Consider the following 1,090,004-nt stretch of genomic DNA (forward strand, 5'->3'; position numbering starts at 1 on the left):
GGTTAATTTTCTGTGGGATATCGGATTTGGTTTGCATTTCAAAATCAGAGTTCATTAAATTTGCCGTGAAGTTGATTATCTCCCACGAAGAAACCCCTCTGGAAGTTTCATTGCTGGGAAATGTCCGTGTGTCGACACCGCCTTAGTGCCAATGCTAAGAATGCAAATCTAGGAGCTTCCTCTTGATTTCATTTAGTTTTGCTAGGCAGCTTACACCCATATTTTATTTTAAATCCTCATTCCAGTTTCTTGAAAAATTAGCTCCACTGCCTGTATCTAACTACAAAGGGGGGCAAGCCTTAGAAAACTTGTTAAATTGTATGGGTCCTTCACGTAAGGAACAAAGAGTAATGTAATGAATAAAAGCTGCTTTAAACGATATCCTGCCTAATGTAGCAAATATATGATCCAGTACCTCTTGAGGACAACTTATAAGTCTACTTGGGATCTGGGTTTTGTTTTTGTTTTTGTTTTAAATACCACCATACTTATGCTGGTTTTTATTTGTTATTATTTTTATTTTTAAAGATTTTATTTATTTATTTGACAGAGAGAGAGAGAGAGAGATCACAAGCAGGCAGACAGGCAGGCAGAGGGAGAGGGAGAAGCAGGCTCCCTGCTGATTTATGCTGGTTTTTAAAGCTATATTGCAGATATAAGGGTGGTGCGTCAGATCATAGACTCTGAGCTTGGGAAAACCATCACTTGAAACCATCACATTGAAAAAATACTTAAGAAAGAAGAAATAATCCTATGAAACAACGAGTCAGCTTTGCAGAACTGAAAATCTCTTCCAGTCAGCTCTGGCTTTGGGTGATAGAGGTGACTCTCCTCTTTAAGGCAAGAGAGTAGGTTCAAAGGCAAATAAGAATTTTGAAGGAAGAGCTCACAACTTCCAAACTTTTTTTTTTAACCTCTCACTTGCAAGAGACCAGGACTCCTGGAGGTTTTAACCAAAGCTGCTGAGATGTGGAAAGTTCTCCCTCTTTTTTTTATGGCCACACTGGATGGCCTGTGCCTTAGCATGATAGACGCAAAGTGGGGAAGGTATTTGTAAGGCCTAATAAAAGTTTATAAGCATTTTACCTCATTTCCAAATTCTGGAAGCCATACATTGTCCTTTCTGTTCTCTCAATAGTCAAATGAGGATTTTAGATAACACACAGGAGTCCCACGGTAGAGGCTAGGTATTTCTCGCCTCATATAGAAAATTTACCTCATACAGAAGTACATTTAAGGCGAAGTGTGAACTTTGAGCACACCATCTAGCCACCTGTTCCAAGGTGCATGAAGTTCTACAACTGGAGTTATGTCTCTGAGTTGGAGACACCATACAAACACCAGCTTCCAGCTCCCTGTTGGGTCTGGAGCTCAAGAAGCCACGAAGATGGCAAGAACCCTGAAGTCATGTTTTTATAGCCTTGGAGCTGTGATCCCAGATGCTCCCATGACTACATGTCCTCTTAGTTTAATGTCTCACAGCCAGACACTGAAGAAGGAACCAGAAAATCATGTCCTGGTCATTAGAATCAAAGGTTCCACTAAAATGCTTTCGACACGACTGGGTTTTTCTCTAGGAAAAGCCATATTCAAGAAGGCCTGCATAGGAAAATGCAAGTTTCAGAGGCCAAGTAGGCATTAGGTTGGGAGACAAGACAAAGAGTCACCAAAGTTTAGAACCCAGGCAGACTGGAGAGTCAATGCAAGGCCAACTCAATGGAAGTCAATACAATGAAAGCATAAGATAAACCCTACAAGGAACCCAGATGGAGATTCAGCTGAGCAATGGTTCTCAGCTCTGGCTCAACGTTAGAATCAACTGGGCTATGTGTCAATCCAAACTCAATACCCAACCGCTCTCCATACCAACTGAGTCTACATTTGGAACATGGGTATTTTTATGTTTAAAACAGGTAGAATTGAGAAGCACTATGCTAAAGATTTCTTAAAAAGTCAAGCTGGGGCAAATAGTGGTCTCATATCGTGGACAATAAGAGCTTAATCCTGGGACACCTAGGTGGCTTAGTTGGTTAAATGTCTGCCTTCGGCTTAGGTCATGATCTCAGGGTCCTGGGATTGAGCCCCGCATCGGGCTCCCTGCTCAGCAGAGAGTCTGCTTCTCCCTCTCCCCCTCCTGCCTGCTCGTGCGCTCGTTCTCTCAAATAAATAAAATATTTAAAAAAAAAAAAAGAGCTTAATCCTGGGTAAGGCCAGGAATAGATCACACCTGGCTGGAAATGGAGTCGGAGCAGGCAGATGAAAGTGGAACCAGATACAGATGCTCAGGCAGCTGTAACTAGCCTGGTTAGAAAACATGTCTGGGCCCAGCAACATAAAAGAGGGACTGATCCTCAGTCTGTGGTAGTCATCTTGCTATCATTTCCCAGGTCTACATATATATAATCCCTTCAAAGTCAAGTGGCCCTGTTGTTGGCTCCACTCCCTCAGTGCCAGGTTTATCAATTGTGATCATGGTACTGTAGTCTCCAATTAAACCCCCACACTCCTGAGGTCCTGCCACCTCAGAGGCCCTGAATGTGAGCTCAATTATTTACCCCCGGAAGTACCTAGCATTCCCCCATCATCCTTCCCAGTCTCCATGGATCCAACACAAAGATGTTTCAGATCTGCTCCATACCTGGCAGGAAAGAACGTTACCACACATATGTCTCTTCCAAAGTATCTTTGAGCATTGCATTAAAATCTTGTCACCTTCTTTCTTGTCTGATTACATATACACTGAAAAGCACTGCGTCCTATCAAAGCCATCTTGAAGAAGTCAGTCAGTGAGAAGAGATACATGAGTTTCTGGCCAAGTTCAAAGATGTCATGACTTCCTCCTAGGGTGGCTCAATGTACCTTCTTCTTCTTCTTCTTCTTCTTCTTCTTCTTCTTTTTTTTTTTTTAAGATTTATTTATTTTAGAGAGTGAGAGAGCGAGAGAGAGTGAAAGCGTGAGCAGGGGGAGGGGCAGAGGGAGAGGAAGACAAGCAGACTCCCTGCTGAGCAGGGAGCTCAACCCGGGGCTCGATCCCAGGACCCCAAGGTCATGACCTGAGCCAAAATCAAGAGTCAGATGCTCAACCAACTGAGCCACCCAGGTGTCCCTACCTTTTAATAATAAACACAGTCAATTCCCAGGTGATTTCTCTGTTTTATAATAAGCTTCCAGGATTAACAGAATATGAGTACTTTCCTACATAACTGGAACTATGCTGGCTTTTATTATCATACCTTCTTAGCATCATTTTAGAGTAAACCAACTTAGTAGCTGAAGTTCTTTTGTGTGATAACTGGGTTCTATTATGAAACCAATTTAGAAACCACCATCTGTTCTTAGTGTTGATGTCAGCAATTTCTAGGGTAGGGGGTATAATATATCCACCAGAGGGATCCTTCTGGCTGTAACAATATTCCCAAAATTGACCACTGCAGTTAAGACCAGCACTAATAGAATTATTTTTCCTTTGACAATCATATTCTTTTTCATGCTTCCCTCTTGCTTTTACTCTCTTAAACCCTCAAGTGTTATCCCTGTTATACCCAAAGACTCCCAGAACACAAAACTCAGCCTGCTCTCCCATTACTTTTAGAAAGCCACTCAAAGCGGCATGTATGATTTCTTTTTCTTTATAGATTTTACTGGAGATTTGTGGATTTGCGGGAGGAGTCACACTGCAGACCACTCAGCCTCTGACTACCTCCCTTGCTCAGCCTTTATTCTCCTTCCCTACTGCGCCATGCTGAAAAGAATAAATGAAATCTTCCCAAAACAATGCTCTCCAAGGAACTGTAATGAAAATGCAGTTTCTCCCTCTCATCACCTTTATCTGAAACTTTTACAAATCAATGTTTGATGTGTTTATTGGAAACAAAGTCTTTCAAATACATTTTTCTTTCTTTCTTACCTTTAAAAAAACCCCTCATTTCTAATCACTCAAGGTCCAGAGCTTCCCCAAATCCACACTCAGAGTCTGGCTTTCATGGTACCTGTCAGAAATGTCACAGTCGACTCTGGGAGTCAACTTTTCCCACCCTGGGAATGACTTCCTTAGAAAATGGATGCTTTTTTTTTTGTAATAGACTTTGTTTTTAGAGGAGTTCACAGCAATATTAAGCGGAAAGCACAGAAAGTTCCTACATATCCTCTGCCCCACATATGCACAGCCTCCCCCCCATCAACATCCCACACCAGAGGGGTACATTTGTTTCAAGTGATGAACTTACACTGACACATCATTACTACCCAGAGTCCATAGTTGACATTAGGCTTACTCTTGGTGAATGGAAGCATTTTTTTCAAGATTTATTTATTTGAGAGAGAGAGAGAGAGAGAGAGAGAGAGAGAGAATGAATGGGGGAGGGTCAGAGGGAGAGGGAGAAGCAGACTCCTCGCTGAGCTGGGAGCCTGATGCAGGGCTCGATCCCAGGACCCAAGCAGAAGGCAGACGCTTAACTGACTGAGCCACCCAGGCACCCGAATGGAAGCATTTTTAGCATAGGGTTTTATGATACCTGCTCTGTGATTTGAGCTCTGCTAGGTCTCATGAATACCTGTGTCCCCCATCAGAGGGCAGATAATCTAAGGGCAGGGACCTCAATTCTGAGTTCTGTGTAATTCCAGCTGCCTTCACTACTCTGTACAGCTGTTGCTATGGGCTCGTCTTGAAGTTCTGGAATGGAGAAATTACCTATCTTCACGTTCTGGAATAGTCACAAGAATGATTTTTGACAAGCCGTCGGTGGCTGTTCTCATGAATCATGTGGGTGAGCTTTCAGGACAGGGATGATGGTGGTGCCCTACAAGGTCATGAGGCTTCACCAGTGCCAGGAGCCGGGTTGTTCAAACCGAACCCGCCGTGCCACAGCATCAACACGCAGGCTGACAAGTTACAGGGTGCTGTTTAAAGAGCGAGCCTTGGGGCGCCTGGGTGGCTCAGTCGGTTAAGCGACTGCCTTCGGCTCAGGTCATGATCCTGGAGTCCCGGGATCGAGTCCCGCATCGGGCTCCCTGCTCGGCAGGGAGTCTGCTTCTCCCTCTGACCCTCTCCACTCTCATGTGCTCTCTCTCTCTCATTCTCTCTCTGTCAAATAATAAATAAAATCTTTATAAAAGAATAATAAATAAAGTTTCATTGGGCACCTGGGTGGCTCAGTCGGTTAAGCGACTGCCTTCGGCTCAGGTCATGATCCCGGAGTCCCTGGATCAAGTCCCGCATCGGGCTCCCTGCTCGGCGGGGAGTCTGCTTCTCCCTCTGACCCTCCCCCCTCTCATGCTCTCTGTGTCTCATTCTCTCTCTCTCAAATAAATAAATAAAATCTTTAAAAAAAAAAAAAAGAGCGAGCCTTGTCCCCGCTTCTTTTATTACATTCGGATCCTCAGTTTATTTCTAAAACACTCTTAGTTCCAAAGCAAACACATCTCAGCGAATGTGCCCTGATGTGTGCCTTTTAACCCAACCAGGCCCCGAGAGCTGCCTGTTGTGGGTCCTCGAACACGCCACGGTCACCGTTCACTTTCCCATTGTGCAACTGGAAGGGGTCTTTCTTTGTAAATGACGCCAGAGACTGAACTCACGTTAGAGGATACTTTCTCAGGGAGCTCAGACATAAAAAACGGAGAATTGCGAGGACAGTGTAGCTTCTTATAACCCTTAAAATTCCCGCTAACACACGAAGTCAGAAAATAATCATAATTTTTTGGACCTTGGAATCCAGGACAAGAGGAGGGCAATTGACACTTGTTCTCAGTTTGTGGAAAAGCAGATTTTTTTTTTTTTTCTGGAATCATGGCTAATTGAAGTGCTCATGAAAGAATGAAAATTAACCTTTCCAACTGGCCTTTTCCACAATGAAGAAGGGTCATTTTAACATAATCAAGAGCAGTGCTTCCCTTTTGTGGCTTGCCTGCCTTCCTTCTTTCCTTCCTTCCTTCCTTTCTTTTAAAGATTTATTTATTTATTTTAGAGAGAGAGCACGGGGGTGGGTGGCAGAGGGAGAGAGAGTCCCAGCTGACTCTGCGCTAAGCATGGAGCCCAATGCAGGGCTCAATCTCACCACCCTGAGATCACGACCTGAGCTGAAACCAAGAGTCAGTGCCCAACTACTGAGCCACCCAGGTGCCCCTGTGGCTTGCTTTCTTAAAAACAAAGCTTGGTCAAGCAACTTAAACTTTGTAAAATTCTGTTTTAAAAATTATCCCCTTTGGAGGGTAACACTAAGGGTGATGACTTTCAGCGTTTTTACTTCTCTGTAGTGTCTTAATATCCCATAATAAATATGTATTGCTTTTTATCATTTTTAAACTTGGTTTGTAAATAAATATATATATTTATTTATGATTATTTTCTGACTTCGTGTGTTAGCGGGGTCAACCATGGGTTGACGGTGGGTCAAGTCCCAGGTCTCTGCCCTTCTAAGCACTCCAACAGGCGCTTTCCAAGAAAGACTCATTGGAGGCACATATTCCCAAGCCCTAGCAGCAGGATTCGGTTTACTTTCCAGTGGCTGTCAGGTAACAGAATCAGGGCCAAACACGATGGCATTCCGAGGAGTGCAAGTGACCAGGCTTGCTGCATTCTTAAACCCCATCTGCATGGGCAGAGAGAGGCCAGAAGACCATTCCCAGCCAGCCCGAGCATCTTGAACACCATTCGGCTCGGCAATGACAAATGCGTTCTCACATGTCCTATGCTAGGTCGCAGAGCTGTTGCTGCAGACAGCCAAGAAGTGAAGTCTTGAAGGAGCTACGTCAAGATGGGGGACAGAGGACTACCAGGGGCAGCGAACCACCTCTGGGCGGGTGTTCCTGGCCAGAGGACCACACTACCCTGCTTTGGCAGGTTACTCCAGGGAGGGAGGTGGTGAAGACAGAAGAGAGTGGAGCAGCCTGCAGAACACCTAGGGCTGAATGTCAGCATTGAGATACATGATGTCTGCGTCAGCTCATTTCATGGTTTCCCAGCCACGTCCACAGCCGCTGGTCACTGACCTCAGGCAAGTCATCCACTCTTTGGAGACTCTTGTCCCCTCAGCTATAAGACGAGATGGTGTGACTGAGTAGTAAATGAAAAAGAGTCTCTACTGTGCTGGTGGTAGGCACAGACATTGCAGGCCACTCAAAATTTTTAAATACTTTTTAAGATTTCTTTATTTATTTTAGAGAGGGAGAGAGAGTGCACGAGTGGAGGGAGGGGCAAAGGGAGAGGGAGAAGCAGATAATCTCAAGCAGACTCCACGCTGAGCAAGGAGCCCGACTCGGGGCTCGATCTCACGACCCTGAGATCATGACCTGAGCCGAAACCAAGAGTCATGCTCATCCAACTGAGCCACCCAGGCACTCAAATTTTTAATATTATTATTAACCTTGACTCACTGACATCAGGCTGAAAAATCGTAGCTGATGTCATATGACCAGCAACTCTTTGAGGAGATGAAACCATGAGTTATATCCTTCAAGTTTGCCCCTTCCTCTTCTCTCGTTCCTATCATTCATTCTCAATCCAATTTCTTGAATGACGGGGAGGCTCTGGGCAGGAACTGGGGGAAAAGGCAATGTTATCATCATTTTTACACACTAAAAAAATAGGAGCTAAAAACAGTTCATCGATTATTCGGGAAAAGAAGATCTAGATTTGACAATCTCAGATTGTCATTTTTATTCCTGCTTGACTATCATGCCTCCTACTGTTTTAACCTAGTTTTTAAAATTTCTTTTATGCACTCCAGAAGCATCCTGCCTGTCATAAGTAGTTTTTATTGCCCTGATGTGTCATGCCAAGAGATTTGTTGCTGCTGAGAGCATCTTTAGGGGATAACATGATTTAATGATTAAGCCTCTGTAAGTAAATATGTAAGCACAAACATATGCAAGAACGTATCATCCATAGACACTCTCATGTTAACAAAGATTTTTCAGTTCTGAGCAACTGGCCCAAATCTCAGGACTTGTCTTTGTTCTTTCCACTGGTCTAGTTCCCTCTAACGCCCTGATCACACACGCTGCAAAGGCATCAAGTGGGGTCTGGCTGGCAGGCCCGTGACCGCAGTGTCCTTCTATCCTGTCAGCACCAGCCTGCTGAGGGCCTGGGTGACAAGGAGTGAGCAAGGGCACAGCACAGAGGCGGGCTGGCCAGGGAGGGGAAGCGTGAGCTCATTGCCTCCTGCTCCCTCTCCCCCTCAGGAGAAGGCTATGAGGCCAGGGAAGGCCGTCTGGCCAGTCAGAAGATCCCCGGAGGCCGGGCTTTGCCTGATCTGCCAGGGCTGTGCTTGCTACCGATGCAGTCTTGCCCGTGTGACCTTCCTCGGGAGCACTGCCCCCCACCCCGGGCAGACGCCCCAGGATCGATCGGCTGGTCCAAGTCACCAGAGTCAGCCTTCCACCCCAGCTTTTACCATGACCGAGAGGCAGATATTAGTCTAATTCCTATTTTATGTCAGAAAAGATGATGTCCATGCCAAATAAAAAAGGGATGAGACTGCTCAGTGGGGATATTGAGAAGTCCGCTGGGCCAGTGGCGGGCGTCTCTAGCTCTAATCCACACAGTTCTGGGCAGGGGTTCACAGCTGTTAAAGCCAGAGGGCATCTGGGCTACCTGGAAGCATCTTAGAATCTCCACCCTCTGCCCACTAGTGGGAGGGGGAGAGCGAGAGGGCAGGAGGGCACCTAAAGCTACAACAGGACGCCCTCCACAGCCAGGGGGCAGAGGGGGAGGGCAGATTCCAGAGCGCCTTAAATATGGAGGGGAGCAGAGCCGTGCACCCTGCAGAGGTCCAGCCCCAAGCACACACAACGGTGCTTCATCTTTAGAGGCAAAGGTCTCTCCTTAAGGGCTGCACGATTAGGGACACCTGGGTGGCGCAGTCGGTTAAGCGTCTGGCTCTTGATTTCGACTCAGGTCATGATCTCAGGGTCGTGAGATGGAGCCCGTGTTGGGCTCCATGCTGGGCATGGAGCCTGCTTAAGATTCTCTCTTTCCCTCTCTGCCCCTACCCCACTCTCTCCCCATCTCAGGGAAAAAAAAAAAAAAAGAGAGAGAGAGAGAGAGAAGGTGCACCATTAAAGACTGAGTCAGTAGAACTATAAATCCATAGATGACACTCTCTAAAGGAGAAAATCTTTTCTCCCCCCTTAAATAAAATTACCAGCTCCTGGAATGAGGAAGAAGGGGTGACTGGGAAGCGCCGATGGGGTGGGATACATGAGGCACCAAGGGGGTGCTCCACAGAAGAAAGTGCTAGGGGTTTGGGGTGGGAGGAGAGCCCTGAAGCAGGTAGGAAGGGAGGGGAGAGTTCCTTGTGGTCCCTGGGGAGGCCCGACTTCCCATCTGTGCACTTAGGGACAGTCCCCTTGGCCTCCTTCCCCTGTTCAAGCTCCCGCTCCTGCCGTGCTCCTGCCCCAGGTGCAGGGGGTCTACCTCTGCTCACACCCGGCTGCCAGTCAGGCTCCCAAGCTCCAGGCTCCAGGGGAGAAAATCCCTGTCACCTCCTTATACTTCACGTACAGCCCCAAGACAGTGTTAGAAGCCCATATAGAAAATAAATATATCTAAATATATATATATACAATAAAAGCATATAAGCCAATGGTTTTATAAAAATTTTTCTACTGGGGCATCTGGGTAGCTCAGTTGGTTGAGCGTCTGACTCTTGGTTTCCACTGGGGTCATGGTCTCGGGGTCATGGGATCGAGCCCCATGACCAGTTCCATGCTCAGCGCAGAGTCTGATTGAGATTCTCTCCCTCTGCCCCTCCCTCACCCCCCACCCCACACATGTGCAGTCTCCCTCTCAAATAAATAATCTTAAAAACAATCTATTTTTACTGACTTCTCTCCTCAAGGGCTTTATTTAGCTCAGCCCCTAAAGAAAGGAATGATATTGAAGACTAACACAGAACTCTCTATTAAAGATGCCTCTCGTTATGGGTTGAATTGTGTTCCTCAAAAAGACGTACTGAAGTCCTAACGCCCATACTTGTGAATGTGACCTTATTTGGAAATAGGGTCTTTGTGGATGTAATGGAGTTAAGATGAGGTCATTAGGCTGGGCCCTCAATCCAGCATTACTGGTGTCTTTATAAGAGAGGGAAGGACGTGTGAAGACACAGACACACAGCGGGGGACGGTGGCCATGTGAAGACAGGGGCAGAGGTGGGAGTAATGCAGCCTGGAGCTGAGAATGCCTGGGGCTACCAGAAGCTAGAAGAAGCAAGGAAGGATCCTCCCCAAGAGGATTCGGAGGGAGCACAGACCTGCCGACATCTTGGTTTTGGACTTTTGGCTGTGAGAGAACCAATTTCTGTTGCTTTCACAGCAAGCAAGTTGTGATCCTTTGCTATAGGCAGCCCCGGGAGACGAAGGAAGCCCTCTGTCCTTCCCTGGCCCTCAGGCCTTGTCTGAAAACCATGACCCTTTACTTTCTGTTCCCTGAGGGCAAGCTCCTTCCCAGAGACTCCTTAAATGCAAATGGGTCTTGGTGGGACCACCCCTGGCCTTCCAGATACACCTGACTCCTAGAATGAACACAGCTCACCCTCTTCAGCTGGAGCTTCTGCTATTTTTCTCGGAAATGTGTCTTTTATTCCCTGAATGCTGTAGACAGAAAGGCCCCCTCAAAACCTATCTTCGAAATTCTCATTTTCTTTTTTTTTTAAAGAGTTTATTTATTTATTCATTTATTTAAGAGAGAGAGAAGACAAGCAGGGGGAGGAGCAGAGGGAGAGGGACAAGCAGACTGCGCTGAGCAGGGAGCGCAACACGATCTGATGACCCCTGAGATCATGACCTGAGCTGAAACCAAGAGTCGGATGCTCAACTGACTGAGTCACCCAGGCGCCCCTATAATTTTCATTTTCTTTCTTTTTTTAATAAAGATTTTATTTCTTTGAGAGAGAGAAAGAAACAACAGCATGAGCGGGGAGGGGTAGAAGGGGAGGGAGAAAGTACCTGAAGCAGACTCCATACTGAGTGTCAAGCCCCACACTGGGCTCCATCCCACCACTGCGAGAACATGACCTGAGGTGAAACCAAGAGTCCAATGTTCAACCGACTGAGCCACCCAGGCGCCCCTAAAATTCTCATTTTCAGCAGCATTTACTGACAAACTATTGTATACCAACTACTATTTTAGCTCAATGGGGGAGGTTCAAATGAAGTAGATGGTCTCTGCCTTCGAGAAGCTGAAGTTCTTGCTAGAGAGAAGAGAGTGTGTATATATATGTATCATATGTTTTAAATGGGCTCTAACTAATAGCATCTAATTCAAAATGAAATGCAGTGCAGAGCTTAGGTTCTGAGAACAGGGCCCCGAGATGCCAGGAGGGGCTCCTTGCAGACGGGCTTGAGGAGCAGGAAGGCAACAGCATGGGGGTGGGGGGAGGTGGAATATTGGGAGGGGAGTCATGCATCCCCCTGCCTGCAGTAGAAGACCAGAGAGTTGTGAACAACCAAATGTTCCCAAGATTGCAGAGGGCCTCGAAATCTAAGCGGGGCGGGGAGGGGGGGTGTCCATATGCCTTTAAATTGCTAAGGGAAGTTGAAGGCTCTGCAGAGTAAAATGGGCAGAATGATAATTAGCTAGTCTGACCCTGAGTTGTGATTTTTTCACTCTGTTTCTATGAGTTTCTAAAGTCCTTAGGGACTAGATGTAAGTATTCATTTGCAAGAGCAATTCTCGGAAGATTAACAGGGCACTGAAATGTCATGGTGACTCTCCAAAACGTTTCGTCCCTCCCTGCCCCAAACAGAATCACAGCCTACCCGGCCGCACGTGGGGGCAAGGCTGGGAATGTACCGTTTGTCTCAAGTGTGCTGTCAGAGACAGGCTCCACAAATAGCCCTACGAGCATTCCTCGGCCAAGAGTTGTGGATGCCAGATGCTGTTAGCAGCTCGAGACCGTGAAGACCAGAAGCAGGGGCCTTCGCGATACCACCATAATCCAGCTCCCGGTGGCCAGGCTCCTATCACACGTACCCGCCTACTAAGTGGGGGAACATTCTTCCCAGGAACGGCTCCCTTGCTTTTGTGCTTTGCTGTCTGCATGCTTGGTCTGTGGACGCCAGGCAGCTGAGTTGAGGGTGCCGAGCTCCAGAGAGTCGTTGAGATGGCCTTGCGGAATGCTGGTCTCACTGAATGTTCCAGACCGTCTACGGGTGGAGACCTAGTGGTCCTCAATACTAGCTTCCACACCAGTGAGACCTCAGGGTGAAATGCTTGGAAGTGTCACCGAAAGGTTTCAGGGCTCTGTTAAGCTTTTGGGAATTGCTCTTTTAAGTGAGTACCTGTCTCTGGTCCCTAAGGATTTTGGAAACACTCTGCCCTTGGCTGCAGCTTGCAATGATGCATTTGTGCCAAGCTGCGTGCTCTTTGCCCTTCCTTCTACTGGGGGTGGACTGGGCAATCTTCCAGGATCGGCAGCCAGTGTCCAGACAGGTTCATCACCCGAGTGGTTATCGGGAGACTGTCTGTATGTAGTTTTTTGTCCCCTTCCTGCTAGGTCTGGAGAGTTTCCCATTTGATCTACCTGGTGAGGCCTGGCGGAGCCACCTGGGCGCCGAGAGACAGGGACAAGAATCCAGGCTGGGGCCTCGCCCGACTGCCACTTCCCAGTTTCCCAAGGGGGAAGCAGAAACACATCTGTCATCTCTCCTCCCACAGACATAATGTGCCTTTGAATAGAGATGGTTTTTTATTATACAAAAGGGGTCAGCGAACTTTTTTTCTGTAAAGGGTCAAATAATAAACATTTCAGGCTTTGTGAGCCTCCCCGTCTGTCTCATTACTGAGTTCCCCATCGGAATGCAGTAGCTGCCACAGACATAGAAACAAATGAATACGGCTGTGTCCCAATAAAACTTTATTTACAAAGGGCCGTGTGACAGATTTAGTCTGTGGGCCATGCTCCTGTGACAGAAGTACATATATATAAGTCATTTTGAGAAGCCTGTTAAAATTTTAGAAGCACATTCACGGACACCTTTGTTTCTCCTGACCCTGACAGGCAGGGAGGCCAGGGTTGTGTGTACCCATTTTACATATAAGGCAGGTGAGGCTCCCTAATAATTTATCTGATGCCAACAGTTAGAAGATCACAGAGTGCAGACGCAGACCCAGGCCTATTGTTTCAAAGTCCCGGTATGTCTTCCACCATGTCAGTATTTTCCAGAATGTGTCTCCCCTATTAATAGGAATTACGTGAAAGAGGAGTTCTGGAGTCACATAAGTTGGGGAAACTCCACATTAGCCGAGGTTAAGGAGGCTTTTAATGTTTACTATGAATTTCCAAGTGGGGATTACAGCATGTTGAGTTCTCTAAACATATTAGACACCAGACCCCTTTTATTTTTCTGTCAAAGCAGCTTTCAGGACCCCGTGCTTCTTGGATCAGAGTCTAGGAAATCCTTTACGAAGCATAAATGCCAGCTATGGAGAAAAAATGTCAGACTGGGAAGTCAGACAGGTTGAGGCCCCGTGAAGCCCACTTAAGACAGACCTTGGCACAGCAGAGTGATAACTGAATGGAACAGGGACCACTGGACCCTCGACCCAAGCTCAATGCAAGACAGGTAACCAAAAAACTTGAGGAGGGAAATGCATTTTGCTTTGCCCACACCATATGTGCCTCTGCTTCTTCTCCTTGCTGAGAGGAATTACTAATCTGATTAGTCACAATCCAAGTTGATGACTGGGCCTCTGTCCCTTGCACCCTCGTGAGTGGAGGGCACAGGCCCTAGCCAAGATGCATCCTGGAGTTTGGTTACAGTCCATAGTTTCTACAGAAGTGGTCCTTTTTATGATGCCAGATGCCAGTTACAGTGAATACAATATTTCATCGAGCCAATCATAGATGTGGGTGTCCCCTGAGAAAGGTTTCCATGATGTTTTAAAGGCATTTTGACTAGAAACCCAGGAATGTCTGAACCCCATCGCAAACACCCCATCACGCTCCAGGATTCTGGAAGGAGTGAACTCAAGGAACAACAACAGGAGAAGAATCCAAATTCACATTCTTAATCAGGGCATGAATGCTCCCAAATGCCCAACGCAGGCTTCCTCTGATCAAAGCAGGACTGGAGCCCACAGCTGAGGCTCGAGGCCTACGTGAAGGCTCTGCACACTCAGACGTGTCTGTGAGGAGCTAGAGTTTCAGATATGGCAGGGCCCTAACCGGGATCCTGCCTCAGTTTACTAATGATGCTGTACGTAGTGAAGGAAGATGGCCTAGAGAGGAACGGCTCATGAGCTTCACAGGACAGGGACAAGAAGACACGGAAAAGCAGAGTATGGCTTTTGTGTTACAGCCTAGGCCCCAAGTCCCACTGGAGCTCGCTGGCTGCACTGCCTATTGCAAGCCAAAGAAGTTAATGCTTGTCACTCGATGTCCTCTGTCTCTTCATCTCTGGTCACCTCACCAGGGAGTGTTCTGGGATGTTGAAGACACTTCTCCCCTTAAGTTCTTAAGGAGCATGATTCAACAAGCAGTCGATGAGTGTCTATAACTGCAAGAAGGCAGAGGGTCACTGCCTGTGAAAGAGTGTGCGGGAGAAACTTGCCAGGAGGTGAGGCAAACCTGGGACGCCAAGGTCCTTGATAGAACACGGGCAAGACAGTAGCAAAACCATCCTCCCCCTCCTTTTGTGAATGGGTGCTCCTCATGCTTGGAGGCACCCGAGAAGGGCTTGCAAGTCCCAGAGACCACAGGGTATATCTGCAAGAAACACACAGATCTAGAATACAAATTCTTTCTCTTCATAAGTAATGTGATCTCATGCATCTATCTTAAAACTTCTCTGGAGCAAAGTCAAGCTTACAAAAGAAATAAATACATTTGTCAATCCAGTCCACCAATTTGTAATGACGTGCCTATCTCCAAACATTTTCCTGTGAGCAATCAAACAGTTTTGGGTACTGCAGTGGGCTAGATGGTGGTCCCCCAAAGAGATGTCCAAGTCCTAATCCCTAGAACCTGTGATCTTATTTGAAAAAAGGGTCTTTGCAGATAGAAGTAAGTAGTGGATCTTGAGATGAGGAGATGGTTATGGACGATCCAAGCGGTTCCTAAATCCAACGACAAGTGTTCTCAGTGAAGACACACAGACAAAAAGGTGGGGTGAAGATCAGGGCAGAGATGAGAATGATGTGACTCCAACCAAGGCACGCCAGCAGGCCCAGAAACTAGAGCCTTGGAGGGGAGCACTGTCCTTGCTTTTGGATTCAAGTCTCCAGAACTATGAAAGAATGAATTTCTGTGGTTTTAAGTCTCCAGAGTGTTGTAATTTGTTACAGCAGCCGCAGGAAAGGAATAAAGATACTCATTTTTTAAATGTACTTTTTTGTTAAATTTCAAATGTGCATGTATATGCACGTGCACACACACACAGAGATATGGTCACTCATACTGAGCTTCTGCAAGTCCATACCTCCAAGTACCAAGACCTCATAGGTCGCCCATCACACAGACCTGGTCTCAGCTCCTCTCTTGGTTCTGGAACAGGCAAGAGGCATCCCCCTTGGTTACAGAGTGGAACACGGTCTAGGCAGGGGGAGGGACTGCAGGTGAAGAGGACAGGAACCTTCTCATCAGACCAGCCAAAGGAGCTGGAGGTGGTCGCAAACTTTCACCAGGGACTTGACTTGTGTTTCAGAGAAAAAATGAAGGTAAATGCCACCAAACCCAGATCTGCCCTCTCACTCTGCTCAGAACAGTGGGGACACTTCTTTGACAGCTCATTTCTGAGCTACTGAAATGGGATTCCACCTGGCTGACTTCCTGGGTCTGCAATCCATAGTGCAAACCTCCTTATCCTCTCTCCCATCTAATCTAGGACAGTGTTTTAATTTGGTCTCGGTTCATTGTTTACCCAGAGTTGATTTTTGCCTCCTGTGAGAAACTACAAGGGTGAGGGTAGAGCCTGGGGGAGCACCCAGGAGGATGGTTGAGTGGAGAAAATTATCTGGGTTCCTGACTTACACAATTACACGGAAGGCTTTTTCGTTTTAATCAATTAGGGTCAAAAGGCATAGCAGATTTTGAAGGAATGAAATGACCAAAAGGCTTCCCCCCCCTCCCCAGGATTTGAATAAGCCCATTTCAATTAAGTTTTGGACAGGAAGGCACTTAATTTTTCTAATAAACAGGTATCCAGCAAGAAGATAAGCAAATTCTAGGCAGAAAGCAATAGGCAGTGTTCTCACCACTTCTCAAGTTTTTAGGGTCTGGTGCTGTATTTTTCCATTACCAAAAAAAAAAAAAAAAAAAAATACTATGCATAGAAAAAAGAAAAGGAAACTGGAAGTTACTGCCAAAACAGATCAGTTCCACCAAAAATGCACCAACGAGCACTCTTTTCCCTGCCCTGGAAATTATGTGGCTCTCTCCACCCTTCTAAATTACACTGTCCTGATATACTTTATTTTCCCACTAAATATACAGAATGGAGATATTAGCTGATAACGTGGTCTATCCTACTTTTGGCAGAACGTGTATGTTGTTGTTTCTTTTTTTTCCAAGAGCACAACCAGGTTCTGGATCACAAGGCCTTTAGAGATTATGGCCAGTATTTCCCTGTTTTTCACAAAACCATGGGGCCTGTCACTTCTAGCATACCACAGATGGGACCCAGAGGCCGCAGCGAGAGGCCTCACATAATCGTTTTGAAGGAATCACAGCTGAAGAAGGGGTACATTAATACCATATTTGGATTTTGCCCAATATGTGTGCATCCCTTGATTTATGCCAGATGAGATTCCATCAATCATAAATATTCCGGACTCTTAGCCAGAGAAAAGAGGGACAGTGGAATCGGTTTCTAAGTTAAAAGCAATGGTAGCCTGGATGTAAAAACAGTAGGCTAGTTGCCTCAGCACTGGTCCTGATTTGGGTTCAGCATGTCCTGCTAAGAAATCCACCAACCTGAGAACCCTAGCTGGTCCCGATGCTCACTTCCCACTGAAACGAAAGCATACGACTTCTAAATGGTAGTTTCGAATAAAGGGCAATAATGCGTTTCCAGCTGGTACAATTGTTTAATAAAACACCGGCTGGGTCTCCCGAAGTAAAATTCTCCTCTCCTCAGTACCAAGGAAAATTACCCCATCCTGGGGACCACTAACTCAATCCCTACAAAATGTTCTCCACTTGAAGTACTGTAAGATTGTCAATGACAGTCGTTTGCCATATGGAGGAATGAAAAAAGTTTCAGAGATATAGAGTAAACTGAACAGAAGGCTGAAGCCATTTCGCTATTGTAATAATTATTCTTGTAATGTTTTAATCAAAGGAAACAGCCTGTCTCCCTCCCCTCATCTATATTCAAGCCACCACACTTTGTAGGTGTTAATCTCCATGCCTTCAGGCTGTTACGAGGGAGCGGATATTGGCAGTCCCCTAACCACAGAAGCCTGTATGATAACAGTACCTGGCATTGCCCTTAATTATCTCAATTATGCTAATGTGTGTTGTTTGTCAACAGCTAGAAAGAGACAAGACCTGTAGGCAGTGGGAGAGATGGGTTTGTAGATAGTGGCTTGGGCAAGGAGGGTTTCCTCTCTGTTAAGGATTTTTTTGACTTTTTTTAATTTCAAAAAAAACAAAACAAAAACAAAACTAAAAAAAGACTCATAAGCTTGGCGAGTGGGCATTTGCTTAAAGTCATTTGTCCAATGTGCTTTCAGTGGTTTTATTTCTTCTTCCTCTTAGGTGATCGAAAACAATATAAATATATAAAAAACATAAATGAATGGATAAATGAATGAATCAAAAGTTCTAGACACAGAATACAGGGGATGACTAAATAAATAAATAAATAAATAATAATTAATTAATTTTAGGGGGCTAAATAAATAAATGAATTTTAGAAATTAAAGTTAAATATGATAAAAATTCTCACCAAAATACTAGCCAATAGGATCCAACAGTACATTAAAAGGATTCTTCACCACAACCAAGTGGGATTTATTCCCGGGTGGCAAGGTTGGTTCAACATTTGTAAATCAATCAGTGTGATACAATACATTAATAAAAGAAAGAACAAGAACTTTACGATCCTCTCAATAGATGCAGAAAAAGCATTTGACAAAGTACAGCATCCTTTCCTGATCAAAACTCTTCAGAGTGTAGGGATAGAGGGTTTATACCTCAATATCATAAAAGCCATCTATGAAAAACCCACAGAGAATATCATTCTCAATGGGGAAAAACTGAGAGCTTTCCCCCTAAGGTCAGGAACGCGGCAGGGATGTCCACTATCACCACTGCTATTCAACATAGTATTGGAAGTCCTAGCCACAGCAATCAGACAACAAAAAGAAATCAAAGGCATCCAAAGGCAAAGAAGAAGTCAAACTCTCACTCTTTGCAGATGATATGATACTTTATGTGGAAAACCCCAAAGACTCCACCCCGAAACTGCTAGAACTCATACAGGAATTCAGTCAAGTGGCAGGATATAAAATCAATGCATAGAAATCAGTGGCATTCCTATACACCAACAACAAGACAGAAGAAAGAGAAATTAAGGAGTCGATCCCATTTACAATTGCACCCAAAACCGTAAGATACCTAGGAATAAATCTAACCAAAGAGACAAAGGATCTCTACTCAGAAAACTATAAAATACTCATGAAAGAAATTGAGGAAGACACAAAGAAATGGAAAAACGTTCCATGCTCATGGATCGGAAGAACAAATATTGTGAAGATGTCAATGCTACCTAGAGCAATCTATACATTCAATGCAATCCCCATCAAAATACCATCCACTTTTTTCAAGGAAATGGAACAAATAATCCTAAAATTTATATGGAACCAGAAAAGACCCCGCATAGCCAGAGGAATGCTGAAAAAGAAGGGCAAAGCTGGCGGCATCACAATTCCGGACTTCCAGCTCTATTACAAAGCTGTCATCATCAAGACAGTGTGGTACTGGCACAAAAACAGACACAAAGATCAATGGAACAGAATAGGGAGCCCAGAAATGGACCCTCACCTCTATGGTCAACTAATCTTCGACAAAGCAGGAAAGAATGTCCAATGGAAAAAAGACCGTCTCTTCAACAAATGGTGTGGGGAAAATTGGACAGCCACATGCAGAAGAATGAAACTGGACCATTTCCTTACACCACACACAAAAATAGACTCAAAATGGATGAAAGACCTAATTGTGAGACAGGAATCCATCAAAATCCTAGAGGAGAACACAGGCAGCAACCTCTTTGACCTCAGCTGCAGCAACTTCTTCCTAGAAACATTGCCAAAAGCAAGGGAAGCAAGGGCAAAAATGAACTATTGGGACTTCATCAAGATAAAAAGCTTTTGCAAAGCAAAGGAAATAGTCAACAAAACCAAAAGACAACCGACAGAATGGGAGAAGATATTTGCAAATGACATATCAGATAAAAGGCTAGTATCTAAAATCTATAAAGAACTTATCAAACTCAACACCCAAAGAACAAATAATTCAATCAAGAAACGGGCAGAAGACATGAACAGAAATTTTTCCAAAGAAGACATCCAAATGGCCAACAGACACATGAAAAAGTGCTCAACATCACTTGGCATCAGGGAAATCCAAATCAAAACCTCAATGAGATACCACCTCACACCAGTCAGAATGGCTAAAATTAACAAATCAGGAAACGACAGATGTTGGCGGGGATGTGGAGAAAGGGGAACCCTCCTACACTGTTGGTGGGAATGCAAGCTGGTGCAGCCACTCTGGAAAACAGTATGGAGGTTCCTCAAGAAGTTGAAAATAGAGCTACTATACGATCCAGCAATTGCACTACTGGGTATTTACCCCAAAGATACAAAGGTAGGGATCCGAAGGGGTACGTGCACCCCGATGTTTATAGCAGCCATGTCCACAATAGCCAAACTATGGAAAGAGCCAAGATGTCCATCGACAGATGAATGGATAAAGAAGATGTAGTATATATATACAGTGGAATATTATGCAGCCATCAAAAAACCGAAATCTTGCCATTTGCAACGACGTGGATGGAACTGGAGGGTATTATGCTGAGCGAAATAAGTCAATCAGAGAAAGACATGTATCATATGACCTCACTGATATGAGGAATTCTTAAGTGTAGGAAACAAACTGAGGGTTGCTGGAGTTGGGGGTGGGGTGGGAGGGATGGGGTCTTTGGGTGATAGGCATTGGGGAGGGTATGTGCTATGGTGAGTGCCGTGAATTGTGTAAGACTGATAAATCACAGACCTGTACCTCTGAAACAAATAATACATTATATGTTAAAAAAAAGAAAAAAAAAGAAGATAGTAGGAAGGGAAAAATGAAGGGGGGGAATCGGAGGGGGAGACGAACCATGAGAGACGATGGACTCTGAGAAACAAACTGAGGGTTCTAGAGGGGAGGGGGTGGGGGGATGGGTTAGCCCAGTGATGGGTATTAAAGAGGGCAGTATTGAATGGAGCACTGGGTGTTATACGCAAACAATGAATCATGGAACACTACACCAAAAACTAATGATGTAATGTATGGTGATTAACATAACATAATAAAATTAAAAAAAGAGTTAAATATGATAGACCAGGAGCACATACTTTTGAATGCAACAGGAAAGCACTGGGGGCTATCCATATAAAAGTTAACAATGCTCTTTAGTATTCAAAACCCTAAAACTAGCTGATCTTTTGCAGAGCAGGATGGCAAAGCTTGCTGGTATCATAGGAGTCCTGGTCAGTTTTCTAGTTTGCGGGCACAAACTGCCCCTGGAACCCAGCCTAGTCTATCCGGCCAGAGACTGACCACAGAAATGAATTTCATCAATGGCAGTTGAAGTATCACCGGTCACGGATCAAACACGCGCAGGGTACGTTCCCATATCAGCAACAGGAGAGAGAGAGAAAAGTGTGTGCTCCTCATTACCTACCCTGAATTCAAGCTTTTCAGAGTGTTTCCCCAGCGGCCTGGGCAGAGCACAACCTAATCGCTGGAGGGAGAAGAAGAGAGCAAGGGCTTGCCTGAATGTCTAGGGTCTAATTTCAACAATCAGAGCCACCGTCTCCTCCTGTGCTCAACTAACTAATCAAACTGGTTGGTTTTTACCTGCCAGCTCCCACAGCCTCTGTGTTGTGGCTTGAGGGAGAAGCTAGCTGAGCAGGGAAGCAAAAAGGGGCCTGAGTAGAGACTGGCGTATTACCATGCTGCCAGAAGCATCGGAAGGCACCAGAACTCTCTGAAGTCCACAGGGGCCCTCTAAATGTGTGAGTGCATTCATGAAGAGACCTCATACAGCAGGGCAGCGGAGTGGAGAGGGCAAGGTGACTGGTCAAGGGCCGGGCTCTCCTACTGACTAGCTGGGTCATTCAGGTCCGTCACTATGTCCTAGCTGGGTGATTGAGGTAAGAAATTTAACGTTTCCAGGCCAACGTCCTTACCTGTAAAACGGAACTAATACATTAACTCTTTCATGGGGTTATCTGTAAGAGTTAAAGGGTGTCAGAAAGAAAATTTATAAGCGACCACATGCCGTACAGATGTCATTCCCTCCCGCCCCTTTTGTAAGGCAAATCCTGCTTCTCAGAGTACTCTTTATTTGCACCGAGGAGCTGGTCATGTCACCCTCCCGGAGTGAATATTAGTCCAATGCTCTGTTGAGGAAGTGACCTACCTCCTTGGTTACGCATGAAAATTTAATACCATAGAGAAAGAAAAAAAATTGGTCTCCTCCTCGTGAAAGGGAGTTTTTTTTGTTGTTGTTGTTTTGTTTTGTTTTTTGTTTTTTTTAGACAACAATACAGATTGGAAATGAAGCCAAATCAAATATGAGTTTGAGATTTCTGCCTAAAAAGAACTGGAGAGAATTGTAGTTTGCAGTGTCCCTGATCAGAGACAAGCTCAGTGGGACAGTGGGGCCCTTTCCTGCCCTGCAGCCAGGGTGAGCCAGGAAGACGGGGGTGGGAGGGAGCCGCGTGCCCAGGGGAACCTTCTGTCGGTTCCCCCGAGCCACCGGCGACGCCGTGGAACCCGGGTTAGCCGCTCCCTTCCCCACAATATTTGAACTGTTGCAGGGTTACCGGATACAATACGGGACGCCCAGTTACATCTGAGTTTCAGATAAACAACAGAGTTTTTTAGAGTAAGTCTGTCCCAAGGTTGCTAAATCTGGTAGAGGCGCCACGGCGATCCTCTAACTCGGTCTCATTTCATGTAGGTGAAAGAGGAGGCCCCGAGAGATGAAGCTGCTTGTCCCCACCAACAGCACAGAAGCAGGCCTAGATGCGCCCCGAAGAGCAGACTCTCTACCAATAGCAATGTTGGGACTGATTTTATTTCCCCCAAAACGCCATTGAATGCACAGTCCCCTCACTTTTTCTGGAAGTCTGTTCCCATAAACCCAGGAAACTATTGAGCCGTGATTAGTGGTTGCTGTTTTTATACCAAAGCCTTTGTGCGCCGGTGGTCAACAGAGACAGCCTGCCCTAAAAGGTTAATTAATGACTCTCTCCACCCACCGCCGCTGACCACAGGATGTAAGAACAGGAGGGGACTCTGTCTGAGCTTGGTGATTTCACAGGATTTCCACCCTGACCTCACTTGAGATAATTAGGTCATCAAGCCAGGAAGGGGCAGATTAAAGAGGGCTGAGAGAGAGGCCGACTTTGGCTTCAGGACTCAGACTCCCGGTATATATGTTTGGTCACAGTCTCACCCTTTTGACCTCTGTCCTTTGAGCCCAATCTACCTATAGCCCCAAGGATGCCCTTGCCTCGTCCCCCTTCCACAGCTGGGGCACCCGGGCCGGGGGTGTCCACTCAACAGAGCGGCTCCATTTCTTCTCTAAGAAGGACCAGGACTGGGAAATGTTTGCACGCAGATGTCTACCTCAAGGTCGAAGCGTGCGACAAAAAAAATTTTACCACATGGTAAAATTAAAGCTGGGTTTGAAAGAAGGCTGGAAGGCTTACCGTGTTTTAGGTGGATACAAGGGGATAGAGATAATACTCCAAGGCTTCAATTTCATGAATATAAACCAGTACTTTTTCTTTTTTCCTTTTCTTTTCAAATATTTTCACCCTGTGCTGTGACACACTGTTACACACGGAGCATTTATAAAAAGAATGCTAGGAGACAAGCGTTGTCTCATCGCTTTCTTCCCCCCACACTTCAGAGCTGGCCAGAACACTCTGGCCACGTCTCAATGCCTGCAAAGTGTTTCTGGAACTATTTATTGTACGCTCTTCTGTGACTTTCCTTTAACAGCACACACGGCCCACCAAGGGACTTTCCCCTCCGCATTCAGCAGTTAGCGCTGAATCTCCCTGGCAAGGCTCTCGGTGACAGCACAATCTCACACCTGCCAGTGCTGGAAAGTTCTGGAAATAAGGACTCTGTGCCAGACATTCCTTTCGAGCCCTTCACCTCAGCCGGTCCCCCCTTCTCCCAGCCATTAGACAAGCAACCCACGTTTTGAACTTGGTTAAACTTTCTGCAGCGACAGGGTGCAAGGAGCACATCCAAGATCTGAAGTGGGTGCCAACGTCCTGGGGTTCTAACACTGGCCCTCGTGCGGCTTTTCTCATTGCCTCACTTTTTTTTTGTATCCTGCCTCACACTCTCCAGGGCGCCCTCACATCTGTTCCTGCTCTGTTCTTCAGGACAGCTCTGTAAGACTGCATGGGCACGCTCAGATCAAGGGACACGTTTGCAGAGTCTGCCTTGTGCCGGGTTCTGTGCGATGCATTTTCATGCATTCTATCTCACGTGATCCTGCCGAGGAGCCTACGAGGCAGGCCAAGGGAAGGTGCCCAGCAGGCAGACAAAAAACCTCGAGGATCAGAGAGTGGAACGCCTGAGGGTTGAAAGCTCACCCTTTTCTGTACTACATATAATCTGTTCTAAATTCTGTGCCTCAGCTAAAATCCTTCCACTAACTACGGTGAGCCTAAGAAGTGGTACCTGTATAAAGGAATAATAGCTCACTGGCACAGATGTGCCCTCATCTTCGACTTAAACACAGTGACCACAACTTGCTACTTGTGCCCATTCGTGGCCTCTTTATTCCTGGACAAGGAACTGGCCTCTGTCCAGCCCATTGGGTGGATAATGCTTCTCCGTATTGCAGGAGCCAGGGGCTTCTCTGAGCTCCCAGGACACCCTCAATCTTCTCTGTAGTATTTTATTAGTAATAAAACTGCTCACGTTAAAGTTCTCTATATTTAGTATTTTACAGAAGTAATACAATATAAGGTATAAGAGAGAAAAGCTAATCATCCACCCAGTCCCATATTCCCACAGTGGCCAATATTAATGCTGTGCTAGGTCTCTGCACACACATTTCTCCTTGATCATATACATGCACAAGCTTATACTTATATTTGAGTTTCCTGGCTTGTCTTTCACTGAAAGAGACGCATACCTTTTTCATTATTGTAAAACTCTTTTTTTTTCTTTCTTCTTCTTCATCTTTTTTTTGGTTAATAATATCTCATGGATATTCCTAAATCTCATTCTTCCCTAATTATACACACATATACACACACATACGTATACACAATGGGATAGCATACAAGAAGTAATGAGAATACAAAAATTCCCATTTGTGGTTATACCATAACTCCCCTTTTGATCTCTTTGTTTCTGGTTTTTGCCACTATGTGCAAAGCTGTGATAAAGACTGTTGAAAGTGTAGGGGAGGAATAAAAGCCCAAACTTTCCCTCAACCCACTTAGGTTCTGTTAACTGAGGCCAGCTGATAAAGCTGACAAAAGACAGATTAACAGGAGAAAAAGTTTACTTCACATACACACAGGAGTTTTTATGGGAAAGAAGTGAGACCCCAAAGAGTGCTGAGGCCTGAGGGTGTATATACTATTTTAACAAAGGGTGATGAAGTGTGGAAAAATGACAAGACAAAGGAAAAGGGGTTTGGGCTTCTAGGAGTAATCCGTTGTAGGAAGGTACATATCTGTAGAGACTAGTGGAAGACCGTGGTTAGGCTAGGCTTGTTTATGCAGAATCAAGTAAATGCGGTGTCTGGTGACAAGTTGTCTCCTCCTGCTTTGAGAGGGGGCAGTGGGGAGACCTTTACAAAGGGAACAAGTGCCCTGTTTTAGGCAGAAAAGGGGAGGGCGAGGTCCCTCCTATGACTCCTCCAACTCAAAATTATCCTTCTGCCGAAGAGGCATATTTTTGGGGTGGCATACTCCGATCCTCTTCATATGTATGTTCTTAAATAGTATTTCTGTGGGATACATTCCCCAGAGTGCTGAGTGAAAAGTGTATGTGTATTTATAGATGTGGCCAGATTACTTTCCAGAAAGATGGTAGCAATAATTCACCGTTCACACAGCAGCGTGAATCCATGAGCACCCACCTCTTCCGCATCCTGGTTGGCTTTTGGTGAGTGTCCCTTCCTTCTGTCAATCTCAGGCATGCACAGTGGCACCTCATTGTTATTTTAATTCGCCTTTTGTTCCCTACTTGGGAAGACTGAGCATCTTTTCACATGTTTATTGACCATGTGCATTTGCTTTCTCTGAGTTCCCTCTAATTGTTTGTTTTCCCTCTCTCCCTGGGGTGTAAGTCTACTAGAGAAGGTACCAAGTATGTCTTCTTATTCTGATGGTTCTTCCAAACTCCTGGCAAACAGTAAACACAAAATAAAGAGTAAGAGAGCATCCTTCAACCTAGCATTTCTTCTCCTAGGACCAATATAGGAATAATAATGCCTATATGTAAGACTATGCCCACAAAAATACGCTATAGGATTGTTTATCACTGGAAATAAAATAAGTCATGATCTTTGATACAGAAGGAAAGTAATTATGACAATAACTTTTATTTAGTGGAAACAGGAAGTGTGTTAAAAGTTTTTTTGTTGTTGTTGTTAAGATTTTATTTATTTATTTATTTGACAGGGAGAGACAGCGAGAGAGGGAACAAAAGCAGGGGGAGTAGGAGAGGGGGAAGCAGGCTTCCCACCGAGCAGGGAGCTCGATGCAGGGCTCCATCCCAGGACCCTGGGACCATGATCTGAGCTGAAGGCAGACGCCTAATGACTGAGCCACCCAGGCGCCCCCAAAGTTTTCTTTTTTAATAATTTATCCTGCTTAATCTTCACAATATATTACATTTTTAAAAGCTATTAAAACACTGCGTGCACAATAAAATCCTAATTGTTTAAAGAAATGTTTCTGTATGCATAAATAACTGGAAGATACATACCACTGTTGACGGCACTTATTTGTGTGATTAAAAATATACGGATTGTATTTTTTTTTGCCTGTATCTACTTTTATCTAAGTCTTCTCCACCTCTTTTAACAAGAAAAAGCATGTAAAAAAAGCTTTCTCTTAATAATATTCTAGTATATAGAGCTTTCTTCTCATTCTTTTTAATAAAGTACATGTATATATATGTGTACATATATGTAATACACTTTATTATATATAAGTATATATAAGTGAATAAAGTAATATATTACATATAAAAAAGTATATATACATTCTAAATGTATCTATAGATACACAGAGATCTCTCATATATATATACATAAATACATATGGATATAAAACCAAATAAAGTCCTATAATAAAAACCCAAAGCTGATAAACACCCAATGAAATAGCTCATTAGCCATCTCATTTTTCCTAGATAATATATGTCCTGGGGCTTACTTCCCCATGAATGAGGTATATTTGTCTCCTCAGTCTTTTAGGGTTGGCCCAAAGGGCCATTAATCATTCTGTCTGGAGCTCAGAGAGAACCCTCTGGAAACAGGGAGATGGGTAACAGGCCCGTCCAGGCTCAGCAGCAGTGATGAAGGTGCCCAGCCGCTGGGACGGAACCAGGCACAGACATGAAAGTAATGATGAAGAGGGTCATTTCCTGCCTCACTGGCCTGCGCTGCAGGTGAGGCCCCCGCCCACCCCACTCACACCCTCGAAGGCAGTTCCAGCCCCTCGTGTCACATGAAACTGAATGAGGTTTTCCTCCCAGTGGAAATCAAAGCTGGGATCCAGACAGCAGGGTTGAAATGTGGTATAGTGAGCGGTAGAACATGAAAACAATGAAGCAATGGGCAAGAAAACACAAGGAATCTTTCCCTGTAGTGGCAAAAACACCCAAAACCCAAACAGACAAATAAATCAGAAATTAAAAAAAAAAAAAAATGCTTACTCTGGTTCTCTCAAGTATTTCACCCCAAATTCCCTCTCTGTGTATCAGTGACCTCAATGGAAGTCTTCCCATCCCCTGCCCGCAGAATACTCCCGGGGTGGTTTCATTTCCTTCGACTGAAGCTATTTCTATGGACCCTGTGGACATGAAGCAAAGCCCAAGCCCAGTCCAGAGGCTCAAGGAAGCCTGTATGGAGACACAGTGCAAAAGCCACAGGTCAGTCCCCACAGAATCAAAGCAAAAGCCGTAACATAAATATGGAAACTGGCCAAACCATGTCTTCCTCCATGGCCTCTCGGTCCCTGGGGCCCAGCAACCCCTCCTGTTGGTTCAACACCAAGCTACCACCCGCCTCTTCCATGGCCTATGTCAGATGCAAATGAAAATCAGCCTGGGGGTGAAGGTATTCATACATGTCCTCATTAATATTCTGAAAATAAATTTCCTTTTCTCAAGAGACCTGGATGTGCCCCAGACTAACTGCAGCTCCCTCGACACAGGCCGTTATTCCTATAGAGGCGGGTCTTCACCTGGAGAAGGGGAGACAGGGCCGCGCCAGTGTCTGGTCTCCATGGGCTCTGAAGGGCTGTCCTCTCTTCTCCTTAGTGGCTGAGCCCTTCTCTCTCTACCCTTCCTCCAAAAAGACTCTGTTCCTCATCCCATGTGTGTTCATTTGCCTAAGCAAGCTGCCGTCTGTCCTTCTACACCTGACCCCGATAGTGGGCCTCGCCTGGTCCTGACTCTCTGGGCGCAGCATGATCACCAAGTACCAGAAGTCAGGAAGGGAGGAGGAGGTGGGAGGCCCGAGGCCGGGGCACAGCAGCCGGCCCAGCCACGGGGGAGATCTGTCAAGGGCTGCACCCAGCACACAGAACCCCCTTCAGGGGCTGCACAAGAAATACAGAGGTTCTGTCTGGAGCCGGCTCACATTGGCTCATGAAAGCCCACGATTCAGCTCTCCGGCGAGTTTGGGAGCTGGCTGAGCTCCCGTTTGGCAGTCTGAAACCTGCCAGAGAGAGAGCACCGAACCATGGAAATCAGCAATATTCGCTGCTCCCAAAGAGGGCTCTTTTGGGGGTTGCTTGAGAACTGGTTGTTAAAACATTTGCAGGTGTTGGGCGAGGGGAGGCCTGGGTCCCCTCCCGCGTCACCCACTCGATGCCCGGAAAACACTGGGGCCACCCCAGCCTCCCTGCGCCTCTGTTTGCTTCTCTGGGGGACCAGGACCAAGCCTATGGAAGGACTTAAAATAGGAGTTAATAATTTATTTAAAATGATGCCTGGCCCAATGTATCTTCCATTAATACCTATTTTTTAATACTTGAGGACACAGAATGGAATAAAACTGATTACAAAACAAATACACCTCCCCCTCCCACAACAAATCCGAAGGCTTAACACACTAGTTTCAGGGTTCAAGTGTGGCTGGCTACTTGAAGACATGTAGGAGCTAGAACTTTTCAAGGACTCATCAGACAGGCATAAGGGAGGGAGGAGGTAGCCGTGAAAAATGCACAATGAGGACGGTAGCTTCTTTGGCTGACTGCCCCTCTGACACACACCAGCAGGGATGGAGAGTCGGGAACCCGTGCTTAGGCGACAGAATTTCAAAGTCCACCTGAGACGCAGAATCCCTCCATAGCAATCATCCGCACGGTGTTGTCTCTGCATTCAGAGAAAAGCCCCGGAGCGTTTAATTTGCAGATGCAAAGGACCTCCGGGACTTCTCACGTGGGTTTCCAGAGCCGTGGCTGGGGCCCAGCATTACCCTGTGAGGTGTGGGGGTCCCAGGACACATCTGGGGTTTTATTTTGTCCCAGCCTGGCAGTCACAGGTGGAGATTCAAGTTTGGATTCCTGTTTCCCTGCGCGTTACTTCCGAGAGCACTTGGCCCCCTGCCTTCTCTTGGACTCGATGACTTCAGATATTTATCATGTTGGGGGCGGGCTTTGCCAAGAGTATTTTGGTCTCAGGCAGAAAACAAAAATAGACGCATTTCAAAACCGATTCAACAGTTGTGATATTTCTGATTTTTGAATCCTCCCCTGCCTCCAACCCATTTAAAAGAAATTCCTGCCATTTGAAATAATCACCTGAATCTCCTGAGAAGCTTTCACTCGTGTTAGACAATGAAACAGATCCCTAGCTTCGCCCAGGCCATCTGCGTGTGCGGGCCTCATGCAAGCAACAGAGTGGTGCCAGGGGCAATGACAGGAACACGTGTGGCAGGTGGAAACAGCCTTTTCTTCCCCCTCCTGCATCTCCAGGGAATGTTGACAACGTCCCTGCGACTCCTGCCAGCATGATGCTTCCAGCACAGTTTTGTTGAGAAACTCCTTTAGTGCTGACAAGACCTCGTGGGCTTTGACCCCACCCCTGTTTTCTCACATTTAATAAAGGAGAAAACAGAGCGAGAGGACACTGGTTCAAAGACACGCACGTTCTTTTCCACGATTATCAACAGCATAGTGGGTGCCTGAGAACACAGACAGCGGGTGCTCCTGGAATGCGATCGCCCGGGCACCAAGGAGCACAAAGGAGCCGTCAGGCCCCTGAGCATCGACATCTGCTAGACAGGGTTACTTTGAGGCGCTGAACAGATGATAAAGAAGAAGCATCATACTGCGTGTAGGTCCAAAGAATGCTCTAGCCTTAAATACATATCGTGATAGAAGAGAGCTTTTGACTTGGAGTCATGTTACTTACTAACCTGACAATTCCTTTTGACGGACCAGAAAGGCTGGTGAGGACATCAGAACAGACTTACATGAGCGTAGGCAACAGGAGAATGAGGTCTGTAACTTGAGTGCTTACGGGACGCGTGGGGAGGCTCAGTGCATTGCAAGGATTAGGCCACAGACCTCCCTAATGGCCCCCCAGCAGCAGACGTGAAGAGAGAAAGATGAGCAGTCACAGGAACCAAGAGCAAATCCACTGCTGCTCTCTTGAGACCAGCCAGGAAATGAGTTTTAGGAAAGGGCAGTGACAGAGGGGTGTGGACGAGGAGTGTACACGAGATTCAGACCAGACAGGTTGGAGGTGAATGGAAATGGGAAGAACCCGGGGTGGGAGTTAAGAGAAACCTAAACGAAACCAGAGGATCCTTCTAGATTTCATGAGCGGAAAGACAGCATGCAAGGTGTTTGACCCAGGCTGGGGGTGAGGGATGAAGACAGAACAAAAGATCCTAGTTACAGACTCGGGAGCAGCCAACAGCGAGCTAACTCAGAGCGAGATCAGGAGAGAATTCTGTGTCAATGTGGGGAAGCTCCTGTCCAGAAAGGACCCACTTTTTACCCAAGCCAGGGGTTGTAAGAGGAAAACCTCACCCTAAAATCTATTTCTAAGCTGAGTGCCCAGAATCCATATCCCAACATATAACTTATACTTCCGTATTCCTCATTCCATGCTACACATCGCAACTTTAAAGCCTTCCAAGATTATATCCTAAAGGGGAAAGTCCTTTGGATGCTGGCACTGGAACCTACTAGAAGAAAATAAAGAAAATGTCTGCTAAATTTTAGGCATAAACAGCAATGAAAATCTGTCTCTTAGGATGGATGGCAGGGATGGTGTGGAGAGAAGGTTTTCTCAGATTCTCAAAAGATGCTTTTAGATCCACGGAAGAGAAACAGTCAAAAGTGGATGTTCCTGACAGCATCTCACAGCTTTACTTGGAGAAATGTTAGCAATGTTTTCTGAAATTTGGAGGATTTTCAATTATAGTCTATGGCGCTTTTTTTTTTTTTTATGTAAAGCTATATTCTATAGGACTAGAATATGACTCTTAGGCTTTGTAAAAAAATATGCAACCGTTCCACCTGGGCTGTCGTAGGTGCCGGAGTGGAGTGGACGCACCTGTGGGAGGTCCCAGGACCAGTTCCGTTATTGATTAGCTATGCAACATGGGGAAAATCACTCAAACTCTCCAACCTTCAGTTTTCCATCTGTCACCTGAGGGTGATGATAGCGTCTTATGGAAACCATCAGGAGGGATTTGGATCAAATCGGATGCAAGGGAGTGTTAAAAGGATTTTAAGAACGTAATATCAAACTTTGGGGTGGCATAGCAGATGAACCTGATGTCGCCCGGATTCCTCCAGTGATGAACACACCCAAACGGCGGATAAAATAGAACATCTAAAAATGCAGAGGGAAGGGAGGGAAACCATCGGGTGCCAGAGACGAAAGAAAGCAGAGCCCGGGGAGTTCGGGTGGGCTGAGGAGACGCAGACCCTGGGGTTTCCAGGGCCACGAGGTAAGAGTGGGGGCCTCTGCCTCCAGAAGGTGAGCACGGTGATGAGAGGATCACATCCTGAGTGAAGAGCCACCTCTGCCTTAAAAAAAAAAGGGGGGGGGGCTGCATTCATTTGCCCGAAGCTGCCGTTTCGAAATACCACAGACCAGGCGGCTTAGGGGAAATTTATTTTCTCGCAGTTCTGGGGGCTGAGAGTCGGACATCAAGGTACTGGCAGATTTGGTGTCTCCTGAGGCCACTCTCCCGTGTCCTCACATGGCCTCTCCTCCATGTGCTTGCATCCCTGGTGTCTCTTCTTATATGGACACCACTCCTATTGGATTAGGGTCCCACCCTTATGACTCTGTGAGGCCTTCTCTCCAAACATACTCAGTCATATTGTGGGGCGGTTAGGGGTTAGGGTTTCAACATGTGAATTCTGGGTGACAGAACTGAGTCCATAACAGGGGCTAACAAAGCTCTATGTGTGGGCTCAGAGAAGCAGGAAGAAAGCTTAAGAAAGCTTGCCATTTACCAGGGCCTTCGATGGGAAGGGGAACAGATCACCCATAAGGAAGAAAAGCCCAAGCTTTTGTAGGTACAGGTGTGGGCCCTGAACCTATCCTCCCCACATGGTATGGGAATAGGAAACTAAGAAACTACCAAAAAATGCTGGCCCAGGGGCACTGAAGTTTCTAGAATCCCACCAGAAACTTAAAAAAACCCACCCCAAAACATCGAATTCAGGCAAAATTTTTACAAGTCAGGAGAGGACACACATTTGACAAATCTTGCTGAAAACAAATCTACTAATATATATATATATATTTGTAAACCACGTAAAGAAAGTACTAGTCCTCACACTGCATCAAATACTATAGACCAATGGTTCTCTAAGTGTGTTCCCTGGACCCGCAGCATTGCATCACCTTAGAACTTGTTAGAAATGCAAGTCTGATATGACGTTCTTAAATCCTTTTAACACTTTTTGGCATCCAATTTGATCCATATCCCACCTGATGATTTCCATAAGACAGACCTGCTGAATGAGAAACTTTGTAGCAGGGCCCAGAAATCTGTATTTTCACAAGTCCTCTGGGGGATTCTGATGGCTGATGGAGTGTGGGATGCAGTGACATAGAGGAATGGGCATCCCAGCAGTTGCAGAACATGGCTCTTCGGACAGTCCCACCTTCTCCCTGGAAGCCACCAGCCTAGACATTCATGTCGCGGCACACATTGTCCCTGGCCTTACCTTGTCAGCATATGTTTAAAGCCCAGGTCACTTGCCTTCATTCCTAGAGGGACATCCCCCATCACTAGCCCTCCCCGTGCTCTCCTCAAGGCTTGGTGCATAGTGGGTACTAGGTACATTTTGACTGAATGAAAGAACAAATGAGAGCCACAGGTGTAACTGGGCTATGTTCATTACAAAGCAAACAAACCCTGAAAACCTACATTTTACATTTAAAATAGGGGTGGTGGTGGGGCCTGGGTGGCTCAGTTGGTTAAGCGTCTGCCTTTGGCTCAGGTCATGATCCCGGGGTCCTGAGATCGAACCCTACATTGGGCTCCCTGCTCAGCGAGGAGCCTGCTTCTCCTTCTCCCTCTGCTGCTCCCCCTGCTTGTGCTCTCTTCTCTGTCAAATAAATAAATAAAATTAAAAAATAATAATAATAAATAAATAAAATAGAGGTGGTGGGCTGCTACCTTCAACATGGCCAAATCCAAAGAGCACGTCCGTGGGGCAAAGAAAGCTGACTTTGCAGAAGGATCCTATAGGGTCTGCTAGGGCTGCCCTAACAAAGTCCCACAGGCTGGTGGACTTCAGTGACAGAAAGGTACTATCTCAGGAGTTTTGGAGGCTAGAAGTCCAAGATCAAGGTGTCGGCAGAGTTGTTTCCTTGGGAGGGCTGTGAGGGAGAATTTGTTCCAGGCCTCTCTCGCAGCCCCTGGTACCTCGGGTGTCCCTTGGCTTCCTAGAGATATTCCCCCTCTGCCTTTACATCATCTTCCCTCTTTAGGTGTTTCTGTCTCTTCCCAGGGCCTTCTTTTTATAAGGACACCAGTCATGGGGACTCACCCCACTCCAGTATGACAGCCTTGTGACAACTAACTACACCAACAATGACCCTCTTTTCAAAGAAGGTCACATTGTGAGCAACTGAGGGTTAGGACTTCAACATATGAATTTAGGAGGACAAAATTCAACCCATGATGGGTATATGCAGCATAATATGTAAAATTTGAAATGATATACAAATTTTGAAATACAAAGCAATGCAGTTATGGGCATATTAAGTGCTTAGCAAAAGTATAAAAGCATGTGTAGGAGAAAAATGACCAACTTCAGCATAGTGCTTCCTTCTAAGGAGGGAGAAAAAGAAGGAAACGGTACCTACGAGGGATCTGGAAAGGGGATTTGACTGTATGTGCAGCATTCAGTTCTTTTATAATATGAAGCAAATATAGTTCAACATTAACATTTGCTAAATGTCAAAGGGGGTATTATTTTATTCTCTGTGTTTTTTTGCACATCTGAAATATTTCAAGATTTATTTAACTTTTTGAGAGAGAGAGAGAGAGTGAGTGCAAGGGAGAGGCAGAGGGAGAGGGAGAGAGAGAGAATCCCAATCAGGCTCCACGCCCAGCACAGAGCCTGACGCGGGGCTCGATCTCACAACCCTGAGATCATGACCTGAACTGAAATCAAGAGTCAGATGCTTAATCGACCGAGCCACCCAGGGGCCCCTGAAATGTTTCAAAGTGTTCATTTGTTTGAGAAAGTAGCATTGGGGAAGAAGTGTCCATTGCTGGGAGGAACAGGACATTAGGACAAGCTCAAATACAAGGCAAAATCAACTTTGCGCAGGTGAAGACAACTTGCAGGGACAAATGTAAGGGCTTGAAACCAAGATCCAGGCCAGACGGCAGGAGGGTGGACATGTCTCACATCAGGCCTCGAGTCACAGGAGGTGGGGGATGGGGCAGGTTCACACAGGTGAAATCCAGGCATCACTGCCAAGGTCAGTGAGGGAGGTGAGGCTGCCCTGTAGCTGAAGGTGACATCCAGGTGAGTCAGGTCCAGAACAGCCATCCAAATAGAGAAGCATCCAAGACTCCAACATGCTGCAGGCAGGAAGCTAGGACTGGTGCAGGACCAGGAACTCTGTTCTGGGGACCAGGACTGGATTAGAAATTTTGCCGTAGAATTCTAGAGAGAGAATCCTACAACTTCACAACTGAAGCTGGGGAAGCGAATGACTGTAATTACCAAAGGCCCCCAAACAACGGGCATCTGGGCCTTTAGTTCTCCCTGCAATCCAGAGAAGACAGGCGTTACGGGGGAGGGCGGGGTCTTAGCCTTGTCCCCTGTCCACCTAACTCGGAAGAGTGAATGTTTTCCAGGCCTGGAGCTAGGCACACGACAAACACGATCTCACTCCATCTTACAACAACCCCACGAAGGTGGTACTGTTATTTCCATTTTATAGATGAAGACGCTGAGGCCTGTGATGCAGCTTGCTGGTGACCCAAGGCCAGTAGACGACACAACAGGGACCCAGTCTGATCCAGACCTCGCCATCTCGTTCCCTGTGTTTCGTGGTCTCCTGTCATTCACATTAAAAATACCTGCCTGACTGCATGTCAGGCTGGAGGTCCGGCACTGAGGAAGTCAGATAAGGTCTCTGTGTTCACTGCACTTATGTTCTCGAAAGTCGAGGACCACCCCACCTTAAGTAGCAAATGTAGGATTAGAGGCTTTTTTAGAACATGCCCCAATAACCTTGGCCTGACATTTTTTTTTTAAGTGGGGGGAGGAGGGGAGTGTGAGGGAGGGAGTGTAATCAAGAGGTTGTAAGGCAGGAGGTCCTGCTACATGGAAAGGCCAGGATTTCTAAAAGATACTTCTAATCGATCTTGATGTGACAGAACTCTAACGATGACCTTTGACCTGAGAGGAGAAGGAGGCCCATCCCGACGGAATGCCCACTGACAGGGAGACCCTGGTCAGGCTGAGGCACACAGTGATTATTATTCCAGCCTGGGGAGAAAAAAGTCAATTCAAAAATTGCTTGTTCATGTCATGGTAAATCCTTAATGCTTTTAATGAAAATTCTTCTCCTTCATGAAATATTTTCTATTTTAAAGGAGAACAGCAAATTAATACAGCATTTCCAATAGCCTTTAAGTCAGGTTTAATTGGGACAATTCCCTCCAGTGAATCGAAAGATGACATTCGTCTTCATTGCCTGGGTGGAATGTTAAACTGGAAGCAGGGATGAAATGTCAAGGTAAAATAATGCTGATAATTATTCTGAATGTTACATTCCCCTTGACCTTGGAATTTAAAGGGCCAAGATGAAGGCTTTTTGTCAAAAGTCAAGAAGTCATCTAGAGACGCTGCTGACATTTATGATTAATGTAATCTGGGATTATTAGGGGAGAAATGCAGAATATGATTAGCTTCTAGTATCTCGGTAATTCATTTTTATATCATTTTAAGAAACCGTATAGTAGATGGACATAAAAAGAGCTGACATGCTGTGGATAATCCTAATCTCTAGGAATTTAAAAAGGAAACCTCTAAAGATAAGGAAGGCTTTTTAATTAAAGCAGCAGTGACCAAATAATTAAATTTATAGGTCTGTGGTAAAAAGAGGGAAGAAAATGACCCCCATCTAAGGAAAGATAATGATTTCTTATGCATAATACACATATGCACACAAAAGAAATCAAGCCTCTATCTGCCGGTCCTGTCGCTTCAGAGAATTTTCTGGTTCATTTGCAGTGACAAGAGAGCGCGGCTCCGGGAAGGCTCCCCCGGCACTGAGTCCTGAGCTGGCAACTCAAGCTGCCCCTGAAAAATGAGACTCTGGGTGACAGCAAAGCACCTCACTGGAAAGATGGCTTTCTGTGTTTGTTGAGGAAAACACAAGCTCCTGTTTTAAATAAAGCTTTTGGTCTAAAGCTCTAGCTGGGAGAAGTGCAAAGGTGAAGGGGAAGCCAGGTCACCAAGGGCAGGGGCTTCCCTGCCCCTTCACCCCCCACCCCTGCCCACCGCATCTCTGCCTGTCCCCTCTTCTTGCTCAGCCTGAAGCAGGAGTGTGGGGTGGGGATGGGGGTGGGGGAAGGGATTGGTTCTTAGAAAGAAAAATAAATAAGGCTCACATGTAAATTAAAAACACATTAAAGGGAAAAAAAGGCTCTTGAGAGAGAATTATAAAATATTTCCATTCTGGAATGGAAAACTGAAGCGCGAAGCTTTGGGCCACACGATGAGGGCATCCACACTTTGCACATACGTACACACAACATACGGGTGTATGATGTATAATAGATCATATGGAAAGCAATGATCTCCTCCATTGTTTCCCCCTGACAGGAACTGATGAGAGGTAGTGAGGTGGGAAAAGGTGAGGAGGTGAGAGTGCGCGGGTGGCGAGGAGAGGGAAGGGTGAGCACCAAGGACAGAGGCCCACCTGGAGGGGCCTCTGTGGTCTCCTAGTCCAGCAGGGGCGCGTTTGACAGCTCCCGATCCGCCTTCCAGTACCCGGGTGCAGACTGTCTGGTGTAAAGTCTCACACCCGGACGCGCCAGGTAGGCCTAAGTGCTGCTAGATCCCTACCGCGGTGCCCCAATCAGTACACTCCATGCGCCAAAGCCGAGCGGGCACCAGAAGGTTCGCGCCTTTGTGCCGGCTGCCTCACCCCGCAGGCCCTTAGCGTCCTAACACATCATCGCTTAGGGGAAGTTAAGAGAGACACTGTTTGCAAAGGAATCCCACGAGCATTTCTTAGGTTGTACCGAAGGTACCTGGGAAAACGAATCAGAGTGATGTGCTTGCAGAATTGCAATCACGCTGAGGAAATGGTGGTAGAAAAGACGGCTGGATCAGTATGGCCAACATGAGGACCTGAGAAGCGCTGGAAGCCTCCGAGGCCTGGCAGTAACCACAGTGCGTTCTTCGCATTCCAACCTCCTCGGTGTAGTGGCCCTCAGTAAGTGCACTTTATTTAAGATTTTACTTATTTATTTGGGAGCGAGAGAACATGTGCCCAGGGAGGAGGGATGTGCAGGCAGAGGGAGAAGCAGGGTCACCGCTGAGCAAGGAGCCCGATGTGGGACTCGATCCCAGGGCCCTGGGATCATGACCTGAGCCGAAGGCAGCTGCTTAACGACTGAGCCACCCAGGTGCCCCAACAATAATTCTTTTTTTTTTTTTTAAAGATTTTATTTATTTATTCATGAGCGACAGAGAGAGAGAGAGAGGCAGAGGGAGAAGCAGGCTCCCGCAGAGCAGGGAGCCTGATGCGGGACTCGATCCCAGGACCCTGGGATCATGACCTGAGCCCAAGGCAGACGCTTCACCGACGGAGCCACCCAGGTGCCCCCAGTAAGCACACTTGAAACGCACATCACCAGCACCTTGAAAAGCGCAGTCACGGTGGATTTGAAAGATGTAAGGGGAAGAAAGTCTCCAAATGTCAGAATTTGCCATTGCAGAGAGGCAGGTGGGAGTCATAACAGAGACCACTAAAACCTCACACGTAGCTTCATTTCATCTTGACAAACATTCACTGTGGACCGTGTGCAGACGCTGGTGAAGAAGCCATGGTTGCTGTGCTCAGGGTCAGCCGGACGAGCCAGACCAGCAAACCCGCCGTGGAGCAGCTGTGCATGCATCACCACGGAGGGCGGAGGGGCCGCGGAGGGGCGACCCGCACCCACTAGGTCTCTGGGTGGGAGAAGGGCTCATAAGAATTCTCAGAGGAGGTAACTCTTGAGCGGAAGTTTTGCAGAAGGAAAAGGAGTTGGCCCGAACGAGGAGGAAGGGGGGATGTCTGAGTGGGTGTGGGGGTGGGTAGGCTGCGGGCGTGCCCCGATGGGAATCCCACCACGGGGAGACACTGCACAAAGCCCACTTTTCAACAAAAGGCACGACTGTCCACCCAGTGGCTCAAGCTAAAATCCTACAGTCACCCTTGATCCCTTTCTTTCCCTCACTGCCCACATCTGCTCAGACTTTCACTCCAAAATATGTCCCAAATCCATCTAGTTCCTTCTTCATGCTACTTCCTAGCAGAAGCCCTGTCCTTTCTCCTCTGGATCCTGGATCCTAACTTGTTCTGGGCTGAATTTTGTCCCCTGCCCTCATGCCCCAATTCATATATTGGAACCCTAACCCCCCATACATCAGAATGTAACTACATTTAGAGATAAAGCCTTAATTAAATGATGAAGTTAAATGAGGCCATTTAGGGGGCCCCTATCCAATCTGACTAGTGTCTCCACAAGAAGAGATTAAGATATACAAAGAGACACCAGGGGATAGGAAAGACCATGTGAAGACTCAGGGAGAAGGCAGCCATCTCCAAGCCAGAGAGAGACCTCAGGAGAAACCAACCCTGCCGGCACCCTGATCTTGGACTTCCAGCCTCCAGAACCGTGAGGTAAACATTTCTCTTGTTTATGCCCCTCAGTCTGTGTATCTCCTTATCACCACCTGAGCAGACTAACACACCTGTCTTCCTGCTTCCGCTCAGGCCTCTAAAATCCACTGTCCAGCAGCTAAACCATACCACACCACCACCCTGTTTAAAAACTTCTAGCGGCTTCCTCTATATTTAGAATAAAATACAAACTCCTTATCCTGGTTCAAGAGGTGCTCCAGGTGAGCTGAAGTCCTTCCGATTTCAGACTAAATGTCATTTCCTCACAGAGGCTTTCCCTGGTCCCCAGTGTAAAGAGCTCACCAGAAAATGTGCTTTATTTTCTTCATAGTATCCATCACTACCTGGTAGATTCTTGCTTATGTAATGGTTTATTTCTGTGCCTCTCTCCTGGAATGTAAGCTCCTCCATTCTACTTCCACAACATGTATCTTCACATTCTGTCTCTTGAGCTCAGAACACAGTAGATGCTCAAATATTATTCTGGATGAATGAATGAGAGCAGAGTGCATGACCTATTAGAGAAGTGCAGGTAGTTCAGGTTGGCAGGTAGTTCAGGTTGGCAGGTAGTTCAAGGAGGATGGAAGGGGAGGGTCCTGGAGAGGTAGATAGGAGTCAGGACATAAAGCATCTTACATGAGCAGAACATAAAGAGCAGGACACAAAGCGTCCTATCTGCCAGTAATATTGTGGCTGAGCAGAGTTGATACCCACCCACACCTGGCATCTGCTGTGCATTCTGGTCAATGTCTCCTCAATTGCTACAGAATATTTAGAGGCAACTGAATATGAAAGTAGTCACAGACTCTGCTTTATAAGGGAACAAAGGAGCCCCATGAGAAAGGACCCAAATCTTGTCCAAAATTGGGGATCAACACCCACTAACATGATTGTTGGACCCTGGCGGTGGGATGGGTCAGGGATGGAGCTGGAAGATGACTCAGGGACAGACAGCCACTGACTGGAAATCACCAAGCCAAGAATGAACCTGGAAGAATGGGCAAAAGCACATGGCTGATCTTGAGTGACAAAAGGTGCAGAAGGTCAGGATCCAGCATAGGGTTCATATTGCACCCATCCCCATCTCTCCCAGAGTACCTGGGTGCCATGGAGGGGAAGAGGCCTTAAGGAAAAGTGGCAACATTTTCTCACTTAGGGCCTGGTCCCTTTGCAGTGGCCCTTTCCTCTCAAAGAGAAGGAGACTGAGGGCGAGATGAGAGACAAATGGTATTTGAGTTCAGCTTTTTTTAGAGTCCACATTTAAGTGAGATCACACCGTATTTGCCTTTCTTGGCTGACTTATTTCACTTTGCATAATGTCCTCAGTAATGGGGAGTGAAGCTGAACCCTGAGAGTCCTTCACAGAGACCTGGAGATGTCAACAGAGACAGGGCTGACCAGGAGAGGGTCACAGCTAGAAGTGAGGAAGGCAGAGTGGTGGTGCTGGGTCCACATGAAGACATCTTCTGCCGGCCGATGATGGGGAGAAAGGGACAACTGGAAACGCTTGGAAAAATGACCCTACTGAAGACTCAACTTCAGAAAGCCAACAGGCATAAGCTTTTAGACTTGAGGGAACCAATGAAATTTTCAAAGTGGGAATACACTAACATACCATTTTAAAAGATCACTCTTGATGCCAAACAGAAGATGGATTGCAGGCAAGAGAAGCTGGAGCTTCAGCTCCACGTAGATGGAGCGCTCTGACCCTCTCCAACTCATCAAGAATTCTGAAAAACTTCTCGGGGTGTCTAAATTTCAACTCAGTTTGACAATATGATTTTTATGATTTCAAAGAATTGCATGGTAATTAATTGCTAAACTAAAAGATTTCTCCCATTCAACGTCACTAGAATACCCATCTCCATGGAAGAACACAGTGCTCTGATATCTACAGATACTGCCATTCATTAAATCACGTAAGTAAAAATCTCAATACTTAATTAGGATTTCTGTTTTTAATTAAAAATTATATTTTCCAACATGATAAACCATCTTAATCATCAAATTTGACCGTGAAAGACTCCCAATTGTTTCTGAACATCAAATCATCCCTCTTAGGGCAAAGATTTGTCAATTTTACTATGGAAAAAAAAAATCCTGAGACAGGTCCTGGCAGCATTTATTTTAAAAAGTCAAAACTGGCTTGAGCAATAGAAATGTTTAGGCAATGTAGTTTTAATAAGCTTAATAGTCTCAGAAAGTGATGAGGTGGGAGAGTTCACTGGGATATAATTTCTAGCATGTGTACTTTTTAAAAATCAGATTTAAGATTTTGTATCATATATTGGTATGCATTGGAGTGACAGAAGACAAGGCAGAGAATATATGTATATAGTTCATACATTAGAGGCATTGTCGAAATTCTAATGGAATACTCCAGGAATCTCATTATTCTTGAGATAGGCCAAACAAAATGTAATTACAACACATGCAAACTAGCTATATTATAATCAACCATTCTGTTCAGTTTCACTTTTACAAAACAAGGGAAGTAATAGAATTCCTTTGGTTCGGTTTCCAAACCTCTGCTGCTTAAAAAAATGACACTAATTTGGATACGCTAATACACATTTATGCAAGATCCCATTAAACAGTCACAGAGGAAGGCCAGTTACTTCTGTTTCTGACAACCCATCTCTTCCTGGCTAGCCCACATTGGCTTCAACCAATTCAGAGAAGGACAAGATAACAGTTACAGTCTATAAAGCTAATTCTCCTATTCTCCACTCAATATATTCTCCTGCAAAGTTGCAAAAGGTCATTTCTAAAAATCTGCAGTGAAATTCATAAAATATTGGGGGGACACGATAAATACCCTGTAAGAAAATCTACTGTTGGAACTAGATGTATTTCATCAGCGTCAGGACCAATTACCCAATTACACAATACATTTTGAAACATGGTTGGCTGGCTATACCTCGTACTTCAGGATAAGGGTTGATGCCAGAACAAACCTCAGATATGTTCAAGCATTTTAAACACCAACCAAGAGATTTCTTTTTTCCAGCTTTACCGAGATATAACGGACATACAACACTGTGTTAGTTTGAGGTGTACAATGTGTTGATTTGATATGTATTACAAAATGATCACCACCACCACATTAGCTAACACCTCCATCACATCACATAATTACCCATTCTTTTTTGTGGTGAGACCATTTAAGATCTACTCTCAGCGACTTTCCAGTATACAACACAATATTATTAACTATAATCACCACGCTGTACGTTAGATCCTCACAATGTATTCATCTTAGAACGGGAAGTTTTGTCCCTTTTGACCAACATCTTCCCATCCTCACTCCCACCCAAACAAAAACAAAACCCAAACAAAAAACGTCCTGGTAACCTCCACTATACTCTGTTTCTATGAGTTCAGCTTTTTTTAGAGTCCACATTTAAGTGAGATCACACCGTATTTGCCTTTCTTGGCTGACTTATTTCACTTTGCATAGTGTCCTCAAGGTCCATCCATGTTGTTGCAAATGGCAGGATTTCCTTCTTTCTCATGATTGAATAATATTCCTGTGTGTGTGTGTATGTGTGCCACGTTATCTTTATCATTCATCTATTGACAGATACTTACATTTTTTTTCCATATCTTGGCTATTGTGAATAATGCTGCAGTGAACACAGAAGTACAGATATCTCTTCAAGATCCTGTTTTCATTTCCTTTTTTTTTTTTTAAGATTTTATTTATTCATTTGAGACACAGAGATACAGAGAGAGAGCGTGAGCAGGGGGGGAGGCAGAGGGAGAGGGAGAAGCAGGCTCCCCGCTGAGCCAGGAGCCCAACGTGGGGCTCAATCCCAGGACCCTGGGATCATGACCTGAGCCGAAGGCAGATGCTTAACCATCTGGGCCACCAGGCGCCCCTCATTTCCTTGGGATGTATACCCATTAGTGGAATTGTTGGATCATATGGTAGATCTATTTTTAATTTTTTGAGGAACCTCCAAATTCTTTGCCATAGTGGATGAACTAGCTTATATTCTCATCAACAGTAGTGCACAAGGATATATCTTCTCTGGTGAATGACTACTTAAATTTGCCGATTTTTAATTGGGTTTAGTATTTGGCTGTGAGAGAATTTTAAAATATATATTCCATATAAAAGCTCTCGATCAGATTTGCAAATATAGGATTTGCACTAAGATTATATAGACTATCTACCCTCTGTATGCTCTATCAGATTTGCAGATATTTTCTCATCTGTGGCTTGTCTTTTAATTTTCCCAAAAGTGTGTTTTGAAGAGCAAAGATTTTTAATTTTTTTTAAAGATTTTATTTATTTATTTGACAGAGAGAGAGATACAGTGAGAGGGAACACAAGCAGGGGGAGTGGGAGAGGCAGAAGCAGGCTTCCCGCTGAACAGGGAGCCCGATGCGGGGCTCGATCCCAGGACCCTGGGATCATGACCTGAGCCGAAGGCAGACGCTTAACTGACTGAGCCACCCAGGTGCCCCAAGATTTTTAATTTTGATGAAGTCTAATTTATCAGTTTTTTTTTTTTATGGAAGGTCATTTTGGTGTTTATCTAAGAAACACTGGCTAACCCAAGGTCAAAAATACCTTTTCCTACTTTTTCTAGAAGTTTTAGAGCTTTAAATCTTAAATTTTAGCCTATCATCTATTTTAAGTTCATTTTTGTGTAGAGTGTAAGGTTTAGGTGGAGGTTTCTTTTTTCCCCACGGAAAAAAATTGCCAATTGTTCTAGCATCCTTTGTTGAAAAGACTGTCTTTTCTCCCACTGACCTGCTTTCGTACTCTTGTCAAAATCACTAATAAATGTAAGAGATTATTTCTGGATACTAAATTTTGTTCCATTGGTCTATATGTGCTTCCTATGCCAACTGTGTAGTCTTAGTTGCTCTATCTTTATAGTGAGTTTTAAAATTGGGTAGTGCGTGTCAACTTTGTTCTTTTTCAAAGTTATTTTGGCCATTCTAGGTCCTTTGCATTTCACATACATTTAGGATCAGTTTGCCAGTTCCTACCAAAAACACAAACACAAAAACAAAACCTGCTGAGATTTTGATATGGACAGTGTTGAATCTATAGATCAATTTGAGGAGAACTGTCATCTTAACAATATTGATTTGTTCATGGAATGTCTCTCCCTTTACTTAGATCTTCCTATGTTTCTGCCAGCAATGTTTTTCAAATTCTCAGCATAAAATATTTGCTCTTCTTTTATTAATTTTTTCCCTGAGTATCTTATTCTTTTGGAAGTTACTATAATTATTTCCCAATTTCATTTTGGGATTGTTTGTTGCCAGTACATAGAAAAATAAGTGATTTTTGTATAATGATCTTTTATCCTGGAACCTTGCTAAACACTCTTACTAATTTTTGGTAACTTTTTTGTAATTTCCTTAGTATTTTCTATACAGAATCATATTGTCTGTAAACAAAGACTTACTCCTTCCTTTCCATTCCAGATAAATTTAATTTCTTTTTCTCACTTTATTTCACTAGCTAGAACTCCCATATGATGTTAAACAGAAGTGGTGAGAGCATTAATTTACTATTAAGTGTTTTGTCAACTGTAAATTTTTCATACCTGCCATTTGTCAGGTTGAGGAAGTTCCCTTTTATTCCTTGCTTAATATGAGTTTTTATAATAAGTGGGTGGTCAATTTTGTCAAATGCTTTTTCTGCATTTAATGATATTATCATTAACTATGAGGGTTTTTTTTTTGTCCTTTATTGTATTAATATGGTATGTTACATTGCTTGGTTTTTGGATGTTAAACCAACCTTGCATTTTGGGGATGAATCTCACTTGATCATGCTGTATCTTTTTTTTTTTTTTTTTAAGATGTTGCTACATTCACTTTGCTAATATTTTTTAAAAAGATTTTTGTAACTATGTTTACAGTGAATACTGACCTGTATTTTCCTTTTCTTGTAATGTGTTTGTTGACTTTGATTATCAGGGCAATAGTGGGCTCAAAGAATGTGTTGGGAAGTATTCCTTTCTATTCCATGTTATGAAAGAATATGTCTAGAATTATTATTTCATTTTTAAGGCGTTAATAAAATTCACTAGTGAAGCCATTTGGGACTGGGATTTTCTTTGTGGGAGGATTTTTGTTACTGTTTCAATCTCTTTACTTGCTATATTTCTATTCAGATATTCTACTGTTTTCTTAAGTTAATTTTGATAATTAATGCCTGTCTGAGAATTTGTCTGTATTAGCTAAGTTGTCTAATTTATTGGCATGAGATTATATAATGTTCCATTTATAATTTTTATTTATGTTGGGTCAGTGATGTCCCTTCTTTCATTCCTGATTTCAATGATTTGCATCTTCTGTCTTTATTTCTTGGTCAGTCTAGCTAAAGTTTTATCAATTCTCTTCATCTCTTCAAAGAATCAACTTTGACTTTATTGATTTTCTTTACTATGTTTTTGCTTTCTATTTCATTGATTTCTACTCTTTCTATTTCCTTCATTTTCCTTGCTTTGGATTTAATTTGGTCTTTTTAAAAAAATTTTTTTACTGGTTTATACTGGAAGCTTAGCTTATTGATTTGAGAAACTTTTTTTAAACAGTTACTTAAACCTACAAGTTTTCCTTTAAGTACTACTGCAGCTGCATCCATGATTTTTTTGGTATGCTGTGTTCTCATTTTCACTCAGTTCAAATATTTTCTAGTTGCCCTTTTGATATCTTCTTAGATCCATAGCATTATTTAAAATTGTGTCAATTGCCAATAATTTGGGGGTATTCCTAAATTTCTTTCTGCTATAGATTTCTACTTTAAGTCTGTTATGGTTGAATGGTTTCAATCCTTTTAAATTTAATAAACTCGCCTTCTGACATAGCATATGGTCTATCTGGAAAATATTCCTTTTGCACTTGAAAGGAATATATATTGTGCTGCTATTGGGTGGAATGTTCCATAAATGCCGTTTTAGATCATTTAGGTCAAGTTTGATAGTATTGTTCAAGTTTTCTATATCTTTGCTGAGTCTGTTTAGCTATTCCATCAATTATTGAAATGGGAATATTGAAATCTCTAACTCTGGTTGTTGAATTTGACGTTTCTTCTTTCCTCCTGTCAGTTTTTGGTTCATGGCACTGTTGTTAGATATGTATACATTTATCTGACTAAATTCTAGTAAAATACAGAAATTTGACTTCAATATAGTTCCATTTCCCCCCTCCTACTTTATGTTATTATTGCCACACATATTACATGTGTATATGTCATAAACCCAGCACTTTACACAATTTTAAATGCCTTTTAAGGAACTTAAGAGAAGAGAAAATTAATTTATTCAGTCTTTTGTTTTTATCCATACATTTGCTATTTCTAACCCTTGGGGTTTTTTGTTTTGTTTTTGTTTTTGTTTTAGAGAGACCGTGAGTGGAGGGACAGGAGAGGGAGAGAATCTTAAGCAGGATCCATGCTCAGTGTGGAGCCTAACACAGAGCTTGATCTCAAGACCCTGAGATCATGACCTGAGCCGAAATCAAGAGTCAGAGGCTTAACTGACTGAGCCACCCAGGTGCCCTTCTAACCCTTGGTTTTATATTCTTCCCGTATGTTTTCTACCTCAACCTTCTCTTTTACTTCCCACAAAGTGGCCCAGCCATAGGAAAACACGGTGATAATCACAGAAAACATCCTGAAACTAAAGACTGTCCAGAAGTCAGATTTCTGAGATAAATTCTGAAAGGAAGAAACTTTTCTAGAAATGAGTCAAGTGCCATCTTCTTAAATATCCTCTTAGAGGGAATCTTCTTGTGTAAAACAAGAGTATTTCAGCCTATTGTTTCACATTCTTCTGTTTTGAAGGTAACTTACTACAACTCACAAACCTCATCCTTGAATAGTTGCTGATTTATCCCTTCCCACAAATATTCCTTGCAATCTCATTTGCTGTACAGTTCTAAAATCCAGGTGTTTCCCTTTACTTCTCAGTGAGCTGGTTCATTTCCTTGGTGTGATTACTTGGAATAGTCTTCCTCGGTATTTTTGAAAGGGGGGGTTAGCAGGAGGATATCTTTTTGACCTGCAGCAACTGAACCCAGACTTAAATCTATATTAAATACCACCCTGGAAAAAAGAAATCCTCTACATGCAAACTGTTTCAACTTTTCAACTCCAGGATAATTAGAACTCTTAGACTTCTAAGTTGCATTCCCAAAAGAACAGTAAAATAATTATTCTTGGACCTTTTAAGACTTGACTAAATATTTCAGTAAGATATAATTACGGTTTCAGGACATCACTAAGGAAATATTCCAACATGTCATATCTGTTTGATTGTATGTATAAACCTATGTATACGATTGCTTTGTAAACATAAATACATATTTGCTTTCTATTTTGTTGTTATTGTTCTTGCTGTTCCTGCTGGTGGTTAAAATATTGCGGACAGAGCTCACCATTTCAAAATAGGAATATAAGATTTGTAGATATGAGGTCCCTGACAGTAGGGTCTGCCTAATTCAGTTGAAAGGGGAAAAAAATGAAAGAAGAAAAAAAAAAGAAAGAAAAAGAAAATATAAGCTAAGAAATGCTGGTGAGAATTGGAAAGAAGTCATCTGTGTCTGAATCCTTTGCTTGATCTAATTATTACCTGAGAGAGCAAACAAAACCTTGGAGCTCTGAAAAGAAGGAAGAATGGAGAATGAATTTCAGAGGAAAGTCTAAAGAAACTGTATATTAGTCACCAACATGCTTTAATTAAAAAAGGTAAAAAGGACATTCTTCTCCCTCTAAACAAAAGGCCCATTGAAATGGAAACTAGTGATATCGTCAGGAAAATAGAAAGGGTTTGATGCGGAAAATAACTAACATCCTACACAGCAATATTTTGCTATTGGCAAACAGAAAGCAATAGTTCAAAATTTATCAAGCTTATCAGTTCCACCTAATTAAGGATACAGCCAGAGGGTATCGTAAACAAAACCCTAATAACTCACTTCTGAGCTCCTGGCCCCAGTGAAATCTAATATCCTTCTTGAAATGTGCTTGGTGGTCTCTGCTCATCTTGACCTTCGTCAAAAAGGAGACCACATGGAAACACTGTGCTCTGTTGAGGCCAAGGATAAAATTATTTAGAGATTACATTCTTGTCATTTATGATAGACTCTTGTCTCCAGGCAGATTGATGCATAAAATTTGTATGTGATTCTTTGAGAGAAAAGAAGGTCTACAGAACCTGGAGGAGGATAATGTAAGCATTTCTATTTCAATTACTGCCACCACATCCACTCCATTTGTTTCAAAATGAAGCCCAACATTTCCCCCAGAAAAGCCCCCCTCTCAACTTAGACGATGTTGCATGAGGAACGTTGTATGTTTACTAGGGTGCTTGGATAAGGGTCACAAAAGGTTCTCTAAAGCTAAAATTAGAAGCAGTTTAATATTAGATGAATGCAAATCTAAAGACAATTGGGCTCCTTACTGTTCCTCATCTTCTACCCCTGCCCCAAATTCTCTTTTTCTTTGGAAGTTACTTCTTACCCCCTTTCAATCTATGGCCAGAGAGGAGAGTATTATGGACTAAATGCTTGTGTCTCTTCAGTTTTGCATGTTGAAGCCCTAACCCCCAATTTGATGGTGTTTGGATTAAATTACATTTAGATGAGATTATGAGGGTGGTGGTCCCATGATGGGAGTAGTAGTCTTATTAAAAAAAAAAAAAAAAAGGAAGAGCCAGAAAGAGAGTTCTCACCAGAACCCAGCCATGCTGGCACCCTGATCTCAGATTTCCAGACTGTAGAACTATGAGAAGTAAATGTCTGTTGTTTAAGTCACCCAGTCTATGGTATTTGGTTATGGTAGTCCAAGCAGACTGAGAAAGGGAGATGGCCTTACGAAGGGATGGTTGCCCTTAGGCCACATCTCTGTGTCACACTGAAGTATGTATGGGTGGCCATAGGAGCCAGCAGCCAAGAGGAACAGGGCAATGCGAGTCAGGCAGGCAAGACATCTCTGGCAAGAGTGCTTGTGACTGGAAGGGCCGGGTAGAGAAATGAGTCAGAGGCAGGAACTCCACTCTTCAAAGGAATCAAATGTAGCAGGGAGTATGCAAATGCTGGGTCTACCTGGTGATAAGTCACTGGGTACTCTTTGGCCAAGAGCTCAGAGATGGAGAGAGAGAACCAGAAAAGGGGAGAATTGGAGACAGACATTGACTTGGGGCAGAAGTTGCTCTGTACTCAGAACAGGGCTGCAGATACATCCTGGATCGGCCTCCCTAAAGGCCAGGGTCCTATGCTCTATAGCTGTGGATCCTCTGTAATGCCCTCCCATCATAAGGAGGCTAATAAGTGATTCCTGGAAGTGGGACTGGCCCCATATGAGGTGGTGATAGCCTGGAATCATAAAGTCTAGGAATTCAGAGGTATCATGCAGATGAGGAAATTGAAATCCCAAAAGACTAAATGATATTTTCTCTCCAAGTTTACACCATTGGGAGTTACAAAACCAGTTAAGTTAGAAAACTTAACACCCATGTCAGTGCTTTGCATGCTACCCCATGATATCTTCCCTTACACAGTTTCTGGAGACAATTACACATTATTTTGGCTTAGATCTCAGCATACTATCCAGGCACAATCTTATCTCAAAGAAATAATTCCTTAATGGAGAAATACACTGGGGGCCAAATTATGGAAGATCTAGAATGCAAGCTTATGGAACTGGATTTTCCTACAGGTCAGGTTTCTTCATATGAAAACTAAGGCTCCTGAAATTTATAAGTAAAGATGCATGCATGCACTCACACATTTTCCTAGAAAGAGTTTTTGAAAAAAAAAAAAAAAATTATCATGTAGGTAAAGAACCACTGTTGTAGATAAGAGGGAGTTAAGCTGGAGAATGTCATGACCCAGAATCTTTTCTCCCGGATTATAAAGAAGTTGGGATTCTGTTTATAAAGTATTATTTTCAACAACCATCCTTACTTTTAAAGAAAGTAAGATTTTTTTTTCTGTCCCTTATACCCTGTAAAAGAAATATATTTCTTCACTGTTAGAAACTCTTTGTGGGGCGCCTGGGTGGCTCAGATGGTTAAGCGTCTGCCTTCGGCTCAGGTCATGATCCCAGCGTCCTGGGATCGAGTCCCGCATCGGGCTCCCTGCTCCTTGGGAGCCTGCTTCTCCCTCTGCCTCTCTCTCTCTCTCTCTCTGTCTCTCATGAATAAATAAATAAATCTTTAAAAAAAAAAAAAAAAGAAACTCTTTGTGAGCACATACTTCCAGGAATGTAACTCCCATTCTTCCCAATTGGAGTCATGTTGTCAAGATGAGGAATCCTGTTCATAGGTCTGAGTATGGCAAGGAACTTGTTCTGGGCAGACAGAGGAGAAAGGACAGTTACCCAGTCTAACCCAGCATTCACCTAGTGTTCTGGGAAACCAAACGCCAGGATCTGGTTTGCTACTCTGTCATTCTGCCTTTTTACCATGCGTGATGGGAGAGTTTCCTGTTCCCAGTCCATCTGGAGGGATTGCCCTCAGCAAAACTGAAAAGTGGGGAAAGTTTGCCTTCATTAGTCTCTTCCTGGCTTTGGGCTTCTAAAAATTGAGTCTGACAGCTAAGTACTTTGTGGTTTTCAAATCATATTGCCTGTCTCGCCATAAAATCCTCCTTTTAACCAAGCTCTTTCCTCCTCTTTATTGACATCTTCAGCTTCTCCTCTCGGTCACTGCCATGCTAAGGCACAGATCACAATTGGGTCTAGGACATCTGTACCTTTGGAAATTTATATCAATGTGCTACCTCTCCCAAAGCTGCTAAAGTATAGAATTTACCTCTAGATGTAGAATAAAAGGCTTTATCAGGGAGTAATACTGTCAAAAATCTATTTGGAGAGGTAGGGACATTTTGTGAGTGCCTAATATCATACCAGAGGGTCCTGCCTGTAGGAAAAAGCTGTCTTGTCCATATGCACCTGTAAGCTGGGCTACTGGACATTTTCCTTGAACACAAAACAATGTTTGGAAGGAAAGTGAAGAGCCCCAGCTCCAAAGTAGTTACACAGAAATCACCACAGACTCTCCTCAAATATGTATTTAAAATCTGTTGACAATTCTTCTCTAAGTACTAGTGTGCATATATGATGAATCAATCTATTTAGCACTAAAAAGAAAAAGGCTGAAGGAGAAATTTTCAGTTCTACGTGCGAATGTTTATTTTTAAAAAAAATGCAGATGTTGCTTGGCTCACAGTTCCATCCCGGCATGTAGACGATCACTTGACACCAGGACTCCCACAAGGAACTCTGAGGGAAAAGGAATCATGGGCTCATTTTTCATATAAGCCAGAGAATTGTTTTAAATCCCTTCCACACAATTTTATTTGCAGAAGTCCTGCTAATGCAAACCATACTGTTTTGAGTTCAATAAATAGCAAACACAAAATGACTAAGCCTTTTTAAAGATATTTTTTTCCTTTGCTAACCTTGAGAGAGGAACCAGAACACCATTTTGAATGCTGGAGAAGCCCAAAGCCAACTTCCAGATCTTTCCCTTGGGTCACTGGGGAATGTTAGCCTTCACCTGGATTGTTTTGAGAAAAGTGGAAGTGTTCTACCGTCCCCAGTTTAAATCTGATGTGGTCATTCTCGCTCTGCTCTGTCCTGGCCAGTAGCACATTGCCAAGTTCTCAGTTTTTCTAAAGGCTGAACAAGTATGGCTGACAAAAAATTCAGTCTGACAGGGAGTTTGAGGACTTTGAATCACACAGTATGTCTTGCTGTAGAATTCTAACACTGTAAAGACAACATTATGTTTCTGTGAAATCTAATTTTGACCAACAAGTTACAGGCAGTGGGCACTATCAAACAGGAAATTCCATAATCCAAATAGACCATTTATCTATTTTTTGCATTTCAGAAAATCTTTGATGGGATTTGAGTTTTTCCAGTTTTCTTCTATATCCATTGACCTGATGTGTGATGTGCAACATCCCTCTCCTGGCTTCAAATTCTGTTATCTTGACCAGAGACTCAAAATACCTGTCCCTTGCCAAAGAAGTAGAGAAAACATTCTAAAACGACCTTGGGTGCTCTGGGATTCAAGATGGTAGAGTAAATGTATTTGTCGCCCCTTTCTCTTGGGAGTAATTCCTAGAAACACCCCAAAACAACAAAGATGTGGGAACACAAAGTCTATGTTTAATGAATCCAGAAGATGTCTTAACTGAAACAATAACAGATAAAGACAGAAAGAAAACAGAAATGGTGAATACTGCAGAGGAGGCAAAGTTCAAACTTAAGTGTTGGTAGGATGAAAATGCCGAGAAATAAGCCATTTTCTATCTCAGAAATCCAGAAAAGGTACTGGACCATTTTCAGCATGAAGGAGGTACTGTGCAATAGGAGATAAACACAGGGAATTGTTTGGAATTCTGTACCGGAAACAAGTTGAGCCTGGTCCCCTTCTCAACCTTTATTGAGGAAAACTTCTAAAATTGAGAAAAGTATAAATAAACACGCTTCCCCCCAAAAAACTCAGAGGAAATTAAGACAATGCAGAAAGCAGAAGAAAACTTCAAGATATTACCTTCATGAAATGCAAAGAAGATACTACTTAATAATAATAATAATCAGCATTTAAGAGCTCCCAGAAGTTAAAAATATAAGAGCCAAACCTGCAAGTTTAATAAAGCAACTGGAAGATAAAGCAGACCTTAAAAAAATGATAAAGACGGACAATAGGAGAAAAAACGCAAGAAAATTAAGGGTTAGATGAGAACGTCCAACAAGCAAATAACAAAAGTCTCAGAAAGAACAGAGCAAACATTTGGGAAAAACATAATAATTATAATATAAGGAAAAACAATCTACAACCAGAGTAAGTGAAGCTTCATCTCCAAACTGAAAATGTCCATGGAGTGAATACTTTTTTAAATGACCCACATCAAGATACATGATCATATTTCAGAGCTCTAGAAGCAAAGAACAGATCCTAAACACTTCTAGAAAGGGAACCTAGGTTACATATAGAAGAGCACGAGTCAGGGCAGCATGGGGCATTGTGTTAGTCTGCTCAGGCTGCCATAAGAAAATAGCGTTGAGGGGCGCCTGGGTGGCTCAGTCGTTAAGCGTCTGCCTTCAGCTCAGGTCATGGTCCCAGTATCCTGGGATCGAGCCCCACATCGGGCTCCCTGCTCCGCGGGAAGCCTGCTTCTCCCTCTCCCACTCCCCCTGTTCCCTCTCTCGCTGTCTCTCTCTGACAAATAAATAAATAAAATCTTTAAAAAAAAAAAAAAAGAAAGAAAATAGCGTTGACTGGGTGGTTTAAACAACACAAGTTTATTTTGTCTGTTCTGGAGGCTGGAGGTCCAAGATTGGGGTGGGAGCATAGTCAGGTTCTGGTGACAGCTCTCTTCCTGGCTTGCAGATGGCCACCTTCTTGCAGTGCTCTCATGTTCTTCTGTACATGTAGAGAGAGAAGGAGATCCCTCTCTTCCTCTTCTTATTAGGACACCAATCCTATAAGATTAGGACCCCATCTTTATGACCTCCTTTAATCTTAATTACCCCCTGAAAGCCATATCTCCAAATACAGTCACATTGTGGGTTAGGGCTTCCACCTACGAATTTTGGACAATGTAGTCCACAGCAGGCATGTCCACAGCAACATTAGAAGCTAGAAGAGCGGGCACCTGGGTGGCTCAGTCGGTGAAGCATCTGCCTTCAGCTCAGGTCATGATCCCAGGGTCCTGGGATTGAGCCCCATGTTGGGCTCCCTGCTCAGCGGGGAGCCTGCTTCTCCCTCTCCCTCTGCCTCTCTCCCCACCCATGCTCTTTCTCTCTCTCTAATAAATAAATAAAATCTTTAAAAAAAAAAAAGCTAGAGGATAATGGACCAATACAAGGGCGGGGCAGGGGGTGGAATCATTAGGCAGATAATTCCTCAAAAACAGCAGCAGTATTCAAAGGAGACCCTGCAGGTACAAAATATGACAAATGTCCACCAACAATTTACACGATACAGTAACTAAAGTTTCATATATGGATTTAATTTTTTTAAAGTGATATAACTAAATTGAGAGGGGAAGAAAAAGGAGAAGAAGGGAGGTATAAGAGCTAAAATACTATGGATCAAAAAAGAAACGCATTGCTATCTAAAACTGACTGATCAGATAGTGTTATAGGCCATGGCAGAGATACTCTATGGTGACCCCAATGTGTGATGCCTTTGGATACCTCCTTCCCTTAAGTGAAAGTGGAAGCTGACTTGTTTCCAGCCAACAGAATATGGCAAAGGTGAACATATTCTGCAGGTGCAATTAAGGTCCCAAATCAGTTGGTTTCAAGGTAAATGAAAGGGAGATTATCCTTGGCAGACCTGAATTAATCAGGCGAAAGTCTTTAAAAAGAGATTTTTTTTTTTTTGCTGAGAGAAGTGAGAGGCCCAGGTGGCAGAGAACATTCGGTGGCCTTGAGGAGCTAAGGACAGGCCACAGCTAACAGCTAGCAGGAATACAAGGATCTCGGTCCTACAACTTCTGCCAGCAAGCATGTGAGGTTGGAAAAAGATTCTGAGCTCAGGAATGTAACACAGCTCAGCAGACGTCCTGGTTGCAGTTCTGTGAGACCTTGAGCAGGGGACACCATGAAGTTGTGTTTGAACTCCTGACCTACAGAAATAATGAGCCAAGAAATGTGTATTATGTTAAGCCACTAAGTTTGCAGGACTTTTTATGCAGAATAATTAATACACAGGCATAGTATTTAGAAATATGAAGAAATGTGCCAAAAGGCATTATTATGGTTACCTTTGAAATGCTGGACCCAAGAGGGGTGGGGTGGGGTGGCTGGTTGGTAGAGAGGGACTATTTCAGTTATTGTTGTCATAAGGCTTTTATTATTATTATTTGACTTTGAAAACTATATCCGTGTATTACTTTGAAAAAAAAAAATGCTCATTTTCACAGACACTAACCTGAGGGAAATTTGAAGATTATAGGATGCCTTTCAAATGAAATGGGGTAATATATGTAAAAGTGCTTAAAAATTAAAAAGTACTGTACAAAGATAAGGACTTATAATTAAGTTTCAAAATCTCAGTCTGTTATTAACCGAATATTTGTGTTTCTCCAAAACATTCATATGTTGGAACCCCAACCTCCGGTGCGGCTGTATTTGGAGACAGGGCCTCTGCAGAAGTAATTAAGTTTAAGGGTGGTCATAAAGGAGGGGTCCTGATCCAATAGGATTAATGTCCCAAGAGAAGCAACACCAGAGGGCTTGCTAGTATACCCTCTCTCTCTCCCTCTTCTTGTGCACACACTGAAGAAAGTCCATGTAACAGCAGAGTGAGAAGATGAGGGTCTGTGAGCCAGAAAGAGAGTCCTCACCAGAAAACGAACCAGCTGGAACCTTGATCTTGGACTTCCAGCCTTCAGACCTGTGAGAAAATAAATCTCTGTTGTTTAAGCCACCTGATCTATGGTCTTTTGTTATAGCAACCCCAGCAGACTAATGCAGAATTTGGTACCAAGAATCAGGCTGCTATAACAAACACCTAAAAATGTGGAGGTGGTTTTGGAACTGGGTAATGAGTAGTGGTTAGAAGGGCGTTGAGGTGCACGCCAGAACAAGCCTAGATTACCATGAAGGGACAACTGCTAGAAATACAGCTGTTAGAGGTGACTCTGGTCAGGATGCAGAAAGAAAAGAGGAGAAAACACAGAAAGCCGCCATCTTCCTGAATAATACATACATCATCATAAACTGAAGGATAGGAGAAATAGGGACATTTGAGGCCATTCTGAAGAGACCTCAGACATAAATGAGTAACAGGTCATGGGTAACTGGAAGAAAGGTGATCTTTGTTACAAGGTGGCAAAGAACTTGGCTGAATTGTGCCCTAGTGCTTTGTGGAAGGTAGAAACTGCAAATGAACAAACTGGGTATTTATCTGGGGAGAGAGCTAAGCAAAGTATTGAAGAAGTGGCTTGGTTTCTCCTTACTGCTTTCAGAAAAAATGCAAGGAGAGAGAGATACATTGAAGGAATTGTTTTTTTAAGAAAAAAAGGAATCAGAACTTGAAGATTTAGAAATTCTAAGCCTACTGACATTGTAAAACTTGAGGGAAGCATGTTCTGAAAATACTAAGAATGTGGCTGAACAACCATGTGATGAAGCTATTAGGATGGGTGTGAACCACACATTTACTCAGTCAACTCAGAAGAAGCCAGGGTTATACCAGCAGAAATACTGCTGGCTGTGACCAAAACAAACAAACAAACAAACAAAACACCCAGAGAAGAAAGGAACAGAATGAAGGAAGGCTGCAAATATGCATTATCATTCAAGACAAAAGAAGAATGACCCCAGAGGTGATTCAGAGATCCTCAAGGCTGCCATTCCCACCACTGTCCCAGAAGGCAAAACCGTTTCCCCCTCAGTTTCAGAGGATTAGTCCTCTCTTCAGTTTCAGGGGGCCAGAGAGAGCTGTGTATGTGGGTGGGGTGCTGGCAGAGAGGGAAGGTACAAGCTCCCCTGAAGAGCCTCGTGGGCCTGGGGGGCACAGTGCTGAACCAGAAAGGATCATTCTTGAACCTTAAGATCTGATAGAATTTGCCTATCTAGGTTTTGGACTCTCTTGGGGCTTGTCACCCCTTTCTTATTTCAGATTTCTCCCTTTGGGAATGGGAATGTCTATCCCTTCCTCTGCCACCATTGTAGTTTGGAGGCACATAACTTTGGTTTCACAGGTTCACAGCTGCAGAGGAGATCTGCCTCAGGACCAATCTTACCTCTAGTCTCACCGTATCTGATTGATTTAAGTGATATTTAAATGAGACTTTGGGTTTTAGACTTGAGAATTGACCCTAGAATCACTAATCAATAAGTAATCAATAATCAGTAATCAATAAGACTCTGGGGGCTGTTGGGATGGACATGAACTCGGGGGGACCCAGAGGCAGAATGCTATGGCCTGAATTCTTGTGCCCCTCACAATTCATAGGTTGAAGCCCTAACCCTCAGCGTGACTCTATTTGGAAATGGAGTTACTAAGGAAATAATTAAGGTTAAGTGAGGTTATAACAGTGGGGCGCTGATCCAACAGGAGTAGAGTCCTTATAAGAGGAAACAGCAGAGAGCTCCCTCCTCCCCATGGGGGTGTGTGCACCAGAAAAGGCCATGTGAGGACACAGGGAGAATGAGGCTGCCTCCAAGCCAGCAAGAGAGCTCTTGCCAGAATGTGAAAGGGCCAGAACCTTGATCTTCAACTTCTAGCCTCCAGAACGATGAGAAAATAAATACCTGTTCTTTAAGCTGCACAGTCTGGGGTATTTTGTTACAGCAGCCTGAGCAGACTAATACACAGTCCCATGTACTGGCGTCTTTTTTAGATGAATATAACAATTTTTTAAGTTCATTCTAATTATTTAAATTTAAGAAGTACATTTTTTTAAAGATTTTATTTATTGTAGAGAGAGAGGAGAGGAGAGAGAAAGCACAAGTGGGGGAGAGGAGCAGAGGGAAAGGGAGAAGCAGGTTCCCCACTGAGCAGGGGGCTCGATCCCGGGACCCCGAGATCATGACCTGAGCCAAAGGCAGACGCTTAACCGACTGAACCACCCAGGCACCCCAAGAAGTACATTTAAAAGGAAAAGACTCGGGGTGCCTGGGTGGCTCAGTTGGTTAAGCAGCTGCCTTCGGCTCAGGTCATGATCCTGGAGTCCCGGGATCGAGTCCCGCATCAGACTCCCTGCTCAGCGGGGAGTCTGCTTCTCCCTCTGATCCTCCCCCTCTCATGCTCTCTGTCTCCCATTCTTCTCTCAGATAAATAAATAAAAAATCTTTAAAAGGAAAAGACTCTTGCTTCATGGGTGGGAGCAAACAAAACAAGAGCTTCCTTAATATGTATACGTGAACACAACTTGAAATTGCTATTGGTAAGTGAACATGTACATATGAAGAAAGTAGCAAAAATACCAAAAAGAACACAACAAAGCAATTACCTGATAAGGATGTGCACTAACAATTTCACACAAGGATGCTTACTGTAGCACCACTTGCCACAGTGAAAAGCTGGAGACAAGTTAAATGACCAATAATTAGAACATTAGCTAGATAAATTACATCACAGCCATCCGATGAAATATTATTTAGTCATTTAAAATGAGTTCTAGGGGAATAATTAACACCTTAAGAAATCATTGACAATATTGTTTAGGGGAAAATGTTACAAAGCAGTATGAGCAATACAGTCCAAATTGGGAGTATGTTTATATTTGTGAATGATCTATGTCAAAATGCCCATAGTTATCACTAGATGTAGGAGTAGAAATAGTTTTATTTTCTTTTTAGGGCTTTTCTCCATGTTCTAAATATTCTGCAATAAGCACTGTTTGCTTTTGTACTATATATATGCATACATTTTTTTATTTGGAGACCACATATGATAATTTTCCTTTCATTAGCTCTTAGAGAATTTGACAGGTTGGTTCCTATATTTTAATGCAGCAGAAAAACTCTGAATTCACAGTTTTATCTAGCACACTCTCTTCTTCTAGTAGATGAGAAATGGAATGCTCCAAATCTTGCTCATCACAAAAACAAAGGAAGTTGCAGTCAAAAGCAATGCAGTGGACAGTGTAGGGATCCATCCTGGGGCTTTGCAGCTTCTCCTGCACTAGGCTGCCCACCATGTCCATCCACCCTACAGTGCATCACTTCCAAGACTGGAAAGTGTGTTTAGAAGATAGCAAATTCTTCTGGTGCAAACTTTCTCTGTTCTGGGGACTCTAGGGGTTTGGGCAATGCTTTCTCCCCAAGATTTAAATGGATTTTCCAAAGGAGAAAAGTATACCTCAGTTCACCTGGCGTTTCTGCTTCCCTCATTCCTCCTCTTCAGTTCCTTCTCCTCATAGCAAAAAACTCATGTCCCTGAAAGAGGGCGACACCTGACTCTCCAAGCAGTGGGTGAACCACCTCTCAGTGTAGGGCTGAGAATTGTGTGGGCAGAGCCCTCTTAAGGGCAGCAGATGTTCCCAGGAGGTGATAAAACTGTGGAACTACAGTAGTAATCGTCAATTGGTTTTAATTTTTTCCCTCACCAGCACTAGCTGAGACTATTCCAGTAACCACAGATATGACGCATTAATCACAAAATTGTTCTTAAAAATGAACCATTTCCATTAAGAAAGGAAAGTAAATGGTGTAGACGATAACTGATAAGCCTGAAGTCAACTAGAAGTGGTGCTTTTTCTCCCACAAACAAGGGAGGTGGACATACCATCATCAGTGTTACTCTAAAGCTTCTGAACCACCGAACAAAGAATGTCTTTGCTCTAGACCTTCTCGCTCGCCAGCAACCTCTGCCACCCCCACTTGGGACTCTGGGACTCTTTGTGTTCCACCTGGAATCTTACCAGGGAACGGACTGGCAGATAACGCAGGTGATCAGGATGTAGAAGTGATCCATGTCTCTCACCTCAGGGGCCTCCAGGAATCATCCAGATAATCCTGATGACTGAGGCAGTCTACCCCTCTCCTCGCCCCCTTTCCTGCCTAACTCCTCCTCTTCCTCTCCCACCACCATTCATCTCTTCCAAAGCAGCAACCTTAACTGAACTTGCAGAGGTGCATCTGGCCTCACGCATGGGATGGAATGCTGTGTTGGGGTGCAGAAAGGGGGTTGTGGGCAGTCCTTCATGAGCTCTGCACTGAAGCTCCCTATGTCACAGCAACACATATTTACTTCAGTGAGTCTCAGCGTGGCGGGGAAGGGTACATCCCCTCTCGGGAGAAGGTATCAGAATAGCGGCCAAATGTGTGTAAGTTGGCAAAGCACATTTCATTGATCTAATGTTCATTGACAAAAACTCCCAAAGCCAAGTTCAATAACGTTGGTTTAGCTGGTGGGGATGCACAGAGGATAAAGTAAGAAAGTATTGAGTTTGAAAAGGCTGAGAAACATGGTAGCATTGCAACTAAATTGAACAAAAGAAAACCTAATGAGAATTCATAAGGAATAAAATCAGAACACTCAGTGAGCAATCATTTATCAGCAATGTTGTACCTTTTTGCAAAAACTTCTGTAATACCACTGGGTATCAGATAAGAACGCCAGGTGACACCCTTACAGCTCTCTCGTGCTTAACGAGTCTTGAGACATCTCTTCTCTAGAGACTCAGCAGGGTTGAGTTCCTTTTTTGAACATAGAAACATAGATTAGTGGTATTATGGGTTGAATTGTGTCCTCCCAAAAGATATGTTGAAGTCCTAATCCCTGGTACCTCAGAATAGAAAATCTTTGAAAATAGAGTTGTTGACAATAGAATTAGGGCAGGAGAAAGTCATACTGGGGTAGCATGGGCCCTTCATCCAATATGACCAATGTCCCTGTAAGAAGAGATACAGACACAAAAAGCAAGAAAGACATGTGACGTTAAAGGCAGAGATTGAAGTGATACATCTATAAGCCAAGGGACGCTAGGGCCGACCAGAAGCCAGGGCAGAATCCTCCCCTAGAGCCTGAGGACAGAATATGGCCTTGCCAAGACCTTGATTCGGATGTCTAACCTCTAGAACTGTAAGAAAACATATGTCTGTTGTTTAAAGTTTGTGAGACTTTGTTATTGCAGCCCAATACAAGCGGTAGGAGACTTTTGGCAATTTTCCTCCAACAACTTGTAATTAACGCAGCCGATCCAGCGTGCAATTGGACTGGGTGAGAATTAAGGGCTGATGGCAGCTGGTGAGTTTCCTGTGCACAAAGTACAAACGAGGCATGTGTTTCATGTTTAGAAATAAGAGTAGCGAGACTGTGCTGGTGAAGATGTCCAAACACAGACGGGATGCCCACTCGGCAGGGATACATAGTTTTCTATAAGAAGACTCTAGAAAACACCTGAAGCATCTCATCAAATGCAATGCCTCCATCCAGAAGCTCCCCCACGAGAGGCATCCAGAATCCACACGGAATCACATGGAATCATTTTGATCACGTCTCAGTCGAGAATAAAAATGCTTTGGGGGCGCCTGGGTGGCTCAGTTGGTTAAGCGACTGCCTTCGGCTCAGGTCATGATCCTGGAGTCCCGGGATCGAGTCCCGCATCGGGCTCCCTGCTCGGCAGGGAGCCTGCTTCTCCCTCTCCCGCTCCCCCCTCTTGTGCTCTCTCTCTCTCACTCTCTCTCTCTGAAATAAATAAATAAAATCTTTAAAAAAAAAAATGCTTTGCAGGTTGTGCCAAAAAGCCTGGAATATACCTTAGTTGTTTCTATCTTTTCCACATGGAAAATATTCTAGGCCTCCTGACATAGACTTTTGCCAATGCTTTCAAATGAATGATCATGTATTGAGCACTGACCATGTTCCAACTTCTATGTTAGTTTCCTTTTACACCGAGAGTCATGTTTAATCACGTGCAGCTATGCCAGGATGTACAGCATTAGTGTGACTATGGTACTATAATAACACCCTTTCCTCAAAACCCATCCTGCATAGGTAGATAAGTCATGCTCACGGTTCGTGAATCACTTCAACTTTGACCCACACGATGTCCACTTGCAGACATGAGCCAATCTGGGATCTCATCCTAATAACTGCAGAGGTGGGCCAGGGAGAAGTCCCAATACCAGCAATTGGAGTGGAAGTGGCAGACCACATCTGGGGTCTGCAGCAGAAGAGGATGCAAGACATTATTATTCAGTGTCACTCATTTAGACTTTCCGGCAAGCACCACACAAACAGATGCTGTGGTATATACAGCGATCTAATTAAGGGTATGGGCTAATTTTTTTTTAAAGGAAAAGCAATTATTATCCATTTTAATTGTAACCACTTAGCTTGAGTAGAACATTTTAAGAATCTGTTAGAAAATCAGAAGAGACATATGAGGTTTTAATAAAATTTATAGAAGGCATAAAGACTATCATGTAACAACTAACACCTATGTTCCCACATCCCCAGTTTAAGAAGCTGGCACTTTTTTTTCTCCTATGATGGAACTACTAGAGTTTAAGAAGTATCTTGAAAGAAGACTCTGAGGTAAGTCTCCAAATACACAAGGTGGAGTTGATTAAAACTGGTCAAGACCTGTGTAAACTATAAAACTAAATGTGCCCCATTCCTCTTGTCTGTGACACCTACCAACCCTCAGCAGTTTCTAAACCAGCTCAGTTTCAAACACAAGGTTACAGGTTACCCATGTGAATATGGGTTAGAGATTCCTCTCTCCATGTAAACCCGGTCTCTTCATGTCAGACCCACTGCCCGGCTCTATGGCTCTGGGGTCTCCTGTTCTATATTCCATCCCAGCCTCCAAGCTCAACACTGCCATGTGCAGCAGTAACACTGGGAGTAACAGGGAAATGCTGGAGTAACAGAAACCCCAACTCCACGGAGTGTCTTTGATAGGGGATGATCGTTTGCATGCCTGAGGTAGAATCATTCTTAGCATGGACAAACTCTAACCAGAAAGGCTGAGGAAAAGCGCCTCCACATACACACATCACCCAGGAGACCGCTCCCAGACCTCCCTCCTAGAACCTCCCAGAAAGCTCTCGACAACCATGCCACTGGGACCAACTTTTTCCCATAATAACTCCAGCCTAGAAATGCCAGAACCCGTAAAAAAAAGTCCTCCAGCATTCAGCAGATCAGTTTTCTCAGGATAATCACATCTTTCAATACTTTTCTGCCTGTCAGCCTTTTAAAGGATAAAGATGAATGACGAATCTTGCTTTCAGAAAAAGGAGTCCATTCCTGGATCTGCTGGCTAAAAAAAGTAGTCCATTTCTGAAGTTTAGTCCTAAATGATTACTACCAATACAGTCACCTAGTAAGTGGTCGTAGATACCTAAAGTAGTTTTAGTTCATGTTGCTGCTAGTTAATGTTAAAAGCATTTAACCTGTGTCCATCAACTGATGAATGGATAACCAAAATGTGGTATATCCATGCAATGGATAAAAGCCATAAAAGGGATTAAACACTGATAGAAGCAGACATAAAGACCACATGTTCTATGATGCCATTTATATGAAATATACAAAAAAGGCAAATCTGGAGAGACAGCAGATTAGTGGTTGCCAGGAGCGAAGGGGAGAGAAGACAGAGAGTGCTTATTTAATAGGTAAGGGGTTTCCTTTTGGAGTGATGAAAAGTTCCGAAACTAGATGGTGTTAATGGATACACAACATTGTGAGCGTACTTAAGGCTGCTAAATTGCACACTTTAAGATGGTCACAGGAAGTCAACTTTATGTTATGTGTATTCTATGATATTTACTTATTTATTTTAGAGAGAGCACGAGCAGGAGGGGCAAAGGGAGAGAGAATCTCAAGCAGACTCCCCGTTGAGCACGGAACCCGACACAACACGAGGCTCAACCTCACGACCCTGAGATCACCACCTGAGCCAAAACCAAGAGTCGGATGCTCAACCGACTGCGCCACCCAGGTGCTTCTATGTGACAATTTTTTTAAGAAAAGGATTTAACCTCTGGGTTTCCATTTCCTGAGCTACATTCACTGATCCATTTTCTTTGGTACGTTATAGGAAATAGATACACCGTTTTGTGAAAATCTTTGCAGACGGAAACTTGTACGTAAGTGGAATTCAAGAACCACCGTGCTGACACGTAAGTGACATTCCAGAACCACTTAGTGGCCGACATTGTTCATGACACCAGGCCACTGGGACGAGATGGTACTAGTGAGAACTGTACTCCCCACACATGGCAATCCCTGCGACACCCCTCATTCCCCTGGAGCAAAACTGCTCCTACGATAAATTGCTAGTCACAATTTACAATCAGAACACTATTTAGAAGCATAAACAGGCAGTAGTGCTTGTTCCTAATGTATTCTAGGTACTTGATATGCTGAGAGTACAAGACAATTTTTTCACACAATTGAACTCCTTAGGGTCTGTCTTCTAGATCATTTTGTTGGTTTAAAATACACCATTGCTCGAGCATTGTGAAGTCTGCCCATGTGCCTGGTGGGGAAAAGAAGGGCAATTCGGTTCACTGTGCTGAGATTTTCCTTTTATGTAAATTACTTAAATTTCAAGCTACATCTTTTATTTCTTTCAATAGCACCAAGTGTTAGCATGCCCCTTGCCTCTCTGTTCCTAGGAATGAAGACTAGAAATCTTAATACAAAACATTAACTCAGTGGGCTGGTCTGGCAGAGTAATAGATCTTTGGAACTGCAGTGGCAAAACCCTGCCTGGGCTTCCTCAAGTCACAGTGAAGCACTGTAGCTCTTTCACTGAGCCAACAGCACTTAAGTCACAAATACATCTATGCAGAAAGCAACTGTGGCAGCTCCTCAAAAAGATGGCCGAAGGAACCATTCAGTACCAGGGCTGATGGGCCCTGGTCCTAAAGGTGAAAATAATAGCTTAGATTAGAAAGAACTGCTGAGACCCCATGCAATCAATGACACCTCAGAATTGCTTATTTGAGCGGGGATTGCTCCTATTTCACATGCAAAGCACACTACATTAGCAACCAGATGGTATCTTCCTTTTCCTGGTGGACTTCCTAGAATTCCCAGAGACTTGCCTGAATTAGTTCACTTTCTCTGGCCAGCCTAATAAGATTTCAGCTGGCTGACAAGCCTGAAATACAGGGAAAAATGAATCCCAACAGATAAACACAACTATTTATTGGGCTTAATAAGAAGAGAGGAGAAAGAAAAAGAAAGAAGCGCTTCAACATCAATATAGTTGATACCTTTGAGTCTCATTTTTTTTAACCCCTGAAAACTCAAAAAATCCTAGGTCTGGGTGGGGGATACCAGAGGTCAACTATTCAACATGCTGGATTCATTATCTACTGCCACATGACATATTACTCTAAAATTTAGTGTCTTGAAATAATAACATTGATTCTCACAGTTTCTAACCTTCAGGAATCTGGGTACAGCTTACCTGGGTCTTCTGCCTCTGACTCGCTGACAGGCTGCAATCCTGGTGTTGACAGGGGCCGTAGTCATCTGAAGGCTGGACCGGGGAAGGATCTGCATCCAAGTACACTCCAGCAATTGTTGGCAGGAGTCAGCTCCTCATGAATTGTTGGCCAGGGCCCTCACTCTGTTCCTCCCCATGTGAGTCTCTCTCCATATGGCAGCTCACAATATGGCGGCTGACTTCATCAAGCAAACAACAGAGAGAACAAACAAGCCAGAGGTCACAATCTTTTGCAAACTAATATCAGAAGTGATATCCCATTACGTCTTCTGTTTATTAGAAGCAAGTCACTAGGTCTAACTCACACTTAAGAGGGGGGATTACACAAGGGCCCGAATACCAGGAGGTGGGGGTCCCTGGGGGCCATCTCAGAGGCTGCTGGCCACCTATGCCCATTAAACATTTTTATTTTCTCTGGAGACGCCTCGCTGGCTTCTGCTTTTAACTATTTCTGCCATGAAGAGCTAACTCACAGTTATTTCAGAACCCAAACTACTTAAGCAGTTCTCATGACCGGCACAACTACTACTGTTTGGATCCATGAGATTCTGTTAAATACCCAGAAACTCTTATGAGACCCTTGAACGCAAGATATGTATAAAGGGAATGTTTAGAAATGGAAACTCCGCTCATGTGACAAGATCTGGGAAGTGCAATAGTGTAGTTATCATAAGGGGAAGTTTTAACACTCTACTTAGGGCAAGCTCAAGCATCATAGGTAATACATGCCAGCTATGTAAGGGAAAGCCAAAAACCATGACCACCCCTTGGCCAAGGTCTCCCTAATCAGCCCCATCCTGGGTTTTCCAAATCATTTTGGAGATGCATACGGTTTTGTCTACTTGTCCTTAAAGCTATTAGGGGATGTTTAAAACAACTCTGGACTGTGCTTTCCTTATCAAGATTCAAAGGCATGGTTACCAAGGACACTTGCCTGGGTTCTGAAGCATCCCAGAGCAATCTGTAAAAGGGGTGGGGGCAGGGAGACAGCTCTGGTGATAAGTGGGAAAGGCCTTCCAATCAATCAGGAAAATAAAAGAGCCAAAGGACCATCACCCTGAGGATACAGTCACATCAAAAGCCTCAGAGGGCTTGATTTCCCAAGAGACTGGGTTGTGTCTGGTCAGAAAGGGTTAGACAGGCATAAATGTGGACTGGAGATAGGCAAGTAGGAAGGGCAAGAGGGGTCAGGGGCCTGGGCCCTGGTTGGTTCTGTTCACTCCATTTCAATGGTTACAGTCATCCTTTTTGCCATAATGCCAAAAGGCCACATTTAAAGTAAGGAATACATGTGGAAGCTGGATGGGGTGGGTGGGAGAGGGAGAAGCAGAGGGAAATGCATCAGGAGTCTGTTCCTTGCCCCACCACCTTCATGTCGTCTAAAGTTCCGTGACTGCATCCTGAGGCCTAAACTGGGGGACAGTAACATTATTCACAAACTTAGAGTGTTTATAGCTAAAATCGAACTTGCCAACTTAAAAAAAAAACAAAAAAAACAACCATCTATTGAACCAGAATGCCAAGTGAGTCAGACAGACATGGTTGCCAATGGCAAGCTGCAGGGAAGACACCCCTGAATCAATCTGCTGGGAAGATTATTTCCAATGAGTACCACGGTAAGATCGTTGGTGGTGGGTGTGCTAACTTGGTTCTGTCACTTTCACTTTTTAGCTTCTCTCTTTGCAATTCTTCTCAAAAAAATGAACAACGACCTCTCCATGTGGCTGTCCAGTCTCCCACATGATCATCGGCACCCACCCAGTAGGGGGTTCAATTTCTGTCTGGCTGAATCGTAAGGACGAGAAGCAAAACGTACAAAGGTTGCACCTTTAACTCTAACTCTAGTGCTTCTCAAAATGCCCTGGAGCAAGTTCAAGTGCCCATTCAGCCTCAGATGCTGAGTCATCACAGGATGAACACAAATCCCAACCAATGTAAGGATCACCCTCACAGAGCTGAGGAGAGCACACAGGTGAATTTCTCCAAGGTGTTCTGCTGAGAACCAGTCGCCGTTGGCCCTTTAGAGATACATCAGTGATGTTGTATGCAGGGATAGAACAAATGTGAACCTCAACTTGCATGATAAACCTAAATAGACACGTGAGCTTGCAGAATCCCAAGAGGCTCCAGGCCAGTCAACTAGGTGTCTCCGGTCAAAATGAGCAGTCTACATCCATACTTTCCACTGTGTATTGCAGGCTGGCAATACAGGTCAAAAAACCAAGAACAGGGAATTCTATGTTTTGAGATTTAATTTAAAGGAAAACGGAAAGTGCCTTCTACCAGTCCGATCTACAACTGATCAATCTTCACCCGTTACAATGTCAGTGTTTCTTTTAGGAACACCACACTCTGTGGTTCACAGGTAACTAAGCTAAGGCTCGTGCGGCAGTTTGTACTTTTGAGAAAGGTAAGTGCTTTAAAGAAAAACCTGTTATCAGATGAGGAGAAGGGGGCCATGGAATGGTGTCTCCCCCAATCTTTTTCTACTAGAAGAAAATGCAGGGTGGGCTTCTCCAAACGTGGACTGCATCAATCTCCCACACGGTCTGTGGGCTGGCCTCTTGGTGAGACTGGGGATTACAATGAGACCACTCCAGGCTTCCGTTTCTGGCCTGACTTAATAACTTACTAATTATAATTGACTAAACACCAGGCTTCAACCCACACATGTCAAGACTCATTTCTATCAGCATTTTGGATCTATTGTATACTACAGAGAAGCATGCCGGGAAGGGTCCAGTGGGTCACCAGAACATGGCAGACCTCAGGTCGATATCCTGACCCAGAATAGGAAGCCAGATGGTCCGAGAGCCTGGGGCCAGGAGCAGGGATCTGAGGTCAAGCAGGCGCTGCAGGAGGCGGGAACAAGGTCACTGAGCCCGGGTCACTGTGATTGTATGCTCTTAGTGATAAGTGAGTGAGCACAATCCCTCCGAAGAGGTATTGCATTGGGGGTTTTCTAAACAGGGCTGATCTCACACTTACATAGACCCACTGCCCAGACCATCTGAATACCTTCATTTCTGGATGCCTCTGGTCTAATCTCCATAATTGGAGCTCATTGCTTCAGGGGACAAGGGAAGGGGAGTGATGGCATGAGACGGTTTTCTAAAAATATAAATTTATCTACATGTAGGCATGATGAAGATGCAAAGAGGCAACACAGTCTCTAGCAGTTTGACTAGCCCATTGTCATCCTTTGTCACCACCAAATAGAATTGTCCTGAGAAATCGGCACAGGGAGAGGTTAAGTGCCTTCGCCAAGGGTCTTCTGAATTTAAAAGGTGGACTGCAGACAGACCTCAGGACTTCTGATTCCTAACTCGATGCCCTTTCCAAGTGTACCCAACAATCTTTATGTGCAAATTATCAGAAGGATATGCTTCTTTCCGTGGCCTTGCAGCAACATATGTGAGATGGGGCCATTTAGAAGCATCTATAAAACTAGGCCCAAGAAACATTTATTGAGATTGTTCTTGCCCTCAAGAGGCTTTCTCTGAGGGGGTCACCCCTTCATCCAGACCCTGCTCGGAGACACATTCCCCACCAGATCCAGGTTTTCTTGGCTTCTCTTGAACTGCCATGGGGTTAATCTGTCAACCATAGAACACCTTGTTATTTCCAAGCTTAGGTATCTCTTCTCCCTCTTTTCCCTCCTCCAGCTCACACAGAAGGGCAATGGACCCAGCCAACAACCTTTGCCTCAGACCTTGTCAAGATGGAAGAGCCAGCCTGTTAGCAGTCTGTCCCCGTCCCCATGCATTTGCTAGGACAGATTTCTTCTCTCAACACTGTATTTATTACTGGGGCGTGAAACACAAATCTGCAGATGTCTTTTCCACTCACCTGCTGTTAAGAGTCTACTCAATAATTTAACTGTCTCTCCCTTGAGTACATTTGGTTTCTGTTGGCTGTAGCATAAGACGGTGCGGGATGAACTGGGAGGTATCCTGCATTCCTTCCACCCTCTCTCCTGCCCCCTCTGTGCCTGGCTCTTACAAGGGCTGGTTTGCAGCTGCAAGAGCAGCATCTCCTTAACTCTTGGGTAGCCACAGCAAGCCTGCTCTTTCTGTCTCCCCATCAGATTCTAACAGCAAATTGATGGTTACTTAAAAAAAAAAAAACACCCCAAAACTGTCACCAGAGGAGACCAAACACTGGCAACAGATAAAACAAAAGGAGGCACCAGGCTCTTTAATTAAGGCTCATGAAGGCATGTGAATCCTAGCTCTTAGTTACCCTGCTGTGTCTTTGCCTGATTAGCCACAACGCATCTGCTCAGTTTCCTGGTATCCATCTGTACTGCTAGAGAGAAATGTATTCGGGTTGCCCTGATTCTCAATAAGATGGCTCAAAGGCATCAGCTGCAGATAGACTAATGGTTATGCGTGTTGACAGAGTGTTTCCTGCGCTCCTCGCTGTGTTGACATGCAAGATCACACCACTTTACACGTACCTGGGATTAACCCATAGCCACACAGACGGCCCAAATAAAATGTCTACCCGCAGGAAACTCGGATGGTTTGGGGATGACTCATTTCTCTGCTCTAGTGTTTCCTGCTGGAATATACCTCGATCATCCCCCTTTCTGAAAGTCCACCTATGTGTTCTGCAATGGCTTAAGCCATAAAATGCCTCGTTTCCTAGATTAAAAAGACCATGAGAATTGGGATCTTTCTACACATTACAACTTTTCTTTTTTTTTTTTTTAAGATTTTATTTATTTTTTATTTGAGAGAAAGAATGACATAGAGATAGCATGAGAGGGGGGAGGGTCAGAGGGAGAAGCAGACTCCCTGCTGAGCAGGGAGCCTGATGTGGGACTCGATCCCGGGACTCCAGGACCTGAGCCGAAGGCAGTCGCTTAACCAACTGAGCCACCCAGGCGCCCACATTACAACTTTTCATTTCCATATGGCACGAGTGTATGTTGGTGTATGCAGAATTCTTTTCTCTAAGAAAGAATCTAAGAAAAGTGCAGCCAAACTCAAGTGACCACTCTTTGGAGCCTTTGGGGAGAACATGCGGGCAACTGAAGTTATGTTGGCCCCGTGTGATGTTAGTTTCCCCAAAGAGCTTATTTGCTTTATTTATAAAAATGCATTAGCACTATGTGGATTCTAAAATTCTTAACTAATGTGCCATTCTGTGATCCAGTAGCACTGATCCCATAAACTCAGGTTCATAGAATTGGAAATAGCTGAGCAAACTCAGACATCTGGGACTTAGAAATATTTTCCTAAAACTGGTGAAATCCAAATAAAGTCTGGGGTTTAGTTGAAAGTAATATATCGGGGCACCTGGATGGCTCAGTCAGTTAAGCGGCTGCCTTCAGCTCAGGTCATGATCCCACGGTCCTGGGATCAAGTCCCACACTGGGCTCCCTGCTCAGCAGAGAGTCTGCTTCTCCCTCTCCCTCCGCCCCTCCCCCAGCTTGTGCTCTTTCTCTCTCAAATAAATAAAATATTTAAAAAAATAAATAACAGTAATGTATCAACGAAGGTTTCTTAGGTTTGACAAATGTATCATGATAATGGAAGATGTTAGCGTTAGGGGGAACTGGGTGAAGGGTGTAGGGGAACTCTGTGTTACCTTTGCAACTTTTCTATAAATCTAGAATTGTTTCAAAATTAAACATTTATTTAAAACCATTTATATATAGGGGCACCTGGGTGGCTCAGTCGTTAAGCGCCTGCCTTCAGCTCAGGTCATGATCCCAGGGTCCTGGGATCGAGCCCCGCATCGGGCTCCCTGCTCCGCGGGAAGCCTGCTTCTCCCTCTCCCACTCCCCCTGCTTGTGTTCCCTCTCTCACTGTGTCTCTCTCTGTCAAATAAATAAAATCTTTAAAAAAAAAAAAACCATTTATATATATATTATGTTAAAAACATAATCTATATAAATAAAATACATATGTGTGTGTGTGTATATATATATGCATATATATATATTTCCCTCCATTGGGTATAAATAAAAGCAACATATAGTTTAAACTATATATTACAAAGTAGCATCTTGCTACACCTCCATCAGAAAAAACAAGGTAAGAAAGAGACATGGGTTCAAATTTTGCGTAGCCACGAGCTTGAGGTCAGTCCTCATTAGATGTTTCAGTCACTCCCTGAGCACTTTATTCCCTCCGCTGTTGTAGGAAGAACCTCAGCCTTTGAAGAATTTCATATTCTTTGGAGAATTCCAGACTGCATGCCTGGAACTGTGAAGGCAGAATTGGTATAAAATACTAGGGATAAGATAAACTGCCAGAGGAATTTTTCCTATAAAATGACCAAACCAGGAAACCTAAGTGCAAAGCTTTACAAAGTCTGAGAGGTTGTTTATGGGCAAGTATGGACAAGCATTGTTTTGTCACCACCTACTAGATTTTCTGTCATTTATTCACGCTAGCAGATCAATTAGGGTTAAATCTGGCACAGTTATCATTAGTCTAGCCCTTTCTTTTTTTATCCCCACTTAAACACCGTATGGAACTCAAATTGGTAGCTCCAAAAGGGTCTTGAAGATGACCTGACCCACTCTTTTTTTTTTTTTAAAGATTCTATTTATTTATTTGAGAGAGAGAGAATGAGAGAGAGAGAGCATGAGGGGGGGAGGGTCAGAGGGAGAAGCAGACCCTCGCCGAGCAGGAAACCCGATGTGGGACTCGATCCCGGGACTCCAGGATCATGACCTGAGCCGAAGGCAGACGCTTAACCGACTGAGCCACCCAGGCGTCCCCAGAGTTGCTTCTTTCCCAACCAGTAATTTTGAAAGCTAGAGACACACAGTATGTGTTTTTAAGGACTGTGGGGGAAAAAAAATCAAGTTGTCCAGTGCCTTCAGAACTGGATGTTCTCATGCTTGTAGACAAAATTTGATACTGATAGGAATATCCAGAATTATTTATTTATTTATTTATTTATTTATTTATTTATTTATTTGAGAGAGAGAGAATGAGAGACAGAGAGCATGAAAGGGGGAAGGGTCAGAGGGAGAAGCAGACTCCCCGCCGAGCAGGGAGCCCGATGCGGGACTCGATCCAGGGACTCCAGGATCATGACCTGAGCTGAAGGCAGTCGCTTAACCAACTGAGCCACCCAGGCGCCCGTGAGAAACAGAATTTATCCATTGAGCAAGCTGAGGGCATGGCAAACAAAATGTAATGAATGGAAGGTTGACGTTATGCTCCTACATTCTGTGCTGAGATTTTTCTAACCTGATCGAACTTGTGAAATGCTTCTAAACCAAAAATCCATCTACTCGTTAGCTTAAGCTGTTACATGATATGTCAAAGTCAGACATCGGTCTAAACTCTTACTCTTGTTGCCGTCAGAAGCATCTTCACAACAAAAACATCGTGGGTTGGGGCACCTGGGTGGCTCAGTCGGTTCAGTGTCTGCCTTCGGCTCCGGTTATGATCCTGGGGTCCTGGCATTGAGCCCTGCATTGGGCTCCCTGCTCAACGGGGAGTCTGCTTTCTCCTCTCCCTCTCTCCCAGCTTGTGCTAGCTCTCTCTCAAATAAATAAATAAATAAATAAATAAATAAATAAATAAATAAATAAATAAATAATTTTTTTTTTTTTTGAGAGAGAGAGAGAGAGAAGGAGAGACAGCACGAGAGGGAAGAGGGCAGAGGGAGAAGCAGACTCCCCGCTAAGCAGGGAGCCCGATGCGGGACTCGATCCAGGGACTCCAGGATCATGACCTGAGCCGAAGGCAGTCGCTTAACCGACTGAGCCACCCAGGCGCCCCTGACCCACTCTTCTCTTGAGGCCCAGAGGTAGTTTTCAAATTAAACAAGGGCACACAAGCAGAAGTCCTTTGAATCAACTGTGGCATAAATATAAGGTATAATTACTATTGATATCATGACCAGCCACTTGGCCAAGATCACCCAGCTGTTTGACCGTGGGAGATTCTAAACGCCAAGGAGCTTGGCATGAGTCTTTGTAATTTAATTATGGACAGTTCTGAATCCCACATGAGGAAGTGTTTAATAAATAGTCAACTGACTGCAATGTGGGCTCTCATCCCAAGCCAGTAGAGAGGGTACCTTTCCTTCTCAGGAAGAGTGAAGCCGGAAGAGAAAGCATTTGTTTGCCGGCTTGAACAGGGAGCAGAAAGAAGTCTACGTTTATTCCTGGGGGAGAATAATGTAACTGCTATAAACTGCTGTGTTACATCAATTTAAAAGTAATTTTTCTGAATTAAGAGACGATTGAGTGGGGAAAACGCTTCCTTTTGGAAATGTAATTCCCAACTGAGTATTTATATGCTGATACTCTTTGAAAGTACACAAGCCATAAGCTGCTTCATGTGCCAGCAACATCAACCAGGACAGGAAAAAAAGTCATTCTCCAATCAGTCATTTTCCTCTCACTCGTGCCCTTCCCCCACACTCCTTGATCTCACCAAAATCCAAGCCAACTCCTTTAAAAACAGATAGGCATAAAATAATCAAGTTCCATGCTGAATATCAACAAAATCCATGGCAATGAATGGGAATGAAGGAGAACATTTCATTTCATATTTAAAAATGTTAAATTGGGTGCTTATAATTCCCCTGATTTAGCTTTTTTAATTAAAAAATTCAAGCTTTATTCAACATTTGCATATTCATGCCTCCATAATGTGCACTGATTGCATTAAAGGCGGAGAAAAAGCACATAAGTGCAGCATAAATATAGTTACTCATCAAGTGCACCATCTATGTATGCATAGATAAATATTTCCAAACAAATTAACATACACCCGAGCACAGGTGCCTCTGGCCTCACAACTCCCCCCAGCTACTTCAACCCTACTTTTCCTTCCATCAAGTTTCAAGAGCCAGAGCATCAGCTTAGAAATTTCATAATTTGGTGTTCTGTAGAATTAGTGAGTCCCTTTGCCAAAGTCTCTGATCAGTGACTGTCTACGACAATAGTCAGGGGAAAAAAAATTCAACTGCACTCTTTATTAAAAACCAAAAAATACAACTTCCATAATTCAACAAGGACTTCCACTAGTTTGTAGGTGCGAGTCATCGGGAAGGGCAGTGAGTATCGTGGACCAGGCATGGTGGACACCATTAATGGCCCCCCCCAAACTTCTTGCTTATGGAATGAGGACTGTTTGGAGTGACAGTGTGCCCATCTCTTAGAAGTAGGCTGTGTTTCATCTAAGCCAGAGGTTGGCAAACTACCCCTGGGCCAAATCCAGCCCACCACCTGGTTCTGTAAATAAAACTAGTAGAACACAGACACGCCCATTCATTTACTTAAAGCCTATAACTGTTTTCACACTCCAAGGATTTGAGTAGCTGCAACAGAAAACATATAACCTGCAAAGCCTCCAATATTTACCACCTGGCCCTGGAAAGGAAACATTTCCCAAGCCCTGGTCAAAGCCAACCCCGGCCAATGTCCTGGCCTCCCTTACAGCTAGGAGGATGTTGGATTGTATGCAGTAGGTGAGGAAGAAGTCACTGCCAGTCGCTACTTTGGGACAACAGAATAGATGATAGACACATTCACTGAAAAATGAGTGATGGGAGAGCATCAGATTTGGGGACTGGAGTAAGGGAGGAAGACAAGTTCAGGACCCATGAATCTATGATTTGAGGTACTTTTGGGAAGTCAAGTAAACACGTCAAAGTACAAGTACGGAACCCCAAAAAGAGGTCTAGATCTTTAACTTTAATTCAAAGGATGCTTCTTGGGTCTTATCCCCTGCAAACTGGTATCTCCAATTAAATCCTCTTAACCACCACTTCCTTCTTATGACTCTGTCTTAACTCAGTGTCTACAGAACTGGCCTTTCTTGGTTCTTTGCCCACCTCTCTGTCTGCTCCTTTTATCTCCTTTGCCTGCCCACATTTTGTCCTTCACTCCCTAAATTGGGGGATTCTTTGGGGGTTTATCATCCCATGTTTTTGCTTCCCTCAATATTCTCACCTTGAACATTCACATCAGCCTCATAACTTTTCCTTTTTTCTTCTTTTTTTTTTTTAAAACCTCATAACTTTCAAGCAAATGACTTCCAAGTTGACATTTCTAGCCTAGACTTTTCGGCTTGACTCATTGTTACCTATTACGTATCCCCAAATAGGTGCCATGTTAGCAACTCAAACTCTATGTACTTAAAATGTTTACTTATCTTCCCCAAACAGAGAAAAGACACTAGCTAGAGTCAGAATTACTTGTTTTGAGTCCTGGCTTTGAGTCTTCCTATCTGTGTGAGCTTTAGCAATAATGTCTTTTTTTTTTTCCTTAAAGATTATTTATTTGAGAACGAGAGCAAGTGTACACATGTGCGTGCACAAGTTGGGGGGAGGAGCAGAGGGGGAGGGAGAGGGACAAGCGAACTCTGCACTGAGCGTGGAGTCCTATGAGGGGCTCGATCCCAGGACCCTGAGATCATGACCTGAGTCGAAATCAAGAGTCAGACACTCAACCAACTGAACAACCCAGGCGCCCCAGAAGCTGCTGATTTGGAATTAAATGGTGAAGAAGCCTTTGAGAAGATAGTATTTGGGCTTGAAAAGTGGGGGGATACTTCAGAAATCTACATGTCCTCCTTTTATAGGACCCGCCAGATCTAAATCTGAGTATACACATAGGTGCAGCGTACTCTGGCTTCCTGCCCCCTGTCGGGAAGCAGAAGATCTGAACACCATTTTTGCTTTTGGACCTGCTCCAGGCTTCATTTCATGCTTGCTTGGTTCCAACCTGGTTCCGACCCTGGCTCTGCTGTCCAGAGCCTGTGTTGATTGCTGTGTGTCCAGCTCACCTTATTCTCTGGCTATGGCTGAAATCTGGGCTTTCGAGTGGGCTCAAATTTGATCTCAGGTTTGCATCTCCTTTTCTTAGGCTTTGACCTCCTTGATTTAGAAAATTACACGGATGATGCTGGCAACAAAAGCCAACCATCAATGAGCTTTACCAAGAGACAGGCATTTAAAGTGGGTGTAGGTCAAGTCGATCAGCGAACACAGACTAGACACAAGGAATGGCCTGCGGGGGTGTTCACTCAGGCCGCAGCACCGAAGCCGCACCCTGGCCCTTCCTCGCTGTGGCAGAGCTCGGGCTGGGCACCGCGGAAGCCCACCTGAACATGTAACGGAAGTGAGCTCCTCTTGCCCCTTTTTGGTTTTCTACACTCTATTTCTGCTTAGTGTTTGCTCAGGGAGCAGCTCCCAGCCTTTGTGTTTGACCTCAGATGAATCCTTTTACCAAAGAATGCGATTCCCGATGTCATAAGCACTCAAAGGCCAGATCCAGAATACTTTATTCCTCTTCCTTTTAAAATCTTTTGAAGGGGGCTATCATTTCAGAGATCGACAATGTGGTCTGTTTATTCCTACTCCTCAAGAACATGAGAAAGCAAACTGGATATTAGAAGGGAAGAAAACCAAAACCACCGTTTCCAAGCTGGTATGGTTCCAAGAAACAGAAAGTGAAGAAGGAATTCCTTGTCACTCTCTCCTGACTGTTACTCCAGGTCTGGGAGCTGCCCAGGGAGATTGAGGGAACACAGAAGCCAAACTCCCCTTGGAGAATCGAGGGGCAGAGTTCTTTCTTTGTAGTGATGACTAGACAGCTCTGCCAGTTAGTGTGGGGCCGTAGGCCTGGCATTTGAACAGGAAGTGGGGCCAATCCTAAATGAAATCAAACTGTGAATAAAGGAGGATTAAAATAAAAATTGACAGCCCAGTTCACAGAGCTGGTGTGTGTCTCAGCTGCCTGGAAGTCGCTGCCATCATCCGCCTTGGAGACGAGACATGAAAAATCGCCTAGATAGCTACTGGCTGAGGAGGTTGTGAGAAGCGCGTCTGCCTGCACTTTGCTGGGCCTGTGACGCTCGAAGGTAAGAGGGGCTGGTGAGAATGTTGACAGGCCGATAAGTTTCTTTGGAAACAGCCTAGAAAGCCTGCCAGGAATGCAGGAAGTTCATATTCTAATTCAACAGCTCTACTCCCCAGGCATTATAACTGCAGCCTTAGGGTTTGAAAAGAACCATTTCAGAAAGGACACTGGATTAGGAATCGGGAACTCTGAACTGCCTCTGCTAACTGGATGTATAACCTTGACAGAATGCTTCATTCTCCCTCGGGCCCATGTGTTTCGAAGTGTGTTTTTAGGTTGGAGGGGTGAGGAGGGAGGCAGGAGACTGGGTGGAGGGGCAGTGGGGAGGGATGAGATCTGGTTCCTGGGTTTCTGGGCCTAGGCTGGGCAGACCCAGGGCCCAAGAATGGAGACGTGCAGAACAGGATGTGGCCAACACTGCTCTAAAAAGGCTTTAGCTTTTCACCCACCCTCAGACTGAAGTATTTCCATCAGAAGTGGGTTGAAGAATGTCCAAGTCCTGAGCATCAGAACCTGTGAATGTGATCTTGTTTGGAAGAAAGATATTTGCATTTGTAATTAAGGATCTCAAGATCAGATCATTCTGGATTTGGGGTGGGCCCTAAATCCAATAACAAGTGTCCTTACAAGAGAAATGCAGAGGGAGGATTGGGGACTCGGACACACAGGGGAGGCCACGTGAAGACAAGGCAGAGACTGGATTCTGTAGCTCCCAGTCAGAGACACCTGGAGTCACCTGAAGTTGAGAGACGCATGGAGGGGTCCCCCATAGAGACTTCAGAGGGGGTGCAGCTCTTTTAACACCTTGACTTCAGACTTCTGGCCACCAGAACTGAAAGGGACTAAGTTTCTGTTGTTTTAAGTCACACAATTTGGAGTAATTTGTTACTGCAGCTCTAACAACACCCCTGTGAACAAAGCAGTCTAGCATCTCTTTAAAAATACTTCCTTACCCACCTTGGGGTCTCAAAGATGTTCATCTAAAGCAGCTCCAAGATTTAAACAGGCGCAGGGGGCAGTGATACATCTGTCTAACCCTATTGAAAGCCAAGCTATTCCTAGAAAGAAGATAATTCACTGATTTAATTCAACTCTGAGGTGAACACCCAAGTGGTAGAGGCCCTTTAAGCTGTTTGGTGATGTGGCCTGGAGGAGACGCCCCTTCCACAAGCACTTGCTGAGAGAAGACAAGGTAGGCTGACGGGACAGAATGGCCAGTGAGGAGTTGTCGGCACTGGTCATTTCCGGTGTGAGTGCTTCTGGGTGAGACTGTGGTTCTCAACCAGCACACGCCCGCATACACTCCCTGACATGGCAGGCCTCCTTACGCACCAGTGATACTCCCCATCCTTCACATAGGGTGTGCCCTTCATCCTCAGGTCTCATTCATTCTCTGACTCAATAATAGGACAAGTGCATTCTGAGCCCTGACAGTGGGCTGGCCACCCCACACGCCCACCCAACTGCCCAGTGATCCATGACAGGATTTACAAAAAGAATGGCAGGTATGCAGAAGTAAGTAGAGGGATAGGTGTGGCCCCAGAATAACTTGAAGCTAACTGGTTGACCAGCAAGCCAAGGGGAGAGAGAGAGAGAGAGAGAGAGAGAGAGAGAGAGAGACAGACAGACAGACTGTGGTACAAAGATGCAACAAAAAATGGTTAATTGGTCAAGAAAGCTGAGATGATTACTAATTTAAAGTACCCTCGAGGTTTTCGTTACTGAATTCACTACTTTTCTGTGCCAGGATCAAAAGAACTTCCACACAGAACTTCATTCAGGTAGAATAGTTTTTTTGTTGTTAAGTTCTCGGGAGAGAACGTTGAGAGGAATCAGACGCACTATACGGTTTAAGTGAACGTAAGTGGTTTTAAAAAGGGGAGCTACAGAAGTGCTCTAGGAGGTATTTTCCTTCATATAGAAACAAGTTATTACAATTCTAACTGCACATTTCAGTTCTGATGGGTTAAGTGTTTTATTTGTTTTTATGTTTTATTTAAAAAAATTTTTAAAGATTTTATTTATTTATTTGAGAGAGAGAGCTTGAGGAAGGGGAGGGGCAGAGGGAGGAGGAGAAGCAAACTCCCTGCTGAGCAGGGAGCCTGATGCGGGGCTCGATCCCAGGACCCCGAGATCATGACCTGAGCTGAAGGCAGATGCTTAACCAACTGAGCCACCCAGGTATCCCTTTTTAAAAATTTTTTAAAAAGATTTATTCATTTATTTTAGAAAGAGAGAGAGTGTGTGAACATGGTGAGGAGTGGCAGAGGGAGAGAATCTTAAGCAGACTCCATGCTGAGCACAGAGCCTGATGCAGGGCTCCATCCCATGACCCTAAAATTACAACCTGAGCCAAAACCAAAAGTCAGATGCTTAACCTACTGTGCCACCCAGGCACCCCTGTTTTTATTTTTAATTGTGGTAAAATACACATAACATAAAATTTGCCATCTTAGCCCTTTTTAAGTGTAAAGTTTAGTAGCCTAGTACATTCACAGTGCTGTGCAACCTGTCTCCAGAATGTTTTCATGTTGTAAAACTGAAACTCTGTTGCCACCTCCCTATTCTCCCCTCCCTCCTGCCCTGGCCAACACCATTCAACTTTCTGTCACAATGAATTTGCTCTAGGCACCTCATATAAATGGAATCACACAGTATTTGTCCTTTTGTGTCTGGCTTCTTTACCTTAGCATAGTATCTCTGAGGTTCATCCATGTTATAGCATATGACAGGATCACCTTCCTTTTTAAGGCTGAATAATATTCCATTGCATGGACAGACCCCTTTCTGTTTATCCAATGACAGATATTTGGGTTGCTTCTACCCGTACATGCACAAATTAATTAAATCTGTTTACATCTTCTTTTGTGGCTAAAATTCTAGTGCCTTTCTTTGCATATTTTCATATCTCATTTACAACTAAATACACAATGTAGCTGGTAGTTGTGAACGACCCTGAAGAGATTCCTGGAGGCGTAAACCAATCTTTCTCAAGGGGTTCCTCTTTCATCCAAAAATTCACCCAAAGGAACCCTACTGCACATTGACGAAACAATTTTTAGCAGTTGTATTCTTGTTTGGTCATGAAGAATGCATGTAGCCTCTTTGCCAAGGGGTCTTGTTAATTACATACCTGAACTGAAATTGATTTCCATATTCTAGTGGAAGACACTCATTGGCAAATACTTCAGTATTCTATGACATTGTTCCCTGGAACTTCCAACCCCTCAGGTTGTTCTAATGGATTGCTAATGGCATGTCTCTTATGGTGCAATCTACAACAGGAAGGCTATATTCCTCATCCTTAAATTCCAGATGAAAAGTCCTCTATTACCCAAGCATGGCTTGAAATAGAGATTTGGGGGTCCACATTTCCCCCTAACAGATTCTACAGATATTATGAGCATTATAATGCTTGCATGTCATCTTAATTTTTTAAAGACAGTCCTTAATTTCTGCTGAAAGGCTAAAGTGCATTGTTATGCCAGGCAGGTGGTCCCAGGCCAGGTAACATCTCAGACCAACCACTCCACTGCAGAGACCAAGGAGAACACAGAGACCACCACAGGAATATAGGAACCAGTCCCTTCTCTGCCCTGACAGCCCTGCCTTAGATCTTCCTGGATGTCAAATTTGAAAAGAGCAAGGGGGAGGGTTGGAACTATCAAGGAGTGATCACTTCTCTGTGTCATCAAAGAGGTTCCCACTCCACTAATTACTTGATGCACAACCTTGGCTCACCCCATAACTGCTCTGTGCCTCAGTTTCCTCATTTGCAATAAGGGGTTAATAGTGGTACCTACATCACTGTGTTACGATTATTAAATGAGTTGACATTTGTGAAATGCTTAGAAGAGCGTCTTGTACATACTTAGTTCTCAGCATATGTTAACTGTCATTTTATTATTAGGTTACTGCTTTGGACTGGATTAGAGCCAATCTCCTATCTTTTCCCTTCTCACCTTGTCCCCCTTCCCTAATTACCCAGTGAGAACACCCCACAGATTTCACTGGTTTTCACCCCATGGGTTTTTGCTTTGGCTGACACCAGCCCCCCGAGTTCCTCCTTGCTCCCTACCATCCCCACTGTTCCCACCAGAGCTGTTGAGGACCAGCAGCCAGCCCAGGCCTCTGCAGTTGCAGAAGTGCAAGACGCCAGCCCAGATCCGCATGGCTGATCTCCGCCACCATGTGCGTGCTGTGGGCTCCAACTCTGCACTTGCACTTCACCAGCCTGACTCCTCTCACCAGCCTCTGCTGTCATGCGTGCACTCATGGCAACGTCTTACAGCCATAGAATTGCACGCCAATAGCCAAGGCCCCTTTAGCTGCTTGTGGGCCCAGACTCTTTCCTGTCACTGGCCCTATACCACTGGCTCAACTGCAACTAGATACCCTCCCCCCACCCCCAAGCCACCACTTGCACACCCTTGACCCAACCTCTGTCACTGGCCTCCACTGCCATGTGCATACCCATGGGGAGACCATGTAGCCACAGGAGGAAATACTGAGAGCCAGGGCCCCTCCAGCAGCTTACGGGCCCAGTTCTAGCCTGTTTTCTGTCACAGGCCTGTACCATTGGGCTTACTTGCAACTACTCCTGCTAGCTGTGTATCTGCATGCTTCTGGCTTGACTTCCAACACTGGCGCCTAGTGCTGTGCACCTGTGGCAAGAGCCAGCAGCCATAGGAGCATATGCTGACAGCCAGGGCCACCCCCACAGCCACCACTGTGCCCCTGCTACCTGCCCTGGTGCCCACGACTATGTTTGTGTCTGTACACCAGCCCCTGACACACCCAGGCACCCATGGCTGACCCCCACAGCCAAGTGTGCACACTGTCAGCTTGGGCAACCACTGCCGCCTGCTCTGATCTCTAGCTGTTGGAGCTGAAGGTGTTGCTGAGGACCTAAATAGTCTTTGCAGCCTCTTTGGAGCCTCCCAGCACTCATCAAGGACAAGGCAGTTGCCAATGCTGTGGACCCCAGTGGCCTGAGCTGATGAGGTACCACACCCTCTAGACCCAGAGCCGCCATATATCCCTGCACTTGGTGCCTTGACCCACTAGAACCTGTGTTATGGCACGTTCCACCAAGCTGCCACCCACAGGTAAACATCTTAGTCCATAAAATTAGTCCATAAAGTCTGTTAGAGGTGTCTGTTTCTTCAAATGTGCAGACACCTACTCAAGGCTACAGAATCATGAACAATCAGAAAAACATGACTTCATCAAAAGAACACTATGAGCTTCCAGTAACTGACCCCAAAGAAATGGAGATACAGGAATTGCCCAACAAAGAATCCAAAATAATTTTTCTAAAGATGCTCAGAGAAATATAGGAGAACATAGATAAACAATTTAATGAAATCAGGAAAACAACACAGGAACAAAACGAGAAGTTCAACAGAGATAGAAAACACTAAAAAGAGCCAAACTGAAATTTTGGAGCTGAAGAGTACAATGACTGGACAGAAGAACTCAACAGAGAGCTTCAACAACAGACTGTACCAAGCAGAAGACAGAACCAGTGAGCTCAAAGACAGATCATTTGAAATTAACTAATCAGAGGAGCAAAAAGAAAAAAAAAAAAAAGAACAGGAATGAAGAAAACCTACAGAACTTATTGGATACTATTAAGAGAGACAATCTATGTATCACTGGAGTCCCAATTAAGAGAAGGAGAAAAGAGTAAAAACCTTATTTAAAGAAATAATGGCTGAGGCACCTGCTGGCTCGGTCAGAAGAGCATGGGACTCTTGATCTCAGGGTTGTGAGTTCGAGCCCCACGTTGGGTGTAGAGATTACCAAAAAATATAAATAAACAAAAATTTAAAAACTAAAAATAAGAAATAATGGCTGAGAACTTCTCAAACCTGGAAGATTTGGATACCCAGCTTTGTGCAGCTGAAAGGTCACCCCAAAATTTCAATATAAAATGATTTTCTTTTTTAAAAATTTTTATTGCTTTTATCTCAGCAAAACTATTAATTATATTCTTATAATCAAAATGTGCACACAATTTTTATTTCATTTATAGTACAACATTTCTTGAGTCATTTTAGTTGTAAATAGCTTCTTAGGGATTTAGATTTGGAGAAACTTTGTTCTACAGAGGCACTACCACTTAGAATTTCTTTTTCTTTTTTTCTTTTTCAACAAGACACATTATAATAAAACTGTCTAAAATCAAAGGCAAAGAAAAATTGTAAAACAGCAAGAGAAAAATACTTCTCTGACATAATGGAAACCCATAACACCATCAGCAGAATTCTCAGCAGAAATCTTTGCAGGCCAAGAGAGAATGGGATGATACATTTAAAGTGCTAAAGGGAAAAAAAAAACCCCTGGCAACCAAGAACACTTTACCCAGAAAAGATGTCTTCCAGAAATGAAGGAGAGATAAGGGCATTCCCTAATAACCAAAAGCTGAGGGAGTTATCACAGCCAGACTTGCCTTATAAGAAATGCTGAAAAGGAGTTCTTGAAGCTGAAACAAAAGGGCACTAGCTAGTAACTTGAAAACATATTTAGAAATGCAATACCAATAGACAATACACCGGTAAAGTTGAGTATACAGTCAGATTCAGAACACTCTAATACTGTAATATGGAGATGTGCTAACCACATAACTCTAGCAAAAAGATTAAAGGACAAAAATATTAAAAGCAGCTATAGCTACAATAATTCCACAGTGGATACACAATTTAAAAAGATACAAATCATGACATCAAAAACATAAATGTGGGGCAGGGAAATAAAAGGGTAGAGTTTTTATGTGGGATTACAGTTAAATTGTTACCAGTTTAAAATAGACTGTTTATCTATAAGATGTTTTAAGTAAGTCATGGGGTAACCACAACCTACAGTAGATAATATAAAATAAAAAGAAGGCAATCAAAGTATACCACTATCAGCTCACAAAGGAAGATAGTAAGAGAGGAAGAAAGAAACAAAGAAACTACAAAACAGCCAGAAAACAATTAACAAGAAGGCAATAGTTGGGAGGGGGTAGGGGAATGGTGAAACAGATGAAGGGGATTAAGAGTACAATTGGGGTGCCTGGGTGGCTCAGTCATTGGGCGTCTGCCTTCAGCTCAGATCATGATCCCGGAACTCTGGGATCTAGCCCCACATCGGGCTCCCCGTGCAGCGGGAAGCCTGCTTCTCCCTCTCCCACTCCCCCTGCTTGTGTTCCCTCTTTCTCTGTGTCTCTCTCTGTCAAATAAATAAAATCTTAAAAAAAAAAAAAGAGTACACTTATTATGATGAGCACTGAGTAATATAAAGAATTACTGAATCACTGTATTGTACACCTGAAACTAATATAACACTGTATGCTAATTATATTGGAATTTAAAAAAAATAAATAATTATTTTAAAAAAGAAAGCAACAAACAGTAAGTTCTTACCTATCAACAATTATTTAAAATGTAAGTGGATTAATTTCTCCAATCAAAAGGCACAGAGCAGCTGAATGGATAAAAAACAAAACCTAACTATATGCTATCTACAAAAGACTCACTTTGACTTCAATGACATACACAGGCTAAAAGTGAAGGGATGGAAAGAGATACCCTACAAAAATGGAAAGCAAAGAAAGCAGGGGTAACTATACTCGCATCAGACAAATAGACTTAAGTCAAAAACTGTAACAAGAGACAACAAAGGTCGGGGTACCTGGGTGGCTCAGTCAGTTAACCATCTGACTCTTAGTTTTGGCTCAGGTCATGATCTCAGGGTCCTAGGATTGAGCCCCACATCAGGCTCCCTGCTCAGTGGGGATTCTGCTTGTATCCTATTCTCTTTGCTTCACAAGCCCCCCAAATAAATAAATAAATCTTAAAAAAAAGACAATGAAGGTCATTATATATTGACAAAGGGGTCAATTCATCAAGAGACTATAACAACTGTAAATATATATGCACCCAATATCAGAGCACCTAAATATATTTAGCAAAAACTAACAGATCTGAAGGGAATAAAGGATGACAATACAATAATAATAGGAAATATCAATACACCACTTTCAACAGTGGATAGATCATCCAGACAGAAAATCAGTAAGAAAATACTGGGTTCGAACTGTACTTTAGACCAAAAGGACCTTTTAGATGTATATGAAACAGCAAGCAGAATGTAATTCTTCTCATGTGTACACAAAACATTCTTCAGGATAGATCATATGTAAGGTCATGAAACAAGTCTCAGCAAAATTCAAAAGACTGAAATCACACCAAGTATCTTTTCCAAGGACAATGATATAAAACTAGAAATCACTAACAAGAGGAAAACTGGAAAATTCACAAGCATGTGAAAATTAAGCAACACATTCTTGAACAACAAATGGATCAAAGATAAAATCAAAAGAGAAATAAAAAAGTATCTTGAAACAAATGAAAATGGAAACACAATATACCAAAACTTATAGGATGCAACAAAAGCAGTGCTAAAGGGGAAATTTAGAGTGACAAATGTGTGCCTACATTAAGACAAAACAAAGATGTCACATAAACAAGCTGACTTTATACCTTGATCAAGGGACTAGGAAAACAAGAATAAAACTAAGCCTAAAGTTAAGAGAAGGAGGGAGATAACAAAGACCAGAGCAGAAATAGAAGAACTAGAAAATAGAAAAATAATCAAAAAGATCAACAAACCTAAGAGTTGCTTTTGGAAAAGATCAAAATTGACAAACCTTTAGCTGTACTTACCAAGAAAAAAGAGAGAAGACGCTAATAAATATAATTATAAATGCGAGAGGACACATTACAATTGATAGCATAGAAATACAAAGTATCAGGGGCACGTGGGTGGCTTAGTCAGTTGACTATCTGACTCTTGGTTTTGGATCAGGTCACGATCTTGGTGTCGTGGTATGGAGCCCTGCGTCAGGCTCCACGCTCAGTGGGGAGTCTGCTTGGGATTCTCTCTCTCCTTCCCTTTGTGCCTCGCCCCTGCTTGCTCATGCTCTCTCTCTCTAAAATAAATAAACCTTTAAAATAGATAAATAAATAGAAATACATAAGAGACTGCTATGAAAAATTATGCATAAACAAATTGAGCAACCTAGAAGAAATGGATGAATTCCTAGAAATAGGCAAACTACTAAATCTGAATCCTGAAGAAATAGAAAATCTGAATAGATTAATAACAAGTTAGAGGACTGAATCAATAATTTAAAAACCTCCAAACAACAAAAAAACCCCCAAAACAGATGGTTTCATGGGTGAATCCTACCAAACATTTAAAGGAGTAATACCAATTCTTCTCAAATTCTTTCAAAGAAATTGAAGAGGAAGGAATATTACCAAACTCAGCATTACAAGGTCAGCATTACTGATACTGAAGTCAGAGAAGGAAACTACCAGAAAGGAAAGCTACAGTCAATATCCCTGATAAATATAGGCACAAAAATCTTCAACAAAATGCCAGCAAACTGAATTCAACAGCATATTTAAAGGATCATATACCATGGTCAAGAAATAATACAATCATCTCAATAAATGCAGAAAAAGCATTTGACAAAATTTAACATCCATTCTTGATAAAAACTCAACAAATTGGATACAAAAGAAACATACTTCAACATCATAAAGGCCATATATGAAAAGCCCACAGCTAACATCATACTCAATGGTGAAAGGTTGAAAGCTTTCTCTTTAAGATCAGGAACAAAACGGGGGTGGAGCAAGATGGCGGAGGAGTAGGAGACCTGGATTTCGTCTCCTCTCAGGAATTCAGCTGGATAGGGATCAAACCATTCTGAACACCTACAAACTCAACAGGAGGTCGAAGAAAGGAAGAGCAACAACTCGCTGAACAGAAAAGCGACCACTTTCTGGAAGGTAGGACGTGCGGAGAAGTGAGTCCGAGGCGATATTCGGGAGGATAGACGGCGGGGGAGGGGCCTCCGTCGGCCGCTTCTGCCAAGTGATCGAGCCGCGGAGCACAAAATCGGAACTTTTAAAAGTCTGCCCCCGCCGAGGGATGTCACTCTGGGGGCTAAGCGGGGGGTGGAACCCTCCGGGACAGTGTGGTCTCAGGACCCTCGGGGTCACAGAAAGACCGGGGGTGCCTGAGTGCGGCAGAGCTCCCAGGTAACGGAGCAGGGAAGCCGCCTGCAGAGGCGGAGCCCAGGCGCGGGCCCTCAGCTCGGGGTTGCCATTGACCGTGATCCGTGGCACAGTCGGGCCCCTGCTCCTCCAGCGGGGACCCCGCAAGCGGCAGATCCGGGGAGACTCCCCTTCCTCCCCCAGGACGAGCCGCGCGAGAGGGCACCGCAGGGATCTGCCGGGTTTGGAGACTCCACCCGGGGTCGGGTGCCTGAGATAGAAATGCACGGTCACAGGCCGGGTGAGCACGGGGTGCAGCTGCAGACCGGGGAGACGGGAGTGACTGACAGCTCTTCTCTGGGGGCTCACTGAGGAGCGGGGCCCCGAGTTCTCGGCTTCTACGGGGCAGAGATTGGGAGGCCGCCATTTTCACTCTCCAACTCCAAAGCTGAACGGAAAGCTCGCGGGGAACAAAAGCCCGGGAGAGCAAACCCGGGCAGATTACTTCGCCGGGAGGGGGCAAGGGCGGGGCACTTCCGCCTCCGGCAGAGACATTTGGGAACCACGGCAACAGGCCCCTCCCCAGAAGATCAGCGAGAACAGCCGGCCAAGACCAAGTTTACCGATCAATGAGAACGGCAGAACTCCAGCGCTAGGGGAAAACTGCACATAGAATTCACGGCTTTTTTACCATGATTCTTTAGTCTTTCAAAGTTAATTTTTTTTAACTGTTTTTTTTTTCAATTTTTCTTTTTCCCTTTTTCAATTAACATCAATCCCTTTTTTTAAAAAAAACATTTTTATTTTTCATTTTTAGAGTCATATTCTATCCCTTCATAGTAGTTACCCGTATTTTTGGCTTATATATATAAGTTGTTCTCTCTTGAAAATTTTGAGATAGTTTCTTCTAACAGATTAAAATATACCCTAAATCTCTAGTATATGGTTTTTTCTACTCCCCTGCCTGATCACATTCTCTCCCTTTTTTTTTCTTTTTTCTTTTTTTAAATCCTCTTCTTTCTTTTTTCAAACAACTTCTTATCAATTCCTTTTATAAAATTTTTTATAATTTCCATCTTTACAGTCATATTCCATCCCTTCATCATATCAACCCTTATTTTTGTACATATATAAGTTTTTCTTTCTTTAAAATTTTGAGAGGCACTTTCTTCTAAAAGACCAAAATACACCCCAAATCTAGTGTGTGGCACTGATCTATATACCAGCCTGATCATATTTGATCACATTCTGGTTTTTTCTGTTGTCGTTGTTTTGTTTTGTTTGTTTTTATCTTTATCTTTTTCTTTTTTTTCTTTTTCTTTTTTCTCTCTTTCCGTTTCTTTTTCCACTGCTTCAGGTCTTTTCTGATTTGTTTAGAGTATATTTTCTGGGGATGTGGTTACTCTGCTAGCATTTTGTTCTCTCATTAATCTATTCTCCTCTGCATAAAATGACAAGACAGAAAAAACCACCTCAACAAAAAGAACAAGAGGTACTACCGACTGCCAGGGACCTACTCAATATGGACATTAGTACAATGTCAGATCTAGAGTTCAGAATCATCACTTTAAAGATACTAGCAGGGCTTGAAAAAAATATGGAAGTTATTAGAGAAACCCTTTCTGGAGAAGTAAAAGAGCTAAAATCTAACCAAGTAGAAATCAAAAAGGCTATTAATGAGGTGCAATCAAAAATGGGGGCGCTAAGTGCTAGAAAAAATGAGGCAGAAGAGAGAATCAGTAATATAGAAGATGAAATGATGGAAAATAAAGAAGCTGAGGAAAAGAGAGATAAACAACTACTGGATCACGAGGGCAGAATTCGAGAGCTAAGCGATACCATAAGACGAAACAACATTAGAATAATTGGGATCCCAGAAGAAGAATAAAGAGAGAGAGGGCCAGAAGGTATAATGGAGCAAATTATAGCAGAGAACTTTCCTAATTTGGGGAAGGAAACAGGCATCAAAATCCAGGAAGCACAGAGAACCCCTCTCAAAATCAATAAAAATAGGTCAACACCCCGACATCCAATAGTAAAACTTACGAGTCTCATAGACAAAGAGAAAATCCTGAGAGCAGCTCGGGAGAAGAGATATGTAAACTACAAAGGTAGAAACATTAGATTGGCAACAGACCTATCCACAGAGACATGGCAGGCCAGAAAGGACTGGCAGGATATATTCAGAGCACTAAATGAGAAAAATATGCAGCCAAGAATACTCTATCCAGCTAGGCTGTCATTGAAAATAGAAGTAGAGATAAAAAGCTTCCAGGACAAACAAAAACTAAAGAATTTGCAAACACAAAACCAGCCCTACAAGAAATCTTGAAAGGGGTCCTCTAAGCAAAGAGAGAGCCTAAAAGCAACATACACCAGAAAGGAACACAGACAATATACAGTAACAGTCACCTTACAGGCAATACAATGGCACTAAATTCCTATCTTTCAATAGTTACCCTGAATGTAAATGGGCTAAATGCCCCAATCAAAAGACACAGGCTATCAGACTGGATTAAAAAACAAGACCCATCGATATGCTGTCTGCAAGAGACTCATTTTAGACCCAAAGACACCCCCAGATTGAAAGTGAGGGGGTGGAAAACCATTTACCATGCTAATGGACACCAAAAGAAAGCTGGGGTGGCAATCCTTATATCAGACAAATTCGATTTTAAACCAAAGACTGTAATAAGAGAAGAGGAAGGACATTATATCCTACTTAAAGGGTCTATCCAACAAGAAGATCTAACAGTTGTAAATATCTATGCCCCTAACATGGGAGCAGCCAATTATATAAGGCAATTAATAACGAAAGCAAAGAAACACATCGACAACAATACAATAATAGTGGGGGACTTTAACACCCCCCTCACTGAAATGGACAGATCGTCTAAGCAAAAGATCAACAAGGAAATAAAGACTTTAAATGACACACTGGACCAAATGGACTTCACAGACATATTCAGAACATTCCATCCCAAAGCAACGGAATACACATTCTTCTCTAGTCCCCATGGGACATTCTCCAGAATAGATCACATCCTAGGTCATAAATCAGGTCTCAACCGGTACCAAAAGATTGGGATCATTCCCTGCCTATTTTCAGACCACAATGCTTTGAAACTAGAACTCAATCACAAGAGGAAAGTCGGAAAGAATGCATGGAGGTTAATACATGGAGGTTAAAGAGCATCCTACTGAAGAATGAATGGGTCAACCAGGAAATTAAAGAAGAATTAAAAAAATACATGGAAACCAATGAAAATGAAAACACAACTGTTCAAAATCTTTGGATGCAGCAAAGGCAGTCCTAAGAGGAAAGTATATAGCAATACAAGCCTTTCTCAAGAAACAAGAAAGGTCTCAAGTATACAACCTAACCCTCCACCTAAAGGAGCTGGAGAAAGAACAGCAAATAAAGCCTAAACACAGCAGGAGAAGAGAAATCATAAAGATCAGAGCAGAAATCAATGAAATAGAAGCTAAAAGAACAGTAGAACAGATCAACGAAACTAGGAGCTGGTTCTTTGAAAGAATTAACAAGATTGATAAACCCCTGGCCAGACTTATCAAAAAGAAAAGAGAAATGACCCAAATCAACAAAATCATGAATGAAAGAGGAGAGATCACAACCAACACCAAAGAAATACAAACAATTATAAGAACATATTATGAGCAACTCTAGGCCAGCAAATTAGATAACCTGGAAGAAATGGAGGCATTCCTAGAGATGTATCAACTACCAAAACTGAACCAGGAAGAAATAGAAAACCTGAACAGACCTATCACCACTAAGGAAATTGAAGCAGTCATCAAAAATCTCCCAAAAAACAAAAGCCCAGGGCCAGATGGCTTCCCAGGGGAATTCTACCAAACATTTCTGAAACTGTTCCAAAAAATAGAAATGGAAGGAAAACTTCCAAACTCAATTTTGAGGCCAGCATTACCTTGATCCCAAAACCAGACAAAGACCCCATCAAAAAGGAGAATTACAGACCAATATCCCTGATGAACATGCATGCAAAAATTCTCACCAAAATATTAGCCAATAGGATCCAACAGTACATTAAAAGGATTATTCACCACGACCAAGTGGGATTTATCCCTGGGCTGCAAGGTTGGTTCAACATCCGCAAATCAATCAATGTGATACAATACATTAACAAAAGAAAGAACAAGAATCATATGATTCTCTCAATAGATGCAGAAAAAGCATTTGACAAAGTACAGCATCCTTTGTTGATCAAAACTCTTCAGAGTATAGGCATAGAGGGTACATACCTCAATATCATAAAAACCATCTATGAAAAACCTACAGCAAATATCATTCTCAATGGGGAAAAACTGAGAGCTTTCCCCCTAAGGTCAGGAACACGGCAGAGATGTCCACTATCACCACTGGTATTCAACATAGTATTGGAAGTCCTAGCCACAGCAATCAGACAACAAAAAGAAATCAAAGGCATCCAAATTGGCAAAGAAGAAGTCAAACTCTCACTCTTTGCAGATGATATGATACTTTATGTGGAAAACCCCAAAGACTCCACCCCAAAACTGCTAGAACTCATACAGGAATTCAGTCAAGTGGCAGGATATAAAATCAATGCATAGAAATCAGTGGCATTCCTATACACCAACAACAAGACAGAAGAAAGAGAAATTAAGGAGTCGATCCCATTTACAATTGCACCCAAAACCGTAAGATACCTAGGAATAAATCTAACCAAAGAGACAAAGGATCTCTACTCAGAAAACTATAAAATATTCATGAAAGAAATTGAGGAAGACACAAAGAAATGGAAAAACGTTCCATGCTCATGGATCGGAAGAACAAATATTGTGAAGATGTCAATGCTACCTAGAGCAATCTATACATTCAATGCAATCCCCATCAAAATACCATCCACTTTTTTCAAAGAAATGGAACAAATAATCCTAAAATTTATATGGAACCAGAAAAGACCCCGCATAGCCAGAGGAATGCTGAAAAAGAAGGGCAAAGCTGGCGGCATCACAATTCCGGACTTCCAGCTCTATTACAAAGCTGTCATCATCAAGACAGCATGGTACTGGCACAGAAACAGACACATAGATCAGTGGAACAGAATAGAGAGCCCAGAAATGGACCCTCAACTCTATGGTCAACTCATCTTTGACAAAGCAGGAAAGAATGTCCAATGGAAAAAAGACAGTCTCTTCAACAAATGGTTTTGGGAAAATTGGATAGCCACATGCAGAAGAATGAAACTGGACCATTCCCTTACACCACACACAAAAATAGACTCCAAATGGTTGAAAGACCTCAATGTGAGATAGGAATCCATTAAAATCCTAAAGGAGAACACAGGTAGCAACCTCTTTGACCTCAGCCGAAGCAACTTCTTCCTAGAAACATCGCCAAAGGCAAGGGAAGCGAGGGCAAAAATGAACTATTGGGACTTCATCAAGATAAAAAGCTTTTGCAAAGCAAAGGAAACAGTCAACAAAACCAAAAGACAACCGACAGAATGGGAGAAGATATTTGCAAATGACATATCAGATAAAGGGCTAGTATCCAAAATCTATAAAGAACTCATCAAACTCAACACCCAAAGAACAAAGAATCCAATCAAGAAATGGGCAGAAGACATGAACAGACATTTTTCCAAAGAAGACATCCAAATGGCCAACAGACATATGAAAAAGTGCTCAATATCGCTTGGCATCAGGGAAATCCAAATCAAAACCTCAATGAGATACCACCTCACACCAGTCAGAATGGCTAAAATTAACAAGTCAGGAAACAACAGATGTTGGCGGGGATGCGGAGAAAGGGGAACCCTCCTACACTGTTGGTGGGAATGCAAGCTGGTGCAGCCACTCTGTAAAACTGTATGGAGGTTCCTCAAAAAGTTGAAAATAGAGCTACCATATGATCCAGCAATTGCACTACTGGGTATTTACCCCAAAGATACAAAAGTAGGGATCCGAAAGGGTACGTGCACCCCGATGTTTATAGCAGCAATGTCCACAATAGTCAAACTGTGGAAAGAGCCAAGATGTCCATCGACAGATGAATGGATAAAGAAGATGTGGTATATATACACAATGGAATATTATGCAGCCATCAAAAGGAATGCGATCTTGCCATTTGCAACGACGTGGATGGAACTGGAGGGTATTATGTTGAGCGAAATATGTCAAAAAGAGAAAGACATGTATCATATGACCTCACTGATATGAGGAATTCTTAATCGCAGGAAACAAACTGAGGGTTGCTAGAGTTGGGGGTGGGGTGGGAGGGATGGGGTGACTGGGTGATAGACACTGGGGAGGGTATGTGCTCTGGTAAGTGCTGTGAATTGTGCAAGACTGTTGAATCTCAGATCTCTACCTCTGAAACAAATAATGCAATATATGTTAAGAAAAAAAAGAAGAAGAAGGTAGCAGGAGGGGAAGAATGAAGCAGGGGAAATCGGAGGGGTAGACGAACCATTAGAGACGATGGACTCTGAAAAACAAACTGAGGGTTCTAGAGGGGAGGGGGTGGGAGGATGGGTTAGCCTGGTGGTGGGTATTGAGGAGGGCACATTCTGCATGGAGCACTGGGTGTTATGCACAAACAATGAATCATGGAGCACTTCATCTAAAACTAATGATGTAATGTATGGTGATTAACATAAGAATAATAATAAAAAAAAGATCAGGAACAAAACAAGTTTGCTACTCTCATCACTTCTATTCAACATAGTACTGGGAGTCCTAGCCAGAGCAGCTAGGCAATAAATAGAAATAAAAGGTATCCACATGGGAAAGAAAGAAGTAAAACTGCCTTTGTTTGCTGATGATATGATCTTAAATATGAAAATCCTAAATGCTCCAGCAAAAAAAAAAAAAAAAAAAAGATGAACTAATAAACAAATTTAGTAAAGTTGCAGGATATAAAATCAATATACAATTATCAATTGTGGGGCACCTGGGTGGCTCATTCAGTTACGTGTCTGATTCTTGATTTTGGTTCAGGTCATGATCTCAGGGTTGTGAGATCAAGCCCTGCATCAGGCTCTGCACTGGGTATGAAGCCTGCTTGGGATTCCCTCTCTCCCTCTCCTTCTGCCCCTCCCTCTCTCTCTAATAAAAAGTAAATAAACAAACAAATATCATTAGCCTTTTTATGCACTAACAGCAAACTATCTGATAAAGAAATAAAGAAAGCAATCCCCTTTATAGTAGCATCAAAAACAATAAAATATTTAGGGATAAATTTAACCAAGGAAGTTAAAGACCTGTACAATAAAAACTATAAGATATCGATAAAAGAAATTAAAGAAGACATAAATAAACAGAAACATATCCCATGTTCATGGATCAGAAGAGTTAATATTGTTAAAATGTCCATACTGCCCAAAACCATCTATGGATTCAATGCAATCCCTATCACAATTCCAATGGTGTTCTTCAGTTCTTCACAGAAACAGAACAAACAATCCTAAAATTTGTATGGAACCATGAAAGACCCCAAATAGCCAAGGCAATCCTTAGAAAGAATGAAATTGGAGGCATCACACCTCCTTATTTCAAACTATATTACAAAGCTATATTAATCAACAGTAGGGTTTGATCATAAAAACGAACACACAGTCCAATAAAACCGAATGGAGAGCCCAGGAATAAACTTATGCCTATATGGTCAATTAATTTACAACAAAGGAGATGAGAATATATAATGAGGAAAGGATAGTCTCTTCAATAAATGTTGGGAAAACTGAACAGCCACATGCAAAAGAATGAAACTGTCTTATACCATACACAAAAATTAACTCAAAATGTATTAAAGACCTGCACATAAGACCTGAAACAATTAAAACTCTGAGAAGAAAACATAAGTAGTAAAATCCTTGACTTTGGTCTTTGTGATGATTCTTTTGAATTTGACACCAAAGGCAAAGGCAACAAAAGCAAAAATAAAGAGGTGGGACTCATCAAACTAAAAAGCTTCTGTACAGCAAAAGAAACTACCAACAAAATGAAAAGGCAAGCCTTCAAAAGGGAAATAACATACAAAAATCATATATCTAATAAAGGGTTAATGTTCAAGTTATATAAAGATCTCATACAACTCAATAGCAAAAAAAAAAAAAAAAAAAAAAAAGGCAGAGGACTTGAATAGACATTTTCCCAGAGAAGACAAACAGATAGCCAACAGGTACATAAAAAGGTGCTCAATGTCATTAATCATCAGGGCATTGCAAATCAGAACCTGAGATATCACCTCACAGGTGTTAGGAGGGCTATCATCAAAAAGACAAGAAATAACTAGTGTTGGTGAGGATGCAGAGAAAAGGAACCCTCATGCATTGCTGGTGGGAATGCAAATCGGTGCAGCCACTGTGGAAAACATATGGAGGTTCCTCACAAAATTAAAAGTAGAACCACCATATGATCTAGCAATCCCACTCTGGTTATATATCTGAAAGAAATGAAATCACTATCTTAAAGAGGTATCTTCACTCTCATATTCAATTGCAGCGCTATTCACAATAGCCCAGTCATGGAAACAACCCAAACATCTACCAGTAGATGAATGGATAAAGAAAAAGTGTATATATACAATGGGATATTATTCAGCCATAAAAATGAGTGAAATCTTGCCACTTGTGACAAGGTGGATGGATCTGAGGGCATTATACTAAGGGAAGTAAGTCAGAAAAAGACAAATACTGTGTGAAATCACTTAGATGTGGAATCTAAATGCATTGAACTCATAGAAACAGAGTAGAATGGGTTCATGGAGTGAAGGAAATGGGGAGATGTTGGGCAAAGGGTACAAACTTTCAGTTGTAAGTTGAATACTATATTGTATACTTGACAGCTGCTATGAAAGTACAGTTTTAGTGTTCTCACCATAACAAAAACAACAAAATGGTAATTATGTGAGATGAAGATTGTGTAAACTAACCTTACTGTGGTCGACACTTTGTAACATAGACACATATCAAATAATCACACTGTATACCTTAAGCTTATACAATGTTCTATGTCAATCACATCTCAAACTATTTTAAAAACCCACTAATCCCATTCATGAGGGCAGAGCCCTACCTGCAAAGACCATCACCTTTGGGGGTAAAGGTTCAACATATGAGTTCCATTCAAACCAAAGCAGGGAGCAAGGCCAGAAACATGGAGAGCTTAATGAAAACCCTGAAAATATGTGGGTCATAGGAACTGGCTGGTTTTGCAGTTTTGTCTGAGAGTTGATGGTGCCAATCTGTGGATACCACCTGGAGTTGGGAAGGCTGTTTGTGAAACCACAAAGGCTTAAGAAAGAAAGAGGTGCCAGCCATGATAGCCTTTCCTCACTGTGTCCTCCATCTTCAGCCCGGTCCCATATTAGCGTAATGAGTTAGTTTCAGAAGAAATAGAGTGCTAATTCTTTTGTCCGTATGTTTCAACAGTCTGCCCCCCTTCCCATTATTCCATCCTGCTAGACCCTCCCACTAATTCTCAAAGGACCTTCTCTTATCTTTTATGTAAACAGCATTTCAAGGTCATGAAAGAAAGATACCAACTCTTATGGCTCCTAAAGGCACTTATAGATACTCCATTTTGCACAACCTCCTTCCATTAACTGTAGAGTTTAGCACTTCCTTCACACTAGGGTAATCTTAAATTGTCCATAGCCAGTGACGAACTCAAAAGAGGGTTGTAACGTGAAGAGGTGTGCTTGTAAATCAAAGGTTTGTGTCCCATGTCTGAAACCTGACATCTTTAGAAAATGACCAGGATAGCCTTTTTGAGCATCATCACCGAACACATGTGGAGATGTGTTTTCGGTGAGTGTAATCAAACTGTAAGGCTGATATGGAATGCCTCTTAGCTTCTGTTTTCTCATCTGTCAAATAAGAGGGTTAGGATAGTTGTCTCTGAGTCCCTTACAGCTCTTACTACTATAATTCTGCTAATATGGGAGGGCTTGTGGCAATGTTACATGGGATTCCCAAATCTTTCACAAATTTGTATCGTATGTTCCTCTCCACTCATTACCCAAGTCCTCCCACAACAACTGTGAGGATGGCAGAGAACCAGGCTGTGTGGTTCTCCCTCTAGTGCAGGGCCCTGGGTCTGGTGTCTAGAAGCAGCCTCGGGAGCCCAGAGTTCTGTTCTCTACTCTCTGGCTCACTGCGATGTGCCACGGACAGGGCTCGGAGGGTGACTCTGACTCTCTGCTGGCTGAGAACCTCTGCTGCAGACCCAGCTCTCCAAGAGAGGGGACCAGCCTCCATCTTTGAAGCTTAGGGAGCAGGAAGTCCATTTGGGGTTAGTCTTTGGTTTAGGAAGTGGAGGGCACATGGCCCCCAGTTTTTCAGGAAAGGCAGGCTTTCGGTAGTGAAGCTGTTATTTCTTTCTTTCTTTCTTTTTTTTTTTTAAAGATTTTATTTATTTATTCGTGAGAGACAGAGGCAGAGAGAGAAGCAGGCTCCCCGCGGAGTGGGGAGCCCGATGCGGGACTCAATCCCAGGATCCTGGGATCACGACCTGAGCCGAAGGCAGACGCTTAACCAACTGAGCCACCCAGGCATCCCGAAGCTGTTATTTCTGTTCCTCATTTGACCCATGGTGTTTTAATCAGTGGAATGTCGTAGTAGATGAGGGATGTGTGGTGGACGCTTCGAACACTCCAGCAACATCATGCATTTACTGAGGACCTGTCAATGGCCAGGCACTCAGCTTAGCCACATTTTCAAACTCATGCTTTCTCCTCAGTGCAAATGGCTTTCTGGGTCCATTTCTCCAACACCTAAAGAGACTCTTTCTTCCCATCTCTCAAGCATGGGTTTCAAATTGACCTCCTCTGTGAAGCCTCCAGAAATAATTTCAAGTCCATAGATACCACATCTCTACTTAGAATTTCCTTATGTTTATAAATGCTATGTAACATACTCATTTTAAATATGATTAAATACACTAGTTATCATCTTTCAGATTCACCATTTCTCTCCAAATCTGTTAAAAGTTACATATTTAGAAATGGTATTTTTTTTCCTACATCTCTCCTGCCCCTTATAAACACTCTCACTACCCAGATTATCTGACATAGCTTTATCTTGTGTCATTTTATTAACTTATTCAGCAAAACTACTACTAAACTCCCACAACAGGCAGGCGCAGAAGAGACAAAGATAAATGGAACACAGTCCCAGCCTTTGAGGATTTCAAATTCCATTGGGAGAGAAGTTCCAGTAGGAAATACTTTCACTGAAGTGTGAACAAAGTTGTAAAAACAGAAGATAGAGCAACTCACTTTGCCTGAGTCAGGAAGGCCTTAAGGGGGGGTGGGGGGGTAGGGGGTAAATGTGAGTAGGGTTTTGAAGGATGAACAGGAGTGCCTCATGTAGATTAGAGTAAAATGTATTCTGAACAGAAGCCATTATATGTGCAAAGGCGTAGACTCATTAGTCGTCCAACTTTGACCCAGAAAATAATGAAACTCTCAGAGGAGCTGGAATGAGTTTACATGGAGATGACTGGCAAAGGATTATTAGTTTGGCAAGAAGCTTGGCAGCATGTAGTGAGAACTCTGAATGCTAAGCAAAGGGGTTTAGACATTATGTGCTCAGCAACCAGCAACAGTAGTGATTCATAAAACCACCTTTAGCTCCAAGATTTTTTTTTAAAGGTTTTATTCATTTATTTGACAGAGAGAGCGAGAGAGAGCATAAGCAGGGGGAGGGGCAGAGGCAGAGGGAGAAGCAGACTTCCCGCTGAGCCAGGAGCCCAATGCGGGACTCAATCCCAGGACCCTGAGATCATGACCTAAGCCGAAGGCAGACACTTAACCGACTGAGCCACCTGGGTGCCCCTAAGATTTTTTTTTAATAGAAATACACTTAGAATAAATTTCTGGCTTGACAATTATGGTCAGGATGTGCACAATGCCCAGAATAACACTGGACACACAGGAGGCACTGAATATGTTCCCACTGAACACGAGTTCAGAGAGTCCGAAGGGAAGAACCACAAAAAGGATGAGGCCACATTGATCACTTTTCCAAATCTCGGCTGCCATTGCTCATTCCACCAAAGACAGGAGGCCCTGTAATGACACAAAGAGAAGCTATTTTTCTCAAAAAGAACAACTCTGAGAGTGCCTGGGTGGCTCAGTCGGTGAAGCGTCTGCCTTCGGCTTGGGTCATGGTCCCAGGGTCCTGGGATCAAGTCCACATCAGGCTCCCTGCTCGGCGGGAAGCCTGCTTCTCCCTCTCCCACTCCCCCTGCCTGTGTTCCCTCTCTCGCTGTGTCTCTCTGTCAAATAAATAAATAAAAATATTTAAAAACAAAAACAAAAACAACTCTGCTTCTAGGTGCTGCCCATGCCTTCGTCATCACTGTGAAGGCTGAGCACCTGGGGCGACCCAGGGTTGAGCACGTCTGCTCTGGTCCCCTGGCTCTCCCCTCGTAGCTGAGGGGACCGTGCAGAAGCGACACTCACGCATTCACTGCCGACCCAGGGTCCTGGGGTTGAGCCCCGCATCGGGCTCTGCGCTCATCTGGGAGTCTGCTTGAGATCCTCTCCCTCTCCCCCTCTGCCTGTGTGCGCTCTCTCTCTCTCTCTCTCTCAAATAAGTATTTTAAAAGGTATTTTGAAATATTAGGCACAGATGGTGGAGCGTTTCTGCAACACTTTCTCAGATTTCTTCTCCTCCTCTTTCTTCAAAGAAAGAATGCAGTTAAAGGAATCCCTAGTGTGAGACCTGGTTTCAAGTCCCAGCTCTGTCACTTACTAGCTATATGACTTCAGTCAAGTCAGTTTACTCCCCCAAGCCTCAATTACTTTTCTGTAAAATGGGCTGTTTAAGGGTGACATAAGATAATGTGCACAAAGGGCCAAGAACAGCACCTGTTACAAAACAAGTGTTTAATACACAGTACCTATTATTATAACAAACTCCTTCGGATGTTCCAATCTTCAAAGCCTCTGAATGAATTCCAAGAAGGACCAGAGAATACAGAATGTGTCCAGGTGACAAGTAGGGGATTATCTAGAGAATTCCCTCCTTGCATTTGGTTCCACTGAACTCTGACAGTCAGATCGAGGTTCTCAAGTTTCAGAACTTTCATAGTGATTATCAGTGAGTCTCTAGTCTTATCTCTTTCATCCTTGCCATAAAACTCATTGTGTTTCCCAAAGTGGCCTTAGCTTAGCCTATCCATAAGCAAGCTTCTGGGTCAATGGTTGAGCTCTGGAAATGCTTAAAAGCATTTTAAAAATCCCTAACAAGTCCTCTGAAATGATATATTCTGCCATAGGTGAGACCATCCAGTTTAAACATAAATGAAGCAATCATGTTAAATTATTAATTGCTATTAATTATAAATGAGTGGAAAAAATAATCTCATGTTGGCTCTGACCTCTTTTTAAATTCAAAGCAGGCAGATCATGAACACAATGCACTCTCTTCACCCTTCCAGAATAAGCAGGATAGCATGAACATAGGCAAGGATTCACTGAAAACAAAATCCCCCCTACGAGTATGAACAACTCACAGGCCAGCCCCAGCCCAGGAAGGAAACTGATTAAACCCGGAAGAGCTGTTCCCTCCTCTTAGCCAAGCCCCCTCAGTTAAAAGGTGACATCTCACCCACCTGTTGGGTGAAAAGGGATGGAAGCTGTAAAAATGTCCAAGGACAGAAAATCCCATACTAGTCCTTCACAGATCTATATGTCAATTACTGGTGTTTTACAAGCCTGTAGAGATGGAATTATTTCTCTTTCTTAGTTACCGTGTCTGAACAGCTTCTTGTCTGTGGTCTGTCTACAGGCCCAAGTGACAAGGACTCCAAAGTTCCAGATGTTAACAACAGGCAAGGCAGGGGTGCCTGGGTGGCTCAGTCGTTAAGCATCTGCCTTCTGCTTGGGTCATGATCCCAGGGTCCTGGGATCGAGTCCCACATTGTGCTCCTGGCTCAGCGGGGAGCCTGCTTCTCCCTCTGGCCCTCTCCCCTCTCATGCTGTTTCTTTCTCTCTCTCTCTCAAATCAATAAATAAATAAAATCTTAAAAAAAAAAAAGACACACTCGTAGGAAGGCATACTGCAAAGTGGAGAGAGTTCTCCTTGGTGACCAACGTGACGTCCGGTGAACACATTGCTGGCATTCACCACTAGCTGTCTATACAATAGCCATGTTCACTCCCATTCTTTATTAACAGAATACCAGTGTTCTTCTGACGACAATGTGCCCAGCTTAAAACACAACATTCCCCAGCGTCTTGAAAATAGGAGCAGACATGTGATAGATCTCTGACCAAGGAGATATAAGTAGAAGTCATAGAGTGAGGAGATTCTAGAAAGCTCCTCGTATATATATAATGAAATACATATCTGAAATATGTATTTATATATGTATTTAGATATTTATATATAATTATATCATATACATACATATATATTCTTTTCTAGAATGTTTATATATATTAAAAATATGTATATATTTAAAACAAAGTAAAACTATTGTTTTTCTAGCATTAAAACACAGAACATTCCTTTACCCTGCCCTCACGCCCCAATGGTATGTTCACATGGATTTCTTTTCTTTTCTTTCCTTTTTTTATTGTTTATTTTTTTATTTATTATTTTTTTAATAAAGATTTTATTTATTTATTTGACAGAGAGATAGACAGAAGAGCACAAGCAGAGGGAGTGGCAGAGGGAGAGGGAGAAGCAGGCTCTGCACTGAGCAGGGAACCCGATGTGGGACTCGATCCCAGGACCCTGAGATCATGACCTGAGCCGAAGGCAGACGCTTAACCATCTGAGCCACCCAGGCGCCCTCCTTTTTTTATTGTTTAAATGGATTTCTTTCCTACTAAAGACTGTTAGCTCCTTGTGGATGAGACTGTGCCTCTTTCATCTCATAGCCCCATTACTTAGCAGAGCTTAGCACATAACAGATATCATTAAATGGAAGAAAGGAAGGAGAAATGATATGTCAGGAGGGGGACAGGAACCCTTCCTTGGGGGGACATTTTAATGAAGAACAGTTTGTAAACAACTTCTTGTGCTAGCCACTAGGCCGTGAAGTGGGCTTAAGGCAGTCTTGTTACTCAGACTGTGCATAAAATGATTTATTACATATGGGGCATTTTAAACGTGGGCTCTTTGGAAATTACGATTCACTGTGGAGTTCAATTCCACTTCACTCCTAGGTTTCCTCTCCAACCTTTATCAAGCATCCTGCCAGCTGGCTGACCTGCACAGAGACCAGAGGGGAGCAGGTGGGACTCCGGGCACCTGCCTGGGGCCCTGGGACTGCTGTCTTGGGAGGTGAGAAGGACCCCTGCCTCAGTGGGGATGGGTTCTGCCTCAGTCTCCACACAGAAGCCTTACCCTCCTCCGGCAGGGACTACACAGGGAGCTTTATTGAGCACCTACTGTATGCCAAGCCCTGTGCTAAGTGCTTGGGATGCATCATCTGCTCTCACAGGTGTCCTAAGAAGGTTACAACCATCCCCACTTTAGAGACAGGAAACGGTGTTTGAGAAGGAGACGCCTGCACCCTAGGTCAGGTGGGCAGCAAACAATGGAGCTGGATTCAGGGCCAAGGGGGGGTCTCAGCCACAGAGCAGCATCCTTAACCACCAGGCAACACTGTCTGCCCTGCACCTGACCTGACTTAGCCTCCTGAGGGAATGGTAGCCCCCGTAACCAGGGCCACTCCCAATCCCAGATTTCCTCAAAGAAAATATGGCCATCTTCAATTTTCTTTGTCTCAATATTAGCAAATCCTGTCTCAACTCTGCATAGCAAACTATTTCCAAATTTTGATAACTCTACAGACTGTTAATCATGTTTGGTGAGATGACTCATGTAAAGAGCCGCTCTCGTGCCTGGAAAATGAAAAAGCATATGTTGGTTTCTTTCCTCCTTCCTTTGATTAAGAACAACTGCATGTCCTCTGGAGTAGTTTTGTAAGTGTTGGTTCTAGTTAACGACAAGGATTGAGACATATTAAGATACTCTGCTATTCTTGCCATGTGTTATTTTTGATAGTTGAAAAACTATCAAAAGCAATTGTTGAACTTGAATAATAAATTGGAATTTCCCCCCCAATTTTCCAATATTTTCCTTTCCCCCCTCCTTACCTCCAGTCCTTTCCTTTTCTCTAAACCTTTCTGAAGACAAGATGACCAGTTATAGTAAGTGACAGTGTAGGGAGAAGCGGGTGGCTGACAGTGTGTGTGTGTGTGTGTGTCGGGGGACAGTCCTGGTGTGATCTCCTGAATGACAGTGAGCCTGGGTCTCACCCTCCTGTGCTTTGCTCATGTGAGTGGACGGTGAACTTACAGCCTCGTTTTCTCTTAATTAATATTTTGTAGCTCATGACATTAGAAATGTGCTGATATTGAAACCTCTTAGGAAAAAGGTGATGATAAAGAGAAGAAGTAAATCCATTATTTTGTAAATGCCTGGAAGGATATGAAGAACCTCAGATATGAGCCTCAGATCCTTGTAGGAAGTAGTAGAAGAATTACTCTTAAATAAATTAAATGATCTCAGAGATAATTCTCCTCTCAAAAATCCACAGTTGGACAGTAATAGCTAATGCCAACCTAGGCCTTTTTCTACATAAATATAAAATACAAATACTGATGTCTAAGAAAACTTACTTTAGAAAATCTGATTACTTTAAGAGCTTATCAAAATAAATTTTCTGCCCAGAGAAGTGAACCGCAATTCAAAGCAAATCTCCACTAGTAATTTGAAAGTTATCCCCAAAGTGATTTTAAAGCTTTCATCAGTTCAAATACTTGCATTCATTCACAGAATATGAAAAATAAGATTAGTGTTTGTTAAGTAAAATTATTTGACTGGGTAATTTAGGATGAGGCAATGATTTAATAAATTAAGAAAGGAACAATAGTTGCTAGGCAATTAACACTACAGCTATATAATAATGAATATGGTTTTAAGATACTCCAAATAGGGGCGCCTGGGTGGCTCAGTCGGTTGAGCGGCTGCCTTCGGCTCAGGTCATGATCGTCAGGCTCCCTGCTCAGTGGAGAGCCTGCTTCTCCCTCTCCCTCTGCCTGCCTCTCTGCCTACTTGTGCTCTCTCTCTCTGTCAAATAAATAAATAAAATCTTAAAAAAAAAAAGATACTCCAAATAATGTTATATAACTACAATTGACCCTTGAACAACACAGATTTGAGCTGCGTGGGTCCACTTACACATGGATTATTTTCAATAGATACGGTAATCTTGTAATTGTATTTTCTCTTCCTTATGACTTTCTTAATAACATTTTCTTTTCTCTAACTTACTTTATTGTAAGAATACAATATGTAATATATATAACACACAAAGTATGTGTTAATCTACTGACTATTTATCAGGAGGGCTTCTGGTCCACAGTAGGATATTAGTAGGTTAGTCTTTGGGGTCTTAAAAGTTATACCCAATTTTGAGAGGCACCTGGGTGGCTCAGTCAGTTAAGCATCTGACTCTTGATCTTGGTTCAGGTCATGATCTTAGGGTTGTGAGATCGAGACCCGCATCAGGCTCCGTGACCAGCACGGTGTCTACTTGAGATTCTCTCTCTCCCTGTCTGCCCCTCCCCTCACTTGTGCTCGCTCACTTGCATTCTCTCTCTCTCTCTAAAATAAATAAATAAATGAAATCTTAAAAAAAAAAAGTCAAACCCAATTTTCAACTACGTGGGAGGTCAGTCCCTGGCTCCCTCATCGTTCAGGGGTCAACTGCATACATTACACTGCTAACCAAAGATATAAAACTCCCCTAAACCACTGGACTCTTACCCTTGCTAGTTACAAACACTCAGACAAGAACACAGACTATATATCAATGTCCAAAATAAGGCATCCGTTGTCCGCACTGATTAACATAACCTATCTATGGACTACTATTTCTTTTAATGAGGAATGAGGGTGAAAATGAGTTAGCAACCTTGGTCAAGCACCTGTGGATCTGGCAGCCTTTCCAGTGCTTTCTGACCGATTTCACACCGACACATGCAAAGACGACAGAAACAAACACCATGACAATATTGGTATGGCTTAGGGGGTATCCTGAGAAGCCAGGGAAGCCCACGCTTCTATCCCAGGCCTGTCCTGGTTGCTACTTGTTAAAGTTGAGGAATACAAAAAATGACTTTGAAATCTATAAATGTCCGTTCATTTGAATCTTTTCCTGTAGGACCAGAGCATTTTCTTTGATGATGAGCCTACTGACTGGAATCACCTGCTCTTGGACAAGCCACATCCATAAGCACCACCTTCCATGTCCAGTTTCTGTTTGTTTAAAGACGAGTGAGAATTTGGTCACTGGTGAAGAAAACTGGGTGCAAGGTCCTCTTGCCCTTGCCCAGTTTCCCCCTCGATTCCAGGTATCATACTCACCATTTCTATTAGTCACCTATGTATCTCGTCACTTACATATATCACGTCTTTACAAAGCTTTAAACGTAGTTTTCAATGAAATCATGACCACAGGTCTCCTCTTCAAACTCACATTTCACGTTCATAATATGATTTAAATAAATTACAGAGCTATGGTAAGTAAAATGTCATTTTGGGAACAACCTATCCACCTCTTGGGAGTAGAAGTCCCAGCGTAGTGCACAGAAGTTCCCAGAGCCCTTTCATGGCTTCCAGGGGAAGGAGAGCTGGTCAGTGGTGTCCCCTAAGTCATGGCTTGCTGCGAGAGCGTCTCCTGAACTTCCTAGTTTGGATATGTACGTTCTCATTGATGGTGCTTATTGTTTGTGGACGTTGTCTTCTACATGTTTCCTTCTCCTTCGATGTTTACATGTTTCACACAGTGTGCAGATGATAGAATGATCTGTACTGTAACTGCTCAGAGGGTCCACACTCTGGAGAAAATTGTGCAGGGCTGAGAGAACAGTGGCTGTCTACAGAGTGGCTCAACATTTTCCAATAGCTTTTCTTTGTGGTTTGTTGCTCGTCACAGAACAAGAGACTTTTAATGGGAATTGTTAGGCTAAAGGGGCCACAGGGCGGGCGGGGGGGGGGATGGCTCTCCTGTCAGTCTGGTGTGGTCTGTGATATAGGACTACTTTCTTCCTTTGGTTATTCTGATATTCACTAATAAAACGTGAGAGAAGGAGGGTTGGGGAGGGGGGTCACATTCCTATTGATTCAGTTTCCGGAAATCATGAACTATGGTGTGCACTATGAAACAAGAAACAATTCTGTGTTGTTTCTTAAAAAAAAAAGAAAAGAAAAGAAAAAATCTATAAACAGGAATGAGATGACACTATATAACTATTAGAATGGCTAAAATCCAAAAAACCAAAAAACAAACAAAAAAACCCCGATAATACCCATTGCTGGTGAGAATGTACAGCAGCAAGAACTTCCATTGCTGGTAGAAGTCCAAAATGGTGTAGCCACTTTAGAAGATAGTTTGGCAGTTTCTTATAAAACTAAACATACTTTTATAATACATTCCAACAGTTGTGCTTCTTGGTATTTACCCAAATAAGCTGAAAACTTAAGTCCATGTTAAAACCTACATGCAAATGTTTATAGCAGCTTTGTATGTGATTGCCAAAACCTGGAAGCAATCAAGATGTTCTTTAATAAGTAAATTGATAAACTGTGGTATATCCATACAATGGAAAATATTAAAAAGAACTGAGCTATCAATTGGATGAATTATAAACGCATATTGCAAAGTGAGAGAAGCCAGTCTGAAAAGGCTACAAAGTATATGATTCCAGCAATATAACATTCCAGAAGAGTCAAAACCATAGAGATGACAAACAGATCAGTGTTGCCAGGGAATCAGGAGATGGAGGACAGGGCTGAATGGGTGAACTCAGGGATTTTTTTAGGTCAGTAAAAGTATCCTGTATGATACTGTAATGATGAATGTAAGACATTATGCACTGTCCAAACCTGTAGAAAGAAACAGCACAAAGAGTAAAACCTTAATGTATGCAAATTAAAAAAAAATCATTCAGAGGTCAGAGGATCCCAGGAAGAAATGCAAAATGTGGCAAAAGAATCTGAATGTATCCTAAATGTATGAAACAATCTCATTGAAGTGGATAGTGGAGTAAGTAATAGGTATCTACCTAATTAACTTTGGAAATAAGTAGAGTCTGCAAAACTAAAGACTATGGAAACTCTCCCCTGGCTCATGCTCTCTGTCTCACACACACACTCTTTTTCAGATAAATAAAGAAAATATTTAAAAATAAAACTCTTTGGTAGAGTTTCCAAAGAACTATACTCTGGTTGACAAAGTGGCTTTCTGCAGGGATGCAGGTGATAATGCTATAGATGTATTCTGGAACAGATCAATTAAGCTAATGGACAGTGAATGGTGGGAGCCAGGTTTTTCCCTGTTGGAGCAAGTTTATAGATAAGCAAGGAGAGGAGGCTAGAATGACATATTTGGTAATAATTTACAGTTGAAGACATCAGAATGAACTCATATTTTTTAGCTTAATATACATACCAATGGTTACATATGGAATTATTTATAGAAATTCCTAAATGTAGGGTTTACTGTCGACACACACATTCCCTTGCTCTTGTCGATGAGGGGGCCTTAAAGCCATGACACCCCCGTAACAATGAGCACACCTAGCATCCAGATCTTGGTTTCTAATCCCATTCCCTAATCAAAGGAACCAGGGCTTCTTGGAGAAATGGCTGATTCTAGGATTGGGGCAGGAAATATACAAGATAGTCCTGGAGCATCTTATATTGCCATGAAGTGAGGAAGTGCTCAAAACAAACAAACAAAAAAAACAAAATAAAACCCCACCACATTGATGGAGATATATCAAAGGCACTCAAGAGCCAATGGGAAGCATTCCTAATGGTTAAAGCTTTGAGCAACAAAATAAATAAAATTGTATTGTATTATAGCCCAAAGTATAAAATAAGTATCCATGAGCCCATAACTGATATAAATAAATGATTGAATAAATAAATAAATGGGGAAGAAATAATTCCAGAAGAATTCCAACTTATTCATGTAGATACTCTGCTCTCAGGCAGTTGGAACATGACCCCCCCATTCCTGAAGTGTGGGCTCCACATACTGACTTCCTTCCAGAGGGCCTTCCTCCCAGAGGTGGTAGGCTCCTAGCTGGTTAACGCATCATCAGAACAATTCCTGGCTGAGTTGGCCAAAGTTGGCCAAATTAAGAAGAGGGTGAAATCTCTTTTAGTCTTCTCTACTGGGCCCCAGGACACGTTTTGGGATGTCCTTCAGCAGAAGAGAGCTGTTTGTCTCTTTGTGGAGCAAAGCTGATCTAATAAAACTCCATCACCATAAGGGTGGTGCTTCTACCTTGTAGTTCCAAACTGCCTGCGGAGCTTGCTAAAGACACACATTTCTGGGTTGCAGCCCAGACTTTTTCAGTCAGACTCTTGGGTTGCAGGGGGTGGGGGAACAGGAGGTTGGGAAAGTGAGTGGCACAAGGGCCAGGAATTTTTTTAAAAATTTTATTTATTTATTTGAGAGAGAGAGCACAAGGCGGGGGGAGGGTCAGAGGGAGAAGCAGACTCCCCGCTGAGCAGGGAGCCCAGCGTGGGACTCGATCCTGGGACTCCAGGATCACGACCTGAGCTAATGGCAGCTGCTTAACCAACCGAGCCACCCGGGTGCCCCAGGAATTTCTATCTTTAAAAAAGTACATGAGGTGGGGATGCCTGGGTGGCTCAGTCCATTAAGCATCTGCCTTTGGCTCAGGTCATGATCCCAAGGTCCTGGGATCAAGTCCCACATCGGGCTCCCTGCTCAGCGAGGAGTCTGCTTCTCCCTTTCCCTCCCCTGGCTCATGCTCTCTGTCTCGCACTCTCTCTCTCAGATAAATAAATAAAATCTTTTTTTAAAAAGTACATGAGGTGATTCCTACATTTGGTATTAACGCTTGAGAATGACCTCTATATGACTCAAACATACCACTATTGCAGAAATAGAATGTTTACTTTGAGAGAGGATGTAAACAACATCACAAAGAAGAAATCAGCCCATTTCAGGATGGGGACATTCCATAAGACACCTAGCCTGGTTTCATTCACAAGTCAGTGACATAGATAAAAAGGAAAGTGATTAAAATCAACTTAGCGGACACTTCAGACATAAACTAATCAAATGCAGTGGATCTTGTTTGGATTCTGATTCAAACAAATCAAAAGCAAGGCAGTATTTTAAGACTATGAGGGAAATGTAAATATAGGCTATGTATCGGTTGATATTAAAGGCTTAGTGTTAATTTTGTTGTGGTGGTTATTTAAGAAGATACTGCTCCCTATTTTTAGTAGTACATTTAAGTTTCTTGGGGGTAAATTACATGATGTCTAGTATGTGTTTTAAAATGCTCTGGCAGGGGCTTATGGGTGGTGCAGTCGGTTGAGTGCAGACTCTTGATTTCAGCTCAGGTCATGATCTTGGGGTTGCTGGATCGAGCCCCGTGTTGGGCTCCGTGCTGGGTGTGGAGCCTGCTTGAGATTCTCTCCTTCTGCCCCTTGCTCTCTCTCTCATAAAATAATAAATAAAATAAAATAAAATAAAATAAAATAATAAAATAAAATAATAAAATAAAATAAAATAAAATAAAATAATAAAATAAAATAATAAAATAAAATAAAATAAAATAAAATAAATAATGCCCTGACTAAATGTAAAAGTGAGGCAGTGGGTAGGGGAAATAGACGAAAACAGGTATGGCCACATGGTTGATGGCTACTGAAGATGAGTAGTAGATACATGGGATTTGTTGTACTCTACAGTTCCAGATATGTTTGGAGATTTTTATAGTAAATTGTTAAAACATCTAAGGAAACAGGAATGCATAATCCATCGGGACGAGTTGCCAAAGATGGACTTCTAGGAAAACACTTTGGCGGCTCCTCAGAAAGTTAAACATAGAATTACCATACGACCCAGCAATTCCACACTATATACAAACCCTGAAGAACTGAAAACAGAGACTCCACCAAATACATGTACATGCACGTTTTTAGCAGCACTAGTCACAGTAGCCAAGAGAGACACAGTCCGAATATCCATGAGATGAATGGAATGAATGGATAAACAAAATGGCTATACACACACACACGCACACACACTTGAGAATTATTCAGCTATAAAAAGTTATGAAGTTCTGACACATGTGACAATCATTACTCCTGGTGAGCTAAGCCAGACACAGAAAGGACAAATATTGCATGATTCCACATATAGGAGGCATGTAGAATGGAAAAATCCACAGAGACAGAAGGTCGAATAGAGGTCGCCAGGGGCTGGGGGGAAGAGAGAGGGAAGAGTTAGTGTTTCATGGGTACAGTTTCTGTCTCTGGGATGAAGACGTTCTTCTGGAAATAGAAGTGGAGGCTGCAGAGCGTTGTGGATACACTAAATGCCACTGAAATGCTCACTTTAAAATGGTTAATTTTATGTTATGTGACTTGCACCTCAATTTAAAAATACGAGGTGGAATTCTGACCATCAGGAGGAAGGTTTGTGGAGGGCAAGGTCGGGTGCCTGGCATGACCTCCTGCGAGCATCAGCGAATGGCAGCGCTACATTTAACCATTTTCTCCGTGACCGAAGGAAATGATGTGTGATCAAGGGAAAATGTAACAAATGACCCCTAGTGTTTCCAGGACACTATATTTTATAAAGCCTACACAACATTTTACTGACATTCGCTTCTTTGATTCCTTGGAGGGGAATTTTTCGTGTGATTATATTCACTCGGGCCTGGAGTCCTTACTTAGGAAAAACTGTTGAGGTTTAATTGAATTAAATCCACAGACTCAGACTCAATTTTAATACATTCTAGATCATCACTGACATCATTATTCTGGTTAACAATTAGATCAGTCCGACAGTGGAATAAAGGTAGAAATAACTGTCAGCATAAATGCCTTCCCTGATACAGATAAGCCTTCTTCGAAGTCCAGAGAGTGTCTTGACACCAAGTTAGTCCAAGGAAAAAAAAAGGTTGAAAAATAAAAGGTGTTCTACCTCTGTACTTATTGAAATCACTGGGCCCAAGACACCACCTCATGGTAAAGTGATCATTCTACGTAGAAGATGAATCCAAGAATTACGTTTCACTTCCTACTTAATCTCAGTAACTTCTTTGTCTTTGTACACCTTCTTGCAGGAAATCTCATTATCTCTTCTTCTCATCCTAAAACTAATTTTTATTCCATGTCGTAAATATGTTGATCCCTTTGCATGATGATCTCCTCCTGGGTTCACTTTGGGGTCGGACTGTGGACCGGAATGAGCAGACGGTGCTCTCTGAGGGGTGGTAACCTGGGGTGTGGGAGCTGCTGGGCATCCAAGAGGTGACGGGGGGTGGGTGAGAGACACAGAGGCTGCAGTAGAAATTTAATTTCTCATCATCTGAATCCTCTTTTGTCCCAGGAATACTGACGTAGCAAGCCTCATGCTGGCCTTGGACTTTCGCCTATAGGTGATCATTTCGTTATAGAGTTTTTATAAAATGTAGCTGGAACAGGACTCATTACTCCCAGATTGGATGCTTGCTGAGCAGGGAACAGTGGGAAGAATTCTTTCAAAAGATTAAACTAGAGGTTGATAAACTCACACAGTGGGATTTGGTAAATGTAAAGTCCTGCTTCCTAATTTTCCTCCCCCAAATCGGCCAGAGCAAAAGGAACAAGGAGAAAATGAATGAGAAACTTCAGTGCTCCTGCCTGGATCGCAGAGCTGGGCACACAGGAAGGGGGGAGGACCCCGGGGGGCCTGGGTGTAACGTCTCCCAGCTCCACCCACGGAGAAATTCAGGAGTGAAAGAGGTGTTGCTGTGTGACTACCAACTCTCATTCATAGGGGCCGCATATTTTCTTCATCAGAAACAAAGAAAATGAGCTTTATTCATGTGTTTTCACTTGTAAGCTCGTATCAGAATCCAGGGAATGAAGTGAAAGAAAAACTCGGAGAGGTTGATGAATTTCTCTGCCGGATACTTCTTTCCCTATTTTCAAACGCAAGAGTGAGGCTCCAGGAAACAGAATAAGTGTCCTCACTGAAACTGACCAGGTCCCTAAGTATGGGGGGCGGGGTGCAACTGGGGAGGAAGGCTTACCCTGGACAGGTGTGGCCTTGACACCTTTCCATCGATTCTGTCTCCTCTTTTTTGTTTTGTTTTTTTTAACTGACCACTGCAAGCCTCAGTCCACAGTCTTTGCCAAGCAATGCTAAGTAGAATTTGACATTTTTTTCATTGTTTTCTTTTTTAAGATTTATTTATTTATTTAAGAAAGAGCATCGTGCAAGAGAGAGCACGAACGGGGGGAGGGGAAGAGGGCGAGAGAGAGAATCTCAAGCAGACTCCCAGCTGAGCAACTTGGGGCTCTATTTCATGACCCTGAGATCATGACCTGAGCTGAAATCAAGAGTCAATGCTTAACTGACTGAGCCACCCAGATGCCCCTCCTTTATTTATTTTAAAGATTTTATTTTTATATAATCTCTACACCCAACATGGGGCTTGAACTCATGACACTGAGATTGAGAGTTGCATGCTCCACTGACTGAGCCAGCCAGGTGCCCTAAAAGTTTTCCTTTAAAATAGATACATAGGGGCACCTGGTGGCTCAGTCGGTTAAGCGTCTGCCTTGCACTCAGGTCATGATCCTGGGGTCCTGGGATTGAGCCCCACATCGGGCTCCCTGCTCAGTGGGGAGTCTGCTTCTCCCTCTCCCTCTGCCTCTCCCCCTGCTTGTGCGCTGTCTCTTTTTCTCAAATAAATAAATAAAATCTTAAAAAAAATAGATACATAAATAGATAAATACATAAAATAGACAAATTTAAGTTTCCAAAGTAGTTGACTCAAGGTAAACTACTGAGTAAACAATTCTGCCGATGGTTCTTGGCTCTGACAAACTCCTGAGGGTTCTAGATCGGACAAAGCCTTTTATTTGCTGATGACAGCTAATATTCAGCATCCACGATGGGTAGGCCACTGTGAAGAGCACTTTTCACACCTGGCCCCCTCACAACCTGGCGAGGTGGGTATTATGAGCCCAAAGGACAGAAGGAAGTTGAGTCCGTGAGGTTAAATTTCACTGTGTAACATGACGTAGTAAGAGAAGCCAAAATCTGAACCCGGGGTAGTGACCAAAGCTCTATAAAAAAGTTATACCTCTCAGGGGCGCCTGGCTGGCTCAGTCGGTGGAGGAGGTGACTCTTGATCTTGGGGTCGTGAGTTCAAGCCCCACTCTGGGCTCAGAGCTTGCTTAAAAACCAGTTTTAGCTCCCTGCTCCCGGGTTCCTCCTTGCACAGTGAGTGGCTGTCCCCTGTGATCTGTGAGAAGGCCTCCCGGGGAGCCATCATGAAGGGCACCTGCCCCCTGTCCTTCCCCGGTTTCCATCTCAGAAGCTGTCCCCTACTTCCTACTCTCCCCATTTGGCTCATATGGGAGCTTGGGCCCTTTTTCGTTTTTTTTTTTCCCCTTCATTCCCAGGCTGAACACTTCTCCTTTCTCCCCAGAACCCTTGAACTTCAGCTCTGTCGTTATGAAAACACCCATCTTCCACAATCTAGTGTCCTGACGCGTTCTGCCGGGAGCGGGTGGGGCCCGCTGACCTGGGTGCGAATTAAAACCCATCAGAGATTCCGAGTTTTCCAGTTGTTGGACCTCGGCTTCCACGGGGAGGAACTCTTTTTTCGCTGCTACCCCAGCAAGAGATTAGCAGCTTGAAATCGCTTTGACAGCCATCAGTGGCCCCATTGCATACTGCGGGGAGTTTTAATTCCAGCCTGTGAAATTGTAATTGCTTCTCAAGGAGAAGCAGGGAACCCTGGGTAATGGCCACAGCCAAGCTCAATGTCAGAGTTGTCGCTGCCACATCAGATATTCTTGCTGGTATTCAAAACTCACTCGAGCTTTCCGTATGGGAAGTTGAACTGGGGAGCGAAAGTAAATTAACGGAAACGGTCACCTGTTTAGAACATCACAGACAGCTGCGTGACAGAGGTGGGTGACCTCCCATCAAAAAAGGGTAACTTTGCCCCCTTCTTCGGGGGAAGATAAAGAGTTCCACAAACAAATTTCATTACTTAAGGTGTGCGGCTAAATGATGTCATTGTTAAGCAAAAAATGAGCTTGGCCGCGGCGGCGTGGTAAGATCAAAGCTGCCAATTTCTGGTCACTCCTTCGTGGAAAGAGCGGGGTGTGGTGGGGTGGGGGGAAGTGGCCCCAGAGAGTCATTAAAATAGTGAAGATAGCAAGTCCGCGTCAGGTTGATGTTCGCAATGGATGAAAATTACCTGCTGTCAAAGTTAAACTGTCTGAGAAATTGCTTCCTGGCTATGTTTGGAGTAAAGAAAATTCGGAGCCACCACATCTGATTACAAAACACTTAGAGACGGAGAAAATTATCTGCAAAGGGAAGGACTTGTTCCCTGCCACCTCTGCAGATAGGGCAAGTTCTGAAGAGCATTAAGCCGTTCTGAAATTAATTTTTTCTTTTTTCTCCTGAGGGTCAGAGAGGTGGGAAAAGGGGGCTGAATATAATTGCTTGGGGAAACAGATCCAGTCCGTGGTGTTGCTTTTTTGTTTTAGTCATGACAGCAAATTCACACTTAGGCCTTACTTTTCCTCATTTCATGGTTTTTAGGGCAAATTTCATGTACTCGATTTTACTTTTTCAATTAGAGAAAATTTGCCCTCAGGAGGTCCTTCCACGTGGATATCTCCTCTTAAAGACAACCCCCTCCCCCAGTCATGTCTCCCTCAACCCTCCCCTCCTGTCTCTGCAAAACTCTACCTGCCTCTGCCTGGTTAAATCAACCCTCTGCAGCAAGCTGCTTACATACTCCTTGCTTGTCCCCTCATTTCAAGGCACCTGCCCCTGCCCCTTTTGATGTACTTAGCATTCTTTGCCTCCATCTTCATGGAGAGAGCCTTTGTGGATCTCCGCAGCCTGGCTTAGATGTCCCTCCTGTGCTCGGACAATCCCTTGTATTTTCTGCCTCGAGTGGCTGGATCACAACTGCCTCCATGCTTCACAAAGGTAGGGACAGTGTCTGCCTTGTTCACGGCTTTTGTTCCCATGCCAAGCACAGCTCCTGGCATAGACCGAGTACTCACCATACATGTGCCAAGTGGTCTTTCCCCCTCAGAAGCCTCCACCCCACATCCAGAAGGGACTCCTTTTCTCCCCGTGTCCTCACTTTACCTTACGCACCTCCTAACGCTGAGCCACCTGTGTTCATGGTCTCAGCGCCTCTTGTGCCCCACCCACCCCGATACCACCACCTGATGTACAAGGCAGCCCCACAGACTCCAGCTTGAGAGCGACAAAACACACTGGTTAGCAATAGGACTCTAGAACCAGACTGCCTGGTTTACAACCATTTACCAGCGGATGACCCTGACGAGTCATCTCTCTGTGCCTCAGTTTCCTCGTCTAGAATCACTGTTCCTTCTTCAGGGGGGCCACAAGGATTAAACATGGGAATACATTTACAGTGCTTGGGAAGGGGCCTGGCTCTATATAAATGGTAGGTATCATTATGATGATGAGGAGGAGGAGGGGGAGGAAGGGAATGTTACTGTTACTGCGACAGGCATCGAGGGTATTTTTGGCTATTGCTTCTCTTTGCCTTGACTCTTGGGCCAACCAACCCTTGAACATGACTTCTAAAACCAACAGTGGCAAATTTCAGTGACTTCAGCTTCCTCCCAGTGGCCGCCCAGGACTCATCTCCGTATTTCTGTTCCATTCCAGGTCCTCCTGCCATGTCCGTTCCTGGATTTCTGCCGGCTTCCTGCTTCTGCTCCGACTCCTGGGACTATGGCTTGGGCTCGCTGTGTCATCACCTCGGACAGTGCTCCCTAGCTCTGGCCACAAAGGCCGTATAACCCAACGACTAAGGACCGGGAAATCTCCCTCCCGACAGAGGGCGTTAGAATGTTTTCTCTCTTGAAGTCGGACACCGTGAAAGGCAGCGCTACGGTTCCAGAGTCACGGAGTGAGATAACCAGCCCCTGACACCAGGTCGTCCAGAGGCCGTGGGCGGTAAGCGGCTCCATCGGATGGTCTATAACCTGTGTGCACTGAAGAGTTACAAGCCGCTGCAGGGAATCTGGCCCCAACCTGGTAGAGAGTACGTGGGTCCATTGGATCAGTTTTAGGAAGAGAAGGTGAAGGTCTGCACTGCTCTGGGTGTGGGGAAGGCAGACATTTCAGACCTGGTGCCGAAAATCAAGAATAGTGATCAGTATGTTTCCTGAGATTAAGAATTCCTCATATCAGGGCGCCTGGGTGGCTCAGTTGGTTAAGCGACTGCCTTCGGCTCAGGTCATGATCCTGGAGTCCCAGGATCGAGTCCCACATCGGGCTCCCTGCTCAGCAGGGAGTCTGCTTCTCCCTCTGACCTTCCTCCTTCTCATGCTCTCTGTCTCTCATTCTCTCTCTCTCAAAAAATAAATAAATAAAATCTTTAAAAAAAAAAAGTCCTTAAAAAAAAAGAATTCCTCATATCAGTGAGAAAATATGATACATGTCTTTCTCTGATTATTTCTCTGATTGACTAAAAAAATAAATAAAAAATAAAAGAATAGTGATCAGTATATTGTAAAATATAACACAGCTGTAACAAAGAGTCTATAAACTCAGAGTATAATGAGTTTTTTTATAACTCCACTCAAGTTTCTTTTTATAACTCAACTTTAAAAAAAATATTTTATTTATTTATTTATTTGAGGGAGAGAGAGAGAGCACAAGCAGTGGGGAGGGGCAGAAGGAGAGGGAGAAGCAGACTCCCTGCTGAGCATGCAGCCTGATACAGTCCAATCCCAGGACCCCAAGATCACGACCTGAGCTGAAATCAGATGCTTTAACTGACCGAGCCACCCAGGTGCCCCATATAACTCAACCTTTTATAACCCCATTCCAGTGGAGAGACAAAAGGCAATCTGCGTTAATTTAGCACAGCTCCCCCAACCCCCACCAACCTCTTCCCATTGCCTTCTCTCTGGGTTTGGGACTAAGAACTCGGGGGACGGAAACAATTGTAGGGGACACCTCTGGCTCAAGCTGACACTGTGCTGCATAGATATTTTCTTAGCTGTGAGCGGAGCCTCAAGAGATGAGCTCAGTTAGGATACATGTCTGGACATAGGTAGGTCTAGAGTTCTACCCCAAAGCATCCCGGCACCAAAGAGAATACTTCAGATCCCTGTTTAGAAATGCTCCCAACTAGTGGGATGGCATAGACAAGTCACTTAACTCGTTCTAAACTTAAGTCTGTCCATCTGTAAAATAAGGGGGCCCAACTCCATGGTTTCCAGGAGCCCCTCTTGCTCTTATTCTAGGCTAATCTGTAGGGTTACCACCCCTGCCTTTTCAAGCAAAACCAGGTCCTAGGTGAAGCAGACCACAGCACATTGATCCCTTTCTGTGAAGCATTGAGAAAGAGCAGTCTTTCCATGCAACCTATTCAAATCTCAACTCAAATTTCAAACATCTCTGTAAGAAAGTTTAACTCCCTGACGCATTAGGGAGAAACAGAGGCTGTTTAGGATTGATTAGCCAAAGGAGGCTAGTAGTGCCTTTCTGGGAGTTTCTATTTGTGACTTCAGTGTTGGGTGGCCACAGGTGTTGCTTTTAATATTAATTGAAGTTATTGCAGCTCCTAGATAGAGCCCTTGACTTTGCCACAGAGCATGAGGAAAAGCTGGTGTTAAATTGCTCCCCTCCCCACTCTCCTTTTGATTTGTATGTCTAAAGGCATTACAAATATTCTTTAACCTGAAATACAACATTTTTAGCTACTGAATTTTCTTGTAGCTTGTATAATTCTGATTGCCCAAGGCAATCTGGTTTGATGAGATTACATTTTTTAGACTGCTATCCAACCAACTCCTGCTTTTTATAAGATTGCTTTGGAACTTTTGACCTTTCTAACTTCAGGAATCTAGGAGGGTGCTGTGTTAAGAGGGAAAGAGAGAAGAGGGACCTTAATTGGAGACATTAGAATCTTATTTTGCACAGATGGGGTTAGAGTGCTTCCACACGGAAGGAATGTATGAGTAGAAAAACTATTGGAGAATCAGAGACCAAAAAATGATATAAAAACAGGAAAGGCGGGGAGTGGTCAAGGACAACAGACACGACAGACCTTCCTCCGAAGGTTTGCAGATCATTCTCTTAAATTAGACAAAACCCAACCTATCCTGAATGTTTCTCCATGTAAAAATGTAAAAGTAAATTTCAGAAGATCCTTTACTTCCTGCAGATGGGACCCAGACTCTCTAAGCTTGGTCTCCTGGTTCGTTTTCCATTTGACTTTTGATTTCACTCTTGGAACCAAATGAAACATGAGATTGACCATTCACCACCGTTTCCTGGGTGAGAGACTGGTCTAGAGTCAGGTTGACTTACACCCAAAACAGGGAGTGGAGACCAAATTACAGTCTAGTTTTTCTGGCCTTAGAGATGTGACAAGTTTTAATATGTCAATGGGCTAATAATGAGGAATTTAGACTTTTCCCATCAAGGTTGGAATCGAGGGTAGTGGGCCATGACTTGGTGTCTCTGGGCAGCGGAAGCCCTCCCCTTACATCTCAAATGACGCCAAGTAAGATGGCAGAAGTCCTGCTGGCTAAAAAACAAAAAATGAGACAAAAAGCCTGGAGCATTTGATCTCTAAGGATCACAGCCTGAGATGGTTATCACAGGTGGCTTTTTGGTGAAGTCTTCACATCCATTTCTTGAGAAGAGAGCATATGAATTCTTAACTGAACAGGTGTACTAACAGAATCTGAGATATGGGAGATCAAAACCAGAGAGCTGGAGTCACTCACTTGAATTGCAGTGGATACCCAGAGAAGGTAGCAGGTGCTGGAGGGATAGAGGATTGCTAGATCCCCAGATGCGATTCAGTGTGGATGCCAAAGCAAAGATTAAGGATCAAAGATGCTCAACTACAAAGACAGGAGCTTGACTCTTAGTGAGGCATTTTCTTCATTAAAATAATGATGGGATCCACACACCAGGTTATGTGTTGGGTGTTACGGCAACAGTTCTAGAACAAAGCAACCCCCGGTATCAGCAACACCAGTGTCAGTAACAGCAATGACAAGAACCATTGCCAACTAACTGGCTAAGGTGAGGTCTGCTCAAAGTTCTCCTGGAAGTGGACAAATTTAGAGGCTTAGCAGCAGGTGAAAAACTCAAGATGAAGTACAGAGATTTAACTCTACCTAAGCCTTGCTTCATGGTCCTGAAAAAGTGGTTATTACTTTGTACGTTTCCAAAAGTGTCATCTAGGGTCAGGTTAAGAGGAACCAGCCATCCTACACATTGTCAATGCTTATCTATCCAAACAGGAATCTCTTTGGAGCCTGCAAAGTTTAGAAGTCTGTTTAGAAGCCTGGAGTGGCTCTTCCTTGACTATCGGATTAAGTCTAGATTCCATCAAAAGTGGCGTCAGAACACTTCACAAATGTGACCTGAACTTATTTCTTAATTTCCAGTTGCTTCCCTTGTATATCTTTTGCTCTAGCTACACTCTGTCTCAAATTCACCATGCACTTTTATACTTCAATGCCTTTCTAATTTTGGTGAAATATGCATAATAGAACAGTTATCATGGTAACTATTTCTAAGTGTATAATTCAGTGGCATTAAATAAATCTACAGTGTTGTATGTATAACCATCAACATTATCTATTTATAAAACTGTTTCATCATACCCAACATAAACTCTGTACCCATTAAACTATAACTCACTCTTTCCTCCTCCCCTCAGCTCCTGGTAACTTCCATTCTACTTTCTGTATCTATGAATTTGTCTAGTCTATGTACCTCCTATAAGTGGTATCATACAATATTTGTCCTTCTGTGTCTCGCTTATTTCACTAAGCATAATGTCTTTAAGGTTCATCCACGTTGTAGCATGTTGTCAGAATTTCACTTCTTTTTAAGGCTAATATTCCACTGTTTACTACATTGTGTACTACATTTTGTTTATGCATTCATCTATCAATGGACATTTGGGTTGTTTCCACCTGTTGCCTATTGTGAATAATGTTGCCATGAACATACAGGTATACAGGTATCTGTTAGAGTCCCTATGTTCAATTCTTTGGGAATATATATATATATATATATAGAGAGAGAGAGAGAGAGAGAGAGAGAGAGAATAGAATTGCTGGGTCATATGGTAACCCTAGGTTTAAATTTTGAAGAACTGCCAAGCTATTTCCCACCATGGCTGACCCATTTTAAATTTTCACCTGTAATATATGAGGGTTCCAATTTCTCTATACTGTCAACAATATTTTTCCTGTTGATGGCAGCCATTTTAATGGGTGTGAAGTAATAACTCACTGTGATTTTGATTTGTATTTTCCTTTTTTAAAAAAGATTTATTTATTGGGTGCCTGGATGGCTCAGTCGTTAAGCGTCTGCCTTTGGCTCAGGTCATGGTCCCAGGGTCCTGGGATCGAGCCCTGCATCGGGCTCCCTCCTTCGTGGGGAGACTGCTCTCCCTCTCTCACTCCCCCTGCTTGTGTTCCCTCTCTCACTGTGTCTCTCTCTGTCAAATAAATAAATAAAATCTTAAAAAAAAGATTATTTATTTGGGGCGGCAGAGGGAGAATCTCAAGCAGAATCCCCACTGAGCACGGAGCCTGACACAAGGCTCCATCCCAGGACCCTGAAATCATGACCTGAGCTGAAATCAAGAGTCAGCCATTAAACGAATGAGCCACCCAGGTGCCCCAATTTGCATTTTCCTAATGACTAATGATATTGAACATCTTTTCATGTGCTTATTGGCCATGTGTGTATCTTCTTTGGAGAAATGTCTACTTAAGTCCCTTACACTTTTTTTTTTTTTTAAACTTATAGCACCTGTGTAAGTGGGAGGAGGAATTTTCAAGCAGACTCCTCGCTGAGTGTGGAGCCTGACTCGGGGCTTGATCCCATGACCCAGGAGATCATGACCTAAGCCAAAACCAAGAGTTGGACGCTCAACCAACTGAGCCACTCAGGCGCCCCTACACATTTTTTTAAATTGGGTTGTTCAATTGTGGGTTGTTGAGTTATAGGACTTCTCTATATATTCTGGATATTAATCTCTTGCCAGAGACAGGATTTGCAAATATTTTCTCCCATTCTGTAGGTTGTCTTTTTGCTTTCTTGATGGTGTCTTTTGATGTACAGAAGTTCTTAATTTTGATGAAGTCCAAAATTTTTCTTTTGTTTCCTATATTTTCATATCACCTCTATGAAATTATTACCAAATCTAAAGTCATAAGATTTTCCCCAATGTTTTGTTTTCTTCTAGAAGTTCTGTAAATGTAGCTTTTAAGTTTATTTTGGTCTTTTACCCATTTTGAGTTTATTTTCATATATGGACCAAGGTAAAAGTCCAACTTTATTCTTTTGTATGTAGATCCCCAGTTTTCCAATACCATCTGTTGAAAAGACTGTTCTTTCTTATTGAATGGTTTTGGCTCTCTTTTCAAAAATCAATTGACCATATATATGAAAATGTTCTTCCTGGGATTTCTGCTCTATTCTATTGGTCTATATGTCTGTTCTTATGCCAGTACCATATTGCTTTAATTACTGCAGCCATGTTATGAGTTTTGATGTTGAGAAGTATTTGTCAGTCTTTAAACTTTATAATTTTTTTTTAAAGATTTTATTTATTCAGAGAGAGAGTGTGTGCAAGTCAGGGGACGGGCAGAGGGAGAGAGAGAATTCCAAGCAGACTCCACGCTGAGCACAGAGCCCGATGTGGGGCTCGCTCTCACGACCCTGAGATCACGACCTGAGCTGAAATCACGACCTGAGCTGAAATCAAGAATTGGACACCCAACCTACTGAGCCACCCAGGCGCCCCAAACTTTGTTATTCTTTTTCAAGATTGTTTTGGCAATTAGGGACCACTTGCAATTCCATATGAATTTGAGGGTTGGCTTTTCCATTTATGCAAAAAAAAAAAAAAGGCTGTTTTGATAGGTATTGCATTGAATCTGTAGCTTGCATTAGGTAGTGTTTTAACAATGTTAAGTCTTCTGGGGTGCCTGGGTGGCTCAGTCGTTAAGCGTCTGCCTTCAGCTCAGGTCATGATCCCAGGGTCCTGGGTTCGAGCCCCACATCGGGCTCCCTGCTCAGCGGGAAGCCTGCTTCTCCCTCGCCCACTCCCCCTGCTTGTGTTCCCTCTCTCACTGTGTCTCTCTCTGTCAAATAGATAAATAAAATCTTTAAAAAAACAAACAAAACAATGTTAAGTCTTCTTTTCAGTGAACATGGGATATCTTTACATTTATTTACATACTTAAAAATTTCTTTCACCAATGGTTTATAGTTTTCAGCACACAAGTCTTTTCTACCCTTGTTAAATTTATTCTTCAGTATTTAATTCTCTAGGTGTTATTGTAAATGGAATTGCCTTTTTTTTTAAATGGTTCATTTCCAGTATATAGAAACACAACTGATTTGTGTGTGTTGATCTTATAATCTACAACTACGCCGAATTTGTTTATTAGGTCTAACAGCTTTCTTGTGAATTCTTTGGTATTTTCTTCTTTTTTTCTTTTTTAAGATTTTATTTATTTATTTGACAGAGAGAGAGATAGCGAGAGCAGGAACACAAGCAGGGGGTGTAAGAGAGGGAGAAACAGGCTCCCTGCCAAGCAGGGAGCCCGATGCGGGACTCGATCCCAGGACCCTGGGATCATGACCTGAGCCGAAGGCAGACGCTTAACGACTGAACCACCCAGGCACCCTCTTTGGTATTTCCTATACACAGGATCATGTCATCTACAAATATAGTTTTACTTCTTCCTTTCCAATTTGGGTGCCTTTTATTTATTTTTCTTGGCAAATAGCTCTCACTGGAACCTCCAGTACAATGTTTTATGGCAGCCAGTGAAAGCGAGCATCCTTGTCTTGTTCCTGATCTTAAAGTCTTTTACAACTGAGTATGGTGTGAGCTGTGGGCTTTCATAAACACCATTTAACACATTGAGGAATTTCCCTTCCATTCCTAGTTTTCTAAGAAGTTTTTGTCATGAAAGGGTGTTGGATTTTGTCAAATGCTTTTGAGATGATCAAATGTTTTTTATTTCCCCTTTAATTTATAAGTGTGGTATGTAATGTTGATTGATTTTATGTTGAACCACCCTTGCATGCCTGCGATAAATCCCACTAGGTCATGGTAAATAACCCTTTTAATACGCTGTTGAAATCAACTTGTTAATACTTTGTTAAGTATTTTTGCATTTGTGTTCATAAGGGACACTGGTTTTCCATTTTCTTTTCTTGTGGTATCTTTATTTGGCTCTAATATCAAGGTAATGCTGGCCTCATAGAATGAGTTAGAAAGCGTTCCTTCCTTTTTCATTTTTTGAAAGTGTATGAAAAGGACTGGTGTTAATTATTCTTTGTATGTTTGTGAAGCCATTTGCTCCTGAACTTTTCTTTGTTCATGCTATTCAGGGGAAAGTCTAGTGTTTAAGGGAAGAAAGCCTTACTGCAAGGCATTTTCCTAAGAGGGGCAAGGTCCACAAAAGAATTTTCCTAGGGACCCCCACCAGTACAACCAGTTCAATCTAATCTTCACTCACCAGATATGTTTAATTTTTTTAAAGATTTTATTTATTTATTTGAGAGAGAGAGTGCATAAGTGGGGGGAGGGGCAGAGCGAGAGGGAGAAGCAGGCTCCCTGCTGAGCGGGGAGCCTGACATGCGACTTGATCCCAGAACCCTGAGACCAGGACCTGAGCTGAAGGCTCAGCCATGGACTGAGACACCCAGGCACCCCTCGCCAGATATGTTTAAATTACTTCTGGCTATTTCAAAACAGATCACACCTGTAAGAGTAAAAGTATCACACAAATTCCTCCTGCAAGGGCAGAGACTCAGAAGATAGAACCAGGAACTACATTCAGAACTGTCATCAGAGTCATTCCAAAGTGACTTTTCAAGGGAGATAAAACTCAATTTAAAAGTAAGCTGTTGTTTGTAACTAGCCTCATTACTTATGCATACAGTATGTGGATGGTATGTATGCTTTAGTTCACAAAGGTTGGACCCAAGTATAACAAGTCAACAACATACTTTATATCTATTTGAAAATCTCTAGGTCTATTTAAAAACCACACGTTTTATTCCTCTTTACGTAAACTGTGGGTAAAAACAGAAGTTAAAAGCTTGGACCCTGGAATCAGACAGCCTGGAATAACATCTGTAGTTACTATGATTAAGCAGGCATATTAAAAGCAGATTACATAAACCTAAGAGTTAACATTTCTAGTTCTTAAGCTTTTCTGAATTTCAAAGTTTTCTCTTACCTTGATCCAAGGTTGGGTTTTTAAAGATATATACATATATATGAAATATATAAATATGTATATTTACATAAATATATTTTTTAAATTATTCTTTTCTGGTATTCATAAGTGTGTTCAGATGTCCATTAACTAGGAAGACCATAAGAGACCAAATGAAACTCTCTGCTTCAACCTCTACACAGTTGGGATATTTTGGCTATGGAACCAAGAAACAGTACTAGTAGGAAATAATTGACAGAAAACTAATGAAGAATAGTAGTATCTGCATTTCCTTTTATCCCCAAGGCAGGGTGGGGGAGGGCATGACTTCTAGGTCTCCTATTAATCTGCTTGCTCTTTTCATCTTAGGCCATGGAAAATCTCCTTCTTGATCTTAGATCGGCCACCCAAATCTGTGCCCCACACCATTCATTAATTTGATCTCCTCAAATACAGCTGCAATCCATTTTCTTTGAATTTTTCTTCCTTTGCTGCATTTGTTAGAATTAGACTCTAAGTCCCTTGAGGCAGGAATCTTTTTATTCCATATACAATTCTTTTGGGTGGTCGTGTATTAATATCAGAATTTAAAACCACCTAACCTTATTTATAAAATTGGTCTTCATGTTTAAATGGCTAAAGTAAATCATGAAAGGGGAAACAATTACATGTGCCAAGGACATACTACTTGATATATGTGATCCCATTTTATCTTTCAATGACCCTGCAGTAGACATGTCTCTCTGTTTTACAGATGAGGCTCAGAAAGTGGCCTGGCTGCAACTTAAATCAAACTTTTGCTGATGTCAAAAACCTCATGCTCTTTCCCTAAACTATCTGCCTCCAGTTTGTACTGGGGTCTGAGGAAACTGCTGAGGTCGGAATCCAGTTGGTTCAGATCCTTGACTCCTTTATGGTTCCTTAACTCAAATTTTGTTTCCTTTTTTTGTTTTTAAGATTTATTCATTTGAGAAGAGAGAGCGTGCATGCATGAGCAAGCAGGAAGGGGGAGAGGCAGAGATGGAGAGAGAGAATCCCAAGCAGACTCCCCACCGAGCATGGAGCCCAACATGAGGCTTGATCCCAGGACCCCAAGATCATGACCTGAGCTGAAACCAAGAGCCGGACGCTCAAGTGAATGAGCCACCCAGGCGCCCCACGTTTTATAGTTTCAACACCATAATTCTAGCTCAATAGTTAGGCAGGTGCAAATTTATTAAACACGTGCTATTAATAAATTAAAAAACTAAAAAAAATTTCGAGAAATAATTAGGACCCCAGGTTAAATATAAATTTGGCATGGATCCTCTACATAGGTCACGCCACAAAGCTGAGGTTCTCAAGCTTTCTCAATTCATGGCACTCCTAGGCCAATAGAAACAGCTGACCATCCTATTTCCTAAGTAGCTAGGTACTAACAACTTAATAAATACTTGTCTTTTTTTTTTTAAAAAGATTTTATTTATTTATTTGACAGGAAGAGACACAGCAAGAGAGGGAACAGAAGCAGGGGGAGCGGGAGAGGGAGAAGCAGGCTCCCCGCAGAGCAGGGAGCCCGATGCGGGGCTCGATCCCAGGACCCTAAGATCATGACCTGAGCTGCAGGCAGATGCTTAACGACTGAGCCACCCAGGTGCCCCTAAATACTTGTGTCTTAAATATCTTACAAAATCTGTGTGAAAAAAGTAATACGAGTCAGTTGAAATAAATATATTTTTATTTTATTCTAAAATGACTGTAATTACTTATAAATGGAACACGTGCATCTGTTGGGCACTGCACAACGTCTCAAACCGTGAAATAAGAGCGTCTTCAGTTCCTGTTCCACATTCTTGATACTTGCTCTTTTGTCACAGCGACTGCCTAAAATCCAGTCTTTGACATGGCATCATGAAGTGTGCATTCCAGTGCTGAAATGGAACCACTTTGAGCAACTGGTTTGCACGGTATCTGACAGATGTCACTGTTTCCCTCAAACATTTAAAACATCCTGGGGTGCCTCAGGGGCCAGGCAAATCTTAAGAATATCTTTTTCCCTCTTTCTCTTCTTCTTCTTTCTTTCTCTCTTTTCCCCCCTCCGCTCCCTCTTGCCCTTCCTTTACTTTCCTCTATGCTTGTGTTATAATGATAAAACTTCTCGAGGTTCATTTGTAACTCCAATCCTCTCCCCGTGACTGAAATCTTCAACCTGGACTGAAGTCAACAGGAAAGCATATGTTTTGACTGAAAGACATATGGAAATCTGATGTTTAGACACATTTCCCTAGCAACAAAGCAAAGTTTTCACCAAAGAATTTTTTTACATTATCCAACTGACTATCTCACACTTGATGAACCGAGGAAGACAGAATGAAAGAGAGGCAGAGGGTGAGGGAGGGAGGAAGAGAGAAAAGAAACTGGATTAATAAATCTTCTTTATTTAAAAATGTGATGATAGGAGGGGGCCTTTGAGAGGTGACAAGGTCACGAGGATGGGGCCCTCAGCAACGGGATCAGAGATGCGGAGAGCTCCCTCCTGCTACCTCCTGAGATGCACAGGCAGACGGCCACCTATGAGGCAGGAAGTGAGTCCTCACAAGATACTAAATACGCAGTGCCTTGACCTTGGACTGTCTAGTCTCCAGAACTATGAGAAATAGATTTCTGCTGGTTGTAAGCCACCAGGTCGATGGTGTTGTTATAGCAGCCTGAGTAAACCAAGACAGGTCTCTTCATAGCTTCCTTCTCAGCAGGAAGAGTCACTATTAAAAAAAAAAAAGAAAGAAAGAAAGGAAAAGACTTTGGCACTAAGGGGAAACATGAAAAGAAAACAGGAGGCACATCAGCAGCTGCATTCACAAATGGCAAGCCAACCGTCCTCTCATGGCTGACTCCGTCTGAATCAGGATGGTCTACGTCATCCTACGCTGACAGCTCCCATCTCAGTGGCTTCACACAACAGAAGTTCCTTTTTTGTTTTACCCACGTCCAGCACGCGCTCGACGCGCTCCCCGGGGGACTCAGGCCGAGGAAAACTTCATCCTGACGTGTGTGCCCATCATCACCCTCGTGGCGGGAAGAGCATATGGCGACCGTGCCTCGGAGATCTGTCCCTTCCACTCCCGTTGCATTGGCCGACACAAGTCACGAGGCCAGGCCCAACTCCAGCGGGGTGGGAGATGTGCAGGAGCACTGTGGGCAGGAAGGAGAGGAGCTGGAAAGGGGACGGCTCCCCTGAGACAGCACTTGCTCCGAGGGCTCCCCGGCCCATCCTGTCCACCAGAGGGCTGTGCTGTCCGCAACCACCACACCCTCCCCCCCCTCTCCCTCCAGCAGGAGGTCATGGAAAAAAGCAAGCTGGGTCTTCAGACCATAGCCACCCGTCTAGCCAAGTGCTCATAGGATGGTGCTTTGATACTTCCTGAACCTCTCAGCAAAATGACGTTGCGGCCCAACTTGGGGTCAGAAAGAGGAGAGGTGGAGTGGGGTGGCCCCGTGCGGCTGAAACAATCCTTGAGAACCCCCACCACAGCGGGGGAGGGGCAGCGGGGCTGCTGGATGGCTGGGTGTGCGCTTGGTTCACGGGAAGGACAAAGGAAGGGAACAGAGTGGAGGTAAGAACAGCTTAGAGCAGGAGGGGAGGAAAGAAACAGGGGAGGTGTAAGAGGGAAAGAGTGGGGAAGGGGTGAGCTGGGGACTACAAACACCCTGCTCATCTCCGGTCAGTTAGGGGCACAAAGCTTTTCTTACGTCCTACACAGTGTGACTCACTAGCATCCCAAATGAATGTTCCCCTGGGGGGGCTCTGCGAGGGCCCGGGCAGGTCCTCTGCATTGGAAATGGGATTTCCTCTTAGAAGCACATACCAGGTTCGGGACAAATGTACTAACACTAGTTTTGTTTTGCTTTTTCGTTTTGTTAGCTCACCAACTGATGACATAAATAAATTTTAATTCGGATTCCTTAAAAGACACATAAAAGGAGGAGCTGAACACGGGTGTGGGTTTAAAGATGAAATGTCCTATGGTGACCAGAGGGCATCTGATTTCCCTGGGCCTATACGATCCAAATAACATCTAAATTCTGATGTTCATAGGATCGCTTAGTACATTGAGTCCTTCTACTGTGAAATAAGCCATTGTACTTAGTAAAGGCCAATGATGTCAGGTAGAAATAAACATTTGATGTCATGGGTCAAAACTGTCAGAGAAGGGGCACAGCTGGTTTTAGACAAATCCAGTTTTTGAAAGTCTGTGGGTGCCGAAGAAGTGGTTGATTCCTCACACTTCTCAGAAATGTCACTGAGAGTCCTTTACTTGGCGACTCTGCCCTGTGCATTCCAAGAGAAGTCTTGTTCCAAACACAGGTTTCCATAATAAACTTTCCAGCAACACATCTGCTGTGAAAAATAAGATGTTTGTGGCATTTTACTCTAAACAAAGCATAAAGAGAAAGATACATTTTTAGATGTTTATTGAAGACTCAAAATTCTTCCCACATCAGGAAAAGATGACCGGATCCACTGTACAATTAAGTTCTGACTTGAAGACTGGAGGTTTAAAGAAAATGCAACCACTTGCATTTCCTGCTGCAAATTAACCGAAAGGAGCTTAATTCAAAAGATATGCTATGGCAACAGTCAGTAGGTGTTAGGTCAAATAACTGATGGCCCAACTCAATGGGAGACACGGTAAGCCTCCATTAAAAAGCATGGCTGATGCGGGGGCAGCGAGACCAGTACCAACTCCGGCTCTTGGAGGACTGATGTGGTTGCTTTTCTGCTCGTTGCAGATTTTAATGAGAAATTTAGTCTTCTTCACAAATGCTTCCTTTAGTTGTGCTTTAATTATAGACTTTGACCAAAAAAGCCAGAAGGAGAGCAAACAGAGCCAGGCCCACAGACGCCCTCAGGGTGCAGTCTTGATGGAGTCTTTGCAAGCGGAGTGCCATTCTGGAGCTCGTGGGGTCCCGCCGAACCGCACGGGTGTGGGGCACCACGCTCAGGTGATTCCCAAGCCTATTTCTGAAGTCCTATGAAGACGGAAACATAGAGGGGAAAAAAATGATTTTAAGATACAAAACAGCCCTACTGTGACTATCTGTCAGGTAATGAGTCCCTAGAAGAAGCTGTCTTTTTTTTCTTTATTGAGATGTAAGTGACAAATAACATTGTTATTAGTTCAGGTGTGCAGCATAACGAGTCCATGTTTTATGTACTCCAAAATGACCACCACAATAAGTCTACTTAACATCCACTGCCATGCATGCAGTTTTTGTTTTTATTTTTTCTTGTGATGAGAATTTTTAGGATCTCCCCTCTTGGCAACTTTTCAAATATGCAACACAGTGTTGTTAATCCCAGTCACCGTGCTGTGCATGACACCCCCTGGGCTTACTCGTGCTGTAACTGGAAGTTTCCACTTTTGACCCCTTTCACCCATCTTGCCCACCCCCCGACCTCCACCTCTGGCAACCACCGATCTGTTCTCTGGATCTATGAGCTCAATTTTTTTTTTTTTTTTAGACTTCACATATAATTGAGCCCATATGGCATTTGTCCTTCTCGGACTTAATTCACTTAGCATAATTCTCTAAAGGTCCATCCACGTTGTTGCAAATGGTAGGATTTCCCTCTTTTTTATGGCTGAGTAATATTCACATATACATACACACACACACACACACACACACAGGATATATATCCCACATCTTCTTTGGATAAAGACACTGGACACTTAGGCTGTTTCCATATTTTGGTTACTGTAAATCATGCTACAATGAACACAGGGGTGAGTGTTTTTGTTTTCTTCAGATAAATACACAGAAGAGGAACTGCTGGATCATATGGTATTTCTGTTTTTAACTTACTGAGGCACCTCCATACTGTTTTCCACAGTGGCTGCACCAAGTTACATTCTCTCACAACAGTGCCCATTTCTCCACATCTCTGCCAACACTTGTTATTTCTTGTCTTTTTGAAAATAGCCATTCTGACAGGTGGGAGGTGATAGCTCACTGCGGTTTTGATTTGCACTTTCCTGATGATGAGTGATGTTGAGCATCTTTCATGTACCTGTTGGCCATCTGTATGTCTTCTTTGGAAAAATATCTACTCAGATCCTCTGCCCATTTTTTAATCAGATTGTTTTTTTGCTAGTGAGTTACAGTAGTTCCTTATATATTTTGGATATTACTTATCAGATATCAGATATAGGATTTGTAAATATTTTCTCCATTCAAGTAGACTGCCTTTTTGTTTTGTTGATGGTTTTCTTTGCTGTGTAGAAGCTTTTTAGTCTGATGTAAGAAGAAGCGATCACTTAGTTACTCCTTCAGCACAGACACATTCAAACACCCACCATGGGCCACGTGGCGCCAAGTTAGGTATGGATAAATCACATTTCCTTTCTTTGAAGTGTCAGGCCAAGTTCATGATTTTCCAGATTATGCACAAAACATATGAGAGGGGAGGAGAGAGAGTTAGTTTATGGAGAATTAAGGCAGAATTCACAAAGCATAATGTTTACGTAGAGTGGAATCATATCAAAAATGTACCTTTTAGGGATGCAACCACATCTACTCAGCAAAAAAAAAAAAAAAAGAAAGAAAGAATGACATAGTTTTTATGGATGTCATTTCATTCCACAAACATATCCCTCCAGGTGGAGATTCCAAACTGCCCCAAACTTGAAGAGGAAGCTGAAGGGTCTGGGTGGCCAGAAAGACAGCCCCCCTCCCCCAATTCAGCTCCCTCTGGTATGCTGTCTAGCTATGATCACTAGTGGGGAGGGAGAACCTGGCTGCTCTCTAGACGGTTCTAGCCTTTCAAAGTATAACTTTAATTCTGTTATAGAAGATCTCCATCTTATGTACAGGCTTTAGAGTTGGTGCCTCCCCTGCTGGGACCTGAAACACCACTTTGAGAGATGGAGATGGGGTGGGCAGGGGAACACAGATGGGAGGAACAATGTGGGGGGCCAAGGGGGTAACCCAGAGGCAGGAAAACATCAGGCATGTCTGTGGAAGAACAAGAAATCCACAGCAGCACAAAATATTTCAACACCATTTTATTTTGCTTTTTCTTCCCTTCCAAGCTCCCTAAGAATCTCTTGTTGACACCTGTGTCCTCTGTGTGGAAAGTGGGAGTTGCAGCTCACCATACATGGTAGACACACGGAAACCGTACTCTCCAGAAGGAAACCGTGGCAGGAATGTGCAGGGTAGGCTGACGGGAGGGAAGAGAATGGGAGTAGGTGATCCAGTGGCGAGTTGAGGCAGGAGGTGATGAGCACCTATGTTAGGATGATGGCAGAAGGCTGGGGAAGGAGGGACAACGGACTTTTGATGGAGAACCTACAGGATTTGAGTTCAGATGAGTGAGTAACAAGAGGTATGAAGAATAGGAATGGGGAAATGAAAATAACTTTTAGAATCCAGTTTCCACCAGCTAATGCTTCCATGTGATAGATGTGCAAGAATTCTTGCTTTGACTCTAGGAGACTAATGGCAAAGTTAAAAAAAAAGAAAAGAAAAGAAAAACTGCTAACCTCAAGGATAAATCTCCCAACCCAATGGCAGTCGAATCATGATTCACTTCTGCACTCACGGGTGTTTGGACCAACACCCTGCTGGTGTCCGTCCCTTGACAAGGGGGCATGCAGTGGAACAGATGAGCTTTCCTCCCTGCAGCGGGGGGGGGGGGGGGGCGCATGACCAGAGCTCAGAGGTGCACCCAAAGCTGCCCCCGCCCCCGGAGACCATTCTCTTGTGAGACTGGCTTTCCATGTGATATTTTGGAGCTAAGAATATGTTGACAAACTTTTAGTTTGCCTAAAGCAGTCTCCATATCTCAAGGACAGCACTCATCTGGACCGGGCAGCCCGGAGAGAGAACGAAGTCCTTCACTACAGTGACATAAGTGATGTGAGTTCTTCAAGTGCAGTGAGGCTACTTCCCCTCCGGGTTCTTGGACCTGCGCGTCTGCAGGGGTAGAGTGGATACCCGCAAGTGTTCAGATGTGAATAAGTGAGTGAATGGGGGTGTGTGTTCCAGAGGAGGTGCAAACAATCAAAAACGCGCCTCTCCATATCCCTTGTGACCCACGCACCCTGTGATGGATTCAGAGTATGAATCTACACGAATCCTAAGTTGCTGCCTCTAGAGATTAAAGCATCACTTCTTAAATTTGGGTTTACGAGACCATAACTAAGAGGCTGATTGATGTCTCCTTGGCCCGAGTTTGACATTTTTGAGTCATGCAAGGCTTTGAGAAGCCAGTGAAGACTACAGATTGTTCCCCAGAAAAATGTGGAGGTGACTGTGCCCATAGGCACACAGCGCTACTCATGCTTCCATGTATGACTTTAGGAAGTTCACAGACACCCTCACCGAGGAGTAGATCCAGACAGCATGGGGGCTGGAGCTTTCTTTTTAGGAGAAATGCAAATACAATCTTAAGTACAGGGCCTTGGAAGGGGCCCCTCCAAGAGTGAGCCGGTGAAACACAATCTCTCCCAGCTTCAGGGAGAATCCACCTCTGTTCCACCCATCATCCCAAATGCTGGGCCCTGGTTCTACACCTGCCATTCCAAGCTGTCACTTGGTGATCACTGGTGCCAGGCCAGGGGTCAGGCTGACCCGGGCAGGACTAGGCCACGTCTTCAAGCATTAAGCATCTGGTTGAGTTTATAAAACCTTCTGCTTCACAAAGCTGCAGTGCAGCTAATGTGTTTGTGCTCTTGGCCTGAAAAAACCCTTGACTTTTGATGACTATTCCACAAAATTTCTTCTCCTTCTTCTAACTCATTTGCCATAAAATTTTGCTCCAAATATGAAAGTTACTTATTGAATTACCATTGTGGATTACCCGTAGTTGTGTTCTTCCTTGGGTATTACTTTATTCCCTCCCACACCCCTGCCCCCACCTGCTCCTGGCAAACACCTAATGCGTCTGACCGTAACGGACCGCCCCATTCCCAGTGTGCCAAGTCTGCATCACAGAATCTCATGGACAGCAGGAGCGTGCTCAGGCAGCCGCACCCACCTGGCCTGCTGCTTTCCCTAAGATCAAGGTGGGCACTTGACAAACAACACAGCACGAGAGGGAAAAGGTAGCCTGTCTCTACCGTACTGGGCTTCTTTTTTATCTTCACCTTTTACCGATCCAAGATCGTGATTAAAAGAGTTTGATGACATATTTTTAAATATAAGATTGAGAAAAAGACTTCTCAGCTGACAGTAATCAGTAGGAAGCTAGCTTTGTACATTTCAATTGTCACCACCACTGTGATACTGAAGTTAAAGTAACTTAAAAATATAGGAGGGGCGCCTGGGTGGCTCAGTTGGTTAAGCGTCTGCCTTCAGCTCAGGTCATGAGCCCTGGGGTCCTGGGATCGAGTTCCGCATTGGGCTCCCTGCTCAGCCGGGAGCCTGCTTCTCCCTCTGCCTGCTACTTTCCCTGTTTGTGCACTCTGTCTCTCTGTCAGATAAATAAATAAAATCTTTTAAAAAAATATAGGAAACAGAAGGACTTTCTCCTAAAGTCCAAGACACTCCAACATCTAAACATACAACTATGGCAGAGCTCTATATAGTTAGAAGCGAATAGGAAAGAATGAATAGGAAAGAATGTAGCACTTCTATGACCCAATTTAAACAAAAAGTGCTTTTAGGGGAGGTGATGATAAATCACCAATGCTAAGGTAAAAGTTTACATGTGCATGCCGACACACACACACACACACACACACACACGGAGAACAATGTATGTAACTGACTTAGAGAAAAACTTTGTATGGCCAATAGTTCTGGGAAGTAAACAGAAGGCTCAAACCTTCCCTAAACTTCTTAAACATTATTACCAAAGATTATTAATTCTTGAAATTCAAGATACACTTCCATCTCTCAAACGGTAACACACCCACTTTGAGAAATGTTATTGCTTGCTAAGACTAAGTAAACACCAACTCTCAAACTTACACTTTTTAAGAAATCCAACTCCACTGAGAAATGCCTTTTTCAAAACAGAAATTTGAAACGAGGCAGGATAGGACCTCTGTTCAATCAAAAAGATCCCTGCATTTATCCAGTTATAGTAAATTAAGGACAACACTGAGAAAGTGTTCACTTTGATTCACATGGGCTATCCCCCCGCTTTGTAAATCTGTTTCCTTAATTAATTTCTAAACATTCTTGCTAATTCTTAAAGCACCTTACTAATTTTTGAAAGTACAGCTTATCAAATCCTATTAAAGTAATAAATCTGGTAAAGTAGAACCAAGTACCTACACTGAAAACAAAACCAAACAAAAACCACTTTGATGTTCAGAAAGTCTATGGATCGGATTTCAATCAGGTGGAGATAAATGAAGACTTCAGAAAAAAGAACGCAGTCTGGCTAGATGGTAACAACAGTCCATCTTGAATTATGTCTTTCTTGAGCAGCTACCCATGTATGGCTGGGAAGAAGAAAGAGGAGCCTGACTACACCCAAACACATGCAGGGCACCGAGGTCACATGGGACCAGTGCTGGGGGCATGAAGTGCCCTGGTTCTGCCCTCTAGTCCCACCTCCATCTTAGGATTTGGGGGCAGATGATTTATCTTCTCTGTTTCTACACAAAATCACCTAAGAAATGGAGATACTGCTAGTATTTTCATATCATAGGGCTGTTAGGAGGATCGAGTGAGATGTGCATATTAAGTTTTTTGAGCATGTAAAACTCAAGATTAACACATTCCCTGGTGTTTTGAGGTTCTAATGGAACTGGCAAACTGTCTCAGATATTCTTTTTGTAAAATCATAAAGTCGCTATTTTATTTGCTTCTCAAATATGATTAACTGATTTAGGCTATTTTTGTCCCTTCCGCGTCATCAGGGGACACACGATATATAATGAATGAGCATGGGTTTCAAATTCTGGCAGGGCAGAAACTGAATCCAGGGTCAGACATCTGGCAGCTGTGTGACCTTGGGCAAGTGGTTCAAAGCCCCAGAGCCTAGTTACCTCTTCTATGAAGCAGAGATATCAATATGTACTGTAGACGATGTCGAGAGGGTTTGAAGTAATATGCTCAGTGCTTGGCTGGGGTGCCTGGAATGCAGAAGGTCTACACGAAGGGCTATTATATTACATCTCAGGAGTGTGACCTGGAACGTGGGGAAGCCCAGAGCTCCCCACAGCACTTAGCACCAGCACTGAGATGAAGATGTCCTGTCCTGGGTACTACCCTCGCAAGCGCTAACCCACGATGGAGAAGCTATGCCTCTCTCTGTGGAGTGAGCCTTCTGGAACAGCTCTTAACTAAAACCATCCCATATGTGAAGGGAAACTTGGACCCAAATTTATGAAGAGGGGTTCACTGGTCACATGTGCCAGAGGCTCATTTTTATATCTGATTTTTCCTTCGATATTTAGTTTTGTTATAACATTTTTTTTCAAGGAAACTAAAAAGGAAAGGAAACAGGAAAGGAAACAGCTCATTTTTATATCTGATTTTTCCTTCGATATTTAGTTTTGTTATAACATTTTTTTTCAAGGAAACTAAAAAGGAAAGGAAACAGGTCACTCTCGATTCCACAAAAGTTTTAGGTTCTGTGCCCAGCCTGAACCAGCCAGCTCCCCTCCTCCACTCTCTGTCTGCTCCCTGCTTCCTCTTGAGATTGTTTTCCCAGGGCTCAGTCAGACGGGACCTCCTGTAGGAAAAACTCTCTCAACCAGCGCACAGCCCCAGAGGAGTGAGGTGCTTCCCCTCCATGGGGCTGGGCATCCAGCTGGCCGGCCTTCATCATGGCCCTTGTCGGTGGTAGTAAATGACCTGTCTACTCCTGCAAGATCCTATGAGCACCCCTCGAGAGGAGCCTTGCCAGTGCATGCCCAGGGCCCAGCACCGAGGGGGGTGGGCAGTGCTGGCTGAAAGGATATTTGCCTTTCTACCCACTCCTTAGTACTACAGATGCACATTTTATACAGTGCAGATAGTCTTTCCATATAAATTGCCATTTACCTATTCTTGGATTTCTTATTAGATTGTGGGGTAGAGGGAACAGAGGGTCGAACATCATCAATACAACATGGTATAAAAATATAATAGTACCAACAGGGAAAAACTTGCCAGCAGAGAAGTAGCATGGTACATTAGTTTTCTATTGCTACTTTAATAAATTACCGTAACCTCAGGTTTTAATACAAATTCATTCGCTTGCAATTCTGGAGGTCGAAAATTCTAAAATCAAGGTGTCGGCAAAGCTGCATTCTTTCTGCCAGTTCTAGAGGAGAATTGGTCTCCTTGCTCTTTTTCTAGCTTCTAGAGGCTGCCTGTATCCGTTGGCTTGTGGCCTTTTCTCTCCAGGTTCAAAGCCAGTAATACAGACTTCTCAATGAGGATCCTTGTGATTTACGCTGGGCCCCTGGGAATAAACCCAGGACAATTTCTCTATCTCAACCTTTAATTGAATCACATACCTGAAGTTCCCTTTGGCCTTGTAAGGCAAGCACATTCACAGGTTCCTGGGATCAGGACGTGGGTTATCCTGTGTGTATGTGTGTGTGTGTGTGTGAGAGAGAGAGAGAGAGAGAGAGAGAGCACATTATTGTGCTTACCTCTCCTGGCATATGTGACTTCCCCGTGTTCTCACTGTCCCACCAGAAGGTGTGCTCAGTTCAGGCAGAGCTGAACCAGCTATAGGAGAGAATGCACTCCAACAGAAGCCTGATGTTCTCCACGTCACAGGGAAAAGGGGTACAGGGCACCTCCCGGTGACTGTACCGCTGGTTGGCCATGAAGCCTCCTGGTGGAGGAAGACGGGGTTCCCAGGGCTCAGCCTCCGCTCACACAGACCTGCTGAGCCACCATGTCTGTCCTACTCATGGCTTTTTCAGCCGGAAGAGATAAGGACCTGAAGGAGGTGGTCAATGAATAGAACGTTATCTGCAGGGGTATTTGTACTTCTGTGTGTTCCTTTGCCTTCTATATTTATATTTTTGTACAGGTGCAAACATCTTATCCTTTTCTTGGTTGGGTTTGGCCTTCCAATGGAAAGTCATGCCGTTCACAGGCCTCTCGTGCAGTGCTTCTCCCCCCAAATATTTATAATTTGCATTATGGGATATGGCCATAGAACCAGAAGCCTAAGGATCCAGGAGGACATGTGGATGACAGCCTCTATATAAAAACACTAAGTAGATAAGAAGCATTTATGCACTGGTCACCATACGCCTGGCACGATTCTGAGTACTCTATATGCATTCTTTCATTCCCTCCAAATTCCCAGGGAAGCTGTTAACATGACTTAATTCCAACTTGCCCAATTGATGGGGAGCAGGTATCCATGGTGAAGCCGATGAGAGGCTTGGCTTCAGTCATACTAAGTTCAGCCTTGGTGATAACACATCAGAGGTACATTTCTAACGCCATACAGAGAAATGAGAAAAACCAAGGCACGGCATATCAAATGACTATCAGGATTGAGATTCCTTCTAAGCCGACTTTATCCACTTTACTTGCCACTGCATCTCACGGACGCAATGGTGGTGTTTTCCGTTTCTCTACAGAAAGGCCATTCCGGGAAAGCCAGGTCAGGTCCTGAGGGGGCACTGCACCCCACCTGGCTTGCAGTTCTGAACCATGCTGAGACTTTGTAAATGGGACCCAGAGATGGCACACGGCTGCGTTTTCTCTGAACACACACACACACACACACACACACACACACTTGATCTGCTCACATTAGAACATGTTGCAAAATGTGTTTTAATGAGGAACAGTTGGGCTGGTTCTGCTCAAATAAAAGATATCCCTGGAAGAGAGTCGCCACCTGTCTTCCCATCTCGCCGTGCAGCGTCTAAATGAGTTCTTCTGTCTCCGACACCTGCAGGTGTTGCAAGCTGCCTTCCTCGGATTGACAGACACCCTGTCCCCGTGCTCTGGGGCCTTACCAGCTACAGGGACAGACAGGGATGGAGGGTGCCGTGCTACCTTTCTCCACTACTCTTTCAGACAATTCCTCAAACTGGGAACATCTTAATTTCATATAATTAGGAATGCCCGATTCTCTCTGAACCAAAGATCTTAGTAGTTTCTAGTTCTTGAGGACTCTGCGAAGAATGTTCTATGCGCCGTCCATCAGCTTCGTAGGTACACTGGCATGTAACGAACTCCACAAATTAAACCTGGAATCAGCTACACCTTTTCATTTATTTGGGGAGAATATTCACATGATAAAACCTCTGTCACAGAGTTACGTGATGAGGGCACAGTTCTGTCAGCATTTCTGTATCACTTTTGGGCACGGGCAATTCTAAATTCGGCATTATTTGCATGTAATTTCCCCCACATCCTCTCACCTCAAATGTGTAATTGCTATCAGGCCATTAAAATCGCAAAGAAAAATAATTTCAAGCCAGAACATACCCGCACACACAAAATCACTATGATCTTGTTTTATATCTTGTTTTGGTGACAGCAGAGTAATACAAGGCTTTGCTAATAAGGCCAAAAATAAATTATTAAACTATCTGCCGTATGATCAAATGCATTTCAGATTATATTCTGAGTAATTCTGCCTTGACATTTACCAAAGGAAGAGCTCTGATGTGCCTCTGCATGGTCTGGGTGACCCCCTCTTTCAGGATGTGGTCTGGGTGACCCCTCTTTCAGGAAGCCAACCCTCTGACTTCAACTGAGCCAAATGAAAGAAAGAGATAATCATACCAAAAATCAAAGCTTGGCGTCGACACATCACCTAATTATTATTTTCTGTGAGGTCGTAATTCATCCGACTCAAGAGATACAAAAACAACTCTTAAGCTCTGAACTTCTTTTAATGGATTCAAAATATTATGTGTAAATTTTTCTCATGGCTCAAAGGCATTGTTAGAGCTTGAAGGGAAAGCTACTAGGGATGAAGAAAAAAATGTCTGATAGCTCATAACTCAAGTTAGAGTTCAGCATCACCTTCTTGTTTGTTTTTTTTAACCGAGCCTGCATATATGGCCTATGCAGAAAATCTATCAACACCAAATATGTGATCAGTGCAAGGAAATTATGTTAAAATATACATTATGCAGTGCAGTATGCTATCAGAAAAGACCTTCAAAATCTCCTGACTTTGTAGAGTTTGCTTTAAATACAAAATCGTCTTCATATCTGAAAGTTATCTCTATCATGATTGCATTTTAATTCCCAAAATATACACTTAAGGAAGCACCTCTTAACGTAAGTATCTCTAATGGAAACTGTTGTCTCAGTCCCTGATAATCAGGAATGAACAACGGTGGCGGTCCAGTCTTCATAAGGCCTCCTCAACCCTCCAGTTGTGGGCTTCTACCTGAATTCTGTCGTCTTCCTGAAAGTTCCTAATCTTTCTTTAACTTAGCACCACGTATCCATTCAAATGCCTGACACTGGCCTAGATCCTGGCTTGCTACATTCACCAAATAAGTGCATGGAGTGCAGGGTAGAAGAAGGGGGTCTAGAATTAATAACACAGCATAAAAATCTTTGCCCACAGTGGGGTGTTGTCATTTGTTTATACATAACCTCTTTAGTTCTACAAAAACCAAGGGGTTGTGAGCTTTTCTGAAAGGTATGTTATCAGAGGTCTGGCATCTTAGCTGGAGATGCATTTATTTTTACTTCTTATTCATTGTGATTTAAATTTTACTAGCTGCCCTTAAAACCCAAGCTATTTATTTACTATGTCAAAATTTGGAAATTATTCTAGAATGTGTATGTAGGTCTCTCTTTCAGCCACGGATGTATACACAAGTATACACACATACACACACACACACACACACACACAGGACTGGAAATAAAGAAGGAACCAAAAGGCTCCCTGAGAACTATGAAGTCAGTAATCACCATGTTCATGATGACGGCAGAAATCTGAACTCCTCTAACCCGAAATATTGGCTGGAAGTACACATCTGTACAAGCTAATGTGGCCCCACCACTGTGGCAAAGCTGAAGAAAATTAAGGTGAATTGGGTCCAGATGCTTTCCTGATGATGAAGTCTTTTCGATAATCTCTTAAGCTCCAACTGAAACCACCCTCATTCCATGGAGTGTATACAGGAAGCTGTGAACTAGGATGTCCACGAACGGAACAATCAGGTGTACGAAAGTTAATCTTTAAGCAAGCACTTCAACTCAAAATAATTACGCCCAAGGATTTCTTCCCACTAGGTAACCATGAGAGTGTGTTGGCAGATGTTTGTGTTTTAAATGAAAAAGAAGCCATGCGTGATGCTAACCACTGTTACAATGCAACCCTCCCATCCTGTTCTAAGCATCATTTTCAATGACACTGGGAATATGGTTCTAGCATCATTGAGCTCCACGAACTGTATAAAATGAATAAAGGAGATGGCAGGTGCTTTGTTCTGTCCAAAGAATCTCATAAAGGATGAGCTAACATGTAAAATGTCTCCTACAGATGACTGTGATAGTTATTCAGCTAGGAAAAATTCCGATAAACCAGTTAAGAAAGATTACATGGAATGCACTCACCATGATTACATTAAAATCGGCCATTTGAACCAAGTTCACATCTGAATTTTCCCCTCACTTCCAAAATTCCATGATGTGTTCTTCTAAAACTCCATCCCAAGGCATGCTCATTTCCCCTTTCTATTTCTATTTTGAATATGGATAGTTCTTAAAAAGTAAAAAATAAACAACCCTACCAAATGTCATTGAAAATAACAGAGAAGATTAATACAGGGAGATTTAATTGTTTATATCACCATAAAAGTGTGGCGGGCAACCTCCAAGATGGCTCCCAGTGATCTTCGCCTTCCGGTATTCACATCCCGCTGTAACAACTTCCCTCTTCCCCTGACTATGAGCTGATCGGCCTTGCTTCTAATTAATAACACTCAACATAAATGATGGGATGCCACTTCTGAAATTAGGTCACACACACAAAAAAAACCCATGGCTTCCCTGTTTCTCACTCTCTCTGCTTGTTGCTCTGAGGAAAGCCAGCTGCCTTGTTGTGAGGTGTCCTACGCTAAAGCCTACATGAGAAGAGACTGAAGGAGACCTCTGCCCAACGGCCACGAAGGACCAAGACCTCACTCTCACAACCCATGGGAAACGGAATCCCACCATCCCCACATAAGTGAACTTAGAGGCAGCTCTTCCCCCAGTTGACCTTTCAGGTAAGACTACACTCTTGGTCAACGCCCCGACTGCAGCCTCCCAACAGGCATGGGGCCAGAGGCATCCTAGCTGCGCTTGCCCAGATTTCTGACCCACAGATGCTCTGAGATAATGAATGTTTTTCTGTTTCAAGCTGCTAAATAGACAACTAATATAAAAAGATGCCAGGTAGAGGGCTGGAAACTGATTCATATATATATTGAGATGTGATTTTTATAACAGAGGCATTTTGCACTGCTAGGAAAGATGGGACTTTCAATAAAATTTTCTGGAACAATTCATTATACACATGTAAAACAATGAAATTTGACTCCTACCCACCATCCTTAAAAATTAATTCCAGGTAGACTGATTATTTACCTGGGAAAGGCAGAACTGGAAAAATTTTAGGTCATGTGGGCAGAAAACCTTTCTAACCCATAAGGCAGGGAAACCATTCTTAAATCACAAAAATACATGAAATTCTAAGGCGCCAATGAGAGGTTAAAAGACAAGCCACGAACAGAGAGGAGACACGTGCTTCACACACAGCAGACTGTAGGCTTTTATAATATAAAGAAATCCTAAAAATCAAAAAGGTATCAACTCAACAGAAGGAAATGGGCAACAGACTTACACAGACTCTTTATCAAAGAGGAAATTGAAATAAATATATCAAAGAAATCCAAGAAATGTATACACATATGTCAACCTCATTTGTAATTAGAGAGATACAAGTTAAAAACACAATGAGACACCAGTTCACAGACACCGCGTTGTCAAAAGGTAAAACCATCCGGCAGTTGAGATTAGCTGGACTGCTCTAAGTTTTGTGATTGTGTCATGAGGCATTTATAGTGGTAACAGTTAACTGGTATATAAGATGACCAGATATTTGGTCCTGCAATCCTTTTAATAAGGGATTATCTATCTATCTATCTATCTATCTATCTATCTATCTATCTATCTATCTATCTGTCTTTCTCTATCTTTAACACAAATACATTCATTCATTCATTCACTCACTCAATAGACACTTCCTAAGCATGTGCTCTGCCATGCCAGGCCCTGTTCTAGACATTAAAGACAAAGAAAGGAATGAAGCAAAATATCCCAGCACTTATGGATGGAGTTTCCATTTTAGTAACTAGAGACGAAGAAACACATAAATATGTGGTGTATCTGACAGGGAGATTTTCCATGGAGGAAAATGGAGGAAGGATGGGGGGTTCTAGGTTGTGGTGGGGGTGGCTGTTTTACAGAGAGCTACTCAGGAAGGACTCGCTGATGAGGCAGAATTTCAGCAGATACTTGAATGAAGGAGATGACAGATGTGTCACATAGGCATCTAAGAGAAGCAGGTTCCAAGCAGAGGGACTGGCAGGTGGAAAGGCCCTCCTGAGGGAGAATGGCTGGTGTGTTCACATTCAAGGAGCAGCACGGAGACCAGTGTGGCTGGTCCGGCACATTCAAGGGCTAGAAAGGTCAATGATGACATCAGAGGGGCAATGGCAGGGCCAAGACACTAGGCCTTATAGGCTGGGACTTTTGTTTCCACTGTGAGCATGAGGAAACTGAACATTTAAAATGGTTTTTTTATTATGGTAAGATATATATAACATAAAATTCACTATTTTAATCATTCTCAAGCGCACAATTCACTGGCACTAATTATATTCGTCATGTTGTACAACCATCACCACTATTTCTAAAACGTTTTCACCACTCCAGAGACTCTGTAACCAATAAGAAATAACTCCCCATCTCTACCTCTAGCCCCAGATAGCCTCTACTTTCTGCTTCTATAAAATTTGCCTATTCTAGATCTTTCATATAAGTGGAATCATATGATATTTCTCCTTTTGTGCCTGGCTTATTTCACTTAGCATAATGTTTTCAAGGTTCATTCATATGGCAGTTTGTGTCAAAAATTCATTTCTTCTTATGGATGAGTCAAATTCCATTGGATGTATATATCACATTTTGTGTATCCATTCATTTGCCAGTTGACACTTGGGTTCTTTCCCCTTTTTGATTGTTGTGAATATGCTGCTATGAATACTAGTGTACGTGTTGGCTTAAGTGTCTGCTTTCAGTTTTTGGGTACATATGCTGGGTCATATGGAATCCTTGATGGTTTTAAACATAAGGGAGACACGATCTGATTTATATAGAAGGTAGAAACAGGGAGACCAATTAGGCAGATTGTGTTTATTTTCAGATAATATAGTACAACACGGAAGAGGAAATTACCTCCTACAAGAATATCTAAAAGAAAAAAATCTGTAGCAAATAACACTATCCTCTACCATAGATGTTCTGTGACTGTTCAGAGGAACTGACCTCATCTGAGGGGATCAGAGAAAAGAAATAGCCACACAAAGTCAGTGAAAAAGGGGAACTTAAATCACGATCATGAATATTTATTTTAGGCAACTGGACTTTACAAATATTCTTGCTGGTGATATATGTACCTGAAAAAACCAATGACCAAGTCCTCTTCTCATGGTATATATGTGATTCGGGTAAAACATCACCCATGGCCCATGGACACAATATCATTAGCATCTTGATTAACTGGGCCCAGATAAATCTTCACTATCACCATGCCCCCAATTTCACACCACATATTCATCGATCACTTCCTACGTGCCAGGTAATGCTCTGAGTGCTTCCCATGCAGTACCTCATTCGTCAAAATCACCCTGTCAGATAGATTCTATTACTCCCAATTTATAAGAGAGGAAACATACCTAGAGAGGGTAAGTGATCAGCCAAGGATCATACAGTTAATAAGGAAGAGAGCCAAAAGTCCAAATCCACACAGTATGACTCCAAAGCTCATGTGCTGAAGAGATACTCTATCTTTCAGAATGGATGTCTGCGAGAGAGAAGCCCTGGGAGCCAGGAGCTTCTGGAAGGAAAATGCTAATCTTGATAAAGGACATCTGCAATGGTTCTTTGCTTTTGTGGTCCTTTAGCTTTCTCTCTCAAGTGGTGGCAAATCTGAAGGGCAATGCATCCCATTTTTATAGGTTGACTTCCTAACAGATAACTGTTGACTTGACATATGGCTTGAATATTTATGTTTCCCAGTAATTTTATAGAACTGCACTGGGGAGACAGAGGGCAGGAGAAAATTTGTTTCTCCAAAACCCTTTAAGTTTAAAACGCTGCAAACTACGTTAGAAAACAGAAATATCCATAGTTCTATTATTTGAGGCACATCTCAAAGTCAGTACTGTGAGTACGACGGGAGAAACAGGCTGTCAGATTCATCATTAGAAAGGAAAAGGGAAGAAAACGCAAATTTACGGTTAGAAGCATCCCAGGTCTAAAGTACTCATCCTTACAGGTTCCATGAAAAGAATTTAAATTTGCAAGATTATTATCAATTCAAAATGGGGCTTTTGCAATCTGCTTATCGAGACGTCAAATGACTTCCAAGAACAGGTTGTGTAGCTCGACTATGATTTTTCTTTCTTAGCCCGTGGAAGAATATACTAGTATCCCAAGTCGAAGTAATAGATTTATCCTTAACTTCTCTGCCTCTGGTTGAGAAACTATCCATTCTGCCCTGCATGTCACTGAGAGCCAAGTTCATTCAACAAATATGTCCCGAGCGCCAACTACAAGCCAGGTGCTGTGCTGGGCCTGGGGGCTGGTGGTGAGCAGGACAGACAGGGTGGCCCAGTGCTCCTGAGTTTTTCTTCCCACAGGTGGTTGTCATGGTTATGTTCATGTTCAAAGACTTTCCAACGGGCCACAGCAGACGCTTCTATCATTTACCCACATCTTCTCCTTACTTATTCATAAGTATGTATTTCCCAAACTCTTGAAGTAGGTGGGGCCACGTGAATATTCTGGTCAATGGCTGCGAACAGAAACGTCATCTGCCGCTTCAGGGCTGAGGGAGGGAAGAGCCTGGCTCTCCAGCAATTCTCTGCTTGCCGTCAGCCTGGGTCCCTGAGGGACTGTGTGGAACGGACCACCCTGATTCCAAACTGCCCACCACAAGGTACTAGATATGCTGCAGTGTGTGCAGGAAATAGAACTTTGTTAGGTGAAGCCCGGGCTTTCAGAGTTCATGCGATCATGCAGCAAAGCCTAACTTCTGTCTCGTGCAATTTGCCTTCAGAACCCAGCGGTCTCCCCCTTCACAGCCGACACTTCCCACTGCCTCCCACCAGCCCGCGTCTGTGTATGGATGCCCACATGAGGCCAGCTCTGTTCCTGTGCTTTCTGTCCCTTGACTTGTGCTCCTTCCACACTGAGAACAATGTCCTTCTTCACTTGCCTGACTCGGCCCTTTCCACCCTCCAAGCCCAGTTCTAACCCCAGCACATCCATGACACCCTCTGCAGTGGAAACTGTTCCAACAACCTTGTCACACCTCTGGGTCTCCACACGCAGAATTCTTACCACTACAGATTCCAAGGACCATCTCCCATCCTCCTTTGTCCCTGGGCGCAAGCTTGAGACCCAGGTTCCACACTCCGAGGCCATGCCGAGAGGCCCTGATTGTGGAGTGAGCTTCGTGAGGAGGCGGACGGGGCTTGGGAGCTCTGCGTTGAGGTGCAGGGTCGGGGCAGAGGGAACACTTCCTATCAGCAGCTTCTATGTGGTTCTGGGTGTTGTTTCTGTTGCTCTAGCAGAGTCTACTCGCCAGCCCTTCCAACAATTCTGCAAACTGTATCCCTCCCTTCCTGTTTAAATTAGATGAACGCTTTTCTGTTGTCTACAAAGAACCCTGACCCACACATCCCCTGATGCTTCCAACCTTCAGAGGTTCCTAGCTTCCAATTTCTTATTGAGCACTTGCTATGTTACATGTTTTGTTTCAAACGCACATATCTTCTCTTCCCAACTACACTTTCTTCTTGCTGAGGGCAAGGACCACATCCTAGACTTCTGCATCCCAAGCAGTGCTTAGCAAAGTGCTGGGTCCGCTTTAGAAATTGATGGGATGGCCGCGTAATTCATCTTCCGAACCAGGACGTGGTGGGGAGTGAATAGAGGGGCACCATGATTAATGGCATCAGGACAACAGGTGTAAAGCAAGACTGTCCCAGGCAAACGAGGCACACAGCCATGCTAGCAAGGATCACTGCCGATGGAGGAAAATGGGAAAGACATCCGAAGCAAGAGTAATGTAGTCAAAGCGAGAGCATGAAAGTGTAGTTCAGGACACATGAGTTCAGATCATCACAGGAGAAAATCCTCCCCTGGAGTCTCTCTCCTCCCATCAGTGGGATAGGAGATTGGGCCTACCTAACCTTTCATGTTTGGGTGTTGCTGAGATACCACTTTGGTTTTCCTAAGAAAGCTTTTTCTGTTTGGTGCTCTTATGATGAAGAATACCTTTTGCTCTTAATGAATTCATTTTAGACTTGGTAAAAATCGCCCATAAAACTTTCACCCCGAGAGCCATTATGCTGCACGGGGCAGCTAATGTACCTACGTAAGACCCCCTCCCTCACCCAATCCCGGCCTACCAGGGTCCCGATGAAGAGCAGTATTACCAGAACAACACCCAGACTGAAACTCCTTTACTTTAGGAGTAAAGGCCAGATCACATCTGTTATTTCAATATCTGGGCCAGCGCCTAGGTAACATTATGGTCGGTAAATGTTGAAACCCCCAGACGCCAGGCACCCCGCGCATGACGCATGTGTGAACAATCCAGTCGCAGGGGGCCTAGTCCTTTTCCTTCCTTGCTCTGGGAGTCTGCCCCTGCCTCTGACCTCCAGCTCGCTGTGCCTTCTACTCCCTCCTGCAGTGTGGACAACGGGTCCAGAGGGAGGGGCAGCGCCTGCCCCAGTCCCCGCTCTGATGCCTCTTTGTGAGCGAGCACAGCAGTGCTCTTGTCTTCTAGATCCCGTGCTCTAGCTGCCCTGGCCGAGGCTACAAGAATACAGCGAGGTGAGATAGGTAAAAAGCCTCAACACCGCGCGCATAGGAGAGGCTCACTGACTGGGAGCTATTATTACTATGAAGGCGCAATTAGTTTCTCGAGGCATGCAGTTCCCCTCACCATGCCCCAGCGCCAAGCCTCAGGAGGAGGAAATTATCATCTGGCAGCACAAGTAGTGATGAAAGAGGAATGAAAGCTAATTGTTGGGGCGCCTGGTGACTCAGTCGTTCAGCGTCTGCCTTGGGCTCAGGTCATGGTCCCGGGTCCTAGGATCGAGCCCCGCGTCGGGCTCCCTGCTCGGCGGGGAGCCTGCTTCTCCCTCTCCCACTCCCCCTGCTTGTGTTCCCTCTCTCGCTGTGTCTCTCTCTGTCAAATAAATAAATAAAATCTTAAAAAAAAAAAGAAAGCTAATTGTTGAGCGGTGGGTCGCTCAGATGATACTTTGGATGGTAACCAAGCAGGTACCAAAAGGTACTGCAAACATACTAAGTGCATCCTGAACTGACATAATCACATGAGTTCAGCTGTAATGCCCAATAAAATATATAGCTCAGCAGTACAGAATAAAATCTATGTATCTAGATGGTGACATCCAACTACGTCCCAACGGGTGGGCAAAGGACACTAATTGGGTGCAGTATGAAAGAAATGGACTAAATATCAAATGTACTATGTTTTCCACGGTGTGTTTCCACTAAATATCAAATGTACTATGTTTTAACATACAGGCAATGAAGAAGTCAATCTTATATAAAGTTTAAAAAGAAACGAGAAAAACCGCGTGGGGTTGGAGCCGGTATCTTAGAGGTAGAAGGAAAATAGGAAGGAACACACCCTCATTTGCTTCTAACACGGTTAGCTGATCTGTTTGAAATTAGATCCACTTTCAACTGTTTTAACTTAATTATTAAGCCATTTCTTAACCTCATGAATGCAGTTTTCATGTGCTTTCAAATCTGGCCCTGAACTAATAGACCCTTTCACTTCAGTGGTTTTGGAAATGAATGTTAGATGAAGAGGAAAGCACTTTAACGGTGCTTTTGTAAGGGTCAGAGCTCCGAAAATATAGTATGGTTTGTACATAAAACTCAGTACACCTGAATATCCTGCTGGCCCTTTGTCTGGTAATGAAGGCAAACCATGCCACCCTTTAAAATTCTGCTTCCTTTCCCTGTGCAGTCAGCTGTGTTGGTGCTCAGCTATCTAGCTGCTCAAGTGAATCCATTATTGGGATCAAAGTCTCAGCAGATGAGAAAGAGGCGGCAGCCAGCCACCCTGGGGGCAGCCTTCCCATCACTTCTGAGAAACAGAATGGTAGGTCCAGCTCTCCATTCTAGAATATTCTCCTTTAGAAAGACGCAGAAAGAGAGAGAAATGTCTGTCAGAAAGAACAGGCAATGCTATTAAATTGCTATGGAGTCTCTTTCTGCTAATGTGTTGTTCTCATTATGTGGAGGAGCTTTTCCAAGTTTGTCTGTTTTCATCTGCCATTTTGTAGGAAGTCAACAGCTGAGGATTACAAACTTTTTTTTTTTTTAAGATTTATTTGAGAGAGCGTGCACAGGATGGAGGGACAGAGGGAAAGGCAGAGAGAGTCTCAAGCCGACTCCATGCTGAGCACAGAGCCCGATGCAGGGCTCCATCTCGCGACCCTGAGATCATGACCTGAGCCCAAACCAAGAGTCAGACGCTCAACTGACTGAGCCACTCAGACACCCCGATGACAACTTTTGAAATGATAAAAGGTTGGGCAATTTTTACCTTCTCTGCTTCATTGCTTGGAATGTATCACAAATTAATAATGATAATATGAAGAGTGGCCAACCTTCATTGACTGTTAAGCCATTTCCATGTAATCCCGTGAAGTAGGTACTATTGTTATCCACGTTTACAGAGGAGAGAGTGGAGGTGGAGAGAGGAAGAGTAGTTTACCCAAGGTCATACTCCTTGTAAGTGGTGAAACAAAGATTCAGACCCACGTAATCAGAATCCAGCATGAGGTTTCTCAACTGACTGTACAGTACTGCAGAGTGAAAGCCAATGGAAGTAAAGTACCTTTAAAAAAAAATTGAAGTAAAAAAAAAATCAAGACCCAGGAAATCACTGATTTTTAAAATGATACTTACTAAATCCCTTTATCAAATATTAATATACCTGTGATACACCAGGCATTTTGTCCACATTATCTAATTTAGTGCTCTGTGGATCAAATGTGTCCATTTTACAAATGAAGAAACTGTGAGTCAAGAAGTTGTACAGGAGCAGAGTAGCGTGTAATTCCAATTTGAACCCAAACACGGGAGACTCCAAATCTCAAGCTCTTTTCACAAAGCCCCCCTCCCTCTTCTTTCTTTAAAGCAATCCTTTCCTACTAGGAATAAACTCAGAAAGAGAAAATCATCAGAATAAAGCTCACTACTTAAGTTTGGAATCAGAGAGAATTTTCTTCTGATTCAGGCACAAAATGGCTCTGACTTCTTATTGATCTTAGAAATGGTAGGATTCAAGTGATTTGTTAGAACACGGGCCACAAAAGAAAAAAGAACATCAGGAGTAAAACGAGTTTGCCTTGATCAAGCAGGGCAGTGTTCATATTCTCTTGTCTTCCCAACACAGGCTGATAACTCGAATACCACTTTCCACAGAACACAGAGAAGATGGTTAATACCGTCCATTTTCTCATCATTTTCTCTCTCTCTGCATCCAGCGTTAAGACCGCACTGGTATATAGAAGAAAGTTGTCAGTAAGACTCTTGCAACTCCAAAGGGAAAGGTGGTATGAGCCTGGACTGAAAAACCCAAGCCTGACCTCATACCCATCAGGACAGGCCACTACCAAAAAAACCCAGAAAACATCATGTGTTGGTGAGATGTGGTGAAATGGGAAGCCTGCATTGTTGGTGGGAATGTAAAATGGTGCAGCTGCTGAAGAAAACAGTCTGGTGATTCCTAAAAATATTAAAAATAGAACTCCCATAGGCCATGGTAGGTCCACTTCTGGGTATATACTTAAAAGAAGAGAAATCGAGGTCTCAAACAAGTGTTCGTACAACCATATTCATCCCAGCATTATCCACAGTAGCCAAAACGTGGACGCAACCCCACTATTCACTGACAGATAACTGGATCAACAAAATGTGGCGGACACATAGAATGGAATACTGTTCAGCCTTCAAAAGGAAGCAAACTCTGACATATGGTACAATGTGGAAGAACCTTGAGGACGCTCTGCTGGGTGAAATAAGCCAGTCAGAAAAAGACAAATATTGTATGAGTCCTCCTATATAAGGTACCCAGCGTAGTCAAATTCACTGAGACAGAAAATAGAACGGTGCTTGCTAAGGGCAGGGGGAGGGGTGGATGGAGAGCTACTTAATGGGAATGGAGTTTCAGTTTTACAAGATGAAAGAAGTCATGGAGATTTGTTGCTCATCAGGGTGAATGTACAGTACATAATGCTTCTGAACTAGACACTTAAAAATGGTTAAGATGGTAAGATTTATGTACATGTATGTTCTACCACAATTCAAAAACAAGAACATAGGCTTGAAAGTTAAGAGCTGCATATCAATCCTGGCTTGACTCGCCCATCTCTTAATTTTGTGACTTCGGTTCTTTATTGAGTTGCTGATGCTCAGACCCCTTATCTATGAAAGAGGAATAATAACAGTACCTTCCTCACAGGGTTAGGAGTGAATGTGTGTAAGATATTTGGCATAGTACTTGGCCTATTATGAGCATGCCATGAGTGCTGGCTTTTGAGTCACAGCAATAGGCATGGGATATTCAGCCAATGGCAGAGTGGGTATTAAGAGAGGAAAAATCCCTTGCTGCCTCTTGAGAGGTCACATGAGGTAGCATTTGTGACCTTGGGGAATTTCACAGGGCCCAGGGCTTTTGGCTCACAACCTTGAAAGCTCAGAAACTGTCCTCCACTTACAGAAAAGACCACAAGGACAGAACAAAGGAGACCAGTATATAAAACCAGAATACCAATTTATTAACAGCATACTTATAAGGGCTGAATAAATCTATTTTCTTCTTGTCGGCAGATATGCATAGGAAGGCAAATTATAATCACAAGGTTGACTCATAAGCACAGACTCAACAAAGGGAAGTAAATGAATCAAATGTATAATGGCACCAGGCTAAGGTAACTAGCTGCATTCATTTCCAAATAGGGACGGTCTTCAGAGTTTTTTTTTTTTTTGACAGAGAGCATGAGAGGGAGGAGGGTCAGAGGGAGAAGCAGACTCCCTGCTGAGCAGGGAGCCCGATGCGGGACTCGATCCCGGGACTCCAGGATCATGACCTGAGCCGAAGGCAGTCGCTTAACCAACTGAGCCACCCAGGCGCCCTGTCTTCAGAGTTTTTGAGCTCCCATGGCCAAAGCATCCTCTCTTCTGGATGCAGGTGCTCACGGCCACCGTTGGCTTCTAGACCGTGTTGTGCTTGTGTGGTTGACCACTCCTAACCTCTGACTGGCCTACTGTTTCTCTGGCTACCTAAATACTCTGAGGTAATCCCGCCTATCTTTTCTTTGACCAAAAAGATGTTGGGTTTCGTACACTGTAATATTATTCAACTTAGATACTAGAACAATACAGACTCTCATGTATTTTGTTTAAAAGCCTAACAAAAATCATTAAAAGCATTCATTGAATTTTTATATACTGCTATGCAGTAACTGTCAAGATACACTGTCAAATGAAAAATAGCAAAAGTGTCTACAATTTATCTAGGAAGGAAGTGACAAAAACATGTACATGTATTTGTTTGTATCGTTAAAGCAAACCATTGGAAGAATAAGCCCAAAACTAAAACAAATTCCTTAAATAGGTAAGAGGAGAAACAGGGTGGAGAAGACAGAAGGTGAACTTCTCAGAACATACTTCCGTGGATTTAATTTTGTTAAATATTTTACATAATTTTGAAACAAAATTAAATTTTTAAAATTCCAAAAAACCTGAAAACAAAGTGGAACAGATGCTCCTAGCAGAGTATTCATCGGCTGGTAGAGCCGTGCAGAGAGGAGTGATTTTGGCAACCACTATCTGCATGGACGTCCCTCAAGGGCAATACCCAGCAACAGAAACCTGTAAAACCACCACCACCACCACCACCACCACAACTAAACTCTGTGCTCAGTAATCGCATTGTTGGTGATGGCGCTGGTATGGTCATTATTGGACAGTCACGTGCGTATTACAGGATAAAGCACATGAGCACTTACGCCGGGTGATCGGGGGCTGGGGTTTTCAGTGTGGAAGAAAGAAGTTACACATATTCAAGGTGGGTGATGGGAATGTGAGATGATTATGCTATTCTCTCTGCTTTTGTATTATGCTTGAAATTTGCTATCGGACAAATTTTCCACAACTGGGTTAAAACAAAACAACTCCTCGATCCCAGTCTTTGATGATGGCTCTCGGGTAATTTTTCGCATTATCAAATGGTCAGGAATTTGGTGTAGGTGATAGTAGGCCCTGTTTCCCTGCAGGTTTTCTTCCAGTGACATGACTGGACGGCATAGCAATTTTCTAAGGAAACTTCAACTGTATAAAATGATCATCACATTGAACAGGATATGTTACTACAAATTTAGGCTCTATGAGGGATCATGGCAAAAATATCACTGCTCTTCAACATCTTAAAACTGTGTTTTTTCTGACGGTTCCTATGCCTCCGGCCCCTCCCACTAAATACCCCCTCCCCACATGCATGCAACTTTTGCATGTCCCCACAATCATTTTTACAACCCACTTCTGAAGATTTATTAATACATAGATGAGACGGTCTCCACCATTCAAGGGGATGCTGTCCCACGCTATCTTCTGAAGTTGGAAGTGTGGAAATTTGGCATTATTACATAACAATATTAAAACTGCTTTTATAGATAGCAAACACTCTTTCCCACTTGTGAATCATTTTCTTAGAAGAGTGGTTTTCAAACTTGAGCATGCATCAGTATTACCCAGACAGCTTATTAAGAAAACCGGGCCTTGCTCTCAGAGTTTCCGATTCAGGTCTGGTTTGAAGCCCGAGAATTTGCCTTTTTAACAAGTTCTAAGATTTGCTGATGCTGCAAGTCTGGAGACCACACTTGAGAATTATTATCCGAGAACATCTATTAAAATGTATGTATCCCTTGCTTCCTCCTTAGAACAAAGACCCCCGATACTTTCCATATAAAAGTTCACGATCTCCCCTTTCTTTGATTTATATTTATATAAACACAAATATAAATATATATATATATAAAGTTCCCTTTGAACTCCATGATGCCTTCCACTGTTTAATTATTACATAAACTTTTTCTGAAACTGATTATCCTTAAAATGATACTTACTCAAAAATGTTCCCTATTAGGTTATAGGTAGCAGTTTTCTTCCATCTTCCCTAAAAACATCCAGACTAATTTTGGTTCTTTCCTGTCGCCCTCTCCTTCTAATTCTCTATTCCTCTAACCAAACTGAAAGGAAAGACAGGAATAATCATCAAAAGATGTTACTATATGCTGTTTCCACTAACATATAATTTCTTAGAGGACAGTAACCTTTTGACTTTATTATTGCTTTCCTTTTCCATCATGTTGTGGGCATTTATTTATTATTATCTGAAAATAACAAGGCCTGATGTCTATTAATATTTATAGAATTTAAAGCCCTGCCACAGGGTAGGCAGCCAATCCATTTTTGTCAAATAGAATATTTCAATCACAGAATTGCAGAGACAACTGAGGTCCAGAGAACCTAAGTGATATACAAAAGGTCACAAAATCTGTTACAGCAAATGCCAGAATGCTATAATCTGGATCTCATGATGCCCACCCAGTCTGTGCTTCTTCCCCCAGTCTGTTCTACCTCTCACCAGTTTTATCAGAAGATGCAAATAGGACTTAAAGTGAGATAAAATAACTCTAAAGTAGCATGGGGCTCAATACCTAGAGAAGAATCATAAAATTCTCAACGAGGGTAAATGCATTTACTATGGACAATAATTTTGTAGACAATATTTTGCTTTAGATGCTCTGACCTTTTCAGATTTCTTTACAAAGTGTACAGGATAGATTTTCCTCACCATTCTAGAAAAACTAAGGAAAAGCCTACAAAATGCGGAAACACATTCCTATGGGATGGGTCCTCTGGCCCTGAACAGATTATCGTAACACAGAAATCCACCCCCCTTCCTTACCCCCCTACAGCATGTACTGCATGGTGAGGGCTAAAACAACGAACACAACAATTATTAGTACCAGGTCCTCTTCAGAGTTTGCTCTTTCTAGAGACAACTAGATTTAAGGGAAAGGGGAAACAACTCCTTGGTGGCTGTTCACTATGTTCTAGGAATAGTACTGGGTGGCTTACATACACTACCAAACGGACTCCTTTCAATGACCCTATGAGCTAGACATTAGTATTCCCATCATAATTAAGGCCAAATTAAGCTTGGCAGTTGCATGACTAGGGTAGACCAGCAAGACCAGATGCAAACTCAGGTCTTTCGGACCCCAGAGCAATGCTTCATCCAGGGACGAGGTAAGCTGGTTTTTTCATTCAAGAGTTCCAGCACCTTCGTCGGTGCTCAAAGAGCTCAAAGTGTCTGACATGATTCTAACCTCTACCATCCACTTCTCCGCTCTATAAAAATGGAAGAAGCTATTCTCTTCCTGCTTAATTTATTTTGGTTTATATTATCAGCAAAAACATTTCTAACATCAGGGCAAATTCACTGAAGAAGGCTTTTTGACCCCAAGCTTGGCATATCTTTAAGAGCTGACAAGTAATGAAGTGTAAAGCTACACTCGTTAGGGCGCCTGGGTGGCTCAGTCGTTAAGCGTCTGCCTTTGGCTCAGGTCATGATCCCGGGGTCCTGGGATCGAGTCCCACATCGGGCTCCCTGCTCGGCGGGAAGCCTGCTTCTCCCTCTCCCACTCCCCCTGCTTGTGTTCCTGCTCTCGCTGTCTCTCTCTCTGTCAAATAAATAAATAAAATCTTTAAAAAAAAAAGCTACACTCGTTAACGTACAGGAAGTCACAAATGGTGATGGAAGACTTGCCTGATTTTCCCTTGATGCAAATATCCAAATCAACAGTCCTATCCCTTTGGCCTCACGCGTGTGGCCTTGCCCCTTCCTAGAAACCGAGGAGGGCCAACACACAAGTGACCTTTTCCTCATCTCACCTAGGAGCTGGGACAGCCCCGTGCGGAGAAGGGCCGTTGGAAGAACAGATGACAACACGTCTTCTAGGCTGGAGGGACGGAGGAAGGGGGATGGGAAAAGGCTGCCCACCCCCCACGAATTTAAATGGCGTTGCCCTTGTAACAAGTAACAGGATAGTCAAGGAACTAACAAAAGGGTATTACTTTTCTTTGTTTAGGATAATGTTTCAAAACGTAATCCTTTTCAATAGACGTACATTGAAGGAATTAAATCTATGAAACAATCATTTGCCCACTGCCGCCATTTGCTGCGAAATCCTTTCCATGGTGGTAATTTAAAGTCAACCTTGTAATACATACTCTGTAGAAAAACAAACAACAACAACAACAACAAAAAGCCAACTTCCTTTAAAAATCTCTCAAGTATTCACTAACACATCAGAAGCCAAATTTCTTTTTTTTTTAAATAAATAAATAAATAAATAAATAATTATTTTTTATTCTTATGTTAATCCCCATACATTACATCATTAGTTCTAGATGAAGTGTTCCATGATTCATTGTTTGTGCATAACACCCAGTGCTCCATGCAGAACGTGCCCTCCTCAATACCCACCACCAGGCTAACCCATCCTCCCACCCCCCTCCCCTCTAGAACCCTGTTTGTTTTTCAGAGTCCATCGTCTCTCATGGTTTGTCTCCCCCTCCGATTTCCCCCCCTTCATTCTTCCCCTCCCGCTACCTTCTTCTTCTTCTTTTTTTTTTAACATATATTGCATTATTTGTTTCAGAGGTACAGATCTGAGATTCAACAGTCTTGCACAATTCACAGCGCTTACCAGAGCACATACCCTCCCCAGTGTCTATCACCCAGTCACCCCATCCCTCCCACCCCCCCCACTCCAACAACACTCAGTTTGTTTCCTGCGATTAAGAATTCCTCATATCAGTGAGATCATATGATACATGTCTTTCTCTGTTTGACTTATTTCGCTCAGCATAATACCCTCCAGTTCCATCCACGTCATTGCAAATGGCAAGATCTCATTTCTTTTGATGCAGAAGCCAAATTTCTAAGCAAGAGAATTTAAATTTTGGATTCTACTGTTCCTTCTTGGTCATCCATCCCAAACCCCAAGGATTTTGTTTGTTTGTTTGTTAAACAACAGCCACCATTAATGGCTATGCTTATCAAGTACAGGGTTCAGTCCTGGTTGAGCGGGATGACACACAGTTGGCAGGGCCCTGACAAAGGCGAGCCTGCGTCACTCCATCATCAGTCAGATGGCTGTGCATGCTGATTCTTCACATGCACCTGTCAGGCTCCCGAGAGGCGTCACTCGTGTTTGGACACCAGAGTCCATCACCACAGTGAGTGAGAATATAGATAACAGGACCCTCTTTGTCACTACGCTCGACGCTTAATTAACATGCCCTGGCAATTTATTTTGAGGGGAAAGATAATACATATATTCAAACAATCGTGGAACTTGATGGCCAGATAAATATTGCTTCTCATTTTTCCGTATGTGAAGTCACTGCTGCATGCTTTTTTGGGAGTGCTTAACAATTGTGTTGGAGAAAGGACATCAAATGATGCTTAGAAATGTGATACACATTTTCATTTCACACCCCATCAGCTTTTACAACTGTAGCTCAATGAAATGTAAGAGAGAGAGATTGGCAAACAGCCAGATGTACACCAAGGTATAAAAGAGGGGTCAGGTTACTTTTTTATAGAAAGGAAAAAAAATTGTTTAATTTTCACTCCACATGACCAAAGCAGATATTCAACGAACACCCTCGAGAAAAGCACCCTCACCACACACACGGCCACGCTTTAGCGCCTGTTTAAGGGCAGGCTTTCACTGTATTACCAACGGCTCTGTAAGGGGAGAAAACCTTCCTCTCCTCACTCCCTTCTCCTTGGGATCCACTGCCACAGACACACTGGATCAGAGGATCTTCAGCGCTCCACCTTCCACCCGAACATGCCCTCTGCCCTCCACGTCTAGCCTAGGAGCGGGAACATTCCCTCTACAGCAGGAGAAGCAAAGCTAAAGGCCTCAGCGAAGACGCATCTTTCTAACTCAGATTTCAGTCTGTCAGGAAGGATGAAAGCCTCATGCATACATAAAAAGGGAACCATAAATGATAACAGAAACACGGTCTGGAATCGCTATGCTTCCACAGCTGCTGTCTTACCAGCAAGGTAGAGAGAAAAGCGTCTTTTACTCACCTCTGTTAAACCTGAGACTTCTCCCTTTGCTAATGGTTTGCTGATGGATGGCGTGTATACTTTGGCATCTGACACCGGCTGCCCTTTCATAAAATGTTTGCCTGAGTCATAAATGTCCACTTCGATCATTTTCCCCATGAATGTGGGGTTCTTTGGCACTAAAACCTTTAAAGAAAATTTCAGAAGGCTTAATTTTGTTTAAAAAAAAAAACTTTCAATTTTCGAACACAGTTTTAGATTTATAGAATGACTACAAAGAAAGCAGAGGATTCCTGGATACCTCATCCCCCGTTTTCCTATTACGAATATCCTACCACAAGTACGACACATTTGTCACAGTGAATGAACCAATACTGATGTATTACTATTCACCGAAGTCCATCCTTTATTCAGGTTTCCCCAGCTGCCCCCTAGTATCTTTTCTTCTGCCCTGAGATGTTATCCCGAGTGGGCTCCATCTTCTAGCTGCTCAAGGATCTGGAAGTCTTGTCGGCAAGGAAGGCACGTGTGGGAGGAGCTTCCGGGCTGGAGACAATGCCCCTTCACTGCGGGACACCTGCTGTCCTAAGGCATGTGGCAGGCAGACCCGGGAGAGCCCCCGGCAACCAGCCAGTCACTTCTGGACAGGTCTTTGATATTCTGCTCTTCTTGGCTGTCCCATGCAATGGAGAAAACTGAGACAACACTGATGAAAGCTTTATACTTTTAATACCTGCCAAGTCAGCCGTCAGAATCATGGTTTGAGTAGACACTTCAAATAAAGGCCTGCATGTTTGTGTGTATATGAGCGTGTGTGTGTGTGTGTGTGTGTGAGCACAGGCGTGTGATTTGGGGGGTGAAGAGGAAGAACATTTAAAAGCGACCTTTTTAATGGCCCAAATATTGGTGTTTGGAGCTAAATGACTCCTTTAACTAACGGCTCCTGCTCACTTCTTTTGCTCTGTTATGAAATGCGTACGTTTGTTACGTCTACCTCCACGTAGGATCGGCGGCTCTGAAGGCTACTTTGGCTAGTTCACAGGAAACTGTCGGACGGTCTCTCTCCACTCGAGATTTCTGATAAAAGCACTTGTTTACCTCGAGCAAATGTTCCCCTCCTTGGGGACCAAGCAGAGGTTTGCATGCTGTGTGTCTCCCTCACGTTTCTATTTCAGTGCCTCAGCCGCTCGCCAGTCTCTTTCAAGTTAGGATCCAAAACAAACAGACTAATTCCAATCCAGTAAAACTTTGATATCTAGATACAATCTTCACTTCTGGAACTCATCTTATTTTAGAAAAATCGTTCCTCCGAAATCTTTGATATGTTTCGTTGTAGAGACAAACAAGTCGGATGCGAGCCAGAGTGCCACGGCGGATTTCTCTGGGAGGCGAAGCTGGATCTTGGTCTTTCTGGGTTTGATTTTTTTTTTTTTATGACCACTGAGTCCACGGCCTCATCAAAGTATAGGAAAAAGGTCACCTGGGTGGTGAATTACTCACAGCAAGCACATGAACTAAAAGAGCTTTAGTATCAGAATATGAAAGCCCTTTTAAATCGGTTTTTATAAAACAAGAAAATCTCTAGAGTAAACTGTCCCTGGGAGATGTGGTACTATTCTGGGGAAAAATAACTCTCCTTGATCTGCTGCCTTGATCTCAATGAAGGGCTCAGTGTTATTTTTCCCCCTCCAGTTTTAATAATTGGAAAAAGCCCGACTGCTTTAAATTGGAAGAAACAGCTAATGAGGCATGCCATTGCCTTTAAAATGAAGGGGAAACAAGTTCCCCGCTGAGGCAGAAACCCAGATGGCAGAGAAAAGAGAGGGAAGAGGCGACCAAAATACAATCGAGTTCTTCCCCAGGGCTGAGCAGGTTGGCCTGAATAGGAAAATGGCTCTCTGGAGCCAACTAATGAGATGGAAAATGCAGAAGAAACTCAGCTCCAGCGTGGAGCTTTGGGAACCCTTCCTCAGCTGTCGTTTCTGCTGGGTATGGAATAGGGCATGTGTAGTCTGGGCCTTGAGAAGTCCCTCTCACGTTTCCTGAGGACCCAGAGCCCACTTTGGAGTTATTCCCCGGGGAGCACCAGTGCGGGAGGTCTCTCCAGCTACAGCTTCCCTTGCCCTCCCCTGCCCTGACTTGCCCACCCTGCCCTGAAGACGCTTCCCAAGCTCTAATTTCACCCACAGGAGGAAAAAAACAAATTCACTTCTCATTTGAAGAGAAAGGAACAAAAAAGTAGGAAAACACATTTGGTATTAAGAAAAGTTAATAGAGGGGCGCCTGGGTGGCTCAGTAGGTTAAGCGTCTGCCTTCGGCTCGGGTCATGATCCCAGGGTCCTGGGATTGAGTCCCGCATCGGGCTCCCTGCTCAGCGGGGAGTCTGCTTCTCCCTCTCCCTCTGCTGCTCCCCCTGCTTGTGCTCTCTCTCTTACTCTCTCTCTCATAATAAATAAAATCTAAAAAAGAAAAGTTAATAGAGTCCAGAGTGACCCACGAAATCCCTATGCCCATGGGAGAGCCTCCTATCCAGGAGGGGAGAGCCCATCTCCTCCTCAGCCTTTTCCACGGCCATGGCCCCAGAAGAGGCGCTCTGTTTTCTTCGGTCGCTTCTGAACTGCTCCCCATCTTGGGGAAGTGGAATCCCCAGTGTTGAAAGAGAAGCCGGGCTGGCCAGTGGTGTGGCAGCTGGTGAGTGGGGGGCCCTTCGCGCCGGCTCGCTGGGCCTGTGAGGAAGACGCTCAGAGTGAAGGGGTCTTCATCCTCATGCTGGTCTCCGCAGTTGGTCACATGATTTGAGCTGAATCCACGGAATCAACTCTCTTTTCCTTCGCCCCCAGCATTCTTATCAAGGTGGAAGTTAAAAAAAAAAAAAAAAAAAAAAGCCTACAACTAAACAGAATTAAAAAAACAACCGGCCAACCGAGAGCCTGAGTGAGCGCCGGGACACGGAGAGGAAATGCCTGCCCGTGCACGTTGATGTCGTACACGTCCTTCCTGTTCCCGGGACAGGACTTTCCCCTCTCCTCTGCCGGGCTGTGGGAATTCTGACAGCGCTAACGACCTGCTCAACACTCCCAAAGCTGAAGGCTGGTCCCGGCAAAGACTAAAGAGGACTAAAACGCACTTACTGCTTTGTATAGGATGCTCTGTAGCCTGGGCCACAAAGATAAGCCCCCTGCTCGTCTAGCTGGATCGATGCTATAAGACAGCCTTGCTGTGACAAGACTCTACACCCCTCCCCTCCTTTCGGTTCCTTTGGCTTGAAGTGATTCACTTCACAGCCCTTTCTCACTTTGGAGAAAGCGCAAGAACGCGCAAGTGCCTCTCACCTGCTCGTAGAATCGATTGTGGGCAACGTAAAACTTGGAATCAAAAGATTCTTCTGTCACTAACACTTGTTGTCTTTCGCCAATCTGTGGAGAGAAGGGGAGAAAAAAGGAAAGGTAAGGGCAAACACCTGAGAACCCAAAACAAAAATGCCAGCCCAAAGAGTCTTGGATCAGTAAGCAGTGTCCTCTTGGATTTAAAGGAGACTCTCGATTGCCAGTTACTGAGCAGCTAATATAAGAACCACTAATTCAAATTTCCTGAAAGACATTCTTATCTATGCACTAATAGAAAATGAGCCTAGCATGAAATCTTATTTTCTTACATAACTATGAAACAAAACTTATCTTCCTCCTTCAACATAAGTAAGATAATTAAGGCTTCTAAGACATACAAAAATCTTCTAAGTATCACTTGGTTTCCTGAAGCAGTGTTGCGAAACAAGCCAGAACAGGCTGCTTCTAATCCAGATTCATGAAAATATTTTGGCAATAGGAAAGAGTAGTAATAAACATTAATTTGAGTTATGAGGGATGTAACACTAAAGAAAATGCCTCAAAAACTAGTCATTAAGTCCTTGCATCTAAACATTTCACACATTGCATATAACTCTGAAATTACGGATTAATTCCTACAGCTGTTTACTTATTATATACATTTACTCTCTCATAAGCAACCGTCTCTTCTTTGTTGCAGACATGACCCCATGTTCATTTTTTTTTTTTTTTAGGAAGAAAGACAGCAAAGATATGAGACTGTTAATTCTCTACAAGATCGATCTACATTATGGTCTAATCGTACATCTTTAATAACCAAGAAGTTAAATCAACCAAAAACACTGGTTAAAGAAATGTGACTAGTCAAAAAAATTCTACCATTTCCAAGTTTCGTCCACTGTGAAATGCAACATTTAAAGTGCCAATCACTTCTTTTTAACAAGGTTGTCAAAATGTCTGGAGTAGCAACTAGCTGTACTGAATGACTGTGCCTAGAATTATTTTTGCCTTCACTACTTGATAAATACAACTCTCTGTATTAAAGCACATTGACAAGAAGATTTCAAAAAAGCAGTCCCTATTCTCATATATAGGGACTTGTCACCATGTTCGGGCAGTTAGCGTTTAGGAAATGTAAACACAGCTGCACTAAACAGACCACCTAACAAAAACAAAACACCAAACTCCCCTCTCCATCATATGATGTCAATACCTAAACACACCATAATTTACTATCTTTTTTTACTATCTTGTTCAAAATGTAGCCCCTTTAGCCAAAGGTTGTAAGGGCTCTACGAGGATGATACCTATCAAAGACTTCCTTCACTCCCTGAAAACTAATGAAAGTTCCTGCAACATTCATCCCTTTTAAAAATTGTTCCTGCAACCAAAGAATGTCTCCCCAACTTCTCCTTTGAACGGGAACGGCTCTGTTTATTAAAAAGACTGATGAATATTGGTTTTTTATTCAAGTATATTCTTCTGGAGGAAAACTTAGCATGTTTGTACACATTACACAGTGTGAGTTGCTTGTAACTTAGGATAAGTATCTGTCGATGGTTCTTAAGGAAATCTGCAATTACACTTCATCTCACATTAAGTTTTCGGGAAACGAATCTAGCAACAATATGAGATTGTAGAGCCACTGAAGAGGTAGGCTGCTTCTTCCGTCTTGTTCGAACGGAAGTGGGCAGCTGCAGTCAGCACCGCTGGGCTGTCCTGGCTCACCCGGAGTAACAGCCACAGAGTTCGAGGGCCTTGCTCCGGTTGCACGGCGGAGGGTGGGGCTTTTGATCAACCACCCGAGAACTATTTGTAGGGAGTTTGTAACTATTATTTGCCACAGGGATGCAGGAAGATGGCTATGTGCAGTGATTTACGGAGACAAACATCTCTCCCATCACCTCTTCTGTCCCCTCGGCCACGCATTCTGTCTCACTGGTGAGGCTCTTAAAGTTCCTTCGAAAGACACGAAGCAAAAATGAGCAAAAGGAAGCTAGGACTTCGATCAAAAGCTGCCACAATCTGTTCCAATCCCCTTAAAAAACCAACAAAAACCAATAATAAGTGCCCTTCTCAATATTTTTTTTTTAAAGAATAAAGTTGCAATGAAGTGACTATCAAATACAACCTTTAAGAGAATCGACTATTTCCAGTAACCTTAAAAATACCGATGACATTAAGGAAGGGGGGGTTCAGGTGGAACTCGGGGGGGGGAGCAACTTTGCCTTGGTGACAGTAAGGGACCTCAGGGGCCAAGGGTTTGTGTATAAGCCTCACATCTTTTTCTAAATGAGCCACCTCGCCCTTATACTTTCCAACTGTTTTCTCCCGGACCTCACAGGATAACCCAGCATGGTTAACGACCCACATATAACGAACAAAATTTAGGGTAATCACCCTGGTTTGCCTAAGAATGCCTCTGCTAACCAGCAAGGATGTTCTGGTCTGAAAGGAAAAAGCAGGGCATCTGGAGAAAGAAGGCAAACCTCCAGGGGACAGAATGTTGTCCTACGAGGAGAGGACAACCACCGCCCAGCCATCTATTGTACTAAAGGCAGGGAGAATCCACTAGTTGGGGTCAGTTTGTCTTACTGACGGAGAATGCTGGAGAGCGTGCTATGTCCCATCTGACGTTCTGATACTCTTCTCTGACTGGAGCACAAGGTGACCTCATTGGCTTTGGACAAGCCTTCTGCAGAAGAAGTCAACAAAGATGGCTTGTGTAATTTAAGAAACAGACAAACTGCTCAGAGTACATAGGAGGTTGACAATGAAGTGTTCCATAAAGACTGTGACTAGTAGCACTTGAGACAAATTAGGATGCTGGTGGAATCGCGAACCCGAAGAATGGTCTAGAGGCAGCTTCAAGAGAGCTGGAACATTCCAGGACAGGAGGGAAGGGATGCTTGGACGGGGCAGGATGGTCAGAAGAAGGGGTGAGGAGCTCCCGCCGAACCTGGGAGAGAGGAGACTCAAGGAGGGTTATTTAAAAACACTAGCCGCCACATGTTCGAAGGAGGTGGGAGGACACAGGGTCTGAGTGGATTATCTTTAAGATAAAAGAGATGTGAGTGCTTTTTGGGCCTTCACATTCCTCATCACAGAAAGAAGAGGTCAGTGGACGCAGCAGGACATGGGAGAGTCGGCCTGAAGAGGAAGTGGGTTATGATATTTTAAGGACCGCTCAGTTTCAAAGTTCTAGGTCATCCTTCGTGGGAGATCGGTAGGCTCGGGACTGGTATGCCCACAAGCTTCCCGATGAAGGAAATACATACTCTAAATCCAGGCTCACTTTCCTTAAAGCCAATATATGCTTCAAGCCCTCTGCAAATTACGGCTACTTTCTTGCTGCACTTAAAAGTAATGTGATCTCTAATACCCACCAAGGAAATGTTTAAAAAGTCTCTCAAAAAGCTGCCGAGCTGAACCTAAAGATGCCGGTCAAAATCTTCCCCACAAAGCCCTTGTTTTATAATCCTAAGAAAGATAACCCTTTTCTTTCTGATTTGTTTTACAGGTATATAATTTATAGGTGCTTAACTACAATGCTCATATAGTTTCTTCAACATTTTTGGGTTTAGGAACTTGGGATGGGAAGTTAAGAATTTCTGGGGGAAACTCAGTTTCCTTTTACGAAGTCTGACCTTTCGGACATTGGTCAGGACTTCTGCAGTCTTGCTCTCACAAGGTAGGCCTACTTCATCATTTATTCATCAAAGGTCCATGGAGAAAGCTGTTTTTCCTAGGCAAGCAGAACTTCAGTTAGTCCATTTTAACCTAGCTTTAAAAAGATGTTTTATGAAGGGCACCTGGCTGGCTCAGTTGGAAGAGCATGCAACTCTTGATCTCGGGGTCGTGTGCTGGAGCCCCACGCTGGGCATAGTAAAGTTCGCTTAAATAAATGAAACCTTAAAAAAAGGATGTTTTATGAAAAATGAATTATAAAAACAGTCTTGTAAAACCATCCTTCTTCCATTTCACACACCGCATCACCAAAGTGAGGCAAAGTGTAGGAAAAAAGGACTCACGGGATCCTGCATTACTGGTGACCTCACGGAGCTGGATACAAAAGAACGCACCTGGTACAATTTTCCAGGCCTTGTTGGAAAGATAAGAGAAAGTGTCTCATGGTTAGCTATCTATTCATTTATCCATAAAGGCTGGAAATAAAGGCAGGAGTCCCATAAACCGACGAGGAAGTGAGCAGCTGAAGGGGGTTTGGCAATCTCAGGTTTCACAGAGAGGAAACTGAGGCCCAGGAAGACATGGTGATTTGCTCAGGGGCATGGGCAGAAGGACGAGGAGGAAGTGTTGGAACCATTCCCACTCCCTGGTGCCTCCTATCTGAGTGCTAGCTGGAGAACATACAACATCACAGATCGGATTCTGCCGCGCATGACTTTTCCTTGAGTAGAGAAACATCTGCGACAAACAAAAAGGAATGTTTTTAAATTCAAGTTTTGGGTAGAATTTTCAGTACATTACATAATCAGCTGGCTGTGTTATTTGTGTCACATCCATGCTTAAAATTTCCCAAGTGCCCAAAGTTGTGAGAAACATCAGTTCTAACCATATGGCCAGATAACACACATCAGACACTCCTGCATTAGCAAAGCAGTGGTTTCCAGCAGAATTTGGTTGCTGCATGAATGCTCAATTCGAGTGTACTCTCTTTCTCCATTTGTCCTCAGAAAGTTCCTAGCTGGCTGTGTAAGGACTGGAAGAGAGACGCTGAACAGACCTGCTTTAAGGCAGGCATACAACACAACGTTAACCAAAGACCTCAGAGGGTGTATGTGGCCTTTACCTTTATCTTGCGAAGAAATGTTACTTGTATAAGACTCCTCGCACGAGAAGAAGTAGGTTTCTTCTAAACTCCTATATATGACTTTAAATATAAACTTCTCATAGTTTATTTTTTCTTTATTAGTCCACACCACCCCCCACCTTGCCACTTTTCACTTCTGTTTTACTTACACAGGGAGCCTGATTTAAGGCTTTGGAAAAAAAATTCCAATGCAATCTCTATTGGAGGGTTAGGTTAGAAAGATCTCGGTATCTCAGTATAATGGCTCAGTGTCCAAAAACATTCACAAAGGACAGATATATATTTGAGTACCGGTATAAGAGAAATATTTATTTCTTGCAACAGTTATAGGAAGGTGAAGAAATTATTTTGCTTCCCCTGAAGAGTTTCTAGAAATTAATTTTTCCGTCCAATTGCCTTAGGGAAAAAAAGGAGATTAAAACACATATATCAAAAGCTCTCATAATTATTTATATCACATTCTTAATAAACTTGAATATTATCTTGGTTTAGCCCACAAAATATTCTGACATGCAATTTCTGCAGCTAAGTTGTTGAGGGTATCTTTTTTTTTTTATTGTTTTTCTTTGTTTTCTTGGTTTTTGTAGATAATAAAATACAATTTTTCTACCTGACTGGTTTCTGAATGCACGACTCTGGGAAATGTCAAATGTCTTTCTTTAGCTCCAGTCAAATTAGTTTGTTTTTTGTTTTTTTTTTTCCCCTAAGGTGGCTGGAACATGTTAAACACAAGTCTGTGACCTTAAACTCTGAAATAATATTTCTAGTTCTGTGCAAAAGCCTGCCCTCACAAACACCTTTAGACTAATTACTGCAGTGTAATGTTGCTGGTGAACCACTGTAATTACACTTGGAGAAAAGTATGGTCTTGTTCTTTCCTAGCTAATGAAAATGATAACCTTTCCATTTGGATTCATCATTCACAACAGGCAGAGCATGCGATGCTGGGTCTCCAGGGTATACGGTAATTTTCCCGACTGTTTATGCACACTTGTGTTTTCTGCAGAAGCGGGAGTGAAAGAACCAGGCATACTAATGCTAAAAACAGTCAACAGTAATAATAGCAGTAACATTAAAATTTAATATCATCCTTACTCAACAGTTCCATTCTGTAATGAAAGGGCCATGACACGGGAACGTGTGTCAAAAATGATGATGGCAGAGAAAACAAGTAATGAGACTCAAAGTCCATCGTATTCAAAATGCTTGCCGTCAGTTTGTTGGTCTACTTAAAGATTCTTGAGAGATGCTGGACGGTTTATTCTCAAAGGGGCTGATTCGTATCTGACTCTTAGACAATGACTGAAAATACATTTTATCAGACTTTTTAAAAGTAGTATCTTCTGGGTGAAAAAACAAATATTCTTTATTAACAGGAATAAATATATCCAAAAGGGAAAGAACGTTCCTTTGAGGTGCAATATCCATACCTTGAAGTAGTTGACCTATGCCTATCTGTTAATAGCCGTGAGTGCCTTAGTGGTCCTATTATTCCTTCCTCACATTTCAGAAGAAACAAGAAGGAAGCTGAAAAAAAAAATTGGCTTTTTGCAAAAGCAGTGATGCAATATACAAAGACCAGATGCAAGGTATCTCTGGAATCAAACCAGACTATGACATTTCTTCTAATAACAGCCCTGTGTCCTGTCTTCTTCAATCACTGGCTGGTTTTCTTCCAGTCAGGTGCCCACTCCAGCAAGAGAAAAGAGAGTCTCTTCCCACTTAGAGGTAAAATCCTTATTCTTTTTTTTTTTTTTTAAGATTTTATTTATTTATTGGAGAGAGAAAATGAGAAAGTGAGCGAGAGCATGAGAGGGGGGAGGGTCAGAGGGCAAAGCTGGCGGGGAGCCCGATGTGGGACTCAATCCCGGGACTCCAGGATCATGACCTGAGCCAAAGGCAGTCGCCTAACCAACTGAGCCACCCAGGCACGCTAAAATCCCATTCTTTTTTTTTTTTTTTTAAAGATTTGATTTATTTATTGGAGAGAAAAATGAGAGAGTGAGCGAGGGCATGAGAGGGGGGAGGGTCAGAGGGCAAAGCTGGCGGGGAGCCTGATGCAGGACTTGATCCTGGGACTCCAGGATCATGACCTGAGCCAAAGGCAGTCGCCTAACCAACTGAGCCACCCAGGCTCCCTAAAATCCCATTCTTAATAACAGGGCTATTTTCATCTGCTGGTTGAGAGCCAACAGTAATAGTACAGTAACTGTACTTTATTGATCTGGTTAAAATAATTCTCAACAGCAAACAGTTACATCACAAATGCTAGCCTGATCCCTTTTCAGCATTAGAAATGTATATCTGGGTGCTTACTGAACTGCCAGTTCAAAAAACAGTCAAGTTTTAACCACCTGCCTGTACATTTTCAGTATTCTAGAACATTCTAAGGTGTTACCTACAATGCTTTTGTGGAATTTTTTTTTTTAACTGTGTTAAGAGCACAGAACATGAGATCTACTCTCTTAACAAACCAAAATGAATTGTCCTTTCTTATCATAGAACTGGCATGAAGTATGTTAGATCTATTTTTCCCACACCAGGTAAGCTTGACGATGCCCAGGCAGTATAGGAAGGTGCTCAACATTTAAAACTATCTCAACTCCTAAAGCCAGATGTTGCCAATAATAATGTATCCATGAGATCTTATTAATGGGATGACTAAAGGGGACCACTACAAGATACCTGTGTGGAACCCTTTTTTATTAAAAGTTTGATTCTAAGATTGAATGATAATCTCCACACACTTCCACCTTTCCGATCTTTTCACATTGGTCTCTACCAATCATGACTTAGCACGTCTGGGCCACTCTTCTTTGATGGACTTCTCTTAAAGGCACAGAAAGTGACCACACTTACAGCTCAGGATGGTTGAACAGATAACCTTCCTGGAAAATGTCTTTAGGATTTGTGTTTCACTGATGACACAGTATATCAGCTAGATTACAAAGAGAAAGAAAGAAAGAAGAAAGACCACTGGGTTTTAGAGATTTGGTGTTTATGTAATTCTACTAATGCGCAGTAATTACTTGCCAATCTCCCTCACATCTTTGCTCAAAAACCTCATTCCAAAAGTACCTTGTGGAGATTGCTGAGAGCCTAAACACTACCAAACACTTCATTAAAACAGTATAAACCTCAAAAGAATTCAAAGAAAGGTCCAGACATTTGGAGGAATAAAGGTATGGGTATGGTACGCAGGACACCTTCCAATTTTCTCTGTGGTGAAAGAAGGCTTTTTTTCAAGTACTAAATAAGAGGAAAGGATGGGTAAGTTCTAGTATAACCAGACTCTAGATGTGAATTCTTGGAATCACGAATTTCAGAGCTGGCATGGCCGGAAGAATTAACAGATCATTCAGTACAAATACATCATTTTACAGGTGAGAAAACTACGGCTCGTTAGAGACTAAGTGTCATGGCCAAAGTCATACAGCTCATAATATTTCCCCATAACATAAAAAATGGATTTCATCCTGACAATTGTTTTTAGGCAAGTGAATTACAGAATTACACTAAGCCTGCACCATCCAGTACAGTGGCTACTAGCCCAAGGCTGCTGAGCCCTTTAATGTGGCAAATCCCAAGTGAGAGGTGCTATAAAATACATAGCAGTACAACACAAGATCTCAAAAATTAACATGAATAAAAGAATGTAAACTATTTTCATGAATTTTATATTGATTATATGCTGAAATATTTTTGACATACTGAGTTAAAGATATTATTAAAATTAACTTCATCTGTTTTTTTTTTTTTTTTCTTTTTCAGTGTTGCTACCAGAAAGTTTAAAGTAATATCTGTGGTTCAGAGGACATTTTTCTTGGACAAGGCTGCTCTAGACCAGTATTACCTTGTGTGAAATCCTCTGTTTTACTATTTCAGAAAGGCCCATCCTGGTCATTTTTCAAAAAAAAAAAAATTTTTTTTTAACTCTCCACAAACACTCAATTTCGGTAATCACATAAATGCAACAATTCAATGTTAGGAAAGAACGCACACATATCTATAAATTATAAAGGTGGGAGTTCTGAAGTGGTAAATTCCTCTTTTTGACCTTTGCATTATTTTTGCTTCCATTTTTTCTGGCTGATCACAGTCTCCCCAAAAGCTAAGGCATGATCAACTTGCTTGCTGTTGCTTTTAGGGAAATCCAGGCAACCAAGGGGAGGCCGTCTAAACTGTCCACTCTGTCCTTTCCCGTTTTGTGTAGCTGCAAAAGCAGCCAAATCAAACACACACACAAACAATGGTGTTTGGACTAAAAAGGCAGAGATGGAGCTATTCTCAAATTCATTTGTAAAGAAGCCAAAAATGAATGTCCCACATACATACCACCTTTGGTAAGAGGCATCTTTTCCTTACCAACCCTGTTACCAAAGAGCTCAGCATAGATGTGAGCAATAAATAACACATTCACTGCACCCCACCATCTTTCAACCACTTGCCAGCCAGGACTGAGGCTGCGGCAAGCAGAAAGGATTAAGCAGAAATCAAAGACAGCCGAGCGCTAATGGTGTCTAATCAGCATAACAAAAGACGCTGCCACACTCTTTCAGCAGTGGGCAATACATCTCATTAAAGAAGACTGAATAACAATTCTTCTCTCCTGCCCCCCTCCCCCCCCCTTCTTGGCTTAGCTCCGGGAGAGCTCAGCCCCAGCGCTTCTGCTTTATTGGCCAGGAATTCAGGCTGCAGGGGAAAGAGCCTACGTGTATTACTGTGCACCTGCATCTCACTGATTTATTCCGATTTCCTCCCCTGCCATGAAAATGCAGCTTCTTCAAGCACATACAAGTCCTGCTATGCAGTTTATAGGTACATAATACTGAGGAATGGCAATGATAACCTAAAAAAATGGATACTAGTTCCCCTAAAATGTCCTTATTTAAAGAAAATTGATCTATTTGTTTCTCTTCACCTAGTCTGCTTTCCCCCTTTAATATCACCTCGCTGTCTCACAGTTAATGACGCTCAACTGAAATTCTACCCAATTTTATTGCAACCGGTAGTTAGCTGTGAGCATGCACGTGCGCACTCGCCTGCATGCACGCGTCGGGGAATTTAAATGGTTCAAAACTATTCCCTGCCCCTACTTCCTCTCGATGATAAAACAACTGAGAAAATATGTGTAGAACCCAACCCGAAAAAACTGAGGTTACGGATGAACATGGTAGCTTTTGTATAGCAGGTGGGTAGTGTTGATATAAAATTTAAACCGCAAATAAAAGAACAAAAAAATATCCTTCCACCAAGAAAGATAAAAGCTTCAAGTAATCCTATGCACTCTTTCCCATCAAGCTACTGCGGGGGAAGGCCTGAGTGGCGAGGAGAGAGAAAAGGGCACAGTTACTGAATCCAAACAATGTCCAATTCTGAGCTTTATTTTTTGATCAGGAACACCTTTCAAAGAGGAATCTAGTTCTGAGGGCTGCTTTGATTTCCTTTTTAATGGCCTCTCCTGCCAAACACAGTATCAGAGTCTCCTGAAACCGGAGCATTGCCAGGTCTGTGCGAGGCTCTACAAAACGCTGTTTATCACATATGTAGACGATCGCTACCAAGACTACGCAGCAGAAACCAAGCCAACTCGCCGAGCAGCTGAGAAAAGCCCCCTGAACCTACTTGGTCTGTTCGCATCTTTCAAACTGATGCAGAGTTCCTGTACTGCAGGAACTGAGAGACCTTGAGTAGTCAAGCCGTTAACCGCAGTGCAGACTGCTGACCTGGGATAAGACATTTTAATGCTACACACATTCTGCACGTGGCAGCCTACAGTTAAAATAAACCTCGGGATACCACTTAAATCCTAAAAGGCCTTTCTCTGTGTGGCGAACTACTCAGCATTCACGAGCTGGTTTCCATCGTCTGTCCTACAGGTAGAGTGGATTTTTAAACATCCTCTCTCCCACTACATTTCTCGTTTCACAGATCACATTGTATTTTATTTTCCACTTCTTGTCTATTTCCATCTTAAAGTGTTGCCTAAAAGGGCACGCAAATGTAATGCATTATTATGAATTCTATACTGCCTTATCTTTTAAAGCACAATTATTGTGTATTTTAATCCCCAGTGACCATATTTCTCCTTGCAACCATAGCCCCAGTCTAGGGCCATACATCTCACTAAAGGTTTCTGGGTACCTTGGTACAATCTTCTTCCCTTTTACAACTGACTCTAGCCAATAGGAAAAGAGCTTGAGGAGTACTAATCAGGGAGTCAGGATGCCTTGTGTTTTACCTCTGCCACTAACTACCTGTTTGAGCAAGTCGTTTCCCTTGGGGGCCTCAGTTTCCCCACCTAAAAACAAAGCAGGGGGATTTGAAATCAGTGATCTGTACGGCCCTTTCTGGCTCACATATCCTGTGTTTCTAAATTAGGAGTTCCACGGAGAAGGCAGGACCCGAGGAGTCCTGCAGTGACGTGGAGCACCCCCCTCCCCCGCCACGGCCATGGACAGAAGAAGCTTTTGGCAGGGGCGGTGGTGGTGGCCCAGGCAGCGGAGAGGGCAGGAGCACCCACGGCGGGGACCAGGGGCGGGCCCTAGCCTGAGAGCACAGACTGTTTCAGCACCCCTGCTCCTTCCTTTCTCTTCCAGAGCTGATACACAGTCTGGGCTTCATATTTGCCAAAGCGCAAGGGTGAATGAAGAATGAATAGGAGTTAACAATTTGGGGATTCGGATCACCTACGTGAAAGAAATAATTAAGACTATTACCTGGCTCGAGCCTTGAGTTTTCAGATTAATAACCCAGCTTCTGGGAGTCAGTGTATACGCTGGAGAAGTATGATTACTCTTGGTAATACAGCTGATAGCATTCCTGCTACGGCCAGGAGTAAATTAGAAAATTTCCTGCATCTTCCATTTACTGTAAGAAGATAGCTCTGTGAGCTGAGACACGTTCCTCAGTTCACCACTCCTACTAGAGATGTTGATTCAAGCAGTTGGGAGACAATTTTAATTTCCAGTAGAGAAGTGTCTTGCAGCTCTGCCCAATTACTGCTTCAGAACAGGAATAACTTTTAGAAAGCAACACTTCGGATATATGACTATTGAGAGTCGAGACTGCTGCTAAGCCTGCTAACGAGGCAGAGGCTGCAGGACCACCAGGATCCCAGCCTTGAGCACCATAGGTCAGCAGTCCTGATGGGCCTCCTGCGTCCCTTGGGAGCAATCTTGCCTGAAAAGCAGAGATAACCCTTTTCAAAGCCAGGACTCAAAAGGATTTCAGGAAGGAAGACAAAGCATATTTAATGGGAAGAGGGGAAGAAAACTGTCCAATATTGATAAATCTACAATTCATTTCTCAGGAGCTATTGGAAAGATGAATTATGCTGAAAAAGATCCCAAGCAGCTTCTTGTCATTTCTAAAACATGATCCTATGCCTGCCTGAAAGAGTTAAGGCTGTATAAATATTTATCATTCTTCTTTCAAAAGGATAAGAAAAATTCCTTTTGCATACATGAATTTCAGATTGCTAAGCAAACATTAGGATATGGTCAGAGGCCCATCATCTTAATGAGGATATGGTAATGATAATGTGTTGGGTGTTTTTTGTTTTTTTTTTATGGCTTGCTTATATGTGATCCAAAAAAACCTAGAGATTTTGATTTTATACTTAGGCATGCACAGACCTGAGAATAGTTAATGCTCTCCGAAGCATATGGACGGGATGACAGGAATACCATCAAGGGCTTACAGTGGGACCGGGGTGAAAGATTCATTAAAAGTGATAAATAGGATATGCTTTTCTTAATGTTTTGCAATTGCATATTCAATATAGCAGGCCAGTGACTATGCATTTTAACTGTCTTTATTTTTAAGAGAGCTGCCAGATTTTAATTACAGATTAAACAGTTATTTGCAAATGAGTACCTCTTCATTAACATATCAGAATCATAATAATAAACAATTCTCTGCTACAAAACAGCACACAGAACAGTGTGAAGTTTAAGAACAGTACATACATATGGCACTACAGCAGGGCAAAATATCCTCCTTGCCTTGAGCAGTTGATCAGTTAAAAAAATTTAAGGGAAATAAATGACCTTGGTGAAAGCACACAAGATTCTAAATGTTATGAGACTGGAGATTTTGTTTCTTTTATTTGTAGCCATATCCATGCCTGGTTCATAGCAGGTTCTCATTAAATATTTGTTGAATGAATGAATGAAAGAGCCAGCTCTCTTAAAGAGTATATGGTTATATTTTTGCAGTTATATGGTCATGTGCTGATACTTTTTTTTAACACTGCTAAACTGCAATCAGATCATCTGTGAGGTTATTCTCAAGGGATTTAATTCTGTAATGTATTTGAAGGTCCATGGAAGAAATGCATTTCTTAGTTGCTGCCTTCATAACAAATAACAGCTGTAATAATCTCATTTCACATAGTTCCTCATTTGTTTTTATTAAAGACTTCATTTTTTTTAGAGCAAAACTGAGAGGAGGGTACAGGAGATTTCCCAGCATCTCCCTGCCCCGACATGCACAGCCCCCCCCAACTGATGTGTCTATGTAGATTTGCTCACTATAACAAGGGTACCACTCTGGGGAGGGATGTCGACTACAGTCCCTTATTTTTCATCTTCAGGTATACTTTTGTTGTTTCCAACTCATAAATGAAGAAACACAGAGAAATTAAGTAACGTGCTCAAGGCTACTTGGTGAGCTACAGCTCCTATGAGCCACCTTCCAGACCCAGTGTTTTCTCAAGTACACCAGGCTACACCCTCTTTGCTACATATTTTGTGTCCAGAACAAAGCGCACACACAAAAAAACTCTTAAAAAAAAAAAGAGGTACTATAATAAGTACACACAACACAGTAAAGCAGAAAAAGATGGGAAATGGAAAAGTAATTTTTGCCATCATTCCCTCCATAGAGAAAGATGGAACATAATTAAAGTATTTTCTCAAAACAGTCACCGAGAGTTCCCTGCTTTGGTTACAACATATCAAATATAGAACTGCTAATGTCAAAATGCACACCAAGAAAACTGTCTTTAAGGATTGATCTCAGTAAGATGAAGATGTACTGGGCGCCTGGCTGGCTCCGTCCGTAGAATATGCGACCCTGGATCTCGGGCCTGTGAGGTCAAGCTCCACACTGGGTGTAGAGATTACTTAAAAAATAAACTCTTAAAAAAAAAAAAAGATGAAGATGCACTGGACTTTCACCAGTAGAGATGGGAGATGTGGGGAAAAGGAAAGTCAGATGGGGGAGTTTCTCACATAGCAGTCATAAGCATAAGACAAAAAAACCCACAAAAGGTTCTTCAGAAGATGTACTTGTTCTCCCTTTTTTTTAGGGGATGTACAAGACGAGTACAAATTAATAAGGCAAATCGGTAGCCCCATGGATCATTCACACCTAGGCAAAAAAGTAATTTGGCTACAAGTTTTTAAATTCAAAAATGTTAATCCAGTTTCCTTAACAGTTATTTCAGATCAGCTGAGGGGTTCTAAAAACGCCTGGAGCGATAATAGTGGATTTTACCAAGCCCACTGGTGTATTACTGTTGATATATTCTTTGGGATCACGAGGACTGGCAGGTGATATAAAACTTGAAGGTCTCAGATTTACTGTTTTGAATAAGGATGGTGGAGGGGTAGGAAGGGAGGTAAGAAGGATTCATGATAAAGTTGAAACAATCAGATCAGGACAATCTCATTCTACTCCTTACTTCTGCTCACCACCACGATTTATAAGCACAGATATCATCCCTACCACTACTTCCATTCCAGTGCTGAGGTGCTTTCCCTTATTTCTTCACTGAATATCCTCACTCTATAGATCAGGAAACTAGAGCCCACTGATGTTCTTAGCTGAAGTCAGGGTTTATAATGGTGAGGTTGAATGATTTTTTTTTTTTTGAATGTTCTAAAATTCAAAGTGATAGTAATCTATTACTTGGAGTATACATAAACATAATTATACAGCAAATAAAAGTGTTGTATGAAGGTGAAAGCTAATAGCTTAAAATACTCCGTCATAAAAATTTTATTCCTAATTTTAAAAAATACAAAGATATATTATAAATAAATGATGACTTTCAAATTCTGCAGCTTGCCAGAAAGCTAGTAGGCACAAAAAAAATAAAAATAAAAATAAACGGATTTAATGCTAATTATTCACCCCCTTGCACCTCTGCATTTCCTAGAAAACACAGGGGAAATGCCCCCTGAGGACCTACTTGCTCACCCCTAACTGAGCAACTTCACCTTCAGCATCTGACTCTGTTGAGCATGAATCCTGAGGTTACATGAGGCCCAGGCTGATAAATGAAGGAAGCATCTCATTATTAAGAAGTAAACCCATGATAATGGATTGTTGATTCGGGGCCATTAGTTTTATAAGCCTATTTCAGGTAATGTTTCTATTCTGCTCTCATTGTCCCTCATTCTCCTCCCTCCCCTCAGCTTCCCCATCGCCTCCCCACCAACCAATGCAGGCTCCCTGAACTCTCTTCCCTCTTGGAGAATCCCAGACCTTCTTTGCAAAGGCATTCCCGTCTCCCTCCCCCTGAAAAGAGGTAAGGGGAGACCAGCAGTGCCAGGCTCATGGCAGACGAATTACTTCTCTCCTAATGAGTCTATATCACTGGCTGTTGCCCCAGGTTAAAAGAGAACAGGGATCCTGGCAAATGAGAGTTTCTAAACGTGGAACACAAACTGTGGCAGTAATCCTATCCCAATTTTAGAGTCAACATGTTTGGTTAAAAAAATAATAATACTAATAATAGTAAGAGGAATGTGGCAGGCTGGAATCCTTCCCTACGCTGTGTCCTCTGCTGGTGAGCAACCACAGTGCCCTACCAAGAACATGGCGACCATGGCGACATGGCGACCACGGCGTGCACGCAGGCTGGAAACCAGGTTTTGGGCTCTCGTGTGTGAGTGTGTGTGTGTGTGTGTGCGCGCGCGCACGCGTGCGCAGAGTCCTCCTGGATCTTCAGGCCACGGGGGGCAGGGAACACAGGATGTCGGGGACCCAGCTGCAGAGGCCCAGGCACTGTCCACGCGACTAAGGTACTGTCTGGAAACTTCCCTCAGCACCATTTTCAATCAAATTAATTCCTTTCAGAATGACTTTAACAAGATCATCTTTCACAACGTGATCCCTCCTTTCCTCCAATTGAAAAGCCTTATGTACAAGTGAAAATTAACATTAAAGAACAAGTTTCTTAAAAAAAAAAAAAGCTAAAAAACAGGGCCTCCCCTTCGTTATCCGAGTTCGGAATTACATAGGGCACATATCGTTTTAACAGCACGCCCATGTTTTGGCCACATATGTATCAATGCAATTACAACATAAAGGGTGAAGCCTTTACAGAGAAACAATGTCACTGGCTTTGTGAAATAATTTTGTCTTATAAAGATCCTTAAATATACAGCCCCTGCCATACAGTTTAGAGTGATGGTAAGAAATGTAATTTCATGATTGTTTCCTTTTCTCTCCCACCTTATCTTCTCCCCAGTATACCGCCCTTGCCTTGGACCCTATATGATTGCCCCTTGCATCTCCATTTCTCATCATCACTGCCCAATGCTTGCAACACCAGCTGCTACTTTCTTTTTTAAGTCATGTTTCCTTGTTTAGCTGACTGACCAAAGCATCAAGGGATGATAAAACAGGTTGAGTCCAAGTGAGATTCTGACTTCCGTTTGGACAAGTGATTCATCTTTGCCATCTACAAAATGGGGAAAGCTTGAATCTATCTTTGAATTAAAAAGCACATGAAAACATCAGTGAAAATACAACAGAATACAAATTTCACTTCTCCTACTGATTTATTCAACATTTCTGGGTAGGTTGTTAGGCTTTGAGAACATTTTTATCAAAAATAAACTATTACTTATGTGTTTGCTTTCATTATCTTTTTGGGAAATCATCAAATAGGATCAGTAAGTGATGATTCTTCAATTTCCTTATAGAACAAATGTTTGAACAGATTCAGTAGTCATTTTTGAGATAATGTATCTTCCTGCTACTAAAAAAAAAAAAAAAGATCAGATGAAAACCTTAAATAATACCTACCCAGGTTAAAGATCATATCACACTCTTTAAATCAAGCCTTTGGTTTTGTAAATCAAGTGTTCTGGTTTTGTTCAAAACACCTACTTTTTCTCATGTATCCTTTTTGGTACTTAATGAAAAGAGGGTAGGAAAAAAAAAAATCACATGAAGTTTCCAAACAGAATTAGGCAGTTAAATCAAATCTATGAAAAATTCATAATCACTACAAACTAGAACTAGGTCTTCCTTGTATTTGATAACAGATATGCCCTCTACAAAATGAAGTGTGTGTGCGGGTGGGGGGGGGTGATGTTCAATTTATCAAAACAATAATTACCATGATATATAAAAACTAAGTATCATAAAAATGGAAATAAGCCAGTGTATTAAAGTGGAGGGCGGGGTGGGGGACCCTTCTAAAGTAAAAGGGAATAGGCCTAGCTTTAAAAACAATGCAGTGTTTTATAGATTTGCATTCTGTTCAAGCCTGCTTAAATTAACTGAGAATACCCAAAAGTCTAAAATAGCATATTTCAGTATGATTTTAATTTAAGAAGGAGAAGCCTTGCTTATGTAAATAATTCAAATGAACAGCAGAGTTGTGGATTTTAAAATCATAATTCTTCTCTAATAGGCAGGGGACAGTGAGGATTGCTTTTCTAAAGCGAGCCTCATCCTGTGGAGACAACTTCAGACCACGGGGGCAGGGAGATCCTTCGCCTCAGCTGTCCTGTGCTTCCTAAGATGTCACATTCTAGCAGATACATGTCACCCTTCCTTCCTTTATGGGCGGCTACCCGTACACGTGAATTCAAAGCAGTATATTTGACTTCTTTATGTAGACTGTAGTTTACAAAACACCCCCAAGTAGATCAAACGTTTCTGGGGAAACGAGGTATGTGTTCAGCACATGCACCTGCCTTCCTTACACAACACTTAGAGAACAGCCTTTCACTTCTTTATGTTTTGGTCTGGCCCTGCAACAGCCACACTAAATTAGCATGAACGCTCGTAAACAATCTATGGTTTTCCACTGGTTAAGGTATAGAGAAAGGTTATTTTCTTTCAGATGTACAGTCACATGAGAAACCAAAACCAAAGCTTTCAGACTTTTATCTTCTTTTATCACACAGTCTTAAATAAAATAAATGTCTACTTCATCTGAAGATGTCTGCTAGAAAAGAATCTTCATTTCGTTTTTGTTTTTTCTTAATAAATACCTATAGCAAGCACTTTACAAATGTTAGCTAAGTTCAATGCTGGAAACAGCCTCATGCTGCAGGGACTTCCTCATGCGGCATCTGAGGCCCAGAGGTACCAAGTCCCTTGTTGTTAAGTGACAGATACAGCCTGTGTTCAAACCTGGAGGTCTGGCTCCAGAGTCTGAGCTTGTAACTACCGTGTTATGCTACTACCTCTTCCATTTTTTTTTTTTTTTTTTTTTGAGAGAGTGAAAGAGTGGACAGAAGGAAAGGGAGAGGGAGAAAATCTTAAGCAGGCCCCACAACCAGTGTGGAGTCCAACACAGGGCTTGATCTCACAACCCTGAGATTATGACCTGAACTGAAATCCAGTGTCGGATGCCTAACCGACTGAGCCACCCAGGTGCTCTGCTACTTCTTCAATTTTAAAGTCAAGTTACAATTTTAAAATTATTTTACTGATGCTTAATTAACCACAGTGTGGCCTGCTCTGGAGTGAAAGTCGTCCCTTTCTTATTAAAAGGGCTTTGCTGAACCAAGATAGAATATTCACAACCTTAGGAGATAAAAGTCAAATGATGGCTTTCAAGTCACCAAGGGATCAAAAGGACTCTGCAGCTGAAAGGGTGGCTTTAATGCTCATTTCTTAGTAATTTAAACAGGCCTGGTTATTTTAAATGGATAATCAGTGTACAATAAAAGATACATAACCATGCAGCCTCTGGAAATGAAAATAACAGATTAAATCTTTGGAGGTAAAAGTGGAAGCTAATTATACCCTAAATAAGCTCTAAGGTCACTGCAGCTGAGCACTGAATTTGTCTGGGAGCTTCCTGACAAAACCAAAAGACTAGAACGCTCACTGAGGTGAGCTCCACTGTTTCCAAACAGGGGATGCGTGGCCTCATTCGGAAAGCAAACTTAATAAAACCCATAGATTTATACTTTTAACCTATTAGTAAATAGATTTTATAGTCGGGAAACCTGTTTTATGTACTCCTTGTGTATTCTGTGTACTCCTTGCCTAGGAAAGTACTTTGTACAAAGGAGCTGCCCCACAAACGTACATTAAAATGGAAGCCAAAAATGTACTGCGATGCGAGAATATTTTTGGCTGTGTGAGAGCAGTTTCAGCTTGCCACATCATGGGGCCGCCATTAATGTGTGACCAGATTAACAGCCTCTATCTTCCGGCTTCCGGATCCATTCCCCATAACCCACCTAGAGAGAATATTTACACTCAAGTCTGCCCATGTCATGTCTCCACTTAAAGCCCTACAACGGCGCCCACTGCTCTCAGGAGAAAGTTACCACATAAAGCCCTACTTAATTTTTAAATTAGTGCACAGGAGGCCGTATAATGAAGATGTCATAATTTATTTAACTACTTTCCTATTAATAGATGTTTGGCTTGTTTCCAATTTCTGGCTATTACCAGCAACAACACATGCCTCCTTGGACACACCGGTGAGTGTTTCTCTAGAAGTGGAATTACTAGGTTGAAGGAAGAACGTTTAAACTTACGATTTTCATATATACAACTAAACTGGCCTGCAAATGGCTTTATCAATTTCTACGTTCCCACTCTGTATATGAGTACTTTCTGTCCCACCCCCGGCACATTGTCTATTATCAATTAAAAGAACAAAACAGGGGCGCCTGGGTGGCTCAGTCGTTAAGCGTCTGCCTTCAGCTCAGGTCATGATCCCAGGGTCCTGGGCTTGAGTCCCACATCAGGCTCCCTGCTCAGCGGGAAGCCTGCTTCTCCCTCTCCCACTCCCCCTGTTTGTGTTCCCTCTCTCGCTATCTCTCTCTCTCTGTCAAATAAATAAATAAATAAAAATCTTTAAAAAAAAAGTGTAAAAAAAAATAAAAATAAATAAAAGAACAAAACAACTTTGCCAGCGTAAAAGGTGAACAAATATTTTTGTTGTGATTTTCATTTTCCTAGTTGCCAGTGAGACAGAACAAACACCTTTCGTATGTATTCTTGAACTCCCTGCCCATTTTTCTGTTGAGTCATAATTACTGAATTACAATTATTGCAAATATTTTTTTCTTGGTTTGTTGCTTACCTTTTAACTTTCAAAAAAATTTTTATTTTTAATTGAAGTAGAGTTGAAGTACAATATTATATTAGTTTCAGGTGCACAACACACTGATTGGACAGTTACGTACATTACGACATGCACACCATGATTAAGTGTAGTTACCATCTTATCCTTTATCATGTCATTCATTATATGGAAGCATTTACTGCTTTGTAGGTAAAATTTATCAAGAAACCCTGGTGGGCCTTTGATTAAAATTATATTGGCTCGGGGCGCCTGGGTGGCTCAGTCGTTAAGCGTCTGCCTTCGGCTCAGGTCATGATCCTGGGGTCCTGGGATCGAGCCCCGCGTCGGGCTCCCTGCTCTGCGGGAAGCCTGCTTCTCCCTCTCCCGCTCCCCCTGCTTGTGTTCCCTCTCTCACTGTGTCTCTCTCTGTCAAATAAATAAATAAAATCTTAAAAAAAAAAAAAAAAAAAAAAAAAAAAAAAAAATTATATTGGCTCTATAGAATAATATGGGGAGAGTTGACATTATCCTTATTTTAAATTGCCCTATCCAGGAATGTGTTAGGTTTCGTAACAAATATATTTTATATTTTTGAGACAATTTTTTGAAATTTGAGGGAAATAGATTCTATATTCTTTGAAACAACATTAGCTTTCATCATGAAGATCTTGTACATTTCTTGTTAGGTTTACCTATAGGAAATTATGTATCTGCTTAGTTTCTTTTGTGAATGAGGTCTTTTTCTATCCTTCCTTCCTTCCTTCCTCTCTCCCTCCCTCCCTCCCTTCCTTCCTTCCTTAAAACTTGTTTACTTTAAGTATCTCTCAGGCAGGCAAACAAATATATCATGTATTAAAGAATCAGTGAGTGATGGTGGAAGACAGCCAAGTTAAAAATGCTTTTGATTTTCTGATTACTAAAGCATTACACTGACAAGGTAAGAAGACAAACTAGAGTTAAGAGAAACTAATTTATAATTTTGATTTTAAAAGTTCCAGAAAAAGACTGTATTTTTTAGAGAAAACGGTCTCCCGGAAAGTCACCTGAGGGTGTTTCCAGGTCTAACTTCATACTTAAGTCACCTGTGTATTCTGTAGACTCTTAAAAAAGACAAGTGGTTCCACAGATTTCCTTAATTGCCAGGTTAGTATGGAACAGACTGTTCTGTTTTATCACTAGTTATTGTTCTTAATCTCTTATGGTGCCTAATTGATAAGCTTTATCACAGATACGTATATATGGGAAAAAGCTTCATATATAAGTTGGTACTATTTGTGGTGTCAGGCATCCAGTGGGGACTCTGGAATGCATCCCCTGCAGATATGAGGGAGGAACTTCTGTAGTTGTTTTTCTGGTTTAAGAATGTATAATGAACCCAATTTATCATCACTCAGCTTCACCAATTAACTCAAGACATGTCTTGTTTCACATATTACCAACCTGTTACCTCCCCAGATTTCTTTTTACCTTTTGACGCCATTCATCTACTTCACTTCAAACACCAATTTGTTTTCTGTCCCTATGAGCCTGTGTGTGTATTTTTTAAGATTGGCCATATGAGAGAGAGCTTATGGGATCTATCTTTCTCTGACTTATTTTGCTTTGCATAATGTTTTCAAGGTCCATCCATGTTGTTGCAAATGTCAAAATTTCATTCTTTTTTTATGGCTGCATAAAATTACATTGTATGTGTATGTAGTATGTATGTACACCCCCCCCCCCCACTTCTTTATCTGTTCATCCACTGATGGACATTTATGTTGTTTCCATATCTTGGCTATTATAAATAACGTTGCCATGAATATGGGGACGCGACTGCTTTTTGAGTTAGTATTCGCATCTTCTGCAGATAAACACCTAGAAGTGGAATTGCTGGATCGTAGGGTAATTCTATTTTTAACTTTTGAGGAACCTCCATTCTGTTCTCCAGAGTGGCTGCACTGGTTTGCATTCCCCCCAAAACCACACAAGGGCTCCTTTTTCTCTACATCCTTGCTGACATTTGTTATTTCTTGTCTTCTTGATAATAACCATTATAACAGGTGTGAGGCGGTATCTCAATATGGTTTTGATTTGCATTTCCCTGATGATTAATAATGTGAAACATCTTTTCATGTACCTGTTGGCCATTTGCATGTCTTCATTGGAAAAACATATCTTCTTCCCATTTTTAAATTGAATTCTTTGTCTTTTTACTGTTACGTTGTAGAAGTTCATTACATATTTTGGATATTAGCCCATTATCACCTATATGATTTGCAAATATTGTCTCCCATTCATTTGGTTGTTTTTGTTGGTTTCCTTCGCTGTGCAGAGGCTTTTCAAGTTTGATGTAGTCATACTTGTTTGTTTTTGCTTTAATTGCCTTTGGGTGTCAGATTTAAAAAATCATCCCCAAGGTCTATGTTAAGCAGCTTACCACCTATATCTTCTTCTAAGAGTTTTATGGTTTCAGGTGTTATGTTCAAGTCTTTAATCCATTTTGAGTTAGTTTTGGTGTGTGGTATAAGACAATGGTCCAGTTTCATTCTTTTGCACGTTGCTGTCCAGTTTTCCCAATCCCATTTTTGTAAACATTCTTTTTAAAGATTTTTATTTCTTTGAGAGAGAGAGAGAGCACAAGCAGGGGGAGCAGCAGAGGGAAAGGGAGAAGCAGGCTTCCCGCCGAGCAGGGAGCCCAATACGGGGCTCGATCCCAGGACCTTGGGATCATAACCTGAACTGAAGGCAGACACTTAACCAACCGAGCCCCCCAGGCGCCCCTTCCCAACACGATTTATTGAACAGGCTGTTCTTTCCCCATTGCATATTCTTGGCTCCTTTGTTGTAAGTTACTTGACCATATATGCATAAGGTTTATTTCTGGGTTCTCTGGTCTGTCCCACGGACCTATATGTCCTTTTAAATTGTCCTATTATATTAATTTTGGTTTTGATGGGATCTTGTAGCTGGCTTATACTCAATTGTCTTCTTAGTTTTTCAGCTAATTCCATTGTATTTCCTGTAACTGTATACTTATGTTTTCTACTAGAATAAGATTTTCATGACAGCAGAAACTGTTTCTACCCTTTCACACTACCGTGTTCCTACTACTTAGCACAGCTCTTGGCACAGAGTAGACAGTTAATGAATATTTGCTGAATTGAATTTAACATGTAAATTCAGGCTTCTCTTCTCATATATGGGTGTCAATTCATGTTCATTTCTCCCTACGATGGTCAAACTTCTTGAAAGAATTAACTTAGGATTCTAATTCTCCAAAAACTTAATAATTAACCTATGAAAATAACACCTATGAAAATTACATACACTTTTCTAAATAATCACTGAATAAAGGAGGAAAGAAAAACTCCAAATAAGTCAACTTGAAAATAAAAAAGATCAAAACACTATATACTAGATAAGGAACAAGATTTGGAAGAATAAAACAAGTAACAAATATTCCACTTCAGAAATTAGAAAAATAAGAACATCCCAAGAACAGCCATACCCCAAGAAATGTAGGTGAAAGGAATTCAATTAAAAACAGAAATAGAAAATACAAAAATATGGACAATTAACCATGCAAGCATATTTGTATATGTATAAATGTATGTGTTCGTGGGGAGTCTCACAAAAACAAAACACAACACAACAACAAATCAATACTGAAGCAGACAAAACTTTAGCAAAACCAATCATGGGTAAAAAACCATAAAAGACAAAATGGGGGAATGAAGAGGGCATGCTAATAATCAAGAGAATATTATATACTACTGTATGCTAAAAAATGTGAAAAAGAAAATCGATGTAATGTGTAGTTATTATAGGAATGTATTATAGAAACTGACTGAAAAAGAAAAAGAAAAAAAGAAAGCCCAATATGCATACAAGCAATTGAAAAGGTTATAAAACAATTTGTTCTTCAAAGACTCTGGGCAAAAACGTTTCTGAGCCATGAACTCTTAAACTTTTAAGAAACTGATAACCTAATCCTACAGGAAACAAATCCAGAGCACAGAAAAAATATGGCTGATTACCCTATTAGGTTTTAGGAAGCCAGCATCACTATGACTGGAAACAACTGAAAAAAGAAACATGAAGAAAGAATAATAAAGACAAAGGTTAAGACCTCAAGATAGTAAAAAAACACGGTTAAAAACGACAGGTCCTGGATTTTGAATCCCAGCTTTACCATTTACTAGCTTTGCCCCTTTGAATGAGGTACTTTTCTCCATGACGCCCTGGATTGTAAGGGTAAAATGAAAGAATCCATCTGGAGCACTTACTATTGTGTGGGCAACAATATTTTATGGGGACTACCCCAGGTCCCCTTAAAATATGTAAGAATTTGCATCCTGTCAGTATGTTCATTTTCTGAGAGGAAGGTTCATGGTTTTGATGAGATTCCTAAATGAATCATCTCCCCCATCCTCCTGCTCAATTTAAGACCCACTTACATGAATCTTTCTTCTGAGTATTGAGGCAGAACAAAAATCTGGATACAATATAAGCAAAATAAATACAACAGCACATTAAAAGAACCACTCATCAATACAAAACAAAATTAATCTTTGAAACTGAAGGCTAGTCTGGGGTGAAAGTGTACATAGGGCAGCTTTTCTAGAAAACAATTTGGTAGCATCTAGCAAAAACCCTTTAACCTGATAATATCTGTACTCTTCAACCTAATAATTGTGCTTCCAGGAATGCATCTAAATAAAATGGCCACTGAAACCAAAAAATGTGTCTAAAATCATGGGGTAATTTATAATAACAAAACATTAGAAACAATCTGTCCAACAACAGAGGAATAGTTAATAAACAGATGCATTCATTCAATGGTGTATTCTGAAGCCACTTAAAAAAAGGGTTTTGAGAACTTCAGTAACACAAAACAATGCTCAAAATACAATTTTAAAAAATAAGTTAAGTAGCCAGCATCATAAAATAAAATAAATGAACATAGTCTAAAGGAAGGAAATATACCAAAAAGGTCTTAATGGTTAACTCTGGGTGGTGGGATTATGAATGATTAATATTTTTTCTTTCTTTCTAAAAAATCTTCCAGATATTCTATAATAAGCATTTTATTATTTTGAAGTTTATTTATCTGAGTAATCTCTATACCCGACACAGGGCTTGGCCTAATTAATGATCCTGAGATCAAGAGTCACAAGCCCCACTAACCAGCCAAGTGCCCCTATAATAAGCATTTTAGTAACAATCATATAAAAGCTATTCAGGGGTGCCTGGGCGGCTCAGTCGGTTAAGCATCTGACTCTTAACATCGGCTCAGGTCATGATCTCAGGGTCGTGAGGTTGAGCCCTGTGTCGGGCTCTGCGCTGGGCGTGGAGCCTGCTTGAGATTCTCTCTCTCCCTCTGCCCCTCCCCACTCTAAAAAAAAAAAAGGCTATTAAGGGGGTGCCTGGCTGGCTCAGTTGGTGGAGCAAGCAACTCTTTTTTTTAAAAATTTTTTTTATTATGTTATGTTAATCACCATACATTACATCATTAGTTTTTGATGTAGTGTTCCATGATTCATTGTTTGCATATAACATCCAGTGCTCCATGCAGAACGTGCCCTCCTTAATACCCATCACCAGGTTAACCCATTCCCCCACTCCTCCCCTCCAAAACCCTCAGTCTGTTTCTAGGAGTCCATAGTCTCTCATGGTTCATCTCTCCCTCCGATCTCCCCCCCTTCATTCTTCCCCTCCTGCTATCTTCTTCTTCTTTTTTTTTTTTTTAACATATAATGTATTGTTTCAGAGGTACAGATCTGTGATTCAGCAGTCTTACACAATTCACAGCGCTTACCAGAGCACATACCCTCCCCAGTGTCTATCACCCAGTCACCCCATCCCTCCCACCCCACCCCCCACTCCAGCAACACTCAGTTTGTTTCCTGCGATTAAGAATTCCTCATATCAGGGAGATCATATGATACATGTCTTTCTCTGACTGGCTTATTTCGCTCAGCATAATACCCTCCAGTTCCATCCACGTCGTTGCAAATGGCAAGATCTCATTCCTTTTGATGGCTGCATAATATTCCATTGTGTATATATACCACATCTTCTTTATCCATTCATCTGTCGATGGACATCTTGGCTCTTTCCACAGTTTGGCTATTGTGGACATCGCTGGAGCAAGCAACTCTTCATCTTGGGGTTATAGGTTTAAGCCCCACATTGGGTGTAGAGATTACTTAAAAAATAAAATCTTAAAAAAAAAAAAGCCTATGTTAAAATATCCTACTAATAAAGGTGTATAATCAAATGGATCATCAGAACTACTGTTCCTCATGTTGTGATTTTTGCTTATAATATTATTTCAGCTTTCTATTTATTATTATTATTTTTTATTTTTTATTTTTTAAAGATTTTATTTATTTATTTGACAGAGAGAGAGATAGCTAGAGCAGGAACACAAGCAGGGGGAGTGGGAGAGGGAGAGGCAGGCTTCCCGCTGAGCAGGGAGCCCGATGTGGGACTCGATCCCAGGACCCCAGGATCATGACCCGAGCTGAAGGCAGACGCCCAATGACTGAGCCACCCAGGCGCCCAGCTTTCTATTTATTATTAACAGAATTTAAGAATTCTGGGAATTAATGAGAGAGCTGCAAACAGACTTTTACTTGACGGGTCTTATAAATAGCTGAAGAGTGTTGGCTAAAAGCAATGTAATCAGTTTTGGTAATTTAGGGTACTATCTTTCTCAGCTTCTGTAAATGGTATGAGGTTTTCCCTACCCTACATATGAAAATATCAATGAGGGCACCTGGATGCCTCAGTCGGTTAAGCTTCTGACTCTTGATTTCGGCTCAGGACATGATCTCAGGGTCGTGAGATGGAGCCCTGCATCGGGCTCCACGCTCAGCAGGGAGTCTGATGAAGATTCTCTCTCCCTCTCCCTCTGCCTGTCCCCCTGTTCACATGTGCTCTCTCTCTCAAATAAATAAATCTTTTTAAAAAAATAATATCAGTGAAAGATGTTCATGGCCTCAGTAACATCTTAGAATCAGTGTCATGATTTTTCCCTCCATACTTTATAAAGAAAGGAGACCTGCAAACTAAGGAGACCTACTTGAGTAGGTAATATATATGGAATAAGATGATAAATAAGACTACTTTTGCAATCTTCTCTCCTAACTCCAATATTATATGTTCTTCCGATCAACCAGTCCATCTTTTCTAACCTACAACATGGTCCTGGTGACCCCCACGGTGGCATGCTTTTAGGCGTGCTGTCAGACAAAGCTGCAGACAACAAGCAGACCCTAAACTTCACTTGTATGCTCCACAGATTATTAGCTGTCTTCGCTGGTACTTTGCTTCTCTCACTGGTAGGTATGAATTCATCTACATTCATCAAACATTTGATGGCTTTTCTATCATTTTTTTCTCCCTCCTGTCAGAAAACTGACAAATCCACCGAGGGTTATGCTAGTCGGTAAATATCACTTTTTAAATTATACCGGTTTTCAGTGGGGACACAGGTGCACAGCATTTGTAATATCTGCTCATCCCTGTTACTGTCATGGGGTGGCTTTTGTAAAATATTCTAATTGTATATTTATTTTTAATGTCCAAGTTGTGGACCATCTTATTTTGCTTTTTCTGGCATTCCTTTCATCTGATAAAAATGATCTTGCGTAGGTTCCTGCCTTCTCTAAATAAGTAATTTCTTCATTGCTTCTCACATGAATTTCTCACAAGTCTTCACTGACCTGGAACTCTGTCTCATAGCCCAAGGGGTCTATCTACATTAAATCGGCTGCCTTGGCACTTACATATTTATGTTTTGGTGAAGGAGGATATTTATAAGGAGGAAGAAAGGAGAAAGAGAGAGGGATAAGCAGCGAGATGGGTATTAGAAGCAAGATGGAGATACAGAAAAATACTGAAGCACTGTTGGTTTGGGGGTAAATGTATTAACTACAAGAAAACTACTAAAACCCTGTTTTACACGGGCTATGCGTACATTAGAAGTTGTTTTTATAGTTCTTCAAAACTACACTGATTTTTAGAATATTCCCTTTAGCCTGCAGAAACAGATGGTATGCTTTTTATTTTGAAATTACCCCATCAACTTTTCCCAATTGTGGTGTATTACTTTCTGATTTGTGAGACAATAGCTCTGAATCCAAGGAAATGTGTAATTACACACAAAAAAATTTTCCTCATGTGTGGCTATGTCAGTTAAGTATTAAAGTTTCTTCCCAAGAGTGAATCAAAATTAATCTCTCTGTAGCTTCCATATGTTACTTGTAGAGCATCTGCTCAAATGAGTTGTCTTTCCAGGCTGGTTGACATTTTGGGACCCTGATAATGATCCCATCTTGCTTTAATCCCAGTGCCCTTCCTAAGAACACTGATGAACCAGCTCGAGCACCTGGTTGTAACCTGTGTGGAACCTGCTTCTCACCAGGAGTAGAAGGCTGAGTTCATTGGTGTCACAAGCTGTCTATCACCTTCTCAAAGAACACACCAATTGACTTGATTTTGTTTTCTGCTTTTATATTCATGTCACGAGTCATCATGGTCCCTTGCGGTCAACTGCAATCTCAGGCTACATACAGGGTATCCCAAATGCAGCCTGGAACCTCACCCCCCATCCCTCGGGCTTCCTGTCAAACAATCATGCTCTGCCAATTCCACAAAGCTGCTGTAATCTGGCCGCCTTCTTGGGTATGCTCGTCTAGAGTCTATCAGCACACAACAGTTTCAAGGGCTTTTGTACAATGAGATGAAAGAAGGCCTCAGGGGGCGCCTGGGTGGCTCAGTTGGTTAAGCACCTGCCTTCGGCTCAGGTCATGATCTCAGGGTCCTGGGATCAAGCCCCATATCGGGCTCCCTGCTCAGTGGGGAGTCTGCTTCTCCCTCTGCCTGCCGTTCCCCCTGCTTGTGCTCTGTCAAATAAATAAAAATAAAATCTTTAAAAAAAAAAAAAGAAGGCCCCAGAAGCTCAGACAGATATTCCGACATTGGCCTGCAGGTCCTGTGTCACCATGAGTAATGTTTCTGAAGACCCATGTTAAATGAATTTTATTAAATTGAATGGAATCTATGACAATCTTAATTTACTTCACTGGCAATGAAGAATATGTTAGACAAGAAGCATCAACTGGCCATCCATTTATAACATACTTTGAATTTTGGTCACTTGGTCAGTTTACAAGCTTTGCAGTGGTCACCAGAGAGTAGGCGTTCTCATTGTGTCCAAGGAAGGTCACAGAATAGAACAGAGAGGCTCTTGCACTTTCCATAAATTTGATGTGAACAGAGTGTATATTCTTGAGCACAGTAAGGTCTAAAATTATTTGGTACTTTTGGTGACACAGGCCAAATGACAAACTTGGGAGTTGAGAAGCCATTGTGAGATAAGATCCTCCTATTTTAAATTAGTTGCTGTTGTCTGCCTTCGGCTCAGGTCATGATCCCAGGGTCCTGGGATCGAGTCCCGCATCGGGCTCTCTGCTCCTTGGGAGCCTGCTTCTCCCTCTGCCTCTCTCTCTCTGTCTCTCATGATAAATAAATAAAATCTTTTAAAAAAAATTAATAAATTAGTTGCTGTCTTTGTTTCTATGAATGAAATATTTTTCGATATTTACTAAATAGTCCTTCCACAGTTCATGTGACTAGGTGACGGTTACTTCTGGTAGCACTTCCATGAGAAATAATTAAGTTGATCAACTGTCAGCTTTGACAGTACATTTGGCAGGAATACTTTGGAAAGGCAACTTGAAAATTAAAATGTAACAGCATTGTAACTCCAATTCCTTCTCACCTGGCTCACAAATTTCACTAAAACTGGGGCACCTTGGTGGCTCAGTCGGTGAAGAGTCTGCCTTCTGTTCAGGTCATGATTCCAGGGTTCTGGGATCGCCCCGTGTTAGGCTCCCTGCTCAGCTATGATTAATCTATTAAAAGCTAAGCCTTATCAGGGAAATCCAAATCAAAACCTCAATGAGATACCACCTCACACTAGTCAGAATGGCTAAAATTAACAAGTCAGGAAACGACAGATGTTGGCGGGGATGCGGAGAAAGGGGAACCCTCCTCCTACACTGTTGGTGGGAATGCAAGCTGGTGCAGCCACTCTGGAAAACAGTATGGAGGTTCCTCAAAAAGTTGAAAATAGACCATATGATCCAGCAATTGCACTACTGGGTATTTACCCCAAAGATACAAAAGTAGGGATCCGAAAGGGTACGTGCACCCCGATGTTTATAGCAGCAATGTCCACAATAGCCAAACTGTGGAAAGAGCCAAGATGTCCATCGACAGATGAATGGATAAAGAAGATGTGGTATATATACACAATGGAATATTATGCAGCCATCAAAAGGAATGAGATCTTGCCATTTGCAACGACGTGGATGGAACTGGACGGTATTATGTTGAGCGAAATAAGTCAAACAGAGAAAGACATGTATCATATGATCTCACTGATATGAGGAATTCTTAATCTCAGGAAACAAACTGAGTGTTGCTGGAGTGGGGGGGGGAGGGATGGGGTGACTGGGTGATAGACACTGGGGAGGGTATGTGCTCTGGTAAGCGCTGTGAATTGTGCAAGACTGTTGAATCTCAGATCTGTACCTCTGAAACAAATAATGCAATATATGTTAAAAAAAAAAAAAGAAGAAGAAGGTAGCGGGAGGGGAAGAATGAAGGGGGGGAAATCGGAGGGGTAGACGAACCATGAGAGACGATGGACTCTGAAAAACAAACTGAGGGTTCTAGAGGGGAGGGGGGTGGGAGGATGGGTTAGCCTGGTGGTGGGTATTGAGGAGGGCACATTCTGCATGGAGCACTGGGTGTTATGCACAAACAATGAATCATGGAACACTTCATCTAAAACTAATGATGTAATGTATGGGGATTAACATAAGAATAATAATAATAAAAAAGCTAAGCCTTAGTCCATCTAAAGTGTTTTCATAGTTCAGATTCAAGATGAGGACGATAGGTGCGTACTGACATTTGGTTTGGTTGGAGGCTGGTGCACCGAAGGACCTGGCCCATCAGGAAGGTCTTAAAGCAACGAGCCTCTCCCCAGCACCCCTGCAGGTCTGAGCCACTTCGTGCCTGGCTCGGTCCACCAGCCACTTTCTCTTATCCTCAGTCTCTCCCTACCTGTCCCTTTCCTAGCCTTAAAACTGGTAGGAGAATGTTCTTCACGAAGTCCAAATCTAAGTATCTGAAACTTGTGAGTGGGTCCCATCACCTCAGCATCAAGTTCAAATCCCGCCCACCTGCACACTTTTCACCTCACTTCACTCTTGGGTGTAAAACCTCCTTTTTGGAATTGCTGGAAATGCTGAAAAGCTACACGAAGTTCTCTGGACATGGTATGCTTTCTCACATATCTGTACCCTGACATTTACTCCTCTCTTCCTAATTCAATGATCAGGTCAACTCGTGATAGTAATAAAAGCTAATTCTGGGGCAGGCACTGTTCGGAGTATGTTAATGTGTCACTAAATGTGGATGATACTTACAAAGACTCTATGAAGTAAGTCCTGCTTTTATCCTCCACTTAATGAGGAGGAAACTACTAGCACAGTCAGGTGAAGTTACTTTCTGAAGGTCACATGGGTCATAAATGGAAGAGCCAGGATATGAATCAAGGCAATCTGCTTCCAGAATTCCCTAAGCACTGAACTAGTCAGTCATTTTTTGTTCGTTTGCTTGCTTGTTTTTAAGCAGGCTCCATGCCCAGCGTGGAGCGCAATGTGGGGCTTGAACTCACGACCCTGAGATCAAGACCTGAGCTGAGATCAAGAGTGGGACGCTCTACCGACTGAGCCACCCAGGCGCCCTAAAACTGAACGTGTCTTTTAAAAAAGTTCAGCTCAGGCTTCACTTCCTCTGTGAAACTTAAGTCATCCCCATCCTCAGGGAGGTAAGTCACCCCCTCTTCTCCATTATCATACTGACAGCATGCCACCCACTGTTCTGTAATTTTCTTTTGTAAAGATTTTATTTTTTTAAAGATTTATTTATTTATTTGAGAGAGAGAGTGAGCAAGTGAGGGGGGAGGGGTGGAAGGAGAGAGAGAGAATCTCAGGCAGACTCTCTGCTGAGTGTGGAGCCCGATGCGGGACTCGATCCCAGGACCCTGAGATCACGACCTGAGCCAAAATCAAGAGTTGGACACTTAACCGACTGAGCCACCCAGGTGCCCCCATAATTTTCTATAATGCACAATACTGACTCCCCACTAACCTCTCTGTCTAGGGCAGTGATCGGTTTTCTCTTTATCCTCTATCCTCAGCATCTGCCACATGCTTGGGCATAGTCAATGCTAACGAAAAACGTTTTGATTGAATAAAATGAAAAATCTTATTAAAATGAGAGCAAGTCTGGCTCAGTCAGAAGAGCATGTGACTCTTAATCTTGGGGTTGTGAGTTTGAGTTCCACATGGGGTTTAGAGATTAAATAAACAAAAAGCTTTAAAACATAAAATAAAACAAAATGAGAACAATATGTCACCACAACACTTTACTAATCTACGTTCCTCTGACGGTCCTCAAACCAGAGTGTTTAATTTCAATATTTCCTTCCCCATGAAGCAAAATTAAGAAAATGGGTTTATTAATAAGTAGTTTTTTAAAACCCCAAAATGTAAATAAAAGAATCTATTAACTTGTTATATTGTTTCAGAACTAGTCTGAGTAAATAAAAATAATCTGATATTTCAGTTATCTTTCAACTGTTTTTTGGCTCTTTATAGTCTGACCTTAAAACCCAATAATAATAATTTTTTAATAATATTAAATAAAAAAATATATTTTTTTTTTACTGTAGCACAGGAAAATTTCGGTATCACATTTTAGGTGAGTTGGGGAAAAAGGCAGCTGATTTTAGGAGTGGCATAACCACTCAAACTCTTAGGAAAGGCTAGTTAAAATTTAAATAAAGACAAGATGGTCTTTCCTCTAAGGAGCCAGAAAATGTGAGGAAGTGGATATTGGAAGGTTGTCTTTGCTGACGCCAAAGCTGTGCTCAGTCACATTTTGCAATAAGGTTTTAGTCGGGAGAAGGCTCGTTTTCTGCAGAGACACTTGGGGAAAAAGAAAGAAAGAGTTTTTGCCTCCATACCAATTAACCACATCTTAGGGGTCTGTTCTGTTCGTTTCTGTTCAAAAAGTCTTTAGAGGGTGTGCTAGCTGAGGTCACGAAGACCAAAAAGCCAGATCCCTTACCTCGAGGAACCTTCCATCTTAGTGATGGCGACAGACATAAAAACTAGATGCAATGCAGTGCGTGTGCTCATGCTATCGATAAAAGCAGCAAGCACAGGGACAGACCACAGGGGCTGGCATGCTGATGTGAAGCAGGGAGTCAAGTTTCAAGAATGGGTATAAAAGGTACTGAGGCATGTCAGGCTGGGAAGGCTGGTTCAAGCAGAAAAAGGCCATGAAAGAGGAGAGGACATTCTTATCTTAAGATGGTGAGAGTTCTCCGACTCTGTATTCATGAAGGGAACCTTCTCAATTTACACTGTGTCATCACCGATGGGTTTCTACCTGGCTAGTCCTTTGGTGGATAAGTGCCACCAAGCCCATGTCGTTTTAGGACAGGAGATGTTGGGAGGGGAGGACGGCAGGTAGACCGGGGCCAGTCCAGGCCTTTGAGTCCTGTGTTCAAGCACCCCATGGACTTGATGTGGTACATCGGGTATGAGGCATGGCAGTGACATGGTTAAATTTGTGTTCTGGCTAGATCTATGATTCTTACTCTTTTGGATTCTAAATGCTAGTAAAATTGTATGTGTTGGGGGGAGCTGAAAGGCGTTTTTATTTAAAGTGTGTTTATAAGGTTAAATACTTTTTATTTTACGAGTAGGGACATAACTTTGTTGAAACTTTAGTATCGATGACCACATGAAATATTAGTATTTCATAATAAAAAGGGATTTGAAAGGAGAGTCTTTTAAATAGTGAATTTAAACTGACTGTATTGTACGATCCTTATTTTTCTTATGTCAGATTGATGAAAACATCATCTTGGACCAGGATTTACGAGTCCAAAAGTGAGGAGCCCTGGATCAGATCCTTCTGGGCCTAGAATTTAGACAGGGGTAGAGAGGCAAGGCTGGAGGCAGGGGGGCCCAACTAATCATTACAAAAGACAGCACCATTTTCAGACCACAGACTTTAAGAGAAGATTTATCTGCTTTAGAACTCACCTGCATCTACCTTTTTCTGAGTTTCCTCAAGCAAACGCCTGGGACCTGGGAGCCTTCAGAGAAAGAGAATCTGGGCTGATTGGTTAGAGAGCTGTTGAGGGGAAGGGAGGCCCCAGGGGTGGGAAGGAGGCATAAGCCAGGAGGGGAGGGCGGTGACTTGAAGTCAGGACGCTCCAGCTACTCCCTCCGCAGGCTGCCACCGGTTCTCTCCCTACCGCGGGCTGGTGTTTTGTGTGTGAAGCCCCCCCCCCCCCCGCCACTGCCCTCCCCTGCAGACAGTGTGGAGCAGAGCAGGTGAGCAGGCGACGGAACAAAACCCCAGGCAGGGGGCCCACGCACCGGGAGCCCAGAAACGACCACCGCGTCTTCCGCCGGCTCCAGAGAAGGGACTCTCTACTGAGTGGGATTTCCTCTGACTCCAGTCATGGGGCCAAAGCTGCTTTCAGGGAAAAAATGAGTCTTACAGTTCGGAGCCCCATCTGCTCTTTTTCAATCAAAGGCACAGTTTTCAGTTCTGGGGTCTATTCTAAAATGTTGCCTCTGTTGGAGAAAGGTTCATTTTCATTACCGCCCCCCCCCCCCCCCCAAAGATGAACCCTTCTGGGGAATTAGGAGTCAATGTGGAGAAAAGATGGGACGTGTGTCCTATCTGTTGTCTTGACAACCAGGCAACGCTTCTAGATGTTCTGTAGACTCTAGAACTGTAAATTAATGTTCCCTGATTATCAGGGATTATTTTTAAGGCAAAATTTGAAGAAATTTTGTGGGGTCAGGAAAAGTTCAAAACCTTGCAGTCTCCATAGACAGAATTCCAGTACCAAACGAATTAGTATTCAGGAAAAAAAACCACCCTCAAGAATCAAAGATGCCATACTTACTAATACATTTCAGACAGAATTTTAAAAACAAAGATCAAAACTGAAAGGACACTGTGTTCGACCAGAAGACAGCTATTTGGTATTACAAACCATTCCAGAATTCCCCCTGCCGGGTCCCGGAGCTGTCCCAGTGTGTTTTTTGAGTCAGTAGTCAAACTGAAAACCTTTCTAAGATTTAAATTGGTCTGGCAAATTAGTCACTCACATTTTTGGTGTTTGAAACCAATCTTTTCCTTCCTATCAAGGCATATCTCAATCTCAAACCTCTCCTTCCTGTAATTAACACTGATTCAAGAAAATACCAGCATAAATTGACTTGTGGAAGCTGTGTCTTGTATTACTTATTAAAAGCCTCACACTAGGCACACAGACATTTGAATTCAAGGGCTGAATTAATGAAAACAGCACTTTGTACTTTCCATTTGAACACATCTTTCCCTAGCACCACAGCCTAACTTCTTTCTAAATGTAGCTTTTAGTAGAAAATGACAATTATGAGCCCTTTGAGATTTAAAATCTGAAACTCAAATTATCAAGCCTTAATAAAAGCCTAATAAATTCCTTTACGTGTATATTATGTTTGCTTAATTACTCCAAGCCCATAAAGAAAGCAATGTAGAAGCAGAGTTTATATGTTAGCTTTACAGAAGAGTGATTTTTGAGACTCTTTCCTCTAAATTTAATTTCTATGTATACATTTAAAAACATATATTTAGAAACACTGTAAATCTAAAACACAGATCGCGCCTATAAATATATTAAGTGTAAGTTCTCTTGGAAGGCAAAAAGTGATTAAAACCACCACAAAGTTCTTTTTCTCAAAACAGTGTATTCCCAGTTCAGTGGGCATCTCCTTATTATTGCCAACAGTTTATCTGTTACACTGATAGGAAAGAGAGATATAATTTGCTTGTTGGAACTACCGTCTCAATACTGTTTTTCTACAGAACATAAATAATCTTTTAATGAAGCAGGAAGTCACTGTTACTTAGAAAATGGGTTTTGCTTATCTGCCGCTGTTTAGGAAAATACTGCAAGCAAGACTATTTTCATTCTGATAATGTCAATCTTATACAGTATCTTTGGGGGTGGGGTGGGAATACCGCCTTGTCAAGTACCTGAGGAAGATGGGCCCATATAATATAAGGTTTCCACAATGTCTTTTTTTTTTAAGATTTTACTTATTTATTCATGAGAGAGAGAGAGAGAGGCAGAGGGAGGAGCAGGCTCCCAAGGAGCAGAGAGCCCGATGTGGGACTCGATCCCAGGACCCCGGGATCATGACCTGAGCCGAAGGCAGACGCTTAACCGTCTGAGCCACCCAGGCGCCCCCACAATGTCTTTAACTCCGAGGAGCAGGGTAATTACTCCCTGCCGACACGCAGTATCGGGCTGGTGTCACTGGGTCATCTTCCCTGTACACCTTGACTCTACCTTCACCGCACCTCCCCCGGCCAGACAACAAAAGGGGCTTCCTGTATTAAAACCGACTCTTACTGTGCTTTAATTTGCATCGTCTAAATTTCCAGTAGCCATTTTCTTGACTGAATTAGCCTTTGTTTAAGTGAAAATATATATGTCCAAAAATTGTAGTGAATAAAAAATCATCTTCCCTTTCAAAAAAAGCAAAAGAGAGAATGAAGACAAAAAGGTAGGAGGCTCACACACCATTTGAAAGCCAAAAGGTTCCTAGAGATCTTTCACTTTCAACCTAGGTATATTTAGTTTCAAGTGGATCTGTCAAAATACGTATAGGCCACGAATATGCTACATACACACCACTGAAATAAGCAAAGTCTTCCTCAGAAAACTGTGCCAACTGGACAAAAGCAAACAGTAACCCCAAATCACAAAGAACAAATCCTATACATGTGGCATCACAGTGGTTTTTTTTTTTTACATTTCTTGCTCTAGAAGTACACTGGTAGGAAAATAATCAGGCCTCACTGCAAAGATGTTTTTAAGAGTAGCTAGGAAGTCACTGGTCTCCGTCTCTTGTGTATATGTAAACATATCCTCAAACCCAATCCATGCTCGGTAGAACTAGAGGGAAATTTTTGAATTTCCACCTCCGGCCTGGGGCAGGGGTCTACACTGCAGACACAAAACAAAGGAGGCAGGACCTCAACAGCGTGGTAACTAAGTGGATTAGGTGTCACTGTTCAGAGTGGCTATCTGTTGTTGGAGAGGATGTGGAGAAAGGGGAACCCTCCTTTGTTGTTGGTGGGAAAGCAAGCTGGTGCAGCCACTCTGGAAAACAGTATGGAGGTTCCTCAAAAAGTTGAAAATAGAGCTACCCTATGACCCAGCAATTGCATTACTGGGTATTTACCCCAAAGATACAAATGTAGGGATCTGAAGGGGTACATGCAACCCGATGTTTATAGCAGCAATGTCCACAATAGCCAAACTGTGGAAAGAGCCCAGATGTCCATCGACAGGTGAATGGATAAAGAAGATGTGGTATATATATACAATGGAATATTATGCAGCCATCAGAAGGAATGAGATCTTGCCATTTGCAACGATATGGATGGAACTGAACGGTATTATGCTGAGCGAAATAAGTCAATCGGAGAAGACAAGTATCATATGATCTCCCTGATATGAGGAATTTAGGGATAGAGGATCATAGGGGAAGGGAGGGAAAAAGGAAACAAGATGGAACCAGAGAGGGAGACAAACCACAAGTGACTCTTAATCTCAGGAAACAAACTGGGGGTTGCTGGAGTGGAGGGGGGTGGGATGAATGGGGGGGCTGGGTGATGGACACTGGGGAGGGTATGTGCTATGGTGAGCGCTGTGAATTGTGTAAGACTGTTGAATCACAGAACTGTACCTCTGAAACAAACAATACATTATATGTTAATAAAAAAAAAAAGCGGCTATCTGTGAGAAATGTGTAGACCAGGGGAAGTGAGGACACGCTTTCATAAAAGAGAATATAGTACGGATATAATTATCTTCATTTAATTTTTCCACAAGTCTTCGCCGAATACGTGCCCTATGTTAGGCACTGGGCTGGGCTCTGGGGATAGCGGGGTGAGTAAAACCAGATTGGGTTCTGGTCCATATGGAGCTTACAATCTAGCAAGGGACTGTGACCAGATAATCACACGAATGTAAATGCTAACTGATGGGTGTTAAGAGCGGCGTCACCTGTTGCACCGAGAGTATACACATGGTGACCTGGTCTACTCGGACAAGTCTGGGAAAGGTTCTCTGAGGAAGCTCTGGGGCTGAGCTCTGGCAGTGACCAGGAACTAATGGGATGAAAGACGAGGAGAGCATTTGGGGCAGGGAAACAGCATGGAAAGGCCCCAGGGTGGGAAGGAACAGCATTGCTGGAGGGAACAGAAGGCAAGGTGTATCTGGAGCAGAGAGAGCCAGGGGGAGCCAGAGGAGAGAGTCAGCCTCACACACACACAAAGGAGTGTTGCCTTTTTCCTAAAAGGAATGGAAAGCCACTGAGGAGTTTTAAGTAGAAAAGTGATATAATCAGATTCGTTGGCATAGAAGATCATTCTAGTTTCTCTTCGGTGACGAGGCTTGAGAAGGAAACTAGAATGGACTCAGAGGGAACAGTCAGAAGGTGATTGCTATAGTCCAGGCAAGAGGAGGGGGCTGCCTGGGGCCAGAGACAGGTTTTAAGTAGAAACATGCAAATGTGTCCTGGTCTGTAATCAGTGTGGTGTTTTTCATTGGCGGATTTTCCTTTATCTGGAGAAGAGATGTTGTGCTGTATCTTAGAAATGAGAGCATCTTTTGGCACAATGAAACTTTATCCTGGAAAGATAAATCATATGCAATTATATATATGACTATAATTATAGAAAGCTAAAAATACATAAGTAGGTACACGCTATGTTTCTCATTGGAAAAAATAAAGGTTAGAGGTTGAAGATTTAAACAGTTAAGTGGGAAATTCATGTGCATGTTTAGTTATTCTGGACTGAGTTTTAAAGGATGCAATATTTCTATTTACCTAAATTGAATCACTCAGATTATAGACCACGTTATTTGTAGTTAGCGATAAATTCACACTACGTTTCCAGACTTAAACTGTCAATACTTCTATGAATACCATCATACATGATTTGCTTGTGATTACTCAAGTCTCAACAGAAGAAACATGGAAATAGATAAGGAACTAACACATATCCATAAAACAGACTGTATGTTTGTGCTCCAGGAAGGGAAACGGCAGGGCAGAAACCCATCCCAAGCTTTAGTAAAGAAGTTAACCAGTGCCTGCAGATATCTGGCCTGTAGTCTTCATCACGATCATGAGTCCGCCCACCCCAGGAAAGCAAGAATAGCATATCAGATCCTTGCAGATGCTGAAAGCTGAAGGCAACAGAAAGAAAAGCTTTGACATTCTGTCACTGAGCTGACAGGACAAAATGGACCCAATAAACAACAGTTTGAGCAGGCTAATTTGATGTATTGGGTCCTTAAGCTTCTCCAGATGCTGGACTCAGCTTGGGATGTGAGATAAGAGAAGGGCATTTCACTCCTGAATAACGTTGGTTTGGGTGAAACCAGAAAAAAGAAACCCCTTGTATATACAGAAGCTGGTTCACCCCCATGCATATCCTCAAAAACCTGCATCAACCCACACATAGAATGGGTGCGATATTCTTACGTGCTACACACACACGTAAAACACCATATTCATACGCAGGTACACAGGAGGACTCGTTGGCTGGCCTCCGGAACAATGGTAAAGCCAGAAGGAAACAAATGCTCACGAGGGCTCTTCCCGTGGACATCACACGACGCCGACAGTTAGGCTCACTTAATACCCTACGGCTCCACAACTATTATAAATAAGATGCTTCTGAATAACATTTCTTTTCCAAATAAACAAGCACATGCAGACACAGATTTTGACTGTGAAGATTTAATTCACGACAGAAGGATGTTGCTTCTGGAGTGAGAACTGCAATCACAGTCCCTCTGGGCACAGCCAGGGGTCTGCCAGTTTCCCGTAACAAGGCTGAGTGATGTGCTCACATTTTCAAAGACTGTTCTGTTTCAATAAGGCCAGTTTAGGTGACTGGTAGATGTCATAATGAAATAAAGGTACCGCCAAACTCCTGATTTGGGTCAGGATGACTCAGAACCAACAGAGCAGCTTACTTTTTACTGGTGAAGCTCTTGACTTCGTTTTTCTTTGCATTACTTAAGTAAAAAAATTTATAGAAACAAAAACAAGACATCAGCAGAAGCATATGGTTTTGTAATTATAAGATACACCGGGCCTGTGTAATCAAGAACGATGAGAAAAGACTGTCTTAAGAACAACAGCGAACATTGATTGGCTGTCTGTTGCCTTACTGTGAAAGGTATTGAATTAGCGACTTTATTACACATTTGTTTTGTTTAAAATCCTGCAAGGGGTCTGTTACTAGTCTCATTTTCAACACTTCTGTCTCAGAGCATCAAAGCAAATTTGTCCAACGTCTCAGAGCTTTTAAGTGCCAGAGCAGGGATCAAACGCCTAGCTGCCGAATTCTGCCAACCTCAAGAGCCCATCTCTTTCCACTCCACCCTCCATCTTTCAAAATATCACTGCAGAAACAAAGAACAAGGTGCAGAAAAAGAAATCAATAAACACATACTAAGAGCCAAATTAATGCATGGCTAAAATGTGTTTCAATCCTAGGCGAAAAACCAACCCAGGCAGACAGTAGACCCTTGCCCTTGTCCAAGCTTACAGGGCACGCAGAGTTCTGTCTCCTACTGACGGCAAACGGCTTGGTACGATGGCGGGCATACCAATCTTGCCCCCCAGGGTCACGTGATCCCTCTGAGCCTTTCCAGCGGTTTGAATTCTATCACCCCCACCCCACGGATGCCTTAGTGGCTACTCCTCTTGCTGACCTAGCTCTCTCTTCTTTCCCACACATTCCTTCCTCACGGGCTTGTCCCACCACTCTACAAATGGCACTGGAAACTTCCCTTTTTTCTTTACTTGTTTACAAAAGCCTTCAATGTTTTAGAAATTAAAAAAATATATAGAAGGGTGCACACACAGAAATAAAATGCCACTTACAGATAACTACTGTTAACACTGTGGTGTATAATGTATGTATAAATAAATGTATAATAATTACTATTTTTATAAAATTGGTATCATGTATATGTTATCTCATAACACTTTTTCAATTTTTTTAAAAAAGATTTTATTTATTTGACAGAGAGACACAGCGAGAGAGGGAACACAAGCAGGGGGAGTGGGAGAGGGAGAAGCAGGCTTCCTGCCAAGCAGGGAGCCCGATGTGGGACTCGATCCCAGGACCCTGGGATCATGACCTGAGCCGAAGGCAGACGCTGAACGACTGAGCCACCCAGGCGCCCCAACACTTTTTCAATTTTTGACATATCAATGAACATTTCCCCCATCATTCGATATTCTTTTTCAACATGATTTTCAGTGACTGCGTGGCATTATATCACATGAACGCAGCATACTTAACTCATCACCTAGTATTGGATATTTAAGTTGTTTATAATATTTTATTATTATAAACAGTTCTGCAATGAACATCCTCACAGATTTACATTCACTGAGATTCGTGATTGTTTCTTTATAATATATTCCTCTGCCCCTTTGGAAGGCTCAAATACCATCCAGTTGCCCTCCTTACAGATTTTATGTATTAGGTACTAATGCACGGGAAATGGATATCTTGAACATAATGAATAATCGCCACTTGCAAAGTGACTTATAAGTGAATCAACTAATCCATTCACCAAATGTGCATTAGCCTTCTAAATGTTCTAAGTACTGGGGATGCAGCAAATAGATACCATCCTTGGTCTCAGACAGCTTTCATCATATCAGGACAGAAAATGAAGGAAGGAATAACAGTAAACTATAAAAAGTACAAAAGTGGGAGGTCATGAAAATGGAGAAGAAGGGCTGGATTGGGAAGGTGAGCGGCGGAGGAACTCAGAGTCTTAGGATGGACGGGGTGTCCTGGGTTGGGTCAGGCTTCTCAGCAGCCCCTCAAACCAAGTTCCTCACCCTTCCTGCTGCCACATCTATCCCCTTCATCTCCCTATGCTTTCTGTTTTTATTTCTAGCGTGAGTGGAGGTAAAACAAAGTATTTTATTTCCAAAGTCCCCCCACAAGTAAAAAAGAAATCGCTACTAAATATAACAGCTTCTTAACTCCTGCATCCCCTCCCCCCCACATACACACTGATTAAAAACAGGGTAATTCTGGAGAAAAAGTAGACCACAAAAGGCAATTACTTGGGGGAAAGGGTTTTTCTAGGAGATTATGTAGATCTGAATTATCGGGTTTTTCTAGAACTAAGTTTCTAGATATATTGTAATCAATACGGCAAACAATGCTCATGAACATAAGCGGCTACCCAAACTGGTCAGCAGCAAATAGCCTAAAGGTTTTAAAAGGAAGCAGGCAGAGCACACAGTAATTATATTCTCAAAATAACTTCATGATCCCTGCATTTTAATATTTTACACGCATAGCATTTAGCAACCACTGAAGCTAACAACTTCTACGAAGCACACTGCTTTTCCATTTCATGTAGATAAGAGCCAAACAATTAAAACTTTAAAGACGACGTCTAATGAGTCCTGGGTACACCACTGCTTTAGAAACAGAGCACAACTTTTTCTCTCAAAGAGCAAATGTATTAGGACTGGAAAATATATCAAGACTCTGAGAACATTCTGGTCTTTTTAAATACACGATCATATTGGTACAAAGATAATAAATCACTCACCATTTGATCTGTTTGAGGTATAAGACACTTTGCACAGTTAAAGGAGAACTGTAGGGGCTAGAGAGAGGGGATATTGAATCATACATGATTCCTTAGAATGGTTTTATATGGGGTAACTTCTTTGTAACTAACTTTAAGCACACACATAAAAAGCAAACCCAAGTCTTCCATCACATGCATGTCTGCACGAGTGTGGGTGATACACACAGGGCATTGATCTGGCGCTTACCATGGAAGGCATTTCTCTGAGCTCTTCACACGTATTAGTTCCATCATTAAGAGAACCCAGTGGAAAAATGTCTTTTTATTATTTCTCTTTTATGGATGAGGAAACTTAGACGCAGAAAAATTAAGTATCTTTTCCAAGAGTATTTAGCTAGTAAAAGGCAGAGCTGGGAATTAAACCCAGACATGAATATGCATGAAACTCCGATGGCATCTGGGGTCCCACTGCCCCTTTAGATCTAGGCTCCAACCTCCTGCACTTTGTCTTATGCAAAAAAGCTCAGTGCCCTTCCCCAAATGACTTCAAACATCAAGGGGAAGGGGACTTGTATTCTCAAGGTCATATCTAGCTCCCAATTTCTGGTCCTCTGACTTAGTTTTGTGGGTAAGTGCACACAGGAGAAAAAATGCCCTCAAACAGAGTATTAGTTCTTCCCCCACTATTTCTCCCTCTTTTATCACTTTCTCTCATTTACATTGAGAGAAAGAGTCCCTGTAGTTTTCTACTGAAGAGCAGTTAGCTCTCACTTCCTTCAAACTCACAGCCTCAGGTTCTCACTGTGTCCATTAAACTGTTTATGAAGACGGTTTCCTAAACGAGGCGGCTTCCTTGCCTAAGAGGAATTCTGCTGGCAGCTGAGAGAATGAATGATACCCCTCCCCCCATATGTGCACACAAGGATGGAGGTGAGACATCCTATATTCTGGTTGGCAGAAAATACCGCTATTGATGATTATGCAGCTACCATAATAGAGCAAATCTGGCATATGTTCACTGACTTATCAGAATAGAGACAGGCAATCCAAGTTCAAATGACATCAGGTTAATTCACTAAAGTCTTAAATAAATCCATATGGGAGCAATTATTTTTCTTTGTATTTGAGACTCCGTGGTTAGAAATGACAATGCTTGACGATAAAAAGAAATCACATACCTCCACCCTGCCAATGAGGTTGTCAATATACTCAACAAATGTTAAAAAGTCATGTCAAAACACTATTAGAAAAAACGGGTTAGCAATATAATTGGGGGCATATACAAATTACTAAATCATATGTATTTAATTCATATGAAAACGAATTTTCAAAACATCACCTACTTCTGAACCTACCTCTCAATTATTCACATGGCTTTATATACTAGAGGGGATTCAAAAGAGTAGGAGCATGGAGTTAAAAAAAAATTTCAGAGGGGGCACCTGGGTGGCTCAGTCGTTAAGCGTCTGCCTTTGGCTCAGGTCATGATCCCAGGGTCCTGGGATCGAGCCCCGCATCGGGCTCCCTGCTCCGCGGGAAGCCTGCTTCTCCCTCTCACACTCCCCCTGCTTGTGTTCCCTCTCTCACTGTGTCTCTCTCTGTCAAATAAATAAATAAAATCTTAAAAAAAAAAAAAAATTTCAGAAAATGAAACGATGTTTCACAAATTGCTGGTATCATAAGACTCAAGCAAAAATATTTCTTGAGCACTGGTGCAAGGCCACCTGGATTGAGATGTGACTGATACCCCCCGAAGCGGTGCAGCACCCAGCCCGAGTGGCTGCACGAGAGGCCGTGTTTAGGGCACTGTGTTGGGCAATGACCACGAAAGATAAAAAGTAATTCAACTTCTGAGAGACAGTCTTTGCCTTCAAAATGGCTTCACAGTAAGGGAAGAAAAATGGCATTAAGCGTTATATACATAAAACCTACTTCGTAACTTTGAGCAGGAAACGAGTACAAGTTCAAAACGAGAGGTACCGCAGGTAGAGGCTCGAGGAAGTGTGCCCTAGGTGCTCCCCGAGAGCAAGGCCTGCCATCAGTAGTCACCGTGTCCCTTGAATTTACTCAGGCAGTGCTTGCGGGATGAACAGCGGTGGAGGTGGGTACCGGCTGAGTACGCAGTTGTGAGCTGTTGAAGAGGACGGACTCTATCTTATTCAACCATATACCCTGCTGACCTGGCTCAATGCCTGGTACCTACTGAGTGCTCCATTCCCATTTAGCAATTTAATGGGAATTAGAGAAGGCAGCAGGTTAAACTGGAGGCTATGACTATGCTCATCTGGAAGCCAAAAGGAAGGAGTCCCCAGAAAAGGGAGACAAGAGCTCTGTCAAGGAAGACAGGAACCTTTTACGAGGAAGGAAGGAAAGAGAAAGATCATGCATGAAGCACTTCACGTGTATGCAAGGGGGAAGGAAAGGACTTCAAAAAGAAAAGGTCACAGATGTCTTCATCTTCTCCCTTAACAAAAATGGCCATCCCCATCTGGAAGTTCATGGGTAACTGGCAGCAGACCGTTAACACTACTCCATCGGAGTAAGGGTGGAGGGAGCGGGATGTAGCCTTGAAAAAGGCCAAGGCTGAAAAGGATCCTCGGGTGTGTCTGGGGTGGGGGTGGCATGCTGGGGAGGGCTAGAAAGCTTTAAGGAAAAAAAAAAGATATGAACCATATTTCCCAAACCAATGCTTTAATTGTTCAGTCGTTTTATCAAGAACTGTGCTAGGCACCGTGGGGAATTGGGAGAAATGTTAAGATACGGCTCTTGTCCCTGAAAAGTTAAATAACAACCCAGAGAGATTTCATGGTAGAATGTGAACAGAAGCCAAACCAAGTGGGGCAGATAAGGGCCAAACGTCCCACGACAAGAACCATATTCACGGCGTGTTATTTCTTCCTACACTCCATTCTAATCATTCTCCCCGCTACTGTTTTTCAGTGTTTCTTTCATGGCTTATAGTCAATAAAGTCATTTTCTGGCCTTCATAGTGGAAGAGTTATTTTTGCTAAGTATTGGGAGTTCTTCTCTTGTTTGTGAAGAAACCATTTCTCTACGAGGTTCACCGAACAAAACAGGTCACGGAGCTTTGGCTGAGCACCGGGTCATTTCTTAGGTGGACGGGATGGGTTATTTTAAGAACTACTCTGTGCAAATACAGGCCGGCCTCCCGGAGCTACGCGACCTACAACAATGGTTCCGGCTGTCCGTCCCCGCCGAGGCTGGGTCTGAGGGGGTTAAACTACAAGTCAAATGATTGTTGCTTCTTTCGTGATTCAACACAGCTTTTCTGTAATTCTCCAGAGCTAGGCGGCTGACAGCATGGATTTTTATTGAAGAAATGCTATGACATTTGTTCTAAATGTCACATTTCTCCCCCACAAACTAAAAATAGCATGTCACCCTACCCCTAATAAAATTGTTGGCTTGGAAATGACATTGATAAGCAAAATGAAGCATATAACCTTTTCTCCCCTTTTCTATAAATGTTTTATTTTTTCCTGAGTAACATTTGGTATCTTTTGTGGGCTGAGATCAAAGGGACAGATCAGTAAATTTTACTGCTGAAGTAGTCTTTACGGTACGGGATTGTCATTTTGAAAGCATGTTCCAGGCAGGCTCTGCTGTCATTCGAGTAGAAATCTAGTGACTGACAGAAAATATCTGTAGAAATAATGTGTGCTCTCATAGTAATGTGACATTTTATGAGCAGTTTGACTGTTTTCATTACTCTGATTTCAGTCTGGTGAAGAGTAAGTTAAAAAGCCGGCAGTGGGATGTGGAAAGCCTGTCAGGAAGGAGCTGATAGGACAACCTTGAAATTGGGCTGCTGTATTTAATAAGACTTTGTGGCAATTATCGGAAAGTGCTTTAAATATTAAGTGGACTTGAATGCTTAATCTGATCAATTCCAAGGTCACTGGTTTTACTGATAAGAATGCCGGGCTAACTGAACGGAGCGGCCAAGTTTCAAGCAAACTTTGCGGAGGCTGACTAGGTTTCGTTCCCAAGGTGAAGACTTAGTTATAATATAGCAGAACGTTCAGTACAGTGAACTTTGTATGTGAACTGTTCTCTTTGGTGGTGGAATTGTGTAAAAAAGACCGTGCTGCCGAAAGCACGGTCCTGCACCGGAGGCCAGGAGAGCAGGCTTGTCCCAGGTGCTCTCTCAGGAATCACCGGCACTTACAGCACGGCAAGTAAGGGAACACCTTGCTAAAAACACCGCACACCCATTTTTTTCTTGCTCCTGAAAGTGTGTGCTGTTTGGTAAATGTGCGGTAAATGCGGAAATTCTTTAGATCTTTGCTACTCACTTGAACTGGGGTGTTCAGGGCCCATGTCTGTTTGCTATTTTCGAGACACACAGTTTGGAATTCCCAAATGACTTCAGGATTGGTGGACGGGATGGGCCCATTTATTTATTTTTAAAGATTTTATTTACTTGGCAGAGAGAGAGGCAAGAGAGAGCACAAGCAGGGTTGAGGGACAGAGGCAGAGGGAGAAGCAGACTCCCCGATGAGCAGGGAGCCCAACTCGGGACTCGATCCCGGGCCTCCAGGATCATGACCTGAGCCAAAGGCAGACGCTTAACCGACTGAGCCCCCCAGGTGCCCTGGGATGGACCCATTTAAAGAGTGAATTTAGCCAACTTCCCAGTGTTTATTTACATCTTCACATGGCTTCTGTACTCTCTGTGTTCACAGTCATCTTCAGAACGGCTGGAAGGTGCCACTCTAAATGTTCAGTCCCTTTGATTAGCATAAGTTAGGGCTACCACTGTAAGCCGTAAGGCTGTGTGGGAATTTGAGGTTTTACAAAGGCTTTAGGGCCAGCAAACGTCAAAAGACCACTAGGTACAACTTATTGCAAGCAGACAAGTGGAGTCCTATTTCCATTGTCTACCAAAGCGATTTTCTTATAAAAGTTCCCCTTTTAGAAAATGTCTTCTATTTCTACGTTTTCTATTTTGCTGCAACTCCTCGTCCCCCACATGCTTACTTATGCCTCAGTTCTTTGAGGGAGGCTTACTCTTTCATCTCAAGATTAATCTGTCTTAATCATTTGTATCTCAGCACATAGCAGAGGCACCATATATACTGATATTCCCCTCATGATACTAAAGCCAATGTGTCTCATGATTCCAGGTGTAGAAGCTCATCCTAGGATCCTGGGACTTAACTAAAAATTCGGTCTTCACCTCATATAGTTTTTAATTTTTTTAGCCATGAATAATTTCTTTTCTTTCTGAAAAGTATGTGTATGTTTTTTTTGGTTAATAGTTTGCAGCTAGCATTGTGTCCTGCCTGCTCACCCCCCCCCCCCCGCCCCATTTTATTATCTACTCCTATGGACTTTTTATCAGGATACCACAACTCTTTTGAAATTACAATCAGATGCTTTAAAAATGCTGATCATTCTCTCAAATTTGAAAACATAATCAGTATGCTTTTAAAAAGCCTACAGTAGGATCCGAAGGGGTACGTGCACCCCGATGTTTATAGCAGCAATGTCCACAATAGCCAAACTGTGGAAAGAGCCAAGATGTCCATCGACAGATGACTGGATAAAGAAGATGTGGTATATATACACAATGGAATATTATGCAGCCATCAAAAGGAATGAGATCTTGCCATTTGCAATGACGTGGATGGAACTGGAGGGTATTATGTTGAGTGAAATAAGTCAATCAGAGAAAGACATGTATCATATGATCTCACTGATATGAGGAATTCTTAATCTCAGTAAACAAACTGAGGGTTGCTGGAGTGGGGGGTGGGGTGGGAGGGATGGGGTGACTGGGTGATAGACACTGGGGAGGGTATGTGCTCTGGTAAGCGCTATGAATTGTGCAAGCCTGTTGAATCTCAGATCTGTACCTCTGAAACAAATAATGTAATATATGTTAAGAAAAAAAAAAAGAAGAAGAAGAAGGTAGCGGGAGGGGAAGAATGAAGCAGGGGAAATCGGAGGGGGGGACGAACCATGAGAGACGATGGACTCTGAAAAACAAACAGGGTTCTAGAGGGAAGGGGAGTGGGAGGATGGGTTAGTCTGGTGGTGGGTATTGAGGAGGGCACATTCTGCATGGAGCACTGGGTGTTATGCACAAACAATGAATCATGGAACACTTCATCTAAAATTAATGATGTAATGTATGGGGATTAACATAAGAATAAAAAAAAAGTTTAAAAAGAGGAAAAAAAATAAAATAAAAAGCCTACAGCAGTATGCTTTTAAAAAGCCTAGTGTTTTAAAAAGCCTACTAGCAAAAAAAAAGGAAAGCATATCCCGAAAACCTGTATTTTTTTTTTTTAAAGGATAAAACAATTTATTTGGAACTACAAGCTATTTCCATGATCTGTGCTCTGTTGAAGACCTACAAAACATTGAAAAATAAATACATGAGTTTTATAAAATAATTATATATTCTTCTGTATATATTCTATTGTATATGAAGGAGGCTACTTAGATTTTTGACTAGCTGATGGCTGTGCTTTCTATTAGATCATTTTTTTTTTAAGGATGAATTAAGACTATTTTCCCAAGTAATTGTAGCTACAAGATGGAGCAGGGAAGTTCCCAGCTGTGGAAGTCCAACATTTCCCTTCATGGCCCCTCAGTGAAGGCAGAGTCTCCTTCTTTGGTTCATTCACAAACACTCCCATCTTCTTGTCTGCCTTCCCAACCCCCTCCAAAACAAAACATTTATTAACCGAAGCTTCCAACTGTGACAGAAATTACAGTCATGTTAATGGTACAGATGGTGCAAAAAATGCAATCTAAAAACATGATTAAAAAACTCAGGAGCTAGGTAACCCAAGTTCATCTCGGATATGGCTGACCAGACTTCTATGAGGAAGGAAATACATGTTTTTGGTTAATTAATTTGCTTTTATCCATCCCTGTAATTAGAACATGCTTTTCCCCTACTTAATCCTAAAACAGTCATTAGATTTAATAAACCTTTCTCGATTGCCACAAATGAGAAAATGAATTAGTTTAGAAGTAAGTATTAAGCTGGTATTAGCAGTATGATTGTAACATTATGTGAGTAAAAATGTTTTTGTTTAATTATTCAAGATTAAATAATATTTTATAGCTTGTTGCAAGAGGATACAGGGTTTTCTTTTTTCCTTCTTCCTTATGTTGTTCATAAGGTTGTAAAAACATTAATGTTGCCTCCACAGATTACATTCCACCAAATGGAAGTGATTATTAATCATTCTTTCCAAAAATCAACCCATAATTAGCTTCTTCTCAAATCAAAGTAGAGACAGAATCCAACATGACCAAAGGAAGAGAGGGTGGTCTTGGCTGTGCTAACTGAGAAGCTTGGTTTAATGTAACTTTCAAGGCTCCTGTGAATGGACAGTGGAAACAGAGCTGTAAGTCAGGCTTTGTTATTCTTACTATTCTAACATCTAAGCCCTTGTGTGCTGGCCTGCTCTCTCAGGGACCCCAGAATGGCCTCCTAACCCCACAGGTCCTCAGCACACTCTATTTGCCAATCTGGTAAGAGAGTTAGTTATACATGTGGTGGTGCTTCTTTTCACACGATGAAAGGGTAAAATCATTTTAAACAAGTGAAAGACAATATACTATAAAGTTGAGGACCCAAGCTTTCTAGACTTTCATCTTGTTGAACATTCTCTGAATTACATGAAGTTAGTCTTTCTTCTATGTCAAGAAGCATCCCAATGTTCATAGCAGCATTATCTACAATAGCTAAACTATGGAAACAGCCCAAATGTCCATCGACAGATGAATAGATAAAGAAGAGGTATATATATATATATATATATATACACACACACACACACACACACAATGGAATATTACTCAGCCATAAAAAAGAATGACATCTTGCCATTTGCAACAATGTGGATGGAGCTAGAGAGTTATGCTAAGAGAATACTTGTCGGTCAGAGAAAGACAAATACCACAGGATTTCACTCATATGTGCAATTTAAGTAACAAAATAGATGAACATAGAGGGTAAAAAGATAGAGGCACACCATAAAACAGACTCTTAACTATAGAGAACAAACTGAGGGTTATTGGAGGGGAGGTGAGTGTGGAGATGGGTTAAATGAGCGATGGGTATTAAGGAGGGCACTTGTGATGAGCACTGGGTTTTGTATTTAAATGACAAATCAGTAGGTTATGCACCTGAAACTAATACTGCACTGTTTGCTAACTAACTGGAATTTAAATAAAAACTTGGGGGGGAAAAAAAACCCCAGGAAAATTGTAAGTCAAACCACTGTAAGTTGGGGACTGTCTATAGATTTTTATTCCACATTTTGGTCAATAGTAGCATGCATATATAGTCAACTGTCATGTGGTTAATTAAAGAGTATGAACATAAGTATTGAATAACTACTAAGGAGAAGAAAAGCAGCAGCATCTCAGTAAAACGTCTTCATGTATTGAAAATAACCCAAGTTGGTCCTCACCTGGATCGTGTGATACACTCATAGCAAAAAACTATTTGCTGGACGGCAGGTTGTGGGGCACTGACATTTCCCCCAATCAACTCCCTGCCTGTGCGTGCTGAAAGGGCCTTGGGTCATGGCACCCACAGCTATTACTGCTTATGGGCCATGGGCGACTTCAGGCTCCCACAACTGTAGATGGGGACCAGGATTATCAAATGGGAAAGTGCAGGGCACAGGAGGTTTATTTTGGTCACTGGACCACAGCAGAGACTTGAAGGAACCCTGGACAGGAAGGTAAGTTTGAGAATACATCAGAGGGACCAGTCTCTCCCAGGAATAACAGTAGAGGCTCCAGAAGATCCTACATATTCTCATTCCAAAACTCATAAGGCTAAGAGTGAAGGCAACGGGCTCCAGGTGGGTCTTGCCACATTTATTTTGAGCTCAACCTTCTTTGGAATTTGTAGGACGGATTAGAAAGGTTAGAGTCAGAGATCAAAAATGTTTTTTCTTCGGGCTAAGGGATATAAACTGCAACATTTTGGGGAATTTTAATGGAAGAATGGTGCTCCATGGAGCTGTCAATCGATCACGGCAGCCCCCTTATTATTCTAATTTCAGAGTAGGTAAAAACCCAAGACCCAGAAGGTGTATGTTGGAGCTCTGGCAAATGCCTGGTCCCTGACTCCCAAAGGGATATTTGATGATAAATTTTCTCTTACTAGGCAACCATATTACACATCGTCCACTCCCATTAAGTAGAAAGGAGCAACTCTGGATACAAAGAGTTTAGAAATGCAGAATCTCCAAGCCACTTTTCATATGCATTTATTTTAATAAGAAATGTTACATTCTAGGGGCGCCTGGGTGGCTCAGTCGTTAAGCGTCTGCCTTCGGCTCAGGTCATGATCCCAGGGTTCTAGGATCGAGCCCCGCATCGGGCTTCCTGCTCTGTGGGAAGCCTGCTTCTCCTTCTCCCACTCCCCCTGCTTGTGTTCCCTCTCTCGCTGTGTCTCTCTCTGTGAAAGAAAGAAAGAAAGAAAAGAAAGAAAGAAAGAAAGAAAGAAAGAAAGAAAGAAAGAAAGAAAGAAAGAAAGAAAGAAAGAAAGAAAGAAAAGAAAGAAAAGAAAGAAAAGAAAGAAAGAAAGAAATATTACATTCTCGTCCTCCATAACTTTTAGTAAATATCACTGTGTTGCCTCGAGCTATAGGATCAGCCACAAATCAGCCACGTGATTTTAGAGAGACACTTAGTTTCTCTGAGCCAGCGCAGCCTCAGAGCAAAATGAAGTGGTTAGATAAGATGAGCTCCATGATTCCTTCTAATACTAAAATTACTTGATTTCATTCTATTCCCTAATACCACAGATTGCAAAGTCTGATTTACTATTCTTTTGTGAGATTAACTTTGAACGCTCCCTAAAAAGAAGCTAGGAATTAAGTTAAGAATAAACTGCTCCTCTATAAAGGAGATGGAATATAAGAGATGTGTGTCAAGATGGATGCTTGACCTAGGGGTTAATAGAGAATTCCAGTTTTCTGGGATGTTGCTAACACAGTTTCAGAGGAGGAAAAATATATATATCCTTTCTAATAATAACTTTACAAAGCTTTTGGAATCTTTTTTACCCTTTCTTTTTAAGGAGGTACTACAGAGGAGATATTTATTCTCAATGTGAAAAGATCAGCTCAGTAAATGAAGACATTTATATTATTACTTTAAAATTTTTATAGACTTTCTGCTCTTCATCATTAAGAACAAACATGAAAATCTGCACACTTTGGACATTGTTGGGGGAAGGAAAATGTTCCTGCCTGGAAACCGAGGCTGTGAATCCTGTGCATGCAAATGAGCTCCACGCCTCCGGGCTCTGCAGACCTCACAGAAGCCTGTGGAGGACATTAAATCCTTAAGGCTCCAGGTAACCGAAGGGGACATGACCACCTAGCACTCAAGCCCAGCAACACAATGAATTTTGGACACCTGATGAAGTTGAAAGCCACTTTCTGTAAATCTCTGGTTTCAATCAAATAAGAATACTTAAAACAGGAAATCTTTGAAAATAGGTGAAGCCATGGCTTTCTCCTTGTCTCCCTCCTCACCCCAGCCCCAGCCTGCATGGTCTCGCTTCCTTCATGTTTAAGAACAGGTGCATCGGTCTGAACTGCGCCTTTGCAGAATCCGTTCCGAGTGTGTGACATGGGGCTCCTGGCTCACAGCACAGAACCTGCCACATGGTAGTTGTTTTAGAAATAGTTGTTAATGGAATACATGGGACTTGTATTCACGCTAGTGAAGGAAAAATACCGAACACTTGCTTGAGGAAGCTCTGTGTCATTTGACCTCCCCAACCATGGGATTGATGGGACAACTTGCAATTTTATGCCCATTTTCACCCATCAGAAAACTGAGGATCATGGAAATTGTTCAAGAGAATACGGTGTGGTGTTGAGAAGATTCTTAGGTAAAGTGCTTTGTGTGAAACACTCTACAAATCAAAGTAGTTAATAGGACTGGGGCATATCTCCATGCATGAAGGCAAAATTTAAAACTTCATATTTATTTTAGTTTCTTTCCAAATATGATGTGCCTACTACAATTTTGGTGGTTTTTTTTTTTTTTTTTCACCTTCAAACTCCCTCTTCTGTTAGCTATAAATAAGGAGATGCTCTCCGCTTTATCCAGGAATAGCAGGCGGTTCAGCCATAGTGAGATATGCTGTTCTATGACCTGAGCTATTCCAGACAGGCTGTCACTGGGCGTTCAACCCAGAGCAGTAAGCTACACAATTACCCTCCTGCCTGGGGTCCCTGGAGACACAGGTCTGGAGAATTATGGCATTAAGAAACAGTGTTCGGTACAATCAATAGTCTTTCGGGTTGACTTAATGTGGAAAGAAAACAGTATTCAACAATTAGGCTGCCCACAAGCATTCTCTGTAAGAGTGCACAGTTGATCATTTTTATGGTTTAATAAAAATGTGTTTGCTTTTGTTTATGACAAACACATCAGGAAACGGAAACATCTCACACAGAATGGCAGTTGGCTGGCAAGACGACACCAGCTAAAAAATAAAAGCCCAGTATATTGAAAAAACAAAATATCAATTTCTAATTTAAATAACATCAAGCCAGCTTTGCTTAAAAACAAACAGAAAAACTTTTGTCTGAGGCTGTCGTCTTCATTTTTGCCCAGCAAGGAAATGAACAGAAGAGCTTTTGTGGTGGAAAATATTAAAGGTTTATGTGGTTCTACCTTGCGTTCATGAGACACACTTATCATGACAGACACACTCGCTTTGATGATGCAACACTTAGGTAGAAAGAAAAAAAAAACCAGCCTACAAAATAGAGGTAAGCTGAGGGAAAAACAAACTTTTAGAAATTTATCACTGTGCCTGTTTTTTAACTTTCCAAATCATGGTAGACTGACCTATATATACTATTGGTTGCTTTTATTTTTTATCTTCTAGCAAACTTGTGTTTTCAGCTTCAAGAAATAAAATATGACTAAATAAAATATGAACTTACAGATTGGTTTCACCATCTGAGAATGAGGATATAGGCCGAATCAGCAAATTAACTACCTTTTTACATTTTGGGCCTGATGGAATGATTATCTGGCTACATGCAGCATAGATCATGCATTCTTCTCTGTAACAAGGCAAATTAGATATTTACGCTTCTATTCCAAACGAAGCAGACATGCTGTCTGGCAGGAACTGTTTCTCCACTAGTGAGGACTCCAGCCAGGAAAGCTTATGAGTTGGGGCACTGGGCACCTCAAGCCCGCTGTGCATCGACAGTCTTTACGAGGGTCATTCTCTTTCTTATTTCACGGTCAATAAGGGCCCTACTGCCATTACTGTGTCTAACTTCTTGTAATAATTCTGTGGAAAAAACCATTTCCTTGCTCGAATCTGCGCACAAACTAGTTCATGTTTATGCCTTAAGACGGCTCTACTCCGAAGCCTACTTCCCTTTCCTCCTCAAGCGGTCCGGTTGTATTCCTGCGTCAGCTTCTGGTTCCAATTCTCAACTCAACTGCTCATCTCTGAGTCTTCGTCCTACCTGGCACGATGCTCCTCACATCCTGGGCATGTCAGCGACGGCCTCCCAGGACCCGCTCAGCTGCTGCCGAGGAAGCTCCAGAGCCCATGGTCCGAACAGCCCTGGACAGGGCTCACCTGTTGTCATGTCCCACTCATGGTCTTAGAGCTACTGAGGGTATCCAGTCTTTTTTTTTTTTTTTTAAGATTATATTTATTTGACAGAGAGAAACACACTTAAGAGAGGGAACACAAGCAGGGGGAGTGGGAGAGGGGGAAGCAGGCTTCCGGCGGAGCAGGGAGCCCAACGTGGGACTCTATCCCAGGACGCTGGGATCATGACCGGAGCCTAAGGCAGACGCTTAACAACAGAGCCACCCAGGCGCCCCTGAGGGTATCCAGTCTGAGCCAGACCCACGGTACGGAGAATCTTCTATCCCTTCTTCTTACCTCTTCCCTACCTTTGCACAAGGCTTCCTCCCCATCCACCATGCCAGTGTTGCCAATATCCTAGCATGCCCTGTGTCAGGACTCTTTCAAGTTATGAAAAGTGCATGGTTAATATTTGCTGAATGAACTAATCCTTGTCTGAAAATGTCACTGATTGATTCATTCATTCAAAACATTATTCATTAAGTGCTCAGTATGTGTCAGGCACTGGTAAGTTCCTAGGACATCCAACTTGTTCTTGAATAGGTTCCAGTCCAGGAAAAGGCAGAAAGTAAACAAACAACCATAATTCACTGGTTTAAATGTCATGGCGTGCTTCGAAAGCATCTAAGAGTGCCTCTTATCCCAGTCTGGGTTTGTAACCAGCAAAAGCTTACTGGAGGAGATGGTGCCTGAGCTGAGTCCTGAGGGATTAGAAGACATTCACTGGAAGAGAAAGTAGGACAAAAGCAGAGGAAACAAAATCTGCAAAGATAAAGAAGTAGACAGAGCTTGGCATGATCAAGAAGTAGCTCAGTAAAGCTTAAATGTAGAGTACAAGGAGGGAGTGGGAATATGAGGTCTGAATAGTAGGAAGGACAAAAGCTATAAGGAATCCAGTGTTTCTTAGTGAGGTGTATTGGTATTGTAAGCACAACAATTTTTTGCTGTGAAGGGCTGTGATGTGCCACGTTCAAGGTATTTAGCATCTCTGCTCCCTGGGCACAGAATGCCAGGGTACTGTGCTGGTGACAGCCCTGGTTGAGAACCTTGGGTAGATGGACGATTTGGTCAAAACTGGACAAGTCTCTTAGGAAGATGCAGTGGTACCAATTTGCCTGAACTAAAGTGTTATCTCAAAGGTATGTCCAAGGAAAACTGCATCAGTCACGTCCAAGGGATTTCCAAAGAAAATCACAATGAACTCCTCTAGTGTTTATATCTGGCATCTACGCGAGTAATTTGCAAGGAACTTTACTAAATTCAATTCCACTCAGCAAGTACTTATTTAAAACCTATGAAATGTCAACTACTAGCGAGTTTCCTTTCAGGGAATTTGAAAATTTAAGATGGCATCTCTACCCATGAGAAATTTACAGTCTAGTTGCTAAGACATAATTACGTAAACACACACAACAGTATATAATCCAGTGTTTGACAGCGTATTATCCATATGTTTCATGGGAACATTTAGCAATTGAGTGGATTCCTCTTTACTCCTGCTTCTTGATCTTTCATATCTGACCCACATCCTCTATCAGAAGAGTACAATACAGAAAGACACAGAAAATTGGCAGAGAGCTGAGATTCCTGACAACTAGTGAGTCTTCCCAGTGTTGCCCTTATTACGGATTCTGGAGAAAAATACTATTCTAACTTATCTGGGAGAAACAAAAATATTCTTGTCTGTAACATATATCGTAGTAATTGAGGAGATTTTCATTCGCTTTCATGTGTTTTCCATAAGTGAAGATTTTAAGGAAAAAGGCACAATAACACTGATCTTGCATCGAAGGTAGAAATTATTTTTCTCTACTTTCCCCAGCCCTATTATGTCCTTCTTAGGAGATGTTGACGGCCAGAAATACCCACATCTAGTAGCTGTGCTGCAGGTACCATCCTCTGCTCTGTTCCCAATGCCCTTCCTTGATGACACTATGCATTTGACCGGACTACCCGGTCACAAAGTATAATGGGCTTCTGCCCGAAGGGAATGGTTTCCAGTGATTTGTGGATCTCTTTGCTGGGGTCACAAGTCATCAAAAGTAACCTCTTAGAGGGGAAAAAGCCAATTCAAAGTTATAATTTTCAGGGACACTTACAACTGACAACTTCCAGAAAGTCTGTTAGAAAACAGGAAAGTTCATTAATACGTGAGAATCAACAATTAGTAGTTAATGTTTGGGCTTAAATCCTTTTCTCTTATGTTAACATGAAAAGAGCCAGGGAGATTCTCATATTGACCCTTTTCAATAATTTATATCTCGTAATGGAAGTGTTTATCACATTCTTTCCTGAAAGCAGTCTTGACCGTGGATGACTGGAGACAGCAAGAGGTTGTGGCGGTCACAGGCAATGAAAAGGTCACGCAAGGGTGAAGGAGACGCCAATGGCTGGAAGAGGCAAACTTCATCTCACGATTTTCTCCAGGGGTGGATCTGACTTTGAATTGATGTGTAAGAATGGGCTTGCCTGGGCTAATCCATGATGTGTGTATGTTTTCATTATAATGTATTTTTCTCAACTGCCATGGAACTATGTGAGAAATAAAACATGAAAATATTTAATAATTCAGTATTTCCAAGTGTCTAGACTACTGAGCATATTAAATAGTAATTGTTTAGAAGGAAGGGAAAGGAAATGGGTAAGAGATTTTATGAGTACTTACTTACAATGAATCAGTTGTTCTCAGAGATTTATTTCTCACAAAAAGTAGACAGAATTTTCCCTGTTTTACAGATGACAAACGTGAGGGTCGGACAGATTAGGAAATGTGCCCAAAGTTTTACAGCTGGTAGGTGACAGAATGCCCATTCCAGGCTAGGCTCACTTGAACTGACAGGCACCATGCTGCCTAGATGATTTAGCAAATGTGGATTATAGAAATGTTAGAAATAAAACTATGTCCATGACAGAATGGGTGTTTAAAAAGCTTGGGTTGTGGCTGTCTGTGGCTGAAATGACAAAACAATGGTTTCCCCCGAACTCACACGCGTGCGCACACCCTGATAATGTTGGTTGCTATGGCTGAGCTCCTGAATTTATTTGGAGGAACTGTTTTCTTTTGCATGACAAGATGTAGATGGCTAAAAACTTATTTACCCAGATCTTTTAGGGTTGAAGGCTACAAGCATCATTTGAAACAAAAATATGACTCCGGTAATACACATGAGAGTGAACCGCTATGTTACTGTTCAAGGGAGGGAGGGGAAAATAAAACACCCAGAACAAAACGGAAATGAGACAGAAAGAAGAAGGAAACGCGGAGGACCAGGCACGTGTATGTGTTACCTAGAGAACGGTTCTAGAGATGTTTATAAAAAATACTAGGGGAATAGAAGTTGAATAGCTGTGATACTACCAAGACTTTCCGCTCCTGGGAAGAATATGGACACCCATGGCTATAAGTCCCTGGATTCTGACAAGCATCTCCCCATCTCGTCCAACATTTAGTTACATTAGCCATTTAAGAGACTCTCCTTTCATGAGCCTCTGTCTCTGCCATCTGAAAATAATGCGCTTAAATAGCAATCATGCTGTCATTTCACCCCACAAATAGGTTCTCTTCATGAAGAATTCTAAAGAAATTACTGCTTTAGAAAAGAAAACCAATTCACATTTTTATATATGCTTCATTAAAAAAACCCCACTTCATAAAAATAAAGACTCTTTGAAAAGATAAGTATCTCATATACTTAGAATATCTCATCTATTTATCATTTCAAGGCTTTTTCATGCTTTAACTACCAGTTGAAAACTGTAACAGGCTGTGGAAAAGAAAGTTAAGAAGGGTGGATCCGCCTTTGGCAGTGAAGGTCAAGTGCAGCTGGTAAACGACTGAAATAACTCGTAACCCGTGGTACACAGGTTGATCAACCATTACTAAAAATAAATAGCTTTTTTTTTTTTTTATAGTAAGAACACTATCTTCAACTTGAAACAAAATCACTGCAGCATCCTAGGTTAACTATGAGACTAGAAATTCTAAAAAGCAAATGTTCCCTCCCCATTACAAATGTGATGAGTCTTGGTGACCTTTTGTTCGCATTAATGCTGACAAACTCTGCATAATGCATGACTGTCCCACCCTCCAGCACCTTCCAGTAGCTTCCTGCTTTTATTCCAATCACTGTATTCAATGGTTGTGAAGACGGGACAGGACACATTAATATGGAGGGGTAGCCATCAGTCTGGACTGTCAATAACCTTGGAGGTTTCCGGGAAAAGTAGAGGGCAAATAATTTATTATAGTATAGGAGAGATAGCTAGGAAGTAGTTCCTCAGAATTATCTTTATGATTTGAAATCGAATCAAAAGAAATAATATACAAGAGCACGGTGTTATTAAGGAAAAAGCTCTGGGCAGTTATACGGACAGGTATGTGCTCAGTTTTGGGGCTATAATTTAAGACAGATGTGAAACCCAAAAAGGTAAGTTGGGACCATTACGTCCTCGGAGAATTGGTAGACACACCTCTGCATAGCGGTCTTAGGGGAAAACACACGCGCATTTTTAGGTCTTAGGGGAATGAGGAATAAATGTATCTGAATCAAATAATTAATTAGTCTCAGTCCCCACAACTGTTTTCAGATGTGAAGATAGTACTGAGTTCCTTGTGCTTTCAAAGTTTTAAACTTCTACAATGGGGTTTCTTTAGAAGATACTTACGCCTTGCTGTTAACACTATCAGTAATACTACAGTAATTAGTAACAGTGGTATTCGTGGTATTGTACAGGACGGTTCGAAGTAAAACTCGCTGTTTGCCTCCGTTCTCCTCAACATGCTGGGTGTTGATAGACGGGACCACGGGAGACCTTTCTCTCCGTGTTCTCTGTGTCCTGTCTGCAGTGGCTGAACAAACAAATGAACACTCGTTGTCAAATTTCATACAATGACGAGTGAGTCCCATTGACAATGTTGACTTTAGGGCACGACCTACACTGTTTCCAGACATAGAAATCTGCTCTGGGACACTAGGTACAGCGTATAGAGGATACCTGATTTCACCCAAAGTCAAAGGGTACACAAAAGAGAGCCCAGAATGGAAGTCATTTTTCCCAGATCTGGAGAACCATACATATGTCCAGGTGTCCTTCCCATAAGCCGGGAACATTAACAAATGCTTCAGATTCAACGATAACGTAAATGTCCATCTATTCATGACGATGCAAAAACACAACAGCGTAGATTCATTAAAACGGTACACATTTAAAAACAACTTGTGTCTTGCTATCTCTGTATTTGAAAGAGGTGTATTTGTCATTGTGGGGATTCGCTGCGTTTTGCAAGGAAGTCTCATGACCACAACGTGTGGAAGAGGGGAGCTAACTTGTCCATCTGTCCCTGCGCCCCCGCCCCCACCCCCACCCTGTGGCCCCCGTTCTCCGACAAGGAAACGATGCCCTGGCTTTTCAGAGCTGCCATTTCGGCACTGCCTCCCCGAACGAATAAGATGTTTTGGCTTGAAAGTCCACGCTCCCCCCGCCCCCCATTTCAGTCCCGTCCAAGCTTCAGAATGAATGTCCTTAATTTTAAGGAAACACTGTCCAACAGTTTCTATGTGCCCGAAGAAGGAAATTAAGCTATGCTGTATTTCTCTAGCATGTGGTCCTTTTACAGGGGAAAAAAGAGTGTTCAGCTTCTGCTGTAAACTCTGGAGGGAACTCCTACAAGAAGAGGACCTTAAGCACCAGGAAACACACAGATTCACCATCACACCGCCTCTCAGATTTACTGTGACAGGAGGAAGATGGATCCCGGTGCAAACTCTCATGAACAGAACAGAGGAGATGCAGGGAAGTTCAGTGAACAAAAATGACAGTACCTATATTTTCATAGCATTTCACAGTTTATAATGCATGCAGCAAACTCATTTGACCCTCGTGAGCACTAAAGGTGGACAAGCAAGGATGATCTCCATTTTTTAGATGAGAAATCAGGTCTGAGGTTCTTCAAGATATTCCTTCTTTTAGATAAAAAGTTCACTAAGACTATGATATCTTAGAAGGAGGGCTAATCTGGAGACAGGCCAGCCAGCCTGAACCCATTTCCAACATCATTCAACTAGTCGAGTGACAGAGCCGAGGCCCAACCCCTGCCTTCTCACAGCAAAATTGGGGCTTTTTACAAATTCCTAGAACTACATCAGTGTTCTCATGGTCATCGGGCTGTTTATTATGGATTTTCTGTTCCCCAGTTTGTCAATGCAGTGTTCTCAGCAGTGAATGTATTAAAAAAAAAAAATTAATAGGATGAATTAAGCAATAATGGGCTCTAAAGTATTGGATGAAACAGCTAAAAATACCTTTAAAATAAGAAATGGATGAACTGAATGTTTAATTTTACTGATTGTACTCCTAAAGTGACTTTTTTTCCATTTTCTATAGGCTATCTTAATATCTTCAACTGTTAAAATGTCAGTTTGTACCCGTGTTTCATTTTATAGAGTGTCCATGGGTACTGCTCATCGTGCTCATGTGACTAATTAAGCCTCACTGAAATTACGTGTCACACAGAAGCTGCAGCTTACTTATTTCTCAGCAAAAACTGTGATCATCTGCCTTGTTTCCCATGCATTATTCCATGATTGATTACTCTTACAGTGTGGTTCATATTTTGCATTCTGCAACACACAAGCATTAATCTTCACTCATTCTTCAATAGTATAATTCATTAAAATACATACTTTGAATCTGGGGCACATACAAGAAGATGTAACCACAGAGGAATATAGTACTGTTACAACAAAACATAATTAATAAAACACAGAATGTGTTTTATGAAGTTATGGTTTTAATTTGCTACCTCAAGAAATATGCTCTAGCAATTTTGCACAAGGTAACTTCCCACGAGAATTTAAATCCCCTTACCCTCCCTCCACTAGGTACTGAAAGGATTATGATTAATGCACACTAAATCTCTCTTAACTGGAAAAGGTCCTAGCAAATTTCTGAAACCAAATTTAAGCTACTGATAAGTATGATGGTCCTAAATCTGGAGCAAACTTTGTTTGACTTGTGAATTCCTATCCTGCCTCTCCTGGTGTCTCTCTCTCTCTCTTTCTCTCTCTTTTCTGGATGTTATTACACAGCAGGGGACAGAATGTGTCAAAAGTGGGCCCAGCCGGGAGCAGCACAAAAGAGCAGGGCCACGTACACCCCCAGTGACTTCAGCAAACAGATGACCTACATTGGATGCAAGCAGTTCACGTGAGAAAAAGGGAATCTGTGTTGCAGCTTGCATTTAACCTGTATTTTAAGAGGCAATCATATACATAAACTAAATATGGGTAAGATAAGTATTACAGACATACATCACTCTAAATTCATTTAAAACATCAGCAAGATTATATATGTTCACGTAGATACACACATGCTCTTCCTTCTCTTAATTCCTCAATCTTCATCAACAAATGTACTAGTGGGAGGTTAGTACAAGTAAAAACAGCATTAATGGGTCGCATATTAATATTTATGTTTTACTATATAAAGACCTTGCATACATTATGACTCTGTTTTGCAAGCTGAATGAATAACTAATATTACATTATGTATGGGTACATATTAAACAGACATGTCTACACTTTCTTAGTTCAGGATATGATTAATGCAGCCTATCAGAAGCCAGATGGTGCAGAACCAGAACCATCAATCAAAATGAAAAGACCACTGCATGCTATCCACAATGAGGTTCTCACAAATGGAGATCCTGTTCACAGACCCTAACTGGTAATAGGCAGAAAACGCCAAGAACATAGCTGCAGTGTCCCACTGGGATAAAGAAGCCATAGCTCAGGCTTGGCTAGATAAACAGTCTGGCACAGGAACATTCCTTGCTGGAGCCCTGAGCAGCAGAGCTGAGAAAGCCTGGGCAAACCAAACAGCCGGTCCTTAAAATTAAAAAAAAAAAAAAAAAAAAAAAATTAGCTTTTAAATTATTTGAATAATGTTTGAACTGATGACAGTAACCGTCAAACAGGACCCACTCCCCGTATGATTTAGGATGGGACACGCCACAGAGTGACAACCCAGATACCAATGTCTGCCCAACACGTGAGTTGGCATCTTGCTGCCCTTGTACGAGCTTTATTACAAATAACCCCAAATGCTTTAGTGTTACTTTGCAGCCTTTCTCCGCGGAATCTGTGGGAAACAAGGTTCAACTCTGTTATGTTTAATGCTAATGACTGTTCTGGGGAAAGGTGTAGGGAGAAAGGTGGCCGAAAGAAGACGCTTCCTGTTCCTTTAATAGCTTTACATAAAAATAACTATAGGAACACAAAGTGCTTTGTCTTTGTAAAGGATCCTGTGTGCTTAGAAAATGTTAAATAATCCCCATGCGCTGTGGGGCCTGAAAAGGAAAATCAAAACAAATATATGGGTTCCAGTTCCTACTAGTCACTGAAATACCAACTGGAATTCTGATTTTGTGGAGTTTTGGGAGGGAGACAGATAAGCAGGCAAGGAGAAAATGCCAAGGAACACAAACTTCTTCCAGAAGAGTTATGTAGCAAAATGAGATAAATAATACATTAAAACCCACAAATATAAAAGGCTAATAGGAGTGAAGATATTTGGAAAATCTAAAGATGTTTCTGCTTTACCATAAAAATTATATCATGGCCTGCATAACTTGACATGTGAGATAATTTGGAAAGAGAACAGCCTGCTTTTACCTTTGTAGCAATAATGTAAACAGGAGTGACTATGCATATTAATATAAATAAGACCGTAAGTGGAATGGTTAAGCTTGAGATTTTAAAAATTTGGCTTTTTTTTTTTTCTATTCTCATTGTTTTAATATAGGACTGACACCTTAACTTACGTGAAATTTTGTTACTATCTTTTCCCTAAAAATATGAGCATTTTCCACGCTGTAATAAATTCTATATAAATAATATTTACTGGTTGGATATTATTCCACGGCACATACACACTATGATTGACTCATATAGCTAGTGTCCTCAATGGTGGATGTTTAAGTTTTTGCTCTCTCTCTCCTATTATTTAATAAGGCAGTGGACATTACTGTGAAAGGTGGCATTTTGGTCTTTAAGATTATTTCCTTAGAACAGATGTTCAGAAGCTGAATTGCTGAGCTAAGCAATATGAACTCTGAGGCTCTTTCTTAAATTTATATTCCCATCCAGTACTCGGTAGTCTAAATTTAAAAATCCTTAATAATCTTATAGGTGAAAATAACACTTCGTTGCAAATTTAATTTGTACTATTTTAATTACCAGCTAGGCTAAGAATTTTTCTGTGGTTAACAACTACTTTCCTTTTTAAAGTCTTACTGATGTCTTAGAAAATGTTATCATTTTTATCTACTCATGAAAAGAATCACGACGTACTCCTCCTTGGAATACTGCATTTGTTTAATTACTTGAAAGTAATGAACTGTACTCCTTTAACATATTCAAAAGTATTTTTCCTTAATTCAGACCTTGCATACATAATGTATGACTCTGATTTGCAAGCTGAATGAATAACTAACATTACGTTCATTCATGGGCACACATTAGGTAGACAGGTCTGCGCCTTCTTAGTTCAGGAGGTGATTAATGGGAGTTTCAGGTCTCTCTCGACACTCGTTCAAATCAGTGAAAGTTTAACATAAAATAACTAAATGCTCTGAATGGATCGATAGCATTTTAGAGTAACCACTGAGTTTTTATGTTTGTTCGTTGGTTTGTTTCCAGCGTTGGGAATGCTAAAATGACAGCTATCTTTTGAGTGACTCCCTCTCATGAAACTTGTGCCTGGTCTACTTCTCCTAAAACCTGAACGTCGGGTGGCCAACATCAAGTTCTTGACTTCCTCACGTTGACTTCCTGAAAGACATATAATAATACGGACCTCTCCAAAGTAATGAAGATGCACGGCATGAGAGAAAAGCAGTTGTGCTCAAAACACAGAAGAACATGCCACTAAATGGTTCAACAAGAGAGTCAAAATTAAACTGACGCAGAAACTATGTTTCTTTCTAGAACTAGGTGTAACTGAAGAAACACCCTAAAGGCATTACCTGTCATGAAGAACTGGTAGTTCTAAAATTCAGTGACTGATTTTTTTTTTTAAGATTTTCCTTTTTTTTTTTTAAAGATTTTATTTATTTATTTGAGACAGAGAGAATGAGAGAGACAGAGAGCATGAGAGGGAGGAGGGTCAGAGGGAGAAGCAGACTCCCTGCTGAGCAGAGAGCCCGATGCGGGACTCGATCCCGGGACTCCAGGATCATGACCTGAGCCGAAGGCAGTCGCTTAACCGACTGAGCCACCCAGGCGCCCTAAAGATTTTCTTTTTAACTCATCTCCACACCCAACATGGAGCTTGAACTCATAGCCCTGAGATCCAGAGTCCCGTGCTCTACCGAACGAGCCAGTCGGGCATCCCAGTGATATATTTAAAACAGAGAATACATTTAAAATTATTACAGCCAATCAGATTTTGAAAAAATCCAGAGTCATCCAAATTTCCTTTGGCCCAGTCACAGCCTTTTTAAAAGGAAGGAATATTTACTCCTTTTACTCTTCATCATAGTAAATCCTAATATAAAAAATAGATGATTCAGAAGCACAGATACATAATGTTGGCGTCAGACTGAATATACTGTGTGTAGCTGCTTATTGAACCCTGGTGTCTCAGAAGCACTACCCTGTACTGTTAAGGAGTCTTTGGGCACACGCTTTCTTAAATTCCACTGTGGCAGCTAGTACAGAGGGGAGAAAGACTTACAGCACTAGGATAAAAAAGTCAAAGACAGTTCTAAACTGGCAGGTCTTTCTTGTCCTGGCATCGGTGATTTCTGCCATATCTTCATCTCGCCACCCTGGTTTTCCAACGCTCACCACTGTATTCTTTGGGTGCTGGCTGGCTATGGGAGGTCTGCCAGGGAGTAGAGGAATTACCTTTAGCCTGGCCCGTTCTGTGGCTTTTTGCCAGCAGAAAAGTGAAACGGGAAAAGCCACAGTTGCTTTCTTTTATATAAACCCACAACAGGTCTATATAACCCAAGAGTAGTGGTCTTATACTAAACCACTTTAACTTCTCTGATCTGGACGCCTGGCCTCTGATAAAAGCCAAGTAAGCTAGAAATTCACATTTTGTTGAGCAAATCCAGTTTAAATCAACCTCAGGGCTTCAAATGTTAAGTCCAGTTTGCCAACAGATGGAATGCACTGGAGTTCTAAACTGCATAATAACTGGAAATGAAAGGAGCTTTCATTCTGCAGAATGCAAATATTGAAAATCAACAATAGCCACAAACAAAAACAAACAACAGTGACCAAAACCCCAAAGAAACGTCTTGTGGTGAAGTGAAAAGCCTAGGAGATGAGAAAGGAGCAAATCAGGTTTTAAGGTACAGTTTTATTATTAGACAGCTGCCTGTGCTACTTAATTCCTGTGGGCCTTGGTTCCCATACCTCAATGAGGAAGAAGGAAGAAAAAAAGGTGGCACTGTATTAAGCTGACCTTACAGTTCCTCCCGGTGCTAACATTCAGTGGTTCTAAACATACACCCTGTTACTTTGACTACTTAAGGGACAAACATAAAACTCCATCTATTACCAATATATTGGCACCCATCAGATCATCTTATTTGGGGTTATATCTAGAGTGATCAGTACTATTGCTCTATGTTTTCTCCCTGTCCTTTCTTATTTGGGGGGGGGGGTGTTGGAGGGAGGGAGGTAAGCGAGAGGTACAGCTGAGAGACAGCATCCTGCAGGACATCGCTGTGGGTGTACGGGAATGCCAGGCCATGCCAAGTAGGCTATGGGACACTGACGAGACGACACACACCTGAGCAGACTGTAAGGCGCAGGTCTTGTCAGTGAAAGTGTGAATTACAGGGTTCACTTTGGGTTCACACGTGTTAGTTAGCTTTCTGACCCTTCCCACCACAGGCTTTTCCCTGTTACAGTATCTTAAACTGCCTCAGTGCTACTCTAAAATGACTTTCAAGTTAATCAGCTCACAGAGAGAACCGGACAAGATTTTCATTTTTCTCCTTTAGATCTCCAGCCAGTTAGATTCTTATCCAGTTGAGGGACCCTGGTGGGACGTTCTAGTATCCAATCACAGGCGTGCTTTAATCACAATAAAGTCACTTCACTGCTAAGAGTCTTTTATATCTAATTAGAACAACAAATGTTTACTGATGGAGTTTGTAAAGATAACTATAGCACTAAAATTTATTAAGCACTTAACTACATTCAGAGCACTGTACCCATCTCTCCCACATACGTTCTCTTTTTTCCTTCCTTCTAATAACCCCATGGGGTAGGTACTACTTTTTAAAATCTCCATTTTAGAGATTAGCTCAGAGAAGTGAAGCAAATTGTCTACGTTACATAGCGAATAAATGGCAGATTGAAATCCAGGCTGGAGTGCTTCTCTATTGAAAACTGTCCAAGACAGTTTCAGAGCTTATTGTGTTTTGTAAATTTTATGGTACGGTGGCCCATTATGCTGTTCAATGCCCCTTAACAGCAAGATGGATGGGACACGTTCTATTTAGAAATTTGCCTTAAGAAAAGGTTGTCACTCCTCTTGAATGATACACTTTCTGTTATTACAAAACGAAAGCTGTGTACTTGGCTGTTCATCTATTGGCTTTTGCTCCCCAGAAGCCCTGGCTTTTATTCTCAACTGCAGCAATGACTCCGATTTTGTGGGTGAACAACACGGTTCTTTCTATTTTGCCTGAAGATATAGTATTATATGCTTTTATAAACTACTCGGAGGCTTAGGACAAAAACAAAAATAAAAACAAAACAGGTTTTCAGTAATAAAGGCAATGTGTTAGTAAAACAGAATTACATTTTAATTATAATGATATTTTCTGTAGCCAGGTAAAGTCAACCTGATGAGGTAGTGAAATAATAGATAACAACTAACTGTGCTGTGCCTTTTTATTACATGCTTTAACATACATTATCACATTTGATACAATGACTGTCAAATAAGACAGGTATTACTTATATCTGCATCGGGCAGATAACAAAACTAGTGATTAGAGAAAATAATTTCTCCAAAGTCAAGTGACAAAACGTGAATTGGAAGTCAGTTCTTCAGACTCTATTTACCATACTTCTAATATTTAGTGGAGTAAGTTTTATTACTTGTAAAAAAAAATAAATTCACAAATTCAATGACAAAGAGTGATTTCTTACATTGTTTATAAAAATATGTTGCTTAAAAAACATATAACTATTTTTTTGCATTCACTTCACTAGAAATTCAAAATGGTCCAATATGACTGAGCAATTTCACTATACATGTATGTGTGACACTTCAGATTAAAAGTATCTTGTTCACATGTTGATGAAACCCTTAGAGATAGATATTATCATACTTCATATTACTGTGAAGATTCATTGTTGCCTTTTCTGTATTCTTTCTTCACTCCTTGGGGAATTCGCTCCTGCCCCTTCCTCCTTCAGGGGTGTAGCCGATGTGGCTTAAGTGGGTTAACTGCACCCCTCGTTACTGGGGTGAGAATCCTGGCTGGCTTAAATCAACCAACACATTAACTCCAAATTCAGGGACGTGCACACAACCCAAATCAGTCAGGCTGATGGGACTCTGGTTGGATATCCCAGGACAGTGGCCTGCTCTCTCCTCTATCCTTGGTGGCATGAGGCGTGATGCCCGGTGCTACAGCAGCCACTTTGCTAACTCTAAGGAGGTGAGCCTGAGAATAGCTGATAGATCAGACTGCCAAGTGATATAGCAAAGATTGCTGGCAGTGACTCCCTCTGAGTTCTGAATCAAGCCTTGTTTAATGCAAAATCTATCTCGACATTTTAATTAAGGAAGCCAATAAATTATAAATATAAATTATCTCTCTGTTGAAGCCAGCATGAATTGCGTTATTCACAACATAGCTCTAAATAAAATATCCAATAAGTCAAGTAGGATCCCTAGTGCTATGTCACATTATCAGATTAAGTACAATGTGGGGAAAACTAGAAATGCAGAAGGGTATACTCAGGTCTGCTGTCTGAGCTATATAAACAGAAGACCAATTCACAGGGGGCACACACACACACACAGTACAGGTGGGGGTGTGGAAGGAGAAGGATAAATGTTTAGGGCAAGTGCCAGGAGAAATGGGAGAAGGAGCTGAGTGCAGATGCAAAAAGGATTATGACTGAGGGCTCAGCTGAGACGGCAATGCATGACTTTATAATGACGCCAATTAGCATAATCTAATTAGAGCATTTGGAAGCAACGTCACATGCGCACACACACACACATACACAAGTTGTGCAGACATGTGGGACCCAAGCATTCGTATATTTTAAAGCACCCCAGGTGATCCTAATGTGCCATTAGGTTTGTGTTAGCTTGAACCCATTCCTCATATAGCTGCAGCAGAAAGCACACTCTGCTTTCAAAGCATTCTCCTTCATTTTATATAAATGGAACATAACTGGGAAGAGAAAAGATGTCTTTTAAATATGAAATATGGAAATCCAGTGGAACCACTGCTTGTTCACAGAAGCTTTCTAATTTACCCTGTATGCATGGAATACTGACGATGCTTCAGAAATGCATATTCCAGAGGACCTGTGTGAGAGACAATCAGACCCCGGAAAAATACCACCTTCTTTAAATTACCTTTTTTTTTTTTAAAATATTTTATTTATTTATTTGTCAGAGAGAGAGAGAGAGCACAAGCAGGGGAAGCAGCAAGCAGAGGGAGAAGTAGGCTCCCTGCTGAGCAAGGCGCCTGATGTGGGACTTGATCCCAGGACCCTGGGATCATGACCTGAGCTGAAGGCAGACGCTTAACTGACTGAGCCACCCAGGCATCCCTAAATTACCTTTTCTTGAACATCTACTATGTGTCGGCCACCACGCTGGTCCTTCAGGGCCTCAGACCCTACTGACACAATGCCTGTCCTCCAAAAGTCCACAGTCATCCAGGGGAGACAGGCGGACAAGGAGGCTGGGGGAGCACACTGAAGGGACGCCTCACCCTGGGGCAGGTGGGGAGGAGACAACAGGGAGGGCTTCCTAAGGACATGGCTGGCTTTGCGTTCTGAAGGGGAGAGATGAAGCAGGGAAGTAACAGCAGGTTTGAGAGAGAGGAAGCACCCCAAACACGGACACGGAAAACAGAGCCTCTGAGTGTGGGGTAATTGGGGAAGGCATATCACTTGGTAAGGCTGGAGTACCAGGTACAAGGGGAGGAGCTACTGGCCATCAAGGGCCTTATGCATCATGCTGGGGCTTTTCTTCTGTGACTGACGGCTCGGAAAGTATTTTACACATGGGCCTAACACAATGTGCTTAGCATTTTAGAAATATTCCCAGGAGAGCAGGGAGAGAAGGGACTGGGGTTTGGGAGGACAGTGAGGGTGGAAATGGGGAAGTCGGACTGAGGTAGATGAAGAAATCCAGCAGCCAACTGCCGAAGGCCTGCCCAGAGGCAGCAGCAAAGGGGATGAGGTCTTACCTAGATGAATCACAGCGCAGATTTGGAAAAATGTGACCAACCAAAAGTAGTGGGTGAAGGGAGAGGGCGAAGTCCAGGATGCCATTGTGGTTTGTGGCTAAGTAGCCAGAAAGATGTATTAGGTGCATCAAGGTAGTAAACACAGAGCATGTAGAGAGAGGATCAGGTCAGCCCCGCACATAGTCCACACGGCTGAGGCACCACCAAAAGGAAACGCCCCAGAGTCTGGGGCACGCAGGCCTGGGTGCATGGGGGCAGTGGTGCGTGCTCAAGGAACAGAACCCTGGTGTGCGTGGGCTCGAGGAAAAAGCAATGCAAAGAAGTCTGGAGGGAGAGGCAAAGAAGGTGAAGGAAAGGCCCGGTGGAGATCAATACTCTAAGATGCATTATTACCGCATGAACTTATTCTCTGAATATTATGAAATAAATATACCCAGGTAAGTGTTTCCACCATCCCTGAGGGAAGCTTTAACTGCATGTCTGTTACATATTCAAGATCTGTTATTATGAATACTTCATTTGAAAAAGAGTTTTTTCATGCATGAGTTCAAACCATTTGTCTTTATTTAAAAACGAGTGCTTCTGCGTGTTATAACGAAAGTGAAAATTGGTGAACGCTCAAGCCTTTCAAGTGCCAAAAGGGGATGCTGAGTCACCAATGAGGTAGAGAGAGGGATCACTGATAGACCTGAGTGTCGGCAGCCGCTGACCTTTCAGGGGCACATACTTGGTGATCTCTCAGCAGCAGTTTTAATCTGTGGTTCTAAACCTCACTGCAGATTGTGACAGTATTCCGGGAGGAGAGATTACGTTTGCCTCTCTTTTTCTTTGGGCAAATTTTCAGGTTTTGACCTTATCTTCTTCAAGTAAGTGAAAGGTGAGAGACTGTGAGCTCAGATAAACACATCAGCAGATGGGTCTGTGATAAAAGTGGACTTCTAGAACGTGTGGGAGTGACCTTCCCCCACATAACGATGCTTGCACGAGAGCAAGAGGGCTTCACCTCCTTCCACAGCGGGCCCCAGAGCAGGGACATGCTATATTGATTTAGCACATAGGCTGGGTTTTCAACAAGACTCTGACCCGAACACTATCGACTAAATGCAAGGTAAAAGCATTCACATTTAATTTCTGAGTACACTTGAAACCATTCAACGAATTTTAAGGCTAGTAAGAAGGTTGGGAAAATAACATCAGCCAGAAAACACGGGCTATTTGTGGAGAATTAGGTTATGCCAGCTAATCTTGATATTAGCTGACTATATTTTAGTTACAGTGTGCATCTCTATCTGCATACTTTTATATAATACACAAATATGTACATACAAATATTTATTAGAACACATACTCAAAGTCTGTATTTCACATCTTCCTTTTTAAAGTGACTAAATCAGTATCTGGAAGTGTCAAAACAGACCTATGCTGCATGGAAATATTCTAATACCTGTAACCAAGTTAAATAAAGCAAAGTCTATTGAACCAATCAGTCTGAAATGAGAAAATACTAAAATTCAAAAAGCAGAATGTAAAGGATATATACTTTATGTAATACTGAAGACTTTTCTAAAGCCCACATATGGATAGCCAGGAAGAGGAAGAAAAAAAGGCTTCCCGTAAGAGCTCAGGTTCAACTAAAAAAATATATGGTACTTTCAAAATAAAAGGTCTTATTTCTTTATTCTTTCTGTAGTGAATGCTTAAAGAGAGCCCAAGACTAGATCAGTTGTAAAAAGAATATATTGTATTTTTTTTAAAAGGGCAGAATTAATATTTTATTGTCACTTATAATCAGATGGAAGTTGGGTATAGAGTCTTCACACTTGATCTTTCCTTTTAGTAAATAAAAAAAATCACAAGTTTTCAAGAGCCGAGGGCTGGTTATATTTTCAGAAAACATAATTAGATTAATTCATTTATGGTGGCTTCAGGTTTTTCCTTATTAGCTCCAGAAAATTCACCCACCTTCTGTCCGTTTTCAAAAAACTGGAAGGTCGGCATGCATTTGACTTCACACTCTGATACAACATCCTGACAGTCATCCACGTCTACTTCAAGGAACACCACGTTGGAATACTTCTCAGACAGGGGATGAAAGGAAGGCTTGATCATTTGGCAAGGCCCGCACCACGTGGCTGAGAAGGCAACTACTACAAGTTTATCCCCTGCACTGTTCAAGGCTTCCTGAAAAGCATACTCGCTCTCGATCTGCTCTACCATTTTGGCGGCTGGGGTCTGACAACCTTAAGGACCAATGAAAGTGGATCCAAAACGCCGGACAGAGCTTCTGTATTGTATTTTTAAAAGGCAAACTCTAAAATGTAGGACTTACACAAATTGTATCAGATGCTCATTAGGAACCTGTACATATTATATGAAATGCACTTTGATTAGAGTTTAGGAAAAAAAAATTATACCAACAATATCCTGAAGATTCCCCTCTATTCAAAGTTTTTGATTTTATAAATAAGTTTGGTTTTTATTTTTTTAAATTTTTTAAAAGATTTTATTTATTTATTTGAGAGAGACCGAATGAGAGACAGAGAGCGCATGAGAGGGGGTAGGGTCAAAGGGAGAAGCAGGCTCCCCGCTGAGCAGGGAACCCGATGCGGGGCTCGATCCCAGGACCCTGGGATCATGACTTGAGCTGAAGGCAGACGCTTAACCAACTGAGCCACCCAGGCGCCCAAAATTTTGGTTTTTAAATGTTTACACCAAGCTCCATAGGACCAGGTTGTTTTTTTTTTTAATATGAAATCATGTGGTTTGTGATGAGGTCTGGAAGTTTGGGTGAGTACGGGGCAGGGAGAGGAAAGTTAAAGACCACAGAACCCTGAAATCAGCAGCCACTGCACCTGCTACTCAGGAAAAATTAAGATTTCTACATATACTTCTACTGAAGTTTTGGAGGAAGAACTAGATTAATTTCTTCAATCAACAAATATTTATAGAGCGCTTTCCGTATGCCAAGCCCTGTTTTAAGTGCTGAAGAGTAAGTATTCAATAAAACAGACAAAATCCCACTTGTTTCCTAATAACTATAAATTTGCATTAATAATAATGATAACAGGACCAGTTACTGAGGATGTACTATGTGCTGGATACTAGTGGGGGGGCTGTTTTAATTACTATAATTCTACTATAAGAACAAGAACGGTCATTTCACTGAGCACTTATTATGCACTGGGTAATCTTCTAGAAGCCTTCCATTTCACCCTTTTGATGGTCCTATAAAGCAGGTACTAGCCAATTTCACTAATTCTAAAAAAGCACATTTCTTGACATTTTAGCATCTCTCAGTTTGAGAAGTGTCTTCTAATCAACAGTGTCTCAACATTAGAATGAGCAATGCCTCTTTCCTTCCTTAGTGTTACATAAATTAATGGCAAGACTTGTAATTAATAGTGTTTTAGAGTCTATGAAATATAGTATTATTCTCATTTTACGGAGGAAACAGAGGTAAGTAAAGAAAATGTTAAGTATCTTGGCAAGGTCACACAGCAAGGCAAGGTCGAGGCAGCAATATAAAATCAAAGACCAAATTATTCTTTGTTTGTGACTAAGAGGAGAGGATATTAAAACTTAGTTGACACAGTGTGTAGGGGAGGGTGTAAGGAAACACTGTTTTACCTCTGGAACACCTTGTTTAGTGGGTGACTTGCGATCCTTAGGATTTAAAACACACTCACCTATGACACAGCCATTCTACTTCCAGAAATTTATCATACAGTTGATATTTATACATACATGAAAGGACCCGTTTCTGAGATTATGCAGCACTACATGTAAGATGAAAAGATCAGAAGCCACCCAAAGATCCATCACTAAGAGTCTAGTTGGATATGGTCAACATCTGGTACAGAATATATCCATTTACCTTTTAAAAAGGAACGAGGTAGCTCTTTATGTATGGGTTGGAATTATCTCCAAGATATGCTATCATATGAAAAAAGAAACATAAGAATTTGTAGCTATGTTAACATTTGAATAAAAAAGCAAGTATCTAAATAAAACCACAGATGTAGGTACGTGCTTATATAGGTAAAAATAACCCTAGAAATCTACACATAAAACTAGAAACAGTGGTTGCTTCTGGAGAAGTGAACAAGGGTCTGTAAGGGTTAGGAGGAGGCTTTCTCTGAATACAGTATTAAGCATCCTGTTACCGACTTTATAATTAAAAACCAAGAACCAACTTAGTACGTGCTCCCCCAGCTGTGGCCGTTACTCCTGGAACATTCCAACTATGCAGTGATGTGGCGGAGCTACAAAAGGGGCATTAAGAGACTGGGTTTTAACCCTGTATTCTGTGGGATGATGGGTAAGTGCTTTTGTATAGTTATGGTACGCAGATCAAAAGAAAGGTAAAATACACTTCATATGTACAACACATTAAATTCTAGTCCATAATTCAGGGTCTTTTCTTGAAGAGGGGGGAAGAAAAACAAGATATGATCTCTGTCCTAAAGACATCTGCAGTGTAGTAGGGTGGGATAGTTATGCCAATAATAAACATATAACAGAGCAACATAATTAAATGCAGTATTTGTTGCCATCTCCCTCTACTGCCCCATTGGATTAGGAGCCTCTTATCCCCATTATCGCGCCTGTCCCCCAGGGAAAAACTTGCGTTTACTGAGTGGAACTGAATTCTAAGAGCATGACAAGGCAAGTAATAAAGGCATTTGCACGTCAGAGGTGTAGCGTGAGAACAGTTTTCTGTGGGTGTCAGAGAAGATGCAAAGAAGGGAAAATTAAACTAGGTTCTGAAGGATGAACTCAACAGGACAAAGGAAGCTTTTCCTCACCTACACAGCAGAGATGGGATGCGGGCAAGGTGGGACTGCATGAGCTCTGGAGGTGTTCCCAGCTCTGTGGTTTAAGACAGTATGAAAGGGGGGCAGACCCCAGTGTTGGGGTGTCAATGACTAGCTCCAGTAGAAGAGAAGTACCGGGATGCACCATGCTGCAGGTCCCAAGGGGAAACATTATGGAGGGCAAAAGGTAAGAATATCTAAGAAACTGGGTGGAGAAATGCAAAAGTGGAATAGTAAGAAAATACGAAGGCAAAGACTAGATAGGGGAAGATAATCAGCTTGCACCTAGAGACACCTGAAAACAACAGGAGAGTGTAAGAACGCCTGGGGGTGGGGGTGGGGGCAAAGGTCAAATGAAACCTTAACCCGCAACAACTTAAAATTTTAAATAAACTCAGAAAAAGAAAGCGTTGATAAATAAAAAGTGAGGAGTAAAGAGAAACAAGCAGCTTTAAAATCATCCCCCTTCAAAAGAAAAAATCTTAAAGTGAATTAGAGATTTGTTTTATGCACAGTAGCTGGATTATTATACTTTACGGTAATTAAAAATGGGATGGTCTCCTTTCTTACCCATGTGTGTTCCACATATTAACGGAGCTAAATTAAAAAGAACTTGAGTTTTTAAAACTCTTTTATTTTTATTTGACACGTGTGCATTTAAAATATCTCCGGAATTCTGAAAGGCACCCAAAGGTAGTATTGAATAATGGAAAATATTAACAGTCATTAGAAGAAGCTAGTTAACTTTTTTTTCCCCCAGATGCTAAAATTCCAGTTTTCCAATTTCAAAAGAAGAGTGTTAACATGTACACTAAAAAAGCACCACAGATGCTAACTGTAATCCCGGCTTCTTAATCTTGCGCAAAAACCCTTGAGAGAATGAATTATTGGCCCGTGGAAATACTTGCACTTCACTATTTTTGGTCAACAGAATTCTGGAAATTGTGCAAGTCAGACTCTGTATGGCAGGCTGGTAATCACAGGAGAGGGGCGCACAGACTGGGGCCCTTCAGCCATTGTTAATAATGTGCTGAGGAAGACACAGGCCAGGCCTGGGGAGCCCATTCCGCAAACAGCATCAACCCACACTCCACCAATCACAGGACTCTCGACAGTCTTAAAACTTGAGGAGTAGAGCTAAAGAGAGAGAGAGAGAGAGAGAGAAAAAGCAGAACTAGCTTCCTAATTTCTCTAGTGACTGCCTACATTGCTTGCTGTGAGCATCACTAGCATTAATGTTTCTCCGCACGTCTCAACAGAAATAACTTCAGCTACGAAGAAGTCATTAATTATATTTTATGATAAAATATATTGCCGAGAAACAAAGTGTGCTTTTCAGGGGGGAAATGAAAATTCTTATTCCTTGAAAATAAGGTATGGGTAAGGTTTTAATTTAACTTCTGTTTGTGTCTTCCAAGCAATTTTCCAGACAGATTTCCCAGGGTAAAATGTTGTTTTAAGATTTTAGAGAACTAAGGTCAAATGAGTAAGTTGTTTTATCTTCCTTCTTTTTTTATTTTCTTTTAAGATTTTATTTATTTCACAGAGAGACAGTGAGAGAGGGAACACAAGCAGGGGAAGCAGGAGAGGGAGAAGCAAGCTTCCTGCTGAGCAGGGAGCCCCATGTGGGGCTCAATCCCAGGACCCTGGGATCATGACCTGAGCCGAAAGTAGATGCCTAATGACTGAGCCACCCAGGCGTCCCTTATCCTTTTTTATTTAAGTGTTTATTTAAATTCCAGTTGGTTAACATACAGTGTAATACTAGCTTCACATGTACAATATAGTGACTCAACACTTGCCAACATCACCGGTGCTCATTACAAGTACCCTCCTTAGTCCCTACCACCTATTTCTCCCATCCCCCCACCCAGCTCCCCTCTGGTAGGTTCTAACTTCTTTTTCTTTTTTTAAGATTTTATTTATTTATTTGGGGGAGAGAGAGAGAAAGAGAAAACGAGCAGGGAGAAGGGGCAGAGGGAGAGGGAGAAGCAGGCTCCCCACTGAGCAGGGAGCCTGATGCGGGGCTTGATCCCAGGACCCTGGGATCATGACCTGAGCCGAAGGCAGACGCTTAACTTACTGAGCCACCCAGACACCCCAGTTCTATCTTCTTAATTAAAATATCTGACATACATGTCAGCCTTTGAGAGGAGGCCAGGCATGTTATACAAATAAGGATAGGATGAGGGATAGGAACAAACATTCTTACGTCCTTCGCACCAAATGCAGGGGAGGTTTTAAAATCATTTTTAAAAATTTCACTCCATTTTGGATTTTCCTTTCTTTTCACCTTTCTGTCTCAATTTGCCAAAGTGAAATATGTCATCCCCGTGCAGCCTGGGTTGCCAGATAAAAAGAGAACACCTAGTTGTGTATGAATTTTCGATGAATAAATTTTTAGTATAACTACATCCCACTTATTGCATGGGACACAATCTATGTTAAAAAAAAATACTGTTTATCTGAAATTCAAATTTAACTGGGTATGCTGTATTTTTATTTGTTAATCCTGGCAACCTTAACATATTGAGTGGATCGTGTCCCAGTGGGGGCGGGAAAGGCTGGTAAGTGGTCGTGCACAGCGGTGATGAGACACGGAGAGGGCTGGGACAAGGTGCAGAGACTGATGGCGGAGGACAAGCAGGGGGACTGGTGGAACAGTGGAGGGCAAGCCCAAGCCCGGGGTGGCTGCAGTGCGCGCTGGAGCGCTTGGTACAAGGCCGTCCCTCTCCCTGCCCTTGGCTCACCTCTTCCCGACGCTGGTGAATTTTGTGGAGGGGGCATACAACCAATGGCAGCAAAAACGGAGATTCCTTTAGGTTTGATAAATAACTTGAAGACACAGTAACTGCCATATCTATGTAGACTTTCTTTTGATTATTATTATTTTAAAGATTTTATTTATTTATGTATTAGAGAGCGCGCGCGCGAGAGAAACAGCATGAGAGGGGAGAAGGTCAGAGGGAGAAGGAGGCTCGCCGTTGAGCTGGGAGCCCGATGTGGGACTCGATCCCAGGACTCCAGAATCATGACCTGAGCCAAAGGCAGTCGCTTAACCAACTGAGTCACCCAGGCGCCCTCTTTTGATTATTTTTTATCAGTACTTTCATATACTGCATGTTGGCAAAGAATTTCATTATGAACTTTGTTTCTTCCCCTATTATTAAGATTTCTGAGAGCGCTTGGGTGGAGAGGTGGAGGGGAGACAGTAATCTACTAAATGTGACATTCTTACCCTGGGATCTGGGAAACTTCCCATTTTCTGCAACACGACCTCGCCTGCCCATAAAAGGAAGTCACAAGTGCCAGCTGGGGTCCAGATAACCTGCACAGGACATCACCCTAACCTGCTTCTAAGCTGCCCTGCTGGCCTTTTCCTATGTCCATGTGTCATGGTTTCGGATGATTTTCTCCTCAACCTTTCTCAGTGATTTAGACCCTGACTAGGGGTCTAAAATAGAAATAGGGTACTATTTCTCTGGCTTGGACACCTACTGTGGCGGTCCTAAAAAATTCCAATCCTTTGGCCGGAAGCCCTGGGCTGTGGCCCTAACCCGCCCCGCCCCCACCCGCCAGGGAGGAGTCTGGGAAGAGAGCAAGTTGCACGGGGCTCTCTGAGGAACAGAGCGCTGGACCAGCCTGATCTGTTAGTCTTTGATGACATTCGCCCCGATATCCGGCTTTATTCAATATATCTTCGCCTCCAGGCGAAGGTGAATCAGTCAGCAGGGCCGGGGAGAAAGGAGGTGAGGGTGGTGGTTTTTAGGGTCCGCTTGGCTGCTTTATTGTCTGCTTTACCAGGAGGCCATTCAATGGAGTCCTCAACGCTCTTCCCCTACTACTGTCTTCTGCCCCTTTTATTCCTTCTCACACCTCTTTCCACCTAGAGTTTACCTACTTAAATTTTGACTCGGAAGTGGGGGAGAGAGAGGCAGGGGAAGAGGCCACTTCAACCCTGAGCTTAAGCTGTCAACCCACCTTTTATTAGAGCATCTTACACTGTGGCTTTTTAGCTACTCGTGGCACAGGGGTCATGAGCCTGGACTCTGGAGCGAGACTGCTCTGTAACTTACTAGCTGTGTGACCCTGAGCAGTCACAGAATCTCTCCGTGTCCGTTTCCTCATCTTCAAAATAGGGGATAATCTGAGTTCTCATAGGGTCAGCATGAAGAGTAAATGAGTTATGCACGTATGTCAAGCTTTGAGGATAGTGACAGTTACATGGTGTGGACCAAACAGTTGAATAATAATAATAATAATAATAATAATAATAATAATAATAATAATAGGTCCACTCAGATTCCACTGTCTTTGTCAGTCCTCAGGGTGACTGGCAAAGCAGAATGCTGGTATCCACCAGGCTCTGGATCTATCTCTGCCATTTACGCATGCTTCCATACCCCTCCCATCCTTGCAGTTACAGTCACAATATTAACGTGTAAACAAAAAAAATGTTTGGGTTTTAGATCAATGCCATTTTAGAAGGAAAAGAGAAAAATACATTGATAGAGTGGCAAAGGTAGGCTCAAGGAAACATGATGAGTTAGTCCACCTGAATCACCAGCTGAGGAGGGTTAAAAATGAAGAAAATGCCTTTGGGTCAGGTTGGCACAAGGGTAGCTAGACACGCATTTGCTGTTGAAGTAAAACACAGCGGAACCATGTCTGCATCTTTGGTAGTAATTATATGATCACCTTGAGAGGAAAGACATTTTAACAAATGGGAGCACAGATCTAATACGAAGGGAGCGCTTTAGTCATGTCCTTTATTTTGAGGCTGAGTTAGTCACTTGGCTTTTAGAGTTCATGGCGCCTGTGAACATGGGTTTACTATTTACAGAAATACTCACTTCCCCATGCTTTGAGGCCATACCCTGAGTGTGGTTTTAGGATGACATGTGTTACAACAATAAGGCAACTCAATCAAGCGGACATTTATCCAATTGTTCCTGATATTTAGCAACATCCCTAGAATTACTTTTTAAACATTTTTAGTCTTTGCCAAAGATGGGGAATGGAGAGGTGCACAAACAGCTTTGGACGAGCTGCTGTGGGGAACTGTGTCAAGCATGGCATAAACATGCCAAATCAGTAACTTGTTTCTTTATCCGCACGTGCCGTGCAAATCTGGCTATCGTAGAGTGCTGTATCCATTAAAAAACGAATATGCTATTTCCAGACAGCAGATAGCTCGAAGCTCAACAGGGCCAGCAGGCAGGGATCCAAATTCACATCTCCCTCTCGAGAAGAACCACTCAAAGCACTCTGTTGCGACATTATGTTCCCCAAAGCACAGGGGATAATGAAGGCTTGACAAAACCATGGCTGCCCTGGGACGGAGTCAAATGGCCATTACTCTTCAAACAGAAAATGCTGGGCAACGTGACCTGTGTTATCTTAAATCACTAGACAAATCTGATTAATGGAGAAACGTAGATCAATACCGGATTTCTAACGTGAAACGGTCCCTTTCGCTCCAGGTAGGACCTATGTATTTATGAAACTGATGCCACAGGGATGAACGGTCTCTCAGGGAAGGAAGGATGGTGGTATAACCCAAGACTTTTTTCCCCCCGAGACTTTTTTTTTAGATTTTTTTAGATAAGATTTTATTTATTTATTTGACAGAGCGAGAGAGCGCAAGCAGTGGGAGCAGCAGAGAGAGAGGGAGAAGCAGATTCCCCGTGGAGCGGGGAGCCCGATGCGGGGCTTGATCCCAGGACCCGGACCCTGGGACCATGACCTGAGCCGGAGGCAGACACTTAACGACTGAGCCACCCAGGAGCCCCTTCCCTGAGACTTTTAAAATAAATTTTTGCTGTGTGCTTCTGTCCACAGGAAGCCACAGACAGTATTTTCTACATTTTTTTTTTATTAAATCATATTTCACTGTGCACTGGTAGGCATGAATTCCCAGATGTGTTTGTATTAATAGCAGTTAATACAAACTGCTTATCTTAGGAAGTGTGGGTTATGCAAATACATATCAGCATTTTTTGTATATTTAATATTGTACTTAAAAATGCACTGTACTGATACATTACTTACAATTCTTCCACTCAAGTTATGCCTAGCATACTCTTTAAGATAAAAATATCATATACTTTATTATTTTTACAGTAATTATATAAATAAGTAATTTGGGGGAATATGAATTCTCTCATTTTTTTTCTGCTCGCACACATTTTTTGGGTCCTTTACCCGACTACCAGCACATGTTCAACCACTCTTACTCTTTCTGTTATTAAACCACGTTCTATAGCGATACTTCATGCAACCAACCTTAAAAAACCAGCTATTCCTAAGAGTTTTCAAGATAAATAACATCTATCCTTAAAATAGCAATTATTTCTAAAAACAGACCATAGACGTCTCTACTATTCTAAAACATCTGCTTCTTGCTGTAATTTAGGCCCAATTATTTTACTTAGGGACTACTAAAATGTGTAGGGATCTCTGGGTATTTGGGTCCAAATTAAGTGGTCCTGGGCCAGCTGCACTCGGGGAGTACCTTTGTTAAGGACTTAATGCCCTTATGGCCCCGTCCTTGCCTTCGTTTTAGGATGCCGCCACTTTTTAATGGATCTCTGGCTTCTTGAAGGCATAACCACCCTCTCTGTGACTGCTGCTAGGGCTGACTGTTTTTTGGGAAACCAGACATGTCTGTTTGTTAGAAATAGTCTTTTTAAAAGTGGACTGCGTGTGGATGGGGGCCTTGAAGAAGTAACGATGTGGGGAGAGAGAATGAAACGAGGATGTGGACAGGCTGGGTCCTGACTGGCGGGCTGGTGGGCTGGCGGCCCTGGAGCCAGGTACCGGACGGCAGAGGCTCCTGCACAAAAGGCCTCTGGCCGTGTAAGGCACTAGTGTTTGTTTTCTCTGTGCTCCTACGCTGACTCATCAAGCATATCCATACATAGCCGTTTGGCGGGGCGGGGAGGGGGGTGGGGCACATATGAATTTGTTTATAGTTTAGCTGATGTATGTCTGTGTCTGTAGAAAAATTCTTAAAATAACACTAGTCACCAAAAAAAAAAAAAAAAAAAAGACAGGAAAAAAGCTTATTCCACCAACATGGTTTACAATAACGTTTCTTCTCACGTGTGCCCATTCATTTATGTCCACGAATGTAGAAAATTATTGAAATAATAATAGTCACTAAAAGAACATGAGATGCCCACTTCATAAAACAGAGAAGCTGTAATAGTAACCTGTTAAAGGCTCACTTTTAAAGGTGAATATATAAAGTTACGCAGATTAACTGTGTTTAGAGACGGAACAACGCAGATGTTAAAGACCACTAAAGACTGAAACAGAATTGTGTACTTTTTCCTTCCAAGCATTTTCATATTTTATAATAGCTTTCTACGTTAGCAGATTATAAACATCTGTGTTTAGCTAATAAACTGAGATTTCCCCCTGAACACATAACTCTGATAAAAATCTAACAAGAAAGAAAAAAAGGGGGGAAGGAAGGAAACAGAGACGGGGGGAGAGAGAGAGAGAGACATCTTTTATATGCATGGCAATACTTCTCTCAGGCCAAAGACAGAAAGCAAATGCTAATAAGCAGAGTTTTAATAAAAAGTGTTCTAATTATAGCCTACTCTACTTACCCATAACTTAGCCAAAGAAAAAATTCAACTTTAGTGACATGGAAGACCTCTGGACCTGTAACCTTTCCTGGTAGTTAGTATGATGTGTTTTCAGAAATTACAAGCTATGTTTATTATGTGTTTAATTAAAATAACAGAGGACAGCATACAGTGCACAAAATAAAATCAAATTACCTGCTGCTTTGGATTCTCTTTACCAATGTTCCCTTTTATTAGGGCAGAAAAATGGGAATTGGCTTTAGTCAAGCCATTCTCTATAAGTGTGTATTATAAGAACTGAAAACAGTTTTTTTTTTTTTTTTAATGGTCATGGAACCAGAGATAACACTCCAAAATGAAATTCTTCCCATCTCCAGCAAAATTTGTCATAGAGTATAAAAAATAAATCAGATATTTTCCTTAAGACTCATTCTGATTGCACATTTTGCTCTAAGCTTTATTTGCTTTCTGCAACAGCATTTAAGAGAAACCCAACTGACCATGTACAACGTAAACAATGGCTTCAGAGTACGATTAAGAAACGCACCTGGCCTCACTCAAACAACATGTTTGTTTAACCTGGTCACTCTCCGGTGCCTGGGGTCAGGCAGGAGCAATCTTGGTTGGGTTGGGGGAGTTGGGGAGGAGAGAAGAGCAAACATAACTGACTCACTGAGAAAAGAAAGGGTGTACTATCCTTTGTAATTACCACCATTTTAACAGTTTCTAGCAGGCCAGGCTATCATTTAAGTGACCCACTGTTATTTGGGATGAAGTCCCGGGAAATTATGCCAACTTTGGAAGAGGAGCTGCATTTCTGAGTTTACTCAGCATAACGAACCCACTGAAATGCTGAGTGTTCCTTCTTTGGTATAAATTTACGTCAAGGGAAAAATTAACAGTAAAAGGAATCTAGCTAGAGAGGAAAAGAATACCACAACATTCACTCCAGGAAAATTCCCATCATGTTAAAAAAAAAAAAAAAGAAAATATGTAGAATAGCATGATGAACCCCCATAAACTCATCATCCAGTTTCAATAATCGTTGACACATGGCCAGTCTGATTTTACTGTATCCTACCCACTCCCTGCCTTGCATTCTTTTTTTAAAGCAAGTTGCAGACAGCCTATATTTTATCTTATATAAGCTTTCATTTATAATGTATGTATATATTTAATCTAAAGATCACTACAGAAATCTCACTGAGCATGAGATGTTTAAGCCAGCTCTAACCACATCTTACAGAACATTCTATGTTAAAACCTATCTGCTTAGAAAGCTAATTTGTTTGAATATAATTGGGTACTTAAAATGACAAAGTAAGTTGAATCACAACCCCCTTGTATTTTATTTATGGGGGAATAAAAGGAATATTCTAAGACTGAGAAAGCAGTGTCCGTTCCTCAGCCCCTGGGATGCTAGTCTTTGTGGACACTGATCAACAGGAGAAAGGGTTGAAAGTGACCCAGTGAGACGTGTCTGGATGGAGCTGGAGAAAGAAACTTTCCCCTTTTCCGTCCCTACACATGCAGAATGAAGCAGAATGCCAACAGGCCAAACCTTTGGAACTTCAAAAATCACTCATCAAGCAGCCTAGCTCTTTACAATAATTTATTACCGATCTTAAAGCAAAGATCAAAAGGAACTCCATCTAGCACTTATATTCAATTCCTCATTGCCCAGTGACTAATTTGCAAAGGAATGAAGCCTTCACAAAGGAAGCCAAAATAATCCGAGGTAACTTTGATACAATGCCACAGAGGATATGAAGAGGAAGCCCGTAGAAGCGGCAAATGGCTAAGTTCCATTAAGAGTTCTAATAAAAGAATAATGGAATTTCCCTTAACTGTGAATAAAAATGTTAGAAGTGGGCAAGATTTAGACAAGTCAGGCAAAACCTTTGATTTGTCACAGCCTTTTGTTGTTCCTGAGTGTTAACTTTAGCCACTGCTGCATTTATGTTAATTAAATGGCTTCATCTGAAAAACTGCAACTCTCCTATCAGGAATCCAGCCCATCTCCCTCCCTTTGCTGGCATATTACTTATCTACCTGCACCCTCTCTCTACTGACAGGCATTACTGGCTTTCCTGATCTCTTTCAAATAAATTGCCATATTCTGCAAGGGGACTGGTTTAACTTGAAAAATGCAACGTGAAATGGCATCATTTTTAGTACTGTATATTGCCATGGTCACACGATGCACAAACACCTCTTTCACAGATTGTTGGTGCTTAAAGTCAACTGGTCACTATAGAAACACTAGAAGCTATTGAAAATCCTTCAACTTCTATGAACAACTGGCACAGTTTTTCCCTCCTGAATCCAGACATCTCCGTAATTCTCAACTGAGGAAAATAGTTTTCACACTACTTATCTTGGCTAGTTAAAAAATCCCCACCACATGTCTCCTTGTAAATTCATAGATCAAGATTTAAGTTTATATTAGCATTTCAAGTGTGCACATTTTTTGTTCGCTTCTGAAATCACCTCGAATTAACAGATTTACTGGAACCTTACATGATACAGAAGTTGTGCACGAATCTCGGGAATCTTGTAATATATTTCCCTATGATGATGTGGTGTTGAGCATTTTCTTTAAAAACAGTCAGAAGTGTGTGTTTTTTTTTTTTAAAGAGCTCTTATCTTTAACAAATATATGGTGAAATACTCATAAGAAGATGTCTGGGAATTCTTCAAACACAGGGAGTGAAGAGCGTGGGGTGTAAATGAAGCAACACTGGCCATGGGTCTATGAAGCCGGGGGACAAATACATGGGAGTCACGGCACTATCTGGTCTTCCGTGGGGCAAAACTTTTGGCAGCAGGTATTTCAGATACTAATGTTAGGGATTTTATTTAGAGAAAATAACTCTCTGTCAGAAGTAATGGAAAACCAAAGAGTTGGCAATTACTAGCTCAACTGTCTTTACGAATTCAAAAGTCAAGTTCATCACTTCAGCGTTTGGAAAGAAAAAGCCAACCAAGTAAATAACACCCCCAAATCTGTCTTTACCTCATCTTTGAGATTTCAGTGACAATGTGTAACTGGATTTTAATGTGAATAAAATATAATTATTTTAGTTCAGAAATAAAGATTTTCTGACTTCTTTAGAGGAATAAACAGCTGACAAACTAAAATGGAAATATAAATGTAATTGGAAAACATACTTCAAAATCACTGTCTGCTGGTGAGAACTGTGCTCTGCGTTCAGAAAGACTTCTATCCAACACACGAATAACATGCTTCTCTTACCTTGTGGTCATACGGATTGTAGGAATGGAATACCCGGGAAAGATCTTTCGTTCTTTGCTTTTTCTGTGGAGGAAAATGCAAACATGTGAGTTGACAGCTGGCAAAAATATACAGGTGCATCAGTATCTAAATGTCTGTCTGTCTGTCTATCTATCTATCTTTCCACATCTCTGTCTACCTACCCACCTGCATTAAGATATTGTTTCGAGATTCTTCCTTGTGCAAAGTGAGGGGCTACAGTCCAGTCTGAGACACATGGTTGCAATTAGAAATCAAAGCCACTTGGTGGTTTTGTGGGTCGTTGTCACAGACCAGCCAGGAGATCTTTTCCTAGAGGTTTGGTAGTTGAAACACTAATCATCCTCAAAAATCCTATTTTCAAACACATAACTCAGAGACTAAACTGAAGAGAAAGAAAACTCAAACACGCTTAGGACACTTGCCATTTCATTGTAACACCAACTGCTATTACTCTGACCTGGGCACTGGCGTGCGTCCAGTTAAACAATGCACCTTCACCTGGCTTCCTAGTCATAGCTCGGGTCTGTCTGCCTGAGGCCACCTTTGTTCTGTCCCTGCCGTGTAGCCCAAGGGCCTTGCACGGTGTCTCACACGCAGCACTCGATGCGTAGTTGCTTAAGGAATAACGGAATTTACCTGACGTAGACAGGCATATCTATCATGATGACATAAGCCTCATATATTGTGAGGAAAAGAGAAGCCTCTTTTCACTGCTAATGATATGTTTTTCTCAAGCTGAACCCACCACTTGAGGACCGTCTCTACCTCCTACCCCCACCCCCGCCCCGGTGTCTGTGACAGTTAAGGGTGGAGTTCTCTTCTGGTCAACTGGAAGAAGCAGCTTGTTTTCACATACACGGACATCTGTCCACTCACTGTAACCACCACAGGAAATTCTGTGCATGGCTCTAGATTTTCTGTGCAGATATTTTCACATACAATTATCACTTTCAAAGAAAGGGGATCATTCTGTATACTCTGTCCTAAAACTGACTTTTTCCACTTCACAACTGATCCTTGCCAAACTTAAGGACTTGTATAACCAGCTCCGCAATCCCTTATATGGAGTGCTGAAATCCAAAAACTTCTGCAATCTGAACTTTTGGCATTTCATTTCCATTTTTTTCATAAAATGATCATCTTTGCCAGCTTGACAATGTGCATTTTTTTCAGAAACGATAAATTGTACAAGTGCAGATGCAGAATCAAATAGCACGCCATGCTGATTACCTTGATGGATGATACCAAAGTGCCTCCTCCCTCCAAACCCTACCCTGATTTGCCTTCCCTCCAAGAGTGAATGAGAGAAGGGACTGCAGCTAAGTCGGAAATTCTTCATTTCTCTTTTCCATTTACAGGTTAGAACGTTTCTCAATTCACCGAGCAGATGAAACATCTTTAAAACATATTGAACATCTTCGCAGGTGCCAGTTACAGAACTGATTTCTTCGATGTCGTCGAGTTAGCCCGAGACCGTATCCTGCAATTCTGGCTTGAGAGTGGTCTTTGCCCTTAACACTGCCCCCATCTGGCTTCCGGCCCCACTCTGCTGTTGTTAATCCAACTACCAGGTAGCTGAGTGGCTTCTGTCTTCACTTGTGAAAGAATCCTTGCCTGGTATTCAGGTTTCCTAGGGAAGTATTTCTGTACTTCCTCCCTCTAAACTCCAGTGTCTGCCTGAGCACATCTGTCCCACCTCCCCCAGGGCTAGGGATCCAAGCAGACCCTCTAGCCTGGGCTCTACGTGGCCTTCGGCAGCCACATGGCTAAGCAGTTGAATCTAGTGTTAACCAGGATTTTATATTCGAGTCATCTGTACACACTCACTGTTGCCCCATAGATCAGTCTTCCTATTTCAGGATGGTCTTTGGACCTGGCAGGGCTTCAGGTCACTTGGCTTTGTTTCTACAGCACCCACTAAACATCATCCCTCCCTGCCGCCAGCCAAAATCCCAGCCGCCTCCTCCGTCCACCTCGAGAGTCGGCTTCTGACCATCCCAACGCTAAAGTAATGTAACACTCCTTTTCCCCCGAGAGCAGGGGTGAGCCTCCGACTGACTGGGAACAGTCCCCTGACTCTGCAAGAGCCCTGAAATCTCTTCTGAACAGGTCACTGGTTCACCAAAGTTTTTGTTAGCTTATAATTTTCTCTTTCCTTTCCATGTACCCTCTTAGTTGTATAACAGTTCTTGGCTTACACTTCAATCAGAAGAAAAATGACGGATACTAATGTTTCCTTTGGTAGAAGACTCACTATAAAACATGGGGTGAAATTTTTTTCAGAAAGGAAATTATGCTAGGAAAGATAAAATACGGAGCATGTCGTTACTCAATTTAGGAGGTGTCCAAAAGACTGTTTAGTCCCAAAAAGGTTGAGCTACCAGCTTGAGTTGGCCGGTGGAAATGGAATATTCAGAGGTTGTTTGGTGTGACATTTTCATGTGGTTTTGGTTTTATATCTCTATTTTGACAGCTAAAACCTATACATGCTTTTTACTGTAAGCTACTTCAAATTATTTCGGGAAGGAAGTGGGGTATAAATGACAAGTAAATAACACAATTTGGATTAGCACCCAAAAGAAGCCAGCGAGGAAAAAAAATGCTCTTCTTTCTGACAACAAATCTATTATATATAAATACAGGGAAGTCTTGGCTAGGAATCCTGAAGGTTATATGTATTAGTTCAGTTAACTGGAAATTACTGCTGTTTTTCCTGTGAGGTCAGAATCCATATAGCTCAGTACTGTATGTTCAGGGATCCAGAGATTGACAAATGATGGTGATGGCCCATGGGCCAATCTAGCCTATCACCTGTTTTTGTAAGTAAGATTTTACTGAGACACAGCCACACACATTTGTTTATGTGTATCTATGACCACTTCTGTATTACAACAGCAGAGTCGTGTGGTGCCAACAGAGATCCTGTGGCCCATTAACCCTAAAGTTTTTACTCTCTGGCCCTTTACAGAAATAGTTAGCCATCCCAGATCTCGAATCTCTATCTTGGACCACATCTACTTCTGGCAATAGTCCCCTGACCCCAAACCAAATAAACAACTATTCAGCAAAATTCCTTGCTCCTTCTACTCAATGAAGACAGTTCAAGGACCAATCATAACCTATACCCAAACACATCAGGATGAACACATCGGGCCAATGAACCATTAGCTGTCTTGCTTCCAGGATTTTACTTTTGGGCATTCAATGTTCAGACAGAGAATATTATGAGTCGGTTTGTAGAGCACGCTGAAGTAGACATGGGACTTTCAGAGCCTTCTGTATTCACACTGGAACTGCTGATGACAGAAATGCTGCAATCCTTTAACTGAATTCTAGCGCTAAAGCTGAGGAGAAGCTTTCATGTACAAGGGACAGAAGCATGGCCATTATTGCTAGTTTCCAATAGGCAGACAGTGCTAAGAGTCCTAGGCTACAAAACTTGTTGAGCCTTGCTATCAGCACTTTTAACTGAAACTAAAAGCCGAGCCAAAATTGGAATAATTAGATACTTTCCTATTGCATCATAGTGTGTTTCTAAACTACCTCCCACTTTTTAGCCTGTTAAAACAAACATCTCAGTCATGCAACCACCTATTAATTCTCTGAGCGTTTAAAAAGTAAACATGTTGAACAAGGCGTGTGATGAACTTGGAACAAGGGTGGCCAAAGTACAGTGAGTATGGCAAACATCTCTCTCAGAGCTGGACGAGGGACCTTCGAGTCCCTTTCATCATGAATCTCAGGGTACAGGCCGCAGAGATGAGAGGTGATTACAAAGGAACCACAGGCCAAGTTCTGCAGTCTATTTGGGGTGCAACTGGGTTTAGAAGATGAGGCAGCCTGAAAATTTGGTCAAATTTTGAGATTTCGGAGAAATCTCCATCCTAGAGGTGCTTCCTAAACTGCTTTTATATTTCACACTCCAAGAACAGAAAACACTGACGACCCCTTTAAGATCCAAGTTTAAACTCCTTTTCAGGCAAAACCAAACAAAACTAAAGGCCCCAATGGAGCATTTTTAACAGTTCAGGTTTGCAGACAATGGAATCATTTCAATTTTTATCAAAGGGATACAAGGAGTTAGATCTGAAAGAGGCTCACATGCAATGAAAATCTGTATTTTGAAAGTGAGATTGTATAATCAATTAAATCGTAACAATATCCACCAGTTTAACTTCTCCTGGGCTTCCCAAGAGAATTCAATGCTTTCTATGCTCATTCTCTACTTGTAGATAACACAATATAAATGTTTCAGGATACTTTGTGGTAAGAAGCACAAGAACAGGTTTGAGTTTCAATGTACTAACTTCCTGTTCCCAGTTCCCCACGTAAGGAGCTTGGAAGTCACTGCTCCAGCTAACAAGTAACAAGCTGAACAGACAAGACTCAACTCTTTTTTGGATGCATAAGGGAGGGAAAGACAGAAAACACTGCTGCCCCCAGAACTGGGAGAGACCAATAAACCAATATGGGGAATGTGGCTTCTGGAGCATTCTGGAGTGTAAGTAGGAAAACCTGACCGGTAATGGATGCATTGCTGGAGGCTTGGTGCAGACAACTCTGTTAAGAACTTCAGGGGGATCCAGTCATGGGGCAGGAGTGGGGGGTCTACAACATCCTGAGATTTACCTCCAGGAGCTCAACCAGGTTCCCATAACAAATATGGGAGAAAACTCCCCTGTGGCTTCTGGTATGCGGAGGGGAAAAAGAAACATTTTGAAATACACCAGAGTATTCTGTTCTTAACAAGGCCTGCCCTCAGGGGGAACTAGTTAACCAGAGCCTAATCTGCTGGGGTATTATCAGAGACTAGCTAACCTGACAAGGGAAATACCCAACTTTAGCCCACTAAGCCATCCTGTTCCACCCAAGGAGGGAGGTAAAACACTGAGAAAACCTGTTTACAGTACAGAGGCAGGATCACTAAAAGACTGAGATCTAATCATAGGACTCCAGAATGCTTCCCCTGTCCTTATACCTCATCACCACATTACTAAAGGCCTATTTGTGGCAGTTCCTTTTACCCAGTACGTCATGTCCGGCTATCAAGAAAAATTACAAGACATACCAAAAGGCAAAAACACAATTTGAAGAGACAGGCCAAGCTTCAGAACCGGACATGGCAGAGTGCTGGAATTATCAGACTGGGAATTGAAAATATGTTGAGGGTTCTAATGGATAATGTAGACAGTATGCAAGAACAGATGAAAAATGTACGCAGAGAGATGGAAATCAAAGAATGAACCTCTCCCAAACTTCCCTCCCCAAAATGCCAGAGATGAACACTATAATGGAAATGAAGAATGTCTCTGATAGGCCAAGTAGTAGACTGGACACGGATGAGGAAGGAATCTCTGAGCTAGAGCTTTATCAATAGAATCCTCAAAAATCAAAAAGGAGAACAAAGACTGAAAAAAAGAACAGAATATCCAGGGACTGTGGGACAGCTATAAAAGGTGTAAAATATGCATAATGGGGACATCAGAAGGAGAAGAGAGAAAGGAACACATGAAATATTTGAAACAATCATGACTGAGAATTTCTCCAAATTAATGTCAGACACAAACCACAGATCTAGGAAGCTCAGACAACACCAAGCACGACAAATGCCAAGGAAACCTATCCTTTGGCTTATTATTTTCAAATTATAGAAATCAAAGATAAAGAAAAATTCCTGAAAGAAACCAAAGGCGGGAGGAATCCCTTATCTATAGAGGAACAAAGATAAGAACCATATCTGATTTCTCAGAAACCATGCTGGCATGAAGAGAGAGAAATATTCAGTGTTGAGAGAAAAAACCACCAACTTAGAATTCGGTACCCTGCAAAATTATCCTTCCAAAATGAATAGATAAAAACCTCCTCAGAGAAACAATTGAGGGAATTTACTTCCAGCAGACCTTGTTTGTAAGAAACATTAAAAGAAGTTCTTTGGAGAGAAGGAAAATTATATAGATCAGAAATCTAATCAGAAGGAAGAGCATTGAATAAGTAGTGAAGAATAAGTGCAGGTAAAAGAATTTTTATTTTTCTTATTCCTTTTTTTTTTTTTTAAAGGATTTTATTTATTTATTTGACAGAAAGAGACACAGCAAGAAAGGAAACACAAGCAAGGGGAGTAGCAGAGGGAGAAGCAGGCTTCTCACTGAAGAGGGAGCTGGATACAGGGCTGGATCCCAGGACCCTGGGATCACGACCTGAACCGCAAAGGCAGATGCTTAACAACTGAGCCACCCAGGTGCCCCTATTTTTCTTATTCTTAATTGATCTAACAGGTAACAACTTATTCAAAACAATAATAGCAAAAATATATTCAATTATGCATGCTTATGTATATGTGAAATGAATGACAATGACACTGGGGTGGGAGAAAGAAATTAAGATACTTGTGTTATTCGGGTGCCTGGTGGCTCAGGTCATGATCCCAGGGTTCTGGGATTGAGCCCTGTGTTGGGTTCCCTGATCAGCAGGGAGTCTGCTTTTCCCTCTTCCTCTGCCCCTACCCCCCGCTTGTGCACTCTCTAATAAATAAATGAAATCTTTAAAAAATGTTTAAAAATTTTTAAAAAGATGATTGTGTTATTATTTTTTTTTTTTAAGATTTTTTATTTATTTATTTGAGAGAGAGAGAATGAGAGATGGAGAGCATGAGAGGGAGGAGGGTCAGAAGGAGAAGCAGACTCCCTGCCGAGCAGGGAGCCTGAAGCGGGACTCGATCCCGGGACTCCAGGATCATGACCTGAGCTGAAGGCAGTTGCTTAACCAACTGAGCCACCCAGGTGCCCTGATTGTGTTATTATTATAAGGTACTCACACTACCCGGAAGTTAAGTCGTTACATGAAAGTGGATTTTTTTTTTTTGCTTGGATTGACTGGAACTGTATATTGCAAACTCTAGGGCAACCACTAACCCAGGTTAAATATAAAAGTATAACTGATGTGCTAAGAAAAGAGAGTTTCAAGCCACCTATTTTCTTCTTGTCCCCTTCTTGGCAGGGAGGCTGAGAAGTGGTTAACCAATCGACTGGCAAGTAGCAGTGGAAAGTAAGAGTGAAAAGATAAGAAGCCAAGGCAACTCATTAACTGGGCAAGCAGGTTCTGAATAGGTGATCTTTGTGTCATGCAGGGGCACTTAAGACAACAAGGCAATCGATGATGGGGAGGGAGGCGGTGTCTAGGAGAGTCAGATTCTAAACAAATTCCAAAAAGAGACCAGAGTCAAGACTCTAGTAAATAAACACCAGGCAATAAGACCTGGTCAGTTCCCACCTGCCAGGGGCAGGCATTTAGTGGGCAAGTCAGAGAACCATATCCTGAGGCAGAAGGGCCAAAATAGCACAGGTACAAGATAAGAACTAATGACTCAGGGGTTCAGGGGTCCTTGGTGAGACTAGTCAGGAACTAGGAGAACTGCAGCAAGCACAGGGCTTAGCAAGGAGCAAGGAGACACTAAAGGCAGGGATAAGAAATGAAGCAGCAGGAAACCTTAGGAGGTAAGCGAAGGTGTTAACTATCAAAACTGTGGTCTGACCATGAGGGAGGTCTGATGTTTGCCGTGGGATCTTCGGTTATACCTCTTGCAGGGGCAGGTTTCCGTTGTCAGGGGGTAGGCGATGCTGAGCTTATTAAACTCGGCCTGTAATGGGACAGCATTTGGTTGAAGAGGGAAAATACTATAGCTTACTGGAGAGTTCGGTTTTTGATAAAAGCAGAAATAAAAGAACTGAGTCTACAGATAGATGATGCCGTTTATAAACTGTAAGAAAGGAGGCTGAGTGTAGGCGCCCAGAGCGAGGAAGGAAGTAGCCCTGTGAAAGCAGAGATGCCTAAGTGGTTAGAGCGCATAATATAAGAAATGCAACAAACAACCCCACTGGCGGTTCAGAAAGCGCTTCCTCATGGTGTTAGAGATGGAGCAAGGGTGCAATGCTAGAGGCTGAAGGTGGTGTGAGAGGCTGTGGCAATGCTCCAGAGAAAAGCACAACATCCCATCCCAGATTCAGTTAGGGCGAGGAGAGGGGGTGGGCTGGATAGAGGAAGAGCAGAGGCAGGATGGACAGCTCTTGGTGACCCGTTAGGGAAGGAGTATAAGACAGGGAAGAACAGTGGAGACTCTAAGATTTGGGGCTCAGATAACCAAGGGAAGAGAAGTGTCCTGCACCAATATAAGGAATCTAGGCAAAAAGTAAGTTTCGGGGGGGGGTGAATCAGGTTTGAAGAGAATGCGTTTGAGTGGCTGGCCGTGAGACATTTGGGGAGATAATGAGAGGAAGTCAGATATAAGGGCATGGTGCTGGAGGAGAGATGGGGGCCACAGATTTGGGAGTCATGAGCCTGCTGATCTAATTTAAAGCAGGAGAGGGGATGTGATTACAGGGGGAGCATATAGAACAAAGGAGGCAAGAGGATGAGAGAAGACTGAGGTTAATATCCCAGCAAATCACAGCTCTCTGACCTTGGGCAGCAAGGAGTCCGATATGAGGGAGGTGAATCAGGCCAGTGGTTCTCAAGCCTCATTGCAGGTTGGAACTAACGAGGAAGCTTTAAAATATACCAGTGCTCTGTTCTTGATCCCCAGTGTGAGCTAACTGGCATGGTATGATGCAGGCAAGGGTATTACTTAAAAGCTCTTGGGTTTTCCAATGTGCTGCCAAAGTTGAGAACCACTTAGCCAATACAATCCCTGAGGTCTCTCCCAGCTGTTAGCCTCTGTCTCCCACTGTCTTTCAGCTTTCGCCTTTCTGGGTTCTACATTCTATCAAGCATTTTCATTCTTAATCTCCATATTATGTCTGCAGCTTTGCCTCATTTCCTAACCTCTTCCTTTACTTAAAAATGAACTCTATGCGGGAATTCCTCTGGGGCACACTGAGGCTTTGGCTGCAGAGAACGGGCTGCTGATACATATTTAGTTCTCTACTTGGTGAGCGCTTCTGAAAAATTAATGGAAAGCTAATTCAATAAACCTGAACCTTTATATTGTTATCAATGTATAAAAACATCAGAAACTTAATTAAAAGCACTTGACATTATCAGCACTCAATCACAATCTCACTTTTATACTGGACATATTTGGATGGTGTCCCTAAGAGGATAATAATCACTCAAGATCACTAAGAAGAAAGAACAGGTCCCTGGCATCTAAAACAAGGAAGCTCAGAATTCAGAAATGAGTAAAAAACAAAACAAAACAAAAAAATCAGTGATGTGAAATATGTTTAGGGGTCAAAAATACCCCAAGTACTCAGCAAACAGACAAACTTCAAAAATCTCACCTGCTTTTCCTTCACAAGGCACACATGTAATACTTTCGTGTTCTGTGAGAAGTGGTACTGTGAGGAGAGAAGGGAAAATAAAGAAAAGTAGGTGGCTCTAAGTCTATATACATTTTCCACCTCTTCCTTTCTAGTAAATCTGGAAGGCAATGGACATGACCATAAAATGGTGCCGACTTGGACCATCCTCTTAAATTTCCTTCTCTCCCTCCAGTTACAGCAAATTCAATGAGCGTTTCGAATCTCCACAATAGCGGGGCACACTGTGTACGCATGTCTCAGGGGACACGAAAACAGCAGAATTCTAAGAGTGGATGTTAGCAAAGGGACGAGTGACTTTGCTCACCCATTGTTAACGGTATTAAAAAAAAAACAAACCTAACCAGGCAAATGTGGAAAGGCACCACTGATTCTCAAGCACAGCAGGTATCAGTGGGAACGGTTTTTCTTTCTTTCTTTTTTCTTTTCTTTTCTTTCTCTCTCTCTCCCTCCCTCTCTCTTTCTTTCTTGGCTTTATGGTTTCTAAAATAACCTTAGTGGAGGGCGCCTGGGTGGCTCAGTTGGTTAAGCGACTGCCTTCGGCTCAGGTCATGATCCTGGAGTCCCGGGATCGAGTCCCACGTCGGGCTCCCTGCTCGGCAGGGAGTCTGCTTCTCCCTCTGACCCTCCTCCCTCTCATGCTCTCCGTCTCTCATTCTCTCTCTCACAAATAAATAAAATCTTTAAAAAAATAAATAAATAAAAAATAAATAAAATAACCTTACTGGAATTGTAGGTGCCATACTCCCTCATTTTCATTGTGGGTGTGGTAGAGGTGCAGGGGCACCATTTGCCCCAGCAGGTCCTTGACTGGGCAACAAATGCTGGAGGAAAGTATAAATAGGGAACTCTACATTAATTCTGCTGATAATAGAAAGCGTAAGTAGCCATATCTTCTTATATCAAGTTCACCTTATTTTCTAAAGAGAACGTTTGTTTGCAAGGAAAGGTCATTCTTTGGCGACAAAGGCATGACCCAGCACAGGAGAAAGGAAGGAGTCTGAACTATTCTTCCCTGGGAGGTGTTGCCAAAATGAGTAGCCATTAGAAGCAGTTAGAAAAGAAACAGCCTTCCAACATAAAACAAATCCCCGTAAAGTTAAAAAGACAAAGTCAAAGGGTACTAAGTACTACCTACCACACAATGGTTCATTCAAAGTTCCTTTGTATGGTAACTTCTGCTGCTCAAAAGTAGCAAGAACAGGAGTTGCTATAAATATCAATTCAATATCACTTATCCTCACTCTGACCTTCTAACCGACCACAAAAGAGAGCTAACTTTACTTCTTATCTGGATTACTATAGTACTATTTTCTTTCCTGGACTCTGTGGGTCCAAGTTTCAGCCTCCAAATCAAGAGCTGGCAAAATTCAGCTGACCACTGTGTACAGTCTGGGATTTGTTTTTACAGTTTTAAGTAGCTCGGGGGAAAAAAAAACCTCCAAAGAACAAGAATACTGGTGACATGTGAAGATGATATGAAATTCAAATCCCCACCAACCTTCACTGGAGCACGGTCAACCACTCATCCATTGTTTGTGGCTCATTCTGTGCCCATGGCAAGGAAACCATGCGAGACCTGTACCCAAACACATTTACTGTCTGGCCCTTTACAGAAACTCTGCCAACCCTGCTCTAAATCACTGGTGTCCGACCCCGGCTGCACAGTCGAATTGCCTGGGGATTGAAATAATACTGATGTCTGGGTCCCCTTGCCATGGATTCTGATTGAACTGATCTGGGGCACGGCGTAGGCAGACCATGTCTTGGTCTTCCGGGAGGCCTCTCTCCTGTCCACAAAACGTTATTAGAGTGCCTTGCTCATGGGAGTGGCTCGGCAAATGCCACCATCCCCCTGGTCCCACAACATTTGGATTTTACCTCCATTGAGTCTTCTATCCCTCATACTAAACACTCAGGTCACCTTTTCCCTCCAGGATCTCAATTCATGACCTAACAGTTCACCTGCAGTCACCTCTGTTCCCCCATCCTCTGCCCTCCGTTCTCCCTACCGACTCACTCCCCACCTCACATTGACAAAACCACTCACTTCCGCCTGGAGCAATTCAGAGACCACCTGTGGACTGAGGCCTCGCACCACCCCTTGGCCACTCCTCTGTGAGTGGACAGTCTGCTGCTCTTCCCATTCCTCCTAAGAGCGTCCCAATCAGTTTTTCTGTCTCTCTTCTCATCCTCTATCTCTAAAAGACATTCTCCCAGCTCTAAAACTTAGTTACTAATTGAATGACTCATTCATTCATTGGATACATTCACTGCATGCCCCTCATGCTGCAGGGACCATACTAGGCCCCGATCAGACAGAAAGCAAGCCAGACCAGGCCCCTGGACTCAACAAGCTAGAGGGGAGAAACGAACAATTACCACATTTAACCAGTAACCAAGCACATACAGTAGGTACATAAATGTTTGCTGAATGAATTAAAAAAAAAAATCTGGGTACTATTATTTGGTATTCACACTGCTCGCACCCAGTGGCTGTGCCGATGAATGATCTGTTTATGATTCTTACATAGATTATTAGATCAAAGGCAAATTTACTCCATGATGGAATTATTTTTATGACTCCAGAATTTGAAATTTGTTTCCCATGGGACTCTGCCTTTCAGTTCATTTGTATTTTATGCACACACTTTTTTTTTAAACATGTTTGCTGTCTTATAAAGCTCAATCCTTTCTCTGAAAAGTTATATACAGGAATCAGGGAATGGCAACTTTCAGTATCTTTTGTTGGGTAGAAAAATATTAGGAAAGGACAAAATTAACAGCTCTATATCATGGATTACCCTTCCCTTAAAAAGAAATGAGTAAACATAACATACAATAACAACCATACATAACAAACATAACAACCAATAAATTTCAGAATGTAGTCAGATAATTGATTTGTTGTCTGTGTATTAGCCACTAGGTCTGTTAACATACCCAAATACCTGATAACATAAGAATAAATATTATCTCCCCACCAAACTCCTCCTCCTTTTGGTTACTTTGAATCTAAGTAGTTTGACAAAGCAAAGAAAATAGGTTTTAATCTAATTCCTGTTAAATGTTCTTTCACACAAATTTAGTATTTCTAGACCAATTCATAGGTATAAAGATTACCCATGCATGAAGAGGTTTCCCTGTTATTTTTAAAATTTAAAACATTCTTTTAACAAGATTAACTTTTCTCACAGCCATATGTTAGAAGAATCAGCAGTTACAATGTTGAAACTCTGGAAGCCCCTCCCACCATCACAACACAGCAAATAGCGTGGGCAACAAATTTGCTTCTATGTACTACATTGTTTTTTATTTTTGTCTTCAAAGTTTTACTAGGTTATCAATCATTTGAAATTATGGAGAGGCTAGGGGGACAAATAGTTTTATTTAACTTTTTCCTATCTACTTGGTAATAATGCCTGGTATCTGTAAATTATTTTAAGTAGGGACAAACCATATAATTAAACAAAAAGCAAAAACAGGAAGCCTTATTAAAGACATGACTGTGAGAGGGTAGTATTTTGCAGGTGTCTTTAACACACACAAGGTGGATTTTTCTAATGAGTGCCCTGGAGGTCTCTGTACTTCTGTACTGTCATCACGCATCTCTCTTCATTAGCGGAGAGATGGTAACGTGCCTTTACTGACTCTAACATTCCATGAGGACGCGCCTGGGAGCCCAACACCATGAAATACAGAGTGGGGCAGTCTGGATCTGCACGAACTCTATTAACGCTCCGAGCCTCCTACCAGCTTCTAGAGGCGAATCCACAGAGCACCCGGGGGGGAAATGATGAAAAAAAGAATGGAGGAAACTCTATTTCTCTGACTTACAGATAAGCTGCTATCCAGTTCTAAAAACTGATCAGAACCAATGCATCTCCTTCATGACCCCGCCTAACCCCTGGTGTCACCCCATTTGAAGAGAAGCCTGAAAACTGTTCTGTGCCAGTTATTGCTGCATCTTCAGATAAGCCCACAACTCATTTTGATTATGATTCCGCGGCTGGGACCTGGCAGGTCAGACATGACAATGTAGGGGTGATGACTCTCCTACTTTCTCCATCTAATTTAGCACCTACTGTAAAAAATCATTTCTATCAGCAATGTGCCACCACCGATCTCTCTCCCTGCCCCATCACACCAATAAGAAGAGACTAAAATTCATTTCAGGGGTGGCTGGGCTTTTTGACCTGTCTCCTCCTTGAGTCCTATGTCAAAAATAGACTGATTTTTTTCCGTATATTAAACATACACATTTTCTTTTTTATCCTTGGCCTTTATGATCAAAGAGCCTTTATGTGATGACCAGAAGACAATTTAATATACAGTTCCATCTTCTCCCTTCTCTCGTCCTCATGCCACTTGAGAAATCAGGGGATTCTTTTTTATCCTGTGAAGCGAGGTTACTGCACAGACAGCTAGGGGGTGAACACTGCTGAGGCTGGTGCCGTGCCCGCAGGCAAGGGTACAGGTGTGCATGCGAAGGGGCGGAGGCAAGGGGAGGGATGTTGGCTGAGGGCTTAGGAAATGAGAACAAGGGCAAGGCAGGAGGAACATGAAGTATGAGGTTTCCCTCGAGCCCATTCCAACACCGTGAACAACCCTCGTTATTTATAATCCACGCTGTATGACAGTTTTCATGAAATTAACCCATATTCACACAAATAGGGAAAAGCTGCCCAGACAGTGTAGGTACCAAATGACTGGCCTGACCATTTTAAGTCACAAGAAAACAGGCAGAACGGGATGCTTGGACTCTGTCCACCACCACAGACTCTGGGGACTAAAGCCCTGCTGTCGCATCAGCCAGGCTCTCCACCCTTAGGGGGCCTCTGTCCACCACCTGAGCACATCCTCAGGGTACACGCAGGCCTGTCCACTCAGCCTCAGGGTACCACTCCCTGTCGCTGTCCCTGTTTCCTTCCCTCTTCAGAGAGGGAGAGCTAGGAAGTTGAAAGGGCCCCACCATCTACTTATTGCATATATCCTATGCTTTCTGCTTTTTCATCGGGAGAGGATCCTAAGGTGTTTTTTTGTTGTTGTTGTTGTTTATTTTCATTTCTTAAAAAGGTTTTATTTATTTGAGACTGAAAGCAAGAGAGATTACAGAGGGGTAGGGAGAAGCAGACTCGCCGCTGAGCAGGGAGCACGATGCGGGGCTCAATCCCAGGACCCTGAGATCATGACCTGAGCTGAAGGCAGACGCTCAACGACTGAGCCACTCAGGTGCCCCTGTTGCTGTTTTTTTTTGTTTTGTTTTTTTTTAAAAAGACCTATAGGTTTAGCACGTGCACATTTGGGATGTGAAAGGACAACAGTACCTTGGAAAAAGCTCAATCAACTACCTGACTGTGAGGATTATAAAGGAGTTCTGCTTGAAGTAACTTTAATCAATCCCAAAGTCCAAACATTTTTTGGACATTTATATAGTACTTTCTATTTTCAGAGTGCTCCCAACTATATTTTAATGATAAGCACTCATGTACTCAAAGATTTACCGAATGTCTGCTCCGTTCATTTTTATCAGCAATTACCCTCCTTCCTTCACCCAGTGCCTGGACCAAATGGCTTTCTCCATCACCAGGAGCCAAGAACCATAAACTCCTTCCTTTCTTGTTTTATTTCAGAGCATTGTTGGACATTATCAACCTATTAACTGTAGGGAAATTGCTCTATGCTCTTTTTACTTCTTTTTTCTTTTTCAAAGGTCAGCATCTTCCTTTGCTCTTTATACTCATGTGTACCTAAAACGTATTTCTGGGTTGGAGAGCAGGCCTTGGTGTTTGTCTTGGGGTCCTTTGTGTGTCTATGTTGCTCAGTTTTAGTAACTTAATCCTAGCCACGCCCCCCCATAGGCATTTGCTTATTTTTTTCAGTTGTTTTCCAAAATCAGGGATGCATGCATATAATCTGAAAGGGTCAACCTGCTCAACAGTTCCCAACCTCCCTTTCCCCTGTCTGCTTTCCTAGAAATAGCTCCCCTTTGACTCTTTCAGTTTATTGACAAATAACGTGTCTCCATGGTGATTCTGAATTTTTTAGGACTAGATACTCTCCACTGGTTTTCCTTCTCTCGCCTGCCCACTCCATTTACCCTTGTTTCCCACCCCCACTTCCCAATACATCACAGACATGCCATTCAGAATTCAGCTGTATAATAACTATGATTACATATCCTTTCTTGTCTATTTTATTTTCCTGGGAGTTAAAAAAAAAAAAAACAACCCTCATTTTCTATTTGCTTGTCTACGTGTGTATCACTAATTCAACCTCAAATTCTCCTCCACATACCTAAATCAGTCTTCAAGAATGTAATTCCCACTAAATATTTATCCTTTTCATTTTCTTGAAGAAGTTTCTCCCAGAGTTTTCAAGCCTGCTTTGACTTAGTCGGGCTGCTCCTAAGCTCTGATGAGGGACTCTCGCTTTCACCGTCATCCTGGAGATTCTGCTCTCCTCTCTGTGTTGTTTTCCATTTCCTTTCTCTTATATCTTCCTTCTGAGTGTCTTCTCCAGTTTTGATTAAGTTTCCTGAGCAGGGGATATGCTGATTGATGCTTTGGTGGCATATCAAATTCTAAGATGGAAAGCATTTTTTCTTTTTCTCCCCCAGAATCGAGAAGGGTCACTCATTTGTCACTTGGGTGCTGTTAAGACATGTGAAGCCATTCTGATTCCTGGTCTTTCGAATGTGACTGATGTCGCTCTCTTGTCTTTTTTTTTTTTTTTTTATTCTTATGTTAATCCCCATACATTACATCATTAGTTTTAGATGAAGTGTTCCATGATTCATTGTTTGTGCATAACACGCAGTGCTCCATGCAGAATGTGCCCTCCTCAATACCCACCACCAGGCTAACCCATCCTCCCACCCCCCTCCCCTCTAGAACCCTGTTTGTTTTTCAGAGTCCATCGTCTCTCATGGTTCGTCTACCCCTCCGATTTCCCCCACTTCATTCTTCCTCTCCCGCTACCTTCTTCTTCTTTTTTTTTTTTTAACATATATTGCATTATTTGTTTCAGAGGTACAGATCTGAGATTCAACAGTCTTGCACAATTCACAGCGCTTACCAGAGCACATACCCTCCCCAGTGTCTATCACCCAGTCACCCCATCCCTCCCACCCCACCCCCCACTCCAACAACCCTCAGTTTGATTCCTGCGATTAAGAATTCCTCATATCAGTGAGATCATATGATACATGTCTTTCTCTGTTTGACTTATTTCACTCAACATAATACCCTCCAGTTCCATCCACATCGTTGCAAATGGCAAGATCCCATTCCTTTTGATGGCTGCATAATATTCCATTGTATATATATATACCACATCTTCTTTATCCATTCGTCGCTCTCTTGTCTTGACGTATGTCTATTTCTCATCCATGATGCTGGATCTAGGATGACTGCTTTCAGTGTGGCCCGTCATGTCTCTCAATCATAGGAAATGCCCTCGAATTAGTTCATTGACAGCTTCTTCCTTCCCTGTTCACTCTTTCTGGAATTCCTACTGTTCGAGTGTTGGGCTCTCCTGGATTGGTCCTTTACTTCCCCTTCTTTCTCTACTATTTCTACCTCATTTCTTTTCATTCCGTTTCCTGGAGATTTCCTCTACTTTATCTCATAGCTCCCCTCAATCTTTAATTTTGCTACTATGTTTTTAATCTCTAAGTATCGCTTTTGTTCTCTCTCTCTCTCTCTCTTTTTTTTTATGGTATCCTGATCTTGTGTCATGAATACAATACCTTTACTCATTTCTCTGAGAATGTCAAAGATACATATTTTTTAAACGTTTCTTCTCCTGGAATAGTCCTGTTTCTTTTTCCCCCTCTCACCCTACTCTTCTGTTTTGGTCCTGTCCTTCTTATTAGTTGGTGGCTTTCCTCAGACATCTGGAGATCCCTGATGGGGTGGTTTATTCAATTAAGCACCTGACTCTTGGTTTCAGCTCAGGTGGTGATCTCAGGGTCGGGGGACTGAGCCCCATGTTGGGCTCTGTGCTCAGGGCTGAGTCTACTTGAGATTCTCTCTCCCTCCGCTCTTGCCCCTGCTCACGCTCTCTCTTTAAAAAATAAATAAATAAATCTATCTTTAAAAAAAGGGGTGGGTAAGGGACTGTTTCAGACTAAACTGTGTCTCCCCCACAATTCCTGTGATGAAGCCCTAACTCCCAATGGGACATATAGGGCCTTTGAGGAAGTAATGGTGGGGGGCATCTGGCTGGTTCAGTCAGTAGGGCATGCAACTCGATCTCAGGGTGGTGAGTTCAAGCCCCACATTGTGAGTGTAAAAGCCAACTTAAAAAAAAAAGAGGAGGTAACTAAGGGTAATGAGGTCATAAGAGTGGGGCCTTAAATCCAATAATAGGACTGGAAAAGGAAGAGAGACCAGAGTCCTTTCTCTCCCACTGTGCACTCAGGAGAGGAAAGGCCATGAGAGGACACAGCGAAAAGGAGGCCATCTACAAGCCAGCAAGAAGGGTCTCACCAGAAACCAACCCTGCCAGAACCTTGATCTTGGATCTTCAGATTCCAGAATGGTGAGAAATAAATTCTGGTGTGTAAGCCACCAAGTCTGTGGTATTTTGTTATGGCCGCCCCAGAAGACCAACGTAGGGACTAAAACACTGACTGAAGGTTCTGAGCCGATGGCTAGGCTTGTCAGTATGAGCCTTACTATGGAGTGACCTGGCTGGAACCTCTGATGCCAACATCTTTTCAGTGTTGGACTGGTCAGGTTTCCCAAAGAAACTCTTCCAAACCCTTGATGGGAAGGCTAAGGCGTGCTCGAGTGCTGGAATCCTAGCTGCATGACTGAACAAGGAGGTCATCTCCATATACACATGGACCAAACTTTGCCCTCAACTGTGCAGCTTCCCATCCAGGGACCCTCTATATTTCTGTGAGTTAATTTTATGTGTCAATTTGATTCCGCCACGGGGTCCCCAGGCATTTGGCCAAATATTATTCTGGGTGAGCACATTTCTGGATGAGATTAACATTTAAACTGGTAGACTGAATAAGGCAGATGTTACTCCCTAATGGAAGTGAGCTTCAGCTCATCTGCTGAAGGCTCAAACAGAACAAGAAGGCTGAGGAAGGAGAAGTCCTCCTGAGGGACGGATTGAGCTGGGGCACAGGTCTTTTCTGAATTCTGGACTCGAACTGTGCCCCTGGCTCTTTTTGGGTCTAGAGCTGTTAGCTTTAGGACTGTCACTTATACTGCCGGCTTCCCTGGGTGTCAGGCCTTCGGACATGGTATGGAAGGACACGTGGGCTCTCCTGGGTCTCCGGCTTCCTGAGAGCAGATCCTGGGGCTTCTCAGCACCTCTCTCTCTCTCTCTCTCTATGTGTGTGTGTGTGTGTGTATACACATATACATCCTACTGGTCCTCTTTCTCTGAAGAGCTCTGGTACATTTTCCCTTCAGAGAACAAGCCTCCAGTCCTCTGTCAGGGAGGGTGAGGGGCTATCACCTGGAAGTCTGAGGTGGGGAGGTGATGACAGAAATCTAACTGCTTTATACTTAGTTTCTGAACAATTTTCCTAATTTTAGTCCCCTCCCTTCTTGCCTTGTTCTCCTTCTAGAGGTGCCAGCCAATCTTTGGGCCATGTAAGGATTCTGTGGTATATACATTAGGCTGCTTCTCAGTTTGGGTTTTGGCTTTTCTGTGCTGCCAGGTTGGTATTTAGGATTCTCCAGGGTGGTAAGGCTAGCTGTCAACTGTCCATCTATTTTCTTACCACCACAATTTTGTTGTTTCCTCTCCTGTTTTCTTTAGCCTTGTGGGTTAATAATACCTGTAATAAAAGCCTCTGCACTGTAGTTTTAGAAGGATTTGGAAGAGAATGAAATTTGATCTATCTAGAACTTTCTTTTCAAACCTGAAGCCAAACTTATTCTTGGACAAACCGTTAGTACTCTCAAAAAAAAATCTTAATTCACTTAGTTCACATATTATACATCTGGAATTTGTTTTTTGTTTTTTTTTAAGATTTTATTTTATTTATTTGACAGAGAGAGACAGAGACAGCTAGAGAGGGAACACAAGCAGGGGGAGTGGGAAAGGGAGAAGCAGGCTTCCCGCAGAGCAGGGAGCCCGATGCGGGACTCGATCCCAGGACCCTGGGATCATGACCTGAGGCGAAGGCAGACGCTTAACGACTGAGCCACCCAGGCGCACCTACATCTGGAATTTGTAACTTTCTCTTTCAAAAGATCAATTTAAAGAACAAAGTAAGTGATGATCTAATCTTAGAACCCCTGATGTAAGAGTGAAGAAGTTTGGGATAACACTAGAAGTTATTTTTATGTATTCTGTTTATGCATCTTTAAGAGATACATACACACACGCACACACACACGTAGCATCCGTTGGTTCTGGAGGCTCTGTAAGAGTAAATAATCCCATTACTTACAAGATCAGTCTCTATCAGCAAAAGGCACCTGTGAAAGTGGCATTTACAACTCTTTTTTTTGTTTGTTTTTTCCCAAACACAACAGATTCTGTGTTTTCTGAAGACTATGTTCAAAGACAGAAGAAAGTGTGTTCTGGCTATGAAAAGGTGTTAAAGTCGAGCCTACCCTTTTGGCCCAGCGGGCACTTATGGTCAGGCTTAACCTACAGCCATAATATATATGCCACCCTTTGTAGGGCCCCATAAAATCAGATCAAATGTCAATAAAATGCTCTGCAGTGTTGGCATATAGCAATCACTCAATAAATGTTAGCTCCTATTATCAACGTGCAAGCTTCTTCATTAGTCTTCCAATGAACTAACTCTGTAACAGTTCAATAACATCACTTGTATTCATTATCTTATTGAGAGCTAAGATTTAACAGATGTCTATTCAGCCACAGTTACAAAGATGGGACCCTCGTAAACTTTCTTCATAAACGACCAGACATGTGTCTCGATGAAGTCAAGGAATGATGGCGGCTTTCACGCTGACATGCTGTACAGCAACATCCGAAAACATCATCAGGCTGTTGTTTTCTCACCAATGCTTCAGGTTCATATGGAAATTTCCATTTCAGTTGGCTGTATCTATACATTTTCAAGATTTCAGAAGCAAAAAATAACTCCAGCATCCTCTGATCTTACCTTCCAGAATGAGTATTGCCTTTATGGCTTATTCTGTTCCACGTACCTTATTCTGGCTTATGAAGTCTGACTTGCTCTGACCCTCGTTCATTGTGCCTTACTGCGTTTCCTGCAAGTGTCTCCCCCTCACCCGCGAGACTTGAGACAGGATGCCTTCCCTCTGCTTTCTCCATGCTCACCTGTTCCGAAGGTCTCTGTGTGAAAGCCAAGGTTGGCTCCTGATTCTGATCAGAGTTCACACATCACCTCTACAGAGAGGTCTCTGCTGATCAACACAATGAATCCACCCAGTCTTTATTTATTATATTAATCTATTAATTTGCAACACATCCTCTGGTATTTTGCTGATTTTTGTTTGTTTGCTGTTTTCCTCCCTGGCTAGAACATAAGCTTCATGAGAAGAGAATCCTTACCAACGTTGCCCACACTGCAGGGTCAGGCACACAGTAGCTTTCAATAAATATCTGCTGAATGAATAGGGGGAATAAAGATAATAAAGGCAGTCCTCATGATTATATAGGTTTGGCAAAAAACCTTTAAACCCACATTTAAAAAATAGGGGAGACAATTAAGTTTCCAAGTCCTTATGTATAGTTTCTTGGGTCCCTTATATCAGGCTTGGAGAGTCTTTGACATGGGGTCTACCAAAGAATACTGGGCCTGAAAACACAGTTTTTAAGGTAATGAGATTTTATTTTATTTTTTCTAATAACCAGAAAGTAAAAGTTTATTTTTAAATGTTACTTTTGGTTGTTCATTTTTTAAACTGTTAATTTTCCGGGCCAAGATTAAAAGAGTACTAAGCATTGATGATTTTAACAATTAAATAGGTGTTCAAAACAAGACAAAAGGCCCCCAGTAGAGTCGTTTACGCTAAGCCCTACATTACCAAACCAAGACTTAATTATAGTTCTGGCGCTCCCAGAAATGCACTCTTAAGCCAGTCAGTCAGGAATCACTTGCTCAGCACCGGTTAGGGTCATCTGTCTGATAAGATTCATGCCTTCCCCTAAAGGAAAGTAACTTTGCAGTATAACCAAGCTGCATTCCCACTCCCTTCTGCCTATAAGTCTCTCATTTTGTACAGCTCCTCAGAGCTCCTTTCTATCTGCTGGATTGGATGCTGCCCCATTCATGAACTGTTGACTAAAGCCATTAAGATCTTCAAAATTTACCCAGGTGAATTTTGTTTTTTAACACAGGTTTTATAGATACACACACACACACACACAATTTTTGTTTTCTCCCCCTGCCACCATTAGTTGTTGCTAGTGAATAGGTCTCTCTCTCTCTCTTGTTTTTTAAAGCAATCTCTACACCCACCTTGGGGTTCAAACTCATGACCCCGAGATCAAGAGTGGCATGCTCTACCAACTGAACCAGCTATGCGCCCTTTTATTTGTTTTCTTAAACTGAAGACATTAATGCCATATAATTGGTTCTTAACCTTTTGTGGGATAAGGATCCCCTTAAGAATCTGATGAAAACCAATGAGTCCCTCCCTGAGGGGAAAAAAAAATACATATAGGCTCTTAGATTGTCCTACACAACTGTGGTTCCCAGACCCTCTGAAGCCTAGGAGGTAAGAAACTCCTGTGTGTTTTTAATTCCCTCTAGAATCTCCTTAAGGCATAGGAATTTTAGAATATTCATCTTACCACCTACTAACCTCATCCAGAACGCCAGCTTATCTTTTTTGTTTTCTATTTTAAAAATCAAGAAAAGTAAATGCTACACTTTTAATTCCCGGAAACAAGAAATACCGTAAAGCTGCATGTTGACGACTTTGTAACCACAGATGACGACGCATAGGTATCACTTAGCACTCTTTACATCTTATTGATTTGCAAGACTCTCAGTGACACAGTTTCAATTTGAAGACAAAAACAGTTATAGAGCCAGGCTAATAAAAGCAATTAGTAAAAAATAAACACAGTTCTTAACCTTTTTTTTTTTTTTAGGATTTTATTTATTTATTTGACAGAGAGAGAGACACAGCGAGAGAGGGAACACAAGCAGGGGGAGTGGGAGAGGGAGAAGCAGGCTTCCCGCTGAGCAGGGAGCCCGATGCGGGGCTCGATCCCAGGACGCCGGGATCATGACCTGAGCCGAAGGCAGACGCTTAACGACTCAGCCACCCAGGCGCCCCCACAGTTCTTAACTTTTAAACGAGTGGTACCCTATAACTTTATTAACTTGGTCGTTCGGAATCGGGCCATTCTTTTTCCATTATAAATGGTGATTATATTCTGGTAGAACTTCCATGCCCGCAAAACCCAAAACAATAACAGCAATGGCAACAAACAATCCAGACAATTATTTAACCTGCGGAGCATTTGCCTTGTTTCAACTATACTTAAGTAGCACTTATAACCTGCTTCTGTGAATGTTCTTCCAGTATCAGGCCATACTGAACTAATCTCATCGTGGTCTGTCTCTGGCTCTGTCTTTGCTTCTGATCTGATTTTCTCTAGAAGGTTTACCTGAAGAGTATTTACTGGCCAAATGGTCAAGTATGTTGTTCTCAGGAATGAGCCTGTTTCTTTAAGTTCGTGTCTTTATCCAGCCTTATTAGCAATTACGTGGTCAGCCTACACTTCATCATTCATTCAACAAACATCCACTGTTGGTGTCTTCCATGTATGAAAAAATGTCCCATGGTGGCTGTTCTGCGGTGGTAGGCAGGGAATAAACTGGGGCAGGAACGAGCCAGTCAGATAACACAAACCACTATGCACAGTGCTCTGAAGGCCCATGGATGGTTTCATCTGTGTACGCCAAAAATATATTAACATTTTTGGGCAAATCTGCTTTTTTCTGGGAACAGTGCATAGGCACATGTGTGTGCCTAGTGTGTGTATGGCAAATACCACATATAATCAGATTCACCGAAAATGTTAAGAACCACTGGCCTAGAATTAGGGATTTGGTGAAGGTCTCTTACAAACTAGTCCTTTGGTGACCATGGAAGCCAATGTTCCTCAGACACTGATGTTCTGAAAGGACCAGCTGAGCACTACAGGAAAGGAGCAGAGGACAGTGACAAAGGGAGAGATGTCCTAGCTTGTTCACCGCAGCTGACGAATCAGAAGACCTGAGGTGAGCCCGGCTCTCCCTCTTTAGAAGGCAGTTATACAAACACATCCTCTGGGAGTCTGAAGCGCCATTTCGGGGGGCTTCTCAAAGTTTCAGTTACAACCCACACGTAGTCCAACTCCCTCAGAAGAGTTTCAATAAAAAACTGCTTCCCCCACCTCATGCTATTTCCAGTGATGTTTGGCACCACTCGCTCAGTCTTTGATAGAGTACCAGGTGCATAATTTGCCCATAATTTCATGCAGTTTATACCGTTTTGCTTTGTGAGGCCTAAATGCTGGAAAGAAGAGTCCACAAGACCTACCGAAGGATAAGCAGACAGATATGGTCACATTCCAGAACACCAAGAGATAAAAAGCAAGAGAGTCAGTAGGCCACAGAAAGCCATCCTAATCAGTGCTTGGTACAACAATACTTTGTTTCCTGAAAAATATTTTTTTTTTTTTGACCGTGACATCTAGATCTGACGAAATGATTAAGAACTGAAGATGAGGGACTATGATGGTTTTTAACTTTTAAGTTTCATCAAAATTTTCATTCTGTTTTTCTCCTGTTTTCCACAGAGATTAACAAAAAGGTCAAAGTGTAAAAGGAATTTGGGCACAGCAAGGGAGAGCTTACACCCTGGATCTCACTTGAAGATGGTCCTGGGGTGAAAGAAAACATGGCCATCAGTGGGGAGGCAAAGAGAGGTTAGAGATGAGACCCCGTGCCAGAGCCTGACCCTCAGCATGCACAGATACCCCTTAGACAGCCAGAAGAGTACGAGTGTTGGCCTATGGCCCCCTGTCCCTTCACCCATCTTGCCCTCAGCCTGGAGGAAGCAGTGGGTCATCGCTGTCCCTCTCCAAGCCTCAGGGAGCAGAGATTCCTACATCTTTAAGGTTGCCATGCCGGTTAACACATTTTGCCTTTAAATGAATAAGATTTTGGCTCTAAAATTCTGTATTTAAAATAGAAAATCAAGGATTCTGTATTTTAATTAAGTCTCTTGGAGCTTTATTTTAGGCCCTGTTTTTCTTTCTCCCTGGCCACTATAATTTCTTATAGACAAAGTGGTTAGGAAGCAGAGGATAGAGCCAAAATTGCTTGGTTTAAAATCCCAACTCCACCAGTAGCTGGGTGACTCTGAACAAGTTACTTTTTCTCTCCGTGCCTCAATTTCTTCAAATGTAAAATGGGGGATAAGAGCAGTCATTACCTAGGGTTATCGCGAAGATTAAAGGCATCAATATATGTAAAGCACCAAGACCGCCTGGACTACTCAAGGTGGAGCCCACTAGTATCGTCCAGTTCACAGGTCAGGGGGGTTCTTCCTTCAAAGCCTCTCTTGCTCCTTCTTTCTGCCTATTGTTAGATCCACCGCCAACCTCTCTGACCTCACAGCAACACTATTTCCTCACCTGCTCCGTTCCTCCCTGCAGCCTTTCTCCATTTTGATGTGTCCGACATGTGGTTTCTAATTTCACTTCTTCCAACGTCACTGAAATCGTGCCACTCCTCTACTTAAACACAGGGGATCCGGCCTGTGGACTACAGGTAATGTGCTCCCGGTAGCTCAAGCCTGAGATCATTATCTAGGAACATTCTCAAGGGCCAACAAGGTTGTGTGTGATTACAGAGTCAAAATCCCCTTGACTGGCCCCAAACCACTTCCCAAAAGGATCCTTCTCATTATTCATTGCAAACCTTGCGTTCTAGAAGGACTGAACTTCTCATCATTTTCTAGAAACACCTGGCACCTCACTCCCGGTACCTCAGCTTAAAAGTTCCTTTCTTCCTGACAGTGACTTTGATCATTCTACTCGTGAGGCTCTGAGTTTTAACTGCCTTTGTATCGTGACAGCGGTTGAGACACATTGCCTTGTATTATCACCCTTGACGTCCTCCTCCTCCTCCTTTCTGAATTCTGTGCTGCTTGAGACTAAGGAACCGCCCAGAAGTCATCTTGGCATGTGCTGTAGCATCCAGCCCAGCCCCTTGAGGTAGAAGTTTATTTGACATTAGGTAAATTAATTAGTGTTATCCCAACTGCAGTTTTCACTATAATTTTTAATAAAACACCAGCAGTTCTGATTGGCAAGGTGATCAAGAAATGAAAACATTCCCCAAAGCCACGTTTTGGGTCATGATGGTCAATGGGACAGCTGTGGTCACTGTTCAGGGGTGAGGAGTGCTGCAGAGAGCCCTCCTTCCACCTCCCATCTGGCCTTGCAAAACTCTGGCTGCTAACAGAAGACAAAATCAAATTAAATTTTTTCACAGTGGTCTTTACGTTCTTTACTGGGATAGGATTTCAGGTACCTGACACATTATTCATTTGGATAACCTTTTTAAAACTTTGGGAGAGGGGCTCCTGGGTGGCTCAGTCGTTCAGCATCTGCCTTCGGCTCAGGTCATGATTCCGGGGCCCTGGGATCGAGCCCCGCATCGGGCTCCCTGCTCGGCGGAAAGCCTGCTTCTCCCTCTCCCACTCCCCCTGCTTGTGTTCCCTCTCTCACTGTGTCTCTCTCTGTCAAATAAATAAATAAAATCTAAAAAAAATAAAATAAAACTTTGGAGAACACACTGATTTTCATTTTAATAGCATTTGAGTAATTCTGGGTTAACTTCTTAAGAAGAATGAAGAGGGCTGTTCTCTGGGGCCCTCTGTTAAGAATTAATATAAAGTTAGTTGGGAAGAGAACCATCAGTTACTGCTTTGCATTAACTTTGAATGGCCCTAGTAATACCACTCACACGTTTTTGTGCTCGATTACAGAACCAACTGGAATTTACCTGTAGAAATCTTCCTTTACCTTTTTACATTTGATTGTCCTAACAAAACAAGTTCAAATCACCCAGAAAGTGGTTGCAGAGGATACTCTGTGATTTCAGAGATAACAAAGGTTGAGAGGAAAGGCAGTAAAGGGATACAGCATACATGGAAAGTATTTCTGATTCCAACAAAATGTCTCTGACACTCAGTAATATTCAGAGAGAGAGCTGCTCAGTAAGTATCTTAGCATTTCAAGAGTAATATTTCACTCATGGCCTATGAATTCCCCCTAAAAATTAAAGATACTTCATCCATTAATTTTCCTCCTCTTGGTGCCTCTTGTCTCACACAAGTTTTTGATCTGCACAGGTTTTGAGGCTGAAAACTCTGTATGTACCTGCTGTGTAAATAGACAGATACTGCAAAGAAGTAAATTTCTGCCTTTCCAAGTTTACTTTTCCCTCCCTGTTACTGCACACTCAACTTGAAGTACCTTGCTTAAAAAGAAAATAGTCTAAGCATTAAAAACTGTTAGAGGGGCACCTGGGTGGCTCAGTCATTAAGCGTCTGCCTTCGGCTCAGGTCATGATCCCAGGGTCCTGGGATTGAGCTCCACATCGGGCTCCCTGCTCCGCGGGGAGCCTGCTTCTCTCTCTCCCACTCCCCCTGCTGTGTTCCCTCTCTCACTGTGTCTCTCTCTGTCAATAAATAAATAAAAATCTTTAAAAAAAAAAAAACTGTTAGAAATAATCCCAAGATTTAGAATGAATGAAAATTTAGGAATGAAAAGTCTTTCAGACTACGTAACTGTGGAGGTCCACTCAGTATAAAATGGAAAGTGTGAACTACACTAAGATTTCTGAGTTCTCGGGGCCTACTTTTTCTTTCTTCTATGATTCTATTACATACTTGGGGTTAAAAATTCTTATGCTAAGAATGGTTAACTACACAGTGGAGAAGCCAGACAACACCTTAACCAAGGGATCAAAGTTAGCACCAATAAGGACGAAAGGACACCATGCGTCTCCAGATGTGACATTCTGAGAAGGACAGAATATCATTTACTCAGTTAAACAGGAATCTAATCATGAGGGAAACGAAACCCAAATTGAGGGACATTCTGTCAAGTACCTGGCCAGTATTCTTAAATGTCAATGTATCATGAAAGATAAAAAAAAAAGCTAAGGAGGTGTCTAGGTTCAAGAAGACCTAGAGACGTGACAACTAAGTTAAGACCCGATCCCGAACTGAGTCCTAGATGGGAAAATGACAGCTGCAGAGGACGTTGCTGGGACTCTTGACAGACTGGAATATAAACTGCAGGCTCAAGTCTTGTACCCATGTTAAATTTCCTGATTTAGAGAACAATACTGTGATTACGGAAGATTCTCGTTCTTAGGAAACACTCACTAAATATTAAGCAGTAAAGGGGCACGATATTGTAATCTACTCTGAAATTGTCCAGGGGAAAAATGTCAGCCAGTCTGTCTGTGTGTCTATCTAGCCAACTCTCAAGAGAAAGCAAATTTAGCAAAATGTGGGAGCTTGGCAAAGGGGACACTGGAGATGTGCTATTCCTACAACTTCTGTTAAGTTTAAAATCATTTTAAGGAGTTTACAATTTTTCTAGGGTCTATAAATAAAAACTCACTGCTATAATAGAAAAATAAAACTGTGGAAACCAGAACTTTTTTGGTCAAAATGTTCTAAAATTATTTTGAATTTCTGGGATAAATGTTTATTTTACGGTTTTGTAAGTGCATGGCGCAAAGAGTCAGAAAGAAGAGCCTATGTCTCGGGCATTTTCACTTAATTGTTATAAAACCTGGGGCAAATTTACTTTTCTTTGAGCCTCACCCAGCTCGTCCATAAAGTAAAAATAATAATAATAATAATAATACCAGATACATAAAAGCATGGTTGGAAGAATAACATGAGACAAAGTACATGAAAAACAAAGACTATGTTTCTTTCTGGCACATACTAACATTTAAACAATGGAAGCTTCTTTTCCCTGCCCATATAACTTCTAATCTTATAGACCACTTCTATAGAGGTACTTCATTATGAGTAGCAAAAAGAAAGCGTCAGGATATTCATCTTAGATTATAAGCTATCAGAACATAATTAGCACAGTATATTTTATCCATTTGAATGCTTCTCTGCTCATATTTGATATCTTAGTCCTTAATTATGAAATAAACATGGTTCTAAGAGGCAGGAGTTAGAAAAGCATGTCATGTTAAATTGCCAAATATATTTTGTTGACCTACATACACATTTAATATTAGCTCTATTACTGGGAACTATATTTAATAGGTCCTTTGGAAAGTTATAAATATGAAGTTATTAATGAACCAGTTATCACAGAAAAATAATAATATAAGATCAAAAAATAAGATAGATCATTATAAGGTTATCTTTAGAAGTTACTCCAAAGAGTCTACTCACTTCTAAAGTTGTTAATAAAAAGTGAATTCAAATTGAATATTATGATTTTAATAAATCAAGTTCATATAAAAGGCATAAAAGAATTATGTAGATCCTTGCAATTTTTCTGAAACTTACACAAAACAAGGTATGTAATCACCATCGAAAAAAAGTTGGACTAAAATATAATAAAGATGACTTTCCAAAGGATAGAATTTATATTCACTTGATTTAATATAAATTCACTCAGTGCATCTCAACCCTGATACCTACCACCATTCGGCATCTGAGAGAAAAACTTACGACCGCCTATCTCCCTACCGTTTTGTAGTAATTATAAATTCACAAAAGAAGCAAGATAAAAATAAATGCCAACAGGAAAACAAAAAATTAATCATAAGAAACAAGTTGAGTGTATTTTTTCTATAGAAGTTTATTTTTTTTAATGATTTTCTATAAGCTGACTACAAAGTACAAAAAGATTGCTATCATCAAACTCAAGGCTCTCAAATCATACTGGACTCTTTGTTGTCCTAAAGTTGATTTATACAAACCATGGTTCCAAGATAGAGTCATCACTGATTTTTTTTCCTTACAATGGCTTGTAATTAACAGAAGAGTCATATGAAAGGACTTTAGGTATCAACAAAAATGGGTATCTTTCTTTTCTTATCTTTACCATCCTAAACAAAAAACAATTCCACAGAAACATGGCTCCGTCCTGGGGTTATCATCTACACATGTCTAGTACAGGTCTAGTCCTGTGGGTCTGACTACACGAAGCTGACGTGCATGATAATGAAAGTCTGTTCATCACTGTCAGTCAGGACTAAATAAAAAGTCAGGCAGTGCTCTGTGGTAGGCAGGCAGGAGGTCAGATTCAGAGGGCAGAGAATCTGGGGGAGCAGTGAGCATACATGGAGAGAACGCTGGTGTTTTCTGAAAGAATGATTCAGGATCATGATGTCTTAAAAAAAAATCACTTGTGGCAGGAAAAGTAATAAAGACATCACCAGTGATCTCTCCCCTGAGCTGTTTCGCTGGGTGCGCTGGCCAGGTTCCTGGATGGTGAGTTACTGCATCAGCCAATAGCCATGTACACTTTTTATACCCCCAAGAATACCTTCTTCTTAGAAATAGCACTTATTTTCTTTCACGAGATCTTGACACAACATTCTGCTTTTATTTTCTCCAAATTAATCATATTTGTTAAATTTTCTAACACTTCCGTTTCAAGATGGTAGACAACCAAAGGGCTAAAGAGCACGGCAAGGCCAAGGGATTATCGACATTGGCCGACTTCCCTCCACACAACTGAGGCTGAACAATTCTTGTTATTTTCACATTCTTCAAAGCTCCAAACATTATCACCCTGTGTTCCTTCACTCTTTTAGTGTGAGAGTGGGATAAAAGGAAAGTACTCAGTTTTAAAAGGATTTAAAAAAGAACGATCCCTTCAGAGCACCAGCGTCTTTAAACGCTCCCAAATTCGGTTTTCTACAGGTTCAAAACACGCACACGCACACACACACACTCATACACACACAGTTGATAAGCTTATCTTACAGCACTTAGAACAAAAACACACAAAAAAGATAAAGAGGCTACAAGGAAAAAGCCAATCCCATATCTGCCGTGTAGGAACAGTTTGGGAAGAGATAAAACCATGTTCGGGGAGGGATAGAGAACAGACAAGGGCAGGGGTCTGGAGGGTCTGGCATTTCTCCTTCTGAGTAGAAGAGGCCAAGGCCTGGTCTAGTGAGCAATCTCGTGGCTAAGTCAGAAACAGAACACCAACAGCGCCAGCAAGAACAAAGGCAGAAACAAGATGTGATGCCCTAAATTTCTGGCCCGTTCAAGGGTCCTTGTAAAATGTTCTGGCCTACCAATATTTGTCTGTGAGCCTGGAATCAATCAAAAGCCAACTAAGTGACCTTCTGTACAGCAAACTAATATTCTCCACCGAACACAAAATAACTTTGCTGACATGTAGCTAAGTCTAAGACCTGGAACTATTAAGTCCAGAGGAAAAATGGGTCTCAGGAATAAGTCCTAGAGACTTCTTAAAACTCACCTGTTAAGTCTCCAAACCTGACTTGTGCAATTTCCTAATTAGGCTTTCTGACTCTTTTATTCTTTGTCCCCTGCACCTAGAAAGAGTTTTCAAAAACAAACACAGGATCACTGGTATTCGGTAGCTCCCTCCCACCCACAGGACAGCCTGAGGCCATGTCACATGGCTGATAAGGCCATTTAGTCTAAGGCTTGCCTTTAGCACCTGGCTCATTCATGGACAATACTAACCTTACACTCTTGGGCAGCTCTCCACCCCCTGAAAAATAAACAGAAAACTGCAACACACCTTACTGTCCTAAATATCATGTTTGTTATGCTCAATAAATGATCCATGTTTTCTGTATTCCCGGGGCTCTTCATGTGCAGCTCCCTCTAGGGAGTTTGGGGCAGAGGAGATGAGCATGGGTGCACGCTGGGAACTCCAAGCCGCCAGGCACTGTGAGAGTACAAAGTGTGTTGGAAGGAATTACAAGACCCAAGAGTGGAGAGGGAGGTGGGAGCTTCTCTATGTAATCTTGGGTACGTTAGGTCATTACCTTGTGCCTGGGTTTCCTCATTTGCAAAATGACTCTAATAATCTGGGAGAATGAAATTAGGTAATACGCAGAAAGGGCTCAGAGCAACGTTGGACATATGCTGATTGCTAAATGAATGTTGATTCATGCCATTATTTTTGTTCTGGCATTACTGTGATTAGGCCTGTAGATGACCGCGCCCGCTGGGTAGCAGCAGGGTTAGTGTTCACAGACCTGGGAACAAGCCTTTGTGACCCAGGGGTACAGCACAACCTGGGCAGCACGAAGAGCTGAAAGCAATTCATTACCTGCCTCCCAAAGCTAGACAATGCCCTCAGTTCAAACCATCCCACTGTCGGCATATTAATTTCCTATTGCTACAGTAACTAATTATCAAACTTAGCACCTTGAAACAACACAAATGTATTATCTTACAGTTTTGGAAGGGAGAAGTCCAAAATGGGTCTTACAGGCTAAAATCGAGGTATTAACAGAGCTATAGTCCTTCAGGAGAGCCTAAGGGAATACCTGTTCCTTGTCTTTTCCACCTTCCAGAGGCAGCCTGCATTCCTTAACTCCTTGTCCTGCCCTGATCTTCAGAGCACATCACTCTGATCATCTGCTTGTGTCCTCACATCTCCTCGGAACTTGAACCCTCCTGCCTTCCCCTTCTAAGAACCCCTGGACTACACTGGGCCCGTCCGGATAACCCGCGACGATCTGCCATTTCAATGCATTAACTTAATCACATTCTTGAAGACCTTTTTACTACTGTGGTAACACACTCGCAGGTTTGGGGATTAGGATGTGGCTATCTTCCGGGGGCCCATTATTCTCCCTAGCACAGCTGGTCCCACTGCCGCCATTTTGAGCCCTCATAAACAACCAATTTAATTATTGTGTTTTAGTATTCCTAGTCAATTAATTGATTATACAGGCAAAAAGTTTTCAGATTCATTATAAAGTAAAAGATAAAAGAACTGGGAAATGCAGATTACATACTTAGGCCAATGATCTAGAGAAAGAAAGCAGACTTTTAAAATATGGTTTGAAAGGTGGCCTTATAACCATATGATAGAGAATCAAAGATTATTAAGAATTTCAAGGGGCCTTAGAGATCATTAAATTCAATTTTCTATTTGTTAAATGAATAACATTTCAATAAAAACTCACACAAGGTAGGAGGTTCCCAACCATCTCTCTGGATTAGAATACAGATCATTCTTTACTGCTGTTACTACAGAGTCTTCATGGGAGACTATGAGCAGTGATCTAATCTCAGTGATCTCAGTGATCTGCTGAAGTCTATACACAACAGAACTACGGTCAGGCTAAAAACTCTATCCAAAATGGAAGTAAAAAGAGAAACAATATGTCCAGGAAAAAAGAACTTAAAAGATTAACTGTATTTGGAGGGATCAAATACAATTAACTGCAGAAGAATCCCAAGATATTCCTCCTTAAAAAAAAAAAAAAAAGTTAAAATGAAAAGGATCTTGAGAAAAGGTGTGTCCCTCCAGGTGTGTTTGGGAATCAGTTTAGAATAAAGAGTACTAGCCAATCTAGAGTATAAAGACTCCTGAAAATATTTTTACCTTTCCCCCAAAGAAAAAGGCTTAGTTTGAAAATAGGAGAATGTGTAAACAATGCAGTTATCTTATCAAGTAAGGCAGAAGAGCTAGGATATAAAAGTGTTCTTCCATTAAGGCAACTTGATGTACTCGAACAAGAATTTTAGGGACATCTAGAAAAAGTGACAAAGCTCTTTCTGTATGCTATATTTCTGTTTTGCTTTTTAAAATAAAGTATGTCCTGGACTCATATGCAGCTGGATTTGGGAGAGCCATTATATGTCATTGAATAAGCTCTGTATATGATTTAAGAACAATTCCTTATTCAACATCTGTTTCAAATGGTCACTTTGCCTTGGTTTGAAAACCTCCAGCAAAAACTCAGTCCCTCACAGGGAAACCTACTGTGGACACTTCCAGAGAAGCTGCCTCTGTTGACCCCAAGGGTGGCCCTTCTAGATCTCTCAGGAACACATACCCGCACACCTCAGGGCTGAGTCAAGAACAGTACCAAGGCCTTGTTATCCTTAGGGTAAATATTCTAGAAACTGCAGCTAAAAGTTATGGTTCTTTTTATGCTCTCATGTATCTAAAGACATGATCTTACTCTCTGGTTCCAAGATGTGAGACAAGTAAGCAGGTGGATTTAGATCACAATTTTAACATTTTAAACCAATACGAACATTCCGACAGCCACTCTTGTCACCTAAAGAGTTTTTTTTTTTCAAGTCACAGGCCTCTTAAAGATTTCATCCCAACTGCATTATTTTTCATCAAAATTTTCTTAAAAAGAAACTCTGGAATTGATAGCTAAGGATCCAAAGACTTTTTAAACTTAAGTGACCTTTTCTAGGCAGATTAAGAATCTCAGCAACAATTTGAAAATACTATTAGAGTTACTTAAGATTAATGAAGACTAATGAAGGAAGACTCAATCGAAAAGAAAATATAAACATGCAAATTTGACCTTTCATCTAAAAGTTTAAGGTCACTCTCGTTTAGCTTAGGTGATCTTACTATTAAATCTCTTATACATTAATAATCTTGCAAATGCTAAGAAAAAATAAATTTTAGTTTATCTTGTTCATGAAAATACACTGTCTAATTGACTTTCATTATAAATTTAACAGAATTATACTCTTTTTTCAGCAGGCAATCGAAGACTGGAGAAAAATCCTCCCCACCCACCTATGCAAAATCAAAACTCAGTTGGGCTTTATCCATTTGGTGATTTAAATGATTAAGAAATACACATAATTTGGTTCATTTATCAGAGCTCTACTAGAAAACATTAAAAACTGGCATTTATTTATATTAATACTAGTATTCATGTAAAGGTAGTTACGAGAAAAGGGGAATTTACACTGAAATTCTCTATTTTACATCATTTATGGCAGACGAGAAAATTTCTGGGTCTTAATTTCAGTGAAAATAAAGTATGTCTAAGAAAACAAGAGACTGTCACCAAGAGGCATTCTAAAGCCAGGATAAAAAGCCGTTACTTGAAAACAACGGAATTGTGCTTTCTTTCAATAATGGGTTAGATTCTACCTTTACTGTTGATTTTTTGGGGCAGGAATATGGGAAATAAATTAGGTAAGAAAGAATTGCTATCTATTTGCAGCTGTGTCTTACTTCAGTGAAGTCTGGTTGTTAAGCAGTTTCATCAAGTACCTGAGAGAAATAGGCAATTATTAATTGTTGGTAAATTTAAGAGAGCCATGAAGAGTCAGTGCACATCATATATCCTCTCCTGGACTGCAGATCTCTAAAGTCTCATCATTAATGTTTAATTCCCCTTATTCAAGGTTGTGAATGTTATAAGGTGAACCTCTTCTGGGCTGCAGTTTTTACCTGGAGCATAATTACAGAAGGTAGAGAAGTGCTGTAGACTGCCTTGTATCTCCCCCCTACCCCAGAAAAGATATGTGGAAGTACTTCACCCCTGACACCCCAGCATGTAGCTTTATCTGAAAAGAGGGTCACTGCAGAGGTACCTAATTAAGATGAGGAGTAGGGTGGGTCCCTAATCAAATCCAACAGGGGTCCTTATAAGGAGACAGTCATGGGAAGACAGCTACACAGGGACACCATGTGACAATGGAGAAGAGACTGAAATTATGCATCTGCAAGTGGAAGAAAGCGATTACCAGTAACCTGCGCAGAGCTAAGAAGGAAAGATTCTAATACATGGTCCACAGGGAGCAGGGGGCCTGCTTTCAACTTCTCATTTCTAGAACTGTGAGGCAATAAATGTCTGCTGTGTTAAAATGAAAGCCATGGAAAGACATGGAGCAAACTTAAATGCATGTTACTAAGTGAAATGAGCCAATCCGAAAAGGCTACATATTGTATGACTGCAACTCTATGACATTCTGGAAAAGGCAAAACGATGACGACAGTAAGCATCAATGGTTGCCAGGTGTTAGGGGAAGGGAGGGATGACCAGGTGGAACACAGAGCAGGGAAGAGCAGTGAAACTAGTCTGCCTGATACTATAACAGTGGATGCATGTAATTACACATTGTCCAAACCCACAGAATGTATAACACCGAGAACAGAATGTAATGTAAGCTACGGAGTCCGGGTGATAATGATGTGTCAGTGTAGGTTCATCAATGTTAACAAATGGGGTGGGATGTTGACACTGGGGGAGGCTGTACGTGTGTGGACAGGGAGTCCATGCGAAGTCTGTGTACTTCCCACGCAATTTTGCTGTAAACCTAAAACTGCTCTAAAGTATAAAGTCTAAAACAGTAAAAGAGGTTCTGCTATACCAGGACTGGGTTATTAAGATCTAAAAATGTAAAGAAGACGTTAAGGGGTTATGTTTAAAAGATAAAAGACAAGAGGAAAAGCAAAAGCATCAGCAAAAGCTGATTTTATGCAGTTAGTCTTGCTTCTGGCTAAGGCAAACGAGCTTGTATCAGACCAGTGGTCTTGCCAAGAACAATTAGAAAAGGTGAATATAAATATATAATATGTCCTGTTTCAACCTCAAAACCTAGCAAGACAGTGAGGACCTTGAGGGAAGGGTAGTCCATGAGCTTAACACTTGGAGCCATTTTTCCCTTCTACGTGTTTATTAGTTTGTAAGCAGTGGCCGGGAGGCTGAGGAGCCAAGCAAAAGCTAAGAGACTTAGAGACTATGCAGAGCCTTTGGCATTCTCATGAGCCTGGGGAGACAAAAATTCCCTGGTAAGCACCACAGAATATCAGAGGAGGCCCTGAAGAGGTACACTGGATGTGGCTTTCTACCAGCTCACAAGAGCGGACTATGGGCATCTCTTCCCAATTCCATGTTCATGTGTGCCACACAGGTAGTTGGAAACGGGCAGCAGTAGATGTATTTACATTATGGAAATGAGCAAATGCTACAAGGAAGAAGCCTTCCCACTGAGAGTCAGTCATTCAATACCCAGCACACCACTGGCTGCATTCAAAAAGGAAGGGCAAACCAGAAATAAACCAATCCTCAGAAAGGCTGAGAAACAGATTCAAAAATCAGTCTCAGACCAATTAAAATAATCAATCCTTACCTGAGAGCCTGGTAGAAGCACAATGAAATCCTCCTGGAGGAAGATACATTACTGTCTAGAACCTATCGTTTCATTTTGTTTTTTAAACAAACAATGGTCACCATTTAACAAAAATGATCACGTACATGGAAAGAAAAGACATGATCAAAATCAAGAAAAAAAAAAAAAGGACAACAGAAACAACCAATATTAGATCCAGATACTGGAGAATTCAGAATGAGCTTTAAGATAACTGAGTAATATGTTCAAAAAATACAAAGGAAAATATGAGGAATTTTATTAGAACACTAGAATCCATGAAGAAAAAAGTCAAATCGTACTGCTAGAAGAAGAAGAAATAAATTAACTAAAAATTAGAAATTTCATAGATGGGTTGGACAGCTGATTGAACACAGATGAAGAGAAGCTTAGTGAACTAGAAGAGCACCTCACAAATATTAATGCATACACAAATCACCTGGAGACGCAGACCCTGTCACCTGTGGTGACAGCAGTGTCCCTCCTCCAGGGACCATGGCATGTTACTTCTGCTGTTGTTGGCCCAGTGACTGCTGTGAGTATCAGGAAACTAAAAAATAGGCAAAGAGAAAAAAAATCCAGAAACCCAAAGAGAACAAAGAATGAAAAGTATAAAAAAGGACAGCATAGACATTGGGGAACATAATGAAAATATCTAACATATATAATTGAAATCCCAGGAGGGATAGAAAATGGAGCCAAAGGAACACCTGAAGAGAGAATGGCTGACGTTTTGCAAAGTTGATGAAAGAGACTGGGGTGGAGTAAAGAAGCCCCAAGAGTTCCAAGCACGATACAAAGAAAAGTATCCAGCAGGGGGCTACAGGAGAGAAGGGCTTGGATCATAAAGATCTATAGATGTGGCTTTGGTCTAACAGAACCAACTCTAGGGAAATCTAGGTAAGACTCACAAAGGTTTTGAGAAAATTGTGCCACCCTCCATGAAAAAAGCAAAGATGACTCAGCAGCAGAACCAAGAAACCAAAGGGCAGAGCATATATTACATTAACAGTCCCAGGGCTTATTCAGAGTCTGTACCCTGGTTGGAGCTGAGGGGTTAAGGGAGCTTGTGGGGCCATCTTGGAGTTCTCCTTACCGTATTAGGCAATTCTGTCAGACATTTAAGGAAGAAATAATACAAATTCTATACAAACTCTTCCACAAAAATGTAGAGAAAGAAATACTTTCCAGTTCATTCTGTGAGGCCAACTTTACTCTCATACCAAAATTAAGAAGACATCACGAGAAAACTACAGATCAAATCCTCCACAAAGATGCAAAAGTTCTTCACAAAATTTTAGCAAATTAACTAAAATAGTATATCAAAAGTAATACATTATGACCAAATGAAGTTTCTCCCAGGAATGCAAGGTTGATTTAAACATCTGAAACCATTCAGTATAGTTCATAGTATTAACAGATTTAACACAAAACAAACTATATGATTATTTCAGTAGTTGAAGAGAAAGTGATGAAGTTCAATTCCATTCATGATTAAAACACACACACACACGCACATGCATGGGCACACACAAGCATGCACACGCACACATACACACATGCGCACATGCTCACACACACAAGCACACACACAAATTCTGGGTAAATTAGGAACAGAAAGGAATTTCCCTAATCCCAAAACCATAGTCAACTTTTATACTGAATGGAGAAATTCTGAAGACTCTTCTTCTGGGTTTGGGAAGAAGAGATAAATGGCCAATTCAATTCAACAGCGTACTGTAAGTCCCAGCCAGTGCAGTAAGACAAGAGATAAAAGTTATGAAGATCAGAACTGCAACTATCAGCAGATGATGTAATTGTATACATAGAAAACTCTGAAGAAAGATCTATAGAGAAATTATTAGAATTACTAAGTGAAATTAGCAAAGTTGACAGGTGAAAGATAAACATACTAAAATCAACCACATTTTTAAATAGCAATAACAATCAAAAAAATGAAAATCAGTCATTCCAATAGTAGCCAGGGAACACGCATGCAGGAACAGAACTGATAAATGATGTGCAAGGCTCGTTACAGTTACAGAAAACTATAAAACATTACTGAGAGAAATTAGAGAAGATTAAAATAAAGAAGAGATACTTTATTCAAAGATGGGGAACCAGATATTATTACAATGTCAATTTCCCCCAAGTGATCTATAGAATCAAAACAATCTCAATCAAAATGCCAGCAAAATATTTTGGTGTAAGTTGACAAAATTAGAAAGGCAAAGGGCCAAGAGTAGTTAGGACAATGTTCAAGGAAAAGAGAGTTGAGAGGCGTATACAGCAGTGTTGATAGCTATTATAAAACTATGATAATTAACATTGTGATCCTTTAGAAAGATGGACAAACAGATCAAAAAACCTGAGTAAAGTTCCGGGAGAGATGCACACATATAGACAGACACCTGATTTATGATAAAGGGGACCAGGAAGAGAGTGGGGCAAGGATGAGATTCCGTAAGTGGCATTAGTGCAAGTGGATATCCCCATAGAAAACAAAACAAAACAAAGCAAAACTCTTGACCTCCACACCTCATGGTGAAACACAGACACATTCCAGGTGGATTAAAGATCTAAAGGTAAAAGGCAAAATAATAAAATTTCTGGATGAGTACACTGAGGGGTGTATTCATGGTGGTATGGGGAAGTAACCTGAAACAGGACCCAAAAGCACCAAAACAAAAGGAAAAATACTGACAAATTCTACCATATTAAAATGGACAATGTCTGGTCTTCAAAAGACACCAGTAAGAAAGTGAAAAGACTGGTTACAGAAGGAAGAAGATATTTAAATTACCATGACTAACAAGGGACTTGAACTCCGAATGCACAAAGAATTCCTACAAATCAGAGGAAGGGGACTGGGGGTGGGGGACAAAGGAAAGAGGTAAACCAACAGATAAATGGGCAAAAGGTTTGAATAGAGACTTCACGAAAAATTATATCCAAATATCCAATCAACATAAAAGCAGCATTCGATATCATTAGTTAACAGGGAACTATAAAACCACAGTTAGATTACAGTACATTCCCATCAATATGGCTAGTAACAGAAACATAACAATGACAAGTGTTGGCAAGAATATGGAGCTACTAGCATGTTTATATATTGCTGATGGAAATGTAAATTTACTCAAGTATTTGGGAAAACTATTTGGCAATACAAAGCAGATCCACTGTATTTCCTATGACCCAGAGATTACACTTCTTGCTACACACCCAGCAGACATGTTTGCGTAGATGAGTCAGACAAAAGGTCTAAACAACGCGGACAGCAGTATCAGTTGCTATACTAGTAGGAAGGTTGGACATACCCAATTCTCTTTTCACATGAAGATGGATAAATGTGCGTGCAAAGGAATACTATATAGCAATGACAATGGATGAACCATAGCTACCTGCAAAAACAGACTAGTCTCACCAACATAATATTGATAAAAAAAAAAAACAAAAAAAACCCGGGGGCTGGCGGGAGATGCTCCAGGACAGCCGGTGCCTGAGTATTTCAGGACAGATCAGAAGGACTATCACAATGCCTGAAATAAATACTGACAATCCCAGTGAGCAACAGGTTCAACTCTGGGCAGAGAGACATATAGATGTTTCAGACATGAAATCTTAGGAAAGCTGTATTATCCTCAAAAGCAGTATAATAATAAACAATGAAGAAAAGGATGAAAATTATTTATTGACCAAGCTAAATGTTTTATAAAAGTCAGTAGAAAAAGCCATTTCTTGTTAACCCTGAACAGTGAACTTAAGACTTCAGGCAAGAACTGTGTGGCAAATATTAATTTTACTGAAACACAAGGACAATAAAAAGAATTACCACATTAAACACACAAAAAGCCAGACATTCAAACACTCATGAATTCTTCCATTTATATCAAGTTTAACAACAGGGCAAATGAAGGTCTGGGGTTAACATAAGGGATAGTGGTTTCTGGTAGGGAATGGGAAGGGCAGGATGGGGAGCTCTGGGCTACTGGTAACGTTCTGTTTCTTCCTTTTCCCCGGGGGGGGGGGGGTGGTGCAGGGGGGACACGGGAGCATTCACTTTAGAAAAATGTACATGTACAGCTGTACATGTTTCTGTGGGTATGTTACAAATCAAAAACCTTTCTTATTAAAGAAGTAAAGTTTAAGTAAGAATGGACTGAACTCTAAGGACAAGAGATCAGTAGTTTCCAGGACGTGGGGAGGGAGGGAGGAAGGAGCTACAAGAAAGTAAAAAGGACATTCTGGAGAGCTGTTGGAACCATTCCAGCCCTCAACTGTGGGAGCAGTTACACTAGTGGGTGCATTTGCCAAAATTCGAAGAACTGCAGACCAAAAAAAGGGAATTTTGCCATATGCAATAAAAGCAATTATAATTTAGGGCGCCTGGGTGGCTCAGTTGGTTAAGCGACTGCCTTTGGCTCAGGTCCTGATCCTGGAGTCCCTGGATCGAGTCCCGCATCCGGCTCCCTGCTCTGCAGGGAGTCTGCTTCTCCCTCTGACCCTCCCCCTCTCATGCTCTCTCTCTCAAATAAATAAAATCTTTAAAAAAAAAAAAAGCAATTATAATTTAGATATAAAAATAAGGAATTAATTTGACTTATTTCTATGTTTGTGAAAAGTTGACTGCCCATGGTGCGATAATCTGCTTTCTTCATGGATTAAATAAGAAATAAAATTAAACAGTCTACCTGTGAAATGTTTTCTTACTTTGTATACACAGAAACTCGTCAAGTAAAAATGTCAAAATTTTTGAGAAAACAAAGAATGATATTCACTTCAGTTTTATTGGGGAAAACAGACTTTAAAATATATTATATCTATCTATATATACAAATAAAAAATATATTTGGTTTTTCAACCAAATGTTGAAATAAAAAATCTGTATGTTTTATGTTTGATATTCACATATGGCATAATAGAAAAAAATAACAAGCTCTGGGTTATTCCTTTTAGTATTTATTCATGTAAGCTTTGAGGAAAATTAATGGTAGAGCATAATTTCTTTTAGTTATTTGAAACAAAACAAAAATTTCAGTTAAAAACATATGACTTCCTCTTAAAGCTTATTAACATTTTTTCATCTTTAGCCAACAAATCTTTAAGAACATTAATTTCTGAGGCATTCTGGAAAACAGGTTGCCTTTACTGGATCTCAAACTTTTTCACATTCATCTTAAATTATCTTATTCTAATACATTTCTGAACATGTAAGGATGAAATTAAGTTGAGGTTCATTTGTGTAAAAGCAACACAAATCTGAAATAGACAGATGGATGGCAAACATCAAATCTGTTCCATGGAAAAGAAGGGAAGACGTGGGGCCCCCAGTAAGTAACAAATTACAGAACTCAGCTAAACATGAAGCTTCTTTTGCTCACAGATGTCTAAATGTTGCCTTCTTTTCAAATATCCAAGATTTCTCTTAGCAACACAGGTGCTACCAGATTATTATTTTTCCCCAGTGTCATCTGAATCCCACTCCTCGAAAGAAAAAAAGGTGATATTTTAGTTGCCTAAAGTTATTCAAGTCATCCAATATTCCCCTGCCCCGGCCCCATCTTGAAAAACTCTCTAAATTGTTTAACTTAAAAGTGATACTACGAGCCAGTTGTGTCTATTTATTTGAGAGAGAAAGAGCACAAGCAAGGGGAGCGGCAGAGGCAGAGGGAGAGGAAGGCTCCCCGCCGAGCAGGGAGCCCGATGCGGGGCTCCATCCCAGGACCCCGGGACCGTGACCTGAGCCGAAGGCAGACGCCCAACCGACTGAGCCAGCCGGGCGCCCCTGAACCAGTCGTGTTAAGGGAAGCAAGCGAGCTGCCTTTTTGTAGCTACTGGCTGATGAACCCAATACTTTGCAAGAGAAATATCTTACCACTTGTGCTGGAACCTGTGGGATTTTTGCAGCAGGAGTTCCTGGTCTTGGGTAAAACTGGTTAATAAAGAGGCTTGGAAATTTGTACTCTTCCACAAGCTTCACTGTTTCTTGAAAATCTTGATCTGTTTCTCCAGGAAAACCACAGATAATATCTGTAGCAAGAGTTATTCCAGGAACTCTAGAAAATAACACGACAAAAATGTAGAAAGCTGAATACAATCCATAATTATTCTATTTCTCTGATATTTTAAATGCCATAATTCCTTTTAAAACTAAATTTTTTTAGGAAAGGGACATTTGCAAAGAGTATTTATAGAGTCCTAAATATTAAAAAAGTTTATGGGCAACAGTGGCTCCTGTCATCCTCAAGGGACACTCATTTTTAATTCTTTTGAATGTTTCTTTGTTCTTTTTTTCTATATTTTAAAACCCATGCTTATTCTGCTATTTCCAGGCTTACTGATTTTTAAGCAATATTTACTAACTTCTCTAGTATGGTAAATGAGGATTTAGCCCCTTAAGCAACTCTCTCTCTCCCCTCCTAACATAACCAATGCACAGTTGTTGTTGTTTCTTTTTAAGATTTTATTTATTTATTTGACAGAGAGAGACACAGCGAGAGCAGGAACACAAGCAGGGGGAGTGGGAGAGGGAGAAGCAGGCTTCCCACCGAGCAGGGAGCCTGATGTGGGACTCGATCCCAGGACCCTGGGATCACGACCTGAGCAGAAGGCAGACGCTCAATGACTGAGCCACCCAGGCGCCCCATCACTGCACAGTTTTAAAATTAATTGCATTTCCATTAGTATAACTGCAAAGATATTGTTCACTGCAGAGCCAACTGGTATACTTCATCATGTTTTCTTTTGCTACAATGTTTAATTTTTCCAAGAGTTAATAACACTCTTTTAAATAAATTTTTGCCTCATATTCCAGGTACCTATGTTCACATTTTCTAGAAGCTCCATGAGATCCATCAAAAACCAATACTGTTGGCGGAGCAAGATGGCGGAGGAGTAGGAGACCTGGATTTCGTCTCCTCTCAGGAATTCAGCTGGATAGGGATCAAACCATTCTGAACACCTACAAACTCAACAGGAGATCGAAGAAAGGAAGAGCAGCAACTCTCTCATCGGAAAAGCGACCACTTTCTGGAAGGTAGGACGTGCGGGGAAGTGAATCCGAGGCGATATTCAGATGATAGACGGCGGGGGAGGGGTCTCTGTCGGCCGCTTCTGGCAAGTGATAGAGCGCAGAGCACAAAATCGGAACTTTTAAAAGTCTGCTCCGCTGAGGGACGTCACTCCGGTGGCTAAGCGGGGGGTGGAACCCTCCAGGACAGTGTGGTCTCAGGACCCTCGGGGTCACAGAAAGACCGGGGGTGCCTGAGTGGGGCAGAGCTCCCAGGTAACGGAGCAGGGAAGCGGCTGCAGAGGCGGAGCCCAGGCGCGGGCTCTCAGCTCGGGGTGGCCCTAAACCGTGATCCGCGCGGCACAGTCGGGCCCCTGCTCCTCCAGCAGGGACCCAACAAGCGGCAGATCCGGGGAGACTCACCTTCCTCCCCCGGGAGGAGCCGCACGGGAGCACACCGCAGGGATCTGCTGGGTTTGGAGACTCCACCCGGGGTCGGGTGCCAGAGATAGAAATGCGCAGTCACAGGCCGGGTGAGCACGGAGTGCGGCCGGAGACCGGGGAGACGGGAGTGACTGACGGCTTTTCTCTGGGGGCTCACTGAGAAGCGGGGCCCCGAGTTCTCAGCTTCTACGGGGCAGAGATTGGGAGGCCGCCATTTTCACTCTCGTCCTCCAAAGCTGTATGGAAAGCTCGCAGGGAACAAAAGCTCTGGAGAGCAACCTGAGCAGATTACTTAGCCTGGACCGGACAAGGGCGGGGCAATTCCGCCTCCGGCAAAGACTTTTGGGAACCACGGCAACAGGCCCGTCCCCAGAAGATGAGCGAGAACAGCCAGCCAAGACCAAGTTTACCGATCAATGAGAATGGCAGAACTCCAGCGCTAGGGGACTACTGCACATAGAATTCACGGCTTTTTTACCATGATTCTTTAGTCTTTCAAAGTTAATTTTTTTTTTAACTGTCTTTTTTTCTTTTTTTTTTTTTTTGAATTTTTCTTTTTCCCTTTTTCAACCAACATCTTATCAATCCCCTTTTTAAAAAAAAAACATTTTTATTTTTCATTTTTAGAGTCATATTCTATCCCTTCATAGTAGTTACCCGTATTTTTGGCTTATATAGATAAGTTGTTCTCTCTTTAAAATTTTGAGATAGTTTCTTCTAACAGATTAAAATATACCCTAAATCTCTAGTATATAGTGTTTTCTATTCCCCTGCCTGATCACATCCTCTCCCTTTGTTTTTTCTTTTTTCTTTTTTTAAATCCTCTTCTTTCTCTTTTCAAACAACTTCTTATCAATTCCTTTTATAAAATTTTTTATAATTTCCATCTTTACAGTCATATTCCATCCCTTCATCATATCAACCCTTATTTTTGTACATATATAAGTTTTTCTTTCTTTAAAATTTTGGGAGGCACTTTCTTCTAAAAGACCAAAATACACCCCAAATCTAGTGTGTGGCACTGATCTATATACCAGCCTGATCATATTTGATCACATTCTGTTTTTGTTTGTTGTTGTTTTTTTGTTTTGTTTTTGTTCGTTTTTATCTTTATCTTTTTCTTTTTTCTCTCTTTCCCTTTCTTTTCCCACTGCTTCAGGTCTTTTCTGATTTGTTTAGAGTATATTTTCTGGGGACGTTGTTACTCTGCTAGCATTTTGTTCTCTCATTCATCTATTATCCTCTGCACAAAATGACAAGACGGAAAAAATCACCTCAACAAAAAGAACAAGAGGTAGTACCGACTGCCAGGGACCTACTCAATACGGACATTAGTACGATGTCAGATCTAGAGTTCAGAATCATCACTTTAAAGATACTAGCTGGGCTTGAAAAAAATATGGAAGTTATTAGAGAAACCCTTTCTGGAGAAGTAAAAGAACTAAAATCCAACCAAGTAGAAATCAAAAAGGCTATTAATGAGGTGCAATCAAAAATGGGGGCGCTAACTGCTAGAATAAATGAGGCAGAAGAGAGAATCAGTAATATAGAAGATGAAATGATGGAAAATAAAGAAGCTGAGAAAAAGAGAGATAAACAACTACTGGATCACGAGGGCAGAATTCAAGAGATAAGCGATACCATAAGACGAAACAACATTAGAATAATTGGGATCCCAGAAGAAGAAGAAAGAGAGAAAGAGGCAGAAGGTATAATGGAGCAAATTATAGCAGAGAACTTTCCTAATTTGGGGAAGGAAACAGGCATGAAAATCCAGGAAGCACAGAGAACCCCTCTCAAAATCAATAAAAATAGGTCAACACCCCGACATCTAATAGTAAAACTTACGAGTCTCACAGACAACGAGAAAATCCTGAAAGCAGCTTGGGAGAAGAGATATGTAACCTACAATGGTAGAAACATTATATTGGCAACAGACCTATCCACAGAGACCTGGCAGGCCAGAAGGGACAGGCAGGATATATTCAGAGCACTAAATGAGAAAAATATGCAGCCAAGAATACTCTATCCAGCAAGGCTGTCATTGAAAATTGAAGGAGAGATAAAAAGCTTCCAGGACAAACAAAAACTAAAGGAATTTGCAAACACAAAACCAGCCCTACAGGAAATCTTGAAAGGGGTCCTCTAAGCAAAGAGAGACCCTAAAAGCAACATAGACCAGAAAGGAACACAGACAATATACGGTAACAGTCACCTTACAGGCAATATAATGGCACTAAATTCCTATCTTTCAATAGTTACCCTGAATGTAAATGGGCTCAATGCCCCAATCAAAAGACACAGGCTATCAGACTGGATTAAAAAACAAGACCCATCGATATGCTGTCTGCAAGAGACTCGTTTTAGACCCAAAGACACCCCCAGATTGAAAGTGAGGGGGTGGAAAACCATTTACCATGCTAATGGACACCAAAAGAAAGCTGGGGTGGCAATCCTTATATCAGACAAATTAGATTTTAAACCAAAGACTGTAATAAGAGATGAGGAAGGACATTATATCCTACTTAAGGGATCTATCCAACAAGAAGATCTAACAGTTATAAATATCTATGCCCCTAACATGGGAGCAGCCAATTATATAAGGCAATTAATAACAAAAGCAAAGAAACACATCGACAACAATACAATAATAGTGGGGGACTTTAACACCCCCCTCACTGAAATGGACAGATCGTCTAAGCAAAAGATCAACAAGGAAATAAAGACTTTAAATGACACACTGGACCAAATGGACTTCACAGACATATTCAGAACATTCCACCCCAAAGCAACGGAATACACATTCTTCTCTAGTGCCCATGGGACATTCTCCAGAATAGATCACATCCTAGGTCATAAATCAGGTCTCAACCGGTACCAAAAGATTGGGATCATTCCCTGCCTATTTTCAGACCACAATGCTTTGAAACTAGAACTCAATCACAAGAGGAAAGTCGGAAAGAATGCATGGAGGTTAATACATGGAGGTTAAAGAGCATCCTACTGAAGAATGAATGGGTCAACCAGGAAATTAAAGAAGAATTAAAAAAATACATGGAAACCAATGAAAATGAAAACACAACTATTCAAAATCTTTGGGATGCAGCAAAGGCAGTCCTAAGAGGAAAGTATATAGCAATACAAGCCTTTCTCAAGAAACAAGAAAGGTCTCAAGTACACAACCTAACCCTCCACCTAAAGGAGCTGGAGAAAGAACAGCAAATAAAGCCTAAACACAGCAGGAGAAGAGAAATCATAAAGATCAGAGCAGAAATCAATGAAATAGAAACGAAAAGAACAGTAGAACAGATGAACGAAACTAGAAGCTTTCCCCCTAAGGTCAGGAACGCGGCAGGGATGTCCACTATCACCACTGCTATTCAACATAGTATTGGAAGTCCTAGCCACAGCAATCAGACAACAAAAAGAAATCAAAGGCATCCAAATTGGCAAAGAAGAAGTCAAACTCTCACTCTTTGCAGATGATATGATACTTTATGTGGAAAACCCGAAAGACTCCACCCCGAAACTGCTAGAACACATACAGGAATTCAGTAAAGTGGCAGGATATAAAATCAATGCACAGAAGTCAGTGGCATTCCTATACACCAACAACAAGACAGAAGAAAGAGAAATTAAGGAGTCGATCCCATTTACAATTGCACCCAAAACCATAAGATACCTAGGAATAAATCTAACCAAAGAGACAAAGGATCTGTACTCAGAAAACTATAAAATACTCATGAAAGAAATTGAGGAAGACACAAAGAAATGGAAAAACGTTCCATGCTCATGGATCGGAAGAACAAATATTGTGAAGATGTCAATGCTTCCTAGAGCAATCTACACATTCAATGCAATCCCCATCAAAATACCATCCACTTTTTTCAAAGAAATGGAACAAATCATCCTAAAATTTGTATGGAACCAGAAAAGACCCCGCATAGCCAGAGGAATGTTGAAAAAGAAAAGCAAAGCCGGTGGCATCACAATTCCGGACTTCCAGCTCTATTACAAAGCTGTCATCATCAAGACAGCATGGTACTGGCACAAAAACAGACACACAGATCAATGGAACAGAACAGAGAGCCCAGAAATGGACCCTCAACTCTATAGTCAACTAATCTTCAACAAAGCAGGAAAGAATGTCCAATGGAACAAAGACAGTCTCTTCAACAAACGGTGTTGGGAAAATTGGATAGCCACATGCAGAAGAATGAAACTAGACCATTTCCTTACACCACACACAAAAATAGACTCCAAATGGTTGAAAGACCTCAATGTCAGACAGGAGTCCATCAACATCCTAAAGGAGAACACAGGCAGCAACCTCTTTGACCTCAGCCGAAGCAACTTCTTCCTAGAAACATCGCCAAAGGCAAGGGAAGCGAGGGCAAAAATGAACTCTTGGGACTTCATCAAGATAAAAAGCTTTTGCAAAGCAAAGGAAACAGTCAACAAAACCAAAAGACAACCGACAGAATGGGAGAAGATATTTGCAAATGACATATCAGATAAAGGGCTAGTATCCAAAATCTATAAAGAACTTATCCAACTCAACACCCAAAGAACAAAGAATCCAATCAAGAAATGGGCAGAAGACATGAACAGACATTTTTCCAAAGAAGACATCCAAATGGCCAACAGACACGTGAAAGAGTGCTCAATATCGCTCGGCATCAGGGAAATCCAAATCAAAACCTCAATGAGATACCACCTCACACCAATCAGAATGGCTAAAATGAACAAGTCAGGAAACGACAGATGTTGGCGGGGATGCGGAGAAAGGGGAACCCTCCTACACTGTTGGTGGGAATGCAAGCTGGTGCAGCCACTCTGTAAAACTGTATGGAGGTTCCTCAAAAAGTTGAAAATAGAGCTACCATATGATCCAGCAATTGCACTACTGGGTATTTACCCCAAAGATACAAAAGTAGGGATCCAAAGGGGTACGGGCACCCCGATGTTTATAGCAGCCATGTCCACAATAGCCAAACTGTGGAAAGAGCCAAGATGTCCATCAACAGATGAATGAATAAAGAAGATGTGGTATATATATACAATGGAATATTATGCAGCCATCAAAAGGAATGAGATCTTGCCATTTGCAACGACGTAGATGGAACTGGAGGGTATTATGTTGAGTGAAATAAGTCAAACAGAGAAAGACATGTATCATATGATCTTACTGATATGAGGAATTCTTAATTGCAGGAAACAAACTGAGGGTTGCTGGAGTGGGGGGTGGGGTGGGAGGGATGGGCTGACTGGGTGATAGACACTGGGGAGGGTATGTGCTCTGGTAAGCGCTGTGAATTGTGCAAGACTGTTGAATCTCAGATCTGTACCTCTGAAACAAATAATGCAATATATGTTAAGAAAAAAAAAAAGAAGAAGAAAAAGGTAGCGGGAGGGGAAGAATGAAGCGGGGGAAATTGGAGGGGTAGACGAACCATGAGAGACGATGGACTCTGAAAAACAAACAGGGTTCTAGAGGGGAGGGGGGTGGGAGGATGGGTTAGCCTGGTGGTGGGTATTGAGGAGGGCACATTCTGCATGGAGCACAGGGTGTTATGCACAAACAATGAATCATGGAACACTACATCTAAAACTAATGATGTAATGTATGGGGATTAACATAAGAATAAAAAAAAAAGAATACTAAAAAAAATAAAATAAAAAAAACTAATACTGTTTTCCAAACACTCAATGTACTATATACATAATTCACGGATTCTATTTTTTTCTGCTGGAAATGCCACTCCTACTTTCTTCAAGTGTGTTTGCTTTCATAACAAACCGGGTGTCATCCATCCTTCTTTGTTCTTTGGTTTCTTTCTTTCTTTCTTCTTCTTCTTCTTTTTTTTCATTTCCCTTTTTCCTGAATGCTATGTATTCTTATTTCTTTATTATTCTGCTTAATTCTGCTGAAGCACTGTTTCAGAAACTTCACCAAAAAGAATGCCAGGGAAATTCTGTTGTTATTGTCTTAGCCTATCTGAACACGTCTTCATCCGTACCACTGACTGATGGTGAGGTTGTGCTCAGCACTCCAAAGTGAAAAACACTGGCCCTCAGGATTTCGTATCCTTTCTTTTTCAAGCTGGCAAGGTTCTGATGAGATGTCCAGATTCACTCATACAAACTTCTTTCTACGTGCTCTACTCTCTTTTTGAAAGCTTTTAGGATATTTATTTTATTCTTGATGTTTTTACATTTCATGATAATAGGCCTTGGATTAGGCATGTAAATCTTTGTACAGAGTACAACCTGGACACTCATGGTCTTTCAGTCTAGCACATTTTCTTATGTTACCATTTAATCATTTGTTTTAGAGATGCAACATCTTTCTTCATCTTTCTAAAGACACCAATTAAAATTTTTGTACAAGTTTTCCTCTGCTCACTGCAACTGTGCCCATTTCCTCCAGGTTCTCATATGTTGGTCCCTCTCATTCATGGCTGACACTTGCCATCAATAAATAGCGACTCTGCCCTTTAATATTAAAGAATAAATCATCAAAAGCTTCTCATCATAGATTGATTGGGTAACAAGCTGCCTTTGTTTTTGATAAGCCCACATGTTAGCATCTTGGATGTCCTTTCTCTGTGGCCGAGGAGTTTCTCCATCAGTATGCTACAATATTCTACTGTGTATTAACAGTATAACAATAACAAAATAACATGAACAGTATTCACAACTCCAGTATTATTCTCAACCCATAAACAATAGGAAAAATAGCCTCAAACATCACAAACCATAGGATACCTGCCTATATCAATTTTTCTATCTCCTAAATGTAGTTCTATATGGATGAATAAGACAGTTTATCTCATTTAAATATGTTAGATATTTGGGGGCATAAAAGAGAACAAAGAATGTGACAAAGGGAAGTCAAATTATTGGCTGCCTAATAAAAATAGCATCATAAAAACAACAGCTTTTCCACATCAGGTTTGGATAATACTTTAATGCCTGTGTGAAAGGAGAATGACATTTATTTAAAAAAATATGTCTTTCTTGATTTCTACTTAGTCTCATCCAGCTATTAATTTGGCTGACCTTGAATTAGTGAGATAAGTTCCAAAGGCTGGAGCTTTTCTCTGTGATGGGAAATAGAAAAAAGAGGTAATATGCATAAGAGAAAAATGAAACTGTATTTGAAAAAAAAAACTTTATTTTTTATTCTGATACAAAAACATTCTTTCTCCTTCAAGGGTGATTATCAAAATTACATTTGAAAGTCATGAAAAACATGTTTTTGCAGTAAGCAGTAGATAAAAAGACCATTTTCTAGACTTAACTAAAGCATGAGGAATAGAAAAAGTATGTCAATAATTTTAATTAGAAAATGTTTACACTTGACTTATAACTACTCCTGAACAAAAGAAATCCACAACTAAAACTATAAGTAATAGATCATAGCAGAAATGACAGACGAGTCCAGCTCCCCTAGGAAATTAAAAAAAAAAAAATCTTCGAAACTGCCTGTGAAATATTACAGAAACCAAGACAATTGGTTATTGTCCTAGGCTATGAATTGCAATGAACTTGGCACTAGATTATGGGGTATTCCCAAAGGAAAGTACCTTACTGATTCGCCTCCCCCCAGTCCTCCTTGATCCAGGATAGCTGAACTCAGTATTACGCAAGACCTGCTTACTTTGGCACGAAGGTCACCAGTGAGAAAAGACAAAACTTTACAAAAGTCATCTTAAATGTTAAAAAAGGGGATGTTCAATGTGTGAATATATCTGATAATCTACGCAAAAAGCTGACTGATAACAAGGGAAAGGGTACGTAAACTATGAATTTGTGAAAGACCTAGGTTAGCCAGGATTTAAAAGTAAAAGCAGTTTAACTGGTTTCAAAGTATGTAAGAATATAAACTGATTTAAAAGTAAAAGCAGTTTAACTGGTTTCAAAGTATGTAATAATATAAACTGATTGCCTATAAAATGTCTTCAAAGTAAAGACTACACTTTAATGTTAGATGAGGCTCATCTATACATTAATTTTATATACACAAATGATGCTTTTAAAAATAATTTGGCTTCTTAGGTGAACCAACTAAAAAAACTCGTATTTACACTGTTAATTTGCCTAAGTAAATAATTCTCCTCAGTTCATAAGAAAATCAAGGAAGTCTGAAGTGGACCCAATTCTAAATTAATTGTATATGATTTAAGTGGCTATGAAGAAATTATAAGGAGTGTAAAATAGAACATTAATCCAAATATTTAATATGCTAATTGTGAATAAATGCTGTTTTTGAGAAGCAATGAATTTTCACAATACTAAAATTTTTTTAAATGATCATTTCCACATGTGTATTGAAGCTGTGAGTCTAATGAATATAATTACCAGGTATTCTATGTTTTTAAAATTTAAAACACCTTCTATATTTATGTTTTCATAGCAGTACTGGAGAATAATTCTGAAAGAAGATGAAAATGAAAATGCTCAATTAGCTTAAACATATGCATTCAGACCCAATATTTTTTCTGATGTATACAAGCTTTTTACTGGCAAAATGGGTTCATTAAGTAACTTGGGAATAGCACTGAGGAGAAAGATTTCAATGAGGCCTCTCCCTTGGCAAAGGTGTTGCTATGATCAGTTATGCAAATCTATCAGGAGGGTATCGGGAGAGTATGACCTCTTAGCTGGCCCTAGGCTAGGATTTAAGAGAGCCCCAAATATTTAAAGACTTTATTATTTATCATGAATAAAAATAAACACATACATACACCTACTTAACTACTTAACATGTTGTACTTTAATCATCTCAAGACTTTCGCTTGCAATTTGGTGTTTTACTGGCAAAAAATGAGAAAAGGATGATTCTATTCATGCTTAGAATGATAAATGAGCTTCAAATTCCACATGTGAATAAATTAATACTTATACATGTGCTATTTACCTCAAAAGAAATAAAAATAATCAGAAAAAGAATCAAATCCATTAAAATGATTAGGTATAAACATGATTAAAAAAAACTTTTTTTAGTTCTGAATGAAAGTAAAAACATATCTCAAACTATGGGATGCAGCTTAAAGAAGTGCTTAGAGAGAAATTAATTGACTTAAATGTCTGTGTTAAAAAGAGGTAAACTCAATAACCTCAGCTTCCACCTCAAGAAGCTAAAAAAGAGGAGCAAATCAAACTCAAAGACAGACAAAAAATAAATTACGAAATAAAGGTTAAAAAATAAATCAACAAAATAGAAAATAGAGAAGAAAATCAATAAAAGTAGAGGTGTCTTTTTGAGAAAAACAATGTAATTACTAAACTTAGCTAGACTGAGAAGAAAAAAGAAGACACAAGGACCAACTTCAGGCCTGAGGGAGGAGGCGGCACCACAGGTGCTTTCAATAGTAAAGAAGCACTAAGGGTATATTTATTACAATTTTATGCCAATAAATTAAAAATTTAAGCTGAAATGGGCATATTCTTTAAAAGACATAAAGTATAAAAACTGACTCAAGAAGAAACAGAAAATCAAAACAGTCTTTTATCTATTACAAAAACTGAATTTGTAATTAAAAATCTTGCCATCAAAAGAATACAAAACAACCCAGACCCAGATGGCTTCACTGGTGAATTATATCAAACATTTAAGAAAGAATAAAACCAATTCCATAGAAAGTATTTCAAAGATAAATGGGAAAGGAACTCATTGTATAAGTCCAGCAATAGCCAATATAAAAACCAGAGAAAGAGATCAGAAATAAACTCCAGACCAAAATCTTTTTTTAAGATTTTATTTATTTATTTTAGAGAAAGAGAGATAAAGAGAGTGCATGCATGCACTCAAGCAGGGGGAGGAGCAGAGGGGGAGGGAGATAGTCTCCAGCAGACTCCATAATCCCACAGCCCTGAGATCATGACCTGAGCCAAAACCAACAGTTGGACACTCAACTGACTGAGCCACCCAGGCACCCCGAGACCAGTATCTTTTATGAATATAGAGACTTAACAAAATATTAGCAAACTGAGCCCAAAAACATATAAAAAGAATTATTTATCATGATCAAGTTTTAATCCCAGGAATGCAAGGTTGGTTTGACAAACATATCTTAATTAATGCAGTAAGCCATATTAAAAGGATAAAACCTCCATGGTGATCTCAGTACATGCAGAAAACTCAGTTGACAAATCCAACACCCATTCATGATAAAAAACTCTCTGTAAACAAGGAAAACTATCTCATCCTGATAAAGAGTCTACAGCTATTCTCATAGCTATTGGTGAAAGACTGGATACCTTTCCACTCAGATTATTAACAAGGCAAGGATTTATGTTCTTACTTCTACAACTCAATATATTATGAAGGTTCTAGTCAGTGCAAGAAAGGCAAGAAGATGATATTACAGGCATATAGGTTGAAAGAGCAAAAGTAAACTTTTTTTTTGCAGGTCCTATGATCTTGTATGTGGAAACTCAAAGTAATACAATAAACCTACTAGAATAAGCGAGTTTAGCAGAGCTAAAGATTAATATATAAAAGTCTAGTGTACTTTTTACATTAGTAATGAACAATTAGAAAATGAAATCAAGGGAAGAATTCCATTCACAATAGCATAAAAAATACTTAGAATAAATTTGGAAGGTGGAAGACCTATAGTCTAGAAACAGAGAAATTAAGGAGATTTTCTTAAAATTTACTGCACCCCCCACACCACTCGTGTTCCCTCTCTCATGTGCTGTCTCTCTCTCTCAAATAAATAAAATCTTTAAAAATAAATAAATAGGTAATATCTAAATAAATGGAAAAATACCTAATTTTCACAGATTGGAGGATTTTACTGCTGTTAAGATTGCATGTGTCCTCAAATTGATACACAGATTCAATTCAACCGCTATCAAAATACCAGCATATTTTTCTGTAGAAATTGACAAGCTGATTCTAAATTTTATATGGAAATGCAAAGAACTTAGAGTGGCCAAAGCAATTTTGAAAAAGAACAAAGTTGGCAGAATGGATGAATCTGACTTAAAGACTTACTATAAAGCTACAGTAATCACAACAGTGTGGTATTAGTATAAGGACAGATTAATGGGATGGAAGAACAAAGTCCAAAAATATACCCATACATTTATACATTTATGGTTACTTAATTTTAATAAAATTGTCAAAGCAATTCAATGAGATCAAAAGACAATGTTTTCAATAAATCATGCTAGAGCAAATGGATGTCATATGCAAAAGCAAACAAACAAACAAAGGAACTTACTGGACACTTACCTTACACAAAAAGCACTTCAATATCAATCTCAGATCTAAAGGTAAGAGCTAGAATTACTAAGTTTCCAGAAGAAATATGGGAAAAAATCTTTGTGACCTCAATGAAGTTAGGCAAAGATTTTTTTCTTTTCTTTTTTTTTAAATTTATTGTTATGTTAATCACCATACATTACATCATTAGTTTTTGACGTAGTGTTCCATGATTCATTGTTTGTGCATAACACCCAGTGCTCCATGCAGAACATGCCCTCTTTAATACCTATCACCAGGCTAACCCATCTTCCCACCCCCCTCCCCTCTAGAACCCTCAGTTTGTTTTTCAGAGTCCATCATCTCTCATGATTCGCTTCCCCCTCCGATTTCCCCCCCTTCATTCTTCCCCTCCTGCTATCTTCTTCTTTTTTTTTTTTCCTTAACATATATTGCATTATTTGTTTCTGGTATAGATCTCTTTTCTTTTTTTTTTTTTAAGATTTTATTTATTTGTCAGAGAGAGAGAGAGCACAAGCAGGGGGAGCAGCAAGCAGAGGGAGAAGCAGGCTCCCCGCTGAGCAAGGAGCCCGATGTGGGCTCCATCCCAGGACGCTGAGATCATGACCTGAGCCAAAGGCAGTTGCCCAACTGACTGAGCCACCCAGGTGCCCCTAGGCAAAGACTTCTCAGCTACAACACCAACACCAAAAGCACAATAAAAAAAAAAATTGGATAAACTGGACTTACTGGAAAAACACCATAAAGAAGATAAAAAGATAAGCCATAGACTGGAAGAAAATATTTACAAACCGTGTATCTGATAAAAATATCTGTAACCAAAATACATTAAGAACACTTATGGCTCACTAATAAGAAGACAAACAACACAACTGTACAATGGGCAAAGGATTTTAACCAACACTTCACTAAAGAAGATATATGAATAGCTAATAGGACCTTGAAAAGTTGGCTCAACATCATTTGTTATTAGGGTTAATGCAAGTTAAAACCATGTAAGATGCCACACATCCAGGAGAATGGCTATGTTGAAAAAAGACTGGAAAAATAACAGACACTGATGTGAAGCTCAAGAAACTGAAACCCTTATTCACTGTAGGTGGGAATTCAAAACGTTGCAGTCACTTTGGAAAACAGTGTGGCAGTTTCTTAAAAAGTGAAACATATTCTTACCGTGACTGGGAAAGTTCACTTCCCAGTTATCTACCCAAGAAAAGTTAAAACATATGTCCACACAAAGACTTTTATGTGGATTTTTATAGTGGCTTTCCTCATAATAGCTCCAAACTGGAAACAGTCCAAAAGTCTGTCAAGCAGTAAACGGATCAACAAAATGTGGCGTGTCCATACAATGAAAATTTTACCTCCAAAGGAAAGAGAACCAGCTATGGATACACGCACCACACAGATGAGCCTTGAAAAACACTCTTAAGTAAAAGAAGGAAGACACAAAGGATTACTTATTGTTTGATTCTATTTATATGAAATTTCTATTAGAAGCAAAACTACAGAAACAGAAAATAGGCATTTAGAGACTTTTTCTCATAACTAACTGCACTATGATGACGGTTGCAGAAATTCTTAATTTACTAAGACTCTTCGAAGTATACACTTACATTGGGTGCATACGATATGGTATCGAAAGCATAGCCACAATAAACCTGTTAAAAGTGTGGGGGGGAACCCTTTCTGAAGACAGAGAGATAGCAGGAATCCCCCATTAAAAACGCTCTTCGAAAAAATCCTAATAGCTGAACTTTTGACAGGATGTAGTCAAAGAATTAAATATAGCCAAATAGGAGGGAAGGGCAGAGATAATAAAAGACAAGGTTAAGGTGGAAAGGAAATTATCCAGAATAGGACATCGCGAAGGACTGTGTACCAGCTACCAACAGATGACAACAAGGAATCATTCTGTTCATCCTGAGAGAGGAAATTGAAGGAGAAACAACATGACATCTTCAAGTAAATTTGAGAAAATTCTCAGCAGCTTCAAAATCATCATCATGCTTTTATGAAAACCAATTCTTTTTTTTTTTTTTAAGATTTATTTTAGAAAGAGAGTGCGTGCGAGCAGGGGAAGGGCAGAGAGAGAGTCTTAAGCAGACTCTGCACTCAGTGTGGAGCCCCAGGTGGAGCCCCAGGTGGAGCCCCGCGCCGGGCTCAATCCCACAACACTGAGATCATGATCTGAGCTGAAATCAAGAGTCAGATGCTTAACTGCCTGAGCCATCTAGGTGCCCCATGAAAAACGATTCTTAAAGGACCTGAGCTGAAAGAGAAAAAGCACCTAAACATTAGGATGAGGGGTGAAAAGCCAGAATGAGTCACTAAGACAACGAAAGACTAGTGTTGGCTATGGATCATCCTGCATCTTTTAACATGGCTTTTTATATGCAAGAGAAGATGTTCTCTTGCATATACAAGAGGCTCTGTTACTAACAAGCTGCATGCTCTAGGGCAAATTACTTAGCCTTACTACGCTTTGGTTTCCTTTTCTCTAAAACTGGGCTAGTAAAAGTTAGTACATACATGGACTGCTCTGGACGGTGCCTGCCACACAGTGCCCGAAATGTTTTAGCTATTATTAGTTTAACACCGTCAAAGAAATAACCGCCACCTCTTATATAATACTAAGTGCCAGGCGATGTGTTAGCAACTTACATGTTCTTTAGTACAACCTCCCAATATGGCAGATTCTATTTTCATCTCTCTGAGACATAGGGAAAGTACCATTAGGGAAGTATGACTGAGAGGTAAATTGCCCCTAGTTGCAGAATCACTAAATGATAAGGCAGTCTTATCTCTACGCATGTTACTGAAGTGCTCATTGAACTGTGGGCCTATAAGCATTGGCTGATCATAAGTTTACATTAAAAATACTCCATAATAATAATATTTGCAAAGCAATTTACTACAGTAAGTAAAACTTGCCTGTATCTTTGGAATTGCGTTTTAAAGAGAGGGTAATTGTGGTCTCAAAAGGTTAAATGATTTATCAAAGGTCACCAAGCTATTGCTGGAGGGATCATAATTCAAACCCAAACCCTTCCACCTGGTTGGTGCTCTTTCCAAGAATCTACCCTGGTGAGTATAGAGGCATTTAAAATCTAAATGGTTATGTGCTAAATTTATTCTTCGTAAGACATCTTCTTGTTTTTATCATTATCATCACTCATCAAGAAACAGGTAGGGGCGCCTGGGTGGCTCAGTTGGTTAAGCGACTGCCTTCGGCTCAGGTCATGATCCTGGAGTCCCGGGACTGAGTCCCGCATCGGGCTCCCTGCTCGGCGGGGAGTCTGCTTCTCCCTCTGACCCTCCCCCCTCTCATGTGCTCTCTCTCTCTCTCTCAAATAAATAAATAAAATCTTAAAAAAAAAAAAAAAAAGAAACAGGTAGATGAAATTATTCCTACTTCCAGACGGCTCAGAGAGAGGAAGCAGTGATAGTAACAGTAGAAAGAAATCAGATTTTACATCCAGACAGATTTGAGCCCCCAGTTTCTAGCCAGGTATCACAAGTTATGTTACTGTTCGGAGCCTTAGGCCCCTCTCTTCTACACAATGGGGATAACAACACATCCCTTCCTGGACTGTTGTGAGATCAACTCAAGTGATGAATATAAAGCATTTACGACAGCAGCAGTGAGAAACACCACCACACCAAACACCTTTAACCTGGGTTCCTTCACCTCCTACTACCCCATGGCCCATATTCTCGCTCACATTTCTTTTGTGTTTTGTGCTGCAGGTAAGTACTAGTGGAAAATAATATAAGAAGTGTCAGATCAGCATATGAGAGACAAACAAATAGAGTTCACATAACACAATCAGTCTGATATTCCTTATCACAGAAAAAAATCAGAAGACACCAACATTTGGTGAACTGATTTATGTGTAAAGCATAAAAAAAATCCCCAAATGCTCCAGATATGAGTAATATTCTGGCTGTAGTGCAACCTGACGAAATTCCTAAAATAGCTAACGAAGGAATTATACTAGTACTTAGCTTGTTTCTGGAATTTTAATCAGGTTAAAACTGTACAAATGAAAACTGGTTAACACTAGTTGAAAACTTAAAACTAAGTATAAATAAATAAAAAGAGCACAGGTAAGTTTTTACTGAGTAGTTGGCTTAGTTAGCAGTTCTGTATATAATTTTCTTTTTGGTGAAGTCTGCTCAAATGAATAAATACCTGTGTACCTGTGCATCCATTTGTCCATCTATCCATCCATCTGTCCCTCCATCCACCCATCTATCCATTTATTTCTCTCTCTATGGTATTCGCCGTTTAAGTACCTAGGATCACTCTCCTACTGGAAACTCGTTAAGAGGGTGGTGTGTATCTACAGTATGCATTTCAGGTAGCCTTGCTTATAATGAATAAGAGTTAAAGAAACAGAAAACAAAAGAAATGCCAACACCAGTACACTCCTTTCTTTATGTCATTCTAGGGTTTCTTCTCTTGGAGTCTCTGGACTCCTTAAAATTGCATGCAAAATTGTATGTAGATATTCCAGGGGGAAAGGCCTACAGATTTCTTCTGATTCTTAAAGTCTTCTGTGACCCAAACACAATTAGGAGATACTTCTGTGAATGCTTTTGGACCCACCAAACAATATTAGGGAAAAAAAAAAAAAAAGATAATAGGTAACCTCTGACCTAATGACAGTGTGCATTAGACTTTTTTTTTTTTTCCAAACAGAGAAGGTTCATCTGACTAATCTGAGTGAAATCATCATCTTTGCAGTGGTAGATTTAGTATCATCTGGAAGCTGAGTTACATATTGCTGTTTTGTTTGTTCTGTGTGCAAATAAAAAATGGTCAGGATGTTGTCAATTTCATGAAGTTTAACCTCATAGAAAGTCCGTGATATAAAATGGGTCCCACTCTGTCAGACACTGTATTACTTCGGACATGATGAGAATTGGTGTTACTCCTACCATCTCTTAGCCTCAGACTCGTATATTCTTACTGGTATTACTGGGGCTCTATGTCCAAAGAGTACATTTGGTTCCTGGGGCAGTTGTGGCCTCCTGTTAGGCCCTGAGAAAGGAGGCGTGACAGGAGGTCAGAGGCTGGGAGCAGAGACAAGCTCGAGTCCCTGAACGTGGTCCCTCGCTGCTAGGGAGGCAGCAACCCCTGGGTCGGTGCTCCCAGGTTCCAGGGACACAAACTCTTCCTTTCTGTTTCCCTGGTCTTCCACGCAGTGGCTGCTTTCGGTGCTTAGTCCTCTCTGCTTCTCTTTACTTTCCCAACCTTCTAACTGCTGTGCCGTAAATTTCCTGCATTAAATATCTTCTGGTAGATATACCTGGCATAGTTTTTCTTCCTGAATGGACCTAGACCAAAAACATCAAGCTCAACGATGCCCATATTCTGTGACCTTGATGACAGTGACACAGACCACACCGTCTTGGGATAAAGTAAGAGATGGGAAATAAATGGTGAAAAAATAGGGTCAGTAAAACCTCGATGCTATTTGTTTGGAAACTGAATACAAAGAATATAAATGTATTCCCGTAAATGAGTACCTGTGATCTTCAAACTAGAACACATAAAATTTGTGACCTTTAAAGAGAAGCTTACATCTATTTGGTCGAAGAAACTGTTTTCAAATATTAGCCAAAATCTACAGGTAATTCACATATTAATTGTAAGTGATATTTATAATCAAAGATAGCCTTTTAAGGCCTCTCGCTGAGAAAAATGTAGTACCAATTAGGTTTTTAAAAAATCATTACCTCTCTTTGAAAGTAACAAAACTACTTTTAATATGCTAAAAAAATATCCAGATGGCTTATTTTGTTTAAATGTGGTACACTTTTAGTTTTTGGAATAAAAAAAGGTAGTATGTCTAAGACAGGAAAAGGAAAAAGTATATGAATGAAAGGACAAATGACTTGCTAATGCTCTGCAAATCTTTGGATATTCTGAGAAATCAGAATTTAACACGGTAGAAAATAAATTATTAAATATCCGTGGTAAAAAGTGATCAAGTATGTGGGAAAGTGCTTCTGAAACTCAAAAAGAAAAATGACAGTCACAAAGGCCAAAAAAGGGATAGGGGGCCACGCAGATGCACGTGACACCACAAAGAATTTAGTGTCATCCATTACATTATTAAACCCAGCATAAATCATGAATATACAGTTTGGCTTCAAGTGAAAAACAAATGAATCATCACTGTTAACTAAAAATTAAATAAACACTGTGTAAAGTAAGTTTTTTATACCATAACATTACACTTGCATTCCACAGCAAATATTTTGCAATAAGCACAAAGCCTTACATAAGACCAAAGATATTGCTTTAAAAAGTGTAAGTAAGCATACTGGATAATATTGTTATAATATTTAAAAGGAACCATATTAAATCTCAAAGAATTTTTACACATCTGTTATTAAAATCATTTTATGATATTGCTGGTGGAAGTGAAGGTATTTACTATCTATGGTACTGTTAACACAATTCTTATATGAGTTTTTCTGTTTCTATGGTAACCTGAATTATAAGGTTCAATGAAGCCAGATTCAGTAATGTGTATTTTTCTGTTATTCAAGGTGAAAAGGAAATGAAACATTTCCAACATTCATAAACTGCAGCAAATGTCTGAATTCCATTTAGAGATAAGATGATAATTACTAAAGTAATTAGAATTCTTCCTGGATGGAATTATTTTGCACACAGTGGAAATTTAGATTTGGGAATGAAAGCAGGGGCCAGGGTATATTCAGCATCAGTAATTAATTACAACCAAAACCAATATGGTATTCTGATACCTTGGAACAGACTATACCTTCTTCTGCCTGCTTCTGATGACAATGTGAAAGAAAACTGGTCCCCCCACCCCCATCCCTTAAGCCAGAAAGATAACGTGGGTGAAATAATTTTATTCAAGAGAAAATCCAATTACAGAAATAATCAACTTTTCCTTCCTGCTTTATTTTTTTTTTCATATTTGAAAGGGCATTCACATTAGCAGAACCAATTAAACGAATATCAGGACAGGGCAAAAACTATAAAGTTAGGCAAGTTTCTTAAATCTTTTAAAATTAGACTTTGAAAAAAAACCCCACTTACTGAGATTTTAGAGACTCAAACCCAGATCATAGTATTCTTTAAGAGGAAAGCATGATTGGAAGGTGGTTAAACGTCAGGTCTCAGGAAGAACAATTTCTACAATTATATGGTCATAATGCAGTTGCCTCTAATATCCCGCCCATTATAAATAAGAAATCAGGCAAAATTTTTGCTTTTAATGGAAGTGTTGTCATCATCAAGAAATGGTACTCAGAGATATTACATTTTAAGTCTTCTGCCATCCTAAAATGCAATTTATATAGGAGCATCATAAATAATACTGAAGAAAAAAATACATACAGAGAGAGAGAGAGTGTGTACACACACAGGACAGAAGCCATCAAATCAAAACACGGTAGAGCATTATTCACAATTATATTCTTTATTCCTTATTAGCTGAACTCTCATTTTGTTTGGCTTAAATTCAGTCTACCCTAAATATCATTATCAAGAGTTGACAAACTATGGCTCAAGGATCAAATTCAGCCACTGAATGTTTTTGTAAATAAAGTTTTATTGGCATACAGCCACGCCCACTCCTTTACGTGTTGTCTAAAGCTGCTTTGGCTACAAGAGCAGAACTGAGTAATTGTGACAGTTGCAGCTGAGACCATATGATTCACAAAGCCAAGATTATATACTGTCTGCAGAGATTGTAGCCGACCAGGCCCGCAACCCTGATTTTTGTTAAGTACTCCCAGAGACGCTCCAGGGTGAGTCTGAGAGGACAGTGTGCATATGATGCTCTCCAAAATATAGCCCCAGTCAACCTTTCCCCTGTCACCAAATACGCACTTATGCAATTCAAATCAGCATTTCCTCCCTGAGCGATCCTGGTCCATCAACTATGAGCACCTATTCATATGAGTCATCGCTACAGCCCACGGCTCAGATGAAGTCTTCCCTGGTTTTCTCTCTGCATCTCAATGCAGTCACACTCCTTCCTATATACCTCGGACGGCCCTGTTATGATCTGCTTGGTACCTTTCACATTTCAGTCCTTGTCTTATGCCTCCAAGTAAACCATAAGCATCTGCTGGTCAAGGATGGGGTCATGTTCACATTCTTCTACTCTGCAGTAATGAGGCAGAACACAGAGTTCGTGGTGCCCAGTGACTTAAAGGGGATGGGGAAGGGAGAACAGGGCAAAAAGACAGGGAGATGAATAAATGAACAACAACGAACAGGCTTTAGTCACACCTATTACTGATTAATCCCCATTTTATCTAGTATCTTGGTATTTCACTGTAAGGTCCTCACGGTGAGCGTTTAGCCTTTATCTATCTGGCAGGGGAAGAGAAGAGGCAAAATCGGAGGGCTTCATAAGGGGCAGCCTCTCCCTGGGTAAAGGCTGCACAGTTGCTCTCTCAATACTTCCTGTTGGAAGCAGCCTGTCCTGCTTGCAGGGAAGGCATTTTTCTCAAATGAGTACTTAAAAAAAAATTATTAGTTAACTAAGAGTTGTTTCACCTTAAATTTCTATTTCTAGAAATAACTAAAATACTGACAGGACTGAGGCTTATTATAAATGACCTGAGTTTACTTGCAACTTTTGATTTAAAACTGTGTGGAAAGGGGTGCACGCTGGAATCCCAGAAGCTGCAGACCTGTGAGACTTGGAAGAGGAGTCTTCATTCTAATTCCACGTCACCGCTGCTCTCCTCTGTTTTTGAAGGTAACATATCCCATCATTCAGACATCATTTGTTGACTAAATGCTATGTTCTTGGCCAAGTTCTGGGCAGTCAAAATCCACGAGGGCTTCTGCGGCAGGGAGACAGCAGGTGGTCACGAGTCCTTTCCTTACGAAACACACAGGAGATGTGTCTGGTCGTTAGGCACCGCAGCTTTGACACGGCCTGCTGGATCCCCATGTGGCCCAAATCTCCACCTCCGAAAGGGCAATTCCGCTCAGCCCCACGCCACGCCTTGCTGGCTGGTCAGTGGCAGTAGCCCTGCCCGGGACACACTGCACCAGTCCTGAACACACTCCGAGCCTCATCCTGATGGTGCGTAACCCTACTATTCAATTCTTGCCACAAAAGATCGCTGGGGGCAGCCTACCTCTTACAACACCGGGTCGGCGGCGTTGGGATACTGGGCATCGCTGTGATGCTGGTGGTAGCTGGTCCCAAACCAGGAAACAGTTGAAAAACCCAAGAACAAAGCCACTACATTAGGGACCATCAGGACACTACAACAATCCCCAAAGTCATCGTTTAGAGAAAAAAAAAAAAAAATCCATGAACTACACACACATGAACCAGCTCAGTATCAGATTGATACGGTGGCATTTTTGACACCAGCCTCTCTGACCCTTAGTGAGCACGCTGCCAGGCACTCATTTAAGTGTTTTTCATAATATTGACTCCTTTAGTCCTCAAAGCAGTTCATGAGGTAAGTAATATAGCCCCCATTTTATAGACGTGACAATGGAAACACAGATTAAGTAACTGTCTGTTTTCAGAGTCTGTGATCTTGAATGATAAACTGCCTCCTACTGATGTTGGGCGGTGAATATGAAAATGCCAGATACGTGGGCACCTGGGTGGCTCAGTTGGTTAAGCAACTGCCTTCGGCTCAGGTCATGATCCTGGAGTCCCTGGATCGAGTCCCGCATCGGGCTCCCTGCTCGGCGGGGAGTCTGCTTCTCCCTCTGACCCTCCCCCCTCTCATGTGCTCTCTCTCATTCTCTCTCTCTCAAATAAATAAATAAAATCTTTAAAAAAAAAATAAAGAAAATGCCAGATACGTTTATTCCAAAAGGCCTCCTTTCTCAGAAATAGGAACTATCAGGTGTCCGCATAGAGTAAGATGTTGGAGACTCTCATTTAGAAGCACCAGTGCGATCAGATGATCTCACAACTACCAACCACAAAAATACCCTCTTAGCATTATCTTCTCATTCATTCCTCAGTTATTCAATTATTACTCCCATGTTAAGAAAGTACACATGTACTCATCCTTTTAGCCAGTGAGAAGAAATGTAGGAAAAAAATATCTTTACCAGATCTCCTATCTGCGCCTCCAGCAGCCAATAAAAAGATTCATGACAGCTCAGATTTTATCACACACATTTTCAGTGGTGCCAAAATGAGAGAAAGAGATGGGGCCCCATGAAACGAGAAACATTAATAGACATAACTAGCCTTTGGCTCTGAGAGGCAGTGAGAAAACTAGGAATCCTGTTAATTTTTAACACTTTGCACCATGTCCCAAGCCATGCAGGGTCTAGAAAGTGGTTTGATGACATCACCTTTGGCAAGAGAATCTGAGGAACATTTAGACAGCTACATTGGTGCCCGATACCAAGTCCTGAAAGGTTCAGAGCCTGGCACGGAAGCCAAAGGATCTCTGTCTTGCATATAATTCAGATCCAACCAATGGCTATAAAGACCCAAGAAGGGTCACATGCTGATGATACTCCTTTTCTATGTTATGTCACAGTGAAGCAACCTTGAGAAGGAAGGAGGGATATGTTTACTTTGCAGAGGTTCAGGGAGGTGAAGTATTTGCACAGAGGACTCAGGCTTTGAACACTAACTACAGCCTCTCCAACCTGTAAACTGAATAATTCTCAGGAATGACAGCCCGTGCAAAAGATCTTGGTGCTATGCTGTCAGAGAGACCAGGAGAGGACAGAAGTTTTGTCTGTGACCACCAACGTTAAACGCAAGTGTGACACTGCCTTGTAGGGCCGATGTGGTGAGGTCTAGTAGATGGAAGCCTGATTTAAAGATGGTTTGATTCAATCCAACTAACACTAAATGAATACCTACAAGTAAAGGGCCAAGAAAACAGAAGCCGAGTCCCCTAGAGGGCTGTGCACCATTCCCAGCACCATTCCCAGCAGAGGTGACAGGACGGACGGTGTCAAGCTCAATACAACACAACGGTGTGGGACAAGGATGGGAGGTGGAGTAAACGGGATTATGAGCTTTACAGAAGGAACAGCACCAGGGTGGGGGGTGTGGGCAGGGTAGGAGGCAGGAGCAACAAGGGAAAAATGCAGAGGTCTGTGGGCATGACCAGCCCCGGACTGCCACCTCCTGATGGCAGAATCCGCCGAGATGAACTGAAACAAAGTGTGATTATCATTAGCATTTATATTCCACCTCAATCTGTGTATATGGCTCCAATGACAGAACCGTTCCTTGAGCAAACGGCTTTAACAAAATCAATTTCTGATCAAAACAGTAAATGAAGAGACCCCAGACGGTAAAAGACAGCCAACGACTCTCTCGTCACGAGACCCAGGCTTCCTGCACAGAGCCCTCTCCTCCTCAGGACAGGGTCACATTCTCCAAGTACCCTGACTAAGAGTCGTCTCCAGTTACATGATATGATATTTTTATAAAATGCGCACATAAACAAGCTGACTGTAACAGAAAATCACAAGAGAATGACACTGAGAGCAAAATGCAGGGACTGGCATTAAAATCGGGATGGGAGGGGAGCAGAGTAATTCCCACAGATATGGGAGCACATTCAGACATGACATATTCTGAAGTGAGTCCAAAGTGCTTTCTGGAAGGAAGGAAGGGCGGTCTTAGAGTAGTTCTACCTAGGAAATATCCCTGAGGACAGTAGAATAGGACGGATGAAGAACCATTATCACACATATTTGGGCAGCTGAAAGAACATTAAATGTTCATGGAGTTCAACTCTCTAGTGAAATCATTTTTTTAAAAAAGATTTTATTTATTTGAGAGAGAGCGAGAGAGTGCGCGAGCATGTGCAGGGGGTGGGAGAGGCAGAGGGAGAAGCAGACTCCCCGCTGAGCAGGGAGCCCGATGTGGGGCTTGATCCCAGGACTCTGGGATCACGACCTGAGCCAAAGGCAGACGCTGAACCAACTGAGACACCCAGGCGCCCCCATGTTATTTTTTTTTTTAATGTTGGCAGAGGAATCACTTTGTGTTTTGATGGCTTCTCAAGGAAAATTCAATTCCATTGATAGCATCGATTAAATTGACAATAAATGGAATCAGCAGTCAATTTAAGCCATGTCGCAAAAGGAGGCCCTGCATGTCCTAGCCCTGTGCTGTGCACAGGGAGGTGCGAGCCGGCCTGGGAAGATCTCAGAGCGCCGTCAGGTGCACCCAGAGAAACAGTGGCAGTGAGTGTTAGTAACGGACAAGGCGAACAGTGCATTCTGCGCCAGGCACTGCTCTGAGTGCCCTCCACGTACTAACTCATCTAATCCCCTGGTAATCCTGTGAGGTAGGTGCTAATGTCACTGCGATTGTACAGAAAGGAAACTGAGGCTCAGTAGGGTGCATGACCCCGCCCCAGGGACACGAAGTTAGGAAAGGACAGAAGTGTGACGTGCATTGCAGGCATCTTCGTTTCAGAGTCCGGGCTCGTCACTCAGTGCCACACTCTTTCTTCATAAATAACTATAATTTGGGGCGCAGGGCTTAAGCGCTATGCGGGCACAGTAAGGAAATGCTGCAGTAATACGATGCAGAGGGCAGAGAAATGCAAGCAGCCTTCGGGAACGTGGCTCAGAGGGCAGAGGGCAGCCATGTCCAACAGCAACAGAATGCAAGTGACATACATAATTTTAAGTGTCCTAATCATCATCTTAAATAAGGAAACAGGTGAAATTAAAAATATGTAACCCCAAATACATAAAATATGGTCATTTGAACATGCAATCAATATAAAAATTAATGAGATATATTTAGATTCTTTGGTCATACTCAGTCTTTGGAAGCTGGTATGTCTTTTCCGCTTGGACTTGCTACATTCCTCATGCTCAGCAGCCAGACACACCTGGCTCCTATCCTGGACAGCACCCCCAGAGAAGGTGAAGAAGCACGCTCCACCGAAGGAAGAAGCAAGAGCAAAGGCATTCAGGCAAAAAAGAAATAAACAGCAAACACCATAGGATGTGGCATGCATGAAGAGGAGTATGGGAACAGCTAGCTTTTTTTTTTTTTTTAAAGATTTTATTTATTTATTTGAGAGAGAGAATGAGATAGAGAGAGAGAGCATGAGAGGGGGGAGGGTCAGAGAGAGAAGCAGACTCCCTGCCGAGCAGGGAGCCCGACATGGGACTCGATCCCGGGACTCCAGGATCATGACCTGAGCCGAAGGCAGTCGCCCAACCAACTGAGCCACCCAGGCGCCCGGGAACCGCTAGCTTTTAAAAAGGGGGTTAGGACCACCAGGTTCAAGTGTGGTGAAAAGACACTACCAAAGGCTTCTGGGAGGAGTGGGCGGAGCGGAGCAGAGACGCTAAAAACGGGAGGCAGTGGGACTCAAAGTGTGAGGCCCCGGAGTGAATGAAGGAGAGTAAGGCTATTAATTCAGACACCGAGCAGAGTACCCAGCATCACTAGAACGGTGCTCGTGGTGTAACTGATGGACTCAAGTGAGGTGAGGGCTGGGGCCAGGTTGTAGCTGGTTTTTATATCCCCAGGGCTTGATGCATCATGAGGTTCTAAAAATGTGTTCTTTATTAGAGGAGCAGGGATAGGAGTGAATGTGGTGGTGGTGGGAGTAGAGCAGGGCGGGTAGGAAATAAACTTACAGTTAAAAGATAAGCAAGATGACCAAGTTATAAGAAATGTTGGGGAGGAAGCCACAGGAGACTGAAAATGGATTAAGACTTGAACACTTGGACTAAATTTTCCCCGGTAGTGAAAAACATTAAAGGGATAAAAAGTATGTAAAAGAAAGAAACAAACAAAAACAGGAGGAGGGAAAAGACTTTCACTGAAAAGCAAATTGCACTCTAGGTGACTATTCCCTTATTTAAAGTTGAAACTGTTATCCATGCAATTGATTGTATTAAAATCAATTTCACTGATGAACATGAAACAATAAGGAAATGTGTCTTTGTACATTGACTATAATAATGTGATGTTTACAAATCTGTGTGCTACTAACCATAAAAATGATAACCCGGAGATACATTAAACATTGAGACCCTATTAATCAAGAGTTTAAATGCTACAAAAATCTTTATCAAATCATGCAATGGGCAAGTCAAATATCAGAGGCAGGTATTATATGTTGCACATTATAGTATTTTAAAGCAAAAAATCTGAAATACCAAGAAAAACATGATTTTCAGAGTTACAGTGAAAAAAATCTAAGATAGAAAGGTAATTTGATGCAAAACCTGTATTTTATTAAATTAGAAATTCAGGTTAAAGGAGTTACATGATTTTAAGCCTGAGTTTTTACTCAAGCCTTCTGTTTCGATTACTTTTTACAAATGTAAATCTGCTGATGGTGTGCATATTTCCAATAAATACAACAGCATGAGATTCCATACTAGCAGGACACCTGCTAACATCTTTTATTCATGTACGTGTTCTCGGTGCAAAGCAATTATATTATTTCAAATATTTTAAAATGTTTTCTATTACTGACTAACATAACTGCAGGTCCCCTCACAAACCATCGCTTTCCTTTTGCACTCCCTCTGTCTAAATCTCTGAGAAAAAGATTTATTTGTGGTGTTGTTTGCAGAAGTCAATAATAGCTCACAAGTAATCTCAGTCTGGTTTCCTTGCATCTGATTGTGGATGTGAGAATATAGCTTCTATCAAATGCAAGAGAAAGGCATGCATATATAGATTTTGTTTCTTATCCTTGATCCAGCTCTTTTGGAAATGGTTCCCAGTGTTATAAATTCAGGAGAAAGAAATAAGTGTTAAAAGCTAGTTATTGTAATTCTGAACACTGCGCAATAGTCACTAGTCTCCCATCAACAGCTCATCCTTACAAGGGCAACTGATGGTCTTGTCAGCTTCCTATGTGCAGGTGTGGGCAGAAAAGTACATGAAGGTGCAATGCTTGAAAGAGTGGAGGAGCGGGGTACGAGGAGTGCATGTTTTTGTCATATTTTTCTATATTTGTTCAAATGATAATCATTTAAGTATAGCTCATAATTGAAAACAGTAAAGCTGAAAGGCAATGAATATTAATTTTAGGTCACTTTATTATAGATATATCATGCCATTCATTCTTAGTGTAAGTATTTGGGAGGGGGGAAGTTAGCTTTGAAGGTGAGTAAAGAAATCTTATTTTAGGCAGTGAAATAATGCCCCCAGTGTACAGAAATAATTTTTAAGAAATATGAAACTATTCATTGACATATTCCTAAAGTGAATGAAGATTTTTCGCGAAGCTACTCCATCTTTTAAAATCCATTATTTATATGACTTATAAAGTATTAATTGTAGCTAGTTTCTCATTGTTAATGCCTATTATTTACCCTATCTCTTTCTCACTGAATTTTCTCAACGATGGTGACTACTCAACAAAAAGATATTTTTAATCTCAGTTTGACTGAGATTCTCATCTGAAAGAAAACAGTCTCGCACAACGCTTTATCACATAAGGGGCACAGGACTTCAGACCATTATTGTTTTATGACTAAAAAATGAGTGACTTAAGACAAAAAGCTCAACATCCTTAAACTTCATTTCTATTCATTCTCTAATAAATACCATCTGTTGTGTACTTTAGGGATATAATACCCGTCAAAAACTCCATCGTATTATGAGAACCGGCACCAAGTTGATCTGAAATGCATATTTGAACAGATGTGTTTAAATTACATCTCCGTCTATCCACATGCATAAATTCAGAGCAAGCGTGTGTTGATTTAAAATGCATAAAAAAAGGGATTTGGAGATGCATCAAAAGTGAACAGCATCTCAATGGATCAAGGCTCACATTACGAAAGGTCATTACTAAAAATAAAGTTTGCATTTATTAAGGGTTGCACCAGGGGGCTGTTCATGGGAACTGACTTAATGTTTGCTGCACAAAATCAGCCACTGAAACTAATTTTTTACAACTCCTCTATGTAAAACATTAAAATTGTCATGCATGGACAGAAAAAATGCAAAAGTAGACATCAAAATAGAGAAAATTATATGGCACGTCTATTGACTGACATTGGTTCATATGGCTCAGTCCCCCATGTTTCAACCAGACTTTGCATTTCTCTAAGAAAAAACATCTGAGCGATTTCTGTAGGCATAATACTGTTCTGATCCCATTTTTTACACATATGCTTTCAAAAACTACAATTAATTAAGTCCTTTTGGTATTATGAAGCCCATCCATGTTTAGCAAGAAATTAAACACAGAGGAACGCAAGTGTGAAGGTACAGATCTTAAATGTTCTCTGTATTCCACCAGGTGCTAATTCCCATGCTGGCTTTTCAAAAACTATCAATATAAAACTTCATGGTGGGGGCGCCTGGGTGGCTCAGTCGGTTAAGCGACTGCCTTCAGCTCAGGTCATGATCCCGGAGTCCCGGGATCGAGTCCCACATCGGGCTCCCTGCTCTGCGGGGAGCCTGCTTCTCCCTCTGCCCCTCCCCCCTCTCATGTGCTCTCTCTCTCTCATTCTCTGTCAAATAATAAATAAAATCTTTATAAAAAAATAATAAAGTTTCACTGGGCGCCTGGGTGGCTCAGTTGGTTAAGCGACTGCCTTCGGCTCAGGTCATGATCCTGGAGTCCCGGGATCGAGTCCCACATCAGGCTCCCTGCTCGGCGGGGAGTCTGCTTCTCCCTCTGACCCTCCCCCCTCTCATGTGCTCGCTCTCTCTCATTCTCTCTCTGTCAAATAAATAAATAAAATAAAATCTTTAAAAAAAAAAATATTCCTGAGACAAAAAGAATGTTACAGTCTAGACTTTCTGTTAAAAAAAAACAAAAAACAAAAAAAAACCTTCATGGTGAGCTGCTGAGAGTAGGGCCCATGCTCCATGAGGTGATCAGTATAAGGAGAAGAAGACGAATTGCTGAATGAAATCCCTCGTTATCAATATCAGTAGCAAACATCGAACTGATTGGTACTATTTTACACAGCAGCTTCTGCAGACTCAGCTCTCAATGAGGAAGTTGAATGTGAGAATGAAAGTGTGCCACTCCTTTGTGAATATTCTTTCTCAGGTGGTACTACTGCCCAAATCAGTGCTAAATACACTGGAGAATTAAGAGTTTCTTTATTTATATAAGGAAAGTAAGGATTACATGTAAAACCGACAGAAGACAAAAGCTTTACATACTGGCCATCTTTCAAATAAACCCTTAAGGCTCTATAATACGGGAGGGCAATTTAAGAAAAAAAAAGAAAAAAAAAGAAATGACCGTTTCAAGAGGAATTCCAGATCAGTACGAAGAGATCTCTGGAATGCAAAAGGAAATCAGCTTTTTCAGAGCGCATCTTAAAGGTGTAGATGAAGAGTTCTTCTTCCTGATCGATTCAGAAAATTCTCTGAAGCCTGAATTAATTCACCGAGGGATAGCAAGGAAAGTAAGCACGGCCAGTAGGAAGTGCAGTGATATCACCGTGAAAATCTTTTTTTTTCTTTTTATTAAATTCCTAAATATCTTCTAGGTTTATAATTTGTGCTAATTCTTCCACCGTTCCCCCACAGCCTCCCACCCCAGCGAGCCATTCATGCCCTCTCTGCCCTACTGCGTGCCCCAGAGGCTGACCCCGATAGGGTACCTCATGCAGGCTCCACGGCTCACACGGTAGAGTCCAGCCCCACTGAACTGCCGGTCCCTTCTCTGAAGCCCCAACGTGCTCTAGCCTGGAGTCATCGACATCTACAACATTCTCCCCATTGGCCCTTCCAAACCTGTTGGGCAGAGCTAAGTCCCACTCACCACTTAGGCCTCTACTTAGAAGAGCACTTCCTCTAGGAAACATTCCCTGAACTTAGGCTGTATTTAGAGCTTTTTCTGAGCTCCCAAACACCGAATTTCCTAATATTCAGTTAGACTTGCTGGTTGTTTCTAAGTTTTCGCCACTGGGACTATGGAGTTCCTGGAGGACAGTGGCCACATCTGCCCCGGGGTCCAGTGTAGTGCTTGCCATAAAGTAGGTACTTAACAAGTATTAATGAGTCAATGAAACACTCATCAGTTCCCTTTAAAGGAAGAAAAGTCAAATCCCATATAAAATTTTTACTGAGACCTGATTGTCAACTTCGTAGTTGAAATAGGTGAACTTAAATGTGATACATTCAACAAAACATTCTAAGATAAATATAAACTACAGAACAATCTTCCAAAGCAAAGTGGCAAAGACAGAACCACTAGAGAACAAATACACTCCAGAATCACTTGGAGACTGGTATCTAGACGTGAACTTTCCAATACAGTAAATGCTACCTACTTGTGCCTATTAAAATGAAAATGAATTAAAAGCAAATACAAGTTAAAATTCAGTTCCTCACTTACACTAGCCACCTTTCAGGTGTTCAATAACCACATATGGCCACTTTCTACCATATTCGATAGCACAGCTACAGAACATTTCCATCACTGTAGGAAGTTCTACTGTACTGTCTAGAAAGTTGAGATCCTATAAATAACAGTACTCAAAAAACCCTGTATATTTGAATCTTTTTTTTTATATAAAATGGCAATGATACTGATCACGTTGCTGTGAGGATGAAACAAGATATTTAAAAAGACTTAGCTCAGTGTTTGATACCTAACAGGTGATCATACAGGCTCCTACCTTTGCTCAGAGTACGCTGTACCACGTGTTCCCCAGTTGTGCTGAAAACAGTGGTTTTAGACTGTTCTGCACAAGACAGGCCAAGGGGCAGGGCCTGAGCGGCACCTCAGGCCTGTGGGGCGCTGGGTCTCCCACCTCCTGACTTTTCAACCAAAGCGACTTCAGACTGAACTGTTACAGATTGAGTTTCCATTTCAAATTATTATTATTTTTTCAATAAAGGACTGTGAGGTTAAACACACAAACTTAATGAAAGTAACCCCCCCCCCCAAAACAAAAAACAAACAATAAACCAACCAGTGTCCTGGAAGATCCGTCTCCAGCCTTTATGAACGGTAAGCAAGTAAAGCCCGACATAACCTGACTCCTCTACTCTCCTCCCACTAGTGTTCCAGCCATGCTGAGCTTACATCACTGGGACCAGTAACAAGTCAATTAGAAAACAGAGCAGGGGCGCCTGGTGGCTCAGTCAGTGAGCGTCTGCCTTCGGCTCAGGTCGTGATCCCAGGGTCCTGGGATCGAGCCCCGCATCGGGCTCCCTGCTCCGCGGGGAGTCTGCTTCTCCCCCTCCTTCCCGCTCATGCTTCCTTCTCGCTGTCTCTGTCTCTCTTTCAAATAAATAAATAAAATCTTAAAAAAAAAAAAAAAAAAGAAAACAAAGCAAATGACTTTGAGCAGGAATCTTTGACTCTGACGAATCAAGAGACGTTATCAATACTGGTAAGTTATTTGTATTTGTGGAGTCAATGCCAAAACTGAAGTGACTAAAAATTAGCCTCTAAGAATAGTCTGCACAGAGCCACTCCCAGCGGGAACACTGTCAAACAAGTTGAAGAAACACTATTTCGTCACAACCTGAAATGGAATCTGCTATGACCTGTTACAACCAACGGCAGCTAAAGGTATGCGTGAAACACACACACACAAAGGCTCAGAAGACTGACGAGCTTCTGCAAATGAAAGCCTAGGACATTAATTCTGCAGGTACTCTGGGGAAATATCTGAATTCTACAGGATACAGAGCCAAGAGTGTCAACAGGGAGTTTCATTCACTCTTCTGGACTTAACCTATATAGGTTTGAATGGTCTTGAAAATTAGCTTTTGTTATAGATGTGATAATGTTTCATAACGAATTCAACCTGATATTACATGGCAAATAATGTCTTCAGGCAAAACTTATACTTCAGTAAGGTCATTTTTAACAATTAAGTTGTTCAAATCATAAGCAATGTGAAGGTGTTTTGTATATATTGCATGCTGTCAAAACTTAAAGCGTTAAGCATACTTACTCTCCATTTCTGCACAAATTACAGCAGATTCATTTTTCTGAGCTCAAACCACCATACCAGCAGCGTTTTTCAGGTCTCAATACGAGTGCAAAGGAAATGTCTATATTTAAAAGTCCATTTAACTCTGTGATTGAGGAGCTTTGCCTTAACCTTCAGCTGGAAGTGACTGATCTGATAAAAGGCAAATATCAAGAAAAGGATCTAATACAATTCTATAAATCCTTTTCAAGTGACAAATATGTTCAATTAAAACCAAGATAAACTGATATCATGAATGGATACCAATATTTGGCATTCGTATCTGGGTGAAAAGACATTTTCAAAAAAATACATAAATCTCATTATACATCAACATTCACGAGGGAACACTAGCAATTGGTTTTGACACTAGGGAATATTAAACCATGAACTTCAATAAGTGAAATGTTGTCCAAATAAAGTAATTCCATTCTTCTTACCAGTAGGTCTATATTTCAAGCGTTAGACTACATTATTATATTTTTATCAATAAAAAATTTGTGGAAAATTTGTTTTCCTTACAGATAGATGGTAGATAGATGGACAGATAGTTTATTCTTCATTTTGTGTCTTGGTCTACAAAGTCGAAAATACTATCTGGCCCTTTACCAATAAAGTTTACTGACCCCCAAACTAGATACTTCTTTAATGACTCTGAAAAGTTTAAAAGATAGATAAAAGTAAAGTTTTCCTTTCAAATATGAGTTACGCTCAAAACAAAATCTATGGCTGCTGTATTTTCTTTTTAATAGTAGGGAAATGCATCAGAGAGGTGATTCCCAGCAGGGTACGAGGCTTTACTCTCAATAATTCTATAAAGAGAATTCCAGTGGATTTTCAACAAGCCCAAGCTCCAATCATGGGTCTCAGAATCTTGCTTATTGAGACCTCTTGAGGCAATATTTAACGTTAACTAAGTATGATATGTTCCTGTGATTCTATGTTCCTGTGATTGCCTAAAACTGATGTTGATGGAAAGATGCTGAAATAAAATCTGTATTGAATCTCAAGCACAAACATCAAATGCACAAACAATAACAGAGTATTTCAGCATGAGAAGTTCTTAATATGCTATTTCAGTTTTGTTCTATTTCATCAAAATGAGCACCAGTAAAAGACATTACGTATTTACATGTGATGTATAGACGATCCACCAAACTGAAAAATTTATAAATTAAAAGATTTAGAAAGTAATTGAGTGTACAAGTCACAAATAAAGTTCTTAAAGTGAAATTTTGTGCCCTTGTGCCTTTTGTGTAGATAGGGAAAATGTCATTCATGAATTGCTCATATTTGATTTCTTTGTTTATCAAGTTGAACCAAAATTGGTTATTTTAAAAACAACAACAAATATAATTTCCTAAGATTATCCATTTTTTGCTTGGATGAACGAACAGTTGTACTCAACCAATCCTATGTTCGCACGAACAAGTCTTTCATGTGCTGAACTTGCAGGCAGTTTGTCTTGGCCTGATAACGAAACAGATGTTTTCCTTAGTGATTTTGCTAGCTTTATTAGATACAGACCCGCCTTGGGATCCAGCTACGTGTGTTCTTTAACAAACTGTATTCATCTCTGTAAAACAAAGCCTATCAGATTAGCTCATCCATGAGCTGCTTTAATTGGCCACTTATTTTAAATCAAACAGGTGTGATTCCAAACAGTTACTTTTATTTTATAAATATATTTTATTAAAAACATGTCAAGGATGTAAAAACCTCGAGAGATAAGACAGTGATGGCTCACAGGGAAAGCTGGGGAGCTCACAATTAGTAGGAGTAAGAGTTGCAGAGCCAACAAGTAGATACAGAAGATGACACAGAAAGTGGAGACCATCTGGGAGCACGAGGACTTTGTCTGCATCCACACACCTCACTGTGGTTTGGTTTAATTTTCTGTATCCTCCTCCCAGATTCTGAGGAACACATTTGCTGCTTTCTTTATCACTGTGCTCTACATTTCATTCTTCTAGAATCCCTGCTGGGCTTTCTTATCCTTCATACTTACCTCTTTCTCTAGCATTACCATATTCTTCCCCATGCCAGGGCTCACCTCTACCAAGGAACAATTCAACCAGCTTGTCCTGCCTAACTCCTCCCTCCCCTTCCCCTACCTGCTTCCAAATATTTTCCCTTTTTCCTTTCCCTTCCAGACTTCTGGAAAAACAGTCTATCATTGCTGTTTCTCACTATTAACGTCCTGATAAACCCTCTATAACTTGGCTCCTGCCCCAACACAGTGATGAAATTATCTCATCACTGGCAAATCCATGAATGTTATTTTCTGTCCTAATTCCACTTGACCTACTTACTGTATTTGACACTCTTAATCATCCTTTCTTTCATTGTTCATTTGACAAATGATGTGATGGGGTGAGCTTAAGGTCCATGGGTTGCCAGTGTATACACGGCCTTAGGATGATAGAAAGGAGCGGTTGAGAAAGATGGAACTTGCAGGAGCCTAAACGGTATGGATAGTGGGTCTACATTTATCCTCCAAACACAGACCCTGTCGAGTGAAAGTGAGGTGCTATTAATAAATGCGCTAGGACAGCAGGAATAAACCAGGACGGTCCTGGGCAAACAAAGAAAAAGGTGACCCCAAGTATTGGAGGAAAAAAGGGCTAGCTGGCTGCACACCTTCAGGAAACCTTGGGACACCGAACTATTCAAATAGTATTCAAAAGTTATGCAAATAACGCGCTGAAAGAGATTAGGCCTTGGTATAAAAGCACAAGAGATAAAGGGGTTGTTTGATCTCTGTAACATAGAGTGGACTCAGTGATGGAAACCATCACTTTCACTGGGTTTCACCCACCTCCAATACTGACTTCTACCCCCTAAGATAAGATGTATTTTTCCATCTTACCTCCTGGCCAACCCAGCCGTCATAACCCAACATGAGGCATAAACTAGAGCATGGAAGGCAGAATTCTAACACGGTCCCCAAATTCCCCAGCCCCTGGTGTGTAGGTAGCCGCTCCTAGTTCTGCAACCAAACACTAAACTAGCTGTTGCTGGGAAAAGATCGTGCAGATGTAATTAAGGTCTCAATCAGTTGACCTTAAAATAAGGAGACTATCCCAATGGGCCTGACCTAATCAGGTACCTTTTAATAAAAACCAAGGGATTTTTTTTTGCCATCGTCCACGGTATGAGCCATCTCTGGGGACCACACAGCAGGGAACTGTGAGTGGCCTCTAAGAGCTGAGAACAGCACCCACACGACAGACAGCAGGAACGCAGAGAGCTCAGTCATACAGCTGCAAGGAAATGAAGTCTACCAATAACCAGTAAGGCTTGAAGAGAACCCCGAGCTCCAGACAAGAACACACCCAATCCCTGAATTTCAGCCTGCTGAGAGCCCATACCAGACTTCAGGTCTACAGAAACTGTGAGACCACAAATTTGTATTATTTTAAGTCATTCAGTCTGTGGTAATTTGTTACATGGTAATAGAAAGTGAACACACAGAGAACAGAATGAGGGAAGCAGTTTTACAACTACCTCTGTCAGCTTCAAAGCAAAGAGAATGCGCCAAAGGAGTCATGAAGTCAACTCTTCCCCCCAGTTAAGAACACCCTGGAGGAGAAGGAACCGAGTGGCCAGGCTAGGGCCTGCTTTCCAATGTATCCCCTTTGTACCTCAGTTTCCCCCCATGTTCCCTATTATGAAATAAATAAAAATAAAAATCATGACCTATCAGCAAATGTTTTAAGGAAAGAATCAAAAGGAGGAATTCAACAGAAACCTGAGGCTTATACCCACGTACGACCATGGAGTTAGGCAATTAACCCGCACATCGTGCCCACCCTATGTATCCTACCGGAATTCCTAAACCAAGAAAATCTCCAAGGAAACAGGGCTTCTCCAGGACACCTCCAACACTCTGACTCCCAGCACTCTCTCCCTACTTTTACTTTCATCTTGTCTCCTTTTTCTCTCTTGTTCATTCAGAGAGTGATCAACATTAGAGGGAAAAAATAGGAGTTTGTGACAAGGAGTTGGACACTGGATTCAGGAGCAGGAACAGCACCGTGTTCAGTATCAACACATCCTGAGTTGTAGTAACTCTGAAAGCAGAAGCATAAAAAGATGAAATACCAGAGCCTGAGAGCAGTGAGGCTGGCTTGGGGAAGGGAATTACATGATTTCTGTCTTAAGCTGAACTTGAAGTGTCAATGGGACATCTAGGTTAAAGAGTCTAGCAGGTACTTGGCACCCAGCTGTGTGACCTGAAGCCTCTTGAAGCCTGTGTGTTCTAGTCTACACGTTGAGAAGAATAGCTGCCTGGCTGTGTGTGGGGAAGGTGAAATGAGACTAACGTCTATGCAGCACTAAGATACTGCCCAGCATTGAGCCAACCCTCATATGGTAACTATTACAATTGTTGGAAATGGGGGGTGAGTCAGAGTCAGGAAAAATACCTATGAGGAAGTTCTTTCAATAGTTCAGACAGGATATTTTATTGACATACCCCATGGGTTCTTATCTTCTTCACAGTGATTCCACTCTGCCCTATCACCCCACTTCCTTCAGACTCCCTCCTCTCTGGGCCCACCTGCTTCATCCGTGGACTCCCCAGTTCATCCTCAGTTCCCGTGTACAGCCCACTTGTATTTCTACATCTCCGGCCCAACTTAGCGCCCCAGGCCTGGTGATCTCCAGCTCAGACGCGTGAATCTTCCGCTGACTCTGCTCAGGCTCTTGCCCCACTGACTGTGTTTTCCACAACATAGTCAACTTGGAACCTGGCACTCCTCTCACCTCTCTAACAGGTAGGGTTCCCTTCAGTCTGGCTGAAGAGAGGAGAGACACATCCTCAGGCAGGAAGGCTGTGGAAAATGGCCAGTATATAACCACATTCTGAGCATGGCGAGAGGGGAGAGGAGGTGGTCCTTGTTGGGACCTTGCTGCTGAACAGGTTATGTTAAGTTGGGGGACTATCTTTGAGATGGATGAAAACGACTGGCAGTGGCTACTGTGAATATGGAGAAACAGTCTGAAAAAGAAAACAGACACATGGGCACCCCAGAGGGCTCAACAGAGATCCAATAATAGGATGCCTTTAGTCAGTTTTAGACCAGGCTTCTGGAGGGATATATAGCAACGGAGGTAGGGAGAGAGGGTGCTAGCGGCAGGGCCAACGCTGGGGGGTGGGGAGGACTAGAAGTAAAGGAACACCAAAGCTATTATCAGAAGACGCCCCTAAAACCCAGGCCCGGTGGAAGCCAGACGACTTTAGAATTGGGAGAAGTAAGTGATGGGCATTCATGATAAGGATGGAGAACAGGAAGGAGAGAACAGGAAAGGACTGAAATTCACTGAAGAGTTATGGTTCACCGTCTGGCAGCCAGCAGTCATTGTAAATGGACAAAACAATGCATAAAATCATGTCCAACAACAGATTTCGAAGTGTCCAGAAATGAAACCATTTTCTCTGATAACATCTTAATTATGACTGCATATATGTCTGGTTTCATATATGGGCAGTCTCCACTTTCCTCCAAAATGAATTCCTGGAGAATGCATCATAAAAGTCTCCCTTTTTTCATAAGAGCAATAAAACCATGGGTTGTTACCCTCCTGGTTGTGACTTGGCATTAATTGCAGATAAGACCAAAAATAAATCATAAAAGCAAAGACACAATAATAAACATGCATAATCATTTAAAACAGTAAAACTGTTCCAGATTATCACAATGAACAATTATGGAGCAAAAGTGAACATTCGAGTTTGTGTAGTCTCTTCTGCTCCTTCAAAAGATGAGACTCAAAACTACAACAACAAACTTATTTCCTGATGCCCAGTCACATAAATGTTTGCACAGCCTATTTCAAAAGAATCCCATGAGGTGATCCATTGTACAGGATACTTTGAACATAGAAGGATATACAATTTACTTACAGTGAATCTACAGAACAGAAAAATGCCACCGGACTGGATCATAGTTTTATATTATCTAACATTAAAATATTAGCTACAAATAGCTATAATGAATCTTACGTTGCTGATACAGTCTCCACTTCAAAAAAAGGAAAAGGAATTCTTAGCCAACTCTTTACATGATAGAAATTGAAAACAATTCAAGTGTTTAACAATGAGCAAAGAAGGGAATGTAAACTTAATGAAATGTTATATAAGCTTTAAAAATGATAAATATGTGGACAACAAGAGAATCACAGAAATGTGTCTTTGGAATAATGATGAAAGTGAATATAAATTAATAGGTGTTCTGCAGCAAATTCAGAGAACAATATAAACAGCTGAAACTTAGCCTTCATTGCATATATATTTTTTTCTATAAAGTTGTTTCATGTCCATAATATAAACCAACAAGAGGCAAGCAGGTAAATGAGCAAGCTGTTAGGAAAGTTTGAAATAAAGCTTTCTTTCTCTTGATAAATTTCTTTGCAGCTGGAAATAGGAGCAGGGGTTTATAAAATCATTTTACTATTTGTTTATTTTAAAGAGAATGATTAGAGCACTTAGGTATTCAAAGAATGCCCTAAAAACTTTAGTTTCCAGGCCCTTGAGAAAATAATCCTTTGAATTCTTTTTGTTCATCTTCATTTCATTGCTCATTACCCTCCTACCCCCCAAATAAACAAACAAACCAAACTCTCTATGCCTCCAAATGGAAAAAGAAGTCAGAGGGGGTGGCCTGAAAGTTTTAGAGGAAGAAGAATAAGAATATTCATCCACCTTTGCATTTCTTTAAAACTTACTGAGATTTATAATAAAACAAGTAAAACCAAACCAAACCAAACCAAAAAAACTAAAGGGGACGAGTACGACCTTAAGAAAAACTGAACTGGGAAAAAAAAAAAAAAAAAGAAAAGAAAAACTGAACTGAGAATACATAGAAAAGCATATAGATAAGAGTATGCTTAATCAGAAAAAGTGTATCTATTAATTACAATGATAAAAGATATTATCTTAGCCCAGCTTTATAATCCAAGAAGCAAAAAGAATTTTGGGGAGGGGAAAGAATGGGGTAACTAATTGTACAACTGACAATTAACCAGAACCAATTGTAAAGTGATTTAAAATGGTCTTTCACATCAACTTTGTAAGGATCAAAGTTCTATCAGAGAAGTGGGCTTTTAAAGCTTGTCGATCCATCTTTAAGAGGCAACAAAATACATCTTTATTCAAAATACATCTATCTATTCTTCAGATAATACCATATTAAACTTCCTGCAATCTACGATTTATCGATAACACAGCTGTGAGTAATGGCAGAGGACCGGTTAAAGCATGGTCTCAATTTCTCCTCGTATTAAACCAGACAGTGAGAAGACTTTGTACTTGGATTTTTTCTGAACTGTGACTGACATTGTCTCACCTACAGTGAATAAAAAAGAGGCAGAGAGCTTCCACAGGCCGCCGACAAGGACATGGCGTGTTAGGAGAAGTGCCATAGCAGAATTTTTGGGCAGTCTCAATATTAAGGAACAGCTAAGTTCCTGAGCGCAGACTTTTTAATCCTCCACAGTTTGTGTAAATTGTGTAACTGATAGTATTTCTGTGTTTGCACTGGCTTCTACAAAGCCTGTTGTCAAATATTCAGTGCCAGTCAGACAGGCTTATATGACTAGAGGACATGTGGTTTAGATAATAACTTCACCGTTGGCATCATCTTATTTTTTCTACTTTAATTTTCTTTCTCTTGATTTCTTCAAATGCATTTTTAAAAATCCTGCAGTTTGCCCATTTGTCTACAAACTACCCAATACCTGAGTGCAGGAATAAATAAATGAGTTGTGTTCATAGTTAAAATCACAGACTCATGTCACATATCCAAATGCTCCATACATTGTCCCAGGAAAAGAAAACTGCTTCTAATGTTTATACTTTTTAATGGCTCATCTCTCAAATTTATTCTCATCTCACAAAGTCAAGCGAAACCCAGCAAGTATAAATACAAGAAAAAATGTATAATTACTTTCTTGGTTAACATATAACCATCAAGTTATTTTTTATTTACATATTAACATAAAAGGAAATGCCACAGACTAAAATTCATGAAACATTCTTCAACTGAACACCGTTTCCCTCATTTGAAGATACCATGTAAAACAAAGAAAAACAACTAACTTTCCTTTCCCGCGTCACACCATGTGAGTAACTAACGTACCCCGTTAACATGAATGACATGGGGGAGAATGAATGAGTCATGACGGATCTGTTCCCATTTTGCCACGGAAAAGCGAAATGAGTATGACCCATGGTAAATAAAATATATTGTGCCATTCTGTTTATTGTTCCTATTCTCGTGAAAATTTGCACTCTGCTCTAAGACAAATGAAAACTAAACTACTGGAAAGTAAAATAAGAAGCAGGGAAATGTTTAGCAGACATTCTCTTGATAACAACATTCCAGTCATCAGAAAATGGAGCCATCCATAACTGAGAAGCAAATCGCTGAAGTGACTTAAAGACTTTCAAAGTCCTAACAGGGAAGAGACAAGGCTATGAAGTTGATAAGGAAATGAAGGAAGAAAATCAACTTGAAGTATGTATTTAAAAGGCTTGAGCTTTCTGGCTTTCCATACCAAAAACTAATTTACAGAAAGAACACAAGGGCTGTCCATGTCAGAACTCAGACGCTCAAGGCTTCCTGAGACTCAGCCAGGTAGGAACAGGAGGGTGTGAGGTCACGCCGCCTTGGAGTGCCCTGAGATTCAGTTCCTCACAGCACTTCACCATTAAATTAAGGCATTGTTTGATCGGACCTACTGAAAGAAACATACCTGTCTAGGGCTTTAAATCACCTCAGAGTAAACACATTTAAACTGGTATCCAAGGGGTAACAAATTTTCATTTGTGTGTGTGTCTAGATTTTAAATTGCTACTACTTATTTTCAAAGGCTAAAGGTAGAAAAAAAACTGAATTACGTATTGAGAAACACCTTCAAACTTAAAAAAAAAAAAAAAAACCTCACATTAAACAAACTGGTAATACTTTGCCCACGTTTATCCTCATGCTTTCAACCTTAGATCACTCTTTCAACCAGTATTTAACCTGAATGATCTAATCAGAAGGTAACAAGGATGATTAATGCTGATGCAATGTAATTCCTGCTCTGCTCTAGCCTAAAATACACTGGACAGATGTGAGTTCCCCGTGAAAATCATGAAATGCTGCAGAGCTAAATACCACCAACACAAGTTAGAAAAGACTGGAAAGCGCACAGTTGCGGGCATTCCCACAGGCACGCGGCTGGGTAACCGGGGCTGCAGGTGAGCGCACGCGAGGAACACGCTGAAGCCCCCGCACAGCAGAAGTCAGAGAGCGCGTGAGCCAGGCTGCGGAGGCTGCAGTGAGAGCAGGAGGGGATCATCCTCCCCCTCCTCGCACACGCAAGAAGCCTAGTTTACTGGTAATGGTTTACAGCTAAGCCAGCCGACCCAAACTGGTGACAGGTCCAACTATGAGTCAAGCTCTCTTGACAACTTAAGTCAACAGTTTGGGCGCAGTCAACCCAGCACTCACCTGAGTTCTCGCCACCAGCTATTGTTTAGAATGAACTGAAACTGATTACATCTCCCCGGACTCTGGGCAGTGGCCAGGCCCTAAGAGTCTTAAAGATCATTTACCCCCTGTAAATCATGCTCAAAATTAACTGTGGCAACAGGCACGAACCTGTGGAACGACTCCAGACGATATTTTGATGTATTAATTCTTCAACAAATTGTGTAACAAGATAATGTTTTACACCATTCCAGAGATTAGAAAATTAATTCTGATTTTCCGTGCAACAAAATGTCCTATGTGGGGACCTAGGAAAGGGGAGGCAGTGCCGGGAGTCAGAACCATTCCATACACTGGCAGCTTTTCTAAAATGTGTTGGTGGGTCCTCATGAAAACATACAACTTCTGCTCAGGGGCAACAGGGGCTGAAATTTCTTTCTGCACAACTATCTTGCCCACTGGCCCTTCAGAGTCCCTAACCTATTCTTTGTTATGCTTTCTTTTCCTTTAAGATATCACAAGACCCCAGCTGAATGCTAATTTTATTTAGGAAAGAAGCTGACAGGCATGATCACCCAAGGACTCTCCAACAGAAATGACTTCATGCAGGATTAAGCACCAGTGACAAGGACTGTGAGGAATTCCAGGAAAGCAAAGGTTTATAAGGAAGAGGAAAGACTAAAATAAAATGTTTGGAAGACTGGCACTACTGGGGGTTGAATTAGGGTGTGGAGTGAATAAAGAAAGGACTAGAAAACAGCGATGAGAACTCAGGTCGGGGGGAAAAGTGTCTAATTTCAACCCCAACTGATAGCATCACTCTTGGAGACATTAGTGAACCTTGACTAATATGTAACTGTTGCAGGGGCTCCCGGGGGGCTCAGTTCGTTAAACTTTCGACTCTTGATTTAGGTTCAGGTCATGATCTCTGGGTTGTGGGATGCAGCCCTATGTTGGGCTCCACCCTCAGTGGGGAGTCAGCTTGAAAGTCTCCCCCCCCGCCCCGGCCCGCTTGTGCACATGCACACATTCTCTCTCTCAAATAAATAAATCAATCTAATGTGTAACTGTTGCATATTCATTCTGCTCCCCCCATCTTCTGGATGAGTTCTGCCAACTGAACTATACTTTTAACCTAAGGAGAGATTTTATAAAAATCTGTGAGAAAGAAAATAAAACAGAAAAATGTTTTCAGTGTGTTTTTCTTCCTCCACACTAATCTTTTATATATTTTAGATTAAATATAAGCCATGTGCACTGGCTTCTACCTAACCCGTATCAAATCTCTTTATTTTTTAAGTATCGCTCAATGACTGTGTTCTGTGTTGTAGGGGTGTTTTGTTGTTATTATTGGGAAAAAAAAAATAGCAATCATTTAATGTAATGAGTGCCAAGCACTGTCCTGTCTACTTTAATGCATATTATCTCATTTAAATATCTCACCTGCCTTTTTATTTTTTATTTTATTTTTTTTAAAGATTTTATTTATTTATTTGAGAGAGAGAGAATGAGAGACAGAGAGCATGAGAGGGAGGAGGGTCAGAGGGAGAAGCAGACTCCCTGCCGAGCAGGAGCCCGATGCGGGACTCGATCCCGGGACTCCAGGATCATGACCTGAGCCGAAGGCAGTCGCTCAACCAACTGAGCCACCCAGGCGCCCCTCTCACCTGCCTTAATGAGAAGGGTATTGTTATCCTCATTCTACAGATAAGAAAACCAAGGTCAGAGAGGTTAAGTAACAGGTCAATATCACAAAACTAGAGAGGATTTAAACTTAGTTTATCTGACCCTACACCTGTGTTCTCAATTACTGGGCTAAATTAAAATCTCTGTTATCAGTGCTCTGACTTTGATTACTCCCACACAAAAGTTCTCACTTGCAGGAAAATTATGACAGCACCTCACTTAATATCTCTACCAAAGTGGCTGAGTTCACAAAACACTTAAGCTTGAGCATTCTTCTCTTTCTCCTTTTTTTTTTAGACATCATAGTACCTTTGAATTTGCTAGAGTTCCTTTCTGTCAAAATTTGCAGAAATTAGTTGAAGATGTGGGGTTGTCTCCAAAACAACCACCTTATATAATTCGGTCTGACATTTTGAGAGCATGAGCCTTTCATGGCAGCTGGGTGGTGCTAAGGAAAACCAGAGACTGATGTGGCCATTAAATTTATGTGGGAAAAAAAATTAACTTTTCTGGGCTTTGGGTAAAAATGAGGGAAGGCAGGGCTATGATTTCCAAGCTGTCTTCTAATTCCATGTGTTATGATCATATTAATTAAATTCTCATCCTTTACTTTTTTTTTCTCATATCTCCCTTAATTTGTTTTCCTGCCTCCCTCCCTCCTTCCCTCCCTCCCTCCCTTCCTGCTTGCTTGCTTGCTTTCTGGAGCAAAGAATGAAAGAAGAAAAGAGAAAAAACCATTTGTTTCTGATAAGGCTAGCAGCATAGCTTCTAAAACGTTGAGACAGTGTCATTTAGGATATTGGGAATAGAGGAGCTATTTTTACTGTGGAGATAAAACATTTATTGGGTAAAGAAGGAAAAAAATGAGATAATGGCCATTTTAAATACAACGCTTTGAAAGAAGGTAAAAATTAAGCCAGAAGCAACTTTTAAAAGCTTCTCTCCTCAGTGCAGGTTGAAACAAGTAAATTAAATGGGCCGTACTGTTATTTAGCATCTCCTAGTGGCCCTGCTGGCATATGAACCATTTTGAACATCAGCTTTAACAGCTTATATTCCACTTCCCGTTGTATGCATAATGATTCCTGTATCTAATTAAGAAAAAATATATATTTTTAAGCTCTCCATAATGCACACAAGACAGCAGTTCATCCCTCACAACAGCAGAGCCGTAGGCCGTGCTACAAGAGAGGGGCTTCGGAGGCTCCTGGCCGAGGCGTTATTTAAATTTCCTATATGTAATCATAGCCCAAATCAGTAATATTTATGCTATCTAGCCTCCAGTCTGTTTTTCTAATGCAGAACCACACTCCTTTAGGAACTCTAATTGTATACACAGTACCTGACAAGGCGGCAGAAAGAGTACCACATGGGATCTCCATGTGGAGAAAAATGTAATGTATTCACAGTGCTGTAACAAACAGGCACGCGGATAAATAGTTTCTCTTAAAAGTAAGAGAGAGGAGAGAAAATAAAGGGAATAACTGGATGATGACAACTGACACCAGGTAGTTAAAAACAAAACAAAACAAAACAAAAAAAAACCAACAACAACTATCAAACATACAGATGACAGAGCAAAAGAGAGAAAATAAAGCAGGTTGGGTATAACCTCCCTTTGGCCACTATGAACATACACTTTGGCCACTAAGAACATACACTAAGAACAACATTATATGAGGATAGGACTTCATTTAAATGACCTACGAGACAGGACTGAACAAAAAGACTTCATATCCTACCCTCACGAAGAAAAAACTCACCATAATAAGTAATAAAAAGTAACGTCTGAAAACAAAATAAAAATGAAAAAGCTTATTGTGTAATTTTAGTCCCTTAAAGGTTTGCTTGACCTAAGAGTTAATCTTCACCAAAAGCATCCAATGTCATAATCTTTGCAAAAAGGTAGCCAATCCTTCTATTTTATATTTAAATATAACTTCCATTTTTTAGAAGCTTATTCCAGTGCTTAGTAACATTCAGGATTTCATTTTTACAAAAAAACATTCTTTTAAGGCAACATAAAATAAATAGCCATGAGCAAAACTGCAACATATAGATATTTATACTTTAAGGATCAACTTTGGTTTTAGCACTTTGTTTTAGGTAATTAACAGCAAATCAGTTCACTTGGAATCATCTTGTCTTTATTTTTCTCATCAGCTCTTATAGCAAAAAAAACAGAACTCTGAAACCCTATCTTAAAACACACAGTGTGGACCAAACAGAGACTGTCTGCACATGCTTGGCGAAATTATTAGATTTAGTTCTCTTTGCTGACATTATTTCTAGAAAAATAATCGTGGGCCCTATGTTGAGCTGTCTAAATAAGAAGTTCTATTAATCCACATATCTCTTAAGCAGTGAATATTCTGGCAATTTATCTGAAGAAGGTGTAAATTCATTCTGCCCTTTCTGCTGGTGCACCAAATGCTGCAATGGTTTCCCCAAGGGAGACTGGACAGAGAAAGCAGAGACTCCTGTTTGACCCCTGCTGGCAATCAATTCATGGCCTCAAGCACAGAGCTTGATAGCCCCTGCAATCCTATGTTAGCTTTTGTAACTCTCGGTATTATTCTTATTCATATAAATGTCAAATTCCTATCGGTAACCTGACCCAAAAGTGTTTGTAACCTCAGTTTACACCCTTTAAAACCTCTCAGAAGTGGAGGGACTAAATTAAATTTTATATGTTTTAAACTAAACACGCAAGAAAGGGAATTAAAAAGAATAGTTTTTGCTGCTAAACACAGGATATCATGCTGTGTGAAGGTTGATAATTTAAGAAATACAGATGGCTTGGAAGAGCAAGCTGTCTTACGATAATAACGAAAGAATCACAGTCTTTCAGTAAAGGGTCAGCGGTGAAGAATTAGACAAACCAGAGCACGGAAGGCAAGTGACTCTCCAAGACTATTTTCTGTGCAATACAATTATTTTGCCTGAAAATATGGTGCATGAGGATGCTGCTAGTAGTGGGCTGTCTGCACTGAACCAAACCACAGGGGCAGGCATTTCTGCCCATTCCCGAGTCCTGCTATATTCAGGTGACGATGCCGTCCTAAGGACTGGAGAGAGGTGGCTGCGATGCGTCACGGGACCTTTGGTTCCCCTGACCTGACCTGGGACTATATTCTTCCCAAGCCAGCCTGCTTCCTGTAGGCTTTTCTCCTGCAAGACTCTACAGGACGCCCCCATCCTACAAGCGAGCCTGACGATGACAACAACAGAACTCATTCAACAAAGATGTAATGGGTTTGTATTTGTAAGCACTATTATAGGTGCTGGAGATACGCACACACGAAAAGCCTCATCGAGTTACGTGGGGCAGGTCCCTAGTGGGGAGACCCATACACCCATGCACAGCGAGGTAAGCACCATAACAGCAGTGAACTACAAGGAGGTTTTGTGTGTAAAATACTCTGCAAAATGGTGGGCGGTAGGGGGAGTAACTGCTGCTGTTAATCTTTCTTACGCTGGAGGCAATGAGGGAGCCATGGAAGAAGTTTTGTAAAAGAAATACAGGGTTTGTATTTCAGAAAGAACATTTCTGGCAATGAAGGGAAGAAGGGTGGATTGTAGGGAGTGAGCCTGGAGTGGAGGAAGGGATTTGGGAGGTGACACAATTCAAAGGAACTTTCTCCCTGAGCCACCGACAATGGGGATGGGGAGGTAGACGTGAGTCACTGGGCAGACCAAATTCATGGGACCTGGTGGCAGACTAGATTGGGTGGGAGAAGGCAAGAGGCAAGTCCAAAGAGCAAAAAAGTGCCTCTGCTTTGGCTGGATGAATAATGGGGACTTTTACTAAGATAAAGAGCATGGCAGAAAGAGTAATATGAAAGGTGGAGACCCAAATGGAAAGTTCTCATTCAGAAGCCAGTCAGACAGACGGATGGATGTGATGGAGGGAAGACGGGGATGGAGGGCCAGAGGGATGTTGGGAGGGAGGGGCTGGGACCCAAGGTGATTCAAGGAGGAGAGGGTTGGCCAACGAAAGAGAGAAGAAAAAGAAAGATGGAAGGCTGCCTGCTGGAGTCCACAGTTTGGATTTAACCAGAGCAGCTATAATGAAGGAACATGAGGAGAAACCAGTCCAGAGGATCAAGGAGTGGAAGGACAGTGGGGAAAGCGGAGGCAGGCAGCAGGGGAGATCCTTCTGCACAGAAAGTGGGCCGTGAGCAAAAATACAGAACACTGAGGTAACAGAGGTAAACACAGGCTCGGTGAGGGGTTTCTGCGGAACGGCAGTAACTGCAAAGTAGAAAAGAATAAAACTCATCAGGAGTAAGCTAAGAAAAGGTAAAGAAACCACAGAATTTTTTAGTTAGACTGGAATTTAAAATCATTTAGCTCATCTTTTTTATCTTACAGACAAGGAAACTGAAGGAATGCTAACTCACATCCTGCCATTACAATTAGAAATAGCGGCAAAAAGATCTGGATTGTTCATCCTAAGTAATATTTATTAACTATGGCTGCCAATAAACATTTAAAAAATTGCCTCTAATAAGTCACAATGAAAAAATAGCTTAACAAGGATTAATAAATGACCATGTTGTATTTTTCTCTTTAGGGTTAAGGAGTCTTCAAAATTTTTAAATTTACTTACTCAATCTAAGTTCTCTTTTATAAAGATAACTGGGAAACAAGAAAAAAAAATGTCTTGAAAGGTTTCAACCGATTTACATAGGTAATTAAATGTTCCATTGTGGGGGCGCCTGGCTGGGTCAGTCTGTGGAGCGTGGGACTCTTCATGTCGGGGTTGTGAGTCTAACCCCCACTTTGGGGATAGAGAGTACTTAAAATTTTTTTTAAAAATCTTAAAAAAATGTTATAATATGAATGTCACTAGGGACAGGAGAATATAGTTTCTATATTTTACAGAATAAAGATGAGGCTTTGAATTCCAGATATACCACATATATTCCTTCTCTGATCTTTAGTTTCTCAACCTAAGACATAAAAATAGCACCACATACTTTGCAAGGTTATTGGGTGAGCTAAGTGAAATTACGAATTTCAAAGAACCTAACACCCCATAAAAGGCACTCTACTTAGAGTAGTGCTTCTTGAATTATCTGTGGTTAATAACCAGTCTTCCCTCAAATTCATTATGGACTGATACATTTTAAAAGCACAACGACAAAAGTGAGTTACTAGAAAACATGTCATAAATTTGATGTCTTGCAAATGCTAAATTACTGGGAAAGTTCCTAAGTGCTTACTTTTGATTTCAGTAAAAACGTTGTACATCGATGCCAAGTTTGCAGACGGGCACTGGCCGATGAGCAATTTTTTGTGCAGCACTTCTCAGAGCAGAGCATGTACGATCAGAGAGCACAGCAGTGAAAGACCAGCTCTAGTACTCGGCAACCTGGACTCAAATTCTTCTCGACCACCACTACCTGTACACCTTCCTGCTTGCTGTTTCCTCATCTGTGAAACGCGGAGGAGGTCAGCAACACCTCGCTCGGGGGGTTGTAAGAATTAAATGACTTCCTACATACCAGCCAATCTGATATGGAACGTTTCACTATTTATTTATTTGGAATATTTTAAATGCTCAGTATTAGAAATTAATATAATTATTATTTGAAAGGAGTGAGCATTAGTGTGAGTGTGTGTGTATATACAGTACACACACTCACACACTCACACACACACACTCTCTCACATACTCACTCACACACACACACACTCACACACACACACAAAGTTGTGGCTCTAAAGGTAAATATTTTTATGCTAGTGTTGTTAATTTGTGTATTTTTATTTCTTTTTTGGAAAAACAGATTTTAGCCAAGGAAAATGGAAAATATTGTCTTTTATGTACAAAAACAGTTTTAAAAGTCATTAAAATTTAATCAATAGCTGTTTTTTTTTTTTAAAGCTCTCCAATGTACCAGGATTCTTAAAGTTCTCAAGAGTTTTCCGTTAAATTTAGTTTCTTTTATCATTTTAAGTACAATTCAGGGAATTATACTATAAAACTTTCTAAGATGCAATCTGACTTTTTTCTAAGTAGAAAAATGGTCTTCAAAATTTAATTATATCATGATTCTTGAAAGTACAACTTATTTAAAAGAGAGAAGGGGTGCCTGGGGGGCTCAGTCGTCCACCTTTGTCTCAGGTCATGATCCCAGAGCCCTGGGATCGAGCCCCGTGTCAGGCTCTGGCTGTGGGGAGTCTGTCTGAGGATTCTCCCTCTCCCTCTGCCCCCTTCCCCCACTAAAATAAATAAATAAATTCAAAAAAAAAAAAAAAGAATAAAAGGGAGAAAAAAGAAAACCCAACTGGAACAGTTGATGAGTTAGAACTGGACAATTACATTTTTTTTTCCAGAAAAAACCTCAAAAGAATAATGTATTTTTCTAATCACACAATTAAAAGACTGAATCACAATAAATTAGGAAAAAGTATATGAAAAAGTCATTATTGCACAAAATCACAATAAATTAGGGAAAAGTATATGAAAAAGAGTCATTATTGCACAGTTCAACTAAAATGGTATTTTCTAAAAAAAAAAAGTTTAATGCTTTGTCTTATTTACATGGCTGGACTAAAACCATCTTGCTCCAAACAATAAGGGAAGAGAAATCTGTTCATTTTCAAGGCACGGCTGGTTTCATTGATCAAAATAGATTTAATCCCTTTTAGGGGCAGTTCTCAAACTGTAACAAGAGAGCATTTTAAAAAGCACATGAGGTGGCAGAGACTGTAGGAGGTCCCTCCATTCCCTTCCCTTATTCTCCCACAGAAACAGATTTTCAGCCATTTACACGGACGTCTGGGAGACCCTATTATTTCCCGGTTTCCCTGGCACCTAGAGATGGCCATCTTCTACTCGAAGAGACAGTAAGTGGAAGCGTCACGTGCAACTCCAAGACAGGAGCTGTAAGGTGCACCTTTCTCTTCCTCCTGTTTGCTAGCTGGAATGCCGACCTGAGGGATGGACTGCAAGCAGTCACCATGGACCATGACCCAGGAACTCACGGACAGCTAAGCAACAAGAAAGAATCCTGGGTCTGCGCTACCGCGGACCATCCCACCAAGTGCAGGACGACTACCTACTAAATGTTCTGGGGTTTTCCACCTACTTTGTTGGAGATATTTTATGTTTCTGGTCATTCAGAGCCCAAACCAAATCTATCTGAAGTTGATACGACAAGTGACAGGATCTAAAAGTGCGGCATTAGTTCAGCTGTGCAGCACGTCCTGATACTCTCGCTGCAGACCGGAAAGCTAATTAATGTTCTATTTTGGGCAAAATGTTTGGTCAGATTGTCAACTGCTGAACCTTGGTAGCCAGACCAAGCGTCAACTAAGTCCACAGAGGCAGAAGTGCTAGAAAAAATCCAGAATGTTAAATATTAGCCTGCTCCTTCTTATTGCTCTTAGCAACAAAGAACTCAGACTAGGAGTAGCCAGTTGCAAGCTGAGATTTAAGAAAAATCTCTCTGTGTTTGTGAGTTATAATTTAATTTGGCTGAGAATCCTGTGATTTTGAGGTGTGCAAGTTTGCAAAAGCCAAGCAAAGCAATTATAAGCATTCACTACAAGGCCATCACCATCTAAGATAGATTAGGTGCCCCATCAGATACTGACCCAGTTGCCCGGCAGCACTGGGATTAGGAGTGTTTCAGATGGCTTCCAGGAAGTCATCGCTAAATTCAGAGTCGGGGTGGAAGGGCATAAGGTTGAGGCCAATCTTCTTTATCCATTCATCTGTCAGTCCCATTCCCCCATTTTTAAATGGGACTTTTAAAAATTATGTTCTAATTTCTATTCCACTTTAAATGGGGACTTTGGACCTTCTGAAAAGGAGAGAGCATCGACCATAGACCATGCATGTACAGAAGGACAGGGTAACTAGATGGGGCTTGGGTTTTCCCTCTTAGACAAAGGTAAACTCTGCATGTAGTAATAAGGGCGGCCAAAAGGGTGAGACTGTGGCAGACTTCTGTTTTCCAATCTCACCTCCCCTTATTTCCAACAGAGCCCCAGGTTTTCAGATGGGCAGAAGGCCACTTCAATTAAAGACTCCATTGCTTAGCCTTTCTTTCTACTAAGTATAGACATGTGACTAGGTTCTGACCAATTAGATAAAATCAAAGTGACATGTGTAACTTTCAAAAAGGGTTTAAAGGGGAAGAACACATATCCTTTTTCGTCCCTCTCCTTTCTACAGACTGGAATGCAAATTTGATGGTTAGAGCTGAAGTACCACATCTGGGACCATGAGATGAGAGCTGTATCCTGCACCCCTGATATACTGGAGCCTTATTACAGCTTTACAGATAGCTCTGGACTTTATTTACATGACTGAAAAACTTCTACTTTCTTATGCCATTACTTTTTTTCTGTCACTTTGAGACAAACCAAACTACAACTTTTATACACACAAATATACATATATACACATACGTGTGTGTAATCGAGGTAAAGCCTTTCCCTACAGTAGATTTTATATCATAAACAAAATCAAATCAATAAAGTATAATTGTCTAAAGAAAGGAGACTGGTTTTCTGTAAGACCTGTAATTCAGTATTTTCCTCTTGTCCATGGAAAGCCTATAATAAACATTTACACTCTGCCCCCCTATACTAGAGTTAATATTGGGGTTTTACTACACTTACCAAACATTATGGCTATAAGTATTTGTATAATATGAACCATGATTTAAGAATGTCAGTGCCCAGAAGACAGTCATCAAGTTCTACTTAGCTCTTAATATTCTACACCTAACAAGTTCTTGACATATAGTCTATAGCCAGTAAGTATTAGCTGAACAATTGGAAGACTTTGGCTCCTTTGAAATTTATATTAATTCACAATAATTTTTTGGCCCTATTTCCAGAATTTAAATTGGTCAGATCTTAATAATCCAAAATTCAATCTTTAAAAACACTGATGGGTTATATTACCTAGTCTTTTTCCTATTGTTTGCTGCTGACTTAGTTATGGTGCCTTTCAGATATTACTGCAAAGTCTCGTACAACATTCCAAACTACATGCACTGTATATGCTCCCTTGATTTCTTCCTGGTTTCTGATAAGAACATAAGGTCCTAGATAATCAGGAGGCCTCAGGAAATGTCCATCAGAGAACAATGATAGGGATGAGTATGGGAGGTAAGAGTGGCCAATAACAGACTCTCCTTGTGTCAGCAGCAAGTGATGAATGGATCAGTGTGAGGAACTAAGGCTGTTTAGGGGAGGGAGTTTGAGCTGGATACTGAATATGTTTGGTTCCAGGAAGGAAGGATAAAAGGACGTAGAAATGAGGACTTATAAAGTTTTTGCGACACAGCAGATTATGTAGGACAATAGCTTTGCCACATGTAACCGTTAGTATAGCATTTTATTTTACTTGTACACACACTTCATGAAGACACTCTGCAGTTTTTGGTTAAAGATGTTGTTACAGATAAACCAGTCATTATCTACTTGTAGTTTGTCTCCCTGTGTTGACCATCAAACACAGCTTCTTTATCATCCCCTTGATTAGTGACTTTCCACCTGGATGGGGAGTGAAAGCAAAAAGGAGGGGATACTGACTACAGAAAGAGTAAATTTTTGGAAGAAGGTATGTATAATTTAAAATTTTCTAATAATATACTACAATCCTTAATTAGAAAATTATGATCGTCCCTAACATTTCTAATAAGCCTGGAAAGGCTAGAGGCCATAGTAGCAATGAAAAAAAGTTTGGAGGTTCACAGGCTGGCATGTGAGTCTGAATTCTACAAGTTATTAGCACAGTAACTTTGGGCAAAGTCACTGTGTTACTTAAGTTGCTCACCTGTCAAATGGGGTAATAATATTTTCTATCTGTTGTGAGCCATTGTGAAAATTAAATGAGCTAATCTACATAAAGTACTTAGCACATTGCTTCCAACATATTATACACTCAATAAATACTGCCTTATAATCACTGTTAGCTATTAGCCAGCAGTTCCCAGAACACAGAATCTCTACGAATGCAGAGGATGACGTTCTACTAAAGGGAATATATCAGTTTCTCTGCAAAGAGCAGGGCATTTTCTTGTTTATGAAGAGAGAACTTTAATTAAACTAGACTGAGAAATATTACTCTAAGCCTTAATCTCACTGGTTCCAGAGTGCATACCGCTCGTTGGATGAATACAGTGTGCCTGCTTCCTGCTCTCCTGCCCCCGGATGCTGGGTAGCAATAGGATAGCAAACGGGGCGGAAGAGGACAAAGTGAGCACTGTGCTAGGAACCGGGAATGCAGTCAACAAAGGACCACATGGACCGCTCGGGCAGGAGACAATACTGTATCTCAACAGCTCTTCAACACTTACGGTATTGGGAAAACAATCTAAAAATACTTTGTTTCCCCTCCAGAGCTCCCGGGCCAGTGCCTGCTTACAAGAGGCAACTCTAGTTGACAGCTGACCCATACCATTTTCATTTTCCTAAAACCGCTATGTCCCTTGGCTTCCGTGGTGTCATTTCCTCCTGTGCCTCCTCCTACCCTGGCCTGACCCCACCCTTTCAACCTCTGTCACAGGATACCTCAGATACTGGTGTCCCCTAGTCCCTGTTCCTAGCCTGCCATTTTCTATCTCCTGGATGATCTCATCACCCACGGCTTCATCTACCACTTAAAAGCTAATTACTCCCACACACTTAGCTCTAGATCCCCATCTCCCTCCTGGGCTCTTGGCCTGTATTTTGTATAGCCTGCAGGGGCTCTCGCCTAGATTTTCTTTTCAAATTCATTTCTACTTTAAATTGCATTTCAAATTCAGTATGTCCCAAACCAAACTCATGTCTTCTACTCCAGTTCCTCCTTCTTCTCATTTCCCCTCTTGGTTAACCATACCATCTTCTACTACATCTTGGGATAAAATAGCAAAAGCCATCCTTGACACTCATGGATACCTTCCTCACCCTCCCTCCTCAGCACACACTGTAATTTACCTCACCAGTATTTGTTGAGTCCACCTCACTGTCTCCATCGCTAGACTGACATGCCTTAGACTGGAACAAGGGTACAGCACGATGACTGAGTTCTGGCTCAGAAATCACAAGCCTCCATCACTGACCACCTGCCCATGGGAAAATTACTTAACACCCTTGGAACTTCAGGATTGAATAAACTACTCTATACCACTGTCTTCATAGCAGTGCTGGGCACAAAAGTAAAACTTAAAAATATTAGCTACTGGTTTTATTACTATTACCATATTAAATATTACTACTGGTGTTGGTATTATTGCATTATTACGGTGCTGAGCACAAGACTGATAAATAAAAAAAGAGTGATTAAATCCATATTATTAGAATCAGCAGGAAGAGTGCTACACAGCAGAAACCAAAGATATAGTTCTATTATGCATTAAATCACTGTGGGCTCTCACCAAGTCTTTTAACCAGTGTGAACCCTGATGTTCACTTTAAAAAGTGCAGATTAAAAAGACCTATCCTACATACTTGGCTGGGTTTCTGTGACAACACCATGACATAATACATGAGCCCTGTGGAATATGAAAAGCACTCTATCAATGAAAGGAGAAACACTATCAGTATATGATTTCACAATATGTGATTTGACCCTTATGTTTACAATAAGATGGAGAGAAAATGTACAAAGGATTAAGGGAAGGTAGCTTCTGTTTCTGAAGGGAATAACACAATCGTATCATAAAGGAAAGATATAAGGTAGAAAGAGATTAGGAATGATGAGATTTCTCTCTTGACCGGGCTAGACGGAAAACGTAAAGCTAAATCAATAGAAAATGTAATTACCTCAAGCCAATGAATCACATTTAGGGTAATCCCAAAATAATATGGTGTTTAGCACAGGATGTCAGTATCTTCCAAATATAAATATAATACCATGGTAAAAAAGAAAAAGTGAATGTTTTTCTTGCTACATAACTGCTCAAATGATGCACGTTCATTTTCTTGAAATAAATGTAGACGTAACAAGGGAGACAGAGAAAGAGAAAGAACGTCACTACTTCAGAAAGATATCTGACAAGAGATAAAATAGTGAGCAAGGCCTTAGGGAGACCCAAAATAACAACCTAGTTAAAGATATTAGAAATGATGAGATAAAGCCAGAAAACAACTTTGAGGGAAGTATTTTGCCTAAATTATCTGGGAGGTGGTTATTCAGTGAACAGAAACACATCTGGGAACGCATCTGGAAAGAAACTTAATTACCTAGTCCTCGCCAAATCATTTTTTTGTTTTGTTTTTGCAATTTCTTTTCTTCTGTTCTGACAACTGTTGCTTGTGTTTCCAAGCCACTAGGAATAAAACTAGATATAAAAGATGGAATAAAATACAAATTTAGCACAATTTGGTCTTTTATCAGATTGTGTTCCAGTACGGACATGTGGATGACTGGAAACTCATAAAAAGAAGAAAAAGAACTCAGGATGTTAATGAGTTAGCATTCCCCATCCCCCACCCCCAACAGACTGGAAAAGTAGGTCACAGGATAGGCTGGGCGGTACGAGGTAACTCTGGGACTCACTGACAGAAATCACCCTGCCAAAGCCACCTCCCCGACTTTGGGCCCTTGTGCCCCTTCACTGCCTGAGTATACAGTGGAGAGATCGGAGGACAGAACTTCTCTGCAAGGCTGCCACCTCCCCTCCAGCGAGTTCTCCCCGCTAAAAGGTTCCCTTCCCCCGAGTGCTCCTTAGTTATTGGTTGTGGCGTTTCACGGGGGCAATCTCTGGGTGCAGGAAGCTTGGGGGTGTGCATGGATATCATGACGCTCAAGGGTTAATATTCTGTAGGCAATGTGACAAATTAATCCAGAATTACACAGCATGCTGACAGATGATAACGGCAAATTCTGAGATGGATAATATTATGGCATTGGAAGTCCACACAAAGATGCCACCGTTAAGGCACAACTTAAGATCTATGCAACCTGCAGGTAAAAACATAACTGGTCATTAGTTCATTCAAAATGTATTTATCGAGTGAGGGGGATGGATCTTGTCTCCCAAGTTTAAGGTCTGGTTGGCATAAACCAAAAGGCCACTGGACTTCCAACAAAATAATCTCCGAAAACAAATAGATCTTTTAATATACAAACTGTTTCATGTCTTAAAATGTATCTATCAATAGGACATTCTTACGTAGTTCTTTCACACTTTAATGTGTGAATTTGAGGACTCAGAGTTTCTTTTACTTAACATGAGAACATATGCCTGAGAGAACAACTCTGCATGTTGTCATTTTTTGAATTTATGTGAATGTGTGGTTTTATGCTGGGGAGTGACTGTGTAAATTCAATGCTGCTCAAATGAGGAGGGCCCAATTAAAGTCTACGGCCAAGGTCCCAAGGCCCTAGGAACCGTAATTATATCACCCTCAAAACAGCAAAGTGAGAAATCCTCTCATTGGAAAGTTAACTCTTCCAAAATCACATGAAAAAATAAAAATAAACAATTCAAGTTTCATACTTTTTTTAAAAATCCCACCAATAGCTTAAAAAGATAACAGAAAAACCAGTTCAGGGATAATCAATAAAAGTAGTCACTCTTATGAGGTATTGATCAAAAATCTTCCTGAAACCAGAAATGCACTTTTGCAAAGGTGGCTTCCTTCCGTATCCCTGCCGCTTGCAGTACATGGTTCAAGAAACCATTTTCTCTGTTCATATGAAAACATCAACTTAGTTAATCTTCCAACTGGATTAATCAATCGGAATAGAATAGTTTTAGTCATATGACTGTCTGCTCAGGACCAGCTGTTTTAAATTAGTATGTTAAGTAATTCAGACACTTTTCTTTGCAAAGGTTGCGTGAGTTAATAAATTCCCATATGCCCCAGCATGGGCCAGCACCGCTAGGTTATCTTCAATCCAGCTGCTGGTATGGTAATCGCTGCCAACTTTTGAACAACTGAAGAGAATAATGAATCAACCTCAGGCTGGCTCGTAAGTAAACTTCTGTTGCTCCCAGCTAAAACATTAAAAAGGTTTCACCTCCAGTGTCTCAGAGATACGGCATCATGAACATCGCTGAATTCGTAGTTTAAAAGCCTGCAGCGCACAGTTTGGAGGTCAGTGTTCAATGCGATAGGTTGTTTTCAAAATTGGATTTTTTGGTGCGACGGGTTAGGAAATGTCCCATCCCTAATTCATAACATGAATATATAAGTCTCCTATTGGTGAAGGGAAAAAAAAAAAATCAAGATTCTTAGTTGTTAAAGGCTCACTAGGAAAAAAGAAAAAGGCTTCAGAAGCTTCAGAGGAAACAAGACATTAGGACAGGAGCTTAAAAAGCAGATATAAGAGGAGAGCACGAAATAAACCATTTGAAATCAGGGTCGATTTACGAACGCACAAAAGCAAAATGACGGTATAAGGCCCTCTTTCTAAAAAAGACAGTACTTTACTGAATTTTGATAAAACGCTGGCCAAAACAACTTTGTGCTGGATCAGTTATCCAGACTAGCAGTTCTACTATAGAAATCTCTGAAACTTTGGTGTTTCCTATAAGTGCTAATCTATTTGGCATAAAGCTGTGCCGTTTTTTAATAGGAAAAGTAAGCAAACTATGAGAGCGGAAGCCTGCTAAAAAGACTTCATTTATTTCTCAATGTTTGTTGCAGTTGGAAATTCCTCCCTGAATGGGTGGACTTCCCCGAAAGGACAGGAACCCTTTTCCCTGAAGAGCAAAGGTGGGTTATACTGTCTGCACGGGGTGAGCGAGCGAGCGAGCACTGTACTATTCCTACAAGCAACAGGACAGACTGGACAAAAGACAGAACTTTACGGTTCTGATGAGCTCTCTAAAACCATGCAAGGATCACCTTATTAGCAGTCATAATTTAATTTCTTCTTGCTTTCCAAAGAGTCCCTGTAACTTTTATCAGGAATACCATGTTGTCTGCCTTCTACATTTTTCCAATACATCCTGTAAGTTATAATCTAAGTATGGAATTGTATACCGAGGTTGCTTTCACCCTCACTGTGCATAGCCAATAAAGAGTTACAGATGCTTAGAGATGCTATCTAGACTCATGCTCTACCACGCCAGTGAATCATACCACTTGAAACTGACATTGTGGATGGACGGGTTATGGGATGGGGTGTCTTCTCCAGAGATCTCCAATATCCTTCCAGGGATCCCTGGTATTTCCAGTGCTGGAAATATTGGAGATCCTCGGGTACAGCACTTGGTTCTGGGATCCTCCAGACAGTAGAATAGTTCTAGAAAAGCTACACAGATGCCTCAGGGTAACTCAGAATCCAAAGAAAGGAAAATGAGTTTAACCCATGAATAAAGGCAAGAGACTATTCTCTAACACTTTGATGTGATCATCTTTTGACCTCTCTCTACCTCATGGATGCTGTTGAAACTGTTCAAGATGCAACAGATTTAAAAGGTCCATCTTTGGAACAACATAAAAGGCTAGAACTTATTGTGAAATTGTTGCCCAGTTAGGTAGCCACAGTAATTCCCCCAAACAACTGAGTCAGCACTCACCCAAGTGGAGGAGAAAGAGAGGTGTTGATTCCTTACCTCATTGAATCACATTAATGCAACAAAGCACTTGGAAAGTGTTCTAGTCTATTCTGCACAACAGGATGCATGTCTACACTTGGCAAAATCTTGTGCAACAGGTATGAATTGTGCACATTATTTGCTACTACCCTAGTTATAAGCAAGAGGCAAGAAATTTCACAGGTGCAACAATATGTTTGCAATTTTGAAAAACATTCCATTCACCAGTGCCAACGTGCCCAAAAGAACTCTCTCATATGAGACAAGTTTACCTACAATAAGCTAGAATAAATGCAAAGGAGGGATACCGGGCAACTTAATAGACATCTAACATAAAAATTCTTATTCTTTAGCCTTGACCTCAGTTTTCTTTAAGAGCAGAAAGTATTATAGATGGTAGAGATCTGTCATTATTCTGTTTTCTGCTTTGAAGACTGTATATACTTAATGATTATAATTATGAAATCCTAGAATAAATATGCCTTCTATTCACTGATTTGAATATTTGAACAATTAGCTGTGTTTGTTTGACTGCACACAAATGTCTTTATTTCTAGTGGTTAGGAAAATCAAGAAATGCCTAGAGGTGAAAAAAAAAATTAGAAAGACATACAGGAAAGATGAGGAAGGAAAGAGAAAGTAAATAGAAGAAAAAGATTTTAAAAGATTTCTATGTAGTCAGGATAAGTCACTAATTGAAGGTGGAAAAAATAATTGCTTACAATTTGTATAAAGCAATCACATCCATGTAGCACTCTGACATGGTACAAAGATACATAATTATAAACAAGAAGATGGAAATAAAAAGTTGTAACTTAATTAAGAAAAACAACAGAGGAAAAAAATTATGGGAAGTAGGAAGACCCATGCCTCAAATATGCCAAGATAAATGACATATCCCCAGAGGGGAGAACAGTGCCCTAGACTTGAGAAGGTTTTGTATGACCTTGGCCAGCCCTACTATTTCCTGCCTTGTATAATCACAGAAGGCAGTCAATGTTTGGTGATGATGATAAGTAGGATTTTGAAGAATATAATTATGGGCTGCAAGTGTTTTCTGTGGAAACAAAATGATCATTCATGTCTAAGATTGTGTAAATACGCCTTAATTTTGGTCAACAGCAATTTCAACCTTGAAAAACAGAATCCTAAAACCTCCTTATAAATCACAATTCTTCAAGTAATCTTCAGGGATAAGCGTGTAAAAGCAAAGATGTTCCAAATACTCTTCAAAACATGCTACTCAGTAGGGCGCCTGGGTGGCTCAGTTGGTTAAGCGACTGCCTTCGGCTTGGGTCATGATCCTGGAGTCCCTGGATCGAGTCCCGCATCGGGCTCCCTGCTCGGCGGGGAGTCTGTTTCTCCCTCTGACCCTCCCCCCTCTCATGTGCTCTCTCTCATTCTCTCTCTCTCAAATAAATAAATAAAATCTTTAAAAAAAAATGCTACTCGGTAGAAAATTAACTATTTTGTAGTGACATGATTTGGCCTATCTCCACATCAGAACCAGCTCACCACCTCAAGAAGCCACATTAAAGGGGATTTAAGCAAAACCAAAGCTGTTTTCATCTACTAGGTCAGGTATAAAAATGATCACAATGCACACTACCTTACAGAGACTGGCAATCTTACACAAATTAATGGTGTGTCGTGCACAGATGGGAGGTAGATATAAGAAGAAACCACATCAAGGGTCCCTAAGGAAACTTAAGGGCTCAGAAAGCTTCAGAACTCTCGCCTTCTCTCTGGTACCTTTAATTGTGGCTACAATAAGTGCATTTTTGCCACATGCTTTTGTAAGAAAAAAAGGAACGGTTATTTTCTTAAGTACTAACAGACTTACTTCTCTTTCAGAAAATCCACTACTCTTTTGAAGTCAGCCACGCAGTATTCTCGTTTCATTTCCATGAGGACAGTGTCAGAGGCAGACTGGACCGGGATGTGCAGAAAGGCATAGACTCGGGGATGATTAAGGATTTTTGCCATTTCCTTTAAAAAAAAAATGGAAGGAGAAAACATTAATCATTTTAAGGAATTAGGTAATGGTTTCCTTCAGATCAACACCCACAGGGGCAAGCAAACAAACATAGCTGAAAACAGACCCATCAGCTGGGCTCTTCGAGCAAACGTTAACAGGTAATACTCTATGATGACATTTGAAAATTCAACATGACTTTCGGAGGATTCCACACAAGACTTATTTCCTCATGCTCGTTGTCTCTCTTAGGTGACAAAACGAAGGTAAACTCATGGAATGCCTAAAGAGCAAGATTTTTGAGTACTTCAAAATAAACACCACTCCTCCCTTTTAAAACTCCCGAGGCAGTTTTATATTCTGCCTCGCTACGTTAGTTAGCAGGAGAAACAGCAATAGTTAAACAGTTAAGGCTCTATAATCCTGTGTACTTGAATAAAATCTCCAGACTTAAGGCCAGTCAACACTTAAAAAAAAAAAAAAAGATTTTATTTATTTGACAGAGAAAGACACAGCGAGAGAGGGAACACAAGCAGGGGGAGTGGGAGAGGGAGAAGCAGGCTTCCCACAGAGCGGGGAGCCCGACGCGGGGCTCGATCCCAGGACCCTGGGATCACGACCTGAGCTGAAGGCAGACGCTTAACCGACTGAGCCACCCAGGCGTCCCAACACCTTTTTTTTTTATTTAAATACCGAAGGAGAAGGAATGTATAACCTGTTTCTTTCTCAGCTAGTCAGTGAACATGTATTTTTTGAGCATCTACGATGCAAAAGAGACAGCGTCACACACCAAAGCAGCCTGCTGGCCACAGGTCACCTGCTGACATCCAGATGTAGAAGAGGGAAGAAGGGAAGAACAGCAAGAGGAACGTAGCTGGTCAAGTCAGAGCAAACCAGAGTGAGACAAACCAGAGGGTGCTTTATAAAATTCCTCAGAGGATACAAAGGTGGGCAGGGAGAAGAACAACGGAAGGAGAGCTGTGGTAATGTGAGCATTTATGAAAGCAGTAAGAAAACAGACTGATTTAGCCCTTCTCTGCTGCCCCACTCCAGGCTCACCCACTGGAGGGCTGGGGAAGGGGCAGGAGAGGAGAGGAGGGAAAGAGAAAGGGGGTGGTGGCAGGGAGAGGACGCCTACAAAGAGACCAAAAGTAAGAGTGTTGAGAAAGGAGCTGCTCTGGGGTAACTTGCACGTGACTAGTGATTTTTGGTTTTTAAAGGACCGTGTTATCACATCTGTTACTTCATTTTCATCCTTAGAACAGTATTTTGAGGATCTTATGTGGAGTCAGAGAGCCAGCTAATTCCGAAGAGTCACCTCCTAGTTATTCAGGGGTCAGTCATGCATATGGACCAACCACGCCCTGCGTGTCTCCACTTTCTTTCTACCCACTGCGACCATGAGGGCACGTGGAAGAAAAGAGCAATTAACTCAGATCTGTCACCTTCTCAATAGCGCCTCAGTTGTTTTAAAAAATCCCTTCGGACTAAGAAATTCAACAGCCCAATAATATTACTCATGGATATGTTTTATCCATACTTTATTAGAAATTAATAGGTATATATACCTTATTTTATATATATATAGGTGTATATATATATATATATATATGGACAGATAGATACATATAGACATACCCATTAGAACTGGAGTTGAAGAGTTTCTTATCTAATAGAAAAGTAACCAGTTAACGTATTATCTGTTCACAAAACTGTTATATTTCTTGGCTGGGCTTTTAGCCGGGAGGCTCTTCCTACCCTTACACGGTAGGCGTTAAACCATTGTGTCTGAGGCTGTGCGAGGCAACACTTAGCATTACGTACCTGATAGTAAATATGCTGGCTTTCCGCTATGCTTCTGTACCTTTCAGGGCTTTCATGCCTGAATATCAGGATTCACAAACAGTATAAGAAAAGTCCTTGTTTTCTAAAGGGGCAGGATTCTGCATTCACTAACTTTCAACATACCTACGGTGATAAAAGATGACCCCTTAGCAAAAAACACAGTCTGGGAGATGAAATCCCACACTCCACCTCTGTGCCTTGGTTTCCTTATCTGTGAAACCTAGACAGTGGTAGTACCCACCTCCTAGGGCTACTGGGCTATAGGGAAGATAAAACAAGATAATTCCGTATGTGCTCATCTGTAAGCCCTCAATAGACAAGTCATCCAATATTCTTCTTCCTTGCACAGTATCTGAAGTTCATGGTCACACATGTTCATACAGATTAATGGGAACCTAAGGGAACCTAAAAAGAACAGCTTTGCAATGAACTAGTTCCCTCAGCTAGTAAGTGAAGGAGAGTTAACTTGTGCTAATTTTCATACAACAGACTGGAATGGGGTTCCCAGCAACCAGGACCCTGGGCCAGGAAGGGGAGTGCAGTTTCTCCCGGAAACCTGAGGGCGGCTGCCTACTATTACTACTACTACATGCAGGATACTGCATTGGATGAAGTACTGCCCTGTTACAGTATGACAATTTATAAATTAAAATTTAATAGCAAACAAGTAGGATAAATTTGGTGGGTTTTCCCTTTGGCTCTCAAATAAGACTTACCACTAGTAATGACTTTCAGCTTCATACTAGAGACTTTGCAATTCTAGAATGGTAGGCACCAGAAACAAAATAAAAATAACCTGGCCCCTTAATTAAAGTCTGTATTTCTCCTACTAAAGGAGTTATGACTTAACATAGATTAATGTGCCCCAAAGAGACAAAGTACATACTTTTGGTTCTGTTTTTAGTTCTATTCCCCTTCTTGAGAGCTCAACATGTTGGCTAAAGACCCTTTGGTTTCTTCACCCTTCAAAATTCTTTTATTTTTAATAAAGGTTTAGCTTCTAGTTACAGGTTCTCTGGTGTCAGAGATTACTTCCTCTCTGATTCCTCAGCAACTGTTCCTGGTGTTATCCGAGTGCATTTTTTTTTTAAATTTTATTTTATTATGTTATGTTAGTCACCATACAGTACATCATTAGTTTTTGATGTAGTGTTCCATGATTCATCGTTTGCATGTAACACCCAGTGCTCCATGCAGAACGTGCCCTCTTTAATACCCATCACCAGGCTAGACCGTCCTCCCACCCCCCTCCCCTCTAGAACCCTCAGTCTGTTTCTCAGAGTCCATAGTCTCTCATGGTTCGTCTCCCCCTCCGATTTCCCCCCCTTTATTTTCCCCTTCCTACTATCTTCTTTCTTATTAACATGTAATGTATTATTTGTTTCAGGGGTACAGGTCTGTGATTCAACAGTCTTGCACAATTCACAGCGCTCACCACAGCACATACCCTCCCCAATGTAGCTGCAATCACTGAGTGCATTCTTGGTTCTGCCTTGCAACATGAGGCTCAATCTCCAAGACGGAGGCTCGACAGGAGCAGGGAATATGGTTTACTCCTCTCGCTGGATCCCCACAATGGCTAGTACTGTACTAAGTATACCACCAAACCATACATATATCTGGGTTACAACCACACAAACATACATACAAAGAGATTTAAAATATAAGTGCTATTTGAAAGGAAGACAAATTTTCAATTAGTAACAGTTCAGTCTGACTAAGGCAGGTTAACACATATTCAAGCAGGTGAACAAACATGATTGGCCTGCCTTAATTTTTGGAAGTGAAAAATCACAGGTTAATATATAGGTAAATACAAAGTAAAAATCAGACATTTCATTGGTAGCTACCTCCCCCATGGGTTATATTTCTAAAAGTCTGCTGCAGCTTTATATTGGAATCACAATGTACTTTCTCATGCAAGTAATTTATAGATGACATGTGGGGTCTGGTTAACTGAAGAAAAAAGGAGCACTTAGTTCAAAATGTGGCTAACAAAGAATGGCAGCCATGAGCAACCCTGAGCTCTGAGCTGGTTGAGAGAGTCTGAGTAGTTAGGCAAGTATGCTAGTTGGCAAAGGTACACACAAGGGGTGTGTGCTTGCGTGTGTGTGTGTGTGTGTGTGTATAGCTCTGGTAGCAACTAGCATGGAAACAGTATCTCTTTTAATATAAGGTCATTTACAGTTTAAGGGCAAATGTATCAAGGCTGCTTAGCATCTAGACATGACCACTTTATAGGCAAGGACTACAGAATGGCTAACCAAATCCACGAATCAGTATTTCCATCCAGTGCTTTTAATATGGACTTCTCCTTTCATGAACCGGTAATCATCTTAATGTTAAATAATATCTCAATGTTATTTTTTTATGAACTTAAAAAGCAAAGAAAATCTAACGAGTTGAAGAAAACAGACTTAATTTTAAAAAAGCAATTCTGTGTATGGGTACATTTTTATTTTATTTTTGAAAGAGAGAGAATGCCCGTATGTGCATGGGGGGGGGGGCAGGGAAGGGGTAGAAAAAGAGAATCTCAAGCAGGCTCCATGTTCAGTGGAGAGCCTAACGTAGGGCTTAATCCGACAACCCCACGACCATGACCTGAGCCAAAACCAAGAGTTGGATGCCCAACTGACTGAGGCACCCAGGTCCTCGTATGGATACATTTTTAAAAGGAATGTTCAGTTTAATTTTTGTTGCTCTGCAGTCATCAAATTAATCATCATATTCTACCTGGGTCTGAATATGTATTCTACCAGCTTAACAAGGTCACTCAGTGTGTGAGTGTGTAAAATATATTAATACTTGCATTCAGATGCCTGTGCATTCATTTTGATAGTTATCTATCCAAAAGCCCTCTCGGATTATACCTTTGTTAGAAAGTATATGCATATTTTTTTTTTTTAAGATTTTATTTATTTATTTGACAGAGAGAGACACAGCAAGAGAGGGAACACAAGGAGGGGGAATGGGAGAGGAAGAAGCAGGCCTCCCGCTGAGCAGGGAGCCCAGTGCGGGGCTCGATCCCAGGACCCTGGGATCATGACCTGAGCTGAAGGCAGACGCTTAATGACCAAGCCACCCAGGCACCCCAGTATATGCATACTTAAAATGCTAACCTTCACCATACTATGATTTCAACTAAACTAAGACATATGATAAAGCAAAAAGATACTTTAAAACAAGACAAATTACACCATTACCTTTAAGCATTGTAAAGAGCTTATGTGAGATATAATTCAAATGCCACACACTGACCTATTAAAAAAAGTATGCAATTAAATGCTTTTTAGTATATTCATAGGATGGTGCGCCATCACCAAATTCTAATTTTAGAATGTTTTCATTCCCCCTAAAACAAATCCTGTACCCACTAGCAGTCTCTTCCCATTATCCCCATTCCATAACCCCTTTCCCCAGCCTGAAACAGCTAGCAATCTTTCTTTCTTTTTTTTTTTTTAAAGATTTTATTTATTTATTTGACAGAGAGAGAGACAGCGAGAGCAGGAACACAAGCAGGGGGAGTGGGAGAGCGAGAAGCAGGCTTCCCGCAGAGCAGGGAGCCCGATGTGGGACTCGATCCCAGGACCCTGGGATCATGACCTGAGCCGAAGGCAGACGCTTAACGACTGAGCCACCCAGGCGCCCAGCAGTCTACTTTCTAACTCTATAAATTGCCTATTCCACACATTTCATATAAACAGAATCATTAGTCTTTTGTAACTGGCTTCTCTCACTTACGATGTTCTCAAGGGTCATCCACATTGAAGTATATAGGTATTTTTTTCAATTAAGTAAAATATAGGAATTTAGAATTTATTAAATATGCCACTTCATGCAAAAGTATCTCAAATGTTCTGAATATTATTAGCTTGATTAAGGTAGTAAAGCAAGTTTGGTCTATACTTATGGACTTTAACAACACAATCTAATGGCATAAATCTAATAGAGATGAGCTGTTAAATATAGGATTTTACTAGGAAATGCTGTAATAGATACTACAAAAGATGGGTGATGTTACAAAAATTCTTTTTAAAAAACTTCTCTTAAAAAGAGAAGAACTGGGGGTGGGGCCTATAAATGATCATTTTCTTCGTTCCCGTTGTTTTTTGTTTTATTGTGGTAAAATATATATGACATAAAATTTCCCATTTTGACCATTTTTGAGTATACGATTCCATGACATTAAGTACCTGCACAATGTTGTGCAACCATCACCACCATCCATCTCTAGAACTTTTTCATCATCCCAAACTGAAACTCTGTACCTGTTAAACAATAAAGCCCCATAACGCCCCATGCCCCTCTTCCCCCCGCCTTTCGTACTAGTTTCTGTCTCCATGAATGTGACTATTCTAGGCACCTCATCTATGGGAAACCCTACAATATTTGTCCTTCCGTGCCTGGCTCATTTCAAAGCTCACCCCTGCTGTAGTAGGGTTACGTTATTCTAAGTCTCTCCTTTGCAGGCACTTGGGTGTTTCCTACTCTCAACGCCAGGGGGCCCCATACAGGCTGCTGTTAACACTGGTTTTCCCGTCCTGTAACTTTACCGTACATGCTCACACCCCAAAGATAGATCTTATTTATCTGCATCTCCCAATTTCCTTGCTAATGCCTGGCCCTTAAATACTTAAGTTATAGTTGAATGAATGAATGACTGAATGACCCAATTAATTAGTCAACATGGTTATATTACAGTAAGTCCTATAAAGAAAGACTTCTAGCTAAAGGTCAAACAGCGATGCCTGTATTCTAGGAGATCCTATTTCTGGAGTCACCTTCGACACTCCAAAAGTCATGTAAGTCAAGATAAAATGAGACCAGGGTCCTATTTCATCCGTTACTTCATTAATGACACTGTAACAGCCACTAAGTGAATTACCAGCACCTACATTTACTCAGCAATCTAAAAATAAATTATCATTTAATAGCATCAGAAAGTGAATGAGGGAGCCTAAGAAGAGAATATTCCCAATCCTTATGTCCCAAGTGAAGAGGATTAGAGAGTGCGAACAGATTCTAATTCACATTTGATCTGTAACTTAATTATAACAGGGAATTCACTTCTACACTGCAAAGCGTTAACATATTCAGTATTTGCGTTAAAAGAAGTTGAGACAAGTATCTGTTCTAATTAGCCTTCACAGAAATGTTAAAAGGACTTCAATGCTCCTTTACCATTACCACTTCATCTAAGTGTCATAGTCAGTAATCAGACTTTACATTACAAAGATAAAAATACACATTAATACTAATGTCAGAATGTTAAGAGTTGTAATTATACACACATTTATTTTCAATTGATATTATCATTATTCTATTTTATAATTATGATTCTGCTCTGCTATCACAAAGAAATCAAAAGACAGTGTTTGTATCCTGACCGTGGTGATGGTTACATGAATCTCTGTGTAAATGAGAATTCACGAAACTTGAACACACACCATTAAGTCAATTCTACTGTATTAGTTTTAAGACAAAATACCAAAGAGGAATATTCACAGTAAAATCTGTTGTGTTTTAAACGCTATATAATATGAACAGGTATACCCTAAAAAGCAAATGTATAATATACATACAGTTGCCTTTTTTCTATTAAAAAAAAAAAAAAGATTGAGTCTACTAACAACTAAAAGAACAAATCAATACCTGATCAATTTAATGGGGAAAGTGCATCCCAATTAGACTAAGCACTCAGTGAAGACAATTCTATTGGCTTCTCTCAAACCTGATATAAATAATTAAGGAATACAATGGAAAGGCAGATGTTATTTTTTTAAAAGATTTTATTTATTTATTTGAGAGAGAGAGAGAGAGCACAAGCAGAGGGAGGGGCAGAGGGAGAAGTAGACTCCCCACTGAGTAGGGAGTCCCATGTGGGGCTCAACCCCGGGACTCAGGGATCATGATTTGAGCGGAAGGCAGATGCTTAACTGACTGAGCCACTGAGGCGCCCCCAGAAAGACTTATTTTTAAATATTTAAAGACTTATTTTTAGGGGCGCCTGGGTGGCTCGGTCCTTAAGTGTCTGCCTTCAGCTCAGGTCATGATCCCAGGGTCCTGGGATCCAGCCCCCCATCGGGCTCCCTGCTCCGCGGGAAGCCTGCTTCTCCCTCTCCCACTCCTCCTGCTTGTGTTCCCTCTCTCACTCTTTCTCTCTCTCTGTCAAATAAATAAAATAAAATAAAATCTTTAAAAAAAATAAATAACATCTTTTAAAAAAACAAAGACTTATTTTTAAATATTTAACTCATTTATTTATGGTCTAATTATTCAAAATGAGGCTAACTTTGGAGAACTTTTGTTTCAAGTGCTAGGTGGTATGCAGTAAAAAGAATGTTCTAGTGCTTTAACTGCTTCAGTCAGAACTGCTTGGTAGGTAAAGGATGCAGCTACACAAGTAATTCATTAAACATCAAACTACGTTTCTGGGACTGGGGATGCAAAGAAGACAGTAAGCCCCTCTGCATTTATATGCGTGGAAAATACAGAATCGCGTCCTCCTATGAAGGGGCACGGTGCCTATGCTGGGCGCTCTGCTGAGCAGTTTGTACGGATCTCATCTGTGCCCTCATCTCAAGCTGCAAGTATTTTTATTATTTCTGCAGTAGACTGTGTCGCTATTTGCCAAATATCCTGGTTTCCCCTCCCTGTGGGAACTCAGGAGCAGCTGCGTGACTTGGTGGCCAGTGAAACGTGGGCAGAAATGACAGGTGCCACTTCTGGGCAGAAGGTTTCAAGCCAGGCGTTCTCGATGGCTCTCTTTTTTCCCTTCTTCTACGGTCTAAGTTCTGAAGCAGAGACACCCTGGGCAGAGCTTCAGTCAATCCATGACAGATATTTAACATGAGCAAGGAAATACATTTTTGTCATTATAAGACCCTGACATTTTTCGAGACCCTTTGTCATATGGCATAACCTAACGCATCCCACCGCCATGCTGTCATTTTATGGATGAAGGAAACAAGCATTCGGAGACATTTAAAATAATATGTTCACAAGAAGAGTCGTAAGTGGAATAATGGCACTCAGGACCTATGTCTGTCAGACTGCAAAGTCCTTTTTCTGAACCAATTTTCAATGAACACCAGAATGGAAGTATGTATCAATTACAAAGGGAGAACAGGGGAGGAAGAAATTAACTATTAACATGGGCAACAGACGATTTCATCCCAAATGGAGTTCAATTTTCAGTGATAAACAAAAATTTTCCAGGCAAACCATAACAGGCAACACATAACATATCCCAGTGTCTTGAGATACACAGCTGTGTATTTTGTACCATAACCCAGCAACCTGCTTTTTTTAGCCTAATGATATCAATTATATCTTTTAAAGTACATTTGGGAAAAATAAAGAAGTACACTTGGGGACCACTTAATGCTCCTCTACCTATTTACTCTTTTATCAAATATACCAATTGTGACATTCTTTCCTGAAATCATTTTAAAGAGAGAATTGTTCATTTGAGGGGTTGGGTTTATAGAGCTTATGAAGCTGAACCTGATACACACCTTTGGAAAAAAAAATGCATAAAGTAATTAGCATAACATAAAATAACAAAAAACCACTTTTTTCCAAAAATGAATGTAATAAAATTAATGTTTTTCTCTATTATAAAACTAATTTATATTCATTTTTTGATTTTGGAAAACAGAATGGGAAAAATTAACCACAGTTACAGCAATCACTGTTACAGGAAAAACATTGCTCTTATTATCATCTTGAAACAAATTATAAAATTATATCTGGTATTACCCAGTGGGTTTGCAAAAACTGAAATGATTTTTCAAAGACCAAAATATTAAGCTTAATAATATTTCTTAACAATACATCATTCCTGCAAGCTCAATTTCTTCAATAATGAAAGAAGAAAACCTTTCTTCTAAGCAGGGTCCAAATCACCCAGGCACTTATACTCCAGGGGCTCATAATGCTGCACATTAGCATAACAGGAGAAAGAAACCTGAATATGAAAACAACAAACAAAGGAGAATCAGAGATAAGAATCAGCAAAACATCTTAGAATCATTCCTGAAGAAGTTATTACCATTAGAGCAGTGTTGTCCCTGGAGCTACGATAAGAAAGTGAAAAAAATAAATAGACATGAAAGAAATTTCTTTGTTCAAGAAGTACATAAAAATGGGAATGAAAGTAAAAGGAGAGAAGAGGGACAGGCAATTCTGTCCCCACTCCCAAATTCACCTTAAAAGGCCTCTGAGACCTTTGGTCTTAAAAACAGGGACCATAAGCAGTCATTTACTTGGAATGATTATAGGGAGAACCCAAAACATGCCCGGCCCTCTCCAAATCACCATGCTATGAGTGGTGTAGCAGCAGTAGAAGTGATGATGATGATGATGATAACAAGAGAGCAGTTGGTTAGTGAGCATCCTCGTGTGCTAGACGCTGTGCTGGGTCACACTCATCGCATTTAAACTTCTGGACAGACTTAGGAAGTAGTTTTACTCAATCTAAGATGGAGAGACGTTAACTACCTCACCCAAGGGACAAGGGTAGAGCTGGAATGTACACACGGGCACGCTGACCCTTGAAAGGTACCAGAATACGCCACCCCAAAATACACCTCTTGGGTGTATGAATTCTTCTGAGTTAAAGGCAATTAAGAATCAGCAGACACAGGAAAAACTCTAAACACCGGGGCCTTCGTTTTTCCTTTTGTAAAGGAAATTTCTATTTATAAAGGAAATTTCCATTTTTAAAGATGGAAATTTGGGAAAAAGAAAAAGATGTAAATACGGACATTCCAGACTAGGAAGAGGAGAACTTTTTTTTTATTCTTATGTTAATCCCCATACATTACATCATTAGTTTTAGATGAAGTGTTCCATGATTCATTGTTTGTGCACAACACCCAGTGCTCCATGCAGAATGTGCCCTCCTCAATACCCATCACCAGGCTAACCCATCCTCCCACCCCCCTCCCCTCTAGAACCCTCAGTTTGTTTTTCAGAGTCCATCGTCTCTCATGGTTCGTCTACCCCTCCGATTTCCCCCCCTTCATTCTTTCCCTCCTGCTACCTTCTTCTTCTTCTTTTTTTTTTCTTAACATATATTGCCGGGCTCCCTGCTGGGCGGGGAGCCTGCTTCTCCCTCTGCCTTTCTCTCTCTCTCTCTCTCTGTCTCTCATGAATGAATAAATAAATAAATAAATAAATCTTTAAAAAAAACCCAAAAAAACATATATTGCATTATTTGTTTCAGAGGTACAGATCTGCGATTCAACAGTCTTGCACAATTCACAGCGCTTACCAGAGCACATACCCTCCCCAGTGTCTATCACCCAGTCACCCCATCCCTCCCACCCCACCCCCCACTCCAGCAACCCTCAGTTTGTTTCCTACAATTAAGAATTGGAAGAGGAGAACTTTTAACACCTCTTGCCAATGATGAAAAGCCAACCTTAGATCTGCATTGCAAACCTTACTAACAAATCCTTGTTAACCGTACTTTTCTTGGTCACCTTTTCTTAATTTGTCTCCCTCATCCTGAAGCCCCAAATCCCTTTTCTTCCGTTTTAGCATAGGATGGCATATAAACACCCATTTGCGTTGCTGACTGCTGGGTGCTTCCACGCATACATGAGCGATGCCCACGTGAATCAATTTTGTTTTACTCTTATTAATCTGCCTTGGGCCAGTCTAACTTATAGAAGCCCAACCAGAGAATCTAAGATGGGGAGAAGAAAAGATTTTTTCCTCCCCTAGACACTGTTCCATCAAAGGTGTCTCACAAAGGCATCATGCCTGCAGACCAATGTGTGATCGCCCCTAAACCTAAAACTATTCCTGAGGGCTGGCACAAACCAATTCACATGAAGATGTTAACAATCATCTCTGGGAGCAGGGTTAGAAAGAAGCAGTGAAGAGTGGCCTCTTTAAATAACATGTAAAATAGAGAGGGATAGATCAATATCTATATAGATAAATCAAAGGCGATTTAAATTTTGTTAAGTTGCAAAACTTTATATCAAATTTATTAGAAATGTATGGTTTTTTTCCAAATGTCTCAAAACGTATAAATTAAACAGCTCTTATTTTATTACTTGAAATTAGATGGTAAAAAACAATATCTCTGTAATCTTTTGCTACTGAACAGTATGAAATTTGAATTCAAACTGATAAATGGGTATGGGTGTATCATTTTTATAAGGCAACAAGGCAGGACATATTTCCCCCTTGCTCTACTTTAATTGTTTTCACTTGGTAAAACCGGCTTCGCATGTCAGTTCTTTAATTGGAGCTGAAATGAAAGCACTTCCAGTTACTGTAGGGTAGGCTGGCTTGTCTAAGAACACCCTGTCAGAATATTTTGATATGCTAACCTGCTGCTTTTTTAAGTACCATGGCTCTAAGGTTACAGGATCACGCAGCACATAAAGGAAGATCAGGAAAAACGTCCATTTGATGAACCAAATTTACCCTTTAATACTTGCGCTAATTTTTTAATGTTTTGTTATTTTTTAATCAAATGGAAGTTAAAATTCTATGCAACTGAAATAGATTTCTTCAAATGAGCAAGGAAAATGAAGATTTTCATCATCTTTGTTTCTGTCAAAACCTGTGGCCTCTACAAATATAAAAATCTGCTGCACCTTGATTGCAAGTTTCTGGCTAATGACAGTAGAAGCAATCACTTGATACAGAAGTATTTTCAGATCTTAAATTTTGTCATTTTTATAGGATTAAATTACTTAAAAAAAAAAGACAGTATAGCAGGCCCTGCACTTCATCTGGCCAATGATCAGAGGTGTCATGAATATAGATTGTTAGTGATTATGTTTACCTGCCTTCAGAACTGGACAAATGTGGGTCTAAGTAACAATGATTAAAGAGATATAATGCCCAGACTACAGACTAAGAATTTCCTTCTGTCTTAGGTGAGAAAAATGATTTCCGAATCAAGTACTCTGCCCTTTTTTTAAATATTTCAAAATTAGCTGGAGATTGAGAATATAGATATAAAACAGAAAGAAAAGGAAAGAACTATGTCACAGATAAGCCTAACAAAATGCGTAATATGCTGAAACGACCCAGGATGGAGGGTAATGGTCATCATCAAGAGTCTTCTATATGGGCGCCTGGGTGGCTCAGTTGGTTAAGCGACTGCCTTCGGCTCAGGTCATGATCCTGGAGTCCTGGGATCGAGTCCCGCATCGGGCTCCCTGCTCGGCAGGGAGTCTGCTTCTCCCTCTGACCCTCCTCCCTCTCATGCTCTCTGTATCTCATTCTCTCTGTCTCAAATAAATAAATAAAATCTTTAAAAAAAAAAAAAAAAAAGAGTCTTCTATATAATGCTGGATCATTTCTCTGGTCCCATTCTCACAGGACTCTAATCTCTCCACAGAACTACCCAGTGGCCACAGTTCAGAGGATATCTAGGAAGAAATGGGAATTACTCTGAAAGGTGTCAAGAATTGGAAGGATACGTTCCAGACGAAATTTATCCCAAGTATCCCCTGAGTGAAATTAACACTCTGGAATGTCCTCTGAGTGAAATGAAGAAAGGACAATCCAACCCCTTAGAGGTTTAAGGGTTACACGTTAAAACTACTCATTCGAAGCTAAAACCCAAATGGGTGTTTAATTTTATTTTTTCCTTAATAAACTACTGAATGACTTTCCACAATCTCTGGTTACGTAAATGAAGTTTAAAAATGAAGTTTGTATAGAAGAATGGATAAAGGAAATGTGGTATATACTGTGTTGTACACACACACACAGAGGAACCTATTCAGCCATTAAAAAAAAAAAGGAAATCCTGCTACTTCCAATAATCTGAATGGACCTCGAGAGCATTATGCTAAGTAAAATAAGCCAGATCTTAAAACTTCTCATCATAAGAAAAAAATAATTGTAACTATGTGTCGTGAGGGTTGTTAACTAGACTTACTGGGGTTATTATTTCACTTTATATACAAATATTGAATCATTATGTTGAATGCATGAAACTAATATGTTATATGTCAATTATATCTCAATTTTAAAAATGATTTTGCTAATTCGATTGTGATGATGGTTGTACAAGTACACAAATTTACTAAAAATTATCATCAAACTGTACACTTAAAAGACTATAATCTTTAAGCTTAAAATGCAGAAATTTAGGTATAAATGATTTAAAGTTGAAGTTTACTTAGAGGCATATACCAGGTCATTGAAAAAGCCAAAATAAGAACTATGAATATCAAATCACTTAAATACACTGCTGCTTGGTAAAATTAGGTGCTATCAACTCAGTTCAACAAAAGATGCCAAATATTTTTTATATATGATACGGAGGGTGAATGGGGGGGCGGTGGTTAAATAAAATGTGGAACAGTAATTGTCTAGTAGAGGTATACAGTGTTCTAAGTAAGAATTGAAAATAATTATTTGTGTACATTGGGAAAGACAGGGGAATTGATAATTGAAGTATGGATGGATTGTTAGTAAGCAAGAGTAGCTTGGAGGTGGGAAGTCACATTCTAGACCAAGGGTGACATTTGACCAAGGGTAAAAAGTCGAGAGCATGTTCTGGGCAAAGCAGCAGGTCTGTTTTCAGCGGAAGTATGTTACTTGAAAGTTGGTATATGGTAGAGGGACAGAGGAAAGTCATCACTGGAAAATGAGATGGGAAAGGCAGGGTAGAGTGCCAGCCTAAGGTGTGGGATTTTGTTTTGCAGACAAGTGAGTGGTATTGGAACTGCTGCTTGGTATTACTCCCAAATAATTTTTTAAAAACCATGTGCCACCTTATACATTTTTTAATTGACACTGAAAATTTTTTTTTCACAATAAGTTTAAGTAAAATTCAAATTAAGCAAAGTTCAAATACGGAACTGTAAAATAAAACTGTTACATCACCCTCTTAAATGTATTCACTGAAATATAATAAGAAAATTGACATCCTCTTTTTTCTTTCGACTTGAATTTCCTTTCTACTTCCTCCACAGAATTTTATCTAATATATTTTTAAGCTTGAAAGTCTACTGATGATTCTAACCATTCTTCTCTGTATGTATGTTAAAATAAAAACATTATTGTGACCACAAGGCTCTAAGTATTTTTAAAGGACACTTTTTTTAAATTGAATTGTCATTAAATTACTAGTACATAGTTCATCAAAAGAGCATAAATATTTATTAAGCATAAATGTAAAAATTTATTATAAATTCCGTCTTTACTGGTGAGGGCGGCTGGCCTGGGAACTGTGTGTTGCCGTGGCAAAGGGGCCGCACAAATGCTTTGGTGACCGGAAGGCGTTCGGTACAAGCGAGGGGGAGGGATGGCAGGAGACCCAGCACGAAGCCTTCCCTACAGACAAACCAGTTGTAGTAAAGAGTACAAATGGAAAATGAGGACATGGAAATGGACTCATTTTTAAAGATCCTTGCCTGCTAATTTGTTTCCCTCTAGGGATACACTACGCTCATTGGAAGATGCACACTTACACTATGGTTTGTTAGGAAGAAGCGTGGGACCTGCACAGTGCAAACTAATGTGCAGGAGGGAGATATGGCAAAATATCAGAGACTTCTAAGGGTTGAGTAATACAAGAAACACATAGCAACTACTGGGGATAGTGGATGAGTGTGAGAAATTCACTGATTTTGAAACTCTGCAGGAAAAGGTTGTAATTCTTTGGCAAGGAAATACTGAGCTCATTTTTATAAAATTGAGATATAATTGACATATAACATTATATTAGTTTCAGGTGTACAACATAATGATTTGCTATTTATGTATATTGTGAAATAATCACCACAATAAATCTAGTTAACATGCCTCATCAGACATAATTACAGACTTTTTCTTATGATGAGAACTTCCAAGATCTACGCTCTCAGCAACTTTCCTTTTTTTTTAATTTAAAAGACTTTATTTATTTATTTGAGAGAGAGAGAGTGTGAGAGAGAGAGCACGAGCAGGGGCTAGGGCAGAGGGAGAAGCAGACCCCCGCTGAGCAGGGAGCCTGACGCGGGGCTCAATCCCAGGACCCTGGTATTGGAACTGTTGCTTGGTATTACTCCCAAATAATTGGTATTACTGGTATTACTTGAGTAATACCATCCTGGTATTACTCAGGATCGTGACCTGAGCTGAAGGCAGATGCTTCACCGACTGAGCCACCCAGGCTCCCTCTCAGCAACTTTCTTACGTACAATCCAGTATTGTTAACCACAGTCACATGCTGTATGACACTGTACAGTACATCCTCATGCCTTATTTTATACCTGAAAGTCTGTACCTTTTGTCTACCTTCACCCATTTCACCCACTCCTTCATCCCCCATCTCCACCACACTCTCACTGCCACTGATCTGTTCTCTATAACCATGAGCTCCTTTGTTTCTTTCTTTTTTTTTTTTTTTAATTCCACATCCAAGTGAGATCATACAGTATTTGTCTTTCTCTGCTGGGCTTATTTGATTTAGTATAAAGTCCTTAAAGTCCACCCAGATTGTTGCCAGTGGCAGGATTTTCTTTTTTTATGCCTGAACAAAATTCCACTGTATCAATAAATACCACATTTTCTTTATCCGTTCATTCATCCATAAATATCTTACTTTTTATACAGGAGAATTTTTAATGAATAGCTAACCAAAAATAATTTGTCATCATTTCAAATATGAAAAGACTAATTATGACTATTACTAAATTTTAGGTGCCTAAAACTCTTGTTTTAAGATAATCAAGATATAAGGAGTTCACATGACAAGTCAAATCAGTTGAAGGGCAGAGGATACTGCTAAAATGCTATGCTACTGTCGAATCGTATTTTAATTTTGCTGTCCAAAATAAGAGGTATTTTACACAAATGAAAACTCCACATTCCAGAAAAAAAAAAATCCACATTCACTATTTTGCACACTTTACTATTCAGGTCTCTAAATCAACAACCAATAATAAAATGATGATTAAATTCATTTTAATTTTTTACTGAACTTTTAAAATGTGCAACATGATAGAGAAATTCCCACAGTCCACTTCAAAAAAAAAAAGTACCATATTGCATCACTCAGTAATAAAACTAGTAACTTGGAGCCCAAAGAGAATATGAAAACCTGGCAGTTTCAAATACAGCTCAACTTTATAATTATTTGTATGTCTCTTAACATTTATTTCCTGCTTGTATTTTACACAAAGTATTTTGTATTACTAGATACAATTATATATTCTGCAGAATGAAAAAGTATAATATAAGGCCTCCTTTAGTCCCATCTGGATATAATAAAGGAATCAAATTTTGAAATGGCACAACTGTGAAAGGAAAATTCTACCTTTAATCATAACAGAAACAGCTGATTGCCCTTTTTCCTACACTGTGGCACCTACTAATAACTGTTAAGAAAAACACTAGCCACATGTGAAACTCTGAATCACTGGGGGATCTGAAGAGCCACAGACTGGTTGAATCAGTTTCAAGCTGACTTTACAAAAACCCAGTCCAAAGTTGAACCTTTGCAACATTATATGTGGAATGTCCTTTAGGATTCTGATTACGTAGTAGCTGAGTAGCCACATCTGTGATACATTACAAAACCAAAGTAGTTGCCAGTAAAGTTTTTAGTATTTCATCTTTTAAGAACATACACTTTTGGTTTAGTAAAACCTACACTGTCTTAATAGCCTAAAATTTTAGACTCACTTCCATGTCTTTGAGTCTGGAACTATTTTCTCTTCCTTGAGTTAGTACAGATTAATTTATTAGGTTATTAATCTATTTAATATATATGTAAAGAAAAAACATACTAAATAACTTTAGGTGACTTATTAAAAAGTCATAGGATGAAAAAACTGGGAAGAACCTAAGAGATAGATAGACCAAACTGCTCTCCCGCTACAACTTCCAGGCAAAGATAAAAATTTAAAGAGGTTATATGACTTGTCTAAGGTCACACAGTTAAACAGGGTTAGAATAAAAGGGTTAGAACCAAGGTCTTCAGATTTTCAGAACAGTGAGTGCCTTCTTAAATGCAACTCTTACAAGTTAAAATTTGTGATAGGTTTTATAATAAAACACTTTTATTACAGACTTAACCAAAGTATACAAAAATGTGTTCTAACAGTGTATGTGACTTATTGAGTCTGCCATCATATAAGTATATTTAATATTAATAAAACCTCCACATTCCAAATTGTTTCATTCTCTTGAATAGGCATTACTACATTAAGCACCCACTGGGAAAAACCAACTCACAACCAATCCCAAACCTTCCCCATTTGTGGGGGGATTAAATACTGGGTCATCTGTTGAAGGGTCTGTATTACGTCCCATTCAAAATCTGTTTGAAAGAATAGTGGCAAGTCTCACACATGGCTGGCTATTTCATTAAGGCCAAACATAAGCGTACTCTGTGACCCAGCAGTTCAGCTCCCAGGTATATACCCAAGAGAAATGAGTACATGTGTTAACCAAAGGACACATACAATGTTCATGTAAGCTTTATTCATAATAACTGAAATCCAGAAATCATCCTAATGTTCAAACAGGAAAATGGGGGAAAAAAATGTGGCTACAGCACACAACGGAAGAGAGACAAATTCCCTGTGCCCACAAGCAACATGGACGCCTCCCGCAGACATCCTGTTGGGTGACAGGATGTCATCCTTTAAATGACAAGATGGCAGCACTAAAGCAGAGGCCCGGATGAATACTGGCATGCGTCTCTCTGCCTGCAGTGACTGGCTACCTGCGAGCCACTCCTCCCCCCTCGGCCCTCAGAAAGCCTCATGCTTCCTTCATGAGTCCTCTTCACTCCCTCCCTGGACAGCTTTCTCCTTCCCTAGAAGGACTTCAGAATTCAGTTTGCTCTGTGTCAATCACAAGACTTCTGATGAGAAAATACAGTTAGAAATACCTGATCCAAAAAACACTTTTGTTCAAGAAAATAAGAAACAAATTCTATACTTTCAGATCTGATGCACTGTTTTAAGATAAAATTCCAAAATTCCTGTAAGAGAACAATAATAACACCAGCTGATAACTACCGAGCACTTTCTATGTGTCGGATACTATCCTAAGCATTCTACATATATTAATTCGTTGTTCTACAGATGTCACTCTATTCCAGGCTAAAACAAAATACTAAATTTACATAGTATCCCACAAAGCACTGTTGATACATTATTTAATATTCTTTGTACAGGGTACTGCTACTATGCCCCAGTTGATATCTGAAAACATTAAAACCTGGAGAAATGTGAAAATCTGTCCAGTGCCCCACCCAAATCAACAGCACATCCAGGACAGTATCAAAGAATGGCCCTGACACCTGCCAATCAGCAACACTCAGTTCTGTTTTTATGGATACCCTCTGAGTTCTAAAATCAAAGATCCTAGCTTAAGATAAGAGAACAGAGGCTCATGAGACACTTCACACTGAGGTCCCAGTATGAACTCACTGATAACACATGTTCCAAGCAGGAAAGGTACCTGAAACTGAGGAAACGAACAGAGGTGAAGGTGGGCTAGGTTGGTGGTAAGAGAACAGTAGTAGGTTAATGTTTATCTTGTTTTCTTTTGACAACTCCTTTCCAGAAATAGTAAGAGATGGAGAGACATATAAAGAAACTTATAGGCTTCCACTGGTAAATCTGAGAGTAAACAAAAGAAGAGGAGCTGGTGCCTTGGGAGACTTACAAAGGCTCACTAAGAGTGTGGAGAGCGCCCTAAGCCCAGTGTGACTGGGAGTGAATGCTAGAGGGGGGGTGTCTGAAGACTCATGGAGCCAGCCACCAAAATGATCCCCAATTCCTCTCCAGGGCCATAGGCGGGGAACAGAGTCCATCTGCAGAGCAATCATATCTTGAACAATAGAGAGATCTTTGTGTTATGGTTTTATGCAAATTTCACTTTTATACCACATTATTTGCAATATGAGAAGCACCTAAAAGTGTGGAGAGCCATGTTATCCAAAAGAATGTTTCTTTCTCAGGTTCTGGATGGAGGATGCAAGTCAAGGAATTGGTTCCTCACACTCATTACAGAAACTCTTGGTGCTCATGGAGTCCATGAGGCTCAGGTCTCATGGACAAAGGTTTCTATAAATAGGATACAACCCTGAAAGCAAGTGTTAAGATGATTAGTTCACACCAAATGCCAGATAATGGCACAACAGTTTTTTAAAATGCTACTTTTTTTCTTTTAAGTTTTAACTCACATCAAGGAAAATGAGTCTGAAAAGATTTCAGAAGGCTCAGAATTAGAAATCAAATGGAAAATTTTAAATGTCTCCTTCAGTGAAATCCCTCCAAAATGGTGTTCCCTTTTCAGAAAGACTCAGATGTGAATGAAGTGATCAAGATTCAACTAAACAGCCAGATTAAAGACAAGACTGATTCAGACTTAGGTTTTCTACTTGCGTGAACACTTCACTACAATCATGACTCATTCAAGATAGAAGAATAAATAAAAACATCATAACGATATTTTAACAAAAATGTTGGTAATAAAACCGAGGCATTTTAAAATCTTTGTTTACTTCCATGACAGTAAAACAATGTACTGCACATTTCAAAATGACTCATTAATCTCTGGAATTAAATATCTCTGAGTTACCAGTATTTTCCAGTGGTTTATTGTAAATCCTAAAGTTTATAGCTACTGGTTGCCAATTTGGTATCTTTTTAGTTTAGTAAATTGACATCAACGCAAACATCTTCTTTTGATTAACAAATGCCTAATCAATTGATGTGCAAAGCTTTCTGGAAGACTACACAGATGATGGAACATAGCCTTGTGAAGGGGACATCATTATCAAGAAAACAAAGCATTTTTACGAGTCAAGACAAACAGAAACTTCAGCAACATAGAAGATAGTGATTATAGAAGTTGAATTATCTATTAGAATAGAAATAACAAAATACTATTTGATATGGGTTTTTCATAAAAGAATCAATTAAAAAAAGAGAGCGAGAAGCATCCAACTGTTATAGTCAAGATTCAGCCTATGTATGCCACATTACCTCTTATGTGGTGCCCAGAGCTATGAGTATCTAATGAGGTATACATTTTATCTCTGTGCTTTCTGTAAGGGTGACGTTTGTTACAGGCCACTAAGAGACTCAATTAATAGTGATCTTTTGCTGTCAATAACCTACTAATGACATGAGCTCCTCCTCAAAAGCATTAGGAGGGCAGATGGCACCATAAGTGACTGATGGCACCTTTGACATGGAACACAAAAATTAAGCAAGAAAATTGACTAACCCAACACGCTAACGGCCTGACAGATATATAGGCAGCCCATTTCAAGGCATAAATAATATTTACTGACATCAGAAGGAATGGCAGAGTAAAGACCTCTAAAAATCCTCTCCTCCATAAAAGCAATGAAGATAGTGACAAAATGGTCAAAATCAACCTTTTCAGAATTCTGAAAATTAACTAAAGGCTTGTAGCAATCTGGGTAGCCTTTATTCAAGGAGAATGGAGGGATCCTGGTAAGAACTGTGAGCTATGAGGCATTTTAAACCTGCCCTTTCCTCTCCTCCCACTCCCCAGTTCTGTGGTAGCCTTGAAAACCAACAGCCTTTAATCATAGTGAAAACCAGCAGCTAGGCAGCCACTGGAGGGGCCAAAAGAGGGTCAGAGCTCCTTCAAAGCCCTATTCTAAGAAAACTGTCATTATCTGATCTGTCTAGTGGTTCTGTGGAAGATTCTACTCACTCAGCTTGCTTATTTAACCTGACCTGGCACTCACACAGTGAAAACAGCCTTTTTCCCAGGGGCATTTGTCAAAAATAATCAGCTGCAATTGTTCAACAACAGGGCTGCCTGGGGCTGTGAATAAGTTGGGGCAAATGATAAACAAACCAAAAAGCTTAACAGGAAAAACTAGGGAATGTGATGTCCAGAGGGGGCTTTGAAAACCCTTGACATATTGTGGGGAATCTACAGGCCACAAGCATACATAGGACTGTGTGTTGTGTGGAGGTTGTACATGTGCTCACTAAAGACCCAAGAAGGCCCTCAGCTCTCACCTCTGGCTCAACCTGAAGTTTCACACAAACAGGAAATAAAGGTAAAGACATAAAGACAAGCACCCTGACTGAGCATTTAAGACATGCTCCAGTATGTTCCTCTGTGGAGAGGGAGAGACTTACAGTTCTAGGCACTTAAGAAAATCTCTACCCATCAGCTGACCACCAAGCTAATCAGATAGAGACTTCACTATCTACACATAACAAAAATACAGACTTTATTGAATTAAATTAAGAAAAGTCACTAAACAGACAATGCTAATAACAACAACATACCACGGGCGAGCGAGGACTATTTGATATCCAGAGCTTCGACGCTACAGTTAAATATCTAGTTCTCAACAAAAAAATATAAAACATGCAAAACACACAGGGAAAAAAGCAGCCAATAGAAACTGTCCTGGCAAAAGCCCAGACTGTACTTACCAGACAATGACTTCAAATCATCATTTTAAGTATGTTCAAAGAAGAAAAATGTGTATGTTTAAAGAACTAAAAGAAAGCATGAGAATAATGTCTTACCAAATAAAGAATATCAGTACTGAGAAAGAAATTATAAAAAAGGGGGAGATAGAAATTCTGGTAAGAAACGTATAAGAATGGAAATAAAAAATTTACTAGAGAGGCTCAGTGGGAGATCTGAGCAGGCAGAAGAAAAGGTGAGCAAACCTGAAGACAGGTCAATTGAGCTTACTTGGTCTCAAGAAGAGAAAGAAAAAAGAATAAATAAAAATGAACAGTGCCTCAGAAATCTGTGGGATATCATCGAGCATACCAACCACACATAATGTGAATTCCAGAAGGAGGCAGGGGAAAAAAGGCAGAAAGAATATCTGAAAAAATAATGGCAAAAAACCTTCACAACTTTAAAGAAAAATATTACACATTCTAGATGCCCTAGGTAGGATAAACTCAAAGAGATCTACCCCAGGTGTTTCATAATGAACCTGTTGAAAGACAAAGAGAGAATCCTGATAGCAGCAAGAGAGGAGCAACTCGCCATGAACCAGGGATGCCCAATAAGATTAACAGCTGATTTTTCATCAGAAATCACAGAGGCCAGAAGGCAATGGTATGACATAAAAGGGGCTGAAAGAAAAAGACTGTTAATCAAGAATGCTAAATCCAGAGAAGTCATCCCCCCCAAAAAAGAAGAAAAAAATTAAGACATTCTCAGATAAACAAAAACTGAGAGAATATGTTGCTAGCAGACCTATGTTAAAAATACTAAATGAAGTTCTTCGGGCTGAAATGAAAGGACCCTAGACAGTAACTAAAATCCACATGAAAAAGTACAGAGCACCGATAACGAAAACTATACAGATAAATAGAAAAGACAGTATAAATGTGGTTTCTGTTTCTAACACTTGTTTTTTATCTTATCTAATTTAAAAGACAACGGCATAAACTACTAATTAGAAATGTGTTGATGAGGGGCACCTGGGTGGCTCAGTCGGTTAAGTATCTATCCAACTTTTGATTTTGGCTCAGGTCCTGATCTGAGGGTCGTGAGATGGAGTCCCATGTCAGGCTCTGTGCTGAGTGTGGAACCTACTTAAGATTCTCTCTCTCCCTCTCCCTCTGTCTCCTGCCCCCCATTCATGCTCTCCCATGCTCGCTCTCTCTCTCTAAGGAAAAAAATAAAAGGAAAAGAAATGTGTTGTTGGGCATATGTTGTATAAAAATATAGTCAGTATGACAACAACAGCACAGAAGGGGAGAGGGAACTGCGGTATACATAAAAGCAAAGTTCTTGTATACTAGTATAAAGTTGGTATTAATTCAAAGTAGACTGCTACAAATTAAGATATTAACTGTAATCTCTAAGGCATCCACTAAGAAAATAACTAACTACACACACACACACGGACATTTATACAGACAAAACAAGGGAATTAAAATGGCACACTAGAGAATGTTTCCCACAAAACAAGGCTGTTGTGGGTTGCACTGTGTCTCAAAAAAGATATATTACAGTCATCATCCCCAGTACCTGTAAATACGATCAGTTGGAAACAGGGTCTTCGTGGGTATCATCAAGTTTAAATGAGGTCAAACTTAAGTAAGGTGGGCCCTAACTCAATGACTGGTCTCCCTGTAAGAAGAGGAAGTGTGGACAGAGACAGAGAGGAGAACACCACATGAAGACTGACAGAGAAATTGCGGTGACGTGTCTACCAGCCAAGGAGTGCTGCGAGAGAGAAACGGGACAGATCCTCAATTCAGAGCCTCCAGAAAGGAACTAAGCCTGCCAACCCTCTGGCTGTGGACCTTTGGCCTCCAAAACTGGGCGAGAATAAATATGTGTTATTTTAAGCGGCCTAGTCTGTGGTACTTTGTTACGTGTACCTTAGGAAACTGACACACAAGCAGTCATGGAAGAAGAGAGGAACAAAACATGGATTTGTTGAGGTAGGAAAAAAAATGAAGGCTGAAAAATACAGTAATACATTAATCAGAAGATTAACGTCTGAAGTTTCAACTGATCACAATGGAGGCTGATATTCCATATGATACTGGATAAGAAGAGTTGATATAAAGCTTGCTTTTTAGATATATTTTAACATGTAATTAGGAAATTCCTTCTCTGTTGCCATTTATTAGGTAGACTTATCCACGTTATTTTTCTGTAATCAAACACTGCTTTACATGTAGCAAATTTTTCAGTGATTTTTAAAAACACACAAAAATACATGCTATAAAAGAAAACAGAATAGACTTTCCCCCTAAATTAACGAACAATTAATTCAAAATTACTTTCAACATTACGGTTTGATTTTCTCTGGACCAAATGCAGCAACTCTGATACTGAAAATGACTGATTACACATGGACTCTTCATGCCCATTTAATCTACCTGACAGTTTGGCTACATGACATGCAAATAAAGGAGTTATTAACAATAATAATAATTTAAAAACCCTTACGTTTCCAATCGAGGGCACAATCGTTATTTACTATTAAATGACATTACAGAATTTTGAAACCTTAACATTTTCATGCTGATTATTATTGTGGTACGCAAAGGAAGATGTGGGAAAAAGAACAGAAACATTCTGGACCTAGAAGCAACAAACAATTCAGTAGATTAGACATAAATAGAAGCAAACTAAGAAACTGCACATTACTTTCTGAAAAATATGCAGAATGTCACTCTACTATTCTATGAACCATTAACTTCATTACCAACCTTTCTGTTCTACACCATGAATCATCTGAAAATTCCATTACCCACCTGATATAAAATATGAGGATTTCATTTTACTAAATGCTGAATTAGTAAGTGCCTAAGGTAGCCTTTCATAGGCTATCAAAGCAAAGAAATCAATAGAGAAATGATCCTAGAATCAAAAGAAAAGTGTAAAGGAATGACCGTTGATTGCCTTGTGTGTGAGCTGTTCTCTGTGCTTATGAAGGAAAGTCAAAGGCAGCTTTTCTCAATGGTTTGAGCATAAGTGACTTCCTAAATTAATGAGTAAGATAAAGCCCACAGATGGTGTATTGTGGAGTTTGAACTATACTAATTTTGACAGGTGACATGGAAGCCTTCTCAGCTACTCCTGTGAAATTAAGGATTCAGGGGAATGGCAATGTGAAATGCCTTTTAAGATGCAAATTAAACCACACACATATCTAATGCCCTCCTTTATAAACGGAAATATACACAGGAATACAAAAGATGGAATAGGAACATTTGTATGCCACAACTGAAATATGTAAATTTCCAGGCTTTTCAAGTATTCTAGAATATTTTAGAAGTATTCTATAAAGTATTTCATATATATAATTTCCATTATATATAATTCTTAATATATCTAATATATACTATATTACATAGTATATATTTAATATATATTATATAAACTTAATATATAATATATATTATATAATTTCTAATATATATGTTCATATATGTACACAAAAGCATTTTGCTTTGTCAAAAGATATCAGACATGGTTCCACATGACAGACAGACATGACAGACATGGTTCCACAGATTTGACCATGGTGTCAGTTTCTTTATAGAGGATTTGCTGGGGACTTCTCTCTATCATCTTGACACATGTTTTATCCCTACGTACTTTTCCTCTCAGGAAATATCCTCTCAGGATATTTATTCTTTTGGGAATAAATATCCACATGTCATTGGATTTCATGAGCAATATTCAAAATTTTAGGCCAATGGCAAGGGGAAAAAAATGATATTAGAAATTGAGAAATACAGACAGCTTTTACTACAAAATGGATTAAAGCATCTTCTGGTAACCAAAAATGATTTAATGATTTTTATTCCCACACTGGGTCTAGACTCCCACCTATGCTATCTGGTAATTCAGAAATGGGAACTGAGAACAGCAGTGAAGTCCACCGTGTACGTCTCTATAAATTATTGATGGCCATATAAATAGAATTTTTAAACAATGCATTTTCCATTGCGCTTCCCAGGAAGACAGAGGTAACCCAATATTTTCAACATGAGGAACACTCATCCACAGAATAGTTCATTTTCCCCTAAAAACTTGGGACAATAAGCATAAATAAAATTCCTGATGAAACCTTTTGAGTCTGTTGGCTGTGAGCGCAGCAACAAAGAGTGATTTGCTGAGATCATGTCCATCTGTTTCTCAGTTCATTTCTTTTCTGGGTCCTAGGGTCTGCATGGAAGCACGAGGCTCCATCACCCAGACGGAATATGACAAACTGAAACTAGAGTAAGAAGCAATAAGCTTCCTATGGAAGTTTTTCTGAGGGGCTGCTGGGTTTGAGAAAAGCTTACACTTCTTGCACGGGGCTGGAGCTCAGAGGCTGGAAGGTGACAAGGGATTAAGGGGGATCCCAGGAATGAACAGGCGGAGATGAAAGGGTCTGAGAAGGCCCTACTGAAGCTTTGCTGATGCGCAGGCCCAGGCGCATCCGAGGCTACAGAACTGTAACGTGGGGAGGAGCCTGCAATCATGCTTATGTGGAGGAGCATTTTAGTTTCATCTTTCGTCATAAGTAGTCAAGTCATTTGGCAAACAGAGCTGGGGCCTCCCCTCCATCCTTCCCTCCCTTCCAGAAGGGCTGCTCCCAGCACTCAGCATTAGGCTCCCAGGAAAGCCTGACACACTTTTTATTATGGATATGAAACCTTTTAGAATTTGATGCAGGCTCCCCCACCCCCTCCATTTTCAGATAGGCGCAAACTTCGGCTTCCACTTTCAGATGTGTCAGGGACCTCTTGATATTCACAAATGCCAGGTTCAGAATGAAGTGCTGAGGAGTATAACTGGCCAGAAAATGGGTGCCAACAGTCAGATCAAATCATACACTGACATCCCAAAGCTAAATATGGATGGCAGAAATAGAAGATTTCTCCTCTCCACTTCCTTGCTTAAAATAAATCATCTAACATGTACTTCCATTTATCAAAAGGGGGAAATATTTTGTATACAACAGCACAAGTCTATTTGCATATTTCTGTTATTCTGAAAAGTATAAGCCATAAGGAAAAATAATTTTAAGGGCCCCCATGTGAATTATTGACTTGAGTTTGGAAATTCTGTATTGCTTTGACACAACAGAAATACAGCAAGTCCTGAATTTGCTATTATTTTGAAACTATGAGGCAGCTTTTAGAAGTCTGCCAAACCAAACATATTATTAATACTCATAAATTATCATGTGGCATATTTATTGTCCTTTACCCGATAAATTAATTTTGATAAATATCCAATTAGGTTAGAATATAAGATCATTTAAGTGGAAGTAAATATACAAAAATCAAGGGTAGCGGAAAACTATTAGTCATTACAAGATTTCTCAACCAAAAACAGATGCAACATTTTAAATATCACTATTTATGATCAATCTTACATAATATAACATAAATATACTAAATGTAAATCTTGTAAAAAACTACACATTTTAACTGAAGCTAAATAAAACGTAGTATAATATCAATGTGAATAGTATTTTTAGTGATATTTTACAGAGTAATATAAATTGAAAAGTAATTTGATTTGTTCATAACGTGGAATGTAGTTAAATCGTTAATAATAAGCATTTGCACTCCAGATTAATCAACTTGCCCTCTCTGGACCAGGCTGTAAGTGATGTACTAAAATTCAGATATAATTTTAAGGCATACAGGAATCTTAAGGGAGATAACAGTTATTTTAAATTATTCATAACACAGGGAGAACCAGAATAGCTTAGATAAATAAAATCCATAGATACTTCCTATATCCCTTACCGGTCAACAGCTTTAATATCTTTTCCTTACCAGCCAACCCATAAAATGAAAAACAAGACAAATTGCCTGATTTTAATTTCTCCTCCTTGACCATCCACTGCTGACTCCTCTGATGGGAGATTATAAAAATCAAAATAAAACAAAAGAGTGAAAGCTAAGGAGTGGGAAGGAGAAGAAAGAAGCTAAGAGCCTAGATAATCTATAAATTAAGTAATCATACAGTGAGCTCATTTGCTCAGGTAGTTCTAAAGATACTATCTATCATTATGATATTTTAGCAGGGGAAATAAGTAAAACTCATCCCTTGGATAGATCTTCCCTCACCATCTCGTACCTCTTCACAGAAGTGACTCATAGGTGAGAAACACACGTGACAACCATCCACAAAGTCTTCCAAAACTAGATGTCAGCACAGATATGAAGATACTTCAATGTATATGAGACATTCAGTCAAGGAACAGCTAAACTTCAGAGAAATCACATCATTCCGTACACATTCATTAGGCATGTCATCACAGGCCCTGAACTGCAAAGATGTGACCAAGAGAGCCTCTCCCTAAAAGGTGGCAACAGTTCTGTTCGGTTTACATGTAAACAAGTGATCACAGAGCATGGTGATGAGCGCCCAGAGATATGCTGGACAGAGTCTGACAGAGCACAGAGGGAATCTGGGAGCATTCGGGAAGGCTCTGTGAAAAGATGCAGTGCAGTAGAAAGCATTGTAGAATCAGACAAGATAAGAAACCAGTCCGGGTGCTAACTACTTATGTAATTTGACCAATAATTAAAGCGTTCTAAGATGTGGCTTCTAAATCAATAAAATGAGGAGAATAATATCTCTACAGGTAGCTTATTTTAAGAAGGAAAAGAGATAATGTGTGGAAAGCAATCAGCATGGTTTCTTGAAAATAAGGAGCAGTTGATAAACTGTACTGATGTTATTATTATGCCGTCTTGAAAAAAGGTACCAGTGATCTCTGGTGCCTTAGGACAGGTAGCCACGGTGTCACTGCCACTGGTCTCCAGACGCTGTGTGGGGTTCACAGGTATCGTACTGTCTGAATTAATACCTTAGCTGCGGGCTACCTACAACTAGGAGGGCAACACTAAGCAATGCGGTTCAAGAGTGGTCAAGTTCACCGGCCACATCACCTTCTGTAAAGGTCAGAGGTTCACTCAGGAGGAAGAGGCCAGGGTTATTACCTTAGTAATATCAATAGGAGAGCAAACACAGAGCGAAAATCTCTCTTATCTGCCATGATAGGGGCCATATATTAGTCAACACACGTAGTAGCAAATGGCAGTATGTCTGATTCACTCATTATTACCGATGGTCATCACGTGGTAAGAATGGAAAGAGAAAAAGTTAAAGTAGAAATTTCCCGAGTATGAAAAACCCGCAAATGCAGGAGGCATCGCAGAGTACTAAGGGGATGAGAACACGGGGATGCACTGGACAAAGGCATCTTAAGGCTGCTGTATGCCAAGCTAAAGAGTGTATCTTCTTCCTGTGGGTAATGGACAGGTGCTGAAGTCTTTAAGATGAGCTAAGATAGGTTTTAATCCATTGTTTTGTCTATTGTTTCAACCTCATGTCCACATTTAATAAGTACTGCATAAGGTTATACTTATGTTTCTGCAATTCTAGGATGCTTTTCCAAGATACATATACGTAAGTACAAATGTTTGAGATATCTCTTTGTCAGCTATCTCATCACTTAAAATGAATCTCAAATTATTTTTTTAAGGCAGCAGTATGTTAAAATTAGGGTTTGTAGATGTTCCAAACAACACTTGACTTCTTGCCTGCCTGTTAAGGATTAAGAATTCTCCCTCCCTCCCTTTTATTCACTACACATTTATTCAACCTCTACTACATAAAGTGCCACACATAATGCTAGACTCTTTTTTTAAGTAGGCTCCATGCCCAATGTGGAGCTTGAACTCATGACCCTGAGATCAAGAGTGACATGCTCCACTGACTGAGCCAGCCAGGAGCCCCTAGATGCATGATAAAACCTTAAAAGTACATCCTATGTTAACTATAATATGCATCTTCTGTTCCTATGGAGATTTAATAAATAGGAGTATCAACAGATCTATTTTTCCACATTGTACTTTTAAATAATGACAGAAACTTTGATATTTTCCTTTAAATGATTTCCCCTTTGTAGAAAACCTGGGTGGCTCAATGGGTTAAGCATCTGACTTTTGACTTCAGTTCAGGTCATGATCTCAGAGTTGTGAGATCGAGTCCCGTGTCGGGCTCCAGGCTGGGTGTGGAGCCTGCTTAAGATTCTCTCTCTCCCTCTGTGGCCCCCACCACTCTTTTACTCTCTCTCTCTCTCTCAAAAAAAAAAAAAATTCCCCTTTAAGCTGTTCAATTAAATACATACACACATACACAAGCAAGCAAGCTGGTAAAAGGGTTTTAAGAAAGACTGCAAGAGTCAGGTGAATGTGAAGTAAACAGAACAAGGAAAAGAAAGGGAAGAAAAAGAGCCCAGAGAAGTGCTCTCTAATTAAAGTCTGAAGCATGAAGCATCTTCCAGAAACCTAAGAAGGCATGGTCCTACCAATACAATTATCAAGGAACCCTCACTGCGAGGGTATTAAAGCATCAAAGTAGTTATTGTAAGAGTGGGTTCCTTCTATCCCCACAGTTTAAAAGACATCACCACCTGTCATTCACCTGTGTTATTTTTGTTTTGTTTTGATTTTTTTCTCCTGTTTTCTTTTTTCTTCTTATTGGTGAACTCTCTCCAGCACTCTTCAGATAAGTCAGGTAATTTCAGTAGAGTGCCCTAGGCTTAGCGAGAGGAAAATGGGGAAGCACAATGCATTGGTGGGCACAGGCTGAGGCTCAACAGGGTTGGGCTCCCTTCTCTGATGTCCTGTTTCACACGGGGGAGCCGGGGAAGCCTCTGCAGCTCAGTTCCCTTTCCTGTTACACAATGAATGGTGTGTCTGGGGGACATGGCAAGCTCTGGGCTCTCCCACTCAGAGGAGAATGCGAAGAACCGCCGAGGCCAAGGTATGAAGGTCTTGTCCAAGCATCAAAGGAAGACTCTTCAAGCTCTTCCTTTCAGATGGCACGAGTCTTTTCCTCTTGCATACCTTGGCTTCTTTCTTTCGTTTGCTCTGTTCTCCTTTGGATTGCCTTCTCCCTTGGTGTGGGTATGACAGGGCTGGATGATTCCCAGCTTCTCTACAGCAGAGAAGTGAGTGCCTTTCTTTGGGACAAACTCTCACCCTTGAAGTTCATTTAGTTTGTCATCTTCCACAGCCTCTCCTGACCAGAATGTTAAGACTTGGAAGGTCGAGGCTATAGAGTGGGCTCTGTAATTTATTTTTCAAAGAAGGCCCTTCCTTTATCCATTCTTGATTCACTCATTTACTGAAATGTAATGAGTGAATGGGTAGGGTACACCCAGAGATGGAAATGACAAGGTCCTTGCCTTGTAAAGATGACAATGGAGGAGGGAAGGCCAACATTACAGATATCTGACAACGAGAGTTTTAAAAGGGTAACATCATGACAATCAGAACTTGTTATCACTCCAACCACAATCTATGAACTAAACAGCTGGTGTTTTTCCAGGTAAAGTGTAAAGTTATGTTTAGCAACTTCTGCTGATTTTCAGAGCTCTCCTGGAGCATGCATTTGGAGGTCAACAACTCCCCCACTACTTTAGATACTGAGCAGAAGGATTTGCTATAAATGCAGCATTCGCTTCTGTAACCTTGCAATTAACTGAAGTGCTGAATTTATTCCAAGAGGTACTTTATTCAGTCATCTCAGAGTCTATGCATGATCTTCCCCCTTACGTTTACTCCCTACTTGAATTTTGCTGATTCTAGTACTATGGTTCCCTTGGTCCTCGAGATTTTTTTCAAACCACACATCTAGCATATCGCCTGGTGGATGCCCACCTTTACTTCAAATGCAGCAGGACTTACCATATTTGATTTTTACAGAGAAGTCACTTGCTTTTTTGAAGTGTTGGGTCAAAGGGTTACGTATAAATTGACATACGTGCAACTTATTTTTCAATAGCAAATCTTAACTGTCCCCACTGTCCAAAGTACTAAAGTTAACCTATTAATTATATACCTTTACTAAAAAGATCTGGCTAGAGAATATGTGAAAAACAAAACTGAAACTGCTGAATTTCTTCACTGTATATTTATAATTAACAATCAGACTGCTACCGAATCTGTTTTCAGAATTTCTAAAATATGCTGCTGATATGAGGGAGGCTTTTCAGCACAACTTCAACAAATACAGGCCTCAAATCAAATCAACAAAAACAATCTTTGCAATTGTTGACTTTTCATTGGGATTTGTGCATTAAATTTTAGCAGCTATGCTTGCTTTTAGATTTGGGAATGTTTTTTTCCTGCACAAAGTAACTGTAAAGAACACAACTGATAAAAATGTAAGTGCCTCTTTCTACACTTTGTACATGATTTTCAAAGAGCAGTTATTAGTTTTCTTATCCATAACTATGGGTCCAATGTAATTATTTTATTCCTCAAACAGCTGTCATGGATCCTGGCATGCACTTTTTCATTTAAATATCCCTATTTCTTGCTCATATTTACTGTGGCAATTGTCATCCAATGCCAGATATTTGTACACATGCCCATTTTTCTAGTTTCATGGTAAGCTCCTTGAGGGTAAGTACCTGACCCGGGGAAGGGATACAAATGAGACCAGGCATCTCCCATTGCCACAACCCCTTCGTGTTCACAGTGACCACAAGAGAATCAAGGAGAGGAATACCAAGCTCTGTAGGAATACCTAGAGAGCTAGGATTGCACTTCATCCCTAACTGTCTCCAGACAAAGGGAGGAGATTTAAAATATCCTCAAACTTACAGCCCAGTACCCTTACTGATAGGGCTCACAGCAGTTCGGATAACGTGCTCACAACCGGTTGCAAAATTAATGCAATGTCTTAGCATGCCTAAACTAGACTAGACCAGGTACTGAGTAAAGGAACTGAGGCAAATTTATGCAAAGGGAGTCTGAGGGGCTGCAAAGAAGAAACAAAGAACTGTGACGAGATGGCATGCGCTAGAAAATCCAAGCAACGTTAACTGAGAGCAAGCAAAAACAAGATGTGCAGACTGACGGAAGAGGATTTGAAATTCTCCACTTATTCTTAGTAACATGGGACCACAATAAATAAATAAATAAAGTGCAAGAGGTTTTAAATGTAATCCGTGTGCTGAGGCTGAGGCTGCCACATTGTCTTGGACTGGTTCGTGTCTGTGTCAGCAGGGAAATGGGGTGCTTTTCCTTACCTCCAGATGCTCTAAAATATAGGGTGGATTTGTCATGCCAAGCCTCAGCATTGCTCCCTCAGGAATCACTTCAACCAGTTGCCACAGCAGTGCGGGGAGATTGGTGCCAATGTCCCTGCCGTAAGCCCCTGTGTCTTCACTGGTCAACCATATCTCACAAACACCCTCTGTGAATCAAAGGAGATAATTAACAAATCTGTTGCAGAGCTGTTTCCCTCATCATACAGCTGTTCACTCTTTTTAATGCAGTATTACTCAACACCATTATGCAGGCAGTCTGGGTATTCAATTGCAGAAAAAAAGCAGCTTATCCCATGGTGGCACTGGGTTATTAAGTTCATTTTATGAACACCAGAGAGTTACAACAATGCTGTAAATTATCGGTGAGTTCTATGGAGTGATTAACATTCACAGCCAATCAGTTCAACCGTGCTTCCTCCAAGGCACTTTGATCAGGACTAAAGCGACAATCCCATCACAATGAATACCTATTTTATTGAGCACCGTAAGCCTTGGAACTGAAACAGTCACTGAACAGAATAGGTACCATCAGGAGTTAACTCACTAATCAGTCTGTCAACAACCCAAAGGAAAATGTCAAGTGTAGTTAAGGTTTAACTCACAAATTATTAATTATGAGGTACCCATTTCTCCTGCGGTAACTATTCTAATTTGTTTTCTTTATTCAATTAAGAGTAGAGTGCTCTGTATTGCTGCACTTAAGGAAGTTGGCTGCTGTATAAACTAAGTATTTGTGCCGAAGAACCTGTTTACTGACAGCGTGCATCCTATTTTCCATCCATCAGACTTTAGGAGAATGTCTGTATGTTTTGTTGTTATTGTTATTATAAGGAATCCTGACTTCAAATATTATGGCCTGCAATAACATCCTTCCAAAAATCAGAAAGAAATATGTCTGGATAATCTAGTATTATTTAAAATGAATAAAAGAGAGTTAGCAAGAGCCACCCAGGTTTTCAGAACCTTTCTGAAAGCATATTCGATTAAAGGATTAGCCTGTTTTAAAAGGCCAAATGATTCACACAAAGCTAAGACCAACAATCAAATAGCCCTGTGAGATTTGTTCATGCTGAAGTGATTTGTTGCTTCAGAAGAACCTCAGCACACACACCAGGCCCACAAAAACGACAGCCTGACCCGAAAGTATACTTTTCTAGAAAGAGTCTTCAAATTATAATTTTAAATTGTCTTTAGTTGATGGAAGAGAAGAATTTTAAAAATACATTTAAAGAGTCTTAGCCAAGAGAGACAACAAATAAAACATGTGGCTTTTGGTGAATGTGAACTTAAAAACTTACAGAAAAGAGAAGCGAAAAGTAAAGGCCTTTACTCTCTTTAATGCCTTCCACAGAGGTGGAAAAATATACATGAAGCTGAGATCTCCAATAACTATTCTTTCCTCTAGAATAAGAGATATATTTACTTTCCCAAAAACCAGCCAAACCACATAACAACATGTTTCACTTTTCCCTACGGGTCTATCTTTCTGAGACATGCACATCCTCACACACACCCATACAACACAGAAAATACGAGGATAGGAATAAAATTTTAGTTTCCTGAAATTAAAGAATAACTTAGCATAGAGAACTGGAGGTATCAAAAAAAAAAAACAAAAAAAAAAAACCCAGCCCTATTTAAAAAGTTGGAGATGTTTTCAGTATCTGCAAATCATCAGTGCTACAGAATATATGGGTTTTCTTTATTTCAATTAAACATGTAGTTCCAGAAATCAATAAAAATTTGCTTAGTTTTAATCATTTAATAAAAAGTTTTCTCTTCAAAAGAAATAGTCTGCCATGTTCATAGGTTACCTTTGTAGTCTGACAATTTTATAAATACTCTCCGTACATGGAGTAAATATTTTTCTATTTTAAAAAGAAGGGTTGCAATTAGTGGTATCATCTTTATTTGAATATCACATATACCATCATACAGTGGACTCCTACAACCTTTTTTTGGGGGGGGGGGTGTTTTTAAACTTATCACAAAATCCACTCCAGGAAAAGAGACGGCTAAAGTAACAACATATATGGATTTTAAAACACTCTGAAAGAGGTTATAAAAACAGGACATTATCCATGATTTTCCAGTTACTGGCACTTGAGCAACACAATATGAATATTTTAAAATGAACAGAATAATTTTAATTTATAATTTTTCCATCCAAATGGTTCCATGTTACGCCTTATGTAGGGAGAGCGAGTTCCTGGAACAGTGCCTTGCTGTTGCTAGATGAATATAGAAGGGGGAAGATCACTATGAATAGGAATGGAGATAACATCCATGCAGAAAACCATGGATAGGTGGGGACCAATAGCCCCCTGGTGGGCTGAAACTTCAAATTAAATCACATAAAGAGGAAGCAGCTGTAACACTAAATCAGCAACAACAGGAATAATGGTCTTGATGTCTCCAAGATCAAGGCTGCTAAAATGCTCTATATAATAGCAACCTGGGTTAAAACACAATGAAATGAGAGCACATGTGCAAAATGTGAAATCCCAGGACTTTCGGAGAATTGGGCCTTGCCAATTCTATCCCCTAATTTGTCAGAGATGGTTTTGCTCTTAATCAATGTGAGAAAGTCAGATTTTGCAAGGTTCTATCTCAAGAATTCCAATGAGTTCTGATCCTTCAAGTCGTTAGGATATAGAAAGTCATTTCATACAAACGGTGAAGCTAAATGCAGAATCCCCATCCTGACATCCTTTTCTCTGGGAAGTCCTGTGATTACTCACTGTGCAAGCAGTTCCTGTCAGGTCAGCTTGCATATGAATTCACCAGGGAAAGTGAAGGCTGCAGTCTGTGATCACTAATGGAGACTGGGACACACGCATGCTTCTAGCTGCACACTTAATTGGCTATACTTATGGACAGAAGGGCTTGCCTAAACAGCTTCCCTCCTTAAGGACTTCAGTTATGAGCTATACTCCTTTGCACATTCATTTCTTTATTGGTCTATCAAACATTTATTAAGCCCTTACCTACTATGTGCCCTGCATCAATTCCAGCTCATGACAGATATGGATTCATCATTAAGCTTCTGTGAGCTCACACTGGCTATTATCCAGGAGCTGGCAACGGGACATTAACAGACACCCTGGGAACTTCACATACATCCCTATCAGTGGTGGTGGAGGCGGAGGGGGTGGGGACTGGAGAACACAGCCTCAGAAACCAGAATGAGAGGCGAGCTGGGCTGGCTCAGAGTGAGGATGATGTCAGCTACAATGAGATAGGCCCAGTCTGCACTCCAACGTGGACTTTGATGAATACGTGTCAGAAAAACAAACACACAAAAATAAAAAAGAGACGCAAGCAGGAAGAACTGAGATAAGAGTAGTGAATGCTCAGTAAAAACTCCCAGGCCTGTAAAAATAAATACGTGCAAAAAAAGAAAGTAGGAGGTGGAAAAGTGGGAGACAGAAATTAGCTTTTTATAAGCATTGGAGGAAAGATTTCACTTTTTCCATCTGATCTGATTTTTTTCATCCATCTGATTTTTGTTTGTTTTCCTGAAATTGTCCATTTTGCCTTTTCTAATGAACATAAGGTTCATCAAATCATCTACCTTCCTTTTGTTGTTGTTAATTCTGGTGAAAAGATGGGCAAATACTAGGAAGGAATGAAATGCATCTTACCAGGGAAAATCCTCTAAACAGTTCAATTATTCGAATCCATTCTCATTTTACCCAAGTAATTACAGATCAGCCTATACTTGAAACACATGGTATTTTTTCCCCAAATGGAGAACAACCTCCACAGCTGGACTCTGGTCTCTGCTCCACAGTAATTTGAGAGGACAGAGGACAGAAAAAGGAGAAGACATAAAAGGTTCACAATAAAAGATAATATCCTCAAATAAAAGAGTCTCACAACAAAGAAAATCCTTTTTGAAAAATCAAACTTTGCCAAAACTCAATTTCAAAAGCTTAGGACTCACTGTAACTTGTCCTATGTAGGGGCTTCACTTCAACAGATGAAAATGTGGGCAAAAACTGATTTCATCTAATCAGAGAACTGACTTTTTCCTCCAGTGGCTCTTGCTTCATCGTTTGGAAAATTTCTACCATACTAAGGTGATTCATTTATTCCACTGGGAGTAGAGTCTCTAAAAGTAAGGATTACAAAAACAGGAAAACTGTAAACAGTGATTAATGGGATCGAAAGTTTAAGAGGACCAGATAGCCAGAAAATCTTTATCCATGACACAGAATAAAAAAGTCACCTCAAAATCTGCTAAGTCTTTCTTCCTCAGAACATGCTTGCTCTCCTCTTATCCTTCTCTCTTGCTCCTTTCATTCCTGCCCTTGCCCTCCCCTTCCTTCTCTTTCTCCACCATCCCATTCCATCATTCAATCTCCATCTTCCTCAAAGGCCAATAAGGAATATGAATTAAACATACATTATGTTGTATTTATTTAATATGCATTCAATTCTCTGCTCTTAATTCCTGATGCTCTCTTTTAAGGGTGACAAGGGCATATTAATTAGATTTTTATGGGTTTTTGTTTTTTCTTAAAAAAAAAACACTTAGAAAATTCACAAATAACTATGACTCTTATTACGCATTTGAAGAGTCATGAAAATTTCGTCAATGGTGATGCTTTTAAGTAATAATATATATATAGACAGTCCTCCACCTAATTAATCTATTCACTTAATAGGGAATTAGACAATATATCTTCTTCGGTCCCTCCTAATACTATTATTGGATGCTCAAGAGTTTTATAAAAAACTCTTTTCAATTAAAAAAAAAAAAACAACCCTAAAGTGACAATATTATTAAAGATAGCATCATAACAGGACCAACCATGGCTATCCTGGATAAAACAAGGACATACCACCGATAAAGACAAGTATTAATTACCTAATTCTTCAACTATAACATTTATACTATCTTTGCAAACTAACAAAAGTTACCAGAGGCATGAAGGTGTTTTTTTGCTAACTTTTTATTTTGAACAATGTTACATTTATAGAAAAATATCAACAGTAGTACACCTAATACCCATATCTCCTTCACTCAGACTCCGGAACAACAGTTTGCCACATTTGTGAGTGCACTCACTCTCTCTCTCTCTCTCCATACGGATAAGCACACATGGTTGTTTTTTTTTGTTTTTTTCCGAGAATTGGTTGCAGACATTGTGACACTTTAAATCTAGATATGTCAGCACGTACCTTCCAAGACCAAGAACATTCTCTCTCATAACCATAATACAATCACTGCCCTTGGCAAACCTAACACTGGACATCACTCTCACTGCAGCCAAACTGAATTTCCTGCTGCAAGTCCTGCAGCACAGGACTCTGTGCTTTGGCATATGCTCTTCCCTCTAAAATGTCTTCCACTCTTCTTTGCATCATGAATACAAATTAAGGGAAATTTTCTTGACCATCCAGACTAATTTAGATGCTCCTCTTCTGTGCTCCCAAGCATCTTGTGTAATATTTTGTATCACAATGCATTATAGTTAGTGGTTTGTTTCTTTCCCCTGATACGATATAAGCATCCCCAGGCAGGTGCCAAAACCTTACTAATACATATATGCCTAAGAATTACTACACTGCATAACACACAGGAAGCACTCAATAAATTTTTTGGTTCCATATACATGCGGATGTACATAGAGTGTGTGGACAGGAGTATACTAGGTTCTGTATTAGGCAGCAAGGAAATAACAAATTAAATTTTCTTTGGACAATATGGAAATGCAGCTTGAATGTGGCCAAGTGTGTTGCATGGGCTCTTAAATTCTCCATAAGCTTAGCAGTCTTGCTTAAAGTTCCCTATTACCCGATAGTGATAGCTGGATAGCACAGCAAGTAAATACAAACTATTTTTTTTTTTTATTTAAAAGTAAGATTTTCCACTTATAGGTAAGTTCGGATAGATCAATTATCCACAAGACAATTAAACTTTAAAATTAGCATTTTTATTGCTTTAATATCAAGAGTTAGCAGAGTATTTGAGAGCATCCTGTCCTCTGTGATCACAGCACTACACGGAAAAGAAGCTGTTGACATAAATTGATCATGTTGTCGCTAAACAAAAGCAACCTGTTTAATTTATTTCTTTTGAAAGGTCATAATCAGAGAGAATACTGTTTATTTTCATACTTCTACAAGAATCTGGAAATAATGGAAAGCTAAAAACAAACTAAACACCACAAAAGGATGACATACTTTCTGAAAACAAGGCATCTGACTCCCCAGGCTCCAAAATCGGCAATAAGCCTCAACGAGGCAGATTGAGTTCATCCTCTTAATCCCACAGTGTGTTTTATGCCATATATGGTCTTTTCTAATACCCCTAGAGAGGATACAGACAGGAGTGTCTATGAATGGGCCCTCTGGTATTTTAACAGGATATGTGGGAAGATGTTATATTGTCTTTAAAAAAATAACAAGAGCCTCAACTTCCAGAAGTCCAAATATTACAGATACAAAAGGAAGTCGGAAGAGGGAAAAAAGAAAGGAACAAGATGCCTACAACACAGTACCTTGTGTTCAGAAAAAGATTAGTATCAGGTGATCATGGGGATGGATAAAAATTGCTCTGGATTCCAAGACTAAGTTAAAGAGTTACAGAATAGTTTAGAGCATAAAGGAAACTAAAGAAGCAAAGCATTTTGTATTACTTGGGCCAATGAACCCAATTACAGAATGAAGGACAAATAGAACTTAAATTTTAAAAGGACAGAATATCTTTACGACTGATGTTTTATGGTCCTAAAAGGTCTTTCTCAAAAGTGAACTCCACCAAATCTATAGTCAAATAGGACCAGAAATTCTGCAGTTACCATTAGGGAAATTTGACTTTGAATATAAAACTTAAAAATTAATAATTTCAAATGCTTAAACAGCAGGTACAGTTTTCCACTTTCTATTACATTCTTATATTCAGTTTGAAGGTGCAGCAGGTGGACAGCTTAGGTGTCCTAATACAAATAAAGCAACATCCATCCATCCATTCATCGCTCATTCTTCATCTAGCAAGTATCTGTTGAGCATTATAATGTGCCAGACACTGTGCTAGATCTTAAATGAAATTTATTCATGTGAGGTATACAATAAACTAAAAGATGAATAATATACTGTCAAGTATAAGTAAGTGCTATAAAATGTTTAAAAGAAGGATAAAGAATGAGCGATAAAGTGGTTGGGTCAGGACGTTGTTATTTTTGACGAGGAGTAGCTGAGGAAGACTCGGGATGACACGAACCCTGAATGAACCAAGGCGTTAAGTGCACCATGTGCATTTAGCTGCAGGCAGGGCACTTGCAGCAGAGGAAATTAAGATCCAGCATCAGCATGTTTATCGTTCCCAAGCAACCACAACGAGGTCAGTGTGGCTGGGGTGAAGTGGTGGAAGAGAGGAATTTGTGGTGAAAAAGAATTATAAGATGGGAGCCAGTGGGGGCATAAGTGGTTGCAGGAGGTTCAAGCTCACCAAGCAGAGCTAAGGGAACAAAAATTACATGCTGATAACCTATTCACTGTCATAGGCAATGAATATGCAACATGTATATTATACTTGCTAGTGAAAGCTCTCAATAACTCTGTGCTTTAAGATATTTTCGTGTTTAAGCTCATGAATATTCGGTGCCATTTCAGAATTCTCAAATCACTATATTTGGTATATAAGTAGAAACAGGAAAAGGAGTAACAGATAATGTCAATGTCCAGTCTGTCTAAAAAAATTACTTTCTTTTGCTCTTTTTTTAGAGGGACTATTATAATTGACCAAAATGCCTGAAATCAGACTCACAAAATTAAATAGAAACAAGTAAAAGGAACCTGAGACCAGTAACACATTTATGCCATCTAGTTGGCAGCACCTAGAGGGAAAGGAGGGAAAGGAGGTGGTGGTGATCTTTTATCTATTCTGTTTCATCTCCCTTCAACAGAGCCTAAGGATGACTAAGGAGCCCCCAGCTTCTCACTTCACATCATTTAAGTTGACATCCAACAAACCAACATTTGCCACAAACTCAGACAATCTTCAGAGTTTGAACCACTGCTACAATTTCAGAAGGAAGGACAAATAAGAACAAGTAAAAAAAATCCTTTCTTATGAGGCAGGAAAAGGAAAGGAAAAATTCGTTTTTCCTTCATTAAAGAAAAAAACAGGCTCATCCTCAAGAACCTACTACCCGCACACCAAGTAACTATAGTGATAAATAGCATAATTCAGGTCAGATTGGCTCTTTTTAGCTATCATACTTTGGCAACTGACCAAAAAGAGGGTTAAAATATTCCTGTAAATGTTTAAGTGTGCCCTTTTCAGGTCTGATGTTACGGAAATCTGAAGATATTTTTTTTTCTGGTGAATAAAAAGTAAAAAAAAAGGGGGGTCGGATGGTGAGCACTGTCCCTACATAATGAAAGAGTAAGGTGCAACTCTAAGACAAAAAAATATTTAAAAGTTTGGAAGGTCTATGGAGAAGCAGGTAGTTGTGCCCTAAGGAAAAAAGAATAATCAGATAGGAAGGTCTGATACATACCCCACATATCAAAGATTTAATGATCAGCTATCTTTTCAATTTAAAATTTCTAAAAAGAAAGCACTATAAACACTTGCAGGTGGTATTAATGAAAGGTGATTTTACCATCCATTATAGTAAAATAACATATATACCAATAACCAACTCTATAACTTGACCAAGCTATGCTAATCAAAATTATATCTACTGGGTGCCTGGGTGGCTCAGTCGTTAAGCATCTGCCTTCAGCTCAGGTCATGATCCCAGGGTGCTGGGATTGAGTCCCACATCGGGCTCCCTGCTCGGCGGGAAGCCTGCTTCTCCCTCTCACACTCCCCCTGCTTGTGTTCCCTCTCTCACTCTCTCTCTGTCAAATAAATAAATAAAATCTTTTAAAAAAAATTATATCTACTGATGGTGTTTCAGTGGAGGAATGTATAATATCCAGTATAAATTGTGAACTCTGGTCATACTGATGACAACACAAAATTTTAACTAAAAGGAAACACAGTGAGGACTTCCATTTCTACACACGAAGGATTAACTGTTACAGGAATTGCCTCAATGCTATAAACAACTAGAAAATTTGACAACGTGTATGAAATAACAATCATCAGACAAGTAATAACAGGTAGTGCAGGCCTGTGATTTTTGAAAGAAGCAGACAAGGTTAGTCCTATGATTACCCATCTTACTTCCTAAAGGCATTTTCTAAGCCACAGTGCGGAAAAGGGGAAAGCAAACAGAGCCCACTGATCTTGCTGAGTTTAGAAGAAAGAGACTGAAACTCAGAAAGCTGCAGTACACTGGGTTAAATATTATAGAAGAAAGAGTTGCAGAGAGATGGAGCTCCAAAGATCAGCTGAGGGCTCCCCTCAAGTTTTTGGCTGAATACTATCTGGACATGCATGAGAAGAAACTAAATCCCAAGGCTGGTTTGAAAGCATCACAGCGAAGCAGTGGGCCACACAAGTCTTAGAAGTCACGGAGGACCAGGAATGATTTGCGTTCCTAGAAGCCAACAGAAAGATCTTAGAATACATGACTGACCAGATAGAGTCCTTAGAAGGCTATTTTGCCTTAATAGTTGAGAAAAATTTGTGTTAAACTAGAACCTGCTCTGGGCCTATACTAACAAACCTTAAAAGAAAGCCTCAAAAGATCAAAGTAATTTCAAATAACTTAACTCTGTGAAAGAACAAAGTCCAAAACTTTTTAAAGGAAAACAACAAAATCCAATGTTCAACAACATGAAATTTAAAATGCCTAGCATCCAAACAAAAATTATCAGGCATGCAGACAGGAAAGAAAACACTATGTTTAAAATCAGGAAAAACATCAATCAATAGGAACAGAGTCATAAATTACAGAGATGATGAGATTAGGAGACAAGGACACTAAAACAGCTATTGTAAATGTGGTCCATATGCTCGGAAAATGTTCACATTATGAGAAAAGAAATAGAAGATATGAGAAAAAGACCCTATTGAAATTTCTAGAGATAAAGTTGAAGACCTAGTGACATAAACTATCCAAAATGAAGCAGAGAGAGAAAGAATGGAGAGTAAGAATGAACAGAGCAGAATCACACCAAACCAAATCACACAACACACATAATTAGATTCCCTGAAATAATGGCTGAATTATTTCCAAATTTGGTGAAATGTATAAGCCACAAATTCAAGAAACTCAATCAATCACAGTAAAATAAACATAAAGAGAAGCACACCAAAGTTCATTATAAACAAATTGCTTAAAAAAAAAAAAAAAGAGCAACATAAAGAAAATTTAAAAGCTGTTGAGGATGAAGGGGGTGAGGAAGACACTGCACAGAGGCACAAACACAGGAGAGAAAACTTCTTGTCAGCCAATGTGCAAACCAGAATGCAATGGAGAGACATCCTCAAAACTCTGAAAAACTACACTAGGATTTTGTATTCAATGAAAATACAACAACAACAAAAAGCTATTAATATGAGGGCAAAATAAAGACTGCAGACAAAGCTGAGGGAATTCATTACCAGCAGACCACTAGTCTAAAGAGTAAGAAAAAAAGATCTTTAAGCAGAAAAGAAATGATTCCAGATGGAAAGAAAAGCACCAGAAAATACACAAAGGAAAGAACAGTACCAGAAATTGGTAAATTTGTGGGTACACAGAAAAGCTATTTTTCTCACTTTTTATCAGTTCAAAATACAATTGACTGTTTAAAGCAAAAATAACACCAATATATTGTGGGGTCTATAAGCAAAAAAAAAAAAACAAAAACAATAATACAAAAAGGAGAAGGAAGGAGGAAATGGAAGTGTACAGTAATAAGGTTCTTATGCTATAGTGAAAGAGTGACATATTGTTTAAAGGTTGACTGGGATAAGTTAAATGTGTATATCTGAACCCTTGAGCAACCCACGATCAATCAATCAATCAGTCAAATAGAGGTATAGCTTACAAGGCATTAGTGGAGATAAAATGGAATCATAATACACAATCCAGAAGAAGACAGGAAAAATAGAAAGAAGAAATGATGGGAATTATAATGAACTATTGATGGAATCGTTGGAAAGATACACACAGCAGGCTTCAATATTATCTTTATTTTTTTTAAAGTCTGAATTAAATATGATAAAATGTTAAAAATAATTTTTTAAACTGAGTTAGCTTCTAATTAATTGTTTTATATATTTTTGAAATGTTTTATAATTTAAAATGTGAACGAGTATTAGTTCCTGTGATTAAATAAACATTAGTAAAGTCCATCTTTTTTTTTCTGTTTCATAAAACACTTGAAAGAAGATAAATCAACCAACGAAGTCAGTGTGTTTTAATTTAAGTGGTTATATAAGCATAATTAAGTGCAATGACCTTTATTAAATTCTACTATGTGAGGCTAATTTAGATAGCTAATATTCAGTATTTAAAAATAGAATGTTAACTCTCCTCTGGCCTAAGGGGAAAATGTGAATGCCATTTAAAGATAACTACCTCACAGGGGTAAAAATGATAATTTCTTACTTCTCCACTTTTCAAAGAAAGATAAAATACAGTTGTTTGGTGACACAGAGGAGAACAACAAACCAATACTCCACTGACCTCATCTTTTTCCTTGCCCCAATTATTCCAATTCAGGGCCCTCCAGTTCGTATCCAGATATGATGTAAGACTTTCATAATTCTATACTTCAGAGTGAATTAAGGTCACTTTTCTCTCTTCATGATCTATCAACTGGCCACTCACTGAAAACAGATTCCATTAGATCTTTTTTGTTTTGGGTAGTATGCCTAACACCGTGCATACCAGGGTAACTGATGGATGTATTTGAGTAAAAAACACAAAAATGATTGTAAAAATCACAATTGTCTAGTTAGAAAATGCAAGACTTTATCCACTTTATTTTATAAACAAAGACTCCGAAGATCAGAAAGATTAAGTGGACTTACCGAAAGTTATACAATAACCAGGAATAATAATAATAATAATAATAATAATAATAATAATAATAATAGCAGGGCAGGAATAAGAATTAATCTCTTAACTTCCAAGGAAGGAACTCGAACATAATACTTTTTATGCCAATTCATTGACTCAAAGACAACCTCTATACAACTTTGACTGTAATTATGGCAACGTGACAAGTACCAACTAAAATCTCAAAAGAAAGCAAGCTTTAGCAGCATTAGAAATAAGAAATGGCTGAAGAAAACCAAAACAATGCATAAATAACGAGATGCATTAAGAGTATAAGGCTGCACTAACCAATATGACAGCCATCAGTGTATGCGGCTAATGAGCGCTTAAAACATAATTAGTCCAAACTGACCTGTGCTGTAAGTGTACAAATGCTGAAGATGCAGTATGAAAAAAGAATGTAAATATTAAGAATTTTCATATTGACTATAAGTTGAAATGGTTACATATGCATACACTAGGTTAATTAAAATATCTTCTAAAATAGGGGCGCCTGGGTGGCTCAGTCGGTTAAGCGACTGCCTTCGGCTCAGGTCATGATCCCGGAGTCCCGGGATCGAGTCCCGCATCGGGCTCCCTGCTCGGCGGGGAGTCTGCTTCTCCCTCTGACCTTCCTCCCTCTCATGCTCTCTGTCTCTCATTTTCTCTCTCAAATAAATAAATAAAATCTTAAAAAAAAAAATCTTCTAAAATAAATTTAACCTCTATCTTCCAACGTTTCTTCACATGGCTACTAGAAAGTTTTAAATTATATACATGGCTCACATTACATTTTGATTGGACAGCACTGTTATAGACTATAGAACTGTCTACAATGAAGAACTGAAAGAATTAATATGAACTTTATTAACAAATTATACTTTCTCCGAAATAATCAAGAAAAACTAAATTCTTCAGTTAAATAACCTGATAGATATAAGATGCTATACCTTATATATTTTATACTTCATTTACATATGCTTGTTTCTATCTACTTGATTGTGTTGCTATATTTTAAGAAAACTGCAAAATATTAAAGTTAATAAATAAAAAATGACATTAAGAAACTCTCAATTCTGCAACCATTTTGTGTCATCATGTTTGAAGTCATCTTTGACTCGCACATTTTATATAGTTCACAATATTAAAAAAAAATACCAAGATCATTAATCTATTGAAAACTATACTTAGGGGTGGGGCGCCTGGGTGGCTCAGTCGTTGAGCGTCTGCCTTCAGCTCAGGTCATGATCCCGGGGTCCTGGGATTGAGCCCCACATCGGGCTCCCTGCTCCGCGGGAAGCCTGCTTCTCCCTCTCTCACTCCCCCTCCTTGTGTTCCCTCTCTTGCTGTGTCTCTGTCAAATAAATAAATCTTAAAAAAAAACAAAAACAAAAAAAAACTACACTTAGGGGCGCCTGTGCAGCTCCTTCGGTTAAGTGTCCACCTCAGGTCTTGATCTCAGGGTCTTGAGTTCAAGCCCTGCACTGGGCTCCACACTGGGTGTGGAGCCTACTTCAAAAACAAACACACAAAAAGCTACACTTAAAAAGTTTCCTGAATCCTTAATTCATCACTACCAAAATATATGTTCAATAATGTAGTTTTTATGCAAATAGCATTCCCAAGCATGAGATATTCAAAGATCTACAAATTGCCTCCAACAGTAAACCATTATTTATCTTATAACTTTAAAATGAGAAAACAAACATAGAAAATGGGTAAGATATGTAACCGGTCTACTGTTAACCGGGGCATGAGCTGAACAGGAAACTTTTTAAAAGCTCCCAATTTACAAGTCTGATTTACACAACTCTTCTTCTCTGAGAAAAAAGGAAGTATCATAACCAAACCACTTATACTAACTTAATAAAAACTAACATTTACTACCCCCCAGTAGCCCTCCATGAAACCGTTACAAAGAAACTCTCCACCTTTCCCTCCATTCCTCCAACCTACCTATCACTGTGGTATTGTCCAACTATGGAGAAATGATTTAAGAAGAAAACAGAGTACTTGCGGTAATTGCCCTGGCCCAAACTCAGCCCATTACAGCAAAATTATTGTTATTTTTTTATAAGTATATTGGTTAAGTTTTTTAAATGCTTTAATTTACTTCTACCAAGTCTGATAATCTCTTCCAGGAAACACCATTTTGATACTTCAAACCTGAGTTCACTTAAATATTCTATAAAACCCTTGTAAAAAAAAAATTATTCTCAATTGGAAATTCCCTCATTCTTTTGTGTTATTTCATGCGACTTCAGCTGGTGATGGATGAAGGTGAGGCCCCAGAGAGGGTCTCTTTCATTCACTGTTTATTTTAAAGATGACCAACAGTATCCATGCAGAGAAAATTACTCAGTGAATACAGACAGCAGGAAGGGGGAGCAGGCAGAAGGAAAAACAGAGAAAAGTGGCTTGTTCTAACATCCTATATAACTTATTTCTAATTATGTTTATTGTATATTGTCTCTCCACCCCACCCCCAACTAGAATGAAAGCTACAATAAGACTGAGATTTTCATCTGTCCTGCTCACTGATGCACCTCCTGCAACAGAACAGTGTCTGAGACACTGCCAAGTGGCCAATCTGGGACAATTTGAGCAATAATATAAATAATGGTAGTAATGAAATTCGAAGCACAGAATAAAATAAATATCCATGAGTCCACATTACATAAATAAGTAAAGGGAAAAGCACAGATATTCCTGATAATATAATTCCAATTACTAAACGTAAGAGAAAAGATAGAAAAGTCACCATTGGGCAAACACCATGGTAATAATCGTTGGAGGTAAGAATCATCAGTGCATGTTAAAGTTGGTGGTCAAGAGTTGAAGAGAGACAAGGTAACTGCACAGTCTTGAAGTTCATCCCTGCAAGGTACTTACTGAGGAAAAAAATGAACTTCATAGGGGAGAAACCTGGCAGACACCATCTTAACTGAGTAATAAAAATGAATCCCCCTGTAGTGAGACATCTCAACATCATGTACCTGGATGACCTGAAGAGTGTCCAGCACCACTTCAGTGGTACTCTTGCCAAAAATACATAATCTGAATTTAATCATGCAAAAGCATCACACAAACCCAAATTGAGAGAGGTTCTATAAAATAAATGGCCAGTACATATCCTTCAAAAATATCAATGTTATAAAAGACGAGGAAGGACAAGGTCCTGCCCCAGATGGGGGGTTAGGAGACTGGGGGGACATAATGACTACACATCAAACGGCCTCCTCAACTGGATGCTGAACCAGAAAAAGGAATTCAGTGGGACAATGGGATCAACGTTAGTTTTCTGGTATTGATCATTGTACTAGGGTCATGGAAGATAATTCACATTTAAGCAGGGTGGATGAGGGTAAATGCTAACTCTCTGTACTATTTTTGCAACATTACTGTAAGTCTGGATTATTTCAAAGTAAAAGTTAAGAAGCAAAAACATCGAGGCAAGGAACTGGTTACCAGGACAAAAGCCTATATATGAGAAGCCTTAGCAATGGCTAAGAATATTCTATACTCTTGAGGTATTAAACTTAGACATAACAAAGATAAAATATATTACACCTATATTTATTGTTATATGCATTAATACAAAAAGAAACTATGGGACGAGGTACAGTGGTGTAAAGGAATCAACACAGCATTTATATCTGAAGAAGAATCAAATCGCTGGCAGGTTGTCAACAAGCTCTTCCAGGTTAGAAGGCAGGGAAGCAGGTCAGGTGCAGCTTGAAGACTCCCAGCTCTGTACACCATACGGAACAGTTTTAACAGCGGAGGAAAGACAGCGGGAAGAAGGAGGGGGGAAAGTGTCTGGCCCCCTAATAATTACATTGCAATGTCGCCTTAGGAAACCATACTTCCTCATAATAGTTATCACTTAGAGAAGACTAAAGTTAAGGAATATTCATTACAAATTACAAGGCTATTAAAAGTCATTAGCAATTAAAAAAAAAGATGTTACACAGTTAATCTAATAAAAAGCATGTATAAAAACTGAATTAAATACAGGGTCTTTTTTTAATGCAATGACTTTATAATATGCCTTAAAGATCTATCCACGTAGAGAATGAGAAAGGGAAGTTCACAAAGGAAGATAATCTGCAGAAAATGATCATGGATTCCCTCTCGGTCAACATATTCCTCATAGTCATTCCACAAATATTAACCAAGTGAGATCCGCTTGCCAGGCACCATAACTAGAACACGAAGAGGAGTGAGACACAGGTCCTGCATCCCAGCAGCGCACTGTCCAGTGTCATGTAGCAGCAGGGGCAACTTGTATTTAAAAAAACAAAAACACAAACAACAACAACAAAAACAACTTTGAGTGGGTGTCCACATCCAAAATTCTGCTCCCACCAGGAGATGAAATCCCCTCCAGGCCTGTTTCCAGAAACGGCCCAGTGAGTAGGTACAGTCCTATCTTGCCAGTGCTGCGCTCCCATCCAGAGACTCTCCCACCCCCAAAGCTATTTATTTATTTTACTGGAGTCATTTGAAATATTCTATTTTAAATCCACTTACTGATCCTTGGTCTTTTCAAGCTACTGTGATTAGTCCCACAGCCCATGTAATGCTCTGAACAGTACTGGCATTCAGTAAATAACAAACCAGCCTTACCATTAAAAAAATAAATTAAAAATTGAACAATGAACCTAGATTGTAGAAATTGTTATTGACCACAGAATTGCTGTGACACTAAAAGCTATTTTACTATAAAAGGCCCTCAAATTGTAAAATATGCAAATTACCTTTATGCAAGAAATGTACCAAATATTCTAAGACTCAGAGTGCTTAAAAATATTCACCCAACTGGGATGATTTCAGATTAAAGAAAATAAGGACTGTGTAATTATATACACTTACCTTGACAAATAGAAAGCAATCTGTGATTAGAACATAGCAATTAGTTACAAAATGCTTCACATGGATTTAATTACCCATCAGTCTACATGTAGCTTAATTACTTTTATCTCATTGCATCAGTAAAAGATTTCTGCCTGAGGCGACTGCCAGTCATATATTTATAAGGCTTCTAGACTTTACAGTGAATACATTATAACATTCAGGCAAATGTGCTAAAGTTACAGTTACAGAGGCATTCTTAATTCTGAGTCTCCAGTTTTAGTTCATAAATATCTCATCACTTTCTTAGAGTCAACTATCATCAAGCCATTCCTTCACATTGACAGTGTCACCTTTTGGCTAAATAACGTTATTGACATAAACATCACCTTTGTTTATTCTAATCCTGTAAGAGCCAGAAGGAAAGACCAAACAATTATCTTATTGCCCCGAGGCAAATGGTACTAATTCTCCTGGGATACACTTAAATTCAGAAAGGAGGCGACCCTCTTTCAGGATAGATGAAGAGAGTCCTTTCTTTCAGTGCTACTCTGCTGATTATAAGTTTGGAAAGGTGGTGGCTTCATGGGATGGATTTTTTTGTGATTCAGAGTGGGAAGCATAGTCTTCCATTTATTCAGTTTTGAATTCAGGCAACCAAAGTTTGATTCCTAGCTCCTTTGACTCGATGTCTTTGGGCAAGTTGACCTGAGGATAAATAATAACTCTTTCACGTAACTGTTAAATTCAGTAAGAATTTAAATTCAGTAACACAAAAAATATCTAGTAGAGGGTCTGGCTCATAGCAAGTGTATATATAATAAAACTTAACACTGCTGGCTAGTTTCCCCCAAGAGGAGCTTGCGAAGATTACAAGAATTCATCAAAAGAAGGGGTCTCTTTGGAACTAAGTAGAAATACTCTCCCACCATTTTTAAGGGAACATTTTGAGTGTTTGTTGGGAAATTAGGTTCTCTAAGAAGTGAGAGTCCTCAAGACTGGAATTTGGATTTAGGGGAATCCAACCTGATCCTACTTAAAGCCACTGAAGAAACTCCTGCTAGTTAAGGAAGGAAGGAAGGTAAGCTGTCAGGCCAAATGGCACTGCGTCAACTCAATTTACAGAGATCTATGTAGGCGTCCTCTAGGGCTCACAAGACATCAGGAATCCCTCTGCAATTTCTTTTTTACCCCAAACCAGAGTTTCTTCTGCTTCTGCTTAAATACAGACAAAATCGACAACAAAATAGGTCTCAAGTGCTATTATGTTTAAGAATCCCCCAAAGCATGTTAAAAATTCAAGGGAGAAAGTGGGCAAGATTCTAGTGAAGTAGGTCTGAGATGTCTGAGATGTCCAAGACCATGTACCCCGGCGATCCTGATCACCATACTCAGAGAAATGCTAGGTCAGGGCTCATGAGAGTATACAGCAACAACTTAAATATATTTAGTCACAGAATCCTAAAAAAGAAAAAAAAAAAAAAAGATTTCACACCTTTACAAGACTTTTAAAACTCCCTCCTTGAATTTAGTTAACACTGATACTATGATTTCATACTTCCCAATTATTAATATAAGGCATATAAGCTCCAGGTTAAAAAAAAAAAAAGATTTTATTTATTTATTTATTTGAGAGAAAAAGAGAGAACATGCAAGCGTGGGGAGAGGGACAAGCAGACTCCGCACTGAGCCTGGAGGCCAACGTGGGGCTCGATCTCACAACCCTGAGGATCACGACCTGAGCTGAAATGAAGAGTTGGACACTCAACAGACCGAGCCACCCAGGTGCCCCAGGCTCCAGATTCTTAAAGAGTCTACAAATGGTCTGTGTGTTCCCATGCTATACAGGCATTCCGTAACAGTCAAAGAAACACAGAACTGGAAGAGCTAAGTACGTGACACAGTGACGGAAGATTCTATGGGTCTGTGAATACTGAAGCAGAGAGACAGAACGCAACGTTTGAGGTGCGTATTAAATACATGGAGACAATCTGTACTGTAAAATCAATCCCCTGAAGATTTTGTGAACTTTTACTCATTTGTGAACGTCAAAGCAAGCTGTACACAGCAATTACGCAAAAAAACATTTTGAGGTTCTTTCAGGTAGGGGTGTATGTTGTATTCATCTAGGTGCTCTCAGCTCTTCACACAATGACTACCACACACGGTAAGTACTTAACTAATATTTGCTAATCGAAGGAAAGTGATGGGTAAGAAAGGAGGGAAATACTTCACATATGTAACTTTCTAGGCAACAGCAAATTTTAAAACAAAATTTTTTTTCCTATATCTGTGGGTAGGAAATCTCTAGAAAGTGTTCTAAAGATAATCAGATACCACAGAGAAAAATACCAGCACACCTTTTTAAAAAGAACTGAACTGCACTTTAATCTTTGTGTGGCCTGTCTGAGTAGTTCCCACCCAGCTATGGTAGAATAGCTTTGTTGGGAGGCAGCCAGCTGCCAGACCAGGCTCACAACCCCTGGCGGACGCCTTACCTGTCAGTGACAACGAGCACATTAACATCTCCTATGCCTTGTCTGTAAAATGGGCATAGGGACTTGGGATTGGTACAATTCAATGACAGATTTTCCAGTAAGATTTCCAGCAAAATTCTCGAGGTTGCACAGGCCCTGATACCTGGAGCAGGGCCAATTATTATAATTTCTCCTCTAAGCTGAAGTGGCTTCAGAATGAGTTGTAACTAGGGGCACACCTGGCTGGCGCAGTCCATTGAGCATCTGGCTCTTGGTTTCCGCTCAGGTCACGATATTGTAGGTCGCAGGATCGAGCCCCATGTGGGGCTCCACACTCTGCGGCAGTCTGCTTGAGATTCTTTCCCCCGCACTCCGCCCCTCCCCCTGCTTTCTCTCTCTCACCTCTCATGGATAAATCTTTTAAAAAATTACTTACAACTAGAAAACATTACATACATCTCAACAAATGTATATCCCTATGTATTAGCATAGCACAGTGACTCATGTTAGAGTAAGCTTTAGTTAGAGTCAGCCTGGGTTAGAACTCTGGCCCTACCATTTACTAGCTAGGTAGCCTTGGGCAAGTCAACTACATGGCTCTGAGCTTAGATTTCCTCAGCTGTGAAACAAAGAAAATTATACCCACACCTCACAGGGTTGCCGTAAAGATTAAATGAGATAATAATCCATACAAAACAATCCCCATTCACCAGGCACAGAGTAAACAACAAATGCTAGCAACTGTTATTATTATGTGAGATACCAAAGTAATAATGAGGGGATGGGGGCCCATTCCAGGTCTCAACACAGGTTTTGTTTGCTGGACCAGGGGCCATTGCCTTTGGAAATTGGAAAGGACAAGATGTTTACTAAGGCATTTGAGTTACTCTGGAATTTCCATTTGGAGAAGAAAACTACTTCTTTGACAGTAAAGTTACAATAAAAAGGATAATTGTGGCATAGCCTATTCAGACCTATATGCAGAAATTGCCCCATTCGCAAATGGGAACTACCCAAGCACAGAAATAGAGGTTGATACAGGGCTTTAAAAACAATAAAGTTAATTAAAAGAAAAAAAATACTTTTATAGAGTTCAAAAACAAGTTAATTTTTCGCAGATTCACATTTATAGTGTTAACAGTCAAGGAGTTAAAAAAGCAATGAAATAAATGCTTAAAACCACTTCAACTGACTTCTCCTAAATAGCTTTCATTAGTTTGGTTTGAGTCTGCTTTTTAACTCATTAAGTGTTTTTAAAATTAGATTTGTTGTTTTAATGCAGCTTTTCTCGGCACTTTTTGTCAAGAAAGAAGTCCAGAAATCACTTACACTTTTGATTCAGAAAATCCAAACAACTTGATATAGAAATTTTCTTCTAAACCAACTTTATGAAGACAGATCAAAAAAAAAGGAAAAAAGAAAATACAGTTTCACAGTATTTAAACACGTACTAAAATCATAAGCCAGGAGCTGACCCCCTGAAAACAAATGTGCCAAATCAGAGCCTTTTTCCCTTGTATTCTTGGCATCTGGAGAGTAGACATAACATGAGTTGGTGCTTGGATGCCATGCAGGTACAGCTAGGGGCCTCAAAAGTCCATCTCCAATGGAGGAGAACACACTTGCTGCTGACCTCTGAGGTGAACCCAGGCAGATCTTCAGGGCTGCTGTCTGCCAGCAAACATTAAAGATAAAAATAATGAATTAGCCCATGCCGTGCCTGCTACAAAAATAAGCAAAACCAAAAACACCCTACTTTGATGAGTATGGAAATAAAAGAATAAGCCAAATAAAAAGCAAAAATCACTGCTAATATCAAAATACAAAAAGATTAGTAAAAGGTGAAACAAGATTAAGATTCACAGGAAACATCCAATCTGCCATCATTCCTTCCTCATGAATAACTGCCCTTGTTAGAATTCTCTATCTCGGGGCGCGTGGGTGGCTCAGTCGTTAAGCATCTGCCTTCGGCTCAGGTCATGATCCCAGGGTCCTGGGATCGAGCCCCGCATTCGGCTCCCCACTCCCTGGGGAAGCCTGCTTCTCCCTCTCCCACTCCCCCTGCTTGTGTTCCCTCTCTTGCTGTGTTCTCTCTCTGTCAAATAAGTAAATAAAATCTTAAAAAAAAAAAAAAAAGAATATCCCTATCTCACTGCCTTCTTGAGTACATCTTACTTTTCCTACTTCTCCTCTTGCTGGGGACCATCTCTGCTCTTCTGGGTTCTCCCTTCCATTTTCTCCTACATTGTACTGCTCTGTAGACCAGTATCCTTCCCCCAAAGGCTAGCCTTTATTACCAGGAAGAACAGGATACCTCTATGTGACCCCTCCCCAAAGAAAACCAGCAGATGAGTGGCTGCATACATTCAAGCCATCCGTTGTTACTATGCTAAGGAAAGTCATCCTATTAAGTTCCGACCTTAAGTGAGGATCCATTCAATGTCTACTGGGAACCCTCCACGTTTTCTGGAACTGCCAGGATTTATTCTGACAAATGTTAAAATAAGGAGAGGCTACATTTCTGCTGCATAGGATTAAAATTAGGTGGGGGAGGAGGCATCACTTTCACTTATCAGATGTAATTAATATTGGCTGACTTCTGTAGATATTATCTTCAAGATAAGATGGAACTCAAGACAATGCCCTAGACATTATGAATCTGGGACACTAGCTCATATGTACTTCAGGTTGAATAAATTTTTGTATGGAAAAGGTTCATAAAATTTTTTTCAATTCCAGGTTCAGAACATCTAAATTTTCTAAAAGAATACTGGAAACCTCGGGGACAGTCCATAGTAAGAGACAGGATGTTAACCAGAGCCCCTCCAATACTGCCTCACTTTAAATAAGTCATGTGATTTTTGTGGGCTCTCAGTTTCTTCATCTGGAAAATAAGGAGATTACACCAGGCTATTTAGCTCAGCTTGTCTGCATTAAAGATTCCCTTTGACACTGAGAGAAGTTAAGGACCCCCTTCTAAAAGCAAGCCACATACAACATATTCCTTGACAGTTCAGGGGTTTCATAGATTCTTAGAAGCACATCTGTGGAAAAATTCCTGAACTACATTTTCAAATGTGATGCTAACAGTCAGTGCACATAACAAGCCTTTTCTTTTCTTTTTTAATTTAATTAATTAATTAATTTAGAGAGTGTGAGCAGGGGGAGGGGCAGAGGGAGAGGGAGAGGGGAAGAATCTCAAGCAGACTCCACATGGGGCTCGATCTCAGGACCCTGAGATCATGACCTGAACTGAAGCAAGAGTCAAACGCTCAACCAACTGAGCCACCCAGGCGCCCCCATAACAAGCCATTTTTGAAAATAAAGATCTATAATTTTTACTACTAGAAAATCAGTTTCTTCGCATCCCCACTTAATAACTGCTGAACAATTACTTGAGAAATACAAGTTTAAAGGGACTCTGAAATTATCAGGTTGCCCACGGCGGTCACACATGCCCATACATTTCATATAATTGTAAAATAATTACTCTGTCAGCCAAGGATGGTCACTATTGATTGGCAAGTGATGTAAGTGCTCTAAGAGCCACAATTTCTCTGGCTTGAGGTTTTCAAAGCTCTTCCCAAAGATGAATGAAATAGACACTTAAAGCAACTGTCTAACAAACCAAGAAACAGACTCTTAACTCTAGAGAACAAACTGATGGTCACCAGAGGGGAGGGGGTGGGCGATGGGGGGAAATAGGTGACGGGGATGAAGGAGGGCACCTATTGTGATGAGCAAGGGGTGGCGTATGGAAGAGCTGAATCACTATCTTGTACACCTGAAATTATATTTGTAATTATATACCTGAAATAATACACTGTATGTTAATAATACTGGAATTAAAAGAAAAAATTTAATAAAAAAAGAGAACTATGCTGAAAAAGCAGGGGGAAAAGGTAACTGTCTCTGAAACAGCACTTTCAGAGACAGTCATCTCCCTTTTCCATCAAATACAGACCATTCACTCAGAAAAAAACAGAATAGGACTGGTTAGGAAAGAACCACCGCAACTCTCAACAGTCAAATGATACAATGAAGATTAATAAATAATCTTCCAAGAATTTTAAAAAATTTCATAGATTTAATTTTTATATTCAGGAAAAGAGAGTAGCTATTAAAGAGAGTAGCTTTTATGATGACTACCAAAGAAGATAATGTAACTAAAGATGTACAGTTCTTCTAAGTTTAACCAGAAGACACAAAGGGGAAAAAATTGCTATCATTCCTGGATTTGGGCTTATTCATTACCAAGGCAAACAGCAATCAGGAAAGCAAAAAAGCACATCCCTCCTTCTGGACACCTAGGATAGGATTCCAAATGGAGCTCCCAAGTTCTAGAATTCTAGAGTCTAGGATAGATCTTCCTGTCAAAAATTGGATTTCTCCCTTTATTTTTGCTAGTGTGGTTAAAAATCGATGAAAAGGTAATATTAATGCAAAAGTGGTGTACTCCTATTGAATTATTAATAGGCAATACAACTGTAAATGTTTTTGTTCACCATTCTTCAGTGCCCTTGCAAACAGCTTTAAAATGGGGGGTGCTGAAGCATGAAGATTGTTTACAGCCACTGCTTTTTGAAATCACAGTGCTGGGAATTGGTGGAATTCTTGCCTCCTTGGGTTATTATCAGACATTGTGAACTTTCTTTGAAAGCAGACTATAAATTCACAAGGGGGTCCCTTTCTTTCAATCAAGGAAATGTTTAAAATGACCTGCATCTGCCATTTTAATGTATTCTTCTCAAAGACTGCCATAAATATTTAATATAAGAAAGGCACTGTTTAAACACAATGAATAGCTTATGAAATTAAAGTTGGCTGACGGATTACACTGTGTACATAATACACTGTAAATAATGACAAAGAAAATATGAGCAGCATTGCTAACCTCCTCTTGCTTCTCCGGACATTTCGTAAGGAATATTCAAAAGGTACTTGATATGAAGGTCAGTTTAATTGACATCAAAGGGTGACTAAGTTTACAGAGTCATTCTATTCTTGACCCTCTGTAACATCTTGGTACATTACCCCCCCTTTTGGTTTTCCATTTCTCGGGAAGTTTCACTTAGCCTGCTAGCCACTTCCCTGAACGTCCCAGAAGCAGGAGGGGCCCCTTACATCTACTCCCTGGAGTAGTCTCTGGTATTCAAACAGGAATTCGCACCTACCATTAGCCTCACCAGTGGAAGACATTTAACACGTATTTACCAAATGAGTTCACACAAAAGGTTCGCTTTCTGTACTTTCTCTGCGGTTTCAGTGGCCCGCTGTCAGCTGTGGTCTAGAAGCAGACGGTTCTCCTTGTAACACATTGTCAGAGAGTCCCGAGTAGCTGAACACTATGTCACGGCGCCTGCATCACTCACCTCCCTCCGTCCCATCATACAGGCATTCTCTTCTCTCCCATCATCACAAGCACAAGAGTGAGGAACAGTACAATAAGACATTTTGAGAGAGAGAGAGAGAGACCACATTCATGTAGCTTTTATTACGGTATACATGTAGCTTTTATTACGGTATACTGTTGTAATTGTTTTATTTTATTCCTGCTGTTAATCCCTTGCTATGCCTAATATGTAAATTAAACTTTATCATAGGAGAAAGATAGTACATATATGGTTTGGTACTATCCACAGTTTCAGGGGGCTACTGGGAATCTTGGAGTATATCCTTCATGGAGACTATTATACCATTATTATCAGATGCAATTATACACTGCATTCAAAATTTCTAAGAAAAGATGTTCCTTTCCTTTCTGGTACTATTACAACAACCAAACTGCACATTTTCTGCTCTCATTAATATTCATTTGTTCTTACTCTCTGTTAACAGAAATGGGAGAAAAGCTGGTACCTCTTCTCCTCATAACTCCTAACGTCTAGATTCTTCTATTTAAATCAATTTTGATTTCTTTTAATTTTCCTGAGAAGTGCTGCCCAGATTTTTCTTCCCTGAGGGGTTAATGCCAAGCCTCAATTCTTTACATAAACAACTCTACGGTCCAACATACTATGTATCTATTGATGTTTTTGACAAAACCATCCACAGTTAATTTAGAATCTTTTATTCTCTTGACACCACCAATTTATCCCCTTATATATTTTTCATTCCAATTACTAAGTAAAATGCAGTATTGTTCCAGGCTAATGATATTACCTATAGAAAACCATCCTCGGGCTATTAATGGAACTCTGTAAGGGTATCTTTCAACGTGTGCGGACTCAATTTCCTAAAATTCTTCTGGTAAAAATATACTGGAAACCGTCAAGCTTTTCATTTATGTCAAGGAAGTTAATGTGAAATTTCCCCCCCATTTTCAGGTAGGCCATCACTCCATCATAAAAGAGAGAAACAGAATTTATTTGATTGGCAGTGTTCTTCAGTGTCATAGTACTTCCTAACCAACAGCACTGGCTTGGTGTTCTGACAAGTGGTTGTGGCTCCAGCATCTTCCCGATTCTTAACATTATATGATTTATAGGTTATGTCTCCTTAAAAGATGATTACTGTATATAATGAAACCTAAGACATCAACAATGTAAAATGAACCCTTTTTGTTACAGGTCAATTATACAAGAAATCTGGAAAAAATAAAATAAAATATACTTTATAAAAGGTACTTCTAAAGGGGGAAAAAACACAAAATACTTTCAGATAATTTTAAAATTCCCTCGGTTATAAGATGCATCTTCATTTGGATGTAAAAGTATCCTCATTTAAGTGTGAAAATCAGTGCACCCTAAGATTTATTAAACAAGGCATTATGGTATTTTGCTCTTACATTATATCCGATAGTAAGTACATTTCTGAACATCACTAACATAGTACTGATAATGTAACCTAGAGAGTTAACTACTGAACGTAACAAGTATGTTAACCAATTTTCTCTATCAGAATTTTGAAATCTTAAATCCCTAAGAGTACATGCTTCCCCCCCAAATATCTTTTAAAACCACTTTGTCTTCATTTATAACTGCTAATCTGCCTTAATAAAACATTTTTAAGTCAAATACCCTTCTACTTAATAAATATTCTTAATGCCTAGCGCTCAACTTAAGACATACACCTTAAACGTATAAGTTATGCTATTCCTTCATTCTACTAGATAAACTCAAATGATATCCAGATGCAGTTTCAACTACAAACCATCTGGTAAATGCTGGAAATGTCTGTGCATTATTTCGATTCACTGTAACAGCCGATTTTCATAATGAACAAAGGCTGCCTACACGAGAGTTATTGGTTGAATAAAGTGAAGCCCAGAGCTTCAAGCCCTACTTCTCTATAATCACGCCGCTGTCAAGTCAAATCTTATAGACTGCAGACCGCTGTTTTGGGTGCATACGCTTGGAGGTGTTTGACTCAAACGATCACAACCAATATGGATGCAGCGCACAGGGAAATGAAGCAGCCCTCAGTTTACCCTTGTAAAGGCCTCTGCTCTTTTCCCAAGAACAGTGCGCACATACACACACGCTACCACATGTATGAAGACTCAGAATCTTCATTCAGACCCTGCCCCCTCATCACCTGTATTTCTCAGGTGAGGTCACAGGTTTCAGTTCCTCCCTCAACCCCACACGAACTTCCCAGCAAGAGGGGATGGTGTAAGAGGGTAAAGAAAGAAAAACTTCAAAATCAGGATTTCTTTGTAGCCTCAAACAGGAAAAGGCTTTTACAGTGCTTCCTTTTGTGTCTGCATTTTGAATATGTGATTAATTATGGCAAGTACAGCAAACCCTTTGAATGTTGGTGGGGCAATGATTTATTCAAAAACAAAGTCTGTTCCTCAAATAGCACCAGAGGATTTAAATAAGCTTGATATCACTCTTCTCTCTGGCACTGCCTCAGAATGTATGCCTTTATCACAAAACCAGTTTGAATTATGTTCAAATATCCTGTTATGCTTTATTCAAAATATTCTGTGCTTTTATGTACACAGCTCTGGAAAATCTATCTGAAGCACGTCATTCACAGTTACAGCACGCAAACATATTAGGGCTTCTCAAGTAGCTGCAAATCAGGCGCAGCCATCTCCCAGTATGAGAGGAAACGTTGAAAAGTTTGACGTATTCCTCCTTCCTAAAACAAGAAAATTGTAGAGATATCTACAATTATTGAGAAACTAGTCAAGGAGGGTTTAAATTCTCCACAGAGCATTCTCTTAGTCACTGGCCGTTTTGGCCAAGCGTGATGAATGGAAACCAGAGAAAGTAAAACTCGAATCTATGAAAAAGGACTTCCCCAATCGGGAGTGAAATGAAGTGTTTCGTAGTAGTCACTACCAGCTGCTAGAAGTTCAACAGTCTGTGAAATCAAGCCATGAAGCTGGTCCAGGGCTTAAGAAAAATTCTCTGAAGATCTAAGTGAGGATGGGCCACATGGCTATTCTACTTAGACTCTATCAGGTTCAGGATAAGTAACAATTAATGATTCCTAAGAAAAGAACCTCAGGCTCCTTTGATTTCATTTAAAATTACTCTGAAACATCAACTTAAAATAGACCTGGATAGCCATGAGCTAGTCAAGTGACCTCTCGGAGCCCTATTTTCTTTATAAGATATGGGTAACAACGGGTCTTGCTGGGTGTTGTGTGGCTCAAAAATCAGGTATGCAAAACATCTAACACATGACTGGACTCAGCACTAAATAAATGAAAGCTATTATTAGGATTATCTTCTTATTTTTTAATAAGAAATTTTAAGGAAGAAACTTTCAGTTATATATGAGAGAGGCTTTAACCAAGAGAACCATCTGATGGGGCGCCTGGGTGGCTCAGTCGGTTAAGTGTCTGCCTTCGGCTCAGGTCATGATCTCAGAGTCCTGGGATCGAGTCCCACATGGGGCTCCCTGCTCAGCAGGGAGCCTGCTTCTCCCTCTGCCTCTGTCTGCGGCTCTACCTGCTTGTGCTCGCTCTCCCTCTCTGTCAAATAAATAAATAAAATCTTTAAAGAAAAAAAAAAAGAGAGAACCATCTGAATCTCAAGAAAACTAGGCACTTAGCAGTCTGGACCCTATTATTAAAGTAACATTGCCTCCTGATTGCCACACTCCTAAATCACCAGGTCAGTAATTCTCTACATAAAGGGTAAGTGAGACTCTCAATATGAGAATAAATCTGCTAAACTAAGAGTATTTGAATAATAATTTCATAGGTACATAGTTTCCGGGAGCATATTTTCATTGTAAGTGCTTTCTTGGTAATACTGTTCATGAACTATTAGAAAATTAGCATCATTGTTTTAATACTAACTAAATGGAATTGTGGATGGGAGTACACAATCCTAAGAACAATAAGAATAATTTTGATTTAGTTAATTCTGTATGTAGTAGACAAAGAACCTGATTCTCTAAAACTTTTTAAGCCTTACAGTCCTAGAAATAGGACAAAGGCAGCCGGAATTAAAAAAAAAAAAAAAGGTATCGAAACCTAAAATTTTCTAAAACCAAGACAAAAATTACATATACTTTAACTTGTCCATCTGGCCTAAGTCTAACCCATTCTAGTCACTTCATTGACTTTGATCTGTATCCTCAGCCCACTCTGGAGTTCAGCTTTTCCTGTAGTGGGCTCAAACCTCTATCTTGAGCTTAGTCTCCACACCTCAGTTACAGGCCTACCTTCTAAGGCTAATCCTAAAAATGCTACCATTCATTCAGGTGTTGGGCCTAGATCTTGCTCTCTGCCCCAACCCGTCCCTGAAACACAGCCAGACCAAATTCAGTCTGGGCGGCTGATGAGATGCTCCACGGTGCCAAATGAGAATTGACAGCCTTCAAATACTTCGCTGTAAGCAACAGCAGCTGATTCTGAGTAATCACACAGAACACGAGTTTATTAAAAGGACACTGAGAAGGAGGCTCATATTAAGCTTCCAGGAACAATGTATAATACAAAGCAAAAGAGGCTCTAGTGAGAAAACACTCCATTTTTCTGGGGCACCAAACACGAGAGCCTGTCCACACTGCCACCTCCGAGAGCGGAGACACTGCTCCTCCTGCGAGCAAGAAAGGGATTAGAGTTGGACCCTCCATCCTCAAGTGGCTCACTTTCAAAATTTAGTGTGTTGGTGGAATCTAGGTCACATCTCTATGCTCTCCAGTGAAGGAGGTTAGTTTTCTGAGCTCCATCTGGGGGAGGTGGTTTCTGTAAGGTTGGAACCATGCTAGATTATTCCAAGAGTGTTCAAAAAGTGCTGGGCAGCCAGGAAATACAACCAATACCAACTGTACAGGGTTATGAACTGCCAAAACCAAGTAAACACCCACATAAAGAAAATGAAGAGTCTTTATCCCTTCATCCTGGAAAAGAGACATGTTTTAAAGCAAATAATTAAATCATAAATATTGCAAACCAACATGGTTTGGCTACAGCGATGTCTCTAATCATGATTTAAGTCTACCATGAACAATGGAGGCGAAAACTCTACAGTATTCTTAACTGCCTAGTGCCAACATTTCCAATACCTTTTAGTTGTCCTTAACCTTTCCAAGTCATAGAGGCAAAGCCGACCCTTATAAAAAACTATAAAAAAGCAGACCCCTATAATGACTTCTGCCACACTTTGGCTAATTCTGCCCCCCTTCTTCCTCCCTTTCCTTTTACCTTCAGCTACTCGGTAATTACTGACATTTTGTTTTTGCTGAGTTCTCACAGAACATCACTGCCATCAGTAAGCATTTGTGTTTAAGTAAAAGCGCTTTTATAATATGAACACTTTGCTCTGACTCAGGAAGTGAAGAATTCCAGGATCTGATATAAATACAATATCGCTACTGGCCAATACTAGAGTGTAGGAATGCTCATGAAAAATAAGTACTGGCATTCTTGCTTACATCAGCATCACATAAGGATAAACACAATGAAGATGGGCTGATCGCTGTTTCTTCATGCCCCATAACACAGCATGACTTTATGTAGCTTTCCTTATGCAAACTACATGCAGGGACAGGAATATGAGTAAGTAAAGAGACCAAGAAGTGGAAATAAGAGAATGATCACTTGCAAGTTAAAGTCCAAAACAAAAAATATGCATTCTTATGCCTTAAAAAAGATGAAGACATACCCAAAATTTCACAGTGCCTTACAGCTAGGTAAAATTATAGAATAAGCACATTTGATTGTTCTTTGCACTTTTTTTTTTTTTTGATGTGCAAGAACATGTTAGGTAGGAAAACAGGCAGACTTGTTTATTGGAGTATAGTCCCCAAATATAACCCATAATCATATCTTACCCCCAAAATTAATTCAATCAAGATCATGACTCTCATGGATAAAGAAGGTGTGGTATATATACACAATGGAATATTACTCAGCCATCAGAAAGGATGCCATCTTGCCGTTCACAACAACGTGGATGGAGCTAGAGGGTATAATGCTAAGTGAAATAAGTCAGTCAGAGAAAGACAAATACCATATGATTTCATTCATATGTGGACTTTAAGGAGCAAAACAGATGAACATATGGGAGGCCGGACAAAAAGAAAGAGAGAGGGAAACAAACCATAAGAGCCCCTTAGAGAACAAACTGAAGGGTGATGGAGGGATGTGGATGGGGAAATGCGCTACGTGGTGATGGGGATTAAGGAGGGCCCTTGACATGACGAGCACTGGGTGCTGTATGTAAGTGATGAATCACTGAATTCTGCTTCTGAAACCAACTTTGCACTGTATGTTCACTAAATAGAATTTAAATAAAAATCTGAAAAGGAAAAAAAAAGATTTATGACTCTCATTTTAAAAGTAACCCTTTTGCAAGTATGTTTCCTGAAGAAAGTTTTAAATCAGGCAAAAGCTTATGATATTTTAATGGCACAATCAGTCTCTTTTAAAATATGTGTAGTCAGGACTAAGGCAAACTCTCTCACCATTCCTTTTCAATATCATATTAAAATTACTAGTTAATGCAATAAGGAAATAAAAGGCATATAGATTAGGAAAGAAAACATAAAATTGCCTTTGTTCACAGATGACACGATCATCTATGTAGAAAATCCAAAAGTATCAACAACAACAACAAAAAAACCCTCTTGAAACTAATAAATGATCATAGCTATGCTTTAGGACACAAGTTAAAAAAAAAGTTAATTTCTTTCCTATATAACAGCAATGAATAAGTAAAATTTGAAATTAAAAACATAAATCCATTTATATTACTAACCAAAAAAAATATTTGGGTATAAATATAACAAAGTATGTATAAGACCTATAATAGGAAAACTATAAAAGTCTGATAAATGAAGTCAAAGAACTAAATAAATAGATATTCTACATTCATGGATAGAAGGCTCAATATTATCCACATGTTAGTTCTTCCCAACTTGATCTATGAATTCATTGCAATCTCAATTAAAATCCCAGCAAGTTATCCATGAACTGTTTCTAAAGTTTACATGGAGAGGCAAAATATGAATAGCCAGCACAATACTAAAGGAAAACAGCAAAGTTAGAGGACTTCAAGACTTACTATAAAGTGACAGTAGTCAAGACAGTGCAGTATTGGTAATAGATTAAAAAAGATCAATAAAAAAAGAACACAGAGCCCTAGACCCACATTAATTAGTCAGCTAATTTTTGACAAAGGAACAAAGGCAGTACAATGGGGAAAAGACAGTCTTGTCAACAAATGGTGCTGGAACTGGACATCCATAGCAAAAAAAATGTTTCTAGATACAGTCATTACATTCTATCCAAAAATTAACTCAAAATGGATCAGAGACCTAAATATAAAATGCAAAAGTACAAAATCCCAGGAGATAAAGAGAAAACCTAGGCGACCTGGCATATGGCAATGACTTTTTAGATATAACATGAAAGAAACCATTGATAAACTGGACTTAATTAAAATTAAAAACTTCTGCTCTCTGAAAGGCACTGTCAAGAGAATGAGAAGGCACAGACTGGGAGAAAATATTTGCACAAGGCATATCTGATAAAGGACTATGATCTAAAATATATGAAGAATTCAACATTCAACAATAAGAAAACAAACAACCAAATTAAAAAATGAACCAAATACCTTATCAAATACTTCACCAAAAAAGATACAAAGATGGAAAATAAGCATATGAAAGGATGCTCCACATCCTATGTCATCAGGGAAATGCAAATTAAAACAACAAATGAGATATCACTATGTATCTATTAGCATGGCCAAAATCTGGAACACGGTAACACCAAATGCTGGTGAGGGTGTGGAAAAACAGGAGGTCTCATACACTGCTGGTGGGAATGCAAAAGAGTACAGCCACTTCGGAAGCCAGTTTGGCAGTTTCTTACAAGCTAAATATACATTTATCAGCAATGGTGCTCCTTGGTACGTACCCAAAAGAGTTGAAATTTGTGTCCACACAAAAACTTGCACACAGACATTTATATAAGCTTTATTAATAAATGCCCAAACCAGAAAGAAACGAAGATGTCCTTCAGTAGGTGAACAGATAAACAAACTGTGGTACATCAGACAATGGAAGGCTATTTAGCACAAAACAGAAATGAGCTATCAAGTTATAAAAAGACATGGAGGAAACTTCAGTGCATATTACTAGGTGGAAGAAGCCAATCTCAAAAGGATGATTCCAACCATATGACATTCTGGAAAAGGCAAAACTATGGAGACAGCAAAAAGATAAGTGGTTGCCAGGGGCGAGGGCGAAGAAGGGGAAGGGATGAACAGGCAGAGCAAAGAGGATTTTAGAACAGTGAAAATACTCCTGTGATACCATAATGATGGATATATGTTATTATACATTTGTCCAAATCCATGGAATGTACAACACCAACAGTAAACAATAATGTAAACTATGGACTTTCAGTGGATGTGTCAGTGGAGGTTCATCAATTGTACAAATGTACCACTCTGGTGGGGATGCTGATACGGGGAGAGGATGCATGTGTGGGGGCAAGGGTTATATGGGAAATCTCTGTAACTTCCTCTCAATTTTCTTGTAAACCTAAAACTTCTCTAAAAAAAAAAAAATGAGGCCTTTATAAAAAGATGGAAAAAGATTATAAATAGTAATCAAATGAAAGCTGGAGTGGGTATGAAGATATCAGAAAAAGCAGATTTCAGAAAAAGTGTATTACCAGAGATTATGATGCAGGAAAAGCATTTGGGAAAAAAACAAAAAACGCATTCCTCAAACATGATCAAAACTCTCAGCAAATTAGGAATGGAAGTAAATTTTCTTACAAAAAAATTATAGCATCATATTTAAAGGGAACAGCTGAATACTTTTTTACCTAAGAGATTGTGAACAAGTCAAGGATATTTGTTCAATCCACTTCTATTTAACATTTCACTGGTAGTCCTACCTGGGAGGTAAGGCAGGAAAAAGAAACAAAAGGCACACATATTGGAGAGAAGGAAGAACAAGGCATTTATTTGCAAACATGACAATTGTTATGGGCTGAATTGTGTCTGCCTCCCCCACCTCCCCCCATTCATATGTTGAAGTCCTAACCCCCAGCACCTCAGAATGTGACTACCTGGAGAGAGGGCACTTGAAAAGCTGATTGAGTCACTGTGAGGTCTTTAGGGTGGGACCTAATGCAACCTGACTGTGGTCCTTATAACAGGAAATCAAGACACCAATGGTAGCAAACACACAGAAGAAAGTGCCATCTGCAAGCCAAGTAGAAAGACCTCCAAAGCAACCAAGGCTAACTTTGATCTTGGACCTCTAGCCTCCAGAACTGTGAGAAGTCAATTTCTGTTGCTTAGGTCACAAAAGTATTAAAACTTTAAAATATGTGCAGTAAAAATGAGCAATCATATAGTGAATATAGACGGTACTGTAAATTTTACTCCTTAGTTCCATAACTGTGTACTAAAGCCTACCACTTCAAAGGCATTTGATTATATTGCTGTGCCACTGTATTAATTATTACCAGAAGTCCCCCCTTCCAAAAAATATGTTACTATGTGTAAACCTATGTTAGGGCAAAGATATGCAGAAAGCATATTTTCTTAAAAAGACACAAATGAACTAATGCTCTTAGAATACTCGAGTGATACCCTTACAGATAAGCACAGTATCACTGCTTCTTGATGTTCCCATTTTTCAGACCTAAAACATAAATGTCCTTTAAAATTCCACTTAATTTTGACTTCCTGAAAAATCCTGTGAAAGCTCCCTATTTCCTCCTTTGGAGATGAGGTATCAAATGCCTCAGGCAAATGGCTTCTACAATGATCCATACCCTCTACATCGGGGCGGGGGGTGGGGGGCCCTGCCTACTACTTCCGCACAAATAACTCTCTTTCATTAGCCTTCCTCCTCACTGCCCTTCACCTCCACCATGTTCCCTACAACCTCAGGGCTTTGCTGTGATTTCTTCTGCCTCCCAGCCCACCAATCTGCCATTTTCAGTGACTTCTCTAATATCTAAAGATCTTTCACTTCCTTCTGCCTTTTAGACAACTTGTAATTTTGAAATAGTTTTTGATTCACATGGAAGTTATAAAAAGAGTAGAGTTCCCTTGTACCCTTCACCCATATTCCCCGAATATCATCTTCTACAACCATAGTATCAATGATCAAAACTAGGAAACTGATGTTACTACAATTTTGCTAACTCAACTATAGGGCCTTATTTGGATTCCACCAGTTTTTCCATGAACTTATGGGGAGAGGGGTAAGGGCGGGGGCGGATCTTATAAATATTATTGCATGTACAGATTCATGTAACCACCACCATAGTCAGCATATAGAACTGTTTCATCACCCCCAAAAAACTCCCTCATGCTATCCATTTATAATCATTACTCTGCCTACCCTTAACTCCGAGCAATCCTGTTCTCCATTTCTATAATTTTGTCATTTCAGGAATATTCTACATAGACTCTCACAGTATGGAATCATTTGAGATTTTTTTTTTTTTAACTCAACATAATCTCAACTCTTGAGATCGTTTCATATATCAATACTTTGCTCCTTTTTATTGCTGAGCAGTATTCCACTGTATGGATATACCACCTTTTGTTTGTCTATTCACTTGCTAAAAGACATTTTGGTTGTTTCCAGTTTGGAACTATTATAAATAAAGTCGCTATGAACAGTACAGATTTTTGTGTAAACTTAAATTTTCATTTCTCTAAGGTAAATAACCAGAGTGGAACTGCTGGGTCATATGTTATCTGTGGTGGTTAATTTTTATGTGTCAGGGGGCGGAGCAAGATGGCGGAGGAGTAGGAGACCTGGATTTCGGCTCCTCTCAAGAATTCAGCTGGATAGGGATCAAACCATTCTGAACACCTACAAACCCAACAGGAGATCGAAGAAAGGAATAGCAACAACTCGCTGAACAGAAAAGCGACCACTTTCTGGAAGGTAGGACGTGCGGAGAAGTGAATCCGAGGCGATATTCGGGAGGATAGACGGCGGGGGAGGGGCCTCCGTCGGCCGCTTCTGGCAAGTGATAGAGCCGCGGAGCACAAAATCGGAACTTTAAAAAGTCTGCCCCCGCCGAGGGATGTCACTCTGGTGGCTAAGCGGGGGGTGGAACCCTCCGGGACAGTGTGGTCTCAGGACCCTCGGGGTCACAGAAAGACCGGGGGTGCCTGAGTGCGGCAGAGCTCCCAGGGATCGGAGCAGGGAAGCCGGCTGCAGAGGCGGAGCCCAGGCGCGGGCCCTCAGCTCGGGGTGGCCATTGACCGTGATCCGCGGCACAGTCGGGCCCCTGCTCCTCCAGCAGGGACCCAGCAAGCGGCAGATCCGGGGAGACTCCCCTTCCTCCCCCAGGACGAGCCGCGCGAGAGGGCACCGCAGGGATCTGCCGGGTTTGGAGACTCCACCCGGGTCGGGTGCCAGAGATAGAAATGCGCGGTCACAGGCCGGGTGAGCACGGAGTGCGGCCGGAGACCGGGGAAACGGGAGTGACTGAGGGCTTTTCTCTGGGGGCTCACTGAGGAGCGGGGCCCCGAGTTCTCGGCTCCTCCGGGGCGGAGATTGGGAGGCTGCGATTTTCACTCTCCGCCTCCAAAGCTGTACGGAAAGCTCGCAGGGAACAAAAGCCCCGGAGAGCAAACCCGAGCAGATGACTTAGCCGGGAGGGGGCAAGGGCGGGCCAATTCCGCCTCCGGCAGAGACATTTGGGAACCACGGCCACAGGCCCCTCCCCAGAAGATCAGCGAGAACAGCCAGCCAAGACCAAGTTTACCGATCAATGAGAACGGCAGAACTCCAGCGTTAGGGGACTACTGCACATAGAATTCATGGCTTTTTTACCATGATTCTTTAGTCTTTCAAAGTTAATTTTTTTTTTAACTGTCTTTTTTTCTTTTTTTTCTTCTTGAATTTTTCTTTTTCCCTTTTTCAACCAACATCTTATCAATCCCTTTTTTTAAAAAAACATTTTTATTTTTCATTTTTAGAGTCATATTCTATCCATTCATAGTAGTTACCCGTATTTTTGGCTTATATATATAAGTTGTTCTCTCTTGAAAATTTTGAGATCGTTTCTTCTAACAGATTAAAATATACCCTAAATCTCTAGTATATGGTGTTTTCTATTTCCCTGCCTGATCACAACCTCTCCCTTTTTTTTCTTTTTTCTTTTTTCTTTTTTTAAATCCTCTTCTTTCTCTTTTCAAACAACTTCTTATCAATTCCTTTTATAAAATTTTTTATAATTTCCATCTTTACAGTCATATTCCATCCCTTCATCATATCAACCCTTATTTTTGTACATATATAAGTTTTTCTTTCTTTAAAATTTTGGGAGGCACTTTCTTCTAAAAGACCAAAATACACCCCAAATCTAGTGTGTGGCACTGATCTATATACCAGCCTGATCATATTTGATCACATTCTGGTTTTTTTTGTTGTTGTTGTTGTTTTGTTTTGTTTGTTTTTGTTTTTATCTTTATCTTTTTCTTTTTTTCTTTCTCTTTTTTCTCTCTTTCCCTTTCTTTTCCCACTGCTTCAGATCTTTTCTGATTTGTTTAGAGTATATTTTCTGGGGAGGTTGTTACTCTGCTAGCATTTTGTTCTCTCATTAATCTATTCTCCTCTGCACAAAATGACGAGATGGAAAAAATCACCTCAACAAAAAGAACAAGAGGTAGTACCGACTGCCAGGGACCTACTCAATACGGACATTAGTACGATGTCAGATCTAGAGTTCAGAATCATCACTTTAAAGATACTAGCTGGGCTTGAAAAAAATATGGAAGTTATTAGAGAAACCCTTTCTGGAGAAGTAAAAGAACTAAAATCCAACCAAGTAGAAATCAAAAAGGCTACTAATGAGGTGCAATCAAAAATGAGGGCGCTAACTGCTAGAATAAATGAGGCAGAAGAGAGAATCAGTAATATAGAAGATGAAATGATGGAAAATAAAGAAGCTGAGAAAAAGAGAGATAAACAACTACTGGATCACGAGGGCAGAATTCGAGAGATAAGCGATACCATAAGACAAAACAACATTAGAATAATTGGGATCCCAGAAGAAGAAGAAAGAGAGAGAGGGGCAGAAGGTATAATGGAGCAAATTATAGCAGAGAACTTCCCTAATTTGGGGAAGGAAACAGGCATCAAAATCCAGGAAGCACAGAGAACCCCTCTCAAAATCAATAAAAATAGGTCAACACCCCGACATCTAATAGTAAAACTTACGAGTCTCATAGACAAAGAGAAAATCCTGAAAGCAGCTCGGGAGAAGAGATATGTAACCTACAAGGGTAGAAACATTAGATTGGCAACAGACCTATCCACAGAGACCTGGCAGGCCAGAAAGGACTGGCAGGATATATTCAGAGCACTGAATGAGAAAAATATGCAGCCAAGAATACTATATCCAGCTAGGCTGTCATTGAAAATTGAAGGAGAGATAAAAAGCTTCCAGGACAAACAAAAACTAAAGGAATTTGCAAACACAAAACCAGCCCTACAGGAAATCTTGAAAGGGGTCCTCTAAGCAAAGAGAGAGCCTAAAAGCAACATAGACCAGAAAGGAACACAGACAATATACGGTAACAGTCACCTTACAGGCAATACAATGGCACTAAATTCCTATCTTTCAATAGTTATGCTGAATGTAAATGGGCTCAATGCCCCAATCAAAAGACACAGGCTATCAGACTGGATTAAAAAACAAGACCCATCGATATGCTGTCTGCAAGAGACTCATTTTAGAACCAAAGACACCCCCAGATTGAAAGTGAAGGGGTGGAAAACCATTTACCATGCTAATGGACACCAAAAGAAAGCTGGGGTGGCAATCCTTATATCAGACAAATTCGATTTTAAACCAAAGACTGTAATAAGAGATGAGGAAGGACACTATATCCTACTTAAAGGATCTATCCAACAAGAAGATCTAACAATTGTATATATCTATGCCCCTAACATGGGAGCAGCCAATTATATAAGGCAATTAATAACAAAAGCAAAGAAACACATCGACAACGATACAATAATAGTGGGGGACTTTAACACCCCCCTCACTGAAATGGACAGATCGTCTAAGCAAAAGATCAACAAGGAAATAAAGACTTTAAATGACACACTGGACCAAATGGACTTCACAGACATATTCAGAACATTCCACCCCAAAGCAACGGAATACACATTCTTCTCTAGTGCCCATGGGACATTCTCCAGAATACATCACATCCTAGGTCATAAATCAGATCTCAACCGGTACCAAAAGATTGGGATCATTCCCTGCCTATTTTCAGACCACAATGCTTTGAAACTAGAACTCAATCACAAGAGGAAAGTTGGAAAGAACTCAAATACATGGAGGCTAAAGAGCATCCTACTGAAGAATGAATGGGTCAACCAGGAAATTAAAGAAGAATTAAAAAAATACATGGAAACCAATGGAAATGAAAACACAACTATTCAAAATCTTTGGGATGCAGCAAAGGCAGTCCTAAGAGGAAAGTATAGAGCAATACAAGCCTTTCTCAAGAAACAAGAAAGGTCTCAAGTACACAACCTAACCCTACACCTAAAGGAGCTGGAGAAAGAGCAGCAAAGAAAGCCTAAACCCAGCAGGAGAAGAGAAATAATAAAGATCAGAGCAGAAATCAATGAAATAGAAACGAAAAGAACAGTAGAACAGATGAACGAAACTAGGAGCTGGTTCTTTGAAAGAATTAACAAGATTGATAAACCCCTGGCCAGACTTATCAAAAAGAAAAGAGAAATGACCCAAATCAACAAAATCATGAATGAAAGAGGAGAGATCACAACCAACACCAAAGAAATACAAACAATTATAAGAACATATTATGAGCAACTCTAGGCCAGCAAATTAGATAACCTGGAAGAGATGGAGGCATTCCTAGAGATGTATCAACTACCAAAACTGAACCAGGATGAAATAGAAAACCTGAACAGACCTATCACCACTAAGGAAATTGAAGCAGTCATCAAAAATCTCCCAAAAAACAAAAGCCCAGGGCCAGATGGCTTCCCAGGGGAATTCTACCAAACATTTCAAGAAGAATTAATACCTATTCTTCTGAAACTGTTCCAAAAAATAGAAATGGAAGGAAAACTTCCAAACTCATTTTATGAGGCCACCATTACCTTGATCCCAAAACCAGACAAAGACCCCATCAAAAAGGAGAATTACAAACCAATATTCCTGATGAACATGGATGCAAAAATTCTCACCAAAATACTAGCCAATAGGATCCAACAGTACATTAAAAGGATTATTCACCATGACCAAGTGGGATTTATCTCTGGGCTGCAAGGTTGGTTCAACATCCGCAAATCAATCAATGTGATACAATACATTAACAAAAGAAAGAACAAGAATCATATGATCCTCTCAATAGATGCAGAAAAAGCATCTGACAAAGTACAGCATCCTTTCTTGATCAAAACTCTTCAGAGTATAGGGATCGAGGGTACATACCTCAATATCATAAAAGCCATCTATGAAAAACCTACAGCGAATATCATTCTCAATGGGGAAAAACTGAGAGCTTTCCCCCTAAGGTCAGGAACGCGGCAGGGATGTCCACTATCACCACTGCTATTCAACATAGTATTGGAAGTCCTAGCCACAGCAATCAGACAACAAAAAGAAATCAAAGGCATCCAAATTGGCAAAGAAGAAGTCAAACTCTCACTCTTTGCAGATGATATGATACTTTATGTGGAAAACCCAAAAGACTCCACCCCAAAACTGCTAGAACTCATACAGGAATTCAGTAAAGTGGTAGGATATAAAATCAATGCACAGAAGTCAGTGGCATTCCTATACACCAACAACAAGACCGAAGAAAGAGAAATTAAGGAGTCGATCCCATTTACAATTGCACCCAAAACCATAAGATAACTAGGAATAAATCTAACCAAAGAGATAAAGGATCTTTACTCAGAAAACTATAAAATACTCATGAAAGAAATTGAGGAAGACACAAAGAAATGGAAAAATGTTCCATGCTCATGGATTGGAAGAACAAATATTGTGAAGATGTCAATGCTACCTAGAGCAATCTACACATTCAATGCAATCCCCATCAAAATACCATCCACTTTTTTCAAAGAAATGGAACAAATAATCCTAAAATTTGTGTGGAACCAGAAAAGACCCCGCATAGCCAGAGGAATGTTGAAAAAGAAAAGCAAAGCCAGCGGCATCACATTCCGGACTTCCAGCTCTATTACAAAGCTGTCATCATCAAGACAGCGTGGTACTGGCACAAAAACAGACACATAGATCAGTAGAACAGAATAGAGAGCCCAGAAATGGACCCTCAACTCTATGGTCAACTCATCTTTGACAAAGCAGGAAAGAATGTTCAATGGAACAAAGACAGTCTCTTCAACAAATGGTGTTGGGAAAATAGGATAGCCACATGCAGAAGAATGAAACTAGACCATTTCCTTACACCACACACAAAAATAGACTCCAAATGGTTGAAAGACCTCAATGTGAGACAGGAGTCCATCAACATCCTAAAGGAGAACACAGGCAGCAACCTCTTTGACCTCAGCCGAAGCAACTTCTTCCTAGAAACATCGCCAAAGGCAGGGGAAGCAAGGGCAAAAAGGAACTATTGGGACTTCATCAAGATAAAAAGCTTTTGCAAAGCAAAGGAAACAGTCAATAAAACCAAAAGACAACCGACAGAATGGGAGAAGATATTTGCAAATGACATATCAGATAAAGGGCTAGTATCCAAAATCTATAAAGAACTCATCCAACTCAACACCCAAAGAACAAAGAATCCAATCAAGAAATGGGCAGAAGACATGAACAGACATTTTTCCAAAGAAGACATCCAAATGGCCAACAGACACATGAAAAAGTGCTCAATATCGCTCGGCATCAGGGAAATCCAAATCAAAACGTCAATGAGATACCACCTCACACCAGTCAGAATGGCTAAAATGAACAAGTCAGGAAACGACAGATGTTGGCGGGGATGCGGAGAAAGGGGAACCCTCCTACACTGTTGGTGGGAATGCAAGCTGGTGCAGCCACTCTGGAAAACAGTATGGAGGTTCCTCAAAAAGTTGAAAATAGAGCTACCATATGATCCAGCAATTGCACTACTGGGTATTTACCCCAAAGATACAAAAGTAGGGATCCGAAGGGGTACGTGCACCCCGATGTTTATAGCAGCAATGTCCACAATAGCCAAACTGTGGAAAGAGCCCAGATGTCCATCGACAGATGAATGGATAAAGAAGATGTGGTATATATATACAATGGAATATTATGCAGCCATCAAAAGGAATGAGATCTTGCCTTTTGGAACGACGTGGATGGAACTGGAGGGTATTATGTTGAGCAAAATAAGTCAAACAGAGAAAGACATATATCATATGATCTCACTGATATGAGGAATTCTTAATTGTAGGAAACAAACTGAGGGTTGCTGGAGTGGGGGTTGGGGTGGAAGGGATGGGGTGACTGGGTGATAGACACTGGGGAGGGTATGTGCTCTGGTAAGCGCTGTGAATTGTGCAAGACTGTTGAATCTCAGATCTGTACCTCTGAAACAAATAATGCAATATATGTTAAGAAAAAAAAAAGAAGAAGAAGAAGGTAGCAGGAGGGGAAGAATGAAGCGGGGGAAATTGGAGGGGTGGACGAACCATGAGAGACGATGGACTCTGAAAAACAAACAGGGTTCTAGAGGGGAGGGGGGTGGGAGGATGGGTTAGCCTGGTGGTGGGTATTGAGGAGTGCACATTCTGCATGGAGCACTGGGTGTTATGCACAAACAATGAATCATGGAACACTTCATCTAAAACTAATGATGTAATGTATGGGGATTAACATAAGAATAAAAAAAATAAAATAATTTTTATGTGTCAACATAGTGAGGTTATGGTTCACAGCTGTCTGGTCAAACACCAGTCTAGATGTTGCTGTGAAGGTATTTTTTAGATGTGATTAATATTTAAATCAGTATAATTTGAGTAAAGCAGCTGATCCTTAATCAAGTGGGTGGGTCTCACTTGATTAAAAGCCTTAAGACAAAAGACTGAGGTTCCCCGAAGAGGAAGAAATTGTGTCTCCAGACTGCCTTCAGACTCAAGACCACAACATGGACACCTGCTGGAATTTCCAGACTGCCCTGCAGATTTCTGACCTGCCATTCTCCACAATTGTGTAAGGCAATCCCTTATAATCAATCAATCAATCAATCAATCAGCATATGTGTGTGCACGCATGTGTCTATATATGAGTGCATGTGTGTTACCGGTTCTATTTCTTAGAATTCTAAGACAGGACCCTAAGACTGGGAAGTAGGCAGGGATGTTTGTCCTCATCACTTCCTTTTAATTTTTCCCCTTAGTTAATAATCTGTGATCTTCAAAATATAAATCAATTTATAATGAGTATTTCTCAGATATCTGCATATTGGCTAGCTTACAATTAAGAATTTGACAGAGATCCAGTAAATATGGTGTAAGAACATCTTACTATGAAGTCCATTAGTATTTCAGCAAGTAAATTCTGCAAGCAGGAGTAAAGCAGTCTATCCCATCTCCAATTTTACTCGCCATGGTAAACTAAGTAAAGAAAGGGTGTATTATGTGAGTTTGGAGGTGAACAATACCTTCAATATACGTGGCATGCAAATGTTGTCAAAGTAGTACAAGAGCTATGAGAAAATCTACACATGAAAAAGGTGAGAAAACTGACTACTGCAGACTTTTTCAGGAGGCTACATGAACCTACAAAAAGCTTATTATGTTCTATGCAGTAGTAGCAGAGTATTTTTAGAACATGCCTTAAATAACAATGTTTTAGAAAATAATGCAGGACTAGACAGGTAGTGTTAATATCTCTGCCAAGAAAACAGTCATTCAACAGAAGAACAAATTCCTATTGAGTATCTGTTAAGTTCTAGGCATTAAAGATACAGCAATAAAGAAAATATCCAGTGCAGGGCACCTGGGTGGCTCAGTTGGTTGAGCATCTGCCTTTGGCTCCGGTCGTGATCCCGGAGTCCCGGGATCGGGTCCCACATCCGGCTCCATGCTTGGGAGGGAGTCTGCTTCTCCCTATGCCCTTCACCCTGCTTGTGCGCTCTCTCTCAAATAAATAAATAAAATCTTTTCTTAAAAAAAAAGAAAATATCCAATCCAAACTCTCATGGAGTCTACACTGCATTTGGCTGGGGTGAAGGGGAAAAAGTGAACAACATATACTAAATAAGACTTTGGTAAATTCTTATGAAGAAAAGTAACATGAGGTAAGAAATGAAAAGATGGAAGCACAGGTCGTAGTAGGTGCTACTTTAAAGAGGATGGACAGGGAAGATGTCCCTGAGATGGTGACATTTAGGGGAAACTTAGACTCTGTAAAGCCAGGAGTCGCCTCCCAGAAGAGAATATGGAAAAAGAGATCCTCAGAATCCTAGGGAGGTTGACCCTCCGTTCCCCCTACTTGACCACTTGAGCCTTCAACTTATCTCCTGCTTATGGGGCTGTCTGGTTTTTATAAGGTGCCTCTGACTTAATTCGGGAACACCTGCCTCATTCAGCCATCCCTCAGTGAGGATATCCTCCCCACTCCTCGTGGGGCTGGACTCCTGCATGCCTGACCCTTTTTTAAGGAACTGAAGATCTGACCAACAGATCACTACCCTCATAAAACGACTCATCTGCTGAAACGAGGAGACCAACTTCACCCCAAGAAGAGCTTGACCCTTTACCTAAGGACTCAGTCCAGAAAAGTCTGCTGCTTCTACACCTAGGCCAGGAAAGTCAAATAGGTTTAAATGAACTCCAATTTAGATGAAGGCAAAATAAATAAATACTCATGAAATGGAAGTTGAGGGTTGGGGGAAGAAGAGCCCTGGAATTTTTATGCATTTGAATGAAATAATAATAATAATAATAATAATAATAATAATAATAATAATAATAATTGCCCAACAGTTTCCTGGTAAAAATCAGCAGCAGAAACAGGAGCTTCTTCATTCACCTCCACTCAAAACAAAATGGCTGTGGATCATGGGTACATCAACCACCATGTGGTAGAAAAATACAAGAACTATCTAACTATTGGGTGGTCCTTCTCAAAGGAAAGTAGTCAGATGCATCTGACTTTGATCTCTCATTCACAGAAATAGCCTGGAGAAACTTCTCCACCCCATAAAAATAATAAATCTCAGAAGCCACACACTCTGCAGGCCAGAAATCACCTCTGGTGAGAAATTCTCTTTTCCAATGCACTAAGCAAATATTAACTGTTCGAATGCGGGACTAGAAACACTATACTGAAAACCCAAAGGGATACAAGTCTGCACAACAAATATCAGGGGTCGGAAAAGATAGAGCAAGTGGAAGAAGAGGGAGGTAGAAGCTACTATTCCATGCATCAGGAAGACTGTACTGCCAGTCCTTCCGAGAAAATGGCAAGCATTAATAAGAATATAAAACCCAGAAACTAAATTTGACTATGTCTGTTCTGGTCTAAGGGCAAAACAAAAAGCATAAATAAAAACATCTGTAATAATGTGAAAACCTTACTTGTATCAAATTCTTTCAATTCGTGGTAAAACTCATGAACAAAGACATTCTGGGTGACCATGTACACATAAAAGATTATTGATTCATAGGCACATATGCAAAATTAGCACTTAAACCAAAATATATCATTCTAGAGAAAGAAAAAAATAGCCCAACAAAATAAGTAGTCACCTTCCTCTCATCTAGTTCTTTGTGGAGTTATACAACTGGTTAGCATTCCTCTTGCCTGGTCGTAAAGAACAGTGCTTGGAACAAGATGACTTGGCCTTGATTTTTGGTTCCACCATTTAGAAGCTACTATTCGACTCTGCCAAGACATTTTTTCTTACTGAGCTTCAGTTTTCATTCATAAAATGGAGTTGATCGATAGGACCCAACTTACTGGTTATCTTGGAGATTAAATCATAGATAATGCACATACAGTTATTTGGCACATGGCAATCCCTCTACAAGGAGGATTATTACAAATATATACACATACATATTCCATATTTATGTTCCATATATTCTCTATTTATATGTTAATACATATTGGTAACTTCTTAATCAGTGACTTGGGTAAATCATTTAAATCACTCTGAGCTTCAGCTTCTTTATCTGTAAAATAGATATTGTGCTACTTATCCAGCCGACATACTACAGATTTCCCACACAAATGAGACAGTTCATCAGCCCAGTTTCCGTATGGCTTTGTTCATTAGTTTGGAAAGGTTACGAGACTACCTCAAAGCACCACCTGGCTTAAACAACAGAAGGTCCTGTTCTGGAGGTAGAGCTCGAAGACCAAGAAGTTGGGTGGGTGGGTTCCCTCCCAGAGCTGTGAGGAAAAATCTGATGCCACTTCTCCTAGCTTCTGGTGGGTTGCTGGCAATCTTGGGGTTCTGTGGCTTACAGAGCCATCACCCCAACAGCTGCCTCCATCCTCACAGAGCATTCTTGCCATGTGTCTGTCAACAAAAATCCCTTTTTTTATAAGGACAGGAGTCATACTGGATTAACGCCCATTCTACTGACTTTGTTTTAACCTGATTACTTCTTTAAAGATACTATCACCAAATCTGTCACACTTTGGGGTACCGGGACTTAGGACTTCAACATGACGCAATTTAACCCATAATACCATGCTTCATCAAAAGAGTCAGGAAATCAGGGAACACAGAGAGTTTGAAGTGGCACCTACATTTTGGTCCAAGAGAATTCTAATTCCTAGACCCCTGTGCAAGTCCAAATAGTTGTTTCTGCAACACAAGTCTATTTTCTCCGTGGGCAGGATTGCCAGATAGAACATCCAATTACATTTGAATTTCAGATAAACGAGTGACTTTTCAGCATAGGTATGTCCCATGATCCTCTTGTATTTTCACTTGTTAATGCTGGCACCCACTGGTGGGCTGCTTGGTGGACTGCCACACTGAGCTAGCCCCTCAAGGTCAGGCAACATCGCCTAAACTTCCCTAATGAGAATTACCTCTGGTGCTTGTTATATACACGGATTCCCAGGCTCCATCCCAGACCCAGAGATTCAAGACCTTCCATGGAAGGAGTCTAGAAAGCTATAGGTTTAACCTGTAGCCAAGGTGATTCTTATTACCAAAGACATGTGGGAAACTCTGGATCTGATAAGGACAAAGAACAGCTGAGGAGCTGTTAGTAGAAGAGCTACAAGGAAGAATGATAAAATAAAAACAAAATCTAGAAATAAACAGCTGAGAATAATGAACAGTCTTCTAATTTAGAACATGAGAATGCAGGAAATAGAAGTAGGTAACCACAAATCATTAGTGCTTGCCCCCTGGGGAGCTTGGAGTGGGTATGATAACCGAATGAGTCACAGTGTTCTCCTGGGCTTTTTCTGCCGGGTATAAACCTGCTTAACTCAGACTTCCCAACAACCAAGCCGCCTCTTGGTGGAAATGAGGAGCTGCTGTTCTGTCCCAGGAGGGGCCTGCCCGGGAGTGTGTACCCACTGCCTCCAGATTCCTAACCTCCCTGGCACTGGGAAATTCTCTTTCTCCCTACAAGTGGAGGATCTGAGGGCAGAACGGTACCTAGTTTGTGGGTGGTCTGGGTGCAGCTCAAAGTACTGAAACATGTTTCAAACAGGGAGAAAAAAAAATAACAAGCAAAAACCAGGGCAAATGCCACCTTAAAATACAATCTGTGTTTTAAATTGATTTAATGAAGCACCTAAAGCATTTAAATATATCTCAATGACAACACACGCAATAATAGTTTAGATATGACTACAGGCCTTTTTAAGAAAAGTATCATTGGTCTACAAAACCTAATTATAGTGAATAAGATTTGTTTAACTCTAAAAGGTGCTGAACGATGATATATTCTTTGATCCCTTCATCAATTCTGATTACCTAATCCCAATTTTCTTCTTGTATTAGATATTTGGGAATGATTTCTGAGCTCTGTATAATTTGAACTCTGTCCCAGGGAGGCTTAAATTCAACAAGAGCATTATATACATCACATCATACACACAAATCACACACAAGATACAGACACACACATTTTCATCACACTACAGCTAATTTAAGCTTTCAGATTTTAATTTACAGTGTCTGACTTTTTATTTAATATACTTTTGTTTGTTAGAAAAGGAGGCAGCAACAACAAAGGAGAAACAACCAGAAAGTTTGAAAATTTATTAAAATAGATCCAATATCTAATACTCATTCAGATATATTGTAGCAAGACATCCAAGGATATAATTTCTATGACAAAAATGAATCATATTATAACCACAGCTAAACCAGCACTATCACCGAAAATGTAAATGAAGATTCCTTTCAGAAAAATACCCAAGAACTAAGAGTATTTAAATTTTAATAAAAATATTCTGTCACATTACAATTGGACTGAGACAGACTTCAGTGGAATCAGACTTGATATGTGTCGCAGGGAATCTATTCATTAGAAGACTGTTACTCAGGATAAAAATGTTTATTATATAAGTTAACTTCTTACTAATTGGAGGACACCTTTTTCCCTAAGGACATGTTAATATCTGAAGATTGTAGAATGCTTCTTAGTTTTCACATACATTATTTCCTTTAGTCTTCATAAATAAAGAATGTAAGGATGGGAAAATTAAATATTTATATAAAGTCACATAGCTGGTTTATGACACAGCCAGTATGAAAATCTAGACTGAGTGATGTCTAGTCTGGTGTGCCTTTTCATTTGCCTACCAATGAAGATTCAAGAAGGAATCTATTGTAATCACTCAATTAAATTTGTATTTATAATTCCTATGTATCTTAAAGAAAATAGGACATTTTTAATCGATACTAAATATTTTCAAGTAATTATACTTAGACCCATCCAAATCTAATAAATATAGACAGTACTCAATTCTTATTAAATTAATCTTACATAATCAGGTCTGTCATTTGTCTTCTAGTGAAAAGTACATTAACCTTTGTCTCCATTCAATAATTCTAGTACGTGAAGTGGTAGGAAAAAAATGTCAATTTTTAGGAGGTCTGTTATTCAGATTCCATAAGTGGTAGTTTGTTCTGTCTCAAACGGCTCAGCTGGAATCCTCAGAAGACTCTCCCCAGCATGGTTCTGGGGTAAAGCCCAGGGAGGAATGCACATGAGCTCTGGAAGCATACGTGAAGCACCACCACTCTCTGAACGACGGTCGTCATGATTAGAAGGGGGACGGAAGGCGCAGAGATGCCAGCGGGTACCGGGCTATCTTCACTCTCCTCCATGCTGCTTCTAGCGACTCTCTACAAGGTGACTCTACTGTTGGCCAACAGGAGCCCAAGGCCCACCACCAAATGTGTGGCAGCAAACCCACAGAGGTGACCTTCCCCTTCACCATCCACTGTGCTTGGCTTCTGACTCACTGTGTCTCTGACCCCCTGCTGGACCCCAACCACCAACCCCCCACCCCAGTTCCCCCCACACCACACCGTGGAAGTCCTAATTCCCAAAATGAATCCCTTATCCCATAACTCACAGTGGTTCCAGTTCTCTTGCCTGACCCTTGACGGACGCAGACACTGACTAGACCACAATTATGAGAGGATTAGCCTAGGATTTTTCCCCAGTTACTATTTTTGTCTTCATAGTCACTTCTAAGACTACTTTTTCCAAACACAAAAGGATTTATGTTTTCATGACAAAATAAAGCAAGCCCAACCTGCCCTGTGATGTGAATCCACAGGGACTTTAGAGTTTCATGTGTTTCTTGGGGGTGGTTATAAGCACTTTCAAATAAGCCATTTTTTATTTAGAAGCACCACCTTGTTACCAGAATTCTCTCCCCTTCTCTGTTACTATGCGCAAGTACATGGAAAATACAATCATGATTAAGCAATCAAACTAAAGCATATAGGAGTAGAAAACCATCTCTTCTTTTTCAATAAATATATGAGGGCACTATAAAAGCAGCAAAGCTAAAAGAGGGAACATCAAGACCAATCTCCGAAGACTTCTAAAATGATGCATATTACTAATGCTCAATTATAAAATCTCAAAGGAACTCAGGCTGAGTAAAGTAATGAGCATGCATTTACCAATTCCAGCAGCACTTTATTCAAGAACACATCTCCAAATAATGATGTTTGGGAAGATTAAAGGAGATAGTGTTTCAAAGACTAACATTACCCTCAGAAGAGCTTTGAAATAAAAATCAAGATATTCAGCATTAAAGGGGTATGTGCACATGTGTGTATGTGTATCCTGAATCTGTCCATTTTTCTCCAACATCACTGCCATCCCACTAGGTCTAACAACCACATGATTTCATCAAATAGCCTCTTATCTGATCCCTCCACTTAAACTCTGGACCCCAACAAAGTGTTCCCCACACTGCAGCGACAGATCTTTTAGAAATGCAAATCAGATGATGTCATCTCACTGCCTGGAGGCTTCTGATAAAACTTCCCACTGTTCTTCGGATAAAGGCCAAAATCCTTAATCTGTTATCATTTATAAAGGTAAAACTAATCCATAGTGGTAGAAGTAAGGGGAATAGGTTACTCTCAGTAGATGACCCAAGTGTAAGAAACTGGTTTCTGAGCTGCTGGGAATGCTCTCTTTCTTAATCTGGGTGCTGGTTCCGTGTTTCATGTTTCTTGGTTTCAGTTCGTAAAAATCAAGAAACTTGTGCATTTTTGGTATATATGTTCCATGAATAAAAATATTAAACAAAAATCCCAGAGGCGGGAAAATAAAACCCAGACTTTGCAAATAAGGTAACAGTCATGAATAAAAACCCCACCTTCATATCTGTACAACAAATACAAGTGCTACTTAACATGCGTATCTTTAGAGCACCGCCTGTTCACACACCAGTCCTCCCTTCTTCTCTCCCCCTTTCCTCATGCCCACCCACGCCAAGCAAGCACCAGTGAGGCTGTCATCTCTGCATTTCAGAGGCAACCTAAACATTCCTATTTCAATACGTGGGTCCAAATGGACATAACCTCGTCGTGAATGTGGAGGACAGCCCACTGATTTTTCAGCACATGCCTGAGACTGAAACTACTGTAGATTGCACAAGCCTTTCAGGATAATGCTTTTTCATTTAATTTTAATATTTAACGTCCAGGAAAAAACTACTACACAAATGATAAGATATTCTATCACATGATCATAAAAGATTTCCTCAAAGAATGTTTTCCTTTTTCTTATATTTTCCATCACATTACTTGAGCAGAGATGCAATAGTAATATTTTGAAATAGTTTCTGTGTTTCCCTCTTTTACCAAGAAATCCATTAGGAAAAGCATGGTGATTACATGAAGAGAAAGCTGGAAAGGACTCTACCCTACAGGTGTCATTGAAAAGTGACAGTTCTGATAAGGGAGCAGATGTTTAGAGGGAAAGCTCTTCGAATAAGCATACAGTTAATGACACTCGGCCTCATCATTAAACTTATCAGCAGCCCTTTGCACTCAAGTAGCCTATGGATGACGGGCCACTAGCAATATCTACTTACGGGGCTGGTGCTTTAATGTGCATATTGCATCAGAGCATGCAATATTTAAAGTGAAAACAGGGGAGGCCATGTGACAGGGCTGATTAGGTATAAGCCTTGAGCTTCTCACAATTTACTGAAGAAGCGAGATCAGCACAGAAGTGTATTACGACACCAGCTTAGAGACTACCTTTTAAATAGTAGGAGATCTAAAAAAATTGTCAGAACACCATTTTACCTACTTGTCTTGGAAAACTGCGTTAGTGCGATTCTAGGTATGTGTTCACTTACCACTTTTCATGAGTATTGGGCCAAACACTCCCCAAATTCTCAGTGGGTATAAACTGAAGCTTCTATGAACGAAAGTTCTTGCAGGTAAAATTTAAGGCCTAGATGACTGGGAAGGTCAAGTATAACTTCAGCTGTTCCCTAGGGTATTAAGAGCAGAGGGTCCGGGCAGCATCTCTAGTCACTAAGCATTTTATCAGCGCTTCAAGTTAACACAGCACGGTCATAAAAAGCAAACATGGTACGTTGGGCATGTCTCCCAGAACCCCTCTGCTTCCGTTTCTCCATCCACAAATGCTGATGTTAGTAACAACTCCAAAGAGTCACGGTGAGAATAAAATTGAAATTAGTGCAATGTCAAAGACTTAGGGTACAATACCTGGTAATACTACATCCTCAGTAAATGGTTTTTAAAAGCAGCAGCATCCTGTTCACAAGATCCACTGCACCAGGCACTAGATAGACTCTGCCCTGAAAAGGACACCCCATTAAGGGGGGATAGTGTGGTGCGGCAGCTAAAGAACCGGACAAGGAAGGATTCCAGCAGACTCTGTCTTGTTTGTGTCATGTTCACTAAAACTAGTTCTAGAACCTGTGCAAGTCACTGGGCCCCTCTTGCTCTCAACTTCCATACAAATAAAATGTGGAATGTAGTAAGACGATGTCCAAAATACTCCTTGGCCCTAGTAGTTTGTATAGGGGGAGTTCTGGGAGCCATATTTAATCTTAGTATAAGTCACTCTGAGCAAACACATATTAGGAAGAAATTGTTTTATAAAAAGTTTCATCACAGGATTATTCTAAATAATCTATCGTTCATGAGAATAAGAAAATATTTAGGTATGACTGATTTTACAAAATATTCAATAATTTTCATGATGATATTATTTAAATAGTGTTTAGTTTATCAGGACTCTCAGTGAGTGTTCCTAATCCTACTGAATCCAATGTACTTTTAGAAAGAGACACTGGGTTTCCAACTCTTAGATCTCAGATGCCAAGACAAACAGTCATTAGTCAAGAGTAGGCCACTTTAGAACAATTATAGTATTTCTATAAAGATGAGTTCACTCCTGAGAAGAACCTAGGGAAGCCTAAGCAGGAGATCACTCTCAGAATGCGTCGCATTTAGGTCAATCTGCTCTAGTCATTATTGTCTAATCTGCCTAAACATCTCATTCAGACTATCCCGACTAGAGATGGACAGCAGGAGAGGCAGGAAAAAAAAAAAAAAGAGAGAGAGAGAGAGAGAGACAGAAATATGAGCACAGAGCATGCACCATGAAGGACCAAGACAATATCTAGAGGTACAGAGAAAGACAAACAGGACAGGAAGACATATACAAATCAACAAGAGACAAAGGCAGAGATATGCAGAAGCAAAAGAAACAAAACCCAGACTAAGTAAAAACAGTAAAAAGAGCCCATGTAGTCCCTCATTGCAGAATCCAGGTGTCACAAACTAAAATATATCCAAGAGGAACTAGGCTATTCTTTCCCACCTGGAAGAAAATGAGGGAAAATCTGTTGATTAACAATACTATGCCCTCCACAGCAGCTACATTTTCACGGAATTCTCTGTAGATTCAGAAACTTAATTTCATCAATTTATCAGACCTTGACTGAGTCATATAATCCAATCTTCAACAGATTGATGTATTAGTTATGAAGCCATTTAACTGAAAAATGAATAAATAAGTCACAGAAAAAATAACAGCTACCAACATATCCTCCTACTGTGTAGCATTAAAACCACCAAGTACTTTAACTAGGTATTTTTAAAAATTATTTTATCACAGGGAGGGAGGAAGAATTGATTCATGTTAATTGTAAGAAAAAAAAAATATGGACACTCACTATAAAAAAAAGCCCGTACAATATAAAATTAAAATAAGTAAATCCCACTACTGAGAGATAACCACTTAAATATTTTATTTCAATCCAGTCTTTTTATATATATATATACACATAGAGACACCATTTTTCCCTAAATAATTGGCATAAGATTATTAGTCCCTTACAGTAAAATTTGACTTATCATCTGACTATAAAACTGAAGATTTGGTAGGAAAGATACAAAATTAAGATACAGTTAGTTTTGGTTTAAGAAGGTCATCATTTCCATAAAGAGAATCATGTCTCCCGTGGAAGCTGGCTGTCTAACACTTTAATCGTCTGGGACCATTTCAAATCAACGTAATTAGTGTAGCAATCCTGAAAACAGCAGAACTTAAAAATCAGTTCCCAAATTATGAGATACATTTAGCCAAGACAGCCATACTTCTCAGCACTCTGCCTAGCAGGTCGTATCACATATTCATCCATCTTTTAAGTGTCAGTTTCGGGGGGAGCCTGGGTGGCTCAATCGGTTAAGCCTCCACTCTTGATTTCAGCTCAGGTCACGATCTCATTGTCATGAGATCAAGTCTCACAATGGGTTCCACACACAGAGGGGAGTCTGCTTCTCTCTCTCTGCCCCTTCCCCCTGTCCACCCCACACCACCAGCTCGCACGCACTCTCTCTCTAAAATAAATAAACATTAAAAAAAAAATAAATGTCAGTTTTAAACAAAATTTTTTTTTAAAAAAAATTCACTACTACCAATAGAAGTTCCAAGTATAAAGTCCTATTTATTTTCCTTTAGAGGTAGCAGGTCTGAGTAAAAAATAAGTTCTGAGACCCAGCCTCTGAACTCAGGAACATTTTAACCTGATTGAATTGAACTAACTGATACTCCCAAGGCCACAGTTCTCTGAGAAGAGGGGTTTATTTTGAGGAAGGTAGGGAGTCATCATCCTGGCGAGTCCTCTCTCCCCACACTCCGTACCCAACTTGGTAACACCTAGGAGTCTCAGGCTCCAACCACGACGTACAAAAGCCTAAACTACACTGAAATGTTAACTGAAAAATAAAAAGAACCATGTTAATTTGATGAGCTCACAAATCAAACTCAACTTTATACATTTATTTCTCAACCACAAAACCCAACCCATGGCTTTCATTACAGACTTATGGTATTCTCTACCCTTTATTTATTTTTTTTTTTTAAAGATTTTATTTATTTATTTGAGACAGAGAGAATGAGAGGGAGGAGGGTCAGAGGGAGAAGCAGACTCCCTGCCGAGCAGGGAGCCGGATGCGGGACTCGATCCAGGGACTCCAGGATCATGACCTGAGCCGAAGGCAGTTGCTCAACCAACTGAGCCACCCAGGCGCCCTCTACCCTTTATTTAACAGTGGAAAACACTCATCTAAGCAATTGTGAAAATATGCATTTTATATCAAATGGACATAATGTAAGTATTTTACTTGCTGTTTTTACCAAGACTTCATTATCTATTCTCCCACAACCCATTGTTAAATTTCATAAAATGATTTCAAAAGAAAAGAAGGTTACTTCCAAGTCCCTGTCTCTTAATTTTGATCTGTCAGTGTTCCCTTCCAGTGGCTGCCCGGAATGCTGATTCTCCTTTGATGGAGCACAGCGATACTGGAGACCAGGCTGTAAGCGGCAGCCTATCAGAAGCTGTAGTGAAAACAGGGAAATAAGCCTTGTAGCTTCCTCCAAAGGGCCACTGGGTAAAGAAAGTAGAGGAAGACAATTTTAAGGAGTGACTATCAAAATACGCATATTTCCATAGGGCGGTGGTGCATCTGAGTGTGTATTTGGGTCCTGCAGTGCTTGAATTAGGGTAGGTTATTATGGAAAACCATTCCCTTTCTTTCCAGGAATGATTATAAACAGTGGCAGTTCAACAAAGCTAAAGAGAAAGAGACTTGACAGACCGCCCACAATTGCCAATGTTAGATGTTACTAGAAAACTCTGAAATAGCCTAAAGGAAATGATCAACCCAGGGATGCTAAATACTTACTTGAACAAATGCATCGCCACCTGTCTGTCCATCTAGTTATCAATGTATCTATCTTCTCACACACAATGATAGAGAAGGTCTTCGAGGTCATCCTCCTGATACACATTTTATAAATCTAAATTCTAAAAACGAATAGCTGAATAAGGATGTGGGGAAATGGATACACACTGCTGGAAGGAGTGTATGAGAGGATTTGAGTAATATCCAGAAAAGCTGAAAATAAGCATATTCATTAACCCAGAGAAAATACACCCTGAAGTAACTCCCACATGCTTATGCAAGGAAACAAGTATGATTGCAACACTCGTTGGAATTCCACTGTTTGTGACCGGAAATAATCCAAATGTCCACCATCATGTGAATGAATGAAGTGTAAATTTATTTAATGGAGTACTATAGAGCTATTAAAATTCATAAAAAAGAGATGGACCCACATGAATAGCTCTATAATACAAAATTTTGAGTGAGAAGAAAAAAATTTGAAAAATATTTGAGAGTATGAAACCGTTTTTTAATGTTAGAAACTTATAAGAGATACACAGACACACACACAAAAGATAAACACCCGAATTCTTAACAGCAATTACTTTTGGTAGAGAAGCAGGAGAATAAAACCTGACAGGAGATGACAGTGAATTTCACATTTATCAGTAATATTTTATTTCTTAAAAATAAAAAAACCTAAAGAGCATGTGACAATACTAACATTTAATCATTTTCTGTGGAAAGTTCACCAGTATTGCTCTATTACGTTATGTATTTTGCGTGTTATTTTTGTCAAAACTAAAATTAGAAAGTACATAATTAGTGTAAAAATAAAAATAATGGTCATTTCTATAAATCAATGGTTTATCTCTATAAATGTGGGGTCAGTTATGACATGTGTAACACTCAAATATGAAATAAAAGGCCTTCAAACTTTCCTAAGTGGAAAATCTCTGATTTGAAAGAGTAGCCTTTTTTCTTTTTTTTTTACCTTTACATTCAATTTACTACAAAGAAGGTCATCATGCAAAATTCTTAAAAAAAAAAAAAACAGCTTAAATTTAAGACTTCTTAAAAATTTAAGGCATTAATGTGTTTTTCCCTGTTACTACTTAAAGAATTATGTACTATATGTTTGAAAGCACAGCAAAAAAAAGGAAAAATGAAAAAGAAAAAAAGTATAAAATGTAAAATCAGAGATTAATTCTCCCAATTTCTAATGCTAGTCAATTTATCACTGTTAACTGAAGAAGACCATCTGAATGGTACGGTAGGAACAGAAGAATTTTTCTTAAATATATACACTGATTTAGAAAACAGTACCTAACTAAGAAGTAGTTAAGCTGATTTTTTAAGGAATCAAATAGGTGAGATCAATAATACCCTGAACTAGAAATTACTCATCAGATTAACTCCAAAATACCATTTTAGATACTTAGTACACAGTCAATAAGCAAACGAACTACCAAGGTCCTTGACAACAATTCCATTCTCCTCTTGATTAAAATGTACTTAGTACACAAAGTTTGAAACATGTTTCCTTTCTATGTATTTACATTTCATTTACAATCACACCACCTGAATGCTTTGACAAGGACTGTATTGTTAGCATGAAATAATGTTCATTTCTGTTCTAGTAAGAAACGTTCAAATTTACATACCCAATCTTTTTGCTCACACACTACTATACTAGTTCTTCTCCCCCTCCCCTCCTCCTGGTCTTCACCATCATCATCATCAGTTCTGAAGCACTTAGTCTGTTGCTAAGCCCTTTCCATACATCTTTTTTTTTTTTTAAAGATTTTATTTATTTGAGAGAGAGTGAGAGTGAGAGAGAGAGAACACAAGCAGGGGGAGGAGGACGCAGAAGGAGAAGCAGGCTCCCCACCGAGAAGGGAACCTGATACGGGACTTGATCCCTGAGATCATGACCTGAGCCGAAGGCAGAAGCTCGACTGACTGAGCCACCCAGGCGCCCCTCCACACATCTTTTCATTTGATTCCTACTATGGCTCCATGAAGTTAGTTCGGTCATTATCCTCACTTTGCAGACAGGCAACTGAGAAGAGAGGTATTAAATAACTCATCCAAAGTCACACAGATTCAGCAAATAGGAGAACAGTGATTCATCCAACTGCAGAAGTACTTGGAACCATTACACATTCTACATCCGACCAAAGAGAAAAGCCTGGAAACAATACAGATAAATGCAGCTACATACACAACAGAAAATTATGCAATATGGCAAATACACTTTAAAACTGACATTATGTTCCCCCAGGGTCAGGCCCTCCCCACTCAAATAATCCAACCTCCACATTCCATATATCCTTTACTCTTTATCGTAATTATTGAAAAACAGTTGCTACAGACATGAGATCTAAACTGAATATGCCAAGAACCATTTAGATACACCGTGTGGAGGCAGGTGCACTGAACCCTATTGTTCTTTTGCTAGGAGGCCAGCAAAAGGCCAGCAAACACCTCCTTGGCAGTAAGCTATAACCTGCATTCAGTGCAGCAACCTGAATGAATCGTGCTTATCTTACTGACTCCAGTCAAAATCCCAAAGAATTTTGTACCTGATTAAGATGTCCTAATGTTCTTCTTTTGTGATGCCAAGTCAAAAATATCAGCTATTAAAAATGAGGCTGCACAAAGAGCTGCATAGTTGGGATCCTTCCAGACCCACCTACAGGGTAATGCTATTCCGCACTCAACAGCTGCTTCTCCTCACCTGAGGTGAGGCAGGTGCAGGACAACAGCAGCAAGCGACTCTGCACCTGCTCCCTCAAATTCAACTCAGGTAAATCAGTAAAACTGACCTTTGTGAGCCTGTCACCAAGAGCAGATGTTTAGTGGAAGACCTGGAGATTCTCATCCACTTGACTTTGCCTCCGTTATACTTCACTCAAATTACCCAATTTGATCAGACTCTATTAATGCAGATGCTTAAGGCAACTGCTTCCTGAAAAGTTTGGTTCGCCTAGAAAGACCCTGTCAGAAAATATGGGCACAAAATCTTACCAGGCCAAGGGAGACACAGAGAGTTAGGATGAGGGAAATGAAAACTCCTTACATCAATTTTAAGGTAAGAACTGCTTTATTAATTCTGGAGGTTTGTGCAGATGAGGAAGGGTTATAAGCATATACTGTAACTTTTTATTAGAGAAGAAAACTTCAAATATATACCCAAGTAGACAGTATAGGGTAGTGAGTCCTTATGTACTCAGGAACCAGTTCAACAACTAAAACCCAGGGCCACCCATCCACAGGTCCTCCCGCACACCCCATCCCCTCGCCATGGATTTTTGAGGCAAGTCACAGATTATGTCGTTTCATCTGTAAATATTTCATTATTACCACACCTCATCAGCATTCAGTTTTTTAACTGTCCATTTTTTACACAATCTGAGTGAGGATCCATATATGATCTACACACAGGGCAATTTTCTCTGAAATCGTGTCATCTCTGAGGTTGTCCTTCCATCTCTCCCTCTCCCTACCATCTCCCTCCCCCTACTCACCCACCTCTTCTTTATGAAGAAACCGTATCTTTGCTCCTGTCAAGTTTCTCACGTCTGGACTTTACTAAGAGCATCCCTCAAGTGTAGTTTAGCATGGCCCCCTGTCTTCCGCATTACCTTAATCAAATTTGAGTTCAACTTTTTGGTAAGGTTTCCTCATGGGTGGTCATGTGGAAACAACTTTTTTTTTTTTTAAAGATTTTATTTATTTGAGAGAGAGAGAGAGAGCACAGCAGTGGGGACGGCAGGGAGAGAGAGGGGGAGAAGCAGACTCTCCGCGGAGCAGGGAGCCCGACGCGGGCCTCCATCCCAGGACCCCGGGGATCATGACCTGAGCTGAGGGCAGTTGCTTAACTGACTGAGCCGCCCAGGCGCCCCTGGAAACAACTCTTTCTAACAAAGATACACAAGAAACAGAAGTCACAAAAGTGCTAAAAAAGAAGAAAGACACAAAACAACAGAAACTCGAAGGATACGGTCAGTGAAAGCAGAAAGCAGAGGGGAAAAAACTCTCTGGAGGTTGAGGATCAAGTTTAACAAGGAAAAGACAATCGTCAAAAATGGGACGAGCCCCATAAGCACCCTGAAAGTCAGCAGCACGGGCGGCACAGGGCGAAGTGGGGAGGAGCGGAGGATGCCTGACACCCCAACCGCCATCACCTGCCGCACGGCGGACTTACTGCCCCGTGGGGAGGACCGGCTGCAGCCCCACGGGCCTGCCGCGAGCGAGCCCCCAAGCCAGAGCCTCCCGACCCGTGCGCCGTTCAAGATCGCTGGTGCTGGGGCGCCTGGGTGGCTCAGATGGTTAAGCATCTGTCTTAGGCTCAGGTCATGATCCCAGGGTCCTGGCATCGAGTCCCGCATCAGGCTCCCTGCTAGGCGGGGAGCCTGCTTCTCCCTTTGCCTCTCTCTCTCTCTGACTCTCATGAATACATAAATAAAACTTAAAAAAAAAAAAAAAAAAGATCGCTGGTGCTGCACGGCTGGTGAGCAGGGAACTGGGGGACGGGCGGCGGCTCGGGGCTACTGCCACACCTCCTTACTGCCACACCTCCTTACTCTGCGGGACGCTGCCAGCCCTTCAGCAAAAGCCACTCTCCTGAGAACCCAGACTGCAGCCAAGCACGTTCCCAGCCAAGGCATGGGCTCTGTGGCCGGAGTCGCCGGCTCTGAAGCCTGACCCTGTCGCTGCCCATCTTTGTGACCGAGGGCGAACTGTCTGTCCTCTCCGACAGGGTTTCCTTATCCGCAGATGAGACAGTAACAGCACCTCCAGCTTTGGTGAGGCTTAGACAAGTAACACAGCCAAAGCGCGTCAGAAGAGTGACTGGAAGACAGTAACTGGTAAATATTCAGTAATACCGTACACTGTTTTTCACCACTAAGGATTACAAGAGTATTTTCCGTCCAGTGCCTTTACCAACAATCTGAAAGCAACATTTCCCAAACAATTTGATGCAATTTACTGATGTACTTGTTGAAAGGACAAATTTCATGACCCCCATCACTCCCCCACTGAGGCAGACTCTCCCGGGGAAGAGTGTAGGAAACACGTATTTTGAACCAACACTGCAGGTGATCCTTATCTGAAGCAATACAAAAGAAACACCGGAGCGCTCAGGAAAGAAAACTTTGGACGTCACCGGAAGGTTCTGAATACAAATGTATTTTCCGTCAAGATTGTTTGAAGCCAGAACGGACATCAAGAGAAAAGTGTGATTTTATGCATATTCTTCCATTCATGAAAAACGTATCAGATTATCTGTTGCACACTATTTCTTCCATTTATCTTGCTGAGCCTTTTTTTTTTTTTTAACAAACACAATGTTCAAATCTGGGCACCAACAATTTTGTCATCAGAGAGAACATTCTGGAGAAAGGAAAGCTTCCTTAAACACCACTTGCACGTCTTGCTTAGAGTCTACAAGCTGATAATCGAGCAATAAGAAACAACAAGCACGATGTGACTTCAAGCACGTTATTCACAGACACGGTGAGTACGCTGTACCACATCGGGCTGGAACTGCCCCAGGCCAGGGACGACAGCCCCGTAAAACATGCCACTGCATGGCTGTCATCAAAGCCCAGAATTATTGTTTCTTTACATCACGAACTAGAGTTTTTATTTGATGCAATTTACATAAAATGAAATGGGCTAATCCTAAATGAGTTTTGGCAAATATAACCCAAACCACTCTCAAGATACAGAACATTAGCACTCCTCTGAAACCTGAACCTATGTACCTATCAATCTCCACTACTCCCTCTCCGGCCATATCCCAGAGGCAACAAATACACTGGAAATTTCTCCATCATGGATTAGTTTTGCCTGTTCTAGAGATTCATATCAATGGAATCATGTCCTCTGTACTTCTTGTGTAATGCTTCTTTCATCTAGTATGCTTTTGAGATAAATCCCTGTTATTCCTTATTCATTCCTTTGAATTACTAAATAATATTCCATTGAGGGGTGCCTGGGGAGGGTGGCTCAGTCAGTTGTGCTTCTGCCTTCAGCTCAGGTCATGATCTTGGGGTCCTGGGGTCCTGGGATTGAGCACCATGTCAGGATCCCTGCTCATCAGGGAGTTCGCTTCTTTCCAACACCCCCCCCCCCCCACGTCCCTCTCCCACCATGCTCATGCTCTCTTGCTCTCTCTCTCAAATAAGTAAATAAATCCTTTTTTTTTTTTAAGGATTTTATTTATTTATTTGACAGAGAGAGAGAGACAGCGAGACAGGGAACATAAGCAGGGGGAGTGGGAGAGGGAGAAGCAGGCTTCCCAGGGAGCAGGGAGCCTGATGAGGGGCTCCATCCCAGGACCCTGGGGCCATGACCTGAGCCGAAGGCAGACGCTTAACCACTGAGCCACCCAGGCGCCCCAGTAAATAAATCTTTAAAAAAATAATCACACTCCATGTGTGAGCAAACTACATTTTGTTTATCCATTCCTCTATCGATGGACACATGCACCATTTCCAATTTTTCTAGCTATTATTAATAAAATGGCTACAAACATTCCTGTTAAGTCCTTTGTGACCATTTGTTTTCATCTCTTCAGTAAAATGGGCAGAAATGCTAGATCTTTAGGAAAAGTATATGCTTACTTCTGTAAGAAACTGGCAGACCTCTTCCTAACTGGTTGGGAACCCCAATTCCCAGCAATAATGTATGAAAGTCCAGTTGCTCCACATCCTTTCCAACTTAGTGTTGTCAATCCTTTAAATCCAGGCTATTGTACTGAAGGTATAGCAGTACCTTATTGTCATTTGAATTTGCCTTTCCCTGATGACTCAAGATACTGAACACTTTTAAGTGGACTTACTAGTCATTTGGATGTCTTCTTTTGTGAAGTATCTGTTCAAATTTTTTGCCTATTTTAAAATTCAGTTGTCTTTATAATATTGGATATCAATCCTTTGTCAAAAAAATGTCTTTTTTTTAAGGTTATTTATTTTTGAGAGAGAGAGGAAGCAGACTCTCCACTGAGCATGGAGCCCAAGATCATGACCTGAGTCAAAATCAAGAGCCGGCCGCTCAATGACTAAGTGACCCAGGTGCCCCCAAGTAAATATCTTGTAAATATTTTCTCCTGGCTTGACTATTCATTAGCTTTTAATTTTTATTTTACATTTCAGTGACATTTATTACAATCACAACATTGTGGAACTATTACCACTATCAATGTCCAAAACTTTGTATCACCCCAAACAAAAACTCCGTATCCAAAGCAAAAACTCCTTATTCCTCCTTGCCTCAGTCCCTGCTAACCTCTAACCTACTTACTGTCTTTATGAATATGTCTACTGAAAATACTGTATATATAAATAGAATCATACAGTGTTGTTCCTTTTGTATTTAACTTATTTCACACAGCATAATGTTCTCACACAACATAATGTTCATGCTGTACCATGTATCAGAACTCCATCCCTTTTTACGGCTAAATAATATTAAATTGTATGTATATACCACATTTTCTTTATCCACTCATATGCTGATAGACATTTAGGTTGTTTCCACCTTTTGGCAACTGTGATTAATGCTGCAGTAAACAGGGAAACAAGTATCTGCTTCCAATTCTTTCAGATATAGATTGAGGGATGAAACTGCTATTTCATATGGTAATTCTACATTTAACTTTTTGAGGAAGAGCCATGTTTTACATTTGCACTAGCAATGTATGAGTGTTACAAGTTCTCCGTGTCCTCACCAACACTTTATTTTCCATTTTGTAAACTACAGACATCTTAGCAGGTGTGAAATGGTATCTCTCAATGTGGTTTTAATTTGCAGTTTTCTAATGACTGCTTTTAAGCAGCTTTTCACGGGCCTATCTTCTTCAAAGAAATGTCTATTCAAATCTTTTGTCCATTTTCTAATTGGGTTGTCTTTTTGTTGCTGAATTGTAGGAGTTCTTTATATATTCTGGATATTTAACTCATCAAATTTATGACATAAATATTTTCTCCCATTCTGAGGACTATCTTTTCAGTTTCTTGATAATGTCCTTTGATGCATAAAGTTTCAAATTTTGATGAAGTCCAATTTATCTATTCTTTTGCTATTTGTGTTTTCGTGATATATCTAAGATTCCATTGATAAATCCAAGGTAAAGGAGATTTATCTTTGTGGGTTTTTTTAATTAAGAGTCTTACCATTTTAACTCTTTTTATATATGGAGTGAGGCAAGGGTCTGACTTCATTCTTTGCATGTGGAAATCCAGTTGTCCCAGTACCATTTTGTGAAGAAACTATCCTTTCCCCATTGAATGGACTTGGTATCCTTGTTAAAAATTAGTTGGCCATAAAGGTATGGATTTCTGGAATGCCAATTCTATTACATTGATCTATATGTCTAGACCTAGGGAGATACCACACTTTTGATCACTGTAACTCTAGAACAACTTTCAAAATTGGCAAGTGTAAGTTTTCCAAATGCATTCTTTTCAAAGACTGTTTCAGCTATCTGCAGTTTGTATTTTTTTGTTTTGTTTCTGCAATTCCACATGAATTTGAGAATCTGCTTTTCCATTTCTGCAAAAACAGCTATCAGAATACTGATGGGGACTGTGTTGAATCTGTAGGTTGCTTTGAACAATACTGACATCTTAATACTAAGTCTGACTATACATAAACACAAATATCTTCCCATTGAAGTCTTCTTTAGTTTCTTTCAGTAATGTTTTAAGTTTTCAGTGTATAATTCTTTCACTTCCTGGTTAAATTTGTTCCCGAATATTTTGTTCTTTTAGATGCTACTGTAAATGAAATTGCTTTCTTAATTTCATTTTTGGATTGTTCACTGCTAATGCACAGAAAAACAACTGGTTTTTGTGTGTTTACCTTGTAACCTACAACTTTTTTAGCTTTAGTTGCTTTCTTAAAGATTCTGAGCTATTCTGTATATACAACAATTTCATCTGTGAATAAAGAAAGTTTTATTTCTTCCTTTCTAATTTTAATGCATTTTACTTTTTTTTTTTTTTTTACCTGTCTAGTTGCTCTGGCTAGAACTTCCAATATATTAAACAGCAGTGGTGGAAGTAGGGATCTTTGTCTTGTTCCTAATCTTAGGGGGAAAGCTTTCAGTCTTTCACCATTTAATATGATGTTAGTTGTGGGTTTTCATAAATGACCTTTATCATCTTGAGGAAGTTCCTTCCTATTTGCATGGTATTTTGTTTTTGTTTTTTTAGTGTTTTTGATCATAAAGAGGTGTTGGATTTTTGTCAAATGCCTTTTCTGCATCAGTTGAGATGATCATGTGTTTTTTTCCTTCATTAATGTATTTTTTAATTGAAGTACAATTAACATACAAAATTATATTAGTTTCAGGTGTACAATATAATGGTTCAACAATTCTATACATTACTCATCGCTCATTGCAGTAAGTGTACTCTTTATCTCCTTTATCTGTTTCACTCACACCCCCCACCCACCTCCCCTCTGGCAACTACCAGTTTGTTCTCTGTATTTAAGAATCTGTTTTTGTGTTTGTCTCTTTTTTCTTTGTTTTGTTTCTTAAATTACACATGTGAAATCATATGGCATTTGTCTTCATCCGTCTGACTTATTTCATTTAGTATTATATCCTCTCGATCCATCCATGTTGTTGCAAGTGGCAAGATCTCATCCTTTTTGTGGCTAAGTAACCTAACACTGTGTGTGTGTGTGCGCTTGTGTATCACTTCTTTATCCATTCATCTATCCCAGGACACTTGAGTTGCTTCCATATCTTGTCTATTATAAATAATGCTGCGATAAACATAGAAATGCATATATCTTTTTGAATTAATGTTTTTGTTTTGTCTGGGTAAATATCTATCCTGGGAATTGCTGGATCGTAGGGTAGTTCTATTTTTATTTTTTTAAGGAACCTCCATATTGTTCTCCACAGTGGTTGCACCAGTTTGCATTCCCACCAACAGTGCACGAGGGTTCCATTTTCTCCATATCCCCAACACCTGTTATTTCTTGTCTTTTTTATTTTAGCCATTCTGACAGATGTGAAATGATCTCACTGTGGTTTTGATTTGCATTTCCCTGATGATTAGTGATGGCTGAACATTTTTTCATGTGTCTGTTAACTATTTGTTATATCTTCTTTCAAAAAATGTCTATTCAGGTTCTCTGCTGATTTTTAATCAGATTATTTGAGTTTTTTGGTGTTGAGTTGTATGAGTTCTTTATATATTTTGGATATTAACCCCTTATCGAATATGTCATTTGCAAATATCTTCTTTCATTCAGTAGGCTGCCTTGTCATTATGCTGATGGTTTCCTTTGCTGTGCAAAAGCTTTTAATTTTGGTATAGTTCCAATGGTTTAATTTCGCTTTTGTTTCTCTTGCCGCAGGAGACATATTTAGAAAGATATTTCTATGGCCAATGTCTAAGAAATTACTGCCTGTATTTTCTCCTAGGAATTTCATGATTTCAGGTCTCACACTTAGGTCTTTAATCCATTTTGAGCTTATTTTGGGGTATGGTATAAGAAAGTGGTCCAGTTTCATTGTTTTGCATCTAGTTGCCATCCAGTTTTCCCAGCACCATTTGTTGAAGAGACTACCTTTGTCCCACTGTATACTCTTGCCTCCTTTGATATAAATTAATTGACTGTATATGTCTGGGTTTATTTCTGGGCTTTCCATTCTGTTCCATTGATCTCTGTGTCTATTTTTGTGCCAATACCATAGTGCTTTAATTACTACAGCTTTATAGTACATCTTGAAATCTTGGATTGTGATACCTCCAGCTTTGTTCTTTCTCAAAATTGCTTTGGCTGTTCAGGGTCTTTTGTGGTTCCATACAAACTTGAGTATTATTTGTTCTAGCTCTGTGAAAAATGTTGATGGTATTTTCACAGGGATTGCATTAAATTTGTAGATTGCTTTAGGTAATATGGACATTTTAACAATACTGGTTCTTCTAATCCATAAGCATGGAATATCTTTCCTTTTGTCTGTGTCATGCTCAATTCTTTTTTTAAGATTTTATTTATTTAAAAGATTTTATTTATTTGAGAGAGAGAGAACGAGGGGGGGAGAGAAAGAGAGAGAGAGAGAGAGAGAGAAGCAGACTCCCTGCTGAGCAGGGAGCCTGATGCGGGACTCGATCCCAGGACCCAGAGATCATGACCTGAGCCAAAGGCAGATGCTTAACCATATGAGCCACCCAGGCACCCCTTTTTAAAGATTTTATTTATTTGACAGATAGAGAGCACGCAGGGGGAGCAGCAGGAAGAGGTAGAAGCAGGCTCCCTGTGGAGCAAGGAGCCCAATGTAGGGCTCGATCCCAGGATCCGGAGATCATGACCTGAGCTGAAGGCAGATGCTTAACTGACTGAGCCGCCCAGGCGCCCCTTTTTAAAGATTTTATTTATTTGACAGAGAGAGAGCACGCAGGGGGAGCAGCAGGAAGAGGTAGAAGCAGGCTCCCTGTGGAGCAAGGAGCCCAATGCAGGGCTCGATCCCAGGATCCGGAGATCATGACCTGAGCTGAAGGCAGATGCTTAACCGACTGAGCCACCCAGGCACCCCACACTAAATTTCCTTAATTGATGTTTTATAGTTTTCAGAGTACAAGTCTTTAACCTTTTCTGCTAAGTTTATTCTTAGGTATTTTATAATATATAGGTGTATTATACTGATGAATTTTCTGTTTAACCATCCTTGCATTCCTGGGGTAAGTCCCACTTAGTGGTGGTGTATAACCCTTTGAATATGCTATGGAATTTGATCTCCTAGTATTTTTGCTGGGGATTTTGCCACCATATTCTTATGTAAAATTGGTGTGTAATTTCTTCTAATGTCTTTGGATCTGGTTTTGATATCAGGGTAATGCTGACCTCAGAGAATGAATTAAGAGAAGTTCTCTCTTCTTCTACTTTTTAAAAGAGTTTGAGAAGGATTGTTGTTAATTTTTCTTTAACTGTTTGGTAAAATTCACCAGTGAAGTCATCTGGACTTGGATTTTTCTTCATAGGATATAAGTAATTTTTTAGTAAAATCCTCTGAAAGAGTTCCTCCCATCATGTTATCACACAACTTTTCAAATATACAGAAAAAGTTGAAATAATTTTACAAAGAATCCCATATAACCACCACCTAGATTCTGTGATCAACATTTTACTTACTTATGAATTTCAAAATATGATGCAGACATCAGTACACTTCACACCAAATATTTCAGCAAGTTTATTATCAACTTGAACTGCCACTAGCTACATGTGGCTATTTATTTTTAAGTTAATTAAAAATAAATAATACATTCATTTGTTCAGTTGCATTAGCCATGCTTCAATGTTCAATAACCACATGTGGCCAATGGCTACAAAAACACTGGAGGAATATGTTATCATATTCACAGATTCTGTCCACATCCAAGGGGAGGGGATTATGTAAGTTATGTAGAGCAGAGGGTGAGAATCCTGGGGACCACATTCCAATTCTGCCTGCCACATGTGGGACAGATGACTGGAATTAGTCATACTTATCTTGACTAAAATCCAACAACTGGTAAAAAAAAATAAAATAAAATAATTCAGAGAAATACAAGAAGAGGCACATGCTTGTAGCCCCAATCCAATTCCTCACTGCTCCACTTCTCATCCAGCCACCTACTGAGAGTTGGGTTTTGTTGTTTCCTTCAGCATGGATTTAGGAAGGTTCTTTTGGAAGAATCATCGGTGGGGCCATATACCAATTTGTGTCAGAATTCATATAGTATTTGAGTTAGCTCATTTTATCTATACCTCACAAATGACTGTAGACTTTTCTACTACAAAGAAGGAACAAAGAAAATACACAGCCTATAAAAATTCAGCAGGAAAAGAGAAAAACCAAAATGCGAAAGAAGAAACTAATTCTCACGATATGAAATGTAAATCAAAAAACATTTTTTTCAGTTCTGAAACTTGTTCTTAATAACAACACAGAAAAGGACACTAACTCTAGATATCAGAGGAAGACATTATGAAAAGAAAATATAGCACAATAAATGCAGACTACATGAAAATGAAAAACCGATGAAGAAAATCAGAAACTACCTTGGAAATGTTTTCACAAAAGTCTGTATGTGAATGTTTATAGTGGCTTTATTCATAATTGACAAAACCTGGAAACAATTGAAAGATCCTTCATTTATCTGGTGATCAGATAAGCATATTGTGGTACATTCATACTGTGGAATACCAGTCATCGATAAAAAGGAACAAAGAGGCCATGGTACGGATGAATCTCAAACACATTATGCCAAGTGAAAGAAGCCAGACTCACAGGGCTAAACACTATATGACTCCATTTATAGGACATTCTGGAAAAGACAAAACTGTAAGAACAGAAAACAAATTTGTGGTTACTAAGGCTTGCAGTGACAAGAGGGTTTGACTACAAAGGGACAGGAGGACATTTTTGCAAAGGGTACAGCCGTTTGGTATCTTCATTGTAGTGGCAGTTACAATTTCCAAAAAGAATGAATTTTCAAGCGTGTAAATTTAAAAAAAAAATTTAACTACTTTGGAGGCAGAAACCAGAGATTTGAGATTACATACAAATGAATGGAAGACAGATTTAAGAAATAAAACCATAACAACAACAACAAAGTAACAGCAACATGCTAGCAGATAGGAAAAACATTTCACGGAGAGCCATTTTAGGAATAAGTGGAGCTCAAAGAGAAAAATAGAAATAATATGGTTGTTTACCTAGAAAGCCCAAAAGAATCAACTAAAAAGCTACAGGGTTAATAATTAATGAGAAAGTTCAATCAAATGTCTAGATAAATATAGCAAAATCAATAGCCTGCCCATCTACATGTGATAAAGTCAGAAAATATAACGGAAAAAGAGAGTCCATTCACAAGAAGAAGAGTATGCTAACGATAAACTCTTAGTAAGAAATGTACAGGATAGAGAGTCAAAAATGAAGGTTTATAGATTTATATATCATATACATAGAATATATGCTTATAAATATATAAGAAGGAATCATATGCCAATGGAGAAAAGAAGGTCTCTTGTCAGTGTTTCTTGAAGTATAATCCCAGACCAGCAGCATCATTATCATCTGGGAATTTGAAAGAAATGCAAATACTCAAGCTTTACTCCAGACCCACTGACTCATAAACTCTGGGGATGGGGCCCAGCAACCTATGTTTTTAACAAGCCCTCCTGGTGATTGAGAACCAAGATGCTGATGTTGTTGGATTGGGATCACACTTGGATGGAGAACCACTAGTCCATTTAATGAATCATCAACTTTCAAATAGGTTTTCAGACCCATATTATATGTGAATCCAGGGGCTCAATGTATACTGCATAGTTACAGGTCACAGAGAAATGTATAAATAACAGAAAAACCAGTATTACGATACATTATGGCATCTCAATTTTATATTAAAATGTAAAAACTAAAAGAATTTAGTTTCTTTGATAGGGTTAAAAAAAAAAAAACACATGTAGAACTTCTTACTATTACTTCACATTCCCACTCTACGTATTCTGGAGCCCTGGCAAGCTTCTTCATGTTGATGCATAAGGGAATTAATTACAGAAATGCCAATATAATAAAGTATGTCTGAATACTTCTTTGTGTGGTATGTGAGACATAGAATTTGTGTGTATATATATCTCAACTATTAAAGTCACAAGCTCTGAAATAATTAAAACTACTACCTTGGTGCACCAAACAATGTCTTCTGACAGGAAGATAATGGCAAGAACATGGTAGAGAACCCCGCTCATAACACCCAGAGAGGCCTGAAGCTGAGGAAGACAAGGCAGGTGGATTTAAAATTCAGGAAACAAAATATTAAGAAAGGTTGGAAATACAAAAAAAGATAATCAGGATCAAATTTTCATGATGAATTCAAAAAATGACAGTCAGGGTAAACCTTTTAGTTGAGTGTGAGGACAAGACTCTATAAAGACCTGGTCGCCCTCTTGGTATGGGTAGGCGGGACTCTTAGCACACATGACTCCAGGCCGCAGGCAGCGAACAGCAGGGCCCACTGAACAGAATGGGAACCGTAAGTCCAGGTTCTTAGGGACAACTTTTAGAGCCAGAGAGGTAAGAGAAGTCGGCGGAGGTCGGGAGTGAGAAGTGCAGGAAATCCACGAAGGACAGGAAGAAATGTGCTGGTACCAAGTGCTGAAGGAGAATGAAGTTTAAACTTCAAAACCCCCAGCAGAGACAAGAGTAAACACACCCCCACGAGATCCATTCGTGCCTCCCACGTGAATCTCTGAATCTCAGGTTCTTCATCTATAAAAGTAGGAATAATGTCTACCCAAATTGCTTTGAAGGTTAAATGTACTACGAACTGTTGAAGCATCTTATACACAACAGACAGGACATATTATTTATCGAGGTTTTTTCTTTTTAGCATATATGAGCAGTTTTCAACCCAAGAGGTGTATTAGTCTGTTCTTCCTAACCATGGCGTACTGACTAACCATGGTGTCCCGATGCTTAAAACCAACTGGAAACTCTTACTACACCCTCCTCCGCCTACAAAAGTGTTCTTCACTGCTTTTAGGGAGCCTTGCGTTGTCAGTGGTACTAGACGCTCCACAGAAATGGGAAGAGAGCCCAGCTGAACATGAGTCTAAAGACTATGCATATAGGGGTGCCTGGGTGGCTCAGTTGGTTAAGCGACTGCCTTTGGCTCAGGTCGTGATCCTGGAGTCCCGGGATCGAGTCCCGCATCGGGCTCCCTGTTCAGCGGAGAGTCTGCTTCTCCCTCTGGCCCTCCCCCCTCTCATGCTCTCTCTATCTCATTCTCTCTTTCAAATAAATAAATAAAATCTTTAAAAAAAAAAAAAGACTATGCATATAGTTCTCTATCCCCTTAGCAGTGAAACCATCACTGATGGGAGAGATTTATTTAAAAATAAGTCAATAGATAGGGTTGTTGTGGTTGGCTTTAAAGATTTATTGCTCTATCACTGAAGGAGTCCCAGACACTAGTGGAAGAGCTGCTGTAATGTAGGAACAGGGGCAGGGTAGGTTCTGTGGTCGGTCGGCATAGAAAGGGCTGCTGCGGAAAAAGTCCGCAGGGGAACAGGGAGAAGCTTTTAGGGACGGACAGATAAAAAGGGCATTCCATCTTGCTGTTCTCAGTTACTCTCTGAAGTCTGAGCCCCCACTGCATTCCACTAGCAAAACTTTACTTAGAACCTAAATGAGTAAGACACTACATGGGATCCTGACAACAACACTGAACAGTCTAGGAGGACTGACAAGACATAACACTAGGAACGACAATGCGAAGTGGAATAGTGTCAACTGGGGAGAAATTATTTCTAGGAGGAGAAATCGCTGCAAGATCCAAAACCAATGTGGCGATTTTGAGCTTGGCCTGAAGAAATGAAGGAAGCCAGGGCAACAAAGATCCGTCATCTTGGTAGAGAAGTCTGAAACACATATGGAAAAGTATACGTAGGAGAGTTTGACAGGAACACCGGGAAGTGACGGGGTTAGGGCTAAGGCTGGGAAAGAGGACCACAGATGGCGTAAATCTCCAGGCGAAGGAGCTAGGGTTGTAATCAAACAAAACCAAACACAGACACTTCAAATAGTCCCGGGCTGAGTTAAAACAACCTAAGAGTTTCTGCTTCTAAGAGAAGAGAGGCTCAATTAAGAGCGACCCCAATGCACACACTGAAAATGAGAACCGAGCTGTGAGTCATGGGTGGATGAGTAACACTAAGAAATGCACACAGAACCAATTTGGGGTCACAAGCAGGTTCTCTGAGTTCACACTGATCTACAGCTGAGGAAGCGGAGTAAGGGCCAGCTGGGGGAATACATGGTGAGTCACTAGCAAAGCAATGACACAGGTCTTCGCCCTAAGGGAGTGAGCTCAGGCTGGCCTGGATAATGGCCGGATAGGTACACCTCCGGCCTGGGCAGCCCGTGAGGACTCCTGAGAATTCTGTGATGGTGCGAGCAGGAGAGCAATTTTAGACACAGAGAGATCTGAAAACTCCCAGGATATGTTCACCACATTTGAGTAAAAATTCCTTAAGTTGCAAGGGTTTCTGAGTGGCATGCACAAATCTGTCAGAGTCAAAATCGCTATGCTCATTTAACACCTGAGGCATGTTCATATCCCTGAGTCATAACTGCTGTTACAATTATATTTTTGGTAAAGCGTTTCGTATTTTGTATCATTGCCTGCAGGAAAGCTTGCCTAACCACACATGTTTTCCCTATCATATCACAACGTCAGGCTTGTTCGTTCTGAATTCACAGCAGTCCACACCAACGCCCTTCCAACCCCACCAGAATGTCAGCTCAATGAAGCCAGAATTGTCACCACTATGTCTTCCAATAGCCAGGATATACTATAGACTAAATAAGTGTGTTGATTGAATACGTATATTGACTTTTAGCTGGATCTGGCTAGGATGTAAATCTTTAGTATCTGGAAGTCTAATTTATAAGAAGAAGACTGACAATAAAGAGGTAAGAGGAACACATACACACACACACACACACACGGATATTCCATATCTCTTTGTTACTACTTACAGAATCAGAATATATTGAGTTTGTATGATCCTGACAATGTAAGGATGCCAAAATGCTCCTTTTGGAAGCAAACAAAAAACTTTCACTAAAAATTTTTCCTTTTGCTAAGTCTACACCAAGGGAAAAAAATAATACTAAAAGCATACTAACCAGAAAAAATCATCTCCTACCTACAAAATGAATACACTACCATCTGGACACAGTATTACAGAGCAAATGGTAAACCCTCACATCTATTTCTTCGTTGCTATTCAAAGTATCACAGATTTTAACATAGTATGGGAAATCAACAGATCGCCTGCAGAAATACACTGTTGTATTCCTCCTTTTATGTACACACCTCCCGGGCTAGACAAACAGTATCAGACTGAGGTGGCTTCCCATGGAGTAGGGATTATCTTAACAATTCTACCAGGTAGATATTATCCCTTCTTTACAGATGAGGAAATCCCAGAAAGTTGAGGCCATCTGTTGGACAAGATCACATACCTACCAAGTGACAGAGTCTGAATTCATATCTAGGGTTGTCTGACTTCCAAGTTCAAATTCTTTCCAAGAAAGCACTATCTCCTCTGTGCTCAAAAATAAAAGCCTTGGGAATGAAATACAAGGAGAAAAAAATATTAACTTAATCTAGAGCCCAAACTTTCCCAGCAATGCACAAATATTGTTATTGTGCCTCAAACTATGTCTGCTGGATAAGAGACAATGATGGCTCGTTTTTCCTCCCAAGGATGACCCCCACGCTGGTGAGCGGTGGCATCCTCAGTGTTCTGACCCCTTAGCAGTGAATCCTCCTCATTTGTACTGGCAACATCCATACACAAAATACATCCCTATTTCCTGCCCCACGTGGAAGAATCTCTGCTGCCTGAAACTGCAACGACTCTTCTAACCACCAGCGCGGCCCTGTGGGTTGAAACTCCAGGTTCCTTGTATTTATCGGCAGCTACCCACCAGTGTGTTTAGATCCTGAGTCAGCGTCAGAAACCCCAGCAGCAGCTGGTAAAAAGAAATGCTAATTCAGTGCAGATGGCAAAACACTGCCTACATTTTCATTTATTTACATTTTCAGAAATTCTGAAGCTGCAGTTAGATTGCCAAATTATTTTAACATGTAAGTTTAGCCTTTTCAATTCAGCCTGTGCTCAATAAAAATTAATGTTTATATGTTAAAAATTCTTTCAACAAGCCCAATTAGTCCTATAGTCCCACAGTTTATATTTTAAAAAGCTATTTAAGCTGGTAAGCCTTTTTTGAATTTATTATACAAGCCACACACAGAGATGGGACAAAATTAGGCCAAATCAAACCAAAATTTTTCAAATATTGCTGTTATATGTAAGGATAATTTTCAGTAACTTTGTATTTTCCACAATTGCTACGTTTAGTAATGTGAGACTAATAAATTAATAAATTGTAAGATTATTAAATAGCTTCACAAACCCTGTTTCTTTTTTTTCATTAGTTAAGGTAACAGAGGCAGAAAACACATTATTACTTGATTTTTAAAAGCCAAGTGAACAGAGAAAGGAAATACCCAAATAAAATGCTCATAGCACTGCTGCCCCCTCCTGGAAACAGTCTTCCAAACCCCCCACCAACTCAGAAACAATAGTGAGGATGGGATATTTTAAATCTAAATACTGAAACATATTCTAAGAGCTTCTCTTATTTCTTTCTCTTATCCATTTCAAAGGTCTACAAAGACATGGAATTATCAGGTGATACACAAGGGTTCTCCTCAAATCCCCAGTGCTCCCTGGGCAATGACCTTGCTACCTACTCATTACAGGGGCTAGGGAACACTCACTCTGAAAGTCTTTAACCTTCCTCCCATCACTTCAGAATTTCTCCGTTACTCTCCCTTCCCCTTTGTGGGCGAGAGCAGGAAGTGTCCTGCCGACGGCGTGTCTCACCTGACGGTCCCTTCCCACCTGCCATCACACGAGATCCATCTCTCCAGTAAGATTAAACTCTTTCTACCTCCTTTTTCCTTGTCATCTAGAAACATGCACAAAGAGCCCCCCGTGTAAAAATACTGTTCCTGCCATACGATTTCATCATTTACCACATCATATCTGTTCACCTTTCCATAGCTGGGGGCACCAAAGGGTGGCGTTTATAGGGCTGTGGAGTCTCCCCCTGACGCCACTCCAAACCCCAATTATTTCCTTCTGCATCTTGGGCCCAATGCCCTTCAAGGCAGTACAAATAAACATAACTCTGAGTGAAATCAGTGTGTTTATTTTAAAACCACAGCTCCCCCACCTGGGACTGCCACCCCTTAAGCCCCTTCTCCATAGAATTCTAGACCAGCCACTACTCCCTAACCTCTAAACTTTAGCCACTTTGATTTCCTCACCTCCCCTTAGCTATTCATGCCACTGTAATCCAACTGCCCCTGCAATCACTCACCAATGGCCTCCTGGAAGTTAAGAGAATCTTGGTCACTTACTTACATTTTTAAAGGCTCCAACAGCATTAAAAATTAAGCAAGGTCAAAACGGTGTTACAAGAATTGTAACGTGAAATAAAGCAATGTCTTTTAAAACATCTACGGAAATAAATATGACTAAGGGCCCTGGTAGATGTGAGGCTGGGTCGGTGGTCCTCCCGGGCCTACCTCTGATGGGCCCTGCTCTAAGGCACTGATTCTCGGCACCCACTGGGAAGAACGCAGTGATGGAGGTCATGGGCTGCACAGCAGCAATTTCCTGGCTACATGAATTAGGCAAGTTATTTAACATCCTTCCAATTCAGTTTTCTCATTTGTAAAATAGAAAAATTACAGCATATACTTCACAGAGTTCTTGAGACCATGGTTATAAACATAACTGTGCCTGACTTATAGGAAGTCCTCCTTCTCTCTCTCTCCCCCTCCCCTCCTCCCTCCCTCTGATCCTATTGATATATATCTCAATTATGATTATCATTACCACCATCATCTCAGCATCTCAGTGCTTATAGAAGCAGACCTCTAGGCCCTGCCCTGGGCCTAGACACCTGTGATAAGAGTTCCCACATCTGCATTTTTGAGAGGCGTCCCAGGTCATTGTCATGTACACTAACGTGTGGAAATGCCTGCCGTGATGAAACTGTTCTCTTAGGACAATCAGTGAGCTCCTGTCACATCAGTGATACTTTTTTTTTTTTTTAAGATTTTATTTATTTATTTGACAGAGAGAGACACAGTGAGAGAGGGAGCACAAGCAGGGGGAGTGGGAGAGGGAGAAGCAGGCTTCCCGCGGAGCAGGGAGCCCGATGTGGGGCTCGATCCCAGGACCCTGAGATCAGGGCCTGAGCTGAAGGCAGACGCTTAACGACTGAGCCACCCAGGCGCCCCTCAGTGATACTTTCTTAATCCTACGCAACCTCTGCAAACCAGCTGACACCTCTTCAGCTTCACTGCTCCAATGTCTGATTTCCAAATTTTTCATTTAAACTTGAACTTTTTTATATATATATTTTTATTTTTAAGTAATTTCTGCACCCAGCATAGGGCTTGAATGTACAACCCCGAGACCACAGGAGTTGCTTGCCCTACGGGCTGAGCCAGCCAGGCACCCCTAACCTTGAACTTTTTAAAAGAGTCTCAGATGAGAATTTGGAATGGTCAGCTGTATTTTTCTGCAAAGACTTCCAACACTACACCGAGCCCAAGCCTAAAATTATCCTTTCCTCTAAAGCAAGCTAATCCTGTTTTGATCTCAATTTCCATTACTGACATAACCTTTTCCAGGCATTCAGGTTACAAATCTCAGTCACTTGGACTGTATGTGTGTGTGTGTTTTTTTCCTCATTCTCCAATTTTTCAAAATCCATATTCTAAAATATCCTTGATTTCTTTCCAGTAATTACAAAATAATGGTGAAGCTTCTTAGTTGCGGACATAAGGCTTCCACAATTCTGCCTTTATAAAATCCATCACATGATGCCATGGGCCTACTGGTGATTCAGACCGTGTGGTGTTCCTAAAACATGCAAGTCCATCTCTTTCAGTATTTGCTCATGCTATTTCTCCAGCCTAGAATGGGAATGCCCTTTGCCACATTACCATCCACCAAATCCTACATGTCCATCCAACCCCAGCTTAAAGGTACCGCTTTCTCTAAAACCAGCACCATCTTGAAAGCCAAAAAGTCGTCTTTCTCTACAAGCTGCTGATTCTTGCTGATTGGTATTTTTACTTAGTTCTGAGGACAATTTTGGTAAACAAAACTATAGTGATGAATTAGCCTTTGGAAAGACAATCAGGAAAGTGCATAGTAGGAAAAGTAAGCTTTTTCAGAGCATGAAAAAAGTAACGTGTTGCTGCTCTAAAATACACATTTTAAATTAAAATATTTTCAGTAATACAAGATGTTGAGTATGTTCTTGAAAACATGATATATTTTTGTGACTCCTCCCTTCTATAATTAAAGATATATAAAACAACGCCACCATAATCTGTAAGGAATATGCTTGGGTCTTTCCTCTTGCTCCTTGCTTAGGCAAAATAAATTTTCTAGATTTTAATTTGGACATCTACTGCATCTCGGGCCACTTCATCCAAGAACTCCAAACAGCACTCTTTGCTCACAGGGAAAGGGACAGATCCAATGATTGTAAAATGAGTATTATAGACCTGTGACAGATTAGACTTAGGAGGAAATAATGTTAATTCATGGAAAGTTCATATTCTAATTCAAATAAACATGAAGTATATTTGCAATCATAATCAAGTGACAAGAAACTACTTTGTATAAAACTTTTAAGACATAGCTAATCTTGTAGGAGATCAACAGAGGCAGAACTGACAGGCCCACCAACCAAGGGTCTTGGTCAAGGGTCAACATAACACAAACCTGCTGGTCTGAAACATTTTTGGAGTATTTTGTTGTGCTGGTAAGTGTGTTTATTAGCTTCTGCCATTGTTGGTGTTTATATCTTTTCCTTCATTAAGAAGACCCAGGTGAAAGTTATTTACACCCCACCAAGGATTTTTTTTTTTTTTAAGATTTTATTTGTCACAGAGCAAGAGAGTGAGAGAGCATGAGAGCACAAGCAGGAGGAGCTTCAGGCAAAGGGAGAAGCAGACTCCGCGCTGAGCAGGGAGCCCGTTGCAGGGCTTGATCCCAGGACCCTGGGATCATGACCTGAGCTGAAGGCAGACGCCCAACCGACTGAGCCACCCAGGCGTCCCTGAATAAATAAAAACTTTTAAAAATATTAAAAAAAAAAATCATCATGAGAAGTGACACAAAGATATTTTTCCTAATTCCGCCTTTCATTTGGCACTTATCTATTAACCATCTTGGAACTGTGTAGGAATACACCCATCCTTGCCTTTGAGGGATCGGGGACTAGTAGATACAGGATAAGGACTTACTCTTGTGTTTTCCTGTGTAATGGTTTCTGTGAACGAAGTAGTAAAGCACAGGTTGTTGATCATTTTTGTGGGTCAAAACAAACTACAACAGAAGCAGGCATCCACTGAGGGCCTCTGCATAGGCCCTGCGCTAGAAATACGTTCTCGTAAATTCTCACATTGCATGCGAGGCAAAGAATTAGCATTTTCAGGTTCCAGAGGAGAAGACTGAGGCTTGGAAGGGTTCAATTACTTGCTCAAAGTCACACACCCAGCTCGCAGCCAAGTCAGGATTCAAACCGTATGACCTCACTGCCCAGGCCTGCACTAAGCTCACAGCCTGGAAAACAGGTAATCTCGTGAATGTCTGTTGAATGTACGAGGGAAAAAAAAAAAAAAAAAAATCCTGATATTTAAATGCTCTGAACACATACGAGTAAACTTCAGGAGAGAAAGTACTGCTGGCATACTTTCTGTCCACCACTACACTATGTTAAATAATAATCAAGTAATCTCCCAAGAAATAATTTTGGAGTTTTCAGCCTCTCCTCATTTGCTGCCCTAAATGAACTTATATAAACAGAAAGGAGGGGACGATGAGATGCATCTTATTAATCTTTTAATAAGGAACCATATTCAAGGTAAATGCGAGAAAAAATTACTTGGGCATCTTAAAGCACCAAATTGCTTATTACTCTCTCCCATCCTGGAGCTAGAGGTATGTTGACACCAGCTTGTCAGAGGGCAGCCCAGTCGTCGACAGAAAAGCTCTCCGAGCCTCCGTGCCACCACCCCGACCAGTACGGCCTGCAGGGACAGCCCTGCGCGCATTCATGGAGTTTGTGGAAGAAGCTCATATGGGTTTTTTTCCTCTTAATTTCCATTTTAGGAAAATTCATGGAAGTAAAATGCCAAAATGCATGGGGATTCTCTTGGTGGAAAATTTTAATGGGGTATTTTTACTGTTTATACAAAGCTCTTAAAGAACCACTCAGACTGTACAAATATTATTTTGTATTTATTAAAGAGATTGTGAAATCACTAATCTAACATCAACCATATGCAACCACAGGCTCCAGAAGATTGCCCAAATTATTCTGATACACTGTACTCTGTTACAAAATGCACAGGATAAAAAAGTTGACCATCAGATGTCACTTTATCATTACTATTTGTGTTATACAAATACATACTATAGATTCCATTAAAAATGTTCATGATTTTAATACTGGGGCGCCTGGGAGGCTCTGCCTTTGGCTCAGGTCATGATCCCGGGGTCCTGGGATGGCGCCCCACATAGGGCTCCCTGCTCAGTGGGGAGCCTGCTTCTCCCTCTCCCTCTGTCTGCCCCATTCCCCTGCTTGTACTCTGTAACAAAAAATTTAAAATCTTAAAAAAAATTTTTTTTCCCATGATATTAAGTCATATTAATAAGGAAAGCAGTCATGTGTGAATTGCACACATCACACTAGGTACCTTAAATATGTTGTTCTTAATGTTATGTGAAAATATTCATAAAAAATTAATTTAGCATGTTTAAAGCATTTTACTTTGCTACGAAATATACAGCCCTGAATGTCATTTTTCTGATTCTTTTTTCTAGAAACCACTGTAACCATTCTTAAGTGTACAGCTAGCTCAGTGGCATTAAGTATGTTCATTTTGCTGTGCAACCCTCACCATAATTTCATATTCTCCAGCTTGACTGAAAAATACGTTTCTGTTACATCTGAGGCAAAAACTAAATCAGCCTATAGAAATAAAACATGCAATTTTTAAAAAATTACCAAAGAAAATGCACTTTTGTAACCACTTACTCTTTTGGATATACATCATACTGTTATTTATAAATTATTTTTGAGGACAAGGTCCATTTGGCTAAATCGAACAGCTACTCAGACTATTTTACTTAAAAATAACAATGTAAGTGGTGACTCATTTAGAATCAGATGGTCATGTGGACATTACTAAGGCCTGTTAGCTTTACTCCAAAAAGGAAAAAAAAAACCACCTAGCTTGATGGTTTAATATATTACACACAGCTGAGATTGTGAGTTACATCATATCAGTACCACTGTTGAAAGCAACTCCCAACTAAAATGAGATGAGATACCGAACAGATGAAGTGCTGTTAAAAGTCAATGTAGCCCAGACTTAGGGGACAGAAGAATTAATGAGAAAATGAGAATCTACCAGATGGTGCTGCAGGATTCCCCGCCGCACATCCGCCACCTCAAGCAGCTTCTATACATGCAAAGCCCCAGGGTCCCACCTGGTAGCAGCATAATTACCCTAAATGTGCACTTATGTTTCATTACACCTTGGCCATTACTATGCGCACTGATTACAAGTATCAATCCCTTTTCATTTTCATACACCTCTGCAGTTCCATAGCATTCAACTGTGAAAACTCAGCACTCCACTAGCTTCTAACATGAGGCCCATGCTGATAAAACCACAGAGGGTAAATTATTTGTCACTCGACAGGGTGCCAATTCAGTTTGATAAGGATGACATCATCCCCATTTTACCAGTAACAATGGCACTAACAAGAACGTGTAATCAACAAACCTCAGTCCTCCGCTAGCCCTGGCAGGTGCAACTCTTTTTATGCTAAAAATAAGCCAACATTAGCTTCCAGCTCAAAACTATTTCTTTTATCACAATGCTAGGCAGAAGTTGGCTTCCATAAGCATCGCAGCTGCTGCCGCGGCCCGCGGCTTGTGCAGATGCCTGTGGTAATTGTATCAAGGACACACTGAAGTAAGTGCGTGTTCAGCACCACGGCTCCTGGGCAGCAGCTGGGGGCCCAAGACAAAGTGTCTTGAAGAGAATGGACCAACCCAGTGTGTAAATTACAACGATGAAGTACAAAGAGAGTCTAAGTTTAAGGGTCTAACAGAACCGCAGAACAGCATGAAAGTTCAGCGGCATCAATGGAGTCCGAACCAAAAGCATTTTCTAAGTAAGAAACAGACCCTTTCAGGTTTCACTAAAACCACTTTTAGAACGGGGGTGATATTTCGTAGGGCTCTTTCAACACCGCAGAAATAGAAAGTCATCCTTAGAAATATCAACAGTGCGGGTGAATGCTGCCCTTCCAAAAGGATAAACCATAATGCAAGTCCCCTCGTGCTGTGTGTGTATTTCAAAGCATTAAACAGAAATACAGGCATAACACCGTCCATTACGCAGCAACAACACGTGGCTTAAGAAGAAAAGGCTGATGTGGCTGGCTTTCTTCCTTATCCCCTTATGACTTACTTATTCATGCCCCCTCTATATATCAGTTTTATGTTTTTAGTCATTTCCCTTCCACCTTCTAACCTTTCCATTAGTGGGCAGAAATGAATGAATGGTGATTAAAGGCTAGTGCAGGTGATAGGTAATTAGGGAGTGCTCAATCATGACCATTTGGGTGGGGACAGGGGAAACTGATCGATGAAGAGACTGCTGAGGCCAAGTGTGCCCCTGGTGAGGAGTGGGATGTGAGGGGAGAGTAAGGGGTTCGGGCCCGACTGCCCGGCCCCACATCACCATCAGCCTTCCCCACGGTCTCCCTAATAACATGTATCCTCCCCAGAAGGGGCTCCGGATGGCCACACTCCTGCACTGGTCCTCAGACCGGCCTGAAACATACAGCGGCCTACGAACTCGTCAGAATGCCCAATCTGCCTGACTCGTAGTTGACGGCGCGACCAAACTGCTTTCTCTTTGCCCCACAGACACCCCTCCCCACACAGAACACACTCCAACCAATGAACGCCCTTTCTGAAATTTCACAGAATGACCCACACTCCTGGTAAAGAATCACACTTTTACAAATGAGAAACGACCTCAAATCAAAATAACTAAGTATTTGTTAACTTTCCAAATATTCCATTATTAATACAGTAGGTCCTTACCATCCACAAATCTCCAAGGTGACAAGGGTTATACATTAATAATTGGCTTTCCTTTACATGACATCTTGGACACAAAACAAAGATTTAGTAACTTACAACTAAAAAACCACAAGAGACTCACTCTCCATTACACTGAGATATGAATTCTAAGTGCTGGCTACACTCACTGAGCAGACAAATGACTGGATCCTCCACTCCAATCTCACAATACAGCTATTCAAATACAAATTCAAGCCTCAGAAAATTCAAATTGCTTCTCTCCACAGATTTTCAGGTTATCAAGAAACAGTTAAAAACACGAATGCTAAGTCCTGAATGCCAAAGGTCTACTACTATACAAGTCCGTAATAGGTGGCAAATGCAGTTTGCTTTAATTTTAGCTAAAGCGAGAAGAAAAAGAGTGTTTCCCATGAAGAGGCTAGGGTGGACAGGTACCAAAACTGAAGGCAATAGTAACTGTACTTGTAATCAGTGCTGGGAACCAACAGTTCACTGCCTCTGTAATAATTTCCATTTTTATGTAGCATTTCCTAGCACAATTGCCATGATGCTAAAATGTTATTACGATCATATTCAAACCATTATATCATCTGCAATCCTATAAAATAACAATTAACGGTATGTCTTCATTCAAATGATATATAGGTGAATTTTAAAGTTTCTAACCAATTTAATCACAACAGACACAACTCAAATGATTCCATTCACTTACCCATGACCTTACAATCTATAAAATACTATCTGCGTGAATATTCCAGGATTAGAAAAGATAAATTTAAAAAAGAATAAGAGCAAAATTCGGGTGTCGACCACAAAGCAAGACAGCTATGCCCCAGTCTTCAGGTTTTTTTTTTCTTTCCTGAAACAGTGTTTTTTTTTTTCCTTTGAGTGTATTTAATATTTGACAGATATATTAGCTCTCAAGCATCATTTATCATGTTTATTTTTAATAGGTTTCCCTTAGAACAGCTGCCTAAGATGCTAATCTTTTCTTTTTTCTTGAACCTTTTGTAAATATTTGAAATAGCTATTCATTAACAGTTGCACATTTATTCAGTCCTGTTGTACGGCTTGTGAACTGGAATTAGCTTTTATTTTATTTTTTCTATCTCTTGGCCAGACTAGAGAAACCCTGCTGTTTGGGTTCAATCTGTCAAGGTTCAAATTATCCTCCAACTGAGAGCTAATCAAGGGCGTCTGACCTGGTTTGCAAATAAACCAGGAACAAAAGTGGGTTGATTTTTTCTTTCTTTGGAGCACTGGTTCTCAGAAAGTAAAGCAAAACAAGAGCTGGTACAAATGCAATTTGCTTAAAATTAAAAACAGGCGCGACCAGCAACTGAAGAAAAATGGGATTTACTCAGCATTTCTGAAGTACCCACTTTGGCTATGAATCCATTTTCTTTTTAAATAGGAATTGGTTTGCAAATACATTTCAAATTCACATGCGCAGTACACCTAATGACAGTCTGTGGCATGAGGAGAACACAGATTTTAGGCAATCAAGCTACTCTGATGGGTATATTGGAAACTTTAAGTATCGTCATCGACCCCAAGCCTCAAGTTAGTATTTATTACATGTGGTGGAACAGATCTCTTGTGTACCATTAACATCATTACTATACCCATTTTAGGTACATTTCTAAAATAGGAAATAGAGAATTTTCTTTTCTTTTTTTAATTATTATTTTTTTTAATTAACTAAACTCTACCCCCAACGTGGGGTTGCAACAGACAACCCCAAGGTCAAGAGTTGCATTGCTCCTTCGCCTGAGCCAGAATTTTCCTTTATTCTGAACATTTTTAATCTCCAAACTTGAAAAGTATTTTTACAAATTAGGCAGAGTTAGTTTTAAATGTACCTTAACGAACTACTTAGTGAATGTACTTAAATGGAGTCTTATTTACAGCTATTAAAACATTTTCTCTTAGTATGGTAGGTTCCTAAAGCCTAAAATGAGTGCTTGGATCTGATTTTCAGCATTCTGTTGTCTTTAACAGGTTTCTAATCCTTTGAAACCGTTAACAGCCAATGAAACTGAAGACCTGTGAAGTGAGTCAGTGCCACCATCCAAGAACATTATGGCTGCATCACCACTAAGGGCTTCTCTCAAAATGATCACATCGGATGAGATGACCCCAGTTATCGTAATAAAGGACACTGCGCTATCGCGAGCGCTACATTTGCAACACCGAGTATCTGAGTACAATGTTTCCCTGAGTGCACACGCCACGGTGCAAAGGGTGCTGGTCCATCACTCAGAAAGCATCTGTTTCAGGACTCCTGCTCAGACCGGCAACGTAACCTCTCTGTGCTTCCCTAGAACAGGGACGAGAACGCCAGCACCTGTAATTCACTAGGTGAACGTAATGATGAAGAATCAGATGTAAAAGCGCAAAGAAAATTATTTGATGTCCACTTCTTAGGCAGCTATATTAAGAGAAGGGCCCACAAAACAGCATAACATCTGAATTATCTTTATAATCATGCTTGAATTCATCAAAAAAAAAATCACTGTCACAAATAAGAATGAAAATAAAGGCAATAAGACAATAAAACCACTGATGTGTGAAGAGTCCATTTTATGTTTCTGGTGGTAGAATACAATAAATATTTTGCAGCATATAAACTCTTATTTTCTTGGTGATAGCCATTCTGCTTCCTGGAGTCCATGTTTAAGAATGATTAGCAATATGGTGGCTGAATACATGATTAAATGTCAACAATGAGCTGGTACCCAATTTGAGAAATACCTTGTGTTACCTAAAATATATTGGCCCAAGTTTCTTCTTAGTTCTCCTTTTATCTAAATTAATCTGAACAAGCCACTCATCTTTAAGTAGCACCTTATAATCCAGCAAGTTGTGTTTTAGTGAAGAAAAACACACATTTGTTTTATAACTTGTTATCAAGCCATACTTACAAATTACAAATTGCTTCTTTTAATGTTCCAACATTCGCTATGGAAAATGTGAAATGTATACAGCATTTCACTGTCACAAATCCTCCACTTAAGAGGTACTTGACAGATGTTTGTTAAATAAATAATACTAACAAAAATTAAGATTAAATTGCACACTAACCTTCCAATAGCTAGGGAAAAAAACTCAACCAATCTCTTGTATTTACTCAAAGTAAGCTATTTTAGGTCAAAAAATATACAATAAAATGCAAAACATCAGTGAATCTCAGCAAAAACATTACAGATTTCCAAAATTCATAGGTGGTATAATTTTCATGTAATTGCGGTATTTATGAATTTACAAAGAGCACTTACTACCTGAAAACTTAGCTGCAGAAATCATATTGCTGGAAACATTCAAATGCTGGGCTAACACACTGAAGGAAATTATTTTAAAAATTTATTCAATTTATTCTCTACTTAACATAGTTCCAAGTTTCTCCTACCCCCCGTTTTTTACCAAAACTAATTACATAGTAAATTATATTTTCAAGTCAGTACAACTGTAAATGAAGGTCAGACTGTTACATATAAATTATCTCAAGTCTGAAAAATAGAGCCTAGATGTAACCAGAGTAAACACAGATGTAAAAGCAGAAATGAATTCACTTGTACACAATATGTAGCAACCGGCTTTTTCAAAGAAAACAGATATTATCTTTTTGGTTCCAGTTTTCCTCAACATTTCTTAGTGCTTAAAATAAAGCACTCACTTTATTTTAAATATTATCCAGTTTGCCATTATTTGTTAATATAATATAGGACGGGTGTACATTAATATTCACCAAAAAAGAATAGTTTTAACTGTGCCCAATTCACATTATCCTCTTAAATTACCTCACATCTGTGAACAATCCATCTTTCTCTCATTACCCATCAAGGGCACTGGCCGACTAGTACTTCCAACTCCAGCATCCATGGCCAGACATTTAAAAGGTTCACTCTGAGAGCATTTGCTACTTCGGCTTGGTAAGGCGAAACATGAAGTTTCCAGTCTACAGGAACAAGAGCCGTAAGGGCGTGCATGCATGCAGAACTCAGTTACTGAACATTAACTGTGATGTAAAGAGAAGACTCAGGCAGTCCTTATCCCAGAGGAGGGAAAGTGGAAGACACCAACATTAAAACAAGCCACTTTAACTCAACCTGCCAAGCACTGTCATGGATGCATGAAGAAAAAATTCTGTGAGAAGAGCAAATAATGTGGTACAGAATGCTGCGAATTGGTGGCCGAAGAGGAGATTTAAGACCAGAAGGCAAAGGGTCGTGAATAACCTGTCATCTTACAGGCAGGCCCTTTTTACTCGGTGTGATCCCAGCGCCTGTAATACCAGCATCGGCTGGGAACCCCACCCAAGACCTACAAGGATAAAACCTTGCAGCCAGCACTAACAAAATCCCTAAGTGATCTGTATGCACTTTGAGATGGGAGGAGCACATCCAGAGTCCAGTGTTTCTTCTGAAAAGCAGCCCAGGCATAAGCATGTGAAAGCAGGTGGGGTATGTGAACAAATGCACATAGAATACAGGTGGAACGAAAACAAAATCAACTAAAGTGGCAAAAGCATTTTCTTAGGCATCGACTTCTTTTCTCCTGTTCCTCTTCCTCCTTCTTGCCCTCTTGTTACATGGTCAAGAACAATGTATTAGCGACTAAGTATTCTCAAAGTATCACAGACTTAGCATTACATTAGCTTGGCTCATATTCATCCTGATTAGCTAATGGGAAAACTGAGGCTGAGAAAGAATAAACCAGAGCTTTCTTAAGGCCACAGAGCTAATAAACTACAGAAACAGCAGTTAACCTATTCTTTTTTTTTTTTCAAGATTTTATTTATTTATTCATGAGAGACACACAGAGAGAGAGGCAGAGGCAGAGGGAGAAGCGGGCTCCCCAAGGAGCAGGGAGCCCGATGCGGGACTCGATCCCAGGACCCCGGGATCATGACCTGAGCCGAAGGCAGTCGCTTAACCATCTGAGCCACCCAGGCGCCCTAACCTATTCTGTCTTAACCAAAATGCCACAGTACCTTAGGATTACCTGAGTTCAGTGCCATAATGCCTTATATATTAGACCGTAAACTACAAGGCTCTGATTTTTACTTCTCTCTGTGCTTAACAGTTCCTAGTGATATGCCAGTAATTGTTTAAACCATAATCCTATTATTACCACCATATTTCATTTAATGAGAAGCAGTCCTGGATATATCTGGCTAATCTTAAAAGGTGTTCTAAATATAATAAAGGTATTATAAAATTTTTATATTAAAATACATTCTTACAAAAATATCCAACACAATATACTTACACTTGTACAACACACTGCACTAAAAGTTAGTGGCTTAAACCAATAATTTATTATTACTCACAGTCCTGCAGTCCGGGCTAGGCTCAGCTAGGCAGTTCTTTTGGATCAATGCGGTAGCTGAAACATTCAACACGGCTTCTTCATTTACGAGTCTGGGGTCTCGGCGGAGAACCTAGGAGACGTGTGGGCTGGCTACGCATCTCTCTGTTCATAGGATACTGCCAGTAGGGTAGCCGGACCTCCTAACAAGGCGGCTCAGGGCTCCAAGCAACATTGCACAAGAATAAGCCCCAGTGCACGGGACAGTCCAAATCTACTTGCCTTATGCTTCCTACGACTCCCCTGGCAAAGCAAGATGCCGCAGCCAAGCTGACAGTCAGTGTGGAAGGGCCCTATCTACACTAAGTACAAATACTGAGAGGTGTGACTAAGTGAGAGCCACCAAGTTAACAGTCTACTAGGATGTTTCAACAGTTTATCCACAGGGCTTTAGGGAGGAGAAAAACATGAACTGTTAAATATTCCAAATAGTTTGCATGCCAAAAGTGCGCTTTGTCCATTGCGCACATAGCCTTTAAACCCAGAGTCCAGTCTGGCACTCTGCAAGGGGCAAGGAACACGGCCCTTTCTAATTAACTAGCTGGGACTTTCTCCCATTTGTTCTCCATGTGATTGGAGAAACAATTCACTTTTCTGGTTTCATGCTCTTGGCTTTGATCTCTGACTCTGATCATTTTGTTTTGATGCTTTTCCGGGCTACCCTTCTGGGTTTGGACTTTGGGTTCCCACCGTAATTCTGGCCATGACTGTTCTGCATATCAGCTGCATACGTGCACGCACAAGTCCTGTACCGACATGATTCATGAACCCACCCCCACCACTGAAGCCTGCCACTCACACCCACTGGGAAGGTATTCAGAGAAAGCAAACAGGTTTTCCTAACAAGATGAGAATGCAGACAACCACATATAGAGCTTCTGTTGCTTATGTCTTACTCTAAAAAGAAAACAGCATACCTAAGAAAAGAGTTTTTAGATAGATCTAAATAGAATTCCATTAATTTATGTTGTAATTTGTATTCATGCCTCCATTCAACAAGTATTTACTATGGACCTACTGCATGCCCTGCGCTATACCAAGCTCTAAAAATCCAGGGATGAATGAAACAGGCAGTCTGACTACTTTCTCAGAACTTTTTTTAAATCAAGAAATGAACAAACAAATGGGTATGAAGTACAAATCCTAAGTGCTTTGGAGGAAACGTGTGATATGACGGAGAATGAGAAGGAAAGGATTCCCTTAAATAGGGAGGTCAAAGAAGGGCCCCGTGAAGAGGGAACATTGAGGCTGATACTTTACCATCAAAGAGATGGCCGTGCAAAGACCACAGATAAACCCTTTCAAAGAAAGGGGAAAAGCCAGTGCTATGTTCAAGGAACTAAGGAAGAAGGGCTGGATGATAACGGGTTGGAAAGACAGTGGGGCAACGAGGAGTATAGAATGGAGAACGCACACCCCGATCACATGGCGCCTCCTGGGCTCTGCTGCCGAGTTCAACTGTATTTTCCTCCAAATGCAAACCACCTTGCATGGATTCCAGCAAGTCTCTGCTCTTCTAAGAAGCTACCACTTAGTCTTCCGGCCCACAACTTTTCTCTCCCTAAGCTTCTCCTACCCCCATGTCTTTTCTCCCCACTTACCCTCTGAACTGTCTTTCAAAGAAGACATTCTTAATGCTATTCCATGGAGCGGAAGCAGCTGAGGCCAGTGGTGAGGGAACTACGGGAGTGAGCAGGAGCTTAGGGAAGTCTCCTGACCTCGGGCTCCATGTTCCTCATCTGAAAATGAAGGGCAAAAGCAACTGCAAAGGTTTCCCACTAGCCGGCTCTTCTTTGATTTATTCACAGAACTGCCATTTCAACCACAGAGCTGGACAGGAAACAGAATCGGTGAAGCCAGGGGGCTTTCAGATTTCTCCTGAAGAAGTCTTCATTCTTTATTATCATTTGTAAAGAGTAAATTCTCAGAATATCAGGCTACTCTATGCTCAATCCGAATCCACCAATTCCAAAATTAGGTACAAATAAGTTTCAGTTTATCAAGTGTTCCAAATGGTCCCATTTCTGTTTACCATATCTCAGTCAAGAAATAAAAAGTGACTCTATTTCAAATGTGTGATTTAATTTTCTAAACTGAAAAACTCTGATAATCTAAAATATGCAGACGATTGTGTTTATGCCATCTAAAAGGATATGTACTTTTAGAAAATTTAGAAAATATTAAAAGCAAAAAATATTAATATGCTTTTGTCCCTCCAACAAAAGTAACCTATTGGCTTAATTTCTCCTTTCTTTGTACTTAATTATTTTTGCTTGCTTATTAAAAATAGTTGTGATTGTATAGTACATATGATTTTACAGCATGTTTTTTAACCCAGTTATGAAACAACACTTTCCAGGTTATTATAAACTTTGTAAACACTAATACTCAAAATTGTGTGATACTCCATCATGCAAATATATCAAAATTAAGTGCTTTCCGAACTAGAGAACTGTGGATTTCAGCTACCAATATAGATTTAGCATTTCTTAAATTTATTCTTCTCAAATAAAGAAAAATAAACAAAGGCACACCTTATCTCGAGGAAATATACTTTACAAACTACACAAATGGGCATATTCTTTCTATACCTATAAAAACAAATTAGCTAATTACTTCAATCATGTTAGTACACAGTAGGGGATTATTTCCACAATATACATACATTTGTTTTATAAAATACATTTGAGAGAGAAATGCTCCTTTGTGCTTCTAATTATGACAGTGTGATATTCTGCTTGAAAGGCTCGACTCAAACCGAGCCCAAAAAGTGGTATTTAAAGAGAAAAATCAATACAAATTTATACATCAAAAAGAACCAAACTACAAAAAAAAGAACAAAAAAATCTAGGCTGGTGATTCTCAAGCCTGTGCAGCTTTTAAAATAAACATTCCCCAGCTTAGTCTAGCTCAGAACCAGACTCTTTGGAGGTGAAGCCTCGGAACCTGTATTTGAAACTCCGCATACAAATCCGATGAGAGGCCAGGTATGGGACGAATGGAACCGCACCGTGCCCACACTGCAGCTATTATGTGGGAAAAAGTTTTAGTTTATCGCCTCACATCAATGGTGTGTTTCTTCTCCACTTCCACTGAATATTTTGATTACCTGACTCGGTGTATTTATTTAATGAGGGAAGTTTTTCTAGACTTAAGTTTCTAGAAGTGGTCCTTACCACATGCATCTAAGTCGTCTGGAGTGATTCATTTGAAAATGCAAATCCCTGGGCCTAAGGCAGACCTACTGAATTAGGAATCTGGCCGCATGTCTGCCTTCCCCCCCTCCCCCCAATTTATTTATTTATTTTAGAGAGAGAGAGAGAGAGAGTAAGACAGGGGAGGGGCAGAGGGAGAATAGCACGCAGACTCCTTGCTGAGCGCGGACCCGAACGCGGGGCTCGATCTGAGAACCCTGAGATCATTATCTGAGCCGAAATCAAGAGTACAATGCTCAACACTGCTCAACACTGACAGAGCCACCCAGGCACCCCTACCCTTTAAAAAAAAAAAAAAAAAAGCTTTGTTTATTTTACAGAGAAAGAGAGAGTGCAAGAGAGGGGAGGGGCAGGGAGAGAGGAAGTGCAATTTTAAATACATAACCCAAAGGTCCAGGGGTTATTCAGAGACAGTAAAGCTTAAGATCCACTTTTATAGATGATTATTACTGCACCATCCTTCACCTTCCTTAACTAAAACGGAACAAATCAAAAAGATCTATGTGGAGTGTATGGTCATCTAATCATTCGTTCTTTCCCTGATTCGTTCAATTCATTCTTTCATCAGATCTTGCTCATTCTTCCCCAATTACATTTTTACAGGTTAAACCCTCTTACCCCCAGGTTCTAATCCTTCTTTTGCTGAACTAAAAGGGGCACTTATTCTTTAAAGGCAGCAATCTAAATCAAACTTTTTCTTTCTTACATTACAAATAACAAGAAATGTGTTGGAACTCACCAAGAGAGATAAAAAATATATATATATTAACAGAGAGCAACAAATAAAAAGAAGTACAGAAATTTATAACCTCTGCAGAACAGCCAAGGTCCCACTAACAAATATTTTTTTTCATGCAGAAAATTATGCTCGCCACACCTGACATTGTGCAAGTATGTTTACTGCAATTTAATAGCCACACAAGCAGGAGAAGAGATTTAATAATTTTTCAGCTGGAATGAATTGACAGCCAGTGGCAGAAAACTGCAGACTCCACAGAATCAATAAAAGCTGCTGGTACCACCAAGTAGTACTTTTGCCCAGAAAACATCTCACAAAGGTCAGGCTTACAAACTACTAGGTAGCAGTACCACTTTCACGTCTTTCCAGGGCTATTAAAATTCCATTAAACAACTTTCCAGGGGCGCCTGGGTGGCTCAGTCGGTTAAGCGACTGCCTTCGGCTCAGGTCATGATCCCGGGGTCCTGGGATCGAGTCCCGCATCGGGCTCCCCGCTCTGCAGGGAGCCTGCTTCTCCCTCTCCCACTCCCCCTGCTTGCGTTCCCTCTCTCGCTGTGTCTCTCTGTCAAATAAATAATAAAAATAAAATCTTTAAAAAAAAAAACAAAACAACTTTCCAAAACTAACTTGCAGCCTTTAAAGTTCACCAAAATGATCCCGGAGACAGATCAGCCTCAGTTTCAGACACTGAAAGCAAACCTTTGGTTAACTTCTGTCCCCCATCACCAAAAAATCTTTTGCAGAATTCTCTTTAGTAAAAGAAAAAAAAAATCAAAGCAAATACGTATTTATTTATAACTATACATGTGGACCTAAGTGCGATGTACCCCACTTAGTGAAAATGATAGATACCCGTTAACTATGAGGAAATAGTTTCCAGAAGTAAATTATTTCTGTTGCAGATCTTGGAAAGCCACCACCACGAAATATCTGGTGTCATAAAATCAAGCCAGTGTTATAAGACACAGTACGCAGTTGTGCCTGAAGAACAGCTGAAACTAAGCAATATCTCTTGCCCACTTTAAAATTTAGCTTTTCCAGGCTATATTTTCATTACAGGTTCCAAGTCGCATATGGAATTTCATCAGGCCCCATCAACTCAGGATTGGCAACTCATTCAACATTTATTGAGCACCTACTAAACCAATATGCACACTGCTCATATGCCTGACCCCATGCCCTCCTGGCTCAGTCTTCCAGCCTAAACCACAGAGGTAAGGAAAAGGGAAACGTGCCACTGAGGACAGAGTCTCCATCTCTGGGCAGAGATGCACGGCAGGAGTCTTCATTAAGTGCTTTAGTTTTCCTCCAAAAGACATAACTTCTTATTTGCTTATTTGATCTCAAAAGCAGAGGATTTGCACTCAAGCAAAACAGAATACGGGCACCTTCGGACCATAAAAGAGAGGAAAGAACTCCGCTGCCCTACTCAGACCAAATGCCTGGCTGAAAGCGCTGCATTGATAGTGGGAATTGCGCCATGTGTTCCTCTAAATCAGCCAAATTTAAGAATGCATCCCCATAGATGCATATTAATTATACTCATGCATTTTTGTACTAATGTATTATGTACAGTATAAAATATATGCAAAAGAAAAATTTCAAGAATGAGAAAATACATAAACACAAATGTTACTATCTTCTTCCCGCAGTGGGATGCATCATCTTACAGGATAACCCAGGGTGTACAGACCCCTCCTTTCTCAGTCTCTACTGTGGGATTCCTTGGTGGTGCCCGAGGGCTTTCAAGTGGGACCAGGTCGCTACAAAGTCACAGCTAGTTAGGATGTATTGTTTTAGACTCCCCAGAAAGCCTTTCAGAGTGTTACGCTTTTCAGGGCTCAGCTACAAGTTTTAACAAGGAATGCCAAAATATGCAACTTTAAGAAAGCAGAATGTAAATTTCAGTGTTAAAGGAATGCCGTTGAGAAGCACTACATCTCTCAGTACTCTCTATTCGAACTCACACGTGAAAATCTTTCAAATCGAATGCCAAGCTGGGTTTTTTTCCTTATAGACAACAAGTTTGCCAGAAGTTCAGTCTACACTGCGTCTGTGACGATGGCCTACTTTCAGTGTGCAATTCCCCATCAACTCTTGACTTTTCTGTCCTCCCCTGTTTTCCCAGGGTCTCGTTATTTTAAATATAATTCTATACTTGTGTATTGGCAAGCTGTTTTGCAGAACACAATGGAGCCAAAAAATACAACTTCAATAACAGTGGGGGACAGATGACACTCTAGATTTCCTATGGATGGATACAAAAAGGTATTCCCGGAAGCTCCAAGGTTTCTGTACTTTGGATTTTATGTTCTCTGAACTAGGAAAATTCTGAGAACTAGGAACAGATTCCATTCTGCTGAACAGCCTCAGGACTGCGTCCTTGTTTCCCACATGGAAGGTCAGCTGTCTGCTCAAGGGCCAGCAAACCTTATCCAGTGGCCTCCATATCTTATCGGCAGAAATAATCAAAGGCTGATTATAATAATGTATCGTTATCCCCCCTTTTCTAAAGCACGCGCCTATTAGCAGAAACATGAACTATTTCTGACAAATGCTCAATAAATACTTGTCAAATGAATGGAAAAATAACTATATAGTTGCAATAGTTACTTCAGTGAAGGAGTCACTCCCAGTGTCTCTCACAGACTGCTAGCATCACAGAAACCCCAAGATTCGGAACACAAGTAGATTCTACTTAGGATACTAAGCATGCTCCAATGGCGGTGGCGGACAAGAACTCTGTGGAGAGGACTGTGAGGAGAAGCCCTGGTTGATTGGTAACAGGGGCCCAGCGCTAGGGAAGGTGGAGAGGTAACCCAGGTGTGGTCGATTTGTGGACACCACCCCAGGTACATAATGGGCATTTTGGAAATCCAGGTGCTTACACATGTTAATAGGCTCAGTGATTTTTGTTACCTGCTTCCTGGTTCTGGGGGCTTGAGTTCTCATTAGCCCAACTTGCTATCCTGTCCTTCTAAACTAGGAGGAGCTCCTCAATGACAAGACCCGTGTATTCGTTGTTTTGTTTTTCATCTTTTTAGCTCCCAGACAGCACAGTAAATACTCAGTAAGTGTCGTTGACCCTTTTGTGATACCTCAGGGACAACAAAAATCATTGCCCCTTTTACCTTAAATAAGCACCTTTGCATTCTGAAACAGCCCTCCGCTGACTCTTGGCGGGGGGGGTCGGGAAACTGATAACACGTCTGGTGCCCCTCCCACATCTCTAAGTCAGCTCTTCCTTACTCATCACCAGGGTTTCCTCTCAGAGATCCCTCTCAGTAGAGGGGGAGAGGGTCAGCTCATTTTACAGCTTCCACCAGAAGTTCTCTCAGCTAGTGGTTCTCAACTCATTCTCGGCTCCAGTACACTAGACTCACCTGTATTCTAGAAAGCGCAGGGCTCCCTGTCCACAGAAAGTGTGGTGCGACTCAGGAACAGGACACAGACATCAGTCTGGCTTTGGTGTTATAACTGCCAAGTGACTAAAATGAACAGCCAGACTGAGAGCACCGATCTCTTCGAGATCAACATTAGGCCCTAGAGACCACATCCTCCTTCTCTTACGGACTGATGACCTATATTAGCATATTAGAAACAACGGGAAGTTCTGCCACAGAGTCTTCTCTAATTTGTTCAAGTCAGCTTTTCCCAAAGGTGACCAATGAACACTTTCATCCATAATTTCCTGTTATAAATATGCTTTAATGGAACACGGCCACACCCATTCGTTTCTGTATTGTCTGTGGCTGCTTTCATGCTTCGGGGGCAGAAATGAACAGCTGCGACAGAGGCCTTAGGGTTCACCAAGCCTAAAAAACTCACTACCCGGCCCTTTCAAGAAAACATCTGCCGCACCTGGACCGGTATGTTAAGGAATACAGGAAACTCCCATTGTCTGAAGGTTCACGTGAGGCCACTTTGCTTTTATGAAAGACCTAGGTTACTACCTGTTTTCTGCTAACTGCGAGAAATCCAAAGAGGATTTTCGTTTTTACCAGAAAAAAAAAAAAAAGGCGAGAAGTGAAAACAGCATTTAGCATTTGTCTTGCAGCTAGCCACGAAAGGAGGCAGCATGACGCACCCTGAGCAGCGAGTGGCCCCTCAGAGCTCCTCCCCAGGAAAGCACACTCAGCCTCGACGCCGGCACTGAACTGTCTGTGAGCATCCGTGTTCAGCCCCGCTGATTTTGTGGATCCATCGGCAAGATGTGTCTGTCCTAAGATATCAGTAAAGCCTAAGAGGGGTTATTTCTGGGGTCTGGGAAATACTCAAGATTTTTTTCCATATAAATTAATGGTAATTGCTTCTTTGCTTCATGCCGCCTCAGCTTACGAAGTATTTTGTGGGCATGCTCTCCTTGCGCAGAGCGGGGAAAACCTGTGCGCTAAAGAACTACTAATGTAAGCCGGCCAATTCAGGCTGGATTCTAAAGGTTCTGAGGCCAGGCCTCTGAGGGAAGGGGCTCATTGAACAGGGTCTCACCTCTACTAAACCGTGGTGGCTCAGCTTTTACTTTTCAAATTTCATTTGAAGAAAGGATTTTCTTTATTGCTTAAAAAAAAAAAAAAAAAAAAGACTTGAACACCACTGTCTTAGAAACTCAGAGATCTGAATAGGCAAAGGCCAGGTAAATTATACTCTGCTTTGCCAAGGAGACTTAACTAGCATTCTCTGAAATCAAAGTGATTAATCTTAACATATTTAAATTGAGTATCTGACACCTATTTAAGCAACATGTCCACCTATCAAGTTACATGTATTATTGCACATCATATTTATTTAGCTCTCCCATTAAAGTTTTTTTGAAAAGTTACAATTTAATATTATATTTTGGGGGGTGCCTGGATGGCTCAGTGCTTAAGCGTCTGCCTTCGACTCAGGTCATGATCTCAGGGTCCTGGGATTGAGCCCCACATCAGGCTCCCTGCTGGGCGGGAGGCCTGCTTCCCCCACCCCTCTCCCCCTGCTTGTGTTCCCTCTCTCACTGTCTCTCTCTCTGTCAAATAAATAAAATCTTTAAAAAATAAAAATAAAATTATATTTTCGGATTTTTAAAGAATCAACAGAAGAAAAGGCCATGTAGAGACTATATCTTGAATTTCTACGTATGACCAGCTAAAAGCATTTTATTATATTATTCAGTGTCTCTTATGAAAGGAAAATAATTCTCAGTGTCTACAGTCTTGAAACATGTACCTGCCTCATTATAACCTATATGCTTCCTTTTACACACTCATATCAAAGTATATAAATCACTGTATTTCCTTATTCTTCTGTAGAGCCAGGATTCACCAGTTTGTAAAATTATCTTCCCTCTTTGCAAACACAATACAACATTTTATACAGCTTTTATTTTCAGGGTCCATTACATGCACAATCCTTTAATGTAAGCTGCCTAAAATCCTCCTTGGAAGTTGACAGTGTATAATAAACACGTAAATTAACATTATTAATCCTACAGAAGAAAGAAATTTCTCTGTCAACACAGCACAAATGAAAAGATAAAGGAGTAAACGAGATATTGAAATAACTGCCATATAAATTAACAGGATGCAATTATTGGTCTCTTCTCTGATCTCGGATCAGAATCAATATATAGCAATCACTGCTAACGGTGATGAGTCAAATGTGGCTTGATATAAACTGTAAAATTCAACAATCTAAGTTCATACACCCGAAAATCAAATACTGCTCATGTCCCTTCCTCCCTAAAAGGTCAGGAGGTAATGTTTTCCAGTTGCATTGAGTAATTAATCTAACACATGATGGACAGTATCTTTGCAAGTCTCAAACAGAATTCATTTTTTTAAATTTCAACATTAATACTAAAATCACTAAACACCAAGAAATTTTCTCCCTGCTTTGAATACTTCATCTTAATTTATTTACCTTTCCATGACCAGTTTATGCCACTTATCCTGAGAGGGTTTTTCAGATTTATGAGGGAGAGAAAAGGTAGCAACACACAAATGAGATCTAGAAAACACACAATCGCTATAAAAATAGCTCATCCATCAACTCTACATTTTGATTCCAGAGACAGCAGTGAACGGTGTTGTTTCCACACCACTCACCCAGCACACTTAAAAAGGTTTGCTCCATCACTTACACAACTGAAACCAATTGATTAGCTGCTAGAGAAAAATCAATACAAATATCCTAGAAAACACTAGCTTGTAAATTCATTCTGGCCCCAACAAAGTCCTGGTCACAGCTTGACATGCTTTTCTAGATATCTAAAATGCAACCATGTCAAACCCCAGTCCCCAAACACCGCGATGCCCAGGAATTTTTAAAACCTAAATCTCAGCAGAGGTGAGGAGGTGAGGGGAAAGTTTTCCCCACAGGCTGTTAGAACAATGAGAGGAGAAGCTCAAGTTACTTGATAAATCTTATATTCAGAACTGGCCACAAAAATGATAAACATGTTGAGAAGGTGAAAATGTCAAGGGGACTGGGTTGAGAGAAAAAGGGAAAAAAGGAGAAAAGAAAAAAGCTAGGAAACCAACCAAATATAAATACATATATACATAGATATATGTGTGTGTGTGTATATATCTATGTATTTTTTGTAAAAGGCAAACTAAAGTTTTTATTTAAAAACATAAATAATTTTGACTTTAACGCTATCCATTCAAAATTTAATGAGCTCTCTTTCTCGCTTTTTGGCAGCTGAATGTATAGTCAGTCTATTTTTGGTGCTTTGGGAATCCACTGTACATTCAGAATGATTTCATGATTATTTCAGAATCTCTTCTGAATGCTCCCTTGTCTTTGGGTCAGCCCTTAGTCTCTTCATTCATTAGACTACTAAGAAATAAATTTTTATGAATATAAAATGTTTCATAAATAAGCTATTCAGAAAGAAATTGTGCTCTTATTGTACCACAGGACAGGCAATCTGGGTTCTATCCCTATTCTACAACTGGTTCAGAGTTTTTAAAAGTCATTTGGTATTTCTGACACACAGTCATCAAAAACTTTAAGAAAAAGAAAGGAAATGTACTTTTCAGGATGGGAAATTTAACTTCCACTGACAGAGTGGCTTTCATAATACTAAAATTTATTGGCAGTATAGTTAGGGTTTTCATCTTAAAGTATCCTTTCAAAGAACCATATTGTTTATTATTAATTATAGGGCCATTTAATAATAATGGTGTCATGCAGAATTTAAGGGGTTCTAGCTCAAAGAATATTCCTAACACCTGAATTATTAAAGAACAAATATGCAAAAGTCACAGAGATGAGAGAGAATTTCTTCTATTATATTTACCTCAATAATTATTCTTCACCATTTTAAAGCTCACATATAGGAAGTCTGTAAGATCAGTAATATCCCAATGTCCTTTGCAGAAAAAAAGATAATTAACTTAAGGCCTTTAAAATGTGAGCTATCGACAGGTACTTCCTATAGTGGAAAAAAGGGTATAAGGCCATTCTCAGCATGAATTTGCTTTTCTCAAATTAAGAGAATGAAAGGTAACAGTCACACTAAATAGTTTCTTTCTATAGAGGCATTTTTCCTAAAACATGTTTTAGCAGCAAAAGAAAATCTGTCATTTGACTCTAGTCATTAATGTCTGTTACAGATGATTCAATATTCTCACTCAAAATTAGACTCCTTGGATTCACTTTAAATTCCTTCAGTTTAAGTAACATGTCTTCTTCATAAGAAGAACACAGCCAATTACTTCCTGTAAGTTATCTCAAATTCTCACAACAAACAATACTTAATGTCACAGTAATGAGAAAACCACGGGCTGGAGGGGGCCACATACCTTCTTCAGACCACAGTGGCTGGTCAGCAGCAGAACACGGTTTCAAATTCAAACTCTCCTATGGCAAAGAGCATCTAATACCTAACAACTTGAAGTTTTCCTAACCACTCTGGCTTGCCTAGGAAGTTATGACCTCAATATTTTAGTTAACACTATCATACATCAATCAAATGAGCTCACCAGTCCCAAAAGTAGCATTCAGTTTCAGCTTTTTTTTTTTAAGATTTTTATTTTATTTTTTTATTTTTATTTTTTAAAGATTTTATTTATTTATTTGAGAGAGAGAATGAGAGAGAGAGAGAGAGAGAGAGAGAGCGCATGAGAAGGGGGAGGGTCAGAGGGAGAAGCAGACTCCCTGCTGAGCGGGGAGCCCGATGCGGGACTCGATCCCGGGACTCCAGGATCATGACCTGAGCCACCCAGGCGCCCAGTTTCAGCTTTAATATACAGATAAACAAGACACCGGAAGGATGTTACGTGGCCAGCATTCCCTGGCTGGGAATAAAAAGGCAATACACCAACACACGCATACCCAAACACACACACATGATGATGGAAGCAATACTAAATAAATCTCTTCGAATGCTTCCTCTGTGAATAAACACTACATCACTGCTAACCTCTGATATATTCTTTGTAACATTCACCTTAACTGGCCCAACCCACGAGGCTATGATGATGCTAAATGACAATAAAGTCTGACCGAAGTCACACCCTGTACTTCCATTGCTCAGAGGGCGTTTCCAAAGATAAGTAAGATAAATCAGAGAACTACGTTGGATATCTTCAGAAAAATTCTATGATTGGTTTATAAAAACTATGATTATTCCTTTCTGGTTTTTACCTCAAGTCAAATGTAATACATAAATGTGTCCAATTAAGGAGCACATGTGATGTAATGAGCACTGGGTGTTATATAAGACTGATGAATCACTGACCTCTACTTCTGGAACTAATAATACACTATATATTAATTAATTGAATTTAAATAAAGATCAATCAGTCAACGTGTCCATACTAAGTCATGAAGCAATCACATCAAAATGTTAGGATAGGTTATAGGTGAAGATAGATATAAGGGAGCCAAGAGAATACATTCACGTCCTAGATGGTGATTTATCAGTTTTAGATCTTTAAAATAAATTTTCAGAGTAAAGTGAGAAAATTTATTTAAGAGTTATATTTAGCTGCGGATAGAAATGCATAATGTTGGAAAAGTACTTCGAAAGAACTAATTCGGGGCGCCTGGGTGGCTCAGTTGGTTAAGCGACTACCTTCGGCTCAGGTCATGATCCTGGAGTCCTGGGATCGAGTCCCGCATCGGGCTCCCTGCTCGGCAGGGAGTCTGCTTCGTCCTCTGACCCTATCCCCTCTCATGTGTTCTCTCTCTCTCATTCTCTCTCTCTCAAATAAATAAAGAAAATCTTTAAAAAAAAAAAAAAAAAAGAAAGAAAGAACTAATTCATACTCCTACCAATTTGCAGTGTTTGGTGGATAGCTCATAGAGTTTTAATATCCCCATTTTCTGACAAATATATGGAAAAATAAACACCAATTAGAATGTCAGCAAAGGCATCATTTTTCAAATAGATTAGGTTTCTGTGCAAATTTATGCCCTTTCTGAACACACCTTAACGTAGTCATGTTGTACAAAAGACAATCACTCAGACTGTTTTTCAGATTAGATAATTATCTGGCTCTAAAACAGAACACTGGCAGGAGTCAATGAGTTGCCTTTTATTTCTTGTTCAATATAAGTTGAATGTGAATGAAGGAAGGGACTGAACTAAGAATGTAAAAATAGAAAAAAATTGTTGGGAGGTGTTAATAAATCAATCGAGGGTACTTTTCTCTCTATTATAAAGAGCATTCCAAATTCATGTTGATAAAAGCTCTACATAGATTAAATAAAGAAACGCGTTCGGAACTCATGCTTTCACTTCGAGGGTGTGACGTACTGAAAGCAGCACTCCAACTTACTTGCTAAAAGGAAAAGTACATTGCCAGTAACTATTAACCCACAAGATCACGAGACAATAGATTATATCATATTGGGTGTAAAGACACACCAGCATTATACACACATACTATAAACAAAGACAAAAGAGGAAGTTTATGGTTTAAGCAGTTATGTGTCAACACAACTGTGACTCATGTTGAAGGTAAGTCTTATTATATGCTGAGAGATACCTAAACAATCACATTTTCCAGCAAGTGATGATTCGGAAGTAGCTGGTCACCCACACAAAGAATTATCCTCATTAGGACTCTCTACTGGTACCACTCTTTGCTGGTCCAAAGTTCTGCAGGTAAAGAGGGTTATCTTCATTGACTGATAGTAAAATCTACCTTTTGCAAGACTCCTGGAAACACTTATTCACTCTACATTCCAAACATCCAAAAAGTACCAAAGAAAGAGTCGGAAATCTTGAAAAGTATTTCTCTCAGTCCACAAAAGTCTTAACACACATCAGACAGTCATGGATTTCATTTTTACTTTTTATTTTTGTCTTTTCTGTGAAGGGAAAGTGGGTGATAAAGTTCAAAATTCATCATAAGAAAATGGAAGAGTGGTAAAAGAAGAGTAATGTGAATACTAGAACCTGGCTGAGTGATCTGGTAACATTTCTGCCATATAGACTAAAATATTTATGAACTCTTCAGAAAGCTAAAGAAGCATGTATTTAAAGTGAAGGGTTATTTAGAAGACTATTATAATTTATTAAGAAGGCTAAAATCGCACATAATTCTAGAAACTCTTACCTTGAAAAGACTGTCTGGCTCTTTCTACCAGTTCATCAATTGGGTAACTGGCCAAATTTCCTCTGGCGTGTTTAGTTTTGCAGTAGGTACAAGCATTGAGACACCTGTTCAAATGATAGCAATAAATGAGGCTCAAGTTTTTAAAAAAGATAGTACACACTTAACATGGAAAAAGACCTAAAACATACACCAAGATGTTATTTTAGTAACATGTGCCACTTTATATGAAAAATACCAAAAAACCAATATCTATCATACTTCATACTTATTTTATTTCCACAAGGCACAGAAATTTACAATTTGCAATTTTTTTAAGTTTCAACTATTCAAAAATGCACGAATCACACAGTATTATCTTCAAATGAACATATCAGTGAGGAACAAAGTTTATAAATGCTTACAATGATTAAGTGATCAAAAGAAACATAAAAGATCCACATTTTTTTTAAACCTGTGACATTGCTTGGTCATTGTAAAAGAAATTTAGTATTGCTTATGTATACTGTATTATTTAGAAATAATAAAAAATATTCATTTAACTTTTAACTAATGATATAAGAATAAATAGGCAACATAGCATTCTCATAAAAAAATACACCCTTAGAAATTTTCAGATAACATTTTTCACTCCTGAAGTCAGAAAAAATATATTAAAACAAGTCCACTGAATACTCCCTAGGATTATATTAGAGAAAGTAAACAAGGAGAATGACATTAGTTTTGAAAAATAAAAAAATAGATTTCCCAATAGTCTGTAGACATGATAAAGAGTTATCTTTGAAAAACTAAAACACTGGTTCTACTCTCATAATTTTTAAATATAATTTAAATAAATTTTGTTATTCTAAAAGAAATAGTTACAACATAATAGAACAGTCCTACACCAAAAAGGCTCAACAACACTGAACAAAACAAGAAAATAACTCTTCATTGATTCAACTGCTAAAATGAACAGAAAAACACCATCATAATACAAATGCTTTAAAATTTCAAAATGAGAAAAAAATGAACTTTTAATAATTGAACCTAACCAATGTGTAATTTTGTTAATATTTCACTATGAGATACATGTGAATCACTGTACTCAGCCAAATATGCAATGCTTAATTTCTTTTTTTTTTACAAGATTTTATTTATTCATTTGAGAGAAAGAGAGGACGAGAGAGAGAGAGAGAGAGAGAGAGAATGAGCAAGAGGATAGGCAGAGGGAGAAGCAGACATCCCGCTGAGCAGGGAGCCCAATATGGAGCTCAATCCCAGGACCCCTAGATAATGACCAGAGCTGAAGGCAGACGCTTAACAGACTGAGGCACCCATGTGGCCTGCAATGCTTCATTTCTGATAATTTTTGCAAGGCACTCTTAAGTAACACATATATTTAGAAATGATTTTTACTGTTTATCCAACCACATAATCTTAAAAAAACTACCATTCTTTTCTTCCTAAGCCATTTACTTTTTTTTTTTTTTAAATAAAACACAGATTGTGTCCTCTCTCTTATGAGCACAAATTCTAGTCTCCCAGTTGTTATAGGTCTTCTCTTTTCAATTTCCATCTGTTCCATAAGAAGGGAAAAGAAAAAACTGTTGCTGGCTCTCCCTGGGCGAGTAACTCACTTTTGTTTAGTCTTGACTGAGCATCAGACACTTTCCTGGATGTTTTATACACATTATCTCATTCACCATTCTAGAGTTCAGTGTTACTATCCCCATCTTACAGATGAAGAATCTACTTCAAAAATGTCTGATAATCACCTGATACCACAGAAATACAATGAGACATTATATATATATATATATATATATATGCTATATGGTTGTTCATAGCAGACAATCTGAAGAAATCTAGAAGAAATGGACAATCTAGAAGAAATGCACCAATTCCTAGAAACATACAACCTACAAAGATTAAGTCATGAAGAAATAGAAAATCTGAATAGATTAATAATGAGTAAAGAGATTGAATCATATCCCACCAAAGAAAAGCACAGGACTAGATAGTTTCACTGATGAATTTTGTCAAACATTTAAAAAAGAATGAATACCAATCTTTTCAAACTCTTCCAAAAAGCAGAAGAGGAGGGAACACTCTCAAACTCATTCTATGAGGTTGTTATTATCCTGATATCGGAGCCGGATAAGGACATTTTAAGACAAGAAAACTACAAGTGAGGGGCGCCTGGGTGGCTCAGTCATTAAGCGTCTGCCTTCGGCTCAGGTCATGATCCCGGGGTCCTGGGATCGAGCCCCGCATCGGGCTCCCTGCTCGGCCAGGAGCCTACTTCTCCCTCTCCCACTCCCCCTGCTTGTGTTCCCTCTCTCGCTGTGTCTCTCTCTGTCAAATAAATAAATCTTTAAAAAAAAAAAAAAAGAAAACTACAAGTGAATATCCTTCATGAATACAGAAGAAAAAATCTCAACAGAATACAAGCATACCAAATTCAACAGCATACTAAAAGAATCACATACCACGATCAAGTGGAATTCATCCCTCAGAAACAAGGATGGTTCAACACAGACAAATGAAGAAATGTGATACAACACATTAATAGAATTGAGGATAAAAATCGTATGTTCATCTCAATAGATACAGAAAAACTATCTGACAAAATTCAACATCCATTCATAATAAGAAGGTTCAACAAACTGGGTATAGAATACTGTACTACAAGACAATAAAGACCATACATGACAAACCCACAGTTTACATCATACTCAGTGGTGAAAGGGTCAAAGCTTTTCCTCCAAGGTCAAAAACAAAGGCAACCACTCTTCCCATTCCTATTCAACACAGTCATGTAAGTCCTAGCCAGGGTAATTAGACAAGAAAAATAAATAAAAGGCATCTTAATCAGAGAAGTAAAATTATGTTTGCAGATGACATGATTTTTTTTTAAGATTTTATTTATTTGAGAGAGAGAGACAGCGAGAGACAGAGAGAGAGAGTGAGCACAAGCAGTGGAGGAGAGGGAGAAGCAGGCTCCCTGATGAGCAGGGAGCCTGACTCAGGGCTCAATCCCAGGACTCTGGGTCATGACCTGAGCCCAAGGCAGATGCTTAACAGATTGAGCCACCCAGGTGCCCCTGTTGATGACATGGTCTTATCCATAAAAAATCCTAAAAACTCCACCAAAAACCTGTTAGATCTAATCAATGAAGTTAGTAAAGTTAGAGGATACCAAATCAACATACAAAAAAACAGCAGCATTTCTCTACCTACACTAACAATGTATCTGAAAAAGAAATAAAGAAAATAATCTCATTTACAGTAACACCAAAAACGATAAAATATATAGGAACAAATTTAACCAAGGAGGTAAAAAACCTGTACACTGAAAATAATAAGACAATGATGAAAGAAACTGAAGAAGATACAAATAATTGGGAGAAATAGTCCATGCTCATGGATTGGCAGATTTAATACTGTTAAAATGTCCATACTGCTCAAAGATGTCTATAGACTCAATACAATCCCTATCAAGATTTCAATGGCATTTTTTACAGAAATAGAGAAAATAATCTTACAATTTGTCTGGAACTACAAAAGACTCTTAATAATAGCTAAAACAGTCCTGAGAAAGAACACAGCTAGGAAGCATCACATTTCCTGATTTCACACAATATTACAAAGCTACAGTGATCAAGACATTATGGTACTGACATAAAAACAGACAAACAGACAAATGGAAGAGAATTAAGAGCCCAGAAATAAGCCTATGCATATACACTCAACTAATATTTGACAAAGGAGACAAGAATATTCAATGGAGAAAAGGTTAGTCTATTCAATAAATGTTGCCAGGAAAACTGGATGTTCTCTTGCAAAAACAATGAAACTAGACCACTGTCTTATACCACTCGCAAGAATTAATTTGAAATGGATTAAAGATTTATATGTAAGACCAAAACCCATAAAAGTTTTAGAAGAAAACACGAAGAAACTTCCTTGACATGGGTCTTAGCAATGATTTTTCAGATGTGACACCTTAAAGCACAGCAACAAAATCAAAAATAAACAAGTGGGACTACATCAACTAAAAAGCTTCTTCACAGCAAAAGAAGTGATCAACAAAATGAAAAGGCAACCTACAGATTGGGAGAAAATATTTTCAAAGCACGCATCTAATTCATAACATAGTAAGTGATTCAAACATTTGATTATTATTCCATAATAAGAAATCCTAATATCCAATAAGGGCTTTATATCCAAAATATATAAGGAACTCAATAGTGAAAACGAGCAAACAAATAATCCAATTTAAAATGGCCAAAGAATCTGAATAGACATTTCCAAAGAAGACATACAAATGTCCAACAGGTACATGAAAAGGGTCTCAACATCACCAGTCATCAAGGAAATGTAAATCAGAACCACAATGAAGTATCACTTCACACCTGTTAGGAAGGCGATCATCAAAAAGACAAAAGATAACCAAGTGTTGGTAAGGATGTACAGAAAAGAAAGGGAACATCTGGCCACTGTTGGAGGGGATATAAATTGGTGCAACCACTATAAAAAACAGTATGGAGGTTCCCCAAAAGTTAAAAATACAACAAGCATATGATCCAACAATTCCACTTGAGTATATATCCAAAAGAAAGGGAATCACAATCTCAGATGTCTGCATCCTCATTGTCATTCCATTATTTACAATAGCCAAGACATAGAAACAACTTAAGTTTGTCCAACAGATAAACAGATGAATAAAACACATGGTGTGTGTGTATACGTATACACACATACACAATGGAACATTATTCATCCATAAAAAAGCAGGAAATTCTGCCATTTCCAACAACATGGATGAATACTGAGGGTTTTATTATGCTACGTGAAATAAGTCAGACAGAGAAATACAAAGTGTGTATGACCTCACTTATAGGTGGAATCTACAAACAAACTCATAGAAACAGAGAAGAGACTGGTGGTTGCCAGAAGTGGGGAGTGGGGGTGGGAAATGGGTGAAGGTGATCTAAAGGTAGAAACTTCTAGTTATAAGCAAAATTAAGTTCTGGGGACATAATGTACAGCATGGTGATTATAATTATCAGTATTGTATCTTATATTTGAAAATTTCTGAGATCTAGGTCTTAAAAGTTCTTATCACAAGAAAAAAATGTTAACCATGTGCAGGGAAATCTGTTAACTAAACTTACTGTGGTAAGCATTTCACAAATCATTATGCTGTATATACTCTGAACTTATACAATGTGATATGTCAATAATATCTCAGTAAAAATGGGAAGGAGGGGGGAGAAATCTAGTAAGTAGCTTGCTCAAGACACGTAGCTATGATTCAAATCTAGGCCTGACAAATTTCAAACTTCATGCTGTTTCCATACCAATCTGACTCCCCAGAATAAATGTGTGTCAAACATCCTAGCTACATACAGATGCAAATAATAAACTAGTCAATCATCTGACATGAGATACAAGTAATGTAGCATATGGATTCAAATATATTGCCAGTACTTATCATCCTGTATATGAAGTTAGTTGTCTAAAACATGTGTTTCTCTCTTTCATTCTTTGGAAATCTGACTTCTTTTCCACCCACTAGCCCAAACCAGTTATTCCACCCTTCTTTACAAATTGTTTTTCATCTTCTTGCTGGCATTGGGGCAAAATGTGTTATCTCATTTGATATGCCATGTCTTTTTAAATTCTACTGCTCAGGTTCTCGCTGCCCTTCTCAAGTGGCACCATGGTAATGTTCAATGCAGCAAGCCCTACCATTCCTTTACCTGTGATATCCCCTTATGACAGGCATTCACTTTGGGTAAATCAGCACTCTTGCAGAGAATCTGCTCTCTTTGCCTCCTGAAACTACTTCAAGTCTCTTGATCCCTCTCTCTTATTTTTATTACCAATGGAGAGTTCCATAAATAAGTGGATAATCTTAATAAAAGCTACTACTATTTCTGACTTGGGCTATTTCTTTTTTTTAATTTTTTTTTTTTTAAAGATTTTATTTATTTGAGAGAGAGAGACTGAGAGAGAGAGAGCATGAAAGGGGGGAGGGTCGGAGGAAGAAGCAGACTCCCTGCCGAGCAGGGAGCCTGATGCAGGACTCGATCAGGGACTCCAGGATCATGACCTGAGCCTAAGGCAGTCGCTTAACCAACTGAGCCACCCAGGCGCCCGACTTGGGCTATTTCTTAAAAGTAACTCTCTTGAGGGACACCAGCCTGAAGAAGGGGAAGGAAAACAGAAGGAGAAGTAAACATGTATGTGAAACATTTATAATATGAACGAATGAACACACGTGAAGTATTTAGAATAGCATCCTCACCTAGTAAGTGATTGGTAACTGTTGGCCACTGGTTGTTTAATGTGACTATTCTAAACAATTCTGTAAAGAAATAATTATGCATTATCATGTTCCAGATGTACCTAACTTTATGGAACAGATGTGCTGCTGATGGGTTGGCTTAAACCAACTGTGGAAACCAAATCATATTTTCCTACTGGCTCACTTAATAAAGGTGGAAATGTAACCCCATGGAAAACTCACTCATGAAAATCCACTAGAACATTTTAATAAAACAAGGTGATATTTGGAAACATTTATAATAATCAAAATAAGCCAGTAAGTATAAATATTACATTAAGAATTCAAAATATTCTTCACTAAACTGCTCCCCCGGGGTTAATTAGGGTGGCTGATGTGATATGTTTTTGAAGTTCTAAACTCTTTATTGTATAAGATAGGTTCATCCTTACCTGCAGTTATCAAAATATGTTATTTTGATAAAGTGAAAATTTCTATAAAGCATATTTGTTCAAGCATGTTGTAACAGCACTATGTCAAGCATCAAATCTGCTATACCTTACACTTAAAAAAGAGAGAGACCTGTTATAATACATAAGAAAGATATGTACAACAGAATCAGAAAAGAATGAGTTTTTGATATTTAGGTTAAAAACAATTTTCTCAATTTCGACATGACAAGCTTCCAATAAAATAAAGGGATTCATCATAGAAACCTTTATTAGATACTTTCAAGTTATCTGTAAACAATTAAATAATTGTCTGGGAGTAAGAACATCAAGCCAATTTCTTCAACTGTCAGAAAACAAAAGATCTTTGAAGGCTGACTGTTGAAAGCCAAAACCAGAAAGAGATGCCTGTGAAACTCCAAGGAAGATGGAAAATCCTGAAGAGCCATCAACTGTCCTGATAGAATAATAAAGTGAGCGCACCATACCTACTGCTCTGTGTAAGCGTGTCATATGGCCACAGGCCAAGAAGGAACTAAACACCTCAAAAGCAAAGACAGATTCAGCATTCAATTTAGCAGTACAACTCTAAAGTTTTAAAAAGCATCTGTGGCAGAATATTTTTAAGTTACGGAAACCAAAGAGATGAAATAACAATTTTCACAAATTAAAATATTTCAAAGGGCTCAAATGCATAACAAAATGTCAAATTTAATACCTAAGCCACAGAAAGCAAATGAAAACTAAAAGTTTTAACATATTCAGTTTTTTTTCCTTTAAAGAGCATCTTTAAATATCACAAGTTCTGAAATAATTTAAAAATCAGATTTATACTTTTAAAAATTCATCCATACTGATATCTTTTTTTTATGGGGGAGGAAAAAAGCCTATGTGACTCAGAATTTCCTTTCTCTCTGTGTTTTAGGGTCAAAAATAAATTTAAATATGCAAAAAACTATTGTGGACTCAGACATTAACACTTCAAACTAGCATATTCAGTTTCATTCACATAATTCAACCTTATTTACTTTTAATCAATTGACAAAGTACAATACTCCTCAAAGCTTCAATCTTACAAAATAATAAGCCCTTTACAGCACTAAACCTTACAAAAATCATGCTGTGGGCCAGCCACATTCTTCCATAACTGAAGTAAAATGAAGCAAACCAAAAAAAACCAAAACAAAACAAAAAACACCTCAGGAAACAAAAGGTTCACACAGAGTAGGTTGTGCCAGACTTGGCTGTTAAATATAGCCTATTTTGAGCCCTCATCTTGGTTTTAAAAGTATTTCCAGGAAAATTATAAACCTTTTGATCTTTTAAACAAATGTAAGAGATACTCCTATCAGCAGGATCTGATTAGATCTTCAAATGATAATATAATACTTGTTTGCCAAGCTTTTCAAAATCCTGAACAAGCAAAGAAAAAATGACATCCTTAAAAACTAACAAAATATAGTTCCAAAACCTTACATTCTTTAAGCTTCCTGTGGCCAGGAAGCCTCCAACCTGAACTGAATCTCTCCACCATGGTTACTGACTCCATCTTCTGTCCCCAACCCCGACATCTTATTCTAATAATCACAATCTCTCTCTTCAACTGTTACCTTTCTGAAGTTGCTTTTCCTTTTGAAAAAGAAAGGAAGGGAGGGAAGGAGAGAGGGGGCTTGGCAGCAGCTAGACTTTCTCCTGAATTAAAAAACAACCGCAGCTACATTTTTCTCTTATTCTACCTCCATTAGCTACTGGGCTACATCCTTTGCTTCAAAAAGAAGTTCCAACATATTTCAGCTCTATATGCTTATTTCCCATTCCCTTTACCTAACACAATTACCTTTATCATCACCACCCATTAATCTGTGTAAAAATCACCACAATCTTTAAAATCACCTGGCTGGGGGGGCGGAGGGGGAGAGTGGGGAGAGGGTTGCTAACAATAATAAAAGGTGGTTGCTCAATGCTGGACACTCAGTCATGCATTTTGCATGGTTTCATTCATCCTCACAGAAATCTTGATATCAGTATTTTTATCACTAACTTTCATAGAGGAAACTGAAGTTGAAAAAGAGTAAGAAATTTACTCAAAGCTACACAGACAGCTCAATGAAAGATGAATCTATCTTTTTTTTTTTTTTTAAAGTAAACTCTACACCCAACATGGGTCTCAGACTCGTGACCCTGAGATCAAGAGTTGCATGCTCTTCCAACTGAGCCAGCCAGGAATCCCCAAAGATGAATCTATCTTATCTGGAACTCCTTCAGCACTGATTGTACTCGACCTCTCTTAAGATACAACCTATCTTACACATGTGTGTAAGAACACATGATGAGTGGGGAGGATCCTAGGAGGATGGTGGATTGGGAAGCTCCAGGAAAGGGTGTCCTCACCTTGAGAGTACTGCACTGACAGAATCTGTCTGATGCAACAATTTTGGAACTCTGGTTCCTAAGGGCTAAGAGCTTGCAACTTCCAGGGGAAGATCTGGATGGCAACTCTTGGGTAATTTCAGCTCTTCGCTCAGGAGTGGCTCCTCCCCTGCCAACACCTTACCCCTAGCCATGTAGCAAGGCAGCTGTACATGTGTTCTGAGAGCAGCTTACACACAGCATGTGGGTGCTAGGGTGGGTAAAAAGGACCTTGCCACCAAAATATCAGGAATGATGCTCTGATTGCCACTTCTTATCACAGAGGCTCAAGATAAAAAGGTGGCAGCCACTGTAGCACCTCCCCACATTGTTAGAAGTCTCTACCTCTCTAGCTGAAGTGACTGTCAGAAGATTTAAAGGGCCAGCATCCCTCCTCCCCCTTCATTTTTCACTTGTTTTCTTTTGGGGAGCCCAGATATTAAAGATTAGGACACTCAAAAAACAACTGCACATACGAGCAAAATTAGGAAGTGACCACACATGCCCAGAAAAAGGATCAGAAAAGACCTGAGAAGATCTTAAGTTCATACCTCAGGCTGATCCTCACCACAAACAAAGTGTACAGCAATTAAAAAATAAACAATAACAAAACCCAGCAAAACCTGTGCAGGGGGAGAATCTGATTTCCCGAGTTACCACATTATTAGATTCAAATGTCAGGTGTTGAAAAAAAAAAAATCACAAGACACAAAGAAACAGGAAAGTATGGCTCATTCAAAGGAAAAAAAATATGTTAATAAAAACTGTCCCCAAGAAAGTCCTATGGCAGATATATTAGACAAAGACTTTAAAACAACTGGCTTTGCTTATCTTTTTCAACATTGCTGAGCGAAATAAGTGAATTAGAGAAAGACATGTATCAAAGGACCTCACTGACATGAGGAATTCTTAATCTCAGGAAACAAACTGAGGGTTGCTGGAGTGGGAGGTGGGGTGGGAGGGATGGGGTGGCTGGGTGATAGACATTGGGGAGGGTATGTGCTATGGTGAGTGCTGTGAATTGTGTAAGACTGTTGAATAACAGACCTGTACCTTTGAAACAAATAATACATTATATGGTAAAAAAAAAAAAGAAGAAGAAGAAGATAGGAGGGGAAGAATGAAGGGGGGGGGAAACAGAGGGGGAGAAGAACCATGAGAGACTATGGACTCTGAGAAACAAACTGAGGGTTCTAGAGGGGAGGGGGTGGGGGGATGGGTTAGCCCAGTGATGGGTATTAAAGAGGGCACGTTCTGCATGGAGCACTGGGTGTTATACGCAAACAATGAATCATGGAACACTACATCAAAAACCAATGATGTAATGCATGGTGATTAACATAATAATAAAAAAAGAAAAAAAATTGGGTGCCTGGGTGGCTCAGTTGGTTAAGCAACTGCCTTCGGCTCAGGTCATGATCCTGGAGTCCCTGGATCGAGTCCCGCATTGGGCTCCCTGCTCGGCAGGGAGTCTGCTTCTCCCTCTGACCCTCCCGACCCTCCCCCCTCTCATGTGCTCTCTCTCACAGTCTCTCTCTCTCTCAAATAAATAAAGAAAGAAAGAAAGAAAAGAAAAAAAAATTAAGGAAAGAGAAAAAAAATAAAACAACTGGCTTTTTCCAATTTTTTTTTTTAAATTAACATATAATGTATTATTTGTTTCAGGGGTACAAGTCTGTGATTCATCAGTCTTGCACAATTCACAGTGCTCACCATAGCACATACCCTCCCCAATGTCCATCACCCAGCCACCCCATCCCTTCCACCCTCCTCCCCTCCAACAACCCTCAGTTTGTCTCCTGATTGATTAAGAGTCTCTTATGGTTTGTCTCCCTCTCTGTTTTGTCTTGTAAAACAACTGTCTTAAAGAAGTTCAAAGAACAAAAAATGTGCAAAAATCAAGAGAACAATGAATGAAAAAATGGAAATGAAAGAACAGAAAGCATAAAACAAAGAAATTCTGGAGCGGAGAACTACAAGAAGCAAAATGAAAAATTCACTAGAGAGATTCGGCATCAACAACCGAAAGACGTGGGGATGAGCTGAAAAGGAGCACAGGTTTTATTGTTGTTGACATTAAGCTGGTATACATTCAAATTAGTGTTATAACTTTAGAATGTTAAATATAATCCCCATGGTAACCATAATGAAAACAGCTACAAAATATAAACACAAGGAAATGAGAAAGTTACTTAAAACTTTCACTACAAAAAATCAACTAAATGCAAAGGAAAACAGGGGCGTCTGGGTGGCTCAGTTGTTAAGCGTCTGCCTTTGGCTCAGGTCATGGTCCCAGGTTCCTGGGATCCAGCCCCGCATCGGACTCTCCGCTCTGTGGGAAACCTGCTTCTCCCTCTCCCACTCCCCCTGCTTGTGTTCCCTCTCTCGCTGTCTCTCTCTCTGTCAAATAAATAAATAAAATCTTTAAAAAATCAAAAATAAAATATAAATGCAAAGGAAAACAATAATGCAGTAAATTAGGGGCAAAAGCTTTATAAGGCATACAGAAAACAGCACAAAGAGAGAAGTCAGTCCCTCCTTATTAGTAATTAAATGCAAATGAATTAAACTCTCCAATCAAAAGACAGAGGTTGGCAGAATGGATAAAAACACAAGATCCAACTATATGTTGTCCACAAGAGACTCACTTTAGATCCAAAGACACAGAGAGGTTGAAAGTAAAAGGATGGAACAAGATATTCCCAGTACTTAATTACCAAAAGAGAGCAAGGTTGCTATACTAATATCACACACAACAGGCATTAAATCAAAAAATGTAATGAAAACAAAAAAGTGCATTATACGTTGATAAAAGATTCAATACTGCAAGAAGATATAACAAGTATAAACACTTACACAGTAATGACACACCATCAAAATATGAAGCAAAAACTGACAGAATTCAAAAAAGAAATAGCTCTACAAGAGTAGTTACTTCAATACCCACTCTCAATAATGAACAGAACAACCAGACATAAGGAAAGTAGGCACAGAGAACCTAAGCAATACAATAAACCATCTAGATCTAACAGAACATTCTACCCAACAGCAACAGAATACACATGGCACATATTCCAGGACAGACCATAGGTCAGGACACAAATTAAGTCTCCATAGATTTAAAAGTATCTTCTCTGAACACAACGAACGAAGTTGGAAATCAGAACACAAAAATTCACAAAACTGTGGAAATTAAACAACACACTTTTAAACAACCAATGGATCAAAGGAGAACATACTTACTGATGAAGGAAAACAAAAATACCACACACCAAAACTTATGGGACGCAGACAAAGCAGTACTAAGGAGAAAATTTATAGCTATAAACACTTTTTTCTTTTTCAAAGAAAGATCTCATATCAACACCCAACTTTATAACTCAGGAAAAGAGAAAAAGAAGAATAAACTAAAACCAAAGCTAGCAGAAGGAAATAATAAAGATTTGAGAAGAGATGAATGAAATAGAGAACAGAAAAACACCAGAGAAAATCAACAAAAAAGCTGATTCTAGGAAAAGACCCACAAAATTGACAAACCTTTAGCTACATGGACTAAGAAAAAAAACACTCAAATTACTATAATCAGAAATGAAAGTGGGACATTACTAACAATTCTAAAGAAATATACAGGATTATAAGAGACGTACCATGAACAACTGTACACCAACAAACTGGATAACCTCGTTAAAATGGATATATTCCTGAAAACACAAAACCTTCTAAAAGCAAGTCATGAAGCAATAGGGAATCTAAATAGGTCTATAACCACTAAAAAGCTTAAATCAGTAATCAAAACTCTCCTAACAAAGAAAAGCCTGGAACCTGACAGCTTCATTGGTGAATTCTACCTAACACTTAAGAAGCAATACCAATCCTTCTCAAACTTTTCCAAAAAACTAAAGAGAAGGGAACACTTCCTAACTTATTCTATAAGGGCAGCATTACCTTGATACTAAAGCCAGGCAATGACACCCCAAGAAAAATTACAGACCAATATCCCTTATGAACATGGATGCAAAAATGCTCAACAAAATACTAGCAAACACAACTCATTAGCATATTAAAAGGATTATACATCATAATCATGTGGGATTTGTTCTTGGAATGCAAGGATAGTTCAGCATATAAAAATCCATCCATGTAGGGGTACCTGGGTGGCTCAGTTGGTTAAGCGTCTGCCTTCAGCTCAGGCCCTAGGATGTTGGGACCCAGCCAGAGAGTCAGGCTCCCTGCTCAGTGGGGAGTCTGCTTCTCCCTCTCCCTCTGCCCCTCCCCCCACTCATTCTCTCTTGCGCATGTGCTCTCGCTTGCACGCTCTCTCTAATAAAATCTTTTTTAAAAAATCAATCCATGTAATATGCCATATCAATAGAATTAAGGAGAAAAAACAACATATGATCATCTCAATTGATGCAGAAAAAGCACTTGACAGAATTCAACATCTTTCTTGATGAAAACAATCAATAAACTAGGAATAGAAGAAAACTTCTTCAGCACAATAAAAGTCGTATGAGAAAAACAGTGAGGATCACACTCAAAGTAAAAACTGAAAGCTTTTCCTTTACAATCAGGAACAAGGCAAGGATGCTCATTTTTACCTATTCAACAAAGTTCTGGAAGTTCTAGCCTGAGCAATTAGGCAAGTTAAAGAAACAAAAGGCATCCAAATTGGAAAGGAAGAAGTAAAATTATCTGTTTACAGATGACATGATCTTCTATGTAGGAAATCCTAAATATACCCCCCAACACCAGAATAAATGAATCCAGCAAAGTATCATGAACAAGAGTCAATATACAAAAATCAGCTGCATTTCTACACATGAACAATGAAAAATCTGAAAAGGAAATTACAAAAACAACTTCATTTACAACCACATCAGAAAGAATAAAATATTTAGGAATTAACTTAATCAAAGTGAAAGTTACTTACACAATAAAAATGCTGAAAGAAACTGAAAAAGATATAATGGAAATACATTGCATGATCATAGATTGGATGAATATTGTTAAAATGTCAATACTACCCAAAGTGGTATACGGATTCAATGCAATCCCTATCAAAATCCCAATGATGCTTTTTGCAGGGGGAGGGGGCGGGGAAACACATCCTGAAATTCAAATGGAATCTCAAGGGACACCAAATAGCCAAAACAATCTTGAGAAAGAATGAAACTATAGGGTTCACACTACTGATTTCAAAACTTATTGCCAAGTTATAGGTATCAAAAACAGTTTGGTATTAGCACAACACAGACTTACAGGCCAGTGGGATAAAATGGAGAACCCAGAAATAAACCCACACATACATGGTCAAATGATTTTCTTTAGGGTGCCAAGCCATTCGACGAGATAAGGACAGTCTTTGCAACAAGTGATCCTGAGAAAACTGGATATCCACATGCAAAATGACGAAGCTGGGCCCTTACCTGACACCATATAAAAAAATTAACTCAAAAATGCATCAAAAAGCTAAATGTGAGACCTAAAACAATGAAACTCTGAGAAGAAAACATAAGATAAAAGCTTCATGACCTCGATTTGGTAATAATTTCTTGGATATGACATCAAAGGCCCAGGCAACAAAAGAAAAAAAACAGAGAAACTGGATTTAAGAAAAATTAAATTTTTTCTCCAAAAGACACTTTCAACAGAGTAAAAAGGTAACCCACAGAATCAGAGAAAAAATTACAAATCATATATCTGATAAGAGATTAAGAGAATTACAGAGAACTCCTAAAACTCAACAACAACAAAACAAACAACCGAATTCAAAAATGGGCAAAGGACTTGAACAGACATTTCTCCAAAGATATGCAAATGTACAATACGCACATGAAAAGATACCTAACATGACTAATCATTAGGGAAATGCAAATCAAAGCTACAATAAAATACCATCTCACACCCATTAGACTGGTTATCAAAAAAAACCCAACTAAACAAACAACAAAAAACAAAACAAAACGGGAAACATAAGTGTTGGCAAATATATAGAGAAATTGGAACCCTCGTGCCCTGCTGGTAAGAATGTAAAATGGGGCAGCCACCATGGAAAACAGTACGGCAGTTCCTCAAAAAATCAAAAACGTAGAATTTCCCAGCAATTCCACTTCTAGGTATATATGCCAAAGAATTGAAAGCAAGTCTCAAAGAGATATTTATATACCCGTATTCATAGCAGCAGCATTACTTAAAATAGCCAAAATGTGGAATTAACCCAACGTCCATTGACAGATGAATGGTTAAGGAAAATACACTGGACTATTATTATTCACCCTGAGAAAGAATGAAAATTCTGCAATATGCTACAATATGTGTGAGTTCTGAAGACAATATACTAAATGAAATAAGCCAGTCACAAAGACAAATGCTCTTTGGAGTCCACTTGTATGAGGTACTCAGAGTAGCCAAATTCGAGGCAGGAAGCTGAACCACGCTGACAGTGGCTGTGGGGAGGGGAGAATGTGGAGTTACTGTTTAAGGGGTCCAGAGTTTCAGTTTTACCACATGAAAAGAATTATGGGAATGGGTGTTGTGATGGCTGCACAAAAATGTGAATGTATTTTAGTAACACTTAAAAAGTTAAGATGGGGGCGCCTGGGTGGCTCAGTTGGTTAAGCGACTGCCTTCGGCTCAGGTCATGATCCTGGAGTCCCAGGATCGAGTCCCGCATCGGGCTCCCTGCTCGGCAGGGGGTCTGCTTCTCCCTCTGCCCTCTTCCCTCTCGTGCTCTCTGTCTCTCATTCTCTCTCTCAAATAAATAAATAAAAAATCTTTAAAAAAAAAAAAGTTAAGATGGTAAAATGTGTTATGTGTATTTTACCACAATAAAAAAATGAAAAAAAAAATACGTGATTGTGTGTTTAATACTTAGTGGTTGACAATTGACTTAGAGAACAGGCATATATTTTACCCATTTTACTGGGTGTTGTAACGTCCTACACAGAGCCGTGTACACCACTAGAGTATCCATACCCAAAGCTACTGGTGATTTCATAATAAACCAGACCAGCTGTCAAGTCAGTACCTGGTTACAGAGCCAGGAGCAGTGCTAAGCTCAAAGGTCGGCTGGCATTCATAACTGGATCTTCTTGGATACAAATCCAGTAAGATACAAGGAGGCAGGGAAAGGGAATTCAGGAATGGAGAAGATGCAAGAAGCTTTTAATGTCTTTACTTGGCAAAATGAGCTAAGCTCAAAGGTCAGCTGGCATTCATAACTGGATCTTCTTGGATACAAATCCAGTAAGATACAAGGAGGCAGGGAAAGGGAATTCAGGAATGGAGAAGATGCAAGAAGACGATATGCATCTTGCCAGACAAAAGGATGAGCCGCTCTCTTGTCTTCAAGGTCAGGCATCTGGGAACTGGAAACAGAAGCTCAGGGACTAGAACTATAAGGCCAGGGACCATACACAGGATGTAAACACAACACAACGTGTACACCATGCCAAATACACTACCCAGTAAGAGAAATCAAAGGGCCAAAGTATTCATCAAAGACCATCCATTTTCAGTGTACCTGTCTGTACATTTTCCATCAGTAGTTCCCAGACCTTGAGATGTCACAGAGACATCAACTTTAAAATGCACACACTTACACCTGCCCTACCAAATTGGGTGCCAACTTTTCATTTTGCCAAGACATTAAAAAAAAAAAAAAGTCAAACTACCCTGTACTGTCATTATTTTATTTAAAAAGAGCCCATTTTAACACCAAAATAGGAGGAATATCATGATGAAGGATCAAATATTTAGCTTCAGGAAAAATCCACTATATTTTCCTTATATTTCTCATTTCACTAGACACCAGCAAAAATCCATTAAGGTCTACAGAAACCATTGCTGCAGATGATTCTATGTCATCTACCTAAGTTTTCTTACATTTCTGTGATAATCTTTAGAATTGGAGATATACAGATAAAAAAATAGCAAAAAAAAGAAAAAAAAGAAAAAGAAAAAGAAAGAAAGGTTTCACTGAATATTAGCCTGGGTCAGATGACATACCAATTGATACACAGAAGAAATATAATAAGTAACAATAATTCCAGTTAGATTTTCCATGTGTTCTATTTGTAGCTAGTGGTTTAGTCCCGGGGAGACAAAGTCCCACACCCATAATAGCAACAACTGTTTTCTGAATGTGTTTACTAAAATAGCAGGGTGGAAGGTGATGAAATTCTGTCAACCTTTAAAAGCACATAGTTTTCCAAAACTTTTCTTTTATTCCACCTACAATGCTATTTTTAGCTTTATAAAACAATGATAGCAGTACAAAAGATTAATGTTAAGCTATTATCTTCACCATTCAAAGAGACCACTGGAGATACCTACAGCCACCAAATTGTGTTTGTTAGTAGAAGCAAAGACTGCTGGACCATTAGAACTGGGAGGCCCATACAAAGTGACTCTGCTACAGACTTGAATTAACTTATGAATATCCACGCTGGAAAAAAAAAAAACAAAAACACAAAAACAGGGCCCCTGAAGGCAATTATTTATCTCCTACCACAGGAGACTTTATTTACGCACTGTATGTATAAATCGTGTATAGCCATGTGTGATCACATCAAGGCATATGTATTTGTAAGAAATAAATATATATGACTTATCCTCTTAAAATATAATTCTGCCATATAGGACATATTCCCAATATACCCTAAAGTCAAAAAGCAATAACACATACTCTTTTTAAAAAATATAACTAAGTAGATGTATATTTCTGTATAAAGCACACACATACACACAGTTTCCCCCCTTCCACCGCTAAATGTCCTCTACATCTTGTAGGGTTTTTTTTGTTATTATTGCTTTGTTTTGGTTTGGATTTGGTTCCTCGTTTGGGCTTCTTTTTAGGTACAAATACCTGGCCCCCTTACCAAACTTACTGAATCAGGACCTACAACCATGGAACCAAGGAATCTGTATTTGTAAACAATGGTACTAATCCATCTGAGCTGAAGCCAAATTTACATGATGATATCAGAAACACCATTTATTTACTTCCCTTGGCTCAACAGTTAACACTTACCTGCTATTAAACTAAGGAACAATAAAACTTCACTTCCAAATATTCTAAAGGACAACACACGGGAAGTGACCTGCAGCAACGACTGACCTGGGGGGGTTAAATCTCCTGAAGGCTTCACCACCCACACACACACTAAGTGTATCAACAACAACAACAACAAACCCTGATTAACAGACCTCAGAATACATTAAAAAGTAAAGGCATATCAGCAAGGAGAGCTTATTGTTTTTGCTTCCTCAGTGGCCCTGGAGGCTGACGTCTGCCGGGGTGAAATCTCACAGGAAACACTAGCTGAAGCTAATTCCATAACGTATAACAGGTACCACATTTTGGCGCCTGGGATAAAAGGTATTGTTTTAACACGGGTCAAAACATCCTGGGTAAAGAAAAAAAAAATCTTGCATTTCAACTGTGTTGAAACTAGAAAGCTAAATTCAGATAATTGTCTAACCTGTGTGGGAAAATAACAAATTGTTTGGGTCAAATAATGGTGTGAGTAATTACATAATGAAGAGAGAGGAGGTGTTTTAAATTGAAATGGAAAAGTAATGCCTAAGCATTTATGCAATCACCCACCATTTTTTTTCCAACAAATTCTCCAAATTTGAATATTTCAATTCTAATTAGCATTAAAATAATCGAAGTAAAATTCAACTGCCCATTTCTAGCTTTTGGAGCTTACGAACTAAAGCAGGGCCAAGACAAATACCAGTTACCAGAGATAAAATGAGGGAACCTGCAGGTCCTTAAATGCTTAGGCACTGGCAGCCGAGCTGCCTGCCCTGCCCAAACCTCCTGGGAGGAAAGCTCTTCCCACTGGGGCTCTAGTGCCCGTTACCCTTCATGCATACTGCACCTTATTTCCTCGAAAGACTGTACTATTCCCTCTCGATTCAGCAACAACTCCTCTTTTTCCTTATTGCGACAAGAAGAGGGAGTGATAAAAAGCTACCCCCCTTTAAGTACCCCCTTTAAATAGAGAATGCAATCCTTTTTAAAGAACTATTATGCTGTTTTCAGAAACATGAGGACAGAAAAGGAATTTTGTATCTCAGATGAAGGGAATAGTGTAAATGTAAGAACTAGAATAGGAACACTAAAGAATAATGTTTCTGAGATGAGCAATATGTCAGCTGAGAACTTCCTCCCCAAGAGGTGGCGGTATGCATGGGGTAAAACCCCAAGGAAGGGGCGCCTGGGTGGCTCAAGTCATTAAGCGTCTGCCTTCGGCTCGGGTCGTGATCCCAGAGTCCTGGGATCGAGCCCCGCATCAGGCTCCCTGCTCAGCGGGAGGCCTGCTTCTCCCTCTCCCACTCCCCCTGCTTGTGTTCCCTCTCTCGCTGTCTATCAAATAAATAAATAAAATCTTTAAAAAAAAAAAAAAAAAAAACCCAAGGAAGCTACCTCCTCTGAAGGAGGCAAAAGGAAATCTTAAGCCTCCCCTGGCTCCCCAGCAGGCCTAGTCACACAGGCAGACATCAAGGTATGGAATGTTTCCTTTGTTTAAAAGAATCAACCAAGGCAACACAGTTAAGACTGTTTATCCAAATATTACAGATCAGGCTAGGTATCTAAGTGCCCACAGCTCCCAGATAGTACAAAATAAATAATAGGAAATGCTGTTTATTAGCATTTCCCAGTGTAGATTCTTTGCCTACCCTAAAATGTTTATTTTCCTGTTTTTCAATAGATCGTATAGGAAAATCCTTTCTTATATCTCCTATCCTATTTGACTTTTTTATTTTCTAGATTAAATAGGGAAAACTGGTTCATTTTAAGATTTTTCAAGAGAAAAACATTCTAGTTTGACTTCATAATTCCATTTCTAGGGAGGCTCCCTGATTGCCAACAGGAGTGAAGATTGGTTTAACTCTTCTTTTCAGAACCTGGTTAACAAGTGTTAAAAACCCTTATTGTATTTTCCCCAATATTCCCCTCTATTTCCAATCTAATAAACATTCATGTTTAAATGTTCAATTTGTATACACTGTATAAAAAAAATCTTTCCAAGAACCCAGTCCTAAAAATAAAACTCTTTGGCTGCAGAGTAATAGTCAGTTAATAGTTGCGCAATGCTTACTGCTTGAAATAATAGTCAGCTAACAGTTGCGCAATGCTTTACTGTGTGAAAGTCCTTGTCTTAAGCACAAACTTTACATATATGAAAGCACTTTTAATCCTTACATCAACCTCATGAGGTCTGTGTTTTTATTGCCCTTCTTTTACAGATGAAGAACAGAGGCAGAAAGAGACTAAGTAATTTATTAAAGGCTACTGAGCAGTGGTGAGCCTGGGATGTGAAACTCAGAAGCTCTAGGTCATGCTACTTTAATATACAAAGTCAAAATGTGCTACACGAACACACACTGCCTCCACGGATATGTCCTGATATCTGCGACCAAATGTCAATCGTAAGGCACTGAAATTTCATCATTACAGGGGTATCTGGGGGGCTTAGTCAGTTAAGTGTCCGACTCTTGGTTTCAGCTCAGCTCCCGATCTCAGGGTTATGAGATCAAGCCCCACGTCGGGCTCCACGCTCAGTGGGGAGTCTGCTTGAGACACTCTCTCTCCCTCTGCCTGCCCCCCACTGCTCGCTCATGCTCTCTCTAATAAATAAATCTTAAAAAAAATATATGTATACTTTGGTAACAGTTGCTATAGGAATATATCTGTGAAATCATGAACCCTGAAGGTTTCTTATGTCTCTTTGTCATCTTTCCCTCCAGTCCCTCTGTCACCTCTCCACCCCTGGACCCAGCATCTGTCCTTTCTCTCACTATCCATATTCATGAGAAGTTAGTTTTGTAGAATTTTATATAAATGGAATCATAGGGTATATACTCTTTCTTGTGTGACTTCTTTCATCCATCTCATAGAGTGTATCAACAGTGCACTGCTTTTGATTCCTGAATATTATTCCATGGATTCCTTGTTTTGCCAACTTCTCCTCATGAGGCCATGAGGGCAGGGGTCAAAAGAGGGAGACAGAAAGCCTGGACAAGAGAAAAGAATTGCTTTTTCTTATTTGCTTCCTTCCTGTCTGTTAGAGGCACCAGTTTCTAACCCCAAAAGAGAGAGTTTAACATCAGCACTCTTACCCAAAAAGCGACTACCTTAAATTTCATCATCACTAAAAGCATTTATTATGGCTGCCTCAAGAAAAAGAAAAGCAAGTGGTACAAGAATTACGAATGAAGAAATGTGTTGCCTGCTTCCTATAGCCTAAAGATAAACTTAGGCTAAAAGCAGAGAGGGGAGTAAACAAAAACAAAAAAAACCAAAAAAGCTAAAATTTCAGTAATGTGGACTCCAGTATGGTTAAAACATCAACCAACCAACCACCCAAAAAGCCAAGTTATGGAAGCCAAGCTAAGGCTTGTGAAGCAGACGCTGTGAAGTTAGAGGTTCCCGGGGAGACGAGAATGGGGCTGGGAGGACACCTCAACACCCCCCACCAGGGTCCTTTCCCCAGCACCTCCTGCTAATAGGCGTACCCTCGCCTAACAAAGACAATACACTTCACTGTGGAAAAAAACAGTTAAGATGCAGCCTAAAGGCAAGGAACAAGCAGAGGCCAAGATAGGGCAGTAGCCTTTAAATTAAGAACCCAGGGGATGGGTGGAGACTTCATGCTCTGACAGGCTTAGAGCCGATGACCAGGCAAGGTCTCCGACTGCGGTTACTGCAAATGGAACTGACCCTGAACCAACCCTGAACCAACTAGCAGTCCACTTAGTTTTTAAGGGAGCTGATTTGCCAAAGAAACCACAAAAACCTGCTAAACGTCTAAGTCGATGGTTCTTAAACTAGAAAGTGCATCTGATGCTCTGGGCCTCTCTTCTGGTGCATTAGGTCTGGGGTGACACCCCAGAATCTGCTAAGCTGCTGGTCCTGAGACCACACTGAGAACCACTGCTCTGACACAACCTGAGGTCCCTCCCTTCCAATCCTGCGGGCAAGGCGAGAGAGTTATTCGAAGTCCATGGTCGGTCCTTCTCAAAGGCCACCGCCGATGTGCCATGAAGACAAGGGAAAAGGAGACACTCTCAGAGATAAAAATCACTTGCTGTCAAATACGCTAAGAAAGGAACCTCCTGCCAGGACAGGGGTATTCATCACTCCCGGACTAGGAAAGAGTGATCGTCGCTCATTGCGCATCCTTTTCCGTTATCCTCCTTTACAAACGGAAACTCGCATTACGACCACCTTGCTCTTGCTCGAGCACTAGGAACGTGACACGTTATTCTTTCGCCATAGGGCTGCAGGACCATGAGGCGCTCCATCAGGTCTGAGGAATAAGACTATGCGTCACCTAAAGATCTTGGTTTTGGAACTAGATGAGACGCTGAAATGTCCTTCTCTGGGGAGGTAGTGAGAGTATTTCATGTATAGGCAAAGTTTCATTAAGGACACGCATAAGAGGAAGAATGTATTTGGATGTTTGGGAGTGAAAGGGTGAGCTATAGGGCGGGCTGTTAGATCCCTGCCCTGGACTTAGTCCCCCATTCCCATCCTGAAAGAATACTGGTTTTGTCATCCATGAAGCTCAAGACAAACTAGCTACAGCACCAATTCTAAAGTTTTCTAGGGCATGATTAATCAAAAGAAGTCCCTTTTCCTCTTCTAATAAATGGTTAGTCCAAGAACTCAGCTAAGTCAATCAGCACATGGCCTTCTCATGGAACCTGGAATTAGCTCATATATGTACAAGGGTAAAATTCAACGAAATGCACTGAGAATTTGGAGAAAGCATTGTTTTTCTCTTAAAATACGGCCCCTTTCTTTTAGAGAGTGAACTAAAGACCATCTGACCCTGAGGCAGGTATAGCCAAAGAAATCACAGAGAAATGCAGACAAAGCCACTGGATTAAGGTGTTATCTCTTAACTGAGTTATGCAAGTCATTATATTTCATTATCAGTAGGATATCTGCGATCTGCAGTTGAAATGTATGGATCCAAATAACCAATAATAGCCACCAAAACCCATTAAGAGCATTGAAGAACCAATTAAATAGTGTTTGCACAACAGTTTTGTACCTTCCTTAATCTGAACCATTTTCTTTGCATTTGTATTCTTTCTAGGTGCCAACTGTGAGTAATGCCTCGTATTGAGAGATTTTGAAGTTTACAAGATGGAAAGTCCTTACCTTCAAATTAGGAAGAATTACAGGGTTAGGATATTATAGAAGCTCTATAAAGGCTATTAGAGCAATTTGCTAGGTTTCTGAATTTGGGGTATTGCTAAGACTCAGGAATCATATACGTCCCCAACATCCCCTCAAAAAAAAAAATCCCCTTAAAAAGTACATCCTTCTAGTTCAATCCTAACATTTTACAAATATGAAATGGAGACCAAGTGATTCAGCTAATTAATTTGAAGAAGCGAAAATCAGGTTTTCTAAAATGTAACTTAATACTTCAGTACTGGTTGTTCTCCACCTTTTCTCCTGCCCAAAGACAGTGTTGAGCTATGCCCCAGTCCCACCAACAATGGTGATCCTGAATGGGAGGAGAGCAGGAGGAAAGGTGGGATGCCATAGCATCACTCAGTCTGGAAGGGACTTCTTTTATTGTAGCCTTACTACGTTAGAGTTACATGCAATTTTCCTTAGTTTGTTTTGGATTTTTAAATTTGGTCCCAAAATATAGGACTCTAAAATCCATTTATTAAAAAATTCTTTATGGCACAAATTCTCTGCCTTAAGAAAAAAAATATAAAGGGGCACCTGGGTGGCTCATGGCTCAGTCGGTGAAGCTTCTGCATTCCATTCAGGTCATGATCTCTGGGTTCTGGGATCAAGCCCTGCATTGTGTCCTGCACTGGGCTTCCTGCTCAGCGGGGAGTCTGCTTCTCTCTCTCTCTATCTCTCCCCCTGCCCCTCCCCACTGCTCGTTCTCTCTCTCTCTCAAATAAATGAATAAAATCTTTAAAAAAAAAGAAATAAAATATAAAGAGTAGATCGTGGATAGTATTTCTAATTACCGTGTTCAACTTCATGTAATTTTCAAGTGTTACGGGGATATAGGCCAAAAGATAATGTTGAACATTTCTTTATCATTAGGTTTATTTTATTTATTTGAAGGAAGTAATAAAAAGGGAGTCATATTTCTACTATCAATTAATTTATTAATTTTTGCTAGTTATCATTCTAAAGTTAGGTGAAAAAAATTCCAGCTATGATAATGTCATTGGTTGATAATAATGCATTTTAAAGAACAAACCTATTCTAAAAATCTATTTACATAAAAGAAATCCATGATCATATTCACATTGAAAATAGTTTGTTCAAGTACCTAAAGGTACACACACAGTAGTCTGTTGGCCTATAAGCAAAGTCTCTTCCACACAGATGAGAAATCAAAATTATTAGCACCAACCTGCTACCATACTCTCAGTACAGAATTTAATGCTACTTTTTGTGTTTTGTCATCTCAGTCTTCTTGTGAGCCTGAAAAATAATACTCTTTTTCAAGACCACTTGAACATCAGCCTCTACCAAAGCTACAGTTGTCTACTTTGTTGTCAACCCAGGGAACTAAACCTGAAGGGTAACACCTCACATTTCATCTACCCAGAGAGGTTCTGGTGGAATGAGGAAGCAAGTGGATAGGCCTAACATAACTCATCTCTACAACACACTATACAGTCTATCAAGTATGCAGGAATTAAAGTGAATTTGTTGAAGACTAAATATAATAGATCACTTTGAGATTTTGATGAAACCTAATGACTGATTCTTAAAAAAAAAAATTTACACAACACAAAATCCTACAGACAGCAGGAGTATAACATGGTATAGCCATTGTGGACAATGGTATGCTTGCTGGTCTCTCAAAATATTAAACATAGAATTACTATGTAATCCAACAATTCCAAGTATATACACAAAAGAAATGAAGGCAGGGACTTAGATTTTGCACACCAATGTTTGTAGCAGTATTAGTCACAACAGTCAAAAGGTAGAACAACCCAATCATCCATCAATGGGAGAACACATAAACAAAATGTGGTATGTAAATACAATGGACTGTTTACTCAGCCTTAAGAAATGAAATACTGATACATGCTACAACATGGATAAATCAGAAGGACACATATCGCATGATTCCGCTTACATAAGGTAGAGTAGTTGTTGGGGTTAATGTAGAGCATGAAATCATCGATAATACCTGGCTTGCTAAAATGTAACACGGAGGCCGCTGGGGGCGAGGGAAGGTTTCGGAGGAGGACGCAGGCCTTTGGAATGCCGAGTCCCAGTGCGACCACTCTGCCGTAGGAATGCCGAGGGGGGTCACCTTCCCCGAAGCTTTCTTAGCCCAAACAGCTGCCCCGTGATCTAAGAGATGTATGCATTGTCCCCTAAAGCCATGCTTAGCAGAACTTGTAGAACAAGCTGATCAGCACATTGTATCTTTCCCATCATCAGACTCTTGCCACATACCACTTGCTTGAGAAACAGAGTAATAAAGAACTTATGATTATCTTGAAGCACGAATAAAGGTGAAAGCAAAGAAGAGCAAAGGGTCTTCGTCTCTGAGCATGGACCCCCCTGCCTTCTCCTGTCTCTCACAGCAAAGTCTGGAGTAATCTTTCATCTGTTGGTACAAGGATTCCTGGCCATTCCCGGCAAGGAGTCAAGATCATAAAAACGGAGAGTTGAATAGAGGTTGTCAGGGCATCGGGGCATGGGGGATTACTGTTTAATGGGTACAGATTTTCAGGCTGGGATGATGAAAAAGTTCTAGAGGTGGTTGGTCGTGATGGACGCACAAAAATATGAGTGTACTTAATGCCACTGAACCAGACACCTAAAAATAGTTTAAATGGTAAATTTTATGTTATGTGTACTTTATTCCAATACAAAAACAAAACAAAAACAAAAGAGTAAAAGATTGGTTCATGACAACAATGCATCATAAAAGCTTCAAAAAAAAAAGTAAAATTCTATAAATAATTTCAAGAGTCCACAGATCACTCAAAGATCAAAAACGAATCCCAAGTTATAAATTCCTGCTAAAGTTCAACACAAATATAATGAAACAGGCACCATAGTGCTTTTTATAGACATTAGCTTTTTGTGAACCCTGCAATGACTGCCAACAAAATCCCATGCCTAAAATATAATGAAAGTTGATTAAAACAGCAGAAGTTTTTCTCCTGCCCTGAAGTTGTCTTTCCCACACTAAAATAGAGCAACAGCAATCCACATTTGTTGTTTGTGTTTCATCACTGTTTTCAGACAGAACAAGAGATCTGCTGCCTACACACCATTTCTCAGCATCAACACCCGTTTCCTTATGCAATTTTAAGTTCTGTTGGCAGGTTAGAGACATTTTTTCCAACCACAAACAAAAACTTCTTTTGATACTCTATTTGAATGTTCAAGGAAATGTTCCCAATAAAAAAAAAAAAGACTATTTAAAACAATAATATGGAAGTGTATCCACAGTCAAGAAAACTTAAGTGTAATCCAATGAAAACTAAAGTTCCAGAGATAAGACATAGAAGACTTGGTAGCTACTTGGTTGAAAATCACCTGTCTTTATCTTTTCAATCAGGAACTTAGGAAATGTTAAAAAGAAGACAATTCCAAAAAATGCAGAACTCCGTTACTGAGTCTTCCATACAACTCCATGGACAACCTTTTTGTTTTTAGTTTGTTTTTAATGTTTTACAACATTACTTTGCCATAGCCCTTGATAATGAAGTGTTTCACTTCAACTGTTCATTTCTTAAGAGTTACAGATGAAAAGTGGTTTCTAACTGGAAATTTTTAGTTTTGAAAACTTAAATCTTAGGTACACGCTTTTAATATATGATAAATAAATTTTTGTTGTTATTAACAAACCTTTGTAAAATTAGACAATCATAAAGGTAACCAATGACAGCTAAGACTCATATGTACCTACTAGGTAGTGCCAGGCCCTGGGCATATATACACTTTTTTTTTTAAGATTTTCTTTATTTATTTGACAGAGAGAGAGAGAGCAAGCATGAGTGGGGTGGAGGGGCAGAAGGAGAGGGAGAGGGACAAGCAGACTCCCTGCGGAGCAGGGAACCCGATGTGGGGCTCGATCCCAGGACCTCGGGATCAGGACCTGAGCTGAAGGCAGACGCTTCGCCGACTGAGCCCCCCAGACGCCCCCATATGTACACTTTATATACAATAATTAAGTTAGTCCTGAAAACAACCCTGTGAAGTAGTACTACTATTATTCCCTATTTTACAAAGACAAAACTGAGGCCTGGAAAGATACAGTTACTTGACAAATACCACAAATATCACGGAACCAATTAAATGGTAGAGCTAATATATAAGCGCAGACAGTCCAGCTCTGACACGCATTCTTTAACCATCACACATAGCACCTGTCATAATATATGGAGAAAACAAAGAGGATTTTTTTTAAAAGATTTTATTTATTTATTTGAGAGAGAGAGAGAATGAGAGAGCATGAGGGGGGCAGGGTCAGAGGGAGAAGCAGACTCCCCGCCGAGCAGGGAGCCCGATGTGGGACTCGATCCCGGGACTCCAGGATCATGACCTGAGCCGAAGGCAGTCGCTTAACCAACTGAGCCACCCAGGCGCCCAACAAAGAGGATTTTGATAACGCTGAACAAGTTCTTTGATAACATAATATAAAATATTTCAGTTGTCTCTTTGATCATAGTATTGTTTGCTTTCTTAAAAAACTACTAATTACTGCACTGAGAGTATAATTCACAGGATTAAACACCCTAGTGAAATCTAGATTTTTGGTACTGTCCAAGACCAAGAAGGAAGGAAGTCACAGAGACTGAGGCCTACTTCTTTATTTTACTCTTTTCCTAACTTTGCAATCAATATCCAAGCACAAAAACAACGTCAGTGCCAACAAGACTGGTGGTTCCCCAACCAAGAAATAATTACATCAATCCATAAAGGGAAGGTGTAGATGACTAATCAAACTTTCATAAACAGACACGCAGTTGAAATTTTTAATATATTAACTTCTAGATGTTGAAGTATAGGTAAGTTGTCCAAAATAATTAGAGGTTTGGAGGAAGGACTTAGTTCATGCTAACTATGACTCACATGCGTCTCACAACAAAACAAAAACCACCAGACGTTTATCTCTTGAAAACAAAGGACACTGAGTCTGGCATCAGCCTTCCAAGCAAGCAATACCACGTGCAAGTCAGACACTCGTGTGCCGTTTAAAAATAAAAAAGAGAGATAGGCATGTGATGAGTGATGACTTCTAAACCTGACCTTCTCTGAAATACACAAGTCCATTTATAACTTCCCCCCAAAATCAAAACACCTGAAAATAGCAAGTTTCACAAAAGAAGCAAGAAAGGAAAACAAAAAGGAAGTTTTATGAGCCCGAGGATAAAATATCTTACAGTAAGAAACTACTATATTTAGGGATAAAAAGAATAAGAGCTTTTTGTCACACTGGCTGCATTCATTCGGCAGGTTTCCTCCCCTCCTCCCTGTATTTATTTACAAGAACTTAAGGAGGCCAATGGCTCTCTCCCCAGGCTGACTAGGTTGAGTCCACTGGTATGGGGGACTGGCTTCAGTTTAGAGAAATTCTTACTCAAAACTCTGGTTTCTATCTCAAAGGAGAAAGGCTACAGACAGATTGAAGGTTGCTACATCTATTTCAATGTAGAGTCTGTTTGAAGAGAACATTATATAATTACATGTAGCAAGAACATGTCTTCCAAAACCAAATTCAGGTCTATCTGTGAGTAAAAAGAAAGGAGTTAAATCTCTCCAAAATGTAATGCAATGTACTAATCTTCCAAAAAGGGTCCAAAAAAAAAAAATAGAATGGAGAGGAGATATAAACCCAACAAAGAAATATCATAAAAATAGACTGCAGGGGGGCGCCTGGATGGCTCAGTTGGTTAAGCGACTGCCTTCGGCTCAGGTCATGATCCCGGAGTCCCGGGATCGAGTCCCGCATCGGGCTCCCTGCTCGGCGGGGAGCCTGCTTCTCCCTTTCCCACTCCCCCTGCTTGTGTTCCCTCTCTCTGTCAAATAATAAATAAAATCTTTATAAAAAAAAATAATAAATAAATAAAGTTTCATTGGGCGCCTGGGTGGCTCAGTCGGTTGAGCGACTGCCTTCGGCTCAGGTCATGATCCTGGAGTCCCGGGATCAAGTCCCACATCAGGTTCCCTGCTCAGCAGGGAGTCTGCTTCTCCCTCTGACCCTCCTCCCTCTCATGCTCTCTGTCTCTCAATCTCTCTCTCACAAATAAATAACATCTTAAAAAAAAAAAAGAGTATTAAAAATAGACTGCAGGGGAGTAGGGGACCTATCTGTATAGTCTGCCTGGCCATATTTGGAATTTGGCAATACTTTCATTAGTCACAACTAATAATCAACTTGAGTATTAGTAAACTGGGACCATCTTAAAATTCATTAATTAGCCCTGAATTGTCAGTAACAGTTTTTATAGTATTTACAGTAAATACAGCCTGTCACTAGGGATCTGCTTTCATGTCACAAGTCCTGCCAGGAAGAATTAAGCCATACTTTAAAAGTTCATGAGAGCTGTCATTAAAGCATAGGGTGTGACATGATGTAATATTACTTACAACTAAAGTACCAAAACTAGAAAAACAAACAAACAAAAAAACCATCCAAAGAGTCTAAGCATGGACTCTCTATTTCTGTACATATGTGGTCTGAGAATGGTAACAGATCCTTCACAGAGCAACACTGCATTCCAATTCTAGCTCTGTCTACTTGCCTTCCCACCTACAGCCCCTGAAGATCCTGCAGTGTGACCAGAACCCAACTTCGAAACCTCTGCCTTACTAAGTTTGAACTTAGCATCCTGCCTTTTAAGTGACATAGTCAATACACACTTACTGAGCATATAAAAGTGATCAAGCTACAATGGCAAAAAAGAAAATGATCCTCCAGCTCTATTACAAAGCTGTCATCATCAAGACAGTGTGGTACTGGCACAAAAACAGACACATAGATCAATGGAACAGAATAGAGAGCCCAGAAACGGACCCTCAACTCTATGGTCAACTCATCTTCGACAAAGCAGGAAAGAATGTCAAATGAAAAAAAGACAGTCTCTTCAACAAATGGTGTTGGGAAAACTGGATAGCCACATGCAGAAGAATGAAACTGGACCATTTCCTTACACCACACACAAAAATAGACTCCAAATGGTTGAAAGACCTCAATGTGAGACAGGAGTCCATCAACATCCTAAAGGAGAACACAGGCAGCAACCTCTTTGACCTCAGCCGAAGCAACTTCTTCCTAGAAACATCGCCAAAGGCAAGGGAAGCAAGGGCAAAAAGGAACTATTGGGACTTCATCAAGATCAAAAGCTTTTGCAAAGCAAAGGAAACAGTCAACAAAACCAAAAGACAACCGACAGAATGGGAGAAGATATTTGCAAATGACATATCAGATAAAGGGCTAGTATCCAAAATCTATAAAGAACTCATCCAACTCAACACCCAAAGAACAAAGAATCCAATCAAGAAATGGGCAGAAGACATGAACAGACATTTTTCCAAAGAAGACATCCAAATGGCCAACAGACACATGAAAAAGTGCTCAATATCACTTGGCATCAGGGAAATCCAAATCAAAACCTCAATGAGATACCACCTCACACCAGTCAGAATGGCTAAAATGAACAAGTCAGGAAATGACAGATGTTGGCGGGGATGCGGAGAAAGGGGAACCCTCCTACACTGTTGGTGGGAATGCAAGCTGGTGCAGCCACTCTGGAAAACAGTATGGAGGTTCCTCAAAAAGTTGAAAATAGAGCTACCATATGATCCAGCAATTGCACTACTGGGTATTTACCCCAAAGATACAAAAGTAGGGATCCGAAAGGGTACGTGCACCCTGATGTTTATAGCAGCAATGGCCACAATAGCCAAACTATGGAAAGAGCCAAGATGTCCATCGACAGATGACTGGATAAAGAAGATGTGGTATATATATACAATGGAATATTATGCAGCCATCAAAAGGAATGAGATCTTGCCATCTGCAACGACGTGGATAGAACTGGAGGGTATTATGCTGAGCGAAATAAGTCAAACAGAGAGACATGTATCATATGACCTCACTGATATGAGGAATTCTTAATCTCAGGAAACAAACTGAGGGTTGCTGGAGTGGGGGTGGGGTGGGAGGGATGGGGTGACTGGGTGATAGACACTGGAGAGAGTATGTGCTCTGGTAAGCGCTGTGAATTGTGCAAGACTGTTGAATCTCAGATCTGTACCTCTGAAACAAATAATGCAATATATGTTAAGAAAAAATAAAAAAGAAGAAGATAGCAGGAGGGGAAGAATAAAGGGGGGGAAATCAGAGGGGTAGACGAACCATGAGAGACGATGGACTCTGAAAAACAAACTGAGGGTTCTAGAGGGGAGGGTGGTGGAAGAATGGGTTAGGCTGGTGATGGGTATTGAGGAGGGCACGTTCTGCATGGAGCACTGGGTGTTATGCACAAACAATGAATCATGGAACACCACATAAAAGTAATGATGTAATGTATGGAGATTAACATAACAATAAAAAAAATTAAAAAAAAAAAAGAAAGAAAGAAAATGATCCAGAAGAAAATGGCGAGGAATGAAGGAGAAGAAAGGAGCAGAACCAGAAGAGGGCCTACTTGGAGGCTAAGGAAAACAGGATGTAAGGTAGAAGAATGAACAATTTCAGATGTGATCAAGAGGTCAAGATTTGATCCATCTCTCTCCACCCTACCCATGAGACAACTGTTGGGAGAGAGAAATATAAAAATAAATTCAGCTAGAATTACTAATTAGTTACAATTTATCTCCTAGAAGACCTAAAAATCTTGTGTCTTTTTACTAATTACCAAATATCCATAGCATTTTAACAGTCAAGATTTTTTTTTATTTTTATAACTTTTTTTTGAGATTTCATTTTTAAGTAATCTCTACCCCCAAGGTGGGGCTCAAACTTACAACCCCGAGATCAAGAGTTGCATGCTCTACCAACTGAGTCAGCCAGGCACCCAACAGTCAAGAATCTTTTAAATAGAGATAAGCAAACCATATCATACCTTCCTAATGGGTGGCTCCAGTAAAAATGTGTTCCATCTGTATGGGCCTCCTGCTAACAGGTAGTACAGTGGCCCCCATAATCCCTGCCTTCCAGTATTCATGTCCCTGTGTAATCTCTTCCCCTTAAGGCTGAGCAGGATCTCTAACTTGCTTCTAATCAATAAAATATGGCAAAGATGTTAAGATGTCACTTTAAAGATTATGTTAAATAACACCTGTCTAGCAAGGAGACTTTCTCTTTTGATGGCTCTGAAGAGGGAAGCTGCCATGTTGTAAGGTGGTGTTTGGAGATGGCCACACGGCAAGGAACTGAAGGTGGCCTCTGACTGATAGCCAGTAAGAAATTGAGGCCCTCAATCCAACAGCCTATAAGGAACCAAATGCTCTTGGCAACTATGTGAGTTTGTAAGAGGACCTTTCCAGTCAAACCTTCCAATGAGAACTCAGCCCTAATACAGGGCCTTTAGAATGATCAAGCCATCTATTTATATGATCACTTGAGAGTCAGAAGAACATGGTCCTTCTGACAGAGGATCAAGAGGCTTCACATACCTTTACCTACACTACAAACTATACAAGCCAGAGCACTAGACATAACTAACCCATTTGGTAAATCTATTCCACACTGGAATCCACTTGAGAGTAGACTCCGAGGCAATCTCAAAACTTAACATCATAACCATCCATCTCGGCCAGCCACAAAAATACTTAGAGCACAGTTTTCCAAACTGTGGGCTGTGATCAGCATTTATTTGAATTATTACAATAGAGCAGAAAATATTAGATTGCATCACAGGTAACATCTGTTAGGTCAAATCAAATCAATTCTATAATTATTGAGGACCTATTCCATATAAAACACTGTGTCGTCAGAGGAGTCTAATGGGAGGAAGGAGACAAATGCACAAGTAACTATACATAAAGAACAATACAACAAAGAATAGCAGAATGACCAAATCAAGGAAGGACACAACCACAGGTGGAATGGGGGAACCAGGAAACCTTCATGAAGGAGACCGCATGTTAGATGGGCTGTGAGTAAAATGGTAGGATTTCACAAGTGTATAGCAAGGGTTAGGGAGAGGAATGACACCCTTTCTCCAGAAGGAGGTAACAGCAAAGTGCCTAGAGAGACAGCGGGTGTCGTGGGAGGGGCGGGGAAATGAGAGTGTGAGTGTGTGAGTGTATGGGAGAGCAGGGGTTGTTAAGACAGTGGCAGGCTGGGCAGAAGACTGAACACCACGTTGAGAAGCTTATATTTATCAGAAGTGCACAGCAAAATTTCAAGCACACTGGTCAGAGAAAGTGATACTCTTTGCCTTTTGGCCTGGTGTTCTGTGATTCTAGAACTGTTACCTGAGAAGCATCCCTAGGCTAGACCCTTCCTGCAGCATCTTCTGATTACAGACAGTGGAACTGAACACTGACCTAAAATATGAAGTGTAGTCCTGCTCCCTCAATCGCTTGTAGAACTTCCTTCTCCATTCTGCCTTTTGATATTTGGTAAAGAAATCAATTTTGTGGAGACAGGTCAATATTGATTCATTTGCTACTTGCTTTCACCAATATTGCTTCCCTGTGACAACTCTTAAAATGCCGTTATGATCTACGCCATAAAACGTGGAACACCATAAACCCTCTATAACGCTCTGTGTCAGGAGTTGGCAAACTTTCCCCGTAACGAGCCAGAGAGTAAATATTTTCGGTGTTGAGGGCCCTCTGGTCTCTGTCTCAACTGTCCCAACTACTGCTGCACGGCGAAGGGAGCCAGACTTTCTGCAAGTCGGTGAGGTGGCTGTGCTGTAACTGAACCGCATTTACACAGACAGACAGCAGGCCAGGCTTGACCCAGGGGCCATGGATGCTGACCTGAATCTGTATCTTCCTTCATTAATTTACTTTCACACAAAGGGGTAAAATGTAACTCTTTCTGCACACTGGAATTAAATGATATAATTATATCAGTCTTACTGATGTTGTATTGCCTGTCAGGTACCAAGCTAAGTTTGTGACCTCCAGGCTATCAGAGGAACTTCCAGAAACACATGCAATCATCCAGAAGAAAATTCTGTCAGCTCTGTCTTTGATAGAAACCCACAAAAATCCAATCTCTTCTCACCTATCACTACTCAACCCATCCACCCCTTCGGTCAGTATCTACCAAGCAAGACATACTGTGTCAGATTACAGAGTAAAACCGAGAAAAATCCCTGCCCTTGAGGAGCTTATATTTTGGCAAGTGATGAGTATCAATAAGTAACGACCTTAACAAATAAGTAAAGGATACACTATATTAGAAAGTGAGACATACAACGGAGAAGAGAGATGGGAGGAGAGGGGGAGCAGGGGTAGGGATGTCAGGGCAGAGAGAGAGTGGCAATTTCAAACACTGTGGTCAGTGATGGTAATCTTCCAGGAGGAGCTCACGCTACGCGGGTCACTTCCATCATCTCTCTCCTGGACCATTACAGCAACCTTCTGGTTCTCTCTTCTTCCATCTGGCTCCACTCCAGAAATGCTTCTGAAATGGCCATTGGGTCATGTCAATCCCCTGCCCAGGCCAATTCCTACAGTGACTGAAGAAAAGCCAAAGCCTGATCTGGTCCCTGGTGATGCCCCAATCTCATCTCCTACCACTCTGTCTCCCCACACTGGTCTCCTTGAGGTTCTATGCCATGCACATTCCATCCAAGGCCTTCTGCCTCTGCCTGAGATGCTCTTCCCCAGATAACCCACGTGGTTCACTCTCTCACTTTCTTCATATCTCAGATTAAAGAGCACCACCTCAAAGGCTGCCCCTAAACTCCTCTTTCCAAAACAGCCCCCTCTGTAATAGCATCTCCACAGCCTGTGCTAATTTTCTCATTACACTTATTTTACAACAAAATCAATAAATAGTAATGAGTGTACCTACAATGTTCCAAGCCTTTTCTAAGGAAATTACAGATATTAACTTGTTTATTCTCTGATAATCTTATATCTTTTACCTGTTTATCTGTTCCTTTCACTAGAAACTAAACTGTTATGAAGACACGGACTTTGTCCCCAGTATGACATTCCTAACCCTTCAAACAATGTTTGGCACAGAGGAGACTATCAACAACATCTTGGAATAAATACAGGAATGGGGGACTCCTTTGTAAAAGAGAAGTCAGAGCTTTCCCAAGCACACACTGAAAGCACAACCAAGCCAGAACTTGAGTCTAAGATGGTTGGAGACCAAAGCCCACACTCCTCACCAGTAGCTCTTAAGGCATATCCTGGTGGGACCAGAAATAGAGAAGTCAACACTAAATCTACACATGTAGATGGTGCCAAGTCACTTTACCTCATAATGTTGGTGGGAAGAATAAACAAGTTAGTATCTGTAACATCCTTAGAAAAGGCCTGGAGCAGTGTAGATACACTCATTATTATTTATTTTATTGTAAAATAAATTTATGCCCCTTTCGCCCATTTCTCCCACCACTCCCAACTCCCTCCCCGCTCTGGCAATGACCAATCTGTTCTCTGCATTTATGAGCTTTTTTTTTTCTTAATTCTACATATAAGAGAGATTATATGGTATTTGTCTGACTTATTTCCCTTAGCATAATGCCCTCAAGGCCTATCCATGTCTTTGCAAATGGCAAGATTTCATCCTTTTTAATGGCTGAATCATATTCTATTGTAGATCTCTACCACAATTTCTTTATCCATTCATCCATGAATGCTAGACTGCTTCCATATCTTGGCTATTGTCAGTAAGGCTGCGATAAACATGGGAATGTATGTCCAAAAGTGAAATTGCTGGATCATAGCTCCATTTTTAACTTATTGAGGAATCTCCATTCTGTTTTCCACAGTGGCTGCACCAAGTTACATTCCCACCAACAGTGCATGAGGGTCCCTCCTTCTCTACCACCACCACCATCATCACCACCATCGTTACTAAAGAGCAGAATGGCTTCTCGGCATGAAAACCTGACTTCAACCAGATTAAAGGTACTGATGTAACCACAGGCAGCAAAAGGAGGTAGGATGTTATGCTGACTTTCAGGACTTCTGGGGAGCACCAAGAGAAAGCAAGCACAAACTCTTAAAGGGAACCACTGGCCCCATGACAAGCTACACACCAGACTTCAGCCCTGTACAGTGGTGTCCCCCAGGGAGAGAAAGCCTCTTCTAGGTGGGGTGACGAGGAGAACTAAGCAGCCTCCATATCTGTGCATCACTGAAAGAGGCAGGTGAGGCCTGAGCGAGTGACCCATGAGATTCCTTCTTAAATACTGAATGAAAAGGATAACCAAAATTTTTCAGCATGGTATTTACTACTATCTTCCTGTTTCTATAATAAAAATCCACTTGTAAAGCAGAACATAAAGAAAAAATATTCATACACATTTTAAAAATCTTCACACTTTGCATTTTCAAATATAGAAGAGTCTCCTTTGTTTAGTGATCAAAACTTTCAGTACAGCGTAAGATGAATGTGTGTCGTGATTTTTACAGTATTTCATGCCTGAATAGCTGGTCACCTTAGGATAATATCTAGTTACCTGGTGTTTTCTGTCACTAAATGTATGAAGCAAAGTTTACGTTATCAGTTTCACCATTAGGAATACAGGCGACAGAGTCTTAAATGAATAAAATCAAGTGTATTTTCCAATCAATCAATAGACGGCCACTTCTTTAAAAAATTAAAAACCATTATATTCATAGAGACTTGGAGTCAGAAGAAACCTACAAGGTACACCTATCAGACACAAAAATTATACTCTAATTCTTTTGCGTATCAAATTAAAAGAGATGTTTCCTTATAACCTGCCTCAAACATTTTAGTATAGCTGTCATCTTGGCCAAACTATCCATTAATATAGGTAAAAACAAAAATATGTATTCTAAACATCGAAGCATAGAAAACATGGGGAAATAAGACAGCAAACAGCTATAAATCAAAGTTTTGCTACAATGTATGCTAGCTACACAGAAGGGGAAAAACAAACCACCACTTGAAAATACTATCAGAAATGGTTCTTTTTTTTTTTTTTTTTTAAAGATTTTATTTATTTATTTTTTAGAAAGCGAGCGAGAGAGAAACAGCATGAGAGGGGAGAGGGTCAGAGGGAGAAGCAGGCTCCCCGCCGAGCCGGGAGCCCGATGCGGGACTCGATCCCAGGACCCTGGGATCATGACCTGAGCCGAAGGCAGACGCTTAACCATCTGAGCCACCCAGGCGCCCCAGAAATGGTTCTTAACAACAAGATTAAGTAACTTGTAAACACAAATCAAACACTCATTCAACCGAATGACTGTTTCAATATGAAGCATAAATCAACCAAGCATGTGCATCAATTCACGAACTGAAGAAACACATACTCCTGCATCAGTTAATAACAGAGAGAGGATGAAGAGATTTTTAAAGCACTCTATAAAACCGAAATTCTAAGCATATGCAATAAGCAAAATATGTCACAAGAGGGCGAGTGAAATACCTCTCTCACTACTCCCTCGGGTAGGTACCATTTCACTATGACTTCACAACAACAGTGACACTTCAAGACTATGTATGTCCTATACTGGAACAGCATAACATACTTACAAGAATTTTACTATGAATTCTTCAATGTTTCTGTAAATTTAATGCACCTGTTCTAACAAAGCCTACCCTTCTATTCTGAATGAAGCCTTACGAAGTCGATGCCCTGAATGGAGAATTCTATAATGGCGCTTCCTTTCAGGGGACATAATATAGATCTATAATTGTTTTTAAGTAATTGATTTCAATTACAGGAGATAGAGAAGTAGCACTAGTTCAATTTTAATGAGAAGAAAACCTTATCACTTTTCCTACATACAAAACACTCAGGCAAAAAAAAAGATAACCAGTTGATACTGGATTGCTCTTTATAATACCAACGATCTGATAATGTGAAGATCATTTGAGTTTATTGCTCCATCATATGTGAGTAATGACTAAGGTACAAATGTAGAGACAGATGACATTATTATCATGGAACAGTTTACAGGATTCAATTCAGAAACATTCCTCAGGTGAAGAAATTGTTAACTCCAGTCTGATACATGTTATCAAAACCAGAATCTAACCCTTGATTGTGATAGCATGACACTTGGTCCCACAGGACCAAACAAGAGATTGTGAAAGATTCTGAAATAAGCCATCATCACAGAAATGACTCACGAGTTTGAGGAGAGCACATCTGGGAAAAGCTGACGCCACAATATGAACAATAACGTAAATGGCTCCTTAGTAAAGAGGATTTATGGGGATGGAGAGTAGGACTGCAAGGCTCGGAAAAAAGAGTAAGAAGACCTTTTCTTTGGCAACAGGAAACTTCCTCGAGAGCCAGGCACTTTACGTTATCATCATGTTCATCTGGTCTTCCATTATTTTCAAAAAGCAGTATTTTCGCAAAAAACCTATGGCTAAGTTCCTTGTTGATGTAAAGCATAAAAACCCTTAATATAATAGTCTTGATAATAAATAATAATAAATCTGGGCTTTCTTGGGTCATACCAAGTTGACTAGAAAAAGAGTGGGTCTGTGTCCTCGCTGGAGATAAAGGGCAACTTTTTATCACTACTACCCTTCAAATAACAATAACTAGTCAATTCTTTTTAGCTAGACCCATTATTATTTAATCCAATAACATAAAACAAATAAAGAGTATTAAATAAAACCAGTTTGAGAATGAGCATGACATCTACCTTCTCTGACCCTCTGACAAATAGAGAACTTTTTTATACCTATAATTACTATGAATAGATTGTGTATGACTTGAGAATTTAAATAGAGGGAAAAAACCAATTAAGAAAAATTCCACTTCAACTCTTAAAAATGGGTTGCCTTACACAAGACTTTATAGAGGACGTTTACACATGTCTTTACAGTGGAGTCTGCAACTACATATATTAATAAAAAGAACTAGAGCTGTAAGCAAAATCATGGAAATTAGGCCTGAATTCTAGTTCTAAGTATACCAATTTTTCTGATAATTAAATACTTGCCTTGTGATATAAATACCTTCTGATATAAAATACTTAACCTTTCAGACAGTTTGAGGGATTAAACAAAAATAACATAAACAGCATCACACAGTGCGTCACACATAATGTCCCCAAAGACTGTTGGGTCCTTGCCCACACCCTGCCCTCCACCATCCCCTAACTAGACCAATTAAAATGCAAAGTGTCAAACAGCCATGGCCATATGGAATTATGAATTCATCATAATAAAGAAAAACTACTGATGGGGCTCCTAGTGTCTCAGTCGGCTAAGCATCCAACTCTTGATTTTGGGTCAGGTCATGATGTTGGGGTTGTGAGATCGAGCCCCATGTCTAGCTCCTCTCAGCAGGGAGTCTGCTTGAGATTCTTTCCCTCTGCCCCTTGCCCTGCTCTCTCTCTCAAATAAATATATACATCTTTAAAAAAAAAAAAGAATAGCCATTGACTCTTGATATACAAGGGCAGCAGCAGGGATGGCAGAACAACGTTTGTTAAGGAAACATGGATTATGACTAGAGCATACCATGAGATATATGAGACCCAGGTCCTGAACGGCTTACTGATCAGACTAACCGCCACCACCAACAAAACATTCAAGCCACTGCTCTTTTCTTTTTAGTGCTCTGATGGTACCATTTGATTAACTCTACCTGCTTTTTTATGATTCTTAATTTTTGGTCTGAAAAACATCACTTTCATTCTATTCATTTATTTATGATGCAATTAAATAATTTTGAAGAACGGTGTAAGAGCATTCTCATCTTCTAAAATTAACCAAGAAATAAGCTCTGAAGAAATTTAATGAGCTCTGCTTCTCTTCTCTATGATGATGCTGTGTTAGGTATTGATGGAAATTTGTGTTGATGGGTAAACCATATGTGTTGCTGGCTGCTAGAACATCAGAATGCTGATACACTCTAGTAATGATTTTGCCCAGCAGCAGACCCTAAAATTCCCCTATAGAAATGACAGTATTGGGGTGCCTAGGTAGCTCAGTCGTTAAGCGTCTGCCTTCGGCTCAGGTCATGATCCCAGGGTGCTGGGATCGAGCCCCGCATCGGGCTCCCTGCTCCGCGGGAAGCCTGCTTCTCTCTCTCGCACTCCCTCTGCTTGTGTTCCCTCTCTTGCTGTGTCTCTCTCTGTCAAATAAATAAATAAAATCTTTAAAAAAAAGAAAGAAATGACAGTACAAAGAAGGAACATGGCCCTATGTACACCTTGATTGTGGATTTCTAGCCTCTGGAACCGTGAGAGAATACATTTCTCTTATTTTTGGCCATCCAGTTTGTGGTCACGTTATTATGGAGGCCCTAAGAAACTAATATAAGTATGTGCACAGAACACTGATTTTGATTGTATTAGATTAACAGGCAATTATATGCACAGCAACATATGAAATGTGACCAAATTGTTAACAATGCCTATCTCTGGGTGGTGGACTCACACTGATTTTCATCCTATTATTTGTGCTTCATCCAAATTTTCTAAGCCTTTTTTCAATAAGCATGTTTACTTTTAAAATCAGAATAAAAGCCAATAAAGATGACTAAAAAACTAAATGAAACAAAACTAATCATGTAGCAAGGCGTAAAGAAAAAAACAAAATTAGAAAGGGTAAGGAAGAAATAACCATCAAAACAGAGAACAATTTTAAAAATAAGAAACTACTTTGCACAAATTTATGTAAATGACTTTGAAAATCTCAATGAAATGGATAATTTTCTAGAAAAATACAAGTTAGCAAAACTGACCCGAGAAAAGACAGGAAGACAAAAAAAAATCCATTTACTAGAGCAGAAATAGAGAATCTAAAGTACTCTTTCCTCTACTGAGCCTTTAAGAAATCACTTGGTACCAGTGCTATGTAAACTATTCTTAAAAACAGAGAAACAAGATAATTATCCAATACTTTGCTTATTAAGCAAACATGACAATAATTCCAAAACTTCACAAAGAATCCAAAAAAGGAAGCTATAACTATTCTCAAGAATATCAATGCAAAAAAATGCTAAATAAAACACTGGCAAAAAGACTTTTGCTTCTGGACAAGATGGAGTGACAGGAAACCATATGTATTAATACGGTTTACAGAAAAAAATAAAATGTAGGATGACAATGAATCAAGAAGAGGGATGTAACGGTATACTGCTTATGAGGTTCTTAAACAAATCTGAAGTGATATAACTTGGAATGAAGATGTAGAATTTAAATATAAATACTGTAAACTGTAGAGCAACTACCAAGAAAATTGGACCAAAATAGATAGAATAATAAAAATTCACATTTCATGTAAAAGAGGGCAGGAGACCAGGAAAAAAAGAAACCAAAAACACATGGGATGAACAGATAATAGCAAAAGGGGGCAATTAAATCCAACACATCAATAACTGTATTAAATATAAACAACATAAACACACCAATAAAAAGATGAGGTCAGCATTTCCCTGATATAAAAGCTAAATTTCAAGAAACCTACAGACTAAAATTTCTCTTGAACACAAATTTAAAAATTCTTTGTAAAATTTTAGCATACTGAATCCAAAAATGCATGATAAATAGTACACCAAAACCAAGTGGGATTTATACCAGTAAAGCAAAGGTGGTTTAACATTTAAAAATCTATTGATGTGAGTCGGTTAAGCGTTTAACTCTTGATCTCAGTTCAGGTCTTGATCCCAGGGTCACAAATTCAAACCCTTTGGGCTCCACAATGGGTGTGGAGTCTACTAAAAAAAAAAAAAATCTATTGATGTAATTCACTATATAAAATGCAGAAGACTAAAAATGAAGAAATATGCATATGATCATCTCAGTAAACGCAGAAAAAGCATTTGAAAAAACTAAACACCCATTTGTGATTAAAATTCTTAGCAAATTATGGGACACCTGGGTGGCTCAGTTGGTTAAGCATCTGTCTTCGGCTCAGGTCATAATCCCAGGGTCTGGGGATCGAGTCCCGCATCGGGCTCCTTGCTCTGCTGGGATCCTACTTCTCTCTCTGCCTGCCACTCCCCCTGCTTGTGCTCACTCTCTCACTCTCTCTCTCTCTGACAAATAAATAAAATCTTAAAAAAAACCTCTTAGCAAATTAGAAATGGAATCAAACTTCCTCAGCCATAATAAAACCTACAATTAATGCTACTCTAAATGGTAAAAGACTGGTACTTTCCACCTGACATCAGGAACAATGCTAGCATTCTTATCCTTCTACTCCACATTAGGCTGGAAGTCTCGACCAGCGCAATAAGCCAAGAAAAAAAGTCTAAAGGCATAGAGATCATAAAGAAGTAAAATCATCTTGTTTGATGATAACATGACTATCTATGTAAAAAATTCCAAGAAATCTACAAAACACTACCAGACCTAATAAGTCGGTTTAACAAGATGGTAGGATGTATACAAAAATCAGTTAAACTTTTATATAATAGCAATGAGCATTTAGAAATTGAAATTTTTAAAAATACCATTTATAATAACACCCCCCCAAAAAAACCTTAAAGGTTAAATTTAACAAAAGATGGCAACACCTGTTAATAAAAACTACAAAACACTATAGCATTAAAGATCTAATTAAACAGAAAAATATACCATGATCATAGATTGAAACACTCAATATTTAAAGATGTCAATGTTCCCAAAAATTATCTATAAACTTATAAATTTGACTGAAAATCATAAAAGAGGCCTTTTTCTTGGTAAAAGCTGAAAAATGATTCTAAAATTTATAGAAATGCAAATGATCTAGAATGGCATAACTAAGTTTTCCAAAGAAGAATGAAGCTGGAAGACAAGCAATGAGATTTCAAGCAACACTAATCAACACAATGGGGAACTGATACTAAGGTAGACACATAGATCAGTGACACAAAACAGGTAATCCAGAAACAGACACATGCATACACTATCAATTGATTACTGACAAAGGTTCCAAGACAAGGGGAAAGGTTTCTTCTTCAACAAATGGTGCTGGAACAATTGTACATCCAAGAGAATGAACCTCGACCCTTGCCTCACACAACATGTAAAAATGAACCAAAAATGCATACATAGTAGACCTAAATGTAAGGATTAATTAATTAATTATGAATTTCTAGGGGAAAAGAGAAAACGTTAGCAGCCTCAAACTGGACACAGATTTCTTAAGTAGAATATAAAAAAGTATAAATTATATTTTAAAATATGATAAAGAAGACTTTATCAAAATTTAAAACTATTGCTTTTCAAAAAACAAGGTTAAGAAAATAAAAAGACAAGTCATATAATGTAAAAAAAATTTACAAAATGTATATCCAATAAAGAATTGTCTCCAACTTTTTTTTTTTAGAGAGAGAGAGAGAGAGAGAGAAAGAGCAGAAGGGGAGGGGCAGAGGGAGAGAGAGAATCCTAAGCAGGCTCCATGCCCAGAGCAGAGCCCAACTCAGGGTTCAATCTCACAACCCTGGGATCATGACCTAAGCTGAAATCAAGAGTTGGACGCTTAACCAACCGAGCCACCCAGGAGCCCCTCCAACTTTATATATATATATATATAAATAACTCAACGGTATGCCATATAAGCTAATAGGAAAGGACAAAAGATTTGAGGAGGTACTTGACCTAGAAAGATATATGCATATTCAACATCACCAGTCATCAGAGAAGTAAAAATTAAAACCACACTGAGATATAATTAAATACCTGCTACGACAGCTAACAGTGACCATATGAAGTGTTGGCAACAATAGAGAGCAACTGGACCTGTCACAAATGCCAGTGGAAATATAAAATGGTACAATCTGCTCAGCCCATTCCACTCCTAGTTATTCACCTAAAAGGAAATGAAAGCAACTGGAGCCCACATGACTGAAATCAGTCTGATAACTCTGAGGCTCCTGAGAGATCCCTTTGCCCTTTCCACCATGTGAGGACATAGAGAGAAGCCAGTGGCTATGAACCAGGAGGAAGGCCCCCACCACTAGGTGGCCATGCTGGCTGGTGCCTTGACCTTGGACTTCCCAGCCTCGTGAGCCGTGAGCAATAAACTTCTGTTGTGTATAAACTAGACAGTCCCTGCTCTTTTATTACAGCAGTCCAAATGAACTCAAATAGCACAGGTTAACAGAAGTAAGATAACTAGACGCGAGCATTCTGATATGTTGCAACAAGTAGTACATACCACCTGCTAGGAAGTATTCTTGCCAAAATTCTGAACTCTAGATCTAATTTCCACTTTACAGCAGAAACTCAGGATAAAGAAACATATTAAATAACACTGTGAGGATGCAATAAGCAAAATGTGGAATATGAGAAGTTCTAGGACAGGTGAAATGGTCTCCTAAAATCAATTGTTTAAAAAAAAGAAAGATAAGAAAGAGAAAAAACAAACAACAGGTGAAAAAATACTTAAGAGGCCATGTGAATAGTTAACACTGGCCTGAGCTGATGCAGACTTCCCTGGGAGTGACCTCAGTGTCCCTCTTCTCAGACTTGTTTCCTTCGAAACATCAGAGTTCAGATAAATGCAGAACATGTCTGCTTCACCGAAATGGTATGTAGGCCTTGGTCCTACTTAAGAGAATGGTCTAAAAATCAGTGACAAATCAAGGCTGGGTCTTCACTGTGTCAAGATGGCAACCACACGTCTTGGCTCTGGACCATGGAAGTTAGGTGAGGGCTAAAAGAAGCTGTGTATTAGGGTACGTAGGTTAGGCTTCCCAAAATGACATGAAGATGCTGGAACTGCTACGTCTCCTGCCCTTGTTCTTCCTATGCATCAAAATAAAAGCAGTATTAAAGTCATCTGAGTCCCGTAAGTCTGATGGCCAACTTAGACACATCACTAGTGCTGTGGTGAAGACATGTCAACCAAAAGTAATGTGTGGTTCCCTGGGTCCTGAGTCAGAGGAACCAATTGTAAAGATGGTGGGGAGGAGCAGGACAGGGAGGAAAAAAAAAAAAGAGCATCAACTCTGAAAGTTTTCAGACTGACAGGGTCTTTGTTGATAGTAAGAAAATCTACTAATTTTATTTTAGGTATGACAATGGTATTTGGGTTGGTTTCTCTTCTACTCTTTCTTTTAGCCCATAAAGAAAAGGAAAGGGGCATCTGGGTAGCTCGGTTAAGCATCTGACTCTTGATTTTGGCTCAGGGCATGATCTTAGGGTTGTGAGATGGAGCCCTGCATCAGGCTCTGCACTGAGTGCAGAGTCTACATGAGATTCTCTCTCCCTCTCCCTCTGCCCCTCCCCCCCATGCTCACACACTCTCTCTCTCTCTCATAAATAAATAAATCGTTAAAAAAAAGAGTAAGATTTGTTCGTTAGAGATAGATGACTATTGTATTTACTAATTAAATAATACAATGTCTGGAATTTGCTTCAAAACAATCCAGTTGTGCTGGGACAAGAAAGGGGCAGGGGATGGTGTAAGACAGATAAACTAATATGGATTACCCATTAGTTGATAATTACTGCAGCCTGGTGAATACTTGTGGGTTCCTTATACAACCCTCTTTTCTGTTTGAAGTTTTCCATAATTAAAAAAATAAAGGCAATGTGAAAGAGTAAAAGGAAAAAAAAAATAGGATACAAAATAAAGGCTATGTCCACCTGTAAGTTTATGTACGTCTTCAAACTGATTTGCTGCTTCCTTTTCCATATTAACTTTTTTTCATATTACAAAATTGGGATATGAAACAGTGTATATTCCTGAGTAATTTCTATTCAGAAGAACTCAAAATTAAAAATATCTTTCTTCAGGGAGTTATATATCTTTAAAAAGAAAAAATCAGCTAAGAATACAATAAAAAGGAAGATGGGCACTTGGGTGGCTCAGTTGATTAAGCGCCTGCCTTTGGCTCAGGTTGTGATCCCAGGATGCTGGGATCAAGCCCCACATAGGGCTCCCTGCTCAGCAGGGAGTCTGCTTCTCCATCTCCCCTGCTCATGCTCTCTCTTGCAATCTCTCTCAAATAAATAAATAATCTTAAAAAAAAAAAAACAATAAAAAGGATGAGTCCAATCAATCCCCAATTTTCTGTCACTTGATACACTCTTCAAGAACTAGAGCAACTCACCTTGAAGTGGCTCTTCCTTTCTAAATTTATTTATTCTTCAACTGTTACCCCTCTAATTAGCTCATTTAATTGAGTTCAAATGAACAAATATTTACTGAGCATTCACTAGAATGAGGCCCTCTGATGAGAACAAGCAAGAGCAGAAAGGAGAGAAGTATGTCGCCTCCTCGGGCCAGCACTTCATCACCACAAACTCCAGATACAACATGATTATTAATATGCTAAAATACCAGTACATTGAATTCCCTGCTCACAGTTGGCTAACAAAGAGATGTATCTATTCATCATGTTAGATTTCTAAATTTGGTTTCAGAAAAGGGCAAAAAAAAAATTAAACGTCATTAGTGATATGAAATAAAACATCTTTCTCTCTCATATTAGTTTAAGCTAAAGAAGGCACAGCTCCCTGATACTAACTAGTAACTTGAAAGGCACAGAGTATTAAGGACGGGGAGGGAGAGAGCAAGAGTGTGTGTGTGTGTGTGTGTGTGTGTGCGTGCGTGTGGAAGGAAGAGCCCTATGAGTGATGGCTTGGGGTGGGAGCTGGCTCCAGGTCCAGCTGAATAGTCTTAATTAGGAAATACTGACCTTAGATGTCTGTTACAGTAAGTTGTTTTGGAAAGAGTCCTCAGGCAAAAAGATCACAGATTTTGTTATGCTTTCCACTGTAAACAAGTTTTTGCTTTCTCCCTGATAAAAACACTGTGGTTTCTGCAAGCAACATTGATGGAGCCAAAATGCATGTATGCTTTTTGACTTCAAAAAAGATCTTCTAGATTCTACTGCAAGTACTGTAGCTGAGAATTAAAGTTATACACAGTGAAAGAGAATTTTATCATGCAGTCAAGAAGAGAATGTGAAATATTCCCCTCAGTATAAAATCAAAGAACACTACTTGGTGACCAAGTGTGTATTTCACCAACTCCATGAAAAATTAGCCTTGCTTCCTAATAGAAAACACAGTAGAAAAATGCATTTATGTTCTGAAGGAATACAGACTACATTAAAAACCACACCCATGGTTTCTATTACCATCTTATACTACTGACAGCAAATCTAGCCCATTTCTCTCCTGAAACCCAGACCCAAATTTTCAACTGGCAGCTGAAAATCTCCCACAGTCATCTCACACATACACATTCCAAAATTCAACTACTCATCTTAGCCTCACCACCAAACCTGTTCTCATTTGAACTCACTGTCTGCAAGAAGAATGCCAAAATGTCCCAGCCGGAAACTGTGGCAACATGTCTCTCTGTTTCCATCACCACCCCCTTTCCACATTCAATCAACTAACAAAGGTGTGGCAATTTTTTTTCTGTAAAGGGACAGACAGTAAATATTTTTCAGGCCAAGCTTTCCAAGGCAAAAGGCAGTATCAAGGTTATTATGTATGTACTTTATAATGAGAGACAACAAATTTCCCTAAGCTTTTAATCAACAGAATTCAAAATGTATTAATAACAGAGTATAATATTTTTGTAATACAGAACTCCTAAGGAGTAGAATGGAATTCTTTCCTTGTGGGGCAAAACATTTTACTTAATTTGGGTTCGAAGTTAATGTCCCCAATCATCAAAGTTGGTTATAAGCACTCATCTGTTAATACCAATATGTGAAGAGACGTTACTAATTTCATCTTTGAAAATGTCTTTTCACACAGATGGGTAATGGCAGATACTGATAGCAACACATGGCATATGATTTTAATTGAGCAAATTCATCACTTGGACGGCATCCACCCAATTCTACTCTTGATATTTGTCTTTGAGCACATCATTACAATGCAGATTAATCACTTCCAAGGAAGGCAGGTGGGAGTTCACTCTACACACTTAAATAGATTTTTAAGTATGGAAGTTTCTTTGGTTCTGGCATTGAGGTCCAAAACATGCTGCTAGAACTGTAGTTTGAGCTCAGAAAATTTATCTGCTACAAACCTGGGTGGGAATGGAGGGCTTGCTTCTTGGTTTGAGTTTGGACAGCACATGAAGTATGGAGAGTAGCCCAACATGACTTGTGATGCAAACATTAGTTGCTATCAAAATGACTTCACTATACTAGGAGTTTCACTTGTAAGTTCCATTTCAACTTATCATAGTTTTTTTTTTTTAAACTAGGCTACACACCCAGCATGGGGCTTGAACTCACCACCCTGAGATCAAGAGTCGCATGCTCTGCCGACTGAGCCTGCCAGGGGCCCCCAACTTTTCATTTTAATTTCATTAGGAAGTATTATCAAATCTTTAGCCAAACCTAATCCAAAGCCACTTCAGTAACAGGAGTTGAGAGTGGTTCTTCTCATTCAGAAAAAGTTCAATTGCAGCCCCAACAACCTTAGAAAAATCAGAGTAAAACTCTGTCCCTACTGGGTCACCAACTGCTGTGTCGTAGGGCATGTCAAGACTTTTAGCTTTAGTCTCTGACAAAAATTCATGGAACTAACAAAAGCTAAATCTGTAAGAAAAAAGAAAAAAGGAAATTCACCACTGCAGTTCTGGTTCAATACACAACAGATTCAAGTATTTTCCTCCAAGTGTCTGCTGATGAATAATAAATGACTCTACATTTTAAACACCCTACATTTTCCCAGTTTGTGAATCCAAGACTTCTCCTCCCACACACATATTTTTACCATCATCAGTTGCAACACATCATAGCAGATTCCGCTTCAGCTTGTACTGAGACTCAGCGTCTTCTTCATTTCCTTGTAAGTATCCTCACCTGTAACTGCCCCACCCGGGGCTGTTCACAGAAGCTAATCCTTCCGCCACTTCACATTCATCACTGACCGCTAATGACTAACCAAGAAACTAGACTAATCATTTGTCTAGTTTCTAAATGAACTACCGATAGAGCTCCTGGTGTCCTCCACTCTTTGGGCAACTGCTCTCACCTCATGTATAATAAACAGGTTTATTTCCACTGGACACACGTCTCCAGCCGCTCCCATGAAATCACTACTGACCAGGGGCTCTCCCTGCTCGGCTCACAAAAGTGCCAATCAGACACAACTGGGTTGCAGCCTCATTCTCATTTGTTACTTTTGTAAAGCAATTCTGCTGTAAACAGGTATCCCATTTTAAATGGTCCAATTTTTCTAACTGCTGCTTTTCTTTGAACTGGGAATACTGTGATGAGTGCTTGGTCTTACAATGGCAAGGCAGACTGTATTCCTCTTGCATGGAGAGCCACTGCATAAAACAAACACAATGCTTTGCTAATTTTTTTTTTTTAAGATTTTATTTATTTATTTGAGAGAGAGAGAATGAGAGAGAGAGAGCACATGAGAGGGGGGAGGGTCAGAGGGAGAAGCAGACTCCCCGCCGAGCAGGGAGCCCGATGCGGGACTCGATCCCGGGACTCCAGGATCATGACCTGAGCCGAAGGCAGTCGCTTAACCAACTGAGCCACCCAGGCGCCCTGCTTTGCTAATTTGATAACAAAATAATCCATACTCCGCTGTGCCTTAAAAGTGAGACATTCAAAGTGTACTTTTGTTTTCTTTGGTTTGGGAATGATGGTAATAAAAAATAAAGTAAAATTTTAAAAACAGCACTATGCATCTACTCAAAACACTGTTGTGTGAGTTGTAACTGCAGTCTGTTATGTGCTGAGCAGCAGTGCAATGGCTGAGAGCTCCTTTGTTTCGGGGGACCTGAGACCACCCACCTATTTGGCAATTTACTAGAAGGACTCACAGTCCTCAGGAGACTGCTCCCCTCAGGGCTATAGCTTCTCTCAGCAATCGGCAAGAGACAAGGACATATCAGTGATGACTGGAGGGATCATGCACAGGCTTCTTACGCTTTTCCTCTCCAGAAAGGCCATACAGAATGCACTCCTTTCTCCAGCAGTGAGACGTAGTAACACACATGTACAAGATTTCAGCCTAGGACAGCCCACTGGAGACACAGACTGCAGAATTTGTACTTTGGGCTGGTCACAGACAAGTCACAACTATCAAAAGTACAGACTTCCAGTTTAATTAATTTGGGTAAAATTCTAAAACCAGGTGCCAGAAAAGGGTCAACCCCACTTTCCATCCCCCTCACCCCCAGCGAGGCATCCCAAGACCTCTATATTCGGCTTTTCAGCACAGCACCACATATATTCTCTGGCATAACTGCTCAACTCAGCCAGCATAGCACAAACAACAAAAATGGAGTAATTATGGCTGTTTCCCAATAAAACTTTATTTAGTGCTTGTTTCATTAGCACATATACCAATAAAAATTTATTTATGTGGGTTGAAATTTGAGTATCACATAACTTTCATGTCATGAAATATGCTTATGATTTTTCCAAGCTCTTTAAAAATGTGAAAAACACTCTTATTCTTGGGTCACGGGCTGTACCAACAAAGCTACTGGCTGGATCTGGCCTGCAGGACAGCTCCGGCCATCTCTGAAATGTAACTGTCCCATCTCTGAACTAACCAATCACCTGTGTCCTTAATCCCAATTACTCTTGCCACTCACTTTCTGCCTCTCTCCGAGTTCATACGACCATATTTCTTTCCTGAATTGTTAAAATTCACTCATAACTTCTTACTCAGCACTGCATTCTTCTACCTAGCCCTGTAGCTGACACATAATATGCATTCAGGATAATCTTACTCAATGACTGTATTGCAATTCCTAAACTTTTCAAGGTATTTTCCAAATACGTGGTCATTATAAAATGGTATAGTGTAGTTCTAGTCAAAGATTTAGAATACAATAAACATAAGCAGAAGAGAATGAAAAATATGATCTTGGAAAAATGTCGCACAAATGATTTAAATATCACATGTCATGTTTTTCCCCCCTAAACAGGACTGAAAAATTGAAATTCATTCATCTTCTTCTAGTCCCCTCCTGCCTTTGAGGTAGAGGTGATAGATTATCCTTCTCAGTACTTCCACTGATGTTCTTGATCCCACATGCACCAGGAAATTATTCTACTAAAGAGCCTTGCTCAGGACGCCTGGGTAGCTCAGTCATTAAGTGTCTGCCTTCGGCTCAGGTCATGATCTCAGGGTGCTGGGATCGAGTCCCGCATCAGGCTCCCTGCTCAGCGGGAAGCCTGCTTCTCCCTCTCCCACTCCCCCTGCTTGTGTTCCCTCTCTCGCTGTGTCTCTCTCTGTCAAATAAATAAATAAAATCTTTTTAAAAAGTATGTGGAGTGTTTACTGCATGTTTAAGGAATGAGGGCTGTGGGGGCTTGAAGCTAATGGGATCAGTGCAAGCCCATGAAAATCAAGACTGAATTTGCCACCCTGGCTCCATTCCTTGCCAGCTGTAGGCTTTGAGGACATTGGAAAACACATTTGGTATTAAGAAAAGTTAATAGAGGGGCGCCTGGGTGGCTCAGATGGTTAAGCGTCTGCCTTCGGCTCAGGTCATGATCCCAGAGTCCTGGGATCGAGTCCTGCATCGGGCTCCCTGCTCCTTGGGAGCCTGCTTCTCCCTCTGCCTCTCTCTCTCTCTGTCTCTCATGAATAAATAAATAAAAATCTTTAAAAAAAAAAAAAATATATATATATATAACACAGTTAAGAAAGACACTACAAAACTAGCTAATCTATCATTTCCATCATTCCATGGAGAGAATTCATAGCTTCTTTTTCTTAACACAACAAATACAGAATATTTACCAACACTTTGTATTTATATAAATTTATATTTATAGGGAACACTTCCCTATAAATCAAGGTTACTATATTTGCATTATGAATATTATGTGAATAATATCTAAGTCACAGTTTTGTAATAGATACGAGTTACACAGGTATACATATGTCAAAACTCAGGAAATGTGCTCTTAAGATGTTCATATCCCATTGCTTCTAAATTTTACATAAAAACTGTAAACAAATACTGACCTCTAGTTAATGACATGTCTGATGAAGCATTTAGAGAGAAGTGCTTGAATGACTGCAATTTAATGTGAAATGTGTTGAAAAAAATCAGCTGGATCAATAGATGGTTAGAAATGGAGAGATGAGTAAATATGTGATACATCAAGGGTAATAAAATGTTAACGAGAGACTCTTCACTGTGCAATTCTTGCAACATTGCTAGTTATTTGACATTTTTCATAATAAAATTTTGGGAAAATGTAGATAAGTCTGCTAGAGTGCCATCTGCAGATCCTCTTTACAAAGCCTAAAGGCCTATCTTGCAAGACGGGCCTGTACTCTAGTCACTGCCAAAAATGAAGATCTGGACACCCCAAGATATGGGTGGGGCAGTGGTTCGCACAATTACACCTAATGACGACCCACTGCAACTGGGTTGGTTGGTTTGTTTGTTTATTTAAAGTCCTCATAAGTCTGGGTGCGCCCGGGTGGCTCAGATGGTTAAGCATCTGCCTTCAGCTCAGGTCATGATCCCAGGGTCCTGGGATCGAGCCCCACATCGGGCTCCTGGCTCAGCAAGGAGCCTGCTTCTCCCTCTGCCTCTGTCTCTCTCCCTGCTCATGCTTTCTCTCTCTCTCTCTCTATCTCTGTATCTCTCTGTCTCAAATGAATAAATAAAATCTTTAAAAAAATAATAATAATAAAGTCCCCATGAGTCTGAATTAACGTGGAAGAGTTAATATCTGTAGAGGATCACTCCACTAGGGGTCATGGTAGTATGTCCACTAAACTGAAAGCCAAGCCTAGTCTCTGATGCTTCTGGGAAAGAGTGGAGAAGAGGGTTGGTGTGGCTGAGGGGGACTAAGCGCTGACATCACGGAGACAGGGCTGCTATGGGGAGTTGAGGCTTGAGGACTCTCTACGGAACCTTTTGTATTACCAAGTCTGGTGGTGAAAATTAACAGGAAACCCTAAGGACTTTTCAGAGGCAACACCCACCCACCCCCCTGGGAACCAATCCTTCAGAAGTGAAAGTCTGGGCAATCTGTGGGCTTGAAACCCTGGCCAGCCAAAGGATAGAGGGAATAGGTAGAACAGCAAGGACATCCTAAATACCACCTCCTAGGCCAGTTTTTAATAAGAGTCCCTGAATCTCTAAGGATATATATGTGGATTTCAAGGATTCTGTGAACCCCATCAAACTATACAAAAACACTTAAAGAGGCACGTACATGTGTCCTTTTTTTTACCCCAATGAAGGGGTCTACAGCAATCACCAGATGTCAGTTAAAACCGGCAAAAAAAAAAAAAAAAAAAAATCACTGACTGCACTATATTCACAGATGTAAGTTTATTACATAATCTGCTATTTATAAGGATGACATTAGTAACTCCCTGTTGATAAACCAGTTGGGCTGAACTGCCTATCACAGTAATTTTTCACATTGTATCTTCCATTCTCTTACTTATATACCATATGACAAAACATTAAAGAGCACTAACTGTTTTATGAAGAGTCAGGTAACCTGTGAAGTTAGGTGATTCACAACAAACAGTAAGAGATATTAGCCCTAAGTGCCTATCATGTGCCAATTAACTGCCAAGAGGTTTGGATACACAAAGCTCAAGAGCACACACACATACAGGGCTAAAAAAAAAGGAAAGCAAATAAAGGTGTTCTCTGGTAGCCTGTTACTAGCAGAACAGAATCTGGCTTATACTCTCTCCTTGTTTTCTTCCCTTTTTTTCTCCCTTCTGATTTTTCTTTCCTTTGTATTTTCAGGATGATACTAAGGTGCTTGGAGAGCACAGAAAAATTTTTTAGGGGAAAAGGGAAGAAAAAAGTGGTATCATTAAAACAGGTTTCAATTCCTATCAAGTAACACAAGAACTAAAGAGGCTGGTCATGATAGTTTGAGAAGTGTTTCACATATTTAAGAAAACAGAGTTTTCTGTGTGTTCCTATGTGTCCTCTCCCCTCCTCCCAGGACCCTCTCGCCTCCAGGAACCACTGCTCTGGGAACCACCACTTTATAGATTTGTCTGCATTTTCTCTAATTTTATGTGGATGGTACAAAGCAGTGTGTAATGGTTTTGTCTGAGTTCTTCTGCATAGTTATTCTGAGTTTCATCCATGCTTTTGCGTGTATCAAAAGCTAATTCCTTTATTTTGGTAGGTAGTCATAATTTGTCCTTTCATCTGGTGATGGACAGTGAGTTGATTCTAGTTTTTGGTTACTACATATGTTTCTATGATCATTTGATCTAAAAAAAATGCAGCAGCAATAGTTTGGTATATACATCCTGGTCCAACAGCCCCAGCAGAGCTCAGTGCTCCTAGATACTGTTGACTCTGAATACTAAATCCTCCATGCTGTCGGGTTTTCCACCATCACATATTTTTATAGCCCCTCCAAAAAGGAGATTGCAATTCTTCCATATATATGATTAAGATGATTACACGCTGAATATGAGGATTGATTTTGTAGTATCTATTCAGACAAAGAAAACTCAAATTTAAAAAGTCATTATGACAAAGTAGCTATATACTAAACTTTTTGCAATTTTTAAAAAAGTATTTATGTATGTATGTATGTATGTATGTATTAAGTAATCTCTACCGCCAACATGGAGCTCAAACTCACAACCCTGTGATCAAAAATCGCATGCTCTTCCCACTGCCCCAGCCAGGTGTCCCAACTTTTGCAATTTTTATAGGCACAAGTTCCATAGCAGTAATAATTCCTTTCTTTATGCAAAGAGTAGCAAGAAAAACTGCAAGATGCGTATGCATGTGTGCATTAAGGTAACACGAACATACAGGCATTGGCTTAATTGTGAGCCAAACCCTTTCTTCTGTGACTGTCACATTTGTGTCCTAACCAAATTCCACCCTTGCCCATTCCCACCTCCAGCAACAACAGAATACCTCTGAAAGCTGTTTTCCAGTCAACAAATGGCAACTGGCAGGAACTGCCAAACTGAAAGAGAGTCTTCTTTAATGGGAAATGACAGCAGGTAATTAAAAAATTTTATTTAATAAATCAAATCATGACATAAACCTGCCACTTAACTGTCCTGTTATTCATCTCGTATTACCTTGAGGTGACAATATTCCACTCACCACTGTGGACAAATTCAGTAAGACTTCATTTACCCTCAGAAGCTGTTCCAAAACTAACTTATTCTCAAGTATACAAACCCAAACCTACCTCCCTCTTTGTCCAGATGACTTTGCTTCCTACATAGGTAAGGTATAAACCTTTTGTCAAAAATTTCAATCTCCTACTTTGGTTTTCCACCTAAATATTTCTTAATATGTTTTTTTTATTTGCAGGATCAATTTTTTTTTTTAAAAACTGGCATATAGTAATTTCTGTAACTAATTTCTTAGAGAGAATATAGTCAGTTCTATGAATTTTAGCACATGCAGAGACATATGGAACCACCACAGCAATAAGAATATGGAAGAGTTCCATCACCCTAACACACTCCTTCCTGCTCTCCCTTTTGTCCCCCCCCCCCTCCCTCCACCTCTAAGCACTGGAAATCACTGATCTCTTCTCCATCATTACCATTTTCTCTTTTCTTGAATGTCATATAAATAAATCATACAGTATATAACCTTTTTAAACTGGCTTTGTTCACTCAGCACAATGTTTTTGAGACTCATCCAGGATGCAAAGGGTATCAATCATTCATTCATGTTTTCATTGCTCACCATCCACTGAATGGATGTAACATAGTTTATTTACCCATTCACTCCCTGAAGGACATATGAAATGTTTTTGGTTTTGGACAATTTGGAAGGGAGCTGCTATAAACACTTGTGTACAGGTTTTCCTATGAAGTCTCCATTTCTCATCCCCACAAGTGGGATTAATGGTCATATGGTAAGTTGGTGTTACATTTTTTGGGAAACTGCAAAACTTCTTTACAAAGTGGCTGTATCATTTTACATCCCCACCAACAATGTGTAAGAGGTCTAGTCGTTCCCAACCCTCACCTGATCCTGTCAGGATTTCTTAATTTTACCTAGTCTAATACGTAAGTTGGCATAGTAATGATGCTGAAAACCTTCTATGTGCTTATTTGCCACTGGAATATCCTCATTGGCTAAGTATCTGTTCACACCTCTTGCCCATTTTTTTTTTTAAGATTTTATTTATTTATTTGAGAGAGAGAATGAGAGACAGAGAGCACGAGAGGGAAGAGGGTCAGAGGGAGAAGCAGACCCCCCGCTGAGCAGGGAGCCCGATGTGGGACTCGATCCCGGGACTCCAGGATCATGACCTGAGCCGAAGGCAGTCGCTTAACCAACTGAGCCACCCAGGCGCCCCTCTTGCCCATTTTTTAAATGGGCTTTTGGTTTTCATACTTAGTTTTGAGAGTTCTTCTAGATATTACTCCTATGCTTGGGTACGGTATGTAAATTTTTTCTCCCGGTCTGCAGCTTACTCTTTATAGTATCATTCACAGAGCAAAATACCTTCATTTTGATGAAGTCCATCTTTTTTCCTTCTCTAGATCATGCTTTGGGTAACATGTCAAAGAACTCTTTGCCTCACCACAGATCACAAGAATGTTCTCCTATGTTTTCTTCTTTTTCTTTCTTTTTCCATATGGGTAACTATCGTTCCAGCAAAATTTGATGTTTTCACTGCTTTCCTGTTGGACAGACTTGGCACCTTTATCAAAAAACACCTGGCCATTCTGTGGGGATCTCTTTCTGGACTTGCTGTTCTGTTCCCAATGACTTGTGTGTCTATCCCTTTATCACTACCACACTCCCTTGATTGCAGCTGCTTTAGAATAGGTTTTAAGTTAGGGTGGTGTGATTCCTCCAATTTTATTCTTTTTGAAAACTATTTTAGGTGGCTCTAGTTCCTTTGCCTTTCCTTATAAAATCTAGGGTCAGCTTGTCCATAACTGCAAAAAAAGAAAAAATCCAACTGTAATTTGTATTGAAATTACTTTAAATCTAAAGATCAATATGGGAAGAAGTGATAGCCTTTACCACGTTGAGTCTTCCAATTCACAACATTATATGTCTATATATTTTCTTAGGTCTTCTTTGATTTCCTCCATTGCATAGTTTTCAACATGCAGCCTTTAATATGATTTGTTAGATTTATACCTAAGTATTTATACATAAGCAATTTTTCTTGGAGCTTCTGTGTAAAGTAATTTCTTAAAATTTCAGTTTCCAATTGTACATTGCTAGTATGTAGAAATATGATTGCTTTTTGTGGGTTTATGTTGCATTCTTGTTCAACTCACTCATGAGTTCTAGGAGGTTTACTGTAAATTCCTTAGGATTTTCTATAACTGTGCCCTCACACATCTAATATTGACTCCTTTGGAAGTAAGAACTCAGATAGTTGCCAGTTTTAGAGCCCATGCCTAAAAACAAGGCTGACTCTTGAGGGTCAGCTGTGGTGGCCAAGTTGGTGTTAACCATCCTCTGATCTACTAGAGTTCCAGTCCCCGTCCTTTGCCCTGGGAACTGTGTGGTCATGGTGCTAGCATGTCTCACATACAAACCCACCCAAGCAATGACCAGTTTGATATTCAAGTAACAGGTGCTTTACATGAGAAAAATAGAGCACTGTCAGAATTCTGTTACACACTTATTCCTTGTGTTTCTCTTTAAAGAATGAGCCAAATTAACTGTAAATTATGCAGCAAAATGCAAACTTAGCAACAACCCATAGTAAAAAATAAATCAATGCATCATAAGGAAATGTGGAGTGAAAAAGACAACCAACATCAAAATGAGGTCAATTGGTGATGATGCTTCTTACAAAAGTAAGCTTTAAGAAGGGAAGTCTGACAGAGAATAAATCAGACTTTCTCATCCAGTGTTCCAAGATAATTAAGTACTACAGAAAATAATCTGAGTGATTATTTTCTAAATTCTCCCAAGGATGGTACACAGACATTTACCAATCTAGAAGTCTAAGAAGGAAGTTAATTCATTTTACACAGCGAATGCCGTAGAACATTCAGGTGTTAGGTTCAGGCTTCATTCTCTCACAGATCACACCCTGAGAAAGACTGAAATACATACTGAGGAAGCAAATAGCAAGAGAGACTTCAGAATACCACTGGCATTTAGAAACCAAGTCATAAAAACCTTTTTGAGAGCTTCCATATGCTAGTCACTATTAGGTGCTAGGGATACAAACACACAAACCTATAAGGGAAAAAAGGAAGGTAAAGAGTAGAATCAGAAATACAGACGGGAAAGGCAAATAATGAATGAACAGAAGACGAATACAAGGAGATACAAAGTCTGGAATTCTTGTGGAGGTTCTCACATATCAAAAGAGAAGCCTTGAGTCTCAACAGCCTCTTTATCCCATTTAATTCAACTCACTTAATAGAAAGATAATTTCACTGTGTTCCACTGTTTGTTCACCAAACATTAATGGCCAAGGTGATACCAATTTCTGGTGTTTCGACCTATACATACTTCAACACAAGCTAACATAAAATATCAATTTTACAATGTCTTGCAGATAACAAAAGCTTCTACTCCTTCCCCAAGCTCTAAAATCCTGAAGGTGAAGGTGTACCACCCACCACACTAGCCTCTTTTGTCTGTCATGAGCCAAGTTCTCCTACGAGTGGGTGCAATGTGCAGGGCTGCTAAACTGTGGGCTCTGCGGTCCAGTGGGCCTCAGTTTCATCATCAATGAAACGAAAATTTTTAATCTCTAAAATCCTTTCTGGCTCTCACAGTCTCTGAATATATGAATCTGCCAAAAGGGTTTTTAATCATCCAAGGATAGAGTGTATTAGGAAGGTGTGTGGGCAGTTGGTATTTGGCCACAGGGCTACAAATAATAAAGGAACTTATTAAATAGTTTGCAAAGTCTATCCCTAATTAAAGGGTTTTTTCCCCTCATCTTTTGTAAGAAAGGCCTCAGACCATTCTCATTAGTTGGCAAGAGATCTCAGGCAGTAACCCATTAATAAAGAGTCTAAATCAACCTGCTGCTCACTATGCAAACTGTTGTGTTTTTCTACTATCCATGTAAACATTCAGTAAAGACATGTTACAAAGGACAGACCCATATATTTTCAGTGGACATATTTAAATTCAACTAGTTCTTTCTTACCTACTGCACCAAAACAAGAAGGTTTTATGGGGTTTTTTTAGATTTTTTATTTTGGAGAAAGAGCGTGCACGTGTGCACACGCACAAGCAGGAGGGGCAGTGGGGGGAGAGGGAGAGAGAGAGAGAGAAACCCCAAGCAGACCCCTCACCGAGTACGAAGCCCCATGCAGGGCTCGATCCCAGGACCCTGAGATCACCACGTGAGCCATAATCAAGAGTAGGACGCCCAACTGACTGAGGCACCCAGGCACCCCAAAACAAGGCGGTTTTTAATAAAACATCCTAATTATATAAAAGTCAAAGATGTGGGTTCCAGGCATTATTTCATCCATTCACTCACTCACTCACTCACTCACTCACTCACACAAATGTCTGGATGGTTCAGTAACCAGATTACCCCAAATGGCTATGTTGTTTTAGAAAGAAGGAATAAACAAACACAGGGTTAAAGAAAATAAATAAAGAGAACACAGTCTAATTAATGATGATGATGATGATGATGATGATGATAGCAATCACTTATACATAATTACTATTTGCCAGATGATATTTTAAACTATGCACAGATATACTTACTCCTCATGAGAAGCCTATGAAATAGATATTATTATATTATGAATGTTCCCACTTTAGAGATGAAGAGACCGATGCACAAACAAACTTGCTCAGACTTACCCAGTGAGCACTGGAGCCAGGATCTAGACCCAAGCAGTTCAGCTCCAGAATTATGCTCCTTACACTACGCCAAACAGCCCCTCACATTCGATACATGAGGCTGCAACTCTTAGCTACATTTATGCTAAGATGGTAGCTCTGGGCACATTACTTAATCTCTTCAACTTCAGTTTCCCTAAAATGGGGATAATCATGAAGCCTTTATAGTGAAATAATTGTTAGCTCTGTAAATGGCAATGTTTTAGAAAGCAATCTGAGGGGCACCTGGCTGGTCTGTCAGTAGAGCCTGTGACTGTTGATCTCAGGGTCGTGAGTTCAAGCCGCATGTTGGCCTTGGAGCCTACTTAAAAAAAAATAAAATAAAATGCCTGTAGAAAGTGCTTTGAGTTTATATTCCAAGACCCATAAAAGGATTCCTAACTTTGACATAATCCACTTGTTAACTCATCCTAAATATATTTGAAAATCTATGCTTCTTAATTATGTGGTAGAGTTGACCCTCAAACAACACAGAGGGTTAGGGGTGCTAACCCGCTGCACAGTCAAAAATCAACATAAAACTTTTGACTCCCCCAAAAACTTAACTACTGTTGACTGGGAGCCTTACCTTAACTACTGTTGACCAGAGAAGCTTACCAGTAACATAAACAGTCAATAAAAACATATTTTGCTTGTTATATGTATTATATACTATATTATTACAATACAGTAAGCTAGAAAAAAAAAGGTTATTAAGAAAATCATATATAAGAGAAAATACATTTCTGCAGCTGTACAAATACTTACTTAAAAAATCCAGATGTAAGTGGACCTGTGTGGTTCAAACCTGTTTTATTCAAGGGTTAACTGTAGTACATGTTAAACATGCTAAAGTTAATTGCAGTTAAACAATCAGAAAAGAAAGAAAATCAAAAGACAAAAGTAAATTTATGAAGTACTGTATTCTTAAAAAAAAAATGGGTACTCTAGTCTAGCTTTATTAAAGTTACTTTTTGGCTGTTATCAATATATCTAAATTCAGGGGAAAAGCTCTTCCAAATGTCCACTCTTAAAAAGAAAAAAAAAAAAAACCCACAACTAATCATTCTGTATTAGATGTAAAGAAAAAAACAGCACATGGGTGGTACTGAAGACCAAAATAAATGTCTAAGCAATCAAAATATCTTAATGACAATGGCCCCTCGTGGGTGGACAGGATACACAAAGATGGAAGAATGGTAAGGGAACTAAGCAATAATTTAGAGAAGATGAAGAGACTGTAAGAGAAATCAGGAAATACAGCTATGGCAGGACCAGTCAACCAAAGTGGTCCAGGGACCATTACGATAAAAGCAAGGCAGTGCCGGGTTACAGAAAGGGAGCTAAGAAATGCAGCAAGCCACAGCAACGCTGCCGCCAACAAGCACTGTGGAGCAGTACCGGGAAAATACCCTCCGTATGAGTCGAGGACAGTCGTGTTGCAGTGCTGAATTCTGAATTAGGGCAGTAACTTCAAAATCAAACACAAAGCAAACCCGAAATGCCTGTACTGCTCTCTCCCCCGTCATCCACATACGATAATCTACCACTAGAATTAAACGGAGTCACATTATGTCTCCAAGGAGCCACTAGCCGGTGTCACTGAACGCCACTGACCCTCATGCTGGTGGCCGCACCCAGAGCCCCACTCTCTCCTCGTGGACATCTGACGCAGACAGACGTCTCTTCCAAAAATCGGTTCCACATGTCAACATCAGCACTGCTGTTGACACAGTGTCTTTGTCTTTATTGCTCTGCTTACTTGGCAAATAATTGTAAAATTAAGGTAGGAAAATAAAAACATAAGCCTAATTGCAGAAATAAGAATGAGAAAGAAGCTGGGGTATGTGGAAAGGGGCCTTAACAGTTTCGGCCTTTGGAAATAAAATCAGAGGCGCTTAGTTTAAGAGAGTAAACAGAGAATCAACATTCAAAGGATCATGGATTGCCCAAACTCCAGAGTGAGAACAGTATGTGACCGCAGTGGATGAATTCTCAAAGGTAATCAACCAGCAAAGAGGGTGTCAACGGCTCGCACGTTCCACATGGTGAACACTATGATTGGACAAGCCCATTTTTGGCCCTCCTATGTTATTTTTTTCTATATTTGTGGTCACTTCTAGGTATACAACCCTAAGTCACAGACACATAAAAAGAACTGACGGTTATTATACTCCATGAAGACTAAAACAGAATTATTTACCAGTCAACTATGCTAGACTGGGACTCTCGGGAGGCAGGGAAAAACTAGGAAGCCCTGTTTCTTTCACTGCACTTGGAGCACCTGATACATACAGAGAGCCTGCAAATATTTGTTGACTGAATGAGTGAAGGAGTACAGAACCAACGAATATGTAGACAAACCAATGAATAAAGCCGACCACCAAACTTGAGCTCTTCCACGCACAAGGTGCTACCGGTCCTAAATAAATAAATCCATCCTTACATACCATTCTATTAAATTTGTAGAGGCATGTGGTGGGAAGGAACAACAGAGAAGGGGAAAGGGGGTGGGGAAGGAAGAGAACAGACTTAAAATCCCGGTTCAGACAGTTTACGTTTTCCTCAAGAACTGCAATGGAACAATACATAAAAGGTACTTTACAGGGTGGAAAGATCTTCCTAAACCCATATTACCTCCCACAATTAATAGCTATTTCAAGGAGAACCTCAAAAGAACCATAAAATATACATTACAAATCACAAAGCTACATATGTTGTTTGAAAACATAGAGCAGGATTTTAAAAAATGACCTTGCCTTAAACCCAGGTTCTTTCGTGAATTTATAAAAAAACAGACATTCCTCACAGACTGCTTCATCAGATAAAGTAAACGAGGTCGTAACTACATGCACTATTGCCTTTTCAAAAAGCCAAACAAAACATTCTGCTTTGTCAGGGTTACAAAAAATAAAACAACTGGTGCTACCATGCTGAGATGTAGAAAAAAAAATTTTTTAAGTGGTTTCTGAAATAAATATGAGATATGTACTATTTTTGTGTTAAAAAAAACTGACAAGCCTTTACCCACAATCGTAGGTGTAATCCAAATATCCTTAATTAAAGTTGCGCTGGACAAGTTTTGGAGGGTGTTTTCCTTCCTGATAAGGATTAGAAAATAAGTTTTCCTGAAGCAACAGGAAAATCGACAGATGGCAGCTCTTTGCATATAGCCAGTCGTCCACTCCCAGTGTGCCCTTCCCAGTGCAACTCATTCTCATGTACCCTAACTCAAGCTCTGGTTAAAAAAGTAAAGAGAAAAAAAAAAAAAGGGAAAGAAAAGACAGGAAGATCCAGGAACCCTCTATCTCTGAATCTGTATGATTTGGTATCCCAAGCGCTACACATCAAAACAGGGAACTCATTCCACCGGATAAACTGGATGCACCTTCAGAGGCACCTGGCAAGCATCCTCGCCCACCTCCCTTTGACAGCCCCTTCTCTTTTTAAAAATCTGGGGCCCACAGTATCACCCCCAGGTTTAGTACGATATCCTCCACTTTACTCTCAAACTTTAGCTCACACTGGCATTCCTTTCAATTAACTCAACAACTACAGTCGGAATGAAAGGATAAAAAACTGAGCTAGAGACCACCGACCTTGGGGTTTACTGGAAAAAGAACTGGTCAGGTGAAGGGGTTCAAGTCACAACCCTGCCACTTACTGCCCTGGGGTCCTCAGCAAACTACAACCTAATTAAGTCTCAGATTTCTCTTCTGTATAGTTGTGAAAGTAGTAAACTTAATAATAATCACAGTGAATGGATGCTATATGCCAGGCAGTGTGTTAATTACTTTTAACAGATGACCTTTCAATTCTCACAATAGTATGATTACCCCCACTGTACAAATAAAAGAATTGAGCCTGATGGAGGGGTTGAATAATTTATACAATGTCACACAGCAAATGATGAAATGAGGAGGCCAAGGTCTGAACCTAAGCAATCTCAAGCCACCTCTTTCTTTCTTCTGCCATTCCCTATTCAAAACACCACCACACTCACAGACTCATCATTCCCTGTGTAGGGCACAGCCTGTATACGTTCCCTATGTGTGACAAGTCCACACCACTGTTCATGCGTGTATCTTCCCACCTGCTTAAGTCTCCTCTGAACCCAACTAGGAGATAAACTTTGAGACACAGTCTAAATATCCACTTTCTATGGAAGCCCTCCCTAACATCCCGACAATCCATCGTGGTCCTAATATAACTCTGTCTACTCCTGTACTATTGTATTGACAATGTTATAACTATTTTGTGCTTGGTTCACTCTCCTGTGGGATTCTCAAGGGCAGACGCCAACGCGTAATGGACACATCTATCTATCCTCAGCACTTAACACATGTTCCACCACATTTGTTGAGTAAATAAATGTCCAGACGGGGGGCTCTTTGGTTTTCTTAATGAACAAACATAAAAGACTTCTACACATGCAATAAAATTTTAAAAACTTTCTAAACTGTAAATACATCTGTAACTATTTACAATTTACAATTAATGTACCTCCTCACCATACAATCTATGAACTAACTTGAAGAAAGTATTAACCATTCTACTCAATTAACCATAACCTAAGGTTTCCTTAATGTTACACCCAAATTTGAGTATCTTTAAATTTTCAGGTTTTTTTAATCCCTTCCTCAAACTACACAGTTTTGTTTAATTAGAAAAGTAGTAAGCAAGGTGCACTTTTTAGTTGGAGCAATGGTATATCCTCTAACATGCTAGCATTTGAAATGCTTTTTTAAAACCAACCATTTCTTTTTTATTTTTTAATATTTTTTTTAAAGATTTTATTTATTTATTCATGAGAGATAGAGAGAGAGAGAGGCAGAGGCAGAGGGAGAGGCAGGCTCCCCGCGGAGCAGGGAGCCTGATGCGGGACTCGATTCCAGGACCCCGGGATCATGACCTGAGCTGAAGGCAGACGCTTAACCGACTGAGCCACCCAGGCGTCCCGTAAAACCAACCATTTCTTTATATATAGTTACTAAGACAGTTATATATTCATTTCAAAGTTTATATAAAACAATGACTACATAAAGAAGAATTTACAAAATTTAAGATTAAACCCCCATCCTAATTCTGCCTAAAATTTCTAGCTGGGCCTCTTATTCAAAGGCATTTATTACACCAGCATTTAAATGTTCTACTAAATGATAATTACTTCACAGGTATGAACCAACAGTGCCATCCACTGTTCTTACGAATGATCTTTCCCAAATCCAGCTTTATAAGGCACTAAAAATAAGATTACTTTAAAATTTTATGTCAACAGTATTTAAGTGACAATAAGGTATTTGGGGATTTCATTGAAGATATCAAAAAAGCAGCAAATTTCAGGACAACTAGTTTTTGGATAAAAGTAAAAATGTAACAAGTTCGAAATCACCATAAATACTTCAATTTCACACATTTAATTGTTTGAGATAAGTTTCACTTCATTCATAGTCCAAATTATCATATTCTCTTTTTCTACAAAACAAATGACTAGAGCAAGAGAGAAATAATTACAATTACACTCCAGTGCAGCCAGAAAAAATTCTCTGCATTTGAGTAACACTGCTGTCCCTAAAATACTAAAATATTTATGAAGTGAATACTGTGAGCAAGACACTGTACCAAAAGCTATGGGGGAAACTAAGATTAATTTTTTTTAAGTTTGTCGTTCACTTAACACTGAACAAGTGAAGTGGGAGACTGATAAGCTGATGATGAACTGAATGAACTCCTAACTTTAAATTGTGAAACCAGCCACTTCCTTGCCTAGATAGTACAAAGGATGAAGAGATAGAAAGGGGAGGAGGAGTCTCGGAGAATACTGGTAGAGTGGAGGATACAGCAACATCAAAATTCTAAGGAAAACACTTATTGAAGTACTCACTGTGTGAGGGGACACATATAATACAGGCAGCACGTGTCTACATCAGAAAAGAGATTAGCTCTAAGACGGATCTAATTTATCTGAGTCACCAAGCCAGAAAACAACAGTGTCTATGACTCCAAACCCAAATGCAGAGCTCTCTCCAAGGAACCACAGACTCCAGTGTTTTTTCCAGGAATAAGCCCATGTCACGCTCCAGGCTCATGGCCTCCAGGAGGAGATAATGTTCTTGGCCTCCAGAAGTTTATAGAAGAACAAGAATAATAACAGCTCTCTGCTCACCTTAGGGACATGCTACAAGAATGGTTACAACCTCTCGAGTCAGGCTTCGCATTAGCCATGTTAGACTTCTGTAGTTTACTTTTGTGAAAGAATTTACTGTAGAGAACATAATATAAAATGTGCAAGTCATTTTAAGCTACAAATCTAAAGAACAGTCTCTCTCTTCTAGTAATTAATCAGAAAGACTACCTTCCAGAGATTACCTTTGGTCAACAGCAGAGGCTTTGCAAATTAGCATAACAGATGACAGAAATAAGTTTTCACTTGTGAAAGTAGCGGTTAGCTACAAAGGACAAGTGGGTAACTTCTAGCATAAAAGGTAGTAGAAACAAGATCTAAGGAGAGAAATCAGTGGCACTCCAGATAAGTGGATTGGCTAAAATAGTCTCCACAGTAGGGTAAAGGATCTGTTAACACACCAGCTGAGACCAGTTTCTCAACCTATAATGACAGACCAGGATTTTGATTTCCAACCTCTAGTAAATCATCATTTTTATAAAATACAATGAAAATTAGTTCCAAGCTATTGCAGCAGTGGTAAACTATCTTAAAAGTTTCTCAGATGTTTGCTGTCCATTTCTCCCCTTGTCACAGAGCAGTCGTCAGCAGTTAATGACCCAGCACTGGTCCATGAACCACACTTCGGGCAGCCCTGGCTTGGACACTAAGGATCTTCTTGGGCTTGGTCCCTACTGGACCATCACTCCAGACACTGTTAGAGGATTCTGGTCGACTGAGGCTGACCACACTGTCTCACTGGGCTCAAGTGAACCTTTCAACACAAGGTGTGATTTAATCACCCAAAAGGAGAGTTCGGACTTCACCAGGCTTACAAGAACAGGTGGACTGTGCCGGCTTGTTTAGTAAGTTCTTATTTCAGATTGTGGACTGGGACTTGCTTTCATTATAACCTGACAGCTGGGCTGGAAGGAAGCAACTAATCCCCATTGGTAGTGACTACCGTCTATCCAAAAACCCCCTAAGAGTTAGTTGTACATAACGAAATTGGCTTGGGTTAATTTGCAGTCATCAGTGCCCGATATATAAAAAGCCAACTGACCCATAATTTTTAAATAAGAGAGTGACTATATAGTCTGCCAAAACTTTCTGGGAAATGTTTTATCTTGAGATTCTGCCTCTTAGAGAGGGTTATTATGACCTTCTAACAGCTGTGTCTAAGGATGACACAGAAGCTGAAGGAGTTATTCTCAAGAGAGCATATTCAAAAGACTGCCATGATTTTTTTTTTTAAAGATTTTATTTATTTATTTGAAAGAGAGAGAATGAGAGAGAGCACATGAGAGGGGGGAGGGTCAGAGGGAGAAGCCGACTCCCTGCCGAGCAGGGAGCCCGATGTGGGACTCGATCCAGGGACTCCAGGATCATGACCTGAGCCGAAGGCAGTCGCTTAACCAACTGAGCCACCCACGCGCCCGACTGCCATGATTTATATCAGGACATTGGAACAACAGTCTAGCATGAACTAAAGAAAAAAAATCTTAATTTCTTCACATGATGCGAAGATATAAAAACTCAATAAATCATTATTGAATATACTAAAATATGCAGTCATTTCAAAGACATTATAAGCTTTTCCAAACTTTGTCCTCGCACAATATTAAAAGGATTCACCCCAGTATGAGTGTGATCCCACATATATTCAACCTTCTAAGAGGCTTTCCTTGGAACCGTAATTAAAAGCTTTTAGAGTGCTTCTAATTAAAATACCTCTTAAAATGTTTTTTTATACAAGGTAATTTTCTGAAAGCTCCAACTTAAGAGTAACAGAAAAAGATGGCTTTTGAGGCTTTGACGTTCCGCACGTGTATTGATGACGGCGGTAGTCCTGTTTGATGCCAAAGGTCGGGGAAACCACTTTACTGTGTGGCTGCCACTGTGTCTCACAGAGGGGCGGTGAGGAAGTGTCTGAGTATCTCACAGCTCTCCAATTCGAGGTCTGCGGGTCCCTGCTGTGCACCCTTAGCCCCTAGAAAGATAGTCATGTTGCAATCTAAAAGCATTCCCCAGGATACAGAATAGAAAGAGACCCAAATCCTCCCCATCCGGGAGCTGTAATTCAGTCTGAGTTTAGAGCTGTGTGTTTTGGATTAGTTCATTCCATGTTAGTTACCTGTTGACTTGCGAAATGTTTACCTTTGCATATCATAATACCTAACACAATACCTGGTAATGTGTAAGCACATAATAATTGTATTTTCAAATGTACTATGATTATGTCTAGTTAATAACTATTTCATGTTGTAATCATCAGAACCAGAAAGATAACAAAATGTTATTAGGTGTGATTATATTTCTCTAAAAACAACACCACTTATAATAAAATAAATTATCGTTCTTTCATTCATTCATTCATTCAAATGTTTAGAGAGCACCTATGAATCCAGCACTGGATAGAGATGGTAAATTCTGAACATTATAGAAAGAAAGTGAAAACATCCAAGTTAGCTTTTTTCCACAAAGACATGATATTACAGGTGGAAAAAAGTAACAGATACTTTAAAAAATGATAATAATTTCAAGTACATAATCTCAAAATTAGATTTCCCTTTAAAGGTTCCCATATACCATCATTTTATGTCTGACAGATGGCAAGTAACAAGAAAAACGAGGTAAATCTTAAAAGAGAAAATGTTAGTAAAATATTACAGGGTCAGACAGTATTTTCTTAGATGTGCTCGGCCCAGGGGAGGAATATCCCTTCAAACAAGGGATAATCTGATAGTAGGACCTAAAAAGCAATACAACTTCTATCAGAACGGCTAAGCAGCATCCAACTCTTGGCTTTGGAAGAACAAAAATTGCCAAGAGATTGTCAAAACTGATGACTTTAATAGTGACAGAGGAGGCAAAAATGAGGCACAGATTTTCTTTATGGCCCAATTTCCAACTTTTTACTTTTTGTCTCTACACCACCTAGGACCTTCTATCTCCACTACTAGAAAAAAAAACAAGGCAATCACACACATAGGGCCCCTAACAAAACCTAAGCTTTCCAACCTCAGTGCACTTCTTGTGTCTATGCACAGGATGACTCCTTATTATGTGGACCACAGTGTTGGATGGATCCATTTTTTAAATCTACATAAACACCCACATATACTCTACTTCAGAACTAGAAACACATTCTACCAATTTAATGAAAAAAATGAAACACTTTGGCATGAATCTTCAAATTTTTATCTTTACCTCAGAAACTAGCTCATTTCTGGCTAGATACTTAATTCGAATCTAACACATGATGTCACTTCCAGTTTATAGAAAATACGTAGTATAGAATAACAACTGAATACCAACACCAATGGGAGGAAGAGAGGAGAAAGGAGTGCTGACGAATCCTGGGGAGGGAGGCTGGTATTCCAATCAAGAACTTGCCCTATCTCGAGTCAGGGCCATCAAAAGATCACAGTATATTAACTAAAACATAATGGGACAAAACACGGAAACACTACCCTCTATTTCTCCTGCTAGCATGAAAGAACGGAACCACGTTCTGTACACTCAATCATTTAAGACCTTTAAGAAAAAGAACTAAGTCCTACACTTGGGCTTACCGATGTCCTTTACTCCTTTTTTTTTTTTTTAAAGATTTTATTTATTTATTTATAAGAGACAGAGATGGAGAGAGGCAGAGGGAGAAACAGGCTCCCAAGGAGCAGGGAGCCCGATGCGGGACTCGATCCCAGGACTCTGGGATCATGACCTGAGCCAAAGGCAGATGCTTAACCATCTGAGCCACCCAGGCGCCCACCAATGTCCTTTACTCCTATACCTGAGGATGCACAAAAGTGTCCTTCTTCCTTGCCAAAGCTTACTTTTCCATCTGTATACACGATCCCATTGAAACAGTTCCTGCTGTCAATATATTTCTACTCCTTACCCCCTGCCTCTAAACTGGCTCAGACAGAAGCATCTTTCCATTCTCTAGAGACCACTTCTCTTCCTTTATAGTTAAACTCCTCCAAAGAGTAATCTTCCTGGAACAAAACTTACTAATTTTGAATCTTCCCACTCTCCTGAAACAGTTCACCTATCCCAGCATTATTTCTCCTGAAGGGGTCGAAAGCAACTGATGGGATGACTCTCCCTATTCACACACCTTCATCTCTGACTACGTCTAGTTCATAGATGACTCCTCCCATATCCTATGTGCAGACAGTAAGCACTCACCTTCCATGACCTCACTCACTCACGCCTCTCCAACTAAAGCTTCTTTGTGGCCTTGTACTTCCATCCCCCACCATTCCTTGGAACTTCCAATCAATGGTTACAAGTAATTCCACTGGCGTATGCCAAAGCCCATTTTCTTAACCGTGACACAGTTCTGCCATCCTTACTATTCATTCCCCAAACTACCACTCAGACCCCTAGTCCTTCCTGGCAGGGTTACTGTAACGGCCTCATAAATGATCTCCCTGTACCTATCTTCCAACACCAACGCACATTACAAGCTGGTACCAGAATAATATCCCTACTGCCCAGCTAGGATTATTTCTCACCTCTGTTCCAGACTTCAGCGGCTCTCCTTGTCCTTTACTAACTGGAATTAAGTGTAATTTCTCACCCTGGGGCAATTACATTCTTCACACAAAAGATGATTTATCCACTTTTCCTTGCATACACTGGAAACACCAGACTGCCCAGAGAAAATTACCTTCTTCATAAACAACTCACGTGGTCCACTCATACGCCTTTGCTCATTCTTTCCTCTACCTACAGTGTTCTCATCATACCTATCCTACTCCCCGGAACCATGCAGGCCAAACGGGAATTAAAGCTGCAGATGATATTAAGGATGCTCATCAGCTGACATTAAAATAGAGCATCCAGGTGGCTCCAGTGTAATCACTTAAAAGTGGGAGAGAGAGAGAGTCGGAGGAGAAATACGATACTGCAGGCTTTGAAGATGGAAGAAGAGGATCATACGCAAGGAATGTGGGTGGCCCTCTGAGGCTGAAGAAAGGAAGTAAACAGATTCTCCCCAACAGCCTACAGAACACAGCCCTGCCTATAGCACGTTAGCACTGCAAGACCTGTGTTAGACTTCTGACTTCCAGAACTGTAACGTAATAAATATGTGTAGTTTTAAGCCACCCAGTTAGTGGTCATCTGAAACTGAATATACCTCCATACATAATTATCACAATTCTACCTATCTTTCGGGGCCCATTTCAAAAGTCTCTATAATGCAAACAGTATTCGGCTCCCACGAGATCCCTCTCTGCCAACCACACTAGAGAGGCTTCCTTGCTCCTCTGAACCCACAAAAGTATCTGATGGACTAATAGGTAATTCTCGGTCTTAGCCGCTTACCAGCTACATGACAGCGTAAAGTCTCTTAACCTCTCTGCACTTTACTTTCGTCGCCTATTAAAAAACAATCTCATAAGGCTGTTGTGAGGATTAAATATAGGAAAGAATATACATTTCTAAGAACCGTGTCTGGCACACAGTAGGCATTCAATTTGCCTTAGGAATCATCATAAACTGTATTCTCACTTGTTTTTTAGAGTCAAAGCCACATCACTGTCTTATCAGCATACCAGACAGACATGTGCCTCCCCACGCTTCCTCTGCAGGGCGTCTCTGCCACACTAGAGACAGTCTAGAAACAGGAACTGTACCAGGCGACTGGCAGCTAACCTCAAAAAGCTCACCTCAGAAGACAAGAAGAGCACTGGAAACTGGAGCAATGAATCAAGTGGACCAAAATTTATATACTCAGTACAGCAAACAGAAACAAAGATGGATAGCTGAATGCCAGAGAGAGGTATTAGGAGAAAAGATAAATGTTATTTAAGAAATAAAAGGCACACTCATTATAGACATTATGATCCAATACATAATTCTCTCAGCTCCTCCAGAATCTAGCATGACCTGAAATTTTTAACTTCTTCATTGGTAAAGCAATTAATACACTCCTTATACTCCTTTAGAAATGTAACAAAGTGTAACAACTTTGTAGACTCTAATAGCAACTTCAACAATTTACTAACATACACAATAAAGCTTGCTGCAAATGTGAGCCTTTTCCCAAATGGAGAATGGAAAATTTATATGAAATTTAAGATGTCCGTTTTTAAGTTGAAAGCAATAAATTTTGTCAAGATTTTGATGGAAAGGATAATTTTCTCTTGAAAGAAATAATTATGGATATACTTCTTTTAAAACATTTGAATATAAGTTTAAAAAAAAAAAAAGCAATGAGCTCCACCAGAGGTAAAAAATAAAATCCAAGCAAAGATGTTAAGAATGATACCATGACAAATGCTTACAGGGATGCTCTCACCTGAGAGCAAATGATAAGGCTACAACTGATTCAGGAAAGTGATTAGTAGTCAGAGAAGGTCAGAAACAACGATCTCAATTAGAGATAATATGGACTAAATTCTCTTAACATCAAAAGCATATTTGCTAATTTACTTACTAAGGATCAGTTCTATATGGTAATATGAGAGAGTGATGGCAAATATCCAGTGAGCTTTAAAAGGCTTACAGTGCAAGGGGCAACTGGGTGGCTCAATCAGTTAAGTGTCCGACGCTTGATTTCGGCTCAGGTCATGATCTCAGGGTCATGAGATTGAGCCCCGTGTCAGGCTCCGCACTCAGCGAGGAGTCTGCTTGAGGACTGTCTCTCTCCCTCTCCCGGGGTCCCAACCCCCATGCTCACGCTCACGGGTGCACATGCCCCCTCTCTCTAAAATAAATAAATCTTTCTTAAAAAATTAAAAAAATAAAAAGTTTATAGTGTAGCCTCACTTTAAGAAACACTAAATCCAAAAGAAAGGAAACCCAAATAAAATTCCTGAATATTTTTCACTTACCACCTAAAAAGAGCATATAACTGCACAGGGAAGGATTACCAACACGGTGAATGGGGAAAGGATAAGATGTGCCAGGGAAACCTGATGGTGTGCCCAGGGGCCTGCAGTCAAGACAGAGGAGAACCTTGAGTTTGGGGATCTCAAGTCGTTCAGTGTGACGGAACCCTGGAGGGTGAGGCAGGGAGTGACCACATGAAGAAGTGCACAGAAACTAGAAAAATGAAGCATCTTTGAAAACCAACAGTTAAAAGCAACACTCCAGAGGTCAACAAGAGCTTCAAAGTCACACCGAAGAAACCAAATGGATCTAAATATAATAGTGTTTGATAGACCCTGAAATATTAACATGCTTAAAGAAATGTATCTTGGCGAAAAAGGAATGATTATTCCTATATTGGGAAAAAAAGAGAGAGAGAGAGATTCTCAGAAACACTTGACTTTGCCCTCCTAAAGGCATTGTTCAGGAGAAAGCTTGCTTAGCCAAACTCCAGGTATTAAGGTCCAACTGGGAAGGCAATCTGTACTGTGAAGAGAATTTAGCATAAACCCATTAAAATTTCAAATTATAAAAATCAATCATTCATTCAGTAAGTAAATATTTATTAAATCCCTGCTGTGTACGTTCTTCCATATTCTAAGGATACAGTGGTAGGCAAGAGAGTTGAAATTCCCTGTCATCTTGGAGCTTACTACATGCCAATGAGGAGAGATGATTAAAATAGAAATGAACTCATATATATTTCAATAATGACAAGTGTTACAGAAGAAAATAAGGCAAATAGGGAGGATAGGGAATGTAGGGATATGGCAATTTTAGGTAGAAAATCGGGAGTAAAAAGAAAAACTGCAGTATCTGAAGGAAGAGGGAGAATGGAGACGGAGGGAGAAACAAACAGCCTTATGCTTCTAATTTGGCTCAGGCTCAAAAGAGAGAATATATTAGATGCTCCAGTCAATGTGATAATGACATTTCTCACTGCTATACTCTGATTTAATCACTAGCCTCTGAGCTTGATGAGTGCAGGTTTCTGAATCTTCAATGCTGAAGATCAGATGTTGGTCCCAGGTAAATTCACCAAGGCAAAGGAAAGTCAACCCAGGCAGCTTTTAGGGAAAAACCAAATGACATCTTCAACCTTCCCTGATCTTTGGCAGTGGTGAGAAGGATTAACCAGAAGGTGATAAAACTAGAGAAAAGATGGCCAGTGACAAAAGAGCTGGGACTGTGCAGGAGGAAATGGAGGCATGGCTTAGAGAGGTAGAACAGTGCTGGAGAAGGAAAAAGACAAGTTCACCCACTCTCCACAGGAAACAGCATGATGGAAGCAAAGGACAAAGGAAAAAAATTCCAGAAAGGAGGGAAGGAGGCTGAAATCAAAAAGAAGGAGGACAGGGGCACCTGGGTGGCTCAGTCGGTTGAGCATCTAACGCTTGATTTCAGCTCAGGTCATGATCTCAGGATTGTGAGATCGAGCCCCACATTGGGCTCCATGCTCAGCGTGGAGTCTGCTTGAGAATCTCTCCTTCTCCCTCTATCTCTAAGTCCACCCCACCCCCCCACTCATGTGCCCTCTCTCACTCCTAAATAAAATCTTGGGGAAAAAAAAAAAGCAGGATAGCTTATGTCTGTTCAAGGCAGTTCTGTGATTGGAGGGACTCCCATGATTTAAAGAACAGAAGGCCTTGGCCTCATCATATTTTCAGACTACACTAATATTGATGACAAATTCCATTAATGCAAATAAAACGAAGTGCAAATGAGCACACCAAGAGTCAAAAGTAAGGGTCAGGAACTTCAAACTAAGATGTGAAAATAAGAGTGCTTAACATTCAGTTCACGATGCTTATTTTTAGTTCAAAGCTCATAAGGGCAACATTTTATTTTTATTTTTTTTAAAGATTTTATTCATTTATTTGAGAGAGAGAGAGAGAGCGCACAAGCAGGGGGAGAGGCAGAGAGAGAGGGAGAAGCAAACTCCCCATTGAGCAGGAAGCCCAACTCAGGGCTCGATCCCAGGACCCTGAGATCATCATCTGAGCCAAAGGCAGATGCTTAACTGACTGAGCCACCCAGGCACCCCAAGGACAACATTTTAAAACATGTATTTCAGATAGTTAATAATCAAAACATGGTTAGTATCTCGGGCATTATTTACTATAACTCTATTAAAAAAACAAAGATGATGGGTATGTTAATCATTCCAACAACAAAATTCTTTTTAAAAATATTTTAATCAAAGGTTATGGCTGGAAAATGAAATCCATGTTTATTACCAAAAAGGCATTGGAATAATATTAATCAAAGACCTAAAGCCTTGCTGCAAACATACAGGTAATTTGTACACAGGGAACATTTAACAGGGAACTACATTCATGCGATTTAGAGCTTTTTGATTTTTCTTTCCCATGAAAATGTTCAACTGCTTTATTCTGTCACATGTTCAGAGGGAAAACCTGAATTCATGAAGTATACTGAATATTTTATGAGTAAGCTTGAGAGACACTTACCCAGTATTGATGGAAATGATTTCTATCAGTGGATTCTTCCTGATCTTTGGCAAATCCAATCGCGCTCCACCCAAGCGCTTTCCATTATCCTTTTTCTGACCCAGCAGTCTCACAGAGTGACCTTCAAATAAAGCATATAAATACACATTAGCATCAGCCACAGAACTTCACTTTAATTTACTGCTCTCAACAAATGTGTTAATATTTTCATTGACCTTCTTTCTTTTATGAAACAAACAACAATATATATATAAGAAGATGTGACCATTGACCTAAGAAATACTGCCAAAGGGACAAACAGCTGTGTGCACGTCCTGCAGTCAAAAGTGCTTTACCTATAATATTTGCACATTTCTACTGCACACATGACAGAAACAGAAATATCCTCAGAATGTCATTCCATAAGGTATGCATGCTCTCCAGCATTGACCAGGTATGTATATGAAACAGGAAGGGTTCACTTGGGCACTGGGCCTGCCAGCCAACTCATTGTTGGGGGATTAAAAAAAAAATGCAAAAGCAGACTATCTGCTCAAAGCAAACAGCAAATTAAAGAAATAAAGAATTAGATAGGAGGAGCAAGATGGCGGAGGAGTAGGAGACCTGGTTTTCGACCGGTCCCAGGAATTCAGCTAGATAGGGATCAAACCATTCTGAACACCTACAAACTCAACAGGAGATCGAAAAAAAGAATAGCAGCAACTCTCTGAACAGAAAAGCGACCACTTTCTGGAAGGTAGGATGTGCGGAGAAGTGAATCCGAGGCGATATTCGGGAGGATAGTTGGCCGCTACCGGCAAGTGATAGAGCTGCAGAGCACAAAATCGGAACTTTTAGAAGTCGGCTCCTCTGAGGGACATCGCTCCAGTGGCTAAGCGGGGGATGGAACCCTCGCTGGGACAGTGTGGTCTCAGGACCCTCGGGGTCACAGAAAGACCGGGTGTGCCTGAGTGCGGCAGAGCTCCCAGGTATCGGAGCAGGGAAGCCAGCTGCAGAGACGGAGCTGAGGCGTGGGCTCTCAGCTCGAGATTGCCATAAACCGGGAACCACGGCACAGTCGGGCCACTGCTCCTCCAGGAGGGACCCAACAAGCAGCAGATCCGGGAGACTCCCCTTCCTCCCCCGGGAGGAGTGGCCCGGGAGTGCACCGCAGGGATCTCCTGGGTTTGGAGACTCCACCCGGGGTCGGGTGCCAGAGACAGAAACGCCTGGTCACAGGCTGGGTGAGCACGGAGTGTGGCCAGATACCGGGGAGACGGGAGTGACTGACGGCTTTTCTCTGGGGGCTCACTGAGGAGCGGGCCCCGAGTTCTCAGATCGTCTGGGGCGGAGATTGGGAGGCCACCATTTTCACTCTCGTCCTCCAAAGCTGTACAGAAAGCTTGCAGGGAACAAAAGCTCCCGAGAGCAATCCCGACCAGATTACTTAGCCCAAACCGGACAAGGGTGGGGCAATTCTGCCTCCGGCAAAGACATTTGGGAACCACGGCAACAGGTCCCTCCCCCAGAAGATCAGCGAGAACAGCCAGCCAAGACCAAGTTTACTGATCAATGAGAACGGCAGAACTCCAGCGCTAGGGGAATACTGCACATAGAACCCATGGCTTTTTTACCATTATTCCTTAGTCTTTCAAAGCTATTTTTTTTTTCACTTTCTTTTTATTTTTCCCTTTTTCAATCAACATCTTATCAATCCCTTTTTTAAAAAATCTTTTTTATTTTTGATTTTTAGAGTCATATTCTATCCCTTCATAGTAGTTACCCGTATTTTTGGTATATATATACATATATATATATATATATACACATACATATATAACTTGTTCTCTCTTTAAAATTTTGGGATACACTTTCTTCTAACAGACCAAAATATACCCTAAATCTCTAGTATATGGCTTTGTTCTAGTCTCCTCCCTGATCACATTCTCTCCCCCCCCTTTTTTTAATCCTCTTCTTTCTTCTTTCAACCAACTTCTTATCAATTCCTATTATATAATCTTTTATAATTTTCAACTTCACAGTCATATTCCATCCCTTCATCATATTTACCCTTATTTTTGTATATATATAAGTTTTTCTTTCTTTAAAATTTTGGGAGACACTTTCTTCTAAAAAACCAAAATATGCCCAAAATCTAGAATGTGGTGCTGATCTATGCACCAGGCTGATCATACTTGATCATATTCTGGTTTTTTGTTGTTGTTGTTGTTGTTTGTTTGTTTGTTTCATCTTTTTCTTTTGCTTTTTTTCTTTCTTTCTTTCCCTTCCTTTTCCCCTGGTTTCAGGCCTCTTCTGATCTGTTTAGTGTTTATTTTTCTGAGGTCGTTGTTAACCTGTTAGCATTTTGTTCTCTCATTAATCTATTCTCCTCTAGACAAAATGACAACACGGAAAAAATCACCTCAAAAAAAAAAGAACAAGAGGCAATACAAACTGCCAGGGACCTAATCAATACAGACATTAGTAAGATGTCAGAACTAGAGTTCAGAATGACGTTTTTAAAGATACTAGCTGGGCTTGAAAAAAGCATGGAAGATATTAAAGAAACCCTTTCTGGAGAAATAAAAGAACTAAAATCTAACCAAGTCAAAATCAAAAAGGCTATTAATAAGCAATAAAAAATGGAGGCTCTAACTGCTAGGATAAATGAGGCAGAAGAGAGAATCAGTGATATAGAAGACAAAATGATGGAAAATAAGAAGCTGAGAAAAAGAGAGATAAACAACTACTGGATCACGAGGGCAGAATTCGAGAGATAAGTGATACCATAAGACGAAACAACATTGGAATAATTGGGATCCCAGAAGAAGAAAGAGAGAGAGGGCAGAAGGTATACTGGAGCAAATTATAGCAGAGAACTTCCCTAATTTGGGGAAGGAAACAGGCATCAAAATCCAGGAGTCACAGAGAACCCCGCTCAAAATAAATAAATATAGGTCAACACCCCAACATCTAATAGTAAAACTTACGAGTCTCAGAGACAAAGAGAAAATCCTGAAAGCAGCTCGGGAGAAGAGATATGTAACCTACAAAGGTAGAAACATTAGACTGGCAACAGACCTATCCACAGAGAGCTGGCAGACCAGAAAGGACTGGCACAATATATTCAGAGAACTAAATGAGAAAAATATGCAGCCAAGAATACTATATCCAGCTAGACTGTCACTGAAAATAGAAGGAGAGATAAAAAGCTTCCAGGACAAACAAAAACTAAAGGAATTTGCAAACACAAAACCAGCCCTACAAGAAATATTGAAAGGGGTCCTCTAAGCAAAGAGAGAGCCTAAAAGCAACATAAACCAGAAAGGAACACAGACAATATACGGTAACAATCACCTTACAGGCAATACAATGGCACTAAATTCATATCTTTCAATAGTTACCCTGAATGTAAATGGGCTAAATGTCCCAATCAAAAGACACAGGCTATCAGATTGCATTAAAAAAGAAGACCCATTGATATGTTGTCTGCAAGAGACTCATTTTACACCCAAAGACAGCCCCAGATTGAAAGTAAGGGGGTAGAAAACCATTTACCATGCTAATGGACACCAAAAGAAAGCTGAGGTGGCAATCCTTATATCAGACAAATTAGATTTTAAACCAAAGACTGTAATAAGAGGTGAGGAAGGGCACTATATCCTACTTAAAGGGTCTATCCAACAAGAAGAACTAACAATTGTAAATATCTATGCCCCTAACACGGGAGCACCCAATTATATAAGGCAATTAATAACAAAAGCAAAGAAACACATCGACAACAATACAATAATACTGGGGGACTTGAACACCCCCCTCACTGAAATAGACAGATCGTCTAAACAAAACATCAACAAGGAAATAAAGGCTTTAAATGACACACTGGACCAAATGGACTTCACAGACATATTCAGAACATCCCATCCCAAAGCAACGGAATACACATTCTTCTCTAGTGCCCATGGAACATTCTCCAGAATCAATCACATCCTAGGTCACAAATCAGGTCTCAAACCGTACCAAAAGATTAGGATCATTCCCTGCCTATTTTCAGACCACAATGCTTTGAAACTAGAACTCAATCACAAGAGGAAAGTCGGAAAGAACTCAAATACATGGAGGCTAAAGCACATCCTACTAAAGAACGAATGGGTCAACCAGGAAATTAAAGAAGAATTTAAAAAATTCATGGAAACCAATGAAAATGAAAACACAACTATTCAAAATCTTTGGGATGCAGCAAAGGCAGTCCTAAGAGGAAAGTATAGAGCAATACAAGCCTTTCTCAAGAAACAAGAAAGGTCTCAAGTACACAACCTAACTCTACACCTAAAGGAGCTGGAGAAAGAACAGCAAATAGAGCCTAAACCCAGCAGGAGAAGAGAAATAATAAAGATCAGAGCAGAAATCAATGAAACAGAAACTAAAAGAACAGTAGAACAGATGAACGAAACTAGGAGCTGGTTCTTTGAAAGAATTAACAAGATTGATAAACCCCTGGCCAGACTTATCAAAAAGAAAAGAGAAATGACCCAAATCAACAAAATCATGAATGAAAGAGGAGAGATCACAACCAACACCAAAGAAATACAAACAATTATAAGAACATATTATGAGCAACTCTATGCCAGCAAATTAGATAACCTGGGAGAAATGGAGGCATTCCTAGAGATGTATCAACTACCAAAACTGAAACAGGAAGAAATAGAAAACCTGAACAGACCTATCACCACTAAGGAAATTGAAGCAGTCATCAAAAATCTCCCAACAAACAAAAGCCCAGGGCCAGATGGCTTCCCAGGGGAATTCTACCAAACATTTCAAGAATTAATACCTATTCTTCTAAAACTGTTCCAAAAAATAGAAATGGAAGGAAAACTTCCAAACTCATTTTATGAGGCCACCATTACCTTGATCCCAAAACCAAAGACGCCATCGAAAAGGAGAATTACAGACCAATATCCTTGATGAACATGGATGCAAAAATTCTCACCAAAATACTAACCAATAGGATCCAACAGTACATTAAAAGGATTATTCACCAGGACCAAGTGGGATTTATCCCTGGGCTGCAAGGTTGGTTCAACATCCGCAAATCAATCAATGTGATACATTAATAAAAGAAAGAACAAGAACCATATGATCCTCTCAATAAATGCAGAAAAAGCATTTGACAAACTACAGTATCCTTTCCTGATCAAAACTCTTCAGAGTATAGGCATAGAGAGTACATACCTCAATATCATAAAAGCCATCTATGAAAAACCTACAGCGAATATCATTCTCAATGGGGAAAAACTGAGAGCTCTCCCCCTAAGGTCAGAAACACGGCAGGGATGTCCACTATCACCACTGCTATTCAACATTGTATTAGAAGTCCTAGCCACAGCAATCAGACAACAAAAAGAAATGAAAGGCATCCAAATCGGCAAAGAAGAAGTCAAACTCTCACTCTTTGCAGATGATATGATACTTTATGTGGAAAACCCAAAAGACTCCACCCCAAAACTGCTAGAACTCATACAGGAATTCAGTAAAGTGGCAGGATATAAAATCAATGCACAGAAGTCAGTGGCATTCCTATACACGAACAACAAGACAGAAGAAAGAGAAATTAAGGAGTCGATCCCATTTACAATTGCCCCCAATCCATTAGATACTAGGAATAAATCTAACCAAAGAGGCAAAGGATCTGTACTCAGAAAACTATAAAATACTCATGAAAGAAATTGAGGAAGACACAAAGAAATGGAAAAACGTTCCATGCTCATGGATTGGAAGAACAAATATTGTGAAAGATGTCAATGCTACTTAGAGCAATCTACACATTCAATGCAATCCCCATCAAAATACCATCCACTTTTTTCAAAGAAATGGAAGAAATAATCCTAAAATTTGTATGGAATGAGAAAAGACCCCGAATAGCCAGAGGAATGTGGAAAAAGAAAAGCAAATCTGGCGGCATCACAGTTCCGCACTTCCAGCTCTATTACAAAGCTGTCATCATCAAGACAGTGTGGTACTGGCACAAAAACAGACACGTCGATCAATGAAACAGAACAGAGAGCCCAGAAATGGACCCTCAACTCTATGGTCAACTAATGTTTGACAAAGAAGGAAAGAATGTGCAATGGAAAAAAGACAAGTCTCTTCAACAAATGATGTTGGGAAAATTATATAGCCACATGCAGACGAATGAAACTGTACCATTTCCTTACACCACACACAAAAACAGACTCCAAATGGTTGAAAGTCTTAATTGTGAGACAGGAGTCCATCAAAATCCTAAAGGAGAACACAGGCAGCAACCTCTTCGACCTCAGCCGCAGCAACTTCTTCCTAGAAACATCGCCAAAGGCAAGGGAAGCAAGGGCAAAAAGGAACTATTGGGACTTCATCAAGATAAAAAGCTTTTGCAAAGCAAAGGAAACAGTCAACAAAACCAAAAGACAACCGACAGAATGGGAGAAGATATTTGCAAATGACATATCAGATAAAGGGCTAGTATCCAAAATCTATAAAGAACTCATCCAACTCAACACCCAAAGAACAAAGAATCCAATCAAGAAATGGGCAGAAGACATGAACAGACATTTTTCCAAAGACATCCAAATGGCCAACAGACACATGAAAAAGTGCTCAACATCGCTCGGCATCAGGGAAATCCAAATCAAAACCTCAATGAGATACCACCTCACACCAGTCAGAATGGCTAAAATTAACAAGTCAGGAAACGACAGATGTTGGCGGGGATGCGGAGAAAGGGGAACCCTCCTACACTATTGGTGGGAATGCAAGCTGGTACAGCCACTCTGGAAAACTGTATGGAGGTTCCTCAAAAAGTTGAAAATAGAGCTACCATATGATCCAGCAATTGCACTACTGGGTATTTACCCCAAAGATACAAAAGTAGGGATCTGAAGGGGTACGTGCACCCCGATGTTTATAGCAGCAATGTCCACAATAGCCAAACTGTGGAAAGAGCCCAGATGTCCATCGACAGATAAATGGATAAAGAAGATGTGGTATATATATACAATGGAATATTATGCAGCCATCAAAAGGAATGAGATCTTGCCATTTGCAACGACGTGGATGGAACTGGAGGGTATTATGCTGAGCGAAATAAGTCAATCAGAGAAAGACATGTATCATATGACCTCACTGATATGAGGAATTCTTAATCTCAGGAAACAAACTGAGGGTTGCTGGAGTGGGGGGTGGGGTGGGAGGGAGGGGGTGACTGGGTAATAGACACTGGGGAGGGTATGTGCTCTGGTAAGTGCTGTGAATTGTGCAAGACTGTTGAATCTCAGATCTCTACCTCTGAAACAAATAATGCGATATATGTTAAGAAAAAAAAAAAAAAGAAGATAGCAGAAGGGGAAGAATGAAGGGAGGGAAATCGGAGGGGTAGACGAACCATGAGAGACGATGGACTCTGAAAAACAAACTGAGGGTTCTAGAGGGGAAGGGGGAGGATGGGTTAGGCTGGTGATGGGTATTAAAGAGGGCACGTTCTGCATGGAGTACTGGGTGTTGTGGACAAACAATGAATCATGGAACACTACATCTAAAACTAATGATGTAATGTATGGGGATTAACATAACAATAAAAAAATTTTAAAAAAACTATTACAAAAGAAAATCAGAGTATTTCTAAGAGCCATAAAAATTTTTATAATTTTGAAATTATGCATTGCAATGGTAGAAAATATGGAAGAACAGTACTAAGACTTCCACTCCCTTTCAGATTCTCCAATTATTATTTTTTTCACGTTTACTTTGTCCTTTGCTCATTATATACGTATTTTTTTTTATAACTATACTGAGGTACATACTGTAAGACTCACTCCTTGTAAGTATATAATTTAATGATTTTTTAAAAGACTTATTTATTTGACAGAGAGAGAGAGAGAGCACAAGCAGGGGGAACAGCAGAGGGAAAGGGAGAAGCAGGCTCCCCGCTGAGCAGGGAGCCCGAGCCGGGGCTCAATTCATGACCCTGGGATCATAACCTGAGCCAAAGGCAGATGTTTAACTGACTATACCACCCAGGTGCCCCCAATTTAATGATCTGAAATAAGCACATGCATTTCTACAATCATCACAACAACCCAATTTTAGAACATTTCCATCACCCTAACAATTCCCTCAAGCTTATTTATACTCCACCCTTGCTCCCATTCCAAAATATATCACATTTTGTTCATCTGTTGACCAGCTGGTGCATGTCTGGATTATTTCCAATTAATACCTATTAGAATAATGCTTGCTTCTATGAATATTCACATACAAGTCTTCATGTGGACATATGTTTTCATTTCTCTTGGAAAGACTCCTAGGAATGGAATTCCTGGGTCATATGGTCAATTTATATTTAACTTTATAAGAAACAACTGTTTTCCAAAGTGGTGGTACCATTTTATATCCCATTAGCAACGTATGAGGGTTTGAGTTTCCCCATATTGTCAACAAAGACCTCATGTTTTAACTTTTTTGACAACAGCCATTCTAGTGAGAAGTAATATATTATTGTGGTTTGAGTGAACATGCATTTCCATAATGACTAATGATGTTGAGCACCTTTCCATGTGTTTATTAGCCAACAGCATGTCTTGTTTGGTAAAATGTTGTGATGGTTAATTTTTATGTGTCAACTTAACTAAGCCACAGGGTGCCCAGACATTTAACCAAACATTATCTTGGGTGTTTCTGCCATGGTTTTTCTGGATAAGACATCTGAAATCAGGAGAATGATTAACACTAGTGGACTTTATCCAATCAATCGAAGACCTAAAGAGAAGGAAGAAGCTAAGAGGAAACAACTCTTGTCTGACTGCGGAGCTGGGTCACTGCTCTTTTCCAGCCTGCAGATTCTGACTGGGATACATGCTCTTCCTGGGTCTTGTTTCTGCCCAGTTGCAGACTAAAACGTACACCATCAGCTCCACTGATTCTCGGGCCTTTGGACTTGGACTGGACCTACACATCAGCTCCCTTGGATCTTTAGCTTGCAGACCACAGTGTTGGGAATTCTCAATCTCCGTAATGTCTCCATAATGGTGTGAACCAATTCCTTATCATAAATTTCTTCTCAACACACACACACATCCACACTCCCCACACACACCCACAAATACACACCCACACACATACACACACCCCACACCCAAACACACACACCCCATACCCACACACACACCCTACTACACACACTCTGTTGGCTGTTTCTTTGGAGAACCCTCACTAATAAAAATGTCTACTCCAGGAGTTTGCCAGTATTTTAACTGGAGTAACTGCCTTATTATAGAGGTATAAGAACCCTTTATTCTGCTTACAAAACCTTCTTCAGGTATGTGATTTGTAAGTATTTTCTCGCAGCCTGCAGCTTACAGTTTCACTTTTGTGATAGTATCTTTTTAAAAGTAAATGTTTTTCAATTTAATGAAGTGCACTTTCTCAATTTTTTCTTTTATAGCTCATGCTTTTGCTATTCTAGCTAAGAACTCTTTGCCTAGCCCAAGGGCACAGAGATTCTCCTGTATTTTCTTCTCAACGTGTTACTGTTTTAGGTCTGATCTTTAGGTCTAGAATCCACTTTGTTACTTTTTGTGTATAAGGGTCTAAGTTCACTTTTTGCATATGGCTATTCAATCATCCAAGTGCCATTTCTTTTCCCTCCTCCTTCTTTGTGCTATTGTTGTCACACATATTAACAGACAGCTGCATAAACCCCAAAAACACAGGGCCATAATTATTGTTCTGTACAACTGTACAGTTTTTGTTGTTGCTGTTGTTGTTTTGGGGGGAAGAAGCGGAGGGAGAGAGAGAGTCTTAAGCAGGCTCCACATCCAGCACAGAGCCCAACACAGGGCTCAATCTCATGACCCGGAGATCAGGACCTGCGCCGAAACCAAGAGTCAGAGGTTTAACTGACTGAACCACCCAGGTGCCCCACAGCTACAGTTTTTAAAAAGAGGAAAAACACACATTTACAGAGGACTTTATATGTAGCTGCATATTTAACCATTTCTAACACTCATTCCTTCCTGAGAATTCAACTTATCATTTGATACTACTTCCTTTCTGCCTGAAGAACTTTCTTTACTAATTCTTGTAAAGGAAATCTGCTAGCAACAGATTCTTTGCTTATTTGAGAGAGTCTTCATTTTGTTTAATTTGTGAAAGATACCTTTGCTGGATACAGAATTACTAGTTGACAGATTTTTTCTTTGAGCATTGAGTACAGCTGATCCCTGAACATTGCAGAGGTGAGCAGCACCAACCCCCATACAGCTGAAAATCCACGCATAATTTTTTGGACTCCTCAAAAACTTACCTACTAGTAGCTTACCGATAACATACACAGTTGATTAACAAATATTTTATATGTCATATGTATTATTACATACTTCTTACAATAAAATAAGCTAAAGAAAATGCTAAGACGAGCTAGAGGAAAATATACTTACAACACTGGATTGTAAACAAATCCATGGAGAAGGGGACCACACAGTTCAAAAACCATGTCGTTCAAGGGTCAACTGTCAAAGGTCACCACCTTTGACTCTGTTGCTTCTGATGACAAGTCAATTAATCGATCTTCATGTTGTTCCCCTTGTATATAATGTGTCACTTCTTTCTTATGCTTTCCAGATTTTCTCTATGTGTGGATCTCTGTGATCTTCCTACATGAGGTTCATGTAGCTTTTTGGCTCCATAAAGTTGTTTTGTTTTGTTTTGTTTAACCAAGTTTGGGAAGTTTTCATACAATACTTAAAAAAAAAAAAAAAACTGGGGGGGGAGCATTTTTCTGCATCTTCTTCTGTGGCTCCGTGACACACTTGTTGGTGGGCTAGATGCTGTCCCACAGGATTCTGAGTACCTGTTGATTTTTCTTATTATTCAGAGTGGATCATTTCTATTGATCTGTCCTCAAATTTACTGATTTTCTTCTGCCATCTCAAACCTGCAACTGAGCCCCTTGAATGAACATTTCATTTCAGTTACTGTACTTTTCAACTATAGATGTCTCCTTGGTTCTCTTTTTATCATTTCTATCTTTTTGTGATTCTGTATTCAAGTCATTGCCATCATCCTTTCCTTAAAGGCTTTGACATGGTTTTAGTTAGTACTTGGGAGTCTTTGCTAACTCCAACATTTTTGGTCAAAGACAATCTATACTGACTGGTTTGTTTTTCTTCCTGCATATGGGTATACTTGGTTTCTTTGCATGTATCATAGTTTGTTCAATACAGAACACTGGAGATAATATATTGTAGCAACTCTCAATTCAGACTGCCCCCCACCAAAGGCTGTTGTTGTTTTTCTTTACTAGCTTACCTGGACTAAATCTATGAAGTCTGTCTCTCTACAATGAAAGGTAGTCAATGTCCCTTCTTAGTTCTCCATCCCCACCCCCCACCAGCAAGCATGACTTCCCAGGGGTCAACTCTGTATCTGCATAGTTTTTTTATGGAGGAAAGGCTGGTCACACATTTGTTCAAACACCACGAGCCAGTAAGATTTCTATCTGCTAATGGAACTGTGTATGAGCCAGTGAGGTCACTCAGAGTTAGGGCCATTTTCGAGTCTGCCCCACCTTCCCAAGATGTGCATGCAGGCTCATCAGGCAGGTGAGTGTGGGTGGCTTGGGCCCACTCCAGACTCTGCTGTGCGTCTGCACAACCCCCAGTCAACTAACGGTCTATGGAGACTAAGCAAGCCTCCTATCACTGCCTCACCTGCAGGAAGTCCCTGTTCAATCCCTGCCTAGTCTGCCTGTCCATTCTTCATGCCCAACAGTCCCACAATTTCAAGCAGGTCAAGCCACAGATCCTCCCTGTCACTTGCCATCAAAATCTCCACTTTCATGGACAGTTCTTTGAATCAACTGAGCTGCTTGTTTTTCAGTGCCCAGCTTTGCTGACCTCCTCACACACTCATGCCATAAGCAGATCAAAGCCAACTTTTTCAAAGCAATTATTTAACTTCAAATACATAATTAGTACAAGCATAAGATTCTAAGACAATTATATACATGTTTCATCATCCTTCGTTTCAGAAAGATATATTGCTTCCATCTCCCTCATACAGACAGCTTTTCATGACCAGAAGTAATAAAACCATCAGTCATAGCATTTTTGTGCTAATCACTCTAATAAGAAACATTAAGTCCAGGGCGCCTGGGTGGCTCAGTCATTAACTGTCTGCCTTCAGCTCAGGTCATGATCCCAGGGTCCTGGGATCGAGCCCCGCATAGGGCTCCCTGCTCAGCAGGAAGCCTGCTTCTCCCTCTCCCACTCCCCCTGCTTGTGTTCCCTCTCTCGCTGTCTCTCTCTCTGTCAAATAAATAAATAAAATCTTTAAAAAAAAAAGAAACATTAAGTCCTTCATTCATTCTGAAAATACTTGCTCTGCTGTAGAAACATAGCTGGAGTCAAGCAAGCATTTGGCACACGAGATTTCACAGATCTTCAAGATAAATTCAACTCTTCAATCAAAAGTCCAGTTAATGAAGAGGTGAGCAAGACTAGCATGCTAACATAATAGTTCTCTGAGAGATGCCAAAAGTTCAATAATGACTATGCAAAGGCATGCTATCTTCACACTAGCATGAGACAAATTTCATTATATCCTGCTGAGATTTCAGTAATATGCAGCCTGCACTAATAACATTTGATAAATTATTCATCTTCACTATCTACATGCAAATAAAGGAACATATCTCTGCCTGATGATATAATGAGTTATTTTCCAATCCAATGATTCATTAAAGAGCAGGAGAACTAACAATAGCCTGTTTTTTTTTAATTGAAAAATATAGTACACTGAAGACAAAGTAGGAAATAACATAAAAGTCCCTCATTATATCTGGCCAAAGATGAAAAGAAGAAAATTCAACCACAGAACAGTTTTTTATTTTTTTTCTAATGGACTAGAGGAATGAAACTTTTATTTGCTATAAACCAACTCTTTTAAGAATCCTTGTGCAAACAGACTGCTGATTCAAATTAATTCCTTAAATGTACAGACCGCAGAATAAAAACATACACTGCAAATCATTACCTCTCCTATGTGCAGTTATCAATACTGTAACCATCTAAAACAAATTGAAATTTGACAGGCTAAAGAATAAAAGTGAGATGATTTCTTTGGGAAGGAAAGGAGAGGAAACAAGGACGTTGGAAGAGGGAAACATGTTCAGGGAATAAAGATGTGAAAAGTAAAAAAGGAAATTTTTGGAGCAATTTGTGCTGCAAACAAACATGCCATCCTTACGAAGGGACCATGAAGCAAGGAGCACAATTATACACTCACACACTGCTTCTTTGTTTGCTCCCTTCTGGCCACCGATGCCTCGCCCCGCGATGGGGAAAGCATGCAGCTCAATGAATCCTGATTTATTTTGTGACTACTGTGAATTTCATCACCCTTCATGGCTCGATTGAAGAGAAAGGGGGAGAAATGGAATCAGGACAACAGAGTCTGAAAGAAAAACAGAGTGAAAATACCAGTTCTGACATCATTTCAATCACATAGAGGAAGAAATTAAAGGAGTAAGTATTAATAGGAACAGATGGGAAGAATGATGCTCAGTGTGACCAGATCAACTGATAATAACAGGTGACCACTGAGGAGATGGTGATAAAGATGTAAAGTGATTAAAACAGAGATAAGGAATTTTAGTATGAAGATTTTTTTTAAAAAAGCCGATTGCCTTAATATACAGAATGGGACACACTCAAACATAGTATTTCTGAGATCTTTTATCTTTTCCATTTTATTTTATTTTTTTAAAGATTTTATTTATTTATTTGACAGAGACACAGCGAGAGAGGGAACACAAGCAGGGGAAGTGGGAGAGGGAGAACCAGGCTTCCTGCTGAGCAGGGAGCCTGATATGGGGCTTGATCCCAGGACCCTGGGATCATGACCTGAGCCGAAGGCAGATGCTTAATGACTAAGCCACCCAGGCACCCCTATCTTTTCCATTTTAAATGTAAATTTACGTTTCATCTCCTATAAGTAATGGTCAGATGTGTCTCGGTGGGTTTATTAACCATCTTTAATAAATATCTCCCTAAGTTGTTACTTACCAATGTCACATAAAATTCAGCCCTGTTAAAACCAAATTTAATTTCAAGCCTGAGGCTTTCAGCAGTTTATTTTTCAATCAGCTACAAAATCTTGATTCTGTGCTGGTTTTTATGTTTGATCCAATACACTAAGGAATGTTACTAAACCATTTTATGAGCTAAAATTATTATGTATTACAAAATTTTGAACCAGAAGCTAATTTTTAAATATAATCCACTATTATATGCATATTTGTAAATTCATAATACTGAAAAAAATCTATGTGGAAAAAAATGCGCCTATTTTGTACAGTAATCGCTCTATTAGTTGAATCAATATTCAATGCTGTTTATGGATCTTTGAGAGCAAAATATCTTTTCCAAATCCCACAGTGCTAAATGTTGACAACATTATTGAAATTGAGGGGAAACATGCCACCCATGTCTACTAGAAAGACAGTCTATCAACATGTCAGGAAGGCAACTACAATGGTCATTCACAAACAGAAAAGAATCAACCTCTGGAATATAAGCACATATGTTAATTGAGTGATAGAAACAGGATTACCTACAAAATATGTATTTATTAATTAAATTATGTTTCAACTCACAAACCCATCTTCCCTCCTTTGGTTCTCATAGCTAAAGTGGATTGTACAAATTAGCTTTAGAATATCACTACACATCACAGAAGTACCAGTGATCTGGGAACTTGGGACTCCTGTTGCTTATTTTCCCCTCTTTAATTTTTCCTGTTCTTCTAAAGGCTCTTTAAACAGCCAGACTTTGCTTCAATACTTTAGTCATCCCACCGAATTTCAAAGGCCATTGTTTCCTTAATATGTGACCACCCACCTTCCACCAGCAACAGAGACCTCTCATGTCAAGTTTTCTTGATATCTTACTAACTGCTCTCACTGCACACAAACTCAGTCCTATTTAGCTACACATTCAACAGACCTGTCTGAACCCCAAGCTCTGGGGCAGGCTACTGGAAAACTTCCTCGTGAAACAACCCAACAAGATGCAAGGGGCAGAGGGTAGGAGATTGGCAGAAAATTCAAGCAAAAAGAAAAAAGGATAAATGTACTGCAGACACCAATTCTCAAGTAAATGCAGGCACATCAATTTGAATATTACTTAAGAATATTAGAAAGGAATGCTCAATTTATTTATTTTTTTAAGATTTTATTTATTCATGAGAGAGAGGGAGCAAAAGCAGGTGGAAGGGCAGAGGCAGAGAGAGAAGCAGACTCCCGGCTGAGCAGGGAGCCCAATGTGGGACTTGATCCCAGGACCTGAGCCAAAGGCAGACACTTAACTGACTGAGCCACCCAGGCGCCCCAGGAATGCTCAATTTATTCTGTTCTTCCATAAAATGTTTGGAGTTATTACATGACATATCCTCCACAGGCACTTTTAAATGCTTAATTACTAAGAAAAACAAAAATGTGGCCAAAAATGTGTCTCTGCTCAATCCAATGTCATTCCTCATAGGCAGGCCCTTCTCAAGCAAGAAAGAATTCTCTGATAGTCACTCAAGTGTGACCTTCCCTTGTAACAACTTCATTTTAAAAGGAGAAAGCTAAGTAAAACTAGGAGGAGGTTGGATTAAGTGGGAGTAGCAGCTTTGCCACAAGTCGAAGCTGGAACGCTCTACACAAAGGGCCAGAACAGACTTGAACACACAAAATCGTTCCAATTCAAGCACCAATTTCAGCTTTTAAGATTTCAAACAAGTATGAAGACTTTAAATGTGAACTAGAACAATGACACCTAGGAAAAGATACTAAAGTAAGGAAAGAACAGTCAGACTCAGCTGCCCAAAGAGAATCAGAAGCGTGAATCCAAGTGCAAGTGGAGAGAGCCCTACAGAGGTGCTGACATTATCGATGTGTATCTCCAGAGGTGAACAAAGCGTGAGGGAAGCCGACACCTTACCTGATGGGCAACTGGGCTGGAGAAGAAGCTAAGATGAGGTCAGAAGACAGAGTTTAAATCCCTAGCACTTTGAGGATTATTTAACATCAAAACTCTCGTTGCACAAAAAGGGTACCTACGCTGTAATTATAAGGATGTGAAATTTACGTAGGACCCAAAACCGTGGAAGATAGAAAGATGAAAGCATTTGCTGCAATGGAACATTTTTTAAGACAGTATTTTCCTCCATTTGCAGAGCGCTGCTGACACAACTGATAATCACGATCAGTTGAAGGTCATCACATTAAACAAAAGACACACATAACAAATAATCCACATAAGCAAAATGTCTTCTTACCCTAAAGGAGACACCTTCAGGGGACAAGTTACTGTAAGTGCTGAATTTTGTGTTTTAATGACATCTTTTACAAGCGGATGTACCTTTTATGACAGTGGGAGATTTGTGTGGTGCCGATTTATTTTTCCAAATGTAAATCAAGCATATGCCGAAACACTCAAGAGTTAAAGGCAGACCCATGTCAATAACTCCACATTAGCAGGACCCTTAAAAGAACTCCTAAAGTCACTGGCTGTCTTGCTGTAATAGGCTCTTCTGAATTATAAATTTGCAAAATAGCTCCAAGGCTTTAGTGTTTACAGCAATAAAGCGATGTCTGCTTCAGTTTCGGTATGTAGAGCATCCATGGGCACGACACAGAACTTAATCACTGCTCACGCTCAAACCTACACTCAGAAAATACGGCACCAGGTGATGAAAGCAGAAGTAACAGACCTTACAAAACACGGCATTCAGTCTGCTAGAACATGAGAACAGTAAAATACAGACCTAAGGAACCTGTTAAGCCACAAGCTCCTTATGAACTTCCACAAACTGAACTTTTAAAAACTGAAGTTCAAATTCCCACTTTCAATCATGAATGAAAATTTCAAATTTCCTCCTCTTATTATTCAACCCACGCCCACATGAAGTATGACAGAAGAGAGACAGGAAGTGGAGAAAGTTGGAGAGGTGTCCCATCTATGGACCTTGAAACATTCTTTGTCTGCACTTCATTTCCTCTCTCATCATGAGCTGAACATACTTGTACTGAGGCTGTCTGAAGACAATCGATATGGGAGGAGGTAGGAACCGGGGCACCTGGGGCATACTTGCTGGCTTTAAATTCACCCTTTCTTAGTCCTCAACCCCTTGTGATAGGTGTTATCACTGCCTTTCTATAAAATGACGACAATGGGATAAGCATAGAAATGTAAGGAAAACAAGGATGTGCACTTTATATCATAATACAGTAATGTATATGCATAACAGAAACAAAAGTTCCACAGTATTATAGACGAGCTTTAAAAATGATGTATGAAATATTATTTTATCAATATTGAAACACAACATAAAGACTTCCCAACCTATACTGTCCTGAGTCACCACAACCATTGACTTCTGTCCTAAAGCCATGCAAGGTCTCAAGGAAAACAGACTTGTAAACAAATAACTGGAATGAAGCATCAGAGATGGTCTGATCAGTGTTTCTAGGAACGGTGGAACACCATGAGAGAGGGGTCAACTCTCCCAGGAAAAATCAGGGAAGGCTTCACAGAGAGCTGACCCTGCTGGGCAAGCAGGATACAATTTAAATACACGATTATATGTATTTCACAGTACATTTAGACACAATACTACTAACACAGCAAGCAGAATTCTTTGCTAGAATTTTCCACTTTTTTTTTTTTTTAAGATTTTATTTATTTATTTATTTGACAGAGAGGGACACAGCGAGAGAGGGAACACAAGCAGGGGGAGTGGGAGAGGGAGAAGCAGGCTTCCCACAGAGCAGGGAGCCCGATGCGGGACTCGATCCCAGGACCCTGGGATCATGACCTGAGCCGAAGGCAGACGCTTAACGACTGAGCCACCCAGGCGCCCCGAATTTTCCACTTCTTAAAACCAATCTAGTTAAGAGCCTATCTCGAAAACCAGTTTTCACCGAAAAGATTTATTAAGACTTGGCATGAAGGAGCCCCACTGTGAAAAACCACACCTTCAAAAATGACAATATTTCTAAATATGGTTTATGAAGTAGAAATTATGTGGGCTTGAGATGAATTAAGTCTAATCCAAAGAGTGATCAAATATTATTTTTAAAACTTAATTTTGAGGGGCGCCTGGGTGGCTCAGATGGTTAAGCGTCTGCCTTTGGCTCAGGTCATGATCCCAGGGTCCTGGGATCGAGCCCCGCATCGGGCTCCCTGCTCCATGGGAAGCCTGCTTCTCCCTCTCCCACTCCCCCTGCTTGTGCTCCCTCTCTCACTGTGTCTCTCTGTCAAATAAATAAATAAAATCTTTTAAAAAAAAAACAACTTAATTTTGAGAAATTAATGTCCATTATGAAATGCTAAAGACAGAAAGTCATCTACATCAAAATCCTTCTCCTTACAGCTTCATTATTTATGTAGTCTAAATACAAAATTGAGATAGAAAACATAGTCCACATCCTTAAAAAATATGGAAGGATTTTCCTGACCTACCCATTAGAGAGTAAAACCTATATAAAGTGTATTTCAAATAAAAACCTTCAAAAATTACCCCTAATACACACACCCAAGAGTATTTTTCTCTGTAAAACCTTTTCATTATCTTTTTATTGGTTAGATCAGCTTTTTATTGGTTGCTTACAGTTAAGGTAGACTTTCATTCTCTCACTTCCTAAATTAAGCACCTTTACAGTGAGGTAAGACTCATTCTATTCACAATTTTTTTTTTTTTAATGAAACAAATCTTTACTGACCCCTTACAAAATATTACTTTGCAACAAAATGGGGATGGCTAGTAAAACTGAGGTAGGAGAGGGGGAAAACAGATCACAGAGGAAACGAGAAATGTGAAGGAAGGAAATGTGTAAGCCAGGATATGAAAGAGAACTACAAATGGGAGAGCGGTGACATTCAACAACAGGCATGAGGAAAAGGAATAATGAACAGGCCTCACTTTCTCACTCCCCTCCAGTCAAGGTAAGCAGCTTAACAGAGAGTAAAGAACATGAGATTAGAGGGCTAGGTTTCAAATTATAACACACTGCTGCCTCACTGTGTAATCAGTAATACCAGGGTTCCTGTGGAGTACAAATGAATTAATGTATACGGAAAGGGTGAGCTACAAACAGCTAGACAGAAGTTAATTACAGTTGCTACTATAATTAATGCAATTGTAATCCTATCAAGATCTATAGAGCTAATGACGTTTTTCAAAAGCAAGGAGGAAAGATTTTCAAAACTTTCAAACACTAGAAGTTAAAGTCAGATCCCATTTATTTTTTTAAGCTCTGGAGGGCTAAGAAATAGGTCACAAATAATTGCAATGAGATGATAATCAAATTTGTGAATGATTTTTTAAATATATAAATTAAAGTAGATTTAAGGTCATTCCTATTAAATCACTCACTTGCATCCTGATACAATTTCCTGAATATGAGGGAAGAGGAAGAAAGCATAAACAGTAGGCCAGGAACCACACAGGATCCTGGGTAAGTCTAAGCATCCATGCCTGGGGGTCAGTGGCTGTTTCCCCAACCCAGGACACCTGAGTGACAAGATCCTTACCAGGCTGCAACAGTTGCCCCCATGGCAATGAATCTAGGTGAAGGGCCACATGGCAGCCCCAAGCCTCAGTTTCCCCAAGTTCTGATAAACCACTCTGCCAACTCCCTTTCTGGCTAGGAGCCCCTCTCAGCTACCATTCCTCTCTCCGCAAACACACTTGAGAGTCCCTGCTCCAGGTAATGTTCTCACCTTACATTAAATCCTCTCGAGTTGCTTTTTTTTCTCCAGCAATCCTAGTCACCAAGACGAAAATGGCCTGTCTCAAAGTCCCAAAAATAAACATGCCCCAGGGCAGAAATGAAACTTGCTTCAAAGAAGCATAACACTCTTAAGCAACACCGGGAAGTACACTGCCCATCAGCACCCAGGATGGCATTATAACTGAATGAAGTAAAGGTAAATGAGTCACAGAACTGCCGCTTTATGACTTCAAGACCCTCTTCACTGGAGAATACAGAAATATACAAAAGAAAAACACGTGGTATGTCCTTTACAAACATTTTCAACTTCATTTTTTAAGGAGGAAGGCATAGGGAAAGAAAAAGTAAAATCTGGCAGAAGGAGATTAGGATGTGAGAAAAAGCTTCTCCCATTCTAGTAACTTTGGCTAGAGATCACTGTCCAAAATGTCAACATCTCATTCTAATGACAGACTCTGAAAGTCAGTGTTACATTGCAGACTCAAACACTTCTGGAATTTCAGAGCTGAAGGGACCTTCCATGTCATACAATTTACAACTCCAGCAACAGAACCGATGAGGTTATATGGGTTGCTGAACACATTGTTAAAAGAAGAACCAGATATTTCCACACGGCTCTTCACACTCTGAATCCAGGATTCTTACCCCTCATAGCAGCAGAGTTCCGCACAGTTTAAAGAAATGGTGCATTTAAATGTTGGGAGTTACAATAAAGATTTCCTGTGTTAGAAACTACCTTAGAAAGACATTTCAATTACTACATCTTTACTATTCTATAAAATGTATGTTTTGTTATAAAACAGTAGTTCTGAGGAACTTCTACTTAAAAATCCATCCACAGTTGATATTCTAACTGGAGATTTTGCAAATGAGTTCCCCTCCCCTTGAACTAATAATTACAGGAAGCTGATAATTTACTCTCTCAGTCTCAGAAGTAATTGTTATGTATATGCTAGACGCTTTGTAGAGTGTTACAGAATGAACTTTTAAAAGAAAACTGTGTAGGGCACCTGGGTGGCTCAGTTGGTTAAGTGACTGCCTAGTCCCTGGATCGAGTCCCGCATCCGGCTCCCTGCTCGGCAGGGAGTCTGCTTCTCCCTCTGACCCTCCCCCTCTCATGCTCTCTCTATCTCATTCTCTCTCAAATGAATAAATAAAATCTTTAAAAAAAAAAAAGAAAACTGTGTATCCCCAAACACTATATACAAAATGTTAAAATCAAGAAGCACTCTTTCTCTATGCCAATTATTATCAATATTAGGTTTTCTAAGGAAAGGCTGATAGCATTACCTAATAAACAACATCCTACAACTGTCTGATTAAATAAATTTTCCTGTCAAACAAAATTTTCAAGAAAAAGAGAAAATCAGATTTAAATTTTTTATGTACTCTGACTTGTCAACTTACTCTATATTGTCAGTTTTTTCATGTGGCTATGATATAATATATGATTTAACTGGCAAAAAAAATACTTGTTTTTAATATATTTCTCAAGGGTGATCATGATTTTTATGCATATTTTACTTTGATATTGAAGTTCTAGTACACCTTTAATATGACCTAGCTTTCGCTTTATATTTCTACTGGTTTCCACTTTCTAACTCTGTTTTTATGGAAGCCAACTATAAAGTACTAATGGAGAATTACCAATACAATTTACTATTGTGTTAGGAAAACGGAAAAATAGCACAATTAACCTACAACTTCACCCTCTATTTGAAAAGTGTAATGCAGCTGCTAGTATTATTTAAGTTTATAGTCTCAGTGATTCTCACTACATTTTGCCAAACAAAAATTGCATTCTTTAAATGAAGATTAAAACTTCTCCTGATGAATATAAAGCACGTGTATGACATGCGCAGAGTGTATAAAAGCAGCGTACCACATGCTGATTCTCTTCAAAGGTAGTCAATAAAGGAAGAAGATTGTATGAAGAAAATTTTTTTACATATATTAAAGTTTTTTAAAATCATATTCATTTTCATTGTTTCTATGAGAGCTTCAAAAGATTAACTCATCCACTTGGCACATTTTGCTAAATAATTCTATCACAGTAAATATAAATCAGAATCTTGGGATTCAGAAACTGGTATACCTAAGAATACCAAATAGCTGAAATGAAAATGATATTCAAACTTAAAAATCAGGATATTCAAACTTAAAAACTGTTTTACATTAATAGTTTCACAAAATCTAGACTACAATACTATATACACTTTTAGAGAACTCGACAATAGCTGTAGTCTCACCTTCTTGCAATCTGCTAAGACATGCTAAGATCTGCGAGAGTGGGAATGGGATGTCACCAAGATGGCGACATGTCAGTCCTGACCTCACTTCTTCTCACAAGAACAACAACTATTCAAGAACAAGAAATCACGGAGAGAATCCTAGAACATGGGGTGAGGCTGAAGCACCCCACTGCACTTCCGAGACCAAGACAGACTGCATATAAGGGAAGTAGCTGCATGTTGACAGCACTGCCCCTCCCCCAGTCAGCGCAGCACCAAGAGGAGAGGTTTCCCGAGCCACTGGTCTCTCCAGGGGAAAAAGAAAACCCCAGACAGGTCAATCCACCTCCCCCATATCATGGGTCATTTGTGGGAGCCCCTACTCTGATCTCACACCACAGGGGTTGCCGAACAATCTGTGGGGCCCAGTCACTGGAATCTTGACTATAACAGAGAAGGTGGGGGAAGGGCTTGCAACAACCAGCACACGCAGTGCCCAAGTAGTAATCCCAAAAAGCAGCTACGCTCACCTGCAGAACAGGTCGGCAGCACACGATGCAAGGGAACTAGGTTGGGTGTAGATCTGCCTGATTCTCATCCTCAAATGAGGAGTTTTGCTGGCCCTAGAGCCAGGTTGACCCATGCCCAGGCAAGGTACTGACTCAAAACCCCACTCAGTATGAAGTGCCTTCCAGTCCCATAGGAACAGAAGGGCTGGCGACAAGACCTGGATACTACATGGCCAGTAGCATGTGAGCCAGAAGAAGGCTAAGAAGAGCTGATAGACTGCAGGGCAGAGCCAGTGCCCTGCTCAGCCAGGGTACCTGAGAGTCAGCTTGAATGAAGACAAAAAACAAAGAGCTTTACCATTTTTAGAGCCGCTTCTCCTGCTGTGCCTGGGCAGGGGATCTAATTCAGAGCCCTGCTCATGGCTGAATGCAGCTTCAGCCTATCCAACCACGGAAACTACCTGGGCCACACAGGAAGCTGGGTAGCCCATTCAACAGTCCTACATAAGATGGCACTCACACACACAATGCAGCACACGGCTTTCCCCACCTGCAGAGCAAAACTGGTGGGCCTACCTGACCAGCAAATTCAGTGCACACTTGGGCCTGATCCAGGCCCCCAAACAAAGAGCTATATAGCTCCTAGGCCCTTCTCTGCCCTCTGCCAGAGCAGAGAAGCTAATTCATTGCCCCACCTATTACTGAATAGGTACTCCAGGCCATGGAGGAAGCCTTACTGGAGACTTGAGGCAACAACAGAGCCCATCCTACAGATGCCTCACGTGGGTATGTAACCAAGGCAACAGTCCTATCCAATTGTTCTCAGCAGGGTCACACACCCCCATCCCCATCCTCAGAGCTGCCTCATCCACAAAAGATCATAACAGCAGGCCCCACAACTGCTAAAAGCATTATCAACAAACACACCCAGAAACCCAAACTGAGCTGACTGGCAAAGAAATATCTCTGCCAAAGGAAACCTGTAAGTATGGATGATAAGTCATTATCAGTTAAGATGAAGTATTAAAAGTTTAAAATATTTTATATAAGCTTCACAGTAACCACAAGGGAAAACTGAATTATACACAAAAACATGATATATAAGCAAAGCATACTAATACCAAAAGACATCAAAGCACACAAAAAAGGACAGCAGAATAAGAAACAAAAGGTCCACAAAGCAACCAGAAAACAATGAACAGAATGGCAATAGTGCATACTTACCTATCAACAATTATTTCAGAAGGTCAGCTGAGAAGATGGTGTAGGAGGATCCTAAGCTCACCGCATCCCGCTGACACAACTAGATAACACCCATATGAACGTAAATAATTCAGGAAAGGACCCAAAGATGGCAGAATGAACTCCACAACTAAAGGCAGGGAAGCGGCCACATCAAAGAGTGTAAGAAGAGCAAAGACTGTGGTCTGGGAGCAAAAGGGAATGTGACCATCCATGACAGGGAGGGGACTGGTGGGGCTTGAAGAAGGGCAGAAAACAGACTCTCACACAGAAGCCCAGGAATGGGAAGGACGTGTCTCTGTAACATTTTTCCTTCAAAGAGAGAGGGGCTGAATAGCATGAGTTCTTAAAACCAGTGGGACTTAAAGCCTGGAATTTTAAAAATCGGTGGGCTCGGCTCTGGTAGAGTGTGGAGGACTTTAGGAAGCAGAGTCCCCACCTTTAAAAGAGACAGCACAGCAAACAGCCTGAGCAGATAGAGCATAGAGCTAGCAATCTGAAAAATGGTGGTGGGGGGGCGGGTAGCACATGGGAGGAAGAAGGATTTGCTCATCTCAGAGCATGGCATGGAGACCCCTTGAGGAACAAAGGAGCTAGCAGGAGCCATTTCCCAATGCAGCTTCATCGGCATGTAAACAAGGGCCACCTGCAGGAAGCAGTGCAGAACCAATACTCCTTACCTAATGTGCTTGCAAAAGTATCTCCCATCTGTACCACTTCGATGGTCCACCCTTCCCAGTCACCGTCCAGTTAGTTCCAGCACTGCAGGTCCCTCCTCCAGAAGACTAGCGCAAACCCTGCCAGCATCACGTCTCCTGATCTGCACATTTTGCAGGACCTCTGTCTCATTTCACAAGCAGACCACTGCACAACAGGCAAAGAGAGCATCTGCAGACAACTGGACTGAAGGAAAAAGAGGCCGAAGACTCAACAGCAAGGCACATGCAACACACATAGGAGACACTCTCTGTAGAGTCAGGCCCTAGGGAAGAGGGGACACTGTACTATGGGACCTCTTCTCTTCTCTATAAGCCTGTTATCACTGAGAGCAAGAGAAGTAGCTGACTTTCCCAACACACAGAAACAGACACAGAAAGGCAAAGTGAGGAGACAGAAACATCTTCCAAATGAAAGAAAAGGACCAAACCACGGCAAGAGACCAAAGTGAAATGAATATAAGTAATATATGTGACTGAGAACTTCAAGTAGTCATCATAAAGATACTCACTGGGCTGAAGAAAAGAGTGGAGGACATTAGTGAGACCCCTAACACAGAGATAAAAAGAAGAACCAATCAGAGATCAAGAACACAATAAATAGAGTTAAAAATACACTTCATGCAATAAATAGCAGGCTAGATGAAGCACAGAATTAATGACCTGGAAGACAGAGTAATGAAAAGAAACCAAACTGAGCAAAGGAGAGGACAGAAAATTATGAAAATTGAGAATAGTCTTAGGGAACTCAGTGGCTCCATCAAATGTAATAACATCCACATTATACGGACCTCAAAAGAAAAGATAAGGAGGCAGAAAATTTATTTGAAGAAATAATAGCTGAAAACCTCCCCAATGTGGGGAAGGAAACAGATATCCAGATCCAGGAGGCACAGAGCTATCCCCCCAAATTCACACAAGGAGGTCCACACAAAGACACACAGTAATTAAAATGGAAAAGTAGTAATAAAGAAAAAATTTTAAAAGCAACAAGGAAAAAAGAAGACAGTTACATAAAAGGGAAACCACATAAGCCTATCAGCAGTTTTTCAGGAGAAATTTCACAGATCATTAGGGAGTGGAATGATAAATTCAAAATGTTAAAGGGGAAAAATCTACAACCAAAAATGCTCTATCCAACAAGGCTACCATTCAGAATCGAAGGAGAGATAAATCGTTTCTCAGACAAACAAAAACTGAAGGAGTTCATGACCACTAAACCAGCTCTACAGGAAATATTAAAGGGGACTCTGAGTCGAAAGGAAGACCATAAGTGAGAGTATGAAAAGTAAAAAAAGAAAAAGAAAAAGAAAAAGAAACCATGAGAGCAGTAAAAATAAATATTTCTATAAAAATCACAGGGATTCATAAAATAAAAGTATGTAAAATATGATACCATAGACCTAAAATGCAGGGGTGGGGGTGGGGAGAGGAGTAAAGAATGGGTTCAAACTTAAGGGACCATCAACTTACATGCAGATGTTATATAAACCAATGCTAACTACAAATCAAAAACCAGTAATAGATATGCAAAAAATATAAAGTACCCAAATATATCACTAAAGAAAGCTAACAAATCATGAAACAGAGCAAGAGAAGGATCAGTGAAAATCTACAGAAACAACGATAAAAAAAGGAACCAAAATGGCAATAAATATCTATCAATAATTACTCTGAAATGGACTAAATGCTCCAATCAAAAGGCATAGGGTGACAGAGTAGATTTAAAAAACCATAATCCACCTATATGCTGCCTAATAGAGACTCATCTCAGACTGAAAAACACCTGCAGACTGAAAGTGAGGGGATGGAGAAACATTTATCATCGAAAGAAAACAAGACAGCAATACTTCTATCAGACAAAACAGACTTCAAAACAGACTATAACAAGAGACAAAGACGGTCACTATATAATCAAAAAGGGGACCATCCAACAAGAGGATATAACAATTGTAAATATTTGTGCATCCAACATGGGAGCACCCAAATATATAAAACAGCTAATAACAAACATAAAAGAACTGATCAATAATAATACAATAACAGTAGAGGACTTTTAACACTCCACTTACCTCGATGTACAGATCATCCAAACAGAAAACCAACATGGACAGTGGCTTTGAAACACACATTGGACCAAATGGATATAACAGATATATTCAGAACACTCCATCATAAAACAGCAGAATGTACATTCTTTGCAAGTGCACATGGAACATTTTCCAGACTAGATCACATATTAGGCCAAAAAACAAGTCTCAACAAATTCAAAGATTGAAGTCCTACCGTGCATCTTTTGACCACAACGCTATGAAACTAGAAATCAAATCTGGCAGAGCACAAACTAAGAAAAAATCTGGAAGAGCACAATACATGGAGGTTAAATAACATGCTATTAAACAGCAAGTAGGTTAATCAAGAAATCAAAAATTACATGAAAACAAAATGGTCCAAAATCTTTGGGATGCAACAAAAGTCATTCTAAGAGTTTATAGCAACACAGGCCTACTTAAAGAAGCAAGAAAAATCTCAAACAACCTAACCCTATACCTCAAGGAGCTAGAAGAAGAACAAACAAAATTCAAACCCATCAAAAGGGAGGAAACAATAAAGATTAGAGCAGAAATAAATAATACAGAAACTAAAAAAAACCAACAGAACAGATCAAAGAAACAAGGAGCTGGTTCTCTGAAAAGATCAACAAAATTGATAAACCTCTAGCAAGACTCATTAAAAAAATGCGAGAGAAAGGACCAAATAAACAAAATTACTACAGAGGAGAAACACAAACAACTGTTAACAAAATATTATGAAAACCTATATGCCAATAAACTGGACAACCTAGAAGAAATGGATAAATTCCTAGAAACATACAACCTACCAAAACTAAAGCAGGAAAAAATAGAAAATTTGAACAGACCAATCAATCACCAGCAACGAAACTGAGCCAGTAATCAAAAAACTCCCAAAAAGCAAAAGTTTAGGACCAGTTTCACAGGCAAATTCTAGCAAATACTTCAAGAAGAAATAGCTATTTTAATACCTATTCTTCTCAAACTGTTCCAAAAAAACAGAAGAGAAAGGAAAGCTTCCAAATTCATCCTATGAGGCCAGTATCACCCCAATACCAAAATCAGATAAAGACACCATAAAAAAACAGAACTACAGGCCAATACCTCTCATGGATATGGATACAAAAATCATCAGCAAAATATTAGCAAACCAAAACCAACAATATATTTAAAAAATCATATACCATGATTTATTGAGATTTATTCCCAGATGCAAGAGTGGTTTAATATGTGCAAAAGAATCAACATGATACATCACATCAATAAGAGAAAGGATAGGGGCGCCTGGGTGGCTCAGTCGTTAAGCGTCTGCCTTCGGCTCAGGTCATGGTCCCAGGGTCCTGGGATCGAGCCCCGCATCGGGCTCCCTGCTCCGCGGGAAGCCTGCTTCTCCCTCTCCCACTCCCACTGCTTCTGTTCCCTCTCTCACTGCCTCTCTCTGTCAAATAAATAAATAAAATCTTTAAAAAAAAAAATAAGAGAAAGGATAAAAACCATATGATCATTTCAATAGATGCAGAAAAAGCATTTGACAAAGGACAGCATCCATTCATGATAGAAACCCTCTGCAAGGCAGGTCTAGAGGGAACATATCTCAACCTAATAAAGGCCACATATAACAAACCCACAGCCAACACCATACACAATGATGAAGATGCAGCTTTACCCTTAAGGTCAGGAACAAGATAAGAATGTCTACTCTTACTAATTTCATTCAACATAGAACTAGAAGTCCTAGCCACAGCCATTAGAAAGCATAAGAAATAAAAGGCATCTAAAAACTGGTTAAGGAAGAAGTAAAACTCTCACTGTTTGCAGATAACATGATACTAGATATAGAAAACCACAAAACCTGTATCAAAAAACTACTAGAACTGATAAATGAATTCAGTCAAGTCTCAGGATACAAAATCAATGTACAGAAATTTGCTGCATTCCTATACGCTAATAATGAAGCATCAGAAAGTGAAATTAAGAAAACAATCCCATTCTTCTCTTACTTTGCTTCCTACTCTGGAAGCAGTGGTATTGAAGATGGCTGGTTGCTGTTGTTATGGGTTTGAGCTGCATTTAGCCATAAAACAATCTTGTTAGAAAAAGTGGGGAGGAGGGGAACAGGAGGAGAGAGGAAGGCCTTTTCTCCCTCTCACCAACATTGAGATACATCTCAATTGGTCTCTAGCCTTGTTTGTAGGGATTCTGTTGGTGAACACCAGGAAAGGAAAGTGGGATGGCCTTCAGTTTGTACCAGCTTAGCTAGCATTGCTGACCAACTGTTTCAGGCTCTGAAAATAAAAGATAATCCTGAACCCATTAAAAAAAAAAAAAAAAAAGGAAAAAAGAAACAATCCCATTTATATTCACACCAAAAACAATAAAATATCTAGAAATAAACTTAGTCAAAGAGGTGAAAGATCTATACTCTGAAAACCATAAAGCACTGATGAAAGAAATTCAAGATGACACAAAGAAATGGAAAGACATTCCATGCTCATGGTTTGGAAGAACAAGTATTGTTAAAATGTGTATACTACCTTTCATCACTGGTCATTAGGGAAATGCAAATTAAAGCCACAGTGAGATACCACCTTATGCCTGTTAGAATGACCATCATCAAACTACACAAGAGATAAATGATGGTATGCATGTAGAGAAAAGGGAAGCTCTGTGCACTGCTGGCAGGACTGTAAATTGATACAACAACTATGGACAACATTATGGAGGATCCTCAAAAAATTAAAACTAGAAATACCATATGATCTAGCAATTCCACTTCTAAAAATATATCCGAAGGCGATTAAAAATACTAACTCACAAAGATATCTGCATTGCCATATTTAAAGCAGTATTACTTGTAAGAGCTAAGATACAGAAACTACCTAAGTGTCCATCAACGGATGAATGGGTAAAGAAGTTGTGGTATATATTCACAATGGAATACTATGCAGCCACACACAAAATTTAAAAAATCCTACAATTTGCAATAACATGGGTAGACCTTGAAGGCATTCTGCTAAGTGAACTAAGAAAGACAAATACTGCGTGATCTGACTTATATGAGGGGATGGAAAAGAGGAGGAGGAGGAAAGAAAAACCAAACTCATAGTAAAAGAGATCAGATTTGTGGTTACCATAGGCAGGGGGTCAGTGGAGGAGAGAAGAGAGAACTGGAGGAAGGTGGTCAAAAGGTACAAACTTCCAGTTATAAGATAAATGGGCACTAGGGATGGACTGTACAACCTGATGACAACAGCTAAGACAGTGAGACAGTGCTGTATCTCATCCAGGAAAGCTGTTAGGAGAGTTAATCCTAAGAGTTCCCATCACAAAGAGAAAATTTTCTTCCTTCTTTCCTTTTGATTGTTCCTATGACAAGGTACAGGTTAGCCGAACCTACTTTGGTAATCATTTCACAATATACAGAAATCTAACCATCGTGCTGTCCATCTTCAACTTATACAGTGATGTATGTCAATTATTTCTCCATAAACCTGGAGGAGAGAGAAACTTTCATCAAAGAGATCAATGCATCCAAAACAGAATGAAAAGGGGGCAGAGTTGAAGAAGAGGAGAGGAGAGGAGTGAAATTGCAGGGGAAGCAGCTCACACTGACCCCTAGAGGTCACTGTACAAGTTTGCCTTTTACTCTGAGGGGGGATTGGAGGAGGGTGTACCACATAAGTCAGAGTAAAGGAGGGACATGGTCCCACCTGTGTTTTAAAAAAAAAAGAAAATTTGCAAGAGTTAACATGAACATCCAATTTTCACAGTAGGTGATTCCTTGTCAATATTTAAACAAGGAAGGATGGGGCTACATTTCCAGACAGATCGGTGGGACCACTAATAGGAGGGTTGGGTCATGGGAAGCCTGAGAGGTTCAAGCTGAAAGCAATTTCCTTTCCTTGTTTTGAACAATCAAATCCAGTGAACCATTGTAACAGTGTGTTATGTGAAAACTCTAGAAAGACTGTCAAACTAACAAACTATTCAACACCATGTACCCTCCCTTGTAGCCCCACCCCAGAATGAAGCAGAAGTTAATGAAAGACCCAAGACTTCATAAAAATTAATTCCATTAATAATAAAAGGTGGTTCAAACCTGTAAGAAAATGCATCTTTGAACAGAAAAGGAAATGTAAGTGATGAACATACTAAAGCAGTGTAATTAAAGACCAGCCAAAAACATATAAAACAATTCTGAATCATGAAGCAGCAGAATCCACCTGGGGGGCACACTTAAGTGTTTATTTTAGTTTTAAAAGCTTTAAGGGAAGAAAAGTATTTGACAAAATGAAAGATACAATGGATAAAAAAAATTCATTCTAGAAATAATGTATATTGAAGTATAGGGGGCAAATAAGTAAAGTTAGAATCCTATTGCTAATCTGGGGTAACCAGCAGGAGGGGAGAGTGAGGAAAAAGAAGAGGAAAAGACAAACTGACACATTTAAGAAGGTGGCAAAATGCAATGTCTGCGACACTGTAATCATGTATTAACATGGTACATAAACTTAAAACAAACAGGTTCATTGAAAAAAAACTAAATCAACCACAGCCATAAATTCCTGGCTTCTTTAGTTATTACAAGATAGAAGTTATCACTTATTTAATTACACCAATGAGACTGGGAAGTAGTCCCAATATTAAACCACTGTGCAACACTTTCCAGCATATTCAGACTATATAATAACTGTGTCAGCAACTACACATATTGAGAGAATGCAGAAGTGTCCCTTCAAAGCATACTTTGAAAATCAATAAAATTATTTTATTGAAAAACAAACCCTGTGAAAGCAGATGTGCTTATATGGTCCAATACCATCCCAGATGGACCATGTTACATATCCAAGCTCAGTTCACTTACTTATTAAGTTTGGAAAGCATCCTCAAGTAAATCTCCACGGGATGTTTGGGTGGTTGTTCAGTTATTAACATTTACAAAAACCGCTTGATATTTTGCCTTCCAGTCTCAATTCACAAAAAGTTTATACTCTGAATTCGTACCAAATGCAAAGTACAAAATTTGACAGAGTGAAGATGAATAGCAATGTGTTAAATAAGAAAGAGCTATTTGGTGAAGTACCCTGGGAATTTAGGTCAGTCTAATCCAAGATTGCATCAATTACTGAGAAGTTAAGGGAAACAGAAAATCAATTAAACTTGCAGATCGTGCCATATTGGGAAAGTCTTGAATTACCGACACTGGAGGCATCTGGAATTAGACTGAATGAAATACTAGCAAACATATTAATAACAATGACTTAAGAGTAAAAACATTTTTCTAATTTCAATAGGCAATATTTACTTGCAATCATTTGTCTTAAGTTATCCAGTAGACTACTTTTGCAAAGACAAGAATTTTTTTAAAGTTTTTTTTTTTTTTTTTTGGTTTGGAGGATGTAATGTACACATATCAGAAGAAATACAAAATTATATTCCCTTCAGAGTTTTCATACCAAAAAAAAAAGTTTTAGTGACCATGTAAACCAAGACTAAGGTACATGAATATTTTAAAAGAAAGAAATAAATGTATTTAAACTCTATACATCTTCCCTCAGAATTGGTTATGTGCCTTGCTGAATTATCAAGATGATACAGAAGAAAATCCTAAATTCATTATAATCTGTTCTCTCCTAAAATAAATGCTATAAATGGATGGAATTTTCAGACCACTATTAAAATAGGGAGGATTCATTCAGAGTAACTTGGAACTTTCCATTTTGTTGCAACCGAGACAGATACAAATGGAATATGCTTTATATGGTTTTATGTTAATCACAATAGTTAAATGCTTTGGGCATCAATGTAGCTTATTAGTACATTTTTAAAACATTACTTGGTATAACATAAGCAAGAAAAATGCAAACAGGCTGTGGCAGAAGCTGTACGTCCAAACCCCCTTCAAGGAAGACATATGAAGAGAGCCCAACAGGAATCAAATGTGGAAACAAGACAGTTGTGGCAAAATCCTCTTGTCAGGCTGTATTCCATCTGGCCCTTCTGGGCAAAGACTCGCTTCTCCACGGAGCATTTATCAATCAGGATCCCAGCAAAGCAGATGGCACACTGCATAATTGAAGAGGTTTTAATAAAGGGACTATTTACTAAAGTTTGGCAAGGTTAGGAACACCAACAAGAGACAATGCAATACTCTCAGGCTAGCAACAATGGGGTGCTATTTCCACCCCTGGGCCTGAAAAAGCAAAGGAAGGGAACAGTTAGAAGAACCTGGAGAAACAGATGAATAGAGTGGGCCACCTGACAGGATCTGTGGCCGCCGCTCAGGGAAGCACAAAACCAGCAGAAGCAGGGAAGGAGAGAGTGAGAAAGCGTAACAAATACTCCTGTCTCACACTCGAGTCACACCTCCAACCTCCAGCTGGAAAAATCCACCTAGACACCAAATAGCAAGGGTCCTACTGACGCCACACACACAGGTCAGCCTCCAGCAACACACGTCAGGTGGAGAAAGGGTCTGTAAGGGAGACAGACGCATCCACTCACAGGCAGGACCCTCAGGGAAACACATAGCATACAGGGCTGGAGCAAAGGGTGTACGTATGGAATCAGTGGGAGAAAAAGAACAGGACGGAGGAAAAGACCATGAGGTTCACACTAAGAAGTCACACCTTCATTTGGCAGGTAACTGGCAACCACTGAAGGTACACATGCAGGAGTGTAAATAACCCCGGGATGATGGTAGCAGCAGACTCAGATGGGGAGGAGATTTGCTTCCAACAGTTAGATGATTCCAGCAGTCTGGGTATTAAGGAGGTAGTAAGAAATAAACAGTAACAAAAACTGATCCTGTAGTATGTCCCAGGTATCTCAAAAGTCATATCCATTTAATCCTCTCCACTTTGAACTAGGAAAACTGAGCCTCAGAAAAGCAACCTGTGAAAGTCAACCAAGGACTAATTAGCTGCTATAAATGCCACATTATTTCACTAACTTGTGCTTTCTAAATGAAATACTGGCAGCAGAAAATGAAGAACAGAAGTTCACGGACAGGCCCAGATCTCTATTAACCAAGAGATCTTAGATGAGTCATTTGATGGCTTTCATTTGACAGCTTTCAGCTTCCTTATCTGCAACTAAGAGCACCTACAAAAATTGTTTCTTCCATCTCTAAAGTTCTCCTGTTGCATTACTAATACTTAATCATCAGCCTTGCCACCCTCAAGCCAACGTACCAATGAACATCCCCACCAGCTTCATCTTTAACTCATGTCTCACAGTGGACTCTCCAATTAAATCCAATTTCAATCTCCCTGATAAATCCACTCAAGCAAAAACTCTTCAGTGAGAAGCCATCCCCAATCAACTCAACCTGGAGGTGACAGGACTTCTGTGATATTGTGATATAACAGGAAATATATATATGGTCTTCATCCTCAGTTCCTAATACAGGGCCCCTAAAACTCCTTTAATTCCCTGAATGATAAGGGTGAAAGCATTTTTGGTTACTCATCATAAGCCCCTTTCAACCATATCTGAATTTACGCCAATGAGGTAACTCTTAGAGAATGGGGGCTGGCTGCCAAAGAAACCAACAATGTCATTGGAGGGTTGGATCTTTCAGCCCCAACCCCAACCTTTGGGAGTTCAATCACCAATGGTCAATGATTTCATCACTCATGCCTATGTAATGTAGACTCCATAAAAAAACCCTAAAGATGGGGTTTGGGAAGCTTCCAGGTTGGTGAACATACTAAGGTGCGGGGAGGGTAGCATACCCAGAAAGGGTATGGAAGCTCCATTTCCATTACCACATAGCTTGCCCCGTGCATTTCTTCCAGTTCCACTTTTCCTGAGTTCGACGAGCTACTCTAGCAAATTATCAAACCTAAGAAGGGGGTCATGAGAACCCAATTTATAGTTGGTCTGTCAGAAGTACAGGTGACAATCTGGACTTGCAATTGGCATCTGAAGTGGTAGGTAGTCAAATGGAACTGAGCCTTCAACCAGTGAGGTCCACAGTAACTCCAGACAGTTAAGGTCAGAATTGCTTGGGATAGCCCCTTTGGCTTCCTGAGCAGCACCACGGCAAGTGGGAAGAACAAACACCTCATGAAAGGCAGCAAAAAGGGAGGCAAGAAGAAAGTGGTTGATCCATTTTCTAAGAAAGACTGGTATTGATGTGAAAGCACCAGCTATGTTCAGTATAAGAAATACTGGAAAAAACACTAGTCACGAGAACTCAAGGAAGCAAAAGTGCATCTGTTGGCCTCAAGCGTTGTGTTTTTGAAGTGAGCCTTGCTGATCTGCACAATGAAGAAGTTGCATTTAGAAAATTCAAGCTAATTGCTGAGGACATTCAGGGCAAAACCTGCCTGACGAATTAGCATGGCATGGATCTTACCAGGGACAAAATGTGTTCCATGGTCAAAAAATGACAGACCTGGATTGAAGCTCAGGTTGATGTCAAAACTACTGATGGTTATTTGCTTCATCTATTTTGTGATGATTTTACTTAAAAATGCAGCACCAACAGGTCCGCCAAATTCAGAAAAAGATGATGGAAATCATGACCTGAGACGTGCAGACAAATGACTTGAAAGGAGTGGTCAATAAACTGATTCCAGGCAACATCGGAAAAGACATAGAAAAGGCCTGCCCATCTATTTATCCACTCCATGATGTCTTTGTTAGAAGAGTAAAAATGCTGAAGAATCCCAGGTTTGAACTGGGAAAGGAATGTTCATGAAGCTTCATGGTGAAGGTAGCAGATCTGGAAATGCTACTGGGGATGAGACCAGTGTAAAGTTGAACAAACTGATGGGTATGAGCTACTAGTCCAAGAATCTGTTTAAAATTCACACATTTAATGGTGACAAATAAAAAATCTTATTTGTGATATTTAAATTTTAAAAATTGCTTGGTATAGAAAACATACACATTTGGTGCCAGAAGCATCGTCAGTACAGAAAAACATAGTTTACCTTTACCTTCTATGATTTCCTATAGAAATTATATCTCTGCAAGCCATTTGGCAGCCTTCAGACTGCCAAAAACAACTTCACTGTTTTTTATTAGACTTTATTTTTTAGATCAGTTTTAGGTTCACAGCAAAATTGAGCAGAAAAGTACAGAGTTTCCATATTCCCCCCCCACCCCCCCAGTTGTCCCTATTATCAACATCCTCCGCCAGAGTGGTACATTTGTTACATCAATGAACCTACGCTGACACATCACAATCACCGAAAGACCACATTACAATTCACTTATGGTGTTGAACATTCTATGCGTTTGGGAAAATATATAAGGACATGTATCCACAATTACAGTATCATATAAAATACTATCACTGCCCTAAAACATTCCTTTGTACTCTGCCTATTCATCTTTCTCCCACTGCCCCAACACTGGCAACACTGATCCTTTTACTGGCTTTGCCTTTTGCAGAAGTCAGAGAGTTGGAATCACACAGTGTGTAGCCATTTCTGATTGGCTTCTTTCACTTAGTAATGTGCACTTAAGTTTCCTTTATGTCTTCTCATGACCTGATAGCTCATTTCTTTTTAGCACTGAATATTCCATTGTTCCACAGTTTATCCATTCACCTACTGAAGGACATCTTGGTTGCTTCCAACTTTTGGCAATTATTGAATAAACATCCGTGTGCAGGTTTTTGTGCGGACACAAATTTCCAACTCCCCTGGGTATATGCCAAGGAGCATGGTTGCTGGATCATATGGTAAAAGTATATTAGTCCTGTAAGAAACTGCCAAACTGTTTTCCAAAATGGCTGTACCATTTTGAACTACTACCAGCAATGAATGAGAGTTCCTGTTACTCCATACCCTCACCAGCATTTGGGGTTGTCAGTGATCCAGATTTTAGCCATACAAATAAGTGTGTAGTGGTATCTTGTTTTAATTGCATTTCCTTGATGACATATGAGGTGGAGCATCTTTTCATATGCTTATTTTCTATCTATGTATCTTCTTTGGTGAGGTGTCTGATGAGGTATTTGGTCCATTTTTTAATTGGGTTATTTATTTTCTTATTGTTAAGTTTTAAGAGTTCTTTATATATTTTGGATAATGGTCCTTCATCAGATACATCTTTTGCCAACATTTTCTCCCAGTCGGTGGCTTGTCTTCTCACTCTCTTGACAGTGTCTTTTGCAGAGGAGAAGTTTTTAATTTTAGTAAGTCCATCTTGTCGATTATCTCTTTTATAGATCAAGCCTTTAGTGTTGCCTCTAAAAAGTCATCCCACCATACCCCAGATCGCCTAGATTGTCTCCAGTGCTAACTTCATCACCATTAATTGACTATATATGGACATACTGAGGGGCCATCATGGGGCTGGTCCTTAAGACGGAAGATGAATAAGGCAGCAAAACCCTCAAGCATCCTGAAGCACTACTTCCAGAAACTCAGTCACCCACTAACACAGTGACTCTCGGGTGGGAGAGATGAGAGAAGTCATGGTACAGCTGCATGAATGTGGCATCAGACTCATGAGCACAGGCCTGGGAGCAGGCCTGCCTGGATGCCAGTCCCAACCCTGCCACTCACTAGCCATGCGCCCCGGTGTCTCAGCTTCCTTGTCTGGAACATGAGGAAACTATTTACACCCACTTCACTTCACAGTGCTGCTGTGAAGACTAAACGATGTAATCCTGGTGAAAAGGCTCGGCATCACGCCCTATCACACCAGGACTGCACAAGAAACGCCACACTTGTACACTCTCCCAGATGGGGACTCAGGTGCACGGTTTAACAAACTATTCAAAATGATCACTGCTTTACATTTTTAATCATTGTATATCATCTCATTTTGAAATTTCAAAGAAGATTAAGGTACAGGCTAATTCTCACGTTCTATGGTCATCCAATAAATCAAGGAATCAAAATAAATGAAGAGCATGTGGAAGGTGGCAGACACAAGCTAGCAGGAAAAGTGCATGGTTAAAATCTCAACGTGGGAGGGCGCCTGGGTGGCTCAGTCGTTAAGCGTCTGCCTTCGGCTCAGGTCATGATCCCAGGGTCCTGAGATCAAGCCCCATGTTGGGCTCCCTGCTCCATGGGAAGCCTGCTTCTCCCTCTCCCACTCCCCCTGCTTGTGTTCCCTCTCTCGCTGTGTCTCTCTCTGTCAAATAAATAAATAAAATCTTTAAAAAAAAAAAAATCTCAACGTGGTGACAGCAGTCCGTTTTCTTTTTTTAAAACACACAATTCCCACTTACAACAAAACAATTAAAATTTTAAGTGAGAAGCTCAATTCATGTAAAATTGCATTACTGGTTTTTATTTGTACTAATCTAACAGAGGAAAATGGACTATGAGTATTTAAAAATTAAACCACAGAACTGAGGATAATTTATTTCTCAGTGACTTCAATAAGAATCTGGTTCGAAGAACCATGGCTAATGAAACATAGTTCTATTTTCTAGTGTAACTACAAAAATTATATTCAGTAGAATATCAAAACTGAATACTACTTTTAAAAGTATTTGTAGGGGCACCTGAGTGACTCAGTCGGAAAAGCATGCAACTCTTGATCTCAGGGTTGTGAGTTTGAGCCCCATGCTGGGTATACAGATTACTTAAAAAAAATTATTTTTAAAAAGTACTTTTAAAAAGGGTAACTGCAACTAATTAGGTGATTAAAAAACATGCACATAATGTCAACTGTATCTCAATAAAGTTGCAAAAAAACCCACATAAATATAATCATTTCCACTTATTTATTTATTTATTTATTTAATGTCAGCTGCAACCCAACAAGAGGCTCAAACTCACAACCATGAGATCAAGACCTGAGCTAATACAAAGAGTCGGACACTTAACCAGCTGAGTTACCAGGGCATCGCTCATTTCCTTATTTTAAAACTGATTAAATTATGTCTTCCTGATCCAAAACTCAAAATCTATTTCACGCAAATATAAAAATGAGATTAAAAAAAAAAGGACTATGACCTGACTCATTTATAAGTCAATTAAATATATGCCTCCTGTATTGGATTGGTCAATGCATGAATCAGTCAAGGACAAAATGTTGTAATTTTGTATGTAAATAAATGTTAACTGATATTTTTATAATATAGTTCAAATAATACAGTACTTCCCCCTTCTTACCAGCCAGGGGATACGGTCCAAGACCGCCAGGAGATGCCTGAAACTATGCACAGATAGTACCAAACCCTATTTGTATTGTGTTTTTCCCTATACATACATAGCTACAATGAAGTTTAATTTATAAATTAGGCCCAGTAAGAGATTAATAGCAATAACTAATAATAAACTAGAAAAATTACAACTATAGACTGCAATAAAAGTTACGTGCATGGGGTCTCTCTCTCATAGTGTCTTACTGTCCTGTATTCACCCTTCTTGGAATGATATGATGGGAAGTGAGGTGACCAAGGTAGGCATTGTGATGTAGGCTCAGGCCACTATTGGCCTTCTGACGATAAGGTAGGAGGAGGATTATCTGCTTCTGGACATCAGCTGACTATGGCTAACTGTATCCAGAAAGCAAAAGTGTAGATAAGGAAGGGAGGACCACTGTATACATCTGCTTATCCCACTTTCAACAATTACCTTTAATTGTTTCCTCCACAACTTCTACCACTCGGTCTATCTGTTGAACCTAAAAAGAAAACAAATTGTTAGACAAGCAATTTACATGGATAAGAAACATTAATTTGTGTTTACCCTTCTGCTTGAGTCAGTGTATCACATTTCCCAAGCAAACGAATGTAGGTTTTCTTTAATTAATGCATTGAGAGATAGTATAAAAAATATTCTGTATTAATGTTTTGTGTTACAGTGAAGTATGAAATTACCACTCTCCTGTCCTCCAATGATAACTGAAGAGATCATAATACATTTAAATAAACTGCCTGGGGTTCTGTTAGCATAGCCTATCAACATAAACTCAACACATCCTGAGATATAAACGGACGTTTAATTAAAACATGCCTCTTCACACACACATTCTCTTCTTTTCATTCTTCAAGAAAAATGACACGAAATGCCAACCTACAGAAAAGGACACGCTGGTTTTAAGGAGATTTACCCCAAATTCTATGCTTTATTATTCTAACACGGAAGCCCCTTTTTAATGGATGTCTACCATGTGCTGGGCACTATGCTCACGTCGATGGGATACAAAGTCAAATAATAACAGCTCCTACCCTAGACACCAGTGACGAAGGGAGAGTCCCCGGGGTGCCACGGGAACACAGAGGAAAGGTAATAAATTGTGACTGAGTGATACAGGGATGCTTCTCAGGGAACCAAAGGTGAATCTTGAGGGATAAACCAGATTAAGACAGGAGAAGCCCACTAAGGAGACAAAGTTAGAGTGGCTAGGGTGTAGAAGGAAAATGAAAAAAGCAAAGTCTGTAGTGCAAGAAGCTAAGAGAAGAGAGAAAGTGAAAACACAATGAGTCATAAGCTGATATTACTTATGCCTTAAAAATCTTCAAATCATTGCTTTATTATAGGAGAAATACATGCTCATTGAAAAAATTCAAATTAGAAATATAAAAAGGAAATAAAGTAACCCGTATTACGTTACATCCTCTATTTCCACTCCTAAGATAATATCATTCATAATTGCTTAATAAGTAGATACCAAGACATTTTCCAATGCAGAACATTTATATATAGCTCTGTTCTGTCCTTTTTTCTTACAAATTACGAGATAAATAGGTAGACAGATGAGAGGGAAAATAACAGATCTGCCTTTTTATTTTTTTTCTATACATCATCAGTACATATAGGTCTACTTCATTTATTTTAGTAGCTGCCTAATATCTCATGTATAGATACACCATAATGCATTTACCCATTCCCCAACTAATGGACCCTTATGTTATTTTTAATCTTTCATTATTATATAATGATGCTGCAATGAATTCAACTGAGTAAGAACCTTTTAAAAAGTGCAGTAGCAAATCTCTTTTAAATATTCTTTTGGCCTCAGTGTGTTATGGGAAGCAAGGAAAGACTTGTGAGAACACACTTGGACTCGGCCCTGCCTCTGACCACTCATCCCAACATAATGGCAGTAGTTACACTAACTGTTGAGAAATTGCCAAAGGCAAAGTAAATCCCTTTTGGATCTTAGGTCCCAAACAAACCTACCTCACTGGAGCCACTGGAACTACTAGGTTCTGGTTTTATGAAGAGAATTCATGTGGCTTCCTTACAGAATATGATCAAAGCCAGAATAACAGAGTTCAAAGAGGAGGAAAGTACCCAATAGGGTCAGATGCTACAGAGATAGTAAGTTAACATAAAGACTGGAATACATATGCCTGATTTAACAATGAGGGAGTCAATGAACTTAGGGAAAGCAGTGAGTTCAAAGTAATGAATCATAACTAAGAAAATATAGCAAATAGAGACTACTCTTACAGACAGATGGGTAGAAAGGAGACATGGGTGGGACAAGGAAAGAAGACTTGGCCAAATTTCCCAGTGAATGGGGATGAATGACCAAGATATCAGCTGGGGATACAAGATGGAAAATAATAGTAGTACAATATGAGAAAATCCAATGGTGGAATGAAAACATCAAAGTGTTCCTATGCAGCTGGAGACCTAATAGCTCAAAGGGATCACTGCATCCAGTTTATAGCACATGGATTGAGAAAAAAGCAGTATTCTTAAAGAAGAGTCAGAATTACTTGTAGGAGGAGCAGTTAAAAAATTTCAAAGTTGAGGGTAAGCTAAAACTATAACATCCTTAGAAGAAAACAGCCATAAATGTAGGTGAACCCTAGGTTAGATGGCAATGTTTTAGATATTACATCAAAAACATGAACAACAAAAGGAAAAAGGTAAACTGAACACCATCAAAATTAAAACCTCTTGATACATCAAAGGACATCACTGAGAAAGTAACAAGACAACACAGAAAATGGGAGAACATTTTTGCAAATCATAAACATGGTATGATTCAGATTTGTATCTAAAATACATAGAAGCTCCCTCAACTCAACAATAAAAAGACAAATCATTTAAAAATGGGCAAAAATGAGTGGCTCAGTCAGTTAAGCGACCAACTCTTGATTTCAGCTCAGGTCTTAATCTCAAGGTTATGAGTTCAAGCCCTGCACTGGGCTCCATACTAGGCATGGAGCCTATTTTAAAAAATGATAAAATAAAAATTAAAATTAAAATGGGCAGAGGCGCCTGGGTGGTTCAGTCAGTTAAGCATATAACTCTTGATTTTGGCTCAGGTCGTGATCTCAGGGTTGTGGGATTGAGCCCCGCATCGGGATCCAGGCTCAGCACAGAGTCTGCTTGAGACTCTCTCCGCCTCTCCCTCTGCCCCTTCTCCTGTTCTCTCTCTCTGTCTCTAAAATAAGCAAATAAATGAAATCGTCAAAAGAAATTAAAATGGGCAAAGTCCATCTGTCTATCTGAATAGACACTTTGCCAAGGAAGATATACAAATGGCTAATAAGCGTATTAAAAAAAATTGTTCGGTATCATTAGCCAACCAGGGAATGCAGATCAAAATCGCAATGGAGGAATAGGGAGCTATTGTTTAATGGGTCTAGATTTTCAGTTTGTTAAAAATGAAGACATCCTGGAGGTGAATGGTGGTGATGGTTGCACAAGAGTGTGAAAGCACTTAAAGCCACTGACACACACCTAAAATTAATCAAAGTAGCAACTTTTATGTTATATATATTTTACCATAATGATATACTACTTCATACCCACCAGGATGGCTACAGTCAAAAGGACAGACAACAACAAGCATAGGCAAAGATACAGAGAAACTGGAACCATCCTACACTGTTAGTGGGAATGTAGTAAAATGGTAGAGTTGCTTTGGGAAGTCGTCTGGTGGGGCCTCAAATAGTTCAACAGAGTTACAATATGATCCAGCAATTCCAGTTCTAAGTATACACCCAAGAGAAATAAAAACATGTCTACACAAAACCTTATACACAAATGTTCATAGCAGCACTATTCAAAATAAGCAAAAGGTGGAACCTACTCATTTCTCATCAACTGATGAAGAAACAAAAGGTGTTATATCCATACAACGAAATATCATTACACCATAAAAGGGAACATGATATACAGTAGTCCTCCCCTTATCCACGGTTCCATTTACCTGCAGTCCAGAACCAGATGGTCCTCCCTCTGACATATCCTCAGAAGGTCAACAGGAACCTAAGGCTGGGTCACATGCCTACATCACTCACCTCACTTCATCTCCTCACGTAGGCATTTTATCATCTCACGTCATCCCAACAAGAAGGATGAGTACAGTAGGATGACTATAGTACATGAAGGTATTTTGAGCAACAGACCACATCACATATTACATTATGTAATACGATACCTTGCATTATACTCTTGCTATAGTACGTCATTATAATTGTTCTATTTTATTAGTAGTAATTGTTAATCTCTTGCTTCACCAATTTATAAACTAAACTTTAGCATAGGTATATACGTATAGGAAAAAAAACACAGTATATATAAGGCTCAGACGATCCACGGTTTCTAGTGTGCACTGGGGATCTTGGAACACATCACTCACAGATAAGGGGGGGCTACTATATGCTAAAACAGTATGCTAATTGAAAGAAGCCAGACCAAAAAAAGTCAAATATTGTATGATTCCGTGTATATGAAATGGCCAGCAACAAAGTAGATTCATGACTGCCTATGGGTGCCAGTAAAAGAAATGAGAGAAACTGCCAGGGAATGCTGAGTTTCTTTTTGGAGGGATGAAAAAATTCTACAATTGATTGTGGTGATTGTGGCAGAATTCTGGATATATTAAAAACCATTAAATTACACACATTATATGACAGCACTGTATAATGTGTGAATTACAGCTCAAAAAAGCTGTTATTACAAAAATAATAATATGGGCCGCCTAGGTGGCATAGTCAGTTAAGCCTCTGACTCTCGGTTTCAACTCAGGTCCTGATCTCGAGAGTCGTGAGATAGAGCCCCATGTCAGGCTCTGCGCTCAGCTCAGAGTCTGCTTATGACTCCTCCCTCTCCCCCGCTTCCCCCATGTGCTTTCTCTCTCTAAAATAAATAAATCTTTTAAAAATAATAATAATAATACAGGTTGACGGTAGTCAAATGTTCTAATGCTGGCGGTCATGAAACTCAAGGAAAAACTGAGGAAATATTCCAAATTAAAGGAGCCTAAAGAAACCTACAACTGAATTCAACTTTGCATCTGGGTTCTTTCTTTCCCTCTAAAGGACAGTATTAGGACAACTGGCAAAAGCTGACTAAGGTCTGCATGCTAACTTAGAGTAGCTATGCTAATTTCCTGATTTTTATAAATATACTATAGTAGTATATGAAAATATCCTTGTTTTTGAAATACATGCGTATTCAGAAGTAAAGGGGCATCTGTTTGCATCTTACTCTCCAAATGATCAGAAAGAAATGTATGTATATGCATGTGTGTGTGTATGCATATATATATACATATATATATGAGTTATAAGCAAATGTAAAATACTAACATTTGAGGAATTAGGGTAAAGGGTATGGTAATTCCTTTTGTTTGCAACTTTCCTGTGAATGTGAAATTATGTCAAAATAGCTTAAAAATATGTGTGTGTGTGTGTGTGTGTATGTATGTGTTGAAGAAAATAGCGATCTTCTTTTGTACTGATGGTCACACAATTTGCTTGAATGTATGCAGCTAAAAATATATTCTCTGATTTTTTAAGTACTCAATTACATTTGCTTTATGGTAGAAAAATCGATGTTCCCTATACATAATTTAACCGCTGGATGGTGGTGTGGAGGACCTCTAGGACTTTAAGAAGAAGGGCCTACCAAATATTACGACAAAGAAAAAAAACAGCATTTGATTACAAACACACGAGGGGAAGTTCAGTGGATGACTTAAAGAAAATATTGTGCTGTGTCCATTTCTCGTGAGGAGGATACTGGAGGAAGTGGTGGGAGAAAAAGAAAGAAAGGCAAGCAGAAAAGGAAGGGAGAAAAGAGTCAGGAGAGGGGGAGTTAGAAGGCAAAAAAAAAGCACACGTGGGAGGCAGGGAGAGAAGAAAACACAATCACGAGAGAACAAACTCAAGATTCACACACAGTGATGAAGAATATATTGAATTCATCCTGGAGAGAAAAGGAAAGCTGTTCTTAATTAATACTATAAATTGTAGCCCTGAATACACAAGAGCTTAGTTTCTGGCATATAATTCAAATAAAACAAATAAAACAGTATCTTGTGTCCTTTAGGCACTTAGTTATAAATACACAGGGAAAAAAAAGACATGCAGTATGTTCTATTACCGACTCCATATGTTCTCGACAATGAAGAAAGGAGTTAGTGAACAAACAATTCATAAATAACATTAACGAGTCACTCTGCTACAGAACTTTTAAAAGAAATCCATAAAAATATTTTATTTGGCTATTATGAACTACTCCAAATTTAAAACTGAACACATATTGAAGAAACAAACGTATACCCAGTCACCTAAAGCAAATGAAAGTGCTCTTCTGAAATTTCCTAATTGTTTAGAGCAGTGCTATCCAACAGAACTTCCTGCAATGATGGAATTGTTCATATGCTGTGCTGTCCAACATGGCAGCCATCGGCCCCATGCAGCTACTGCGTACTTGAAATGTGGCTACTGTGACCAAGAAGCTAACTTTTAATTAAACAGTCACATGCGGCTACTGGCAACCATAAGGGAAGTGCACTAAGACAGCCACCCAGCCTGTGGCCACCTGGCCTGTGGCAATCTGTTACGGCAGGTCTAGGAAAGTTAGGCACACCTCAGACACAATCTGGCCAACCAGCCTAAAAGAAAGTCCAGTCAGGGAGCAAGTTGATACTGTTCTGCAGCCGGAGGTTCTGCTTTAGGATGTGTCTGGAAGTATCTTTTTTTTTTGAACAAAGAGCAGCTAGATACGTTAATGACTAGTAGTAACGCAGTGACAGCTAACATTTCCTGAGCAATTACTGTGTCCCAGGCTCTGTGCTAACACGTCACCTGCATTATTACCTTTAATCCTCACGACATTCCCAGCAAGTAGATACTATTGTTATTTCCGAGGCTAAGGGAACCGAGGCACAAGGATATCCAGCTAAAGTCCTGCCAAGGATTTTTGGTAGATCTTATCGAGGAATGGCACATGGGTGGCACATTTCATGAATCTTCCTTTTCCTCTACACGTGGAGGTCATTACTAAATGATCACAGAATGCTATCCAACTAAACCTGGACTTTCAAGAGACCCCGGTAACAACTACTCCCCCAAACCTTCCCCCACAAATCACCACTGGCATGCATGCATTCCCTTGACAAATATCTATTAAGCACCAACAAAGCACGAAGCACTGTTCTGGGGATATAATGGTGGAAAATACAAAGTCCCTGCTTCATGGGCCTTACATTCTAATGGGGGCAGGGGGCAAACCATGGAAACAACTGAAAATGTTCATTTCTTGTCATAACAGATGCTATGAAGAAAATCGAGTCTGGGAGTAGCCAGAGGTAGAGAGGGCAATTTCACTACCGTGATCCAGGTGAACCTCTGAACAGGTAGCATTAATCCTGGGACCTGAACCCTAAAACAGGAGCATCAATGTGAACCTCCAGGAGCTGAGACAGAAATGATGGTGAATGAGGGGCAGAGCGACAGGAGAGGAGATCAGATAATTAGAGGAGGAAGATTAGGTGAGACGTTGTACCTCATACTATGCAGTTTAGATCCTATTCTACCTGCACAAGGAAGTCAATGTGGGGTTAACAGAAATATTTCAAAAGCATCGCTCAGGGTAATTCTATTGAAATCATACAAAGACTACTGTTCACCTGCATTTCTCTATTATTTGGTGTGAGTCTTTTTCTATTACACAGATCTGGCTGGGGTTTTACTATTTCTAGACTTCATCCCAAGACACCTCAAATCCTTTTAGAAGAGAGATTAATACATTATAGGTACACATTTAACACAGATCCAAAGGACTTCTCTCATGGGCTCTCTTAATTTTGATTGTATGTAAATAGGACAACCTGTCATTACCATTCTAATTAAGAAATATCAGACCAAAACCTCAAAACCACCTAAAAACCCTATCAACCTTTAAAAAGAAATGCCTTTCTATCTGTTAAGAACTATACTATATAAAGTCTTTCCATCAAAGTCCGAACTTTTCACTTTTACCATAATGGGAGTTTAATTCAATAATCAGCATCTGATAGGTTAAAGTTCAATACTGACTTCTCTGTAAAAAAAAATAAAACATTTTCCTCTCTAAAAGTTTTTCTCCAAGCTGTGAAGGAAAGTCCCAACTTCTATACATGGTGTTGTGAGATAGCTCAACGTTCCAATCTCTAAAATTTGGGGAAGTCCATAGCAGTCACTAAGCTAACCCTATTAGAAAAAAAACACTGAATTCACAAGCCTGTGCACAAGTTTGCTCATGAGGTACACAAAAGAATATTGGATGCTACATGTGGTTTAACTTCTTGAACAAAACCTTCTCATTTCCCAGTACAGTTTTATCTTCTTTCATCTCTTCACTGAGAAAAATTCTTCCCCAATGGTAGAAACAGCCTTTTCATCAAAAATTATATGGCACACATTCCACACATCACTAAAAGCTTATTTGCTACCTAAATGGTACCAGTGAGTGACTAACACTCAGTAAGAGATAAAATTTACTAATTGACAGATAAGGCCAGGCTAGATGGATGCCAAGAAAAATGTGTATCCGTACCAGAAACTTCTTCCTCTTAAATCCAATTAAAATGCCTATAAAATTTTCTGTAGTGGGAAAAAAACCAACTCTTTCAGCAATTACAACAAAACTCAACATGCTAAGCACAATTGTACAGAGACACACTATTTAGGACATTAGAATATTATAATCATATTAAATAACAGGACAGTATTACGAAGTAAAAAAAAATTACTTTTAAAGTGATACTAAAGTTAAAAAGAGAGTAATAACAGAACCAAAACACAAACGCACATGAGAGATGTGAAACATCAAGTAATAAATATTAATGCTGTCTGTCTCAGGCAAGATGATCAAGTCCTAAGCCCTAGAATCTATGAATATGTTCCCTACCCTGGCAAACAGACCTCACCGATGTGATGAGATTAACCTGGGTTCTCTAGATGGGCCCAATCTACTCCCATGAGTCCTTCCAAGGTGAGTCTTCCCTGCCCGGGACAGAGAGACAGACATTGATAAAAAGGTCAGAGAGAGGGGCGCCTGGGTGGCTCAGTCGGTTAAGCGACTACCTTCGGCTCAGGTCATGATCCTGGAGTCCCGGGATCGAGTCCCGCATCAGGCTCCCTGCTCGGCAGGGAGTCTGCTTCTCCCTCTGACCCTCCTCCCTCTCATGCTCTCTGTCTCTCATTCTCTCGGTCTCAAATAAATAAATAAATAAATAAATAAATAAATAAATAAATAAATAAATAAATAAATAAATAAATAAATAAATAAAATCTGCAAAAGGCAATGAGAAAGACCCTCTCACAGAGCCTCCAGAAAAGAACAAAGCCCTGTCAACACCTTGATTTTAGTCCAATAAAACCCATGTCCAACTCCTGGTCTCCAGAACTGTAAAATAATAAATACATGCTGTGTATTTATTGTGTATTGTGTATGAACAACTATATTTGTGGCAATTCGTTATATATGTGGTGTACAAAACGGATGCATTAATTAAGAAACCAACATATGATAGCATCAGCCTCATGAAACAGGAAAAGAAAAATTTAAAAGCAAATGCTGTGGGAAAAACAGAACAATATGGAAAAAATTTAGTTAAATGCACACCTTATCTTTAACAGTCACTCAACAAATATTTATTGAGCCAGACACCATACTAAGCAAGCACCGAAAGTAATGTAAAATATCTAAAAATATAAAATAATAATAGAGTCCCTGGCTTTAAAGGAGTGTCCATCAGAGTAAAGTGCAAATAAACCGGAAAGCTGAATAAATCCTTTTCATACTTTAAAAAGAAAAGGTTTAAAACAGAAAGAGAGCAATGCATACTTTATCAGACCTGTTCTGAGTTCCTGGGAATATAAATTTTAAGTTTGGAAACCAAAGAAGAATCTCGTTGCTGATTCATCACTTCCCCTACCCCAAATTTCCAAGTTTCTAATATATCAAAATTTTAAAAGGTAATGAAAAAATGATAGAAAGACAGACAAATCTTTCCCCCATGTTAAAATAGGTTGATTTCCTACTGTTTGGTTGTAGGAGTCCTTTACATATTCTGGATATAAACTGTTTAGGAGATAATGTATTTTGCAACTCTTTTCCCCACAGTCTGTGGCTTGCCTTTTCATTTCCTTAATAGTTTCTTTTGAGAATCAAAAATATTTCATTTTGATGAAGTCCAATTTATCAACTTCTTTTCTTTCATGTCCTAAGAAACAGTTGTGTGTGTGTGTGGTCTCCTAAGAAATAGCTTCCTAACTCAACATCACCAAAAGAGAGGGGCAAGTGGCAAAAGAGTTGAACACTTTACCAAAGATCTACCGATGGCAAATAATCACATGAAAATACACTGAACATCATCAGTCAAGTCAAATTAAAAACCACAAAGAGATATCACGACACAAGCTAGTACAACTGCTAAGATTAAAATACTGGCCGTACCAACTTTCAATAAGGGTGCGAAGCAAATGGACCAGCTGGTGCGAAACAAAATGGGAGAGCAGTTCTGGAAAATACTCTGGCAGTTTCTTAAAAGGTTGAGCAGATGTTTACCATACGACTGGAGGCAATACCACTCCTGGGTATTGACCCAAGAGAGCGCAAACACATATCCACATGAAGATCTACGTGTGAATGCTTACAGGAGCTTGATTCTTAAGAGCCTAAGACTCTTATGTTACTAAGAAGTAACATAAAATTTCATTTCTATGACATTCTGAAAATGGCAAAACCGTAAGGACAGAAATCAGAACAAAAGTTGCCAAGGACTGTGGGTATGTGTGTTTGGTGGAGTGGGAATTGGGCGGGGGGGGGGGGGGGGCTCAACTACAAAAGGACACGAGGGAACTTTCTGGAGCAATGGAAATGTTCTGTATCTTAATTCTTATCGTGCTTATACAACAGTGTACATTTGTCAAAATTCATCAAAGATAAATTTCTTTATTAATTATGCCTCATTAAATCTGACTTAAAGAAAAAAGATCAGTATAAATAACATACAAGAAAGTAATTAACAGGGCGCGTGGGTGGCTCAGTTGGTTAAGCGACTGCCTTCAGCTCAGGTCATGATCCTGGAGTCCCGGGATCGAGTCCCATGTCGGACTCCCTGCTCAGCAGGGAGCCTGCTTCTCCCTCTGACCCTCCCCCCCCTCATGTGCTCTCTCTCTCTCATATAAATAAAAAAATCTTTAAAAAAAAAAAAAAAAAAGAAAGTAATTAACAAATAATGAATACAGGGCATAGATCACACTGCTTCTAATCATCACTTTTCCAGGCTATGCAACTCCCCACAGTCTCTCACCCTGTCCTACTGGGTCTGACGTAAGCATTCCATGCACTGCAAACTCCTCTCCCCTCACCCTAGCCTATTTATCACTTACCTGCATTGCTGCAAACTACACCTCTTAAACTTACCCCTCCCCCAAATTACACTCAGGTCAGGACACACTACTCGCCATTCCTCTCCCTTCCAGGTGCCCTTACACACGCATGCTTTTCTTTAGATACATTGTTGCTCTGCTGAAAGCCTTTCATCCTCTCTCCATTAAACCACTACTCAGGCTTTCAAGCCCAAGTCAAGGACGGCTTCATCCACTGTGTGCCCACAGGACTTTATCCCTCTGCATATTTATCATGATTATTTGTGGCTTTCTTCAGATTTCACTGTTTTTAGGGAAAAGACATTTTATTCAGCTCTGTGTCTCTAGCAAACAGTTCTTGTTCCAGGTACAGAGGTGTGCTCAATGCTCATTCTACTAGCAAGTGAATGAAACAAAAATTAAAATAATAATAATAATAAAGCTAATACAGAGAGAGCACTTACTATATGCCAGGCACCATGCTAACCATGTGACATGTATTAACTGATTTAACCCTTACAAAACTCAGTTAGATTCTATTATTATCGCCCATCCAAAGAGGAAGAAACTGAGGCAGAGAGAGGTTAAGTGACTTGTACAAGGTCACACAGCTAATACATGGTGCCTCAGGGATATGAATCTATGTAATCTAGCTCCTGAATCCATGCTCTTAACTACTATGATACACTACTTTTTACCTTTTTTTATATTTGAATAATTGAAGAATGTGTACACATACAGGTAAAACTAGAAAAGGCCATAAAAGAAATAAAAACAACAGATCTGGCAGCGCCTCCGCCGCCAGACGCATGATCCTTGCCCATCCCGCGAACACATGGCAAAAATGTCCAGCCCTACTGAGACCGAGCGGTGCATCGAGTCTCTGATTGCTGTTTTCCAGAAGTTTGCTGGAAAGGAGGGTAACAACTGCACACTCTCCAAGACAGAGTTCCTAACCTTCATGAATACAGAACTGGCTGCCTTCACAAAGAACCAGGACCCTGGTGTCCTTGATCGCATGATGAAGAAACTGGACCTCAACGCTGATGGGCAGCTAGATTTCCAAGAATTTCTTAATCTTATTGGTGGCATGGCCATAGCTTGCCATGACTCCTTTACAAGGTCTACCCATTTCCGGAAGTAAATCAGAGGGGCTCTTGGGCCTTGGCCTCCAGACCACCTCTTTCCTTCAAAAAGCCTCCCAATCATCACGTCCTCCTCACATCCTCCACGGACCCTAAGTCCAGAGTGTCCACCACCCCCTGTGCAGGCCAGTCCGTCTGGTAGTTAATAAAGCAATAGCGTTTTTTAAAGCACAAAACAAAATAAAACAAAACAGATCTAAGAAGGTACAAACATCAGTGGGTTTTTTTGTTTGTTTGTTTGTTTTAAAAGATTTTATTTATTTGACAGAGAGAGCAATAGCGAGAGCAGGAACACAAGCAGGGGGAGTGGGAGAGGGAGAAGCAGGCCTTCCGCCGAGCAGGGAGCCCGATGTGGGACTCGATCCCGGAACCCCGGGATCATGACCTGAGCCGAAGGCAGACGCTTAACAACTGAGCCACCCAGGTGCCCCATCAGTGGGTTTTTAAATTTACATGTCATTCTGGTAAGATAGTGCCTTTTTGACAATTACAGGTAAAAAAAAAAAAAAAAAAGGTACTATAACAAGATGACATACAGGAAGCCATGAAGTAGAGACAAACAGGAAGACACAATTTCTCAAGCTCTGCCCTTGATATCAATGCCGCGATTACTGTGACACTGTTCCACTTCATGAATTCATTTACCTTTTGCAATATATGACAGAAATATTCTCAAATATAGCCTCTTTCAAATGCTACTTTATTTATACACGTAATTTTCAAAATTAAAGTGTCCACATTTGAAATACTCACCATGCTGTGTGACTTTCCAGTATTAGGGCAGCCTGCCTGAAAAGATGTTTAAACCACTGCCAATCAACATGGTTAACAGTCCCTGAAATACGCGGATGCCTGTGATAAGCAGCGTTTTTGATCAGCTCTCCAAAGAGAGCTGTACGCCTGCCCACAGGGCTCACACCTGACAAATCAGGAAGTCCTGTCATTTACAAAGTTTCTGACATCAAATTATATATTCTGCTGTGAACTGCATGTTTTCTAATGTTATAACCTGTGTATTAATGCAGTTTATTTAGGATTTCTAGAGTATACAGTCACAAAGATAAGCCTAATGAATCAACAAGATCAAGTTCAAATGCAGTCCTTGTTCAGTAATTAGCACAGAAAATCAACACAAAATGTACAATTTTGTAAACATGCTTTCCTAAGCAGAGTACAAACCAACCTTCCTAATAAATGTCACACATATTAATAATGACTCCTGCAATCATGGAGAAATAACCCTACCTTAAGAAGAACTGAAGCAAATCACTATTGTCTCACCCACCTATCCCCAACACAACTTCTAATGATGGACAGGAAGTATATTTTCTCAAAGTATATCTCAGCCTTAAGAGGAGAGTCCCAACTAGCCAATCTTCCCTTGATCTTAGGGACCCATCCCACCACATTCTCTAGGACAAGGGATGTTCTAGGCTTGAATCAGATATCACTAAGAACTGGAACGGTGAGGACAGGGATCTTGGATGATTTGATACACTGCTGCGTTCCTAGCACCTAGCAGCTACCACATAATAGGCCTCCAGTAAGTACTTATTAAAGGGAAAATGATGTGGCAGCCCAGGGATTTGAAGTCAGGCTTTTGAGTCCTGAAGTCTATTCTTCGTTTTTTCTACCAGACTTTAACAGAGAACATCATGCTTTCTGGTTGACTAATCTAAACGAAACTTTCCTGCCAACAAATGAGCTGAAAAGAAGGAAAGGAACATTCAGAAGTATACTCACAAGATCTTGGAACCACCTACAGGCAGACACAGAGTAACCAAAGTAAACAAATAACAGCAGTGGCTTTAAAAAATGACACTGCATGAAAACACCTTCCAAGGGCGATGGTTAACCGTAACTATCTGCCCCAAGAGACATGATGACATTTTTCACTGTGAGGTAAAATGTTTCAAGATCCTGAAAAAAATTAAAAAGATCCCGATTCTGTACAGGTTACCTATAAATACGTATGTCCTAGATATTAAAGAAAATTTCATTTAATCATTCTAGGAAAGAAGTCGTGGTTACAAAAAGGTCTTTCTATCGAAGACATGGATATTTTTAAATCTTTTCTCTCTCTTCTCCCAATGTAAAAAAAAATTAGACATTTTTGTGCTCCAGAATGGGGAAAGTGTAGAGGTTACGGCCACCAAAGCCAGTTCTTCTGGACCCAGAGGTTGGTAGGTTTTGATATTCTGTTATTTTCTTTTCATTCAGCACCACACAAATAATATTAATTACAACTAGATAGTTCCAGGAGACAGAGAGAAGATAATAAAATGCCCAGGGGTCTGACAACTGATTGCTGTGTGTCCTCACTATGCTGCTCTCTCTGATTATGAAAACAAACTGAACGTCCCATTTCTAAAGGCTGATATCGATGAAAATTCACCTGACAACAGTAGTAATATCCTTCTTAATTATTAAAAATCTTCTTTGTTAAATGCTTACTCCACGAGTACCTGCACACATGGGGACAATATGTCTTTTTAATTCAGGTGTGCACTACCTTTTTATTTCTATCACTCGGTCCAAAGAATCGACACACCCTCCCTGTACTGTGGGGTGACACAGACAAATCCTAGCAGACGGGAGAAGCACAGAATGCAGTTACATGGGTTCTTTCTTCCACCTCTATTAAAGCCCTGCGTCACAGTTATTCTGTGAGCGGAACTGCATGAGGAAATAACAGTTTTCACTCTGTCTGTAAAAAAAAAACTGCAGTACAATCCCTAAAACTAGTTTCCTAAGTCAATGAATTTAAGTATCTTCATATTTTTTTTTCACACTTCAGAATTTTTTTCTCATCTATATTAATATAATTCATTTCTTTATTTCGGTTAAATTCATTATTCTTCAGAAGGTTTCAGAAGGTTTTCAGACACCAATTATAGATAATTTTGGTTTCCTACTTCAGATTTTTTTTAATTTTAGGTTCTGTGAACATAACTTTTATACATAAAGAGTCAGTTATGATAAATGTCATATAGCTGCCAAAGAAACAACTGCTCTATAAAATGATGTTTACAAAGAATACTCCTATATTTCAATAATAACACTACCTGCTGAAGACAGATTACAACTCAAATACTGTTACTAATAGTGTGATTTCACTTTTGTAAACTTTTCACAACATACTAATTTGAAATTAAAATAAAAAGCCCTTTGTGGGGGGCACCTGGCTGGCTCAGCTGGAAGAGCTTGTGACTCTTGGTCTCAGGGCTGTGAGTTCAAGTCCATATTGGGTGTAAAGATTACATTAAAAAAAAAAAAAAAAAAACCCACAATGGGAAAAAAAAAGTCTAAAGGGAATAAGCAAAGTTATAATTATCATGTTTCAGTGATGGAATTATGAATATTCTATTTCCATTTTTAAATATGTGATCTTAAGTTATTTCTCTAATTATAAAGAAACGAAATACATAAATCTAAAGAATTTTAGTGGTAATTGAGATTCGATGATGGAACAAAAAGGGTACTAGACTAAATGGGGAGGGGGGGAGATGTTATTTGCCAAAGCCACAAGTTTATATCATAACTTGGTGATGGGTATGGTGATGAGCACTGGGTGTTATATATTAATCAGTCATCAGAAAGGATGAATACTTTCCCCATTAGCAGCACTGGGCATGCTCCCTTAGAATCTCCCCTACATCCCAACATATACTGAGCTCTTCACTACACACAGTGGAGTTCAGGAAAATATTACCATAATGTACACAAAGAAGAGGCTTTGTCATACTAAAGAAATTATCCTCTTCCAGTAACTTAACTCCTAGAAATGAAATTTAGGATGAATCCTATGCTTGTGCCACATTCCATCCTAAAACAGAATTCTAACGAGTTTCCTATTTCCCTAACACAGCAGGACTATGTTTATGGAGAAAGTTAGTCTCACATGAATAGATAACTCAGGAGCCCATATTCATGTCATTCCTTAAACCAAGAGAAATCAAAAAGTAAACAGACAAATGGTGAAAACAAACTAAACTTCTCAAACACTGAGGTTCTGTTTCACACGAGAACGTCTGTTCAAAGATTATTAAATTTGCTAGTGGGGCAAGGATTTGACAGCAGAAAACAAGTTCATTACACTGAGAATACAGTATTAGAAGTTGTCAATAGCAGGGCAACTGGCTGGCTCAGTTGGTAGAGCATATGACGCTTGATCTCAGGGTTGTAAGTTCAAGCCCCATGTTGGATACAGAGACCACTTTAAAAAAAAAAATCTTTAAAAAAAAAAAAAAGTTGTCAACAGTACTGTTGTACATCAAATAAGGAAAAATCCAATAAATCTCATTCCAGATGCCAATTATTCATATAATTTTTCTATGAGTGGACTCTATTTTTATATATATATTATATACATATTTTTTTCTTAAATTAATAAAGTCTTTTTTTTTAAAGAGGATTCCTGAGCATATTGAGTACAGCCCTAGAAGAATGGTGGGAAGGATGAAGCACCACCATGTGGTCAACAAATACCAAATGAATGCCAACGACCTTTGGGCATTTTGTGAATAGGGATGGCCACAAAGAATAAGACCGATAACAGACAGCACGTCTCCTGACTTCACGATACTAAGAGCAGGAAGATTCTCTCATTCAGTCAGTCACCAAACACTTACTGAGTGCCAACTGTATGTCAGGCATTACGGGAATGGTTGGAGAAACATGGTCAGCTTAAAAAAAGATTGAAAATCGGTCACTGTGAAGTTAGTAATTTAAGTAGAAAAGTGGCCTTCATCAAAAAATGAGATAAGTGATTGTAAAATCACAACCCTGTGAGGTGCTGAGAGGGCAGATGACAGGTAAGCACAGTCAGCAAAGGGAACCGAGGCCAGGGATGACGGGAAGACCACACTGAGTGGTCAGAGGAGGCTTTACAGAGCGGGTAATGGCGGAGCGACTTGGGGGATAAGTGTACAGGAAGGGGCGCATTCCAAAAAAAGGCATCTGTGTACCGGGGGGATGACAAGGAGTTCAGTGGGATGGGAAAATTACAATGATATAGCAAGAAATGGTGCTGGACAGGCAGACAAAGGCCAGGTATTAGGAAGGGACTTCAATTCCATACGGCTTTTTATTGTGTTTGGTATTTTTTCTTCTTAACGAGAGAATCAAGGACATATTTTTTGCACTAAGGTGAAAAGTTACAGAGACATGACGAAATTTCAGCAGCAATGGGGCCAGTATGTTGAGGAGAGATAGTCAGAAGTGTAACACAGCTTGTAAGTAACACAGAAAGAGCAAATCAAATGTGGACCAAGTATATGTTTCAACAGCCAAAAATGTTTTGTACGAGCTTACCCCTATGATACTCAGTCCTTTAAGGTAGTCCTGCCGAGGCTGGGCTTGAGGAACACAGCCAGCAAGCACTATCTTCTTGTTCTCCTCTTGAGCTTTTCTGAAAGATTGAAGAGAAAACAGTGTGATTTTTTCGCTCACAAGTGTACCCTTGAAACTGGTGTTAGTACATGTAAAGCGTTCAAATCCTAACAAGCCCTTCTACTATGAAACTGGATTTTCTTACGACTACTAAAAGAAAACATATTATAAGACTCCTGCACTGTGCATCTATTGGTCCTACCATTAGAGAATACAACAGCCGTCCAACCTGATCATGTCTTTCGTTATTGTCCCATTACAAGACCAAAAACTTTACTTATACAGAATTCTCAAGGACATAAATTATGCTTAAAAGCCACTTTCTATTGAAGGACATCTCGGCTCCTTCCACAGTTTGGCTATTGTGGATAAAGAAGATGCAGTTCATATATACAATGGAATATTAATCAGTCATCAGAAAGGATGAATACCTACCATTTGCATCGAGATGGAACTGGAGGGGATTATGCTAAGTGAAATAACTCAAGCAGAGAAAGTCAATTATCATATGGTTTCACTCATATGTGGAACATAAGGAATAGTGGGGAGGACCACAGGGGAAGGGAGGGAAAACTGAAGGGGGAGAAATGAGAGAGGGAGACAAACCATGAGAGACTCTGGACTCCGGAAAACAAACTGAGGGTTGAAGAAGGGAGCGGGGTTGGGGGATGGGGTAACTGGGTGATGGGTATTGAGGAGGGCACGTGTGGTGATGAGCACTGGGTGTTATATGCAACTAGTGAATCGCTGAACACTACATCAAAAACTAATGATGTATTATATGTTGGCTAACTGAACATAATAAAAAAAAAGCCACTTCCTACACAGACAAATTAGCCATTCAAATAAGTTATTTTAAATATTAACGAAAATGTACCTAAAACTCATTCTATGACTTCCCAGTGTTTTGACCAACATAAAAGTAAAATACACTTAAAAAAAAAAAAAACCCTGCACAAAGTTTAAAAAATAGAAGGTATAATACCCCCTCTATCCTGGGAATTCACACATCTCCGCAGTTCTGCTCCCCAGAGACCTATGCTTAAGCTTATAGGGTGCTTATGCTAACTTCCAGCCCAGCCCTCACATGTGCAAGTATATTGTGTAACTAGACCTGTGTTCAGTACTTACACATAAAGATGAAACTACATTTTGCTTTACAAATACATCTTGTATCTTTTCTTTCATATCTTTACCTAAAGATCAATCTCATCCTTTTTACCCATTACAATGTGGATATACTATAACTTAACTGTTCTTGTTCTAATCAGCATTTAGGGTGTTTCCAATCTTTCACTATTACAAATGGTTTTACAATGAGCATGCATATACATACAACATATACATGTATGTGTATATATATACATATGTACATATATATGTGGTTGGATGGATATCTTTGAGTATTTGAGAAAGTGTTTCTGGATTATGGAAACCTAGATGTGAAATCTATGCTAAGATGTCTAACTATTTCCCTAGATAAATGCTAAGAAGTAGAAATGCTGACTCAAAGGTATACAGGTCTGGTTATTTAGCATGTCTTTACTTAGGAGGGGTTGGGATCTACTTTAGGCACTACTCATTCATCTGGCATACATGTATACAGCAAACATTGATGCCGTGCTAGAAGACAGTGGTCAACCAAGCAGAGCTGGTATCTTTTTCTAGAAACTATTCACATCCGTTGCCCATTTTAAAATGAAATTTTCAAGCCTTCAATTCTTTTTCAAGTATACGGGTTTTGGGGTATAGTCTTGCTTTGTTTCCTTTTTTTGTTTGTTTTTCTGGATGCTCGGTACTAGGCTTTATGCACCAACTGTGTTCCTGGCCCCACTGGCAATCTTTACCTTTCCAAAATCAATTGAGGAAGTTAAGGGTATCAGCAGCCCAGTTTCAGGACATGTAACTTTTAGAACACACCACTATGAAGTAAAAAGTCTCTACACCTGGCACTCTTGTTTTTGCAACCTTTTCAAGAGTACAAATTCAGAAATGGCGGCCAAAAAAACCCCTGGGATTAACAGAACTAGCTACTTATGATCAACAGCCACATCAAAACCTTCTGGAAAGTATGCAGAGAGTGATTAAATGAATAGGTAGAGAATAAAATACTATTTTAACATCATCCGTAAGTAGAGAATAAAACAGTATTTTAACATCATTTCTATAACTAATTAGAGAGCTTTGGTATAATTTTTCCATTTGGAATCCTGGGGGAAAAAAAACTTGTTAATGGAATCAAAAAAAATTTGAGTTTGATAGACTGCTTAACATATCCAAGAGAATTACTGCCTGGCTCTACCACCTGGTTTTACTTTTTTATCAGTGCCATCCATGCACATCATTGCACACAAATAGTTTTCTTTTGGTAAATGTGAAATACCTTATCAGACAACAACAAAAAAAATTTTTCCATTTACATTAACAATCTGTATGAGGAAGTAACAACCAGTTTCCTCAAGAATTTTAGCTATAACACCTATAATCACAGTAAACATCCAAGGGAGTCTGTAAGGTCACCAATAATTACATTCAAATTAAAAGGCCTGCCTCCTATAATGTGACTCACTTACTTAATTATTAAGCACATCTAAGACATGATGTTAAGAGCTTAAGGGAACACAGTGAAGAAGACATGCACCCTGTACTCAACAAGCTTACGGTTTATAATGGATGAGATGTAAAAGAACACCAACAACACAGCAGCAAATGAAATGCCCCTAGTGACAGAAAGATACACAGGCAACATATATATCAGGGAGAAGAAAGGAATATGCAGACAGAAAAAGATAGTACAAGGCTTCCAAACAAACTCCTACAAGGTGGAACTCAGGGCAGAGAAAGCACCAGGCAGCTATTCCAGCATGGACGAAGACAAGAAGGTAAAAAGGAGGAGGAAAGTATTACACTACAGAATTCCTATTTTAGGGAGACTAATAAAGCTTCTATTATGGAAGGAGACTTAAGAAAGAGGCTGGAGAGTTTCTATTTAGGTTCGTGGGCAATGGGGAAGTGTGGCAGCGTGGACATACAGTAGATAGTCTACAGTAGATAGAACCAAATTTTAAGAATATGACATTGGGGGCAAGATATAAAATGAAACACAAGGAGAAAAGAAATCAAGAGGTGAGGAAATTAAAACTCTAGGCAAAAGGATATGATGACTGAATGCATGTGGAAGATCCAAAAAAAAGAAAGATTAAAGGAAAGGAAATTAGTTTTCTTGCTAGAATATACTTGAGGGAAAACCCCAAGGAGTAATCAAAGGTCTAAAAGGGATCAGCAAACATCTTAGATAAAGAGCTACATAGTAAATAGCGTAGGCTTTGCTACTCACAGGTCCTCTGCTGGAAGAGTCTTAACTCTGCCACTTTAATGCAAAATCAATCATACATCATACTCACGTGTGTGTGTGTATGTGTGTGTGTGTTCCAATAAAGCTTCATTTACAAAAACAGGCAGCAGGTCAGATTTGGCTCAAAGAAGCTGCTGGCCAAGTACTGAGATAGAAGACAACAAATTCACAAAGGACACACTAAATTTGAGGTTCCACTAATGCCCATCAAGTTTCTGGAAATTCAAGTCACCAGCTGGGAATGAAGCTGGGGGGAGATTTTCGAAATGCATTCTAATGTGACAGTTGAAAACAGTAGATAGAACAGACCCTAAAGGTGTGGAGAGAATCCAATTGAGTACAAAACTTTAAGGCCCTTTAGAGATGTAGAAACATTGCCACAGAATAAAAATGTTAGTGTGGAAAACAAAAAGGAGGTAATATCACCACCAACAACCATACTTTAACAACAACAATCATGGTTAGCACTTACACGGCACTTCAAGTTAACCATTGTATTGTTAGCTATATTTGAAAACAGTACAGCCAGTATGTGTAACAATCCAGGGAAAATGTTCTGGTGACATATTATAAACACTAAATCAGGTCATAAAACAGTCCAAGACTGATTTTAAGGGAGTAAGCAGAACACCAGAAAATTAAGAGGAAAAGTTCAAAACAGAGATGCTTGAGTAAGTAACTCATTTAGAATACTATTTCATGCTTTTACTGAATTTGGATTTAAAATGCTAGGGTAGATCAGAACTATAATCAAAGCAAAAATCACAGCCTCGTTATGGAATACTAATGCCACATTTTATATGTGATCAAATAAAGTAGCAAAAGTTTTGACACAATCTCTCTGAGTCCTCTTGTTCCAAACATTCCCTTCTTACATCCTGTTCTTTTTGTCTAGTGAACTTTGTTCAGGTTAATAAAAGCCTGTAAAACAATTTCTTTAGGAAAAAACCCAGCACAGACATATTTTTAAAAGCTTTTATCCTTCAAATATGAATGTAACAAAAATACCTTAAGAAACTTTAAAGTAGCATGAATTTCTATGTCCTCATTTTAGATAGCCTTGAAATGTTAATTAAAACAAAAATTACATGTAAAGTTAATTCAATATAATCATTCTTATTCTCTTGAAACATATTTCTAAATTAGAGACATACCCTTGAATAGAGGACTAACTTAAGTAATGTGTAAAATATAAAGAAACCTTTCCCTCTTTTCTGCCAACTACTAAATACAAGAAATAATTTGTACAGAATCTTAAAATTCACAGAAGAATAGAAAATAAAGATGATATAATATCATTTGCTTTATTTCACAAAAGAGAAAGTTGAGGAGCACCTGGATGGCTCAGTCAGTTAAGCATCTGCCTTCAGCTCAGGTCATGATCCCAGGATCCTGGGATCAAGCCCCTCGTAGGGCTCCCTGCTCAGCAGGGAGTCTGCTCCTCCCTCTCCCTCTGCTCCTCCCCGTCCCGCTCGTACTCTCTCTCAAATAAATAAAATCTTAAAAAAGAGAAAGAGAGAGAGAAAATTGAGATTCAAGAAGATATAATAATTGTGGCCCAAAGTCCACACTCTGAGTTAGTGCTGGAGCTGGGATGGGCAACCAAGATTCTCTGTTCTTTGAAGATCAGATCTCAGGACATAAATCAAACTTGGGTTTTGATCGTGTAATAAAAATTAGAACAAACATTTCTTGATTAAAACCACACAGAAATTTAAAGGGATTATAATATATCGAATATCTTCAAAGTCGAAACACAGTATTTGACAGTTCCCGTTTTCCTGAGTTTTGTGCACAGTCTAATAGCGGAGTAATAAACTCCCGTATATATCAAGAAAAACACAGTTCTCTAACAAGTAGTGGGTTGGTAGCAAATGTTGCTTCTCTCCCCATGTTCTTTTCTCCTATTCCTTAAATCCTTCCTGCAACTTGATGCTTAATCAATATAAAAACACTTATAATAATGACCAGGTCTTCACCCAAAGTTTTCTTTCATGAAAAAGTATTTCTTAAATATATATCTGACTTTTACATTTCTTTTGGGGGGGAAGAGGCAGAAGAGAAGGGGAGAGGGAGGGAGAATCTTAAGCAGGATCCATGCCCAGCGCAGAGCCCAATACAGGGCTCGAGCTCAGGATTCTGAGATCGTGACCTGAGCCAAAATTAAGAGTCGGGACGCTTAACCGACTGAGCCACCCAGGTGCCCTTAATTTTTACATTTCTAAATGCATACTGATATAATCATAAAAACCCCTCCTCACAACAGCACTAAAAAGAGAGCCAAATTAATCTGTTTCTGTACAAAGCAAGCCCAGTCTTCACTACTCTGCATATGAGTATTCTCTGCACTTAAATATTCAAGGAAGAGAATATCTATTGTAAGTATTCACAGTTAGGCAACGGTTAGGTGAATCACATAAAAATATCTCAGCAAACAAGGATCTATGTGTGTGATGAACTTCAATAACATGACACCTTTTCTAATTTTGGAACAAGCAACTGAGGAAGCGGTAGTCTGTAGCAATGTTACTGTCTACCTACGTAACTACCGTCAGGACTTGAGAGCTGGGCTAGAGGCTGCTGAAAGCTGAGAATAAAGTTACTCTGAGACTTGATGGGATTTATCAATCTGAAAAAAACCATCCAAACATGTATTCAAATATGTAACTGGGGATATCTGCCGACATTCAAATCCAAAGTAACTGGGGTATAGTCTCAGGATCTCAAGACCCAACTGTATTTTAACTAAACAAAAACTAGAACATAATTGCACATTTTATGCCCCATAAGAAAGAATGTTACTGAAAGGGGAGTAGTCAGTCCTCACTGCACCCAGAAGAGTCCAAAGGGTAAACATTTCTCACCATCTGTAACAGTGACAAGCAGAGTAGGTACCCAAGGCAGATGATCACAGAGCAGTCATTTCTTCAAAGTGAATCCAGGCACAACAAGCTACCACACCCCGATGAACCGGCCGTACAAAACCAGTCAAGAAATTCCCACTTGAGTTCAGGTCCCGTGAGTTTCCTTTATTATGCTTACTGCCAGAACAAGTTCCTGGGCTCACTGCTAAGAACTTCTGTCTATCAATAAAGTCAGTAATTTGGCATTTCGTTTCTTCATTCTATCACTCCTTCACTCACCACATGCCAGACACAAGGAAAAAGAAAGATAAAAGGACAGTCCCTGATCTCCAGCAGTTCACAGTCTAGGGAGAAGAGGATGAAACGGGCTTGAGAGCCCAGGTTCTTCTGCATAAAGGGGAAGACCGGAGGTCTGACGGTGGCAAGGAGAGCTGCCAGGAGCCCTGTGCGAGAATCAGCATGCATCCCTGCGAAGAGACTCCAGGGCACCTGGCTGTGAAGGACAGACGGCCTTCTCTGCAAGCAGCGCTGTGTAACCCTGACACCCAATGAGGTCCCTGAGGGATGCGGTCAGGGGTACAGAGGAGCTGAGCAGAGGGGACCAAGGTCTTCCTCCTTCTCATCCACCACAACCTGTTAGTGTGCTTGTATGTGCTTCGTGTATCAAAGACCTGTGAAAGATTTGGTCTGAAGAAAGGATTCTGTGACTTTAAATTAAGGGGGAAAAAAGGTGAGCACAGGATAGACTTTTTCTCAGCTCTACTGAGGTATAACTGCCAAGGACACAGACTTTTGTTAAGAAGCTAAAGATATAGGGGTGCCTGGGCGGCTCAGTCATTGAGCGTCTGCCTTCAGCTCAGGTCACGAGCCCAGGGTCCTGGGATCGAGTCCCGCATCGGGCTCCCTGCTCAGCGGGAAGCCTGCTTCTCCATCTCCCCCTGCTCCTGCTCTCTCTGTCTCTCCAATAAATAAATAAAATCTTTTTTAAAAAATTAAATTAATGGGGCGCCTGGGTGGCTCAGTCGTTGAGCGTCTGCCTTCGGCTCAGGTCGTGATCCCGGGGTCCTGGGATCAAGCCCCACGTTGGGCTCCCTGCTCAGCGGGAAGCCTGCTTCTCCCTCTGACCCTCCCCCCTCTCATGTGCTCTCTCTCTCTCATTCTCTCTCTGTCAAATAATAAATAAAATCTTTATAAAAAAATAATAAATAAATAAAGTTTCATTGGGCGCCTGGGTGGCTCAGTCGTTGAGCATCTGCCTTCGGCTCAGGTCGTGATCCCGGGGTCCTGGGATCGAGCCCCACGTTGGGCTCCCTGCTCAGCGGGAAGCCTGCTTCTCCCTCTGACCCTCCCCCCTCTCATGTGCTCTCTCTCTCTCTCATTCTCTGTCAAATAATAAATAAAATCTTTATAAAAAAAATAATAAAGTTTCATTGGGCACCTGTGTGGCTCAGTCAGTTAAGCGACTGCTTTCGGCTCAGGTCATGATCCTGGAGTCCCTGGATCGAGTCCCGCATCGGGCTCCCTACTCGGCGGGGAGTCTGCTTCTCCCTCTGACCCTCCCCACTCTCATGTGCTCTCTCTCTCATTCTCTCTCTGCCAAATAATAAATAAAATATTTATAAAAAAATAATAAATAAATAAAGTTTCATTGGGCGCCTGGGTGGCTCAGTCGTTAAGCGTCTGCCTTCGGCTCAGGTCATGATCCCAGTGTCCTGGGATCGAGTCCCGCATCGGGCTCCCTGCTCCGCGGGGAGCCTGCTTCTCCCTCTCCCACTTCCCCTGCTTGTGTTCCCTCTCTCGCCATGTCTCTCTCTGTCAAATAAATAAATAAAATCTTTAAAAAAAAAAAAGAAGCTAAAGGTATAAAGAAAGTTGGATCATTACAGAAAAATGGAATTTCAATGAGAAGTGTAAACAAGTTTTAAAAAGAAGCTACAAGAGGAAAGTGATAGGGGGTAGAGGGTGAGCCCAAAGACAGGAGCGATGGGAGGAAGCAGAAGGAAATCAAAAGATGGGCGATGTGCTCACACACTGGGCCGAGGCCAAGAGGGAGCACAGTGAGCACAGTGAGAAAGCGCCAGGGAGGCCTAACTAACCTCATGGCTCCAAGCGGAATCAAGAGGTTTCTCTCTGAATCCCGCCAGGGTAGCTGCTAAAAGTCACTCTCCCTGCAAGTCAGGGAATGAGCATTTCCTCAGAAATGGGGGTCCTGGGGGGAGTCCTTCTAATTCTGCTCTTGACCATGGTTAGATACGCCTATAAGAAGCTGAATTAGCGAGACTGGTTATTATGAATTCGGTCCCCGGGCCCATTTAACTCTAGGTCAGTCCACAAAAAACAAGTTTCTGTATCCGCAAAACTAAGGATCATACTCTGAAATACACTGACAACGCCTAGTTATGCCACATGGAAAGGCAGCTTGACATGACATATTTTTCCGTTGCTCTAAAACTGAAACCTCAATCCCACAAGACAATTAAGCAGCCATACATACTATCTGGTTTCTACAGCTAGTGGCTTGAAGGTTGTATCAGAAGAACTGAAAGCCACAGGATTGTTCTCTGACTCAGAAATTCAGCATCAAGATACTTGGGCGAGTTAATGGTAAAGCAATGAATAATAAGTCCATCCTCCCAGATGCTTTTCCAAAACTCCTAGAATTATTCTTACTACATCCCGTTCTCTTATACTCAGTCCATGGGCAAACCCCGCTCACTGGACCTTAGGAGGATGCCCAGCTTCCAACCACTTTTCACCACCTCACGGCTACCACCCTGGTCGAAGCCAGCAACATTTCTCCCCTGCATCCTTCTACCTTTGTCCCCTGATCATTGCAGTCAGAGGGATCTCTGTAAAATGTAAGCCAGAACAAAGCACACCTCTCCTCAAAATTTTCCTGCGGCTCATTATCTCACAAGGATTAAAAGGCAAAGTTCTTCAGAATGGCCTACAAGGCTCTGTACCCCCCCACACCCCTCCTTCCCTGTCCCCTCATCTCCTGTGATGTCTACTACTCTTTCCCCACTTGCTCTGTTCCAGCCACACAGGCCTTCCGAGTCTTCCACTGTTGTGCAGAAGTCCACGTGGTGCCTCCCTTCCTCCGCCAGGTCCTGGCTGGTGGATCACCTTCACCAAACCTGTGGCCCATCACAGCAGCGCCACTGTTCCCTTCACTGCTTGCCTCCTCACCACCTCTTACCTTCTCCTCTCCCATACAATTTTCAAAATTTTTTAAATAGTGTGTTCCCCTATATGCCCCTCCACAAGAGTGTGACTTTCATAAAGACAGGGATTTGGGTGTATGTTTCCTTAAAGAAGTATTTGCAGACTTAGAACAGAACCTGGTAGGGATGCCTGGGTGGCTCAATCAGTTAAGCGTCTGCCTTCGGCTCAGGTCTTGATCCCAGGGTCCTGGGATCAAGTCCCACATCGGGCTTCCTGCTCGGCGGGGAGCCTGCTTCTCCCTCTGCCTGCCAACCCCCCTGCTTGTGCTCTCCTGCTCTCTCTCTGACAAATAAATAAAATCTTAAAAAAAAAAAAAAGGGAGGAAGAAGAAGAACAACAACAGAACCTGGTATATCGTAGTAGCAAGAAGGGGGGAGGCACTAAAAGTCCAACATGAAGGAGTCCAACCACTCTGACAGAGGCGTGTAAAGGAACAGGACAGTCACCTGAGAAACACAGTAGCAAAGTGACTGAGAGCCCAGACTCTGAAGCCAGACGGCCTAGGTTCTAATGCTGGCTCTGTTTACTGTGTAACCGCACGTGAATTACTTAACCTCTCTGAGCTATAGTTTCTTCCCTTGTAACAGAAGTTCTTACCACTGAAGTTGTGAGACTTAAATGAAAAGCACTCTAGAAAGTGCTGGCACACAGTAAGAAAGTTATAAACACTCACTCTTATTTGAGAGCATTATGGAGATCTACAAGGCCTGACGTGGATAGATGGTGACATTACACGGTTATGAGAAACACCAAGTTAGAGAACAGGATGGAAACTATGTCCCACTTACACAAAGAAAGTATTAAGAAGGCATATGCACAGAATAAATCCTGAAAGGAAATGTTCCAACCTGTAAACAACGACCACAATGAAGCAAATAAAGACTGTGTTAAAAGCTTGCCACTACAAGAGGGCGGGGGAAGGATTCCCCAGCACCCAGACCAGCTCCTGGGAAGGCGTCATCCCGGGATGAAGGCCTGTTGAGGAGGCCATTCGTGGCGTGTTCCTCCTTACACACTTTCCTAACTTGCCCTGGGTCACCTCAAAGAGCTCCCCAACATTTGCAGAGCTCCTCCTAGATAGGATGACTGCCCAGTAGAACAGAGTTTACCCAAATGGTCCACATTTCCTACAGTATCACAAGTGATGATACGGATTCTGCTTTACTTCCCCAGAAACAGGGAGCTCAGTACTTCAGCTTCCTGTGTAATCACTGACACTTGTTTTTGCCCATTAGTTCTTTTTTTTTTTTTTTTTTTTAAAGATTTTATTTATTTATTTGACAGAGAGAGACACAGTGAGAGAGGGAACACAAGCAGGGGGAGTGGGAGAGGAAGAAGCAGGCTTCCCACGGAGCAGGGAGCCCGATGCAGGGCTCGATCCCAGGACCCTGGGATCATGACCTGAGCCAAAGGCAGACGCTTAACTGACTGAGCCACCCAGGCACCCCCCATTAGTTCTTATTTGTAAAGTTCACCTCAAGATAGCTTCTACTTATTCGCCCAAATTTACCCTCAAAGCCTTATCCCCTACACTGGCCTACATCCCAAACTATGTTTGGTCAAAACAATATGTAACCATTGTAAAGGAAATGTCTCTAAAATATTTGTATGGCAGGCTCACATTTCCTATTTCACAAAATATGGTGCATCTAATTGAACCTGTAGTTGATTGCCTTAACCACTGCAGATACAGAATTTTCACATCTGTAAGAGACACCCAAAACTTTCTAGCCCTGTGATTTTGTTTTGTAAAAGAGAAAATGGAGGATCAGAAAGATGAAATAGTGGGGCGCCTAGGTGGCTCAGTCAGTTAAGCATCTGCCTTAGGCTCAGGTCATGATCCCAGGGTCTTGGGATCAAGCCCTGTATTGGGCTCCCTGCTCAGCGGGAAGCCTGCTTCTCCTTCTCCCACTCCCCCTGCTTGTGTTCCCTGCTCTGTCAAATAAATAAATAAAATCTTTAAAAAAAAAAAAAAAAGAAAGATGAAATACCTTGCCCAAGGTCAAAGTAAAGACAGGACTGACAGTCATCCATCACTGCCCTTTGCTTCAACATAATGATGTCCATACCAGGGGTTACCGAGATCTGTAAGGCTGTGTGACCCCATAATAAATAACCTCAGGAAGGCATACAGATGGATTCTTCTCTTCTGTCGGCTCTTACCTCTCAACATGTCATTTCTAACTTGTCTACTCAACTCTCCCACCGCCACTTTTAACTGTCATGCAATGAATTTATGAAACTTCTAGAATAAATGAGGACCAATCAACAACCTCTTTTTATACATGATTTTCACAAATTCATTAGTGAAGTATTTTGTGCCCATTATGTATACAGTATATGCTTAGAAGCTTGTCAGATATCAAGAGGAATTTGTTTCAAGAAATACACATGAAGTTGAAAAGAACAAAAAAAAAACCCCTGAAATATGCAAATTGAACAGAAATACAAACGGACATTTAAGTACAACGTTGGTATATCAATAAGTACAAATAAATTTACAAACTTTTTATAATCTTAAAAAAGTGGCCACCAAAATTTTTAATCAAAGAAATCACCAATTAAAAAAGGGGGGGGGATATTCCAGATGCATATATACAATTGTATATAAATCATACACATGTAGTACTATACTAATATGTTGTATACATTATAAAACATAACGTAATATTGGGATTTCTGTAATGAATTACTGCAGAAGAAAATTAGTGTTCTAAGTTCAAACAGGGAGACATTACTACTGCAAGCTCAAATAAAGGATTAGCAAGCGTCCTAAAATCTGGTGTAATGCTAACAGTCACCTAGAACCTTCTTTAGTCACTGAGGAGGACCAGAATATGCCACCACAAAATACAGCACTTTGGTAGGAAGATTATTTTGAGGTGAAGGAAATTAAGAAACAGCAGGCTAAGGAAGAGACCCCCTCCCCAATTAGGCTAAGAGAAGGATGTAAATTTCCACTTGTAAAGGCATTCCCCGCTCCCCCCTCTGGTACCAGGAAAAGAGAAGTACTCCAGAGACAACTCAGACTGCCTGACCCTTCATGCATCACCAACCCTACTACACAACCCTGATTTACCATGCATTTCCTAATCACATTACCGTTCATCTCCCTCTCCCCAAGAAACCCCAAACCCTTTCTCCTTTATCTAAACTCTTCCCTGCTCCTTATCACCTTTGTTAAGATGGTATATTATCTCCAAATTCTAGCCTCCTGCTTGAGTCATATTTCTTTATGAATAACCTCGGATACCTAAATCTGCTTTTTTCCCCTGTTAATGCATCTTTTATCAGATTGATTCCCAGGCCCTAGTTGATGAACCTAAGAAGGTACACACAATGAGAGGATTTTTTTTTTCCCTCCCCTATATTATGAAGTTTAAGGTTCTGTGTAACTTTCTTTGTAACTTTTGGATCCAAGGAAAAGTAAGAGGAGTGAGGCCCATGAAAATCTGACCACTGGATAGAGGATACCTCACCACCTTTAAAACTGCGTTTAAGACTTGCCTAGCACTTACCATTTAGATCAATCATTTCCTTCTTCTTAGGCTAAATAAAGTAAGTAAAACACTCCTTTCTTAAAAGGATTAACACAAAAAATAACCTAAGGTTCTGACAGATATATTCCTATTATGGAGAATTCATTTCATAAAATGAAAAGCAAATCTGTAATTAGTTCACACACCCCCCCCCAAGATCAATATCCTGACACTCTCTTCATAGCAAACACTTTAGAAGGTAATACCCTTGGACAGAGCAAAGAAACAAAGAGGAACGAAAAAGGTTAAGAAAGGAATCTCAAAAGTCTATGAATATATCAGAAGACCTTAATAAAGTGACATTAAGAAGAGACGCCCTGATCAGCTCTTATATTTATTCAATTCACTGTCCAATTTGCACATCTCACTGTACTTTATCAAATTTACCAAGAAAGACGAAAATTAAATTACAACCGGAATCTACATATTTTGAGGAAGGAACGAGGGAAATACATACTTTGGGTTCCAACTACAAACTGAACTAAAGGGATCAAAGTTTGGAAGGAAAATGCACAGTTGGCTTTATTTCTAATCCATCCTGAATACCCCTTGAGCAGGAGTACCATTAGATCCCATCCTGGTTTCTGGGGAGAGACCCACCTGCATTTAGAATTGGCTTATATAGTCTGAATAAAAAGTTGTTAGAAACTTATAAACAGTTCTTAAACAAGATTTCCAAGTTCTTTATGCCTTTTTCAAAGCCACTCTTCCAAAGAGGCATTAACATAAAAGCTGATCCCCTGGAGGGGGTAACAGAAAAGCACTTTGTTATTTAAAATCATACAATAAAAAGGGCGCCCAAGTAAAGGTAAGCGTTGTCTCCTACAGTCATGGAATCCCCGCCTACAGGACAAGGCAACAGACAGACTTCCTTCGAAACTGCCTTAACTGGGCTTCGGCAAGCTTTAACTCTGGCATGATCAAGAGGTTTCACTGGAGGGGCAAGAGGCAAAGAATATGAATATCTCAGTGCACTATCAACAACTCATTTTTAACATATTCTAGGTAAACTACCTAATTCAGAAAAATCACTGTCCTAAATTCTCTGTCCTGTTCCTTTGACAAACGATTCATAACGTTCAGCACTGATGGACTGTACCATAGTTCTTACAACAGACACATCTCCCTTTATAGGACTATAAGCTCCTTGAGGGCAACGCCAGGATGTGATTCACATTACACACCTCAGAATACATTTTCAGAAGACTTCTTGAAATTTAATAAATGAAAGAAAAGCTAAGACTAGGAAATAATGCTAGGGTCAATCACTAAATAAAGTTGTGATTAACAAGCATGCTTAGGTCTCTTTCTTTTTTTTGTTGTTTTTTTAAAGACTTTAGAGAGAACAAGCAAGGGGAACAGCAGAGGGGTAGGGAGAAGAAGGCTCTCCACTGAGCAGGGAGCCCGATGCGAGACTCGATCCCAGGACCCTGGGATCATGACCTGAGCCGAAGGCAGACGCTTCACTGACTGAGCCACCCAGGCACCCCCAGGTCTCTTATAATTTAATAAAGCCACCATTAAACAGGAATCTATCTTTTTCATCATCAGAAACAGATGATCCAATGAGATGAACTAACTACATGTGATTAGTGTCAACACCATTTATCTAAATTTGAATTTTATGGTAAATCCTGGAAGGATTTTCACTCTCACAGATCAAATAAACAGTCTGTAAGAATTACTATCATATTCTTAAGAATTATTTTCTTAGTGTTTATAAGCAGCACGATTTTCCCCTTAACTCTCTACTTTGTCCCCCCCAACACTCCTTCTTAAAAAAAAAAAAAAAAAAGAACTTCTATTTTACATCTTCAGAAAAGTAATACAGCTATTGCTTGTGATTAATCTGACCTCAGATAAGAAAGCTACTGATAACAAATGCAACTATTTATTTTAACTTCACGAGGAAAAAACAATTTCTTTTTACAGGAGCACCTAATGTCATAGCTGGTCACAGACAAATCTTGGGGTGACTGGTTCACTTCTAGTTCCAGAAAGCAAAGCAGTTTCAGTGAAGCCGACACTGCCCTCTCTTGTATGTGCAAATGCCCTAACACCGATGTAAGAGGACGGAACATCACTGGGGGGCGGGGGGCCGAGCTTCCACTGTTTGCAATGCCAGCCAAAAGACAAACGTCACAGCACTCACACTGACGTCCATTCAAATTATCAACTGAAATGACCAAGCACATGGCACTCACCATTTAGCAGCATGACTTAAAAAAAGGAAAACATACCACAATACACAACAAAAAAAAATAGGTTTTCTTCATTAAGAGAAAAGAATGTGTTCAGACTGCCTCTTCTATGTTCAGTGTCACTAGGAGGAACAGCAGTAACAATAAAAAGGCTGTATGTATACAAGAAAACAATACATAGGCCTGCCACAATTAAGTTTTTATACAGTCAACTAATAGTTATGAACAATCACAATTTAGCAAGTACGAAATATTTGGGATGCAAAGTTATATATGCTGAGGATGAAAAGATTTTACTTTAACTGCATAATCCCATTAATTATCCATTTTACTTTACCCGTACAAACAAAGCATGTCAGTTCTTAGGATGCTTTTTTAATTATTAAGGCCTGAGGCAACATCTGTGGTTAATTTTGAAGTTCCATATCCCTCTGGAGATTTTTCTCAGAATTCTACTGAAATTAGTCAATTAATTTCTCCTTTAAGTAACTGCATATTTTACTGATGCAGAGAAGTAAACATTTACATTATATACATATATATATATATAGAACCAACACTGTCCTACACTGAGGTCACCTCCTTTCAATCTCAGAACTAATAAGCAAGGTACTATATATTATCTGTATTTTTACACATACAGAAAATTAGATTGTTATGGTGACATAAAATTTGTTAACTTGAAGTTAGAAACAAAAGAAATGGGACCTGAAAAAAAAATAAGAAAATTATATTCAGGTTGACGGCAGAAAAGCAAGTTCTAACGGGAAGAGCAGCTGCTGTGAAAAGGGCTGTGAGTTACTATCTTCTGAGTCTTTCTAAAAGATAAAGCCAAATTATGTAGTTTGATCCCAGTGTTGAGATAACCAAATGAACAGAAGCACTTTCTCGCAAAATTCTACAAAGAGAAAAATACACACACACACACACACGCACGCAAATCCACAGCATTGATGGAAAACTGGGGAAAGGGACCATGAGCAACCCAAATCATGGAGCAAACTGTATAAAAACTTCAAAAAGACAAGGCAACTTTTCCAAAGAAAATCTGGAAGTCAAAGGTGAAAGCAGCTGAGAAAAGCTAACCTCCCTAATAAAAGGTGCACAAACGATGATGTAAGTCCCCCTGCCCTCACAACGACTGGCTTCCCGAGTGAACTAGAAGTTAAGGCCACAGCACAGCTCTCTATATAAAGCAGCTCTTAGAGATGGGCCCGTTATTAGCACTGCAACCAAGCAGAAATGTGCGACCAAAGGACTTCAAGCCACCACACCTAAAAGACTAGCATCTCCCCCTTCCCAAAAGGAAGTCACTCATGATCCTATCATCACTTCTATCACTCCCTAAACAATCAGAGTCAAAGCTCCTAAAATAGAACCACATTTACCATATTAGCATACTGACAAAGAAAAATCAAATTATCATCTCAATACAAGCAGAAAAAGCATGACAAAATTCCACATCCATTCATGAAAAATACTCTGCAAACTAAAATCAGAGGAAGATTTCCTCAACTTGATAGAGAATATCTGTAATAAACCAACAGCTAACAGGTTTTCTCCCAAAAATGAGAAACAAGGCAAGGATGCCCATTCTTACCACTTGTATTCAATACTGTCCTAGGGGCCCTGGCTAGTGCAATAAGGAAAGAAAAGGGATACAATCCAGGAAGGGAGGTGGGGGGGGCATTAAAAGAGCTTCTTCACAAATGAAATGATTGAGTATATATAAAATTCTAAAGGAATTTACTAAAAAGCTACTAGACCTTGTAAGTTAGTTTGGCAAGACCCAGGATTCGGGAGAAAGTAGCAATTATTGAAGATAGGCAAAGACAAGCCATCGTATGAATAACAAAAGTGCCTAGAGAGAAAAGAAAAAAACAAAAACAAAAACCTAAGGCAAAGGAAAAAAATACTAAAAATTGTAATTCAAGAAAACTTACATAGAAAAATTTTAAGAGATTCCACTTATACAGAAAAATTAAAAGAGATTTTAAAAGATTTAAGAAATTTCACTATTATAAGATCATACTATGTACCTGAGAATACGGCCCCAGAACAACCAACATCAGGACAAAGTCTAATAAAATCACTGGACCCTGAAGAAAAAGAAAAAACTCCTTTGAGCAACTAGGTAAAAAGAGCACATGACTTTTAAGAGGGAAAAATATTAGACTGCCACTGGACTTTGAAAGGAGTGTACTATGCCAGAAAGAAAATGTGACCCAAGAATTTTATATCCAGCAAAACTGACTTTCAAGTATAAAGAGCACTATCATCAACATGCCAAACTAAGGGACTGTTGCTCCCAGACACCCTTCCTGAAGAACCTACAAGGAATGCACTTCAAACAACCAAGAAATTCACTAAAAGGATATTTACATAAGGATATCTACATATTGTCTAGTGGCCAGCACAAACATATGGTTATTTATGGAATAAATACCAAATAAGGGTTAAGAGAGAAGAGTGAGTATGTAATGACTATATGATTTGACAATGTAGATAGAGAACACCCATTATAAATATTTAGGGGGAGCATGAGGATTTGTGAAAGAAGTCTTTTTAACTTTTTCAGTAATCATAATTGTGGTGTAACTACATGTATTATTATTCTGAAACTGTGAGTGTAAAGTGGGGTAAAACTCATGAGGACTAGAGGGTAATTCCAGTCCTATCATCCCCAATGTCCTTAAGAACTACAATTCTTGATCAAGAAGGAAAGAGATTAAAACAAAACAAAGCAAAACCCTGTGGTCTTGAAGGTAAATTGGAACTATCAATAGGAACTCATGAGGTATTATATCTTAAAATCTGTGTATGACTCTGTGTGTGTGTGTGTCTCCACTTTTTCAAGCCTAGAAACAAAGATTAACACAAGAAGCAAAGCACCCAGGTGTGGTTATGAAATATTATTTTCCATCAAAGAAACCAGGGCTTCTTAGAGAAATTGCTGATCCCAGGTCCAGGACGGGCAATGTACACGATGAGCTTGGCACATCTTATCATACCACCCGAGAACAAGGAAGCTATCAAAAAGTACCAGGGTCATGTCAAAAGGACTCAAAAGCCAACCTGAAAGGGGCACGGTGCCAAAGATGGGACAATTTGAACCTGGATAAGAACTGCAATGTACTGAAGCCCGATTCGTGAGTTTCTAATCATATATTTAAAAAAAAAAAAAAAAAAAAGGCAGTTATCAGTCACCTTCTAGAATGACAGGAAACTAATTCATTATCTTGAAAACCGGGTAAATAAAAGACTCTAACATGTACTGTGCCCTTCCCTGTGAACTGTACTAATGAATAGAGAGCAGACGAGGGGGAAGCATCTTATAAAATTATTACAGCCAATTTATGACTACAAGGTGATAAAATAAAATATCACCATTTACCAAACCCCAAAGGAAGAATGAATGTGGACATTAAGCACCTGTGGCTGGTCGCATCAAGGAACCAGAAATACACACACAAGGACAGAACACAGCACAGCCTGAAGCCCCCGCCCAGACCCGACTGCCCACTGCCAGGCTGCACGGCAGAAGGAGCGAGGAGAGAGGACCTCGGCAGGCTACACTCTGAATATGCCATCAGCACAATCCAGACCAGGCCAAGCCCACACGTCAAATGGCCCAGGTTCTTAACAGGCAAACTGAACAGGACAGACGCAGATTAAGAGGGATGTAAAACACAGGTCAGGTTTTTAAGCATGGGCAGGATTGAACTTGACTGTCTAAAAAGAAACGTGGGTGACAAAGCCGTAGACCTGATGACTACAGAAGCCAAGACAGTGCTCGGTCCCTTGTGGAGCCCGGCAGAGGGCCGCGCCTGTGGACTCATGGCAGGGTGACCAGTGCGGCTCAGCAACGGGCTCCTTCTTACCCTGGCTGGGGGCCACAGGGAGCTCTGCCTGAAAGTAATTCACCAACCTCTGTACATGTCTGTGATTTTTAAATCTCTTACTGTATTTTATAATAAAGGAGTTAAAAATAAAATGAATATCTAATAAAAAACAAAATACTCTAGAACTCAATAACCAGAAATTCCCCAGTCAACAAAAAGGGGAAGAGAAGTAACACTGTGGTAGCTGTCTCTAAAGTCTTTTGAACCTTCCAATATATCTCAGAAGCCACCTGAAAGTGGTTTTAACCCAGGGGGTGTAAACAGGATGTCACGGTTAGCTGGAAGAACCCCGATGTATGCTGGTAGAAACAAAACTGCATTCTGGCCTCTGACCATCCTCATCAGAGGCCACTGGAGTGACAAAGAAAAGAACAAATAATTCTGAATTATTCAGGAGGAGACTGCGAAGAGAACATGTGCATTTTCTGTATTTTGTGGAGAGTGAGGAACATCTTTACCCCAGAAAGGACGGGAAGGTTAAAAGCATGACACGCGTCTGTCTGCTCTGCTGCCCCATGTATGTGCGGCTTCACTGGTAATTCCCAAGGGCACAAGTCCAAGTCCAGAAGGTCCAAGGAGGAGCACCCCACACTGACGGCCCAGAGACCTGAACCCGGGTCCTGGCTGTGCCATGAACGCACAGTAGGAAAATCTTCCTCGCCAAGCCTTATTTTCTCACATATACTTGGAAAGGGGAAAAGAAGATAAACTCGGAGGCTGATTCTAGCACTAAAATATCTACGATTATGACGGGGAATATTTGTCCCCAAAAGTAGCACTTTCCAGCAAAATTCAACAAGGCTAATACAAAATACCACGGTAGCAAATGACGCCATTAGGGATTATTTTCTTTTCCAAATATTTACTTTTTTTTATTAGAAAAACGTAAAGTTTCAAAAACTCCCCCCAAAAGCTGCAATCTATGTGCAGTTTTTTACATCCAGCTGATACAAGAAAAAACTTTCTTTAGTAGATATGAAAATTAGCAAATAAGTGTGAGAAAAAAGTTTTATTGTAGTATTTTAAATTCTGGTTCATTCACATATTCACCTGTAAAACTGTGATGAGAGGGAAAGCCTGTGGTTTTTACAGGTTAGAATAATAAACCATTAAAAAACAGGCAATACATTCAGCTTTCCTTTCTTTTACCTTCAGTTTGTAGTGTTCAGATTTCAACCCCCCACATCAAGGTCCTGAATACTCAGGTCACTACAAGCAAGCCTCTAAAAGGAAAAAAACCCAAAACAAACAAACAAAAAGGAAAGAAAAAAGAAACAAAGGTCTCTGCAAGATGACAGACAGGCGTCTAAGGAGTGGTCCTGTGCAACTGTCCATGTTTCTAGAGTACATTCTGCTTTAGATGTTTCCAGAGCAACCTTCACACACAGCATGTGCTTGCCTCGTGCCATCAGTTCTTGTGAAGAATCTGAGTGTTGCAGGAGAGATGCTTACTTTACAAACTAGGAAAATGAGGTTCAGAGAAGTGAGCCGGAAAATGGGATACATGAGTAAAAGACAAGTTAACGTTGGTCCCTACTACTTAAAGCAAAAAGAAGCACTTGGGCATGCTCGCAGAAAACAGAATGTAGACAGAAGATCTCCACCTTCTGAAGGAAAAAAATGATTACTTCTCTTTAAAACCCAAACCAAAAAAGTATCTCCACTCAGGTCTTGGTGAGAGAGACCGGGCAGTAGATTTTCACAAGGTGGAACATTCCACTGTACAGCGAATGAGTATTCAACTACTCTCAAGTCCTGGAAGCAGCCAGATACTACAGAACGAGCGAATGAGCATACTAGCCTGAATGAAACCATCCTTTCCTACTTGGTCAGTGGAAAAATTAGAGAAATTTGGATTTCAGTTCCTAATTCAGTGCTTTCTTCACAGTATCATAATGCTTCCATGCTGCTTATTAAATATTTACTAAGAATTCTTTGACAAACAAAATAATCCATTAATGTATGTTCAAGTAAATCAGAAACCTTTTAGTAAGTTAAGGTGACAGATGCACATTACCTTATATATTGACTTGTTTTTTTAAGCCCCACTATGTCCTAGTTATCTTTTTCTACTTTTCTAGTCAACAAGATTTCATTTTATTTAAATAATTTAAACATATCAATTGTTATCAGTGCAAACACACTTAAGAGGGAGTCACAGTTCCAACCAATTTCTACATATCTACTTTCTACTTTACAAAAACAATGCAGCATGTCTATTTAATAAACTTGGGAAGACAGAACAAAAATTGTCACTTCTTTTATTTAAATGCTGTAATTTCCCTAATGAAATAATTATGATGATAATGTTGACTTCACCTAGCATCCTTTTGGTTATGAACCTAATTACTCTGGCAAGTCTTATCTTGGAGTTCAGGAAATCAACAGTCTTTAAAAATGTATTTATAAAGGTTAATTCACATGGGATTTTAGTGAGTAGTGCAGTTGATCTCAACGTCTATTTCACTTGAGATGATCATTAGCCCAAGCCAAATGCTACAATTCCACCTCCTTTGCCAATGTTCAGGGGAGAGTCCAAGTCAATTTGGACCAATGGTACGTGAAGAAGTCTTGCTCAGGTCTTCAAGGAAAGGAAAACCAGTCTTTTTCCCACTAGATATCAACAAGAAATATAAGGGTTTGACTGTTGCTCCAGTCCTCATAATAACAGAAAGAACAAGCTGGAAGGATGAAGCCAAGAGAGCAAAGGGAAGAGGAGAAAGAACAAATGAACCTGTGTCTCTCAGGACAATATTGAGACCAATCCACCCACTCTGAAGCCTTGCTGGACTCGTTGTGAGAATAAGCCACTTCTTTATTGCTTAAGTGAGTTTCAGTTGAGATTCCTATTACTTGCAACAAAAAGGATCTTAACTGATAAAAGTAGTAAAATCAAGTCTAGCGACTCTAAGTGCTAGAAAGGAAAGAGACTATAAACCTGCATTATTACAAGAAGAATCACCCAGCAAATATTCCCTCATTAAATGGTTCAAATACCAGCCAAGGTTCAAAAGGTTTTCTTTAGAGCAAAGTAGCTCCATGACTCTCCCTAAATAATATCTGATTTGGTAAATTATCAGAAAGCTATGGTATTTCTATTCTTCAAAAAAAAATTTTTTTTTTAATTTTAAGTACAATCTACCCCTTAACATGGGGTTCGAACTCACGACCCCAAGATCATGAGTCACATGTTCTACAGACTGGGCCAGCCAGGTGCTCCCCACGTCCCTTTTTTAAAATTTATTTTAATCTGTTCTTTAAAAAAAAAAGTTACTGGGGGGCGCCTGGGTGGCTCAGTTGGTTAAGCGACTGCCTTCGGCTCAGGTCATGATCCTGGAGTCCCTGGATCGAGTCCCGCATCGGGCTTCCTGCTCGGCAGGGAGCCTGCTTCTCCCTCTGACCCTCCCCCCTCTCACGTGCTCTCTCTCTCTCTCTCTTTCTGTCTCAAATAAATAAATAAAATCTTTAAAAAAATAAAAAATTAAAAAAATTTTTTAAAAAGTTACTGGGCGCCCAGCACACTTCCAGGTTCTGGGGATATATCTGTAAACAAAGCAAAACGCCCACCCTTGGGCCTTCCCTGCAACAGGGAAGGAAAGATAATTAACAAGTAAATAAATATCTTCCTCATGAATTTCCTTCTACTATATAAAAGTCATGAAGCACCCAAGCAAGTTCCCTCATGGCCGGTATCTCAATATCATGAACAATTAGGGCAGAGACAAACAAGACTTCATGAACTCTTTCCCTCATGTCAAACAGGCAAGGCCTAGAATATGAAGAAAAAACTGATCAAGAGAAAGAAACCAGACCAGAATGGAAGAAAAGCAAAAGGGAAAGATGCAAAAAGAACTAGACTATGGAATCACCAAGACACACACGCACACACAAAGGATAAAGAAATGGAGGTGTAAACAGCATCTGTCTCAACACTTTCCTATTAGAAACACGGAGACTGGGACAAATGGACCCAAGATCTTCTGATGCCTTTCTTTTAAAAACACCTACCTCAGACCAGAAGAAAACACCAAAGTTCCCAGTCCACATCATAGAGTCCTTCTAAACCACAACTTACTTTCCAAAACCCCCCAACACCAAAACCCACATTCTGGGGTCTCATTTCATGAGATGCCCTGATGCGCAACAAACACCCTTTTTCTTACCTCAGCCAGAAAAGGAGAGAGATTCCTGCATCCTTTTCTGTGTCTTATGTGTAATAAATGATGGCTTGTAAAGAGAGAGAAAACTGTTGGAAGTTTCCAAACTGATAAGCACAAGATTAAAACTTAGCATAAAAAATTCTCCAAAGTCTCAATCCTTCCATACTATGAAAGTCTCAAAGTACTATTAGACAACTAAATTGATTGACTTGGCTTCCTGATTTCTTCAGAAGAAATTTAAGGAATTGCTAGTTAGCCAATGAATCGCTTAACAACTTCAAGTAATAAGGAAAAGCAAATTAAGTTACCAGGATAAGTCATAATAAGCACATGACTAGATGGCCCCTTCTACTAGTAGTCAAATTATTTTAGACAGAACGATAGGCAACTGCAATTTTTAAGTGCTTTCCTACCCTTATAATATACCACATACGAAGATGATTTCAGCGTTCTAACCATAGGTCAACAGGGAGCATCATGATGGGGAAGCCTGAGACCGATCCTGATTACCAGGGAAATAGAGAACAGGTTTAACCCAAAGCTGTTTTAAAATGTACATTTTTAAAGATATTTGGCAGAAAGTTTTAATTTTTTAATATGTAAACATTTATTCCATCTGCAAATATTGATTTGAGCACCTACTTTATATAAAAGACCGTATCAGCCACAATTAATGCAATTTAATTATAGGAATTATCCTTAAATACATATGGAATATTTGGTGATTCTTGATCACGGAGGACGGTAAAAATGACCATGCCTTATGAACAGAGTGACCATATGTCCTTGTCTATGCCTCTTACCCCCAGCATTATTATTAGTGGCTGTCACTCTCAAAAGTGTCCCAGGTTAGTCACTGAATTACAGGGTTACCCCACCACAGTGGGGAAGCAGACAGGTGCTATATGGTAGCTAGTTACCACAATGCCAAATACTACTAGATTTTTTTTTTTTATGTTGCAGATAAGACGAGGCTACCCCTAGATAAAATGTAAAGACTCAGATGTTATATCAACACATTAAAAGCCTTCTGTGATTGCGGAATAATAACTTTAAAAGGGATTTGTTTTCTTAATTCAAAAACCCAGCAAATATTCCATCGTTCTGTGCTTCCAGATTAATGGCTTGCAACTAACCCAGGCGGATCTCAACAGCCACGTGACCAACGAAAGAACCAAAACACCGGGGCCACTCGCCAGACTGCCACAGAACAAAGGCCGAGCAGGTGGCCATCCCCTGCTCCAAAGTAAATCATGCTGCACAGAACATTATCTCCATCATTGTATAATGTTGTTTTTGTGTCATGTTACTCCTCACATCCAATTTTCAAAATTAAGACAAAATTGTTTTTAATGACAGGCAAGCCACAATGGGAAATAACAATGATCCAAATAACACTGTTCAAGACTCAGTGAAAAGGGCCCCTCCCAAGTCACAGGAGTAATCATCAAGCCCTACCCACTCCTCACCCCAATATTTGCTCAATGAAGCAGTGCCATAACTGGAACAAATCCCAAGGCCTAGTTGAACACCAGGTGGTATACTAGGGTCATTTTTTCTTTTTTTTTTTAAGTAACAGATGGCTCAAACTTTTCATCTTTATGACATGCAGCACAGGACTTATGCAAGTGAAACTGTCTTCCAAGTACTTTATACAAGTAATACAATTACTCATGTGACTCATCGCTTCACATCATAAAGAGAACAGCAGGGGAGACAGATGCTGTACTCCTGGATTATTTATTACTTTGTATAACATATATCAATAATATACATAAACACAGATATACACACATATTTAAATATAAGTTATTTTCTTGAGGGTAGGGGCTGAATTTAATGAATACTTAGGTCTGAGTAAATAAAAGTAAAACGTTTACAAATCTAAAATAAAGTCAGGACTAAGGAGAAGAGTGTGTCTAGTTTCACTAAAATGTGAATTGTAGGATATTTTTCATAGAAATGTGAGAGTGAAAAGTAGGCAGAAGCCGGTTGGGTCAATGTAAGGGCATCTGAAAACTACCTCAAATTCACCAGAAAAGGGGTTTAAAAAAAAAAAAGCATAACATAATAAAGCAAAAGAAGTTAGATGCATGATTTTTTTCCTTCCCTCCCCTTCTCCCCCACCACAAAACATTCCAGCCAAGGTCCAGCCCAAACAGCTTTGCCTCCCCACCCCAGGCGCGGCTCCTGAGGCGGGCGGGTATCCCTCGATAAAGGAATCTTCAGAGGACACGCCACAGGGCTGTAAGTAGAGAGGACCCACTTGTCCCAGCCCACTGTGGCTGGCCTTCACCGCCTCCTACTGTCCAGTAAAATGGGGAACAAATGGATGGTCAGGGACATGCCCTCCCCATCACCTCATTTATCCTGTGGCTGATAATCATGGGCATGGAGATCCACAGGTAAGACGTGCCGCCCTGGGAAGAGCTAGTGACAGAATTAAATGTTTGCGGATGTCAATAATGGCCTCACCTGTAGACCCAACTCATAAAGCAACTCCTCTGTGAACACAGACTACCTTACCCACCACCCAGGTAAAGCAACACCGAAAGCAAATGGAACAGTAATCCTGAACAGACTCGAGCAGGAGCATGCTGCTGATACACGTACACCGAGGAAAAGCAGAGCTATAGCTTTTTGCTGGACATTAGATCTGCTGAAAACCAGTGCCAGAGTCCTCTAAAAATCCGTGAAATGTACAGAGTTTCCTAATACATTTTGGGTTTGCCTGAAAATCGAATTACCATATATATTATTACTCCTAAGGAAAAATGCATCCTCAACTCCAGCAAGTCTTTGCAAAAGAACTTTTTTAACCCAACCTGCTTCCATGTGGGCGCCTGCCTTCCCAGGGAAATACTGCTCCATATGCTACGTTTGTCCTGTCTTTGTATGGCATTTCAATAATCATTACTAACTGCTGAGTTTCGAAAACCTATACCGTTCCGTACAGCAGACTTAGGATAGCTGTGATTGATGGTGTTCTTTATAAAATATATATTTGGTGAAAAAGCTTAATCATCCTATTATGCCAGGAAAAAATTTCACTTATTGATACCTACCTGTGTTAAAGTTGAAAGAATCACCATAAAAATGTGCTCAGTAATATTAAAATAAAACACCATAAATATTGTCATTTGTGAAATGAAGAAAAAAAACAAGTCAGTTATTTTTAAAGTATCTATTTTTGCTAAAGCATATTACACAAGCCCTAAGTTAATTAGTTCACACTTGAGGTCAGTTACCTAGCATGCCTCACAGTTATAAATACCATGATCGGTATTCTACAATTTCAGGAACTTGACCGTGTTGTAAAACACTTCCAGGAAAAATTAACACTTGGAATAAAGCTGACTTTTAAATTTACAACTACTAATTATCATCCTACTTCTACTCTCCCTTTAACCCTAGTACAATGAAAAATTATTGTAGGCTATGCACATTTTAATTGAATGTGAATGCTATTCTCATTTTAGTCAGACTTTCTGACCATTTATTCCAAACCTCATACTCTTTGTTACAAATTCACCGGATGGCCACCCTGTAATGGGTATTGGCACACCATAAATTCAAGAATTTATCCAGGCCTCAGGGTACTGGACTATACCGTGTAGAATTCCATTTTGAAAGAGTAAATCACAAAGAGATTCACAGAAGTGAGATTTAATTTGAGGAACAATGAGCAAATTAACTCTATTATTTTCTGACTTCTGGTCTAGGGCATCTTCCATAGACCCTTACTCTCTACCTTTATACTGTTGTCACTTCATATAGAATTTAGCTTGGCCCCATGTGACTTTAGCTTTGATGTAGACTCAGAACCATGCATTAAGTAGAAAACAAACGCATCTCCTACCATTTCCCTCTGGCTTCTTGGACACCAACAACATTGGCTGCTCTTTGTTTTCCTTTCAACAACCAAGCACATATCTATCCCAGGGCTTTTACACAGCTATTACCTCTGCATGGAATGTTCTTCCCTCAAATATCCCCACTGTCTGTTACCTTATTTCATTCAGGTGACTGCTCATATGTCACCTTATCAGAGAAATCTTTCCTGACCACCTATCCAAAATAACATCCCCATCTCTCCCAAGAGGTTTCTTTCATTTTCTTCAAGGCATTTGTTACTCAACTTACACAATACATCTCTTCTCCAACTCCAATGGAAGCTACTTTTAAAAATCAAAAATTTGCTTTACTATTATGTCCTCAGGACTTAAAAGAGCACTTGGTACAGCTCAATAAATAACTGAGTGGATGAATGTTTATTTGCCCCCCCTTAAGCCCCCACCCAGCCCATGTAAGCTCAAAAGTATTCTGAGGCTTTTTCTCCTGCAGCAACAGCAATAGGAAGTGTTTATTTAGTATTTTATTTTATTAGGTGCTTAAATCCCAGTGCCTAGAACAGTGCCTATTCTTGAGACGTTCAATAATCATGTTAAATGAATCCCACAATACAGGCCTGCTACCTTTAAATGTTCTCCACATTGAAAACAATAAAAACGTAAGGTTATTAATGTTTAATGTGATCATTAGATGAAAGTTCACTATTTCCCTAATAACTAAAACTTCTGGCAGTTTTCAAAGTTTAAATTAACACCATAACGTACCACATGTGCACATCTGTGCATTAAATATATTCCTGAAAATATTATGTTTAAAGCTAATTAAGTAACATCATGTTTTTATACTTACTGGCATTATACTCTTCCCTCCAAAAAAGCCGTAGCCCAAACATAATCAGTTTTTTATTTTATTAATTTTTGCTAAAATTATATCATGTTTTCACTAACTATATTACTTCATGTTTTCCCATTAGCTATTATAATCTTCCCCAGAAACAGCTGTTGTAAATGACATAATAAAATCATAGCCCCATTGAAGTCCTAGGCATTATAAAATTTTCATTTCATTCAAATGGAACAATAACTCTATATAAAATATTTGCAAAATCATCAAAAAGCCATATAGATTGTGAAAATCAATCACACATCTAATTCCCTTTGTTTTCAACAAAAATAACTTAGACCACATCAAAGAGCTGGGGTTTTTTTCTTTTTTTGGACAGAACCTTCTACACCAAAATCATCACATTTTTTTTTCCTGCGAAGTGCCAGATAATACTTTAGATTTTGCAAACCATATGGTCTCTGTCACACCTTCTCAACTGTGCCCTTACAACGTCAAAGCAGCCATAGACAGTATATAAATTAATGGGTGCAACTATGTTCCAATAAAACTTTATTTACAAAAACAGGCAGTAAGCTAGATTTGTCAGCAGTCCACAGTTTCCCAACTCCTGGTCTGTACCACTCCTTCTGTACCAACTTTACTCAACAAAGCTCAGAACAACCCAGCTTCTGAGTCCACTATGTGCCAAGTCAACCTACAACAGAGGTGGGGGTTTTTTCCCCATATATTTTAGTAGTGAGATTCTTAGACAAATGAAACCCAACTCTTCCCCACTTCTCCTCTCTTCCTAATTAGAAACAAAGGAGAAAGCATAGAGTTGGAACACCAAACAGTACAAGGCTACGAGGAAGGAAGAAAAGGACCCTTTCTTCTCTCCTTTCTAGGAAAATTTTAATCTCTGGGATCTTTCTACTTCTTCTTGTCCACTTTGTAAAGGGTCTCCGTGCTGTCAGTCTCGTTTACGTCACCCACCATGGCATTATGCCATGATCTGCCCTAACTCTTGATATGCCCAGAGCTTTAAAAATGTCTATACTCCTTTTCTAATTTAACTCCCATCCTTCAATAAAGCTGATCACTACTAAAAAGGAGACAAACTAGCTGAGTAAACTAAATCATACTAACATGTGAATTAAAGGACTGGTAATCATTTAGAAAACTCCTCCTCCGGATACCTGGGATATTTCCTTTATTAAGGGTGGTTGGGGGAACATCACAACTCAAAGTTCTTAGCAGTTTACAGTGAAGAGGGAAACAATGCAAGCATTACATGGAATAAAAGGGAAAGAGCATGGAGGGAACAGAGCGCGCTGCACCCATCTCTCCTAATGTGGTCCTTTCTCTTCAGGTGTGTCCACTTGTAACCCCACACATCTTCTAGTCCAAGAGGCATCAACTCAAACGTCTGTGGGTAGGTAACAGAAGTGAATAGACAACAGGATGATAAGGGCCGTAGCAAGCCGAAGGACGGAAAAGGGGCACCCACTACCCAGCCCCGCCAACTGCAGGAATGCAGGCCCAGTATCGCCGCATTGTCAGTGTTTCTGAGGAACCTAGAAATAAATCTGCAAATCTGTCAACATTTTAAAACACTGTGCAAGCCAAAGACAACGCGTCTATAGGTTCGATTGGGCCCACAAGTCAGCTTCTTATTTCTGCTCTAGCAGAATCCTGTCCTTTCCAAACTGCAGCTTTCCGGGGTGCAAACGTGGGGTGTGGAAGGAGAAGTTGCTGGCAATGAGCAGAGTTCTTGAAGGATCAGCAACGAATCTGGTGTTTTTTAAGGTGGGCAACTGCCTGAGGGAACCCGACGGCGATAAAATCTCATTAAAAATTTGCTTTTCTCTCTGTGAAGACCTAAAAAAAATGAGAACTCAGGTATTCCCAGACATAACTTCATACGAAAGTCAGATATGCTCTTAAGACTAAAAAACTGAATGTTTTAGAAATAGGTAACATAAAAAGTTAAAAAAAAAAAAAAGCCAGACCACCCTCCTCAGATGTAACTGCGGAATACCATTTGGTGCTGAGTGAGTTATTTCAGTCAGAGTGTAAATTTTAGAATTCATCTATACAAGTTCCATCTGGCCCCGAAGTCGTACAAAAAGTGGCTCAATGGGCATTTTTCTTTCCCAATATTCTGCGTGTATTCCTCCCTTTGCAGCTGGTATCTAGTCTGAATCACTAGCAACGTTCTGTGGCAGAAGGTGAATTTCAGACTATAAAACAAATCTGAGCTTGCCATGAAATTTAGGCTACTTAACTCAGGTCAGACCTGTCACAGGTCAGGCCTGCCAACTGCTGTGCAACTTCTGTTCTAGCTTCTGCCCAGGCCTGTAATTATTTACAGTTTTGCACCTGTCAAAATCTTGAAACAATGACTTTCCTTGTTCCTCAGCGTTTACAGACAGTTAAATGCACTGTTTCAAAACTGAACACTTAAGGCATACATGCGAAAGGGGTCACTATCATTGAGGGTTTTTTTTTTTAACTTTTTTTTAGCAGAAGTAAAACAAATGAGATGGAAAACATAAATTAGGTTTTGATGGCTAATAAATAAAATAAAGCAGCTATTTCCAATCTTCATGAGTACAGGATTTACCCGTGAGTTGTTAAAAAATAAATAACCAACACTTAATCCAAAAGCCAGACCTCCAAAATCAGAATTTAGAAATGGGGAGGATGAGTACATCTTTAACATGTAGGGAAAACACATTTCTAAAAATACTGAGTACAAATAATACAACAATATAACAAACCATAACCATCATAATAAAAGAGTGATCAGGGGCGCCTGGGTGGCTCAGTTGGTTAAGCGACTGCCTTCGGCTCAGGTCATGATCCTGGAGTCCCGGGATCGAGTCCCACATCGGGCTTCCTGCTCGGCAGGGAATCTGCTTCTCCCTCTGACCCTCCTCCCTCTCATGCTCTCTGTCTCTCATTCTCTCTCTCTCAAATAAATAAATAAAATCTTTAAAAAAAAAAAAAATAGAGTGATCACTGTTACTGCTGTCTAACATACAATCTGGGGGGCTATTTCTTAAGTCATTCCCTAGGCGGGTAAAATTCAAGTACTAATAAATCAAAAAAGATAAAGGTAAATAATGTTGTGAAAATGCTTCTTTGGCCTTCCTGACCAACCACTCTGACTAGAGCTGATTCTGCAACCGAGAGAGACAGAGCTCCGGCTGGCACAGCTTCTCTTCTCCGGAGTTATGCAACTCTATCCAGAAGGTGTGTATTTCTTTAAGAAATCAGCAGCACTGGGTAAACAGGGTGCATCTGGTGAACACATGTCCACGTACAGGTAAACACATGATTTCAGTAATTACTTCCAACACCATCTGTCAGGCAGGTAGTTCAAAACCTACTCAACAAGAAAGGCAGTTTGAAGTAATTTTTAAGCAAGTATACTTTTCATCTGCCTAATAAAAGTAAAGATCAAAATACAAACCTAGAAACCTGTTTCCTCTCTCTTCAATCTACCTAGGGCAGAGACAGGCATGTTCATTCTTGTAACTAAAAAAGAGGATAATCCTACACTGGTTAAGAAATGCATGAATCTGATTAATTACCCTCAAAAGAAATTTTCTTGTGATTAAAAATGGCAGTAATTTATTCATCAGTAATCAATAACTAACAAGACTAGTCTCTGTAATGCATTAAAGTGTGTCACCTGTCTGCAAAACCAACTCACCATTAATTAAGGGATAAACTACTCCAGTGACAAATGCTTTGAAATGTTTCTCAGTAACATTAACTCATCTTGAAAAACATAAACCAAAATGCAAAAGAACACAGGAAAAGAAAAAACATAGCAGCAGAGGAAAAGGAAAAAAGAAATCCAATTATGGATTTTTCCCACTTCAAAAAACTGGTTATTTGAGAGACTTGTAAAAATTATTGCAATTCTGCCTTAATGTGTATCTTTAAACCACTGGCCTTTTATTTGTCTGATTTATATCAGTCAAGCATTTAAATAAAGTAAATATTACCATCTCACAAACATCCAAAGTGAGGCATGACAGGAATACCAAGGGCTGAATTCCCCTAGATAAATTTACATTTTTCTTCTAGATTCAGTTCCCTTACTTGTCTTCACCGCAATTTCTACCATGGCAAAACTGACTGATTTAAATTCCACCTTCCTGCTTTCCCCCATCTCTCCATTCTGAGACTGAAACTTAAGAAATTGTTTAGTATGTACCTCTGATATGATATAATGAGAGTGGCACTTCACCTCTGCAGTCTTCCTCCCAAAAACCTATGACCCCACTCTAAATAGGAGAAAGACATCAGACAAACCCAAATTGAAGGGCATTCTACAAAACAGGTGACCTTCTAACAAAACAGTGCTCCTCAAAACTGTCAAAAACAAGGGTAGTCTGAGAAACTGCTGCAGACCAGAGGACACTAGGAAGACAAGATAATTAAATGCAATGGAGCACCCTAGATGACATCGTGGGGCAGAAAAAGGACATTAGGGAAAACCAATGAAATCTGAACACAGTGTGGTCTTTAGTTAACAGTAATGTACCAGCGTTAATTTCTCACTTGCAAAAAATGCACCGTAGTGATGGAAAAAGTACTAACAGGGGAAACTGGATGAAGTGTATACATGATTCAATCTCTGCAACCTCTCTTTAATAAAGTGAAAATTACTCTAAAATAAAAAGACCATCTAAAAATTTGTTCACTGGGGACTCTGAATATTCACTCATTCCACCAAAATGCATTGATCTGTCACTCTATCACAACCACATACAATACAATGCACTGGGGGCCCCCCCAGGAGACAGGATCGATGCGAACATACTGGACTGCCACAAAACTGAGGCTCAACCCCACTACTGATAGCAAAAGGATTACAAGCAGGTGTGTACAGAACAGGGCGCCTCACTGACATAAAGGATACAAATTAGTATCTGCTGTCACAAAGTCAGTTCCTTTAGAATACTTGAGCATAAAGAAGGAGATGTTATGTAGCTCAAACTTTAAGTCTAATAAGGGCATTCAGTTGCCCTACTCCAGAATGCAAAGCCCAGGGCAATCTAGTCAGAATCCCCATTCCAGAAACAGCTACTATAATTACTTCATTACTGATATCTCAAATAACAGTCTACGTTTGCTAAATACCCTACTAAATGTCAGAAATGAGTTCTTATTGATAAAAATTGTGGCTTGTTGGCTGGCAGGATTCTTGCTAAAAATGGATTTTCACTTATTGAAAGTAACTTGCTGAAGGGGTCAGGGGGATGGGGTAATGGGTGATGGGCATTAAGGAGGGCACGTGATGTAATAAGCACTGGGTGTTATATACAACTGATGAATCTTTGACCTCTACACCTCTGAAACCAATAATACATTATATGTTAATTAACTGAATTTAAATTTTTAAAAAATTTTTTAAAAAATAAAGTAATAGTATTCAAGAAATGCAGACTGACTAATCTATTCAGAGATACTACACACTTCTGAGTGAAGAGGGCGTAAGAATTAGTGAGGCCTAGGGGCGCCTGGGTAGCTCAGTTGGTTAACATCTGCCTTCGGCTCAGGTCATGATCTCAGGGTCCTGGGATCGAATCCCAGGTAGGGTTCCCTGCTCAGCAGGAAGTCTGCTTCTCCCTCTTCCTCTGGCCCTCCCCTGGGCTTGTTCTCTCGTTCTCTCCCCCCCCCTCAAATAAGTAAAATCTTAAAAAAAAAAAAAAAAAAAAAAAAAGAATTAGTGAGGCCTGCAGCCTTTACTCTTGGGGACGGCTCCCAAAACTTAAGCTCTAAAAGGTCCTGTGTCCAGTCATGGGTTTAGGAAGATTGTTTGCTGCCTAATGTCGAATATAAAGGTAACAGAATCCTACTTCTAAAAGGTCACTGGGTCTGCCTGGATGAACCTTTCCTACAAAGTGGTAGTCAAGGCACCTATGAGAACAGAGATCTGAACCCTCATCAAGCTTACGTAACAAACTGTATTAACTGTTTTGAGCCTGCTTCACGGATGAATGATTAATAAATATCTTTGTGTGGATGAATGTGATGTGAGTCTTGCAAAGAAGACCATCCCCCAACTTGAACTTGTTTGGCAAAACCTAAGCATTGTAAATGACAAAGTTCACTTATGTCAAGTCGCCTTACAGAAAGAGGTTCAAACTTGACATCCAAGTGTGGCCTTCCAAAACTGTAACTGAAATTGTATGAAAACTCCACATGTTTGTAAATGGGCTTCTTTTTGCAGGGGGGTAGAATGTCCTTAGGTCTTATCAGATTATTAAAAGATGTGACTCAAAAATTATTAACCATAGCCCTGAGTAATCAACACTCAACCAACTACTGTTTTTTTTCTATTAAAAATCCCTTAAATTACACAATTTATATCTAACCCCCCCCCCACGCCAAGAAGCAGCCTTCTAGTTTCATCTAAATACCACATCCAATTTTATCTGTTTTTGAAAGGTAACTATCAGGAAATACAATTCACTTGACATTTCAAACATCTTACCCAAAGCAGAACCCAAAACTTTCTTTGAGGAGCTGTTCTTTGCACACAATGATGCACCATGCCTTTTTTTATGTCAAACCATTTTACCTAAAGAGGTGAATCATTTGTACACCTCAGCGTTAGGTTTTGCTTTATTTTTTAAACAGAGTCCATTATTTCTGCCATGTTTTTACAGCATCTTCACGCTAGTGTAGTTTCCAGTTCATCCAGCCCTGGAAAAGAATGACCCATTTTCTTCCTTTTTGTTCCTCTTTGGTGAATATTTTTTCATCTTGAATGACCTGGCACAAGGAAATAACATTCTACAGAGCCACCAGAAATACTGCTAAAGGTTAGAGTACCATCTCAGTAGTCAATCTTCTGATAAAGCAATACACAGGAATTGTTTTTAACCCTCATGAGCAGACATGGAAAATGAACATTATGAAAAATGGCTGCTGAGTCCTCACATCATACAAAATACTGTTCGGCACATGTGGGTTGAGTCAGGTCCTAACTGGGGAACGCTGCAAAGAAAATGGGCAGCAGCCAGGGCCATGGATTACTTATCAAAAGTTAGTAAGACAGTCACACAGCACTGACTCACGTGCTATGGAGAAGTTCTTATTCCGTGACAGTATCTTTCAACTTCAGAGATCTTCCGTTAGAGATAGTTTTAGAGCTACCTGGTCAAAATTTAAATAATTTTGTTAAAACATTTAACACTTTCAAAAATAAAACGTCTATTTTTTCATTTAATCCAAGCATGAAGTGATGGATAGAGATAAAAAAGGAGTTCAAAGCAAAAACGTCTACTAGTTTTAGAGACAGCCAGAGGAAAATGTCCCTGCTGTTCAGCTAACTTCTACTTTTTGTTTTCTCAAGAATGGGTTTTATTCTCTTCACTTATTTCAGGTGCCTTTAGCTATGTGATTCCTTAAAGAACCCCAGTCTACCCTGAAGAACTCCTGGAGCCTTGCCTTGGAGCCCAGGTAAAGGCTGAGTGACCTGAAATTCTCCCTCTTTTGTAAGGACAGCCCTGAGCCACGCGGGTTGTACAACTTGGGGGAAAATGCTGGATCATCTTTAGATGACTCCTCAGGATCAGTCTCTGTTTAAAGGAGGAAGGCCCATCGTTTCTGGGATCTCTCCATGTGCTTCTGCCTCACTCCTGCTGGTCAGTCCAGGAGGACTGCCTGCAGGGTCAGAGCTGCAAGAAGAAATGTGCCCTGGGGAGGTAAGCCACAAATTCGAGAAATGTGGCAGTGGATTTTTCAGATCGATTTTTAAGGTATCAGTGAATCCACTTATAGGAGGTATATAGAACTGCCAAATTGACAAAACAGAAAGTAGAACAGGGATCACCAGGCACTGGGAGGAGGGGAGTATGGGAAGTTATCGTTTAATGGGCAACGGAGATTCAGTCTGGGAAGATGAAAAAGCTCTAGGGATGGGTAGTTGCGATGCTTGCACAGCAATGGGAATGTACTTAATGGATTTTTTAAAATGGATAAAATGGTAAATTTTATGTTATGTGTATTTTACCACAAGAAAGTATCAATGAAAACCAGGCAGGCTTGCATACAGCCTCATGCCGAATGGGTGGCAATCCAGAGTACACCTGCAGGGCCAGAGAAAAGGGGAGAAAAGGAATGATGGAAGTAGCAAGATCTACGACCGAGAAACGAGGTGGTACAACTGCGTTAGCAGAGAGGAAGAAACCAAAGCCCCCTGTGGTGTAGAAATACCACTTTATCACCTGACAACTGAGCTCAGCTCAAAAAGAGAAAACGGTGTCTTTATGAACATCTGGACGGACCTATAACCTTGGCAGTCTTAGAGGATGATTTTGATAGCAAGCCCTTCACCCGGCTGGAACAAAAAGGCACATTATAGAGAAGAGATCCAACAGATGATAAAGGGCCACTGGATGGTAGGCCAAATGTCCTAGAGATCTTCTAAGAAATAATTCTGGATATTCCTATCAGTATCAAATTTTGTCTACAAGCATGAGAATATCCAGTTCTGAAGGCACTGGACAACTTGATTTTTTTTTTCCCCACAGTCCTTAAAAACACATACTGTGTGTCTCCAGCTTTCAAAATTACTGGTTGGGAAAGAAGCAACTCTGGGGACGCCTGGGTGGCTAATCAGTTAAGCGTCTGCCTTCGGCTCAGGTCATGATCCCAGGGTCCTGGGATCGAGTCCTGCATCGGGCTCCCTGCTCCGCGGGGAGCCTGCTTCTCCCTCTGCCTCTGCCTCTCTCTCTCTGTCTCTCATGAATAAATAAATAAAATCTTTAAAAAAAAAAAAAAAGAAGCAACTCTGCATTACACAGGGACTTACAAAGACTTCCCACTTTTTCGCTAGAGGTAAAAAGCACTGAAAAAGGTCTTCATTCTGGGTTTTATGTATCTCACCACAAGGGGTCAGGACATTTTTCATTACCTTCGTGGGCTATTTGGAGAAAGGGCAAGGGGACATCTCTAGCCCTGGCATCATTGTAACCCTGGTTCCTATGACCTCTGCCCAGCTGATGCTGCATCCCAGAAGTAATATAAACCATGGAGAACATGCAGACGATGTGGGAGTAGAACCTTCTCTGCACAACTCCAAGGATGACATCCTGATGCACAGGTAGAGAGGTCCACTCCTCTTTCTGTGGAACTCGAGGCATTCTTCCTGCATCCAGAGTAAGAACTATGACTCCTAGGAAAGTAGCTGCAGCTCTCGAACAACTCGTTCCAAGCATGACTATTTACAAGTTAATGAAACAAGGAACTGTTCTGAGGTCAGCACCTCCAAGTTGAAGTATAACTAGTTCTAATGAAAAGCTTTTAGTTTAGACTTCAAGCATCCTCATTAAATGGATGAGACGTGACAAGAGAAGGCAACAGTATGTCCGTGGTCTTGACCTTTCAGGAAGCCACAGCAAGAGAGTAAGGTTGCAGGCAGTGCTAGGTCTATGTCAGCAGGAGGCATATTAACTAAGAAGAATTAAGGATATAGGACATCTGTCTTGGAAGAAACACATCTATCTGGAAAGATAATTTGGTCGTTTGTCCTGTTCTTCATTCTGTGTTTCTGAGAAAGAGGGAAGTGGTTGTTCTTCTTTGTCTTGATAAAACACATAGTTCAAATAGCTGAGAGTTCTGCTGTCATTGTTGTTTTAAGAAAAAGCCTGAAATCAATACGGCTTTTACTGCATCTTTCAAATATCACGAATAAGTGTGAAAACTCATCCAGCATCTTGCTGATTCTGGACAGCTTAGATCTTACTCATCAGCCTGCTGAACTGCTCCTTTTTCAGAAACATAGATACCATCCAAAATTTCTCTGATACCCCTGTTTTTAACTGTTCTGGTTTGCTGAATCAAAGCAGCTGAGTTTGATACAAGTTCGATGTCATTTCCTTCAAGCATTAACTCATCTTTCTGGGCTTGCAATACTGAATAAGCAACACCTGGCCTCATCCGAACCCTGCAGATGTATTGTTCGCCCAAGAAATTCCAGATTTCAACAGGAGAACCGTTCCCCTGAACAACAACGTTGATGGGGAAGCAAGCCTACACAGACCTCATCTTGCAGCGGAAGCCCAGTGCATGTTCTATACTTGACTAATGAGAGTGCGGATGGTAGCCAGTTCTGTTCTAGTCCCACCATTTGTCAACAGAGCCCCTTCTTCTTCTTTCCAAGGAGACTGAGTTCTATGTCGATGTGACTGACGTCCCTTCACAGCGTTCCTCTAGGGACCTTCAGAGTAACAGTGTGTCCCTTCAGAGTGATGTGGATGTTTTCTGGAAATGTCGACAGTCTCATTGTTGAGAATGGTCTTCATTCTCATAGTCGATGCGGCAAAGAGCTAGGCGAGAGTTCTACAAGTTTAGACTCCGAGGAATTTCAGTGACCTGATCTGAATAACAAGAATCACCTTATCTCAAGTGGATAAATTATCAGAAATGCTATCTGACTAACCTGAAAAGCCATAAATTTTTGCACACTTAAAATATTTGTCATAGAAATGAGAACAGAGGATGACAAGTTAGAGGCTGTCTTAGAGCCTGAAGGGCCACCCCCTCCGATAACAGCTGAGATCTCATGCTTTGCTCTGTAGCAAGTTCTGACTTTCCCTTAACTTCTTAACACTGTGGGCAGCTCCCAACTTCTCTTAAGTGTGACCCCCTCAAAATACTGGTTTTCCAAATTTATCCAGAAGGTTTATTAAAGAAAGACTTACATTCTGGCCTGCTAAAAACACCACCAAAACAACCCCCTAAAAATGAAGCCTCAAAAAGTAACTTGTCCTAAGGGGAAAAAATGCAAAATGATAATTACTATAAAGTCTCAGAGCTATATTCCCTAGCAGGGAGCTTTCTACAGTGGCTTTCACTTTAGGCTTCATGATTTTCAAACCATAAGAATAATCAAATTTCAGAGTTCCAAAAACTAAGTCCTCTGTGACCCAGACAGAAATTCTGTGGAATACCAAATCAAAAGCCCAGAGCAGTTCTGAACATTATAGATAAGCATTTAAAAGAAGTTAGAAGAAAACCAGAGATGAATTACACTTATTTATTAGTTGTAGACAGAATTCACAAGATCCCCTGGTGTTTGGGACTCCAAACAGAAAACTACCTAAAACAGTTATAAAACTCCAGGTGAACTCGGAACTTACATAACAAACTGAGAATACTTCCATGCTTGTCATTTCTGAAGTCTTTAGTCATTTTGACATCTTTAAATTCAGAGTAAAATCCTAGCAAAGAAAGAATGTGAACTGTCGTCGACTTCATGTCTTCGTATGTACTCTATGTAGCCTGACTTGGAGGAAAAATTTTTTAAAAAGGAAAAACTCAGGGCGCCTGGGCGGCTCAGTCGGCTGAGCATCCGACTCTTGATTTGGGATCAGGTCATGATCTCAGTGTCGTGGGATCGAGTCCAATGACAGTCTCTGCGCTCAGCGGGGAATCTACTGGAGATCCTCTCTCCCTCTCCCTTTGTCTCTCCCCCTGCTCATGTGCACTCTCTCTCTCTCGCAAATAAATAATCTTTAAAAATAATAAAATAAATTTTAAAAAAGGAAAAACTCCTAATAAGTAGACCGTGATCTTATGTAAATGTCCCAGTGTCCTAGTATTAACAACAAGCAAAAGCAATGCCCTGGCTTTTCTACTCTAGGGGTGTGTACTCCCCATTTTGGAGACAACCAGGAGGAAAGAAAAAAAAAAAACAGACTGAGGCCATAATGAGCTGCGCTTACACTGCCCTGGAGTCCACGCTACATTATGGAAGCACAGATGACTAAGCACCGCTCCGACTCAGGATGGCTGCTTTCAAGCCCTTTCCATACCTATGATTCTCACCTCCCTCTGAAGATACAGTGCGAGAGAGGAGGCAAGGAGACAAACCACCAAGCGCTGAGACCACTGGTTACGAGCGTTAATAAGGAAGTTTAATAAAACTACAGAGTAAATTAAGTGTGTATGTTTGCTCTGCCAGTTCGGACTTTCACTTAGCCCGGTACTCCTGCTACCATTATGCAGAGTAAGCTGTATTATCAATCCCTCTCCCGCACCACCAAGCAGAAGGCAGGCTGGCCCCACCATGCCATCTGCACGTGCACCTGCGCTCAGCAGCAGCGGCTGCTCACAATCTGCTGGCCAGAGATGCCCTGGCCCGGAGGGCACCACTGTGAACTCACAGTTTCCACAGGAACTAGTCCAAGGATTCAAAAAGAAAAGCTGGAGAGAGCCAAAGACGAGAGACAGGACAACAAATGGTAGCTTACAAATGTGAACCACCAAACCTCTAGGGCAGGAGTCATAAAGCATCTAACCCACCCGTAGTTCCTCAAGAATTTGAAGGTCATTATTATCTATTTCCTGGATAAATATTTCATTTTATTTTAAAAATATATGTCATTATTTATGAGCAAAATAATTATAGCATACCACAATCTCGATTTCTTTTTTTAATACACATGAAAGTACTCAAGCAGACAATGGTGGGTACATAGGAATATTATTAAATGAATTCATTAGATCTGCAAAATCTTTTCTCAAAATTTGAAAGTCAAATTTATTCTTATTACTGTTTCCATGAGCATGATAAAGAAGTCCTAACTTTGAAAGTTCTCTTACAGCTGATTCTCAATACACAAGCTCATATGAGCATACTTGAAAAACATGAAGTCTAAAATAAAGACAATACAAATGGTAACTAACCCAAATAAATATGAAAATATTAACTTCATTGGTAATCAAAGAAACATATATTAAAACAATGAGCTATCATACCAACCCCCATTAAATTAGCAAAGACAAAAATGGTAATTCCAAAAGCACAGGAGGGAAAAGTATCTTCCCCTCACTCTCATACACTAAGGAGGCTGATGGATACATTTTGTCTAGAGAACAATGAGACAAAAAGTATCTAGAGTTCTTAAAATGCTTACTCTTTGACCCCAAGTTCCATCTCTGAGAATCTGATCTGCTTAATATATAATAACCAGAAATGAACACAAAGACTTATACCCAAACATGTTGATTTATTTGATGATTATAATATATTTACTGTAGTAAGTGACACACTGGATAAAACCTAAGTGCTTGGCCAAAGAATGTACATAAATAATAGATCTATAAAATGAAACATTATGCAGCCATTTAAAATTAATATATCATGTATTAAACTCAACTGCTTTTTTCAAGGAGGATACAAAAATACTACAAAACAATTTCATCTATGTAAAAGAGAAACCAATACAGAAAAAAGATTGGAAAGTCATATGCCTACATTTAACCATGGTAACCACGACAAAAGGAGGTACAGGTGACTTTTACATTGTATTTCCCAAATGCTGTAAAATCTGCAAGCTACTATTTTATAATTGGCAAGTAAAACAGTTTCAAAAGTCTATGGATCAACAACCAATGGTATTTTTTTTAATGAGCTATTTAAAACACTAAGATCAGCTTTATAAAACATAATCCTTTTACAATAAAAACATTTCTTATCATTCAATTTTGAATGACTTCTAGATAAATCATCTATGACTTTGAAAATCAGTGTCACAACATAAACCTTTAACAAACAATAATCAATGACAAAGAAAACACCATTTATCCCCAGATGGAATTACACCATAGTCATAAAATGGACATTATGGTTTATCCCTGTGATTTTCTTTCCCTAGAAATAACTGTGAGAGATGAAAGAACCATTTTATTAACTCCAACTTTGAAGAGGACAAGACACTATTCTTAAGCAACTTTCTGCTAACAGATAAATCTCTACGTATAAATACAACTAGGAATTTTTAACCAGATGCTGGATTGTATGGCTCTCTACTGGATCTATGCTAACTATAATAAAAATAACCATTAGAAACACACCAAATTTTTTAAAAGTGAGAAAGAGAAACATAAAAACTCATTTAAGTTTTAACATCTTCTGAACACGTATGGGTCTCTGAAGTGGGTTTAAAAAAAACAACTCCACCACGTCCTAGCGACGTAAACCTGGGAGCAAGATACTTAATCCCTCAAAATGTACCTGTTTCCTCGAGTTTAAAATAAGGCTAAATAAGACAGAGTATGCAGAACCATCTCACACATTACTCAGTAAAAGATAGCTATTATTTTCCCTCAGAAGCAATGTTTACTAGATAGAAGCAAAGAGTAAAGAGCATCAACAGATTTAAATCAATTCAGGAAGCATTTGAGAGGCTCTGCAGGGCACTGGGTATACTGAAGTAAACACGAGCTCGCAGTTTTCACGGAGAGAAAAACCCAAGCCAAAGAAAAGTTACAATACAGCTATGCTAAGTACAGGCTGCTTTAAAGAAGTACAAGTTAGGAAACGTAACTGGGGCTGGAGTTTAAGGAAAGACTTTAGATCTGGATAATAGAAAAATGTTATGCAGTCAGAGGAGGAACGGAACATCAGTCAAGGACAAATGGAATGGTACAGCCAGAACCAGAGTTTCTTAAGGGATGTGGCCTGCAAGATCACGGCAGCCACACCCACTGTCCACAGAGCCACAGGCTGCTCCTGCAGGGAAGGAGAAAGGTAGGGGTGCAACCAGAGCAGCACCCGGCCACTCCCACCTTGCAATGTCTCTCCAGCGCCCTCTATTGACAAAGCTAATATTGCAGTGACTAATACGGGAGCATTACTTCCACGTCAGCTTCTGGTCCCATAAAGAAGACTGTATTGGGGGCTGAGAAACTTTAAACTGGTAACTGGCATAGGGTCTTTCCTCTCAAGTAAAAGACAGGACTCGGCCTTCTTCTTTTTTTTTAATCTTTGGACTCTAAGACAATGTCTGCCATGGAGTAGGAATTCAATAAATTTGCAAAGCATAGTTAAATGGAAAGAACACAGAATTTTGATGCAGGTAGATACTGGGTCAAGCCTGTTCAGTCGGGGGGGGGGGAGGGTAGGTAGAGGGAAGAAGATACACAAATAAGAAGCAGGAAAAAACTGGGATTTCCTAAGGGTCAGCATGCACAGGGCCTTTTCTACCCAGAAACACTTCAGATTCCAGATCACACTTCAACAGTATTCTATGAAGTCCTTACAGGGACTCATCTACCTCGAGATGCCATGTTTTCATGGAACTGTAAATGCATTCATGACAACTCAAACAACTGAGCTGAAGCAGGCCAGCAGGAAAGACGCTTGAGCTAAATAATCCCAACTACGGTGATGCAACAAACACAACTGAAGCCATGTACCCTTCCGAACCTGCTTTTTCATTTCTGACTGTTCATTTCAGGCACTAAATGGTATCCTCGGGATCAAAAACTGTTATTTTCTTAAAATCACATCCTGATGTTGGAAAACTCTGATGATAAAACAAGATGCCTCTTCGCAGATTAGCAAACAAGAAACACAGCTTTAAGTGTTGCCCTGTTACAAACAGCCTCACCTTGCTGAACAGAAACATCAGTGTTAAATTACATCTTCCTATGTTTTTTAAGGCACAAGAGTTGATCCAAAAGTGCCCTGTGGTGCCAGCTTTCTATATAAAGCTACTTGCAGGAAGTAAAGATTTTCTTTCAGTCAGAATAAAGAGAATCACAGATGCAGACAGTGACAGACAACATTCAGTCTTCAGAAAGTCTCGCTTATTGAAAGAACAATTCCAGACAAGTGACAACCTGTCCTAGTTTTAACCATCTTTAAAAAAAGACTAGTCCTAGAATAGTCGTGGTTTAAGCAATGAACGTAAAGAATCAAACACTGCTAACAGTCCTTTCTGGCAGGAAATTCATCCTCAGTTTTTCTTGATTTGGCACACATTTATAAGAAAACAAACTTCAAATATAATGTCATTTTTATTAAGTAATCTCTATGCCTAAAGCGGGGCTTAAACTCATGACCCCAAGATCAAGAGTCACATGCTCTACCAACTGAGCCACAGCAAGATGACCCTGATGTCATATTTTTTTTAAAAAATCAACACTTGGGAGACTAGAATTATTACAATAAAAGGTTTCTAAAATTGAACATAATTGTATCCTAAAAGATGTTCTTCCAATAAATTTCAAAAGCAATGTTCATTCATCTTTCAGGAACTACAAATTTTAATTATACCTGAGTCTCTCTATAAGCCATTCAACACAGAACAGAACTGTATTTAAAGATCTTATCTAAAGAGACTTATTTTCAGCTCTTTTTCAGACAGGGTCCATGTCCCCAGTGCCTCTTACAGTGTCCAACACCAAAGAGATGAGTGACAGCATTTGTTCAAGAAATGGCTAAAAGTATCTCCCACATGGTGGTTTATTTGACAAGGTGGCCGATGCCATGGATAACAGTGCCACTCATTCTCACTCTACTTCATATCCACAAGTTACTAGTGGAAAAATCATTCATTCATTCTATCCACCACTACTAATCATAATGAACCCTTTGTCAATTAGTTCTAAACAGAACAAGGGGCGCCTGGGTGGCTCAGATGGTTAGGCGTCTGCCTTCGGCTCAGGTCATGATCTCAGGGTCCTGGGATCGAGTCCCGCAGAGGGCTCCCTGCTCCTTGGGAGCCTGCTTCTCCCTGTGCCTCTCTCTCTCTCTGTCTCTAATGAATAAATAAATAAAATCTTAAAAAAAAAAACAAAAAACACTACCCACATCTAATTTCTATTCCTCGTAATAAGCTAGGTCTTGCCTGAAGAGGGTAGAACCAGAATGGTAGTAGGAAAAAAAAAAAAGTTTGTTTTTGTTTTTTTTTAGTGTTTTTCTGCTCTGGAATGTTCTTCTCTTACTGACTATGAATAAATATAGAACTCACCTGAGACCTATATTTAGACTTATGCCTTCAAAGGGCCTTCCCAACTAGCCCACCCAAAAATGAAGCCTTCTAAATATAAAGATCCATTCTAAAACTCTAATAAAAATTTAATAGGGAGTATTGGAGAAATGCAGTAAAACAATCAAGATAATAAAAATGAGATAAAAAGAAGTTAAAAATAATGTCAGAGAGAAGTAGTAGAATTAGAAAACAGGAACGAAGGAATAACATTCATAAAACTGGAGTCCCAAAAGAAGAGCAAAAAACCAAAAAACCAAAAACAAAAACACGGCGGGGGGGGTAAAATCAGTATTTAAAACTATAATCCAAGAAAACTTTGCAGAAATAAAAGATCTAAATCTACATATTGAAAGTGCCAACCAATACTTGGAAGAATTTACCTGAAACAATCAACTCCCAAATGCATCTTAGAAAACTCAAAGGCTTCAAAGATAAAGAAAAGCTCAAGGCCTCTAGGCAAAAAAGGATAAAACAATGAACAAAGGCCAACAAATCTGACTGGCATCAGAGTCGTCTAAAACAAAACACAATGCAAGGCAACAACGGAACAGCACTGTTTAGAAAGTCCATGAAATAAAGTATGAATAATGATTTTATATCCAACCAAGCTGTCCTTCAAGTATCAATGCCTTGTAAAAACAGTTTTAAACATAGAAGAATCACTATCCCTTCTTGAAGACTCTAGCTTAATGCACCTAACAAATGACAGGAAAAAGAGTGATAAGGCCATTCATACACATAACTATAAATCTAAGATTAAAATAAAGGTGGGGACATTCACCTTTGAAAGTTTAAGATTAATATGCAAATGTTATATGTTGTAACAAAACAGAAGTAATGCAAAAAGAATGTGAAGAAAAGGGAAAGGAGGTGAGAAGGTAAAATAAGTTCTTTGGCTGGCAAAAGCCAGAAGTTAAAGGGTACCATTAAACTCTAACACAACAGATGCTAAATGATTAAATGGGTAACAGAGAATTGCAGGCATTTAAAAGGTACAGAGACAAAGGTAACCACAGAATAATACAAATGTTCCTAAATCACATGTCATTAATTAAAAAAAATAAATAAATCTCATAATTACAAAATATCACCACAGACTTGAGACCAAATTTATCAGTCATATCAATAAGACAACAAGACTTCAAATCTGGCTCACAAAGCAAGACCCAACTCTATTCCAGATATAAGAGACACATCTTAAGCATAGTTCAGAATGGCTAAAATTAAAAGGATATACAAAGTGGTAACAAGCAAAAGAGAGCAAAGCAGAATTCAAGCCAAAACACTTAAACATGAAAAGAGCACTTTAATTCTAAAGGCACAATTGACAAGAAAATTGTAATTTATAAATATCCACACATGAAATAATGCTGCAACCACCCTTATAAAACTAAACAGAAGTTGAAAGTGTGAAAGATTTCAGTCTAAAATAGAGCCAGATCATATGAAATGGAAAATATCCCAAAAGAACCCTCAGAAAAAGGGAGCTGAGAGACATTTCCAGTAAATGCTGATTTACAGAAGACAGAGACTTATTTCCTGTCCAAAGAATATCCTCCAAGAAGCTCTCCCTATCCTCAAGCCAATGAGCTTACTGCCAATGTAATTAGGCAAGAGAAATAAATTAAAGGATAAAAATTGCTAAAGAAGAAATGAAACTCTATTTGCAGATGAAACGATAGTGCATCTAGAAAATCCTACAAAAATTCATAAAAATTAACAATAAAAATTAAGCTAAAATATAAAATAAACATAAAGTAACAACAGCCTTTGTAGACACAAACAATAACCAATCTGAGGACAAAAAATAGAATCTTCATCAGAGGTACAGAAAGCATTTAAGATAGCAAACAAAAACCATAAAATTCTTAAGGATAAACTGAACAAGCTACATCCCAAGTCTATATTGGGAAAAAGGCTAAAACACTCCTGAAAGTAAGAGAAGTAGACCTGAATAAACGTACCATCTCCTATTCTTGGATAAGATGAATCAACATCATAAAAATGTCGGTTCTCCCCAAGTTAATTTGTGATTAATTTTTATTTACCAGGAAAGTACCAACTACTTTTGTCATGGAGTTAGAAAGGTGATAAAGTTCATTTGAAGAAACTGACATGCAAGAATAGTGAGAAAAAAAATGAAAAATGAAAAACCACGATGAGAGATTAACTCTACCAGATAACAACTCAAAAATAAAACTTCCATGAACACAGAGTGGACAGAACATAAACAAACAAATAGACCCGTGGAATAAAGCAAGAAGCTCAAATTAGACATAGGTAAATCTGGAAATGTATGATAAAGATGACATCTCAAAACACTGGAGCAAAGAAAAAATGTTTAATAAAGAGCACTGGGACAATTAAGGAGCTATTCGGATAGGATGAAAGTAGATCCATACCTCAACAGCATCCATAAACATACACTCCAAATGGATCAGGGATGCAAATGCAAAAGAATGAACTCAAACAAGTACTAGAAGAAACCATGAGTGAGCTTCTCTTTACTTTCAGTGTACAAAAAGGCTATGGCTTAACTAGGACTCAATATCCAGGAGAAATTGGAGAAAAACATTTTATAAATTTAATGAAGTATTTTATCTATCACTAAAACACCATAAGCACAGTCAAAAGGCAACTGAAAAACTGGGAGAACGTGTATGTTGTAACATATATTACAGACAAATTATCTGTAATACATAAAAACTTACAAAAATTGAGACAACTGATAAGAAATAAGAAAAAGACATGAAAAATTAACAAAGATATAAAAATGGCCAAACATAAAAAGAATCAGAGGAGAGAACTGAAAGTGATAACCCTGGGACACCATACTCCCCTACTGAATGGTGGAATTATAAAGCATGACAACGACACTGTTTGAGGGGCTGTGGAAATGTCCAATTTTCATACAATGCCCATTAAGAATGCAAATCAGCACAACCCTTTTGAAGAGTATTTTGGTAATATCTCTACATGTACTTACCTTTCAACCTAGCAATCTCCACTCTAGAAATGTATCCTAAAGACACACCTCCAACAATATAAAAATCTATGTGCCAAAGTTTACTTACTGCAGCACTATTTGGAACTACAAAACAATGGAAACAACCTAAATGTCCACACACAGGAAATCAGTAGAATAAACCCTGATACATCCACAGTGGAGTAAGGTACAGCCATACAAAAGAATGAGGACGATCTCTTATCAGCTGATACAAAGTTCATAGGCTATATTACAGAATAAAAGAATATCTACAATACGCTATCAGTTAAGTAAAAAACAAAGGGAAATTTTTAAAAATTACATGGATTCTGCATCCAGAATTCGGTACAACTTATTCTGTGGGATTATGACCCACAGAACAAATAACCATGAGTCCATACTGATATAAATAACTGAATAAGTAGGGAGAAAAAAACAGTTCTTCACAGTAAAATTCCAATTAATAACTATAAAAGGCATGACAGAAATAGGAAAATCACAACTTGACTTGTGCTTGTATGTGGAAAAAAGGAAGAATAAGCCAGCAGCTACTGGGAGATGAGGATGAAAAGAACGGGGTAACGGGGAGGGCGGGAACAGTGACAGGGCAATGACCCTTCCCTTGGTAAACTACTTATTAGCATAGTTCTGACACTGAAAATCATGCTAATGTTTCAAATACTCAACAAACAAAAATACAAAAAAAATAAATAAATAAAATAAAACCAGACAGGAAGTGGGCAGAATCCGTAATGGAATACAAATGGCTCCAAATTAACTTAATTGAATCACAAATTAATAACATAACCACATTCAGTCTAACTTGGGAAAGCAACATTTTGGCTACATATTGTAAGATGAAAGACAAAAAGGACTTAAACATATTCTAGTTAGTAAAACGTCTTTTTTTTTTTTTTTAGAGATTTTATTTATTTATTTGAGAGAGAGACTGAGAGAGAGAGAGCATGAGAGGGGGGAGGGTCGGGAGGGTCAGAGGGAGAAGCAGACTCCCCGCCGAGCAGGGAGCCCGATGCGGGACTCGATCCCGGGACTCCAGGATCATGACCTGAGCCGAAGGCAGTCGCTTAACCAACTGAGCCACCCAGGCGTTCAATGAAACTTTATTTGTTATTTTTTTATAAAGATTTTATTTATTATTTGACAGAGAGAGAATGAGAGAGAGAGAGCACATGAGAGGGGGGAGGGTCAGAGGGAGAAGCAGACTCCCCGCTGAGCAGGGAGCCCGATACGGGACTCGATCCAGGGACTCCAGGATCATGACCTGAGCCGAAGGCAGTCACTTAACCAACTGAGCCACCCAGGCGCCCACCAAAATGTCTTTTTCACAGGAGAATGGGTTAGTAATTCCGAAACTACTCTATATGCTTAAAAGGATTAAACAAATAACGTGTACACGGTGGGAAATGAGAGGTGTGTTTCTCGCAGCTACAGAATGGAGTTAACATATAAGAAAGGAGGGAAGGCTGGGAATAAATTCCATGCAGTTGACATAGAATCAGAGAGAGTAGTATGACCTTGTGCTTTTCAGTACATACACCATACACTGATAAACACAGATGTTTGTATACATATATACATTTCCTAATTCTATCCACTAACATTGACTAGAAGCAGTGACATCCCACTAGCAAAGAGCATACAAGTGCTCAGATTAGGTGTCTTTATACCAGTCACCAATCAAAGGAACCAGGCTCTGTGGAGAAATGGCTCCATTCAGGACTGAAGCAAGGTGAGGACAAAATAAGCCTGAACTATCTCATGTGCCAGAAAGGAGTCAACCTAAAGGAGTTTCCACTGGTCAACTCCAGAACAATTTGAGGAATAAAATAATGATAGTAAGGGATTATTATGCTCCACAGAATAAATAAATAACCTGGACTCTACAATGAAATAAATAAACAGGAGTCCACTCTCTTCCTTACAGCAAGATTCCGATTAATTAATGTAGACAGCATGATGGAAATAGAAAAATGAGGGCGCCTGGGTGGCTCAGTTGGTTAAGCGACTGCCTTCGGCTCAGGTCATGATCCTGGAGTCCCAGGATCGAGTCCCGCATCGGGCTCCCTGCTCGGCGGGGAGTCTGCTTCTCCCTCTGACCCTCCCCCCTCTCATGCTCTCTCTATCTCATTCTCTCTCAAATAAATAGATAAAATCTTTAAAAAAAAAAAAAAAGAAATAGAAAAATGACCACTTGATAAACACTACAGTATTATTGTTGCAGGCAAAAATAATCAATGGCTAAATTTTATGGTGAAAGCATGATGAGACACAAGAGTATTTGTATAATCCCAAAGTATCACCAAATACTTATTAATTCCAAAGGGGAAGATAATAACTTTACAGTGGAGAAAGGCAAAAGCCACCAACTTAATGAAATAAATTTAACAACTAGTTACTATATGTTAAAGTTAACTATAAAGAAATATTACAACACCCAGAATCTCCTTGGTATGACTGACGTACTGAGGACACATATCTATCATTTCTGTAAGTTTGATAAAATGCACAGCTGAAGCTAATCATGAGAAAATGCCAGAAAAGCTCCAATTAGGCAACATTTTACAACATAACTAACCAGCAGTTTCCAAAAGTGTCAATGTCATAAAAGACAAAGACAGACTGAGAAACTGTCCCACACTGAAAGAGACTGGCATGACAACTAAATGCATTGGGAGATCCAAAATGGGACCCTGAACTAAGAAAAAAGACAATGTGTGAGTAAGATCTGTATAATAGTTCACTGTACCAGATCAATATTCATTTCCTGCTTTGATAATTGCATTATGGTGATGTAAGACATCTGAGCATTACAAAACTGCAGTGAGGGGTCTAGAGGAAGTCTCTGCATTACTCTTGCATCTTTTCTCTAAGTATGTTATCATTTCAAGATGCAAGTTAAAAAAATTTTAAGGCTCTATAAAGTCCCAGTCAAAACAGGCCCATAGACAATAACTATAATAGCCAATTATTAGAAAAAAACCTAAATGTCCATCAGAAGGTACGTGGTTAAATAAAATATGTACATAAGATAGAACACTATTTCTATGAATCCATAAATAAGGAAGGGCACAAAGAAGTATTCTATAAATCCATAAGTGAAAAGATAAGGAACCTTCATCTCTAGCTGTACAGTTGAAGGAAGGGAGGGAGGAACAGAGAGAGAGAAGAGAGCATGGAAGAGAAGCGGAGAGTGGAGTAAGAGCTCTTATCCGTTATTATGGATAAGAGTAATATGTAACAATAAAGCAATAGGTGATTATATCCCTATCCTTGAAGACAAGTCTCTTCCTATCTGTAGGGGAGAGGGTCATAAAACACAGAATTGCTAATTCAAGGGGCATATATATTTTTTATTTTTATACCTATCAAAAACTTACTTTCCCAGAAGATGGCAGTAATTCAGATATATGTGAATGTACCAGCAATGAATCAGAGTAAACATTTCCCCACAATCTTAGGAGCACAGGATCTCCCAGGGGGGCGGGGGTGGGAAGAATCCAACATACTCAGCAAAATACAGTATCTCATTTTAATTTGTATTTCTCTGACCACCAGTAAGGATGAAACTCCTTCATGTTTACTTGCATTTCCTCCTCTATAAATTGCTTATTCATACCATTTGGAAATTGTCCAATTAAGCTGTTTCATTCAAGGAGCCCTCTGACATTATTCATTCATTCATTCATTCATTCATTCATATATATATATATATATACACACACACACACACACACATATGATTTTTAGATATGATTTTTTATGTTCATATAAATATAAATCATACATACATATAAATTCTATATATTTAAAAATCTGTGTTTTTTTTTAAATATTGATTTGGGTGCTTCAGGCCACACAGAAATTTAAACCATTACGTCATTAAATCGATCGAATCTTTCTGATTATGATACTGGAGACTGCAACTGCCATTTAGTGGACGGAAGTGAGAGGTGCTAGATTTCTTCTAATGCATAGGTCTGTCCTGTACAAAGAATTCCATATGTCCTGTATGAGTTTTGAATGTCCCACTGAACATTCATGTAGGTAAAAAACATATTTACAATATCTAGAATCTAACTCTGTTTCACATATAAACACAATGCATTTTTAAAACAGTTTCAAGAACCCAACTTTTATGAAAATGGAGGGGGGGAAAAGAAAATCACACTTCATTGCTGAGAACTTTCCCAAAGAATTGTCATCTGCTTGAGAGAAAGGTGCATCCCTAGGGCAAGGGCATTCTTGGTATTTAAGCTAATAAAGCCACACACATGAGACTGCCTTCACTCTTCTCACATTCCGTGTGCTTCTATATACACACATTCCTTCATTTCCTACCGTATCTATGCCTTACCAAGTTTTGGGTTTTCCCCTAACATTAATTCTATTCAGAGCAGTGTTATTTGCTATTATGTGTACAGGTAGATTATATTATTTATGAATTTCATCTCAGAATAATAAAGGGTACAATGCAATGCACTTGTTACACAAAAGCATCACTGAGCCTACTAGGATCAGAACTACTGCCCTCGGATTACAGGAGAGGAAAGATTTCCCTAATTCCAGGTCCTTGACCTTCCTCTCCTCCACTAAGAATACAGATAAGGCTCCTCCTCTCATCCCCCTGAACAGTGACCTTCTTCCCAAGAGTCTCAGGCACGTAAGTGTTCTCCTCACACATCCAGTTCTAAGGCTCAACCACTTACCTGAAGTTACTTGGGCAGTAGGACAATGAGGGCAACAGAAATATAAACTCAAAGTGCCATGTGCCCAGGATTTGCTCAATGAATACCCATCATTTCTATTTTAATTTTTTTAATTACCATTTTAAAATTTACTTGATCAAGTATACCAAAATCTTTGCTATTTATTAAAATGGTAAAACATCAAAACAGTAAATTAATCTATGCTTCAACCACAGATGACCAAAAAAACTATAAAACATGTTGACATTTTCTCATTCAAAGAAAAATAAGTCTTTCTCTTCAGTAACTATCATAAAATATTGACATGTGTTTAAGGAAAGTATCAAATTAAACTTTTTAGTTTTGCCATCAACTTTTATTATCTGACCTCTTATAACAGAAAAGAAATTTATGAGCTAGAAAACACGTCACTGCCTGGCACAAAGGATGAGCTGTTGATTCTAAAACATACTGTAAAAGAGATCCTTGACATACACATTAATTTGTACTTTTCCCAGAACAGTTTCTATCATGTGATTCTGTCAGTTTCTTTCTCGATGCATCTACACTGAGAAAAGCAGACAAGCGTGCACACACACAGACATTCAACAAAAGAAAAAAAAAATACTAAAGAATGGGTCATTAGAACATAAATTTGTCTGGGTAGTTCCTTACAGTGGTTCAACAGTGTATCTCTGCAAGAACACAAAAGACACTGTTGCTGAATGCTCAGGGTGCATTCCAGGATGAGAATTTGATATCCTTAACTTTCCTGTAATAATATCCAATGGCACAAACCTACAGAAAATCTACAGCAAGTTTTATAGGACTCTTCCCATTTGGTTAGATTTTCTTTTTTTTTTTTAAGATTTTATTTATTTATCCGAGAGAGAGATCACGAGCAGGGGGGAGGGGCAGAGGGAGAAGCAGGCTCCCCACTGTCCAGGAAGCCCAATGCGGGGCTCCATCCCAGAACCCCAGGATCATGACCTGAGCCGAAGGCAGACACTTCACCGACTGAGCCCCCCAGGCGCCCTCCCCTGTTTAGATTTTCGATGGTTATTTCTAATTCTCCATTTCTTTCACACTAGATGTACAACACTAAATCTCCATTTTAGTGAAAAACAGCATTGTTCTCAGCTGAAACAAACTTTTTAGAATTATGTAAAATAGTGTTTTCTAACATTTAATTATAGAACAAATTTAAGTCTCAACCTTTCTTCCAATTGGTCATTGAATTCGATGATACTCCATTTTAAACTCTACTTTTGTTCTCTATCTAAATTCTTTTAAAATTTCTAGTTTCTAAACCAGGTTTATAATTATTGTATCACAAAAGTGAATCTCAGAAACAACGAGATACTTTCCTTAAAGATTCCATTTCAAATATGCTAACTGCAGGCCTTAGGAGCAGAAAGTAATTGAAAATCCCAGTTACTCCTTATCATCATCCTCCTCCTCCTCATCATCATTAATAAGTGTGTGCAATACCTAAGCCATGAACTCTTCCTGCATATTTTTTTATTTCTTCATCAGAGCCAGGTCAGGGAAACCTAAAAGAGAAAAAGTTCTCAAGTGGCACCTATGTCGTTTCTTAAATGTTCTTAATAAAGAAAACAGGAGAAGGAGGGTCATTTGTCTAAAAGTATACTGAGAAACTAATCCAATACATGGATCCTGACAAATAAGAAACAAAATCTACATTTTGCTCCAAAGATTACAATCTATAGCAAAGACATCAAGTTAGCCCCCAGAAAAAGTTCTCTCTTACCAACAGAACCCCAATTCTGTCAGAAGCAACAATGTGACCGGTCCAAATATGAATAGGATTTGCTTTGAAATAGGATTTGCCTCCACAGATAAGGCTAATAGCCAAAAGCGCAGTCACATTTTACCTGTGGATTCTTGTTCTTCAAGAACAAGTATTTCCTAGCTTCCCTCAGACAGTAGTCATATGTTATGTTTCCAGTCACTGGGATATACGCACACAGTTTTGAGTGGGACTTCCTGTAAAGCTCCTTTAAAGGAGGGACAAAGTCAAGGGGCACCGTCCCATTGGGTACTTCCTCCTTTTTAGAAAATACATATAATGGCTGGAGAGTAACATTCACTTTACACTGTAACATAAAGATCAATAAAACTGCAAAGACCTAGTATGCACATCCTCTAATTGGTAAACCAAAGCCGGCAACTTCCTAACTATGGACTTCGCATCATACGAGAAAAACAAACGTCCCATCTTATTTAAGCCTCTACTTTTTGAGTTTTCTAGGGCATGCAGCCTAACTTAATTTCTAAATGATGCGATCTAATAGAAAACTGGGATACAGAAGAAGTTCTATGAAAAGCTACAGAGGAAGACACTTGTTCGGGCAGAAGCAGGGGATGGTGGGGGTCAGAAGGATAAACTAATAGAGAAAGCAAACATATGACTTAGTTCATTCATTTGTTCAACCATCACGGTCAAGTGCTGTTACCAGGTGCTAGTTCCTGAGGGGCAGCCACTTTGAAATGGGGTACAGACACACGAAGAGATGGCTAAATACAGGGTTATTCGTATGGGGCAGCCATCCACAGCCATGTGGGACTGTGTCTACAAGGACTGGCATCTTTTTCTAATATCCACAAAGGTGCTCTCCGGTCACCAAAGCCTGTATTCAAAGGTGCCTTAAGGACTGGCCTCAGCCCTTGAGCTATAAAAACAGTAACAAACATAAGGCACTTTGAATAGGATTTGCCTCCACAGATAAGGTTAATAGCCAAAAGCGCAGTCACATTTTACCTGTGGATTCTTGTTCTTCACAGCCACACCACCCAATTTTCCATGGTCACAGACAACCATGCCTTAATGTGGTCTAAAACCGAAGTAACCCTTTAAATTGGCCCAGTGCACCCGTCAGCAAGGAACAGAAACAGTTAACATGTAATATCTTGGAATCACGTTCTATAGGTTTAAAGGTCGGATGGTTTTTTATTTCATTTATTATCAGTTATTAAACAATACCACTGAGTGACTAAAAATTAAGAAAGAGTATGTTTCTTACACTTAGAGCATACAATAAGGGGAGGGGGAAAAAAAACACAAGAGTCTTTTTCTCTGTTGTATAAACACACACACACCAAGAATAAGTAGAATGTCTTTGAAACCAAAACAATAGGAAATCACTCTTGGCTGCGAGCACAGACTCCGATTATGTTGATTTCTTCTTTAATCCTGCTAAAGCAGGTTTCTGCATGCTTTCTGGGGCCTCCACCTACAGAGTTGTTAGGACAACGGCCAACACGTACATTTAATTACGTAAGTATTCAACGCTATCAGCCAGCTGTTGCCAGGACACAATACACTGACCTCTTTCACTTACTCTCTTGCTTAAAACGGCAAAAACAAAGCAACTGTTGATGTAACAGTCATCATGAGATATGCAAAATACTATTCACCAAAAAGATTTTAGATAACTACAAAACTCAGTTTTGCATTTTAAAATGACTTACTACATCTGAACTGCTTTTTCTGTTCCTGATTTGCAAAATAAGTTACTAATCCTTCAACTGTAAATTTAACCATTCCCTCATCTGGTTTTATTTAAGTCAACCAGAAGTTCAACCCCAAAATACACCTTCTCCTTTATTTCCAGTCAAGTTTCTACTGGGGTACACGACATAATAATCTCTCGTACCCCCCTCATCTCTGTGTCTTTCCTCAGTTAGGGAACAAGCAGCCTAAAGCCTGTAACAAGGAATGAGTCAAAATCTGCTCTAAACTATACAACTCTCACCCTTCAACAGAGAGCTCTCCTTTTATGTTTCCAGAAAGCATGTTCCTCCAACACCTTTATTAACCTCAGACAAGCTGATGCGGAAAAAAACAATACAAAGTCCCTGCAACAAGAGAAAACAGACTAAACACAACCATGACTTGAGACTTGAACAATACTAATTCCACATGGTATGATGATAAGACCTAACGTCTAAGCAACTTCTCCAGAGAGATGTGGTCTTCAACAGTATCACTGTCTGCAGAGATCTTACTGTTTGACTCCTTCACAACACCCTTTCTCAAGTTAACCTTACCAATGCTTCTGCTTTCTCCCCTGCAACAGCCATGTTGATTTTTTTTTTTAATTTGATGGTTTAGCTGATGTTTTTTGCTCACTCAGTGAAACTGAGCAATTTGATACTAAATGTAAAATAAATGCTATGATATTAACATAGCTATATAATTTATATACCTAACATAGAATAATACACTCACAATGACATGCTGATGCACAGACAGAATGATGCCAAACTCTCTTCCCCAAAGAGGAAGAATCAGTTCAACCTAACTGTACAAACTGTGTTGAGTAATTAAAATTGTGTGTCAAACTCAACCAAATCCTACCAGGTTTTTATCTACACCTTTCTTTCCTCTCCTCTGACTCAAGATGAGATGCTTCAATTGAGCCAAGGGTCAAGGTCCTGAAGCTGGCCCAGCTTACTTAGTTTGTCAGGGAGAACAAGGTCTTGCCATTCACAGCTCAACGTCTGTCAGCTTGACCAAGTGACCACTCCAAGAAGCGACAAGAATTCCTACCCTACGATCCAGTAACTGCACAACTAGGTATTTACCCAAAGGATACAAAACTACTGATTCAAAGGGACCCATACATCCTGATGTTCATAGCAGCCTTATCAACAGTAGCCAAATTATGGAGAGAGCGCAGATGTCCACCAACTGGTGAATGGATAAAGAAGATGTGGGGTGTGTGTGTGTGTATATACATACAATGGAATATTACTCAGCCATCAAAAAGAATGAAATCTTGCCATTTGCAATGATATGGATGGAGCTAGAGTGCATTACGCTAAGCAAAATAAGTCAGAGAAAGACAAATACCATACGATTTCACTCATTATGGAATTTGGGAGGGAGCGGAGAGAAAAGCAAACCATAAAATAGACTCTTAACTACAGAGAACAAACTAAGGGTTGCTGGAAGGGAGGTGGGCAGGGGGATGGGTTAAATGAGTGATGGAGATTAAGGCACTTGTGATGAGCACTGGGTGTTGTATGTAAATAATGAATCACTAAATTCTACTCCTGAAACTAATATTACATAAAATGTTAACTAACTGGACTTTAAATAAAAATTTGAAGGAAAAAAAAAGATTTCTTACCCCTTTTACTACTTCCCTCTAGAAAGAAAATGCAGAGTAACAATGATAAACACAAGTTTCTTACCTCACTTAGGACAAAGGGCAGGTTTCCTCCTAGTTTATAAGTAAAACATAAAAAGAAAAGAGCATGATTTCTTAAAAAGAGGGTCCTTTAATATGATATCTGAAAATTAGAATTTTGTCTCTCCTCTTTGCAAATATAAAGACTGTCTCCGACAAGGGATTCACAAGGGCCTTGGGGGACCATTCTTAGAAGAGTTGACAAGCAGTCTATTAATGTTTCTGTTTCCCAAGAAAAGGAAGATCATTACATAGTAGAGTCAGAGGGTCAAAAACTCCATAAAAAAGAATTTTCCTGAGGTCAGTAAGCTGACCTCAAGACTCACAATCTAGTAGAATGCCAAATATGTAAACAAACAATAAAATGTAATATTCAACAATAGATGTTTGTATGGGATCAAGAAGTAGCAGAGAATAGAGGGTGATTAACTCTGTGGACCTTGGGGGTAAAGGGTGGGAATTAGAAGGGAGATGACCTTACAGATATTACTTTTGTTATGAGTTCCAAAAGATGAACAGGTTGCCAGGCAGGACTACATGGGTGTGTGGGTGTGTGTGTGTGTAAGTGCATGCACGTGCACACATGCATGCATTTGGGAGAAAGGGGAGCCTATTCCAGGGAAAAGAAGACTATAAGCAAACACAGAATTATATCATGTCAGGGAGAAAGAGAATTCTATGAAGGAGTGGCAGGAAAACAAGTTAGGAAGGCAAGAAAGAGATTTTGACAAAGACCTTGTTACACTAAGAAATTTTATCTTCCTCCGTGGCTGGAAAGGACCCAGCACAGGGTGTGAAGGAGGGCAGAGCACAGACTAGTCCAGAAACGCAGCTGAGAACAAGCCGAAGTTCTGCTGTGAAATGAAGAGCAAGAGATAATGTGAGTAACAACAGGAACGGAGAGAAAGGATTACAGTCAGAAGATGTGCGTCTAGTTCGTGGCATTCTGAGGAAACTTGAGAACACAGCGGTTCACTGCAAGCTCCAAGAGGAACATTTATTACCACGTAAGGACCACAACACTAGTAACATTGAGGGAAAGAAAAAAGAAGAGGGCTCAAAAGGAGGAAGGAAAAGATATTTTTTTTTATTTTATTTTTTTGTTTTGTTTTTTTGTTTTTTTAAGATTTTATTTATTTATTTGAGAGAGAATGGGAAAGAGAGAGCACAAGAGGGGGGAGGGTCAGAGAGAGAAGCAGACTCCTTGCCGAGCAGGGAGCCCGATGCGGGACTCGATCCCGGGACTCCAGGATCATGACCTGAGCCGAAGGCAGTCACTTAACCAACTGAGCCACCCAGGCGCCCCTATTTTTTTTTTTTTTAAGATTTTATTATTTATCCGTCAGAGAGAGAATACAAGCAGAGGGAACGGCAGGCAGAGAGAGAAGCAGGCTCCCCGCCGAGCAAGGAGCCTGATGCAGGATTCGATCCCAGGACCCTGGGACCATGACCTGAGCCAAAGGCAGACTCTTAACCAACTGAGCCACCCTGGCATCCCAGGAAAAGGTATTTCAGAAGTAAAGGAGTCAAAGAAAACTCACAGACTATCTGGGAGAGGACAGTGCAAGCAAACAGCACAGGCAACAGGAGGGGACACAGCAGCTGGGGAAGAGGTGAGGTATGTAGCGCGGGGATTCTGCACGCCTGCAGGTGTCCATGAGTCATCTGAACAGAGAAGGCCAGGAAGCAGGGGGATGCACAGGTCTGGATCCTGGACAAGGAGAGAAGGGTCAGAAACAGAAATGTTCAAGTAATCAGCACACAGACAGTATCTAAACAAGTGAAGGAGATGGGGGAAAAAATGGTAGGAGGAAATGTAAACTCATGTTCAGCACAGCACTGTTCAGAGACCCACACCTGGTCTATGACACATACGCAGTCAAACGGTCCAAAACTCTGAACTAACATTGCGTATGGAGGGAAACTTTCTGGTGAGCAGGGAAAACTGAAGCCACAAGGCTATGAGTGATAACATCACACAGACACTCAGGGGGCTGCCACAAACAGTTTAAGCAAGGACCTAAAATGGACAATGAACCAAAGCCATCTCATACAACTAGAAAAACCAAAATTAAAACATCTAAGTTAAAAACAAAAATCCACAATGTACAGTATTAAAAACTAAGTTTAACAGAACAACTTGTGTTATCTGACCTGTGTTTTACAAAAGACCAAAACTAAAGCCTACTGTTACTTTTCTCTTTCCGTGCCAATTACTTTTATTAGAAAAAGAAAAAGATAACCTATTGCTAGTGAATCTAGGTTAACAATAGAATCGGTCAAGTTTTTTATTTCCTTATAAACTGGATAATTACTAACTGAAAGGCCAAGCACGTCTCTGTTCTTCATAAGTTAGCTTTTTGAAAACATTTCACAAAATCAAGTTGAAACAATACTATCACAATGAAGAACTGCACGTTAAATCTACATAAAGCAAAAAAATAATTTCATAATAAGAATGACCGTCCAACAACTTCTATGTTCTGTCAACAAAACATTATATAAGGAGCTCTCCTATAGACAAAAGATGTTATACAAAGCAAATACTCTCTGTCTCAACACAAACTTTTCTGCTTTGTTCACTCCTCCTTTTATTCTAATTGTTCTTTCAAGTAATTTCACTCAGATGTCTAAACCATCCCTTCAACAATACCATTTATTTCCATAGCAAAGGTGGTTCAAAGAACTAGTGATCCTCGTCTATCCACTATCAGTATGGCTAAACCACACTGCCCGTCTGGGTTAGTAAAACACAAGGTCAAAGAGAGGTTGACAGTCCATGATCAAAGCAAGCTGGCTATTCTTTCTGTCATTTATATGGAACACACAAGATGTGTTTATTTTCACCAGCCTCTGAATGACCTCCTTTAGGTGGCAGAGAAAAGATCCCACATTTCTATAAAGCATTAACCAAAGGAGTTTTCTTATTTGATACTCTCATTAAGAGCAAATTTTATTTTTTTGAAACTTTTGATCTTTTTCATTTATTCAAGAGCCCCTCAAGTTAAAGGCCATATTGTCTAAATCAAATTGGTGTAATGAATAAAACAAGGACAGGGCAACTAGCAAAGGCTCAAGAAGAAAGAGTATACATCCAACAGGCTGCCATCACAAAATATGGGGCTTATTAGCAACTTTTTTCAAAATTAGTGAAGGCAACAGCATTTAAGATTTCAAAGTGCAAAGGGCAGCCCCTCCCCCCAAAAAATCACTCAACTCCATTTTTGCTACTAAAACTACTCTTTTATCAATCTGAATACTAAATACTAGTAACACAAACACTAAAAACCTTCATAATCAGATCAACTAGAAGAGAGCAGTAGAGCCTACAGATTAATACAGACAGCCATTTTCCTATCGGGTACATTACTTTGCCTAGATTAGGGAATTATTTAAAGCCGAACATTTTATTAGCAGCACTAGTTTATAAAATGAAGACTTCCAAATAACTTTAAACCAATATTCTCTCTGACCGACATTAAATAACACTCCCCACAATATTGTATACATTGTAAAGTTTGACCACCACCACTGGTTGGGGGCGGATCAGTCTATGGCTATCTTGTCAGGATTATACAATGCATGGATCTTAATCAATGAGATCAATGATTCATGAATCGTAATATCAATGATATTAATCACATAAAAGACAGTCAATCCCTTAGAGTTGTCTTTCTTCATTCCTGTTAAAATGAGATCCTGACTGCCTGGTGGCTCAAGAGAGAAAAATGAGGCGATAGTAATTAAAGACAAACAATTATTAAATACCAGAAATACACCGGAAGAGACACAAAAGCAGAAGATCAGAAATGATGACACTCAGGAATGAGCGGCAAAGTGAAGCCATCATTATTTGTGCGAGATCTACTCATCTTTGTGAATCTCTGAATTTGAGCATGAGGGATTAAGTGAAGCAGAGCAAGGAGAAGGGAAATAGTCCATCAGCCTCTCCTTGAACTTCAATGTTGTCTCACTCTCGTTAAAAAGAAATACGTGAGAGAGGAGGCTGAAGGGAAATGATGTAGCATGACGTAAGGCACACTAGAGTTTGCAAAGTATCCATCTTCATCTTTTTCTTTGTTAGGGGATGGTGATGACAAGGGAGAAGGCACCGAAATGAAACGAAATGCTTGACAAGGGAAGGTATTCTATCAGGCAATGTCCCTAAATGTACACACGTCACTGGAATTTGACATTTTCTCAGTGTTAACTGTTATCGTGTCTTTTGCCAGATTATATTTACTCTGGAAACAAATCAAATGCTATCATAGGTGTCCTGTTAACAAGAACTAGTTGTGATGGGCGCCTGGGTGGCTCAGTTGGTTAAGCGACTGCCTTCGGCTCAGGTCATGATCCTGGAGTCCCGGGATCGAGTCCCGCATCGGGCTCCCTGCTCGGCAGGGGGTCTGCTTCTCCCTCTCCCACTCCCCATTTGTGTTCCCTCTCTCGCTGTGTCTTTCTCTGTCAAATAAATAAATAAAATCTTAAAAAAAAAAAAAAGAACTAGTTGTGATTACCAAAAGCCTTCAAAACCATAGAAAGAAAAGAAAACCATTTAATCACCTGTGTACTGTTCTTACACTTCCTTTCAATCATGCAGAAGAGTGCATTAAGGGAACCTATGCTTGCAAGCACCAGCTCTGCAGTGCTCAAATGACAGTTTTCTTATGGGATGGCTTAATTTAATCACTCGAACACCGCATCATTACTGAGAACCACACTCACTACACGGTTCATGCAGTTAACAAAACCCACTGACACAAGTTACCTTTGCAGTTTTAAATAAACTTTTAGAAACAGTCTAGCAGCACAGCCATCAGTTACATTACAAAATTGAGAATCACAGAAACTAAATTCTCTGGATTCTGTACTCAGGGGGTATCAGCAGCACGAAAATATCTTTACATCTTATTTACCTTTCCCCGAGGGAAAGAGTAGATAACCTGGGGACATGACAGACTTCTCATAAAATGAAAAGCATTCTTTGGAAATGAGCAGCATCTGGTAATCATCATTTTCGGCTCGCTGTAACAACTCCTCCTCGTCGTCCTCCTCCTCCTCGTCCTCGTCCTCTTCCTCCTGACCACGACTCCACTCCCCTGTGCCCACCCCACATCACCTCCACCCCTTCTGCTTCCCACCACAGGGCCAGTAAGAACTCTTCTCTGTTCCTTCTGTAGTTTCTGACTTGAGGATGCCATCACATTCAACTATCACTTCTATGCAAAAAAATATGAACTCCCTATCTCTTAGTCCTGATCTCTGATAACTGCTTACCTGACGGCTTTACCTGGGAAGCACAGGAATAAAAGGGTTAAACACAGTGACTCTGGTCTGACAGTCTAGGTTAAAGTCCCCACTCCACCATTTATGAACTGAACAGCCTTAGAGAACTTCCTCTGGAAAACAGACGCTTCATCTGTATAAGCAGAATAAACCGTAACCTACAACTCAGTGACAGACTGCAAGAATTAAGCTGGGTGATATACCCAATTGAAGTAAAGCATTTCGGACAGTGCCCAGCACACAGAAGGTGCTTGATAAGGATCAAATAGGATCATCACTTTATCAGAGTATTTAGCTGTGACTTCAAATAACGAACTGTTCAAAACCAAAACACGTCTTCCCTCCGAGTGAACTCCCTGTTGGGCATTCCCCACCGCATTCAAGCCAGGGGTCTCAGAGTCATACTCGACAATGTTGAAAATATAAAGAATTCTTCCTCCTTAAGTCGACTCCTTCCTTCCAAATCCAAGCGCCTCCACATGAAATGAGGCCAACAACTCCTCAGCTACTACGACTCTTGCCTGACATGGGTCCTGAGCTATACTCTTCCTTGCGCCCAGCCATCCTTCGCACTGCTGTGGGAATTAATCCTGAGAGACCAAGGGAGCAAACACAGCTAGAAAATGAGTATTTCTTTTAAATTACTTTGTAGAGTAGTATAACAATAAAAAAAAAAAAGTACTGCACAGGTAAAAGGAGAAAGGACAGATTTAAAAATAACAATAATAATAAATGGTACTGGAATAATGCAGCTGTCCCTGCATTATTAGGAGAAAAGATCTGAAACATGTACAGATGCTGTACGAAGAAATTATATACTCATGGAGGGTCAAAGAAGACCTAAATACCTTATTCATGAACTGGAAGACTCAAAATGTAGAAAGATGCCAATTCTCCCCTCAAAGTCATCAAGATATTTGCTCTAATCACAACCAGAATCACAACGATATTCTCCTTGTGGAACTCGGAGCCTGATATTAAATTTATATGGAAGGACAAAGGACCAAGAAAAGCCAAGACACTCTTGATATTAACAAATATTTTGACTTAATATGTATCTATATAATTCACTAACTGTGTAGAATCATGCCAGAATAAAGAAAGAGGTCAATGGAACCACAGAAAGAGCCCAGGGACAGACCCAAACATCCACGGACACTCAGCATGACAGAGTGGGTAATATACAGACAAAAGGAAAAAGAATGGATTTTTAAGAAACAAGAAATGATACTGAAAAAATTCAGTGATTACATGGAAATAGAATAAAATTGGACCTCCTTCCAGATACCACATCACAAAAATTAACTCCAGACGGATTATAAACTTAAATATAAGAAGTAAAAACCATGAGACATTTAGAAGACAATACTGGAGAATATCTTAAATTCAAGATAAAGAAAGACATCTTAAATAGTAAGAGCACAGACCCAAAAGAAAAAAATAAATTTTAACCCAGCATTTCTCTTCATCGTAAGATACCATTAAAGAAAGTGAAAAGATAAGCCACAACTGATGTTTGCAGCCTGTATAACATGGAAAGATTAGTAGACAGAATACATATAATATAATCCCACAAATAATAAAAAGACAACTCAACAGGAAAAAATATTTAAAAAGCTGTTTCACAAAAATGATAAATCCAAATGGCCAATAAACATATAAAAAGATGCTCAACATCATTAGGAATCATGGAAATGCAAATTAAAACCACAGTGAGATGTCATCTGTACCACAAGATTGGCAAAAATTTAAAAATCTGACTATATGAAGAATTGGCAAGAATGCAGAACAACTACACACATCCCTTACTGCTCAGAGTGAACATTGGTATGCCCCATTCAGGAAAAAGAGGTTGACATTACTAAAGTCTGAACACACACACACCTGTGATCCAATAATTCAACTCCTAGGTACATATCCTAAAATAACTCTTGCACATGCACACCGGAAAACACATTCAAAATATTCACAGCAGCAGTGTTCATAAAAGCAAAACGCTGGGAAAACTCTTATCAGTGTAAGGTGAGTAAATGGTGACAAATTCATTCAGTGAAATGTAAGAATGGCCATTTATTTTATATCCATCAAAGGATAAATCTAAAATCCTAAGGAGGAAAAGAAGCAAACCTCAGAACACACAGAGCATGAAGTTCAATAAACAAAGTCCAAAACAGGGCAAAACTAAACCACACATTGTTTAGAGATACTCTTCATAAATGATAAACTTACTAATAAAAGTTAGGGAACGACGCACGAAAATCAAGGTAAAGATGACTTCGCGGGGATATGATTCAAACAGGGACTCATGGTGGTTTCTAAAGTCTTGGCAATGTTATATTTCTTAGGCTGGGTAGTAGATATACAGGCATTAAGTTTATTATTGTTATGGAAACTGTGTAAGTTTCATAAACTTTTGATATATCTGGTTTGATGTATTTCATGATAAAAGCCATGGGCGCTGAGCTTGAGTGTGAAGTGAGGAGGAGTCCGGCTGGGAAGGCGAGAAGGAAAACAGGACAACAGCTAACTGGGGGCCCTAGAGCAGGTTTCAGTAACCAGGAGAAGGCATCCATGGGGTTAAGAGAGGTTGGAAACACAGGAAAATGAGGACATAATTTATAAAGCGAGGTTTCTGAGAAGGTGAGTGGGAGAAGATTTAGAGCACACGTGAAAAAGGACACTTCTTTCACTTGAACCTGAGGGAACACAGTAAGAAGCAAGGATTCATATGCATTTCTCCTATGAACTGTGATTCCCTTGGAGGCCGGGCATTATTAGCATCAAGCATACTGCTAATGGGCAGAAGAGAGAAAAGAGGGAAGGACTGTTTCAAATCAGTACAAAAAATGTGGACTGGATTCCCTGAAAAGAGGACGTGGTTGATACTCAACAAATATTCACATCACCTTTAATTAGCTAACCTCACAGAAAGTCAAATCACCTATCCAAAAAGTCCACAGTAAAGTTTCATTCTTTATCAGATAAAGTCAAAACAGTATAATCTTACAAGTCCAACTCCTACTCTTTTTGATACATACTAAATATTTATATTATTAGGGAATTTTTTAAAAGTGGATTTCCTGAACTTCTTAAGTTCACTTATAAAAAAAGAAAAAGAAAGAAAGAAAGAAAGAAAGAAAGAAAGAAAGAAAGAAAGAAAGAAAGAAAGAAAGAAAGAAAGAAAGAAAGAAAAAGAAAAAGCAACTTCCACTTACTTAATTGAGTTTCTAAAGTGGTCTTCAGCTGGGTTTTTAACGGTACAACTATTCAGGAGCCATAAATCGGCGTCTGATGCATTTTCTATTAAAAAAACAAATATAAAAAAGAAATTTCAGTCTCACATTCAATCATTCCAAAGTACCCACGAGCCTACTCCGACACAGACAGAAGCAGTGGGCAGTCAAGTAAACCCATACCTGCCTGACATGCGGTAACTGCTAAATAGCATATGGAAATATATGTGAGAAATAAATATAAAAATGTATAACCTGCACTGTATCTTTTCATTTAAAATATAAAGAAAATAAGCATTTTCTTCCTTTATTTTCAATACTTGAGAATATTTTAAAACTTCCAAAAGCTAAAGTGGAACTGGCCTAATTTTCCTTCTGAATATGCAAATTCGTTGCCCCCTTTTGGACTGTGTCAACAGGTTTCAGGCATAGATATTATCAGATACTGAATATTCTGCAGCTTAAGACGTTATTAAAAATATAATTTGTCTTCCCTGAAAAAGTTAATGATTTACCTCAAAGTAAGCCTTTCATTCCTCTCACCAATTTGATCAAATATTGTTCTGTATGCAGTCCCCCCCCATCTGCAGGGACACATTCCAAGACCCCCAGGGGATGCCTGAAACCAGATAATCCTGAACCCGATAGATGCTATAGTTTTTCCTACACATACAGTATCTGTGATAAAGTTTCATTTATAAATTAGGCACAGTAAGAAAATAACAGTAACTAATAATAAAATAGAACAATTATAACCACATACTGTAAAAAAAACTTATGTGAACAGGTCTCTCTGTACTACGCTCACCCCTCTTCTTGGGATGATGTGAGATGATAAAATGCCTACGTGAGGAGATGAGGTGAGGGGAACACACAGGCACTGGGACGCAGCGGTAGGCTACTACATGACCTTCGAACAATACGTCCCAAGGAGGGTCATCTACTTCTGGGCTCTGGCTGACCGCGGGTAACTGAAACCGCAGATAAGGGAGAGGGACGACCATACTGTGATAAACTCACTGGGAATGCAACCAATAACCCAAACCCATCCAGTTTATGAAAGGAATTTGTAAATGACTGAAGTGTTTACTGCTATTCCAACCACCTTGTCGCCCAACAGGACGCACTCATTAAACCAGGACTGCCACAATGAAAGAACACCAAAACTGACAACTGCAGCACCTTCCATGTACACTAACGTAGTAACAGAGGCTAAGGTACACTGACATGAAGAACCAGGAGGACAAACAGACGTCTGTGAGCTTCAAGGGAGAGCATTACGCCAAACGGATGCGAGCCCATCAAAGCTTCCGGTAAACTGGCAAAAAACTTTTTTCCCAAACATTTGATTATAAAAATGATGAAATATTTTTATAGAGACAAGAACAAGAACAAAAAATTCTTGAATCGATTAAAGGGAAAGTGCCTATTACTATTTATCCCTCCTAACCGGTCTCACTCCTTCCATTCCTGTCCCCCACCCACACCCCATGGTCTATTTGCCCTCCCAAAAGCCAGAGTGATCTTTCACTTAAGAAATCTGGTTATGGGGGCACCTGGGTGGCTCGGTTGGTTGAGCGACTGCCTTTGGCTCAAGTCATGATCCCGGGATCCTGGGATCGAGTCCCACATCGGGCTCCCGGCTCAGCGGGTAGCCTGCTTCTCCCTCTGACCTTCTCCCCTTTCATGCTGTTTCTCTCTTGCTTGCTCTCTAATAAATAAATAAATAAAATTAAAAAAAAAAAAAGAAATCTGGTTATGTCACTTCCCTGCTCAAACTCAGAAATGATGGGTACTTACATACCTCCCTTAGCTCCCTCCCAATTATTCTCCACAATGCCACCTGAAGACATTCCTCTTCTGATGATGATTTCCAGTGGTATTCGAGGCCTTTCCAGATCCAGCCACCTCCCCCACTTTAATATTAATTTCTCCCTACATTCATCTGTCCCTCCAGCCACACCAAACCACCTGGAATTCCTAAGGCCTACACTACTCTATCCGGCTAGCATATCTTTGTTTCCTATCCACCTGGCTCACTCCTACTCATCCTTCAGCTGCAGCCTGAGGTCTGTAGCTGCCTCCATGGCAGACTGGGCATCGACCATTCTAGCTCTTTATATTCTGTATTAAAATAACTCCTTTTTCCAACCTGTCTTTATTACTATTTAAGAGATACTGAAGACAACATTTTTATCTGCTGCCCTCTGAATGTCCAGGGCCTAACACATTGATGGGCACAGAATAAACATTCAAATACCCTGGCACACTAAACAAGGTAAACAAATACTTAGGGATGAGATTTTATCTTGCTCACAGTTATATGCCCAGCACTACTACGTATGGCACCTGGTACCTGATAGATATCCATTAAATATGTACTGAGTGAATGCTGAATTTTGAAAGACAAAGCTAAACTATGAGCAATGTATTGCACAGATAAGAAAAAGTCATGGATGTGTGATTTAAAAAAATGATAAAAAAAATAAAGACTCGGCATTTATTTAAAATAAACAAATAGGGGGGCACCTGGGTGGCTCAGTTGTTAAGCATCTGCCTTCAACTCAGGTCATGATCCCAGGGTCCTGGGATCGAGCCCCACATCGGGCTCCCTGCTCCGCGGGAAGCCTGCTTCTCCCTCTCCCACTCCCCCTGCTTGTGTTCCCTCTCTCGCTGTGTCTTTCTTCAAAATAAATAAAATCTTAAAATAGATAGATAGATAGATAGATAGATAGATAGATAGATAGATAGATAGATAGACAGACAGATAGATAGAAAGATAGATAGATAGGAGTGCCTGGATAGCTCCGTCAGTTAAGTGGCCAACTCTTGGTTTCGGCTCAGTTCGTGATCTCAGGGTCATGAGATTGAGCCCCACGTCAGGCTCCATGCTCAGCATGGAATCTGCTTGAGATGCTCTCTCCCCTTCTGCCCCTCTCCCTGCACACACATGTATGCGCTCTCTCTCTCTCTAAAATAAATAAATTAGTTAAAAAATTAAAATTAAAAAAAATAAATAAACCAACAAAACCTAAAGACAGAACGATCTGTGCCAGATGCCAGCTTTGTGTCCTGGCACATTCTTCTACTCAATCCAGCCACCGCTAAGGGTAAAGACAATGCTTACCATACATACTACAACAAAAGCCCTCTCAAGGAGAATTCCAGCAATAAATAAGGCAATTATTCTACTTTGTCTGAAATGCTGTCCATGTTGGAATGTACAGACTTTCAAAATAAAGTGAATACTATGCTTGGTGATCTAACTGCAATCAGTAGGAATCCAATGAATATACCAAGATGCCTACAAAATTACACAACTTTCTGACCACCCCTCAAAAGAGAAATGCCCCTTCCAATGAACACAAGAGTTTCTTATCCAATTATTTCCAAACTCAATTTTGTGTTGGTACATCTTAATATTGTCAAAACATACATAAATACTATTTATAAGCATAAATCAGTCAGTAAACCATCATCACACAATGAGGATTTACTATGCACCAGGCTCTCTATTCCAGGCACAGGGGATATGGCTGTGGGAAGAGTTTCTACCCTCAAGGTAGTTTAAGTCGTGAGGAGGAAGTCTGATAAAAACAAACCACAGGGGCGCCTAGGTGGCTCAGTTGGTTAAGCAACTGCCTTCGGCTCAGGTCATGATCCTGGAGTCCCTGGATCAAGTCCCGCATCGGGCTCCCTGCTCGGCAGGGAGTCTGCTTCTCCCTCTGACCCTCCCCCCTCTCATGTGTTCTCTCTCATTCTCTCTCTCTCTCAAATAAATAAATAAATAAATAAATAAATAAATAAATAAATCTTAAAAAAAAAAAAAAACACAGAAAACAAGGTAATTTCAGATACTGGTCAATGCTATTAAGATGATAAGAGAGCATGGGGCGCGTGGGTGGCTCAGTTGGTTAAACGACTGCCTTCGGCTCAGGTCATGATCCTGGAGTCCCTGGACCGAGTCCCGCATCGGGCTCCCTGCTCGGCAGGGAGCCTGCTTCTCCCTCTGACCCTCCCCCCTCTCATGTGCTCTCTCTCTCTCATTCTCTCTGTCTCAAATAAATAAATAAAATCTTTAAAAAAAAAAAAAAGATGATAAGAGAGCATAATGGACAAAGAATAATTAGGTCAAAATAGGTCTCACTTAGGAGTTCAAATCTGAGTTGAGACTCCAGTAATAAAAGACCATGCAAAGACCAGAAGAAAGAGCACTTCAAGAAGAAAATCCCGCAAGTATAAAGGCCATGAAATAAGAGCGAGCTTGTTGTGTTCTAGGACCAGAGAGACTGGACACAGGGAAAGTGGGGATAGAAAGGTCGGAGAGGCAAGCAGCAACCAGAGTATTTGGCAAGTTAAGAACTTCACACTGTACTGTAAAAATTACAGGAAGTCACCACTGGGTTTCAAACAGCTAATTTCTACTTCGGAAAGCCCATTCTAGAAATGCCATGAAGACTATAGATGGGGAAAAAGTAAAGACAGGAAAACCAGACGGAAGCTGATGAGCTGGTCTAAGTAGGAATATGTGGAAGAGCATGGTGAGCTGCACTGGGGTCACAGCAATGGCAAAAGCAAGAAGGCAAATGGGGGGGGCGCCTGGGCGGCTCAGTCGGTTGAGCGGCTGCCTTCGGCTGGGGTCGTGATCCTGGAGTCCCAGGATCGAGTCCCGCATCGGGCTCCCTGCTCGGCGGGAAGCCTGCTTCTCCCTCTGACCCTCCCCACTCTCATGTGCTCGCTCTCTCTCATTCTCTCTCTGTCTAATAAATAAAATCTTTATAAAAAAATAATAAATAAAGTTTCATTGGGCGCCTGGGTGGCTCAGTCGGTTAAGCGACTGCCTTCGGCTCAGGTCATGATCCTGGAGTCCCGGGATCGAGTTCCGCATCGGGCTCCCTGCTCGGCGGGGAGTCTGCTTCTCCCTCTGACCCTCCCCCCTCTCATGTGCTCTCTCTCTCTCATTCTCTCTCAAATAAATAAATAAATAAAATATTTAAAAAAAAAGAAAGCAAATGTGGGCCTATTTTGGAGGCAGAATCAAGAGAATTCACTGATAGATTAGATAGGAACGGTGCAAGAAGGAATCAAGTAGGAAGCACGTGGAAGGAATCTGGGCCTGAGCCTCAGTTTGTTTATGGTGCTGTTTACTGAAATGAGGAAGGTTTGGAAAGAAACAGATTTGGGGACAAGAGAATCAACAGGGCTTTTGGGGGGGCCCATGCTTTGTCTGAGATCCCTATTAAATATCCAACTAGAAATACTGATTGGCTACTGGTATAAAATAAACTGAAGCTCAGGGGATTCTTTCTGGCTGAATATACAAATGGGAGGATCAAAACCCTACAGAAGATATCTGAATATATGGAAATGGATGAGCTCACCTAACGAGGGATTACAGGAGAAAAAAAATAGGACAGAGAAAGCAGTAGAAGACACTGGGACATTCAAAGATCTAGAAGAGAAGGTAAGATGGGAAAAGAGCAGCACATAAAGAGGATAAAAAAATTAGAAAACATGGTGTTACAGAAATCCAGAGAAAAAAGTATTTGAAAAAGGAATAAAAATTAAGTTACATGCTAAAAGTTCAAGAATTATCTGCATCTGCAATGTCCACAATAGCCAAACTGTGGAAAGAGCCCAGATGTCCATCGACAGATGAATGGATAAAGAAGATGTGGTATATATATACAATGGAATATTATGCAGCCATCAAAAGGAATGGGATCTTGCCATTTGCAATGACCGGGATGGAACTGGAGGGTATTATGTTGAGCGAAATAAGTCAAACAGAAAGACATGTATCATATGATCTCACTGATATGAGGAATTCTTAATTGCAGGAAACAAACTGAGGGTTGCTGGAGTGGGGGGTGGGGTGGGAGGGATGGGGTGACTGGGTGATAGACACTGGGGAGGGTATGTGCTCTGGTAAGCGCTGTGAATTGTGCAAGACTGTTGAGTCTCAGATCTGTACCTCTGAAACAAATAATGCAATATATGTTAAGAAAAAAAAAAGAAGAAGAAGGTAGCGGGAGGGGAAGAATGAAGCAGGGGAAATCGGAGGGGTAGACGAGCCATGGGAGACGATGGACTCTGAAAAACAAACTGAGGGTTCTGGAGGGGAGGGGGGTGGGAGGATGGGTTAGCCTGGTGGTGGGTATTGAGGAGGGCACATTCTGCATGGAGCACTGGGTGTTATGCACAAACAATGAATCATGGAACACTTCATCTAAAAATAATGATGTAATGTATGGGGATTAACATAAGAATAAAAAAAAAAAGAATTATCTGCATCTCTGTGCCAACCCACAATCACTCACAGGCCTTGTTTTACTAAGTAACACAGAAAGCAAACACTACAAAAGGGGAGAGAGGAGGAACCGTATATGGCTATTTGCCAATAAAGAATGCAAACTCTTTATTGTTTTGCCCCCTTACAAACACATTTTCTTGGTTTTAAGATGCCGACACCTATCAGAAACACTATCGACTTAGTAACAGCTCTTCAAGATGGGGTAGAAAACTGCATCACGTTCTTATTAATTTTAAGGTACATCCCAACCTCAAATATTAACATTAACAAGGTAGGAGTGGATGGCATCTGAAACAGGAATAAGCTAGTTTAGCGTGTCTAGCATCTAGAACAATCAAGAAATACCACAAGACCTGCCTTTCCAGGACCCCATCACCCAAAATTGAATAAATGTTCAAGCATACTACCACTAGTGGATGACTTGGCTATCAGATTAAATATCTGCAAAGAGAAAGTTAACACCTTATGGTCTTGCTTTAATCAGAGCACTCACGTCAGGTTCTCCTGACGCTGGAAGAGAAGCACTCAGAGAATAGCAGTTAAGAAAGAAGCACAAGGCAGAGGGGCTAGAATGAACCAAGCAAGGGAGAGGCTAGAATGAACCAAGCAATGCCCGGCTTGGAGGCCTGAAGAGGATCCCAGAAAGATTTCTACCTTTCTTGGGTGCGGCCTCCAGCACAGATAAACCCCAATATGCAGCTGAAAATCATCTGCATGTCAGCCAAATACTGCCAGTGTCACACCTGGGACACCAGGACTGATCTGGAAGGGAACAAACTTTGGACCAGCCAGATGGCATCTGGGCACCAAGACTGGACTATTTTCAGGCTTCCACTATGATAAGCAGTGCTATAATGCATAGTCCTGTGCATACATCATTTTGTATTTTTCCAAGATTACCTTTGGAATCAAGTCCAAAAAGGTGGGATTGTTGTCAAGGGGTAAATCCGTATGTCATTCTGTTACCCTTTCAAATCCCTCTCTAAAAGGGTGTACCACCCTGCACTTCTGTGAGCAATGCCCGAGACTGCCTGTGAAGTTATCAAACCTCTGTACTTACGCCAATCTGCTCAGAAACTGGATCCAGGGAAGTTTTAATACGCACATCTCTTACTATGAATGAGTTGAACATCGTTTCATATATTTAAGGGTTATTTGCAATTTTTTTTAAATGTTTTCCATTTGTTCACATCTTTTGCTCATTTTTTTTCCCTCGGGTCAAACAGTCATTTTTATCTCAAGTTTTAATTACTAATAAATACAAATACACACACACACACAAAGGGAATATTAATTCTTTGTCTATGATAGATTACATTTTTTTCCAGTTTGTCATTTTACTTTTTTTATAGACTTTCTTCATGTATTTTTATTTCTAGGATATCAAATTCATCAACGTATTCTCTTATTGCTTCTGGATTTTGAGTCATAATTAGCAAGTTTCCTCTATACCCAGATTACTAGGAGTTTACCAATGTTTTCTCCTAATACACATATGATTTTACTGTAGATCTTTGATCTGTTAGGGATTGATCCTGATATACATTGATCTCACTCAATTTTTAAATGCAAAATGAAATAAAATCTTATATTCTCATATCACATTGGAAAATATTAAAAGGTATGATATTATCCAGTGCTAGTAAAGGAATGGAGAAACTGGTAACTTTGCTGATGGCAGTCTACACTCACAAAACACTTTGGAATGCCAATGTGGAAAGAGCTCTCAAAAATTTAAATGTGCATCAGAATTTCTCTAACACCTGCTTGTTCCACACACATGCATATTTAGAGACACACATATAGGCACACACATATATAGACACACATATACAGAGACCAATGATCAATTTTTAAAATCTCAGTGAACACTACTGACAAAGCAAAAAATCCAGAAAGCCTACATATCCATTATATGAAAAACATTTAAATAAATTATGAGACTACTGCTAAAATATCACTGAGCTGTCCAAAAAGCAAGATAAATCTGTAAATGCTGATTTATAATAATCGTTGTTAAATCATCAGGTAAAAGAAAGCAAGGTAAAGACAGGAGATCTTGTATTTGTTTTTTACAAAGGGAAATTCCATTCTAAGTAAAGAAACTTCTGGAAGCATATACATGACACTGAGGTGTTTGCCCTTGGGAGTCAGATGCCCTTGGCCGTTCATGTGCCCCTTTTATATTCTTTCTTTTTTCTCTCTTCAAACTTGCATGGGCATTACTTTTATAACTGGATAAAGTGTAATCCTGAGAAGGGGCACGTTAATATTTCATTTATATCCATCTGTATTGCTTGAATTTCTTAAAGTATGTATTGCTTTTGACCAAACCTTTTTAATTTTTTTTAAGTTTCCTTTTCCAGAGAGCTTAGAATCAATAGTGTTCTTTCATTTTAAGGTGAGAATATAAAAAGCTATTTCCCTGCTGAGATCCATCATGAAAACAGTGATCTGATATACATTTTCTGAGGGACTTCTTTCTCCACTGCTAAAAGCTTTTGTACTCGCTGAACCAAGAAAATGATGGTCATTGGCACACCACCTACTCTGAGTGTGAAGAGAGAAAAACAAACTACTATTTGTTTTAATCAAAATGTATTACTTTCCAAATTATTTCTTTATATACACAAGAAAAACTGCTTTTAAATCTAAAGTAATAAAAATCTGATCAGCAATAATGACAATAGCCAGCATTACTGAGTACATACCACGCATCCAGCAATGAGCCAAGCATATCATATTCACTTTTTTCCCCACTTAATCTTCCCAATTTGAGGTAGGTTCATTTTTACTCTAATTTTAGACAGGGAATCTAAGACTTAGAAAGGAAAAGTAACTTGCCTAAAATCAACACAGCAAGGGGCGGGGGGTGGGGGGCGCCCAGGATTAGAAATCCAGACAAACTGACTCCAGAGACTATAAACTTAAGGAAATTAGAATGTCTCATTAGTGGCTCTTTGCCTCCTGATCAAAAATAATACAGACAATATCTAAAAACAAAATAAAGAAGTATTACATGGCCTTGAGGTTGCCTCATGATATTGCTAAGACGACTAATAATCAGGCTTCAAAAGGAACTGTTTGGCTATTTCCAAAATTTCCAAGATCTTGAACATGTCAGCTCTTGGCCTTCTATAATCCGTGGGAGACATGCAAATAAAGAGAGAATTAATAATGAGCACAGGATCATTACTCCAAAGTACCGGCTGACTCTCACAGCAACCAATCTTCCCTTCACCCTGAAGGCTTGCGCATAATGGCCACATTACAGAAGAGATGGCCATGGTTCATACCAACACTACTCAGAGCACGTTTATCTTACATAACTGTTCCATTGCAAAGGCACCTAGAGGAGCAGCATACAACAGGGAGAGGAGCCTATTCGTGGATTTAAATAAGGCAGTTAAGCTGATACAAAAAAAAAAAATCACTAAGAACAAAATGAAGAGGAAAAATGTTGATTGTTTTAAACCTCACAAGCATTTTGAGGGAGTCTCTTTACCACGGAACTCTGGAAGACAAGTCCAAACAGTTTAAATGTCCATTATGCTTAATCATGCCCAGGGAGTTTATTTATGTGATACAAATCAGTGGATGCCTACTACAAAGTCAGAGAATACAGTATGCTTTAGTAAGAGAATTTCAAAGCACCATTAAGGCGCACGTTTAAAAATAATTTCTTAAAACCAATAAAAGGCAAAATAAAAGTTCTGGTCAATGGGTTAATTTTTTTCTTCTGCATCCCATTCGTTGTTCTCCATAGCGAATGTGTAATGCACAGAATGGAGTAACCATGTTTTCAAAATCTGTTTTACAAAAGCAATTAAAATGATGCATGAGGGATGCCTGGGTGGCTCAGTCAGTAAGCGTCTGCCTTTGGCTCAGGTCATGATCTCTGGGTCCTGGGATCCAGCCCCGCATTGGGCTCCCTCTCCCTTTGTCCCTCCTTCCCTCCCCTGCCCTGGACTCATGTGCTCTCTCTCTCTCAAATAAATAAATAAAAGCTTTAAAAACTATATCCATGAGAAAGTATTCTGCCTTTAGCTAGCTACGGTTGGAGTAGGAGGATGGGAAGAATAAAACGAGAAGGAAAAGGAGGAAGGAGTAGGGGAGAAGAAGGGAGAAGAAGAGGAGAAATGAAAGAGATGACTATCTCCAGTTCCCAGCCTGAAACACTCAGGGCAAGAACTGACTCTCCACTATAGAGTGTTGATGATTGTTCGGTGTGTTTTAGTGAAGCAGAACATAGGAGCTCCTATGGGGAAGCACTTATTCCTAGAGATTTTACTTGTATAAGTTTGTTCTTTTAAAACAGTCCTGCTGAGTGCTTCACAGAAATAAGATGAAGCCAAGGGTCAGCCTGAACTGTTTAGTTTATGAAGGGAAAGAACATCTTTTTTTCTTTTAAATGAGAAATAATGGCTGGCAAAGTCTACCAATAACTACTGAAAATTAATTACATAGCTAAGTAGGGCTGGCCATAATCAAAATCCGAGTACAAGACAGACCTTTTACTTACTATGTAGAAAAGAACACTGCTAATATACCCCATCCTCATTCCAAATTAAATTGCTCTGTTGATCCTGACACATAATTAGCTCAGAAGTCACTCCATCTGAGGAATCCCTAACAGGATACCTATTTCTACATGTTAAATATGTTTATAAACTAGGAGCCAATATACAAACCAAATGGACTCGTAAGGGCACTTCACGATCTGGTCACCACCCCTCTCTCCAAAACCCCTGCCTGTCATGCCCATCCTGCACGCTGCCGTTCCTGCCACCCAGAGCTTTTAGGCCCTCAGGCCTAATAATGAGTAAAAGTCAAAAATTAAGAAGACCAAAATCTAATAGAAAAAAAAAAATGGGCAGAGAATATGAACCTCAGAGTTCACACAAATAAGAAACACATGTGGCTCTTGACATACAAAAAGATGGTCAATCCCATTCTTAAAATAAGTGAAAATTAAAACTGCACTAAGGGGGAAAAAAAAAACAACACAACTATACCATGTTTCACTTACTAGAGTGTCAAAACCCCAAAAGCTTGTTAACCCACTGTGCTGGTGCAGCTGTGAGGAAGTAGGCAACTACAACAGCACCTACGCACTCCTGAAATGGCAACTGTGCATCCTCTGACCAAGAAGTCCTACCTCTAAGGATTTAGCCTAGTCACAAACATACTTGCACTGAGCAAGGTCACCCACTGCAGAATTATTTTCAATAGCACAAGGTGACTGACGGAAGATGTTTCAGTATTTTCGGAACCGAGACTGAGATATACCTCCACACAAAAAAGAAACAGAATGAATAACCTCTAAAGCCTAATACAGAGAGGTCACCAGGACAGCTGCCCAAAGAAAAGATGCTACAAAACACATACAGTAGGCTACCACTGGGGCCAAAGGGAGAAATCCAGAATACATCATCACATTTGCATTTATTTGCATTAAAAGTGTCAGGATGTGTATCAGAAATAAACAGCATGGCTGGAACTGGGAGGAGGGAGCAGAAACCGGATTTTCTTATGGGAGATAAGGTAAGAGGAAGACCTCCTTCCTTGTACAATTTATTTTTGAACCTATTCAAAAATAAACCCTTTTCAAAACAAAACAAAAAAGCAATTGTAAAAACTGTAGCTTGTCTTAAGCTTCCTGCTATCTTCCCATTTATTTATTCCCTTTAAAAGTCCAACATTTCGAAAGTACGGTCTCTTTGTGCCCACCTTCTGTCACCTCCCATTCACTCTCCCACCGCTTCATTTTGGTGAAGCCCCTCAAGAGCTCCCCCTTTCTCTGAAACCGCTTTCCCCAAGGGAACAGGTACCAACGCTGGATACAGCAGGCGCACGATGCCATGCAACACCCTTTCTGGTTGGGGTCAACAGTATGACTCTCCTGTCCTCTTACCCCCAGCCTCTCTACTTTATCCATCCCCCTCTACCCTCCACAAAATAGAGCTCCCGAAGACTGAGACCTTGGTACTCTTCCCAGCTGTGCACTAGATGATCCCAACCATCCCAATGGTCTAGAATACTACCATTATGCCGAGAGACAATACCCAAATTTATACTTGTATATCAGACACCATCGGAGCTCACTACTCAACTCACCCCGTAACATCTCCACTGGAATGCATCAAAGAAATATTAAACTTGACAAAAATCATTTCCGAAATTGGGCTCTCGGATTTTCACTCCTGTATTCATTCGCTCATCAGGTTCTAGTAAGGAAACCACTCTAGAGATTTTAGAAAACTATAGAAAAGTGGTTACAGGGGCAGTGGAAAAGCCGACACCAACCAGGGCATGGTGAAGCAACCCTGAGATGAGTAACAACAAGAAACCACTAGCAGCCCAAAGGAAGGGGCCCAGCGGAAGAGGTGGGATTCTAGGAGCCCCGAAGCTGCCATCATTGGCAGGGGCTGGAAGGAGGGCAGAACTGCCCAATGGCTTGGGTAATCTCTACATACAGATAATTGAAAATTGGGTTAATTAGATACATACTACTGACAGCGAGTTGAAACCCTATTTTGGTAAGGGAAATAGTCACTATCGATAATTCAGTACTTACAAAAAACAGAGTTGCTAAAAAATGCAATTGTGTCTTTTTTTTAAGAACTCAGCAAAATACAATTCCAGTTAATTGTTGAACAACGTTTCACACTTAAACAGACCAAAAAAATAAACAGCAACTGCATTAAAAAAAAAAAAAGGAAAGAAAAAAAAACTTTTTATCTTTGGCCTTTTTAACCATCTCACAAAACCAACTACTTACAGTACAGCGAAGTAAGCACACAAAAAGCTACTGGAATGCTGGGGTAAGATTTGTTGTTATTTTTCTCGCCTTTGAGATTGTAATGAACATGGTCACAGCACAAATCAAGTCATAAGTAGGCCAGAGAAGGCCCCAAGGATGGTTGGATCATCTGAGGTCATTAAAGATGGCTGACCCCTCACACGATGAGCAAAAATATAACGTGTAAATTAAAAATACAAATTTTCCTTTTTAAAGTACTTTTAAGAAAAACAGCTAGGCCACGGCAGTTTGCAAGTCGCAACTGTTGCAAATCCATTCTGCAGCTCTGGCTGGGGGCTGGGGTGCTGGTGTCATCCAAGGCAGGCTCTCTACTCACACAGGACCACGTGTAGATTCTGAGGCAGGAAGGGGAGCATGAATGGGTCATGGTGGCCTTTTTTTTTTTTTTAAGTTTAATTTTTCCTTTTTTTGCTGTCTAGTCATTCTCATGGGTCTTTGCTTCCGGGTGTTGACATCATCATCTTCAACATCTTCTGCTGCCCTTCTGCTGGGGTCTACCTCAGCCTCCTCACCTTCATCTCTACCCTCTTCCTCCTCCTCTCTATCTCCCTCCCCCTCCTGGCCCACCTCACTGGCGGCCTTCTGCTCCCCACTCTCCTCATTAGCATCCCCACTAGCAGATACATATCTCCCACCCTCCGCCCCCTCCACAACTTCCTTCTTGTCCCTTAAGTCCTTGGTGGTAACTCAGAGCTGGTGTCCACCACCACGTCTGATGTGGTGGGGCACGCCGGTGATCCAATGCAGCCGGTTAGAAAGGAAACCAGAGTCTGGGGACTACGAGGATAGGGTTGCCCGAGTCCGCATTGGCAGAGGTAGCACTGGAGGTGGTAGATGCAGAAAGCAAAGAGCCAGCCTGGGGACTAAGCCAGGATGGCTTTCCAGACCCAACAGTCCAATCGTAACCTTAAATTCATGTATTCTATGGAAAATTTCCTTCCTAATTCAAATATTTTAAAAGTAATATGCTGAAGAAGAGTTCTATTTAGCCAAGGAGCAAATCATAACCATCACTAGTAAATTTGCAGAACACCTGATTTTCATTCAGAATGATATACAAACCCTCAATTGTGTAGCACAAATCAATAACTTGAGTCATCTGCTGGGAATGACCAATTCACCCCATGACCAATTTCCAAGACAAATTCTAAGTACAAAAGTATCTCCTTGAAGTGAAGTATAGATTATATGCTGAATATCATCTCTAATACAAGAGCTACCTCTGGATTTTAACCTTGCAAACTTAGCAGATCAAAACAATTACCAATTTGGTAATCCAAAGAAAAATGCCCATAGGAAACTGCCAAGACAGGAAAGATCCAGATCAAAGATAAAGCTACAGACGAGGCCTAGGTTCACTAGACTCCAAAGTGCAAAGAACATCAAAGATCTCTGAATAAAACAATGAAGCTGAATGTACTGAGTCAAGTACTCCAAGGCCAGTGTCCTTTCTGATGTGTCAGGGTCCACACCACACCACCGTGAGATATTCTGAATATGATCCCTGAAGAGAAACAAAGTAAGCCGGCTGTATACCTAGTAGGCATCCATTAATTATTCAACTGAATGACAGATACCCATAAATAATATTCCCCAAAAAGCAATTTCAAACTTTCTAAGATGACATATATGGGCTACCAATTTGAGACCAAAAATAAGTAATAACTAAGAGAAGAAACAATATTGCCTTAAAGAGCTACTGGAGGGGCGCCTGGGTGGTTCAACTGGTTAAGCGTCTGCCTTTAGTTCAGGTCATGATCCCGGGGTCCTGGGATGGAGCCCCTGGTCCAGTCAGGCTCCCTACTCAGCGGGGAGTCTGCTTCTCCCTCTGCCTCTGCCCTGCCCCCTCCTCCTGCTCGTGCTCTCTCTCTCTCAAATAAAATCTTAAAGAAAGAAAGAAAGAAAGAAAGAAGAGAAAGAAGAGAAAGAAAGAAAAAGAAAGAGAGAAAGAGAAAGAGAGAGAGAAAAAAGAGAGATAGAAAGAGAGAAAAGAAAAGAACTATTTGGGAAAGAAGAAACTATTAGAAACCTTACTCATTTGTCACAGAAAATGACTTGCTGAGGAAAGGAGTATTTAGGTATTGGACACTCTTGCATATAGGAAGGAAGAATTATCTTAAACAGCTAAAATAATTTAACAAGAATTTGACTTGTAGTGTGTATTAATGTTACCACCTTTTAAAGTTAATATCCCCTAACTCCAAATCTACTTTTCAGATTTAAATTTCATTTTTTTTTTTAGGTAATTCAAAATTTATTTTAATTGGTTCATTTTCTGGTTGCAAAGTCAACAATAATGTATCTTAGCCTCAATTTTGCTTCAAAAAAATAGAAACAATGTAAAAAACACTACAATCCAATGATAAAAGGACAAACAATCCAATTAAAAATGGGCACAAGATCTAGACATTTCTCCAAAGATAAACAAGTAAACAATAACCCCATGAAAAGATGGTCAACATCATTAGTCATGATGGAAATGCAAATCAAAATCACAGTGGGATACCACTTCACATCTAGTAGGATGGGTATAATAAAAAAATTTAAATTGAAAAGATAATACTAGGTGTTGGAAAGGATGTAGAGAAACTGTAACCATCATACGCTGCTGGTTAAAATATAAAATAGTATGACTGCTTTGGAAAAGAGTCTAGTGCCTTAAGTTGGTACACACAGAGTTAATCTATGATCCAGCAACTCCTCTCCTGGGTATAAATCCTAGAGAAATGAAAACATGATCATACAGAAACATACTGTATATCGATGTTCACTGCAGCATTATTTCTTCATAGCCAAAAAAGTGGAAAAAGCCAAATGTTCCTTAACTGATGGATGAATAAAATGTGGTATATCCATACAATGGAACATCAGCAGACGATAAAAAGACAGGAAGCACTCACACATGTTACAACATGGACAGACCTTGACAACAATATGCTAACCCAGAGAGGTCAGTCACAAAGGCACACAAGTCATTGGATTCCACTTAAATAAAAGAGGCAGATTTATAGTGACAGAAAGTGGGTTGGTGGCTGCCTAGGGCTGCGAAGGCTAGGCAGACTGAGGGTGATAGCTGAAAGATGCGGAGTTTCTATTTGGGGTAATGAATAGGTTTTAAACTGAATGTGGTGACAGATGCACAATTCTGTGAATATCCTAAAAGCTACTGAATTGTTCACTTTAAGTGGTGTATAATATGGGAACTCTTATATTAATACAGTTGTTTAAAAAATAAAAAAAGAAACACAAAGACAAAAAACCCACTAGAGACAAGCGTGAGCCATATCCTCACTGCTCTCCATTTCCAGGCCCTCCGCCTAAATGTTTCTTCCACTGCTCTGCCCCTAGCAAGCTCCTGCTCAACCTTTCACAGCTTGGTTACATGTCACTTGCCCTGAGAGGCCTTCCCTACCGTCTTCAGAAAGAGGTACGCACTGCTTCCTCTGTGCCCAAAGATGGGCCTGCCGCACACCGCAGCAAATACTCCTAGATATGTCTCCCCCAGTATGTGACCCTTAACAGACCATTCATTCTAAATCCCCAGAGGCGACCTCAGAGCTTAGAGGAGAATATGTCCTCACTGTGGATGGATGGATGGAAGGAAGGAACGAACAAACGAACGAACAAGGGAATGAAGGAAGGAACGAAGGAAAAAAACAAAAGATGAAAGGAAGAATGAACAAACAAGCACAGATCAAAGACACAGAAAGCCATGTAAATGAATAAGCATCAAGACCAAACCAGAGACAGACTAGTTCCTGTCAGCAATCAAAAAGTTAACACTAGAAAAATACTTTCAGCAGAAGCTGGTGTCAAGCTCTGATAGAAAATTCAGTATTTGTCCCAGGAGAGCGTCTTATTCTAAAAGGAACAAAGACCACAGCAACCTTTTAATCTATGGAACACTGTATATCAGTAACAAAATTACGCTTACAAAAATATCATGGAAAATGCTTTTTTCATCCAACAGATATTATGCAATTTACGCGTATAGTGATAATTATAGAAAAAAGTAAAAGAAAAAAAAACAAAAAACAAAAACCCTATGCATTAAAAATAGATTAGAAGGAAACGTACCAAAATGTTAACAGCAGCTATATTTAGATAATGTAACTCCTGTTCTAGAGATCAGGTCTTCCTGGATTCTAGAGGCTTCCATGCAAGTCCGGGCCTGACAAGGCAGATCTTCCCCAAGCCTGATCTCTACCATCTGGAGGGTCTTACACAGCTCTAGAGACATGTTCTATACCATCTGACTAGCTCATCTGGAAGGGCTGGCTCCTCAGAGAGCTGGCTCAGACGCCAGAAGTCTTCTTCATGCAATTATTCAGCAGCGGCCCAAGCTTAGACCTGGCAAACTAAGGTTCTAATGTTGGCCTTGAAGAAGGCTTTTTCAATAGTTCAGGGATTAAGTAATAAGGGCCAAGGGTAGACTGTTAATTATGGGCAAACAAAGGCTCAATTAGGAAAGAGATTTTTGTAAAAATAAAAGAACTCGTAGCTGCCTAGATATGGGAAATGACAGAGGGAGGAATTACAGGTTTCTGAACTGGAGAGCTGACCCAAAGAGTGACACCAGTAACGCAAGGAGAAGCTCTACGGAGAAGCAGCTCAGAGAAGGAGAGTGCAGCTTTGGCATGAGCCATGCTCACTTTACAAGGACTATCCAGTGTACATGCCACCCAGCTGTGCTACGAGCAACCGTGAATGCATGACGGAGCTCATCTACCCAAGGTCAGTGGTGCTGACGTCACCAAGGATGAGAGCGGGGTGAGGGGGGCTACTGTACGGCAGGGGTAAAAACCATCAAGAAGATGGAAAGATGTGACAGAGGCATAGTGAGTGGGCAGGACTTCAGAGGAGGAGTGTTTGCCTGATTGAGCAAGGTGACAGAACAATGGCCCTAACTCGGCAGCCCAAAACAAACACTATGCTGACCTCTCCTCCGCCTTATGAATCAGAGGGAATTTGCCTACAAGTCACAAGTGCAATTAAAATGCTTGACTTAATTTCCTACAGATTTCAATTTGACTGTGCAATAAATGAGAGCTAAACAACCACATTTGCATAGCATTTTACCACTCGCAAAGCATTTTGAAATACATTATCTCATCCGAGCTCCCCGACAGCCCCATGAGGTAAGTATTTATAATCTCCATCTTATGGATGAGGAAACAAAAGAAAAATGTGGTGACTTGCAAAAAGGCCGTGTAAGCAGGAAAGCAGGAGGTAGGGCCGGGATGGACCGTGGCTCTCAAGGTTAACGGCCGCACTCTGACTCTGCACTAGTGATGTCCCGTCCGATTTCCATAGTGTCACATGGGCTGTCCTTGCTTCCAGGGACGGGGATTATTTCTCTCATGACGCCCAAAACAACTAAACTTTGCACATTTATTCATACATTATACTCCCCTATTTTTCCCTAAGGAAGAGAAACTTTACATGTAGAACGTTACAACTTCCCTCTAGTCCTCATGAAAAGAGCTATAAAGGGGGCGCCTGGGTGGCTCAGTCGGTTAAGCGTCTGCCTTCGGCTCAGGTCGTGATCCCAGGGTCCTGAGATCGAGCCCCACATCGGGCTCCCTGCTCATCGGGGAGCCTGCTTCTCCCTCTCCTACTCCCCCCTGCTTGTGTTCCCTCTCCCGCTGTGTCTCTCTCTGTCAAATAAATAAAATCTTTAAAAAAAAAAAAAAAAAGAAAAGAGCTATGAAGTAGAGAGAAGAGGTGAGAAAGCAAACAACAGGGGCTGAGGATGAATCTAACCACCAAGAGAAAGCTGGAGTTCCCCTCGCCCTCTCCACCCTTCCCCACTAATTCACTACGGAGTCACTGGGGCGGGGGGCACGAGGCAGGCAATGGCGCTGGGGGACGGTGAGAGCCCGTTCACAGGGAGGAGGGCGCCGGAGCACAAGCAGAATGCGGGAAGTATCTGGGCGGGAGGACGATGGCACGGGGTAGCAGTGCCCAAGACACAAAGAGGGTGGGGGTGGTATAAAGGAGATGGTCTGACATGAGGTATCACAGTGTGCGCAGAGTGAGCGCACCCACCAAGGCAGGCAGCCCAGCCCCGGGTCTCGGAACCTGAGAAGAGCAAGAGGGGCATCCCTGCAGGGATGGCCCGGCCCGGGCTGTCAGGGCTACCATCCGAGGAGATGGGCAGGTGCATGCAAGGGCAGCCTGGCAGGGGGTGTCAAACCCAAGGAAGGTGAAGCGGGCACGTACAAGGGACGGTGCCTGTTGTCAGAGCATATACACAGGGCGAGGGAGGGAGGTGTGTGCGCAGGACGGTGGCCCCATACGGTTTTAGAAGGACCTACGCAGGATGTGCTGGAATCCAGAGGCACAAGCAGCAAGACACAAGAGTGCAGGAGCTCCAGAGAGGTCAAAGTTTTACGAGGAACAGGAAACCGACTGCCCAAAAACCTTCTCACAAAATACATACTAAGGGAAAACAGTGACTTTACAGTGTCGAAACTCAGCAGACATCGCCTTAACACATTGAACAAAATCACCATCACCAATAATGGGGCAAATCGAAGTCAGGTACCACACAACTTTTTTCAGGCTGCATGGAGAGGAAACCAGCATCACTTTCAAAGATATTCCTGCCAAAGATGCAAAACTGGAACCTATACATGAGAGACATCAGACAAACACAAATCAAAGGACAATCATTCAAATTACTGGCCTATACCCCTCAAGCATGTCAAAGATAAAAAGGCAAGGAAAGAGACAAAAACTGGTCCAGATTAAAGGAGTCTTAGAGACACATGACGAGTCAGCACAAAATGGGATTACAAAGTGGGTCCCCTGCTGTGAAGGGCACTAAGGGAATAACATGAATGTGCCCTGTGGATGAGGCAGCAAGGATGTCTAGCTGCTAATGTTGTGGTTTTGTGGAGAATAACTCTGCAGAAACTCTGCAGACACTGAAGCATTTGGGGATGATGAGGCTCTGAGTAAAGAGCTTCCTAGAAAATGGTTCAGAAAAAGAGATTTTCAGTACTGCTCTTGTAACTTTACTATAAACACCTTTTTAAAAGTTTTATTTTTGAACAAGGAGATTGGGGAAGCAGGCTGCTCAGCAATATAAGAATATATAGCTGACACCAAAAAAAATTGCAATGAGAATGGAAAGCACTATAAAACAGGACTCTCTAGCCACATGGAGGTATTTTTTTTCCCTGATAGGAAAATAAGGGTCAATTTAATGGGAACAATGTCAGTGGCAGGACCAATAAAGATACTGACAAAGTGGGTTTCTTTAATGTTTAGATTAAAGGAATATTTATTTTAAAAGTCCAAGAGAAAAAAAGAATATTCACATGTAATGAGTCTCATAAATCTTTCCCTATAGAGAGAGAAATAAGTGAAGTTGATTCAGACCCAGGTAATTAATATCTTTGGTGCCTTTAGTACTGTATGTATTAGATAACATTCAGACTTTAACATTTTACTATTCCCATACTACCTTATTGCCAATTAAAAAAGAATAATCCAGTTTCCTTCATAGTATTTTTAAATATCCATAATACATTCAACACATATTCAGGATAAACTAGGTACCTAGGTACCTAGGGAAAAACAGTATTTTCCTCAAACACAAAAAGAGCATCTACCAAAAATCCTACAGCTGACATACCTAACGGTGAAAGACTGAATTCTTTCCCCCTAAGATCAGGGACCAAGCAAAGATGTCTAATCTCACCTCTGATATTCAACATAATACAGGAAGGTCTAGATGGCATGGTAAAGCAAAAAAAGGAGACAAAATGCATACCGATCAGAAAGAAAGAAAGAAAACTCTCTCTTTCTGCAGATAATATGAATATGTATGTAGAAAACCCCATTATTTGCAAAAAAGACTCCTAGAAATAATAAGTGAATTCTGCAAGGTTGCAGAATATAAGATCAACAAACAAAATTCAACTGCATTTGTATACACTAACAACCAGCAAGTGAAATCAAAATCAAAAAAGCAATACCACTTACAATTGCCCCAAGAAAATGAAACATTTAGGTATAAATCTAACAAAATACATGCTGGATCTGTAGGCTGAAAATTATAAAATTTTGTCGAAAAAAATGAAAGATTTAGGCCATCACTGGAGAGACTTACCATGTTCTTGGATTGGAATAGTCAGTAAAATGTTGATTCTCCCCAAATTGGTCTATAAGTTTTAACACAATTCCTATCAAAATTCCAGGAAGGTTTCTGGCACACATAGACAAACTTACTCCAAAATTTACATGGCAAGGGAAACGTCCCAAAAATAGCCAAAAGGAAAAATCAAGTGGAAGGGATCAGCCTACCCGATTTCAAGATTTCTTCTATAGCTATGGCGGTCAACACTTTGTGACCTGGGGAGAATCTTCCTGGGAACGTAAACAGGGACAGCAGACTGGCTCACTAGGAATTTAATCCACCGCCAGAAAAAGAAGTCTTCAACATTCATACCTTCCACCATATGGTATGTTTGAGGACCAGTTTCTAGTGGGGAGTTTCTACTTCACCCGTTTTCTAAGTGGGAGGATTTATCACAGTCACCTTGCTCCTTTATCCACAGTACTTTGCTGGATGTACTGGGAGCATAGACTTTCTCTTTTAGCGGTAGGGTCACCAGAGAGCAAGCTACAACCAGACCTGATGGACAAAGCTGTACCTCAAACATACAGCTTGGACTCGGAGATGCAGTCACGGAGAAGAACAGGTATCCTCTCCCATGGAAAGGTGGTAACTGTATCTCCGTAAAACGCAGTCATAAGAAAAAGGACATATTTGGATTTGGCCAGCCAGAGTGGTAGATTTTGTAGATACTGTTGGTTAGCAAACCCAACACCTATGTTCAAACTCCCCCTCCCTTCCCCCATCTCTACTAGAGGCCAAACAAGCTAAATCCCATTTTCACAGCCTTCCTTCCAGTTAGGGGTGTCCAAGTGAAACAGGTGGTCCCTCACACTTAGGGGTTAGTCGGCTGTGCTGCAAGGCTTCCAGGAAGGCTGTAATGTAGAGATGTTCGAGGAAAGCTTTTGGTTTCCTGGTAAAATGAAGAGATGCTGCTGTCAATCCATGCCCCTCCACGGTGCCTCCAACGGAAAGGCAATGCCCCCAGCAGGAGCAACCACCTTGCCACCACGAAGGAGGCCAAGAGAATTACAGAACAACAGCCCTGACACTGCTGAGCTGCTAAGCCACTGTCAGCAGGTACTGACCTCCAAACTTCTTTTTCGTAAGAAAAATACACCCTCGTGATTTAAGCCACTGTAGATTAGGTATTCTGTCTCATGCAGTGAAAAGCATCCCTAAGTTTAATGCAGCATTATTTACAACAGCCAAAGTACGGAAGCAGCCCAAGTGTCCACCCATAGATGAATGGATAAAGGTGTGGGAGGGGTGTGTGTGTACCTAGAGGGTATTATGCTAAGTGAAATAAGTCAGAGAAACACAAACACTATATGATTTCATTTATATGTGGAATCTAAAACAGAACAAAAAGCAAAACAAACCCATAAACACAGAGAACAAACTGATGGTTGCCAGAGGGGAGGTAGGTGAGGGGTTGGGCAAAATGGGTGAAAGGGAGTGGAAGGTTCAGGCTTCCAGTTATGGAAGGAAGAAATCACAGGAATAAAAGGACACTGGGGAGGGTATGTGTTGTGGTGAGCACTGTGTATTGTGTAAGACTTAAGAATCACAGGCCTGTACCCGAAACAAATAATACACTATATGTTAATAAAAATAAAATAAAGAACATTCCTTCTATTACAACAGCCTGAATAAAATCATCTATGTAATTTGGTCTTTCACAAGACTTTTTTGATTGATAAAGTGAACAGAACATGGTAAATGGACATCAGGAAGAGTTTGAGTATGACAGGAAGAGATAATTTTTGTATATTTATAACTGTATTTTAACTTTGACAATTTTCTTTTTTCTCTTTGAATTAGGAAGTTTTTCCTTTTTCTCCCTGCCCCTACTACAAACAGGATTGCTTTCATGATGTATGAAATTACTTCATGATCTAGTTATTTAGTTTATATTTTTTAAAAGGTTTTTTGTTGTTTTTTTTTCTGATTCAGAGCTAGTGCTAATATTAACCTGGGTTTTGTTAATAGGCATACATTTCTCAGAGAAAATAAACTTTATGAAAAATGAAAAAAAAAAAAGTACAGCACAGATGCACACCATGGGTCAATGATACAAAATAGCATTATATGGTGACAGATGGGAGCTACCCTTGTGATGAGCATCACATAATGTATAGAGAAGTGAAATCACGATGTTGTACACCTGAAACTAATATAACAATGTGTGCCAATTACAATAAAAAAAGAAAAGCATCCCTAATATATTATCAGGGTATTACATTACCTTATAATACATTATTAAAGTATGAATAATGATTTACTATCACATGACCACTAATATTTCTAATATTACTGTACCTAATATTTCTAGAACCTTTTAGAGTACTTTTGTAATGAGTATTGACTTGATACTATTTGTTATAACATCCGTTCCCATGTATTATTTCACTTAGCCGTCTCAGGACCTCAGCTCCTTTTTCTCATTCAACATTTTTAAGCGGCTACTACCTGTTAAGCACCCTTCTAGAAGCCAGGAAAACAGAAAGTGATCAAGATTTGGTCAAGACCTCTACTTCCAACCAGCTGACTTTCTAGCAAAAAACTTATTTGCAACATGAAGCAGACAGGAAATGCTCTGTCCTAACACCAACATGTAAGGGGCAATGAACCTTGGTTTGGTGTATAACACAGGTATGGGGAGAAAAGAAAGAATCCAGGAAGGCAGCTTCTAAATGAGACGACTCTGAGTCAGTCAGTCTAAGAAGGGGGTGGGGGGAGTCCTAACTGTGAATTGAAAAGTTAAATAATTACAAAATAAAAGAGGTATGGGAAAAAAACATACTCAATCCACATCCTCAACCCCCCCCATCCAAAGTAACAGCAGCAAAGAAAACAATGATCCTGTATCTGACTTTAATGGTTTGGGGTAGGGGAACACAATTAAGGCAGGTCTCAGAGACTGGGCTATTGTTTTAAGCCCAAACGAGGAAGAAAGGCTGATAATAAGCTTAAATAGGTCAAGCGGGTATAGAGTCCCCCAATTACAATTTTATAGAATCTGACTCAATTTTTTGAACGTAACAGTCCACATTTTCTTCTATTTCAAAATCTTCATTATAGCAAAATCTGTTTGTGCTGAGCTCTACCCAGAAGCAATTCGTTGACTCTACATGCCTTCCTTCTACTTAATGCCACAGGGAAAATAGATCTAAATATTACAAATCACTTAAGAGGGTTAAAATACACAGAACGGGGGCGCCTGGGTGGCTCAGTTGGTTAAGCGACTGCCTTCGGCTCAGGTCATGATCCTGGAGTCCCTGGATCGAGTCCTGCATCGGGCTCCCTGCTCGGCAGGGAGCCTGCTTCTCCCTCTGCCCCTCCCCCCTCTCATGTGCTCTCTCTCTCTCATTCTCTCTGTCTCAAATAAATAAAAAAAAAATCTTAAAAAAAAAAAAAATACACAGAACACATTTGAACCAAATATGTCTAAAGGCTTATTAAACTGTACCTTATAGTAATATATTGACTTTTCACACACTACCTATATAACTGGACTTAGAAAGCCCTAGTTTTCAGGAATTTATCATAAGCCACAAAGACATTCAAAACTTTTCAATTAACTTAGTGAATTTCACATACTTCCCCAGTGAGAACTGTGGGAAGGGAACACACCAGCCTACTACACTCACCTCTGGAATTCTTGTTCAACTAACCAATACAGAAAAGGCTAAACAGGGCGCCTGGGTGGCTCAGTTGATTAAGCATCTGCCTTTGGCTCAGGTCATGATCTCAGGTCCTGGGACTGAGCCCCATATCGAGCCCCACATCGAGCCCCATTAGGCTCCCTGCTCAGCAGGGAGCTGCTTCTCCTTCTCTCTCTTCCCCTCCCCATGTGCACGCTGGCTCAAGTAAATAAATATAATCTTAAAAAAAAAAAAAGTTAAATGCATACAAACTGAACACTTTAACTTAGTTCACCAATAAATGTTTCTCTAAAAGACTTTTTTTATATTTGACAGATAAGAGAACCCAGGCAAATAATTTAATATTCAAAAGAAGTTTGCTAAAATAGAACAGAATATGTAACTATTTCTAGATTACAGTTACAAAAAAAGATACTAGTCTCATCTATGGTTTACTCTTGCAAAAGACTATAACTTCTCCCCAACAGAAATACAGTCATTTTTCCTAGGAATTAACTATCTGTAAGATCTTTATCCAGAATGCTTCAGTTGTCTTTTTTTTGCAACTAGAACAAAAACAAATATTGTCTTTTTGTATTAAGTATGTTAAGTATTCTGGGAAATCATGTTACTACTCAGAAAACAGAGGAAGAGAGGAAGTGAGAATATTTTATAAACCATAATCATAGGATCTATGCCAAAAAGCACAGAAGCATAAGAGATAAAATTTCATTCCAACAAAATCATTATAATAAAAAAGCTGTTTCTATTCTACAATCTACTCTAATACCACTTGTTGATGTGAATATAATAAACTCAATTAAACAAACAAAAAACTGGCTTCCATACGCTCTGTAGAAATATGGTGCCGTATAGAATGAAATACAAAAGCACGATGTAAAACACATTAGCACTGAGTAATTTTATAATTTGAAATTCTTCTCAAATTTTTGTGTCTCATTTTTCTCCTAGTACTTTCTTCACTTGTGGAAATGGATGCCTTTGTTGGTTAAGAAACCAACAAAACCTCTCCTATTAAATAACTAATCTCCACCTTGATTTACTTTGTAGAACATAGCAAACGTCTTGCACTGAATGAAAAATTCTTAAATTGATGTACTACTTCTTCTATAAACTATAGCAATAGACTTTATTTTAACAAGATTTGAACACAAAATAGCAATTTCCCTTTCCCCATCAGTTTGGGAAAGTATAATGTAAAGGATCCCATTTTAAAACCATTAATACACTGAATAACTGAAGTGCATAAAACAAATCTAAGCTAGCAAACTATGTTATATCATGTCCCATTCCCATATTCCAAATGGATCACTGCATAAACTTACTAGTTTGCTTTCTTTGCTTACAAAGTCACCTTATAAACTGATTTAAGACTTTTTTCAAAAATTCTTCTTCTAAAATAAGGGTACAGATTTCACTGCAACTTTAAAATCTCTTTCTGTTACTAAAAAATGAATGGGCTTTCTGCAATGAAACCTGACTACAACAGTTTATATGAAGAGAAGTTATGTCCCTGCTTTACCCTGGAAATGCACAGAGTTATATTTCATTGCCTTGCTAACAAAAAACAAAAATACACACACATACAAAAACAACCCACCTTTTAATATACTTTTCTTCCCCAAAAAGTCCATACAAAACCAATATAATTAGTCCCCACAAATATGCTTAGGCACAAGAACAGTTTATTGAAAAAAGCCTAGCAAATGCAATTGGTCTCTTTTATTTCAGAATAGTAAAAAATATATATATACACATGTGTATATATATATACATATATATATATTAGTGTGTCAGTTTCTTTTTTTTTTTTAATAAAAGGTTTTATTTATTTGAGAGAGAGAGCATGAGAGGGGGGAGGTTCAGAGGGAGAAGCAAACTCCCTGCTGAGCAGGGAGTCTGAAGTGGGGACTTGATCCTGAGAATCCAGGATCATGACCTGAGCCAAAGGCAGTTGCTTAACTAACTGAGCCAGCCAGACACCCCAAGTGTGTCAGTTTCTAATGCAAATGATAACTAAGCTTCTTTATAAAATGAAAGCTGTACTAGATAACAGCTAAGATAATTCCATATTACAATTATACTTAAATGTAAATAGTAAATTGGAGGAAGCAGTAAGATACAGTGGAAATGACTTTGGGAGAAAAATGTGTTAACCAAAGTGAAGGAATAATACAGAAACACTGAACCCATCTTTCTCTTTATTTTTTTTAAAGGTTTTTATTTTTAAGTAATCTCTACACCCAACGTGGGGCTTAAACCTACAACCCTGAGATCAAGAGTCGCATGCTCTTTGGACTAAGCCAGCCAAGGCACCCCTGAGCCTGTCTTTTTCAAATCTCAATGAACTAAACAAAAAAATAAATAAAATAAAATTAGTAAAGAGAAGCACCACAAGTGTTCTAACCTGGTAAGAAGCCAAACTTAATCTATAAACTTTTGAAAAATGTCACCTGGAAGCCCAGTAAACAAATGATTGAAAACAAAATATCTTGATAATCAACTCAATGCTATTCTTCACTCCCTTTGCTCACATTATCCATCCAAAATCCAAAAGCAAGACTATGAGGATGAAAAGGAAAATAAGAAAATTCATAAACATCTCATTGATGGAACCCAATTTTTATTTTAAAAAAACAGAATTTCGAACATATGAGTAAGAACTTAGGAAATATAGAATCCATGAACATTTGGTTGTGAGAGTAAGCTCAAATCTTCACTCCACCAACACACTAGCTGTGTGACATTATCAGATCCTTAATCTCTGGAGCTTTGCTGTTTTCATCTATGATGTGGGATAATATTTGTGGATTTGTTGTCAAGATTAAAGATGATCTGTGCAAAGCTGCCACTAGGACAGAACCAGCACTGTAGAAGCTTAACAACTGGTACATGTATTTAAATTCTTTAAGAGGAGCGCCTGGCTGGCTCAGTCAGTGGAGCATGCAACTCTTGATCTCTATGTTGTAGGTTCAAGCCCCACACTAGGTGTAGAGATTACTTAAAATCTTTTTTAAAATTAAATAAATAAATAAAATTGAGAATCTGGATAAATAATTATTTTCAACAGTTCTAAATTTAGTAGTTTTTTTTTTTTTTAAGATTTTATTTATTTATTTGACAGAGAAAGACACAGTGAGAAAGAGAACACAAGCAGGGGGAGTAGGGGGAGGGAGAAGCAGGCTTCCCACTTAGCAGGGGATCGTGACCTGAGCCGAAGGCAGACACTTAACGACTGAGCCACCCAGGCACCCCCTAAATTTAGTAGTTCTAAAAGGATGTTAAATTTATAAATCAGAACATCTTCAAGCTATCTTGTTAAACATACACTGCCTGGTTAAATATGTCCCAGATTTTACCATTTCCCTCCAATAGATTGAGATAGTTTTGTGGGGTTTTTTCCCTCAAATATAAACTATGGTTTTTAACATGTGAGAGATAAGATTTTCAGCCCAAACTTTGTTTTACCTATTTAGCCAGCACATATGAATTAAAAATAGGGCTGAAAACCTACCAGAAGGATACTGAGAAATTCTAACATGGAAAAACTAAGTACACTTGCAATGGATAATTTACTTATTTTGAACATAAGGAGAAAAGAAGATTTTTTAATAGTTTATTCAAGTCAAAGAAGAGAGGTGTGACTAGCTTTCTACTAAATCACTCATTAAGAGATTGTGCTATAGGGCGCCTGGGTGGCTCAGTTGGTTAAGCGACTGCCTTCGGCTCAGGTCATGATCCTGGAGTCCCGGGATCGAGTCCCGCATCGGGCTCCCTGCTCGGCGGGGAGTCTGCTTCTCCCTCTGACCCTACCCCCTCTCATGTGCTTGCTCTCTCTCATTCTCTCTCTCAAATAAAAAAAAAAGAGATTGTGCTATAATCTTTTCAAGTCAGTTGAACACACATAGAAGTTATGAATATATTTATTTTTTAAGCCAGTTTATGGCATTTATTTTTTTCAAGGTTTATTTAAATTCCAGTTAGTTAACACACGGTGTTATATTAGTTTCAGGTGTACAATACAGTGTTCAATACTTCCATACATCACCCGGTGCTCATTACAACAAGTGCACTCCTTAATCTCCTTCACCTGTTTCCCTATCCCCCACCCACTTCCCCTCTGGTAGCCATCAGTTTGTTTTCTAGAGTTAAGAGTCTGTTTCTTGGTTTGCCTCTTTCTTTCCCCTTTGCTCATTTGTTTTGTTTCTTAAATTCTATATGTGAGTGAAATCATCTGGTATTTGTCTTTCTTTCACTGACTTATTTCACTTAGCAGAATACTGTCTAGCTCTATCCATGTCATTGCGAATGGCAAGATTTCATTCTTTTGATGGCTGAGTAATTTCACTGTATATGTATGCATGTATGTGTGTATATATATGCACATACACACCCCACATCTTAGTCCATTCCTCAATCAATGGGCACTTGGGCTGTTTCCACAATTTGGCTATTGTAAATAATGCTGCTATAAACAAAGGGGTACATATATCCCTTTGAATTAGTGCTTTTGTATTTTGGGGGTAAATATCCAGTAGTGCAATTAGTGGATTGTAGGGTAGTTCCATTTTTAATTTTTTAAGGAACCTCCATACTGTTTTCCACAGTGGCTCACCAGTTTGCATTCCCGCCAACAATGCGCGAGGGTTCCCTTTTTCTCCACAACCTTGCCAACATCTATTGTTTCTTTGTTATTAATGTTAGCCATTCTGACAGGTGTAAGGTGGTATCTCATTGTAGTGTTTTTTTTTTTTTATTTCCCTAACGTGAGCATCTTTTCATGTGTCTGTTGGCCACCTGTATGTCTTCTTTGGAAAAAAGTCTATTCATGTCTTCTGACCATTTTTTAATTGGATTATTTATTTTTTAATATTGAGTTTTATAAGTTCTTTATATATTTGGGATACCAACCCTTTATCAGATATGTCATTTGCAAATATCTTCTCCCACTCCATCGGTTGCCTTTTAGTTTTGTTGACTGTTTCCTTCGCTGGGCAAAAGCTTTTTATTTTGATGTAGTCCCGATAGTTTATTTTTGCTTTTGTTTCCCTTGCCTCAGGAGACCCATCTAGAAAGAAGTTGCTATGACAAATTAGGGAGATTTTTAAAAGCTGAAGCAGAATATGGAGACTACTGCAATTATCTAGATAGTAGAAACCAATGAGATAAACAAAAAAGCGCCCCCTCAGATCATTTTTTGGAACTGCAGGGCTCTGGAAGACCTAAGCAGTCCAATATCTATGGGACTCACTAGACAGTAACATAATGTAACAGACATATAAACACAGTGAAATGGGAGAAAATCAGGGAACTGTGGAATTTTTCAAAAACACGAAGAATTTCCAAATTGGTTTTATAAATTGTGCAAATGGTAAATAAAATCTATATTTATTTTATATCACTGCAAGTGAATACCAGGTGTGAATACCATGGCTGTTTAATAAAAATAATTTGTCATTTTCAAAAGAATTTAATAGATGTACAAAAATTTGAACCACATTTTAAGTTCCTGAAGCTGTCTTTGGAGACCAAATTTGGGATATAACCTTATTATCAAGAACAAATCCTAGGAGGTTAGCTCAGCTTTAAGAAGATTAAATTGAAAGGAAACATACTAAACATGCAATCTAATTGACAAATACAACCTAAACAGAAAAGTATAGTTATGCAAAATACTGTGCCCATTTGGCATCACAGAAGTATGTTTTCTCACATGAAACTGGCAACATGAAACTGAGCACTAATGGTACTACAACCAAATGGGGTATACGCCTGACATCCCTATTCTCAAGACTGCAGACATTAACTTAATCAAAACATTATTAATTTCTATTTATTTTTTTTTTAAGATTTTATTTATTTATTTGAGACAGAGAGAATGAGAGACAGAGAGCATGAGAAGGAGGAAGGTCAGAGGGAGAAGCAGACTCCCTGCTGAGCAGGGAGCCCGATGCGGGACTCGATCCCGGGACTCCAGGATCATGACCTGAGCCGAAGGCAGTCGCTTAACCAACTGAGCCACCCAGGCACCCACATTATTAATTTCTAGATGATGCCTTCTGTTACACAGTCAAAAACAGATTAAGGGATATCTGAACTGCCTGTGTATCATGACCCTGCTCCCATCTATATGTCTGGCTATATTTAACCACTGCTTACCATTTTATTATTCATGCAGCCTACACAGACTGCTCATGACATGACCCAGTAGTGACGTCACCTGGACACCGCCACATTAATGAAACACTTTAATACCCATGTAACACAGAGGCAGGCCCCCCCGAAAAACAAGTGCAGGAAGAAAGCTTTACAATGAGACAACACTAAGCGGAAAGTCTAAGATGATATCACCTTCTGAAGCAACTGATTGCGGAGAAAAAGGCAAAGGCACCAAATGTTAGCCCCCAAAGTGTTTTCCCTTGAATTTGGAATAAAAAGTCAAATATTTAACTTATCTTTTAAAATATCCGTATCTTTAGAGCTGCATACATTAGTTAGTTATATAAGGGTCAAATGACATAGTACCTGGAATTGCTTTAAAACTCCTCAGAAAAACAAAAGTAAGAGAAAAGAAGGAGATAAATCTTAATGATTCAATCTGTTGACAGGTACGAGGAGTTTGCTCACCTATTCCCTCTACTTGTATGTTTGAGCTTAGCTCTTAAATATGAAAAGAAAATACAAATGCATATAGGAATTTAGTGTATGGTAAAGGTGGCATTTCAAATCAGAGGAAAAACGTAAATGACTCAATAAATGGTATCAGAACTGGTTAGTCATCAGCGGGGAAGAGGGTATCACAAGAACTCGTTAGTCATGGGGTGGGGGGGGAGAGTCAGGTCCATAAATCACAGATAAAGCAAAACTGAATATAGGTCAACTTAAGTATAAGAAAATGACACCATTAAAGTAACAGCAGAAATAATCAGAGAATTATAATCATCACCTTGAAGTAAAAACCAAACATTCGTGTCAACTGTATAACAAATAATTAATTACTTTTCTCGTGGCCAAACCACCATAAACAACAAATACAACAAAGAGAGGACAATCTGGGAATCGTATCACAAAGGTTTACTTTCCCAATTAGAGAGTGCCTACAAATTAGTAAGATCCATCATTCAACAGAAAAATGATAAATGGATATGGATAGGTCACAGAAAAGGAAATAAAATAGCTCTTATGAGAAATACAAATTTAAAAAAAAGAGATACCACTTTTCATTCATCAGTCTAGCAAAGATAAAAAAAACGGGTAAACTAGCAAGCTCAGACGTTGATAACGTTAAGTATAAATTAGTACAATCTCTACAGAAAACAATTTGGCATTAGCCATCAAAATTACAAATTTATACACCTTTTAGCTCAGGTATTTATTCTACAGATATATCTACACATGTGCAAAATGATACACACACAGAGAGAGGTGGGTATCCTTGCAGCAGATGTGGGCAGTAGCAAAAGACAGGAACAGAAACAACATACATATCTAGAATCAAGGCCTGGTTAAATAAATTATCCTACATCTGTACAATAGAATACAATACTACTTTAAAAAACAGAATAAGGAAATTCATAATGAAATGGTACTAAATGATCACTAAATCATACTGTTAAATGAAAATGGTGCCAAACCACATGTACCGCATACTAACTTTTACACAAACGGAGGAAGTAAAAAACGTGTGTGTGCACACGAGCACAATTGTCTGTATATACATTTATTCTTATAAATCCAAATCCTTCTTCACAGAAAGAGAAATTGTAATACTGGGTTTCTTCAGAAAGACTTGGTAGCTGGGTCAGGTGGATGGAGTCTTATCAGTACATACCCTCTGGCTCCTTTAGAATTTTGTACCATGTGAATAAATTATCCATTCAAAAAAATTTTAATATTCTTAGTTTGAGCCAAAAGAATGACAGCAATAGTAAACACCAGAGTCTTGATTACATACACCATCAATTTTAAACTGAGATACGTAACAAATATGTTGGGTCCTGAGTCACAGAGAAAGCCTTACCTATCCAAAATATACTAATGAATTAGCCTCCCAAAAATATTATCACTTCAAAATAATCTTTCATCTCTAATTTGCTCTTACTGAGATTATCAGAATCCCTGCTACACCCAGCGAGGTAGAAAGCCCAATCAACTGTCCATTATGTTTGCTAGTCTAGATTATCAAGAAACAATAGTTAGCCAGCAATTTTTCTCTACACTAAAGTAAAATGATGAAATGATCACACCTGGAAGAAAATTAGTCTAGGGTGGGTTGATGTGAACTAATGCAATTTCTCTGCCAGAAAGGAGACAACAAAAATAAAAGGCTGTTAAGAGGTTAAAAGAAAGCAATCTATAGCAGAGAAATGTGGGAAAATTTCAAAGAGATATGAAAGATGAGCCCAGAAAGTTATTGATGATAAAATAAAAATGCAATCATCCTAATATATACAATCAATATTATGTATGTGTATATATAAAAAAATTCAAGAATATATTAATAATCTGCATGAAAGCGTGAAATGCTATGAATACAGATTTCTTTAGATACAGTCAACGCACATATGGATCTTTAAATATGCACTAAAATTAACTGCTACCATGGATATTTTAGTGTACCACTATCAAGGAAATTCCAGAAAGTTAAGCAAAAAGACAAACAGAAAATGAGAGAAAAGCTATAAGACATAGAGGACCAGCCCACAAAGGCTACCAAATATAACAGGATTGCCAGAGGGAGAGAGAGAGAAAAGATATGAAAATTAAAAAAAAATAAAAAAACTTCCTAGAGGTCAGATGTGAACCTTCTGACTGATAACCCACACACTGCTAAACATGGTAACTGAAAAATCATCCACACCCGGAAACACCCTTCTGAGATTTCAGACTGAGGCTAAAGTTAAGGTCCTATACATTTTCTAAAGAGGAAAAATATAAAAAGATACTACAGAGAAGAACAGACTGCCATCAGACTTCATATCTATCAGGTTGAATTCTAAAAGAAAAGAACGTCTCAAAGATCTGAGGGAAAATTATTTCAACCTAAGAAGTTATACCCATGCCAAAAGATAGGAAACATTTTCAGTCACGCATTGAGCAGAGAATTTACTACCACAGATCTTTTCTGACACAATTATTCAAGACAGATACCAAGCCAAAGTTGAATTTTGTTGACGTATTTCCCCACCCTTTATATTTTGCTAATTTTTGTTGTCATCATGTGGATAAGACTTACAGAAGGGAGAAAGGTGGGGGAGGGGACAGGGAGGGAAGGAAAACTCTGATCTGAGTATCAGTTATTGGTCCTATAATGAGTTTTGGGCAGGAAGGGTGGGTAAAGAGGAGACCACGTGTAATTTCCAAGTGGAAACTATTCAAAAAAAATAAAAGTGTTTCAGGAGCCCAGGCAGAGGCAGCAAAAGACAGTGACAGCACACACACCACTGCCATACACACGCACGCACACGTGCACACACACGCACACACCACTGCCGCACACGCACACGCACACGTGCACACACACGCACACACCACTGCCGCACACACACGCGCGCACACACACGCACACAGCACGGCCATACACGCACACGCGCACACGCATGCACACCACTGCCACACACGCACACGCGCACGCGCACACACACGCACACCACTGCCATACACGCACACGCGCACACACACGCACACCACTGCCATACACGCACACGCACACACGCACACGCGCACACACACGCACACAGCACTGCCGTACACGCACACGCGCACACACACGCACACAGCACTGCCATAAACGCACACGCACACACGCACACGCATGCACACCACTGCCATACACGCACACGCGCACACACACACACCACTGCCATACACACACACTCACGCGCACACACGCACACCACTGCCATACACGCACACGCTCACGCGCACACGCACGCACACCACTGCCATACACGCACACGCCCACACACCACTGCCATACACACGCACGCACACGTGCACACACACGCACACCACTGCCATACACGCACACGCTCACGTGCACACACTCACAGAGGCTGTGAAGAACTGCCTCCCCCACCCCCCGGCAGGGCCAGTCATTATGCCAGAGTCCCATACATGCTGCAAAACATTATTTCAGAACACAGATAAAGTCATAGATACGAAAAAGAATCAATTATAATGTCTAATAATTTTATTTTTCTTAAGATTTTATTTGCGAGAGCATGAGTGAATGGAGGGGAGGAGCAGAGGGAGAGGCGCCCCGCTCAGCGGGGAGCCCGATGTGGGGCTCAATCCAGGACCCTGAGATCATGACCTGAGCCGAAGTCAGACACTTAAATGACTGAGCCACCCAGGCACCCGGATGTCTAATAATTTTAAGATTTTATTTTATTAGTACAAAATCATCCCAAATCCAAAAGTCTGAAAAATCTTTCCTGTAAAGGTGTTTGCCTCATTGCGAAAACACCTTTTCCAACTCTCATTATGCTAGCTGCAATCACAAACCACAAACACCAGTAGTTTGATAGCATTAAAAACAAAGCATATCATGCAAATCTTTCTGAATAACTTAATTATGTTATTTATTTTTTTATAAAACATTACCCTTGCTAAGAGTTAGATAAAGACGCTAAACAAGCATTATCATGTTCTCTCCAGATCGGGTTTCCCAAGGTAGCACCAGCTCCAATTGTTTGACTAAACCAGTTGTAAAGTACTTGGCTGCAGGCAACCTCAGGCACATTCTCATTTATTTAGGCCATGCTCACAAGCTAAAAAATAATTGGCTTCCTCTCTCTACTGGTATCAAAGTTTTAACAGATGGTGCTGTTAGATGAGGAAAGTATAGTACTGAATACTACTAATGACTAACCATATGTCAGCAACAAAATAGTGTTCTTATCAAGGATATAACACACTGGATTTTGTTTACTTGTTTATTTTTGGAGAGACAAAAACATCGTACAATGCAGTTGTATACACTGGAACCAGGAACAAACCTAAAAAAGTGCTTTTAAAAACTAGGAGCAGACCTTCAAATTCTTAAAATTTCCAACCTCCTAAAGAATACAGAGTCCACCAAGGAAAACAAAAGTACACAAAGTGCCAATTTCACCATCAATGCAAATTATTTTTATTAGTTCAAGAAATTTCTCAACTTTGGCCATAGGCTTTTGACAGTGCTAGAAGTAATACCTCTCAGAAGATCGACTTAAACTTCTCCTTTCCTCAGGAAACTTCTGTTATGTCCAAATGGTGGTACCTTAGAATCTCCTATACACATGTTAATTTATTTCAGGACAAGAGAACACTGCTAGATTTAACTACTATGAACTATCCGTGAAGAGCTATCTCAATATACCATTATTTGACATTCTTAATAATACAACAAGCTGAAACAAACAACAAAACACAACCACCACACATCCAGGCACTATTCTAGTCTTACAAACACCTCGACCCCAAGAAAAAAGGGCCAAATACCTGTAGTTACCACCCCCTCTATTAATAGCTCTACTTTTATAGTGTTACTTAAATTGTGCTTTGAGCTCAGATGATTTTATTGGTGAAAGGGGATGCTCTGAATCTTTCTCCTACAGTACTGAAGTTATGACTCCAAGTGCCACCTGATATAAAACCTATGACAGCCTATGGATCATTTAATCTGAAGGCATAATTAACTGATTAAAGTATGCATTTAGGGCGCCTGGGTGGCTCAGATGGTTAAGCGTCTGCCTTCGGCTCAGGTCATGATCCCAGGGTCCTGGGATCGAGTCCCACATTGGGCTCCCTGCTCCTTGGGAGCCTGCCTCTCCCTCTGCCTTTCTCTCTCGCTCTGTCTCTCATGAATTAAAAAAAAAAACCTTAAAAAAAAAAAGTATGCATTTAAATATATGTAACAATCTTATTTTTTCTAGAAACAGGGGCACCTGGGTGGCTCAGTCGGTTAAGCGTCTGCCTTCGGCTCGGGTCATGATCCCAGGGTCCTGGGATCGAGCCCCGAAACACATGTGGCCATTTCAACAAAAAGGTATGGGCATTTCAAAAATACAATGTTGGAGTAATAGGGAAAATGCAAAAGCCAGGTGAGACAGGCTGCCCAGTCCATACTTCCCTTTTTCTGTTAATTTGGTAACCAGAAGAAACTGATAACCTAAGAACTATTTTCAGTTCAGTTTCTGCTCTTTACCCAAAGAAAGAAGTACTTGTCTATTACCTTCGGAAAAAGCAACTATAAACACACAATCTATGTACCGTGAGGTATCAAGAGTATCTGCTTAGGACTCAATATCCCAGGCACAATCCCCACTTACTGCCTCGTACTGACCCTAAGTGAGCTACCTAAACCCTATAAGCCTCAAACCTTCATCTTTAGGATAGATTAACACCACAGACCTCACTGGATTTGTCAGGAGGACGAGAGGAGATAACATATGTATAACACTGGCATAGAGTACGGCAAAAAGAAGCCAAATATATAAAACCTCACTTCAGAAAACTCATACAAACAGCCAGCATACCTTTTAAAACCTCAGTGGGAGACACACAGTTTTATTTTTGCCGAGAACTGAAACAGATTCTGTGAAAAGTTTCATGAAACTTAACTTTCTTCCCCATTTCATATCTAACTCTTCTGTAGCATTTCAGGATCAACTCCTTCAGACTGATAAAATTTTCCAACACACACTAAGCAGACCTCAAATCAGCAAATAACAAACATAGAGATATATCCTTATGACAAGACCTTAGGAATATTGTGCTTTAAAGTTTCTCTTTTGAGTCTTTGCTTTTCTCATTCTGCATTTATTTACAACTGATTCTTTGGTGCTCAGATAAACTACACCCAGACTTCTCTATTACCTTCTTAAAATTCTACACATTCAGCTTCTCTGTGTATACAAACCTGCAGACGCAATAGGTCAATCTTATCTGCCCTCTCTCTTCCCTATGTTCCACAACTTATAAGGAAAAAGTCTGGAGAGATACAGTCTTCAGTAAAAACAAATTATCTTGTCATGATAAAGAAGTGGTTATAAATTACTAAAAATGGGTTCTCATTATGCAGAAAGCTTTCCTCTTAACTTTCTAAATAATCAACATGGGGTTTTTTTATTTAATCTTCACTTAGTAAATGTTACATGAATACATCGTCTAGAGCATGATACTAAAAGCTCCCATTTGAAACAACCAAAATAATGTGCCAATACATAAAACAAGTTTTCAAGACACTGAACATCACATGATGGACAATGACCCTGGGGGGGGGGGGGGTACAAAGCTGTAGGGCCCCAGCTTACTGCCTTGAGTTTCCAAGTCTGAGTTGTAGTTGACCAGGACAGTCCAGAGGACTGCACGATGTGAAGACCAGAGTTAAAAATTCAAGATTTGCTGTAGTTTGCAGGACAGAATACTAAAGAGAGCTGCATGCAAAAAAATTCCAGAGATCTGCAAAAGGTGCTCTTGAAATACTCCACTGGGTCTTGATCAATGCATAGTGAGAAAGCTACCCAAAGTTAGGAAAAGAATGATGTCAGAAGAATGGAGGTAACAGTGCCCAGAGCTCACGCAGGGCTGGAAGTAATGTCTGTTCTCTCCAGTCAGGTGGGAAAACAGGATTCATGGAGTACTGGGTAGAGTACACAGAAGGGTCTTGCCTCAGCAGCAGCCTTGTCTGAGCACGGTTCTGCTCAGGCTCAAACTGCATCCCAGAACAAAAATGAAGAATGTTTATAGGAATACAAAACTATCCAGCAAAGTAATATTTATAATGTCAAACACCCAATCAGAAATTACCAAGCATAGGGACGCGTGGGTGGCTCAGTCATTTAAGCGGCTGCCTTCGGCCCAGGTCATGATCCCAGGTTCCTGGGATCAAGTCCCACATCTATCCAGCTCCTTGCTCAGCAGGCAGCCTGCTTCTCCCTCTCTCTCCCTCTGCTTGTGCTCTGTCAAATAAGTAAAATCTTAAAAATAAATAAATAAAATTTTTAAAAATTTAAAAAAAAATTACCAAGCATATAAAAACTAAGGAAAATAAAATCCCATAATGCAGAGAAAAATCAATAAATCAAAATGGACCCAGAATTAACATAGATGTTAGAATTAGAAGATAAACACATTAAAAAATTATAACTAAATTACATATGCTCAAAAAATTAAGCATAGACCTGAGAGATTTTTTTTAAAAATCTTTTTTTAGAAAAAAAAAAAGACTCAAATTGAAGCATGAAAAGACCAAACTCTATTAGCTGTTCTGGGTTCTTCACCTGGCAACATGACCCTAACTTTTACTCTTGAAAGATCTGAGGCATTAATCATTCTGCCCTTTATGAGCTGCTGTAGGTTCCCACTAACCTTTACTACTTGGAACGGAAGTACTAAAAAGAACCCCAGAAAACCTCCTGAATTCCAGATTTTGTCTCCTTGACCCCACTGTACAACAGTAACCCAATTTCCCTTTGGTAATCAGGATCAATCACTCCAGCGAGTAAATTAGCCTTTTTTTTTTTTTTTTTGGCCTATTAGCTCAGTGATACTAGGACCCCAAAATGGCCAAGTGGCAGTCTCACCTTCCAATTCAGTGTACCACTGTTGTGTCCCCTAGTGGAAACATCCTCCCCTTGCAGACTAAGATCTCCGAACCAGCAGAATCCAGTATTCCCAGGACAGGGAGCTAAAGTTCTACAAATGGATTACTAGGTATCCGAGTGAGAAAAACCACTCTCACTTCCAACCTTTGATTCCCAGAACCATGAATTCTGACTATGGGAGAGACAGCACCATATAATTCAAAGTACATCCTGCATCCTGTAAAGCAGAACCCCATCCTTTCATGATTTTGTCTCTCAACTGGTGCTATAATGAATTGTTGAGTAATCAATTCCACCTTTCAATTCCAGCCACTTTCAGGTAACAGGATACATGGCACATGGCAAGACCAATTAATTCCAAGGACATAAGCCCATTCTACACCTTCCTTGTTGTGGAATTCATTCCCTGAGTAGAAGCAAAGCAATACAGAATGCCAGGACAGTGGATAAAGTATTCTGTGAATCCATGGATGGTGGTGCTAGCAGAAGCATTATAGGGAAAGCAAATTCATATGAAGAATATGTGGCTATTCCAGTGACGATAAATCTTTGCCCTCTCTATGATGGAACAGGGCCACTGTAGTCAACTACCAACAGATAGCTGGTTGGTTCCCTTGAAGAATGGTGCTATATCAGGGACCCAATGCTGGACTCTCTGTTGGCACATTAGGCACTTAGCAATAGCATTACCCAGGTCAACCTTGTTAAGAGAAAGGCCGTATTGTTGAAGGATGGACTTCCCAGCCCTGCCAACACAGCCACTATCTCATGGGCCCACTGAGGAAGCCCTAAGGTAGCTACAGAAAGAGACTAACTGACATTCACAAAACACACCATTTTGTCCACCTCATTAGCAAGAGTCTCCTTTGCAGTACATGCCCTTTATTGGGCATTCACAAGGGACACAATCTTCAAGAGTAGTCCATCCACACACCTTTTCCCTACACTTCCTTGTCACCTGCCTTCAGATCCTTTTCCTTCCAAGTCCCTGACCATCCAGACAAAACATCAGAAACTGTCCATTAATCAATGTAGATGCTTATCTCTGGTCACCTACTCAAAATATAACAGGAAACACACACACACACACTTCTCAAAGTTATGCCCACCAGATGGACTTTCCTTCATCACTGTCATTCGTGGTCAGTCTTGAGTGGGGCTTTAGGGCTGCAATGTTTGCTTTTGAGTGGTAGCAGCATGTCATAAAGACTCATTTGTAAGCCAGGCTCAAGTTTTTTCTTCTTTGTCCACCTGGTCATAAGGAATTCCCAGGAGGCCACAGGCATGGTCTGAAGGAAACAATGAAACAGAAGCTGGCCTCAAGGGTTTCTGAGCCACCTGCTCATATAAGCTAGCCATAGCTTACAGACCCACCTATATACCATCTCCATTTGATAACAGAGTGCTGCTGTCCATTCCCACTCTGGCAAAATGGGTCAGACAACGCCTCATTCGTGAAGGGAAGCTCAGGCCACATGGTCACCTGATTGCTCACAACTGGGTATTCAGTCTCTAACGAGGCCCAATACAAGCCAGGAGCTGTTTCTCAAAAGAAAAATCATTATCTGCAGAAGAGGACATAGATTTGCATCAAATTCCTTGAGGTCTGTCTGCACTGTGACTCTCTTATTGGTACTTGCCAGAGGCAAATAATAGGGAGAAGAAGGAAAAGGTAGGAGGGGGAAAAGGTACAGAATACCACCTTTGCTCACAATATCCTCCTTGTTTCTAAACACAGTGGGAACAGATGGATGCCACTCCCTAAATCTACACTCCTCTGAGATTTAATCAGTATGACAGGGCTATAGTCCCAAATAATAAAGGAGACCCGGAGAAAAGATTACCAGTGAGTTTCTCTTCCTTGCCTGGAGAAACTGGTTGTGACCAAAAGAATACAATAAATATGGTTAAAAGGAACTGGAGGCCAAGATGAGTAAGAAGAATTAGTGTCTCACTGTTCTAGCCCAGCCCAGGTAACTCATATCCCAGGGTAATGACAGGACAAGCAAGTGAAGCTGCAGAATCTATCAGTAATCTTGGAGGAATCCCAGAGAAAAAATATGGAAACACAAGAGGCAGACATGTATTCCAATTCTCCAAGCTAAGGTAAATTGGGTAACTTGCCCATTTGCCATCAATCCTCAAAGGACGATAATTACACCATTTTATTTTATTTTTTTAAAGATTTTATTTATTTATTTGAGACAGAGAGAATGAGAGAGAGAGAGCACATGAGAGGGGGGAGGGTCAGAGGGAGAAGCAGGCTCCCTGCCGAGCAGGGAGCCCGATGCGGGACTCGATCCAGGGACTCCAGGATCATGACCTGAGCCGAAGGCAGTCGCTTAACCGACTGAGCCACCCGGGCGCCCTACACCATTTTAAAGATGGTTTAAAACCACTACCGAAAGAAATATCACCAACCAATGAGGCAAAGTCTGAAATCCTAAGGACCAAATAACAGCAAAGCTAACTTCAATTCTTCCTAAGAGTTGGCAGACCTTCCTGAATGAACTCTACCACATGAAGGAGTTTACCCCTCTCAGAAGCTAGAGTGTAATCCAATTAGCTAACCTTCTATATTATAATTGAAAAGAAAAAAATTTTTTTAGAAAGAGTTAAAATCCAGTGGTCCCAGGGTGTTAGAGTTGAAAAGGGCTTTGGATTTATTCAAAGGCCTTCCCTTATATGCTGAATGACATACCATGGGAAGCTGAACGGGATATGGTAATTCAAATCTGTGCTCTCACACTGAGTAGGTATGCATTTTTAGCACATTACTTCACCTCTCTGAGACTTAGCTTTTGCATCCACGAAACAGTATAATAATGCTATCCACCTCACTGATCTCTTTTGAGAATTACACGTAAAGTACACATGCCTCTTATATAGCAAGCCCTCACTGTTAACATTAGCTACTATTCTTAACTGTCAGTGGCCTTGGTCTGCAGCAGAACTGTGAAATAAACTTTTGCATTAGGTTTTCCCACCTTCCTTCTCAATCATACCTAACCATCTGGTAACCCAAGTAAAAATTCCTCATAAGCAATAAACAGGGAAGGGGTGTATAAACATGGAAGGAGGATAGTGCAGAAAAGGTGCTGGGCTGAATAAATAAGATCTGGATTCCAGGCTGCCACTAATTAGTTCTAGAACTTGGCACAAGGGGAAGGTGCCCCATTCTACATGGGCCTCAGTTTTATCAGCTATAAGACATGCTTGAGTTAAATGCTATCATGTATTTTTGCCTCCATTACAATTCCACAATGCAATGCATGTTAAATTTTGGAGGTCTGCATTATTAGTATGCCAGTACTTGATCCTCCCAGATTTTTGCTCACATCATCATCTTCCTCATCCCCATCTACTACCAGCTCACTAACAGAGAAATAGCTCTGAGAGCACTGATCTCTTATTCTCCGAGGACAAATTTAAATCAACTCTGTTTATTTTTTTTTCCTTCCTTCATTCAGCTCAAAACTTTAATCACGACTTACTCTTCTCCCTCCAAAACGATCTTTTCTTAAAACGTAGTAAAAACTTACTATCCTCAAACGTTAATTTACCTAAAAGAAAAAATAAGCATCATTATGATCTTTATTATGGACTCCCAAGTGGTGCTACCCCAAGTGACCAATGACACTGGGTTAATCTACATTAACTCAAAATTAAACAAGTTGCCACCACCTGCATTTAATTATGTGCTTCTGCTCTTTCTCAGAGGTACCGAGACTTTTAGAATATACAAAGCATTTATCAGTAACACTGACTTTCTCAGTAATCTGACCAAAGTGTGGGCCACAGGGAGAACAATGCAGAGAGAAAACTGAAAATTTAGCAGTGCCATCCAAGGGAAATTGCCAGTTCCCTCAGGGGACCTGGGATCAGTGAAACTAAGGACATGGCTGTTTATCTTACAGCACACCAAAGAACCTGGGAATGAAAAAATATGCCACACAGAGGAACACCTTACTTTATAGAACATGCATCCTAATCTAATATTGTACGTAAAGTGGATTTTACAAATCTAATACTTTAAACACACCAAGAGTGCTTGCTAGCCAGACATAATTTATAAGTACTCTTTAATATATATACTCACCATCCAGGTTTTGTACATCATGAGATGTGCTCAAGGCAACCAAAACTTTATAAATAAAATCAAACATCTTGAGTATTGTTTAATTACCATCTTATTAAAATCTTATTTTAAAAGGCACAGACTACTCCTCTGATAAAAGAAGAAAAGTTTTAATAGAAATTGTATTATTTAAGGACTGGTTTGTTCAGCCACCACCCTGAACGTGGTATCATCCTGAGGTCCTAACAAAGAATAATGACTTCAGTGAAACTTAGAAATCAAACTGTTCAAATACAGAGGCCTGGTCAATGGCCCAGCACCCTTACCAATATATTGACAGGAGGTTTAACCACAGATGGAGAAAGTTAAAATAAGAGGTGTGATTTCCTCTGCTTTTGCAAATCTGAGGCAATCAATGTTCTAAGAAATAATCAGCCTTTGTCAAGAGCCAGGAACTTCGTCTGAAAAGGAGAGCTGTACCCGTGCTGCCCCCAGTAAACCATTACACATGCATACCCACACAGTATTTAATAAAAAGAATCACCTTCCCCAAACAACAAATTTAAAAAAAAAAAAAAGACCAAATAATTGGGAAGTGACCAGTTAAGGCCAGAAAAGAAAGCCTGCAATAGAGCAAGAACCAAGAGAAAAGGGATAAAATTACTGTAATTTTTTTCAAAATCATCAAACAAATCACAAGGCACAAGGCCTACCAAGAATGAGATTCACTTAGGGAGATTTTGATACAGCACAGCTGCTAGGATTTGAAATATATTATCCACCATTTCCAGTATGAAAAGGCAAACTGTCAGACATGTTTCTGACATTCTGACATGATACCACAGTTAATTTCTAGAAAAGATTATCAGTATACCAAATGCGCTTAGATTAATTTTTCACCGTGACAGTGAGACTTGGGCTTACTACATAAAGGAGTTAACGTTTGCTCACCATACCTTAAGCTATCAAGACCAATTTTATGCAAATTTTCATCAACTGTAAATGGAGTTAGATTAATAATCATAGGTGTCGGTTCAATATGCAAATTAGATTTAAATACCTAAAACAGAGTTATCCTGAGAACGTCGCCTGTCACAGAACCTTTGTATTTGGTACACACTATAATCTTTCATATCCACATTTGAACTCTTAACAATATACAAAGCTAAATGAGCCAAGTCATTATGCAAATTTTACCAAAAACTCCTCTGAGAAACACAAATAAAAAATACAGGTGGCAATATTTGTATAAAGCACCCAGTGTTTGCATGAGTGAGTAAGTTTGCATAGGATGGGTCAAACAGAAACAATTCCAGAAAGGGTAGGTCTTCTCCAGGAACTTTCTCTTCTGAAGATGAAGCAAACATGTACACTCAACCTGAAATAACAGGGAAAGGGAGGGATACACGTAACTCAATGAACGGATTTCCAAGTACAAAAATACTGTGACTTTGTTCTTTCCAAGTACTTATCTAACAGCTAACATTTACTATCTATTACCTTATCATCTCTGGACTTCACTTTTTAAAACGTAATAAAGGAAAAATAAAAAAATAAAATGTAATAAAGGAGAGAAAATAAAGATATATGGTTGTATTTGCTTGCATTTTTACAAACTCTATGGAATGATACACAATAAACTAATTAATGTTTTTACTTGGAAAGCATAGAAGAACTGAGAAATTAAAGGTACCCAGAAACAAAACTTCTGCCTACAAATCTTTTTACATTCTAGGTACTTTAAACCATGTGAAAATATAACCCATTCTAAAGATCAAATTAATAAAAATGTAAATAAAATAATGTGAAAATAAACCACAATACCAGAAAATACTTTTTTACTTAACTGCAGAAGCTAAAGATGGAATTTTAACATTCCAACAGGCTGCAATTAAGTTGAGACAGACTAAAAAGCATTAAGTATATTTTATAATCATAGTTTTATAATAATAAAAATACTCACTAAGTTCTTTTGTTATATACAAACCCCGAGAGTATCAAAGTAGAAATGCCAACGTTTAAGTATATGAAAAATAAACGTCCCCTTTTCATCTTCCTGAGGCTAAAATCGTATAGCATGTAGTAAATCTATGTTAATTACCTTTATCCTCAGTGCTAAAAACTAATTAATTATTAAGAGTTGATAAAATTAGCTATTTGAAATGTTTAATGTGACTCTAGTTCCGTATGTATATTGTAATGAACACAACAGACATTTCTCAGTAGGCTGTCATTTATGCATTTAAAACATGCGTCTGTGCTCATGACAGGAGGTCACGTCATTAATGACTTGCTTTAGCAGGATGTGTCAGACATGTAGCACATGCCATACTCAATGCAGAAGTTCAAATGTATTCTCTCTTCAAAAATGGCTCTAACCTATTTTTCTGTCATCACTATACAGTCTTCAAAATCAATATTAGGCTCAGTAAGCTGAGGTTTCAGTTTAGAAACAATTTTGCCTTTTGGGGCAAAGAAAATCAGTATGTGACATTAGCAAAAGCAAATTTATTACAAAACTAAGCCCCCAGCACAGCCAATGCTCTTGGTAACTCGACCCATTGCAAATATAAGAGTTTAAGGAAATGCAACTTCATCTTTCCAACGATGCCTTTCGGAAGCTCTTTGAATCCATTAATGCCTGCAGAGCACCCTGTGGCCCCCAGGCCATCAGTCTAAAACGAAAGGCCTGCAGTTCCTAACGCAGGCACTGCCCTGTCTGCACCATGACTCCAGCTACCATAACAACCTCAAAACAGGTATTAATGCACAGAGAGAAGGGAATAACAGATAGGAGGTAAAGGAGGAAGAAAATGTTGGCTCAGCACGCAACATGCTTTCTTGACACTCAGTAGTGGGACCCTAATGATCCCCACCATGTCTCTCTCAGCCTGCAATTAAGAGACATCTGTTTCCATCATGTCTAAAGCCCTAGAATCCCAAAAGAGTTCCTCCTTTTAGAAACTCTCCAGATATTCACTTAGCAGGATACGGTTAAATACTACAACGTTAGATGAAGGAAAAAGGAAAACGGAATCAGGCAGGGTTTTCAAGAGGAAACAATACAAAAACTACCACTAGGATCAGTAAAGTTACAGCACCCCACCTATTCTAACCGATAGCAGGCCATTTACATACCCTATCTGTAATTCTCATGATGACTTTATTAGGTACCACATTACACAGTCGTCATCATGAAGATGGAAAATCAGACTTCAAGTCAGGTAAGCTGGAAGAGTCACTCAACTATGAAAATGACAAAGCAAGCGTTCAAACACCTGTCTGTTGATACTAACAAAACAATCCAATAGCAGTAGCAGCTGCCTACTACTATCATACTGAGTTTCTTCTCAGTACAATGCTAAGTATCTTGAATATTTTCATTTAAATTCATTTCTTAATCATAACAACCGTATAAAACAGGTACTCTTTTCCTACTTTACAGATGAGAAAACTAGGTACAGGAGGGTAAACAATGCCCTCAAGGCCACAGAGCAAGTAATGAAATGGCTCTTGCACATAACACAGCCTGGCCCCATCACACACTCTCTTACCTGCTTCCCTGTAACACCTCGCCAATGCTTCAAATAAAGCAATACAATTCTACAGTCAATGAAGAACTCTGTAAAACCTGGAAACATAAATTTGGACTTTATTCTTAATATTCCATTGAAATGAAAGAAAAACTACCTGAAATAATAATTAAAAAGTGTTTTTCATGGTATATTCTTCTTCTGAAATTCAATCCCACTGATGTCAACGAGGACGACCCCGCTTTCCTAAAGAACTGAAAGGCAAGTAATGAATTGTTTTCTAATCAAACAAGAAGTATTACAGGATCCTAGAACGTTCCATGAGAATACTCCCCAAAGGAAACTTGAGAAACAATAATTATTAATTACAGAATTAAAGAAACAAAAACTCTACTTACAAAGTTAGGCCTTTCAATTTCATCGGCTTTCAGTAAGAGTTTCGATTACATCTAAAGTCAAACAGGAGGCAATCTGAAACTCTTTCTCTTCAGAGTGAGTGTGTGAGTGTATGCGTGTGTATGATATTAAGTATAAAGGAGAAAACAGCAGAGCCATCACTGAAGTAAAAGCCCAGCATAAATATGCAAGAGACTGTGACATGTGTACCTTATTGGTGCTAACGCCATCGAGCCTGAACATTCCTAGTATGTGAATCTCCTAACCAAAGGTGAAGCAAATTTCACAACGTAGCAGAATAGGTATTTGGGAAGACAAAAAGACCACCAATAATTTCACACAGGACAACCTGAACAAAAAAAGAAGATACCTTCTTTTTGTAGTGATATTTTTAATATTATCACCTGAACTAAGACTTTGATCCAGGTAAAGCCACAAAAGTCCCAAATTACAAGATTTCAAATTTTTCATTTCAAAACTTAAGTACATAATCCTTTAAAACAAAAACAGATAGTAGCTAAACTATACTCAAGACATCTTGATTAATTTAAGCTTCCTAGTCTTCTCAAAGAAAATAACAGGTCATGCTTAGGACTATTATATCCACAAGCAGCAGCAGTAAAATGTAAAATAGATGAAAATATTTTAAAAGGAGAGCTCCTTCCATCCCCAACAACAACCTTGGTAGAAAAGCAGAGCTTGAAAACAATAAACCAAACTCAAAGTATAATTTTACTAATTTTGCCTCTGAACTTTTGAATGACTGCCAAAAAGACCTAAACAAAAAGGGAAAAAAATTTAATAAAAAAAAAAGCCCACCTCTGAGCCACTGAAAGCAGAAGCGCTAGAGGGAAAAACTGAAGTAGAAAGAAAACTTCAAAGAGATTCTGTAATCGAAGATGCCTTATTCTTGACTGCCTCATCTCAGAGATTAAAGAAGATTTTTAAAGCTGTTCCATGGACACAGAGATCAAACATTTATAAATGTTTATAATTTTACAAGTCCCAAATTCAAAGGTGGGCTCAAAGAAATAAGAGTAACACGGGCAGCTAAGAGGAAAGATGAATTTTCTTGGATGAGGGAGGGATGTAGAAGGTGGCTTTGAAGAATATACTCCACTGTGGGTTGTAGAAAAGAAGGAGTATTTTTGAAAATCTCATTCATCACCCACAGCACATGATGATGAGCAACAACATGTAATGACAAGGGAACTAAGACGCAGTGTCAAATCTGTTTCTACTGGATTTTAACAGCATTAAACCCATCAGGTATTCACCCAGTATCTATTCTGTAGCAGTCCAAAATTATCATGTAATCCTAGTTGGTGCTTCTCTTTCAAAATGAAAATCTCAACAATTCAGATTTGTAATTTTTGAAAGTTTAAGGACAATTAATGAATTTTATTGTCTCAGCTTTCTGAAGAACTCCCATCCCATAATGAGAAAAAGAGGAGGGAGAGGTGGAAAAGAAAATTTGATCCGTATCAATAAAAACCTGGTGCTGATGGAAACAGACATTTCTACTGATACATTTTCTACACATCAATCTCTTCATTATTAAATAATTAAACATACCTTTTAAAATGCTAGAAGAAATAAAGCTGTACTTGAGCCTTTTACCACTTTCCTCTAGTCGCAATCAGTGGACACTACTGTATTATCATATACGGTACCCAGAGTTCCCTGAAGGAAGTGAGGGTATCTCCTTCATCGTTTTCTTTGCATTGCCAGTGGCTAGCGTAGGACCCACCACACAACAGAACTCATATACCAGATGTCACCATCATTTAAAACAAGGTAAAACTAAAAATAAAGTAAATCACATAATATTAATCTCTCTACTAAAATTAGACACATTTCTATTGCTTGTTGAAGGCCTAATTCCAACTTCATTGCCTCCATGAAGTCTTCCCAAGTCCTGAGGCTGAAGGCATTACAAATTCCTCTGTAACTATAAGAAGCCTACATCCATACACCAACAAAAGTGCATCACCTTGACTCTAATTACTATTCATTAACTAAATATTGACCGAGTGCCTACTACAGGCTGGCAACTGTTAATCGGCTCCAGGGGCTACAAGAGTATCACCACATGAGGCCCCTCCTCTCCTGGAGCTCACATGCTAGTGGGGAAGAAACCGATCATAAACAATAAATACATTGGATGGCGATCAGTACTCAAAGGAAATACAGAAGGTTGGAGACAGAAAGTGAGGGAAGGTGCTATTTTATATAGGGTGCTCAGGGAAGAACTCTCTGACAAGGTAACATTTGAGCACAGACCTGAAATGAGGGAACACACAAGTGGATACCTTGAAGGAAGAACATTCCAGGCACAGGAAGAGGATGTATGAGCACAAGATTGGGTACATTCAAAGAACAGCAAGAAAATTAGGGTAACGGTGTTGGCAGGAGATGAAGTCAGAGAAGCAAGAGGGGTTCCATTTCTCTTAACACCTCTCACATCACAAGAACACTTTGGCTTTCATGCACGCAGCTATTTATATTTAAACTAATTAAAATTAAATAAAATGTAAAATTCAGTCACCCCCTTGCACTAACTGGATTTTAAGTGCTTAACAGCCACATGGGGCCATAGCTACCATAATAGTACAAAACAGAACATTTCCATCACTGCAGAAAATTCTATTAGACAGCACTGGGAAGTTTGAGCCGAAGAGTGAAATAATCTGGCTTAGGTATTCAAAGAATCTGACCGCTATGTAGAAAACAGATTGGTGGGGGGGAAAGAGAAAGATAAATTAGGCAACTATTATAATCTAGGCAAGATGATGCTGACTTAGACCAAGGTGGTAGCCTAAATGCTGGTGATAAAAATGACAGGACTCTGGATATGTCTTAAAGATGGAGCCAGCCGGATTTGCTGATTCAATGTGGGACACGAAAACAAGAGTAGTTATCCTTGATTCCAAAATTTTTGCCCCAAGCAACTCACAGGACACAGATTCCTTCTACTGAGATAGGAAGACTACAGAGGAGCAGATCTGTGGGGGAGATTAGGACTTTTAGACATGTTAAATAGACATGCCTATTAAAGATTCAAATTCAGATGATACATAGGCAGGGAATCCAGGGTTCAAAGGAGAGATCTGATTTGGAAATATCTATTTGGGTAGTGTCTGCATACAGAGAGTACTTCAAAGGTATGGAGCTCCATAAAATTCCAACTTAGTATAGGTGGAGAAATAAACGAAGAACTACCCTGGGGGCTCTAACATTTAGATATCATAATAATGAGCAGGAACGAGCAAGGATGATTGAAGGAACAGCCAGTGAAATGAGAAAAGAACTAATAACCAAGAGGAACTGTGTCCAGAAAGCCCAGTAAAGGTATGTCAGGAAGGAAAGAGTGATCAGCTATGTCAAATGCTTACAGATGAAGACTCTAAGACACGGACTCAGAAGCGACAGCTGTACTTGGCCATACAGAGGTCACTGGTGAACCTGGCAAGAGCAATTTTAGTAAAGGTACCTGACTGGAGTAAATTGGAGACAGAAGGGGAAGCAGCAGGTATAAACAACCGTTTACAAGGAGTTCTGCTACAAAAAGGAAAAAAGAAATGTAAAAGTTGGAGAGGACTATGGTGTCAAAGGAGGAAATTATTTAAGATTGGATATGTCACAGCATGTTTGATGATAGGAAAGAGGGAAAACAATCCAACAGAGAAAGGAGCCAACTTGCAGGAACAATGTCCTGGAGCAGGGAGAGGGGATGAGTGCACAAGGCGGACAGAGCTTGTCTCGGGAGCATGGACCATTCATCAAGTGCAGTGGATGGACCACAAAGTGGTTCCTGAAGCAAATTCATGTGGGCAGGGAGATTGGTATTGGGAATGTATGGGTATTCTCTTCTAATGGTTCTAAATAGCTGTGCGCTTCAGTGGACTGACAGCTTTTCAGAAGAACGGGCTGTGTTTTGGTCATCTCTGTATCTCTAGCACTAGCAAGCTGGCACACATGAAATTATTCAAGAGCTCCACTGAACAAATACATTCTCAGAACCACCTAACTATCCAGGCACCTCAGCTTAAGCCTCGACATGTGCAGGACTTACTCGTCAGTTCTGTGCTGTAGATGCTCAACATTTCACAGAAGAAAAGGCATCACAGCTCTCACCAACCACGGCCCCACCCATCCCCCCATCCCCTGCTGCTCTCGGATGGGATGGGAAGGATGTGTCCATTTCCAGCCTACATGTGCAAAAAATGCTTCCTGCCCATTGGATTAAAGTCCCCAAATGGCAATTATCCACTTTGGTTTTGACTGACCCCCTCAGACACCAGTCTGTTTACTCAGAACAGACCAACTGGTCCTACTCTTTCTTGGAATATAATTCAGTTCCTTTTCCTGTAAGTATACTATAGAGTACTTTCTCCACTGTGATCAAACCCGACTCCTGTGTGGTATTTCCCCCCTAGCCTCCCAGACTTACAGATACTACAGACCCCTATTTGCAAAAGCCTTTACAAATTGTAAGGATTTTTAAAATAAGAATGAGATTAGAACTAAATATACAAAATGTAATTCAATTTCCTGAGCCCCTTTCTAAGAGTAAGGATACTGAAAACAAATCAAATGTGAAATATGAGTACTAACATTTAAAAAAAAAAAAACATAAACCAGCAGAACGCTGCCAACATCACTGATACTCATTAAAGGGGCAAAGTCATATCCTCTAATCCGGAATACATCTGGGCAGTTTCCTATACTTACTCTCCTAGCTTAAAGTAGTATTTTTAATAAAATACATTTAGGCTTATTAAATCTGTAAAATTTGACAAAGATAAAACAAAAATATCCTTATTCTCTCAAAAATTTTGTGAGTAGCTAAAATTGTTCAAAAGAACCATTCTCTGAAATAAGCATGCTGGAAACTAATGGGGAGGAGAGCTTTTTCTAACAAAAGTGTCTGATTAGATAAGATAATGCAATACATCTATTATATCTATTGTAACAATACCATTCACACCACTATAGCTAAGACTCTTAGCATTTCCATTATAAAAACCTGTTTTTCAACTCTGCCACCTGCCAGCCATTAAAAAAAAAAAAAAAAAATTGCTCTCCCACAGCATTCAAGTGTTGATCCTGGAAACATTTCTACCACCACTCCTACTAAATGTTTTTGTTCTTTAGATTATCATGCAAATATTTTTAAGAGTGTATTTTATCTTTCCACATTACACAGGTCTGATATCAAATATTAAAGTTTAATCTGCAAGCAAGAATCACTGAAACATTCATTCCAGAAATACATCAGTCTGTACTGGAGGTCAATTTGGTAGACTCTAAGCCATCAGAACATCAGTCTCACACCCTGAATAAGTTACAGATATTTATGATTCTGAAGACATCAATAGTGATAAATACTCTTCATCTGACTAAAGGGGGAAAAATCTAACAAGATAACACGAAACAGAGAAATGTGAAAATGAAGAAACAGGTGAAAAGAGTTAAGTTCAGGGCAAGAAAAAGCAGTATGCAATGGTGACAGTGTACCAAGGGGAAAACGGGCTAAAGTATCACCTATCTATTCTCCCCGAGACGTGTTAGCTAGCTACTGGACAAATGCTCAGAGGTAAGGCACAGTTTATTTTTCCTCCAAAAATTACCCCTCAGAAAAGATGGAACTGCTTTATATTTGTAATAAAATCCATGCAGAGGTCTGTCTTATTACCAGGAGCTCTTTCTTACTGTCTCCATTCTCTTACTTGAGCAACAGACCATCACTTGGAGAAGACATTACCCAGAGCAACAGGATCTCTGGAAGCCTAGAGAAGCCACCCGAATCAGTGAAAACAGCTGCACTGAGATTTAATCCTGATTTACCTCCTCGGGGTATAACCTCACCCTGGCAAGTATCGGATTTCACTGTAACAAGTCTTTCGAAGATTAATTTTTTAAAAGCATTACAATAAATGGTCACACTGTAGAGATCAACATATAGGCTTCCACAGGAGGAAAGACAAAACCAACTGTTCTTTAATTATAAGAACAGGCGCCTGGGAGAAATTTCTAGAGACCACATCATGGATAGATTCTAAATACGTTGAATTCCAAACAAGTCAAATGGAAATCAAGTCTAGAAAACAGAGTCAGACTAGTCAAAAAGTGATTCTAGAGAGGAAAAGCCGGAAAAGTAACAACTTTAAAATTATTCCATAAAATGGAATTTTAACTATGCGTATATAACTTAACTAAATGTGAGGATATCTGACAATTTCATTTGACAATTTCATCTTCATTCCTAAAGTTTATATATTCCAGTTAATCCAAACAGTTCATTTAATCTTCTCATTGGGAGAATACAGCATCATCTTATATTGGGATCATCCATGTTTTGCCACCTGCAATAATTGAAAAAATAAAAACAAAGACCAAATCTTTTCATTTTTAAATGTATTTCTTTCAGCCCATAGCACTGTATCTGATATGTTGAATAGTTAAGCAACATGTTAATATTTACTTCACATACATGAAGAAAATACTTCCTCTCCAAAAAGTAATTATGAATTGCTGTGTTTATTTTTGAAAATATACTTGATCTGTATATCTGTACGCACATGGTTTTAAAGGAGGGGTGGAGGTGGGGACTGGACTTTTCAAACCTAGGGTCTGCAAGACAGCTCTGCTGGATTTTTCCAAAAGGATTTAGTATTCATTTTTGAAAACCATGCTTAATCCTTAGCATGAAGTTAATATATGTAAGCATGCAGAATAATGCCTAGCACACAGTAAAAGTTAAGTACATTTCAGATATTACCATGAATTGCTAAGCCAAAAACTAGGGTGTTAAGGTTGTAACGTTATTTACTGACTTGTACTTTATTGCAAAAAGCAAAACCTGCAATTTCACAATATTTATTATAAATCACAGATATGTAAAATACCAAATCTGGAGATCATACTTTAATGATTACCACAGGCACTTTGTATTGGTGTAAATCTCCCACTGCTCAATCCTGAAGGCTGCTGAAGCATCCATCATTAATGACTCTGTCACACTACCTGGATCTCTTTAATATCAACATTTCATGAGGAACAGCATTAAAAAAATAAAGATTAATGAAAGTTGTGATAAATTAAGAATTTCATATAGTATATAAATTTTTTTTAAATACTTACCTAACCTCTAATAATAGGAATTATATTTGGTTTGCCCAAAACATTAGCTTAACATCTTGAAGAGACTTAAAAGGATGAATGCTTTATAAGAATGAGGAACAGAACTTCATCTGTGTCCCCCAAAGCATCAAACTCAGTATCTTCTACATGGTTAAGTATACACTCAACAGGCCCTATAAAAATGGCTCCTTCTGAAATTCAAAGAATTATAAGGCTTCTTACGAAATAACATACAGACAGCATATCTTATGAATTAGTATTTGGGAAAAACACTCCTTTACCAGAGAACTATGTATTTAAAACAACCTTCACCAACGAAAGGATATATGGCACCTTTCCTAAAATATAAATATGTGATAACCCATTTCTTCAAATTACAGTAAAGCACAGTAAAATGGAAGTCTGACTTAAAAAATAAGGGTGAATGATAATAACCCCATTCGAGGTTTTTTTGGTTTTTGGTTTTTTTCCACAACATCCACTGTCCCAAGTTCGTGGGGAGCAAAGAGACATAATGCATGACCTAGGCTCCAGCAGCTGAGCTACAAAAACACCTCGGGGGGCGCCTGGGTGGCTCAGTTGGTTAAGCGACTGCCTTCAGCTCAGGTCATGATCCTGGAGTCCCAGGATCGAGTCCCGCATCAGGCTCCCTGCTTAGCAGGCAGTCTGCTTCTCCCTCTGATCCTCCTCCCTCTCATGCTCTGTATCTCTCATTCTTTCTATCTCAAATAAATAAATAAAATCTTAAAAAAAAAAAAAAAAACCACCTCGGATTCTCCTAGAAATTTTAATAATGTATTTTAAGATGAAAAAAGTAAAAGGAAGAAAAAGTGTCAGTGAAACCAACCTAACCATGAGTTGAGGAGAGAGACACAGGGGCGACTGCACAGCAATAAAGGAAAGAATACTGCCCAGAATGTTTAACCCACAGCTAAGATAGGTGACCGCCATTAATAGCCTATGTTAGAGCCTGGAGAGGGGAGTCAATAATATAAAGGAACTTCATCTTTAAAGACCAAGCAGAAGTAAACAGTAACCCCTCCATAAAGGACAAGAGAGCAAAGTAACACTGAAGGCCCAAGCCCAGGGAAGAAACCCCACAGGCCTGCATGGACCAGGAGTGGCAACAACAGCGCCCCCTGGACATAGTAATGGATGCATTCGGACACCTTCCCAAATTCACAAGTATCAGAAAGTGAAACAGACATGTGGGAACCTCTGCTAGGTTCATTCATGAACTAAATGACTAGAATTTATACTCCAGCATCCTGATGGCTAATTTTTACATACATTATTTTTATTAATTCTCATAACCCCACAGTTATATGAAACTGATACTCTCATGACAAACTACTAAATGTCACGGACTTTCTAGGTGCTCAAAAATAACTGAAACCCCAAATACTAAATTCACAAATATCAAGGACCTAGTGCATGTGTGTCTAATCTTTCTGAGTACAAGGACCCCTCGTGGTGGTATCACTTTCAACTGCCAATGACTAAGACAACACACAGTACATTCCTTGCAATAAATCTGGTGAGTCTCCCACCCGCAGGATCTACAGACAACTCACTGAGAAGCATCGATCCACTACACAAACAGGCTTGAATAAGCACAATGTTGGTTGCATGATTAGTTTTGTTGAGGCTTAAAGCATTCACTGTATTATTGCACAGATTCCAAATGTAAATAGTTCCGTCCTAAATATCCTCCCCAGCACCAAAAAAAAAAAAAAAAAAGGAACTATGCAATGTCAAGACCTACTTCATGAATCATACAAGTCATGAAAGTAAGCTGCAGTCATTACACCTGTTTGGATATCGTCAGTCCCTACTAGCCCTGCCAATACTCACCCAGCATCATCACCAGGATCAAGAAAAATGAGAAATGTGGTTAGGTACAGGGGATGTGGCGCACAGGGCCGTGGGGAAGGCTCTGAAACCAGACTGCCCCGCTCTTGCTACCTATGCGACTTTGGTCCAGTCCTATAATCTCTGAGCGCCTCATGACCTCATGCGCAAAACAGAGATTCAAAAGAAAGAATCCGTGCCTTGCAGAATGATGAGAATTAACAGATGTGAAGCAGTTAGGAGGGTGTCTGGCACACAGTAGGCATTACAGAAGCGCAAGCAAAACAAACCAACACATAAAAATTCAAAGCTGGACCGACAGAATTCTGAACACAAGCAAGGGCATCGCATTGTTAGAAGCACCTCTGAGAAAGTTAACGTAACTCCTCCTACACAGAAAGGCGATTTCTTTGCAGCCAGCGTGAGGGGAACCTGAGCTCAACTCCTGCACGGCTCTTCCTATGCCGGGCATCCTTTCCCCGGCTGTTCCACGCTTAGTTCCTCATTACCTGCCATACACAGTGCTCAGGCCTGAGGAAAACAGTCGGAATTCCACAACACAAGACAGTTTCTTTGGGCAAACACCAAGTCCTTCATCAGATGTCAAGACTTTCACCAGGTATGTCTGCCACAGAGAACAAGTAAACAGATAATCGCAGCAGGAACCGAAGATGATGCAGGCCGAGCCCCTGGCATAGGGGCTGCCGCTCCATAAATACGAGTTCTCGTCATTAACTCCATTAACATTAGCATTAGCATAGCATAGCATTAACAAAACTCCTGAGAAAGCATTCCTCAGTTTCTCAGCTTCAAGGTAAAAATAAACTTGTATTTGGCTGCTAATGTGCACATCTTTATTGTTAGAAGCAAATAAAACTTGCACATGCAACAACACGGATGACTCTCAAAAACACTGAGGGAAAGCAGCCGAAGGGGAAAGTGCGCACACCGTGTGAGGCCGTTCACGTGGCGTCCACAGGTAAGACGGGGCAGGATCAGACAGGGGCCGCCGGCAGAGCGGAAAGGGAAGAGAGGACTGGCAGGAAGCATCTCCATCTTCTCGGCGGGGGGGGGCGCGTACATGGATGCATACAATGGGGGAAACGGTCACTGAACGGAACGCTTAGGACCTGAACATTTTATGGGATATAGATCACGCCGGAATTTTTTAAAAATTTAAAAAGCAAACACATCTGTATATGTTCTGGGTAATTTTGAGGAGGAACATTATACATGGGTGATTTAGGAGAGGGAAGATTAAAATAACTGCCGGAGAAATACGGAGTCGGAGACTTCCAAGTTATGGTCCAGGGAGAACACGCATATGTATTCATTCTTTTTATGAAAACCAGACCTAAGAACAAAACCTGCTCCCCATCCGCCCTTTTGCCTTGCATCTCACCATCTCCTACCATCTTACTTCTCTTCACTGGCTCATTCCTGCACTCATCCCGGGAGTCTGTAGCCTCCGCTTACAGCATGATATGAACAGAGTTAACAAAAAGAAGGCCTATGAATGCTCAATCAAAACAGCAATGTTTTTATTAAAGAGACCAGCAGCTGTGTGAACAGGGACATGTAAATGCATCTGTTCTACAGGATTTTATGTTTAATTCAATTTGTTCAAATGAGAGCAGCAAGGCCCTGGAACTATGGGTTAGACAAGCAAATAGTTTTGCTCAACAGAATCCCACACTGAAAGGGGATCATCAGAAAAGACCGGCACCTATTCATTCATACACTTATTCATGCCACCAGCCCTCAGTGAGCACCTATTCCATCCCAGCCATCGTGCATGGTGTCGGGAACGCGAAGTTGCAGCACGGCCCGGTGGAGGTGGCAGACATCTGAACAGATGGTTACAACACCCTGGCAGGTTCAATAACACACATGAGCCCGGGGTGGTACGAGGAAAGCACAGAAGAGAGGAAGATTTCCTTTGAAGGCTGAAGCTTTTCTGGAGCAAAGAGGCAGAAAGGGAAAATGAAAAGTGTCTCCCACCTATTTCCCACTCCGTACAGAAGGGAGCTTCAGCTGTATCCAAAATGTTTTATTTCTGACTTTGGGTAGGGGCTGTGTAGCTGTTCCTTATCTTATTCTCTGAATCCCTTTCTCTATCAAATAATTCATAATAAAAAATTGTAGTGCCACCCACCACATACTGTCTGCAGCCTTTGGAAACCTTCACCACCAGCAGCAACTTCTCCCACAACAGAGAGCTTAGAATGGCCAGGTTAGGCCATGAGAAATGAAGATAAACGGGAAGAGACAGGCTTGGGAGTTCTCTTGTGATGACTAAGGAGAAGGCCTGGGCAGGCAGAACGAGGTGGTGCCCAAGATATCCAACTATACTGGGAAATAAAAAAAAAGATACAAAATGGTTATGTAGAACATATTCCAACTTCCTTTTAAACACACACAGGAAAATATCAGAATATAGCTTTGCCACAGAAACAGTTTATCACAAACAACTAATTCCATTCATTCTGATCACTATTCTCACACCAAACATGTCCTGAGCACTTACTCCATGCCACATACAGACAGAGACAAGAAGGTGGCTGCCTTCAGACTTCCTACAGTCACATGGGAGGAGCGAGTCAGATGAGCCGGCCTCTGGAGGTCGAGTGACAGCCCCCACGACAAGGACGGGCACAGACGCACCACACGGCCCGCAACGGGGCTCACAGGGAACCAGCAAGCACTAAGCCTTGCAGTATGTACCATCCTCACAGCTCACACCAATAAGCCTTGGAAATTTTGCAAAATGCATATGGGGAAAGAAGTAAAATGTACTTTGAGAAATTTTTTAATTATTAAAAATTTATAAAAATTATAAAAATTTAATTATTAAAAATTTTATCGTATGCCATAATAGCTGATCTCAAAGACTATTAAATTCTCGGCAAGTGCTGTACAGCACTTGTTCTCCTATTTTATAAACAAGTTCAGCTGACCCTTGAACACTGCAGAGATTAAGGGCGCAGACCCCTAGCCCCTGTACAGTTGAAAATCTGCATTTACCTTTTGACTCCCCAAATCTTAACTACTCATAGCCTACTTTAGAAGCCTTATGGATAATACAGACAACTAACACATACTTTGTGATATACTGTATTCTTACGATAAAGTAAGCTAGAAAAAAGATTATTAAGAAAATCATAAAGAAAAAATATACTTACAGTGCTGTACGGTATTTATTTAAAAAAAATCTGAGTATAAGCAGACCCGCACAGTTCAAACCCGTGTTGATCAAGGATTGACTGTAATCACATCATCTCACTAGCACCTCCTAATAGGGAAAAAACCAACGAAATTCTGGAACCCATTTAAAGTTCAAGGTGCCACTATCATACCGAAACAATACTGCCTTAAGCCAAGATGACTGACGGGGACGTGGCAGAGCCTTAAAGCAAAGGTAGCCTTTCCGTGACTGGAGCAACTGGGTAGTATGTTCATATGCACCATATACCAACTCAGTTTCTTCTTATTCTTGTACTGGTGCGAAAGGATCACTCTTCCGATCAATTTTTTGAAATCTTTATTTTTCCATTTTAAAAAATCTGTTTAATATAAAACACTTTAATATAAATTTTATATACACACACACACACACAAATACACACATGTATGTAGCTAAGTAAATTTAAGGTACTTTTCAGATTTTTTTTTTTAATTGACTTTCTTCTCCTCTCTGCACCCCTGCTATAATCCAATATGCTATAAGAACAACCGTGCTGCTTACACACTTCTCACACTTGAGGGTTTAAAGGTAAGGGACAAGACAGATTTGTGATGTTTTGATAGAGTGCGTTGCCATGGAAATGACTGGCTTGTTCCTTATGAAGCACCATGACCTCACTGCAAATGAAAAAGGAAAAGGATGATTTCTGAGGATTCAACTGAGAGAAAAATTAATAGCTAGAAAAAAGAATTCAAAAACTAAAGAAACAATCTGGAAAATACTGCAATGTCAAGTGCTATACGGATATATTTTCAAAGAACTTTTAAAGCTCGACCTCCAAAACAGGAACCCTATAATAAAAAAAAAAAAAAAAAAAGGTATAATATTAACGTGAAGATAAACCATTTTAAGTAACATGGACCTGTGGTTTCTAAATAAATACGTGACGGCGTCAATCCTGACAGACTGTGAGCAAAATCCTATGACTTTCTGTGGCTACATTATAAAATTAAATCCACATCAGACTTCTTCCTTCCTAAAAGCAGCCTGCTTTTCTCTCTCTCAATCTCTCTTTTTTTTTTTTTTTTCTGGTGCCCCTGTTTATACAGCTTATCCCTTATCACACTGACAAGACTGGGAACCACAGCAGATGGTCCCCCCAGACATAATTCTAACAGGTTTTTTGTGCAAACAAAAGATAAAGAAGGCTACAGCAATGATTTACTGATATCTAAAGTTGAAAACTGACAAAACACAAACTGCTTTTTTCTTACTGTTTGAACTGTTTATCCTTTAAACTACCAAGACAGATATGGCCAAAATTAAATATGATTTCAAAACTATAAAACCAAATACCCAGTTTTAACAGCCATTAAGTTTTGTCTTTGAGTTACCAAAATGTCCTAAATCACATGTTTTTTTAAACACTACCCACCATTCCCTTTGTACCAGCAGAAAAGGAAAATATTTGTAAATTTCTATCTTATTAATCCTACTTAGTTGCTATGTTGTGAAATAAACTACTCATCTGGATTTTTCTTAAGCAAGGAAAATGCATTTGAATTAAAAACTCCAAAATATCTTCCCCAAGAAAAACTAACTGAAGAATGAATTAACTGAACCAAACCTGGAATCTCGGTTGTAGGGCTAAAATGTATCTTATTTCAAAATAATCCACCAATTGAATATAACACAAAACCAAATGGAAAATGTCCCCCAAATTACTCATCCTTCAAGATTAAAGAATGTTTACACACCATAAAACAGAAGCTCCCCCATGACATTCTAATTGCAAAGAGCACTGTGTTTATGGTATACCTGAAAATCCAACAAGAGCCCCAAACGATAATACATAATGAAACTGACAAGCATCTGAAATAAACCACCCAGACATCAAGCAAAAATACACCAGACAGACCCACAGGGCTCTTTTAATGTAGGTCATGATTGTCAGACCATAGCAAAAACACGGTGACCCTTGATAAAAATTAACCTTGATTATATGTAATCATGCACATATTCTGCTCTCAGTAACCAGCCCTCTGAACTAAGTCCATAAAACTGCAAGAAGTGGAGGTCACAGGCTGCTGTGCGCTCCTCTTCACCAAAGACAATGTCTGCCCCATCGTATTTCTACCAGTGGAGGTACAGGGACAGCTTCCATCAAAATAGCCCAAGACCTCTGAGGACTCCATAGTAACTCTCACTTTCCAAGAGATCTTATTACTTCAGCAAAATGCACTTATTTTATAGTGTGTTTGTACAGATATACAGATGACTCCATAAAAACCTACATGTGTACACATTCCAGCTAAACTCCTTGATCTTTCTAGAGGTATAACATGGCTGGGTTTGGTGGGAGAATTATAAAAGCAAGCAAATTAGAATCAGATCACAAATAGCAGGCCCAACCATGTAATCTCTCACATATTCTCTTTTTGTAGAAATCACTCAAAGTCTCTGACTAGGGGAGAGGTGGTGTTAAAAGGCTGATTTTCTAATTAATGCAAGCTAAGATAAGCTTTTATGAAACCTTACAGGAGTACAAAAATCCCCCATGCAGCAGAACAAAAATGAGTATGTTCACATGATACAGACAATTTATCCACAGCTAGTTAATTCAGGTAGTGACAACATAACACTAATCAAGACTGCATTGTAAATTTTAAAGCATGAGCCAGCTAGTTACACTGCCTTCCACAACCACAAAGTAGATGTTTAATTTTGCCAGCCAGTCAACACACATGAGAACTGAAAACAGGACCAAGTGAGAGACTATGCTCACATCAGTGTAAATCCATTACTACTGGAAGAGCCGTGGGTCAAAAAGTTCACCTCTGTAGGGCATACATCATTCAGTGGAAACAATAGGTGTTCTCTGTATGATGTTTTCAAATCCAATCTAAATCCACTGTACCAAGGGGAAAGAAAGCACAGATTTTCCTGATGTTAGGGATATCCAAGACTCAGGAAACTATGAATGTATTAAGTATAATCTAACAGTTGTTATCTGATGGTCTATATTCTAAACCAAATATTATATTTATTTCTGAACAGAAAATAAATTCTATCAGACACAGAAGGAATCTAATTCTGAGTTTTGCAGCAAAAGTGTGGCATTTATGATAACGCTAGGACAAAATATAAAAACACCATGCTGACATAGGACATAGAACTTAAACACAGCACATGTTCTTTAAACACATACTAGGTTCACTTGCATCTGCCATCCTTTTGGAGAATGGAAACCCCCCTAGCTGAAACATGTTTGTTAATAAATATAACCTGAGATCTTTCTTTGGAATTAAACTGTAAAAGTGTAATGAAAACTGGCTTGTTATACATAGCAACAGTAGCATACTCTTCTCATTATGGTCACTGTACACATATTCTTAATACATCAATAACCAACACTGACACGCAAAGTAAAATAAGAACACCACTGAAATCCACGATGGAAATTTTCAATCTGAAAGAGCAGATCTAACATACTTTCTTAAAAAGGCAAACAGGAAATGTGTAACAATGAGTTGTGCAACGTGGTCCTTAAAATCCTGAACTCACTAAATGTCATATTAGTAGGAGACTCTGGCTAAAAGCTAATTTAATACTTAAATGTTAATATAATTTCTCCATTACTACATCTGCCATGAATGTTTTTTCAACCAATAAAAGCAAGTTTAGAAAATGGTATGTAAGAAAAGAAAAATCCTCCAGTAATATCCTTGTTACACAGATAGTCACAAATACACACTACTTCCCGGCCTAGTTTATTAAAAATTAGTACCATGCTTTCAAAAACTTGTGATTATTTGAGCAGAAATAAAGAAAGGAATTAGCTTAATAAAAATATCTAAAAATAATATAACCAAAATTAGGCTACTGTCTTGCCAGGCATGAATATATAAAAAGAGTGTAATTTTATCTAAAACATGCAAAGACTAAATCCTAAGATATTTAATTTCTTCAGCCACCACAAGACAAGTGAGTCACAAAAACAGCACTGGATAAATCTTGTTACAAATACTGCAATGTGGACCCATACATATGATAAATAAAGTATAAGAAAGCACTCAGCATTTCTATGTAAACTGCTTCTGAAGGATTATTATGGAATGCACACACTGGCTGAACTTAAAGTGTTCGGGTTTTAAACATTAATTTACTTTGACTATGTGCATGTCAAAATGAAAGATTGCTGTCTGGATGCGGACGTGCCGTATTAATATTGAACACGGGCCTTCACTTCAGGTCAGCAGTCACTCCGAGTCTACTTCAGCAAGTGGTCAGAGTAATGTACTCATTAAAATGTATGTGTTACAAGGTTATCTCCCCAAAACAGCTCTCCAATAGAGGTAGCCTTGAAACTTAAGCATTAGATATGCTAGAACCAACCTCTAATTGTCACAAGTCTGGAGAAAATTGAACTTACTCTCACTACCTAATAACCAATAAATTTAGTTGCTTTCATCAGTATCTTGGGAGAAGTCAGAGTTTTAAATTATATGAAACTAACTGGGCTGCCTCCGACAGAGTTAAATGCTCTTAAACCAACCTACACAGACTAGAGGATCATTTTAAATCTTGAAGCCAAATGTGGACTTTTCTTCATTTTGGATGCCTCACCATATTTCTTAATGAAGTAAAATGTTATTCCTTTCATTAACTCTATTCAAATTATTTTCCACTTTGGTGAGACAATAAATTTCAATTCTCCACACTAAAGGCTGACATACCAAACAGGTTTTTTCCCCCCGATTCAAAAAAATTACATCTGACCTTCAGCATATACAATGGCATGAGTAACTACCCCCAAAAAGCTCAAATACTTTTTAATTACTTTTCAGCATCAAGGATAAATCTTCCCGGTTTATACCTGGTCCACTGAAACAAGATTGTTCTCCAGCTCAGACATTCATTCCTTTCTCTCCCAAGTCACCCAATTATTTCACTAACAGGTAATTCTTCATTTTAATAACATTTTTAACATACATAAACTATGGTCTTTGCAAGTGTGTTTTTCCTCCAAAAAATGCTGATTCACTTTGTACACAAAAGCAGGCAGGGTCCCCAAGTTTGTAATTAATCATTTTGCATTGCTTCATTTCCTCATTATCCACCCCATCACTAGATAAGGGGAAGAACGCGGAGAAGGACAGGTCAACAAAGATAGGAGAAGTAGGGATCTTCTCCCAAGTATGAGACCATACCTGTCTTTCTCACTACAAATACACAGCACCTAACAGCAGGTAACAAATATCTAATGAATTTATAAAGAACAAGAGAACACTGGAGTTGAACTCGCTCATTTTATGCAGAAGTAAACTGAGGCTCAGAAAGATTAAATGGCTTGGTGAAGATCACAAGGCAGGTTGGTCAACCTCACGCAGAGTCTCATTACTTTTTAACACCAACATTTTTCTTACTCGTTCTCCCACCTATAGTACTTACTCTTTAAGATCAACAACACAACCCTCTTTCTAGAGATTTATATAAGTTTCCCCTTTATAGAAATATAGGTGGAAAGTAAGACCTTCCCAATGAGGGGGCTAATTTTCTAAAACTTCCCATAGCAAAAGAATCTATTTGGGGGCAGGGGGCACCTGGGTGGATCAGTTGGTTAAGTGACTGTCTTCGGCTCAGGTCATGATCCTGGAGTCCTGGGATCGAGTCCCCCTTAGGGCTCCCTGCTCAGCAGGGAGCCTCCTTCTCCCTCTGACCCTCCTCCCTCTCATGCTCTCTCTCTATCATTCTCTCTCTCAATAAATAAAAATCCTTAAAAAAATATTAAAAAAAAAAAAAAGAATCTATTGGGGGGTAATTTTAAGATCTAAGGGAAGGACAGAACAGATAGACCAAAAGTAGAAAAAGAGCCCACGGTTGGGCACCTGGATGGCTCAGGTGGTTGGGCATGCGACTCTTGGTCTCGGCTCAGGTCTTGTTATCAGGGTTGTGGATTCAGGCCCCACATACTTAAAAAAAAAAGAAAGAGAAGAACCCATGAGAGCCCCTATCAAAAATGTTTTAATTTGCTACAATAAAGACATCACACTAAAAGAAAGGACTAAGTGACATTTTACACTTTCAGTTCATAATGATGAATACTGCATTTTTAAGGCCAACTATCCTTTGCTTTTGAGAAAATTCAGGATCTCCCTTCTACCGTCTCATTCAAACATGAGAAAATTTTTTGACTTGGAACAGATAAAATACATTCTAAGATGCTTTCACTGTATCTAAAACATTTATAAGTCCAATCGATTCTAATAGATTCCTGTATTTCTGGGGTCCCACAAGGTCCCAGGGACACCTCAACACAGATCTCAACTTTCTCCTGGCTCTCAAATACAAGATGGTAGATACCAGGGCCCAAAACTATCTCTCTCTTCCAGGATGAAAGGTTAAAACCTCTACTGTAGGACCTATCAGTCATTTTTCTTCCTCCTGAATTCCCGACCCTCAATTTCCTCTTTTCTAAAATGTCTCAAAAAGGGGTGATTTAAATATACCTAAGAAAAAAAATCTAATGACCTTGAAAGATTACATAAACATCAACCTAATACAATCTACTGGAACTTCACACAAAGAGAAACTGGGAGTGGAGGAAGAACCTTCAAATTTGGTAACTAGTTTCATACTCAGATAAAGGATCTCTCCATTCTCCATAATACCTGTAGGTTTAAAACAGCATAGCACCAGGATTAAAGCATTCAAGTGGCTGGCAGTCAATGCTAATTAGTATGACATGCTCAGACTTATCAGATGGCCCATGACCTATACCCATAATGAAATCTAACTCCAAATGTTCTTGACCAAAGTAAAAAAGCATTTCTTTGGCAGGTGGCGGAAGGAATGATGAGTCAGGAAGAAATACTCAACACTGGCCAGATGCCTTAAGGTATCACCAGTAAGAACAGGAAAATTAAAAGAACCAATTGAAGAAACTAACAAAGAACAATGTGCCCATTTTATTTAGTCGCTTTAAGCATGAAATCTACACTCACAGTGCCCATGAATCACAACATTTGTAAAGCACAAATAAGGCCATTTACTGTGGGCAGGCTCATAAAAGAGTCCCAAAAACTTATAAAAGAACTATTTGAACTAGAAAAATGCTAAATTTAATTCTTTCAGGTGGCAAGAAATCATCAGTGATTTCCACCTAACAGTAAAAAGAAGGACAACGCAAATGAGAAACCAACTCTGTATACAATTGTTCAGGACATTTTACTTGTTGCTCATGAATGACACGAATATGGATATTAATTCATTCAGCAAACACTGAGAGCTTATTATAGGCCAAACATGGTAGTTGGTCGTAATGAATAGAAAAGCTGTACTCAAGTTCAGTCTAATAGGACAGAGAGGGGGTTGTGAACACATAATCCCAACAGAGTCTAATAAGTGCCACAAGCAGAGATAAAGATAATCTTGGTGAAAGGAGTGTGTTAAGGACGAGCTTGACTGGGGGAGGGGGAGAAGGGAGGGAGGAGCAGAGTTAGAAATGTCCAAAAAGGATTCACACCTGACATTTCTTAATACAGCGCTTTACCTCTTTCAAAGTACGAAAACGTGTGTGAAAAAACATGACCTGTCCCTCATACTTCTGGAACAGTCAAAATGGGTTATTCCATAAATGAGAAGTAAAAAAATAAAACAGAAATAAGTTCACTGAAAAAAGATAAAGTTCACTAATAATGTCATCTTTGAAGCAAAACCTCAAATCTTCGAACACCTAACCCCTTTTCATCCTGTGAAATCACTCCATTCTGCCTCGCTGGTTCCCCAAAGAAGCCATCTATTATATGTTACCTCGATATCCTATTTAGCCTCATTTCCTAATTAACACTCACCATGACAAAGAGATGTGCAAAGGAGAAACACAAAACCACTTAAGTAGATTAAAATGAATTATGCACGTTTAAAGTTCCAGTTTGTTTCAGAGATTCAAATTTAAAACATTTTTATAGAACAGTGAATTTTCTTTATTAATAGTTAATAAGAGGGGCTCCTGGGTGGCTCAGTTGGTTAAGAGACTGCCTTCGGCTCAGGTCATGATCCTGGAGTCCCTGGATCAAGTCCCGCATCTGGCTTCCTGCTCAGCAAGGAGCCTGCTTCTCCCTCTAACCCTCCCCCCGTCATGTACTCTCTCTCTCATTCTCGCTCTCTCAAATAAATAAATCTTTAAAAAAAAAAATAGTTAATAAGAGCTAACACTTATCAACCATTTATTAATTTTCTCAACCCTGTAACCCATTTTAGAGACAAGGAATCACAGGCTCAGAGAGATCTGAGAAATACTTATTCATTTATGCCAAGCATGCAATTTAAAAATTACCCCAGGTTTTTCAGACATTTGAATTGGTCAGTGTCTTTCAGATCAAAGTGAGACCCAAAAACAGGAAACAACAATTTCAAGGCAAAGCTAAAGGAGCATTACACTTGCAGATCAAGGCCTAAATATATGAAGCAAAAAAAAAAAAAAAATCCCTCCTAGGATAAATACTTTCTATGGAAAGGATAAAAATAATTTATAAGGAGTTTCTGGGAAGAAGAACAGTAAGTGAATTAATTATATTTAAGTAATACAAATTTTTATTTTCCTTCTATGAAATTTTTATTGTAACAAAAAAATTTTTTTAAGATTTTATTTATTTATTTGACAGAGAGAGACAAAGCGAGAGAAGGAACACAAGCATGGGGAGTGGGAGAGGGAGAGGCAGGCTTCCTGCTGAGCAGGGAGCCCGATGCAGGGCTTGATCCCAGGATCCTGGGACCATGACCTGAGCCAAAGGTCTGAGCCACCCAGGTGCCTCACAAATTTTTTAAAAATATTTTAGTTCTCTCACATGTTTTAGACCTTGGTCATCCTTACCCCTTTTTCTACCATGAGGCCTTGAAATTCTCAACCACATATGGCAGTTTCCTACCATGGGGATTTTTAGACACATAACCCTCAAAGTGTACAGAATAGAAAAAGGGCTATAATAAAATGATTTACTTCTTAAAAACTGCCTATGATGACTATTTCTCATTCTTGTAATATTTTCTCATTGACATTTTTAAAAAATTTTTAAAAATCAAAAGGTATTAACAAGGCCTTGCTTAATAATACCAGTGACCCAACTCTCTTTCCTGATTAAAAGCTGACAGTATCTGGAGTTCTTACTACTCTGAGTGAATATTCAGATGTACAGTCTTATTAAAATTATGTTCATTTTATAATTCCCTCTATTACTAATGCATGCTTAAAGAAAAGGATTCTGAGATACATTTTCTTGTTCTTTTCCAGTCCTTGACACAGACTGGTGAGGGGTACCATGGACTAACAAGCACATTCAACCAACACAGATTACTGAAATTAAAAAGCTGTAACATATTAACATATCTAGGCCACACAGAAGTGTCACAAGGCAAAATCATCAGCATAAATTAGCACATTATTATAAGGCATGTACAGGAGCCAGATAAAATCTCCATGATAGATCTTTTTTCATAACAAATATATAATGAATGCTATTTGATTGGATTTCTTTTAATCACAAGTATTATTTGCAGAGAAAGTATTGCTTGTATAACATCACATTTTACTAAGTCAGCTTCCCTGAGAAGAAAATTTGAAATTAAGGAGAGCCTGGGTGTGTGTGGGGTTGGCAGGGGTGGCGCAGGGTGGAGAAGGGGAATTCTGTTTAAAGCATTTGGAGGACACTTGGCTGTCTTTCTCCATTTTGCATTTTTACAGAAATAGAGGGTTTTTAAAAAGTCATTCTGAATGCATTTTTCTAATTTCCTTACAAAAACCTGAAAGCACAAAGTCATTTAGGAAAATAAACACTTACCAAATCCACAGAATTTTACATCTACACACACACACACACACAAAGGGGAAAGAGCAGATCAGTTTCTTGCTATTTTAAATAATTAAAACATTGTCTACAATAATAGTATCCTAAGAGTATGGGGTCTAAGGTATTAAAGTGTCATAATACATTCCTTCTATTTTCCATACAATTCATAGCTCACAGAACAGCTGTCAAATACTGGAAGAAAATACCTAAATAATAGTCTTTAGCTACTGGAACAGTTGCTGAATAATCAAATCCTCCTTTAATTATGCATTTTTAAACAATTCAGACAAATCACATATGTATCATATTACTAACATCAACAAAGGCAGCAACAAGAGTGAACACTTAAATATAAGCACACACACTCTCATGAACATAAAACAAACCTCTAACTGCCATGTGTGTCCTCACTTCCCCCAAACTACATACATTCAGTAACTGAAACAATAACGTCAGAGTGCTAAGGATGACTTTTTCATGGAAAAAGAAGTAAACTCTTTATTTCTAAGGCCTGCACCTTAGAAAGTGGTATTTAAGGAAAATTAACAAAAACTCGTAAGTACAGGTTATGCTAACCTGACACATTTTCTAGTTTTCAATAAAGGAAACAGTGGAAGCTTATTCACAATTACCTTAGGTTTTTTAACCTTGCCCCTCAGACAAGAGTCAAGCATTTTATAATATTAGTAACAGAGGTGTTCTCTGCTTTTCTGCTTCCAGTAAAAATTATTGACAAATTCTGTTCATATTGAAAACCAACTACAGACAGCTTTGACTGGACATAAAAACATCCTACTTGTATTCTCCTGCTCGGGTCATAAACTACGTTGGCTGCATTATGCTCCATGAATGAACAATCAGGAGGTTTTCGCCTAACTGTATGGGAAGTATATGCACCACATCCTGCTACATAAATAACCCTCACTTCTAGTCACGTTCCTGTTATCTAATTTTTGCATTTCTCACCTGAGAAGCTATTCATAGAACCTAGATTCTCCTTTCATCACATTACTGCCAGTAGGAAATTCAAGCAGTGACAGATTTTGCTAAATTTTCAAAGGTACTTTTAACATAAAATAACATTCCAGAATGGATAAACCTACGTGGTGTGACCTAAAAGCCCACACAAATCATTTATTTATGGCTGTTATGTTTTAATCACTGGACTGTTTTTAGAGGCTTAAAAAAATTAATGGTTTTTGCTATACAAAAGCAACTATGTTTTCCATGAAACATTAGCTGTCACATCAATACAAGGTTTTATCATTAATTATACTGGATTACACAGGCGTTTATGTCCACAAAATGTTAAATACCTGAATTTCCAAACCATTTCAAAATAAAAATGAAACCTGGTCCTAGTAAACCCTACATGAATTAAAGACCCATTTACAAAACAGAAAATTAAATGTAAAAAATATAACCTCAATTTAATACATTTGCAGATAAAACATCCAACACATGTTCTCATAAAAAAGCAAATTAAAAATATTAAACATAGGTAAACAGTGCCACCTTTTGGTATATTTAAGGAACTGAGCTTCTAAATTGTACAAAACATCTTTAATGCAACACAGATGACAGAGTAAAGAAATTCAAAAACCATCAGTTTACAGTTTAATAACAGTAAAGCTTAATAAATAAATTAGTTATCTTTTAAATTATAAACATTTTCAAAAACTAAAACATTACCTCATGTTTACATGTTTTCATTTCAATTTCATGAGGTTGGTTGAACATCACTTCATTTAAAAAACAAAAAAAGAAAGAACTGACAAGGCTCAGAAAGTTTTAATGACTGATCCAAACATCCCTCAGATGAAAATGGTTGAGCCATCACTGGCTCAAAATTGCTAGTTTTTAAATTCCTACATTAATTCCTAAAACATTAAAGAATAAGTCAAATCCTAGAATTATCCTACGTTGCAATCAATGCACACATATCTACCCTGTGTAAGATATTGCAAAATAGTTCTTGCTTTTACAATGTTTTCTGCAGACGTGCAAATGGAAACATGTTTATGTTTACATTCCTCCTTGAAGGATACACAAACATGGACTACACTCAGAGCAGTTTACAAATCACAAACACAACCACCAACAACTCTTCATGCAATAGTCTTCTTCCTATCTCCAAGCTGATTAGAAAAACCTTCACTGGAAACTGAAAGCCTTCTCGCTACCTTCTCTGCCCCACCCCAGGAGATTTATGGCTTGCACGTGATTTGCAACTCACCTAAGTCACAAGATTAAAAGCTGCTACTAAAGAGATGGAAATGATAAGCTTCAAATACTCTCCCCTAAAGCTTCTCTGCCTTAATTTGATCTCGTATTTAGAAGTCTGTGCACCATTTTCAATGTCTTCCATTTTTACATCTTGCAGCGATTTCCTAATTGGTTTTGTTAGACCTATAACATATGTATTCTAGAACACCTTCACAGGTCCTTCATTCTTCCAAGCTAGCTAACAACTCAGCTCTCACACAAGAGCACAAAATATTCCCAATGATCTTTGTCTCTGATTCACTTTTTACCATGAATTTTACTCAAACAGCACTCATCGAGTACTTCCTTACAGTGACTTCAAAATCACAGTTAATATGTAATGATTCCATCTTAAATGACATAGTAACTCAATTAAAAAGACAGCAACAAAAAAAAAAAACAAAAGCTAATATGATGATGGCTAAAAAATGATTGTGGAAAACACTGCAAGAGTCAAACCAGCGAGGGAGCCAGAGGGAGGGGCCAAGGGCCCTACTTCTTCCCTGAAACACAACTTCACAATCCAATGCAACAGTTAGACCTTAACCCAGAAATGCATTTAGTGCATGAATTAGCCTCACCTCTTATTCATAACATATTCAAGAAAAAGGCACAGTGTAAGACATGAAAGTTGGTAAACTGAGCGATTTTTAAAAATGACTTAGTGGGAAGGATCAAGCAAAAACATGCTAAGAATAACTTTTTTAGAAGGATTTCATTTCACCCCGTAGCTCTTTTCTCAACATTACAAGGGCTGGCTGCTCACCCTCAAGAGTAAACAACATTCTGCATTTTCTCTAGAGACTCTTCATTGCTTTCCCCTATTTCTGTATGGCTGAAAATCCCATTCTGAAGACCCTTAGTTTTATTGCTCTGCCTGCTTTAGTTCCTGGGTAGAAAGGGAAAAAAGAATGAGAAAATGTCTTTCCCACTGCCATCCTTACACCATGCACCCTTATCAGCTGTCACAAATAACTCAACATTTGAACACAAGTGATCCTCCAAGATCACCTGTCCCTCCCGCAGGCACACACAGATATACGGAAATACATATAACCAAATGTTATTAGGTCTGAGGAAACATCGAAGTTTCTAGTACTGAATTCAATCCCATTAAATTGAAAGCAATTACTGCTCACAATTTAATAAGGATGGATTAAATTAGATTTCTGATTCAATATAATTTGCAATGTCCATGACAGGAAAAGTGATAGTATGAGTACCTTTTCCAAGACCTGTCAAGACTACACAGACTGGACGTGACATAAACCTAAATAGGATTCTACTGAAAAACTCAAGGGACTCACATGCACGCACACACGCACACAAGCACGCCCCACATTTATTTAACCTTTAGAATATACTTTAATGTTTTATTCTGCTATAAAGATAAGAAGTATAAAGTTACTTCGATATAGTCAAAATAGCATTTTTACTGGTTCACTAAGGCACTTACATTGAATTCCTACTCTGTGCCAGGTCCTGTGCTTAATGATAATAATGATAATCCATGGGGCACCTGGGTGGCTCAGTTGGTTAAGTGTCTGCCTTTGGCTCAGGTCATGATCCCGGGGTCCTGGGATCCAGCCCCATGTTCTCCCTCTCCCTCCGCCTGCAGCTCCCCCTGCTTGTGCTCTCTCTCTCTGTCAAATGAATGAATAAAATCTTTTTTAAAAATAATTATGATGATGATAATGCAAACACACACTAAACACTCTACATATACATTTGATCTTTATTAAAAACTACTACTGTCTTCATTAAGTAAATAAGGACACTGAGGCACAGAGATATTGTCGTCTGTCCACTCATACAGCTACTACATGGCAATAGCTGGTTTTACTGTCTAGCTTAATGTTAATAGCTGGCTACAGTCTCCTGAAAATTGAACGACACTTGTCTCTGAGATGCCAAAGGTAAAGATGACTAAGGTAGAAGGAACTCACATACGTTGGGAGAGAACACGTAAAACAGACAGGAACTAACTGAGGGACCACTTCCTCTCCGCCTCGAAGCCAGGGGAACAAATGGAACGTGGCAGCGCAAGCAGAGTTATATACAATCAGACTCTGTACACTTAGAGTCAGGACCAAAAATGATGAAATTAGCTGATCTAATATGTATAGTCACAACTGTCTCTCTCTTTCTCTCTCTCACACACACGAATCTATGTCTATAACATTATAAAAATTCTTAGAAACTCTTAAATTTGAGAATCACCAAGCGACAATAAAGAAAGGACCAAAAGGAAAGTCTCTGCAAATGCCTGGATATTCAAATCATCTCCCCTTAAATTAACCATCAAACACATGTTGGTCAAGTGGGAATGGTGGGAAATTTTACAGGGCTGTAGTTTACGGCATTCTCTTTTAATATTAAGCTTCTTTAACCTTAATATATGTTAACAGATTTGACGATTAATGAACTACTCAAAATGCGTCTTATGCAAAGGTTAGTTTTTAGAAAGTGTCCAAGCAAGGTAATGGTAAAGGTAATAAATGTTTGTCCTCAGATTCAAAAACTCCCACCTGAGTAAGCTCCTATGGCCAAGAGGACAACCACCACACTCTAGGACAAACATAGTCAGGGCAAGAGCTACGACAATGTCAAGCAGTGAGTCCATGAATGAGTAACGTCACATCTGGTCTCCAGCATATATGTTGCAGGCAGATTGTACACAATCCGTGCTACCTCTGAGAAGGTCAACTTGTCTAATTCTTACATAAATACTATTACAAAGTTTAAAATGTAGTACATTAGGAAAAAATAAGGTGTTAACAAAGTTAATGGCTTCTAATAATTTTATAGAAAGACTATTTGTAACATGAAATTCACTTTTCATCTATCTCATTATCGCTACAGTGATCATGCAAGAGAATACTGCCATCTATTGTCCAAGAGCTAAAAATACATCATATCTTTAATCCAAACCCACTGAATTGTTCAAGGCCAGAAAGAGCCAACACTACTTTACACATTCAAGGGTCAATATCTCAAAAAAAGGTTTTTCCCAAAAATCAAAGACAGTAACACAAAAAACAGACTTTTAAGTGAAGCTTCCATGGTAATTATCATCTACTCTTTTCTTTAAAGAAAGAAAATTAAAATTTAAATACAGACTACTTCTACATAAATTATCCAAAATAAAGTTTTACAAAATCTCAAAAGGTAATCTGGATCATTAAGCAATTAAGCAAATATCAAGTTTCTGAAAATCTTTGATTTTTCTCTCCTAAAAAGTCTAAAATATTAAAAGTGGAAAATAAGTTGCTCAATACCAGAACGCCAGCAATTTTAAAATAGTCATCGTCACACAAGTTAGCACCCCACAGCAATTTATTCACAAAAATACAACTACACATGAATTGAACTATTAGTAATACCTACATAGTACAAGACATACAAACAAGAATTAAGTAACCTAAAAAGGTCAGGCCAAAAGTGGAAGAGGATGAAAGATGATATTCAAGTTCCCAAAGACAAAAAGACAAACCTTTCCCATATCTGCTAGGTAAGAAAACTGAGAGAAAGAGTTCAAAACTTTTTTCTAAATAAATTACCACATAAGTCATTAACTATTACTGGTATTTCACTTTGGATGTAATACCAGGCTAAGAAAAATTATGACCTAGAACCAACACATTGTAGAATTCACAAGCGTGAACTAGACTTTCTCTTTGTCTGTTTAAAAGGTGAAGATTCTAATCAACCATGCAACTTTACTCTCAAACAGAAGGGAAATAATGCCTGGGATTAAAAAAAAAAAATAAGGTTGACACTAATTAATTTGTACAGATAACCCACAAGTTAGTACAAAATCAAAACTAGTGATTATGCCACTTAATAAACTGTAGATTCAAAGACATGTAGTTCTGTGCTTCACGTGATAAAGGAGACTCTTGGGGGGGGGCGCCTGGGTGGCTCAGTCAGTTAAGCGTCCGCCTTCAGCTCAGGTCATGATCCCGGGGTCCTGGGATCGAGCCCCACATACTGCTCCCTGCTCAGCAGGGAGTCTGCTTCTCCCTCTCCCTCTGCCCCTGCTCGTGCTCTCTCTCTCACTCACCCTCTCTCAAATAAAATCTTTTTTTAAAAACAGGAGACACATTAAAAAAAAATACACCCTCCCAAAAAAAAAAAAAAAAAAAAAGGAGACTCTTGGGCCAACGAGATGAAAAGTAACAGACACTAAATATTTCCATGCTCCATTTAAAGAAGGAAAAAGAAAACTAGAATACAGAGATCAGAAAAACGAGCATGCATCCTATTTTATATCACGTAATGAGGAGTCCCAACACCCTGTTAAAATGTATTAAGACATTTTTAAAATGTTGTGTTCCACTGAAGCATCACAAAATTTAAACAAAACTGTGTATCAAATTTAAATTTTAGGGACTTAACTAGAGAATCCCATTCAGTTTTTACAATATAAACCATAATATAATTCCTGATGTAATGAAAAGCAATTTTCCTCCATTTCTCAGTCATCTTGGACACATTTTAAAATAAAGACAACCTTACAAGACCTTCCAGGTAAAATGGGTAACTAAATTGTATGGGTAAATAAAATGTAAATTATACCTTATTACAGTTGTTTAAAATTAAAAAAAAAAAAAAACTTATAGGACAAACATTGATCACAATACACCACGTAAGCCACACAGTATCTTTACTACAATGCTTTCCTTGAGAGGTATACAAATTGGGCTCCATTTTCAGGTGACATAACCTTCTACAAGGGGACCATAAAAGCAAGTTATGCATAATATATGGCAATTGATTATATATATCAATGGCCTTCCAAACTGAAGCATTTCTAAGACTGAATTATGTATTAATGGTTTTCCAGTTCCATTCGTCCATATCCTTCCAAATGATGGAGTCTTTCATTAATACATACATACAAGATGCACAAACATTATACTAATTCTCTTACACTCTTAATTCTCTTCAAACCTGTTCTCAACTATTCCCACTTTCAAAATCCTATTTTAACCCCCTTAGATCGCTCATCTTCCTCAACTTCAACCAATGCATCTTTTTTACCTTGTTAGCATTCCCAATCCACTTTCTAACAAAAGCAGACCTTCTTTACTCAATTCCTTCTGCAATCACAAAATGACTTTTCCTGGCTCAAGCTAGCCCTTCCAGAAATCCAAGTATAGGATTCCAAAATTTCATTCTCCTGTAACATGAGGTCTGGTCAAAAAGAGGCTGTCTAGTTTTACTAAAGAGCCAGCTGTTTACTATACATACTAAAATGCAATGTGCCTACAGGTCTCACTTTACATTCAGAGATCTCCAAATTACTTTCTCGCATCAAATCTTAACATTGCGAGCTGTTTTGTTTTTGTCAAAAGGTAAGAAGACTACCAAACCTCTTAAAAGACCTCTATCCTTGAAAGCTGAACTTTTTGGAAAGACTCGGAAGAAAGAATACAGCTCTGTGATCCAATAACAACGGCCATCTCTCCCACAATAGGTACATCACCATTACTTTTTCTAAATCACATCCTGAAAAAATGTCTGCTTCTACCACCCCTGTGCTGTCAGATCCTTATACTAAGCTTATAGTAAAAGTCTCAACTTTCAATGTGAAATACTGGTTTTCTAGTTATCTTTGCCATTGTTAAGATTTATGAACAATATTCCTGGTGGTTCATGCAAATAACCTAATATATGAATATGGCCATAGGAACCAGGGAGCAAAGGTAAAGTGAATTACTAGCAGGGGCACCTGGGTGGCTCAGTCGGTTTAGCATCTGACTCTTGGTTTCGGCTCAGGTCACGATGTCAGGGTTGTGGGATCGGGCTCCACGCTCAGCGCAGTCTGCTTGTCCCTCTCTCTCTACTCCCCCCCACCCCACCATACACAAATGAATAAATAATAAAATCTTTTTCTTAAAAAAAGTGAAGTACTGGAAGTACTTTTATTTTTTTTTAAAGATTTACTTGTTTATTTTAGAGAGAGAGACAACAAGCGGGAGGGAGAGGCAGAGGGAGGGAGAGAGAGGAAGCAGACTCTCTACTGAGAGCGGAGCCTGCCTTAGGGCTCAATCCCAAAACCCTGAGATCATGACCTGATGCAAAAGAGTCAGACCTTAACCGACTGAGCTAGCCAAGTGCCCCAGGAAGTACTTTTAAATAATTACCTTAAGCCTACAGTTTTCCAGCACAGAGGACAGAGAAAGTAAAAGCTTATAAAATTAGCCTGAAATGCCCCCATGAAGAGGAAAGTTAGATCAAAAGATATAGTTCCTATTCGATGTACAAAAGACCTTGTTTCCTCTAAAAATAAATAAATAAATAAAACAAAACCAAAAAAAACCCCTTTCTATGTTTAACACTGAGCTTTAAAACTGAGACTCAACTGTATCTATGAGTGGACAACCACCCCTCATACTACACTCTGCAAATCATCAGAGCAGAATTTATGTTCACTAGGACTTCCAGATGGACTTCAGAAGGCATCACCTTTAGCTACAGAATACAGAATTTCTCCAAGGAAACTCTGGGTTACACTTAATAAAACGTCTACTCAGCACATAACTTAATACCTCATTGTAAATAGTCACTACTGATATATGTAATTTAAGTCAGAAACCTAAATGTCAGGATTTTTTAAGTAATTCTTTAAAAGCCTAGGTAAACAAAGTCTTTGCTCTCTCTTTATCTTCAGGTACAATCTATACAAAATTAGCAATAGAGATGAATGTGTGTTATGACCTGTAACACATTATACACAGGTAAATAATAGCCGTGATGATCAAGGAATAGGAAGGCTAGATTAAAGAGCTCTTGTGGAAGGCCTACACTAGGACAGCTGATGATTCTTTCATTGAATTCCACTAGAGATTCTCGAATACAAAAATCAAGATGTTTCATTTGGGGGATGGGAGATGGGCAAATGAGTGAAGGAGTGTAGGCAATACAGGCCTCCAGTTACGGAATGAGTGAGTCACGGTAATAAAAGGTACAGGACAGGGAACACAGTCAACGGTCTTCTAAGAGTGTTGTATGTGACAGATAGGAGCTACACTTGTAGCGAGAACAGCAGAACAAAGAGCGCTACCGAATCACTATGCTGCACACCTGAACCTAATGTAACAGGTGTGTCAAATAAAACTTAAAAAAATTTTAACAGAGGGGCGCCTGGGTGGCTCAGTCGTTAAGCGTCTGCCTTCGGCTCAGGTCATGATCCCAGGGTCCTGGGATCGAGCCCCGCATCGGGCTCCCTGCTCCGCGGGAAGCCTGCTTCTCCCTCTCCCACTCCCCCTGCTTGTGTTCCTGCTCTCGCTATCTCTCTCTCTGTCAAATAAATAAATAAAAATTAAAAAAAAAACTTTTTTAACAGAAATAGAGTACCAGTGTTCACATATTACTGTGAAGATTAAATGAAGGAATATGGAGGCCCAGCACATGATAAACCCCAAACGAACATAGGTAATTATTGTTATCAAAGCAAAAAGGAAAGAAGATGTTATATTTATGTTCCACCAGGAGATGACTTTACAGTTATGATAAAGGAGGTGGAAATGGACCAGACAGCTCTCAGCCAACAATGCTACCTATAACTAAAGTAACAGCTCACTTCCAGCTCCCAACACAGCGCTGAAATTAAGAAACTGAGCATATTCCTGAGGTATGGATTCCAGTGGTAAGTATTCCCCTTTCTCTCCTCTCCAAAACAACAACACTAAAAAAAAAAAAAAAAAAGGCTTCTAATAAGGATTGCACATAAGAGTCCTAAAAGTCTTTCAGGAGAAATTTCAAAATGTTGGGCAGCAAAAAAATAAATAAATAAAAAGCAACAACAAAAAAACCCACAACCTATCTAATAAAACCTACCCAGTATTAGGTTTCCATACTGACCTGCCTTCAAGGTATCAAGTTAGAGCGACTACACAGTATGAAGAGCAGCGGTCATGCTGACAGACAGCCACGTGCAATGTCCACTCTAGCACAGAGTAGTTGGGTGAAGGTGTGCAAAGCACGTGTCTCCCGTCTCCCAGTCTCAATCTGCTGGTCTTAAAATATGTGGTAACCTCCTGCCAAAGTTACTTCATCTGATCCTTGCAATAACTTATGTGAAATGCCTAACACGGTAGACTTTCAACTAATTCAACTCCCTTGCCTGGAAAATGTGTACAAAAAACCTGATTTCACTTAAAATTAGCTGGCACAAAATACTGTGTCACCTAAGAGAAGCAAAATATACATTTTTCATTTAGTTTCATTTTGAAGGTGAAGGTCCACTGCTTTTTCAGCTTCCCACAGAATTGGTCTACGCATCTTAATATCTTTTTATTATATAGGTAAGCTCAAGATATTAATTGAAATGTCATGGTAACCAGTTCTTAAAAAAAACAGATTAAGGGATGCCTGGTGGCTCAGTTGTTAGGCATCTGCCTTCAGCTCAGGTCATGATCCCAGGGTTCTGGGATCAAGCCCCGCATCGGGCTCCCTGCTCTGCAGGAAGCCTGCTTCTCTCTTTCCCATTCCCCCTGCTTGTGTTCCCTCTCTCTGTCAAATAAATAAATAAAATCTTTAAAAATAAAAAAATAAAAAAAACAGATTAAAGCAGGCAAAGTGGGTTTTTTTTCTCTCAAGAAACTTTATGTGCATTCATACTTTAATTATGTACAAATGTGATTTCCAAAAAATCCAAGTCCAAACACAAAAATGTAGCTTTAATGTCCTTAAAATTCTACTGACCCATAAGTGTAGTCCTTGAATGTATTCCTTACACAAACATCTGGGTATACCAATCTAACATATCCCATTAATCTAAGTCGTAAAATTTAAAGCTATTTCAAATTAAATGGCCAGGTCCAGGAAATATGCTTCCACTTTGGACATTCAATTATAATATTATCTCCTATACCATAGAAACTAGTACTTGTTTCTACAAGATTAATTTTCTTAATTCAAACATAAAATGTTATATTCTAATAGATGCAAAAATCCTCAACAAAATATAAGCAAACCAAATCCAACAATACATTAAAAAAAATCATACACCACAATCAAGAGGGATTTGTTCCCGGGATGCAAGGGTGGTTCAATATTCACAAAACAATCAACAATCAATGTGACAGGTCACATCAATAAGAGAAAGGATAAAAACCACACGATCATTTCAATAGATGCAGAAAAAGCATTCAACCAAGTACAGCATCCATTCATGATAAAAACCCTCTGCAAAGTAGGTCTAGAGGGAACATACCTCAACATAATGAAGTCCATATACGACAAACCCACAGCCATCATACTCAATGGTGAAAAACAGTTCCCCTAAGATCAGGAACAAGACAAGAACGTGCATGCTCACCACTGGAAGTCCTAGTCAGAGCAATCAGACAACAAAAAGAAATAAAAAATATCCAAATTGCTAAGGAAGAAGTAAAACTCTCACTATCTGCAGATGACATGATACTAAATATAAAAATCCCAAAAGACTCCAACAAAAAACTCCTAGAACTGATAAATGAATTTAGTAAAGTGACAGGATCCACAACCAATGTACAGAAATTTGTTGTATTTCTTTACACTAATAATGAAGCAGCAGAAAGTGAAATTAAGAAAAAAATCCCATTTGCAATTGCACCAAAGACAATAATATATCTAGGAATAAACTTAACCAAAGAGATAAAAGACCTATACTCTAAAAACTATAAAACAGTGATGAAAGAAATTCAAGATGATTACTGGAATGGAAAGACATTCCACACTCATGGGTTAGAAGAACAAATATTGTTAAAATATCTGTACCATCCAAAGCAATCTACAGATTTAATGTAATCCCTAACAAAATACCAACAGCATTTTTCACAGAACTAGAACAACCCTATAATTTGTATGAAACCACAGAAGACCCCGAATAGCCAAGGCAATCTTGAAAAAGAAATATAAAACTGGAGGTATCATAATTCCAGATTTCAAGTTATATTACAAAGCAGTAATAATTAAAACAGTATGGTACTGGGTGGCTCAATCGGTTAAGCATCTGACTCTTGGTTTCAGCTCAGGGCATGATCTCAGGGTCATGGGGTCAAGTCCCGCAACAGGCTCCACACTCAGCACGGAGTCTGCTTCTCCCTCTCCCTCTGCTCCTCCCCCACTCATGCTCTCTCTCTCTCTCAAATAAATAAATAAAATCTTAAAAAAAAGAAAAACAGTATGGTACTGGCATAAATATACAGACATAAACCAATGGAACAGAACAGAAAACCCAAAAAAAAACCCACAATTATATGGTCAATTAATCTTCAAAAAAGGAAGAATATCCAATGGGGGAAAAGACAGTCTCTTCAACAAACGTTGTTGCAAAAACTGGAGAGCAACATGCAAAAGAATGAAATTGGACCATTTTCTTACACCATACACAAAAATAAACTCAAAATGGATTAAAGACCTAAATATGAGACCTGAAACAATACAAATCCTTGAAGAGAACACAGGCAGTAATTTCTCTGAGATCAGTAATAGCATTATTTTTCTAGATAGGTCTCCTGAGGCAGGGAAAATAAAAGCAAAAATAATCTATTGGGACATCAAAATAAAAAGCATCTGCACAGCAAAGGAAACAATCAACAAAACTGAAAGGCAATCTACAGAATAGAGGAAGATATTTGCCAATGACAGACCAATAACCCCAATAAAGGGTTAGTATCCAAAATATAAAAAAAACTCATACATACAACACCCAAAAAACAATCCAATTAAAAAACAGGCAGAAGACATGAACAGACATTTGTCCAAAGACGATAGAAAGATGGTCAATAAATACATGAAAAGATGTTCAAAATCACTTATCATCAGGGAAATGCATATCAAAACTACAATGAGATATCATCTCACACCTCTGAGACTGTCTAAAATCAAAAACACAAGAAACAACCAGTGTTGGTGAAGATGTGGAGAAAGGGGAACCCTCTTGCACTGTTGGTGGGAATGTAAACTGATGTAGCTAGTGTGGAGAACAGTATGGAGGTTCCTCAAAAAATTAAAAATAGAACTACTCTATGATCCAGTAATCACACTACTGGGTATTTACCCCAAAAATATGAAAACCCTAATTCAAAGGATACATGCACCCCCATGTTTATAGCAGCATTATCTACAACAGCCAAACTATGGAGGCAGCCCAAGTGTCCATCAATTGATGAATGGATAAAGAGGTGGTGTGTGTGTGTGCATGTGCATATATTCCTAAACATAGGAATTCATACACACACACACACACACACACACAGGAATATTATTCAGCCATAAAAAGGAATGAAATCTCGCCAGTTGCAACAACATGGATAGAGCTAAAAAGTATTATGCTAGGAGAAGAACTATTTCAGTCAGAGAAAGACAAATACCATATGATCTCACTCACATGTGGAATTTAAGAAACAAAAGAGCAAAGGAAAAAAAAGAGACAAACCAAGAAAGACTCTTAACTATAGAGAACTAACTGATGGCTACCAGAGGGGAGGTGGGTGGGGGATAGGTGAAAAAGATGATGGGGATTAAAGAGTACACTTACCATGATAAAAAAATAAATGTTATTTCTGACTTCACAAAGCATTTCTAAAATATAAATTGTAAAAGCTCTTTTAACAAAGCAGGTCCTACTTCACTGTATCACAAAAGAATACATTAACAGCTTGACCATTTACCAAAATAACTTGTACATGTAACACACAATATGTAGGCTCTTCCTCTGCCAAGAAACAATAACCTTTTCACCTGCTGGAAGCCACGTCCAGTCCGCGTTCTCATCCTCACACCTCCTAGCGCTACACCCTGCAGCACACATCATGTTCACACAGCACTTGTGCAATGAATAAATGATAGACAAATACACAAAGGAACTATCAAGAACTGTTAAAAGCCCAGCAATTTAAAAACGATTTCTCTGAAACTAGGGACACCCAAGCTAAATGCCCTATTCCAACCTACATAAGCTTATCACAAATATTCCACGTATATAATTCACATTTTTCTCTTATGTCTATGAACTAGAACCTCAGTCAATGGCCTTGCAATGGATTTTTTTCCACTAACCAAAAAGCACACGCTATGTTTATTCACAGCAGGCACAGCTACAAACTACACATAACACTCTTTCCAGCATCTCTCCTCCCTCCGATGTATCTCTATCTGAAGCATCTCCAGGGGCGCCTGGGTGGCTCAGTCAGTTAGGCGTCTGCCTTCAGCTCAGGTCATGATCTCAGGGTCCCTGGGATCAAGTCCCGCATCAGGCTCCATGCTCAGTGCAGAGCCTGTTTCTCCCTCTGCCTGCCACTCCCCCTGCTTGTGCTCTCTCAAATGGATAAATAAAATCTTAAAAAAAAAAAAAAAAAAAAAAGACACAGTGGACAAAGAGCTAATCGTCAGAGTAAGCATCTGAGATTTCACTATGGAATAATTACATTCCTGGATTCACATAGTTAAAAGCAATTTCAAGTATATACCCACATAATCTCTCTTTTGTCCCCAAATAGTAAAAATATCTATTATTGGTAACTGAGAGCTAATTTTGAATTTCTTACATACTGTTTCCAAAAATCTGTGTATATTTCACATAATCTATATTTTATACTTATTTCACATCAATTATAAAGTTAAAAGAAAATATTTTAGGTCTACATTTGATCAATAAAACATTTTTAATTATTTAGCAATAATAATTTTTATAAACTCCCACCATTCCACAGTAATGGAAGAGACTACTGGCACAGATAACCCAGAAATCATTCATCTCATATATTTAACCTAAGTATAGAATCTGTACTGATCTCCTTTAAATGTCTTACAGAAGCTACTATTGTTCATTCTTCCTGGGCTACAGCACCTGACCAGTGAGAAAAGTGATTCCACAGTCTGCTGCATGCAAGCCAGACTAGAATTAAACACAGACTATAGGGCGCCTGGGTGGCTCAGTCGTTAAGCGTCTGCCTTCGGCTCAGGTCATGATCCCAGGGTCCTGGGATTGAGCCCTGCATCGGGCTCCCTGCTCCGTGGGAAGCCTGCTTCTCCCTCTCCCACTCCCCCTGCTTGTGTTTCCTCTCTCGCTGTGTCTCTCTCTGTCAAATAAATAAATAAAATCTTTTAAAAAAATAAATTAAAAAAAATAAAATAAAATAAACACAGACTATAAATTTCTAAAGTGGGGACAATCAACAGTACATAATGCTAATACAAATATATACAGGCAATGCAACTATGTAAAAGTCATATACCACACTAATAAGAAAAATAAATTTCATGTTCAAGTGATTGCTCCCTTGATCCTCCCTTTTCACTATTCCCAAATAAGCAGCTAAAACTGGTTATACATAACAAAACTTAGTATTCTTGTATAAATACATCAGGACTATTGTTTTACCTTTATTATTTAGAAAGGTACTGTAATAAGACCAAATACAAATTGCTAATGGACTAAAATTTAAATAAAACATGTCAGATATTTAACACCACCCAGGAAAAGTCAAGCTCATTTTTTTGTAATGTTTTAGGAAATTATCTCAGAGGCTATTGTCCGAATACCCAAACTGCACCATCAGGATGTATTAAGGCAAACCCACACTAACTTACACTAAAAATTGCTAATGAATACAGAAAAATAATTCTTTTTTTTTTTAGAGAAATAATTCTAAAAGTTCTAAAAGCACATTTTGATACTTTTATCTAAAGAACAAAATTATTAAGGGTGATTTCGCTGTGTAAAGAATAAGTAATCAAAAACACACAGTAAGACATCAGGATCATTTAGTTGCTGAAGGACAGACTACTAGGCAAGAAGTTTCCAATCCTCCCAAATTCTCACAGGCCATCGTGAGGCTAGGACTTTGCCAATCAAAGACAGAGGCAACTAGAAGCTACAAAACAGTGGGCAAGAGCGACAGAGACTTCACTGCCTGGATGACTTCACTGCCTAGGACACAATCCCTCCATTCTCATTTGTAAAGTACAGATACCAATATTTCCTCATCTCCCAAAAAGTAAGTAAGGTAACATACAGAAAGCACTGGGCCAGTGCCTGTCACCAAGCATTCAAATTACGGCCCCACTGAATATACAGACTGATACAGATGTGTACACATGCCCGTTACTATATACATGCATTTCCCAGCTCAGTTCACTGAGAGCACCTAGGAGCATGGACACCTCATGGTAGCGAGGAGCACACCTAGTGTCCACAGCTCTCGTTTTGCTCTAAACACCATTCTTCTTATGAAAGGAATCAGAACTCCCTGGAGAAGTGGTTGCTTCCAAGGCTGGGAAAGGGAAAATATGAGACTAGAACATCTTGTGGTGTCAGAAAATAAGGACGTGCTCAAAAAGAATGGGGGCATGTTGAGAAGACACGGGAGCCAGCCTGAACGAGGCCCTATGGCCAAAGCCGGAACAGTATGAGCAGCAGAATTAATAATGATAGTGTTGGACCATAACCCACAGAATAGAAAAATCAGTAGGTAAGTCCATACTGATACATATAAATAAAACAGGGGAGAAAGGATAGTCTTTCCTTACAGAAGAATCCCATGTGTAATTCTGTGGATAAGTGTGGAAGAAAAGAAAACAGATAATCACCACTCAACAAATATCACACTAGTGACTGTTGAAAACAAGTTCCATGGACAAATGCTAAAATTATCAAGATATTAAAATTAGTAGAGAAAAGGTTGAGGAGAAATAGGATATTTACTAATTACAATGAGAAAAAATAGTAACTTTACTATAGAGAAATCTGGCAGACACAGTCCACTGGTAATAAGACATACTGATTCATGACAAATTCCCTGATATGATGCATTGAGAACTCAATGTCCCCTTCTTGCCAAGACTGCATACATAACCTTACTCTAATCATGAGAAAACATCCGACAAACCCAAGCTGGGGGGCATTCTACAAAATAACTAGTAACTCAGTGTTTTTCCTCAGCAGTCCACAGACATAAAAAACGAGAAAAAAACTGAGGAACTGTCACAGACTGAAGGAGACTAAGGAGACATTACAAATAAATATAAAGTGAGATCCTAGATTGGATCCTGGAACAGAATAAGAATGTAAATGGGAAAACTGGCATAATTCAAATAAGATACACAGTTTAGGTAAAAGTACTGCTCTAATGTTAACTGCCCAGTTTATTAATTACAGTGTAATTATGTAAGATGCTATTAGGGGAAGCTGGGTAATGGACATAAGCAAACTGTAATTTTACTACTTTTCTGTAATTATAAATTCATTTCAAAACAGTTTTTTGAAGTATTTTTAAAATATGATATCTGTAATTATCCAATGTATAAAATAGCTATCATTTTGTTTTGCCTTAAAATCATTAAATTATGTTAAAATATGCTCTAACTGTTGAAACTAAAATATGTATCTCTAAAAAACTTAGCTCTGAAACATTTAATGAAGAAAATACATTACAGATCTCATTACCTGTAATTTCATATCCATAAGCAGCTAGTTGTCCAGCCATATATTCTCCATCCGAATTATTATGAGAACAACCCCATGTTCGCATCCAAATTTTCTGTATGCCTGGAATAGTGCTATTAAACAATCAATTAAAAAAAAAGTAAGTCTCATCAAGGGATTTTTAGAACAAGAAAACACAAGATGATTTCTGAGCATATTATTCAAAAACACACAGCAACCCTTCACAATCTATTCATGAAATGCACCAACTTAATCCACAATCAATTGTTACTAAGTCTATAATCAAGATAAAATAACCACAGAATTCTAAGACTCTCTACATAAAAAGATCTCCTTTTTCTCTGAATTATATTTTAAATTAAGACTCTCTACATAACAAGATCTCCTTTCGCTCAGAATTGTATGTTAAATTCAGTACTACTAATGTACTATCACAAAGTTAAACTCATAGAAAGGTAAATACAAGTAACAGCAAAGAAAATGGTTCTAGCAACAGAAGCAAAGAAAAACTAAGTACATCTACCTGCTCACTGACTCCTATATAACAGTTACAATCTTTATTTTATAACTTAGATATAAATAGCTGAATCAAAACAGAAAAACTATCACCCTGTAGCATAATTAAAAATATTCCAGGGTGCCTGAGTGGCTCAGTCATTAAGCATCTGCCTTCGGCTCAGGTCACGATCCCAGGGTCCTGGGATCAAGCCCCACCTTGGGCTCCCTGCTCTGCGGGAAGCCTGCTTCTTCCTCTCTCACTCCCCCTGCTTGTGTTCCCTCTCTCACAGTGTCTCTCTGTCAAATAAATAAATAAAATCTAAAAAAAAAAAAAATATTCCATACATAAAAATAGAGTTATAAAAATGTAATATTTTTAGGAAGGATAAAAAAGGACTTTCAATTTGGACTGGCCTATTAATTTAAAAATTAAATAGAAATTACCTTAAAGACATATTCAAAACAAATTTGATAAAGTTGAGTCATTAAAATATTAAGTTTAAATTCACAGATTTTAAAAGTTTACTGTTCCAAACAAAATAACCAAGTGTATTAAAACTTTTCAACAATTTACTATCTAAACAAATGTAGGCATATTAAAGCTATTCAACTGCATAATTCTTTCTGGCTAGGTTGTTTTAGAATTCCACTCAATTACAGACCTAACAGATTAAAGAGCATGAACTTACTTGTGCCCAGTGCCTTTAGCTGATCCGTTAAGTATCTGTAAATTTGTTAAGAAAAATGAAATACCCAAACCACCAAACCACCACTATCTCATAAGAATTAAAAATTCCAGTAAAAGTTTTAATTTGGAAGTAACACAAGATTCCATACCAACTACAGTAATATCAGAGATCCTGGGGCAGTGGAGGTTGGGGGGGGTGGTGAGGGGTGGAGGGGAGTGATCCTACATTTGTGCCAAATAGTGCCCTTGGCCCTGTCTTCAAGAAACATGCCATCTGACATTTTTTTCTTTTTTAAGAAATTATTTTGCTAAATTTAAAACTATTCAAATAAAAAAATAAATCTACATATCTGCTCTCAAAAGTTCAAAAGACTTTCAGAAAGAGACATTATGTATATCACATGCGGTAGTACCAGTTTCTTCCCAGGTGGGGTACTGACTATAATTCCAAATAAGAGCTTACCTGTCACTTGGTGGACTGTTTTCCTCTTGCAAATATTTTTGGGTGTTTCTCTTTCGTGCCTTTGGAACAACGTGCTTTCGCGCAGAATGCCTATCTTGTGGCTTTAAATCTCCCTGTGACACAATATCTTCTATGTCGTCCAGGAGTGTGTCGCAGGATGCAGAAGGCATCTTCTCTACTATATAAGAAAGTTATAAATGACGGCAACACGTGAGTCCCTCAGAAATCTGTTTAACAGAGTATCACCTATGAAATATTCTTGCTGATCTTGAGTCTAATAAAGCCGTTAGATTTAACCTCAGGTTTATAGAAAACACAAAAGATAAAGAAATGCAAGGAAACAATCAGACAGATCCTACTAATAATGGGACATCCCAAAGTTCAACTGGATGTATCCCCTCAACAGACCAGTATCACAGAGAAAAAAATGAGAGGGACTGTTCATGGTTAAAGGAGACTCAAAAGCGTAACAACTAAAGGTAATTCATGTTCTTGATCATATCACACTTTGTCCAACCAGCTGTAAGATATTTTGGGGACAACTAGGAACATCAGAATATGAAGTGGGTGTTAGATAATATTAGGATACTACTGCAAATCATTAGATGTAAAGTACTGTCCTTATGTTTAAAAATCTTATTTCTGACATTGTATACATGATTTTACTTTTTATTTATTATTTTTAGAAAATCTTTTTAGAGATGCATATTAAATATTTAGAGGTTAAATATCATTATGCCTATAATTTACTTTAAAACAATAAAAATAGATAAGACATATAGGAAAATATTTACAAGTCTTAAATGTAAGAAATAGGTGTATTGGTGTTCTTTATCCTATTCTACTTTCCTGAATGTTCAAAATGTTTGTAATTAAGAAAATGTGCATACAACTTCCAGGAAGATAGAATAGACATACTTTTCCCTACCCCTCCCACTAAATACAACTAAAACTAGGGACATTATATATAAAATAAACATCAGAAGACTTTAAAAGGTAGAGAGAAAGAGGTAAACTGGCTAGGGACCTGGGCACCCAAGGAACAACATAATGGTGAGTTGCTTGGGGTTTCTTTTGCCTCCTATATCCCAGACTTAAAGCTGAAGAAGCCAGCAACCCAAAGATGCAGACAATAAAAGCCCCCCCACAAAAGCCTGTTCTCTTTGCGAAGAACCAGAAAAGGGGCAGCCTAGCAGAGACCGAAAATTTTCAGACAATAACCATTCTACTCCATAAAACAAAACAAAACAAACCCCACAAAACACAAAACTATAGAGTTCCACCTTCTGACTTCTACTTTTGAGGCTGTAATGAGGGACCCCAAAACACTCCACAGGATAGAACCAGAGAAGGCCAGGTAGGGACCCTGGACTTCCAAACCAGCCAACCAACCAGTAATGAACCTCCAGGCCCTCCCCCACCTAGTCAGTTAAGACCAAACTGATATACAAGTTTAAAATCAAATTCCTATCAAAATCCCAGCAAGATATTTCATAGACATAGATAAGACTGTTCCAAAATTTATATGGAAAGGGAAAAAAAAATCAATATATCTGAAACAATTGTGAAAAAGAAATAGTGAGAGGAAGTGGGCTGCCCAATTTTCAGACTTATTATACAGAGACAGTAATCAAGACTATGTGGTATTGGTGGAAGAATAGAAATATGAATCAACAGAACAGAACAGAGACCTGGAAACAGACCCACAGAAATACGCCCATGTGATTTTTTACAAAAGTACAAAAGCAATTCAATGAAAGAAAGATAACGTTTTCTTTCTTTTTTTTTTTTTAAAGATTTTATTTATTTATTTGACAGAGAGAGATAGCGAGAGCAGGAACACAAGCAGGGGGAGTGGAAGAGGGAGAAGCAGGCTTCCCGCCGAGCAGGGAGCCCGATGTGGGACTCGATCCCAGGACCCTGGGATCATGACCCGAGCCGAAGGCAGACGCTTAACGACTGAGCCACCCAGGCGCCCGATAACGTTTTCTATTAGTGCTGGAGCAATGGGACATTTATAGACAAAAAATGAACCTCAATCTAAGTTTCATACCTTATACAAAAATTAACTCAAAATGTATCATGAACTTAAATGTAAAACGTAATACTATAAACTTTTAGGAAAAATCATAAGAGAAAATCTTCTAGACCTAGAGCTAGGTGAAGAATTCTTAAACCTGACGCCAAAAGCACAATCCATAAAAAGAAAAATTAATAAATCCAGACATCACCAAAATTTTAAACTTTTGCTCTGCAAAAGACCCTCTGAAAACATAAAAAGTCAAGCTACTGAGTCGGAGAAAATTTTTGCAAACCACATATCTGACAAAGGACTGGTATCTAGAATTCAAAACACAATAGTAAAGGGGTGCCTGGCTGGCTCAGTCGGTGGAGCGTGCAACTCTTGATGTCGAGGTTGTGAGTTTGAACCCCACATTGGGTGTAGAGATTACTTAAAATTAAAATCTTAAAACACACACACACACACCAGTAAAAAAAAAAAAAAATCCAATTAGAAAATGGACAAAAGACACAAAGTCATTTCACCTAAGAGGATATACAGAAGGCAAATAAACACATTTAAAGACAGTCAACATTACTCACCATCAGAGAAATACAAACTCAAACCACAATAAGGTATCACTACACACCTATCAGAATGGCTAAAGGAAAAAAACAGTGAGAACATTAAATGCCAACAAGGAAGAAGAGAAACTGGATCACTCACACACTCCTAGTGGGACCATAAAATGGCACAGCCACTCTAGAAAACAGTTGGGCATTTTCTTAAAAAACTAACCATGTAACTACCATGTAACCTGGCAATTACACCTGAGGGTTTATCCAAGAGAAATAAAGGCTTACATATTTCCACAAAAGCCTCAACACAAATGTTTATAACACCTTTCTTTGTAACAGTCAAAACCTACAAACACCTAGATGCCCTTCAGTGGGTGGAAGACTACCTCGGAACACTACTCAGCAATAAAACATGTACGATTGATACACACAACACTGGATGAATCTCCAGGGAATTATGCAGTGTGAATAGAGCCAAGACCAAAAGGTTACATACTCTATGGTTACATTTATATAACTTACTTGAGACCAAAGTAACAAAATTACAGAAATGGGGAATACAACAGAGGTTACCAGGGATTAAGCAGAGGACCGGCAGGAGAGAAGTGAATGTGACTATCAAAAGGCAACATGAGAGATCCTTGGAGTGATGGAAATGTTCTACATCCTGACTCTTATCAATGTCAGTATCCTGGCTGCGATACTATATTACAGTTTTGCAAGATGTTACCGCTGGAGAAAACTGGATAAACCTTAGAGCATCTCCATGTAATTTTTATTACTGAAAGTGATTCTATAATTATGTGAAAATAATTAAGAAAAAAATTATCTGGAAAGAAAAAGAAATATATACTTGAGTACACTGACTAAGAGTACTACTACTACGTTTAGACATGAAGCAAGTGGTCATTCATTAACCATTCACAAGTTTGGTGGTGTTACTATCCTCACTTGAAAGAGCCATCTGAAACACAGAGAAGCTAACTTACCCAAAGAACAACCACCATGCCAAATGAGCCCAAGCCCATTTGCTACGCAGCACTCGACTACCTACTTAATGTAGATACACCGAATGACTACTGATCCTCATCTAGGTTGCTCAAACCAGTGTTAAGAATCCTAATACTCTGGGGCGCCTGGGTGGCTCAGTCGTTAAGCAGCTGCCTTCGGCTCAGGTCATGATCCCAGAGTCCTGGGATCAAGCCCCGCATCGGGCTCCCTGCTCGGCGGGAAACCTGCTTCTCCCTCTCCCACTCCCCCTGCTTATGTTCCCTCTCTCGCTGTGTCTCTCTCTGTCAAATAAATAAATAAAATCTTAAAAAAAAAAAAAAAAAAGAACCCTAATACTCTCTGTTGGTCTCAAGCCTCTCTGACGAATTTTCCCTCTCTTTACTCACCAGATCCCCATCTTTCCATTAACAATTTTCAATTAACAGAGCAGCTTCCAGCCAGGATCCTTTTGTGCCCTTTACTGTAATGCACTCTTTACAACCATGACAAATTATGCCCAGTAAATCAGACAAACCTGTGTTCAAAGCTCAGCTAGTTTTACATCGGTAGTAACAGCAAAAGACTAGAAATAATCTAGTCTCATAAGGACTGGTTAAAATGTAGTTAACACAGTCGTGGTGGGGCTGCCAATCACAGGCCTTCTCCTTCCCTGGACACAGGAATGGGGCACATGAGCCAAGCTTTTAAAGTAACCCATCCTCCTGGCCACAATAATTAGTTCAGGGATGGACATGACAAGCCCAGCCAATGAAAATCATCAAGAGGATTTCTATGCCAGAGCTAACAGGAGAGATGGCTTCCCTTTCACTGAAGTGGCTAAGTTGGGAGGATGTCAAACTGAGGTGCTGGGGGCCATGTTGCCCGTCATAGGGCAGAAACTACCTAGGGAATGAAGCCTAATACGAGCTGGAAAGATAAAGAGCCATACTGACATTATTTGAGCACCTGGATCAAAGCCCTGCTCTGCCCAGTCATGTGAGCCAGTAAGTTCCCTTTGTAGCTTAAATTAGTTTAAACTGGGTTTTCTGCTCTTGCACACAAGAGCCCTGGCCAGCTCAGCAAATTAGAGAAGGAGAAATGAAATAGGTTAGTCTTTATGAAATTGGTCCTATTTATTTGAAATTTGAAGGATCAGTGAAAAAAAAAGTGGTTCTGTGGTCAAATAAATTCAGGAAATTCTGCCTCCTTAAAGAACCCCAGTATTCATTAGTAGAGCAAAGACTGTGGAAAAACTGCAGTAAAGAACCTAAAACTCATTTATCTTAGGAATTTTCTGAAAATTGATTTCTCACAGATCTCCTCTTAATGAGGCTAAAGATGGTACCAAAAACAGAAGGCCTGAATGAAGCAGACCCTCAGATCCCTTCCCACATTCTGCACAGATGGATGACTTCCTTCTTTTACAGGGAAATGGTTCTCTGCTCATGTACTCTGCCTACCAATCTGTTCCTGTGAATGAACAATACGCCCCCCCGCCCCTACCAAGAACAATCCTTCTACTCTGACTTACTCAAGCACAGCCTCCCAGCAATGACTCCTTTTCCTGCATTATCACTGTCTCCCTACCGAATCATTACTATCTAGATATAAACATGCTGTTACTTCTCTCACTGAAAAAACAAAAACCGTATCTTGACCCCACTCCCTCCCCTTACTATCTCAATCATATTCCTCTCCCTTAAAGAAAAACTCCTTGTCCATTTGCAATGAGGTGGATGGAGCTAGAGCGTATTATACTAAGAGAAGTCAGTCAGTCTGAGGAAGACAAATACCATAAGATTTCACTCATACGTGGGATTTAAGAAATAAAACAAGCCAAAGGGTTAAAAAAGATAAAGAGACAAACCAAGAAAGAGACTCTTAACTCTAGAGAACACAGTGATGGTTACCAGAGGGGAGGGGGGATGGGGACCATAGGTGATGGGGATTATGAAAGGCGCTTGCTGTGACGAGAACGGGGTGTTGTACGGAAGTGCTGAATCACTGTATTGTACCCCTGAAACGAGTATTACACTGTATGTTCACTAAATGGAATTTAAATAAAAACTTAAAAAAGAAGAAAAACTCCTGCAAGTTCCAATTCAAGACGGTGATGTAGGAAGACTCTGAACTCACCTCCTCCACAGAACACACCAAATTACACCTATTAATAGAACAACTCCTCCTTAAGAACAGAGGGCTGACTGAGCAACTACTGAACAACTGAAGCCGGAATGGCAAGAGAACAGCGAAAGAGTCAGAGACACAGTAACAGAGGGCACCCCCACCTCCAACACCGGGAACTGCAGTGGGAAGGCATAGTACTTAAAGGACCAGGAGCACAGCCCTTTGTCCTTGGGCACAGAAAAACAAACAAACCAACAAAATAAACCCATGGTTCAAAAGGGCAATTAGCAAGGGCGCCTGGGTGGCTCAGTTGGTTAAGTGTCTGCGTTCGGCTCAAGTCATGATCCTGGGTCCTGGGATGAAGCCCCACTTGGGGATCCCTGCTCAGTGGGGAGTCTGCTTCTCTCTCCCTTCTCTCTCCCTCTCCCTTTGCCCCTCTCCTGCTCATGCTCTCTCAAATAAATAAATAAAATCTTAAAAAAAAAAAAAAAAAGAGCAACTAGCATATAAAAGAGACAACACTAAAACTCTGCCAAGCAGCAGGGGAGCTACAGGAAAAGCTCTCCAGGTCAGAGGGCCTGGGGAACTACAGTTGATGCTCCCACCCCACTTTAAAAGCCTAGATCAGAAAAGGGTCCAGACACCATTACAGACAGGTCCAATCCTCCCAATGAGACTGTGACTTCAGCAAGCCAGTCCACAAGCTCACACCAGCCCTAGATGCACTGGGGCACAGAAAAAAAAACCTGGGTTTAAAAAGGCCGAGGAGGGGTGCCTAGGTGGCTCAGGTGGTTAAGCGTCTTTCTTTAGCTCAGGTCATAATCCCAGGGTCCTGGGATCGAGCCCCATGTCGGGCTCCCTGCTCAGGAGAAAGTCTGCTTCTCCCTCTCCCTTTGCCTCTCCCCCTGGTTGTGCTCTGTCTCTCTCTCTTTCAAGTAAATAAATAAGATCTTTAAAAGGGCTAAGGAACTGCGGGAATACTCTCTCCCTCTCCACCTCAAAAGAAGAGACTGAAGAAGGGTCTGGCTGCTCTAAGAAGTGGATTCCAACACCGTAACTGGAGGGTCTCAACGCCATAACTGGCAGGTCCAGTCATCACAGAGGGCTTGTGATCTCAGTGAGCCCAGGGTCACACACTCACACCAGCAGTCATGCTGGGACAAAGCAAACAAGCTGCAGTTTCATGTTCTGTATGTGTTTCAATTTTTACTGTTTAACTTTTTAAAATTTGCTTTATTTTGCTTATTTTTTTCTTTCTGGTTAAGGTGCAGAAAACTTACTTGGAGAATAACTGAAAACTTCCTTAACCTAACAAGGGAAATAGACATCCAAGTCCAAAAAGCAGAGAGTTCCAAACAAAAAGAACCCAAGGAGGTTCACACCACAGCATATAATAATAAAATGTCAAAGGTTAAAGATAAAGAGATAATCCTAAAAGCAGCAAGAGAGAAACAAAAAGTTATCTAAAAGGGAAACACCATAAGGCTATCAACTGATTGTTCAGCAGAAATTTTGCAGGTCAGAAGAGCAGGGCTTGATATACTCAAAGTGCTGAAAGGAAAAAGCCCACAACCAAGAATATTCTACCCAGCAAGATTATAATTCAGATTTAAAGGAGAGATAAAGTTTCCCAAACAAAAGATAAAGGAGTTTATCACCATTAAACCAGCCTTATGAAAAATGTTAAAGCAACTTCTTTAAGTGGAAAAGAAATGGACATAATTAGACATAAGAAAAAGATGTAAAATATGACAACATATACACAAAATGTGGAGCAGGGAGTAAAAAGAGAAGGGGAAAAAGGAAAAGGATTTTTTTTTCTGGTTTTTTTTTTTTTAGAATGTGTTTGAACTTAAATGACCATCAAATTAATACGAACTGTTCTTTACTTTGTATGTTATATATGAACTTCATGGTAACCACAAACCCAACCTATGACAGATACACAAAAAATAAAGAGAAAGAAAGCCAAACAAAACACTATAGATACGTATCAATCTCAAAAAAAGAGAGTAAGAGAAGAAAGGAACAAAGAACTACAAAAACAACAAGAAAACAAATTTTTTAAATGGCAGTAAGAACACACCTATCAATAATTACTTTAAATGTAAATGGCCTAAATGCTCCAATCAAAAGACACAGAGAATGTATTTAAAAAAAAAAAAAGACCCATCTGGGGCACCTGGGTGGTTCAGTCAGTTGAACATCCGACTCTTGGTTTTGGCTCAGATCATGATCTCGGGGTCATGGGATCAGGCCCCATGTCAGGCTTTGTGCTCAGTGCAGAGTCTGCCTGTCCCTCTCCTTCTGCTCCTTCCCCTCAAATAAATAAAATCTTAAAAAAAGAAAAAGACCCATCTATATGCCACCTATAAGAGACTCACCTCAGACCTGAAAGCAAAGAGATGGAAAAACATTTGCCATGCCTATGGAAGTAAAAAAAAAAAAAAAAAAAAAAAGCTGGGGTAGCAATACTTATATCAGACAAAATAGACAAAACAAAAACTGTAATAAGAGACAAAGGGCATTACATAATGATAAAGGGATCAATCCAACAAGAGGTTATAACATTTTTAAGTATCTATGCACCCAACAGCAAAGCACCTAAATAAAGTATTAACAGAGATAGAGAAATTAATGGTAATACAACAACAGTAGGGGGCTTTAACACCCCACTTACATCAATGGATAGATTACCCACAGAAAATCAAGAAGGAAACAATGTATCTGCATGACAGATTGGACCAGATGGACATAACAGATATATAAGAATATTCCATCCAAAATCACAGAATACACTTTCTTTCCAAGTGCACATGGAACATTCTCCAGAACAGATGACATATTAGGCCAAAAAACAAGCCTCAATAAGTTTAAGAAGACTGAAATGACACCATGCATCTTTTACAACTACATTGGTATAAAACTAGAAATAAATCACAAAAAACTAGAAAAAACACAAACACATGGAGACTAAACAACATGATACTAAATAACCAATGGGTCAAAAAAGTAATCAAAGAAGAAATTTAGGGGTGCCTGGATGGTTCATTCAGTTAAGCATGTGCTGCTTAAGCTCAGGTCATGACTCCAGGGTCCTGGGATTGAGCCCTGCATCAGGGCTTCCTGTTCAGCAGGGAGTCTGCTTCTCCCTCTCCCTCTGTCCCTGCTCGTGCTCTCTCTCTCTCAAATAAATAAAATCTTAAAAAAAAAAGAAATTTAAAAAATACATGAAGACAAATGAAAATGAGAAGACCACAGTCCAAAATCTATGTGACACAGCAAAAGCAGTTCTAAAAGGGAAGTGCATATCAATACAGACCTACGTCAAGAAACAAGAAAGAATTTCAATCTAACTTTACACCTAAAGGAACTAAAAAAAGAACAAAGCCCAAAATGAGTAGAAGAAAGGATGTAATAAAGATCAGAGCAGAAATAAATGCCATAGAGATTAAAATAACAGTAGAAAAAAATCAACTAAACCAAGAGCTGGTTCTTTGAAAAAATAAAAGTGAAAAACCTTTAGGCAGACTCATCGAGAAAAAAAAGCTATGTGAAAAGTACAAAACTTTTTGTCAAATGTAATATTGAGAGTGCTTTTGACATAGTTCACTGGTTTATCATCTGGATCAGTATATACTGCGCAATGGGCAAGGCTAGAATCCATGAACCAAGCTGCAAAGATCTCAAGCTAAATAAGGCAGAAAGATTTTGGAGAAACAAAAGAAGGAAATTCTTTCCTATCCAATGTATACTCTTCAGACTAATGCACTCCTTCTATCAAGCCTTCTAAACTGTTAAATAAAGTTTTCCAAACAAGCATTTAAACTTCATTACACAGAAGAGCAACAAGAAAGGACCCAAATAAATAAAATGAGAAACAAGAGAGAGGTAACAACTGATGCCACAGAAATACAAAGGGTTGTAAGAGAATACTATGAAAAATTACATGCCAACAAAATGAGCAACCTGGAAGAAATATATTCCTAGAAACATACATAATCTTCCAAAACTGAACCAAGAAGAAACAGATAATCTGAATAGACCAATTACAAGTAATGAAACTGAATCAGTAATCAAAAAACCACCAGGAAATAAAAGTACAAGACCAGGGCGCCTGGGTGGCTCAGTCATTAAGCGTCTGCCTTCGGCTCAGGTCATGATCCCAGAGTCCTGGGATCGAGTCCCACATCGGGCTCCCTGCTCTGCAGGAGGCCTGCTTCTCCCTCTCCCACTCCCCCTGCTTGTGTCCCTGCTCTCGCTATGTCTCTCTCTGTCAAAAAAATAAATAAAATCTTTAAAAAAAAAAAAAAAAAAAAGTCCAAGACCAGCTGGATTCATGAGTGAATTCTACCAGACACTTAAACAATTAACACTTATTCTCCTCCAACTATTCCAAAAAATAGAAGAGGAAGGAAAGCTTCCAAATACATTCTATGAGGCGAGCATTACCCTGATACCAAAACCAGACACCACAAAAAAGAACTACAGGCCAATATCCCTGATGAACATGGATGCAAAATTCTCAACAAAGTATTAGCAAACCTCATACAACAATACATTAAAAAGATCATTCACCTCAATCGGATGGGATTTATTCCTAGGATGCCAGGATGGTTCAATACTCACAAATCAATCCACATCATGAACCACATCAACACAACAAATGATAAAATTCATATGACCACCTCAGTAGATACAGAAAAAAGTATATGACAAGATTCAACATCCATTCATGATAACAACTCTCCACAAAATGGAATTAGAGGGAACATACCTAAACATCATAAAGACCATATATGCAAAACTCACAGCCAACATCATCCTCAATGGTGAAAACTTTCCCTCTAAGGTCAGGAACAAGACAAGGATGTCCACTCTCACCACTTTTATTCAACACAGTACTGGAAGTCCTAGCCACAGCTTTCAGATGAGAGAAGAACATAAGTGGCATCCATACTGGTAAAGAAGTTAAGCTATCACTATTTGCAGATGACATGGTTCAGTTTTGGAAGACTATGTTTCTAGATACATCCCCTAAGGCAAGAGAAACAAAAGCAAAAAACAAACTACTGGAACTAAATCAAATAAATAGCTTTTGCAAAGGAAACCATCAACAAAACAAAAAGGCAACCTACTGAATGGGGACGATATTTGCAAATGATATATCCAATAAGGGGTAATATATAAAATATATAAACAACTCAAACAACTCTACACCAAAAAAAATCCTACTAAAAAATGGGCAGAGGACCTGGATAGACATGTTTCCGAAGACAGATGGCCAATAGACACATGAAACGATGCTCGGTATCATTAATCATAGGGAAATGCAATCGAAACCACAATGAGCTATCACCTCACGCCAGTTAGAATGTCTAAAACCAAGGAGACAAAAATGAACAAGTGCTGGAGAGGATGTGAACAAAAAGGAACTTTATGCGCTGTTGGTAGGGATGTAAATTAGTGCAGCCACCACGGAAAACAGTATGGAGGTTCCTCAAAAAATTAAAAACAGAAATATCATAGGATCTAATAATTCCACTATGGGGTCTTTACACAGGGAAAAGGAAAACACTAACTCAAAGATACATGAACCCCTGTGTTTACTGCAGCATTATTTACAATAACCAAGACATCAACTCTTGCATAGATTATTGCCATAGTTAGTCTCCCTGCTTCTACCCTTAATTCCCAAAGGACATTTTCAGCACAGGACCCAGGGATTCCTTTAAAACCTAACTTCATCTCAAGCTTCAGACCAAAACCTGCCAATGGTATTCCATCTCAGAGTAAAAAACCAAAATCACTGCAAAGATCTGCAAGGACATATATAATCAGCCTCCCGTCACCTCTCTGACCCTCTTTCCTACCATTCCCCTTCTCCTTCCATTCAACACACGGGCTTCCTCATACCCACCAGTACACACTCATCCCAGGGTCTTAGTCTTGTCTGGGATGCCTTCAGGGCTTTGTTCGAACATCTGAGCAACTCCGACCTCACTGCATATACACACACTTGCTCTCCCCCTTCCTTGCCTTGTCTCCTTACCACAACAATTTTATTACCCACTTAGAGGTTTTCATTACTTCTTTAATCTTTTTCTACTAGAATATGTACTCCATGAAGGTAAAGGCTTTGTTGTTGTTGTTGCTGCTGCTGTTTTACTGAGAGAAAGATACAAGTGCCCATGTGAATGAGGGAGACAGAATCCCAAGCAGGCTCCACTCTCAGCACAGAGTTGGACACAAGGCCTGATCTCTTGACCCCAAGACCATGACCTGGGCTGACATCAAGAGTCACATGTTTAACCGACTGAGGCACCCAGGCGCCCCGAAGGTAAAGGATTGTGTGTGCTCCGTTCACTGCTTTATCCCAAGTAGTGCCTAAAACTACATCTAACACATTGCAGGTTCTCAATATTTTTTTTTTTTTTTACTGTAGATGACCCAGTCTAACAAGATATGGCCCCTGGCTACTCCCTCTGTCCCAACTATGCTACACCTTTTAAATATTCTCTGAGTATGCCAAACTAGTTTTTGACTCAGAGGTCTTCACACTTTTTTTTTTTTTCTGCCTGGAATATCATTCCCCAAATACTTGTATGGCTTGCTGCCCACATCTCTATTCAAATGACACCTCCTCAGAGAGGCCTTTCCTAAGCACCACATCTAAAATAACCACACAGGGACGACTGTGTGGCCCAGTCAGTTAAGCGTCTGCCTTCAGCTCAGGTCATGATCCCAGGGTCCTGGGATCGAGGCCCGCAGCGGGATCCTTAGTCAGCAGGGAGCCTGCTTCTCCCTCTCCCTCTGCTCCCCTTGCTTGTGCACATGCACTCGCTCGCTCTCACTCTCCCTCTCTCAGGCAAATAAAATAAAATAACCACACAGAGACTAAGCATCCACACACACTCACAATGACCTCTAAGCTGACACCATAACTGCAGAACATAATTCCATCTTTCTCACTGCAAGGTAAGCTCCATAAGGAAAGAAGGCATTACCTCTTTCTTACCACTGTATCTATGACACCTATAACAAAGCCTACCACAGAGCAGGGACACAGTATTTGTTGACCAACTGAATGAATTAATAAAATGCTTAAGGTAAATTTAGCTAGTCTTTCTATAACATAGGAGGAAATTCTTAGACTGGATGTGAAGTTGAAGCAAATACCTAATAACCCTTCTTCTATCACTATTAGTCCATGAAATAAATAAGGTGAGTGAGAATGGCTATGACCAGGTAGTGCCTTCAAAAGTTACTAAAGAACGGCTGAAGGATTCTGAATTGAAGGACACATTAAAAGCCATATTTCTTAATTACAATTTTGACATCCCATACAGCACTGTGTATGGATCCAAAGAAGAGAAAGAGAACAGAGAAAGAAAGATGAGATGGGTCCACTGACGTAGACATACAGTATCACACAGTGAGGGAAGAAGAAAACGTTGCTAAGCCTCTCAGTGTCCACAGAAAGAAAAAGACTTGAATACCGACAGAACCAGAATTAGAACCCAGGCCTTCTCTCAACACCAAGCTCCCCCAGCTATAGCTCTGCCTCACTGGCAAAGCCCAAGCCATGTAAGAGTCTAATGCAATGCTAAGAAATAAAGACATTCCAGGAAAAAAGGGGACAAAGGAAAAACTGGCACTCAAGAAATATAAATAGCCAATAAGCACTGGAAATACTGCTCAGGCACAATAATAGCAAGTGTTTAAACAATAAATAGTTTTTTGTCTACCCCACTGATAAAAAAAAAAAAAGAAGACGACGACTGACAAAAGCTCTATTGCTGGCTGAAAGTATGGTAAAACTGGTATATCCTTTCTGTAAGGCTTTCTAGCAATACCTATTAAACTTTAAAACATATGTATCCTTTGACCCAGCAATTCCATTTCTAGAAATTCACCTTAGAGAAACAAAGGAGACAAATATAAAGCAGAGAATGGTAAATCTGGCTGCATATCATAAGCACATTAAAACAACCTCACTCTGGGTGCCTGAGTGGCTCAGTCAGTTAAGCGTCTGCCTTCGGCTCAGGTCATGATCCCAGGGTCCTGGGATCGAGCCCCACATCAGGCTCCCTGCTCAGTAGGGAGCCTGCTGCTCCCCCTGCTTGTGCGTGCTCTCTGTCAAATAAATAAAATCTTTAAAAAACAAAACAGAACAAAAAACAATCTCATCACTATTAATAAAGTTTTTACTTCCAACAAGCTGGTAGAAGGAATTGTTAGCTGTCAGCAATTTATAAATGAGTAATAATGAAATGAAAGTTTGAGACTAAAAAGAAAGACAATATTTAAAGGTAACAATAGGATCATACGAAAGTTTTTTCTCAAAAGATAGAGGAATTCAAGTTTGATAAAGGGAATAAAAGTCATCAGTGAATGGGGTGCCTGGGTGGCGCAGTCGGTAAGCGTCTGCCTTCGGCTCAGGTCATGATCCCAGGGTCCTGGGATCGAGCCCCACATCCGGGTCCCTGCTCGGCAGGAAGCCTGCTTCTCCCTCTCCCACTCCCCCTGCTTGTGTTCCTTCTCTTGCTGTGTCTGTCAAATAAATAAATAAAATCTTAAAAAAAAAAAATCGCCCGTGAAAAGGGAGATACTAAAAATGATGAAAAAAGAAACATCCTACAGTAGTGTTACTTCCAGGTGTGATTTATTAGGAGAGCTTTTATAGTATCAAATACCCAGGTCCCATTCTGAATTAGAATCTCCAAGAGTGGAATTTAAGGATGTTGACGCAAAACCTACCCAGGTGATTCCACTAAACATCCCTGATTGAGATCCACCATTCTCCCAGACAGAGGTTCTCAATCTTGAGTGCTCACTGTATTCACCTGAGAAGCTTTTGAAAATTACAAACAGGGGCGCCTGGGTGGCTCAGTCGTTAGGCGTCTGCCTTCGGCTCAGGTCATGATCCCAGGGTCCTGGGATCGAGCCCCGCATCGGGCTCCCTGCTCCGCGGGAAGCCTGCTTCTCCCTCTCCCACTCCCGCTGCTTGTGTTCCCTCTCTCACTGTATCTCTCTCTGTCAAATAAATAAATAAAATCTTTAAAAAAAAAAAAAGAAAATTACAAACAACTGAGGGGCACCTGGGTGGCTCAGTTGGTTAACCATCTGCCTTTGGCTCAGGTCATGATCCAGGGGTCCTAGAATCGAGTCCCAAGTCAGGGAGCCTGCTTCTCCCTCTGCCTGCTCCTCCCCCTGCTTGTGTACTCTCGCACACGCGCGCTCTCTCCCTCCCTCTCTGACAAATAAATAAAATCTTTAATAAAAAAAAAAATTTTAGGGGCGCCTGGATGGCTCAGTTGGTTAAGCGACTGCCTTCGGCTCAGGTCATGATCCTGGAGTCCCGGGATCGAGTCCCACATCGGGCTCCCTGCTCAGCGAGGAGCCTGCTTCTCCCTCTGACCCTCCCCCCTCTCATGCTCTCTGTCTCTCATTCTTGCTCTCTCAAATAAATAAATAAATCTTTAAAAAAAAAATTTTTTTTATGCTTCAAAGGACACCATCAAGAAAGTGAAAGGACAAGTCATATAATGGGAGAAAATATTTACAAATCCTATGTCTGATAAACATCCAGTATCAGAATGCAATAATTACACAAGTCAACAATTAAAAGACAAATAACCCAATGTAAAACATGACAGAAGATATGAATACATATTTCTCCAGAGGTATACAAATGGCCAAAAAGCACATGAAAAGATGTCAACATCATTAACTACAAGGAAAATGCAAATCGAAACCACAATCACCTACCACTCCACACCCACTAGGATGGCTAAAATTAATTAAATAATAAATAAATAAAACAGCATTGACTATGGTGTAGATTAGACCACCCAGAAAGAAAAAGGATTAAGAACCAAGCCTTGAGGAACTCCAAATTTAACTGCCAAATAGAAGAGAACCAGCCTATAACAGAGACCAAGCAGCAGCAACCCGAAAAGGAGAAAATCTGTAGGTGACAGAAGGCAAAGGAAGAGAACATGTCAAAGAGGTCAACGAGGTCAGTGCTGCTGAATGTAGACGAAAAGTAAAGTGAATGAAAATGTCTCTTAGATTTAGTGATACGGCATGATTTGGAGAGGATATTTCCATAGAATGATAGTGGCAACATTACTAAGAAACTAGGCTGCCTTTCTGAACTTTCTAATGTGTTAACACTTCGTTCAAGCGTAAAAGGTCTGAAAATAAGTGAGTACCTTGATTATCTGCAATTAGTCTCAACTCCTCTGGAAAGTCTGGAAAATAAAAACTGATTAGAAAAAGCGAGCTCCCAACAAGTTCACAAACCCACAGTAAGAACTCTCTAAAACTAGCTAAGAGGGATTGGATTTCTTAAAAGACCGCTTTATACAGCAAGGTGAATAATGTTCCGTACTACTCCCAACTTCTCACTGAGCGGGTCCGGTGCGTTTACATCCACCACTGTTTGCCGTGATGGTGACGGAGCGTCTGGCCACAGTAATAAACATGACCCAGGACCCAGCCCTACAACACGTGTGCGTTACTCGAGTAATACCAACTACAAAACGGAAACGAGGCAATGAGGTAGGTATACAGATCTCCTTTCACCAGAAAAACACGTGTCGTCCCGAGATTCAGAGAGAGGTTTTATGAGTGAAAGGGAACAAAAGTGAAAACCACAGGACGTGGGCCCTTCTAGCCAACTTCTCTTCAAATCCTTGACATACGGCTCTGTGAAAGCTACGTAACTGCGGAAGCCTTGTCCCGTCCCACAAATTCAGCACAGAAAGTGGGAGAACAAATGGAATTAGATTTGACGGTAAGGAACGAGGTCCCTTAAATATTCCTTACAGCCCGCCAGCACCTAACGCCAACGACTCTGTCCTCACTTCAGGCAGCGCTACCCGCCTCCCAATTCCCCGACCCCAGCTGGCAAGTCCCCTTTCAACTACGAAAAGCAACCAGCAAACGGCCCGAGAAAGACCGAAACTGGAGAAACAAGGCTCCACCATTAAAGAAGCTCTAGCCACACTCTGCCCCACATCGATCCACCCGCCACCCTTACCCAGAGATCAGGAAATAACATACCAGTCCGAAGTGAGAGAACCACACGCCGTTCTGCGGATACGGGAAACGCTTCAGATGGAGCTCGCCATGACACATACGTCCCGCCACGTCTATTTGCGCATGCTCGGCGACGGTGGCCCGGAGAGGCCAAATTGCATCATCGCTGGAAGTGCGAGTTCAGGTCTAACTTACTTTGGTAAAGGTTACGCTTGGAATTCCTATGTTTGCAGGAGTGAAAATAGACACCAAAACCTCAGGTTCTTAAAATCGGTTAATAGCTATCTTCTGCTGAGCTCTTACTATGTGTCAGGCACCATGTTAAGCGCTTAACATAAACATGATCTCCCAAATTATTATTATTATTATTATTATTATTATTATTATTATTATTATTATTATTATTTTACCAAAGAGGAAACAGGGAGTGTACTTACTTGCCTAAAGTTACTATACTAGTTGTGACAGCCCTCTCTGCTGAATTCAATTTTGCCCAACTCTGAAAGAACCTACTCTTTTCATTACATTTTACTTTCTTCCTCAACCTTTAGTGAAAAGAGGTCATATTGGAGAAGAGAGTAGACAAGGACAAAAAACAGTTGGATTAAACAGTATAGATCATTTAACACCAAGCATTTTTGTTTTGTTTTGTTTTTTAATGCTTAGAAGGCAGATAAACTGTAAGGCAGTTTAGCAGAAAGAACTTCCATGGAGTATACAGATTCTGACCTAGTTGCTTTCCATGTGTTTTCTCACTTTATTATTTTTTTGCCCAACACACTGTGCTTGACCTTGTTTACTGAAAGAGCATCTCCACTTTAAAAAATGAAGACAACTGGCCATGAAGAAGACAGAAATCATTAGCTTTATTCCTAGTGCAATTCCTTCTAACTGTGACCTAGAGTCCACTGCAGTCCTCACCCAGCTGAATTCGAATTGTACATTTACGTTGCCCCATCTCTTTCACCATAATCCCACTGCCTAGCATATAATCTTCCACTTAATGGCCTCTCCATAAGCATACCTTAAATGAAGTGACTGACCCCATCCCTTTCCCCCCAAGATCTAGTTGATTTCACTTAAAGAAATTTTACTGAGTACACATCACCTGGCCTCAAGCATGATGCTGGATGCTAGAGCTAGAAAGGGAAAAAAAGACAACTCCCTACCTGAAGGATATTTCCAGGTTATAGTTTCAGTAGAAAAGAGCAATCGTTGTGGAAGATGAATGCACAGGGACCGTGGAGCACAAAGGGGAGATTTCTCCTCTTACATAAGGGGGTCAAGACTCCCCATGGGGGAAGTAAGAGCAATTGAGGAAGGTATTCCAGGCAGGGAGATAGTAAGAGCAAATGTATGGAGGCCTGAAGTATAAACTCTCATATATTATAAAAGCAAAAAGAGTAAAGGGGGGGTGATAGTTGAGAAGGCTGGAGAGGCAAAATGCAGGGACCACATGAAGGTGAGCCTTGTTTGCTAAAATAAACATTAGATCAGACATAATCTTGGATGTATTAGGTAGCATGAAAGTGTCTGAGCAGATGATTCTTTCAGGAGGATGGGTTGGAGGACAAAACTTCAGACATGAATAAATATTGAAAACCTAAATGGAATTGTTGACTGTGAGGAAAGGGGAAATGGAATATGAATCATTTGAAAATTCAGTGACCCTACCTCTAGAAATTTATCTTACAGAAATGTTCACAGTTATACCAAATGACATATGTGCCAGGTTATTCTTTGAAATGTTGCTTGTAATAACAAAATACCAGAAACCCTCTCTGGCTTCTCAATAGGGAATGGTTAAATATATTTATGGTATCTATACAGCTCTTAAGAAAGAATAAGGTTGCTTTTAATGTACTACCCAAGACATTGTTAAGTGGAAAAAGAAAGTTGCAATATAGTGTTTACAGTGTATTGGTATAGTTATGGAAAATATATATACATGTAAATATATACATTGGTACAGGTTTACTTTTCCCTCTATTCCCTTTGGTAACTGTTATTTTTGTACCGTGCCTATGTACTACTTATTCAAAAAATAAAGATTCATTTTATAAATAAAATTAAAATGGCACTTGATAATTTATAATTTACCGGTTTATCTGTTATTTTATAGTATCGAACTCTGATTTTCCTTTATGTTAATATTTAAATTTTAAATCTTTTTTTGGTGGGAAATATATAACATAAAATTTACCATTTTTGCCATTTTTTTTTTATTTGAGACAGAGAGAATGAGAGAGACAGAGAGCACATGAGAGGGGGGAGGGTCAGAGGGAGAAGCAGACCCCCCGCCGAGCAGGGAGCCCGATGCGGGACTCGATCCCGGGACTCCAGGATCATGACTTGAGCCGAAGGCAGTCGCTTAACCAACTGAGCCACCCAGGCGCCCCCATTTTTGCCATTTTTAAATGTACAATTCAGTAACATTGAGTACATTCACATTTTCATGCAGCCATACCACCATCAATTGCCAGAATTTTTTCATCCCCCCAGACTAATCTGTACTCACTCAGTAACTCCCCTTTCCTTCTTCCCCCCACTGCTGGCAACCATAGTTCTGCTTTCTGAGCGTGTGAATTTGATGACTCTAGGTACCTCATATAAGTGGAATCATGCAATATTTGTCCTTTTGTAACTAGCTTATTTCACTTGGCATAATGTCTTCAACCATATTGATGTAGTTGCATGTGTCAGAACTTCCTTTTTTACAGCTGAGCAATATTCCGTTATATGTATATATCACATTTTGTTTATAAATTTTAAATCTCTATGCTTTGATTCTCAAATTAGATTGTAAACTTCATAAGAATAGACACTCTATCTTGTTATTGTTTTTTCAGCCCACAAATATAATATTAAATGCTTTATAAATGTTTGATGGCAGACAAACCAGTTTATGTGTAGAGACACACTAAAAATGCAAGTGAATCTATAAAATAATAGTAAAGATTTTTGAGAACTTATAAGTGTGTGCCAGTAACAACAGTAAGCCCTCCATGTGAATTATCAAACGGATCCATCATAATAACTCTATAAATAATCCTATAAATTAGTAGTACTATTATTATTATTTTATCCTCTTTTTTAAAATGTATTTATTTGAGAGGGAGAGAGAGAGAGCAAGGGGGTAAGGAGCATAGGGAGAGAAAAACTCAAGCAGACTCCGAGCTGAGCACACGGAGCCCGACGCAGGGCTTGATCTCACAACCCTGCAATCATGACCTGAGCCGAAACCAAAAGCCAGCCACTTAACCAGCTGCACCACCCAGGCAAATGTCTCTTATCCTCTTTTTACAGAGAAGGAAACTGAAGCTTAGGTAGTCCTACTCTGGTCTTTTTTAGCAATTTTATATGAATACTTCAAAAGAAACGAACTGTATACTATCATTAAAAATGAAAATATTCACATAGAGAAAAACGTTGGAGAGAAAAAAACAAAAATAAGGGAAATGTGTAATAAAATCTATAAGCCTTCAGAATGATTGACTCCATTTATGTTTGTCTTTATAGTGAAAATTGAAGAGAAAATGTAGACAATAATGGAGTTCGAATTCTTACTATCTCAGCCTCTAACCAAGAAAGAATGAAACATGAAAATTATAAACATTTATGCACATATATTTTAGTTTTAGCTTATAATCTGAGCCTTTAGTTAGTATACTTATAAATTTGTGCCAATCGATGTCTTTTTATGAGAAATAAATCATGCACTTAATTCACCCTTGAAAAATGCTAAGGAGTATAATGAAATTTCTGTGTAGAATATTAGATAAGTTTAGTAGAATGAAATTTAAAATGTATTAATCTATTTCTTATATGAGATCAGAAAAGTATGAGTGTTCTCAATTTTTAAAGTTCAGCAGGTCAACACATATTACGTGAACGTATTGTTATTTACGATAGCTTCCCATTGCATGTGACAGAAAGCTAACTGTAATTTCATAAGCAAAAAGAATGAAGGGAGCACATGAAAATTCATGCTATACCAAGGTTTTTGGTTGGATCTGATTGTCAGAGTAAACTCCCCAGCTGGAAACTATACAACTAAAGCAACTTTTTAGGAAGGCTTTTCAGGTGTTGGTTTTCATAAAGGATTGAAGATCAGGAAATAACTTAGGACATTATCACAGTATCTGAATACGAACCCAAGGAGAAAGATGGTGACAGTTGAAAGTATGTCAAAAGAAACTTTGCCCCAAATAGGTGAAGGCTTCAATGGGGAGAATAAAAAGGAAGGACACTGATATTCTTAAGTAAACTGCAAAAAGATTATATAAAAACATGATGTGAAATAAATCAACCTGCTGAGGGCCTTGAATGAATGCTGAATTGTCTCCATGTCATCTAACCACTAGGGGTCAGAGCGCTATACTTGCAATAATAGCAGCTTTTTCTATTCTATCGGTTTGCACAAATAGATTTGGCTCAGTCCTGTAATTAATTTTCTCTTCTGATTCTCCCACTCTCATTATGAGTGGTTTGGGGGCTGTGCCTGTGGGCCAGGCCAGAGCACTGAGAGGCCCACGTCCCCTTGCCACGGGCAGCTAACCCACACTAGGCCAGGGTGATTTCCGAGCTCTTTGTCCACCAGGAGAACCTGCAGCCGGAAGCTTCTAAAACTACCAGGTGGAGAACACCCGCCTGGGGCCCAAGCTATTTCACAGGAAAGTAGATCTGAATGATGAAGGGAGAAATCAGTAAGTTCTGAGGACAACTATCAACCCCCTACCTCCAGCTTGCTTGAAGCGAGGTTTACTTCTGAGCTGTTTCGTTTCATGAATAGGTAAACGCCCCCTTCTTATTTCTTAAGCTAACTTGAGTGGGTTTCTTTCAGTTGCAACTGAAAGAGTACTAGCTAAACTTCTTGGTTTTACATATTCTCTTGATTTAAAACAAACAACAAAAAAAAGATAATTTGTATCTATTGTCTAACTCCCTGATTGCTTATAAGTGTCTGTGGGAGAGAGACATAGGATGTTTTTTCTGTCTTTCAGTAATATATAACTCAATATATAATAAACTTATTGAGTCATAGAATAATAGATTTGCAGTGTATATAGTGTATCTGAAATTCTCAGACTAAAAAAAAACAGACACAATTTCTGCCCTCTTAAGAGTTTACATGCTAGGGCGCCTGGGTGGCTCAGTTGGTTAAGCGACGGCCTTCGGCTCAGGTCATGATCCTGGAGTCCCTGGATCGAGTTCCGCATCGGGCTCCCTGCTTGGCAGGGAGTCTGCTTCTCCCTCTGACCCTCCCCCCTCTCATGCTCTCTCTATCTCATTCTCTCTCTCAAATAAATAAATAAATAAAATCTTTAATAAAAAAAAGTTTACATGCTAGCAGGTAGAGATAGATGATACACAGTAAATATGAGATAAATAAAAATTATATGTTCAAAGGTGATAAAAATGGCCAAAAGTTCGTAGCAGAGTAAGGATAACCAAGAGTGAAGTCCTACAATTCTTAAAAGATGGTGGTCAGAGTAGGCTAATTGAGAAAAAGATGTTTAAGCAAAGACTTGAAGAAGATGAGGAGGAATGTGAGCCGTAAGAGTGTACAGGGAAAAGGGACCTGCCGGTGGAAACACTCTAAAGGCTCCAACACCTGGCATGTTCAAGAGATAGCAGGAAGATTAGAGTGGTTTGAATGGAGTGAGTGTGTGAATGCATGAGTCATAAGAAAGGAGGTTGAAGAGTCAATGAAACCAGATCATGCATAGCTTTCTGGGCCATAGTCAGAACTCTGGCTTTTCCTCTAAATGAAATGGGAGCCATTAGAGGGTTATGAAGAGATGGGTGGCTCAAGGAGGTAAGTTGGAGATAACTGTAATAATCCAGGGGAGGACAGATGGTGTCCTGGACTAGCCAGGTAGTAGCAGAGGTGATAAGAAGTAGTTAGATTCTGGACATATTTGAGGACACAGCCCACAGAATTCCCTGTAGGTTGGATCTAGAGTATGAGGGGAAAAAAAGAGAAATAAAGGATGATTCCCAAGTTTCTGGCCTCGATTACAAGAAGAATGAAATTACCATAATTTGGAATTAATTACTGAAGGGGGAGATCAGGAATTCAGGGTTTGTTTGAGGTTTGTTGTTTTTTTTTTTTTTTACCTTTTATTATCATTTTTTATTTTGAAATAATTTCAAAGTTTTTTAAAGTTGCAAAAAATAGGGGCGCCTGGGTGGCTCAGTCGTTAAGCAGCTGCCTTCGGCTCAGGTCATGGTCCCAGGGTCCTGGGATCGAGCCCCGCATCGGACTCCCTGCTTGGCGGGGAGTCTGTTTCTCCCTCTCCCACTCCCCCTGCTTGTGTTCCCTCTCTCGCTGTGTCTCTCTCTGTCAAATAAATAAATAAAATCTTTTAAAAAAAATAGAGTTGCAAAAAATAGTACAGTGAATTTATGCATAACCTTCACCCAGCTTCCCCAGATGTTAACATTTTATATAACGAAAGTAGAACAATCAACACCAAGAAATTAACATTGACATGATACTCTTAACTGTCCCAGTCTGGGACACTTCCTTGTTCTTTCTTTGTTTTTTGTTTTGTTTTGTTCTTGATCTTGACACTTTCGAAGAATACTGATCAATTATTTTGTAAAATGTCCTTCAATTTGAGTTGGTCTGATGTTCCCTCATGACTAAATTCAGGTATGATATATTGGCAGTACAACTATAGAAATGATACCATGCTCCTTTCAGCCCATCACAATCAAAGAGGAACATGATGTTGGAATGTCTCACTACCAATGTTGCACTTTGAACACTAGATCTCTCCAATGGAAAGTTACTATCCTCCCCTTTGTTATTAGTAAGTGCCTTGTGTGAAGATACTTTGAGAGTACATAAGTATCTTGTTCCTCAGCATCCATTCATCCACTAATTTTAGTAGCCCTTAACGATTCTTGTAAGAAACAGTTATTACTGTGGTGTTCGCCAAATGATAATTTTCCATTTCCATCATTCCTTCCACTTTTATTATTAGATGAGCTGTTCCTTCCCATCATTTATTTATCTGCTCAATTATTTATTTATATTAATATGAACTCATAGATGTCTATTTTATTCTATGGCTTATCATCCATTACTACCATTATTGTGATGCTCCAATTATCCCAGATTTGGCCATTGGACTTTGAGATGGCTTCTGTGTTCTTTTAACAAGTCTGCTTTTTTTTGTTTTTTTTTAAACACTTTCTTATTTTTTGGAACCACAAGATTCTGCAGGCTCATCTTGCACTTTTGCTGCCCCTCGGAATCAGCCAATTCTTTAAGAAGTCATGATTCCTTTTAGTGAGAAGTGATATTCACAAACCAAGATGTGAGCACCAGGTGTGCTCATTCCTAATAGGCATCATTGCTTCAGAAGCTCAGTTTTGAATTTCTTAAACTCGAGATACCTTTTAGACATCTAATTGGATTGTTAATTTGGAAATTAGATGGATGATTCTGAAGTTTAGGTGAGAAGTTTGGGCTGCAGACATTAATTTGGGAGTCATTTGGCATATAGCTGACATATAAAGCCAAAAGACTAGATAAGATTAGCTATGGAATGAACATAAATAATGAAGAGAACCAAAGACTGAGGCCTGGTGCACTCTGATATCAAGATGAGGGATGGGGCATTTGGCTGGCTTAGTTGATAGAGCATACAACTCTTGATCTGTTCAAGCCCCACATTGGGTGTAGAGATTACTTAAAAATTTTTTTTAATTTTTTAAAAAATAAAAAAAAATTAAAGATGAGGGAGAAGAGGAAGAGCCAGTAAAGAAAACTAAGAAACAACCAGTAAGATAGAAAGAAAACTAAGAATATGGTATCCCAAAAGCCAAATGATAAAGGTGCATCACAGAGGAGAGAATGATCAATAGTGTCAGATGATGCTGATGGGTCAAGTAAGATGACTGAGAATTAGACATTGGATTGAGCAACTTGGAAGGACAGTTTTGGTGGAATGGTGTGGGTAGAAGCTGAATGAAGTGGATTCCAGGGTGAAGGATGGAAGAGAACTGGAGACAGCAGGTATAGAAAACTCTGCAGATTTGCTGCAAAGAGGAGAAATACTGGACTATAGGTAGTGGTGGAGAAAGTGGGTTCATAAAGAAGGACTGTTTTACATAACACTGTATGTTAACTACATTGGAATTAAAATAAAATTAAAAAAATAAAGGACTCTTTTTTTAAAGATAGGAGAAAACAAGAGATTTTTGTATGTTAAATAAGAACAATGCCATAGAGATGGAGAAATTGATGATATAGTACAAAGAGGTGGAAACCACTGAAATGATATTCCTGGGGAGAGACAGCGACTTTTCTGAGCATTGTATCACAGTGCCTGAAATATAAATATTTGGAGAATAAATAAAGGTTATTCACCTAGTTTAAAAAATCTAATACATTTGGCTGATGTCATTTTAAAAGTCAAACTGAGGGACGCCTGGGTGGCTCAGATGGTTAAGCATCTGCCTTCGGCTCAGGTCATGATCCCAGGGTCCTGGGATCAAGCCCCACATCGGGCTCTGTGCTCATCAGGGAGCCTGCTTCTCCCTCTCCCTTTGCCTGCCTGTCTGCCTACTTGTGATCTCTCTCTCTCTCCCTGTCAAATAAATAAAATCTTTAAAAAATAATAAAATAAAAAAATAAAAGTCAAACTGAAAAATATGACTTAAAAAAAAACAAAGCTAGAGCTTTTTTTTTTAAAGATTTTATTTATTTATTTGAGAGAGAGAGAGCATGAGCAGCAGGGAGAGGGAGAAGCAGGCTCCCCGCTGAGCAGGGAGCCCGATGCAGGGTTCCATCCCAGGACCCTGGGATCATGACTTGAGCCAAAGGCAGACACCCAACTGGCTGAGCCATCCAGGTGCCCCAAAGCTAGAGCTTTCTAATGAGACATTAACAGTGACCATCAAGAGCCCACTAGGGATGGGGTGGCTGGGTGACTTGGTTGGATGAGCGTCGGATTCTTGATTTTGGCTCAGGTCATGATCTCAGGGTCCTGGGATCAGAGCCCTGCTGTCTCCATGCTCAGCGGGAAGTCTGCTTCTCCCTTTCCCTCTTCTTCTGCCCCTCCCCCTGCCCACACACTCTCTCTCAAATAAATAAATCTTTAAAAAAAAAAAGAAAGAAAGAAAAGTCAACTAGGAGAGCCTGGCCAGCTCAATTGGAAGAGCATGTGACTCTTGATCTCAGAGTCCTGGGTTTGAGCCCCACATTGTAGGGGGAGAAATTAATTAAAAATAAATAGATAAACTTAAAAAAAAAGTCAACTAAAATAGAGGTGCCTGGCTGACTCAGTCAGAAGAACATAATCTCTTGATCTTAGGATTTTGAGTTTTAGCCCCACGTTGGGTGCAGAGATTACTTAAATAAAACTTTAAAAAAAAGAGTCAATTAAAATATTATGCTGAAAATATATTTCCCTGGCAAGTATCAGAATGTGGTCACTTCCAGGAAGATGTGGAAAAAAGAAAATCTTTTTTTTCTTTTTTAACCATAGGACATTCATGGCTTGTATTTAAAAAAAAGAAAAATGCGTCATTGATGCTCTTAGCCACATCTCTCACTGGCTTCTTTCCAAATATTTTCTTACAAGTGATAAATCTATAGGGGAAATTCAGAGATTTGCAATTCCACTGAGAACAAATCTCTCTGAGAGTGAATAGTAGAAATAACAAAGGCCACGGAGGGCTTTTGCTCCTCAGAAACTCTGCCAGAGAACAGAACAGAACCCTTTCAGCAACAGATTTTAGGAGAATTTTACTCTTCTGAAGCTGCTGAGAGACCAAGTTTATGTTGAAAGAGGGAGTATTCCATTTTATTTTATTCAGTTTTGGTGTATTTGGTTGTTCTAAATTTCTCAAATACCCCCATTGGGGTTGTTGTTCATTCAAGGAGAGTAATAGCCAGATAAAAAGAAAAACTAAGCCAGGACAAAATAAAGAAAACAAGATTCTTTTTGTCTTACTTTTTGTGTGTTCTAATATTTACCCTCTATGATTTCTGAATAAATAATTTGTAAGGAGGCAGAAAAAAATGTTTAGTAAAAAGGTACTCAGTGAATAATTACAGCATTTATTTTCAAAGCATATTTAATTAGTTTATGCATAAATATGGGCAGAATTCATATCCTAAATGAATTTGATCAAAGCAAAACTATACTCCCTGAAGTTGATTTGTTTTAATATAACTATGATGTTTATTAGACAAAGAACACATATAAATTTATTTTTACTTTTTAAGTGTATTTATTTTTATTTTTTATGGTTTAATTGATTGTTGATTATCTTAATTAAAGGAAGTAAACAATGCAGTGATTAACCCAAAATAACCTAAAGTCTTTTATATCTGACTTTGAAAAAAGTTTTATATTTACCAATAAGTGTGGAAAATTTTAACATTCTAAGATTTTTTTTTAAACTTCAAATAAAGCAGCGAAAACATACTGAGCAAAACCTAATTTAGCTCATAGCCTGGTCCTACACAAATTACACTTGCAATAAATGGATGTTAATTAATCACCAAGAAATTTGTCAGCTTCCTTATCTATCATTTAGTAACTGTGTCAGATAGTCATTGTTTTTCCTTATCCAGAAGAACCTACTCTAATTCCGTGTGGTTCAGGTAGCCCTGGACTATTCCAGCCTCTACCAGTGGGCAAGCGAGTAAGACCAGTTCAATCAGCACCTCATATTTCTCTGACCCTGTTACTGGATTTCATGAGTACATTCAACTCTGGCTAGGTCCATCAGCATATCCTATCCTCCCTGGCCACAAGTTCATGGATAAGCACATGGTAACCACTATGCATCGCCTCCTGCCATTCTTATAAAATATGACTATGCACTTCTGGCGCTAGTTGATCTAGAATTGACTTCTGACCAAAACTGGGCCAATCAGAGTTCTTTCCCCATGATTTCAAAATTGAGACTAAGAAGGTCCAGTATCAGTTTTGACACGTCTTTAACAGAGGAACTGTATATTAGGGAGCTTCCATGTGACTGTGGGAGAACAGAAAGCCTTCTAGAAAAAAGGAGCAGTGAGGAAGAGAGAAGCAGAGATGAAAAATGAAAAGAGAAGTCCTGATACTGGTCCTCTTGAGGCTAGGCTGCTGCATTTTTTTTTTTTTTTTTTTTTTGTAAAGAGAGAGAGCAAACTCACATGTGCATGCAAGCAGGGGAAGGGGCAGAGGGAGAGGGCCAGGGAGAATCTTAAGCAGGCTCCACACCCAGAGTGGAGCCTCAAACAGGACTCAATCTCATGACCCTGAGATCATGACCTGTGCAGAAATCAAGAGTCAGATGCTTAACTGACTGAGCCACCCAGGAGCCTCAGCCAGCTACATTCTTGACCCTTGGCCCTCTGAAGGTACACACTAGAATTTTCATGTTAGTTTCCTTCTTTGAAGCTAGCTCCAGTTGGTTTCTCCTTGTCAATCAAGAATCTTTAATTCTGCAGCCCCTGAAGTTAAGTAGAGGAGAAGGCAGATGACTATACCACCCAGGGTTAGGAATTTGTAGGACAGATAGAGTAGAGAGAGAGAAGCAGGAAAGGAAACTGAGGGTACCAGTAAGAACAAAGTTGAAGTGACTGAAAATGAGGATTGATTTGGGTTTGAAAAGAAAGAGAATCCAAAATGGGCTACACCCAACTAGAAGAAGGGAAAAGACTGGGGAGCTGGAGGGCAGAGTTAGATGAGTTTGCTGCTTTCTGGGAGTCAGGAATGCAGAGGAAGGATGTGGTCGCAAAGTGAGATACCAAAGGTAGAAGAGTCCCAAACTGCAACAAGGTCCAGGATGTGGCTAGGAGAGGGGGCTGTTGAAAGGAAGGAGGGGTTGGAAGAGAGGGTCAGGAACTCTGGCAGTAAGAGAGACAACGTACAATTTACTTAGGAAAGTGGCCGTAGTTAGGTAGAGAAGAACGTGAACCAAAGCCCTGGTGTGTATGTGTTTGTTAGAAATACAGGCAATTGACAGAATGAAAATTATATTGGAGATTTTAATTCTCCAGTGTCAATAATGAGAGACTGAGTGCATGAAGTATTGTGCTAAAGGTTGTGACATCTTCAAATATAGAATTAATTGATATTTGGAATCAATTAAATGAAGTTGAAGACCTCTATTTATAGTACATACAAAATGTCCTCTAGGCCATCACTTGTGATAAAAACAGAACTTAATAATACCAATATAAAACAAAATATTTAATCACATGAAAAATTTTAAATTTTCCTCAATAATAGACTTATTAAGGAGAAAATTAAGAACACAATAAAAGTCTATTTTAAAATAATATTAAAAGTACTCCAACACTTATTCACAATGTTATTATGTAATTCACTGAAAATAATAATAAAGTACTTCTCAAAAGCTTTGAAATGCGGGAAAACTCTTAGAAAAAATACAGACTTTTAAATTATTTTATTACTAACAGACAACTAAATAAACATTCAATTTAAGATCTTAGAAAGAAAATTTGTAAATCCTGAGTGAATTAAAACCAAGACGGATGTAAGTAAACAGAAATTGAAAATGCATGGGGTGTCAGGGTGGCTCAGTTGGTTAAGCGTCCAACTCCTGGTTCCATCTCGGGGTCCTGGGATCCAGCTCCGCACCAGGCTTTGCACTCAGTGCAAAGTCTGCTGGAGATTATCTCCCTCTCCCTCTGCTCCTCCCCTGCTCTCTCACTCTCTCTCTCTAAAATAAATAAATAAAATCTTAAAAAAAAAAGAACTATACACTAAAAATGGTGAATTGTATTGTATGCATATAATACCTGAATAACATGGCTTTTAAAAATTTTTAATGGAGAAACTATTAAGGAATAATGCTAAAAAGAACAGGTAAAAAGTGCTTTTACAAGAAAATATCACATAGCAATAAAAATTTAAATAATGTGTCAATGGTATGAAAACAAAAAGCAAGATCAAAAGAAAAAAATTAGAGAAACCAGACATGGACATCAATATAGGTAATAGTTTATTACTAATTCTTCCTTTTCCTCTTTTCCTTCCCTTCTCTCCCTTTGTCTTCCCTTCCTTGCCCTGCCCTTCCCAAACAACTTAGTAAAAAAGTCATTAGACTGAGAGTATAAAGTGACAGAACCACTCTGGAAAAGAGTTTGGCCGTTTCTTAAAAGATGAAACCTGTCCTTACCGCATGACCCATCAATCCCATTCCTGGACTTTCATCCCAGAGAAACGAAACCTGTGTTCATACAAAAACACGTACACAACCGTTCACAATAGCTTTATCTGTAATACTCCACGCTGGAAATAACCCACATGTCCTTCCATAGGTGAATGACTAAACAAACTATAGTACATCCATACTATGGATACTACTCAGCAGTGGTGACCCAGGGTAGGATGTCCAAGTCAGAGTTGGGTGAAAAGGATATCGATATAGGAGGGCACCAGTATCAGCCAGGTGCAAAGTATCAGAGCCCAGGCGGAATTAAGAATAGTGTCCGCTAAGGCGGGGAGGATGTCAGATTCTAAGTGGGTGAGGAGGGCTCTATGACAGGGGAAGAGGCATGGTGGCCATAATGAAAGATTAGCTACATACAGGAGGTTAAGCATTTAAGTTAATATATGCATCATAACAGGAGGCAAGTTTCTTACTGTCAAACAAGACAATTAGAAAGAGGAAAATAAGGGGCACCTGACTGGCTCAGTTGGTAGAGCATGTGACTCTTGATCTCGGGGTGATAAGTTTGAGCCCCACATTGGGCATTGAGATGACTTAAAAAAAAATAGGAAAATAAGAATGAACCCTGTGGTTTTGGATTTGAATTGGAGATTTCAGTATAAACGTGTTGTTAACATATAACAGTAGATATAGAAGTAAATATAAATGTGCATATATGTGTGTATATACAGTGTATGTATATGCACCAAATTTTTACCTGATGTATGATCCCTCCTAAGATTTGAACATGTTTTACCTAAGAAAATTTGGTACATATACATACATGCCATAGAGTTTCAGCCAGCACCCATCTCTCTCAGCCTCTTGGCTCTATCATTCATCTTGACTTCATCTACATTCTCAGACTCTCTACAAGGTGTCAAGATGGCTGTCATTAGCTTCAAGGCCAATTTCCAGATTCACATCCAGAAGAAAACAAAAAAATGTGCTTTTCACTCAACAATCTAAAAAAAAAAAATTGCGTATTATTGGCTCTGACTGGATATTATTGGCTCTGACTGGATCTTGTGCCTGTCTTTGTATTATCAGGGTGGCATGGAGAATGCAATACATTGATTGGCTAAGGCTTAGCCACGCCTACCCCTGGAGGCAGGGTTGGAATAAGCTTCTCTCTAAAGCATCAGGACTGGTTGTGTAGGACAGAATGGCTCCATAGAGGAAAATTGGGATCCTTTTGCTAGAAGAATGATAAACGTGTGCTGGGTAGCAAGATGGATTTTCACTATTCAATTTGTTTCTTGACATTCCCACATACCCTTCTTCCCATACACATGCTTTAAAACATGCCCACACTTCCATACTGAAATACCATATGCAACCAAAACACAACCACTCCATCCTTAAAATAGGACAACTCAAATTTCTGTCTCGTGGCTCCATTGAAATATTTGTCGAAGTTCTCTGGGTGACTTCATATAATCCATATAAATGATAAAAGTAACACAAGCACACACCAACATACCCAATGTGTTATGGTAATAATGGTAATAAAAAGAACCAAAAACTGTGTTGGCCATGGAAGTGCAACCACCAGGTCTGCTCTCATAAAAGAACATGCTGCTCAGTTGGGAAGAGGGCAGCTAGCTAACAGCCTCCATCAGCAGCACCTTCAGGACCCACCCAGCTTCTCAGCTGAGGCCATGCTCTTCCTGGGCAACCTTCCCAGGCAATGATTAAGCATGACAGGCTTATTCATATCTAGCCATTTCTATACAAGGCAGACTACTGTAACTGCAATTTTGCCATAGAGCTCTCCGTTGCACTGACTCAGGCTTTGTATGATCTGCGTTGCCAACTGAAGGCTTTGCCCACCCACTCCAACTTGCTCCCCCTTTATCCTTTACAGACATTACTCCTGATAAATCTCTCTTTTAGAGTATCTTTTTTAGAGTATCAATTTTCCTGTGGGTCCTCCCCTTACCCCCTAATAAACTTTTTGCATTTCTAACTTCATCAGGATCTGCTTTCCAATAGACTGGAATTGACACAACACTATTCCCAATATCAAAGTACCTGGGGAACAGAATCAGGAATAACAAAGGAGTAGTGAGGGGCACCTGACTGGCTCAGCCAATGGAGCATGTGACTTTTTTTTTTTTAACATTTATTATTTATTTGAGAGAGAGAGAGAGAGAGAGCATGTGAGCAGGGGACAGGGGGTGGGCAGATGCAGAGGGAGAGAAAGGGAGAGAAGCAGATTCCCTGCTGAGCTCGGAGCCCAACGCTGGGCTCAATCTCACGACCCTGAGATCATGACCCGAGCTGAAATCAAGAGTCGGATGCTTAACTGATTGAGCTATCCAGGCGCCCCAAGCATGTGACTCTTGATCTTGGAATTGTAAGTTCCAGCCCCACATTGGATATAGAGATTACTTAAAAATAAAAAATCTTAAAAAAAAAAAAAAGGTGGAGTAGTGATCTGTCCATCATCTTGTTTTTTTGTTACCCAGCCCCCATCAATACTTCTTTGGAAAAAAAGAAGAGTAGAAAAAAAATAGAGTTGTCTCCAATCCATAGCATGCATCATATACTGCTAGATAGGAATAGCAAGGTTCCCAATCTTGGAAGTGAAGTAATGGGCTAAAAGAGCCCCTTTTCCTCCAAGGCCACATTTAAGATGGACACTGGGGAGGGTTTCACTTCCTGAGGTTACACCTCTTCAGCTACTAATAGTATTACAAGAGACTTAGGGGTAAAAGGATCACTAGTGCTTATGCCAGACTTGGAGTTTCGTTAGCTCTTGCGTCCATGCAATTCTCTGAGCTAATAACCAAAGCCAGACAACTAGTCGAGTCTAGAACTGGACCTATAGGCTTCTGTTTCTTAGCAGCAGACTCCAGTGCTCTGTTGTTTTCTAGAACCCTTAGCTTAATGGCTTCATCTCTACATCTGTCTCACGAAATTCAAAATGATGTTCTTGGATACGTAGCTGAAGCTAATCTGCTCCAGGCCTGTGTCCCCGCCACATTTTTGTAATTGGTAATTGCCCATTTTGTCAAGCAGAGTAGTACATTAGGAGAGCTGGTTGGATGGGACCTGTGGGATCAGGAGTGTTTTTAAAAATATTGATTCTAGCTCTCAGATATCATATTGAGCCACTTTCACCCTAAGCCCTCCTTTAAGGAGCACCATCACATAAGCCACAAGAAACAGCCAACGCACTCCAAAATTCTTCCATTGTTGTACTGTATCTTTTAACATTCCATCCTTTGGCAATAAATAGTCCTAGTCCCAAGATAAAATACATGATAGTAATCTGACCAGCTCTTTCCTACTTCAAGTTAAGGGCTATAAGAGTGGCCAACTTTCCAGTCTAGGAAAGAAGGGTGTTCACTCTTGTGGAAACTATCCTTAACTTAGATAATTCTATAGTTGAGTGTCCTTTACACTGCAGTTTTGGTATGAGTTGTGTCATCATTTAGAACTTCTTTCTAGTTGTCAATAACAAAAACCACAACCCAAATTGGCTTAAGGAAAGAAAGATAAGCTCTTGGCTTATGGTACTGAAAAGTCTTAAGATCTTCAGGGCACCTGGCTGACTCAGTCAGTAGAGCATGCGACTCTTGATCTCGGGGTCATGAGTTCGAGCCCCATGTTGGGTATAGAGATTACCTAAATAAATAAACTTAAAAAAAAAAAAAGAAAGAAAGGAAAGATCTCACTTCAATCAAGGCTGGGTTCGGAGGAAGGTTAAACAAAATGTCGTCAAGAAATACCATCTAAATGTTTGTCTTGAGAAGGTTGGGCTTTTTCTCTGACCCTATGAGAGAACTATCTCTAGAATTATCTTCCCAGGTCAATTCAATAACAAAAAAAAATGTGTTAAGGTGTGCCTTTCAACAATCCCAGCAAAAGCCTCATTTCTTTTTATTAGCGTGATTGGGTTACATAACTGTCCCTGAACAAATTCACTCTGGCCAGGAGAATGTAATATTCTAATTAGCCAGACTGAGTCTCATGAATTCTATTTTTTTTAATAACAGCTTTATTGAAATATAATTCACATACCATAAAATTCACCCCACATGAACTCTTTGGAAGGAGGACAAAGAATGAATACCACCTAGAGCACCTGGACTGAAAATTTGGGAGGCAAGATACTCCAGAACAAAATGGGCACTATTACTAAAAGAAGGGTGAATGGAGTCTGGCCACCAAAAACTGAGTTTAAGTAATGTGAATTTATTTTCTAAGGATCCCACCTGACATATTATAGCTTTGTATAGTTAACAATTATCTCCTGGGTTGTTCCCCACATGGAACACCCTATGAGACTTGGCCTTAAACAACTTAGTCATTGCTTTTCTACAAATGTTCAAAAAGCCTTAGGTCCCACGTTTATATCCACAACTCTACCTGGCTCCATGTTTCCTGTATTGTTGACACATGCTAAAAAAAAGTCTTATGGGGCGCCTGGGTGGCTCAGTTGGTTAAGCAACTGCCTTCAGCTCAGGTCATGATCCCAGGGTCCTGGGATCGAGTCCCACATCGGGCTCCTGGCTCAGCGGGAAGCCTGCTTCTCCCTCTCCCACTCCCCCTGCTTGTGTTCCTGCTTTCACTGTCTCTGTCTCTGTCAAATAAATAAATAAAATCTTAAAAAAAAAAATCTTATGAATTTCTTTATTTAAAACTCACTTTGGAGGCACCTAGGTAGCTCAGTTGGTTGAGTGTCCGACTCTTGGTTTCTGCTCAGGTCACGATCTCCGTGTTGTGAGACGGAGCCCTAAGTTGTGCTCTGTGCTCAGTGTGGAGTGTGCTTAAGAGATTCTCTTTCTCTTCCTCCCCCCACTCATGCAACCGGCGCCCACGTGTGTGTACACACACACTCTCTCTCTCTCAAACAAACAAATAAATAAATAAGTCTTTAAAAAAAACCCACAAATCACTTTGGGGACACCTGGCTGGCTCAGTCGGTAGAGCATACAACTCTTGATCTCGGGGTTGTGAGTTCAAGCCCCATGTTGGGTGTAGAGATTACTTAAAAATAAAATCTAAAAAAAAAAACCTCACTTTGTTTATTCAAATCATAGTGTTAATTCTGTAATTATCCAGCAGCATTCTGGGAAGGCCGTGTGGTTGATGGAGAAATAGCTATATCAGTGCTTTCCAGTCAGGTCTCTATGACACAGCACAGATGCACAGGTATGCATAATGTAAGGTAAGGACGTAGAGCACAGACACAGGATCAGACAGTCCCAGCAAATCCTAGTATACTGCTTCCTAATTCAATGAATTTGGACAAGTCACTCAACATCAACTTTTCCAACAAGGGCCCAGCAGAATCGCTCATATGAAGAAGGGTGGCAAGAATAAGAAGGGCTGTTCTGCCATCAACAAGGTAGTGACCAGAGAATACATCATCAATATTCACAAGCACATCCACAGAGTGGGTTCCAGAAACGTGCCCCTCGGGCACTCAAAGAGATCCGGAAATGTGCCATGAAGATCTAGATGGGAACTCCAGATGTGCACATTGACACCAGGCTTCACAAAGCTATCTGGGCCAAAGGAATAAAGAATGTTCCATACCACATCCATGTGTGGTTGTCCAGAAAATGTAATGAGGATGAAGATTCACCAAACAAGCTCTATACGTTGGTTACCTATGTACCTGTAGTCACTTTCAAAAATCTACAGACAGTTAATGTGGATGATAACTAATCACTGATTGTCAAATAAAGTTATAAAACTGAAAAAAAATCCCTCAACATCGATTTCCTAACTGGAAAATTGGGTAATGATATCCCAAATGACAGTTACAAAGATTATCAATGAAATGATGCATGTATAAGGAGAAACAGGAAATGACATTCTCTTGAATTACTCTTGGCTCTAGCACATGAGTTTAAGAGAAATACTTTGATGGGCTTCTTTGACCCAAGACCCCAAAAGTCAAGCTCTGCTATCAAAATTGACTGCCTTCTAGGAAGGGTGAATCCATTAACTGAAGACCTTTTGCTTTTCTGAATGCTGAATAGATAGACAAAGTTTGATGGTTAGGAGCTGAGACACGGAGTAAATCTGAGGAAGAAAATAAAAGAATTAAAGATGTTGGTGTTGAATGGGTGTTAGGATGTGTTGGAGCTGGCTCCTATTGGCTTCCTAGGGCTGATTGTTGGCATCTCCTTCCAGCTCTGTGTTCAGTGATACCATGTTGGTAGTGTGCAATTAACCATGGTGAGAATATTTACACCATGACACCTGGCAAGTGTACAAATGAGCCCTTCCCACCTTCCAAAGACCTGCTCAGTAAGTATTTACAGCACAACACTGGATCAAATATCCCTATGTCAGGGCGCCTGGGTGGCTCAGTTGGTTAAGCGCCCAACTCTTGATCTCAGGTCTTGATCTCAGGGTGGTGAGTTCAAGCCCCACATTGGGCTCCACAGTGGGCATGGAGCCTATTTAAAAGAAAAAGTGGACTCCCCCCCACAAAAACCCCCAGAAATATCCCTATATCAGAGCAACAGGGGTACCTAAGGGAGATTTTTTTTTTCAGAATGTTTACTTCTCATTCTTCCCTCGACATCTTTAGTAAAGTCCCTTTTATTCACTATCAGTTTATGCAAGTAAATTCCTGAAGGAGATGAGGACAAGGGCACAACTGCTCTCTAAGTACTGACAAATGGTAGCAATAATTGTCTATATTATTCATGACAACCAAAACAAATGGCGCCTTTTCTTCCCCCATGAGAGTGCTAATGTAGCTGCCTTCCTCAGGTAAAATAGATTTCTTTTCACCTGCTTCCTGGCAGAACATAGCTCAGGACCCCCAATTATGAGAGGCCATGGCTCCGTGTGAGTCCCATGTGAGCAGGGATGCTCTCTCTGAGGTAATGACAAGTAAGCTGAAGTCTAGAATAAGAAGCCAAGGGAGAGAAGGAGTGGGAGGAAGCAAGGGAAAGCATTCCAGGCAGAGGCAACTGCAGCTTCAAAGGCTCCAAGGTGGGGAAAAATGAGGGTGAGAGTGGAATGTATGAATGGGCAGAGAGTGGCTGGGGATGAGCATTCCATGTAGACAGAGATCTGCTATGCTAGGCCTTCTATACTGCTAACCACCAGGGGAGGCTTATTGCCCTCAAGGAACTCGTCAGGGATTACAATGTCAAATTTCCTGATGCTCAACATTGACTAAAGCTTCATTGACAGATACAATATTAATAAAGGATTGCCGTCAGGGTATGGAGCACACGCTTGTCTCTAAAAATCTATCCATCGGTGAAGTCAGATGAGCTGAGAGCCAGACTGCACTGTCGAAGGTACTGTGACTTAATGCCACATGGCCAAATTAAGGGACACGTGGCAACCAGTATCAAAGATGACCCCAGTGATGCTCATCTCTTTCTATTCTCCTCCTACACTGAATCTGGACAGTGAGGAAATGACACTGTGTGATTTCTGAGGCTAAGACATAAAAGATATTTTAGCTCCCATCTCTTTCTTTCTTGGATCATTCGCTCTGCGGAAGTTAGCCGCCATGTCATGAGGACACTCAAGCAGCCCTGTGGAGAGGTCCACATGGGAAGGAACTGAAGCCTCCTGCCAATCATGGCACCAGTGGGCCAACCATGAGAGTGCACCATCTTGAAGTGAACCCTCCAATCCCAGTCAAGCCTTCAGATGACTATTGCCCTGGCTGACATCTTGATTACAACCCCATGAGACATCCAAAACGAGGACTACCTAACTAAGCTGCTCCTGAATTCCTGATCCACAGAAAAGGTGTGATATGATGAATGTTTATTATTGGTTTAAACCAATACCTTTTGGTATTTTGTTATGCAGCAGTAGATTAAAGCAGACATTTTAAGAAACAATCCTAACACTATTTGCTACAATGACAATAACACTATTTATCAAGGGTATTGTCTGTGAGTTTTGGCAAGTTAGGTGACCTTGCTACACCTCAGTTTTTTTCCTGTCAAAAGAGACTAATTAGTAGTATCCATTTTTCAAAATGTTTATAGCATTAACTGGAATAATAGGTGTAGTTTAAAGAATGAAATAGAATCATAAATAGCATATAGTAGAAGCTCAGTAAGTGTCATCCATCATCACTATTTGCTGTTCTTTGTTATGACTATTATTTTTTAAATTTTAATTTTAACCAAATCTGCTTCTGCTCCCATTTTTCAAAATCAATTAGCAACACAATGATCCCATCAGTCTAAACACCAGAAACCTGGATATTACCCTTGACTGATTTTTATCCTCATTCCTTACCTCCAATCAGTCATTATGTTCTAATGATTATATCTACTGAGTCCTTTCAGACTATTTTCTTTATCCCATGCCTTAGTTCAGGCCTTCCATCAACTCCCATCTGGACTATTAAATAGATTCCTAAATTGTTTCCTGCATCTAATCTTATTCCTCTCAAAACTGTTTCTCACACTGCAACCAGTGGCCTATCTATAACCCAAATATGATAAAGCCATTCCCTGGTGGAAACCTTCCACAGGCCCTCCGACAACTCCATAAAGTCCAATCTCCTCAGCATGACCAATAAAGCCTGTCAGGATCTGGCCATTGCCTGCTTCTACTCTTATTAACATTGTGTTTCCAAGTGTCAATTCTCTTATTTGTTGCCTTTGGTGTCTCTCTTCCACAGTGTTGATTTTTCTTAAGTGTTTGGTGGTTCTTGCTTTTGTTTTTTCTTTCTTGTTAATATTTGCTTGTGGGTCTAGATTCCACAGCTTATTTCCATGCCCAAATGAGGCTTTCTGGTCACCTATCCCAGTGGGTTCAAGTTTTGTTTTTGTTTTTGTTCTGTTTTGTTTATTTATAGAGGGACACAGGGAGAGAGATGGGGAAGAACAGAGGGAGAGAGAGAATCTTAAGCAGGCTTCATGCCCAGGAGCCTGATGTGGGGCTCCATCTCACAACCCAGAGACCATGAGCTGAGCTGAAACCAAGAGTTGGACCCTTAACCAACTGAGCTACCGGGCACCCCAGTGGGTTCAAGTTTTGATCACAGAACACTGATTCTGATGTTTGTAGGTGAGAGGTGAATCATGTGACAAAGGTGAAGTGTTGGGGGCATCGACACTCTGAGAGCTTGACATAAAAGGCTCTGCACAAAAATAAATGGTTAAAGAACACATAGGTGCCTTTTCCACTCAGGCTAGGCCCTCGGTCCTGGCACAGAAAGATCTGCATCTCTCAACATATGCTCTCGTACTAACTCTATTCAAACCTCAGAGAAACACTTTTCCTTGCCTTGTGTCTGTGACCTTGAAACAAAAAGAGACAATCCTGTCCAAATTGCATAAAGGTTTGTGAGTTGTGCCCTATCGAGTTCAGAAATAGGTATTGTTTCAGCATGGAGGATTCGAGAGGCAGAATCATTGAAGGAAGAGAAAATACAAATTAATTACCGTGACAAATCCTTCCTCTCAAGATGAATGCAATAGTTTCTTACATAATGAAGAATTATTTTCTAAGAAGCCTGAGCATCCATTTTCTGGCTTGCCTTTGTGGATCTGGATGTTCTCTTGAATTAGCTCAATATTTGAAACAATTGTACATGACAGCTGAATAAAATTTTGCAATGTTGAATAATTCATATTGCCTTTAAATTTGTATATATATGTTTAGAATATAATAAGCATGTAACATGATGCTGATCCTTTCTATTGGCAACTAGACGGACAGTGAAAATTAAATTTTTAACTAGCTTGTAGTGCCTTTTATTTAAAAATTACTATTGGTTAAATAAAATTTATAAAAATTAAATTTAAATTTCATCTCTAAAATAATTTGATTAAAAAATTCAATACTCATGAACTTTGATTTGCAGTTTGTCATTTAATTCTGAAAATTTTAAATATTTTAGAAGAAAATAGCATTTTTGAAAACTTATGAAAAATAATTATCACATTTACTTAAATTTACACATTTTGATAAAAGCAATATAAATTTTGTACATCTTAAAGATTACATTTTATTTTTAATCCTTCAGATAGTTACTTTCAATAGAAGACAGATTATGTAAAAATCTTGATTGTAACAATATAGTTAGTGATTTCACCAAAATGGTCAAGAAAAAGAAATGTTAGGGAATAAATATAATTTATGAATTCTAGATTTTTTTCCCCCTCATACATCTAAACATAATCAGTCCATCAACAGAGTATCCAGACAGGTGCAATACTAATTAAAGTCAGACATTGTTGATATTTTGCAAAACCATGGCTTTGCATACTTTAAAATGCTTTGGTTTTCGGGGCGCCTGAATGGTGCAGTTGGTTGAGCATCTGACTCCTGGTTTCTGCTCAGTTCATGATCTCTGGGTCGTGGAATCCAGCCCCGTGTTGGGCTCTGCACTCAGCATGGAGTCTGCTTTAGTTTCTCTATCCCTCTCCCTCTGCCCCTCTGCATCTCTTTCTCTCTCAAATAAATAAATCTTTAAAAATGTTTTAAAAAAATATTTTGTTATTCAGGAGTATTTGTCGAGGTGGAAAGATAATATATATACATGTATATGTACGTATGTATGTACAAAGAGAGAGCAAGTGGTTATGGAGGCAGCTTACGCTTATCTGGGGCCCTCTACCTATCTCCTGAAACATAATTCTCTCTTTAAAGAATAGTTGTTTGTTGTTGTTGTTGTTAAGATTTTATTTATTTATTTATGTGAGAGAGAGAAAGAGAGAGCACTCACCAGTGTGGGGAAAGGCAGAGGGAGAGGGAGAAGCAGACTCCCCGCTGAGCAGGGAACCCAACTCGGGCTTGATCCCCGGACCCCAACCGTCAGGCAGACGGTTAACTGACTGAACCACCCAGGCGTCCCCTCTCTTTAAAGAGTAGTGCTCATGACTTTAGTTTGGAATTTTCTCCCTCCATAGTCTTGGCCAAAGTCTAGAGTCACCAATAGCTCCTCCTTTGTTTTCTAACTTGGACCCTTCCCTGCCATGCTTAGGAAAAAACATCCTCAGGCCTTTATTGTGGAAGCAAACTGTTGGCTAGCAACATGGGGAGGGGAGGAAAATCTAATAGATCCTGCTGTTCCAGGTCAGATCTTTCAATAATTATCATAATGACATGTCCAGGCTCTTCTCTTTTCTCCTACTTATTGACAATGAACTTGAGGTTTCCTTAGGAAAATCTGTTCTTACCCTTCTACCTACCCCCACTGAAGTGACTCTCTCCTGTGTGTGTTTTGGCTACAGTTTCTTTGTCTTATTTCTTTGTTAATCTGATGCTTTCAATGTTCTATTTTCCAGGAATTCTTTAACTCTTTTATCAGCTGCCTACAGCCCTTCTAGATTTCTAGTGTCATGAATTACTGCTTTTAAAATATCTTTGCTGACATTCCAATAGGCATATGCACAGGAAGGGAAATCACTGTTTGTGTTTAGCATGTCATTTTAATTCCAATACGTTTACTGACATTTTTCATCTCATTGCCTGGAGCTCATGAGCTTTAGCGATACCAAGATGCTCGAGTTTCCTACACACACACACAGATGTGCCATGCTTCTGTGCCTTTGGTGGAGTGGTTTTCTCTTTTTCACTCAAAACCTCTTACCACATTTCTTGATCTGGTGAACTCTTACTTTTCAAAATTCAGGGGCACCTGGGTGGCTCACTGGTTAAGCATCTGCCTTTGGCTCAGGTCATGATCCCAGAGTTCTGGGATCGAGCCCCACATCGGGCTCCCTGTTCTCCCTCTCCCACTCCCCCTGCTTGTGTTCCCTCTCTTGCTGTCTCTCTCTCTGTCAAATAAATAAATAAAACCTTAAGAAAAAAAGAAAAACTCAACCCAAAGCACTCTTTTCTCCAGGAAAGAAACAACTAATTAAATTAATTAAGATTTCTGAGACACCTCACTTTGGGTTAAGCCCCCCCTTTCTCTGACATCTCTATACAGTATATCTCTGAGGTTGCCAGATAAAATATTTCGGGAACACTTCTACTAAAAAATTGTCTATTGTTGATCTGAAATTCGAATTTAACCAGGCATCCTGTTTTTGTTTTTCTTTTCCGAACCTGGCAACACTAAACATTTCCTCACTTATTATACTGTATGGAATTTATCTGCTTACATGTGTACCTCTCCCTTGGGTACTGGAGGTTTCTTACAGGAAGGGACCATGTCTTTTTTTTTGGTGGGGAGTTAATGGGCTGGGGGTGTGGCATGGAAACCATATCTTTTTTTTTTATCTCTGTATCCCTAGTGGTTGACGCATTGTGTGACACACTAGGTTATATTCATTAGGCTCTTTGGGTGGCAAGTAATGGAAACAACAAACTCAAGCCCAATTAAACAATGAAGAATTTATTGTAAGGAGAATTCCTGGGCAGCTAGCTTCAGGAAGCCCGTGGAACTCATTGCTCTCTTTGTCTCTTATCCCTGCTTCTCTGAACTCCTGGAACTCTCCCTTCTCTAATTGTGGTGGCTTTCTCAGCTACTCGGTGCATGGGAGGATGGCTGCACAATGCTCCAGAATGGTTACATCTCCTCCATTCAAGAAACAGACACTAATTTCTCTTACCTCCAACTCCAATTCAGGGGCAAAAGACTGTTTCAATCAGCTGAGTCTCAGAAATGCCCATCATGTAATAGAAGAGGGGCTACCTGGGCCCCTATGGTTTGATAGGGAGTTTTTATAGTTGGAGGACGGGCAGACCCTGAAAAGGTTTCTACTACATTAATCAGAGTTCTCCAGAAAACAGAACCAATAGACTCTGTCTGTGTATATATGTCTACACAGATCAGTCTTTTGCTCTATTTGAAACTTGAACTGATAGGAAGAAGCTCACCCACATCGCAGAGGGCAATCTGCTTTACTCAAAGTTCACAGGTTTAGATGTCAATCTCATCCAAAAACATCTTCAGAGAAATATCCAGAATATTATATTTGCCCACCTATCTGGGCACCATGGCCCAGCCAAGCTGACACATAAAATTAATGACACATTATCAAAGCTCAATAAACATTTGCTGAATTGAATAATTTTTGTTGTTTATGACATTTAAACTGTATTATTTCTGTGAAGATTCTCAGAGAAATTATGATTTCAGGATCTTAGAACCAAGGAATAGCTAGGACTTCTCCTGAGCCCTGGTTTGTTTTATCCTAAAAACCCTGAACCATGTAACTGATTTCTCTCCTCGTGTTGGTTCTAAAGATGTTGGAGTTGAATTAGTGTTTCTTTTCTAGCAAATATGCGTCATACATGTTAATCTCATCACTATCTACGTATCATCTTGAAGACAACTCTTTTTTTTTCTTTATTTTTTAAAAAGATTTTATTTATTTATTTGACAGAGAGAGATCAAAAGTAGGCAGACAGGCAGGCAGAGGGAGAGGGAGAAGCAGGCTCCCTGCTGAGCACAGAGCCCGATGTGGGGCTCGATCCCAGGACGCTGGGATCAAGACCTGAGCCGAAGGCAGACACTTAACCGACTGAGCCACCCAGGTGCCCCTCTTTCTTTCTTTCTATTTTTAAAAAAATGTTTTATTTATTTATTTGACAGAGAGACACAGCGAGAGAGGGAACACAAGAAGGGGGTGTGGGAGAGAGAGAAGCAGGCTCCCCGCTGAGCAGGGAGCCTGATGCGGGGCTCGATCCCAGGACCCTGGGATCATGACCTGAGCCGAAGGCAGATGCTTAATGACTAAGCCACCCAGGTGCCCCTCTTTCTTTCTTTTTAAATAATCTCTATGCCCAACGAGGGGCTCGAGCTAATGACCTTGAGATCAAGAGCTGCATATTGTACTGACTGAGCCAGCCAGGTATCTCTTTTTTCATTTCTTAATTACCTCTCTGATTTGTTTTTTTGTTTGTTTTTTTTAACTTGACTATAGTCAACATGCTGTACATTATATCTGCAGAACTTACTTACTTTATAACTGGCAATCTGTACCTTTTAACCACATTCACCCACGTCACCCACCTCCCCACCTCCTGCCTCTGGCAACCACCAGTCTGTCTCTGGGTCTATGAGTTTGGTTTTTTCCAGATTCCACATACAAGTGAGATCATACTGTATTTGTCTTTCTCTGTCTAACCCATTTCACATAGCAAAATGCCCTCAAATTCCAACCATGTTGTTGCAAATGGCAGAATTTCCTTCTTTGTTAAGGCTGAATAACTTTTATGGCTAAATATGTATCATAATTTCTTTATCCATCGATGGGTTGACTCAGGTATTTCCATGTTTTGGCTATTGTAAATAATGCTACAGTGAGCATGGGGATGCATATGTATTTTTAAGATAGTGATTTCATTTCCTTCAGATAAATACCTAGAAGCGGAATTGCTGGATCATAGGGTAGCTCTATTTTTAATTGTTTGGGGAACCTCCATACTGTTTTCTATAACGGCGGCACTAATTTGCATTCCCACCAGCAGTGCAAAAGGGTTCCCCTCGCTGATTTGTTTTCAGCTTATTTTATTTAACAGCACTGTGTGGAAAGAATTTAAATTAGTAAAGAAAGGAAGCAAACACTTGCAATATTCTTGATCTACTTCTCATAGAGCAAAGACCAACTTCCTTCATTTTGGGTGATTCTGAAATGAGCGGTTTATATGTTTTTAGGAATTATCATATGATCTGATCCCCACATCACTTCCATTCCAGCATTTCTGCTTATGGTTTTAGAGGAAACTCAGCACATACCAATCCCTTACCTTTCAAAGCATAATGTGAGTCGTGTTCAATGTTCCAATATGTTGTTAAAATACCTCTAGGCATTTTTTTTTTTAACCAGCTTAAAACGCTCTTCTTCTACCATCTTAAAATTTATGCCCTTGGGGCACCTGGGTGGCTCAGGTGGTTAAGTGTCTGCCTTTGCCTCAGATCATAATCCCCAGGGTCCTGGGATCGAGCCCTGCGTTGGGCTCCCTGCTTGGTGGGGAGTCTCCTTCTCCCTCTCCCTCTACCCCTGCTCACGTGTGCAGGCTCTCTCTCTCTCGCTCTCTCTTAAATAAATAAATAAAAATCTTTAAAGAAAAACAACTTAGGCTGTTTTCCTCAGGTCTTCAAAAATGTTAACTCCTAGAAGAGGCTGTTTGTCGAGCGGTAGCAGAGCTGACAAGTGAGGCAAAGTAAGAAAGAGTTGCTGAGAGCCAAACCAGTGCCAGGAGAAGGGTCTTTGCAGTAATATCTGAATCTGTGCAATAAACATGGCTGGCGTTAGAATTTTTCTGAACAGTCTGGAAAGTCTCCTTAATTAGGCCGCTATAGAATTCAGCGTGGGAGGTTGCATTGAATCCACTCTATTTTTGATAATTGAAGCAATAGAAACTTCATTTTTATACTTAACTCTGAGAGTTGAGGCTTTCCACGTTTTATGTTCGTGTAGTATCCTGCAAGCAGTCCTGGATATGGCAGACTCAAGTGGTAGGAAGAGGTCGGAGGATGGTCTCCATTTCCTTTTCTTTTACGTCACCTCCTTGCCCTGGTAAGGAAAATAGTCATCCTAAAACAAGAGAAGCTTTCATAAATAATGTAGAATTCCATTATAAGGCTACTACTATCTATTTCAGTTATGCCAAATAATTGCCAAAAGAAATAGGAGAGAAAAATATTGGTAATTTTACCATGAAGAGAGTATCTTTGTAATTTTAATTTAAGAAGCTAAATAATTAAAAGATGAAAAGTATGTATGGGCTATATGTATTTTCTCCCAAAGTACAATAAATGGGGTAAAAAAATTATATATGGGCTATATGTATTTTCTCCCAAAGTGCAATAAATAGGGTAAAAAAACAGCAGAGTCCTCAGGAAGGTTTTAAACTAAGTTGGGTGGGTAGTTCCACAAATATTTAATAGATTATTTCTCTGTTTTCTCGGTTCTTCCATGAAGTAGGTGCTGTGATAGCCAGATTGGGAATAGCAAGGACCAAGATGCCAACTCCTAACACTGGGTGCTCGGAGGGGATTTGGGTTTGGGGAATGGTCATTGTGGGGCAGGTGCATCCAAGACGAGGTCAAACAGGCTGAGAAACAGGGAGCCTCGGAGAGGGAAGGAGCAAGAGAAAGCAAAGATGTTACAAAGTGAGCTGTGGAATTTGGAGGTGAGACCGAGGCAAGAAGGAATAAAGCAGCAAGAATGGCTCAGAAAGTTCTTTCTTACTCCAGCTTCCCCTCTTCCTGGTATTTTCATGAAATTGATAAGGAAAATCTGTGTCCCAAGATGGCCAACGGTGCCAGTGAGAGAGTCCCAGTCCTTGCCCCGGGGCTTTTCCGGGTTCTTCTCCCTGCTCTGCTTCCCGCGAGCACCAATCCGGGTTCCTCTCCCTGCCCCGCTTCGTGCACGTGCCAAAAGTGCCAAGTATGTGGAAGTAGAAGTGTATAAATTGCCCCCTTTGTTTGTGCTTGGGGCTCAGATCTTTGGAGACCGCTCTCCTCTGAGCTCACAGGCGTTAAATAAACCTCCTGTCCTCCAAGATCTCCAGGTGCCTCTTGGTTCTTCCATCAGGCGATCCAGTCCAGGTTCCGTAACAAAATTACTATGAAAGTGGGGCACCTGGGTGGCTTAGTCAGTTGAGCAGCCCGCTCTTGATTTCAGCTCAGATCATGATCTGCCTCGTGATTTTGGTTTAGGTTATGATCTCAGGGTCCGTGAACCCCTCTTCGTCAGGCTCCATGCTCAGCAGGGAGTCTGCTTCACCCTCTCCCTTTGCCCTCTCCCTCCTCATGTGTGTGTGCGTGCTCTGTCTCTCTCTCTCTCTCTCAAATAAGTAAATAAATCTTTAGGAAAAAAAAGAAATTACTATGAACGCACAAGGCACACAGCACAGATCCCTGCTCCTCAACTCTTCCTGCTCTTATCAGCCTCTCTCCTCTCACCTAGCCATAAGCAAGTGGTGCCTGGGGCCTTTGAGAAGGTAACTGAACACAGCTGCACAGGGGGCCTGGAGGAAAAGCAGTTTTCATCAAGGGCAGGTCCTGGCACTCTATCTGCACATAATCAGCACTTGAAAGAAGGGCTAAACATAGCACTCTATAGGCCTGGTGCAGTAAAACTAAATTTTTCTGTCTCCTTGCTTCTCTCCTGCGGGTTTTTTTTTTTTAATGTTTCTGATTTATTTCTTGGCTTTAAAAAAATAGTGAGGGACGCCTGGGTGGCTCAGTCGGTTAAGCGTCTACCTTCGGCTCAGGTCATGATCCCAGGGTCTTGGGATCGAGCCCTGCATCGGGCTCCCTGCTTAGCGGAGAGCCTGCTTCTCCCTCTGCCTCTGCCTGCCTCTCTGCTTACTTGTGCTCTCTCTCTCTGTCAAATAAATAAATAAAATCTTTAAAATAAAATAAAATAAAAATAAAAAAGTAACAAACTGTAAAGCTTTGCCTTTCTCTCAATTCTACTGAATTCTCAATGTTTATCTATTAAAAGCCTTTTTATTGCAGCGCACAGCAAGCTAAAGAATAAAAAAGATGACTTCAATCTGCAGTGTGTGATTCCTCTCTAATTAATTAGTAATGTGATGGGCCATGAAATATCCCATTTGGTATTCCATTTGGTATTTGTTGTTAAAGAACCTGTCAATCCCTTACCTGATTTCTTCTTGGGCATTTTGGGGCCCAACCTTAAAAACATTTTAGATGATGTAATAATTTTATATTTAAGAAGATACATAGTAGCATGAAAATTTTGATAGTTAATAAAACAAGATCTGTGAATTTACCACCTAAAGTAAGCATGAAGAACCCGCACTATTGCATCAAAGTATGTTCAATGGATCCATATTGTCTTCCTGGATCATGCTTTTGGTGTTGCATGTCAGGAGTCATCACCAAACCCCAGGTGACCTAGATTTTCTTCTATGTCATCTTCACATTTTATGGATTTGTGTTTTATATATTTAGGCCTATGGTTCATTTGGAGTTAATTTTTGTGAAAGATGTGAAGGTTGTGTCTAGATTCTTTTTTTTTTTAACATGTTGGTGTCTGGTTATTCTCGCACCATTGACTGCAAAAACTGTCCTTTCTTCATTGAGTTGCTTTTGGTCCTTTGTCAAAGATCACTTGACTATGTTTTCATGGATCTATTTCTGGACCCTCTCTTCTGCTCCCCAAATGACGGTTAAGTCTTCAAGCTGGATAGCCTCAATTATCCCACTTTGTTCTTCAGTAGTGTGTTGGTTATGCTGGGAATTTCTCCTTTCCATATGAACTTTAGATATCCACTTCTGCTGATATCCACAAAATTACTTGCTGGGATTTGTTTGCAACAAATTCTTTCAATGTTTATTTGTCTGAGAAAGTTTTTTTTTTTTTCTTTTCACTTTTGAAGGATAATTTCTCTGGATATAGAATTCTAGGTTGCTAGTTTTTTTTCTTTCAATATTTTATCAACACTTTAAATATTTCAAGTTACTCTCATCTTGCTCGCGTGGTTTCTGAAAAGTCCAATGTAATACTTAGCCTTCCTCTTCTACAAATAAAGTCCCCTGCCTCCAGCTTCTTTCAAGATTTCCTCTTTGTCTTTGATTTTCTGCAGTTTGGATATAATATACCAAGATATAAATCTCTTTTCCTCCTCGGTGTCCTGTAAGCTTCCTGGATTGTGGTTTGGTGTTTGTCATTACTTTTGGAAAGTTCTCAGCCATTTGTTTTTAAATTAAAAGAATTCCCATATAATTAAGGTACAGTGTTATATTAGTTTCAGCCATTATTACTTGGAATTTTTCTTCTCCATTCTCTCTTCTCCTTCTGGTATTCTTACTGAGTACATGATAAAACTTTCTACATTCTCCCACTGTTCTAGGATAGTCTGTTTCTTATTCTCTTTTTGTTTTTCAGCTTAAAAAGTCTCTAGTGACATATCTTCAAGCTCAGTGATTCTTTCCTCAACCATGTCCAATCTACTAATGAGTCCATCAAAGATGTACTTCATTTTTGTTTCAATGTTTTCAATTTCTAGTATTTCCTTTAAAAAAATATTTTATTTATTTATTTGAGAGAGAGCATGAGTGTGTGGGGGGGGGTGGGCAGAGGAAGAGGGAGAAGCAGGCTCTCTGCTGAGCAGGGAGCCCCACACAGGGCTCCCTCCCAGGGTCCTGGGATCATGACCTGAGCCAAGGACAGACACTTAACCAACTGAGCCATCCAGGTGCCCCTCTGGTATTTCCTTTTGATTCTTTCTTAGAGTTTCCATCTCTCTGCTTACATTGCCCATCTATTTTTGTGTAAAGCCCACTTTTTTCCATTAAAGCCCTTAGCATCTTAATCACAGTTATTTTAAAATCTCAGTCTCATAATTCTCAAACCTCTATCATACCTGAGTCTTGTTCTGATGCTTGCTATGTCTCTTCAAACTCTGTTTTTTGTCTTTTAACATGCCTTGTGATTTTTTTTGCCAGAAGTCAGACATTATGTATAGGGTAAAAGGAACTGAGGTAGATGGGGCTTTAGCGTGAGGTTTTATGTTTATCTGCTTAGGAGTTAGGCTGTGTGTGCTATTTGCTGTAGCTGTCTGGTGTCAGTGGCTAAAATTTCCTCTTGCGTCCTTGTTTTTGTCTTTCCTATTGTCTTTGGGTTTTCCTAGAGATTTCCTCCCTTTTAAATAGAATCTGAGGCTTACAGGTCTTTCCATTGTAGTTCCCTATTATTATACACAGTCCTGATGATGTGGTAGTAAGGTGTGGGAGATGGAAAGCATCCTATAATCCTATAATTGGATCTCATTCTTTTAGTGCCTCTGGACTGAGACCTCCACAAGAATTTTGGGTATTTTTGTTGTTGTTGTTGTGTGTGTGTGTTTGTTTGTTCATTAGTTGCTTTCTGCCCCTTAGGTGGGACAGGAAGACTAGAAGTGACTGGAATTGGGTATGTCCTTTTCCCCACATTAGTTAGGCTCTGACCAAATCCATGTTGGTTAACATCTGGCAAAACTGTTTTCCTCAAGATCAGGCCTTTGTTAAGGAGACCATAGTGCTCTGGGCATATTTCAAAATAACTAATTTTCCCCTTCCCCTGCTAGAAGCATGAACGAAATATTCTCAGATCTTCATCCTGAGAACCTAGTGGGGCTCTTGAAGGAAAAACTGGTGTAAGTGGGAGGGGTCCTCCTAAGACTGGGTCCTCAGGGGATTTTTATCTTGATGCTCAGACCCCAGCAATTAGTCAATTGACTTTTAGGTTTTCATACTTTCTGCTAGTTCCAGTGGTCATTTCTGTTCTGGGTATGCTCTGATTCTCTGTATTTCCCTCTCCGTCCAGTTTTCAGGGTAGGGGTTTGTTCTGGATCTCAATTCTCTGATGAATCTAAGGAGAATTGTTGATTTTCACATTGTTCAGCTTTATTCTTGCTGTGAGACAACTTCTACACTCTTCACATGTTGAACCAGAAACCACCCACCACCTTCTTTTGTACAACTGTGAGCTGAAAACAATTTTTGCATTTGCAAATGGTTGAGAAGAATCAGAAGAGAATATTATTTCACGACTAGTAAAAATCACATGAATATCAAGTTTCAGGACCCATCATCAAGTTTTATTGGAATATAGCCATGCTCACTTATTTACATGCTATTTATGGATGCTTTCATGCTGCACAGGCAAGCTGAATAGCTTTGACAGAGACCTCAAGGCCACAATGCCTAAAACATTTATTATCTGGCTCTTTACAATGAAAAAAAATTGGAACTCTGCTCCCTATCTCTTAATATTTCTTTATATATAGGGGCGCCTGGGTGGCTCAGTTGGTTAAGCAACTGCCTTCAGCTCAGGTCATGATCCTGGAGTCCCGGGATCGAGTCCCACATCGGGCTCCCTGCTCGGCGGGGGGTCTGCTTCTCCCTCTGATCCTCTTCCCTCTCGTGCTCTCTGTCTCTCATTCTCTCTCAAATAAATAAATAAAATCTTTAAATATATATATATTTCTTTATATATATATATTTTTTATCTCCTTTTCTCTCTGTGCTACATTCTTGGTAATTTACTTTCCAGTTTATTATGACCTCCTTAGCCATATCTAATCTGCTGATTTAGCCATCATTTGTCCCCTTTTCTTCCACAATTATATTTAAAATTTTTAACATTGTATTTTATCCTTTTTCTAATCTATGTGGCAGGATTTGATCATCTCTTACTGCTTTGAGTAAGGAATTTTCGTGATACCATCTTTTATTTCTTTACACATTTCATATATATTTATTTTATATTCTGTACCTGATAATTCCATTGTTTGAATCCCTTGAGGTCTAAATCTGATATTGCTGCTTTTGCTACTGATGCTGGATTGTTTCCTTATGTATTTGATGATCTTTCATTGTGAGCTCAGACTTAGATCAAGTCTCTGGTCCTACATTAAGGACCTGTCCAGAGAGGATTTTGCTCTGTTGGAAGCCAGGGAGATGACTATCACCTGAAGCACTAGAGCCTTCTTCCAATTTCTCTCACTTAATCTGGGAGTCTGAGGTTCAATGCTTCAGTCTTTTTCTGTTGACCCAAGACTTCTTTCCTTCCATTCCAGCACCAATATTGGCAATTAAATTGGTGACTGTCTTTAGGCATGCCTGTCTTTCCCATGTGCATGCTCCTCTACTTTTCTTTTCTGCTCAGTTTTCTTCTTTAATCTTCTAGCCATTAGGAATTTCCTGTAATCTCGGCAAAATTTTTTCTATGCAATCTCAATGTTGTATAACAGGAGGGTTTCCTGGCTATCTAATCTGCCATATTGCTAGGGCAGGAGTCCTATCCAGTTCTTTGTTCTACCCTTATGACTAATTTTGGCCCCCTCTTGTTGGTTTAGCTCCTTCCCAGGACCAGGTAAGGGAATCATTTCCATACTTTATACCTTCTCCTTTCCTTTGTGATAGCCCTGTGCCTGCCCTTGTCTTCAGCACTCATTTTATCCCCTTAACAGATACCCAAACTCAGAGTCGACAATGACGGTATCTTCTCTTTGACCAAAGAAACACCTGTTCTTTGGTTTCTTGCCAAGGACAGAATTTAGCTGTGGCTCTTTTCAAGCATCTTGGGTCTCCGGCCTCCTCCCATTTCTAAACACACACCATCTATTGTCAGCCCTAACCCACTTAAACATGATCTCTTTGTTGGCGTGGTTGAATTTCTATCTGCTGATGTCATTATTTCAGGTCCCTCCTGTGGAACTACAGAGTTCTTTCTTGCTCTTTGGGTCTCCAGAGTATGGCTTAAAGCTAAATGCTTTTCTTCCTTGGTTTACATCACTGCCTATAGATTGTTCTGTCATTTCTTGATTGATTAGTTACTTCTGCAGTGGTTGCCATCAGTTATGAGTGGCTTCAGATGAACAGATGAGGCGTATGAAAATACTTTGTAAACTAGAAAGCCCTGTACGATGCTGAGGATGATTCAGGGATAAGATACACAGTGTAGTTTAGGCTTCAGCTGACGCAGATGCCCCGGACTTTGATTATTTAGAAAAACACTCCAGAAAAAGAAGTCCTAAAGCCTTCTGAAGGTGCAAAGTGGTCTGCACAGGAAGAGTTGTCTGAGTCTTTCAAGGGGGAAACGGAATATCCTATTTAGAAGCATGCACCTCTGAAAGGTGGTGTGGAAGAGTAGAAGGAATTACGGCACTCGTGGACAATCTGGATGAGGAACTTCCAGAAGCTATGTTAATTCAAAATGATGAATTAACCATGAGAGCAAGCCTATGGTTCCAGGGCTAAAACTTGGAAGGTTTCTGATGTGCATGCCAGAGTGGGGCAACTAAACCTTACGACATAGCAGAAAGAGCCCTGGACTAGGATTCTGGAGACTTTTTTTTTTTTTCCTGATGAAAAAAAATTGATTGCTGTACTGTCACATGATGAAACCAGTTTCTTGTTAGGAGGCTGCCTTCCAGCTCGAATTCTGTGATTTGATCATCATTACCAGTTGACGTGGCTTTGTCTGAGTTGAAACACCACGGCTTGATTAATGATTGGCTTTGTTTCTCTTAAATCCCTGGGTTCCACTTCCCATGTTTCTGTTCCTGACTTGTAGGCAGGCAGTCCCTGAGGTGGGGTAGCAAAGAGAAGACACAACCTCTCTTTCCCCTAGTTCCTACTTCTACCTATTCCGTGATATGATCTATACCCAAGACCCAAAGGCTCGCAACAGAAGCACTAATGGAGTTTCCAATGTTGTTCCTGAGGCACATTCCTGAGAACATGGGACCTTGTCCCTTCTGTTTCCCATAGCACTTCTCAGACACTTCAGCATCAGGAACTCAGGAACTTTTTGATAGTGCTCTTCACACACATGAAAAGCATACTCGTAATTTCTAGTGTTAGAAATATTTTAGAATATCTTAATAAATTGCTCTGTTCGTCTTTCCACCTCCAAGTCGTAGATTTAAGGGCACCATGGAAAGCCTTCTCTGTGAGTTCTATGGATCACCCCAACTTGCTGCTACAAAGGTTACTTCTTTTAACTTCTGACTGACTCCTGGCTGATTCATTCTCAAAAGCCAGTGTGGGAATTCTCACTAAATAGCACAATGCATGACCTACCATTTACACTTCTTGTTTTCCTTCATGATATCGGGGTTGCTGTCCTGGTCTAGATGGAGGCTCCCCAGTTCCTGAGATCCTAGAAAATGAATCCATTGGTTTATTCACTTTTGAGTCATGCTTACCTGGGCAATCTCCTGCACCCACTCCTGCACCTGGATGCACAGGTCCAGGACTGGGAATTGCCCCCACACTACCCCAGATCAGAATCTCCCATTTTGTAAAGCTCTTTAGTAGTAAGGCTACATCCCCCCTCCATTTCTGTTTCTGCTTCTAATCATCTGTCCTTCCAAGTCTTTCAAATATGGCTTCAGAAAGAAAAATTGCTTATTTAAGATCTGGCCCTCAGTATTTACTTCCAGCTAAAACTTGTTTCTCCCCCAACTAGACTATAAGCTTCCTCTTGGTGATAGGAACTGTGCCTTTTTCTGTTTGGACTCCAGAAACTACAACAGTGCCAGGCATATAGTAATTGCTGTATCCTTCAGTGACTAAATGAATTAATGAATGATTTCTCTTAATGGGCACTCAATGGGTGAGTACAATGAGCTTTCCTATTATTTTCTATCTCTTAATATTGCTGAGACTGACTTGTAAATTTTGTCAAGTACAACCCATCTCTAAAACAATATTTAGGGTTGCCTGGGTGGCTCAGTCGATTAAGCATCTGACTCTTGATTTCAGCTCAGGTCTTGATCTCAGGTTTGTGAGCTCAAGCCCCATGAAGTACCTCTCCTCACTGAGCTTACATTCTAGAAGTAGAGAAATGACAGCTACATATACTAGCTAGTGGTGTATGCTTCAAGAAAACATAGAGCACTCGTATGACGCACTTAAAATGGTACCTGGCATTCCAATAGCCAAAAGGTAGAAACAACCCAAATGTCCATTAACTGATGAATGGATAAACAAAATGTGGTCTATCCACACTGTGGGGCATTATTCAAGCGTAAAAAAAGGAAGTACTGATAACATGCTTGAAGACGGATGAACCTTGAGGACCTAAGTGAAAAAAGGCAGATACCAAAGGTCATTTATTGTATGATTCCATTTATAGGAAATATCCAGAACAGGCCAATCCATATGGACAGAAAGCAGATTAACGGTTGCTGGGAGTTGGGAGAAGGGGTATGGGGTTTGGTAATGGGTATGGGGTTTCCTTTTGGGATGATGAAAATGTTCTGGAACTAGATAGTGGTGGTCATTGCCAAGATTGTAAATGTACTGAATGTCACTAATGGTAAATTTAATGTTATTGGTATTTTATCACATTAAAAAGAAATAGTATCTGGCATAATATAAGCATTCAATAAAGCTTATATATTATTTTTTATAGCAATACGAACAATAATCTCTCAAATAGAAAATTACCTAGGAGTGCCTGCGTGGCTAAGTTGGTTAAGCATCTGCCTTCGGCTCAGGTCGTGATCTCAGGGTCCTGGGATCGAGTCCCGCATTGGGCTTCCTGCTCAGAAGGGAGTCTGCCTCTGTCTCTGCCCTCCCCCCGCCCCTACTTGGGCTCTCTCTCTCTCAAGTAAATAAATAAAATCTTTAAAAAAATTACCTAGGTAAAATAAATTATTAAATAAGTTTTTAATCACTGGAATGCTATGCAGCCTTTGAAGAGAGTGAACATGGTTAAGTACAAATACAGAAAGATGTCCAAACCTACAATGAGAAAGAAAAAGAGCTGCAGATGAGTCTACATGGTACAATTTATGTTAAAATACACATGCACATGCACACACATATGTAATATGCCTGGAAAAAACTGGACTGGAAGTAGACGCATAAGAAAAATGAGGATAGTGGTTTTCTTCGGGGTGAATAGGTTGGGGGGGACGAGGGATGGCTTTGTTTTCGTACTTTATGCCCTTGTGTATTGAATGATTGTGTGTATATGTACAACACATAATGTATTGGAATTTTAGATGATGAGCTCAGAGTTAAGAGTATGAGATGGTGATTCAAAAATCCTAACCTGCTCAGAGGTGGCATTACAAGAAACATGGAATCCAGGACAAGGGAGGTAATTACCCATCGTGAGAATTAAATTTTTTTGGCTTCATAACTCGTTATGAAAAACAAAACTGGACTTGCCACGTGGTGTAAAAATCCTTCTGTATCTGAAAGTGGTTTTCGCCGCTGGTCAGAGGTGTGGCAAATTCTTCTGCTTCTCAGAGGGCCGAGTACAACCGCAGGTGTTAGACAAGTATCTGTCCAGGGTTCCTCAAGTCCCACACGAAGGGCAGGGCATGTGATGTTCTTCAGCTTTGGGGCCACTTTTCCCCACGTTAGAGCACGTCTTTAAGAATGAAGCTAATACAGGAATGTAAGATACTATTAAGGAAAGCCATTTACAAGTCTGAACTCTTAAAAAAAATCATTTTATTGATCCTTTACCATACAAAATTTATTCAAATTACACCCATTTGAAGTGGTAAGATCACAGCTAGAGAACAGGTTACCCTGTAACAAATCTATTTACAAAATCCATCATAAAAGCTTTTTTTTTTTTACATTATATTACATACTTTCTTTTTTTAAACTAGCATACAACACAAAGCTAAACCGATTAGTAGTTTGCCTACTCCCAATTTTGGGAGAAATGCTTCCTTTTGACAAAAATCACGTACCCCGTAGGAAAAGAAATTCCCACAATCTGACAATTGCCACCTGACTCACTCTGCAAGCCATGTTCCTTCAAATCCCCCCTCTCACACACAGGCTGTCATGCACACGTCTGAGTTCTTACTTTCTTTTTTTCCTGAAAGCTAAAGCTTTAAATACTGTGGTTTTATTTACAGATCTACACTTAAAAACAACAAAAACGGAAATAAGAACCACAACAACAACAACAACAAAAAACAGAAACAAAATAGAACACTCTTAAAAAATTACAAACCAGCTAGAAAATATTCTGGCAGTGTTTACAAATTAATTGCTATTTTTTTTCCTTGTACAAAATCGCTAGATAATGAAAGTGTGGAGGAGACTACAATCAACTTAAATAAAACGATCGCTATGCACAGATCTGTACATATGAACACACACCTAACACTGTTTGACAGCTCATGTGTTGCCCTTTATACACTTTTTATTTTGTAAGGCTCACGCAGTCATAATTCGCACACTTGTAACTTTTAGCCATTTCATGTGTGAGCATTAATAGCAGCAACTCAATGGTACCAGAAAACCTGCATACTTAGTACGTAAAGTTACACAAATACTGTAGTATTAACCCACTTTGTGTGCCAGATACTATGTCAGAAAGAAAAAATGGGCGATGCAAGCAGAACACAGCATGGACAGCTAACTCAGGGACACCAAGCTCAGCCCACTAACTGGAAAAATCTTATGCATGAAGGAACTTTTAAGACTTATTAGTATTCCTTTCATTTTCAAAACAATAAATACGGCATCATTACATTATGAAAAGGCTTAAGGAGAAAGCCAACAGAACACACAACCACCTAGCCAGGTGAGAGCTCAGTCTTTAGACTTTGGAAACAAAATCAGCTTTGTGCAGCTGATAAAGAGAATCACGACAAAGCCGGAAACAGAGGCAGCCAACCAGATGAGACAGATATGGGAAATGGGCAAAAGCTTGGCATAAATGGTTTCCCGTACAGGAAAAAACCCCACAGTGCATTTCCAGTAGGCACTTGACACAAAGCTCCCCCCTCCCTCCCCCACCCCAGTGCTTCATCACAGACCACACTGCTGTTTGTACCAAAGCCAGCGTGTGTGAGGGAGGAGGCTGGGGACGGAGGCCGAAGAAGAAAAAGGAGGATAATGCGCACCTTTGTTTCCCTTCCCAAACACACACCCACGCACACCCACACAAAGAGTTTAAAGTGCTGGTATCATTGGGTTTGACCCTACCACCACTTTGCATATTGTGGAAGTCTACCTCGAATCAACTGGCTGGGGCTCTCGTGGTTTGGTTTGCTTTCGTTTTGTGTTTTTCCTAAGGGATATTTTCGATTCCATTAAACACACAAATCGAGTGCTACTGTGTCAGGCACGTAGCATTTCAATTTAACTGTTTTGTTTGGAGGTTTGTTTTTCGTTTTGTTTTGTTTTTTAACCGTACTCCCTCATTCCCGCCGTCTTCGGGATCCAAGCAATGGACCTGAGGTACCGTGCCACATGCCCAACGGGAGAAGGGTACCTCTCCCCGGGGCCAATGGGAAAGCCATTCTTGGACCTAACTGCTAGGACTTGCAGCTGACACGAAGCCTCCAGCTGGGGGACACCATTCCTGAAGAGTAAAGTGGGGCACGCCCTGGCATTCTATCACTTCTTCCACGTAACGACTTCCCTTGGTCCAACTTACTCCTTCATGGAGGAAGGGGAATGGGTTCTGGGCCAGGATGATGGCAGCCCCCGATGCAGGGGGGAACACCCTGTTCTCACCAGCTTTTAAGTAAATGCCACTGACACAGTGGGGATGTCTTTGTCCCCAGAGGCCTCTCCATCTGACCCCCATCCTGAGAAGTGGTCTCCCTGAGTGCAGAGTAAGAGAGCCCTTGCCCCAGTCCTAGGGCCAGGAAGCCCAAGGACGGAGGGATCCACACCTGCTGCTCCTTGGGACTGCTATGTCATCTGACCTGGTTCTCTTCTCAAATGGGCCACCCGTGTCTACGAGCGAGCGAGCGAGCGAGCGAGCCCCAGGACTGACTCGCTCCAAGCTCCCCGCCCTGGGAAAGGAAGCAAGATGGGGCAATGCTTCTTGCAGAGGCTGTTAAACCTTAGATCACACACGTTTAGATGCTCTGATCAGTAGCGGTCCTCTACCTCTGCTTAAATAATGTGAACTAGCAAAAACCGTTTCAAAGTAAACAATTAAATTGAAATGGTGCTGGGTGCCACAGGAATGCTTAAATGGCAGCTTAAAAGAAAAAAAAGGCAAAAACAATCCACAGAAAACTCCTAAGTAAGCATTTGCTACAAATCAACTTTAAACTTACAAATACATTGGGGGCAAGGGAGTGGGAGTGGTTAATGGAGACAGGAAAATCCACAACAGCTTCAAGTGGCAGATCTACCGTTCCTCTGTATCTGCAACAAATATTGGAAAACAGGTTCTTCATCCGAAAGGCTGTGCAGGTTCTCTTGACCTCCTAGCGGCACACAAGGTCTGTAGCTTACACTGAATTATGACAGTAATTTAAATATTCCTAAGAAAAGCTGAAGAAATCCATTTCATACTTTTGCATGACTTCAAGTTTACAGTTCCTGCTGTTCCATCCCTATGAGCAGACCCCAAAGACATGCATTCCGCGGAGAAGGCACGGCTTGAAATGCTATTAAGGAAGATTGCTGTTTTCGAGTGGGCCAGGTGGCCAGACCCCATTCTACAGCCCATCCGTCAGGCACAGCAAGCCAATCCGGGAGGGAGGGAAGAAAAATATGGGTGAGAGACACCTGATTGCACATTTTCTCACTTGCTGACTCATCCAGGAGATTTTGGAGCCTGGGGCATAGCAGGGCTTTCCCAAGGGAGCCTGCGACTGTGCGTTTAGACCAAAAAAAAAAAAAAAAAAAAAAAAAAATTTTTTTTTTTTAAAATTCATCAAAATGTCAGCTTTGTTCTGAAGTTTGTAGTTTACTTCATGATACTATCTCGGAGGAAGAAGGTAGGAAGGGACAACACTGCATGACAGATGTTCTGGTTCCATAATAAAAAAATATTGGTTTATAAGGGGAGGTCACACAAAGTGTAATCAACTACACATGAAGTCTTCCACCAGCGGGAGCTTTTCCAAATCATAAGCATCAAAGAGATCACTGATGCCTTCTTCCTCCCCAAGACTTAGGAGATAGTCTTCTTGGAGCAGGGGAGGCAGTAAGTTCACAAATGGTCCTTCTAGGTTGGAAGGAATTTGGTCCTCAGTCTGCTGTAAGAGGTTCGCTGGGGAGGCCAAAGGAGAAAGGTTTGCCATAGAAATCGAACAATCGCTATGTCCTGAGTTGGTTGAAGCCAAGTCTGAAAGGGGAAAAAAAAAATTGGAGGAAACCGAAAAGTAAGTTAGGAGAAAAATCAAATCAACTTGCTGGAACACTATGCACGCTGCTGTTATAAAAGCATGTACCCTCTGCTAAGGACGATCAGATGCCACTACGATCCAGCCCGTCTTGTGCTAACTGTTCACCGTGACTGGCAGCTTTTCTCTGTTCTGGTCTAACTCCCTCAACTTTTGAGATGCCTACTGTTAGCAAACAAGAATACAAATCGTTTCAAAGATTAGAGACTAACAAGTTCAAACACTTCTCTCTGCTATCAGCTAGTCAATATTTAAGGAAAACAAAACAAAACACATACTAAAAAGGTGGCTTCCTCGTAGGGACTCACTGATTTTAACTTAGTCTTTTTTGAACAACTTTTTATTTTTATTTTTTTTAATTTTTTTAATTTTTATTTATTTATTTGAGAGAGAGAGAATGAGAGAGAGCACATGAGAGGGGGGAGGGTCAGAGGGAGAAGCAGACTCCCTGCCGAGCAGGGAGCCCGATGCGGGACTCGATCCAGGGACTCCAGGATCATGACCTGAGCCGAAGGCAGTCGCTTAACCAACTGAGCCACCCAGGCACCCTTGAACAACTTTTTAAAGATACTTCTTAAAAACGCATGTAATAAGACATGTCCGCTTTGAATGTCCACGGTGAAAAAAGTGATCTTTCATTTTCCCATCTGAGGTGCTGTGGCGATTATAAGTGCTCAGTATTACAAATCAGACCTGAGTCACCTAAATCGCTCTAATTCTTGCTGCTATATTGGGAGACAATAGGGGGAAAGATTAAATACATATCCCCAGTCTGAAACCGAAAAAAGGGGGAAGAACTTAGATATTCGTGGGCTTTTCCTCCCATATCTTTTCCCCATCACCCTGGGGGGTTGGGGAAGGGAGCAGAAATTAAGTTACAACTTCTTTGACAAGAGGCTCTGCTCCAAACTTGCTCCCTTTCGCTAGCATGATCTCTGCAGCATCATGAGGTGTGTGGCCAAGTGGAGCTGATGATTCACCCAGAGAGCTCACAGTTTCACTCCGCATCTCAGCTGGCTTTCAAAACATTTTAAGGGAAGCGGTTGCTGCCCATAGCAAAAGCCTGAGGGACTCCATTCGTGGGCGGAGAAGTCATTGGCTCAAAATCATGATTTTATTCTGTAACTAGTCAGAATGCCTTAAAAAAAAAAAAGTTACCTTAATAACGTTTAATAACAGAAGTTTTTGTTTCTTGCCTAGGCATGTGGTTCCCACAATGGATCCTTCTGGTCACCTTCATTTTTAATATAGTTTCCAAATAACAAGAGTGGAATTTTTACCTTTGGAAGGGGGTTTCGGGATATTCCCATTGTGGTCTTGGTTGTTTGTTTTCATTGGACTGTGTGTTTCTGTCTCTTCTGGACACAAATAAACCTCAATGGGCCCTTGGGTACTTGCCAAATGTATTTGTAGGCTCTATCAACAGAAGAGGCGAGAAAAGTTCAAACTGAGAAATGAGAGCTACAGTAATTTTCATCTAGAAATGGGAAGGGTAATTTTCATTGTTCATTTTGTTTCTTCACTGGTAGCCGCCCCCCCCACCCCCCCATCAACAGATGACTGTCATCCTCTAGAGGAGGGGCCAGCAAACAGTAGCTCGAGGGCCAAATCCAGTCCATCAACTGGCTTTGTAAATAAAGTTTTATTGGCATAGAATCATGCCCATTCCCACTGTTTACAGATTGCCTCTGGCTGTTTTTTTTTTTTTTTTCTTCTCACGCTCTAATGGCAACGTTGTGTAGTTGAGTAGTCCCAACAGAGACTTATGGTTCACAAAGCCAAAAATATTTACTCTCTGGTCCTTTAAAGAAAAAGTTTGCTGACCCCTGCCCGAGAGGAGGGGTCTGTGTTCTTTAAATATATTCCTTCTATGCAAACTATGAAAAGGTCCTTTAAGTGTTCTAAATACAGTATTTCCATGTTGCTATCCCTTATGGTGGGGCGTTTTTATGTGAACTTTAATAACCACTGGATGAATAGTATACTTAAGTGCTAGGAGCAGAGTTTAGTAAGAGAATGCAGCACACTAACATCTAAAATTCTTCTTCATCTGGGTCATAGAGCTATTATTATAATTTAGGTGAGAACTCTACCCTAGATGGGAGCTTGCAAATCTCACTTTTTATTTCCTATGCATTTCCTTTTTGCTACATTTCTTTATCTTATAGTTATGGTCCAGGCCTATATTTGCAAAGATTGTCGGAAACCAATCACAAAAATATGTGCCCTCCTTTCTTATAATATTCTAGTCTACCAATTCAGCCAAAGTCGTATGTGATTTCTTAAAAGTAAACACGTTCCAAAAGATAAATTCTTAAAGTGTGCTAAGATAAGTTAGGGAGATACTTTCTTTTTTTTTTTAAAGTTAGGGAGATACTCTAAAACATTTATGTCTCTATTTCTAGTGGGGATCATATCTAGGGCAATCAGCATAAAATTCCCCAACGGTTCAAATCAATCAGAACCGCCAGATACCAAATTATGAGCAAGAAAAAGTATCAGAGGGACAGGGCACCATACCCTGAGTTCAATGCCCCATGATGTTAAAATTAGACTTTTGGGACACTCAATACGTATTGAACTGTTGAAATGTTTTTGAAGTTCAGTTTAAGTAAAATGGATGGGAAAGAACCATTGAGTGTTAAGGAGGATACATGCTTCGACCACACGTCAATGATTCTTTAACTTCAGGCATTCCAAAAAGATCTCTGCAGGTGAACAAAGACATTATCTCCTTACCTCTATTGGGTCAGGCACTTCAAGTCTTGTTTCTGGAGGGGCTTTGACAACTATAACAGTTTGGTCTTTAAGGCCACTAATTTTTCGAATATCTTGATATGTAACGTAAGCTAACGTAGTGAGTGTTAAGGAATGTAACCATTAGAAGATTGACAGAACAGATGCATGGAAAAATTTTCAAGTATTTTATGACTTGTAAGAATATACTGGTCTCTCTGTCTCGATCTTTAAATATATGGGATCTCTCGTGAATCTTCTTTTCTGGTTGATATTCTAAACAATAAGACAAATGCATGGCGTTCTCCTACCCATTTCTAAAAAAGTCCATGGCAATTTAAAATGTTAAACACAGAAACAGAATAGTTAAACTATCAAAAGAAAACCAAAAGCCAGTTTGGTCAGGTTCTAGCCCAGTTCCTCTGGAGCATGGACATTCTGTGAACTTTGGTCAAGTGTTCTGTCACTCAAATTGAATGATGGCAGACCCCAATTTACAGAAGAAAAAAAAATGTAAGCTCTATTGCTCATATATTTTTTGGAACTCCAGTAACTTCTATCTGCTGCTTGACCATTAGCAAATGTCAGTAGACGCGCACATGAACGTGTGAGTAGCAAACAGATATATCGGTGGAAGAACTAACTCAGAAGATGGGTCAGGCAGACAGCTGGTTTTCTTAAGGGCACCTGGGCTGGTTGTGATTGTATACTGCCTACCGATAAGAGAGCCATTATTTCTCTGTTAGAAAAATTATCCTTTGTATGATATTACTATCAATATCTCAGTGTTCACAAGGAGGGAACGCAGCTTCCAAGTGCTCTGCAACCTGAATCAATTTGAGAAACACTGTAGCGGGAAAAGAGTGAATACCCTTGGTCATGACTTCTGAGGACTGAGCAATTCTTTTAAGTGCCCTGGCAGCTGAATCTAAGAAGATATCATGAAAGAATATGGTACTTATTACATGATAAAAAGTATTCATGCAAGCTTGCCTGGAGAGACGAGTTTTTACTTGGCACTAAAAGAGCTCACATAGCTCTAAGAGTCACGTAGCTCTCTTCTATAAGGGACATGGGGTAACATAATTAATGTACAATGTCTTTAGCCTGTTGCGTTTTTTATGTTAGCCCACAAAAAATGCCTAGGCTAAAACAGCAAATCACCTGACTCAATGAAGGCCTTTCTGAAGGTGATATAATATTAGCAAATAGAGTCTGTGATCTAACACGTTTAATACAGAAATAGGGTTTAGACAGTCAGGAGGAAATGATGTCTCTTAGAACAGTGGCTTTTAATTAGAAATTGAAGGAAGCTATGAACCTACTGTGCAGAAAACAAAGCACATCCACCCCAAATATGTATATACTTTTAGGGGCATCTACCGCAGACTATCTTCTTTACATCTTAATGGTTGAGACAAGAGCTAATTCAGTGCTGAGCTTGACAGGACAGCTCATGCAAGAGTCCGGGTCTTAGGTCACCATGTATCGCATCAAGGAAGCCAACTGTTGCCTTCATACGAGACTTGACAGTTCTGACAAGTTTTTACTGAGAACACGGGGAAAGTGATAACCAGGTACTTACCCCACAGCCCACTGTCAAAAAGCTACGTGACAAGAACTTATTAAAATAAAAACTCATCTACAGTTACTCAACGTGCTGCAGGAAGGAAAATTTCAACACATTTGTGAACAAGCTGTACCACATTCGGAAGTGAATGGCGAATTGAAAAAAATTGTGCAAACACATTTTCTAATCTTCCAAACTTTAAAGTACTTCCACCGTGGCTCCCTCCTGAATTTGCTTTTTTGGGTTAGCAGCTCCCCGCAAGGAAGCTTCCAGTTTCCGCAACAAAGGTCCCAGAGAAAGCTAATGTCAGCGACTCTGCTGTAAGCTGCACGTTCCAGAGAGCTGCCAATCGTCCTCCATGGGGCTCCCAGCTAAAGAGTGAATGAAACAGCCCGACTAGAGCTATTCTTGTTGCTTCCCCTGTAAACCCACTCTGGTGCCACTGGGGGTTCAAATCACCACACCTCTTCTCCACCTCACTAACCATCAGCGGACAAGATCAATCCTGTGGTCAATAGAAAATGAGCAATCGCAGTTTCAAAAAACTGCCTGAATTGGGAAATGAATGTCCCCATACCCTCCAAGGGAAAGTCTATCAGACATAAAAGGTAATGTGGAACAATCAGAAGTGGGGAACACAAATTAGAGATGGGATGTCTTAAAATACTGGCTTTGTCTTCTACACGTAACTGAGAACATTGCAAGATCTTCTTGTCAACACAATGAAGTCCTCTTTCTTCCTTTTTTTTGGGAGTGAGATGAACAGTGAGTTTTCCTGTGATGGCCAAAAGATTGTCAGCCAGTTGACAAGAACTGGCTTTTAAAAATTTTTATTTCCAAGGACCAATGTCTGTAAATGAATGGATAGACTGAGATGTCTCAGGCCTGGGCCGGGGGGGTGGGGGGTGGGGGGAGGGGGGTGCTTCGGAAATCAGTTTCTGGTGTTGTGCATCAGCAATAACGCACGGTAGAGGTTACAGAATGATTTTTCTAGACTCTTCACTCCTTCAGCTATAGCTCAGACAGATTCAACAAATTCCAATTGCTCCAATATCTGATGAAAAGAAAATAGAATGTGAGAACCCCAACAGTGACAGCGAACGCCCACCAAAAATCTGGGGAGATAGAGAGGGAGCTGCTGGATGATGTCATGAATATTAACGCTGACACCTTACCTATCTTAGAATAGTGCTTCCTTACGCACTGCGTGTATCCGCATGTCCACAACCACACGTGAATGACACGCGTTAACCCGAGTAAAATTCTACCTGTGTGTAAGCGTCAGCGCGTGAACGCTGGGTGTGTTCTAGAAGGCACTAACCCCCAAGGAACAGGAGCACAAAGGATATCTTTGATTCTCTGAATCTTCGGTTAGCAGTTTGAGGTCCAGGGTGCAGCTTTGGATCAGTTCATCTAATTTCTTCTCCTCCTGGCTGAGCTCGGTCACTTCCTTGGACAGGCCTTGACACTGGGCCAGCATGCCCCCATCCTCAGACAGACTGCAGCCCCTAGAAACCCAAACACAGACTCTTCGTGGCTGCTCGGGGGGCCAAGGGGGCGAGGGTGCAAGGGAGGGGCAGTGAGAAATGGTCCTTCTGAGTAACATGTCCCCTCTCGACACAGGAGGTCACGCTGCTTGTTAGCCAAGTGTTAAAATCAGAACATTTATACATTTGTATATATTTTTTGTCCACACGGTCCTTCACCTTTCACACCACAGAAATTTAAGTGTGTGGGGGGGAACCCCGAAAAAACTCCTACACTGTTATTTTCAGGTTTCTTTCCTTCAGAGGAGGGCTGTTTTTTCAGAAGGCTCAAATTCAAAGGGCGAAAGGAGGAGTTCCTGCCTGTCACATGCCTCCCGGGAGGAAAGAGAAAGAAAGAGGGGGAATAAAAAAGGATAGAGAGACATGGAAAGATAGAAAAATGTGAAAGAAAAGATGAGGAGTGGTTCAAAATTCAACGAAATATCATTCGGGAGGCACAAAAGACCTAGGCAGTTTCTGAGGGTCTTCTACCAACCACCGAAAAGGAAAAGTTTAAGGGAACAGATGTGTGTGCTGTGTGCAAGAACAAAGACCAATACCCAACAGGTTTCTCGAAACCACAGGCCTAAATGGGTCCCTGAATCGTCACAAAATTCCCCAAAAGTACAAAAAGTTATCCGCACTCATCTCATGTTTGAGGGAGTCTGTTTTCAGAGCCACCCTATAAGACCCTTGTTCCTTCCCACAACACTTTCATCGTCCCTTCTAAAATACTGGCTGTTGGGATGCTCCGTCCGTAATTCACGAACGAGATTAACCACACACTGAATCACACGTGTGGGTGGACGGGTGACATGTGTTATCATCCCTGCCTTCCATGAGGAACTGAGGTCTCTAAGTCTCGCCTCCATTTACCCAGAAAGCGAGCTGACCTGCCGCCAGAGCCACGGATGAAGATACGTGGTGATGGGGCACCTACACGGATGTGTTCATACACAGCCGGAGTTCATTTCCAAAGCCCTGTTAGAGACAAGCCGAAGACACGAGCCCGCATCCTTTAGATCACACACACGGCCTCGCGGCTGCAGATGAACGACATCCTACTTGACATCTGCAGGCCCCCCCTCCGCCGAAATCCCGGGATCTCCTTGCCTGAGGCTAATCAAATGTCTCTGACAGCATCTAGAGGGTAAAGAGACTTTGAACTTTGGGCTAAGGAGTCGAGGGGCAGCGGGGAGGAGACCACGGGAGTGGAGTGCGGGCGTGATCGTGAAATCTGGGGCTGGGGGTGGTGGCTCGTACTCACATCCACTGCACGTTGTTTTTCGACTTCTTCTTAATGAGGTGGATGCCTTCCAGCACGTTGGTGATGTCGTAGATTCTCCTCTTTTGCACCTTCAGCACCTCCGCCGCCTTGTTCAAATCCAAGACCCCGTCAGGGGACTGGCTCAGGAGCTGAATGAACTTCTTGGTGAGCAGACCAAGTGATGTGTCATACCGTGTTTTTTCTGAGGGAGATTTTGGAGCTTAAAGAAAAACAAAAGCCGAGCAGGTGGGGGGGATAGGGGGAAAGGTAAAGAAATGAAGGGTTTCTTTGCAGGTAGGCAAGCCCTCTTTCCCGTTGCAGCCCAAGTATTAGTGTCCAAGCAAAGCCGCTGTTGTTGTTCTCGGTAAGTTACAGAAAGCTATGAAGTGGCTTTATTAGAAAAGGAAGGGACAGTACAAATTCCTATTTGATGAAAGCTTTTTGCTGTGAATTTCTCAGTAGCTTCTACTTTGCCTCACCCTCCTCCCTGAGTCTAGTGAGGTATCCCACACATCGTAGGTGCTCAATGTTATCTGTTGAATGAATGAAAACGTGCTACAGTCTCCGAGGACCAGCACGTGGGGAGCCCAACCCGATGGGGCCGGGGCTGCGAATCTCTCCTGCATTTCATGACCGGGGCTCAGACAGACCCCTCATAGCTCGCTTTGCAGGCTCCACGGTCTGTGTGTGTCTGTGACTTAGTCACAGCTTTTCAGGGAATGCTTCATTTGGATGAAGAATACCTAAACAGTCCTTCCATCGACTCGCCCCGTCCCTCTTACATGTTATGTCCTCATTCAATATCGTATTTATTCTATCGTGCGGGTGTGCATCACACAGGGTTTGTGGACGGCCTGATCCACAAACTCCACAAAAGGGGCGAACAAAGTCTAATTTAGCGTCTATGTTAAATGCCAGAGACATAAAGGACTATTTCGCTGTTTCCAACCTACTTTTCTCTCTCTCTCTCTCCCCAAAGAAACAAAAGGTGGGGGAAAGAAAAAAAAAAAGAAACAAAAGGTGGGAAAGAAAACGAACTGCAATGTAGGGGTTTCAGTCAATGTGGACACTGCCTTAGGCGGAGCTAGAGATTGAGGCCGGTGTAGACCTGACCGACTCTGGCACGGTTCTATGCGCAGTTAGCCCGGTCTCAAAAGTAATGTCCATTAAGGGAAGTTAAAATTAAGTTTGATGACAGAATGGTGCCAGAGAGCTTGTACGCCGGGTGAAAAAGGACACTGCGCACATTTTAAGAGGCCTCCCCCCGAGTCAGTATCCAGGCACCGAAGGGACTCTACACCCTTTGTGGGGTGTCTGCAGACACTGTGTTTATTTTCTGGCTAGGAACAGAAAGAGATGAAAAAGGACACAACGGCCACAATTATCCACACCTTGGCATCCCCTCAGCCACAAGCTTTGAAAGGGGGGAAGCCCACACCGGGGAGAACACGAGATGGAAGGGATCCTTACTTTTTGGACTATCTGGACTCCGCAGGGCGGCTCTTCCTTTGCCCTTGGGGGTTTTTAAGCCATCCGAGAGGTACTGATGACCGCTTTCTCCTAGCTCCAGCCGTCGCTTTGCCTGCAACGTGAAAGGACGATCGGTCGTCACTGGCCACGCGGGCGGTCACAAGCCGTGGGGCTGTTTGGGGGCCGGCCCTGCCAAATGCTGCGGGCACATGCCAACTCCCGGCACCTCTGCTCTGCCTCACTCGGGGCCCCTGTCATGCCCTCCGGTCAGATGCTGGCTCCGGGGGCTGGGCTGGCAAGGAAACTCTCTTCACCTGCCACAGATTACCCGTCTAGGCTCAGATGGACCGATCCACTGTCCTGCAGGATCAGGCCCGGGGGCCACATTGTTTACTCCTTCATTGATTCGACATATGTGCCAGGCGTGGGGTGAGACAGTCAGACCACAGCAGGCATCATGGAACGTAAATTCGCTTTTCCCTTGCGACACTTCGCCGCCTACCTTCATCTCTGATCTGGGTTGGACCTCTTCCCTTGTGCTCCCCAAACACTGTGTGTTTACATGCACGATAACACTTATTGGATAGAAGGGTTATTTTACTTATCTGTTTCTCATTTCCTTTAAGGCAGGGACTGTTTCCCATTTATCTTTGTATACCTAGTGCTTGGCATAGAGCCTGGCTTTCTGTAGGTATTCAATCACTCTCACTCTCTACATATTTATATTCAACGAAAGAGTGATTAAACAGCAACGCAGCTAGTCACAGACCGCAAATGGTCATTCATCAGAACAACAAATATTGTAAATGCTCAATCTTGGGCTTCAACTAGTATCACTGTCTCCATTTTTGTCATCAAACCTGGCAAATGAGAAGTCTTCATCCAAGTTTTTTTTTTTTTTAGAGGGGGAGAGGGGCAGAGGGAGAGAATCTTAAGGAGGCTCCACGCCCAGCGCAGAGCCCAACTCGGGGCTCGATCTCACAGACCCTGAGATCACGACCTGAGCCGAAATCAAGAGTTGGACGCTTAACCGACTGAGCTACCCAGGTGCCCCTTCATCCAAGTTTTTCATTTAATTTAATTTTACTTAAAAAATATTCACTTAGTTTCTATGGACTGGGCTTAGGGAACAGAGGTAAAGCAAGATGGGTAAGACTGTCTGCCTCCCTAGCACATAGAGTCCACGAGAGGAGACAGATAACTAAGTAATTGTTGTGTACTAACTAACTGTACGCTGGGATGGGTGTTCAGACAGGAATGGCACCCAACTAGACACCCCGCATGGCCATGTATCTTCAGGCTCATCTGAGGGCACATTCTTCCAATGAGGAGATGCACAATTTCATGGTAACCCCTCATGACACAGAAACAGAAGGAATAACTTATCAGCTGATGACAGACATGCAGCTTCTCTATAAAAAGTTACCAGCGAATCTTGCTCTGTTCAATCCAGAAGCCCCTTTAGCCACATGTGGCTCATCTGAATCAACATGTGCTCGAAGTATAAAATACACACCGGAGGTTGAAAACTCAGCACAGAAAAGGGTAAAGGATCTCACCAATACTTTTTACACAGATTACATGTTAAAATGATACTATTTTGCCTTTATGAAATGTGATTAAATCAGGTAGTATTAAAATTCTTATTTTACCTGTTTCTTTTTATATATATATATATACACACACACACACACATATATATATATATATATATTTTTTTTTTTACCATGTGGCTTAAATTTCTGGCACACGTGATCTTTCTGTTGGGCAATGCTGGGCTGAACTTCACTCTAAAGGCCTAGGAATGACATTTGGCAACTTTCTTCATTTTCCCCTCTGTCAAATATTCTGTCAAATCCTTGTGTGAGCCTGTTGTTTTAGTTGGCCTGGCAAACATTCCCTCTTCATGAGGCAAAAGCTCCCTGATTGTTTTTGGGGAGCACTCATCCCCGGTGCTAGCCCAAGTGCACTGTGCCCCTAGGTGACCCGGGCCTGGCTGATCTTTTGTTCCATCCTCCCCCTCCCTCACAGTGGCTGCGGTGAGCGGCATATGACCAAAGGGGGGTAAACAAAGGCCAGCCCCAGGGATTTTTCTGGAGCTACAGCAAAGAAGGCGTTGTGCCTTCCAAGGAAGGCTGACGTTAGCCAGAAGCCACCCGAGAATGGAGGGTCCACAGGGGCAAGTGGAGTGGAGAAAAGGAGAGAGAGGGTCTGAGGCTGTCCTTCAAGACTCTGAATCAGGTCATACGCTGGGGGCAACGGCTGGTCTTCGCCCCAGATTTCTCCGTTGCATCAGCCCATAACATCTCCTTTTTGCTTAAAGCTCTTTGAGTTAGGGAAATGGAAGTGTGGTATTGCAAGTGACAGCTTGTGGAACGGGCTGAGTCAAGCTGAGCCTTGGTGCAATGGGGAGCTGGCAAGCCTCGTTCAAGAGTGGCAGAGTGAGTGGGTCACCTCGTGGGGTCTTCAGGAAATTACTGCTGATAAGCTTCATTTGAGGCTTGCCTGAAAGTCGAGAGGGGGACAGCTTTGCTATGGAGGCCTTTTCTTTCCATCGAAAGCAATCCAAGAGATACAGAGCGGTAGCCCCTCCACGCGAAGGTCCCCAGAAGGAAGCCAAATGGGAAAAGAGCTGGGGATCTAGGACTCTTGGGCCCCTAGGTCGGGAAGTCTGTATACTCTCCCTGGACACTCACAAGAAAGAACCACCCACTGGCCAACGCTGGGGGCATGTTACTTTCGTCTCCCCATCCAGGCTATTGTTCCAAATTGCTTTGAGGCAAAGGCCTATGGAAGCCATAAACTGTAGGCTGGGGAAATTCCCAGAGATCTGTTGCCAAGAAACGGAGATCTAACTTTAAGGACCAGGACTAGGCAGGTTGTGTGACTTTGGATAGTTGATCCAATCTAAATACTAGATAGAAAATCTAAGAAATCTTAAGGGCAATTCTACTGCCAGAGATTCCTTAAGTCCAGAAAACAAAGGTCCATGATAGCAGCCTCTAAGGGAATCAATCACCAAGCCAATGCGTCTACACCAAGAAGAAATGAGCTGCGGAGGAAGGTCAGCCCCGCAAATCCTCCTGGAGGGTAGGAATCGAGGCAGCCTATCGGCTGCACAGTCACGTCCCCACCAAGTCTCCCAGGGCCTGGAATTTATTCCTGTGCAGGAGACACAACGTGCTTTGGGAGGCGATCCCTGTGTCATTTCCCTTCTCCCAGTGGACATTTCTGGTGGGCTATCCCGTGAGCCTCCCTCCATTGTGCAGTGGCAGGGGCTGAATGGATTTGAGAGAAACACACAGTACTTAACTACTTGTAGCTCCCAGGCCTGAGGACGGTCAAACTACACTAACTGGACTCTCTTTTGGGAAAGGGCCAAACAACTCTGGTCTCCGACGGAGCAGCATCACTTCAATGCTCACCTTAACAAAGGCAAGCACGCACGCTTGGTTAAAAAAAACCCCAAAGAACTATATGGGAGGTTTTAAACAGGACAGGTGGTCTCTGCTTACACCAGGGCAGATGGAAGTCTCTTTTGTTGGCTCTTAGTGTGACCATCTCCCCGAACTGTGAGTTACTCTGTTTACAAACAGACCTTCACATCACAGGGCCCCGACCAGTAAAGCAACTCATCTATCTGGTGCTCAGCAGAAGGCCCAGCTATTTGGTTCTAAATAAGAGTAAAGGTTAGACAGGAGCGATGCTATGTAGATCATTCCACACTGCCCAGGTATTATCAAGGGTAGCTTTTCTTACAAAGGAACCACGCACTAATTTTAGGACCTCAGCCCAAACTAAGATGACGTGCCTCAGTAATGAAACAGTTGGACTGTTAAACTGCTGAAAATGTATATATAAAAATAATAGGAATAACTGTCAGGCAGCCAAGCAGGAGGCTGTGAGGGGGAAACATCCACAGTTTCTGCCTGCCTGGCCCCTATTTTTCCCTTTGGGGAAGAAACTTCTCCCCAGTTCTTGGTTCAGATGGTTTCTTTGTCTCTAAGCCTGATAAGCAAAAAGCCTGCCATTGCTCAACCTCTTAGGCTGGCCCTTCCCATCAAGGGTTCAAAGGAGTGGACTGTAATCTGGGCCCGCCAATCTGTGTATTCCAGTCCCTTGGCTAATGGGCCTATGACCAAGGCAGGAGAATCAGCCAGTGCTGGGACTTTGGTTAGAAATGGTGGGTTCTTTTCACTAGGAGCTAGTAGGACGTAAGCCTGGAGCTACCTGGGAAGTGAACCAACGTGGAAGGAAAAAGCTGGAGAGAGACTGAGGCCCAGGGCCTTCAAGGGAGGTACTAGATAGAGCCACGCCCAAAGGCAGGTCTACCCAAGACTTCCATTTGTGTGAACCAACAAATTCCCTTTCTTGGTACAAGAAAACTGAGTTAGATCACCACCATTTGCAACCCAGTGTCCTGGCAGAGCTAGCCTGCTAGCATTAGCTAGAACACAAGGAACCTGAGTACGTACGTGTCACGCACCGTTAATTGCTTTCCATTTCATTACGCTATCTCATTTTCACGACATTCCCAGAAGATAGTTGTTACTATTATTTCCTATCCTACAGGAAAAGATGAAGGTTTAGAGCACCTAAGTAACTTTTCCAGGATCCCAGTCAGTAAATACACCTACTCAAGTCCATGCCTACAACTGCTTTACAAAATGATTGTGAAAAACCGCCATGTAAGAATATTTGAACAGTTTCATTAAACTGATGCTGTCTTACTCTATGATAAACGTAGAGTTTTACTTATTTCATAATTTTTAAGAACTTTCCTTTACACAATAAACATGGAAATTCACATGGAAATTCAAACAGTGCAAATGCCCTTATGAGGAAAGCAGATCTTTCCCCCCTCTCCTGACCCTGTTCCCTTCCTCAAAGGCAAGACTGTTAAGTTCCTTTGATATCCTTTTATTTTTAAAAGATTTTATTTACTTGAAAGGGAGAGAGTGCGCATATGGGTGGGGGGAGGCACAGAGGGAGAGGGAGAAACAGACTCGCCGCTGGGCAGGGAGCCCAACGCGGGGCTCAGATGCAGGGCTCAGATGCAGGGCTTGATCCCACAACCCTGAGGTCATGACCTGAACTGAAATCAAGAGTCAGACACTCAACCAACTGAGCCACCCAGGCAACCCTCCCCCTTTGATACCTTTTTAGACAGACTATGGAAATACAGTATGTACACAGGTATACAGCTGTGCAACCCATAAAAAAGTTGTACACAAATGATAGCAAACCACACAATACTCTATCAACACATCTTCAAGTTTGACCTGTCAGTACACAGAATGACTTTATTTTTCACAGCTACAGAATATTGGATTAATTAATACACCATGATTTGTTTACTTAACCAAACACTCATGGCATTCAACACTCTTCTAGAAACTACTACATTTTCCCATTAAGCATTCATAATGGCATTTTGGGGTAGCTATTACTATATCCCCCTTGCACTGAGGCAGAGAAGATAAGGATTTACCTAAAGTCTCAGTTAATAAGTCACAGATACCAGGGTTTGAGCCCATGACTTCCCTGGACTGATGGAAATGTCCCTCCTCTGTTGCCATAGCAACTTCCGGGGTACCACGGCATCATTTTGCCATCATAACTTATGTATACGCTCCAGGTTTCCTCACCAGACCATGAGGAGCTCAGGTCTTAAGTAGGCTTGCACTTGGCATGCACTCAGTCGAATTTACTTATTTATTTTGAATGAACCAAGGAATAAATTCCCAAAGTCTCTTGGCAGGTAAATCACAAAGCTCTGACATTACCCACCCGTGAGGCTGCCCATGTATGTTGTAGTCCATGTGTGTATATATAGACATGTATGTGTGTGTATACATCTACATATGCTGCAGATTAATCTCTACATATTTGGAAAGGTTTTCAAGAAATACGAAGGGGAAAAATTAAAGTTGCAGAGGGATACATATAATGTGACTTTATAAGGGTAAGGAAAACTATAAAATATAGACTTCGCTATAAAAATTTCCAAGTATCCAGAGAGGAAGAAAGTCTGGAAAGAGCCACATCAAATGTTAATGGAGGTTATCTCTGAGAAGTAAAATTAAATACAGGGTAATGATTTCATGTTTATAGCTCTATAATATTTAATTGTATTTTACAGAGCAATGTGTACATATTAAAGTTATACCTTCTAAACTAGCCATTCAACTCTTTGGAGTATGTCAGGAGAACATTTATGTTGTTTCTAGGGTTTGTCTATTAAAAACAGTACAGCCAGTTTCTTGAATATTTTTATATTTTTCCACATATATCCAACATAAATGCCCAAGTTCAGGAGAAAAATTCAGTACGTTATTGTACATTTATGTAACGGAATGTTATGCAATTAATGATGAACAATCTATATATGTAAGTTTAAAAGAAAAGTAGGTGTGAGTAGTAAAATTTTATTTTTGTGGGGAAATTATATGCATAGGAAGAAAGGACATCTAAGGATATAGACCTAATAGTTTAAGAGTATTAATCTCGGGGTGGTAGGATTACAGTGATTTTATTTTCTTCTTTCTAAATCATTTAAAAGTGAGCATGGGTAATACTTGCATTACGTGACAAAAATCACTTGCATTTGCCCTTTGAGGTTAGACAAAAGAAAGCTGCTGGTTTGTTTTTTTATACTGTTGAAAATCTTATGTACCATTCAGTAGGTATGGGTATGAGTTCTCAGCAGAAATGGGATGGATGGATACGCTACCAGAAAGGCATCCCAGGCTCACGATGGGGAGGGAAGTGGTGTTCTTAACTACCATTTGACTGAACCACAGGAAAAAATTAAATCAAGGAAAAGGCATGGCCTGCTGTAGTTCACAAACTGAGCCCTAAAATAAACTCCTTTTACCCCAGTTCATAAGAGATCCGGGCAAGGGAAAGAACTGGATCTATGATACATTTTGTCTCATGGCCAAAGATGAGACAGCGCATTTTGAACAGAGGAAGAAGAGAAACAGAAGATGGAAATTAGATAAAAAGAATGAGGGCCAGGTTAGGTTCATTAGTGAAATAACCCAAAGGAGAGAATCTCCAGCTCCAGACCAGACCACAGCTGAATCTCACTTGGATTCTGGCCATCAGGTCAGTAGGTTAGGGCAAGAGGATTTTAAGAAAGGCATACACAGCTTCCAGTTGGGACTACATAGTAACTCAATCTGGCTAACCATTTTTAAATCCATTCGAATATTTATTAAATGCCTGCTGTGTACCAAGCCCCGCACAGGCAGATAATCGATTATAGCACGGTGGTCCCTGCTGTTAAAGAGGCTGTGGGCAAACCAATAACGGGAAATGCATGATGAAGACAGCAACGAGCCCATGGTTGGGGGGTGGGGGTGGGGGTCAGGCAGGCAGGCAGGGGGCTGTATGGAGAAGAGGGTGGAGGTCTGGAGAGCGTGTTTAGAGGGGGCAGTCCTGGAAGGCAATGGGGCTGTCCCGCACGGAATGGAGCGGGAGTCGGGGTCCAAGCACGCGCAGAAGCGCAGAGCCTTGGACGGGCCATGCTTCAGGGGTGCTGGTGGGTAGGGAGGGGCTTGGGTGCAGAGGGTGAGGAAGGAGCCACATCCTTGGTCCCTTCCATGTCCCCTTTTCCTGGCGCTGAGGTTACCTAGGACGAAGAGCTTGAAGGTTGTCTTCCCCGGCTTTCCTCAGCCAGGGGCACGTTCAGAATTGAACCAGAGCAGTGTCTCTATGAGCTCTTAGGTGAGAAGCCTAACCAGGAACCGAATTCTTCCTGAGACCTGGTGAGCCCAACGGGCATGCAGAAGGCCCCGACGGATGCATGTGCAAATAGGAGCAGCAAGTGTGCATTTTACCGCGGTGAAGACTGCCCCTTCGATCCTGCATCCCAACCACCACCAGTGGGGGAGCGGAGGTCTCTCTCTTCCCCACGTCTCCCGGCCCCAGGGAAATCCTCCCACCACTGGGCACCTAGAATGGCACCCAAACTGGGCCATTTTTCTTCTTTTCATTTTTAAACTACAGATCTAGGGTATCCTAACTTCACTATAACTTATGTTATGGACTGGTTTGGGAATCTAACCACATACACATGAATGTTTCCAAAGGAAAAGAAAGCCTAACTTCTGGGATGGAAGCCATTTACTTATAAACTGGTGACTGCATCCCTTTCTAAAGGCATTTGTTTTGTCTTTAAGAATAATTGGAGACAGGGCACCGGGCTAGCTCAGTTGGTACAGCATGCGGCTTTTGATCTCAGGGTTGTGAGTTCAAGCCCCAAGCTGGGCGTGGAGCCTACTAAAAAAGAAAAAATAATTTAAGAAAATTTAAGAGAAAAATCAATGTACACGATTTTTAAAAATCCACTAGTTCAGGCAGCTTCTAGTGGCTACCTCCCCAGGGGAATCAGTTTTCCTCTTTCTCCTGGTGGTCACCTCGCTAAGGAATAAGCTTGGATAGCTACTTCTGGACAAAAATGTCCAGCACCCAATGATGGCGATCACCCCACCAAAGATGACCTCATCTGTTTACATCCATCATTATCTTTTTCTCCGTCCTATCAGGTATTCTATCAAGTCCCCACTTTTTCTCCCACCTGAAACTCTTGGACCTCTTGCTGTCTAGACTCTTGACTGATTGTTCTGCAAGCCTGTTGCAAAGCTGTCATTCTGTGATTTTCCACTCTCTGTACCGTGTTGAAGGCTGAGGGGGACACCTGTCACTTTATTTGACTGCCCAGCCTCTGAACCTTCCCTCCTATGGTTAGGAGACTCCCTGCTTGATCAGTCTTGGTGGGAGCCGCCTTGCTATTGCAGAAGCTGAAGACTCCATGCACTCTTTCCTAGCTTCACCAGAACTTGGGCCAGGCCCGTTACCTATGTGGCACAGACAGACACACCCGCCCTGGAATCTGGAGTTGCTCTGGCAAAGCAGCAGGCTGTCTGGTGATGGCTGCTGGAGCCCAGGAGAAATCCCTGGTGTTGCTGGACACCTTCCGTGGCTTGACATTTTGGCTGTGGTTTTGGCTACTGATCCTTCCTTCGTTCCTGCCTGTTCTCCAAGCCTGGTTCTCTCTTCAATATCCTCCAATAAAGGCCTTTTCTGCTTAAGTCTGCCAGGGCTGTTAACTGACGGCTTTCCTGGAACACACCGAATAGTGTGGAAGAGAAAATCCGAGTCCTCGTATATCTGAAATGTGTATTTCATCCTCATGCTCGATACGCTGGCTAACTAAAGAACGTAAGGCTGATCTTCGGTTGCCCTCTGAACCTGGAAGTCACTGGTCCAGTTGTTTTTAAACCCAGCGTGGGTGATGAGAAACCTGCAGCCACTGATTCTCATTTGGCTAAATCTATTCGGTTTCTAACCTCTCTGAAAGCCTCCCGGCCTGCCTCACATTTATTGTGACATTTCATAACACCTATTCAAGTGGACATCTTTTCTCACTCACTGTGTGAGGGCCTCCTAGAAACTACCTGCGTGGCCTTCGGCTACAAGAAATTTTTATGTTGTAAATCATCCCCTCCCATTTCCTGTCATCGCCCTGGAATTCCCATTCCTCTTAGAGTGATCCTCTAAAGCTCGAATTTTCTATTTTCCATGTCTTTGCCTTTTTGTTCTACTTAGCTGTTCTTACATTAAATTTAGCTTCCATTCACTAAATTGTTTTTTTTTTTTAAAGTTTGGGCACCGAGACTTTTAATATCCAAGAGCATATGTTTTGCTTTTGCTCTCTGATCAATTTATTTTTATAGCATCTTGTTCTTTTATGAATAGGAGAGTCTCTCCTTTGCCACTCATTATTTTCTTTTCAAATTTTCTTTTGTTTCCCATTTAATCTATTTTCTCCACTGTCTTCTTTTCCTACCTAAAGAAAAAAGAAATCTTGGCCCCACTCTATAATTGTTGTAGTCTTTTTTTTCAAATGCCTAGTCCCTATTTAAGTGACACCTAGCGGCTGTATGACTCAGATTGAGGTGATATCCTTAAATGCCAGAATGGAGTTAATCCATTTATTTTGAGAAGATTTCTCAAAACCTATCTGGCTGAGGACAAGATTCCCAGATTCTGTATAAAGTCCTTCCTGCAAACTCCTATTTTTACCTTTGGTTTATCACATCTCAGCTTCTCTAAGGCAGACCAACGCTCTCTCTGGCCCTAGCTTCCTCTGTTCTTTTTTTTTTTTTTTAAAGACTTTATTTATATATTTGACAGAGAGAGAGAGAGTACAAGCTGGGGAAGCGGCAGAGGGAGAGTGAGAAGCAGACTCCCCGCTGAGCAGGGTGCCCGATGCGGGACTCGATCCCAGCACCCTGAGATCATGACCTGAGCCAAAGGCAGACAGTTAATCGACTGAGCCACCCAGGCGCCCCCCTGTTCTACTTTACTGACTTCCACCCCTCCATCCTTTCTCTGAGTTCCAGAAATCTGCTGAGTGATCTTGTCCACTAAAAACCCCGTTCTCATTTTCAATGATTTTTTTTTTTTTAACTGTTTACTATTATTGTCATCAGGCTTCCAGGAAAAGGAGATACTTGTTTGACGATGTGCCTTTCTGAACCAGAAGTGTCTATGTATTTAATTCTCGTTTATCAGCAGGTGATACCACCACTCACCATATGTAAGGCACCGAGCTAGGCCCTCCCATGATAAAGGAATGGCTCCTTTTGCATGTAAGAGCAGCTGAAACCCAGACATCCTTCCTACCTAAGTCTCTACTCCAATAATTGAATACGGATTATAAAAAAGCAAAAACCTCTGAAAACCTTTTACAGATTAATTCTGTATCTATACCAAATGAAGAGTAAATGAATAAGAAGCTTAAGACAAGGGCCTGATTAATAAGTTAGATTTAATGTCATGCAAATGAAGTGAAAATAAGTAATATATTTTTTTAAAGATTTTATTTATTTATTTGAGAGAGAGAGAGAGAATGAGAGAGAGCACGAGAGGGGAGAGGGTCAGAGGGAGAAGCAGACTCCCTGCCGAGCAGGGAGCCCAATGCGGGAGTCGATCCAGGGACTCCAGGATCATGACCTGAGCCGAAGGCAGTCGCCCAACCAACTGAGCCACCCAGGTGCCCAATAAGTAATATTTTTAATAATGAGAAATACCGTGATGACCTTTTCTATCATAACCATCGTGGTCTCTCGAACAGAGAGGGCAAAAGGTTTTTAATCCCCCCACACAATGCTCAAGCTTTATTATTCCCTTTGAAGTCTACACTTCACATGCTTTTGCAGGAAAGTAAACACGGAACACTGTGAAATTAAACCACTAACTGAAAAGAGAGTTTTAAATTCAGTCATATCACCCAATTCATAATGTGTTTTTCTTTCAAGTTATTGCTAACCTTAGGTATGTAGTTACTGCCCATAGAACAGAATTTAAGAATTCTTCTCTTCTGACAGCTGAATTTCCAGTTTGGAGGTTGGCAAAAAGAATTTAAACTAGATTTAGTGATGGGCAGTTACAAAGTATATAGGCTTTGCTGCTCAGATGTCCTTGAATCTCCCACCGGAGTACTATTCAGTTTATCTCGACTTTCCAACTCCTAGTTTCTGGTCTTACGATTTTACCTCACTTCAACACCAATGAAATAAACTAGGAGTTGATGTTTCCTGTATAAGGCCAGGTAGTAAATATTTTAGACCTTGTGGGACACAGCCCTGTTAAATGGGTTTCCTTGTATTCCAATAAAACTTATTTACAAAATAAGCTGGGGGCCAGATTTGGCCCATGGGCCACAGTCTGTGGACTCATGGAATAAACCATTATCCTCCTACAAATTGATATAGGTTTTTATTAAAGGATATTTATATTGCTCACACCAAATACTGAAATTTTACGAAGAAAGCCAGTCATCTTTTTGGGTAATGGAATTCTGTCTCTGTCATGCTTTATGTTATATATGAGGACTTCAAAGAAGTACTAAAAATACAAGCACATTTGAGCTATCTGTTTGAATAGCTGAACCTCATTTATCCACAGATAACAATGATAATTAAACATATGAAGATACTCTTTTTTTATGTCCTCAACCTTTATGGATAAAGAGATAATTTATAGGCACAATGAAGAGCTATAAACAAATTCTTATTATGGGTTTGACAGATCAATTTTAGAGAATATTAATTTAATTGCTTCATGACTTGTGTAAAAGAAAAAAAAATCTTCTCTCAGCAAACTTTCTCCCATTGAGTTATTGTAGAGTAACTGTTCTGAATCTCAACCAGACTTCGGAATGTAGTTGCTGAAACGGCCTGCAGCACAGTGTGAGCACCTTAAATCTTGGAAAAAGAGCCTGTGTTTAATGATTACTGTGGCTCCCAGAGACGGGGCACTTGGTCCTGGTGGACACAGCTTCACAAACTGCTCCTGGTGCAGGAGCATGATAAACAGACTCCAAGAGGTAAGCGCACTTTTGAAAGATGTATGAACCGAAGAACGAATTGAAGAAGTTCCTCTTAAAGTAGTAAAGGGTTACCATCCAATACTTGCACAACTGACCTGAAGACCAAAGAGCGCTACTTTTCCCATGCACTCCACTTTCATTTAGAGGCCAACTTAATTCCTGTCTCTGAGAGTTGGGGAGTTTCTGGGTTGTAACACGGTAAGGAGGAGCCTGGGTGGAGGCCAGTGAACTCCCTGAGTTGAGAAGATGGAGCAGAGAATCCAGGGAGGTCAGAGTAACTCAAATTTGGACAGAGCCCTGAAAGGAGAGAACTGGTCAGAGACACAATCTTGGGAATCTGCAGAAGGTCCCTCTTGAGAATCCAGTAGAATACAGCATGTGTATGTGAGGAAACTACCCAAGGCCAGGAAACACACCTGAAACAAATAAGAAAGACAGAGTGCCTAGAGTTCCTGTGGGGCCTGGAATTATAAAACTGTAGGCACACTGTTCCTACAACTGTTCCTAACAGACAGACTTGGGGTGGGGGTGGGGGCGGGGGCGGTAAACACACCAAAAAGCAAAACCAAAACAAACAGCAGCCTCATAATGCAGAGACACAGGTAGAGTACTCAGAAGGGTGTTGCTGCATTGGTGAGGCAAAATTAGCTTTAGAATAAATACTGCTCTGGTCCCAACCTACAAAGCAAGAACTGAAAGATCAAACCATTTCTAAGAAACCTAACGGCATCTCAGAACAAAACTGAAGAACATTTACACAAATACAAAAATGTCCAGTACCCAATAATGACTATCATTCAACCAAAGATTACCTGACTTCCAAGGAAGCATGAAAATATGACCCAGATTCAGGAGAAAAATTAATCAAAACTGACCTAGAACCAACACAAATGGTAGACTTAGTTGACAAAGACACAGGAAAAAGTTAAAAGTTAATGTGACTGTATTCCGTATGTTCAAAAAGTTAAGGGGAGATATCAGTGATTTAAACCTACAGATTCAATGAGCTCAGTGAATCCCAAACACAAGAAAACTGGAACAAAGCACATCACAATCAAATTGCTCATCATCAGTAATAAAGAGAAAAATCTCAAAAGCTAGTGGGGGTGAGTGGAGGAATACGTTACAAAAAAACAAAAACTGAGAATTCTCATTTGTAACAATGTAGCCAGAAGACAGTGCAGCAGCATTGTTTTATAAGTGAAAGAAAAGAAACTGTCAAGCTAGAATTCCATACCCAGCAAAAATATTTCGAAATCCAAAGGCAAATAGAGACTTTTCCAGTGATACAAAAGCTGAAGGATTTTTTTTTTTTTTTTAACCAGTGGATCCACAATAAAAGAAATATTAAAGGAAGACCTTCAAGCAGAAGGAAATGATACCAGCTGGACATATGGATCTATACAAAGAAATTAAGAATATAAAAAATGGTAACTACAAGGTAAATGTGTGACTTCTCCCCTTATACTTAAATCTCTGTAAAAGATGACTATCTAAACAAAAATAGTAAATTATATTACGGCATTTATAACATATGTGTAGGTGAAATGCATGACAATACCAGCATAAAGGTCAGAAGGGGAGAGATGGAGCTATGTTATCATAAGGTAAGTGGTATAATCTTAAGCACGCCTAAAGAATGAGTAGGGGTAAGTACAAAGAGCCAAGAATAACCACGACAATTTTGAAGAAATAAGAACAAGGTAGAAAGACCTGCCCTACCGGGTATCCAGACTTGTATTGTAAAACTACAGTCACTAGGGAAATGTATATTGGTGCAAGGGAGAGGCAAACAGACCAAGAGAATAGAATGGAAAACCCAGGAACAATTCCATGCATAAATGGAAATGTCATGTATTACAAATGGGGCACTGCAGCTTGTTGGGAAGGATGACCATTATTTGCTTATGTCTTTGTTTTTTTATTGAAGTATAGTTGACACACAGCACAACATTAGTTTCAGGTGCATAATACAGTGATTCCACAACTCTTTATGTTCTGCTATGCTCACCACAAGTGTAGCTACCAAAGAATGACTACTTAGCAAATGGTATCAGGACAACTGCTTATCCAAGAAGGAAAAAAAAAAAACAAACAAACTGGATCCCTACCTCAAACCACACACAAAATTCAACCGCAGATCTTAATGAAGGGACTAAACTTTACAGCTATGAGAAGAAACAAAGGAAATGTCTGGCTTCAATTTTTTTCTTAAGAAAGAAACGCACAGATCATACATGTGAAAAACTACATTAAAATTAACTCTGGGGGTGCCTGGGTGGCTCAGTCATTAAGCGTCTGCCTTCGGCTCAGGTCATGACCCCAGGGTCCTGGGATCAAGCCCCGTGCTGGGCTCCCTGCTCCACAGGAAGCCTGCTTCTCCCTCTCCCACTCCCCCTGCTTGTGTTCCCTCTCTCGCTGTCTGTCTCTGTCAAATAAATAAATAAAATCTTTAAAAAGAAATAAAATCAACTCTGGTCATCAAAAGACCACAACGAAGTCAAGCCACCAGTTAGGAGAAGATATGTGCGATGCACATAACCTCCTAAGAATTATAATCCAAAAAGATAAAAGAACTTATTAGACACTGGTAAGGAAAGGGCCTATAACCCAAGAGAAAAATTGATACAAGACAGGAACAGGCGAGTGCCAGAAGAGGGTACCAAATGGTCAAAATATTAAAATATATAATTGGGGAAACGTAAGTAAAAAGATCAGATTGGCAAAAACTGCAAAGCCTGAAAATAGCAGGTGTTACAAACATGCAAAACTGTTACATCTTCCTAGTGGGTGGGGTGGGGGTCGTAAACTCTCTGGACAAAAGTTTTATCAGTACTCAGTGAAAACCATCAACGGCTCAGCATGCACCGTAAACTCTTGCACACATGCCAAGGAGGCATGAACAAGAATTCGTACCAGGGTATAGTTATCAACATGGATAAATCACACAAATTCTGAGTAACAACAAAAAAACCCCACAACAGAATGGACATGGTATCCTTACATATTATTTTAAAACATTGAAAACCTTATTAAATAGCGTTAGGGTACTACATCTGTAGTATGAGTATACACACATAAGACATAGGTAGGCAAGTATGAGAAACACAGAAAAGAGAGAGGAAAAAGAGAAAAAGCAATCGGGGAGGGAAACAAGAATCTTCAACTGCATTGTTGATGTCATTATATGGTGCTATTCTCTGAAATATTTTATAGTGGAATTAAGAAAATTGTAAACGAATAGGAGTCAGCTGGGTAAGGGAGAAGTATGGGTGTGTGACCAACCACCTGGAGGATAATCTGGCAATATTAGTATTTTAAACATGCATGTCCTTTTGACCCCAAGATTGTACTTCTGGAAATCAATTTATCCTAGAGAAACACTACAAAAACATGCAAGGGAGGCATGTACAGGATATTTGTTATAGCATTCTATTTAACAGGGGGGAGTTAAAAAAAGCAAGCCTAAATGTCCACTGTCCATTAACAGGAGGATAATTAAGTAAACCTCTCTATATTATACAACCGTGTTAGAGAACACTGTGTAGCTGCAGTATTCTATGGTGAGGTCCATCTTTGGCTTTATCTAGTAAGAAAAAAAAGCCAGTCAGAACAGTATTTGCAGTAGGATCTCCTATGGAAAGACAAAACCGGGGAAGGCCTAGAAGGAAGTCTGTCAGTAAGGAGGGAAGCCAAGGGTGGAGGAAGTCAGTACCCTCTACTGATGGATGACGTGCAAGAATACATATCTCGGGGCACCTGGGTGGCTCAGTGGGTTAAGCGTCTGCCTTCAGCTCAGGTCATGATCCCAGGGTCCTGGGATCAAGCCCCACGTCAGGCTCCCTGCTCAGCGGGGAGCCTGCTTCTTGAACCTCTCCATCTGCCTCTCCCCCTGCTTGTGGTTTGTGCTCTTGCTCCCTGTCAAATAGGTAAATAAAATCTTAAAAAAAAAAAAAAAAGAATACAGTATCTCTGTCATTCATTTTAAATTGGTGAAAGTAGAATATAAACAATGGGAGGGGCGCCTGGGTGGCTCAGTCCATTGAGCGGTCAACTCTTGATTTTGGCTCAGGTCATGATCCCAGGGTGGTGAGATCGAGCCCCACATTAGACTCTGTGCTTAGCAGGGAGTCTGCTTGAGAGTCTCTCCCTCTCCCTCTGCCCCTCCCCCTGCTTGTGTGCTCGCTCTTGCTAAAATGAATAAATAGATAAATCTTAAAAAAAAAAAAAAGAATATAAAAAAGGGAACACGTGTTAAAAACACAGTAACAGCCTAGGCACCAAAGAAACGATGAGCAATCAGAGGACCCAGAAGTTAAAGGTCAGGAGAGTGGGGGCCAGCCAGGCCAGGAGAAGTTCTGAGATGGCGGGCCCCTGGGGACCAGGGCGCGGGGGGCCTCCCTGGAGAAAAGCAAAGGACAAAGTTCAGTGAAGGAATGAATGGATGACAGCAAGGAAGAAAGGAATGGGGGTGGGAGCCTTCAGATTCTAGAATTAGTGGCCATTTCTATAGTATCACTTCTCTACACTTCCCTATAATTCGATTAACTCCCAAATTTTTAGAGAAGAAACTAAAATTTATCCAATACCATGTACTTTCGTGTACGGTTGACCCTTGAACACAAGGGCTGGGGCACCGACCCCTCCTTGCGCAGCCAAAAATTGCATATAACTTCTGATTCCTCCAAAACTGAACTACTAATAGCCAACTGTTGACCAGACGCCTGATAACAAAAAGAGCTAATACATAGTTTGTATATCACGTATATTATATACTGTACTCTGACAATAAAGTAAGCTCCAGAGAAGAAAAAAAAATCACCAGGAAGAGAAAATACACTTAAAAGTACCACACTGGGGACGCTTGGGTGGCTCAGTTGGTTAAGCGTCTGCCTTTGGCTCAGGTCATGATCCCAGGGTCCTGGGATTGAGTCCCGCATTGGGCTCCCCTGCTGCGTGGGGAGCCTGCTTCTCCCTCTGCCTCTGTCTCTCTCTCTGTCTCTCATGAATAAATAAATAAAATCTTTAAAAAAAAAAAAAAGTACCACATTGTATTTACTGAAGAAAAATCTGCATATTAATGGACCTGCACAGGGTCAATTGCAGATTATTTTAATCAAGGAAAAATGGGTCCTCTAACAAACCTTCAACTTGTTAAGATGAAAATTTCTTTGCATTTAAAAAGATCAGTGTAGGGGCACCTGGGTGGCTCAGTCGTTGAGCGTCTGCCTTCGGCTCAGGTCATGATCCCAGGGTCCTGGGATCGAGCCCCACATCAGGCTCCCTGCTCAGCCAGGAGCCTGCTTCTCCCTCTCCCACTCCCCCTGCTTGTGTTCCCTCTCTAGCTGTCTCTCTCTCTCTCTGTCAAATAAATAAAATAAAATCTTTAAAAAGATCAGTGTATAGGTGAAGAGGATTAAAAGGTATAAACTTCCAAGTACAAAATAAGTAAGTACTGGGGAGGAAAAGTTTTGATGAAAAAAAAAAATTAATGTCAACATAGTGACCTCAGACCTCAGATACACTGACCATTCAGAAGCAGTATCTAACATAGTCTGTGGGTAACAGGAGGATTGCAGACTAGTCTCTTCGCCTACCGGTATGAGTGATAGTTGGTTTTCACAGCTGGTGTTCCTGGGATCAGTGAGTCCCCACAGATCATCCCTATGGGTTCATTCCTCTCACTGGGCTCTCCCTAGCTAGATCACTGAAGAGTAAACAACTGGAAAATCTGACCTACACCCCAATTCATATGATCTTCAACATGGTACATAAAGGATTAAGCAATTCTGGAGGTGGGTGAATCACCCTACAACACCCAGGATGGGGTACATGATGGACCCTCCATTATCTTATTTGTTTTTTTCCCCAATAACTTCCAGAGAAGCATCCTGGAATCCTGTTTCCGGGAAAAAGAATTTTTTTTTTAAGTTTTTTTTTTTTTTTTTTTTAAGATTTTATTTATTTATTTGACACAGAGAGAGAGAGAGCACATGAGAGGGGGGAGGGTCAGAGGGAGAAGCAGACCCCCTGCCGAGCAGGGAGCCCGATGCGGGACTCGATCCAGGGACTCCAGGATCATGACCTGAGCCGAAGGCAGCCGCTTAATCAACTGAGCCACCCAGGCGCCCCCCGGGAAAAAGAATATTAAAAAAAAGCACCAGCCACGCACAGAAGCAAATTTGGCCTCTTTGTCATGCCGGGTTTTAGCAACAGGCTGACGACCATTTTTGAAAAATCTCCTGGAGTTTCAAGGACCGAATGGAACGCCGGGCAGGTGAGTAAAGTTAAACTGAAAAGACATGGATTGGCCCTAAGACGAGAATGCAACTTGCGTCAAAAAGCAACAATCACCAGGGAGTAGAAATTTCCCTCCCAACGGGACCACCATGAGCTTTCTGAGGCTGAGGACATGGTCTAGGAGAGGGGTGTGGAGAGGACCCAGACCAGGGAGGGTAGGCAGGGCCGCCGAGGGGCTGCGGTAGCTTCCAGGAGTCCTGCACGAGTATCTACTGCTTCTGCTTGAATTTTTAAAGATTTTATTTATTTATTTGACAGAGAGAGACATAGCAAGAGAGGGAACACAAGCAGGGGGAGTGAGAGAGGGAGAAGCAGGCTTCCCGCCGAGCAGGGAGCCCTACGCGGGGCTCGATCCCAGGACCGCGGGATCATGACCTGAGCCGAAGGCAGATGCTTAACGACTGAGCCACCCAGGCGCCCCTGGAATGCTCACTTTAATAACCATTTCAAATATATACGTATCTTCTCAGAAACCTTTTCCAGACCCCCCCTCTCTATTTCCAGGGTCTAAATTAGCATTAAGGCTTCTTTATAGATCAGCCCTGTCCAATAGAACTTTTTGCACCGTTCTTTATGTTTCCACTTGAAATGTAGCTAGTGGGACTGAGAAACTGAATTTTTTTTTCTTTTCTTTCTTTTTTTTTTTTTAAGATTTTTATTTATTTGACAGAGAGAGAGCGAGCACACAAGCAGGGAGAGCTGCAGGCACAGGGAGAGGGAGAAGCAGGCTCCCTGCTCTCAATATGGGACTCGATCCCAGGGCCCTGGGATCATGACCTGAGCCGAAGGCAGACGCTTAACGACTGAGCCACCCAGGCGCCCCGTTGACCTAGTATTTAAAGGCCCCTCAACCCAGGGAACTCAAAGATGGATCCTCTTGGTCTACACGGCAAAACAACAGTGCCATCAAAACAGAAAGAGTACAACTCTCTGAAAGGAGTCACATCCCTCCGCTTGCATGCCGCAATTTTATGACTCTCCAGGTTCTGATACGTGAATCAGACGTTAACTCCCTGTTGGACTAACTGGGCCAACATTCTGATAGAGATCATGCCTGGGGAGCCTCTGACTTACCCGCTAAACGTTCAGACCAAGGTCTTGGCTTTTTTCTACTTTGTAGGGAGCCACTGCCTTTGAGGCAGAGAAGAAAAATCAGACTAGAAAGGTCTACGGCTGTGACTGCTCCTGAATGTGTATGAAATCATGTTCATTTTCCAAATGCACGTAAGAAGACCTTGAAAACATACCAGGAATAAGTGCTATGAAAGATGTAGGATGGAGGGCGCCTGGGTGGCTCAGTCGGTTAAGCGACTGCCCTCGGCTCAGGTCATGATCCTGGAGACCCGGGATCGAGTCCCGCATCCGGCTCCTTGCTCAGCAGGGGGTCTGCTTCTCCCTCTGACCCTCCCCCCTCTCATGTGCTCTCTCTCTCTCAAATAAATAAATAAAATCTTAAAAAAAAAAGATGTAGGATGGAGCAGTGGTGGTACAACAGTTTTGAAGATACACAAACTGGGCAATAATGAATTAAGTGAACATGTAGACAAAGAAAAATGTTCTTTAAACGAGTTTTGAAAAAAATGCTAGGCTAGTGTTCTATAGAAAAGGGATGATGATAATGCTAACCTTTATTAATAAAAAAATTAGTAACAGGGGCTCCTGGTTGGCTCAGTCGGAAGAGCGTCTGACTCTTGGTTTCAGCTCGGATCATGATCTCAGGGTTGGAAGATCGAGCCCCACGTCTGGCTCCATGCTCTGCAGGGAGTCTGCTTGGGATTTTCTTTCTTCCCACCCCCTGCTCATGCTCTCTTTCTCTCAAATCAATCAATCAATCTTTAAAAAAAAATAACAAACTATAAAGTTTATCAAGGACCTGAGTCTATCCAGCAGCCCCATGATTACAGGAAACGGTTGATCTGAATAGGTCTTAAGCGCACATGGAGACAATGAGGCTCTCTTGGGGGACACGATTGAGTAGCAGGTCCAGCGAAGTGGCCACTCTGATGGCCTGCCTCCTTTTTTACAGGTGGGTTTTTTCCTTGCTCATTTACCTCTTCCTCCTCTAGCCTATATACCTTAGAATCATTCCAGGCATCAGACGTTACCTCAATTGCTATTTGTTAACTGGGAAACTAAAGAGAGATCTAAGGATCTCCAAAAGCAGTCCACTTGAACCTGACGCCTTGGAGAACAATTTCTCCCTAATCTACACTTACTTCCAGAGGTAGGCAAGGGGTGGGGAGTGCACCAACTAGAAACTCTCTTCATCTCTGAAGCCCCACATACATCAGATCCTCCCAGTGCCTCTCCTCCCACTGGCTCTCCACCTGGAAAGCTCACCTGTGGGCAAAGTGAGTTCACAAACCTGAAATGCATCGCTTTCTTGATGAATGACCCCAAGTGAACCTCAAAGGGCTCCACGGAGGTCTCACCTGAGAATCCATCTAGAGTTTCCTATTGCCAGGGCTAACTATTTTGCAGTTAATCATTATGAATGCAAAGTAAGTACCTACTTACTAAAAAAAATAACGAATGCTTATCTGTGTGATAAATAAAACCAAGACCTCTACAGATCATTTGGCGTTTACTGATCTGAGAACATCAGCTTATAAAATAAAATTAAGCAATCCAAAAAAAAAACACCTCGATAGTTTTATTAATCATACAATTAATGAATCTTGTAATTACCTTAGCACTTTTCTCAACTAATGGACTGACAATATTTTACAAAATCTATTTCTATTTGTATTCGTACGCTGATTGTATTGCTCACTAAAATGGGCGCATGTGTAGACAGTGACTTCATAAAAATCAGGGAGGAAAAGAGGACTGTCTGAATTACCTTCCAATTTAGAAGAACGTTCTTTATGACGATATTCTCAGAGCGGTTTATAAAGGTGAGTAAAATAAGAAACTACAGGAACAGATACATTAAAGTGCGTGTTATTTCCATCATGTTATATAATTCTTTTTGTCGGTTTGCAAAATATAACTTAAAAAAAAACACCACCACCCTTTTTTCTACTGTCAGGCTGTGGAGGAATGGCAAGACACAGAGCCTTCCTGGGCCTGAGCTTCCTCATTGTACCAGGTGTACAGAAGACTAGAAATATCCCTGAGAGTCTCGGGAAGCCTCACCCACCAATACAGTTTACCTCTTGGTCACGTGTGCCTACCATCTCGGAGCAAGATGCCCTGCCCCAGTGTGTACCGACCACAACCTGGAAAGCGTTACATTCACCGGAAATCTGTACTTGATTAGTTACCAACATAAGGTAAGGGAAATCTACTTCGAAAACTATCATGGAATCCTGAGGAAAAACCTCATACTGAAAGTCTCTTGACATGTGACTTAGCTTGTAGCCAAACACAGAAGCTCCTTTCCCAGCTCATCCCGAGGTGTGGCCAAGGCACGCCTCCGCCCCTGGACCCTTCCATGAGCTTGGGTTCCTCAGAGTCTGGTTCTAGAGTTGACCGGGGTTGTAAAAGGGATGACAGACTTTCTTTCTGTCCCCACCCCTACGACCACGGTGTTTATGACCAGGCGGCACCCTTGTCAAAGCAGTTGGGACACCCTTGGCCCAGGGCCACTGAGAAAGTACACTTTTTTACGAGCAGTGCCCTGTCTTCAGGAGAGCAGGATGCTTAGAAAATGTTGTACTCCATCCTCTCCCTTTCCAGCCAACTGTGACTCGCTACGAGGAAACCTGTACAGCAGGGGGGGTCGGTTAATAGACTCACGGGCTGCAAGGAGGGACTGTTACCCATTGCTGTGGACAAAACAGTATCTGAGAGGGGCGCCTGGGTGGCTCAGTCGGTTAAGCGGCTGCCTTCGGCTCGGGTCATGATCCCAGGGTCCTGGGATCGAGCCCCACGTCAGGCTCCCTGCTCAGTGGAGAGCTTGCTTCTTCCTCTCCCTCTCCCTGCTGTTCTGCCTACTTGTGCTCTCTCTCTCTCTGTCAAATAAATAAAATCTTTAAAAAAAACCAACAGTATCTGAGAGCAAAAGAGGCGGGGAAAAGTCTAACAAGGCCCGCAGCTTAGACAGCAGAAGCTGCTGGGGGTCGAAAGTTTCCAAGAGAGGGTTTGAATCCATCTGCTTAACGCATCAAAGCAAAGCCAGTGGGACAACCCAGTCCTGATGCCCCCCGTCCCCCACCCCGGTGCCCCGTCCGTTTCTCCGCAGCTAACAAAATCGGCAAGACTACTACAATGAAATACAGAGGATGCAGAGAGGAAGGCTTGCCTCAACACGGGTTCTTCAGAAGGTGAGGAAGCCATCCAAAAGGGAGGTGATTTCAGTTTCAAGCAAGTTGCTACTTCAACTGCAAAGGTCTCGTTCTGATCGCATTTGCCATTTCCGGGACAGCTTTCTGGCACGTGGTGTCTGCCCCGTTACGGTCCTTGCTGCAACAACCAAAATCACTTCAAGACAAGCGCGTGAGTCCTGCTTCTCCAGCTGGGTGGGATACACAGGGGAATCGAGTAGGAAACTTTTTTTTTTTTTAAAGATTTTATTTATTTATTTGAGAGAGAGAATGAGAGACAGAGAGAGCATGAGAGGGGGGAGGGTCAGAAGGAGAAGGAGACTCCCCGCTGAGCAGGGAGCCCGATGCGGGACTCGATCCCGGGACTCCAGGATCACGACCTGAGCCGAAGGCAGACGCCTAACCAACTGAGCCACCCAGGCGCCCTCGAGTAGGAAACTTTTAAAAGTGATGCCTGGGTCCCACCCTTGAGATCCTGGTTTAGGTGCATGGGTGTGGTCGGGGAGGCAGGGTTTCTAAAAGCTACCCAGCTGATCCTAATGTCCCGCAGAGTCTCGAACCGCTGCTCTTGGCTGAACCCTAGTTGGCAATTAGGCCCAGAGGGTACTTCTGTTTATGGCGAGCCTGCCGCCACTTGCCAAAGAGAAGCCCAATTATGGTGTGGCTAACAGTCATCAGAGGCAAAGATACATTCTGTTCGGATATCAAATTATTTTTAAAGGCAGAGGGGTAAAGGACGACAAGGAACAATGACGCTTTTGTAGAGGGAAGACAAGTCTTCGAGGCTACAAAACTTCCTAGCATATGACAGAAACCAGTTTTGCTGGTTTTTTTTTTTTTTATTATAGCACAAAGGGAATCACTGACCCAATTGCAGAATTTTGGACTTAAGATGTTCTAGTCCAAAGCGCTAGTGAGATATCTTTGTGACTTCTGGAAAAACCCAGGGAAGTTTTCTACTCGAAGAATACCACGGTCGAAGAAGAGACAGTTGTTTGGTGCTGGTTGGTACATGTTTCCGTATCAAGAAGAGAAGGACCCAACCCCAACCATCGGGAGGGCAGCACTGTAGGGCTGTAGGTCTCCATCAAGAGATGCAATAGAACTTGGAAGGCCACGGGTCTCAAACTTGGGCCAGCTCAGAATCGCCTGGAGGGCTGGTTACATGCACATTGTCAGACGCCACCAGACAGGCTCTCTGCTCTGTAGGTGGAGGATGGCAATGTGCCTTTCTGACAAGTTCCCAGGTGACGCTGAGGCTGCTGGTCTGGGAATCACCCTTCGAGAACCCTTGTGTGATTCTTGAGTGGTATCAGGAAATGTTTCTGCCCTGCTTCAGGCTTGTGATAAAGAGACAAATTACTTTGAGTGAAATGACACATTGTCTTAGGTTAAATCTTGAGATGCCAGGAGGCAAAACTGTATCATTCCCCTAGAGAGGAGCAGATGGGTTCAGTTAACATCATTCATTCACTCGTGAGTAAACGTCACCTTGGAGGGGAAAATGGGAGAGCTGCCTTAAGAGAAGGACCTAAACATTCTTCCCCCAAAATGTTCATGTATGGTTTGTTTCACAAGGGAATAGTGGCTATTTTTCATTTATAAAATGTTTATTTTATAATGTGGCATCTAAGGGGAGGCAAAGGTGGGCTTTTTAACTCAGGGGTTGGGGCAACTGAGATAGCTAGGAAAAAAAATGTTGAATCGTATTTTACAGAATAGAGGATAAACCTCAAATGGTGCGAACATTTAAATGTAAAAAAAATACACACAGAAATTCTGCCAAAAAAAAAAAAAGGTCAACTTCTGTATGTGTGTGTGGGAGGGGCATAGTGGAGAGTGCTTTCTAACAGACTCCAAGTCTGGAAGCCATAAAAGAAAAAAAATGGAAAAACTCTGCTAACATGAAAATCACTGTATGGGGGACATAAAACCTCAAAGACTAAGAAAATGACTACCTGAGAACAATATTTGGGGATCATATCATGGACTTAGAGCTAATTAACCTCCCTATTATATAAAGAGCCCTGCAGATCAATAAGAAAAAGATCAACAAACCAATAGAAGGCTAAGTACAGGAACATACAGTTCACATCACAAATACCAGTGGCCTTTACACATAACAGATGTCCAGTCTCATACTTAAAAAGAAAGCGTGCACATCCAAACCGTATCAATATTCTATTTTGCATATCCCGTTGGCAAAAAACCAAAAGGGGGATGACCCCCTCTGTTGGTGAAGCTCTCCTAAGTTGTTGGTAGGAGTGCAAAATGAAACAAACCTAAGGAATCAACACCACCCCAAATCCATATGCACACGTCCTCTGGCCAGAATTCCGATCCATCTTGCAGTAAACGACCATACAGATACACCTGCGCCTGTAGGAACGGATATATGTGCCACTCTGTTCGTAACAGCTGAAGATTGACAGAATCCAAGAGGCTATTCACAGGAGATTGATTTAGTAATGATGGCACAACCATACAATGGAAGATGAAAAATACCAGGCAGTTCTGCATGTTCTGGAAAGCCCATTAAAGTGCATCACTAAATGTAAGAAGGAGGTGGAGAAGAACATATAGTTATCTTTTTCTAAGAAAGTAAAAAATATTTAATTTTTCAAATTTGCATCAAACAGTGGATGAATTCACAACAAACTAAGGGAAATGATGACCCATAAAAGGCACAGAAGGAAAGCTTCGGGTAGGGGTTGGGGAACAGGCTGGAGAGCAAGATTTTCAAGCGTACCTTCTTATCAAGTTCCTTTATAATAGCTCTTGAAATCAAATTGTTTACTATATAATCAATGAGAAAACTTTGGTGTACCTGAACATCTTTTTTCTTTACATGCTTTCAGCACAATTCAAAGCCAAACACACACACACACACACACACACGCACGCACGCACGCACACCCCTAAGTACTTAGTAAATACCAGTCAAGTGATAGGGCTTCGCCAAAGTTATTGACCTCCAGGAGGCCAGACATGGATGGCAAAGTCCACTCTGCATGCAAGAGCTTTCCAGAACGGCATTTACGAGGGCTTCTGAAGATGAAAGAAGCCAGGCTTTTCGTTTTACTGGATCATTCAATTTCTATAAATACTCTCTTCCAATTAAGCCAATGAATTTACATTTCTTTGGAGGCCATGCTTTTAAGAGAAGCTCAGATCTTAGCCCTAGAATGCTTCTCATTTTGTGGCACTTCTCCCCCCACACCCCCTACCAACCTTTGTTTTAATAAATAAGCAATCAACATCGGTGCCTGATTATAGACTTCGGGAATATAAAATTCCCCAGATCAGACAAGAAATACGATCTGCCCTCCCCCCACCTCCCCAGCCTGTCGCTTATCTAACTCAGAATGAGGAAACAGCTTCAGATACTGTACAAAGTACACCACATGGAGTATACAAGTAAGTCATAGTAACCGAGGGTTTTGGGTACCACCTCCGTGTTTCCCAGAGATAACAGCTTTTACATAGTCCCCTAGAACATCCTACTGTCCCGTCATTCCCTATATTTAGACTGTTCTATATAAGATTTATAAAAATTTAATATAAACCTTATATAAACATTATATAAAAATTTCATATAAATCTTATATAAATGTTATGTAAAATTTTTTTAAAATAAAGACAAACACATCTAACTCACTCTGGGCCCACGCCAAGGCTCCAGAGTTACAATCCAAGGACTGTCTGTCATCTCATCAATGAAGGAAAACACGTCGGCTGACCTCCCCTGGACTGACGACTCTGGACGCCAGGAATTTCCAGGAGCATATATACCAATGGGCCGGGAAAGTGCCAGTCCCGCCGGCGCTCCTGGGACAGCTGATCATCATTCCTCCGGAGATGTTTCTAAGCTAATGCAAGGGGAGCAGCACTCCCGACAACCAAACCAAAAAAGCCCGCTACACAAACTAGCTCTTCAGCATCCCTCGCGCGGCTTCTCACGTTACCGCCTGTGATCCACCCGGAAAAAGAGAATGGGCCTGGACAGGGGATAAACTTTCCCTATTTACCTCAGGAATGACACTTGAGTAAAATCCTGTTTGTTGTGTCACCAGAAGTGGTGGGAAGGCCCAAGGACAGAGCATCCAGAATTGCCAGTTTTCCAGTCCTCGACCGAACTTAGTGCGTGACCCTGGGCAAGTCACTTTCCCTCTCTGGGCCTCCGTTTGCACATCCCCAAAAGGCAGGGGTGGTACCTGAGCTCTCATGAAGGTCTTTTCCCAGCCACACGAACAGAGACTGGAACTTTAGGTGGCTTCATTCCGCTAGTGTACTCCGTCACTTGAAATCCCGATTTACTGGCAATAAATTCTGTCAGTGACTGTGGATTCTTCTGTTGGTGACTGCTTGCGATGAGTGGGTGTGTTGTAACCCAAAGTGTGCACAAAGTGACTTCAAAGCCTAATCCTTTAGATTTCTGGCTTTTCTAGACTGATTATACAGCATTCTTCACACAAGATGACATAATATAAAAATAAATTCTCTATTTCATCCTGTTCCCTATCCTTGGAGACTGGATCAGTGCAAATCATGGACATTCTGTGGGTGGGGGGACCCAAATCCCAGAAGACTGCTGTGGTTCTCAGTCTGGTGCAATGGTGAATTGTCTCCAGGACCTGCTCAAGTTTAGAAACCCCAGCAGACAAAGTAGTAGCTTGGGGTTAGGATTACATTTCTGGGCTGAGGGCTGGGGGTGGGTTGTCAGAGACAAAGCAAAACGGCAAGACTTATTGGCTCTGCCTGTGTGTGTCTGTGTGTCTCTCTCTCCCATAGATACCCAATAATAGAGTATTGCTTAGCTTATTGGTCCCTTGGGCAAGAAACCCTACAAGAGAGGCAGTGCCCTGCCCCCATGTCTGTCAAAATCTGCAGACCACGAAATCTGCATTGCCTGGCACCATTCCCCTTCAAAATGACATTAAACAGGATAACGGGGAGGATCCTCTGTCCTCTCTGCTCTGAGGACCTACCTCTTTTGCCCGACAAGAAGACACAAGCTAATACATTAATCTAATTTAGTACACTGCATCCTGATATTACCCGAGAAAGACGATTTAAAAAACAATCACCTTTTGGGTCCAAGGTGGCTGCATTTCTTTATAAAGTGGCGGTATAACAGAGACATTACACGAAACCGCTTTTTCGTGATGGAGATTTATCTGCTTTAACTTTCCAGTTTCCCTCGAACTGTACTCATTGTCTGTCCAGTCAAAAATACTACAGAGGGTGGATTACCGAGCTCACTTTCCATTTCCTAGTCCAGAAACGGATATTCTCCATCAGGGCTCAGCAATGCTTCCAACCTTCGGTGCTGCCTGTGGAGCTGTCCAGTAGGCCCCCCCCTCCTCCTGCCTTCAAGCGGAGCCCCTGCCCTTTTGGCAAAATGATCACAGGTGGTACGTGCTGAGCCTCTGTTGAGAGTCAGAGCGCTGTGTTAAACCCTATTACATCATCTTCCCCCAACTTCTAAGTCACAGACGAGGAAACTGAACGTCAGCCGCAGAGTGGCTTGAACCCATCTTTCTAATACCTAATTTGCCTCTAAGAGCGAAGTGCAAACAACATCCTTGGCTCTCAGAAGCAACTGATCGCAAGATGTACCGTGGTTCGGTAAACAAACGTAGAGAGCTCAATGGTACGAGGGATATGGACAGAAAAGAAGAGATGTCTCTCAGAAAAGAGAGAAAATGTGCTCATGCCCACACAGAAGGCACCTGCTACGACGTGCTCCCTACTCCTCCACCCCGACGTGCGATGAGCTTAAGGCTCAGAGGACAGGTACTGAGCACCTGTGAGACCACAACTGGGAGCCGCCTGGTGCTCAGTATGACTCCCGTCCTCGGGGGACCGGACCGAGCCCCAGAACAGAAGCCCAGAGGTCCTCACGCCCAAGGTCCGCAGCCACCACCCCCTCTCCCCGGGATGCAGGGGACTTCCTGTGAACTTTGGATTCACTGTGCAACACTTCCCAAGACTTACATAACAAAGTGTTGAGTGCTTAAGAAGATGTGTTTTCTCTGCATTGTGTTTGTTTGTTTGACATAACCTTTCATTTCCAAGGCTCTTGCTTCTGGGTGGGGATGTGGGCACGCACGCCGCTTGCCTGCACTGGGGTCTGGGCGCCGCTGGAGGAAGGAGCTCATACACAAGGGAAGAACAGGGCCACAACTTGACCTCAGGTGCAGGCAGAGGGCCCACCAGGGATCGTGCTCGATGCTGCATGTTCTTCTCTTGTGAAGGAACTAAGAAACAGGCAAGCCTTTCATCTGTCCCAGGTGCCCACTGTGTAACTCTACTGAAAAAAATGGACACCTCAAGGATTTGAGTGAGTTTATTTCACAAAGACTGAACTTGTTATGAATCATGAATAGCTAGTATTACAAATCTCCTTGCCTAAAAGCACCGTATCAAATCATAAGTACATGTACATGGTGTGGACCTGCGATGCTGGAGACACCACGGGGATGCGAATATGTAGCTTTTATCTCTAGAAAGCTTAACAATCTAGTGGGGAGGGTGTTCTATCATTTTATTTATATATTTTTTATTTTATTTTATTTTTAAAAAAGATTTTGCTTATTTATTTGAGAGAGAGAGTGAGCAGGAGCGGGGCGGGGGGGGGGCGGGAAGGGGCAGAGGGAGAAGCAGGCTCCCCGCTGAGCAGGGAGCCAGACATGGGGCTCAATCCCAGGACCCCGGGATCATGACCTGAGCTGAAGGCAGACACTTCACCGACTGAGCCGCCCAGGTGCCCCATCATTTTAAAAGCTAAACAAGGATAAAGTAGCGATAGGAAATTGAAGTAAAATAAATAAAATAAAATAATTTTTAACTGGATGGAAGACATGTAATATCGGTGGGCACAGTTAATTATTATTAACACATAATTTCCATAGGCAATCAAGCTACCGAAATTCCCACGGGCTGAGACAGGATCTGAAGCACTAGAGTTTCCAAGCAATATGATCAATAACCACGCCGGGGATTTCAGAGGAACAAAGTGTATGTTCTGTTCAGAGCTGAAGTTCTGGCGACACTCTGAGTTAGGGCGCAGGGTAACCCTGTACACATCCAACAGAGTATCCATGAAGAGAGAAATAATGAGGACCAGGGAAGTGCAGACATCTCTGTCCCCACGCGTGCCCCTCCCCTTGTGGGCAGCTCTGAGGCTGTCCAGTCTACACGGCCCCTCCCTCACTGCACCCTGACGGGAATTCTTGGGCAGGTCCCACTTTCCTTGTTGACAGACACACTGGTTTCCTTCTCTGCCAAGAGAAGATAATGGTGCTCATGAGCTACCTGCTTCACACAAATGTTTCAAAGGTTAAATAAAAAGCAGACCAAGGTTTCTATAAAAATGATTAATCGAGAAACCTAAATGTTTACTAAAGGCTCTATCTACCTTGGTCAACGAGAAGAATCGCAACCAGATATAAATATGCACATACACAAACACGTACATAATTGAAGGTGTTATAGCTTTTCAAATAATTTGAAACTCTGCTTGATTTATTGTTACTACATAGTGATAAAAAGGTATAAAGAGCTGAATGTTAGAGAAACGCCAATAATTCTAAACTTAGCTTTAAGAATATAAAAAAGAAGCATAAAAGTTTCCAAGATAATGGGTAAAATAATATGTGACACGTGAGGAGCCTTCCCTTTGGTAAGCACCACAAGATAAATTTTTCATTTAGATGAACCAAGAGCTATTAAGAAGCCGGTTACCAGGATAATGAAAAGACTCACGGGCAGATTGTTTCTGGAGGAGGCGGGGTGAGCCCACTTCACCACGTCGGCTCCCTTTACAAGCGAAGAACACAAAGCAGCACCCCGCTGGACCCCACAGCCACAGGAAGCTTTCGGGCACCCCAGAAGCAGGTGGGCATATTCAACCAGTAAAGGACAAAACAAAACTGACCCTTTCCCCCAATCAAAGCTGACCCAGCAGTGAGAAAAAGCAGTCACTCACGGGAGACCCAGTGACGAATGAGGCCTGGCGAGCCCATTGGTTAGGTGATAGTCAGAGCGGGTCTACACAAGGGTCTCCCCGTTGCGCACCTGCTGGTGGGAACGCGAAACGGTGCAGCCACTGTGGGAGAGAGCTGGAAGGCTCCTCAAATAGTTAAACACAGACATAGCATCCGGTCCAACAATCTCACTTCTGGGTATATACTCAAAGGAATTGAAAGCAGGGACTCAAATAGATACTTTGATGCCAATGTTCATAGCAGCTTTCTTCACAGTAACCCAACGGTGGAAATGACCCATCAAGGAGAAGAATGGATAAACTATCAGGGGTATATACACAACATGAAATAGTACTCAGCTGTTAAAAAGGAACGAAATTCTGATACATGCCACAACACGGACGAACCTCGAAGATACTAAGTGAAATAAGGCAGACACAAAAGGACAAATACTCTAGGAAGACCTAGAGTATTCGAATTGCTAGACGGTAAGTAGAACGGTGCTTGCCAGGGACTGGGTAGAGAGGGGCATAGGGGGTGATCGTTTATTGAGTGCAGAGTGTCTGGTAGGGGTGGTGGGAAAAAAATCTAAAAATGGATACTGGTGATAGTTGCACATTATAAATGTACTTAATGTCACCAAATTATACATTGAAAAATTATAAGTTACCACAATAAAACAAACAAAACAAGGATTCCCAAGGGATGCCCTCCCTCACCCCTGCCTGTCCACACTGGATCGCAGGGTCTTCCCACCCCTGTCTCCGATCACCTTCCTTCTCCTTGTTGACTGAAACTAGTCCCGGCTGAAGTAGCCTCCAATAAATCTGGGAACCAGAGTTAAAGCAAGAGGCTTGTGATCCTTGGTCCCGTGTTCCCCTGGTAGCTCCAGCCTGTGACCTCCCCTTCCAAAGGAAAAGAAATCGTTCTTAACGAGTTTTCACACACACGGTAACTACCAACACTTAAGATTATTTTGGAAAGAAAATTTCAGTTTCTCCAGTAGGTTCCAGAGAACAGAGCAAATCCTAAATAGGAAAAGTGGGATTTTTCTACTGCTCTCACTGACTTCCTACCAAGAAGCCAGAGAGACAGAAAAGGGGCCAAGCCTCCCATGAATCATCCACTGTCCCCAACTCGGAGGCCACACCTCCTCCTCTCTTCTTTGGGCTGACGGATGTGCTTCGCTAGGTCTAACTGCCTTGATCAGAAGTAGGCAGGGGCCAAGGTAAAAATTCACAGTGGCCATTCGTTTCCACTGAGCAATTCTGGAGAAATGTCCGATGGAAGATAATGTTGACACTGTTAGCCTAAGTTGTTATAACCCTTCTGGACAACCCATTGACATAATGATGATTTCTTTGGTAGTAATACTCCTGTCACAAAATACGCCCTGGGTAAGTACTTGTGAGATAAAGACAATGATAAAACGACTCCCTTAAACAAAAGATGAGTTCAAAATGTAATGATGCCCACAGTGTGGTAACATGGATAAATCACTGATCTGTAGGAATGCGGGTTCAAGGAAGTGCAGTGAAGGGGTCAGGAGACCAGGAGATTCGGGGTGGTGTGAACCCCGGCTAGGCTGAGGAATTGATAACCCAAACCCAAATATACCGAAAGAAAACTATCCGTACTGGTCAGAAGTTTAAGTATCTCCATTATGTATGCTTAAGTAAGACACGGCTTGTGAGGTTAATGAAATGTGGACTCTTCTTCTGGTGTTTGTTTTTCCTCTTTTTCTTTTTTTAAAAAGGAAAAATGGGGTGGTGGGGTAATGGCTGTGGAGGCACACGTCACTGCGTTTGTAATCGGTTATGGGTATCTGGAAGGAACTAGAGCATTAAAATCAGATCCAACAGAGAAATGGGCGAATAAATTAAGATATAAAATAAAGACACAAATAAAAAGGAACATTGGAGCAAGCCTGTTCGTCCTCCCCCAAGGGCAGCCTGCTTTGTCAACCCATGCTAAAGGGTGGTCTCTCCATTCTAGAACTCAGTTCAAAATCTGAGCCATTTTGCATTCTGTTCCACATTGACAAAGTAGTTCTTTGCGCTACTTATTTATAATTTAATTCCCCTGACGGTTCTAAAAGCAAGGGAAGAAATATTTCCAAACAAAAATCATTATTTATACAGCTGGAGTCTCCATTTAGTGAGGAAAATTAGTAGAAAAATGTTTGGTCAGAATTTGAGATAAGTTTTGAATGTTTCACAAAACCTCCTACCATCAACTTCCAAATCTCTTTTAGTCTATTTAAGTCTTTCCCCAAGTCAACAAGGGAAGCCCCCCAATCAACTAAATTAACGGGTTCTGATCTGGGCAGCTCCTTTGGCAAGGGCTGGAGGATTTTTGAATCAGCAGCAAAAATAGCTCAATTAAAATACCATCCTAATATGTAAGGTCGTTTTTGTTTGAAAAGGGAAACAAGCAATGTGCTTGCACGAGTAAATAGAAGACAATTAGTCAGGCCGGGGTCTACAGAGCAGAGAGCGGAGGAGACAGTTGGCAATTATCTGGCTAACTTAACCAGATAATCCAGGCCTAAAAATTCACCCTGGTGCCCAAATTGCCCAGACTGGCTATATTCATAGAAGAACTAAAGAGTATAATTACCAGACTCCTTGCAATCTGTGCCGTCAAGCCTATGCCGAGGTGGGCTGTTCCCAGGGGATGAGTATATCACAAACCATACTCAAGCCTCCCTTTTCCCCAGTGAGGAGCATGCTTGGATTTTCAATGTTAAGCCTGAACATTTGCTCAAGTGTCTCACGGCCTTGGAGGACGCAGTTATCCTACACTGAGTAAAGTATCAAAAATTTCCGATAGGCCACGGGATGGACAAATTACACCGGAGGTAACGCTTTACAAGCCCACACCTGGAGACAAAGTTTGCAGGAGGAGAGATGCTCGAACGCCTTGCGTGAATTCTGGAGGAAAAAAAAAAAATACCAAGAGCAAAAACAGGGAAAGAATTTGCAAGATTATGCAAATGAGAGCCCAAATTTGAAAATGTGCCTATGAGCTTATCACCAAAGTGTGAGACTAACTCTCACACTTGTGTAGCATTTTGTCTTTTTTTTTTTTTTAAACCAGGCCCTCCACCATTAATCTTCACCACTGTGTAAGGTAAATTGGGGGAATGGTGTTATGCCCATTTTACGGATTAAGAAAACGGGGTCCTAAGATTTGCTGACGCAGAGCTAATGTCGAAGCTGAAACTTGAACCCAAGCCTTCTGGGTCCAAGTTGAGTGCCCTTTACATCACGCCGTGCTAAGGGCTCAAGTTCACGCAAATAAAAATGATCAGGTTACCTGGTCAAATCTGTGGTATTCGCCATCCCGGAGAGTCTTAGAGTCAACACATGCCATTAGAGAAATCTTATAACCAGGCTCGGCTCGAGAATACAGACTGCACAGGAAGATGGGATCACTAGCTCAGTCTGCTCCTGGACTCAGTTTCCTCATCAGCACAAAAACGGCTGAGTAGAGAACCCCCAAGTCCTTTCAACAGCAAGCTGATGAGAACATTAACTGGCTTCGGTTTTTTTTCTGTTCACGCCTACTCAGAATTTGGTGTCAACCAATGGTCTTCCTCCTTCTGGATTAACAGATGCGTCTCCAGGTCAACGGCTCTCGACCCACCTTGACCACATGAAAACAGGGTTCTAAAATGCATCTTACCAACTTTTGCCCAACATACGAAGTAAACACTATACAAACACTACAGAACAAACGTGTTTAGAATTATACAATGTTTTCTGTAGGTGACTACGTTAGCTGCACTTCCAAACTTGATTTGCGCCAGCCAAGTTTTAAACTCTTCGGATAGATTCAGGGTAGTGGAAGCCGGAATGAGAACAGTCTTCCCTAGAGACAAACAACGACTCCTTCTAAACGGATGCCCTTTCAAATGCTGATAAATTCGATTCAGAATCACCAGTGGCCTGTAATGGGCAATGGCATGTTTTACTTTCCAAAGAAGCCAGGTCCAGTCAGAGACTCTTGTTTCTCAGGAGTACATTCCACCTGGGAATATCGACTTCTGATGTTTTCAAAGGTACAGAAGACTCTCCCACTCCCTAAATGGTCTTAATTGTTACACTTGCTTGTAGGTCCGTATTGGAGCTTTACTTGAATTCAAGGGCTTAAACGATGGGCAGCGTGTTCCCTTTACTAAACTTCATGCTTTCTCACTTCTGCCTGGTACTTTTGTGTGAGAGAGGAGGGGAGAAAGGGCTATTCCCAGCGAGGGAGAGCGTCTCGTACACCGATAAAGAGGAAGGGCTAGAATCTCCATTTGACCATAATAGGAAAAACTCAAACATTCCTTTTCCATGAAGACAATTCTTTAATATACAATCTTAGTTTGGTAAAGTGCTCTTTTTCCCTGGGGGAGGCTGAGAGGCACAAGCGAAAGAACTGTAATAATAATTGTTATTACTATTATTGGTCTATAATAACAAAAGGAGCCCGTTCTTCTTACCTCCAGTATCTCTTTAATTACGGGATTCAGCAGTTTGGTGAGGGTTAGTGATATTCATTGTTTTCCCTCTCTCTTTTTTTTAAGTTAACAAATTGGCTTGGTGAACTTCTATTTTTATTAAGCTCAAGGGGTCTGGGCTCACTATCCATTAGAAGGCCAAGCAATACTCAAGTTACCAACTATTGGGGGTTCACTTTTTTTTTTTTTTTTAAAGATTTTATTTATTTATTTGAGAGAGAGAATGAGATAGAGAGCATGAGAGGGGGGAGGGTCAGAGAGAGAAGCAGACTCCCTGCTGATCAGGGAGCCCGACACGGGACTCGATCCCGGGACTCCAGGATCATGACCTGAGCCGAAGGCAGACGCTTAACCAACTGAGCCACCCAGGCGCCCGGGGGTTCACTGTTAATCTTATACACCACTTTGGGCAAGTTATAACTGACCCAGGCCTCGAGTTCTTCCTCTGTAAGATGGATACACCACTAAACTACTTCCAAGTGGGAAGAACAACTAAAAACTACCAGGAAATACTCTGAATTGGTCCGTCCCGACCTCCCTCATCCAAGGCCACCCCATTTGACACCTGTGCAGAGCACCCAGGGCAGGTGCCCATTGCTTTGGCTCTGGCGCCACGTTCTTACACCTGCTCCTCCATTGTCTATGCCCGGCACCGGTCACTCTCCCGATTCCCTTCCCTGGTTATATGCACGTGCCTTCGCTGATTTTGAAGAGCAGAGCCAGCCCCGCTCAGTAGGTCAGTCACCAGGGCTCACTCCTACCACGGATGACCACAAGCAGTACCAAGCTTGCCGCAGTGAACAGGGTGCTGGGACAAGAAAGGGATATTTGGCTACCTGACCCCCTTCTGCTCTTAAAGAAGTGAAGCTCCAAGGTATAAGAACTAATAAACTTCATAAAGGCATTCTGGAAGAAACCTGTGTTTCTCTGCAGGCTTCCCGGGAAACAGCAAGCAGCACGCTTTGGGTAATGCTGAAAAACCCACGGATGCATTCAGATGCTTTCAGCAGGTCTAAGATTTCAGGGACACAGGAGAAGTGAGGCGGATGCATTACTTGTACATTTTCTTCTGACACCTTGATATCACTGTATAAATGGTACCTAATTATGTCACACATCATAGTGTCTTCAAGTTCAGAGAGTCTTAGATCTCAGTGACCAAGCTACCCCCTAATTAGATGGATCATAAATTGCCGGACCAGTTGGAGGTTTCTCGGCTGCTTTGTGCCCCGCTCACCAGAATCCGAGCCTCCCGACTCCCACGACTGCGCTCCTTGCTTTAAACCACAACAGGGATTGACTCATGGTTATTTTCCTTTAATAAATTCTGGCCACAAGAGAATTGAGGCTGTTTTTAATTAAGGTCTTCACCAAAAGATCGTTTGGAAAGCTCTGTCCCTCCCACAAAGGAGGACAGGCTTGTTTTGACCCGCTGTCCTGCGATTTTCCTGCTCCTCATCAAGGCTTGCAATACCCTCTCTTACAGTCCTGACGAGGCGGGTGCCTCTTGCAATCACACTGCGAAGAAAAGAATCTTTCACAGAAAGTCCATCCCAAAATTTACAAAAGACTGGGGGGCAGGTGGAGAAAAGGAGGAGGAGGAGGAGCTTCTGAAGGAATCAATAAGCCCAGAGCAGGGGTAGGATCTTTTCTGATAGGAAACCTCACTAATACGACGTAAGCCAAGGTGATAGGACCTCTATCGTTACATAATTCCACGAGGGCTCCTAACCTTTTTTTTTTTTTTTGGACTCCGTGGCCTCCTGGTGAAGCCTACACACCCCTTCTCAGACTAAGGTTTTTATACGCCTAAAACAAAGCACCCAGGATTGTAAAGGAAACACTCTGTACTGAAATACAGCTATTCAAAACGTTAAAAAGCAACTTAGGATACAACATCCACGTACTTCTTTATTAATGCATTAAATAAAAAGATTCAGTAGCAAGTCAAAAAAGTACTGTTTTTTTTTGTTTTTTTTTTTTAAAGCAGGCTCCACGCCCGACGTGGGGCTTGAACTTATGACCCTGAGATCAAGGGTGGCTCGCTCCACGGACTGAGCCAGCCGGGCGCCCCCAAATTACTGTAATTCTGAAATGGTGATGAGTGTACACAGTATTGCGAGATTACCTGCCAACAAGCGATATCGAAGTGTGTTCGGAAGAGAGCTGTGACTTCTGAAAGTGACAGTCACAGGCACTGCCAACTCTCCTGCACTTTGCTGCCACCACGTTCATCGTGGAAGGAAATGCGACATTTCAGGCAGAGGGTCGGAAGAGAAAGAAGATCTAGAATCCAGTTCCGGGACCCGGGGGAAGAACCAGACCCTGGACAAAGATCCCCACGAGGTCTAACGCACCCATGATTCCTGAGATCCAGTAAGCGAGAGGCAAGGCACCAAGCAGACCCTCAGTGAGTGTTCGGACCGAGTCAGTAGATAAGTCTGACTTATCTGCTGGGTGACCTTGCAAACTCCAAACCTCAGCCGGTCCACCAACGGCCAGCCTACTTCAACCTCTTCGTTCCTTCAGCAAATATTCACGGAGCACCCAGTGTCACGCGGCATTCTAGGTGCGGTGTGGACGCGAGATCCTTACTTCAGATGGGGATTCCTGTTCGGAAAATAAAACACCCCAACAGGATAAAGGGTGACAGGCGGGGGAGGGGCGTTTTTAGACTAGATGGTGGCAGGGGCCTTTCCGAGGGGTCAGCTGAGTCTGTGGCGACCAGGAGCCAAGGTCGCATGGGAAGAAGTGGGGCAAGGTCATTCCAGGAGGAGGGAACAGCAAGCGCAGAGGCTGTGAGGCAGGAAGAAGCTTGGCACAGGCCTTTCCTACCTCCGAACTCATCCTCCGAAGGGCTGCTCTCCTCTCGGGCCCTGTCCATCCTCCTTAAGCACTTCCGTGCTCTGGGCCCCTCCCTCAAATATAGAAAAAGTTCCCTATTCCTCAACACGCCTGACCATACCACACATTTAACATTCCCTCCTCCTCCCCTCCCTCACACAAACCCTCTGGCCTCTTCTAAGACCCCGGAGGAAGACGCGGCGTTCATTTCTCTCGAACCCCTCCCTTCTTCCCTTCATCGCTCACGTTTTCACAAACTCCAGGCCACACTGATCCCTCACATCAGAGGGTTTCAGGGCAGAGGTTCCATAAATCACCTGATTCAACCATACCTCTAATAATCTGACCGCTCCTTCAGTGACCGGAAACTGAATCCCCCTGAAGTGGCACATCCCCCCTAAGCTTCTTTTTTTTTTTTTTTTTTAAAGATTTTATTTATTTATTCATGAGAGACAAAGAGAGAGAGAGAGAGGCAGAGGGAGAAGCAGGCTCCCAAGGAGCAGGGAGCCTGATGTGGGACTCGATCCCAGGACCCTGGGATCATGACCTGAGCCGAAGGCAGACGCTTAACCATCTGAGCCACCCAGGCGCCCCCTCCTAAACTTCTAACTTGCTGATCGTATAGCTTGTCTTAACCAAACTTACACTCTTCTCTGCTGATGTATGACTAACGGTCTTGTCTTCTTATTCAGCCTTTTGGCTCCTTCTGGCTAGCAGCACCCTTGCCTTGCCTTTTCTCCAGAGTATACAGAGCAGAAGTAGAGACAGGCTGCTAGGTGAATTTAAAGGAAGACAGCCAGCTAATGTAATCCCCTCCAAGCTCACAGACCCACCTCTCCAAAGCCCTACAAGACAGAAAGTGTTGTGCAAACGGCCACGAACTGAAGACCCATTATGACGGGGTAGCCTGTACCCTGAGTTTTTCTTCCTCACAGGCGTTACAGGCTGAATTTGTCCTCAAAATTCGTATGTTGAAGCCCTTAACCCCCCAATACCTCACAAAGGGGCTGCAATCAGAGACAGGCTCTTTAAAGAAGTTGAAATGAGGCTGTTAGTGTGGACTCAAGTCCAAAGACAGCAGGGTCCTCGCACATGCACAAGGGACCACGTGGAGAGGCAGCTAGAGGGGGGCCATCTGCAAGCCAAGGAGGGCGGCCTTGGAGGAAACCAACCCTGTTGGCCTTGGTTAAACCCAACCTGGATCTTGGACTCCCCGGCCTCTGAAACTGTGAACAATAAATTTGCCGTTTGAGCCATCTAGTTGGTGGTATTCTGTTATGGCAGCCCTAGCAGACAGACTCACGTGACAGGTGTCCGAACTTAGATATTTCTGAAAACAGAGACCAAGACAAGGACTTGGGTGCAGGCAGTTTATTGGGAAGCCATCCCAGGAAGCAGGAGTTAGGGCGCAGGGAGTGTGAGGCAGGTGTGTTATTTCAGGGTGTGTGAACCCGGGCATGGCTATGGGTGATGGGGGCTTGATTCGGCTGTGGCCCCCCTGGAACTGTTCTGGAAGGCAGGGCCGTCTACCCACCGGCTTCCTTCCATTCCCACAGGGCACAGGGTTGCCTCCAGAGCTGGTAATGCCCTTGACCTGTGGGTTGCAGTGTGTGCGCCCGGGGCCCTTGAGCAGCTCCTTGGGAGAAAGCAGAAAGTGACACTCGGTTGGGGGGAGAATCTGAGCTCGAAGGGCACCGGCTGACGCACTCAGAGGTGACTGAAAACAGAGGCAGGCCACCGCGATGCGCCGTGGGACCAGAGGGAACGTGCAGGTAGCTGACCACAGCTGACACAGCAGAAACACCGTTAGGGCGGCTGGGGGCAGCAGGGATCTGGGACGGACCCACTTCGAGGCCACAAAGATGCAGAAGGCACTGGTTTCTGGGCCAGCTGCTTCCCTTGCATAAAGGTAAACACGGATGTCGCTCGATAATGGTGAGGGGACGGGGACAGATACTCGCTCGGGCACGCTCCCTTCCAGCAGACTCTTGCAAATTCTGTATTTTTAATGAGAATTCTGGCTGGGCTTTTGCACTTTTCCAGAGCTAATCTAGTTCTCTTACAATCAACCCGTTCCCTTTGTTGTAACCGGCCTTTGAACTCGAACATGAATTCTGCCCATGACGAACAGAATGCACTTAGATATTGTACAATCTCACTTATGTTTTAGGTAATGCTCAGAAAGTCAAACCAGAGCAAGGATTCTCTCTCCCATCCGTGTTCCACCTCTGGAATCGAGTTTTTAGGTCAAATACAGTAAGAGATTTCTAACTCTGGCCGATCTGAGCCACGCTCAAAGACCAAGAAATGTGACTGCAGAACCAACTTTCCTAAATTCCCTTCAGAAATTTCTTTCTTTCTTTTTGGCAAATAATTGCCTGAGATTTGTTATTGAACACTTTCATAAAGTCCAACATCCAAGATAAAGTTATGCAGGGAGATGCCAGACATGAGTGGTATTTCCTGGTGTCTTCCAATCCTGAGTCCTATCTTTAGGGTTGCCAGATTTAGCAAGTAAAAATGCAGAACCCTCGGCTGAATTATAGTTTCAGACAAACAACAAATAATTTTTAGTATAAGTATATCTCAAATACTGCATAGGACATACTTATACTAGAAGGCATTTGTTGTTTATCTGAATTTCAAATTGAACTTGGCATCCTATGTTTTATATGGCAAGCCTACCGATCTTAATATTCCAGAATGGAAAATCAGCAAAATTAGAATTTTAAAGTAGAATTTCTATTTAAAATACGAACTTCCTGTTTTCACTTTGATAAACTACACAGCAGAATGTTCGAAGCATGACTAGCTAGAACAGGCTGCTATTCTAATAGTCAGGATTCATTCTAGAACTGATGGTTCATTCTAACAATTGGGTCATTCAATTTGAAAGAAATAAAAGTTTCAAAACAAATTATTAACGTTCCCCTAGAAATCAGTGTGTGTAAGAACAAAAAGTCATGTATCATTTGTATAAGAAAGAGTAATTGACAGTATAAGAAGATTTTATTCATATAGCTTGCCACTGTTTACTTAGTGCTCGCAAAACCTAAAATATCAACTGACACTGGTGGGGGAGGGCCGGGAACACAAGAAAGAAAGCTGTGGCGAGAATTTCTGAGTGGATCTGAGAGCTTTCTATACCTCAAGCTAGAGGACAGGACCAAACCATTTCCTCTCCAGCTTCCTCCTCCCCTTACAGTTTCAGAGATGGTCCTAGATTTTTAGGATTTTGAAGATTTTTCATATGGAAAACCAATATACCTTAGAAAATGAAAAGACTGAGGACTTTGCAAGAAGAGGGGGGAAGCCTGCCTACGATAGGAAGAGAATCACCTGAGGGCATGGCTTCGCAAATTCGGCACTAGGGACATTTGGGGCCCAATAATTCTCTGTTCTGGCGGGGGGGGGGGAGGGGGACTTAACAGCCTCTACCCACGAGATGCCAGCAGCATCCCCGCCTGCCCTCTCCTCAGTTATGACAACCAAAAGTGGGAGCAGACTTGTCCCCGGTTGAGAACCACTGGCTAAGGAGAACCTTCAGGGGCCCGGCTCCCCCCACCCCGCCTCCCCCCACCCCCGCCCCGCCCCGCAACTGCGCCGTCCTGAGCTCCAGCAATTTTTTTTTAAAGATTTTCTTTATTTGACAGAGAGACACAGTAAGAGAGGGAACATAAGCAGAGGGAGTGGGAGAGGGAGAAGCAGGCTTCCCGCGGAGCAGGAGCCCGATGTGGGGCTCGATCCCAGGACCCTGGGATCATGACCTGAGCCGAAGGCAGCCACTTAACCAACTGAGCCACCCAGGTGCCCGAGTTCCAGCAATTTTTTAAAAAATACCATTGCAGGACAGCTTAGAATAACGAGAGAGAGAGAGAACAGAATTTGCACCAAAGCCATGCTGATCAAAATGGTTCTTAAATATATGTAGGGTCTAATTAAAATAAACAGGTCTATCTATCTAAAGATGCTTCTGAATCTCTGTATACACGGGGAGCCGTGTGCTCACAGGAGGTTTAGAGTCAAGACCTGTTTTTGGCCTGTCTCTCCAACTTCCTCCCCATAGAGAGTAAGAGCTAACCTTTCTGATCACTTTCGACATTCCAGGCATGCATTCTTACTCATCCCTCCATCTCCCCCCTGAGCCGCCCGGTCATTAACTGTCCCATGTTATGGATGAAGGAACTGAGGACCTGGAAAAGTGAAATAGCTTGCCCAAGCCCCCAGGGCTCATGAGATTTTCAACCTAAGTAATTCCAAAGTCTAATCCCAGGTCAGCTTGGAGGGGAAAAGAAAGTCACTAGAAACCCAGAGGTGGTTTCCTGGGTTGTTGTAGGGAAGGGACCAAAGTCCTGGCAACCAGCGGGCAATGAGATTCAGCGATTTCTGGGCGAGTGTAACATTCACCCAGGCCTGCTGCGTTGGGGCGGGGCCCATCTCAAAGGCCAGGAGAACCACGCCCTGAGTCTGAGATCTACTTAGACTTGAAAATGAACCAGTGCCACTCACTTTGAAAGAGCACTATCAGGAATGCAAATGTAAATAGTAAACATCATAATTAACCCTTAGGACTTTGAAAAGTGGAGAAGTCAGAGACATCAAGTCTGGCTGGGGAGGGGTGTGGCGAGTGGTGGGAGGGAGGCGACTCACACTCTGGGGCTCCCCCCTTGCACAAGGTCTGAGTCACCTCCAGCGGTGATCCAAATGCACAGCGGCAGATGAGTGGCCACCTGGGGCGGCGAAACCTCCCCAAGGCCCCCAAGAACCCAGGGGCCACGGTGGCGGGTGCGTGTGGCTTGAGCGGACAAATCATGGAAGGTCCAAGTAGAAGGAGGCTTTGAAGATCACTCACATTTGACAGATGAGGAACTGGAGCCTAGAGGTGTAAGGACTGACCGACCTTGTCCATCCAGGCTGTGACCCCTGCCAGACACCAGGCCCCCCGAGTCTGACCACACAACAAGCCCACCCCCCTCGGCGGACCTCCCCCCTGCCCTATAAGTGATCACCGCACAGTCTGGCCCACCTCCAGCCCAAACAGAGTCACATTTGTCAGGTACCTATTTTGCAGTAGTTTCTGGACCAAATTACTGTTTTGAACTTCTAAGAGAAAAAGGACCAGATACAAAGTGTGTCGGTAACTCAGTCCAGGAAGCCGAAATCAAACGTTTCATCTTTGGGTTACAAAGTCTCATTAGGGTGGAGGAGTAGCTAGCTGTGGAAGCAAACCTAGGGAGGTTCTGGATTCCTTTTATAGGATCAGAGATGCAATTAGTTTGAAGTCGCTTCACCATGCCCCAGGGAGGCAGGCAGCCTTGGTGGTGAACACCTCTCTACTTCATTACAGATGCAAAAACAGCTAACACAGCGCCCTGGGTGGAACTTTCGGACACAGGTCACCCCATTCCCCCCACGCGTCACAGCGGAGAAGGTACAGCTGGGTGGTTCGGGTGCCTGAAGACCACGGACTATCCGGAGAGAAAAACGTCCCACCCGTGGCTTCGTGAAGCCACATTTAGATTCTGGGTCTAATTTCAACGGATATCAGCACAGGGGAGCTACGGTTACAGTGGACAGATCATTTGTCAAGAATGGAAAAATCCAGGATGCCAGGGCGGTTGTATGGGGCGGCGGCGGGGAGGAAGAAGTGAAAATCCGTTTTGAAGGCAAGGAGGAGAATGACCGCTAACTGAGCGGGCAGAGTTGAAGCTTAAACCCTGGGAGTGACAGAAAGCCCAGGTCGGTGGAGGCAGAGCCGCGGCACCTCGGGGCTCACCACCAGCGCGACCGCGGAGGGCCCACCTGTGGCCACGGTCGCCAAGTGACACTCGGTGGTGACCAGAGAGATTCCAGAGACACGGAGGCTCGGGCAGGCGTCCCAGCCACAAGTGCAGATGAAAGAAAGAGGGCCGCACGGCCTGTGCTAAATAGATAATAAGACGATTACACATTCACCTCTCGATTGCGAGGGAAACCTTGCAGACTTCCACAGAATTAAGACTGCCGTTATGCAGTCAAAAGGAGAATTCTTTGATGAGGTGCCTTTTGTTTTATAAGATTGGGGAATGTGGACTGATTAAACAGATAAATGAACAACGAAGGCACAATGATCTATTTTTATAAAGGCCTATAAGATTTAATAGCGATTCCTCTCTCCTTACTACCAGTGACGGTTGAAGAAGAAAAGGTAAATTGAATGACTTAGGATATGAAAACAAACTTGACCCACCAATTGCCACTTTAATTACACGTACATGAGAAATTCACTAAGCACCTAATCATTTATATTCTGGAGTAGTATTTCAGCACAGCTAGTCTGTTAGATATTTTAAATTATAATTTCAGATGGACTCATTGTCACAGGCCTCTGGGTCCGTTTTACACACAGAATCAATATACTCCTACTAATAAATAGGATTACTTTCCTAAGGCTCCCAGTGGGCGCTCAGCTGGACTTCTGTGTAGGAGGCAGTTCCAAAGTTCTCCAAAGAAAATTACTTCCCTGATGTTCACCCTTAAGAACGGGAGGCACCGAGAGAAATCGAATCAAGGGGCAACCGCCTGCGAAGAAGGCTCAGCCTGGCAGGAAAAAAATGCCCCAGTTTAAATTCTCCTCTCCAGCAACGTGTTTCCAGATCGCCAAGACCTTTCTTTGTTCCTCCCCCAGACCTAACACGTGTTGCCTTTTCTTTGAAAAGGTAGCCCCTCTGGGTGTGCGTGTGCGCGTGCACGCGTGCGCTACACGCCAAGGGCCTTTCCCGCCAGAATGCCCTGGAATGTCCGGGGCTGCATCCTCCTCACAACTCCAGGCCCAAGAAGCATGTACCTAAACCATTTCCCCCTCCTCTCATTTCTAGGTTACGCTGGGGTCCCGCGGTGACCCACGTCCTGAATGAGAACAAATACCCTGGGCGAGGATGGATTTTTCAACCCTTGCTGCCCCCAGTGTGGGAGTCCTTAGGAGGGCTCTCGTTGGCTCTTCCACCACACACAGTAAACGCTCGGTAAGTACCACCGACTGCCCCACAGCCCAAGGAGCCACCTAATTACCCATCCCAAAGGCCCTGGAGACACCTCGGGAGGTGGCTCGCCGTGTCTGGCTAGCATCGGGGTTAAACAAGAGGCTGGAAATCACCTGGTGTAGAATCCTGCTTCTACCACCGTCTAGAAGCGTAGCCTGGGACAAGGTGCTGAACCCCTGAACCTCCCTCTGCTCATCTACACATGAGGAAGGGTTGCTCTGTCAGATGCAACAATACACACAAGATGCTCAGGGCCATGGCTGCCGTACAAAACTGTTCACAAAGGCAGACGATTATCAGACCAATACAGATCCATGTGCGTGTATGTGCGTGCTTACATGTGGATAAATGTGGGATTTGTTTTGTTTTGTTTTTTCCCTAAGTAATCTCTATACCCAGTGTGGGGCTTGAACTCACAACCTCGAGATCAAGAGTCACACGCTCTACCGACTGAACCAGCCAGGCGCCCCAGAAATGGCGTTTCGAATTCATGAGGAAAGGCTGAGCCGGTCAACAAAGGGCATTCGTACGATTGGCTCTCCGTTCGGGAAAACTACAAAGTTAGGTCTCTAACATACACAAACAGAAACACACACATACACGGGCGCCTGGGTGGCTCAGTCGGTTAAGCGACTGCCTTCGGCTCAGGTCATGATCCCGGAGTCCCGGGATCGAGTCTGCATCGGGCTCCCTGCTCGGCGAGGAGCCTGCTTCTTCCTCTGACCCTCTTCCCTCTTGTGCTCTCTGTCTCTCATTCTCTCTCAGATAAATAAATAAAAATCTTAAAAAAAAAAAAGAAGAGAGTCTCTTTTTATACTCTCTCTTGTAGAATGCAATGGCTAGGAAAAAGAAAATTCAAAATGGGTTATATGAGGGCGCCTGGGTGGCTCAGTCGGTTAAGCGACTGCCTTCGGCTCAGGTCATGATCCTGGAGTCCCCGGATCGAGTCCCGCATCGGGCTCCCTGCTCGGCGGGGAGTCTGCTTCTCCCTCTGACCCTCCTCCCTCTCATGTGCTCTCTGTCTCTCTCATTCTCTCTGTCTCAAATAAATAAATAAAATCTTTGAAAAAAAAAAAAAAAAGAAAGAAACACACACACACGCCCCCTTCCAAGGAGGTTGAAGATCAAAATAACACAATTATGACGTCGGGAGAAGAAAATACAGAATATTGTTATAATTTAGGGATTAGGAAAGACTTTCCCAAAACAAGCCACCAAACTCATAAACTGTTGAGATTATAGTTTTATATGTTTAAAAAAAATGAGCAGAACTTTGGTAGAGAGAAATATTTCACTGGTAAAATTAATAGGAAAATGACAAAAAGGGAAAAATAGTTACCACACACAGGTGCATACACCAGAGAAAGTCCAATATCCGCAACTCATTAAAAAGTCCAATAATTCAAAAAGAAAGTTATAAATAGCCTTGTAAACAAAAAAATGGTAGAGGATTCCAAGAAGCAACTCACAGAAATACAAATCGGGTCAGGGATGCTTCAGTTTCCATCTGTAAAATGAGGACAATAATCATAGCAAATTCACAGGGGTGCTGAAGTTGAAATCAGTAATTTCCAGTCCTGTGCCACAATCCTGGCACATAAATACACTGCATAAATAGTGGTAGTGGAAGTGGTGGTGAACGAGTATGCATTAAGAAAACACACAAAATAAAAATCAGAGATCACGAGCAAAACTGCAGAAAGACTAATGTTATCCAATATTGGAAACAGTACAGGAAAACAGGCAGCCTCTACACCTCTCTGGAGGAGACACACACACGTACAAAAACACACGCACGAGGACAGTGAGAACCAGAAATAACAGAAACCACGACCACACGGGAAGCGCTCACTGCATTCATCCATATAATGGACTGCAGCGCAGCAATGACTTAAGGGTGAACCCCGGCGTGGAAATGTGTCTACGGTCTTGCTAAGCAAAGACTGCAAGCCACAATTTGTACCTTTGTATAAAATATATATTTGCAAATGAACAAAAAAGGGAAAGGCCAAGCTGTTATTGTGGTTACGTCTAGGAAGGGAAGCAGGACGAGGTGGGAGGACATTTTTAGTATTTAAAGTTTTACTCCATTGACTGTCTTTGATTTCTTTAAATAAGCAAGCATGTACTAAAAACACGTTTCCTCTTTAAAAAAAAAAAAAAGGGGGCAACATAGGGTTTCAGAGAGGTCATGGGTGGACACCTGAGTAAATGACAGGGTCCCTTATGTTCCTTCAGCAGCCAGCACGGGCCCCACCTTGGCAGGTGGGCTCCAGAGAGGAGCTATGAAAGCTGGATACTAATAGGATCATTCAACTTGAACCTGACGCCGCTAATAACCTCCTGATCGGGGATGCAAGGCAACAGCAAGGTCAGCGACCGGCGGTTTGATGTCCCAGGGTCAACAAGCAAGTTCACACGCTAGTTTATCAGTCTTCAGAAGTCTGATTTACACAAAGAAGTTTCCCAGGGCAAGAGATCCAAGTTCCTAATCCTGCCAAGTGGGGGCCTACACAGCAGGAGACCTTCCTGACCTAAAAAGGGCAGCCAACAAGCTGGCCATTTCAACACCTTCATTCTTGTATTACAGCAAAAGGTAGAGCAAGACCCAAAAGAGCTCACCACTCGGCAACCTGTAACTGTCAAATGTGACAACGTATGCCTGGATCTGTTTAAAAAATATTTATAAAACTCAACTACAGTAGATGGCACAGCTAACTTTTACTCCCCAAGGCAGGACGGGAGGACCACACCCTGAACCTGGTTTTGGGAAGATGGCAGCGGCTGAGTCATGCTAGACCTTCAGAAGAGGCCGGCGTTTAAGGGCCACACCTTGGCCACCCTCATGACACCGAGCCGCAAACGTCCCAAGTCAAGGGCTTCAGAAAAGCTGATGCTCACACTCTCGAGCAAAGCAGGAAGCAAGAAATGAGTACTGCCTGCTGTGTTTTCTCAACCTCTGTAATACCGTCGGCCGCAAATGGCAAGCTTAAAACTGTCTCTGTCACCAGAAGTTGGTTTGGCTGAAGGTGGGCAGAAAGGGGGCGGAGCTGCCCACCGAATGGCTAGAGAGACATTTTTTTAGAAAGAGAACCACCAAGACAAACCTGGGCCATAACCAAGCCACATGATCCTTCACATGCGTTTTCAAGACAGCCTGTTCTCAAAAGAAAGTACCGTTCCATCCCAAACCCTCCTTTTAACATGGGTAGCAGTCGATTAGCATTTATAAACTGAAGAGAGGTTACTTAAGAAGTCGACCCCGGTTTGGGCTGGTGCAGAAGAATTCCTGCCACTCTGATGAGGGTCTTTTTTTTTTCCACCCCTCTTCATGAAGGAAAAAAAATGAGGTTAACATCTTTTTTATTTTCTAGTTTCTAAGTTTAATTTTATATATATGTAAGTTTTAACTAATCAGAATTTCTGATTCCATGATTTTGATTATAATTTATATGATGGTGATTCATACCCACTCAAACTGTGGGTAGTCAAAAGCTTTTCGCAAGAAGGAGCGTGCGATCTGTTTAATGCCTTTACTGGGGATGGGGCAGGAACTGCAGACAGTAAACGAGTGCCCGGCCACTCTGTGCCCAGCTCCAGGCTGGATGCTTTCCCGTGGTCTCTCATTTCATCTGTTCCTCACAATATCTTTAAATACCCAAATTACCAGACATGGAAGGAGAGCAACCATTTCATTTCCAGATAAGTCCTGTACATCTGGCTGGCAATTTGGTTATAAAGATTTTTAATGGTGCTAGATAAGAGGACCATTAAGAGGGAAGGAATTAAAAGGAGGAAAATATTTGTCAGGCAAACATGTCAACAGTCTCTGGGGAAAAGGGAGGGAAGCAGTTTCCCTGTTTTGCCGGATGATGAAAAGCCCAAAGAAGGCTAAGAATTTCTGTTACTGAGTTCTGGGCTGCAGCGGGCAGGATCCTCCCGGAGCCTCTGGTTTCAGGGAGGGATGCCAGGCCCAGGGAGAGATCAAGGGGTACTGCCAGTTTCGAACCGTCTTGATACACCCAAGACTATGGTTTGTAAGCTTTGCTGCTAGGAGACTTGCACTTACGTGAGCAACACTGTAACACAAGGGAGGCCTTAGCATTCCCCAGCCCTTTCTTGCTGAGAGCTGTCTTTTCTCTAACCGTGCCTTTCAAACTTGGTGCACCAGGATGATGGGCGGGGGAGGGGGTGCAGTTGAACCCTACATTGCTGCTTCCCACCCCAGAGCTTCTGCCTCAGTAGGTCTCAGGTGTGACCGCAAAGTCTGCATTTCTTACATGCTCCCAAGTGCTTCTGCTGGCCTGAGACCACACACCTCAGAACCACTGTTCTTTAAAAAGAAAAAAAAAAAAAGGGCGCCTGGGTGGCTCAGTTGGTTAAGCGACTGCCTTCGGCTCAGGTCATGATCCTGGAGTCCCGGGATCGAGTCCTGCATCGGGCTCCCTGCTCGGCGGGGAGTCTGCTTCTCTCTCTGACCTTCCCCCTCTCATGCTCTCTCTCTCTTTCAAAAAAATAAATAAAATCTTTAAAAAACAAACAAACAAAAAAAAACACCAGGCTCCATCAAAGATGGGAACAGGGTATTTATGATGTGGCAAAATCTTTTATCAATTCTGACAATCTGAGCCACACAAAGGCAGGGGATTTTGTCTGTTCCTGTACGCCCAGCGCCTAGAAGAGGGGCTGACGCACAGCACGTGCCCCATACACCCCTACCAGGCAAGTCAAGTGAGTCGGTACGCTCCATGGTGGAGACCGGCCCATACGGGTAGGAGTGAGCCAGGGAAAGTGGCTGTATATGCACCAGCTACAAAGCGAATGGCTGCTAACAGTTTTGGGGTTTGTTTGTTTCATGGTCACAACAGAATACATTTTTAAATATTTCACAACCAGCTCTCCAGGAAAAAAAAAAAAAAAGCCCTAATTCGTGGCGTGTGCCAGCTTCCCTGGTGTACATCCTTCCACCATGGTCAACTACGAGCTATCCACGTGGCATCACTGGACGCAGAGTTGGGGCAGGATGAGCACTGTCGGCTCTCCTGAGCAGGTGGAGGCTCTCCACACCCCCGGGGGTACAGTTACATGTTGTGCAGAGCCCACGCCACGGGCGCCCAGTTGACCTCTTCGTGGCATGTTCGTGTCTTTCTTGTCCGGCAGCCCAATACTACTTTAGAATGCAAAGTAGTTGATATGCATATTCTTGCTAAAGCATTTAATTCTGAAAACTCGAAACTCAGATTTTCCGTGTTTCGGTGAGCAAGTTTGAATGGAAGGGGGGCTATAGTATTCTTTTTTATTAGAAGGGGAAATTGTGTCACTTCAAGGAGACGTAGAGCTGACATTTCTGTCATCTGCTTCTGCGGGTACCACAGTTAATATTGTCCTTGCAAAATATAATAAACATGACGTTAAAAAAAAAAACAAAACACCAGGTTCTTCTTCTCATTTACAAATGTAATCTAGTCTTCAACAATGTATAAATTTCCTGGTTGGCTGATGTATTTCAAAATGTTTGGACTGCACAATTACTATTCATGATGAAAAATGTACATTATGCATTTTTTCTTATTAAGTATTTGATGCAAATTAATATTTCCCAGTTGACATTGATTTACTTCTGCTAGCTTAATAACACATTAACAGATGTTTCTTAAATCTCTACAGACGCCAATTCTTTTTAAAAAGATTTTTACCTTTCTAACTTCTTTTTTGATATGCACATTTAAGATTATTTTCTTCTGAGCATTTATTTTTATTTTTATTTATTTATTTTTTTAGAGAGGAGGGAGAGGGAGAGGCAGAGAATCCCAAGCAGACTCCGCGCTGAGCACGGAGCCCAACGCGGAGCTCCATTTCATGAGCCTGAGATCAAGACCTGAGCCGAAACCAAGAGTTAGACGCCTCACCAATTGAGCCACCTAGGCGCCCCGTTATCTTTATTTTTAATTGAAGTATAGTTGACGCATATGATGTTAGTCTCAGGTGTCCAGCACAGTGATTCAACAATTATCTGCGCTAGGAAATGCTCACCACCAATAAGTGTAGTTACCGTCACCATCACCCTATGAAGTTATTACAGTATTACTGGACTATTCCCCATGCTGTACTTTTTACCCTTGTGACTAACTTATTTTATAACTGCAAGTTTGCACCTCTCAATCCGCTTCACCCTGTTTGCTAAGCTGGTTTGCGCTGAAGGGAAGCTTCTACTTAACGACGAAGGTACCACCACGGACACCCATATAGACAATGACGGCAAACGCTCCCGAGTTGAGCACATGGCCGGCCCTGGAGCCAGCACTTGACACACATTATGGCATTCGACGTTCACAACAGCCCTGTGATGTAGGAACCCCAGTTCAGGTGAGGGAGATGGGGCTGGGAGGGGAAATCATGTGCCCAAATCGTCAGAAGTATGGCATATGGTTGCACGGGGATCAACAGCCACGCTGAGCAGGAGGAGGTCCTGAGCAGGTCTGTCTTAATGACCCAGGTCAGTAAATGATAAATGCAAAACTTCCTCGGCCTTCGCTGAGCTGCAGACTTTGATCCTTTCTTCTCCAAGTTATGGGGAGGCTTTGAGTGGCCGATTCACAGCACGCCCACCCAGACACGGGCCAGGGCTTCGGCAGGCTAGGCAGAGCATGTTTTCTCTGTATCATCGACCAAGTGTGGGAACATGGCTCTGGGGTTCCACAGGAGGGTAGGCATGCCGAAATTAAAATCAAGCTATGAGAAATCATGCTTTGAAAATCTCTACCATATTTTAGAGTGTCAATAGACACTTTATATTGAAGATGCATCTATGGGATTCCCTGTTTCTGCCCTTCCTTCAAGCTCTAGTACAGCGGTTCTCAATGGGGTGGGGGTTGACTTTGCCCCCAGGAAACACTGGCAATGTCCAGAGATCACGCTGATGTTGTACTCGGAGGGGGTACTGGCATCGAGTGGAGGCAGTCTCTGCCCAAAACGTCAGTGGTGCCTGAAATCCTTCTCCATTTTCAAATGCCCTCAAGCTTTCTGTCCTCTTCCCCAAGTTTGGATGCCTAAGAAACTCCATCGATACCATCTTACGGCCTTCACTGTCTTTTATCTTGTCTTAATGACTGAAGAACATGTTCCATCTTGCCTTTCTCCTGATGAGGGCAAGAGCGTCTTGGTCGCCTTTGAAGGCCTCAGAACACTGGGAACTGCATTCTGCACAAAGTGGGCATGCGATAAGTATCTGTCCAACACTCTGCTTTCCCTGGAGGGGGTAAAAATACTGAGAATTCAGACTCACCAACACTCAAGAGTTTCTACTGTGGAGGGGGAGGAGGGGTGCGCACTAAATCAGGAACACACATTTCCTATAAACACTATCTCATTTAATCCTTCGAACCACTCAAGGAGACAGGAAATACTATTTTAGGTACCTTCAGCTCATACATCTCATTTGTAAAAGGTCACATGGTGGTAAGTGACAGAGCCTGTTTCTGAGGCCAGATCACTGAGCCCTGTGCTCCTTCAGTGACCCACCGCCCCGACACCGGGGCTCAGAGCCCCACATCCTAGAGTCCCAGATTTAGGGTGTTGGAGATGCTAATGGGGAAAACAGCAACGTGAAAGGTTGGAAACTTTACATGATTAGTGTGATCGTCACCAGTTTTGCCACCCAATACAGCCACAAAATCGGTCAGTTCGTGGAGTGCTGGAAATGGGCTTAAGTACAAGTTACATATTTAAAAATTAATTATAAAGATACTTAAGAGTTTACATGAGTCTTTCCTCCAGAGGAGTACTCAACGACTCATTTTTAAATGCTAATGTGCTAGAGCTTAAGAAAGTTCAAGATTTTTTTTTTTTAATCAGCAAAATCAGAGCGCCTAGGAAATTACGGTCCAAAGAGCCATCTTAGTTCAAGATGTAATTATGTGACCTTTCTTTATGCGCAGCACTCCCTAGCTGGCTCTCGCCTTCGAGGGGTTGCAAACTGTGGGCTTTCTCAAAGCAGCCAGGAGCTAGGCCTGGACCTGGTAAAGCACATAATAAATAACATCTGATGGCTCGTCTCAGTGAGCCCTGACAGTATTGATCCCCCAAATCAACCTGATGGATCTGTCTCGTTTTCATATTACACGGGGAGAAGTGAAAACAATGAAAGGTTTTCTTGTGGCCCCACATTAATTTTCGTCCTTTTTTTTTTTTTAAGTTAGGGAGACCAGTTCTTGGCTCGCCATTGTTCTTCAAGAGGCCCACTGAGACCTCTGTGCTGAGGCCACATTTCCAGTGCGTGGCCCTAGCCTGTTAGGAAGCTGGATGGCCTGTGGTGTCACTCACAACCAACTCCTACCAAATAACCATTCACTCCCCACAGCGTACACCAGGATGAAGGACATCCTTGGCCTCATCCATCCCGACAGTCCCAGGAGCGAAACATAGGGGCAGTCTAAAGTCCTTTTAGTTCTTTTCTCAGCCTTTCCCTCACTTCCGTCCTGCCTTTTCACATGGTCACTGTTGCTATCCTGCTTCCAGACTCATGAGATCTATGGTGCCCATACCCTGAATGGTGGGACCCAGCTCCCTTCCCAGGGAAATTTCCTGGCTTTGAGTTCACTTGGTAACCTGTTCCAGGCAGGCCTAGACCCAACAGAATGAAAAGCCTTCCTACTACAGGGTCAAGTAAATCCTCTGAGGGCACGATGTCCAGCATGTCATACGATATGGTATGTTCCCAGCCCGTGTGGGTACCCGGCATGCGGCAATCATACCCGCTTGGACCTCCTGAGCCGAGGTTCTCGATGCTTTGGGAGCGCCTTCTTGTTTCGCTCACTTTGGGTTTTGGGTAACCCATCTTCAGATGGTCTGCCTTAGCAATGACCTGGACATACGGGTGTTGGGACCACAGGGCCGGGCTTGGGGTCCAGCGCACCTGGCCCAGGTTTCCGGGGTCTGCTGGGCTAGTCCCTCTGGGCTGAGGAAGGAGCGGAGATGAGCCTAACACTAGTGCACGGGTTCTGCAGGCAGCTTCAGCCCTCGCCTGGCCGTTCCAGCTTCCAGAACCTTTGCCTGTGCTCAACTCCTTCCATCCACCGGTGTTTGTCACACATCCCGGAAGATCAGAAGATCTTGGTATTTCTCTCTAATTGAAGAGGGTAGAGGGACAAGTGCTACAGGCAATTCTTACTATCAGGGAAGCTTGGAAAAACACCGGGTGATTCCTTTTTGACAGGCATCTTGAGTTTCTACTATATAATGAATACCATGTCGGAGACCGCAGAGGATAAAAGCCAGGAATGAGCAGAGACTTTGTAGCCAGGCCCTTCGGGTTCCATTTCTGCGGCCCCACTCATCAGTGGGGACCAGAGCCAGCCCCTTAACCCCTCACTGTTTCTCCCTGTGCAGAACAAGCATGATGATAATACCCACTTCATAGGTTGTTATGTGGATAATGTGCTAATGTGCGTAAAGCACTTAGTTTAGCACCCTCCACACACTCGGGCACTCAATAAACATTAGCTATTATTATCCCATAGACCAGAGACTGCTGAGTGGCAGCCCTTAAGCCAAATCTGTCCTAGAGACCTATTTTGTTTGGCCTGCACATTTTCCTATTTAATCGAGCCAACAGTTTAAAACTGGTAGATTCTGGCATTTTAAGAAGGTTGAAGACATGGCAACACGCAGGGCCTGCCCTCCCCTCTGGCAGACATTGCCTAGGGCTGGGTCCCATGGCCCCCCTTTGATAGCAAGCATAGCCCCCCACATCACTTAGGATTAACTCCCTGCCTGACTGTCGTAGGAAGGCCAAGCCCTATTCTAGACCAATTCTACCAACATATCCAATGTTAGGTTCTGTTATTCCCCCGTATTGACTTCAGTCCAACTGGTCTCTCCTTGTGTGACCTATATTCCTCTCCCTACCTTTTGCCTCATGATGCTTCCCCAGGCATGAACAATCTCCTCAATCCTCCTTCTCCATCTAGCTCCATGGTTCCAACTGTGAATGCACAGCAAAATCATCTGGGACACTTTGAAAAAAAGAAAAAAATTCCCAAGTCTGGATGCCACCCTCAAGGATTCTAATAAATCCGGGTGGGGCCCGAGTTTCTGGTATGTTTTTGGAAGTGCCCAGATGATTCAAATGTGCACCCTCGTGTGCTCTGAGACCGATGATCCCGAGAGCTCCCCTCTCTCCTGGCCCAGCCAACACCTCTTGTCGGCACCGCACCACTGAGGACTAGATGAGTCTTGTTTTCCTCCCGACTCCTGTTTAGTCTTGCTCGCGAAATCACCTTGTGTTTAAAGCCTGTCTCCCCAAACAGACTGTAAACTTGAGAGTGGGCGGGTCACACCTCCGACTTCTCCATCCCTGGCAGACCGACCAGGGTGCCAAGCACACCGGAGACGTTGAACGAAAACGCCTCTCAAGTATCTGGGTCTTACAGTGTAGAAGGCACTGTGCGCAGTACGTGGTGAAGCCACCCTGGACGGGTTTCCTGGAGCCCGCAGGAACGCCAGTGATGAGGCAGCGAGGAGGCGGACTCAGGGCCGGTGGGAATGAAGGCAGCCAGAGAAGCGACGTGGAGTGGGAGGAGAGGGAACCCACGAGCAAATGAAGGCACCAGAAGGAACCCTGCAGCCATCTGAAGCGCTGTGCCCGGCCAGCAGCCGAGCCGGGAGGACCTCGAATGCCGCAGAAAAGGTTGTTAATTAATTTGGTAAGTCACAAGAGCGGCCAGGGAAGGCTGTAATCCTGGCATCCTTCTAGAAGCCAGGCAGAGGGAGAGGTGAGCGGTGAAGGGGACAGGGAGGCCCGGAGGCAGGCTCCCTGACTCTGGAGATCAGCGCAGCCCTCTCCTCCCACCCCCTCCATGGACGGGGGCCTCTGCGCCGGCTGGGTCCCGGGGTGCTCAGACACCCCGATTCCGGCCATTCAGTCTTAAGCCACGGTTTACTGTGCAGAAGTGCAATCACGCTAACAGTGCAACTTTATTAATGCGTTTAATCGCAGAAATAAAGACTTTCCTCACGACGCGATTACTACTGCTAGGACTATTATAATAAGAAGCTTATTCTTCTGTTCCTTCTCCCAAGTCAGTGCACGGCTTATCAAGAGACACAGACCCTAATGACCAGGTCAGGAGAAAATGGCTCCGTGCGTCACTCCTCCTCCCCGCCACCACCTTTTGTGGAGGTGTAACTGGGTTTAAGTGAGGGCCGGGCTAGTTAAGAAAACAGGCCACAAAGGACAGCCCAAGAGATGGCCCTGGAAGGGGAGCCCGGTCCTGCCAGGTATCTGCTGAACACTCTCACGACCCCTCCCCCGTGCCAGGCCTTGCCTACCCACTTTACAAATAGGAACTCCTGCAATCTTCCTAACCCCCCTGGGGGTGCGGGGGTTAGGTACTGTGATCTTCCCATTCTACCGGTTAGAAACTGAGACGCAGAGGTTCAGCGTGCTAAGTCCCAAGTCACATGGCTGGTGCGCATTGCCAGAGTAAGAACCCAGGTGCCCTGGCTCTGGACTCCACCATCTGACCCTCATACCCAGCTGCCCTTCCCTTGTCGCCTGAATTCAAGGTGAGGGTGCCGTTTGGCACACAAGCCTTCCTCTCTCCTAAGGCCTGCCGGACCCAGCGGGACTCAAAGGGGATGGGGCTTGGGGCCCACAGGGCTACAGCTCCGGTTTTCTAGCTCTAGAACCTCAGAGCATCAGAAATGGCAGTGGGCAAAGGAGGGGGTGAGCTCTCGAGCTCTCGGGGCTCTGAGCTCCCTTCCCGTGACCCCAGGGTCCAGAGCCACAACCACTGGGGTCATGAAAACTGGAGCATGCCGGAGGAGCCAAAAGGCTCTCCGGGGTAGCCAGGCATGAGCTGGCCGGGAGGACCAAGGGCATTCGGCTTCTCGCTGCCTGGAAGATGGACTCCGTTTACCAAAATATCTTCTGGAACACGAGTTTCACTGATAACCACAACTGCTGTCTTCACGCTCCTGAGCGCTCCCTGGCCGAGAGGCCGGCGCTTCGCACGGCCCCTTGCGGGTCTGTGGGCGACACACAAGCCATAGATTCGAGCCCCTAACGACTGGATGAACTACAGCCACCTCAGATTAGGTTTCACTTTTAGGCTCCAGGGCTTGAAGTGATTCTATTTTTAAGCTTCCTCAGTTCCACCAGTAAAAGTTGACATTTTAATGAAATGCGTTCTGGGTTTTAGGGGATGGTGACTTCCTCTGAAAGTGTTAACTGACCAGCCACTTGGTTAGATCAGAAGTCTTTCCTGCGGGAAGAGCCACTCGGCCAGTGTGACCGGGCAAGGACCTCTGAAAACCTGTCCAGTAACTCCAGACGTGGATGGCCCCGGACAAAACTTCCAGCACAGGAGCTATTTGGTGCCCCTGCCCTGAAGAAAGTTTCAAAAGTCCACTTAGGTTCTCTTCTCTATATGTTTCCTCTTTTAATAAAAGCACCTGAAATGTCATATACACAGAGAACAAGCTTGTAAGTAACAAAGCTTTAAAAACACTGCCACATTTTTATAAGTCAGTCATTCCTCCCATTTTGAAAAACTCCCTTTCATTGAACATCTAAAGTCACTCGCTTATTCTGAATATTTGACAATGAGTTGTTACTCCAAGACCAACTGTTCAAAGGATACTTCCATACGTGCACATGTCAAAAAAAAAAAAGTCACCCCTCCTGAAGGCCATCTAAGACGGACTCTTTAATCCGATTTTTCCCATACAGGGCACCTGAGACATAGTTAACTTTTTCTTGGTGACTGAGGCTTCCTCTAAGAATTCAGGTCTCTAATTTCAGTCCTGGCTTTGCCATGAGCTAGCCTGTGACCTTGGGCGAGTAACTGAACTCCACTGGGGCTGAATTTCTTCACCTGCAAAACGAAGGGATCGGGTCAGAGGATAACTGTTGCTTCACGGCTGTCAACGTTAGGAGTCGAACGAAGACCACAGGAATCATCGATTGTTGCCCGTGCTAACCGAACGCGTTCTTCTTAGGGACTGTTGAGTTATAAGAATATTGCCTGGACCCTACAGATAGCCCCACCAGTTGGGCCAAAGTCACTTATAGTTGACCCTTGAACAACACAGGTTTGAAGTACACGGGTCCACTTCTATGGGGTTTTATTTATTTTTTGTAGTACTAGAAGTGTACTTTCTCTTCCTTGTGACCTTCTTAATAACGCTTTCTTTCCTCAGGCTTACTTTATTGTAACACTGTATGTAATACACAGGCAAAATCTGTGATAACTGTGTTATCAGGAAAAGTTCAAGAGTAGGCTATTGGTAGTTAAGTTTTGGGGGGGAGTCAAAAGCTATATTCAGATTTTTGATTGTGTGTGCATGCTGTTCAAGGGTTACCTGTACTTCTCTTCATCTCTTCCCTATTCCACCAGCTGTTCATTCTCCCTATCAGCCTCCAGTGGACATAAACTGCTTTAGTTGACAAATCTAAGTAATGGTCTGCTTTGCTCAGGTTCTCTCCAGCAAAGCAAAGTGCACGGGCTTTGTGATACCATCTGGCACCCAGTGGGCTTTATCTCTTCTTGCTCAAAGTGATACTCGACCATGGCCACAAGACTGACTCCCCAGTTAAGGTCCGGGGAAGACTAAGAATGCATTCTTGTAACTTGTACATTCTTTGAGTTCTAAAGACACCCTGCTTTATGGGGGTGGGGGGAGTGTTTGAAGCAAAAATGACAACAGAAAATAAACCAATTTCCTTCTGACTGGAGCAAATGTTACGTGCGTTACCCCTCTATAGGAACCCCCTTCCTGGGTTTCCTGTCCTCACCTCAGTTGTTGCTTTTCTAAGCCTTCTGTTGTATAACTTTTCTTTGCGTAAGATACATTTTCCAAGTCACTCTGTGAAGCCAAAGAGTGGATCAGAGTAGGAGGAAGGAGATACCATTAGTGGTTTCCTATATTTACTGCTTTCCCAGTTTATCTTCCCTTCTTAGTCCCATGAAAAATGATTAGTAGAAAAAAAATGCTTCTTAGCAATTGTAAATACAGTCCCTAAAACACTATTTTTAAGCTGCTAACAAGCATGAAAATATGCATTAAACCACATGCTTATTAGTACCTCGAAGAATTCAGGAAAGTTCCCCTCTCTAAAAACCAAATTGAAACACAGAATGTGGTAAGAACTGAAATCTACTTCTTCGCCTTGCACTCTTTGGAGTGGGTTTCATGGGCACCGAGGCAGGACTCCATATCCTGAGCACAGGCCAATTGTTGGCTCTCTCTCATCCTCGGTTTCACAACGTTAGTAAGAAAGGAGGTGGTTACAAAGGAATGGGAGCCGGTGAGCCTGGCAGAGTGGCTGTAAACTGGACAAATGGAAGACAGGGAAATCCTGTGAAATCAGAAAACTAAGGATGGATATCTGAAGCTTTGCCAAATGGGTCCCAGTCCTGTGGAAAGGGGGTTGAAGGTGTGGGTGGTATATCTTTGGGGAGGCAATCAAGACAGAAGAGGTTTGGTTTTGTTTTTCACGTAGGCTCCTAGCGCGGCCCAGCGTGGAGCCCAATACGGGGCTTGAACTCATGACCCTGAGATCAAGACCTGAGCTGAGATCAAGAGTGGGACGCTTAACCAACTGAACCCCCCAGGCGCCCCAAGACAGAAGAGTTAAAAGAAGACTACTGCATGAGATCTCTGAGAAATGAGAATAAAAGCAACTCCCCGCCTCCCCTCCCCCCGCCAGCCTTTAAATCTCCAGGTGCTGCTGTTTATTCAGGCCTAAGCTCTGAGTATTATTTTCTGTTTTCAAGTTAGCTTTACACCGCACAACATTAATCTCAGAATCTACTCTTCCAAGCATTACACAAGGTGATGACTTATAGGGAAAAAAAAAAAAAAAAAAAAAATCCTTTCCTGTGCGCGAGCTTGGGTTCCTCCGCTCACAGTGCCACATTTAAGGGTGCTTTGTTTGAGGGGATGATTAGAGTGGCGCCCTGGGTACTGACTACAGAGGAGCTATTTGTACCGCCCGAGTCTGGGCACTGCATTATATTAAAACTTCCATTTTCGGGTATGTAGTGACTAAAAATTCTCTCCTAGTTTAAACTTGGCATCAACCATATATCTCAGCAGAAGCAAGATTATTGAGTATAGAACCACAGGAACCCGGCGTTTTTCTTTTATACACGCACAGGAAACAACAGACCCAGCCATAGCATCTAGGGCTCCTCCATTCTCACACCGAAATTTCGAGCACTGTGGGTTCTTTCCCAAAGTATAATCAGGAGGCTGCTGTGACTGGATTAAATTAAATCGGATGTGAAAGGCCACTGTCTCTTGCGTTAATAGATCCCAAATTTTCTAGAAGGAGAATGAAATACATTTCACCTTTTTTAGAAGAGGCAGAAAATGATGAAGCCCTTTCTGCTTCAGAAAATAGCACTTCTGGGCCTCTACAGCTCTTCCATTTCCAATAGTCCACCAGCTGAAAATGAATTTACCTAGAGCATGCCTCTGCCTTACTGACAATTGAGAGCCAGGAAGCACAGATGGCACCCCAAAGGGAGCAAGGTCCATGGAGTCACGGGAGAGGTAGAGCCCAGGCGAAAAAGTGAGGATGAGTTGATCTAAATTTATCACCACTCAGGGCACAAGATCATGTACAGGCAGTTCGACACCAATCTCTATATAGTCCTGTCCTACTGACATGTCCCTATTTCACCCATCGCTGGAAGAGCCATGTTCTGTGGATTAAAAAACCCAAATTAATTCGGCATCATTAATTACATATCACCTTAGAAAACTTTTAACCCTTTTACTCTCGTATGTAAACAAAGCAGTGTGCACAAAGTCTTAACACTATTCCTCTAAGTTATAAAAGAAATAACATTTCTGAATGTTAATTTTGTTGGATATCTACTATTTGCCTGGCACTGTGTGAAGAGTTTTACGTGCATTATCATATTGAACCCTTAAAAAGAAAGAGAACCTTAACCTTAACCTTGCTATTGTTCCCATTTTACAGAAGAAGAAAGCTTTTGAGAAATTATTTGCCTAAGATCATAAAACTTGTAAATAACAGCAGCAATATAGCTTACTAAGGTAGTACTCATATATTTTCTCCCATTAAAAAAAGGCTGAGGATCTGTTCCCGTAAAAAGTTGTTAGATGTTCCTGAGAATTGGAACCAAGTGGGTCTGCAGATCTGGCCACCAGAACAGAGTTCTCAACCTCTTCTTGGACACAAAGTGTTTAAATGGTTACTCTGCTCAGCCAATCACTCAGCTATCCCCAAGCCATCTTCTGCCTTAGGGGAAGAAGATGAACAAAATTTCAAGACTTAAATAAAAGTTTAATATAATTTTGCTAAGAAAATCAAACTTTATCTTCAATGCTCATGATTCTGGAATAATTTCATGGAAAGAAAGATAAAGTTTTGACATAACTTGGAAGACAGGGTAATTTTTATAAACACAATGAATTACATGTAAGTTTGGCTAGGCAGTTTTGGAGGCTCGACAAGCAGCCTAAGATTCCAAAAAAACCCCAAGAAACCCCAGCAATCTGGTGGTCTCATAATTTCCCATTATCAAAACTACTCTCCCATAAATCTGAATCCAATCCAAGAATTATGTCAATAGCTGGTTGTTTCAGATTAGGCTTCTGATATAGTAAGAGAACTATGTAAGGTGCCAATATGCTTAAAAAATATTCTAAACATGTTCAGGTCAGATGAAGTTAACAGTATTTAATGCTACAAGCATGGAATAGTCTTGTGCCTGAGATCCAGCATCCTGGATACAGTATGTGTAAGTAGGTACTGTACTCTATCTCCCCCCTGCTGGCAGACCCTTGTCACTAAAAACGATGAGCTTCTTTGAGACTATATGAGACTATATCACACATCCTCAGCAAGTATCTCCGGGGCTGGAAAGCAGTTAAGATCCAACCATGAGAGAAACTGGAAAGAGTAAGGGAATAAAAAAATTTTCATTATTCCAAAACCCATCTCATTTCCCAAAGTGCTGCGTAGGTGCCGACTTTCTTAAAGAGCCCTGCAAAATCTTGCTTCTCCAAAAAATACACCCATTTGGAACTGAGACGAGGTGAGGTCAACGACTGGTATTATCAACAACCATAGCTGACTCGGGTTCGCTCCTAATCTCGTGCGGGCCAACCCTCACCACGAGGGTGAAAACAGGAGAGATGGAGGAAGGGAATGAAGCAGAGAAAAGGAGAAAGGGGAGAGACCTCCGGGCCACACTTCTTTCCAGTATCGACAAAAAGAGAAGCCGCATACTGACCTAAATCATCTCTCAAAGGCGCTTTATAAATTGCGGGGACAAAGGGAGGGGGTGGCGGGTGGCCTGGGAATCCTGCAGACACCCTACCCTCTGACCCGCCCCCCTCCCCCTCCAGCACAAGGGAAGGAAGACAGAAAACAGAGCTTCAACTCGGCCATTGGCGAGAAGCCCCCCCCCCGCTTCCCGATCGCCCATCCATCGGCCCCCCAGAGAAAAAATACGCGTAAACACCGCACCCACCCCCCGGGGCGGACACTCCCGGCCCGAGGTTCCCAGCACCCGAGGCCGGGGCATTTACTTAGTTAGATTTTTCTTGCTTACTCATTTCCCTCAAGCACCCAACCCCCCGTTCCCACTCCAAAACCCCGCTCAACCGCCTACCCCCACGGCTTCGGCCCCCAACAGAAGCCGGCGCCCCCGGGCCGTCCCGGTCACTAACCTGCTGCTGTAAGGGCATTTCCGAAACCAGCCTGGCTCCGGGGGAGGTGGGGGGGCCGCTGGAGAGGGGGCCCGGAGGGCCGAGCAGACCGGCGGCGCCGGGCGAGGGCGGGCGCCCGTGGCGGGGGCGAGGGAGCGCAGGGGGCGGGTGGCCGCGCCGGGGGCGGGTGCGAGGGCGCCGGGACCGTCCCAGGCCAGGGAGCCGGCGAGCAGGAGGAAGTGGGTGCCCCCCTCTCCCCCTCCAGCGCCCCCTCCCGCCGCCGCCTCCTCCCCAGTCACAGGCGCGTCCTCCGCGCACGTGTGCGAAACGTCACCGGCGGGTCCCGGGGAGAGGGACAGACCCAGGCGGCGGGACGGGAGCACGGCTGCCCCCGCCCTCCGTCGCCGCGGGGCGGGGAGGGGGACAGGGCGGGGAAGGAAGGGGCAAAGGGAGAGGCGGGTCAAGGGCAGGCCCGGGGCCGGCGCGAAAGGCCCGGGCGCTCGGGCCACGCGGGCGCCGCGGCTGCGGCCGCCGGGATGCGCCCAGGCCGGGGCGCCTGCCGCGAGCCCCTCACCCCCAGACAGCCCACGCCCCAGCTCGCCCCGGCTTCCAGCCCCACCTTCCCCGCCACCTCTCTCCGCCTCCCCCGGCCCCTTTGTTGCCGGGGGTTGCAGATCCCAAAATGTGTCAAGCGCGGCATGGCAGAGCCCCTGCGCCCCGAGCACGCCTTAGGGACCCCCGGCAGCCGACGGGCCTCCGAGGCCGGCGAGGGGCGATCACCCCAACAGCCCCCCCCGGTTTCCAGCCCCCGGAGTCCCCCACTCCCCAGTTCACTACTCCCTCCCCCACCCCCTTCTCCATCCGGGGCGTGACCCCTTCCTACGCCCGAGAAAGAGGAAGCTTCGAGTTGAAGGGGAGGGGAGGGTGGGGGTAGGGAAAAGTGCAGGAAAAGAAGGGGGGGCCGCGAAAAGTTTCGGAGTGTCGGAAGTGGTCCGCGCCAAGGCAAGCCCCCTGCCCCGCGCGCCTGGCGGAGCCCCCCGGCCCTCCGGGCGCAGGGGGTGAGGGGGAGCGCCCAAGTCTAACAATAAAGCCCAGCCCGAGGGGCAGCCGCCGAGGCCCACGACGCTCGGCCCCGCGCCGTCCCGGGGCGGCCCGCAGCGCGCCCACCACCCCGCGCCGTGCGAGCCCACCTCCCGCCCGGGCTGGGGACGGTGGGAACGGGAGGGCATTACCGGAGGGCCGCCGCCGCCGCCGCTGCCGCCGCGTCCCAGCGCTGGTGGCTGCTGCAGCAGCCCGGCTCTGCTGGAGGGTCCGTGCGGCGTGGTGTAGAGGAGGCTGCCGGCGGTCTGCTCCGCGCCGGGGGCACTGGGGAGGAGGGGGCCGGCGGCGACGGCGCCGCTTTGGAGGGAGGAGGAACAGGAGGTGGTGGAAGTGTTCGTGGTGAGGATCTGGATGTACGCGCCCGGGGCTGCGGCGGCGGCGGCGGCGGCGGCGGGGAAGCCGGGGCTGGCTAGCAGTGCCCTTTTGTCCATGGAGGCTGCAGCGGCGGCGGCGACAGCCGCCCCCTCCCCACCCCCGGCGGTCACCAGGTACTGCTCCAGGGCGGGCTGGATCCCCTTTCTCATCTCTCGCTCCTGCTCTTTTTATTGCTATGGTATTTTAATGTATTGTTTTCAATTTCTTTATTATTTGCAGTCGGAGTTTCCAAGTCTCTCCTCCTTCTCTCCTCCCCGCCCGGCGCCTCCGAGCCCCTTCTCTCTCTTTTCTTATTATTTTTCCGCACCGCACGGGCCCCGGGGGCCAAAAATAACCGGGGCTCTGGAGAGAGGAGGGTCCCGGCCGCACGGATATCGGGCCCCGAGGGGGGATGGAGGCGTCGGGGGCGGCCGATGCAACGGATTGCGAGGCGGCGGCGGCAGCCCGGGTGCTGCGGCCGGCAGCTGAAAAATGGCTCCAGGAAGCTGCTGCTGACAATGAATGAAGGGATACGGTTTACGCGCCAAGGTCCTCCCGCGAAACTCAGATTTCCCGCCGGCTTTTCAAACCATATTTGCATATCCCCGCCCTTCAACCCGCCGAGGACCGTTCCCACAGCCCATTGGGCCTCTGCCTCCTTACTTAAGTCCCAATCGTGGCGCAGGGCCGCGACTTGCCGGTTTCCATTGGCTACCGTGCATCATGGTTACCGGGGCGACAGGGCCTCTATTTGCATAGGCCTCCTTGATTGGCTGAGGGAGAGCAGGGTTCTTAGGAGGTGGGGCAAAGCCCTTCCTTCTCTCCCACGGAAGACCACGCCTTGTCCAAGCTCCGCCCGGTCCCCGCCCGCACGCCGGGCGGGGGCTGCTGACCTGGGCAGGCGCTCAGCGCCCCGCGGACTCAGTGTCCGTCTAGCCTGGAGCGCAAGTTTCGCTTTTAGAAATTGTCAAGGTGACCAAGGGGACACTTGCGGGAATTCACTTTCCTTTGGCCAGTCAGTGTGATAGATGTACACGAGCTGCAGATTCTCCCACATGTGCTCCAAAGGCAAGCTGGACCATGCGGACGATGCCTGGCGGGTGGGAACTGAGCCCTTTAAATCGTGGGTTTCTCTTTTCCTGAAATCCAACCAATGCCGCGGCGAGAGCTGATCCCGAGGCCCAGGCTGATAGACAGAAGCATGTGGGCAGACGGGATCGTGGGGGCAGAAGGTTCGACTGACGCGATTGCGGGCACCACTTTAGTTAGCATTCCAGATCATTCCTGGTAGCTTCATTATTAGCCTGGATGGGGTTTAAGTAAAAATGAACTCTGGAACGTTTGGGGTGAAAGCTCACCACGAGTATTGGCAGCGCCCCCCCCCCCCCCCCACTGGCCAGAAGCACCCAGGGCAGTTAATCAGGGCTAACTTAGGACTGATCTGCGGGTTTCTAATCCGCCAAACAGTAATCCGAAGAAGTACACGCTTCCCACGATGACGTCTTGCTCCCAGCAAACGCCGCACGCCCAGGCACCAGCGCTTTACAGTCTCGGTTTCCTACCAAGTTCTCCGGCTGAAAGCAAACGCGACGATCCAGACTCATTCCAAAACATTTTAAACGACTTTTTTTTTTTTTTCTTCAGTAAACCAGAAATTGTCACCAGAAGTCTATTAAATTATTGTCAAATCGACTTCTGTATTGATGCAACTCTGTTCATGGGTCTTAAAAAAATTGATTGCTTCTGTGAGACTGAACAGGAAAAGGAATGTGGGGAAAGGTGTACGTGTCAGTCGTCATTTACAATTCCGGTCACCGAGAATTGTACAAAATAGCCGCTAAGCGGGTGTTCATAGGGTGATGAGGATTGCGATTCTTCATGCCCTGCTGCAAAACTTTATTATTATTGTTATTAATAATGATTTCCAAAGAATTCCTATACTCAGTATTACGAAAGGCCTGGCCAGATCTGTCAGTTGAGGCTCGGACTCCCTAATACTTCAGTCCTGTTAACCTAGTGTGAAACAGGACGAGCTAAAAGTACTGTTAAACCTGGCACCAGGCTCAGGAATGTTTTGGTCTTATATGCAAGCTGGTTGGGGACGCATGGCCTAGTCCCCAAACACTCTATCATAAAACTGACACTCTCTTTAGGGCAGATTAGGTGGTATTCGGAGGGCATCAGTTCTAGTTGGACTAGAGGCATACTGTATAAGCAGTTTCCTTGATCTTGTTCCATCGATGCTACTTTCCACCGTGGGTCACTACTGAGAACCCTCCTACCGTTAACTCCTTGGATATTACCACCCTTAGAACATCACGGGCAGCATGGTTTTGGTGGTGACCATGAGGGTTGTGCCCGAGTCGTGAGAGACCTGCATTTTTAAGATTAGAGACAAGCCCAGGATTTGGAACTGTGTACAAAATCCCGGCTAGATCTCCCCGCGAGTGATTTACATTAAGATGAATATGACCGTCACATACTTATTCTACTTTAGCCAAGTTATATTTTCAATGTAGGGTATTTGGTAGAAAGCAAATGTTTTGACATTTTATGTCTTCTGACAGAAAGTAAGATGCTAAAATTTGAGGTAGGCTATTGATTTGTGGAGAGGCAGCATGTTCTAGTAGAAAGATAATGGGTTTTGAGCCACTTGCTAGTTATATAACTTTAATCTTTAAAAGCCTGCTTTCTCATACATTCAGTGGGAAGTCATATTGCAATGCCCATATTACAAGGTCATGATGAAAAGGGGCAATAATAAATGTAAAGTGCCGGGCATATAGCATAGCAGGTGCTCAATAAGTGGTAGCTATTTATGATTCTGTTTATTCGTGTGATTGTGCTTTGTAGCTCTGCGTAGTCCAATCTGACTCCCAGCCTCAAATCTTCCCAACTGCCCGTGGATGTCCACTTGCTATGGCAGCTTAGCTTTGTCCCAGAGTAGGAACACAGTGATGTCCTGGTTAGTAGGGATTCTAGAAAACTGACTCAGAAGTGCAGGGTAATGAAGTCCTCGATCCTGCTCATCCCACTCCCATCTAATCTGTTAGTGGCTCCTGGCTGGTTCCTGACTCCGAGCCTTCCTGTCCTTCCCTGGAAGGTTAGACTGATCTAGCCCTAGAGCCAGATTGCTCTTGCCAATGACCACCCCCTTTCTCTTGCTATGACAGTGGCCCAGGCAGCTAGTTGTTACAAAATGGGCCTGTATAGTTAGAGTGGTGGCCCCTCAAAAAAACATGTCCTTGTCCTTATCCCTAGAACCTATAGTGTGAACTTTTGTGGAAAAAGGATCTTTGCAGATGTAATTAAGTCGAGGATCTTAAGACAAGATCCTTCTGAATTACCTAGGTGAGCCCTAAATCCAATGAAAAATATCCTTATAAGAGACACCCGAGGAAAGACACAGAGGAGAGGCTTCGTTGAAGATGCAGGCAGGGTTTGGAGTGAGCAGCTGAAAGTCAAGAAATGCCAACAGCCACCAGAAGCCAGAAGAGGCACGGAGTAGAATCTTCCATAAAGCCTCTGGAGGGAGCAGAGCCCTGCCAACACCTAGATTTAGGACTTCTGGCCTCTAGACCTGTGATAGAATAAATTTCTGTTGTTTTGAGCTACCCACTTTGCGGTAATTTATTGTGGCAGCCCTGGGGGACTAATTCAGTCTGCTGGCCTGCCTACCTGAATCTCAAACCTCTTCGCTGCTACTCACCTTGTTTTGTGCTGTTGCTAAGAGACCATTCCTTGCTGGGTGCCAATGACACTGATTGTCAGCCCGGGCTAGAGCCCCTGTTGAAGACTTTTCAAAGCATGACTTGTTGCAGACTTACCTAAGGAGTTCGTAAAAATGCAGATTCCTGAGCTCTCCCCAGTCCTAACAAGCCGGAATCCTTTGAGGCGGAGCCCAAGCATCTTATTTAACAAGTCCCTGCAGGTTAATTTCTTCAAGCACTAAAGACTGAGAGCCAGAGTCAGCTGTATGACTTTGGACTTCTTCGCATTATTTCCTATTCTAGCTCCAGCTGGAGTTGCCCCTCCTGTGCCTAAATGCCTCGATGGGTGTTTCTCATCCTCCTGCCCCTTCTCATCCTGCCAGGTAACATAACAAGCTCGGAATTCCTATTTACTCATGTACACACGCACACACACACACACACGTACTATATATATATATGTATATATATGTATATACATATATATATATATATAAAGCTGGATATTGTAATCTTCTCTAGAAGTCTTCATTTTCAATTTCAAAATAAAATTTTGCCAACATCCATCAGACCAATATAAATAATTCCTAAGAAACAGTACTCTTAAGCAGTTTTGTGGCAATTCAATATTAAATCTTCAGATAGAGAAATCGTAGGCTCAGGACACTAAAGAAACTGCTCATAAGCCCAGAAAGTCTTTGGAACAGCGAAAAGTTTAAATTGTGCCTCTAATTCCGGTTCAGCCAAATCCGGTTGGCACATTGGATTTAGAGTATATAGCTTTAAAATGTGAGGGTGGAGAAGACTAGTTTAAGAATTTAAGGCTTTTGTAGTGCAATTCAGTTAGTTGCCCACATCGAAATAACATTCTCTGTTTTATCTTCCTGGTTAGGAAGAGCATGTCCTTAAGCTATTACCACATCACACACTAATAATGAAATTTCTAGGTGCTTATCCTAGAAAATTGACCATTATAGCTATTATAGATTGTGGTTTAGATACCCAAGTAGAGTTTCTTGTCTTCAGCTCTTTGTCCAGGAAGGTACTGTTTGGATAGAGCTCTTGTGTTTTTATTATTTATTTATTTAAGATTTTATTTATTCATTTGAGAGACAGAGAGTGTGTGAGTGGGAGGGGCAGAGGAAGAGGGAGAAAGAATCAGAAGCAAATTCTGCACTGAGTGCAGAGCCCGACTCTGGGCTCAACCCCACAACTGGGAGGTCACGACCTGAGGTGAAACCAAGAGTCAGACGCTTAATGGACTGAGCCACCCAGCTGCCCCTTGTGTTTTTAAATAAATCTAGGATGAACTTCTGGCACAGTGCATGGCTCTCAAACACTTCTACCGAATCTGCATCTCTGATTGGAGTTCAGGAATGTGCCTTATTATAAACAGGGTAATTGTGATGCAGGCACTCCACAGAACACACTTGGAGAAACATCCACAGGCGTCTATCCATGACCTAGCAATCTCTGCCCTATAAACTGGCTTCTTAGGCAACTACCTAACATCGACCTGAAGTACCTTTCGTCATGCTCCATCGTGATCACAGTCCCCGGCCTCCTACCAAAAGTTAACCATCAGCCTGATATTTTTAGTCTTCACTTCCCTGTATATTTTTAAAGTTTCATCACCCAAATATGCATCTTTAGAAACAATAGTTTCATCTTGCCCATTTAAAGAAAATGTTGATATGCCTTTTAAGTCTCTTTTAATCTATGGTTCCTCACTCATCCTTTTATTTTCCTTACAATTTATCTCGAAGCAGGGAGTGGGTTGAATGGTGGCCCCTCCCATAAGATATGTCCACTGGGACCTTTGATTTTGACCTTATTTAGAAAAATGGTCTTTGCAGAATAATTAAGGTAAGGATCTCGAGATGACCTTGGATTAGGATGAGCCCTAAATCCAATGTCAGTTATTTTATAAGAGAAGAGGAGAAGAGAAATGTAGAGGAGATAATGGGAGCAGAGGCAGAGAATGAAGTGATGTGTCCCCAAACCAAGGCACACCAAGGATTGCCCGTAGTCACCGGAAGCTGGGAGAGGGACATGGAGCAGATTCTCCCTCAGGAGCCTCCAGAAGGAAACAACCCTGCCGCCATCTTGATTTCAGAGTTCTGGCCTCCAGAACTGGGAGAGAAAGAATTTCTGTTGTTTTAAGCCTCCTCGTTTGTGGTCATTTGTTATAACAGCTCCAGGAGCTCATTCAAAGAATTTGGGCCATTTACCCTCATGGCCTGAATTTGGCAGGCACACTCATGGTGTAGTTAACACTGCTGCTCTGTCTCCTGCATTTCCTGCAGATTTTGCAGCTGGATCCACGGTATGGACCAGACTCGGGTTTGATTCGTTTGGCAAACCCGAGGCATGCAATACCATTTTGTCCCTTGTTCTGTGATCTTAGCAATCATTCATGCTCCTTATTTTCTTTTTCCCACCATATTTGTCCTCGATACTTTTCCGTATGTGAAATTTGTTTTCTTGGACTTGAGCAAGAAGGGTTCCTGTAAGCCTGTCTGTCTTCACAGAGCTCCATCCTTCATTGTTGTCATGAGGATGGAGGCTTACTTTCTGAGATTTCTGTGTTGTGTCCCCTCCACCCCTACTCCAGTCTAGTGTAGACCTTCCCTTTCCTTCTTCTGCCTTGTCCCTGTCCTGGTCAGTTTTTGTTTTTTGTTTTTGTTTGTTCTTGTTTTTGTTTTTTTAGAGAGAGAGAGCATGTGAGCGGGGTGGGAAGGGGTGTGGGAGAGGGAGAGAGAGAATTTTAAGCAGGCTCCATGCCCAGTGCAGAGCCCGACTTGGGGCTCACTCTCATGACCCTGAGATCATGACCTGAGCTGAAATCAAGAGTTGGACGCTTAACCGACTGAGCCACCCAGGTGCCCCTTACTTGGTCAGTTTTGATTCTATCCTAGCACTTCCTGCTTGGTGTCTCCTCATCTTAAAAGGGAACCCTGAGGGTTTTGGAGGCAGAGGCTAGACTGTTCCTGTCCCTCCAGACCATCCTACCACTGTCCTTGCTCTCACCTGCTCCTGGGGGGCAGAACCCCCCACAGTTTCAGCTGCCATTCCCATGCCACTCTGCTCACAGCCCTATGAGGCTCTGCTGGCTCTTTGGGGGTTCTCCTGATCATAGGTCCAATGGCACTACCCTGTTCTTTCTTTCTTTCCCAGGCACAGGTTCTGATACCCCACAGCTTTTATGGTAGTTGGTGGTCTGTTCCCTCTCATTTGTATTTTGGGACTCATGGAGTTACTCTGTCACCAAATTTTGTCATAAACATTGCTCATGGGGTTCTGGTTTTCCTATCTAGAAATCCTTTCTGTTTTCATACGGGGGTAAGGAGAGATTGAAGAACAAAGCTGCCTCATTGCCATCTTCGGATTTACCTTTCCTTTTTTTTTTTTTTTAAGTCTGTATTTTAATTTTCGTTAACATACAGTGTTATATTAGTTTCAGGTGTACAATATAGTGATTAAACAATCCCCATCACCTACTTCACCCATTCCCCCACCCCTCTCCCCTCTGGACACCACCAGTTTGTTCTCTATGATTAAAAGTCTATTTCTTGATTTCTCTCTCTTTTTATTTCCCCTTTGCTCATGTGTTTTGTTAAATTCCACATATGAATGCAATCAGAGGATATTTGTCTTTCTATGACCAACTTATTTCACTCAGCATTATGTTCTCTAGATCCATCCATGCTGTTGCAAAAGGCAAAATTTCACTCTTTTTTTTATGGCTGAATAATATGCCTTATATATATGTATATATGAATATATATATATTGCATCTTTTTTTAAAAGATGGATTTATTTATTTGAGAGAGAGAGAGAGAGAGAGAACATGAGCAGGGAGAGGGGCAGAGGGAGAGGGAAAGAAGTAGACTTTGCACTGAGCACAGAGCCTGACACAGGCTCGATCTCTCAACCTGGAGATCATGACCTGAGTCGAAGTCAAGAGTTGGACGCTAAACTGACTGAGCTGCCCAGATGCCCCTATACCACATCCTCTTTATCCATTCACATATCCGTGGACACTTGGGCTGCTTCCATTGTTTGGCTGTTGGGGATAATGCCGCTATTAACTTAGGGGTGCATGTATCACTTTAAATTGGGTCTTTTTGGTATTCTTTAGGTACATACCCTTACCTTTCCTTTTCATCAAATTTATTTTGAATCCACCACATTGGACTGTCATGAAAACAATGTAATGCAGGCACACATTTCTGTAAGCATGAAGGGAAAGGAACATTATAAGCTGTTTTCTTTCTAGGGTTATCAGATAGAACTTGAAAAAGTGAGCTGAGGAAGAGAAGCGGAGTCGAGATGCTAAACTTTACTTAGGCAGTGACTCCAATGAGATCTAGAAATAGGAGGAAGTGGAGGAACACAGCTACCTTTCCACACCAGGTAGTCTGGTTGTACCTCTTTCCTGTGGGTTTTAAATAGGGAATGTTGTTGTCAGAGCATCACAAATGGGTCTGTGGGTAGAAAATGACTTTTTCTTTCCCACCTTGGTTTCCTTGACAGCATTCCCTCTGGTTTCCCATTCTACCCTCCTGATTTTCCAGAACTCCTTGACAGCTTCCTTTTCTTCATTATTCTCTTAAAAATCTCTTTTCAACTTTTTCCTCCTCCTGTTCTATACATTCTCCCTGGACAGTATTTTTAAAATAATTATTATAGTAAAATGTATACAACACAATATTTATTGTTTTAACCACTTGTAAGTATACAATTCAGTGGCATCAGATACATACAATGTTGTGTAACCATCGCCACTATCTATACCCAAAGCTTTATAATTATCGCCAACAGAAACTCTGTACCCATTAAATAATAACTCCCCATCCCCCATGTCCCCCAGTCCCTGGTAATTCCCAGGGTCTTTGTCAATTTGACTACGCTAGGTGTTATGGAACCTGGACTGGATTGCCCAACGGAAGAACCAAGAGGCACCCGGAGATCTTGGGGGATAAGAGGTTTATTTAACACCGGCAGGCTCAGAGGAGAGTGGTCTCCAAAGGTCTGAGCCCTGAGCACAAACAAAGGGGGCAATTTATACACTTCTACTTCCGCATACTTGGCACTTTTGGCACGTGCGCAAAGCAGGGCAGGGAGAGGAGTCTGGATTGGTGCGCGTAGGAAGCAGAGCAGGGAGAAGAACCCGGAAGAGCCCCGGGGCAAGGACTGGGACTCTCCCGCTGACTCGGTCAGCCATCTTAGGACGCAGATTTTCCTTATCATTCCCCCCCCTCCTTTGATGCCCCTTTAAACACCTAGTTTAGAGGGCATCATCTTCATCTTCTAAGGGGCGATAGTGAGTAAGGAGTAACTGGAGTCTGATTTTAGCATTTTGAGTAGTGATAAACCTAGTAAGGTCATTAAGAATACAAGGACCAAATTCTATGAGGAAGAGCATTAGGAGGGGGCCGACGAGGGGGGTGAACCAAGGGAACCATTGTGAGAGGGTATCCCACCAAGTTGTCCGCTGGAGTGATTCCCACTGGCGATGTACTCGTTCCTGTAATCGGTTCAGAGTTTCTTGGATCACCCCCTGACTCATTAGCATAAAAACAACCATTCCTCCTGTAAGAAGAGGCAGAGCCCCCCTTGAGCAGCCGTGAGCAAGTCGAGCCCACGCCTGATTTGGAGGACCACTGAGGCCAGTGAATTGAGTTGGCACTGCAGGGCCAGGGCCGACTGAGTGAGGGCGGAAAAATCTGCCATGAGTTGTTGAGTTAACCCCTGGTACTGAACCTGAGACATCCAGATGCCAGTGGCACCGAGGGCAACACCTGATGCGGCCAGCAGGCTCACGATAAGAGAGATGGCCACAGGAGCTCTTCAAGGGAGGCTAGGAGGTCTCCATTTGAGTGGGGCATCGCTCCAGGGGAGGACTGAAAGATTGGGTAAGAGACTGACAAGCATGCATGATTGATCGCGTGGGGTGATGTAGATGTATACACCTTGATCACAAGCCAGAAAAGTGGTGTTAGGCGCACAGACCTGACTGTCGCCCGTGATGGGAGAGGAAGAGTTTCCATACAGCGGTACTGGAGCTAGAAAGGGATAATCTGAGGTCCCCGGTGCCGAGGTGGGAGGTGACACAGTGGACTGGTTGAGGATGACACCTAGGTATTGGATGGGACCGGGCTTTATACAGATCCAGCAGTCAGACGCTAGGGTGGATTCGAGTGGTTAAGAACTTGATGGGAGGTGTTAATCATACCTAACAGTTGAGCTATAGATGCTTGCTGCATGTGGATGGAGGACCTGGGGATGCGCCAGGGCGAGTTATTTTCCATCTGACTCTGGGGGTTGACTGTAAGGCTTGGAGTGAACATGGACTTAATCATAAATTTGGCCATGGGGCCCGTCCCCATAGGGTGATATTGGCCCAACAGGAGAATGATTCCTGTAGCCCATGATGTGGCATTGGGTTCTAAGACTGAGAGGATGAGCAGTATACAGTGATTGTTAGAGCAAGAGGATGGGGTGGCATTGCGTGACAAGGAAATCCAGATGTCACTGCGCTGTTTGAGGTGCCATCATCTGGTGGACCATCGTTCCATTCCCAGCCAAGTCACCACCCATGACTCACATCCCCAGGCTTGCAAGCAGAACTGAGGGCAGGTGTTCAGCTGTTGAGGTGTAGGGCCCCCACAAATGTAGATATCTACCAGCCAGTAACTTGAGTGAGGGCCATGGTAGGAACACTGTCTATGAGGTTCCCAGGAGGTGTTGAGAAGCTGGCATCCATCAAAATAGAGGTTAACCTTCGGTGTGTGCACATCCCAGGTGGAAGAAGTCAGTGGGGGCGCTGGTGCGGGATTGAGGGGGATAAGTTGGAAAGTCCACTTGCCAGTAATGGTGATAGGAGAGTTTGTCCCCCTTGCCAAGCCAGGCAAGCTAGAGGCAGTGCGGAGGAACAGCACACCAGGTAGCAGAAGCCCGGGACTGACTGGGGCCAGGAAAACTATGGTGAGGGCGCATGGGTGGCTCAGTTGTTTAAGCGACTGCCTTCAGCTCAGGTCATGATCCTGGAGTCCCAGGATCAAGTCCCGCATCCGGCTCCCTGCTCAGTGGGGAGTCTGCTTCTTCCTCTGACCCTCCCCCTCTCATGCTCTCTCTCTCAAATAAATAAATAAAATCTTAAAAAAAAAAAAAAGAAAGAAAAGAAAACTATGGTGAAATGCACTCAGGAGTAGACAGCAGAGGGCCAGTAAAAGTGGGATCTATGACCTTAGGTAGAGGGAGCCATCATGGCTAACCTGACAGCAGATGAAACCTGTGGACAAGTAAGTGCAGTAATACACCCTAGGGACACCCAATAACAATGACAATAGTAAGCCTCTGGGGGAATGTCCAGCCAGGAGGGGCAACAGTGTAGAGTCCGACTCCCAAGATGAGGGAAATCACACCAATGAGAGGCAGGGACCACGGTGAGCAGGTGTCCATCAGTCGGTGGGGTCTCATCGAAGGTGAAGCCAGAGTGGGTTTGTGAAATCTGGCTGGACTCTCCACTGGCATGGCTTCTGGTCCTAATGATGAGCTTTCTTCATTCTGGAGTGGTGGACCCACAAGGTGACACCTGAGACCTTGAGGACAGTAGGGGTGGTTAGAACAACAGTGTGGGGCCCTGTCCACTGTGGTTTGAGGGGGTCTTTCTTCCAATCTTTGACCCAAACTGAGTCCCCTGTCTGGAAGGAGTGTACCTGAGACTGTAAGGAGATTGGGGCCCTCTCAGTGGTGTACTTTTGTAATTTATTTAGGGTATAAAATAAATTTTATTTTATACCCTGAAGCTCCTCCTTTATCCCTTTATCTCCAACCTGATGCAAGTTTCCTGGAAGGCCATCCATATATTAATTCGAATGGGGAGAAACCTGATGTCCCGGGCATGCAGTGAGCACACAGGAGAGCTAGGGGTAGCAGATCCTGCCATAGGAGGTTAGTCCCCTGACAAAACTTAGCTAAGGTTCCCTTGAGGGTGTGGTTCATTCGCTCTACTTTCCCTGAACTTTGGGGCCGGTAAGTGGTGTGGAGTCTCCAAGTGATGTTGAGAGATTTGATCAAGACCTGTACAATGTCTGCTACAAATGCAGGTCCATTGTCACTATGGATTGTTAATGGCAGGCTGAACCGGGGCATGATCTCCCACAAGAGGACTTTAGCTACTTCCCGGCTTTGCTCCGTCCTGGTCGGGAAGGGTTCGACCCACCCGGAATATGTGCATACTATTACTAGGAGATATCTGAACCCCCTGTTCGGCTGCACTCTGTGGAGTCTACCTCTAGATCTTCGAAGGGGGTTGCTCCCATCCTCTGGACACCTGGCGGGGGCCGTGGTGCAGACCGAGCATTATTTTTAGCACATGTTATGCATCATTCCCTCCTTGCTCGGCACAGTGCTGGCAGCTGACTGATGTAGTAGTGCTTCTTGAGAAGGGCTCTAATGCAGTTTTTCCCAGATGAGTGAGTCGGTGGTGTTCCTTGACTAGATGCCCTCCAGTTGCTGTTAGAAGAAAGATGCACCCGTCTGGCATCATCCACCATCCCTTTTCAGTCAGGGTGGCCCCCTCAGCCATGGCCCATTCTTTCTCCTTTTCAGTGTAACTGGGTGGAGGGACTTCTTCTGGGGGTGTCAGCACCATGGTGAGGGAAGGGGCTCTGTCCGTGTCCTCACTGGCTGCGGTCTTGGCTGCCTCATCTGCCAGATGATTTCCCTGCACTATGGGGTCGTCTCCTTTCTGGCGTCCCTTACAGTGCAGGATTGCTACTTCCTTTGGAAGCCAGACAGCTTCGAGGAGTCTCAGTATCTCCTCTTTGTTCTTGATAGCTTTTCCTGATACAGTTAGGAGGCCCCTTTCCTTTAAATGGCTCCATGTAAATGTACAGTAGCGAAGGTGTGCCGTGAGTCAGTATAGATGTTGACTTGCTTGCCTTCACCGAGGCTGAGGGCTCGGATTAAGGCATATAATTCAGCCCGTTGAGCTCACCATCCAGCTGGTAATGTCTTAGCTTCTAGGACTTCAGTGGTTGTGGTTACTGCATAACCTGCTTTCTGGGCACCCTCTTGTAGGTAACTGCTGCCATCGCTGAACAGCATGAGCTCTGGATTCTTTACGGTCTGATCCTGCAGATCTGGACGGCTCGCGTAGACTTCATCAGTCACCTCGGAGCAGTCATGGTCTGGTTCCCCCTCTTCTGTGGGGAGAAAGGTTGCTGGATTTAATGTCCTTACTGTTTTGAGGGTGACCCATGGGTTTTTGCAGAGGAGCCCTTGGTATTGTGCTAGCCGAGAGTTGGGAAGGAAGCGGTGTCCCTGTGCGTTCATGAGGGACACAACTGCATGAGAGACTTGCCCCAGGGTAAGTTTGTCCACCTCCTTGATGAGTAGGATTGTGGCTGCCAGAGCCCTGAGGCACAGTGGCCATCCGCTGCCACAGGGTCCAGCTTCTTTGACAGGTAAGCAACTGGCCATTGCCAGGGTCCAACAGTCTGGGTGAGTACCCAGAGCATTATTTTTTCCTTTTCATGTACAGAGATCGAAGGGTTTTTCTACATCTGGTAGGCCCAGGGCTGTGAAAGCGGCTTCTGCTTCCTCAGTCCAGGCAGGGGGTTCTCGATCTTGTCCGCCTAAGAGATCATAGAGGGGTCTTGCTATTGCCAAGAACCCAGGGATCCAGATGCAGCAGAATCCTGCAGCCCTCAGGAATTCTCATAGGCCCGTTTTCGTCTGGGGCCATGGCAGGGAGACGATGACTTTCTTTCTCTCCAGCCCTAGTTCTCTCTTCCCTTGGGTGAGGAGGAAACCAATGTATTGGACCTGCTGTTGGCAGATTTGTACCTTCTTCCATGAGACTCAGTATCCCGAGTCTGACAGGAGCTGTAGGAGAGCCTTTGCGTTTGTGTGCAGTCTTCTTGTGCGTCACAGGCGAGGAGGAGGTCATCCACATACTGGAGGAGGGTGCATCGTGTGGCCTCTCTTGGAAAGCTGGCCAGGTCCGCGGCCAGTGCTTCCCCAAAGAGGGTTGGTGAGTTTTTAAACCCCTGCAGGAGGCGCATCCAAGTCAGTTGCATCTGGCGCCCTGTATCAGGTTCAGACATTCAAAAGCAAATAGTGGCTGGCTCTGGCAAGCTAAGCGGAGGCAGAAGAAGGCATCCTTCAAATCTAGGCAAGTGAACCATCTGGCTGACCCTGGGATTTGGCAGAGGAGGGCGTATGGATTCGGGGCCAGTGGGTGCAGAAAGATGGTCACCTTGTTGATGACCCGCAGGTCTTGAACTGGTTGGTGTCCCCCTTCTGGCTTCTTGACTGGCAGGAGTGGGGTATTCCGGGCCAACTGGCACTCGACTAGAATACCTGCTTCTTTGAGTTTGGTCAGATGTTCTTGGATGCCGATCTTAGCTTCTTGTGGAAGGGGGGATTGCCTCTGCCTCTGAGGTTGGGCTCTTGGGATCAGTTCAACAATGATAGGGGCCCGATTCTGGGCTAGTCCAGGTGGGTGGCTAGCCCAGCCCATACTGCAGGGAAGGCAAGTCTGGACCCCGGCGGGCTACTTGGTTGGGCCTGGGCACAGAATAGCTCCATTATTCTTCCCTTGGCATGGTAACTGCTAGTATTTGAGACCCCGTCTCCTCTTGCCTTGGGTTTAATCAGAGGCTAGTGTGTCCAGTGGGCTCAAAGGTGATCTGAGCCCTAAGCTTGGAGAGTATGTCTTGGCCCAGGAGAGGGATGGGGCAATCAAGCAGATAAAGGAATTCATATCAGACCTTGTAGCCCCCAAGTTCGCATCGGCAAGCCTGGCAAAAGGGCTGTTATATCGCCCACGTCCCAGTGCCCCCGAGGATGGTTGCAGTCCTTTTGCTGAAAAGTGCCACTGGGGACGTGACAACAGAGTGCTCAGCCCCAGTATCAACCATAAAAGTCATGGTTGGCCCCTCACCTTCATTTTGACCATGGGCTCATGGGGGCCAAGGAGGAAAGAGCCCAGTCCCCCTCAGTCTGAGTCCATTCCTGCAAGGCCTCTGAGGTCCTTCTCTTGGGGTTCTTCCTTGTAGAGGCTGGACTTTTGAGGCTTTCCCCAGTTGGGACATTCGTTTTTCCAATGTCCTTTCTCTTTACAGTAGGCACATTGATCCCTTGCCAAGGGGGTTCTGGGCTTCCCCCTTTTCTGTGGTTGGGGTCTCCCTATCTTTGTGTTGTCATTTTCTTTGAGGGTGGTGGCGAGAAAGCTGACTTTCTTTTTCATCTTTTTGTTGGCTTCCCATTCGGCTGCGACCTCCCTGTTCATGTAGACCTTATTGGCAATTTCTATTAGTTGGGTGATGTTCATCCCAGCAAAACCCTCTAGTTTCTGAAGTTTTTTCTGATGTCTGGGGTGGCCTAAGCCACGAAGGAGGTGTTTACCATCTGTTGGCTTTCCTGTGCCTCGGGGTCAGATGGAGTGTATATCCTGTAGGCTTCACATAGTCTTTCATTGTAGTCCCCGGGGGACCCCCCCTGGTTGTTGAGTGACCGAGGATACCTTAGTCATGTTCATGGGTTTCTTAGCTCCTGCCCAGATTCCCCGGAGGAGGGCCTTCTGGTACCAGCGGATGTAGGCCTGTCCCTCAGTTGTGGTGAAGTCCCATGCTGGGCGCTCTTCAGGTGAGGCTGTATTAGCCCAGGTAGCAGAGTCAATGACTCCTGCTGGTGCGTGCTCTTCCAGGTACTGCCATGCACCTTTCATTATTCTCCTTCTTTCCTCTGTGTTAACCAGGGTGCGGAGTAACTGTTGGCAGTCTTCCCAGGTTGGCCGATGAGTCTGGAAGAGGGATTCCCTGAGGTCTACCATAGCCTGTGGCTTCTCAGAGTAGGATGGGGTGTTATGTTTCCAGTTGAGGAGGTCGGTTGTGGAGAAGGGCTAATAATACATCATGGAATGACCAGGTTGGACCATCCCATCTTCATTGTGCCTCTCGGGTTCCCGCATCTCTCCTACCAGCATTTGGAGGGCGCTTGTGCCCAGCCTGGGGTGCAGCCTCGCTACTGGTCCTGGAGAAAGTGGATCTTTTGGTCCTGGGGGTGCTGGTGGATCCTCTGGGCCTGGGGATGCTGGTGAAACTGATAGCGGCGGGGTGTCTGGAGCTGAAGGGCCAGGTGTCGGCGGTCTTGGGGGTACATACAGTGGGGGCAGGGTCGGTTCGTCCTCAGGTTCTCTGGCTAGGATTTGTGGAGACTGGGGCTTTTGCTGATTTTCTTTAGGTTGCTTGGATGAGGCAATTAAGACTCTGGCCTGTCCCTGCCTATTGCAAGTGAATCGCACCCAGGGGGGAAGGGTCTGAGCAATTCCTAGCCAGGAGTCAATGTACAGAAACTGGTCAGGGTGTCCTGGTTCTCCTGTTATAACCTGCCATACTCGACAAATCGTTGGGACATCCAATGTCCCTTCTGAAGGCCACCTGACATCAAAGGTGGGCCATTCCAATTCATATAGGGTTCTCAATTTGCCGGGGTTCATTCTGACTCCATAGTCTCCCGAAAACCCCTTCTTGAAATTTTTGATCATGGTCTCTAGAACCGTAGGTTTACTCTGCCCTGACCCCATGGTGATGTCCCTGTGTGCAGTGGCACAGAGACAGACAAAGCGGGGGGTGCCGTCTGAGGTGAGGAGACCAATCAGATGCCCGTCTGGCCGTGTCCCAAAGGAGCTTAGGTGAGGCTTAGCCGTAGCGGTCTCAGCGTTGTGACTTGTGATCGGAAACTATTCCGATGCTGCCATAGACTGTATGCTGTTCACCACGGAATCGCAGATGGGCCCACTCAGACTCCGTAGGCTTCTGGGGACCTTAAGGGTGCCCGCCCGTGGAGTCACAGAATCAGTCCGCTTGGGCAAGCCAGGTCAGACTGCACATTCACTCACACATTCACACTCCAGAAGTTATTACATTCCCTCCCTGGGAATCCCCACCTGGGAGACCTCTAAGAGGTCTCTGGGAGGTGATCAGGCTCCCCTTCCACCCCAGTGGGGATGGGCCTGTCTGGGTCCTGGGGCCCCAGGCCTTACCGGAATCCGACGTCAGGACCGGGTCCTCACCTGCCAAGTCTCCTCAGGGCCGGCCCAAGGTGATCGGGGGCGGGGGGGGGGACTGCCAAAAAGTAGGTAGGGTGTGCCTTTTCCGTTACAATCCCTTGTTCCATCTCCACCTGCCGTTACCCCCAGACTGGTGGCAACAATGGGCCAGCATGGTTGGGTTTCCCCATCAGGGAACCAAATGTTACGGAACCTGGATTGGATCGCCCAACGGAAGAACCAAGCAGCACCTGGAGATCTTGGAGGACAGGAAGTTTATTTAACGCCGGCGGGCTTAGAGGAGAGTGGTCTCCAAAGATCTGAGCCCCAAGCACAAACAAAGGGGGCAATTTATACACTTCTACTTCCACATACTTGGCACTTTTGACACGTGCACAAAGCAGGGCAGGGAGAGGAACGCGGATTGGTGCTCGCGGGAAGCAGAGCAGGGAGAAGAACCCAGAAGAGCCCCGGGGCAAGGACTGGGACTCTCTTGCTGGCTCGGTCGGCCATCTTAGGACACAGATTTTCCTTATCATAGGTACCTCATACAAGTGGAATTATATAATGTTTGTCCTGGGTCTGGCTTATTTCACTTAGCATAATGTTTTCAAAGTCCATCCGTGTTGTAAGAGGGACCAAAATTTCATTCCTTTTCATAGGCCAAATAATATTCCATCGGATGTATATACCACATTTTGTTTATCCATTCATCTATTGATGGACTCTTGGGTTGCTTCCACCTTTTAGAGATGGTAAATAATGTTGCCATGATGTTAGTCTACAAATATCTGTTCAGGTCCCTGCTTTCAGTACTTTGGGGGTACATACCTAGTAGTGGAATTTCTGAGTCCTATGGTCATTCTATGTTTAACTTTCTGGGGGGCTTCCTGGACGGTCTTGACTTCAACTGTAACTTCAACTTCAGACTAGATGGTGTTGTCCAATAGAACCTTCTGCAATGATGGAAATGGTCTATAATTCTGTACTGTCAGATATAGTAGCATTAGCTACATATGGCTAATGATCACATGAAGCGTAGCTAGTGTGATGAATAAATTGACTTTTTAATATTTATTTACTTGTTTTGCAACACAGTATTATTAACTATAGTCACCATGCCCTACATTGCATCCCCATGACTTTATTGTATACCTGGAAATTTGTACCTTTGGAACCCCTTCACCCATTTAGTTAATTTAAATTCAAATTTATTTTTATTATTTATTTATTTATATTTCTTCTTATTTTTTTTTTTAAGTAGGCTCCACACCCGGCATGGAGCCCAATGCAGGGCTTGAACTCATGACCCCGAGATCAAGACCTGAGCTGAGATCAAGAGTCGGATGCCGGGCGCCTGGGTGGCTCAGATGGTTAAGCGTCTGCCTTCGGCTCAGGTCATGATCCCAGGGTCCTGGGATCGAGTCCCACATCAGGCTCCCGGCTCAGCGGGGAGCCTGCTTCTCCCTCTGACCCTCTCCCCTCTCATGCTATTTCTCTCTCGCTCGCTCTCTAAAAAAAAAAAAAGAGTCAGATGCCTAACTGTCTGAACCACCCAGGCACCCCTAAATTCAAATTTAAATAGCTATGCATGGGCTAGTGAATCAGATAGCATATACTGCCAGGCTGTGGCTTTTCCCAATTCTCTATTTACAACCTGGCCATATTTCCCGAGTTTTAAGTATGAATCTTCCACTGTGTTTCCACTAACATGTCCTTAATTTGCATGGTCTTTACTTCTTTTGTGAACTCTTGCTGCAGACTCCCAATTTATTTCCTAATGTGAAATTGGCACCAAACTCCAGTCAGTTCTGCCAACATGATCTTGCCTACTTTATCTCAGACACTTTAATTGGATCTAGACTACCTACATGAGCAAGGAGATCTAAGTGAAGTTTCTAAAATGTCAATCCAACCAACTTTGTCTTTCTGAGGCTCCCCATTACCTGAGGAATTAAACAAGAGTGTATTTCTTACCTTAGCCTACAAGTTTCAGGTTCTCTCTCTCATCTCACCTCACATTATTTTCCCACAGGTGACAAGCACTCCAGCCATTCCAAACTACTCTCTCTCCCACTTTCATGATGGCTAAAGCTGTCTGCTTGGAAATGCCTTTTCCTTTCTGTCAAAATTATACATAGTTACTCATCTTTGAAGACTCAGCTCAGGGAACACCTCCTCTGCTCAGATCCAATATTTTTCATTCATCCAATAAATGTTTATCAAGCATCTACTTTGTGCCAGACTCCAATTTAGAAACAGTGGCTGTAAGTGAGAAACAGATAGACTTAAAGGTATCTTCTCCAGGCTTGAAGATAGAGGCTAGCTAATAGGAAATAATAATAATGATATAATTATAATCATATATAATGATAATACATAATGAGTCTGTGATATGAGGCAATACATGGTACTATCAAAACAGTGCAGAAGGATACCTCACCTGGGCTTAGGGGAGAATTTAGGTAAGGCTTCTTGGAGGTGGAAATAGAGAAATGAGTAAGAATTATTTAGGTAATATGGAATGGAAGCAGGGAACATGAATGCATGGCTTCTTGAAGGAAATGGAAGTGGTTCAGCAGGGGACTGTGGAGGACCTTCATAAACCAGTATGAAGACATTTGGAGTTTATCCTGAGGGCAAGTCATTGAGACAATGTGCGACATGATAAGATCTGGTCTAAGAAGGACCCCTCTGTCTTCAGTATGGGGAATGTATTGGAGGAACCAGGACTCTGGCAATAATCTAGGTCAGCAAACCATGGCTCCAGGTCAAATCTGGCCCATGGTCTGATTTTATACACCCTGCAATCAAAGAATGATTTTTAACTTTTTATATTTTTGAATGGTTGAAAAAATCAAAAGAACATATCCCATATCAAAGAATATATCCCATGACACATGAAAAATTAAATGGAATTCAAGGTTTGGTTTTTGTTAATAAAGTTTTTTAGAGCAGCGCCAAGCCCATTTGTTTCCATATTGTCTATGGCTGCTCTGGGGCTCCAACGACAGAGTTGAGTATAGTTGCAACATAGTTTAACCCACAAAGCTGAAAATATTTGGCCCTTTACAGAGAAAGTTGGCCAACCTCTGATCTAAGTGAGACATCGTAGTAAATTAGACCAGACCACCCAGGCAGATCGAGATGTCTCCTCTTTCCCATAGCGTGTGACTTAAAATGATAATTTATGGATTCCTTATTTTCTTTTCTTTCCTCTTCCACTAAACTGTGAACATCTTGAGAGTAGATATTTTTTCTTCAGTTAACTTTGTCTTTTGGTACTTAGCACACTGTACTTGCTTAGTAAATGTTTGCTGGAGAAATAGGTGTATGTAGATTTACATGGGTGTGACGCTCATGTGTAGATATCAGAAAGCATCTGCTGCTTTTGTTTGCTGACCCCTATTCCTCACTGCCAGGAACCATGAGACTTAGTTGAAGCTGAGCCCTTTTATCCGCACTCTAGGGGCAGGAATGTGATCCAGGCCTATCCAGTAAGCCCTTTTCAGTCTTTAAATACTTGGAAACTCACAGGGCCATCTTTCCCTTAATTTAGTATTGCCTAGAGTTGACCTTAACTTTCATCCTGCCCCAAACTGGAAGAATATCCATGAGGAAAAGTGGAAGTTTATCCCTCTGGGTACTCACTAGTCCTGTTCTTATGTGGTATGCACACACACATAGAACCTAATGTCAAAGGTGAGCAGGTGGATTAGAGCATCTTGTGTGCTCTTTGGATTGCCCTTGGGTGGAGAAGGAACTTTAAGAGAAACAAACAGGGAGAGGAAAAGAAGAGCAAATGCAAAAAATGGAAGGCAAGAGGAAGAAAAGAAAGAGGTAGAATGTGGACCTGTATGAACAATTGCCTCAAATGCCATTTTTTTGCACAAGCAAAATCTAAGATGAGTGGTAGGTACTTCAGAAGGAATATTAATATTTTTAAGACATTGGGTATGATTTATGAAATATAAAATATCTTAATTTGTGAGCACTTTACAAATGATAAGCCTTATGCTTTTACATTAAAATATTTTAATTTTACAAGTAATATATGGATACATTCTTGTTCAAAGTTTAAAAATATATATATTTTATATATATATATAAAATATATATTCACAATAAACAGTGAGGCTATGTGCTTCTACCCTGTGTAATGCATAGGTGTTTTTTACCCTAACACAGAGGATGACAGATATATAATGTCAAGCTAGATGGCAAAGCTGAATTTCTGACTCAGATGTTCTTACTCTTGATTCAGTGATCCTTCTACATGCCGTGACACTCTAAAGGGGAGCCCAGTGGCCTATGGACACAGCTCTGAAAATGGAACACTGGTCTAATTTGAGGAGCCAACTTCTCCAGAGAGCAATACCTGGTTTCCAAGTCATTCTCAAATAAAATCGCAGATCCCAAATGTTATGGGTTGAATTGTGTCCCCCTAAAAAAGATACATCCAAGTTCTAACACCTAACACATCAGAATGTGACTCCATTTAGAAATAGGGTCATTGCAGATATGATTAGTTAAATTAGATGAGGTCATACGGGAGTAGAGTGAGCCCTTAATTCAATATGACTGGTGTCCTTTTAAGAAGATGGCCATATGAAGACACAGAGACACAGGGAAAATGTCCTCTGATGGTGAAGTCAGAGATTGGGGTGCGTAGCTATAAGCCAAGGAATGCCAAAGATTACCAACAGACTACTGGAAGGTAGAAGAGATAATGAAAGATTTCCCTACAGTTTTAAAGAGGAGCATGGTCCCAACAACATCTTGATTTCAGACTTCTAGCCTCCAGAACTGTGAGACAATAAATTTCTGTTGTTTTTAAGCTGCAAAGTTACAGCATCCCTAGACACCACTACACCAGGTAAATTCTATGTAACAGAGATAAAAACTTTTGCTAACAACTTATTCATAAAAAGTGATCATATTCTCTTGGTCAGGATGACATTTTCTGTTTATATCTTAAGTTGCTCAAAACAAAGCAAAATCTCATAAAATGCCAGAAATATGATATTATGATTTTTATCTTTCAGTTACTCAATGAGGATTTAAGAGGTCAAAGAAAAAGACTATGTCCTTGGTTTAAGAACAAATAGTCAATATTTAATCCCTGAGGTTATTTTCCTCAACATCTTAATTATAAAACTTTTTTTTTTTAACTCTGAGGTTATTTTGTTGGAAACATATAAAGAAATACTTACACATTATTGTTGTATGAGAACCTTTTCAACTTAAGCGATGGCAGAAAATTTATAAAACGTGAATGCTTCTTGAAGTATATATTAATTTTTTTCTCTCCTTGCAGGAGAGGGCTTGCGAGAAGGTCATTGAATTTTTTCATTGAGCTAGTTTTGTGCTGGGGATGACCTATATGTAATAATATGTGGTGAAGGTCCTTCCAGTTTTAATATATCTGCTTACTACCCTGGCCTACCATTCCTTCCCTTTGAGTCATTGCTTTGGGCTAGAGAACAAAGGTGAGGGGATTGTCTTCAGAGATTGTGATAGCTCAGACACCTGAGAGAGGCAAAAGATGAGGGTTTAGATTTTCCATTGCTCTTGTCCCATGGGCTGGTGAGCATGGAATAATTTACTTGATCTGCTAAAATTTAGCATAAATGTCAAAGAATCTGGATTGGAGAGGCTTATTTGGGTGGTGGAGAAGGCACAAGTAATAAGAGCATGGAGGATTGTTGCGGAGACCAGTAGGCTCCTTATTCAGACAACATCCTTATGTGGATAATGTCCTTTGATGGATAACATTCTTACCTGGACAACATTCTTACTTGAACAGTGGTTCTTCACTATCTGGGAAGGTCATCCTCTCCATTCGGCTAGACAGCTTTAGGAGTGATGTTCTGGAGCAAGTAAGAATGAAGGTCCACCCACCAAGGAGCAGTTGGAACCACGCCATTGAAGAATGGAGGTGGGGGTGGGTACGAATACTACCTTCATACCCCAGTGAGGAGGCAGGACACACAGTGGGGCCTTGAGTATCAATATTCTAGGAGCAGAAAGATGGGAATTGATGCTGATGAGCAAGCCCAGCAGAGAGGGAACAGGGAGAACAAAGGAGAAAAGGACACTCAGAGGACCACCTTCCCTTTAGTTGGTTTTATCTAGAGCTAACCTTTTTCATCCTGCCCAAAGCTGCCGAGCTATCCACCAGCAACAGTGAAAAGTTGATCCCTCTAGGTACCCACTAGTCCTGTTCTTGCAACACACACACACACACACACACACACACACACACAACCCAATGCGAAACTGTTCACTCTGAGGTAGTCATCATTTTGGCTGTGGACTACAAGAGGAGATAATTTGCCTGTCACCTTTAACATCCTTCCTTCTCTTTTCAGATGATGGGTAGAGCTTCCCTGGTGGTCTAGTGGTTAGGATTCGGTGCTCTCAGATGATGGGTAGGCCGCTGTGATCCTTACAGAGCTGCCCCTCACAGGAAGCTGGATAGGCTTCTTGAGAATGAGGACCTTGATTTATACATTCAGGCATGTCTCCAGAAATATTTGTTGATTGACTGATTATGTCTATGTGGCCCATCAAGTCAAATCTACCCAAGGTATGTACCCATAAACATCCTGCTCTAAGACCTATTTCTGACATGTCGTGTTGAATATAAAACAGAAGGAAATAAGGCCAGAGGACAAGCACATGTTATGCAGACGTACTTGTTTTATGCACCGCCAGCTTCAGAACCAATGGCAGAGATATGTAGGGACTAATATACTTCAGATGAGCAAACGTTAAAATCTGTGTTTGCAAAGAAATAGAAATGACTTTCTGGAGGGAAGAGAGGGTGGCGGAAAAGGGGTGAAGTAAGAAAGAATGTGTAGAATTATGGGAGGAACATCTGGTTCAGTTAAAGAATAAAACCTAGAAAAACAAAACCTGGGGGCCCAGATGTTCAGTTTATGTTGATGATAGCTTCGTAAGAGCTGGGACTTTGTCCTTTTTCACAGCTGAGACCTGGGGTTTTGTGGTTTATAACAAGAAATGTGTATTTGGTCCTTGTCCCTGTTTCTGGCACAGAACTCCTATTCAGGCCTACCCCTTGGTTACAGGTTGAATCAATCACCAGTGGTCAATGATTTAATCAATTACGACTAAATAACAAAGCATCTGTAAAAACCCAAAAGGATGGGATTCCCGGTTGGTGAGCATGTGGAGATTTGGGGAGAGTGGGGGGCCTGGACAGGGCATGGAACCTCTGTTCTCTTTCCCCACACCTTGGCCCATGCATCTCTTCCATCTGGCTCTTTCTTTTATAATAAACCAGTATCCTAGTAAGTAAAATGTTTTCCTGAGTTTTGTGAGCCACTCTAGCAAGTTAATGAAACCCAGGGAGGAAGTTGTTGGAACCTCAAATGTAGAAGCTGGTTGGTCGGAGGCGCAGGGGACAACCTGGGTTTGTGATGGGCATCTGAGGTGGAGGCGGGGCGGGGGCAGCCTTATGGGACTGAACCCCGTCTCCCCCCATGTTGGAAGTGGGTGTACACCCTTCTAAGACCCTAGTGCCCACAACAGGCATACAATAAATATATGTTGAAGGAACAGAAGAAACTTTGGAAACAATTTCCCGCTTGTGAGAAAACGCGTTAGACCCACAGTTTTTAAATCAAAGGGTTGTTGTTTTGTTGTTTTAGATGTTGATTTCTCTCTTCAAACAACATCTTGCTGAACATAAATAATGGCAGAACCACACTTGAATGCAAGTTCAAGTGGGGCGTCCAGTGATGTCATCCAAGCTCCTCTCGAGGTCTGCCCTCTTCATTGCAGACACTCCAATTCACTAGACCTGGGGAGAGGCAGATCTGGGTGTTTGGGGGGATGTGGAGGCACGTTCGGAAGGTGCAGCTCCAAGGCTCCCCTGGGTAGTAGACTGCATGTGCCATGAGAGCAGAGAGTCTACACCTTGTGTCCCTCACAACTCGAGGACCACGTTCACTGGAGGTGCCAACACTGTGTTCCCTGCTTCTCCTACTGCAGCTGAAGGTTTGTGGTCTTCCAAGCTTCCCTCGGAGCTGATTTTGGATTCGAGGGATTGTTAGCGTCATCATAGAGACTCAGTGAATGTCTATTGATGTAGTCTAGCATTCTCAGAAAATTTGGGGACAGGGCAGAAAGGTCTTTTTCTTCTCTTCATCCAAGATAGAGCTTTCCCCCTTTGAAATGTCTCTTTCTGACATTTTTATTCACAGCATCCCAGTGGATGGGGAAAGACAAACATTTCTTCCCCTTACTTTATAGATGGGGAAACCAAGAACTAGAAAAATGGATCCGTTTACTCCTTGCCAAAAAGACAATTCAAAGCAGAGCTTGGACTGGTTTCCATGGACATATTTACAGTGATTGGCTCTCCTTAAGCCATAAAGAGGAAGATCTTTTCACACAAGAGTACATTAGAATCAGCCCTAATATAAATGTTTCCTACTCCTCAGGTAGTTGGTAATGTATGGGTATGGTATGATCTCATGATTTTGTTCAGCAACAAACACCATCTTATATTTTATTTCAGAGATGATAAACGTTACAATCAGATAATGTTATTTTATACACTTTGGGTCCCTCAGCCCCTTTCAAAATACTACTTAGACTTTTCCTATCAGCAGTATTTATATACTACATTTCCCATTTATTTTCATCAAGCCCATTCTCTCAAAGATTCTAATAAGCTTCCTTTGTAACTGAATTCCTCTATTTCCTCTCCAGTACCTATTAAAGAACACACCTCCTCTGGAAGGCACAACATTTAATGTGTTAGCTTACACTTTGATTCTCAGACTTTTCGAGATAACCTTGAAAGGGCATCGGCTCTATGGCGTTCTCTAATGAATATCATGGGAACGTGCATGTTTTGACCCAAACCACGAGAGGCCCTCCTTTGGAAGTTATCCCAGATTTGGGTCTGTGGGATCATAAGAATGAGTTTATTTATGGACAATGATTATGTGAAATCTTCTGTAAAAACACAGAAAATTCTAATCATTGCCTTACTTTCGGGCATCTCTCCTCAATCTGAGCATAATTTCTTTCAGTTTTGATCAGGATGTGTGATGCATAACTAATGGGCTTCCCACTGCCATCTGGCAGACTGTGTAAGTTCACAGCTCACACTACGGCAGAAGCAATACCACAAGCCAAATTTAAAGTAAAAGTGGGCTACAGGACAGTTGAGTCTGTAAGAATGAATTCTCATGTAGCTCTGGAAATTCTTTTCGGTGGGACAACCATTTGTAAATAGTGTGTAAATTTCCATAGCCTTCCAACAGGGCTCTTTACCTGTACTGACAAAGGTAAATCTGAGCTTCTGAAAAATTGTCTTAACCAAGAAAATTTGCTTATTTGTGGACTTTCAAATCTTTCTTCTGTTTGAATCACTCATTCATCACTAGTTAGAAAACAATTTAATTACATTAGGAGGGTGGATTCTGAGGACTTTCTAACTTCTAGCTTGAGAAGATGCTCGTGTATATTAACCAATATTCAAAATTGTATTTATGAATAATAATTATAGGAAAGCACCTTAATTGACTTCCTTGACACGATTGTCCCTGTCAGTCATCCTTTACTTCTAGGTGGGTTGCTACAATTCTCCTGAATAACACTGGAGGAATAAAAGAGGACACTGGCAAAATCAATTATTTTCGGGGTAATTTATGCTCCTTATAATTCTTGCATGATATCATTTTTCCCTTAAGAAATAGTGCCGGGGTGCCTGGGTGGCTCAGTCAGTTAAGCCTCCGACTCTTGATTTCAGCTTGGGTCATGATCTCAGGGTTGTGAGATCGAGCCCCACATCAGGCTCTGTGCTGGGTATGGAGCTTGCCTGAGATTCTCTCTTCCTCTCCCTCTGTTTCTCTCTCTCTGTCTCTCTCTTAAAAACAAAAAAAGGAAATACTTCCTGCCACGTCTTTTTCACATTATCCTGTTCCCAGGTCAGAACATATCTTTCCATTGCATTCACTTATACTCGTTGTGATTGTAACTCAAGCAAGCCAACTTGAATTTGCTTAGACTCCAAGGAGAAATCAAATAACTCTTTCATTGGTTCTAAAATTTGCCTTACAATTTTTAAAAATATCTCTGCAATAACATGAGTCTAACACTTGATACCACATTATGGTTTAACTGTGAGCGTATTTACATAACATACATACTAACAAACTGGTGCATCTTTTAATTGATAGTGTCCTAAACTTGATCAGATAGGGGAAGTCATGAGGAGATTGCAATACAGTTGAGTCTCAGGAACTACCTGAACCAGAAGCTCAAACCCTACTGGAACTTTCTGTCTAACCATCTTCCCTCATTTGAATTGGCTGCATTTCTTTCACGGCAGGCTGGCTTCCTGGGCATGCGAGACACAGGGCTACAGCTTCTTAGTTTCATATCTTCTGGGTTCCATAGACTGAGACACAAATTCAAAGCTGCCAGTAAAGGCACTCCTGGTCTTAATTTGGGTCAGGTGCCCATCCCAAGATCAGTCACATTTGGTTGGGGAAATGTAGTTGTGAAAGAATCATAAGGAGAATACTCCTATAGAGTAGCCGTGCGGACGGGAGGTGTGGTGGGGAGTGCACTTCTTCGGAGCAGAGAAGTCAAGTCTGCAGGGGATGATGCCGCTGATATCTACCGTTGTTATATCTATATTAGCAGGTGATCAATTATCTTGCTTCGAGAATGTGAAATCTTTACTGGTCCCGTTCTGCGCTTTGTTCTCTTTACAGTTCTCACCCTGCCCTCATGTTTAGGACAAATTGCAAGAGGGGAAATTCAGCAAAAATAAAGATATTTCTAGATCACATCTTTTTCCGCCCCTTATTCACAGAGGGCAAAACTTTATTGAATCCCCAGGGAGAAAAAGTGTGTGCACTTGTAAGGGAATCTGCCGTTTGTGTAGGACGTACTCCAAACCCTTCTGGATTGTACCTCTGAGGCGAGGAAGCTAAACATCCATTTCTCAGGCTCCTTTGCAAGTAGCTTCCACCAGAAACTTGGAGGGTGGCATGAATAGGATGAAATGGCAGCCCATCAGGAGCTATGGTCCGGTGGTGGAGACTGATGTTTCGAGAGCCGCGGACACAAGAGTCTGCTGTCCCATGCCCTCAGAGCAGCCAAGAGGTTCCCTGGTATCCCACAGGCTCCTAGTGTGGTTGGGTATTTCTCCTGGTGGCATTGTTCTTGGCTGTGTGGCTGCCAAACTTCTTTCTGGCCCGCTTGGAAATTCTATAAACCCAGATCGCAAATGATAAATCCATTTCTGTTGAAACTAGCTTGCGTGGATTCTGCTGTCGGCCACTCAGATCCCTGACTGATACACTCACCCTGTCAACAAGAACATTAGAACTTTCCGTTTCATCACAAAAATATTAAAATTTGGGTCTAGTGGTGAAGTAGCCACATGGAATCAACTTTCTTTTCTTTTTTTTTTTTTAAAGATTTTATTTATTTATTTGACAGAGAGACACAGTGAGAGAGGAAACACAAGCAGGGGGAGTGGGAGAGGGAGAAGCAGGCTTCCTGCCGAGCAGGGAGCCCTACGCGGGGCTCGATCCCAGGACCCTGGGATCATGACCTGAACCAAAGGCAGACGCTTAACGACTGAGCCACCCAGGTGCCCCTGGAATCAACTTTCTAAACTTTTATCCTTTGCATCCACATTTAGCTGATACGTTTGTTCATCCACATTATCTCATAAGAGATGGACAGGAGTGCAATCCCCAATTATTATTGAAGATGTAGGAAAACAGACAGCCTTCCTTGGAGAAACACATGCTTAAGGACATATGCTCTGGAGTCCAGTTTACTGATCCATGACTTTGGCCAAGCTGTTTGACTTGTTTATGCTTCCATTTCTAAATAAAATGTAAAAAGAAGACAGAAGTACCTATCTCAAAGGGCTGTTTTAAGGAATAAACCAAGCAATCCATGCAGAATATTTGGGAAGTTGCCTTGGGTACAATAAACTCTCAGTCAACATTGGCTATCATATCATTTACCTTTGCTGAGTATAAGTTGGTATATCATTATTGGAGGACAATTTGGCAGTATCTTTCAAAATGTCTATGTACTTTGGCTCAGCCGTTGTACTTTGTATCTAACCTACAGAAATACACTTGCCGGAATTGTTGTTCAGTGGGGGAAATAGTTAAGTAGATTGTATCATATCAGAGAGCACTGTGCTGGCAGTTAAAAAATATAATGGAAGTCTGTCCATTCTACAGGGAAAGATCACCCATATATTGAAAGATCACCCATATATGGAAAGATCACCAACACATATTTATCGAGGACTTAACTTTGCCCAAAGCGTTCCAGGTGCTGAAAGTTAAAACTATTAAATCATGGGACAGTCTACACAGTATGACCCATGCGTGTTAGACGATTATCTGCACCTGTGTGCAAAGGTCTCCTGGGCTGTGGTTGCCTCTGCCAGGTAGGTAAAGAGATCCCAAGCTGGCTCTCCTCAGGCCACCCCATATGGAGGCAGGGGCTTGCTTTCGCACATCACCACTCCCTGTGTATCCCGGCTCCATCTTGGAGGTCTATAAATGGCCTAAACCTTTGGAAAGGGCAAAGTTCTAAGGCACGAACAGCCACCATATCTGCTGGACAACTGGTGGCTGTCCAGTCAGCTGCTGTTTATAGAAAGCCCTTGCCACAGGACAACCAGAAGAACAACTAGAGTGTTTGTTGGCTCTGTTTACCCAGAGGGCTGCTGGGTCCTCTACAGACGTTGCCATGGCCCCCAGGAACGCTCTGCTACTCACAGGGGAGGAAGGTGGAGTCTCCTCTTGTATGGATGTGGTGGCTTTGTGTCCTGCCCTCATCCTGACTCACACATACCCCCCCATCACATCCTGTCCCTTCTGTCCCCCCACTTCCTAGCCAGTCTCTGGTGGCAACGTTGGCCTCTTCATGCATTCTATTTCCAAACTATTGTTTGTGCTGCAAAAATTTCAGGGCTCTGATTTGGATACATACCATCAAGATTTGGGAATTGAGAATACTTTTATTTCAGGTTTTTGGGTTTCACAGCTTTGACCATGTGTCATCTTGATTCCTGCAATACCCCAGCCTCATAGTCCTGCTTTAATGCTGGGTGTATGCGGGGAGGAGGACCAAAAGAGTAAAAAACAAAAACAAAAACAAAAAAACCCCCAAGAATTACAAATAAAAAAAAAACACATCAGAAATAACAACTACAAATATTGAGGACAAAACCACACTGATTAACATACCAAAATATTATTTCACCACCCATAGAAGAAAATCCAGGAAACCTTCCTGGCTGTTAGTGGGATTTACCTATGAGGAATGGAAAGGGATTGATAGTGAAGTGAAAGCAGACCGCTTTCACTCTGAAAACTTCATTTGGTTTCTTTAGATTATTTATAGACATATTTTAATGATATATTTTGGGGGCACACGGGCGGCTCAGTTGGTTAAGCGTCCAACTCTTGATTTTTAGCTCAGGTCATGATCTCAGGGTGTTGGGACTGAGTCCCATGTCGGGTTCCACCCTGGGCGTGGAGCCTGCTTAAGATTCTCTCTCTCCCTCTGCCCCTCCCCACTCTCATGCTCTCTCTCTCTCTCAAAAAAAAAATGATATCTTCATAATTAAAACTAATGATAAAACACAAGTTTCCCACTCAGGCCATAGTGTTTAGATCTCGGGGCTGGTATCGGGTGTGTGCGTCCTGTGTTTCCCACCCCTTTGATCTTCTCCTCTGCTCACTCTTCTTATGCCCAAATCTAGGCCACCCTTCTTCACCTGCCTGACTCAAGGCACCTCTCAGAGCTCACCTCCTCAGGAAATCTTTCACATTATCTCCTCCAGGCTGGGTTGGATAACCCTTCCTGAGTCTGTCTGCCCTCTCTACAGACTGTCATACTTACCAGGTGGCCTTAAAAGATCTGTTTATGTTTTTTCTCCTCTCTCTATAAGGATAGAAACTGTCTCATTCATGCCTGTGACTCTAGATCCTACCACAATGCCTGACACGTGGGAGTGTTCAGTACAATGTTTATTTAAATTCTGTTCCTGCATCCAAGCCAGAAAATTGCTGCCCTGACATACTATAAATATGTGCAGATGCAAAAAAAAAAAAAGAAATTCTAACATCAACTCCACTTTCCCTGCAAACTGACACTTCTTTTTTCTGTATCTTCCATATCTCATCTTTCACATCAATGGCTCCAACCTTCCTCACATTCCAAAGGTGAACTTCCATTCTAAATTTACCAGAAAAATTCGGACCCTTCCTCTTTCCTCTAGTCCTAACCAATTATAAGTCACCCTGTTGAGACTCATCCCCTGCCGTGCTTTTGGAAGCGCCTCCTTCTATCTCCCCTTGAGCCTATGTTCAAGGAGTTCATTCATTACCACCACTTTCTGTTATCTCGGACATAGTTGGGCATGACTTGGCAAACTGCAGCAAGATGACACATTCATTCGTTTGACCATTATTGAGCACCTACTGTATGCCAAGCCCTATGCTGGATGCGAGGCTTCAGAGATAGATTAAGAGGCTGTCTTTGTCCTTGTAGCAGTTGGAATCCCAGCAGAAGAGAGATGGCAGTTCGTATTGGGTCATTTGAGGAGAATGTAGACAGAGTTTAGGGAAACCACATGGGATAGAGTAGTCCCCTAAGGCTAGAAATACTGGGAATTACCATCCTTAAGGCCTGAAATGGGGGGGGAGGATGGGAGGCATAGCTGCTGGAACACAAGAAATGAAGAAGTACCAGCAAGCTCTGTAGAGAGGCTTCCTGACAATGTGGCTTTCGGTCAGGGCGCAGTCAGCTGATGGCAACCTGGCAAGGAGAGAGCTGGGGAATAATTACCTTGACTCCTCACCCTGCAGTGTCCTTTCCCAACCAACTGGAGGCCGGTGGAAGAGGAAGCCAGTTGATGCAGTCTATACATGGGCCTCCTGGAGCAGAGCAGGAAGGAGGAGGTAAGAGCGGACCTGGACAGGCAAATAAAAAGTATCCTGTGAATCTTCAAGGAGATCAGTATCTAACAGAAATAAAAGTAGGTGCTTATAATACGACATGGGATGTGATGGAGTAGCCATATAGCGTACGCTGGTGTGATTACTCTATGCCAGGCACTATTCTGCATGACCTAAAAAAAACCCTACAGTGTCAAGGTACTGGGGAAGGAAACTAGTCTGGAAGGATCAGATAAGTTTTTTGGAGAGAGCAAAGTGGAGACGAGTCCTAGAGTATGGGTGTGAGATAATTGGGTGAGGCTGGGCTTAGGGAGGGAGCAAGAGCAGAGATATGGAGAAATAAAATAGTGTGATTAGAATCTCATGAAGTTCATTGTTGAGTCTGGGGAAGGGAGCATTAAGACCATATTGAAGAGGGAGGCAAGGGTTGGATGATGGAAGGCCCACATAAATTTTATCCAATGGATGATGGGCAGAAAATGGACAATTTTTTTCACTGAGATATAATTGATATATAACATTATATTAGTTTTGGGGGTACAACATAATGATTTGATATTTGTATAGATTGTGAAGTGATCGCCATGTAAATCTAGTTAAATCCATCACCATATATAGCTACAAATTCTTTTTCTTGTGATAGAACTTTTATGATCTACTCTCTTAGCAACTTTGAAAAATGCAATGCAGTTACTGTAATCACCATGCTGTACATTACATCCCCATGACTTATTTATGTTACAATTGAAAGTTTCTTCCTTTTGACCTGCTTCACCATCTGGCCACCCTCCCCCCTTTCTGGCAACCACCAATCTGTTCTCTGTATCAATGAGCTCTTTTTTTTTGGATTCCACCTATAAGTGAGATCAATGGTATTTATCTTTCTGTGTCATTCGGTGACATTTCACTTACCATAATTTCCTCTAGATCCAACCATGTTGTTGCAAATGGCAACATTTCCTTCTTTTTTATGGCTGAGTAGTATTCCATTGTACGTAGATACCACATCTTCTTTACCCATTCATCCACTGATGAGCTCTTAGGTTGTTTCCACAGTGTCCCTGGATGAGGGGCAGCAGATGGATAGTTTTCAACAAGACAGTGAAATGGTGACCTTGGCCATCAGGTGACTCTGAGACTGTGGGAAGCATGGATTTTTGGGAGGAAAGACCAGAGATGGGGAGAGCAATGACAGAAGACCACAGTGATGACAGAGAGACCCAGGCTGGAAAAGGGGTGATGAACATGAGGAACGTGGAGGAACCAGAGTGGCAAGTCTCAGGGATTGGAAATGCAGGTTGTAGGGCAAGGAGTTATCAAAGATGACACACGGGTTTCCAGCTTGGGTAATTGTCAGATGATGGCGAGTCCCGCTGTGCATTGCTGAATAAAGGGGAGAAGAAAGGGTTCCTTTCGTTGGTTGCATGGGACATCCAAGTGAAATTGTTTAGCAATTGGAAGAAAAATAAGAGTCTAAACTGCAGGAACAGATTTGGGAATCAAACAGGGACTGATGGCGAGAGAGAAGGAGGGGATGTGTAGGATCCAAAGGGACCTTTTTTCTAAAGGAATATACGTTTCAAGAAGCTTGATATCTGGACACTTTTAACTCTCCCCTTCCTTCTTGCAACTCTACTGTCATGGCTTCCGTGAACTTGTTTTCCCCTGGTCTTTCTTATTTTGTCCCTCTGCTTCTTTCTTCCCATGATATACCTCCATCTTCTGCCCTCTAAACATGGGACACCTAAAGTACTTATAGACCCGTCATGTTTCCAAATTGTAGTAGTTCTTACTGACTTGTTCTAAATCCAATCTAAACACTCATGACTGCCTCAGGGGTGGCCCCAGAGGCTCCCAAGGTATGAGATCACTTCCCACCTCAAGCCTACATGCCTTGGGGAGGGAGTTTTATCTGTGCCAATATAACTTTCAGCCACTATCCTCCATATGAGGCCACTTGGACTCTCCCCCTTCTCTTCACAGTTGACACCTCACAGGTACCAGCAGGTGGGTGGGCCGTAGACAAAGCAATGATGATGATGATGATGATCAATAAATATTTGTAAGTAACAGATCATTGGAGGTAGGACCATATCGACTTCTACCCCTCCTATTCTCCGAACTTTTCCATACATGAATACATTAAAAATTTAGAGAAAGATCAAGGAGCAAATAAGATAGAGGGGGTGAAGTGGGAGAGAGAGTGTGACATTTGGGCCAAATGTTTTTGCTGTCTCGCAAGCTGTAGACGTTTCATGTTTCCCCCCAGTGAGGAGGGGGAGCCTTTGCCCCTCTTTCCTATTCATGATTTGGGGAGTTTGATACAATTGAGACGCTTTCTTGGGGCTTTCAAAATCCATCATCCTTCACATGTGGGAATTATTCTAGGGCAACCAGCTCTAGAACACAAGACACTGAGTCCAGATAGAAAGCTTCTAAATAACTGGGTTGTAGGCCAGATGGCTTTCTGGAAGCAATATTGGGGCTTATTATTGAGCTCATTGTTAATTGGCAGAATATTACACTCCCCCCAGTAAACTAGTGACTACAAGACAGATACCTCCCTTCAGGAATTCATTACAATAAATGGCCCCTTCTGCCTCCTGTTAATTTAATCTCCAATCTACTATGTGTCATGTTAGTACGCTCTAATGGAATATGGATGACATCCATGCTTATGTAACTTCTGGTTGAGTGCTTTATGCTCCAGCCATGCTTATTCGTGAGTCATAATCGTTGTCTGTGTTAAACCACGGCTGCAAGCCGTGTGTGCCCTGTGTGGGTGTTTTATGTATGGGTGTAGTCTACAGCCTGGGAAGCTAAACCTGTTGGAAGGGATTTTCACTTACCTACGAGAAAGATCTGAACACTTAAGAGAAATCAGATTAATTTCAACCAGTTATTTACATCTAAAGTAAGGTTTGTGAGCAAAAGAAAATGTAACCAGGGGGCGCCTGGGTGGCTCAGTTGTTAAGCATCTGCCTTCATCTCAGGGTCCTGGGATGCATCAGGCTCCCTGCTCAGCGGGAAGCCTGCTCCTCCTTCTCCCACTCTCCCTGCTTCTGTTCCCTCTCTCGCTGTGTCTCTGTCAAATAAATAAATAAAAACTTAAAAAAAAAAAAAAAAGAAAATGTAACCAGATGGCAAGCCCCTTTCTCTGGGGGAGAGGAGTGGACAGCAAAAATCAAAGAATTCTTCTCCCAGGCTGGGAAGTTAACATTCTCTCTGTCTCTCTCTCTCTCTCTTTTTTTTTTAAGTAAAAGCTAGCAAGTAGTATAATAGATAAGAGGATGGATTCTGGATCCAAACCACCATACTGGCTGTGTGCACCTTGCACAAAATTTCCTTATCTTATGCAGTTTCTTTCCTATCATCTGGGATGATAATAGTGACTATCTCATAGGACTGCTGTAAGGATTAAATGACTTAATACATTAAATACATTAATTTTAATTAATTAAATACGTAATGAAAATACATTTAATGCATTAAAAAAAAAAAAAACTTGGTGCCTAGCACAGTGGTACTCAAATAGCTGGCTTCTGTTTGGAGGGTTCAGCCAGGGTCCTTAGGCTGGAGCTGGACCACTCGCTTGAATCGCACAAAGGAATGTGGACCCAGACCTCCTGAGCTGAGCCTTAAGAGGATGGCTCACGTGGGTACCCTCTCGCTGGCTCTCTTCTCTTCTTCGATCCCTTCTCTTGAAGGCCCTGATCACTGGGGGGCTCTGTCTTGTCCTTGAGCCTCTTAGGGCGGTTCTTTCTTTTCCTTGAATCAAGCGCTCACGCAGGCTGCGGTGTGTTTGTCTTTTGTGAGACTCTGTTCTTTCCACCCCCGTGCCACCCCCAGCCCCGCAGGCCCCAGCGCCTCTTTTCATCTTGCTCAAGTTTGGGCAGCTCCATCAAACCCCCTGTTTGCTCTAATGGAGTGTGGGTGACTTCGTGACTGCCTTCCCGCCTTATCAGAGACCAGTCTGTTTTCCCAGAAGTGCTGTAACTGGCGGGCGCGGTGGTTCCTGTTTTGCCGAGCACCGCGGAGCATGGTAGGGGGGCTCAGTGGGCAGCTGTGTGCACTCTTCAGTAGAAACCCAGAGCTCTACGCTTGTTTCTATTTCAGAGAGTTCATTCCACCCTCTGGATTCCATTTCCACAGGCTTCAGATCTCTTCTGTCATTAGGAGGGCAGCCCTGGAGCTCTCCCACCCGCGCCCCTCCGGTTGAATGTTTCCCCCAATTGTCGTTCCCTGCCATCAGGAAAGATAGAGACAACTACATGGATGGACTCTTTGCAGATTTGAGGGTTGATGACAATGCTTTACATTTCGTGACCTCTGAGAGAAGGCATCGGGGTTGGGAGCCCTACCAACAAGCCGCCCTGGTAAGCTCCCAAGTCTTGTGTCCTTCCTGGACCACTTTTTTGAGGTTGATGGCATCGGTGGGTGCGTCTTTCCTCATTTGACTGCTGCTGGGGAATTTCTGGAGGACTCGCTTTTACTTTGTTTCCATTATTTCCTTAGGAATTAGCTATGAGCAGCTTCATTGCTCCATAGTCATCCAGAAGTTGTGTTTTCCCCTTTTAATAATAGGAATGGGACCTATTCCATATGCAGTAGAAACCCTGAACTTATCAGGCTATACCCTATTTGACTCTTTTCTGGCCTGGCTTTTTTCTTTGCGGGGATCCACACACTAGTCAGCAACACTTCAACATGAGTCATCTGGTCGATTGGCACTGTATCTCCAGCTTTCAGATCTCTCCCCAGTAACCGGGGTCGTGGCAGAGCAGAGAATCATTTCAAGTGTGCCATACAAACTGATTTGCTATAACCAGCCACAGAAGTTAGTCTCCCGCAAGAGCAGTGATGTAGTAGAGTGATGACACCGTGGGCTTTGGAGAAACACTGCTCGGGGTCAACTTCTGTCTCTACCACTTAGCAGCTAGCCATGCAAACTTGAACAAGTCACTTCATTTCCTGGGCCTCGATTTCCTCATCTGTAAAATGGGATGATGATAATTCATCTTACCTACCTATTAGAGTTCTGTGGAGCTTAAATGAGTGATTATGGGTGATGTGTTTAAAAGAGTGCCTAGCTCTGGCGCCTGGCTTGCTCAGTCGGTAGAGCATGTGACTCTTGATCTTGGGGTCATGAGTTCAAGGCTCACACTGAGCAAAGAGCTTACTTTAAAAAAAAGGGGGGGAAGAAAAGAAAGAAAATGGGGCTCTTGGCTGGCTCAGTCAGAAGAGCATGTGACTCTTCATCTCCGGGTCATGAGTCTGAGCCCCACATTGGGTGTTGAGATTACTTAAATAAATAAATAAGTTAAAAATAAAATAAAATAGTGCCTAGCTCATTGTAACCATTTGGGATGTAGTAGCTATGGTCTCCTTTTCTATTCTGTTGTTATTGATTGTCTGACCTAGCTTTTTCCAGCAAGTCCTGGTCTTCACTGACCAAGAGGAGCAAATATACTTTTATTGAGGAAGAGTGATGTTGAAATATAACAGCTCTGCTGATAGAGATAGGAGTAGGAAAGGGAAGAGATGAAATAAAAGTGGGAATTATAAAGTGGGTGATGGGCACATGGGTGTCTTGTTCATATACTATTTTCTCATTTCTGTGTGTATTCATTGTCCACAGTAAAAATTTACGAACAAGGGGCGCCTGGGTGGCTCAGTCAGTTAAGCATCTGCCTTCAGCTCAGGTCACGATCTCAGGGTCCTGGGATTGAGCCCCGCATTGGGCTCCCTGCTCAGCGGGGAGCCTGCTTCTCCCTTTGCCTGCCGCTCCCCCTGCTTGTGCTCTCTCTCTCTGTCAAATAAATAAATAAATAAATCTTAAAAAAAATTTACAAACAAAACAAGAGGCAAACTGAACCCTCCCAGTGTGAATAGAGTGCAGCAAGCTGGGAACTCCCCTAGGATCTGCGTGGGAAGCCAGCTTGCTGCAAGCTGCCCGGAAAACAGTCTGACAGGATCTATCCAGAACCCCAAAAATGTTTGCTCTAGTTACTATTGCTGCATGAAAAATGACCCAGAAACTTGGGTTAAAACACCATTTTATTATTTAAAAAAAAAGCAAGAACAAAAACAAAAACCCACACCATTTTATGAAGTTCACAGATTCTGCGCATCAAGAATTCAAAGGGTAGGGTTGGATAGTCTGTTGCATGGTGTGGGGGGCCTCAGCGGGTAAGACCTGAAGGCCGGGTGGGGGTGACTCAGTGGCTTGGGCTGGAATCTTCTGACGGTATGTTTACTCACAAGTGTGGTGCCTAGATGGGTGTGACCCAAAGAGTGGTGCCTTGCTGGGCCCCCATGTGCGTTGGCCTCCTCTTGGCATGGCGGCCTTGTAGTTAGTTGTCTGGTTGGTTATGTGGTGGCTGGGGGCTCCAGATGTGAGTGCTCCGACCATCAAACTTCAGAGGTCACACAACCTCCCTTCTGCTCAGTCTGTTGGTTCAAGTTGTCACGAGCCTGCCCAGAGCCAGGGAGAGGGGAAATAGACCCCCGCTCTCTCTGGGAGGAGTGCCAGAGGATTTGGGGGTCTCCTTTCAAAACTGCCTAAGGGTTTATGTCTTCTGATCCAGTGATTTCACTTCAAGGAATTTATCTTAATGAAATAATTCAAAATGTGAACAAAGTTTTGTGTGTAAATAGATATATGTATACATAAATAATATATTTCAGCATAATTTATAATAATGAAATATTAGAAATAAACCTAATGACTCACAATAGAAAAAGAATAAATGTTGGCGAACTGCAAAGATCATGTAAAGCCTCTAAATAGTGATAGTTCTTTAGTACACGGGGAAGTGTTCATATTTTAATTTAAAATGATAAATGTAGGATTCATTCTGTATATAGCATTTAATCTAAAATGTTTTAAAAAAATCTGAATTGCTAAAAATTGCATAGACAAAGACAAGATGGAAACATATTAAATATTAACGGTAACTATCTCCCAGCAGTGAGATTATGGGTACTTTAAATTTTTTTCTTTATCATTTTCTGCTTTTCCAAAAATTTGTACAATTTACATGTATTGCTTGTGTAATTACAAAAAGAAATTCTAATTTATTGGACGCATTAAAAAATAATAGTGACTCTTAACCATTATGCTTGTTATATTAAACTGAAAAAATACTTGCTGTCTTGATTAAAACTTGCATTTCTGTCACCAAGCATACACCTTCTGGGACCCAAAAGGGGGATGGATGAACTGAATAGTAGCAGGATTAGCAGCATTTTTCAGAATCCAGTTGAGCCCCATCTAGGCCTCTTACCTCACCCTGTCCCCTCCATTTTTAGGACTGAGAAAAGTTCTCCTCTCTGCTCAGAGTAGCTAAGATCTGGCAAGAGAGTGTGTGGCAGACACAGGACATTTGCACCCTTCCTATCTGTTCAGTGAGCAGAAGACAAAAGACCAGGAAGCTAAACCCCAGCCCCCAAGCCCCAGCTAGGAGTTTTCCTCTGCAATGAACTTTGGTTCTTCAGTAAGTCTTTCTGGCTTTTTTTCTAGGACACATCCTCCTCTCTACCCCACGTGCAGAGGTCCTTCCAGGATCCTGCTACACCTCTCCCTGGGCCTCAGGGAGTCCTCTGCTCTGCCGACCGCCTGCTCAGCTCCCCTTTCCAAGAGCTGCAAACTGCCGGCCCTAGAGACCTATCATCTCTTTTCATTCCCTCCATGCCTGCTGCATCTTTACCAGTGAGTTGATGACATTGGTTGTAAGTGAGCCTTTATGTCTAGGCTCATCAGAGGGCATCCCTGGTACCTGTCTGCCTGAAATCTGTAGCTTCCAGTAGCACTCAGTTGGCTACCTTTGCTCCCACCTCAGCCTCCAAGCAGATGACTGTACTTGGTTCCAGTGGTACCCAGTGGCTCGGGTGAACCTCCCATGATGACCAACTGCACTTGGTTCCAGTGGTACCCAGTGGCTCGGGTGAACCTCCCATGATGACCAACTGCACTTGGTTCCAGTGGTACCCAGTGGCTCGGGTGAACCTCCCATGATGACCAACTGCACTTGGTTCCAGTGGTACCCAGTGGCTCGGGTGAACCTCCCATGATGACCAACTGCACTTGGTTCCAGTGGTACCCAGTGGCTCGGGTGAACCTCCCATGATGACCAACTGCACTTGGTTCCAGTGGTACCCAGTGGCTCGGGTGAACCTCCCATGATGACCAACTGCACTTGGTTCCAGTGGTACCCAGTGGCTCGGGTGAACCTCCCATGATGACCAACTGCACTTGGTTCCAGTGGTACCCAGTGGCTCGGGTGAACCTCCCATGACGACCAACTGCACTTGGTTCCAGTGGTACCCAGTGGCTCGGGTGAACCTCCCATGACGACCAACTGCACTTGGTTCCAGTGGTACCCAGTGGCTCGGGTGAACCTCCCATGATGACCAATGCCATCTTTCTTTCCCCAAGGCTACAGCTCCTTGGGACCCATCAATAAATGTAATAGATGGATAGACCTGAGTCCCACCACACGGTGTAGCTCCAAATATAGTTTTCCCATAGTCTGTATAATATATTACTTGTTTAAAAAGATCGCAAACATTTAATCAGTTAATACATTCAGTAGGCAATACATGAAATAAACTGGCTCCAAAGCTATATATTATTACTGGTATTATCTTCATAATAGTCTCCTGGTCAGACTCACTGATAATAGTGCTCCCATTTTAATATTAAATTCCTCAGGATAATTTTTAAAACAGTTTAAGTAATCAAAATTATTCATATTTTGTTTTATATCACCTAGAATTTATACCACTGGGTGTTTTAGCATAACACAAAATTGTCTTCTGAGTGAATTACCAGAACCAGCTGTCGGCGTCCTTACTTTCTGGTTTGTTTGATATTATATGAACAGAGGATTAGGGGGGAGAGACGAAATATAGTTTAGGATAGAAAGGGAAATGGTTTATGATGCAAACGCTGACTAATATGGTTAAATCATTTGATCCTCTTAAAGGCTTTGCAAATTGGGAAAGATTTTATTCTCTATTCCAACCCAATTTCAACGACTGAATTGTTTATACACTCAAACAAACAAAGTGTCATCTTTGCTACTTGTCACTCACAAATATTCTAGTTCTTCTGGAGACATGGTAAGGTGCATGGCAGGATTCCTGCTTTGGTGATAGTTTGACCATGAGACTTACATTGGCTGATGACTTGTGAGTAGAAGTAACAAGAAACAAGATGTATCACTTCTGGGTGAAGCTTCGGGAACTGGGGTGTACTTTGCCACATTTTATGCCCCTGCTAGGTTGAAATGGAGCTTTTATCCCCTGGTTCCCAAGCGCCTGTATTAGACATGTAGTGGGATAAAGAAATGCATCTTATGAAACCACTGAGATTTCAGGATTGTTTGTTATTGAAGCATAACTGAGTCCATCGTGACTGGTAATATAGGTAGCTAACTAGCTGATGGGTAGGTGTGTATGTAGGTAGACAGATATACAGAGAGATAAAAATTCAAATATCCTGGTAGTAGTTGTTCATGGGTAGGAAAGTAGGCCTAGAAATCATGACTCCAAAACTCCTACTCTAACATTGACTAATTATTCACTATCTTTGATTACAATTCATTTGAATCCCCTTACTCTGAATTAAAAATTATATTTCCATCCTGTTGCTATTTATTTAGAGTTTTTGCAAGGTATTTTCAGTGGGGGAAAAAGGCCAATTACAATGTAGGATGTACAGTAAGGCTCAGTTTTTGCCAAGAAAATATTATATATGATTAGAGAAATGTCTGGAAGGCTATATACCAAAATATAAACTGTAGGGGGAGAATACAGGTGATTTTCATTTTCTTTATGTATACTTATTTTCTACTTAAAAAAATATAAGCACCTGTCATGAGCATCTATTACTTTTGTTCTAATCAGTGTCCATTCCTTTGGGTAACTGCCCTGCTTTGGGCCCATGTGATTCTGGATGTCCTGAGAGCTAAGAATTCTTCCCTTCCCACCTCCCTGCCTCCCCACCCCACCCAGCATGAAGGTGGTTATATATCATCTGGACTTGGCAGGTCAGATGCTCTCCTGGAATCTGAATCTCTGTCCATACACATAGGATGGTTTGGGGAGGTGTATCATCCATGGGCAATGTCAAAAAAAGAATCTTTGGAACTTCTTTGATTTCTGTCTTTCTTGAGGCTTTAGGAGTTACTTTAATTTTAGGGTTATGCAGTTTCTTCTGTTCATTTTGTTTTTTTTTTTTTAATTTTATTTTAAGTAATTTCTATGCCAACATGGGGCTCGAATGCATGACTCCAAGATCAAGAGTCGCATGCTCTACCCACGGAGCCAGCCAGGCGCCCCTGTTCATTTCGTCTTTGGTTTTGTCTTTGATCTGAATTGATTTGGGGCTTTGCAATGAAAATATTTTTACTAACACAACGTGTATTACTTGTTTGGTTTAAAAGATTAACAAGATAAAACATAAAGTATGAATTTGGTTTGTCCTCTTGCCCATGAAGAGTTAAGTCATGGAAACTTTTTGGGCTTTTTATTCTTGCTTCTTTCAAGCTGGTTGTGATTATTAGCAAGTTTCTTTTAAGAATGAACAAGACATTTGCAATCAGCTAGTGCTGGGTGTATGTGTGTGCATGCTTATGAGGACACATGGTGTTATGTGATAATTGGAACTTAAGCTGAACTTATGTGAACTCAGACATGCTGGGAGTGTGTGAGTCAAGGTCATATAAGCGTGGGTATGTGAAAATGGTGGGTCAATATCCTTCCATTCTAGCTAGCCACCCACCATTTCATCCACACCTGCTAGTTATATTATATGAACATATTATTTCTGGCTTCTTTCATGTAGTGACTTGGACTGCCCCAAGCAATGGGCCACCCTTCCTAGCAATTTGGTCCTATGCTCTCTAGTACTTTTTACATAAAACCTATTCCAGGGGTAGTAGTCCCTCTCTCATTCCCCATTCACCAAATATTTGTTGAGCAATTGCCAGTGCAAAGAGATGTACCAGTTGCTGAGGATCGAAAGCAAGTAAGATAAGACTTTGTCTTAAGTCTCCAGGTTCACAAGGACCATGAGAAACATACCTAGACCCCTTAGGAAGCCAACCAGGATAACTCTGGAAACTCCCCAAACCTGAAGCCCCTTCCACACCCCCCACTTCACAGGAATGGGAGTCTGGTAGTCATTAATGTTATTCCCCAATGTTTCTGGTTCTCCTTCTTTAGAGCACATGGTACCATTGCATTTCCCTCCCTCTTGAAGTTAAGAGCAGCCGGGTGACTTGCTCTGGCCAATAGGATGTGAATGGAAGTAATATATGTCACTTCTGAGAAAAAGCCTTGATGAACAAGTGCATGGTTTTCCATGTCAGTGACTGGCCATGTTCCAGATGATGAGGCTCTGTTAGCCTGGGTTCCATGATAAGGGTGATTTGGAACAGAGCCCCTGACACTGACCCAAGACTGACGATTATGTAAACATGAAAAAACTTTGTTGTTTTAAGCCACTGAAATTTGGGAGTGTTTATTACCTCAGCAGAACCTAGCTTTCCTGACAGATACAGTGGGCATCTCCCCGACCCGGCAAGAGGTTTTGTGGTCCTGAATCAAGCTCTCTAGTCTGAGGTGGGACTGGGGGTCCCCGGTGACCTGCAACACTAAATGAACAAAGTTAACACTGAACTTAGTCTAGCTGGAATTCCCAGAAGCAACAGTCCTTTCAAGTTGAGTAATTCCCCCTTCGCTTCAAAGGGACTGCCTCCCTGTGCCGTCAAAGTCTTTGAAAGAGTAAAACCCAAGGGCAGACCTACTTGGCAACAGTACGTCCATACCTGGTGAAGAAAAAAGGGACCACCCCTGAGAACCAGGATTAGGATTGTCTGTAACAAAACAGACCTGAGGATGGTGGGCAAGCTGGTGTGCCCTACTGAGAGTCTCTAATCTTGAAATCTGGGCTCCCCACTTCACTCTGCATTTAGAATCAGTGGCTGAAGCCACTTCTGAGATGTATTTTGACAGAAAAAAAATGGTGCAGACATCACCAGAAATTAAGAAAATGCAATACAAACAGCACAATGATCATTTTCTTATGTTATTAATTTGGCCAGAGATATTTTAAAGGTCCTGTGCTGGCAAGGGTGATATAAATCGCTACAGTCTTTCTGTAGACCAATAATGTAGCAGATATCAAAAGCCTTAAAAATAAAAAAATAATAATAAAAAAATAGAAAGCCTTAAAAACATGTATGCTCATTAATCCCTTCTTGCATGGTAATAGAATTTTTAGCTGGGCTACTCAGAATAGAGATGATATTCCCAGCTTCCCTTGCAGCTGAGAATGAGCACATGAATAAGTTCTGGCCAATGGGATGAGAGCAGAAGGGATGTGGTGACCTCCATGTTGAACTGTGAAAGGACAGAAGTAAGTTCTCTTGTTTCCCCCCTTTTTCTTTGTCCTGCTGTCTGGAATTCAGATCACTTGGACAAGAGCATCATCTAGGGATGCCAAAGCTGCAAGATAGAGCCTGGGTCCTTGATATCATGGAGCAAAAACCACCATCCCAGCTCTGACTTTATCCCTGATATAAAGACACATATGTCAATTAAGTCCCAGCATGTCACATGTGTGGCCAAAATATCCCAACTAATGCAGCAGAATCTCTACTTTTGGAGATTTATCCTAAGTCAATAATGGAGGATATGTGTAAAAATGTAAGCAACAGTGAAATTTATAACAGACCTTATGTGAAAGTTGCAAATAAACTACTAGTGGTTTGGTTAAAGAAATTATACTTTATTTATAATAATTTATTATAGTTTACAATGGAATACTAGGAAGCCATTCAAAATTATTACATATAAGAACATTTGCTGGGCGCCTGGGTGGCTCAGTTGGTTAAGCGACTGCCTTCGGCTCAGGTCATGATCCTGGAGTCCTGGGATCGAGTCCCACGTCGGGCTCCCTGCTCAGCGGGGAGTCTGCTTCTCCCTCTGACCCTCCCCCCTCTCATGCTCTCTCTATCTCATTCTCTCTCTCAAATAAATAAATAAATAAAATCTTAAAAAAAAAAGAATATTTGCTGATGTAGAATAACATCTATTTTTTTAACTGCACACGTAAGATGAGAAAATGATAGCTCATAAAAACAATCTCAGCTTTTCCCTCTTTGCACCTGCCAAGAATTCTGAGTCCTGCAGGTTTCTCTAACTCCCTCATTCTCGGTGGAAGGACCTGTCTTGCCAGATGAGCTTTCTTAGGCTTCTGTCTTGAGAACTGAGAGGAAAGAAAAAGGGGGAGAAAGATGTGAGGCACGTTGGTTAGGGCTAGGAGGATATTTTCTGAAGGGTTTTGAGAAAGGAGAGGTGAGCTGCTGCATGTGGGATGGTGGGCGGGAGAAGAAAAAGGGGATTTTGAAAAGTATGCCTGTGGGCCACCTGCCTCTTCAAGGTATTTGGGTTGAAATTATTTCAGGCTGCTATGAAATGCAGGCATTGAACCATGGGATCTCTCTATCATGGACATAGAAATGGGTCCTAAAGATATATATCAAACACCCAGGGTTTTTTTTTTACTTTTTGTCTTTTGTTTTTTTAACCAGCTTTTCCTCTGGGTAGGTAAAAATCCATCTTCTGCTTTTCAGTTTTCTGCTAGCACTTCTCCATCTGTAGTTAAAAACAAATGCTTAGATTTTTTTTTTTTTAATGGTTGCCGAGCCTTGCTAATAGAAGCGGAAACATAAATTCATCCTGTCCTTTTCCCTTAGCACATGGAGAGGTGAGGGGAGAGGAGGAGGTAATTTCCCACCTTCACTGTCTCCAACACATACCGCCATCTGCTAGAAGCGACCACGTGCCTTCCCCTGAGCCAGTTAGAGTCAGGTCAGGTGGGGTATGTCCACAGTTCCCCAACCACCCAGTGGTGGAGGGGATGAGGGAGCTTGGTAGTAGTCTGCTGCTTTGTTTCTGGGATGATGGGACCCATGGACACCCTCCTGGGCATCCATGACAGGCCCTCTCGCTACCTCACCAAATCCTCACCCTACCAACAGACCTCCTGCTCCTATTCCTGGTTTTGATTTGTGGTAGGATTGAAACTCAGCTGGTTGGAAACCTGGTCACCATGACTCTCTCAAGAAAATGAATGAACTCTGCCTCTGGAATTCTTGATCCATAGCTGTGGCACATACCTGATGGCTCGAAAATGACAGTTTCACAGAACATTCTGGTGCCCCTTTTGCCCCACTTCAGGGAGTATCGATCAGAGGCAATGGGGGAGGTCCCAGGTTCTGGTAATCTCAACATAGAAAGGAGAGAGAGAATGGTGTTTTGTTAGTCCACATAAGTGAGAGTTGATTAAATCCCATGCTTGACTATTTTTAGCTATCTCTGTCCCCAGGGAGACATCCTGAAGTCTTCTGGGCAGCTCGAGAGATAAAATAGAAAGAGTATGGCAGGAACACTTGGGCACTGTTGGTGGGAATGCAAATTGGTACAGCCACTGTGGAAAACAGTATGGAAGTTCCTCAAAAAATTAAAAATAGGAATATCATATGCATTACTTGGTATCTACCCAAAGAAAACAAAAACACTAATTCAAAAAAATATATGCACCCCTATGTTTATTACAGCATTATTTGCATTTGCCAAAGTATGGAAGCAACCCAAGTGTCCATCGATCGATGAATGGATAAAGATGTGATCTATACATATCACACATGTATAATGGAATCTAAACAAAGCCACAAAAAAGAATGATATCTTGCCATTTATGACAACATGGGTGGACCTAGAGGGTATTATGCTAAGTGAAATAAGTCAGGCAGAGAAAGACAAATACCTTATGATTGCACTTACATGTGGAAATAAAAAAATCAAAACAAATGAATAAACAAACAGCAGAATTAGACCCATAAAGACAGAGAACAAACTGATGGTTGCCAGAAGGGAGGTAGGTGGGGGATGGGCGACATGGGTGAAGGGGAGTGGGAGATCCAGGCTTCCAGTTATGGAATGAGTAAGTCACAGGAATGAAAGGCAGAGCACAGGGAACATAGTCAATGATATTGTAACAGCATTGCATGGTGACAGATGGTAGCTACACTTGTCGTGAACATAACGTTACACAGAGACTTGTTGAATCACTATGTTGTACACCTGAAACTAATGTTACATTGGTGTCAACTGTACTCAGATTAAAAATTAAAAAAGAGGGTGGCAACCAAGGTCATTCCATCTATAGAGGATCCCCTTTTAACTGGCTGCATTTTTTAGAGACTTCATACCAAGGCTTTGTTCCATGAAGTCTGTCCCAGAGATTGACCTGGAGCTTATTCTATGGGTACAACTGTAGTTCTGGGGGAGACGGGAGGATGAACGAGAGAATCCATAATTACTGTGGAAGGAATATTTCAGCAGGTCATATGGAAGGTATTAGTCAGTGGTGGGCCACTAAACTGCCAAGTCATCTGGGGGACATGTGGTATAGTTCTTGAGGAATGGATTCCCAGCTCTGCTAATGCATTTGACCATCATGGTGTAGGTGCTGGGCAGAGGACCCATGGACCTGAACAGCACGGGGATCTGCAGGAGTCTCTCTGGGTTTCCAATCATTCCACAGAGCTGGAAAACTCCCCAGATGGAGAGAGCCTCTGTCTTGATGGCCATCTGAGGATATGTCCATATGATAACACATGCCATGTTACTTAAAAACAGAACGGAATGCCCTTGAAGATCCATGGGTAATAAAAGCCCAACCAGTTTCTTAACACTGCACATGAACGCATAGTGGGAGCAGAACACTTTTTAGGCAGGACTGTCTGTGCTATTTGCAGGAATCAGTGCAAAATAAGAATGAGGTCCCTTTTTAAAAATTATTATGAATTTCAAGACAGAAACAGGAGAGCATTAAATCAAACATGGAGTCCTTCTAACATGAGGCCCTTGTGCCACTCTATGGGTTGTATGCCCATGAAGCTGGCTATTTTTTAAAAAATTCCCAAGAGAGTCTTTGAGATTGGCTGAAGACGGAGAGGGCCAAAGCAGGGTTGCATTGTAACAGTAATTGCTGACATTATTCTCTTTCCTGCTTTAATCTCTGTGGCTTTACTAGATATTTCCTCATGGACTATAAAACTTGTCCATAGGCAAATTTGCCCCTTAGCTACCAATTCATTTCCCTCATTTTCTTCACAGCCAGACTTCTCAGAAGACCAGACTACAAGGGCTATTTCTACGTTTATTCCGATTAGACAGTCAGAGACATTTAAAAATCAAATTTTATCCCCCACAAATCTACCAAATCTTACCAGTAGGGCTCGCATGTGTAAGTCAGGGGTACTTCTAATTCCAAGTAACAGATAATCTGGCGTTCAGTGGCGCAGACCAACAGCAGTGTTTTACTTTTTCTCACGTTCCAGGAGGTCTGGAGATAGACAGTTGCAGATGTTGGTTTAACAGATCGACCTCGTCAAGCTCAACATCACGTTTTCACCACATGCTTGTGAGATTTCCCCCACTCCCACCCTGCTCAGCTCCTGGAATCAAGGCTGGAAGCAGAGAGAAGGAGTAATGCCAGCCATATCCTCAGTCCAGATGTAACACAAACCACCCTAAAGCTAAGTGGCATCAAAACAACCATTTTATTATGCGCACAGATTCTTCTTTGGCATGGGTGTTTGTACAGAACACAATGGGGAAGGATGGTCCTACTCCACCATGTCGGGGGTCTCCGCTGGGAAGACTTGAAGTTCAATGAGGTGGCTGCAGTTACTGAGACACGTCCGCACTCCTAGGCTTCGTGGTTGGTGCTGTCGGCAGGAACATCTAGACCCGGTCTCTCCATGGGGTCTCCTGGTAAAGGCTGGTTTGGGCTTCCGCGCAGCATGGCCGCTGGCTTCCAGAAGCAAGTATACCAGAAGAAGAGGTGGAGATGCAGGGCATTTGTATGATCTACGGCCACTTTCACTGCACTCTGTTGGCTAAGATTAAAAAAACACCTCCCTCCAGGGTCGAGGGAAGAGGACATTGACTCTTCCTCTTACTGGGAGGAGTTCTACAGTCACATTGTTAGAAGAGCACTCCCGGTGGGAAATGCTTTTGTGGCCATCTAATCGACCCCGAAACCCTTTCATTAAGAAAGCGACACTTTCCCAGAAACCAGCCAAGTGACACTTTAATGTCATTGAACCCATCTAGGTCACATGGGCGCTCAGTGGATAGGGAGGGTGAGAAAGGGAGTATTTGACTTTCAAGTCTATTTAGTGGAAGCTGGGGTGGGGGAGGGGAAGGGATGATTGTTAGGTAGGCGATCAGCAAAGTCTGTCACACTCCCGCCCACACTCTAGCTTCAACCACTCCCTCCTCTCTGCTCTTTGTTCTCCACACAGGCTTCTAGATAGCACCTATAAAGTTTTTACTGCATTTATTTATTTGTTTCTTTCGGCTATATTCCAAGGCCTTTAGACACAGGCTGTGAATTATTCGTCTTAGCATCTCCAAGGTCTATGGCTCTGCCTGGCACCGCGGAACATTTAATACAACCCTTATTGAAGAAATGACAGGTAAGGTTCTAGAATTTCCTGAGTAGAATAACTTCTGGACTTAGATGTTTTGAGTCCAAGATTACGTGTAGTTTCAATGGAAAGACAGAGAGAAGTCCATCTTCAGTCTCCACGATAGCTGAGTTGTTCTATAAAGTGGTTTTACCAACATCATCCTATTTGTTTCTCATAACCACTTTGAAAATTCAGAAGGGCAGATATTCCCATTTTGTAAAAGTATCTCAGATTTAGGCTAAGTGACTGGTTCAGGCTAATATGTGGAGGAAAGCATGTAATCTCTTTTTAAATTAACCACACATACAGTTTAAGTCTGGAAGCCTGTGTGATGCAATCAAAGCACTTACTGCCTACTTGGAGTTGGCTCTAATTGCGGTGCAGTTTCTGAAAATAACCACGAAGTTTAAAATTACAAGTTTACATACACACATCGAGTATATATATATATATGTATATATATATATGTATATATAGGCATTAGGATACAAACACACACATAGAAATGTATATAAAACCAAGTACCATTTACCTTGAAGTTATTTGACAAGATTATGTAAAATGATATTCTAGAAAAATAGCTATGATTTTCCTTAAACATAATTCTCTCTCAAAAGTTAGGGTAGACGGGGCGCCTGGGTAGCTCAGTCATTAAGCATCTGCCTTCGGCTCAGGTCGTGATCCCAGGGTCCTGGGATTGAGCCCCGCGTCGGGCTCCCTGCTCCGCGGGAAGCCTGCTTCTCCCTCTCCCACTCCCCCTGCTTGTGTTCCCTCTCTCGCTGTGTCTCTCTCTGTCAAATAAATAAATAAAATCTTAAAAAAAAAAAAAAGTTAGGGTAGAGTGATGTCTGTTCGCAGATTTGGTTTCACCCAATTCTTGAATGCCTGGCTTCTGGCGTTGGCAGTGGTGGAGACCTGTAGGAACAATAGTCTCTCTCAGGAAGGAGTGGGACAGAGTTGCGAAGGGAATTAACTCAGCACCACCTTGTCTTTGCCAAGGGGCTATAGGGAGTGTCCTACGGAGCAGAGCCGAGGAAAGGAACAAAAGCTACCCAGGGTCATCCTAAAAAGGTTTCTGCATTTTCCTGGGAGATAATCCCCACCCTGGGTATGTTCAAACAAGGACTCCAGGAGTGGAGGGACGAGGATGATGGTTACCAGAAGGACCTGTCAGGGTTAATCATGAAGGAAGTAAGTGAGGTACCTGATACCAGGTGAGTCAGTGTATTGTAGGTTCTGTTTTAAGAACAAGGGCTTAAAAATCTATACATAGAGTCACTACTATTTCAAACAAATAATTTGGATCTTTACCATTTCAACCCAATAATTCACGGTGAACGCGTGATGGTTCTCTACATTTCTTTTACAGTATTTATCTTAGTGTTCCTGCGTAAGAGTATCAGTATATAGACCTTCATAGTTCCAGGACCGGGGGTTACAGGGCTCGTGGTGGACAAGGGACTATGTCTTATTTATCTTTGAGTCTAGCAGAGGCCCCGCACATGGCTTTGTACTTAGTAGTTCAGTAAATGTTGTTAGAATTGAATAGTTCTGTGTAGAGGCTGCTAAGGCAGATGATAGAGAGCAGGTCCTTGGTTTAATTAGGTTCAATCAATATATCATAAAATTCCTGGGGAAATTCATTTATAGGTCCAGGCTACGAAGGTAAGAGCAGTGCCTGAAACGGCCAGGATTATTATCTCTTTTGGCATTCAGAAGAACTTGACCCCCATATCCTGGTGCCTGCAGGAAGTGAAACAAGGATCTGGCTGGCAATTTGAGGGGCAGCCTTAAAATGCTTGAAATGCATTTTCAAGAATGTTCCATGCTTTTGGCCGCTTTTTAGGAGTAGCAATATTCAACAAAAAAAGCATATTCCCTGTAGACCAAATCCTGGGTATGGCATAAAATATAATTACCAGTACCCAGAAGTCAGGCACGTCACATGCAGAATATCTTCATGTCCCTGACGGATGCTTGCTATAATGTAGCATGACAACTGTGATAAGGTTGAATGAACCTTGAACCAGCTGGCAAATAAAAAATTACTTTCTGTTTGCAGAAAGCCGTGGGTGGACAACAATGGCTCAGACTTCTGTCTTCTTCCTTATTTGATCGTTATGATCCCTGACACCTGAATGTTAGGTCAAAGTTTAAGAGTGTGCTTCGCTAGAACTCAGGTTTGCTAGAACCTTCTATTCTTGCGGCATCTGGCTGATGGCAGATCAGGCGGCCACCCCCTTCCTCGTGCTATTTATCGTGGCAACAACTCGTACCTCAAAGTGGCCTGCCTACTCCAAGCTTGTCATCCCCAGCCTGAACCTCTCATCTGAGCTCAATTCCATTCGGTGATTCCTTCCAAGTTGATTTACTGAACCTCTACTAGGTGCCAGATAGTCTCTTTGTTGCTGGAGATACAATAAGACGTGATCTCTTCCCTTAAGGAGCTCGCAGACCGAGACAGAAAAGCCCATATACATGATATAGGGTTATCAGGGCTACAATAAGAGCATAGCCAGAGGGGCACTGGGTGGCTCAGCCAGTTAAGCACCTACCTGTTGGTTTTGGCTCAGGTCATGATCTCAGGGTCGTGCGATTGAGCCCCACATTGGCCTCCATGCTGGGCGTGGAGCCTGCTTAAGATTCTCTCTCTCTCTCCCTCTTCCTCTGCCCCTGCTCTCTTTCTCTGTCAAAACAAAACAAAACAAAAAACAAAAATAACAACAACAAAACATAACCAGAGGATTCTGGAAGTACCAGAGAGTTGAGGATGGGACTTTCCAAAAGAGACAACCTTCCCAGTGGTCATTTCCACCTACCTAAGACTCAACATTTCATCATTTTCTCTCCAAAGCTTTCATTGTGGGCCACGAGGGTGGCTCAGTTAGCTGAGCAACCGACTCTTGATTTTGGCTCAGGTTGTGATCTCAGGGTCCTAACATTGAGGCCCACATCGGGCTCCGGGCTCAGCAGGGAGTCTGCAGGAGATTCTCTTTCCCTCTGTCCCTCCCCCCTGCTCACACTCTCTCTCTGTATCTCTAAAATAAATAAATAAAATATTTTTTAAAACCCTTTCATTGCTTCCTAATTTTTTGCACTTCGGTACATAGTGCTACTATTGATTTCCCCGCCGTGATTTAAGTTTTAAACCTGCTGTTAGGATTTTCTTTACCCCCCACCATCCCTGCCAGCCATCAGCCATTAGGTCTTGTCAGTTCTTCCTTGCATGTCAGGTCCCCAGAGCTCTGGGTACAGTAACGCCCAGAACCTTTGTTTTTTGCCTCTCTGTATCACAATTCCAAGCACCTGGTGTTGTCAGAGTTAAAACCCAAACGAGCTAACTAGCTCCAGCCGCCCACTCGTCCACACCCCACCCGCCACCTCACTTGCGGGTTACAGAACTAGCCTCCCGGCTAGCCGGGGCTTGCTGAGACCGACGGTCACCCTGGATGTGTGCCTGGCAACTGGCCGGCTTGCTCGTGTGGCTTGAGGATCAAGAGGGCAGGAGGCAGAAAACAGCTCCACAAGCCTGGGAAACAGTATGCAGTCCGTGTGAGTGCGTACAACATGAAGAAGCAGGAGAGGACAGGAGGAACCTAGCAATTCCCGGGAAAGCCAGCCAGGAAGCAGCAGTGACCAAGGACAAGATGCCCAGGTAAAGAGCAAGGTAATTGTATTAATTTGCCGTGGCGGTTGCCGCAAAGTACCGTATGCTCGGTAGCTTACAGCAACAGAAATTTATTCCGTCACAGTTCTGGAGACCCAGAAATCCGAAATCGGTGTCACAGGGCAGCCCTCACTCAGGAGGCTGGAGGGGAGAATCCGTTCTTGCCTCTCAGCTTCTTTTTTTCTTTTTTTTTTTTGTAGGGGAGGGGAAGGCATTATTCAGCCTCCTGCAGTGATAAACAAAGTAAATTTGAAATCATGATCCTGGCTTATACATCTGACCTCGTGTTTATTTTAGGACTAGAGCTGGGTTTGGGCAATGTGGACGAGGCACAGGGTATTTCTTTCCAGGGAAACAGCATGAGCAAAGGCCCAGGGGCAGCTGTGAGGTTATAGGGAAGAGAACAGGAACTAGGCCAACTGCACTGGAAATGTCATGTGTATTTTGTCAGAGTGCATGCTCAGACTGGCTACATAATTAAAGAGGGATGAAATAACATAAGGGCGGAGCAGTTGGGGGCTGCTTCCAATAGAGGCAGAACGTTGTTGCTTCCTGCATGGTAAATGGCGTCTTGGAAGCCTTGTTGTAGGAGGACCAGTCGCTCTCTCCTTGTAAAGGCCACTCCCTTCCTAACTGAAAAGCTTTAGGCAGAAGCTTAAATTAATGGTCCAGATGCCCAATGCCATCTCGGGATGCCACCTCAGACATTCCTCTCAACATGTTACTAACATGTGGAGTCTTAGACAAAACTGTGAATAAAATCTAATTCCTACCACAGCCCACCTGGTCCTTTATGATTTGGCCTCTGAATGCCTCTTCAACATCAATTCCTATTTTTCTCATTCCCCACTGACCCCCTTTCACATCTTTGAAGATGTCTAACTCATTCCTGCTAAAGGATTTTCGAATGTCCTGGTTTTTTTTTTTATTTCCTCTCCTTCAAAATGGTCTTCCCACCCTGTGCAGGGCTGGCTGTATCCCACCCTTCTAATCCTACCCTAAATGCCATTGTTTCCAGAAGATCCCCTCTGGCCACCCTATTTAAAGTGGGTTCTCCCTCACTGGGCCAGTCAGCTTCCTCACAGCACTCATCATCATTTGTAATGGTGTGCATTTATTCTTGTACGTGGTTAGTGTCTGCCTCATAGTCTTCATGAGGGAAAACTGTTTCTTTGCCATCATGCACTCAACAAGTGTAGTTTGAGCACTTGCAATGTGTCAGGCGCTGTCCCAGATGCTGGGAGACAGCTGTGAACCAAAAGGCACCATCCCTGTTGTCAGAGGACTCCCATTCCAGTGGGAGGCAGGCAATAAACGTGCACGTGAATATACAACCTACCAGATGGTGATGACCGCCAGGAAGAACAATCCAGCAGGAATAAGGGGATACAAAGGTCTGGTGCAGAGTGCTGCTTTTTTAAAAATTTATTTTTTTTAAGATTTTGTTTATTTATTAGAAAGAGCATGAGCAGGGGGAAGGGCAGAAGGGGAAGGAGGGGAAGAGAGAATCTCAAGCAGACTCCATGCTGAGCGCAGAGACCCATGTGGGGCTCGATCTCATGACCCTGAGATCATGACCTGAGCAGAAACCAAACATCGGACACTTAACCGACTGAGCCACCCAGGCGCCCCCAGAGTACTGCTTTGACATCTGAGCAGAGAGAGAGTTGAAGGGAGCAAGGGAACAAGCCATGCAGATATCTGGGAGAAGCGCTTTCTGCATAGAGACAAGAGCAAATTCAAAGCCTCCGAAACAGGAGCAGTTTGGCTCATGTGCTCAAGGGAAGCAAGGAGGCCAGAGGGGCTGCATGGGAGACAGCAAGGGGAGAGCACGGTAGGCCTGGGAGACGCAGCAAATACTTTGGATTTTGCTTGGAGAGACATGGAGGTTTTTGCAGGGTTCTGAGCAGTGGGATGATAGGCTACAACTTACATTTTTCAAGGCTTGCTCTGGTTTTTGACCTGAGAATAGACGGTAGGGGAAGGCAAGAATAGCAGCAGGGAGACTCAGCAGGAAACCATCATAAAAATCCCCCATATGCAGCGGCTTGACCCAAGGGAGTAGAGGTTGGGATGGAGAGAATGGTCAGAAGGTGGATATATTTTGAAGGAGAGCTGATAGGACTTGCTGACAGATTAGAAGTGGGATGTGAGAGGAAGATGAATCAAGGACGATTCAATTTTTTTTTTTTTAACCGGAGGATGCAGTCTCACTATTCCAAGTTGGAGCAGATTTTGGAGGAGAAACCAGAACTTAGCGTTGGATATGTAACATTTGAGATGCCTAGGAGACATCCAAGTGGAAATGTTGAAGAGAGAGGGATGGATTTATGAGTCTGGGGTGCAAGCGAGAGGCTGGGACCAGGCCAGGTCACGAAGATGAGGTGTTCTCGGCACCCAGATTGTACTTACAACCATTGGGACAGAGCAGTAACTTGGGGACTTTGTGACAGTTAAACAGATGAGGTCTGAAGACTGAGGCAATGCCCATATTCAAAGATCAGGGCCAGGAGGAGCTAGTTAAGAGGATGAAGAACTGGGCGGTAAAATGGGAAGAAATAAGGTAAAGTCATGCCTAGGGGCCACGTGAAGCAAGTGTTTCAAGAAGGAAGGAACCATGGGCTCATCGAATGTGGTGGACAGAGCCACGCGTCTGTTTTGTTAGCTTTTCTCTTCAATGCTGGCATGTAGTAGATGCCACATAAATGTGCAAAGAGATCAGGTGAAGCTTGTGTCCTTATTAATCTAACGAAGGACTAACTTTCTAGTTTCAGAGGGAGAGGCAGAACAGGTTTTTTGATCTAGATGAGAGGGTCTTAACATGGAGTTCTGAGCTCATCAAGACAGAGAAGCACAAGATGCTTCATGGAGACCCTATCCCTCCATAGGGCCAGCTGGTGAAAAAATAGGGAGTTAAGAGTTTCTGTTTCTCAGGGAGGGTGCCTGGGGGGTTCAGTTGGTTCAGCGTCTGACTTTGGCTCAGGTCATGATCCCAGGGTCCTGGGATCAAGTCCCGTCAGGCTCCCTGCTCAATGGGGAGTCTGCTTCTCCCTCTCCCCCTCCCTCTGCCCCTCTCCCCTGCTCGTGCTCTCTCTCTCTTTCAAATAAATAAAGTCTTAAAAAAAAAAAAGAGTTCGTTTCTCAACACAGGGAGGAACCATAAGGTGGTGAAGAGGGGAAGGACTCGGAGAGCTTCTTAATTGTCTAAGTGAGGGTAAGTGTCTGGTAAGAAGAGAGACAGCACTTCCCTGACGGATCCAAAAAGGGATAAAGGGAATGTTCAGTGATCTTCGCCTAGAGCCATCATCCTCCCTCTCACCACAGAAGCTGACCCCTCTGTGACCAGCCAGTTGACAAATCATAGTGGGGGTGGCCGGTCCCTCAGGAGCTGGGGCCCCTCGAACAAAACTGACTCATCAATTCACCCAAAACAGTGCTGTCCCATAGGAATCTAATGTGAGCCAGGTATGGAATCTAAAATGCTTAGCAGTCCCACCAAAAAGTGAAGAAAAAATAGTTGAATTAATGTGAATAATAGATTTTATTTAAGCCAACATATCCCAAGTATGATCATTCCAACAGGTAATCAACATACAAAATATGGAAGAGACATTTCACATTCTTTTCCCTTTTTGTCACAGTCTTTCAAACCTGGTGTGTATTGTACATGGACGGCACATCTCATTTCGGACCAACCACATCTCAAGGGCTTGGGAACCGTGTGGAGAAAGGGGTTACCATATATTGCCCACCACTGGTCAAACACGTGGCAAGCCAGCCACACACACGTTTCCAATGCACTGTTGGTGCCTAAATTCGAAGATGCCTTAGCAGCTTTATGTCCATGGTTTATAGGTATTAGCTTCTTCAGAGGAAGGCTGGACACCAAAGGAAGAAAATCCTGGGGGTTGGGGCCCCGGGGAGGGGAAATTGTGCACGCAGTGTCCCTCTCCCTACCTTTCTAAGACCACCTTCTCCATATCCAGATGCCTGTAGTTCTCTAGACGCTTAGGACCCTCGGATCCACAAAACAGAACTAGATGTATAAACTAGCTCCTGTGAAACCCCAATGTCAGCAGAAAGAAGAGAACAAACACTGTGTGAGCTTCTACCTTTTCCTGATTCTTCCCCAAGACTTCATAGTCCTAAAAATGCCTCCTCTCTTTCCCTTGAGCTGGCTGCCCGGTATCTGGGGAAGGTCAAGAGCCATATGAGTCCCCTGGGGGAGTTGCAGGCTCTCAGCAGATAGAGGCCTGGACACATGAGTTATCAGTGAGTGACCCAATGTGTTCCATGTCCTGCAACGCTTACATTTAAACAGTTATGCTTGGGGAAGAAGGATATTTAATTCAAAGGAATGAATATGTAATGGTGGAATTTTAGGTACCATGCATCCTCAATCTAAGGAGAGGGGATATTTTTTGGATGACAGGGTCCACTGGTTCTCAGTGTCATGAGCTGCTTGGTTGCCTAATCCCATGTTCCTTCCTTCTTTCTGCAAGGGGTGTTTGGACCCTGCCTGTAGGCTCAGTGTTCCTTGAGCTGGAAATGAGGGCCAGTGAGTCAACACCTCACAGCTGGTCCTTCTCTGAACCTGAACACCTGTTTTTAGAAATCGAGCCCTTGCTTTTTCCATAGGACCAAGGCCACTCTTAGTCCCTCCTGTGTCAGCATCATCCAGCTTTCAACCGGCAGGCTGAGCACCATCCGTTTTGCTGGGGTACCTTGGGCCAGCCTGGCAGTGTATTAAAAGTCCCATTTGCCTCCCTTCCCATAGGTGTGGTTTGGATTTAGTCTTAATGGTAGTAATAGTTCTGTTTATGGAGCATCTATAATGGAGGTGGGCACTGAGGGAGCTTGGTGCCTCATATACATTACATCACCTAATATTCATGCAACCAGGCCAAGTACATGTTGTTATCCCCATCTTAAAGATGAGGCAACCACAGCTCAGAAATATTAATTAACTAGCTGATGATCTCACAGCCAGCAAATGGTAGGATCAAGATTAAAACCCCAATTCGTCTGAGTCCAGAGCACTGACCAAATTCCACTATCACACGGTCTCGCTTCCCCCGGCCGATATTTGGTGGGGCTGGGGTAGGTCCAGGACCCAAGTTCTCCTTCTTACCCCAGGTGCGTGTGGCTTGTCTCTGTGGCTGGGCTTGTCCCGGATCCTGACTTTTACTCCCGGGATTGAAGCTCACCCTGACCCCAGTTGACTTTGCTGAGACCCCTGCATCCTGCCCAGGGCTCGCCTACCTCCTCTCCCCCGGGGCTGTACCTGTTCTCTCCGGACGCTAGATGGAGTCTTGTGAACCGTGTGCCCGCCTCCTGCTTGGCTACCTTCATGATCTCGACCTGGAGATGGTTATTGCCATGTACCATCCGCTCCTCTTTAAATGGTTCAAGCCCATGTATGTCAGCCCATGGTGGGACTGCTATATGTGAGACCCCCATTGGGGCTCACACTTTGTCATGAAATTGCCGTGAGAGGTGTTCCATGTTCCCTGACCTTCCAGTCTTCACCCCTTTTGCCTCATTTCATGATCTCCCATTGGGCTCTTTAACGCAAATCCTAGTCTCAGTCAAACTCCTGTTTTATGACCCAGTGTTGGATTTGCTGTCTAAGATTTCACATGCTTCCAAGGTCTGCCTTCAACCTCACCTACTGGAACCACTGCTGGGAAAGCTGTGCTGGGCCCCGTGACCTACCATAACTTGGGGGATTTTGCCCCAGTGGATTTTGCCTGGCTTCTACCTCTCGGAGGAGAGGGCAGGGATCAGGCTCCTGCTGGCAGATTTGAACACGGTCACCGACCCATGTCAGACCCTCGTTTGTGGTTTGGACAGCTGGCTCCTCTCCTTGGGGCCATGCCCAAAGCCAAATGAATCCCTCTTGCTTGGTCGCTGCCAATTTTCAGCTCATTCTTCCAGTGCTCACCCGCCACTGAGATCCTCGCATGCCCCAGAGCCAAATCAGCCCAAAGCATAGCATCCCCTCCCCCCGCCCGACTTTCAGAAAGCCCCTGCCTAAACTGCTGAGCCCTGTTCTCGCCTCAGGACTCCCTTTCCCGAGAGCTAGAGACTGCGTGGCCTTGCCAGGACCCATCACCTGGCTCTCCCCTACCACTCAGCCCTCACTGCTGTCGGTCCATCCACATAGGCACCTCGCTGACCCCAACTGCCTGCCTGGATCGCTGCTGAATGCCACCCCTCCCCCCGCACCCCCGCCAGACACCCACCCAAGCCCAGCCCCTGCCTCCCTGATACTCACCACCTCATAACCCTGTTTCTCCAATCATGGGTTCCACGTGCTGGTCTGTCTGGTGTCTGGTCCTGCCCGTTCCTCACCTGGCTTCTCTCCCTGGCTCCGATGTTTAAAATCCAATTGCCATGAAGGGACTGCCTGCCTGCAACTCAGAGCACACGGGACCCGCCTGGGGCTCTTCTCATTCATCTTATGGAGTACCCACTGCCCCCCACCCCCCACCGGCTTGTATTGATTTCAAGAGGCGTCCTACGTGTACATCATCTCCTCAATTCGGTTTTGAGATCCTTTAGGTTAATAACCATGTCTTATCCTGAACTACTGTAATAGATATCAAGCCCTTATTGTGTCTTTTGCCCTGTGCTGGATCCTAGGGTAGGGGTGAGTGGGTAAGGGGGGGAGCACTAGCACAGCATCATGAATCCCAAAGTGGCCTTTAACTGGAATACGCCTTTGGGGGCACCTGGGGGGCTCAGTCGGTGAAGCGTCTGCCTTCAGCTCAGGTCACAATCTTGCGGTCCTGGGATCGAGTTCCGCTTTGGGCTGCAGGCTCAGTGGGGAGCCTGCTTCTTCCTCTTCCTCTACCCCTCCTCCCACTCGTGCGTGCTCTCTCTCTCAAATAAGATCTTTAAAAAAAAAATAACTGGAATATGCCTTTGAAAAGAAATTTGTCCTTGAAGCTTGTATCTGATATCAGTGCTAGATTGCAGAACTTGCTGCTGATCTTGACCTTGTATCCACGTTAACAGTCCCCTTGGTATATGTTCGATACCCGGCACATGCCTTTGATTTAAACCCTTCGTCCATGCAGCTCAGTCCCTTCATGGCTGAGGTGGAGAACGTATGTCTGGAAGAGAGATCCATTGGTTTGAGAAGCTGCGAGACTGTGAGGTTCTTACTCTGTTTAGGGTATTAATGTGTAAGAGCTGCCTGTTCCAGAATTTCTCCAGAGGCTAGCAAGAGTCCTGAACCAATCGTCATTTCCGTCTTTCCGGTCTGACAGGATTGGGAAGGTCTGAGCTTTAGGACCCACTTTCCTTTCTTACTCGATATTTTCCTGCCAGCACACTGTGGGTTGTTAATTGCCTGGAGTTGGAAGACAGTTTGCATTTACAACTGTAAATTTATTCATCCTTTTAATTTATGTAAGGTTTTTGTACACAACTCTCAATTCCTTAAGAGATGACAACAAATTTGGGTTTGCTCCTGTCACGTGAGAACAATAGGACCCTGGCAATGCGTCACTGTGTGAGGGAAATAAAGTCCCGCAGTGGAAAAAAAAAAAGAGAGAGAAAAAGAAAAAGTGGCCTTATATAGAGAGAAGTCATATGATTGATCATCCAAATTGGGAGACTTTTGAGAATGAAAAGGGTCCTAAAAATAATCAGTGAAGTTAACTGGTCTCCAGCAAGTGCAAACCATGACTGTCGTGAGAAACTGGGAATTTTGTCACACTTCTTACATATGGCCTCACGTGGCCTTTGCAGGCTCAGCGCACTGAGTGGGCTTATGTGCAAGGTCTGGTGATTGGCAGTGCCAGGCTCCTGACTCCTGGCCCTCGTTTCTCTGGTCTTTCCTTTGAATCTTTGCCCTTTAGAAATCTGCAATCTGGGCGCCTGGGTGGCTCAGATGGTTAAGCGTCTGCCTTCGGCTCAGGTCATGATCCTAGGGTCCTGGGATCAAGTCCCGCATCGGGCTCCCTGCTCGGCGGGGAGCCTGCTTCTCCCTCTGCCTCTGCCTCTCTCTCTCTCTGACTCTCATGAATAAATAAATAAAACATTAAAAAAAAAAAAAAAGAAATCTGCAATCTAGTAACGAACGTACAAGAATCAGAAAAACAAAAGACAAAAAACAAGAAACCACAGACAATGTATGCAATTAACTGCCAAGTAACTGATACGGGCAAGCACTTTTCAAATGGTGTTCTAGAATACCCCAGTGTTTCTCAGGCTGTCCACAGAGGGATGGCAGGGTGACCATAGCCCCACTTCTCTCTACCAGAGTCCCTCCGCTTTGATCTGCTTTCCGTATTGGCTTCTGCTGGATTTTTGTCCTCAATAAATTTTATGGGCCTCAAAAGCACGGAATCTTTTGATAGACAATAAGTGGAATGAAAATCGGAGGAGGGAGAGATTCTTCTTGTGTCCGGAGGCTTTTGGAAGCCAGGATACTTAAGTCAGGGCTTAAAAGATGGGTGTAATTTAATACTTCTTTTTTTTTTTTTTTTAAAGATTTTATTTATTTATTTGAGACAGAGAGAATGAGAGACAGAGAGCATGAGAGAGGGGAAGGTCAGAGGGAGAAGCAGACTCCCTGCCGAGCAGGGAGCCCGATGCGGGACTCAATCCCGGGCCTCCAGGATCATGACCTGAGCCGAAGGCAGTCGCCCAACCGACTGAGCCACCCAGGCGCCCTAATTTAGATACTTCTAATGTACTTCCAACCACATGCAACTCGATATTGTGATATTGTGTGTTGCTTAATAGATACGAGTCGACTTTTTCGGCCCTCATGTCCACACAAATACACTCTGTGGTTTAAAAAAAAGTACTATGATCATAGCCAGCCAACATGACCTCATATTTTTTTCTTCGATTCCTTCTTCCTGAGTCATTCCACATTCTCATTCTTCCCACCTGACTCCTAATACACATTGGGCATCACTGTTCCCAATAATGATAGTTCGAGAATCTTTCTTTAGTAGGAGTGCCTCTTTCCCCCCAACATGAGGGAGTCCGGTTGACTTGCTTCCCAGTGGCAGCGATGGCCGTGTGATGGGGGTGTCATGGTACTGCTTGTCCACAGGCAGGTGGGCTGGGGGGGTCAGTGACTTAGGGCTGGTTATGGGTCTGAGTGCAGCTGACTCCCACCCATAGAACACCATGGCCTTGGCCCCATTCACACAGGAAGTGGAGCTTGCTAACAAGCTCCTTCCATGCTGTGAGCACCAGCAAGCTGATCTGCAGGGCATGTGCATACACCTGTAGCAGAGTGAGCCTGGAGGGAAGCCAGGGAGGCTCGGAGCCAAGACGGGCTAGGGACAGCTGCTAGTCTAATTCCAGCTGTCTTGCTGGATGTAAAGAAGTGCAGATGGGTCACAGGGTTTTCCTGCACCAGACAGAGGAGGAGATGGAAGAGAAACTGAGTTTAGGTCATGTCCAAGTCCTTCTGGCTCAGCCACCTAGGGTCACGGTGGTATCAAAGGACACCTAATAAGCTTCAGTTCTAGTTCAGTTTTTAGTGAGGTTTTTTTGGTTTTTTTTTTTCTGTGTGCCTTAACCCTGGAGCTTCAGATTAGATCACCTGCAAAAATAGTTAAGTTCAATTCCATCCCATCTACAAAGGTTTTCTATTTAAGAAAAGGTAACCAATGAAGTTCTCTAATCTTCAAAGATCCACCACTCTCTCTCTGTGACCCTGGAGGCGGTGTAAGGAGCTCTGTCTCCCTCTTCTTTGTAAAGAGAGGAAATCAATTCTCTCCTTTCTTATAGAAGCACAGAGCTCCACCACATGCAGACCAGAGACCCAGACTGCCTGTAATCATTCAAATTACAAACGGACACCTGGTGACTTGCTGCTTAGGGTCTGCCATATGCCCATGTACTTGAAATAAACAGAACGCTTTGCAGAGGTCAGGTTCTCGCCAATCATCAGTGATGAACTGCCTTGAGTACTCTCTCTCTCTCTCTCTCTCTCTCACACACACACACACGGGGCAATGAGTAACCTTATTTATTTAAGATTTTATTTTTAAGTAATCTCTACACCCAGCATGGGGCTCGAATTTATGAACCCCCTGATCAAGAGTTGCATGCTCTACCGACTAAGCCAGCCAGGCACCTCTAGCCTTATTTATTTTTAAACATATCTTCAAATAGTTGCTATTCATTGAGTATAATAAGCACTTTACATACCTCATCTTGTTTTGGCTTCACCTGGACGCTAGGAAGTGGGTATCGTCAGCACTGTTTTACAGGAAATCAAATGACTCTCAAAGCAGCAGAGCTGAACTCTGAATCCACATCTCTATGAAGCCCACTCTCTTAACCAACATGCTCTACCCTCCTATCAAAGGCTTAATCAAATATTGACTCTTTATTCTCAGGACTTGGTTTTCACAGTACTTTTTGATTCGGGAGACAGCACCTAGAAGACCCTGTGTTCTAGAAGGTAATTAATGCTAAATAAATGCTTCCCCTCTGGGAAGTTGTGATATGTTTCAAGAACAAATGATAACGATCAGGAAAGAGTCTGGTATTTAGTGCACGCCATAGGAATTGTTGAAAACATTTTACTTATTGCCTGTCAAAAGTGTATCTAAACCCCAAAGACTCAACTTTTCTCTCGCCTCACCATGACAAGGCATTGCAAAGACATTTTATTATAACCCCTAAGGGAAGTTATGCTCCTGGGAAATGAATAGTTATGTAACACGGGCTTAAAAAAAAATAAATTTATCAAACTTAGACTTCCATCAGGGTAGGGCAGACATGCCTCCTGGAAATCAGTGCTGAACAGCATCAAACCTGTATGCTGGGCACCCATAAACCTTTGTATTTTGATTTTGCAACATTTTGTGCTCTATTTATCAACTTAACTGCGTTTCAATATATGTCACAAAATCGTGGCTCATGTCTTTTAGCTAGTAAAATAAATCCACTCATGAGCTTCAGGAACACAAATGGGAAATCGGTTTATACTGAGAGCCAACTAAGGATTAGAACAAAAAAATTCTAGTGTCAGGAAGAGAACTGACATCCGGGAAGAAAACGAGAACAGGAGTTTAAGGAAGATGCAATGAATAACAGCGTGTAGAACAAAGGTTAATAGCCAAGCTGGGTGGGTCTCAGCTTCTACAAGTAGGAGTAGGTGAAATTCTGGACTGACTGAGAATTGAAAGTGGACTTGATTCCCAGCGTCCTCTCTGATGTATGTGACTTTGAGAAACCCAATTATTCTGTGCCTCAATTTCTTTATCTGTAAAATGGAGTCATTGACCGCCTACTCAACTCCCCTTGTGGTTATAAAGATTACCGAGATAAGGCTTACAACATCCTCTGATGAAATGCACTGCACAGATACAGAATACTTCTGTTATTAGAAGCAACACTATATTTCACTTTCAATTTCCTCTGACTAGAGTGTGTGAAAGTCATATTCTAAGACAAATCATCAGGCGCTCTTTAAATCTCCCTATCCTGGGTAGTTACTTCACCATCCTCTTTGTCAGGTTCTTATTGGGAATGCATGAGAAATCACAAGTTTATTAGTTACTTCAAGGTTCATGTATGATGTCTCAATTGGAATACACATTTACATTTAGTGTCTTAAATTTCAGGTTTATTTAAAAGCGTATGGGTGGTGAAAATAGGAAATTGGATATTTTATCTTGTGGAGCACACTTTTTATGATAAAGATCGATCATTGTTATGTACAATGTAAAATTTTTAAGGAATGCATTGATTAGGAAGATAGGAACAATTAATTATTGTAGGAAAACAGAGAGGACTGCCAACATCCTGTTACACTAACTTGGCATCTGAGCTTTAAAACAGAAGAAGATTCAGTCAACTGCAAGTTCTTTTGGGGAGTAGTGGAACACGGCCCCCCAAACCACAGCAGCATGGAATTAAGTGTGTCTTCTTACAGATACTATACAGAGCTTAGCTACTGACTTACTGCTTCCAGAGCACAATATTTCCTGGTCAATTAGTACCATACTCTGAGATGAAACTTTACCAGTGCGGCTGTAACTTGTAGAAATACAAACTGCTGCCATCTTGAGAAACCACTCGTCCTCCTCTCAGGGTATCAGCCAGATACACTGTGGAAAAGAGGCGATGGGCTGCTTGGAAGAGGATGGAGGGGGGCACCTAGAAGATAAGGTTTCAGTTCTGGAATTCTTTTCCTTCCTGTCCTCCATCCTGGTGAAGCAAGGCACCCGGCCCAATTAGCGTCTCACCCAAGACAGCTCAGTCCAGTTGAGTTCTGTGGACCAGGCCGGGAGGACATGGGCGTTGCCTTCCAAGGAGCTCTACCTCAGAAGAAAGAGCATAGACTGGTCAGGATTGGAGAATAGAAGACGTGTTGTGAGAGAGAAGGAATTATCCAGCCTCAAGTGCAGCTTGAGGAGTCAGGACTCAGAGAAGAGGAGCCAAAGGGAAAAGAAATCCAAGATGGGCATCACTTACCCATACCACCGGGTGCCTGAGGCAGGGCACTGCTCCAACACAGGTCTGCCCCAGGCAGCACCTCCTCCTTCAACAATAAATTGAATAAAAACTTCTAAGCTCCTATATGTGCCAAGCGCTGTGTTGAGCAAGTGAGGATCCCATGTTATTCTTGGTCACTTATTATCCAATCCACTTTTTCTTCTGGTAATAACTCCATGAGTTTCTTTTTGGGGAACCACTCCCACCATCCTTGCTCAGCCCACGTGGTTTAGAGAGTCTCCACCCCCAGCTCCAGGGACAGCAGGTGCCTCAGGGCTGGCCAATCACCACACTGAGTCCCCCTAGCTGGTGATTGGTTCAGAGATGGCTGAGTCGCTCGGGTTCCTCCAATCAGAATAAAGCCAGAATTTAAGCTGGAAGCACTGAAAATTACTTTCTCTTGGGATTATTAACAGTAAGAATGAAGTGAGCTGGAATTGCCAGGACCTACCGCATAGCACCTAACCTACATTGTGGGAGGCAGAACTAAGATGGAGAAAAATGGATCTGAAGATATTATTAGAGCCTCTGGATCCAGGCCAAATCAGTCTGGCACTGGCCCTAAACTTTACAATTTTATGAGCCAATGGTCCTTTCCTTTCCTCTCCTCTCCTCTCCTCTCCTCTCCTCTCCTCTCCTCTCCTTTCCTTCTTTTTCTTTCTCTTTTCTTTTCTTTTCCCTTCCTTCCTTCCTACCTACCTACCTACCTACCTACTCTTCCTTGGCTTAAGCCCATTTGAATTAGTTTTTACGTCCTTTGCCACCAACACTGAAAGAATTTTGCTATAGAGACAGAAATGGAAAGACATCATTCCTGATACCGAGGCTGCAGAACGGTGGGAAGGGCAAATTTAGAGATACATTCCCAGTGTGGGGGGTAGAGCAGAGGGAGCAACTGTTCTGACCAGGGAGTAAGTTCTTGCGGCCTGGGGAGGGTCACAGTTGGTGATTAGCCCACACTCCTACTGACCATAAGACATACATTCTCTCTTCCTACATGCCTCAAGCTAATTAGTTCTAGGAGGACCCAGTGGTCTGGAAAGAATTTCTGGCAACTCCTTTTCTTCTCTGATTTCCCCTAGTCTGTGCATTCCCATTAACTGGTGGATATTGCCGAAGACCTTGTGGTCAAGTCAAAGATTGAGCTGGTGAAAATGACAAGAGACAATATTTTTTTCTTTCTGTAGGGAGGCAGTAATTGGCATTAAACCCCCTCCAGAGCAAGAACAGGTCATGTAAATTACCACCACAAACAAAAAACCCCACAACTTACCGCACCGTCAAACATTTCTTATGGCGGGATAGAATCTTGGAGACACTACTGAAGTCCACTAAATTCCTGGATTCATGCAGCTGCTGTGCCCTCCCCCAGGCTGGACAGCCTCCTTCGGCCTGTGGAATGACTGGTGTGGCTATGATGTGAACTGGCAAGATTTGCTTGATAAAGACTGGCAAGGTCTCTGGAGCTGCAGGCTGGCATGGAGGAGGCAGAATAGTGAAGTGGAAAGAATGTGACCTTAGAGTCAGATGGATCTACTTTGATTTCTTACCGTGCCCAATCAAGATAATTAACTTCTGTGAACACTGGTCTCATTCATACAATGAAGATAATAGTAGCTCACTCCCATGGTCTCCCTGAAGCGTGAACAGGACTGAGTGCCTCACACTCTGCTTGTCACATTCTGTAACACAGCTCAGCTTCCTTGCAGAGGTCCCACTAGAGTACACACTCCCAGAGGAGAGAGATCTGCTCTTTCATTCCTTGCTTGTTCTCAATGCCTAGACAGTTCCACGGCTTAAAGTAGACACACTGTGAATATTTAGGAAGTACTGTGTAAGCAACTGAATCCAGAAGCTTGACTGCCTTCCCTTCCTCAGTGTCTCCCTAGGGCTCCCTTTCTGGATCTGGAAAAACACGAGAGGGCTAATTGGAATCCCCTTGCTGGATTATAGAGCTATCCTTCACGTCTTCGCTTGGCTACCCAGAGAAGCATCTGGAGATCTTAAGCTGGCTCTGAAGGTGGAGGAAGGTACTTCAGTGTCTCAAAAGAGATTAGACTGGACACGTGAAAAGGCTAAATTGACTTACTAGAGCTAAAAACACTCAAAACATCTAATTTCCAGCTGGATATCCTGTTACATTGTATTTATATTATTAAGGGACAGCTTTAAACTCTTAGGAAGTGGGGCCCCCAAATCATAGTCGCTTAAGCAAGACAATTTTGTTTGTCTCTCAAAGAAGAAGAAGGCTGGAGGCAGGTGGTCAGGGGCCGACAAGATGGCCCACAGCAGTGTCACTATCCAGCCTCTGTCTGGCTTTCTCCTCTGCCGTTCTTAGCACGTGGCTTCCATCTTCACAAGAGGCTGTGGGTGCTAAAAACATCACATCCAAGTCGGAGGATGGACAGAGGACGAGGGAGTACTTGCCAGCTGAGCAGACCCCTTTCAAGATCTTTCCCAGAAGCCCTGTGCCAAGTCTTCCATTTCTACTCCTCAGCCATTCATTCTGCAAGGGAACACGGAGACAGAGCATATGTTTTTAAAGCATGACATATTTACGCTTCCCAAATATAGAAGTGAGTGAAGAACAGAGTGAGTACTGGCGAGGCAATTCGCAGTCTCTGACCAATTATTGTATCAAGACGAGTAAATGAAGATAACAGAATTCATCCATCCTGTAAATTTATGGAGAAAGCCTTGGGCGGATGAAAACGCGGGCTTGGGGAGGCTCTGCTTGGGGAACAGCTCCCAGAAGCACTCTGCAGGACTGGCCTGCTTAGTTGGGTGCTGCTTCCAGGCCCCCAAAACCATGCGGCCTCTGCACCAATCAGGATGCTGCTGGTCTCAGAATCACCAAATGTCTCCACGACTGGGCTTGCCAGGAAAAAAAAGTCCTCTCCCTGTGCATGGCTTCCTCCTTATGTGGCTTCCTTCCTCCTTCCAAGTTGGGCAAAGCGATTGTCACGACTAGTGTCCCATGAGGAAGCCCAGCTTCCTATCAGATAGAAAGTAGGTTCGAACAAATGTTGAGTAAATCAACTGGCCATATTTGCCCCAATAATTTAACCTGCTGATATCAGACACGAATTTGCCGTTTTCAGGAACTGCGTGTCCTTCCCTTTAGGCACTCCTTCATTCATTCAATTACTTATTGCCTTAATCAACATTATCAAGTGCATGCTTTGTGTCAGCACATGCTAGGAGCTAGGCATAAGAGATGAAGTTATGGTCTACACTGGCGGTGACCTGAGGGTCACTAGTGAAGTGATTTGTGGAGACCTGGAAGGTGCTGGCAAGCACTTTTCATGGCTAGTCGTTCATTTCCAGGAAGGACCACAGTCTCAATGTTTGCACATCTCCTCACATGTCAAGGAAAGCCAGAATTTGAACTTTCATGCGAACTCTTCACATTCTTAAAATCAAGGATTTTTTTTTTAACACTAGCTGGACTTCAGAATAACCTCGAAACCTTTAAAAAAAATACTCCAGTCTAATCATGAGAAAAACGTCAAACAAACCCCAAGGGAGGGACATTCTACAAATACCTGACGGTATTACTCAGGACGATCAAGATGACAAAGATCAAGGTAAGTCTGAGTGAACTGCGATGACCAAGGGGAACCTAAGGAGACAGGACAGCGGAATGGAACGTGGTAACCTGGATGAGATCCTGGAAGAGAAAAAATCACTAGGGAAAAACGAGGGTAGTCTGAATAAAATAGGACATCAGTGAATAATAGTGGATCAATACGGTTCACTAATTGTAACAACTGTAGCATAATAACGTGAGATGTTAAGAGGGAAAACCGGCCGTGTGATATAGGAAAATACTCAGTACTATCTGCAATAATGCCGTGACTCTCCAACAGTCCTAGAATGAAAAGTTTATTAAAAATAAATTCTGACGTCTGGGACCCTTCTCAGACAAGTTAAAGCAGAATCGCTAAGAGGGTAGAACTGAGGCACTGACGTTTTTGGAAAGTTTTCCAGGCGATTGTAATGTGCAGTTAGGGTTGAGAATCAGTGCTTTGCATTTGGCAACCGACTCATATATTTTAAAAACACTGTGATGGTAAAACAAAACATCTGTGGGGCCATATGCAGCCTGTCACCACCAGTTTGGGAATTCTACTCTACACTTTCAAGAAAATTATAGTATAGTTAGGGAGAAACACATATACTCAAATACAGAAGTAATGGCTGAAATTGGTAGAGCATATGAATCTCAAAGAAGCCGTGGGGTTCAAGTGGGAGAGGGAAAGATGGTGGCGGTCCAGGGGACTGAGCTCCTGACATCTTTTCCCATTGCTCACCTATTTCCTTTACCTATACCTTGTCTGCTATTATTGTCCCAGGGAAGGGGTGTGGGGGAAGCACATACAATCCAGTGACTGATCAGACTTGCTTCTCCAGGAGTGGTCACTGGCAAGCCTGGCTAGTGTTACCTGGGAGCTTGTTAGAAATGCTGACTCTCGGGCCCCTGGGTGGCTCAGTTGGTTAAGCGACTGCCTTCAGCTCAGGTCAAGATCCTGGAGTCCCGGGATCGAGTCCCGCATCGGGCTCCCTGCTCAGCGGGGTGTCTGCTTCTCCCTCTGACCCTCTTCCCTCTCGTGCTCTCTGTCTCTCATTCTCTCTCAAATAAATAAATAAAATCTTAAAAAAAAAAAAAAAGAAAAGAAAAGAAATGCTGACTCTCAGGCCCCGGTCCAGAACTGTTGAATTGGACTCTGCATTTTAATAGCATCCTCAGGTGATTTATATTCACATCAACTTTAAAAAAAAAAGATTTTATTTATTTATTTGAATGAGAGTGAGAAAGCACAAGCGGGGCAGGGAGGGAGGGGCAGAGGGAGAAGCAGACTCCCTTCTGAGCGGGGAGCCCCATGCAGGGCTCGATCCCAGCACCCTGGGATCATGACCTGAGCTGAAAGCAGACGCTTAACCGCCGTCTGGGCGCCCCTATATTCACATCAACTTTTTTTTTTTTTAAAGATTTTATTTATTTATTTGAGAGAGAGAGAATGAGATAGAGAGAGAGAGCATGAGAGGGGTGAGGGTCAGAGGGAGAAGCAGACTCCCTGCCGAGCAGGGAGCCCGACATGGGACTCGATCCCGGGACTCCAGGATCATGACCTGAGCCGAAGGCAGTCGCTTAACCAACTGAGCCACCCAGGCGCCCTCACATCAACTTTTGAATAGCACTGCTGTCAGTAACTCCTCTAAGTCAGGAAGGGCAATTAGAAACTTGTTCCTGCACTAAGAGGAGGCACGGAGGAGAGGGGGAGAAGGACAAGAGTTTAGTCCTGAGTGTTGGACTCTCTCTTCAGAGTTGGCAGAAGGTGGTGTAGGAACAGCCAGGTAGGGTTGAGGCAACCATGAACATTGGGGCAGATTCCTTGTTTCTGGGGGCAATTCATCACATCATCACGTCCAGGATGATGCAAGAACAATAGAATAGCACTGGCAGAGGATGGGTCTAAATTTACGAGGGTGAGGCAGTTAGCAGGTGCCCGAAGCCTGCACATGGCACTGAGGACGCCCAGAAGCTCCACAGGCCTCAGAGCAGGGCTGCTAATGGGCCCAAAATCCAGGGACTGGGAAGGTCCCCTGGGCTCCGAATGAGGAGGCTTCAGAACGTGGGGACGATGCCAGAGGTCATGGATTTCGGTGGTTGGTATCATCACAGCGTCCAAAAAACCAAGTTGGACGAGCCATTATCTCAGCAGCTACGAGTTCGGTACGTCCAGAAACTTAATAAGGCAAGTGACATGTCAGCACAGCCAGGGAGGAGATGGACGCATGTCACCTCACTGCAAGGAAGAGTCATATTTCCTTGCATGCCAGTGCCATCTTGTGAAGTGCTGGGGGTCACATGAGTTCCTCTGAAAGGGAAGAAACTGTCTGATGAGGATTTAAAACCTTCCCTATCTTCCTGAAAGTGACAGCTTTCAACCTAAAGAGACTGTATTACCTTTAACTGGCAAGTTGGGGTATCCTGACTCCACTGCTCCCGTCATTAGCAGGAATAATAGCATATAGAGAAAAGAAACATGGTAATGTATTTTTGCATATCTGAGCTGAAGTGCATGCATTTCCTGCGATACCAGGAAAGACTTATAGGGCAGTGAAGCTTGAGTTAAGGTTAAAAGATGAGGAGTGTTTGTCAGGAGGACAAGAGGGTGGGGGAGGGCATTCTAGGCAAAGGCATAAGGTTGTCCACAGCATGATGGACTTGAACTGAAAATCGTCTGGATGGTTAGAGCATGGGGTGTGTGTGAGGGAAGAAATACACTAGTAAGTAGGGTCAGATCTTGGAGGACTTTGGATGCCATGCTGTTTGGATTTTTATTTTATGGGTAATTGCGGAGAGGGGGAAGCAGATTCAAGTTTCAGAATTAGCATGCTGGCAGCACTGAGGAAAACGAGTTTTAGGAGGAGGAGGGCATTGGAAGCAGAGGCCAGTTAGGAGGCTCCTAGATGGGGGAAGGGCTAGAATAAGGTAAAGAAAGAAGTCTTAGGTTTCTCTGTTGGGTTACTGTGTGGGTGCTGTCCTTCTGGGAGAGAAGAGCTTGCAAGAGAGAAGATGCACTGCACTTGGCATTTACCAGCATCTACTTAAACATCTCCCTATCGTCGGACACTCAGGTTGTTTGGAATATCTTACTATTCAAGTCCTGCCATGGGGGCTCCTGGGTGGCTCAGTCCTTAAGCGTCTGCCTTGGGCTCAGGTCATGGTCCCAGGGTCCTGGGATCAAGCCCCTCATCAGGTTCCCTGTTTGGCGGGAAACCTGCTTCTCCCTCTCCCACTCCCCCTACTTGTGTTCCCTCTCGCTGTCTCTCTCTGTCAAATAAATAAAATCTTAAAAAAAAAAAAAAAAAGTGCTGCCATGAATATTCTCTTTTTGCTTTTTAAAGATTTATTTGAGAGAGAGAGAGAGTGCACAAGCAGGGGGAGGGACAGAGGGAGAGGGAGACTCTCAAGCAGAATCCTCGCGGAACTAGGAACTGGACTGGGGGCTGGATCTCACTACCCTGAGATCATGACCTGAGCCGAAATCAAGAGTCAGATGCTTAATGGGCTGACCACCCAGGCTTCTTGAACATTCTTCTATAAATTCTTATTTTTAAAGTTTGGGGGTTTTGTTTTCTAAAAATAAATGAAACGAAATGAAATGAAAAGAATAAAATAAAATATTTGGAGGCTTGAGGAGACGGCATCTCCATTGTGAATCGCAAGACTGTTGAATCACAGATCTGTACCTCTGAAACAAATAATAAAATATATGTTAAAAAAAAGAGAGACAACATCTCCAAGTTATGACTATTTTGTCAACATGCAAAACAATTTCATAATTCTTTTAAATATTGTCAGATTGCATTCTGGAAAGACATACCACATGATAGCTTACCAGCTATTCTTAGTACACCTGTCTGCATACAGTTCTGATGTATTGGATTTTTATGATATAGATCAATTTTAGCTAATTGAAAAGGTGGATCCTAGAGTTATTTAAATTTTGATTTTCATAATGAATGGTAAGCCTGTGAATTTTGTTTGTATTTTTGGCTGCATTTTTTAAAGGCTACTTGTTCATCTCTTTTGATATCTTATCGTTGCTTGAAAATAGTGACTTCCACACTCCATGGCTATAAAACTCTCATAGCTTAAGTTTTTAAAATATACTTTCTTTCAGTGTACAACACAGGTAATTAATTCACATAATTCTTAATGTTGATATCTAGTTATGCCAATCATATTCATTACATAGTGACTCCTGTTTTGTCTTCTTTTTAGTTATTGTTTTCTGGTTTCTAGAACAAACTTCTGCTACATGTACTTCATTGGTTGTTTTTAAGCTATGTCACTAATTCATGGCAATTTCATTAAAATGTATGAATCTTCCTTATAACCTGCTTCTTCATGAAACATAATATTTTGTAAAAAGTGATATATTACTTTTCCCTTTTTCTATGTTTGTATCTCTTTGATTTTATTTAAAATAACGATGGATGGGGTACCTGGGTGGCTCAGTTGGTTAAGTATCTGACTCTTGGTTTCTGCTCAAGTCAGGATCTCAGGGTCGTGGGATCGAGCCCCACCTCGGGCTCCAGGCTCAGTGAGGAGTCATTTTTCAAAGTGCTGGAACAAACAATCCTAAAATTTGTATGGAATCAGAAAAGACCCTGAATCACCAAGGAAATGTTGAAAAAGGAAAACAAAGCTGGGGGCATCACGTTGCCCGATTTAAAGCTATATTACAAAGCGGTGATCACCAAGACAGCATGGTACTGGCACAAAAACAGACATACAGACCAATGGAACAGAATAGAGAACCCAGATATGGACCCTCAACTCTATGGTCAAATAATCTTTGACAAAGCAGGAAAAAACATGCAATGGAAAAAAGACAGTCTCTTCAATAAATGGTGCTGGGAAACTTGGACAGCCTCAAGCAGAAGAATGAAACTCGACCATTCTCTAACACCATTCACAAAGATAAACTCAAAGTGGATGAAAGACCTCAATGTGAGACAGGAATCCATCAAAATCCTAGAGGAAAACATAGGCAGTAACCTCTTTGACATTGGTCTCAGCAACTTCTTTCAAGATACATCTCCAAAAGCTAGTGAAACAAAAGCAAAAATGAACTTTTGGGACTTCATCAAGATAAAAAGCTTCTGCACGGCAAAGGAAACAGTCAACAAAACAAAGAGGCAACCCACAGAATGGGAGAAGATATTTGCAAATGACACTACAGATAAAGGGCTGGTATCCAAGATCTATAAAGAACTTCTCAAACTCAACACCCAAAAAACAAATAATCAAGTCAAAAAGTGGGCAGGAGATATGAAAAGACACTTCTCTGAAGAAGACATACAAATGACTAACAGACACATGATAAAATGTTCATCATCATTAGCCATCAGGGAAATTCAAATCAAAACCACATTGAGATACCACCTTACACCAGTTAGAATGGCAAAAATTGACAAGGCAAGAGACAACAAATGTTGGAGAGGTTGTGGAGAAAGGGGAACCCTCTTACACTGATGGTGGGAATGCAAGTTGGTACAGCTACTTTGGAAAACAGTGTGGAGGTGCCTCAGAAAATTAAAAATAGAGCTACCCTATGACCCAGCAATTGCACTACTGGGTATTTACTCCAAAGACACAGATGTAGTGAAAAGAAGGGCCCTATGCACCCCAATGTTCATAGCAGCAATGTCCACAGTAGCCAAACTGTGGAAAAAGCCGAGTTGTCCTTCAACAGATGAATGGATAAATAAGATGTGGTCCATATATACAATGGAATATTACTCAGCCATCATAAAGGATGAATACCCAACTTTTACATCAACATGGATGGGACTGGAGGAGACTATGCTAAGTGAAATAAGTCAAGCAGAGAAAGTCAATTATCATACGGTTTCACTTATTTGTGAAACATAAGGAATAGCATGGAGGACATTAGGAGAAGGAAGGGAAAAATGAAGGGGGGGAAATCGGAGGGAGAGATGAACCATGAGAGCCTATGGACTCTGAGAAACAAACAGGGTTTTAGAGGGGAGGGGGCTGGGGGGTGGGTTAGCCCTGTGGTGGGTATTAAAGAGGGCACATACTGCATGGAGCACTGGGTGTTATACAAAAACAATGAATCATGGATCATTACATCAAAAACTAATCATGTACTGTCTGGTGACTAACATAACATAATAAAATAAAATTTAAATAGTTACTATCCACTTTAAATATGCACTCTCTGTCAAATTAAGAAAAAATTCCTTTCAATCAAGAAAATATTTTGCATTGAAGCAAATACTTTATTTGTATCTATTCATATCATTATGTGATCCTTACTCTTTCCTGTGAATACAATGAATCATCTTGATGAATCACTTGATGACTCCTGGACGTCATCAGTGATAATTTGTTTTTAGATGCTTGGAATGATCTCATTTTTTCTTCCTTCCTACCTTTGCTTCCTCACTTCCTACCTCCCTCTTCCCTTCTCCCTCCCTTTCTCTCCTCCTATCTGCCTTTCTTCCTTTGCATCTGTGCTAATAGTTACAATTTTCTTCTTTGATACTGGCCTCCAGCTAGAGATACACATGACTTATACAGTCAGTTCAGAAGTGTGTTGTCTTTCCCGGTTTTCTGAAACACCATGTGATAGAATTATTTGTTATTTGAAAGATCTACAGAGCCAGGTGTCTTGTTTCCTCCTGCCCCTATGTTTTCATTATGGTTTAACAGCTTTACCTAGTTTTTGTAGTTAGTTCTGTTGGCTTTTTTCCCCCTCAACCATAATAAGTCTATTATTACAAGTCATCTCCTCTTGCTAATGCTTCTTATAGAGGCTGCACCAGTGGGAATGAGAGCCGTGTATCTGCTAGTTCTTTTTGCGTGTGTTTTTCATGTTTTTGAAAACTCATCTGTTTCATTTTGGTTATCGAGTATTTTAACATATAATTAAAAATAATATTCCTCCATTTCAGCAAAACAGAAAACTTTGGTTCAAATTGTAATCGCTTTTTTCTTGCACTGCATATTACTAGTTTGGGTTTTCCTCTTATTCCCGTGATTAATACTTTTTACAAATTGTCAACAGGGGTGCCTGGGTGGCTCAGTTGTTTGAGTCTCTGACTCTTGATCTCAGCTCAGGTCTTGATCTCAGCGTTGTGAGTTCAAGACCCAAGTCAGGCTCCTTCCTGGGTGTGGAGCCCAATCAATCAATCAATCAATAAACCTACAGACCTCCTGTTACTGATTTTACAGCTTTTTCCTACTTTATTTATGCTTAGTTTATTAGCTCTCCTTTTCTTAATTTCTCTTGATGCTTTTTTCCTTTTTAGAAAGCAGAAAATTTAGAAAATTCATAAAATAAAAAAAAATTATGGCTCAGTCCCCAAAATCAAAGACAACTATGATTATTTTTATGCATTTATTTGCATATCATTTACATAATTACATGTCAGCTGTATATACAACTTTACATATTGTGGATCATGTGTGTGTGTTATATAGTATGAATACATTGTTTAAACTATATTGAAATTATGTAGTAGATTTAGTCTCTGATGTAGGTTATTATTGAAGAGATTAGTTTAAAATTTTAATCACTTCTATTGCTCTTTATTTCAAATTGCACTCCTTTTTAGTTTGGGAATGTGGTATGTAGAAATCTCTTTTTTTCTTCCTGTAAAGAAATTTTTTGTGACTTCTTTGGTTGATATTTCTGATGACCCATTACACTGGAAAAAATGTATTAACTTCTTCTAAGATTCTACATGTCTGTTAATTCCACCTAATTTATTCTACTAATCAACCCCATACTTTCTTCATTAAATCCAGTTCCTACTGATTTGTCATGTGGAACATTGACATTTCAAATTACAATTCTAATTTCTGCCTATTTTTTTCCTTGCATGGTGTTCTGGTGTCCTTGGGCTTCTGTTGTTTATTGCATCTTTTACTATTATATAATGACTTTATTCATTTCACTTTGAAATCAGACCGTGAAATAACCACTCTTACTTTTCTTATAAGCAAACAGGCAAAACCTGTCGACCCCTTCCATGGTGTTTGCCCCAAGAGTGTTCCTTGGCAAATGTATTGGTTTCCTGGGGCCTGCCATAGCAAAGTACCCCAGGCTGCATGGCTTAAACAACAGAGATTTATTATCTCACAGTTCTGGATGCTAAGTCCAAGGTCAAAGTGTTGGCGGGGTTGGTTTCTTCTGAGGGCTGTAGGGAGAATCTGTTCCATGCCTCTCTCCTTGGCTTGTAGGTGTCTGTCTTCCCCCTATGGCTCTTCATCTTGTCTTCCTTCTCTGTTTCTGTGTTCAAATTCCTCCTCTTTATAAGGACACCAGTCAGATTGGATTAGGGTTCGTCTTCACCCCCATTTTATTTTGATTAGAAGGTCACATTCTAAGGTCCTGGGCGTTGGGACTACAACATACGAATTTAAAAAGTGAAACATTCAATATATGATGTTTTGGGGGATACTCAGTTCAATTCTGTTCCATTCAACAAATCTTTATTAAGTATTCCCTATGCAATGGGTCCAATAACTGAGCTAGTCATACTCTTTTTTTTTGCATTTCCTTGTACAATGTATTTTTATTTTTACTATTATTTCTTTTTTCATTCATAGGGTTTTATTTTTTATTTTTTTTTAAAGATTTTATTTATTTATTTGAGAGAGAGAATGAGATAGAGAGAGAGCATGAGAGGGGGGAGGGTCAGAGGGAGAAGCAGACTCCCTCCTGGGCAGGGAGCCCGATGCGGGACTCGATCCTGGGACTCCAGGATCATGACCTGAGCCAAAGGCAGTCACTTAGCCAACTGAGCCACCCAGGCGACCCCATTCATAGTGTTTTAAAAAATCTGCTTGGAACTCTATATCTTCTTGAGATGATGATGATGATGATGATGATGATCTTATCTCATTTGGTTACTTTTCTAACATTTTTTATTATTAATTTTTTAACAGAGTGTTTATTATTTACTTCTATAAGTTTCCCATACAAACTGGTGAACTTTCTCTCATGGGGATGATAAGAAGTCAGAAAGTTTTCTGTGAAGGTGCCATCCATCATCTGTGTGTGTGTGTGTGTGTGTGTTTTCCTTTACATCTATCAGGGTTGCGGGTAAGATTTTGTTTGAAGAAAGCCATCGATTGATCAGTTCTCTGTCTAGATTCCCTTTACCAGGCCTGGTGCACCCATCCCCCAGCCGCTGTGAGCAAAGGCTGCTTCTAACCCCGGTTGCCCCCTTGTCCAAAGAATTGCCCTCAGCATGGGGCTGCCTGGAGGTTACAACCCCACTCAGCAGCCCTCCACCAGTGGCCAACTGATAGAATACAAAAGGCTGGCCCCTTGCCTGGCAGGTCATGGACTCTGAAGTGTAGATTGGCTCCTGGGCTCCCTGGGGATGGGCCTAAAGCTAGAGCCGGGCTGAGATCACATCCTTATTCAGTGTTTCCTCCTTGCTGGGTCCTGCTTCCCCTGTGCCTCTGCTCCAGGAGCTTTTCCTCCACAAATCATTTGCACAAGAATCTCCATCTCAGGTTCCATTTCTAGACCACAGGATTCCTTAGACAAAATGGTTCCACAACTAAACACCATGTAAAAATCATGGATCTAATTCAGTTATGTTGTGATATATCTACCAGGGTAAATGGGACCCCTGGTGGCTCTAAGGAAAGAAGTTAGAATTCATCTTTCAGTGATTTTCTGGTCATCCTCTCAGAAAGATCCCAATGGAGATGGATTTTGATCAGCCTTTATAAGAGGAATACCAACCATGATTTTGGAGAATCTCTGGCCCAGGGGACATAATCCAACTGAAGTAGATGCCTCAGACTCTGATGTTAAATTGTTCAATGTCTTCTCTAGGTAGTATTACAATATTAATCTTTCTTGTTTCTTATGTTTTTGTTTTTTAAAATTTTTATGTGCTTCCTCTGAAGGAAGACCAAACTGGGAGACATCAGGCTCATGAGTAAAGGGAACAAGGAAGGGGGACAAGTGGGTCAGAGGAGCATGGCGGGATGTGGGCAGCTGTCTCCCCTGGGCATCATGGGTCCCTCAAACTCAACACATATGACATGGAAATATCTTGTCTCTATATCATTCTACTCCTCTTCCCTGGTTCGGTAAATGATGTGACCATCTACCCACTTCTCTTGTCAGACCGTCACTCTGCCCCTTTCTCCTGAGAAGACAACCTAACATTACTGTGTCAGCTGTACCTTCTAAATATTTCTCAGATGAATTCACTTTTCTCCATCCCCGCTGCTACTAATCCTGTCTACACCACCATCACATCATACCTGGGCTGTGTGACAGATTCCTGACTAACATTGCCCATCCATTCCCCACACTGTAGCCACAGTGTCTTCTGAAACAGAAATCTGTGTGTGCCCTTCTCCTACTTAAAGCCCTTTATGGGGTCTCCACTCAGAATGGAGCCTTATCAAGGCCCTTAAAAACGTCCACATGGCCCCACTTCATTTGGCCTCTGCCTATGAACATGTCTTTTTTCGCTGTAACTTAATCTCCCTCAACACATTCTGCTCATAAAGGCCCCTTTTCCTCAGTTGCAACCTGTTCCTTTCCTTCCTCCCAGCCACCACACAGGCAGGTCCCTCTTCCTTCCCACCCTATGCTCTTCACCCAGCGGACTTCCTCCCACTCAGCATTCAGCTTTCAGCCTCTCCTGACACCCATCCACCCACCCTGCTGCTAGGCACTCTTCTTTGTAAATTATTTTTTAAAGTTTTGATTTAAATTCCAGTTAGTTAATATACAGTGTAATGTTAGTTTCAGGTGTACAATATAGTGATTCAGCGCTTCCCTACATCACCGAGTGCTCATCACAACAAATGCCCTCCTTAATCCTCATCACCTGTTTCACCATCCCCTACCCCCTCCCTTTTAGTAACCATCAGTTTGTTCTCTATAATAAAGAGTCTGTTTCTTGGTTTCTCTCTCTCTCTCTCTTTTCCTTAGCTCATTTCTTTTGTTTCTTAAATCATATGGTATTTGTCTTCTGGGACTGACTTATTTTGCTTAGTATAATACTCTCTAGTTCCATCCATGTGTTGCATATGGCAAGATTTCATTCTCTTTTCTTTTCTTTTTTTTTTAAAGATTTTATTTATTTGACAGAGACACAGCGAGAGAGGGAACACAAGCGGGGGGAGCGGGAGAGGGAGAAGCAGGCTTCCCGCGGAGCAGGAAGCCCAATGTGGGACTCGATCCCAGGACCCTGGGATCATGACCTGGGCCGAAGGCAGACGCTTAACGACTGAGCCACCCAGGCGCCCCGATTTCATTCTCTTTTATATCTGAGTAACATTGCATTGCATATATGTACCACGTCTTCTTTATCCATTCATCTGTTGATGGACACTTGGGCAGCTTTCATAATTTGGCTATTATAAATAATGCTGCTATAAACATTGGGGTGCAAGTATCCCTTTGAATTAGTATTTTTGTATCCTTTGAGTAAATTCCTAGTACTGCAATTGCTGGATCATAGGGTAGTTCTAGTTTCAACTTTTTGAGGCACCTCCATACTGTTCTCCAGAGTGGCTGCACCAGTTTGTGTTTCCACCAACAGTGCAGGAGGATTCCCCTTTCTCTGCATCCTTGCCAATACCTGTTGTTTCTTGTGTTGTTGATTTTAGCCATTCTGACAGGTGTGAGGTAATATTTCATTGTGGTTTTGATTTGTGCTTCCCTGATGATGAGTGATGTTGAGCATCTTTTCATGTATCTGTTGGCCATCTGAATGTCTTCTTTGGAAAAGTGTCTATTCATGTCTTCTGCCCATTATTTAATTGGATTATTTTGTCTTTGAGTGTTAAGTTTTATCAGTTCTTTATATATTTTGTATACTAACCCTTTATCAGATATGCTATTTGTAAATATCTTCTCCCATTCTGTAGGTTGCCTTTTAGTTTTGTTGATTGTTTCCTTCTCTGTGCACAAGCTTCTTATTTTGTAGTCCCAATAGTTTATCTTTGCTTTTATTTCCCTTGCCTCAGGAGACGTATCTAGAAAAATGTTGCTACGGCCCATGTCAGAGACATTACTACCTGTGCTCTCTTCTAGGATTTTTAGGCTTCAGGTCTCACATTTAGTTCTTTAATCCATTTTGAGTTTATTTTTGTGTATGGTGTAAGAAAGAAGTCCAGTTTCATTCTTTTGCATGTTGCTGTCCAGTTTTCCCAACACCATTTGGTGAAGAGACTGTATTTTTTTCCATTGGATATTCTTCCTGCTTGTCAAAAATTAATTGACCGTATAAATGTGGGTTCATTTTTGGGTTTTCTATTCTGTCCTGTTGATCTATGAGTCTATTTTTGTGTCAGTACCATGCTGTTTTGATTACTACACCTATGTAATATAACTTGAAGTCCAGAATTGTGATGCCTCCAGCTTTGCTTTTCTTTCTCAAGATTGCTTTGGCTATCTGGGTTCTTTGGTGGTTCCATACAAATTTTAAGTTTGTTTGTTCTAGCTCTGTGAAAACTGCTGTTGGTATGTTGATAGGGGTTGCATTAAATGTGTAGATTGCTTTGGGTGGTACAGACATTTTAACAATATTTAATCCATGAACATGGGATGACTTTCCACTCCTTTGCATCATCTTGAGTTTCTTTCATAAGTGTTTTATAGTTTTCAGAGTACAGGTCTTTCACCTTTTTGGTTAGGGTTTATTCCTAGGTATCTTGTTTTTGGTGCAATTGTAAATGGGATCAATTCCTTAATTTCTCTTTCTTCTGCTTCATTATTGGTGTATAGAAATGCAACAGATTTCTGTACATTGATTTTGTATCCTGCAACTTTACTAATTCATGTATCAGTTCTAACCATTTCTTGGTGGAGTCTTTCAGGTTGTCTGTATAGAATACCATGTCATCTGTAAATATTAAAAGTTTTAGTTCTTCCTTGCCTATCTGGATGCGTCTTGTTTCTTTTTGTTGTCTGATTGCTGTGACTAGGATTCCCAGTACTATCTTAAATAACAGTGGTGAGAGTGGACATCCCTGTCTTGTTCCTGACTGTAGAGGAAAAGCTCAGTTTTTCCCCATGGAGGATGATATTACCTGTGGATTTTTCATAGACAGGCTTTATTATGTAGAGGTACGTTCTCTCTAAACCTACTTTGTTGAGGATTTTTATCATGAATGGATGCTATACTTTGTCAAATGCTTTTTCTGCATCTATTGGCAGGATCATATGGTTATCCTTTCTTTTATTAATGTGATGTATCATGTTGATTGATTTGCAAATATTGAACCACACTTGCAACCCTGGAATAAATCCCTCTTGATCATGGTGAGTGATTTTTTTTAATGTATTGTTGGATTTGGTTTGCTAGTATTTTGTTGAGGATTTTTGCGTCTATGTTCATCAGGGATATTGGCCTGTAGTTCCCCTTTTTTGTGGCATCTTTATCTGGTTTTGGTATCAAGATAATGCTGGCCACATAGAATGAATCTGGTTTTCTTTCCTTTTCTATTTTTTTTTTTTTTTAATAGTTTGACAAGAATAGGTACTAACTCTTCTTTAATGTTTGGTGGAATTTGCCTGTGAAGCCATCTGGTCCTGGACTTTTGTTTGTTGGGAGTTTTTAGATTACTGATTCAATTTCATTGCTGTTAATCAGTCTGTTCAAATTTTCTATTTCTTCTTGTTTCAGTTTGGGTAGTTTATATGTTCCTAGGAATTTATCCATTTCTTCTAGGTTGCCCAATTTTGTTGGTGTATAGTTTTTCATGATAATTATCTGAGAACTGTTTATATTTCTGTGCTGTTAGATGTTATTTCTCCTCTCTCATTTGTGATTTTATTTATTTGGGTCCTTTCTCTCTCTTCTTTTTGATAAGTCTGGCTAGAGGTTTATCAATTTTTTTAACTTTTTCCAAAAAACCAGCTCCTGGTTTCATTGATCTATTTTTTTTTTTAAGTTTCTGTATCATTTATTTCTGCTTTAATCTTTATTATTTCCTTCCTTCTGCTGGCCTTTGTCTTTGTTTATTGTTCTTTTTCTAGCTCCTTTAGGTGTACATTTAGGTTGGTTGGTTGTGATTTTTCTTACTTCTTGAGGCCTATATTGCTAAAAACTTCCCTCTTAGGACCACCTTTGCTGCATCGCAAAGGTTTTGGACCATTATATTTTCATTTTCAGTTGTTTCCATGTATTTTTTATTCCTCTTTTTTTTTTTTTTTTTTTTTTAAGTAAGCTCTATGCCCATGTTGGGCTTGAACTCACAACCCTGAGATCAAGAGCCACATGCTCTCTACTGACTTTTTTATTTCTTATTTTATTTCCTGATTGACCCATTAATTGTTTCGTAGGATGTTATTTAACCTCCACGTATTTGTGGTCTTTCCTGATTTTTTTCTTGTGGTTGACTTCTAGTTTTATAGCGTTGTGGTCAGAAAAGGTGTATGGTATGACTTCAGTCTTCTTGTATTTGTTGAGGCCTCTTTTGTGGCTTAGTATGTGATCTGTTCTGGAGAATGTTCCATGTGCACTTGAAAAGAATATGTATTCTGGGGGCGCCTGGGTGGCTCAGTCGGTTAAGCGATTGCCTTTGGCTCAGGTCATGATCCTGGAGTCCCGGGATCGAGTCCCGCATCGGGCTCCCTGCTCGGCGGGGAGTCTGCTTCTCCCTCTGACCCTCCCCCTCTCATGCTCTCTGTCTCCCATTCTCTCTCTCAGATAAATAGATAAAAAATCTTTAAAAAAAAAAAAAGAATATGTATTCTGCTGTTTTGGAATGGAATGTCTGAATATATCTGTTAAGTCCATCTGGTCCAGTGTGTCATTCAAACCAATGTCTCCTTGCTGATTTTCTATTTAGATCATCTGTCCATTGATGTAAGTGGGGTGTTAAAATCCCTTACTATTATTGTATTATTATCACTTAGTCTCTTTATGTTTGTCATTAATTGTTTTATATATTTGGGTGCACCCAGTTTGGGTGCATAAATATTGACAATTGTTATATCTTCTTGTTGGATTGTCACCTTTTTTAGTATATAGTGCCCTTCTCAGTATCTTGTTACAGTCTTTGTTTTAAAGTCTAGTTCGTCTGATATAAGTATTGCTACTCTGGCTTTCTTTTGACATCCCTTTGCATGATAAATGTCTCTCCATCCACTCATTTTGAATCTGCAGGTGTCTCTAGGTCTAAAATGAGTCTCTTGAGGTGCGCCTGGGTGGCTCAGTCATTAAAATGAGTCTCTTGTAGGCAGCATATAGATAGGTCTTGTTTTTTTTATCCATTCTGACATCCTATGTCTTTTGATTGGAGTGTTTACTCCATTTACATTCACAGTAACTATTGATAGATATGTATTTATTGCCATCTTATGACTTGTTTTTTGGTTGTTTCTGGAGGTTTTCTCTGATCCTTTCTTGTCTTTGTCCCTTTCTTATTTTGCTGATTTTCTTTAGCGGTACATTTGGATTTCTTTCTCTTTACTCTTTGCATGTTAATTAGTGGCTTTTGATTTGTGGTTACCATTAGGTTTGTGTATAACCTCTTCCGCGTATAGCAGTCTATATTAAGTTGATGGTGATTTATGTTTGAACCCATTCTAGGCACACTTGTCCTGTGCTCCCAGAGCCTTGATATTCTCCTTCACCCCCATCATCACACATCATTGTTTGCTGTCCTTCTGCCTCACAAGACTTTAAGAGCTAGGAAGTCAGGAAGCACATATCTCCTTTAGTCCACCATATCCCTAGTGCAAGGGCTACAGTGAAGACACTGAACCTTTGTGCCAATCAGAAAAATGTCTCTCTCCAGGCAACAGGTTTTTCCCTCTCATTTGATCAGCAGCCACATGCCAGAATATTAGAGTTGGGGCTAGATTAGGCCTTCTTTTGCCCTGCTTGGTCAGGTACTTTTGTGCAAAGCACAGACCACACAACCAGACACAGTGGCCTTGTAAAGCAACAACCAAGTGCTTTGTGGGACCTAAGAAAAGAAGATACCCGCCAAGTACGTTTGGGTTATCTCTGAGATATGTGTCAAAGGATTGCTTATCATCCCTCTATAATGGAATGCAGAGCTAGAAAGACTGGAAGATCCTTCAGAACAAGTGAAAGTAATTTCAAAGCAAGAAAGGAGGTATTATGACTGACTCACATATCTAATAGGGCTATCATGGCATTGTGTTATAGTATAACTGCCAATATTTTTTTTTTTAGTAAGTTGTGCACAAAATAATGGTGCATCTTATAATCTACAGCATCCTAGATTTGATAATATACGAACATCACTTAGGGATTATATTCAGTTGCATGTAAGAGAAACTACTCTACTGGTCTAACCAAATACAGTTTATTTTTCTCACATGTCAAGAAGCATGGAGGCAGGGCACCTGGGTGGCTCAGTTGGTTAAGCGACTGCCTTCGGCTCGGGTCATGATCCTGGAGTCCCGGGAATGAGTCCCGCATCGGGCTCCCTGCTCGGCAGGGAGTCTGCTTCTCCCTCTGACCCTCCTCCCTCTCATGCTCTCTGTCTCTCATTCTCTCTGTCTCAAATAAATAAAATCTTTAAAAAAAAAAAAAAAAGAAGCATGGAGGCAGGCGGTCCTGGGCTGGTCTACCAACTCTACGATGTACTTAGGCTCTATTTTCCTTCAATCCTCAGCATGTGGCTTTCTCATGGTTCCCTCAAGGCTCACAAGAGTGGATATTGAATTGGCAACTAGCAGTGTCTGGCACACAGTGGTTTCCATTATGGCCTTATCTATTAGTTTTTTTATTATCCTCAGGTTGGATCTTCTTACTCTTCATTTTCAGTTTGCCATTTGTTTTTCATTCTTATTAGTTGCTCTGCTATTTAGCTGTGGTTTTTGTTTTCTAAATGGACCACCAATGCTCCATTAGTTCTATTCTTTATGAATTCCTGGAGTTGTTTTGTTGTTTCAGTGTTTACCCATTTATTGAGATCTTTCTGTATTGCTGTATATTCTTTTTTTTTTTTTTTTTAAGATTTTATCTATTTGTCAGAGAGACAGAGAGAGAGAATGAAAGAAGGAGAGCATAAGCAGGGGGAGTGGCAGGCAGAGGGGGAAGCAGACTCCTCTCTGAGCAAGGAGCCCAATGTGGGACTCAATCCCAGAACCCTGGGATCATGACCCAAGCCAGGCGTCCCATGTATATTCTTTATTTTATAGTCCCACTCTCTTCTTTATCTCTCATAGCCTAGTTAGTACCAGATGATTTCTTCTCACCTTGGAATCCTTGGGGAGTATCGCCAATCCCACCCTTGTGCATAGTTTGTCTTCTGTGATTTTGCTCTCCCCTTCAGTTTTGTGATTCTTTTTATTTGATTTTTGTTATTAAAATATTTAGACTTGCTTATTGTTTTGGAAGCTTGTCTTTTTTTTGTTGCCATATTTTTCTTTATTTCCCCAGAAATTATAACTGTGTGTGTGTTTTAAGCATTTTTGTCAGAAGCAAGTGACCTGCACTATTGCTCATTGAATTTGTATGGATATCTAATAGGAGTAATTGTGTAAAAACACACAGATGTTGAGGGCAAGATTGGAATCTTCAATTCTTTTCCTTTGTCTCTCATTTAGTGTCAACTACCTTAGTTAAAAAGATTGTGTTTCTGGGGCACCTGACTGGCTCAGTTGGTAGAGTGTGTGACTCTTGATCTTGGGGTTGTGAGTTCAAGCCCCACATTGGGTGTAGAGATTACTTAAATTTTTTTTTTTAAAAGATTGTGTTTCTTACTACAGTTTTATTATTCATCATCAGGAATTAACAAATAATGGCTTATGGACAAACTCTGGCTCATCACTTGTTTTTGTAAGATTTTAGGGGAACGTAACTATACCCATTCATTTAAACATTTTGTGCCACAAAGGTAGAGTTAAGCAGTTGTGACAAAGACCATATGGCCTCTAAAGGCTAAAATATATACTATATGACTTTTTTAAAAAAAGCTTGCTGACCAACAGCCTTCTGAGGTATGTATCACAGCATCATTTGAGCTGAGAGAGGTTATGCAATCGGCAGAAAGTCACATAACTCGTAAACAGCAATGCCAGGATCTGATCCCAAGTCAGGGACCCCACTGTTGATGCTATGTCTCTTTCACATACATAAAAAGCCATTTTAACCTCAAAAAAAAAAAAATCCTCTCATTCCTCTTTTGCAGATGAAGAAACTGAGACTTGGTAATTTGTCCAAGTTCATAGAGCTGGTGAACGGCAGTGGCATGATTTGAACCCACATCAGTCTCTGCTCTTTCTACCAGGCAATGCTGCCTCTAAATATTATACTGTTAGATATATTGTATTACTTCTCAAACATTCTTTGGGCAGCAATGATTTGATCCTAACTTTAAAAAAAATGTGTCATGAAATTAATCCTGGGTCCAGGTCCCTTCAGAAGTAAAAAGAAAACTGCAGACAGGGGTTGGCAGTTTTTGACAGGTCCATTTTTGTCCCTTCAGCACCAGACTTTTCTGATCCTTAAAGCATCTGGGGATATTTTTGACCTAACGAAGCAGTCATTGCAGAAACTTGGTAAGCCTGAGCTAATTTGCTGCATTCTAGCACTACCATTCCTCCTAATTTTTTTTTCCAGATTAGCAGGCAATAAATGCAAAATTACTCCTTAAACAAAGTCACTATGTAATCCCATGAGTTTGATTGCAAGCATACAGTTTAAAAAGGAAACTGGATCAGATTCTCCCTCCATATTTCTTTTGACCTTTGAACATGTAACACTGAAAGGTAATTATCATTTTATGATGTTCAAAGATTCTCGTTGTATCAAAGTACAGATAGGATGCCTAAGACAAGTAGGTACCCACATTCAAACTGTGCAGGGTTGGGTTGTAATTCCATCTGGCTTTGTGGGAAGGAATTGGCAGCCAGATGGAAGTTGGTAGAACTAGAGAGACAGTGGCAGCAGCAGAATAGGAAAAGAGCCTGTGATAAAGACAGAGAAAGAAAGAAACAGACCCCCCCCCCCCCCCGCAAATTTCCAAGTGAGTTTTGCAGGCACAAGCAAGGGACGTGACACAGACGTGGAGACATGGCTGTGGGGCCACTCCTCACTGGCACACCTGACGTGTGAGGTTATCATTGTGCTTGTTTGACACCTGGAAGAGCAGAGCCCTCCTCCGAAGCCTCACCAGGAAAGTACCCTGGGAGAGAAGGGTACACAGCAGGACTGAAGTGTTTGAGCACCTGCCATCATGTGACAGAAGAGCCTCTAAGATGAAATCTTTCATCCGTGACTTCATAGGCCTGGTAATGCATTTTGTTTCCATGGCAGTTTGTTTGTATCCTATAAGAACAAACAGCATGGGCTTACTTTGCTTCGAAGACAAGTGTGCATTTGCCCATTCCTTGTTAGGCTTCTTTTAAGAGGCAGCATTTTTTAGGCTGGGAGTCCATTCTGCAGAGAGCAAGCAAGAAATAGAAAAAATACTTGTGGGACAAGGGGTCCCCTTCTAATTATATTTCCGCAAGTCTCCTGTTTACTTCCCAGCTGCCCTGAATCAAGCCTCAGGGAACTAACAAGCAGAGGTGAAATTCACACCAGGCAGTCCCTGGGGGGTTGGAAATTGACACCAGTAATTCCCAAGTGGCTATTTTTGCAAAGGTGTAAAGTTTATTTTCTTAAATTACTTGGAATAACTTCCCCATGATTTTAGAGGCTCTTTTAAAGAACCCAAAAGGTCTAGCAGAACGTGTGAGAGGAGATTATGATTCTAAGGACTTTTTGAAATTCCTTATGGCATCAGTTCTAAGTACTCAAAACATTGCTATTGTCATTGTCAGGCTTGTCTCTTCATAAGCCACTGCAACAGGACAAATACTCAACAGATTGCTTATTCTGCCAGCTTCCAGGTACCACTGAAAAAAAAAATAATTTGCAGAATTGGTGAGGGAATCTAATGATGCATTCAATGAGAAAAGAGCCAGGTGTTCTTTCCTTTGTATTAGACCAAGGAGACAAATTCATTCATGAAACAAAAATAGAGACTAGGTCATAGTAGAGAAAATCCATGCTCTGAGAGACCAGCTGGATGACCCTGAGTGACCACCGGAGAAAGTCACTGATCTGAAGGAAAGTGACCCAATGGGCTGCTTTTCTGGCTTGTTTTGACACAGTTTCACCTGCGGGTGGTTACAGTGGTTTGGTACAAGTCAACTGGTTTAGCGAGCTTCTAGGTTTTCAACCACAGAGAACATTGACACCATTTTCTGACTTACGTGATGAACAGAAAAGATGATTTAAGAAGTAGCAGATAGTAGAAAGAGGACAAATAAAACATGCCGCTTTCCCCAGTGTGGCAGACGATGGGCTGGGGCTGCATGTGTAGAGACTTTCCTGAGGGTGGTTCTGGGCGGGCAGAGCGTCACCAGGTGGCAGCTTGGAGGAGAGGAAGCCCTGAGGGTGCTAAGGGGTGTTCTGACTGAGCCAGAGAAAGCCAACATCACCCGTTTCACAGTGTTTCCTGGGCTGGTGGTAAATTCAAGAGGGATGACAAAATATTGTTCACACATCTGCCTTGCTGTTTCCTGCAAAGTTGGGGAACCAAGGGAATGCCTCCAGGTTTCAAAGTCCTGCTGTTATTTGTGAGGCTGGGAGGAGACCACAAAGCATCTAAGAAACGACCCACTGTGGGCAAGATCTTGACTTCTGAATTGACTCACATTGTCACCCAGGGAGCTTTGGCCTCTGTGTGGTAGCCCAGACTGAACTGGGATCTCTGCAGAATGATGGAGGCAGGCAAAGCCAGCAGATGGTTTACAGTGACGTGGCCAAGGCTCTAACAGCAACAGAGCCCGGCGCTTGCACTTGCTCGGTCAGCTGGGGCCTTCACATACGGCACTGACGAGGGGGTGGGCTGTTCCAGGGTCGTGTGAGGACAGGAGTGGAGCCTCAGTCTTGGCTGGGCTAAGCAGATTTCCCCTAATCTCCTCAGCACTTAGTCACGGGGGTGCAGCTCTAGAGAGCTGTACAAATTCTCCAAGGGTGTCTCTAATGCTTTGTATGGTTTCATGCTTCTAGGATACTTTCTGTCATCTTTTGGTGATATTCAGAGCTTACCAAATTAGAAAAGTTTTCATGTGGATGGAAGTGGTCTTTGTATACCAACGTTCTAGGTGGGTTTTTTTTTTTTTGATGTGGGGTTTTTTTTTTTATGTCAATTTTTTTTTCCCCTTAAATTCCAGTGTAGTTAACATACAGTGTTATATTAGATTCAGGTATACAGTGTAGTGATTCAACAATTCTGTACATGACTCAGGGCTCATCGTAATAAGTGTACTCTTAATCCCCATCACATATTTCACCCACCCCCCACCCCTACCCCTCTGGTGGCCACCAGTGTCTTCTCCAGAGTTAAGAGTCTGTTTCTTGGTTTGTCTCTGTTCTTTTGTTTTGTTTCTTAAATTCCGCATATGAGTGAGATCATATGGTATTTGTCTTTCTCCGACGGACTTATTTTGTTCAGCATTATACTCTCTAGATCCATCCATGTTGTTGCAAATGGCAAGCTTTCATTCTTTTTTATGGCTGAGTTCTAGTCCATTCTTCTTTATCCATTCATCTATCCATGGACACTTGGGCTGCTTCCATAGTTTGACTATTGTAGATAATGCTGCTATAAACATAGGGGGGCATGTATCCTTTGAATTAGGGTTTTCATATTTTTGGGGTAAATACCTAGTAGTGCAATTGCTGGATCATAGGGTAGCTCTATTTTCAACTTTTTGAGGAACCTCCATACTGTTTTCCAGGGTGGCTGCACCAGCTTGCATTCCCACCAACACTGCAAGAGGGTATACCTTTTTCTCCACAATCTCGCCAACACTTGTTTCCTGTGTTTTTGATTTTAGCCATTCTGATAGGTGTGAGGAAAGCTCTTATTATAGGTTTGATTTGCATTTCCCCGATGATGAGTGATGTTGAGCATCTTTTCATATGTTTTGGCCATCTGGATGTCTTCTCTGGAGAAATATCTATTCATGTCTAATGCCCATTTTTAAATTGGATTATTTGTTTTTTAGGCATTGAGTTTTATGATTTCTTTATATATTTCTGGATACTAACCCTTTATCAAATAAGCTATTTGCAAATATCTTCTCCCTTTCCTTCGGTTGCCTTTCAGTTTTGTTGATCGTTTCCTTCTCTGGGCACAAGCTTTTTATTTTGATGTAGTCCCAATGGTTTATCTTTGCTTTTATTTCCCTTGCCTCAGGAGACGTATCTAGAAAAAAGGTTGCTACAGCTAATGTCAAAGAAGTTTCTGCCTGTGTTCTCTTTTAGGGTTTTTATGGTTTCACGTCTCACATTTAGCTCTTTAATCCATTTTGAGCTTATTTTTGCGTATGGTGTAAGAAAGTGGTCCAGTTTCATTCTTTTGCATGTTGCTGTCCAGTTTTCCCAACACCGTTTGGTGAAGAGAATTTTTCCCATTTCATATTCTTCCCTGCTTTGTCAGAGATTATTGACCGTATAAATGTGGGTTCATTTTTGGGTTTTCTATTCTATTCCATTGATCTATGAGTCAGTTTTTGTGTCAGTACCATGCTGTCTTGATGATGACAGCTGTATCTTGATATCTGGGATTGTGGTACCTCCAGCTTTCTTCTTCTTTTTCAAGATTGCTTTGGCTATTCAGGGCCTTTTGTGTTTCCATACAAATTGTAAGATTATTTGTTCTAGCTCTGTGAAGAATCCTATTGGTATTTTGATAGGGATTGCATTAAATGTGTAGATGGCTTTGGGTAGTATAGACATTTTAACAATATTCATTCTTCCAATCCATGACCATGAAATATCTTTCCATTTCTTTGTGTCATCTTCAATTTTTTTTAACTAATGTTTTATAGTTTTCAGAGTACAGATCTTTTGCCTCCTTGGTTAAGTTTCTTTCTAGGTATTTTATTTATTTATTTATTTCATGCAATTATAAGTGGGATTGTTTTTCTTAATTTCTCTTTCTGCTACTTCATTGTTAGTATCTAGAAATGCAACAGATTTCTGTATATTGATTTTGTATCCTGACACTTTACTGAATTCATTGATCAGTTCTAATAGTTTTTTTTGGTGGAGTCTTTAGGGTTTTCTATATATAGTATCATGTTATATGCAAATACTGGAAGTTTTACTTCTTACTACTTTGGATGCCTGTTATTTCTCTCTCTTGTCTGATTGCTGTGGCTAGGACTTTCAAAACTATGTTGAACTAAACTGGTGAGAGTGGACATCCTTGTCTTTTTCTTGACCTTAGGGGAAAATATTTTCCCCATTGAGTATGATGTTAGCTGTGGGTTTTTCATATGCGGCCTTTATTATGTTGAGGTATGTTCCCTCTTAACCTACTTTGTTGAGGGTTTTTATCATGAATGTATTAGGGTTGTTGTTGTTTTCTTTCATAGTTGATTGTTGCTGTATAAAAACTGAACTGATTAAGAAAACTTTATACAAGTAGTTCCTAATTGGAAGAGGAGGTGTTGGGGACTATTTTATATATATATATATATAAACTGGCCCCATCCATAAATATTGTATATATAAAATGTATAAGTTATATATATAAAACTGGACCCTACCCATGAATATTAGATATGTAATATATAAATATAAAAATTATGTATATAACTGGGTTCCACCCACAAAGATTCTGATAGATCCCATCCCCCAACCCTTTTAACTTGAGTTATTTCATTAGTATTTTGCAATTGCATTTAGATGTGGGAAACAGAAAATACACCTACAGTGGCTTAAACAAAAAGAGAATAATTTCTCACACAATAAGAAATGTGGAGTTGGCGTATTTGGTTCAGTGATTGGACAATGGCAGGGTCTACACTGTGTGGTTCCCTTGGCCTTTTCCTTCATAAATGCAAGGTAACCGCTATTGTGTGCCATCCTGCCCATCAGCAGGAAAGGAGACAGAGAAGAAGGCATGCCAGCTTTCAAGCAGCTGCCTGGGAAGACTTCTGCTTATGTTTCTTAGGTCTGAACCAGGCTGCAAGGAAGGATGTATAGCAGGAGGGGACAAGAAGAAGACATTGGGAAGGGTTGGGAGTAGCCATTCCATGAATCCACCACAATTAGTTTCTGGGATGGTGAGAAAAATTACCAGCTCTGGCTGGTTGACTATCCCCATTGAGGTGATACCTTATTCTGCCTCTAATGTAAGATTTTCATTGTAGGAATTGGTTGGTAAATTTTGGTCCTTAGGGACACCATCTAACAATGGTTTTCCATGAAATAAAAAACTCATCCTAGACCTTCAATCTTGAGGTACCAATGGCCATGTTTTAGGAATGTGAATTCTTGGATGTCAAATCTTTATTATCAAGCAGTTCATTACATATTCAACAGAGAGGTAAACTGTGCTGAGATGTAAAAAAGAGAGAAAATTCAGGGTCTGCAATAGCTTCACTGGGTAGAGTAGAGCATACCTGCGAGACATCCAGATGGCTTTGTTCTTGGTCAACTTTAGTGCAGTCATGATGAGCTATTTTTTTTAAAATGCCTCCATTGCATTTATGTATATATGTATGTATGTATGTTACGTATTTATCTTTAATTCCAGTATAATTAAGATACAATGTTATATTAGTTTCAGGCATCCAATAAAGTGATTCAGCAATTCTAGACACGACTCAGTGCTCATCCTGATAAGTGTTCTCTTATTCCCCGCCACCTATGTCACCCATCTTCCCACCCAGCTCCTTGCTGGGGGCGATCAGTGTGTTCTCTGTAGTTAAGAGTCTGTTTTGTGGTCTCTTTTTTCCTTTGTTCATTTGTTTTGTTTCTTAAATTCCACATAGGCGTGAAATCATATAGTATTTGTCTTTTTGTGATGAGCAATTTTGAAGGAGTCCTTCCAAGGATAGACCAAAAACAGACATCAAAACAATTGCATAATTATGAACTACTTATACAGAAGTGGGGACCCTGTCTAGTTTGGATTCTCCCACTGTCCAGCTGTGTGACCTTAGCCCGTAAGTAATGTCTATGGGATTTTATGTACACATATGTGAAATGATGAAGCTGGATTAGGAGAGCTCTTGTAACTATAAAGGAAAATGATGTTCCCATAAAGGCTGAACATTAATTAATTATTTAATTAGATGGATCACAGACTATATGGCTTAAGGCTTGGATATCATCAATTAAAATTGACCCAGTTACAGTGATACAAAAAAAGGAAAAAAGAAAAACACTATTTTGCTTTTTAAAAAAAGTTTTTTAGGGACACCTGGGTGGCTCAGTTGGTTAAGCGGCTGCTTTAGGCTCAGGTCATGATCCCAGGGTCCTGGGATCAAGTCCCACAGTGGGCTCCTTGCTCAGCAGGGAATCTGCTTCTTCCTCTTCCTGCCGCTCCCCCTGCTTGTGCTCTCTCTTTCTCACAAATAAATTTTAAAAATTTAAAAAATAAAATAACAATAGATTTTTTAAAAATTTCCTGCCTTCCATACAGTTTTTTTTTGTTGTTTTTTTGGGGTTTTTTTTGTTGTTGTTTTTTTTTTAAGATTTTATTTATTTATTTGACAGAGACACAGCGAGAGAGGGAACACAAGCAGGGGGAGTGGGAGAGGGAGAAGCAGGCTTCCCGCGGAGCAGAGAGCCCGATATGGGACTCGATCCCAGGACCCTGGGACCATGACCCGAGCCGAAGGCAGTTGCTTAACAACTGAGCCACCCAGGCGCCCTCCATACACAGTTTTAACAACATGACCACCTTGGCTGACTGAAGCATGTGAGTCTGAAATTAATCAGCAACATGGCACATGCACACTTAAGTACTTCTTTAAAAAAGTATAACCTCTGACTAACCGCTGCTCGACAGTTATCAAAGGTTCTCCAAGATTTCACTTATGAATTGCTGAAACCACATTTCTAGCTCAGATCTCTCTGCTGAACAATGTAACTGCCCCTGAACATCTCTGAGGGGATGGTCCATGGCAAGAGTTTAAAACAGAACTGACTTCTCTTGCAAATCTGCTCCTCCGTTGAGTTTCCTAGCTCAGTGAATGAACCCTCCATCCAGCCTCTTGATTCTTTCTTCTGAGTATTCATGTCCCCGCACCCTCTGCGTCCCCACTGCCACCATCCCGGCCATCTCCACCCCTCGTGTGATTGCCCCAGCAGCCAGCCAACTATTTTGTCCCAGCACCACGAGCCATTCACACAACCTTCCAACACAAACCTAATTCTTTCACTCAACAAATATTTACTGAATGTTTCCTACATGGCCGGCCCTGTCCCAGTCACTGGGGATTCAATAGTGTGCACAATCAAGTCCTTGCCTTTGTGGAACTTACATCACAGAAGAGGCAGATGAGAAGTAAATTAACAAATGGATATCTACTAAAGTGACGGAGAGGGGGAAGCGCTATGAAGAAAAGCAGGGTAAGAATGTTTTTAGATAGGGTGGTCGAGGAAGATAGTTGAAGGGTGATAATGGACCAGAATGAAGAGAAGAAGCAGACTAGGTGAACATCAGGGCAAAGAATGTTCCAGAGTGAGAAAGTCCTAGAGGAGGGGCTTGTTTAGTGAGTTCGAAGAGCAGCAAGGAATTGGTGGAGTTGCAGGGGAGGGAACCAGGGGGAGAGTGGACATGAGGCCATGGAGGTGACAAGGGACCAAATGACTAGAGGCCTGTCTGGCTGTAGGAGAGCGAAGTGCCCACACTCGCGTTTCAAAGTTCCCTCTGCCGTGTAGAAAATTGTAAAGGATCAAGAATGGTCACAGATCAATTAGGAGATCAGTTGCATCGTTTTGGAGGATTTATTTCATTTTTTTTATTGTGGGAGAATAAACAAAATTTACTATTTTTTAAAAGATTTTATTTATTTGAGAGAGAGTGAGCGAGCAAGAGAGAGAGCACAAGTGAGGGAAGGGGCAGCAGGAGAGGGAGAAGCATGCTCCTTGTTGAGCAGGGAGCCCAACTCAGGGCCTGAGCTGGAGGCAGACGCTTAACTGACTGAGCCACCCAGGCGCCCCATAAAATTTATTATTTTAACCACTTTTAAGTGTATAGTTGAATGCATTATATACATTCACCCTGCTGTGCACCATCACCACCCTCCAGGTCCAGAACACTTGCATCTTCTCAAACTGGAACCCATTAAGTACCCATCACTCATGAATACCCGTTAAACAGCAACTCCCCACTCCCTCCTCCCCTCCAGCATTCTACTTTCAGTCTCTATGAGTTTGACCATTCTAGGTACCTAATGTAAGCAGAATCGTATATTTGTCTTCCTGTCTCTGACTCATTCACTTAGCAACAATGTCTTCAGGGTTCGTCCATGTGTAGCAGGTGTCAGGATTTCCTTCCTTTTTAAGGCTGAATAATATAGCCCACTGTAGGTCCATACATTTTGTTTATCCATTCATCCATTGGTGGACACTTGGGTTGTTTCCACCTTTCTGCCATCGTGAATAACGCTGCTGTGAACGTGGATGGACCAGCATCTATTCAAGCCACTGCACAGCTTTTAATTCTTTGAGGTAAATGCCCAGAAGTGGGATTGCAGGATCAAATGCTAATCCCTGTGGGTCTATTTTCAACGGCGGATATGGTAGGAACCTACAGCTCTGCTTAACATTTTTCAGTGGTTTCCTTCTGCCATCAAGACAAAGTCCAAAGTCGGGTGGACACGGTTCAGACGTTCCATACGGTCTCATCCTGGCCCACCTAGCGAATTTCTTCAAATCTCCGGAATAGGCCACACTGTTTCCTCTTCTGAGAATTGCCCCCTGCACTCTCTCTCTTTTTCTCTCTCAAATAAATAAATAAAATCTTAAAAAGATAAGGGGGTGGGTGGCTCAGTTGGTTAAGCGTCTGCCTTCGGCTGGCGTCATGATCTCAAGGTCCTGGGATCGAGTCCTGCGTTGGGCTCCCTGCTCAGTGGGGAGTCTGCTCCTCCCTCTCTCTCTGCCCCTCTCCCTGCCTCATGTTCTCTCTCTCTCAAATAAATAAAATCTTCAAAAAAAAAAAGAATTGCCCGCAAGCCCCAGCTGATTTGGACTTCTTAGTTCTCCGCTTTGGGGGCGCTTCTCTGCCCACCAAGTTCAGGTTAGGTTTCTTAATGCCACCACCCTGTGAGCTCCCCGGGGACCTCGCTTTCTCCACCATGTGAATGGCCTATCCACATAGTGCGGTCCTACCTTGTCCCTTGAGGGGTAAGTGCTGTGTCTGATACAGACCTAATACCTCCAGGTAGAAAGAGTATTTATTGAATAAATGAACAAAGGTGGATATACAGTAAAATGACAACCTGTCCATTTCTCGAGTCACAGTGCTTTGATGTATGAGTTACATGAAAACACCTCCAGGATAACCCAGATGTGTGATGCTGAGGGTGGAGGTTTAATAAAGTGGAGAATGGGGATGGGGGACTCTCCAGACCTCCTCTTCTAGAGTTCTACGCGATAGGCTCATCGCCAGCCACGCATGACTATTTAAATGAAAATTAATTAAAATGAAATAAAACTTAAAGTCAGTTCCTTCACCAAACTAGCCCCATTTCAAGTACTCAGTAGGCAGCCACATGTGAGTGTTGGCTACCCCACTGTGCAGGGCAGATACGGAACATTCTCATCATGGCAAGAAGTTCTATTCAATAGGGCTCTTCTAAGGAGTATATGCCCAACCAGAGGCATTCAAGTTTAAAAATGTTGAACACCGTGTTGGCCGAGCAGAATACTTTGGCACCCTCATTTCAATTCCCCGCTCTCAAAAATGAATCTTTTTTTTTTTTTTTAAGATTTTATTCATTTATTGGGAGGGGCAGGGAGAATGAGCAGGGGGAGAGGGAGAGCAGACTCCCCACTGAGCAGGGAGCCCGATGTGGGGCTCAATCCCAGGACCACAGGATCATGACCTGAGACGAAGGCAGACGCCCAACTGACTGAGCCACCCAGGTGCCCCTCGAAAATGAATCTTCTGATAAAGCCAGACACTTGGGGATCGCAGTGTGGGGACTCACCTGTGCAGGAATGATGGTCAGTTCTATGGATGAGACAATGATGTTTGGAGATGTTGCTTATTACCCACTTTACATGGCTGCCTTTTCCTGAAAACCCTGGAGGAAATTTCTCTCCGATCATAGCGTCAGGAATAGTTGTAGGTTTCTACATCACAGTCCAATTCTGTAATTGATCAGATTTTCGTTTTTGCATGGGTGTCTGAATGTTAAGAGCCAAATGTGACCCAGCGAGCCAAACCTCATTCTGTGCCTAAAACCCTCAGCGGAGGGCGCCTGGGTGGCTCATTCATTAGGCATCTGCCTTCGGCTCAGGTCATGATTCCAGGTCCTGGGATAGAGCCCTGCATCGGGCTCCCTGCTCCGCGGGAAGCCTGCTTCTCCCTCTCCCACTCCCCCTGCTTGTGTTCCCTCTCTCGCTGTGTCTCTTGCTCTGTCAAATAAATGGATAAAATTTTAAAAAAACAAAACAAAACAAAACCCTCAGCGGAATCTTTTTTTCCTAGTCCTCCTCCCTTAAGAAAAATCCTGTGGCATGTGTCTGTAAATATGCTTTTCTCCTCGTGAGTTGAATGTATTTATGTGGTGCTGTATACTATCCCACTGTATATACGCACTAGAGTTTAATTCTCCATCTTGTTATTGATAGGCATTTGCATTTCTTCCAGTTTTCCCTGCTACCAACAATGTTAATGTCTGTCCCTGTGAGTCTGTCTTTGCCCCGGTGCCTGAGAATGCATTGAGGAAGGGAACCGCTGGGTTACAGCCTGTGTTTGTTCTTTGCTTGGAGATGTTGCCAAATTGCCCTCCAACGCTCTTGTCCCGACTTACATCCCCACCACCTCTGTATGAGAGTCTCACTCATGCCTTCCGCCATTATTGGGAACCGTTATAATGTCCGTCAATAGAATGGGCTGAAATGTCTCATGGTTTTGTTTGCATTTTCCTCAACCAAGTGTGATACTGTGTCTGTTTCCATATGTCTTTGCCTGATTGTGTTTCCTCCTACGTGGAGTTTCCAGGACACATCATTGGCCCATTATCTTCCCCCCCTACCCCCGGGTTTTGAATGCATTTAATAAACATGTAGAGAAAACTTTATAATTAGCTTATGAACTGATAACAAAAAAACAGAAATGTGTTGGATCAATTTTGATAAAAACTTTTGCATAATTGGTAGATGTCATTTGCCCATTTTCTACTGGGTTGTTTATCATCTTCCTGATGGAAGGGAGCTATGTAAATCTTTTTAAAAGTCACAGCTTTCTTGGGATATTATGCACATAACCATAAAACTTAGCCTTTTAAAGTGTACAATCCAGTGGTGTTTAGTATATTCCCGGAGTTGTGTAACTATCACCACTGTCTAATTTTAGAACCTTTTCATCACCCCAAAAAGAAACCCTGTGAGCATTAGCGGCCAATTCCCTATTTCTTCCCACCCCCACCTCCTGGCCCCAGGCAACCACCAATCCACGTTCTGTCTCAATGCATTTGCTTATTTTAGACTTCTCACATAAATGGAATCATATAATAACATCCATTTTGAAATAAGACGGGGGTATAAATAAATACGTCAATGAGTTATAAGACAATTTTGCCTTTTTGAATTATGTAAGTGGCCTGCCATGATTAGATGCTTTTTACTTGCATCTAAATCTATTTCTTTTCCTCTAACCTAAGTTATGAATGATAAATATATACATTTTACAATCTGCCTTCCTGATCCCTGGCATCTTTCACCTTCAAGGATTTCCAGAGAACAACATCTTCCCTTTGAAAAGGATTGGCCTGAAGCAAATCTTAGTCTAAACATGGTTCTTGGAAGAGCAGAGCTGAAATTCCATTTTGTTTACATTTGGCTGAACTAAAAGGGGTCATTTCAAGAAAGAGTCAAGGACTAGAAAAGGAAGTGGCCCGGAACGAGTCTAAAAGATTTAATGTTTAAAGATTGGGGAACTCTAAGGGAACTTCCAGCTACTATCAACTGCATGATTAAAAAGGAATCATACAAAGTGTTAGGGTAACGGGCCAAACAAAAGTTCTTTAGGGGCAGACATCAGAAAGTATATATTTCTATGTATATGTAATACCATGTAGAGTGCAGAAGTGAAAACACAGACCATAAAGTTCCTCTAGGAAATAGCATTCCTTGAGAGCTGAAGGTGGAGGCAGGGAAAAGAAAGGGTGGGCCGTATTGAATGAGAAGCTTACAATCAGAAAATTTCCTCCATGAGACAAAAAGGATTGGCCCAAATAGAATTGAAAGTTAAATCTAACCAGTAATGTTCACATGTTTTGTTTTTCTAATCTTTCCACAGCAAACAATGGTGGTGGTTATTGATTTTCTCTGTACGTTCCAAGAGGCACAATGGTGGTTTTAATTTTATGGATTGAAAGTTCCATAGCATGTCATTTTCAGTGGACGTATTCTTCCTATTTTTCTGTTGGGTTTTAGAAACCCAAGTTATTCGGACATATCTTTCCATGTGAAGCTGGTGTTATTTTTTTCCCCCTAAAATGTAAACTCTTATAGAGGCTTTGTAAACACATCCAGCATTTCACACATGCCCACAAGGGCCTAACAAACGGTATTTGCTGCTCGACACAGAGAGTGACCTCGGATATTGTTATACAACCTGACATCGTCTAAGAAGTACATGTATATCAAGATCTCTGGGGAAGTGTTAGATTTAAGCCTAAATAGGATTATAAAATAAATGCAATATGGTTTTTTTTGACTTGAAACTTCCAGTTATTTCTCACTGGTTATCCTCTTCTATTTATGCTGCTTTTAAAGAGAGAATTGTCAAATCCTCTCGTGGTTTCCTGAAGAAAGAATAAGGAGATTCATGAAACATGGTCTAACACCTCAGTAACCTCTGCTAACTGTGGGAGCACAATCCAGACCTGAGAATATTTTTAGGAACTGCAGTTGATGATTTTCAGGCTCATGGAAACTGGGGTTGTGGGCTAGGTGTTTCCAAGCCAAGGACCTCCTGGTCTGTGTTTATGTCTCATTCGTGATGGATGGTGCAGACACTAACACTCAGAGCGCTAACGTGCTCTGAGCAGATTGTTTGGGCAAATAGACACGAAAACGTGATCAACATCTTTTCTTTATTAATATGCTTATCAAGAGTTTTTGAAGAGACGAGCCGCGTACAGCTTCTTTTGCAGGCTAACACACTTCAAAGTATTTAAATTAGAAAGATTTAGTCAATAAAGAGAAGGCGTGCACCCCAGGCCCTTACTGAAGAACTCAGCTCTTAATTGGCTGCCAAAACGCACGGTGGAAGCAATTAATATCCACAGGAGCCATTTAAAGGACATGTTAATTATTCATTTTCCTAAATCTCTCCATTTTTGTTTCTGCATTATTACATGGCCCACGAGCAGCCGTACTTTTCTCTACAAGTATTTCTCAAACTTCCGTGTACCAGATACCTGGGCCCTGTTCTACGCTGCCCCCCTCCCATTTTGATTTAGTTAGTCTGAGACAGGGCTTAGGAATTTGCATGCATGTCAAGTAGCCCTAGGCGATTTTGACCCCTGGTGATACCACTAACCACGTCTGAGAAACTGGACATGAATACATCAAAAGTTTCTATGTGCTATGCTCTGATAGATTATGCTGCAGTTGGATACAAGGCAATTTCCTATGGGGGCACCTGGCCGGCTCAGTCGGAAGAGCATGCACCTCTTGATCTCAGGGTTGAGTTTGAGCCTCACGCTTGGTATAGAGATTTCTTAATGAATGAATGAATGAATGAATTTTTTTTTAAAAAGCAAGGCAATTTCCTATGAAGAAAATTTTGCATCTCTTGCAAAAATGCTGTTTTCATGATGTTACTCAATATTTCTTATGGGTCTTTTACATAAGAAATGATGTGACAAATTTTTTTTCAAAGATCTATTTATTTATGAGAGAGAGAGAGAAAAAAACCCAAGCAGACTCTTCACTGAGCACAGAGCCCAATACAGGGCTTGATCTCACGACCCTGAGGTCATGACCTGAGCTGAAACCAACAGTCAGACGCTTAACCAACTGCACCACCCGGGCATTCCAAATTTATCTGAGAATTTCCTCTCCTGAAAAACTGATTTTCTTTCAACTAACAACCAAAAGAATAAAAATTATCTCCCTACTCCCCGCCCCTAGAACATCCGGGGGGAAACTCAGAGAACAAAAAAGCATGTCATTTGAGGTTCTCAGCTGGATATTTTCCTTGCTCTCTTCCTCAGTAGGCTTCTGAACATTTTTCCCATTTAGGTTTTAGCTGTTCTGGTGCAAATAACTTTTTATTGGTTATAATGCTTTCTAAGAAGTAGGGAGGAGAAATTATAAAAATGTAAGCAAAATATTTAATATAATTGTAGCTTCATAATGTTACCAGTAATTCTCTTAGGTTCAACTGGAAACCAAGGTCCTGTGTTGGCCTGGGTTGCCTTTCTGGCTCACCATGCTCCTCATGCCCACTTTGGGTTTCTCTCATTCCCTGAGGGTGGATTATCCTAACTGAGCAGGCCCCATGGTTGTCTTTCTCTCCACTTTGCTGGTAACCCTTCTTCACTGGCTTTCTCAAACTTAACAATGTTGCTTAAATCTGCTGTCTTCAACAATGTCTGATATTTTCTGTTTATTCATCATAAGAATTGCATTTATTTTCCAAAGCTTTTTATCACCAAAAACTGGAAACAACTTTAAATGTCCTTTAGTGGGCAAATGGATAAATAAACTGTGGTATATCCATGGAATAGACCATTGTTCAGCATTATACTAAGAGAAAGAAGCCAGTCTCGGGGTGCCTGAGTGGCTCGGTCATTGGGCGTCTGCCTTTGGCTTGGGTCATGATCCTGGGATCCTGGGATTGAGCCCCACGTCGGGCTCCCTGCTCCGTGGGAAGCCTGCTTCTCCCTCTCCCACTCCCCCTGCTTTTGTTCCCTCTCTCACTGTGTCTCTCTCTGTCAGGTGGATAGATAAAATCTTAAAAAAAAAAAAAAGAAGGCAGCCTCAAAAGATTATGTACTATAAGATTGCATTTATTCGAGATGTGGAAAAAGGCAAAACTATAGGAACAGAGAACAGGTTGCCAGAGGTTGGGGTGGGGAGAGGGTCTGACTAAAGGGAGAATATGAGCAAATTCTTTAGGGTATTGGAATGTTCTGTGTCCTGTTTGTGGAAGTGGTTCCAAGAATCTGTGCATGTGTTAAAACTCATAGGATGGGGGATGCCTGGGTGGCTCAGTCCATTAAGCGTCTGCCTTCAGCTAAGGTCATGATCCCAGGGTCCTGGGATCAAGTCCCGCATCGGACTCCTTGCTCAGTGGGGAGCCTGCTTCTCCCTCTTCCTGCCACTCCCCCTCCTTGTGTGTGCTCTCTCTCTGACAAATAAATAAATAAAATCTTTAAAAAAAACTCATAGGATTATACACAATGTGAATTCTATTGTATACAATGTGAATTCTGTTGTATGCAGAGTATTTAAAAAAGACAAACCACAGACTAGGAGAAAATGTTTGCAAAATGTGTATTTGTTAGGAGACTGTACCCAGAATTATAAATTCTCAAAAGTCAATAATAAGAAAACAAAGCAGTTAAAAACAATTAACGATTTTTAAAATTTTTTTAAAGATTTTATTTATTTATTTGACAGAGAGAGAGAGGGAGGGAGAGAGAGAGAGCAGAGGGAGAGGGGAGAAGCAGACCCAGGCACCCGATAAACAATGATTTGAACAGACATTTCACCAAAGACAATATACAGATGGCAAGTAAACACATGAGAAGATGCTCAACATTGTCATTAGAGAAATGCAAATTAAAACTGCCATGAAATATACCTGTTCCCAATGGTAAAAAAATAATAAAAAAGAAAAAACTGACACTACTAAGTGCTGGTAAGGATTTGGAAAACCTAGAACAGTCCTGCCCTGCTGGTGGAAATGGAAGATGGTTACAGCCATGTTGGAGAACAGTTAGGTGTTTCTTTAAAAACTAAGCAGGGGCACCTGGGTGGCTCAGTTGGACTCTTGATTTCAGCTCAGGTCATGGTGTCAGGGTCATGAGATGAAGCTCTGTGTTGGGCTCTGCAATGGGCATGGAGTCTGCTTAAGATTCTCTCTCCCTCTGCCCCTCCCCGCTTGCTCTCTCTCTCAAATAAATAAGTAAATGAATAAAATAAAAATTAAGCATATCAGCATGCTGCAACAATTCCACTTCTATGTATTTATCCAAGGAAAAATGAACACAAATGTTTGCACAAAAACCTATACATGAATGATTGTAGCAGCTTTATTCATAATTGCCCCAATTGGAAACAATCTAACTGTTCTTCAGCTGATAAGTGGATAAACAAACTGGTCCATCCATACAATGGAAGAAGGAACAAATTGATCCATGCAACAAAATGGGTGAATTTCAATTACATGATGCTAAGTGAAAGAAGTCAGTCTCAAAAGCTCATCTACTGGACGATCCCATTTATATGACATGAAAAAAAGGAAAAAAGTATAGGAACAAGAAACAGATCAATAATTGCTGGGTGCGGAGAGAGGAGTTGAGTAGAAGGTGCACAAGGGAATGTTTCAGAGTGCCCTGTTCTGTATATTGATTAGGATGGTAGTTATATAACCATATGCATTTATCAAAACTCAGAATTATACACTATAAAGAGTAAATCTTACTGTATGTAAATTATACCTCAAGGAACCTGATTTAAAAAAAAATCAATATGACCCTCAGAGCTGGAAGAATTTAACATTAGGTAAATTTCTCTTTCTTTTCTTTCAGTGTTCTTTACTTTTCTAATCAATTCAGTAATGTATCACTTACCATGTGAAGCATTTCTTGGACTACAACAGAAGTTTAAAACTAGATTTCTGATCTCAAGTTGTTAATAATTAGGAGGACAGGCATTGCAATTTAGACTTTATCTGGTAAGTAATAAATGGTCATTACAGAGTCCTTAAGTAGAGAGATGACTAACGAATGCACCATCTTAGGTCAGTCAGAAAGTTTTGCATTGTATAAATTATAGCTGGGAGGTACTGAAGGGGGAGACTCTTAAGAAACAATCGAGCTAACCTAGAAGTAAGGTGGGCAATAAGCATGAGACAGGGCAAGGCAGTGTTGGATACCTGAGAGTCAGATCAAGCACACACTCAGGGACAAAGCAGGGGCACCTAAAAATGAGAAATGCCCAGCTTTGTAAAATTGTACAGACCTTGGTGACTTATAAAGAAGGGCACCATACATTTTTCAGTCTTAGGGCCAAGTTGTAATCTCTCTCTGTGTTTCTTTCCAGCAGAGATGGAAAGAAAAGGATAAATCTAAAGACACTAAGAAAAAAATCCAAACAACAACAATAATAATAATAATATAGTATCAGGAATGAAGTAGAGACGGAATAAACAAATGACTTCAAAGTTATGACCTTGGAAGAATGTACCATTAATAAAGAGGGAAAATATGACAGGCTTGAAAGGAGGAGGATCCTGAGTTTTGTTTTGGACCTCGTGTCGTTTGATGTGAGAATGGGTCATTCCGTTTGGACATGTTCTCTCTTTTCCCAGCTGCCCTGGGCCCCTTTGCTGTTCTGGAAAAAAACAGGCACATATCTGCTGCAGAGCCTTTGAACTGGCTGTTCCGTTGGCCTTAAATGCTCCCCCCCCCCCATGGTATCTCCCACACCATCTCCAATTCTTTACTTAAGCCCCACCTCTAAATGAGGCCTACCTGACCACCCTATTTCAAACTGCAACTGGCCTTCTGAAGTTCCATATTCTGCTTTCTTACCCTCTTTTTCCTAGCGCTATTATCTCCTGCCTTCTAGCATCTGCTATGTACTTAGACCACCTCTTGTTTGCTGTATCTTTCGTTGCTAGCATGCAAGCCCATAATGGCAGGGATCATTCCCAGTTTGATTCATGGATGCATCCCAAGCACCTAGAATAGCACCCGGCACACCATAGGTGTGCAATAAATATCTGTAAATAAATGAATTATGATAATGAACATTTATGGAGCACAGGCTTGGACGAAGTGCTTTACCAAATGCTTTACATCATGTATCTCATTGAATCCTTACAGTCACTCTCTGGGGGGAGGTCCTGTTATTATTCCCATTTTACAGATAAGAACACAGAGATTCAGGCAGATGACAAGGCTAATCCAAGGGTACATAGAGCTAGCAAGAGGTAGAGTGCAAACACAGAAATGCTTGACCCCAAAGCCTGCATCTGGCCCACGAACCCTCACACCACCTCTTCATTGGGAAGCACTTGGAAGCCCAGCACATCCTTGGTTGACAGATCAGATCTGCAGGACGGATTTGTCAGTGGAAGCCATTTGAAGGAATGAGTTATCCAAAAGAAACCTTGTACCAGTGATCTGCAGAGACAAAGAGGCTGAGACAGCTGCTGTACATACTTTCGAAAGATAATAAAACTGGAATTTGAACCCAAAGTTTTCACTTTTCAGTGGTTTATAAGGGCTACGAGGTTTAAATTCACATTTCCCCCTCCCTTCCTTTCTAAAAGTTAAATGCAAGTTGGATCCCTTTTATCCGCCAGTTTTTGTCAACGTCCACCAAAAATAAGATTTCCTGAATGCTGGCACCTACTGGAGTTGCTTCATGTGAACAATTCATTTGGTTTCTGTTTTTACCATACAGACAAGGCACATTTACCTTTCTGGATCTCGTAGCGCTAAGAATTCATTATAGAAATGGGATTGACAACACAAGAGTAGTATTAGAGAAAAATCGTAACTTGGATCCTTCTTTTACCAATTCTAGCAGCAGCCCCGGGTTATAAAAATATTCTTAACCCCTTTGGACAGGATTTACTCTTCCGGTGCATATTTAGGGCAGGATGACCTTTCACTCCCTTTGGAGGAGCGCCCTCTGGCGGTGGATAGTGAGTTTGCACGTCTCCGTCCAGCTTCGAGGTTCTTTGTGAGCCGTGGAGTTTTGTCTTGATCACTTTCTGATATTCCTGGTAAAGGGAAGTACACCCTAAACGGCTTTACTTCTTGAGTGGGCTCTGGTGTGCTTTAAACAGAAGGGCAAATGTGCCGTTTTTATTTCTAGACTTTTTCACTGTATATTTGTATGCCATCTGTGACCGATTTTACTTATAATTGGTTTTTCCATTTTATGGAGGGTAATTGGTGAATGAGAGTAGAACACCATTTGAGATAGGTTTAAAAAGGCTTCACATTTTAAATGATAAACTCGTCCTTTACCCAAACAACTCGGATTTTGGTGTTAAAAGCATAATATGAGTGTCAGCCTGAGAGATACCAGAATGTCTTGGGATTAGGAGTTCATCTCATTTCAAAGCTGTCTTAAGGTCAGGGAGAAAATGGCAAGATTTGGGGAGAGGCAAGAGGGTGAAGATTGTGCAAACCTTTGGAACGTGTCGCTCATGCATGGATTCTTGAGAATATGCCTCCTGGAAAATGATAACATAATAGGTATCCTTCCCTTGTCCTGATTTTAATTCTTCTATATAATTCCTGCTGTTTTAACTTCAATAAATCAAGGGACAATGTCTTATGCTTATGTCATGATGCACTGAAAAGGTCCTGGGTCTTTGGACTTAAACTGAACTAAATTTGAATCCAAACTCTGATACTGAGCGCTATGATTTTGAGCAAATTAAATTACTTCATCTCCCTTATTGCAACCAGGGGACACCAGCCGCCACGTTGTGTGGTCAAAGGAGGTCATGATTGTAAAGGGGTCCACCTAGTGCCTTTCACTTGGAAGTTTACCCACTCCGTGCTGATTTATTATATAATCTAGTTGGGATGACAAGACACACACTAAAATACTGAACAGGCAGACAGGGTATAATAAATTGAAAATTATTTGATATGTGTACATTTTCCTTGTTTCTCTTTATGTTTGGAGGCTATCTCAATAAGTGTGTATAAATTTAGAATTGTTACATCTTCCCGGTACATTGAAGCTTTAAAAAATATCCTTGTGTGGTAACCCCTCGTAATGTTTCCTTAGAACCTATTTTGTTTGACATTGCCCCAGGTATGCTAGTTCTTTTGGCTAATATTTGCCTGGTTTAAGTCTCTAATTATGTATCTGCAGTTCTGAAAACCATAAAGCTCCCAAAACAAAGTTTTTCTCATAATTTATTTGACAGCAAAATCTGCTCGATGCGGAGGTGAAGCTATTTATAGTCTTACTCTACGTCGTGTGAATATTTATGTGTCTTTCAGAAATATTACTGTGTTTGATTATGAGAGGTGAGGCCTCAAACCCCAGAGTGTTACATGAAATAGAACATGTGACCTATACTAATTTCTTAAATTAAAATTAACCTGAATTTGGAAACACATTCTGTTCTAGGGTTTGGGTTAATATATGCATTTTGGGTTTGGGCTATATATGTGCATTTTTTCCTGTGTTCTTATGTTTTAGATGTACATCTTTAAGTAGCATTTAGCTGGATTTGTGCTCAACTTACTATAATAAAATCTGTCTTTTAAATGGAAGATTTTGTCTATTTACATCTATTTCTGATGTATTTGGATTTTTTTCCTGTCCTCTCATTTATTTTGCTTCCTAACTGTCCCACGTTATCTATACTTTCCTCCTTTCCAGCATTCTACTGGATTAATTGACCTTCCCTTTCTCTTTTTTCCAAGTTTTTGCTCAATTAGCTAGGAAGTTATTCCCTCTTTATCTCTTAATTGTTCCTTTTGAAATAATTTCATGCGTATTTAACTTACAATGTCCAAAATTAATATCTTTAGCCTATGCCTCAAAAATTCCAAAACATTTCATTGCTTTAACTCTGAACAATCTCTCAGCTTACTCTGTTTTATCTTGCTTATTTATTTATTTATTTATTTATTTTTTAATTAAGATTTTTATTTATTTATTTGACAGAGAGAGACACAGCGAGAGAGGGAACACAAGCAGGGGGAGTGGGAGAGGGAGAAGCAGGCTTCCCGCCGAGCAGGGAGCCCGATGCGGGGCTCGATCCCAGGACCCCGGGATCATGACCTGAGCTGAAGGCAGTCGCTTAACCAACTGAGCTACCCAGGCGCCCGCTTATTTATTTTTTACTGAAGCATAATTAGCATACAATGCTATATTAGTTTCAAGTGTACGATAGAGTGATTCAACAATTCTGTGCGTTACTCAGTGCTCACCAGAGTAAGGACGCTATTAATCCCCTTGACTGATTTCACCCATCGCCCCACCCCCCTGCCCTCTGGTGACAGTTTGTTCCTGTAATTAAGAGGCTGATTTTTTGTTTGTCTCTTTTCTTCTTTGTTCTTCCATTTGTTTTGTTTCTGAAATTCCACAGTTGAGCGAAATCACATGGTATTTGTCTTTTTCTGACTGACTTATTTCACTTAGCATTATACCCTTCAGATCCATACCTGTTGTTACAAATGGCAAGATCTCATTCTCTTTTAGGGCTGAGTAATTAATATTCCATTGTGTATATATACACCACATCTTCTTTATCCATTCATCTATCGATGGACACTTGGGCTGTTTACCTAATTTGGCTATTGTAAGTAATGCTGCAATAAATGTAGGAGTGCATAGATCTTTTCAAATTAGTGTTTTTGTATTCTTTGGGTAAATACCCAGTAGTGCTATTATTGGATCGTAAGTAGTTCTATTTTTTAACTTTTTGAGGAACTGCCATACTGTTTTCCACAGTGGCTGCACCAATTTGCATTTCCACCAACAGTGCACGAGGGTTCCTTTTTCTCCACATCCTCGCCAACACTTGTTGTTTCTTGTGTTTTTGATCTTAGCCATTCTCACAGGTAGGAGGTGATATGTTATTGTTGGTTTTGATTCCTGATGATGAGTGATATCGAGCATCTTTTCATCTGTGTGTTGGCCATCTGGGTGTCTTCTTTGTTTTGTTTTGTTTTTTAAAGATTTTATTTATTTATTTGACAGAGACAGAGACAGCGAGAGCAGGAGCACAAGCAGGGGGAGTGGGAGAGGGAGAAGCAGGCTCCCCGCTGAGCAGGGAGCCCGATGCGGGGCTCCATCTCAGGACCCTGGGATCATGACCTGAGCCGAAGGCAGTCGCTTAACCAACTGAGCCACCCAGGCGCCCTGGGTGTCTTCTTTGGAGAAATGTCTGTTCATGTCTTCTGCCCATTTTTTAATTGGATTATTTGTTTTTTGGGTGTTGAATTGTATTAGTTCTTTATATATTTTTGATACCAACGCTTCATTTGGATATGTCATTTGCAAATATATTCTCCCATTCAGTAGGTTGCCTTTTTGTTCTGTTAATGGTTTCCTTCACTGTGCAAAAGCTTTTTATTTTGGTGTACTCCCACTAGTTTAATTTTGCTTTTGTTTCCCTTGCCTGAGGAGACCTATCTAAAAAAACGTTTCTATAGCTGATGTAAAAGAAATTACTGCCTGTGTTTTCTTTCTAGGAGTTTTATGGTTTCAGGTCTCACATTTAAGTCTTTAATCCATTTTGAGTTCTTTTTTGTGTATCACGTAAGAAAGCGGTCCTGTTTCATTCTTTTGCATGTAGCCGTCCAGTTTTCACAGCACCCTTGTTGAAGAGACTGTCTTTCTCCTGTTGTATATTCTTGGTTACTTTGTTATAAGTTAGTTAACCATATATGCATGGGTTTATTTCTGGGCTCTCTATTCTGTTCTTTTGGCCTATGTGGCTGTTTTTGTACCACTACCATATTGTTTTGATTACTATAGCTTTGTAGTGTATTTTGAAATCTGGGATTACGATGCCTCCCGCTTTGTTCTTTCTCAAGATTGCTTTGGCTAGTTGCGGTCTTTTGTGGTTCCATACAAATTTTAGTATTATTTATTCTAGTTCTGTGAAAAATATTGTTGGTATTTTGATAGGGATTGCATTAAATCTATAGATTGCTGTGGGTAGTATGGACATTTTAACATTATTCGTTCTTCCAATCCATGTGCATGGAGTATATTTCCATTTGTTTGGGTCATTTTCAACTTCTTTCATCAATGTTTATATTTTTCAGAGTACACATTTTTCACCTCCTTGGTTAAATTTCTTTCTAGGTATTTTATTCTTTTTAGTGCAATTATAAATGGGATTATTTTCTAATTTCTCTTTCTGCTACTTCATCATTAGTATATAGAAATGCAACAGATTTCTGTATATTGATTTTGTATCCTGAGACTTACCGAATTCATTTATCAGTTCTAGTAGTTTTTTGGTTGAGTCTGTAGGGTTTTCTATGTAGAGTATCATGCCATCTGCAGATACTGAAAGTTTTACTTCTTCCTTACCAATTCTGATTCCTTTTATTTCTTTATGTTGTCTAATTGCTGTGGCTAAGACTTCCAGGACTATGTTGAATAGAAGCGGTGGGAGTGGACAACCTTGTCTTGCTCCTGATCTTCAAGTAAAAGCTCTGTTTTTCACCATTGAGGATGATGTTAGCTGTGTTTATTTATTTATTTTTTCATGTGTGGCCTTTGTTATGTTGAGGTTTGTTCCCTCTAAACCTAGTTTGCTGAGAGTTTTTATTATGAATGGATGTTGTACTTTGTCAGATGCTTTTTCTGCATCTATTGATATGATCATATGGTTTTTACCCTTTCTCTTTTTAATGTGCTGTATCATGTTGTTTGCTTTTAGAGTATTGAACGATGTTTCCATCCCTAGAATAAATCCCACTTGATCATGGTGGATGATTTTTTAAAATGTATTGTTGAATTCAGTTTGCTAATATTTCGTTGAGGATTTTTGCATCTATATTCAACAGAGATATTGGCCTATAGTTCTCTTTTTTTTTGTGGTATCTTTATCTGGTTTTGGTATTATAGTAATGCTGGCCTTGTAGAATGAATTTGGAAGCTTTCCTTCCTCTTCTATATTTTGGACTAGTTTGAGAAGAATAGGTATTAATTCTTTTTTTTTTTTTTAATCTTTTTTTTTTTTTAAGGTTTTATTTATTTATCTGAGAGAGAGAATGGGAGACAGAGAGCATGAGAGGGGGAGGGTCAGAGGGAGAAGCAGACTCCCTGCCGAGCAGGGAGCCCGACGCGGGACTCGATCCCGGGACTCCAGGATCATGACCTGAGCCGAAGGCAGTCGCTTAACCAACTGAGCCACCCAGGCGCCCCGGTATTAATTCTTTTTTTAAATGTTTGGTAGAATTAACCTGTGAAGCCATCTGGTCCTGGACTTTTGTTTGTTGGGAGTTTTTTGATTGCTGGAAATTTGTCTGTTAAAAATTTCTATTTCTTCCTGATTCAGTTTTGGAAGATTATATGTTTCTAGGAATTTATCCATTTTTTTCTAGGCTGTCCAATTTGTTGGCTTGTAATTTTTCATAATATTCTCTTACAATCTTTTGTATTTCTGTGGTGTTGATGGTTATTTCTCCTCTTTCGTTTCTGATTTATTTGAGTCCTCTCTCTTTTTTTTCTTTATGAATCTGACCAAAGGTTTACCAATTTTGTTGATCTTTTCAAACAACCAGCTCCTAGTTTCATTGATCTGTTTTATTGTTTTTCCGGTCTCTATTTCATTTATTTCTGCTTTAATGTTTATTATTTCCTTCCTTCTACTATCTTTGGGTTTTGTTCTTTTCCTAGCTCCTTTAGGTGTATGGTTAGGTTGTTTTTTGAGATTTTCTTGCTTCTTGAGGTAGGCCTGTATTGCTATAAACTTCCCTCTTAGAACTGCTTTTGCTGCATCCTAAAAATTTTGGACCATTGTCTTTTCATTTTCATTAGTCTCCATGTATTTTTTGATTTCCTTTTTGATTTCCTGGTTGACCCATTCATTGTTTAGTACCATGTTATTTGGCCTCCACGTATTTGTGCTCTTTCCAGAATTTTCTTGTGATTGATTTCTAGTTTTATACCACTGTGGTCAGAAAAGATGCATGATATGATTTCAGTCTTTTTGAATTCATTGAGACTTGTTTTGTGGCCTAATATGTGATCTGTTCTAGAGAGTGTTCCATGTGCACTTGAAAAGAACATATATTCTGCTGGTTTTGGGTGCAGTGTTCTGTATATATCTATTAGGTCCATCTGGTCTAATGTGTCATTCAAAGCCTGTTTCCTTGTTGATTTGCTGTCTAAATGATCTATCCATTGATGTAAGTGGGGTGTTAAAGTCCCCCGCTATTATTGTATTACTATCAATTTCTTCCTTTACGTATGTTAATAGTTGCTTTATGTATTTAGGTGCTCCCATGTCAGGTGCATAAATATTTACATTTGTTATATTCTCTTGTAGGATTGTTCCTTTTATCATTATGTAGTGTCCTTCTTTGTTTCTTGTTATAGTTTTTGTTTTAAAGTCTATTTTCTCCAATATACGTATTGCTACCCCAGCTTTATTTTTGCTTCCATTTGCATGGTAAATGCTTTTTTATCCCTTCACTTTCAATCTGCAAGTGTCTTTAGGTCTGAATTAAGTCTCTTTTAGGAAGCATATAAATGGGTCTTCCTTTTTTTTTTTTTTAATTCATTCATCCACGCTATGTCTTTTGATTGGAGCATTTAGTTCATTTGCACTTAAAATAATTTTTTTTTTAAGGATTTTATTTATTTATTTATTTGAGAGAGAAACAGCATGAGAGGGGAGAGGGTCAGAGGGAGAAGCAGGCTCCCCGCTGAGCCGGGAGCCCGATGTGGGACTCGATCCCGGGACTCCAGGATCATGACCTGGAGCCAAAGGCAGTCGCTTAACCAACTGAGCCACCCAGGTGCCCTGCACTTAAAATAATTATTGATAGGGATGTACTTATTCCCATTTTGTTACTTGTTTTACAGGTGTTTTTGTAGTTCTTCTCTGTTTCATTCTCCTCTTGCTCACTTTCCTTGTGGTTTGATGGCTTTCCTTCATGTTATGATTAGATTCCTTTCTCTCTCTGTCTATTATAGGTTTTTGATATGTGGTTACCATTAGGTTCATATATAACATTTTATGTGCATAGCATTCTATAGTAAGCTGATGGTTGTTTAAGTTTAAACCCATTTTAAAAGCACTAAATTTTTACTCCCTTCCCCACGTTTTATGTACACAATGTTATACTTTACATCCTTTTATTTTGTGAATCTCTTGACTGAGAGAGATTTTTTTTGTAGATATAATTGATTTTCTTGCTGTTGTTTTTTAACCTCCATACTGGTTTTATAAGTGATTAATATACTACTTATATTATATGTTTGCATTTACCTATGGAGTTTTTTCCTTCATAATTTTCTTATGCCTGATTATGGCCTTTTCTTTCCACCTTAAGAATTCCCTTTAACATTTCTTTTTTTTTTTTTTTTAAGATTTTATTTATTTGACAGAGAGACACAGTGAGAGAGGGAACACAGCTGGGGGAGTGGGGGAGGGAGAAGCAGGCTTCCCACCAAGCAGGGAGCCTGATGCGGGGCTTGATCCCAGAACCCTGGGATCATGACCCGAGCTGAAGGCAGACACTTAATGACTGAGCCACCCAGGAGCCCCCCATTTAACATTCCTTAAAGGCTGAGTTAGTGGTGATAAACTTAACTTTTGTTTCAGAAATTCTTTCTCTCTCTTATTCTGAATGATAACTCTGCTGGGTAGAGTATTCTTGGTTGCAGCTTTTTTCCTTTCAGTGTTTGGATATATCATGCCACTTTCTTATGGCCTGCAAAGTGTCTGCTGAAAAATCAGCTGACAGCCTAATGGGGTTTCCCTTGTATGTAACTGTTTTCTTTTCTCTTGCTATTTTTAAAAATATTTTGTTAAATTTATTCATTTGAGAGAGAGGGAGACAGAGACAGAGAGACAGAGCACAAGCAAGGGGAGAGGCAGAGGGAGAGGGAGAAACAGACTCCCCACTGACCAGAGAGTTCAATGTGGGGCTTGATCCCAGGACCCTGGGATCATGACCTGAGCAGAAGGCAGACACTTAACTGACTGAGCCACCCAGGTGCCCCTTCTCTTGCTATTTTAAAAGTTCTCTCTGTCATTACTTTTTGCCATTTTAATTATTATGTGTCTTGGTGTGGATCCCCTTGGGCTAGTTTTCGTAGGAGGATCTATGTGCCTCCTGGATCTAGATGTCTGTTTCCTTCCCCAGATTAAGGAATTTTTCAGCTATTATTTCTTCAAATACATTTTCTGCTCTTTTTTTCTCTCTCCTCCTTTTGGAATCCTTATAATACAAACATTATAGTACTTGATGGTGTCCCTGAGTTCTCTTAACCTATTCTTCATTTTTGTTATTCTTTTTTCTTTTTGCTGTTCAGCTTGATTGCTTTCCATTATCCCATCTTCCAGATTGCTGATCTGTTCTTATGTAGCCTCTAATCTGCTATTGACTCCTTCTATTGTATTTTTTATTTCAGTTTTTGAGTTCTTCATCTCTGACTGGTTCTTTTTTGTATTTTCTGTCTCTTTGTTGAAGGTCCCACTGAGATCCTCTTCTCTTTTCAGGTCCAGTGAGTATCTTTATGACCATTACTTTGAATTCTTTATTAAGCATATTGCTTATCTCCATTTCATTTAGCTCTTTTGCTGTGATTTTATCCTGTTCTTTCATTTGGGACATAGTCCTCTGTCTCCTCATTTTGTCTAACTCTCTGTGTTTGTTTGCATACTAGGGAAGTCAGCTACATCTCCTTTGCACTAGGAAAGTCAGCTACACCTCCTTTGCACTAGGAAAGTCAGCTACATCTCCTTTGCACTAGGAAAGTCAGCTACATCCCAAGTAGTGGCCTTATGAAGAAGAGGTCCTGTGGTGCCTTATAGCACAATGTCCCCTGTTCACCAGAACCTGGTGCTTCAGGGGTGTCTCCTATGTGTGTTGTGTGCACCCTCCTGTTGTGGCTGAGCTGTGTTTGCCTTTAGTCCAGTCAGCTGCAAAGGCTCACTTGCCAGGCAGGGTTTGGTCCCTGTGCTGTTCAGGGAACTATCTGGGGCCAGTGCTTGTACTTAGGTGGTGTCAGCAGTCAGACCAGATGCCTGCCCTTAGTCCATCTGGCAGGGCTGCAGTCACACAAGCCTGCAGGGTGTTCTGCCTGTCTTGTCCCCTGAGAAGCTTTCATTGTTGAGCAGGGCTGGCAGTCAGACGAGATGCCTGCCCCCAGTGTTTATCTCATGGGGCTCTAATCACGCTGATTATTAAGGTACTTTCTCTGTACTACCACCTATAAGGTTAGCTGCCGGGACTGCGGGTGCACTGGTGTGTATAGTTATCTTTCCATTTCACCAGGGCAGGAGTCACTTTGGAGTGGCACTGGTCCCTGCTGGGATTGCTTAAAAGGTGTGTCAGGCAGGAGCCACTTTGGGGGGACACCTGTAGAGTGAGGTGGTTTGGATGGGGTAGGTCCACAGGATAACACAGGGACAGGGCATGTGGTGTTAGCAGGATGGGTGGAGGGTGTTTGTGCTGGTTCACATAAGTGTTTAGCTATCTAGGCTGGGGACGGGGTAGGGGAAGAAATGGCATCCACCAGCTCTTCTATTATTGGAGAAGTCTCCCAAAAATCCTTGTTCTTCCAGCACATGTTCTAAGATTAGTAAATAAATCCCCTTCTTGTATGCCCCCAGGTGCTTTTCCAACTGCTGCTTCTATGCTGTATCTTTAAGGGCAGAGACTCAGTTTCCTATTGCCTTCAGCTCTCCTGGAACTAAGCCTACTGATATTCAAAGTACTTGGAGTTTCAGGAAAAACAGATATTGGTGAGGATACAGAGAGGTGAACCCTTTTGCACTGTTGATGGGAATGCGAAGTGGTGCAGCCACTCTGGAAAACAGTATCGGGGTTCCTCAAAAAGTTAAAAATAGAACTACCCTATGACCCAGCAATTGCACTACTATTTATCCAAAGGATACAAAAATGCTGATTCAAAGTGGCACATGCAACCCGATGTTTATAGCAGCACTATCAACAATAGCCAAATTTTGGAAAGAGCCCAAATGTCCATCAACTGATGAATGGATAAAGAAGATGTGGTATATATATACAATGGAATATGACTCGGCCATCAAAAAGAACGAAATCTTGCCTTTTGCAACAATGTGGATGGAACTAGAGTGTATTATGTTAAGCAAAACAAGTCAGTCAGAGAAAGACATACCATATGATTTCACTCCTGTGTGGAAGTTAAGAAATAAAACAGATGAACATAGGGGAAGGGAAGGAAAAATAAAATAAGATTAAAAACAGAGAGGGAGGCAAACCATAAGAGACTCTTTTTTTTTTTTTAAAGATTTTATTTATTTGAGATAGAGAGAATGAGATAGAGAGAGAGAGCATGAGATGGGGGAGGGTCAGAGGGAGAAGCAGACTCCCCGCTGAGCAGGGAGCCTGATGCGGGACTCGATCCCGGGACTCCAGAATCATGACCTGAGCTGAAGGCAGTCGCTTAACCAACTGAGCCACTCAGGGGCCCAAACCATAGGCTGCTGGAGGGGAAGTGGGTGGGGGGGATGGGCTAAATAGGTGATTAAGGAGGGCACTTGTTGGGATGAACACTGGAGCTTATAGATAAGTGATAAATCATGAAATTCTCCTGAAACAAACAAACAAACAAACAAAAGTACTTGGAGTTAAGCCGCACTGATTATAAAAATTTGCAAAGTTAAGAAGTGAAGCCCTGATGGTTTTCAAAGCCAAAATGTTATGTGGACTCATCTTCCCAGTGCAGGTCCCCTGTTCCTAGGGGTTCCTGGTATGGGGTTTGATACTCTTGCTTCTCTGTGTTTGTGGTGTCCCTCTTTTTGTGGTTAGTCTTACTAGGGATTTGGTTCCTAACCACATCTCTGCCTCTTTTCTGATGTGGCCTCTCTACGGTTAACTGTGGAAAATCTCTTCTGCCACTCTTTAGGTCATTTTCAAAGTTAGTTGCACTGATGTGGCTGTTTCTCAGTGTGTCCATGAGATGAAGTGAGTTCAGGATCCTCCTACTCGGCCATCTTCCCAGAACTGGTTATTTAGTTGTTTTAAACCATAAAAATTAGATATTATTTAATGAACATATTTATTTTGATTTACATCTCTATTTACCAATTTGCATATATTTATCTAACACATATTTTTGTGGGTTTTTTTTTTTAAAGATTTTGTTTATTTGTCAGGGAGAGAGAGAGAGCACAAGTAGGGGGAGCAGCAGGTAGAAGGAGAAGCAGGCTCCCTACAAGGAGCCCGATGTGGGACTTGATCCTTGAGCCCAAGGCAGATGCTTAACCTACTGAGCCACCCAGGTGTCCCTAACACATATTTTTGAAGACCTACTATAGGTCTAGGGACTCAAGAAGTGAAGAAAATAAAGTCCCTGATCTTCAGGGACTTAACTTCCAGCTCATGTTAACTGTCCCTTCCTACATCTCAGATCTTCCTCCTGGGATCATTTTCCTTTGTCCTGCACATCTTTTAGAAGTTCCTTTACTGGAGATTTGTTGAATCAATTATTTTTGCTTTTTAGATAGGTTTTTTTTGAGATATAATTCATGGGCTGTATAGTTCTCCCACTTAAAATATATAATTCTGTGGTTTTTAATACACTTACACATATGTGCAACTATCACCACAGTCAATTTTAGGGCATTTTCAAAAAGAAAACTTGTACCTGTTAGCAGTCACTCCCTATAGTGGCTTGAATGGTGTCCCTTAAAATTCATGTCTACCTGGAGCCTCAGAATGTGACAGTATTTGGAAATAAAATCTTTATCTCAAAAACTCAATGAGATGCCCTCTCCTTTTCTTAGAAGGGCACTAGTCATTGGATTTAGGCACCATACTAATTTAGTCTGACCTCATCTGAACTAATTATATGTGTACTCTGGAAAACAGTATGGAGGTTCCTCAAAAAGTTGAAAATAGAGCTACCCTATGACCCGCAATTGTGCTACTGGGTATTTACCCCGAAGATACAAATGTAGTGATCTGAAGGGGCACATGCACCCCAATGTTTATAGCAGCAATGTCCACAATAGCCAAACTATCGAAAGAGCCTAGATATCCATCAACAGATGAATGGATAAAGATGCGGTATATATGCAATGGAATATTACTCAGCCATCAAAACAATGAAATTTTGCCATTTGCAATGATGCGGATAGAACTAGAGGGTATTATGCTAAGCGAAATAATTCAATCAGAGAAAGACAATTATCATATGATCTCACTGATATGAAGAATTTGAGAAACAAGACAGAGGATCATAGGGGAAGGGAGGGAAAAATGAAACAAGAAGAAACCAGAGAGGGAGACAAACCATAAGAGACTCTTTTTTTTTTTTTTTAAGATTTTATTTATTTATTTGACAGAGAGAGACACAGCGAGAGAGGGAACATAAGCAGAGGGAGTGGGAGAGGGAGAAGCAGGCTTCCCTCCAAGCAGGGAGCCCGATGCAGGGCTCGATCCCAGGACCCTGAGATCATGACCTGAGCCGAAGGCAGATGCTTAATGACTGAGCCACCCAGGCACCCCCATAAGAGACTCTTAATCTCAGGAAACAAATTTAGGGTTGCTGGAGTGGAGGGGGGTGGGAGGGATGGGGTGGCTGGGTGATGGACATTGGAGAGGGTATGTGCTATGGGGAGCACTGTGAATTGTGTAAGACTGATGAATCACAGACCTTTACCCCTGAAACAAATAACACATATGTTAATAAAAATAAAAATAAAAATAAGAAAAGGGGAGGGCACACAGAGATAAACACAGAAAAGAAGGCAGATTACATGATGCAGCCACAAGCCAAGGAATGTGCAGGATTGCCCAGAGCCACCAGAAGCTAGGAAGAGGCAAAGGAAGGATCCTTCCCTAGAGCCTTCAGAGAGAGTATGGCTCCTTAGATTTCTGACCTCTAGCCTCCAGAACTGTGAGAGAATACCATTTCTGTGGTTTTCATCCATCCAGTTTGTGGTAATTTGTTATGAAATGAATACACTTCCCATTCTTGTCTCTCAGTCCTTGGCCACCACTAATCTATTTTCCCTATCTATGGATTTGACTATTCTGGACATTTCATCTGAATGGAATCACACAATATGTGGCATCTTATATCTGGCTTCTTTAACTTAATGTTTTCAAGGGTCATGCATGTTATAGGCTATATCAGTACTTCATTCCATTTTATGACCAAATAATATTCCATTCTAAAGATATACCATATTTTGCTTATCCATTCATCAGTTGATTGACATTTGAGTTCTCTCTACTTTTTGGCTATTATGAATAATGCTGCTCTAAACATTTATGTTCAAGTTTTTGTGTGGGCATATTTTCATTTCTCTTGGGTATATACTTAGGAGTGGAATCACTGGGTCACATGGTGACTCTACATTTAATTATTTGAAAAACTGCCAGATTATTTTCCAAAGTAGTTACACCACTTTACATTCCCACCAGCAGTGAATGAGGCTTCCAATTTCTATACAGCCTTACGAACATGTGTTGCTGACTTTTGGATTCTAGTCATCCTAGTGGTTATGAAGTGTATCTCACTGTGGTTTTGATTTACATTTCTTTGATGAGTAATGATGTTGAGCCTCTCTTCATGAACTTATTGGCCATGTGTATATCTTCCTTGGAGAAATGTCTATTCAGATTCTTCACCCAATTTTTAAATTGGCTTATTTGCTTTCTTATTGTTGAGTTGTATGTGCTCTTTATATAGTGTAGATAAATGACCCTTATCAGATAATATGATTTTCAAATATTTTTTACCATCTGTGGGTTGTTTATTAGTTTCATGATAGTGTTCTTTGAAGCACAAATGTTTTTACTTTTTATGAACTCAAATTTATCTATTTTTTTCTTTGTTGCTCATGCTTTTGGTGTCACATCTAAGAATCCATTGACAAATCCAAGGTTATGAAGACTTACTCTTATATTTTTTTCTAAGAATTCTACAGTCATAGCTCTTACATTTAGGTCTGCCCTTCATTTTGAGTTAATTTTTATGTATGTTGTGAGATAAAGGTTCAACTTCATTTCTTTGCATGTAGTTTTCCAGTAGTCATAGCATCATTTGTTTAAAAGACCTATTCTTTCCCCATTGAATGGTCTTGGTGCCATTGTTGAAAATCATTTGGCCACAGACACATGGTTTTATTTCTGAACTCTCAATTCTATTCTGTTGATCTATATGTCTATTTTTATGCTGTAAGAATTGTATTGATTATTATTGCTTTGTACTAAGTTATGAAATCAGGAAGTGTGAGTCTTCCAACATTGTTGTTCTTTTCAAGATTGTTTTGGCTATTCTGGGTGATTTATAGTTCCATATAAATTTTAGGATTGACTTATGAATTCAAGTCAGATGGAATTCTGTTAGAGATTACATTGAATCTGTAGATCAATTTGAGGAGTATTGCCATCTTAACAATATTATGTCTTTTGATCCATGAACGTCAAGTGTTCTTCCATTTATTTAGATCTTTAAAAATTTTTTCAACAATATTTTGTAGTTTTCAGAGTATAGTATTGCACTTCTTTTGTTGTATTTATTCCTGAGTGTTTTATTCGTTTTGATGCTATTATAACTGGAATTGTTTTCTTTTTTTTAAGATTTTATTTATTTATTTGACAGGGAGAGACACAGCAAGAGAGGGAACCTGATGTAGGGCTCGATCCCAGGACCCTGAGATCATGACCTGAGCTGAAGGCAGACACTTAACGACTGAGCCACCCAGGCGCCCCTGGAATTGTTTTCTTAATTAAAATTTCAGATTATTCATTGCAAGAACATAGACATACAATTGATCTTTTATATTGATCATGAATTGTGCACATTACTGAACTTATTTATTAGGTTCTAATAATTTATTAGTGGAATCATTAGGATTTTATATATATAAGATCATGCCATTTTCAAAAAGAGATAGTTTTATTTCTTCCTTTCAAATCTGGATGGCTTTTCATTTTCTTGCCTAATTGTCCTCACTAGAACTTCCAGTACAATGTTGCACAGAAGTGGTGAGGACTGACATCCTTGTCTTGTTTCTGATTTTGAGAGGAAATTCTAATTTTTCATTATTAAGTATAATTATAGCTGTGAGTTTTTCATAGATGCCCTTTAACAGGTTGAGGAAATTCTTTTCTCTTCCTAGTTTATTGAGTTTTTTAAAAATTCTGATATAGTGTTTGAATTTTGTCAGATGCTTTTCCTGCATCTAGTAAGATGATCTTGTGGTTCTTTTTATTCAACTGATATGATGTATTACATTAATTGATTTTTAGATGTTAAATCAACCTTATATTCCTAGGAAAATCCTATGTGACCATGGTGTATCACTCTTTTTGTATATTGCTGGATCTAGTTTGCTAGTATTTTAATAAGGATTTTTACATTCATGTTCATGACATCACTGTGGTCTTTAGTTTTCTTTCTTTGTGATGTTTTGTCTGGTTTTGGTATCAGGTTAATAACGGATTCATAGAATGAATTGGGAAATGTTTCCCTCCTTTTCTTTTCTCTTCTTTCTTTCTTTTTTTCCTTCTTTCTTTCTTTCTTTTCTTTTCTTTTTTTTTTTAAGAATGTGAAGAATTGGTATTAATTCTTTAAATGATTGATGGATTTAGTTGGTGAAACCATTTGAGCCTGGGCTTTTTTGTGTATGTTGATAGTGTTTGATTATAAATTCAATCTCTTCATTTGTTATGTGTCTATTCAGATTGTCTATTTCTTCTTCTTTTTGAAGATTTTATTTATTTATTTGAGAAAGAGAGAGAGTGCGCACAAGCTGGGGGAAGGGCAGAGGGAGAGGCAGGTGCAGGACTCAATCCCAGGACCCTGAGATCATGACTTCAGCTGAAGGCAGATGCTTAACTGCCTGAGCCACCCAGGCGCCCCTGTCTATTTCTTCTCAAGTCAGTTTTAGTAGTTTGTGTCTTGCTATGAATTTGTCCATTTCATCTAAGTTATTATTGGCATACAATTGGTCATAGTATTTCTTTATAATTCTTTTTTATTTCTGTAAGATTGGTAGTAGTTTCCCTTTTTCATTTCAGATTCTGCTATTTTGATTCTTCCTTCTTTTTGCCTTTGTCAGCGTAGCTTAATGTTTGTCAATTTTGTTGATCTTTTTAAAAAACCAGCTTTTGATTCCATTGCTTTTTTCCCCTATAGTTTCTCTGTTAACTGTTTCTTTAATTTCTTCTCTAATTATTATTATTTTCCCCCCTATTTATTTTAGGTTTAGTTTTCTATTCTTATTCTAGCGTCTTAAGGTGGAAAGTTAGATCATTGATTTAAGATCTTTGTTCTTTTTTAATATATACATTTGCAACAATAAATTTCCCTCTAAGCACTGCTTTAGCAGCATCCCCTAGGTTTTGGTCTGCTGTGTCTTCATTTCCATTCATCTCCATCTTCCATCCCTTTTGATTTCTTCTGTGACCCAACTTATTAACTTTTTCTTTCATAGGTCATCTTTTTGATGTTATACCTAAAAAGTCATCACCAAATGTAAGGTCATCCAGATTTTCTCCTTTGTTACCTTCTAGAAGTTTAATAGTTGCATTTTACTCTTGAGGTCTGTGATCCATTTTGAGTAAATTTCTGTAACAGGTGCAAAGTCTGTGTCTAGATTCTTTTGTTTGTTTGTTTGTGGATGTCCAGTTGTTTCAACACCATTTGTTGAAAAGACTATCCTTTCTCCATTGAATTGCCTTTGCTTTTTTCCATTTTATTGTCTTTTGTTATTATTATTAGTAGTAGTATTATTATTGTTTTGGTTCCTCTAGAGCTTGCCATATACTTTTTTTTTTTAAAGATTTTATTTATTTATTTGACAGAGAGAGACACAGCGAGAGAGGGAACACAAGCAAGGAGAGTGGGAGAGGGAGAAGCAGGCTTCCCGCTGAGCAGGGAGCCCGATGTGGGACTCGATCCCAGGACCCTGGGATCATGACCTGAGCCAAAGGCAGACGCTTAACGACTGAGCCACCCAGGCGCCCCAACCATATACTTCTGACCTTATCAGAATCAGCTTCAGATTTACATGACTTAATTCCAGTGAGATATAGAAACATTGATCCTCTTTAGCTCTATTCTCTTTTCCTCCTTTTTTTTGTGGTATTATTGTTATACATATTACATCTATAAATGTTATAAAACCAAGAATACCTTGTTATAATTATTACATTATATAATATATAATATTTTATGTAATTAATATCAAATTATATAATATAATATATTTTATGTCTTTTAAGAAAGCTGAGAGTAACAAAGAGAGCAAGTATATATCTATAGCTTTTGGTATGCTAAGCTTATTTAACATTTGTTGTACTTTCATAAGCAGTTATGATTTCTGGTTCCTGGTTCTCCCCATTTGTTCTTGTGGAGTTACCATCTGCAATCATTTTCTTAGTCCAGCACAGCTTTGCTCCCACTCACTTTTTTTGTGCTCTTATTGGTAAGTATATTACATTTACATATGTTATAGACCCAACAATACATTATATAAATATTGTTCTAGATGATTGCTTTATAAATCAGTTGTTTATAAAAAGAAAAAAATACATTTATCAGTGTCTTTTGTAATTACATAATTAGCTTTCTCAGTGCTCCTTGTTTTTCACATTGATTCAGATTATCATCTGGAATCACTTCCTTCCAGCCTGAAAAATTTCCGTTAGTACTTCTTGCAAAGCAGGTCTGTTGTCAACAAATATCCTCATTTTTTGTTTATCTGGGAATGTCTTTATTTAGCCTTCACTTTGAATGACAACTTTGCCAAATATAAGATTATTTTATTTTAACTGAAGTATAATTGACATACAATACCCCATTAATTTTGGGTGTACATCACAGTGACTCAATATTTTATGCATTATGAAATGATCTCAATAAGTTTTATTACCATCTGTCACCATACAAAGTTATCACAATATTACTGACTATATTCCCTATGCTATGCTTTCCATCCCTATGACTTATTTATTTTACAACTGGAAGTTTGTACCTCTTAACCCCCTTCACCCATTTTGCTCACCCCCCAACACCTCCCCACTCTGGTAGCCAAGGGTTTGTTTCCTGGATCTATGAGTCTGTTTCTGTTCTGTTTTGTTTGCTTTGTTTTTTAGATCCCACATACAATATTCATCTTTCTCTGCTTTACTCCACTTAGCATAATACCCTTAGGTCCATCCATGTTGTTGCAAATGACAAGATTTCATTCTACTTTATGGCTGAGGAATATTCCATTGTATGTATATACAAAATCTTCTTTATCTATTGATCATCTTTATCTCTCTATGATGGACACTTAGGTTGCTTCCATATTTTGGCTATTGTAAATAATGCTGCATTGAACATGGGGGTGCATGTATCTCTTTAAATTTGTGTTTATATCTTCTTTGGATAAATACTTAGAAGTGGAATTGGTGGATCACGTGATAGTTCTATTTTTAATTTTTTGAGGAAACTCCATGCTGTTTTCCATAGTGGCTGCACCAATTTCCATTCCCACCCACACTGCACAAGGGTTACCTTAGCTCCATATGCTCACTGATGCTTATTTTTTGTCTTTTTCATAATAGCCATTCTGACAGGTGTGAACTAATATCTCATTGTGGTTTTAATTTGCATTTCCCTAATGGTGAGCATCTTTTTATTTTTCTGTTGTCCATCTGTGTATCTTCTTTGGAAAAATGTCTATTTAATTCCTCTGTCCATTTTCTAATTGGGTTGTTTGTTTTTTTATTAAGTTATGTGACTTCTTTATGTACTTTGGATATTAACTCCTTATTGGATGTATGATTTGCAATTATCTTTTCCCATTCAACAGGTTGCCTTTTTGTTTTGTCGATTGTTTCCTTCTCTGTGTAAAAACTTTTCAGTTTGCTATAGTCACATTTGTTTATTTTAGCTTGTCTTACCCTTGCCTAGGAGACTGGTTTAAAAAAATATTGCCAAGACTGATGTCAGAATGCTTACTGCTGATGTTTTCTTCTACTAGGAGTTTTATATTTCAGGTCTTACATTCAAGTCTTTAATCCATTTTGAATTTATTTTTGTGTATGGTGTAAATGGTTCTGTTTCATTCTTTTGCATGTGGCTGTCCAGTTTCCCCACCAACATTTATTGAAGAAACTGTCTTCCCCCTTTGTATATTCTTACCTCCTTTGTCATAGATTAATTGAATGTATACGCATAGGTTTATTTCTGGGCTTTATACTCTATTCTATTGATCTAAGTGTCTGTTTTGATTAGTATAGCTTTGTAATACAGTTTGAAATCAGGGATTATGATACACCCAGCTTTGTTCTTCTTTCTCAAGATTGCTTTGGCTATTCAGTGTCTTTTGTGGTTCCATAAAAATTTTCGGATTCTTTCTTTTAGTTCTGTGAAGAATGTCATTTGCATTTTAATAGAGAGTCCTTTGGATCTCTAAGTTGTTTTGGGTAGTATGGGCATTTTAGCAATATTAATTCTTCCAATTCATGAGCATGGAGTATCTTTCTATCTATTTGTATCTTCTTCAATTTCTTTCATTAATATCTTAGAGTTTTCAGAGAACAGGTCTTTCACTTCCTTGGTTAAATTTATTTATAGGTATTTTAATATTTTTGATGCAATTGTGAATGGGATCCTTTTCTTAATTTCTCTTTCTGATAGCTCATTATTGGTGTGTAGAAACACAATCAATTTCTGTATATTAATTTTGTGTCCTGTGACTTCACTTAATTCATTTATTAGTTCTAATAGTTCTTTAATGTTGATTTGTTGGCATATAGTTGTTTGTACTAGTCTCTTATGATCCTTTTTATTTCTGTAGTGTCAGTTGTAACTTCTCCTCTTTCATTTCTCATTTTACTTATTTGGTCTTCTCTCTTTCTTTCTTGATGAGTCTGGATAGAGGTTTATTGACTTTGTTATCTTCTCCAAGAATCAGCTCTTGGCATCACTGATCTTTTTGTATTGTTTTTTTAGTCTCTATTTCATTTATCTATGCTCTGGTCTTTATTATTTCCTTTCTTCTACTAACTTTGGGCTTTGTTCTCTTTTTCTACTTCCTTAAGGTATACAATTAGATTGTTTACCTGAGAATTTTCTTGTTTCTCAAGATAGGCCTAAATTACTCTGAACTTCCCTATTAAAACTACTTTTGCTACATCCCATAGATTTTGGGGTGACAGTGGTGTGGGCCCTCTGTGACTGTCTCTCTCTGACAATTCGTTGTTAAGTTCTATTAATTGCTGGCTGATTGCTCTAATTTTCCTTCCAGTGCCCTGGGACATAAATTGCTCCATAGACCAAACAAATTAAATGTGGGTTCCTTTGAAAAGATAGTTCCTAAATCAGTGCTTGAAACTTTTTCTAGATCCAGGAAGTCTCCTCCCACCTACCTCTTTCTTCAGTTCTCTCAGGTAAACCACTCAGACTACAGTTTAGCCTCTATGTCAGATGTATCTACCACTCACCTCCCAGGTACATATCAACACAACCCCCCCGTTTCGGCAAGTTCCTGTAGGCTTGAACTTCTCCACACTGTTGCAAATGAAGTCAGTACCTTTAGGAAGAGATTAGGAGCTATCTGTGTTATGGCCTGCTTCTCTGCAAATCTCTGAGCCTGGCTCTGGATAAAAAGTTGGGGGCAACGGCATACCTCTCTCTGCATGACACCCTCAATTTGAGAGCTGAATTCTTGGTGGTAGAGGGGGGACAGTAGCCCCAAGTGTTTGTAGCTTGTCCTAGCATGGAATTGCTGCTCTGAGAGCTGAGTCAAGGGCAATCAGGGTCGCAGTATTATCAGCAGCTCCATACCGAAGGTAGAGCCTCCACCCCACAAATGGGATTTGGGTAGAAGAGAGCCTCCCCTCTCAGCCATTCTTGTCTAGAACTTTGCCTCAGTAAGAGGTAGCTGGGGGCAGCAGGAAAAATGCTGACATCCTGTTTCTGCTGGGAGGATAGATTTCTGCCTGGGAGCTGGGGCAAGAGTGAGCCCCACATTCTTGGTGGCACCAGTCTGGAGTGGAGTTTCCATCTTGCTGAGTTGGGATAGGGTAAGGAGGCTGTATTCAAATAACACAGACTCTCACTGTTCTTACTGAATTTTAGTAGATTTTCTTGAGTAAATGTTTCTTTATTTGCTGTACATCCTTGGGTCCATTTCTAGAGACTTTAAATGGTTAGTTGTTGTTTTTTTTTTTTAACTGTCTATCCAGTTTTGCTGACTGGGGAGTAGGTCTGCAGAGTTCCTCACGTGTCCCTCTCAATGCCCACTAAAGGTTAATTCCTTTTAGTTCTCTTTTAATCTGAAAATTATTTTACCCTCAGTTGTGAATGATATATATTTTTTGAGGGAGTGATACATAATTCTAGGTTGATAGTTTCTCTCAGCATATATTTTTCCACTGTCTTCTGGACTTTCCTGTTGTTGAGAAGTCTGCTGTCGGTATAATTTTAATTCCTTTACAGTGATCTGTCTTTTATCTCTGGATGTTTTCCCCACCTTCTATAAACACTTTTAAAAAATAAAGTTGCATTTAACATAATATAATATAAATGCAATATATTTAAAATTCTGTGAATTTTGGCAAATATGTACAACTCATGAATCATTACCACAATCTAGATATAGAATATTTTCATCATCCCCAAGAGTTCCCTAGTCCCCCCTTTGTAATCAAATTTCTTCCCATCATTCACAGTCCCTGCAAACACTGATCTGTCCCTATAGTTTTGCTCTTTCCTGGATATCATATAAGTGGAATCATACTGTATGTAGTCCTTCAGTCTTGTTTCTTTCATTTAGCATAATGTTTTAAGATTTATCCATGTTGTTGTATTTTTAGTTTGTTCCTTTTTATTGTGAAATAGTATTTGATTGTGTGGGTATACCACAAGTTCAGTATCTGTTCACTTAACGAAAGACTTTTTAGACTGTTTCCAGTTTTGGTGATTATAAAACTGTTATACATATTTACATATAGGGCCTTTGTAGATACATATCTTAATTTCTCTTGAATAAATAGCTAGGAAAGGGATTGCTGCTGTTATAGTAAGTGTATGTTTAACTCTAAGAAAGTGCCAAACTGTTTCCTAAAGTGGCTGTACCAGTTTCCATTCCCTCCGGCAATGAGTGCTTTTTGATCTTTCCTATCTTTGATTTTCTAAAGTCTTACTACCCTGTGTCCAAGGGTTGTCTTTTTCCCCTCCCCAAATATGAGAATATATACCTGTTATCATTTATAGGAAATTCTTAGCTATTTTGTCTTCGAGACAAGACTATCATTTCTACTCTCTTCTGCAGAACTCTCATTACACATACTGTAGGCTCTCTTACTCTAAAATACACGTCTCTTAACCTTTCATATTTTTCAACTGCTTTTTACTCTGTACTAAACTATGGGCAATTTCTTCAGCTCTATCTACCAGCTAATTGTCTTTTTGTCTATACTTTATCTGCTATTTAAATGTCTACTCAGTTTCTCCTTTCAATGATTAATCTACTCTTTTCTAGAATTTCTGTGAGGTTCTTTTTCAAATCTTCCTAGGCATGTTTAATTGTCCTTGTTCCTTCCACATTTTAAAATTCCAACTTTTACATCTTTAAACATTGTGTGCAGTTATTTTATACTCAGATAATACAATATCTCAGAATTCCAACCTCTGAAACCATTGGGAACTCTATGCCTTTTGTTTGTTGTTTCTACCAAGTCTTTTGTCTGTGGGGTTTCCTCCTTCAAGTGTCTCATGCATTTTGATTGTGAACTCATATTTGGCAGAACTTAATCTGGGAATTTGGGGAAGCCTGATAGGAGGATGTTTTCCTCCAAAGAGGACTTGTATCTGTTTAGCTTGATTTTGGGTGGTACAAATAACCTGGGACCATTTAATTGAATTCCTCAACTTGTGATTTAGCATCTGCACAAATATTTAAATTGAAAGCCCAGATCTACATGTAGATAGACTTAGTAATACAAATTCTCATGGGAGTTGGTTTTGTTTTTTTTTTTTCCCTTAGTAAATAGATTTTCTTGTTGACTTGCCTTGCTATAAGCAGAGAGTGTTTCTTCTGGTCTACTCTTTCACAGAGAGCAAGGACCATTCAAAGTCCCACATTTATTTGCATGTAGGGTCCCAGGTTCAGAACTCTTCAAGTTACCTTTTGAGAGATCATAGCCTAGTATCCTGGTCCTCTGGCAGCTGGCTGTTGATCCTCAAAGCTTTACATTTCTGGAATTAGCATTTGCCCCCAGGGAAGCCCCAGCTTCTGTATTCTCATACCACTCCAGGTTCAGAAACTTCATTTTATTTCCTTGGATAGGGAGTGCCCTGGGGATTTATGTTTCACAATTTAGCAATGCATCGAAAAAGTATTTTTGATAATTAATCTAGTATCTGGGCATTTTTCAGCAAGATGACTTTTTAGAATATCTAGGCAGCTACAGTCCTGTAAATATGAACTCTACAGTTTATTTATACATTTAACTATTGGATATTTTGGGTATCTCAAATTCATTTTTTTCTTAATCCTATTGTAAACATTATGGGTCTTGTCTCCTTGTGCAAATATTTGTGGAATTTCTCTAGGTTATATGACTAAGAGCAAGATTGTTGGAGTGCAGGGATGACATGTTTAGCTTTATGAGAGATTGCCAAATTGGACTCCAGAATGCCTGTGGCACATTATCAGGACATTGTTGCCAAAACTTGGTACCACCAAACTAATTTTTGTCTATCTGATGGATAAGAAATGGCATCTGCTTATTGTATAATTTTGCATCTGTCTGATTACCAATAATCAAGCATCTATTCCTATTTTTTTTCTATTTAGAATTCTTTTCTTGGATATTAACAGTGCATATCCTTTGCTCATTTTATATATATAAAAAAGTTGTTTTTTTCCTCAATGATTTATTAGACATCTTTATATATCCCTTTTCAGTTAGAGTCTAAATATCTTCCCATTCTGTGTCATGCCATTTTGATTCATATACCCATGAGATGAATCTGTTTTTTTCTTTATGGTTATGCTTTTGGGTTTTGTTTATGGACTTCTTCCTAACCCTGAAGTCAAAAATATATTCTCCTATATTCTCTTAGCACTTTTTTGGATGCTTACTGATGTACAGATCTTCATTTTTAGAGATCTGTGATTTAAATCCTCTGACCCTTCTCCAAGTTTTTACTATGTAAGGAGAGAGCATTTTATTTTGGGGGTGGGGAGAGGTGTCAGGATGGTTAATAAACTTAGCCCATGGCCCATTTGTCACCTTGAAAACTCTTTTACCCTTTGAGTCTCAGCTCAAAAACGTTCTCCTCTGTGAAGCCTTTACTAACTTCCTCAAATGAATTCAATTCAATATACGTTTATATTGAGCACATTTTATATACCAGGCCATTTCCTAGAAGCTTAGGACACAGTGCTGAATACAGTTTATATTTCAGTGGAGAACTTAACATGTTAACCGGATCTAGGCACAAATTCTCTTATGGTTCTTCTGTATGCTGTAACCCCCCCCCCCACAGTAATTATTATCTTAATAGAATAATGCATGCATGGGGGTTCCTGGGTGGCTCAGTAGGTTAAGTACCCAACTCTTGGTTTCAGTTCAGGTTGTGATCTTGGGGTCCAGGGATTGAGACCTGTGTGGGACCTGTGCTCAGCAGGGAGTCTGCTTGGGATTCTCTCTCTCTCCCCCTCCCTCAGCCCCTTCCTCCATTCTCTCTCTCTTTCTGGAATATATAAATAAAATCTTAAAAAAAAAAAAAAGAAGAATGCATGCATTATTTTCTCCTCCATCAACCTATTTCATGGGCTCTACCTTCACAATATAACCAAAATCTGACTACTCAAGATCTTCAAAATGACTTCTATCTTGTGCCTGGATTATGTCGTGTCCTCCACCTGATCTCCCAGCTCCTGCCTTTGTCAGTCCCAGCCCATCTCTTGTCAACACAACATCCCAAGTGATTTCAGTTGGGAAGATCCTAGGAAAGAGCTCAGATGGTCCAGCTGGGATTCTGATGCTCACCTCCTGGACTGTCACTGTGGTTGGGAAGTGGGTTCTCCATTGACCCAGCTTGGATCATGTTTCCTTCTTTGGGCAAGAGTGAGAAACTTCTGTACCAGATGGTGGCTTAGCACAGACATGACCACTGATACATTTGTTTGCACTGGAGAGCCCTTACGTCGGGTCCCCCATAGTCATACCACTTTCATTCCTTGCTAATACCTCACTGAGGAGGAGGGATGGATATTTACTATAAGAATCCCACCCTGGAGTATGTGAGTGTCCACATGTAGACAGACTATGTTCAAATGGCTACTCTACCACTTACTAGCCAAGCAATCTTTCTGTATTTCAGTTTCCTTGTTTATGAAATGAAAATAAGAGTACCAACTCTATGGGTTTGTTAATAGGATTATATGACTGATATGTAAAGCCCTTAGAACAAACCCAGAATACGAATGCTTAGTTGTCACTATTACTAACATACAGTTCACTGGAATAAAACCACAAAGACAACCTAGTATATAAGGACACTTTTCATGATATCTTCATGGCCTTTATGGACCACGAGGTCTGTGAAGCTACTTTCCGGTTCTCATCTTTTTCTCACTTAGAAGATGCTCAGTGGGGCTCTGAGGCACTCCTGAGAGAGTGTCTTCCTCATTCCTCAAACAGCTTATCTCAAATAAATAAACTTTTACTGTGGAGTCCTTATAAGGGCTCAGAGATAAAGCCTCACTTGAAAGCCCACACCAGGCAAAGTTGTGTGACTTTCGCTTAGCTTATTTGACCTGGTCAGTTCCATATTTCTGAGCAGCCTCCCACCACTTTGCACCAATGGCTTCTCCTGCCCTTGGTAGCTTCATGTCGATCAATTTGTCGTCATGGACTTCTCATTCCTAATAATACATTTCTAAAGCCTAATAGCATGTTTACTTCCCTTTGGCCTTTTCATTTTTAAAAAAATAAATGCTTTTCTTTGCTTCATTACACAGATCTTTATGTTCCTCAAATCTTGGTTCAACTCAACTCAGCAAATACTGTTTGTGATTCTACTATATGACCAGTTACTGTGCTTGATATCACTTCTTTTACTTCCTTTTTCTTTTCTCTGCCTTTAATTCTCTCTTTCTAAGATTTCTTGATAGAGGGAATCACTTTTATTTTTTTTTCAGTTAGAATTAAATTTATTCTGTATAACATCAAAAGAACAGTTACAACAAAAAATAATACAGTAGATTTTTTTATTATGTTATGTTAATCACCATACATCACATCATTAGTTTTTGATGTAGAGTTCCATGATTCATTGTTTGCATATAACACCCAGTGCTCCATTCAGTACGTGCCCTCTTTAATACCCATCACCAGGCTAACCCATCCCCCACCCCCCTCCCCTCTAGAACCCTCAGTTTGTTTCTCAGAGTCCATAGTCCCTCATGGTTCATCTCCCCTCTGATTCCCCCCCTTCATTTTTCTCTTCCTACTATCTTCTTTTTTTTTTTTTTTAACATATAATGTATTATTGTTTCAGAGGTACAGGTCTGTGATTCAACAGTCTTACACAATTCACAGCACTCACCATAGCACATACCCTCCCCAATGTCTATCACCCAGCCACCCCATCCCTCCCACCCCCCACCCCTCCAGCAACCCCCAGTTTGTTTCCTGAGATTAAGAATTCCTCATATCAGTAATCACAACTTTTAATACACATTTTAATATTGAAATAAAATTATTTTAGTCGTTGAAAATACATTCCTAAGTAAATCTCCATGCATTAAAATTTTGTGTGAGAGCAAATTCCAGTTGGGAAGGGATTCTATATACTTGACTCTATCTATCTGTATGTCTGTAGTTAATGAATTCTATAGTATGGATTCATTATTCTCAACTAATCTTTTTGTTGCATTTATACAGTCCTGAGTTTTGAAATAATTCTTCATACTTTTAATGGGAGATATCTGAATCAGATGAATCTCTCATAGCATTTAGGGTCTCTAATTAGTTGCTGAAGGCAGTTAAATCAGTTAGGAACAGGCTAATGCAAAAGACTGTGCACCTCCTTGCACTTTCCTGTATTTTTTTTTTTTAAAGATTTTATTTTTTTTAAGTAAGCTCTACACCCAATGTGGGGCTTAAACCTAAAACCCCAAGATCAAGAGTTGCTTGATCAGTCATGTCCTACTGACTGAGCCAGCCAGGTGCCCTGTACTTTTCTGGCTTCTTAAGGTGAGAATAATCCTACCTCATGAATGGAAGATAGGTTAGATGTCAGTCAAATTCTTTGAATATGTTACCATGTAACTAAAGAAAGACATGATTTGAATAATTTATCATAATCAGAGTCCTTAGGAGGGCAAGGATCCACAGATAGATACTATACTATGTTTACAGACATTTACCTAAATATATTGCCTCTCATTCTTTTTTTTTTTTTTTTTTGCCTCTCATTCTTTTCAGAGAGAGTATTAGAATGCTGAGTCAATTTCTATAAAATGGTACCTCTTTGTTAAATAGTTATTTTCTTGGATGACATGCTAGGTCTTCTGCAGAATCAGAAGAGATGATTGAAGAAAAAGGAGAAGGGACCACACCCTGAATCTTCTTTTTAAAAATCACATTCACTAGCCATTCATTAATTCATCAGTCATTTGTTGAGCATCTGCTATATGTCAAATACCATGGTAGGAGCTGAAGACTCAAAGATGAATAACATAAAGCTTTGTCCTTGCAAAGTTGGCTGTACTACTGGGGGAGACAGACCTGTAAATGAATAATACAGCGAGTAAGGACTAATAGACAATTGTTGTGAGAAGGGGAAGCAAGGAATGACTCACTGTATAGTGGAGAGTCAGGAACATCCTCATTCATGAGTCTTTTTTTTTTTTTTTAAAGATTTTATTTATTTATTTATTTGAGAGAGAGAGAGAGAGAAACAGCATGAGAGGGGATAGGGTCAGAGGGAGAAGCAGGCTCCCCGCTGAGCCAGGAGCCCGATGTGGGACTCGATCCCAGGACTCCGGGATCATGACCTGAGCCGAAGGCAGTCGCTTAACCAACTGAGCCACCCAGGCGCCCCATCATTCATGAGTCTTAAGGGATTCACTGAGAATTTGGGGGCTAGAGAAGGGCAGTCCCGGAAAAGGAAATCGTGCAAAGACCATGGTGGTTTGAAAGAGTGTGGAGATGTTCAGAAGCTGGAGGGGAGCTCAATGAGACGCACAGGTAGGATCATGCAGGAGGAGAACCTGAGAATGATGCTGGGAAGGTGCCATGTTTCATGCTAGGGATTTCAGACTTTCTCATGGAAGAAATGATGTAATGATATTACATGGGGAACTGATTTGATCAGAATCTAATAAGAAATTGTAGAAATACTTAGTGAATGAGACACTGAATCTACAGAGATAATTGAGCAATTGTCCTTCAGAATAGCTTTTTGGGGACGCTCATTTAAACATTTTTGTTCAAATAAGTTTGAGAAAAACTGCATCTTCATTTTCCTCCTGGAGAAATTTTATATACCAGAACTTACTAGTGGCTCCATGAAGACCAGCACTAAAGATGTTTGTGTTACTTTATTTAACTCAGAATTTCCCAAATCTGCATGCACATAAAATGACTGCCAGAAGAAATACTGGACATCCAGTTTAAAGTTCAATTTGTATTAAGGAGGGCACATATTGCATGGAGCACTGGGTATTATATGCAAACAATGAATCATGGAACACTACATCAAAAACTAATGACTGTATGGTGACTAACATAACATAATAAAAAAATTATAATTAAAAAAATAAAGTTGAATTTCAGATAAACAATGAATACTTTTTAATAGAAGTAAGGGATATTGCATGGGATGTGGTAAATGGAATTAGAATTCTAAGGGACACTTGAACAATGCTTTACACTTCAAAGATATTTTCTGATGTGTTTCTGATGAGACAAGAAAAAGACTACACTCCCTAGAACTCTATGCATCCCTAAGATCTGCTTGATGAAATTTCAACCTCTTCATATTTATTGTGGTAGGTACTAAATATTTGTTATCTTGTGTGTGTGTGTGATGAGAACTTTAAAATCTACTCTCCTAGAAACTTTCAAGTATACAGTACAGTATTATTAACTGTAGTCTCCATGCTGTATGTATATTATATCCTCATGACTTATTTTAGAACTGAAACAGACGCTTAACCGACTGAGCCACCCAGGCACCCCACAGATTATTTTTTTGCTGTTGAGTTCTGTGAATTCTTTATATATTTTGGACATTAACCCCTTAACAGATAATATGACTTGCAAATATCTTCTGCTCTCTCATAAGCTAACTTTTCATTTTATTGATGATTTCCTTTGCTGGGCACTTTTTAGTTTGATGTATTCCCACTTGTTTTTGTTTTTGCTTTTATTGCCTTTGCTTTGGTCCCAAATCCAAAATATCGTCACCAGAAACAATGTCAAAGAGCTTATTGGCTATATTTTTTTCTAGGAGTTTTATGGTTTCACATCTCATGCTCAAATCTTTAATCAATTTTGAGTTAATTTTTGTGTGTAGTGTAAGCAGTCCAGTTTTATCCTCTTCATGTGGCTGTCCAGTCTTCCCACCAACATTTATTGAAGAGGCTATCATTTCCCCATTGCATATTCTTGTCTCCTTTGTCATAGATTAATTGACCATATGTACGTGGATTTATTTATGGGCTTCTGATTCTGTTCCATTGATTTATGTTTCTATTTTATGCCAATACCATACTGTTTTCTAAAGTCTCATAGAAAATGTATTGTTATTCTTTTTTACTTTATTTTATTTTCTAATTTTTTTGAGTATAGTTGACTCACAATATTACATTAGTTCCAGGTGTATAACATAGTGATTCATCAAGTTTATACATTATGCTATGCTCACCACAAGTGTAGCTCCCATCTGTCACCATACAACACTATCACAATACCATTGACTATATTCCCTATGCTGTACCTTTTATTCCCATGACTTATTCATTCCATAACTGGAGGCCTGTGCCTCCCACCCCTTTTCACCCATTTTGCCCATCTTCCCACCCCTCCCCTCCAGCAACCATCAGTTTTCTTTTTAAGAAACGGGCCTGTTTCTGTTTTATTTGTTTTTTTTTTTTTCATTTTTTTTTTTTAGGTTCTACTTACGAGTGAAATCATGTAATACCATAGTATTTTGATTACTGTAGTTTCATAATATAGTTTGAAATCAGGAAGTGTGATGTTTGACATCTCCAACTTTGTTCTTCTTTCTCAAGATTGCTTTGGCTGTTCGGGGTCTTTTGTGGCTCCGTGCAAACTTTAACATGGTTTGTTCTATATCTGTGAAAACTGCCATTGGGATTTTGATAGGGATTGCATTGAATCTGTAGATTGCTTGGAGTAGTATGGACATAATTTAACAATATTAATCCTTCTAATTCATAAGCATGGAATATCTTTCCATTTATTTGTGTCTTCTTCAATTTCTTTCATCAGTGTCCTACAGGTTTCTGTGTATAGGTCTTTCACCTCTTTGGTTAAATTTATTCCTGTTTTATTCTTTTTGGTGCAATCATAAATAAGATTTTTTTTCTTAACTTCTCTTTCTAATAGTTCATTGTTAGTGTATAGAAATGCAACTGATTTTTGAATGTTAATTTTGTATCCTGCAATGTTACTGAATTCATTTATTAGTTCTAACAGTTTTTTGATGGCATCTTTAGGGTTTTCTATATAAAATATTATGTCATCTACAAATAGAGACAGTTTTACTTCTTTCTTTCCAATTCTGATGCCTTGTATTTCTTTTCTTGTCTAACAGCTGCTGAATAACAAAATCCAACCAAGTAAATTTGAAGATCTAATTGGCTTTATTAAATGATTCATGAATCAGGCAGCACCCAATCTAGCAAGTAGAGAGGCACCCCAAAGAGTTGTACACAACGGAAGGTTCTTATAGATGGGGGTAGGGGCAAGAAAGTTACTAGTACAAGAAAAGGATTGTTCCAGAGGAGGCTGTTTGCTAGGGAAAAAGCAAAGTGTCTTATCTTGCAGATGACCTCATCTTACTTTGGGGGATGGAGAGGACCCAGATGACAGACTCATTGGCGCTGATGGAAAGACAAATTTCCTGACTGACCGGTTAAGGCCACATTTCTGAGGAGCCTGAAACTGCAATTACATTGGGTATTAAGTCCAAGTTTGGGAATTCAGTCTAAATGACACCAATTTGGGCCCATAGTTTTCTTTTTTTTAACAATTCCCTCCTTTTGATCAGACTCTCAGTTTAACTGAGAGATAAGATCAAATCTTAAGGAATTAAAACCACTCTCAGCTCCTACTCTAGTTCAGTTTTTGTTGCTCCTTTCTGTGGTATGTACAGATCATAACGTTTTTACTTAGCCTCTGTGATATTCGTAGGTCACGGCTTCTGGTTCACATTCTTCAAATTGGTTATTTTTTTCATTCCTTTGATGTTCCAGTGTTGGGGAGATCACTTGCTTGGTGGTTAGTCGCTGCAAAACATGCACTTAAAGATTTTGAGAGAATACAATGCACCAGGGAGATTATTATGGTTACTATAAGCAGGATAATTCCTAATATTTGGAGTGCACTTTAGAGCCATGGTCCTTAAGACCTAAATCATTCAAAATCAAATAAGTCAAAGAAAGGCCCCATGGAAGGAGTCACTGTTTAAAGCCAAGCAGCTTGTTCTTATGTAATTGAATTTTAACTTCCCCAGAAGCATTAATCTAGGCATAGCACGTAGTGTTGGACACAGAACAGATACCTCCTTGCTCAGCTAAAAGATAATCAAGAGATATTCTATTACCGAGGACAACTTTGGCCAGAGAGTCTAAGGATTTTTGTTGGGCTGCTATTGCTGTAGTTTGTAATGATTTTAAGAATCAAGGAGGTTTTTAAAAATTAATTAATTTATTTGAGAGAGAGAGAGACCGAGTGGGGAGGAGGAGCAGAGGGAGAGGGACAAGCAGACTTCACACTGAGCATGGAGCCCCATATGGGACTGGATCTTATGACCCTGAGATCATGACCTGAGCCAAAATCAAGAGTTGAACACTCAACAAACTGAGCCACCCAGGTGCCCCAAGAATTAAGGAGTTTTTTTTTTTATCATAGCTTCATTTACATTTATCCCTAACCAGGGAAATAGGGACCTGCCAAAAGAAGTGTCCTTTTTAATTCAACAACGTGAATTTAGGGGAGTGACCAATGAGATGTCTTATTTTGCTTGTGAAAATTTAGAGTCATGGTTAGATTTTTTTCCCCAGCCTGAAATAAAAGAGGTTACCCCTGCTAAGCAGTGGCCTGGGAGATGAGGGAGCCATCATTCTAGGCCAGTGTCAGAGTAAAGGAAAGGAAAGAAAGAGAAAAGCTTTTTTAAAAAAATTTTTTATTGTTATGTTAATCAAAAATGGGGGCACTAACTGCTAGGATAAATGAGGCAGAAGAGAGAATCAGTGATATAGAAGACCAAATGATGGAAAATAAAGAAGCTGAGAAAAAGAGAGATAAACAACTACTGGATCACGAGGGCAGAATTTGAGAGATAAGCGATACCATAAGACGAAACAACATTAGAATAATTGGGATCCCAGAAGAAGAAGAAAGAAAAGCTTTTATGTTTAAAGTATAAGGTCTTGATCTGGTGTCTTGACAGAAGCAGGCTACCTCCATGTCAGCTACTTCTTCCTCATCAATTTGATTTGGAGGTCTCTAGCATCTTTTAGTTTTGCTGCAGTAAAACTAAAGTAAAAAGAAGCAAGCTTCTTTTTGATGGCATCTCTGATGATGCCTTAGAATACCAGTCACTAGGCTCTAGACTTTGACTTAGAGGTTCCTTTGAATTAAAATCCAGTAAGGCTTCTTGAGCATAAAACCTTAGAGACATAGCTGGTCATACTAGTAAGAGACAACAAGGGATCAGTAGAATGTTGCATACTGGTAGAATTTCAAGAATTTCACAAGGTTTCTGTTAAGAGTCCTATGATTTATCCACTGAAGTGCATGCCTTGATCACTGGGGATAGTGGAAAGTACATCCCAATTGGGAAACAAGTTTGTATTATTCTTTTTACTGTGAGGGCATCAGCCTTGTGACTTTAACCTATCTAGAAAACACATATAGAATAACAAGAATATATTAATAATTCATACTAATTGGCAGTATACTTAAATTCAGTTGCAGTGTTAAAATTTTTTAGAATTCTCTGTACCAATGTCTATTCATAATTTGAGTCATCTTAAATGTACTATGGTCAGTGAAGGAATGCAAAACTTATAAATGAGGTTTGTCAGGGAGCTAAAAAGAACCAACTGACCATCTTGGACTTCTCATGGCCCTGACTGTTTACTGAATTTACAACCATTATTTGTCTATATTACTTTTTTCCCACAAAACAGACTGTAGCCATGTCACAATGACATTAGGATAACAAAAGTCTGGCAATGAGAAGACAGGTTTTGCAGAAGCAGAATAGACTTTATCTACATGTACCATAATTTTATAAATATAATCTAAAAAAGTCTTAATAGTATTTCTTTGACAATATTTTCCATGTAATTTACATATTAAATAAGTCTAATTAGTTTAATAAATCTTTTGGAATACCCCAGGTTCAAAAGACTTTTTTTTTTTTAGAATTTGATTTGGGGAAGTTTGCCAAAAATACCAGAAAAGGTTTCAAAGTACAATCATAGATTGTTATAAAACTTAGTATTTAAAAGGTCAAGAAACTTTTGTAACCTTATCAAAAGTAGACCAAAGTCCAAGAAAACTTTGTCCTCTGAACAGAGAGAAGATCAAAGTTTAATTTTGTGTAACTGAATGGAGTTTGCTGCTTGGGATGCATTAAATTGAACACAACCTAAGAAAGTATTGGAAGCAAAGAACCTTTATTACTTGTTATAAATAAGGAGACAGGGAGATAGCTCTCAAAGCACTGTCTTCCTGTGGAGTTAGCACAGGAAGCTTTATTCAGTGTATTAAGGGGCAGGGAGCTTGCATGTACATTAAGGAACTCACACATATTCTATCACTTAGGCACTTTGGCTCGGTTGTACAAGTCTAGCATGTCAACATGCTAGTGCATACATCATATGTCCAAAAAAATGGCAGGAAACCCAACCCATAGAAGGAGATCTTTGTATTATAATGAGCTAAAGGTAACTTCAGGACAAGTCAGGGGGGCTTCTACACAGGTCCAAACCTGGTCAAATTGGCTTGCATAAGAGGCCACCAGGCAAGATGTACCTAGCAAGGGACTATCAAATGAAACAACTTTGCATCTCTTTGGTGGGAACTACTGGTTTTGCAGGACAAAACATATTCTTTCCCTGCTTTTGTCCCTTCCTCCTCCTCCTTTCTGCTAATAATTTTCAGCCCTCTGGTTTGAGTAACTTCCAGTTGCACCAGCTTACTTTGGATATTAAAACTTACTTTAATCTTAATCAGCTTGACCACACATTAAAATTTTAATTTTTAAATAAATTTCTATTTTCTTTCCATATTCTCATTTTGTCCTCAGTTTTCACTTTAAGCCAGCTTCATTTTAAGACAAAATTATTATTATTTACAGGTCTCATATCTCATTTTCTGGCATATGAAGATGTTTCTCTTAGTATTTTTAGTAGTTTTAATTATATATCAGAATTTTTAACCCTTAGTGATCTTGGTTTCTAGTGAACACTAAGCAATTGTGAACGATCTGTCATACCAACATTTTTTAAAATTGCAAATTTATGAATGCATTTAAAAATTTTTAGAAGCATATGCCTTTTTATTTTAATGTAACATTAGCATATCTAAATATTTTTAGTTTCTCTGTAATAAGCCAAAGTAGATAAACTTATATTTAGTAATTAGTATTCTAATATTTTGTCTTATTTGGAAATGATTTAGATATTTAATGAATTTAACTCAACTCATTACTTAACTTAGCAAAACTTCTAAGATTTTTAAGTTACCAGAAAGATTGGGGAAAACTTGTGTTGGGGAGGAAGAAATTTTATTTTCCCTTTAAGGCCTCTAGCTGGACTAAGAATCAAATTGACATGAGACAGATTTATGGGAGAAAATCAAATTTAGTTTCCTACATGCAGAGACTCTGCATAGACATGAAATGTTAAGGTCAGGCAATATGAGGCTAATATGACAACTTGAGCTAAAGAGAAGAGTAGGAGTCTGGGGATACAAAGGGGAGGAAGACTGTTAGCAGGAAGGTACAAGGAGGTGTTTGGAAACAAAGGTTGCCCTGCTATGCAGATAAGTTTCTTAGATAAAGAGGAATCTCTATTAGTAGGTCTTTTTCCGGTACAGGCAGGCAGTTGATGGTTGGGGGCGGGGGATAAAAAGCTTTTCCTGAATCTGCTGGGTTTTGACTGCTTTTAACTCAAAATAATCTTCATGCCTAAGTGGCCCATCTTGGGGTGGTCTGCCCTTGGCCCCTACACTATTTGGAAAATTTGCCTAAAACTTTTTATTTAACCTACTTGTTTTTATTTTTTTAAGCTTTATTTATTTATTTGAGAGAGAGACAGAGAGTGAACACACAAGTTGGGGGGAAGAGGCAGAGGGAGAGGGAGAGAGTACTTAAGCAGACTCCACACTGAGCACAGAGCCTGATGTGAAGCTCAATCTCACGACCCTTGAGATCACAACCTGAGCTGAAACCAAGAGTTGGCCACTTAACCAACTGCACCACCCAGGCACCACTAACCTACTTATTTTTAATAATTATGTTTAGAATAGGGGCACCTGGGTGGCTCAGTCATTAAGCTTCTGCCTTCAGCTCAGGTGATGATCCCAGGGTCCTGGGATTGAGCCCTGCATCAGGCTCACTGCTCGGCGGGAAGCCTGTTTCTCCCTCTCCCACTCCCTCTGCTTGTGTTCCCTCTTTCGCTGTGTCTCTCTGTCAAATAAATAAAATCTTTAAAAAAAATAATTATGCTTAGATTACTTACAAAAACTTTATTAAACATTAGACAAAATGAGTCATTATTCTAAGCTATTTTTTTTGTGGATAAATCTTAGAAGAGATAACATAAACTTATTTGGCTAGTAAACTCAGGTAGAATACAAATTTTGTATTTAATGTCAATAGCTCCAAAGACAGATTTATTTTTGTAGGGGCCAAGGGAAGGCCGCCCCAAAATGAACCACGTTGACTTTGAGATTAATTTGAATTAAAAGCAGTCAAATCCCAGCAGTTCAGAAGTTCCTTACCTCCCTTTTGACTTCCTGCTTTACCAGGAAGAGAGTTATTAACAAAGATTCCTCTTTACCTAAGAAACTTATCTGCATTATAGGGCACCTGTGTTTTCCAAATACCTCCTTTGACCTTCCTGCTAGTGGTCTTTCTCCCCTTCTTATCCTCAGATCCCTACCCGTCTCTTTAGCTCATATAAGCTCATATAAGCTTGTTGACTATTTTTGGAATTTTCATGTCTGTCTGGATTTTTTTTTTTAATAATTTTATTTATTTATTTGAGAGAGAGAGAGAGAGCATGAGCAAGGTGAGGGGCAGAAGGAGAAGCAGACTTCCCCACTGAGCAGGGAGCCCAAAGTGGGGCTCGATCACCGGAACTCTGGGATCATGACCTGAGCCGAAGGAAGATGCTTAACCGACTGAGCCACACAGGGGCCCCTGGATTTCTTGTACATGCACTATTAAATTTTATTTTTTCCTGTTAATCTGTCTCATGTTAATTTGATTCTAAGTCCAGCTAGAAGAATCTTGAAGGGCAGATGAAATTCTTCCTCCCCAACATTTTGATTAAACCATCAATCTCAAACTAGCTTTTATATCAAATATTTTCCAGATCACACGAACTTGAAAAGCATTTGGGTTAGTTTTAATCATTTTGAGTTTTAGAATGCCCAATCCTTACATGTACATGTCTTCAAACCAACTAAATAGAATTCTTTCACAAATTAATTTTAGCAATACCATTACGATATAGAAACACATTTACAATACATAGACACACATGAACATGAAGATAGATGAAGACTTTATAGCTTCTATGTTATTTTATTTATTTATTTATTTATTTGACAGAGACAACGCGAGAGAGGGAACACAAGCAGGGGCAGTGGGAGAGGGAGAAGCAGGCTTCCCGCTGAGCAGGGAGCCCGATGTGGGGCTCGATCCCAGGACCCCAGGATCATGACCCGAGCCGAAGGCAGATGCTTAACAACTGAGCCACCCAGGCGCCCCAAAAGATTTTATTTTTTAAATAATCTCTATACCCAGTGTGAGGCTTGAACCTGAGATCAAAAGTTGCATGCTCTACCAACTGAACCAGCCAGGTGCCCCTGATAGCATCTGTTTTAAAATTACTGCCTTGAAATAGGTACAGAATTTACTAATTACAAAAGTCAAATCTGAGTTTGTTTTTCTGGTATATGTAATAAGTTATTGATCTAGGTGGCTAATGCCTTTTTTTTTTTTTTTAATATTTGTGGAGAAAACACTTAAGATTTGTATTTGTCCTTGGCAAGTCAAGTTTTAAATCACATTTCCCCTGTTTTTACTTGATAAGATTTAGCTCCCTGGAATTTGAATTTTAAAGAGATGGGCTAGATAAAGAATTCCTGCAGACGACCAGGCACACCATTTGTATATTTAGATTGTGAAGGCACAGGAGAAAAAAACAAGCACTTTCTAGAAGGACTTTTGTTTTCTTGAGGACGGAAGTTTTACAATACTTATATGTTCTTTGAGATAAATGTGGAAGATTTTGGAATTAGTAACAAGGATTGGTCTTTGAATTATTTTTGGAACTATACCTCTGGTCCTATAAAGACTAGATTTGTAAAACACGGCTGTTTTTAGTTTCTCAAAGAATTGGGCTGTTGCCTAAAACATATCAAATGACTCACACATCCATCTTCCTATGAGAAAGTCTTCTTTTTTTCTGGGTACATTTAGCTTAGGGGAGAAGGCCTAAAAATTTTTTATCGGGCTCTGAATATCAGCTTTTAATTCAGCCAGATTTTTGATTAGAGATTTTTAAAATCTTTTTAAAATATCTTGTTAGGTTTTAGCTGGGACAAACAGTAAAGATTTCTGGCAGTATATAACAACCTCATGGGCCTAAGAGGCATCCTCAAAGAGAGTGTAAAAGATACTATTTTTATAAGATCTAGAGCCACTCCCCAAGGAGCCAAAGAAAGAACCAAGGCAGGCGGGAAGCCAAGCCATGTTCTCAGAATGTAAAACAAGATGATCAAGAAGGAAACAGCTATTCCCAGGAGAGAAGGATCGATAACCAGTGGTTTGGGATTTGGAAAGGAAGGAACACCGTGAATTTTTATTTCCCCTTCTCAGCTGGGCTCAGGCGGTACTCTGTTTTTTAAAGAACTTTTGAGGACTCTCCCTGGGTTTAAGAAATTAACTATGGCCCTTAGTTAGTCTTTGACCAGGGAGTGCAAGATCTCTGAGGAGGATCACCTGTAACCCCAGATGGTTTTATTTTAAAAGGTAACCATCTCTCTGGGACGCCTGGGTGGCTCAGTCGTTAAGCGTCTGCCTTCGGCTCAGGTCATGATCCCGGGGCCCTGGGATCAAACCCCACATTGGGCTCCCTGCTCAGCGGGAAGCCTGCTTCTTCCTCTCCCACTCCCCCTGCTTGTGTTCCCTCTCTCGCTGTGTCTCTCTCTGTCAAATAAATAAAATCTTTAAAAAAAAAAAAAAAAGGTAACGATCTCTTCCAAGTGGAAAGGCAGTTCAGACAGAAAGTAGACTGAGTACTCAGGTAAGAAGGGCAGAGAGGAGCCATAGGAGTTACGGTAGTGTTATATTATAGCCTTTTGTCCTAGGTACCTACCTAGGTTTCTTGGTAGGTACTTCAAGGAAGTTTTCTTGAGGTTCACAGGTGACCCAAGGTCAATCTAACTTGTTCCATGACAAATTTATTCTATCATGAGAGTCTTCTTGAGGTGGTGAGCACTAGAACAGCCTTTCAATGCTTAATCCATGCCCACTGATTTTGTGCTTTGTGGCCTCTGAGATCCCACCTGCCATAGCCTGTTATTTCCACAAAACAAGACAAGCAGACACGTGCCTTAATATATCAGCAGTACTGCATCCTGATCCTGTGTGCACCACTACCAATTCCCGTGGAAACTTGCTGAGGTTTTCCAGGGAATTGAGACCTGAAAGGCTAGGAGCTTGGCTCCAGGCAGACCATTCTGCCCCCTCAGTTAGGCTCCAGGCAAATATGCCGGTTCAACTGGCTTTGGGCATAACTGTCCCCCAGCTCAAACTCACCCACTCTGTAAAGGAAAGCCAATTAGATCAGGAGCTCAAATGCAAAAAGACAATCCAGACTGAGAGGAGTTTAAGCATAGATCCTGGAAACTATGAGAAAGCCAGTGAACTCAGAGAGTTTGCAGGTACCATGCCTGTGTTTCTCATTGTCCCCAAATGCTGCTGGAAGTTTGCTTCCAATGCCGTCACTGCCACCAGTTCTGTTAAATAACAGAACTCAAACAAGTACATTTGACAATCTAATTGGCTTTATTAAATGATTCATGAATTGGACAGCACCCCATCTAGCAAGTAGAGAGGCACCCCAAGGAGTCATACACAATGGAAGGTTCTTATGATGGGGGTGGGGGCAAGAAAGTTATTAGTACAAGAAAAGGATTGTTCCAGAGGAGGCTGTTTGCTAGAGGAAAAGCAAGGTGTCTTATCATGCAGATGACTTCATCTTTCTTTGGGGGATGGTGAGGATCCAGGTGACAGACTGATTGGCAGTGATGGAAAGAAACATTTCCCAACTGACTGGTTCAGGTCAGACTGCTGGTCTTGTAAATTGGGTCCTGAAGTGTTCCCTCTTCTTCAGTTTTTGGGAAGAGTTTGAGAAGTGTTGGTATCCAACCTTCATCAAATGTTTGGTAGAATTTACCAGTAAAGGCATTTGGTCTTGGACTTTTGTTTGTTGGGAGGTTTTTTGTTTTTTTTTTTTAAATTACCTATTCAATGTCTTAACTAGTAATTGTGTCTTCAAATTTTCTATTTCTTCATGATTCAGTCTTTTTTTAAAAGATGTTATTTATTTGTCAGAGAGAGAGAGATTGAGAGCTCAAGCAGGGGGAGTGGCAGGCAGAGGGAGAAGCAGACTCCCTTCTGAGCAGAGAGCTCAATGTGGGGCTCCATCCCAGGACCCTGGGATCATGACCTGAGCCGAAGGCAGATGCTTAACCAACTGAGCCACCCAGGTCCCCATGATTCAGTCTTGATAGGTTGGATATTTACCCATTTCTTCTAGGTCATCCAATTTGTTGGTATATAATTGTTTCATAGTAGTGTCTTATGATCCTTTGTATTTCTGTGGTATCTGTTGTAATGTTCCCTCTTTCATTTCTAATTTTATTTATTTGAGTTCTCTCTCTCTCTTTTTTTTTTGGTGTCTAGCTAAAGGTTGGTCAGTTTTGCTCATCTTTAAAAAAATGTGTTTCTCTTTAATGTATCTTTTGTAATTTACATTATTTTTCTTCATTCCTCAGTAACTATATGTGCCTATAAATACAGGTTGCCCTTGTCATTGATAAAGATATATTTCCTTCCTGGTGATAGAGTTTAGTTAATTAAATAATTTAATTATTCAACACACTTGTGTTGATAGTCTATCATGTACCAGGCACTGAGGATACATAAATGTACAAGGAAGATACGTTCTGTGTCCTTTTTGGCATTTACAGTACAATGGATAGCTTAAACCAATCTGTGATCCTCTAAACTGAGCTTAACCTACTAGTCCTTCATGATCTGGTTCCAGACATTTATTTAGCCCCGCCTCCCACCATCCCCCAACTTGCCCTTTTCTCTAGCCATATTTGCAATTCTGAAGACATACTGAGCTTCTGTACCTCTGACTTCTGTGCCTTTGCATGTATGAGGGCATCTCCTCAGAATGCCCCTGCTCTCTCTCCTTCCCACCTCACTTTTTCCACATCATCCTTGGCCTTCAAGATTCAGTTTAAGCATGACTCTTGAAAGTATTTCCTGACACCACTTCCCCCACTCTGATTGCATGCTCTTTTTTGGTACTGCAAGTATTCTTCCCTACCCAAAGCTAGCTCTATCAGAACATTTGCTAAATAAACTTGCTGTAATTGCTGGTTTACTTGAGTCTTTTTCCCACATTAAGCTATTAACCCCTGGAGACCAAGGTGTAAGTCTTCTTCCGTTCTATGTAACTATATTCTCACCATGTAGCATCAGTCCTGCCATATATTCTGTAAGTATTTGTTGAATTATAAACTGAGAGTCACTATCTTTCCATCTGATATTGGTAGAACCTCATCCATATTCTCTTATTGTCATCACAATGCTGAATGATCCTGACATGAATTGTCAGGAAGAAAATATTATTTTCCATCTTGAGAACTATAGTAGTACATCAAGTTGAAACACATGCACACAAAAACTTTAAGTACCCTCTGAAGAAAAGTTTAAAATAGTGCTACTTGTTGGTTTCTAAGAACCATAGACAAGGCTGTGCCTGGGGTCATTAGGAGGGGGCAGCTTCACCCACAAAGGTTCTTTGTCAAAGAGGCTGATTTATAAACAGTCATGATGATTTTGCAAGTGGTAGCTGTGGCTTCCAGCACGGAACGATCAGTATCTCCTCAGCGTGGTAGGATGGCGGGGCTTGCCTCGGTCTGTATAGTCATACCTTATGCTCAGATAAGAACTGTTCTGAGTAGTATCATCTATAAATGCCAAATGCCAGAAGGAAAGTTAGAATAATCCTCCATTAGAGGATAATAAAGTTGCAGCTTAGCTAATTATGGCTTTATTGGATTAAGAGTTAAGAATGAGCATGGAAACATACCTCTTCTGTGTCTTGTTCTTTTATTCCATTTCTGTAGTACCCATCTCTCCTGGTTCCATTTTTACCACCCAACCAAGACAGGTGAGTAGATGCAGTGGGGCCATAGTTTAAAGACTGAAGCCCTTACAATGGAGAGAGTGGCTTCCACAGCAGAGAGCTTATGCTGTGTCCCTTAGGAGTCCAAACAGAAACATCCCCCTCCTCTCCTAGTCACACCCCCTAATTTTGAGTAGTTGTTTTAAAATCTCAACCACCAAGATTAAAATGCAACCTAGCCACCCAGAACAAGCTGTCTGTGCCCTGAAGACCGAGGTGATAAGGGGTTTTTCTTTGATCATAATTTGGGGCTATTGGGCTAGGAAGATGGGTGAAGCCTGGGGAAAGAAGATCAGTAGGCACACATTGTAGTGTTGAAAGATGCCTGTACAGTTCTTGCTTTAACTTTTGGGGTTCAGTTTAGTTAAAGGACCAGGTGCTAGAAAGATAATGGCTTGCAAGACAAATACAATCCCCACCCTTGTAACAAGTCCCTTGCCCTTGTGGACAAATAAATATAAGGAGATACAGGCAGGTCTTATGATAAGGGACTTACAAGAAAAAATCACCCGGGAGGAGAGGATAATATGTAGACTGCTGATCAGAGGAAATAAATGAAACTGTCCAGCCCATCTGTGTAGAAGTGTAGATAGCTGCCTTGACCTATCCCGCTCCCGGGAAAGAGTGATGTCAAGGATCTGCCTTGGGCAATGGAGAGTCTATAGCCCAGATGTCCCTGCTTTTTGCAGCTTCTCCAAGTAACTAATACAGTGAGAGAGTAAACAGAGGCAGTGGTGGTAGAATCAGTGATGGCTGGCAGGGTCAGGGTGAGGAATGTCATGGTCAGGGGCATGTCCAAGTGTCTATCGTGTTAGCTGGGACCGCCATGACTGTGTTCCATCCATCAGGAAGGAAATGGCAGCTTGCCATCCCACTGGTGAGGCAGGGCTATTAGCAGCCCAAGCGAGGCTGCAGAAAGAGTAAAAGCAACATGGCACCCGAGGGCAAGGAAAAGCAGCCTGAACACGATGGGGTTTGTGAAAGGATTTACCTGGGGTCCATGCACTCCTTTGGAAGGGGAGAAATGACCAGATTCCGGGTACCCAAAACCCTGGAATTCCCTTCCCCAATGACCCTGAGCCCTCTTCCAGGGCCTGTCCCCGTCTCCCGAAGACTTTGGATTGGGTTGTGGATGTTTGTCGCTGGAAAGGAATTGTCCTTATAGGGTCTCATCTGGACAGTGAGTGAACTTGTATTGTTTTCAGGATGTTCTTTTACTGCTACACTTTGCATGTCCAAGCCAATAAGACAATGGAATGTAATATCTATTTCAAATCGTTAATTGAATGCACGAAGCCCAAACAATATGATGGTGGAGCCAGGAAGAGTCAAATATATTCTACCCCTTTTTTTACAGACACTTTGAAAACATCTGTATTTGTGGTCGTTGGCATTTTACAAGGATGCTCTGGCCCCAGTTTGCTGTTAGGACGGGAGCACAGGCAAGATCCTGTGATTACAAGGTTCCTTGGCAACTGAGTGCCTTAAACAGTGTTGGAAACAGACTATAAAACAGAAGTCTGTACTGTGTCAGGATGCATTTTACAAGAATTCAGTGTCTACGTGGTATTTTTATGATTTGCAAAGCAGCAAGGCAAGTGAGCATGACAGCCCAACATAGTTACTATAGTAATAACCAGTGCAGATTTTGAGATCTCCTAAATTTTTTAAAATTAAAGATGTTGGGGCACCTGGGTGGCTCAGTCGGTTAAGCGACTGCCTTCGGCTCAGGTCATGATCCTGGAGTCCCGGGATTGAGTCCCGCATCGGGCTCCCTGCTCGGCGGGGAGTCTGCTTCTCCCTCTGACCCTCCCCCCTCTCGTGTGCTCTCTCTTTCTCTCTCAAATAAATAAATAAATAAATAATCTTTAAAAAAAAAAAGATGTTTAGGGGTGCCTGGGTGGCTCAGTTGGTTAAATGTCTGCCTTCAGCTCAGGTCATGACCCCACCTTGGGCTCCCTGCTCAGCAGGGGAGTCTGCTTCTCCCTCTCCCTCTGCCCCTGCTTATGTGCTCTCTCTCTCTCTCACTCGCTCTCTCAAATAAATAAATCTTAAAAAAATAAAATTAAAGATGTTTAAATATTTTGATAGGGCTCTCTCTAAAATAAATCAAAATACAGACTATTCATTAGTTTGCTAAATACTCAGACTTCACAAGGTCCTTTTACAAAGACTCTTAGGAAAAAGTGTTTGGAAATTTAAATAAAATGAGCAGCTGTCGCTGGAGTGACTTCTTGAAACCATAATCCAATCTGACACCTTAATTTTCCTTTGCACTAAAAACTATAGCCTCTCTTCTGGTATTGTCAAGAATTATTGAATGAGGTTAAAAATCACTCCAGGATATAGAGCATAACAATCTCTTTGACAGACTGAAAAATTGATGTGTATCAAAGAAACAACCCTTCACCACTGACCAAATGCAAACCATTCTTGTCATCATAAAAGCAATAAATAATCAGTCTTGGATTGAAATGCATGTTGTGCTCGCCCCACTTCTAACATTCGCAGGGCCCAGTAGAGAATACAAAGAGATGCTGACATGCCGTAGGTCTAAAAGCCATAAACCAAGCTAACAACTTGCTCACCAGAATATGTTCTATCCTTCTATATTAACAGATGTGCTTTCATGATTGGAAGGCAAGCTCAAATTTAGAATTCTTGGACCCCTTAGAGTTGTATGCCCACAACTCCCCTCTCCCAGGCCCCCCTCTCCTCTTCTCACCACCAGCTCCATCCTGTGCTGCAGGGCCTTGTGGAACATGGTCCATGTGGACACCCTAGCCTTGCACATACAAGCTCTATCCAGCTCTCACTACTTCCCCAATAGCTGTCCATGCCCACCTGCAGGTCTAGGAGTGGGTTTCTGGCTTTTCTGTCTACCCTTGAGCCAGACCTAGGGAAGAGACCAGTGCAGGCCCTGGAAGAGGGCTCAGGGTCATTGGAGAAGGGAATTCCAGGGTTTTGGGTACCTGGAATCTGATCTAGAAGAGAGGTCATGGGTACCAGTTTGGGTGTGTCCCTTTGGCCATGAAGGGAGGGCATGGCCAGAGAAGAGCAAGAGTGAGCTCCCTAAAGTATGGGATCCAGGGCAGGAGCTTCTCTCGCCCACATCACAGGGTGGGTCCGAGGTAACTTCTTTGCACTTGACTAAGGCTGAAACCACCCTGCTCCTATTTAACAGTGTTATTCTCCCACAGTGCCTTGTCTACTTCCCTTGAATAATTTTTATAGGCTTCTGGACAAACACTAGGCTGTGCCATCATTCACGGGAATATAGCCAAAGTAGTTTCCAGATATTACTGGAAGTTTGGGCCATAGAGAGGATATTGAAAGCAGGGAACCGAAACTCTCCTCTTGCATTTGGATCCTTCTTCAACATGGCAAACTTTCTACAGCAAGCAAATGCATTGACTCCTTATGTCAGGTCCCCCTTCCCCACATCACCTGTACATCTTGGTCCTCTGTCACATGCCCTGCATCACCTTCACCTCTGTCCCATGGTTCTCTTAGCTCTTGCCCTTGGTATCTCCCTGTCTGCCATCAACAGTTTCTTTGTGGGTCAAGACTTGACCTAGATCTCCTGAATCCTGGTATGTGCTGCTTTGCCCACAGAATGTCAATTCACCCCGCTCTGCCTCCCTCCCGCCGAGTGACTCATCTGGGGGCAGAGAGAGAAGGCCAGACCTACCTGAAAAAATGTGCCCTGTGGATCCTGGAGATTTGGTTGCTCTGTACTTCACATTTGATTTTACTACTTCAACCAATGTAATCAGAGAGATGAGAATAAAGCTATTGTTGACATTTTCTCATTTCATCTTGGGAACTAGAAAATGAAAAGAAGTATCTTTTTTTTTTTTTTGAGGGGGCATCTCCCTTCCACTTGTACTCTGCTCCTTAGCTCATTTCCTGCTGGGGCAATTTCAGGTTCAACTTGTTTTTTAAAGTTATGAATCCCATGAGTGACTCAAAACCAGTTTGGGGAGAGGGAAAAAAAAAGCTAAGCTGGCTGTCTATAAAGTAGTGAATATGTATTATTATTCGTGGAACTTTTGGCAAACACCCACAAAGGCCTTATTCATCCATTCATTCAGTAAAAATATGTTGAAGCAAAAATATGCTCAGTGGATGGTGTCATATATAAAGGCAATTAAATACTCTTTTCTGAGAGATGCATACTTTTTTTTTTTTAAGTCAGATCCTTATTTTTCTCATGGCAGCAACAAAACTTAGAAGTTGTAGTTACTATAAATTTGTCAACTGTGTTGCTATTTTTTTGAAAAAGGAAATTATGGAGTTCTGTTAACCCAGATATACTATGATAATGAGTTGATGTGTTAAACATTTACTTTCTAAGTCACAGAGCTGAGAGAGACCTCGAAGATGCTACATACAACTTTTCTTATTTTTTTTTTTTTAAAGATTTTATTTATTTATTTGACAGAGACAGAGATAGCGAGAGCAGGAACACAAGCAGGGGGAGTGGGAGAGGGAGAAGCAGGCTTCCTGCTGAGCAGGGAGCCTGATGTGGGACTCGATCCCAGGACCCTGGGATCATGACCTGAGCCGAAGGCAGACGCTTAACGACTGAGCCACCCAGGCGCCCTACATACAACTTTTCAATTTCATTAATGAGAAAAGGGAGTCTTAGGGTGAATGACTTACTCAGCCTGTGGCAGAGCCAGAGTCTGGATCTTCCATCTTTCTTTCTTTTTTTTTTAAAGATTTATTTATTTATTAGAGAGAGGGAGAGAGAGCACACGCACACGAGCAGGGGGAGGGGCAGAGGGAGATGGAGAGAGAGAATCTCAAGCAGACTCTGATGAGCGCAGAGACTGATGTGGGGCTCAATCACACGACCCTGAAACTATGACCTGAGCCGAAACCAAGAGTTGGATGCTTAACCACTGAGCCACCCATGCACCCCTGGATCTTTCATCTTTCTATGTGCAAGCACTTCCTCCAGGAGGAATAATCATGATAGTTATTATTTATTTATTATGAGAGCAAGGTAGTACTGATATTCCACATCTTTGTAAGACAGGCATTATTATTTTTAGAGACAGAGAAAGCAAGGCTAAGAGAAAATGTCACTTAGCCAATGATTTCCCAACTACCTAGGGGCAGAGCCAGGATTGGAAAAGCAAGAATCTGATCCTCAAGGTCACATTCTTTCCACACTCCCACCATACTTTCCACCACTTTTCCATACCCCCCACTGCCGGGAGCATTTTCTTCTCGTTGTCGTCTTTTCTTATATAACTAAGACCAAATGGGGACGAATGACAATCTGTCTCCAAGTTGATATATTTGTCTACTTGGTCATTTGTTCCTTCCTTCAATCTTCTCTGTGTAAACACATTGAATCAAGTGCTATGAAAGATGAACGTGTAACATATACAGACCTGCCCCTTAAGCTATCCCATGTCTAATAGGGGATATAGGACTTGCTCACAAGTAACTGTAGTATAAAATAGAATATAACAACAAATTATCAGAAGTACAAAGTGTTACAGGCATTCCTGTGTTGGAGGAAAATAAGATAATTGGATACAGTTTGGAAGGTTTAAGCATTCTGGGGAAAAAAATATCTTGCAAAGATTATGAGTTGTTTCACTCTTTGGCCTGTAGGTGGGGAAAGAGGGCACATGCTCAGGGAGATTTTCTTTGAGAATGAGTGTAACGCTTTATCGAAGAATAATTTGAATTAACGAACTTAGGGGAAGATGAGGAAATTTGGATTTTCCAAATGGGTCCTTGGAAAATAAAGAACTTCTAAATTTCTAGACAGTCAGGCTTCTAAGATGTAAAAATTTTATACGCTAACTAAAATTTAGTTAACAACTAAAAATATATAGTCATTACATTTGCTGGGCTTTCACCCTGAGTTATATAAATTTGAATGAATTGGTACATAAGTAAACATTCAAATTTTTGTGGAAATGAATAAAAAGTCAGTTGAATAGGAAGAAAAGGGCAAGAGCTACACTTAGTTATTTTTTTTAATATTTAATATTTTTATTTATTAGAGAGAGAGCTAGAGCATGAACTGGGGGAGGGACAGAAGAAGAGAGAGAGGGAGAAGCAGACTCCCAGCTGAGCAGGGAACCCGACATGGGGCTCAGTCTCAGGACCCTGAGATCATGATCTGAGCTGAAGGCAGCCACTTAACTGGCTGAGCCACCCAGGTGCCCCCACACTCAGTTATTTTTGCAAGGATATTTGCAACCCTACATGGCTATTCTATGGGGGGAAATATAAAATCGGAGCATGCTACTGGCTCAGTCAGTAGGGCATGTGACTCTTGATCTCACAGTTGTGGGTTCGAGCCCCATGTTGGGTATAGCGATTACTTAAAAATAAAATCTTTAAGTTATATATATATATCTTCAGGATGTTTTAGGGCATTTTAAACTTAAATTACTTCGACTGAGGCAGGTAAGAATTTCAAAGCAAATTTAGATCTTTTTTTGTTCACAACCTAATAGTCTGGTGAATTCTAACTCTGGTTTTGAGATTCTTGGACAAATGAAAAAGAAATGCAGTATACATGAGAAGGAAAGCACGCTCTAAGACTAACTAGGTTAAAGCCCATAGCAACAGAAGAAGAAAATTATTACTCAGCCTTTGAATGCTGTCTTCAGATGTATTACTCCTGTGCTCACAACATGCTATTTAAGTTAAAAGTTAAGGGGCGCCTGGGTGGCTCAGTCGGTTAAGTGTCTGCCTTAGGCTCAGGTCATGATTTCAGGGTCCTGGGATTGAGCCCTGAGTAGGATCCCTGCTCAGTGGGGAGTCTGCTTCTCCCTCTCCTTCTGCCCCTCCTGCCCCCCTCACTAGTGCTCTCTCTCTCTCAATTAAATAAATGAAATTTTAAAAAAAAGTTAAAGAATACTCATAATAACCACAACTTCAAGAAAAGGCATAAGGAGGACTTTAACTAGATCTGTGATATTGTATTTCCTTAGAAACATCTCAAGTAAACATGGGGGAAATGAGAACAATCAGGATGATGGTGACTAAGAGCCTGTTATTTTGTTCTCCCTCCTTCTTGTCTGTTTGAAATGCCTCATGATAAAACACCTGCCCACAGGCTTTAGAAAGACTTAATCATTTTTATAAGTCATCAAATCATTCTGCACACCCACTCTGACATGGGTGTTTTGATTCACCACTGGGAGAATGACACCATAAAAGTGACTGTATAAAGTGACTAGAACTTCCCACCAGTTAGTGGAGGTAGGGAAAGCAACTGGTCGAAGGAGTGGAAAATTCGGAGGGGCAAGAACTTCTCTGTTCTTGGTGGCAGTGCTGTGGGCAGGTGCGTGGTGGGGGCAGAGCAAGGGGGGATGCGGGTCCTCCTCCTTCAGAGCAGGTTTTCTCACTGCTGGGTGCTGCTGGGCCCCTTCTGAGGGGATCTGGCTATCAGAGAACCAAAGAATGCCTTTCCAAGGGTCTAGGGAAAGTGTCCCACCCACAAAACCTCTCAATTACTCTGTGAAATGTCACATTTGTTGAGTTTAGATTTCCAGAGATAACACGGAAGGAAGACCTGTATGATACCAAATTGGATACCTGACCCTCTTTTACTTATAACTGCCTCCTTCTGTCTCATAGTGTGGTTTGGTGTGAAGGCAGAAGATTTAGCTGAAGACGGCCTTACCTAAAAGGATGGTGATTAAGGGAAAGCACTTTAGAAAAGTGTCCAAATCTTCCAGGATGTTCTCAGTCCAAAAGTAGTATTCTGTGACTTGACAGTTGGCTGGGTGGAATGTATTCTGGGCTAGGCTTGGGGGTCCTCATAGCTATCAGATAGAGTTTCAGGCAAATTTGTAAACTAGGTGAGGAATGTTCTTAATATCTGATGTGAGAGACTGGCTTCTTCTTCTTCTTCGTATTATTATTTTTTTCTTTTAGAGAGGATGAGAGGGTGGGGGAGAGCCAAAGGCAGAGGGAGAGAGAGAGCCTTAAGCAGACTGCACGTCCAGTACGGAACCCAGTGCAGACCCTGACATGGGGCTCGATCTCCCACAATCCTGAGATCATGACCAGAACCTAAATCAAGAGTCGGATGCCTTACCCACTGAGCCACCCTGGTGCCCTGAGACTGGGTACTTCCAATGAGACAGTGACTCTGCTGAGCATTTCCTTGTGTGCATTATTTTACTTAAGTCTCACACCATTCTTTAAGATACAAAGTTTCTTCCCTATTTTGATTATAAGGAAATAGGCTCAGAAGTTCAATAACCTGACAACAGTCACTGGGTATACAGTAGAATCAGGATTTGAACTCAGATCTGTCACAGGTTATGCTCTCTTAAGAGGCCCCAGACTGCCTCCCCTTTCTTCATGCTCATCTTTGGAGACTTTAATCTTACTTTATGTTCTTTCTTTAGAGATACGGGGGGTGGGGTATATGAAGATGCAGAAAAGGGCTTGGTGGCAGCTTTAGGGCTGGAGTAAGAAGTCCCTCCTCCTCTCCAAGTCGGTCCCCTCCAGATCCTATGTCCTCATATGTCCTTGGGGACATTGTCCATCATCATGTACAACGTACTCTCCATCTACATCAGCATACAAGCATTCCTCAGCATACAATGTGTGCAGGTCTCCCTTATCCTTTGAGAAGTGTCCCTGGGACCCTGCGTTTCCCTTTACCTACTACCCGATATGGTAGCTACTAGCCCTATGTGGTGGTGTGTACTTGGCATAAGGCTAGGGTAACTGAGGAAGTGTATTTTTCATTTTATTTCAATTTAATTAACTTTCATTTTAACTTAAAAAAAAACTGAAACAGTGTAAACTATTTTCCCACGAAATACAAGCCCACCATTTTCGGCAGATCTATATTTCACCTGAATCATAGCGTCACATAAGGGACGCGGTAATGCATGCATCGTACGTGTCATCTCATATTACCCACAAGTACATCACCTATCTAATCGGTGGATTAGTTTGAATTGCTTTTTACATACACAATGTAACCCTGCAATGTGTTTATTTGGCTATTTTATGTAACATTGAAAATCTTTATTTTTTTTTTATTTTTTTTTTATTTATTTATTTGAGAGAGAGAGAGAGAGAGAAACAGCATGAGAGGGGATAGGGTCAGAGGGAGAAGCAGGCTCCCCGCTGACCCGGGAGCCCGATGCGGGACTCGATCCCAGGACCCTGGGATCATGACCTGAGCCGAAGGCAGTCGCTTAACCAACTGAGCCACCCAGGCGCCCGACATTGAAAATCTTTAAAAAAAAAAAAAGAAAAGGAACATCTTAAGGGGCAGATCTGTAGGTATGGAAAACCTGAAATTTAAAAGGATGGCATCATGCTGATGCAGCATGGAACAGAGCCATAGAAACTAGTAACCACAACTGGGACAGTGATGAAAAGCAGACTGGACAGAGGTAGCTCCCAAATTCCACAGGGAGTGGTAATTGCAATTTGCTGAGGCACAGCAAAAATGAAAAAGCAGTTATGTGGAAAAAAAATGCACGTGTGTTGTTTCCATCATATCATATTAAGTAGTACTTCCTAAAATGAGTTCCAGAGAACATTCATCAGGAGAGATGTTTGTAAAAGAAAAAAGGGGGGAACTAGGGTCAAATAAGTTCTAGGTGTGGTGAATATTTTATTTCTTTATTGGAGAGTCACAATGTAACTTAGCATAGTAAAAGCATTGTAATATCTGGTAAAAAAAAAAAAAAAAAGAGAGAAATTTTTAAAACTCGATTTAACCCAGTGTCCCCTGAACCTATTTTACCATTAAAATTTATGTTCTATTTTGTTTTATCTGTTCAGATCAGCTGCGGGAGCCCGACACGATTATTTCGGCCAAGTTTGGTGACTCTTGGTCTTATGCAGTGAAGCTCTGGGCAGGGAGGTCTTGGCTAGGGCACTGGCAGAAACTGGGTTTGTTCCCTTCTAAATAATGCAGGCAGAATTCCCTGGCCTTTGATGTGATGTGAACAGAACCCAAACCAAATAAGTAAGTTTCCAGGAAGTTGAGACTATGGGGATTGCTTTTGGCAGAGTCACTTGGAGGTGACAGTCATTCTGGAGGATGACCAACAACTTAAAAACATGCCCTCAGATGCCTTAAGCCTGGGGATTTTACTTTTGGAGACGTGCAAACTCCTTCTGGAATTATCTTCTGGTTTGGATGGTGTTTGGACAATGGAGTTTCTATGTTCAGCTCTGATAAGAAGAGAGGGGCCAACATGCATTAGGTGGAAAAGTTACCTTCTTAAATTCAGAAAGTGCTTAGAGACAGCTTAAGAACCATAGAATTCTCTAGAACATTTTACAAACATCAGTAAAGGTAATTGCAGTGTGCATCACGTGGTTTTAAAGATACTTCTCTGCTGCTCACATTCCCTTACATGTTTTTCCCAGGGGCGTTCGGCCCAGACTCTAGCTGGGATCTCTGGGGGAAGACAGGGCGGTACAGACAAACGACTGGGTACAAGAGGCAGAGAAGAAAGCAGCCTTCCAAGTAAAGGGCAGCCTCAGTTCAAAGGTCAGTTTTTGGCGGGTTGGGGTGGTGATAGGCTCAGGTGATGCCTGCAGCGAGCAGCTGAGTGCTGGAGTGAGGGAGCCCCACAGTTCTGGCAGGTCCAGCCAAGTCTGGCCCAGCATTCTGCATTTCGACTGGCCCTTCTGTGATGCATTTCAGTTCAGCTTCTGAATCAATTGTCTTTTCCAGGGTAGCTGTCAATCTCTCAGCGAGCTCAGCCCTAGTCTCTGCCAATTTGGATTTCATCTCTCTTATCCCCGAGCTTGCCTTCCTCAGAGAGGGCTGTTTCCAGCATGTTCGAACACTGCAGGTTGTGATCCATCTGTCTGACCTGCTTATCCATCACAGAACAAGAGCACTTGGTCCCCCCAAAGCCCCCACGACCACCACCACCATACAGGTCCCCTCCCCTACTTCTCCACTGCCTCTCTTGTCATGGGCTTAGTATGTAGGCTAGATCTCTAGTTCTGTTTTCTTCTCTTTATCTTCAAGCCCCAATTTGTATGATAAGCTTCCAATCTCTCTGTGTCCTCCCAAACTTTCTGAGCCTCATCTTGCTTTTGCAAGGTGGTAGCCAGGCACTCATGAGCTTTCAAGGTAGGGTTTTTAAATGACCCATGCAGTGTGTAATAAATAAATCAGTATTCTAATTCTGTAACGCTTTACATTGAGAATCTACACCAAAATTCCAGGATGCTGCCACTTGTTCAAGCTGTTTTAGATTCTCCTTTTGAGTCTCTGGCATATTCTTTGGAAATCTTTTCAACGGTAAAAGACCATGGTTTGCGGGCAGGCCTAATTTTTATTATTTATTTATTTGTTTTCTTTTTTTAGGCCTAATTTTTTAGAATGAAAATGACTTTGAGCCCAGAGTGGTAAATGGAGTTGGTAATCATATGGGTCACACACACAATTGAGATAGAAACAATAAAATGAGCCTTATATGATGCTAAGAGTGCCATAAGGCCCTCAGTCCTGGGGAAAGAGAACCCTAGTACTGGGCCCATGATTTAGAGGGCCCTGCAGAGCAGGGATGCCTGGGTGGCTCAGTCAGTTAAGCGTCTGCCTTCAGCTCAGGTCATGATCCCAGGGTCCTGGGATCGAGCCCTGGGCATCGGGCTCCCTGCTTTTCCCTCTCCCTCTGCCCTGTTCATGCTCTCTCTCGCTCTCTCGGTCTCTCTCAAATAAATAAATAAATAAAATCTTTTAAAAAATGAAAAATAGGGGCGCCTGGGTGGCTCAGTTGATTAAGCGACTGCCTTCAGCTCAGGTCATGATCCTGGAGTCCCGGGATCGAGTCCCACATCGGGCTCCCTGCTCGGCGGGGAGCCTGCTTCTCCCTCTGACCCTCCCCCATCTCGTGCTCTCTCTCTCTCTCAAATAAATCAATAAAATCTTTAAAAAAAAATAAAATAAAAAAATAAAAAATAAAGACCACATGGAACCTCTATCACTCAGGGTCTAGTGCTCAGCACTGATAGAATACAACTCACATCCTTGAAACCTCTGTCCTTGTGATTCATGCTGTTCAGGCCCAGGGCAACTACTTCTCGGTTTCTATACCATACCCTTGATGTCTTTGATGCAAAAGGTATGTGTCCGTGCTGCTCCGTACACCGCCTTGGAGAGCCAGTTGGCTTGGAGTAGCAGATGTGCTTAATAAGAGAAGAGATAGCTGAATAAACTGGTCAAATACACTTTCTTGGAGAGCTGAATGCAATAGCTTCTTACTTCGGGAACTGTCATTCCCCAGTTAGTGTCCGTGTCTAATTTCACCCTTCTCTTCATGTGACTATTTGTGACGGAAGAGGAAGTTCACAAAAATTGCACATGGTGGCTGAGGATGATTTTGCAATATTAAGTATGAAACAATTCATGTTACTTTTAAATATCTATGTAGGTCTAGATGTAACACATATGAAGTGTGATCTTAATTCTTTAGAGTAGCTACAAATGGACACTGAAGACTAAAATTGTGAGGAGCTATATGTATTTTTTAAAGATTTTATTTATGGGGCGCCTGGGTGGCTCAGTCGTTAAGCGTCTGCCTTCGGCTCAGGTCATGATCCCGGGGTCCTGGGATCAAGTCCCGCATCGGGCTCCCTGCTCGGCGGAAAGCCTGCTTCTCCCTCTCCCACTCCCCCTGCTTGTGTTCCCTCTCTTGCTGTGCCTCTCTCTGTCAAATAAATAAATAAAATCTTCAAAAAAACTAAATAAAATAAAGATTTTATTTATTTATTTGAGCGAGAATGAAAGAGAGAGAGAATGAGAGGGGGAGGATCAGAGGGAGAAGCAGGCTCCCCACCGAGCAGGGAGCCCGATGCGGGACTCGATCCCAGGACTCCAGGATCATGACCTGAGCTGAAGGCAGTCACCCAACCAACTGAGCCACACAGGTGCCCCGAGGAGCTATATTTTTACAAATATTTAAATATCTGTTTTAAATTTTAGTATTCACTAATTATAGTTTGTAATCTGCCATTCATATCAAAAGATGATTTTAAAAGTGTGGAAGAAAAATGACTCCTCTGGAAAGTATATATATAAATAATTTTAATTTTTATATTTTTAACTTTAATTTACATTTTCATGAAAGTGCATTTAAATTATATATACTTTGATTACAAATTCACTTCATTTTTTAATCTTTCCAATCATTACCATCAATAGAACATGAATGATGTGAAAATCTTGATTAGTAGAACAGAAAACATAGCCAGTGATTTTTTTTTTACTGATAGGAAGAAAAAAGAAATTTTCTGAAATAAATAATTTATAAATTACATTTTCATTTTTTTTACTCATCCAAGTTTGCCAACCCCTCAGCAAAATATCCAAGCTTATGAGATAATAATTAAACTCTGTTGCCTTTGATATATTGCTGACTTCCAATCATATGAAGCCCAAGGCTTTACACATAGGGTTTTTTTTTTTCCTTTATATTATGAAGGTGTATTTGTCAAGTGAGAAGGATGGGACGTATTTTATTTAACTGTAAGTTTGATTTATAACTTTTAATTATTTGGACATATGGCGTGTGGGTCGCAAATTGCAGTCTTTCTCTAGGCTCTGCGAATGGTGGGCAGGATCTGGGGCTTTATAACAAACAGGTTCCAGTCCTCTTTTGAGTGCTGTCATCCTAACGGTAATACTTCCAAAGATGACTACTAAGGAAAACGCTCACTTGCAGATACATATCTATTTAAAAACTACTGATTCTAGGTGCAGAGCTATGTGTATAGTATGGCCCCACCTGTCTTTCTTAGAAAGGGTGGTATATTCATCAAATATCAGTATGTATGGGGCGCCTGGGTGGCTCAGTTGGTTGGGCGACTGCCTTCGGCTCAGGTCATGATCCCAGGGTCCTGGGATCGAGTCCCACATCGGGCTCCTGGCTCAGCAGGGAGTCTGCTTCTTCCTCTCCCTCTGCCTCTCCCAATGCTCATGCTCTCTCTCTCTGTATCTCAAATGAATAAATAAAATCTTAAAAAAAAAAAAGTTACGAGAGATAACTCTCAGAGTTATGAGAGAGATGTCGTAACTCAAAAATGTCAAAACAGTTACAGTTGAGAGACATCAATGGACACAAGAGTTACCTGAGATGGGGCACCTGGGTGGCTCAGTTGGTTGGGCGGCTGCCTTCGGCTCAGGTCATGATCCTGGAGTCCCTGGATCGAGTCCCGCATCGGGCTCCCTGCTCGGCGGGGAGCCTGCTTCTCCCTCTGACCTTTCCCCCTCTCATGTGCTCTCTGTCTCTCTCATTCTCTCTGTCTCAAATAAATAAATAAAATCTTTAAAACAAACAAACAAACAAAAAAAAAAAACTACTGATTCTTCTTTGTGGTAGTACTTCCCTATCACTGGTCACATGACCGAAGCATATATATATATATATATATATATATATATATATATATATATATATATGCTTATATATGCATATATATATATATGCTTAGGGATATATATATATATATATCCCTAAAAGGTAATGCATAAATTGGACTTCCTGAGTGACTTATAGGGCTCTCTATTTGAAAGATTGCTTGTGATCAATTTTGTATTTTAGAGCAAAGACTCTTTACAAAGCAAGTTATCATCTTTTTAATTTACATATTTTTTGAAATCTATGCTTGCTTGAAACAGTGGTTCAACCCTGAACACACATTAGAATCATCTGGAAACGGTTTAAAAAATATTGACGTCCTGCGGCGCCTGGGTGGCTCAGTCGGTTGGGCGACTGCCTTCGGCTCAGGTCATGATCCTGGAGTCCCGGGATCGAGTCCCGCATCGGGCTCCCTGCTCGGCGGGGGGCCTGCTTCTCCCTCTGACCCTTCCCCGTCTCGTGTGCTCTCTGTCTCTCTCATTCTCTCTGTCTCAAATAAATGAATAAAATCTTTAAAAAAAAAAATATTGACGTCCTGTCCTACCCCAGGAGATTTTTAACTAATTGGTCTAGAAAAGGGCCCAGGCATCAGTATTTTATTAGTGCATTTTTATTTATTTTTTGCTTCAAAGTTTTACTTTGAAATAATTATAAATTTGCAAGAAATTCCAAAAAAATAAAGTACTGGAGGTCCCATGTACCCTTCACCCAGCTTCCCCCCCCCATGATAATCTTGCATAACCATAGGACAATATCAATTCCAAGAAAATGAACCTCTGCTGAGTTTATTCAGATTTTTTTTAAAAAAGATTTTATTTTTATTTTATTTATGAGAGACAGAGAGAGAGAGGCAGAGGCAGAGGGAGAAGTGGGCTTCCCACAGAGCAGGGAGCCCGATGCAGGACTCGATCCCAGGACCCTGGGATCATGACCTGAGCTGAAGGCAGACGCTGAACTGACTGAGACCACCTGGCACCCCGAGTTTATTCAGATTTCATCAGTTTTACATATGCTTGTACGTGTGTGTGTGTGTGTGTGTTTCTAGGCAATTTTACTACATGTGTAGATTCATGTGACCACCCCACAAGCCTCACTCATGCCCCCTCCCCCCTCTAACATCTGCAACCACTTATCTGTTCTCCATTTCTATAATTTGATATTTCAAGAGTGTGATGTAAATGGGATCAGAGAGTATGCAGTATGTAACATTTTGAGATTGGCTTTTTTCACTTAGCTTAATTCCCTTGGGATTCATATAAATCATTGCATGTATCAACACTTTGTTCCCTAGTAGACCATGGTATGGATGTACCACCGTTTATTCAACCATCCACCCACTGAGGGCATATTCGGCTTGTTTCCAGTTTGTGGCTGTTATGAATAAAAGCTGATGCAAACATTCATGTAACAGGTTTTTGTGTGAACCTTAATTTTCATTCCTTTGGCACAAATGACCAAATGTGGAATTGCTGGGTCGTATGACAAGTGCGTGTTTAGTTTGATAAGAAGTTGCCAAACTATTTTCCAGAGTGGCTGTACGTTCCCACCAGCAATGTCGGAGTAGCCCAGTTTCTCCCCATCCTTGCCAGCATTTGGTGGTTTCGCTACTTTTTTTTTTTATTAGCCATTCTGATAGTTGTGTAGTGATATTTCCTGGTTTTAATTTGCAGCTCCCTAATCGCTAATGATATTGAACATATTATCATGTGTTTATTCACCATCTGTATATCCTCTTGGGTGAAATGTCCCTTCATGACTTTTGCCCATTTTTAAATTGGATTGTTAAATTTAAATTTTAAATTTATCATGAGTTTTTGAGAATTCTTTATATTTTCTAGATATTTTCTATTGTCGGATATATGGTTTGCAAATATTCTCTCTCTCTGTAGCTTGTGTTTTTATTCTCCTGAGTGTCTTTCACGGAGTAAAAGTTTTTAATTTTAATGAGACCCAACTTTTCAATTTTTCCTTTATGGATCCTGCTTTTGGCATCAAGTCTAAGAACTCTTCACCAGGACCTGAGTCCTGAAGACGTTTTCTTATTTTTTTTTCTAAAAGATTTAGTTTCATATTTTATATTTACATCTGTGATCCATCTTGAGTTAGTTTTTATATAAGGTATGAGATTAATCTGAGATTCATTTCTTGCCCATGCATGTCCCATTGCTACAGAACCATTTGTTGGAAAGGCTATCCTTTCTCAACTGAATTATTCTTCTGTCTTTGTCAAGAATCAGTTGGGCATATTTATGTGGGTCTATTTTCTAGGTCCTTTTTTCTGTTCCCTTGATCTGTGTATCCCTCCATCATTACTAACACTGTCTTGATTACTGTAGCTATATAAACATTAATATCAGGGAGAAGTGATTCCTTCCACTTTATTCTTCTTTTTCTAAATTGCCTTAGTGATTCAAGGTTCTTTGCCTTTCCATGTAAATTTTATAATAAGCTTGTCTATGTCTTGCTGGGGATCATCTCAGGACATTTTGATTTAATTGGCCTTCAACATAGCCTTGACCTCAGTAATTTATAAAAGCCCCCCACCGCCCCTGCCGCCAGATGATTCTGATGTATAGCCAAGGTTGTAAACTTTGGTTTAAAGCTAGACACAACTAAACAAAAATTGTTTTTGGAGAATGTGTAACCCAAGTGTTGGCTTGAAATTTTGAATAGGTGGGGATCTTATAAGAAAAATGGATTATGAAATGAAATTTAAAGAAGTGAAAGGACGAGAAATAATCTCTTAATGGCTGGGTAGTCTTTATCAAATGCTCATCCAAGGAGGTGGAAGCCTACATTTGAAAAAGTAGCTCAACTAATCTTTTTTTTTTTTTTTAAGATTTATTTATTTATTTTAGAGAGAGTGAGAGAGTGAGCAATGGGGAGAGAGAAACTTGAGCAGACTCCATGCTGAGCACAGAGTCCAATGTGGGACTTGATCTCACAATCCTGAGATACGACCTGAGCCAAAACCAAGAGTCTGATGCTTAACTAACTGCACCACCCAGGGGCCCCTGCTCAACTAATCTTGATGAAGCTCCAAAGAGTGGAAAGAATCGCTGTCCAGCCACAGAACTCTCACTTGGCTTGAACGCACAAAAGACTTAGGTGCCGTCTTGGCCACACCTATGGAGGCAAAATACTCTAGACAGGTGTGGCACAATTTAAGAATGTGAAAGCATTTCCTCCTCCAGGAACATGGTGATAAAAAGAAATGTTGAAAGTTTAAAGGATTTTAAAAGGTGGGTTAGCTCAACAAGGTATTTTGAATCCTGAGCCACATTCAGAAGCTTATCTGAAATGAAATCAATAATGGCAGGTATGGTAATATATTTGTTATTTTCTTTCTTTTTTTAACATTTATTTATTTTAGAGAGAGAGCGCGCACACGCACGTGTGTGAGTGCAGGGAGGGGTATTGGGGAGGAAAGGAAGAGGGATAGAAGCAGCCTCTGTGCTGAGCACAGAGCGTGATGGGGGGCTCAATCTCACAACCCTGAGACGAGGACCTGAGCCGAAATCAAGAGTCAGGAGCTTAGCTGACTGATCCACCTAGGTGCCCCACCTTTCTTCTTTCTTCTTTTTTTTTTTTTTAGCTATATCCAGTGAGCATCAATGTTATTATTTTCCTTACAATTTCCCTATAATTTAGAGCAGTCTTTAGTGACTAAGTGAATATATGCTTGAGGGTATATCTGCTCCCTTTAAATGCTATTCATATTCTATCCACCCCCTGCAATTAATACACACATAGCTGTAGAAATGACAGAGTTATTAAGATGATACCATTTCAGAGCAAATTACAGTCCTTTTCCTATCTTCAACAGCGTACCAGGTAGCTGGCGCCACCAAAGTTTGGGTCTGAAAAGAGATAGTTTGGGGAAGCTGGATGTTCGTTTGCAACTACATTTATATTTCTCGAGGCTGCTTTCTGCAGTGGTCACAGAACCGGGAAAGAGAATTCTTGACGTTTTCTTCCCCTTGCCCAGCTCATTACCTTCCCCTGCTGGTGATCTCTCTCACAGTGAAGGAAACTGGGCCACCTCCCAGCACAACCCTCACTTCCCGCCCTCGGAGACCCTTGCTCACGATGAAGTTTCCTGGTCTCCCAACTCCAGCCGTTCTGAAGGTCTGACGCAAAGTCCCCAAGTCTGTGTTTTCTTTTGTTTTGTCTTGTTTTCTTTTTGTTTTGTCTTTAGGTATCTGGTGGTGTAGGCCAAAATGTTTGGGGAAAGCAAAATTTCTTTGAAGTTTTATGTAAAAGTCCTTATTCAGTTTACATCATCCTAAGTCACAACATACTTATATTTGCTTCTGTTGACAGTGCATTTCTCCCAAATCTTTTATTTTATTTAAAAAAAATTTTTTTCTCCCAAATCTTGTATTAGAGTGACCCACTGTGACTAGGTGTCATGAGCATCCTGTGGCTTCGAGTCTCCGCCGTGGGTTGCAATACGTCCTCCTCCATCATTGGTGCACCAGTTCAAAGACAGTACTGAGAGGCTCTCCTAGCTGCCCGCTCTCTTCAGCAGACTCCCCCACAGAATGTTCTCTGTTCTGTCAGCAGCCACAACCCTCCTCTTTTCACTTCTCCCGACTTCATCAAGAATGTGACTGACCATGATCTGTTCGGTTCCCATGGATGTTCCCCTTTTCTAGACTTGCTACCCTCACAAGGAATGAGATAGAAGTGTTCTGGGGTCCGGCTTCTCATCTGAAATGTCATGAGGAAGCTTCCCGGCTCTGGCAGGCCCATGAGGCATCTTTACTAAGAAATGGTTCCTCCCCTGACATATAGGTTGCTGCCTCTCTGCCCCTGCCTCAGTCTCTCTCCATCAGCCCCCCTGCCTGCCCACCTCAGCCTTCGCTGCCTCTGTGGCTTCCCCCTGCCCCTTCCTCAGCCAAACCCCTTCTTCCCCAGCCTTTGAGACCTCACTGCCCAGCCCCCGAATCAGTTCCATGGCCTCCTCATTTGCGTTCAAGGAATTTAGAAAGTTGTTTTTTATGAACACAGCCGTGATAGAACTAAACATCAGTACTGAGCTTCCACAGCCAGAGAGTTTGTAAACTGAGTTGGAGCTGTGGTATTGTTACGGGCTTTGTCACCCACAGACCCAAACTGACTGTTGTACTTTATGTGAGTTAGTCTTGCTCCAACTCCCCTGGAAGCTCCTGAAGAGCGGGGACCGTGTCTTCTATTTTTTCTCCCCACATTTTCCATAAGCTTCATTGAGAATTGAGAAGGATGGGGGCCCCTGGCTGGCTTAGTTTGTGGAGCTTTCGACTCTGGATCTCGGGGTGGTGAGTTCGAGCCCCACATTGGGGGTAGAGTTTACATAAAAACAAAGAATTGAGGAGGATGTCAGAGATGCAGCAAGAAGAGAGATGATAAAAGAAAAGAGCACGGGCTTTGGAGTCTGTGTGGGTAGAATAATGGCCTCCCCAAAGATTGGCCACATCCCAATCCCCAAAACCTGTGAATTAAGGTTGCAGGTGGAATTGAGGTTGTTCATCAGCTGACCTGAAAGTATATTATCCAGGTGGGCTCAAGAGAATCATGAGGATCCTTTGAAATACAGAGGCAGGAGAATCAGTGACAAAGTGATGTAATATGAAAAGGACCTGAGCAGCTATTGCTGGCTTTGAAGACAGAGGGGACCCACGGACTGTGGCCATCGTGGGCAGCTTCTAGAAGATGGAAAAGGCAAGAGGATAGATTTTCTAGAGTCTCCAGAAAGGAATGCCACCCTGCTGACACTTTCGTTTCAGCCCGGTGAATGAAACTCATTTTGGACTTCTGAACTCCAGAATTGGAAGATAAAAAGTATCTGATGTTTACCCTCTCCCTCTACTCCTCCCCTGCTCCTACTCGCGCTCTCTCTGACTCACTCTCTCTCTCTCTCTCAAATAAATAAATAAAATCTTAAAAAAAAAAAATCTGATGTTCCAAGCCACAAAGCTTAGGGCTTTATATGAATTTTGGCAGGCTACATGAACTTCTCATCTTCAAAGCAGGTAGAATGACACAAACTTTGAAGGACTTTTATCAGGATTCAGGGAAATAACTGTATATGTACCTCTGGCACAATACCAACACATAGCTGATGCTTCGTGAATGTTCTCTTTCCTATAGAAACGATCATTTCTAACTTATACTTGATCTATGGATTTCTTCTTTTTTTTAAAATTAATTTATTTATTTGAGAGAGAAAACCGCATAAGCAGGGGGGAGGGGCAGAGGGAGAGGGAGAAGGAGAGAGCAGACTCCCCATAGAGGGTGGAGCCCGAATGGGGACTCGATTTCAAGACCCTGAGATCATGACCTGAGCCAAAATCAAGAGATGGAGACTGAACAGACTGAGTCACCCAGGTGCCCCCTAGGGGTTTCTGATAGATCCTTGATTCATGGTGAGTCAGCCTTTTCTTGAATACCCTGAATGACAGGGAGCCCACTCCACTGTTTTTGTTTTCTACGTGATTGTTATCGCACTCTTCTCCCCAGTTTCTATGTACTAGTTTTATTCTGTCTTTTGGAGTTAATTGGAATAAATAGCCACGTGGACACTGCTAGCCTCTAAATTGCTTTTGTGCAAGTCAGAAAACAGACTACCTCTTTCCAAGGCCCTTTTCTTTCGTCTGTTAGAAAATTGTTATAATGTATCAATTTTATAGCCAGGCACTTTGTTGCCACTAGTCAGAAAAATGTTGCACTAGATGTACAGATCCGTGGTGTCTCTGAAATGAATGGTACCCCCTAAATGCAGCCCTATGGGCTGGGCATCATTTGTACATCCCACTGTGGACCCTTGAGCGACCACCTATTTATACAATGCTTTACATTTAGGTATGTTTTCACAAAAGCGATCTAATTTGCTCTTCACAGTAGTCTGTGAGAGAGGTAAATAGGATCCATCTTAATTTTATTAAGTGGGGAAACGGATTCAAATGTTTAACAAATGCCAACGATCACAGAGCAATGTGGTGGAAAACCGTTCTGACCTCCAACTTTCATCCAATTCCTATTCCTTTAGTTTCTTATCCTTTGTGAAATCAAGTGAATGTCTCCATGATTTCGGACAAGTGATTGATAAAAATGTTCATAAGGTCAGGCCTGTTGGAAGAAGGGGGATTTACTGAGTGAATCTTGGTGTTAGCAGCTGTGTTTGATATAATCCCATTCTCTTGAGAAAAAAATCATTATAGCCATTTTACAGATAAGGACATAGATAGATTAGCAAGTTGCTCCAATTCCTGAAACCAATGAATAGTAAGTATAGAGATGGTCTTTGAATCCAGTTCTGTCTGCATTCAAAGGCCAGTGTTTTCCTTCTCTAATCCATGCCACATCTCACACGGCAGGCCTCAAATCGTTCTGGATTTTAGACTCCCTGTTATCTCTTATAGGTCAAGGTCATATTTTATTTGTGTTTGGTTGCTTTCTTCCTTCCTCCCACCTTTCCTGAATATCTTTTTAAAAATCAGAGTTAAACAGAGCCTGCAACTGAAACTATTTCTTTAGACCCCCTACCTCCAACCTCTAACCCTTTTGGTGATCCATTTGCAATTATGAAATCAGAATTCCTGTCTTGAATACTTCCCAAGAGCCTTTTTCCATTTAGAGGAGGACTTGCTGATTAATTGATAGTAGGCACTCGATGAAGATTTTTAGAATTTAATTTAGGGATTCCCAGGGAGCCAGCATACTTGGTAAACCTTATAACTACCGGAATTTTAATTTTATCATTGCTTTCATTTGAGCATACATTTTAAAGTTTTGTTTTCACCTCCTTCTCTCCTCCATTTTATAATAGCAAATTAACTCAAAGGGGTTGAGTAAACCAAACCTGGGCAGCTAGCTGGTGAGGACATCAATATAGGAATGAGAAAAATGGGTTCAGTTTAACAGGGATAAATACATCTGAAATTTAGAGCTGAAGTGGGCATTTGTTTTTATTAAAAGTCTGATATCCATTGCCCCTTCTTTTGGTCAGAGAACCCTATTATTTTTTCTTGGAAAATTACTCCCCCCCACCCTTTTTCTTTTCAGTCTGAATGTGGTTGGAGTGAATTCAATCCCAGCTCCGCAGATGAGCATGTGGTACAGGCCTGGCCAATCAGAGTGGTGCATTCCTTGCTTGGGTCAGGGGAGACCAAGTGACCCATCCTGAGGTGGGCCCGTGAGACTCAGACCTGGGATTTCTGGTAAGAGGACAGAATCACTCTGCTTACTGAGAAGGTAGGACTTTTAGCCTGGAACTGCAGGCAGCCATCTTGCCATCTTGCCATCTTAAGGGGAGCATTGCACAAGAATGGGGCCATTCTAGAGAAACACGAGGCCTAGATATGGTGGAAAGCCAGTCCTGAAAACATTGAGACCCTGGATCTGGAGGTCTTTGAAGTGTGTCAGGCGAACGTGATAACCACTACACTACAAACGGTCTTTGAAGTGTGAATACTCTTAGGCTTTTCAGTTATCCAACTAATTAGTTATGTGAGACAGTGAATCTCTGTCTTGTTTGTTTGTTTGTTTGTTTTAGTTGGGTAAGAATACTTGAGGGCGTCTGGGTGGCTCAGTCATTAAGCGCCTGCCTTCGGCTCAGGTCATGACCCCAGGGTCCCCTGCATCGGGCTCCCTGCTCAGTGGGAAGCCTGCTTCTCCCTCTTCCACTCCCCCTGCTTGTGTTCCTGCTCTCACTCTCTCTGTCAAATAAATAAAGTCTTTAAAAAAAAAAAAAGAATACTTGAAACGGGATTTCTGTCACTTGCAACAGAAAGAAACAATGAAAACTTGATCAAAAAGCCAATTGATAAGTACAGGATTGGGAGACATGGCCTAATAGCTATTCGTGTGGAAAAGGATCTTAGTAGAAATTCTTAACTCATATTTAGTTGACATCTGACTTCGTGAAATAGGTAATATTAGGTCTCAGTTCTATACTGAGGAAACAAATGAAATAATGAAAATTTACTTCTATGTGGCAGGGATATTATTAAGTTCTAGAAAAAGCTGATGATAGTTTCCATCTACACTGCACTGGCCATTTCTCATTTGGAAGATTATTCTCAGTTTTGTGAAATGATTTTAAGAGAGATGGGGATAAAGGATAGGGTCTCAGGAGGAGGGGGCTAGGATGGGATAGGATCTTAAAATCACACCATTATTGAAGGAATAGAAGTTTAGATAAGAGGGGCACTGGGGTGGCTCAGTCAGTTAAACATCCAACACTTGATTTTGGCTCAGGTCATGATCTCATGATCTCAGGGTCATGAGATGGAGCCCCAGGTCAGGCTCTGTGCTGGGTGTGGAGCCTGCTTAAGATTCTCTCTCTTCCTCTCCCTCTCCCTCTGCCCCTCCCCATCTCCCTCTCTCTGAAAAAAAAAAAAAAGAAAGAAAAAAAAAGATTAGGCACCTGGATGGCTCAATCGGTTAAGTGACTGACTCTTGGTTTCAGTTCAGGTCGTAATCTCCCGGTCATGAGATCAAGCCCCACTCCATCAGGCTCCAGGCTTAGTTTGGAGTCAGCTTGGGACACTCTCTCCCTCTCCTTCTGCCCCTCCCCCCTGCTTGAGCATGTGCATACTCTCTCTCTCTCCCCTCCTAAAATACATAAATAAATCTTTTAAAAAAAGTTTAGCCTTCCTTTTTTAGAAGGAAGGCTTCTAAAACCTTCCTTTAGGAAGGCTAAGCCTTCACTTTCTTAGAATAAAGAAAGGATCTTTATTTTATATTTTTTATTATGTTATGTTAATCACCATACATTACATCATTAGTTTTTGATGTAGTGTTCCATGATTCATTGTTTGCATATAACACCCAGTGCTCCATGCAGAACGTGCCCTCTTTAACACCCATCACCAGGCTAACCCATCCTCCCACCCCCCTCCCCTCTAGAACCCTCAGTTTGTTAAAGAAAGGATCTTTAGAATAAAGAGGGATCTTTACATAGATTTTTAACTGCTGTCAATTGGAAGAAAATTTATTTTATCATTTTCTTTTCTTTGGCAGAACTAGGAATAGTGGTTAAGAGTTTCAGAAAGGCAGATTTTAACTCAATATGAGCAAAATTTTTAGATAGTATGCTCCTTCCCCTGTATCTATCATGGGTTACATATGAGCCCCATTTGTTGGTTATTTTCTTAGAAGAACCAGTTGACATGGAAGTGTTTTCACTGTTTAAACAGAGTTCCTTCCCGTCCTCCAGTTAATAACTGAGAGCAGACTGTGTTTGTCTGTGCATCATTATATCTGTATGGTCTGAGACAATGTTGGATAAGTGTTATAATATATATTCAACAAATGTATGAATAAAAGTGTTGTTGGTTTTCTAAAGTTACTTCAAAAACAATGTTCTACCTGTCTTAAGACTTTGTGAATTTATATAATTGACTTAGATTAGCAAAATATTAGTTTATACTTTTATGCTACAATGCTAAGCACATAGCAGGACTTGACCTCTGTCTACTAAAAAGGAATTGTGGCTTCATTTAGTTTCCATATACTTTATATAAACTATCCTTATGTCCTCTCATACTGTATCATATTGATGGGATAACTTCCCCCCAAAAAACACTTCTTGGAGAAGGACTATGTCTTATCAAACTCCATATGAAAGTACTGGGAGGTTCTAGCCTGCTCAATAGGATGAGAATAAGAAATGGAAATAGAACAATGAGAAAGGAGGAAATAAACTGTAACTTTTAAAAGAAGATGATATGGCTTTCTACATAGAAAACTTAAAAGAAGCTATAAACAAATACATTAACAATAAAAATTTAAAAGGTTGCCATATATAAGATGATAAATCCATTTCAAGAGTACATTACAGCAAACAGGACACGTAAGGTAAAAAAGGAAAATTTACAAGTGCAACAGAAAACATATAGAATTGTTGAATCACCTGTCGTACCCCTGAAGCTAATGTAGCATTGTGTGTCAACTATACTCAAATTAAAAAAATAATAAAAAACTATAAAACTAAAAAAGAAAAATTCAAGTAACTCTTACCTTTGTGCGGCGGTGATGCACTGGGAAGGGGCACACAGGGCTTTTTAAGGCACTGACTTTCAAATATTTTATTCACTTTTTCCCTAAAAGAATTTTGCAAAACCATGCATTTGCTCCTACATTTTAAAGTTAACATCAAAAATATTCCATTATAAGTTGAAAAAGTTGCAAAGAATGTAGTTTCCAACATATTGTAAATATTGACATTTTAAAGTAAAACTGCTATATTTGGCTCTTAAAAGTATTTAATAGAACATAAAACGGTAATGATTCGAAACCGTCACCAACCAACCATTTAAAACACACACAAATAAGCTCTTAATATGAAAAAACATGTAAATCTTCCCTCTTTGAATCATATTTGTACTCTACTTCCTCCACAAATCTTTGTCCTGATAGGTACGTATGCTTGAAAGTCTTCTACTGATTACCCTTTCAAATTTTCCAAAACAAGATGCATGTAAATGTAATTCTTGACATTCATCTAATTTCCTGACATCATAAGGCTATAAGATAAAAAAAAAATCCTTTGGGTGCCTGGGTGGCTCAGTTGGTTAAGCATCTGCCTTCGGCTCAGGTCATGATCCCAGGGTCCTGAGATCGAGCCCGATGTTGGGCTCCCCGAGCAGGGAGCCTGCTTCTCCCTCTGCCCGAGGCCCCTTCTTGCTTGTGCTCTCTCTCTCAAATAAATAAATAAAATAGTTAAAAAATTAAAAAAATTCTTCTAGATGGAGTTATCTTTTATAATTATTACTAAATGCTTGATCAAACTCAAATATGTTATAAATATATTTTTTTAAAGATTTTATTTATTTATTTGAGACAGAGAGATTGAGAGACAGAGAGCATGAGAGGGAGGAGGGTCAGAGGGAGAAGCAGACTCCCTGCCGAGCAGGGAGCCCGATGCGGGACTCGATCCCGGGACTCCAGGATCATGACCTGAGCCGAAGGCAGCCGCTTAACCAACTGAGCCACCCAGGCGCCCCTCAAATATGTTATAAATATTGATAAATAATAATTTAATATGAAAAGTAAAATTTACTAGAAATACATCTCTTTATAAGAATCATGATCTTATTTCTATGCCTTTAATGAAGAGAAAAGTTTCTACCAGTAAAAACTGGTAGGACTAGCAGTTAGTTTATTTAAATAAAAGATAGAGGGGCACCCGGCTGGCTCAGTCAGTGGAGCATGTGACTCTTGATCTTAGGGTCATGAGTTCGAGCCCCCTCTTGGGTGCAGAGATTCCTAAAAAAAAAAAAGAAAAAGAAAAACTAGGAGATAGAAAATTATAAGCATTTTATAGGGTGAAATAAGAGGAGGAATCTCAGTAATTACAAAAAGAATCATAATATAATCGTTAAAATAGGTTTTAGTTACTCCATTAAGTGCCACATATCAAAATGGAACAAAATTACATAAAAGTTTTATCTTTGGGTTTTATCCAAAGTTATCCTGAAAATGTTGGCAGTCCCAGAAAACATCCCAGTTACATTGAAAAGAATCAGAATCATTCTGCTTCTTTAGCTGATCAAGATGTTTTTATTTCCAGCAAATGATACACCCTAGGAGAGAGTATTGAGAATAGCTGAAAATAAATGCTTACTTTTAAGATATGGGGAAAAAAGCCCAAGTTTTGAGTGTTGAATATTTCTTGTCCATGTTCTCTTTGTTTTGGCCTCCGGGATGTTTTCCCCACTCTTTGAAAATGGTCCAGGGAAGGAAGAGGTGAAAATCATCACTGCTACCCCTCCATCCTTATCACCGTCGATCTGATTTCAGAGCATCTCCACAGGAACCGAAATGTTTGATTATAAAACTCATGCTTTACTCTTTTTTTTTAAAAGATTTTATTTATTTATTTGAGAGAGAGAGCACATGAGAGGGGGGAGGGTCAGAGGGAGAAGCAGACTCCCTGCCGAGCAGGGAGCCCGATGCGGGACTCGATCCCGGGACTCCAGGATCATGACCTGAGCCGAAGGCAGTCGCTTAACCAACTGAGCCACCCAGGCGCCCCCATGCTTTACTCTTAACAGAAATATATATAAAATGGGAAACAAAGAAAGCTCTGTGGGTTTACTGTACCCTTAATCCTTCAGGAGACCTGGCATCTGGAGATGAGAAGGTTTACACCCCAGGAATGGTCCACTGTGAGATTTGCAAGGGTTGCTCTGGTCAAGTGGAAGGATTATGTTGAACTTAAGAGTTCTTAGGCAAATTGGCTTTAGGTAGAGTTTATACGGAATTTGGGTATCTAGCAGTAGACTTCCTGAAACTGGTAGGTGCTTATGTATCCTAGAAAGTCCTTATGTACCCAGGGATGGGAGGGTGAGGGTGGGAGGTTGAGTCTCTATTTGAAGAACACTATTGATGGTATTCCTGATGTTCTGTTTCTTAAAACGGGTTGAGGGAACATGCATACCTGTTTTACTATTTTTATTGAAATTACTATTACTATTTACTATTTTTATTTAAATTAAATATATAACACTTATAATATGATGTATCTTTCTATAAATATAGTTTAAAAAATCTATGATGTTTGCAGGCAGTTTTATTTCTCTCTCTGTCTCTCTCTCTCACGCACACACACACACACACACAAGGGGAAACTGCAGCTCAGGAAGATTGGGTTCATAGTGAGAGAGGGAAGCTGAAGGACTCCATAAAAGTCTGTTTTTGCTCCTTTTCTTGCTTCTATTCTTGCTAGGCCCTGTACCTCACCCCACTTTACACACGCCTCATAATGCATATAGGGTGCGTCCTCCTTGTAAGGGACAAAGAGTTACTGATTTCTTTAAAATCGATAACATTTAAGGAAGGACCAGATGAGAATGGCCGGATAAAGCCATCATATGCATATTCCAGACCAAGTGCACTGGACATCTTGACATGAAGGCCTCCTGGCTCCAAGGAACAACACCTGGGCCTTTGTCTTTGGTCTTTGTCTTTGTGCCTGGCGGACACATACACCAGACTACTGTCCTCACGAAAAACTTCCAGACCCTGAACAAAGATGAGACTCCCTCCTTTCCTTTCTGAATCTCCCAGACACTCTGTACCTGCATTCTCTTTATACCTTTAATAAACTCTTTCACCTCCAGCTGCCTCGGGATTGATATCCATCCTGGGGGAAGCCAAGGATCCTCTTAGTTGGTCCTGCAGGGGACCCCCTCTGGGTCCTCAGACCTGGCCTGCCTGCATCAATAGGTGTGTGTTCTGTGAAAGGGATCTATATGCAAAATGACCTCCAAAGGCCAAAGGAGCTGGAAGACTGAAGGAAAAGCTCGATAAGTCTAGCTTGATGAGAAATGGTGTATTACGGGGACTTAGGGACAGAAATATGTCTTGCACTGCTGCAACAGGAATAGATCTTTGCAACCCACCCCTGGCTAAGACCTGCTTTTATAGTCCTAGAGGCTGGGAATACATGCTGGGGACTACCCAGGAGGAGAATGTTTGAGAATAGGTGTGTGTCATCGTCTTATCTCCAAGGCAGATCAAGGATGTCATGCCACCAGGGAGTACTTAAGGATGTGGTTAAACAAAAGGAAAGAATGTGCGGTGGGGGGCTGTGCTCAAGAAGGTTTTAGGTCACAAAAAGGCCATCAAAGCAGATTTGTCCAAGATGGTGTTAGTCTGGTTCACACAGTGTGACAGTTGGGAAAAATGTAAAATTTTCATAGCTGGCAGGAGAATTCATCTCAGGGAAAGAACTGTCTTAAGAAGGAAAATAATAAGCCCTTTAATGGGATAGATTTTAAAGAACTTGGTAAACAAAATGATAGTTCAATCGTTTTACATTAAAAATAAAGGAATTTGGATAAACTGTTACATATATGGTTAAATGATATTCCATATGGGTGTCAAGACCACTCAACGGGGAAATGACCATCTCTTCAATGAATGGTGTTGGGAAAACTGGACCTTCACATGCAAAAGAATGAAATTGGACCTTATCTTCCATCATATCCAAAAATTAATTCAAAATGAATTGCAGATCCAAACGTAAGACCTAAAATTAAAAACTCCTAGAAGGAAACATAGGGGAAAACTTAATGACATTAAACTTGGCAGCGGGGGTGCCTGGGTGGCTTAGTTGGTTAATCGTCTGCCTTTGGCTCAGATCATAATCTCAGGGTCCTGGGATCAAGCCCCGCATCAGACTCCCTGCTCAGGGGGGAGCCTGCTTCTCCCTCTCCCTCTGCTGCTCCCCCTGCTTGTGCTCTCTCACTCACTCTGTCTCTCACTCAAATAAATAAATAAATCTTTAAAAACAAAACAAAACAAAAAAACTTGGCAACGTTTTCTTGGATACAGTACCAAACGCATAAACAGCAAAGTACAAAGAGATAAGTGGAACTACATCAAACTTAAAAACTTTTGTGCATCAAAGGACAGACTCAACAGAGTGAAAAAGCAACCTATGGAATGGGAGAAAATACTTGCAAATCAAATATCTGATAAGGAAAGGATTAATATCCAGAATATACAAAGAATGCCTACAACTCCACAACAAAAAATCAAACAACCTGACTTAAAAATGGGCAGAGGACCTAAGTAGCCATTTCTCTAAAGAAGATAGCCAGATAGACACAACCACCTGAAAAGATGCTCAACATCACTCATCATCAGAGAAATGCAAATCAAAACCACAATGAGAGATATCACATTATACCCATTAGGATGACTACTGTTTAAAAAAAATTACAGAAAATAGTAAGTGTGGGCAAGGATGTGTAGAAATTGGAAGCCTTGTGCACTGTTGGGGGGAATGTAAAATGGCAAAACTACTATGGAACACAGTATAATGGCTCCTCAAAAAATTAAACATAGAAGTATCAAATGATTCAGCAATTCCATTTCTGCGTATATACACAAAAGAATTGAAAGCAGGGTCTCAAAGAGTATTTGCACACCCATGTTCATAGCAGCACAATTCACAATAACAAAAAGGTGTCTGTTGATGGATGAAAAGCTAATGTGGTCTATACATATAATAGAATATTGTTCAGCCTTAAAAAGGAAGGCAATCCTGTCACATGTTATTACATGCATGTACCTTGAGGACATTATGCAGTATGAAATAAGCCAGTAACCACAAGACACAACCATATGATTGCACTTATATGGGATATCTAAAGTAGTCAAATCCACAGAAACAAAGTAGAATGGTGGTTACCAGGGGCTAGAGGGAGGGGAAAAAGGGAGTGATTATTTAAAGGGTATAGACACCCCTGTGCTCAGATCCCTGCAATGGCTCCCTATTGCAATCAAAGGAACTGTAGAAATTGTTATAATGGTCTCCAAGGTCCCCATAGCCTATTCCCCAATGCCTTGCTGGCCCATCTGCTTTCTCTCTCCCCTCACTTACTCTGTTCCAGCCTTCTTGGCCAGACTGATGTTTCTCTATCCTGCCAGGCCTATTCCTGTCTTAGGGTCTTTGCTCTAGACAACTCCTCTTTCTGGAATGTTCTGTGCCCAGAAATCCTTGGCTTCCTTCAAGTCTTTGTTCAAATGTGACTTCTCAATGCAGCCTACCCTGACCACCTTATTGAGTATGTACATTGTTTACCCTGCTGTACTTTTATTCTATGTACTCCTCATCTTCTGGCATACTAATATTATATTTTTTTATTGTTTATGTCTTCCCCTGCTAGAGTGTGAGCTCCACTGGGGGAGTGATTTTTGTCTGTAGCTGATGTGTATTCCAAGCACCTAGAATAGCGCTTTATAAATAAAGTCTCCTTAATAATTATTATATTTGTTCAGTGTTGAATCAGTCTTCATTAGCGAAAACACTGTTTCCCCAAGTGAATCTGGGGAATGCTAATTCTGAAGGATACATCATATACACAAAAAACGTCCTGTGGTCAACTAAGCTTGATGTCCCTTTCTTGGAGATTGACGATTGACATGAGTAAAATTTTTGTGAAAAACCTAAACTTGTTTTACAGGATACTCTGTGAGAATTGACCAATAATGATTGAAAAATGTTTAGGAATAAGTGAAAGTTGCAGAAATGGCCCATTAGGAATACAGGAAAAGATCCAAGGGAATAGAGGCAAATACCCACTTCAGTCCTATAAATAACAGACTTCACTGTCCACTCAGCATTTAGGGCTGGCCAGCCTAATGTGCTGACCAAAGGCTGCCCGGGCTCTGAAAAACAAGCTGGGTCATGAGGACTTAAATTAGTGGAAAAGAGACAGTCATGAGTCCTGTTGGTTGCATTGATTGCTAGGGAATCATCTATCCATTCAGTCCAAAATATGGTTGTACAAAAAAAAAAAAAATTAAAAAATATGGTTGTGCTTTGCACTATCACTGGGTCAGGTGCAGAACAGAAAGTGAAGAGGAGGGTGAAAAATACAAGAGCTGAGAGAGATTCCAAGTGGTCTCCACGAGGAATACAAAGACTGGGCTTTAGAGTTAATGTTATGGAGTTCTCTGAAACCTATGATGAAGGTGACCTCAGCAGCCACACCCACAGTGAGGCTGGGGTGCTGCAGAGAGAGTGGGGGCTGAGCATGTCAGCACACCCAAAGACTCAGGGCCATCAGGCAAGGCCCTACCTTGCTTTTTTTTTTTTTTTTAACTGCAGCCAACCAGAGAATCCTGGCAGCATAAGCAGATAGGTTTCTGCCTATCTCTATATTCTCAAGTATTATCTTCGATCATACTTTATTATTCGTAGAACACTTCTTTGGCAAGAGTGAGTATTTGGAACACAGCCAGAGAAGCAGGAAGTAAGGGGGTGGGGGAAAGGCCTCTGAATATCCAAGATAGACAGTATGGAGTTTACTTAAGATTGAAATACTTCACTTCTTCCAAAACTCCTTAGGCACTAAGCCAAAGCCTAGTGAAGACAATCTATGGAGTTGCCCAGATCATGGGAGACCCAAAATGGCGGACAAGGCAGCGACAACTGAAATATGAGAGCAGGAGACTGAAAAACTAGAAAGTAGACACAGAAATTGAGAAAGTTCACCTCTTTGGGCATAATTTTAGGGCAAGGACAAACTCTTGATGCATTGGTGGACTCCAAGACGTAGCTGTTATTGCAGGATGGGTTCTTATTCACCATAATGCCTGACTCACTGATAAAAATTCAGTTGTGATCACTAACTCCACTTAAGTATGTGGGGACGCATTTTGGGAAGCTCTCATGCCCAAAAGACTAAAGTTAAAAATAAAATGTCAGCTCATAAAGGGGAAGCTTCAGCTAAGCAGAGTTAATTAATTTGTTAATTAATCTGTTCCTCTTCTAGGTTTTAGGCTCCAGTCCTGACATTAAGAAGTTGTATAAAATCATAGTTATAAATATCGTTCTGAGTATTTTTAGTTAATGGAGTTTTGTTAGCAGGATTTATTTCTGCATTCCATTATCAGTGATTAATTTCTGCTTTGTATTTCTTATAAATGGCTTCTTTCAGAGGTTGGGATATTATTTTGGTTTCTTTTGTCTTTAGACATAAAAGCATTTCCTTGATGCATACATAGGTTAGCACAATGAGATGAGATGTGTTGATTTATCTTGAATGACTAGATTGTACAGTATCCTTAGGGAAAAATGCTAATACTTAACAGTAATAGCTAAATTTGATAGATACTCAGTTATATTAATTTATTCATTTTCTGAACATGTACACATATAAAACAATGTTTAACTGTGATCTCAAGCTTAGAAAATATGCTAGGCAGGTAGGTGGCAAAATACTTTCCAAGCATGGACAGGTTGAGCTAGAATGTGAAGAAAATGGAGCACTCATTGCAAAATCTAAATTCCCTAAGGTTTTGTGGGTGATGTTTAAAGAATCTGCTCACAAAGCAAGAGCGATACCCATCGTGGGTCAATTTAGACCATTCTTCAGATTAGCTTTCAAATGTGAAGTGTGGAGTTTAATGTCCTATGCAGGCAACAATTTCTGCTGTTTTCCTGAAGGTGGACTCCTTGTATAATAAAAAGATTTCTGTATAATTAAAAACAACAATGGAATACCCAGGTTTGAATCCTCCTTTTGCTGTTCATTAGCTCTACATGCCACCTGCAAATTACTAGAAATTAGTATTATGGATAAAAATGGAGAGGATGATGGTGACATAATATTAAAAATGATAATATTTCCTGCCCTTCCAACTTCATAAACTTTTTGGGAGGATCAGAAAGGATGATACAAATGAATACGCTTTGTGAATATTATGTAGTATTATTAAGATGGTAACCTTATATTTACATGGGTTAAATCACTGTAGATGGTGTTAATGTGGTTTGGTCGGTGATTATCTTCGGTTGAGTCTCTTCTGAATGGATTATTAGAATTTTATCTTCTCGAGGGACTAAGTTATACTTTTGTAGGCTTTGAGGACTGTTTTAATTCAGTTTTGTTGTCTGCTTATCTTTGGCTGGTTCTGGCCATGCATGTGATGGGTCTTGAATTTTTATCAGTCCATAGTATCATGTTGCCTTCCCTGAAACATGACAGAATTTTTTCCATATCTTTTTGTCTGGCCTTTAATTTTAAACCAGTCATCAGGATGAGCACTGGGTCTTCTGGATGAGTTCACAATCTGAGCATGGTTCTGTAAGGGAGATTAAATGACTGATCTTGATATCAAGACTTGTTCTACTGCAGATAGAAAACAGGCAAGACAGGGGCGCCTGGCTGGCCCAGTTGGTTAAACGTCTGATTCTCGATCTCAGCTCAGGTCTTGATCTCAGGGTCGTGAGCTCAAGCCCGCATTTGGCTCCCATGCTGGGTGTGGAGCTTACTTAAAAAGAAAAAAAAAACCAAAAACCGAAAAACAGACAACACCCCTGCCACCTCATTTTTGAACAGTAAATGTAATTCCTGTCCACGGGGATGACAGGTGCGTCACGTGTATGGGTGGGCCTCCTGATAGAGAAATGCTTGGTTTTAGAGGAGGCAATGCAACATAAGGACTGAGCGCCCAGGCTCTGGAATCAGACATAGTTTTGCTTAGCCTCCCTAAACCAACCATGATACTTAACTTTGTAAACTCCAGTTTTCTCATCTGTAAAATAGAGATTATAATAACATGGGCTATTCAAACAATTTTTGTAAAGTTATAGCTAATATTTAATAATCATTATGATGAATCTATAGTTGACAAAGGATGTGAACAGAGATAAATGGGAAGGAAAAGAGAGTGATGTGTCCATGGTGGAGCTCTTATATGTCTTAGAATTGTAGCCCATCCTTCAGAAGCCTGTCTAATTAATCTGTAATAGAACTGTTCCATTTGCTTGATATTGCAACATCAGATAGTTCTTTTAGCATTAATTGTACCACAGTATCAATAGAACAGAACTAGGAAGATTTAAGTTCTGTGACATTTTGTTTTCAAGATCTAAGCATAGTTACTGCATTTTTAAGGGAAAATTTTAAACTAGATTAGAACCTGTTTTGTTGAGCTGAAGAACATCTGTAGAGGGCTACTTTCTTCACATCTATGTCAATGTGAAGACCATTTTGGGGAGTGTGAAGAGCAGAGATCTGTTTGTAGAAGATTACGAGTG

The 1,090,004-nt window shown here is 40.9% G+C and overlaps 4 protein-coding genes and 1 pseudogene across 12 annotated transcripts; 2 read left to right on the forward strand and 3 right to left on the reverse strand.

Annotated features, from left to right (window-relative positions):
• Positions 1 to 128,405: 128,405 nt before the first annotated feature.
• Positions 128,406 to 790,844, reverse strand: CDKAL1 (CDK5 regulatory subunit associated protein 1 like 1). Of its 6 annotated transcripts, none has more exons than XM_054505708.2 (18): positions 790,467 to 790,693; positions 789,614 to 789,652; positions 773,700 to 773,877; positions 772,051 to 772,163; positions 731,940 to 732,016; positions 729,583 to 729,763; positions 684,770 to 684,854; positions 618,549 to 618,645; positions 601,109 to 601,157; positions 561,990 to 562,110; positions 486,514 to 486,617; positions 384,478 to 384,644; positions 350,967 to 351,112; positions 289,733 to 289,913; positions 247,407 to 247,469; positions 160,721 to 160,804; positions 157,410 to 157,574; positions 128,406 to 128,980 (listed from the first exon to the last, which is right to left on the reverse strand). In XM_054505708.2, the coding sequence occupies exons 3-18, from the start codon at positions 773,867 to 773,869 to the stop codon at positions 128,792 to 128,794; spliced, it is 1,992 nt and encodes a 663-aa protein (XP_054361683.1). In that variant the 5' UTR covers positions 773,870 to 773,877; positions 789,614 to 789,652; positions 790,467 to 790,693; the 3' UTR covers positions 128,406 to 128,791. The 6 variants fall into 6 exon arrangements, with proteins under 6 accessions (XP_054361683.1, XP_064453171.1, XP_045722258.1 ...); XM_064597102.1 differs by lacking the exon at positions 128,406 to 128,980 and adding an exon at positions 220,938 to 221,121 and having other exon boundaries at positions 157,434 to 157,574; positions 790,467 to 790,844; XM_064597101.1 differs by lacking the exons at positions 729,583 to 729,763; positions 731,940 to 732,016 and adding an exon at positions 256,703 to 256,759 and having other exon boundaries at positions 790,467 to 790,688.
• LOC123837410 (thioredoxin-like) lies at positions 233,502 to 234,030 on the reverse strand. The gene has a single exon (XM_064597104.1). The coding sequence runs from the start codon at positions 233,953 to 233,955 to the stop codon at positions 233,638 to 233,640; it is 318 nt and encodes a 105-aa protein (XP_064453174.1). The 5' UTR covers positions 233,956 to 234,030; the 3' UTR covers positions 233,502 to 233,637.
• Positions 596,062 to 597,367, forward strand: LOC123837091 (small ribosomal subunit protein eS1-like; annotated as a pseudogene).
• On the forward strand, positions 612,880 to 613,408 carry LOC123837411 (protein S100-A11-like). The gene has a single exon (XM_045866305.3). The coding sequence runs from the start codon at positions 612,926 to 612,928 to the stop codon at positions 613,232 to 613,234; it is 309 nt and encodes a 102-aa protein (XP_045722261.1). The 5' UTR covers positions 612,880 to 612,925; the 3' UTR covers positions 613,235 to 613,408.
• A 38,399-nt stretch (positions 790,845 to 829,243) lies between the features above and the next one.
• Positions 829,244 to 906,434, reverse strand: E2F3 (E2F transcription factor 3). 4 transcript variants are annotated; one of them, XM_064597106.1, is made up of 7 exons: positions 905,966 to 906,434; positions 841,714 to 841,825; positions 840,244 to 840,445; positions 838,800 to 838,958; positions 835,884 to 835,998; positions 834,425 to 834,560; positions 829,244 to 833,086 (listed from the first exon to the last, which is right to left on the reverse strand). In XM_064597106.1, the coding sequence occupies exons 1-7, from the start codon at positions 906,356 to 906,358 to the stop codon at positions 832,824 to 832,826; spliced, it is 1,380 nt and encodes a 459-aa protein (XP_064453176.1). In that variant the 5' UTR covers positions 906,359 to 906,434; the 3' UTR covers positions 829,244 to 832,823. The 4 variants fall into 4 exon arrangements, with proteins under 4 accessions (XP_064453176.1, XP_064453175.1, XP_064453179.1 ...); XM_064597105.1 differs by having other exon boundaries at positions 840,244 to 840,463; XM_064597109.1 differs by lacking the exon at positions 905,966 to 906,434 and adding an exon at positions 904,755 to 905,085.
• Positions 906,435 to 1,090,004: the final 183,570 nt, after the last annotated feature.

Source organism: Mirounga angustirostris, unplaced genomic scaffold (genome assembly GCF_029215605.1).
Source record: "Mirounga angustirostris isolate CCGP_5_RB_7025 unplaced genomic scaffold, mMirAng1.0.hap1 SCAF_8, whole genome shotgun sequence".
In the NCBI taxonomy this organism is placed as follows: domain Eukaryota; kingdom Metazoa; phylum Chordata; class Mammalia; order Carnivora; family Phocidae; genus Mirounga; species Mirounga angustirostris.

Excerpts from the sequence above, each read along its gene's own strand:
- E2F3 (XM_064597105.1), bottom strand. The coding sequence starts at position 906,358 with ATGAGAAAGGGGATCCAGCCCGCCCTGGAGCAGTACCTGGTGACCGCC. Across the intron at positions 835,999-838,799 it reads GAAGATTCAGAGAATCAAAG|GTTAGCTTACGTTACATATC; the intron begins ATATCCTTTGTG and ends AACACTCACTAC. Across the intron at positions 834,561-835,883 it reads AAGTGCCTGACCCAATAGAG|AGCCTACAAATACATTTGGC; the intron begins GTAAGGAGATAA and ends TTCTGTTGATAG.
- LOC123837411 (XM_045866305.3), top strand. The coding sequence starts at position 612,926 with ATGGCAAAAATGTCCAGCCCTACTGAGACCGAGCGGTGCATCGAGTCT.
- LOC123837410 (XM_064597104.1), bottom strand. The coding sequence starts at position 233,955 with ATGGTAGAGCAGATCGAGAGCGAGTATGCTTTTCAGGAAGCCTTGAAC.
- CDKAL1 (XM_054505708.2), bottom strand. The coding sequence starts at position 773,869 with ATGCCTTCTGCATCCTGCGACACACTCCTGGACGACATAGAAGATATT. Across the intron at positions 618,646-684,769 it reads CACTTTAGAAACTCAATTAA|AAAAGCTCAAGAGGAGAACA; the intron begins GTAAGTGGAAGT and ends TCAATCTTTCAG. Across the intron at positions 562,111-601,108 it reads TGTGGAGGAAACAATTAAAG|GTCACTCTGTGAGACTGCTG; the intron begins GTAATTGTTGAA and ends CTTTATTTGAAG.